Source organism: Triturus cristatus, chromosome 5_1 (genome assembly GCF_964204655.1).
Source record: "Triturus cristatus chromosome 5_1, aTriCri1.1, whole genome shotgun sequence".
NCBI classification, from domain to species: domain Eukaryota; kingdom Metazoa; phylum Chordata; class Amphibia; order Caudata; family Salamandridae; genus Triturus; species Triturus cristatus.
In genome coordinates this window covers 982,752,251-983,905,683 of record NC_140587.1, presented here as the reverse complement: position 1 = coordinate 983,905,683, position 1,153,433 = coordinate 982,752,251, and the positions used below count along the sequence as shown (strand labels likewise).

The window sequence follows — 1,153,433 nt, the reverse complement described above, 5'->3', positions numbered from 1 at the left end:
ATTGTTGCCCCGTGGAGGGCCAGCCAGAGTCCTTTAGGGCTTGACAAGTTCATTGGGAGTGGAAGACTTCAGTCCACAGTGTGATTGCTGTGTCATTGGTAACCAAACTAAATATGGCAGTCCACGTCGAGGTCCAAGGTGAGTGTCGCTGTGTGTATCGGGGGACAGTGGAAGGTGTTTTTCCAGGGCATGATGCAGGGGGCAGAACCAAGCTGAAACAGGCCATATGGCGGAAATAAATGCTACCACTTCATTCTTACCACAAAGCCAGATTCATTATCATCTTCGTCCTCTGATGTGTCAGGTGCTTCACATGCGGGTGGTGGTGTTTTGTCTGCATCACTGTGTGGCAGTGACACATCAGGGGCCGGAGGTGGAATGTCTGCCGCACTGTGTGGCACTGGCACTTCAGGGGCAGAGATGTGGATGGAATAATAGCAGCAGCATTCATCCGCACCAGGCCTTGTGGTGGCAATGCCATGACGAGGATCTGCAGGGCATGGAAGATCACAGCTACATCTCGCTGGTGTGCAGCCGTGGCAAACATCCTTTCCGCCTGCATCTGCTTCAAGCTCTCCATCATTCTCCTTATGTGTCCCAACTCCCGGCTGACATCGCTGGAGCCACTCTGACTAGATAGTTGTTCTTGACTCAGAGTCATGACTCCAGCGATGTCAGCCATGGATTGTTGGGGAGCATGGAGTGAGAAGTGAGTGTCTGTTAGGGACTGTAAGTCGTCCCGGATGGGACTTAGACACCCACGTATGGCATCTAGTTTGGCTGCCATGAGGTCGAACCCCACCCGCAGCTGGTCAGCCATCTTCTCCTGGCACCCTAACACACGGCGTTGGAATGCCATGTGTTGGTCGTGGGGGTCCTGGGAGACAGCCGTGGTGGTGGGTGCTTCCTTCTGTGAGTTCTGTGCAGGGGATGGGCTCTCATCGATGCAGCTGGGCTGCCCTGCTCCTGGGGGTGGGGTGCCGGAGCTGCCCATGAGCTGTTGGAGGGCGTCTGTGTCGATGTTGGGGAGGTCCTCTTCATCATCAGTGCAGTGTTGTTGGGTCTGCTCTGCAGGAGGTGTTGATTCTCCCTCTGCAATGTGAAGGGGAGATGCAGATTGACATTGTGTTCACATGTATGCTCACGCATTGTACAAGTTTACTGACAGACTGCATGACAATGTACATTGTGACTGTTTGTGAGGAGATGCCTATTTGATGAAGGACAGTTGACATTTCTACACCATCAGGGATGTGAGGTTGTACTTGTACATTATCATCTCACAGTTCCCTGCTATGCCAAATGCGAATGGCCATTTTCTACACACAAGCGGCAGCAGTTGTGTCCTCTGTTCTGTTGTGAAAGTGTTGCAGTTTTTACCACATTGTTGTCAATGTTGAGGTGCTCTGATTCTTATCTGTGTGTGCTGCATTGTGGGTGAGTTGCCCCTTGGCTGGCCCTTATCCCTTTCAGGCGGTGTGCCTTTCACTTCTGTGCTTATACAGTGCTGGGATGTTGCAGACTTGGGTAAATTGGGCTCTTGGTCGAAGCTGTGACTCTTGGACATGGTTTGTCCGCAGATATGCTATACTTATTTGTGCATGTGTGCCATTGTGCCCATCTCCCCCCGTCCCCCCAGTCCCTGGTCGTTACTCACCCTGTTGCTGTTGGCTCAGGTCATGTTGTGCAGTGTCCAGTCCACCAAATCTTGCCACCGTCTCCCCAATGATGGTCCCAGGCTGGTCCCCCGTGGGGCTTGTGGGGTTCTGGTTGTCCACTGTACTTGCTACCTCCATGGTGCTTTGCAGTTGTTTGTGTTCTGTTTGTTTTTTTGATTGCTGCTTTTACAATGATTTTTCCCGCCTGACTTGTGGGACTTGCAGGCCTGGCTCTGCTTCTCGCTGAATTTTTTATCGCAGTTGGGCCGATCGCAACTTTTTTCACGTTCGGGTTTCGATTTTTATCACCGTCCCGTTAATTTTATCGCGGACATTTGACTCGTTATTGTGACACGATCACATGTTACCGCAGTGCTGTGACTACAACGTTAACACAGAGTTATTTTCTCGCGATAGTTAGTAATATGAAAAATTGCGTTAACCTATTTTGGCGATGATTATCGCATGTTCTTGAGAGTATCCCACAAAGGGTTTTGCCGCAAATCTGGTACTTGATCGACCCAAAATTTGTTCGGCTTGAAACAACAGATTTATTTTATAGCTTTCTGTTACATGAATTGAAGGCATAACTCCGAATCTTGATCACTGATTGACCAGTGTTGACTGCATTTAATCTGTGATGGGGGAGGGAAAGGATGTGGTGGTGAATTTCTACTGTGTGGCAACAACCAACTCACAGCCCTTAACGTTAGCAGGGAGGTTTTCTTTGCTCTCAAACATTGCCGCTTTTTTTCTCAATCCTTTATAAAAAAATTTAAAAAGTGATTAGCTGTGCACTGCACAAAACTGAAAATTAAAAAATTAAACAAAATGTGATAGTGCAATACCTTGGACTTTTTTAAATTGGGCACAACAGGTTTACAGTTTCCCTAGAACACTTTCTTCTCATTAGACATTTAGTAAAGTATGATGAATTTAAAATGCAGACATAGGTTTTTTTAATCCTTGCCTTCAACGATGAGAGTTTACAAGATAAGATTCAAGATCCATTTTGTTCACAATTTATGGGCCTCCAGTCGTATAGCAAACATAGGGAATCACTTAGAACAATGTTTTTATAGGAGGCACAGAACCATCCATTTGCAAATAATAATTTCATTGAGCATCAAGTGTATTTTTGCGCTCAGTGGTCACATTGTCGTGAAAGAATGGGGATAACATGCGCAAATGCGTTAAAAACAATATGATTTCTTTCTGTTTTGGGCAGCTACTTCCAGCGGAAAGTTGGTTGTGCATGGCTGGGTAAATAGGAAGTGATCTCGATTTGTCGTCATCACTTAAGAGGTGTTAATGCTAAAACGGAGGAAAGAACTTTCCTTTCCTTTCCCGAGGCAAGGCAATCAGTGGCGAAGTTGGGGTGCCACGGGCCCACCTGTCACGAGTGGCTCCTCCGTAATAGCGAAGGAGCACCTCCCCACCCCTGCTAAAAGAGGAAAAATAAAATGATAATAGAAGAATTTTCTTATAATTTTATTTTTAATTAACTCCTGATGATAGAGTTGTGACAGGGCGGGCCAGTAAATCCTGTCAGAGAGGCATTGAAGGGGGAGGTGTAATGGGCACTTTTAATTGCGCATGTGTGTTTGGCTGGTGTCCTAGGCCGGCCAAACACACATACACACTTTATTTTCTCCAACCCAGCTATTTTGCACAGCCAGGTTGTAAAAACACCCCAGGCTCCAATTACTGTCTGAGCAGCTAATTAAGCTGGTCAAACCAATCCCAGCACTTCTCTCATGCTGGGAATTGTATTTGCAGCATGAGAGAAGCGCTGGTATTTTGCATCTAGGAGCCTGTGCAGATGGAGTAAAGGATCGGAGTAGAGAAGACAGGTGCTGGCCGTTGGAGCGGCAGGTAAGTGGGATTTTAATTATATTTTATTTGTTCTTTTCATTTTTGGTTGCAATTGTTCTCTCCCTTCCCCCGCCTCACCACATTTACCGCCTCACCACATACAGTAATAGCTACCGCCACTGAAATCAAGTAGTGACTACAACATTGCTCTTCGCCAGCACATTCTCCAGTCACATAACTGTCTTTAAAAAAGTGCAAAAATGGAACAGTACCACAGTCATGACTAGGCCATGCCCACTGTATATAATCAGAATAAATCTATTCAGAGAAAATGTCATTTGGATATATCATTGGCGTCTCTCTTCAATAGTGGAATTTGTCTTCCACAGCCATCTCACTATTCCCAGATCATCTGGTGTGTTCTCTCTGTGCTACATATTCAGCTTCACCTTCCTGAGTGAATCCTGTCTCGTTGCCAAGCACCAGAGTGCATTCTTAGACTTCCACTCTATCATAATATACCTCTTTGCCAGTAGGAGAACTAAGCCCATAACAGACCTATCAGCCTTAGAGTAGTCTTCACCCAAGCTTTTTGCCTTCACTCTTCCTGGTTTGCTGATTTTTTTTTTGTTGGTCTTAGGACTCTGCACAGTTTACCACTGCTAACCCGTGCTAAAATGCTTGTGTTCTCTCCTTGAAGTATGGTTAAATGAGCTTACACCCAATTGCGACTTTTAATTTACTTTTAAGTCCCTGGTAAAGGAGTACAGGTACCCAGGGCCTGTACACTAAATGCTACTAGTGGGCCTGCAGCACTGATTGTGTCATCCACTTAAGTAGTCTTTTAAAACCTGTCCCAAGCCTGCAATTGCAACCTGTGTGTGCTTTTTTAAATTCCCATTTCAACCTGGCAAAATATATAATTTTCCCAGGCCTAAACTCCCTTTCAAATACATACGTCGCCCCTAGAGTAGACCATAAACATTCCGTAGGGGAGGGGCAAGTGTATTTAAAAGGTTGGACATGTACTTTTAAGTTTTACATTCCTGACAGAGAAAAACTCCTAAATTTGTTTTTCACTACTGTGAGGCCTATCACTCCCATAGGATAACATTAGGTTATCTTATTACATTTAACAAGGGATAACTTTTGATTAGGAGCAAGTAGGAAAGTCAAGTTTAGTGTCTGAGGAATTGTCATTCAAAACCCTCTGTAAAGATAAAGTTGGATTTCAAGTCACAATTTAAAAAACACTAAGAAAGTTTTAACAACAACAAGGTAATGCATGAAATGCTTGAATTAATTTCAACCACTGGCAATGGATCAGGCCGCATCCCAATCCATAGTTTTTCACCCACCATGCCAACTCAATTTGGATCCAGCAATCTGCAAATCGTTCTCAACCCCATTCCTTATGGAAACAGTCCAGCCCAAACTGCCAGACCAGGTCCTACCTGAACTGGAATACAAGCAACATAGGACTGCTTTTGACCGGATACAGGCTCATCAGCCAAGTACAGTTTGGTTCCAGTGGCACAGTGAGCACAAAACCAATGTCTGGGCATACCCATTGAAATTAGGGCATCAACTACAACAATAATAAGGTGACAAATGGAATTCTTGAATTGATCTCAGCCACTGGCAATTGCTTGGAGCCCCATCTAAAACCATACCACCTGAGTTTGGACCCAGGGATATGGAGATAAGACATGACACTGCTCCTCGTGTTAACAGTCCAGCCTGAACTACCAAGCCAGGTCCCCCTGATCCAAAATACAAGCAACCTAGGACAGGTTTCGCACTGAAGAGGGCTCATCAGCCAAGTATAGGACCCATGTATGGACATACTCATCACACGTAGGGCATCAACTGCAAAAACAACAACGTGATGGATGGCTTGTGTGACGGGTATGCCCAGACGAAGGTCTTATGCTCACTGTGCCACTGGAATAAAGCTATACATGGCTGATGAGCCCATAATAAGGGGGAAACTAGTTCTGAGTTGCTCGTTTTCTGGTTCAGGGAGGGCCTAACCTGGCAGTTTGGGCTGGACAGTTCCCATAGGATCAGGTTCAAGGCAGATTTACCTATGGCTCAGTCTAAACAGAGGTGGCATAGTGAGTGAAAAACGATGGATTGGGATGCTGCCAGAGTGATCGCCATTAGTTGAGATTAATTCAAGCATTCCGTTCATCACTTCGTTTTTTGATACTTTTAGAAAAGTTGACATTTTCTTGTCCTAACCATTTGGTGACTGCAACCTGTTCCTGGGTCACATGACTAGGTGAAGCTGGCAGTTGGTATTTGTGTATTCCTCCTAGACAGTATCACAAAAAAGTTAACTCAAATCAATTGAAAGAGGCCTTTTGGAATACACTAGAGGCGCAGCCCACCACAGTATCCCAGTTCTCATCTGAAAACTCTTCCCAGCATAACCTCAGGCCAATTAATAGGATCTTCACAAGTCTGGCAAAGCTTCCCTATATATGACAGCTATCACCTTCCTTAACTGACCATGTGTAGCTATTGTCTGAAGAACTGTATGCACATATGGTTCTCTGGCTGCCCTGCTTTCAGGTCAGTCTAACCACCTTGGTTATCTGCCCATCAGCTTGGGATGCCACCGCTTGTATATCATGAGTATCTCTTATAGTATAGTTCTCAGTGATAAATTATCAAAAAGCTTGGCTACCAAACCCCATCCTTGGTCTACTCAGAGTTGTTTAGCAATAGCAATGCTAATCATTTTGAAGTGGAAGTGGGACCATAGGGGGATTACAGGCCAAAACTGTTTTCTAGTCCAAGTTATTTTTAGGTGCCTACACCAGCAGTCCTGGGCCACCATCAATAAATTCTGGAATACCCTCTCACAGCTGGAAGTAGAGAGAAGTGTCTTAATTATGTTTACAGAAGTTCTCCCTTCCTCGAGGTACTCAATATCTGCTAGAGGGGTTCCTAAGACCCACCTTGAGACATAGTGTCACTGGCCTCAAAATAATGCAGTTCAGTATCTCAGACCCCTAGACCTCCCTCTTCAGGACTCATGACCAATTTATTTAGAGCAACATGTCACCTATGGTCTCTCCATATCAATTTGTTTTTTTGTTCCACATTTCTTTATTGAGATTTTGCACAAGTCCAAGTATCTATGTTTCAGTTATAAAAAACATTAAAGTTACTACATGAATGCCAGAGTTAAAATATGAAAATGTTAATATATATGCAAATGAAGAAACATCATATATTTTCAACCATACATCCAAGTGGAGTGCAGGTATTAGTACAATTTTGATAAAAGTACAGTAGAGTAAAATTGTAAACCAGTGCAGATGGCATCTACATATCCATATGTTCCCATTTCCTGAATCAGCAGCAATCAAGATGGAAATCATAGGGCAAATTTTACTAGAAAGTGTGGAACAGACAATTATACAACACATATGCTAGAAAAGGAACGTCATATGATTTCTGCCCTTTTTCAAGATCGAATGCAAAGGAAATTAATGCAATTTTGATCAAATATGCCGTTCAATAAAATTGTAAACAAATCCGGATGATATCTCCACATCCATGTGTTCTTGTTTTCTTAGTCAAACGCAGAAAGAGAGTGAAACAACAGTGCAAATTTCGCTAGAGAGTGCCGAAGCAATACATTAGACACTAATAGAGACAGTATCATTATTTATCATCAATCATTATTACAGTTATGCTCCAGATTAAGGTGCAAATATGTTAGTGCAAATTTCACTAAGTGCAGTGCAATAAAGTTGTCAACATAGTGCACATAGTATCTCTGTATCGCTATTTTCCAAATTCCCTGGTCAACACTGAAGGTTGGAGATGATAGTGCAAATGTATCTAAAAGTGCATTGCAGTACAATTAAAAACTAAAATAATGTCCCATAACTATAGCTCACATTTCTTACTGTGCCTGCTGCAGAGCTTTCATTACATTTTTCGCTGCTATTAACTTCTCTGCTTTTATAATAAACTTTATGAAGGATGCAGTTACTTGAGAAAATTCTCCTTTCAAACAGAAAAGTAGTGCATGTTGATATTACTTGATACCATGCTGGTTATTCTCCACAGCAACCCCATGCATTCAATTAACAGTTTAGGGCAAATCGATAACATTTGCCTCAGATTTTCTTCATAGAAATGACAAAGCCTGCAATTAGTAGTACAAGGTTTTGGCAGCCATTTGGGAATATAGTCAATTGTTTGACACAGGCCAAAGCGCAGGTGGAGCAGCTTATTTGTATAAAAAGATCTAATTAAATCTCATAACTTAAAAAAAGTTATGAGGTAATGCCAAGTGCCATATTTCATTTACATTCAAATCATTTGGTGTTTGTTCAAAAGCCAAAGCCCATCTGTTTATTTTTGTTGATGTATTAATTTGTATTTCTTTCCATAGCAGGCAACATAGTGTGGCTTGTTCTGAATATCTTAATAATAATATATATACTTAAGAATGGAGCCTTTTTGTACCAATTTGTGGTTGTTGAAGCCAAATCCCAACCAAATCTGGGATGGTGATACATTTTGAGGAAGATGAAAAAGAAGACGGAATAGCTTACTTTGTGTAGAGTTAAGGAAGGGCCCACATTTTCCACGAAAAGCTTCTGTCCTGAAACTGATTGATGGGATAAACTTTGCTTTTCCCAATCTAAGAAGCAGCAGGAATGTTGGGCTTTGTAGTGTGCTATGTAATAACTGGAATTCTGTGATTAGGGAGGCAATACTTGGTTTCAATGCGTTAAGCTGTAATCGATACAACAAACGATCCTGTAGCCAGACGCTAATATATTTATAGCATATGTTTTTTGGGACAGGTTGGCCACCCAACAACTAACTCCCTTTCTTTTTAACCTGGAACCATACCGGGGGAGATACAATAAAAGGGATGCACCAAGCAGTACAGAACTGTGCAAAACTGCCGAAACAGTAGCCCAACAAAACCAATATGCATGCAGGCGCACGGAAAACTTGTTAACGGTACAACAATGCAGCAGTCCTACAGCTCGGGGTAGCCAACCGCAGTAAAACTAACCTAAAACTCATGGGGATGAAATAAGGGGCAAGGAGAGGTGAGGGGGAGTGAGGGGGTAGAAAGCCCCCTGAGCCTGGGGGGGTACGCGAGCGCAGAAAGGGAACGAGAGAGAGAGGACGGGAGGCAGAAACTAGAGAGAGTGAATAAGTGAAAAAAGGAAAGAGATTCATAAGCTGACATGGGCCGTGAATACAGCCTCAGGGGCCAAACAGCGGGCCTCCAGGGTGCGGTAGGGTGCTGGATCGCCCCAGCGCCAGTGGCTATGTATGCACTTCTTCAGGAGTTGCAAGTGCTGTGTAGAGAAGATGGCCCTTGTGCTGGGAGAGGTTTGGGGTATCCGAGAGATCATGGAGCAAGACCGGAGGTTGGGCAAAACCAGGCTCAGCAAGGCGCTGACTTCCTCCCAATAGGACCGGACAGTAGTAGAATCATGGAGGATGTGAAAAAGTTCACAGTGACCATCGTCACAGCTCCAGCAGTTAGAGTCGGGCAGTAGACCTGCTGCCCTTATCTTCACCAGGGTGCAGTGCCAGTCATACAATGATTTGAAGAGGCAGAACTTCAGCCACATCTCCCTGGCAGTGCGGTCCAGAGACCCCAGCACGTCCGCACAGTCCTCCAGTTCATAGTCCATTTGTAGCCGGACTTGCTATTTAGAGTGGAGGCTGGTCTGCAGGGGTACAGATTACAAATGGCGAATCAAGAGGCTGTAAAAACCAGGCATCACCCCTCGGGAGCGACTCCAAATTCTGAGATAAGAGACCACAAGGGAGGACTGGAGAGTCCAAGGCTGTGGGCCCAGGCAGCAGGAAATGCAATGACTCAGCTCAAGATACCACCAGGCTTGGTGAGCTAGAAGGCCAAACTCCTCGCGGAGCGTTACAAAAGATTTGAGAGCTCCCTGGTCCAGCACGTTCTGGAGGGTATGCATTCTTCTGGTGCGCCAGATCCCCCAGTTTAGTACTTAGCCGCAAATGCGCAGGCCTCAGTTGCCCCATATGGGAGCATGGTCATGGAGGTGAGCGTCCACTGAAAAAAAAGGCTGTGGGCTCACCTCTAAGATTTTGCCATAGCCTGGAGCATTGGGTTCCAAGTGCCGGGGACAGGAGGATCATATCGATAGAGAATGTGGAGTCCCGCGGGCACTCCTGGATGGTATGATATATTGTGACCCACAGTGGGCAGTCTGGGAGCATGTAGGTGAGCTATGCCAGTTGGAGGGCTAAGGCATAGTGTGCAACTGAGGGAAGTCACTACACAAACCGTGAGCACTAAGTTTACTACTGGCCATTCAGGCAGTAACGATCTCCAGATGAAAGACCGTATATCCCTGTCCACTGACTGTAAGAGTAAGAGAGGCATGAGGAGAGGGAGCATGCCTAGGACATAGGTGAATCCTAGCAAGGTCACCATCAAGACGGCCTGTGTCCTGCCCCACAGCCAAAGGCCACGGTGGGACCACTTATCGAAGTCCAGTTTCATGCATGCCAATAGAGGGTCAATATTGTCTGTAACCATGCGTTCCAGTCTCTGATTAACATATGTTTCCAGATATTTAAGGCGGGAGGGCATCCATTAGAAAGGATAGATGGAGACAGCTGCACATGTGGTCAACCAAGTAATTAGGAGGCCCTTGCTCTTGTATGGATACTTGTATAGCGCACGACTACCCAGAGGCCTCTCGGCGCTTGTACGAATACCGCTGTGGAACCCATCCTGGCTTTCCCTGTGAGGCGTCCACTCCTGGGCACCCCCAAGGTGGAGGCCAGGCATCCTTAGCGTTGTGGGGGCCGTTGTGGAGATTAAGCAAGCTATTGCCCAGAGTTGCAGAGTGGGTCTCCATGATTGGAATGGCACCGAGGCGAGAATTACCAGGTCTGTGGAATTTTTGAGCCCAAGACCCACCGAGGCGGGGAATTGAACCCTGGTCCCGGGCTAGACCTCTGCATCAGGGTCTGCCGCTCTAATCGTTGAGCCACACTTCTCCACTTCTCCACTCTTGTCCCAGTTGATCCAGTGTCCCGAGAGAGATGCAAAGTCTGAGACGATGTCCAACACAGCCAGGATTGAGTGGAGGAGGTCCGAGAGAATAAGCAGGATGTCGTCTGCATATAGGCATGAAGATAACATCCGCCCTGGGTTGGGTATGCTGGTGATCTACTGAGATTTGCAAAGGAAGGCTGCCAGGGGTTCCATGGCAAGGAGTAACAGAAGGGGCGACAGCGAGCAGCCCTGTTGAGTCCTGTGATGGACCGGGAAGCGGTCCGAAAGGAAGCCCCTACAGTTGACTTGGGCAGTGAGTGATTCATAGAACCACCGGACTTTAGCTATAAAATCATCCCCTAGGCCTAACCTCCGGAGTGTCGCAAAGAGGTACCACCATTCTATTCTGTCCTTGGAGAGGGCTGGTGTATCCTCTGGCATGTCCTTGATGGATCAAAGATTTTCAAGAGACAAGGGAACCCAAGTAATCTGGAAGGGACCTGAGATGCAAGTAATTATACAAGAACAATGGTCCCTTACAACATAAGTTATAGACAGTAATAAAGACAGAGATACAATGATATCTATGTTATAAATATCCCGATGGGAACTGTAATTTTTTCAACATAAAAAATAGGAAACCATGAAAAGTGGTATAGTATTCACAGAGAGAAGGAGTTTCCAAACTCAGGCATAGCAACGTGTGGCCGAAATACAATCAATAATTAGGCCACAAACATATAAATAGTACCATTGCACATATTTACAGTAAATAAATCAACAAGTGAGTGTCAAAGTACTGAGGTCGACGACGTTTCGATCCCTACCATGATAATAGGATCATCATTAGGACACAAGAAGTACTGCCTGAGAAAAATACCTGCTAAAGAAGAAGAAAAAAAAAAGGAGGGAAAAAAAGAAAAGAGAGGTCCGTCAGGATTTCTATAACATAGATATCATTGTATCTCTGTGTCCAATACTGTCTATGACTTATGTTGTGAGGGACCATTGTTACTGCATAATTACATGGTGGACCTCAAAGGGCATGGGCCAGTGAGTTGAACAGGTTCCTGGAAGAGCACCCAGGGACGAACCCCACCAGCCAATGATGGATCAGGGTCTGGATCACCACCTGGAGGTGAACTGCTAGGAAAGCAAACAGGATTTAGATGTCTCCATTAAGCAGAGATATGGGCCTGTAGCTGCCACAGAGGAGGGGGTCTTTACGAGACTTTGGAGGAGGCTCGCAATCTGGGCTTTGTTGGAGATAGATTTGAGGAAGCCTGTGCATTCTGCCTCCTGGAAGGTCTCTTATAGAGAAGTCACCACTTCCTCGCCCGACCATTTGTAGAACTCCACCAGGAAGCCATACTCCCCTGGAGCTTTATGGTATCTTTGACATAACCTGCGCGATTTCCAGTTTAGTGATCTCCCCTTGGAGCAGGCCCCTGCCCAACTCATTGAGATGGGGAAGGCGCACCCCATCAAAGAACATGTCCAGGCGAGTAGGGTCCTCCATCACCTCTGGGGTGTACAGAGTCCTGTAGAAAGCTTCAAATTCGTTCACGATGTCCTATGGATGATTGAGGATGACGCCCTCTGTGGACCTAAGTGCCTGTATGGTGAGAGCCACCGTCTGTTGGCTTAACTGGGCTGCCAAGAGCTATCCCGCCTTCTCACCATGCTCGCAGGGGCTGCCCCTCAACTGCTGCAACACACATTCAACCTTGGAGAGCGCATTAAGATCCATGCAGGCTTTCTTGAGGTGGCACCGAAGAGGCAGCAAGGGGTTAACGGTGTAGAGGCGGATGAGACACTGATGCCGTCCTACAGGACCCTCCGCTGCACTGCCCTCAGGGCATTGGCGAGGGCCGCATATCTCATCAATTTGCCCCAGATGGTCACCTGCACAGCCGCCCATAGGATACATGTTTAAGTAATGGATCCCCTGTTGTGCTTCAGGTATGAGGAGACATGGGATTGCAATTGGGATCTGCCCATGGGGAGGGCCATAGCTTGAGACATTGAGGCGCTATTATTTTCAGACAGGGGAGAAGAGCCCTAGCTCCAGGGATAGGAGGACCGGGGAGTAATCAGATAGCACGCCCTTGAGTGTCACTGACTGCTGCGAGATTCACCACTGATTGGGAGACCAGGAAGTAGTCCAACCAAAACAGGATGCCATGCAACAGCAACAAAAAGGTGAACTCTCAGTCCATGGGGTGGAAGAGATGTTATAGGTTTACTAGACCGTGATGAACAATGACGTTTCCCAGGAGGGGCCGGTTTGTGTTATTCCCCACATCGAGAAGCCCAGTGAGGTCACGGACCACGTCACGGGCCAGGCTCCAGTTCCCCCCCAATGAGCCAGTGAGTAGCCCTAATTTCTGTGAGGAGACGGTTAAGCCAAATCATAAACTGACGTTTCGGCCTGGTCGGCACATACACAGACCAGACACAGAGTATCTGCCCACCCAGGCGGAGCTTTGCGAACACATAGCGGCAGTCCAGATGGGTCCATGTACTGAGCAAGCTGAAGGTTAGAGTTTGCTGCAGGAGGATCACAACATTTCTGAGGTTGACTGGGCCCATCAGATGTCGCAAGGGGGACGGCTGCTGTGAACCACTACGCCCCTGCCTCCCCAGTTGCGCCTTAATTTCTCTCACTCCTTCTGGGAGAGTTGCATCACCTGGCTGAGGGCCACGTCTACCCACTTCGATTGGAGGTATGCCAGTATCTTCTTGCACTTAATAAAGTGCATGAGGCCCCTAATGTTTCAGGAGATGGTGTGCAAAAGTTTGAAGGGGTGTGGAGCACAGAAGACCATCAGGGAGCAGCAGCGGTAGGATGAAGGTAGGACAGGGAGGGGAGGGCAGAGAGGGGAGGAAGGAGAGGGAGAAGGAAACAGAGGAGGGAAGAGAGAGAGCCGAGAAAAGAGAAGAAGAGAAGGTAAGAAAGGATAGGGAGCAGAGGAAAGGATGAGGGAAAGGTGAGCGGAAGAAAACAGGAGGGGGGTAATGGGTTGGGAGCTGGGATGGAGGTTGCGGCCTCAGAGAAGCATAAGGGGGTGCTGGAAGACACCCAGAAAGAAAGAGGAGGGGGGAGAGAGAGATCAACAGGCGGGGAGCCAGAAGCTGGTTGTTAGATCTGGGGGTCTCTAGTATGCAGGGTAGGTACCACTGTCCAAGTAGGGACCCTTGCTTCTAGTCAGGGAAAGGGGGATACACTGTTAAGATAACCCCTGCTCACCCTCTAGGTAGCTTGGCCTGAGCAGTCTAGGCTATCAAAGGCAATGTGTAAAGTATTTGTACCAACACTCACAGTAACACAGTGAAAACACCACAGATTTACTTCACACCAGTTTTAGAAAAATAAGGTATCTTTGCTAAAAACTTCACAAGACCAAATACTACAGAAAAACCAACATACAATTAAAAAGGTTACTTTAAAGATAGTTCAAGAGTTTGCAGAAAGTACTCCAGGATGTAAAAGTCAGTGTCCTGCACAATGCGACTCTCAATGCACAAAATGCGACACTCTCGTGCCAAACAGTACCTGTAGTTGCGTTAAGGTTCCCAAAAGCTATAACAAGGAAGATGGCAAAGGCGATGCGATACTCCTGAGATCTTGGGGAGGCTTTGCAGCAGCCCTGCTTCACGTAACAGAGGTGGATGCGCCGGCTCCGATCTGTAGGGGGAGGATGCGATGACTTTGGCTTTCGTTGCGTAGGTTTCTTAGGGGGAAGCTTCACGCACAGGTACGATGCGACGATCTTCGATGCGGCGCGATGTGCGGCGCAGCGCTGACTTCTGGCGCTGCAACCCTCAATGCGTCGCGGTGCGCGCCACGGCGTTGACTTTTGGCGCCGCAACCCTCACGGGACGGGACTCTGCATCGACACACGCAGCGACTGGATACTTTCACGCACCGGCAGTGGTGCGGCCTGCAAACTGGTTCTGCGACAAACCTCGCAGCGTCAGGAATCTTCACGCACCGGGACGATGCGCGACGCACTCGGCGATGCGGGGACTCCGGGTGCTGCGATGACGCCGTGATGAAATTCTCCTCGCACTCTCGTTCTTGCGACTCGCAATCAGATGATGCGTTGGGTACCAGTTACTCTGTTCACGCTTCTGCTTTCCAGCTCCCAAACACAGCAAAACGACCTCCTGAGGCCCCAAAACTAGGCAAGCACTCCAAGGCAGGTCAGAACTCCCTCAGCAGAGTTCCAGGGGAGCTGGTGGTGAAGTCCTTTTGTTCCTGGGACTTCTTAACAGGGAGCCAGCTCTTCTCAGGCCCTTGGAGATCAGACTCAAAAGAAGGGGACACAGCAAAGTCCTTCCCCTCTCCTTGGCAGCAAAGCAAAACAGCAAGCAGGCAGTTTTCTCCTCTTCAGTTCCTTCCAGCTTTCTCCTTGACAGAGGTTCCTTCCTAGTTCCACAGTGATCTAAAGTTTAGGTGTCTGGGGTCCTCTTCTTATACCCCTCCAAGTCTTTGTCTCTCTTTGTTTCAGTGGGGGGATTCCCCTGCTCAAACCGGTTCCTGGGTGTGCTCTGCCCTGGAGCACCTGGTTCCTTTCAGAGTGAGGGGCAGGGTCGTTAGACGCTCAGCAGGAGGTGGAGCCTTCTTTGTGCTGGCAGAGGCAGAATCCTCAGCCTGGCCAGCAGGGGGTGGAGCCAATATTGTGCTGGCAGAGGCAGCCCTACTCAAACCCAGGGGCTACTCCTCCCACCCATTTAGAGCAGATCTCCCTATTCACCCTGCTGATGACTCATACAGACTCCTGGAGCCACCTGGCCCATCACATGACACCAGTCAGCCAATCTGCACACAGGCACACAGGAAGGTTAAACAGGAGAATAGCTACTTTCTAAAAAGTGCTATTCTCACACAGTGAATTTAAAAACCATCTTGCTAAAAAGATGTATGATTAAATTCTGAACACAAAGATACCAAACTTGGATTTTCTATCTTGCCTTTCGGGGAAGATAGGCATGTAAACAGCCTCCCCCATTCTGTCCTATGAGCAAGAAAGCCTCTCAGCAGTGAAAAACGAAAATGGCTGTAATTCACTACCAGGGCATGTTACACACCTCAGTACATGCCCTACCTTTCAGATACACTGCACCCACCCCAGGGGGGTACCTAGGGCCACCATAAGGAAGCCTGACATGTACAGAAAGGGAAGGATAAGGCCTGGTCAGTGGTTGCACTGGCCAGGTCGACATGGCAGTCCTGGACTGCACATAGGCACTGCAAGCAGGCCTAAGACATCATTTTAGGGGTACTCCTGTGGGTGGCACAATCAGTGCTGCAGCCCACTAGTAGCATTTGAATCACCAGCCCTGGCACACTCAGTGCACTTTACTAGGGGCTAACAGGTGAAACAAATATACCAATCATGGATAACCAATCAATATAACAATTTATACAGAGAGCATATGCACTTTAGCACTGATCAGCAGTGGTAAAGTGACCAGAGTCCTATTGCCAACAAACACGGGTCAGAAAAAATAAAGGAGGAAGAAGCAAAAAGTTTGGGGATAACCCTGCAAAAAGGGCCATTTCCAACACTGGTGCTTCGAGGAAGCCCGGTAAGCTTGAGCTGCTGGTAGAAACCTGGGAGCCCACTCTCTGTCGGAAGCCCTGGGGGAAGTCTGGAGGAGGAAGATGCCTCCAGAGGAGGAAAAGGGGATGAAATGAAATGAAATGAAATGTTGTACTTGTATAGCGCACTGCTGCCCCAGCAACGGGGCGTCCTGGCGCTTGTACTCATACCGCTGTGGAACCCTTCCTGGCTTTCCCTCTGAAATGTCCACTCCCGGGCACCCCCAAGGTGAAGCCAGGCATCCCCAGCGCTGTTGGGGCCGTTGTGTAGATTAAGCAAGCTATTGCCCAGAGTTGCAGAGTGGGACCCATGATTAGAGTAGGCACCGAGGCGAGAATGGTCAGGTCCGAGGAAATTGAGCCCAAGACCCACCGTGGCGGGAATTGAACCCTGGTCCCAGGCCAGATCTCTGCATCAGGGTCTGCCGCTCTAACCATTGAGGCACACTTCTCCACAGGACAGATCTCTTGATAAACTGCAGCAGCCCCTGGGAGAGAAAGGGAGAAAGGACCCGGGGGTAGGGGGACAAAGGACGGAGTCAAGGCAGAGCAGTTTGGAAGCCCAATCAGTGGCAGAATGGATATCCAGGGCTCTTGGAGAAAGATATCTACCCGCTGAGGAGAAAATAAGAAGCAGAGTCAGCAAGAGGGATGGCTCTCCCGGGGGAGGGGGAGGGGCGCTGCAATGGTGAGGTTGGGGGGCCCCGTTGTCCTAAGACTGAGAAAACACCAACAGTGTGGGGGATGCCACATCAGAGTAGCGGGGAATCAAAATGGCGTACCTTACTATGCCGTTATGATGGTGTGGCCCCGGGTGCCTGCATGTGGGCAGCCCTGTTGGGGGAGGAGGAGAAATGAGGGTGAGACCCACATTTAAGGTTGGGGGGGCTTCAATAGATCACAAGGGCAGCAGGGCAACAGACCACGCCCGCTTAGGTAGCAAGCAGTAATACAATGCAACAGCACATGATAAACGTTCATGCACAAAAATGAAAGCATGACAACATTGTATGTGACAGACAGTCAGGCAATGCAATAATACTCAGCCATCCATCTAGGAGGCACCGTACAGGCTGGCAGACAACAGCTGGCAGGGCAACATCAGCGCTTCATTCCTCGGCAGGCAGGGTTTCAGCAGGGAGTGAGATTTGTGACACCTTCAATCCTGCATGAGTTCTGTAACTGCCCTTATTGTCTTGTCCTTTTTTGCGGTGGGATCTGGCTGAGCGGGCCAGTGATCTGTCCTGGCACTGACCCCCCTGGGACTCCTGTCCCGATGCCCAGGAGGGAGACCAGCCATCGAGCCAGGCGCCATCTGGGGTTCCACCGGTGCTGTGTCTATCCTCTGGTCCGTGAAGCCATCCAGAAAGGAATGGAGCTCTCCGGATCAAGAAATTCCCTAGATCTGCAATCCTTTGTGATCCACATGCGGGCGGGCTGAAAGAGGCCAAATTTGATGTCCAGTTTCTGCAGTAGGTGCCGTAGGGCCAGGAAGGCCTTCCTTTTGTCGCTGGTCTCTTGACCCTCATAGTCATTTGGCCATGGGCGCGGACAGCGGGCAGGAGCTTCCGAACCTGCTTGTGGCAAAGGAAGCAGGCAATGAGGGGGCGCGCTCGACCCATTGACGCTGAGCAGAAAAGACCCAGGCAATTAACTCTCTGTAGCCCCAGGGGAGGGGAGAAGGGTAGCCCTGTGAGGGTTCGGTGGAGGTCCCTTAAGAAGCCTCAGCTGTTGGGTATGAGGCGGAGAGGGGTGTTACCAACATTCATCAGCATCAGGCTTAGCCACATGTCAATCAGACAGGCGAAGGGTGTGACTAGTATAACTAAGTCACTCATTCCTTTAAATTAAGAATAAGCAGCAGCATTGCTTGGAATATGGTGTGGATCGCTGCTTTGTGGTGTCATCATAGATATCATCAAACCGCTTTCTCAGCCGCAGGAAGCTGCTTCATGGACAAACAGACCCAACTGGACCATCATTTGCATCTACCATCAGATCTCCTCTTTTGTACCGGCACCCCGTTTGGAGGAAGCACCATGGAGGCTGTGTAGGATTCAGCCCACCCCAAGCTGCTGTACCTCGGTGAGGACATATGACTTCCCACCAGCACTGACACGTAGCTTTGCAGGAAAGAGGAGCATATATTGGTAAATGCATGGCGCTGAGCTTCTTGCAGGACATATTACTTTTGTTGCAGCACTGTAATTGTATAATCCAGTAAGACCAGTACACATGCAACCTCAATCTGGGAAGGACCTTTGTGCCTTTACACACTGAACTATGGTGTGATCCTTGTAATTCAACAGTTTATCAATGACTGTGGAGGAGCACCAAGAGGCAGAGGAGGCACTGGGGCCCTTTGGGCCCTACCTATGGAAAATTCAGATAACCCCTTAGAAGACACAGTGATCAAGATACACTGCCAGAGGAGCATCTCCATATTAGTCCCTCCAATTTCTTAGGAAGCCCCAACACTAAAATGTTAGTTCTGCACATACACCCTTTAGCAGCTTCCACCCACAACTCAAGACATGGAACTCTCACCTGAAGTTCCATGAGTCGTTGTCGAACCTCAGCTACTGTTCAGGTCTGGATGCTTACCTATACTTTTGTCTGGTTCTCCCTCTGTTTGATGTACGGGTTACTTTTTTGAAAGCCTTGAAGTGACCACACAATCGAATATGTAATTGGCAAGTTCCCTTGACAAGCTGCCACCTTCTCAGAAGGACAAAGCCAAAGGTATAAATGCCTCCTTGTTGGATGAAGCCTTCAGAGGTTTCAAGAAAACCAGGAATCTGGAATCCAAAAGTAGAATCCTTCAGGAATGAGGAGTCTCAGTGGCATAGCTAGGCCTTTTGCTGCCTGTGGTGGTCCTCGTCTTTGCTGCCCTGCTGCGGCTGTAAGAGTGGGGGGGTTTGCCGCTGAAGGAATCCTGCGTTTTCTGCCCTACACAGCCACAGGTAAGAGCGGGGGAGGCGGCAGCCCCCAAAACTCGTGACGCACAGGGCTGACCCCCCCCGCCCACCCCCCTTGTTATGCCACTGAGGAGTTGAGATCTGCAAGGGGAGGGAGCAAAGAAATAAGTGAATGAACACAGCCTTGTGATGCACCCTCCAACCAGACTGAGGCATTTAAATAGTAAAAGTACAGCAAAAGGAAATGACATCAAACACCATATGACAGGAAACATAATGATTTGGGAAAGTCAGGTAGGGACCAAGAGAGGAACAACCATGATGAAAAGAGAAAAGAAAAGAGAAGAGAAGGAAAACCTGAAGTGGATCAGCTGCGGAGTTGCCCTAAATGATAGCTGTAAACCCTCAGGCAGGCGGTTGCCATTTTGTAGTTGAAGAGAAAAGGAAGAACCTATGTGCACAAGAGGGAACAGGTCCTAACGAGAGACTCTCTCAGCCCACAGCTGCAGGCTTCGTGCAGGTCTTCTGAGGCCTGTGAATCCCTGTTGCTCGCAAACTACTGCAGATCTTAGGTGCCCAGGCAATGTCTTTCTCTGGACAGCCCTCAAAAGCCCCAGATCTATTGCCACTGTGTCAATTTTCCTCTCTATGGCTGTCCTGGAATCCTCAATCAGCCTTACCACTCATTCCAATACAGTACTTGTAAGTTACTCAACAGTCAACACAGTCACTCCCTCTGCCCTTTGTTAACACCTTTCTACATAAATGTGGAAAGTATATGGTAAATGTGATTACTGCTTACTACTCTCCACATATCTTCAGAAAATGCTACATCTGATGTAATTTCTCATATCCTAACTGCAGCAATATATTTAGCAGATCTAGGGCAATACCGCAGAGTCAGCATCAGACTCTATGAGGCTTTTTTAGATACTGGCATCAATATCTTATGCAAAAACACCTTGGCACAAATATTTTTGCAAGAGAATAGAGTGTGTTTCTGCACCTAATTTAATGCTTTGGTGCTTCAAACAATGGGGAGGAGAGAGGGTACATATTTTGTGCCCTTTAGTGCACATTATTACCTACTTTCTGTATTTTGAGCAGGAAGTCACCACCAGCTGAAAACTGGTAGCTATTGCTTTGACAAAAAGTACTGTGAATACAATTTGCACTCAGCTCCAATATGCACCTGTTTTAGCACCTCCGCCAAGGGTCTAAAAGTGTGAACTACAGCAGACCCAGGAATACTTGCCCCCGTTGAAAAGCATTGTACAGAATGTATTCTTAAAACCAACACATACATGCAATTACAATAGAATATATAACCCTCCTGCCTCCTACTAATACTAATTCCATAACACTCAGTGGTTAGGAAGTCAATTGTAGTTCCTACAGGCAGCATGATAATTTCCTTGTGCTGCTTGATACTCTCACACTCACATAGGACAAAACTGCTATGGGTTATGTCCACCACCCAGCACTGTACCCGTTCACAGCAATAAACCACCCACAAGCAACTGAACAGGCATGGAGTAACTGGAGATCTGCCATGTGCCGATGGCCAGTGGTGAACTTTAATTTAGACCACAACTGTGGGTGCCAACTAGCTACATATTATGACAGCTTCAGACATTTCACAATGGTATTCAGAAATAGGATGATGGTAACAAAGTCCATCCCGGCAGATCTCATATCTGTGTCTTCCTCCAACATATACCTGCACAGGACCATAATATTTAAACAAGATATCTCAGAATGGTCAACCCAGTGCAGTCACCAGCTTAGTGAACGATGAAAGTAAGAAAATCCATAAAGGAACTGGTCAAAGCTGCCAGTTTACTGAAACCATAAACGGTGCGTCAATCTCTCACATCCATCACTCTGCTAGCACTGCGTCCCCATAACATCACCTCGTCATCACCTACAACATTGAAACACTTCTCAAATAGGAGCAAAACAAAGACAACATCCTTCCATACACACACCGTACATGGTGGAGATCCATTGTAGGCAAGCACTTCATAGCCCCATATCTAAGCGCTATCATAAATGTTGCAATATAATAAAATACATGTATCCTGTATTGTGCATTAAAATCAGGGCTAACGCTACTGCCAAGGCCGATTTGGGATCGAGCATATCAATGTGGGGGTTTATTCTGAGAAATAGACGTACTTCAGAGTCATCTATGAGGGCATTTAAAATTATTATGGGCCTGCTTCTGTGATTTTTTGGGGGCTCCAAAAAACGTGTATAAAAATAGATAGCCGGTAGTCTTGCTGTCTGTGGCGGGGAATGAACGCCTTCCTTAAGTTTGCTCTGTGAAACCATCAGTCACTTTCCAGCAATTCGCCCAGCTATGGCGAGCATGTGCCTTCTATTCACGTCAGGAGACAGTCCACAACTCGCATGCATGCTTCGAGGGCATAGGAGACTGCCGGCGCGCATCTCTTCTCGGCCTCACACTAAGTCTACGTCATCGTCTATATTTGGGATGACGTTAAAGATAGCTCCGACTCTGTCTTAATCAAATGCCAGTCTTCGCGTGACGAGCCATCTGAATTCGGTTTCTTGTCCGCTTGCGAGGTAAGAGAGTGTCGAGTTGGGGTTGGCAGAGGAGCGCGAGGGAGGGAGGATACATGAGGCAGATATCCGTTTCAAGCTCCGGGATTAGCACACGGGTGCCACTCAGCAGCTATACATTTCTAGCTCTGTGGCGTGCCCAGAGGGCGCGCATAAACACAATTACATCACTGCTGAAAATGGAGTCTGCTTCAGACCTGCTTTCAGGGGGAGAGACACGTCTATATTTAATTTCTAGCTAGCAAGAAGATCGTCATCGCTTGACACGAAGACCACTGTAGATAGATTCCAGAGGCGTAGACATGGAGATGCGCAGCAAAAAAAAAATAGTCGATTGGAGCTGGTGAGGACAATTTGTTGAAAAGCAGATACGGTAGTCTTGAGATTAACATTACAAGTGCAAACTGTTTTCTTAAAAAAAGGTATTGAATAATTAATGCACTTTCAAGTAGTTACAAGTGGGTTAAACAAATAGAAGTCTAGAGGTTTGGGGGGTTCCAAAGAGTCTGCAGAGATTTAACGAATCTTTTATTCTGTACCAGACTTTCAATAGCCAATCAAAATCCCACTGTTTCGTTGAACAATGTTACTTTCGCACTGTCTTCATGAAAAATAAATATGACGTAATGCCCTCAGTATTCACTGTAAGAAATTAAGTTACCCCAATAATATTTCACATTTTAAAATGTATTTTTTTGCAGAATTCCGTAGGCTTCAGGCCTCTTTCCAATATTTGGAAATAAGCTGCAAACAGCTTAAACAACAAGAATTTGGATACTATGCGAAAGGGGATTCATTGAAGCGGATGGAAGCCCCCTTCAAGTAATGATGCCACTATTCCGTATTAGGTTCAGTTAAGAATCAAGGGGCAGTTTTACAAGCACCGCCTTGTGCCTCCTTGCACCGCCATTGCGTCACTTTTTTTGGACGCAACGGTGGTGCTGCATCTGCTCCATATTTACTTGGATGCAGATGCGTCACTTTTCTACAGGCTGCGTCGTTTTTAACCTGCGTGAAAATTGCCTGCGCCGCCTTAGATTTTAATTTATGCAAAGTAGGCGTTCCGTCGGAAATGTCTACCTTGAAAATGCCACAATGGTATTTATGACTTTTTCCATTTATGGCGCAGCCTTTATCTACCAATGCATCACAATCCCTACGCCTGCTAAACCCAGGCGTAGGGATGACGCGTTGGCTGTACCCAACGGACCTCACCAGCTGCAGTGACTTGATTGCAATCAAGTCACGAGGTAAATGGGCCACAGAAGGTAAGTATATGCACAATGTGTGACATTACGTGCTGATGTCACACATTCAAGTGGACAAGACCACTTGTATGCGTCACATCCAGGACCAATATGTTTGAGTGCAAAGTGACTTTGTCACCTTTTTACGCTCCAACACATTGGTCCCCATTCAGTAGTTGATGCGTCAGTTAAAACTGACGCATCGTCTCAAATTTTGACGCATTTCTGGAGTTGCATCGGTTTCATGCCAACTCAAACAATGCGCCAAAAAACCCTGCATCATGGTGTGCTGTATTGTAAATACGGTGCATCCATGGTGGCGCAAGAGTTCCTCCCGCAGGCTCAAAAAAACTGACGTATTGCTGCTTTAACGCAGCGATGCGTCACTTCTTGTAAATCTGCCCCCAATAATTTAACCTGAGCTCAATCCTTGGTAGCTGTAGCACAGAACAGGAAGCCTTAATTTAAGAGAAATGAAATGTGTACAATGTTTATTAGGACCAAAACAGTAAAAAAAAAAAAGCTGAAAACACAAAACAGTTAATATCCCACAAATAGTGACCGTTTTAATGAACAAATAGACAACAAAACAACAAAAATCAGAAGTAGGGCCTTTATGCTACTAGTTGTGATATTTTTTTTTAAACTGTAGGGGTTTATGCAGTGCTATTCTAGTATCTTGGTATCCTAGTAATCATAGTGCTTCTAGACATATTTGCACTTTAATTTTCTCCTTATGATGCTAAGAATTTTCTCTTGCTGGTAAAGGTATAGTACTGTAATGTGATGGGAAAAATGGTTTCAGATTGTGAGGATGTTGCACTTTATAAGGTATTGAACAATGTATTGCACTTACTTCTGGGAAGACTTGTTTTATATTAGTAAATCATCACGGTTGGTGACCCTGGCTTCCATTAATTTTAGGTGGGATAACGTATTTTCGATATGTTTTGATTCATAATTATACGACATATATTCATTTTCTAGGTTTTGAATGTGAGGAGTTGAGATATTGTTAAAGAGTTCATGATGCAGTATTACTGTGGCTAGAGTTCCAGTGTTATGAAGAATAAATGTAGCCTTTTCTATATGGGATTTGTCCTCTGGATTTCCCTATGGCTTAAAAACCCTGTGTGGCAAGGATACCATCTAGTCTTTCAATGACTCGTTCTTGTGTAGTAGATGAACGATCTAATGGAGATCATCAATACTCATACATAATCACCAGCAGGTGATGTCCATTGTCAACCGGACAGAAAAAATCAATGGCTATTCTCTTCCAGGCATGCTTCGTAAGATCTGACATGCTCAAAGTTTGGTGAGTAGTTTTTGTAGAAAGGCAGTTGCATAGAAGACAGGCCTTTAATTCCTTTTCAGCCCTGTCATCAAGAAAAGGAAACCAGACACAGTCTCAGAGAGCTGGTTTTGTGGCAACAATTTCCTAATGCCCTTCATGGGCCGCTTCAACTATTTTCTGTCTCAAACTCTCCGGAATCAGACTTTTTGACCCTCGTAGGTTAACTCCTTCCTGAGTTATAAACAGTTCATCCTTGACATTTTGGTATTTTTGATATTCACCATCACTAGTGAGCAGTCGAGGGTGCTGGTTCCACGACTGATGTGTAATTAGATCCTTCAGCTTTGACATGACACTATCATGGCTCGTGGCAGTGATAATCAGGGCTAATGAAATAGCAGCTGGCGTGTTTGATTTTACAATGGAATTGATATAGGCCTCAGTCGTCTTGGAGGGAGTACAATGACCTGGTATAGCTCCTCTGGAAAAGTAGTCAGCAGGGTTCAGATCTTTCCCTGGACGATGCACAATAGTGTAATTATACTCTTGTAACTGTAGTCCCCATCTTTCAATATGAGGAGGCATTTTGGCCTATGGTTTGCTAAATATAGTCAGTAAAGCTTGATGATCCTTTACTAGCTTAACAGGCTTTCCGTACAGGAAGACATGGATAACTTCAAAAGCCCATACCACAGCTAAGCTCTCCTATTCAGGTTGTGAGTAAGTATGTTCTGTTTGAGACAAACTTCTACTTGTATATGCCTCAATATGACTTTGAGCATTCAAGTGTCCTCTGTGCTGTACAAGGATAGCACCTAACCCGATGGGGATAGCATCAACAACAACATCTGTATGGAGCTTAGGATTGAAGTACTCCCTTTCCCGTAGCATTCTCAACAGCCTGTAAAGCTTTCTTCACATTCATGTGAACAATGAATTTAAGTATTCTTTTTTGGCAAGCCTCTCAATGGAGCACACACAGTGGCAAAGTCTTTTAGGTATCTGGAACAGTATCTGAGCATGCCAAGAAATGAACACACCATACAAACATCTTGTGGGGAATCAGCAGTTGACAGTGTGAGAAGTTGACCTGGTATATGCTGTCCACTAATTAAAGTGGGCACCTTGCACCAGTCCAAACAACCCTTATTGATGATTAGGTTAAAGACAACCTTTATTGAAAGCTATCCTAGTGGCAGCTATGGAGAGCCGCCTTCAGGCTGAGTCTCGAAGGAATGTAAAGCAGCTTGTTTTACCAGATCATAACCTCCTGAATGACCAAATGAAAGGAGAACCACACAAGTGTTATTATAAAAAATCTGTATTTATTACTAAACACTCTCTAATAATCTCTTTAGGGGATTAGAGCACAAAGCACGCAATATTAAATCAATAGAATGACAGTAAATAGCACAATACACAGCGGGCTCCAGGGGGAAACCGAACCATATATTAAGAAAGTGGCACAACAACCACGGCTTCACTAGACACAGTGCCTAGAGCACGTAGAATCGCTGGGACCCCAAGGAACCAAGCAAAGCCAAAGGAAATGATGGACGGAGTGTTCAACATTGCAAGCACTCACCCCTAGTCAACTGATCTGGGTTTAATCCATCACCGTTCTTTAGCCCACTCTGACACCCCAGTTCAGAAATGGCCATATGCAAATCAGTCTGACCCTGTGCCTCATGGGAACAGTCCAGCCCGAACTGCCAAGCCATGTCTTCCCGGGACCAGAAACAAGCTTCCTAGGACCGGTTTCTGGCATTTAAGCCGTCTTCAGCCAGGCTTGCTTGAATCCAGTGGCCTAGTGAGCAAGGGACTCACGACTGAGCATACCCTGCCAACTTATGGCGAAGAAAGCAAAACCAAAGGAAATGATGGACGGAGTGTTGAACATTGCAAGCACTCACCCCCAGTCAACTGATGTGGGTTTAATCCATCACCGTTCTTTAGCCCACTCTGCCACCCCAGTTCAGAAATGGCCATATGCAAATCAGTCTGACCCTGTGCCTCATGGGAACAGTCCAGCCCGAACTGCCAAGCCATGTCTTCCCTGGACCGGAAACATGCTTCCTAGGACCGGTTTCTGGCATTTCAGCCGTCTTCAGCCAGGCTTGCTTGAATCCAGTGGCAAAGTGAGCAAGGGACTCACGTCTGAGCATACCCTGCCAACTTATGGCAAACAAAGCAAAACCAAAGGAAACGATGGACAGAGTGTTGAACATTGCAAGCACTCACCCCCAGTCAACTGATCTGGGTTTAATCCATCACCGTTCTTTAGCCCACTCTGCCACCCCAGTTCAGAAATGGCCATATGCAAATCAGTCTGACCCTGTGCCTCATGGGAACAGTCCAGCCCGAACTGCCAAGCCATGTCTTCCCTGGACCGGAAACAAGCTTCCTAGGACCGGTTTCTGGCAAGGAACCACCCAAAGTAGTGACACTGGGGACCCACGGAGGACGGGTGCAGTGTGTGAACACAGGCGAGAGCTCCGTACAACTGTATGGGAAAGTCGCGGTTGGAATTTTAGAGTTTAAGGACAGTTCGGAGAGGACTTTAAGCAAACCCTTTAGAACATAGAAGGTTCTAAGGCCAGCACCCTTGTGAGTACTGAGGTACCTGTGTTACCTATCCCAGAGGAGCCAGGTGCATAGGGGTCAAGTGGTGTCGGAAACCCTCGTCATTTTCAATGGCGTGACGCGAGAAAGTGCTACTACTGGGAAGATGAAAAGTGTCTGGTGGCATCCAAGCCTGGGTCTGAGATGAGAAGAACCTGAAAGCAGAGGGAACAGAGTCTGGGTCACTTCAGGGTGACCAGTGGCACAATAGACAAATGCCCACCGATGTCGGGTGCTTCAGGTGAGAAGATGCGATGCTTGACTCTGCAGCCACGGGGACCAGGAGACATCGACGATGACCAAAGTACAGAGGTGAGCTGTCCCACAAAGGATGTCGAGTGCTGGGGGGGTCAGTGTCCGGATTGAACACCAACAAGCCTTGGCAACTGAAACAAACGCGGGCAGAGGAGAGAAGCTTCGGTGAGGACCAGCAAGGTCCTGGGGACTCTCCAAGCAATGGAGAGTCAGGGAACGTCTGGAGCAACCAGGAAAGTCCAAGGAAAGTCAAAGTTACCTTCACAGGGACCCACAGGCCAACGGACCAGGGATCGCGAAGGGACCTCAAGCTGAATCACAAAATACCAGCCCACGGAACACTTATGGAGTGTAGGCCAGAAATCTTCAATGGAAATACTTCTCGGGGTCAGTACTACAAGTAGCCCAAAGCACAGCCTCAGGGATTGCCGAAAAGCATATGCTGCTGTAAAAGTACACGATGCACATGGGTTCAGGTTGCACTGACACCCCACAAGGGATACGGGTCTCAGGATTGCCGAGAGAACTGATCAACCTCAGGGACACTAAGGAATCCACCTCCTGTGTTACAGAAATCTTTGGAGTCCTCAGGAGCTCAGGAGATGCAAACCGGTCAGATGCGTTAAAGGTGCTTGCCTTGCAGGGGAGTAACTCCTTTACTCCAAGGGAGATTCTTCAGTCATCCAGCGTAGTGTAGATCGTCGAAGTACTTGGTTTCTATAGCGGAGTTTAGTCCAGGTAAAAGCTTAAGTCCTGTAGTCAGGGGTTCCTACTTTATACCCATGGAAGGGGTGGGATAAACTCTGGGGACCCACCTATGGGAGGGTCAGGACAGAGGGATGGCTACACCCATGTCCATTGTCCAGTTTTGTGCAGGAGCCAATGACTCCTGCAACCGGTTTTAACTGGCCTATGCACAGGGGCACCAAATGTGCCCCCAGTGCAGACTTCAAACACTCTTCAGAGTGCACCCACCCAGCCCCAATACACTAAATCCTGTCTGGGAGGTGGTCACACCTCCCTGTGACATGAAACCTATTGTCAAGCCTTCCCCTGCTCGAGCTGGGCTCAGCAGCAGGAGGGCAGACTCGTGTCTGTGGCTGGCAGCATCCATTTTGTGGTGCCCAGGTCGAGAAAGCTGGCACCGGGTAGACCGGTGATCCACAGTAGTGGTTCTCTAAGGGAGGAATCATACCTCCCACACCAGTTATTGGTGTGGAGGTATGACTCCAAGGTGTGCGACACCAAACACAACATGTTTCTAAGCAGCCGTTTTAAAGTTAGCATTTACCGCAAGGTTATAATGCACTTAAATATGTATGGTTGGCTGCATCACAAACAACCCTGGAAAACAGGTTTCAAAGGCTGCAGAGGGGCTCTGCTCATGCATGGGCACCCTCTCACATAAAACCCAGCAGCCTGCCTTCAGGATTGTAAAGGCCTGCCATGGGGTGACTGATAGGCTAATATATGTGCAGTGATTTTAGAATAGATATAGTGAACATATATCTAAGAAAGGGGTGTATGCACCACCTTACACAGGCTGCCGTAGCAGACCTGTGGTGTCAGTTTGAATGGTTTCTCAGGGGTGGCATAATACATGCTGCAGCCCCTGGGAGGCCTCTGGGGTACCTATGCCCTGGGTACATGGTGTAGCATATACTAGGGACTGGTACGAGTACCCCAGAATCCATAAGGTATGTGCACAACCAATTTAGGGAGAAAGCAGATAAACTGGGATCCTGATTAGCAGGATCCTAGTTAGACTATTCAAAAACCAGCAAAAGACCAGGAAAAAAGTGGGGGTAACCATGCAGTCAGATTCCACCTTCCTACAGACAGGGCTTGTACTTTAACAGGATCTGGTTTCATACACCCATCAGAAAAGATATGGCCAAATAATTTTATCTTTGTCTTATGGAACTCACAGTGGCCTGCATTCAAAGTCAAACCTGCTTCAGCAAGCAAATGAAACACTTGTGTAAAAGCGTGAACGCATTCATGAAAGGCTGCATGATACGTCGAATAATGTCTTAAAACAGTTCGGCAGCAGATGACACACCAAGACATAGACATTTGTATCAAAACAGACCAACATGTGTAGGAAAGGTTGTAATGTACCTGCAATTTTCTTCAAGTTCTAACTGATGATAATTGTTATTTAAATCAAGGCAAGAGAAGATCTTTGCACCATTTAATTGTGTTATCAGGGGAAGTCACATCAAATAAACATTTTTCGGCCATGAGGCCACAAAAGATGCAATAAAATGTGATACAGAACTGGTATTTGCAGTACAAGTTTATAGTAAAATGCAGTCAGAGCGACATATCATATTCCCGTTTCTTTCCTGATCGTAATGGAGAAGCGAATTAAACGTATGACTGCATGATATGAAAAAACAGATGAGAGACACTGATAACATTTAAGACTGTTTGGCATATCTGCTGTCATAAAAATGTAAAATAGGGCATAAAAAATGTTTCCTTTGGAGCAGAATAAAAACTACACAGAAACATAAAATGCAGACAAGATTGCTGACTTGTACTTGCAGGGGAGAGATAAAAACCAACTTCCCTGGAGAGGGTAAGCAACCAAGAAATTAACAAGATTCAACCTGAATCGGGGTAAATAGAAACAAGGCTCTACATTAGGGATCCAGTCTAGGTCAATCTGGGTTGACAATCTCCATGTGATGGCTCACTGTTTCCATCTGTGGAATTCTTTTAGACCAAATTAGGTTACTGTTACAAGAAAAGGGAACGAATCAGAGCCTTCCAATTACTGTCAATCACAGTTGTGGAATGAAAAAACTATGGCACACCCAAGTCAGTAAAAGTTTTTTTAATAAAGGCCAACCATGGGATTTTAGAACTATGGTCTAAAGTGGTGCAGTCAGAAAAGACGGACTGTAAAATATAAGTGGTAAACTCCAAGGGGTATATTCACAAGAACGTGTGATAACTACCACAAGAATAGCGTAACGCAACTTTCAATATCGCAGCCTATCACGGGAAAATAACCCTGTGATAACGTGGAATTCACAACAAAGCGGTAGCAAGCGATAGTCTGCCGAAACCGCAGACAATGTCTGCGATACAACCACCATGACGGAGATAAAATCACAAACCACAACACCAATAAACACGCGATGGGCCAAAGCGCGATGAGCAAATCAGCGATAAGCAGCGCCAGGCCTGCAACACACACTTGGCAGGCTGAAAAAATCACCATTAAAGTAGAAAAAACACCCACACACAAACTGACCTACACCCAAGCACCATGGAGGCAGCCGGAACAGGCACAGAGGACGAGCGCAACCCCACAAGCAACCCTGACGACCAGCCCAGGACATCGGGGACAGGGAAGGGCAAGGACAAGAAGACGAGGAAGACGAAGTTTAGTCCGCAGGCGAACAGGATCATAGTCACGAAGATGATAGAACACCATCCATAATTCTTCGTCACCTCCAGCGTGTCATTGGGCACCAAAGCTGGAATATGGCGGGACATCGTCGACAAGGTGAATGCCATCGGAGAGCACAAGCAGACAACGGACGAGGTCAAGAGGTGATGGAATGACATCCAGCAGAAGACCAAGGAGAAACTCTCCGCCAACCAGAAGGCAGCAACGCAGACCGGAGGTGGGGGCCCAGCGCCACAGCTCCTGCTGGATGACATGGAGGAGCTGGTTTCGACAGTCATCATTGTAGATACTGTGGCCGGAGTCGGGGGACCAGACACTGCTCGAAGGACACAACACAACTGCAACAGGGTGAGTGACCACCAGGTACTGGGGGGATGGGTGGAGAGGGCCACGATGGCATACATGCACAATCAAGCAGGGCACAGTACACACCCACAATGACCCTGGCTTCTCACCCAGACCCACAGACTGTCACAATGTACAATGCCATGGTGTCTGAATGTCAACCTGTACCATGCAGCTACATAAATGTGGACACATTGTAATACAACATCTCCCCTTCACATTGCAGGGGCATCGTCAACACCTCCTGCAGAGCTGTCCCAGCCACTCTTCACTGATGACGAGGAGGACAACACCAGCATCGACACTCAAACCATCCAAGACATCATTGACCTCATCCACCACTCACCTCCAGGATCAGGGCAGCCCATCTACATCGATTAGACCCTACCCACCACCCAATACACCCAGCAGGAGGCACCCACAGCCCCGGCACCCTCTTAAGTCCCTCAGGAACAACAAATGGCCTTCCAACGCCGTGTGCTGGAGGGCCAGAGGGAGACGGCTGAGCAGGTGCGGGTGGGGTTCGAACTCATGGCTGCCAAACTGGACGCCATCCTTGTGTGTCTCTGTCCGCCCCATGGTCTCCAACGAGCCCTGACTGACATCGCTGGAGTCATGACGCGGAGAGAAGAACAGCTGTCTGCTCAGAGTGGCTCCAGCGATGCCAGCCGGGAGCTGGCACACATGCGAAAGCTCATGGAGGACATGGTGCGGATAGAGGCGGAAAGGATGGCAGCCACCAATGCACATCATAGAAATGTAGCTGGATCTATCATGCCCTGCAGACCTCCATCATGGCATTGCCGCCACAAGGCGTGGCGCCGATGATTGCTGCTGCCCCCACACCATCCACATCCCCGCCCCCTGGTGTGTCAGTGTCTCCCAGTGTGGCAGGCGTATCCACTCAGGCCCCTGATGTGTCAGTGGCACACAGTGCTGCCGACAATCCCCCTCCGGCCCCTGATGTGTCAGTGGCACACAGTGCCGCAGCCGGTACTGCAACACCCACAGGTGGGGCAGAGCACACATCTGGGGACGAGGACGTGGATGGGTTTGTGATCAGGAGGCACTAGCATTCATTTTCACCACCTGGCCTGTTTCTGCTTGGTGCTGCATATGGCCTCATGACCTTCCACTGACCCCCGATACACTCCGATGTCCTCACCTTGGACAGCGACATGGACTGCCACATCCTGTTCAACGACCAATGACACGGCGGACAGACTGCGGTCTGTACCCTTCCTCTTCCTCAGTACATGTCATCTCCAGATGGACTCTGGCTGGCCCTCGACAGGCCCACATTGTGTAGTGTGCTCGACATTGCCCTGTACCGCTCCAGCTGCATGACTGCACTGGATGTGCAAATAAACATCCAGTGACGCACTGCTGCATCATGTCTTACATCATTCAGGTATGGATGTGTGGATGAATGTGGGGACACTGCCTTCCCTTGCGTCAATGATGTTCATCCTGTGGGATGCGACTCAGAGGTTGCGACATTGCATTTTGTGTACCTGGTCCTGTGAACACTACAACAGGGACACATGCATCAGTCACTTACTTGTCCTGACATGTACTGGACCACACCCTGAGCCCACGTGTCATTGTTGCAAGCCCTGCGCTGGTCCAGCGTACGGCAGGCCAGACCACTCCGATGACGCACTGAGGGGGGGGCCATCATTGCTACCCGTTGCAGGCGTACGCGCTGGTGGTGTTTAGGTCACTGGTCTAGTCGTCAGCATGTCACAGTCACTCCCTGAGGGCAGGTTTGCACACACACCACACCCATCCGGCACAGACGTCACTGGCCATGTGACTCCGCCAACATAAGGGGCCGACGACGTCACATTCCCCTCTTCCGTTGGTGACTGGATGACGGCCGCTCCACGCTTCTCATTCATTAAGGGCCCATGAGTTGTTGCTCACAGAGTTGGTGGCCTCTGAGGCCTGGCGGACAGCACGGGCCTACCGCCACGTGGCGTAGACAGAGGTTGCACAGGGTTAGTGGCATCCGAGGCCTTGCGGACGGCACAGGCACCCCACCACGAGACGGTGACTTTGGATGCACTGAGTTAGTGGCACCTTAAGCTGCTGAGCGGGTGTGCAGCCTGCGATGATGCCCCGTCCCGGCGGTCTGGACAGCTCAGGTTTAGTGTGCCCTGCTGGACCGCAGTGTAGGCCAGAGCCAGTGGGCAGCGCGGGCCTACCGCCACGTGGCGTCGCTTCCGGGATCCCAGAGTTAGTGGCACCCATTGGGCTGAGCGGGTGTGCAGCCTGAGATATCACGACTTTGGCTGCGATAAAGTGCCATTAATTTGGCGATAGCTCCTTGTGAATATGCCCCCAAATTTTTACCCATAATAGAAGGGAGACCAGTTTAACAGCATCCTCAATGTATGCCAAATTGACCTCTCTATGGGCAATGCATTTGGATGTACTCTTTGGGACTGCCTGTAACCTGGAAAGAAATGTATTTTCAACAGATTGTAAACTGTTAGGTTTGGTGTACCCCCACACCACCCACATAAGTGCCCAAAGAAAAACGTTTTGCTTTATATAGGACAATTTAATCCTTTATAGGTTTGTGTTTAAATTTCCTTGCAAACAAAAATATTGCATCAATCGTGTTTTCCATTTTAAGGCTACGCTGAGACAGAAACTTAACCCAATTAAAATTCACATCCATTAGGATCCCAAAATAATCAGAATGTAGTACTTTCATAATAGGAATCTCATTAATTACGAGAGCAAGTATTTCTAGGTACACATGTCATAACAAAGGATTTGGAGTGATTTACCTTCAAACTCAAGTTGATCATAAAATCATTAAAAGCATTGCAACCTGTTTGTTGTACGTGACAATAACACAGTGTCACCAGCATACTGGAGCACAGGCACTAGCCTACCTCCTATTTTTGGCAGGTCCTTTCCATTTATCTATAAAATTCAGTCCGAGGAGTTAATATAAAAAAGAAATAAAAAGGAAGCTAGAAAGCACCCCTGTCTTAATCCCTTAGTAACTTTAAAAGTAGATATGCATTCACTAGCTGGGCCATATCGGACCTGGTAAGAAGTGTCCCAGTTCATTTGCTTTAAAAGTTCAATTACACAAGTATTGACCCCAGCTTTACTTATCAAAGTGCACAGCCTTGCCTGGAGTCTGATGAATTAAATACATCAAACCAATGGGACAGCTACTCATCAGGAGAGATATGCCATGTAATTTTCAGCTGAGAAATATGTATGATTAATCACCTCCAGAAAAGCCTTATTAATTTTAGATTTAGCAGCTAACTGCATAATCCTCCCGAGCCAACTAACTCTCTAATTTCCTTCCTCCTAGATTCAAGGGACACAAACTCTCCTCACATTCTAATTTCCTCCGAATTCCTAGGAACCACATTAGTTACCTGTTTTCAGATTCCTTAACACAGCAGAGCAAGCTTGATTAAACTATCTGTGCAGGGGAGGTTAAGGTATTGATTTTGACAGACATTAGATTGTGTAGGGAGTCACAGAGATCATTAAAACTACCTAATATCACATCTGGCTCAACAACATCAGAAAGACAACACATCACTTTCTCTCTCTAGGAATTAACCATGTCGGTAAAGAGTTTATTCAAATTTGTGTTCCTCCACTTCAAATGCAACCCTTTATTTTGGCTGTATTATAAGGTGTCAGAAGAGACCAAATTAGTAAGGAGATTGGAGCAGGATACAAAAATAGTTACAACATTATGTTTGCTTAATACAGAAGACAAAGCAGCTGAATCCAACACTAAAGACACTAGATGGGAAGAGAAAAGGATATATTTGATAGTTTTCCCACCACCCCTCCCTGTAACGGTCAGAGCTTGTTCAAATTAAATAACAAATTATATTTAACAATAATTTGGTATAAAGCTTCGCCATAGGGATTATGAATGAAATGAGTGAGGTCCTCATCTTGCCAGCTTGTTATACCACTGACACTATCTCCAGGTCAAAGATATTTAGTTACGTTAAAATCCCCCAGCCATATGATGTATACCCTATTCCTTCTATTCTCTAAAAAACTGGACATTAAACTCTCTAGGTTCCATAGCAAGTTGATTGGATGATTTGTGAAAAAGTAAACATTACTCAGAAGAAAAGTTAAAACATCGGGGAGGAATGATAACAGCATTAGATACCAGGGGATTGTCTGTAGCACTCTAATTTTAGAAATCTTTATATTTAAAGAGATAAAGACCCCTATCCCTCCGTTAGACTGACCAGACAAAGAAGGCGTAGCAGGGATGCAACAGGATTAATAACCGTTTACATGGAAACATTTTTTAGCCCCTGTCTCTTGACAACACACCACATCGTACCTGCTTATAGTATCAAAACATTTGTCATTGTCCAGTTACCCAGCAGTACCGGCGACGTTCCAAGAATGGCAATTAATCCACTCTGGGCTGGAAGGTTTTGCAGTAGCGATAGCAACCGGAGGAGAGAAATCATTTTTGGGACTTAAGCTCACGTGCAGGAGTAAGGTTATCATTTAGAAGTGTTCTGGAAAGCCGTATCAAAAGTCAATCATTTTCAGTAATATCGGATAAAGGAGTGAATTGGTTATCATCTGTAAATGGAGCTTTGATGTTTGGCAAATTGTTGAGTCATTGCTGCGGTACAGTTCTGGTTTGCCTGCCGTAGTGCAGTGGTCGATAGAAATAACCCGGAGGGACAGCAGAAATTAAAGCTTGGCCTGGGATGAAGTGGTTCAAATGGTGAAGTTTCATGTCAGCAAGATGTAGACCTGGATGTCGCTCTTGTTCAATTGCCTTGTTTGCCTGACGAATGTCAATGCATATGTGCACAGCTCCTTTACTGTCCTTTTTAGGCACTACCATGATAGGAGAAACAAATGACGTTAGACGAGATGAACGCCTCATAATGTCATGCTTAAGTAATGCTTCAAGTTATTTTTCAACAGCTTCTTGCAAATGAAAAGAAATTCATCTATGTCTGTGAGCAACAGGACGGATGTCCTCATTAATATGCAACTTTACTTTCATAGTCTTAAGTTTTGCCAAACAATGAAATAACAAAGGGAAATGACTTGCTATTTTATGGTGAGCATTCATGTTGTAATTCACAGAAATCAGTCCTATATCAGCAGCAGTGGTGAAACTGAGTAGACTGGCACTTGATGCGGTGTCCAGAAGCACATAGATGGGTGCTTGTACCTTCATTTTCCTGTGTTTCATTGTGTTAGAAATGAACCTTGAGTTTTGAAGGGCGTTGATGCAGCCCATGTGTATACTTTGGTTTTCAATGGTGTAAGATGCAGCAATGAAGATAGATCAGGCATAGTGTTTATCGATGCACCACTGCAAATGATGAAAGGTATCAAACAACTGTTTAATTGCAGTGCAATCTTCAGACAATGTTTGAATGACTTTGGTGCTTTAGCCTGTTGAACTTTTCTTAACTGACATTTTTCTTCGCGATTGGCCAAACCAACACGCACTTGATACTGATATATAGGAATTGTTTGATGATTATTTAGATGACAATCAACTTCGTTTAGTGTTGATTTGTCTCAACTGTTGTCCCCGCATGGCCTTGTGGATGTGCTTCAAACGTGGCTTCTGGAACGTTCTATCATCCATTTTGTCTTCGCATTGTGATGCACTTACTTTTTCCTTCGCAATGCAAACCATCACAAATTGGTTCTCCGGACCACAGCCTTTGCATATCTGTCCAAGAGTCAGCAGCGTGTCTATCATCACGCTCTTCATCTCTGGCAGCCATTAACACTTGCCCCAAACTAAAAGTTTCTCTCAGGATTCATCGTCCAAATGAATCTGACAAGCATCCATCAACAACTCTGAGACACAGAGCTTCTTCATCATTAAATTCATTGAACTTACAATGTCTGATGAGTGCGTTGAGTCTCTCCAGAAATTCATCAATGGTTTCACCAACTTTCTGGCATTCTTGGTTGATGATGTATCCTTCATAATCAAAATTTGGCATTGGATTAAATTTGAGGTTCAACACTTCTTTAATTTGGTGATATGTGAATTCTTCATCAGTTTGCAGCATTTTCTTTATGACTTCTTTTACACCATCACCAGCAAGAGTTTTGAGATACTTGATAATCTTTTTGTTCTCAATCTCCTCAAGTGCATCAATGCAATCATCAAATGTCTCTTTCCAAGCAGTTTATCTATCGCCAATATTTTGCTATTTGGTGATATATAACCGTGGTGGTGGTTTCAGGAAAGCGGCAGCATTGTAACCATTTCTGGGAGTGGTTGATATTGAGGTTGGAGCTCGCTCCGGCTCCCTCAGTGGTTTGGTATGTTTGAGCCATCTCTAAGACTCAGAGATGTGCTGGCCTCTAGATCATCCTTGATGACTTTTGAAATGACGGCCTCAGTCTTTGCCTCCATTCTCTTAGCCTTTCACAACTCTGAAGATATCTTAGGTCATTTCAGATTGTCACCAGCACGGTAAGCACAACCCCTGTGCTACCCTGGTTGCAGCACCTGGTGCTGATGTTTTTAGCTCACCTTACTCAGGTTCTGCTGAGTAAATAACTGTTTTATTCTTTGACGTCTTTTTACTTGCACTTCGTCTTCACTATTTTTAAACTGTACCGTTATCTTGAAACTTGTGATTGTTAATATCTGCTCTTTGAAAAACTGGTTGTAACTGCCTTTAGCGTTAATGCTCCAGATTACGCATATGACTGTAGATGTCTGTATATTCCATAGCAGCGCAGTACCTTGATGTATGGTCTGGCCAGCAGGCTCTCAGTAATGGAAATTTAGAGGTCTTCATAATGCTTTCGTTGTTTTCAACTCTTTTACAGCGACTGGAGTTGCACTTTGACTCCACATGCATTAAGAATTGATTCTATAGTTCGACTGCAACTCAGTGGCACTCACGAGCAGTTGGCTTGGACCATGGCAAAATCTCTGGGTGAGCACTGTTGATCTTCGGGTTACCTAACCCTTAACTCGTCGCCAGTTGTAGTGTCTTCCTCAGCCAGGGTACCCACCAATGACCATGCCACACATGGAGTTTAGTTTTACACATCTTTATTCTTCTGCATGTAACTGCGATCTCAACATTCTAAACAAGCCTTCAATGCATTCTGCTCTAACACGTCACAGTTCTACCAAGTCCCTCAAGGGCCAAAGGGTTCCATAATTTCTAACTCACAAGCCACTACAGTGTTTGATATTTTAAAGAATGAAATTGGGTCTGAATTACCACTACATCACTAACCCCTAACCTATGGACAGTTAGTAAACCGGAAAGCATGGACACCACATCAGCTATGTATTGAGTGGCGTTGTGTGGGGCTACAATAATCTGCACTTGTGCACCGAACTAAGTTCAGGCATCTGTGGGTTTGAAAGCAAACCTTGTAGAGCTAAGCCGGAGTCTTAGTTTACGCAGCAGAAAAGAAGACCAGGCATAATGAGGATTACTCTAAGTAAACCAAATATTATTTTCTGTTGCCCTTCATTTACTCCCATTGTAGTTTATTTTTGGCATGAAAAATATAACATTCTAAACACTATTGTTATGCTGTCTACTTTGTAGGGAAAACACTTTGGAAAACATTTTCCTAATACAGCTTAAGCGTTGAACGGAAAATACCTTTCCGCATTTCATGATACACTTTGTAGATTCTGGTAATGCCTCATGGAGATGAAACACCCGTAGCTCTGACACATCTCAGAAAACGAAGACGCGTTGCAGCACTCGCCAAACTAAGCATTCACTATCCCACATTCCTCCACGCCCACGAGATATCTATGTAAGTGTTAAGCTACGGCCATATTTCACTTTCCATAACCTTTGGATACAATTCTGGATTAATAATGTAAGTAGGTAGACAACAATATGTGATGATTTCACTTGCACTTTAGAAACACACCTCAGGCACCTTCCTATAGGTCTCACAGATATATTATTTCCTCTTACATGTGATTTGTAAAATTTCATTCAACAGCATAACACCTGATTTTGATGATATGTGATGAATCCGAACAAACACATACAAAATTAGAAAATAGTTTTTGTGGAGCACTACTTAGTCACTTTTAAAAGTCTTCATTGATCTCCCCCCTAATGCATCAGCATGGGTTTAAGAAGTGTCGCTTGATTGTAAACCCAACAAGCATTGTCATAGCCAATAGGTCTCGCCTTTGGGACCTTATAAGTGTTTAGCCATGCAACAGTTGCATAACTAAATACTTTTAAGGTCCAAAAAGCGAGACCTATTGGCTATGCCAAGCGGCCGTGAAAGTGAAAGTGATCGCGATCACGATCAAACATCAAAGCGGCCGTGCGGCCTCAAAAGTGAAAGTAATCGCGTTCAAGTGCGGTGCGCGCGCCCGCGCACATGCACTGTAGCTCTAGGCTAGCCTGGTAGCACTTTTTGGAGCCCTCTCAATAGGTCTCACCAGACCAGCGCATGCGCTGGGTCAGGCGAGACCTAAAAAGGAAAACATTGTTCAGCTCCGGGTCCGACTTTTCAACAAATGATGAATAAGCATGGTAGGCAATCAGCAGAGATCGTGTCTCTTTGTTTCAAATCACCATCAGTGTGTCACACTTAAATGCCAAAACCTCCAAGAGGGGATAATTAGGGTGAGACCTTAAGTAGCTCTGCAAGCCGAAACTGCTGATAGCAGCAACATTTTAACAGTTAAAGAAGCTTTCCTCCTGCCAAGAACTAACGCTTGGGGTGGATGACTCACCCAGCGACATGGGAATGAACGCAGGATAACAATGAACATGGTTTCCTAAAAAGAATCATGTTTAACCAAGAATGAGTCATGATCTGTTTCCCTTTGGCCAGGTTATATCGACAAGGATGCGCGGAAAATGTGTTTTCCTTCACACGAAAAAGCACTTTAAAAAGTCTGAGTGATCGCTCCCGCAGTCCCCGATCACAGTAGGGAAGGATGAGGCAGGGCTTGTTATGATTGGCTTAAGATGGAGGTAAGTGCTAACAGCGCCAAACGGTTAATACCCCATCGTTAAACAAACTGAAGGATGTTTCACAAATAGAACGCTGAAAATGATGGAGAAAGGGACTTTGAAGCAAGGGCCTGAAAGCCAAAGAGAGTGGAGCATGTCAGGAAAGCTGCTTATTGTTTGCTCTGTGTATGTAAAATGCAAAATAAAACGCCTAGAATCTCCAAACACTTGAGATATTCTGCTAACGTGCACGTCAGATATATTAAGGAACAAGGGTACCCCGATATTTGACCCCGGGGTAGTCAATTGTAACGTCAGGAAACAAGGGTACATATGAGGCCACAAAGGTCCCAAAACAGCCTGAGCTATTGAATTTAGGAGCGCATTAATCATCCAACCAGTAGCAACTGGAGATGAGTAATTGCCAGAATCAGCGGTAGAAGACGCTTCGCAATGTACGTAGGGACACACAATGGTATTGACATAGTACTTAATATATCAAAAACTATTACCTTCTTAAGGGTATAGTTCAAGTGCTTGACAACATTAGCAAAAAAACTCCATGTAAATTTTCAACAATAAAAGATTTTTTTCGTTGTGTAAAAGTTGACGGCGTTTTGATCTCAACAATTTGAGATCATCATCAGAACGATATTTTTGAGCAAGAGGTACCAAGGCATATGATTTGCGCAGGCAAAATGATGGGTGAGCAGAATGTAGCCGGTATTGCAACCCAAGGGTGTTGGTCTGAAAAGGGTCACGGTGGTAAGTCTGGACGCGGGCAGTGTCGTATTAATCAAGGTTCAAGCAAATGCAAGGGCCACTTGAAATTTGCCGGTGTGCCAGTGAGCGGGAATGCATTAGATGAGCAGGAGCCCCGCTATGGACTGTCCAATAGCTTGGTGATAATTCCAAGCACAACACCACGAAGTTGGTGTGCGTGCGTGTTGAATTAGAAAGGACCGCAATTAGTCAGTCTGCGGTGCAAGACGGGCAGCCGCTCTGTCTTCAGTCACGAATCAGTCTGACTAATTGCGGTCCTTTCTAATTCAACACGTGCGCACACCAACTTCGTGTGCGAAGACCCTGCCAAGAAGAAGGACTTATGTGCTGTTGAAAGGACTGACACTCTTCTGGAGTGCTGTTTTGCTGAAGTCCTGCCAGCTGTCCTCTTTCCTGGTTGAGGAGGAGTGGACCTGCATAACTTGAACCCAGAGTTACTCCAAGGCCTAGCTGGCTGGCCTCCTGATCTGATGTCTCAGGGACATAAAATACTTCCAAACAACCTGCTTCTGTACCTGGAATCTGCCATCAGTGCTTTTTCCCTGCCAAGTGGTGCAACACCAGTCCTGGACCCTTGGAAGTGGGCCTAATGTGCGTCCCCAGGGGAACCAATGCATCCTCTACTGAGTGACGCATCCCTGAGCAGAACCAATGCATCTCCTCAGCTGAGCTATGCATCTTTGAGCAGAACAGACGCACTATTGCATGAATTGAACCCTTCGTGAAAGACTTGCATTCCTGTTGCATCCCGTATCTTAGGACCGACGTATCCCTTCCGAAACGGACACTGAAAAATGCTTTTTCCTGTGCAAACATCCTCATCCATGGCAACGTAGACAACAAACACCGCTCACTGGAACTGATGCATCATCTCTGCTGCACCCTGCTTCCTCAATAGTCTTTTGCATTGCAAGCCCCATCAACTGGTTCCTCGACGTTGATGCATCATGACCTCGCACTGCAGCCTTGTCGCATCTGGGAACTGACCCTTTGCCTCTGCTGCATGACACATCTTCAACGCGGATCCACTCACACGCTTCACGACCAGGATTTAAGGTACTTGTTCAGTGGGCCGAACTGGCTCCCTGTAGTCTGCCCATGCTCCATCACAGTCGGCCTGAACTTTTTACTTTATCCCAGTCCCGTGAGACCAGATATCCCCAGTTGGTGCTTCTAGTTTCTGAGCATTATTTTACAATTTATTCTTAAAAACTTCATAACTTAAGTTCTACTTATTGTTTTATTGATTACATTAATTTCTGCTTTTCTAACCTGGTGTGGAATCCTTTTGTGTGTGTTTTGACTGTGTTACTGTTTGAAGTGTTGCACAAATACTTTACACGTTGCCTCTAAGTTAATCCTGACTGCTCCGTGTGAAGCTACCAGAGGGTGGACACAGGATAATTTAGGGTTTGTTTGTACTTTACCCTGATTACGATTGTGGGCACTGCACACAATTTCTAACATTAGTGTCAGTGGTGAGGATAGGACCTGTGTTTGTGCAGTGCCATACAGTGACTTGGTGTACACTACTATTCCACATACAAGACCAATACTGAATTTTAAATTCTCCCTGTTTGGCATTTTTGATTTATTCTCACAATCACTTCTCTGGCTGCTGGATTTTCAACTGCAAGCATGAATTTGAGCTTACCAACATAGACCACACACTGTAGCCCAGCTCAGACACTTCTGGAAGATGTTCGGAGTTCATGCCAAGAGCACAGCCAGGAAGGTGGTATTGAAAAAGGGGCTAGGGACTTGGGCAGCAGCTCACTCTGTACTGAATGAAACTATAGCTGAGGATGATGGGCATTCGGCTGGTCCCCCTGAGAAACCACTTGCAGCAGATGAGGAGGGTGCGATCCCTGAATTGGAGCATGTTAGAAATGGGGGTCTCTAGTTGGCAAGGGCTTGCACCTTTGTCCAAATAGGGACCCTTCCTCCTAGTCAAGATAAGGGAGTTACACTCCTAAAATAACCCCTGTTCACCCCCTTGGTAGCTTGGCTCGAGCAGTCAGGCTTATCTTAGAGGCAGTGTGTAAAGCATTTGCACATAACCAACAGTAATGCAGTGTAAGCACTACAAAAGAACACCACACCAGTTTAGAAAAATATTCAATATTTTTATATACAAGAACAAAAACGATTAAAAAAAATCCGCAATACAGTACTTAAAAATCTACAGTTATCAAAATACGCTTTAAAAACAGGTCCTTGATGTCGATAGCACGTCGTCATGAGCAAACAAATCCAAACAGTTCTGGCTGACCGAGGCGTCGCGGGCCAACTACGGTGTCGGGAAGACTTGCAAACAGTATCTTTTAGAAATGCAGGGCATCAGCGACCTCTCGTTGAGCTTCCGAAAGCACGGCGTCCGCAGGCGTCGGTTCCGGAGGTTGGTGCAGGAGTCGTCGGGGCCCAGTTCTGCGGCCAGAAGAGCTTGAAGTCTTTGTTGTTCCTGAGACTTCTTAAACAGGGAGAAAGCTCTACCTTAAGCCCTTGGAGAAACTCACAAAGCAGATTATAGAAAGTTCAGTCCAGTCCTTTCCCTGCCCAAGACAGAAGCAGCCACTGCAGGCAAACACAGCAAAGCACACAGCAAAGTGGTAGGTCCTCCTCACATCCTCTCCAGCTCTTCTTCTCGGCAGTCTTCTTAATCCAAAAGAGTTCTAAAGTTCACGGGTCTGGGTCCCAATATTTATATCCCAAAATCCTTTGATCTCTTAGGCAGAGAGTGTCTGTTCCCAGCCAGAACCAGTTCTGCCTTCTCTGGTGTGATTTCCTGGCAGGAGGGGGAGACGGCATTGTCAGAGGCAGACCAGGCCCTTTGAGGTGCAAAGAATTCTCTGCCCCCTTCCCCAATTGCAGCCCAGGTCTATTCAGCCCTTTCCTGACCGACCTAGACTATCTGGAGCCACTCCTTCTCCCCAGCATTCTGTCATCCAAAACCTAGACAGGCAATCCACATCCCAGCAGAGACACACGGGATGACTGAGCAAGAAAATACCTACTTTCTAAAAGTGGTATTTTCAAACACAGAATGTAAAAATCACCTTCACTAAAAGATGCATCTTTAGATTCTGAGTTCAGGCATACGAAATTGTATTTTCCTACCTAGTTCACAGGGTCAGTTATGTTTATAAGATGTTATCAAAAATCTTCCCATTCTGTCCCATGGGGAACAGGTAGCCTTACAATAGTGAATAACGAAATGGCTGTAATTCACTATGAGGACATGCCACACACACCAGGGCATGTCCTACCTTTCACATACACTGCACCCTGCCCACAGGGGTACCTTGGGCCTTCCTTAGGGGTGCCTGACATGTAAGAAAAGGGAAGGTTAGGGACTGGCAAGTGTGTGCACTGGCCAAGTCGACATGGCAGTTACTAACTGTGCGCAGACTCTGCAATGGCAGGTCTGATTTATCTTTTTAAGGTTACTCACGTGGGTGGCACAATCAGTGCTGCAGGCATACTAGTAGCACTTGATTTACAGGCCATGGCACACTCAGTGCACTTTAATAGGGACTAACAAGTAAATCAAATATCCAATAATGGAAACACCAATCCATAACACAATTTAGCACAGGAGCACTTGCACTTTACCACTGATCAGCAGTGAGAAAAGTGCGCCGAAACACTACGCCACCAAAAACAGAGTCAAAACCGGGAGGGCAGAAAGCAAAATCTCAGGGGAAACACGCCAAAAGATGCCAACTCTAACAGAGCTTTCTTTCAGGGCAGGGAGCAGTGTCTCCTCAAGCGGCCTGTCCTCAGAGGAACTAGCAGAGAGGAGGGAGGAGAGAGAATTCAAGCTGAAGATGGCTAAATTAAAAAACCTGCATCAGTTGAACCCAGAGTGAGCCCAAAGGCTAGTTGGCTGGTCTCCTGATCTGATGTCTCAGTGGAATAAAAGACTTCCAACGAACCTGCTTCTTCATCTGGACTCTGCCATCTGTGAGTCTGCCCTGCCTTGCCAAGTTGTCCCCCCCCATTCCTGGACATTTGGAAGTGGGCTTCAGATGGTTTTCCAGCAAAACCGCAGCATCCTCTGCTGAGCAACGCATCCCCAAGCAGAACTAATGCTTATCCTTGTCTGAGCAACAAATCTTCGACTTCACTGCATGGCCGCAGTTGTGTGGATTGGATCCTTCGCAAAAAGCTCGCATTGCCACTGCATCACCCATCTCAGGACCAATACATCACCTTTGGAACTGCCACAGTGCAATGCTTTTTTTGGCACAAGCTCCTTGCATCCTTCATCGACCTCAGTTTTGAAGAGGACAACAAACTTCTGCATCTCAGCTTCACAGCGTATCAGAACCGACAGAATGTCTCTGCTGCGCCTCACATCCTTAACACTGCCCTTCACATCACAAGCCCTGTTGACAGGATCCTCAACAGTAACGCATCAGGACATCACACTACAGCCACATTGCATCTCGTAACTGACACTTTGCCTCTGCTGCATGACGCATGTTTGACGTGGATCCACGCAAACTCCCCAACACCAGAATTTAAGGTACTTTGTTTAGCGGGCCTATCTGGGGTCCTGTAGTCGGCCCACGCTCCATCAGGATCGGCCTGAACTTATTGCTTTGTCCCGGTATGGCGCAACCAGATATCCCTGGTTGGCCCTTCTGGTTTCTAAGCACTATATTACAGTTTATTATTCACAAAATTCTCAACTCAAGTTCTACTCATTCGATTTTTGTTGTTTTGGTTTTTTATTATTTTTTATTTTTCTAACCTGGTGTGGAATTTTTTTGGGCAGTGTTTTCACTGTTTTATTGTTTGAAGTGTTGCACAAATACTTTACACATTGCCTCTCAGTTAAGCGTGACTGCCCTGTACCAAGCTAACAGAGGGTGATTACAGGATTATTTAGGGTTTGCTTGTGCCTTACCCTGACTAGGACTGTGGTTTCTGCTTGACCAGGACTCAAATCCCAGTTAAACAGGAACTCAATTTCTAACAACTATCAACCCTAAGCCCTAAAATTGCCCTCACCTACCTTTACCACTACCCGCACCTAAACCCTTTTAATTATGTTATTTAAAAAAATACCTGGGCAGCAAAGACATGCGTGGTAAAAGTTCTTACCTGCATGGTACATACCTGCGTGGTAAAGGCACTGCATGGTAAAGACAGCATGGTACAGGCTGTCTCCCCATGCCATTACAGAAAAAACTTGACAGGAAAGTCAGAGATGTTACAATGGCAAGACCATTCCAGACAATTCCCTTGTAAAAGCTTACCATGTCACTGTTGGACATTATCAGTTTAGACTGATTCCTTGCTTGTCATGGCGTGAAAGGAACTCTGTGAATGATTTTATTGACTAGAGCGAGGGCTTGGTGACCTAAGCAAACTTGGAATCAGCGATGCAGATGACGAGGAAATGCCGTAACTATGCAGAAATAGAAAAGTCTGTCTCTCGCCACATCTCATGGATTTTTTTAGTTGCTGGGCATTGAATTCAGAGGCAAATATTTAAATGGACAATGCCATGCTGGTGGATTGATCTGTGGCATAAGCTATTTTTGGAACATTCAGTACATTTCATGAATGGGTTGTACAAGTAAATCAGGTCTGAGCAGGTGCTGTACTATCTTGATCATTTTTGGATGGTAGTTAGAGCTGGTTTAGTGGAGTTTTAGTACGGACATCTTCGGGGAAGTCTTTAGATTGATGATGACTTTATTTGAGGAAGTTACAGAGTGACCCAACAAGACAGAGGGCCCAGCCACATCCCTGTTGTTTCTGGGCATTGGGTTAAACTCGAGGGCCATGATGTCACACCTACCATTGAGGAAATGAAGCAGTTGGTAATGGCAGTACCGAAATGTGAGATATGGTTGATGCAGCATGTGTTGAGTCATTTGAAATTCAACTGTTAGTGTTAGTGGCACCTGGTAGGGCTTTCTGCTGACAGATGAGGCTGACCATGATAGGGGCCATTAAACCCCTGCACAGGATTAGAATGGAAACAAGGAACCACAGAGTCATTCAAATATGGCAGACAATTTTCATAGAATACTGTGGACTTATGTTGTGGCTTGAGAATGGCCCAGTATCCTGCAGAGTAGAGTTATATTTGGATGCCTCAGGTGCAGAGGGTTCTGGTCTCTGGCCAGACACCTGGAGAATGAGGAAACACAGCATAGTGTGCCTGGAATCTTTCAGTAGTGTTGGTGGTTAGATTATAGGCAAAAGAGTTGTCCAACGAGAGGGGGCGCTAGGTGGCACACAAGCGGAATGGCCGCCACTCTGTGAGGCTCCCGCAGTCCAGCTCCGTGATCCATTATTAATCCTGTCTCTGATGCAGAGAAAAACTAATAAATGCAGGCAATATATCCCGTAATCGAGCAGGCACTCAGGGGTGCAGTGATCGGTGACAGGGGAGCTTTCTGGCGTTGGAAATCGAGGCGTGACGGAGTTGCCCGAGGTGCTGGCCGCGACTTCTGGAGCGGCTGAGAGGCGGGGCACAGTACTCGAGGACCGAGGCTCCTGCAGGACGAGTGGGCCGCCCCGTGAAGGAAAGCGCCTGGTGATGGCTTCATGCGGTGAGGTGACAGCGGGGTGCTGGCACAGATAACAGCGCCAACAGCCAAGTAAGGGAGGCGTGCTGCTGGGGGACCGGGCCGCAGGAGGCAGAATTACGGGCGCCAGCTGAGTGAGGGGAATACACGCATCGATCGGGGGAGCGCGGTGACTGAGTGCCACGCATCTCGCGGGGCGCTGCGGCCCACATACGAGAGCGGCAACGGGGGTCCCAGCATATGCATTCGTCCCGTATTCAGGCGCCAGCTACTGGTCTCCTGCACAAAAGTGCGCAGATCTTCGGCGCTGCCAGCGGGGAGCACGAACTAGCAGAGACGACCGCTTGTGTTTATGTAGCAGGACTCGGAGTGGAGTAAAGATCCTGCAGGGTGGAAGAATTTTACCATTGCCCCAGGCCCCTAATCTATGCACCAAAACGGGTGAGCAGGGAACACGGTGCAAAACGGGACACAACAAAGAGAAGGGTGCCACAATAACCATTCCTGCTGACATTAGAGGTACCTGCAGTGGAAATAAATAAAACTGGTGGACATGAGTAATGGGTAGTGCGCTTTATAGACCTGCTAGCGGATGCTGCTCCTTGGCTATTAGCTGGTGTAGCACGTCTCACAACACATGGACTGAGGGGCTGCATCTTTGCTAGACACCATACTGTGGCTTAAGGGACCATCGTGTCCTCCGCTGATATCCCTACCCCTGCAGACAGTTGCATTCAATGAGCGTGCTATGAATGTGGGCCCGTGTCTCACCGCCGTGAAGTAACGGGGAACAGATCTACGCAGTATTGTGGAGGAGGGGAGGAGGTGGTACTGGACGTTGCCTACTTCCTTCTCGGTGTGGGCATAGGGCCCTAATTAGAGTCGACAGACGTCGTAGAAGGCAGAGCCAAGATGGGGAAAATGGATGCCCGCCAGCCACGACTGACATTCGAAGACAAGAAGTCCACGAAGCAGCACTCGCCGGAACAGGATGTGGCGACGGAAGCATCACAGACGGATAACCAACCGTCATCGGGAGTGGACCTAAACTCAATTCTGCTGGAAATGCGGCAAGGATTTGCGACCATCGCGGACAAAATGGACACGATGAGTACCCGCATGGATGCGATAGCCCGTAAGCTAGAGGGGCACGAAACACGCCTCAAGGATGCGGAATACCTCATTTCAGATGTAGAGGACACTGCAACTCAGGTACAAAAAATGACGGCGCAACTAGATAAAGTGCTCAAAGTCATAGCGGCTAAGAACGAGGACATCGAAGCGCGTAGTAGGCGGAATAACATTCGCGTTTTAGGTATACCAGAGAGTACAAATACGGGTAAGATGAAGAATATATTGAGAAGCTGCTGATGGCGGTGGTGGGGTCTGAACTCCTATCTCCCCATTTTATAGTAGAAAGGGCTCATCGGTCCCTCGGTCCGCGGCCGCCCCCTGGTAGTACACCAAGGCCCATAATTGCTCGCTTGCTAAACTACAGAGACAGGGATACACCATTAAGGGTGGCCAGGGTGAAACAACAGCTGACCTATGATGGAGTATCATTTACCATGTACCCAGACTTCATGTTGCATGTGCAGGAAGAACGCCGCAAGTTTATGGCTGTGAAACATAAGCTGAAGTAAGCCCAGATTGACTACGCCTTATTATACCCAGCTCGCCTGCACATTACGCATCAGGGCACCCAAACTTTTTTCACAAAGCCTCAACAGGTCGAAGAGTTTCTGAAGCAACTCAAAAAAAACAAGACGGCATGCAGAGATGCAGGAGGGCTCCCCCTGATCTCATTCGCCGGAAATAAATTAACCGACGCCGTGGCTTGCAGGCAACCACTGCCACGACACGTCTCATGGTAGATAGACATAGTTACAATCAATGGTTAATGCAGCACGACCATGCCACCAAAGAGAATATGTGGGAGAGAGAATACCCGAGTGAGGAAGCGCACTCCGTAGGGAATACCAAATTACTTTGAAGCTGGACACCCTCAAACTTTACCCAGGGACAAGCACGCCGCTTTGTCCCACCTGGACTGAGAAGAGGTTTTCATGGGTCACCCAGATGCATTCCCCCAATTGGGAGATCCCCCTTGTTGTTTTTTATAATGTTTTTGCTTCTTCTAAATTGCTTCTCAAGTTCTCAGTGGGAAGCTACAGGTTTTGATGTTACAATACAGAAGCAAAGGGGTGTTGGGGAGGGGGAGGGTTAACTATGGCTGTCATGTTTGGGATGTTTCAGTGGGAGGGGGGTTGGGAAGGGGAACTTAACATTCGCAGTGAGACAATAGTGCGATTACATGATGGCAAAGTTACCCATTTAAATGCAGGATTGCCAATGTACACGTATACTCAATGTGCTAGTCAGATGGTAACACATGGGTGCAATGGCACAGGAGGATAGAGCCGTACTGAAAGTGTTGTTGTGGCATGTCAGGGGCCTATGGAACCCAAGGAAGCGTAGACAAGTTCTAGCCTATCTGGATCGGCAACAAATACAGGTAGCCTTGCTGCAAGAAACACATATTAATCCGAAAGCTGCTAACATCTTCGCCAGTACATGGGCAGGCTGTCGATTATTTTCATCATATTCCTCTTATGCTCATGGCACTGCCATTTTGTTTAAAAAACAAACCCATTTTGAAATGGCGGGGCTGGTGGTGGATCCGCAGGGCTGGTTTGTCGTCACATGGGGGCGGCTTGGCAGGGAGTCAGTCACGATTGCGAATTGTTATGGACCAAACACGGACAGCCCTGAATTCTTCACTATTCTATGGGGCAAAATACTGAACGTAGGCTCCACTCATATCATTTGGGGCGGTGATTTTAATGTGGCTTTGAACCCGCTCCAAGACAGATCTAATGTGCCCACACATCATTACACTAATGCACAGGAGGCGCTGAGTGGGATCATCGCAGAGGGCGAGCTGATAGACAGTTGGAGGTATACGCATCCGCAGGGACAGGAAGGCACACACTTTACGTCCCATAGAGGGACATGGGCGAGGATAGATTATTGTCTGCTGTCTAAGGGATTGGGGCTGTCCATATGTAGTGTATCACATTTAGCTTGGACGTTTTCAGACCACTGTCTGGTGAAGCTGTCGCCCACTCCTTCGGGATATGAGAGACCTAGGCCGAGCTGGAGATTGCAGCCCACAGCCTTGTTGGATATGGTCTTTCAGGCAGAATTGGGAGAGGAAATTAAGGATTTCTTTATTATGAATAAAGGGACAGTGTATAGCGTCGAAGTGATATGGGAAGCTTTTAAAGTGACGATAAGGGGTTTCTGCATGTCCAAATGTTTTGGGGTGTTGAAAGACTTACAGAATACATTATGCAAATTAGAACGAGAACTACAAGAGCTGGAGAGGTGGATGGGGAGAGGAGAAGTGGGACAAGTGCAAACAAAGTTTCGGGAAAAATTAACTGACTATGAAGACACGGCACTCAGAGAGTCAAAATTCAGAGGCAAATATTGGACAGCCCGTAAATACGGGGAAAGGGAGAGGCCAGGCAGGGCACTGGCCGAGGTGACAAGGAACCCACATTTTAATGCATACATCTTAGAGATACAGGGGCCTGGGAAATTGTTGCAGCGCGACACACTGGCCATTTTAGACACGTTCATCGCGCATTACGGGACCCTCTACACATCTCAGAGGCAAACAATTCCAGAATTAGATGACTTTATGGGAGACATAGCACTTGGATGGATTAGTGATGCAGAAAGAGAGTTCCTAATGCACCCCTTGGAGATTGATGAAATCAGGGAGGCCATTATGCAGCTGAAGAACGGGAAGGCCCCAGGCTCTGATGGCCAACCGGCAGAATTTTATAAAAGCTACATTGACATCTGGGCACCAGTGGTAAAGGAGGTATATGAAGAATCCCTGGAGGTAGGCATACTCCCCCCCCCTCGATGAGGGAAGCGATAGCCACTTCATTGCTGAAACCCGGCAAACCCCCTGAGTCCTGTGACTCATACCGTCCACTGTCGTTGTTAAACTACGACACAAAAATCTTAGCAAAAACACTGGCTAATCGGTTGGCCTTACTAATGGATAAGCTAATACTCCCGGACCAATCAGGGTTTGTACCAGGTAGAAATACATCCCACAACCTCAGAACCTTATTCTCTTTAATTCAGACAGTAGACCCAGAGTTCCCACTCGCCGCAGTATTTTTAGATGCCACTAAAGCATTTGATTCCATTGAATGGGACTATTTGTTTGGGGTCTTGCGGAGAATGGGTTTCCCGCATCTATATTTGTCCTGGATTAAATTACTGTATCATCACCCTGCCGCCAAGATATTAATCAATGGGCGATTATCCCAGCCGATAACAATCTCAAGAGGCACTCGACAGGGGTGTCCCTTATCTCCACTATTGTTTGCCATAGCTGTAGAACCTTTAGCTTCCAGACTACGCCAAGTCCATAAAGATAAGGCATTTCGCTGTTGCATGCGTCAGATACTAATCTCATTGTACGCGGACGATATGACGCTATAGATCAGGGATCTCATGCAGAATATAAATCCTATATTACGAGAGTTTATTCGATTTGGTAGGTTATCGGGCATTAATATTAACTGGGGGAAGTCGTAAGTTTTCCCTCTTACTCCAGCAGTACCTAGATTCCCGCTGGATTTCCCACTGGAATGGTGTGATAGCGACTTGCGATATCTCGGAATCCAGATCACCAGAGATAAAGAAGAAACAATACGGGCAAATTATGGTATGGCTATCAGACAACTCACAGCCAACATTACACGTTGGATCTCATTACCGCTTTCATTAGCGGGGAGGGCTTCCCTCATAAAGATGATTATACTACCGCAATTACTCTATTTATTTCTCAATATTCCATATCATGCCGGACAGCATTTCCTTCAGACATTGCGCTCTGAATTGATCAGACTATTTTGGGGAGCGAAACAACCAAGACCTAAAAGGTCGACTCTAATACGACCATATGATCAGGGGGGTTTTGATATTCCTGATTTTGAACTTTATTTTCTAAGCGCACAGGCGCACTACGCCTACTATTGGATACATCCTCCCAAATGCATGCCACAAATAGCTGTGGAGGACTGGCTGGCAGACCCGGTACCACTAAGTGGCTTGATACATGGGCCTATGCACTCACGCGCGATGCCGCCCACTACTGTCACAGGCACGGTGGACGCGTGAAACAGGATAATGGTTTTGTTAGCCTCGCCTGTCCGTTACTCCCCTCGGCTCCCACTGACTTATCATCCTAAGTTGTCCTTGCTGCAGGAGAGGGGATTTTTGGAGTTATGCCAGCGAGCAAATGTTTCCACGTGGCAAGATCTGTTTAATGCTGGGAAGTTTCGTACACTAGAGCAATTTTTACCGAATACACAATATACACCATTGGATGTATTCCTTTATGTACGCTTAAGGCAGGGAATGCGTTCAATCATTCCGGATTTCCCGCGGGAACCCTTAAGTCTAGTCCCGCTGCACCACATGCTGGGCTCCACAGATGGAAAACATCTAGTATCAGCTTTATACACTACCATAAGATCCAACAGGGAAGGAACTCATAGCCCGGCGCGGGTGCAATGGGGGAGGATATCGGGAGAGAACTCACTGACGATCAGTGGAAGTATTGCTGTCTACAAACGGCACAAATCTCAGCAAGCTGTAGGTTGCGAGTGATACATTATAAATACCTGCATTGCCTATACTATACACCACTTAAGAAATACAAATTTAAATTAGCTACAACTGACAGGTGTGAGCGATGCCACCAACCAGGCATGGGAGTGCCCGAAAATACAAGAGTACTGGGAACAGGTGTTAGTGGCACTAGAAAAGATGACTGGCGGAGAAATGGAGAGAGACCCTTTGATTGCACTATAAGGATACACGGCACAGATACCTAACGCTCACAGGAAATTTCTTGCTATATCACTGTTACTAGCCAAGCGTAGAGTGGCATGTAGATGGGGAAAGGGCTGTGCTCTGAAATTTAAAGAATGGTTGACAGACCTAACATATTGCCAAGAACAGACTACTATCTATGCTGAGACAGTACCAAATACCTCCAGGCCCAAAGATATATGGAAACCTCTCCAGGGGTACTTACTTTTACAAAACTCCGCAGACGAAATTCCTGCTCCAAATACAACTACATAAATAACGTCAGGGGGTGTTTCATTGGGTATTTCTTTATTGATGATTTCAGTTTACTAAGACTGTCAGTGCTGAAAGCCGCACACATATCGAATATTGTTACCAGAGGATCGGGCTACCTGCCCCTGGATCTTTCATGATTGGTAAATCCCTCCTTGCCCACGCATAATGCTACATTTCTCTGTGTTGTGTGCCTTCTGCTTGTACTGAATGATTAAAAGGATGGTTTTATTGCATCTGTTGCAAATATGGTACTTGGCCGCAGAGAATATTGTGATTCTACTGTGATTCACTGCACATTGTATTGCTATACATCGTCATGTAATATGTTAAAACTACAAATAAAGGTTTTAAAACAAAAAAAAGAGTTGTCCAACGAAAAACAGCACTGGTGAAGATGAGCAACAATATGAAGGCAAGTGATAACTGGGCTCAGAGACTTCTGAGAGCTAGTGTTGGCCTACTTCTGGTAGAATATTTTGAAGACTAACATGTCCATAGCCTTGAAAATGTCATAGCTAAGGACTTGTCTTGTTGGCAGGAGTCAAGATTCTTTGGGTTGGCACCAAAGGCAGAGAAATAGATGATGAAGGTACCGGAAAACATATGGATAACGGGCTTCTGATGGCAGTGAAGCTGGCAGAATGATCATTGGCTTTATAAACTAAGACAATCTACCGACAGGCATAGGGGAGGTTTATAAAGACCAGGGCTGTGAGGGGGCCAGGGTCACAAGCAGGGGTGTACAATAGGAGGGGACAATCCATCAGTCTTTTGATGAGACTCATAGGTAGGTGGATGGCCCCTGATATGATTGCAAGCATATTGAAAGGGATAGCCTCTACATGAAATGTTCATAAGGATATAAACCCACTGAAGGAGACTTTGGAAAAAAGATAATAGAATGCTGGGTAAGATAGAGGGTGAGTGGAACTGATGCTAACATATATTATGTAGGTGGCTAAGTGACTGTGTGTATCCATGTGTGAGTGGGTGTCTGAATGCTTGTATGGGTGTGTGAGTGCCTGTATACGTGTACAAAAGGTTGTGTGAGTAACTGTGTGGGAGAGTGAGTGGCTGTGTGAGTGACTGTATTCGAGAGTGAGTGGGTGTGTCAGTGGGTGTATGGGTTAGTGAGTGACTGTGTTAGAGGCTGTATGGGAGATTGAGTGACTGTTTGGGTGGGTGTTTGGTTAAGTGGGTTGGTGTGTGAGTGGCTATATTGTAGAGTAAATGTCTGTGTAAATGGATGTATGGGTGAGTAAGCAGGTGTGTGATTGCTTGTAGGGATGTGTGAATGGGTGTGTAAGTGTGTGAGAAGCTGGCCCTGTGTATGATGTTCACTTATGTAAGTGGGCACCTTGCACCAGTCCATACAACCCTTATGGTGATTTAAGAGGTCTTAGACAACCTAAGAAACCTCTCTAAGTGGTAGCTGTGGAGAGCAGCCTTCAGGCTTAGTCCAGAAGGAGTGTCAAGCAGCTTGTTTTACTGGAATGCAATCTTATAGTATAGATTAAGTGAAAAAGAACCACACAAGGTATTTATAAGAATATGTATTTATTATATAATACTCTCAAACACATAGAAACATCTATTACCCGGAGACATGCACAATGCACACAATACTTTAACAAAGAAACACAGTAAATAGCATGAAATACACCGTGGACCCCAGGGGGGAACCAAACCATATACTAAGAAAGTTATAAAAGGACCACAACTCGTCAAAACAATGTCAAGAGGACATAGAAGTGCTGGGGACCCAAGGAACCACCCAAGGTGAGTAAATAGGGACCCCACTGAGAGAGTGTGCAGTGTGGGAACACAACTGCGTGATCCGTGCAACTCAACATGTAAGGTGCGGTTGGATTTTGAAAGATTAAGGACCCTTCCCAGTGGACCGTGAGGAGACACCGTGGAAGACAGAAGGTTAGAGATACACCCCACCCATGGATACATATCCAGTGCCAATCAGGGATTGATAATCAATAATAACACAATCACTGGCCCATACTCATACACCCAACACATAATTCCTTGTTGCGCTGTTTCTTGTTTGAGTTTAAATCAGTATTTCACAAATACAGGCTCATTCCTAACACAACTAAATACATAACTGAACCTGTAATCAACTTTCTTTCTTCTGGTCGATGGACCAAAAGTTGAGAAGTTGATGGTAATAATTAGAACTAGCTATCTATTTATCCTACTAAATAATTCACAAACTCAGTGTATGGTTAATAGTATTTATCGTAAAATAATGTGAAAGTAAAATACTCATCATGTGCAGGTTTACAAGGCAAACAATGTATCAACTACAGAGAGAGAACAATAAAGGCAAACAGTCTCCCTGCTCCATCAATACCCTAGTACCTACGTTACCTACACCAGGGAAGACGGGTGGATACGTGTGAAGTGGTGTTGAAAACTGCAGTCGAACCCAATGGAGGACTTCAGGAAAGTACCGCTGCTGATGAAGGAGACAGTGTCCAGTTGAATCCGAGAATGGATGCTAGATGAGAGGTAGCTGCAACCAGAGGGCACAGAGTCTATGTCATTCAGGGGTGACCAGGAGACTTGGAAGACAAATGCCCTCTGATGTCGGGTGTTGCAGGATGGTTGACGATGACCTTGACTCTGCAGCTGTGAGGACCAGGGGATGCTGAGAGAACCAGGAGCCATGCACAAGCTGTCCCACAAAGGATGTCGAGTGCTGAGAGGTCGGTGTCTGGTGGGAGCCCCAACAAGCCTTGGCGAATGTAACCCACACAGGAATTGAAGAAGTAGCAATGTTGGGAAAAGCAAGGTCCAGGGGACTCACCAGAAGCAGGAGAGTCAGGGCCCAAATAACCAGGAGAGCCAAAAAGAAACAAGTGTGACCCTCAAGTGGACGCACAGGCTGGAGGCACTGGAGTCGTGAGAGGACCTCAAGCAGCCCATTAAAGGATGCAGGCCATGATGCACACGATGTGGTGTGGCTGACGATTCTGGTCACTGGAGGTGCTCAAGGTTGGGGCTACTTGGAGCCCGAAGATCTTCTTTAAAGGAAGCCAACAAGCCATTGCAACTGCAAGTTGACGTGGTGCACAGGGGTTTGGTTATTGCAAACCCCACGAGCGATACTGGCCTCAAACTTGGTGAGAGGGCAGGGTAGTATACAAAAAAATCGGGAGCGACCCCACTGCCCAAGAGACAGGGTACCTCAAGTATGTGAGAAAAAGAATTCTCTTGGGTATAGTTAGCCACTTTGTCCTCAAATATATAATATCAAATAATGCATATATCAATCCCTCTTATAACCAATTGGGGTTATACACATCCTGGTATTAAAGCAATATCAAGCTAAAATGTGGATCACCAAATAACAACCGTGTATGACTAAATGATAAAGAAACTGAATCAGTTAAAAATTATTATCACAATTTATTAACAATTATATAATCACTTATCTACATCAATGATATTTGGCAAATTCATATAGACCTCATAAAATAAAATACATCAAAAACATCTAAACATACATTAAAAAATTAGAGAGCAAGAATGTGATGTGAAATCAATATATTCATCAAAGAAAGGTATAAATCAATATATAGGGATCATTTAGTCTATTATTTTCACAATAGATCTTGATATGAAACAGTTCCTGGATTTTATAACCAATTCTCAATAGCACAGGCATCGACGCGTTTCGGTGGTAGTTGCTTATATAGGTTCCACCTTAATCAGAACAAGAATAATAACATCTCTCCAAACTTTCATAAAAGCATAAAATAACCTAGTAAGACAAGAAAAAGAATTTTTATATAAACAGCAACAAAAGATCTAAACATCCTAAATAGATAGTCTTAAAGTTCTTAAATCAATCTTTGATCGATTTATCCAATATTACACAACAATAATAAAGCCAATGCAACATTTTATTTAAACAGAAATAGGTATGTCATTATCTTTATCAATAAGTCCATGCAGTTATTAAAAATGGTGTCCACCAATAATTTAATTCATACCTGACTCAACAACACACGCTTACTGATCCATAATAATATATCATCCTACTGTCAATTCTGTCCTTTTTGTTCTAAATCATGGAAACCTTAGTAGTTCTTCTACTTTTCATGAAATAATTAATAACCCTTCTTAATCTATTCCTTTGTAGAGGGGTATTTTTTTCAATAATAATACATACCCCTTCTATGGGTTAGATCCAATCAGAGGAACAGACTTAGGTGCCGATCACGATCCGGTAAAAACCGGGTACGAACCGTCGGTCGGAGCGTTTTCCCCGTCCGACTCGTACCCGGTCGTAAAACTTTACAAACATGGAATTACGATTCGCACGGAAACACCATTTCCGTACGAATCGTAAAAAACACCGACCCACGAAAATATACATACGAATGTGATCCGGGAATGCTGCGACGTGACGTCGGGACGCTTTCAGGCAGCGTTTCACGACCCAGGAATCACGATTCGAACCGACAGCAGTCCGGACGGCAAGATTTTCACGGCACCCAAAAAGTGCCGCAAAAGCGAAGTACGGCGCGAATCGACCAGAGTAGGTGGCCCGGTACGCACCGTACCCCCCCAGCCCCCGTCCGTACGCGCCGACCCCCCCCCAGCCCCCGTACGTATGCGCCGACCCCCCCCCAGCCCCCGTACGTACGCGACGACCCCCCCAGCCCCCGTCCGTACGCGCCGAACCCCCTGTACGTTCGAGTCGACCCCCCCATGTACGTTCGAGTCGACCCCCCTGTATGTACACCCGTGTACGTTCGAGTCGACCCCCCCGTGTACGTTCGAGTCGACCCCCCTGTATGTACACCCGTGTACGTTCGAGTCGACCCCCCCGTGTACGTTCGAGTCGTACCCCCACACGTGTACGTTCGAGTCGACCCCCCCGGGTACGTTCGAGTCGCTGGGGGTACGCACCGTACATACACGGGTGGGGGTACGACTCGAACGTACACGGGTGTACATACAGGGGGGTCGACTCGAACGTACCCGGGGGGGTCGACTCGAACGTACACGGGGGGGTCGACTCGAACGTACACGTGTGGGGGTACGACTCGAACGTACACGGGGGGGTCGACTCGAACGTACACGGGTGTACATACAGGGGGGTCGACTCGAACGTACCCGGGGGGGTCGACTCGAACGTACACGGGGGGGTCGACTCGAACGTACACGGGGGGGGGTCGACTCGAACGTACCCGGGGGGGTCGACTCGAACGTACACGGGGGGGTCGACTCGAACGTACCCGGGGGGGTCGACTCGAACGTACACAGGGGGGTCGACTCGAACATACACGTGTGGGGGTACGACTCGAACGTACACGGGGGGGTCGACTCGAACGTACCCGGGGGGGGTCGACTCGAACGTACCCGGGGGGGTCGACTCGAACGTACACGGGGGGGTCGACTCGAACGTACCCGGGGGGGGTCGACTCGAACGTACACGGGGGGGTCGACTCGAACGTACCCGGGGGGGGGTCGACTCGAACGTACACGGGGGGGTCGACTCGAACGTACAGGGGGTTCGGCGCGTATGTACGGGGGCTGGGGGGGGTCGGCGCGTATGCGGGCACGTCTCCATGGTTGCTATAGGAGTTCGGTGCGGACGGTGTTTTGTCCATACGGTTGTAACCTCGGACGCACGGGATGGATCGTGATTCCTCGGTCGGACTTCACCTTTCACGTATGTACGGTAAATCGTCCGAGGACGTGTCGGACACATTTTCCGACCCGAGGACGTGTGGGGGAATATTCCCAATGCGGTTCGTATGGACTTTTTACCATGCGAATCGTGATTGCCACTTCGTACGGCACTTGTACGATTCGTACGGTAAAAAGACCGGATACGAGTCGCACGGGGATATTTTTTACCGGATCGTGATCGGCACCTTATTGTTAGTTCCTATTACGAATGTATTCCTAATGGAATATCTTGGTCCATCGGTTTGTTCAAACTATTGGGTCCTAATAAGAGATACAAATACATGTTGAATATTAGATCCAGTGCAGATATAATAAATGTGCAAAAGAATTGGGAGATTAAAAGTTTCCTGCTTACCTCAGTGTTCTCACTGTGGTATAGAATATATGTACATCTATATGTATAAATCCAACCAGATTATTTAGAGGTAATCGCAGAAATGTACCAATAGTTATATTTGTTGATGGAATCTTCTTGTGAATAGTATGTATTCCACTTCAACCTACAATGTCAGTAAATAACATATATTATATTTTTGACGTGTCTAAATATTTAAATCATAGTTATGCCAACTTGACATTTGTATATCGTTGGTCTTAATTAACTCACTTAGGGTTTCATACAGATTGAATCATCCAAAACCGAAGTTTTAACAATATAAACTAGCCTTTTTTAACCAATTATTTAATACACTATGGTCCCGTGAGTTTTTATAAAAAAGTTTTTGGTCGAAATTCACTCAGATCGTATGCTGACAACTGTCTTAAAGTCAAACATTTTTTCAGGCACCATTGTATTATTAACCAGTAAGACGCTAGCCAGTACAGAGCTGTGCATTCACAAAAGCGCCAACTATTCCAAAAATGACATAAGATGTTGTAAAAGATTTATAAAGATCTCTATTTATACTCCCACAGAATCGGTGATTTCCAGGCAGTCTTGTATTTTTGACCAACAAGATCCTAAATAATGCAGCGCTGTATATTAACAAAGCGTCCGAAATTTAAAGATAAAATAAAAATCATTCTATAGATGAAGCAAGGTTTATATAAAACTATTAATATCCCTTCACGGGTTATCGATGAGCTACCAGTACGTACCTACAGCTAACTTCACCCCGTATTGCCTTTTACCTTCGTAACTTGATTCGGAATGATCCTCTCGAATACCGCTATGTCTTCCCGTGCGTTTCATGTCCGGGTAAGCGACCGATGAACCCGTAATCGGTTCACGGTCATTTTTATATGTTAAGTAGTCGGTCATAACTATTTTCACCTGGAGTGTTTCGTCAAAATAGTGCGACTGCCACTCATTACTTAAAGCGGTACTGTCTTTTTTAAAGCGGCGATATCTAACAAAACCTCTAGTGGGACCCACTTGCTGATAAAGTGGCCGAAATGTGGCACACCATCTACAAAGTCCATCAAATCAATCATTCGTTTGAGTGACATGAATATAAAGAGTACTAATGTACAGTTTAAGATAATTTCTAGAATTTATCGTAGACCAATAGATTTAATCAACCTAGTTATAAACTTACCAAAAGAAACCAAGATAAAAGGAATTCATTAATATCTTAATTTTTGCTGGGATATAACAAAATAGGAACATCAAATGTAAGATTGATTTCTACCATTATTTCTTTACAATCTAAAAATAATATGCAGATGGCAGGTACAATTTGGACAGAGTCTACTCCATAGAGAGGCTGGTTGTCGGTACACCAACTAAACTAATGGAACAGAAATCTAGTCACTAGTGCATCCACCATTAACCCCTTCAGTGCCCATGATGAGCTGGACTCGTCATGGGCTACGGTGGCGCTGTGCCCATGACGAGTCCAGCTCGTCATGAACTCCGCCCGCTAATACAAAGCGCGGCACTGGGCGGGGAAAGGGGCGGGCACTGAAGGGGTTAATACAGACAGTTAAAGTGTTAGTTCCAAGATGTATATCAATCTATTAATCTCATCCAGTCCTCCTTGGTATTCAGACCCATTTCAATAGTATCTAGAATAGAGATATACCATTGCTCACGTTTTTTGCGTTTTAGGGTTAAGTCACCTAATCTTTTATTGCCTTCTATCTTCTCTATAATAAACCACCTAAAATCCGTTAAGGTATGTCCTTCTTTTAAGAAGTGATTGACCAGCGGAGCATTTTCCTTTTTGATTTTTATTGCAGACTTATGTTCTCCTAACCTGATTCGCAATTCCTGTGAAGTCTCACCAACATATCCCAAATTGCAGGGACATAGAAGTAGGTACACTAGATTCTTACTTCTACAATTATTCAGGGTTTTGGAAACCAGAGTGAATTTATTGTAGATCACCTCTTTGCCCTGTATACATTGTCCGCACATATTGCAACTATTACATTTGTAGTTGCCAATAGCTTGAGTACCCATCAAAGTACGTTGATGTATAGAGGAAACTTCTCTGTAGGTGTGAACTAATTCTCTTCTCAGGTTTTTATTTCGTCTGAAAGCGAACAGTGGTCTATCTAGTTTAGTCGATGCTAAGTCATTAAGAATATTCCAGTTTGAGTTAATAATATTTTTTACTTTATTGCTCAAACAAGAATATTGACTTACAAAAACTAATTTTTTTGCGTCATTAATCGATTTTTTCTTTTCTTTCCTTTCTCCCAACATAATATCACGGTTACAAAATCGTGCTCGTTTGAAGGAATGTGAGATCAGTTTTTTGGGGTAACCCCTATCCTTAAGTTTGTTCGTTAAAACTTCAGAGTGTTTATAGAAGTCATAAATAGGCGAACAGTTCCTCTGCAACCGCAGGAACTATCCAAGAGGAATGTTATCCTTTTGTGCCTTGGGATGGAAACTCGAGTAATGTAATAATGTATTTTTATCTGTAGGTTTGGTAAATAATTCGACCTCTAATGTGCCTCCAATCTCTTTGATCCTCAGATCCAAAAAGTTAACACTTTGGTTACTATATTCCGATGTAAATCTGAGGTTAACGTCCCCCAAGTTTAACCAGGCCAAAAATTGTTCCAACATATCAGTTTTGCCCTCCCAAATAAAGAGGATGTCATCTATGAATCTGCTCCATTTGACAACGTTCTCAAAAAATGGAGCAGATTCATTAAATATATATCCTTAATATAAGATTTTTGTTTTTGGACCAACGGTCTTAGGAAACTGTCCATATCCTTATGGATTTTGGGTAACCCCCAACTATGAAAGGAGGGTGATGAACCTCCTGAATGTACAGGACCATTATACTAGGGTACCAATGAACAAATGGAATGAACTAAAGGGGACGATTTCCACACTCCTGTTCACAGCCAAAGAGAATGGATGGATTTCTGAAAAAGAATATACATTTTTGTATAATGAAAAACCAGTAATCCCTGCGATATATGGGTTACCCAAAATCCATAAGGATATGAATAACCCGCCTCTTAGACCAATTGTTAGCTGTATCAACTCTCTTTTGGAACCATTGAGTAAGTATGTGGACAGTTTCCTAAGACCGTTGGTCCAAAAACAAAAATCTTATATTAAGGACTCTGCCCACATGATCACAACAACTGAAGGTTGTGAATTTAATAATCAAACTCAGCTTTTGGTTACTTTAGACATTGAGGCCCTCTACACGAACATACCCCAAGATGCCACCCTTAAGGTTGTCAGCGACATCCTGGGTCTGGGTGATTGTAGAGGGGCCCAGGCTGACTTTATTCTGGCCTGTACAGAATTGGTACTTAAACATAATTTGTTTTTATTTAAGGATGACCTCTATCTCCAAACCAAGGGCACCAGCGTGGGGGCCACCTGTGCCCCAAGGTTGGCCTGCCTATATGTGGGTCAATTTGAAAATACCCACATATTTAATGAATCTGCTCAATTTTTTTAGAACATTGTCAAATGGAGCAGATTCATAGATGACATCCTCTTTATTTGGGAGGGCACAACTGATATGTTGGAACAATTTTTGGCCTGGTTAAACTTGGGGGACGTTAACCTCAGATTTACGTCGGAATATAGTAACCAAAGTGCTAACTTTTTGGATCTGAGGATCAAAGAAATTGGAGGCACATTAGAGGTCGAATTATTTACCAAACCTACAGATAAAAATACATTATTACATTGCTCGAGTTTCCATCCCAAGGCACAAAAGGATAACATTCTTTTTGGAAAGTTCCTCCGGTTGCGGAGGAACTGTTCGTCTATTGATGACTTCTATAAACACTCTGAGGTTTTAACGAACAAACTTAAGGATAGGGGTTACCCCAAAAAACTGATCTCACATTCCTTCAAACGAGCATGATTTTATAACCGTGAAAGTATGTTGGGAGAAAGGAAAGAAAAGAAAAAAAAAATCGATGAATGACGCTAAAAAAATAGTTTTTGTAAGTCAATATTCTTGCTTGAGCAATAAAGTAAAAAACATTAACTCAAGCTGGAAAATTCTTAATGACTTAGCATCGACTAAACTAGATAGACCACTGTTCGCTTTCAGACGAAATAATAACCTGAGAAGAGAATTAGTTCACACCTACAGAGACGTTTCCTCTATACATCAACGTACTTTGATAGGTACTCAAGCTATTGGCAACTACAAATGTATTAGTTGCAATATGTGCGGACAATGTATACAGGGCAAAGGGGTGATTTACAATAAATTCACTCTGGTTTCCAAAACCCTGAATAATTGTAGAAGTAAGAATCTAGTGTACCTACTTCTATGTCCCTGCAATTTGGGATATGTTGGTGAGACTTCACGGGAATTTCGAATCAGGTTAGGAGAACATAAGTCTGCAATAAAAATCAAAAAGGAAAATGCTCCGCTGGCCAATCACTTCTTAAAAGAAGGACATACCTTAACGGATTTTAGGTGGTTTATTATAGAGAAGATAGAAGGCAATAAAATATTAGGTGACTTAACCCTAAAACGCAAAAAACGTGAGCAATGGTATCTCTCTATTCTAGATAGTATTAAAATGGGTCTGAATACCAAGGAGGACTGGATGAGATTAATAGATTGATATACATCTTGGAACTAACACTTTAACTGTCTGTATTAATGGTGGATGCACTAGTGACTAGATTTCTGTTCCATTAGTTTAATTGGTGTACCGGCAACCAGCCTCTCTATGGAGTAGACTCTGTCCAAATTGTACCTGCTATCTGCATATTATTTTTAGATTGTAAAGAAATAATGGTAGAAATCAATCTTACATTTGATGTTCATATTTTGTTAAATCTCAGCAAAAATTAAGATATTAATTAATTCCTTTTATCTTGGTTTCTTTTGGGAAGTTTATAACTAGGTTGATCAAATCTATTGTTCTATGATAAATTCTAGAAATTATCTTAAACTGTACATTAGTACTCTTTATATTCATGTCACTCAAACGAATGATTGATTTGATGGACTTTGTAGATGGTGTGCCGCATTTCGGCCACTTTCTCTGCAAGTGGGTCCCACTAGAGGTTTCGTTAGATATCGCTGCTTTAAGAAAGACAGTACCACTTTAAGTAATGAGTGGCAGTCGCGCTATTTTGACGAAACACTCCAGGTGAAAATAGTCATGACCGACTACTTAACATATAAAAATGACCGTGAACCGATTACAGGTTCATCGGTCGCTTACCCGGACACAAAACGCACAGGAAGACGTAGCGGTATTCGAGAGGATCATTCCGAATCAAGTTACGAAGGTAAAACGCAATATGGGGTGAAGTTAGCTGTAGGTACGTAGTGGTAGCTCATCGAGAACCCGTGAAGGGATATTAATAGTTTTATATAAACCTTGCTTCATCTATAGAATGATTTTTATTTTATCTTTAAATTTCGGACCCTTTGTTAATATACTGCGCTGCATTATTTAGCATCTTGTTGGTCAAAAATACAAGACTGCCTGGAAATCACCGATTCTGTGGGAGTATAAATAGAGATCTTTATAAATCTTTTACAACATCTTATGTCATTTTTGGAATAGTTGGCGCTTTTGTGAATACACAGCTCTGTACTGGCTAGCGTCTTACTGGTTAATAATACAATGCTGCCTGAAAAAATGTTTGACTTTAAGACAGTTGTCAGCATACGATCTGAGTGAATTTCGACCAAAAACGTTTTTATAAAAACTCACGGGACCATAGTGTATTAAATAATTGGTTAAAAAAGGCTAGTTTATATTGTTAAAACTTCCGTTTGGATGATTCAATCTGTATGAAACCCTAAGTGAGTTAATTAAGACCAACAATATACAAATGTCAAGTTGGCATAACTATGATTTAAATATTTAGACACGTCAAATATATAATATATGTTATTTACTGACATTGTAGGTTGAAGTGGAATACATACTATTCACAAGAAGATTCCATCAACAAATATAAATATTGGTACATTTCTGCGATTACCTCTAAATAATCTGGTTGGATTTATACATATAGATGAACATATATTCTATACCACAGTGAGAACACTGAGGTAAGCAGGAAACTTTTAATGTCCCAATTCTTTTGCACATTTATTATATCTGCACTGGATCTAATCAACATGTATTTGTATCCCTTATTAGGACCCAATAGTTTGAACAAACCGATGGACCAAGATATTCCATTAGGAATACATTCGTAATAGGAACTAACAATAAGTCTGTTCCTCTGATTGGATCTAACCCATAGGAAGGGTTATGTATTATTATTGAAAAATACCCCTCTACAAAGGAATAGATTAAGAAGGGTTATTAATTATTTGATGAAAAGTAGAGGAACTACTAAGGTTTCCATGAATTAGAACATAAAGGACAGAATTGACAGTAGGACGATATATTATTATGGATCAGTAAGCGTGTGTTGTTGAGTCAGGTATGAATTAAATGATTGGTGGACACCATTTTTAATAACTGCATGAACTTATTGATAAAGAGAATGACATACCTATTTCTGTTTAAATAAAATGTTGTATTGGCTTTATTATTGTTGTGTAATATTGGATAAATCGATCAAAGATTGGTTTAAGAACTTTAAGACTATCTATTTAGGATGTTTAGATCTTTTGATACTTTTTTATATAAAAATTCTTTTTATTGTCCTACTAGGTTATTTTATGATTTCATGAAAGTTTGGAGAGATTTTATTATTCTTGTCCTGATGAAGGTGGAACCTATATAAGCAACTACCACCGAAACGCGTCGACGCCTGTGCTATTGAGAATTGGTTATAAAATCCAGGAACTGTTTCATATCAAGATCTATTGTGAAAATATTAGACTAAATGATCCCTATATATTGATTTATACTGGATTTATACCTTTCATTGATGAATATATTGATTTCACATCACATTCTTGCTCTCTAATTTTTTAATGTATGTTTATTTGTTTTTGGTGTATTTTATTTTATTCGGTCTTTATGAATTTGCCAAATATCATTGATGTAGATATGTGATTATATAATTGTTAATAAATTGTGATAATAATTTTTAACTGATTCAGTTTCTTTATCATTTAGTCATATGCGGTTGTTATTTGCTGATCCACATTTTAGCTTGATGCTGGTTTAATACCAGGATGAGTATAACCCCAATTGGATATAAGAGGGATTGATATATGCATTATTTGATATTATATATTTGAGGACAAAGTGGCTAACTATACCCAAGAGAGGGCAGGGTAGGCCTCAGGAGCTGTGGAAAACCACCACCTGTGTTGCAGAACCTTACGGAGTCTGGAGGAACTCAAGATCAGCAGACCAGTCAGCTTATTTGTGGTGCCTGTGAATGCAGGGGAGTGACTCATTCACTCCAAGGGAGATTCCTTCAAGTGCCTTTGATGCTTCACAGGCCTTAGAAGTCCAGAGTGCCCAGACAGTAGAAGAAGAATCTGAATCTGAATCTTATCCCACAATGAATCTAAGGACCTACACCCAGATAAGCCCTTAAGTACCATAGGAAAAGGGTTGGGATGATTCAGGGGACCCCTCCCAGGGGAGGGTCTGGACAGAAGGGAGGTTACTCCTATGTCCTTTGTCCAGTTTCGCCCCAGAGCGCGAGTCATTAGGTCCCAGGACTGGTTTGAACTGGACTATGCATGTGGACATCAAATGTGCCCCTGATGCAGACTGAGTGGCACTGGCAAGTGCACCCACTCAGCCCCAATACACTAAATCCTGTCTGGGAGGTGGTCACACCTCCCTGTGACAGGATGCCTATTGTTCTGCCTTTCCCTGCTCGAGCTTGGCTCAGCAGCGGAAGGGCAGAATCGTGTCTCTGGTCGGCGGCAACCATTTTGTGCGGTCCGGGTCAAGAAGGCTGGTACCGGGAACACTGAGAGCCTAATGGAGGGCTCTTCCAGTGCTTGGAATCATACCTTCCACACCATTTATGGTGTGGGGGGTATGATTCCAACATGTTTGATACCAAACATGATAGGATTCGTTACAGCCGTTTGAGATTTCGATGGGAGAATGGACTTCGGAGGCTGCAGGGGTGTCCAGGTCATGCAGGGGCACCCTCTCACTTAGAACCAAGCACCCTGCCTTCAGGATTGCAAAGGCCTGCTATAGGGGTGACTTATATGTTTTAAGTGCAGTGACCCTAGATGTAGGACACCTATATCTTTAGTAAGTGGTGCTAGCACCAGCTTACACAGGCTGCAATGGCAGGCCTGTAGTTCCTTTTTGAATGGTAGACCTCAGGGGAACCTATGCCCTGGGTACCTTAGTACCATATACTAGGGACTTATAAGGTTACCCCAGTATCCAATCTGGGATGTAACTAAGTACTGGACACAACAATTTAGGGATTAAGCAGATAGACTGGGGTCCTGATTAGCAGGATCCCAGTCACACTAGTCAAATACAGCTTAGCACCAGGCACAAAGTGCGGGTAACCATGGAAGCAGTTCCTACTATCCTACAAAGTGGATGTGTGGGTGTGTGAGTGCGTGTGTGAGTGCTTGTATGGGTGAGTGACTGGCTGTGTTCAGAGACTGTATGGGTGAGTGAGTGGGTGTGTGAGTGGCTGTATAGGTGAACACATGGGTGTGTGAGTGCTGTATGGGCGAATAAATGATTGTGTGAGCGGCTCTATGAGTGAGTGAGGGGGTGTGTGAGTACCTCCATGGAGGAGTGAGTGGGTATGTGAGTCCTGGTATGGGTCTGTAAATGGATATGTAAGTAGTTGTATGGGTGTGTGAGTGGGTGTACAAGAGGTTGTGTAGGAGTGTGAGTGGTTCTGTGGATGATGTCATCAGTGATGTCATTTGAGATGTCATCAGTAATGTCATCAGTAATGTCACTGACCATGTGTTGAGTGATGTAGTATGTGAGGTTATAAGCAGTGCATCGTGGGGGCTTAAGTTAAAGTTTGCTATAGCTCTGTTGGACCCGGCGGTGCAGCGCATCAGGCGTATGCGGAGATTTGGGTGAAATAGGAGAAAGTTATGAATAGGGCCACACTCTATGGAATATATTGTGGTGTAAAAATAGCCCATTTCCGGATATTTGCCACATTTGAGGACTTTTACAGAATTGAGGCTGGATTAAAACCAGTGTGACAACGCTTTTTAACGCCAGGAGTTACGGTTTTCCTTTAAATTGGCAATTACTCGACATCTTTAAGTTGTTCATCGTACCCCTGTCCTGATGAGGCCCAAGTAGTAGGGCTGAAATGCGTCGACAACTGGAAAAGGAGGAATCCGTTGAATATTAAATTGATATATAATCACGGACTTCCACATAAAAAAGTTTTCTTTGAGGTGCAGAGGATACCTCTAATGTGCATTGGGTTACCACACAGTGGATCGCAACATACTTTAGGAACGGACACTTGCTGTAAAAAATTTGGGGTCTACGAAATCATTATTATTTTTGATCTTTTGGAATTTTGTATGTGTTTTATATGTATGGTGTATATATTTCTTTGTTTGTTTGTCTCTCTTGGGGAAGTTGTGGACACTGATGGAGAACATGGGTTTCGAAGAACCCCTCAATACCCTGTTGCGTAGGCTACATGCGTCTACCACTGAAGCTATTCGTTTTGGTCCTGGAGGAGAGAAGACTAGGCCCATCGCTTCACCTGAGGGGGTACGCCAGGGTTGCATTTTGGCCCCTTTCTTATTCTTAATATATACAAATGGGTTGGAATAATTTTTGTTAGAACAGCAATTGGACTTCCCAAGTATAGGAGACAAACGGGTTCCAGTGTTGTCATATGCTGATGATACAGTCTAGATGACTTTAACGGCCGATAGCCTTCAAAAAAGTTTGAACGCTTTTACTGATTTTATGATGGCATTGGACCTAAAAGTAAATTTTAGCAAATCATTTATCGTGATATGTTGTCCCAATCAAACTGAAACAAGAACATTTATAGTGAAGGAAAAATTCATTGATAAAGTGCCAAATTTTACCTATCTGGGGAATGTTTTTAACAATAAATTGAATTGGGACCATCTAATTGTGACTAGGGTCCAACAAACTAGCAGAATAATAGAGGGGCTGTTTCACTTTGCTTGCAAGCTTGGACATAAGCCGGTAGCGGGAATGATAACTTTATATAAATCAAAATGTTTGTCAGTAGTTACCTTTGGGGCAGGAGTATGGGGATACCATAAAAGTTCCCAGATTCAGATTTTAGAGAACTCATTTAAAAAAGATAATTGATGATTCCTAGCAGTTCTTCAACACGTTTCTGTCACTCTGAAGTGGGCCTGGATTATGTAAAAGATAGAATAAATATTGCCCCATTGATTTTATGGGGGCAAATCTGGACCTCAGAGGACCTAATATTTTCAAGGAGTATCCTTAGAGACTGTATGAATCTTGATAACGCAATGTCACTCCCCTGGCTTCGTTATGACAAAGAAATGTTTTTATAAAATAGGCTTAGAAAAATACTACGATTATCCCGATAGTATCCAATCTAACATGAAACTGGTTATAAAAAATGCTTATTGCACTGAATTAAGTATGACTAATCAGGATTGTGGAATACCATATTGCGCGTTCCTAAGCCATCAGCAATTTTACTTGTCTTTTACTATGGATGTTTAATTGTGTTTCCTTATGACTAGATTCCGTCTTTGCACATTGCACTTTCTTGTGGCTTTTCCCAAACAGGCAGGTTGGTGTCAGAGACTAACCACCTGTCGTTGTAATTACTCAGCCCACCAGAGCAAAATGCACTTTATGCTGTTTTGCACATTTTATAAAGACCCAAGGGCACGTTTCATCAAGCCCGTTTTAAAGGAAATCCGTCCCTGTTCTTATCAGGAGGGTTTTAATTACTTGCGGTCACTATCTATTGCTGCTATTTGCAGCGCTGTGCTTAACTTCATTAGAATTGCTTTTTCAATCAGGAAACGCTATGAACTTTAAAATGTATTCAAGTTTTAAGTGATTTTAGTTTTTTTTCTTTTATCTTGTAAAAATATGTTGTAGAACAATAGGAGGTTTTAAATTCGATAGAATCTGTGCTGGGATGATATGACTTAAGAAAGACAATGGGGGATATTCACAAGGAGCTATCGCTGAGTTAACGGCACTTTATCGCAGCCAAAGTTGCGATAAATTAATAGCTCCATTCACAAGCTGGTGTTAACAGCCCACAGCACCAGTTTACCTGCGATAGCAGCCGCAAAAAACATCACCACAGACGACCTCGCAACTATCGCTAATGAGATGCAGAGTAGACGTTCCCGTGCCCAAAGCCGCAACACCACCACTCCACAACATTCACCAGCCAGAACTGCGATAAGAACACAAAACATGCGATAAGGCGCGTTAGCAGCAGGAAAATAACCCCGGGTCTGACCTGGTGCAAAGTTGGACCACAGCCTGCACCACAAAAAGAAGCACAGCCCACAGCCACAACGGAAGGGCAACAGATGCAATGGAGCCACTGGTCATGCGGCCCGGACACCCAAGAGGGCCACAACACCCACCGCCACCACCCCAGGACCCCAACCCTCACCCGGAACACCCCCCGGACCACCACAGAGGCAGCGCAGACAAAGACAGCGGACCCCCAGGAAACGCACCAGCCACACAGACCCAACACCTGACAATGTCAATGCCCACTATAGGCTCAAAAGGACAACCATCGTATGCATCCTGACCAACAACGCCCAACAGGCCGACGGCACTAACACAGCGGACAACCAACATCCCACCCCACACAAAGCTGCTGGCTGTGCTGCACCTGTTGGCACCTGGTACCCCCAACCAACACCCACCACAGTCGGAGGAGTCACACAGCCAGCCACATCCAAGTCCATCACACCTGACCTGGACATCACCATCAGCCTGGTACCCCAGTCCCTATACGTCCAACACAATGCGCAGGATCCGCTGGACACCAAGCAAGACCCAGACGCCATAGCTGGATGCATGCACGTGTTGGGGGCAATCCACAGCACACATGCCATATCTGTGCCCCCTGCTGACAAAGCACACAATCACCACAACAGAACGCACACATCTCACATCGATGTGCAGGCAACAACCGAACACCGTGGAACTCCACCAATCTCGCCTCCGAATACCCAGCCAGTGTGCACGATTCCTCCATCCTCCGAAGCCGTGAATATGAGCCATCAACGGCATGGCACCTCAGCCACACACTAGCCCAATGTGGGGAGAGGTGGCAACCAGACATGTGTAAAGGAGGCAGAAGAACCATGACTGGGAAAGCACACAATGCCAAGAGTGGCAGAGATGTGCTGGACAGACCACAGCATGCAGAACACACCCCTATCCATGGAGAGTTACACCTCTGGTGTATGGAGTTTAGTGGACAGTGGACGCAACCATTTCACTCCAGCCAGTGGGGGAGTTCGCGGAAATGTTGCCTGTTACGCCCCCCCGGAAACATGAGCGGAGTGGGATGGTCCGGCGTATGCCAGGCCAGCGTAGGGGTGTGAATAAAAAGCACGTAGCCCTGGGCATGGTCCTCTTCCGGAAAGCCCAACATCTCTGCCAGGGCAGTGCCTCTCACCACGCCATGAGGCTGACACCGTCCTCGTGAGCGGAGTTGCCTGCAATCCTGTGCGCCTGCCGTACCACATCCCGCTGGACCCCGAACCCGTCAGGCCTGCCCCTGCGCAGCCAGGCCACACTGATCACCTTCCGACACCAGCGTGTGTCAAGGAGGGCCCACCACGTGCCTGCTCAAGCTCCAAGCTCGAGGCCCTTGACCTTGGCAGCCTCTCAGACCATCACGGCCTCCACGACACAGGCCCACTTTAGACCGTTTGCATTGACATACTCTACTGCTACCTCTGGCCTACACTACGGTCAAGTAGGTCACACATTTGGAACTGATTCTTGATTACACCATGGCAGTGAACATTATTTAAGGCAGAGTTCATGTCACTATACTCCCTTCGATGTGGTGTCACCAAGTCTGTGCATAGCATTACAACCACACGTGTCTGTGGGCCTACGCGGACTACTGCCCTCGGCCAACGCTGCGCATGAGTAGGTCACAGAATTGGAGCTGAACATCGATTATTCAAAGGCATAAAACATATCATCGCACGCAAGGCAAGGCGTAAGTGGACGATGCGTTGTAGTCCGGAGGGAACAGGATCATCGTTACACAGGTGATCGAACACTACCGACAACTGCTCCGGTGTCACTAACTCTGTGCATCGCGAGGCAATGACAGGTGGGTGTGGGCTACTGCTGACCACTGCCTCCAGCCTACACTGCGGTACAGTAGGTCACAGAGTCTTGATTTAGCGATGGCGGAGTACAAATCAGTGTACCGGCATCATCGCAGACTGCATCCCCTCTCAGCACTGGTGCCACTAAGTCTGTTCCCTGACATTCATGGACACTCTCTGGTTGTACATTTGTAGCGTCTGAGGGGCTAGTTTTCATCATCATGTAGCCGATACCGAATTGGTGGTGAAAACGAGGTTGTCGCTTTCCACTCCACCATTTGCTGCTTCCAGGTAACATCAGATCTTCCGCAACATGCCCTGGAGGACACCTTCCTCTGTCCCCCACAAGCCTCCGCCACATTCACCTTCGACATCGAGGAGGACCCGCTCACTGCATGTGGATCTACCTCAGTGCACGGGAAATCACTGTCCTGTGGCAGGGTGCCTGTGCCGGCCACTGTGCATCCAGGGCCACTAACTCTGTGCTGGTCAGGTCCGGGACCCCTCCTTCTGAGATATTGGATGGCCTCTGAGGCGATGGCCTTAGGGTCATCAACACCATGTGTCTCTCGCCCTGCACTGTCCGCTGCCTCCGGCCTCAACTGCGGTCCACCAGGGCTCACACACCAAATCGAGTCCTGACTGGCCCGGACGTCGCATCACCGCAGGAGGCACACGCCACCACCGCCAGGACCACCTCCAACCGACATCTGCCAGAGTCGAAACGGTAGTCCTGACAGACTTACGGAGTTGCTCACACCTGTCGTGGATGCCATCATCCGGCTGATACCCTGCTAGGCACTCCAGGTGCCACTGACTCAGTGTACCGCAAGCCATCATCCGTTACTGACTGAGTTTTGTGCTGTGGAGAGGTTGCGCAGCGATGTCATCACAAGCAGTGTGGGAGACCTGGGACATTGATGAGGAAGATGATGCAGGTGTAACACACCCCACTGCATCTGCATCAGGAATATCTCGAAGGGACAAAATCCAAGACTTTTTCTTCACATGGGCGCGCTCAGCTGTGATCTCAGTGCGCTGCAACTCACGGGCACTTCTGTTTGCTCATTGTGTGCCCTCTGGACTTGCTCAGGCTACCTCCAAGATGCTCCGCAGTTGTCCCTGTGATGCTGGTGTTGTCTGATTACGTATTCATTATGTTAACTGTTGTATTTGTTGCCAGCACCAACAAATCCTGAGGGCTGGCTTGCACCCACCCCACACACATCCATCACAGGCGTCACTGTACATGTGGCCCTGCCAATAAAGGGGCTGGGTGCACGTGCCCGTAGCCAGTTCAACATAATGTCTGCATGTGTCCCTGTGGTCTTGTTGTATGCATGGGTGCCCAGGGCCCTGCGACATTACCTTGTGCTGTGTACAGCAGATGCGGGCATGTCACTGCATGCTTCGGGTTTGAGCTTGGACATGTAGCTTTGTCGTCACCCACTCAATTTGTAAGGGGAGTGGCCTCAGCCATCGTACGCAGGGCCAACGTGGGTGTGTGACTGATATGTGCGTGCCCCTGTGCATGGTTGTGTACTGTGAATGTGCATCTGCATGTGTCCCTATGGCAGTGTGGGTCTCCTTTGTGGGGTGTAGGTGGTCCCTGAAGGGTAAAAGACACCAACGTATGTGATCTAGTTCACCTTTGATGGGTTGGGATCCAACGCACACCTGTTGGGCCACCTCCTTTTGGCGTGCTGACACATGGCATTGGGGTGCCATGTGTGGGTGGGTGAAGTGTCGTGAGCCAGCTGTGCTTGCGCATGCTTCCCGCTGTGTGGTCTGTTGCAGGCTCTGTGTTCTCCTCTATGTAGCTTGACTACCCGGGTCCTGGTGGTGGGTTGCGTGAGATGTCCATGGGCTGTTGTAGGGCGTCGGTGTCGAAGGTGTGGTGGTCCTCTCCGGCATCACAGATGTGTTGTCTTCTGTGCTCTGCTGGAGGTGTTGTGTGCCTCTCTACAATGTGAAGGGAAGATGAATGTTGACATTGTGTTGACATGTATGTAGGCGCATTGTTCTGGGTTACATGCAGACTGTAGGACAATGTACATTGTGGCTGTTTGGGAGGTGCTGACTACTGCTGCGGGACAGTGTACATTTGGACTACATGACGGATGTGAGGTCGTACGCATCCATTTCCGTTTCACTGTATCCTGCTCTGTCAGATGTAGTAGGCATGTTTCTGTGCATGTGCAGAGCCAGTTGTGTCCTCTGTTCTGCAGTGTTGGCTTTGTTCATTGTACCACGTTGTCGTCAATGTGGGTGTGCTGTTCTTGCTATGTGTGTGTGCTGCAGTGTGCCAAGGGGATGAGGGACATGATCCAGGGTAATTGTGGGTGTGCAGTGTGCTACACCTCGATGTGCATGTGTGCCATTGTGCCCATCTCACCCCGTCCCTCCAGTCCCTGGTTGTTACTCACCCTGTTAAAGTTGTGTTAGGTCCTCTCGAGCTGTGTCTGTACTCCCTACTCCTTGCACCGTCTCAACACTGATGACTGTGGCCTCAGTTTCCTCCAGCTCCTCCTGTGGCGCAGGACTGACACCTCCTGTCGCAATTGCAGCCTTCCTGTTGGCAGCGGGTTTGTGCCTGTTTTAGGTTGTCACATCATGCCAGTGTCTCTGGCCTTCTCGATTGGCCTCCTCGGCACTCCGACTGCATTCCAGGTGGTCGATTTGTGGGTCAGTTGCTGGTAGTGTTCTGTCACCTCCGTGATGCTGATCTGGTTTTGCTGCGGACTGCACCCCATCTTCCTCACCCTCTTTTCCTCAGCCGTCCCCGTTGTTCCTTGCTGGTGGTCTGTGGGGGTTGTGGGGTTTGCGTTGGCCTCTGCGCTTGGTAGGGTGCATCCATGTTGCTACGTGCTTTGGCTTGTTTCTGGTGTGTTGTTTCTGTGGCTTATATGGTGCATTTTCCCACCAGACGCGTGGGATTTGCAAGCCTGTGGCTGGTTTCCGCTGCTTTTTGTACCGCGATTGGCCTCATCACATGATTTTTTGCGTTCACGTTTCGCCTTTTTGCGGTGTGGCGTTGATTTTTGCGTTGCCATTTTAACGCATTATCTAGTGACTATCGCATGCTACCGCCGCGTTGTGAATACTTGGTTGGCACAGGGTAATTATCCTGCGATAGGCTGCGATGTTGAGAGTTGCGTTAAGCTACTTTTGTGGTAGTTATCACACGTTCTTGGGAATATACCCAAATATGTATATTGTATGTTTGATCTTTGCACAAAGCTTTTTATTATGAATATTCATTCTTACCATTTAATGTATAAATGTAAACTTTTATGATTCGACTGAATCGAATAAAGTTATTTGAACTAAACTGATTGTCTCTCTTAATATTGCCAAAAAAAAGACCATTGGTCCTAACCAAATATGAAACAATAAATAAAATATGGTTTTGACCAAGAATGAATAACGAATGTGATTTACTAAGAAATATATATGAATCTGACGAGATAATGATCCTATGCATGGCAGTAGTTAAATGTACCCTATTGTGAATGCTTTGGATATCTGTTCCTCCATATCACTTTGTTTTTTTAATATTGACTATAACTTTGGCAGTGTTTGACGAATCTTCACAAAATTTTACTAAAAAGTGTGCCGGTGATTCTTAATGCACATGTAAAGTTTCAGGGTGATCTGTCAAGTGGAGGCTGAGAAAAATGGGGGAGTCAAAAAAGTGTGTTTTCAATTTTAATTGCCTTAGAGTCTTTAGACATACCTGCAGCCCGAACCGCTGGACGGAATTACACTGAATTTGTTAGAAAGGTAGATATGGTTATGCAGATCATGCTTTCAATTATTTGGTGCAAACCCCTTGAGTAGTTTGAGAGAAATTAAAGGAAATCTAAAGTCGTATCCAAAGGGAGCTCATGCTTCATATTATTTTAAATTTTTGGCAGGATCCGCAGATCCCACCAAAAATGTAAAAAATAAATGCTCTTTTGGCCCTGGAGGGTCTCTGTGGAACCCTCCCAAGAGGCCTAGGACGTCAGGGTATTTCAACCCTGCCCCCTTTTATGTATTGTTAAATGATTTTTTCTGGGACTTGACTCAAGCCGAGTCCCAAGATGGCTGTCAACACTTCCTGGTTTGAAGTGTTGTCAACCAATCGGACCTCAGCATGAGATCAGGAAGGGTCACCGATCCTCTGTGTTCCTATAGATACAAATTTGGATTTTCTTTGATATTTCGAAAACTCCCGACCAGATTTACACCAAATTACAAAAAGGTCACTTTCCTGACAACAGCAACCTTTCTGTCAAATTCAATGTAATTCCATTCTGCCGTTTGGGCTGTAGCCATTTCTAATGTTTCCAGATGGAAAAGAACATAAGGAAAATGTGTTTATGGACCCCCATTTATCTTGGCCCCCGCTTGACCGATCACCCTGACTCTGACCGATCTCCAAAACCTATTTTCTATTTTCCCAGTGATGCCGGGACTCGCAATGACATCAGAGCAAACGATCACAGTGGATATGTCGCAAAAATGAAAAGCACAAGCAGGAATTCAATAGCCACTACCACATTAAAAAATAACAACTGTATAGTTCATTTTAACTATTACACTAGATAAATCGCTCTGTGAATAAATCTATAAAAACATTTATCAGTCTCTCAATATCTCTATAACAGTGTGTATTAGTGAGTCACAGGGATATGTGAGTTGGTGCATAAGTCTCCAAGAGGGTCTGTGACTGGCTGCATGAGTCCTTTAGTAGGTCTATAAATGCGTGCATAACTCTCTGAGTGGGTATATGAATGGATGCATGAGTCTTTGAGTGAGATTATGAGTGGGTCTATAAGTCTCTAACTGGGTTTGTGAGTAGGTGTGTGAGTGTTTGAGTGGGTATGTGAATGGGTAGATTAGTCTCTCACTGAATCTATGAGTGGGTGCATAACTGTTTGAGGGGGTCTGTCTATCAGTGGGTGTGTGAGTGGAAGCATTAGTGTCTCAGTGGTTTTGTAAGTCAGTGCGTAAGTGTCTCAGTGGAGCTGTGACGGTGCATGAGTCTGTGAGCGGGTCTGTGAGTGGGTGTAAGTATCTAACTATGTATGTGAATAGACACATGAGCCTCTGAGTGCATCTGTAAGTGAGTGCATTAGCCTCTCAATGCTTATGTGAGTACACACAGGTCTCTCAGTGAGTCTGTGAGTGTGTGCATTAGTGTTTGAGTGGGTATGTGAATGGGTGTCTGAGTGGATATGTGAGTAGGCATATGATTCTGTTACTGTGACCAGCAAGGGTTATAAATACTTTTTGTTTTATATTTCAACCAATATTCGTGATTTCGCTGAGATATTTGTGATGTCACGGCTACAGCACATAAGGCGGCTGAAGAAAAAAATCAATTTTGGACACATAGCTTGTGTCACTAACACCCCCATTTCTCATACATCGGGTCAGAATACCTCCACCCTGACCCCTTCTGTTAGCTTTCTCAGAAATTTTCAGCCCCGGAAACTGTTTCCGATCGATAAAATTAGGGCCACTCCTGTTACCTCCAGTAAGACCCACACAGCTGGATTGTTGAGAGGTCGTCAGAGGCCATGCCCCCTTTCTCTATCATTCTTCAAACACACCTCCTGGCACACTACTGTTTGGGGGAGGAAGTCCACCTTAGGTCTGAGTAAAGTGGGATTCCTTCGCCAACCAGTCGTGCACCAGGACGCTTATTTGCAGAGTGGAGGAGAAAGGAAGCGTGGCATCCAGGTCCTCTCAGCAATCACACTGTCTAGGACTTAATGAAGGTAGCAGAAGGGGTTTCTGGACACCAAGGACCCTTAGTATCCAAGAGGACTTCATCCCCCAACCAACACTGCACCAGAGGTGCATTTGCAGAGTGGTGGTGAAGAGGGCATGGCCTCCGGCAACTTACCAGAGGCTTTTTTCTTCTTTTTTTTTTTTTTAAAAAGAGGGGAGCTGTGTGCCCCCCTTTCTTGGGCCAATTTCAGCCCCAGGGACCCCATATATATATATATATATATACTTTACTAGGTAGTCATAGTTAGGATCTAGTTTCCATAGGTATGAATTTTTTGTGTTACTATTTATTTGGCGCCCTGTGACGAATCTCCATGAAACGTTCCAAAAAGTGCTAGATATATACATGTTCCGTTTTACACCAAAACACCTGACATTCACCCGTTATAGTTAGATTTATCTCAAGTAACTATAACTCATACCCTACCTTAACTATAACTCGTGACCTCGCCATGCACTGTAAATTACAATACATATTGCATCACTCATGACATCCTCTTCGAGATCATTGATAATATCACTTTTCACTGTGGGGGTACTAGTTATATTTACCTAAGGGCATGAGTTATAGTTACTTAAGATAGCTTTAATTATAGCTGGTGAATTTTAGTGGTTTTTAGGGTTTAAAACAGAGCATATAAATATATATATACATATATATATGTTCAGTTCTAAAATATATATATATATATGTATATATATATATATATATATATATATATATATATATATATATATATATATATATATATTATCTACTGGCGATCGCCAGTAGATAGTTATAGTTAGGACCGAGTTTCCATAGGAAATCTCAAAATTCTATTTTGAATAACTTTGGCGCCGATTGATGAATCCTCGCGAAATTTTCAAAACTAATGGGGCGCTCCACTCCGCTCCTACCCTGAAAGTCTCGGGGTGATTCGTCAAGCATGGGCCGAGAAAAAGGGGGGGTCCCAAAACGCGTTTTCCCCATGGATTTTTCCATAGGGACTTTAGTCGCAGCTACAGCCCGAACGGCTGAACAGAATTACGTGAAATTTTGCAGAGAGGTAGCCATAAGGTCCATGAAGTGCCTTTTGCAGGTTTGGTGTAAATCTGCTCAGTATTTCCAGAGAAAATAGCATTTAAATCAATATATATATATCTGTACGCGCGCAGCGTGCGCGCTGGGTGCGCGCACCTTGCCGTCCGCGAGCGCAATTCTGATTGGGTGTTAGATCTTAGTAAACATTCGAATCGGTCGAAACCAGGAAGTGTCGGCCGCCATTTTGTCTCTCGCACTCTGAGGGGGTGAAAAACAAATGTGGAGAACGTGAAAAGGGGGCAGGGTGGACAGTTCCTGACCCCCTAGCCGTGGTCAGGGGGTCCCAGAAGGACCCCCAAGGGCAAAAAATGTTTTTAATTTTTTTTCGAAAAATCGCCGAGTGCGCGCACCTTGCGCGCACCACCCAAACGGAAAAAATTCTGCGAGGTTCGCGTAGCGTGCGCGCACTCCTTGTTTTTAAAAAAAAAAAAAAAATTTATTTGGCCCTTGGGGGCGAAGCGCTCCATGCCCACCGTGCGTGCACGGCACTAACTGCGAAAATTGGACGAGAGGTGCGCGAAGCGCACCGCGAGCCCACTGTGTGCGCACGGTGCGCCAAGCGCACCGTGTGCGCACAGCACGAACTGCGTAAAGTGGGTGCACGGTGCGCGAAGCGCACCGTGTGCCCACCACGCGCGCACGGTGCGCGAAGTGCACCGTGCGCGCGCCGAGAAAAAGTTTTGTTTAAAAAAATATATTAATAAATACATAACTTAGCATTTAAAAAACCGTACAAATTCACTGAAAAAACCATAGGTTTCACACACGTTATAGTTAGGAATTAGCATTTTAAAAACCTTGCAAATTCACTTAAAAAACCATAGGTTTCACACATGTTATAGTTAGCTGGGCATTTCCCTCGTAAAAAACCAATGAAATTCCCCGTTATAGTTAGTGCAGGCAACTATAACTCACGCGACCGCAATCCGCTGCTGATGACGACACAAAGATCGCTCCTTCTGGATTGCTCGACCCAAGAGAGGTGGCGCAAATGCCGGCGGAGCACGCCGGCTCGTAAATGTCCCCACAAATGCGCTGTCAGTCACCAAGAAACACCAGAATTCAAGAAAATGTCCAAAAAGAGGTGTTTATTCCTCACAACGCGTTTCAACTCGTTGCAGAGTCTTGATCACGTAAGGAAACAAAGGTGAGTGAGAAATGGATAAAGTTTTTTGGAGGGGTAAAAAGTAACAAGGGACAACATAATATGTTACACTGCTCGTGTAGTTAACCTGGCAGACATCTTACAATGGCAGCACAATCGTGGATCGCAACGTATATAGTGTGAGTACAGGTAAAATACCACACTAATGTAAACTAGAAACAGTATTGCACCCATATGTCGGAGACTGGAAATATGCAGGCATAGACCTAATAGTAAAACCAACAAATTCTATACATCATGTTGATACGTAAAGGCATGTGCCGGTGAGCCCAGAGAGAGACGAGTTGTCAGTTGCAGTCATTGGCAAAAAGTATATACACACACATTACCCCCAGAAAGTGTAGAAACCTGATCCAGTCAGTAAACATAATGCATGAACAACGATTTCAGGATAAAGAGGGGACAACATGCCGCGCGGCATAGTAGGGCGGACATCTTGTGTAAGTGATTCACTGAAGAGTATACAGGACAGAGTCAACATTAAATACGGCTGAAGTCACTATGTATACTGGTGTGCACAGAAGTGTCGAAGTGAATGTCACTGTCACTTGTGCTAAAATAGCACAAACTAATAAACCATCAAGTGGGAGCATTGCATGGCAGGTGCCAATGTTACCCAAATACGACACATAGTCCGCTGAAAACGTTGACATCAGTTTGTAAATAACAAATCACCATACCCCAACAACAGTAACCTTCATCCATATACAGTGAAAGAGCGGGGGAAAGGGTAGGATGCCCGTGATAGTGCTCGTTGGTGGTTGGGCTCCTTCCTTCCCTCCTGTAAGTGAAAAGAAACAAAAGACAACTTTTAATACATTAAAATAACAGATTAGCAAATCATCAAACAATGCTGCTGTTCCTGATCTAATGTGTTAATTGCATGGAGGAAGAAGGCGAAGAGCAGACACAGGCAGGTCTAGTCCTAATGCATTCTTGATCATGAGTTAATAAAACACATACAATGGATAAAAGAACCCAATGGTAGAAAGGATAAGTTGGAATATAATCGAACCCAAAATGGCAGGAAGAACATCTGAGGTCAAGCATTATTTCAGATGTACCGCCATCTCCTCGTCCTGGTTTAATCCCCCGGGGTGTTTAGTCTGAAAATTCACGATGTATTTGGATTCTCTCTGTCTCAGTTTTAGAACTCTGTCACCACCCCGGGGATTATTAAGAATTTGTTCTAAAATGAAAAATCTCAGGAGACCAGGATTGGAGAAATGTCTTTCATTAAAATGGCGAGCCACAGCATATTTTTCATCAGAGTGTGTAATGGCACGATAGTGCTCCAACACCCGTTTCTTCGCCATAAGGGTTGTGCTGCCAATGTACCACAGCTTGCAGGGACACTCAATCCCATAGATCACAAAAGTGGAGCTACAGGTGAGAAATTGTGTGATTTCCTTATAAACCCCATTGCAGTTGACCTTCTTACAGAAATGGCTGTTTTTACAGGCCTTACAATGGCCGCATGGAAAAAATCCTTGCAGGCCATGTTCCTGTCTCTGGGGATACCTGGTAACATCATTATGCAATAGATGATCCCTAAAATTCCTCCCCTTTCTGTAAGTAACACTGGGTCTGTTGGGAATAAGATCACCAATGATCGTATCTGCTCTAAGGATATCCCAGTTTTTGTTGAGAATGCCTTGTATCTTCCGAGAATCAGCACTATATGTCAGAATAATCCTGGTCTCAGTGTCGTCTGTAGCTGTGGTAGGGGTTACGTTGGAAAGAATGGCACCCCTATCTACCATATCAGCTCTGTCTTTAGCTTTGTTCAATACCCAATTGGGATAGCCTCTGGCTCTGAAGCGTTCCAACATACATACGCTCTCCCGCTGATAGGCTGTATCAGTATTGCAGTTCCTTTTTGCTCTGAGCAGCTCACCGTAGGGGATGCTCCACTTGAGAGTGTCCGGGTGGCTGCTCAGAGCATGTAGGATACTGTTACCAGCTGTGGCTTTCCTGTACAGAGTGGTCAGTATAGATTTGCCCTCAATATTGAGTTTGACATCAAGATACTCTGCCGAACTATTGCTGATGGTACTAGTTAGGACAATGTTACAGTTATTAGTGTTGAGATGGTCAATAAATTCCAGGGCTTCAGTTTCCATGCCCTTCCAAATCAGAAACAAATCATCGATATATCTCAACCACATAACTGTTTGTTCTAAGTATTTGATAAGGGTAGGATTGGTGAATATCTCTTCTTCCCACTGGCCCATGAACAGGTTCGCGAAACTTGGCGCAAAGCAGGAACCCATCGCGGTACCCGTAGTCTTTCTATAAAGGGTACCGTCAAAGAGAAAATTGTTGTTTGCCAGACAAAAATCGATCATACCCATAATCCTCTTACTGTGTTCCCTATAATGTAGGGGCCTGGTGTTCAGAAAGTGTTCACATGCCGCAAGGCCTTGTTTATGATCGATGATTGTACATAGGGATTGTACGTCTAGGGTAATCAGTAGACATTTGTCATCTAACTGCAGATTGTTAATCTTACCTAGAAAGTCCTTCGTATCCCTGACATAACTAGGCAAGTTGATGACAAAACCCCTAAGGAAATGATCAACATATTTCGACACATGTTCTGTTACACAGCCCCTAGATGACACAATGGGTCGCCCTGGTGGTTTCGTACGATTTTTGTGTACCTTGGGTAACAGATACAGGACAGGTAAAATGGGGTGATCGTTCTTCAAAAAACAATACTCCTCCCATTCCAGAATACCCTTGTCTCGCCAGGTGGTAAGCATGTCCCAGATGGTAATGATGCTATTGTTGTAAGTGGCAGTATCAATGGGTATGTAGTATCTGGTGTCAGATAGTTGTCTCTGTGCCTCAGCTATATAGGGGCACATGCATCAACAATGCCATTTGCGATTCCTTATTAGCGAAAAATAAGGAATCGCTAATAAGGAATAGCAAAAGGCTATGCATGTAGGAATCGCTATTCAAATAGCGATTCCTTAACTTTCCTTAATTGCGACTAGCAAATTGCGAGTAGCAATTAAGGAATGCCGTCCCAATCATTCCTATGGGCCTCCAGGCCCATAGGAATGAATTGGAGATTGCATGAGCAAATTGCGAGTACCAGTAGGTTCTCGCAAATTGCTCATGCAATTTCAAGGGTGCAAGGGTGTCAAAATGACACCCTATTGCACCCCTGAAATTGATATGTGCACATATGTTGCACACACACATGCTCTAAGGGCATGTGTGTGCGCAACATGAAACTTTGAAAAATGCACAAAAGTGCATTTTTCAAACTTTTAGCAAATTACCATGCAGTTCATCTTCATGGTAATTTGCTCCCCCTATTAGCGAATTCGCTAATTTTTTAACTTTCATGCATTGCATTTAAGGAATCTCAATTTGGGATTCCTTAAATGCAATCGCAATTTAAGGAATCGCTATTTAAGGATTCCTTAAATAGCGATTTTTGTATTTGGGTTGATGCATTGGGATTAGGTTTTATTTACGGGTGTTATTAGCGATTCGGTATTTTACTGACTGGATTTTGGCTTGATGCATGAGGCTGATAGTCCTCTCTGTCCATGATCACCACATTCCCTCCCTTGTCAGCTGGACGTATGATGATGTTGGTATCATCACCAAGTGACTTAAGTAGTGATCTTTGTTGGAATGACAGATTGGGTTTATAGTGACGGTTCTTTTTATGTCTGTATGTGCATAAGGTCTTGCTAACCACATCTTGAAAAGTGTCAATGTTATCGTGGGGCAACATAGGTAAAAATGTGGATTTGGGTTTGAAACCCGAATGCGCTGAAGAGTCAGTGACGAGGTCCAAACCCTCTAAGGTTTGAGTGGTAGTGAGACTGACTTCAGTAGATGTGGTGTTGTTTAGGTGTTGGTGATTGGTGTTAACATTCATATCAGTTTCATTACCGAGTTCCAACATAGTAATAAGAGTATCAATATCACCAACATTAATATTGTTATTGCGCATGGAAATCTCCCTAGTGCTTTTGTTAGAATCTTTTAAGTCTATGCCACTTCTTCAATTTAAGCTTCCTAGAGAATTTGAAAAGATCAATCCTGGTACCTGTATAGTCAAATTGTTTAGAGGGGCAAAAAGAAAGTCCTAGACATAAGGTACGTTTTTCAATCTCAGATAAAGATCTTTTGGAGAGATTAATAATAGTTTTGTTCACCATCTCTAGATCCATTAGTGCATCTTCCTCGGGCGTGATCTCCTGTTTCCCATTGCGCCCCTTGACCTGCCTCTTCTTCCATCGTTGGAATACCCTGATTCTTCTATTCCTTCATTTACGTTTCCTCTGCCGCGACCTCGGCCCTGTCCCCGACCCCTCTGAGTCGTCGTGTTGCCGATAATGGGGTGGTTTGTATAGTCCTCTGGCTTCGCCGGATGTGCTGGTACTCCTCTAAAAAATTGACTTGGCGAGAGGTTTGATTAGTTGGAATATTAGTGTCTACTGAGACATCGGATTCCGTGTCGCTGGTCAAAGAGGTAGTTGGTGCTTGTATTTCACAGAAATTGTCAGTAATGGTAGGAGTCGCTTGATCGGAATTGTACAAATGGTCATACTTTCGACTGAAAGTTAGGATCCTGCCGCTCTCGTAATCCCCATAATCACGATCGAGTTTCCTCTCCTTCCGAGCTTTAATGTCTTCCTCGTATTTCCTGAGGCGTTCCTTTATGTTATTCATGGTAGAGTCCAATTTGTCTGCATCCATTGTTTTATTCAGTTCTGCCAGGATGTCCTGTATTTCTTTCATGATTGTGTCTCTATCAATCCATGCATATTTAACCAGGATTTCCAACATCCTTTTTGAACTTAGTGCAGAGTTCTTGGACCATTCGGCTAACATCTCAGGGTTCGGAGTTTCATATGTGGGGGTGGTAAATATTCGTGGACCTCTCAGTACCATGTCTTGGTCTATGTAATTCTGTAGGGAAATCGCTTCCCACCACTTGGAGATTTCAAGTCTTTTAAGCTTCTCCAGCTTACGCAATTTGTCATCTGCTGGCTGTTTGATGCCTGATGCCCCTCCCGTGGCAGCCTTCGGTTGCCTCTTGGCGAACATAGCCTGAGCAGCCGCTCTCCTTTCTTCCTCCTCCTCCATATCTTTAGTACACCCCTAGAGTGATTGTTCGTGTCGAAAAGAACTGGAGATTTCTTGGTGCCCCTGCTGGAATAGCAGGTTCCTCTTGCCCCGTGAGCGCTTAAGGACTGTCAAAGACCAGTCCAATGAGGTGATAGGGTGGGCTGGCGGACAGGTATAATCAGATAATCTTATGTGCTACCCGTTCCAGCACAGCCTAATAATCCCAAACGGCCATCCAGCCTGGTGTACGGCAACCCTCGGGCCCCCGCTGCTTCCCAGGGAAAGGATCGGAGCCCCCACACAGGGAAACCCACCCTCGCCCCTAAGGGGCAGACAGACCGGGCAACGGGGCTTACCTTCACCAAAGCTGTTGTCCGTGTCCGTATACAGTGCTGCAACTCGGGCCGGTCAGCTTGCAATCCTCAATAAATATAACACAAAGATCGCTCCTTCTGGATTGCTCGACCCAAGAGAGGTGGCGCAAATGCCGGCAGGGCACGCCGGCTCGTAAATGTCCCCACAAAATCCAATGATGCGCTCTCAGTCACCAAGAAACACCAGAATCCAAGAAAATGTCCAAAAAGAGGTGTTTATTCGTCACAACGCGTTTCAACTCGTTGCAGAGTCTTGATCACGTAAGGAAACAAAGGTGAGTGAGCAATGGATAAAGTTTTTTGGAGGGGTAAAAAGTAACAAGGGACAACATAATATGTTACACTGCTCGTGTAGTCAACCTGGCAGACATCTTACAATGGCAGCACAATCGTGGATCGCAACGTATATAGTGTGAGTACAGGTAAAATACCACACTAATATAAACTATAAACAGTATTGCACCCATATGTCGGAGACTGGAAATATGCAGGCATAGACCTGCATATGTAAAACCAACAAATTCTATACATGTAAAACCAACAAATTCTATACATCATGTTGATACGTAAAGGCAAGTGCCGGTGAGCCCAGAGAGAGACAAGTTGTCAGTTGCAGTCATTGGCAAAAAGTATATACACACACATTACCCCCAGAAAGTGTAGAAACCTGATCCAGTCAGTAAACATAATGCATGAACAATGATTTCAGGATAAAGAGGGGACAACATGCCGCGCGGCATAGTAGGGCGGACATCTTGTGTAAGTGATTCACTGAAGAGTATACAGGACAGAGTCAACATTAAATACGGCTGAAGTCACTATGTATACTGGTGTGCACAGAAGTGTCGAAGTGAATGTCACTGTCACTTGTGCTAAAATAGCACAAACTAATAAACCATCAAGCTGGAGCATGACATGGCAGGTGCCAATGTTACCCAAATACGACACATAGTCCGCTGAAAACTTTGACATCAGTGTGTAAATAACAAATCACCATACCCCAACAACAGTAACCTTCATCCATATACAGTGAAAGAGCGGGGGAAAGGGTAGGATGCCTGTGATAGTGCTCGTTGGTGGTTGGGCTCCTTCCTTCCCTCCTGTAAGTGAAAAGAAACAAAAGACAACTTTTAATACATTAAAATAACAGATTAGCAAATCATCAAACAATGCTGCTGTTCCTGATCTAATGTGTTAACTGGGATATCCTTAGAGCAGATACGATCATTGGTGATCTTATTCCCAACAGACCCAGTGTTACTTACAGAAAGGGGAGGAATTTTAGGGATCATCTATTGCATAATGATGTTACCAGGTATCCCCAGAGACAGGAACATGGCCTGCAAGGATTTTTTCCATGCGGCCATTGTAAGGCCTGTAAAAACAGCCATTTCTGTAAGAAGGTCAACTGCAATGCGGTTTATAAGGAAATCACACAATTTCTCACCTGTAGCTCCACTTTTGTGATCTATGGGATTGAGTGTCCCTGCAAGCTGTGGTACATTGGCAGCACAACCCTTATGGCGAAGAAACGGGTGTTGGAGCACTATCGTGCCATTACACACTCTGATGAAAAATATGCTGTGGCTCGCCATTTTAATGAAAGACATTTCTCCAATCCTGGTCTCCTGAGATTTTTCATTTTAGAACAAATTCTTAATAATCCCCGGGGTGGTGACAGAGTTCTAAAACTGAGACAGAGAGAATCCAAATACATCGTGGATTTTCAGACTAAACACCCCGGGGGATTAAACCAGGACGAGGAGATGGCGGTACATCTGAAATAATGCTTGCCCTCAGATGTTCTTCCTGCCATTTTGGGTTCGATTATATTCCAACTTATGCTTTCTACCATTGGGTTCTTTTATCCATTGTATGTGTTTTATTAACTCATGATCAAGAATGCATTAGGACTAGACCTGCCTGTGTCTGCTCTTCGCCTTCTTCCTCCATGCAATTAACACATTAGATCAGGAACAGCAGCATTGTTTGATGATTTGCTAATCTGTTATTTTAATGTATTAAAAGTTGTCTTTTGTTTCTTTTCACTTACAGGAGGGAAGGAAGGAGCCCAACCACCAACGAGCACTATCACGGGCATCCTACCCTTTCCCCCGCTCTTTCACTGTATATGGATGAAGGTTACTGTTGTTGGGGTATGGTGATTTGTTATTTACAAACTGATGTCAACGTTTTCAGCGGACTATGTGTCGTATTTGGGTAACATTGGCACCTGCCATGCAATGGTCCCACTTGATGGTTTATTAGTTTGTGCTATTTTAGCACAAGTGACAGTGACATTCACTTTGGCCCTTCTGTGCACACCAGTATACATAGTGACTTCAGCCGTATTTAATGTTGACTCTGTCCTGTATACTCTTCAGTGAATCACTTACACAAGATGTCCGCCCTACTATGCCGCGCGGCATGTTGTCCCCTCTTTATCCTGAAATCATTGTTCATGCATTATGTTTACTGACTGGATCAGGTTTCTACACTTTCTGGGGGTAATGTGTGTGTATATACTTTTTGCCAATGACTGCAACTGACAACTCGTCTCTCTCTGGGCTCACCGGCACTTGCCTTTACGTATCAACATGATGTATAGAATTTGTTGGTTTTACTATTAGGTCTATGCCTGCATATTTCCAGTCTCCGACATATGGGTGCAATACTGTTTCTAGTTTACATTAGTGTGGTATTTTACCTGTACTCACACTATATACGTTGCGATCCACGATTGTGCTGCCATTGTAAGATGTCTGCCAGGTTGACTACACGAGCAGTGTAACATATTATGTTGTCCCTTGTTACTTTTTACCCCTCCAAAAAACTTTATCCATTGCTCACTCACCTTTGTTTCCTTACGTGATCAAGACTCTGCAACGAGTTGAAACACGTTGTGAGGAATAAACACCTCTTTTTGGATATTTTCTTGGATTCTGGTGTTTCTTGGTGACTGAGAGCGCATCATTGGATTTTGTGGGGACATATATATATATATATATATATATATATTCAGTGAAAAAACCATAGGTTTCACACATGTTATAGTTAGCTGGACATTTTACTCGTAAAAAACCAATGAAATTGCCCCGTTATAGTTAGTTCAGCTAACTATAACTCGCGCGCCCGCAATGCACTGCTGATGACGTCACATATTACATCACTCATGACATGGTCAGTGACATCACTCATGACATCACTGATGACATCTCAAATGACATCACTGATGACCTCACTGATGACATCATCCAGTGAATGTGTGTTTTTCTGAAAATTAAATATGTTTTATATATGTATTTGTCAAGGTCAATGGAAGAATAAATGGGTATATAAGTGTCTAAATGGATGATTTGTTTTTGAAAAATTGATTGTGTAACTGACTGATTAAGTGTTTCATAGTGAATACATGGCTTAGTGAGTAATGTTTAAATATGTAAATATCTGTATCAGTCTCTCACTTTGTGTATAAGTGGCTGCATGGGTTGGTGAGTAGCTACATGGGTGTTTATATAGGTTATTAGTTGGTTTTATGAGTATCAGTCTGAGTGTCTGCATGGTTCGGTGGGGGTATTACGTAGTGCATAGGTGCATGAATGAATGACTCACTCTTTGTATGTGTTGAAGACAGCATGTGTGCAGGACTCTATGGGTGGATGAGTGAGTGTATGGGTGTGTTAGTGAGTGAATGACTGTCTCAATAGTGTCTTTATGAGTAACTACATATGTTTTAAACTAGTATATGTGACTATTGGTGTATATAAGCGAGTATATGTGACAGTGAGAGATTGAAAGAGTTCCTAAATGAATAAGTATGTGTTTCTATAAGTGATTGTTTAAAAGACTAAGTATGTGTAAGTTTCCGTAGAAGTAAGTGTGGTGGTGTGTGTATAACTGTATATGCAGGTGAATGTATGTTTGATTCTTTATTAGCATGAGTGACTATGTGTGTGAGTAACTCTATGGATGAGTGGCATTATGTAACAGGATGTATAGGTGTATGAGTACATATGATGAGTGAGTACATGTATGAGTGACTGTATAGGACTGTTGGTGAATGAGTGGATGTGTATGTGGATCTTAGAATTACTGAAGAGGTTGTTGTAACTGGTATTGGTATGTCCATTGTTTTGAAAATTTTAGTCTCTATTTTTGAATGTGTGTATCAAAGCTTATATTAAGGTGAGAGGAGGTCTGCCACTCTATCACAAGGATGATGTCATCAGTGATGTCATCAGTGATGTCATTTGAGATGTCATCAGTGATGTCATGAGTGATGTCACTGACCATGTCATGAGTGATGTAATATGTGACGTCATCAGCAGTGCATTGCGGGCGCGCGAGTTATAGTTAGCTGAACTAACTATAACGGGGCAATTTCATTGGTTTTTTACGAGTAAAATGTCCAGCTAACTATAACATGTGTGAAACCTATGGTTTTTTCACTGAATTTCTAAGGTTTTTTAAATGCTAATTCCTAACTATAACGTGTGTGAAACCTATGGTTTTTTCACTGAATTTCTAAGGTTTTTTAAATGCTAATTCCTAACTATAACGTGTGTGAAACCCATGGTTTTTTCAGTGAATTTCTAAGGTTTTTTAAATGCTAATTCCTAACTATAACGTGTTTGAAACCCATGGTTTTTTTAGTGAATTTGCAAGGTTTTTTAAATGCTAATTTTTTTTTTATTCTTCAATTTTTTTCTAACATATTTTTAATTTAATTTTCTTACCTTTTATAAAGACTATGCTTAAATTTTTAAAATTCTTTAATATGTTTTTTTTAATATATTTTTTAAATTAAACATGTAAAATTTATTTCCAGTTTTTTTTTTTTTATTTTTTATTTTTTTCAGTACGCGTACCGTAAGCTCACGGTAAGCGTACGGTTTACGCAATGTCCGTAATCTTTCTACGCTGCTTGCGTATAGTTACGCACTTTGCGTAGCCGCGCATACTGCGCGTGGGACGCGTGCGCGCTTACGCCACGCGCGCACGTTACGCGGAAGTGTCGGGGAGTGACTGTTATGCGCATGCGCGCAAGCGCGTGTCTTTTTTACGCGCATGCGCAATTTCGCCGTAAGCGTACCGTAAGCGTACCGTAAGCGTACGGTTGGTCATGTGATCATGAAACACAACTTTTGATTGGTTGAAACTACTTTCAGTTCTAGAACTCTCCTACACCACACCCATTCCCCTCATTTCTGCTTGTGATCCCTTAGGAGAAGGAGCTGGTTTGTCTTTGGGATACGATGGCAGAACAGCAGAGCCCTTCTGAGAGTGAGGCTAGCACCAGCAGCACTGTCTTGAGGCAGAGAGCGAGGAAACAAAAGCCCTCTTATGTTTGGGATTATTTTACTTTTCCTGAAGGCCAGCAAAAGGTGAATGCACCCTTAGTTACTTGCAGGCTGTGTGAGCGTGTACTTTCTAGAGGTAATCCTGACAGGAAGTATTCCTTTGGGAATCACACCATGAAGAGACACCTCCAGGATGTACACAGAAGGACACATGGTCATCTTTTTGGAGGTAACTCTTCAGAAAGACGAGCCAGTACATCCACAGCAGCTCAGCCTGGACCATCATCTGCAGGGCTGACTCCTTCTTCTGCAGGTCAGGTGAGCCCTTCATCTGTGGGGGGAGAATCTCCTTTTGCTGGCCCTCTGGAAATTAACCCTCGGTTTGCGAGGGTTGAAGTACGGTGCGCCACTTGTCATGATCTAATTACTTATAGGGAGACCAGTGTTTCCCTGGTGAACAGTAAAATAGATCAGCACACTTGTCGTACCGTCTAATATTCCCAATCTTTCTTTCCTCTCTCCCTGCATGAACACAACGGTTCTTTTAAGAGCCAACCTTATCTTTCATCTTTTTTTTACATATGTTTATAAAAACTTTTTTTTATTTTTGCGCGTACGTTTTTTTTTTTAAAAAAAAAAAAACACTAAAAATCATTTATGACATTACATTGACCTTGAGAGACTACAATTATTATTATTGACTTACCATACTCACTGAAAAAATATTTATTCATTTCTTTTTTTAAAAAATAGTTTTAAAAATGTTTGTAGTTTTCGTAAATTTTCTATATCTATCTTGAAAAAAAGTAAAAAGTATTAATATTTTTTAAACATTTTATAATACAGTACACATCTCTGCCTATAATTCTTCTATGCACACAGAGTCATGTTTTCACATTAGTCCCAAAACGAAATTTCTTTGCCAATTTGAAAGCACACTTACTGCTCTTTTTTTTTCGGGCCAAGTGAAAATCACTTTTTACAATTGGAAATCACTTTTACAGACTGACACATTATGAAACCACTTTTTTTGATTTATTTAAATGCACATGTCCAAGCTGTTTTTTCAGACCACCACCATGTGTATTCTCTGTGACTGCCTACACTCCAACAAGGGCAACCAGCCTTAGTGATGCTGAATGTATTTGCATTACAGACTTAAACCTGAAAACCCCACTGGCTTCTAAATACTGTGCATGACTATACATGGCAAGCACATGGGTGTGTGCTAAGACTCTGCTTCTTCCCCCAAAAATTCGCTCCCCCTTTCCATCTAATGCAACTGTGAAATCACCAGAGCAAGACGCAATAAATCTCTGCCTATAATTCCTCTATGCACACAGAGTCATATTTTCACATTAGTCCCAAAATGACATTTCTTTGCCATTTTTAAAGCACACTTACTGCTCTTTTTTTTTCGGGCCAAGTGAAAATCACTATTTACAATTGGAAATCACTTTTACAGACTGACACATTATGAAACCTTTTTTTTAAATTTATTTAATTGCACATGTCCAAGCTGTATTTTCAGACCACCACCATGTGTATTCTCTGTGACTGCCTACACTCCAGCAAGGGCAACCAGCCTTAGTGATGCTGAATGTATTTGCATTACAGACTTAAACCTGAAAACCCCACTGGCTTCTAAATACTGTGCATGACTATACATGGCAAGCACATGGGTGTGTGCTAAGACTCTGCTTCTTCCCCCCAAAATTCGCTCCCCCTTTCCATCTAATGCAACTGTGAAATCACCAGAACAAGACGCAATAAATCTCTGCCTATAATTCTTCTATGCACACTGAGTCATGTTTTCACATTAGTCCCAAAACGAAATTTCTTTGCCAATTTGAAAGCACACTTACTGCTCTTTTTTTTTCGGACCAAGTGAAAATCACTTTTTACAATTTGAAATCACTTTTACAGACTGACACATTATGAAACCACTTTTTTTGATTTATTTAAATGCACATGTCCAAGCTGTTTTTTCAGACCACCACCATGTGTATTCTCTGTGACTGCCTACACTCCAGCAAGGGCAACCAGCCTTAGTGATGCTGAATGTATTTGCATTACAGACTTAAACCTGAAAACCCCACTCGCTTCTAAATACTGTACATGACTATACATGGCAAGCACATGGGTGTGTGCTAAGACTCTGCTTCTTCCCCCAAAAATTCGCTCCCCCTTTCCATCTAATGCAACTGTGAAATCACCAGAGCAAGACGCAATAAATCTCTGCCTATAATTCTTCTATGCACACAGAGTCATGTTTTCACATTAGTCCCAAAACGAAATTTCTTTGCCAATTTGAAAGCACACTTACTGCTCTTTTTTTTTTCGGGGCAAGTGTAAATCACTTTTACAAACTGACACATTATGAAACCACCATGTGTAACTACAACAAAAACAATTCCCATTTCTATTATTCATTTCTTAAGTTACCACATACATCCCCTCTCAAACTGTAAACTCACCTTTAAAATTAGTTAGTTGTGAAAGAAATGTGACACTCAAACAGCAGATTTTCAGAGCCAGGATCTCTGTTGTGTTCACCTCTCTCCTCTCAGCAGAACCAGATAATGGCAAACTTTCCCTCTATTTTTCCACACATATACTTGTAAGTTTCAAATCTCAGTGCTTCCCCCTTTTTTTCAAATGTAATCACACATTTCTATTGGTTGAAAACCAACCCTTTTCCAAAAGTACCCTTCCCCCTTCTTGACTTCTGCCTAGTACCCTTCCCCCAACTTGACTTCTGCCTGCTACCATAGCAACAGCTCATGGAACACTGCTGTGTGCAGTTAGGTCAGAAGTTTGCCAAACAATGTTTCAATTCCACAGAGCAAGAGTGCTTGACTTTTCAAACCTAACAGCAAATCCATAGTACTGTTCTTTGGTTACACATTTTTCTGTACCAATACAAAACATGCTTCTATCAATTGACACATACAGCCTAGTTTTTATTCTAGAATGGTATGAAACAGCCAATCAGTTCTTTTTGTTTTGAAAAAAATATGTATGCCTCCATTTCCAAACTGTCTTTCTTTTCATATTGCCATTCTACTGAAAGACACCTCCTGAGTGCATCCAGTTCTCCTTTGAAGATGTTCACAGTGTGGATTGTAGGGCACAGCTATGTCTTCTGGAGTGAAAAGTTTGCAGAGAAAACAGGTATGGTGAGAGACCTTGCTTTGCCAAATGTAGACATTAAATGGATTGGTCAGAGAGGGTTAAAGTGGCACCAATTGATGCCATTGGTGAAATCCTTCTTTCAAATCCAACACCCTGACCTCATAATAGTGCACTGTGGTGGCAATGACCTAGGCACTTTGACTGGGGTAGGTCTGGAAATGCTTATGAAGGACACCTTTGCACAACTGTTTTCACTTTTCCCTAAAACTGCCTTTGTGTTTTCCAACATATGCCAAAGGCAAAAATGGAACTGGTCCAATCATTTCTGTCCGCAGATTGACAAAGCAAGAAAGCACGTCAACAAATCTGTTTCTGCTTTCCTCCGTGACTATGGTATGGGTGCCATTTACCACAACAACTTGCGTTATGACATGCAAGACATTTATAGAGGAGATGGTGTGCACTTCAATGATGAAGGGAACAGAGTCTTCCTCTTGAACCTTAGACTCTGCATCGGTACTTACTTGTAGGTACCACTAAAAAAATGACTTCATAAACACAACAGCTCTTTTTAGAGCTCCCTAATTTCTAAACTCTTAAATCTGATTTTCATTAATTAATTTTTATTTTTATTTACCGTACGCTTACCGTACGCGTACCCCGTGATTTTTTTTAAAATCAATAAATGTTTTTTTTGTACTTTTCTGTCCTTCTTTGACCCCCTTACAAATGTTAGGGGGTCTGTAACTCTCCTCATTGCCCCCTTTCCTTGTTTTCTCTGTTTTTTTTCAGAGTGAAACACAGAAAATGGCGGCCGCCGCTTCCTGGTTTCGGCCGATTCGAATGTTTACTAAGATCTAAGAGCCAATCAGAATCGCGCTCGGGCACGCCACCGTACGCTTACCGTAAGCGTACGGTAAGCGTACCGTAAGCGGGCTCAGATATATATATTGATTTAAAGGCTATTTTCTCAGAATCTACTGAACAGATTTACACCAGACCTACAAAAGGCACTTCCTTGACCTAGGGACTACCTCTCTGCCAAATTTCAAGTAATTCTGTTCAGCCGTTCGGGCTGTAGCCCTGTCTAAAGGTCCTATGGAAAAATGCATGGGGAAAACGCGTTTTGGGACCCCCCTTTTATCTCAGCCCCCGCTTGACGGATCCCCCCGAGACTTTCAGGGTAGGAGCGGAGCGTAGCGCCCCACCTATTTTGAGAAATTCGCGAGGATTCGTCGACCGGCGCCAAAGTTATTCAAAATAGAATGTTGAGGTTTTCCTATGGAAACGTGGTCCTAACTATAACTACCTACTGGCGACCGCCAGTAGGTAATATATACATATATATATATATATATATATAAATATTCCTCAATACAGCTTGGCATATATATAAAACAAAATTAAACTTTACGGAAACACACAGTCACTGGATGATGTCATCAGTGATGTCATTTGAGATGTTATCAGTGATGTCATCAGTGATGTCACTGACCATGTCATGAATGATGTAATATGTGGTGTCATCAGCAGTGCATTGCAGGGGCGCGAGTTATAGTTAGCTGAACTAACTATAACGCCGGAATTTCTATGGTTTTGTACGAGTGAAATGTCCAACTAACTATAACGTTCCTGAAACCTATTGGTTTTTTCAGTTAATTTCTATGGTTTTTAAAATGCTAATTTCTAAGTATAACGTGCCTGAAACCTATGGTTTTTTCAGTGAATTTCTATGTTTTTTTATTATATATATATATATATATATATATATATATATATTACCTACTGGCGGTCGCCAGTAGGTAGTTATAGTTAGGACCACGTTTCCATAGGAAAACCTCAACATTCTATTTTGAATAACTTTGGCGCCGGTCGACGAATCCTCGCGAATTTCTCAAAATAGGTGGGGCGCTACGCTCCGCTCCTACCCTGAAAGTCTCGGGGGGATCCGTCAAGCGGGGGCTGGGATAAAAGGGGGGTCCCAAAACGCGTTTTTCCCATGCATTTTTCCATAGGACCTTTAGAACGAGCTACAGCCCGAACGGCTGAACAGAATTACTCAAAATTTGGCAGAGAGGTAGTCCCTAGGTCAAGGAAGTGCCTTTTGTAGGTTTGGTGTAAATCTGTTCAGTAGATTCTGAGAAAATAGCCTTTAAATCAATATATATATCTGAGCCCGCTTACGGTACGCTTACCGTACGCTTACGGTAAGCGTACGGTGGCGTGCGCGAGCGCGATTCTGATTGGCTCTTAGATCTTAGTAAACATTCGAATCGGCCGAAACCAGGAAGCGGCGGCCGCCATTTTGTCTCTCGCACTGAGTGTTGTTTATCAAACATGATGGCCAAAAACATGTTACGGGGCTGTTTTGACAACTCCCTCCCACATAGTCATGTTGAGGGAGTCCACAAACATCCCCCAAGAGCAAAAACGGTTTTATTTTTTTTTCGGCAATTTCGCGGGGTACGCTTACCGTACGCTTACCGTAAGCGTACGGTAAAAAAATAAAAATAAAAAAAACACTATCCACACTTACCCCACCCCCTGTGCTTTTGGTGGCCGAAGGCCACCAAATGTACAGGGCTTATTAATAGGTAAAAAAAACTAAATTTTGGCAACATGAAATTATAAAATTGAAATAAAAAGAACACTATCCACATTGACCCCACCCCCTGTGCTTTTGGTGGCCGAAGGCCACCAAATGTTCAGGGCTTATTAAAGTTGATAAAAACCGTGCACGGAACGAACTGCGTTAAGTGGGCGCGCACGCCTCGAATGGCGTAAAGTAACTTAGCATTTAAAAAACCGTACAAATTCACTGAAAAAACCATAGGTTTCACACACGTTATAGTTAGGAATTAGCATTTAAAAAACCTTGCAAATTCACTGAAAAAACCATAGGTTTCACACATGTTATAGTTAGCGGAAATTTTACTGATAAAAAACCAGTGAAATTCCCCCGTTATAGTTAGTGCAGGCAACTATAACTCACGCGACCGCAATCTTCTGCTGATGACATATGTGTCTTTATGAAAAAAAAATATTTGTAATATATGTATAGCTAAAAATGTATGGAAGAAGACATGGGCATATAAGTGTCTAAATACAGTATTAGCATCAGCAGAGGATTGCGGTCGCGTGAGTTATAGTTGCCTGCACTAACTATAACGGGGGAATTTCACTGGTTTTTTATCAGTAAAATTTCCGCTAACTATAACATGTGTGAAACCTATGGTTTTTTCAGTGAATATATATATATATATATATATATATACACACACCTATTGTGTCATCTTTAAATAGCACCTTCGAGAACACTTCTAAATGTATCGATTATTATCTTCAGGAATTTGTCATGAACTGACCTGCATACATCAAAGACACTACCGACTTTTTGTACCAATTAAATATCTGTGAATGGTCTAGAGAATATCTTTTTTTAACTATGGACATATCATCCTTGTACTCAAGCATTGCCCATCTGGATGGAATAAGAGCAGTGGAATTCTATTTGGGCAAGAGACCTATAGAAATGTACCGTCATAATCAAATGCTGCTTAGAATAATTCATTGGTGTTTACACAACAATGTTTTCAGTTTTGATAATACGGTTTTTCAACAACTAAGAGGAGTAGCTATGGGGGCATGCTTCTCTCCCAGCTACGCGGGGCTCCATGTTGGCTGGTGGGAGGAGCATGTTCTCAAGGTTCAGCATGCTACTACATGGTCTAAACGTCTCGTCAAATATTGGCAATATATCGATGATGTGTTCATTATATGGCATGGCACAGAAGAACAAGCCAAACAGTTTGTTGACACCATCAATGAAAATGAGTTGAATTTACATTTTACAGCCAATATTGATTGTACCGTTACCAATTTTCTGGACATACAGGTGCAAATACTAGATGTCAGGATTGAAACCTGTTTGTATAGAAAGCCCACATCAGGAAATATGGTATTACATGCAGGGAGGTTCCACCCATCACACACCATAGCCAGCATTCCATATGGCGAGTTTATTCGTATCCATAGAGCATGCAGTACTCCAGAAATCAGAGAATATCATCAGTTGGAAGCTAAAAAAAGATTGGAAGCTAGAGGCTACTTACCAGGCAGACTAGAAATGGCTATGAGGAAAGCAAATGTCCTCAACCGCACAGCCCTTTTAGATCCGAATAGGAATTTCCAACAGGAAGGTGGTTATTCTACTGATCAACGGGACTGTGAACTTTATGAAATTAGATTAGTCACTGGGTATAGTAGACAAGCCAAGTATATTAAAAATATCATCAAAAAAGAATGGCCAATCATCCTTACCGATCCTACTTTGAAAGAAGTTGTCCCCAGTATGCCGACAATACCCTTCAGGCGTGCATACTCTATGCATAACGAATTAGTGAAGAACAGCCCAGAGACTGACATTACTACAAGTTGGTTATCTCCCCGTAAGGGATTTTTTAGGTGTAGCTCATGTCGAGCATGCAAGTTTGGCATCAATACTGACACCCTTTTCTGACACTCCTATAGCTTTGAAGGCCCACTACATATGCAGAACAGAATTTGCCATATACGTACTTAAATGCAGTTGCAATCTCTGCTACGTAGGGAGCACCAGACTGCAGGTGTATGTGCGAATCCTGCAACATCTAAGGGCTATAGTAAACTCTGATCAATCCTACCCAGTGGCCCGACATTTTAAAGCTGTACATAATAACAATCTTAACTGTTTACAGTATTTTGTTATCGATGCCGTGGCACCAAACAAAAAGGGTGGCAATAGAGAAAAAACACTACGTCAGTTACAGTCACGTTATATAGTGAATCTTGACAGTAAATCCCCGGCAGGCTTGAATATAGGGGAAGACCTATATAATTTCTTATAACCATTTGTTATACATATAAGAACACCTACATAGACACCTTATCCCGAGTGGTAATCACACATGTCTTTGTATGTAACTTTTTTTACTACCATGGATTATTGCGATCCCTGGAAGTATCCACTCATTAGGGGATTTTCCAACAATACTATGTTGTCAATTTCCTCGCTTAGCTTTGCTGCTTTTCATGATTTTCGTTTTCTCCTTTTTCATTTATTTCTATATACTCTATTTGACATAAAATAATACAAAGATAGAGTATTTATGCTTCATTCATATATATGGATAGGCTTGATTTTAAAACCTCCATATTAAATACAGAATGTTGCAAGAGTTATTTTTTCCTATCCCTTTTTTTACTTTGGGCTTTTAGGTAATGTAATGGCTATCATGCAAATAATGATTATGGCTGCCATATCTCTTTATTATGTAATATGAATTAATACAAAATATTCATGTTTGAGCACATAAGCACTTTTAGTACTGTTGGTATTATAGGCACATTTGCACTTTGAATAGTACTGTTCTGGTTTTTCTGATCATTATTTTTTAGCCACTTCATTTTACAATTGCGCTATTGGAACAGCTTGTGTATAATCATTACATATATAGCTACGTATTGTATATGTATATGGGTACGGGTCATTGTTATATAGAATGCCCGTTTTAGTTAATCAACATAGCGGTATTTGCACATCTGTACTATGAAGGTCTGAAAATAACAGGGTATTTGTACCTGGTATACTATTCTATTTTAGTATTCTATTTTTATCGTTCATGTCATTATCTGCACTAGAGTATAGCGTTGTTTGCACATGTATATTTTAACATCATGTACGTTATTTGGTATTTGAACCAGTTTTTATTCTATTCAATGCTGTGTTTGCACATTATCAGCTTTTTTGCACATATGCGTTCCTTTGCACATAAGCAGTGAGTGTTAACATATCGGGCTTGTGCATCATCAATATCATCTATTTTGAACATGATATGTTTTTTTGATGAAAATGTACATTGTGTCCTGTAGAATATAGGTCCACTATAAAAATAGACAAGCATTATGCATTAGACTTATGTGCCTAACAGCAATGAGACTAAGATCATATTTGCATCAACCATTTACTGTGAAAGCATTGTATACAAACATCCTTGCATTATGAATTAATATGGTTACATTTTATAAAGCAAAGAACTGGTGGTTACTATACTATGGTTTTGAAGAAAAACGATTAAGATCAAGTACTGTTTTTATGTTTATGAAAATGGCGATTCACGTCACGCACAAGCACCATCACTGTACCTTTAAATATTATCTCAGCCTCCCCGTTAGTTAAGTGAGCAAGGACACAGCCCAGTGTCTGAAACGCGTCTGAGGCAGCACCGTTTGTATTCATCATGTCAAATTAAATAAATATTCTAGCAACAGCTGATTGAAGCGTCCGTGTTCCTGTTTGGTGCGACGATGCACTAGAGAGAAGCGGAGTGAATATATATATTTATAAAAATTGAATAATTTTTAGTTAGGAAAACTATATTCATTCTTTCACCCTACACGATGGCTGCACGCATTCCGGTAGCCATTTTGAAAAGTTGCGCTGGGGTCGCGACTTCAGCGTAATTTGTAAAGCATGAAATATCTTTAACCCCTTCGCTGCCAGGCCTTTTCCCCCTCCTGTGCCAGGCCTTTTTTTGGCTATTTGGGGTAGTGCGCGCTTAGGCCCCTGTAACTTTTTGACCGCATTAGGTAGCCACGCCAAATTTGCGTCCTTTTCTTCCAACATCATGGGGATTCTAAAGGTACCCAGGGTTTGTGGATTCCCCTGGAGGGGTCACAGAAAAGAGCCAAAATACAGCAAAATTTTGGGGTTTTTTGGAAAAATTGGAAAAACGGGCTGCAAATGAAAGCATCTGGGTTTTTCCCTGCAAATGTTATCAAAAAAGGGTTTGTGGGGTTGAAATCACCATTTTCCCTGCTTTTCGGGGATACTTGACTTTTGATAGAAATCCAACATTTTTTACACAGTTTTGGCATTTTTCTGGGACATAGCCTATTTTTGCAATTTTTTGTGCTTTTGACCTCCTTCCAGTTAGTGGCTGAAATGGGTACAAAAGCAATAGTGGATCCTGGAAAGCTATACATTTTTGAAAAGAAGACAACATTCTGAATTCAGCAAGGGGTCATTTGTGTAGATCCATCAAGGTTTTTTTATAGAAACAAACAGTTAAATGTAGGATAAATTGAAATTCAGTTGAAAAAAACAGCCTTTTGTGTCAACGTTTTCACCTGTAACTTCTTCTAATTATGACAGCTCTTTGAAAGCAATTTACCGTTGCATCTGCTGGACATTACTGGTTGTGGGGATATATAGGACTTGTAGGTTCACCAAGAACCCGACGAACCCAGAGCCAAAAACTGAGTAGTAACTTGTAATGGTTTTTTATTATGTATCGGGTATATAGTAATTATTCTGTAAAAAAGTGTACATGGAAAAAACGGTATGAAAGACACCTATGTATTTCTGATTTGGGAACACAATATAGAGTTTAGAAACAGTAGATATTTGCACATTTCTGAAATTGGGAATACTCATACTAGCATGAGAATTATCAGTCATTTTTTAGAATGACTTCTTTTTTACACACTATCTTTCATTTGGAAAGCAGAAATGCATGGAAAGTCAATAGATAATAACAGTTCCTTTACAAATCTGAATTACCCTAAGTCTCCCGATAAAAATGGTACCTCACTTGTGTGGGTAGGCATAGTGCCCACGACAGGAAATGGCGCAAAACGCAACGTGGTCACACCACATTTTCACAATGCAAAATTACCCTTTTTTTGCAAAGTGCCTAGCTCTAGTTTTTGAACCCTAGCTCTGCGGGCACCTTGGGAAACATAGCAAACCTATACATTTTTGAAAAGTAGACAACCAGGGGAATCCAGGATGGGGTGACTTGACTGCCTCCCACCAGGGTCTGTTACCCAGAATCCCTTGCAAACCTAAAAAATTGGCAAAAAAAAAACATTTTCCACACATTTCTGTCGTGGAAAGTTCCGGAATCTGCGTGGATCCACAAATTTCCACCCACCCCGCGTTCCCCAAAGTCTTACGAGAAAAACGGTACCTCACTTGTGTGGGTCGGCCTAGTCCCCGCGACAGGAAACGGCGCAAAACGCAACCTGGTCACACCTCAATTTCGCAGTGAAAAAAGACCCTTTTTTGGAAAAATGACTAGCTGTAGTTTTTGAACCCTAGCTCTGCGGGCACCTGGGGAAACCTAGCAAACCTATACATTTTTGAAAACTAGACACCCAGGGGAATTCAGGATGGGGTGACTTGACTGCCTCCCACCAGGGTCTGTTACCCAGAATCCCTTGCAAACCTAAAAAATTGGCAAAAAAAACACATTTTCCCCACATTTTTGTCGTGGAAAGTTCCGGAATCTGCGTGGATCCACAAATTTCCACCCACCCCGCGTTCCCCAAAGTCTTACGAGAAAAACGGTACCTCACTTGTGTGGATCGGCCTAGTGCCCGCGACAGGAAACGGCGCAAAACGCAACCTGGTCACACCTCAATTTCGCAGTGAAAAATGACCCTTTTTTGGAAAAATGACTAGCTGTAGTTTTTGAACCCTAGCTCTGCGGGCACCTGGGGAAACCTAGCAAACCTATACATTTTTGAAAACTAGACACCCAGGGGAATCCAGGATGGGGTGACTTGAATGGCTCCCACCAGGGTCTGTTACCCAGAATCCCTTGCAAACCTAAAAAATTGTGAAAAAAAACACATTTTCCACACATTTCTGTCGTGGAAAGTTCCGGAATCTGCGTGAATCCACAAATTTCCACCCACCCCGCGTTCCCCAAAGTCTTACGAGAAAAATGGTACCTCACTTGTGTGGATCGGCCTAGTGCCCACGACAGAAAACGGCGCAAAACGCAACCTGGTCACACCTCAATTTCGCAGTGAAAAATGACCCTTTTTTGGAAAATTGACTAGCTGTAGTTTTTGAACCCTAGCTCTGCGGGCACCTGGGGAAACCTAGCAAACCTATACATTTTTGAAAACTAGACACCCAGGGGAATCCAGGATGGGGTGACTTGACTGCCTCCCACCAGGGTGTGTTACCCAGAATTCCTTGCAAACCTAAAAAATTGGCAAAAAAACCACATTTTCCCCACATTTCTGTCGTGGAAAGTTCCGGAATCTGCGTGGTTCCACAAATTTCCACCCACCCCGCGTTCCCCAAAGTCTTTCAAGAAAAACGGTACCTCACTTGTGTGGATCGGCCTAGTGCCCGCGACAGGAAACGGCGCAAAACGCAACCTGGTCACACCTCAATTTCGCAGTGAAAAATGACCCTTTTTTGGAAAAATGACTAGCTGTAGTTTTTGAACCCTAGCTCTGCGGGCACCTGGGGAAACCTAGCAAACCTATACATTTTTGAAAACTAGACACCCAGGGGAATCCAGGATGGGGTGACTTGACTGCCTCCCACCAGGGTCTGTTACCCAGAATCCCTTGCAAACCTAAAAAATTGGCAAAAAAAACACATTTTCCACACATTTCTGTCGTGGAAAGTTCCGGAATCTGCGTGGATCCACAAATTTCCACCCACCCCGCGTTCCCCAAAGTCTTACGAGAAAAACGGTACCTCACTTGTGTGGCTCGGCCTAGTGTCCGCGACAGGAAACGGCGCAAAACGCAACCTGGTCACACCTCAATTTCGCAGTGAAAAATGACCCTTTTTTGGAAAAATGACTAGCTGTAGTTTTTGAACCCTAGCTCTGCGGGCACCTGGGGAAACCTAGCAAACCTATACATTTTTGAAAACAAGACACCCAGGGGAATCCAGGATGGGGTGACTTGACTGCCTCCCACCAGGGTCTGTTACCCAGAATCCCTTGCAAACCTAAAAAATTGGCAAAAAAAACACATTTTCCCCACATTTCTGTCGTGGAAAGTTCCGGAATCTGCGTGGATCCACAAATTTCCACCCACCCCGCGTTCCCCAAAGTCTTACGAGAAAAACGGTACCTCACTTGTGTGGGTCGGCCTAGTGCCCGCGACAGGAAACGGCGCAAAACGCAACCTGGTCGCACCTCAATTTCGCAGTGAAAATTGACCCTTTTTTGGAAAAATGACTAGCTGTAGTTTTTGAACCCTAGCTCTGCGGGCACCTGGGGAAACCTAGCAAACCTATACATTTTTGAAAACTAGACACCCAGGGGAATCCAGGATGGGGTGACTTGACTGCCTCCCACCATGGTCTGTTACCCAGAATCCCTTGCAAACCTAAAGAATTGGCAAAAAAACCACATTTTCCCCACAATTCTGTCGTGGAAAGTTCCGGAATCTGCGTGGATCCACAAATTTCCACCCACCCCGCGTTCCCCAAAGTCTTACGAGAAAAACGGTACCTCACTTGTGTGGGTCGGCCTAGTGCCCGCGACAGGAAACGGCGCAAAACGCAACCTGGTCACACCTCAATTTCGCAGTGAAAAATGACCCTTTTTTGGAAAAATGACTAGCTGTAGTTTTTGAACCCTAGCTCTGCGGGCACCTGGGGAAACCTAGCAAACCTATACATTTTTGAAAACTAGACACCCAGGGGAATCCAGGATGGGGTGACTTGACTGCCTCCCACCAGGGTCTGTTACCCAGAATCCCTTGCAAACCTAAAAAATTGGCAAAAAAACACACTTTTTCCACACATTTCTGTCGTGGAAGGTTCCGGAATCTGCGTGGATCCACAAATTTCCACCCACCCCGCGTTCCCCAAAGTCTTACGAGAAAAACGGTACCTCACTTGTGTGGGTCGGCCTAGTGCCCGCGACAGGAAACGGCGCAAAACGCAACCTGGTCACACCTCAATTTCGCAGTGAAAAATGACCCTTTTTTGGAAAAATGACTAGCTGTAGTTTTTGAACCCTAGCTCTGCGGGCACCTGGGGAAACCTAGCAAACCTATACATTTTTGAAAACTAGACACCCAGGGGAATCCAGGATGGGGTGACTTGACTGCCTCCCACCAGGGTCTGTTACCCAGAATCCCTTGCAAACCTAAAAAATTGGCAAAAAAAACACATTTTCCCCACATTTCTGTCGTGGAAAGTTCCGGAATCTGTGTGGATCCACAAATTTCCACCCACCCCGCGTTCCCCAAAGTCTTACGAGAAAAACGGTACCTCACTTGTGTGGGTCGGCCTAGTGCCCGCGACAGAAAACGGCGCAAAACGCAACCTGGTCACACCTCAATTTCGCAGTGAAAAATGACCCTTTTTTGGAAAATTGACTAGCTGTAGTTTTTGAACCCTAGCTCTGCGGGCACCTGGGGAAACCTAGCAAACCTATACATTTTTGAAAACTAGACACCCAGGGGAATCCAGGATGGGGTGACTTGACTGCCTCCCACCAGGGTGTGTTACCCAGAATCCCTTGCAAACCTAAAAAATTGGCAAAAAAATCACATTTTCCCCACATTTCTGTCGTGGAAAGTTCCGGAATCTGCGTGGTTCCACAAATTTCCACCCACCCCGCGTTCCCCAAAGTCTTACGAGAAAAACGGTACCTCACTTGTGTGGATCGGCCTAGTGCCCGTGACAGGAAACGGCGCAAAACGCAACCTGGTCACACCTCAATTTCGCAGTGAAAAATGACCCTTTTTTGGAAAATTGACTAGCTTTAGTTTTTGAACCCTAGCTCTGCGGGCACCTGGGGAAACCTAGCAAACCTATACATTTTTGAAAACTAGACACCCAGGGGAATCCAGGATGGGGTGTTTTGACTGCCTCCCACCAGGGTGTGTTACCCAGAATCCCTTGCAAACCTAAAAAATTGGCAAAAAAACCACATTTTCCCCACATTTCTGTCGTGGAAAGTTCCGGAATCTGCGTGGTTCCACAAATTTCCACCCACCCCGCGTTCCCCAAAGTCTTACGAGAAAAACGGTACCTCACTTGTGTGGGTCGGCCTAGTGCCCGCGACAGGAAACGGCGCAAAACATAGTGAGGTGACATCAAAATTGCCTATCTCAAAACCACCTGGTTTTGCAAGGGGGGTCTCTTGTCTTTTTGGCCCGGGGCACGGCGGCCATCTAGGGAAACCTACCAAACCCACGCATTTCTGAAAACTAGACACCCGGCGGCTTCCAGGGAGGTATGGCTTGCGTGGATCCCCCAACGTTTCCTTACCCAGAATCCCCTGCAAACCTCAATTTTTGCTGAAAAAATCACTTTTTTCACACATTTTGGGGTGGGAAAGTAGTGGCATCACCGGGCTCACACAAATTTACCACCACCCAGCGTTCCCCCAGGTCTCCCGGTAAAAATGGTGCCTCACTTGTGTGGGAGGCCCAAGTACCCGCCGCAGGCAAGGGCCCAAAACGCAGTGAGGCGACATCAAAATGGCCTGTCGCAAAACCACCTGGTTTTGCAAGGGGGGTCACTTGGGTTTTTGGCCCGGTGCTCGGCGGCCATCTAGGGAAACCTACCAAACCCATGCATTTCTGAAAACTAGACACCCGGCGGCTTCCAGGGAGGTATGGCTTGCGTGGATCCCCCAACGTTTCCTTACTCAGAATCCCCTGCAAACCTCAATTTTTGCTGAAAAAATCACTTTTTTCACACATTTTGGGGTGGGAAAGTAGTGGCATCACCGGGCTCACACAAATTTACCACCACCCAGCGTTCCCCCAGGTCTCCCGGTAAAAATGGTGCCTCACTTGCGTGGGAGGCCCAAGTACCCGCCGCAGGCAAGGGCCCAAAACGCAGTGAGGCGACATCAAAATGGCCTGTCGCAAAACCACCTGGTTTTGCAAGGGGGGTCACTTGGGTTTTTGGCCCGGTGCTCGGCGGCCATCCAGGGAAACCTACCAAACCCATGCATTTCTGAAAACTAGACACCCGGCGGCTTCCAGGGAGGTATGGCTTGCGTGGATCCCCCAACGTTTCCTTACCCAGAATCCCCTGCAAACCTCAATTTTTGCTGAAAAAATCACTTTTTTCACACATTTTGGGGTGGGAAAGTAGTGGCATCACCGGGCTCACACAAATTTACCACCACCCAGCGTTCCCCCAGGTCTCCCGGTAAAAATGGTGCCTCACTTGTGTGGGAGGCCCAAGTACCCGCCGCAGGCAAGGGCCCAAAACGCAGTGAGGCGACATCAAAATGGCCTGTCGCAAAACCACCTGGTTTTGCAAGGGGGGTCACTTGGGTTTTTGGCCCGGTGCTCGGCGGCCATCTAGGGAAACCTACCAAACCCACGCATTTCTGAAAACTAGACACCCGGCGGCTTCCAGGGAGGTATGGCTTGCGTGGATCCCCCAACGTTTCCTTACCCAGAATCCCCTGCAAACCTCAATTTTTGCTGGAAAAATCACTTTTTTCACACATTTTGGGGTGGGAAAGTAGTGGCATCACCAGGCTCACACAAATTTACCACCACCCAGCGTTCCCCCAGGTCTCCCGGTAAAAATGGTGCCTCACTTGTGTGGGAGGCCCAAGTACCCGACGCAGGCAAGGGCACAAAACGCAGTGAGGCGACATCAAAATGGCCTGTCGCAAAACCACCTGGTTTTGCAAGGGGGGTCACTTGGGTTTTTGGCCCGGTGCTCGGCGGCCATCTAGGGAAACCTACCAAACCCACGCATTTCTGAAAACTAGACACCCGGCGGCTTCCAGGGAGGTATGGCTTGCGTGGATCCCCCAACGTTTCCTTACCCAGAATCCCCTGCAAACCTCAATTTTTGCTGAAAAAATCACTTTTTTCACACATTTTGGGGTGGGAAAGTAGTGGCATCACCGGGCTCACACAAATTTACCACCACCCAGCGTTCCCCCAGGTCTCCCGGTAAAAATGGTGCCTCACTTGTGTGGGAGGCCCAAGTACCCGCCGCAGGCAAGGGCCCAAAACGCAGTGAGGCGACATCAAAATGGCCTGTCGCAAAACCACCTGGTTTTGCAAGGGGGGTCACTTGGGTTTTTGGCCCGGTGCTCGGCGGCCATCTAGGGAAACCTACCAAACCCACACATTTCTGAAAACTAGACACCCGGCGGCTTCCAGGGAGGTATGGCTTGCGTGGATCCCCCAACGTTTCCTTACCCAGAATCCCCTGCAAACCTCAATTTTTGCTGGAAAAATCACTTTTTTCACACATTTTGGGGTGGGAAAGTAGTGGCATCACCGGGCTCACACAAATTTACCACCACCCAGCGTTCCCCCAGGTCTCCCGGTAAAAATGGTGCCTCACTTGTGTGGGAGGCCCAAGTACCCGACGCAGGCAAGGGCCCAAAACGCCGTGAGGCGACATCAAAATGGCCTGTCGCAAAACCACCTGGTTTTGCAAGGGGGGTCACTTGGGTTTTTGGCCCGGTGCTCGGCGGCCATCTAGGGAAACCTACCAAACCCACGCATTTCTGAAAACTAGACACCCGGCGGCTTCCAGGGAGGTATGGCTTGCGTGGATCCCCCAACGTTTCCTTACCCAGAATCCCCTGCAAACCTCAATTTTTGCTGAAAAAATCACTTTTTTCACACATTTTGGGGTGGGAAAGTAGTGGCATCACCGGGCTCACACAAATTTACCACCACCCAGCGTTCCCCCAGGTCTCCCGGTAAAAATGGTGCCTCACTTGTGTGGGAGGCCCAAGTACCCGCCGCAGGCAAGGGCACAAAACGTAGTGATGCGACATCAACATTGCCTATCCCAAATGTTGCATCACTACGTTTGTTGCCCTTGCCTGCGGCGGGTACTTGGGCCTCCCACACAAGTGAGGCACCATTTTTACCGGGAGACCTGGGGGAACGCTGGGTGGTGGTAAATTTGTGTGAGCCCGGTGATGCCACTACTTTCCCACCCCAAAATGTGTGAAAAAAGTGATTTTTTCAGCAAAAATTGAGGTTTGCAGGGGATTCTGGGTAAGGAAACGTTGGGGGATCCACGCAAGCCATACCTCCCTGGAAGCCGCCGGGTGTCTAGTTTTCAGAAATGCGTGGGTTTGGTAGGTTTCCCTAGATGGCCGCCGAGCACCGGGCCAAAAACCCAAGTGACCCCCCTTGCAAAACCAGGTGGTTTTGCGACAGGCCATTTTGATGTCGCCTCACTGCGTTTTGTGCCCTTGCCTGCGTCGGGTACTTGGGCCTCCCACACAAGTGAGGCACCATTTTTACCGGGAGACCTGGGGGAACGCTGGGTGGTGGTAAATTTGTGTGAGCCCGGTGATGCCACTACTTTCCCACCCCAAAATGTGTGAAAAAAGTGATTTTTCCAGCAAAAATTGAGGTTTGCAGGGCATTCTGGGTAAGGAAACGTTGGGGGATCCACGCAAGCCATACCTCCCTGGAAGCCGCCGGGTGTCTAGTTTTCAGAAATGCGTGGGTTTGGTAGGTTTCCCTAGATGGCCGCCGAGCACCGGGCCAAAAACCCAAGTGACCCCCCTTGCAAAACCAGGTGGTTTTGCGACAGGCCATTTTGATGTCGCCTCACTGCGTTTTGGGCCCTTGCCTGCGGCGGGTTTTGGGCCTCCCACACAAGTGAGGCACCATTTTTACCGGGAGACCTGGGGGAACGCTGGGTGGTGGTAAATTTGTGTGAGCCCGGTGATGCCACTACTTTCCCACCCCAAAATGTGTGAAAAAAGTGATTTTTTCAGCAAAAATTGAGGTTTGCAGGGGATTCTGGGTAAGGAAACGTTGGGGGATCCACGCAAGCCATACCTCCCTGGAAGCCGCCGGGTGTCTAGTTTTCAGAAATGCATGGGTTTGGTAGGTTTCCCTAGATGGCCGCCGAGCACCGGGCCAAAAACCCAAGTGACCCCCCTTGCAAAACCAGGTGGTTTTGCGACAGGCCATTTTGATGTTGCCTCACTGCGTTTTGGGCCCTTGCCTGCGGCGGGTACTTGGGCCTCTCACACAAGTGAGGCACCATTTTTACCGGGAGACCTGGGGGAACACTGGGTGGTGGTAAATTTGTGTGAGCCCGGTGATGCCACTACTTTCCCACCCCAAAATGTGTGAAAAAAGTGATTTTTTCAGCAAAAATTGAGGTTTGCAGGGGATTCTGGGTAAGGAAACGTTGGGGGATCCACGCAAGCCATACCTCCCTGGAAGCCGCCGGGTGTCTAGTTTTCAGAAATGCGTGGGTTTGGTAGGTTTCCCTAGATGGCCGCCGAGCACCGGGCCAAAAACCCAAGTGACCCCCCTTGCAAAACCAGGTGGTTTTGCGACAGGCCATTTTGATGTCGCCTCACTGCGTTTTGTGCCCTTGCCTGCGTCGGGTACTTGGGCCTCCCACACAAGTGAGGCACCATTTTTACCGGGAGACCTGGGGGAACGCTGGGTGGTGGTAAATTTGTGTGAGCCCGGTGATGCCACTACTTTCCCACCCCAAAATGTGTGAAAAAACTGATTTTTCCAGCAAAAATTGAGGTTTGCAGGGGATTCTGGGTAAGGAAACGTTGGGGGATCAACGCGAGCCATACCTCCCTGGAAGCCGCCGGGTGTCTAGTTTTCAGAAATGCGTGGGTTTGGTAGGTTTCCCTAGATGGCCGCCGAGCACCGGGCCAAAAACCCAAGTGACCCCCCTTGCAAAACCAGGTGGTTTTGCGACAGGCCATTTTGATGTCGCCTCACTGCGTTTTGGGCCCTTGCCTGCGGCGGGTACTTGGGCCTCCCACACAAGTGAGGCACCATTTTTACCGGGAGACCTGGGGGAACGCTGGGTGGTGGTAAATTTGTGTGAGCCCGGTGATGCCACTACTTTCCCACCCCAAAATGTGTGAAAAAAGTGATTTTTCCAGCAAAAATTGAGGTTTGCAGGGGATTCTGGGTAAGGAAACGTTGGGGGATCCACGCAAGCCATACCTCCCTGGAAGACGCCGGGTGTCTAGTTTTCAGAAATGCGTGGGTTTGGTAGGTTTCCCTAGATGGCCGCCGAGCACCGGGCCAAAAACCCAAGTGACCCCCCTTGCAAAACCAGGTGGTTTTGCGACAGGCCATTTTGATGTCGCCTCACTGCGTTTTGGGCCCTTGCCTGCGGCGGGTACTTGGGCCTCCCACACAAGTGAGGCACCATTTTTACCGGGAGACCTGGGGGAACGCTGGGTGGTGGTAAATTTGTGTGAGCCCGGTGATGCCACTACTTTCCCACCCCAAAATGTGTGAAAAAAGTGATTTTTTCAGCAAAAATTGAGGTTTGCAGGGGATTCTGGGTAAGGAAACGTTGGGGGATCCACGCAAGCCATACCTCCCTGGAAGCCGCCGGGTGTCTAGTTTTCAGAAATGCGTGGGCTTGGTAGGTTTCCCTAGATGGCCGCCGAGCACCGGGCCAAAAACCCAAGTGACCCCCCTTGCAAAACCAGGTGGTTTTGCGACAGGCCATTTTGATGTTGCCTCACTGCGTTTTGGGCCCTTGCCTGCGGCGGGTACTTGGGCCTCCCACACAAGTGAGGCACCATTTTTACCGGGAGACCTGGGGGAACGCTGGGTGGTGGTAAATTTGTGTGAGCCCGGTGATGCCACTACTTTCCCACCCCAAAATGTGTGAAAAAAGTGATTTTTCCAGCAAAAATTGAGGTTTGCAGGGGATTCTGGGTAAGGAAACGTTGGGGGATCCACGCAAGCCATACCTCCCTGGAAGCCGCCGGGTGTCTAGTTTTCAGAAATGCGTGGGTTTGGTAGGTTTCCCTAGATGGCCGCCGAGCACCGGGCCAAAAACCCAAGTGACCCCCCTTGCAAAACCAGGTGGTTTTGCGACAGGCCATTTTGATGTCGCCTCACTGCGTTTTGGGCCCTTGCCTGCGGCGGGTACTTGGGCCTCCCACACAAGTGAGGCACCATTTTTACCGGGAGACCTGGGGGAACGCTGGGTGGTGGTAAATTTGTGTGAGCCCGGTGATGCCACTACTTTCCCACCCCAAAATGTGTGAAAAAAGTGATTTTTTCAGCAAAAATTGAGGTTTGCAGGGGATTCTGGGTAAGGAAACGTTGGGGGATCCACGCAAGCCATACCTCCCTGGAAGCCGCCGGGTGTCTAGTTTTCAGAAATGCGTGGGTTTGGTAGGTTTCCCTAGATGGCCGCCGAGCACCGGGCCAAAAACCCAAGTGACCCCCCTTGCAAAACCAGGTGGTTTTGCGACAGGCCATTTTGATGTTGCCTCACTGCGTTTTGGGCCCTTGCCTGCGGCGGGTACTTGGGCCTCCCACACAAGTGAGGCACCATTTTTACCGGGAGACCTGGGGGAACGCTGGGTGGTGGTAAATTTGTGTGAGCCCGGTGATGCCACTACTTTCCCACCCCAAAATGTGTGAAAAAAGTGATTTTTTCAGCAAAAATTGAGGTTTGCAGGGGATTCTGGGTAAGGAAACGTTGGGGGATCCACGCAAGCCATACCTCCCTGGAAGCCGCCGGGTGTCTAGTTTTCAGAAATGGTGGGTTTGGTAGGTTTCCCTAGATGGCCGCCGAGCACGGGCCAAAAAGACAGTTGACCCCCTTGCAAAACAAGAAAGTTTCGACATGGTTTCTACAACGTGAGAATTTTGGAACAATATTGCATGGACAATGTGATCGATATTTTGAGGTTTGCAGGACATTGAGGATAAAAAACCTTTTTGAAATTCACAAGAGAGACATCACCATGAACTCCCACGGGTTTACCACAATATCTACAGTCGGTGGGTTATTTTTACATGGAACATACACTTTGGCAGAGAAACTAAAAAGACAAAGAATCCTGCACAGCCACCTATTCCTCAAACACACACACATACTGGTTGGATTTGGCACGAGGGCGAGTGATGGTTCAGTATATTAAATTTTATTAACAAGAGATTTCACAAAAATGAAATGCACTGTCAATAATTCAATGGAGAAAAAACTGAACCAATGACTCGCAGCTCGTGAGCTGTAAAGCCACGGCAAGGCACCAACCGCTTTACAGGCCATTCACACATCTTTCATACGTGATACACACAAGACCATTCACACCACCAGGCACAAAAAAAACACATTACAAAATTCACAAAAGGGACAAGGTACACCCTGCTTCAGAAAGGCAAATATTACTGCACAGCCATCTAATCCTCAAGCACACACACATACTGGTTGGATTTGGCACGAGAGTGAGTGATGGTTTAGAATATACAATTGTATTAGCAAGTGATTTCACAACAATGAAATGCACTGTTAATAATTGAAAGGGCGAGAAACTGAACCATTGACTCACAGCTCGTGAGCTGTAAAGCCACGACAAGGCACCAACCTCTTTACAGGCCATTCATACACCTTTCATACGCGTGAGACATACAAAACCATTCATACCGCCAGCCGCGGGCCCATCACATAACAAAACTCCCACCAGCACACAGCGCCATTCAAGGGCCCATCACTTTCACACGCCCACATTCCTGAAACAGAAACTACACAAGTAGATGGATTGCGTGGAGTAGCACTCAGCTAGCAGTGTGTGTAGTGACCAGCAGCAAGTCACTACTCACACAGCCAGCCGAGCGCCAGTCCACGCACATCGCTAGCCGAACACCAGTTCACGCACACCGCCAGCTAAACACCAGTCCACGCACACCGCCAGCCAAGCACCAGTCCACGCACACCGCCAGCCAAGCACCAGTCCACGCACACCGCCAGCCAAGCACCAGTCCACGCACACCGCCAGCCAAGCACCAGTCCACGCACACCGCCAGCCAAGCACCAGTCCACGCACACCGCCAGCCAAGCACCAGTCCACGCACACCGCCAGCCAAGCACCAGTCCACGCACACCGCCAGCCAAGCACCAGTCCACGCACACTGCCAGCCAAGCACCAGTCCACGCACACCGCCAGCCAAGCACCAGTCCACGCACACCGCCGGCCAAGCACCAGTCCACACACACCGCCAGCCAAGCACCATTCCACGTACACCGCCAAAGAAGTGCCAGTCCACACACACTGCCAACACATTTAGGATTTTTCTAGCCAAAAATAAAAACACAAACAAATCACAAATACATAAAAATCTACAAACACAAAATCAGAAACTTAACACATTGCACTAAAGCCAACCTTGAAACAGAATCACATTTTCCAAAGAAAACAAACCAATCAGTTAACTTTACCACTCATGATTGCTCCCAAAACTTCTTTTGGGTATGGTACGCTCTAAAACAAGCAGGGACACACAGCCCAGGTTTAGATGGACAGTCGGAGCAGTACATACGAGTCTCCTTCCGCTTATCTCTTCGCCAACAGACTCTACATCTCCTAGTGGGAAAATCTTTTGCCGGTGTGGGAGGGATGAAATCAGGAAAGTGGCGATCTTTCAATCGAACCACATCCTCCACCACTCCAAATCTAGGAACACTTGCCTGTTCCACAACAACAAGGCTAGCTATCACAGAGTGCTGAAACTGAATAAATGTCAACTTTGACGCAGGAGAACACTCCTTGAACACAATAAAAGCATTGAACATTGCTAATTCGAAGAAATGGATGGCCAACTTCTTATACCAAACATAAGCCTTACGAATAGCAGAGTAAGGTTCCAACCTCTGATCTACTCTGTCAACACCACCCATGTGCTTATTGTAGTCTAGAATGCACACAGGTTTGCGCACTTCAGCAACCTGACCCCAAACAGCCACAGGTGAAGTACTCTCATCATGGATGGTAGTCAGCATGTACACATCCCTCCTGTCCACAAATTTCACAGCTAGTAGTTCATCACTACGCAAGGAACTGCACTGCCCCCTCTGAAGTTTTTTGCAAACAAGCTCTTTCGGATAAGCTTTACGGTTAGAGCGGATTGTGCCACATGCAAAAGTGTCCACTTTATACAATTCCTTAAATAATTGCACAGCAGTATAGAAGTTATCAAGGTACAAATGGTGGCCTCTGTTAAACAGTCTCCTAGCAAGATCCCACACAATTTTCTCTGCAACTCCAAAAGTGGACGGACATCCTGGGGGGTCAATGGCAGAATCTCTACCAGTATACACACGAAAATTAAATACATATCCTGTCCTACTCTCTGACAACATATACAGCTTAATTCCATAGCGTGCCCTCTTGCTAGGGATGTACTGCCTAAAAACCAAACGGCCCTTGAACAAGACCAAAGACTCATCAATAGATATTTCTTTCCCAGGAGTATAGATCTCAGAAAACCGATCCACAAAGTGATCAAGAACGGGCCGAATCTTAAAAAGACGGTCACAGCCAGGGTGATCTCGTGGCAACGCCATTGAATTATCAACAAAATGCAGCATACGTAGCAAAAGTAAATACCGATTACGAGTCATAACTGCAGGAAATATGGCAGTTGCCAACAAGGGGCTAGTAGACCAATATGAAGCCAAGGTTGGCTTCCTTACCACACCCATCAATAAAGTCAAACCCAAAAACTTCTTAATCTCTTCCAGATATGTGGGAGTCCACCGGGTAGCTCTAGACTGGGGCCTAAGTTTGTCGCTGTTGATCCTCAAAAACTGTTCAGCATACAAATTCGTCTGCTCAACAATCTCACCCAAAAATACATCATCCATAAACAACTGAAAAAACTGAATGGGCAAAAAGTTTTCACAATTCACTGTACACCCTGCAACACCACTAAAGGCAGGCAACACCGGCTGCACCATGTTTGGATCAACCCAAAGTCCAGCACTTCCAGTAGGAAGCCTAGCAGCCTCAGACTGCAATCCAGATGCCTCTTGCACCATCGGCACAGCAGTTTCCTCCTCTAAGACAGGCACTTCATCCGCACTGAGAGTTGCTTCATCCACACCAAGAGTACCTTCATCTGCACTGAGAGTACCTTCATCATCCGATGATTCCATGTTGAGTGAAAACTCACTGCCAGAATCTTCCCCTCCCTCCTCTCCCTCAGACGCACTGTCAGTCTCATAATCATGATCAGAGGAAGATTCAAGAAGCATACCGACCACCTGTTGAGCAGTCATTCTACGGCTAGCCATATTGCTTACTAATAAATGTAACTTGTCAACAACAACAAACTCTTTGTAAAATAAGTAATAAGCAAAAAGCACCTTTATCAAAAACTCAAATATACTCCAAAACAATACCACTCACTTGCCAGAGGCAGCAAAACTACTCACCACCACCAACTCTGTACAGACACAGTATGGATCAACAATATCCCACTAAAGAAGAAAGAGAAAAACAATTACACATAAGACTATGCAAAACACATCGCAAAGATTTTCATGCTCAAACCACTAACTAAATATGCCGCCATTATGACATCACTTACAAAAAAATTCATTCGGACATTATATTATTACTCATTTGGTGTAAATACAACAACAAAAAAATTCTTACCAACACAATGCAACTACACAAAACTGCAGAACAGCCACCGTTGAAAAGCTTTAGTCTAGAAAAAAAAGAGGAAAAAAAACTTTATTGTAACATATGCATATAATGCTCTAGACCATCACGTACTGCGCAAAATGTATTGCTTGACCCTCCCACTTTCAAAAAGGAAAGATTGATGGCCCAATCCTTTACAAGCAACGCGGCAAGATTCTGGAACTGAGCCTCAGCTCCGGACCACCCCCTCCCTCTTCCCAGTCCTTCAAAACTAACCTCAAATTTCTCCTCCTGCAAAGACACTTCCAAACTTAATTCACACCCTCTCCATTGTGTGAAGTAAGTCTTTACATTATAGGAAATTCTGTTCTCCATGCCCGTAGAAGTGCCTACCCAGTGTGTTCCTGTGTTTTGCGTGTCTGCCATTTATTGCACTTTTATACCTCTACTTGTACTTTATACTCTTTGTAAGTTGACACCACTACATTACACCTGCTTGTGCTAAGACATCAAGCCTTCTAAGGTCCATTGGGGCCTTCTACGGTGTAGCATGGGAATGCGCTCCCTCAGTACAGTGGTGTGGTGGACTGGTCATGAATGCTGAACCCGGTTCCCCATTTCCAAATTCAACAGCTCCGGCCACAGTGCCACATCCCCACTGAATGCCATACTTGCCCACTGAGAGAAACTCGCACTGCCTTCAGCTATAACCTAATTGTGCCCGCTACAAACACTTGGATGTGGCACAATTCAAATTATGCACTTGATAAGAGTAATACGCAGACAAAAAAAAAAAACTCCTAGGGAATGCCAAGCATGTGAAATGTAAGCAGAAACAACATGGTTACCTAAACGATCTCTCACTACCTATTCAGAAATCAGCGAGTGGTTTCACCGGAAGAGTTATGGACATGACTAGAGGGCCCTGAAGGGAAACGTTTCACTGTCCATTGCTTACATCCTTACAAAACATAAGCAGTATGGTAGACCACATCCATAAACACAGAACCATGGTGCACATTGTGTTTTCCAATTCACCCATCAACCAGGTATTGCAGTACCTACAGAAATGGTAACCTCTCCCACCCTTGAAACAACAATGCTGTTCAAAGGAAGACGAGAAAACGAAAGTAGCAAAACACTGGCAAACTCTGACGCTGGTGTACTTGGATGCAAATGAAATCAATCTGGCCACTTTGCAACCCCTCTGTCTTACATTATTTCGCCCCCCCTGGAAACAACAATGCTGTTCAAAGTTAGATGAGAAAACGAAAGTAGCAATACACTGGCAAACTCTGAAGCTGGTGTACTTGGATGCAAATAAAAACAATCTGGCAACTTGGCAACCCCTCAGTCTTACTTCATTTCGCCCCCCCTGGGAAAAACAATACTGTTCAAAGTTAGGCGAAAAAACTAAAGACGCACTGCACTGGCAAACTCTGATGCTGGTGTGCTTGGATGCAAATAAAATCAATCTGGCCACTTTGCAATCCCTCTGTCTAACTTTACTTCGCCCCCCCTGGGAACAACAATACTGTTCAAAGTTAGGCGAGAAAACTAAAGACGCACTGCACTGGCAAACTCTGATGCTGGTGTGCTTGGATGCAAATAAAATCAATCTGGCCACTTTGCAATCCCTCTGTCTAACTTTATTTCGCCCCCCCTGGGAACAACAATACTGTTCAAAGTTAGGCGAGAAAACTAAAGATGCACTGCACTGGCAAACTCTGATGCTGGTGTGCTTGGATGCAAATAAAATCAATCTGGCAACTTTGCAATCCCTCTGTCTAACTTTATTTCGCCCCCCCTGGGAACAACAATACTGTTCAAAGTTAGGCGAGAAAACTGAAGACGCACTGCACTGGCAAACTCTGATGCTGGTGTGCTTGGATGCAAATAAAATCAATCTGGCCACTTTGCAATCCCTCTGTCTAACTTTATTTCGCCCCCCCTGGGAACAACAATACTGTTCAAAGTTAGGCGAGAAAACTAAAGACGCACTGCACTGGCAAACTCTGATGCTGGTGTGCTTTGGTAAAAATAAAATAAATCTGGCCACTTTGCAATCCCTCTGTCTAACTTTATTTCGCCCCCCCCAGGGAACAACAATACTGTTCAAAGTTAGGCGAAAAAACTAAAGACGCACTGCACTGGCAAACTCTGATGCTGGTGTGCTTTGGTAAAAATAAAATAAATCTGGCCACTTTGCAATCCCTCTGTCTAACTTTATTTCGCCCCCCCAGGGAACAACAATACTGGTCAAAGTTAGGCGAAAAAACTAAAGACGCACTGCACTGGCAAACTCTGATGCTGGTGTGCTTTGGTAAAAATAAAATAAATCTGGCCACTTTGCAATCCCTCTGTCTAACATTATTTCGCCCCCCCAGGGAACAACAATACTGGTCAAAGTTAGGCGAGAAAACTAAAGACGCACTGCACTGGCAAACTCTGATGCTGGTGTGCTTTGGTGCAAATAAAATCAATCTGGCCACTTTGCAATCCCTCTGTCTAACTTTATTTCGCCCCCCCAGGGAACAACAATACTGGTCAAAGTTAGGCGAGAAAACTAAAGACGCCCTGCACTGGCAAACTCTGATGCTGGTGTGCTTGGATGCAAATAAAATCAATCTGGCCACTTTGCAATCCCTCTGTCTAACTTTATTTCGCCCCCCCTGGGAACAACAATACTGTTCAAAGTTAGGCGAGAAAACTAAAGACGCACTGCACTGGCAAACTCTGATGCTGGTGTGCTTGGATGCAAATAAAATCAATCTGGCCACTTTGCAATCCCTCTGTCTAACTTTATTTCGCCCCCCCTGGGAACAACAATACTGTTCAAAGTTAGGCGAGAAAACTAAAGACGCACTGCACTGGCAAACTCTGATGCTGGTGTGCTTTGGTGCAAATAAAATCAATCTGGCCACTTTGCAATCCCTCTGTCTAACTTTATTTCGCCCCCCCAGGGAACAACAATACTGGTCAAAGTTAGGCGAGAAAACTAAAGACGCACTGCACTGGCAAACTCTGATGCTGGTGTGCTTGGATGCAAATAAAATCAATCTGGCCACTTTGCAATCCCTCTGTCTAACTTTATTTCGCCCCCCCCCTGGGAACAACAATACTGTTCAAAGTTAGGCGAAAAAACTAAAGACGCACTGCAGTGGCAAACTCTGATGCTGGTGTGCTTGGATGCAAATAAAATCAATCTGGCCACTTTGCAATCCCTCTGTCTAACTTTATTTCGCCCCCCCTGGGAACAACAATACTGTTCAAAGTTAGGCGAGAAAACTAAAGACGCACTGCACTGGCAAACTCTGATGCTGGTGTGCTTGGATGCAAATAAAATCAATCTGGCCACTTTGCAATCCCTCTGTCTAACTTTATTTCGCCCCCCCTGGGAACAACAATACTGTTCAAAGTTCGGCGAAAAAACTAAAGACGCACTGCACTGGCAAACTCAGATGCTGGTGTGCTTGGATGCAAATAAAATCAATCTGGCCACTTTGCAATCCCTCTGTCTAACTTTATTTCGCCCCCCTGGGAACAACAATACTGTTCAAAGTTAGGCGAGAAAACTAAAGACGCACTGCACTGGCAAACTCTGATGCTGGTGTGCTTGGATGCAAATAAAATCAATCTGGCCACTTTGCAATCCCTCTGTCTAACTTTATTTCGCCCCCCCTGGGAACAACAATACTGTTCAAAGTTAGGCGAGAAAACTAAAGACGCACTGCACTGGCAAACTCTGATGCTGGTGTGCTTGGATGCAAATAAAATCAATCTGGCCACTTTGCAATCCCTCTGTCTAACTTTATTTCGCCCCCCCTGGGAACAACAATACTGTTCAAAGTTAGGCGAAAAAACTAAAGACGCACTGCACTGGCAAAATCTGATGCTGGTGTGCTTGGATGCAAATAAAATCAATCTGGCCACTTTGCAATCCCTCTGTCTAACTTTATTTCGCCCCCCCCTGGGAACAACAATACTGTTCAAAGTTAGGCGAAAAAACTAAAGACGCACTGCACTGGCAAACTCAGATGCTGGTGTGCTTGGATGCAAATAAAATCAATCTGGCCACTTTGCAATCCCTCTGTCTAACTTTATTTCGCCCCCCCTGGAAACAAAAATACTGTTCAAAGTTAGGCGAGAAAACTAAAGACGCACTGCACTGGCAAACTCTGATGCTGGTGTGCTTGGATGCAAATAAAATCAATCTGGCCACTTTGCAATCCCTCTGTCTAACTTTATTTCGCCCCCCCTGGGAACAACAATACTGTTCAAAGCCGGGCGAGAAAACTAAAGACGCACTGCACTGGCAAACTCTGATGCTGGTGTGCTTGGATGCAAATAAAATCAATCTGGCCACTTTGCAATCCCTCTGTCTAACTTTATTTCGCCCCCCCTGGGAACAACAATACTGTTCAAAGTTAGGCGAGAAAACTAAAGACGCACTGCACTGGCAAACTCTGATGCTGGTGTGCTTGGATGCAAATAAAATCAATCTGGCCACTTTGCAATCCCTCTGTCTAACTTTATTTCGCCCCCCCTGGGAACAACAATACTGTTCAAAGCTGGGCGAGAAAACTAAAGACGCACTGCACTGGCAAACTCTGATGCTGGTGTGCTTGGATGCAAATAAAATCAATCTGGCCACTTTGCAATCCCTCTGTCTAACTTTATTTCGCCCCCCCCTGGGAACAACAATACTGTTCAAAGTTAGGCGAGAAAACTAAAGACGCACTGCACTGGCAAACTCTGATGCTGGCGTGCTTGGATGCAAATAAAAGCAATCTGGCCACTTTGCAATCCCTCTGTCTAACTTTATTTCGCCCCCCCCTGGGAACAACACTACTGTTCAAAGTTAGGCGAGAAAACTAAAGACGCACTGCACTGGCAAACTCTGATGCTGGTGTGCTTGGATGCAAATAAAATCAATCTGGCCACTTTGCAATCCCTCTGTCTAACTTTATTTCGCCCCCCCTGGGAACAACAATACTGTTCAAAGTTAGGCGAAAAAACTAAAGACGCACTGCACTGGCAAAATCTGATGCTGGTGTGCTTGGATGCAAATAAAATCAATCTGGCCACTTTGCAATCCCTCTGTCTAACTTTATTTCGCCCCCCCCTGGGAACAACAATACTGTTCAAAGTTAGGCGAAAAAACTAAAGACGCACTGCACTGGCAAACTCAGATGCTGGTGTGCTTGGATGCAAATAAAATCAATCTGGCCACTTTGCAATCCCTCTGTCTAACTTTATTTCGCCCCCCCTGGAAACAAAAATACTGTTCAAAGTTAGGCGAGAAAACTAAGGACGCACTGCACTGGCAAACTCTGATGCTGGTGTGCTTGGATGCAAATAAAATCAATCTGGCCACTTTGCAATCCCTCTGTCTAACTTTATTTCGCCCCCCCTGGGAACAACAATACTGTTCAAAGCCGGGCGAGAAAACTAAAGACGCACTGCACTGGCAAACTCTGATGCTGGTGTGCTTGGATGCAAATAAAATCAATCTGGCCACTTTGCAATCCCTCTGTCTAACTTTATTTCGCCCCCCCTGGGAACAACAATACTGTTCAAAGTTAGGCGAGAAAACTAAAGACGCACTGCACTGGCAAACTCTGATGCTGGTGTGCTTGGATGCAAATAAAATCAATCTGGCCACTTTGCAATCCCTCTGTCTAACTTTATTTCGCCCCCCCTGGGAACAACAATACTGTTCAAAGCTGGGCGAGAAAACTAAAGACGCACTGCACTGGCAAACTCTGATGCTGGTGTGCTTGGATGCAAATAAAATCAATCTGGCCACTTTGCAATCCCTCTGTCTAACTTTATTTCGCCCCCCCCTGGGAACAACAATACTGTTCAAAGTTAGGCGAGAAAACTAAAGACGCACTGCACTGGCAAACTCTGATGCTGGCGTGCTTGGATGCAAATAAAAGCAATCTGGCCACTTTGCAATCCCTCTGTCTAACTTTATTTCGCCCCCCCCTGGGAACAACACTACTGTTCAAAGTTAGGCGAGAAAACTAAAGACGCACTGCACTGGCAAACTCTGATGCTGGTGTGCTTGGATGCAAATAAAATCAATCTGGCCACTTTGCAATCCCTCTGTCTAACTTTATTTCGCCCCCCCTGGGAACAACAATACTGTTCAAAGTTAGGCGAGAAAACTAAAGACGCACTGCACTGGAAAACTCTGATGCTGGTGTGCTTGGATGCAAATACAATCAATCTGGCCACTTTGCAATCCCTCTGTCTAACTTTATTTCGCCCCCCCTGGGAACAACAATACTGGTCAAAGTTAGGCGAGAAAACTAAAGACGCACTGCACTGGCAAACTCAGATGCTGGTGTGCTTGGATGCAAATAAAATCAATCTGGCCACTTTGCAATCCCTCTGTCTATCTTTATTTCGCCCCCCCTGGGAACAACAATACTGTTCTAAGTTAGGCGAAAAAACTAAAGACGCACTGCACTGGCAAACTCTGATGCTGGTGTGCATGGATGCAAATAAAATAATTCTGGCCACTTTGCAATCCCTCTGTCTAACTTTATTTCGCCCCCCCTGGGAACAACAATACTGTTCAAAGATAGGCGAAAAAACTAAAGACGCACTGCACTGGCAAACTCTGATGCTGGTGTGCTTGGATGCAAATAAAATCAATCTGGCCACTTTGCAATCCCTCAGTCTAACTTTATTTCGCCCCCCCTGGGAACAACAACACTGTTCAAAGGAAGACAAAAAAACGAAAGAAGCACATCACTGGCAAACTCTGATGCTGGTGTACTTGGATGCAAATAAAATCAATCTGGCCACTTTGCAATCCCTCAGTCTAACTTTATTTCGCCCCCCCTGGAAACAACAACACTGTTCAAAAGAAGACAAAAAAACGAAAGAAGCACATCACTGGCAAACTCTGATGCTGGTGTACTTGGATCCAAATAAAAATAATCTGGCCACTTGGCAACCCCTCTGTCTTACTTTATTTCGCCCACCCAGGGAACAAGAATACTGTTCAAAGTTAGGCTGAGAAAACGAAAGTCGCACTGCACTGGCAAACTCTGATGCTGGTGTGCTTGGATGCAAATGAAATCAATCTGGCCACTTTGCAATCCCTCTGTCTAACTTTACTTTGCCCCCTGGGAACAACAATACAGTTCAAAGGAAGACAAAAAACGAAAAAAGCACATCACTGGCAAACTCTGATGCTGGTGTACTTGGAAGCAAATAAAATCAATCTGGCCACTTTGCAACCCCTGTCTCACTTTCTTTCGCCCCCCCTTGGTACAACAATGCAGTTCAAAGTTACACGAGAAAACGAAAGTCACACTGCACTGGCAAACTCGGATGATGGTGTTTTTATAAGCAAATAAAATCAATCTGGCCACTTTGGAACCCCTAGGAGTGACTTTATTACGCCCCCCACCCCCATCCCACGCTAGCAGCACCCCCCAGGTGAAACAGACAAAGAAACGAAAACGAGCGTTTTTTTTTTTTCTAAATTTTCATAAAATCGCCTGCGCTTTGACGATCAAAGAGCAGAAACAAAGCAGAGTTTTCAAAAACCCACTTACACCCCCCCCAACATTGTGCCCCCACCCTACCTACCGCACACATCCACTGATACCCCCTCCCCAGCCCCAAAACTGACCTTTACTCTCCGACGCGCAGGAAGCAAATGGCTTCCAGCGCCTCGGAGAGCAAAGGGGAAGCCTCCGGTGACGTCAGCGCGGCTTCCGTGCTGACGTCATTGATGACGCGGGCGGGGAGGGGGCGGGGGGAGGCAGGGGAAGGTCTTCCCCTGCCTCCCAAGCAAAAAAAAAAAAGATCGCGGAATCACGGGGGGAGCGCCAGCGCTTCCCCCAAGGGTGGGTCCCATGACGAGCTGGACTCGTCATGGGCACAGCGCGACTGTGCTCCATGACGAGTCCAGCTCGTCATGGGCACTGAAGGGGTTAAATTAATTATAAATAAAGGTTTTCCTTTAAGTGTTTGTCTAAATTTATTAATAAAAGTATTTTTAAAGTATTATTTTCAATATAATTTCGACTAAAAATTATTAGATTATTATTGGATTCGAAGATTAGGAGGGATGTCCATTTTGCTCGATCTGTTTTGCAAGATTTTTTGGTCTAGTCAGGTGAGGTACGGCTTGAGGATTCTATTCAAAAGGTGAGGAATCAACAGGCAGAAGTATCCATCAGAGGAGCAAGTTACTTACCTTCGGTAATGCTTTTTCTGGTGGATACAGGATCTGCCTGTGGATTCCTCACTGTCCCACCCGCCTCCCCGTTGTCCACCTGTTTCTACCAAAAAGATGCTTTTACTGTTTGGTATGAATGTTTTTAATATGTCTTAATCATGCTTATGTTTTAATAGTGAGAAATGCTTGATCTGTTGCTATTTCTTTATGCCTTTATTGGTTATGCATTTGTATATAAATATATATATATACATATATATTCACTGAAAAAACCATAGGTTTCACACACGGTATAGTTAGGAATTAGCATTTAAAAAACCTTGCAAATTCATCTAAAAAACCATAGGTTTCACACATGTTATAGTTAGGTGGATATTTCACTCGTAAAAAACCAATGAAATTCCCCTGTTATAGTTAGTTCATATAACTATAACTCGCGCGACCGCAATCCACTGCTGATGACGTCACATATTACATCACTCATGACATGGTCAGTGGCATCACTCATGACATCACTGATGACATCATCCTTGTGATAGAGTGGCGGCCGCGCGAGTTATAGTTATCTGAACTAACTATAACGGGGGAATTTCATTGGTTTTTTACGAGTGAAATATCCACCTAACTATAACATGTGTGAAACCTATGGTTTTTTAAGTGAATTTGCAAGGTTTTTTAAATGCTAATTCCTAACTATAACGTCTGTGAAACCTATGGTTTTTTCAGTGAATTTGTACGTTTTTTTAAATGCTAAGTTATGTATGTATTATTATTTTTTTATATATTTATTTTACAATAAACTACGTATTAAAAAAAAATAATAATAATTTGGGGGAAGGGGGGTTTCACCGTGCGCGCACGGTGCGTGCACCCCCGCGATTTAAAAAAAAAAAATTAAAATGTTTTTTTCTGCATTCGGGGTCCTTCAGGGACCCCCTGACAAAGGCTAGGGGGTCAGGAACTCTCTACCCTGCCCCCTTTTCACGTTCGCCACCTTCCTTTTTCACTCTCGCACTGAAAACAAACAAAATGGCGGCCGACACTTCCTGATTTCGACCGATTCGAACGTTGACTAACATGTAACCACCAATCAGAATTACGCTCGCGCACGTTAGGGTGCTCGCACGGTGCGCGCACGGTGCTCGCACGGTGTGCGGCTATAGATATGTATGTGCTTTGAACTGCAATTTTCTCAGGAACTATTGAACAGATTGACTCCATATATGCAAAAGGCACATCCCTGAGCTGAGGACTACCTCTCTGCCAAATTTCAAGTAATTCTGTTCAGCCGTTCGGGCTGTACCTTGGACTAAAGGTCCCTATGGAAAATTGCATGGGGAAAACGCGTTTTGGGACCCCCCTGACGAATCACCCCGAGACTTTCAGGGTAGGAGCGGAGCGGAGCGCCCCACCTATTTTGAAAGTTTTGCGAGGATTCGTCAACCGGCGCCAAAGTTATTCCAAATAGAATGTTGCGGATTTCCTATGGAAACAAGGTCCTAACTATATCTATCTAGATAATATATATATATATATATATATATATATATATATATATATATATATATATCCATAACCAGAAGAATTGCCTTGCAAGGAGTCGCCAACACAGGTTGAAATTTTAGCCTTCTTTAATGCAGGTAACAGGCATAGCACGTTCAGTCCCCAACAGCAAAACGCCAAACATGTTTCGGGCTCGATAGCCCTTGTTCACTGGCTGCGCATAAAGTCTCAGCAGCTGCGTGGATATATATCTCTAACCCCGCCCCAATGGGTCTTCATCAAGCAAAGTTGCATTCTGGGTTGAGAAGTCCGTAACTGAACCATGGTGGTAGCTGACAAAAACAATGTGCACAAAAATAAATCCCAAATGGGGAGCTGGGGGGGAAAGCTGCTACTGTGCTTGTTAAAGTCAAACCTGGCAAAAATCAGCATTTCAAACTCCACATGGTACTCATAAGTACGAGCACCGCAGGGCCGCTGGCTACGCGGCGGGGCGTCTCCGCGGCGAGGCACGCCGCATGTCATATCCATAACCAGAAGAATTGCCTTGCAAGGAGTCGCCAACACAGGTTGAAATTTTAGCCTTCTTTAATGCAGGTAACAGGCATAGCACGTTCAGTCCCCAACAGCAAAACGCCAAACATGTTTCGGGCTCGATAGCCCTTGTTCACTGGCTGCGCATAAAGTCTCAGCAGCTGCGTGGATATATATCTCTAACCCCGCCCCAATGGGTCTTCATCAAGCAAAGTTGCATTCTGGGTTGAGAAGTCCGTAACTGAACCATGGTGGTAGCTGACAAAAACAATGTGCACAAAAATAAATCCCAAATGGGGAGCTGGGGGGGAAAGCTGCTACTGTGCTTGTTAAAGTCAAACCTGGCAAAAATCAGCATTTCAAACTCCACATGGTACTCATAAGTACGAGCACTGCAGGGCCGCTGGCTACGCGGCGGGGCGTCTCCGCGGCGAGGCACGCCGCATGTCATATCCATAACCAGAAGAATTGCCTTGCAAGGAGTCGCCAACACAGGTTGAAATTTTAGCCTTCTTTAATGCAGGTAACAGGCATAGCACGTTCAGTCCCCAACAGCAAAACGCCAAACATGTTTCGGGCTCGATAGCCCTTGTTCACTGGCTGCGCATAAAGTCTCAGCAGCTGCGTGGATATATATCTCTAACCCCGCCCCAATGGGTCTTCATCAAGCAAAGTTGCATTCTGGGTTGAGAAGTCCGTAACTGAACCATGGTGGTAGCTGACAAAAACAATGTGCACAAAAATAAATCCCAAATGGGGAGCTGGGGGGGAAAGCTGCTACTGTGCTTGTTAAAGTCAAACCTGGCAAAAATCAGCATTTCAAACTCCACATGGTACTCATAAGTACGAGCACCGCAGGGCCGCTGGCTACGCGGCGGGGCGTCTCCGCGGCGAGGCACGCCGCATGTCATATCCATAACCAGAAGAATTGCCTTGCAAGGAGTCGCCAACACAGGTTGAAATTTTAGCCTTCTTTAATGCAGGTAACAGGCATAGCACGTTCAGTCCCCAACAGCAAAACGCCAAACATGTTTCGGGCTCGATAGCCCTTGTTCACTGGCTGCGCATAAAGTCTCAGCAGCTGCGTGGATATATATCTCTAACCCCGCCCCAATGGGTCTTCATCAAGCAAAGTTGCATTCTGGGTTGAGAAGTCCGTAACTGAACCATGGTGGTAGCTGACAAAAACAATGTGCACAAAAATAAATCCCAAATGGGGAGCTGGGGGGGAAAGCTGCTACTGTGCTTGTTAAAGTCAAACCTGGCAAAAATCAGCATTTCAAACTCCACATGGTACTCATAAGTACGAGCACCGCAGGGCCGCTGGCTACGCGGCGGGGCGTCTCCGCGGCGAGGCACGCCGCATGTCATATCCATAACCAGAAGAATTGCCTTGCAAGGAGTCGCCAACACAGGTTGAAATTTTAGCCTTCTTTAATGCAGGTAACAGGCACACGGTATAGTTAGGAATTAGCATTTAAAAAACCTTGCAAATTCACCTAAAAAACCATAGGTTTCACACATGTTATAGTTAGGTGGATATTTCACTCGTAAAAAACCAATGAAATTCCCCTGTTATAGTTAGTTCATATAACTATAACTCGCGCGACCGCAATCCACTGCTGATGACGTCACATATTACATCACTCATGACATGGTCAGTGGCATCACTCATGACATCACTGATGACATCATCCTTGTGATAGAGTGGCGGCCGCGCGAGTTATAGTTATCTGAACTAACTATAACGGGGGAATTTCATTGGTTTTTTACGAGTGAAATATCCACCTAACTATAACATGTGTGAAACCTATGGTTTTTTAAGTGAATTTGCAAGGTTTTTTAAATGCTAATTCCTAACTATAACGTCTGTGAAACCTATGGTTTTTTCAGTGAATTTGTACGTTTTTTTAAATGCTAAGTTATGTATGTATTATTATTTTTTTATATATTTATTTTACAATAAACTACGTATTAAAAAAAAAAAATAATAATTTGGGGGAAGGGGGGTTTCACCGTGCGCGCACGGTGCGTGCACCCCCGCGATTTTTAAAAAAAAAATTAAAATGTTTTTTTCTGCATTCGGGGTCCTTCAGGGACCCCCTGACAAAGGCTAGGGGGTCAGGAACTCTCTACCCTGCCCCCTTTTCACGTTCGCCACCTTCCTTTTTCACTCTCGCACTGAAAACAAACAAAATGGCGGCCGACACTTCCTGATTTCGACCGATTCGAACGTTGACTAACATGTAACCACCAATCAGAATTACGCTCGCGCACGTTAGGGTGCTCGCACGGTGCGCGCACGGTGCTCGCACGGTGTGCGGCTATAGATATGTATGTGCTTTGAACTGCAATTTTCTCAGGAACTATTGAACAGATTGACTCCATATATGCAAAAGGCACATCCCTGAGCTGAGGACTACCTCTCTGCCAAATTTCAAGTAATTCTGTTCAGCCGTTCGGGCTGTACCTTGGACTAAAGGTCCCTATGGAAAATTGCATGGGGAAAACGCGTTTTGGGACCCCCCTGACGAATCACCCCGAGACTTTCAGGGTAGGAGCGGAGCGGAGCGCCCCACCTATTTTGAAAGTTTTGCGAGGATTCGTCAACCGGCGCCAAAGTTATTCCAAATAGAATGTTGCGGATTTCCTATGGAAACAAGGTCCTAACTATATCTATCTAGATAATATATATATATATATATATATATATATATATATATATATATATATATATATATATATATATATATATATATATATATATATATATATATTCACTGAAAAAACCATAGGTTTCAGGGGCGTTTGAAATTCCCCCATTATAGTTAGTTCAGCTAACTATAACTCGCGCGCCCGCAATGCACTGCTGATGACGTCACATATAACATCACTCATGACATGGTCAGTGACATCACTCATGACATCACTGCTGACATCTCAAATTACATCACTGATGACATCATCCAGTGAATGTGTGCTTTTCTGAAAATTACATATGTTTTATATATGTATATCTCAAGGTCGATGGAAGAATAAATGGGTATATAAGTGTCTAAATGGATGATTTGTTTTTGAAAAATTGATTGTATAACTGACTGATTAAGTGTATCTTAGTGAATACATGGCTTAGTGAGTAATGTTTAAATGTGTAAATATCTGTATCAGTCTCTCACTTTGTGTATATGTGGCTGCATGGGTTGGTGAGTAGCTACATGAGTGTCTATAGAGGTTATTAGTTGTTCTTTTGAGTATCAGTATGAGTGTCTGAGTGTCTGTATGGTTCGGTGGGAGTATTACGTAGTGCATAGGTGCATGAATGAGTGACTCACTGTTTGTATGTGTTGAAGACAGTATGTGTGCAGGACTGTATGGGTGGATGAGTGTGTGCATGGGTGTGTTAGTGAGTGAATGACTGTCTCAATAGTGTCTTTATGAGTAACTACATATGTTTTAAACTAGTAAATGTGACTATTGGTGTATATAAGTGAGTATATGTGAGAGTGAGAGATTGAAAGAGTTCCTGTATGAATAAGTATGTGTTTCTATAAGTGATTGTTTAAAAGACTAAGTATGTGTAAGTTTCTGTAGAAGTAAGTGTGGTGGTGTGTGTATAACTGTATATGCAAGTAAATGGATGTTTGATTCTTTATTAGCATGAGTGACTATGTGTGTGAGTAACTCTATGGATGAGTGGCTTTGTGTAACAGGATGTATAGGTATATGAGTACATATGATGAGTGAGTACATGTATGAGTACTGTTGGTGAATGAGTGGATGTGTATGTGGATCTTAGAATTACTGAATAGGTTGTTGTAACCGGTATTGGTATGTCCATTGTTTTGAAAATTTTAGTTTCTATTTTTGAATGTGTGTATCAAAGGTTATATTAGGGGGAGAGGAGGTCTGCCACTCTATCACGAGGATGATGTCATTAGTGATGTCATTTGAGATGTCATGAGTGATGTCATGAGTGATGTCACTGACCATGTCATGAGTAATGTAATATGTGATGTCATCAGCAGTGCATTGCGGGCGCACAAGTTATAGTTAGCTGAACTAACTATAACGGGTGAATTTCAATGGTTTTGTACGAGTGAAAAGTCCAGCTAACTATAACACCCCTGAAACCTATGGTTTTTTCAGAGAATTTCTAAGGTTTTTTAAATTCTAATTTCTAACTATGCCTACAAAGATAGGACATGTGAAGAAAGAAGAAAAAACGCACAGAAAGAAAAAAAAGAAATGCAAAAAGAAGCAACAGAAGTCCTCAAAGACGAAGAAAAGTGCAGGAAGAAGTATAACGTGCAGAAAGAACAAACAGAAGAGCAGAAAGAAGCCTTGTTGCAAAATCATCCTATACCTTCAACTTTTTCAGACAGATACAGGTGGTAACTGAGTATGACTAACCAGTCCTAGAGCCAGTGCTATGTTAAAAGACACTCAGAATACAGTGAAAACACCTACATACACTAGGGAACACTATGCGTTGGGGTCCCCCTGTGATTAGCATGACCTTCTCTGTAAGCCCCTAGTATATAATAGGGCAGGGGATTAAAACTACCTCTTAAAACGCGCCACAGGGCGTGTTTGCACACGTCACCTCAGGCCCCGTCCCCTCCCTTCCCCACTGTGTAAACACGCCCTGTGAACGTTTTTAGTTGGGAGATTCAGTCCCCTTGAATCCTGAGGGTCCCTAGGGTCCAACTAGCCCACCAGGTACCTCCAGTAAGCGCCACAGAGCTGCGTTGCAGAGAGGTGTAAAAAGTGGCATGGCCTGGACCACCTCTCTGCAACGCAGCTCAGTGGCGCTTACTGGAAGCACCTGGTGGGCTAGTTAGCCCCCAGGGGCCCTCAGGATTGAAGGGGAATAATTTCCCCAACTTAAAACGCGCCATAGGGCGTGTTTGCACACGTCACCTCAGGCCCCGTCCCCTCCCTTCCCCACTGTGTAAACACGCCCTGTGGCCGTTTTTTAAGCTGGGAGATTAAGTCCCCTTGAATCCTGAGGGTCCCTAGGGGCAAAATAGCCCACTAGGTACGTCCAGTAAGCGCCATTGCAGAGAGGTGTAAAAAGGGGCATGGCCTGCACCACCTCTCTGCAACGTAGAGCAGTGGTGCTTACTGGAAGCACCTGGTGGGCTAGTTAGCCCCCAGGGGCCCTCAGGATTGAAAGGGAATTATTTCCCCAACTTAAAACGCACCACAGGGCGTGTTTGCACACGTCACCTCAGGCCCTGTCCTCTCCCTTCACCACTGTGTAAACGCGCCCTGTTGTCGTTCTAAGTTGAGAGATTAAGTCCCCTTGAATCCTAAGGGTCCCTAGGGTCAAACTAGCCCACTAGGTACCTCCAGTAAGCGCCACAGAGCTGCGTTGCATAGAGGTGTAAAAAGGAGCGTGGCCTCAAAACACCTGTCTGCAGCGCAGCTGCTGGCACATACTGGAGATACCTGTTGGGCTAGTTGGCCCTCAGGGACCCTCAGTATTGAAGGGGAATTAATTCCCCAACTTACAACTGGCCAGGGGGCGAATTTGCAGAGTGCTGCAAGGAGGGGGCGTGGCCTCCGGCGCAATGCCGGTCTTTTATTTACTTAATTTTTTTAAGAAGGAGGGCTGTGTGGCCCCCCTTCTTTTTCTAATTTATTGGCCCTGGAGACCCCATCCCCCAGGCCTGCACCCTAATTCTTTTTGTTTAAAAAAATTAATTTGACCCTCCAAAGGCCTTAATCGGCCCCGGGGACCCCAAAACCCGGGTCATGGCCTTTTTTAAAATATTCTTTATGAGAGGGGCTGCGTTGCCCCCCTCCTCAGGCCAGTTATGGCCCCCGAGGACCCCATCCCCCGGGGCCGGCCTTTGTTTTTAATTATTTAAAAAATATATATATTTATAGAAACACCTAGGACATGCTGGACAAACCATATGTACCTATCACCACGGCGATTTGCGGGATATTCATTAAAAGGCGACTATGCATACAATGAATCCACGTGGAATGTATTTACACCGCTAGTAAAGCTATGACGTGTCTGACGCCCTACCGTGCCTAATCCCGGCGCTCCCGCCGGTGGGTACTCTCCAAGTAGACACCCTTGTCATTTATTTATACAAACCTGGGTAGCTATTGATGGGCACATTTAATACACACGCACACCAAGCCATTCAAAGGGGATTTGACAAAAATTCGACCAAACTATGCAAGAAACGCCCCTCACGGTTAATAAAACACACATCCACCGCCGGATGTGTAATACTTTTTATTTTACTCTCTGGAAAGGAGACAAACCTCACTTGAGAGTCACAGCGTGCTCCTGCCTGAGCCCAATGCTTTTTTACACCCATCAGTGCCCGCCGAGTGCCACACACCTCTGTGTTGTATTCCACCAGCTAGTGCGTATGCTATGACACTCTGTAGCCCATGTGCACTGTAACACCACCCCGTGAATATGTCATGCCACACTTGCCTTCGCACGGGTTATATTGCCCCATCTAACGTGCCTTCCTCGATGCCTATGTTATAACGCACAGCGCTATGCCATACATATTACAATCTGGGATACATATCTTTGTCACAGTGCATTTGCAATGTTGCAATCTCCAGTACATATTTTATATTACAACTTTAGAGACTAGTTAGGTTACACAACACTTCCCTGTGCATATTACACTCCAAGACGCATATCGCATAGCACGCGCTAGTGCCTGTGCTATCTCACGCTCTCCAATGAATCTGTTCTTGCGCACAATGTATTGCATATTACATTTCACGCCCGGTTCATCTTATATCACACATTTTGGTGCATAGTTTATACCATATACTATATCTAGTTTTCATTTTCAATCGTGCTCTCAGGACTATGTTCTATACAACACTGCGTCCACCTACCCTTTTCACGGGCATTACATTTTGCGATGGGGGGTGGAGGGACAGGGGGTGTTTGTCAAGTGAGCCCAGAGTCACAGTCACAAACGTCCTCTTCTTCCTGAATAAAAGTGAGATTATGCTGCATACTTGTTCATATTTTAAGTAGTTTGCACACACACATTTTAAAAACAATAAAGTTCCTAATACCCACCTTCTCTGAACAGTTAGCTTGCTGCCCCATCCACCTCCTTCCTATCCTCTGTTGTCTGAATCCATGGATTAGCCTCCTCCCTCCTGCCATGCATGGTCTGATGTGCTGCCACTGCCCTCCATTTAGCATGATGTACCAGTCCACTCCTCCTGCCCTCCATTGCCCAATTATATGGCCCATCATTGACCTTCTGCTTAGCCTCTGTGCTTAGCTTGCTGCCCCTATTCTCCTTCCCCCTGCCCTCCGATGATTTTTGTGCATGGCCCTGCTCCATCCTTTTTGCCCACCATGTTCCATGGACCTGCCACTCCTATCTACTCTGAGTGTTCTGTTGAGCTGCCAATTCCCTCCCACCTGCCTAGATGACTGTAACCTGTCCCTGTCACCTCCACCCTGCCTGTCCACATGCCATGCCCCTATCCCCTACCTCGTGTCCTCCATGGCCCATTTTACTGCCACACCCTTCTGCCCTCCCTGGTCTGTTGTGCTGCAACTACTCCTCCTGCCTGCCCCGCACGGTCTGTTGTGAGGCACCTTCCCCTGAACTCTCTTGTCTGTGCCCAGGTCCTGACCCTCCCTTCTATCCTCCATGGCCTCCCGCTTGCCATGCATGGTCTTCTGTGCTGCCATGGCCCCTCCCACCTCCCCTGTGTGTTCAGCTAGCTGCCCCTGACCCCCTCCCACCTTCCCTTCATGGTCTGTGTGTATGCCATCATAGTCTCACATTTGCTCTCCATGGTGTGTCTTGTTTCTAGTGACCATCCTGCCTGACCTCCATGGTCATCTTGCTGCTCCTGCCCTGCCCCCTTGCCCCAGCCCTCTATTTCCATGTGCAGACCCCTATTCCCTCCCTCCTGGCTTGTCTGCCCCTGATCCGTCCCTCCTGCCCTTTATGGTCTGTTTTGCTGCAGCTTTCTCTCCTGTCTGTCCATTATGGTCATCTAGCTACCATTGCCTCTTTCCCCTCTGTTCTCTGTTGTCCATGTGCATGGTCCTGTCCCCTCCCTATTGCATCCTATGGATTGTTGTGCTGCACTCCCATCCCGCATGCCCTGTGTGGTGTATTGTGCTGCTGCAAACCCTGATGCCTGCCCTGTAGGGTCAGTTTGGTGCACCGCTCCATGTCCCTCCTGTCCTCTGTTATCATAGTCCATGTGCCTACCATGATCCAATGTACCATACTTGCGAACATACTGAACTTGGTAAGAGGGAGATTTTGAAAAAAAACTGGGGTATTGATTTTCCCCTTTGAGTTACATTGAAAAAGAGGAGACTGTAGACAGGAGACAGATCAAATAAAGCCCATTTGAGCTTAAAAACATTGGACATTTCCTGGCTGAAACGGGTCTGTTGGCATGTATGGTTGTACTACCACTGCCTCTTCCTTCTGCCCACAATGGTCTATTATATTGCCACAGCCTCTCTTGCCAGACCTGTATTGTTGGTTTGTTGCCCCTGCCCCCCTTTCCACTGCCCTCCATAGTCTGTTGTCCTGCCACTGCCCTTCCTGCCTACCCAGTGTGGTCAAATTGTTGCCTCTGCACTCTCCGACCTGCCTTCAATTTTCAGAGTCTGTGCCCCTGGCCTCTGCCTCTCAACAGTATCCTAATGAACAACTAGATTGCTAACATTCTATATTTATTACAAAAGTATGGAACGCCTGACGTCATCTTGATTTAATCAAAACTGTAATACCTAGAGCATTTCCTTTAGAAATTACATATATGAGAGGGTCTTATTTGCATCAAAATTATGGTTAGTGCTCTAAAAAACTAAAATGAGGACATATTTTCTGAGTTTTCAAATAGCGACAAAGAACTTTTAAATTATTTGTAATCTTTATGTTTTTTTATCCAGGTGATGCCTTGATTAAATGTTGCACCTAGGGGAGAGGATGTGGTGTTACTTCCAGAGCTGCAGACTTTGCAACTGGGGAACCAGGTTGGAGTTTCTGCTTCAGCTCAACATTCTGTGATTCTGGTCAAATCACTTAATCTCCCCATGTCTACAACCAAAATGAATTTGATCTTGTGTGATGTAACCAATGCTCATGTAAAGCACTCCAATACCTGACAAGTCTGCACTATATAAAACTGGAAATACACAAAAAATAAGTGTTTTGCACACTTCTGTCATTGAGCTACATGTGGGTTACATCTGGGTGATATTTGTGCTGCATTTGGGCTCTTTTGTCTCTGGGGGCCATCTTGGGAGATTTATTTGTTATGAAGTTTCCTAATTTCGTCATTTACTGCAGTCTCCTCAGTAGGAAATGCTTCAAGTTTTTTACTTTGATTCCATCAAGAAGGTATTCAGATATGTCACGCATTTGCCATAAATTCTGAATGTTAGCACTCTAGTTGCTCATTAAATCACTGTAGTAAAGCTACTGCTCACCACGGAAGTCTGCTGCTGGTATTAAAAGTGCATGTTTTAGTCTGCATATCAGAATTTTTTAATGAAATAGAAGAGGATTTAAGAAGTCACTCAAAATGTGCCCTAATTTTTCTTTCTGCAGCACTAATCATACTTTCTATGGCAAAATGAACCCCTTCATTTTGTTCCTTTTTAAATTAAATGTTTTAAGAGTTACCACTTTATTCCAATCAAGATGGCTTTAGGTGTGCAATACGTTTGTCATAAGTAGGACTGTTCGCGCTCTAGTTGTTCTTTAGAACACTCTGGGAAGCTGCAGTAGAACACAAAGGAATCAACTGACAGTCTCTGCCCTTGTTGGATGTACATGTTTTACTGAGAATGTCAGACTTCATTCTCGCATGACTGAGAAAGATAATGTGAATTTACAGAAAATATGCTCTCAGTTTAGCTTATAGATCACCTTCCAAACCTCTGTGGGAAAAGCATGAGAAAATAGTTTTCTCTCAAACATGATTCATGATAGAAGACACCACAATTCCTAAAATGAGTATGGTACCATCAACAAATGATTTAAAATGTAACTACAGTCTTAAAACCTTCTATTAACTGCAACGCTTTTTAATGAGGTGCTATCATGTATATTGGTCCCAAGATGGCTGCCAACACTTCTTGGATGAAGTACTGACAGCCAATCAGATCTCACAATGAGATGTGTGGTTAGGCTCCACCCAGATATATCTATCTTTTTAACTCTAATTTTCTCAGGAACTACTGAACGGATTTACACCATTTAAGCAAAAAGCACGAGTCTGAGCTGAGGACTACCTCTTTGCCAAATTTGGTGTAATTCCGTTTAGCAGTTCGGGCTGTGGCTGCATCAACAGGTCCTATGGGAAAATGCATGGGGAAAATGCGTTTTGGGACCCCCCTTTTTTCTCGGCCCCCGCTTGACAAATCACTGTGAAATTTTCAGGATAGGAGCGGACCGGAGCTGGCCAAAAGCTTGGAAAATTTCACGAAGATTCGTCAATCGGCGCCAACGTTATTCCAAATAGAATGTTGTGGATTTCCTATGGAAAATAGGACCTAACTACTGGCGACTATATATATATATATATTTTCACTGAAAAAACCATAGGTTTCACACATGTTATAGTTAGCTGTACATTTCACTCGTAAAAAACAAATGAAATTCCACGTTATAGTTAGATCAGGTAACTATAACTCGCGCACCCGCAATCCACTGCTGATGACGTCACATATTACATCACTCATGACATGGTCAGTGACATCACTCATCACATCAATGATGAGATCTCAAATGACACATTGTGGATTGCGGTCGCGCAAGTTATAGTTACCTGATCTAACTATAACGTGGAATTTCATTGGTTTTTTACGAGTGAAATGTACAGCTAACTATAACATGTGTGAAACCTATGGTTTTTTCAGTGAATTTGCAAGGTTTTTTAAATGCTAATTCCTAACTATAACGTGTGTGAAACCTATGGTTTTTTCAGTGAATTTGTACGGTTTTCTAAATGCAAATTTATTTTTGAGATTTTTTGTAAACCTATGTATAAAATAATATATGTACTATATCCTGCATTTTGGAAAGGTTTTTTTTTTTTTTTTATGCATTTTTTTCCGTGCGCGTACGGTAAGCTGACGCTACGCGCTCCGTACGTCATAAGTACGGTGCGCGTACATAATAGGATACGCGTACGGTAAGCTGACGCTACGCGCTTCGCACGTCATAAGTACAGCGCGCTTACGTGATACGTACGTGACGTACGCGTACACGCGGAAGCAACGTCACGGTTACGCAGGGGCGTGTAATGCGCATGCGTGAGTGCATCTTACGTACGCGCTCCGTAAGCGCTCCGTAAGCGTCACGTTTGCGCATGCGTACTTGTTTACGAGCGCGTACCGTAAGCTTACGGAGCGCGCACGGTAGGTCATGTGATCCACAAAGAACACTTTTCATTGGTTGAAACTACTTTCAGTTCCAGAAACTTCCCACACCACACCCATTCCCCTCATTACTGCTTGAGATCCCTTAGGAGAAGGAGCTGAAATGACATTGAGATACAATGGCAGAACAGCAGACCTCTTCTGAGAGTGAGGCTAGCAGCACCACCATCATCCAGAGAAGGAGGAAACAGAAGAGTTCTTTTGTATGGGAGTATTTTACTTTTCCAGAGGGGGAGAAAAAGGTCAATGCTCCATTGGTCACTTGCACACTTTGTGACCGTGTTTTATCTAGAGGAAATCCAAGGAAAAAGTATTCCTTTGGAAATCACTCTATGATGAGACACCTTAGGGATAGACATCCCAGGACCTTTGCTCGACATACTGGAGAAAACTCTTCAGTAAGTCACCAGAGCCCAGCCTCAGAAGCTCAGCCGAGTACATCATCGGCAGCTCAGCTGAGCCCTTCCTCTGAGGTGGGAGCATCACCTTCTTCTGCTCCTCTGGACGTTAACCCTCGATTTGGGAGGGTTGTAATGAGGTGTATAACGTGTTCTGGTCTTATTGTTTTGGGGAGACCAGTGTTCCCCTTATTAACAATAAGATAGACCAGCACGTTTGTAGACGCTCATAATATTCCCATTCTTTCTTTCCTCCATCCCTCTATGAACCCAACGGCTCTTTTAAGAGCCAACCTTACCTCACAATTTTTTTTTTTTTTTTAAGCTTTCCTTTTTGAAAATTTTTTTTACCGTGCGCGCACGGTTGCGTAATTACGCGAATTTCGCGGAATTTCTCCGTTTGCGCCGTGCGCGTACGCTGCGCGCATTCGGCGATTTTTTTTAAAAAAAATTTAAATTAATTTTTTGCCCTTGGGGGTCCTTCTGACACCCCCTGACAAAGGCTAGGGGGTCAGGAACTGTCCAGCCTGCCCCCTTTTCACGTTATCCACCTTTGTTTTTCACCCCCTCAGACTGCGAGAGACAAAATGGCGGCCGACACTTCCTGATTTCGACCGATTCGAATGTTTACTTTGATCTAACAACCAATCAGAATCGCGCTCGCGCACGGCACCGTGCGCGTACGGTAAGCTTACCGTAAGCGCACGGTAAGCGCACGGAGCGCGCCCACAGATATATATATTGATTTAAATGCTATTTTCTCAGGAAATACTGAACAGATTTACACATGACCTGCAAAAGGCACATCCCTGACCTGAGGGCTACCTCTCTGCCAAATTTCACATAATTCTGTTCAGCCGTTCGGGCTGTAGCTCGGACTAAAGGTCCTATGGAAAAATGCATGGGGAAAACGCGTTTTGGGACCCCCCTTTTTTCTCAGCCCCCGCTTGACGAATCACCCCGAAACTTTCAGGGTAGGAGCGGAGCGTAGCGCCCCATTAGTTTTGAAAAATTCGCGAGGATTCTTCGACCGACGCCAAAGTTATTCCAAATAGAATGTTGCGGATTTCCTATGGAAACACGGTCCTAACTATAACTATCTACTGGCGACCGCCAGTAGATAATATATATATATATATATATATATATATATAGAGAGAGAGAGAGAGAGAGAGAGAGAGATATAATATTATCCTGAAGCTCTGCACTTCCAAGCACCTGGCGAACAGAGACACGAACCCAGCGATATGAGGCCAGATGATGTTTATTGGAAAAACCTCGAACCTGACTCGTTTCGGGTATCTGATACCCTTGCTCACAAGTCAAGTAAGAAACGTCATTCGCCATTTTTAAATAGATTGCTGTGTTAAAGTGCTGTCACCACGTGATTAAAAAACATAGAAAAAACACTGGCAGTCTTATTCAAAGGCACTAGCGAATCTGTTTTCCAAACATTTTAAGTTCCAGCCATCAATGGGTTCCCAATGTAGACATGAGACATAATATTGCTGCATAAATGCACAAAACATGATATAATCATATTGCAATTAAATTCAAGGTAATAACTCTACATTATAAATAAATAAATAAATAATTAGAATTTATAAAAATACCTAAGCCATAACAAATGTTTTAAATTCACATTCTAAACGTGAAAGACTACATATGAAATTCATGTAACATATTTATATGTTAATAGACACATGAAAACCGTACTGATAGTAATAATTATGGCTGTGCAAATCGCAATAATTGTTTTGTAAACAATATATATTTGAGACTCATGTCAGTGTCTTGCACAGTACGGGTCCGTTTTCAACTTCCTGCTTATATATATTTATTATACTATGTATAAATGTGAAAATGTCGGTTCCGGAGCCGTGCTATTATGACATCGTCATCGACTTGGCAGAGCTAGGAAAGAATTTCCATGGAATGCTGGCGCAGGGGATATTCACCTAAGTGTTCAGGCTAGTCCTTTGGGAGCAACTGTTTATGTTGCCACTCAAGAAACCGAAACCAGTGATCCTGCAGATGGCACACGAGGTGGGGAGCCCAGTCGTGTGCACCGGCGGGGCAGCGAAGTGACAAGCACCACTACCCACAGAAAAGGTAACGAGGGCACTGAATAACACAGGATCTTCACTTTGTATCTGGCAGGAACAACAAGGTTAAAACGCCCTAGTTCCAAAATGTAGAATTAGTGCTACAACGGTCTTCAAGAGGACCTGTGATGGATGCCGTGTCTGCCTTCTGTACACTGGAGGTGGCACATGGGTCACGCGGTACGGTCATACTAAGGTGGGACGCACACTCGTTGACCTCTCATGGCACTGCTCCACACTTCGGGGACAACGCTTTCCATTAGCTGTGTTTTCTGATGACGTGTTGCAGCGGCCCCATCCAACAGCAGGACCCCTTTAGATCCAAACAGACACTTCCATTCTCTCACCGGAAGTGAAACCAGGCCATGCAGACACTTTCACAATACAACAGCCGGGAATGCACTTTTAAGTAAAAAAAACACTAACCCTGGGCGTAGTTCGCGAAGTAGCACTTCGCGAAGCTACGCAAAGTGAAGTTCGCACTACGCGAGCTACGCGTAGCACTTCGCGAACTGCGTAGTACCTTGTTCGCACTGTGCCAGATGTCGTTTTCAATGATTGCACAGTGCGGACAAGCAACCGGCACTGTGCAATCATTGAAAATGGCATCTTGCACAGTGCGAGCTGTAGTTTTCTGCTGCTCGAGTAGATTTTTACTCGAGCGGCAGCTTTCTCAACGCGAACTGGTAGTTTCTCATCGCGAGCGGTCGCGAGCATACGCGACCACTCGCAATGAGAAACCTGACCTCCTCGCGTTGGGAATCTCGCCGGGAGGTTTATTTTCCATGCTCGCGATCGCCAACTTGATGTTGCTGATCGCGAACAAGGAAAAAGTCTCGCCAGGATGTCATTTTGCTTGCTTGCGGTCGCCAACTTGACGTTGAGGACCGCGAGCAAGCAAAAAATTACCGCAGCACTACGCAACACTACGCTACGCGTGTTCGCACTGTGCTACGTGCAATTCGCGTAGTGCGAAGTAGCGCGAACTTCGCAAACTACGCGAGCGTAGCGTAGTGCTTTGCCCAGGCTTAAAGAACACACATTCCTTCCTCCTAATTTATCAAATAAATGACTTAGTGAAGAACAGGGGCCAGCTTCGATCAGTAAATAGCCGTTACGACGACTTTTTTACTTCACAATACCATTTCAACGCATGCATTACCACGCATGCGTTGTACATCACGAAGTCATTACTACGCATTTTTTTAGAACGCATGGTCATTTACCACGCATGCCTTTACAACGAATTTTGTTGTAAAGGTATGTATGGTAAATGACCAGGAGTTCTAAAAAAATGTAGACGATCCACGTCGTTCTAAGGAAACAGAGGCTGTTCCGTTTCCTCACAACAACGTGCACCGCCCCTCAGAGACGACATGAAGCAGGAACAATGAGGAGAGAGGAACCACGAGGAGTGAGAGGTAAGGGGAATTGGGCATGGGGTGGTGGTTACTTTTCTAGGGTTTAGGGTAGTGCAGTGGTGTTTGGGTAGTGTAGGGTGTTGTGCTGGGGTGGTGTTTCAGGGTTTAGGGCAGTGCAGTGGCGTTCGGACAGTGTAGGGGGTCATTCAGGGGGTGGTGTTTCAGGGTTTAGGGTAGTGCAGTGGTGTTCGGGCAGTGTAGGGGGTCGTGCTGAGGCTAGTGTTTCAGGATTTAGGGCAGTGCAGTGGTGTTCAGGAAGTGCAGGGGGTCGTGCTGAGGCTAGTGTTTCAGGATTTAGGGCAGAGCAGTGGTGTTTGGGCAGAGTAGGGGGTCGTGTTGGGGGTGGTGTTTCAGGGTTTAGGGCAGAGCAGTGTTTGGGCAGTGTAGGGGGTCGTGTTGGGGGTGGTGTTTCAGGGTAAAGGGCAGTGCAGTGGTGTTTGGGCAGTGTAGGGGGTTGTGCAGGGGGTGGTGTTTCAGGGTTTAGGGCAGGGCAGTGGTGTTCGGGCAGGATAGGGGTCTTGCAGAGGGTGGTGTTTCAGGGTTTAGGGCAATGGTGTTCGGGCAGTGTAGGGGGTCTTGCTGGGGCTGGTGTTTCAGGGTTTAGGACAGTGCAGTGGTGTTCGGGCAGTGTAGGGGGTCGTGCCGGTGCTGGTGTTTCAGGGTTTAGGGCAGTGGTGGTCAGGCAGTGTAAGGGGTCTTGCTGGGGGTGGTGTTTCAGGGTTTAGGGCAGTGCAGTGGTGTTCAGGCAGTGTAGGGGGTCGTGCTGGGGCTGGTGTTTCAGGGTTTAGGGCAGTGGTGTTTGGGCAGTGTAGGGGTCTTGCTGGGGGTAGTGTTTCAGGGTTTAGGGCAGTGCAGTGGTGTTCGGGCAGTGTAGGGGGTCTTGCTGGGGGTGGTGTTTCAGGGTTTAGGGCAGTGCAGTGGTGTTTGAGCAGTGTAGTGGGTCGTACTGGGGGTGGTGTTTCAGGGTTTAGGGCAGTGCAGTGGTGTTCGGGCAGTGTAGGGGGTTGTGCTGGGGGTGGTGTTTCAGGGTTTAGGGCAGTGCAGTGGTGTTCGGGCAGTGTAGGGGGTCGTGCAGGAGGGTGGTGTTACAGGGTTTAGGGCAGTGCAGTGGTGTTCGGGCCGTGTAGGGGGTCATCCAGGGGGTGGTGTTTCAGGGTTTAGTGCAGTGGTGTTCAGGCTGTGTAGGGGGTCATGCAGGGGGTGGTGTTTCAGGGTTTAGGGCAATGGTGTTCGGGCAGTGTAGGGGGTCTTGCTGGGGCTGGTGTTTCAGGGTTTAGGGCAGTGCAGTGGTGTTCGGGCAGTGTAGGGGGTCGTGCCAGGGCTGGTGTTTCACGGTTTAGGGCACTGGTGGTCGGGCAGTGTAAGGGGTCTTGCTGGGGGTGGTGTTTCAGGGTTTAGGGCAGTGCAGTGGTGTTCAGGCAGTGTAGGGGGTCGTGCTGGGGCTGGTGTTTCAGGGTTTAGGGCAGTGGTGTTTGGGTAGTGTAGGGGTCTTGCTGGGGGTGGTGTTTCAGGGTTTAGGGCAGTGCAGTGGTGTTCGGGCATTGTAGGGGGTCGTGCTGGGGCGGTGTTTCAGGGTTTAGGGCAGTGCAGTGGCTTTCGAGCAGTGTAGGGGGTCGTGCTGGGGCTGGGGTTTCAGGGTTTAGGGCAGTGCAGTGGTGTTCGGGCAATCGCGATGCCGTGTCGCGGTTGGTCCGATAAGTGCAAAAACGATTTAATAAACATTAATTTGACACTGCTAAGCTTCCTAGATACTTTATAATCGCATCAGTGATTATCAACGGTAACATTACACCTTATAAACGCTCAAATATTCAGAAATGTTTATTAAATCGTTTTTGCACTGATCGGGACCAACCGCGAAACGGCATCGCGATTGGACCAATCAGTTAGCAAATAAATAGTGAGGTTACGCCGAGGTTTACAAACCCGATTTTGATTGGAAGACTGAGACGCGGGAGACTTTTTCACACGGAAGTAAGTGTTCAATGCGGAACGCTATCAGAGTACCGCTACGATATTAATGTTGTAGTAACCTGGGAAGTTTTTTACGATTAGAATAGGTCGACAAGCTGGTTTCATTATGTGCAACTAAACGCTGACAGAAAAACATTGTAAAACACGAAGGATTTGAGCGCACTGTTTTATAACAAACACTGCATGAGCATCATATTACCAATAGTGGCATTTATCACCGTCGTAGAAAACATGAGCAACAGCACTTGGTTTTTTCAACTAAAATCGTTATATCGCAGGTGGCTTTTATAATTTGATTTTTGTTTGAGAGTGATACCGTTGGAACCAATTTGATCTAGATAGTTTAGTATTACATTTTGATGGGAACTGAGGTGAATTAGGTATGCATGATAATTAGAATGTTGTGACACAGTTGACTCAATAGACAGTGATGCAACTACAATAGATGTTAAAAAAATTCTATTAATTTGTTTTACGTCAAAAAATGGCTGAATAGCTCAAAATAATTTATTTGTCTTTTCCATTTATAGACCCCTGAGGAAGGGTCATTTTCCTACCCGAAATGCATTGGGTTGTTGTGAAAATGTAATGTATTGACGTCTCAGCAAAGAAGGAATTTGTGAAAAATAAAGAACGTCAGTAAGAAAGAAATAAAATACAATGGATTTTGAATCAGATTGAAACTTTGTAAGAATCTTAATTGAAAGTATTGAACTGGAAGTAGACCTTGATAGGTCTAAGTATATCTGTGCGCGCCTCCAACCTGGAAGTGGAAACCCCATTTTCTCCTAGTTTATCATTGTATCGCCGACACATTTCGAAATTACTTTCTTCTTCGAAGGCTGATGATAGCAGGAAGTCAGCACAGCCCAGGTAAGGTCTCCATTTATGCGCGATAGCGGGCTCTCTGATGGGCTGATCTATATTATACTGCACTGAGAATTATGGGAGTTGCAGTCCTGGAGGGAAATTGGAATCCCTGTAAGTGCTTCAATAGACCCTGTTGGTGCATTTCAAGCTCACAGATGAGCCTCAGCTGACATGCGTCCCTTTATCCAGTGCCGATGTCCTACAACCGGGGCTGTTGTATTCAAACCCCTGTGGACCCCAGGTTCATAAGGAGGTGCTCCTCGTCGGCACGGATGCCACCAATACATCAAGGCTCCTGCCTGGTTCCGTTACTTGAGGAGCACTCGCACATCGGCACAGGGCTCCAAGCACAGCCCCAGTTAAACAGTACAGGAACGCCTGCCAGTCGATCCCCCTTCACAGTCCTGACATCATTGTATCTATGACGCGTTTCGAAATTACTTTCTTCTTCAAAGGCTGATGATAGCGGGAAGTCAGCACAGCCCAGGTAAGGTCTCCTTTATGCGCATATATATTGCAGGGATTCTACTCAGGAACAGGGCTATGCTTGGGACCATAGAACATCAGTATATAGGGACTGAGTCACCATATCACCTCAGTACCATGACCCCTATCCCGACTAGCTATAGTGTATCACTTGCCCTCCTACCCATATCCAAAGAGACAAGTGAATTGGCACCCAAGAACACAACACTCTTGACCCTCTCAGAGATCACGGCAACAGGATACACCTTTTCGCTCACACACTCATTCCCGTCCACAATAAGATATGACAGAAATGTTTGAATTCTTCATTTAAATTATTGTGTGCTAGAATGCAGTATACCTGCCACAATCAGGAAACAAAAAACAGCAGAACTGCCAATACTGAATTTGCTAGATCGGCTGATCTAGACTACGATTGAGGTAAGCTAAAGTCGCCACAAGAGGCGCAGAATGTAAAGGCTTGGCCTTACTGATTGGAGCCCAAACCCAGTTTTGGTATTGGTACAAGCAGGAAACAGCCGCCTAGCAAAAATGCCATCAGCATAGCGAGTAAACCATATATTATGAAAAGACTTGTCATCTTATAGGACAAATTAGCCTAACCCTCCTCCCCTTCTACACAAGAAAACTAATTATACAGCAAAGATCTGTGGGATCAGTAGCCGTCCCCGTACCTTAGCATACACAGATGAACGTTCTACATCTCAGAGACTGCTGTGATCTTCTTCCTGAAATCGCTTTCTCTCTCTGCTTGTTACCTTGCTGTGCAAACCTATATGACAAGGTTTACATGTTCATAAACAACAGTTGCATTTCTGTGTTGTGTCTAGGTGCAAGTGCCTAACCAGAACAAAATAACAAGGTACATTGTTGTTTGATCTTGTCTGCTGTGTTCAGATTAAATCCCAGGAAAGAAGAGAACGAGTACACAACTGCAGGTTCTGTGTGAAAATAAAATGTGGCACAAAGGCAAATGTGTTTCTATAGTAACGTGCAAAGCTTATGCGGCCTGTGTTGGTCACAGTTAGGCTAACATAGGGAAAACTACAATGGGCCATGGCCGAAATACATGACACTCTCCCCTTGGTCAGGAAGGTAGCACATAAAGAGATAAGTGAATGAAAAGATCAACAAACTCAAGCTATCGATACAGTTTAGTAAGGCTGAAAAGTACAGAAAAGACAAATATCCAATTAAAGCGTGTTGAAGGACTCCAGTATGTCATCTGCCATTGCAAAGGCAAAGGACTCCACACAGAGGTCAAGCTCCAGGCGGATGGATAGGTCTATGGCCCAGTTCATAAGTTCCATAGTGCAGACATGATCCTCAGCTCCAACAGATGTGGATATTGTCACCCGGCAACCTGCGTTGACTTCAACGAAACTGATCTAGCAATTGCTGTGCCAGTGCACAGGAACTCCCTTTGGCCATTTGCTCCAGGCGCAAAACCAAGGAAAGGTCCTGATAATGTGCCACTAAGGGACTCATCATCAGTTCAAGATCCAGGGTTGCGGGCATCTGTCGAGCCAGGCATATGTCCAGTGCCCATTGAAAGGGGCAGTAAATGCAGTGAAATACAGGTTGCACGCAGGTGAATTAAGCACTGCGGAATATTAAGCACCAATCCACATCCAATGCCTGCTGTGGGATCATGCCAAAGAGCTGAAGCATATGCTCACGGTAGTGCTGGTGCGATGCCAGGTCTGGGTTGGCTGCAGAAGGAGCCTCCAGTATGGAACAGCAGCAATAGGATGAGAATGTTGCAAGTGAGGAAGAGCAGAACCCGGACCCTACCGAACATGCTGCAAAATTTAGAGTGTATAAAGGCTGGAATTACTCCAACGATAGTTTGGAAAGAGGTGATGAGGCCAGAGCCTACAAGTTTTAAACAATGGGCTACACCTGTGCTATCAGAAGCATTACCTATTTGATGTATCAATTCACCAAAACGCAGGTTGAAGATTTGAAATTTAACAAAGACTGTATTTCAACAGTAGTTCTAGCCACCTGCAATTCAAAGGTCTCGTAGGCAGAAGTGAGAACCACTTCCTGTTGGAACAATAATGCTTTGAGTCTGCTTAGCTTGTTGAAATCTGCTTTCAAAGTTGGAATGGAAGGCTACAACGTGTATCTGCTATCCAATGCGGAGGCAGAAACAGGACATAGTTGCAACAATTGAGTAACTGGGAAACGGATACAATATACGGGACTCCTGCCCGCATACCGTAATAGTCTTGATTATTAAACATGAGATAGCTTCCCTTTCGAAAGTACAGTAATGGAGGGAAGAATGGTTGGAACTGGATTTCCTTTTAAATAACAAGCCAAATTAGGCGCAGAAACTTTACAAGCGCCTTGGTTTTGACAAACAAATGAATGGCCAACAGTGGAGTCACACTCCTCTCCATAGGAAAATCTTCTCTATCAGCACCTTCACAGCGATAGGTAAACGGCAGGGACCATAACTCATGGATGTAGCTGCTCCCAAGGGTTCAAATTTACCTATTGGAAGATGTTTCATGCAAGCTGTAACTGAAATGTTGATGTGGGCAATGAGATAACCCCATGTCTTCACCATACCTCTGAAGGCGTTTCGGGTATAGTGAGTGGGAGTTGTTCAAATTTCTCTAAATGTTGCTCGTGTGAGTTGTATCCTTCATACCCATTGATTGTTTTTGTTCTAGATTGAAAGGCAGAAATACAACAGTACAGTTCATGTTATGCCAAGGAATGCATCCATTTTTCAGTGTCTGGAGCATCCAGCTAAATTGCATAATAGATCTGAGCTGACTTTGACCATGGTACAATTTTGACGTATCATTCTGCACAATATCAATAACAGAAGACACAATGCTATTCAAACTATAAATATAAGGTGATAGAATGTTAATACAATTGTCTACTACAGCAAGTACTTTATGCAAATGATATTCATCAATTTGTCTTAAATGTATAGCAGCTTCCATATGTGATTATTTCCAAATTTCATTTTAAGCCGCATATAGGAATCTTTTAGAATGAGGGGACTTGGGACCTAACAAAAAATATGTTAGATTCATGTCCTTAGACAAAAAAGAAAGATGTTGCTTCACTGAAGATAATGTAGAATGTTCCAACTACTGTTGGCATAACTTTCCCACTGAATAGGTGCTAACTTGGTTGGAATGAGCTGACTGAATACCGTGGGTCAGGTCTACTTGATTTGAAACCAGGTGTGGAGTTAAGAAAATGAGCACAACAACCATTTGTGCCAACTGGCTACAACAACCACCCACCAGCACTCATTAAATGACTAGTTAAATGTACCATTTTGTAGCATATCATTTAACTGGCCTGAATAATTTGTATAAGATTGCCAATCATCAAAACAGGCAATTGAAGGAATGGTGAGGGCATTAAATTCTTTCTTTTTAGCCAATCCCAGACAAGTAGTCTGTTAGATCATTTCGTTTAGGAAAATAATTTGTGTGGGAATCGGACAAGCCTGAAATAAAGTAGATGCACCCTGGACCTGCCAGAACTTTATACCCCAAATGCATTTTTGGTCAATATTGGTTTTCCAATAATCATATCCTTTAAGGGCCAGCTGGTCAACAAGTGAAGCCACATATCTCAATTTGGTCTGAGTAAGCATATATATTGTGTGATTGCATTGGAACCAATTAAAAATAGTGTGACATTGGGTCTGAAATGTCATAGTTCATGGAAAATGTATACTTGTCTGTCTGTTTTTGAACTTCCTTGTGGTGGAGTTGGACAATGTTCCCACTGTGTATAGTTATAATGGGAATGCTGTCCACTTGTCCTATGCAGAAAATGATGTCCAAAATGATGGCAGTAGTACATCTCAGCATAGTTAGCGGAATTTAGATAGAAATCTTAATAATAAACAGTGTAATACTCAAATTCAGAAAGGATTGGTTTACAATTTCAATATCCCAATCATCTGATTGTAACCCAGGTACTATTACATCACCCATAGAAACTTTGAACACATATGGAATCTGCAGGGTTTCCGTAGGACCAAATATGTCAAAAGGAACTTTATTTCAAACAATTCTATCAGTCACTGGAACGGCTGAAATGTTGACTAAGGACAAGTCTTTTTTCAATTTATGCGAGGGCGAATGTGGAGCCAATGCCCTGTCAACCAGTTCTGTAACAGAACATTCTGGAAGGTAATGGCTGTTGATCAAAAGGAAAAAAACAGTCACAAATTCAATCCACATGAATAAAAGAACTGAAGAAAATACGATCCAAATATATATCAAAGGAGGGACCAGATAAGTGCATTTAAACCAGGAAATAAAAACACAAATCTACACTGGATCTGGATGCAGAACCAAAGAGATTGAAGAACTGTCGGGTGAGAAATGGTCTTGATCCATATAGTACCTGGAGGAACTTAAATGGAAAAGAGGAGGCTGTGATTCAGCAGTCAGAATTGAAAAATGTAACTCAGAAGGGGTTCCCAAAGGCAGATCAGTATAAACGACATCCATTGTACACGATGGAGAAGTAGACACAGGTACTAAGTGAACAGATGTTTTGGCTACCACTCCCCCCCGGCAGTCAGGGAGAAGCAGCAACAGTGATGCTCACGGGCTGCAAGTGAAAGTTTAGTGGGGGACCACTCCTAGGCATACTATGGAGAATGGGCCATATGGTGTAGTTTAACATTTTCTTTTTTTTTTATTTTATTTTTTATCGAGCAAAATTCATACAGCATAGTATTTCAAACAATATACAGAAAAAACAATAACAAATCTGAAATAAGAATTCGAATCAGGACTTACATAAATATAAAGCCCAGAAGAGGGGACTAACATTTGACTAATTTTAGAAGCCAAAGAGACATAGGACTTAAATAGCGGACAGCTCGTTTAGTTCAAAGGAGGTATATCATTGGACCTATGTTTTATATACCATTTAGAAATAGGAGCCCAAATCTGAGCCCCAAAAAGCCGGGTTTTTTTACCTCTAGAACTATAAATTAAAAGCTCTTGTTTATATGTTGCTAAAAACCGGCTAAGCCACATCTGAAAAGTAGGTGATTCAGAATCTTTCCACCGTGCAGCTAAAATAATACGAAAAATAGCGGTACCCAAAAAAAGTATCCTTTGTTCTTCAGTGTTATGACCGAGCGATTCATCATGTCCCAATAAATAAAGAGTAATTGAATCTTGAATATAATGACCAAATAGCTGGGTCCAAAAGCCCATAAACAAAGCCTTTAATAAATCTAATTTGGGACAGTTTGCAAACATATGTACTAAATTCGCTTGGGGTTGGGTACATCTCGGACAACTATCATCAGCCCGTAGGCCCCAAGAAAATAACTTTGCGGGTGTAAAATAAAGGTTATAAAGAACTCTATAATATTGGGCTTTAAGATTCGAAGGAATAAAAAGCTCAGATGAAAGGACCAGGCAAAGATCAACATCGACATTTGGATTAGCTAACCTTGTGGCCCAGGCCTGTTCAACCCGTTCTAAATCATCAGGAGTACTTTGGTTCAGCAATTGATAAAAAGTGCCGATCTTAGTGGAATGTTTCCCAATAATAGAAAACAGATTAATGTTGTCCAATTTAATTCTGGGAATACAGTCACGAATGCTTGTAAACACCTGAAGGTATTTCAGAACATCAGTAGATGGAATATTAAATTTCTGTTGCAACCGTCCAAATGACAAAGTAGTATCCTGGCCGAAGAAATCATCCACTGTATTAATACCTAAAAGTTCCCACCTACGAGTGGTAGAATCATTAAGACTAATAGGTATAATAGCACTACGCCATAAGGGGGTGTATTTCGAGAATTTTGGAATTGATAAGTATTTAGATACAGATTTCCAGACTTTCCAAGCATCCGTGACTACCTTTAGCTTAATTTTTTTATAATATAGTTGCTCAACCTGCCTTAAAAATAAACCTTGACATTTAGTTCCAAGACTCAGCTCGTAAATGGAAGGGATAAAATATTCCATACTAAGCGAGGTGGTAGTTTTATAACTAAATAATGGGGCCATTTGTTGAAGAAATGTTGCCCATAAGTATAATGTTAAACTGGGAATACCCAGCCCGCCTCTCCTCTGGGGCAAAGTTAGAAAGGATAGGGCTCTTCTGATCTTTCCGAAGCTCCAAATAAACTTGGACATGGAGGAGTCAATGATCTTAATAAAACTACCTCCAGGTAGAAGCGGGATTGCTCGAAACAGGTAGAGTATTCTTGGGAAAATATTCATTTTTAAATAATTTGCCCTGCCAATTATAGATAGATGTAAATTATCTACTCTCCTAAGGTCAATCTTTATTTTATTAATCAAGGGAGTATAGTTGAGATGATCAATTTCCTTTACATCAGAAGAGAGGCAGACACCTAAATAGGTGGCTTGCTTCACTCTTAGAGGGCTATCAAAAACCGTATTATTTGTACACAGAACCATTGTTTTATCCTTATTGAGGGAATAACCTGAAAAGAAACCAAAGGACTGAGTGATTAGTTCAATTTCCTGAACTGCATCAGCAGGATTTGTTGTTAAAATGGCCACATCATCGGCATAGGCCAGGACTTTCGTCGATGACACACCAATATCAATAGGCCGGATAACGGGTGAGGAAAGCAATTTAACAATTAATGGGTTAATATAAAGAGAAAATAATATAGGAGAGCAGGGACAGCCCTGCCTCGTGCCTCTCTGTATCTCAACAAACTCCGACTCAACACCACAGATGGACACTTTTGCTTTAGGATCGATATATAGAGACTTTATAGCTCTAATGAACTTGTTCCCAAAGTTGTTAAATTCCAGGATATTCCAAAGAAAACTCCATGATACGCGATCAAATGCCTTCTCGGCGTCGAGAAGGATTATCGACATCTCACCCCCCGTGCTGCCCATGATGTCAAAAAGGGTGATGGCTCTCCGCGTGTGGTCCGTAGTACCCCTACCTGGGATGAAGCCATGTTGCCATGGGGAGACAAGATGTTCGATGATCCCACTCAGCCGGTTAGCTAGAATCTTAGCATAAAGTTTTGAGTCAGAGTTTATCAAAGATATAGGTCTGTAAGAGGATGGAATATGTGGGGGTTTGCCTTTTTTCAGAAAAATGGCTATATTGGTATGTTTCCATGATTCAGGTGGAAGTGAATGATACTGAACCCCCAGAAACAAGTCCAGTAAGTAGGGTAGAATTTGTTTACCTAGCACCTTATAAAGATCAAGTAGAATTTTGTCCGGTCCTGCTGCCTTGCCATTTGCTAGATCATAAAGTGCAATCTCCAGCTCCGACATTGAAATTTCTCTTTCGAGATCTTCTTTAACTAATTCATCAACCACCGGATTGAGATCCTGATCCGATAGCCAATTTTTAAGAAAAGTTTTTAAGGCGTTATCAGAGTGTGAATTATCGCTGTGATAAAGTTTTTGATAATATTTTCTAAATGCCTCCACAATCTCGCATGAGGAGGCGTATTCCTGGCCCTCATACTCAATCTTCTGAATCTTGTTTTGAGATTGTTTTTGACGTGTTCGGAGGGCTAGATATCTGCCTACATTCTCTCCGGATTCATATAATCTGCTTTTATTGGCTTCATATGTTTCTACAGCTTTCCGAGTTAAGGTACCATTAATTTCAGCTTTTAATACCAGTATTTTTTGAAGAGTATCAAGAGTTGGGACTCCCTGTTGTATCTGGGTAGCATGATGTGTCTCGAGGTTGGACAGTTCACGCATTAAGCTCATATTGATATTATCCTCTATCTTTTTGCGTTTAGCAACAAACGCAATAGTCTCCCCCCTTAACGCAGCTTTGAAACAATCCCATACGATCAGTCTAGAAGCACTAAACTGATTGCAGTCGAAAAATTCCTGGGCCCAAGATGTTATATGGGCTATATATTGATAATTAACGAGTAGCTTTCTATCAAAGGACCATTGCGTTTTCGGCTTCATACTGTTTGGAGAATCAAATATAAGGGTAAGTGCGTTATGATCTGAGATCGTTTTCGGGGATTTAATTATATCTAACAAAAACGGGAACTCTAATGATGACATAATATAATCAATTCGGACATACTTGTTGTGTGGATATGAAAAATAAGTAAATCCGTCATCATTTTTCTTCTTTAGTCCCCATATATCCTGTAAATTATGGCTATCCATCAATTGACGCAAGGCCCTATATACCCTAGGTTTACGTCCCTTGTAGTTTGTGAAATTTTGATTATGAAAATGACTCCCTGTAGCAATGTTTAGATCCCCACATAGAATAAGAGGTCCAGACCAAGAGGCTAATTCCAGCTCTAGATCTCTAAAGAGTAGGGGATCGTCCAGATTTGAGCCATAGATTGCACAAATTACGAGACCAGATTTTAATTGAGCTATAGCCCATCTGCCGTGTTTATCGGCCAGTGTTCGAGTAGGATCACCAATTGAGGGCTTTACAAGAATAGCAACCCCGCGTGTTTTAGATGTTTGTGATGTTGCTATAATAACATTGTACCCTGGAATATTAAGCAGTTCTTTATCTGATTCTGAAATGTGCGTCTCTTGTAGACATAAGATATCGACAGGATCCTGCCGCAAGAGTTGAAATAATTGTGCCCTTTTATTTCTATCATTTAGACCCGCAATATTCCAACTACAGAGTTTTACTCTCCCCATCTATAGAAACAAGAAAAATTCCGGAACCTAAACACCAGAAAGACAAAAGGCTGTATAAAAAACAAAACATAAATCTTAGTCTGGTCCCCTCTAATTACTAGAATATATTCAGTATACAAAAAACTGAAAGTTGCCTTATTTGCATGAAATTGCTCATTTTTATATTTTTCCCTCCCTCCCCCTCCCCCTCGCCCAATCCCCCCCTCCCCAAACGGCGGCCAACAGGGCATTAAGACTCCAAAGGAGTCTATGGCGATGGAGAGATATGCCCTAACCAGCATATAAAGAATAAACATCAAGAGTGAAAAGCCAATAAGGCCAAAAGGGTGCAACCGTGGTAAAAAAGAGCAAAAAGGTAAAGAGAAGAAAATGGAAAAGAAAAAAAAAAAAAAAAAGGATAGAGAAGCTAAGCAACCCAGCCCATTTTCCTAACTCAGTACTACTAGTATATATAATATATATGGTATAAACAAGAGAGTTTAAAGGTTCAAGGCAGGCTATCTAAAAACTCCTTAGCTTTAATTTCTGAAGAAAAAAATTTAGCCTGACCATTGTGAATAACTTTAAGCTTAGCAGGGTTGTTGAGATACACCTGCACTTTTTTTTCCTGAAAGGGTTTGATCAATTGGCGGAGACGCCATCTCCTCTTAACAGTAGTGTGACAAAAATCAGGCCTCACAAAATAGGAGATAGCGCCTCTGCTACGCCGAGCTTCAGGTCTTGCTTTCTCCGCGATAGCCTGGCGGAGTAGAAAATTTCCAAAAAAGACCAGAATTGCACGGGGGTATCCCCCTTGTGGTGAGGTCTTTAAAGTAATTGGGACTCTATGAGCACGTTGAATTTCTAAGTCCCATTTCCAGGATACCAGCTCGGGGAGTGTGTCCTTGAACAGCTGGATTATAAATGAGCGTACATCATCGCCCTCAATTTTCTCTGGAACTCCAAGTACACGAAGGTTGTTGCGTCGAAGGCGATTTTCCATTTCCTCCGATTTCCACCTAACGTCTTTCAGATCATCTTCATGAGCCTCTACTTTTTTCTGAATTGTAGTGGTTTCGGTTTCATTAGTTACTATTCGATCTTCAATCTCCGTCAGTCTCGTGTTGAAGGTTGTAACTGTTTTAGAAAGTTTCCGGACCACACCTTGAACTTTATGAAGAGCTACTTGCGCCCTACGACCATCCCTGGAAGTCTGTTCCCGGTGGGAAGCAATAGCCTGGAGTACTGTATCCATAACAGCTGATAATGTAGTGCTTTGCGGCTCAATGGCAGACAACTCAGGATGAGATACAGAGGCATGGTCCTGTAAGTTTGGTAGCACCGTTAGGGAATAATCCCGTGCTGACCCAGATGCTCCATGAAGGCTCCTTCTCTTCCGCAGCACAGACCTCCTGCTTTCCCTAGACTCTCCATGAGCCGGGTCATAATCACTTTCAGTCGGTGCAGTATCAGAGCCAGTGTTGATTTCAGAATCTGAGTCCGAATCTGACTCTTGAGACCATCTAAGCTCTTCCAAACCTTCAGAAATTGAGTAAAAATCCGACGGATCTTTATCGGTATCAAAAGAGTCAGAGGCATAAGCCTTGGACGCCTTCCCACCGGGGACCAGAGCGCGATGTACAATATTTTTAGAGGCATTTGATACATTTGATACAGCACAAGACGTAGGGAGGTCAATGACACCCCCTTGTTGAGAAGAGGAAGACACTAGCGGTTGTAGAACGGCAGTTGCAGCAGTGATTATGAGTGAGGTAGAATCTACAGACACGGGAGGAGCATTAGAAACCACTGTGACTAGTGAGGAGGAACATGTAACTTTGGCATCCCTACCTTCAAAGTCTTCGACCATTTGCACTTGCACTTCAGAGGGTGGTGGTTGAATGCTCCCTTCTCCCCCTTCTCCCCCTTCTCCCTCTGGATTGCCCGGTATACTGCTTACCAATCCTGTATCAGTTAAACTCGCCGTAACTTTCTCTTGCTGGGTTTGCTCGAGAGCGCCACCTCCAGGCAGCTCATTCTGAATCAGCGAGATCACCTCCGTGGTAGTAGATACGGGAGCGGGGGAGGGAATCCCAGGCATTTTTTGTAGAAGCTCCATTACCGAGGGGCCGGGTCCCGGAGTAAGCGGGAGTTGCTTTGTTGTTTTATTCAATTTCACAGAGGCTATGTCCGGGCAGCTAGGTTTATCCGAATCGAAAAGCTCACCGCGTTTCATTGCCAGCTCGCGATCTCTGAGCGCCTGCTTTGCTGCTCGGGTTTTGGAAGCTGCCGCTGCTGCGGCGTTCTTTGGAGCCATTGAGCTGCCTCGATCCAAGCCTGCCGTGACCAGAGCGCTGGAGGTATTTTGTGTACTTTGTGGACTTTGTGCGGTCGCTATGTCGTCCCCCCGATCAGTGGCAGCGGGGGCTCCAGTGCAAGTTCTAATCAGCCGTGAACGTCCGACTGCCCGCAGCACTACAAAGCCGATCAAAGAAGCCAGGACCCGCAGGTGAGAGTGATTAGAGAGTGGGATCGTCGAGCCTTCATCCAACTCCATTAGGCTTACAGAAGCCAGCAGCGTTAAATTCTTTCAGAATTAGTCTCAGAGCCTCAGCATGGTTTAAAGAAGTAGTAGGTTTACATATTTTCTCTTCTCTTCCGAAAAAGAAAGGCACCCGTTAGACCATTATAATCAGAGCTGATGCCGGTCAGAGAGGATCTCACAGCGGTCTAGGACACCGCCGCCATCTTGCCCCCAATTTGCTCTAGGTACCGTAGTTTAACATATTTTTCTCCATTGAAAATTGTAGTTTAACATTTTCAATGGAGAAAAATAGGTTTTCTTTATGTCCTTGAAGTCGTGGCAGAATGAGAGTTTGTGTACCCTGGATGCCAAGAACTGGAACAGGAGCGGGGCACGTTGGTCAGAATTTCTTCTTGAGGGACACTTTTTCGTGAACAAGGCATCCACCTTTGGGGAGGCAACCAGATACAGGAATCTGAGTATCCAGACTCGAAGTGAGAGATGCAGGTAATTGTGTGTGAGCCATGATATCACAGCACTTTTGTAGATCCTACAAGACAGTACAGTGGCTATATACGTCAAAGGTTGCGGCTGCTACCACAAGGTTTGGACCATCAAGGTCTGGAAGATACATCTTAATGCCAAAGAACATTTTGCATGGCGTCCGCCCACCCAGAGTATCTTTTCGGGGGATTATTTAATGCTTGTTGCACCCCATACAGATGATTCAACCAGCCATGCCCTGTACCTAATATTCTAGCTGTTTAGGATTGCTTTAAGTCAAGGCTCATTCTCTCCACAACAGAATTGCCTCAGACCTAGTTGGATAAGAAAAATCCATTTGCACACCCATGGACTTCACTGAATCTCAATAAGCCTTGGAGGCGAACGCCCGGCCTTGGCCCGAGTCAAATGCACGACAGGCATAAGTCCTGATAAAGACTTGCAAATCTTTAATATTTGTTTGAGCGTCAACTGAGCACTGTGGCCAAACCCAGAGGAATGTGTAGCAAGAATCAACTGGAACCAAAATTAATTTGAAAGCAGTATCTGAATTCAAAGGACTGCGATGATCAAGATAAATACAGCCAAAAGTTTGATTAGAAATAAACAAATGTTTCTGCGGTGGTTGAGATGCAGCAGAACTTTAAATTTATTGGTAAATGTCACAACTTAAGACATATTTCCTGGGGTGTTGGTACTAACACTTTTTGCTTTGTTTGCCCTAAGTTGGCAGGTTATGCCCAGACGTGGGTCCCCTACTCACTTCGCCACTGGATTCAAGCTAGCCTGGCTAATGAGGGGAGTTACCCCAAAGCCGGTCCCTGGATGCTTGTGTCCAGTCCAGGAAAGACCTGGCTTGGCAGTTCGGGCTTGTCTGTTCCCATGAGGAACAGGTTCAAGACTGATTTGCATATGGCTGGGTCTGAATTGGGGTGGCAAAGTGAGCTAAAGAACGATGATGGATTCAACCCAGATCTGTGACTGGAGGTGAGTGTCTGAAAAAATGTCAGAGCTCCGTCCATCATGTCATTTTGTTTGCTGGGTACAAACCCTGCCCCCAATATCGTTGTTGTAATAGGAAAATTGTGGCAGCCACTCCCACATGTGCAGAAGCGACAACCTCATAAGCGGCAACTATTAAAGAATGCCTGCAGTCAAGTTTGGTTATCATATGATCTCCAACCCTAGGCATAGTCACAAATGGAACCTGTTGTTCATTCAGGTAATATGAATATTTTGAAGGAAAAACTTAAGGTAGAGTGGTGCCGGCTTGGAAAGCAGTGACGGCATTAAAGATAAGCACAAGGTTTAAAATTCATAATTGCTCTTATCTCACATGTGACTACTGCAGATTTGGCTGCCTCACCAGCCAGAGAATTCCCTACTGTATGTGCTCCCACACGTTGATGGGTCAATGTATGAATAACATGAACAAGTGGCAACTTATCCTCAAAATCCGCCACCCTAACCCAAAGCATTTTATGCTTGATTTTGCTACCTTTGGATTCCCTATACCCATTTTGTCAAGAAAAATGCAAATTCTCTTTAAATGATTGAACAAAGTAAAACAAATCACATCACAAACTATAACTGTGGGGCACCCTAGATCCATATGTTCAAGTGCAAGATCTAAGCTTTCAGTTCAGCCAACTGCGCAGTACAGTCTACTAGAAACTAAGTATGAGTAACATTTAGTTGAAAAACGCCATCTGACATAGTGCCTAAAACAATGGTGCATCATGTGGAATACTTCTGTTTAGAACCTATATCAGGTTGTGCAGAATCATTGGTGTAAATAACACACTTGTATTCATCAAGTGGAAGAATCATATAGGGTACAGTATAAATGTAATCATATAGTAAAAATTCCTGTGACTGCAAAGAAGGGTCAAAAACAAAATCCATATGAACGTCGGTTAAGGATATAGAGCACTGAATCCACGGGGGACGCAGGGCTTTAGAATTAGGAATTTTAGCTTTTGTGACGGCCTCCAAGGCGGGCACAGGAAAAACAAGAATAATGGGTGTACCCCGAGTCAGAGGCCGTTCTTTAAGGATGGTCATCTGGACAGCTGTCAACATTTTTTCAATGGAAGCAAAACACATATAAAGGAGACATATGCAATAGGAACTGTATCACCTTCATTAAATGTGGCATAGGTAAAACAAATAGAACCCAGTAAAATCCAGGCGACCTCATTGGTTGTATTAAGACGTTTATCTAAATGGTGCATTTCAAGCAAGTCAGACTGTAAAGATTTGAGAATCTTAGTATGTTCAGGCATCCAGCATTAAGCAGAAAAATCTGGACCTATCAAAGCATATAGGGGCACATGCATCAACAATGCCATTTGCGATTCCTTATTAGCGAAAAATAAGGAATCGCTAATAAGGAATAGCAAAAGGCTATGCATGTAGGAATCGCTATTCAAATAGCGATTCCTTAACTTTCCTTAATTGCGACTAGCAAATTGCGAGTAGCAATTAAGGAATGCCGTCCCAATCATTCCTATGGGCCTCCAGGCCCATAGGAATGAATTGGAGATTGCATGAGCAAATTGCGAGTACCAGTAGGTTCTCGCAAATTGCTCATGCAATTTCAAGGGTGCAAGGCTGTCAAAATGACACCCTATTGCACTCCTGAAATTGATATGTGCACATATGTTGCACACACACATGCTCTAAGGGCATGTGTGTGCGCAACATGAAACTTTGAAAAATGCACAAAAGTGCATTTTTCAAACTTTTAGCAAATTACCATGCAGTTCATCTTCATGGTAATTTGCTCCCCCTATTAGCGAATTCGATAATTTTTTAACTTTCAGGCATTGCATTTAAGGAACCTCAATTTGGGATTCCTTAAATGCAATCGCAATTTAAGGAATCGCTATTTAAGGATTTCTTAAATAGCGATTTTTGTATTTGGGTTGATGCATTGGGATTAGGTTTTATTTACTCGCTAACGGGTGTTATTAGCGATTCGGTATTTTACCGACTGGATTTTGGCTTGATGCATGAGGCTGATAGTGGTTTAATACGTTGTGCGTAGTCGGGAATATATGCCCTCCCGAAATTCATAAAGGCAAGAGAAGATTGCAATTTTTTAATGGTATTAGGTGGTTGCAACTGCGCACATTTTTCCAAAAAGTGAGGGCCAAGCTCTTACCCTAGTCGCTCAATTAATAACCAAGGAAAAGGACACTGAGGAAAGGAATGCGAGATTCTGAAAAAATTTATATTGTAACCAAGTTCAGCAAATCGCATAACTATGCGATCCACTCTAGCCAAATGAGGATTCAATTCATCATCCATTAAGTAAATGTTATCAACATAGGTTTAGGCATCAGGGTCAATGTTGTGTAAAATCGCCACAATCCGTGCCGCAAAAACACATGGGGGAATATTCTCAAGGAGCTATCGCCGAGTTAACTGCACTTTATCGCAGTCAAACTCACGATAACGTTACCGCCCCATTCACAAGCCAGTGCTAACAGCCCATATCACCAGTTTTCTGGTGATAGCATCCTCAAAAAACATCGCCAGATGACCCCGGCAACTATCGCTAATGAGATGCAGAGTAGGCGTTCCCGCGCAGAAAGCCGCGACAACACCACGCCACAACATTCTCAACGACCAGCCAGATCAGCGATAAGATCACAAAACATGCAATACGGCTCGTTAACATCGAGAAATTAACACCTGCTCTGACCTGGTGCAAAGTCAGCCAACAACCGGCACCAGACAAGGGAGCACAGCCCATAGCCAAACATGAAGAATAACCGATGTCCCCGGGCAACTCAAAATGCAGGCCGGAGCCCCAATAGGGCAACAACACCCACCACCACCATCCCCAGGCCCCCCGGACCCCACCCCCCCCTGACCAACACTGAGGCAGCGCAGACAAAGACATCAACCTGCTGAAAATGCACCAACCTCACAGACCCAACACCAGGGAATGTCATTGCCCACCACAGGCTCAAAACGACAACCATCATACGCATCCTGACCACCATTGCCCACAGGCCGACGGTACTAACACAGCGGACAACCAACATCCCTCCGCAGACAAAGCGGCTGGCTGTGCTGCACCTGTAGACCTCTGGGGCCTGCCAACCAACAACCGCCGGAGTCGGAGGAGTCGCAAAGCCAGCCCAATCCAAGCCCCCCACAACTGTCTTGGATGTCATCATCAGCTTGGTACCACACTACCTATCCTTCCCCCACGCAGCGCAGGAACAGCTGGAGACCAAGCAAGGCGTCTATGCCATAGCTGGCCTCCCTCACGTGTCAGAGGGCAATTGAATGCACACATGTCCTACTTGTGCCCCCTGGTGACACTGCACACAATATCCGCTACCGAAAGCACATGCATACCATCACTGTGCAGGCAATAGTGGACCACCTGTGAATCTCCACCAACGTCGCCGCCAACCACCCATTCCGAGTGCATGAGTCCTACATCTTCCGACAGTCCATCATCACCCGGCGCTTCCTGGCTGGCACCTACAGAAATGCGCTGCTCGTTGGCAAGTCCCAAATGAACACACCACACACCTTAACTCCACAATCATGCAACTCACAACACTGGGAATGCACATGTCATAAACTCACATATAACATGCCAAACAACATGCCCACCCACCAGACAGGACAGCACAACTTACTCTGGCAACCTGGGCCAGCCATGCACATAAGCCATCAACTGCATGGCACCTCAGCCACAGAATAGCAGATTGTGGGAGGAGGTAGGGACCAGACAGGTGCGAAGGAGGCAAGTGACCGATGAATGAGAATGTACACAGTGCCAAGTGTGGCATGGAAGCGATGGCCAGACTGCAGTATGCAGACCACACACATATCCATGTGGACATACACCACTGGTGTATGGAGTGCAGTGGACAGTGGACGCAACCATGTCACCCCAGCCAGTGGGGAAGATTCCGGAAATGTAGCTTGTTATGTCCCCCCGTAAGCGTGAGTGGAGTGGGCTGGCCCGCCGTATGCCAGGCCAGCATAGGGGTGTGAATAAAAAGCACGTAGCTCTGGGCGTGGTCCCCTTCCGGAATGCCCACCATCTCTGCCAGGGCGGCGCCCCTCACCCCGCCACGAGGCCAACGCCATGAGCGGTGTTGCCTGCGTTCCTGTGCGCCTGCTGCACCCCGGGCCACAGGTCCCCGTACCCGTCCGGCCAGGCCCTAGGCACCCAGGCCTCAATGCACACCTGCTGACACCGACGTGTGTCAAAGGGGGCCCACCATGTGCCAGTGCAAGCTCCAAGCCAGAGTGCCGCGATCCTGGCAGCCTCCTCAGACCATCACGGCCTCCGCGACACAGGCCCGCAGTACTCCCTTCTCGTTGACGTACTCCACCGGCATGCACAGAGGACAAGTAGGTCACACATTTGGAACGGAGTCTTGATTACACTATGGCAGAGAACATGAATTATGGCTGGTTTTATCTCACTATACTCCCTTCGAAGTGGTGCCACCAAGTCTGTGCATAGCATTCCATCCACACGTGTCTGTGGGCCCACGCAGACTACTACCCTCGGGCCACGCTGCGTTCGAGCCAACACATGTGGGACTGAGTCTTGATTTGTCAATGGCAGAGTACATATCATTGCACGCAAGGAGAGGTGTGAGAGGAAGACGCGTGTCAGTCAGGAGGAAACAAGGATCATCGTTACGGAGGTGATAGAACACTACTGACAACTGCCCTGGTGTCACTAACTCTGTGCATCGCAAGACAACGACACGTGGCTGTGGGCCCTTGCTGACCGCTGCCTCTGGCCTACACTGCGGGCGAGTAGGTCACACATTTGGGACTGAGTCTTGATCATACATTATCTGAGTACACACATTAATGCAGCATTTACATCACTGTACTCCCTTCGATGTGGTGACACCAAGTCTGTGCCTGGCATCCCCAACCACACATGTCTGTGGGCCCTTGATGACTACGCCATCGGCCTACACTGTGGTCCAGCAGGCCTCACGCCAGTCCGTACCAGGCAGGACATGTCATCATTGCTGACTGAACCCCCACTCACTTCTGGTGATTTTACCTCCGTCAACCACAAGTCACCCACAAATGCCATCTCAACGTTGTGTTTTAGAGTTCCAGGAGGAGCTCGCTGAACCGCGGCTGGCCTGCGCTGACCGCTGCCTTGGGCCTACACTGCGGTCGAGCAGGTCACACATTTCGAACTCAGTCTTGATTTATGTTTGGCTGACTTGATGTCATTGTACAGGCCTCATCGCAGACTGCATCCCCTTTCAGCCCCGGTGCCACTAAGTCTGTTTCCCGAGACCCATGGACACTTTCTGGTTGAACTTTGGTGGCGACTGAGTCCATGGACTTGGGGTTGTCGTCATCATCGTGATACTGACTTTGTGGCAAAAACAATGCAGTGGCATTCCACTCCTCCATTTGCTGCTTCCGGACAGCTTCCACCCTCTGCATCATGCCCTGGAGGACACCTTGCACTGTCCCCCGCAACCCTCCACCACATTCACCTCGGACATCGATGAGGACCCGCTCAGTTTGGGTGGCCCATCTCACTGCACCGCAAGTCACCGTCCCGTGGCAGGGTGCCTGTGCCGGCTGCAGTGCATCAGGGGCCACTAACTGTGCAGCTCAAGTCAGGGACCCTGTCTTCTAGATATTGGATGGCCTCTGAGACAATGGCCTTGGGATCATCGATGCCATGTGTCTGTGGCCCTGTGCTGTCCGCTGCCTCCGGCCTCAACTGCGTTACACCAGGGCTCACACATCAAATCAAGTCCTGAGCAGCCCAGACGACGCATCACTGCAGGAGGAACACGCCACCACCGCCAGGTCCTCCTCCAACCGGTCCTCCTCCAACCGCCAACTGTTGAAACAGTCGTACTGGCAGACTAACTGAGTTGTTCACACCTGTGGTGGATGCCATCATCTGCCTGATACCCTGCTTGGCACTCCAGGTGCCCCAACCTCGGTGCACTGCAACTCACGGACACTTCTGTTTGCATATTGGGTGACCTCTGTACTTGCTCGGGCTACCTCCATGATGCTCCGCAGTTGTCTCTGTTATGCTGGTGTTTTCTGTTTTCAGTTTTACTGCTGTTCACTGTTCAAGTTTTTGCCAGCACCAACAACTCCTTGCGGGGTGGCTTACACTCACCCTACACGCATCCAGCAAAGGCGTCACTGTACATGTGGCCCTGCTAATAAAGGGGCCGGGCGCACATGCCCGTGGCCAGTTCCACAAACTATCTGCGTGTGTCCTTATGTTCATAATGTATGCATGAGGGCCCCGGGCCCGACAACATTACATTGTGTTGTGTACAGCGGACGCCAACATGTCACCGCAGGCAGCGTGTTAGACCTTGGACATGTAGCTTTATCGTCACCCACTCAAAATTTTAGAGGAGTGTATTAGACCGTCATACGCAGGTCCAGCATGGGTGTGTGAATGATAATGGAGTGCCTCTGGGTGTGGTTCAGTACTGTAAATGTGCACATGCACGTGTCTCTGTCGCAGTGTGGGTCTCCTTGGTGTGGTGTAGATGGTCCCTGAGGGAAAGTAGACAACCACACATGTGGTCTAGTTCGTGTTCCATGGGCTTGGGCCCCACCCACATCTGTTCGGCTACCTCCTTTTGTCATTCTGACACCTGTCATTGGAATGCGATGTGTGCCTAGGTGACGTGTTAGGAGCCAGCCGTGGTGGTGGGTCCTTCCTGCTGTGTGGTCTGTGCAGGGGCTGGGGTCTCCTCTGTGTGGCTTGGCTGCCCTGCTCCTGGAGGTGGGTTGCCTAAGATGTCCATGGGCTGTGGTAGGGCATCGGTGCCCATGGTGGGGTGGTCCTCTCCAGGATCACTGATGGGTAGTCTGGTCTGCTCTGCTGGAGGTGTTGTTTGTCCCTCTGCAATGTGAAGGGGAGATGCATGTTGACATTGTGTTGACATGTATGTTGACGCATTGTCCTTGTTTACATGCAGACTGTATGACTATGTACATTGTGACTGTTTGGGAGGTGCTGGATTTTGATGCGGGACAGTGGACATTTGGACTACATGACAGATGTGGGTTTGTACGCGTACATTTCCTTCTCACAGTTTCCTGCTCTGTTAGATGTGGTTGGCCTGTTTCAGCACATGAGCACAGCCAGTTGTGTCCTCTGTTCTGCAGTGTCGGTGTTGCACTTTGTGCCACATTGTCGTCAATGTGGATGTGCTGTTATTGCTATGTGTGTGTGCTGCTGTGTGCCACGGGGATGAGGGACATGTTCCAGGGTCATTGTGGGTGTGCAATGTGCTACACATCGTTGTGCATGTGTGCCATTGTGCCCATCTCTCCGTCCACCCAGTCCCTGGTCGTTACTCACCCTGTTGATGTTGTGTCAGGTCCTCTCAGGCTGTGTCCTGACTCCCTCCCACCTCCTTGCAGCATCTCCACACTGATGACTGTGGCCTCAGTTTCCTCCAGCTCCTCCTGTGGGGCAGGACTCCCACCTCCTGTTGTCGTTGCTGCCTTCCTGTTGGTAGCGGGTTTGTGCTTGGTTTGGCTTTTCAAATCATGCCAGCACCTCTTGTCCTCCTCCATTGCCCTCCTCGGCACTCCAACTGCATTCACGTTGTTCTAATTGTTTGTCAGTTGATGGTAGGGTTCTGTCGCCTCGGTGACGCTGATCTGCTCTTCCTGTGGACTGCACCCCGTCTTCCTCTCACTCTTTTCCTTGGCCTTCATCGACCCCGTTGTTCCTTGCTTGTGGGGTTCGTGTTGGCCTCTGCACTTGGTCCGGGTGCATCCATGGTGCTACGCAGTTACTTTTTATCTCCCTTTTATTTCCGTGGCTTTTATGGTGTATTTTCCCGCATGACGCGTGGCAATTGCAGGCCTATGGCTGTTTTTCTTGTCGCAATTGCCCTCATCGCAACTTTTTTGGCATTGGTGTTTTGTGCTTTTGCGGCGACGCGTTGACTTTATCGCGGACATTTGACGCATTATCGTGGGCCTATTGCATGGTACCACAGTGTTGAGAATACCATGTTGACAAGGTGTTATTTTCCAGCAATAGACTGCGATGTGAGTAGTTGCGTTAAGCTACTTTTGCGGTAGTTATCACACGTTCTTGATAATATCCCCCATGGGCTGTTTTTATAGCCCATAGGCAAACAAGTGTATCGCCTCTGAGACCAAGGGCTGTAAACACAGACCAAACACAGCTTTCTGGAGCCAAATTATGACTTAAACACCAATTAGAAATATCAACTGTGGTTTTTATGTTTTTTACAAACAATATTATTAATCAATGCTGTACTATGTGCATTCGGGATAGCGAAAGTGCGGGTATGACCATTCAAATTTTGATAATCCAATGCAATACGATATGTGTGATCAGATTTTACATCTGGAAAAAGAGGGTTGTTCATCTGAGATACACAGGGCTCACTTACGCCCTGGTACTCCAACGGTGTGAGAACGTGTTTAAACAAGGCTTTGGCTTCACGTTTAATTGGATACTGTGACTGAGGCTGCGGAGTGGAACGTATAGGAATAACGTGAAAGTGAGAGTGAGAATCCTTATCCCAACCAGCTTGGTTGTGATATAAAGTGGGCAAAAGCGAGGGCCCATTCAGGAGCGTATACTTGTTTAACTGCTTCTGGAACTAGATGCGAAAATGAAGGCAGGATAACATCCTCATCTTGGAAACAAGAAATAATTAAAGGAGGAGGACAATCAACCTCTGCCCAAAGAATATAATATGAAGAAGTCAAATTGTCCTAAAAAATAACCTAAACGTCCCCTTCAATTTAAATATTTCAATGATATAGTCTTTAAGGAGGTGAAACGAGGGTGTCCGCTGTCTCTACTGTGAAAAAAGTTTCAGTTGCTCTCGCCTCCAGAAGCTAGTGAGGTGTCTTTCACACTATGGTGACTTCTGCTGTGCTGTCAAGAAGAGTCACCACCCAATTCCTGTTCAGGAGAAGGGTTCTCACCCTGAGGCATATTTAACTGTCAGTGCTGCAACTTTCTTTTTCTGAAATGGAGGTTTGGAAGGAGGTGGTTTCTTGATCTAAATGTCAAAAGAGCATTGTGAGTCACGTTTAGGCGGCTCATAATAATAGTAATAATAATAATATAAACATTTAATATAGCGCATGAATCACTCCCGAAGGAGTATCTCGGCACTGCACTACTGAGCAGGAGTAACTTTCTAAAACAGCAAGGTCTTCAAAGAGGTCCAAATGCAGGGGATAGTCAAAAGAGCCTTATCTGAGAATCTGAAGCATACTGCGTTGATAAGGAATTAAATGCATGGACAAATAGACGGGGTGGGATTTGTGAATTGCCTTATGTGTCAGACAGCAGAGTTTAAAAATGACCTGTTTTCTGATAGGCAACCAATAGAGATCCCGAAGAATTGGGGAGGTGCGGGAGCGAGAGGGAAGATTACAAATCAGTCTAGCGGCAGTGTTCTGTACCACCTGCAACTTCATCAACAAAGAGTCATTTACTGATGTCAGCAGAGCATTCCCGTGGTCCAGGCGACTGACTATAAGAGCTTTGACCCCACTTACTCCTTACTCTACTTGTCTATGATCAGCTCTCCCTCTCGGTCATACTGTTGATCAGACGAGTCCTGAAAGGAACAAGGAGAAAGGAGAGCAGGAACCTGAAATCGATCAGGAGTTTTAATCTTAGAATGGTCACGAAAATCGTAACGCTGTTCAGAGTATTTCGGGCCGGGGTACTGTCAAGAGGTCTAACTTTTTTGCGGTTGCTTTGATTTATTCCATGTTTTTTGGGGAAAATCACGGGCAGGGTGACCAGCTTTCTCAGAAACAGGTATTACAAGATTCAAAACTGAAGGTCTGGTCCCCAAACTATTGCATCCTAAAGATGTGTACACCTGAGAAATTATAATGGGCAATCCGCGTTCACAGTTGACAATAGCCACCGCGACAATTCACTGGCATATAGCCAAAGAAGCTGCTTCACCATTAACATTAGAAAAAATTGTTTTGGAGACAACCAGAAAATTTTCTAACAGTTTCATCTCCAAACCGAGGGCAGGAGCTACCCCATGTTCATTCTAGATCTGTTTGAGGACAGTCAGCACAACGCCCATCGAGGGAGTGCCATAACAGAGGGTATATCCTGTGGCAAACGCTGTCCTCCACGTGTAGCATTCGGCTAAAAGGGAAACCAGACGATTAGGCAAACCCATGGTTAAAATTCTATGTTTTTCTTGAGGTCCCGTAAGGGTAAATACAGCATCCATTTGATCGATTTTCCTGGGCAATCCATAAAGGAATGTCCTCATGATTAAGTGGGCGTTTGCCTATAACTGAATATTTAAGACTGGACAAATAACAAGTCCTACAGCTTGTTGTGTTTGAGCAGATGCACCAGCTCTAGCAGGACAAGCCAGGAAGGTACAGGAAGCAAATTGTATTAAATGACAATATAAAAGAACAACCTGATTATATAACACACGAGTCTCTGCCAAATTCAGGCCAGCCAAATTCGGGAATGACATAAAGCCTGCAATAGTAGGCCAGGTTGCCCGTCAACACTTAAGGGGCCCTTATGAACAATGCTGGGGACATGGGGAAGGGTGCCATTAAACCAAGTCTGGTGATCTCAGACCACAAAAGAAATTTCAGAAAGTGCATACGGGGGATGAACGTTCGGTGCAGCAGCAGCAGTATAAGTATGAAACATATTACCATTAGCGTCGTCAGCCAGAAATGTGACCCAAGAATAAAAAATCTCAAAGCGTTACGCAGCGTTCGCCTCAAACACAAAAACCACATGAGTCTCTGCATTAAGGACAGCATGCAGGAGTAAGTGTTGAGTAACCGCTTAGGGGCAATTCGTTGCAATAGCAGCGGCCATAATCGATAAGCAAAGGATTAAAAAAAGCAGTATAAATGTGAGAAGTTGGCTTGGCATATGCTGTTCCTAGTTATAGGGACACCTTGCACCAGTCCAATTCGACTCCTATTGATGATAGGTTTAAGACAACCTTTAAAGAAAGCTATCCTAGTGGTAGCTGTGGAGAGCAGCCTTCAGGCTAAGTCTTGAAGGAGTGTTAAGCTTATTGTTTTACCATAATAACCTCTTGAATAACCAAATGAAAGAGTAGCCCACACAGGTATATATATAAAATATATGTATTTATTCTAGACAGAATCCCACAGTCACTTTATGTGGCTAGTGGCAAAGTTACAATTCAAACAAGCATTTATAAACACAATAAATAGCACAGAAATCAATGGGCCCCAGGGGGGGACCAAACCATACACTAAAATAGTGGTATAAGAACCACGACAATTCTACAGGCAATGCCTAGGGCATTCAGGATCGCTTGCCCCTTCAGAATCCACCCACAGTTAAGAGGAAGGGGACCCACGGGAGACGCGTGCAGTGCAAAGAGCTGCTATCGGGATTGCAATGTTAGCCTATGGAGAATGTCGCGGTTGAATATTTAAAGTTTAAGGACACTTCTAGCAACAGTACAAAGTTAAGGCTTGAGACTTAAGGCTTTGGAGAGCCCACCACCACTGGACTACCGAAGTACCACTGTTACCTGCCCCAGGGAAGCCGGGTGCATAGGTCGATTCTGGTGTCGGGTCGCGGGCTGATTTTCTATGGAAAAGTAGTCCAAACTGCTGCTAGCTGAAAGCGTCGTTGAAGTTGTGAAGATTAAAGTTGAAGAGAAGATAAAGATGAACCTGAAAGCAGAGGGGACAGAGTCTGGGTCACAGCAAAGTGACCAGGGAGCTCACAGCAAGGAGCTCGTGGAAGTCGGGTGCTTCAGGTGTAGAAGGTACAGCTGGGCTCTGCAGTCACGGGCTCCGGGAGGCTTCAAGGAAGGCCAGCTTCTGGAGGGCGACTATCCCACGTCGGCTGAGGGTCGCTGCAGTGTTAGTGTCCCGATTGGATCCACTAAGCATTGGCAACCGCAACCCACACAAGATGAACAAAGCAGCTGCTGGTGCAGACCCACGAGGTCTGAGGGTGCTCTCCTTTGCAGGGAGCGTAGAGCAGGCCTGGAGCAACCAGGGGAACTCTTGGAAAGGAAGATTGTCCTCCGTCGGGGCCCACAAGTCGAGAGACAAGGGACCGCGGAAGGCAGCAAAATGGAGTGCGTAAAAGGGCTCCCACGGGCCACCGGAGCGGGCCAGGGAGCTGAGAGTTGGCACAATTGCTGCTGGATGGTTGGCTCAGAAATGGGCCAAAGCACAACTTCCCCACTGGTCGGGGTCGTGTGCTGGACAAGAGGTGGCCGGTGTCTCGGGGTATGCGGGGATCTCGACACCCACGTGGTCCAGGGTGCTCAGACTTGCTGGGCACACTCACAGGACGCTGGGATGCACTGGAGACCCACCTCGAGGTTGCTGGAAGGCGTCGAAGGTCGTGAGAGCCACGAAGTTCCAACTGGGTATCTTGTAGTCTTTTAGGTGCCTGCCAAGCAGGGGATAACTCCTTTATCCCAAGGGAGATTTCTTCAGTCAGCTGGGCAGCAGCTCGTCGAAGGTCAGTTCTGTGAAGTTCTGGATGAATCTAAGGCTCTAGGGCAAAGTTATTCCCATATATCCCCAAGATTAGGGGATGGTCCAAAATAGAGCCTACCAATCAGAGTAGAGGCGGTAAAGGGTGGCTACACCCACTCCCCTTTGTGTGTTTCCCGCCTGGGCGAGGGGCAGGTTGCCCCTGAACCGGTTCCAGGCGGTGTATGCAGAATTGGCGCTCTGCAGCTGCCTACGTGCAACTCTAAAAGGACATTTGGTGCACCCACCCTGTTCCAATCCACATTATCCTGTCTGGGGAGGTGCTGGCACCTCCCTGCCACAGGAGCCCTATTGTCCAGCTGGCGAGGCTGGGGTTTTCCCTAGCAACAGCCAGCCAGAGTCGTGTAGGTGGCGGACAGTAGCCATTTTGTGGTACATGTGCACTTTTAAATTGGTGTCTAAATTCTACCGCTTTTCCCATATCACCCTCCTAGCAAGGGGGAATCGTGCCCCCATGCCCATGGCTGGACTGGGGGTATGATTCCTTCATGTTTGTCATCAAACACGATATGGTTCTGTGTAGCCATTCTCAAGTTATCGCGATGACGGGATTCACTTATAATGCGGTTTAGAGTATATGGTATGGCTACACTACAAACAACCCAGTAACGGTTTTACGAAGGTTGCAAAGAGGTCCTACTCACGTAGGGGTCCCCCCTCACACATACCTCAGCACCCAGCCCTGTAGGATTACCAGGGCCTGCCATAGGGGTGACCTATGAGAGTATATGTGTCGTAATGGTATGGGACATAGGGTACCTACATCCCTGTAAGGGGTGCTAGCACCACCTTACCCAGACTACAGTAGTGGCCTGGTGGTGTCAGTTTGGGTGGCTGTCCCAGGATGGCACGATAAGTGCTGCAGCCCTGGTAGGCCTACTGGGGGACCCATGCCCTGGGTACCTAGGGTACCATCTACAAGGGACTGGTAGGGCATGCCCAGCATCCAATTATGTTTGTACCTAGAGTACTCACAACAGTTTTAGGGAGAAAGCAGATAGGCTGGGGTCCTGGATAGCAGGATCCCAGCCAGACTAGTCAAAAACCACTTAAATACCAGGCAAAAAGTTGGGGGCAACCATTAGTCAGATTCCACTCTCCTACATAACCCCCCCCCAAACGAAAGGAGATAAGGCTAACCTTGTCCAGATAAGCCTTTATTTCCTGAGTGGCCATATAAGGAAGAACCTGTACTAACATGGTTGCTCCCTGTGTCATGGTCCACTTGGGAAATCCTACCCCAAGGGGTTCTAGAGTTTCTCCAAAGTCTAGGAAAATTACCTATATTGGTTTTTGGGTCAGAGGTGGGCTGGTGGGGTGTCTGAGTCTGGAAGTGAGACCCTACTTGGGTTGGTCTCAACCTCCTCAGATCACTGGCCACTATGGAAGCCTTTCTGCCCAGGACTGTGTCATATCTGGCCCTAAGGGTCAACCTCTGGCTGCCTACAGCTGGGGGTTGGATCCCTTTGGCTGGAATAGTGGAGGGCACTGGAAGGTTTGGGGCGGCTAGGCCCCAGGTTTCCCTGTGCTCAACAACATCCATTTGAGGGGTGCCTATACCTAGGGGTAAGGGGGATCCCTCAGTTTGTAGAGGAATATTCACCTGGCTGAAACTACTCTGCTGGGTGTCCCTAATCTGTTGATGAGGGGGTTCCTCTGGGCAGGGGCCCAATAAGGGTCCACTGACCTCCCTGACCTCTGCAGCCCTGGGCTGACGGAGGCAGGGTAGAGAGGGGCAGGATACCTGCTCCAGACTGGGTACCACCTTGGAAGGGTCCCCTGCCATCAGAGAGGTGGGCCGGCCAGGCCTGTCCACTTCTGGGGCAGTTACTTCACAAGGGGCAGGATCAGTTCCCTTAGAAACTGGACCTTTACCTGTAGTCTGGTGGGGGGAAGACTGCTCCTCCTCCCCTATGCTCTCTGTTTGGGTAGAGTGATCCATAGTTTCAGGCTTCACTCTTTCTATTTTCTCCTGGGGTGGAGGTGAGGCCCTCAGGGTCTCATCCACTCTCTCAGGGATTCCCACCATTTTCAAATGGGCCTTGTGGTCAACCTCAGCCCAGGCTGAGATTTCTAGATCATTCCCCAGTAGACAATCTACAGGCAAGTTTGGGGACACTGCCACTCTCTTGGGGCCAGTGACCCCTCCCCAGCTGAGATTTATCACTGCCATGGGATGATCTGTCCTGATTCCATCTATATTGGTCACCTGGTAGCTAAACCCAGGTAAAAGCTGATCTAGGGGCACTAGCCTCTTGGTCACCATGGTGACACTGGCCCCTGTGTCCTTATAGGCCACAGCCTTCTGACCATTGATCATGGGCTCTTGTCTGTACCTGCCCAGGATACTGGGGCTCATGGTAAAGTTGGCAAACCCCATGCCACCATCACAGACTAGAGTTGCTAATGCAGGGGATCTGGCTGGGCCAGACTCCACTGGTGTCCCCAAAGAGAACCCAAGTAAGTTTTTGGGTGCACTCCCACCACCTGGGGGATTACTACTAGTAGCAACAGGAGGTGTTGGAGCTGGTTTTGGAGGAACATTTTCTTTATTGCCATTCTTAGGACAGCTGGAGTCAGTTTTCCAGTGGCCAGGTTGCTTACACACATGGCAAAATGGTTTCTTGTTATTAGAGGAAGTATTTTGGGACCCACCCCCAGCACTGGGTTTTTGGGGCCCTTCAGAGGACTTTTCTTGTTTATCATCCCCACCTTTCTCTTTGGGCTTAGTGGAATCCTTCTTCTGGTCACCAACTTGGTTCTTAGGCCTAATCCTGGTTCTAACCCATTTGTCTGCCTTCTTTCCCAATTCTTGGGGAGAGGTCAGATCAGAGTCCACCAGGTGCTGGTGTAAAAGTTGGTTTTGACAATTATTAAGAATCTGCTCCCTCATTATGAGATTATACAATCCTTGATAATCATTAACTTTACTGCCATTTAACCAACCTTCCAGTGCCTTGGTTGCACAATCCACAAAGTCTACCCAATCTTGATTCTGTGCTTTCTGGGTGTCTCTGAACTTAAGTCTGTATTGATCAGTGGTTAAGCCAAACCCATCTATTAAAGCAGCTTTCAAGATATAATAGTCATCAGCATCCTCTTCTCTTACAGAGAGGAGCTTGTCTCTTCCTTTATCTGAAAAGGAGAGCCACAGGATTGCTGCCCACTGCTCTACTGGGACCCTCTGTACTCTACAGGCCCTTTCAAGAGCAGATATCCATTTGTGGATATCATCCCCATTCTGATAGGGGGGCACAATCTTGTGGAGGTTCCTATTGTCAGGGACTTTCTCTCTAACTCTAGGGGTTTCATCACTGCCACCAGGGATCTCTAGACCCCACTTCTTTGAAGCTTTCTGAAGCTCCAGGGCTTCCCTGTCCAATGCTAACTGTTCTCTTTTAAGCTGAAGCTTAGCCTGCTCAAATTTGATCAGTCTGCATTTCCTCTCATGGGAGGATTCTCTTCTCTGAGAAGAGGCAGAGGACCCTTTGGATCTCTGAGAAGGGTTGGATCCCACCGAGGGGGATCTGTGCCTCCTTGGACCCACCACTCTCCCACTAGGGATGGAGGGAGTGCCTCTTGGGCCATCACCTCCATGTTGTGAGTGGTTTGTTTCTTCCAGGTCAGGACTTTCATCCTCTTCCTGGTCTTCATCAGAGTCCACTCTGGGAGTGTCCTCTTCTGATGGATGCCCACCCACTCTGTCTGTCCCTCTGGACCCTATGGATTCCATAAAGTCTGGCTATGAGCAGGATTTCCCTGAGACGTTGGGTGTTGGCACCTTTGTTTGTCTTCAGTTTTCTAAGGGTACACATCTCCCTGAGCTCAGCAAAGGATAGATGATCATACTTATCTACTGGGACCCTTTGGGGTCCTTCCGGAGCCTTAGTGGCACCTGCTCCTGAAGACATGTTTAGTGTAGTGATAGTGGTGTAACTAACTACACTAAGTGTGGCCTACTGAACCCTCTCTTGAGTTGTAGTCAAGGTGTGCTAAACCCTCTACACACAACTCTAAGTTCAGTAGAACTTATTGTATTCTAGCTTGAATTTTATATGTACCTTTGGTACCTAGTGTCTTTCACTTTAGAAATTCAATTTGTTATCTGGTAAAACAATGGCAAGCTTGAATCCCACCGCTGCACACCAATGTGAGAAGTTGGCCTGGCATATGCTGTTCCTAGTTATAGGGACACCTTGCACCAGTCCAATTCGACTCCTATTGATGATAGGTTTAAGACAACCTTTAAAGAAAGCTATCCTAGTGGTAGCTGTGGAGAGCAGCCTTCAGGCTAAGTCTTAAAGGAGCGTTAAGCTTATTGTTTTACCATAATAACCTCTTGAATAACCAAATGAAAGAGTAGCCCACACAGGTATATATATAAAATATATGTATTTATTCTAGACAGAATCCCACAGTCACTTTATGTGGCTAGTGGCAAAGTTACAATTCAAACAAGCATTTATAAACACAATAAATAGCACAGAAATCAATGGGCCCCAGGGGGGGACCAAACCATATACTAAAATAGTGGTATAAGAACCACGACAATTCTACAGGCAATGCCTAGGGCATTCAGGATCGCTTGCCCCTTCAGAATCCACCCACAGTTAAGAGGAAGGGGACCCACGGGAGACGCGTGCAGTGCAAAGAGCTGCTATCGGGATCGCAATGTTAGCCTATGGAGAATGTCGCGGTTGAATATTTAAAGTTTAAGGACACTTCTAGCAACAGTACAAAGTTAAGGCTTGAGACTTAAGGCTTTGGAGAGCCCACCACCACTGGAGTACCGAAGTACCACTGTTACCTGCCCCAGGGAAGCCGGGTGCATAGGTCGATTCTGGTGTCGGGTCGCGGGCTGATTTTCTATGGAAAGGTAGTCCAAACTGCTGCTAGCTGAAAGCGTCGTTGAAGTCGTGAAGATTAAAGTTGAAGAGAAGATAAAGATGAACCTGAAAGCAGAGAGGACAGAGTCTGGGTCACAGCAAAGTGACCAGGGAGCTCACAGCAAGGAGCTCGTGGAAGTCGGGTGCTTCAGGTGTAGAAGGTACAGCTGGGCTCTGCAGTCACGGGCTCCGGGAGGCTTCAAGGAAGGCCAGCTTCTGGAGGGCAACTGTCCCACGTCGGCTGAGGGTCGCTGCGGTGTTAGTGTCCCGATTGGATCCACTAAGCATTGGCAACCGCAACCCACGCAAGATAAACAAAGCAGCTGCTGGTGCAGACCCACGAGGTCTGAGGGTGCTCTCCTTTGCAGGGAGCGTAGAGCAGGCCTGGAGCAACCAGGGGAACTCTTGGAAAGGAAGATTGTCCTCCGTCGGGGCCCACAAGTCGAGAGACAAGGGACCGCGGAAGGCAGCAAAATGGAGTGCGTAAAAGGGCTCCCACGGGCCACTGGAGCGGGCCAGGGAGCTGAGAGTTGGCACAATTGCTGCTGGATGGTTGGCTCAGAAATGGGCCAAAGCACAACTTCCCCACTGGTCGGGGTCGTGTGCTGGACAAGAGGTGGCCGGTGTCTCAAGGTATGCGGGGATCTCGACACCCACGCGGTCCAGGGTGCTCAGACTTGCTGGGCACACTCACAGGACGCTGGGATGCACTGGAGACCCACCTCGAGGTTGCTGGAAGGCGTCGAAGGTCGTGAGAGCCACGAAGTTCCAACTGGGTATCTTGTAGTCTTTTAGGTGCCTGCCAAGCAGGGGGATAACTCCTTTATCCCAAGGGAGATTTCTTCAGTCAGCTGGGCAGCAGCTCGTCGAAGGTCAGTTCTGTGAAGTTCTGGACGAATCTAAGGCTCTAGGGCAAAGTTATTCCCATATATCCCCAAGATTAGGGGATTGTCCAAAATAGAGCCTACCAATCAGAGTAGAGGCGGGAAAGGGTGGCTACACCCACTCCCCTTTGTGTGTTTCCCGCCTGGGCGAGGGGCAGGATGCCCCTGAACCGGTTCCAGGCGGTGTATGCAGAATTGGCGCTCTGCAGCTGCCTACGTGCAACTCTGAAAGGACATTTGGTGCACCCACCCTGTTCCAATCCACATTATCCTGTCTGTGGAGGTGCTGGCACCTCCCTGCCACAGGAGCCCTATTGTCCAGCTGGCGAGGCTGGGGTTTTCCCCAGCAACAGCCAGCCAGAGTCGTGTAGGTGGCGGACAGTAGCCATTTTGTGGTACATGTGCACTTTTAAATTGGTGTCTAAATTCTACCGCTTTTCCCATATCACCCTCCTAGCAAGGGGGAATCGTGCCCCCATGCCCATGGCTGGACTGGGGGTATGATTCCTCCATGTTTGACACCAAACACGATATGGTTCTGTGTAGCCATTCTCAAGTTATCGCGATGACGCGATTCACTTATAATGCGGTTTAGAGTATATGGTATGGCTACACTACAAACAACCCAGTAACGGTTTTACGAAGGTTGCAGAGAGGTCCTACTCACGTAGGGTCCCCCCTCACACATACCTCAGCACCCAGCCCTGTAGGATTACCAGGGCCTGCCATAGGGGTGACCTATGAGAGTATATGTGTCGTAATGGTATGGGACATAGGGTACCTACATCCCTGTAAGGGGTGCTAGCACCACCTTACCCAGACTACAGTAGTGGCCTGGTGGTGTCAGTTTGGGTGGCTGTCCCAGGATGGCACAATAAGTGCTGCAGCCCTGGTAGGCCTACTGGGGGACCCATGCCCTGGGTACCTAGGGTACCATCTACAAGGGACTGGTAGAGCATGCCCAGCATCCAATTATGTTTGTACCTAGAGTACTCACAACAGTTTTAGGGAGAAAGCAGATAGGCTGGGGTCCTGGATAGCAGGATCCCAGCCAGACTAGTCAAAAACCACTTAAATACCAGGCAAAAAGTTGGGGGCAACCATTAGTCAGATTCCACTCTCCTACAATAAAAGACGGTATAAACCTTTCAATTTTCAAGCTGGAAAAACAAATATAACTAGGTGATCCCTAAAAACTGTGGAGGAGAAATCCCAAACACCACTGACATCTCCCAAAGCGGTGCAGGGTTATTGTGGACAAGCACAAGCACTACTCAGGGTTCCCCCAAATAAGTGCCTGACCAAACATTGGTGGCGTCATGTTTCAGGGATTCTGCTTAGGAACAGAACTATGCTCTGGACCGATGACATCCGAGCCCTGATGGACAACGGAGAAACAGCGGCCCTCATCCTCCTAGACCTCTCCGCGGCATTCGACACTGTCTGCCACCGCACCCTAGTGCAGCGCCTCAGCAACGTCGGAATCCAGGAGAAGGCACTGGAATGGATCATCTCCTTCCTCGATGGAAGAACACAGAGAGTCCGCCTACCACCGTACAAGTCAGAGGCCACCGGAGTCATCTGCGGCGTCCCTCAAGGATCCTCGCTGAGCCCCACCCTCTTCAACGTCTACATGAGCCCCCTCGCGGCCATCGCACGCCAACACAACCTCAACATCATCTCCTACGCCGACGACACCCAGCTGATCCTCTCCCTGACCAACGACCCCGCCGCCGCCAGAGCCAACCTTCACGAAGGGATGAAAGATGTAGCCGAGTGGATGACGACCAGCCGCCTGAAACTGAACTCAGACAAGACGGAGGTCCTCATCCTGGGCTCCTCGCCCTCCGCCTGGGACGACTCCTGGTGGCCCCCCGCCCTGGGCACCGCACCCAAACTGACAGACCACGCACGCAACCTGGGCTTCATCCTGGACTCTTCCATCTCCATGACCAGACAAGTCAACGCCGTCTCCTCGTCGCGCTTCAACATCCTGCGCATGCTACGGAAGATCTTCCGGTGGATCCCCACCGAGACCAGGAAGACTGTCACCCAGGCCCTCGTCACCAGCCGACTGGACTACGGCAACGCCCTCTACGCCGGAACCACCGCCAAGCTCCAGAAGAGACTCCAACGGATCCAGAACGCCTCAGCCAGACTCATCCTCGACATCCCACGTAACAGCCACATCTCCGGACATCTGAGAGACCTGCATTGGCTCCCCGTCAACAAAAGAATCACCTTCCGTCTCCTCACCCACGCACACAAAGCCCTACACGATCAAGGCCCGAGCTGCCTCAACAACCGCATCAACTTCTACGCTCCCAAACGCCACCTCCGATCAGCCAGCCACGCCCTCGCCGCCGTCCCCCGCATCCAAAGAGCAACAACAGGAGGAAGGTCCTTCTCCTACCTGGCCGCCAAGACCTGGAACTCCCTCCCGACCGACCTGCGCCTGACCCAAGACCACCTCTCCTTCAGGAAGAAGCTCAAGACCTGGCTGTTCGAGCAGTAGCGGCACCCCCCCCCCCCACCCCCAAGCGCCTTGAGACCCTACGGGTAAGTAGTGCGCTCTATAAATGTCTTTGATTGATTGATTGAGAACATCAGTAGATAGGGACTGAGTCACCGTATCACCTCAGTACCATGAGCCCGAGTCCGACTAGCTATAATGTCTCACTGATCCTCCTGCTCATATCCAGAGAGACAAGTGAATTGACACCCCAGAACACAGCACTCTCGACCCTCTCAGGGATCGTGGTAACAGGATACACCTTTTTGCTCACACTCGTACTCGTTCACAATAAGATATGACAGAGATATGAAGGAAGTTTGAAATCTTTATTTAAACTATTTTGCTCTGCAATGCAGTATTCGTGCCACAATCAGGAAACAGCAGCCTAGCAAAAATGCCATCAGCATAGTCAGTAAACCATATATTATGAAAAGCCCTGTCATTTTATAAGACAGATTAGCCTAATCCCCTTCCCCTTTCTACAACGACAAACTGATTATCTCTGTGATTAGTAGCAGACCCCGTATCTTAGCATACCAAAGATGAACATTCTACATTTCAGATACAGTGATGATCTTCTCTCAGAAATCTATTTCTCTCTCTCTGTCTGTTACCTTGCTGCACATGCCTGTATGACAAGGTTTATATGTTCATAAACGACAGCTGCATTCCTGTGTTGTGTCTAGATGTGGGTGCCTGACCAGAACAAAATAACGAAGGACATTGTTGTTTGGCATTGTCTGCTGTGTTCAGAATAAATCCCATGAAAGAACAGAATGAGAAAACAACTGCAGATTCCAGGTGAAAATACAATGTGGCACAAGGGCAAACGTGTTTATATAGTAACATGTGCAAAGCTAATGAGGCTTGTATCACTCACAGTTAGGCTAATAAAGGGAAAACTACCATGGGCCATGCATGAAACGCATGACATATATATATATATAAAATGCAGCACGATGTTATGTAATCATATTTTATCTGCATTCTATATCTAGGGCTTTATTTTGTAGAGTGATTAGTACCATTCTCTTTATTTGCAGGTGATGTTCTCTCTAAAGGCTGGTGATCTATTATGTGCACATGTTTAGATGCGTACTATGTTTATTATAGAATGGTGTTGCATTAAACTTCATTACGTTTTAGAATTAATTGCACTATGCATTATTTTAAACATATTTGTTACGTGATCTTGCAACTCCACCAGTCACATTCCTTGATGTCAGGAGTGTGTTTATATATTGTGGTGTGTCTATACTACTGCATGGCTAAAAACGAATAAGTATTTAATTTATGTTTATTCATGCCTTTGAGGGGGTGGGACTATATAAATTCACAGATGTATGGCACTAATTAGATTGATAAAAGGGTTCAACAAAGCCGAAATGCATCTCTCCAATCTCGGGGTCGAGGGAGATCCGTGACAATAAATAAAGTCATTTCGCACATCCTCGAGTACGTGCCTTCTTCCTGTCAGGAGTGGGATGGTGTATTCATCAAATTACAGCAGTTGCGGTTCAACGCTGCTCATGTAACACTAGTCGATTTGTGGCTCTATCCTTGACCGCATTTTTCTTTGGAGGAGTATGGTAATGCTAGTGGTGGAGCACCCAGAGTTCGTGCCAGCAAAAGGATCAAGGATGACAGCAGTCGGGATGCAAGGATCCCGCAGCGGGCGGTTTTCCGACTGCCAGCACGGTGTCTGCATTTTGCCCTGTCTAGAAAGGCCTTACCATGGATACTGGTGCACTTTGGTGACTGGGCACCGCGGACACCGATGCGGAAGCGGTGAGGATTGTTTGGTGGAAGTAATTTTTATCTACTGGTCTCCTTCGACCCCGAGATTATGCCTATTTTCAAATTTCCATCCAGTGCTGTTTGTCACCATAGACATTGAGACAATATTTCGTCAAGATACCCTGGTTACCGTTTAATATATTTGTGTTTACTGGCCCTGGCACTAGGAAGTTTAATTGCGGGCTTTAACATGGAGGCTGGCCCATGAACTGTTGATCATTACTTGACTGCCGAGCGGCATTATGGGAGTGGTAGTTCTTGCGGTGAAGAAAACACTCACTGGGTGGCGGGCACTCTTGCTGAAAGTGCACACACTTGTGCTAAGTTTCTCCGCAGTGTGACTGTCATTTGTTTATACCTCCCTGCCGCTCGTGCTGAATTGAATACTTTGTAATGATCGCATTTGGGCACACTGCAACACCTTTTCCACAGCTCATTCCACAGGTTCAATTCTGGGAGATTTATGTTTTATTTAATGCAATAGGATGGGCTTGACAAGGTTTCTGTTTTAATAGCGCTTGAGATGAAATACAGCACGATGTTATGTAATCATATTTTATCTGCATTCTATATTTAAGGCTTTATTTTGTAGAGTGATTAGTGCCATTCTCTTTATTTTCAGGTGATGTTCTCTCTAAAGGCTGGTGATCTATTATACATGTTTAGATATGTATTATGTTTATTATAGAATAGTTTTGCATTAAGCTTCATTATGTTTTAGAATTAATTGCACCATGCATTTTTTTTAAACATATTTGTTACGTGATCTTGCAACTCCACCAGTCACATTCTTTGATATCAGGAATGTGTTTATATATTGTGGAGTTTCTATACTACTGCATGGCTAAAAACGCATTAGTATTTCCTTTATGTTTATTCTTGACTTTGAGGGGGTGGGACTATATAAATTAACAGATGTATGGCACTAATTAGATTGATAAAGGCTTCAACGAAGCCGAAACGTGTCACTCCAATCTCGGGGTCGAGGGAGACCCGTGACAATACAGAAAGCCATATCACACATCCTCGAGTACGTGCCTTCTTCCTGTCAGGTGTGATACATACTGAAAAAACCATCGTTTTCAGGGGCGTTATAGTTAGTTGGACATTTCACTCATACAAAACCCGTGAAATTTCCCCGTTATAGTTAGTTCAGCTAACTATACTTCGTGCCCCCGCAATGCACTGCTGACGTCACATATTACATCACTCATGACATGGTCAGTGACATCACTGATGACATCTCAAATGACATCACTGATGACATCATCCAGTGACTGTGTGTTTCTGTAAAGTTTAAATATGTTTAATATATATAGGGAAAGGCATATTGAAGAATGAGTGGGTGTATAAGTGTTTGAATGGTTGATTTAGTAGGTGCGTGACTGACTATAAGTGAGTGATTAAACATATCTTTCAGAATGAATGAGTTAGTGAGTAAACTGTGTGAATGTCTGTATCCGTGTGTCTGTTGGTGTGTAAGCAACTGCATGGGTTTGCAAATAGCTACATGAGTGTCTATATGGGTTATTCATTTGTTGCCTGAGTATCTGTATGGGTGCATGAGTGTTTGTGTGGGTGGGGTGCGTGTGACTCTGAGCATAGATATGTGAGTGGGGGATTCACTGGGTGCATGGTTTCAAGAGTGCATCTGTGATGGACTGTATAGGTGGGTGAGTGTGTGTATGGGTGTGTTAGTGAGTGAATGTATATCTCAGTGGTACGTGTGTGTAACTACATATGTGAAAAGTAGTATATATGTGTGTTGGAGTACATAATTGGCTACAAAGAAGAGTGTTTTATTGTGAGAGTGGCTGTATGGATGAGTGTGTGCTTGTATCATTGATTGTATAAGAGCAAAAGAATGTGCTAGTATTTGTATGAGTAATTGAGCTGGTGTGTGTATAACTGTATATCTGAGTAAATGGCAGTGTGATTAATTATCTCCATGACTGACTAGGTGTGTGAGTACCTGTATGGATGAGTGGTGGTGTGTGAGTGTCTATATAGGTGTATGAGTGCATATGATAGTCCTGTACTGAGTGCCCGTAAGTATGAGTGACTGTACGGGTGAGTGAGTGGATGTGTGTGTAGACCTAAGAATCAGTGAGTGGGTATGTAGTTATTGGTGTTGGAGTGTCTATGGTTTTGAGAATGGTAGTCTGTAATTTAGAGTGGGTGTATCAAAAGTTATATTAGGGTGTGAGAAGATGCATGAAATTTTCAGATGGATGATGTCATCCGTGATGTTACTGACCATGTCATGTATGATGTAATATGTGATGTCATCAGCAGTGCATTGTGGGGGCGCGAGTTATAGTTAGCTGAACTAACTATAACGGGGGAATTTCATGGGTTTTGTACGAGTGAAATGTCCAACTAACTATAACGCCCCTGAAACCCATGGGTTTTTCAATGAATTTCTAAGGTTTTTCAAATGCTAATTTCTAACTATAACATGCCTGAAACCTATGGTTTTTTCAGTGAATTTCAAAGGTTTTTTTAATGCTGATTTCTAACCATAACGGGCCTGAAACCTATTGTTTTCAGTGAATTTCAAAGGTTTTTCAAATGCTAGTTTCGAACTATGCCTACAGAGGTAGGACATGTGAAGAAAGAAGAAAAAACGCACAGAAAGAAGCAAAAGAAATGCAGAAAGAAGCAACAGAAGTCCACAAAGATGAAGAAAAGTTCAGGAAGAAGCAAGACGTGCAGAAAGAACCAACAGAGGAGCAGAAAGAGACCTTGTTGCAAAATCATCCTGTGCCCACAACTTTTTCAGACGGGTACTGGTGGTAACTGACACTGACTAACCAGGCCTAGAGCCAGTGCTATGCTAAAAGACACTTAGAATACAGTGAAAACACCTACATAGACTAGGGAACACTATGCGTTGGGGTACCCGTGTGATTAGCATGACCTCCTCTGTAAGGCCCTAGTACATAATAGGGCAGGGGGATTAAAACTACCTCTTAAAACGTACTACGGGACGCGTTTGCACAGTGGTGAAGGGAGGGGGGGCTGAGGTGACGTGTGCAAACTCACCCTGTGGCCGTTTTAAGTTGGGGGATTAAGTCCCCTTGAATCCTGACGGTCCCTGGGATCCAACTAGCCCACCAGGTCTCTCCAGTAAGCACCACAGAGCTGCTTTGCAGAGATGTGTAAAAAAGGGCATGACCTGGACCACCTCTCTGCAACGCAGCGGTGCTTACTGGAAGCACCTGGTGGGAAAGTTGGACCCTAGGGTCCCTCAGGATTGAAAGGGAATGAATTCCCCAACTTTAAACGCACCACAGAGTGTGTTTGCACACATGGTACCTCAGGCCCCGCCCCCTCCCTTCACCACTGTGCAAACGTGCGCCATGGTGCGTTTTAAGTTGAGGGATAAAGACCCCTTTAATCCTGAGGGCCCCTGGGGGGTAAATAGCCTACCAGGTACCTCCAGTAAGCGCCACAGAGCTGCTTTGCAGAGAGGTGTAAAAAAAAGCATGACCTGGACCACCTCTCTGCAACGCAGCGCAGTGGCGGTTACTGGAATCACCTGGTGGGCTAGTTCGTCCCCAGGGGCCCTCAGGATTGTAAGGGAATTAAGTCCCCAACTTTAAACGCGCCACAAGGCGTATTTGCACACATATGTTATGTTATGTTATGTTATGTTATAACAATTTATTAAGCGCACAGCGACTCCAGCGAAGGAGCATCCCGGCGCATAGACATGGAGCAGTCTCACCTCAGGCCCTGCCCCCTCCCTTCACCACTGTGGAAACGCCCCCTGTGGCGTGTTTTAAATTGGGAGATTAAGTTCCCTTGAATCCTGAGGGTCCCTTCTGTCCAACTATCCCACGAGGTACCTTCATGTAAGCGCCACAGAGCTACGTTGCAGAAAGATGTAAATAGAGGCGTGGCCGCTGAACAACTATCTGCAACGCAGCTCCCTGGCGCATACTGGAGGTACCTGGTGGGCTTGTTGGCCCCCAGGGACCCTCAGTATTTAAGGGGAATCAATTCCCCAACTTACAACGTGCCAGGGGCGCGTTTGCACAGTGGTGAAGGGAGGGGGCGGGGCCTGAGGTGACATGTGTGCAAACACGCCCTGTGGCGCGTTTTAAGTTAGGGAATTAATTCCTCTTCAATCCTGAGGGTCCCTAGGGTCCAACTAGCTCACTACGTACCTCCAGTAAGCGCCACAGGGCTGTGTTGCAGAGAGGTGGCCCAGGCCTTGCCCCTTTTCACACCACTCTGCAACGCAGCTCTGTGGTGCTTACTGGAGGTACGTGGTGGGCTAGTTGGACCCCAGAGACCCTCAGGATTGAAGAGGATTTAATTCCCCAACTTAAAACATGCCACAGGGAGTGTTTGCACACATGCCACCTCAGGCCCCGCCCCCTCCCTTCACCACTGTGCAAATGCACCCCGTGGCGCGTTTTAAGTTAGGGGATAAAGTCCCCTTGAATCCTGTGGGTCCCTGTGGTCCAACTATCCCACCAGGTACCTCCAGTAAGCGCCCCAGAGCTGCGTTGCAGAGAGGTGTAAAAAGGGGCGTGGCCTCTGAACACCTCTCTGCAACGCAGCTCCCTGGCGCATACTGGAGGTACCTGGTGGGCTAGTTGGCCCCCAGGGACCCTCAGTATTCAAGGGGAATTAATTCCCCAACTTACAACATGCCAGGGGGTGCGTTTGCGCAGCGGTGAAGGGAGGGGGTGGGGCCTGAGGTTACATGTGTGCAAACATGCCCTGTGGTGCGTTTTAAGTTGGGGAATTAATTCCTCTTCAATCCTGAGGGTCCACAGGGCTGCGTTCCACAGAGGTCACCCAGGTCACGCCCCTTTTTACACTACTCTGCAATGCAGCTCTGTGGCGCTTACTGGAGGTATGTGGTGGGCTAGTTGGCCCCCAGGGCCCCCAGTATTCAAGGGGAATTAGTTCCCCATCTTACAACGTGCCAGGGGGCGCCTTTGCAGAGTGCTGCATGGAGGGGGCGGGGCCTCCGGTGCGATGCCGGTCTTTTTTTGTGTTTTTTTTTACGAAGGGGAGCCCATCCCCCTAGGGCCTCACCCCTATTTTTTTTTTTTTTTAAATGCAAGGGGGCAGTGTTGCCCCGCTCACGAGGCCTTAGTCGGCCCCGGGGACCCCATCCCCCAGGGCCGGCCTTTCCGTGTTTTTTTTTGTTCTTTTTTTATAATGGGGGAGGAGGGCCACGTGGCCCCCCTCCCGGGCCACTCATGGACCTGAGGACCCCATCCCCCGGGGCCTGGCCTCTCATTGGGGACTGTGGGGGGGGTCCCCAATTCCTCCACGGCCCCGCCGGCTCCCTGCCTCCTGCGGGAGCCGGCATTGATTTTCCAGACGGGGAGCTGCTGACATGCAGCCCTGCTCTCTCTTCCAAAAACCCAACCATAGTTTGCAATGACAGGGCAGGAGCCGCGAGGCTCTCGCCCTGTCATTGCAAATAGCAGTATCCAGGGGGTGGGCACCCCTGGGGGGTAGTGGTCCCCAGGGCCATCACTGGCTCCAGGAGGGGGGAAGCGCGGCCCCCCTCCCAACATTGACAAATTTGCCAGGGATGGTGGTCCCCGGGGCTTGGGGGTCTGTTAGAGACCCCCACAATTCAATATTAGTTCCCCAGGGAGGTGGCAGCCCCTGGGGGGTGTGTAGGGGGGCGAGCCCCCCACACAGGTGTTCTTATTTTTTTTTAAAGCCCCGGGGGTGGGGGGCCGTGGGGGGCCGTGTGCCCCCGCTATTTAATGAATAAAAGCCCTGGGGAGTGGTGGGCCCCGGGGCTTGGGGGGACCTCCAAGGCCCCCCACAGATTTAAAAACAAGCCCGGGCTGCGGGGTGGGGCTGTATGCCCCTGCAAATATTGTTGCAAAGCCCCGGGGGTGGTGGTCCCCGGGGCAGTGTGGGGGGGATTGGGCCCCCCCACACTTTTTTTTCAGCCCCCGGGACCTGGCCCAACCGGGGGCTTCAATTAAACAAAACGCGGGAACCCGCGCTTCGTTTTTTTTTATTTTCACAGCCGGATTCGCGCAACCAGCACGAATTTGGAAGATTTTTTTTAAAAAAATCTTTTTTGGGCCCGGGGTCCTTGTGGGACCCCCTGAGCAGGCCTAGGGGGTCAGGGTGTTTCTACCATTTTCTTGTTTTGCGCCTTAGTTTTTCTGTTTTCTTGTGCTTCGGTTACCGAGGCACAAGATGGCTGCCAACACTTCCTGGTTTGGAGTGTTGACAGCCAATTAGCATGAAGCTTGTGATCGAGAGGGTGCGCGGATCCACCGCGTCCATAGATATCACCATCTTTATTTTTTGATTTTCTCAGCAACTACAGAACGGATTTACACCATTTAAGAAAAAGGGCGCTTTCTGAACCAAGCACTACCTTTTTGCCAAATTTGGTGTAATTCTGTTCAGCAGTTCAAGCTATAGCTGTGTCTGAAGTTTCCTATGGGAAATTGATTTTTTGACCTCTATTTTTTTAATTTCTCAGCAACTACTGAACGGATTTACACCATTTTAAAGAAAGAGCACTTTCTGAACCAAGGGCAACCTTTTTGCCAAATTTAGTGTAATTCCGTTCAGCAGTTCGGGCTGTAGCCGTGTCTAAAGTTTTCTATGAGAAATAACATGGGGAAAATGCGTTCTCGGCCCCCGCTTGGCGAATCACCCCAAACTTTCAGGATAGGAGCTTACCGGAGCGCCCCACTAGTTTTGAAAATTTCGCGAAGATTCGTCAACCAGCGCCAAAGTTATTGGGAAAACCAAAAACGCTTTTCCTATGGAAACTAGGTCCTAACTATAACTACCTACTGGCGTCAGCCTGTAGGTAATGTGTATATATATATATATATATATATATATATATATATATATATATATATATATATATATATATATATATTCACTTAAAAAACCATAGGTTTCACACAAGTTATAGTTAGCTGTACATTTCACTCGTAAAAAACCAATGAAATTCCACGTTATAGTTAGATCAGGTAACTATAACTCGCGCGTCCGCAATCCACTGCTCATGACGTCACATATTACATCACTCATGACATGGCCAGTGGCATCACTCATGAGATCACTGATGACATCATCCTTTTGATAGAGTGGCGGTCGCGCAAGTTATAGTTACCTGATCTAACTATAACATGGAATTTCATTGGTTTTTTACGAGTGAAAGGTACAGCTAACTATAACTTGTGTGAAACCTATGGTTTTTTAAGTGAATTTGCAAGGTTTTTTAAATGCTAATTCCTAACTATAACGTGTGTGAAACCTATGGTTTTTTCAGTGAATTTGTACGGTTTCTTAAATGCTAAGTTATGTATTTATTTTTAATTTTTGCACGCACGGTGCGCATTTCGTACCGTGCACGCCTCGCCATTTTTTACAAAATATCAATTGTTTTTTTCTCACCTTGGGGGTCCTTAGATTTATATATTAAATAAGATTGTTAATTCTTTTTTTTTTTTTTTCTTTTTTTTACCGTACGCGTACGGTAAGCTTACCGTACGCGCCCTCCGCGAATTTTTTTTAAAATTATTAAATTTATTTTTCATACTTTTTGGTCCTTCGTGAACCCCCTGACGAACGCCAGGGGGTCTGCAACTCTCTTCGTTGCCCCCTTTTCATGTTATCAACCTTTGTTTTTCAGTGCGAGAGACAGAAAATGGCGGCCGATACTTTCTGATTTCGACCGATTCGAATGTTTACAGTCATGTAACCACCAATCAGAATTGAGCTCGCGCACGGCACCGTACGCGTACGGTAAGCTTACCGTAAGCGCACGGAGCGCGCTTACAGATATATATATTGATTTCAATGCTATTTTCTCAGGACCTACTGAACAGATTTACACCAGACCTGCAAAAGGCACATCCCTGACCTGAGGACTACCTCTCTGCTCAATTTCAAGTAATTCTATTCAGCCGTTCGGGCTGTAGCTCGGACTAAAGGTCCTATGGGAAAATGCATGGGGAAAACGCGTTTTGGGACCCCCCTTTTTTCTCAGCCCCCGCTTGACGAATCCCCCCGAGACTTTCAGGGTAGGAGCGGAGCGTAGCGCCCCATTAGTTTTGAAAAATTCGCGAGGATTCGTCAACCGGCGCCAAAGTTATTCCAAATAGAATGTTGCGGATTTCCTATGGAAACACGGTCCTAACTATAACTATCTACTGGCGACCGCCAGTAGATAATATATATATATATATATATATATATATATATATATATATATATATATATATATATATATATATATATATATATATATATATATATATATATATATATATATCCAAGAAAGAAGTGACTCAAACAGATAGATTCACCAAAGAACAAAAATATATTTCCACTACAACGTTTCAGCTTCCGCCTTCCTCAGGTAGTACAAGATGGTTTGCTCTGTGGCTGCACAGATGACAGTTGAATTTTCAAAAAGCATCATGAGTGAAGATTCCATTTGGAATGTGGAATCAATGCAGTCCAGAGAGCTCTTGAGATATGCAGTAATCAGGTTGTGTTGTCAGTAATGTTCAGTCCATCTGGATGCAGTGATTTTAAACGGTACATCCAGAAGTTTTCCCTGGAGTCCAGTAGTTCTTCCTTTGAAACATGTTCCACGGGGAAAATCTTCAAATCTGATAGTGAATGATCCACAAGGTTAAAATGATTGGCTACAGGCTGGTCAATTTTCTTATTAATTATTGCAGATTTGTGGTTCCTGAATCGTGTACGGAGGTCATTCACTGTTTGGCCTACATATTGCTTTTTACAGCTTTGCCGTTGGCACTGAATCACATAAATAATGCATGTTGAGCGACATGTAAGATGCTGCCTTATTGCATAGGTCCTTCTCGTAACAGAACTAGTTACAGATGATGTTTGTAAAAGATATTCACACGTGATGCACCTTTTAGAGTCACAGCAATGAACCCCTGCATTTGTTACAGCTTGCTTGAGTTCAGCTCTCACAATAAGAGATCGTAAATTTGGAGCTCTGCGGTAAGCAATGACTGGTGGTTTTGGAAAAACCTTTTGCAATTTTTCACAAGTGGACAGTAAGGGAAATGTTTTTTGCATTATATTTCTGTAGTTAGGAGCTGATGGATGATAGTCAACTACAAATGGAGTTCTGTCACTTTTGTTTTTACCGTTCCAACTCACCACTTCATAAATCATTCTGTTTTTGGAGATTTTCTTGTCAGTGAAAGCCCTGTGAGTAAACAGCATAAAAAGAATAGAAGATTTATAAGACAAAAAAGGCTGCATAGCATCAGTCAGCTACAACCCTTGCAGACATCCGACCCAGTTATTGACTTAACTGAAGGGCTCCTATCACCAGGCGAATTGAACCTCTTGAGCAAAGGCCTCTATTTCTGTCCTGTACCGAAGGACCATAATACTGCCAACATGATGAGAGACCTAAAAACCTTCGAGAGAAGATGCAGACTTGCAGAATACTTTTACAATAATTCTAATGTTGATCTGCCAAGCTACCATCCAGATCCATTTAAGAAGTTCCGCCATCCCAAATCATGGACTCCTCAATGTGGTAGAAATCCTGTCCTTGATACATACATTTTATCCATCAAGAAACTCATCAAGGAATCAACACCTAAAAGGATTTTTGATAACATCACCCGAGAAGAAAGAAAAGCTCTCCACCTCCTTCAACAGAGAATGGATGTCATTATAAAACCGGCAGACAAAGGTGGTGCAGTGGTTGCCATGAAATTAAGTGATTATATTGAGGAGGGAATGAAACAACTAATGGATACCAACACTTACAAACCTTTAGAAACTGATCCCACAGAAGACCTGAACAAAGAAATTAAGAACATGGTTGTAAGATACAGGAGCTTAAACCTCATTGATGAAACAGCAGCAGATATACTTGTTCATCCCAAACCAAGACCTGGGAGATTTTATATGCTTCCCAAAATTCACAAAATGAACAATCCTGGCCGTCCCATCATCTCTGGCAATGACACAGCCACTGAGAGACTATCTTTATTTGTCGACCTGCACCTCCAGCCCATTGTACAGGAACTTCGATCATTTGTTAAAGATACCAGTCACTTCCTTCAGATTATTGAAAAATTAAACCAAACCTACACATTTGATGATGATACTCTTCTGGCTACATTTGATGTTACATCATTATACACCAATATACCACATGAGGGTGGGCTTATGGCATTATCTGAAGCTCTTAATAAAAGAACTGTGAAAAAGCCATCAACAAATGTGCTTACCAACTTTGCAAGAGTTATCCTTAAATCCAACAATTTTACATTCAATGGTAAACACTATCTGCAGATACAAGGGACTTCCATGGGTACTCGGATGGCTCCATCCTATGCAAATATCTTCATGGGCAAACTAGAGAACTGTATACTTGCTACTTCTAGCATCAAACCACTGGTATGGCTACGATACATTGATGACATATTTATAATATGGAATTCAGGAAGTAGAACATTGGAACAATTTACAGCTTATATCAACAATATCCATCCTACCATCAAATTTACCAGCAACAATACTAAACAGAATCCTCATCTCCCTTTTCTGGATGTGCTACTCACCATTCATGAACACAAAATTACAACTGATCTGTACGACAAGCCTACAGATGCTCATTTGTATCTAAACTGGACTTCATGTCACCCACACCACACTAAACTGAGCATCATCTACAGCCAAGCACTCAGAATAAGACGCATCTGCAGCAATGAGGAAACCTGTAAAGACCATCTACAGGAGCTTGCTACTTTATTTAAAAGGCGAGGCTATCCTCTGCATATCATACAGCAACAAATTGACAAGTCTTTGCAGTTACCCAGAGAAGCACTTATTTGGAATACCAACAGCAGAAACAAAAGTGACAGAACTCCATTTGTAGTTGACTATCATCCATCAGCTCCTAACTACAGAAATATAATGCAAAAAACATTTCCCTTACTGTCCACTTGTGAAAAATTGCAAAAGGTTTTTCCAAAACCACCAGTCATTGCTTACCGCAGAGCTCCAAATTTACGATCTCTTATTGTGAGAGCTGAACTCAAGCAAGCTGTAACAAATGCAGGGGTTCATTGCTGTGACTCTAAAAGGTGCATCACGTGTGAATATCTTTTACAAACATCATCTGTAACTAGTTCTGTTACGAGAAGGACCTATGCAATAAGGCAGCATCTTACATGTCGCTCAACATGCATTATTTATGTGATTCAGTGCCAACGGCAAAGCTGTAAAAAGCAATATGTAGGCCAAACAGTGAATGACCTCCGTACACGATTCAGGAACCACAAATCTGCAATAATTAATAAGAAAATTGACCAGCCTGTAGCCAATCATTTTAACCTTGTGGATCATTCACTATCAGATTTGAAGATTTTCCCCGTGGAACATGTTTCAAAGGAAGAACTACTGGACTCCAGGGAAAACTTCTGGATGTACCGTTTAAAATCACTGCATCCAGATGGACTGAACATTACTGACAACACAACCTGATTACTGCATATCTCAAGAGCTCTCTGGACTGCATTGATTCCACATTCCAAATGGAATCTTCACTCATGATGCTTTTTGAAAATTCAACTGTCATCTGTGCAGCCACAGAGCAAACCATCTTGTACTACCTGAGGAAGGCGGAAGCTGAAACGTTGTAGTGGAAATATATTTTTGTTCTTTGGTGAATCTATCTGTTTGAGTCACTTCTTTCTTGGATATTTTATTTGTTTGTGACTCATTGTATCCTTTGGGATCCAGATTTTTGCCCTGGCTGGCTGTTGTTTTCTTGTGATCCTTCATCTTCAAGTATATATATATATATATATATATATATATATATATATATATATATATATATATATATATATATATATATATATATATATATATATATATATATATATATATATATATATATATTCACTTAAAAAACCATAGGTTTCACACACGTTATAGTTAGGAATTAGCATTTAAAAAACCTTGCAAATTCACTTAAAAAACCATAGGTTTCACACAGGTTATAGTTAGGTGGACATTTCACTCGTAAAAAACCAATGAAATTCCCCCGATATAGTTAGTTCAGATAACTATAATTCGCGCGACCGCCACTCTATCACAAGGATGATGTCATCAGTGATGTCATGAGTGATGCCACTGACCATGTCATGAGTGATGTAATATGTGACGTCATGAGCAGTGGATTGCGGGCGCGCGAGTTCTAGTTATCTGAACTAACTATAACGGGGGAATTTCATTGGTTTTTTACGAGTGAAATGTCCACCTAACTATAACCTGTGTGAAACCTATGGTTTTTTAAGTGAATATATATATATATATATATATATATATATATATATATAGTAGTTTATTATGATCAATAACATGATCATTCATAAAAATATTCTCATAATACATACAAATTCATATTAAAGACATAAGAAACAATTTAAAAAAATAAATAACATCTTCATACTCCCTTACATGCATAATTCAATTTGCGCTTGGAGCATACATTTAAAAAATAGACATCAATATCATATTCCCTGTCGTGATGGTAATATAAAAATATGACAGAAGCATAAAAAATACTTTAAAATCATGTAACATTAAAATTGGATAAGAGAAGAAAAAAAGGGGAGAAAAGACCAAACTATCAAGTTAAGTCACAATGTCATCAGTGGGGCCTTGGTACTTACTTCCCCAATAATAGCCATATTCTTACGACATGTGCTTGTTCCGGTTTTAGACCTTCTCCGCCATGCATAAAGCATGTATCTTGATAATGTGAAAACATGCCACCTAGTTGTATCTGATCTAAAAACACTTAGGGCATCTATGGGCCATGAGAAAGACAGCACCCGACAGGCCGGAATATTCCAGGTTTTCCTCAAATTAGCGTAAAACGGCCAAAAGAATATAAAGTGCTCCAGTGTTTTAGGGCTAGCATTGCAAAAAGGGCACAGCGAAGTTACGGACACATTTTTCAAGTACATTTCATCGCGTTCAGTTGGAGAACCCCAATTCTGAACTGTATATAAAGTGCACGTGTATGGGGGGTTCAATATCATCCATATAGGGATCAAACTTAAATCAGCTTTTAATATCTAGAAAACTGGTTGTTAGGGAACTGACTATCCTAACTTTAGTGCATGAGGATTCAATAAACTCCCAAAACCTCTTTTTTAAGTGAGACCCAATTCTTTTAGTAATAGATTTCGGATCCTCCCACATGAATCCCAATCCCAATTTGTAGAGCCAATCCCTTACTTTTTAAAATCAAACCAAGCGCTCCTGTTTGGCTATGAAACGCGAATAGTTCCTCCGTTGTCTCCTTTACAGGGATCTGTGTCTTACTGTCTAAATCACGACGACAAGAGGAGTAAAAAGGGATGTATGCTAGCCCCATTGTTCTTTAACTTGTTTATCGCCGACCTTTCAGCGGAACCAGATGCGATAAACAGCCATCCCCTAAGATTGGTGGTGTCCAGTTAAGCAACCTTCTGTACACGGACGACCTTGTCCTCTTCAGCCTCACTCGAGTAGGGCTGCGACGACTATTAAATAAACAAAATAGTTATACCATTACGAACAACCTAGAGGTTAACCTAAAGAAAACTCAAGTAGTCATTTTCGGCAGAAAACACTACGGAGGTGGTGGCTGGACATATAACAACTCTGGACTTCTAGTAGGAAAATCCTACAAATACCTGGGGGTTAATTTCGACTGCAAGAGTACCCTTGCCAAACATCGAAGTGATATCTCAATAAAAGCCATGGCTCGCCAAGTGATTTTTTCAAAATTTCAAAAAAATTGACGGGCCCAAGACTAATTCCAATGTTGGAAGTTATGAAAGACAAAATTGGCCCCACGTTGTCATATGGCATTGAAATTTCTCGAGGCAAACTGAGTGCAACATTAAATCAACATGTGACTAAGATCTATAAAAGAGTCTTTCATATGCCAAAATCCGCTTCAGCTGCACAGATACGATTAGAATTGGGCCTTTTAAACTACGAAATCTCAAGCGCAGGTGCTTACTTAAATCTGTGCCATAAGTTAAGGCAGGCCGGAGCCGGGTCCCTTGAGTCACTGTTGTGGTCAGATATCAGCCTTAATAACCCAGGTGGGTCCTATAGTCAGTTCTTCCATGAATGCATACAGCAACTATCAGCAAGCGATCTCTGGAATCTTAACCCTAGCAACATAGTCTTCAAAATAAGCATCAAAAAACGCATCCGTATGTGTTCTCATAATACCGACAAAGCTCTTTTCGCCAAACGCAAGCATGCATGGGCAGTAATCAATTGTTACCAGCTGGCTTCTCTTCCATCATACCTGCCCTGCACATACCCTCTGTATTTAAAATTGCGGTTTATGGCACTCAGATTGGGGGAATAGCACTTTCTGAAATATTTACCTCTTTGGCGTCGTACATCAGATGAGCTACAGTGCAGGGGCTGCGGGGACCTGGTGGAGTCCTTGGAGCATGTTTTATGCCTCTGCCCTGCATTGCTGGCCCAGCGCAGACTAAAACTGAGGCCAGAGTGGAACAGATCGGGAGTCCGGTCCTACAGGCAGGCAATTATCGCGACATTGAACCCAGAGAACACAGCTTTAAACATAAGCCTCACAATCTTTATTCACCGTGCATATCGCAAATTCGACCAGCAAACTGCAGGCCCGGCAACAATCTTGAGGATGCGCACAAGTGACTAAAACAATAGCAAATCTATGAAGCTTTATTTCAGTACAACCTGTGTTCTCTGGCCCTGCTATACTATGGAATGCGATCCCGACGACTCGATACTGACTATCGACAACTGACAGCTGCTTCAGTGAACTGTTCTTATCTCATGGGTCTCTCTCTCTGCAATTCACTGTCTTATTTGTAGATTTTAGCAGCAACACTTATTCTTTTTTTACATTATTAATTGTTTTTAACAATATTATGCTGCTATCTGGTTTTAAAACACGTAGTCCTATTACACTTTGGTCATTTTAATCTCTTAGTTTTGTACACGTATTGTATGTATGTCTTGCTTTTATGATTATATTTTTAATCAAATAAAGTAACATTATTATTATTATTTCAATTACATTTCATCGCGTTCAGTGGGAGAACCCCAATTCTAAACTGTATATAAAGTGCACGTGCCTGGGGACATTCAATATCATCCATATAGGGATCAAACTTAAAGCAGCTTTTCATATCTAGAAAACGGGTTGTGAAACTGACTATCCTAACTTCAGTGCATGAGGATTCAATAAACTCCCAAAACCTCTTTTTTAAGTGAGACCCCATTCTTTTAGTAATACATTTCGAATCTTCCCACATGAATCCTAAGCCCAATTTGTAGAGCCTATCCCTTACTTTTTAAAAACAAACCAAGCGCTCCTGTTTGGCTATGGAACGCAAATAGTTCCTCCGTTGCCTCCTTTACAGGGATCTGTGTCTTACTGGTCCAAAGTCTGATTAAAAACATAAGCACCTTCAAAACAGCTGAGTGGGCAATAGACCTTAGACCAAGATCTAGGCGTAGGGATATTAATGGCGTGTTCCTTGGTAGGTTTAAAATTGCTCTTAGAAATTTATTTTCTGCTACTTATAATTGGTTCAGTTGTTCCAGCCCCCACAATTCGGCCCCATATAATGCTGCCCTCGTCCCTTTAGCCTGAAGTATTTCTAAGATTAGTGAGATTGGGTGAAAAGGGGAACTTTTAACTTTCTTTACTATAGCACAGTCTGCGTGTTGCAATGAAAGCACACTCTTCTGAATTTGGGGAATCCATGACAAATTCTTACTAATTCTGACTCCCAAATAGTCAAAAGCCTTAACCTGGTCTAGGCATTGTGCATCTAGCTTCAATATCCTCTTAGATGACTTGTGCGGATTAAAAACCATATACTTAGTTTTTGAACAGTTGATTTCAAAACCCCTTTCTTTACAGGCAATTGCAAACTTGGTTAAAACTTTCTGGATGCCCATAGGGGTTTTAGAAATGAGCAACGTATGGTCTGCAAATATGAGACAGGGAAATGGCTTGCCCGCTAGTTTTGGTGGGTCTCCTCCACAGTCATAAAGATCTTTAATAAGCCCATTCATATATAATGTGAACAATGTTGGCGCTAAGATGCATCCCTGACGCACCCCCTTTAGAACATGTTTAAAAAGTCAGCACATAAAAAAAAAACATAAAAACAACAGCAGATTCAAATTTTTTACATTATTACGAGATTAGTACTAATGTACAGAAAAAAGTGCATCATGAAGTGCAAACAATCGTGCTGAGTATCCCCCGTATGCGACCCCCTCATAGACAGCTATATATGGCAGACACTTTGATACATCAGAGGGGTGGCCATGGGAGCCTGCTTCTCACCCAGCTATGCATGTTTACATGTTGGCTGGTGGAAGGAGCAGGCTGTCAGGGTAGATCACTCGGAGGTCTGTGAAAACCACATTGTGTCCTGGCTTAGGTATATAGATGACGTCTTTTTAATCTGGCGAGGTGACGCGAACAGTGCGAGGACCTTCATAGCTGAGATCAACACAAACGATCTCAATCTGGAATTCAACGCCAACATCAGTGACACCTCAATTGAATTTCTAGACGTCATGCTATATATTGCCAGTGGCTCTTTACACTCTAAACTTCACAGAAAACACACGGCGGACAATTCAACCTTACATGCGTCAAGCTTTCACCCTAGGAACTTAATAGCCAGTATTCCCTATGGGGAAATGCTTTGCCTGGGTAGGATATGCAGCAACCAGAGTGATCTCATTGAGTGTCAGAATGAGGCAGCGAACAGGTTTAAGGCACGGGGCTACTCTGAAGCGAACATCTGTAAAGCCACAGAAAGAGCCAATGCCATTCCCCGGGAAGAACTCCTCATGGGTAAACCTGCACCTGAAACCACAAGCGTTGGTAACATACTAGATCAACCGACAGGCACTGTTAGCACCAGACTGATCATAACCCATACCACCGAAGAAAGAGCCATCAGATCAGTCATTGACAAACATTGGGGTATCATTAAATCGGACCCAACTCTGGGTACATTAGTAACTGACCGCCCTGATATCACCTACAGACGTGCATTCTCCATGCGTGACACATTAGTGAAGAATAATCCAGAAATCATAACCACATACAACTGGTTAACTGACAGGAAAGGTTTTGTAAAATGCAACAGCTGCAGAGCCTGTAAATTTGGCAAAAATATCACACAACTAGACTCTGCATTTAGGAAAACACCACTCATCATCAAGAATAAACTTACATGTAGAACAGAGTATGCTATCTACGTACTTGAATGCAAGTGTGGATTGCTCTTCATTGGGAGTACCAAGCTACAGGTACATCTCCGTATTCTGCAGCATTTAAGAGCCATCGTCAACATTGATCTGACCTACCCAGTAGCTAGGCATTTCAAGGAGGTGTATAATAACAACTTAGAGCACCTCCAATACTCAGTGATTTACTTCATACACACACTCAGGCGGGGGGGTAGTAGGGAGAAGCTCCTACGTCAATTGGAGAGCAGATATATACTCCAGTTCAACACAAAGACACCCACAGGCCTAAACACTAGTGAGGATTCACATAATTTCCTTTCATTATAGTGTTATTGATGTTTTGTTCCCTCTGTTATATTTGCCTCTTTTTTCTTCCATGTTTTTGCTCTCTATGTGTATGCATTATCTGTTTTAATTACTTATACTTATTCTGAGGATCAGACGATGCGTGTAACCATTGCACTGTATATACACTGAGCACACCAGCGTATCGGTTTCATTAGGGAGACCTAGTTACCCCTTGTATTTCTCACTTAGCTGCTCCAGCATTTGTGCTCTATAGTTCATCATCTTGTTATTGTTGTTAGCTGCCATGCATGTGCATTCAGTTGGTTCCTTTCTAAAGTTAATTTAACTTTGCCCATGATTAATGATTTATCATTTTATTTCACATGAGAGCTTATTCACTGACTCACTCTCCATGTGTGGAACACATTAGTAGCTATAGAAATTTTTGGGTGTGCTTGGGCCAATCCTTAGCATTTGCTATGTTTATCCATTCCGCACATGCAACTATACCATGTTTTTCTGTATATTCACCAATTTGAGGAGGCATTTTAAAACATCACTCACTGTTAGTACTATCTATGCACACTAAGCACGCACGCCTCCTTGGATCCATGTATATAGCACAGCACACACCCCTCACTTTTTCCATTTTTTAATATTCCAGTGGCTCTCTCTCACGCATTCATGGGGTAATTTGCAAACTTAATAGTCGCTTCTGTGAGATCCCTTAGCGCTATCAAGCATAATTTTGTGTGATGCTCACCTTGCGGTACCTTATCGTCAGACTCCACACTATCGTTCAGAAGGCACGGTTTATACCTCACGCCGGGCACGTCAATGGCGCATTTTTTACCAAACCGATCAGCTCCCTATCATTATAAGGGCACACATGGCCTTTTATTTGGCTCCCTATCATTATAAGGGCACACATGGCCTTTTATTTGGGAATAGCTTTCTTTGTATATCGGGAAAGAGAAATGCGTGTAGTTCACTATGCATTTAGCTACTTGCTGTGTCTGGGCGTTTGTTGAACACACAATAGTGACGGATGCTAGTGCGCGATCACTCACTTCTTTTTCGTAGCCTGTTTCATTCTGACCGTGAATATGGAGTCTGTTTACCATGTCAACTTTAAACGTAATAAATTTGTTTTTCAGTGATGTCACAAATTACAGTAAAGCAACGCTACAGTAAATGGTTGTCTCATGTAGTAAAAAGCCTATTCATTGCAATTAACATAGAAGAAACACTGCCACTGTCACCTATATATATTGCACCACTTTAAACGAAGCGCAATGTGATCAAGGCCGCATGTTTGGCGGCTGAAACGCGTCATTTGGACATTGAGATTTAAAATGAACCCTACTTACCTGCATCTTTGCTGACGGAGTCTGTACCCTGGTGTTGCGCCATTCCAGTTGTTTTCGCTTTGGGATCAAGTTGGACATATATATATATTCACTGAAAAAACCATAGGTTTCAGGGGTGTTATAGTTAGCTGGACTTTTCACTTGTACAAAACCATTGAAATTCCCCCGTTATAGTTAGTTCAGCTAACTATAACTCGCGCGCCCGCAATGCACTGCTGATGACGTCACATATTACATCACTCATGACATGGTCAGTGACATCACTCATGACATCACTGATGACATCTCAAATGACATCACTGATGACATCACTGATGACATCATCCTTGTGATAGAGTGGCAGACCTCCTCTCACCCTAATATAACCTTTGATACACACATTCAAAAATAGAGACTAAAATTTTCAAAACAATGGACATACCAATACCAGTTACAACAACCTCTTCAGTAATTCTAAGATCCACATACACATCCACTCATTCACCAACAGTCCTATACAGTCACTCATTCATGTACTCACTCATCATATGTACTCATACACCTATACATCCTGTTACACAATGCCACTCATCCATAGAGTTACTCACACACATAGTCACTCATGCTAATAAAGAATCAAACATACATTTACTTGCATACACAGTTATACACACACCACCATACTTACTTCTACGGAAACTTACACATACTTAGTCTTTTAAACAATCACTTATAGAAACACATACTTATTCATACAGGAACTCTTTCAATCTCTCACTCTCACATATACTCACATATATACACCAATAGTCACATATACTAGTTTAAAACATATGTAGTTACTCATAAAGACACTATAGAGACAGTCATTCTCTCACTAACACACCCATACACACACTCATCCACCCATACAGTCCTGCACACATGCTGTGTTCAACACATACAGTGAGTCACTCATTCATGCACCTATGCACTACGTAATACCCCCCACCGAACCATGCAGACACTCAGACTGATACTCAAAAAACCAACTAATAACCTATATAGACACCCATGTAGCTTCTCACCAACCCATGCAGCCACTTATACACAAAGTGAGAGACTGATACAGATATTTACATATTTAAACATTACTCACTAAGCCATGTATTCACTATGATACACTTCATCAGTCAGTTACACAATCAATTTTTCAAAAACAAATCATCCATTTAGACACTTATATACCCATTTATTCTTCCATCGACCTTGAGATATACATATATAAAACATATTTAATTTTCAGAAAAACACACATTCACTGGATGATGTCATCAGTGATGTCATCAGTGATGTCATTTGAGATGTCATCAGTGATGTCATGAGTGATGTCACTGACCATGTCATGAGTGATGTAATATGTGACGTCATCAGCAGTGCATTGCGGGCGCGCGAGTTATAGTTAGCTGAACTAACTATAACGGGGGAATTTCAATGGTTTTGTACAAGTGAAAAGTCCAGCTAACTATAACACCCCTGAAACCTATGGTTTTTTCAGTGAATTTCTGAGGTTTTTTAAATGCTAATTCCTAACTATAACGTGCCTGAAACCTATGGTTTTTTCTGTGAATTTCAAAGGTTTTTTAAATGCTAATTTCTAACTATGCCTACAGAGATAGGACATGTGAAGAAAGAAGAAAAAATGCACAGAAAGAAACAAAAGAAGTGCAGAAAGAAGCAACAGAAGTCCTCAAATACGAAGATAAGTGCAGGAAGAAGGATAACGTGCAGAAAGAACAAAAAGAAGAGCAGAAAGAAGCCTTGTTGCAAAATCATCCTGTACCCTCAACTTTTTCAGACGGATACTGGTGGTAACTGAGTCTGACTAACCAGTCCTAGAGCCAGTGCTATGTTAAAAGACACTTAGAATACAGTGAAAACACCTACATACACTAGAGAACATTATGCGTTGGGGTCCCCCTGTGATTAGCATGACCTCCTCTGTAAGCCCCTAGTATATAATAGGGCATGGGGATTAAAACTACCTCTTAAAACAGGCCACAGGGCGTTTTTGCACACGTTAACTCAGGCCCCTTCCCCTCCCTTCACCACTGTGTAAACAAGCCCTGTGTCCATTTTTAGTTGGGAGATTAAGTTCATTTGAATCCTGAGGGTCCCTAGGGTCCAACTAGCCCACTAGGTGCCTCCAGTAAGTGCCACAGAGCTGCATTGCAGAGAGGTGTAAAAAGTGGCACGGCCTGGACCACCTCTCTGCAATGCAGCTCAGTGGCGCTTACTGGAAGCACTTGGTGGGCTAGTTAGCCCCCAGGGGCCCTCAGTATTGAAGGGAAATTATATCCCCAATTTAAAACGTGCCATAGTGCGTGTTTGCACACGTCACCTCAGGCCCCGTCCCCTCCCTTCACCACTGTGTAAACGCGCCCTGTGGCTGTTCTAAGTTGAGAGATTAAGTCCCCTTGAATCCTAAGGGTCCCTAGGGTCAAACTAGACCACTAGGTACCTCTAGTAAGCGCCACAGAGCTGCGTTGCAGAGAGGTGTAAAAAGGGGCTTGGCCTCAGAACACCTGGCTGCAGCGCAGCTCCCTGGCGCATACTGGAGATGCCTGTTGGGGGCGCGTTTGCAGAGTGCTGCACGGAGGGGGCATGGCCTCCGGCACGATGCCAGTCTTTTATTTATTTTAGTTTTTTAAGAAGGGGGGCTGTTTGGTTCCCCTTCTTATTCTAATTTATTGGCCCTGATGACCCCATCCCCCAGGGCCAGTCTCCTAATTATATTTTTTTGACCCCAATCCCCAGGGCCGGCCACTGTTTTTTATTATTTTTAAAAAATATATATTTATAGACACACCTAGGACATGCTGGACAAACCGTACGTACCTATCACCATGACGATTTGCGTGATATTCATTAAAAGGCGACTATGCATGCAATGAATCCACGTGGAATGTATTTACACCACTAGTGAAGCTCTGACATGTCTGATGCCCTACCGTGCCTAATCCCGGTAGACACCCTTGTTGTTTATTTATACAAACATGGGTAGCTATTGACGGGCACATTTAATACACATGCACACCAAGCCATTCAAAGGGGATTCGACAAAAATTCGACCAAACTATGCAAGAAACCCCCCTCACGGTTAATAAAACACACATCCGGATGTGTAATACTTTTTATTTGACTCTCTGGAAAGGGGACGAACATCACTTGAGAGTCACAGGGCGCTCCTGACAGAGCCCAATGCTGTGTTACACCCACCATTGCCTGCCGAGTGCCACACACCTCTGTGTTGTATTCCACTAGCTAGTGCATATGCTATGACACTCTCTAGCCCATGTGCACTGTAACACCACCCCGTGAATATGTCATGCCACACTTGTCTTCGCACGGGTTATATTGCCCCATCTAACGTGCCTTCCTCGATGCCTATGTTATAACGCACAGTGCTATGCCATACATATTACAATCTGGGATCCATATCTTTGTCACAGTGCATATGCAACGTTACACTCCCCAGCACATATTTTATATTACAACTTTAAAGACTAGTTAGGTTACACAACACTGCCCTGTGCATATTACACTCCAAGGCGCATATCGCATAGCACGCGCTAGTGCCTGTGCTATCTCGCACTCTCCAATGAATCTGTCATTGCGCACAATGTATTGCATATTATATTTCACGCCCGGTTCATCTTATATCACACTTTTTGGTGCATAGTTTATACCATACACTATATCTAGTTTTCATTTTCAATCGTGCTCTCAGGACTATGTTCTATATAACACTGTGTTCACCTACCCTTTTCACAGGCATTACATTTTGCGATAGGGGGTGGAGGGTCAGGGGGTGTTTCTGCCAAGTGAGCCCGGAGTCACAGTCACAAACGTCCTCTTCTTCCTGAATAAAAGTGAGATTATGCTGCATACTTGTTCATATTTTAAGTAGTTCGCACAGACACAATGTTTTAAAAACAATAAAGTTCCTAATACCCGCCTTCTCAGAACAGTTAGCTTGCTGCCCCATCCCCTTCCTCCCTATCCTCTGTTGTGTGAATCCATGGACTAGCCTCCTCCCTCCTGCCATGCATGGTCTGATGTGCTGCCACTGCCCTCAATTTAGTATGATGTACCAGTCCACTCCTTCTGCCCTCCATTGCCCAATTCTATGCCCCATCATTGACCTCCTGCTTAAATTCTGTGCTTAGCTTGCTGCCCCTATTCTCCTTCCCCCTGCCCTCCGATGTCTTTGTGCATGCCCCTGCTCCATCCTTTTTGCCCACCATGTCCCATGGACCTGCCACTCCTATCTACTCTGAGTGTTCTGTTGAGCTGCCACTCCCCTCCCACCTGCCTAGCATTGTCAGATGACTGTAACCTGTCCCTGCCACCTCCACCCTGCCTGTCCACATGCCATGCCCCTATCCTCTTCCTCCTGTCCTACATGGTCCATTGTACTGCCACACCCTTCTGCCCTCCCTGGTCTGTTGTGCTGCAACTGCTCCTCCTGCCTGCCCCGTGTGGTCTGTTGTGAGGTCCCTTCCCCTGAACTTTCTTGTCTGTGCACAGGTCCTGACCCTCCCTTCTATCCTCCATCGTCCTTTGTGCATGCCCCTCCACCCTCCTTCTTGCCCATCATAGCCATTGTGCTGCCACTAACCCTCCCACTTGCCATGCATGGTCTTCTGTGCTGCCATGGCCCCTCCCACCTTCCCTGTGTGGTCAGTTAGCTGCCCCTGACCCCCTCCCACCTTCCCTCCATGGTCTGTGTGTATGCCATCACAGTCTCACTGTTGCTCTTCATGGTGTGTCTTGCTTCTAGTGCCCATCCTGCCTGACCTCCATGGCTATCTTGCTGCTCCTGCCCTGCCCCCTTGCCCCCAGCCCTACTCCCTCCCTCCTGGCTTGTCTGTTCCATTGTAATGCCCCTGATCCGTCCCTCCTGCCCTTTATGGTCTGTTATGCTGCAGCTTTCTCTCCTGTCTGTCCATTATGGTCAGCTAGCTACCATTGCCTCTTGCCCCTCTGTTCTCTGTTGTCCATGTGCATGGTCCTGTCCCCTCCCTCTTGCTTTCTATGGATTGTTGTGCTGCACTCCCGTCCTGCATGCCCTGTGTGGTGTATTGTGCTGCTGCAAACCCTGATGCCTGCCCTGCAGGGTCAGTTTGGTGCACCTCTCCATGTGCCTCCTGTCCTCTGTTATCCAAGTCCATGTCCCTATCCCATTTCCTTCCATGATCCAATGTACCATACTTGCGAACATTTTGAACTTGGTAAGAGGGAGATTTTGAAAAAAAACTGGGGTATTGATTTTCCCCTTTGAGTTACATTGAAAAAGAGGATATTGTAGACAGGAGACAGATCAAATAAAGCCCATTTGAGCTTAAAAACATTGGACGTTTCCTGGCTGAATCGGGTCTGTTGGCATGTATGGTTGTACTACCATTGCCTCTTCCTTCTGCCCACAATGGTCTATTACATTGCCACAGCCTTGAAGGAGGGTAGATTTTGTATCACAGGGGCCCCCTGGCCCGTTCTGTCCACACCTGAAGTATGAGACCCTTGTCCTTGCCCTGCCAGCTGCATTTGTAGGCCGTATTAAATTGACCAGCGGGTCCTGTGTTGCTATATAATTATCCTGAGACATCCTTACCACTCAGCCAGCATAAAACCCCTGTGTAGGCCCTTCTGTTCAATATGTAGGCCTCTTTGTTAAATTGACCATAGCTCTGCAATTTTAGTGTATAGCAGTCTGAAGGCAGGTCTGCGAGGCCTTCTGCTCCAAACTAGTAGCCCCCACCCTACCCGAGTGCTCCGTGCTCGGTATCAAAGTTCAACATCCCCCTGAAGCTGTCGACATACAGTAGGCTGCATCCTGGACTGGTACTTGCTTCCTGGGCAGGTTTCCCGCTTTTAAGGAAGTGGCAACCGCAGAGCGTCAAGTTAGGAGAACTGATGAGATTTTATACATGAATATATTGAATTCCCGTACAATACCCATTATTTTCTGCTTGCTCTATGGAACTTACGATAAGCGATTGGCCTGAGAGACTGACCTTTTCACCCAGTCCATTGTCAGCATTAAGTGGGTAAATGACGAAATGTCTGGTAAAATCTGCAGACGAAGCTTTTGGGTAGCATACGTAGGTAGATTTAGCGTGCAAAGGAGCCCACAAAATGATATAAAAAGGGAGCACCCACAGATATCGACGGACTACCTCGCCGTCTGTATGTAGGTTAACAGGCAGTGCAGGTTTTCCCCAAGAGCTGGGAGCTCTTGTCTTCCTTTGCTTAAAATGTCTTGCTCTGCTTTGCTTGAAGTATCTTATTCTATTTTACCTATATGAAATGTCATGTTATGTTTAACCATTGTTCTCTTTACTTTTGCATTTAAAAGATTTTGTATTGTAATTGCAGGAATGCTTGCTCTAAGAGTAAACGTGAGTGTTCCTAGGTAACATTTTCCTTGGTGTAACTTGTTTCTCATGATGCATTTATAGATGTGTTTTCTTTCTCTCTCTGTCAGTACATTAATTGAGATACAGAGAATATCATGACAGCTGTATGATTATCTGGATTCTGTATTTTGTACTTTATGTCTCTATTCTGCGGTTTCTTTGAAGTTGCATCTTCTCATTAAACTGCCATTGTATTCTGCCTCCAATTCCATGTCTCATATGTCTGTTTTCTTCATTTTTGGAGCAAGCGTTCCTAGGCACCCCGGCTCAAATTAAGGTGACCCTTTTGTCCCTGACTCACTCTCCTGCTCAGTTCTGTGGTGGCTCCCGGGGATCTGGGGACCGCCCCTAGCTTCCTTGACCCGTAATAGATCTTCCCTCCAACAGCCTCTCTTGCAAGTCCTGTATTGTTGGTTTGTTGCCCCTGCCCCCCTTTCCACTGCCCTCCATAGTCTGTTGTGCTTCCACGGCCCTTCCTGCCTGCTCAGTGTGGTTAAATTGTTGCCTTTGCACCCTCCTACCTGCCTTCAATTTTCAGAGTCCGTGCCCCTGGCCTCTGCCTCTCAACAGTATCCTAATGAACAACTAGATTGCTAACATTCTATATTTATTACAAAAGTGTGGAACGCCTGACATCATCTTGATGTAATCAAAACTGTAATACCTAGAGCATTTCCTTTAGAAATTACATATATGAGAGGGTCTTATTGGCATCAAAATTATGGTTAGTGCTCTAAAAGACTAAAATAAGGACATATTTTCTGAGTTTTCAAATAGCGACAAAGCACTTTTAAATTATTTGTTATCTTTATGTTTTTTATCCAGTTGACCACTTGATTAAATGTTGCACTTAGGGGAGAGGATGTGTTGTTACTTCCAGAACTGCAGACTTTGCAACTGGGGAACCAGGTTGAAGTTTCTGCTTCAGCTCGACATTCTGTGATTCTGGTCAAATCACTTAGTCTCCCCATGTCTACAACCAAAATGAATTTGTTCTTGTGTGATGTAACCAATGCTCATGTAAAGCACTCCAATACCTGACAAGTATGCACTATATAACACTGCAAAAACACAAAATAATAAGTGTTTTGCACACTTCTGTCATTGGGCTATATTTGGGCTACATCTGGGTGATTTTGGGCTACATTTGGGCTCTTTTGTCTCCGGTGGCCATCTTGGGAGATTTATTTGTTATGAAGTTTCCTAATTTCCTCATGTACTGCAGTCTCCTCAGTAGTAAATGCTTTCAGTTTTTTACTTTGATTCCATCATGAAGGTATTCAGATATGTCACACATTTGCCATAAATTCAGAATGTTAGCACTCTAGTTGCTCATTAGATCACTGTAGTAAAACTACTGCACCATGGAAGTCTGCTCCTGGTATTAAAAGTGCATGTTTCAGTCTGCATGTCAGAATTTTTTAATGAAATAGAAGAGGATTTGAGAAGTCACTCAAAATGTGCCCTCATTTTCTTTCTTCAGCATTAATCATAATTTCTATGGCAAAATGAACCTCCTCATTGTGTTCCTTTTTAAATTAAATGTTTTAAGTGTTACCAGTTTATTCCAATCAAGATGGCTTCAGGTGTGCCATACTTTTGTCATAATGAAGACAGTAAGCGCTCTAGTTGTTTTTAAGAACATTCTGGGACATTCTGTCATTGGGCTATACTTGGGCTACATCTGGGTGATATTTGGGCTACATTTGGGCTCTTTTGTCTCTGGTGGCCATCTTGGGAGACTTATTTGTTATGAAGTTTCCTAATTTCCTCATTTACTGCAGTCTCCTCAGTAGGAAATACTTTCAGTTTTTTACTTTGATTCCATCAAGAAGGCATTCAGATGTGTCACACATTTGCCATAAATTCAGAATGTTAGCACTCTTTTTGCTCATTAGATCACTGTAGTAAAGCTACTGCTCACCAGGGAAAACTGCTGCTGGTATTGAAAGTGCATGTTTCAGTCTGCATGTCAGAATTTTTTAATGAAATAGAAGAGGATTTGAGAAGTCACTCAAAATGTGCCCTAATTTTTCTTTCTGCAGCACTAATCATACTTTTTATGGAAAAATGAACCCCCTCATTTTGTTCCTTTTTAAATTAAATGTTTTAAGAGTTACCACTTTAATCCAAGCAAGATGGCTTCAGGTGTGCCATACGTTTATCATAAGTAGGACTGTTAGCGCTCTAGTAGTTCTTTGGAACACTCTGGGAAGCTGCAGTAGAACACAAAGGAATCAACTGACAGTCTCTGCCCTTGTTGGATGTACATGTTTTACTGAGAATGTCAGACTTCATTCTCACATGACTGAGAAAGATAATGTGAATTTACAGAAAATAAGCTCTCAGTTTAGCCTATAGATCACCTTCCAAACCTCTGTGGTAAAAGCATGAGAAAATATTTTTCTCTCAATCATGATATCCCAGCAGAAGGCTTTTTCACATGGTAAAATCACCTTAGAACATACCACAATTCCTAAAATGAGTATGGTACCATCAACAAATGATTTATAATGTAACTAAAGTCTTAAAACCTTCTATTAACTGCAATGCTTTTTAATGAGGTGCTATCATGTATATTGGTCCCAAGATGGCTGCCAACACTTCTTGGATGAAGTGCTGACAGCCAATCAGATCTCAGGATGAGATGTGTGGTTAGGCTCCGCCCACATATATATATGCTTTTAAATGCTATTTTCTCAGGAAATACTGAACAGATTTACACCAAACCTACAAAAGGCACTTCCTTGACCTTATGGCTACCTCTCTGCCAAATTTCAAGTAATTCTGTTCAGCCGTTCGGGCTGTAGCTGTGTCTAAAGGTCCTATGGAAAAATGCATGGGGAAAACGCGTTTTTGGACCCCCCTTTTTTCTCAGCCCCCGCTTGACGAATCCCCCCGAGACTTTCAGGGTAGGAGCGGAGCGTAGCGCCCCACCTATTTTGAAAAATTCGCGAGGATTCGTCGACCGGCGCCAAAGTTATTCAAAATAGAATGTTGCGGATTTCCTATGGAAACAGGGTCCTAACTATAACTACCTACTGGCGACCGCCAGTAGGTAATATATATATATATATATATATATATATATATATATATATATATATATATCCCAAATTCGTACAATAAAGTTTTGAAACCATAAGTAGCCAAACAATTGACACAAAAGAAAGTTCTTAGCAGCGTAAATGCTGATCCACAGTGCATTAAACTCAATCCAGTATATCACTATTTAGATGTATACACCAGTAATTGTCCCTTGTCAATATATTACCATCATGAGATGAACAGGTATTTACAAGTAACGGTATTAACCTTTTATCATGAACCACTATTGGTGCATTAGTTTACATTTGCAGGGTTTATATGTTACTATCGTCTCTAACAAATATATGTGTTATAATGAGAGTATGGTAATAGAACGTATCTCTGTTGGCACATGATCATTTATATCATTATTCAGTAGAATTCTTCTTTATGTACACACTTGTTCAGAACCTATATACTGTAACACTATAAACACAACCGTTATATTTCACCATTCCAATATGGCCGCGATGTTATTTACAGTGGATCAGCATTTACGCTGCTAAGAACTTTCTTTTGTGTCAATTGTTTGGCTACTTATGGTTTCAAAACTTTATTGTAAATTGTGTGATCAAGACAGCCGTTGCTGTCGAAACGCGTTACCGATTAAACCTGTAACTTGGCGTTATCTCCTGAGTGTGCGTGTTATCTGTTCTACGAATTTGGGATTATTACGGCCGGAGGCTTCGCCGGCATCACGCACCAGCTGTCCATGGGCCCGGGTATCCAGAAAGAAGCAAGTTTGGTAAACATATATATATATATATATATATATATATATATATATATATATATATATATATATATATATATATATATATATATATATATATATCAAGCTCCTGGTTGACACACGCAGTTTGGAAGGCACTCGAGCAGCTGCGTAAGGCTCAACCTGTTCCTTAAATCACTGGTACGGGCAGCATCCGCCTGCAAGCAGAAATAAATGCAAATCACTTTTTTTTGCCTGACGCGTTTCGTTTATTAACTTCTTCAGAGGCAGTACCATGATGAACACTCCCCCATCGCTTTTAATGTCTATTTCATCTGCCACGCCCAGATGGGCTGTCCGAATGGAACTGTGGTGATTGCTGGGAAATGGAGTGTCCGAAATTAATCCTCAGATGGAAGCACATTTCTTTAAGCTCTGGATGAGCCCCCACAAGCGTTACTGTCCTCAATCCAGCGCAGTTGCCCCATGATCAGGTAGGTAAATACCATCCACATGGCCCCCAATGTTCGCGGGGTGGTGCCCTTCCGACGGCCGTGTAGCCGCCAAAACATCAAGCTCCTGGTTGACACACGCAGTTTGGAAGGCACTCGAGCAGCTGCGTAAGGCTCAACCTGTTCCTTAAATCACTGGTACGGGCAGCATCCGCCTGCAAGCAGAAATAAATGCAAATCACTTTTTTTTGCCTGACGCGTTTCGTTTATTAACTTCTTCAGAGGCAGTACCATGATGAACACTCCCCCATCGCTTTTAATGTCTATTTCATCTGCCACGCCCAGATGGGCTGTCCGAATGGAACTGTGGTGATTGCTGGGAAATGGAGTGTCCGAAATTAATCCTCAGATGGAAGCACATTTCTTTAAGCTCTGGATGAGCCCCCACAAGCGTTACTGTCCTCAATCCAGCGCAGTTGCCCCATGATCAGGTAGGTAAATACCATCCACATGGCCCCCAATGTTCGCGGGGTGGTGCCCTTCCGACGGCCGTGTAGCCGCCAAAACATCAAGCTCCTGGTTGACACACGCAGTTTGGAAGGCACTCGAGCAGCTGCGTAAGGCTCAACCTGTTCCTTAAATCACTGGTACGGGCAGCATCCGCCTGCAAGCAGAAATAAATGCAAATCACTTTTTTTTGCCTGACGCGTTTCGTTTATTAACTTCTTCAGAGGCAGTACCATGATGAACACTCCCCCATCGCTTTTAATGTCTATTTCATCTGCCACGCCCAGATGGGCTGTCCGAATGGAACTGTGGTGATTGCTGGGAAATGGAGTGTCCGAAATTAATCCTCAGATGGAAGCACATTTCTTTAAGCTCTGGATGAGCCCCCACAAGCGTTACTGTCCTCAATCCAGCGCAGTTGCCCCATGATCAGGTAGGTAAATACCATCCACATGGCCCCCAATGTTCGCGGGGTGGTGCCCTTCCGACGGCCGTGTAGCCGCCAAAACATCAAGCTCCTGGTTGACACACGCAGTTTGGAAGGCACTCGAGCAGCTGCGTAAGGCTCAACCTGTTCCTTAAATCACTGGTACGGGCAGCATCCGCCTGCAAGCAGAAATAAATGCAAATCACTTTTTTTTGCCTGACGCGTTTCGTTTATTAACTTCTTCAGAGGCAGTACCATGATGAACACTCCCCCATCGCTTTTAATGTCTATTTCATCTGCCACGCCCAGATGGGCTGTCCGAATGGAACTGTGGTGATTGCTGGGAAATGGAGTGTCCGAAATTAATCCTCAGATGGAAGCACATTTCTTTAAGCTCTGGATGAGCCCCCACAAGCGTTACTGTCCTCAATCCAGCGCAGTTGCCCCATGATCAGGTAGGTAAATACCATCCACATGGCCCCCAATGTTCGCGGGGTGGTGCCCTTCCGACGGCCGTGTAGCCGCCAAAACATCAAGCTCCTGGTTGACACACGCAGTTTGGAAGGCACTCGAGCAGCTGCGTAAGGCTCAACCTGTTCCTTAAATCACTGGTACGGGCAGCATCCGCCTGCAAGCAGAAATAAATGCAAATCACTTTTTTTTGCCTGACGCGTTTCGTTTATTAACTTCTTCAGAGGCAGTACCATGATGAACACTCCCCCATCGCTTTTAATGTCTATTTCATCTGCCACGCCCAGATGGGCTGTCCGAATGGAACTGTGGTGATTGCTGGGAAATGGAGTGTCCGAAATTAATCCTCAGATGGAAGCACATTTCTTTAAGCTCTGGATGAGCCCCCACAAGCGTTACTGTCCTCAATCCAGCGCAGTTGCCCCATGATCAGGTAGGTAAATACCATCCACATGGCCCCCAATGTTCGCGGGGTGGTGCCCTTCCGACGGCCGTGTAGCCGCCAAAACATCAAGCTCCTGGTTGACACACGCAGTTTGGAAGGCACTCGAGCAGCTGCGTAAGGCTCAACCTGTTCCTTAAATCACTGGTACGGGCAGCATCCGCCTGCAAGCAGAAATAAATGCAAATCACTTTTTTTTGCCTGACGCGTTTCGTTTATTAACTTCTTCAGAGGCAGTACCATGATGAACACTCCCCCATCGCTTTTAATGTCTATTTCATCTGCCACGCCCAGATGGGCTGTCCGAATGGAACTGTGGTGATTGCTGGGAAATGGAGTGTCCGAAATTAAACCTCAGATGGAAGCACATTTCTTTAAGCTCTGGATGAGCCCCCACAAGCGTTACTGTCCTCAATCCAGCGCAGTTGCCCCATGATCAGGTAGGTAAATACCATCCACATGGCCCCCAATGTTCGCGGGGTGGTGCCCTTCCGACGGCCGTGTAGCCGCCAAAACATCAAGCTCCTGGTTGACACACGCAGTTTGGAAGGCACTCGAGCAGCTGCGTAAGGCTCAACCTGTTCCTTAAATCACTGGTACGGGCAGCATCCGCCTGCAAGCAGAAATAAATGCAAATCACTTTTTTTTGCCTGACGCGTTTCGTTTATTAACTTCTTCAGAGGCAGTACCATGATGAACACTCCCCCATCGCTTTTTTTTTTTTTTTTTTTTTAAACCGTTTATTACAAGATTCAAAAATATACAAACATGGGCCTACAACCTTCCGGCCGGCCGCTAGCAATCAAAGGAGCATACGATATACATTTATAAAACACATGGTGCTGCGGCAGAGCATGCATAGGAGTTAACATCGTTGCGAGCCACACCATCCAGACCCCACTATCCGGTTCCATTTTAAACTGAAAGAACAACAAATACAAACAAACCCACAAGGCAATCCTCAATCGGAAATGGCAACACGTGCTCCCCTAAAGGGGAAATCCTAGCCATCCGTAGAAGTCTCAAGAGGGGGGAGAGATCATAACTAGGGCTGGGTAAACCCACTGCCCAGGTGCCAGGGGGATGAATTGGCTAAGGGGACGGGGCCGGCGACGGATCAGGCAATAACGGTGGAGCACAGATTCCCCCGCGGTAGGCGTTCCAGGGGCCCCACACTTTCACCCATGTCCCAGGCTTACCTCTCGCCACATACACCACCTTTTCCCGAAACATGCACCAATCCATATGTTCCTTCCAAGCTGAGACAGTCGGGGGCCTCTGGGATCCCCAGAATTGGGCAATATCATGCTTGGCAACCATATACACCAGAGTCACCCACCACGTCTGCGGCACCGAATAGTCGGTAGGCTCCCACACATTCAACAGGCATCTCCTCGCTTCGGGCAACAGCGCCACATGCGTAACCACTCGCAGCACCTCATGCACACCACGCCAGAACCCCTCCACCTCCGGGCACTCCCACAGGATATGCAGAAAAGTCCCCAATGCACCACACCCACGCTTACACAGACCGTCCTCAGCATAGCCCATACGCAGGAGCTTTGGCCCCGTCATGTAGACCCTGTGGAGTATCTTGAGCTGGACGAAACAAAGGCGAGCCGGTATGGCCACCTCTTTCGGGGAGGCCACCGCGGAGGTCCAGTCCTCGTCGTCCAGCTCCAGCCCGTCGGCTACCCAAGCCCCACGAAGGGCAGTCAACAAGTCTGAGTGGTCGTTGATCAGTTTTTTGTAGATCAGTGAGATCGTGCTATCCGGGATGTGTCCATCCAGCACTCTATCCTCCAGGGGGGAACACTCCGGGATGGAGGCAACGTCCGGAAAGACGGAGCCCAGCGCATGACGGACCTGCAAACACCGAAAGTACTCGCTGCCCTGCAACTGAAATTCCGTCTGCAGCATCTCGAACGTTTTAAATCCTCCCCTCGTCCAAAGATCCCCCAGTTTGCTAATGCCTATTATGTCCCACTTCTCAAAGCCCTTCGAGGTCCACAAGGAGCCCAACCGCTCAGACGCGTATAGTGGTGACGCCCGGGTCAAACGATCCTTCCACCCCATAGCTGCATTGGCCGCATGCCACACTCGCACCATGACACGCGTGGGGCCCGTTAGGCGAGCATCGGGCGCGCTAGAATAGAGCGCTCGATTATGGTCACCACCTGGAAGGAGCATCCTATCCATTTCAAATGCCGGGTTTAAGGCGGGCCCATATAGGCCCTGATTAATCGCGGCTAGCTGGGAGGCCCAATAGTACCGTTTGATATCCGGAAGGGCAATCCCCCCATCATACCATGGGAGCGTCAGCTTCGCCAGGGCAATACGTGGCCTCCCGTCCCAGAGCAGGCGGCGCTGCAAACTCTCCACTTCGCGGAAGTAGCGCGCTGGGACGAGGTCCATAGTGTTCTGCAACGCGTACAGGAAACGCGGCAGCGACATCATTTTAAACAATACCGCCCGGCCGAGCGGCGAAAGCGGCAAACGCCGCCAGCGCGCGACATCCTCTTTCAGACGCTGGAGGGGGGGAAGCAAGTTCCGATCATACCGAGCCTCCGGGTCCAGCGTAATGAAGATACCCAGGTACCTAAATCCCTGCGGGGCGACCTGGATCGGACAGCCCCGCGGGAGGATAGGAGCCTCCCCGGAGAGAACGTACACACACGATTTAGCCCAGTTGATGACAAGACCGGAGTTACGACCGAATGAATGCAAAACATCAACCAGTACTATGAGCGATTTATGTGGGGAAGCTAGGTACAAAAGGATGTCATCAGCGTATAGGGATACGCGGTCCTCATACTCGGGGGTCCAGCGGAGACCACGGATGGAAGGCTCCCACCGCAGCCACTCTGCCAGGGGCTCCAAGGCAAGTGCAAAGAGGAGCGGCGATAAGGGGCAGCCCTGCTGCGTGCCCCGGCCCAGCTCGAACGGAGCCGATACTCTTCCGTTCACCACCACCTGCGCCAGTGGGCCTGAATACAGCAATTTGACCCAACTGATGAACCCTGGGCCAAATCCAAACTTCGCAAGCATCGCCCAGATGTATGGCCACTCAAGCGTGTCAAACGTCATGGTGGCGTCTAAGGACGCCAAAATGGCCGGCTCCCGTATAAACGGGACACGCGCGAGCACACCGTGCAAGCGCCGCAGATTAAGGGCTGTGTTGCGATGAGGAATAAAGCCGGACTGGTCCTGATGAACCAAATCACCCACCACGCCGACCAGCCGATTGGCCAGTACCTTGGCGAGAATCTTGGGCTCCGCATTCAGTAGTGAAATGGGCCGATAGGATGTAACCCGGTCCCGAGGTCTCCCCTCCTTGTGAATGACCACGATTGTAGCCAGGCGCTGGTCCAGCGGGAGGGAGCCCACCGAGTGTGCCGCCAGGAACATAGCCCGGAGGTGGGGTGCCAGCGTATCCGGTCGCAACTTGTACAACTCGATAGGGAGACCATTCGGACCCATGGCCTTGCCGGAAGCGACCGAGCGTATGGCGAGGGCGATTTCGTCGGAGGTGGGAGCGGCATCCAGCGAAACCCTGTCATCCCCGGAAAGGGACGGCAGCGCGATATCCCTGAGCAGGGCACGGGAATCCTCTTCCGAGCAGGGAGACACCGGGGAATACACCCCACGGAAATAATCCGCGAAACAGGAGACGATTTCTTCTGGCTCAGTTACACACACACCATCCATTTTCTCAATCAGCGGGACCACACGATTCGCTCTCTCTTTTTTGTCCAACCACGCTATCAGTTTACCAGCCTTATCACCCACATCATACAGTCGCCCCTGTTGCTCTCTACTGAGGCCCCTGGCCGCCTCCGTGACGAGGGCCCTATAGGCCGCTTGCTTGAGTTGGAGGACATGTAATGCGGCATCCGTCACCCCACCTTCTAAATTACCCTCCAACTCGGCTATTTCAGCCTCCATCCGGGTCACCTCCTCCCGCTCGCGCCTCCGGGCGTGGGAAATAAGGGATAGGGCTTCCCCTCGGAGTACTGCCTTGAAGGCCTCCCACAGCGTTACAGCCGAAGGCACGGACCCCACATTCTCATCAAAATATCGCTGAAGGGATTTAATCAATTCAGCACGAATGGTGGGGTCACGCAGGTACCTAGGATTGATTGGGACAACCCTACCCTCACCCCTCGGAAAGACATCAAAGTGCAGTAAAAGCGGGGAGTGGTCCGAAATACCCCGTGGCAAATGGCGCACCTCTCCCACCCTCCCAACATAGGCCGCCGGGACAAGGACATAGTCTAGTCGTGAGAGACTACCATGGGCTCCCGAGTGGAAAGTGTACTGCAGCTGCGTGGGGTGTTTTAAACGCCAGCAGTCCACTAACCCAAATGTATCCAAGAGGCCGGGTAGCCACGCCTGTGCCCGGGGGAGGTCCCTAGGGGGGTGACGATCCACAGTCCCAGATACCACCGCATTGAAATCCCCCCCACAACCAAAAGCCCCCCCGGAAGGCCAAGGAGAAGCCGCCCCAGGTCTGTAAAGGTGGTCGACTGCAGCCCCGGTGGGACGTATACTGACACAAAGACAACCACTTTGCCCTCCAGTCTTCCCACCAAGACCGTGTAACGTCCCCTGTCATCGTGGAGCACCTCATCAATCTCCAACGGGAGCGAGTTCCTCACCATGATGCCCACACCCCTTGAGCCAGACGTAAAGCCCGAGTGAGCCACTAGGCGATAGCCACGCCGATTCATGGCGCAGAAGGAGTTGCCAATGAGGTGTGTCTCCTGCAGAAAGACTACATCAGGCGAGATTCTCTTCAGAAACTGCAGGACCACACCTCGTTTGATCCTGTCCCCCAGCCCATTCACATTCCAAGACAACAAAGTTAATTCCCTACCCCCCATCATACACAAAAGCCATCATTCGTCCCCGGAGAGCACTTTAGAACTAACACAAAAGTACGTTTGCCTTGTGATAAAAACGAACAACACCCCATCCCTACCCACCCACCCCAACAGAACTCCCCCCTCCCTGCACCCCTGCATGAGCCCGAACAGCCCCCCCAACGTGCAGTGTGCCTGTCGCCCCATATATAGTTAAACTAACTAGACCCCCTAGAGGAGGAGGGAGAACCCCCAACAGACCCAACACAACCCCCATAGGAGGGAAACTTACAAAAACTGACGCAGAATCGAAAGTGGCATCATTTTCGTCCAGAGTGAGGCCCAATAATAAACCCTCAGTCCCGATCCAGCCTGCAGTCCCCCCCGCCGCCCCCCACCCGCCCCCCGGATCACGATCCCCGGGCAGAGTATCCAGCCAGTCCCCGGCCGCTTCGGGACGATCAAAGAAGTGCGTGCGACCATCCACCTCCACTCGCAGCTTGGCTGGAAAGAGCATGGCGTATTTGAGGTTTAGGTCCCGAAGACGGCGTTTGACGCCTAGGAAGCTCAGTCTCTGCTTCTGGACCGCTGGGGTGAAATCGGGATAAAAATTTACCTCCATATTGTCAAACTTGACCGGTCCATGCAGTCTGGAGGTTTGCAGGATAGCGTCTCTGTCCCGAAAATTGAAATTCCGGGCAATGAGAGGTCTCGGAGGGGCTCCGACCTTCGGCCTTCCCCCGGGAACCCTGTGGGCCCTCTCCACAGCGAAGAATTTACTCAGCCCCCGTGGCTGGAGATTGGTGGCAATCAGGTCCTCCACAAAGAGATCTGCCGCCGCCTCCTCGCGTCCCTCAGGCACCCCGATGATGCGGATGTTGTTCCTCCTTGCCCGACTCTCCGAGTCCTCCAGGCGTCGGTCCATAAGCGCACTCGCCTGACTAAGCCGGCGCACCTCTCGTTGTAAGGCCGCCACATCTGTCGTTAGGCCCGATGCGGTGTGGGCCAAAGCATCTACTCGGTCGTTGGTTTTGGAAAGATCAGCCCTCACCAGGCCAACATCCACGAGGACCGAGTCGATCTTCTGCGCCAGTGTATCAAACCGCTGGCCCACCGAGGCCTTCATCTCAGCGATGGCGCCCATGATATCTCGCAGAGTCAGATCTGCGGGCAGGTCTGGGGCATCAGGAGGGCTCTCAGGGGACTTACGCGGTCCATCGGGAGATCCCTTGTGAAGGGTATAGCGGTCCATACTATTGGCCTGATGGACGGCGCCACGCCGGGTCGATTTGGTCTTTGCCCGGTCTCCATCTTGTTTCGTGGCCATGGCCTCCAGTCCCGCAGTCGCACCAGCCACGTCGTGTAGGGCAGGAAAGCAGGGCCACGAACTCCGGGGGGGGCCACCTCAGAGCAGCGGGGTGGATCACAGCCCGCAGGCAGGCAGGGCCCCCCAGCAAGGCCACACCAACACCAAGGGCTCCGCAACCCAACCTTGCAGAGATGGCAAGGAGGTGCGAAAGCGAAAGCGAAAGTGCGGGGTACGCGAGTCGCCAGGCCCTGCCCGCCGCTGTTATTCACTTTGTCACTGGATCACCCCACAGCGCAAATCCGGGGTCCGGCGAGGGGAAGGCCGCAAACCTCAGTCGGTGCTCACTCCGGTGTCCGAGGTCCGATTTGGAAGCGGGAAACGGGTGCCACCTCAGCTCAGGTTCACCAACATAGTCCCCTCATCCAGGGCAGGATAATTTCAGGATAATTGTAGGAGGTTGCGGAGGTCCTCGGGAGCCTCGCACCTACGCGGCCATCTTGGTTGCGCGCTAGGCTCCTCCCCCCATCGCTTTTAATGTCTATTTCATCTGCCACGCCCAGATGGGCTGTCCGAATGGAACTGTGGTGATTGCTGGGAAATGGAGTGTCCGAAATTAATCCTCAGATGGAAGCACATTTCTTTAAGCTCTGGATGAGCCCTCACAAGCGTTACTGTCCTCAATCCAGCGCAGTTGCCCCATGATCAGGTAGGTAAATACCATCCACATGGCCCCCAATGTTCGCGGGGTGGTGCCCTTCCGACGGCCGTGTAGCCGCCAAAACATCAAGCTCCTGGTTGACACACGCAGTTTGGAAGGCACTCGAGCAGCTGCGTAAGGCTCAACCTGTTCCTTAAATCACTGGTACGGGCAGCATCCGCCTGCAAGCAGAAATAAATGCAAATCACTTTTTTTTTTGCCTGACGCGTTTCGTTTATTAACTTCTTCAGAGGCAGTACCATGATGAACACTCCCCCATCGCTTTTAATGTCTATTTCATCTGCCACGCCCAGATGGGCTGTCCGAATGGAACTGTGGTGATTGCTGGGAAATGGAGTGTCCGAAATTAATCCTCAGATGGAAGCACATTTCTTTAAGCTCTGGATGAGCCCCCACAAGCGTTACTGTCCTCAATCCAGCGCAGTTGCCCCATGATCAGGTAGGTAAATACCATCCACATGGCCCCCAATGTTCGCGGGGTGGTGCCCTTCCGACGGCCGTGTAGCCGCCAAAACATCAAGCTCCTGGTTGACACACGCAGTTTGGAAGGCACTCGAGCAGCTGCGTAAGGCTCAACCTGTTCCTTAAATCACTGGTACGGGCAGCATCCGCCTGCAAGCAGAAATAAATGCAAATCACTTTTTTTTGCCTGACGCGTTTCGTTTATTAACTTCTTCAGAGGCAGTACCATGATGAACACTCCCCCATCGCTTTTAATGTCTATTTCATCTGCCACGCCCAGATGGGCTGTCCGAATGGAACTGTGGTGATTGCTGGGAAATGGAGTGTCCGAAATTAATCCTCAGATGGAAGCACATTTCTGTAAGCTCTGGATGAGCCCCCACAAGCGTTACTGTCCTCAATCCAGCGCAGTTGCCCCATGATCAGGTAGGTAAATACCATCCACATGGCCCCCAATGTTCGCGGGGTGGTGCCCTTCCGACGGCCGTGTAGCCGCCAAAACATCAAGCTCCTGGTTGACACACGCAGTTTGGAAGGCACTCGAGCAGCTGCGTAAGGCTCAACCTGTTCCTTAAATCACTGGTACGGGCAGCATCCGCCTGCAAGCAGAAATAAATGCAAATCACTTTTTTTTGCCTGACGCGTTTCGTTTATTAACTTCTTCAGAGGCAGTACCATGATGAACACTCCCCCATCGCTTTTAATGTCTATTTCATCTGCCACGCCCAGATGGGCTGTCCGAATGGAACTGTGGTGATTGCTGGGAAATGGAGTGTCCGAAATTAATCCTCAGATGGAAGCACATTTCTTTAAGCTCTGGATGAGCCCCCACAAGCGTTACTGTCCTCAATCCAGCGCAGTTGCCCCATGATCAGGTAGGTAAATACCATCCACATGGCCCCCAATGTTCGCGGGGTGGTGCCCTTCCGACGGCCGTGTAGCCGCCAAAACATCAAGCTCCTGGTTGACACACGCAGTTTGGAAGGCACTCGAGCAGCTGCGTAAGGCTCAACCTGTTCCTTAAATCACTGGTACGGGCAGCATCCGCCAGCAAGCAGAAATACATGCAAATCACTTTTTTTTGCCTGACGCGTTTCGTTTATTAACTTCTTCAGAGGCAGTACCATGATGAACACTCCCCCATCGCTTTTAATGTCTATTTCATCTGCCACGCCCAGATGGGCTGTCCGAATGGAACTGTGGTGATTGCTGGGAAATGGAGTGTCCGAAATTAATCCTCAGATGGAAGCACATTTCTTTAAGCTCTGGATGAGCCCCCACAAGCGTTACTGTCCTCAATCCAGCGCTGTTGCCCCATGATCAGGTAGGTAAATACCATCCACATGGCCCCCAATGTTCGCGGGGTGGTGCCCTTCCGACGGCCGTGTAGCCGCCAAAACATCAAGCTCCTGGTTGACACACGCAGTTTGGAAGGCACTCGAGCAGCTGCGTAAGGCTCAACCTGTTCCTTAAATCACTGGTACGGGCAGCATCCGCCTGCAAGCAGAAATAAATGCAAATCACTTTTTTTTGCCTGACGCGTTTCGTTTATTAACTTCTTCAGAGGCAGTACCATGATGAACACTCCCCCATCGCTTTTAATGTCTATTTCATCTGCCACGCCCAGATGGGCTGTCCGAATGGAACTGTGGTGATTGCTGGGAAATGGAGTGTCCGAAATTAATCCTCAGATGGAAGCACATTTCTTTAAGCTCTGGATGAGCCCCCACAAGCGTTACTGTCCTCAATCCAGCGCAGTTGCCCCATGATCAGGTAGGTAAATACCATCCCCATGGCCCCCAATGTTCGCGGGGTGGTGCCCTTCCGACGGCCGTGTAGCCGCCAAAACATCAAGCTCCTGGTTGACACACGCAGTTTGGAAGGCACTCGAGCAGCTGCGTAAGGCTCAACCTGTTCCTTAAATCACTGGTACGGGCAGCATCCGCCTGCAAGCAGAAATAAATGCAAATCACTTTTTTTTGCCTGACGCGTTTCGTTTATTAACTTCTTCAGAGGCAGTACCATGATGAACACTACCCCATCGCTTTTAATGTCTATTTCATCTGCCACGCCCAGATGGGCTGTCCGAATGGAACTGTGGTGATTGCTGGGAAATGGAGTGTCCGAAATTAATCCTCAGATGGAAGCACATTTCTTTAAGCTCTGGATGAGCCCCCACAAGCGTTACTGTCCTCAATCCAGCGCAGTTGCCCCATGATCAGGTAGGTAAATACCATCCACATGGCCCCCAATGTTCGCGGGGTGGTGCCCTTCCGACGGCCGTGTAGCCGCCAAAACATCAAGCTCCTGGTTGACACACGCAGTTTGGAAGGCACTCGAGCAGCTGCGTAAGGCTCAACCTGTTCCTTAAATCACTGGTACGGGCAGCATCCGCCTGCAAGCAGAAATAAATGCAAATCACTTTTTTTTGCCTGACGCGTTTCGTTTATTAACTTCTTCAGAGGCAGTACCATGATGAACACTCCCCCATCGCTTTTAATGTCTATTTCATCTGCCATTGCTGGGAAATGGAGTGTCCGAAAAGAAATGTGCTTCCATCTGAGGACTAATTTCGGACACTCCATTTCCCAGCAATCACCACAGTTCCATTCGGGCAGCCCATCTGGGCGTGGCAGATGAAATAGACATTAAAAGCGATGGGGGAGTGTTCATCATGGTACTGCCTCTGAAGAAGTTAATAAACGAAACGCGTCAGGCAAAAAAAAGTGATTTGCATTTATTTCCGCTTGCAGGCGGATGCTGCCCGTACCAGTGATTTAAGGAACAGGTTGAGCCTTACGCAGCTGCTCGAGTGCCTTCCAAACTGCGTGTGTCAACCAGGAGCTTGATGTTTTGGCGGCTACACGGCCGTCGGAAGGGCACCACCCCGCGAACATTGGGGGCCATGTGGATGGTATTTACCTACCTGATCATGGGGCAACTGCGCTGGATTGAGGACAGTAACGCTTGTGGGGGCTCATCCAGAGCTTAAAGAAATGTGCTTCCATCTGAGGATTAATTTCGGACACTCCATTTCCCAGCAATCACCACAGTTCCATTCGGACAGCCCATCTGGGCGTGGCAGATGAAATAGACATTAAAAGCGATGGGGGAGTGTTCATCATGGTACTGCCTCTGAAGAAGTTAATAAACGAAACGCGTCAGGCAAAAAAAAGTGATTTGCATTTATTTCCGCTTGCAGGCGGATGCTGCCCGTACCAGTGATTTAAGGAACAGGTTGAGCCTTACGCAGCTGCTCGAGTGCCTTCCAAACTGCGTGTGTCAACCAGGAGCTTGATATATATATATATAAATATATATATATATACACACATATACATACATATACACACATACACCTATAACATAAATTCTAATAAAAAATACATTATATTATATTATAAAGTAAAACATTAAAATATTCAATAGTCTTTAAACTTACATTTTGCACAGTAGGGAAAGTGTTGGATAGCAGAGGGGTAAAAATAACAATTTCCACTCCAGTGAGTGCAATAGTATGGAAAATGTTGGATGGTGACGTTGTAAAATATACTATTCCCACTCCAGTGAGTGCAACAGTAGGGAAAATGTTGGATAGTGGAGGGGTAAAAATTACTATTCCCACTCCAGTGAGTGCAACAGTAGGCAAAGGGTTGGGTAGCAAAGGGGTAAAAATCACTATTTCCACTCCAATAAGCGCAACAGTAGGGAAAGTGTTGGATAGTGGAGGGGTAAAAATTACTATTCCCACTCCAGTGAGTGCAACAGTAGAGAAAGAGTTGGATAGTGGAGGGGTAAAAATTACTATTCCCACTCCAGTGAGTGCAACAGTCGGGAAAGAGTGGATAGCGGAGGGGTAAAAATTACTATTCCCACTCCAGTGAGTGCAACAGTAAGGGAAATGTTGGATAGTGGAGGGGTAAAAATGACTATTCCCACTCTAGTGAGTGCAACAGTAGGGAAAGTGTTGGATAGCTGAGGGGTAAAAATTACTATTCCCACTCCAGTGAGTGCAATAGTAGGGAAAGTGTTGGATAGCGAAGGGGTAAAAATTACTATTCCCACTCCAGTGAGTGCAACAGGAGGAAAAGTGTTGGTTAGCAGAGGGATACAAATTAATATTCCCATTAGACTCAGTTCAAAATGAAAACAAAACAAAATATCAACTACAAAACATAACATTTTAAAAAACAAAAATATAAAACATATCTTTTTTTTTTAATTTACGAAAGGTAAAAACATATTATAATGTTAAAAAGATCTAACAAATACCTAGAAAGATGTTTTAACATTTCTTTAAAAATAATTTACAAACAACTATTTTTAATAGAAATTATTTAAAATCAAAAACATTAATTATCACAAATTTAAACTTTTTTATTTCTTACCCTATAACACCACAAAATTCACAACACACTAAATTAAATAGAAAATGTACCTCCATAATTAACAAAAGTAATTATCAATTAAAGAAATATAATCAATTAAAAAACAAATGAAAACAGATAAAAATTAATTTACTCCCCAAACGTTACGCCCATAAAACCAAAACTCACACACAAAATAAAAATAAACAATTACCATAAATATTTATGAATTGATTAATTAATATTAATGATCAACTAATTATTAATTAACTAAAGATAAATAGCTTTCCTCCCTCTACCCCAATGAACACCAGAACCCACACCTAAAAATGTACACAATTTCTATAACTAACTTAAAATTAATAAGTTAATATCAATTAACAAATTATTAATTAATTTAAGATATTACTTCCTCCCTTTAACACTATAACCCCCACAATTTACATTTAAAATTAATTACACAATTGCCATATTTATATTTTAATTAACTAATTAGCATCAATTAACAAATAATAATTAAATTATAAATCAATTACTTCCCACCCTATTCCTCTATAAACCCCACCACCTACTCCTCAAAAAATAACACAATTAACATAATAAATTACCAATTAATTAGTAATAATTCCAAGCAATTCATAAATAATTAATAATAAATTAATTCCCACAATTAAGACTATAAAATATTAATTAAATAAATATTAAGAAATAAACAATATGAATAAATGTATTATAATTAAATTACTTCCCACCCTATTCCCCTATAAACCGACAACCTGCTCCTAAAAAATTACACAATTCACATAATTTCAAATGAATTAATAATTAGCAACCAATTTAAAAAATAATTAATAAATGAATTCCCATGGTTAACAATATTAAATGTAAATTATATAAATATTAATAAATAAAAAGTATTAATACATTTATTATAATTAAATTACTTCCCACCCTATTCCCCTATAAACCAAAACCCACTCCTAAATAAATGACACAATTAACATAATTACCAATTAATAATAATTAACAAACAATTATTAATGAATAATAAATTAATTCAAACGATTAACACTATAAAATCTCAATTTAATATATGCTAATGAATAAATCAAAAAAAATATTAAAATTAAATTACTTCCCACCCTATTCCCCTAGAAACCCAAAACCTGCTACAGAACTAAAAGAAACACAAAATTTAATTAAAATAAAATGAATAACTACTAAAAATGGACCTGGACCACGATATTCTTGCTGTCGATATATTTGCATCACGATATTTCCACTCGATGTTTGTGTATGTACACATTTAAAGTTTGATATTCTGCCTGTGCACCATTCTTGTGAATATGGCGCATCCCTGCATTTTCAGAATGGATAAGCGTGGCGTTAGCATTGTTTGCTTAACACCACACTTCTCAATTCTGTTGTAAATATGCCCTAGAGTGTGTTTGAAATATCAAGGGCTTTGCTGAAGTTAGCAAGGCAAAATAGGAGTGCCTGTGGTAAGTAGAACCAAGATAACTCTCGGCTCTTGAATCCCTAATTACGCACCTCACTTGTGTATTTCCACACATCCTTGCGGGTCCCTGCACTCCTTTGACAACCACACACCACCAGACTTCTGTCGTCCATCTACAGTTCTCCTTCTCCGTTACCATGGCCACACCCTCTGACAACATTCTCAGCCCGCAACAGCAAGACCCTCTGTTCACAGGGGCCCAGTGACTTGAAGGTTAAGTGTAAAGATTAGCAGTCATCAAATATCCCATAGGGATTAAAGCTTCAGGAGAAAATCTGTTGTCCCTTCCCTCATTACCATCCCCTTCACCTCCTATACCACAGAGTATCACAGGGAAACTCTTCTTTAATGGGGCGAGGCAGGCTCAAGGAGATGGGACAGGATAATGTTGTTGGTGACCCATGTAATTATTTTTAATATAACGAGGATATCTTTTATTCAATCATCTCCAAAATACTTTACACACAATTCTAGGATAGGACGACTGTAAAGTGGTACTAAGGGACACAATAGATAAGAGGGCTAGCAAATGAAAGTGAGAGAGGAAAGGATAGAAGGGATAGTAAGAACAGGGGGAGAAAGAGAAAGAAAGTTTAGGAGAAAGAAGAAATGTGCTGGAGAAGGAGATTAGGTCAGAAGGGAGAAAGCGAGAAAAATCCAGACATGTGTAAATAAAGTGAGATATTGATTGTGGAAGAAAGAGAAGTAAAACACAGTGATTGACAATAGAATGGAGGAACTGGTTGGACAGGTGCAAAAAAAAAGAGTGAGCGGAAGAGAGGAGGAAGCAGGGGAGACGGGTGGGGAACAAGAGATGACAAACAGAGAGCAGGGTAAAAGAGAGAAGTATAAGGGACAGGGGAAATGAAGAGAAAGAAAGAGATAGGTAAGAGTAGCAAAAGAGACCGCTAAAGTGAAAAACATAGAGGGGCGAGAAAAAGATACAGAGCGGAAAGAGGATGGAGACAAGTGGTATGGTGCAGTGCTAAAAGTGAAGAACACCAACCTTGACAGTGTGTACAGTGTCCTCAGTGGCCTAACCCAAAATGTTTGCCCCCCCACACACAGAATGTGATTAGGGGACCTTGGGGCTCCAATAACTTTCAACCATTCATTAATCTTGGACTGAAGAAGGACCCCTCTGAATTGTTATAGGGGTTACTGTGGCCTGCGTTATGCCCGTGGGAGCCCCCTTGACCAAAACATTGGGGACCAACAATTATCATTCTTATTTTGTTTACAAATTAAGCACTGTAAAATTAACATTCATTACCAATGAGCTGTAGGTGATACTGTTGGACAGTATTTTACATCTGTTTCAGTAATATGGTCAATTGTGCCTTGTGCTTGCAATCATCTTGGTCACTGAATGTGTTTTAGGCTAGTTTACACTTTTTCTCTGTATTAATTTTACTTCATACTATTTACTTACTGCATGTGCCTAGAGCAGTTCCCTGAAGGCGTACAACCAAGCCAACATGGATCTCGTTGCAGACATGCCTGGGTGTCTCAGGGTTGAATGTTAGGAGGCAATGATACCAGACTCAAGCCTGCTCCCTGCAGGCCAAGCAAAAACTCAAGACAGGCACGATGCTGAAGAGGTACAGCTAATTTCAGAATGATACAAGATGTATGATAGCAACTTGAATATGCTGGAGTTGCCACAAATAATGTAGCCAGCATATGCAATTTCGTCGTTAGGAATTGTGCTACGCAAAAGAACAATCCTTGACTCAAATATTTGGTTGAGATACATTGCAGCTTGAGTCCTGGTCATCAGCAGTTAATGGATTCAGAATAGCAGAGAGACCGGCGAAGCAGCTCACATGCATTCCACATGGCTGCGGACACGAGCGGCCGGTACAGGTAGGAGCGGTGGGGGCGAGGCAGGGGGAAAAAATCGACAGATGATGGGATAGGGAAAATGAAATGAATGAATAAAACCACTTACTTTGCGATTGCCGACTCGGCGATGTGGCAAGCACATGGTAAGTGGTTTTATTTATTTATTTTATTTTCCCGATTCCTTGGTCTGTCGACTTGCCCCCAACCCCACCCAGCCCGACCCACGTCTCCCCGCCTCGCCTCACCACCAGGGCTGGACTGGCCGTAGTGGGCACCGGGTGTTTTTTCGGTGGGGCACTAGGGTGGGGGCCATTTTCGGGGCCCCGGGGGCCGTTTTTGTTTTAGGGACATATCGGCCCTGTAACAAAAAAGGCCGAAACCAGCCCTGGCAAATAGCTCGGTCACACCCCCTACCCCAGGGGGCCGGCCGAACACTTTGCCAGGGCCGGTTTTGGTACCCAGTCCGGCCCTGCTCACCACCCAACCAATCTACCTGTACCAACCGCACCTGGCTGCAGAACAGACTTACCGGAGGTTACAACTCTGTCATTGTCTACAAACCAGTTCTGACAGATACGTGGGTTATGTCTTTCTCCAGTTGCATGGTGTGCTCCCTCCTGGAGACCTCATTGGTGGCGGCTTGGCCCACTGGTTCCACCCCTCCTTGCTTGTTCAGCAGGTACCAAAATTTTACAATGGTGTGAAAGTAGGCGAGTTTTTGGAGGCGCTCCCTCCGGTTAATGCGGGGCTCACCTTCTGTTTTGTTGCCTGGTTGGGCAGTGGATGGTTTTGTCGCCTCCAGATTTTGCCGTACAACTGCTCGGGTAGGACTCGCTAATTGCAATTGTGGCTAGAGCAGGCATGCGTGATTGGTGGCAAGGCCCTCATATGACGTCATTCAGCTATTAGAGGCGCAACAGTGCTTTTATTGATGGCGTAGCTGTCACTTAATTGGGGCACGTTGTTCAGGGGAAGGAGGCGAATCCTATATATAGCGCCTCCTCTGTTCACCAGATGCATGGCTTTATTTTCTCTTTCCTGCATTATTGTAGGAATTTGACGCCAGCGCCTGTTCCTGGGTTCTTGCCTTCTCCGCTGGGTCCTTCTTGATGGCGGCCCGAAGGATTTTTTTTTCTTTGCTGCTTGGACTACTGCAGACCCTCTACTGTATGTAAGGAAGTATAAAGCAGAACAAGCATCCTTTTTGTCCTGGTTGGTATTTTCCCTACCCTTTCCAGGTCAGTGCATCGTACCTTAGTTTGGGGTTTTCTCGCTTCCTTGGACTTCTTTTAGTGAGTTAACCCCCTCATTATTGTCCTTGTTCACCCCTTCCCCCCGTAGTCCTTACATCCCCCTAGGATACAAGACTGTGTTTTGTTTTCTCCTTTTAATTGCCTTGTTGCCCCCCAAGGATGTGGCTTGAAGTTCTGAGTTTATGTTCCCTATGCTATTAATAGGAACATAGTTGTCTAACTACTCCTACGGATTAATGGGAGTCCTACATGGAATATGATGCGTTTTCATGATATAGGTGCGTATGTACCGCTGATGTCTTCTTGTGACCAAGTCAGATTGTGGTACTTATATAGATGCATGTGTGCTTGATATTTTCCACCCCTGTGCTTTGTTTTGTTGTAAGGGATGTATTGCTTCAACCTCGTTCTCTGTTGACTGTGACCAGCCTGGAGAACTTATCTTGAATATCTACCTTGATTGAGTCGCATTACGTCAGGAGGATTCCTACCCATATTCCTTTTCCCCCCTTTTCCCCTTATGCCTATGGCTGTTTCCATGTCAGTGTGGAAGGTTAGTCAGGAGGTGAGAGGACTGACTATCTCCGTTTCCGCTGTACCCGTAATTCAGGTGAGTGCGACTGTGACAGAAAGCCAAGACCACACAATATATTCCACCTAAACGGTGATGACAAGCAGGATTCCCAGAGAATCTCAGTTTTGCTGGAGGTGCGGCAGCCGGACCAACATTGCAAGACCTTGATAAAGCATTATCGGTTATTAAGGTAAAAGTACATTATCTGAGACAGGAGAACCAGACCCTAAAAAGTGAATTGACTAAATATTGGATAAAAGGGAGATCCCTGGTGGGGTTCACCCGCCACCATCCCCAAGACTCATGTTACTGTCCTGAATCTGGACACTTTTCAGTACGACAAGAACCAACAGGGGAGTGGGAACCCACCTGTTAATTTAACCATAGTCACGCAGTACCCATTCCATTGGCTGTTCCAGAAAACTTCAGTGGCGAAAGCAGCAAATACGGCATGTTTATGAATCTATGCCATTATTATGCTGCTTTTAAAGAACAAATGCATAGATTGTTTGCCAAACACACATTTATGCAGGCCAATTATACTGACCTCTTAACTTCAGACAAGGTAACATTTTTCAATCAGTTGATTTTCGAGACTCATTGGCCTAACGAGAAAACAACCTCCCTGTTCTACCAGGGACTCTGTGACAAATTGAAAGGCATATTGTCACAGGTGTTGGATCCCCAAGAGGAGTGTACAGACTTTATTGATTTAGTGGTGAAGTGGGATCACAGGTTGAGTGAACATAGGGGAGGAAGGGGTAAAACCAATGCTCCCTGGGTGCTTTTGTTTAGAGGGGACAAAAGAGACAAAATCAGATCTCGTCCCACATCAGAACCCATGCAAATGGATGGTATCAGAGGACCACTTACTAAAGAAGAGATGGACAAAAGGCAGTCTTTGAACCTTTGACTGGATTGTGGCAAGGGAAGCCTTTATGCACATGAATGCCCCGTTAAACCGAAAGTCATATCCTCTTAGGAGACCGTGGCACTTGTTGACCCCGGGTGTGTTCCCATAAGCTGGGAGGAACGTTACCATGGTTATTACCAACACCTACCGAACAGTACTTACCATCTTATTAGACTCGGGGGCAACTGGTAATCTTTTAGATATCCAGTTGGCCAGAGTCCATTGTATTCCTTGTTTCCAAAAGAAAGAACCTTAACCTGTCTGGGCTGTTGATGGGTCAGAGTTGTCATCAGGATTGCTTACCATGCAGACTGAACCGCTTTCGTTGATTTGTGATAATGACCATTCTGAGCTCCTCAGTTTTGATTTGATTGACACCCACGTTTGAGGCCAGCTTGGAGGTGCCTTGGTTGCAATCACACGATCCCAGGAAGGATTGGGTAAAGCATACCATGAACATGGATTCCAAACACTGTTTGCAACACTGCTCAACATGAAGCAATAGAGTGGGCTTCTTCACTCGTTTGTGCCTCTTGTGCTCCTCCTCAAAGACCAAAGATACCTGCTCCTTATCTACAATATGCTGATATCTTCGACATAGCAAGAGCTACAGAGTTACCACCTCGCCGCAGTTTTGACTGTAGGATAGACAAAGTACCTGGGGCTACTCTGCAATTTAGCAGGATATATGCTCTTTCTGAACCGGAGATCCAACACTTGAGAGAATACCTAGATGAGATGTTATCTTGTGGGTTCATCAGGCATTCCTCTTCTCCTGTTTCTTCTCTCTTTTTTGTGCCACCAAAGGAGGGGGATATCCACATGTGAATTGATTAAAGGGCATTAAATAAGATTACCATCAAGAATAAGTACCCTTTACCAATGATACCCATTCTTTTAGATCAACTAAGGCATGCCACAGTTTTAGCAAATTGGGCCTTTGCGGAGCATATCACCCAATCCGGGTGGGTGATGGGGATGAATGGAAGATGGCTTTCTTTACAAAGTTCAGAGTATTTGAATACTGTGTCATGCCGTTTGGACTGTGCAATGCCCCTGCAGTGTTTTAATTCTTCATAAATGAAGTTCTCAGGAGTTCCTTGATATATTCATTATCCTCTATATAGACAATATTCTGATACTTTCTAGAATTCCACAGGAACACGAACATCAAGTCAAGAAGGTACTATAGAAACTGCAAAAAATAATTTATTCATCAAACTAGATAAGTGCTTGTTTCTGATCCCAAAAGAAGATTTTCTGGGTTTTGTTATCTCTTCTGCAGGTGTTCAAATGGACAAAAAGAAAACTAAAGCTGTCACATCATGGCCAAATCCTACTTGTGTAAAAAAAGTGTAGGCCCTATTGGGTTTTGCGAACTTCTATAGGTGATTTATTACCAACTTTTCAGACCTAATAATTCCTATCACTAGGCTACTCAAGAATGGGGTCAGTTTCTGCTGGTCAGCCAAAGCTCAAGCAACCTTCGACCTCTTAACAACCAGGTTCCCTACAGCTCCTGTCTTAATTCAGTCCAATCCTGTGTTACCCTACTATCTAGAGACCGGTGCTTCCCTATGCACTGTGGGAGGGATTTTATCACATCGTGATTGTTAAACGGATCTCATGCATTCTATTGCCTTTTTCTCCTAGAAACTCTTACCTGAAGATCAATACTACACCATTTCTGAAAAAGTGTTGTAGCCATGGTGTTAGCCTTTCAAAAGCAGATACACTATCTATGGGGGGCCTAACATCCCATCACCGTTTACTCGGATCACAAGAATCTTGAATTCTTTCACTTTACACAAGCTTTGACACCCAGGCAGATGAGGTGAGATTTATTTTTGAACAAGTATGATTTCATCATTACCTACCAGCCAGCTGCCCAAAAAGTAAAAGCAGACGTTCTTTCCTGAATACACGTCCCTCATCTGCACCATAAAGACACATCAGAAGCTATGCCTATGTTTCCCAGGGATAGGATGATTGGTTACTGTTCCAATGAATAAGTCCTTGTTGAAATTAAAAACAATTGGAAACACTTGATGTGTCTTCATAGTTGTCCAATCCGTTATATTTGGTGAAAGAGGGCTTCTGTATCATTAATAAAGCTTTTCATTCCACCTTAGTTCAGGGACCCAATTCTAAAATGGTGGCATTCGTCTGCTTTGGCCAGTCATCCTGAAATAGCCGAAACTCAGGTGTTATGCCTTAGATGGTTTTGGTGGAACACCTTAGCACATGACGTACTCCTGTCGGATATGAGCCACCAGCAAGGCCTCACATGCTCCACCTGCGGGTCTTCTGCACCTTCTAACAGTAACTCCCTAGCCATGGCACACCATAAGCATGGATTTTATCAGAGATCTTCCCAAAGATTGCGGTCAAACTACCATCCTTATGGTGGTAGACTTGTTCTCCAAAATGGCTCACTTTGTCCTGCTACCTAAGAACCCCATAGCCAAGGATTTGGTGTTCTCTTTCATACAAAATATAGTGAGGCTCCATTGTATACCTACAGCCATGATATCTGACCGGGGTCCGCAGGTCGTGTCAATACTTTGGCGGGAGGATTGCACTGCTCTACACTATTAATCAGCGAATCACCCACAATTGATGGACAAACAGAATCTACTAACCAGTCTCTGGAACAATACCTCGATTGTCTATTATCCACTTTGACCAATAGCTGGGTGAAGGCGCTACCCGTGGCAGAATTTGCCTATAACAACAGCCAGCATTCTTCACTAGGCTTGTCTCCTTTTTGTATACCATGGTTTTCCATCCTAAATGCATACCCATAAAGTCTACATATAGGGTGCCAGCAGTTGACTCCGTATGCACCACAGTCACAGATATTTTTAGGGCTGCACATAATCACCTCCAGGCAATGAAGGAGAGCATTAGAAAACAGTCACAGGCTTAGGTGTCAAGCCCCTTCATATGTCCCAGGTGACATGGTTTGTTGGCTTCCAAGAACTTGTCTTTGGGGGAGGGGGGTCCAAGAAACTCCAACCCCAGTATGTGGGACCTTTTGAAATTCTAGAAATAATAATATAAGTGGCCATGAAGCTGGAATTACCTGTTGAGCATCAGACCCATCCAGTGTTTCATACCTTCTTGCTTAAAACCTTTTCTTCCACTACACACCCCACTTCACTTCTACCCTTGCTTCTGGTTGAGGATTAGGAGGAATACGCGGGGAATTGTATCCTGGGTTCAGGGAGACGTCAGGGTAGGCTGTTCTATCTGGTGGATTGCGAGGGTTATCCACCTGAAGAACTTTCTTGGGAGCCTACCCATCACGTGCACTCTCCAAATTCAGTGTGGTTGTTCCATGCTCGTAACCCCACTTAGTCAAGCCCTTTTAGTCGTCCTTTGGGAGGGGGTACTGTTACATCCTGCGCCAGTTTTATGGTGTGCTTTCCACTGGGGCCCCCATGGCCACTCATTGACCCATTGGTTCTGCCCCTCTTTGCTTGCTTGGCAGATGCCGAGTTTTTACCATGGTGCAAATGTGAACAAGAGTTTTGAGAGGCTCCCTCTGGTCATGCGGGGCTCACATTGTGTTTGGTTGCCTGGTTGGGCCACGGATGGTGTTGTGGCCTCCTTGTTTTGCTGTACAGCTGCTCTGGGAGGACTCACTAATTGCAGCTAGGGCCTAGAGGAGGCCATGCAGTGATTGGCAGCACGGCCATCGCATGACAGAGGGCATGCCATTCAGCTGTTAGGGACACAACAGTGCTCTGATTGACTCGCGGCCATCACTTGCTTGGGGGCACATTGTTCAGATGAAGGGGGCATGTCCTGTATATAGCGTGTCCTCCGTCCACCAAACGCTAGGTTTATTTTCTCTTTCCTGCATTATTAAAGGAATCTCTAGGTCAGCTCCTGTTCCTGGGTTCCTGCCTTCTCTGCTGGGTCCTTCTTGCTAGCGGCCTGGAGGAGCTCGCTTTTTCCTTGCTGCTTGGACTATTGCAGGCCCTCTACTATGCGCAAGGAAGTGTAAAGCAAAAGAAGCATCCTTTTTGTCCTTGTTGGTATTTTCCCTACCCTTTCCTGGATTTGCCCCAAAATATATCTAATTTATACAATTATTATATTCAGACCCTCATGCTGATGTTTCAGTTAAGGGTTGTTTTTGTCCTTATTTTACTTTACACAGAGGTACTTGACAAGGTTGCCCCCTTACCCCTTTGCTGTTTGTTTTTTGCTTAGAACCATTCCCTGAATGCATATGTTCCAATAACCTTATATCATGCTTCAGAAAGGGTTCCCTAGAGGTTAAACTATCTGCCTATGCAGACAAAGTTCTACACTATGGTGCCGATTCCGATCCGTTAAAAAAATGTACCGTCCGACTCTTATCCGTATTTTTTTATGTACGAATCGTACAAGTCCCGTACAAACGGCGATTCGTACGTGAAAAATACATACAAATGACCTCGGGAAAAGTCTATGAGACGTCCCCGGACAGTTTTACGTACGAGTCGTAAAACTGAAGTCCGAGCGCACAAGTCCGATCCGTGCCGGCGTACCGAATACACCAGCGCATGGAAAACGTCCCGTACGGAGCGAACTTTGCACGACCCCTACTCCGGGTACACTTGAGCCCAGGGTACGAGTCGTACGGCCCCCCCAGCCTCCCACCCCTCCCGCGTATGTCCGCACCGTACCCCCCAGCCCCCCGTATGTACGTGCCGTACCCCCACCCAGGTATGTACGCGCCATACCCCCAGCCCCCCGTATGTACGCGCCATACCCCCAACCCCATGTGTACGCGTCGTACCCTCACCCCCGTATGTACGTGCTGTACCCCCAGCCCCCCGTAGGTACGCGCCGTACCCCCACCCCCGTAGGTACGCGCCGTACCCCCAGCGCTTAGTGCTGGGGGTATGGCGCATACATACGGGGGTGGGGGTATGGCACGTACATATGGGGGGGCTGGGGGTACGGCACGTACATACGGGGGTGGGGGTACGGCACGTACATATGGGGGGCTGGGGGTACGGCGCGTACATACGGGGGTGGGGGTACGGTGCGTACATCCGGGGGGGCTGGGGTACGGCGTGTACATACGGGGGGCTGGGGGTACAGCACGTACATACAGGGGTGGGGGTACGGCGCATACCGGGCCCCCTTTTCCTCGTGCATCGTGGTGTACTTTTCTGGCACTTTTTGGCTCCCGGAAAAATATAGCCGTGCGGAATGCTGTGGGTACGAATCGTACTTGCTGGTCCGTAAAACGCTGCCTGACTCCGTGCGGACGTCGCGTACGTGCTGTCCAGGATCAGAATTGTATGTATTTTTTAGCCGCACGGTGTTTTTTACGATTCGTACGGAAATGGTATTTCTGTACGAATCGTACTTGCTGGTTTGTACGGTGGAATTCCCGGGTACGAGTCGTACGGAGCAAACGCTCCGTACGACCATTTGTACCCGGGTTTTACAGGATCGGAATCGGCACCAATATGTCCAGCCCTTTGACCTCACTGGAACCTTTCATACAAGAGATTACATTATACTCCAGTATTTCTTGATATAAAATAAATTTCTCCAAAACTGAAATTTTGTCATTGAAACTCCCTTTGATATCAATGTATGTTCACCAATGCTAATTTCACAAGGTGTTCCTCCAAAATTAAATACCATGTTTGCTTTACCCCTACAACATCTAACAACCTTAGCCATAACTTTGCGACATTAAAATCCAAATTACAAACATTACTTCCAACCTGGTCTCCCCTGCTTTATCACTGTGGGGTCGCCTTGATGCCATTTAAATGATGATTGTACCACATTTTCTTTATACAATATCTATGTTTCATTTTAAGATTCCTAATTATTTCTTTAAACACATTGACTCTATCTGTTCAAAATTCCTATGGAATAAAAAACATGCAAGCATTGCCCTTTCTAAACTTAAATGCCCCAAAAATGAAGGTGGTGTACAATTTCCTGAATATAAGATTTATCACTCTGCTTTTTTGATTTGACAATTTTATGCTATCATTAACGATTTTCCAGATTCAACCACTTCATTATGGATTACATTTGATTGATCTTTACTGGATGGTTTTTCCTTTAACAATGTCATTCATATGTCTAACTGTACTTTTATATCCAATTACCCCATTTTAAATCATTCCCATCATTTACTATATACATTATCCTCTACTTATCTTGATTTTCAACAATGTTTTCTGTATTCTTCAATTTGGTACAATAAATTTCTTACATTTCGTCATAAATATGTTTATTTTAAATACTGGAAGGAGAAGGATATCGTGTTTGTTCACCAATTGGTGAAAGATAATTCTATTGTACCTTTAACACCCTTACTATCACAATATAACTTACCGAACTCCTTTTTGGAGGAATATGAGTTAATTTCCTCCTCTCTCCATTCTAATCTTTGCAATCACCAATTCCATCCTCCCTTAATCACACTTATACCTTTCACACCCTTAGTTATGGCTCAACATCATCCTATTTCTAAAGCTGCTCTTCTATATTAAACATTAATGTCACCTACTACTATTAGAACCAAAAGCTCTCTTGAGCTCTTATGGGAAGCTGATCTCACCATCTCATTTTATGCTCAATTCTGGGACAAAATTTTGCTCAAAGCATTCAATATCTCCAAAGCCGATCGTATTAGACAATCCCTATTTTTTATTTACAATGGAGCATTTATTATTCCAGAATGCATTTATAAATTTGACTCTTTAGCCTCTTCCTTTGGTTCGTCCTGCTCCACATGCAACGGTTCTTTGATACATTTGTTATAGTATTGTTCTCATGTTAAAACATTTCTGAACCTCAATTTGCTCCAAATGTTCAAAGGTTGTTAAATGTAACACACCACTAACTTTCTAAAATGTTTTCTAAGTTTCTTTATTGCCTAGTTTTTAACATTTTTCTTCCAAATCTCTATTACTTGCTCTTTTCATTGCACTTGCTTCCAAATTTATACTATCTTGTTGGAAAGATGTTACTAAATTATCTGTAATAACATGGTGGAATTTCATATGTGAGGAACATAGAATACATACTGTTTGTTCATTAACGTTACATCAGGAGATTAAATCTGATTTATATTGGTCACCTTTTACTACCTTTCTTTCCTCGCTTTTATATTTATCTTAATTGACTTTCCTTTCTTTTTTCTTCTTTTCACTTGTCACACTTCTATTCTTTTCTGCACTCCTTCTTACATTCTCTTTCCTTCTATCTTTTTTTATATAAAATTACAAAACATTATTTTGCTTACATATGTTTTTCTCTCATAATTGCACTACTTTAAATGTATAAAATCTCATCACAAATGTTACTTCTTTTGTTATTGTTGTTTGAATGTTTATTAAAAAATGAGTTAACAACAAAAAATATGAGCTACAGCCATAGCAGCACTGTCAAGCCAGACCAAAAAGACAGCAATCCCAAGCATAGTTTCTTTTAACATGGGTAATTTGTTATCTTTGTTGTTATATATTTCAAAACATCGTTTTGAACAAACATCCCTTACAGAGGGCCTGAATTAGACATTGGCAGAGGGGTTGCTCTGTCAAAACTGGGACGGTTATCCTGTCCGCTAAAATCTAAATCCCATAATATCCTCTGGGATTTAGATTTCGGCGGACAGGATATTCATACCAGTTGTGATGGAGTAACCCATGTGCCGGTAGTTTAATCAGGCCAAGAGTCTTAATAGTCATTCAGCTGTGTGGATGATGACTTAAGAAACAGAAAATCATGACCACAGTCTTTTCGATGCGCTCTCTATTAAACAAGAATTTATTTAGATCAAATTTACATGGAATATTTAATTACCTTTCACAGGACTTTGTGCTAAGAGGTGGTGAGCGCAGATAAACAGGGATATTTTACTAAAAAATGATTTTCCTAATAGTAAACTGTTTAAGAAAGTCTGGGGAAAAAAAGCAATGTGTCTTCCCATCTATACATCCAGAGAGAACCTAATAGAAAAAAGCATTGGCAAGGCCAATTGGTCTCAACATACTAAAGCGAATGCAGAGCTACTGGCTTTGTCAAGTTTTCCTGTAGCTTTGCTTAAATAAGTAAAGAAAAAAACATTTACGATTACTGGAGGAAAAGCAAATATGTATTGTATGGCACAATACATTTAATGTTTTCAAAATGTATTAATGGCATGGTTTAAATATATATATTTCACTCAGGAAACCCTGAAAATAATTTTAATAGAATAAGGTAGTTTCAGAGTGTAAAGGGAATTTCTCTCCAATCCCTAATTTACATTACACAGGATTCAGCCATGTGTCTTCTGCAGTATCCCAGGGAGCAGATTTATGGAACTCCATGTGAAGTGTCATGCTAAATTCACATTCTGCATCAGAGGCCAGCTGATTGAGTGCAGCAGATAGCTCTTCCCCCAGTGTCATAAAAACCTTTGTGTGCCAAACCTTTTGCTTTCATGCAATATGTGGAATGCAGGAGATAAAGCAAAACAATAATTAAATTCAGTCCTGCAGACTAACATCAGCAAAAATATAACCGTTTTTGTGCATTTACAGACATGGTGGGAGACATAGGGAGTAAACAAATGAGAGTGACATTGAAGCCAACCACTGGTAAGCAACGGGTGGGCTCTAAGCCCACTGTATGTTCATAATTGGTCTTTTGCAACCAAGGCAGACCTAAAACTAAGGCTAGAGACTGCTACAAGCCCCGATTAATCAATATTCGGCAGCAGCTTGTGATGTTTTGCAAGTGAAGTCTGCACTTTTTTAATTATTCCTGCATGTTTACAAAGTCAAGAATAGATATGGAAAGACCTACCAGCATTCCAAAGATCTGCTCCTGTTCTAGAGGGCGGTCAGGTGAGCCAGGCCTTCCCAGGGATCCCTCGACCCATCCAGACCCCATTCACAATTGAAATATCTTCTGTTTATATGTAATTTAATTTCAGGGTCGCTTGTCTCTGGCTCCTTCGAGGTACACCGCAGTACTGGGCAAGGATGCCCACTGTCCCCACTCCTGTTTGCACTATCCATTGAATTTCTGGCGGCACTGTGTAGAGAGAGGGGCTGGTGTGGGGGTATCTTGCTAGATGGGACTAAATATATTATCTTCCTATATGCTGACTATTTGTTGGTATAAGGAGCAAACGTAGAGAGTGATGTCCCTTACATGTTTCAGCTGCTGCTGGAGTTTGGCAGGACCTATGGACTATGAGTCAATATGGAAAAGACCTGCGTCATCCCCCTGAGGTCGGGATTACTGTGGTCCAGGGGCCACTCACTCATTCTGCTCCAAACATGACAGTTAGCCACCCATCTGCAGGATTCTGTTCATATACAGGTGAGGCACTAAATAATCTGCGCCCCCCTTCTTATGCTAATTGTATCCCCTACATATTACCGACCCATAACTTTAAATGTCCCGGTTGTAATTTTAATACAGGTAAAATGACTCGTTGCAAAGCGCTGACTCGCACACGTACCCGTGGAAACCGACGTGCTGCTAAAATTCTACCTGCTGGTTCCCCGCTCCATTTCTGGAGCATTAATTGTAGGTCCCTCTCTAAACATAAATACCATATGTATGATTTTATTATGGATGAGAGGCCGGATGCAATATTCTGTACGGAAACATGGCTTCAGGACAGTTCTGGTCCGGATGTCGCCATTGCTGTTCCGAGTAACTATACTATAGTAAGACAAGATCGTCTCTCCGGAATGGGAGGAGGTATCGCTATAATTTGTAAATCTTGTTATGTGTGTAAGCTTGAAACCTTTCCCCTACCTGGTTGTGAAGCCGCCTTATTTCAACTGGCAATCAATTCCCAATTTACTTTTTCAGGTCTTTTGGTTTACCGCCCCCCCGGCAACGCGAGTACTTGGACGTCGTCTTTTGCCGAATCCATAGCTCCTTTGCTTCTTAAAGCGGCAAACTTTACTATTTTAGGTGATCTCAACTTACACCTTGAAGATCCTCACTGTACTCTTAGTACACATTTTTTAAATGATCTTGAAGCCCTGAATTTATTACTTCGGAACTCTGGATCCACTCATTCTGCTGGTCACTTGTTGGACCCTATCCTTTCAAATTTACATCTTGATTGTTCACGGAGTGCTCGTCCGTTAGAATGGTCTGACCACTTCGCGGTCCATTTTTCCCTGTCTCTTCTCAAGAGTCCAGTCATGGGTAGCTGTGGTGGGAATGAACTGATTCATCAGTGGGGAAGGCTTGATATTGTAGAGTTCAATCAGTATCTCTCCAATACTTGTCCTGACACGGATGTTTCTGTCTCAGAGCTTAATACGGCAATATCTCACTGGCTCACGAGTGCTATAACTACTTTATTGCCTTTAACACCTAAGCGCACTAGATTACATCATCCTCCTGCACCTTGGTTCTCGGAAGATCTGAAGATCCTAAGAGCCAAGTGCAAGGTGCTTGAAAGGAAATGGAGGCATTTCTATTCTGCTTCTTCTAAGGCGGAATACAAAGAAGCCCTTAAAGGGTACCATTCCCAATGTAAAAAAGCTAGGGCTTCTTACACTGTGAGTACAGTGACGCAAGCTCAGAATTGCCCACGCATTCTTTTCTCTGTAGTAAAAAAGCTAACAGGAGCAGACGCTGCCCTGATCCCTCCAGCTTTGGAGGAAGATCAATGTATAGCCATCGCTGAGTTTTTCGTGGCCAAGGTTGAGCGTATATATGACTCTATGAGTTCTCCCTTGACTGCAACGGACTCTCACCAGATGCAATTGAACGCGCCTGAACTATCTTCCCCTCTGCTGAAGGTTACTAACTGGCAGCCGTTTGATGATACCTCCTTTTCTACCTGCTTGAACAGTGTTAGATCAGGATCCCCTCGTGACCTGATTCCAGTAAGAGTTCTAAAGTCACTGGACCTTGAACCCCGTCGGGTCCTAATGAGTCTTCTTAATGCGTCCCTGTCTGAGTCTTATGTGTTACCAGAATGGAAGCATGCAATGGTCGTTCCCCTCCTAAAGAAAGCCGGTGCGGATACTTTGAACTTGTCCAACTTTAGACCCATATCTTTGTTGCCTTTTCTCTCTAAGGTACTGGAAAGACACATTAATTCTCAGTTAAATCAAATAGTGGAAAGCTCGGAATTTTTACACCCTTCTCAATCGGGCTTCCGAGCACACTATTCTACTGAGACTGCTCTCCTAGGGGTTACGGAGAGGCTGCGACACGGTATTGATCGAGGGGAAACATCTGCACTCATCCTATTGGATTTGAGTGCGGCCTTTGATACCGTGTCCCACCCTATTCTCTTAAATTCCCTCCGGTCCCTTGGAGTGGATGGCCCTGCACTCGCCTGGATTGCCTCTTTTTTGAGTGAGCGCACTTTTCAGGTCTTTTCGGCGAAAGCCTCCTCAGCTATTCGTTCATCGGCATATGGCGTCCCCCAGGGGTCTATACTTAGTCCTTTACTATTCAACATCTATGTTAGACCCCTGGCTACCATCGCTGAGGACGCTGGGCTGACAATCTTTTCATATGCCGATGACACACAGATTGTCTTTTCCCTTTCCAGTAGTGAAGGCAACTGTGACTCTGTTCTAAAAAATGGACTTTCGCGCGTCGCCGAATGTATGCAAATGCATCTCCTCAAGTTGAATGGCGACAAGACGGAGGTCGTCATTTTGGGTAAGAACAAAGAGTTATGGGGCCCTCAGCATTGGCCAAGTAATATGGGACCCCTTCCACAACCGGTCTCTGTGGTCCGCAATCTTGGTTGTCTTATAGATGACAAGTTATCTATGAGACAGCAAGTCACCAAGGTTGCCTCCACTTGCTTTGCCATCTTAAGATGGCTGCAGAAAATTCTGTGGATGCTTCCCCACTCCACTAGGAGAACTGTCGTACAAGCGTTAGTTATATCCCGCCTTGATTACGGCAATGTTCTCTATTTTGGCGCCGATGTTTCTACCCTAAACAAACTCCAGGTGGTTCAAAACTCGGCGGCCCGACTTTTATGTAATCTGCCACGGAGATCCTCGGCGACACGGGCCCTCCGTGACCTGCATTGGTTGAGAATCCCTAGTCGCATAAAATTCAAAGCCCTGTGTTATCTTTTCAAGATCAAAAATGGCGTGGCCCCCAAATACCTAAAATGTCTTGTTCAAGCCTACAAACCTACCCGCTTGTTAAGATCTTCGGCAAATGGCGATTTTGTTGTTCCAAGATTTAAACTTGTCAGAATGGGTGGGCGGTCCTTTTCTTATCTAGGACCCAAATTCTGGAACACATTGCCTACTGCCCTTAAGTTGGAAGCCAACTTATTGGACTTCCGAAAAAAATTAAAGACCTTGCTTTTTTAATTGCCTTCCTGCTGTTTTAATTGGTGTTGACATGGTAATTGTGTTCTCTTTTTCTTCTCTAGTCTATCCCTGGCGCCGGGAAACCCACTGCGGGTAGCTGTTGCGCATTATAAGTTCTATAAATAATAATAATAATAATAATAATTACTGAGACCTCCATCATGGAGACAGGATATCAAGTGGGCCCCTCATAAATTCCAGTAATTAGGATACAGATCTATCATAAACTTGAAGGAATTAGAGATGGCAACCTGGGCCCTGCACTGGGTTCTCTATGTGGTTGTGTGGCCTTTTGATGGGCATTGACACTACTGCGTGTGGCACAGATAACACTCACTAAGATGATCATGTTGCCCCGGGACTTTTTTTTTTACTTCACCAACCTCTCTGCATGGATACCGGATTGTTTGTTTAAACAACTGTTCTCACTCCTTCGGGAGCTAATACAGGATGGGAGATGCATTCAGATGTCTTTGCAAATACGTAAGAGATCCATCTTTGAGGGGGGGCTATGGGTGCTGGATTTGAGGAACTATTATCTTTCTACCAAACTGCAGTGGATTACTAGGTGGCTGGATGAATCACATCTGCCGGAATTCGATCACCTTGGAGAGGAGCCCAATCAGGGGGTCTGTTGTAACAACTCCTGCACCGGGTGCCCAGAAGAGGGAAGGATAGCCTGTTAGTATCCATGGCCCTATGCTGTTGGTGGTCCTGTGTGTGCGACATGCAAGGAACTGCCCACTGTACGCCCTGAACCTCCGGCTGCTAGGTAGGCACTAAGGGGTTGGCCCAACCTTTTTCTCTGCAACTCAGTTGGAAAGCTGGCCGGAAGTGAGTCTGCTTAAGGTAGGAGATTGCTATGAGGTCTCCACGCTGAAGCTGCTGGCGGTCCTGATTGAGACGCATAGTTTGCTACTGGTAAAGTTCCTATGTTACGAAGCCTTCGTTAGGACATTCTCAGCTCTGTGGGACAAGGGCATGGACGAGCTGCAACCCCATGTGTACTCCAACTGTTGTTGTCCATGGGAGATGGGAGGCAATTAGTGAAATGATTTTATAGCATCCTTAATGGGATGGGTAAGAAACCACTGCAAACCTTGCAGGTCAAATGGGAGGCGGAGTTCGGCCGGGACATATCAGACCACAACTGGGCAAGAATTCTTGAGAACCCACACAGGGCATCCCGTAACACCCACCTCAAATACATCGAATTTAATTACCTCCACCAAATGTACCTTACACCTAAGAAACTCATAGACATTTATTGGAGGGGGGAAAGCAAATCGCTGTCCTAGAAACGCCACAGAAGAGGCGGATTTCTGCCATATGACTTGGTCTTGTGAACATACTCAGGATTTCTAGGCAACAGTGGTGTAGAAACTGCCACAACACTCCACCTTAGTATGTTCAGTATGCTAGAGATGTGTCTGCTGGGCTCCTTCCCTAGACCAAAAATTAAGAAGGTGGGGAACAGCTTCATAGATTTTGCACTAGTTTTGGCAAGGCAGCAAATTGCCATGACATGGAAGTCAATGATGGGCCCTGCAGTCCCTAGATGGGAATCATCCGTTAAGGACTGTGCAAGGGCAGAGGAATTGGTGCTGCGCAGGGAAGAAGCGAGGGGAGTAAGGAGGTGCCCCATAGCACATCTATGGGTAGGAGTGCTTGACTATCTTGAACATCTGAATGGCCCAAATGCAACCTCCTCCGATGTATCAGATTCAGATGGATTGTATGGTCCGTAGATTATCCAATACCATTATACGTGAGATGTACTACCTGGGCGGAGGTGGGGGGCCCATATAAAGGGCTTGGAGGCTACATCACAGGCTAGCCTATGCTTGAGATGCCTATTCCTTGTAGATTATGACTAAGCTGTCTTGCCATTTGTAAGGTAGAGATTCTCAACACAGCCTCCCACACCTACGCATAGACATTCAGGGGTATATTTTTGAGGAAGTGGCGGAGCGCTGCGTTAGCCACCTTTGCTTAACGTTGCGCTTTGCCATTTCCACAATGTAGGACTGAACTGTATTTACAAGGATACTGTTCAGCCCTGCGTTTCCCGCTTCACTGGTGCTAATTTTAGCTGCCTATCTCCAATGCAGACACCTTTGCATGATAAGGGCATATTTACAAGCCCCTATCATCACCACAACATCACTTTTTCTGATAGGGGCTCCGCCTTATTCACAAGGCAGCGTTAAGCCACTTAACCTGGCTTAACACCGCCTTGTGAATAAGACCCCCTTCCACACTATACTGAGCGTGAAAGGGTAGGCAATAAGCATTGCGGTAGGCATTCCGCCGCAACACCTATTGATTTTGACGCTGCCCCATATTTACAAGGGCAGCATGAATATGGGGCAGCACTAAAATTAACACCAGGAAAAACCTGGTCTTAAGAAGGAGCAACGAGGAGAAATGTTTCATTTCTCCTTGTTTTTGTTGTTTCTATATGTGTTGCATTGTGCGGAGAGGATTCTAGAGGCATGCCTTTGAAGTGCACAGGTGTCCTGCCTTCCTGGCCCTGGCTCCAGACTAACTACAGGGGGTATATAGCCCTTTGTGTGGATACAGCCTATTCAAGCATAAGTGGGGCTGGGCCCAGCTCCTTCGTCCTATCCTGCCCATCCTGTCACACCTAAGCTCCCGATTGTGTGCAGCTGTTTAGGAGGAATACACAAAGCCCAACTGTCATCTACACTTGGCCATGTGAGCCAGAGACCGGTTGCAGGCACCAAATGGCTAAGGCAAGAAAATGCCAACCTTCTAAAAGTCAAAACTGACAAATTAAACCTTGTCTGACATCATTTACCAACACAATCCATTGATCCCTGTGATCATGAAATTTAATAAGCATGACCACATTTTATTGTATAATATGTATTCAATCTAATTTGACAAATGCAAATGTACCATGTATAAAATTCATGACACAGGAAGTAGCATGTTTGTCTCAATTGTCCATACTCCGAAAGTGAAGCTATACACTAATTCACAAGTATCGTTTTTAATTTCTGTATATGTTTTGTGATACAAGCAACAATTAAGATGTGGGATTTTTAAATTCATTCAGACTTTGACTAGGGGTATTTTGTTCCAAAGAATGACTTGATGTTTTGAACACTTTTTCTTAAATTTGGTTGAATACACATTATACAATAAAACGTGGCCATGCTAATTAAATTTTGTGATCACATGGATCAAAGGATTGTGTTGGTAAATGATGTCAGACAAGGTTTCATTTGTCGGTTTTTAATTTAAAGTGCCCCAAACTAGCTGATTAAAAAAAGATCAAACACTCTGAAGTTAACTTTCTAAAAGTGAAATTTTCAAAACTGTCATCAAAAATGCAACTTAAGCATAAGTTTGGATTTTTCATTACAATTCCAGAGACACCGTACATGAACTGGCTACCTGTTCCCATTTGGAAATTACCCTTATAAATTTTAATAAGGAAACTCCAATGTTATGTTATGGGGCGGGAGGCCTTGCTGTAGTGAAAAACGAATTTAAGATGTTTTCACTAGCAGAACATGTAAAGCTTAAAAGTACATGTCCTACTTTTTAAATACATTGTATCCTGCCCTCTGGGCTTTCTATGGCCCACCAAAGGGGTTAGTTATATGTATTAAAAAGGAAGGTTAGGGCCTTGCAAAAGGTTTACTTTGCTAGGTCGGCATGGCATTGTAGCACGGAACACACACAGGCCTCAATGGCAGTCCTGAGACATGTTTAAAGTGCTACATAAGTGGGTGGCACAATCAGTGCTGCAGGTCCACTAGTAGAATTCAATTTACAGGCCCTGGGCACAGGTAGTGCAACTTTACTCGGAACTTACAAGTAAATTAAATAGGCTAATTAGCTATAAGCCAATCTAACATATTTTAAGGAGCAAGCACAAGCACCTTAGCACTGGTTAGCAGTGGTAAAGTGTGCAGAGTCCTAAGGCCAGCACAAACGAACCACTCAAAAACAGAAGGTCTGTGGGCAAAATGTTACGGGGAAAACCACCCCAAACATGCCTGGTATAACAAATGTCAATGTGAGTTTCTGGTGATGTGCCAGTCAACCTTGAGGCAAAATTGTAAATGTCATCAGAACTCAATAACATATTATACATTATGTACTCTTTATATGCCACAGATTTTGAAACAGGAAAATGCATATTGAAACAGTACTGCATATTACTGCTGGATTCTGCAATACTCTATACTACTTTCTGGACTTTTCATTGGTTGAAATGTATAATTCACTCAGTAAGGTAATGTCTTCAAATTATTGAAGATAAATAACCCACGGTTATGATGTCTTTCTCCTGAAATTTAGATGTAGAAATCACTGTTGCAAGGACATTATAAGCATGAAAAAACCTGAAAAAATAATTTCATCATTTTCATATATGATACTGTGATGCTAAGATATAGACATGATTCTGTAGCACCTCTGACTTCCAGCTCATACGCTTCTGGCATACCTTGAAGCCAAAATGCTTATGCCTACAGTTCTCTAGACATGATGGTGCCTAGCAGGCATTAGGCACAGCGTATGGCATGTATCTAGTACTCTGCTCCCAGTAACCATTGGGTATGACCTGCAGCCAAGTCCAATAGGCACCTGACATGGTGCATGGTCTGCATCCACGCCCAGCCTCAGTACCCTGCTTATAGCATACCTTGCCCATTGCGCACCAGCATGGTGAATGATTATCACTGATAGACCAAGCATTGGCAAAATATGTAATTTTTGCTCGTTTTGCATGTCAAAATTGTCAGTATCTAAAACAGTGGGTCTTTGAAACCCTCTGTTGTTATTTGCCCACCACCAATCATCTTCACTACCCACCATTGCTTAGTTAATGCCCTCATGGACACAGAATTCCAGAGCCGGGCCTGCTAATGACATCTACAACAGCACATGCAGAACTATCTACAGGTTGGCCTCCAACTCTTTGAAAAGTCGGTTCTACAAGGAGGGTATGGAGACATGTGCTGAACATGTGGGCCACCAACACGGGTGGGTAAAATACCCCAAGCTGGGAAACGTGGGCTGCAGCCTTGTAAGCAGGTAGCATTGTCCAGGCATGCATGTGGTATGTTGAGCACCAATTATGCAAAAAGATAGCAATTCAAAAGTTCTCCCATGATTGGGGCAAAATTGTTTTTATGATGTTGTATATGTGATGTAAGAACAAGGAGTGTACTGTTCCTATGTGGGTATCAAGGTGTAAAAAGTGGTCAACGGAGAGGAGTGCTCCTTTTAGGAGCAAGGGCCCTCACACACCCCGAGAGGTGTCATGCCTCATCATCAGGCAGCTCCTTGTTGGGCCGGCGCTGCAATGTCCAACTGGCCCCTCGAGGGGGCTTTTTGCCAGAGATCCTTTCTTTTTTGACGATGTGATTTGCATGGGCGACTAACAAAATGTGAGTAGAATGGGTGGGATGATGTGTGTTAAAAATGGCAAAGGGGATCTGAATGGGAACTTAGTTTTACTAGTAGGGTCCCTTTGCCATGGATAAAACCGTGGTTTGAGTATAAAATAGATGCAATGGTCTATTTAGCTGCAGTAAGTGTGAATCAAGAAGATCAACATGTTTCATGTCTATTAAAGTCCCTAGAGCATGATGGAATTTTGTCAGGACCAAGAAGACCTTATTCTACTCTAACATGCATGGATAAATAAAATCTGTATGCACCATGCCCAGTATGCTTTACATAGACATTCAGAATATCTCATGGGGGTAGACCTGAAAAGTCCGGAGGATGTGGCCCCAATCAGACTGGACAAGGCATACACTGATGAGTGTACCGTCGATACGCGTCGGAGCGTGGATCATCTGCCGACCCTGCCAGGACAGTATTGCACATGCTACTGACTATCAATTAAGTTCTGTGCAAGAACCGTGTGCTTCATTAACCCCTTCGCTGCTAGGCCTTTTCCCCTCCTGTGCTAAGCCTTTTTTGGGCTATTTGGGGTAGTGCGCGCTTAGGCCCCTGTAACTTTTTGACCACATTAGGTATCCACGCCAAATTTGCGTCCTTTTCTTCCAACATCTTGGGGATTCTAAAGGTACCCAGGGTTTGTGGATTCTCCTAGAGGGTTCCCAGAAATTAGTCAAAATATAGCAAAATTTTGGTTTTTTTGTGAAAAATGGGAAAAACGGGCTGCAAATGAAAGCTTCTGAGTTTTTCTCTGCAAATGGTATCAAAAAAGGGTTTGTGGGGCTGAAATCACCATTTCTCCAGCTTTTAGGGAATGACAGAATTTTGTTAGAAAACCAACATTTTTTACACAGTTTGGGCATTTTTCTGGGACATACCCTATTTTTGCTATTTTTTGTGCTTTCAACCTCCTTCCAGTTAATGGTAGAAATGGGTACAAAAACAATAATGGATCCTGGAAATCTATACATTTTTGAAAAGTAGACAAAATTCTGAATTCAGCAAGGGGTCATTTGTGTAGATCCATCAAGGTTTCTTTATAGAAACTACCAGTTAAATATAGGAAAAATTAAAAATTAGTTGAAAAACGCAACCTTTTGAGTCAACGTTTTCACCTGTAACTTCTTCTAATTATCACATCTCTTAGAAAGCAATGTACTGTTACATCCACTGGACCTTCCTGGTTGTGGGGATATATAGGACTTGTAGGTCCACCAAGAGCCCAACGAACCCAGAGTGAAAAACTGAGCAGCATTTTGTAATGTTTTTTTTTTTTTGTTCCGGGTATATAGCAATTATTGTGGGAAAATGTATACATGGAAAAATCGGTATGAAAGACACCTATGTATTTCTGAAATGGGAACAAATTACAGAGTTTAGAAACAGTGCATATTTGCACATTTTCGAAATTGGGAATACTCATACTTGCATGACAATTATTGGTCATTTTTCAAAATGACTTTTTTTTTACACAATGTCTTTCATTTGGAAGGGAGAAATGCATCCAAAATCAATAGGTAATAACAGTTGCTTTACAAATCTGAACTACCCTAAGTCTCTCGATAAAAATGGTACCTCACTTGTGTGGGTAGGCATAGTGCCCACGACAGGAAGTGGCTCAAAACCTAAGCTGAACACACCACATTTTCACACTGAAAATGTACACTTTTTTTGCGAAGAGTCTAGCTGTAGTTTTTGAACCCTAGCCCTGCCGGCATCTAGGGAAACCTAGCAAACCTATACATTTTTGAAAACTAGACACCCAGGGGAATCCAGGATGGGGTGACTTGACTGCCTCCCACCATGGTCTGTTACCCAGAATCCCTTGCAAACGTAAAAAAATGACAAAAAAAACACATTTTTCCCACATTTCTGGGATGGAAAGTTCTGGAATCTGCGTGGATCCACAAATTTCCACCCATCCCGCGTTCCCCAAAGTCCTACGAGAAAAATGGTACCTCACTTGTGCGGGTCGGCCTAGTGCCCGCGACAGGAAACGGCGCAAAACGCAACGTGGTCACACCTCAATTTTGCAGTGAAAAATGACCCCTTTTTGGCAAAGTGACTAGCTGTAGTTTTTTAACCCTAGCCTTGCCGGCACCTAGGGAAACCTAGCAAACCTATACATTTTTGAAAACTAGACACCCAGGGGAATCCAGGATGGGGTGACTTGACTGCCTCCCACCAAGGTCTGTTACCCAGAATCCCTTGCAAACATAAAAAAATGACAAAAAAACCACATTTTCCCCACATTTCTGGGATGGAAAGTTCTGGAATTTGCGTGGATCCACAAATTTCCACCCATCCCGCGTTCCCCAAAGTCCTACGAGAAAAATGGTACCTCACTTGTGCGGGTCGGCCTAGTGCCCGCGACAGGAAACGGCGCAAAACGCAACGTGGTCACACCTCAATTTTGCAGTGAAAAATGACCCCTTTTTGGCAAAGTGACTAGCTGTAGTTTTTGAACCCTAGCCCTGCCGGCACCTAGGGAAACCTAGCAAACCTATACATTTTTGAAAACTAGACACCCAGGGGAATCCAGGATGGGGTGACTTGACTGCCTCCCACCATGGTCTGTTACCCAGAATCCCTTGCAAACGTAAAAAAATGACAAAAAAAACACATTTTCCCCACATTTCTGGGATGGAAAGTTCTGGAATCTGCGTGGATCCACAAATTTCCACCCACCCCGCGTTCCCCAAAGTCCTACGAGAAAAATTGTATCTCACTTGTGTGGGTCGGCCTAGTGCCCGCGACAGGAAACGGCGCAAAACGCAAGGTGGTCACACCTCAATTTTGCAGTGAAAAATGACCCCTTTTTGGCAAAGTGACTAGCTGTAGTTTTGTAACCCTAGCCTTGCCGGCACCTAGGGAAACCTAGCAAACCTATACATTTTTGAAAACTAGACACCCAGGGGAATCCAGGATGGGGTGACTTGACTGCCTCCCACCATGGTCTGTTACCCAGAATCCCTTGCAAACGTAAAGAAATGACAAAAAAAACACATTTTCCCCACATTTCTGGGATGGAAAGTTCTGGAATCTGTGTGGATCCACAAATTTCCACCCACCCCGCGTTCCCCAATGTCCTACGAGAAAAATGGTACCTCACTTGTGTGGGTCAGCCTAGTGCCCGCGACAGGAAATGGCGCAAAACGCAACGTGGTCACACCTCAATTTTGCAGTGAAAAATGACCCCTTTTTGGCAAAGTGACTAGCTGTAGTTTTTGATCCCTAGCCCTGCCGGCACCAAGGGAAACCTAGCAAACCTATACATTTTTGAAAACTAGACACCCAGGGGAATCCAGGATGGGGTGACTTGACTGCCTCCCACCATGGTCTGTCACCCAGAATCCCTTGCAAACATAAAAAAATGACAAAAAAAACACATTTTCCCCACATTTCTGGGATGGAAAGTTCTGGAATCTGCGAGGATCCACAAATTTCCACCCATCCCGCGTTCCCCAAAGTCCTACGAGAAAAATGGTACCTCACTTGTGCGGGTCGGCCTAGTGCCCGCGACAGGAAACAGCGCAAAACGCAACGTGGTCACACCTCAATTTTGCAGTGAAAAATGACCCCTTTTTGGCAAAGTGACTAGCTGTAGTTTTTGAACCCTAGCCCTGCCGGCACCTAGGGAAACCTAGCAAACCTATACATTTTTGAAAACTAGACACCCAGGGGAATCCAGGATGGGGTGACTTGACTTCCTCCCACCATGGTCTGTTACCCAGAATCCCTTGCAAACGTAAAAAAATGACAAAAAAAACACATTTTCCCCACATTTCTGGGATGGAAAGTTCTGGAATCTGCGTGGATCCACAAATTTCCACCCACCCCGCGTTCCCCAAAGTCCTACGAGAAAAATGGTATCTCACTTGTGTGGGTCGGCCTAGTGCCCGCGACAGGAAACGGCGCAAAACGCAGGGTGGTCACACCTCAATTTTGCAGTGAAAAATGGCCCCTTTTTGGCAAAGTGACTAGCTGTAGTTTTTGAACCCTAGCCCAGCCGGCACCTAGGGAAACCTAGCAAACCTATACATTTTTGAAAACTAGACACCCAGGGGAATCCAGGATGGGGTGACTTGACTGCCTCCCACCATGGTCTGTTACCCAGAATCCCTTGCAAACGTAAAAAAATGACAAAAAAAACACATTTTCCCCACATTTCTGGGATGGAAAGTTCTGGAATCTGCGTGGATCCACAAATTTCCACCCACCCCGCGTTCCCCAAAGTCCTACAAGAAAAATGGTACCTCACTTGTGCGGGTCGGCCTAGTGCCCGCGACAGGAAACGGCGCAAAACGCAACGTGATCACACCTCAATTTTGCAGTGAAAAATGACCCCTTTTTGGCAAAGTGACTAGCTGTAGTTTTTGAACCCTAGCCCTGCCGGCCCCTAGGGAAACCTAGCAAACCTATACATTTTTGAAAACTAGACACCCAGGGGAATCCAGGATGGGGTGACTTGACTGCCTCCCACCATGGTCTGTTACCCAGAATCCCTTGCAAACGTAAAAAAATGACAAAAAAAACACATTTTCCCCACATTTCTGGGATGGAAAGTTCTGGAATCTGCGTGGATCCACAAATTTCCACCCATCCCGCGTTCCCCAAAGTCCTATGAGAAAAATGGTACCTCACTTGTGCGGGTCGGCCTAGTGCCCGCGACAGGAAATGGCGCAAAACGCAACGTGGTCACACCTCAATTTTGCAGTGAAAAATGACCCCTTTTTGGCAAAGTGACTAGCTGTAGTTTTTGAACCCTAGCCCTGCCGGCACCAAGGGAAACCTAGCAAACCTATACATTTTTTAAAACTAGACACCCAGGGGAATCCAGGATGGGGTGACTTGACTGCCTCCCACCATGGTCTGTTACCCAGAATCCCTTGCAAACATAAAAAAATGACAAAAAAAAAAACACATTTTCCCCACATTTCTGGGATGGAAAGTTCTGGAATCTGCGTGGATCCACAAATTTCCACCCCTCCCGCGTTCCCCAAAGTCCTACGAGAAAAATGGTACCTCACTTGTGCGGGTCGGCCTTGTGCCCGCGACAGGAAACGGCGCAAAACGCAACGTGGTCACACCTCAATTTTGCAGTGAAAAATGACCCCTTTTTGGCAAAGTGACTAGCTGTAGTTTTTGAACCCTAGCCCTGCCGGCCCCTAGGGAAACCTAGCAAACCTATACATTTTTGAAAACTAGACACCCAGGGGAATCCAGGATGGGGTGACTTGACTGCCTCCCACCATGGTCTGTTACCCAGAATCCCTTGCAAACGTAAAGAAATGACAAAAAAAACACATTTTCCCCACATTTCTGGGATGGAAAGTTCTGGAATCTGCGTGGATCCACAAATTTCCACCCACCCCGCGTTCCCCAAAGTCCTACGAGAAAAATGGTACCTAACTTGTGCGGGTCGGCCTAGTGCCCGCGACAGGAAACGGCGCAAAACGCAACATGGTCACACCTCAATTTTGCAGTGAAAAATGACCCCTTTTTGGCAAAGTGACTAGCTGTAGTTTTTGAACCCTAGCCCTGCCGGCACCAAGGGAAACCTAGCAAACCTATACATTTTTGAAAACTAGACACCCAGGGGAATCCAGGATGGGGTGACTTGACTGCCTCCCACCATGGTCTGTTACCCAGAATCCCTTGCAAACATAAAAAAATGACAAAAAAAACACATTTTCCCCACATTTCTGGGATGGAAAGTTCTGGAATCTGCGTGGATCCACAAATTTCCACCCACCCCGCGTTCCCCAAAGTCCTACGAGAAAAATGGTACCTCACTTGTGCGGGTCGGCCTAGTGCCCGCGACAGGAAACGGCGCAAAACGCAACGTGGTCACACCTCAATTTTGCAGTGAAAAATGACCCCTTTTTGGCAAAGTGACTAGCTGTAGTTTTTTAACCCTAGCCTTGCCGGCACCTAGGGAAACCTAGCAAACCTATACATTTTTGAAAACTAGACACCCAGGGGAATCCAGGATGGGGTGACTTGACTGCCTCCCACCATGGTCTGTTACCCAGAATCCCTTGCAAACGTAAAAAAATGACAAAAAAAACACATTTTCCCCACATTTCTGGGATGGAAAGTTCTGGAATCTGCGTGGATCCACAAATTTCCACCCACCCCGCGTTCCCCAAAGTCCTACGAGAAAAATGGTACCTCACTTGTGTGGGTCGGCCTAGTGCCCGCGACAGGAAACGGCGCAAAACGCAACGTGTCACACCTCAATTTTGCAGTGAAAAATGACCCCTTTTTGGCAAAGTGACTAGCTGTAGTTTTTGAACCCTAGCCCTGCCGGCACCAAGGGAAACCTAGCAAACCTATACATTTTTGAAAACTAGACACCCAGGGGAATCCAGGATGGGGTGACTTGACTGCCTCCCACCATGGTCTGTTACCCAGAATCCCTTGCAAACATAAAAAAATGACAAAAAAAACACATTTTCCCCACATTTCTGGGATGGAAAGTTCTGGAATCTGCGTGGATCCACAAATTTCCACCCACCCCGCGTTCCCCAAAGTCCTACGAGAAAAATGGTACCTCACTTGTGTGGGTCGGCCTAGTGCCCGCGACAGGAAACGGCGCAAAACGCAACGTGGTCACACCTCAATTTTGCAGTGAAAAATGACCCCTTTTTGGCAAAGTGACTAGCTGTAGTTTTTGAACCCTAGCCCTGCCGGCATCAAGGGAAACCTAGCAAACCTATACATTTTTGAAAACTAGACACCCAGGGGAATCCAGGATGGGGTGACTTGACTGCCTCCCACCATGGTCTGTTACCCAGAATCCCTTGCAAACATAAAAAAATGACAAAAAAACACATTTTCTTCACATTTCTGGGATGGAAAGATCTGGAATCTGCGTGGATCCACAAATTTCCACCCATCCCGCGTTCCCCAAAGTCCTACGAGAAAAATGGTACCTCACTTGTGCGGGTCGGCCTAGTGCCCGCGACAGGAAACGGCGCAAAACGCAACGTGGTCACACCTCAATTTTGCAGTGAAAAATGACCCCTTTTTGGCAAAGTGACTAGCTGTAGTTTTTGAACCCTAGCCCTGCCGGCCCCTAGGGAAACCTAGCAAACCTATACATTTTTGAAAACTAGACACCCAGGGGAATCCAGGATGGGGTGACTTGACTGCCTCCCACCATGGTCTGTTACCCAGAATCCCTTGCAAACGTAACAAAATGACAAAAAAAAAACATTTTCCCCACATTTCTGGGATGGAAAGTTCTGGAATCTGCGTGGATCCACAAATTTCCACCCACCCCGCGTTCCCCAAAGTCCTACGAGAAAAATGGTACCTCACTTGTGCGGGTCGGCCTAGTGCCCGCGACAGGAAACGGCGCAAAACGCAACGTGGTCACACCTCAATTTTGCAGTGAAAAATGACCCCTTTTTGGCAAAGTGACTAGCTGTAGTTTTTGAACCCTAGCCCTGCCGGCACCAAGGGAAACCTAGCAAACCTATACATTTTTTAAAACTAGACACCCAGGGGAATCCAGGATGGGGTGACTTGACTGCCTCCCACCATGGTCTGTTACCCAGAATCCCTTGCAAACGTAAAAAAATGACAAAAAAAACTCATTTTCCCCACATTTCTGGGATGGAAAGTCCTGGAATCTGCGTGGATCCACAAATTTCCACCCACCCCGCGTTCCCCAAAGTCCTACGAGAAAAATGGTACCTCACTTGTGCGGGTCGGCCTAGTGCCCGCGACAGGAAACGGCGCAAAACGCAACGTGGTCACACCTCAATTTTGCAGTGAAAAATGACCCCTTTTTGGCAAAGTGACTAGCTGTAGTTTTTGAACCCTAGCCCTGCCGGCACCAAGGGAAACCTAGCAAACCTATACATTTTTGAAAACTAGACACCCAGGGGAATCCAGGATGGGGTGACTTGACTGCCTCCCACCATGGTCTGTTACCCAGAATCCCTTGCAAACATAAAAAAATGACAAAAAAACCACATTTTCCCCACATTTCTGGGATGGAAAGTTCTGGAATCTGCGTGGTTCCACAAATTTCCACCCACCCCGCGTTCCCCAAAGTCCTACGAGAAAAATGGTACCTCACTTGTGCGGGTCGGCCTAGTGCCCGCGACAGGAAACGGCGCAAAACGCAACGTGGTCACACCTCAATTTTGCAGTGAAAAATGACCCCTTTTTGGCAAAGTGACTAGCTGTAGTTTTTGAACCCTAGCCTTGCCAGCACCTAGGGAAACCTAGCAAACCTATACATTTTTGAAAACTAGACACCCAGGGGAATCCAGGATGGGGTGACTTGACTGCCTCCCACCATGGTCTGTTACCCAGAATCCCTTGCAAACGTAAAAAAATGACAAAAAAAACACATTTTCCCCACATTTCTGGGATGGAAAGTTCTGGAATCTGCGTGGATCCACAAATTTCCACCCACCCCGTGTTCCCCAAAGTCCTACGAGAAAAATGGTACCTCACTTGTGCGGGTCGGCCTAGTGCCCGCGACAGGAAACGGCGCAAAACGCAACGTGGTCACACCTCAATTTTGCAGTGAAAAATGAGCCCTTTTTGGCAAAGTGACTAGCTGTAGTTTTTGAACCCTAGCCCTGCCGGCACCAAGGGAAACCTAGCAAACCTATACATTTTTGAAAACTAGACACCCAGGGGAATCCAGAATGGGGTGACTTGACTGCCTCCCACCATGGTCTGTTACCCAGAATCCCTTGCAAACATAAAAAAATGACAAAAAAACCACATTTTCCCCACATTTCTGGGATGGAAAGTTCTGGAATCTGCGTGGATCCACAAATTTCCACCCACCCCGCGTTCCCCAAAGTCCTACGAGAAAAATGGTACCTCACTTGTGCGGGTCGGCCTAGTGCCCGCGACAGGAAACGGCGCAAAACGCAACGTGGTCACACCTCAATTTTGCAGTGAAAAATGACCCCTTTTTGGCAAAGTGACTAGCTGTAGTTTTTTAACCCTAGCCTTGCCGGCACCTAGGGAAACCTAGCAAACCTATACATTTTTGAAAACTAGACACCCAGGGGAATCCAGGATGGGGTGACTTGACTGCCTCCCACCATGGTCTGTTACCCAGAATCCCTTGCAAACGTAAAAAAATGACAAAAAAAACACATTTTCCCCACATTTCTGGGATGGAAAGTTCTGGAATCTGCGTGGATCCACAAATTTCCACCCACCCCGCGTTCCCCAAAGTCCTACGAGAAAAATGGTACCTCACTTGTGTGGGTCGGCTTAGTGCCCGCGACAGGAAACGGCGCAAAACGCAACGTGTCACACCTCAATTTTGCAGTGAAAAATGATCCCTTTTTGGCAAAGTGACTAGCTGTAGTTTTTGAACCCTAGCCCTGCCGGCACCAAGGGAAACCTAGCAAACCTATACATTTTTGAAAACTAGACACCCAGGGGAATCCAGGATGGGGTGACTTGACTGCCTCCCACCATGGTCTGTTACCCAGAATCCCTTGCAAACGTAAAAAAATGACAAAAAAAACACATTTTCCCCACATTTCTGGGATGGAAAGTTCTGGAATCTGCGTGGATCCACAAATTTCCACCCACCCCGCGTTCCCCAAAGTCCTACGAGAAAAATGGTATCTCACTTGTGTGGGTCGGCCTAGTGCCCGCGACAGGAAACCGCGCAAAACGCAAGGTGGTCACACCTCAATTTTGCAGTGAAAAATGACCCCTTTTTGGCAAAGTGACTAGCTGTAGTTTTTTAACCCTAGCCTTGCCGGCACCTAGGGAAACCTAGCAAACCTATACATTTTTGAAAACTAGACACCCAGGGGAATCCAGGATGGGGTGACTTGACTGCCTCCCACCATGGTCTGTTACCCAGAATCCCTTGCAAACGTAAAAAAATGACAAAAAAAACACATTTTCCCCACATTTCTGGGATGGAAAGTTCTGGAATCTGCGTGGATCCACAAATTTCCACCCACCCCGCGTTCCCCAAAGTCCTACGAGAAAAATGGTATCTCACTTGTGTGGGTCGGCCTAGTGCCCGCGACAGGAAACCGCGCAAAACGCAAGGTGGTCACACCTCAATTTTGCAGTGAAAAATGACCCCTTTTTGGCAAAGTGACTAGCTGTAGTTTTTTAACCCTAGCCTTGCCGGCACCTAGGGAAACCTAGCAAACCTATACATTTTTGAAAACTAGACACCCAGGGGAATCCAGGATGGGGTGACTTGACTGCCTCCCACCATGGTCTGTTACCCAGAATCCCTTGCAAACATAAAAAAATGACAAAAAAAACAAATTTTCCCCTCATTTCTGGGATGGAAAGTTCTGGAATCTGCGTGGATCCACAAATTTCCACCCACCCCGCGTTCCCCAAAGTCCTACGAGAAAAATGGTACCTCACTTGTGCGGGTCGGCCTAGTGCCCGCGACAGGAAACGGCGCAAAACGCAACGTGGTCACACCTCAATTTTGCAGTGAAAAATGACCCCTTTTTGGCAAAGTGACTAGCTGTAGTTTTTTAACCCTAGCCTTGCCGGCACCTAGGGAAACCTAACAAACCTATACATTTTTGAAAACTAGACACCCAGGGGAATCCAGGATGGGGTGACTTGACTGCCTCCCACCATGGTCTGTTACCCAGAATCCCTTGCAAACGTAAAAAAATGACAAAAAAAACACATTTTCCCCACATTTCTGGGATGGAAAGTTCTGGAATCTGCGTGGATCCACAAATTTCCACCCACCCCGCGTTCCCCAAAGTCCTACGAGAAAAATGGTACCTCACTTGTGCGGGTCGGCCTAGTGCCCGCGACAGGAAACGGCGCAAAACGCAACGTGGTCACACCTCAATTTTGCAGTGAAAAATGACCCCTTTTTGGCAAAGTGACTAGCTGTAGTTTTTGAACCCTAGCCCTGCCGGCACCAAGGGAAACCTAGCAAACCTATACATTTTTGAAAACTAGACACCCAGGGGAATCCAGGATGGGGTGACTTGACTGCCTCCCACCATGGTCTGTTACCCAGAATCCCTTGCAAACATAAAAAAATGACAAAAAAAACACATTTTCCCCACATTTCTGGGATGGAAAGTTCTGGAATCTGCGTGGATCCACAAATTTCCACCCACCCCGCGTTCCCCAAAGTCCTACGAGAAAAATGGTACCTCACTTGTGCGGGTCGGCCTAGTGCCCGCGACAGGAAACGGCGCAAAACGCAACGTGGTCACACCTCAATTTTGCAGTGAAAAATGACCCCTTTTTGGCAAAGTGACTAGCTGTAGTTTTTGAACCCTAGCCCTGCCGGCACCAAGGGAAACCTAGCACACCTATACATTTTTGAAAACTAGACACCCAGGGGAATCCAGGATGGGGTGACTTGACTGCCTCCCACCATGGTCTGTTACCCAGAATCCCTTGCAAACATAAAAAAATGACAAAAAAAAAACATTTTCCCCACATTTCTGGGATGGAAAGTTCTGGAATCTGCGTGGATCCACAAATTTCCACCCATCCCGCGTTCCCCAAAGTCCTACGAGAAAAATGGTATCTCACTTGTGTGGGTCGGCCTAGTGCCCGCGACAGGAAACGGTGCAAAACGCAAGGTGGTCACACCTCAATTTTGCAGTGAAAAATGACCCCTTTTTGGCAAAGTGACTAGCTGTAGTTTTTGAACCCTAGCCCTGCCGGCACCTAGGGAAACCTAGCAAACCTATACATTTTTGAAAACTAGACACCCAGGGGAATCCAGGATGGGGTGACTTGACTGCCTCCCACCATGGTCTGTTACCCAGAATCCCTTGCAAACGTAAGAAAATGACAAAAAAAACACATTTTCCCCACATTTCTGGGATGGAAAGTTCTGGAATCTGCGTGGATCCACAAATTTCCACCCACCCCGCGTTCCCCAAAGTCCTACAAGAAAAATGGTACCTCACTTGTGCGGGTCGGCCTAGTGCCCGCGACAGGAAACGGCGCAAAACGCAACGTGGTCACACCTCAATTTTGCAGTGAAAAATGACCCCTTTTTGGCAAAGTGACTAGCTGTAGTTTTTGAACCCTAGCCCTGCCGGCCCCTAGGGAAACCTAGCAAACCTATACATTTTTTAAAACTAGACACCCAGGGGAATCCAGGATGGGGTGACTTGACTGCCTCCCACCATGGTCTGTTACCCAGAATCCCTTGCAAACGTAAAAAAATGACAAAAAAAAACCCTTTTCGCCACATTTCTGGGATGGAAAGTTCTGGAATCTGCGTGGATCCACAAATTTCCACCCACCCCGCGTTCCCCAAAGTCCTACGAGAAAAATGGTACCTCACTTGTGCGGGTCGGCCTAGTGCCCGCGACAGGAAACGGCGCAAAACGCAACGTGGTCACACCTCAATTTTGCAGTGAAAAATGACCCCTTTTTGGCAAAGTGACTAGCTGTAGTTTTTTAACCCTAGCCTTGCCGGCACCTAGGGAAACCTAGCAAACCTATACATTTGTGAAAACTAGACACCCAGGGGAATCCAGGATGGGGTGACTTGACTGCCTCCCACCATGGTCTGTTACCCAGAATCCCTTGCAAACGTAAAAAAAATGACAAAAAAAACACATTTTCCCCACATTTCTGGGATTGAAAGTTCTGGAATCTGCGTGGATCCACAAATTTCCACCCACCCCGCGTTCCCCAAAGTCCTACGAGAAAAATGGTACCTCACTTGTGCGGGTCGGCCTAGTGCCCGCGACAGGAAACGGCGCAAAACGCAACGTGGTCACACCTCAATTTTGCAGTGAAAAATGACCCCTTTTTGGCAAAGTGACTAGCTGTAGTTTTTGAACCCTAGCCCTGCCGGCACCAAGGGAAACCTAGCAAACCTATACATTTTTGAAAACTAGACACCCAGGGGAATCCAGGATGGGGTGACTTGACTGCCTCCCACCATGGTCTGTTACCCAGAATCCCTTGCAAACATAAAAAAATGACAAAAAAAACACATTTTCCCCACATTTCTGGGATGGAAAGTTCTGGAATCTGCGTGGATCCACAAATTTCCACCCACCCCGCGTTCCCCAAAGTCCTACGAGAAAAATGGTACCTCACTTGTGCGGGTCGGCCTAGTGCCCGCGACAGGAAACGGCGCAAAACGCAACGTGGTCACACCTCAATTTTGCAGTGAAAAATGACCCCTTTTTGGCAAAGTGACTAGCTGTAGTTTTTTAACCCTAGCCTTGCCGGCACCTAGGGAAACCTAACAAACCTATACATTTTTGAAAACTAGACACCCAGGGGAATCCAGGATGGGGTGACTTGACTGCCTCCCACCATGGTCTGTTACCCAGAATCCCTTGCACACGTAAAAAAATGACAAAAAAAACACATTTTCCCCACATTTCTGGGATGGAAAGTTCTGGAATCTGCGTGGATCCACAAATTTCCACCCACCCCGCGTTCCCCAAAGTCCTACGAGAAAAATGGTACCTCACTTGTGCGGGTCGGCCTAGTGCCCGCGACAGGAAACGGCGCAAAACGCAACGTGGTCACACCTCAATTTTGCAGTGAAAAATTACCCCTTTTTGGCAAAGTGACTAGCTGTAGTTTTTGAACCCTAGCCCTGCTGGCACCAAGGGAAACCTAGCAAACCTATACATTTTTGAAAACTAGACACCCAGGGGAATCCAGGATGGGGTGACTTGACTGCCTCCCACCATGGTCTGTTACCCAGAATCCCTTGCAAACATAAAAAAATGACAAAAAAAACACATTTTCCCCACATTTCTGGGATGGAAAGTTCTGGAATCTGCGTGGATCCACAAATTTCCACCCACCCCGCGTTCCCCAAAGTCCTACGAGAAAAATGGTACCTCACTTGTGCGGGTCGGCCTAGTGCCCGCGACAGGAAACGGCGCAAAACGCAACGTGGTCACACCTCAATTTTGCAGTGAAAAATGACCCCTTTTTGGCAAAGTGACTAGCTGTAGTTTTTGAACCCTAGCCCTGCCGGCACCAAGGGAAACCTAGCACACCTATACATTTGTGAAAACTAGACACCCAGGGGAATCCAGGATGGGGTGACTTGACTGCCTCCCACCATGGTCTGTTACCCAGAATCCCTTGCAAACATAAAAAAATGACAAAAAAACCACATTTTCCCCACATTTCTGGGATGGAAAGTTCTGGAATCTGCGTGGATCCACAAATTTCCACCCATCCCGCGTTCCCCAAAGTCCTACGAGAAAAATGGTACCTCACTTGTGCGGGTCGGCCTAGTGCCCGCGACAGGAAACGGCGCAAAACGCAACATGGTCACACCTCAATTTTGCAGTGAAAAATGACCCCTTTTTGGCAAAGTGACTAGCTGTAGTTTTTGAACCCTAGCCCTGCCGGCACCTAGAAAAACCTAGCAAACCTATACATTTTTGAAAACTAGACACCCAGGGGAATCCAGGATGGGGTGACTTGACTGCCTCCCACCATGGTCTGTTACCCAGAATACCTTGCAAACGTAAAAAAATGACAAAAAAAACACATTTTCCCCACATTTCTGGGATGGAAAGTTCTGGAATCTGCGTGGATCCACAAATTTCCACCCACCCCGCGTTCCCCAATGTCCTACGAGAAAAATGGTATCTCACTTGTGTGGGTCGGCCTAGTGCCAGCGACAGGAAACGGCGCAAAACGCAAGGTGGTCACACCTCAATTTTGCAGTGAAAAATGACCCCTTTTTGGCAAAGTGACTAGCTGTAGTTTTTGAACCCTAGCCCTGCCGGCACCTAGGGAAACCTAGCAAACCTATACATTTTTGAAAACTAGACACCCAGGGGAATCCAGGATGGGGTGACTTGACTGCCTCCCACCATGGTCTGTTACCCAGAATCCCTTGCAAACGTAAGAAAATGACAAAAATAACACATTTTCCCCACATTTCTGGGATGGAAAGTTCTGGAATCTGCGTGGATCCACAAATTTCCACCCACCCCGCGTTCCCCAAAGTCCTACAAGAAAAATGGTACCTCACTTGTGCGGGTCGGCCTAGTGCCCGCGACAGGAAACGGCGCAAAACGCAACATGGTCACACCTCAATTTTGCAGTGAAAAATGACCCCTTTTTGGCAAAGTGACTAGCTGTAGTTTTTGAACCCTAGCCCTGCCGGCCCCTAGGGAAACCTAGCAAACCTATACATTTTTGAAAACTAGACACCCAGGGGAATCCAGGATGGGGTGACTTGACTGCCTCCCACCATGGTCTGTTACCCAGAATCCCTTGCAAACAAAAAAAAAATGACAAAAAAAACACATTTTCCCCACATTTCTGGGATGGAAAGTTCTGGAATCTGCGTGGATCCACAAATTTCCACCCACCCCGCGTTCCCCAAAGTCCTACGAGAAAAATGGTACCTCACTTGTGTGGGTCGGCCTAGTGCCCGCGACAGGAAATGGCGCAAAACGCAACGTGGTCACACCTCAATTTTGCAGTGAAAAATGACCCCTTTTTGGCAAAGTGACTAGCTGTAGTTTTTTAACCCTAGCCTTGCCGGCACCTAGGGAAACCTAGCAAACCTATACATTTGTGAAAACTAGACACCCAGGGGAATCCAGGATGGGGTGACTTGACTGCCTCCCACCATGGTCTGTTACCCAGAATCCCTTGCAAACGTAAAAAAAATGACAAAAAAAACACATTTTCCCCACATTTCTGGGATGGAAAGTTCTGGAATCTGCGTGGATCCACAAATTTCCACCCACCCCGCGTTCCCCAAAGTCCTACGAGAAAAATGGTACCTCACTTGTGCGGGTCGGCCTAGTGCCCGCGACAGGAAACGGCGCAAAACGCAAGGTGGTCACACCTCAATTTTGCAGTGAAAAATGACCCCTTTTTGGCAAAGTGACTAGCTGTAGTTTTTTAACCCTAGCCTTGCCGGCACCTAGGGAAACCTAACAAACCTATACATTTTTGAAAACTAGACACCCAGGGGAATCCAGGATGGGGTGACTTGACTGCCTCCCACCATGGTCTGTTACCCAGAATCCCTTGCAAACGTAAAAAAATGACAAAAAAAACACATTTTCCCCACATTTCTGGGATGGAAAGTTCTGGAATCTGCGTGGATCCACAAATTTCCACCCATCCCGCGTTCCCCAAAGTCCTACGAGAAAAATGGTACCTCACTTGTGCGGGTCGGCCTAGTGCCCGCGACAGGAAACGGCGCAAAACGCAACGTGGTCACACCTCAATTTTGCAGTGAAAAATGACCCCTTTTTGGCAAAGTGACTAGCTGTAGTTTTTGAACCCTAGCCCTGCCGGCACCTAGGGAAACCTAGCAAACCTATACATTTTTAAAAACTAGACACCCAGGGGAATCCAGGATGGGGTGACTTGACTGCCTCCCACCATGGTCTGTTACCCAGAATCCCTTGCAAACGTAAAAAAATGACAAAAAAACACATTTTCCCCACATTTCTGGGATGGAAAGTTCTGGAATCTGCGTGGATCCACAAATTTCCACCCACCCCGCGTTCCCCAAAGTCCTACAAGAAAAATGGTACCTCACTTGTGCGGGTCGGCCTAGTGCCCGCGACAGGAAACGGCGCAAAACGCAACGTGGTCACACCTCAATTTTGCAGTGAAAAATGACCCCTTTTTGGCAAAGTGACTAGCTGTAGTTTTTTAACCCTAGCCCTGCCGGCACCTATGGAAACCTAGCAAACCTATACATTTTTTAAAACTAGACACCCAGGGGAATCCAGGATGGGGTGACTTGACTGCCTCCCACCATGGTCTGTTACCCAGAATCCCTTGCAAACGTAAAAAAATGACAAAAAAAACACATTTTCCCCACATTTCTGGGATGGAAAGTTCTGGAATCAGCGTGGATCCACAAATTTCCACCCACCCCACGTTCCCCAAAGTCCTACGAGAAAAATGGTATCTCACTTGTGTGGGTCGGCCTAGTGCCCGCGACAGGAAACGGCGCAAAACGCAAGGTGGTCACACCTCAATTTTACAGTGAAAAATGACCCCTTTTTGGCAAAGTGACTAGCTGTAGTTTTTGAATCCTAGCCCTGCCGGCACCTAGGGAAACGTAGCAAACCTATACATTTTTGAAAACTAGACACCCAGGGGAATCCAGGATGGGGTGACTTGACTGCCTCCCACCATGGTCTGTTACCCAGAATCCCTTGCACACGTAAAAAAATGACAAAAAAAACACATTTTCCCCACATTTCTGGGATGGAAAGTTCTGGAATCTGCGTGGATCCACAAATTTCCACCCACCCCGCGTTCCCCAAAGTCCTACAAGAAAAATGGTACCTCACTTGTGCGGGTCGGCCTAGTGCCCGCGACAGGAAACGGCGCAAAACGCAACGTGGTCACACCTCAATTTTGCAGTGAAAAATGACCCTTTTTTGGCAAAGTGACTAGCTGTAGTTTTTGAACCCTAGCCCTGCCGGCACCTAGGGAAACCTAGCAAACCTATACATTTTTTAAAACTAGACACCCAGGGGAATCCAGGATGGGGTGACTTGACTGCCTGCCACCATGGTCTGTTACCCAGAATCCCTTGCAAACGTAAACAAATGACAAAAAAAACACATTTTCCCCACATTTCTGGGATGGAAAGTTCTGGAATCTTTGTGGATCCACAAATTTCCACCCACCCCGCGTTCCCCAAAGTCCTACGAGAAAAATGGTACCTCACTTGTGTGGGTCGGCCTAGTGCCGGCGACAGGAAACGGCGCAAAACGCAAGGTGGTCACACCTCAATTTTGCAGTGAAAAATGACCCTTTTTTGGCAAAGTGACTAGCTGTAGTTTTTGAACCCTAGCCCTGCCGGCACCTAGGGAAACCTAGCAAACCTATACATTTTTGAAAACTAGACACCCAGGGGGATCCAGGATGGGGTGACTTGACTGCCTCCCACCATGGTCTGTTACCCAGAATCCCTTGGAAACGTAAAAAAATGACAAAACAAACACATTTTCCCCACATTTCTGGGATGGAAAGTTCTGGAATCTGCGTGGATCCACAAATTTCCACCCACCCCGCGTTCCCCAAAGTCCTAAGAGAAAAATGGTACCTCACTTGTGCGGGTCGGCCTAGTGCCCGCGACAGGAAACGGCGCAAAACGCAACGTGGTCACACCTCAATTTTGCAGTGAAAAATGACCCTTTTTTGGCAAAGTGACTAGCTGTAGTTTTTGAACCCTAGCCCTGCCAGCACCTAGGGAAACCTAGCAAACCTATACATTTTTAAAAACTAGACACCCAGGGGAATCCAGGATGGGGTGACTTGACTGCCTCCCACCATGGTCTGTTACCCAGAATCCCTTGCAAACGTAAAAAAATGACAAAAAAAACACATTTTCCCCACATTTCTGGGATGGAAAGTTCTGGAATCTGCGTGGATCCACAAATTTCCACCCACCCCGCGTTCCCCAAAGTCCTACGAGAAAAATGGTACCTCACTTGTGCGGGTCGGTCTAGTGCCCGCGACAGGAAACGGCGCAAAACGCAACGTGGTCACACCTCAATTTTGCAGTCAAAAATTACCCTTTTTTGGCAAAGTGACTAGCTGTAGTTGTTGAACCCTAGCACTGCCGGCACCTAGGGAAACCTAGCAAACCTATACATTTTTGAAAACTAGACACCCAGGGGAATCCAGGATGGGGTGACTTGACTGCCTCCCACCATGGTCTGTTACCCAGAATCCCTTGCAAACATAAAAAAATGACAAAACAAACACATTTTCCCAACATTTTTGTGATGGAAAGTTCTGGAATCTGCGTGGATCCACAAATTTCCACCCACCCCACGTTCCCCAAAGTCTTACGAGAAAAATGGTACCTCACTTGTGCGGGTCGGCCTAGTGCCCTCGAAAGGAAACGGCGCAAAACGCAACGTGGTCACACCTCAATTTTGCAGTCAAAAATTACCCTTTTTTGGCAAAGTGACTAGCTGTAGTTGTTGAACCCTAGCACTGCCGGCACCTAGGGAAACCTAGCAAACCTATACATTTTTGAAAACTAGACACCCAGGGGAATCCAGGATGGGGTGACTTGACTGCCTCCCACCATGGTCAGCTACCCAGAATCCCTTGCAAACGTAAAAAAATGACAAAAAAACCACATTTTCCCCACATTTCTGGGATGGAAAGTTCTGGAATCTGCGTGGATCCACAAATTTCCACCCACCCCGCGTTCCCCAAAGTCCTACGAGAAAAATGGTACCTCACTTGTGCGGGTTGGCCTAGTGCCCGCGACAGGAAACGGCGCAAAACGCAACGTGGTCACACCTCAATTTTGCAGTGAAAAATGACCCCTTTTTGGCAAAGTGACTAGCTGTAGTTTTTTAACCCTAGCCTTGCCGGCACCTAGGGAAACCTAACAAACCTATACATTTTTGAAAACTAGACACCCAGGGGAATCCAGGATGGGGTGACTTGACTGCCTCCCACCATGGTCTGTTACCCAGAATCCCTTGCAAACGTAAAAAAATGACAAAAAAAACACATTTTCCCCACATTTCTGGGATGGAAAGTTCTGGAATCTGCGTGGATCCACAAATTTCCACCCACCCCGCGTTCCCCAAAGTCCTACGAGAAAAATGGTACCTCACTTGTGCGGGTCGGCCTAGTGCCCGCGACAGGAAACGGCGCAAAACGCAACGTGGTCACACCTCAATTTTGCAGTGAAAAATGACCCCTTTTTGGCAAAGTGACTAGCTGTAGTTTTTGAACCCTAGCCCTGCCGGCACCAAAGGAAACCTAGCAAACCTATACATTTTTGAAAACTAGACACCCAGGGGAATCCAGGATGGGGTGACTTGACTGCCTCCCACCATGGTCTGTTACCCAGAATCCCTTGCAAACATAAAAAAATGACAAAAAAAACACATTTTCCCCACATTTCTGGGATGGAAAGTTCTGGAATCTGCGTGGATCCACAAATTTCCACCCATCCCGCATTCCCCAAAGTCCTACGAGAAAAATGGTACCTCACTTGTGCGGGTCGGCCTAGTGCCCGCGACAGGAAACGGCGCAAAACGCAACGTGGTCACACCTCAATTTTGCAGTGAAAAATGACCCCTTTTTGGCAAAGTGACTAGCTGTAGTTTTTGAACCCTAGCCCTGCCGGCACCTAGGGAAACCTAGCAAACCTATACATTTTTAAAAACTAGACACCCAGGGGAATCCAGGATGGGGTGACTTGACTGCCTCCCACCATGGTCTGTTACCCAGAATCCCTTGCAAACGTAAAAAAATGACAAAAAAACACATTTTCCCCACATTTCTGGGATGGAAAGTTCTGGAATCTGCGTGGATCCACAAATTTCCACCCACCCCGCGTTCCCCAAAGTCCTACAAGAAAAATGGTACCTCACTTGTGCGGGTCGGCCTAGTGCCCGCGACAGGAAACGGCGCAAAACGCAACGTGGTCACACCTCAATTTTGCAGTGAAAAATGACCCCTTTTTGGCAAAGTGACTAGCTGTAGTTTTTTAACCCTAGCCCTGCCGGCACCTATGGAAACCTAGCAAACCTATACATTTTTTAAAACTAGACACCCAGGGGAATCCAGGATGGGGTGACTTGACTGCCTCCCACCATGGTCTGTTACCCAGAATCCCTTGCACACGTAAAAAAATGACAAAAAAAACACATTTTCCCCACATTTCTGGGATGGAAAGTTCTGGAATCTGCGTGGATCCACAAATTTCCACCCACCCCGCGTTCCCCAAAGTCCTACAAGAAAAATGGTACCTCACTTGTGCGGGTCGGCCTAGTGCCCGCGACAGGAAACGGCGCAAAACGCAACGTGGTCACACCTCAATTTTGCAGTGAAAAATGACCCTTTTTTGGCAAAGTGACTAGCTGTAGTTTTTGAACCCTAGCCCTGCCGGCACCTAGGGAAACCTAGCAAACCTATACATTTTTTAAAACTAGACACCCAGGGGAATCCAGGATGGGGTGACTTGACTGCCTGCCACCATGGTCTGTTACCCAGAATCCCTTGCAAACGTAAACAAATGACAAAAAAAACACATTTTCCCCACATTTCTGGGATGGAAAGTTCTGGAATCTTTGTGGATCCACAAATTTCCACCCACCCCGCGTTCCCCAAAGTCCTACGAGAAAAATGGTACCTCACTTGTGTGGGTCGGCCTAGTGCCGGCGACAGGAAACGGCGCAAAACGCAAGGTGGTCACACCTCAATTTTGCAGTGAAAAATGACCCTTTTTTGGCAAAGTGACTAGCTGTAGTTTTTGAACCCTAGCCCTGCCGGCACCTAGGGAAACCTAGCAAACCTATACATTTTTGAAAACTAGACACCCAGGGGGATCCAGGATGGGGTGACTTGACTGCCTCCCACCATGGTCTGTTACCCAGAATCCCTTGGAAACGTAAAAAAATGACAAAACAAACACATTTTCCCCACATTTCTGGGATGGAAAGTTCTGGAATCTGCGTGGATCCACAAATTTCCACCCACCCCGCGTTCCCCAAAGTCCTAAGAGAAAAATGGTACCTCACTTGTGCGGGTCGGCCTAGTGCCCGCGACAGGAAACGGCGCAAAACGCAACGTGGTCACACCTCAATTTTGCAGTGAAAAATGACCCTTTTTTGGCAAAGTGACTAGCTGTAGTTTTTGAACCCTAGCCCTGCCAGCACCTAGGGAAACCTAGCAAACCTATACATTTTTAAAAACTAGACACCCAGGGGAATCCAGGATGGGGTGACTTGACTGCCTCCCACCATGGTCTGTTACCCAGAATCCCTTGCAAACGTAAAAAAATGACAAAAAAAACACATTTTCCCCACATTTCTGGGATGGAAAGTTCTGGAATCTGCGTGGATCCACAAATTTCCACCCACCCCGCGTTCCCCAAAGTCCTACGAGAAAAATGGTACCTCACTTGTGCGGGTCGGTCTAGTGCCCGCGACAGGAAACGGCGCAAAACGCAACGTGGTCACACCTCAATTTTGCAGTCAAAAATTACCCTTTTTTGGCAAAGTGACTAGCTGTAGTTGTTGAACCCTAGCACTGCCGGCACCTAGGGAAACCTAGCAAACCTATACATTTTTGAAAACTAGACACCCAGGGGAATCCAGGATGGGGTGACTTGACTGCCTCCCACCATGGTCTGTTACCCAGAATCCCTTGCAAACATAAAAAAATGACAAAACAAACACATTTTCCCAACATTTTTGTGATGGAAAGTTCTGGAATCTGCGTGGATCCACAAATTTCCACCCACCCCACGTTCCCCAAAGTCTTACGAGAAAAATGGTACCTCACTTGTGCGGGTCGGCCTAGTGCCCTCGAAAGGAAACGGCGCAAAACGCAACGTGGTCACACCTCAATTTTGCAGTCAAAAATTACCCTTTTTTGGCAAAGTGACTAGCTGTAGTTGTTGAACCCTAGCACTGCCGGCACCTAGGGAAACCTAGCAAACCTATACATTTTTGAAAACTAGACACCCAGGGGAATCCAGGATGGGGTGACTTGACTGCCTCCCACCATGGTCAGCTACCCAGAATCCCTTGCAAACGTAAAAAAATGACAAAAAAACCACATTTTCCCCACATTTCTGGGATGGAAAGTTCTGGAATCTGCGTGGATCCACAAATTTCCACCCACCCCGCGTTCCCCAAAGTCCTACGAGAAAAATGGTACCTCACTTGTGCGGGTTGGCCTAGTGCCCGCGACAGGAAACGGCGCAAAACGCAACGTGGTCACACCTCAATTTTGCAGTGAAAAATGACCCTTTTTTGGCAAAGTGACTAGCTGTAGTTTTTGAACCCTAGCCCTGCCGGCAGCTAGGGAAATCTACCAAACCCAGACATTTCTGAAAACTAGACACCTTGCGGCTTCCAGGGAGGTATGGCTTGCGTGGATCCCCCCACGTTTCCTTACCCAGAATCCCCTGCAAACCTCAATTTTAGCTGAAAAAATCACTTTTTTCACACATTTTGGGGTGGGAAAGTTGTGGCATCACCGGGCTCACACAAATTTACCACCACCCAGCGTTCCACCAGGTCTCCCGGTAAAAATGGTGCCTCACTTGTGTGGGAGGCCCAAGTACCCGCGGCAGGCAAGGGCCCAAAACGTAGTGAGGCGACATCAAAATGGCCTATCGCAAAACCACCTGGTTTTGCAAGGGGGTCACTTAGGTTTTTGGCCCGGTGCTCGACGGCCATCTAGGGAAACCTACCAAACCCAGGCATTTCTGAAAACTAGACACCCGGGGGCTTCCAGGGAGGTATGGCTTGCGTGGATCCCCCCACGTTTCCTTACCCAGAATCCCCTGCAAACCTCAATTTTAGGTGAAAAAATCACTTTTTTCACACATTTTGGGGTGGGAAAGTTGTGGCATCACCGGGCTCACACACATTTACCACCACCCAGCGTTCCCCCAGGTCTCCCGGTAAAAATGGTGCCTCACTTGTGTGGGAGGCCCAAGTACCCGCGGCAGGCAAGGGCCCAAAACGTAGTGAGGCAACATCAAAATGGCCTATCGCAAAACCACCTGGTTTTGCAAGGGGGGTCACTTTGATTTTTGGCCCGGTGCTCGGCGGCCATCTAGGGAAACCTACCAAACCCACGCATTTCTGAAAACTAGACACCCGGCGGCTTCCAGGGAGGTATGGCTTGCGTGGATCCCCCAACGTTTCCTTACCCAGAATCCCCTGCAAACCTCAATTTTAGCTGAAAAAATCACTTTTTTCACACATTTTGGGGTGGGAAAGTTGTGGCATCACCGGGTTCACACAAATTTACCACCACCCAGCGTTCCCCCAGGTCTCCCGGTAAAAATGGTGCCTCACTTGTGTGGGAGGCCCAAGTACCCGCGGCAGGCAAGGGCCCAAAACGTAGTGAGGCGACATCAAAATGGCCTATCGCAAAACCACCTGGTTTTGCAAGGGGGGTCACTTTGGTTTTTGGCCCGGTGCTCGGCGGCCATCTAGGGAAACCTACCAAACCCACGCATTTCTGAAAACTAGACACCCGGTGGCTTCCAGGGAGGTATGGCTTGCGTGGATCCCCCAACGTTTCCTTACCCAGAATCCCCTGCAAACCTCAATTTTAGCTGACAAAATCACTTTTTTCACACATTTTGGGGTGGGAAAGTTGTGGCATCACCGGGCTCACACAAATTTACCACCACCCAGCGTTCCCCCCAGGTCTCCTGGTAAAAATGGTGCCTCACTTGTGTGGGAGGCCCAAGTACCCGCGGCAGGCAAGGGCCCAAAACGTAGTGAGGCGACATCAAAATGGCCTATCGCAAAACCACCTGGTTTTGCAAGGGGGGTCACTTTGGTTTTTGGCCCGGTGCTCGGCGGCCATCTAGGCAAACCTACCAAACCCACGCATTTCTGAAAACTAGACACCCGGCGGCTTCCAGGGAGGTATGGCTTGCGTGGATCCCCCAACGTTTCCTTACCCAGAATCCCCTGCAAACCTAAATTTTAGCTGAAATAAACACTTTTTTCACACATTTTGGGGTGGGAAAGTTGTGGCATCACCGGGCTCACACAAATTTACCACCACCCAACGTTCCCCCAGGTCTCCCGGTAAAAATGGTGCCTCACTTGTGTGGGAGGCCCAAGTACCCGCGGCAGGCAAGGGCCCAAAACGTAGTGAGGCGACATCAAAATGGCCTATCGCAAAACCACCTGGTTTTGCAAGGGGGGTCACTTTGGTTTTTGGCCCGGTGCTCGGCGGCCATCTAGGGAAACCTACCAAACCCATGCATTTCTGAAAACTAGACACCCGGCGGCTTCCAGGGAGGTATGGCTTGTGTGGATCCCCCCACGTTTCCTTACCCAGAATCCCCTGCAAACCTCAATTTTAGCGTAAAAAATCACTTTTTTCACACATTTTGGGGTGGGAAAGTTGTGGTATCACCGGGCTCACACAAATGTACCACCACCCAGCGTTCCCCCAGGTCTCCCGGTAAAAATGGTGCCTCACTTGTGTGGGAGGCCCAAGTACCCGCGGCAGGCAAGGGCCCAAAACGTAGTGAGGCGACATCAAAATGGCCTATCGCAAAACCACCTGGTTTTGCAAGGGGGGTCACTTTGGTTTTTGGCCCGGTGCTCGGCGGCCATGTAGGGAAACCTACCAAACCCATGCATTTCTGAAGACTAGACACCCGGCGGCTTCCAGGGAGGTATGGCTTGCGTGGATCCCCCAACGTTTCCTTACCCAGAATCCCCTGCAAACCTCAATTTTAGCTGAAAAAATCACTTTTTTCACACATTTTGGGGTGGGAAAGTTGTGGCATCACCGGGCTCACACAAATTTACCACCACCCAGTGTTCCCCCAGGTCTCCCGGTAAAAATGGTGCCTCACTTGTGTGGGAGGCCCAAGTACCCGCGTCAGGCAAGGGCCCAAAACGTAGTGAGGCGACATCAAAATGGCCTATCGCAAAACCACCTGGTTTTGCAAGGGGGGTCACTTTGGTTTTTGGCCCAGTGCTCGGCGGCCATCTAGGGAAACCTACCAAACCCACACATTTCTGAAAACTAGACACCCGGCGGCTTCCAGGGAGGTATGGCTTGCGTGGATCCCCCAACGTTTCCTTACCCAGAATCCCCTGCAAACCTCAATTTTAGGTGAAAAAATCACTTTTTTCACACATTTTGGGGTGGGAAAGTTGTGGCATCACCGGGCTCACACAAATTTACCACCACCCAGCGTTCCCCCAGGTCTCCCGGTAAAAATGGTGCCTCACTTGTGTGGGAGGCCCAAGTACCCGCGGCAGGCAAGGGCCCAAAACGTAGTGAGGCGACATCAACATTGCCTATCCCAAATGTCGCATCACTACGTTTTGGGCCCTTGCCTGCCGCGGGTACTTGGGCCTCCCACACAAGTTAGGCACCATTTTTACCGGGAGACCTGGGGGAACGCTGGGTGGTGGTAAATTTGTGTGAGCCCGGTGATGCAACAACTCTCCCACCCCAAAATGTGTGAAAAAAGTGATTTTTTCAGCTAAAATTGAGGTTTGCAGCGGATTCTGGGTAAGGAAACGTTGGGGGATCCACGCAAGCCATACCTCCCTGGAAGCCGCCGGGTGTCTAGTTTTTAGAAATGCATGGGTTTGGTAGGTTTCCCTAGATGGCCGCCGAGCACCGGGCCAAAAACCAAAGTGACCCCCCTTGCAAAACCAGGTGGTTTTGCGATAGGCCATTTTGATGTCGCCTCACTACGTTTTGGGCCCTTGCCTGCCGCGGGTACTTGGGCCTCCCACACAAGTGAGGCACCATTTTTACCGGGAGACCTGGGGGAACGCTGGGTGGTGGTAAATTTGTGTGAGCCCGGTGATGCCACAACTTTCCCACCCCAAAATGTGTGAAAAAAGTGATTTTTTCAGCTAAAATTGAGGTTTGCAGGGGATTCTGGGTAAGGAAACGTGGGGGGATCCACGCAAGCCATACCTCCCTGGAAGCCCCCAGGTGTCTAGTTTGTAGAAATGCGTGGGTTTGGTAGGTTTCCCTAGATGGCCGCCGAGCACCGGGCCAAAAACCAAAGTGACCCCCCTTGCAAAACCAGGTGGTTTTGCGATAGGCCATTTTGATGTCGCCTCACTACGTTTTGGGCCCTTGCCTGCCGCGGGTACTTGGGCCTCCCACACAAGTGAGGCACCATTTTTACCGGGAGACCTGGGGGAATGCTGGGTGGCGGTAAATTTGTTTGAGCCCGGTGATGCCACAACTTTCCCACCCCAAAATGTGTGAAAAAAGTGATTTTTTTCAGCTAAAATTGAGGTTTGCAGGGGATTCTGGGTAAGGAAACGTGGGGGGATCCACGCAAGCCATACCTCCCTGCAAGCCGCCGGGTGTCTAGTTTTCAGAAATGCATGGGTTTGGTAGGTTTCCCTAGATGGCCGCCGAGCACCGGGCCAAAAACCAAAGGGACCCCCCTTGCAAAACCAGGTGGTTTTGCGATAGGCCATTTTGATGTCGCCTCACTACGTTTTGGGCCCTTGCCTGCCGCGGGTACTTGGGCCTCCCACACAAGTGAGGCACCATTTTTACCGGGAGACCTGGGGGAACGCTGGGTGGTGGTAAATTTGTGTGAGCCCGGTGATGCCACAACTTTCCCACCCCAAAATGTGTGAAAAAAGTGATTTTGTCAGCTAAAATTGAGGTTTGCAGGGGATTCTGGGTAAGGAAACGTTGGGGGATCCACGCAAGCCATACCTCCCTGGAAGCCGCCGGGTGTCTAGTTTTCAGAAATGCGTGGGTTTGGTAGGTTTCCCTAGATGGCCGCCGAGCACCGGGCCAAAAACCTAAGTGACCCCCCTTGCAAAACCAGGTGGTTTTGCGATAGGCCATTTTGATGTCACATCACTGCGTTTTGGGCCCTTGCCTGCCGCGGGTACTTGGGCCTCCCACACAAGTGAGGCACCATTTTTACCGGGAGACCTGGGGGAACGCTGGGTGGTGGTAAATTTGTGTGAGCCCGGTGATGCCACAACTTTCCCACCCCAAAATGTGTGAAAAAAGTGATTTTTTCAGCTAAAATTGAGGTTTGCAGGGGATTCTGGGTAAGGAAACGTTGGGGGATCCACGCAAGCCATACTTCCTTGGAAGCCGCCGGGTGTCTAGTTTTCAGAAATGTGTGGGTTTGGTAGGTTTCCCTAGATGGCCGCCGAGCACCGGGCCAAAAACCAAAGTGACCCCCCTTGCAAAACCAGATTAACAATTGTTCCTACAGCGTGAGAATTTTGGAATAATATTGCAAAGAAAATGTGGCAGACATTTTGAGGTTTGCAGGACATTGGGGATAAAAAAAATTGGGGAATTCACAAGAGAGACATCAGCATGAACTCCCATGGGTTTTCGACAATATCTACAGTTGGTGGGTTATTCTTGCATGGAAAGTGTACCTTGGCAGAGAAACTAAAGACAAAGATTCCTGCACAACCATCTATTCCTCAAACACACACACATACTGGTTGGATTTGGCACGAGGGCGAGTCATGGTTCAGTGTATTAAATTTTATTAACAAGAGATTTCACAAAAATGAAATGCACTGTCAATAATTAAATTCACAAAAAACCAAACCAATGACTCGCAGCTCGTGAGCTGTAAAGCCACGTCAAGGCACCAACCACTTTACAGGCCATTCACACACCTTTCATACGTGATACAAACAAGACCATTCGCACCACCAGGCACAAAAGCAACACATTACAAAATTCACCAAAAAGGGACAAGGTACACCCTGCTTCAGAAAGACAAATATTACTGCACAGCCATCTAATCCGCAAGCACACACACATACTGGTTGGATTTGGCACGAGGGTGAGTGATGGTTCAGTAGATACAATTGTATTAGCAAGTGATTTCACATAAATGAAATGCACTGGTAATAATTGAAAGGGCGAAAAACTGAACCATTGACTCACAGCTCGTGAGCTGTAAAGCCACGACAAGGCACCAACCTCTTTACAGGCCATTCATACACCTTTCATACGTGTGAGACATATAAAACCATTCACACCGCCAGCCGCGGGCCCATCACATAACAAAACTCACAGCAGCACACAGCGCCATTCAAGGGCCCATCACTTTCACACGCCCACAATCCAGACACAGCAACTACACAGGCTGATGGATTGCGTGGAGTGGCACTCAGCTAGCAGTGTGTGTAGTGACCAGCAGAAAGTCACTACTCACACACAGCCAGCCGAGCACCAGTCCACACACACCGCTAGGCAAACACCAGTCCACGCACACCGCTAGCCAAGCGCCAGTCCAGGCACACCACCAGCCAATCGCCAGTCCAGGCACACCGCCAGCCAATCGCCAGTCCAGGCACACCGGCAGCCAATCGCCAATCCACGCACACCGCCAGCCAAGCTCCAGTCCACGGACACCACCAGCCAAGCACCAGTCCGCACACACCACCAGTCCACGCACACCACCAGCCAAGTACCAGTCCACGCACACCGCCAGCCAAGCACCATTCCACGCACACCGCCAGCCAAGCTCCAGTCCACGCACACCACCAGCCAAGCTCCCGTCCACGCAGACCACCAGTCCATGCACACCGCCAGACCACGCACACCGCCAGCCAAGCACCATTCCACGCACACCACCAACCAAGTGCCAGTCCACACACACCAACAGCCAAGCGCAAGCCTACACACACCGCCATCACATTTAGGATTTTTTTAGAAAAAAATAAAAACAAAAACAAATCGCAAATAGATACAAATCTTCTAACAGAAAATCAGCAACTAAATACATTGCACTAACACCAACCTTGAAACAGAATCAAATTATCCAAAGAATACAGACCAGGCAGTTCACTTTACCACTCATGAATGCTCCCAAAAATTCTTTCGCGTGTGGTACGCTCTAAAACAAGCAGGGAGACACAGTGCAGGATGAGAAGGACAGTCGGGGCAGTACATACGACTCTTCTTCCGCGAACCTCTTCGCCAACAGACTCTACATCTCCTACTGGGAAAATCTTTTGCGGGTGTGGGAGGAATGTGATCTGGAAAGTGGCGTTCTTTCAATCTAGCAACATCCTCCACCACTCCAACTCTAGGAACACTTGCCTGTTCCACTACAACAAGGCTGCCTATTACAGACTCCTGAAACTTAGCAAAAGTCATCTTTGACTCAGGGCAAGAATCCTGGAACACAACAAAAGCATTAAACATTGCCAAGTGGAAAAGATGGATAGCCAACTTCTTGTACCAAATGTAAGCCTTACGAAGAGCAGTGTAAGGTTCCAACCTCTGATCTACTCTGTCAACACCACCCATGTGCCTATTATAGTCTAAAATGCACACAGGTTTGCGCGCTTCAGCGACCTGACCCCAAACAGTCACAGGTGCAGTGCTTTTATCATGGATGGTAGTCAGCATGTAGACATCTCTCCTGTCTGTAAACTTCACAGCAAGAAGCTCCTGGCAACGCAACGCACTGCACTGTCCCCGCCCAAGCTTTTGACAAACAAGTTCTTTCGGGAAACCTTTACGGTTAGAGCGGATTGTGCCACAAGCAAGAGTGTCCACTTTGGCCAATTCCCTGAACAACCGCACACCAGTGTAGAAGTTATCTACATATAAATGGTGGCCTTTGTTAAAAAATCCTCTACCAAGTTCCCAAACAATTTTCTCAGTCACTCCAAAAGTGGACGGACAACCAGGGGGGTTAATCCTAGATTCCTTACCGGTGTACACCCTGAAATTAGAGACATATCCAGTCCTACTGTCACACAGCATATACAGCTTTATTCCATAGCGTGCCCTCTTACTAGGAATGTATTGCCTAAAAACCAAGCGGCCCTTGAACAACACCAAAGACTCATCCACTGCAATTTCTTTCCCAGGGGCATAAATCTCAGAAAATCGATCAACAAAGTGATCAAGGACAGGCCTAATCTTAAAAAGACGGTCACAGTCAGGGTGATCTCGTGGCAACGCTAAACCATTATCAACAAAATGCATCATCCGAAGCAGAAGCAAATACCTGTCACGAGTCATGACTGCCGGAAAAATAGACGTTGCCATCAAGGGACTGCTAGACCAATATGAAAACATTGATGGCTTCCTTAGCAAGCCCATCAAAAAAGTTAAACCCAAGAACTTCTTCATCTCTTCAACATTTGTGGGAGTCCACCGGGTAGCTCTAGAGTGTTGCCCTCAAAAACTGTTCGGCATACAAATTAGTCTGCTCAACAATCTCTGCCAAAAACACATCGTCCATAAACAACTGAAAAAAATTTACAGGCAAAAAGTTTTCAGTATTCACTCTAGACCCTGAAACACCAGTAAACTCTGGCAATGCCGGCTGCACCATGCCAGGGGCAACCCAGAGGTCATCACTTTCAAAGGGAAGCCTTGCAGCCCCAGCCAGCAGCCCAGATGCCTCTTGCCGCACTACACCAACGGGAAGCCTTGCAGCCCCAGCCTGCAGCCCAGATGCCTCTTGCCGCACTACACCAACGGGAAGCCTTGCAGCCGCAGGTGTGCAGCCCAGAAGCCTCTTGCCGCACTACACCAACGGGAAGCCTTGCAGCCCCAGGCTGCAGCCCAGATGCCTCTTGCCGCACTATCGGCACATCAGTCTCCTCCTCTAACACAGGCACTTCATCCGCACTAAGAGTATCTTCATTATCCGATGACCCCATACGGAGAGAAAACTCACTGCCAGAATCGTCCCCTGCCTCCTCTCCCTCAGATGCAGAGTCAGTCTCTGAACCATGGTCAGAGGAAGACTCAAACAGCAAACCAACAACCTGCTGAGCAGTAATCCTGCGGCTAGCCATTATACTTACTAAGATAGAAGACTGCACAAACAAGTCAACAACAACCAACAATGTGCAAACCAAGTAAGTAAAGAAATGTGTACCTTTATCACAAAGATCAATGTACTCAAAAACTATACAATCCAATTACAAGAGACAACTGCACTCACCAAAAACCAACTCTGCAGTGACACAGCAAAAACCAACGATATCAAACTAGAAAGAAGAAAAAAAAACAAATTACTCACAAGACAACAAAATACACATCGAGCACCAATGCAAAACGTTTTTGACACTCAAAAACCAAACATACTGCTATTATTACACCATTTGCAAAAAAAAAACAGGCAGAGAAATCAAACACATTTACATTGTACAAAAAAAAGTCTCTTACCAAACTACACAAACAGCAGAACCACCAGTAACAAAACGGCAAACTGAAAAGAGGAAAAGCCTTCACCTAGAACAAAAAAGTAAAAAAAAAAAACATTACAATTGAAATTCACAAAAAATATAACAATAAACATTATAACATGCTATGTCACTACCCAAATGGTCAATCGGGTTGTGTGCCAGGTGGGGCAGAAAACAGCAGGAAAAAAAAGGCTACTCAGTCCCGGGGCGGGTGAGCCAAATACATATAACAAATTGCACCCTGGAAGCGAGGGGTCACTTCTATTTTTAATTGAGCTAATTACCTGGTGTCTAGTGGGCTTTTCTGCCCCCCCTGGGAGCAGAAACGGCGAACAAATAAAACCGATCTGCCCCCAGAGGGGGCAGAAAAGTCTTCAAAAGAATTAGGGGGCCCAGGAAGCGACCCTTGCCCAAGGGGTCGCTTCCTACAATGATAATCAGATCCCTGGTGTCTAGTGGGCTTTTCTGCCCCCCCTGGGAGCAGAAACGGCAAAAAAATAACACCCATCTGCCCCCAGAGGGGGCAGAAAAGTCTTCAAAAAATTTAGGGGCCCAAGGAAGCGACCCTTGCACAAGGGGTCGCTTCCTACAATAATATTTATATCCCTGGTGTCTAGTGGGCTTTTCTGCCCCCCCTGGGAGCAGAAATGGCGAAAAAATAACACCGATCTGCCCCCAGAGGGGGCAGAAAAGTCTTCAAATAATTTATGGGCCAAAGGAAGCGACCCTTGCCCAAGGGGTCGCTTCCTACAATAATATTTATATCCCTGGTGTCTAGTGGGCTTTTCTGCCCCCCCTGGGAGCAGAAACGGCGAAAAAAAAACACCGATCTGCCCCCAGAGGGGGCAGAAAAGTCTTCAAATAATTTATGGGCCCAGGAAGCGACCCTTACCCAAGGGGTCGCTTCCAAAATAAAAAAAACACACATCCCTGGTGTCTAGTGGGGCATCCCTGCTCCACGATCGCGACGCTGTGCGCGATCGTGGAGCAGGAATGCCCTGTATTGAGACATCAGGGGAGAGGAAATACTCTTTCCTCTCCCCCGATGCCTCAATACATTCCAAAAGGCCCCCGCCGCCCCACCGGAGCAAACAACACTCACCCTCCCTCTGTGGACGCCTGGAAGCAAATGGCTTCCAGGCGTCCGAGCGCTTCCTGATGACGCCGGCGCGCGCTGTGCACGCTGACGTCACCAGGAAGCGTGGGGGGGCTCGGGGGTGGCAGCGGAAACTCTTCCGCTGCCATCCCCGTCTGTGGGGGCACGATCGATGCCCCAGGGGGGGAGCGCCAGCGCTTCCCCCAGGGGCTGTCCTCATGACGGAGCGGTTCCGTCATGAGCACAGCCCAACCGATGCTCATGACGGAACCGCTTTGTCATGAGCATCGAAGGGGTTAAGAATGATGGATTTAACCCAGATCTCTTGACTGGGGGTGAATGTTTTGATTTGTTCTGCATTCCGTCATCAATTGTGTGTCTTTTGCTCGTTGACAAAGAGTTGCACAACTTTTGCGCTCTAATAATAATCTGTTTTACCTACATTCTTGGATATATTGATAAAGTGCTGTACTTTCATTGTGTTGTTTACTGCTCTAGTGCTGTACTGATACACTGCTGTACATGGAACGGTGCTATTTATGCTTTGTTCTGTAGTAATGAAGTGCAGTGCATGCTCTCTGTGCTGTACTGGTAAGGGGATATGTATGTCACCTGTGCAGTGTTTATCGACCGTTCCGTACTGTCGTGTGGTGACCCCCAATCCCCCCCCCTTTCCTCTCGGGAGAATTAGCCACTATACACGAGGTTCTGGATAGGTTTGAGTTTTTATTCCTGGTCGAGGTACAATTATGCGCAACCATCCATGATAGGGTCTTCTTGGTCTCCCTCCTCTCTTCCCCGAGGTCCCTTTCAGACTCCGTGCGCTCGCTCCACGTCTCTCCGGGTTGGTTACGTAGGAAGGGAAGGAGACAAAACAAAAAATATACACGGATGAGGTGAGGATCGTATAACCCGAGGGGAGAAGGACTAAGGGAGTGTGGGAACACCGGGGCCGACACCACGTTGTATTCACCATAAACAAAACTTAATGAATACTCGTAGAGGAGTGTGAGGGGAGAAAGGCGAAGTAAGAGCTTCCTCAAAGATTGTACACTCACACCCCCGTGATCTCCCCTTCTCCCACTAGTGAGTCCCTCCCCGTGAAAAGGTAATCCCCAGGAGTCGGTCCCGTACCTTTCCCAGCCACGCTCCTCCGGGAACGTGGCGGGGCGACTCGCGTTGTCGTTGGCCTCCTGGCTCTCGGTTCCTCCCTCCGACTCGCCTCTCGTCAATCCGGGCACCGTCCTGCGCTCTCCTCGCTTCGGCTACCTCCTCCTCTCCACCGGTTCTCACCCTCCGCTCCTGATCTTCCACCGCACCTCCAACACTCCTCGCTCTCCACTCTTCCACGTCCTCCGCCGCTCCAACACTCCTCGCTCTCCACTCTTCCACGTCCTCCGCCGCTCCAACACTCCTCACTCTCCACTCTTCCGCTCCGCTACTCCACTGATCCTCACGTTCTCGCTCTCCTCCTTCGACTCTCCCTCCAGCTTTCGCGCCGTTGTCCTCTTCCGGGTGAGCTTTACTGCAGAACCGGTCTCCCGATTGGTCCACGGCCGCTGACGTCGATCCTGCCGTTCCCCCCTTCTTAAAGTTCCAGTCCCGCAAAGCGGAGTCGGCAACGTCCTGTGGTCGGGGTGGAAATGAAGATTCGTTAATGTCTCCACCCCGACCCTCCTCGTCAGTGGCGGTGTGACACATCCCCTCCCTTGGAATACCCCGATCGGGGGAATAAGGATAGCGGGAGAGGTAGTCAGCATTCCCCTGCAAAGTCCCCTTCCGATGACGGACTTCAAACCGGTAGGGCTGCAGAGCCAGAAACCAACGCAAGATGTGGTCGTTGTGACCCCGGTTGCGTTGTAACCAGGTGAGGGGGGCATGGTCGGTGTAAAGGATGAAAGACCTTCCCTCCAGATAATACCGTAATTTCTCCACCCCCCATTTCACTGCCAGGCATTCCTTTTCTACCGTGGAGTATGCTTGTTCCCTAGGGAAGAGTTTACGGCTCATATAGAGAAGTGGCCGCTCCTCTCCCTCCTCGTCTATCTGTGAGAGCACTGCTCCAATTCCCACCCCCGAGGCATCTGTTTGGAGTACGAATTGTTTGGAAAAGTCCGGGGTCATTAGCACCGGGGCTGGGGTAAGGGCGGTCTGGAGGGCTCGAAATGCCCTTGTTTCCTGCTCTTTTGGGGCCCGTAACCGGGGTGAGGGGTGTGTTTTTTTCAGGAGCTCTGTAAGGGGAGCAGCTAAGTCTGCAAACTGTGCGATGAACCTTCGGTAGTACCCTACCAACCCTAAAAAGGCTTGCAGATCCCTTTTAGTCCGTGGATACTGGACGGCTAGTATAGCTGCTACTTTTTCTGATTGTGGGGCAATGTGACCGTCACCCAGGATATACCCCAGGTACCGGACCTTTCGGAAAGCTATTCGTGTCTTCATGGCGTTAACATGAAGAGAGGCTCGTCTAAGGCTGTTACAGATCTCTTCTAGGTGTATTAGATGGTCTTCCCAAGTTTTACTAAAGACTTCAATATCGTCCAAATAAGCAGCGGCGTATTTGAGGTGGGGTGTCAGGAGAGTGTCCATGGCTCTCTGAAACGTGGCGGGGGCTCCATGTAAGCCAAAAGGGAGTACTGTGAAATGGTAATGACCCAAAGGGGTGGAGAAGGCGTTTTTTTCTTGGTCCTGGGGGGACAGGGGAATCTGCCAATACCCCTTAGTGAGGTCAATCGTCGTTATGAAACGGGCTTCCCCAAGACGTTCAACTAGTTCATCCACTCGAGGGAGGGGGTAGGTGTCCTGCTTGGACACTCGGTTTACTGCTCTGAAGTCTATACAAAACCGGATGCTGCCATCCAGTTTTGGCACGAGGACCACGGGAGAGCACCAGTTGCTATGAGAAGGGACGATTACTTGAGCTTTCAACATACGGGACACTTCCTCTTGAAAAGCCACCCTTCAGGCTTCGGGAATGCGATAGGGCTTTTGTTTAACTACCACTCCTGGAGGAGTGGAAATCTTGTGTTCCGCAAGGTGGGTTCTTCCGGGTTGGTCAGAAAAGATATCCGAGTATTTCAACAAGAGAGACCGTACCTGTTCCCTTTGGGGGGGTCGTGAGATCAGGATTTATGGGAGTCTCATTGACGGTGTGGGGTATGTATGAGGCCACCGACACCGTATGGGATGTAGCAGGAGGAGGTCCCAACCATTTTTTCAAGATGTTAATATGATACATTTGAGTTTTCCTTTCTGAGAGTTGTAGGACATGGGTGGTTTTCCCTATTTTCCGGAGAACCTGAAAGGGACCCTGCCACTCCTTCTTCAACTTGTGGGAAGAGGTAGGTAATAGTACCAGTGCCCAATCCCCTACGTCTAACACCCTCCACTTCGTACTCTTGTCGTAGAAGGTTTTCTGTCTGACTTGACTTACAGCCAATTGATTCTGAGCCAACGAGCGCAACATATGTAGTCTGGTTTGTAGTTGTTGGGTATAGTCGAGGAGGGCTTTGGCTTCTTGCAGTCCCTCCTTTTCCCAACTGTCCTTTGTTATTTCTAGCAGGGTCCTGGGCTTATGGCCAAATAGTAGTTCGAAGGGAGAAGCTCCTAGGCTGGCCTGGTGTTGGCTACGTAAGACAAACAGGGCCAGGGGAAGTAGTTGGTCCCACTGTTTACCATCCCCAGACAGGAGTTTCTTTAGCGTAAGCTTAAGGCTGCCGTTGTACCGTTCTACCAACCCGTCTGTTTGAGGATGGTAAACGGATGTTTTTATGTGTTTAATGTGCAATTGGTCGCAGACCTGTTTCATTAGCCTTGATACAAAAGGGGTTCCCTGATCGGTAATAATTTCACGAGGGAACCCCATTCGGAAAAACACCTCTACCAACTTTTGGGCGATAGCACTGGAGGTAGCAGCTCGAAGGGGGAAGGCCTCCGGATACCGGGTAGCATAATCTAGGATTACTAAGGCGTATTGGTGTCCCCGCCCTGATTTGGGTAAGGGCCCTATTAAGTCCATACCCAGTCTATCGAAGGGAGTACCTATAATGGGTAGAGGTTGCAATGGGACGGGAGGAGGGATGTAGGGATTGCGGCGTTGACACACCTGACATTCTTGGCAGTGTTTTTGTATTTGTGCATAAACCCCTGGCCAAAAAAAATGCTGCAATATAGACTGCCCCGTTTTCTCTGCCCCAGAATGACCAACTAGTAGATGGGCATGAGCGAAGAAAAGGATCTGGTCCCGGAACTCTAGGGGGACGAATAGTTGGGGTACCGCTTCCGGTTTAGCTACTCTATATAGCAAACCGTTCTGTTCGATGAACGTGGGATAGACCCGGTTTTGAGGGTCTCGGGTCTCTCGAGCTTTCTGCCACGCATGAGTGAGACTGAAATCATTCCGTTTGGCGGTTCGGAAATGTGTGTCTCTTGCCCAGGGTTCAGGGGTAAGGAAAACATCATGGTTGGAAGATCGTAGAGTGTTTTGTAACAAGGTAGGAAAACAGGGATTGTCCACCCCTATGATCAGTTGTTCGGGAAGAAATTCCAAAACCCCTACTATCACTTCGGATTGTACTCCGAAGTCGGTCCCCAGGGTTAATTTGGCTACCGGGTATTCCTTTACATCCCGTGAATACATCTGATATGGACTGTTCGACCGGGTAGAAGGCAGGAAGTACTAATCCGTTCCTGTTTTACTACGGAGTGCCTGCAACCTGAGTCCAGGAGAGCCCTTATTGTTCTTCCATTAATATATACACTTACGTAGAATACAGGCCCGGTTTCTTGGGCGAAGAGAACAGACCGGGGTACATAGCTCACGTCCATCGGCTCTTCTTCTCTCTCTCTTTTCTTCCTACAATACCGAGCTATGTGGCCCCACTCCCCACAATCGAACATTGGGGACCAGAGTTATTCAGGCTGTCCACACGAGCCATACGGGGAGGAGGAGGCAAAGGTTTCAAAAGCTTCCGATCGGTTTTTCCAGAGAGACCACTCCGGTTGTTTTTTTCTGGTTCCCTAACGGGGGGGGTCGTCCCTGAGCCCGGGCAAATGAGGTTGCCATCTCGAAGGCCTGATCCAGGGTTAGCCCAGCGTGTTGTCGGAGCCAACGCTGTGTTGCATAGGGGAGTGCTTCCAAAAATTGCTCCAGATACATTTTGTTCATCACCTCCTCTAAATTGCCTTCTTGGGGCTTAAGCCATAAGTCCGCTGCCCCTTTCAGTTTGTAGAACAGGGTTTTTGGTAATTCGCCCGGTACTCCCCTCTCCTGACGAAAGCGCAAGCGATGTGTTTCATCGTCCACTCCCAGCCTATCTAGAACGTACTGCTTCACTAAGGTATAGGTTGAAGTCCCGTCTTTGTTTATCATTTGATATGCCGCTTGGGCTTCGCCGGTCAAGAGAGGGGCTAGGTAGAAGGGCCATCGTTCTCCCGGCCACGCACTCACCCTTGCGGCTCGTTCAAAATTCAAGAAAAATGCCAAGGGGTCGTCTCCGGGCACAAGTTTTTGTAATGGGACTACGGTCCCAGGTGGTTTGCTCGCCCTCCCCTGTCCCAACGTGGCTAGTAGTTGCGCATGTCCTTCAGCCAGTTCTATCATGGTGTCTGCCTGATTCTGTAAGGCGGACGTAAACACCGCCCGGTCTGCCTCTGCTTGACTTGAGGTTTTCTCCACGGCCCACTCCAGTTTCGCCTGGCCTTCCTTCATTTGGTGGATCAGGGCCTCCATCCTGTATCGGAGGGGGTTCGCAATCTCCTATCTGGCTTGCCAATTGTCGTGTGGTGACCCCCAATCCCCCCCCTTTCCTCTCGGGAGAATGAGCCACTATACACAAGGTTCTGGATAGGTTTGAGTGTTTATTCCTGGTCGAAGTACAATTATGCGCAACCATCCATGATAGGGTCTTCTTGGTTTCCCTCCTCTCTTCCCCGAGGTCCCTTTCCGACTCCGTGCGCTCGCTCCACGTCTCTCCGGGTTGGTTACGTAGGAAGGGAAGGAGACAAAACAAAAAATATACACGGATGAGGTGAGGATCGTATAACCCGAGGGGAGAAGGACTAAGGGAGTGTGGGAACACCGGGGCCGTCACCACGTTGTATTAACCAAAAACAAAACTTAATGAATACTCGTAGAGGAGTGTGAGGGGAGAAAGGCGAAGTAAGAGCTTCCTCAAAGATTGTACACTCACACCCCCGTGATCTCCCCTTCTCCCACTAGTGAGTCCCTCCCCGTGAAAAGGTAATCCCCAGGAGCCGGTCCCGTACCGTTCCCAGCCACGCTCCTCCGGGAACGTGGCGGGGCGACTCGCGTTGTCGTTGGCCTCCTGGCTCTCGGTTCCTCCCTCCGACTCGCCTCTCGTCAATCCGGGCACCGTCCTGCGCTCTCCTCGCTTCGGCTACCTCCTCCTCTCCACCGGTTCTCACCCACCGTTCCTGATCTTCCACTGCACCTCCAACACTCCTCGCTCTCCACTCTTCCACGTCCTCCGCCGCTCCAACACTCCTCGCTCTCCACTCTTTCACGTCCTCCGCCGCTCCAACACTCCTCGCTCTCCACTCTTCCGCTCCGCTACTCCACTGATCCTCACGTTCTCGCTCTCCTCCTTCGACTCTCCCTCCGGCTTTCACGCCGTTGCCCTCTTCCGGGTGAGCTTTACTGCAGAACCGGTCTCCCGATTGGTCCACGGCCGCTGACGTCGATCCTGCCGTTCCCACCTTCTTAAAGTTCCAGTCCCGCAAAGCGGAGTCGGCAACGTCCTGTGGTCGGGGTGGAAACGAAGATTCGTTAATGTCTCCACCCCGACCCTCCTCGTCAGTGACGGTGTGACACGTACCCTGTTTTCAGGTGTCGCTCACAGCCATCCATGCCCAGAGAGACTCCACCTCCCGAACCGTCATCAAATCATGCGCCACAGAGGATTAGGGATACTGATTTGAGTGATTCTCACTTTCCTACTCTGCTGTCGGTACCCAAACTCACAGAGATGACATTTAGAGCCTTTTTGCTTCCTTTTCCGGGTTCTTGATGAAACTCACAGTTGATTTCATGAAACAGTCCTTTTATGTTTGCAAGTAAACACATGGGGTAATTTCTTTTACAAACCAGACTGCACATGCACTGTGTGCACTGCAGCATGTGCACATCCCCAGTGCCTAGAGAGGACAGTGAAAGAGGTCATGGTCGCAGAAAGTGGGGTTGGATTCTCTCCTTACTGCTGAGTGTTGCTTGGGCCTGGAGAAGCAGGATTCCAGACCTGCTTGTTCCACGTTCCTTTCAGTGAAGGAAAGGCTAGAAGTCATCATGGAGTGCCCACACTGTCTGGCATGAGGCTAAGTATGTGAGAAGAATGCCCTGCGTGGCATCATGGTAGCAAAGAAACACGATTCTCAGCAAGTCCCAGCAGATTTAGCGGAGGAGTTTCTGAGTAATTTTGTAATTCCCCCAGTAGCCTGGGCTAACTTAAGCTTGGCTTTGGCTATTTGTGGCCTCCACTTCATGTTTTCTGTCAGGGTGACATCCAAATATTCAAATACCGACACCCTCTCCAGCATAGTGCCATCTAGACAAGGATTGCAGCGGGATGTCTTGGCTGGCTTGACGACCATAAACTTGGTCTTCTGGGTGTTAATCTCCAGCCACCTGTTGTTACAGAAGGTGACAAAACTATCTAAAACCCTCTGGATGCCCATGGGCGATTTTGACATTAAAAGGGTGTCATCCGCAAACATCATTGCTGGGACGTTTGTACCTGCTAGCTTAGGGGCATCGTTGTCTTTTACCTCAGTGAGTAGGGTAACCAATTTGTTGACAAAGAGGCAAAACAGGGTAGGTGCGAGCACCCACCCTTGCCTTACTCCTCTGTCAACTGGAAATCGTGACATTAGTTCACCTCTTTTCCCACACCTTACTTGGGCAAAATTACCTTCATGCAATCTAATGAGTGAACTCAGAAGATGGCAGGGGATCCCCAGGTCTCTAAGTACCCCCAATAACATAACCCTGGGCACCAGATCAAAAGCCGTCTTCGGATCCACAAAGATTAAATAGAGGCTGCTACCCTCCATTCTCACCGTTTTCCAAAATATGAGTTGGAGTCTATATATTTGGTCAACGGTGGAAGTGTTCTTTCTAAATCTGGCTTGATATGGGCTCTATATTACATGTTCTTCCATCCACCCCTGGAGGCGATCCAAAAGTATCCTCGCAAACAGTTTTTGCGTGACATCGATCAAGCTGATTGGTCTATAGTTTGAAGGCAGAAGTGGTGAGCCATTTTTAAAAACTGGGACAATTTCTGCCCCTGCCAAGGTTTCGGGGATTGGCATACCTTTCATGATAGCATTGAATAGAACCCATAGGTAAGGTCCCCATATTTTCAGTTCTTCCCGGAAAAGGTCCCCCGAAAGCTTATCCAGTCCCGGTGCTTTGCCAGAGGGTAGCTTATTTATTGCATTTAGAACTTCGTGCGGGGTGATCTCGGCGGCTTCTTCATGATTGGCCCTTGGTGGAATTGTAGGTGCATCATCACAAAGGCTGAGTGCTTCCTTTATGGTAGATAGAGTGTTGCATTCTGCTCGCTCTCCTTCCTTGTCCTTTCTTAGTGTCTTGTACTCTGCTGCTCAGCCAGTCTCTGTGAGGTCATCCACTGTTCTAGTTGTGTATGTTTAAGTGTACTGTCAGTTATTCCTGAGGCTGAGCAGCAGGGTGACTGTTCCCGGTGGGGCTTTTACTAGAACTTACCATCTATATTACATGCTGTGTACCTGTCCACCTTGTAATATCATTTAATCAATAAATCTACCCCTTGGACACAGCAAGCAAGGAGTCATCATTATTTTAAATGAGATTTTGCAGCACTCAGCGTTTTCCTGATTTTAAATCTACTTTAACTGTGAAGGATCAAGTTACCTTTCCATGAGGATGTCAGCCCAGGTGCATGTGGTAAAGTTTTATGAATATTCACACTTTAGTAGGGGGCAAGGATCGGGTCTCGGTGTGAAGTGACTGTAATGTGCTGCATTCGAGTGAAAGTTAAAGCTTAAAACAGTGCCTGTTTTGAGACTGCTCCTTTTCCCGATGCCATTGCGGACAGTTCAACTGTCATGTTGCCATTTAAAAATTGCGTGCGAGCTGGAAAATGAGCATAAGGCTTACCTGGGATTGTCTGACGTCCACAGAAGCTTCGCTGCTGAAATACCCCTCACAAAGGTTTATCCAGCACCTACGTGCCGAGAGCCACCCGTTGCAGTGTGCGCTGCGTACCACCATTTTAGGGTTGGCGTTTCAGATCTACTTGTTTCCTGCTATCTTGCGTTGCCAATTATGATGTGTTTTCGCCGTTTTCCTCTCAGTGGAGCTTACTTTTGATTTCGGCTTGGCCTATGACATTTCAACGTTGTGCTTCCAATTTCCTTACATTTGGTGACTGCCTGTAAAGGAAAAGATTACAGGTGTTTTCATTCACACTTCAGTCTACAAGTCAGGGAGTAAGCTGCCTCAGAAAATCAGACAACGGTGACTACATTTATTGTTATAATGTCTTATGTTTAAAATATTGTCACCTGCACCTTGCATTTTAATTCATTTACAAACTCTGCTGTTGGTCTGATGATTTACAGTTTATTGTGATTAATTACCTGTTATGCGATACTTTATGCAAGCCATTTCATGCATTTCAGTTTACAATGCTGCCTTTGAAGCTCAGGATGGCTCAGAGCTGGGTATCCTAACCTTTTTGTGTGGAGCCATTTTTGTGCTCGATATATATATTGAGGTGCTCTATCCCGTTTGTTTTGCAGTTGTTTAGTTTGCTTGTCCTGAACCACATTAGGGCTCAATTTGTTTGATGTGTTTAATGCCATTTATTATTACAGGTAATGAGCAATTTAGACGCTCAATTCTTTCTATGTTTGCTTGTGCTGAAATAACCATTAGATGCTCAATTTTGTTGAGGTGTTCATTTCCATTTGTATTTTCTGGTGATGTGTTTTTGAGGTATTTGATTCTGTTAATGCATACTTGTGCGGAGCCACTTTCATGCTCAATTTCCATTGAGATGCTCAATTATATTTTTTCTGGTGATTATTTGTAGGAATTTTAATTCTGCTACGCTTGCTGGAGCCATTTATTTTCTCAATATCTATTGAGGTGCTCCATTCTGGTTATGCTTGCGGTTGATGGGCTTTAGAGGTGCTCAGCGTTTGTGAGGAGCCGTAGATGTGCTCAGTTTTATTCATGCTCATGTTGTGAACCACTTAGGTGCTCTACTTCGCTGGAGGTGTTCTATTCTTATTGAGATACTCAGTTCTATTTATACTTACAGGTGATGAGCCTGGGGCTCAATTCTGTTGGTGTTTCCGTATGCTGAACCACTTCGGTGCACTATATTGTTTGAGGTGTTCAAATTGTATTTATGATTAACGGTACTGAACCTTTATTGCTCAATATCCATTGAGGTGGAGCTGGAAGTGTGTGTCCCATGATTCTGCTGCTATGTTTGGTTCTATTGCTGGGTTACCTTCACTACTGCCCGTGCAAACTATGGACCAAAATTCCTTCATGTCTTTGTTGGATAGGACGGTTTTTAAAGCATCCCATATATTCAATTCCCAGGTCTGTTTTGCTATTCGGGTGGTTTCTTTATAGAACACCTGCATGTGTTTGGTTAGTGTATAGTGCGGTCAGCTTTTCGGGTGACTGCTGAATTACCCCCCATTTTATTCTCCTCCTATTGTTGGTGAGTATTCGACTATTATCGGGGGGTGCTGCTGACCAAGGCAATTCCAAGGTCCGGCTTCTTCAATTCCATGGACAAAGCATTGTGATCGCTATCATGCCGCGGATGGACAGCAAAGTCAAGAACCCTGTGCCACATCCTAGTCTCCACTAGGATGTAATCCAGGAGAGAGGCTTGGCCTATTCTATTAAATGTTAGGTTCTTCGGTGTGTCCGATGCTGTGCGACCGCTACACGCTCTCAGGGAATGGTCCAATGTGATTGCATTGATCTGAAGTGCCAGCGGGGACCAGGCCTTAATTAATGGAAATTGTGGATCGGGGATTAACCATCTCCAACCCCTGTTAAATTAGTGTTGCTGTTGTTTATGCTCCGCGTGGGGCATGATATGTTGTCATTCCCATCCTCGCAATTAACATACATTGGTGCTGTGTGGGTGGAGGGAACTTGTGCCTGCTGTGCACCTAGTCTTAGTGTAGGCATCCGGGGGGGTTTATCATTCGAGTAAGTGTGGTCATTGGGCTGTCTGGGGCCCCATAGATTGGTGGAATCTTGGTTCCTTGACATCCCTGGCTTATCTGCTGGTGTCAAACTAGGAGTGTCTACCTGACAGCTAAAATCAATCCCCCTCAATGTAGTTTGTATGATATTAGTATAAATGTGTGCTTGCCTAGTATCCCCCAGTGTTGCCAAATTGTGTATACGATCAGCTAGAGGGACAACCTCTTCCTTAACATTAACTCTAAGTTGGGTCAGTAGATCTGCTAACAGGTTCTGCACCCAGGCTGGTTAGACCAGATCTGTTTGAGTGTTAACAATACATTCTCTGGTTGCTTCTGGAATATCCAAAGGCTCTATGCTTATTATAGGCCCCCCTTTGGATTTCTTATTTTTGGGTGCCACTCCCCCACTCACTTGCATGCTTACACTTCCCATTCTTGTGTGTACTAGTAGCAGCACCCCCCTTCCGGGTTACAATTTTAGGTGCAGCTTCTAGTCGTGGAGATGGTGCAGGCACATGTGCCCTGGGTGTAGGGGATGGGGTGGGGTTTTGGGAGTAGATGAATCTAGTAACGGGAGACAAAGATCTGGGGTTAATGACAGATGCCTTTCAGTGAGTTCAATTTCTGTTGTTACCACACCTATAGCCCTCTGTAGCATTATATCAATTGAGGTTGGGGGCAATAAGGAGGAGGGGGTTGCTTGGAGATGGAGCTGTTTAACAGCACAGGTGCGTTTGCTCATTATTGAACCTTAGCGGACCCACAGTGTAACCACCCAACAGGAAACCACAGAACAGGCACTTGGGATTAATAGAATTAACAAGCCAGAGAGCATGCAGAGAGTGTGATTAATGGATGGAGTGGGAAGAAGACGTCAACCTAAGTACATACAAGTCAAGCTAGCCTTATTCCCCGCCCCTCAGAATCCTTGCTCAGGAGAGTTAATTAAATGCAAGCTGAGCTTACAGCAGTAAGGGTAACTTTGCCAAAAGGGGAGCAAAAGCAGCCCAGTCCACAGCTATGGGGGAGTGGCGAACAGTACTCTTCCCTTGCGGTGATTAGAAGGCACTCTCCTGATCCCCGCTGCAAATGCTCTTCCCCGTTATCCTGCTTGGGCTCCGGTGCAATAGGACCAGGTGGAAGCGAGTAGCTGCACAAAGTTCAACACAGAGTGGGCAGTATAACGAGTGAATGAACCTGCAAAGTCTTACCCGCAGATTTCAGCAGAAGGTCAAAGTCAGGGGGGCTGGCCCTGCCCTGCCTCTTCCTGGCAATGACGGCCAAGGACGGGCCCGCCCTTAGCCCGGGCTTCGCTCGGGCACGGCCCGTGCCGTGGATGTTCTCACGCTTCTTGAAGCGCTGTCTGGCTCCTCCTCCACCCTCCTGGGAGGGAAAACAGCAGTGGATTATGGGGGTTGCAGTCCCCCAGGAACAGCAAAGCGTGTCCCGTGCTGCGGTGGTTCTCTGCGCTTTTGAAGTGCTGCCTGGCTTCTCCTCCTCCCTCCCAGGAGGAAAGCATCAGTGGATTATGGGGGTTGCAGTCCAACAGCAGAGCGCGTCCTGCACCGCGGTGGTTCTCAATCTTTTTGAAGTTCTGCCTAGCTCCTTCTCCTCCCTTCTGTGAGGGGATACAGCAGTGGATTATGGGAGTTGCAGTCCCTCATCAACAGCAGAGCGCCATGGACCAAAATTACTTTTGGTCCATGGCGTCCTTTGTTTGGCAATCGTGGTACAATGTTGCTGCAGCTGCATGAATCTTGGGTTTACCTTTCCCAACCTACTACTTTCTAAAAGAATTGTTTTTCATTGACATTGGTAACAGGGGAGAAGTAAAAGTTTCTCAACTGCAGAGGATTTGTCCCAGCTGCTAGGGAGGTGGACCTGAAAGCTGGGGGACGGGGTTCAATTCTTGCTCAACATCCTGTGATTCTGGGCAAATCACAATCTCTCCGTGCCAAACAAAAAATGAATGTGTCCGTCTGTAACGCAACTGGTGCTCATGTAAAGCGATCTGATTCCTTCGGGTCAATTTCGCGCTATATAAAACTTCCCAAAAAAATGACACAACAGAAAGGATTCTTAGATTGGTTTATATATAAATGAATGCCATGCACAAGGTATCAGAGTTCAATTATGTACATGCTAAGAGCAAGGAAAAACCTAAAGTTAAGAATGTTGGTAGTTTTGCAGCTCTGCAGAAGCAAATAGAAACTCTAACTCGTCTCCTGTGAGAGAGTTCAGGGTGATGAAGCTCAAGGTAGTTATTCAAAACATAGGGAGAAGCAATAGTGTGCAAGAATATTTGAGCTACTCCTTGTTTGTATGTTTCACATCAATGTACAGAGAGTTGGTTACACAGTGATATTTCCAAGGTGTATCCATATCCATACCATGTCTCTTCTCCCATACTTGCCCACTCACTGCCCCAGGCACACCACTCTTCCCCCACACAGCCCGTGACCCTCATTCATTGTCCTGCCACTGTCACACTGCCTGGGTCCCCGTTAGACATGGGCTTATCTATTCAGCTAGCCACCCATGCACTCTCTCGACTATCACTCAATCACTCCCCATCCATCCACATTCACAGACCCAGTCAATGAAGAAGCTGGTTCATTTAGAAGCAGACTTATTGGCTTTGCAAATGTTTTTTTAAATTTAATTTTTTTACTTTTGTATATCTTACCGAGAAGGCAATTGTGCCCATAAACCGACGTGGTTCAAGAGGACATGAACTTACTTGTTAGCTCAGTAGTTAGTGAGGCGTTTGTCAAAATACCAGCCTGCTTGGGTTCCCTGGAGACCAGTGAGATGTTTTACAATTCCCTTCCAGACTAAACCATTAGAAACACGAAACACACCAGAAAAGAAAAACACCATTGAGCAAGTCAAGGTGCCATAGAGTATGTGACAGCCCTCTCTTCCGCTCCCTGTACGTAGTCAGCTCCCGAGGCACAGAGACCCACACCCCACGCAGTGTGCAGGAACCCTCCGTGCTGACGGCACTCTCAGTTCATCCAATTTACAGTCAAAACAGACTTTGAAAGTCCCTGCAGACAGCTTATCTGATTTCAGAAGAGTGAAACTGAAATGTTACTGCCATCAATCCTCGGCATAACAATTAATAGGCACCCCAGTGGAACCCCTGGGGTGTGAGGGAGTTCACATTCCTTCCCCGGAGTTGGGCAGGGAATATTAGGGCTGACACTTTTGAGGAAGTGGTGCTTTCTGTTTGAGTTGTTTGCGTTTCAGATGACTCCGCACATGATTTCTGAGGTTAAACAGAACACCCGCATTCTCCAGGCAGTTTCACCAAACCCCTGCAGGTTTTATTCTCAACTTAACCCGGCAAATGGTTGAATCGTTTTGGGATTCGATGTCAGCATCGTGTTTGGCGATGGTTGACATGTTCGTGCTCAGACCTGCACGCCTGCGCGATCAGACATTCCTGACTGCCACAATGGGATGTCCTATTGTTTACGCCATGCATGTCTTAAACCTAAAAGTCGTGATTCAGGAGGTTGGTGGGATCCAGACACAACCAGTGCAAAGCCGCAGAGAAGGGGCTGAGATTATAAATCTTCCTGTCAACACTACCACACGATTTTGCTATGCGAATGTGTTTCCACTCTTAAAAAGGCTAGGTATCACCCACATGTTAATGGGCTGCAGGAGAAAGGGTGTCTTCAATAGGAAAAATATTCATCAGAGGGAATGATAAAAACATGCAGACAAATGGACATTTCCGCATCATTCAGAAACCTGATGGACATTGTGGAAGAGGACATTTTGTGCATTCAGAATCAGAACTCATGGAAAGTCATAAGCGTGATAGGGTTAGCTAGGTGCCTCTGGGACTCTTTGTCAATCCTAAAAAAACTCAATGTAACACTCTGCAGTCTCAAGATTTCGCTGACTTGAATTTGAAGAGTTAAAGAAATGGCACTTTGGCAACAATGTGTGAATAACTGCTATAATGCTTACTATGTGTACCGTTTCTCTAGAGTTGAATAGAATTACTGCGGAACAATCCTCACGCAGTGTTATCCTGCTACACTCGAGGGCAGCGCCCCAAAAGATCCCTGCAACATGTAGGTGAGGATTGGACATACTCACTTGCACCAAATCTGACCCAACATCAGTGAAGTTCAGATGTGGGGTGGCCAATGGCACCATATCCCTTTGTGAAAGAACTGTCAATATGGAAAAGCACACACAAAGACAAATCTCTTTGCATAAGTAGGGCAATAAATGGTAATGCACACACCAGTGAAAACGCAGGCCAAGATTTCCTGTGTTTGTGTGTGATCGCTTGCAAAAGCTAGATGGTTCTAAGCTCTATTACGACATGGTCGGAGAGGGGATGGAATATTGAGGTCAGGCTACATGAATATAAATAGCTTCAGTAGTTCCAGTTATGGAGATAAGGTTTTACGGGACATGAGAGGGAATGGTTAGAGAACATTGAAACAGGGGACATTAAGCCATGGATATTTGGAACAGAAAGATTATGGGTATCTGGGGTCATGGTGACAGAATGGGAAGATGGTGACAGAGCTACATTGGGGAAAGGGGCCAGAGAGATGCCATCATGTTACTGTATGGTCTTTGACCAATCTAGTTGCAGATTTTGATTCGTGGATGCTCTCTCCATGAAGCCTGTGGGATGAATGATGTTCAGGCTATTTTGCTTAAAGTGAATAAGTCAGTGATTGGTCCTGAAGTTGCCTCCAAATAACACAGCAGCCTGTATCCTGGCAGCCTAAGCCTTGACTAACTTTTTCTCATGAAACACATCTTTCTTATCTCCCATAGTGTGCATCTTTGCCACCCCAAAAACCCAATCAATCATGGAACTTTAAACACCTATAGCGTGACAATAATTTTTACTTATTTTGAATTCCTAAATCCAAACAATGGGGCTCATTTAGTGGTTGGAAGGCTGTCCCACGGTTCAGCAGAGGGGTGTACTCTGCTTCCCTGGCAGACTACAGACCTCTATATTTAGCGATTTCCACTCCCTGGCGGAGATCTCTATACATTCAGAGGGGCTGACTCCATGGCGGCCCCTCTGAAGGCAGCAAGGGTTTGCGGGGAAGCCATCACGCATCATCATGTGGTCATTTTCCTTTTTTTAGGTCAATGACCGCCGGTATTTTTCTGACGATCACGAACATAAAAAAATACGTAAGAACGTCTTCCCTAAGTAGGGCAGACATTCGGAGGAGTTTAAACCGGCGGCGTTTGCAATTTGGACCTTTCTTATACCTCCTACGACATACTGCTTGCCTCTTTTTGTGTGTGTTTTCACATTTCACAGTAGTTTCAGTAATGTTAACAAATGCTCCCAACGCAAAGGCCGATTGACAAAAGCATTTATGAGTACGAGAAGGAGAGCTACATACAGGATTACTACTTAACAAACTCATTCATGCTTTTGTGGCGTGTGCCTGAAATGCACTAGTTAAGAGTAAAAATGCAACGAGGGAACAGTCATTTCTATTTGTAGTAAGTGGATATGAATATTCTCTTAATATTCCTGTTGTATTCCCATTTTAGATGTTGTGGGGCCATTCCCTAAAAAATTACTACGCCACATTATTCTGAACGCTTTCCGAGCGGGCTCCAATGTCTCTCGGCAAACGTGCTTGGTTTGTTGTTTCGTAATTGGTTTATCGTGGGTCGTGACCTTTGTTTCTGGTCTGTCAATTTGCAACTAGTCAAGGCCAAGTTGAGCGTGTTTTCTGCTGAGCTGTGTTTGTCTCCCGACCCCAGAGCCCCCGTTGCAAAGACGAACAGTCAGCAGGACGGTGATCTATGCGCCTCTGTCCATGCGCTGCTTCCTAAGCGGGGCCACCGAGGGCAGCCGCTGTTTGCATTTCATGCTCGGTGTAGCTTTAGCCTGACCCCCTCTTCAGCGTGTGCACGTGATACCGTTGATTCTATTCACGTCTATTTTGTCTGGTGGTCTAGATTTATTGTGAAACACGATGACGCCCCCTACTGAGCTAGACCTATACTCTGCTCCCCTCGGTCGTCAAGTGCACACATGTAGGTGAATCTTTTATTCAATTTGGCGGGTTAGAAATACTCTAGAACATTAAGTTGTCTGCAGGGCTGTGTGAAAATAACAATACGATTATTCATATAGGACCTGCCACAAAAGGAATTATACTTGGATGCGTGAGTACTTGGCGAGTTTGCCATCCATCGCATTCCTATTTATTGTATCAACCTCTTATGAATGAAATATCCAGTCAGCCTCACTGGATTCCAATCCGTGGCCTGCACATCACTTGGGCGGGACCCAAGACGCAGCTGGCCAGCCGATACACAATGACGGCGCCCAGAGCAATGGCCGCCCTGTATAATTATTTAAAACAAATAACTGGATTTCAAATTCTATGAGAAAGGAGCTTAACTGCTTACTTTAAAGAAAGGGCTAGAAATGTCCCCCGACGCGAGACGTGTCGACATTCTCCCGTGGGAAGCTTGGGGCGCATGGGACGTTTCTGCAGACCCTGAATTGCCGCCTTTGAGAAGAGGGCCTCGGGTTCCAGTCTTTGCTGTGGCACTTGACTGGAAATCCTGTTATTCTGGGCAAATCAAGCAATCTCCGTGTGTCTAACTTCGTGAAATACAATGCGGGCCCCGGGGGAAGTGAAGGTCGCAGACCAGTCTTCCCCCGGGGAATTCGCGCAATGACCGGAAGGACATGTTGGGGGTGGGATCATAGGAAGGAGAGGGGCGGGAGTTGGGAGGGTATATAGGTGCCAGGAGAGGAGTATCCGGCCTCTTCCTGACACCTGAGCACCACCGGGGGGGAGAGAGAAAAGTTTGTCGGAGATTAGCGTTATGCCCTGGCTGGGCTAGGGAGAGCGTCTCGGTTGCGAGGCCCCCAGGAGACGATACGGCGCAGTGGTTGGCTGGGCAGTAAGGCGAGCGCGAGTCCGAGTCCGGACGGCCGGGTGCAGCGCTTGCGTCCGGGCGTGTACAGCAGACGCAGGCCTGGAGTGTCGCGCTGAGGGTGGCGTGGACGTGCGAGGACCAGATCTGCTGCGGTGGGCACCGGAACAGGGGATGTGGCCGGTAAGGGGGGCATCCTGAGCTGGGGAGAGGGAGCGGGAGTCCGGCTGCGTGCCCGCCGGCGGGTTTTGTGTAATGCTGCCTTCGCCCGCGGGAGGAGGGGGGGGGGGCCTGGAGCCAGTGCGCGCGTCTGCGGTGGGCCCTGTAGTGGCGGCGGGCGGTTTGAGGCGGGGACGGCGAGATCGGCTGCGAGGCCGCGTCTGTTGCTGGGAACCTGGGTTTGAGCCTCGCGGTCGTGTTCCTACCTTATGTCTGGGCTAATCACTTCACCCCATGCTGGAATGTGTAACGTGCATGCGGGGCCCTGTACGCGATCCATTACCTTCGGGTCGAGTTCGCATTCGCGGCCGCGTCGGTGATCCTGGGCAAATTTTTTCACCCCCCATGCCTGTTTGGGTACTGTCAACAGGGATACAGTAAGGCGCTCCAATACCTTCGGGCCGAGTTCGCTCTCACGCCTCAGCCGATTTCGGGGGCGAATCGCCAATCAACAGGCATGCATGAGTGAAGGGACCACGGAGCCATGTGCTGCGCTTCCACGTCGTCGGGTCGAGTCACGCTATGTACTGCTGCGGGGATCTTTTCTTGGCGGTGTGCGGAGCCACCAGGGAAGCACCTATTGCGAGGTGGGGGTATGGGCCCATCAATTCTTGGACCTGCGCCATTTCCTTATTTGGTCATGGTGCACTGGGGCCGCCCGGAGGCTTCGGCATAGGAGGGAGGTGGGGGGGAGGGGGGGGCCAGGCGACAGGTTGCCGTCGGTGTCGGTTGTACTGCGAGGGGTATCTGGGACAGGGGCGAGGGACTGCCAGCACGGCATGGGGGCCCGGTGGTGCTTGGGCCCACCTGGTTGTGGCGACCCGGTGGGGGGGGGGATCCAGGACCGGCGGAGATGGACGGCGGATGTGGGGTGTTGCCAGCGGGGCGCAAAACGGCTCTGAGACGCTGGCCAGAAGCAGTAGGGGGGTCCGCGGCAGCCTGCCCTCCTTCGAGGGATTCGCGCATTGAGCAACGCAACCTTGTGAATCCTACCGAGTTCCGAGTATGTGCGGTGTGATGGGTGGTGTGGCTGGGTTTGGGGTGTGCAGATGGAAGACTGTGACGGTGTGTGACGGAAGAGGAGTTAGTGTGCCGGATACAGTGCGATAGGCCAGATGTCCGAGGGCTTGGTGTTATGCTGTGAAGATTGGGTGTTCGCGCCCTGGTTGGCACCGGGTGCTACTGGCTAGGTCGGTGCAAGGAGCGACAGGCGTCTCCGATGGGGCCTTGGAGGGGTGGATTGCCAGGGGGGGGGGGGAGTGCAGTTAACCAGTCCATTGTGTTATTTGTTTCAGGCGAGTGCGGCCTCAGACGGCGCAGGGGCAAGGAGCTCCGGTCTGGAAGAGGAGGTCCTGGACGGACGCTCGGGTACCTGACTGGGGGGAGTTTTAAGGCTTGGTGTCGTACGTTGCTGATACCGTGTCCACGCCCTGGTTGTCACCGGGTGCTCAATTTCTGAGTTTATGCAATGGTATTTTCCTTCAATAAGGTGTTCGGTGGCGCTACATGCAAAGTTTTGGTACGTCGCCAATGGGGCCTTGGAGTGGGGGATTGCCTTGGGGGGGGGGGGGGGAGTGCAGGTAACCAGTCCATTTTGTTATTTGTTTCAGGCGAGCGCGGCCGCAGACGGCGCAGGGGCAAGGTGCTCCGGTCTGGAAGAGGAGGTCCTGGACGGATACTCAGGTAAATGGCTGGGGGGTTTAAGTCTTGGTGTTGTACTTTGCCGATACCGTGTCCATGCCCTGGTTGGCACCGGGTGCGCCATTTCTCAGTTATGCAATGGTATTTCCTTCAATGAGGGGGGGGGCAATGCTGGAGGCCTGGGGAACCCAGGGCCCACATGACGCCCAGCTGGTCAGCGGGGGAGTTCGGTGGTGATACATGCGAGGATTGGTACGTCGCCAATGGGTCCTTGGAGTGGGGGATTGCCCTGGAGGGGGGGGGGTGCAGGTAACCAGTCCATTCTGTTGTTTGTTTCAGGCGAGGGCGGCCTCAGACGGAGCAGGGGCAAGGAGCTCCGGGCTGGAAGTGGAGGTCCTGGACGGACGCTCAGGTAAATGACTGGGGGGGTGTAAGTTGTGGTGTCGTACGTTGCGATACCGTGTACACGCCCTGGTTGTCACCGGGTGCTCATTTTCTACGTGTATGCAATGGTATTTCCTTCAATAAGGTTGGGACAATGCTGGAGGCCTGGGGAACCCAGGGCCCACATGACGCACAGCTGGTCAGCGGGGGAGTTCAGTGGTGATACATGCAAGGATTGGTACGGCGCAATGTGGCCTTGGAGTGGGGGATTGCCCTGGGGGGGGGGGGGGGGGTGCAGGTAACCAGTCCATTTTGTTGTTTGTTTCAGGCGAGTGCGGCCGCAGACGGAGCGGGGGGCAAGGAGATCCACGGGGGATGGCAGCTCCGGTCTGGAAGAGGAGGTCCTGGGCGGACGCTAAGGTAAATGAATGGGGAAGTTAATGTCTCGGAGTTGTACTTGGAAGCTTAGGTTTCACTCCCTGGTTGGCACCGGGTGCTCATTCCTCGGTATATGCAATGGTAGTCCTTCAGTAAGGTGGGGACGATGCTGGGGGCCTGGTGAACCCGGGGCCCAAATGACGTGCAGCAGGGGAGTTCGGGGGTGATACATGCAGGGTAGGCGGGGGCCTGGGGGCCTCAGTATCTGGAGCGCGAGGGTCGCGAGGCGTGACGAGGGCAGTGTTCTGCAGGTAGGGACTTGCATGGGGAGTGGGACTGGTAGAGGTAGTTTGTGGGCCACTTGATAGGATATTCACCTCTCGGTAGGCGTCGCAGTAAAGCTGCGGGGGTGCGCCGGAGGGGTAGCGGAGGAGACGGAGAAGGCTTGGGCCGCGGCTCGAGGGAACCAGACGGGGTTGGGGTTTTTTTCGGGCACTGCACGACGCGTTTGGGGATCGTCACCGGGGTTGTAGCTGGCGATCATTTGGAGGCAGGGATTCTGGCTTGCAGGGCGCAGTTTAGGTAGGGGGGCCAGGACCTATGTCTCGCTGGTAAGTCCTGTGCCTACAATTGTGGAGGATCTCGCAGGACAGGGGTTCGAGTTCCGCACACGCGGTCGGTGTCGTAAGGTGGTAAATGTCGCACTCTTCTTTAAACATCGGGGAGAGGTGTTCCGTGTTGGGGGCGAGGAGCCAGCACACGGTGGTCGTGTCGTAACACCACTGACACTATGGCGATTTTGTCTGGGGCATCTGGGAGTATGGTAGTGCAGGGCCCAGGAGACGAGATGACGTGGTACCGGTGGGGCAGCGGACATGGGCGCAGTGGCTGTGGTGAGGGGGAGCGCAGGGGGGGGGGGAATGAGGAATTGGTGGTAAGCGAAGGGAGGCCTATGGCTGGGTACTTGGGGTTGCCAAATGTGGAAGGTAGTTTAACGGCGCTGCAGACTATTTAGGTTTCGTTCGAGGACTGGGGCCGACGGGAAGTGGCTCCTTTAAGGAGTGGCACGACTCTTACGCCTGAGGGCGGGCACGGCGGTGGCATCAGGATGGCTGTTAGGGGGTGGGGGGGGGGGGAAGTCGGAGATTGGGGAGATGGCAGTATAGGAGGGTGTGTGGTGCCAATCTAGTAAACAGAAGGGTTTGGGCGGGGATTTGGAGAGATTGGGGGATGGAAGGGACAGGGTCTTAATTCTTACGGGACTAATCATTCCTTTTTCTACTGTAGGTAGGGGGAGTGGCCTGGGATCCAGTGTGGTCGCATGGACAGGTGGACACTCTCCCGAACGTTGGGCAGCAACAGAGGCGACATAGCGGGTGTACGGAGGTCATCTGGCGGGGGAACGCAGTCATTTGGGATGTTTGATGATTGTGGGGTGAACGGTGGAATTGACTCAGGGTGAGCGTGGCGGCCAGTGGGGCGTGACTGGGCCGTGCGATATGGGAACTGGCTCCACTACAAGCAAAGGCATTGGAGAGAAGGTTCTTCGAAACAGGGCAGGTCTGGTTTACTCCAAGAGGCTTGGCAAGGGATAGGTTTCATTGCAAAGGAACTTGGGAAGCGGGTTAGGGAGAAGCGCTGCGCATTGCAATGCAGGGTCTCTGGGGGACGTCTAGCATGCTTACATGACCAGGAGCTATAGCTCAATGGTAAGTCATGTGCCTGTGGTTACAAAGGATCTCACAGGACAAGGGTTTGAGTCCCGCAAACGCTGTCAAAGTGTCATAAGTTGGCGAAATTTCAAACTCTTCTTTGAGTCAGGCTGCAGTGAATGAGGCTGTTTGGGGGACACTGGTGGCCTGGTTGGGGAGGGGGGCGTTTTCATGGATGGGGAGGCTCCTGGACATGTTTCTTGGTTACAAGGGACACTGGAGTAAGGGTGCATGGTCATCCACCGATGGTGCATTGCAGAGGAGGAACTTTTTTGAGGGCGGTTAAACATGCTTTACAACTACTAGCTCTAAGGTATGGGGGACTGTTTGAGGGGACGGTTGGTTTGGGATGGAGCACTTTTCATGGCTGGATTGCTTTGGAAATGTACATTGTTGGAAAAGTGCGCTGGCTTTATGGGTGGATGGTAGGCCACCGATGGTGCTTTGCAGAGGATGGATTTTGAGGGCTGTTGGACATGCTTACGGGGGAAAGGCCCGCAGGTAATGGGACTATTGGACGAGGCACAGGCGGTCTTGTTTGGGGCTGGGACGCTCTTCAGGGATGGGGGATTGGCCTGGAAGGTTACTGGATTACAACGGATAATGGCTGTACGGGTGGTTTGTCATCCACCGACTGGGCCTTGCCAAGAAAGGAGTTTGGGGTGCGATGGACAAGGATTACAGGGGGATGGTCTGCTGTTAAAGAGACGGAGGGAAGAAAGACAGGTGGTTGTTTGCATTGGTACATTTTTGTCACGGACGGGGTTCGTGTGGGAAAAGCTGCTTGTTGCCGCAGGACATAGTTTTCAGGGGTGGATGGTCATCCACCTGGTGCTTGGAGCGTTAGGATGGCAAACTGGGGACCGGTGGTCCTACTTAGAATAGGTGCGCCTTTCGCAGTCTGGGGTGTCCCGGCGCGAGAGGACGTTGTACAGGTGTCGCAAGGTAGACTGAATGGAGGCGAAAGGCGCCCTAGAACTGGGGGTGGGGCAGGGAACCGCCCTCCGGGGGTTTCCCTGGTTGGCGGTACTTTGGAGGGGTGGGTAGTCACATACGGGCGGATCCACCCCTCGGCGGTACACAGGTGACTGATAGCGGGCGCGGGAAGCAATGACCAATCAAGGAAATTACACTGAGGATGCTTGGAGGGCAAGTGATGGGGAGAGGAAGGAGGTCACCGAGTGAATGGGGGAAGAGTCTAACAGGCCTTTTACGCTTCAAGTAACAGCGTAGAGTGTGGTTCTTGCGCGATGCGGGCCCCGGGGGAAGTGAAGGTCGCAGACCAGTCTTCCCCCGGGGAATTCGCGCAACGACCGGAAGGACATGGTGGGGGTGGGATCATAGGAAGGAGAGGGGCGGGAGTTGGGAGGGTATATAGGTGTCAGGAGAGGAGTATCCGGCCTCTTCCTGACACCTGAGCACCACCGGGGGGGAGAGAGAAAAGTTTGTCCGCCCACCCACCCTACAGACATTAAGCGAAGGGTTGGGATAGAATTTGGGCTGAGCGTGCCAGTTTAGGGCAGGGTTGCAGAGTAGAGGCGTCACGGTACTTTGGAGGGGTGGGTAGTCACATACGGGCGGATCCACCCCTCGGCGGTACACAGGTGACTGATAGCGAGGAAGGAGGTCACCGAGTGAATGGGGGAAGAGTCTAACAGGTGAGATGGTTTTGAGAATGGATGAAAGGAGAATGAGTCGGTATGGGTTGGGGAAAGTATATTTATTGCATTTATGTACTGTCGAATAAAGTCTAAATGATTGCAACCATGTCCTAATAAAATGGCCTTTTACGCTTCAAGTAACAGCGTGGAGTGTGGTTCTTGCGCGATAATGTACTTGCCATATTGTTCCCCCAACTAGTTTCGCGCACATTAAACTTCATATCATGCAGCTTTGCGCAATAATTGTTCATACTGGCGCAGCAAGTGCAAATTATCTTTTTACGCGTTTGCATGACACATTTATTCTAAAGACAGACTTTGTCAAAGAGCTGACCCCTGCACCAGGGCATCACCCTGCCTGCTTATCACTGAGTATGCATCAAAAAATGAATTCGAACAATCCATTAGCAGAGTTCAGACAGGTGCGCTTCCCCTCAGGCAGAAGGAGGCTCCTGTCAGACATCACAGGCGCTGTTTTCAGTGGCACCGTTTCAGCCCCTGACAGGTAAGTAAGATGCTATCGACGCTTAATCTCCAAAACCAAATAGGCCGATGGTACAGTTACTGTAAGTGGGAAGGGCCTTTTTTTGTTTTTAGCTTTCAGAGATCACAATACAGCGAGGCCGCAATGGAACACTGTTGAATCATTTACGATGAGCAAGCAATGATAAACCTACAGGCGGCTCCAAAATGCTGCTCTTCTTTTGGCTATAAAAACTGCACTCTTGTTAAAAGAATTTGGCTACAGACAGGTTTAGTTTTTTGTTGGCCGACCTTTTGTTGCCAATACATAAAATACACCCAGGGTGGGCACTGAGTCAGCCCCTTGCCCATGATTGGAAGACTTTGTTGTCTATTTCAGTTGTCTGCTTTTGATTCAATGAATGGCTTTCCTCCCTATTCTTATATTTCAGTCTCACTGTGTCTAATTGGATGAGTTGTATCCTTCCAGGTATACCTGATGGGACTAGTTGGTTTGTTTGTTACTAAGCACATCATCGTAGTTCATATGTTTTCTTGCTTTCTCAACTTTTTACCCCCACGTAGCCCCACCTGCCGGTGCACTCTCTTTTGTCTGCCCCTGCCCCAGTGCTTCACCGCACGGCTCCCCATCTCACTGCTTGGGAGGGGGGGGATGTTTTTTCCAAGCTGCAAAGGGCCCCCAAACCACTCACTAGCTCATTACACTTCAAGATAATTTTTCTTTAAAAAAAAAAAACAACATAATTTACTGTTCAAACTGGCCATCCACAATGTTTGAATGTTTATATTAAAAATGCCCACAAAGTGTTACGATGCATGAGTGCTCTCATGTCACGGCACATGGAAGTGCACACAAAGCATACATTCCTAACTACATGTGCACATTGTCACCCGTTCTAAGCTAGGGGGCCATGCATACTCATGCATCTTGGAGCATGCGTTCACATGCCAGTGCCAACAAACACTGGCAATGTCAACAGTGCAACATTTTTAAGCCAAAACCTATTGGCTTTGCCAATGTTTGTGTTACATATATTTTTTTGGGGTGGTGAAACTTCTAACAAACCAATAGACTTGAATCATCGAAGACGGATAATCTATTGATCGGTGTTAGAATTATGCTTCTACCGTGGAATATTCTTTTACACGTGACAAAGTTCAGTCATGTTGAAAGATTCTTGTTTTTCTATCGTTTGTAATAACACAGGATTTGGGCATGTCGGATGGATGCAGTAGCACTGCAAGAATGCCATGAACCCCTGGCAAGCGAGGAAAATACCACTCACCCTCCACAAGCGCTGGTTTGGTAGCAAAATATAGAAATAATCAGGGTTCAGAAGGCCATTCAGCCCTTTCTGTCCCGGTGTCACTGCACTTGCTGCACCATTGATAGTTACTCTCCTCTATGAGTGTAATTATCTCATGTGCATTTGAAGCTGGAGTTCCTTGCAACAAACACATTCTGCAGCTCCATGCCCCGACTCTGGGTTCCTAGTTCTTATTTGCTTACTATATACCAGCACACGTCTTGTATGCAGAAGCTCACTTTTTTCAGTTTGTTTGCTGCATCAGTGCACTATCTTTGAGTTTTTCGTGGTTGTCCATCTTGCTATGTCCATGTCCACCACAAATACAAGGATCAGTTTCAGCTGCTACTTTACTGAAGGGTAATATGGTTTATAAAGGTACCTCCCTTCTTAAATGTCATGTAAATTCTCCTCCGAAATGTCTTTACCACATCATTTTTGGTATATTCACTATGCTGAGGCACCGGAAAGTAACAATGTGTAAGTGATAAGGTAGCAATGACTACCTTATTGGACTGGAGTTCCATCTCCTGAGAACCATAGATTTCCTTTGGTCAGCCACAAATTGGTGCTTTAAACCCAGATTGAAGAAAAAAGTTCTTGCATTGTGCATCTGCAACATTGCGGTGGGCGGTGCAGAGCGCACCGCCCGCCGCAATGACACAAAGGCAGCCTGTGCCTTTCAATGCACAACGTGACAGGCACCGGGCGGTGCCTGCCATGTTGTACATTGAAATATACCCCCCATGTGCACCCCCCAGAATCCCTGGGGGCCCGCTACGGGCCCCCAATGTCAAACACCGCCTGCCTTCATAGTAATATGGATGGCGGTGTCTACCAGACACCGCCACCATAAAAACTGCTTTTCCGCCCGGTAGGCAATCGGGCGGATTGCCTACCAGCGGAAAACCGGCGGACGGTTTTCCCGTCCGCCGGGGTCCCCCCACCATGGTAATGTGGCTGGGGGGAAATTGAATACGGGCGGAGGTTTTTAGCGGGCGGATCGCCACCACCATACGGGCGGTGGCGATCCGCCCGCTATACTAATGGGCCTCATAAGGTGGATTGGGCCTGGTCTCAGCTTACCTTTGGACGTAGGAGATATTTTGAAGAAAAATGTCTGAGAAGGTAAAGTTCAGTGTGGCAAGACAGCCAGCAGTGTCAGAGGAGGAGGTGTCATTGTCAGGGAATCACTGGATTAAGTCTCAGTGAAGATATCTACATTCGTACTTTGTCACTTTTTCAATGTTGTAAATCTCTAGTGAGAGGAAGCTGCAGGTTGTAACCCATGAAGGCTCCACAAGGCCAGATACCCCTTCTGTGAGGAGTTGTTGACCGGGATTTTCTGCTTTGGAGAAGAACGTAGCAGGAACTACCGTGAAGTCAGGCCGACTGGTGATGCACCTTGGGCAGATCTGCAAGCAGGAAGTCTAGATTTCCTGTTGGGTCCCAGAGTACTTTTTAGCTGAAGATTTCCCAAGTTTTGACTGTTTGGACACTTTTAGCACCACTTCGAAGGGTCCAGGACTAGGTAGGCACCACTTGGACGCTAGGATTCACTTCAGGCAGGGCCCAGGAGCAGGGTTCAACCTGTTGGAGCTTTTCATGTCCATGTAGCTCAGAACAGGAGGCCATTGAGCTACCCCTTGGAGTCAAGCTGGTAGTCCTGGGTTCAAGCAGTAAGGCAGTCCTCAACCAGCAGAGTTGTCCTATGAGCATTCAAGACAGGCTTCAAGCAGCAGGACTGTCCCCTGGGATCAGTAGGGAAGTACTTTGAAATACAAGGCAGGCCTTCTGATTGTCCTCTGCAGGTCCATGAGTGAAGTGAAGAGTGGGTCTAAGGATCTTATCTTTATACCTCGTGCCATTTTTGAAGTGGGAGAAACTTCTAGAGGTTCCCCCACAGTTATTTCTGGAATTTCCTTCATTAAGCCCAGGCTCCAAGAGGTCTAGGGTGACAAAAAAACTGGTGTGAAGTCCTTTGTGAGTGTGCTGTGGCAGCTCCTTTGAAAAGTAAGTGGGGAAGGAAATAACTCCACCCCCTCTATCTTGGCAGGAAGGGAAGCCACCCTATCCAAATAAATCAGGAGCATTCCAGGTCACGCCATTCACCAGTGATCAAGTCCTTGATTCGGCCATGAAATGGCATAGCAAAAATGGGAGGCTTAACATATGGTTGGAACATGTCTTCCACTGCCTCAGAGGATGAGAAAGGCGCAAACCCCAAATTCACCCGGATGTTCTGCAGAATGTCTGGGATCTCCTCTCTACGAACAAATGTCACAGTAGCGGTGGAAGGTCGGTCAGTCTCTGAAGCTGAGGAGTCCCCAGAGGGGGAGTCCACCAACCCCAGCAGAACGAGAGCCCCTGCTTCTGGGCCTAGCCCTGTCATCCAAAGCTCATTCCACAGCAGCTTCAATCATAGCCTGGACCTCAGAGGCAGAGAGCAAAGCAGAAGGATCCACAGGGCCCTTGGACCTGCTGTGGCAAGCAGTAATAGGCTTATCCTCCTCAGAAGGGGACAAAACATGCTTGCGCTTGGATGCTCGTTTCCTCACCATCAAAACAATAATGGGCACAGAACAGGGAGTCCCCTTCAAATAGTCAGTAAACACCCTCCCCCAAGGGACCAATCAGGATCATTGACACAAAATCAAACAGTCACAGTGCCAATAAGGAAGGTGGTTAAACCACCAACCAATTCCCCCATGTACACAAGCGCAGGAAAAAGTATTAAAAGCAGCCTCACGCAAGGCCTTTACTGTAAGCAGAGAGTAACTGTCAGCAGAGGAGATGCACCGTCCCCCAATTGCCGCAGCCTCCCTGGCTGGCTGCTGACCTGGAAGCAAGCCACCGAGAGCCAGTAACCCTGTTTTCTGGGTCACAAGCAGATGCGCCAGCAAGGAGTGCACCGTGACTCCCAGGCACAACGCCACATGGCTACCACGCCGATTGGGCTGCCCCTTGATGGCCGACAAGCATGCCCATCATCAGAACCTGTTGCCGCAATCCAAAAGAAACCACAAACGACTGCAGCACCACATACGGCTGGCGCAAGACATGCACGTCCAACGGTAAGACAGAGAAAAAACAGGAGGAAGGAGGGTGATTTTTATTGGGTGATAAAAATGAAGTGGTATGGGTGTCTGGTGAGGCAGGAATGCATCGTGAGTAATGAAGGGAAGCGAGGGAGGGGCCTATGAAGTAATGCTGTGTCCTGGAGAGTTTCACACAATGCATCCGTTTCCCTGCGGTGTACAATTGGTAGATAATGTCCTTCCTAGTATTCAGATCTCGCAAGCTGTGTAGCCTCACCTTCCTCTTAAAAATCTTGTCTATCTTGGTGTGGTCTCTCTGTACAGGAGTGTAGAATAACTACTCGTATACCCCTACATTGCTGAAATATCAATCCTCCGCCAGCATCAGGGTTGTCAGGATCTCAGTCACTAATTTAGAATTGCTGTGCACAGCACTCCCTCGTGGAAAGACCTCCCTGTCACGGTATCAACCATGTTATTTAGGTATCTACCCAAATCATAATGTAACTTATGGTGTGCAGACTTAATATTGAGTTTTTAATATCGACTTGCACAAATATCGAGTCAGAAATATCGTGAGTCAGAAATATAGACAGCAAGAATATCGTGGTCAAGAATATCGACTTAAGGTAAGTAATAGCGATTTTAAAAACATGAAGTGTTCAATATGGTTTGTAAAAATATAGTTGTCAAAACTATGGATTTTTTAATTAATGTTATGTATTTTAGTATATCTTTCAAATATATGTGATGTATTTTTTTGTATAAGAATTGTTTATATTTTTAATATATGTGTTACATTTTTAGTAGTTATTTTTTTTAATTTGAATTTAGCGTTTTTAGTTCCATAGCTAGTTGTGGGTTTATAGGGGAATAGGGTGGGAAGTAATTTAAACATATTAAATTAATGGATTTTTTATTTATTAATCTTTAATTGTGATGTTAAAGTGTTAAATGTGTAAAGTAATTTATTAGTTAATAATTGGTTGTTAATTATTAATAATTAATTCATTGGCAATTAATTATGGTAATTGTGTATACATTTTAGGTGTATGTTTTGGTGTTTATAGGTGTAAAGGGTGGGAAGTAATTTATTTTTAATTGATAAATTATTTGGTTAATTAATTTTAATTAATTGGTAAATAATTATGGTAATTGTGTAATTCATTTTAGGTGTGTGTTTTGGGGTTATGGGGTAAAGGGTGGCAAGAAATGTATTAATTTTTCATTAATAATTATTTGTTAATTGATATTAATTAATTTAATAAAAAAATATTATGGCAATTGTGTAATTAATTTTAGGTGTCTGTTGTGGTGTTTATAGGGGTAAAGTGTGCAAAGCAATTTGTGTTTAATTAATTAATATATAGTTGTTAATTAATGTTAATTATTTGATATTCATTTTGGGTAATTGTTTAGTTTGTTGTGTGTTGTTTTTACTTTTAAAGGGGTAAAGGGTGGGTATTAAATACATTTTAATTACTTTATAATTTAGTTGTTAATAGTAATAGTTTTTAATTTTAAAACAAGTTTTAATTGTATTTTATGTTTTTACAGGTTAATTTAGGTGTGTGTTGTGGGGAATAAAGTGTTAAAGTGTTGGTATTTAATGAATTTTTATTAGTTTTTTAAATAATATTTTTTAAATGATAATTATGTTAATTATGGAAGTACATTTTTGAGAAAATAAAAAAAGTGCGTTATGATTTGTGTGGTCTTATAGGGTAGGAAATAAAATAAATACATTCATGCAATAATTAATGGTTTTGTTTTTAACTATTTTCTAGTTTAAAATATATTTTTTAAATGTATTTTTTATTTTATTTTATATAATATTTGTAGGTATTTGTTATATGTCATTATTATTATAATAGGTTTTCTTTTTATATGTGAAATATATTGGTATTTTAATTTTTAACATTTATATATTTATTAATATATTTTTGGGGTTTTTTAAAAATATGTGTTTTGTTTTTATTTTTGAACTGACTGGCGTGTGAATAGTAAATGTTATCCTCCCGCTGTACAACACATTCCCTGTTGCATTTACAGGAGTCGGAATAGTAATTATTACTCCTTCGCTATCCAACACTTTCCGTACTGTTGCACTCACTTGGGTGGGAATAGTAATTTTTATCCCTCCGCAATCCAACATTTTCCCTACTGTGACACTCACTAGAGAGGGAAAAATAATTTTTACCCCTACGCTATCCAACACTTAACCCACTGTTGCACTCAGTGGAGTGTGAATGGTAATTTTTACCTCAACGCGAACCAACACTTTCCCTACTGTTGCACTTACTGGAGTGGGAATAGTACATTTTATCCCTCTGCCATCCAACACTTTCCCTACTGTTGCACTAACTGGAGTGGAAATAATAATATTTTCTTCTCTGCTATCCATCACTTTCCCTACTGTTACACTCACTGGAGTGGGAATAGTAATTTTACCCCTACACTATCCAACACTTTCCCTACTGTTGCACTCACTGGAGTGGGAATAGTACATTTTATTTCTCCGCCATCCAACACTTTCTCTACTGTTGCACTCACTGGAGTGGGAAAAGTAATTTTTACCCCTCACCAATCCAACACTTTCCCTACTATTACACTCACTGGAGTGGGAAAAGTAATTTTTACCCCTACGCTATTCAACACTTTCCCTACTGTTGCACTCACTGGTGTGGGAACAGTAATTTTTACCTCTACGCTATCCAATACTTTCCCTACTGTTGCACTTACTGGATTGGGAATAGTACATTTTATCCCTCCGCCATCCAACACTTTCCCTACTGTTGCAGTTATAGGAGTGGGAATAGTACTTTTTACCCCTCTGCTATCGAACACTTTTCCTACAGTTGCACACACTTGAGTGGGAATAGTAATTTTTACCCATCTGCTATCCAACATTTTCTCTACTGGTCTTTATTGGAGTGGGAATAATAATTTTGATCTCTCTGCTATCCAACACTTTCTCTACTGTTGCACTGACTGTATGGGGAAATGTAAGTTTAATTATTTTGTTATAGTTTAATGTTTTAATTTATTATAGATTTTTTTTCTTATATTTTAAATTATTGATATATTTTTAATTTGTATATAATTTTAAACTTTTAAAATAAATTGAAAATATTAGTTTATTAATTGTTTTAAAGTGAAAATATATCTAAATAGGTATAAATTATTATGTTTGTGTGTTTATCACCGTACCCCCCCACCCGCGTATGTCCGCACCGTACCCCAGGCGTACCCCAATCCTCACGTATGTCCACACCATACCCCCCACCTGCGTATGTCCACACCGTACCCCAGGCGTATCCCAATCCTCGTGTATGTAAGGACCGTACACACGCGAGGATTGGGGTACACCTGGGGTATGGTGCAGACATACGCGGGTGTGGGGGTACGGTGCGGACATATGCGGGTGTGGGGGTACGGTGCAGACATACGCGGATGTGGGGGTACGGTGCGGACATACGCGGGTGTGGGGGTATGGTGCGGACATACGTGGGTGTGGGGGTATGGTGCAGACATACGCGGGTGTGGGGGTACGGTGCAGACATATGTGGGGTATGGTGTGGACATACGCGGGTATGGGGGTACGGTGCGGACATACGCACCGTACATACGCACTGTTGGCCTATGTACAGTGCGTACCCCAACAGCGTGTATGTACGCACTGTACATATGCAATGTTGGGGTACCCACCGTACATGATGACACGTACGATGTGGTTGATTGCGTGTACGTCGCGTACCGGGCCCCCTTTTCGTCGTGCATCGCAGCGTACTTCGCTTTTCCGGCACTTTTTGGCTTCCACAAAAAAATAGCTGTGCGGAGTGCTGTAGGTACGAATCGTACTTGCTGGTCCGTAAAACGCTGCCTGACTCCGTGCGGATGTCGCGTACGCGCTGTCCAGGATCAGAATAGTAGGTATTTTTTATCCGTACGGTGTTTTTTACGATTCGAACGGAAATGGTATTTCTGTACCAATCGTACTTGCTGGTTTGTAAGGTGGATTTCCCAGGTACGAGTCATACGGAGAATACGCTCCGTACGACCATTCGTACCCGGGTTTTACAGAATCGGAATCGGCACCTAAATGTAGTTTAGTTTGTTAACATTAATTACATTTTTAATATATTTAATACATTTTAATACATATATATGTATATATATATATATATATATTCACTGAAAAAACCATAGGTTTCACACATGTTATAGTTAGCTGAACATTTCACTCGTAAAAAAACAATGAAATTCCACGTTATAGTTAGTGCAGGCAACTATAACTCACGCGACCGCAATCCTCTGTTGATGCTAATACTGTATCTTTAGCTATACATATATTACAAATTTTTATTTTTCATAAAGACACATATGTCATCAGTGATGTAATATCTGACATCATCAGCAGAGGATTGCGGTTGCGTGAGTTATAGTTGCCTGCACTAACTATAACGTGGAATTTCATTGGTTTTTTACGAGTGAAATGTACAGCTAACTATAACATGTGTGAAACCTATGTTTTTTTCAGTGAATTTGCAAGGTTTTTTAAATGCTAATTCCTAACTATAACGTGTGTGAAACCTATGGTTTTTTCAGTGAATTTGTACGTTTTTTTAAATGCTAAGTTATGTATTTATTTTTAATTTTTGCACGCACGGTGAGCTTCGCGCACCGTGCGCGCGTTGTGGGTGCTCGGTGCGCTTCGCGCACCGAGCGCCCACATTGCGCATTTCGTACCGTGCACGCCTCGCCATTTTTTCCAAAATATCAATTGTTTTTTTCTCCCTTGGGGGTCCTTAGATTTATATATTAAATGTGATTGTTAATTATTTTTTTTTTTTACCGTACGCGTACGGTAAGCTTACCGTACGCGCACCCCGCGATTTTTTTTAAAAATTATTAAATTTATTTTTTATACTTTTTGGTCCTTCGTGAACCCCCTGACGAATGCTAGGGGGTCTGCAACTCTCTTCGTTGCCCCCTTTTCATGTTATCAACCTTTTTTTTCAGTGCGACAGACAGAAAATGGCACCCGATACTTCCTGGTTTCGACCGATTCGAATGTTTACTTTGATCTAACAACCAATCAGAATCGCGCTCGCGCACGGCACCGTACGCGTACGGTAAGCTTACCGTAAGCGCACGGTAAGCGCACGGAGCGCTGCCACAGATATATATATTGATTTAAATGCTATTTTCTCAGGAACTACTGAACAGATTTACACCAGACCTACAAAAGGCACTTCCTTGACCTTATGGCTACCTCTCTACCAAATTACAAGTAATTCTGTTCAGCCGTTCGGGCTGTAGCTGTGTCTAAAGGTCCTATGGAAAAATGCATGGTGAAAACGCGTTTTGGGACCCCCCTTTTTTCTCAGCCCCCGCTTGACGAATCACCCCGAGACTTTCAGAGTAGGAGCGGAGCGTAGCGCCCCATTAGTTTTGAAAATTTCGCGAGGATTCGTCAACCGGTGCCAAAGTTATTAAAAATAGAATTTTCAGATTTCCTATGGAAACATGGTCCTAACTATAACTATCTACTGGCGACCGCCAGTAGATAATATATATATATATATATATCTATATATATATATATATATATATATATATATATATATATATATATATATATATATATATATTATATATTTATTTTCACTCCACCAGTTCCGGTAAAGGAATATGCCCAACTAACTCACAGGAGGTCCGAGTTGGGCTACCAGAAGCCCCAAATTTTCATCCACCAGTTCTCCGCTGATGTGTAGAAAGCACTCGGACGCCCAAATATCCTAAAAGAAGTTTAATGGCTGAAAAACGTTGCGTTTCGGCTTTCGCCTTGTTCATGGTTCTAGTTGCATTTTAGAATTCCACGTGATTTTAAACACATCAATTCATCTTAATCAAAAAAGGACAACAATGCACCCATAACGTGAGTAAACCAAAATAGTAAATATTGGCGGACATTTTGAATTGTTTGTTGCATGATACTTTTTTACCAATAGAGGTAACAGTTACTACACATTTGTACACATTTTTTTTAGTTAACTACAAATTAACATTATCAATCAATAATGTAGGCGGTTAATGTTTCAGCCAATGCAAAATTGCTGTAGCGATGAATTTCACACTTAGGGGCTGATTCTGATTTCGTCCGGAAGGGCTCCGAACGATGGTCGGAGCCCTTCTGACTGAATCGGAACGTGTCGATCGGATTCCTTTCCGACCGAGCCATTCCGATGGGCTCGGTAGGAAAGGAATCCGACTCGGATTTCCGGATGGCTGACGACAGTCTCGGAGAGCCCGTCCGCCGTCCGGAAATCCCTCAGTACTGCCCCAGCCGCCTCTTTACGACCGAGGGAGTACGATGCCAGTTTTTCACTGCCTTTTTGTGCTGGTCTTTTCAGCACGAAAAGGCAGTCGGAAACTGTCTTTGGGGGCCCCTCAGTAGGGCCCCCATGGGTGCGAGGCTGCCGAATGGCGGCCTGGGGGCACCTGCGGTGCCCCTCTGTGGATCCCTGCAACCGGTGGCAGGCACCTTGGGGTTGTGGTAAATATTTAATTACCTATACTATTTTTGATGCGGTAAAATCTAGTAAGAATAACTCAGTAAAATAAGAGGCAGAATCCGTGGTATTAGAGGTTCTGAAAGGGCTTTATTCCTCTACAAAGGAATTACAGTTCGAACTGCAGGCATCATATTCCATCACCTCGAGGGTTCAGGAAGGGAAGGCAATACATTATTGACAGGTAATCATTTTTATAAGAAAGTGCATTACAGTAAGACAGATGCAGGAGGCGTAACAGTTGATAAGACAGATAAAAAGATACATACGTAATGGAAAAGGCGGACATACAGGCGTAAACTAGAAACGTCATTTATACATGATGTCACAAATGGGTGGATCCATAAGAGAATCCTGCAATGTCAGCAGAAATACTTGGCAGAGATGCGCACGCAGCCGCATGACGTGTGATTGACGTGCAACTAGAGGGTGAAGGGGACTTGACATTTAGCTCTACATGTGGAGACAGAAGTCTGGGGGGTCAGGTCAACCTAATCCCAAATCATATCTAATATCTTGTGTTTAGGGAACTGTATTATCCAAAAGGAAAGGTCTCTCGGACGAAATCTATTCTATACTGACTGTCAGTGCGTGTACAAGCGTCTAAGTGTCTACGTGAGATGCGAGGGGGCAGGAATCTTCCATGGTAACAGGGGCTATGAATTACTTGCACGAAGACAGCAAGGCCGGGCCCTTCGCTCGGTAGCTGGAAGAATGTTTACCTAAACTACTAGACAGGAATGCATTGGATGAGGAGCGGAGCAGATAATTTGAAGGTGAAATACAGTTTTTGGCAGGCAACGGGCCGCGTCAGGCACCGTTAGCCGCGCAAGGAATAGGACAAAGTTCATGGATACAGATGCAGGCTCAGGCCGGAGCTTTCAGAGACAAAAGGCAAGGAAAGACTTGGTGACAGGATTCAGGGCCTACTCGCCTGAACTGTAAAACGGGGAAAGTGAACCACATAAAGTCGGTGGCCTTTCATACTTAGGAACGGAGTATCCGACCCATTCATGGCGGATCTGAAAGAGGACATGTTAACGGTGGACGCACATGTATTTGCGTCTTCATAACTAGAACTGGAGGGAACATACATGTACTTGTAGCATATACATGGAGCCGTTGGGGTCTAAGATAGGGGACATAACTGATCATAAAATTCATATTTCCTCATTCCCTCCTTGTCCCCTACGGACCCTCAGGAGATATCGATCTTCATTAATCCATCAATCTGTTCATATAGCATCATTTGTTCTTCTTTCTTCTTCCGGGATCTTGAATGAAAACTTGGATGTGGAATGCACGATGTGGCACACAGACCACAAATCGCTGGCCCACATTGTAGACATAAGCAGCAACTGAATAGTATGAGAAAGCCAATACCTAGGAAGGATAGTATTCTCCATCCCCAGGCTGACAACACGCTCCAGAACCAACCGGACCAAGTCCAGGTGCCTGGACTCTGGTGTATCTGGCTTACAATCTTATGAAGACGGGTTATGGCTTTATATACTGACGGCGAGTTTTCTGGTATGAAAACACAGCAACTTGATCCAATGACCCTACAAGCTCCGCCCCTATCGGCCAGGATGACGTCAAGGACAAGACGATTTTGAAGAACAACAATCCGCATCGCAGACTGCTCCTCTGTTAAGTTGCCTAGGGCAGAGGTAGTTTCATTTACTACTGCTTCAAGAGTTCTTGTTAATCTACGTATCAGCTTACTATTAGTGACAACACCTAAGTAGGGAAAGAGACCTTTGTTGAAATCTGTGTATTGTTCCCATGCCGTTTCAGTGTAGTCGACAATCGGGATATCCCTTTGGGGTCTATTGTGTACTAGATGGATGTTCCTATGATAATCAGGAGGAGCTAGGAAAACTGGTGGTAGAAGGAATGCGATGTAACAGGTACCATCCCAATCTAGAGGTAAACGTATATATGCAGTCTGACCACACACGAAGTAGGAATGACGGGAAGCTCTAAATGTAGACTTGCCTTGATCACTGAATTCTATTACAGTGGTACATTTACTATGGCCCATATGTATTGAACCATCCTTTCTTACACATAATTCGCCTTTAACTGGAAATACTGACATGGCGGGCAAGATTGGTGTAGCTTCGGATTCAACATTCAGAATCATGAGGTTAAGTGTAAAATTACCTAATCCATATACTTCGTTTTCTAGATCAGTTCCTGTTCTTTTGGGAAGTCCCCCCTTGTTAGGGTAGCAGACTTTAAGCAAAACTAAGTTCAGGTTTCTCCATACCCAGTTGTCTTGATAAACTACTGAATCTGAATCTACGGAATTAATCAAACTAAACCATGCTCCACAGGAGCCATTGTGTGTGAACGGATATGGAAAGAGAGGCAGAACTCCCTTATAGTTCTGATAGGGAGGGAGTCGGCCACATATCCAACAATTGGTAGCATTGCTGGTCTGATGGGAATGATGTAACATACTAATGAAAGTGTTGTTGCGCAGCGCAAATCTATAGGACAACTCATGCGGGGGTAATTCACTAAAAGAATGTTCAGCAGTAACATTGTAAGCACGTTTAAAAATAGGGTAGTTCATATGTAACATTACACTTGTTATGGTGATCAGAAGACTTAGGAAAAACAAAATTAATAATGTTACTGTGCAGTGACTACGAAGAGATTTACAGTACGCATGTTTCTTCCACTGTATCTGTCTATTTCTTTCTCTATCTCGGTCTAGAGGATACATGTCAGAGACAAATTCAACCGATTCACCTTGGAGAGGACTTAAACAATCAAATTGTCTGACTTGCTAGACCTTAGTTTTAGTTTATAAATGTCATTCTCGGTCTTTTCAACCAAAGGGAGTTTTGAATCAGTCTGTGAGGGAATGCAGGGCTGAGGATTCACATCTGACGGTAGTCCATAAAATTTCTTTATATGGCTCGAGTGCAACCATCCTTTCCGACCCTCAACCTTCACGGCTGTCCTTGTTGTTAGCAAAACGAGTTTAGGCGACTTCCACCTAGGCTCCAGCTGGGTCTTTCGGTCGAAATTCCGCACCAGAACCAGGTCACCTGGAACCACGTCATGGGGCTTCACCTCAGTGTTATCGGGAAAAGCTGCAGTTACCTGTGAACGACAAGATTGTAGTGCAGACATCAAGGAAGCCAGGTAATCTGTCAGCATATTACAATCAACATCAGTGATTTTACGAGGTATAGGCGTCCCCCACATATTTGGTGGTCTACCGAAGATCACCTCATACGGGGATAGCCCTGTTCGAGAATGTGCTACCATTCTCATGTAAAAGAGAGCAACTGGTAAGGCTACTATCCAATCGACACCTTTTTCTCTACATATTTTGGACAATCTAATTTTCAGAGTTTGATTATGACGTTCCACGAGACCTGCTGCCTCGGGATGCCGGACACAGTGAAATTTCCATTGATAGCCTAATAAGAGTGAAACGTGTTTCATTAATTCGGATGAGAATGGCTGGCCATTATCTGAATAGACAACACGTGGTAAACCGTACCGTGGGAAGAATTCTCGAACTAACTGTTTGGCAGTAGTCGGGGCAGTGTAATCTGAGACGGGATACGCCTCTGTCCAACGGGAAAGAGCGCATACAACTACGAGAACATATTTGAATCCTCGACAACGTTCCATCTGGATATAATCCATCTGGAGGACTTCAAAAGGGTGTTCGGGAGGTTGAAATCCACCCTGTTCTACGGGAATGCTTTTACCTGGATTAAACTGACAACATATCATACAGGTACGTACTTTTTGTTTAGCTGCTGCTCGCAAGTGTTTGTTAGACCAAATGTGTTGAATGCTATCTAGCATAGCTTTTTCTCCTAGGTGCGCTGGACTATGTATGGTGTTAATGATGACTTGAACCATGGAGTCGGGAAGAAACCATATAGATTTTCCCTTCGTCATCCATCCTTGATCTGTTTGGATCCCTCCTAATTCAGTCCATTTCTTTATTTCATCTGGTGTAGCATGTGTCTGTATGTCAATTACATCAAGTGCGGGATCCTTAACTGTCATGCAATGTGTTACTATCGGAACTATTGTCTTTGTCGTGTCAGTTGTATGAGTCTGATTCTGAGCAGTCTGTTTAGCTGTTCTGTCAGCTAGGTCGTTTCCCTGAGAAATGATATCGGTGACTTTTGTATGGGCTTTGCATTTCATAATCGATATTGCAGTGGGTAGATGAATTGCGTCTAATAAAGCTTGAATGAGGGGTCCGTACTGGATGTGGGCACCGTGAGAAGTTAAATAACCTCTCTCTCGCCACAGCACGCCGAAGTCATGGACGACTCCGAATGCATAACGTGAATCTGTGTATATGTTGACTTTCTTATTTGTGGCTTGAATACAGGCTTGTGTCAGAGCGATGAGCTCTGCTGCTTGAGCTGACAAAGTGTTAATACAATTTGTTTCAACGACTTCAGTGTCTGTTGTGACTGCATAAGCGGCCACTAACTCTCCTGTACTTGTTCTCATGCATGAACCATCTACATACAACGTCAGGTCTGGATCTGACAACGGGACGTCTGTTAAGTCTTGTCTGGGTTTCGTCGTGATAGTAATGACTTCAATGCAATCATGTGCTAATGGATCTATTCCGTTTACTGGCAAAAGTGTGGCAGGATTTAATGTATTACAACGTCTGATTTCTATGTGTGGCTGGAACAATGTCAATTCGTAACCAGTAAGTCTTGCTATAGTCAAGTGTTGTGTTTGCGTTCGGTTCAGAAGAACCTCCACTGCATGTGGTACTTGTACTGTCAATTGATGTCCTAATACTATGGTATCGCTTTGTCTGATCGCTAAAGCTGTTGCTGCCACTGATTTCAGGCACGCAGGAAGAGCTTGAGCTACGGGATCTAATGTACTAGAAAAATAAGCACATGGTTTGTGTGATCCTGCTTGTTCCTGAGTGAGTACTGACAAGGCAGTACCTTCACGTTCTGTCACAAAGAGTGTAAAATGTTTACTATAACATGGTGTTGCTAAAACCGGTGCTTGACATAAAGCTTTCTTTAAGCTTTCAAAGGCATGTGTGTGTTCTTGAGTCCAAGGGAGGACAGTCGATGTCGCTGCCTCCTGGGTTGTCAACTGAATGAGTGGTTTTGCTAGAAATGCATATTGAGGGATCCACTGTCTACAATATGAAGTGAGACCTATGAAGGCCCGTACCTCCTTTTGTGTCTTGGGTGGTGTCATGTTAGCAATTAACTGGATGCGGTCGGGTGTAAGCTGTCTTCCCTCCTTGGACAGCGAGTGCCCAAGGTACACAACTTGCTGGACACAGAATTGCAGCTTAGAAGGGGACACCTTGTGCCCCTTTTCGGCCAGAAACTGTAAAACCGTCAGTGATGCTTTTTCACATTCGGGTTCGTTTCGAGCGGTGATCAGCAGATCATCGACATATTGAAGCAAGGCAGTGTTAACTGGCATGTGGATACTGTCAAGTTCTCGTTTTAGTGCTTGGCTATAGATGCTGGGGCTTTCTGTGAATCCTTGAGGTGCGCGTGTAAATTTAAAACTTCGTCCATTTAAACTGAATCCGAACAAGTATTGGCTTTCCGGATCGATCGGGACGCTAAAGAAAGCATTCTTGAGGTCAATTACAGTAAAGAATGTTGCTCCTGAATCAATAGCTGTTAGCAATGAAGAGATATCTGGGACCACAGGGTATTGTGGTACAATGCATTTATTTAATTCGCGCAGATCAATAACTAATCGATATACTGGCGGAGATTTTGGATCCGTTCTTTTAAGAATCGGAATTATCGCGGAATTACATACATTTGAGTCGGTTTCCACAACCACTCCTTGTGCAATGAGTTCGTCAATGATTTGCAGTAAAGCCACTACAGCATCTGGTGGTAACTTGTATTGTCGCATTCGTGGTAGTACCACTCCTGTTTTGAGTGTGACTCGATATGGTGTAATGTTCATGCAACCAACATCAGTGGGGCCTTGTGCCCATAAATGTGTAGGTAAATTCTGCAGCCGGTGATCTATGTCTCTGGACACGTAGCGACCTTTGAAGTCACGTAAAAATAATCTTACTCCTTCCGGAGAACAACATATTATAGCTCCTAGAGCTTTCAAAGTTTTTATACCTAACAGGTTTTCTGGACATGATTTAGTAAGCAATAGATCTGTAGTTCGTGTCAATGGACCAACCGTAAGTGGAAGGGGTTGCGATACTTCATTAATGATAGGCTTTCCTGAGAATCCAAGGGAAATATTCTGTGAGCCTGAGAGGGGTGCCCCTGGAACTTCACTTCGTCGTATAGTTGTTCTGCTTGCCCCTGTATCGAGTAAAAACTTTCTGTCTTCCCCTAATAGTTCACTATGTACATAAGGTCCCTCTTGGTCTACAGGAACCTCTATAAGGGGTAAGCCAATTTCCCTCTCTAGGCTATTTCATGTGTATCGTTGATAATCGGGATAATCTGCTTGTGCATACTGGTACATCTGTTGCGTTGTTGCTTGTGTGGTAGCAATAGGCTGCTGCTGTGATGTTGCTACGGTCAGTTGTGGAGCTGCCTGTTGCGGAGCTGGCCTAGATTGTGCATGCTGAGGGAGTTGCGTTTGGTTCTGATCCTGTCTAGGTGGACGTGGTCTCTCCTGAGTTTTACCCGTGGCGATATTATGTTTCAGAACTGCACAATCGTGTATATAATGACCTGACTGTTTACAATAGTTGCATGTCCCTTTCACAGGACCTGCGGAATCACCCTTTTTATGACCATCAGCTGGAACTGACTGAGCCACAAGCATTTTCATTTTCGTGTCTTTCATACGCCTGTGTTCATGTTCTTGTTCCTCTCTAATTCTATTGTGGTGATATTGTAACATTTGTAACATCTGTGACGGGGTGTTACCTTGCCAGGTACTTTCGAATTTCAATACTCTATTCTTGACTTGGGGCAGAGAATTTTCAACTAATTTTGTCACAAACAGATGTGGATAAGACTCGCTACTTGCTTTTATGCCACTATTTATACCAAAACATTTTTCAAATCGGGAATAGAAATCACTAGTGTCTTCATCTTGCTTTTGTTTACAGGCTGAGATTGCACCCCAGTCCTCTTTTTTCGTTGTTAATAAACGTGGCAGTACCTGCACTAGTAATCCTGGTAGTGCTGTAGTCTTTTCCCCAAGCCCTGAACCTGGAGCTCGGGATTTTTCTTCTGTTTCTAATGCTGTCCAATCTATCTTTTGGTCTCCCACCTCCCAATCTTTTTCTTTGAGTTTTTCGTAAATACCAGCAGGCATTAGTACTTTTAATATTTTCATAATGTCAGGGTAGGTATACTCTCCCATGAGTAACATGTCTTTGATCTCACGGTGGAAACCCGCTGGGTCTTTATCATGGCTAGGTACTACTTTCTTCATTTCTAACAATTCAATTTTAGTTATGGGCGTGTATACAAACACGCGTTTGAAATTATCGTCATCAATTCTCATAGGGTGTACTTCACGTAAGGGATTCTGTCTGTCCATGTAGTATGTTGTTCTTTCCTTGATGGGAACTGAGACATGTTCTGGGCATACGAAAACAATATACTGGTTTCGAAATTCTAGAATTTCTTTAATTAAATCAGTACCTGAACCTCTCCATTTATTCGTGAGTAATTCTGTCAATATGTCAGGTAGGGGACCAGGATCGGAGTGTTGGCTTTTGTATAATATAAGGAGTTGTTGAATCATGTATATGCCAGCTAAACGCTGTTCGTCTGGGGTAAGGTTCAAAAACGTGTGTGCTAGTGCATCATCACTATATTTTCCGGGACTGTCAGCCCATAGTACTGCTGACCTGGCTAATTCTTGTTCATCCATAGAATCGAGCATATGATACCCCCTTCGGTCTCGGAGTAATTTATCAGCGGCTTGGAATAAGTGTTCAGGAGACCTTATATTTAATTTAGGGGTTTGGAAATTTCTGTTACTTTCTGGACGTATCGGACGTATCGGATCATTAAAGTATCTGGTATTATTATGAGGTCTTCCTCTACCTACGTAAGCAATCGTTTCTAACTGTCCTGCGGTTATTTCTGATTCTCGCTCCTCTTCTCCCTCTGATTCAATTCTGTCTGCTTCTCGTCTTTCTTTATGTATTCGTTCTACTTCCTTGCGGATCTTTCGGTACATGGCGACTATACACGCCTGTCTATCATGTTTCTCTTCTGATATATTCTGACCCCATTTGGCAAGTTTTTGCATGGTATCATGATCTGCCCCGGGCCTGTCTTGGTTCCTGATCACGCAGTTTATGAAAAATCGTAGTAGTTGTCTTTGTACATCCACTTTCTGGTATTCCATAGCTTCGTTAATACTTTCAGGGCCTCGTCCTGATTGGACGAAGTGATATATATTGTCTAGGTGTTCAACCATTCCTGGTATCGTCATTAAATACAACGTAGCTCGTCGTATACGTAGTGATGACAGTAGCAGTCTGTCCTGCTTACCTGGCACTGGATCATATCTACAATCCACAAGATGTTCTTTAAACATGTCGGAAGTTGCTAGTTGGGGTGTACGTTGGAGTGCTAACTCTCTAAGGGTCAATTTATTTCCTCGCGGTGGCGTGGCAAAAATGTCTGTCGTACCTCCTGTAGCACCGCCTGAGGTGCTGGGCACGAAAGGATTTGTTGGATGTAAAATAGAAATTGTAGATGCGGGAAAAGCGGTTGAAACAGACGGACCTATGGGAATGCGCGTAGGAGTTTGTTGTTGCAGGGATACAGACGGATGATCTTGGCGTTGAACATCATCGTCAAGCGGTGTGTGTGGTATGGTATTAGCATACTCGGGAGCTACGTCGTCTAAATAGGAAGAAAGGAAAACATCTTTTGCTGTTTTGGGATGTACTTTAGGATGTGCGTTTATCGGGAGCAATGGAGGTGGCAAGTCTTTCGGTATTTCCGGGGTAGCCTTAGGTAACCCTTCGGCCAGTAGAGGATACATACCATTCCTAAGGGTGCTTCTTTGTCTGTCTACTTGTTCTGCTTTTACTCTGGTACCTTCCTCAATTAATATATTTTCTCGAGCTTTATTTGAATTCTCTTTACTTTTCTCTTCCTGTCTGAGTGCTTTTTCTGTACGTCTGTATGATTCTTTACGCCATAATTCAATGGCATCTTTCTGTGACTGTCTAGCTTTCTTTTTCCATAATTCTTCTTCTACTCTCATGATGCAATCTGCATCCCAGGTCCCAGCTGCGGGCCACCTCTGACTTTCTGGTAAATCCTTGGTGTAGTCCACCCATAAATCAAGAAATAATACGGCGTCTAGGCCATGTTTATGATACATAAAGTACCCTGGAGTGTCCCTAGGTGGAATGGGAACAGCTTCTTCGAGTACCCCTTTTCTAGTTTTGATCTGTCTTAATTTCGAAAAGAGCGGCATTTTTAGATCTGGTTACTTAATCTTGAACACACTTAATACAATAACCACAATAATGAACAATCATTCACCCCACAATATGTAAAACATTATAAAACATTTAACATTTAACATTTAACGAACAATGATAACTAATAGAAAACTAGTTACTGACATAATACTTAACACTAAATAATACTGAATTATATGCAAGACATACTAGATATACTGCTAAACAGTACAGATACACTGCTGAAACAGTGCAGACCGGATTTGTGTACCCAAACCCGTCTTGACCGGCACAGACTATGTGCACGTTTAAATGCCTCCCCCGCAACGGTACTCACCGGGTAGCACGGAACGGAAGGCCTCGGAACTGAACTGGACTGGACCGGACTGGACTCGACTCGACTCGGAACTTCGGAACCTGGTGGGCCTCTGTATACCTCGGATCTTGCTCTCTCAGCTAGGCTCTGGTCGGGATACTTCGCACTTCTCACCGCCTCGTCTGGGTGTTGATCGCAGCCTCAGCCACCCCCGCTTGGCCGGAGGGAGATACAGGAAATCCTGCGGGTACGCGTAGTTGTCCGTCCAGCTGTGGCAGGAGACCGGGTCTGCAACGCACCGCCGGCGCGTGAGATGAGAAAGTGTCCCTATTCGGGCGCCAATTTATGTGGTAAATATTTAATTACCTATACTATTTTTGATGCGGTAAAATCAAGTAAGAATAACTCAGTAAAATAAGAGGCAGAATCCGTGGTATTAGAGGTTCTGAAAGGGCCTCATTCCTCTACAAAGGAATTACAGTTCGAACTGCAGGCATCATATTCCATCACCTCGAGGGTTCAGGAAGGGAAGGCAATACATTATTGACAGGTAATCATTTTTATAAGAAAGTGCATTACAGTAAGACAGATGCAGGAGGCGTAACAGTTGATAAGACAGATAAAAAGATACATACGTAATGGAAAAGGCGGACATACAGGCGTAAACTAGAAACGTCATTTATACATGATGTCACAAATGGGTGGATCCATAAGAGAATCCTGCAATGTCAGCAGAAATACTTGGCAGAGATGCGCACGCAGCCGCATGACGTGTGATTGACGTGCAACTAGAGGGTGAAGGGGACTTGACATTTAGCTCTACATGTGGAGACAGAAGTCTGGGGGGTCAGGTCAACCTAATCCCAAATCATATCTAATATCTTGTGTTTAGGGAACTGTATTATCCAAAAGGAAAGGTCTCTCGGACGAAATCTATTCTATACTGACTGTCAGTGCGTGTACAAGCGTCTAAGTGTCTACGTGAGATGCGAGGGGGCAGGAATCTTCCATGGTAACAGGGGCTATGAATTACTTGCACGAAGACAGCAAGGCCGGGCCCTTCGCTCGGTAGCTGGAAGAATGTTTACCTAAACTACTAGACAGGAATGCATTGGATGAGGAGCGGAGCAGATAATTTGAAGGTGAAATACAGTTTTTGGCAGGCAACGGGCCGCGTCAGGCACCGTTAGCCGCGCAAGGAATAGGACAAAGTTCATGGATACAGATGCAGGCTCAGGCCGGAGCTTTCAGAGACAAAAGGCAAGGAAAGACTTGGTGACAGGATTCAGGGCCTACTCGCCTGAACTGTAAAACGGGGAAAGTGAACCACATAAAGTCGGTGGCCTTTCATACTTAGGAACGGAGTATCCGACCCATTCATGGCGGATCTGAAAGAGGACATGTTAACGGTGGACGCACATGTATTTGCGTCTTCATAACTAGAACTGGAGGGAACATACATGTACTTGTAGCATATACATGGAGCCGTTGGGGTCAAAGATAGGGGACATAACTGATCATAAAATTCATATTTCCTCATTGGTGCAGGGATGAACTGCACCCCTGCTTTTCACAATGCAAGCATGCATTCCGCTCGGAATGCATGCTTGCATTGTGAAGTATACGAGTGCGACCGAACCCTGTTCGGTCACATCGTACTTGCAGGGCCGTAACCGACGACAGCAGGTCGTCGGTTACGGCTCCTGACCGATCGGCCCCTAAGTAGTCCATTCTACGCCCCTACCGACACCAATAATTTATAAATGCCAAATATATGGGTGTCTCATATCACTTCTCAAATTTTGTATCATGCCCAAGTGGGCATACAAAGAACAATTTATCGGCCCTGCATCCCACATAACCATGCAGAGATAAACTACTGCAGTCTTTTATCATGTTCAAGCATTTGCTGTCCGGCCCAAGTGGGCATAAGCACAACAACCTGTCTGTGCACAATTCATAACATTAATGGTTTGAATTTATAGATAACCACTGCCACTACTCCCACCCTTGAATTTAGTGTCAGTCGGTTAAACGCTACTGCCGCCTGCGCATCTTACTCAGGTGCTTCATGATTCATGAATTCTCTCTCTTTTCGCCAATGTTGAAAGAAAAGTGGCCATACCTAGAACAATAAAACATTTAAAATTGCTAAAAACCTGAAAACTATTTACATTCATATTTCATTTTGTTCACTCAATCAAGTGGACCGCAAGTTCCTCACTGGAATTCAAGCCATTAGGTGCCATGCTTTCTAAATCAATTATATACTTTGATTCCAGTTTCCTTAATGACAGTTCGCGATTCCCTTTCTTACCCCATTGTAACAGAATCACAACCATCCTCAATAAATTCTCAGTTTGAAAATGATGCTCATGGAAGTCTTGTGCTACTGGGTCCTGCCTGTTGTTATGTCTGATGGCACGGATGTGCTCTAGCACTCTCTTCTTCGCACGATGTATAGTGCTGCTCACATACCATTTTTTACAGGGACATATTAAAATATATACACAATACATTGTATTGCAAGTCAGTGGTTTTCTGATCACAAATTCCCTGTCTGAATCTGGAAAAACCAGCTTAGTACAATCATAGCTGTTGCTGCAAGCTTTACAATTTTTGCAGCATCTAAATCCTGGCTGACACTTCACGCTCCCTCTATCATAACCTGTGACGTGATTGTGGCTCAGGTCATCACGTAATGAGCGGCTCTTTCTAAAACTAATCTGTGGGTTACTAGTAAGGTGCGTTTTTAGGTCATTATCTGTTAGAAGCACATGCCAATGTTTGTTGAATATCCTCCGAACATCCTGTGCCTGTCCTGAGATGGTAGTTATAAACCTCAAAGTCTCAGTTGCATCCTCCTGTTTGTTAGAATGCAACAATTCATTTCTGGTGACTTTCTCTATTCTATCGCAGGCTTCACCAATAGTTTTTTGACTATACCCTCGTTCCTTGAAATGATTACACATGATTACCTTCTCAATTGCATATGCTGCATCAGTGCTGCAATTGCGTTTGGCACGCAATAATTCCCCGTAGGGGATACTGAAGATAAGGTTACGAGGGTGCGAGCTAGTGGCACTCTAAATACTGTTCCCTGCTGTTTTCTTGGGGAACAGATTGGTCTCTAATGATCCTCCCTTAACCTTAACAGTAACATCTAAAAAATTCAATAGATGTTTACTGATACGTTCAGTGAACATAAGATTACAGGTGTTCACATTGAGCGTAGCGCTGGGGGTCCGCACCGTACATACACGGGTGGGGGTACGTCTCGTACATACACGGGTGTACATACAAGGGTGTACATACACGGGTGTACATTCACGGGTGGGGGTACGTCTCGTACATACATGGGTGTACATACACGGGTGTACATACATGGGTGTACATTCATGGGTGGGGGCACGTCTCGTACATACACGGGTGTACATACACAGGTGTACATACACGGGTGTACATTCACGGGTGGGGGTACGTCTCGTACATACACGGGTGTACATTCACGGGTGTACATTCACGGGTGGGGGGTACGTCTCGTACATACACGGGTGTACATACACGGGTGTACATACACAGGTGTACATACATGGGTGGGGGGACGGCGCGTACATATGGGGGCTGGGGGGGGGGACGGCGCGTATGCGGGCACATGTCTCCATGGTTGCTATAGAAGTTCGCACTGTACGGTGTTTTTTCCATACGGTTGTACAATCGGACGCACGGGAAGGATCGTACTTGCGCGCTCGGACTTCAGTTTTACGATTCGTACGGAAAATCGTCCGGGGACGTGTCGAACACTTTTCCCGACCCGAGGACGTGTCGGGGAATTTTCCCAATGCGATTCGTATGTATTTTTTCCAATACGAATCGTACTTGCCAGTTTGTACGGTACTTGTACGATTCGTACGGAAAAAAATCCGGATACGATTCGTATGGGGAAAATTTCTCCAGGATCGGAATCGGCACCAGAGTGTGAAACTCATCACTACGGCAATTTTGCATTGGCTGAAACATTAACCGCCTACATTTTGGATTGAGCATGTTCATTTGTGTTGAACTAAAAATTTGTACAAATGTGTAGTAACTGTTACCTGTATTGGTAACGCATAGTGCATTTATTGTAAAAGTATCATGCAACAAACAATACTTCAAAATGGCCGCCAATGTTTACTATTTTGGTTTACTCACGTTATGGGTGCATAGTCCTTTTTTGATTATGATGAACTGATGTGTTTAAATCACATGGAATTCTAAAATGCAACTAGAAACGTGAACAAGGCGAAAGCCGAAACGTGTCGTTTTTCAGCCATTAAACTTCTTTCAGCACATTTGGGCATCTGAGTGCTTTCTGCAGAACAGCGGAGAACTGGTGGATGAATATATATAAAATCAATAATTTTCCCAATGATATTTATTAGTCGATATTTTTGTACTTACCTGTTTAAGTATAGGGAGTCAATATTTTTGTAGTCTACATTTTTTCATCAGTATTTTTTACTTCAATATGTGTGACATCGATGTTGTATCAGTGAACCGTTATTTATATTCATATTCATATTTCATAATTCCATTAGAAGTCGTTGTCACGGTCATTTGATTCATCTAGGTTGATCAGGCACAAAGCTCTTTAGTATAGATGGCCATGAAATGTAATTCAAGCGTGTTTCCGTCGGTAGCCACTTCTTACATGTTGAATTAGTCATGGCTGTGGTGACCAACTTCAACTCCTCTGGCATACATAGCATGTGGTCAGGGTAAAGAGTTAACTTATTAAATGTATTTACTAAATCACTTCATGTGACTCCTACGCTATTATTTTGATACAATTCTGGTACATTCCTTTCTTCTTTTCACATGTGTATGTTTCCACGCTTTCCCAGAATTCATATATCAACATTATATATTGATTATATTTTTCTGTGCAAATTCATAAAGGGATACTACTGATATGATTCCCTTTTTGATTGCCTTAAGAAACATAGGGCTAGATTTACTAGGGGTATGTTCAAAGTCATGCAAAGTGATGCAAAGCTGTGCACATTTTTTCAATGTTTTTACTCAGCACAAATGGTTCTTTGTGCTGCTTTGCACCACTTTACACCAAGGGGCGTTATTTGGGTGTCACTTGGTCGGATTAGTGGAGGCACCCTTAGATTTTGACGCAAAGCTAGATAGTCAGACCGGACTTTGCTTAAAAAAATAACACCTTCTGGAAGCAAGAGCTTTCAAAGAAAAATGTTTCATTTGTTGAAACATTCTACACATTTCATTAAAATGTGTGGAATGTTTAAAAATGTGTCAGTGGAAAGGACTTTATATGGGAAAGATATGCGTCCAGTACAATCCCAATGCTAATCTATATACACACACCTCTATACCACGGTCCTGTGGTTATGTGTGGCACTAGGCAGCCTGCACAGAGGTAGTGAGCAGCAGCAGGCCATTACTAAAAATTGTGGCTTGGCGTTTCTTTCTCCTACTTGTGCAGCACAGCGCAGGAACTTTGGTTGCTGCGTTGCATCATGCTAAAACATGTCCTACTCTTGCAGGTTCTTATTCATCCCTGCATTTTCGCTTCGCCACGGTTTTCCTATTGTCTCACACTTGTTCTGGGTCAAGGTCTCACGATGAAAATTAGATCAAAGGTCCCCACAGTAAATACTAGTGTCTACTACTTGCAACCACTGGCACAAAGTAAGCACTGGCAATCTTCTCGTTCTTAGCTGGAGAATATGATTGCCTTTGAAGAATTTCAGGAAAATATTTCCCTAAAATTGTTTCTTCCCATTGGTTTATCACGATTCTGGATTCCTTAGTATATGTTGAATGGCTCAATGAAACTGTCTGCTAATGTGGCTCCGTTTGTAAATGTGTCCAGAGGAAAAGACTTCCTCACAAAATCCTGCACGTCATCTTTGTGGGAAGGCGAGCGACCAAAGACCAGCAAACATGTCATATTTGTTCAAACAGCTCAGTGCACAAAACTTACTGGGAAGCATGATAAATTGCCACTGACAATCACTTTTGCTCATGTTCGGTTATGTGTATTTGTATATTGCACAACCCACCCAACAGGTTATACTGATTCTGAAGCAGGAGCTGTATGGGCTGACCCAGCGCTGGGACTGGACTGTACCACCTCACCGCACATTGTGGGGTGGTCTTAAAAGTGTCACCCACGTACGTATGGGTTTTGGTTGAGTCCTGCACTCTGTACGCAGTATTAATAAAAGCATGTTGGTATGGTTAGATTAGTTAGTCACGTGCCAGCAACAACCAGCCATGTGTCTCCGTGTCATTTATAATCCAAATTTACCAAGGGCCCGTTACACGTAGAGTGACCACATTTGAACACGCATCCCGCTGCCACCAGTTTGGTGCCCATCAGCTCCAGAGCCACCCGCATGCAGGTTCGAGGAAGCATTGTCGGGCCGCGAGTACGGTCACGTCCCACGGCCAATCCCCAGCCCTCTGTCAGCCCACTGAGTGCAGTGTGCATCAGCCAAGCTGCATCTAGCCTTCTGGACCTGCACAGCGTTCAGCTGACTGGCATGGCATGAGGGGGGTGATTTCTGTCACCAGACTATGCTGGCTCTCACCTCTACAGCTGCATGGCACCTGGCATCAAGCGCTGCTGTGCTGTTCTGCCTGCCCTCTCCCCGATGGAGTACAGTAGAATACGCCCCCCCCCCCACCCATCATTGCCATCAGCACCGTGAAGGGAGGCCCAGGACCAGGATGATCAAAGGAGCACTGGAGAGCCAGGGAAAGGGAACATGCCCCACCCAACAATACTCTCCTTAGTGCTGAGAGGAGACTCCCAGACCCAGTGTGCATCCAGAAGCAGGTGTAAGAAAGGAGGGGTGGCCCAGAAAAAAAGAACAGAGACTAAAATAAAAACAAAAATAAATCAGGACTGCCCACACCATTGTCAGTGGATCACTGGCAGCCCTGCTACAAGCCATTTATATTGATAGCAACACTCGGACAAGGGGCTGTGCCACCAAACGTGCTGCTAGGAATCCCCAACTTACAGTCAAGGCATCTCTGGCTCCAGTTGACCACACTGCACAATGGCCGCAATTCCAGCAATAGAACCATTTATTGCTGACGGCGTGCCATCCGCTCTGGCACCCAAATGGAAAGACAGGGTGGAACACCTCCAGAGTTATTTTTGAGGGTCCCTATATTGTGGTGGAAAGGCACTAAGCTTGCCTATTGCACATGCGGGGGTAAGGACATTCACAAAAAATACAAGACTGGTTGAAGCGATGCCCAAGTCATATGCAACGTTACTCAGGGCTCTTAACACACATTTTGAGCCGATAGCAAACTGGGATTATGAACGTTTCATGTTCCATCAAGCCCGTCAAGAGCCAGAAGAATCAAGAGATACCTTCCATTGCCAACTCAAAGAACTGGCAAGCACCTGTGGCTTTCTTGATGAACAGGAAGAGATAAGAGGTCAAATAATACAAGGCTACTCATCAGCAAAACTGAGAAAAAATGTTCTCCAAGAGTCAGGGAAATCACTCCAAGGTATCTTGCCCCTCGGACGGTAATAAGAACTATCTAAAGCCAGAGCGTCTTGTATGGAAGCCACCCTTCACCAGCCAATTAAAACAGAATCTGTCCATGCAATCCAACCACACTGCAGTTTGGCATCTCAGAAACGCCCATGAGAAAAACAAAAAGAATACGTATACTGTGGAGGACCTCCTTACAAGCTAGCGGAATGCCTTGCCAGAGGAAAAAAATCCTCCGACTTTGGCAAATATAACCATTTTGTAAAGGTCTGCCGGTCATCAAAGAACAAGTCCCAAGAGGAAACCATCCAGGCCATCATGAGCAATCCCGACAAACCAGAGGACATGAATGAAGACATGGAAGAGTACACTGTCTTTGCGGTTGGAGTAGCTTGCTCAACTCGCTATCCACTTCGCAATGTCAACTTCAAGTCAGGCCTCACAGCGCTACAGCAACCATTGACACAGGGGCATCATTCGAACTAATGCCAGCAGGACACATACAGGGTCCTAGCCAGACCTCCAGAATTGGAAAAAGCGAGAGTCAGGATTTTTGCATATGGACAGGCACGACCCATTCCCTTAGTAGGTTGATTCAGATCACCAGTGTCCCAGAAGGACATAAGTGTTGATACCATCATCTATGTGGCAGGTGGGGGGCATGGCATGCTGGGTAGCAGGCAGATGGCAGAGGCACTAGAACTGATATATTTTGTCCTTGAATTACAAGAGGAGGAACTGTCTAGCATGCTCCAATAATTTTCAGAACTATTCGAAGGCATAAGCTGTCTCAAGGGAAAAGAAGTGAAACTACATATTGATTTGTCAATTCAGCCAGTAGCCCCACGACACCAGGGGATTGCATTTCACCTCTGGCCAAATTTTGAAGAGGTGTTAGAGAAGTTGGAATGTGCAGGCATCATCAAAAAGGTGAATAATCAAGGGGGGGGACGAGAGAGCGGGTTATTTAAAGAGGTCCTATTCCTGTGCTCCTAGGAATGTACTTGATTCATCAAAAGGAAATAGTTCCTCTCTTAAGGCCGAGGTGATAAGGATCACCAACTGCCTGAAATTTTGTGGTCTCGGGGGCAGATCTGTATTTCAGATCTTAATGCCCTCACACACCTGTTAGGGTGTCATGCTTCATCACTGGGCGCTCCTCGTCAGACCGGCGCTGCAATGTCCAACGGGCCTGGTGGCATCTTTAGCGGAAATCTTCTGATCTGAGAACGCCGTATGTGAAGGGTGTGTGTGAGTGAAGGAAGTCAGTGGTTCCTAGTTAGTGTAGAAAGGTGAATAAAATAGGCCCTGGCCCTGTTGATTATTTAATTGGGGTGTCAGGTCTGGGACTAAGTAAAATCAGTGGGGCTACTGCAATGAGTCAAGGTATCTAGGTAGCCTATAGTTGACTGGGGTCAACATGTTTCGTGTCTTCACTGCTCCGAGATAGAGCGACACTTCTTCAGGACCGGAGGTAGATCTATATATGTAGTGACCTCTGTCGGTCGGATAAGGAATGGGATCTACCCCAAATTAGCACAAGTCCCTAATTCAGGGTTCTTGTAGAGTGACTCAGAAAAGTAGGACCGGAGGACTCATAGGTGAAGGAAAGACGACCCGACCACTGGAACGTGCCCAACTATTATGGGTGCGGGCTCGCCTCTACGAGTCTTGTCCTCACCTGAATGTTGACAGAGGTCACTACATATAAACATCCGCCTCCGGTCCTGAAGAAGTGTCGCTCTATCTCGGAGCAGTAAAGACACGTTAACATGTTGACCCCAGTCAACTATAGGCTACCTAGATACCTTGACTCGTTGCAGTAGCCCAACTGATTTTACTTAGTCCCAGCTCTGACACCCCAATTAAATAATACACAGGGCCAGGGCCTATTTTATTCACCTTTCTACACTAACCTGGAACCACTGACTTCCTTCACTCACACACACCCTTCACATACGGCGTTCTCAGATCAGAAGATTTCCGCTAAAGATGCCACCAGGCCCGTTGGACATTGCAGCGCCGGTCTGACGAGGAGCGCCCAGTGATGAAGCATGACACCCTAACAGGTGTGTGAGGGCATTAAGATCTAAAATACAGATCTCCCCCCGAGACCACAGATCTCCCCCCGAGACCAAAAAATTGCAGCCAGTTAGTGATCCTTATAACTTTGGCCTTAAGAGAGGAACTGTTTCTTTTTGATCATCAAAAAGGTGACAGGCCCCACACCGTGGGTCTCATTGATAGAAATCATGAAAAAGCAGAAGCAGCCCGGGGAAGTCTGCATCTTTCGAGACATGCGACTTACTAACATTTCCATCAAACGTGAATGCCACCTGACCCCCACAATAGACAACATCCTTGGGGAGCACAGCAGAGTGAAGCGGTTCTCAAAGCTCAACGTTCGCTCGGGATATCACCAGCTAACACTCCACCCTGAGTCAAGGTACCACTACCTTCTGAACTCACGTTGGACTGCAAAGGTATCGCCGCCTTCACTATGGCATATGCAGTACCACTGAAGACTTCCTGAATACAATACAGGAAATGCTCAGTGGATTACCAGGAGTCATCAATGTTATCTATGACATTCTGATACATGCAAGGTCTTTGAAGGAGCATCATGAGCACCTCCACAGAGTCCTCCAGAGAATCAAAGATTCTGAGCCAACTCTCATCAGGAAAAATTTGAGTTTCTAAAACAGAGTCATTTTCTTCGGGTATACCTTCTCAGTGGAGGGAGCAGTGCCTGACCCAGAGAAGGTACAAGATATACAAGAAGCCCCAGCACCCATTAGCATTTTAGAAGTACGGAGCTTCCTCGGCATGGTGAATTATTGCTGGAGGATCATCCCAGACCTCAAAGGCCTCGCCCAACCTCTTCCGAACTCACCAAAACCAATGCCACCTAGGCCTGGGGTGAAGAGCAAGAAGACGCATTTCATAAGACCAAAGAATCTTGTTCAGCGGACACCACGCTATCATACTTCTATGCACAGAAGCCAACAAATATCATAGTGGATTCCATCCCAAAAGGACTTGGGGTTGTTGTCACCCAACAACAGCCGCATGGAGGTTGGACTCTGTAAGCCTATGCCAGTAGGTCTCTTACGAGACAGAATAGAGATAGTCCCAAATTGAGCAGGAAGCCATCACCATATATAGGCATGCTGACACTTTCATGTATATGCGTATGGGCACCCCTTTGTGATCACAATGGACAATAAACCCCTGGTGCCCCTACTTCAAAGACCTACTTCCAAACCGCCACCTCGTATTGAGAAATGGATGCTTCAGCTACAAGAATATGACTGCAGTGTTGAATACTGGCCCAGTGCCACCAACCCTGTGGACTACTTCTCTTGCCACCCTCGAGCGGCAGCCCCCAAAAAGGCAGAGGAGGCAGAAGAGTCAGAAGAACACATCCAATACATTGCGGAGAGGTCGCGACCACTCCCCCTACCACTTGCCGACTTGCCACCCAGGAAGAAAGGTGCCTCCACCTAGAAATAACTGCAGTCCTGTCATGAGATTGGAGAATCCTGAAAGTGCACTTGTCACAGAAGACCCAGGAGGCTAAAAGGGTCCTAGAATCGTTATTCAACATTCGCCAAGAACTCTTAACAGATGCGAGTGGGTGGCTGTTCATCGGACCGTGCCTGGTGATTCCCTCCAGCCTTACCAACCAGGCTGTACAACTGGCCTACCATGGCCAACGGGGGATAGTCAAGACCATGAATAGACTACACACAAAAATATGGTTCCCCAGCATTGATGAGATGGTGGAAGCAGCACTAAGGTCATGACAAAGGTGGCAAGTTTCGGGGTCCCCCAAGGCTCCTGCCCTGGTGCTCACTGAGGAAGATCCACAGCAGCTGTGGGAGTGTGTCAGCCTGGACTCTGGCTACCTACAGGATGGAAGGTATGCTCTGGTCATGATGGATGGCTTCACCGAGTACCCGGAGGATGAGCTGATTGTGTCGCAAAAAGCCTCCGAAGTCACTGCCAAGATGGAAACAATTATTACCACTCATTAGAGAGTTGCTGACAGACAATGGACCACCTTTTCAGAGCCAGGAATTTGAAGACTATCTCTGGTCCTGGGTCATCAAGCATCGCAAAATAACACTGCGCTGGCCACAGGCCAATGGGAAGATCAAGAGGCCCATGTGCAATTTGAACAAGGTGATCTGCATTGCTCATTGCAATCAGCAACCAATGGAGAGAGCAATTTATGGATTCCTACGTGAATATCGGCAGACCCCGCACTCAACCACCAGCAAAGCACCCGGGCATGTCATCATGGATACCCTGGCTGCAGGGGTGCCAAGTGTGGAAAAACCGCTGCCCGGCTGACGGGAGCACTTATCATTGAAAACCATCCAGTTTTCTTTTCTAGATTTAAAGAGTTTATTAAATATACTTTGCAATTAATTCCAAGTCATCGATGATTCATTATTTCCTTTTTATTAATTGATATAAAACATTCTTATGTACCAATTGCGTCTTGGTAATTGTTGCAGTTTAGCCTGTGAAATATTTTAAACACAATCATCATTGGCGACCATTCCTCAGGGTCTCATCATGACAGTCTGAAAACGAAAATGAAATAAGAGACTACTCAATTCAATCCCCAACTCTCAAAGTTATACAGAGAAATTCGTCACATCACTACAGTATTAAGATTGTGACCTAATCCGTTGAAAACACCCGAAAAAAGACAAGGACAGATAACTGAATCATAAAACAGCAGTGTACACGACACCAGCTTGCACAAACTGCTCAAACTAGGATGAATGCCGCTGCCCGCGTCCCACGCAGGGGGACATCAGCAGGGCAGCTCTCTAGTGGCCACCCGTCGGAGCCTACCCCCCCCCCCCCCTGTTCCACCTCTCTCGAGAGGCCGCGCCTTGGGGACGGGAGGCCCCAATGGGCATTGCTGGGGGAGGCGGGCCGCTGGGCTAGGCGGGGCCAGGCCCTATTTAAGCCCCCCGCCCCCGTAGATCGCCATCTGCTTCCTGCGTACACTCCTGGCCGCGCGAGATCGAACACCTCGCCGTTACTTCAGTCGCAGCCTCGGACACCAGCGGTTGACGTCCTTGCCACGCGCTGCGATCCAGGCCCCTCCGTCGTCGTGCGATTTGCAAGAGCAACGAGCAACGGTGAGTCTTGCAAAACCCCTCCCACCCCGGCCCTGTCCCTGGGCAGTACCAGGTTGACGGGGCCCTGTGGCTCGGATGGCCACGGGTGGGGGGGGCGCAAGTGGGGTCCTGCGCCTCGGAAGGCCGCTGCGGCTATCGTATTAGGCCAGTTTCGTGGCGGGAAGGAAGAGCCTTGGGGGCTTGCGGGGAAAAGCGCGATTGTGAGCGCTACTAGGCCGCAGGGCCGTCCGAAATGAGGGGATGGGATGTTTGCTTAGTGGGGGCATCGCCCCGTCAGCGCCTGCCGCATGGGGTTTGCTGGAGTCGCTCTACCGGGATTGCACGTCTGGTAGTCGTGCTCTTGAGGTGGCGATTCGCGTCTCGCGCGCGGCGACCCCGCCCCCCACCCCCCCCCCCCGGGCATCGCATTTCTCGGCTTGGAAACAGCAGTAGTGATTCCCGTCCCGTGCAATGGTCGTCGTCTCGTCGCTTAGCACGTGGTCTTCGTGACGATAACTGTTAGCGTGTTCGAGTGTTAACTGTAAGGTTGGTGGTTCGGATCCACCCGGAGACGGAGGGACGTGTACTTTCGACGGTGAGACTTCCACTCCTCCCCGGCACCGTGCCACTATAAAAGGTGTAACTTGTATAACACCGTCGGGGGTTGGGGGGGTGATATTCTGGCCCGGTTTCATGTGTACGGGCTGTCCGAGCCCTTGGTTGGAAGCGTACGGGTCGGTGCGGCTGATTTGGTAGCTTCGAGCCCCGGCATCTTCCCGACATCTTTTGTCTCCGGCCAAAGCACTTAATCTCCCCGTGCCTATGAAAAAGATCAAACCCCGATTGGGTCCTTGTGTTACGCAACTGGCGCTCATGTAAAGCGCTGCAATGCGAACGGAGCGAGTTCCCGCAATCCCAAACCTGATAACACAAGCTTCGGGCATGAGTATAATGCACAGCATCAGGACGTATCCCAGCAGTTGTGCAGTGAGAGCCGTTATGCGCGTGCGTGGGTCCTGGGTCTCCTCCCCCCCCTCCACCCCCCACCAGCACTACAATGATGGGAGTTGCTTGGATCGTGGGTGATGCTAACCCGGGGCGCTCTCGGGAGCATTGGGCTGCGTGCTCACGGCCAGCGAGTGCGTTGGCGTGGGGGGGATGAGGGGAGCGGGGCAGAATTGTTGGCGGTTCAACCTGCGAGCGGGACACGGTTGGGGGATATGAGGTTCGGGCCCAAGGGTCGCGCCCGGCATTTGCGAGTGCGGAGCCCGCGAGATCGGGACATTAGAGCATGTGAATGTTACACTTAAGCCCCCTGTGCCTCGATGCGTAATGTAAGACGGTGATCGCCAGAAGCTATAGCTCAATGGTAAGTCTTGTGCCTGGGGTTATAAAGGATCTCACAGGACAAGGGTTCGAGTCCCGGAAACGCTGTCAAAGTGTCATAAGTAGGCAAAATTCCAAACTCTTCTTTAAGATCGGGGATATTCGAGCATGAGATAGCCCCCAGTGCCGTTATGTGTGATTTAAATACGGCGCTCACGCAAAGCGTTCCAATGCCTTCTGGTCGAATTCGCGCAACATAAACATGCAGCATGCCAAGCCCCCAGTACCATGATGTGGGATTTAAAAATGGCGCTTACGCAAAGCGCTCAAATACCTTTTGGTCGAATGCGCGCTATATAACATGTAGCATGCGAAGCCCCCTGTGCCGTGATGTGTGATTTAAATACGGCGCTCACGCAAGGCGCTCCAATAGCTTCTGGTCGAATGCGCGCTATATAACTTGCACCATGCTAAGCCCCCAGTGCCGTGATGTGTGATTTAAATACGGCGCTCACGTAAGCGCTCCAATACCTTCTGGTCAAATTCGCGCTATATAAATATGCAGCATGTAATGGTTGACTGCCTAGAAGGCCGATGATTGAGGCAGGGATTGCATTGTTCACGTGCTTGCTGCGAAGAGTGGGTGCCGAGTAGATTACAGAGTGCGCGTGACGCACGTGGGTCAGCGGGTTGCTGCTTTCTAAAGAGGCTTCCTTTTGTGACTTGCAAAATTTTGATTTAAGGTCTTCAGATGCAACAGCGTGCTTCGAGCGTTTATCTGTTAATGCATACTCAACGCAGACAGCTTACATTATTAGAATACTTACTATATTGCAGAAGGGGCTAACTTGGCTAGAGATCGTCTCGTAGATGCTGATTATCCGATCTGTGGTTCCTTAGCCTGAGGGCCCCCCTTGTTGAGATTTCTGCATGTGCTGCATCTGTTGGTTGCACATACCCCCCAATTTTAGGTCCGAACATGCAACTGTGAGCTACGAGCGTTTGCTGACAAGATCGATGTGGGTTAAGGCATAGGAATACACGGGGTAAACTAGAGCTCTGGGTGGGGGCCACTGCACCGGGCTAACGACGTTTCTCTCTCTCCCAACAGATCGCCGGGGGGACAGCCTGCAAACATAAGGAGCGAGGGATCGCGGGAAAGGCGCGAAGGGGCACAAGTGCAAGCTGTGACCGCAAGGGTCGAGCACCGCGCACATGGATGATATCGGGACCCTGAGTCCACTTTTCTCCCAGGAAACATGGATTGACGAGACGCAGACGAGCGCGCCGCAAGACGGGATGTGGGCAGAATTCATGGCGATCGCTCGTGAGAAGGGGCCGGCGTGGGTGCAGGGTTTTATCGAAGCTCGCAGGCAGGACGACTCAGGCGTGGTTGTCGCATCCCCCCCTGCCGAGGGTAACCCCGGCCTTTTGGGGGCAGAGCCCTGGAGGTCCACCCGGGTACGCAAGCCCACAACCAAAGACATGCCTGAGGCCCCGCCAACAAAGAAACGGCAGGCGGCAGCACCACGTAGCACCGTGCCGGCCGTTGTAACATTGGGGGTGCATGACTCCGTCACAGGCATCAGGAACATGGCGCAAATGGGTAAGGTCATGGACCACATGCTGAGCCTCATGACTGTATTCCAGGGCCGTTTGGACGCTTTATCTGCCCCGCCACAGGTGACCCCAGCGGCGGTGACTGCGGCAGCACAAGCTCCTGTGCTCCAAGTTTGGGCAGGACAGAACGCGGCTTTGGAAACACTTACTGGTGAGCCTGGGGGGTTTCGGTGCTGACACCCACAGGGAATGCTAGCCCCCCCGCAACTACTACACCGGTTGCACCTACGGGTGGAGCACCGGTTTCCACACCCACCCCACCTGCTAATGGTCCGGCCACCGCTAACGTTGCTCCCGATCCCAGCGCAGGGAGCGGGGCGGCGCCGCCGGCCCAGCCCGCCGTGGCCCCAGGGTCAGCTGTCCCAGTAGGGGAGGGCACAGGGGAGGTTCCTAGACCCCTTGTCACCCAGGCACCATTGGCATCTGGCCGTTGTTCCCTGGCGTGGATGGTACCGCAGGCCGCGAAGGAGGGGATTTGGAGGCGGGAGTACATAGATATCCTTACACTACTCATGCACAGTTCGGCAGGCATGGACACTAGAAAGATGGGTAGTAAGGAGGAGGAAAAAATCAGATACCAACACTGGCCGGATAGGACAATTGAGAACTGGACGTCATCATTCAACATCTTAGCGGCAGTGGTTGTACAGAAATTCCCAGACCAGAGTGAGGTCCTCATGCAATATGCTAGCACAATTCAGGAAGAGGCGAGGCGCTCTGGGGGGTTGGGCTGGTTTTATTATGATCAAGACTTCCGGAAGAGAATGGCCATATGCCCGGACCTGGGATGGGACCAGAAAGAGATCCAACTATGGGTCCAACACATGTGCCGGCCCACCCAGGAGGGGAGGGATCAGTCGTACAAAGAGCAAGGGGAGTCAGATAACAGGAGAAAGGATCAGTTCCCTAGGCGCCCCTTCAAGCAGTCATTTCGGGGGGGCAGGGGGAGAGGACAGAGGCAGGGCTCCAAGCGCTTCAATTCAGGCACGTGTCGGCTATACAACGGGGGCAATTGCACCTGGGGCAGGGCATGCAAATTTACACACAGCTGCAGCAAGTGTGGTGCACAACACCCTGCGAACGCCTGCACCTCCAGCCAGGGCGCCCCACAACCCACCCCACACAACAGAACAGATACGCAACGCCAATGAGGCCACAAGGGCCGGTTCCCCCCACCTCAATCAGCCCCCACCATCACCCCACGCGCGCCTGCCCCCGCGCAGCGCCCTGGGCCCTCCAAGGGCCCATCCCCCATCATCATGGATAATTTCATCCCACTCATCAGGCGCTATCCATTAGTGCAAGACAGGGCCCTACTAGCTGGAGGGATCCTCGATGGTTTTAAGATACCATACAAGGGGCCACTGGTGTCCAGGGATGCATTGAACTTAAAGTCAGCCAGGGACCTGCCCGGGGTGGTAGCCCAAAAAATACAAAAGGAGTTGTCAGCAGGGAGGGTGGCGGGGCCGTTCAGCAGCCCTCCCCTCGAACACTTCTTGGTTTAACCGCTGGGGGTGGTACCGAAGAAACAGCAGGGTGCCTATCGCTTGATCCACCATCTATCATACCCCGAGGGCAATTCAGTGAACCACTGGTTAGATGAAGGGGCATGTTCAGTGTCGTACTGCTCACTGGACATGGCCATTGACATGATACGTAGAGCGGGAAAAGGGGCGTGGCTGGCCAAGGCGGACATTGAGTCTGCATTCTGCCTGCTGCCGGTTCACCCCGCAAGCCAGCATCTGCTGGGCTTCAAGTGGGCGGGGCAGTTCTTTTACGACTACTGCATGCCGATGGGGTGCGCAGTCTCTTGTGCCTACTTCGAAGCCTTCAGCTCGTTCCTTCAGTGGGCATTGGGGGACCTCCATGGGATCACGCAGGTGACCCATTACCTAGACGATTTTTTGTTTTTTGGCACTGCAGGGACAGGCGAGTGTGCGGCAGGGTTGAGGCGCTTTGAGGAGGTGGCTGAGTTCCTAGGGGTTCCCCTAGCCCCAGGTAAGACCGAGGGGCCGGCGCAGGTCCTGACCTTTTTGGGTGTGGAGTTGGACACGGTTAAAGGTGAATCGAGGCTTCCCGCTGATAAGGTTCAGGGCTTGCAGCAGGACATCCAGGCGCTGCTGGGCAAGGACAAAGCGACCCTAGGGGCTGTCCAGAGCCTGGTGGGCAAGTTGAACTTCGCAGCTAAGGTGATACCAGCTGGCAGGGTATTCTCGCGGAGGCTGGCGGGGGCCACGGCCAATGTACTACAAAAGCACCATTTTGTAAAGTTGAGTTCAGGCTTGAAGGCGGATCTAGCGATGTGGGCGGAATTCCTCATCAATTTCAATGGTACGGTGATTTGGAGGGCCCCGTGGATAGCTAGCCAGAAGCTTTGCCTGTTCTCAGACGCTTCAGGTAGGGAAGGTTTTGGCGTGATCCTGGGTGAAGAGTGGTGTGCGATGAGGTGGCCGAATGCATGGCGAAAAAAGAAAGTAACGAGCAATATTGCAGTTTTGGAACTCTTCCCCATCCTTGTAGCCCTGCACTTATGGCGGGCAACGCTAAGCGACAGGAAAGTGGTTTTCTGGTCGGACAACATGGCGGTGGTGCACGCCATAAACTGCCTCACTGCCTCTTGCCCGCTAGTTCTAAGCCTGCTTAGGGAGTTAGTGAAGGCAGGACTGCGCAACAACATTGAGTTTAGGGCGCGGCACATCGCGGGTGTCAAGAATGTGGCAGCTGACGCTCTTTCTCGCTTTCAGTGGCTCCGGTTCCGAGAGGCATGGCCGCGGGCAAGGGCGGAGATGACACCATTCCCAGCACCCCTTTGGCGCCTGCTACGGTGGGGGAATGACTGAGGAAGATGGGGGAGAGGTCCCTGGCGCCGGCGACACAGAAGAAGTACAGCTCCCAGCTAGCGACATTTAGAGCAGTAGTGGAGGCGCAGGAGGGACAAGCCTCGGGGAGCGAGGAACAAGTAGAGAGCTTCGTAGTGTGGGCCAAAGAGAACGGCAAAAGCCACTCATGGAAATATGGTCACCTGGCTGCCGTGCGCCACGATACCAGGCTAGATGGGGGTGTCGACCCAACGGGGTCGTTCAAGATCAGGGCGGCCCTGAAGGGTTGGGCTAGGGAGGAGATCAGAAAACCGGACACCAGGGCGCCCATTGAATTCATTGACCTGCAGCACATTCTAGACGCAGTACCCCTGGTTACCCACTCCCCGTTCGAAGCTAGGCTCTTCGCAACGGCATTTTGCCTGGCCTTCTTCGGGGCCTTCAGGGTTAGCGAACTGGTGGCGAAATCCAAGGTCGACTTGTCTGGCGCAGCGCTGGGAATAGCAGATGTCTGTCTCAATGTAGCACTGGAGCTCCGCATCCGGAAATCCAAGACGGACCAGGCGGGGAGGGGAATGACAGTAGTCTTACGGGCACTGGGGGACACCAGGTATTGCCCGGTCCATACAGTCAGAGAGTACCTGGCCATGCGCCCAGCGACCCCGGGGCCATTCCTGATACATGCGGATGGGGCCCCCCTCACCAGGTTTCAGTTTGATCGCATCTTGGGGGCCGCCCTTGCCAAGGGGGGTTTATCAGGGAGTGGGCGCAGGTTCTCCTCCCACTCTTTCCGAATTGGCGCCGCCACCTTTGCGGCTAAGGCCGGCATGGGTCCTGAGGGAGTTAAGGGTGTGGGGCGCTGGAACTCCGACTGTTTTAAAAGATATATCCGACCTTGAGGCCGCAGTATTCTGGCAGGTGTGGGGCGAAATATAGGTGCAAGTATATGTACATTTCAGAGTGTTCCTTAACGTGTATACCTAGGCTTTCCTGTTTTCAGTTTCTATTTTTGGTGAATTCTGGTGGTGTTTTTTCAGTGTTTTCCAGTGATTTCAAAACCTCAAAAAAACTGTGCTTTTCAGTGGTTACTCATTTTTGCCCCATAAAAAACAACTGAAACGGTGTTTTACCGGTGTTTATGGGACACTTTGCTTTTATTATTGTTTGCCTTCTTAATTGGTGCATGGAATATAGACAGTCTATGTACAGTGTATATGAGGTTAACATACATTTTTACAAGTCAAATTTGGCGCTAAATGCTGGTTTTGTATTTTATGTACGTAAGCAGCCCCTACACAGTATGTCTTTCACAATTTGCAAACGATTAATTCTCCAATTCAGATTCCTGTTAATAGTGGTTAAAGGTATTTGAATAGTGGCATAACGTTGATTTAGAAACCCTTGCAGACCAGGGGACTAAGAGTGCATACTCTTATTTTCAAGTTGTGTTTACCCTACGGCAAGACTTTTGTCTGTGAACTGCTCATGATCAAACGGTTACCCTGAATGTACAGCATCAGAGAACCAAACAACTGTTACAGTCTAATAGAGGGTGTATGACAGAATCACGCATGCCATTACCATGCATGCCTTTACAAAGGGTCAATTTCCATGCATATGCTTTTACCACGCATACCTTTATCATGCATACCTTTATCACACAACTTTTTGCCACACATATGCCTTTACCGTGCTTTTTGTGCTTTTTATCTGGCTTTCTTGAAGTCTTATAGACATAGTTGATTTACCACAGGTTGTAATTTAAGTTGGGAACCATGCAATGTTGTCCTGAATGTGCATCATCCCAATGCACTCCACTGACACTTTCCAGTGTGCTCATTCTCAGAAAGTGCCAACAGTGGTGGGGGAAGCCCGAATGAAGCCTCCAACTATACGATTAGATTGCACGCTTAAATAATTTAATTACCGGGACTTAATTTGATACAGAAAGATAATAAAAATAGCTCAGTAAAATAAGAGGCAAAATCCGTGGTATTAGAGGTTCGGAATGGGCTTTATTCCAATGCCAATTCGAATTGGGGACTTCATATTCCATCACCACGGAGGTTCAGGAAGTGAAGAGCAATACATCATTGACAAGTAATCAGTTTTATAGAAAAAACATTACAGTGAAACAAATGCAGGAGGCGTAACAATTGATAGTGAAGATAAAATCATACATGCGTAATGAAAATGGGTGTAACTGGGTGTAACTAGAAAACGTCATTTAGGTGTGATGTCACAAATGGGTGGATCTTATGAGATGATTTCGCAATGTCAGCAGAAATACTTGGCAGAGATGCGCGTGCAGCAGCATGACGTGTAATTGACGTGCAACTAGGGGGTGAAGGGGACTTGACATTTAGCTCTACATGTGGAGACAAAAAGTCTGGGGGGTCAAGTCAACCTAATCCCAAATCATATCTAACATCCTATGTTTAAAGAACTATGTTATCCATAAAGGAAGGTCTCTTAGGATAGAATCTTATTATATACTGACTGTGAGTGCGTGTACAAGCGTCTAAGTGTCTACACTAGATGCGAGGGCAGACATCTTCCATAGTAACAGGGCCATGAATTACTTGCATAAAGACAGCAAGGCCGTGTTCTTTGCTCGGTAGCTGGAAGAATGTTTACTTAAACTACTAGACAGGAATGCATTGGGTAGGGAGCGGAGCAGATAATCTCGAAGGTGAAATACAGTTTTTGGCAGGCAACAGGCTGGAGTCAGGCACCGTTAGCCGCGCAGGGAGTAGGACAAAGTTCATGGATACAGATGCGAGCTCAGACTGGAGCTGTCAGAGGAAGAAAACAGGGAAAGGCTTGATGGCAGCATTCAGGGCCTACTCGCCTGAACTGCAAAATGGATTAACTGAGCCATACAAAGTCGGTGGCCTTTTGTACTTAGGAATCGAATATCCGGCCCATTCATGGCGGATCTGAAAGAGGACATGTTGACGGTGGACGCACATATGTTTGCGTCTTCATAACTGGAACTGGAGGGAACATACATGTACTTGTAGCTTATACATGGAGCCGTTGGGGTCTAAGATAGGGGACATAACGGATCAGGAAAATTCATATTTCCACATTCCCTCCTTGTCCCCTACTGACCTCAGGAAATATCGATCTTCATCAATCCATCGATCTGTTCATATAGTATCATTTGTTCTTCTTTCTTTATCCGGGATCTTGAACGAAAGCTTGAATGTGGAATACACGATGTGGCACATCGCTGGCCCACATTGTAGACATAAGCAGCAACTGAATAGTATGAGAAAGCCAATACCTAGGAAGGATAGTATTCTCCATCCCCAGGCTGACAACACGCTCCAAAACCAACTGGACCAAGTCCAGGTGCCTGGATTCTGGTGTATCTGGCTTACAATCTTATGAAGGCGAGTTATAGCTTTATATACAGATGGCGAATTTTCTGGAATGAATATGCAGCAACTTGATCCGATGACCCTACAAGCTCCACCCCTATCGGCCAGGATGACGTCAAGGACAAGACGATTTTGAAGAACAACAATCCTCATCGCAGACTGCTCCTCTGTCAAGTTGCCTAAGGCGGAAATAGTTTCATTCACTACAGCTTCAAGGGTCCTGGTTAATCTACGTATCAGTTTACTATTAGTGACTGTGCCTATATAGGGGAAAAGTCCTTTATTGAAATCTGTATATTTTTCCCATGCCGTCTCAGTGTAATCGACAATTGGGAGATCTCTCCGTTCTCTATTGTGTACTAAATGATATTCCTATGATAATCAGGTGGGGCTAGAAAAACAGGTGGCAGGAGGAATGCTATGTAGCAGGTACCATCCCAATCTAGAGGTAAGCGTATATATGCGATATGACCACATATAAAGTAGGAATGACGAGAAGCTCTAAATGTAGATTTGCCTTGATCACTGAATTGTATTACAGTGGTGCATTTACTATGGCCCATGTGTATGGAACCATTCTTTCTTACACATAATTCCCCTTTTACTGGGAATACTGACATGGCGGGCAAGATTGGAGTAGTTTCGGATTCGACGTTCAGGATCATGAGATTAAGTGTAAAATTACCTAATCCATATACTTCATTTTCTAGATCAGTTCCTGTTCTTTTGGGGAGTCCCTCCTTGTTAGGGTAGCAGACTTTGAGTAAAACTAGGTTCAGGTTTCCCCATACCCAGTTGTCTTGATGGACTACTGAATGTGAATCTAAGGAATTGATTAAACTGAACCATGCTCCACAGGAGCCATTGTGTGTGAATGGATATGGAAAGAGAGGCAAAACTCCTTTATAATCCTGGTAGGGGGGGAGTTGGCCACATATCCAACAATTGGTAACATTGCTGGTCTGATGGGAATGGTGTAACATACTAATGAAAGTGTTATTGCGCAGCGCAACTCTATAGGACAATTCATGTGGTGGTAATTCGCTAAAAGAATGTTCGGCAGTAACATTGTAAACATGGTTAGAAATAGGATGATATATGTGCAACAATATACTTGCAGCGATTATTAAAAGACTTAAGAAAAACAAAATTAATAACGTCACTGTGCAATGACTACGCAGTGATTTACAATACGCATGTCGTTTCATCATTTTTCTATTTCTTTCTCTATTCAGGTCTAGGGGATACATGTCAGGGACAAATTCAACCGCTTCACCTTGGAGAGGACTTAAACAATCAAATTGTCTGACTTTCTAGACCTCAGTTTTGATTTATAGAGTTCTGTTTCAGTCTTTTCGACCAAAGGGAGTTTTGAATCAGTCTGTGAGGGAATGCAGGGCACAATGTCTACATCAGAGGATAGTCCATGAAATTTCTTGATATGACTTGAATGCACCCAGCCTTTTCGACCCTCGATCTTCACGGCTGTCCTTGTGGTAAGCAAGACTAATTGCGGCGACTTCCACCTAGGATCCAGCTGAGTCTTCCGGTCAAAGTTCCTCACAAATACTAGATCCCCCGGAACTACGTCATGGGGTTTCACCTCAGTGTTGTCAGGAAAGGCTGCAGCTACCTGTGAACGACAAGATTGTAGTGCAGACATCAAGGAAGCCAGGTAATCTGTCAGCATATTACAGTCAACATCAGTTATTTTACGAGGTATAGGCGTCCCCCACATATTTGGTGGTCTGCCAAAGATCACCTCATAAGGGGATAGCCCTGTTCGAGAATGCGCTACCATTCTCATGTAAAAGAGTGCAACTGGTAGAGCTACTACCCAATCGACACCTTTCTCTCTACATATTTTGGACAATCTGATTTTCAGAGTTTGATTATGTCGTTCCACGAGACCTGCTGCCTCGGGGTGTCGGACACAATGAAACTTCCATTTATATCCTAGCAAAAGTGAGACATGTTTCATTAGTTCGGATGAGGACGGCTGGCCGTTATCAGAATAGACAACACGTGGTAAACCGTACCGTGGGAAGAATTCTCGAACTAACTGTTTGGCAGTAGTCGGGGCAGTGTAATCTGAGACGGGATACGCCTCTGTCCAACGGGAAAGAGCGCATACAACTACGAGAACATATTTGAATCCTCGACAACGTTCCATCTGGATATAATCCATCTGGAGGACTTCAAAAGGGTGATCAGGGGGCTGAAATCCACCCTGCTCTACGGGGATGCTTTTACCTGGATTAAACTGACAACATATCATACAGGTACGGACCTTTTGCTTAGCTGCTGCTCGTAAATGTTTGTTGAACCAAATGTGTTGAATGCTGTCTAGCATAGCTTTCTCTCCTAGATGCGCTGGACTATGTATGGTATTTATGACGACTTGAACCATTGAATCAGGAAGAAACCATACAGATTTCTCCTTCGTCATCCATCCCTGGTCCGTTTGGATCCCTCCTAATTCAGTCCATTTCTTTATCTCGTCTGGTGTAGCATGTGTCTGTATGTCAATTACATCAAGAGCGGGATCCTTAACTGTCATGCAATGTGTTGGTGTCGGAACTATAGTCTTTGTCACGTCAGATGTGTGAATTTGAGCAGTCTGTTTAGCTGTTCTGTCAGCTAGATCATTGCCTTGAGAAATGATATCAGTAACTTTCGTATGAGCTTTGCATTTCATAATCGATATTGCAGTGGGTAGATGAATTGCGTCTAATAGGGCATGAATAAGGGGTCCGTGCTGAATGTGGGCACCGTGAGAAGTTAAATAACCTCTCTCTCGCCACAGCACGCCGAAGTCATGAACGACTCCGAATGCATAACGTGAATCCGTGTATATGTTGACTTTCTTATTTGTGGCTTGAATACAGGCTTGTGTCAGAGCGATGAGCTCTGCTGCTTGAGCTGACAAAGTGCTAATACAATTTGTTTCAATAACTTCAGTTTCTGTTGTGACTGCATACGCGGCCACTAACTCTCCTGTACTTGTTCTCATACATGAACCATCTACATACAACGTTAGGTCTGGATCTGACAATGGGACATCTGTCAAGTCTTGTCTAGGTTTCGTCGTGATAGTAATAACATCAATACAATCATGTGCTAGTGGGTCTGTTCCGTTTACTGGCAGAAGTGTGGCAGGATTCAATGTATTACAACGTCTGATCTCTATATGTGGCTGAAACAATGTTAATTCATAACCCGTAAGTCTCGCTATAGTCAAGTGTTGTGTTTGCGTTCGGTTCAAAAGAACCTCTACTGCATGTGGTACTTGTACTGTCAATTGATGTCCTAATACTATAGAATCGCTTTGTCTTATTGCTAAAGCTGTTGCTGCCACTGATTTTAGGCACGCAGGAAGAGCTTGAGCTACGGGATCTAATGTGCTAGAAAAATAAGCACATGGTTTGTGTGATCCTGCTTGTTCCTGTGTGAGTACTGACAAGGCAGTACCTTCGCGTTCTGTAACAAAGAGTGTAAAATGTTTGCTGTAACATGGTGTTGCTAAAACTGGTGCTTGACATAAAGCTGTCTTTAAGCTTTCAAAAGCTTGTGTATGCTCCTGAGTCCAAGGGAGGACAGTCGATGTGGCCGCCTCCTGTGTTGTCAACTGAATGAGTGGTTTTGCTAGAAATGCATATTGAGGGATCCACTGTCTACAATATGAAGTGAGGCCTATAAAAGCCCGCACCTCCTTTTGTGTCTTGGGTATTGGCATGTTAGCAATTAACTGGATGCGATCTGGTGTGAGCTGCCTTCCCTCCTTGGACAGCGAGTGACCAAGGTAAACAACTCGCTGGACACAGAATTGCAGCTTAGAAGGGGACACCTTGTGCCCCTTGTCGGCCAGAAATTGTAAAACCGTCAGTGATGCTTTTTCACATTCAGGTTCGCTTCGAGCGGTGATCAGCAGATCATCGACATACTGGAGCAGTGCAGTGTTTATTGGCATGTGTATACTGTCTAGTTCTCGTTTCAGTGCTTGGCTGTAGATGCTGGGGCTTTCTGTAAATCCTTGAGGTGCGCGTGTGAATTTAAAACTTCGTCCATTTAAACTAAATCCGAACAAGTATTGGCTTTCCGGATCTATTGGGACGCTGAAAAAGGCATTCTTGAGATCAATCACAGTAAAGAACGTTGCTTTGGAATCAATGGCTGTCAGTAATGACGAGATGTCTGGGACCACAGGGTATTGTGGTACAATGCATTTATTTAATTCGCGCAGATCAATAACTAATCGATATACTGGCGGAGCCTTTGGATCAGTTCGTTTAAGAATCGGAATTATCGGAGAATTACATACATTGGAGTCGGTTTCCACAACCACTCCTTGGGCAATAAGCTCGTCAATGATTTGCAGTAAAGCCACTACAGCATCTGGGGGTAACCTGTATTGTCGCATTCGTGGTAGTACTACTCCTGTCTTTAATGTGACTTGATATGGTGTAATGTTCATGCAACCAACATCAGTAGGGCCTTGTGCCCATAAATGTATAGGTAAATTCTGCAGTCGGGAATCCATGTCTCGAGACACATAGTGCCCTTTGAAATCACGTAAAAACAGTCGTACTCCTTCCGGAGAGCAGCATATTATAGCTCCTAGAGCTTTCAATGTTTTTATACCTAACAAGTTTTCTGGACATGATTTAGTAAGCAATAAATCTGTAGTTCGTGTCAAGGGACCAATCGTAAGTGGAAGAGGCTGTGATACCTCGTTAATGATAGGTTTTCCTGAAAAACCAAGGGAAATATTCTGTGAGCCTGAGAGGGGTGCCCCTGGAACTTCACTACGTTTTATTGTTGTTCGGCTTGCCCCTGTATCAAGTAAAAATTTTCTGTCTTGGCCTAATAGTTCACTGTGTACATAAGGTCCTTCTTGATCTACAGGAACCTCGATAAGGGGTAAGTCAACTTCCCTCTCTAGGCTGTTTCATGAGTATCGTTGATAATCAGGATAGTCATACTGTGCGGTCTGGTACATCTGTCGTGTCGTTGATTGTGTGGTAGCAATAGGCTGCGGTGGTGTAGCTGGCATAGACTGTTGTGGAGCTGGCATGGATTGTGCATGCTGCAGGGCTCCTTGTTGGTTCTGATCCTGTCTAAGCGGACGTGGTCTTTCCTTTGTTGCACCTGTGGCGATATTGTGTTTTAAGACTGGACAATCGTGTACATAATGACCTGGTTGTTTACAATAGTTGCATGTCCCTTTCACAGGACCTGCTGAATCACTGGACTGTGTCATACCCTTTTTATGACCGTCAGCTGGAACTGTCTGGGAGACTAGCATTTTCATTTTCGTGTCTTTCATTCGTCTTTGTTCATGTTCTTGTTCCTCCCTAATTCTATTGTGATGGTACTGTAACATTTGTAACATTTGTGACGGAGTGTTACCTTGCCAGGTACTCTCAAATTTCAATACTCTATTCTTAACTTGGGGCAGGGAGTTTTCAACTAATTTTGTCACAAACAGATGTGGGTATGATTCGCTATTTGCTTTTATACCACTATTTATACCAAAACATTTTTCGAATCGGGCGTAGAAATCACTAGTGTCTTCATCTTGCTTTTGTTTACAGGCTGAGATTGCACCCCAGTCTTCCTTTTTCGTAGTTAATAAACGTGGCAATACCTGTACTAGTAAACCTGGTAGCGTTTTAGTCTTTGGCCCGAGCCCTGAACCTGGACCTCGGGCTCTTTCTTCGGTTTCTAATGCTGTCCAATCTATCTTTTGGTCTCCCACCTCCCAATCTTTTTCTTTGAGTTTCTCGTAAATGCCAGCTGGCATTAGAACCTTTAATATTTTCATAATGTCGGGGTAGGTATACTCTCCCATGAGCAACATGTCTTTAATTTCCCGGTGGAAACCCGCTGGGTCTTTGTCATGACTGGGTACCACCTTCTTCATTTCTAATAATTCTATTTTAGATATGGGTGCGTATACAAATACACGTTTAAACTGATTGTCTTCACCCTTTATTGGGTGTACTTCGCGTAAGGGATTCTGTCTATCCATATAATACGTCGTTCTTTCCTTGATGGGTAGTGAGACATGTTCTGGGCATACAAAAAGAATATACTGGTTTCTGAATTCTAGTATTTCTTTAATTAAATCAGTACCTGAACCTCTCCATTTATTCGTGAGTAATTCAGTCAATATATCAGGTAAAGGACCAGGATCAGAGTGTTGGCTTTTATATAATATAAGGAGATGTTGAATCATGTATATACCAGCTAAACGCTGTTCGTCTGGGGTAAGGTTTAAGAACGTGTGTGCTAGTGTATCATCACTGTATTTTCCGGGACTGTCAGCCCATAGTACTGCTGATCTGGCTAATTCTTGTTCGTCCAATGAATCAAGTAAATGATGTCCTCTTCGTTCTCGAAGTAGGTTGTCAGCGGCTTGGAATAAATGTTCGGGAGATCTTATATTTATTATAGGGGTTTGGTAATGTCTGCTACTTTCTGGACGTGTCGGACGTATCGAATCATTACAGCATCTAGTATTATTAGAAAATCTTCCTCTACCTACATAAGCCACCGTGTCTACGTATCCTGTTGGCGGTCCTGTCTCTTCCTCTTCTATTCTGTCTTGTTCAGGCTCGTCTATCTCTAATCTTTCTTCGTGTATTCGTTCTATTTCTTTGCGGATCTTTCGGTACATAGCTACTATACATAACTGTCTATCATGTCTTCCTTCTGATATATTCTGTCCCCAAGTGACAAGTTTTTGCATTTCTTCCGGGTTTACCCCCGGTCGGTCTTGATTTCTGATTACACAGTTTATAAGGAAACGTAACAGTTGCCCTTGTACCTCTGCTTTCTGGTACTCCATGGCTCTGCTAATACTTTCAGGACCTCGTCCTGACTGGACAAAGTGATATATATTTTCTAAATGTGTAGTCATTCCTGGTAGCTTCGCTAAATATATTGCAGCTCGTCGGATACGTAATGATGGCAGCAGCATTTCGTCCCGTTTACCGGGCACAGGATCATATCCACAATCTACTAGAAGTTCCTTAAGCATGTCGGGATTTGCTAGTTTGGGCGTACGTTGGTGTGCTAATTCTCTAAGCGTAAGTTTATTTCCTCTGGGGGGCGTAGAAAAAATGTCTGTCGTACCTCCTGTAGCACCATCTGAGGTGCTGGACGTAAAAGGATTTGTTGGATGTATGACAGAAACCGTGGATGCGGAAAAAGCGGTAGAAACAGGTATGCTTGTCGGGACGTGTGTCGGAGTTTGTTGTTGTGGAGGTACAGACGGAGGATCTTGGCGTTGTGTATCATCGGCAAGCGGTCTATGTGGTGCAGTGTTAACATACTCGGGAGCTGCGTCATCTAAATAAGAGGAAAGAAAAACATCCTCTGCGGTTTTGGGATGCCCTTTGGGATGTACTTTTATCGGAAACAATGGGGGTGGCAAGTCTTTTGGTATTTCCGGAGTAGCCTTAGGTAACCCTTCGGCCAGGAGTGGATACATACCGTTCATAAGGGCATTTCTTTGTCTGTCTACTTGTTCTGACTTTACTCGTGTACCTTCCTCAATTAAGAGATTTTCTTGGGCTTTATTTGAATTCTCCTTACTCTTCTCTTCTAGTCTGAGCGCTTTTTCTGTACGTCTATAGGATTCTTTACGCCATAATTCAATGGCATCTTTCTGTGATTGTCTAGCTTTCTTTTTCCATAACTCTTCCTCTACTTTCATGATGCAATCTGCATCCCAGGTCCCAGCTGCGGGCCATCTCTGATTTTCTGGTAATTCCTTGGTATAGTCTACCCATAAATCAAGAAATAATACGGCATCTAGGCCATGTTTATGATACATGAAGTACCCTGGAGTGTCCCTAGGAGGAATGGGAACAGCTTCTTCGAGTACCCCTTTTCTAGTTTTGATCTGTCTTAACTTTGAAAAGAGCGGCATATTGAGAACTGATCTGATACTTAATCTTAAGCACACTTAATACAACTAAACAAAACAATTGAACAATAATGAACAGTCATTCACCCCACAATATGCAGAACGTATCTAAAACATTTAACATTTAACATTTAACATTTTAACAGTTAACGAACAATAATGATGGCCATTAGGAAACTAGTCACTTAGCATACTTGACATACTAGATATACTGCTAAACAGTACAGATACACTGCTGAAACAGTGCAGACCGGATTTGTGTACCCAAACCCGTCTTGACCGGCACAACCTATGTGCACGTCAGAACGCCTCCCCGGCAATGGTACTCACCGGGTAGCTCGGAACGGAAGGCCTCGGAACGGAACTGAACTGAACTGGACCGGACTACCGGACTGGACTCGACTCGAAACTTCGGAACTTCGGGACATCGGAACCTTGGAACTTCGGAACTTCGGAACTTGGTGGGTCTCTGTATACCTCGGATCTTGCTCTCTCAGCTAGGCTCTGGTCGGGATACTTCGCACTTCTCACCGCCTCGTCTGGGTGTTGATCGCAGCCTCAGTCGCCCCCGCTTGACCGGAGGGAGATACAGGAAATCCTGCTGGTACGCGTTGTTGTCCGTCCAGCTGTGGCAGGAGACCGGGCCTGCAACGCACCTCCGGCGCGTGAGATGAGAAAGTGTCCCTGTTCGGGCGCCAATCATGTGGTAAATAATTTAATTACCGGGACTTAATTTGATACAGAAAGATAATAAAAATAGCTCAGTAAAATAAGAGGCAAAATCCGTGGTATTAGAGGTTCGGAATGGGCTTTATTCCAATGCCAATTCGAATTGGGGACTTCATATTCCATCACCACGGAGGTTCAGGAAGTGAAGAGCAATACATCATTGACAAGTAATCAGTTTTATAGAAAAAACATTACAGTGAAACAAATGCAGGAGGCGTAACAATTGATAGTGAAGATAAAATCATACATGCGTAATGAAAATGGGTGTAACTGGGTGTAACTAGAAAACGTCATTTAGGTGTGATGTCACAAATGGGTGGATCTTATGAGATGATTTCGCAATGTCAGCAGAAATACTTGGCAGAGATGCGCGTGCAGCAGCATGACGTGTAATTGACGTGCAACTAGGGGGTGAAGGGGACTTGACATTTAGCTCTACATGTGGAGACAAAAAGTCTGGGGGGTCAAGTCAACCTAATCCCAAATCATATCTAACATCCTATGTTTAAAGAACTATGTTATCCATAAAGGAAGGTCTCTTAGGATAGAATCTTATTATATACTGACTGTGAGTGCGTGTACAAGCGTCTAAGTGTCTACACTAGATGCGAGGGCAGACATCTTCCATAGTAACAGGGCCATGAATTACTTGCATAAAGACAGCAAGGCCGTGTTCTTTGCTCGGTAGCTGGAAGAATGTTTACTTAAACTACTAGACAGGAATGCATTGGGTAGGGAGCGGAGCAGATAATCTCGAAGGTGAAATACAGTTTTTGGCAGGCAACAGGCTGGAGTCAGGCACCGTTAGCCGCGCAGGGAGTAGGACAAAGTTCATGGATACAGATGCGAGCTCAGACTGGAGCTGTCAGAGGAAGAAAACAGGGAAAGGCTTGATGGCAGCATTCAGGGCCTACTCGCCTGAACTGCAAAATGGATTAACTGAGCCATACAAAGTCGGTGGCCTTTTGTACTTAGGAATCGAATATCCGGCCCATTCATGGCGGATCTGAAAGAGGACATGTTGACGGTGGACGCACATATGTTTGCGTCTTCATAACTGGAACTGGAGGGAACATACATGTACTTGTAGCTTATACATGGAGCCGTTGGGGTCTAAGATAGGGGACATAACGGATCAGGAAAATTCATATTTCCACAGAGTGGGCGCAGGTTCTCCTCCCACTCTTTCCGAATTGGCGCCGCCACCTTTGCGGCTAAGGCCGGCATGGGTCCTGAGGGAGTTAAGGGTGTGGGGCGCTGGAACTCCGACTGTTTTAAAAGATATATCCGACCTTGAGGCCGCAGTATTCTGGCAGGTGTGGGGCGAAATATAGGTGCAAGTATATGTACATTTCAGAGTGTTCCTTAACGTGTATACCTAGGCTTTCCTGTTTTCAGTTTCTATTTTTGGTGAATTCTGGTGGTGTTTTTTCAGTGTTTTCCAGTGATTTCAAAACCTCAAAAAAACTGTGCTTTTCAGTGGTTACTCATTTTCGCCCCATAAAAAACAACTGAAACGGTGTTTTACCGGTGTTTATGGGACACTTTGCTTTTATTATTGTTTGCCTTCTTAATTGGTGCATGGAATATAGACAGTCTATGTACAGTGTATATGAGGTTAACATACATTTTTACAAGTCAAATTTGGCGCTAAATGCTGGTTTTGTATTTTATGTACGTAAGCAGCCCCTACACAGTATGTCTTTCACAATTTGCAAACAATTAATTCTCCAATTCAGATTCCTGTTAATAGTGGTTAAAGGTATTTGAATAGTGGCATAACGTTGATTTAGAAACCCTTGCAGACCAGGGGACTAAGAGTGCATACTCTTATTTTCAAGTTGTGTTTACCCTACGGCAAGACTTTTGTCTGTGAACTGCTCATGATCAAACGGTTACCCTGAATGTACAGCATCAGAGAACCAAACAACTGTTACAGTCTAATAGAGGGTGTATGACAGAATCACGCATGCCATTACCATGCATGCCTTTACAAAGGGTCAATTTCCATGCATATGCTTTTACCACGCATACCTTTATCATGCATACCTTTATCACACAACTTTTTGCCACACATATGCCTTTACCGTGCTTTTTGTGCTTTTTATCTGGCTTTCTTGAAGTCTTATAGACATAGTTGATTTACCACAGGTTGTAATTTAAGTTGGGAACCATGCAATGTTGTCCTGAATGTGCATCATCCCAATGCACTCCACTGACACTTTCCAGTGTGCTCATTCTCAGAAAGTGCCAACAGTGGTGGGGGAAGCCCGAATGAAGCCTCCAACTATACGATTAGATTGCACGCTCAACACTCCACATAACTGATTCATGCAAGAATAGCTTATCTCGTCCAGGTTTTTGCTGTGCTTTCTGTGACAAGTAGGTTTTATATGGGTATAAACAGGAATAAAAAAACCTATGATCCATAGGATCCTGAGATCTTTGACCGAAATATAGTAGTGTCTGCCTAAGTTTCTTGGTATGTGCCATCCTGCTTTTACTTTATTGAAAATAAGGTTGGTATTATTGCCGTCAGTTTATTGTAAAGTTTCTGAAATAAAACTCAAAAATCACTCTCTAGGGATATAGGACCTTTTTAAGATGGCCGCCTTTGTGACCTAATCCTAGCTTCGAAGAAGCTCCTCGTCCATGACGGCTGCCACTATGGCCCGGTTCGTATATAGTGCAGGTAAATACACATTTCAATGTATCTAACAACATCTGCCATGGTTTAGGTAACCCTTCTCGCCAATCTTTTGCCTCAAGATAATTATTACGATGTTGATCTAAGAACGTTGGCCAGACCTTCCCAATCCAAGATGGCCGCCTCAGGAGGGTTGTAGTACGGGTGCTTTAGAGGTCCATATCCCGTGTCGGCAGTCCCAGGCTTGAGTGAAGCTTCATCCGGGTTCTTTTTTTTCTTTCATTAACTTTATTGAGCGTCGCCTCACACTGAGTCTGTGAGTCGGAAAGGGTGTGTTGTTAGTTTTCGAATGGAGACGGTGGAGCAGGGATAGCAGTGTTCTCGCCCGGCAGCCAACGCCATGGGGCAGTAGCACAGCTCTGTGGCCAGCATGAAGTACAACGAGAAGGAGCTGCTGTCGTTGTCCAAGCAGCCGGCAGAAAAGGCTGATGAACTACTCATGAAGGGTCCCAAGAAGGGCAGCGGTAGGTCAGCCGGCATATCCGCCTCTCGCACGAAAATCAGTGACACTCGGTTTAACCTGAGTCCGCTGATTTTCGTCCGGTAGGGTAGTGTCAGTCAGATTCGGTTTAAACTGAATTCCGGACAGCCTATGTATACCCCAAGAGGTTTGTGTGCAAATAAATATACGACTGCCTAAAGCTGCTTCATCGTTTCATTTGGCAGGCCACCAGGTATGGTTGATGGGACACTCTTACATCACAAGGCTGGAACGCTGGGCAGCGCCCAGCCGTCGGTCCTCATCTTGCACCTTGGGGGGAATTACCTTGTTGCCAGGGGAAGGAGGGCCCTGCTTCAGTCCATGCAAGTTGACTTGGCAGCCATCAGTCAGGCACTGGGTTCATGCGAACTGTGGTGGTCAGAGATCGTCCCCCGCAGGATTTGGAGGGGAGCCAGGTCTCCGGCTGCGGTAGATAGGTCGCGCTGGGTCAATAGGTCCATGCAGAAATTCATGGAGCGCAGGGGCATGGGTTTCATCAGACATGCATTGATCCAAGAGAAGGTGGAGGGGTTCTATGAGGCTGATGGGGTGCACCTGTCCAGGGTAGGGATGGACATGTTCTTGCTGGATGTGCAAGAGGCGCTCACAGGGGCAGGGCATCAGTAACAGCAAAGGAGGGAAAGGGGGGGGGCTCTGGCAGCGACGGAAGCCTCCTCAGAGCTGTGGCGGAGTTACAGGGCAATCTGGAGGCAGAAGGGTACAGTAAGGGTACCTCTGCGACAGTCGGTACAGTAAGGGTACCCCTGTCCGGCACAGTAAGGGTGCTCGAGCCAAGGTCCGGGAGCCGAAGGAGGTTCTGGGAAGACCGCGACGGTGCCCCGTTAGTCCTTCGGGCGGTTGGGGGGCCTGACCAACCGGGGGTGTGCCATAACACGCTCCGCCCCGTAAAAAGGGGCGGGAGTATTAGACAGATCACGTGATCCAAAGGAGGATCTGAAAAGAATGTGCCGCACTGCCGGGCATCGACCCACCGTGCGTGCTGGCTCGCAAGGCGGGCGGAGCAGCGAGGGGCTGCTTGCCCTGGATCGCCCGTAAGATAACCCACTCTATCGTCATACTTATGTTGTATGAAATAAACCTGCAGCAGTTCTTCATCCATAATGAATGTGTCAGTGTAATCCTTGGGTGACGTCTGTGCATACTTGTTGAGTGGAGCGGATGACGGTGTGGTCACTATGCCGCTGCTCGCGTCCCACGCAGGGGGACATCAGCAGGGCAGCTCTCTAGTGGCCACCCGTCGGAGCCTCCCCCCCCCCTGTTCCACCTCTCTCGAGAGGCCGCACCTTGGGGAGGGGAGGCCCCAATGGGCATTGCTGGGGGAGGCGGGCCGCTGGGCTGGGCTGGGCGGGGCCAGGCCCTATTTAAGCCCCCCGCCCCCGTAGATCGCCCTCTGCTTCCTGCGTACACTCCTGGCCGCGCGAGATCCCACCCTTTCCGCTTACCCTGCGCGGCGTAGGCAGCGCGCAACTGGAATGTTTTAATGTTTTTTCTTGTGTTGCAGGCGGAGTTACAGGGCGATCTGGAGGCAGAAGGGTACAGTAAGGGTACCTCTGCGACAGTCGGTACAGTAAGGGTACCCCTGTCCGGCACAGTAAGGGTGCCCGAGCCAAGGTCCGGGAGCCGAAGGAGGTTCTGGGAAGACCGCGACGGCGCCCCGTTAGTCCTTCGGGCGGTTGGGGGGCCTGACCAACCGGGGGTGTGCCATAACACGCTCCGCCCCCGTAAAAAGGGGCGGGAGTATTAGACAGATCACGTGATCCAAAGGAGGATCTGAAAAGAATGTGCCGCACTGCCGGGCATCGACCCACCGTGCGTGCTGGCTCGCAAGGCGGGCGGAGCAGCGAGGGGCTGCTTGCCCTGGATCGCCCGTAAGATAACCCACTCTATCGTCATACTTGTGTTGTATGAAATAAACCTGCAGCAGTTCTTCACCCATAACGAATGTGTCAGTGTAATCCTTGGGTGACGTCTGTGCATACGTGTTGAGTGGAGCGGATGACGGTGTGGTCACTATTCCTCACGACAGTGTGCTGATGGCATATCCATAGATCATCGTGATGTTAAAACATGCCTCTTTTCAAGGCCATACCGCTGTTAGTAGTGCACGCGTCCCAACCGTTAACTAAACTCCGTGTTTCCATGCAGTTAAAATCACCCCCGATTTGTGGAAACTCCAATAATTGCTTACATTGTGGAACCGTGGTCGTAAATTAAAAAATGTGTAACCATGATCATAAAATGAAAATAAAATAGTGACTTGCATGCTCTAAACGCGCGCCAATGTGCTTCCTTACCTAACCTACTTGAATGGTGTGCGTTCCCGCTTAGGAGACTGGAAATGCTCTCAAGCGAGCCTTCCAGACAATTACTTAAATGACCGTGACGTCATCCCTTACGTGCAAAGTACGTACTTAAAGGGATAGCGATCAGAAAGATAATCTCAGTGTAAATAGTGTAAACATGGCGAGTTAATAAAGTTACATGGAGTCAAAACAAGATTTAAAAACACAGCAAAAAAACACAGCAAAAAACGAAATGAGCAAGTTAAACATTCCACTAAATCTCTCCAAATCAAATCAATCATTATGAGACATTGGGCTATCATTCAAACTGAACCAGATCTTCAACATCTTTTTAATCAGACACCCACCTTTGCGTTTCAACGATCCAGCAATCTAAAGGAACTTTTAACAAGAAAGAGTGAGCGCGGCTAGGTTAGATAGTCACACGCCAGCACCGAGCCAGCCAAGTGTCCCCATGTCATTACTTACCCCCAATTGACTGAGAGCCTGTCATACATGGAGTGACCACTCTGCAGAGGCTAGGTGAGTGGCGAGTCGGCGCACTGAAAAGGTGTTTATAATTGAAAATTATGATTGTCACTTTTTCGGGATGTTACTTTTCACCACGGCAGAGTGTGTGTTTACAATATCTGTACTTAAACGGAGTACAGAGTAGATTTAAATAAGGGATTAACATGGAGACAAAGCAGGGGTGAGAAGTGAGTTTGAGTGTTCAGATACCAGACCTAGAAGAAGTATCCACATTTTTCTACTTACGAAAGGGAGGTACTGAAAAAGATAAGAATTGTATTAATCTCCTGAGAGAGTAGGAAAAACAGTGTGTAACTGAAGACAATGCGATGAGCTAGACAGAGTGTGTCTTCAAAAGATATTTTTGCCCCCACTGAGGGTGCCAGAAGTAATGAGCTGAATCATAGAAATATGGTAGTGCTCATAGTAAGTCTTATAGCGCATTTTGGGCAGATTGAAACCACCTGAAAAGAAACTTACAAAGTCCAGTTGGAGAGAGTTTCTATAGCCTAGCCGAGATCCTCTGATTGCTTGAAACAGTTACCTTCCCACCTTGTGTAGAAAAAGACAGAAGCATGGATATAAGTGGCTTAAAGTGCAAGAAGTCGGCAGATAATCTGGGCTCACAGCCGAGGTTGTAATCAGAGTTTTGACCGGAACTGGGCAGAAGCCTATTTCAGCAAGCTGCTCATTTCTAATGTTCTCCCCTCAATGTCATCACCCCAGTTATGCACATTTCGAGTCTCAGCCAGCATCCACCCATACAGTCCCTGACCGTCCCCATGCACTTCCAACCAAAGTCTTTGACCATCCAACTTATCCAGGAGAAAGATGATCTGGTTATTATCGACATACATGAAAAAGCTATGGGACTGGATGAGCCTGGCCAGCGGCCCTAGTGCAAGGAAGGAAATGGGCCCATTTGACGACTGTTTTGATTGTAAAATACACAAATAGTCAGGGTTCGGTGGGCCCCTCAGGCCTCTCGGCTCCAGTGCCTCTGCTGTCACTGTACTATTGGTAGCTACACCCCTGGTAGCTACACTCCGGTGGCGCAGGGCTCTCAATCATACCTATGAAATGACGCAAAGCCACCCTTCGTGGCTTTGCATGACCTCATAGATATGGAGTAAGGCAAGGCAGCGCAAAGAGCTGCATTGCCATATTCAGCATCAAGGAGGCATTCAATGGGGGTTGCATGGGTGTTCCCATGCAACACCCATGGATTTCGACACTGCCCCATATTTACAAAATCACATAAACCTGGGGCAGCGCAAAACTTTATTCCGCCCCAGTGCAGACGTGAGGAGAAATGTTTTCATTTCTCCTTGTTTTTTCCTCTTTCCATGTGAGTTGCATTCTGCAGGACACACAGAGCGAGGAAAACGCCTCTCCGGATTGTTTTTGTCCAAGAAGGTGCCCTGAATTAAAAGTGCTAAAAACCTTACAATTAAAGACTCCAAAAATTCATAAGAATATACTCTATTTTTATAAATTGGTGTTGTGCTTCTTTCGAGTTGTGTGGTTTTTTAAATGTGTTGTTTGGTACTGTTAAATGCTTTAGAATAAATTCCTTTGTCGGAGCCTTGCTGCTCGAAGCCAGAGTTACCCAGGGTTGACTTTAAGATTTTCAAGTGAGCCTGATTGGACCCAGTAAAGGCTTTGCGAGTGTATTCCATGATAAGGCTACCTAGCCATATCATATGATAACCCCACACCTCACAATCAACTTTAGAGAAGGACATAGGTCCTTCTTCTGGATGGGGGCAGCATAACACGACACCTGCCATTATGCTCCCTCTGCCAAACTGAGTGATCCAGGGCGCCACTGGGCTTACAGTGCCAAAGTAACACAGAAAGTGTCCAGTTACCACTTTTTTCCCTCTACCTGGGTAGAGAGAGAGGTTACTTTTTGCTAATCCCCATGGACATGGGTTTTATCTCCGGATGTTGGAATCCCCAATACACCTAGGCATATAGTGCAGCTGTGCAATGATGCCAGAGCTCTCAAATAGGGTCAACATTGAGCCTCAAAAAATTCAAAACATCTTGGGGTTCAGTAAAGTGATCGTGAGCAATGAGGATTTAAACCAATGTGCATTACAATCTCAGGATGAATAGAAGTACACATTTATGGATCACATACCTAAAACACTCCCCGTGTATTGAAGTGCCCCAACCTTATTTTTTGATTTTTCTAGTCTGAAAGGCATAACAGCCAGAAAAAAACCTGGTCAAAGGCTGCCCTTTTGTGAGGAACGTATTAGGGTAAAGTTTGTATACACTGAAAACATATCAGATATAAGCAGCAACGACTATTGGAAATAGTTCCTTTAACTCTGCTTCTTCGGCTGTGACGGAAAGAGCACTAGGCCCAAGAAAGCCACCATGGAATACCAGACAACCCAGGAGTCTAACCTCTCCATGATGGTAAAGGAAGTAGAAATTGGTCACTCTCTTCTCAACCCTGGTCGAAGAATTAAAGAATGGGGCAGATAAAGGAAAAGGGTTGAAGTTGGGAAAAATCCAAAGATGCAAAGAGTGCTGGACAAGGAATTTCCCAGTGGTGCCTGATGTCAACAAAAGAGCTGTTTGGCTGAAATCAGAATTCCCAATCTAGTTAATATTGAGAACACGATTTTGGTGCATTAGTGCTTAAGACGTATTGCAAGCCATTCAATGTCTTCAATGACGGTGACTGATTCTTTGTGAAAGGCTTATAGCAGGCAGTAGCAACCAATGGCAGAGTCAAATGTGTGAGGTTCCATGGTGCTTACATAGCCTGAACCATATTTCATTTTTTTTAGGGGGGGGGTTGTGTGGAAATGTTTTATTAGCATTTTACAAAATACAATACTTTCCAAAACAATTGCACAAGCTGGATATTTATAAATGTATAAATGAGTAAATAAACTGGTTCATTTAAGCCCACATACCACTATATCTGATGAATGTTTAAGAAAGGAACAAACACATTCATTTTAATATAAATTAAGGAAAAAGGTAATGAAGAATATGCACGAAATACATAAGCCGAGATTTAATAAAAAGCAAAGAATACTTTAATAGATAAACCTTAAATATTAAATTATTAGAATTTTAAATTATTAAATTGTATCTTTCATAAAATAGATGAAATCTAATATTTAAATATAAGTATGGAAAAAGTAACTCCCTATACTTAGGAACTGATGTAAAATTAATAAGGTAAATGGAAAAGGACTATGAATGAAGATAATAATAATATATACTGTCCCCTACAGAATAATTGTCCAACCATAAAATGTGAAATGAATCCACTGAACCAACATTGCTGCTTTATTCTTTCCTATAACATCATATCTGAAAGGGAATAAGAAGTATAACAATGTATTATTGAAAGCAAAGAAGACAGGAAGAACAAAATGTATAATTTCACCAAGGTGTTGAAATATTCACGTGGGATGAACAATGTTGTTGATTATAGAACCATCCTCTGTTCGTAGGAAAGGAGCCCAAACTTGCAGAAATAAATCTGTCTGATCTTGAACATTTTAAATGACTCTCTCATGTGAGGCAGTATGTATCATGGCTACTAACCAAGTCTCTTGAGATGGTGGAATCGGAGATTTCCATTGTCTTAGTATACACATTTTGGCTGTAGCTAACGCAGTGTGCATAAAACCTTTCGGGTAATCTCTCAAATCATGTAGGAGAATGGTAGCAGGTATTAGTGGAAGATGTAGAAACCTGACCTATATAAGACCAATAGGTTTGAACCGTAAGGCAATTGCATATAATGTGAGTTATGTCACAACCAGGAGCAGCACATCTACAGCAGTTAGTATGTGGAAGTAATCCTGAACTATGAAATTTTACCGGTGACCAATGCCAGTCATGAAGGTTTTAAATAAGCAACATTTTAGTCTAGCCTCTCGGGCACCCTTATCTAAATTTTACAATAACTCTATCCATTCTTCATCTTCATAAGAGACCGATTAACGGGTTCGCCACCTAATACGGAGATCATGTGATAAAGGTTGTGAGAATAAATGTGATTATGTGTTTTGTACAAGCCAGATGTAACTCCCTTGTGTCTTCCCCAAGTGTGCAGATATGACACTGCTGGTGAAGTTTGCTAAACCGGGGGTGTGGTCCTAAAATCGTATTAAGGCAGTTACTAAGTTGTGTGTAATTTGCTGCCTGTTGTAAGGGAAGATTAAACTCATCTGTCAATTGCGTGAAAGGTTTTAGATTTCCATCATGAAGAAGCTTATCTAAAGTAAGGATACCTGCTGATTACCATTGGGGCCAGGATAGAGTTTTCCCTTTAATACGTATACCTGTGTTGTTCCATATTGGGGCTTTCTCATGTATACATGGATTAAAACCTAATAAATGATGTGCTCTTTGCCAAATTTTGCGCATTGCAGATAACAATGGATTAGTAGAATCAAGGCGACTTGTGCCTGTTCCATATAAGGCTGAGTGACCCAGCTCTGCTGATAACAGGTGTCTTTCTATGTATGCACATCGTGGCGTATTGGGATTTTCCATTAACATGTATGTTAGTTGAGATAGTTGAAGTGCAAGAGTATAATGCTCTATAGATGGAAGACTTAGACCTCCATTAGAGTGGTGTGCTTTCAGTTTGTTCTCAGCTAAATGAGGTTTTGTCGATCCCCATATAAAAGATTTGATCTTAGAAACTATGAGGCGCAATGTGGATAAAGGAATCTGAAGAGGAAGCATTCCAAGGATATAAATAAAACGTGGAAGTGTAACCATTTTCACAGCTTGTACCCTGCTGCCCCACATGGATTATCCCATTATCTTCCACTTCTCAAAATCATGTTGCATCTGGATGAGTAGAGGACATAAATTATCTGTAACCATCCCTTCTGTTCCTTTATTCACTAGAATACCCAGGTATTTTAAACTGGAAGATGGCCAGTGAAAGGAATAACCCTGTATAGCTGCTTTTGTGGTTCCATCTGATATGGGAAGTGCTTCACTTTTATCTCAATTGATTTTGTATCCAGAAAAGGAGGAGAAACCTCCTATGATTGTAAGCAATGATGGCAGAGAGCGGATAAGTCAGCAATAGTGAGTAGAATGTCATCGGCGTAGAGATAAATTTGTCTCCCACCGGAAGACGAATGCCAACCACATTGGCAGATTGACAGATTGCAGTTGCCAGAGGTTCCATGGCCAAGTAGAGGAGAGAGAGGGGGCAACCCTGACAAGTTCCTCTCCAGATTGGAAATGGATCTGAAATGAAACCACCACAATTAACTTGTGCAGTAGGATGTTCGTATAGCAGCCACACTTTGGCTATAAACCGGTCCCCCAAACCAAATCACTCTAAGACTTTAAAAAGATATTCCCATGCCTTTTTTGCGTCGAGTGATAGTGCCAAAGCATCGTCCCTGAGGGATCTGGACGAGCAATGTGCATGAGCCAAAGCTCGCAAATGATTCCTAGATGAACGCTCAGGCACAAATCCCACCTGTGTATTATGAACCAGGGAGGGTAAGACTTTGGGAAGTCGAGAGGCTAGGACACTGGCTAGGATTTTAATATCACAGTTGAGGTGCGATATGGGACGGTAGCTACTGCAATGTAATGGATCCTTCCCTGGTTTAGATAAGACCGCTATTACTTCTTTATTAGAAAGACATCCTAAAGAGGCTTCATGATCTGCTTCCTGAAAAGCAGCCCTGTAAGGTATCTACGATCCCTTCACCTGACCAGCTGTAAAATTCGGCTGGGAAAATGTCTTCTCCTGGAGATTTATGATATGGGAGTTTGGCTATAGCCTGTAAAATCTATTCTTTACTAATCTCTCCTTCAAGAAGTGCCCTGCCCTCCTCAGAGAGGTGAGGCAATTCCACTCCTGCAAGAAAAGAGATCATTTTGTCTTGGTCTATCTGGTTTCCTGTATATAGAGATTTGTAGTAAGAAGCAAATTCATTAACATTATCTTGAGGACGAGTCAGCATGTTGATCTTATGGCTGGTATAGCCATGGTGGCCTGTCTCTGTCGCAACTGCGCCGCGAGGAGTCTCCCTGCCTTTTCCCCTGCTCATAATGTCTTCTTTTCAATTTTTGTAAAATATATTCTGCTTTGGATGTAAAAAGACTGTTTAATGCCATACGGGCTTGTTCCAAGGACTTGCGATGTTGCATAGTAGGTTTTTAGGATATAATCGGGTAAATGAAACAATGTCCTGCTCTAGCTATTTCTGTCGAGCAGCATTTGGTCTATTGACTTGAGCTGCATCTCTCATAAGCTGGCCCCGAATGGTGGCTTTGGCTGCAGCCCATAGAATCCTGGCTGAGTCCACAGATCCTTGATTAGTGGAAAGGTAGTTCTGGAGATGATCTTGCAACTGTGCTTTGCCCTTAGGAGTTTTATGGCATTGAATATTCATCCTCCACGGCTTGCGACCCAGTTTGGCCAGTCCTATTTGCAGAGATAAATGAACCGGGGAGTGATCAGTTATTGATGCTTCTAAGATATAAGATTCCTGGACTAATTGGACCACACTTTGAGAATTTAAAAAGTAATCTAGACGAATGAGGGTTCCATGAGTAGGGGATGTAAATGTATATTCAGTATCAGCCGAATGGGAAAGACGCCAATAATCTATCAGGCCATTATCCTCAATTGTGTCACCCATTAGGGCTCTATCTGCTGCATTATTATTATCAAGAGGGCCTGTTTTGTCCAAGATTGGATCTCTCACCAGATTCCCGTCCCCACCTATAAGATATTGCGAAGCACCATTCTCTGATAATAATCAGTTCAGATGAAGAAGAAATTTTTTTTCACACCTGTCGGGGCATAAACTGATCCCACACATATATGAGTTTCTCCGATTTGCAGTTTAACAAATACATATCAACCATCTGGATCTTCCCATGTTTTTGATACCACAACTGGGAGAGATTTATGGCTAAGGATTTTTGATACCACAACTGGGAGAGATTTATGGCTAAGGATTGCTACACCGCATTTACGGATAGGACCTGTGTCTGAGGGTCTCCCTTGATGTATGCTGCTGTGAAACAAATTTCCTACCCAGTCTCTACGTAGCTTTTCAGATTCCAGTGCATCAAGATGTGTATCTTGGAGCAAAGCCACATCCACCTTTTTTTACTGCAAATAAGAGAGTACTTTCTTCCTTTTAATATAATGCGTAAGTCCATGGACATTCCATGTGACTGCACACAGAGGATGAGTATTAGGCATGACTGTAGTGGCACCAGTGGTTTTGTGATGTTTTGAAGAGGAGTGGACAAATATCGGAGAATAAGTATGTCAATGAAGAGTAATACGTCTAATATCCAATGTAGAATTTATTGTCTGATTAGGCAGCGGTGTAAGAAGGAAGAGGGGAGGATGAACAAAAGAGCCTTGTTAATGTCATGTGGAGGATATTTGGGTGGAAGAAATATCCTAAAGTGAAAGGATAAAAGTGATAAATGAAATAAATAGAAAAAAGAAAACATGTATTGTGACTAGTCAACACACAAAGCTCTTCTACTTTTAACCGAGGATCTGGGTTCACTAGAGCACCACCACGGGTGGGAACTCCATCAGGAGGATAGAACCATAACCAGGGTTATATAGGAGAAAATCTAAGGTCTGGAGACCTATTTATGTATAGTATTGACTATTGGGAAGGAAGAGGTATAGTCTAGTAGTATATATAAATGTATACTAAAACATCTATGATTTCAAATGTACAGAGGAGAGCTATGTACATGACATTAAGTGCTAAGCAGGTCGATATATTCAATAAGTTAAAATATTTTGCTTCAAATTTAATAGAAGAAATACGGTTTTAAGGTCTTCTGATTCACAACTGTAAATAACACATAATAAATATGTCTCTATTAAAACTTTAAATACAATCAGCACATTTAGATCATAAAGTACCTCTCAATAAAATAGGCATGAGCGCAGTTATAACTATAAGTACTATCTAATAAATATTGAACAATAATAAATAAATAAATAAATAAGGCGATCAATACTCATCTATCCTATGTGTTGATGGTAGTTTCCTTTAAAGCACCGAAACCATATACCAGACATCCTCTGATGTGAGGAAGTTGAAAATAATCATGCAGACTGTATTAGCTATGACTATATCTACAATGAAAAGTATACATTGTTAAGGCCTACTCTCCATCTGCAGCTGATTTTAAGGGGGAGCAAGATTTATCTCTATGCTGTTCTTGTTTAAAGGTAGATACTGTTTGTAAGGCGGATGTTTTGTCTTCATGCCTGTGGATTGTTCGTTCCATATCTCTGCCACGATGACGAACTTCACTAGCGTTGCGACACCTGTTATCTGACAGTTGTTGAGAAAATGTAGGACCTAGAGAAGTTTGATCTGCAGGAGTATGCTGTATGTCCATATCCTGTGTTTCATGCCATCTAGGAAGAGCTGTAGATCCCCAGGGTTATAAAAGTCTTTTGAATCACTGTTTTTGGTTATGCGGAAATGAGCTGGTTCAAATAAAAAGGAATGCTTTCTTTCTATCATTAGTTTCTCTTCAGAAGTCAGCTACTATGCGGATTGCATGACTATCATATATGCATGAGCCCTGCGTACGCGCCGCCATTAACAGTTGCCTCACTTGTTGATTGATTGATACATACTTTATTCGATAACAAGGTATCATAAAAGTAAATACAATACAGCATAAATAAAACCAGGAAAGTTAGTAAAAACATATACAAATACACATACAATTTCTTAAAAGTGCATAGCTAAGAATAAAAGGCACAATGAATAAAAAACACAACAAAGCTAGAGGAATATAGACAAGCAGATACATATCAAATAATAGGGCGCTATATCATATAGGTGGCACAGTTACACAGTATAGCAGTCTAGGTGGTACTTGGTTCAATAATCTTAGTTCGTAATTGCCATGCTTTCCCAAGGTATTTAGCAACCCCACAAATTACCAGCGTGGATGTGGTATCCGTTGTTAGGATACGAAGGGCCACTGAGCACTGCCTAGTTCCCAGGTTTCTACACACAGGGCTTAGCCAACGTTTTCTAGGCGCCCTGTATGCCTTACAAGCAAACAGGAAGTGACCCAGTGATTCAGTTGGATTAGAGCATCCCGGGCAGGCTGTTTGATGGGATTTAGAGTTTTTCCAGCTGTTTGTAAAAACATTTAAGGGTAGCATGCCTAACCTCATTTTAAGGAACAAAGCTCTATCCCTTGGTGAAGAGATAAAATCAAGAAACGGTTCCAACTTCGGTACTGGCTTGCAAGTCAAAAAAATATAAGTTAAAGTGCCCAACTTTGGATTTTTCAGATCCGTTGCTTCTATACTTGCCCAGTATAATTTCTTGATAATATCTTTTGGCGGAGGCTGCTGTGAGAGCCATTCTTCTTTTAGCCCCAAGTTGATTACCAAGTCCCTTAGATTTTTCAGCCATGAGATCACCCCAAAACCATTTAAGGCAATGAGTTCATCGAGGACTGCGACATAGTTGCTAAGTTCCGAAGTCCTTCTGAGACGAACCCAAAAAAGTAGGGGGCGAAGCCCAACAATATCTTTAATTGAGCGGCGTCCCAAATCATAAAGTAATGGTTTAATAGGGGTAGAGACTGGGAGGCCCACTAACTCTCTCATGAGTTTGTGTTCTGCTATAACTAAATCAGCAACTCTTTCTGAACCCCACAATTCAGAGCCGTAGGTTGCGGCAGACAGTGCCTTGCCCTCATATACTAGTAAAGCGGGGCTGATGGGCTTACTAGAGGTCAGGCGATGGTCTCTAAGGATTGCTCCTGTCACTCTCTTAAAATTTAAAGACATCTTAGCGATGTGGGAATCACATTTCATTTTGGAGTTTATCCTGACCCCTAAGTAATCAAAGGCATCTACTTCCTCCAGTAAGGTGCCATTTAGTGCCATATTGATTTTCTTATGTTTTTTATTTCTAGACAGTACCATCAATTTGGTCTTAGTAGTATTGACAGTAAGGCCACGATTATTGCAAAAGGCACTAAACCTGTCAAGCAGTTTCTGGAGACCCATGGGAGTTTTAGACATGAGGAGTGTGTCATCTGCAAAGAGGAGGGTAGGTATTTTTTCCCCCGCCAGGGCGGGGGCATCCGCTGGGTCCTCCCTCAGATGGTCTGCCACCCCATTAATAAAGAGGGAGAACAAAGTCGGAGCCATCACACATCCCTGGCGGACCCCCCTCTGGACAGGTATTCGATCAGTCAATTGACCTTCACTCCCCCATCTGATTCTTGCGTACGTGCCATCATGCAGTCTTTTGATAAATTCCAAAAGATATCGTGGAAGCCCCATATCATGCAGTACCTGCCACAGTTTAATCCGGGGGACGAGGTCAAAAGCGGTTTTAAGGTCAATAAAGGCCAAGTACAGAGATCCCCCGCCAATCAGGACGGTCTTCCAATAAGTGGCTACAAATCTGAATACTTGGTCCATAGTACCTACTTTCTTCCTAAAACCCGCTTGTAAGTGTGTTAGAACGTTTCCCTCTTCAAGCCAAGTCCCCATTCGTGAATTAAGAACCCTGCCAACCACCTTTTGGATGACGTCAATTAGACTTATCGGTCTGTAGTTGGCAGGGTCCTCTCTCGCCCCCTTCTTGTGTATTGTGACCACCTCTGCGCCCTTCCAAGAATCTGGGACTGCATGGCCCCGTAACAATAAATTCATCATATTAAAAATAAGACTTGCCCATACTAAAGGGTCATGAAGAATCAAGTCTCCTGGCAGCCCATCTGGGCCTGCCGCCTTCCCAGGTGCTATGCTTTTAATGGCGGTCTGTACCTCCACAAGTGTAAAGAGATCTGTTAAATCAAGCTGTAAAGAAACTGGGTTAGGGTCTGGACTGACTATCGCGAGATAGTCGGGCTCTACCTCATTACGATATAGGTTTGAGAAGTGCACAAACCACTGCTGCTCGGTTATGTTATTGGGAATTGGATCGGAGTCTCTTCTGGTTAGTTGGGTTATTAGGGCCCAGAAGGTACTAGAATCTTTTAAAAAGGCTGCCTTCTTTAGTGCTTGCCAATGATCCTCCTCCCAAGCCCGTTTGGCAACTTCTATGGATTTTTTATAAACTTGTCTGGCCAGCCTAACAGCTACAGAATCTCTTTTACGTAGGGCAAGTGAGATAGCCTTTCTCCAGGTTCTGCATTCAGTAGTGAACCATGCATTGCCTCTCTTAGCTGCAGGGTTCGTACCAGCCTTTGATCCTTTTATTTTAAAATGAGAGCCTATGTCCTCAATGAATACTTTATAAGAATTGTTAAGCTCTACGCAATTCGTCTCCACCGACGTAGAATTAAGGAGAGCAAATTCTGCAGCCTTAGTGGCCACTTGAAGGTTTATGGAAGCTAAGATGTCCTCATGACATGATACATTATGCCATTTCAGCCTTCTGTTGCAGTTTGTAGGGATTACTGCTTTTGAAACTAAATTCAAATTTGAAGAGTTTATCCTTGTATGCCATTTTATAACTGCACAGAGAGGATTATGGTCACTATCTGGCATCTGTTCTACCTTCATGTCAACCACATACCCCCAAGATTTTGCGTCTAAAATGATATAATCAATGCGCGATGGCCCATTTAATCTATTAAAGGTCATAGCCCCATGAGGATCGGAGAGGGTTCTTCCATTTAGTGCTCGAAGATTGAATTCCAAGGTGAGACCGGTGATCTGTAGTGCCCTCGCTGTCCATCTCTTAATGGGACTCAGGTTTAAAGGAGGGATACAGTTTTTAATGTCATCCTCACTGGACCCTAAAAGATCTACGTCTCTTAACGGTTCATATGTGCAGTTTAGATCACCGCCTAGAATAATATTGGAAAGTGGGGGGATACCTGTCAAGGCATTTTCCAGGGCGGAAATGGTGACAGAATTTTGATTAGAGTGGCCTCCTCTTGCGTATACATTAAAGAGATCAACTCTAGAACCATTCCATGGCCGTTTGAAAGATAAATGAAGAATGTCTACTGACTTGGCATTATAGACTTTGATATCCAGATTCAGTGCTACCTTGATCCAGATGTGTAGGCCTCCCGAAGGGCGGCCCACACCCTGGTGCACTGCCGGTATATAGAAAGTAGAATAGCCGGACATGTAGAGAGGGTCCAGGCTCCAGGTCTCCTGGAACATACAGATTTCGTGTTGGTTAACAAAGTCAAGCCAGTCCAAGTTAGCCAAGTGCTTCTTAAGGCCTGCAATGTTCCACAAGAGTATATGGATTGTTCCAGAGTTGCCCCCCCCCACTATCTGATACAGCATTGGTCAAAGGAAGGAGACAGTGATCACTAGCTGATTGTATCTTCGGTGAACCACAGGAAGGGTGCTGAATGTAGTCTCCTGGGGAAAGTCAATCAACTTCCTCTAGTCCTCTAAGTGGAAAAAAATGATTAAAAGTAGGTAAATTAAAAGTGGGGGGCCCTGCCTGTGACCGAGAGGTTGTATTGGGGTATATTGGGTTCCTGATTAATGTCTGTGGATAAAAGTAGGTTAGGTCAAAGGTTCTAATGGCACTCTGATATTGGCCTTGGAACCAATTAACTATGTGTCTGGTTGCTCTGTAATCTCTGAAGTTAACAATAATTACGTCACCTTTAATATCCTTTGGCCGTGAGCCCACCCAGCCAAGCCTACGAACATTCAAGAGTTCACCATTTATGTTAAGAGGTAAAGGCCTATTCTTTCCCAACCAGTGCAGGACCTTATTTTTTAGGTCATAGTAACCCTCTTTCTTTCCTACCTCTAGTACTGGGACTCCTGTCATAAGTACAACATAAGGAGCTGCCTCCGGGGGCAGGTCTATATGGTCAAAACTAGCACCATGCATTTTATTTGAAGAGGTGCCAGGGAGTACATTACTTGTAAAAGGATGGGGACCATTAAAGGAAGAGGTGGCAGTTGTCTTTCGGTTGGGTGACAGATTAGTTACGTTTAGTAAAGGTGGTATAGTTTTGGTTTTAGTTATCTCTGAACTACTTTGCCTGTCATCTAGCACTGGGAATGGATTAGAAGAAGAGGTACTATTTGATGGTGCCAAAACCTTAGGCGATGTCTCTTTTGGTTGGTCGGTGTTTTTCAAGATCATCTGCTCAATTAGCCCAAGTTGGTTCGACACACCCTTCATCCTTTCTAACAATGGAAGAAGAAGTGATTTAACTAGTGTCTCAAGTCGGCGCATAATGTCGTTTGTTAAAAAATCATAATTGTAGGGATCCGACTCCGTTGCTTGGTCTATTGGCTGTTTAGCAACTGGAGGAGAATAATTTGCAGTATTTTTCACTAGGTTACACTTGTCATTACCAGGTTGGTTCACTTTATTGTATTTCTTTCCTCCCTTCTTCCTTTTCTTTAGAGGGGGAGGACCTGTGTTATTACTTCTCCTTCCCTTCTTTTGTGGGCTAGCAATGATGGCGATAGACGTAGCCCTAAGAGCTTGCGAGTTCAATGATATACAATCCAAAGAGTGATTAGCATGAGGGTTAGGAGCGGGCGATGTTAAATGTGTATGAGGTTGTGTCACTATCTTACTAACACGAACAGGCGAGGAAGATCTGCAGGCAATCTGGCTGTTATTTAAGCAGGAGGTAGGTGGAGCCAACGCCGGTGAAACGGCCGTCTGGATAGGGCCGAGCGAGGAACGTTTAGATTGTAGATGTTCGGCCGATAGACGCCACTCCACCATGGCAATCTCCTTTTCAAGAACAGAAGCTGCTCTTGTAATAAAATTGTCCAGCGTGCCTCTGACTGAGCCTCCCAGCATAGATGATTTGCGTGTTGGTGTTCGTGTTGACATAATATTAGATAGTTAGATGGCAGTGCCCGTCAGTGGGAATTAACAATATCACAAACCACGAATATACAGAGCACGCGATCGAAACCGACAGTCAGTAAGGGTATACCACTTGGCATAAACAAATATACGGACAGTACCTTTGAGGGTGGTATGATGATCTTAGGGAATGGGCCCAGCCCTGCCTCCTCCTGCCCCGGACAGCCACAGACGGTCCCGCCCTTGTCCCGGGCTTAGCCCAGCGCCGCCCGCGCACGTCCCGCGACGCGGAGGAAGCACCGGTCTTTTGAGCGCCTCCTGGCGCGGAAACGGCGTCAGCGGCTCCCCTGCCACACAGGATGTTGGGGAGTGTGGTCCGTCCCCGCTCGGCGGCCGCTGCTGGAGATGGCGGCGGCGGGGGACGAAGAACAGCAGCACAGCGAGGCGAGAGGCACAAAGGTGAATGGCAGCACAGGCACTCAGGACACAGCCACGAGTCAGCGAACAGGAGCCCGCTCGGCCGAGGAAGTACCGGTCTTTTGAGCGCCTCCTGGCGCGGAAACGGCGTCAGCGGCTCCCCTGCCGCACAGGATGTTGGGGAGTGTGGTCCGTCCCTGCTCGGCGGCCGCTGCTGGAGATGGCGGCGGCGGGGGACGAAGAACAGCAGCACAGCGAGGCCAGAGGCACAAAGGTGAATGGCAGCACAGGCACTCAGGACACAGCCACGAGTCAGCGAACAGGAGCCGTGGCTACACAGAGAGACCAATTACGTCATCCAACAGCGAAACTTTGCCTCACTTGTTCATATCTCAAGAAGCAGGCAATGAGGGGTCTTGGATGTGTATCTAGGTCTTTGCGTGGAGGGTCAATACAATGTTCACGTTGAATTTCCAGCGGTGGCTCAAAGGTAATACAAACCAACTTGGGAAGAATGTCACACAAGAATGCTCTAGTATTCCGACCTTCATTCTTTTCTGGAAAGCCAAAGAAACTAATATTATCTCTTCTGCTACGATCATCCAAATCAACCAACTCGCTGCGGAGGAGAAATAATTCTTGATCTCTGTTTTGCACTGAATCAAGACGGTTTTCTACTACTGTTAATCATTGGTCCAGCCCCTCCGTCCTATGATGGAACTGTACAATATCTGCTTTGATTGATTTGGCCTCTGTTGTAAGAGAAAAAATATTAGTGTCCATATCTGCCAAGCGACTGCTGATTGTCGAGATTTCTTGCAGAATTCGATCCATAGTCTCCCCTGCATTGTAGTTGAGGCGACTTGAGATGAGCTAGAAGTTGGTCGAGCGGAACCTTTCATAGGCATATTGCGTGATTGTTTAAGTACTTCTGCAAAGAGGAGTTGTTTGGAAGATTTGTTCTCATGTTTGTTGTTAGGCATTCGACTATTGTCTTGTGTATTTAAATGTACTTTTAACAGTAGTAACACAAGTCTTGTGTCTGAGTGATAACTGTTCTTAAGTTTTATCAAGAGATTAAATGCGCTGGGTAATAGTAGAAGATAAAACAATGGTCTGTTTCTTATTCACAAGACTAGAAAAGCAACTAAAACAGGATTTCAGTAAATACTGTTGTCATAAGAGTCATCACAAGGAGTCACCGCTTCTAAATGAAAGAACAGTGTTTGCAGAATATTCGCAGAGTGAGTTTAGTTCAAATTGTCGTTTAGCGGTAAGGCGGTACCTTCTTATTGCCTCAGGCAGACTGAAAGGTGATCCCTACTGACTGATATAGTGGAATCCTGGGTCATGTAGGGACCGTTGTCTCCCAGGTGCACCTAATCCGCTTGAGACTTTGTCACTCCCCTTAATTATAGTATATATAACACTCACAGTAGTGACCTCTATAATGCAGGAGTCGCCAACTAAATTTGTCACATTCTAGTCACGAATAGCTTGCAAAAGCGAGTATAGCAATTTTCCACCTCAGAATGCTGTTTACAAGTTTTTGTTTACAGACGTATGAAGAAGTACATATAGGGCATTTTCAAATTAATTTATGCAATGCGTTGTTTGTTTGAATGACTTTATTCGATATAAAATATCATAAAAGTATGTACATTATAAGGTCATCCTAAAGAATCCATTATGATACAGCATAAACATTAAAAGGTAGTAAAATAAAATATATACAAATAAAAGACCATAAAAACACTTCATGTTAGCAGGGACAAATGCTCATATATCTCCAATAGCCACACTCTTATGAGATCTTAACAGTTTAGTGCGTATCGACCAGGCACACCCCAGAAATTTGGCTACCCCGCACACCACCACCAGGGAAGAAACATCGGTTAAAAGGAAGCGAAGTGCCACCCTATAATTCCCAAAGCCCAGATTCCTACAAATAGGGCTAAGCCACTTCCTCCTTGCCGCCCTGTATATAGGGCATGCAAAGAGGAAGTGGGGAATAGATTCGCTAGGGGCAGAGCACCCGGGGCAGTCAGCAGATATTGGAATCCGGCAATTCGAACCTGCTACCAAAGTGTTGAGTGGGAGAGTCCCAAACCTAAGCTTCATGTAGAGCGATCTATCTCGGGGGCATTGTATATAGTCCAGATATTGCTCGGATTTGGCCACCAACTTATGTTCAAGAAACTGGTTAGTAAGAGTACCTCGGTTGGGATTTCGAGCTTCCTCTCCCTTCACCCAGACCCAGTATGCTTTTTTGATGATTTGCTTTGCCGGTGGGGTCTGATTGAGCCAAGGCTCCCATAGCCAATGTCTATCACCAACCGCTTTAAATTACAGATCCATTTGATCTTGTTGCCTGTGTTTAGCTTAATAATCTCGTCCAAGGCATCGGCATAGCTAGCCAATTCAGGGATGCGTCTCAGGCGGACCCAAAAAAGCAGTGGGCGAAGTCTTGCAATGTCCCTAATAGAGTGTTTACCCAAATCCATGCGAAGTGGTAACAAGGGGGTGGAGGGAGGGAGGGAGACCAACCCTCTCAAAAAGTGGTTCTCTGATTTCTCCAAATCATATGTGTTCTCAAACCCCCATAGCTCCACCCCATATAATGCTGTAGGTAGGGCTTTCCCATCATAAATCTCAAGGGCCGCGACTATTGGTCTACTGAAGGAGAGCCGCTGTTTTCTTAATATAACGCCCGCCACCCTCTTGTGGTTGAGAATCATTTTAGCTAAATGGTCTTTCCATTTCATCTTCTTGGTGATCCTAATGCCCAGATAATCAAAGGAGTCTACGATATCTAATGGCGTGCCATTAAGTAAAATATCATTCTTAAAACGTTTGGAAGGGGTAGTGTCATTAATTTTGTTTTGGAAGTGTTGATTACTAAGCCCCGTGCATCACAAAACTGGCTAAACCTATCAAGTAGTTTTTGGAGACCACTTGGGCTTTTTGACATCAAAAGGGTGTCATCGGCGAAAAGGAGGATGGGAGTTTTCTCCCCTGCCAGGGCTGGGGCATCTGATGGAACCTCTCTCAAATAATCAACCACCCCGTTTATGTAGAGAGAGAACAGGGTTGGGGCCAGCACACAGCCCTGGCGAACTCCCCTGTCTACCGCCACCCTATCTGTCAGCTGGCCCTGATTGCCCCACCTGATTTTTGCATAATTCCCCTCATGGAGGCGCTTGATGATGTCAAGGATCAGAGGTGGAAAGCCCAAATCAAACAACACCGACCAGTGTTTGGAACGAGGGACCAGGTCAAACGCGGTCTTAAGGTCAATAAAGGCCAGATATAGACTACCTTTCCCAATGACAACCGCTTTCCAATAGATCGTAAAAAACCGAAAGACCTGGTCCATCGTGCCCACCCTGTGTCTAAAGCCCGCCTGGAAGTGTGAAAGCACATTAGCTTCATCCAACCAAGTCCTGACCCTCATAAGGAGGACCCTGCCAACCACCTTCCGGATTACATCAATTAGGCTTATCGGCCTATAATTGGCAGGCTCCTCCCTATTCCCCTTCTTGAATATGGCTACCACTTCGGCGCCTTTCCAGGAGTCTGGAACAGGATGGCCTCTAGCGATTAGATTCAATATGGGCAAAATAAGATCAGCCCATATTTTTGGTTCATGGAGAAGAAGATCGCCCGGAATGCCATCAGGGCCTGCCGCCTTCCCATATGTCAGCCCTGAGATGGCAGAAAGGATCTCACTAAGCTTAAAAAGATCTAGTGCACTAACAGAAACAGGGATCGCATCTAAAGGGGGATCCTCAGAAAGTAAAAGGGGCTTGTCACTAATCGATTGTGAATGACAGAGAGCCTCGCTGTACAGCCCAGTGAAATGTGTGTGCCACTGTTGTGATGTGATATGGTTGGGGATCGGAGCCTCACCCATACGGCTACCCTTATCAATAAGTCCCCAAAACAGCGTAGCATCCCGCATAAGGAAAGCAGATCGAAGATCCTGCCAGTATGCTTCCTCCCATATACGCTTAGCTAGCTCAATTGACTTAGCGTACTCTTTCCTAGAATATCTAACAAGAGAAATATTGTTACTCTGGAGGGCTACAGTTAGCATACGTCTCTTCTCCCTACATTCCCTTGAGTACCACAAATTAGTGGACCCAATAATTGGTTTGTAAGTGCGGGACTCTGGTATGGTAAGGAGGAGACCCATTTTATCGATAAAATCTTGATAATAATGTATGAGGGGAGAGTTCTGCACACCCATAAGGGGCTCTTGGAGTAGATCAAGCTCCAGAGACTTCTGCTCTACCAAGATTCTTATTTTACACATTATGTCCTCGTCGTGTGCGACCTTATGCCATTTAAGGCGTCGATTACAATGAGAAGGGACTACCTCTTTTGTTAGCAGTTTTGTTACATTAACGGGTTTGGAAACTGACCAGGAGTTATTTAGAAGCATACAAAGCGGATTGTGGTCGCTATCCTGGGTTGGTAAAATTTCCATATCCACTAAGTCATGCCAGAGCCGTATGTCCAGCAGGATATAATCTATTCTAGACGGGCAGCTAGATCTATTATATGTATTGGCCCCGCACATATCGGAGCGTGTCCTGCCGTTTACGGCTCTGAGGTTATGCTCCAATGTAAGGGCACACAATTGTATAGCCCTTTGAGTCCACTTCTTAATAGGAGCCAAGCTAAGAGGGGGGATTGCAAATTTAATATCCTGATCACCAGTACCCAGAACATCCACAGTGCAGAGAGGTTCGTAAGTACAGTTAAAATCCCCGGCCACAATGGCAACTGAGTTGGGGTTAATTTTGGATAGCTCTCTCTCCAATGTTGCTATAGTTGAAGAGGATTGAGCCCCAGGAGACCCTCTAGCATAGACATTAAAAATTTCCAGATTACAATCATTTTTCGGGCCTTTCACCGTCAAGTGTAAAATATCGTTTGAGGGAGTTAAATGGGAGGATACTACCCAATTTAAACAAACATTTAGCCAATTATTTAGCCCCCCCGCTGGTCGGCCTTTCCCTGTTCTTATAGCTGGAATAAAGTGGGTGGCAAACCCAGGCCTGTGGAGGGGCACCATACTCCAAGTCTCTTGGAACAAACAGATATCTTGGCCGTCTATGAATGTGTTCCACTCAGGGAGCAACAGTTTTTTTTGTAGCCCAGCAATGTTCCAAGAGAGAAAACGTAGTGACCCTTGAGTGTTATCCGCAATTCCAGTACCTCCTGCACTTATATCGCTGTTATGGACAACCGGTGAACTCCCCCGCTCCTCTTGCCCTGCCCCTCTGAGATTTAAACCTGGGGCTATGCCGTCCTTTTCCCCCTCTTGTTTTTAATATCGAGAGCTGATAGTGAAATTTTATCCAGTCAATCTATTGTGCTTAAACCTGACTCTATTTCTTCCCCATCTGGTGACCATAATGGAGAGTTGTGAAATTGAATTGCCGAGATTCCTGGCGGAGAAGTGCGAAATTCAAGTGCCACCAGATTTTGGGCTATTTCAGCATTGAATAACTCAATGCAGTCTGTCCACGAGCCATCTTTTTTGATCCTCGTTACCTTTGCCAGATCCTCCCGTATTACTGACCTACAACCCCTCACATATCTTATCCAGTGGATTACCTTATTATGGAGGGATTCTTGGCTTTCATTACTGTGGGGGCTCATAGGTTTTGTGACCTTGGTCATAAAGATTGTGGAAATGGAGCCCCTTGTAAGTATGTATTATTGGGCCCAGAATAAGGCCGAACGGACTGCTCTTCCCTGATCATAGCAGTACGGTCACATTTGGCTCCCAGGAGGGGTCGATCTAATATACCACTTCTACTGCCCTTGCTAGAACCCAAGTCAGGGTGTAGTTTAGATTGGCTGTGGGGGATAGAGGTAGCAGTTGGAAACCGAGCTTGGGACCCCTGGCCTTTCACTGGTCTTCGCCCAGCCTCTTTAGAACTCTTTCCCACCGAGTCCTGACATAGGCTAATACTAGTCTATTTCGGGGGGGGGGGGGGCGGGGCCAGGAAGTGTATTCCCAAGCAGAACCCCCTTCTCCCTCAACAAAGCCAATTCCCTTTCAAGGGATTCCACTCTCAGTCGGAGGGCGTCATTCTGGGGGCCACATATACTGCATATCAGTGAACTGGCAAGGGGCTCAGCCATCCCTGATCTACTAGGGGTGGAAGTTACACTAATCTCTGCACTGAGATCTAAAACGGCATACCTATTAGAACAGGGTAGTTGAGCAGACATACATTCACTAATAGCATTTGCAGAGACGCTTGAGTCTACATGTTTTTGTGGAGATGAAGGCCCAAGAATGCTCTCTACTGGACTATGTCCCTCATGAGTAGAAGATTTATTTGAAGGTTTCTTAGTAAATATTGCTGGGATAACTCTCTCGTGTGGATGAGCCAGTGCTGACATATCCACAGGCCGATTTCCATCGATGAATAAAGTGTTATCAATGCTGGTGCCCAAGATCTCCTCACAGTCATTCACAATGCCCTCGATCCTTGTTAGGACGCAGTTACTGGCAGCGTGGGCGGCTTGTTTGGCTTTCTTCCCTCTTTTACTTGTCAGTGGGCCCCCACCCTCAGTTAACTTCCTCTTCCCCATTATGATTGGGCCACAAAATCCGGAGATAAATACACAGTCACAAAGTCACTGTAATCCGCAGGATAATTTGGGCTGTAATCAAGACCTGAATAAGCAACAGTACTTACAGGCATGTGCTCCTACTTCAGATGACAGTAAACTTGCCCAGCCCGGCCTCCTTCGGCCTCTGACGGGCAAGGATGGGCCCGCCCGGGCGCGGCCCACGCGCGTCCCGCACTGAGGGGCACCAGCGGCTTTTTAATGCTCCCCCGGCGCTGCCTACTGACGTCAAAGGCAGGCGCCTGGGGTGAGCGTAGGGCTGCTGGGAAGTGTAGTTCTCGCTGGCCGTTCCCCTCACGGCGGACCCGCTAGTGGCGGGGAAGAAGACTACTGGACCCCTTGCTGGCCATTCCCCCTCACGGCAAATGAGCAGGTAAGTGGTTGGCAACTTCCAATCTGTAGCGCGACAATGCGTTATAATTTCCTACCTGTTTCAGAGGCACCAGTACTGAGGTAAATGTTATTTCCTCAATTGCGCTGCACACGATATCAGGAAACCCTCATAAAGGCTACGTGAGTGATTCACAGGATACGCAAGACCCGAGGCTTGTGCTGCGTCACAGGGCCCAATGGAGTCACTTCACCTAGAAGTCTCTCAATGCCAGAATAGGCAGTGGAAGAATTCATTTCTCAGTGAGACTCAGACCGGTCATAGTCAAATTATTCTCTTCATAAAGTGTCATTAAAGTCGCTCAAAATCAACAAAATCTATGGATTCTAACCTGAGTCTTTATTATTCAATTAAAGTATGAAGAATACCACCAATATTAACAGCGATAATATGAAAGGCGCTGACTTGATTTGTCACATTCTAACAATATGCATCTTCCAGAAGCGCTCAGAGTGATTTTCCCCTTTTGAAATATTATTTGTAATTTCCCCGTTTTTAGAGGCTTTATAGAGGGGTTTAGAGGGTGCTTCACATTAATTTATGTAATGTGTTGTAATTTCCTACCCTTTCGGAGGTGCCAGGAAACCCTCATTAAGGCGACGGACGAGGCTCACAGGATACACATGGACCAAGGCTTTTATTGCGTCTCAGGGCCCAACGGACCTTCATCACCTCAGATTTTCCTCATGTCAAAATGAACCCTAGGAGAGTAAATTTCTCTGCCAAACTCGGACCAACCATAGCCAGAGTATTCATCTCCTCGAAAACGCTGCTGTCACAGCCCTGGCCATGCTGGGGAGAGCGCCACCTTCGTTCAGAGTCCGTCCTGAAGCGCAGCTCTATGTTCAGGCGGCCATCTTCCCTTGTGGCCAGACCATGCCCCCTGAACCATATTTGTAAATGAAAGCAGACATTAGTAACAGCATTTGTCGAGTTGGAACAACATGTTTTCTGACTATGCAATACACGATGAATAAAGAGTATGCTTGAAATAAAAGAAAAATAGCAGGTTGCCAGCAGAATCTGTATTTACATATTTTTCTGACAGGACTAATCTCCTGAATTAAAATCTGATAAATGGCAGCTAGAAATGAAAACTTCACAGGCGGTGTCAAACATTTTTACAAAAATTTATTATAAAAGTTCATAAACATAAATACTTAGATGCACTCTTTGAGGCGCAGCTGCATGGTAAACTTATAATTCCAGTAGGCACTTAGATTAAACTGCTATCATTTGCAGTTTGAATGTGTGCAGCTTTCTTTACATTGCAAATAGTTTATTTTTATTTGTTTGAATGCGTGGGCTAGAAACGAGAGGAAACGCATCATGCTTCAGAAAACTTCTATCAAGCTTGCGTCTAGTGTGACAGTTCCTTAACATTGTCTAAGGGTGACAAAGTCTTGGTAAATCAGTTGCTAGAAGCAACTAATGCAGAACAGATGCTTACTTTTTTATTAACATGACAAAGCATAAAAAAGTAGTTTCAATAAAAACACTCATAAAAAAATTAAGGCAAATGAGTTCGTGTGAGTGAGAGAGCGAAGTTAGCACCATGACTGAAATGTTTGCCCCTTTCCCTGATTGACACATTAGGTTAAAAAACTGTTCTGTTCACCCAAGATGGGGACAAGTGTTGTTTTACAGACATAATTCCTTTTTGTAAGAGTTATTAAAAGTCATTATTTACTAAAGAGCAAAACATAATACGGTTCCCACCACTGACGTGCTCCAAACCGCTCGACTGCAAGAGTTAGAGTTGCTTGGATATGATGTGTGGGATGGACTACTGAGGTTCATGTTTGGCATTGAAAGGATTTTTGGTGGACTCCTCTTTTGGGAGAAGATGAGGTGCAAGAGAGCTACACTTGTGTTCTTCCCTTCCTTTTACCTCCTCCATATGGTTTTGTTCATAGAGTGTCATGCCCACGAGCTGTTCAAGACCTCTAATGATCTGCAAACACATGGGTTTAACTGAATTCTTTCTTGAAGCTCTTCAAATCTCTTCTCATGGACAGGTCGCTTGCACTGACTCGTGTGTCCAGTTTAACTCCTATGAGAATACTCCTGAGGAAAGTTCAGGGCCTGGCCTCAGGAATTTCCTGCTTGCATAGTCGGGAGAGATGTTGCTTGTTCCCCCTGAAGGTCAAACACGGCCCTCTTCGTGATCTCCATCGTCATCAGGCGCAGCCCAAATCAGAAGTGGCACTCAAGACAGTAAGACATACACTTTGATTCGCGACAGTCAATTCTTCATTATAAATTGGATTTCGAGCAAGATTTGCAGCATTGTTTCCCATAAAACTTGTGACTGCAAACACCATGCTGCGGCACCAAGTAGCACCAGTTAAATAGATCCTTGCAGAAGACATCTAAAAGATAGAACATGAGAGTTAGACATCATTGCAGACCCACTTTAACCCAAAAACACTGATCATGTACAGAGCAATCTACAAAAGAAATGAAGTCTAAAATCTACCATTGCTGTGGTTACTATTTGTTAATTCATATCTTACTGAAATATCAGGTCATAATGAAGTTTCTGAAAGTACGCTTGTGAGTATTATCTGTTTAATGAGATAATGGTGTTACTTTTTTTACTTCTTTATTTTGGTCACCTTATCATAAAAGAATATGCAGTACTTTGACCAAGTAGCCAAGTAGTTCCCTTATGCCAGGACACTTTGGGCTGAGCAGAACTGCAGGATAGATTACAAAAGCAGAACAAAACACAATTTCAAAATGATGTGCCAGGTGTGCTGGGAAATTGGTCGCAAAAAGCAGTCATAAGTGGTATGCCAACTGTATGCAACCACTATTTTATTTTGCAAACCCATCTATGTACTTACAGGTTGCTTCACAAAATAACGACCTCCCTAATTAATATTCATTAGGCAGGTCACAATTTGTGGAGCCATGGGATTGGATACAATCGCAGGGATGATGGCCGGCATAGGAGAGCAGATCACCATCCCTCCAACTGTATTACAAAATGGACCGATTGATTTTTTTAACAAGCATCTAGAGTTCCTTAAGGCAATAAAAAAAGTTTCTGTTTTGTAAACTTCAATGATTTGAGGAAGTGATCCCCTGGAGGGGAAGGGGGCTCATTGATCAATGGTTTGTGACAGGAATTACTGTCACAAAACATTAATACATAGCATTCCAAATCCCAAATTGGAATGGGTGCCCCTTACGTGCCCACTCAATATTGCGGTTCAGTAGTCATTTATAAACCTATGGGTTTTCTACACATGAAGGTGTGGATGGCAATAGCTTTTTATTTGTAAAAAACAAACTCCCACTTTGGGAGTTTATTTTTGGAAAAGAAAAAACTTGAGAAACATTTGACTGCCACCCGTTATGTGTGACAGAGCAGTCTATCAAGCTTCTTCCATTTTCAAGGTCCACCATGACAGTGGTTCATGCCACTGCCTAGAGATGTCCACAGGGCCAACTGGCATCTCTAAATTTGGCGGGTGGAGTAAAGGCAGGGTGGCAGATGTAAAGGCCTTCACCACTCTGTCTGCCTTTACTCCGTCCACTGAACTCTAAGGCCTTTAGACAAGAGCATGACTTCCAATAAACTGGCCAACCTGTGTTAAAGCTCCTTGTTTCTCTAATCTGAGAATACACTTTGTGAATAGTATGAAGGCTTCAACAGATGTAAAGTTCCCTATAGCAGCACTAGGGAATTGATGTAGGCCCTGTTCTTAGAGTAAGGATATTTTCACATCATATATATTTTATGAGCCTGCGAAAATCTAAGAATGCTGTGTAAGCATATGGTGATCATATAGCCTTGTGACAGAACTGGGACTCCCAAACAGGTAACATAGGGACTGCAAAAATCCAAATTGAAATGAGGTGACTGGCAACATATATTTGTTTGCAGCGAAAGTGCTGCACGACCAAGTATCTAATTAATTGTAAGCTGGCAGTATGTGACAGTATGTGACAGGGTTAGGGATGAGAAAGAGATACATTGATCAAGATATCTGTGGCTGAGGCAGAACTCCCCCTGGTCTAGGGTGGTTATGATAAGCTTCTCCAGAAAATTGGGATAGGAGGACAGAAAAATGTGAGAGTCATTGAAGCCAGAACTGTTTGACCTGTTTGAGCTTGAATTCTGCAAGAGAAAATATTAAAAAAAAACCTTTACCTTTTTTTTCTGGAGCAGGACAGAAATTTGTATTGCAGGCCTGTGAAGATCCAGGTTTTTGATGTTGAGAGCAGCCAACGGCTGGTCTTCCATTGCCGAGGCACTGCACTGATCGCATCTGGACGCCACCACCACAGCTGACTGTACACTATGAAAGAGACAGAAGGCCATACATCACCCTGGGTTTTAAGGCATATCATCATGTTATGTTAGAGATAGCTTGGTATACAGAAAAGCACAACTTTTGTTGACATTTTACATTCTTGCATCTAATACTCACTGGCCATGTCGCCCTGTTTGAGATTAGGCCAGTCTATCCATCTTCACTCAGAACCTATCTGGGGTTCCCATTTCAATAATCTAGTTTGATTTTACATACTTTCCAGTAGATGGTGTGCACAGGTAAACCCACTACAGTGACCTCAGGCAAAGAGATGGAAATTGTGGCTGAATGCCATTGTTGCATTAACTATGAGAATACGTGTGGGACTCCCAACTCATTGACTCACTAGTTCCGTCAATAACTTGTGTATTCTTGTAAAACACACACATCAAAAAGTGATGTAGACTTTACTATTGCTGTTGTGTTCTCGCTCACACCTGGAGAGGGCGATTCAACCCTTCCAGAGAACGGGTTTATTTTTATTTGTACACTCCATCTTGAAATTGGCCACACTTTGGCCAACAACATTATTAAACAGTTTGCCTACAACATATCAGACTCAAAGTTAGTATTTCTTGAGATCTGGTCTCAAAGTCCTTAACTACAGATTTAAACAGAAAAGCTTTTGAAATAAATGCTGTGAAGGCTTTGTGTATTGTACCAAACCTCTAATGATGTTGACATTCACCCATCCGTAACACGGAAAGTAGGGCTACTAGAACGCTCACTCTCTTCACTCCCTGTGACTCACTTACAGATATTTCATTCCATAAATACATCAGACAGACCTCTGACCCTTTTCTGCACGTGCAAAATAAGGAGCACAAACGGCTGTAAATGAAGCAGAACACAATGGGTAATGCGCTGAGCTATTACCAGAACAACCCTTCAAAACGCATGGCAGTGCCTGAAGGGAACGGGACGGGCGCAGTTTTAAGTTATACAAGGGCAAACCGCTGTGAAAAGCAAAGGGCAGCTGGGCTCTCAGCCGAATGCAATTAGACATTTTCCACTCCACTGAGCATCTGTGTGAGAGTGCGTCTTGGAATGACATGGTTTCCGGCCTTCTCACAACAACATTGCTAACTGTGTGCCTGAGAGCAAACCCATGTGATAATGTACCAGGCTCAACAAAGAGGATTTTCCCATAACCTTCTTGTGTTTTCGTTTATTTTACGTGTGCAGAAATGCTAGGGTTACAATTCATGGATTGATTCGTAACAGATACCATGACGATGACATGTTATGCAGGTGTCTTCTTGAAGGTTATATACCTCGTTGCTATGCTATCTTTCCACAGTTCTTCTCTGCATAATCACTTTTGCCTACCTTGCATCCTGTGTCATCTGAAGGATTTTGGGGCCCCGTTCAACATACCTTAGGGGGGCCTCTTTGGAGCAACTTTACATTTTATTGCCTATTTTCTGCTAATTCAAACCCCATGATGCCAAACAATATTGACTAGCGTGTTAAAAGTTTAGACGGAGAAATAGACAGATGGGGGATGGACAGAAAGTTTTCTTTCCTAGGGGCCCCTTGAAAAGTTCACACTTTGCTCAGGCCTTACAACGTCTCTTATTTGTATCCTGTCTTACCACATGCTGTAATGACACAAGTTTGATTTTTTTTCCTTGCACTTTTTTTCAGCATTTTCTTTTCCACATCTTTAGTACTTACAAAAGGAAAGCGCTGCACATCGAGTAACACGTTTGCTTCTTAGGACAACAGCTGCCCATCCATTACCATATTTTAGGAAATCAATGCCACCTTCTGGATGAACGGGGAAATATGCCTTGGTAATTACAAAACTTTTAAGGTTCTCAAGTATTCTTTCTGTGTGCCTCTGGTCATATCCCTTTTGCATTCCCTGCCTCCCTCGCCCCAGCAATCCGAAAACAGACAACTGCCAGGATCTGAAGGGACCATCCAGTGAATTATTTCACACTGGCTCTCAAAACCCAAGGAGGCATCACCAAAGAAAGGAGCATTTGAGAATGTTTATTGTTGGTGATTGTTGGCATGGCAGAACTGGGTAAAGAAAACTTCTTTACACTACTATAGACAACTCTTATAAATAATGTGAAAAAGCAAGTTTGACCTCTTAAGGTTCTATGGTTATCCATATTAAGACATGCCCGAGCTTCATCTAGTTCTCACCACATCCTATCAGCAGATACAGTAAATAATAATCATGAATACAGCAGAAAGGCTAGAAAGTGCTTCAATCATAGAAGACCAGTGTAGACTAGACAAAGAAATTGCCAAAGCCTCATGACAGAGGGTGCTTTGCTATGTTTGACTTGACGATGTGAAATTGAGGTAATACAAGAAGACATTGCTAACACTTTGCTATAGGACATTCTCTATCGGGGGGAGCTCACAATGATTGAGAAGGTTAGCTGGTCAGAGTTGGGAAGGTATTCAAAAAGTGGAAAGGACTGCTCTAGGAGAGAGGTGATGGCTAAATGTCTTTGGGTAACAACAGTGTTACTTGCATTGGGCTGGATCTGCCCAATGACTGTGCCTTCTTAAATACTATTCAGAATATAAAATTTTGGTTTGCAAGAAGAAATTGATGTTGTCCTAGCTTGGTGAATGTGTTGCTCTCTTGATACCAAATTCTTTGTCTAAATTGGAAAGCACAAAATAGTTATGCTTTTTTGGATGGGTATACAATGTCTTGGAATCAATTTTTGATCATTCACCCTCTATTATGGAGAATATTTCTGCTAAATGGTCCAATGAGTAAAAGAAAAGTATACATCATTTGGAAAAGGGACTCACTACTAACTGTGATGGTTCAATGGAACTTTTGAACCCGAAAAGGCATACTTTTTGAAAAATGATCTAATTTGTCAACGTTAAAGCATGTGGAAACATTTCCTTTAATCTATCTACCTTTTCACCCTTCAAATAGGATTGTGTCTGAGTTGCATATATCCTCTACCAAGCAAGTAGTCTACCAGGCAGAAGGCCTTGTACCACATGAGAGCTGAGGACCCATGGTAGGGAAGTTGAATTGTCAGGGTAAGGCGGGAAGGACGTGCTGTGCATCTAGCGAACAGACTCTTTCACAAACTGATCAAGCACAATTGTGTGTCCTACAGCATGGTAAATATGGAGTCCCTTGAAGTAGAATGCATGAAGGGGCATCTGAAAAGTGTATTCATCATAGGCTTGCAATGCTGCCCTTCATCTCTTCAAGCTAGTGATGTCAGTTCCTTTGCATAACATTTCTTCAGTAATATGACAAACAGTGCCAAAATGAGAGGAATTACATCATCAATAAGTGGAGAAGACCCTGGGCACATGTTACTATGCTAATGAGTTAAGTAGACTTTGAGAAGGCCTCTTTCAGTTATAAGTGGACCATTACAATGATGAGAACTGACTGTGACCGGTGGGCATTTATAAGTCCTCCTTAGAGAGTATGTGTTGGAGAATGAGGAGTTTAGGCTTAAATACATTCCTGAGAATTCCATATGACTAATGTGTTTATGACAATTCAGTTATAGTCTAACACCGCAAATGTCCTTTAAAAGAGAGGACTCACCACTATAAGCATGAAACACACAACTACTTTCTGGAACATTAAATGTTTATTTGAATGTTAATTGTTTGATAAAGTGCATGCTTCATAACTCAAATGCTTCTAGATTCTTCTGAGAGATTTAAGTTGTTTGGCATCTCCAAAATAAATATGCAATTTCTGTAAGACAGTCCTACAAGCGACAACTTAATGTCCGGAATACATAGCGATCTTGCAATAATTGTTGTTGCTCATACATTGTCAGAAGTTGTCTGTCCATGTGTATGCTCTGTCACTTACATCATTTTCACATTGGAGAAACAAAACTCAGTTTTGCTGTTACGAACATTTAGCATTCACCTTGTACGATTTGGGCTTACCCCATTGAACCTAGGGAAAAAATAGAGCAACAACGGGGGCAGTGACTGATGCACAAGAGAACAAAATCTTACCTGAGACCAAGGGCCAGCGTACCAGCTTCCCCGGCCAAGATTTGTTGCTGTATGAGTGAGCTGCTTGGGGCAGGCCTTGAGGATACATTCTTTTTCAAACTCCAGGGTGGGTTTTTGCAAGTGGGAACATTTCTTTGGGGAAAGTTCTCTGTATTTTCCTGAGTCATACTTCTCTGCACACTTAATCAACCTTCTCTGCATTCCTTTTCCACAACTGGAAGAACACTACAATAAAAAACAGGAGTAAATAGTTACAATACTCTTCCGTAACCTTCCTCAGCGAACGATATATTAAACATTATACACTTACTGTGCACAAATGATTTCACCAGTATAGTATGTTACTGTAAAATTCAGCTAAATCAGTTCTGTAAAATGTAAGTAATACATTTTGCTAAATAATTCTGGAAATACATATACTAGTTGCATAAGAAACCAAAGTGCATAGAACTGTAATCACACAATTCAAACACTCCCCTTCCAGTCCCTTAACCGCTACTTCTCCCTCTTTACAACCAGATGTCTAAGACCTTCTACTCACCACAAACTATGGCTCTGTTAGGTGAGCTAGTGACCTACCACAATGCCGTGGTGCAGTACTCTGTCCACATTTCTCACTCATTCCTTTTATTTTGTCATGGCCTTTTGTCGCTACTGGCCTCCTGTTATCAACATCTCATGTCCTGTACTTTGAGACAACAGTAGTGCTGCCTAAAGTGTCCTTTCAATAATAGTCAGTCTAAAAGAACACATACTTTTTGGTTTAATGTGTTTCTGACGAAATATGCTCTCAAAAATGCAGTTCTGGTTAATTTTTCTCTTCAACCCTTTTTTGAAAGATGTTTCTTATTAATGTTTTCTCCCGCTTGATGAACCCAAGATGGAGAAAAGCATTTTTGAAGAAGTATTTGTTTCTTCATTTTTTTATGACCCATCCTTTTTATAAGGGGGTTGCCCACCTTCTCCCCTCACCTCTACTCTCATTTCTTAAATACCCATATGTCTTGTGCCCTTCAGCTTTACTCCGTTTTAGGTTCTGACTGCACAGTGATTGTGCTGTGCTTGTGAAATCTATTGTGTTTCATATAGATCTTAAAAGGAGCTTACATCCCGCCCTAAGTTTTAATTGGCTCCTGTGCTTGCCACTGACATTTCCTCCGTTTCCATTGGCCTTCGCACACTATTTCCTGTTGTTCCGCATGTGTTTGCACTTATCAGTGTCACAAGAACCAAGTACTCCTTTTCATCTGCCAAACTTGTTTGTGAGGTTGCTCTCTTGATGCCTACAAAGGTCCGCGTTCTAGTGTTATTGCTCTTCAGTGTGCACCTCGGCCGGACTGCATTTTTACCACTGGATCATTCCAAACTTCCTCTGATACAACCGCCAAGCCTATGACTAAACATCTGAGGTGCCCCGAAGCCCTCAATTGCTGCTTGTGTGTAGTAAAGCGTCCTGCCGCAAGGCTGCTTCTTTTATCAGCGGATCACCCCACAGCTTCGCCTGTCAATGCTGCCAAGGGCGCTTATTAAGCAGTAACAGCACTTGGCATTTCTCTTTCATTACTGAGCCTAAGTAAGACTGGTGTTCAATTTTGAGGGCCTCTTGGAACAGTAATGTGGCAATACATACGTTCTGACTCACACTGATTTGTAAACCAATTGGTATTTAAGTGATATAGGTATCCCAACAAGCTTTTTCAATGCCTGTAAATATGTATATTTTTTTTTTACACTGACTTCATGCATACTTTGGGGGCCGTAATCCAGGTGTTTAATTAAACTTAAGCTGCAGGCCCCTGCCATTTATTTCCCTTAATTCAGGCCGCAATTCTGACTCACATTTCAGGGCTGCACTTCACGGTGCACTTCCAGCTCCCAACACTGGCAGTAGTTTGCAAGATGCTTCCAGTTTGCATCGGAAAGAGTACTTCTATCGCACATTATCTCTGCAAACTCCAAGAGCACAGCACCAGTGGCATAGATGCTCTAGTTCCGATATTCAGGTTCACAGAAAGAGCAACTGTCCTTCATTCCCACGGTTATTGAGCCTCAAGTTAAATAAGTTATTGTACGCCACAAATCTGCCTTCATTGCACTTCACTGGCCTCAGACTCAAACTTTAATTTTACCGACAGTGGTGCATGCACTGTTGTTCGGGAAAACTCGCGTCCTATACACTGTGTAGTTGTCAAAATCAGCCACACTTGTGCACAGTGGAATATCTCAAGCCTGCCTTTAGCATACGTTTATTTTGCTGTTTTGAACTTTAGAATATTCAAGGCAGTCACATATTACTATTTCTACAAAGCAGTTTCAAATCCGCAAAATGTTTCCAGAGAGTCCAATCTCCCCTGTTTCCTCTAAAATGTGAGAATGAACAAAATAATCTTAAACCCAAATATTAAGTGGTCAGAGTGTATGCATCACTTTCTTAAATGTGAATGTTGTCATAAACTTTCTCCCATAACATGTACGCCAGACAGTCAGTCGTTCAATAATACTTTATTCTGTAATTCAAAACCATATAAAGTAGACAAGCCATTAAAACCAAGTAAATTAATAAATATGTATAAAAGATACAAGATATCCCTAAAAAATATAAAATCACAATACAATCACAAAAAAATAGCATTTGCGACAGCTCATTCAGTAAAAAAAACCCTAGTTACTGAATAGCTTTTCCCTAAGTCTAAGGGCACCAGAAAAAAAAAATGCACCCCAAAACAGACCGGGGGGGATGGGGCATTTGTAAATAGAACAAAGTTGGTTACACGTGTACAAATTGATAATCTCTTATCAAGGGAATGATAAATCTGTGGCTTAATATCTGATAAAAATCACAAACGAATATAAAGTGCATAGTGTCTTGCTCAGTGAAACTATCACAGGGGAATGGTTACAGCTCTCCCAATTTGTGAAACCCTTTCGAAACAGCTAAAAGTCAACTAAATTAAGCCTGAACCTAGTCAATAAAAATTGATGATGTGCATTAGTAACAATCGTCAAATGAGGTTCACCTCGAAGAGCAAGTTGTTAATAGAATATACTCTTTCACTGTGGGTTCGAAAAGTACCCTTTCATCTCTTTCCATCAACCTCCTAGAAAGAAACATAATTTCTAATGCCAGCAAAACACTTGGCAGTAATGGTCTGGGATTGGTGAATAATTCTGGGTGGCCTACACTCTCCAGCATACCCTTGACATATCTGAGCCAAGGGATATGGAGTGCTCCATCAAGTGATCAACAGTCCTCAATCACAAGCTGGTTAAGTGAGAGAGCAGAATTAGACCACATTCTAAGCCACCGCATAACTGGAGCAAAGGCAATAAGATCAGTAATGTATCACATGCCTACCTCCTCGTGAGCCACAATTGACGGGGAAATTGTGGGAACAGCCATTAGCCTTCATAAAAAGTTGTTTTCTACCATTTGGAGCTCTCTGTTATCTTTATAACTCTGCACATTACACCCATAGCTTGCCATTGGGATGCATTTTTGTCAATACACCTAAACCAAGGCCTGCACTGGTTCAGCCCCAAGTCTCTTAGGGCCTCATGTAGGAAGCCAAATACCGGTCGGTAACGGCCGAAATTCGGTAAATATCCCGTTACCGACCGGTATTTAGGCATTTGCGATGTAGGGGGCAGATTTTCTGGATTCGGTATTTACCGAATCGGAAATTAAGAAATCGGTAAAATACCGATTCGGTAAATACCGAATCCAGAAATGCTATGTAGGGGGCACTCAAGTGAGTGCATCATTGGTGTCTGGATTCGTTATTTACCACCAACTACAAGTTGATGGTAAATGACGAATACCTTTCAAAAAGCATTTTTGTGCTATTTGAAAAGTGCAATGTGGCAGACATACATGCCCTTAGGGCATGTATGTGCGCCACATGTGCACACATGCACGAATCAGGGGTGCAACAGGGTGTCAATGTGACACCCTGCCACCCATGATAATGCCTCCCCTATTACCGATTCGGTATTTACCGAATCGGTAATGGTAACTGGCTTCCTATTCATTCCTATGGGCCTCCAGGCACATAGGAAGGAATGGGAAGGGATGCATTATTACCGATTCGGTAAATACCGATTCTTAAATACCGATATTTACCGATTCGGTAATAATTACCGATTGTTTACCTACATTACATTTACCGATTCATAAATACCGAATCGGTAAAATTCGGTATTTAAGAATCGGTAAATATAATTTACCTACATATGGCCCTTAGTGAGATCCATTGTCGCACACACTGCTCTCATTAGAATTAGAATATTTTTTAAGGGACTTATTTCTACCTTTTCTTTTGTTCCCTTTTTGATTAAAATCTTTACTACTTTCTCCTTCCACATTTTTTCATCCTATGCCCTCTCCCCCTGCTATTGCCCCCATTTTCTGCCCTTTTCTTTACTTTAATTCACACGCAATTGGTAAGTGGTGTGGAATTTTCCCTGAAGTGAGGAGTTAAAGAGTGGCAAGAGATTTTCTGTCTTTGCTGTGGAAAGAAAGACAGTCTCCAGAAAAGGAAAGTTTGTGGGTGAGGTATTATGAAGCTTGGAGGATTAGGTCTTCGAAACTGAGGCAGGCAGTTCTCAAGGTGCAGTATGCCTCAATTAGGAACCATGTAAGGTTGACAAGCGCAGGGTAATATGTTCCCAGTTTTTAGTATTTGTGATTAACCTAGCCTTAGCATGTAGCCTCGCTATAAAGGGGCTAGTCTGTTTTTGGCGAATGAGGATGGATGTGCCCTAGTCCATATTGCAGATTATCATAGCCTCCACTAACAGCTTCTTATCATGGAAAGAGAGAATGTGTTTCCATTCTTCAGTGTGTGGAAGTGGCACTTGGCAGATTTAGCCCCACATACACAGGCTTGGAAGTGTCTTTTAAGACTGAGATTAGAGTCAAGGAGGAATCACACAGATTTAGCAGAGGTGGATATTTTAAAGGGATGTCTGCTGGTTTTAGGGATTCAAGGAGGTGAAGCACAATGGCACAGTCAGGTTTGGGTATAAAGAGGAGAAATTAATTTTTCAAAACATTACATTTCAGATGTTCTTTCTCCATCCATTTGGGGATGCTATGGAGTGAAGATTTTAACTTGGCGACAGACTCAATGGAATCAAGTTTGAGATAGGTCTCTATGACATCGGTGTATTGGTGGAAGGAGTCTTTGGGGGGCATATTATCAAGGACGGCGGTAAAAATTATCGCCGGTTTAGCGTCCGAAAACTGCCGCTAAAGCGGCGATAATGGGCTTGATAATATGCCCTTGTGAATTCCCATAGATGCCCATGTTCTGGTGTGAACATGGGCTTCTATGGGAATTCTCCAGGGCATATTATCAAGCCCATTATCACTGCTTTAGTGGCAGTTTTATGCCGCTAAACCGGCGATAATTTTAACGCCGTCCTTGATAATATGCCCTCAAGATCTTTAAGGTTTTCACTCAGGAGTTCAAAAAAGATTTTAACTAGAATGTGCACTAGGATGAAGCCCTGAGGGACACCACAAGAGATAGGAAGGGCACAGAATAGTTGGTTTTTGTCCAAATTTAGAGGCACACAGGAAAAAAAATAGATGGAGCTCCCTTCACCCTTTTATCATTATATCATGAATTGACCCATCTAGATGCACCTGGGTAGTTAAGCTGGGTTGTGCCCCCTTTCAAAATGTATCAGTTAGCAAATGGTACTCTCTTATACTAAGCTCGAGTGCCCTCCCTACGGTGTGTGTTTTACAGAGTACCTTGGCAAATCTTTCCTCACCTAACCCTGGTGAAAGGAAACACTATATGCACGCAAACTAGGGTAACGCTGATGGATACATTTAGTGCCTCTGGTGTATAATCATAAGTGTGTTCCTATGAGTGCACATGTGAGAGGAACTACAAGTGCTTTCTTTGTCTGCAAACTGAGTTTAATTTCTGGGTAGGTTGAAAACATATTGAACAGACAGCAGACCATAGAAAACGATTATCCCAGAAGGAATTCCCTAAACAACTACTATGACAAGCCTGAAAAGGAGCATTGAACACTCCTAGAGGAGCATTAATAAGGAGAAAACAGACAAAGAGAAACAGAACCAAATCACAGTGGCCATGACATATGACCCCAATCACAACCACAACCACAGATGCAATGCTATTAGGAAACATTGGACTATCCAAAATGAAGGATCTAATATAGTACCCCTCTGCACTTTGTGCTAAGGCCGTCAAAATGCCATTTGGTTTACAGCAGACCTCAAACGGGGATAAGTAAATAACAAGTACACTTACCTAAGTCTGCAGACCATGTCCCATGTGACAGTTACAATATTTGCCATTTAACAAAGGCAACTAAGCAGATCAGAAGGACGATTATGAACACAGCCAGCATTACCTGTAACACGACCGTTGTCGTTTATAGATTAAAATCCGTATGTAGTCTACCGTACATAGGCCTGACAACGACTGACATGAGGGAGAATTAATTCAAAGGAGAATAATTTTCCTGCTGAAATGTCAGGAGGGATGTTGGAGAATTCTGGGCAAGGGATATTGGAACGTTCTACCCAGATAGAAGAGATGATGTTGAAGATGGCAAGTTCCTGTCTGATTTTATTTTGTCAGCAAAAAAGAGGAACATCAGATTAGAGTGGGAGGAGATAATGGTTTGCAAACAAATGATTTCAAACAGTTTCTTGAGTCTTTACTTGGTAAGGTTAATTTGATGTTTGACGCAAGCAGATTTATCTGAGAGGATGAAAGATTTGTGAAATTTCCTTTTCGGGTTGATCTGTGTGAGTGACGGAGCAGTTGTCTTGATACTTTAGAGTCTTTGTCTCTTCTAACAGAGTATGGCTTGAGGCTGAGGCTAGAATTAAACTAACTGGAGGTCTTGGACATTGGACATCATCCAGAACTTCCATGACCGTATAGAGGCTTTAGGCAGAAGGTAATTCTGAGGTAATATGCAATATCCTTGTAGATGTATAGGGGGTTATTCAATTTAATAAGCAGCCTGCTGCCCTCTAAGGCCTCTCTGTATGTCTTGAGGTTGCTGGTTTATGTCCTGATTTTCTGGGAAGGAGGTTTTCTGTTTCTTACTGTGTTTGGGAAGGCCCTACCTCTGACAACTTACTGGTCGCTGATTTGTCTTCAGTGCTAGGAACGTCACTGATCTATTTCCTTTTTGGCTGACGAGGTTGGTGGTTTGTGTCTTGTGCCTGCATGCATAGCATTGGTGGTCTCATATGAGATGAGAAGTAGGAAGTAGTTTGACTATTGTGTGCAGCCTTCTCTCGCTGACAGGCTTTCTCAGGTGATTTGGCTGGCACAAGTTTGCACAATGTGATCTGAACCTGCCATCCAGCTCGATGTTTCCTTACTCCTCCTTCCTCTGAAGGGTGAGGTTGTGGAGGGGCAGGAGAGGGCTCTTACACCAGCAGTGGAGGCAGCATGTGACAGAACATCACTACTCGCTTGTACTAGTCTATTGGAAGAGAGGACTAATGTTTTCTCTTACAGCAAGCAAATTCTGATGTTGGACTATGCATGTAATAAAATAATTTATGCCAGTTTACAGGGAGGTTGCCATCTCAAATTTATGATAACCATTTACCAGTACCTGCCGAGATTCTGACATATCTATGTATTGAAAATCATTAAATAACTCAAGATCATGATTCTGTTTGAGTAATAAAATCATCTAATACTTGTCTCTTGATATAACATAGTACATTTAACTCAAATGTACATTAAGGCAATTTAAATAAATATATGGCATAAACTTTAAGGCTGGATTCCTCTAACCTTTCAATTGAGAATCCCTATTTTCCTATCAAAACTCTAAATGACATTTTTGCAACACCTTCTGTATCCACTTTGAATGTTACTAATTTGGATGTGGCTTGCCAGTCATTGGCCTGGACCCTCTGAATGACTCTGCAATAGACGTCTATGGACCCTTACCGTATGTTGAGACCAGGGTGTTTCAAAGACCCTCATTTAAGGAATAAAAATAGGTTTATATCTTAAGTACTTTTAAAGTATTTACCTGGAACTAGGAATGGATTTTATAGTGAGTTTTAAGTCACTGCTTTAGGAAGATGTGGAAACAACTTGAATTGTGGAAAATAGGCACCATATATTTAATGTTGACCAGTGCATGCTCAGACAATGCCAAATAACAGAAGTAAACTTTACAATATATTTCAATGGGAATCTCCTTGCTAGTATTTTTAAAACAGACATCCCTGCTCCACCTTAAATACAAAGGGGCTTATTTTGATGTTGGACGGATTGCTTCCGCCCGACACCGACTCGGTCCTGGGACCGACCGAAACCCAGTTGGCGGTCCTGACTGGCCCATTACAATGTGACCAAACACTGATCGGTCGCATGCTCCCTTTTCCCAATGGGAGCTCCTGTTACGGCCATAAATCGGCTGTAACACAAGCTCCCATCGAGAAAAGGGAGGTGCATATCATCCCTGCACCCCGTGGCAGGCACCTCAAGGTGCCTGCCACAAGGTGCAGGGATCAACTAGGGCACCAAAGCTGCCCCCTTGGCCTCCAACTGGAGTCCATGCACCAAGGGGACCCTGCTGGGGGCCCCAAACATGCTTTCCGACATGGTTTCCATGCAGGACAGGCCAGCATGGAAACCATGTCGGAAACCATGCATTGTAATCTCAAGGGCGGAAAGGTCCACCTTTCAGATTTCTGGCCGGTCCTGACCGGAATGACCAGACGGTTTAGTTTCTGATTGCCTCCATCATAATGAGGCATTCGGAAAGTAAACTGCGCGGCCCATTACGATGCAGCCTTGAAGGCTCTGACCGCAGGTCGGAGCCTTTACGGGCCACATCGTAATCGGTCCCAAAGTGTTTAAAATCAATACTCATTTCTAAATAATTAAAATCTGACTTGAGCCAATAGATGTTATGATGGGATGGCAGGTAGAGACCAGCTATTTTATATTTTAAGAAATTCAAAGACAGACATAGACACACATCTTAACCAAGCATAATGCACTCATATTTTATACACAATTTCATTAAATGAAGCATGAAATTAAGCATGATTACAGCAAATAATATGTGATTGTGGCATATGAGTGACAAAGTGCTGTGTATTACCTGTGGGAAGGCAACACATAAACATGTTTAATTGCATCAGAATGTGGTGTACAGATTTGACATTTTAACTAAAGGACTTGAAATAAAGGGCTTAATGTAGAGTTTAGCAGACAGGGCACTCTGTCCCAAACATGGAGGAGTATCCTGTCTGCCAACCTGACTGTCCGTTTTCTCTATTTAGAGTTAGTCAGCCAGTCATATTTCTGCCAGGGGGGCAGCACTGGCTGCAGCGGCAGAAACCTTACACCCACGGTCCAACAGACTTGAGGTCATCAGCAAACATGCATCATAACATCCACTCTGTCTAGGGCAAAGGTTCATATGTACTTTTTATCTGTCAGACCTGCTGGAAAGTCTTGGGGTCCTGAACAGAAAAAGAAATGGCACCCACACCCTGGGTGAATAATCTGGCTTTGAGAGTTTGCTTTTGTAAAACAAACAGTTTACTGAGCAGCAGCAGGAAACATGGCGGCACATCAGCAAAATGTAAGTGCCCCATAGGAGCTGTCATGGCTTCTTTGAAGGCAGAGAGATATCTGCCTGGCCAGCAGAGATCTCTACATAGGGTGGGTCACAGTCCACCCTGTTGGTCAGAGGGCTGCCCACCAAACTTTAGTTGAGGCCCTAAGATCTTACAAATTACTTGTGTTTTGGCACTGGCAGCATTTTTCAAGCTTTTTGTCTCTCGCATTTTACAAAGAACGACTCAAAGTACAGGAACAAGCGTCCGGTGAGCTAAGGTAGCAGCTACCTCAGGGCCCCACCTACTGTGTGTGAAAATAATACTATAAAAGGCCTAACAGTATCTTTTAACATTATCTTTTAGCATCGGTAATGCTCCAGCAGGCAAATTCTATTTCACGCTGAAAGGTGAAAATCCTAGCACCGTTTGTACCTGATGACCCACAGCATAAGGACCACAGGAGACTTTCTTTGCTATTGAAGGTACGCAGCCTTGCAATGCACCTCTGGTTTCTGACTCAGTTAAAGTTTAGAAGTGGCATGTTGTGTCCTGTGCTAGTCATTAAAAATCACTTATGTAAATCAGAAATGCTTCTGGTTGATTTTCCTTTTCTTTTCGCATCTAGTTTATTTGAATTTGGTGTTGCTTGAAAAAAGGAAGGCAGAATTCATGTGGTATTGTTTGAGTGGGAAAGAGTCTTCCAGGTAAAGTGATCTTGACCTCATCACCCCCTGGCTGGGCAGAGAATGTTATCTTCTGAAACATTCAATGTTCCATGCTCTGGTCAATCATTACCATTCTTCCTCTTTGCCAGTGGAATAACCTCCCCTCGGGCGTCTGTCCACCTTCATGCACCATCAGTTACAGCTCATTGGGATGCTGAGCTTGCTTCTTGCTAGAACACTTGCCCAGGTAAGAAAGTAGTTAAAGGTCACATTTTCTGTTCTTTGCACAACCGAGTTTTCACTATGAAAATTGGCCCCCACCATGGAATGGCAGCACATAACACTGCTATGACCTGGTGCTCTGGCCAACGGTAAATGGAGCGCACTTTTCTGTTCTTTGTTCACCACTGAGTAGTAACATTAGTCACATTATTCATCCATGGGAGTCTAGCACCACCTCAAGGGCAATGCCAGTGTGATTGCACCACCTCATCCTGCTAGGCTCAAGGCAGCACCATTCACACCCCTGATGTCAGCATGCTTTATACCTTGGACTCTGCAAAGACCAGTGAGAATCAGGAGTCCAGTGTGCATGCCCACTGTCCCCTGGGGCCTCTTTAAGCTTAAAGTTTGTCACAAGAACTAGCAACATGGTCAAAAACATTGCCATCAGTGGACGCAAACGTCAAGATGAAACTGCGTGTGAGGAGCACTCCCACAGAGTATTTCATTGGGCAATGAGTGGATAGTGAATATTCACACTTTTATATTGCGCACCACACGTTTGGTTTTGGTGATACTGGTACATTGCTGGTCTCCATAGGGTAGAATATTTAGCAGTAGGGAAAAACATTGCTTCCTGTGAAATTAAAGCCCTGGCTACTTACCCGTAACCTACACAAGTCCGAGTCCAAGTCTTCCTCGCCACAGACATTACTAGTGAGTGAGTGACAGAACCTCCAAAGAGAAAATATCACACATCCCAGTTTTCCATCATCGCAAGATGACCTGCTTCCTGTCCCTAGCTGCTGATATAAGGAGGAAGTAGACGCCCGCCACTTCCTGTAATACCAAGCTCCAACTTAAGACTGAAGCTGAACTTTTCTGAGGTGGGAGAAATGGGAAACCCTGACTGTGACAAGGAAGATTTGGCCTCGGAGTAATGAAGACTCGGTAAGTAACTGGAGTATTACTTCCTCGTCAATCTTCCTCACCCCATTTATTACTAGTAAGCTGATACCAAAGCAGAGATCAGCTTCAATAACTGCATATGCAAGAATTGCTATAGACAGGATTTGCCAACCAATGCATTACTTTAATGATAATAATTGTAACAACTAGTTTAATTCTTTTTATGTTAAATTCACATATTAAGGGCCAGATTTACAAAAATTTTGAGTCATGATTGTATTACTTTTGTGGCACATCCATGACACAAAATTCTAGTAAATATTTACGAAGCCAAGCAAGAAACGATTTGCGCCAACTTGCGTGGCTTTGTAAAAATAATGTAATGCAATGTAATTCAGCAGCTTGAGCTGCATTGTGTTACATTTCATTCTGGGAGGCTTTCCATGGATGGAACATGCTGTTACGCATCCACGCATGGATTTCATGCAAGCCCAAATTTAAAAAGGTTTGTAAACCTGAGATTGCATGAAATCGCTATGCCTCCCAGAAGAAGGCGCAACGAGTAGAAAAATCTTTTTTTTCTCCCGTTTATTTCCTCTTTCTATGTGTGCTGCAATCTTCAGCACACATAGAACTATACAACTTTTCAAATAAAAAAAAAATGAAACCCACATTGGGCTCACCAAAGCAAGCTCCAAACCTTTTATTGTACTCCACTTGCGGAACGACTGCCAATGACATGAGTATGCCATTAGAGTGCATGAACATTGAAAACATTGAATCATATCAACTACCTCTGAAGAATAGCCTTTTTCTAACTAGTTTAGCCTTTCAAGAGCCATGCCTGAAGATGAAGGTGCGTGTATTAAAAAACAAAGGTGTCTCTATATTTGAACCTGGGGGAGTCAACGATATTGTATGGTAACAGTAGTTTATGTAAGGCCAAAAGGTCCTAAAAAGCAAGAGTTGTTGACTTAAGAAAAGTGTTAATCACTTAGCCTATGGCATAGTTATATCAAAACAGTTGGAATATAGTTCCGGTGCTCACAAAAAAGTGAAAAAGAACGTGATGTGGCGAGTGAAGGTGACATTTAAAAACATACATCGCATTGACAACATAAGCAAAAACTCCTGACAGTAATTTTTAAACAGTAAAGGAGTTTTTGTTGTACAAAGGGTCGACGGTGTTTCGATCTCAGTGACTTGAGATCTTCATCAGGACAAGGTTTGTGAGCATGAGGAATCTCTAAGGATAATGCAAGATACATATATTTAAAAGGATGTCCCGGAATAATCATATATATTTGTTAAATCGAAATCATCATTATTCAAAGTACATGCGAAGTGCTCCCGAAAATATAATCAGATTATACAGTAACATAATTGTATCAGACTGGACAAAATTGAACGTAATTATGTAGTGGATCAGAGTAGGAGGATGCAAATTCATGTAATTAAATTGAAGACAATGAATCGACATCGGAAAGAATCTTAGCGGTGCTAAGTGCCTAAGTAGCTGGAGACTATACCAACAAGGTGAACTCAATTCAGAGAGACGTGGGTAAATTACGGTGCAGCACTAGTCAAGTGAAAGCAAGTGCGCCCAGTAATTACTTACTAGGCAACCCAGAAGGAAGCTGGGTAAAATACGGAGTAATGTTTGTGAGGTCAAGTAGAATGAATCTGGACCTAAGAGCCCGTCCTAAAGAGGAAAACAAGGTGATTAGATGTGGAATGGGGGGGGCGTACGTGAGTGTAGCTAAATTTACTCTGGCATTTTTTCAATAATATGCCCTATTTCATAGGCTAAGTGATTAACACTTTTCTTAAGTCAACAGCTCTTGCTTTTTTAGGAACTTTTGGCCTTACATGAAGTACTGTTATCTATATATGTTGAAGATGAAGGTACATCAGCATGACCAATGAAGTGGAGGACCTACAAATGGATACAGATCCAATAGAATTAACCAATTAGGTATCACAGCGAGTTGTGACACAAGCGGATGCTAGGGACACCTCTCCCATCCTTGAATCTCCAGCAACATTTGTGTCATGTCCTCCGTGATCTTCTGTAGAACTATACATTGTGATTATAATTGGTTACCCATAACTGACATATTTGATTTACTGGTATGTCCCTAGTAAAGTGCACTGTGTGTGCCCGGACCTGTAAATCAAATCCTATTAGTGGTCCTGCAGCACTGATTATGCCACCCACACGAGCAGCCCTACAAACAGGCCTCAAGCCTGCCATTGCAATGTCTGTAAGTGCAGTTTTAAACAGCCATGTCGACCTAGCCAGTGCCCCCACTTGCCAGGCTGAAACCTTCCCTTTTCTTCCATGTAAGGCACTCCTACAGTAGGCCCAAGGTAGCCCCATTGGCACGGTGCAGTGTATGTGAAAGGTATGACATGTACGGGTGCGTTTTACATGTCCTGATAGTAAAATACTGCCAATTTCTTTTTTAATATTGTAAGTACTCTCTCTCACATAGGTTATCATTGGCGCTGCCTTGTAACATCTTACAAGTGTAACTTACAATTGGGAAAAGATGGAGATTTGGAATTTGGATTCCCTGTACTCAGGATTTAAAAATATATGTTTTAGTGAAGGTGGTTTTTAAATTCTGTGTTTGAAAATGCCCCTTTTAGAAAGTGGGCTTTTTTGTGCCTTACCATCCTGTGCCTCTGCCTGACTGTGGAATCAACCTCTGGTTTAGCCTGACAGCTGGGTTGTTTGTGCATTCAGTTTAGACAGACACACAAAGGGACCTGTGTGCCCTGCATGTCCTGATGGCACATCACCAGGCTGATGGGCATTCCTGAGCTAGAGTGGTGGGAGGAGTTGTCACTGACACCTTAATACAGCTGTGCCTGGCCTCTCACAATGCTGTATCTGCCCACCTGTAGTGTGTCTGGAGCCAAGGCAGGGCAAGGGAAGATCTTGTGGACAACAAAGACTTATACTTCAAAGGCCAAATGGGGTATAAGTATTGGACCTATAACCCCAGACTTTTAAAACACACTTGGACTGAGGACTCTGCCAAGAAGAAGAGCTGTCAGGAGGAGTATTGCCTCTTTGCTGTGTGCTGCTGTGCTGGTTTGGCCTGCAGTTGCTGTTTCTATCTGTGGGCAGTGCAAGAACTGGACTTTGATTTCTTGTATCCTGCTTTCCCGAGGTTCTCCAAGGGCTTGTGTGTGCTTGCCTCCTGTTGGAAGTCTCAGGGCCATCGAAAACTTAATCTTCAGCATCCCTGAAATCCACTTTGGTCATTCTCCCCTGCCAAACGGTGCCAATTCGAGTTCTGGGCCCTTGGAGGTGGTTCTGCTTCTTCAAGACTCGAAAAACTATGCATCGCCCTTCCAGCGCCGTTTCCCTGCTGCAAGCTTGCCGTGCAGTTGAAAAACCAAGGCATCGCCGCGGTGCAGCTGAAAAATCGATGCAGCGCCTGTTCGCGGCCTAAAAAACCACTGCAGCTCAAGTCCAGAGCACTGAGTATCCAACGCCTGAGACCCCCGCCCTGCTTACATGCAAGTCCTTCTGTGCGGCTGGAGGAATTGACACATTTCCTGTGTACAGGAGTGAAAATCGACACAGCACCTGTTTTGCCGCCACATTGATCCGATGAGTTATGTATGTTGGATTGTTGTCGTTTTTATCTGGTTTGGTTTAGATAAAGATTGTTTATTTTTCTAAACTGGCTGATGTCCATTTGTAGTGTTTTTACTGTGTGTTTATGTACAAATGCTTTACACATTGCCTCTGAGAAAAGCCTGACTGCCCATGCCAAGCTAGCAAGGGGGTGAGCAGGGGTTATCTTGGGTGTGTAACTCCCTTACCCTGACTAGAAAGAAGGGTCACTACTTTGACAGGGCGCAACCCACTGCCAACTAGAGACCTCCATTTATAACTCTTTGCCTCTTCACAAGAGATTTATAATAAATCAGAAGGATTTTCCTAGGAGACTGGAACAATAGGTCTGAACCCATCACTACAGCCTGAACTGTAAAGTCCTATTCTTTCAGTAGGCCCCCAACAGAAAACTGGTGTGTGAAGCGGCTTAGAATTTCATTCAGTTTCCTCAGTGTCACCACTATTGTACTCTTTGAGTCCTTTAATTTTAATATTAACTTTGTTTGTGACCTATGTTGGTATTTACATGAAGAGTGATGTTTCCTTGGCACGTCTTTCTAAACTCCCCTATGAAGCTGATACCCGCAACACTTATCATTCCTTTGAGACTGGCATTTTGCCGGGCGGACACGGGAAAGTAAGTACTTATACCTCTATCAACAAATACTTTTGCTGAACAGCAGGAGCTATTTCTGTAGACTTACACTTTGCCTTGCTTTTGTTCCTGCGTTATGCCTTTAGTTTCAAGTTTAGTCTCCCAATAACTAGGTCTTAATTAAAACAAATGCAGAGAGTGTGTTATTACCCACTTCTCCCGTGATCAATGTCCCTCCAAGGCTTACGTTTTGAACCATGGTGCCTTTTTCACGCAATTCAAAGTTATATCTGGCTGTGATATTATAGGGGGCTGCACCAAGGAGGGTGTTAAGTTTGTATTATGACTGTATGAAGGAAGAGTCAAACACAAAATAGTTGCCAGTCTTCTGATTCTTTGAGCACAAACACATATTTGTTCCCAGATGTGGCCACCTTGATCTAATACTGCCTCTACAACACTGAGGGCAAAATCTAAAAACTCCTAGCAATTTATTTTTAACAGTAATTGTTAAAAGTAATGTACTAATATTTATCATCTCCTTTTTCAATCATCAAAAATATAGTAATATGGATTTTTTTTAAAGAGGTTTCCCACATCTAGTAGGTCCATCTAGATTCTTTTTGCGCATGGTTGGAGCTACTCACCTCTGACCAGTTTGACACAAACCACTGCAACTTCTTGTGCTTGTGGCAACGCTTCAGTAAACAGGCTTCTTGAGTGACAGGCTTCTGCTCCCTAGAGCAGGCTGCATCTGACAGGATGTACGCTCGCGGGGAGGGGTTGGTACTCTTGCAGGCGACTGTTCGTTTTTTCCATCCTTTTCCACAGGTGCGCGAGCACTAAAATGAAGGAAACAAGGTTTAATGAGAGCATTATCTTGAAACTCTTGAGAGTATGTATATACGCTGACGGTCTTAGAGAAGATAAAACGCATCACATTTTTGAGTATCTTTGTGAAAACATTTACAAATATCAACATCCACTCTATTGCTTTACCAACATATAAAGGAAAACATGTTTGCTTACAGTTCCACATAAAACCCTCTGACTCCCCACTAGAAGGAATATTTGACATTAGAATTTTCTTTCGTGCTATTGCTATACACTTAATAAATCCACAGCGAAAGTATCTGGGCTGTGCCACTATTGGCAGTGCATCCAAAGAGTGGGACCCTAACCCTGAATAGGTTTCTCTTCTTGAGATAGTTGATTTAAAGAAGGCAGCACAATATCAAACTGTTCGATCTTACCTATCAGCTTTAAGTGCATTTGCCTGCCCTACACCAGATATATCATTGGCCTTTGTGAAACTATCACCCTTTGGTTGGATAACATGTTTTCAAATTAATTCTAAACCAAGGTAAAGCAAGTTTTGTGATGAACAATTTGTGAAATGTGTTTTTCTTTCATATACCTAAATATGAAAGTAGCTGAGAACTCTGCATTCTCCAAAGGCAATAACAAATGCATTATGACCAGCGGCGGCCAGCACAGGTAAACGGAGTGCGTGAGGCAGGGGCGGCGGTGGGGTGGGAGGGGGTAAGCCGAAAGATGACGGAATAGGTATAATTAAGTAAATAAATAATACCTATTGAGTCGTCTGTCGGCTTCCCCCATCCAGCGCCCTGCCGCGCCCTGCCCCACCCACCGCACTTACCTGTGCCAGCCGCCGTTGAATTTGACAGTGGTATTTCTCATAATCCATTTTTGATATGACCACAGAAACCACCATTTTCTATCTCTCAGTTGCTTGCACATAGGTTCTTTGTCTGCACACCTGCCAAAAAAATTGTTACAGTGAAGTGAAGGCAGAACATAGTGAATCTTCTGGTTAGGTTTGCTATGAAACATAGCTTCCATGATCTTAGCCTTGCTTTCGAAATTGGGGCTAAGAATGAAAAATGATAGCACTTATACAAGGGCAGCAATGAGTTGCATGTGTGGACTACACAGGCATTATAGAATGGAATGCACATAGTGTCATTACCAATGGTTCAGATGAATTGAAGCACTTCCATCCATCTGTTTTTTCAATTTTAAATAGGCCCTCTAAATTGTACAGGTTTGCCAAAATTGGGTTCAGTGCTTGCTCTGTCAACGGATTCCAACTGCACCTTTTTAATGAGGACTCACAATACTGACAGTGATCTGGAGTTGCCTGCGTTCCCTTTTAGAGTGGACATGGCATGGAGGTCCGGGCTGGCCGGCCCTTCTGGAATATGTGTTGCAGAATCAATAGGAGGGAATGTGCCCTGAAGAAATGCTAGTGGTTCAGATTAATTCAAGCAGGTCTTCAAGATCTCAGGTCTAGAATCAAAATACTTTTTTACTTCCAGTCAACTATAGTAACTGCATGAAAGTCCACAACTCAGTTGACTATATTTCCATTTCACATTTAAAAAACAAATACATCTGTGAGTCATGGGTGCATGAATAGCACCAGAACACCATGATTTTGGAACAGATCCACAGAGGACACATTTAAAAAAAATGATGATAAAGGCTAACAATGGCCAACCACATTTTTGAAATCATACTGAAGGGAGAGAAGCTCATAATGAATTAAAAATATGTTAGAACCACCTTCACACCAACAATGAAGCAGGATGGGTTGATCCACCATGTAAAAAATAATCTGCAGGTAAACCATGAAGAAACAGCCTGTTTAAGTAACCTTCATCTACCAACAAATATATCCCTCTGTCTCATGAAGGTGACAGAGGCCAGACAGGTAAAGAAATGGCACATTTGCTTTGTGAGATTATGGTCCTCTGAGGTCAGCATTCTTTTATCTATAATGGTGTACATCATACATCTACAGAATGCCATCAGAGAGCCCATAGTTACCAAGTTATGCTGATTTCTACAATGTTTCGTGAACAGCTGTGCGGCAAACATAACAGTACATATATTAGGCACAACTAGAGATTTGCAGTGAAAGTATCTAAAGAAGTACACTATTGGGTCATTTTTGTAGCAAACTTTGAGGTAAAGGGACATGCTGAGACACCTGAATAGGCATTCTGCGGCATCAAAAATAGGATTATGGGGGCATACATCTCGATTGAGAGAGAGAGAGAGTATAAGACCCAATCCAGAAGCCGCGAATGGTCTATAAGTACTGGTAAAAGCTTCTGCATCTCTCTGAAGTTCAATATTTGTATGTGGTGTTAAAGTTACACCCCAGCACTTCAAGCTCCAAGAATCGGAATAGTTGCTCTGCATATCCAAAATCACTAATCCGAACTTGAATGTTAACAAATCTTTCAATTTTCATGGTTGCATTGGCTCACAGTAAGTCTAAGTAAAATTATTTAACCATGTCAATATTACATTTTCTTATGTGTACTTGTTTGTTGTGTGCATTTCTGTCACCCTTTATCAAAAGTACCCAGATATGCGGCTGACTGAAATTTTCCATTAACAAAATGCTGTGGCATGTTTGCGGAGGAGGCTTCTTGATATTTTAATTTCCATAAAATGTTAGTAATTGTTTACTGTGCATATTGGGGTACATCATCATAATTTAAAATTTTATTTAGCTATATTGAGTCATTTATTTAAAGATAGGGGATTTTAAAAGGTGCAAAGGAGCTGCTTTAGAGTGCTACCAAGGGAGGACAGATGGTATAAGAGACAGCAGGCAGTTGGGAAAGTAGGAGGCCATGTCCCTGTCAGAACTCGGTTCAGAGGGCTATGGGGCAAGCAGGAGTTACTGGCCCAACCGTGGCAGATGAGGCATTTGTGCTCCTGATGTCCTGGGGTACTATAGATCCTGTTCAACTGGGCTAAGCACCTCTTCAGCATCTGACTGGTTGTCCGGAGACATTCCCTGACCTGGCCTATTGTCTCTTTGAAAATATATATAAAGAATTCTCACTCTTTGACATGTCCTCCCACTGTCACCCGTAATCCACCAGGACTTCAAGCTCCCTCTCGCTTAGTCCTGACATCTCCTGTTCTCTTTCCCCCATTTTCTCTCATCAGTACTGGTCGTACTCTGAAGATCCGCTCCCCACAATAAACTATTGCTTTGTCATGTGAGTTGCTAGAGTTTTTTCAAAGACCACTCGATCCCCCTTCCTCCTCATGGAACACTTTTCCTTTTCTTCTGCTTCACCTACTACGTGCCTTAAGGCAACATTACGATGACATAAAGTGCTACGTACGTTTCAACATAACACTGCATAATGTATCTTTCAGCGAAATTATAGCTTAAATAACAACAAATCACAAAATTAAAAACCACTCGTCTGAAATTTTTTTTTCTTTAAAAGATGTTTTCAAAAACATGACTAAGAACAGCACTAAGCAATCAATCAATCAAATCACTTTATTCGATTAATAAAATATCAATCAGAAAAGGTTGGGTTTGTTTTAAATATTTTAAACAGACGTCGGACACGCGAATTTTGGATGAAGGGGTCAGAAATCTACCAAATTCATTTTTAAAAAGTGTCAATAGAACATTCTTATGCATTTTAGACCAATAATCATTCAGACTGCGCAAAAATGCACAGAAAAAAGGCCCTGATATTTAGAGTTAATGGGTGATAGAAAACCCTCTTTCTGGGTGAAATGTGAAATCTGGAGACTACACAGGAGAACCTTTCACCACGAAATTACCCCCATAGTGAAAAAAGTTCCAAAGGTGAATACAGGATCCATTTTCTGGAGTATTTTCTACTGCCACCATGCTCTAAATCAGGCCACACATCAGCTCACCTATGTGTTGCTTCTCAGGTTGAGTGCAGATGCTACTGGAACCTACCTCCGACCAAGGGCCGATGCTCCACGCGGGTGGGCAGCTCTGGACATTGCACGTCTGTCGGGTATCCGGGGCATCCAGGAGGCACATGTGCTTGGCCACTCTCTCGAGCTTGTAGCGGTTCTTTTGGATACAGTTCACCTCGCGCAGCTGCTCGCCTGTCCCGCAGGTCTTGCTGCACGCGCTCCAGTTTCCCACCTGCCAACTAGAGGCAAAGAAAATAAATTTCAAGAAAACCTTCAAGTGACAAATCTCCGTATTCATCCTATAAGTTGTAAAATTTAATGGCGTGAGAAATTGCACTACCGGCAAGAAAGGTAACTCCACAGTTTTGAAAATAATGGCCACATGTATGAAATAAGTATTTTGCGATTACTAACTAGCGATTTTTACCGAATTGCTATTTGATAATCGCAAAATGCTATGTATGTAGGAATCACCAAAGATTTTGCAATTCCTTAATATTGCCTAATAGCGATTTGGTAAATAGCGAATTGCTATTAGGTACTATTACTCCATTTGTTCCTATAGGCTAAAAGGCCCATAGGTGTGAATGGCATTGCATTAGCTAATTTGCGATTACTTAATTGGTAATCACAAATCAGCTAATGCAAAGCCAAGGATGCCCGAAGGCATAAGGCCCTCCTGAAGCACCCCAAAAAAATAAAGTGTGCACATGAAAAGCACACACATGCCCTAGGGGCATGTGTGCACTACATGGCCCTTTGAAAAACTCAATTTTGTGCATTTTTCAAAGTTTGCACATGGTTACCATCAACTTGAAATTGATGGTAATAGCATTTCCTTACAGCACAGTTTTCATTTAGGAAAAACTTCTTACATGTGCATTGGGGATTCGCAAATTGCAATTCTCTATTTGCATTCTCAATTTAGGTAATTGCTAAAGATTGCGATTATCTAAATTGTGAATCTCAAGGCCTCTCATGGATTCACAAAGGCCATTTTGCATTCCCAAATATGTGAATTTAGCGATTCGCACCGTTTGCGAATTCAAAATACTTTGATACATGTGTCCCAACGTGCCACTGTCAGTGTTATCCTGAGACTCCCTACAAAATGGGGATTTACCGGGTGTATCATATTTTCCATTTTTTCCCCACCAATTTTGCCTGGTTTAAGCCGCTGGTTTACTGAGTTTCTTCGCAGTCCTTGGTAGCAGAAGTTACCAGGCCCTCCAGAAATTAGGAGCAACTCATCATAGGGCTTTGTGACTGCTCGGTGCTACGATCATTTGGTTTACTTGATATGACATCATATTGGTTATCTACATTGTCACTGTTTCCGGGAACGCCTTATCACAGTGACACCTTTATTACGGAACTGTAGAAACACCAAAGCAAACGACAACCACACCACCTACAACGACGCCATGACGGACTACCACAACCAGATCAGAGCCACCAAGAGGAACTTCATCCACAACAAAATCCTGGACAACTCCACCAACTCCAATTAACTTTTCAGTGTCATTCAAGAATTCACCAACCCACGCAGCGAAGCCACAAACATCACCCCATCCCAAGACCTCTGTGACAAGCTTGGAACCTGTTTCCACCTCAAGATCAAAAACCTCTACGACAACTTCATCGACCATCCACTAGGTGCCACAGACGGCCCTGCCCCCTAGAAACACCAGCCAGCCCACCATGTCCAACTGGACACCGATCACGGCCGAAGACACCTCCTCGAACATGAAAAACATCCACTCAGGGGCCCCCACCGACCCTTGCCCCCTCACATCTACCACAGAGCTGCAGCTGCCATCGCCTCCGAACTACAACACACCATCAACACCACCTTCAAAACAGGATCCTTCCAGACGACTGGAAGCGCGCAGAAGTCATACCTCTGCTCAAGAAGCCCACAGCTGACCCCACTGACCTCAAGTACTATCGGCCCATCTTGCAGCCAAAATTGCAGAGAAAATACTCAACAGCAAACTGACACGATTCATTGAAGAGAACGCCGTCCTTGACCCATCCCAATCCGGATTCCGAAGCAACCACAGCACAGAGACCGCCCTACTCGCCGCCACAGATGACATCCGCACCCTCCTGGACCAAGGCCACTCCGCAGCCCTTATCCTACTCGACCAATCAGCGGCCTTCGACACCGTCTCCCACCGCACACTAGTCGCCAGATTACACGACGCAGGCATACAAGGAACAGCCCTGGACTGGATCCGATCATTCCTCACCGGAAGAAGCCAAAACATCAGACTCCTAATCTTCCTCTCCAACCCCACGAAAATCACCTGCGGAGTCCCACAGGGTTCATCCCTGAGCCCTACCCTCTTTAACATCTACATGGCCCCCATCGCAGCCATCGTCCGACAACACGGCCTCAACATCGTATCCTATGCCGACGACACCCAGCTCATCCTCTCCCTCACCAAAGACCCCACCACTGCCAAACTCAACTTCCAGAAAGGAATCCAAGACTTCGCAGTCTGGATGGCCAACAGCTGCTGGAAGCTCAACATCGAGAAGACAGAAGTCCTTGGTACCACCCCTTCCGCATGGGACAGCACCTGGTGGCTGACCACCCTCGGAAGCCCACCTACCCCCTCAGACCACGCCAAGAACCTCGGCATCGTACTCGACTCATCACTCACCATGAACCGACAGGTCAATGCCGTCACCTCCAGCTGCTTCAACACCCTCCACATCCTCCGCAAGACCTTCAAGTGGATCCCCCCTGAGTCAAGGAAGACAGTCACCCACGCACTCATCACCAGCAGACTGGACTATGGAAATGCACTCTACGCCGGCATCAATAAGTCCCTACTCCGCAAACTCCAGACAATACAGAACACCGCTGCTAGACTCGTCCTCCGACATGAACACATCAGTCAACACCTACGAAGTCTCCACTGGCTCCACATGGAGAAAAGAGTCACTTTCAAAATCCTCACTCACGCCTACAAATGCCTACACAACAACAGACCCAAATACCTCAACGACAGAATCAACTTCCACGTCCCCGAAAGAAACCTCCGATCTGCCAACCTCGCACTGGCCGAAACCCCGCGCATCCACAGAGCCAGAGCAGGCGGAAGATCCTTCTCTCACATTGCAGCCAAGACCTGGAACGAGCTACCAGCAGACATCAGACGCGCCCCCTCCCTTAACACCTTCAGGAAGACCCTCGAGACCTGGCTCTTCGGCTAAACAGATCTGTGGACCCCCCTCAGCACCTTAAGACCCTCAAGAGTGAGTAGCGTGCTTACAATTCCCTGATTGATTGATTGATTGATTGAACATTCAAAATTAACCGGTCTTCTGTAGCAGGAGTCAAATGGCAGGACACTAGAGAACATGAAGCACAAACAGGTCTAAGTAGAATACTCCAGCTACCTCTTAGTCTTTCATTCTTTTCATATCTCACAGGTTCTTCTTTAATCCGTATGGGTCTCAAATATTGTGGTACGAATATCAAATGGTTACAATGTCATGATCAGTGCACCGAGGCCCAAAATATCAATAACTATGTATAGATTTCCTACACCCATTGCCACATCTATGTAACTTGAAAAAAAAAATATATATATACATATTTATAGATATAGATATATATAGGGAAACGTTTATTGTTCTTTCCATACAAACCATACTTAAGCTACACATACATTAGAAATTCTAAAGTTAAAGTTATAACTTAAATTTAGAATTTACACACCACCTTGTAAATATTGCCTGCATACCTTTGTACACAGTGTTACTTATAACTTTCAGTTTAACTTAACACTCCACCCTCAAATTACTATACGTTGCGTACCTACTTTTTAATGTAACACACCACCATCAAATTAGTATAAGTTGCGCATCTCCGTATACAGTGTTCTTACCTCGCTCTCCATACTACATTAACTATAACTCGCTCCTTCTCAATGTAAGGGTTATGCCGTTTCATATGGCATCACTTATACCATGTCAAGTAATAGCTTTCATACCATAAGGTAACTATAACGTATGCCCAACCGCGGCCCGTGGAGGGAGTTCCGTGGGGCGGTAAGGCGGGGCGGGGGAGGGGCAGGGTGGGGTGTTCTAAAAACCGGAATATGGATAATTACAGGTAAGTAAACAATTAAATAAATAAAACGACTTTCGTAGAGCGTGCTGCATCGATGCAGCGCGCGCTACGAAATTCGTTTTATTTATTTAATTGTTTACTTACCTGTAATTATCCATATTCCGGTTTTTAGAACCCCCACCCTGCCCCTCCCCCGCCCCGCCTTCCCACTCCACGGAACTCCCTCCACGGGCCGCGGCTGCGTATGCCCCTGCCATGCACAGTATTCTCATCAATAATTTCATTGCACGTATTGCAGTCTTATCAATTATGTCATAGAAAATGACATGAGTGATATCATTTTGGGGGTAATTAGCAGTGTAATGCAAGGGCACGAGTAATACTTGCCTTAGGACTCAAGTTATAGATACCTGAGAAAACTATAGCTGTTGAAGTTCTATGGTTTTTAGTGTTTAAAATGTTACGTTGTTACTGAACATTTCACCTAACTTTAGCATTACTTTTGGTTTTTCAGGGAATTTCTAGTTAAAAAAAAAATGTAAAGTAATATTTTATTTTATGGGGCCAACCCCTTGAGTGCAGCCAACCCCAGGCTGCGCACGGCCATTGGTCATACACTGTCAGGAGTTGGCCGTAAGGCCTGGCCTGTGTTCAGGTCCTGCAGCCAGCTCCCCGCATGCAACAAACCCCATGCTGCGCACAGCCTTCGTCCTACGCTCAAGTCTTGTGCCCAACCCCCCAGAGCCAAACACAATTAAAAAGGGGATGGGGCATGTGGCCCCCCCTCCTAAGCCTTATTAGGCCCTGGGGACCCCATCACTCAAGGCCTTTTTTTTAAAGGCCAGGGGGCTGCGTGGCTATTCCCAGAGTCTTATTAAGCCCCAGGGGCCCCATCCCCCAGGGCTCCATGTATTTCAATGGGGAAAGAAACCAGGTGACCCCCTCCATGAGCTTTATCAGGTCCTGGGGACCCCATCTCCCAGTATCTCTTTTAAAGGTTGAGATAGTGGCCACCTCCACCCCCTCCCCAAGCATGCTATAGCCTCAGGGTGCACAGTGCCTCAATGTGGCTGCCCTGGGGCCCACCTATGGCACCCACCATACACACATTGGGGGCCGCGGGAGGTGCCCCAGGGCACCTGTGGCCAAAGCAGGCTCCCCGCATGATGCAGGAGCTGACACTGCTCCTGCCCACAGGAAGCTGCTATTTTTACTGCTCCCTCCAGGCGGGAGCAATATCTTGATCTGTTTCCCCACTACCCACTGGGAGCAGACTTTGAGATTGTTCTCGTTTGTCAGTAGTTTTAAAAATGCTCACACCAGGTGGGAGCAAACACTTCATTTTTTTTTTAAATCTGCGGATTCACAGATCCTCCACAAATTTGCGTCAACATAGAAAAAAATTTAAAACTTTTTGGGCCCCAGCCAGGGTCCCCCTGGGAAGCAACCACAAGCCCTAGAGGGTCAGGCAATCCCTACTGTGCCTTCTTATATATTTTTAAAGCTTTTGTAGGAGCCAGGACTGAGTCTCAAGTCCTAAGATGGCTGCCACCACTTCCTGGTGGAGTTGGTGGTAGCCAATCAAATCTCAGTTTGAGATCTGTCAGTTCCATGGATCATCCGCAGCATGAGATATACAATTTTTTTAACCTTAATTTCTCCAAAGCTATTGAACGGATTTATAGCAAAAATACAAAAGCACTCTATTTAGACTAAGATCTAGCTTTCTGACAAATTTGGTGTAAATCAGTTCAGCTGTTTGGTCTGTAGCAGTGTCTAAAGTTCCTTTGGAAAAATGAATGAGGAAAATGTGTTTTGTGTCACCCCTTTTTCTCAACCCCCGTTTGACAGATCAACCCGAACTTTTCAGTGTACTAACTAGTCAAAAAGCAGCACTTGTGTGGTAAGTTTTGCGATGATTCGCTAAACAGGGCCAAAGTTATCAGCAAAACAAAAAAGCAATTTCCTATGGAAACACAATCCTAACTATAACTACGCAATGGTGACTGGCACTGGTTAGTATATGTATATCATTAATGTCACTGACTATGTCATGAGTGATGTATTATGTGAGATAATAAGCAGCGCATTGCAGTGGGCATAAGTTACAGTTAGCTCAAGTGATTATAACTGCTGAATATATATGGTTTTGTGCATGTGAAATCGGGGCTTAACTATACCGTCCCTGTAACCTTTGGTTCCTGTAACCTTTGTTTTTTTCAGTGAAAAAAATAATATATATATAAATATATATATATATATATATACATATTTATTTAAAAGGGATCCCTGTTCAGTGTAGTGAAAACAAAAAAACTTGCACTCCACACTCTATTTATAGTCCAAGTTTATTTATTTGGCTACACGTTTCGACCACACAGGGTCTTCATCACAGCCAGACACAAATTCAGTGTGCCCTATCACCCTTAAAAGGAAAAGTAAAACAGTAAACATAAAAGACATATTTTGCAACATGATGGTCTCAGTTGAATTGCCCGATTGTTTGTATATCACTTATTATACATTGAGCATTGTTTTAAGATATACAAAATAAATAATGTGAATAAAGAAAACAGGTTACAGGATAAAAATCAAATTTAGACAAATCCAACATTTTGCTTTTTTGCATCTCATATGCATATGATATTTGAAAATTCCGCCCTTTATCAATATCAAATTGTTACACATCATAATTGCCCCCAGAAATTATACTCAAATCAATGGTTGCAGAGTTTCCTACTGTGTGCACTTGTGTGTGATTCTTGTTGGTATAACATGCATTCATACATGAGAAAAAGCCTTGAGGTTAGTCTCCAAAGTTTTAATAAGTACCCAGAGATGCCGAGTGGCCTTACATAGACCTTGCTGTCCATTGGCATTAGAAGCAGCCTCTCCTTTTTTCTAGCAACCAGTGAAATCTCGAAAATCGTAATTTATTAGCTCATTGATTAGGACAATCAGGGTCCTGGGATCATATAAGTAACAGCTCCCACCAATCACTTGAATTCACTCACATAACTGTAGCGCCTTAGGAAAACCCTACTTAAGCCATCATTAGAAGTGAGCCCTTAATCGCTTTCCTAGCAGAAACTCCCATTGTGCCCAATCAGGATTACACATTGGGTGAAAAAAATGTGCCTGTTGATTTACAGCAGATAAAACGTGTTGCAAATCACAGATTCAAATTGTTCTCAATTCTGATTTGGGCATTTTCAGGCTGAAGGAAATCATGCACAAAGTTCAAGCAATTCCCCACTCCACAGAGCACAACTCTCCATCAGCTCCAAATTGTGCACCTGTTATTCTCGTAATTTGTGGATGCAATAATTGTAAGCTGTGAATTGTGTAGCTATGGTATGTAGCCCTATTGTAAGCAGTTGTCCAGTGACAAAAATACACATTTTATAGAGCACATTTTACTAGGTCACAATACTTGTGTTAGGTCCTCTGTGCCTGATTCATAAAGGTAAACTCACACTTTTGTGTAAGGTTCCTATTTTTTGGGGTATTCACCAACTATGAGTTTACTTTTACTAGTAGTGATTTTACAACCGTGAGGACTCCGTACATGAAAAGATAGGCCTGCCTAGTAAAATTAAGCTATAACTTTGTAAAACAAAACTACAATTGCAAATTTACACAAAAGTGTAAGTTTAGCTTTGTGAATTAGCCTCTCTGTTCCTATATTTTCTTCTGCATTTCCTAAATAAAGTCACATTTCCTCTTGTAAAGGTTAACTCGGGAATCCATTTAATAATGTTAAACTAGCTAGCCCTGTGTTTAAGACAGTAAAGGTGTTATATAAACCTATGTATTCTACTTCAACTACATTAGCTTACCATCAATCAGAGTCTTATGCCCTAAATTCTCCTGTATGATGTTGTGCCAATACATGAGGTCGCTGCACCAATGAGTCACGGACATCATCCAGCAGTCGGTCCAGGACAAAAATACCAGGAAGACCAGAGAGAGGATCGTTGGATCTTCATTATTCTAGTTATCCATTTGTCTGTAGGTTACCACTCCAGCATCGGGGAGTTGACAAACAGATTGTCCACCTTGTTTATAGATAAGAGTTTTAAGATTCAAGAAAAAATTGAACCTTCTTCTGAATAATCCAGGTAGCCATACTCACAGTGCTAACAAGGCTAGGTCGCTCTTGCTCACAAAGTTCAAGGAAATCGCTCTAGATGACCTTACAACCACATTGTATTAAATAGAAGGTTTCTGATGCCTTCTTGATCCCTGCTGAGTCAAAATGCAGAAGATATTTGTCTAAGAGCTATGAGTTAACACATTGGAGATCTTCATTTGGTCTTCAGAAGACAGAATTGGCCTAGATTCGCTTAATTATGCATAATGGACTCTGTTATAAAAAGTAAACGCATCCATCTTTAGATTGCCATGTGAGCTTCCAACAGATCTCATGTTTGTTAATGTTAAAATGACCAATGGCGACTTGGTAAATAGTCCATTAAAGCCATATATGGAGGTTTTTAATCTACTTGAGTCTCCGGGTGCAAGATAAAGGGCTGGCAACAGCCGTACAGCAACAGAATATTGTGCCTGCTTTAACAACTACATTAAGAGCATGTGGTGCCATATAATGCAAAAAGGTGCGCAATTCCATTATGCATTGTGGTGCAATCTTAATGGGTTCACACAGTGCAGACCAGGCTGGTACAGAGGATTTTTTAAGAAATACTGTCTCCATCAATGAAAGACGGTGTGCACTTTCAAACTACCATGCCATCATTCTCTGCAAGTGGATTGGCCTGATTCTGGAGGCTGAGCATGGACCGCTCCCTCCAGTTGATGCAGTGTTTGGCAATGACCCCCTGTGCCATGATAGCTGGACAATCCCTGAGGCCAATATACTCCTTTCCATAAGCTGCCTGTGCATGCTTCCAGGCTGTCCCCATTAGCTCGCCTCCCAAGAGCCTGCGGCCATTGAGCTTGCATCAGTAAAACAGTGCCGGTGCAAAGGCACAGGCATTGCCTCATTAGCATTGCGCAGCATAAAACATGCACCGGCACATTCAGTATTACTCAAGGGGCTTCACAAGCATGAGCAGCTCATTCTTTGATGTCGAAGTTCTATGAGGGCATTTTCGAATTTGTCCTCTGGAACTGTTGAAAGAAAGTTTAGGAGGAGCTAGGAACACATTAACTCTTTTCTAGAACACAACAGATTTAATAATATAACACTTATCCAAAATAGCCTCCTTACAGCAAATTGGATGTATGCTAATGACAATCAGCAGGTGGTGTAGCTGGAGAGAGAGGGAGATTATAGCATCCCTGGTTGTCTGAATGTCCCCTCTGCCTTTATTAGTCCCATTAAGCTGACACTGGATGGCTAGGAAATAGAGTTTCTCTTTATTTTGAGTATTCTGCCTGGCCCCAGCCATTCCAATCTCCCAATACGAGAGCTTCTCCATGGTTTACCTTGGACGCAAAAAAATAATTAGGAGTGTGATTTGACCGTGACCATTAATATAGAGGATATATGAAACAAGTGGTTCTGTTGGAAAGTAACAATTACTTTGCTTGGTGCATATAATACAGTTCGAAATCTCAGTTTTCAAAAGCATATAACAAAGTTTCTATTCAAAGTTGGTTAGCGACTGATTTTTCACCATGGGAGAGAAAAGGAAACACACCACATAGGCAAGGCAATTTGTCAAAAGTAAAGTTATTTACTAACACATTGCTAACAACAAACAATGAATATGGCTGTCAACAAAACATTAAATTTACGGCGCAATAGTGATGACTATAGTGCAAGATAGGTGACTTGTGGTCATATGTGAAGTCAACAGTGCTATACAAGCATAACCAACATGAGTGACACATAAATAGTGTATTTACAAGTTTGATTTCTTCCTGTCCATTTGTTTAGACATGAATCCAAGACCCAGGTATTATTTTACATTCGGCAAAGGAGGCTGCATGGACTAGGGTGACAATAACGTTGACGTTTCGACCCTTGGGATAATAATCCGCGTTTGCAGACCACAATAGAATCACAGGCATCAATACCTTGCAGGTTTCCATCCCTTCCCTTCTCACAGTCCTGAAGAAGACCCAACTCTGACGCATAATAAGCTGCGCTATTCCCAAGGGTCAAAACGTCAACGTTATTGTCACCCTAGTCAATGCAGCCTCCTTGCCCCGTAAGTAAAATAATACCTGGTTCTTGGATTCATGTATAAACAAATGGACAGGAAGAAATCAAACTCGTAAATACACTATTTATGTGTCACTCATGTTGGTTATGCTTGTATGCAACAAACAACAATGTCTCAACTGGAAAAACTTTTAAAGCAGGACAATGGAAACAGTGATATAAATCACAATAGGGACGGGGAACAAAGGAGGGGAGACTACAAGGAGAAAGGTAGGGTGAAAGAAATAAACTATAATTTTTTGTAAGTAGTTAAGTAGCACTACAGTACACATAAATATACAATGACCATAACACACAAAGTGAGCACTGGGCGCGCTAGTGAAAGTGGGCAGAGCAGTGACACAGAGGTGTGGAGAACAGCGTGAACGACGACAATCAGTAAGGATAAGGCGGTCAAAATTACAAAAATATATATAGTGTTTATGTACAGAATTTCAGACAAATAAATTGACCACAACAGCGCCCAAGTTCTAGGCTGGGTAGTCGACGGCGTTTCAACCTGAATGATTGCAGGTCATCATCAGAACAATGGTCATTAGTTTGAGAGTAGTGCTCTAACTAGGAGGGTCCTTTAGTCAGGATCTGAGCCAACCGGGAGCAGCCACAAAACAACAATGAGGCGTCAGGGATCCACGTATGTGCCAATTCAATACGGTCCTGTAACGTGGTAGTCAGGGTATGGAAATCCGGAGGGAGCCGTGTGTGTATATCCAGAGGCAGCCCGGTTAGTGGGGGTGGTGACGGATTACTCGTCCCCGACCTGGCTGAACCCCGGAGGTTTCCACTGTGAGGTTCGGGTTATATTGTGACTGGAGACAGGTGCGCGGCTTCCTGTGTCCCTGTATCGGGAAGCATGATCTAACAATGGCGGCCGTACGCGCATGTTCAGTTTTGAATGAAGGCTGTATGGATGTATGGTTAATCAACTACCCCAGGTATTAATGTGGATGAATGCTATGTGAGCTTTTCTTTGTCACAGACCGCATCACGTATTACTGAAACAGTGCATGTATTGTGTTCAGTACTTCACCACGACTAAGGTTTGTTGTTATATATGTTTTTTCTCAATATTTTCTTTTACAGGCTTGAACTTAGAAGCCATCTAATTGTGGAGAGTGACACTAATCACGCCCAAACAGTGTTATTCTCTTGCCACCAGTTGGTAAGAATGGAGCCCCCCCCTATATATTTAGGTCCTGATGAATGCCCTGGACCCACCTGGGCCAACACGGTGGGAACATGTCGACCTCTCACATAACGGTTAGGGGATATTAACTTCCCCACATACCGTCTTCTGATTTAAATATCATATAGTTACCTTCCACATTAAATAACACAGCTATGATAACTATAATGATTTTTAACCACACTCACTTGTTCACGGGCCCCCACTTAGTTTAGAAGTGCATCCCTGTAGTCAGGTGTATGCCCGCCCTCTATCAAACCAAGGTTTTAGAGGGCGAGGACTAGTCAATGATGAAGCATGACACCAGGTGGTGTGTGAGACCAGTCCGTTACATTTTGTGAGATGTCTCCACTCACAGTATAACCCGAACCTGACAGTGGTCACCACTTTAGGAGCAGCTTTTCGTGGTTAACATTTATTGTTGGAGGCTGCTAGCTCCTAGAACCCCGCGCCTCTTGTTCCCTTCTCCACACATTGTGGAGCTCACGTGTTCTTTGATGAACAGGTATTACCTGCGGGATTCCCCTTTGTGATTATTTTTTGTGACTCACCCTCTCAACCCGAAGAGTAGTTAGTACCAGGTATGTTAATGTATGATTAGATTAATTATCAAACCCTCCACTAAATTCCTGCAGTTATAAGTCAGTAGGACAGAAGTTAGGAACACCCTACTAAATAGTTTAACTGCGTACAACTTTGTGAGAAGCTCTATCAATTTGTGAGTAATTATGTTTATCCATTCTTTCAAATTTCTGCTAATATATCACCAGCAACGTCATAGAGACATTATACAGCGTAAGATGTCGAACTCATATCAACCTGATTAAGTGCGACAAATAAGTTAAAATAATAGACATTATCTTTATGTAATTGCGGAATTTCAAAGCAAAGTTTCATCACCAAGATGCATTATTCGTACATATAACTGCGTGCTCTAGATATGCAGCAGATGTCAACGGTGCCTGGCATTTTACATATGCGTATGTCTTGTTGCATATAGTCCTGAATAACGTTCTCAATATGGGAGGAAAGGCACTCTTCGCTTTTGAATTGGCAATAGCGCCCCAATAACTCCTACTGTGAATGCCAATGTTGGATATATGTCGCTTTCATCATGAATTGTCCATATGTAGCCCAGAAATTCAGATAAATGGGGCACCTACGTGATACCCTCACCAGTTTTGCAAAGTCCGTCAAAGACAAAGGTGGCTGACCCCATTTTACCTCAACTTTCATTGGGTCGAGTAAGCACATTCCCTGTGGAATTGCCATTCTCTTCATTGCACTATTTGTGGAAATACACGCTTCCACGCGTTAGGATGACTAATGCCAACAACAACAGGAAGTGAATCTCTGAGACGCCTTCTTCCTGTCAAAATGTTGCTTTAAAAATGCGCATCAGGTGCCAACTTCCAATCAGCTGAACATTACACTTCCTGCGACATTAGACATCAGGCACTTCTTTCTGTTCAGTCGTGGGATTTCCGACAGATAAAAATAACTGTCTTTTAAAGATGACTATTTAGCAATCTCTGTACCTTGCAAAACAGTCTCTGTATTCACTCTGAGTGTGTTTTCACTGCTTTGCCACAACTAACTTAACATTGTTGTTGTGTGTACCTTTTGACATTCAGCTTGTGGGTAGTTTATCAAGTGCACTCCAGCAGATTTACAAATATCAAAACGATGAAGGAAAATTACCCACAGGCAACATTATGTGCAAATGCGTATTCTTAGCAATGGATCAACATAATCCAATCAGCACAGGGCATCAGGCTGTGCTTCTGTTTGTCACGCCTGCATTCAACACGAGAACATGGGGATGTATGTGAAGGGGCGGCCTGGAGCAGATCCAGGCCGCAACACAACTGAGTCCACACAGGAAGACAAGAATGAATGCAGCTGATCAGCAACTCCATGTTTGAAAAACGAGGAAAAATCAGAGCTGAAATAAGTGAGTGAATTAAGAGCAGAGGTGACTTTGTAACATACCCCCGAGAACCCGTTATGTTCATAAAAAGGATTGTATGAATCTTCCTGCTCTAAATAATATCTAGGGAGACGCCTCGGTGGAAGTCAAACTGAGACATTTGGGCAGGAGCGGCCCGTGCAGGTAAGAGCAGTGGGGTGGGGTGGGGTGGGGGGATGAGTTTCCCTTTTCGTCATCTGTTGAGTCTTTCTCACAGCTCTTATCTGCACGAGCCACTCCTGCATTTGGGGCACAAGGAGCACCTTGAGGTAATATGACCAAATGACTTTTCTCTTTAATCTTGTCTTTTTCCCACCAACAGCATTTCGCTGCATTTATAAAAAGCAATATCATTGGAATTTTTTTCTTATGCTTTAAGAAAAATCATTTAAAGATGGCCATTATGTATGCACATGCATGGGATGTGGCTAACTTGGTATGATTTTTATTTTGCTTTAAGAAAAATCATTCAGAGATGGCAGTTGTATCAGTGTGGGCATTCACAATGGCCATTTTTGAATGATTTATGATAAAAACAAAAGAAAAATCATAGTAAGTTCTGCAGCATACATGTGTGGTGGCCATATTGGAATGATTATTTTTTCCATTAACTAAACGCATTCTACATTGGCTGCCATGCATGTGCAAGCATGTGCAGTAGGCATTTTGGAAAGATTTTAATTAAAAATGAAAACCAGTCATGCATGATGGCCATCTTAGTATGATTGTTCTTTTACTTTAAAATATAAAACAATTCGACGATGACCTCTGCACATGCATATGCACCCACAACAGCTATTTTGGAAAAAAAAGCCTTTGGCAAAGCAATTAGATTTGCAACTCATCGTCACCATGAAGACATGTTGGTTTTGCCAATGATGGCTGCAACTATGTGGCCTGCTAGCTCAGAACGTTTGCAACAAAGAGGTCAAATGTCCTCTTGAATCTTTATTAGAAGTAAGCTACAGTTCTTTATAAAAGGGCGGGTTTGAATCTGATGTGATGGTACATTTGGTGGCAGCAGATCAATTGAATCAGTAGATCATGACTATAGACTATGAAGAAATAATCCAGTAGTCTGACACCACACCACTTCAGACTGCGAAACATCCTAACGACGAATGCGTTCCAACACATGCCATTACCCCGCATTTTATACCCTGCAAAATCTTTTACAACACAGTGTTTTTTACCACAAACCATTACAACGCATTCCCCAAAGTAACGCCCTGGTGGAGTTAGAATAGTAAATTGCATTGTAATGGGGAATTCGTTGTAATGGATTGCATTGTAAAGCCCTGCATTGTAAGGGATTTTGAGGAGTAAAAAATGCGGGGTAATGGCACGCATTGTAAACGTGTGTGGGGTTAAGTGTCCATTTCATTTAGAGTGCATGATACCATCTCACATAATGTCCCCTTGGATCAACTTTGTGCACCGAGCAGGCCCTGCCTCAAGTCAGTCAAGCCTCAGGCTGAAGACCTTTTGGGTAAATTGCCTTCCAAATCACAGCTTAAACATGACCCATGCTATGGCCTACCTGACCCGTGCTCTACCACACCCTTCTATCTCCTTTATGGAAAACAAAAACATGAAATGGAAAATTCAAGCACATGTATCTTGAGGAGATTGAGCAGGAAGAAGGATTCACTTAATTTATTAGGTAGAGGATGCGATGTACTAAATTGACATAGTGTGAAAAAAATATGATGTGGATTTTTATGCATGCTACAGGCATCCTACAACCATTTACTCTCAGTGAGTTCACAGACTAACTAATCTGGTACCGATGATCATGTTGTATTCATTCCAATGGAATGGTTTTAGGATTCCTCAAATGTGGTAGTTGCAGATTGGGAGAAAGTATCCCATTTCTCAAAAACAAAATCTCTCGCCCCTCTCCAGAGTAATCAAGGATCTGAATTTTCCAGTTTTTTGACACTTATTTTCATACACACTCATGAGGCTCTTGTTGAAATGTGAGTCATGTTTGATGGATCACTGGTTGTTTTAAAAGAAAAAAAGGAGGAAAAGCTGCACACATGGGGGTGGGAAGGGCTCTTAGCAGGCGAAAGTAATTGTGGTCAGATGAAGGATTCCTGTAGGGAAAACCTTCTGTCATGGCTGAGATTTTGTGGAGAAAGCTGCAACATATTACTTATCAGCATTCAGAAGGTAGTATGTATGAACTTACCTTTTAAGTTCTCAAGTGTCCCAACCCTGCACATCTGTTTACCCTATAGAGTGATGGAAGGAACTTAGGCAAAAAGTGAAAATGCACCACCACTGTGACTCGTGGGGATCAATGTCTTCACCTTGGACCAATTAGGCCTCCAGACAAAATAATCCTTTTCATTACACACTTTGGGGGCAAATGGCTGAAAGATGCCTCCTCCAGGCAAGGCCGGACTGGCAGTACCAGGCATCAGGCGTTTACCCGGGAGGCTGGAGGAGTGGGAGGTTGGTTTTGTCACTGGGTGCAGGTTTTGCAGCAGTGCTGCAAAACTGACTTCCAGTAACAAAATCAGCAGGCTTGTCCAGCACAATGACTCACTTCTCAGTCTCACTGCAGAATTCCTTGAATTCCCAGCAGTTTTCTGGCAACAATAAAATTGTCAAGATTCATACCTCTGGTGGTTTATCTTCCTGCTGAAGAGAGGTTGGAGTTTTGTCTATTGGTAGTTTTGACTCATCTAATGTATTGCAGAGGGTTAATATGCCTGCTGTAAAGACCGTGTACCATACAGATCACAGAACTATATTTAATGCTCGGTAGTAACCCACATAGCTCAGTGGGTTATTGCTTTTGTCACAGATATCCTTTAGTTACTTTCAATTCATAACTTACAATGGTAATACATCTAGCACAGTGAGTTTTAAACTGCAATCAAAGAGCTGCGTGCAAACTTCATGGTACACGATAAAAAGTTACATTTCCCCCCTTCTTTCATTATCCTAATGTCACTAAAATGGGTTTACTTGGGTAGAACTGCATTCTTATTAGCAAAGCCAACCACTGTGTTACGTTTTGAATCCTGAGTTTGTGCTTCTCCGGACCAAACACTCTTAAAAAATGCCTATCCGTATGGATGACATGTAAATCCATGTATTCCCTTTTGTCTTATCTAACATTTTCTAAACACTGATTCACACACGTATGATTCATTGTCTCTGTGTGTGAGCGTGCTGCAAAGTGCTCCGACTCATTACACCGGCACGAGAGGTGCTATAAAACAAATGAAATACATGTGAGACGGGTTATGGAGAGATGTGGGGCACTGTTGGAGGGTCATAGTGAGGGAATCATTGAAAGGTCCCAACAAGATTGTGTTTTCTGGTGCACTCTTCATCATTTACTGTGCTCCAAAAGCTAATACAGTTGAATATATGATGAAAATGTGTTGTAGAATTTCCCGTTTTTTTACATTTGTTACCAACGTTTCTTGGAGAATCCCTCCCCAGCCCCTTTTTAGTAGCCAGGCTCTCTTGCTGCACTCGCTTGCTATGTCCCGTTAGGGCCGGACTGGCTGCAGCGGTTACCGGGCATTTCCCGAGTGGCCCGCCAGGGCTGGTGCCGGTTTTGGACCCCTGGGGGGCCGGTTTTGGGCCCCCGGGGGCCGATTTTGTTACAGGACCTTTTTTGCAGCATAACTGCAATATCGGCCACTGTAACTAAATCAGGCGAAACTGGCTCTGGCAAACTGCTCGGCCGCACCCCCAACCCCTGGGGGGCCGGCAGAGCACTTTGCCAGGGACGGTTTTGGTGCCCAGTCCGGCCCTGTGCCCCATACGGGGCTGATCTGAAAAAACTTGCAAGGGAAGGGTTGCATTGGGTTCCCAGTCCATCCCTGCCTCCAGAACGCAGTGCAACCAATAATCAGATTTTCCTTTTAGTTTCTTTCACACCGAATATTCAGCGAAGGGGTCCGGTCACCTCTGTCGCCACATTCGTTTCCTGGTTTGGTGTCACACATCTGGCGCCACAAAGGGGAACTCAGAGCCATGGACAGGTTGATGACAGCCGCTTGCAAGAGCACCAGCAGCAAACACCGTGGAAAAGAGGAGGCCCACACCCATGACCCTACTATGCACTCACACACACAGAAGCAAAGCAGACTGCCATGTCTTAACTACTGGCACCTAACCAGTTAAGTAAAGCGTTAACCGTTTTATTATGATCTCAATACAATACCCATGGCCTGCTGAGAAAAGCTGGAAACAGCATTTATTGTACGTCATCTGCTTCTCCCCGAGTTCTTCTGACACACAGGCAGTCGGACCTCCGTGGGATGAGCTGGCCTAGGTGTCAGTTTTACTGCTGGAGCAGCCAGAAGTCACAGATACTCTGTGAGCCTCCAGCCCCTCTATTTTTGGGATTCCCACTATTTATAACGGTCCGTCTGTCTGGGTATGGCGTCATGCTATCTAATTATTCTTCCTGGTGGAGGGCTGTCACTATCGTCATGAAATACCATAAATAAAGCCGCTTGCTCGAGGCTGCTGACTGAAAGTTACACCGTGTTAAACAAGCACTGACAAGGCCAACAGATCTCAGTAACTGATGCCAAGTATGGAGGGGGGGTGAGGAAGGGCGCAAATGGAGGCAAAAAGATGTCAACTACATTCATGCCGACATGCATTACATTATCATTTTAAAGTTAACATGTTTAACTTTAAAATGGTAATCTAGTGCATGTCAGAGATTGCTGACAACTATAAACATAAAATACATTTTTTTTTAAAATTCAATAAAGCACACTTACCTTGCTGTTTCTTCTCGTCCCAACCCAGTGTTCTTCTCTCCTTGGACCCAGCAACTCTCCTAACCAATCCTGGCGCTGCTCTCAACCAGCATGAGAGCAGAGCCAGGAGAGGATGAAGCAGACTCTCTTAGCGCTCCAAAGAGCACTGGATGCCATTGGTTCATCTCAACCCATTGAGAGGTTTAAAGTGCGCATGTGTGGCTGGCCGTTTCAAGACGGCCGGCCATACCAACATGCACACTTTAAAGTGCCCAGCCCATCACTCCTCTCTGCTGCAATCTGTCAGCAGCAGCCCGGCCCTGTCCTGAGACTCGGTTCGGGATGAGGGTTTGCAGAGTCAATGAAAAATAAAATGGAAATAGTTTCTGTTGCCATTTTATTTTTCATCCAGGGCAGTTAAACTAGTATGCAGTGCTTGAGGCACTAGATGTCTGATGCAGAAAAGGTTTTCAGGCATAATTATGCATCATGGCATATTGGTGAATTTCAGCTCACGGCAAACATGTTTTTAGGGCCCCCTATGAAACTTTCTCTTCGTTCTTTCTTTAGAGGTCATAGGACAAGAGACATTTTTGCCTTTCACAAGCTAACATAACCTCTTAATACAAGCAGAGTATCTTGAGGCTTGTATGCTCGCATAGAAGCTTTCTCAAATACAGAAATATCGTATTTTTTCACCCTCAAAGAAGTTTTTTTAACATTGGCATATTGGGCGTTTCGTCCATCTTTTGAAATATCAAGTAGAATAAATTCTTGTGTAGGGTGCGTGCTCCGGATAAGCATAAGCGTATGTGTATAGTGCTTCACTTTGATGGTGATAAAAATTGAGTGAATCAACTTTGGCCATACCAACTTGTCACCTGGTGGCAATAAACTCTACGTCGAGGCCTGCAGTTCTAAGACATGCTCTCCTGTAGACTTTAAAGGGCCTGATCCTGGATGGTGGAGAGGCTGAAGGCCTAACAGCTAGAGAAGTCGACCTCGAAGCTGGGGATTCAAGTCTCAGCAGGGACGCTCAACATCCTGTGATTCCGTCCAAATTACTTAATCTCCCCGTACCTAACAAAATGAATATGTCCGTCTGTAACGCAACTTATGCTCACGTAAAGTGCTCTGATACCTTTGAGCCAAGTTTGCACTATGTAAAACTCCGGAGAAAAAAAATAAGGCAGACTTTAAGAGTGAGGTATTATTAACAAAACTAAGAAGCCAGCAATCCTTGAACAAAATAAATTAAAAAATATTCTCAAGGCTAGTTTCATACATACAAATTGTTTGCCATAACAGGAAGTGCCATGAGTGACAGCATGAGGCAATAGTACCAATTAAAGTCATTAAAGTCATTCAACACAATAATTGAGCTTCAATAGCACAATCCCTTGGTACCATGAAACATCAGCATCAACCAGTGCATAAATTGCATCTAGCACCTCTTTCCATAATTTAGTAAGTGCGGGGAGCTCCTCTTTTGTGGTTTTACGTTAGTACTTTATGTTTTCCTATCTTTTATCTATTTATTCTTGTGCTATAGGTGGTTATGGGCAAGGCACCGTCTATAAACAGCTAATATTGTGTTTCATAGTTAGATACCAATGAAAAATGCGTTGCTTTGGGGCAGGCCAACTCCCATCTTTGTCACTTTTATTGCATGCATAGGCGCAAGCATGCATTGACTAGGGAATGGAGAAATTGCAAAGCTTGTGTAAATATCTCAGTTTAGAGTCTGAGTTTAGAGTCTGAGGCTTAAAGAAGAAGATCGGAGAGTCCCTAGCAGTAGCGGGGCTTGAGGGGCAATATATTTCACCTCTATCAGATACATCCTAGAGGCTAATATAATCTCTTTTCCAATTTTACACCAAACCTGAAATGCACCCTTGGGCCTCGAATGTGAAATATCTGAAAGTTTAGGTCTTGCCCACAGACAATTGTTTAGTTCTCTGTTTGTGAAAGACTTATCTCCACATTAAAAACTTGAAGTGGGCTTAGAGCCTACCCATTTTTCTCAATTGGTTGACCTTCTTGTGACTCATTTGCTTGATTCTTATTAAATGGCTTTACTTCCTCTTCCTGTGTTTGTCCATCCCCTGAAGCATAGCTTTCTCACCATCCTTTTGACTGGATGAATTATATCTTTCCACTGCTCACACTTAGCAAAATGCCTTGTTTTCTGTAAACATTTCATGAATGCATGTGTTTTCCTGGTCTTTCTCCACAGGGGTCGTCAGGGTCTCAGCTGTGACCCATGGCTTCCCTCCTTCGACCCCTGGCAGTAACTTTACAACCCCTGGCCTCAGAAGTGGTAAGGGTAGGACCAGAAACAGAAGTTTAATAAGGCTCTCAGCCATATCGTATGCGGACCCCAGTAAAAACATGCCTGGGTGTCTCCTGCAGCCACTGACCAAGAGAGTGACGGAGAGATGTGAGAGAGGGGAAAGTCTTTAAGGGAAAATGAGGAGAAAGTAATGAATGGGAGTCCAGAAGACATCACAGAGAAATGCGTGAGAGATAGATACAAAGACAGGGCTGTGTGTTTGTGTGTGTGTGAGAGAGAGAGGGATTAATGAGACATCAGGGAGAGGTGACAGGTGTGAGAGAGAGATATGAACAGGTGTGACAGAGAGTATGACAGGTGAGAGAAATAGGTGATAGACATGTAGACAGGTGACAAAGAGACTGCGAGAGTCAGAGGGAAAGTCAAGTGAGAGGGGATACCAGTAATTCAGATGTGATACAGATTGAAACAGATGCGAAAGAGAGAATATAGGTGTGAGAAAAGTGAGAAGATACAGCTGGTGATACACAACTGAGAGGCAGAGGAAGGTAGCTGAGACTAAGATTCAGCTCAAAGAAGGACAGGGTAGAGACAAGTAATCAAGAGGCAAACGAGAGAGAGTGGGGAGACAAGTAAAAGAGGTGAGAGACTAGTGAGAAAGAGGCTGCTCAGAGAGAAGGAGAGGGAGACTGTGGGGTTAGACATTTGAGAGATATGCTAGAAACAATGATGAGCGACAGTTCAGTCAGATGAGAAGGCAGGCATGAGAGAGAGGCATAATAAATAGACAGGATAGCTGTGAGAGGTGGGGAGGTGAGAAAATAGCCGAAAGAAGGGAGACAATTGAAAGAATGGGGTCAAACTGACAACGCTGAATTGGAGACAAAGTGGTAATACAGTTTAAAGCGAGGGAGGGAAAGTGGTAATAAGAAGGTAGAGAAGGATTAGAAAAAAAGCTGAAGGAGAGGTGGGAGAAGGACAGGTGAGATATATGGAAGCTACTGTGAGGCAGAGAAAAGTGAGAAAGAGACAAGAGCGTAAGAGGTGTGAGAAAGAGAGAACAGGTGAGAAAGTTATGGGAGAGAGGGGAAGATATGTGAGGTATGGGATCATCAGTGAGAAATACAGTTGGGATAGAGAAGGAAGCAGGAGGGGTTAGAAAGTGGAGAGAACAGATGAGAAAGACACGAGAAAGAGATAATTAAAAAAGACTGACAGCTGAAAAGCAGACAGCTGAGGAGAGGGTGAAGAATCACAGGTCGGTTTATGTCACTTTCTATGATGTCATTGGGTTAAAATGAAATGTGATGGCACTCCCGCTGGCATTTTGGTGAATTGACGACAATGTCTGTCTCGTATGCTGCGTCCCTCCTCAACTATTCTTCCCAAACCTACCATGTTCCATCCTTCTCCCCCACTTGCTATCTCCCTGTGTGTTGCTTCTCTCGTTTTAAAACCCTCCCCCCAACTCATATGCTCTGTGGTGCATACTCATCCTCCTACTCCATCCATTCCTTACCGCACCATGACCTTTTAAAACTTTTTGTTATTTAATTTCATCTCCCAACCTAAATTCCATCCCTTGCTCACAGCTCCCACTCCACGCAGCTTTCCCCCACATGTTAGGAGGGTCCAGAACCTCCCATTTGCCACTTCATTTTCAAAGCAAATTTTGACATCTAAAAATGCAATTTTTTATTTATGCTCTGAGTCGTAGCCGCCATCTTAGGTCGGTATATTAAAGAAAAATAAAGAAAAAGGCACCCATATCATTACATTGTGCAAGCGGGTGCCTATGGAATTAAGACTGCCAACAACTCATGCACAGGTGGTGCTCAGATGCGCATTTGCATCACTGTGTTGGTTTTGCCGATGCTGCCAGCAAAAAGCCAAGACCTATTGGCTTTTCTGATATTTGCTGTGAATGGCTAATATGGGAGATCGGAATGCCTTGAAGTCTTTCTTCTCAGATATCTCTCCCTATGGGCCCAGAACAATTTAGATATCGAGACTAAAACACACGGAACAAAAACATGCATTTCTAGTTTATGTTGGAGTTTTATACTGTCAGGTGGTGTGATAATTAAATGGCAATGAATTAACATCTCGGCCAGAAAATGAAAACTTTAATTGAGTGTACAGTTCATTGTCAATAGATATAGTAGAATAGTAGAATAGTAGAATATCTATCTGAGAGCACAGGTCTGGGCGGACGTTTTTGAAAGCATTATTTCTGAGAGGCAGTGGTAACATGTTTGTAAGGTCCACCTGTGTAACAGGTAAAAGACTGCTTTCTCTCCTAAGCAAAGTAAGGAATATGTGTTTGGGGCAGATGGAGAGAAGACGGCTGAGGAAGAATCTTAGTCCTGGGTACATGTTTGTAACGGTTAATATAAGAAATATATTACACTGGTGGTGATAGCACCAATGTAGCATTGGTTAAGTCAGAGTCTCCATAGAAAGGGCATTTTAGTTTTCTGAATAACTTTGGTGGCACTGTTGGATAAATCTTTATGAAATTTCCAGAAAAAGTTCATCCCCTGTTGAGCCATCATAGCAAATGTCATGCAGATCCATCAAGAAAAGGTCAATATAAAGATAGGGGGGTCCCGAAAGTGTAATTTTCCATTTTTATTCTTATTGAAAGTTTTGTTCTCCAATACAGAAACACAGCTGAATAGAAGTCCTCCAAATTTGACATGAAGTTAGAACTTTAAGCCCTTTTTTTGTTTGGTGTAAATCTGTTCAGTCATTTTTTCGAAATAGGCTATTACAGAGGGGCTTGGCTTGGGCATTAAGGGGTACATTGAGGACAACAACTGAGAAAACTCTGACCGCTATAGATCTGCAGATATTGACAGAGGCAATAATTCAAAGAATACTCATATTGTATTGGCCAAAGAGCTTTTCCTCCCATGAGCCACTCTGAATCCACGGATGCGAAAAGATAATGTAGGCAGCCGCATCTAGGCAGCCGCATCATTGAAAACAATGTTGTTTCAACCATTACAAGAATCTAGTACTCAGTCCTCGAGTCTTGAAAAAAAATGAAAGGACACATGGGGTTGGGGTGGGGGAAAGGGGGAGGGATAGCGCACTCTGACCTCAGGGCATGTGGGAGAGTGCCAGAGTGACCCCTGTGGTTAACATATTACCAAAAGTTGATTTTCTCCAGGGTCTGCTGATCCTGAAAGGATGCTCGAATATTAGCCTGGGTGGATTTGTTGATGCTCTGTGGATCTGATGATAGGAAGATGATCTGCAGAGGATCCACAGAGGATACTTGAATTTGGCACCTCTCATGGTAGGCTTCCACGGGACGACAGCACCAGGCTGGGCAAGCTTGCCCTGGATCCACGTATCCCATTTTGGATCCACACATCCAAAAAAGACCAGACTCTGCAATCAACTGTGCAGGCCATTAGCACCTGGGTTGGCCACCAGTGGAAGGTGGAGCACAGGGCCTGGTCAGAGTCCAGGCCCTGTGGTCAACCTCGCTGCCCATGGCCAAACGCCATCTGCAGTGGGGAGTGGCCTCCCACAGTGGTTTGGACTCAGACTATAATTTGCAATCATAACTGGACTTAAACTGCGTTTTTTGTAAACATATATTAAGGTGTTATAACAATAACAACCATAGCTTAATTTTAACCTTCAAATCTGTCATCTAGCATTTGCGGCCAGCACGGCTCACAAGTGGTAGGGTGGGGCAGGAGCTGGGGGGATGGGGGAAGAGGGGCGCAATGTAAAAAATATATATATTAAACACTTACCTTGCCTCCAAGTCTCGTGTCTCTGCTCTTGCTCTCCTCCATCGGACTCCAAGAACAGAAAGCACAGCTAGGCTTCCCTGACCAATCACAACACTGCAATGCAGCGTCATGCTTGGTAAGCACCCAAGCTCACCTGACCAATCACAACACTGCAATGCAGTGTTGTGATTGGTCTGAGAGTCATGGTTCAACGCTCAGCCAGGGAATGGAGGCCTGGGCATGTTCTCCATGCAGACTGTAATGCAGCCTGCGTGGAGAACAGGGAGAGTGCGCATGACTGTAGGGCCGGCCAAACAGTCATGTGCATTTAGGAGTGGGCAAACCACTCCTCCCCTGACCTGTTTCGACAGCAGAGCAGCACCGCCCGCCCTCAAAGCTGCACAGAAACATAAAATGATAATAACCCAAAGTTATTATCATTTTATGTTTCCTTTATTTGCACTGCTTGAAAGCAGTGGGGCGATTCTCCCCCACCGTAGTCCATGAGCCACCAAAGTCATCTAGTCCCCATGGTTCTTGTCATGAGGAGCTTGGCAGGCGATATCTAAAGGACATAAATAAAATGGCTGCTGTTAAATTATGGCCCTCCATTTGGCTTAACCCTCATTCCTCCTTAACTAGATCTTTAATTAACAATTGTTTAAAGCTCAACGGTTGTCAAAAAAATCACTCGGTGAAACTAAAGTCATTAGGAAAGTGTAGCCCGTATTCTGACCCTCATTGTATCAATAGAAATGGTGCGGACCTTTCCTGAATATTGGTGAGTACAGAGGGATGTGCTGAGTTACAAAATTAACCGAACTGTAATATATTATGTTCAAAAACTCAGTTCATATTTAATTTTACCTTACTGTTGCTTTAAACCCCTAGGAAAAGTTTTTGCTTACATGTTTTAGAGTTATTCTTCATCAGCTCTCCTTCTACAAGGGATAGATGGGCAATCATGTTGCTGTCCTTCTGAAAAGAATATTGCCAGGGCCCTTCTCAGGAGGTCACTACAGCCTCCACTGCCCATTGACCCTGCCAAAGTTGCCAATGACAGTACCAACCAAACCATTAACCATCACACTCCTACCAGTGTGACAATTAAGACTATTCCAGGCCACGCAAAGCTATATTAATGTCGTGAACAGCAGGTATTATTCTTTTTTAATGTATTTTGACCTATCAAACTCACTTGCGCTCATCTCAAAATTAGACAGACAGTGCCACCATGTGTTCGTCTGTCACTAGAGCCGACGCTGGCACTTAAGTGTCGGTAACAAGCACTGGAAACCACCATCTCAAATTAAGAACTGATTTTTTTTTTTTTTGTGTATTTTACAAGTGCCCATGTTTATTATTTCTTCTGTTGAAAGACTGTAGTTTTACTAGTTGTTAGCCCGTGCTGATACCCCTACAGATGTCTGATTTTGTCACTTGTGAAACAGTAGGATTAAAAAGAAGAAACGCTGTTTCATGACTCTCTCACTTAAACATCTATTTTTTGCTTTTATGTTCTATAACATTTATTGTGCTTGTACTTAGTACTATGTACCTATCTATATTTGCTTTCATGGTTTATGCAAATTTAAATACAATAAAGTAATATTGATTGAGTGAGTGATTGGCTCACAAAACGGCAGGATAATCAACCACAGGGCAGTTGATGTCCCACTCAGTGGCATTTCCTTCGAAAAAACTGAGGGCCCGATTCACAGAACTAACTTAAGAAAAAATCCTAAACTTATTACCATTTTGGTATTCACAGAAGACACTTACTCATTTTGGTATTCAGGGAAGGCACTTGCTCATTTTGGTATTCACAGAAGGCACTTACTCATCATCAATGAGTAAGTGCGTTCTGTGAATACAAAAAATGAGTAAGTGCACTTACTCATTTTGGTATTCACAGAAGGCACATACTCATCAATGAGTAAGTACCTTCTTTTAATACTATAATGAGTATGTGCCTTCTGTGAATACCAAAATGAGTAAGAACACTTACGCATTTTGGTATTCACTGAAGGCACTTACTCATCAATGAGTAAGTGCCTTCTTTGAATACCAAAATGAGTAAGAACACTTACGCATTTTGGTATTCACTGAAGGCACTTACTCATCAATGAGTAAGTGCCTTCTTTGAATACCAAAATGAGTAAGTGCCTTCTGTGAATATCAAAATGGTAGCGAGTTTAGGATTTTGTCTTAAGTTAGTTCTGTGAATCGGGCCCAGCACATGGTTAAAATTATACGCACTTGTTTATGCAGGTGGAGCAGGTATTCGTTCATACGCACTTCCTCCTACATAATACATATTACCCCAGGCACCAGCCCAGAGGCAGAGTGGAAATGTCTTCATGTCGCCTGACAAGTTTCACATCTGTTCAAGTACCGAACGGGCAAGTGTGGATCTACAGAAAGTGCAATATTTATAGACATCACAGCCCTGCTTCTCAGCTTAAGTGTTTAAATGTAGGCATGAGGCCAAGCCTGGCAGGGTTCGCTTAATAAATTATAATGTATCCTCTCCAGGACATAGAAGTGATGTTTGGATGGTCTGCGCAGTGTTATATGACTTGGAGAGACGGTACAGGAGTGATGTAAGGTGCTATGTATGTCGCTCCACAGTTATCCATGATTTAAATACTTATGCATCCCCAGAGTTGGCAAGGCCTGGAGAACTACCCGTCTGCTTTTTGAAACCCCGGATGTGCCCCAAAGGTATTCTCTAAACCAAAAATGTATGATTTTCAGAGGTCAACCCAGACTGTGATTCAATACAATTCATTGGTTCAGCAATTGATGGTTCAGTAAGTTTTGCTAAGCTTTATATCATGTCACATTTTGAATGCCCACTAGGGCCCTGATTAGAAATTCCCCATCATAATCATCGTTATTACCATCCCCCAGAACTACCATAATTGGGACCCTGGTAAATCTGGCAGGGGTAAATAATGGGTATAACGGGCAAACTACATTACATTTATTGTAAGTTTTATATAAAGTATGCTAAATGGCTTTTCATACCTTTTAAAAAAAAATCATTCACCCATCCACCTTGAAGCTGCATACAGGTCTTATCCTCCATTTGGAAGACAGTGTATTGGTTTTCCGCGAAGGAGCCTTTTTGAAAATCGATGTGCGTGCTCGCAGTATGATGTGCCCTTTATGAACAATGTTTTAACGTATTTGGTTTTATATCTGATATTATGATGCAATCGTGTATTTTATATGCTGAAATGTGATTTGTCATTTTATGGATATGTTTTTATCCAAATAAAGTAAATTGGAATTGAATGGGTATAACATGTAGGAATAAGGTTTACCATTACCGTTCCCGCTTGTTTGTCCCCAGAATCTCACTCAGAGACTTCACCTTGTACATTAGAAGAAATCTCTGGGGGAACACCACAGAGCTGCATTATTGGCACACAGCATGTAATTCCCTTGGGGCTGGTAACTCACCTGTTCTTTGACATCCCCCTTTCAAGGCACTGTGGTAATACAGAAGGGACCACAGACACTTGTGTGGCCCTTTCTGTGGAATGGATTACAGTGACACATAATTGGCAACCAGCCAATTCCAAGGGGGCAGTCCTTCATTTGCTTAGGGATGCAGCCCCATGCAAAAAAGAACAAGCCTTTGTCTCCAGTACCCGTGCCATATTACAGATGTGGCTGTAGAGGCAAAGAGAACTTTCAGAGGTGCACTGATTGTGCACCACATATGAGGAAGCTCACTATCAATGAGTCCCCCGACGGCCCACTTAGGTGGGGGTAGGGTAGTCTGTGAGATTCTTGAAGCATTCATTCAGTTGGTTGCAGTCACACCCATGATTCACTTGCTAGGTGGTTCTTGCATACCTCCAAATTGCTGCAAAGTAATATGGCGCACCATCCCTCACTATACCAAGAGCATCCAAATTGGGTCAAACAGGGAAATGTCCCCATTTAAATAATTATGTCCCAGGATGATCACTGCATTAGAGAGGAAGGGAATGCCACATAAACAGAATGCTGCTGCCTACTCCTTTTTTAACCCCTTCTGTGCCCATGACGAGCTGGACTCGTCATGGGCCGCGGTTGCGCTGTGCCCATGACGAGTCCAGCTCATCATGAACCCCGCCCGCTAATGCAACGGCCGGCACAGGGCGGGGAAAGGGCGTGGCACACAAGGGGTTAAAAAAGGGAAGACTGAGGCAAACTGCCTGAACTCCGAAAACATTACCTTTTGTACTCCAGCAACAAGCATCATTGTGTTGGACAATTATATGACTTATTATTCTTAAGTTCTAAGAGAGAATTACGTCCATTGTGTGCGCCCTATAAACGGTTAATATTATTATTACTAAATTAAATGAGGCTTAGATTCAGACAATGCCGAGCTCTCTTAGGGGACTTAACAGAAATCTTTCCAAAGAAAGCACACCTTAAGAGTAGTATTTATTTGTTTGAGACATTTTGTTGGAAAAAGCTTAAGTAAAGATTTAAAAATAAAGGAGCATCTTATGCACTCTGGGCCATGTTTAGAAAGAATTGGCCTAGGGCAGCACTGAAAGTCATTTTGCTGCGCTGTCCTACTCCAATCGAAAGGGCAGGAATGCACTATATTTACAAGGTACAGTGCATTCCTGTCCTTGGGCATTGCGTTGGAACACTAACAGAAACACTCATGTAGCGCCTTTATGATGCAGAGTAAGGCGAGGCAGTGACTTGTGCTGCTTTGCCTTATTCCATATCTACAAGGCCATGAAAAGCCATGCAGGGTGGCTTTATGTGGCCTTGTAGATATGGCTAAGCCCTGTGCGCCACCAGAATGTCACAAAAAGTTACGTTCCGGCAGTGCACGGGGCTTGTCAATAAGCCCCTCTATGTATAATAAGTATCTTCATGTGAAAATCATTACTGAGATAAATATCACCCCAAAGAATAATGAAAGACCTTCCCACCATCTGGTTGGCATGCACAATGGACGGGGTCGAGGGTGGCCTAACCTGCTTTTTATAGCCTTACTCCAGTCGTCTTGGATACCCAACACTACTTGCTGAATTCTCAGCATCGAAATTCATGTAGAGCACAGTCTCGTCCCAGCATGTCCGTGACCGGGTAATTCCAATGAACCGCCTATTGATAGGCAATATCAATTTTCAAAGCGCACTCTTGTGCATGTTGTTAAAGCGGTTCGAATATTGCTCTGGGAACTTGCCAGGAGAACACGTCTCCAATAGATCTATCATGAGTATTTATGTTGGCACAAAGGTGCCAGACAATTTCATGCTGTATGTAGCCTACCTAGGATTTAGAAAGATGTCTAAGATACCAAAAGTGTTAGACTCTGGCACACCGGGCTAGGTTCCATTTTTATCATGTTGAGAGCTGCAAATAGGTGTCTGGAAATCTGAGATGATTAAACCAGGGCATTAGGGTAATCCTCTGCTTTGCACTGCTATTCCGGCAGTTGAGCTTGCTTATTTTATTTACTAGAGTCGTAAAATGAATTAGTACAGTCGACATAGTTTGTCCACCTCACTCCTCATCACACTGCGTGCAACTTCAATAAAGAATGCACCGGGAAGTTTCTTTAGTAAAATGAAAACATTTGCAAAAAAGTAGATGATGTTCCTGTATTTAACACTTTTCCATTTTGTTTACCTGCTCTTATTCATTAAAACAAACATAAAAATCTGATTTAGAGGAGGGTCATAATGGGAAATCCAACAAAAAAGTTGGCTGTCCTATCCACCGCGCTCACAGTTAATTTTTAGTGTGGGGGATGATGGAGTTACTAATTGCAAAATTCCCGAAGGATCCACTGTTGGGCGCTTGTTGATGGCCAACCTGATGCTGGTTGAAATAGTGTAGTGGGTTGACTCATCTGATGAGATCTTCAAGGTTGCACTTTCTGTCTGGGATTGTCAGATTGTGATGCTGACAGAAAAGTCCTGAAATGTCCCACACTCACTGGAAGAAAACTCCATGCATGCAAGGGACTTTGATTATGATATTTCTGAAAGTGATCCCAGCTTTGGTGAACATAAGTTATGTCATATCTGCCATGTCAATATGGTAGGCAGATCTGCCACCAAGTTTTTTTCCCCCCAAGTAGTGTTTGAAATATACAGAAGGCGCAAATTTGAGGAAAAATGTAAACTGGCATGGCTGACAACTTCACATTTCTATAGCTTGGCAGAAAGCTTTCCAACTTGCAAAGCACACATTGTGGCCACAATGGGCGTGCATACACATTCTACTCTGAAACCCAACAGGTGAGCACTCCGTTGCTACACACCACACAGCAATATAATTATCAGGCTAAGTTTTACTTTAAACCCTATCCATTTCGGTGGGCCCCAACAAGGAAATCCAAAGCACTACAATGTGTGTGCTACACAAGAATCATTTATCATCATATTGGGGTTGGAAAGGGATGTTTAGAATTACGTACCCCCTCTAATTGCAGGCTTTCTCTGATAGATCATCCTTAGGAAATGTAGTTCATAATATATGTGAGTAGGGTTAAGTAGTCCCAAAATGTTGAAAATACTCTTCCCAGAGAAACATTGTTAGTGTAATGCCCCACTGTTTGTTCTTTTGACACAATCTGTATAACCCTTGTGGAATTGCCAGGAATCTGCAGGGCATTATGTAAGTAGGTATATATATGGTATTTCTATAGTGCAAACCTAGCCAAGAGGTAGCATAGTGCTGTAAATGGTTAAAGACAAGCATAAAGTCAACAGGAAATAGGAGGAAAATGGGTTGTGGATGGTTAATGCATTGTTATTCAAAAAGGTGAGTCTTCAACTCTTTTCTAAATTGGAGCAGCTTCGGGGAGGTCCTGATGGACATAGGGAAGTTGTTCTAGATCCTGGATGTATAGATGGAAAATATTTGCTGTCTTTTTTTTTACACTTACTAGTCTATAGTCTGATGGTGTCCTGGCTGTGAGTATGCCAAGAACCACTAGAAATGGTGAGATTATCTGCAAGATAAGTAGAGGTGCTCATCATGAAGGCTTTGTTAATGATGCAGCTGGTTTTGAAGATGGAGCAGGCCAGCAAGGGGAGACAATCGAGTTCCATTAGGATGGGGATAGTGTGATCACATTTCTTCAGGACCTGGGTAAGGTGTGCTGCGGCCTGTATGATTCCCCTGAAAGTTGCTTTTGTGGGGTCTGAGAGGCCATTGAGTAGGACATTACCACCATCCAGATGCAAGAGAACGAAGTCTTGAATAGCAATTAGGAATAAATGGTTTGACTTTCTTTAGAAGAGAGAGCTGGTACCAGGCCATCTTTGTTTTTTTGGCAATACGTTTCTTGAGAGTGAGGTTGGTGCCCAGGGTGAATCCATGTGACCTGCCATTCAGTGAAAGCTTGAGTTTGAAGCCACCAAGTTCAAGTAATTGAGCAAGGTTTGTGCTGTATATTGTTTGTTGTCCTTGTCAGATAACAGGAATTCTGGCTTTGTTTTGTTGGCTTTAGGTAGGCACTGGACATTAGATACATTTCTGTTGCTTGGATATATTGACAAAATCTAGGCAATTTAAGTTTGTTGATCTGATAGTGGAGATGTAGACCACACCCACAGCCTTGCCAAGCATGCTCTTAGTGAAAACGAGCAGAGCAAATTAGAACACATTAGTTTCAGTGTTTTTCATGCCACAAACAGTATGGTGGCAAATGAGTGGTGACATCATACGGTTAGTGGCCCTGTTAGTCCCTAAATTGACAAGTAAATGAGTAGCTTGATACTACACTCTAGGAAATGTTCCTATTATTTTGAAACATTTCATCCTTTAATTTGAATATGAGGCTGCTTCTGAAGACGAATTAAGAGATCTGTTTTGTTGTTTGTAATACTAAACTTAGGGTTATTTTACAGATTGACCTTCCAGCATCTTGTAATATTTGAATCTTCAGTTTGAGAGGTGCCAAATGTTTATTTCAGGAAATGTAACTAAGAAAGGTATTATGGGGAAAACCTAATGAGCCAATAAAAGGTTCCATTTACTCATACAGATTTAAGTTCTGTTTGTCTGCATAAATGATTTTAATGGTACAGTAATCACATTTTTACAAGAGGATGATTTTCTCACAGGGCCTGATTCACAAAGGGACTTAGGACTAGTAAAGTTACGTGTACGGAATCCCCACACTCATGGCAGAATCTCCACACTTGAGGTGGAATATCCACACTCATGGCAGAATCTCCGCACGGTGCACTCCCTTCACTGTGCAAGTGCGGAGATCCGCCATGAGTGGGGAGACTCCGCACTAGTACCTTTATGAGTAATAAGTCCCTTTGTGTATCGGGCGCACAGTGTTTACCATGCTTGCTTTTATTCAAGTGAGGAGCTAATTCTGCTCAATGACCTGCAGCCAGAGGCTGCCATTGTAAGCTATGTGCTAATTATGTGCTTATGAATTTGCTCACTGCTCTTCTGCATTGGTGGAATCATGGCTGTAACATGTTTGTCGGAATTTCAAGCATTGAGAATGGTAGGTCCACCCGCATTAAAGTACCTTTCTAAGGAACTCTGGTAACTGCTGTGCATTGGGATTTGCCTGGTTTCTCAGGAGTAGCAAAAGCTGAGGACTCTCTGGGTTGACATGCCACCACAATATGGAGTATTTAACAGTGTCCTACAAGAATATCGACTACAGAATTTAGACTACTACAATGCTGTAAAAGTAAGCATGTGTAGGAAAATGTCAAATTACTATTCTCCTCTTTACATCTGCTTACTTTGATGATATTTGTTAATTTATGCTACATTTGCTCTTATGAATTGTCTGTCTACTGGACAATCTGCAGGTGCAAATGTGAAAATCATGGAAAACTACATAATTTATAATGGTTTATTTTGTGTAAAATCAAAATTCGACATCAAGATGTAACAGTAGTTACAGATTTGATTTCTGACTTTTCTAAAAATGCCAGCAAATTGGATATGGGCTGGGATAGGATTAAAGAACGACAAATGACTCTAGAGAGTAATGGGTTGCTGTACACCCCCTGCCTTAGCTGGTTGATCAACACCAAATTCATTGAAAGAAGGTGAAAACTAAGTTTAAATGCAGCATGATTCAATTGTACAGTGATTACAGCAGAGGTTTCTAAGTAATTAGATGATTCCATGTCATCTTGGACACCAACATCTAATTCTGCTCCAAATCATTATTTTCAGTTGTATTAGTCCAAGTGGTTGAGTTGGAATAAACTAGAACTAACCCACCCAGCATGTAAAATGTTGTTATAGGAAAGCTCTGGGCCAAACAATGGTGTCCCTGATGATGTGAAATCATGTGAGAACCTTTTCTGCGTCCTTTGGAGGACATCAAAAAGCGGAACCGAACGTCAAGTGACTGTTATGAAACAGATTGACACACAATTACATTTCAGACTTCATATTTCAGCTTCAGATTGTTTGGACACCTGACTAACAAATCATACTGAAACATTAGGTGAGTGAAGAATGACCCAATGTCTTCTGATGGGCTTTCCTGAGAAGCTACTCAGTGGAAAAATGAATCTGCTGCAGGAAAAATGCGAGTGATTTGTCAGATCCAGTATGTTGAACATGAAAACACATTTGTTTGGAGAGGAGTCTAATATAAGGGATACATTTCTCCAGAGGTAGCAGATGGGAAACAGCCTTAACAACGCGGGTTGAGCCACGTGGGCCATTTCCCCGCAAGCGCAACCACACATATGGATTAATCACACATATGCGTGGTTAAGGCATGTAGGAAGCTAGGTTCCTTCTGCATGTGTACCCCCTCTTTTTGCCTGGTGCTAAGCTGGTTTTTGACTAGTCTGACTGGGATCCTGCTAATCAGGACCCCCAGTCTATCTGCTTTATCCCTAAACTGTTATGATATGTACTTAGGTACACTCCAGATTGGATACTGGTGTACCCTTGTCAGTCCCTAGTTTATGGTACCTATGTACCCAGGGCATAGGTTCCCCTAGAGGCCTCCAATGGGCTGAAGCATGTATTATGCCACCCATGAGAGGCCATGCAAAATGGACCTACAGACCTGCCATTGCAGCCTGTGTAAGTTGGTGCATGCACCACTTACTTAAGATATAGGTTAACTATATCTAAGGGTCACTGCACTTACAATCTATGTCACCCCTATAGCAGGCCTTTACAATCCTGAAGGCAGGATGCTTGGTTCCAAGTGAGAGGGTGCCCCTGAATGAGCAGGACATTGCTGCAGCCTATGGCGTCCATTCTCCCGGGTTGTCAGTGAAACAGTCATATACTAATATAGAGGGGCATTATGCGACCACGTGATGACCAACTCTAAAACGGCTGAAACAAACCCCATTGTGGTTGGTGTCAAACATGTTGGAATCATACCCCCACACCGGTAATTGGTGTGGGAGGTATGAATCCACCCATCAGAAGTGTCCTCGATGGGGCTCCTGGGGTTCCCGGTACCAGCCTTCTAGTCCCGGACAGCACAAAATGGTTGCTGCCAGAGACACATTTCTGCCCTTCTGCTGCTGAGCCAAGCTCGAGCAGGGGAAGGCAGGACCACCTCCCAGATGGGATTTAGTGTACTGGGGCTGGGTGGGTAAGCGTTCCAGTGCCTGAAAGTCTGCATGAGGGGCACATTTGGTGTCTCTGTGCATAGTGCAGTTCAAACCAGTCCAGGGAGCCGTTGGCTCCCGCTCTGGTGCGAAACTGGACAAAGGACATGGGAGTAACCTCCCCTCTGTTCATACCCTTCCCTGGGAGGGTCCCTTGAATCTTTCCAACCCTCTCCTGTGGGTACTTAAAGGATTTTCTGGCTGTAAGACCTTAGATTAGAAGATTCAGAACTGAAGCCACAACCTTGTTTGCATGCTGTGGGAGACTCCAAGCCCCACAAGACATCTTGCGTGCCTGGAGGAGGGGCTGCAAGCGCTTAAAAGCGTCAACGAACACCCGCGATGCGGGACGCGCTGTGGGACGCCACAAGGTTGTTTGCCGTGCTGTGGGGGACTCCAAGCCCCACAAGACATCTTGCCTACCTGGAGAAGGGGGCTGCAATCGCTTAAAAGCGTCAACGAACACCCGCGATGCGGGACGCGCTGCGGGACGCCACAACCTTGTTTGCCGTGCTGTGGGGGACTCCAAGCCCCACAAGACATCTTGCCTGCCTGGAGGATGGGCTGCAAGTGCTTAAAAGCGCCAACGAACACCCGCGACGCGGCACGCGCCTGGGTAAAGTCTGGGCCAAGGCCGGCCCGTCCTTGCCCATCACTGCCAGGAAGAGGCAGGGCAGGGCCACCCCTCTTTGATCTCATCCCTGGACTGTGTGATTGTTCGCCATCGCCTCCCAGCAACCCACTAAGGTACTGTGCTAATTTTTGTCATGCTTGTGGAGATTCTGTGTAGAGCAAAAGACGCTAAAAAGAACTAATTTGCTTGAACTTTGTGTTCCGATCTTAAGACCCACCAACCCACCATTGCAATTAGAAAACGCGGACTTTACATTCAATTGTTGCCTGGGTAAAAGCCATTTTGTGGACTACCATCTGTGAACAGTTGTAATCATCTTAACTATGGGCAAAAGGAAAGCTATGGAGGGAACAGGGTCAGGAAGTAGTGTTAACAGCGGGGTAGGTAAAGGGAAAAAGGCAAGGAAATCTCACACACATGCAGCTAGCAATTGTGTACTTGATAGAATAGATACCCTCATTAGTGAGTATGAGGGTATCTTAGCTGCGGAACTAACAATGCCCCGCAATGACGGCCGATCCCCTACCAACCCCACCAACCTTCCCCTCCAACTACCATTCCCACAATGTTCCACAAACCCTGTTGAAAGCGAACTCCCGAACACACTAGCGGTGCAGACAGTAGGACAAGTGAGGGACCTCCACCCCTCAAAATCCTCCAGTTGTAATGATGAGTGTCCACTTGGCCCCTCTATTCCTTGTACAAACAGATTTGCACCATTGGCGGTCACGTCTGACAACGCCACAGTCGAAGAACCCCAGCCATCTAGCACACTGCAAAAAAGAGCATAATGAAGAGCAAATCTTGGCACCACAAGACACTCCGGGTGGGGTGGGGTTCATTTTTAGGACTATGGGTGGTCGGGTCACTTTTAAGACTTAGAGGGGGTCCGGGTACTTTTTAGTGCTGGGCGGGGTCAGTCTATTTTTTAGGTCTCAAGGGGGGGCGGGTAGTTTTTAGGGCTCCGGGTGAGGGGGTAGTTTTCAGTGCTTGGGGGTGGTCGGGAAGTTTTTAGGGCTCAGGGTGGTCGGGAAGTTTTGGGCTCAGGGTGGCAATGCAGTTTTTAGGGCTGAGGGTTAAGGTACTTTTTAGGTCTCGGGCAGGGTAGGTTTTAGGGCTCAGTGGGGTCAGGGATATTTATAGGGCTCAGGGGGGAAGGCTTGTGTGTTTACCACACATATCCTTTTACCAGTCATGCCTTTACAAATAAAATTCTGTGGTAAAGGCTTCTGTGGTAAAGGCATGCTTGGCAAAGGAATGCTTTGTTCAGATACATTCGTGATTAGGGCAGCGTTGTAGAGGCATGCACAGTTTAGCCATGCAGCCTCTATCATAGAACCCTAGCAGATGACTCTGCATGTTAAGAACTTACTGCTGGCAACTTCTAAGATCCGCAGGTCTCAAGTTCAAATTCCCACAAGGCTAATTCAGCAATGCATCCCTTCGAAGTTAGTAGATCTAGCGCCATTAAATTGGGTAATAATAGTAACAGCTGCTATTTACAGCATATGCAAATATGGTCTGAATGACTATGTGGAAAACAAGTAACTATTATCACTATGTATTGGTGCTACATGCTGTGCTGATAAATGATCACTACATAGCATAATAAGAGCATGATGAAATAACCATGTGCTGTGAGATATAAATGTTTTGCACATATGTGCTTCTGGAACTATAGCCCCAATATCTATTTGTAGTGAAGCATTTCAAAGTCAACCTAACCAACCTGTACATGCAAAGTGATCCAAACTGTTCGCTAAAATAGGTAAACCAGAATGCCACTAGCAAAAACAAACTTTTAACATGCCTTGGTTTGACTAGCTCAAGCACACTATTCAGTCACAAAAGAATATAGGGGCACATGCATCAATGTAGGCTTTTGCGATTCTTTAATTTCGATTATTAAGGAATCGCAATGAAGGAATTGCAAAATCCTATGCATGTAGGAATCACTATAAAATTAGCGATTCCCAAACATTCCTTAATTACAACTCGCAAATTGCAAGTCGTAATTAAGGAATACCTTCCCATTCATTCCGATGGGCCTACAGGTCCATAGGAACGAATGGGAGATTGCATACGCAATTTGCGAGTACCAATAGGTACTCGCAAATTGTGCATGCAAATTTAAGGGTGCAAGGGTGTCAAAAGCACACCCTGTTGCACCCCTGAAATTGAACTGTGCACACATGTTGCGCACACACATGCCCCAAGGGCATGTGTATGTGTGTAACCTACAACTTTGAAAAATGCACTTTAGTGCATTTTTCAAAGTTTTTGCAAATTACCATTAAGTTCAAATTGATGGTAATTTGCGCCCTCAATTAGCAAAATCACTACTTGCAATTTCATCATGCATTGCATTTAAGGAATCGCAATGTGCGATTCCTTAAATGCAATCGCAATTTAGGAAAACTGAATAAATTGCGATTTCTTAAATTGCAAGAGGCTTTCAGTTTCATGCATCGCAGAGGCACTTTTTTCGGGCACAAACTGCCGATTTTTCGAAAAAGGTTGATGCATGTGCCTGATGGTTCCTGGGTACAGCCTCACTCAATCTATCAAAGTAGATTTTCTGCTAGAGATCCCCTCACACTGAAGCTATCTTGAAAGGCATGGGGGGTCGCTGCTGTGAGGTTAGCTAACTGAAGTATCTTTAACAAGCAACTGCAAAGCAAATAGGACTCACCTATGCAAGAGTTATTGGCTTTGCCAATATGTTTTAGTCATGTTGCACACCCGCGTAGCTGCTGTTCAGCATGACTAAAAGTTAGAGGGGTAAAGGAGAGTGGTGTTGTGTGGAATGTCATAAAGTGCAGTAGAGTGGAGTGTTATGGGTGGGCTGGTGTAGAGTGGTGTAAAGTTGAGCGGCATGGAGTAGAGTTATTTGAAGTGTTACAAAGTGGTGTGGAGTGTCATGGAGGGAGTAGAGTGTTGTAGATTGGAAGGGCGGAGAGTGGAGTAGAGCTGAGTGGTGTACAGTCCTAGATTGGAGTAGAGTGTTGTGGAGTGGCATAGAGTGTTGTAGAGTGGTGTAGAGCAGAGTGCAGTTTCATAGAGGATGTTGCGTATAGTGGAGTGGAGTGTTGTAGAGTAGAGTGGCGTAGAGCAGGGTAGATTTTTATAGAGTGGAGTGGCATAGATTGGAGTCGAGTGTTGTAGAGTTGAGTTACGTAGAGTATAATGGAGTGGCACAGAGTGGAGTGGCATAGAGTGGAGTGGCATAGAGTGGAGTGGCATAGTTTGTCGTAAAATAGAGTGGAGCAAAGTGGCATTGAGAGGCATAGAGGAAATTGCGTAGAGTGTTGTGGAGTGGAGTAGTGTTGTAGAGTGGAGTAGAGTGTTATATTGTGGGGTATCATAGCATGGAGTGTCATAGAGTGGCCTAGAGTGAAATGGCACAAATTATTGTGGTGCAGAGTAGATTGGCATATATTGCAGTGGCATAGAGTGCATTGGTTCTGATTACATTTGTGTAGAGTGCATTGACAGAGTGCAGTGACATAGAGTAGAGTAGTGCATAGTAGAGTTTAGTGGAATAGAGTGCAATGGCATAGAATAACTTGTTTCAGAGTAGAGTGAAGTGGCATATAGGGGAGTGGTTCAGGGTGGAGTGGAGTGGTGCATGGTAGAGTGCATCGGTGCAGAGTAGAGTGGCATAGAATGCAGTGGAATAGAGTAGAGTAGCGTGGAGTGCAGTGACGTGGAGTGCAGTGGTGCAGAATAGATTAGTCATGTGGAGTGATGCAGAGTATAGTTGTGTAGAGTGCAGTAGAGTTGAGAGGTGCAGAGAAGAGTGGTGCAGAGAGCAGTGGTGTAGAGTACAGTGGTGCACAGTAGAATAGAGTTGCATAGTGTGCAGTAACATTGAGCACAATGGTGTAGATTGCAGTGGTGCAGAGTGGAGTGGTGTTGAGTTCAGTGACAGAGAGTGCAGTCTTGCCGAGTAGAGTATTGTAGAGTGCAGTGGCACAGAATAGCGTGGTGCATAGAACGGTGGTGCAGATTAGAACAGAGTGGCATAGACGCAAGTGACAGAGTGAAATGGTGTAGAGTGGCACAGCATGCAGATTAAAGTGGCATTGAGTTAAGTGGCCAAGAGCGCAGTCTTACAGCATAGAGTGGCACAGAGTAACGTGTTGTAGAGTAGAGTGCAGTGGGTGGCATAGAGTGCAATGGCATAGAGTAGATTGTTTCAGAGCAGAGTGAAATGGTGTAGAGTGGCGTGGTGCAGGGTAGAGTGTAGTGGTGCAGGGTAGAGCGCAGAGGTGTAGAGTAGCGCATGTGAAGAAAAATGTCAGTCCAAGAACAGTCGACCTGCCAAAGCACCAATGTCATTTAAACACTGAAAGTAAATGGTTGTTTGATACCTTTCATCATTGACATCATCGACAGTGGTGCGTGGAAAACATTATGCCTGAGGAGAAATATAATGAATTGCATTCCTTACCACAACTTATGCCATCGAAAACCAAAACGTATACATGGGCTGGACACCCATAAAAAGAGAAGGTTCATGTGTAGCAGCGATGAAACACAAGTAACTGAAGGTGCAAGCACCCATCCATGTGTTTGAAGGGACAGCATCAAGTGCCTTGCTACTTAGCGTCAACACAGCTGCTGACACGGGGCTGATTTCCGTGAACCACAACATCAATGCTCACCATGAAATATTAAGTCAGTTCCTTGCGTTGTTTTATGATTTGGAAAAGCTTAAGCCTATGAAGGTAAAGTAAAAGAACACGATAAAGCTCTTACACAAGTATGTCATTTACTTGCTGAAGCAGGTTTTACTTTTAATGCAGACAAATGTGAGTCCCATAGGGCAAAGCTAAACTTCTTTGGCCATATCTTTTCTGATGGGGGTGTGACACCAGATCCTGCTAAAGTACCAGCACTGTCAAATGCTGATCCCCTAGAGTGGCGAGGAGTTCAGTGGTGTAGAGTAGAGTATAGTGCGTGGAGTGCAGTAGGTCAGAGTAGATTAGAGTGGTGTGGAGTGATGTCGGGTGTAGTGGTGTAGAGTGCAGATTCGATTAGATTGGCATGGAGTGATGCAGAGTGTAATGCCATACAGTGCATTACTACAGAATAGATTAGAGTAGCATGGAGTGATGCAGATTGTAGTGGTATAGAGTGCAGTAGTGCAGAATAGATTAGAGTGGCGTAGAGTGATGCAGAGTGTAGTGGCGTACAGTAGAGTGGTGCAGAGTAGAGTGCAGTGGCATAAGAGATCAAGCAACACTTTTCTGAATTGCATTAGATAAGTAGAGGCATATTTATCAAGGGGTTGCATTGCTTTTGCGCCATACAATGGGTGCAAAAGCGACATAAACCTTAAAATCCAATTCGGCAAGCCAAGCAAGGCCCACTTGCGAGTCACTGAGTGGCGTGATAAATCTAGAGTAATGCAACACAGTGCAAATCACGGTTACGTTGCTCTGCCCCAGGGAGGCGTTCCATGGGTGGTGCGTGGGTGTTCCCATGCAACACCAATTGATTTTGGCACATTCCCAAACTTACCATAAGTGGCAGACATGGTATACATCAAAACGCTAAGGCTCCCCATGTGATGTGTAATTATCCTTATTTTTCATTTTTTCCTCTTTCTATGTGTGCCGCATTATACAAAGTATTATTGAATTAGCTTAAATATTTACTGTAATACTAGTCTGATTTTCTGTTTTGCACAGACATTTTTAACCCCAACCTCTTATAGAGATTATTGGGAATAATCTAACAGAATATGAGAACACCTCCTGTTTCAATAAGGAAATTTAAAACGTCTTAGTTCAATAGTTAATTTGGATAGAGTGTTGTTTCCATCACAAGACCCTTCAAAAGTGTTCATCAGCTTCGTATTACAGAGGCATCCGGGAACTGCAAACATTCCGCGCCCTGCAGAGAACTAGTCCCCGGTGGGATTTCATTAGCGCGATGATTGTGAATTTTGACAGTAATCCAACATTTTTTGCTTTCCATGCAATCAATCTGTATGCACAGCGTGAGGCAGTGTAGGGTTTCTAATTGCTAATTTGTATGAAAACTGACGCCGATCGCCATTTCTACTACAGCCAGGGTATTCAGTTTTTGGAAATATGCTATGTTCAAATCTTTCATTTATAATCAGGTCTCCCTGTAATAAATAATACGAAATAACATTGGCATATGTACCACTCAAGTGCCCACATTCATCAACATGAGAAAGTTGAGGCTATATCCGAACATCAAAATCACATCTTAGGGTTTGTCGAGTACATTATCAGTTTTTCAGAGCAGTATGAACAGAGAAAAAATAACTGCTCTAAAATGCAGTAACATAATGTTACAAATATACTTTTTTCACGAACCCTATCTGAACAAAAAAGGTTTCCACTGCAGACAAAACTTTTCTGAAGGGGTCTCTCAATGACCATGTCTTCTGTAGGATCAGAAGGGTGATGTGTTTTAACTCATCCTTGGTAATAAACCAACATTTTCCATATAGAGACATTTTATCTTTAAAATGTACATTATTATTTGAAGATGTGCTGTTAATATGCTGGTAATCTGAACCGTTCATCTATTTTCCATACTGAAAGTAATTGCCCATTTGGAAGATTCATAATGACACATTCATAATGAAGAAATGAGAAATTAAATCTCAACTGAACTTTTTATTTATTTTCAAAGACCAATTTTTAGTGTCCCAGTGTATACTACAGAGTGCAAACAATGTGCGCCAATGTGGCCTAGTTTCAGCTACAAAGTGCAATCCTTTTGCTACATTTTATGCCAGTTCAAGCTGCAAAGTGCATTCGTTGTGCTCCAATTTGTCACAGTGTTGTATACAGAGTGCTATCACTGTGCTGAAGAATCGACAGCAAACTAAACATGACCATCACTGCATCCTGATACCATACCCTGAAGATGCTGAGGAAGATCTTCAAATGGCCCCTAAGCAACACTAGAAAAACTGTCACTCATGCTCTAATCACCAGCAAGTTGGACTGTGGGAGCACCCCCTAACTAAGCAACTCACTAAATGACTAAAACCATCCAGAACTCGGCACCAGATCTATCCTCAACCTCCCACACAGACCTCAAATCACACCTTAGGCTACACTGGCTAAGATGCACAATTGCTCTCAAATCAAACTCCTCACACACATTCAATTCAAGGTACTACACAACTCAGGCCCCAACTACCTGAACAGTCGCATCTCCTTCCACCAACCACCCATTCACCTCTGCTCTGCAGGACGCCTGCTCACACACATCCCCCACATATACAGGACCAGATCAGGAGGAAGCTCATTTTCTTACATCACTCCTAAACCATGGAACAACCTTCCACTCCACATTGGAGCCTCCTCCTCTCTTCTTGAATTCCGCAAGAAGATGAAGACCTAGCTTTCAATTAACCAACTTATCATAAGCAAGGCTATGCATACACACCTGCCCAGTGCCATGATACTCTCGCTGTGGATTGTGCGCTTCACAAATACACATAACATGACATTGAGCTCCAGTTTGTTCCATTATGAGCTACAGAAGGCAGTTTGTGCTCCATTACATCCCAGTGTAAGCTGTAGTGGACATTCATTGTACTCTAATTTGTCCCAGTCTAAGCTACAGGGACAATGAGCAGTTATTGTGCTCCAATTTGTCCCAGTGTAAGCTATAGAATGCAACCATTGTCCTCCAGTTTGGCCCAGTGTAATCTACAGAGCACCACCATTGTGCTTCAATTTGACTCATTATAAGCTACAGAGAGCGGCCATTGTGCCCCAGTTTGACCAGTGTAAGATACAACATGCATAGTGCTCCATTTTGTCACAGTACAAGTTACAGAGCGCACCCACTGTGCTTCAGTTTGTCAAAGTGCAAGCAGTAGATAGCAACCATTGTGCTCAAAGTTATCCCAGTGCAAGCTACAGAGAGCTGCCATTGTGGTACAGTGTTTCTATACTTTCTAAGAAGTTCCTCCCCCAAAGCCTCATGGTCCATATCCTTTAAAACACTACCACTGCATCCTAGAAAAATACCATGGTCACAGAACATTCTTTCTTTTAATCCGAAATAGGTTCATCAAGGCATTATTAACAACTCTCTGTAGCTTACTCCTTCCTCTCAGTATTGGACAAGGGCCATGCCTCAGATTTATGTGAAGTGGCTTTCCAACTGAGGCCCTTCCTCCTTACAATCACACTAGGTCATGATGGAACCCTGATCGGCTTTCAATAGATAACTTGTTTTATCTCTCATGTTGAACAGGCCCATAATTCAGGTCTTAGTTGGCTTTCTATAACTTATATATCTTGCACATTTCTACACCCAGCAAGGGTACAGATGCTTAGAGAGCTATAGATGATATTAACTTGTTTTTATATAGTGTTTCATACCACATTTCTGCCATTCACAAGCATTATAAATAATTGGTACTTAGCTCCCCGAGCTGTCCTATAGTCATTCATTCGCCTATCCTGGTTTGAAGAAGACTTTGGTCTTATATAAGGTAAGCAAGTCCAAAGGTAGCTAGTGGGTAATAAACATACGGAAGGTTAACAGTATGTGACTCCTCCTTGCTCACTTAAAGCTGGTCCTTGGTTTGATCTGAAAGGCATTCTTTTACTTATCCATTTCTCTTCCAAATGGGTACAGATTTATGACAGAACTCTGAAGGGAATTACCTTAAAGCTCCACTTTGTTCTCTCTTGGACAAAGATAGCATGAACACTAGAAGGGGCTTTGTCTCACTTCACACTACCCTGTGTGTCACTACAAGGTCTGCATAGGCTGGTGTGCAGTGTGGCGCATTCATTCTCTCTCTGTGATAAGTATTTAGGTGTTGGTGAGGAAGTTTTCAGTTTTGGAAACCAATTCTTAGGCCAGATGTGCAAAGCCCCTTGCTGGTGCAAAGCCGTCAATTTGCAAAATCTGTGAATTTGTGACTATAAAATGGGTTTTTACTATAAAAGTCCTTTGATGAGTCAGAAAAGTCTTTCAGACTTGCAAAACGGCTTCTGTAACTTTAAATCACAAACAGGAGTGGGCTTTAAAAGGTGTCCCCTCCAAATTTACCAGTCACAAATGTTTGTATCCAAGATTTGTGACTGCAATTCTGGTTGAAAACCTTAGATCAGTTGCTGATTCTCCTTGAGAAAGCCTCCCTCTATGGGATCCATTTCGTGCCAGAGGACCACTGACTGCTCCCCTGAAAAAGTTTTCCCACTTGAGAATGCAAATGCAGGAGCAAAGGTCTGCTGTCCCTTACAGACCTCCATATCTGCATTCATAGCCATTCACGTGTGGTCACAAACTGTGAATTGCCTAATTATTATTCATTAGGCAGGTGGTTTGCAACCCTGCAAGTTGACACTTTGTGATGTTACTTATTAGTACATAAGTTAAACTGCAAATTGCATACCCATTTTCAATGTGATAGTTTACAAATTGCTCATTCTGGTTTGAAAATGGGTGTTTGTACACCAAGCCCGTTGTCACTGCCTCTTTACCTACTGTGTATTGCATAGAAACAATATGCTTCTATATGTCTCTCATCGTTTCTATGAACAACAATTAAGAGGCACCAGAGGAGCAGCTGTTACCCCAGCCTTGCTCTTTCCTCCACTGGCACTGTCCTGCTACCCCTGGCTTCAAGGTTCATGAAGACAGTAACAGGAATGGAGTCAAAAGAGCTTACTAAACTTTGTTTACTCTCAGACTACTGGATTAATCAAGGGTTTAGGTGCTGTACACCCTCTCTGGCAAAGTGGTATAGTAGAATTGCACTTTGATAATCTTTGTTTGACCAAGTTAAACAGGCACTGCATATTTGTAAAGGCCACGGCCTGACTGGTTCATTGGGAAAAGTTGTCTGTGATGCAATAGGAAAGATCTTTTGTATTATGAAAAGTTATGATAAATACAGTAGGCCTGGTATAGTTATTGGCAAAAGAATGTTTTAAAGGAAACAGGCCTTTAATGTTGGATTGTTATTACATTGTGCTAAAACCTTCAGACAGGCATTTTCTTACATGGAGTCTCGAAGATTACTGTAGTAGGCAAGGGTTTCGGTGTTGGTTATCCTTCTGGAAAACCCAGGGAGAGATGATTGGCAGTTGTAATCTTTTATATCACCGATAGGAGGTGTTTTATATTTGTTTGCCAACTGTACATATCTATAATTTTACAACTGTCTGCCTGATAGTTGCTTTTTGAAAAGCATATGCTTAATATAACAGGCATCAGGTGATTATTTATGGTGATAAGCCAATTTTATAGGCAATAAGCCTAATTGGTTCATTAGAAAATGAAATGTTATTCTAGATGCAATAGTCTAATCTGTTTATTATACGAATTTAAGACATGTGCCTGACATATTTATCATGAATTGTGTTGAGGTCTTAAGGCTAGATGATTATTACACTGTGTTAAACTCCATGGACATGTATTTTGTTACATGAAATCGTAAAGATTACCCAACTAGGCAACAGTTTTTGTGTTTGACAAACCCTGAAGGTAGAAGATTTGTGCTGTGATAATCTTTGCTTGCATTTCTTAAGAGAGACTGAGGGCCTGGCAGGTGTTATTGCCATTCTGCTGTAACCAAAACAATCTATTAAAAATACGTCTATATATACTTAAATACACACACAGACACTCACCAAAATATATTACACAGTGGCAGTCGCCACAGTGTAGGGATAGTTAGGACTAGGTTTCCATTGGACATTAATAGTTTGGTTTGCTAACAACAAATCTTCACAAATCTTGCCTATCATCCACCTCTGCTCCTTCCTGAAAAGCTTCAAGGTGATTTGTTAAGTGGGAGATATTGTTTCAGGTCGCTTGGATGGTATTTTACCACTCCAAAGCTGTACTACTGTGCCTGGAGTGGTAAAAGGCTTTTGTCATTTTCCAGCTTGACGTCGATGACACTAGCTAGTCCTATGCTTAAGGGTTTTGTTATAAAAATAGCAAAAGGCTTTGTTACTTTCTACTTCAATGTGGATGGCACTATGCTAATCCTATGCTTAAAAATTCTGCTAGAACAGACATTTGAGGTGAGCAGAATCAGAATGTCCGGGGAGTTATCAGGTGCTCCATATGAAGGAGCCATAAATATTATAGAGTGGCCGTAGCCACTCTGACGTTTTAGTTAGGATTCCCAAGTATAGGAATTCAATCCTTGGAACTTGGTCACTAATAACTTTGCGCCCTTTTTGACATATCTCCACAAACCTTTGCAGGCCTACTCCACTTTCTACATTAGTGGAGTATGCAAAGGTTCAGGGAGATTCTTCACAGGGCTGCAAAGAAAAAAGGGGTTCCCAAAACGCATTTAGGCACCAATGCTTTTCCCATAGACTTTGGACTCAGAAGTAGCACGAAAACAGCTCGACAAATTTCAAAGAAATTAAGCAGGATTACACATTATGGTGCTCAGAGGATCCTTTGGGGTGCTACAGGTAAGAAGGGTAAGTATTTTTTAAGTTATAAGACATTTTAACTTAGTTATGTCTGTTGTTGCGGTACTTTCACGAAACTTCACAGAATTTCATGGTATTTCGTACTGCAGAAGATAGTGATGGCAAGTCATTATGTGATTGGCTAATGAATGCCTTTGCAAAAGTTAAATGCAGCCATGTTGTTTTTAGGTTTTTTGGCTGTATTTTGCCTTGCGCCTTCAGAAATAGGTCAATATTAAATTATTTTCCCCCTACCTATTACCACACATCTCCGTACACATTCTTCCAGACTCAGTCGCCACACTACCTTAATTATAACTTGCCACTCTACCATGCACTGTATTTGGAGAAATTATGTCATTTCAGATGTCATAAGTCTTATTATTACTGCTACGATTTCACATGGTATAAGTTATATAATACGAAAGGGTATATAACCAGTTCATGGAGAAAGGGCGAGTTATAGTTAATGTAGTGTGACGATTGATGTAAGAATGTGTATGGAGGTGCAAAATATATAGTAAATTGAAGGTGGTGCGTAATTGATAAATGTAAGTTTTAACTAGTGGTGCATACATTTGAAATGTAAGTTTTAACTATAACTTTAAAATTTCTAGAGCTTGTATAGTTTAAGTTGGGTTTGTATATAAAGAATAAATTATGTTTTCCTATCTATAACTTCGTTTTAACCTTTGTTTTTTTCATCAACTATATTATAACATTACACCACACAATTGCATTAGACACTATTGTTCAGAAGCTGTTTCCATTGAAAAGCAATTTTTGATTTGCCTATAACTTTTGACTTAGCTGATGGATTTGACAGTCTCCTTACTTATCCAGCTAAGTTCTGGCACGCACCGCTTTGTGAAATTCGCCCCACAGAAAAAAAAGTGAGGGTGAAAAAAAGGGTTTTCATTTAAGGCTCCAATGGGAAATTGTGCTCACATCTACTCCTCAAACGCTCAATAGATTTACACTAAACATGGCACGCACATAGACCTTTACTCAGATTGCCCCCCTTTTTGGGTTTGGTGTAAATCCAGTCAGCATTTTATTTTTAGACATAAGTTCTTAAAAACGTTCCAGTGTGGGCTTCAAATGGTTAATGCTTTTGTTTATCTTTGTCATTTGGAATTCACTAGTAATTCATTAATTCAACAATAAAAAAAAAAAAAACACGGGCTATGGTTGGGTGAGGGAACCTTTTACGCCCATTAACCCCTTTGGATCCGCGGAACCAGAGCTGGATCCATGGGTCTGTGAGATCTGATTGACTGCTGTAAGAGAAAGGTTTCTCTTCTGGCAGCCATTTAGGAACACAGGGTTCCGTCATGTGTCCTAAAAAATAGAAAAGGCCATATAAGGGGGCAGGGAAGAAGATTACATTTCACAAAAGAGCTGAGGTAATAGCCCAGTTGGCTAAAAAAGTTTCTTTGAGCCTACATGTCACAGTTCAGAAATCTTTTGTTTGGTAACTTTTTATTTTGACATTGTGCATGTGTCTAAGGTCATAATAAAGGCATAGTTATCTCTTACACTATTAGCAGATATTTTTCCAGTCCTAAACAGAAAACGATTAGGAAATCAATAGGAAAATAGGAAGGGAGAGGAAAGCGAATAGTCTATGTACATTTTTAATAAGCTCAACCTGTATATCAAGGAAATTCCTTGACAGCAAGAAAGCAAGAAGACAGAAAAGTTCACCTTTTTAGTTTAATTTTCTCAAATGGAGAAAGTCTGCATTAACATCAATGAAACTTAATGCATAATGCATCAGGTTTTAATTATGTCAGGGTCAAAGAGGCCTTTCATTGTTCTGAAACCAAAACTATCAATTAATGTTAATGAGTTTTTATGAGTTGAGTAATGATCACATCGAGCATAGAATCCAGAAACAACTCAATTACTATAGTGTAGTTCATTGTGGTAAAATAGAAGTAAAAGGATAAAACACAACACTGTTGCCTTCCCTTTTAGATGCAAATGTACTCATTATGAGAGCGAAGTTAGGACATTTGTAACATGGTGTCTTCTTACCTGGGTGGACAGGCTTGCAGATTGCATGGGACGGGGCCAGTGACTGGTCTTGTTTTCGGATTGCATAAAGATGTGTTCACTTGAACTCGCAAGTCTTTGTAGCAGGCCTCTTTTGTGTTCATGTTTCCTAAATGATTGAAAGAGCAATGATGAGTTATAACTGCATAGATTGTCCTTTGCCATGCTGAAAATAAAGCAGATAAACCTACATACAACATACTCACTCTATAGTCGCAGTGCCAAAACTAATTTATAAAAACAAAGTTCCTTTACTCGCAATGATTCATTTTTGTTTTTGAAACATACACGTTTTACGACATGATAATTGTTCACATAGGAAACAATATCTGAATGTGTGCACATACATGGAAGACACATGGGCGTTTCCTTATACAATACAAATGTTATTTCTCATCTCTACAACTGTGATCTCTTTCCCCCATTTGCAGCCCCTCTTTTACCCCCTCTTGTTGTATGGCCGTTGGGGACATTGTCAACATTGCTAAGTTAGCATGAGCTCTGCTGCCATGATGCTGCTTTTGCGTATGTTACTAAATGACTTTATTATGCAAGACTCTGTTTGTGCCTTTCACATGAGAAATGTCCGCTTTCTTTGTTTTCTGCCTGTTCCTGGAGTTTAGTCTGAACACGGAGTGCAAGGACGATAAACAATGCCCCTTGTTATTCTGTTCTGGTCAGTCCCTAGCACTTACACACAACAGGCTACACAGCTGCAGCTGCTGGAAACCCGTGGTTTGATATTATGGGGTTGCATGTTGGTTTAACACACACTTGGAGAGGGACCTTTCCAAGGAGAAGAGCTATGCTGTTCCTATGATGTAAAAACTACAATCTAGGCACTAAGGTATGGGGTCTGCCGACAAAACCCAGAGATCTTCTTTTATATAAAAATAATTTCTTCTTTCCAAGGGGAGGGTGGTTAGGCCTAATAGTCCTTTATCCACTGTCTGTATACGATGACATCCCCTTTCATAGTCTAGGGACTTGCTACACTGCTAACTGTTTTAGATGTATGCATTTTGCTGCTGGTAGTGGCTTGTATACTGCATTTTAGAGCTCTATAGTTAAAATAAACATTTTGAACTATAACAGTGACTCTGTTTATTCTTATTGTGGTCAAGTACGAGTAAATGAGCGAAAGCGTACTTCTTGTTACCGCGATTCCTGAGAGAGTCGGGAGTGTTGTGTTCTGGGTTGTCTAATCATTTGTAGCTTTGTGATTATGTAGGCAAACGAATGAGACACTATAGCTTGTCGGTTCTTGGATTTTGGGTACTGAGGCGGTAGAAAGGCTTAGCCCCTACACACTGAGGTCCTGTTTTCCTGCACATAGTTCTGTGTGTGTGCAGAATCCCAGCAACACTCTCTATCCTTTAATCTTATCTGTTTCTCTTCCAAATCCTGCCTTCTTGCTTGGTGAGGATGGGGCCATGTGGATGAATTAGAATTAATCCGGTGGAAGGCATGCACGATGGAAGAAACAACTGTGTTACCAGAGTACCATGAGATGCTAAGACTTTGGAGGAGAAGCTTCTGATGGTGATACATGGAATTCATCAAATGACTGTCACAAACATTTGTGCATGTTTCATTTGACTTAGCCTCACTCTGCATCACCGGACTGGGGGGAAAATACATTTTAATACTTAATATGAGCTTTGTGACAACTCTGGTTGTTGCTTGGTCTCCAAATATGTGCTAGTACCTTCTGTTTGACAGCCTTGTATTTTGGAAGACCCTTTATGCAAATCTTCTTTGTAGATTGGTATAGAATATCTGATCAGTGCACAGCATGACTACGTGGGTGCTGAGAAATCTCTCACGTCAGGCATATTATGCTTGTACTGTGTGATATGCAAATACTATTAAAAAACAATCAGTCAGTTCCACACGCACATTCCTTTCACACCCCTGAGGCACTTCCATAGCACAGAATGTGCTGTATGCATGTATGTATTCTATTTAGTAATACTGATTGTGCTTGTGCACATGTTAAACCCTCAAAGTCTACAGTGGGTCCTCTCCCATTTTCATCAGATGTGGTCCATTGCGACTGAGGGAAAGGATTTGTCTGTTTACCCGCAACATACCATTGAGCCAGGAACTCACTCACTGTGCACCATCTAGGTGGTGGTGCACAATTAGAATGAACCCTAGAGGGCTCACACTGGGAAGGGGCACAAGCAGTGCCAGTGACCTCTAAGGCGTTCCTCGCTGGAGGGGTGAGAGGGTGAAGTTAAGGCTTCCAGATATATTTAGCAGCTGTAGGCCTTTTTTGATGCAGAATCAAACACATCGATCTATACAGAACGAAAAGTCACCTGAATGCAGTCCCTATGTTGATTTGAAACTTTTCCTATCATACAGGGAGAATGGTACAAACTAAGTCATACTTTATCAACTGTTTAATTGCGTTCTTATACATCTACAAAGCAGATTTTAGAATGATTCAATAAACATATTAAGAAAGACCACAGTGTTAGCTATTTGTACCTAAAAAGAGGTGACTTCAATAATGTCAATATATTTTAAGCTATGATGGTGAAGCTCTTCTAAACCTGTCTCTCTCACGTGGATACTGTTTTTAGGGTATGCAGCCTAATACAAATGTTCTTAGTGAATGAGCTTCAGTGGTCCAAATCTGAGAGAGCTAAGTAGAAGCTGTGCTCAATGAACTCTAGCTAAAGGGATTAAATCTCTCCAAAATGTATTTCCTCTCAAAGATGTTCCTCTAATCAAGAGGCTGGCATAGTAGTGTATTTTAGATCTTTACAGCATGGGCGGCGCTCTCTACTACCCAAGACAGAGGAAAGGATTAGCAGTGCCAACAAACAATAGTGGTTTATCATTCATTATAGTCTATGTAATTTAATGGTAATCAGATATTTTCTAAAAACATTATTACATTTCTTCATTCTAAATCCATCTTTTCTTTCAAAGTCTAATCTTTTGAACCTGTTTAAGACATTCAAAGTCCACCATTTGTGCACTAGAAAAGCATGACAAAATTAACGTTTTAAACTTGCTTGAAACAGACGTTGTGAGTATAAATCATTCTCAAACCTCAGACCAACTAATGTAATTCTTAAAAGGAAATACTCTGGTAGCTCCCAGCATTACTACTGGAATAAGAGCTCTGCCTTGTCTGTTATCGATCTTTGGGTGTTTTACCAAACAGAGGGCTCCCATAGGTGGAAAGGAGATGACACAAATGCCTCAATCATGAATAGAGTGCCCTTAAGGTAAGAACATTTTTAAATCACTGCTTTGGTCGCTCTTAATTATGAATGATTGAGACATCACTGTAATATGGCGGTATATCCCGCTGATGTTCACTATCCCAGTTGTGAAAGTATTTCTGCCTGAGTTGTAGGCTTGATTCGTAGCAAGAGGACTTTTAAAGACCTCCAAAACCAGAGGCAGAAGGGGTATTATGGTATTTCACTTACAAAGGGTGCATGGGCGTCCGCAGAAATTTTTCCTGGGGGTGCTAACCTGGCAAATGAAGGGGCGTGGCTAATGTTAATCAATAGGGGCGGGGCTAAAATGGCAGACAATCAGGATCGGGTAATGCTCAGGCCAAGCAGAGAAAAACAAGCATTGGCATAGCCAATAGGTCTCGCCTTTGGGACCTTATAAGTATTTCGTTCTGCAGCAGGTTCCAAAGGCGAGACCTATTGGCTATGCCAATGCTTGTTGTTATATATGGGCATGTTGAGAGGCTAGGGGAATGGGTCTTGATGTCGGGATGGGAGCACAGCAATGACCTACTCAATTTGAATGCGGAGGGGTGAAATGAAAGGTTCACTACCTGGAATAGCAGGAAGGTAGAAAGTTAGACTGGTTAGAAAGGTAAGGAGGGGTAGAGGCAGGCTTGGTGGTGAGGGGAGAAACAGATGCATGCTAGGAGAGCGCTGTGAGGGAGGGAGGCGAAATGGGAAGAGGCACTGAAAGGTGGGTCGGGCAAAGACCGTAGTGAGGCAAACAGAAGGGTAGCGAGGGGTGAAGGGTAGACAAAGAAGTGAGGTGTAGAAGAAAAAGATTCAGGTAAATCAAAGCTGGAGAGGGGAGAATAACGCAGTCGTAGAATGTGAGAGGGCCAGGTAGAGAGAGGGAGAGGTGTGTCAGAGACAGGTAGAGACAGCTGAGGAAGAGGGAATAATAAAGACTGAGGTAGACAGGTGAGGTAGAGGGGTGCTTTGATATAAAGGAAGTGCAGAGATGTGTCCGAGAGATGTTACTGAAGAGGAAAAGAAGTAGCGGTATTGAGAAAGGAGTAAGGTACTAATAGAAATAAGGGGGTGAACAGAGGTAGGACGAGTGGAAGGGGAGAGAACACATAGAAGATGAATGGCAGGGTAAAGTGAGCGATCAGGCAGTGAGTGTGAGGAGTGGTATACAGAGGGATATGTGGCAGTGAGCACGAGGTGCGGGGTACAGAGGGATATGTTGTGGCAGTGAGCACGAGGTGTGGGCTACAGAGGGATATGTTGTGGCAGTGAGCGCGAGGTGTGGGGTACAGAGGGATATAAGGCAGTGAGCGCGGGGAGTGGGGCACAGGGGGATATGAGGCAGTGAAACACAGGGTCGGGACGTCCTGCCAGACATGATAGGGTGCATACTGGCAGATAGATATGTTATTGACACAAGTTTGTGTACGTTTTAGTGGGATGTGAAATCCGGGCTATGCTGCAACCTCAATTTTTGACTTGGGAGGATAATGCATCGACTCCCCCCAGAACTTCATTCAGAAGAGCCCTTGCTCTCAGGCTACACAGTGTTAAAAGGAGGTCTTGGTGTTCAGACCTAACCACTCGTGCTTGTGGCGCGCAGCTCAAACTGGCCATTGTCATTCTGTTTATGATAATCAGCCACAGACAGAATGACAATGGGCGGGAGGGCTGCGAGGAGTGCTAGGCGCCCCATCAGGGAGTTGAGGCCTCTGGCAGGGAACAGCTCTGCTCCCTGCAGGGCCCGTAATTATGGACAAAAGGCGTCCGTAAAAGCATGGGCGGCCACAGGGGGGGCAAGGAGGTGCGCTCAAGGGGGGCACGCACCCCTCCTTGCCCCCCCTGCGGACGCCCATGAAAGGGTGTAATGTTATAAACATTTCCTTCATATATGAAACGCCTGAAGGTGATCAGTTATATATGTTTATTTAATCAGAAAGGTGCACTGTCATGAAAGCTCAACGTGAGCAACCATGCGACTGCTATCCATGTGGGTGCCGAGGTAGAACAGAAGGCTTGCGTGTGGTGTATTATGGCTTAGAAGGTGTGAAAATCATAGTGAGCAAGCCATAAAACATTGATTCAGAAAGCTGCCCAGTTCACTAAATGATTCTACCATAGCAATCGATGCCCAACTGGGGCTGTATAAAGGCGCATTTTCATTGTTTGTGCTGGACGCACCTTTTACAAGGGTGCACACAGAGCAAACAATGAAAATGCACCGTATTACCATAGATGCGCTGCCCTCCAGGGCAGCCGCGAACTCGCGCTGCCCTGGGGGCAGTGCATTCCTGTGAAAAACCGAGTCGCTGCTTTGAAGCCCTCCGTGTTTTCACAATGCAGGCGGTAACCCGCCTGCACTTTGACGGAAGATTAGAGATCCCCTTGCGGGCGGCTGCAGTCACGGACTGCATCCGCCTGCAAGGGGATATCGGGGGGGGGGTCCATGGGACCCCCTTTATCCACTCCAGAATGCTGCTCTCAGGGGGAAAAAGTTATAAAATTGACCTTATTGGATGTTATGAGCCACCATCAGGATCATTTTGATGGAGGAAAAGATATATTTGTAATCTCTTTTTAAACACTTCTACTCTTTCTTAATCTTGACCCAAACTGGTCACATTAAGCACCTGGAAATAGCCATAAACGCATGAACGATGTGGAATTAATATGTTCGCATCTTGCTTCTTTTAGCTGACAGAGTGAGATGGCGAGAAAAGCATGTAATATGTGCCTCAAAGTGGCACACTCACAATTGGACCCTACAATGATGCTGTTTATCCCATGTTCCACACCAATCACACCTTGAAAATCTCTCCTCTGTATATCGAGACCAATGGGGCTCTAGTTTGCAATGTCTCTTTTAAAAAAAACACCTTAATTGACCTAGTAAGATTTGTATATGTAATAAAAAGGGCACTCCCCAAAACACACTTATGACATACGCATACATCATGGCCACTTGCCACAAATTTCAAGGCATATGTCCTGGATATATTCGTGTCAGGTCAGTGCAAATTTCAAACAAGTGCCTGGTACCATGGTCAAGGATGAAGGCGTTCAGCCATTGTACCACAAAAAAAGTACTTAATTGTACATTTTGACTGTCACTTTTTTTTTTTTTTTTTTTAAATAGATCAGTGTTTTTATCATCTACTGTCCAACAATCCCGAATCAATGATTTCACATTCGTGTACCCTTTCACTCCTACACCAACTCGTAACTCGCATAGCACTCTGAGAGATGCCAGTGGCTGTGTACTCTGTAGAGTTCCACTCTACTGCAGATTCCTAATGACATTACAGATGTCTTACCACATCAGCGTTTCCTTTCACAAATTCTTTTTAAACTACTTCAAGACTAGTGGATCCCTACTTGACCTGTGGGGCAGATTTTCATTTACTGTGCATTTAGTTTCAGATTACAACACCGTGAGAAGGAGCTGTGGTTTCTATTCTGTAAAATATGCTTCTTTTATGTACAGTAAAAAACCCGAGACAGCAAAGGTGTGTTTTGACTGCCCATTTTCCCTTATTTTATTTTCTTTGAAGTGAAATAACCCAGTTGGGTGAGTCTGAGAGTCCATGCTGGGTAAGGCAATTGAAATGGTCCACATATTTAGCCATGGCCATGGGTCAAAGGTAGCAAGAGCTCGGTTTGAAAGCCATCCTAAAAAAAGCTTTTTGTACTTAAGGAAAGAACAGTATTTAGAAACAAGAGGTAAGTACATCTAAATAAAGCAATTTTAAATCGCTTTATTTTACAACAATTTTCCCACCAATTATTCTATACAGCTTTTTTAGTATGCAGAAATCCAGGGAGATGCAGCATAATAAGTATTACTGTGCATGGATGTGCCAATAGCTTTACGTTCAATATTTTTCAGAATCATCTTTTTCAGCCTGTTCACTTCGAATTTTTGTCATGTTGTACTATTTCTTCAGAGGTGGAAGGTCGTTCATAAACAAGAAGGGTCCTCAAGGGACTCCTTGTCCTTTGTGAATGTTTAAAAAAATATGTTTTAAGAGTAGGCAGTTACTGTTTAACCCCTTCGCTGCTAGGCCTTCCCCCTCCCTGTGCTAAGCCTTTTTTTGGCTATTTGGGGTAGTTCGCGCTTAGGCCCCTGTAACCTTTTGACCACATAAGGTATCCATGCCAAATTTGTGTCCTTTTTTCCAATATCATGGGGATTCTAAAGGTACGCAGGGTTTTTGATTCCCCTGGAGGGGACCCAGAAATTAGCCAACATACAAGTAAATTTTGTTTTTTGGGGGAAAAATAAGAACAGAGGGCTACAGATGAAAGCGGCTGTTTTTTTCCCTGCAAATGGTATCAAAAAGGGTTCATGGTGCTGAAATCACCATCTTCCCAGCTTTTAGGACAAGCAGACTTTTGTCAGAAAATCAAAATTCTTCACACAGTTTTGGCATTTTTCTGGGACATAGCCTATTTTTGCTATTTTTTTCGCTTTCAACCTCTTTCCAGTTAATGGTAGAAATGGGTATGAAAGCAATAATGGATCCTGGAAAGCTATGCATTTTAGAAAAGTAGGCAAAACTATTAATTCAGCAAGGGGTCCTTTGTGTAGATCCTTCAAGGTTTCTTTATAGAAACTAACCATTGAATATAGGAAACATTGAAAATTAGTTGAAAAAAACACCAATTTGTGTCAACATTTTCACCTGTAACTTCTTCTAATTATGACAGCTGTTTGAAAGCAATATACCGTTACATCCGATGGACCTTTCTGGTTGTGGGGATATATAGGACTTGTAGGTTCACCAAGAACCCGACAAACCCAAAGCCAATAACTGAGCAGCGTCTTGCAATGGTTTTTTATAATGTACCGGGTATGTAGCAATTAATTTGGGAAAATATATACACGGAAAAATCAGTATGAAAGACACCTATATATTTCTGAAATTGGAACAAAATATAGAGTTTAGAAACAGTAGATTTTGCACATTTCCGAAATTGTGAGTGCCCATACTAGCATGAGAATTATAGGTCATTTTTCAAAATGACTTCTTTTTTACACATTATCTTTCATTTGGAAGGCAGAAATGCATCAAAAGTCAATAGATAACAACAGTTGCTCTACAATTCTGTGTTACCCTAAGTCTCCTGATGAAAATGGTACCTCACTTGTGTGGGTAGGCCTAGTGCCCGCGTCAGGAAACGGCTCAAAACGCAACGTGGACACACTTTATTTTTACAGTGAAAACTGACCATTTTTTGTAATGTGCCTAGCTATAGATTTTGAACCCTAGCTCTTCTAGCACCTAGGGAAACCTAGCAAACCTATATATTTTTTTAAACTAGACACCAGGGGAATCCAGGATGGGGTGACTTGACTGGCTCTCACCATGTTAGATTACTCAGAATCCCTTGCAAAGCTAAAAATATGTCAAACACCCCCAATTTTTCTCATATTTCTGTGGTGGAAAGTTCTGGAATCTGCGTGGATCCACAAAATTTCCCACCCCGTGTTTTCCAAAGTCTTCCAAGAAAAATGGTACCTAACTTGTGTGGGTAGACCTAGGGTCCGCGACAGGAAATGGCCCAAAACGCAACATGGACACACAACATTTTCACAGTGAAACCGGACCCTTTTTTTGCAAAGTGCCTAGCTGTAGGTTTTGAACCCTAACTCTGCCAGCATCTAGGGAAACCTACCAAACGTATACATTTTTGAAAACTATACACCCAGGGGCATCCAGGATGAGGTGACTTGACTGGCTCTCACTATGTTCTGTTATCCAGAATCCCTTGCAAACCTCAAAATTTGTCAAAAAAACAACTTTTTCTCACATTTCTGTGGTGGAAAGTTCTGAAATCTGCGTGGATCCATAAAATTCCAAAGCCCAAAACCTATTGAGGTGACTTCAAAATTACCGATCACAAAACAACCTGGTTTTGCAAGGGGGGGTCCCATGAGTTTTTGGCCCCGGGTTCGGCGTCCATCTAGGGAAACTTACCAAACCCACACATTTCTGAAAACTATACACCCTGGAGAGTCCAGCAAGGTATGGCTTGCATGGGTCCCCCAACATTGCCCTACCGAGAATCCCCTGCAAACCTCAAACTTAGCTGACAAAATCACTTTTTTCTCGAATTTCTATGTGGGAAAGTTCTGGAATCTCCCTGGGGGGAGCAGTAAGACTTGCATTTTTTTGGGGGGGTGAGGGTATTGGCCTGCCCATCTTGGGCAGCCCCCACCCCAACATCAATAAAAAAAGTCCCTGTTTTCTAGTGGGCTTTCTCCCCCCCCGGGGGGGCAAATTGGGGTCTACTGCCCCATCTGCCTCCTGGGGGTTCAGAAAGACTGACATTTCTCTGGGGGGGGGGTGGGTGCATTGCCATGCCCTTTTTGGGCAGCCCCCACCCCAACGTCAATAAACAAACATCCCTGGTTTCTAGTGGGCTTTCTGCCCCCCCAGGGGGCAGATTGGGGGCTACTGTCCCCGGGGGGGGGGGCAGAAAGACTATTGTGCCCACAGAAATATGGGGGGAGCAAAGGCCATTGCCGAAGGAGCGGCTCCCCCCTCCCTGGTGCTTGTGGGTGATCCCCAGGCAGGGATCTGCTAGGGAAGGGTACCATTGGAAAGGGGAGAGTCTCCCCTTTCCAACGATACTGCTCCCATCTTTTTCGGGGGGCTGAGATAGCCCCACGAGCACTGACACAATGAAACTGAAACTAAGTTTCAGTTTCATTTTCATTGCAATGACGTCAGCGCGCCATGCGCACGATCGGCATTGCAATGAAAATGCTAATTGGGCTCGGGAGGTTGGGGAAGCTCTTTCCCAACCTCCCGAGGCCAAGAAAAACAAGCATTGGCATAGCCAATAGGTCTCTCCTTTGGGACCTTCTAAGTATTTAGTTATGCACAACTGCATAACTGGCCACCTTAAAAAGTGGACCCAAAATGGGACTGGGTTGATTCCAGGCCATTGCAATAATAGGCACCCGTCTAAGACGCTGTTAAAAAAGGAACCTTTCTGAACACAGCCTACCTCATAAGGAGGGGTTAGTATCAGCGACACAGGTCAGAACAGATTCAAGGATACACCAGGTGTCAGACTCGGGAGCATCGGTCTCCCTTGCTAGAACCCCGCTGTGACATAGAAGCCCGGGTTCTTTCCTAGAGGTCACCTGGAGCCAGTCACTACGTCACCAACACGTCTCCCTCGACACTGGCCCCACTGTGACGTAGAAGCCCCGGGCTCCTTCCTTGATGTCATCTGGGTGGCAGTCACTAAGCCACACACGGGATAGCTCCAGGTCTCCTTGGCTACTGCCCCCACCCCTGTGACGTAGAAGCCCCGAGTTTCAGCCGTGACGTCAGTGCGTCACTCGCTGACTTGGGCTTTGAGAGGGCAGGAATTTCCCCGCCTCCGCTTGTGCAAGGAAAGCACAATGTTGCCTCACACTTCCAAAGTGTCACCTAAGTAAGAGGTGCGCGTCACTTGGTGGCTACTTCCTGTTATCCATTTCACTGCGAGATGCCCCTCGTAAAACGGTGTATGTTGTCCCCGGACTCAGCTTTCGTTACAAGGTTGTCTGTAATGCCCTCTCTCCTGTTATGTTTGTATCAGAGACATTAAAGACGACCAACCTTTCAAGTGATCTCCGTATCAGAAACATTACCGACCACCCTATATAAAGGGCAGGATATGACAAGCATTGGCCGCACGATGTGGGAAGCTTGTAGTAATGTAAAAAAAGAAAACACACGCTTGTGATGCGCGCGCGCAGCAGCACGAAAAGGTGAAAGTGATTGTGCTGGAAGGGAGGCAGATGGTGGCTGCACGCGTGCACGCTCGCTTGAACGCAAGCGCTAGGCCACCAAAATCCTGTGGCAGCACTTTGAAAACTCCGATACTAAATGTCTCGCAGAGCATCGCATGCGCTGGCTCAGCGAGACCTAAAAAGGGGAAATCCCTCTGATGTCTGCAGCAGAGGGATTTAGTGCCCCTGTTCTCATGATGGAATGGTTCCCTCATGAGCACAGGAGCACTGGTGCTCATGACGGAACCATTCCATCATGAGCACTGAAGGGGTTAAAAAGGAAAATTACACTTTTCATTTTTTTTTTTAAATGCATCTTGTTTTCCTTTGAGGGAAAATAAGTTGCATTTAAATAAAATAATTGCTTTATTTAAAAGCAATCACAGACATAGTGGTCTGCTGACCTCAGCAGGCTGCCATCCCTGTTATGGCTGTGATTCCTTGTGGGTTGCAATTTTTGACTTACCTCATTAATATTCATGAGGCTGGTCGAATTGCAGCCAATTAGATATCAGTGATTTGCCAACTGACCTATTAGTACATAGGTCAGTTCGCAGAATAGCACTCTGTTTACAATAATACTGGTCACAAATTGAGTCTGGTATTTGCGACCAGAGTTTAGTACATCTGGCCCCTACATCCTAATGCATGTCATTGGTTAGGTTATGCATAACTAATTAAGGAAACAAATTTACAGTTTATGAAACACAGCAATACAATGGCTTCTGAAGGTGGAGAGAAAATTATGAGGAGGTGAGAAGAAAAGAGTATGCACAGACGTTACACGATTATAAAAAAACAATTAAAGAGGAAAAGTCCAAATATTTCACCAACAAGATCCTAGAATCAAAAAATTCCTGCAGTAAATTGTTTGACACAGTGAGAAAACTTACTAGTCCTCCAAATAGTTATCAGAAGAAGGCTGACTTAGAGTTCTGCAATACCCTGGGAACATTTTTCATTGACAAAGTGGAGACACTATATAAATCACTAAATGACAGCTCACAGCTAGACTCGGAGGACAGTACGGCAGGAAATTGCTTCACAGTACCAAGTACGAGGTTTTTCTTCCGTCCACCATCAGAGGAGCAGATCAGACAAACAGTTATGTCAACTAAGTCTGGAGCCCCCTCGGATCCTTGCCCCCCTAAAATCTTTCACATGCTTACAGATATGATTAGTGAACAGCTTACAACAGTGTTCTCTGAAATAGTCAGGTCTGGAATTTTCCCCGAATCCTGGAAAATAGCATCTGTCCGACCGCTATTGAAAAAGAGTGATCTAGATCCTAATGAGCCAAGTAGCTACCGACCAATCTCAAGAATTCCCTTTTTCTCTAAGGTACTGGAAAAATTAATTAACACACAAATTTCAACCTTTATCATGGAACAAGAGCTTCTAGATCACTCACAATATGGCTTCAGAGAAGGACATAGAACCGAGACAGCGTTGGTAATGGCAGTAGAAGAACTCAGAACTACACTGGATGAGGGAAAGAAGGCCGCCTTAATTTTATTGGATTTGTCGGCGGCCTTCGACACAGTTAATGATGGAATCCTAATTGAAAGACTAACAAAGTTAGGGCTCCATGATACTGCCACCAAACTGCTTTCATCTTATTTAACAAACAGATCGTTCGCTGTAGAAATGGATGGGCTGGTCTCCAAATCTTTCAATCTATCATGTGGAGTGCCTCAGGGTTCTTCCCTCAGCCCCACTCTCTTTAATATATATGCAGCCCCCTTGGCGGCCATAATCAGGAAAGCTGGCTTCTCGGTAGTTTCATACGCCGATGATACACAGATAGTGGTCTCGTTGTCTGACAACGTAGAGGAGACAGCCGACCGATTTAATATCTGCATGGTACAAATTAATACCTGGATGCAAAGAAATTACCTCAAACTGAATGGAGGAAAAACGGAGGTTCTGCTTTTTGGAGCTAAAACACCCTTTTGGTCTCCAAGATGGTGGCCGGCTGACTTAGAGGAATGTCCAGCCTCAGTCACAAAAGTGAGGAACCTAGGAGTCATAATACACAAAAAGTTAACATTTGAATGGCAAATTAAGAAATTGGCCTCTACCTTTTGGGGTATATTGAAAATGATTAATAAAATCTGTCATTTTATTCCACTGGACTCCCTTAAAACTGTGGTTGTTGTTCTAGCCTTATCACGACTGGACTATGCCAATGCCCTTTATATGGGTCTTCAAACACAGTTTTTGTCTAGACTTCAAAGGCTGCAAAATGCAGCGGCTAGAATGATTTTGGACATTCCAAAGTATGAGTCTGTCTCCCTCAAACTGAAAGAACTTCACTGGCTACCTGTGGCCAAAGAATCATCTTTAAGTCACAGTGCCTTGCATTCAAGGCACTGCAAGGGAATGGATCACACTATTTCAAAACACACATAAAAAAATACATCCCATCCAGGAATCTGAGGTCCTCACAAGCATTCCTTCTATCAGTACCTAGATACAAGCAGGTGCGATGGGGGGGGCAGAAGTTTCTTCCTGGGAACAGCAAAAATTTGGAACAGCCTACCTATGTCATTAAAGAATAGCAACTCACTAATGACTTTTAGAGGTTTGCTTAAAACATGGCTGTTTAAGAACTAATTATCTAAGTATCTGGTGTTCCAAGCAAAACTGCACAGAATCCTTATATGTCGCTCCTAGCGCCAAGACACCTCTGGGCATTCGTGCGCTCTACAAATCGATAAATCAAATCAAATCAATCAAATCAAATCAAATCTTCGGCTGATAAATGACATACACAGAACATCTGCAGGCAACCTTGGATAATTACAAAATAAAGCAACCTCTTCAGCATTGCTTCTTCAACACAACACAAACTTTACATATTGTGCTTGCACAGACACCTCAGTTGAACCTTCATTTTTGATCATTTTCCTGAAATGGAAAACCACACAAGCACGGAGAGCGAAAGAGAGAAAAGCTCACTCACATAAAACTAAAATGCACTATGATTCTACAAATATGAATAGCTGTCAATGCAATCTGACTGTAGCCTAGACGTGCTAATGGAAACACATTTAAATTAGGCAACATTTTATAACATGCAAGAACTCACCTACAGCAGCATTCCTTTCTTTTAATCCAATTTTGAAGCACCCCTTTTTCTACCTTAGTAGCTGATGTTTCACATGGATATAGAGAGTGGGGAATAACATGCAAAATGTGCCTGGCTACCAACACGCATTCATTTGATGGCGTTCCATGCATTCTGGATCACTAACACATCATAGCCTGTTTTCCGCCTCAACCCTAAAGCCAACACAGTGGAAAAGATGTTATATTTGCTGAATTTCTGCACATTGAGTTCCTTCTATAGATGTAAATCCTGCATATTCTGATTGTGTGAATAAGATCTTAAAATGTGCTCCTACGGATTACTTTTTCATTCCTATGTTGAATGCGTGTCAATGAGGCCCATGATTTGAAAGTCACATATCGCCTTGTAAAATTTATGATCTAGGAAAAGTTTTTTTTGTAATATTGTATTTTATCATTATGTTGATATCCTCTGGACTTTGAGATTATGAAAAAGGTTTACATTTGCTTGCAATAGTTCTTAAACCTGTATTACAAATACGGCGCAAACATTTCAATCAAAAATGTAATTACCATCAACAAATAGCACCGACTATCATGGGTTACGATTCATGGATCTAAGATTAGCTCAGATGCTCCCATAGGGTGTCCATCATGGTTTCTTGAATCAACATGGCTAAAGTAGATCTTAGGATCTGAAGTTCTCAGTCACATTACATTGTATTTGTAATTGCATTTATATAGCACTTACTACCCATGACGAGGCGTCGAAGCGGTTTACTTGGCAGAATACTGATAACAAAAATTTCACCTCACATAAATAGCATGGCCTAAACAACATCCACAAAAATATCTCTCCATTGGGTGTAGATTTACTATTATTTCCAATGGGTCAAGGTTTTTGTATACAATGTTTAGGACACTATATATTTGTCAGGCGGTATTTAGGTTATGAAATTCTGAGACCAAACCTTCATGTTCTGATAAGCCGATCCCACAATGTAAAACAATGTTTAAAAACTTTGAGGGCATAATCTGCCCTTTTGCATTTCTCCATAATTCTCCCTCAGCCCTCTTCAAATCTTGTATATTTTTTTTTTTATGACACCATATCCACGAGTGCATTGGGATTTCTCCTCTTATGATGGTGGCAAAAATGACATTTTACCATCACTGGCAGTTGGTCAGATTGCTTAGACCTACAAATCTGTCCAGAACCTATGGAAGCCAATATACCCACTGGGGCAAATGATTCTCTCAGCCACTCAAATTTTATTTAATTTTGTCCTTCTATCCTCAGCATATCCAGGTGCACAAATAATTAATGCAAGGCATTTCGAAGATCTGAATGTAACAGGGAAACTCTCAATTATGGGCATGGATAGTGTTTCTTTGATGTCAGCCTTTCATTCCGTTCTTCCCCGTTGTATTTTATTGCACTGAATATTTTTTACCATTACCTTGGTCAGAATTACAGCACATCAATACTGATCGATTCTTCCTTATCATGAGCTTCTAGTAATTGACAAAGTGCGTATGCAAACTGCCAGATTCATCCCTGTGCTTTGGCTCGTAATCTCTGTTTGGATTTAATTTGAAATGTGCAATATCCATGACGCTCGACATATTAATTACACTATTTTAAGAATATTGTCTTAAAATTGCAAAAACGTTTCACGAAATTTGTGTTGGCTGTAACCAAGATTTAAAATGTTTATTATTTGCAGTAAATTTGGGTGAAAGGCATCCACCTTTGAAACATGTGACCTACACACCACACACATATCCTAAACTGGATGTTAGTGCTTAGCTTTATAAAATATATTAGACAAATGCGCTGCAGAAGCGAAATAAAATCAACAACTAAAGAACTAAAAAAAGAAATGGAAAAAAATTGCTAAAGGTCCTACAGAGTCAGGTAGGAACCTTATAAAAACATAATGGAAAATATTGCATCTTGAGAATGGGATCGAATGCATTATAAACCCTTTTGTGTCCTTAAAAGAAGGATTCTTTTCAGGTGCATAGTGGGAGAAACCACAGCATGAACAGTGTCTTTCCTGCAGATTACCAGACAAACTGCTCAATTGTGGTTGGTGGTCTCTGTGTGTAAATGCCAACCACAGATAACAATGCCATTCGCACCTTAATTGTAAGCTCTCACGGAGATGGTCATGTGGCTTTTTTAAATATTTCCAGGAAGAGACTTTAGCTGCCCGGATTAGGGGGCCTGGGAAAATAAAGAAACAAATGATACCTAGGAAACTCTCTGTGGTTCCGACATGCTTTTGTTATATTTTAATTCTATTCTAGGCGTCCAGAATGTGTCATAATTGGAATAAAATCTACAGACCTGGCATGTTCTGTTCTTTTCTGACGCTTGGTTAAAACAGGAAATACCCGTGACACTACTGCTCCATTACACAAATGTTCAACTACAAAACATGCAGAGTGAATCTCTCCCAATATCTATATTTTTTTAATATTTGTTTAATTACCCAAACCTGTTTGCCATCATATGCTCTTCTGTGTGCCAGGTACTAGGAGTTACTGCACATATTGGAATTACCCGGGGACTCACAATGGACGTCAAATTGTATTAGAAAAAAACAAATGAAATGATCATGCCATTGCAGTTCATCGTTTTTATATGCCTTCAATCCATATTTGGTTATGTGACTAGTGGTTGTCACACCAAAAACTATTGGAGACAATTATGAAGTGTGAGAAACTGGGATGTTGCTTAGGGTGGTGTAAGCCCTTCTCAGGTAACAGGCACAATCCTTGTCAAGGTGAACCCCAAAAATCACTAAAATAACATGTGCTTAGTTCTCTGGTAGCTTGGCTCAAAAGCAGTCAGGTTTATCTTAGAGGCAATGTTTACAGTATATGGGCAGTTCAAAAACAGTAATAAAGTGAAAACAAAACACAAGAAAAATCCCTCGCCAACTGAGTGTATCTGGTCACGCTGAATCGGGACAAATTAACATGTTCAGGCTGGTGGTGCTGTAGCATAAGTCAGGATTCCAGACCAAGTTTGGCCCGCTGAGGTCTATACCTTGTGGACTGGGTCCGCGCCTTGCATGGTGTTGCTTTGTGAAGCTTCGTGTTGTCTAGTGTTGGTTCTGATGAAGCTGTGTGGCTTGGCTGTGTGTTGCTCTGTGTCAGTTCTGATAAGATGCGTGCTGAGGCTTTGCGGGGCCTTGTGTCGCTCTGCATCGGTTCTGACAAAGCTTTCAGTTGTGTAGCGAGGCTTTGGTATCTATTCCGATGAGGCTGGCAGCTGTGCAGTGAGGGTTTTTGGGGCTTTGCTTCGCTTGGCATTGGCTCTGATGAATCTTGCAGCTGTGCAGCGAGGTTTTGCGGGGCTTCGTATCGCTTCACCCTGGATTTGGTGGAATCTTCAGTTAGGCCAGGCAATGCTCTCTCTTTTGCCAGCTAAGAGCCCCGGACCTGGGAGGCATCAATTAGGGATCAAGAACTCACTCCAGCAGAGGCCAACAGGACTCAGGCATATCCAGTTGCAGGTCCGGTGCAGCAATTCAGCTGGTCAGTTGCTAGGAGGCCTCTGGAGCTTGTTGTGTCCCTGTAGCTCAGAACAGGAGGTCAGTCAGATGAACCTTAGAGTCACTCGGGTTGCCTAGGATCAGGGAGCAGGGACATTGTTCCTTCTCAGACAGCAGGGCAGGCCTCAAGCTGACACAAAGTCCTCTGACAGTAGGGCAGTCCTTCTGTAATATCCAGAAGTCCAGGAATGAACTGCAGAGTTAGTCTGAGGGTCCAATATGTATACCTGGTGCTAGCTTTGAAGTGGGAGAAGCTTCTAGAGTTTTCCTCCACAGAGGTGTCTGGCATTTCCTTACACCCTGCCCTGATCCCCAAATGCCTGGGGTCACATTAGGCTACTGTGAAGTTCTTTGTGTGCACTCTTGTGGAGTGCAAGTGTGGTAGATGACAGCTCCTCCACTCCCATCCTACTAAGATAGCCCATCCCGACAACAACATCGTCCCTCTTTGTGAGAATGTCTGGGAGGAATACATAAAGGCTAATTGCCGACTACTCCTAGTCATGTGACCCAGGACACAGGCTGCTGGTACCAAATAGTTAGGACAAGAAAAATCCGACTTTCTAACAGTAAAAGGAACAATTGATGGATGGAATGCTGAACAATGCAAACATTCACCCCAGTCACAAAGATCTGGGTTTAATCCATTGTTCTTTGTCTCACCACACCACCCCAGTTTGGACCCAGCCATATGCAAATCAGTCTTAACGCCATTCCTCATGGCAGCAGTCCAGCCCAAACTGCCAAGCCAGGTCCTCCCTAGACCGGAAACAACCATCTTGGGACCGGTTTCAGGCATCACCTCTCATCAGCCAGGCTAGCTTGAATCCAGTGGTGCAGTGAGCATGCAACCAATGTCTGGGCATAACCTTCCCACTTAGGGCCTCAGGGGGAGCACCAAGGCTCTCACAGTGTGGGTGTCAGGCAAAGGCTAATAGCAAGGTCCACTCAAGGTCCAGTTGCTGCTGGTCAGCTGGGCAGTTGTAGGAAAAGCTTCTTGTAGCTTTCTGTAACCCTGTAGCTTGAAAAGGAGGGGGTTTAATCTTAGGACCTGTGGAGTCCCCTTCTTTGCCCTGGGTACAAAAGGGAGCATGTCCAGTCATTCAGGCTCCTCCCAGGTCACAGACAGCAGTCTCGGCCCTCTTCATGTTCCATTATAGCTGCAAAAGAGTTCTGATTGGGGTGCCTGAGGATGCCGGATTTTGCCTGACACTAGTTACTGGCTGGGAATAACTCCTGTGCATGCCCTAACCAATAGGTTAAAGGTTACCGGGGATAACTCTACCCATTTTGGCCATTTTCAAGATGGCAAAAGTCTTCAGCAACACTAAACATGGGTTCTGAAGGCAGGGGATGTTTCTGGAGAGTGTATTGTGGTAATCATAGTGCCCTCCCACATCTAACACTTAAATCCAGTTTGAGGCAGCCACTGTAACTACAACAAACCAGAAGAAAGAAGTCTGGTAGGACAAAAAAAAACGAGTCCTTCAGACAAATCTTGGCATCTTGTGCTCTCTTATTTCAAGTGTGCCCCACGTCTTATGTATGAACCCTGCAGACCCGTCGAGCAGGATATAACAGTGCAGTGTCTAATAAGATGCCCACAGCCCCCACCCAGCATATTCTGTGGAGTTCAGAGGTGTCATCTCTGCCCATCTCTGCCCATTCAGGTCAGACTATTGTTTGCTTCTGAGAAGCATGTCACACGCATTCACACTTATCAAGGATAATTACTGACTGTGAGAAGCTGGAGAGCACATGCAAATTAGCGGATGTATGTCGTTACAACGCACACTTTTACAACGCATGCACTTACAACGCATTTTTTACAACGCAACATCCACTACAACGCATTCCATTACAACGCAGGACACTACAACGCATTTTTAAAAACTACCTTTACAACGCATTCCATTATATCGCATACTACCTTTACAACGCATACCATTACAACGCATAATATTACATTGCATTTAAGGTAAGTATTGGGTAAAAATTACTATTCTTACTCCAGGGGGTGCAACAGTAGGGTAAGTGTTGGATAGTATAGGGGTAAAAATTACTATTCTAACTCCAGGGGGTGCAACAGTAGGGCAAGTGTTGGATAGTATAGGGGTAAAAATTACGATTTCTAACTTCAGGGGGTGCAACAGTAGGGCAAGTGTTGGATAGTATAGGGGTAAAAATTACTATTCTAACTCCAGGGGGTGCAACAGTAGGGGAAGTGTTGGATAGTATAGGGGTAAAAATTACTATTCTAACTCCAGGGGGTGCAACAGTAGGGCAAGTGTTGGATAGTATAGGGGTAAAAATTACTATTCTAACTCCAGGGGGTGCAACAGTAGGGCAAGTGTTGGATAGTATAGGGGTAAAAATTACTATTCTAACTCCAGGGGGTGCAACAGTAGGGCAAGTGTTGGATAGTATAGGGGTAAAAATTACTATTCTAACTCCAGGGGGTGCAACAGTAGGGTAAGTGTTGGATAGTATAGGGGTAAAAAATACTATTCTAACTCCAGGGGGTGCAACAGTAGGGCAAGTGTTGGATAGTATAGGGGTAAAAATTACTATTCTAACTCCAGGGGGTGCTACAGTAGGGCAAGTGTTGGATAGTATAGGGGTAAAAATTACTATTCTAACTCCAGGGGGTGCAACAGTAGGGTAAGTGTTGGATAGTGTAGGGGTTTTAATGTAATATTATGCATTGTAATGGTATGCGTTGTAAAGGTAGTATGCGTTGTAATGGAATGCGTTGTAAAGGTAGTTTTTAAAAATGCATTGTAGTGTCCTGCGTTGTAATGGAATGCGTTGTAGTGGATGTTGCGTTGTAAAAAATGCGTTGTAAGTGTAGTGCGTTGTAAAAGTTGCGTTGTAAAGGTTGTATACCAAATTAGCCTTCAAGAACCTCAGGCAGTGGAAAAGTAACTTTCTAAAAAGCTAATCTTCCTTAATATTTATTTAAAAAGTCTGAGTTTACCATTGAACTGGATTTTTTAATAACTTCTTTATTTTTCTAACTTGTTCCCTTCCTGAGATACAGTATTAGTATTTATAATCGCTTCTCAGTATTTCTGTATGAGCAAGCCAGCCTTCTACAGTGACACCAGATTTTAGGTACTAGTCAGTGTAAGCACATGTTAATATTACATTTCTACATGTTCTACCTTAAAACACCATGTACCCTGCTAGGAACTGCAGTCCAGTAGTTGCATTTAACTTCTAAACCCTGGGTACACTTTGTACTTTATACTAGGGACTTATAGGCAAGTCAAAAATGCCAATTAGGACTTTGCCAATTCAACCATGTTTAAAGGGGAAGCACAGGCACTGTACTACTGGTTAGCAGAGGTAAAGTGCTCAGAGTTCTAAAGCCAGCAAAACTATAGGGTCCATCAAAAGAAGAAATATCCAGAGTGGCCTTGCATAAAGGGTAGATTTTTACGGAGAGGATATAAGTTGCTGGAAGTGGATGGTGGGTGATATAGAATAGATTCAGGGCATCTACCTCTGTAATTTTGAATACTAGCTTATCATTTAAGAAGACTACCTGCCCCACTTGCAAGGGAATACATCAAGAAATCTATCATAATCTTCATGTGACTATCTAACAGAAAGGCATTGTTTCAAGGCTGCTGGTGACAGCCTCCTGCATCGACTCCTAGCCCCTTCATATGCCATAGGACCATACAACGTGCTGTGCATCGTGAAAGTACCTGGAAGCTGGACTCTGAGACAAGTTATCAAGATTGTGGAGATCCACATTTTCCTACTACAATGAAGAGGACTGGGTTCATTGGAACCTATTCAGAATATAAACATAAAATCAACTTTTAGCGAAGTATCCTTACCTTTGTATGTTGCAAGGCAATGTGCAACTGCAAGTAGAAAAGCTAACTTTCAACACGTATCCAACAGTGGACTAAGGGGGCTCTTTGGCACCAAATTCAGAAAACATGGGACATCACTAGATTAAGGAAGCATCTTGCAGGTATTGTAGGAATTTCAAACATGTTCTGCATACACTTCAAGAGCCAACGGCTGACCACAGAGAGCCTTAAGTGTATACAACATTTCTACAGTGCTTGACATCCCAACAAACGCTCCAAGAACCTTAAAGCAGAAGTACTGAATGAGGGAAGCTTTGACCCTTATTTGGTGACATTGCTCTCAACTTGAAACACTGAAAGATACCACTTGCCAATGGAGTTTTTCTTCTTGATCACACCTAGTTGACGAACATTTTGAATCTTGGATATCTGATTTTGACTTAACTTCATCTAGTTCACCCAGCAGAACAAATGTTCCCTCCATGTCCCATTCTAAGTCAGAAGCTAAAATGTTTGAAGTGGCAAAAAACCCAACTTTGACTTAACTGCATGCACTTGTGGGTGAGACTGACTTGATCACAAGGGACAGCTGGAGTCATACCAGAGTAGTTCGTCCTTTTCAGTTTTACATTTCATATTGACTGTTGCTAAAACAACATTTTCCATTGCTCATTAGAGGGACAGTTCATTTTCCTTGATTAGCTTTTGTTCTTTTAGCTGATTTTCTGTTATGTTATGTTGATTTGTATAGTGCACTAATCATCCAAGAGGGAATACAGGCATATTGGTAAGTTGTGTAGGTGGGTGGTCCCAAGGTGCTTATATGAGGAGACAGGTCTTCTGTGTCTTGTGGAACTCAATAAGTGAGGAGGAGACTCTGATGTGTTGAGGGATGTCATTCCATATCTTGGGTGCAGTGTAGGAGAATGAGCGACCTCCAGTTTTGCTTTTGTGTATGCAGGGTGTATGTGCGAGTGAGAGTGATGCAGAGCATAGGTGTCTGGTGGATTGGTGAAAGTGTATGTGGCTGTTCAGGTATTCTGGTCCTGTGTTGTGTAGGGCTTTGCATGTGTGTGTGAGAAGTTCGAATTGACTGCACTTGTGAATGGGGAACCAGTGAAGCTTCCTGAGATGCGGCGTGATGTGGGAGTGGTGTGGGAGATCAAGTATGACTCTTGCGGCTGCGGTCTCGATGGTTTGGAGTGTGTGTAGGAGTTGTTTGGAGATTTCAGGGTAGAGAGTGTTGCTGTAGTTCAGCCTGCTGGTGCTGAATGCTTGTGTGATGGTCCATTTGGTGTTCTGAGGCAACCTTTGAACATCTTTTGCAGCATGTGTAGGATGTGGAAGCAGGAGGTACACATTGCATTGACTTGAGATGTCATGTTGAGCTTGTCATCTAGGACGATCCTTAGATTTCTTGCATGGTCTGTGGGTGTGGGTGTTGGTTCTGGCTCTGCCAGCCACCAGGTGCAATCCAAGCTGGAGGTCTTGTTGCCGAAGACCAATACTTCCTTCTTGTTGGAGTTGAGCTACAGGCAGTTGGTTTGCATCCAGTCTGCTACCACGGTCATTCAGTTGGTGAAGTTGGTCTGGTGGTGTTTATCTTGACCGTCAGGTAGTTGGGTGTCAGTGACATAGGACATTATAGTTATATCTTGTCATCGGATACTGTTGGTGAGCGGTGTCATGCATATGTTGAAGAGTGAGGTTGACGGACGATCCCTGTGGGACATATCAGTTTCTCTGTATTTGATGTGAAAGATGGCAGCCTCACACTACGGTCTCTCCCCTGCGGACAGAACAGATCCATTTGAGAGCAGATCCTTGTCTGCCAATGTAGTAGAACCATCTGATGAGAGTATTGTGGGAGACAGTGTCAAAGGCCGCAGAGAGGTCAAGCAGAATGAGGGCCACTCTTTCTCCTGAGTCCAGGATGTTTCAAATATCATTGGTGACCATGATGAGTGCTGTTTCGGTGCTGTGTTTTTTTCTGGATTCTGATTGTGTGTTGTCTAGAAGATGGTGAAGTTCAAGGTGGGTTGTGAGTTGCTTGCTAATGGTCCTCTTAAAAACTTTTGCTGGATAGGGGAGCAGGACGATGGATTGGAAGTTGCTTAATTGAGTCGAGTTAGCTTCTTGAGGAGGGTGTTGAATTCTGCAAGTTTCCATCCATCCAGGAAAGTAGCGTACATGATGGAGGTGTTAGGGATGTGGGTCAGAGTGGTGCCGATTGGTGATGTTTCCAGGCTGTAGATGTGGTGGGGGCATGGGTCTTTTGGGGCCTCTGAGTGGATGGGCTGCATGATTGCCAGTGTGTTGTTCTGTAGACGGTTGTACATTTCTTCAAGTGGCCGTCTTTATTGTTGTCTCTAATTTGCTTGTGATAGAGTCTGAGTGCAGCCCTGTAAGTATTTCTGTTGGTGGTGTCGTGACTGACACTCCATTTCCTTTATAGCAGTTTACAGAGTTGTTTGGCGTCTCAGAGGTCTCCTGTGTACCAGCTGGCCTGCTTGTTTGATCTACTATGCTTGTAGTGTTTGATGGGTGTGAGGGATCTACGCAGTTCTTGATCCGGTTGTTGAAGTTGCTGTCCTTGTCGAGGTTGTCTGAGGGCCTAGGCTGATCAGTGCTGAGGTTGCAGAGCCAGTCTGCTTCAGTGATTTTACTCCAACTGAGGCTTGCAGTGCTGAATCTGGTTGGGATGTTGACTTGAGGTGTGTTGATTTGGAAGTAGATGATGGAGTGGTCAGTCCATGTGAGCTGTGTGGAGGAGTTGTTTTTGATGCTGTGGCTTGTGGTGAAGGTGGGGTCCAGTGTGTGTTCTGCAGTGTGTGCTGGCTCTGTGATGAGCTGGTTTTTGTGGCCAAGTTCTGGACAAGGTTTTTTAGCAATCTACTTTTAAAACAGATCTCTTTTTGATAGAATTGTTGTGAACCTTTTTTTCTTTATACATCTAACTGTTTTATTGTTTGATGGTAGTGAAACACAAAGTACCCACTGCACAGTTGTCTGAAGGTCTGCATTGCTGCTCAGGCCAAGCTTCCAGTGGTGAGCCTGTGACATACATTATGGAAAACTGGACTACCTAAGGAAAACTGGACTGTTAACCAGTATGCATGCCCAGTGAACACTCAGATCAAGACAGGGACTTCTCTTATCCATAGCCTGTCAGCTGTATTTTCTGCACTACCTCACCAACAACGTTTGCAAAGCTACCTACGATTATTACCAATATTATTTACCTTAGGACAATGATACACATATTGCAGGAACTCAAAACTTGTTCTTTCATTTAACAAACAATATAAAAATGCTTGCTGCAACTGTAAACATTTCTCCTGTAACTGTACAATCTATTCAGATGAGAACACCACAACGTGGGAGTTTGCAGCCTGGCCTGACTGTGCTCATTCTTTAGCCAATTGCCTGCTGGGAGATTGCCAGCCACTGTGCCACCTGGGCAGTGTTGTTTTTTTAAAGGATCTAATCTAGAAAGAGATGGATGGGTTCCACCAATGACGAAATGCCAATGCATTGCAAAGAGAAAAGAATGCCTCCTCTATTCTGTCATGATGTCATGTTTCTCCTTGTGTTGACATGACAAAGAAGGCTGCACCTTCCATCCCTTGGAGATTCTCAGCTAACACTTTCTGGCAAGTTGGTACGGGACTGGAAGAGCAAGTGTGGCTTCCAAAAGATTTTCAGAAAGAGGGCCTAATAACACTTTTGAAAAATATGGAGAGAGAAGAAGAAGAGGGAAAGGGAGAGAGATGGGTGAGGAGGAGGGGTAGGGGGAAAGGGGAGAGTGAGGGAGGGATGAGGTTGAGGGGGAGAGGAGAGGAGAGGGATAGTGAGAGGGAGGAGAAGGGGAAGGAGGGGATGGGTAAGAGGCAAGGGAGAAAGTGGGGGGGAGAGAGAGAGTGAGAGAGAGAGAGAGAGAGAGAGAGAGAGAGAGATGTGCAGGTGTCTGTGGTCCCTTCTGTAGTACTAAAAACAGACACAAACGCCAGTCGTACCCAAGGTACTTTGGGTAAAAAGGCCCCAGCAGTTGGCTGTGCCGGAGCAAAGCATAGATATTATCCGAAGAGTTTGTGAGTTCGTGGCGCATGAGCTCTAGACATCCCAGCTCAGAATTAAGGAGCAATGGTTGCTTCTGCCTGTTTCCGATGTGTGCAGTCTGCAGCACATTCACTATATGCATGCCATCTGGACAGCGCAGTATTTCAAAAGCAAGCATACAGCCGTGCTCTCCTCCAGTGCACCCGTTCATGATTTGGCCTCAATAATTGTTTTGAGGAGCTGCAGTGTGCAGTCCAAGTCTGTAGTTATCCGAGAACTGCAACCAACAGAGAGGGTGCAGACAGCTCAGTCTTCCGGGAAATGATGCATTGCATTAGAAGGGGGTCTGTCTGCCTTCTTCAAATGATTAGATTTAGAGAATGTTACACTCACTGTGCAGCTCTTCACTTTCACGTTCGTTTTAATTAGCGTGCCCTGGTGAACCACCCAGAAGCCATCTTAACAAAGGTACTTTGTTTCGGTCTCTGAGGAAAAGGGACAGTGGTACTCACTTAATGCTGTCAACCTCAAGCTTAGCCCTACCTTCAGCTCGGGAAATTTAGGGAACACGAAAACACCTAGTTGTATTTCACAGTTTGATGCCACACTATTAGCAAAGTGGATGCCTTGTCGCCTCTGTTTAAACTGTACCTCCCAGCATGAAGGATCCGGACCCCAGTGGGGTCATAGAAATGTCAAAGGTCAGACACTGATGCAAGGCACTTCCATAATCTCAGGATCTGCCTTCTTAATACTACGCGAAGTACATGCATTGTATTGTTTAAGAAACAGGCGACAGACTTCGCTGCAAAAACGTTAGCAAGTGAGGCTATTTGTATTGTATGTACTGCAAATTAAATCAACTCTAACATGTTTTAACTAAGGTTACATTGAATGGGAATCCTAACATAGAACGCATGACAAGCAGGCTCAGATTTTTTCTGAATTGAACTTCGCTCTAGGGTCCTCATCATGAGCGCCTGAGGGCGCAAGGTAACTCCGGGGTGGACCAGGACAGTCACTGAGCATCATGAAGTGTACCCAGAGGACACCTTCAGAAAGGAGGATTACCAGAGCAATCGTGACTAACGTGCACAATTCCCTTGGTAGATCCCCATTTTCCCTGGATTGTTACAGGGCCATTTTTGCTGCTTTCTGCCGAAACGGCTCAGTAAAATGCGACAGACCTGCAGTGTTTCTGTGGATCTCATAATTCTGACGGGGCTGTTATCTCGAGTTACTAGCCCCGCTGGTACTCGTAAAGGTTTCATCAGTTCGGTGGTGGGGGTGTTTTGCAGAAAAAAAAACATGGTTTCTCCTTCCCCAGCACCTGCTTCGCAACCATGGTTAACTGCAGTACCCGTTCATTTTTGCAGATTTTATTATACAGGATAGTCAGGGGCTGATGCCTGGCCTGATTAAAAGACCACTCATATCTTCTTTCTAGTCACCCTGGCCTTTCTTAAGGCTACGAAAAGATGTAATAGCACCTTAGGTCTATTCCGAAGGTTTGCAAAACTCAAGATGTAAGTTTGTACCCCAGGTAAGATGTTCAATCTAGGGGACCCTACAGCCAGCGACTACTGACTGGCATGGACGCAGCAAGTTAAGCTGTCTTCTGCTGCTCTGCAATTTCTGGCTCACACCCGGCTGTGTCGCTGTACTGTCCATGAAGTGGAGGTCTGGAGCTCATGTGAGCAACTCTGATGTGATGCTGCTTTAAAAAAAAGACCAGTGATGCTATGTGTGACAGTAGCAGTTGCCCAAGAAGGCAGAAAGATACACTGAACTCCCTCTACTGACTTCCTTTAGCGGTTCACCTCTTTTTGAGTGGGTGATATACAAGTCAGCCATGTATATGTTTTCTGAGTGGCATAGCAGCCAAATGGAGGTCTGTAGTATGTTGTTGCTGTTTACACATCACTTCTTAAAGCATATGTTGCAGCTTCAGCATTAAACCCTTCATTCGCCCCTCTTAGCTCAAAGAGACTTCTGATGTACTCTTGGGTGAAAAAATTGAGGGAATTGGAATTGAGAGTTGTATACCATAATATTTTGGTAAGTAATGTCATCTTACCGAAATATTAACTCAGAACATCAACATTCCCTATATTATGAAGATAAGTCTAGATTTACTCACCTTGCACATAAATATATTATCAGTGTACACAGATGTGAAGTTACGCATAGTAAATCTACAATTACCTATGTACACTTACCTTCCCAATATTGTGGTAGTTGATATTCTGGGTACGATATTTTGAAAGGATGATATTAAAAACTACATAATATGATTGAACACTAAATTAAGGACTATCAATTATGCAAATCTAAATATGTTTAGTCAACGTAATCGCTCAATTCAGTTGAGGTGATGATTAACTGATCACGGTTGTGCTAGAAGGTCTGCGACGGGAGCAATGAGCTTAAGAGGGGAAATCTGGCCATGGGCAACAAGTATCAGAGGGAGACTGTTCTGCTACAGTGGAGGTAATGTTGAGTATATGTGAGATGTTCTTGGGTAACCCTGTCCCAGTCCTCAGAGCAGGATGAACATAGACTGTGGGGGGTCAGGGGGGCTGGTGGCTCAGCTATGGATTTACTTGGTGGCCCTCTTCTACTCATCACATCCATGTCCCCTGGAAAGCAGAGATAGTTCTGGAAGTTTTGCAGAGACATAACAAAGCCTCTTGGAATAGATGTTTTCATCTTTTTTTAACACATTGTAATTAAGGGAGACACTGAGTTGTGGACCTCCATGTTTCTTTTGATTGTGTCTCACTTATACAAGGTTGTTTGTTTTATTTGAGCTCATGTTGTGGTAGGATATGTATGGATGGGAAAAGAACCTGTTAGTGGTTGAGGCCGTGACTACCCTGTGACCTGAACATCGTGAAGAGAAGTATACATTGTATTTTCTGCATTACTGGAAGCTAGTTAAGTTCTTTGAGGGGTGGTGAAATGTGGTGTGATTTCTTCATACTGAGCCAGGATCCGGTTATTGGTTTTGCAGACTCTGCTGCTCTGAAATGTCTTTCTTGTGGGATCCGCCACAACGGTAATCCAGCACTCCAGTCTTGATGAAGCCAGAGTGCTATTAAATTCAATTCAGTGAGGTACCTGGAGCAATGTGAGTGTCCTTTTTAGTAGAACTGCGTACGCAAACATTCATATTTTTCACAGAGGTGCTGGTCTGATGATCGAAAGAAAGCTTTACGTGAAACCATTGTCCAAGGGCATTGGTGCTGAGAAGGAGTTGGAGTAGTTCCTAACTTGTTTGGTCCAATAGATGGCAGTTTGCTGTCTGCAGAGTCTCCCACTCCCAGGATTTTGGTCTTCACACCGTTCAGCACTCACATTCATCCAGCAACTAACTTCTTTTAGATGTGTTGATGTTTATATTTTACACAAAGACAGATGCTAAGGTGAACAATATGTGTCTACATTTCAAGTTTAGTTTAGTAGCGAGCTGCCATCTAGGTCAATGGACTCAAGTAAACAGTGACTACTAGAGGTCGCAGTAAGGATACTGGTGATTTAGACTCACATTTTCGTTGTTCCTGCAGTCTAATGAGATTATCAAACACTAATAGAAGGTCCTAAGTCGAAAAGTAAACAAAATGCCGCATGATGCTGTATGTGCTGCCCCTCACGTCAAAGCATTAAAGCATTACTGCATCACTAGGCAGGAAGATTTAAGAGTCTATCGGGCCACCCTTAATGGCGGAGCTTCGTCATGTAAGACCCTAGGGGATCAGAGTCAGGGCCCCTACTCTCTTGAGCCACCCGGCTCTACTGGGTGCCCGTCCCAATGATCCCCAACAAAGGAAATCTCCTGCCAAAAGTGTGCAACAATATTTCAAAGAATACAAAAAGTGCAGTGCGATAATGTGATAGTGCTTTAAAAATGACTACGTGGTCAAAAAATCTGTTTAATGTGAATTGACCAGGTGTCATGTCTAAAAAAAACAAATTAGTCAAAAACTTATATATGACTACTTCCTGACTTGGTCTGTCTAGGTCGACATGTTTCAGCCGATCTGGTTGTTTCACCCGGCTTTCTTCAGGACCTAATAATAATGATGTCAAAAAAGGCTACTGCAGGATCAATTTGGAAAAAACATGTCGACCTAGACAGACCAAGTCAGGAAGTAGTCATATATACGTTTTTGACTAATTTGGGTTTTTTAGACATGACACCTGGTCAATTCACATTAAACAGATTTTTTGACCACGTAGTCATTTTTAAAGCACTATCACATTATCGCACTGCACTTTTTGTATTCTTTGAAATATTGTTGCACACTTTTGGCAGGAGATTTCCTTTGTTGGGGATCATTGGGACGGGCACCCAGTAGAGCCGGGTGGCTCAAGAGAGTAGGGGCCCTGACTCTGATCCCCTAGGGTCTTACATGACGAAGCTCCGCCATTAAGGGTGGCCCGATAGACTCTTAAATCTTCCTGCCTAGTGATGCAGTAATGCTTTAATGCTTTGACGTGAGGGGCAGCACATACAGCATCATGCGGCATTTTGTTTACTTTTCGACTTAGGACCTTCTATTAGTGTTTGTAGATATGTTTTGGGGACTGAAGGTAGTATAGTCGGTAAACTGGTCCCCCTCAGACCCTCTTGTAGAGATTTTGTGGCATAATGAGATTATCAGCCATACCATACGATTGACAGCCTACTTGGAAGGAATGATTTTAAGTCAAATTTAGAAATGTAGATAGATGCCATTAAATGTATAAACCACCTGAAATTTAATTTTCTGAACCACCGGTGTCACCTATTGCTTTTTACAACTTTTTTAGCAAAATTGTGTGGAAAAATAAATATATTCTCAAAACGTCTTGTGACAGGTTTAAGTGAGTTCAGACTTCCTTGGCATATCTTGAAAAAACTGGACTATTTAATGAGTACCCTTACATATCTTACATCTGATTCACAAATGTATATGAAAACATTGGTATAGCATGCACTATTTGGGTTTGTTTGCTTCACATTGAAGTGGATGTTATGGCCCACCACATATAAAGATTACCATCCAATAACGCATGGGGTACTTCTGAGACAACTAAGAAGGCAGCCCAAGCATGTTAGCTACTCTGTGATGAAAAATTGTGGCATAGAAGGAATTGAGATCACACAGCACACAGCCATCACTGGATTTTTTCTTACTGCTACCTCCAGACCACAAAACCCCCCCCCCCCTCTGTAACCTGCTCTCGAACATCTTTTCTCCCTTATGAAATCTTCCTAACATATTTTAGAGGAACAATACTTTCATTAGCAAACATGAAATATTTTTTGAAGCAGTATCTCAATGGTTCAAAAACCTGCTTTAAACAAACCGTAAATCTAACCAAAAAGAGAGCAGAAATTATTAACTAAACTTTTCATTGTTTACAATTGGCCACTCAAACCTCTCAGAGTATTCTTAGAAGCAAACAACCGAGTTAAATGAAATTGTTGCTTATAGGAACACCTGTTTAAAGCAAACCATCATCAGATACTTTTTAAATGTATCAACACTGTTTCAGCTTTTTGGTTGATTGCCCGGGGGCATTTTCACGACACACAGTATTCCATACTGAACTTTGCTCAGGCAATTGTCTGCAATTTTGTATAGGAAAACATGGAGAATAATTGTTTCCACATATGTTCTTTAGAGGTGTAGAATAACGTGTTGCAGATGTCAGAGGTACCATACATGCTGGTGATATAAATGATTTGAAAAACTATTCAATTTGTTGACATTCTATTCTCACTTTTTTTCTCCTTTCTGTAAATTGGCACCTACTTAAGCTCTGTAACAACAAGTGGCCTGCCCTGCAATACACCTAGTCCTAAAATACTGCCGCTAACAGGGTTTCCAATCCTTTCTGATTCTCTAGAGTGTGTTCCCTATCACTACTCAAAAGGTCGTGGTGTATCAAATTAAAAGTGTCATAAAAACCACCATAACGCGACTCTAACCAACAATGGGTTAGAAAAAATGTGAGGCAAGAGAAAGAGCACCTCACGGTAGTAACACCAAGGGGGTTGCTGGCTGGTACTCGCCAGCATACCCACTTATCATCATAGGTTGCTCTTACTCTGTGTGAAAAACAAAAAGTGTAATGTTTTAATACACAAATCTCAACCCCCGTGAAGTGAGGTAGTGAAAAAACTAAACACTACCAGTGCCTGGTGCTTTTATCCATGCTCTTTGGACCCCAGTGAGAATGTGAAAATGTAATTCTCACAATTAAAAACTGGTGACGCTTACTAGCTTGACATAACTTTATTGAGTGCTGTAAGCTCCCACAATTAAAAATGGTTTCAATCAAACCATAGTCAACTCTATAATGGCAACATGTTTCTTTGCCGAACCATAACACAACTTCTTCAGGGCTGTTGGGGTTCCAAATCAACTTCACGTGCGATTCACCTATAACCTCTGATGGTATAATAAAAAGACACAAGGAATGTCAGTTATAAAATCCATCTGACTATTAAGAGGACCTCATGTACTCAACAAATATGTTCTGAAACAAATGCTTAATTCCATCTTTACCAAGAGGTTGCGAAGCCTCCTCGTACCTGCAACTGTCTTCGGAATGGAACACGTGTCCTCTGATCACGTGCCCCTGGGGTGACTACCAAATATCTTGTACCCTGTGAATATGTAAGACACGGAATTCTTATGTTTTAACCTTTTTACAATCCACATTCTTTCAAAAACATTGCTCTAACACTCATGAAACTTAGCTTGTCTAAAACGGATTAGGAAGTCTCCCTCCAAGCCCCCTTTCCGTCAACGAATTATTGCAGTCTGATTTTTACATTAAGGACCCAGCATCAAATATTAAACGCTGGTCTTTCGCTGACTTTTCCTTTATGGTATGCCTAAATCGTGTCTCTCAAGTTGAATTAACGGCAGAACCAATCCTAAACTGCATAACCATCAGCCACTCTCCGCTGTATACCGCGATTTTAACTTTACATTTCAAAGACCCACACGTCATTAAAAACAAAGGCAATGCCGATGCATCCAGCGCTCCCACAATTACACGTCTCACCCTTGCCACGTCCCACCGGCGTGTGTGCAGCTCCGTCATTGAGCTCACAAACGCTCGGCTTAAGGACGTAACAGACCACGCCCATCCTCCAACACACCATCTAGAATAGATGTATGTCAATACGGCCATCTTAAAGTAGAGGAAGTACCGGGGCATAGAGCAGACCCGTGTGAGTTTCCGCGGGAAAGTTTCTAAGCTGAGTTTATTTTCATCAAATATTATGAGAGTCAAGACTTTTACAGAGAGCACATATATACTCAAATGGCAAATATCAAATTTGACAGCCGTGCCTTAGTATGTATGTCAATACTTTCCAAATTGACGGCCATCTTAAAGTGGAAAAAGTACCGGGGCATAGAACAAGCCCATGTGAGTTTCCGCGAGAAAGTTTCTAAACTGAGTTTATTTTCATCAAATATTATGAAAGTCAAGACTTTTACAGAGAGCATATATATACTCAAATGGCACATATCGAATTTGACAGCCGTGCCTTTGTAATCTTTTCATATCGATCTCAAAATTTCCAACTTCAGGACAATACTGACACTCCCCCTCAGTCATCCTGACAATGGTTCAATGGTTCAGTACTTGTTTTTATTATCAATTTTAGTTGTCAATTAATGAATTCCCACTATTGCTTCTTCTGTTATACCCATGGTATTAATCAAAGAACCAACAACACAATGCTTTCATCAACCTGGCGACGTTAGTCCTATGAAACAATAATAAAAATTCATAAAAAATCATATTCGACCAGGAACCACCAGGAAGTTTCCAAGGAAACAAAGCCCACATCAGGAGGTGAAACTGTTCCTATATATGTCTCTCACACATATATCTCTCTCTCCACAATGTATCGGTAGATCTCTTATAAGGCCATTACCAACAACCTGACCCTGTACAATTAAAACGTCGGCATATCCAAAATGCATGCAAACGAGATGTCTATCAATATCATAGATCCGCAAATTGGCAATGAAACATTCGAAAACATTGTGAAGCAGAAGATGGAACCCTTCTAGGTAAAAAGGCGCTGGTATCTATAGGAACACCTGTTTAAAGCAAACCATCATCAGATACTTTTTAAATGTATCAACACTGTTTCAGCTTTTTGGTTGATTGCCTGGGGGCATTTTCAGGACAAACAGTATTCCATACTGAATTTTCCTCAGGCATTTGTCTGTAATTTTGTATAGGAAAACATGGAGAATAATTGTTTCCACATATGTTCTTTAGAGGTGTAGAATAAAGTGTTGCAGATGTCAGAGGTACCATACATGCTGGTGATATAAATGATTTGAAAATCTATTCAATTTGTTGACATTCTTTTCTCACTTTTTTCTCCTTTCTGTAAATTGGGACCTACTGAAGCTCTGTCTAGTTCTCAATTATAATTTCCATGCAATCTAATTTTCACTTCTCATGAAAAATCAGCTGTTTTGCTATGGTAGAAATGTTTGTTTTCCGGTTACATGGTCACTCATCCTTCTTCCTTCCCAGTAAGAAGACATCCTGGAGTGATCTGCAGACCTTTGTCAGGTAGTACAGCTCATACACCAACAGGGACCAGCTAGAGAATTTACAAACTAGCCTCAAAGGCTTTATTGGAGGCAAAGAGGAACACACATTTTGGAGTAGTTGGAATTCAGCCTTAAAAAAAGTTCAAGCAAGAATCTTTCACAGGGGCATACGGGGCCCTACATAAGTGACGCCTTCCCAGGTTATGTCATTAAACCTGAGAAGCCAATCGAATGTTCAAGGACCTCAGGAAACCTCAGAACAAGCTTATGATGATTCACTTCTTAGATGTGAGCAAACTAAATGCAAATAAGAAAATCCCAAATTGTTTCAACTTCAGCTTTGCGTTCATCATTAGCTCTACTCTCTGACATAATCACCATTCTGCCAGTATTATGAACAGTATTTTGTTAATGGAGTCATGACTGTAGGAAAGAGCCTCTTTTTGCACGGTTAACCCCCACTTTTTGCCTGATGCCTCATGTAATTTCGAACTATAAGTGCACTGGGTCCCTGCTAACCAGGTTCCCAGTGCCAGATCTCTTTCCCAAAATACTGTACCAAGTTTGGCACAACTTCAGTTTGCCTTGTAATTCCCTAGTAAATGGTACCCCTGGTACCTAGGGCACGGGTACTGAAGAGGGTCCTCTGGGGCTGCAGCACTGGTTGTGCCACCCCAGGTCCCCCACACCAAGGCTATGCACTCTGCCATTTCAGGCTGCATGTCTTGGTGCAGGAGAATCTGAAGAGTCAACATGGCACACAGCCCTGTGTGCCATGCCACCTATACACTGTATAAGATATAGGTAAGTCACCCCTACTGCAGGCCTTTAGCCCTAAGGCAGGGTGCACTATATCCTATGTGTGGGCATATCAGAATGAGAGATATGTCCCTATAATGTCAAGTCCATTCTGTGATGTTGTAAGTGAACAGGGACGCCATAAGGAGTTTGTGGTCTGAATACTTTTCAACACGAGTTTCCTAGCTCCACGATGGTTTAACTAATTTTTAAGATGTTTGGTACCAAACATCTTGTCTTAATAAACACTCACTAATGCCAGTGTTGGATTTATTAAAAAATTCACACAGGATACCTTTTTAGAGAGTCCCCTGAAACATAAACAAACACTAGTGGGGTCTCTGGCGAGTTTTCACCAGTCTGCCACCACCAGGCATGTTTCTAACCTCACGGGGTGAGAACAAGCGCTCTTAGAGGACAGAATCAATACCTGCTTTGAGTGGGGGTGCTTCACATTTCCTCCAGGACATGATGGCCTTCCTGGGCAGGAAGCTTCAAAGACAATGCCGCCTTTGAAATCCAACTCAGGAACCTTCAAATAGTGGGCAAGGCAAAGCCCCCTTTCCTTCTCCACTTTTGGCAGGAGGAAAGGTGGGAACATCAGTTAGATGAGGAAGAGGGTCCCCCCTAAGCCTGCGCTACCCCTGAGGCAGGCAAGGCAAACCCCTCTCATGAAACTCTACCATCTTGAGATGGGGAGAACACCTCCAATGAGGGCTAGGGTAGTGCCTCTTCCCACAGTAAGTGGTCACTTGAGGGTCAGGTACCCTAAAAGGTAAGCGCCCATTAGTTTCCAACTGTTTCCCCTTGGGATGCCTCTAAATTCAGTATTTAGGTGGCTCCCCAAGACCTGAACCTTAGATTCATCTGACCAAAGAAGACCTGATCAAAAGAAGACCCACTGCATAAACACTGAAGGCCTGCTGCAAAAAGAAAAGGCGCCAAACCCTGCCAGCTGAAAGAAGGACTCAACAATCACTGCTGCTGTGTTGCTATGAAACCTGAAAGGACTCCAAGAACCCCAGCGCACTTCCAGCCTTTGGGAAATCACTGAGAAGTTCACTCCTCTGTATACCTGAATGATCTTGTGAAGTCCGGTTTGCCAACTTGCTGCTCCCCGACAACCTCAAAGCAGCTTCCAAGCAAGAAGAAGTACAACAGCTTTGGAGGGTCAGATATGCCTCCCCGCCATGTTTGGAGGCACCAGGACCTAATGGAGCCATGGTGTACCAACACCCAGGTTAGCAGACCCCCAAGAGTAAAAACCAAGAAGAAGAGTCCTATCAGGACACCAGAACAAGCACCCATCGAGGTATGTTGAGACACCCAAGACCCACTTCCTGAGTGGCCAAGCTGTCCCGAGATCATCTCTCCAGTACTTCTACAGCTGGAACTTCAGACCTGGTCCTGACATTGACCTAAAATAAGAAGGTAAACTTTGTGGAAGCATTGCCTGATTTTATATACATTTTCCTCTTTTTCCCCATTGATTCCTACGGTGAGTAATTGCGCACAAAAGTGATATGTTTACCGAACTTTGAAAAATCTTAACTCCGTAAGTACCTACTTTAGAACTGTCTTCTTAACTCTTAAAAATTACATAAACATTGACTTTATTTTTACAAATTGGTCTCAGGTTCATTCTTATGTGTGTGTCTCATTTATTGCCTCTTTGAGCACAACAAATGCTTGGCACTACCCTCTGATAAGCCTAATTGTTCGCCCACACTACCACAAAAAGAGCATTCGAATTTTATACTTTTAACTCTGTGTACCATTTGGTGATTCTCTGGACTCTCTGCACAGAGTATTTCTTTTTAGAACACTATATGGAGAGCCAGCTTCCTACATTTGGTGGTTCAGCAGTGGGATAGAAGAATTGCATTTGCTGGAACAGTTTTGTCAATATTTGACCATATGAGCAAATCAAAAAATTGTCTTGAGCTAGTCAAATCTTTGATTGGTCTATTTTTTCCCAACATTCTGAAATTAACTGCTAGAGCCTTGGTTAAGTCCCTCAAACAAAATGTTTAGAAATTTAAAAATCAGTACTTTAGTTAGGACAGCATACTTAGCGTGTAGTTATTTTGTTTTAATCTCATAAAAAGATCACCACGTTAGTGAAATAATGCCTGAAACCAGTAACCAGAGTCAGGAACTCGAGCAGACCCCTTACACGGACCCGAGATGCTAGATTCAGGGCCCTCTGTAAAGGAGACGGTATCAGAACAGGCAAAAGTCCAAAAAAGTAATATCTTCAAAAACTGATAGTTCAGTTTGAAAAAGATCACCCAGAGCTGGTAGCCCTGTCTGAGGGTGATGATAAGGTCAATGAAGATGATACTGAGAATGGGCAGGAGTCATTCCCCCAGATACAACTGAGGCTCCCTCAGATGAGGACTTGTGCTAGAAAGATTGACCAGGATACTGAACTTAGAAGCTCAGCTGATGGAAATAGAAAGGCAAAGAAAGAAGATGGGCCCAGGACCTATCTCTGGTGGCAGCATACAAATAAATAGGGAGGGTGATGGTCTTTATGACTCTAACCCCCTAAAGGGAGTGTCCCTAAATATTCAGAAGGTGATTGTATCACCAAATGATTCACTGCACTTAAGAGGGCCTGCATAAGTAGAAACGTAGCCAGAAGAAAATGGGCCCCTCTCTTGTTGGAAGTATTCTCAGTGAAATGCAGGGATAGACTCCTAACATTGCCTAAAAAAGATGCTGAGTCTTATGACCTTGTGAAGGGTACCCTGATTGAGGGCTTCAAACTCCCCACTGAAGAGTATAGGATAAGCTCCAGGGAGATTCAAAAAACCCAGAGTCAGTCCTGGGTGGAATCCATTGACTTTTCGGTCAAAACACTAGGTGGTTGGTTAACAGGTAACAATGTGAATGACTTTGAAGGGCTCTACAATTTAATTATGAAGGAGTATCTTTTGAGTAATTGTTACAATGAGCAGTTACATCAGCATCTGGTAGACCTAGGCCCACTTTCTCCTCTAGAGTTGAGGAAGATGGCAGACAACTGGGTCAAAACAAGGATGACTAAAACTACCACTGGTGGGTTTGACCAAAAGAAAGAGGCCAAAAAGACCCCCCAAGGGAAACATGGTGACAAAAACAAAAATGTGTCTTCTTCAGGCCTCCAAAAATCTGCTCAGGAGAGTGGGCCCAGAAACTCATCACAATCCAAGGGTGGGTACCAGGGTACAAACTTGGCTCTCAAGAATGCATGGTGTTTTGATTGCAAGATAGCTGGACACCAAACTGGAGACCTTAACTATAAAAACAAAAATAATGCCTCTAGCACTCCTGCAGTAAATGCACTTGTGAGTCTCCAGATGGAATTACAGGTGAGCCCTGACCACGTCAGGGTACTCACTGAGGCAACCCTAGAGGCAGGGGTGGATGTAGGTAGCCTGTCTGTCTAGCCCAATAACCTGGAGCATTACAGACAAGAGCCAAATATTAATGGGATTAGAGTGGAAGCCCTGTGGGATACTGATGCCAGCATCACCATGGTGGCTGAGCCACGGGTGTCCCCAGATCAATATCTCCTAGGACAGACCTAAGCAGTCCTCAACACTGACAATCAGGGTAAGGAACATCCAATTACCTTGGTGACCTTCGATTGTGTAGGGGTTAATGGCCTCAAAAGGATAGTGGTGTCTTCTGTACATTGTGTGCTTGGAAATGATTTGGAGTACTCAGCATGGGCTGAGGTAGAAAAGACATCCAGTGAAGTCATGTTTGTCGACTTGCTGCTCACTGTGTTCTTAGTCTTAAAAATTACATAAAAATCGACTTTAATGTTTACACATTGGACTCAGATTTATTCTTGAGTGTGTGTACTTCAATGGGCAATTGTGCCACCCCAGCCTATGCTAATATTTTTATGCACATATTTGAAGAAAAGTTTATCCTGAGTTCTGAAATATGGAAAGAACATGCCATGATCTTTTTGAGATACATTGATGACATTTTTGTTTTATGGAAAGGATCTCATTCTTCCCTTACATCCGCTTTGAATGCCTTAAACACCATCAACGACCGCATTCAATTTACTTTCGACATCCAACATTCAACAATATCATTCTTGGACGTACAGCTAAACAGAGACAAAGAGAGATTAGAAACTACTATGTACAGAAAGCCTACGGACAGGAACAATATGTTGCATTATCAAAGTTTTCATCAAGTTTCACTCAAAAATCATTTACCCCACTATCAACTCCTACAAGTTAAAACAATCGTCTCTGACTCTACTGATCTACAATTACAAATTAATAACATGCTACACAGATTCCAACAACGAGGGTATCCTGCGAAAATCCTTTTCCAAGCATAAACAAGAAGCACAGCCAAATCTAGAATAGATTTGTTGACACAATCCACGAAAACAGACCAAACGAGCATGGTAGTAGTGTCGAAGTACTCAACCATGAGTCATCATTTTAAGAAATCCATTCGTAACCATTGGTCCATTCTCGCACTTGAACCCCATTTCAAAGGCATCTTCTGTGCTACGCCTATGTTTGCATACACCAGAGGCAAAAACATCCAAGAATTCATCACGTAACCATCATCAAGGTACTCTAAAACTTCACCTTACAAAGGCACTTCACCTTGTTATAACTGTAGTAACTGCAATAACCTGATCAAAGGCACTGTCATCTCACATCCAATGAAAGGCACCCATATCCGCCTACACGTGACTGCTAATTGCAACACGTCCAATGTTATCTATTTGCTAAAATCCCCATGTGGCCTGGTATATGTGGGTAAGACAGAAAGGAAAATAAAAACCCGCATCCACGAACATAAAAGCAATATCCACACCAAACATGTCAAATTAGTGATAGCTGCCCGTTTCATTGAAAACCATCACAACATTTTCCAGTTCAAATTCACGATTTTGGAAGTTGTGGAGAAAATGGAAGGCAGAGACAATAACAGCTACGTTCTACAAAGAGAGAACTATTGGATAACCTTTCTGGACTCCATGAAACCCCGGGGTCTTAATGACCGAATGGAATTCGCATGTTATCTGTGACCTATCACTGACCCCTATTAGCTTGATTTCTATTCCGCTCTGAGTCACTCCAGATGCATCCATGGACTGTGGTTAATTTTTATGAACTGCAAATCATTACCTTACACAATTTTGTGTTTCCTATTTTGTGTCTATCTTCCCTTTCCGATTCTATAAGTCTACGTTTTTCTATCCGTGTTTCCAGATCAACGCATTATGCTACATCTACGTGTAATATACACCATTGGTTTTCTATATTCACTTTTAAATGAGCAGGATACATCGCTATTTTCTCCCCATTGTTTGAATTAGGTTTGTTACACTGCATTTTCATTCACTAAGCCTCGATTGTACTTCCGTTCTCTACATTGATTTGCATGCCAAGCTCAAATATTTTCCTGTCTGATTTCACAAGTTCATGCCTTTTCTATATGTTGCACCACATCTATGTTCATGAAACACTATAGCTTACCAATATTTATGTTTTCAGTTGCAGCTCACATTGTCTTTACACATATAGTTTAGGCTTTGAATGCATTCCCATTGACACTTGTTGAACTGTATACAGAGCTTATACATATTCTCTTTTTATAGTTTATCTACACTTTCTTACTCAATTCCAAGATGGCACCCGTTATTGTTTTAGAATTTTTGGAACAAGCGAAGTCTGTCGTTTGTTTCGTGTTACCGAGCTTCCTACACCACTTTAAAATTCTGCTCCACACACAACTCGCGTTTATTCATAGTCGGCACCGGCAGGAGCCCACATCTATACGGTTAAGGTAAGCGTATGCGTTAGACACTGCGCGCTGAGGCACGCATCCCATACCTGAATGCATGTTCTACTACCTTTTGTAGGTGAGAGCTAGCATCACTATATTGCAGGCTTGTTAAGAACTTACTATGTCCACTGACTTGGCACACGTATGCCTTAATCTTTCTTCACCTACGCTTTGCCTTTCGTAAGATGCACTGTCATGATACACTGCACACCTGGGTTTTCTAACTTGTCTTGCGCTTCGCGCAGTGGCAGCTCATCACTTGTATTGTTTCAACTTCACATGTTCTATTTAGTTACATAAGTTTATGATGCTCTCTGTAGTTCACCAAATTAACTTGCATACCCGGCTTTTTTCCGAACACCTTATTTTAATGACTTGATGTTATGGACTCTCTGGACGGCAGTAATCACTTCTCACATGAACATCAGGAAGACTAGGTACACAACATTTTATTCCGTGCACCTGGGACTAGGTGGCTGGCACACCTGATACCTTGTGGTTCCTCATTATATCTATATTGTATTTTATCTATTTTTTGCTTAGATTTCCCCTGATGAAGGACATCGAATGCCCAAAATGCATTGGGATAAGTGAAATGTTACGTACAAGATGCCTTTAAATGGACTCATTGTTGAACTATGATATGTTTAATTTAATATTGTTGCATCATTAAAGATTTTCCAGCAACTTCCATGGTATCTGGAATACACATTTTGTTGACAGAACCTATAAATATCGCTCCCTAGCGTTCACGCACCGCTGTGCTCAGAGGGATGTTCCCTAACCCACGAAACGCTACGTTTAATATATCGCATACACTCAATTACCAGAGATTGATACCTCTGAGGCACGCCACAACCTCTCCCAGCTGGTTCATTTCGTAGTGCGTGTTATACTACCTTGTTTTAGTACTTGGTATGCGCAATACCACTGGACAAACTTCTAATTTATCAATCAATGCAGTGTAGTAACCAAAGTAGGGTAGAGGGAGAGACCACAGCAGCGCTGTACTACTAAGATAGTGCACTTTTTTCCTCTTTCCTTGTGCTGAGGCACTTTAGGCAGTCATGTTCCAACACACATACTCTTGCACCATAGTGCAAGGGTGCGTGCATGATGTCAAGTATAGATTTTGTACTGAAAGACCAACCTTTCGGTATGATATACTGTCCTTAGACATAATTTAGCACTTTTACAACCTTTTTGAGTGTGCAGCACTCATGCAAAGTTTGAAAGTTAACGCCAACTGCAAAGAGGCCTTATTTTCAGGTGCAAAGCCCTGTCTACAAATGTTACTTGATAGGGCTTGCATCAAAATCCATGCTTGAGTGCATGGGAACGTCCTTGTGCAACACATTGCACACCACCTTGATGCAATGCAGTCCTGCATTCAAGAATGTTGTACGGGGGCATGGCCAAGGTAGCAGACACATAGGACGTGTTTCCCCCATCCCGTCGTCCCCGCTGCTGATCGGGCCCTGCCGCCAGCCCTACCTACCTCAAAGCAGGAAACCTAAGGTGTCCACTTCTGCTCTGCTGCCCGCTGGGCACTGGGGACACTGCCAGAACAAGGAATTCATCCTCTTAGGGCGAGATCCGTAATGGAGTGAGAGCTTCCCTGAAAGCAACAAAATGACGGTGCCCGCAACACAGTGCAAGTAAAGCCGGATGCGTTACACTTCAGCAAGCCCAGAGGCCCAGTTTACAGCAGCAGCTGGCAGCAGCAACATCACACACCTGGATCACTTGACCGGGCCCAGTGGGGTGAGCCATCAGAAACACTGCACGCCTTGTTAACCCTGGGGGATGATTGTGTGGCGGTGACTGAGACAGAAAATGGTGGCAGCAACAGAGCTGTAGGCGAAGCAAGGCCTGCAGATCCTGATATCAGCCATTGCTAATGCCGACAATCAGGGGACGAGAGAGTGTACCCAAAGCTGTAGGATAGGCCCCTTGGACTGGCAATTACAAGTATGATGCTGGCAGCGCTGATTTAGAAGTGATAACTCGTCTTTGCTCCCCACACCTGACAATGCATTATCTATAAATTGCTCTCACAGCCACGGGGGAAACTGGAGATCTACAGGAGATCTACAGGATCTCCCGGACTGAGAGCTAAGAGGTGAGAGAAACATTGTGAGGAAACGGCAAGGGTGAGCTGCAAGTCAGAAAAAAATGTGAGACCAAACAGGCCTATGCTGAGCGGGGGTGCGGGAGGGTGTATGTAAGTTGAGGTGTAAACCCCTGCAAAGATTGCGAGTACATCTAACAGAGCCATGGAGGAGCGAGACGAGGCAAGCATCAGGGGCCCTGGCAGGACGTATTTGCTGAGCCTCCACCTGAGACACAGGCTTGTGGCTCTCTCCACCCTGCGGGGAACTCCTGCATAACACCTGTGACTGCAAATCTGTCCTATAATTGACTGACATGGAGCTGCAGGCAAATATGGCTGCAGCATGGGCGAAAATGGAGTGCACCCTCAAAGAAATGTGGACTAAACCCATTGGGAATCCTCCAGGGGATCGACCACTAATCCCAGCCCCAGAGCCACTTCCGGAGGGTGAGGACGCCGATGGACCGGCAACCTGCTCATTCTTAGAGGCCTTGTTTGCTTACCTCAGAGAGGACCTCCAGATGGTTAAAAAGGATTTATCAAGTAACCTAAAAGAGCTCTGTTGTGACCTATTGGAGGTGGGAGATAGGGCCTCCACCTCTGGAGACCATGAGTCTAATTGAGATGAGGAAATAGAACAGCTATAGCAGGAGGTCATCCAGATTAGGGACCAGCACATCGACCTGCAAGTACACGTCGTAGACCTGGAAAACCGGTCATAGATTAATAACATACGCATCAAAGGGGAGCCAACGAACAAGAAGGGTAAAGACGCAGGAACGTATGTCAAAGATGTCTTCCTTAAAATCCTGGGATCATCACCGGACAGGCAGATACAGCTCAACAGGGTGCATTGAGTTGACCTCCCGTAACCGAAGAACACCAGCTCAGTTGACATTGACATACTGGTATGTGTCCATGACTTCCAGCTTAAAGAAAGCATTCTTCGCAAGTGCAGGGAACAGCACCCCCTACGATTCGGGGGACTCACTCTGATGCTCTACCAGAACTTTTTGGCTCTCACACTGCAAAAACAATGAGACTTTTACCCAGTGACTTCCTGTCTCTGGGACCAAGGCATTTCGTACTCTGGGGGTCATCTGATTTGCACAATCTTCCGCTGGGAGGACAAGCTTCACCAGCTCCGGTCTCTGACAGAGGCTTGCCAAGTGCTGGGCATTAAGGAGTCCAGCCCTTGAGAAAGGAAAGCTCAGAAATGCCTACGGTGGCAGGGGGGCAAGGCCTTATCTAAACGATTATGACTGGACCCAGAGACAATAGCTATGGAATGATGAGCGGTGCTAGAGACTCTAAACTGGGACGCCATCTGACCAGAGGAAACATGAGCACCACCAAGGTTCCCGGACTACAGTCAGTAGTATGAGTGGAAATGTGGGGAGATGGGGCAGCCTGGAGGGGTGCTTCAGCCACCATACAGACCCGTAAACCCAAATAACCAGTGGGACGTTTCTGGCTAGAGCCAGAGCCTCCAGTTCTAGAGGGACAATTTTGTTTGTTCTTGTTCACTGTTGTATTTCTACTGGGGGTACTTACAACACAAGAAAATGCACTACATTCCAGACTGTAATATACACAGGGTTCACCAGAGACAGCGCATGGTCCAGCGAAGGGAGGGAGGAGTCTTACCTTGGGTAGTTGCAACTGAGCACTTCTACCCCCTCACTCTTCATACAATAGTTTAAAGGTTACTACCCTCAATGTGAAGGGGCTTAGCAACCCGACCGAGTGTCGAACCATCCTATCATACTTTGAGGGGACAGGGGTAGACTTGTGCCTCCTACTAGAGACCCATATGGTCTCTTGCGACCGGCACAAACTACGGTCATGCGCTTTCCTGCAATAGCTTCTCTCCTACTCCCCTCTGAAACAGCAAGAGTGACCATATTGATCTCCCGCTCGTTTCAAGGCAAGGTGGGCTCAATGTAGACAGAGATCAAAGGAAGACTCCTGGCATATTCCGTGAGTGTGGAAGACTACACCTTTACATCGGGTTCCCTATATGCCACTAATGATGGTCAAGGACGATTCTTACAGCAGGCAGCGGAGGCGGCGATGCCCTCCCAGGCCAGGCTGGTGCTCTTGGGGGGAGACCTTAATTTGGTGTTCAACAACAACCTAGACCGCTCAGCACACTGATATGGTCACACAGGGACCCTTTCACGGGAGGAGTTGGGTTTGAGGGACCTTTGGCGTATACAGCAATCCCAGGCTCAGGATTACACATTCTACTCACATGCCCATAAGACATACGCGCATCTGGACCATTTTCTGGGGATGAGGGAGCTCTAGATTTTAGTCACAGCAACAGAGATACAGTTGTGAACTTGATCAGACCACGCAGTGGTGTCCCTTACCCTAACCCTTCCTCCTACATGTCACAACTCCCGGACGTGGAGAGTGCGCGAGACATTACTGCATAGGCCTGAGGAAGTCAAGAGGGTTACCCAAGCGATAATTGATTTCTTAGCTGTTAATGACACTGCCCTTTAAGAGACCCTAAAGGCAATCTATTGAGGGAAACGGATTGCAGTATTGGCGGCAGACAGCAAACTCTGCCTTGACAAGAGGAAGTACTTACACAAACGCTGCAGGAACTGGAATGCATACACAAGCGCACAGGAGCCCCAAAGTGTTGGCAGCAACCGGAGGCAGCATGCGTACAACTAGCCGGATTTGACATTGATAAGGCCGAATATGTGCTGCTTAGGCTCGGACATTCTTTTAATGAGGGGGCCACAGGTGAGGTAGGCTGCTAGCCAACAGACTTAGAGCACAAAGACAGACTGCAGGCGTAAACTCCCTGGTGACCAAGGATAGTACCAACATCGTAGGGGATGCCTTATAGCATCTACATTCTGGGACTTCTATGAGGAACTCTGTTCCGAGCAGACAATTGCACCGGAGGGGCCAGACCTATAGCTCAAGGGGGTGAGCAAGCCCCGACTGATATAGGATCAAGCCGAAAATCTAGATTGCCCGATTTAAATAGAGGAGGTTATTTCTGCCATCCCCCATCAGAAAACCCTCAAGTTGCCAGGACAGGATGGCTTCCCAGTTCTCTTTTACAAGACCTTCTGCTCCACATTCACTCCAATCTTATCCCGGCTCTTAAATTCAATAGGGGTACCGGGTACAGTGCCACACTCACTGCTGAATGCCTCCATTGTGGTCATTCTTAAACTGGGAAAGGACAAAAAACAATGTGGCTTGTGCCGCCTGCTATCTCTCCTCAACGTAGACATTAAAGTATTCACTAGCATCCTTGCAGCACGATAAGTATCGCTGATGCCAGGTTTGATCGATTCGGATCAGGCAAGCTTTGTCTCACACAGTCATTGTAGTGATAACACCAAGAGTATCATCCACCTGATCGACAAGCTCAAATGCTCGAGCAGGGAAAAAATGCTCTTGGCCATAGACTCTGAGAAAGCGTTCAACCAAGTGCATTGGCCCTACCAGAAGGTGGTGCTAACTCACTTTGGCAAGCGCTTCAGCACCTGGATCCTTAGCAACTTTGATCAACCAAGGGCGACAGTTCAAGTGAACGGGCAGACTTCAGCACCCTTCCCCATCCGCAGAGGTACACAACAGGGGTTCCCACTCGCACCCCTATTGTTTGTTCTCTACACGGAGCCCTTAGCACAGCGTATATGAGATAATCCAAACATTACAGGGTCACCTTTGGAGTGGAAGAACACACCGTCAGCTTTATGTGAGCGATGTGATTGTGGCACTGGGTAAACTGGTTGGGGTTCTTTTTGGCTGAGATAGAGGTCTTTGGCAAGGCTGCGGGAGTCTGCATTAATGTTCAAAAGTCACAAGCCCTCAATCTGCCGGTCTCTTCTGCACCGGTGGCGCAGCTTGCTTGCCAATACCCAATAAAATGGGTGACCATCTCCTACTTAATGATCCAGCTGGTCCCCACAGTAAAGGCAACCACGACTGAGTGACCTGAGCTACAGACCCCTCAAGAGAAAGGGAGTTGGGCATTCCAAACCTCCTGCACTACTACCAGGTGGCCCAGCTCAGGTATGTTGTGGAATGGAACAGGGAGGAATCAGAGAAACATTGGCTATTTATGGATTGAGTGGTTGCAGGCTTGCACTTATGGGAAGTCTAGTTTCTGAGAAGATCACAGCAACTGTAGGGCCTGTACTCCTCAGCAGTCACTTAGGCAATGCTCGAGGTGTGGGACCGGGTAGCAGTGCACAAAAGCTTATTCTCATTTCCCTCCCCATTAATGCCGAATATAGACAACACTGACTTCACACCAGGACTTGACTAAAGTACGTTTCAGCTGTGGCAACGAGCAGGGTGCTGTTCTGTTGGTCACCGCTTTGATGAGGAGAGCCCGCTCCCTTTTCACCTGCTGCGTACAAATTATGCGCTGTTGAGTCGGAGAGACTGCACTACTTTCAGGCCTGACATTGGTTAACACATCTGACAGTTTGTGCTGGGGCACAACAGCCCCTTGCCTCCTTTGAGAAGTGGTTGGTCACGAATACCTCAGATAAGCATCTGATCAAGGAACTGTATGGCATACGACAACAAGCAACTCCACCTACTAGGGCAGTGGGGAAAAGCGATGGGAGGTGGAACTGGGACAACAGCCGACACAGAAAGAGTGGGAGGAGAATGCACACAGCACACACTGCGTGTAACACAACCGGCATTGAGACAGCCAGTAAAATAGCAATATATTGGTATCTTTGATCACTGCGCCTACACAGAGGTAACCCTACATTGAGCACTGACTACTGGAGAGATTGCGGATGCACTGGGACACTGCTCAACTTTCTATGGGACTGTCCCAAACTTGCACAGTACTGGGAAAAACTGCTACCTGACATAAATAACCCAATTGAACACACAACTTCCACTATTCCCTGTATATACTACCCTAGGGTTCCTAAATGGTCTCACATTTCTGCTTAAATCCCATAGAGGGCAGCATATTGGTCTTGCATTAGCAGACGCCCTTTAAAACATCGTAGCGCACTGGGGCACTGACTAAACCCGGACACATCTTGGTTGGTTCCACCGTTTATGGTATAGCCTGGGAATGGAGAAACTTAACCTTATACTTACTGCCAAGAGTGACTCTTATAGCGAACTCTGGCGCCTATTCATCTCTCTACTATCCGTGAGATTCAGAGAATTAACGTGCCCCAGATACCTCCACTTGTTGAGATTGACAGAGGTCGATACCCCTACACAGACTGAAAATGCCGATCAGGGCAAACCCACCAGTGTCAAGAAGAGCCTTACAGTGTAAAACAAATTGGCTGTGAGTACTCCGTGGGAAGGGAGTGGGTGGGGAAGAAGGAATTCTGTTGGGATCTTTGTTGTGATGAGATGTATGTAGCTTCATGATGGAGTGACTTTTATCTGTTGCCTTTGTGTGCCTGCATGGTTACTGGACAGTTTATTGGTTTGTTGTTGGGTGACTGTTTGAGAGTGAGTGAATATGAATGATTTTTCCTGCATTTTCTATACAAGGAAATGACTGTTTTTTGTTTTGCTGTTTGCAAGAAGGGAAAGTGTGTAATATTCTGTGTGTTCAAACCCCCTGTTTGTCTGAGATGGTGTCTGGAATGCTGAGAGTGAATGATGGAATATAATGTTGGTGTGTGGTCTGCAGTGGAATCTAGGATATAGGAACAGTTGGAAGGAGGATGGCACCCTGACAGGACCTACCTGCAGTTGCTGGAACCTAGGGGCCTAAACGTGTAATAAAGAACTTACATCCTATCTGAGTGGCTCCAGACTCTTGGATGAAGACCTTGATCTTCATCTTCAACAAGCTTCTCAACTTCTAAAGTAGATCGAATTTTTTTATTGAAAATATGGGCCCATTCTTTTGTGAGCTCTGAGCTTTTCAGAAATTTAGTATGAGGTTTTCTGAATTATCTTTAGGAGATATTAGCATTTGGGTGATGGGTTGATTCATCTTTGGGAGAACTTGAAAATGGGCCAGATTCAGAAAGGTACTTTTATACCTTACTTCTTCTACCTACGTGCACAAATAGCATGATTTGAAGGTACAAATTTGCCATTCACAGAACGTGGACTTTTAAACAGATTTACTCACATATGATATTACACCAGCATTGTGCAATATTAAAGGTGAGTAAAACTGTTCCATTGTGTAAATCCATTTTTGCTCCTCACAAAAGTGGAACAAGCAATTGTAAATAGATTTACATCATATTACACCTGTCGTTTATATTCTTATGGGGGAGTAAATAGGCCTTTCAGGAATAGACTGGCAGGGACATTTGGTGAACGTCCACATATTAACACGGTTGTGGGTATTTCCAAACTTTGCACTCTGGATATGATAGGCGATTTACACCTGTCAAGGAGGGAGTAAATCATTATAGAAAGAGGGAAGGGGAGGCTACACCCTCATAATTGATGGATGGCTAAGAGGTGGACTTATCCATAGGAGAAAAAAGAAGCATGTGCAAATGCACTTTTGATATGCAGTTTCACATGCATATCCGTACACCAAATACAACAATGCTTATTAAACTGTTACATATGCGAGCACCCCTGGAAAGCTGACTCTTGCGGTTTCCAAACAGTATTCTTTGAAAATCCAAAAAAATGTAAATCTGCTCCAAAAGTAATTGCAAAACAATGGGTGTGCATTCACACCTTCATTTTGCGAATTGGGCCCAGTGTCGACATTTGTGTGTGAGAAGTGCAGCTGCATAGCAGCGTTTAACATCTAAGGTGCAGGGTGGATTGCCGCATAATCTTTGCTGTTTGGCAGGCACACGGATTGCCTATTAAAACCAGCATTTGAGAAGATTAAGAGAGATCTGAGGCTGTGTTTAAGATTTTCAGCAGTGTAAGAGCACGCACAACTCGTCCGGCCTTCTGTTCCTTATTAACATTGTTTGTTTTGCTATACAGTTTCCCCTTTAGGAGACCTTTTTCTTGCCTTATTCCTCCACAACTAATAGGAACCTTCTTCCCCATCCTCACACACCACCCTAATCAAACTGTCCAGTAATGCTCTTCTACCATGCGGTTGCTAGGGAGCTGCTCCCACAGACCAAGATGTGTTTATGCTGTCCTGTCTCCCACCTCCTGCAATATTGAGCTTGTCCTGGATCACGGCAGACAGCCATATAACTTACAGTAAGACTTGTCATGCTGGCAACATTCTTGTAAAGACTTCCAACCACATCCACTTGCATCCTAGCCAAGTCCAGAAGTTTCTTCAGTAAAGCAGCAGGTGCTCCTCATGAGGTGTGCTCGGAGCTTCCTCCTAGAGAGGCTAGGAGTCCCACGGGCACAGCTTTCTTCAGCCAATGACGCACAGAGATTGAAGCAAAATTGGCAAGCCTTCACTTCCCATCTACTGACACATGGGTTTAGGAGTTAACAGGGATTTCTGGAAACTTTTCATAGAGAGCAATCAATTCGAATTGTAGCAGCAAGGTGTGGAAACATAGTTTCAATGAAACATATTGCTACAGCTACTTCTTTTAGCCGTAAAAATAATGATAATAAGATTTAGACTACTGCTAACAATATTAATAATAATAATAATAATAATATTAACACTAATTTACAAGTAAAGACCAGAACAATCACTTTAAAAGAGTTTCTTGGCGCTAAATGAACTCAGTTCCAGATCTCATTCTTTGCAGGAACCAGCAGTTCAATGTTTTTATTTTTTTATTTATTTATAGCAAAAAGTATTTTTTTTGCAAAGTGTCAAAGCAACCTGCATAGATCCTGTTACGTAAATACAATATTCATAATTGGTTTTAAGTCTATGAAACTGTCATTCATAACGTTACATACATTTATAATACACAATTCAACAAAAAAAAGAAAACTTAGAAACAATTAGGAAGAAAAAAATAAGATCAATTATGATTTAGAGCTGCAGGTACAATATGCAGAAACATTTGCTCATGATGTACCAGAAAGCTCAAGTCAAGTTCAATATAAGTAATTGTACTTATAAAACTCAGAGATTGTAGTGAAATTAAAATGAAATAACACATAATTAAAAGTGATTTCAAAACAATTCAATGCAGAAATCACCAGATTCTATCAGTTTAGGAGAAGAGCCTACCCTTTTAGCGTTTAGCGAGAACTCTCTGCATTTTTATAAGCCATTGATGAATCGTCGCAACCACCTTGGATTTCCAGTTTGCTAGAATAAGAGATCTCGCAATTAATGCTGCAATAAAACTAAATTGACGTTGTCCTAAGAGCAACTCTTCGCTCATTTCCATTCCGCCAAAGAGGGCAGTTAAAGGGCTTCGGAGGAAGATTGATTTCCAATTTTTTACTAATTTCAGAAAAAACATCTTGCCAAAAAGTTTTTAGGTGGCAGCATGTAAACACAACGTGAAGCCAATCCCCACTTGTAAGACCACATCTAAAGCACCTAGGACCAACAGTGGCCAACATTTTGTGGAGCCGATCAGGAGTATAATAGATCATCCATTTGCTAAACCATGCCATCCTTCTTAGGTAGGCAGCCCTTACTGTTTTGTAGCTCATTTTGTTACAATTCTGCCATTGTTGCAAGTTGAAAGTGCAACCAGTAGTCGAGCTAATCTTCTCCAGGTGTTCGAGGATCCCCTGTTTACTCTCCTCTGATTTAAGTAGCTTGTACCAGTTGCCTATCCCCTTAGTTTTGGAAATAAAATGTGCCTTCCCAAGGAGAGCGCCTGGACAATCTTTTTTGAAGGTTAGGCCTGCACAGAACTGCTTAACCTGTGCGTAGCTGAACATCAGGAGACTACTTATATTATTCTTACTGTCTAGTACTTGCTGCCAGGAAAGAAACCTTTTGGTTCCAGATAAATCTTGAAGAGTAACAAATCCCAATTTTTCCCACTGACCGCAATTCTGACATGACCATTGCAGCCCCAAAGGAATGCATTCATTTAATTTCAACTGGGGAGGGAGCCATGGAATATCATATATTTCCCAATTTTTTTGAAAGAGCGAAGTAATCGCCCTTGGGGTCTTATAGCGTGTTTTTGGGGAGTTTGAGTAAACGTAAAAAGGGCGCAAGGCCAATCTCTGATTCCTTAAGCATAGCTGTAAGGAAAAAATTGGCATCAATCAAATCCTCCAGATTATTAGCCAGTTGAGAATTGAGGCATAATAATATAGCCATACATCTGGCAAGGCTAGACCTCCATCCTCTGCTTCTAATTGAGGAATTTGGAGTTTTAATCTCGGTTTTTGTGCAGACCAGATAAAACGTCTAATTTCTGACTGGACAGAATCGAAAAAAGATTTTGGAATTTTGATCATCATATTGGAAAAAAGAAATAAAAATAACGGAAGGATGTTCATTTTAATGAGGGCAACCTGCCCCATAATCGAGATGGAGAGATTTTCCCATTGTTTAAGCAGGTTGCGTGTTTTATTTAAAGTGGAGATAAAATGTAATGGATACAAGTCCTCCAATCTGGTGGTCACAAAGATCCCTAAGTATCTTATTGACTTGGTTGCTATATAATGTTCCCGCATAGCGAGGGGCAAGATATCGACGGTGCTATTAAAAAGAAGCACTTCTGATTTGGCATGATTTATTTTATATCCTCCAATGTTAGTAAACTCCCTAATTTTGTCCAGGGCTCTCGTTAGATTATCCCTATCAGTTGCTAAATAAAGTTGCATATCATCGGCAAATAATTTAAGTTTTGTCGAACCCGGTAGGGGAGCGGCAATAGCATAATCCTGCCGAATAGTACATGCCAGAGGCTCAAAAACAAGGAAAATAACACAGTAGAAAGGGGGCAGCCTTGGCGTGCCCCCTGACTGATAGAAATTGTGCCTGGGATATCCCCAATAATAATTATGGATGCTTTTGCATTGTGGTACAGATTTTTCACCACCTGGCAGAATACACTTCGGATCGCAAATTTGTTCAAGATTGTGAATAAAACATGCCATTGTACTCTGTCAAATGCTTTTTCAGCATCCAGCATTCTTACAGCCGCCTTGGTTTTATTAGTATGGAAGTAGTCGATCGCCTGCACCAAATAATGAGTGTTGGAAGCCAAAAGTCTGTTTTTAAGAAAGCCATTCTGATCATGATGGATAAGTAAAGGGGCAACCTGCACGAGTCTATTAGCAAGAATTTTAGTAAAGATTTTGTAGTCAGAGTTTAATAGACTAATAGGCCTATACAAATTAACCTCATTTTCTGGTTTCCCTTTTTTAACAAAGCTTATAATTGCAGCTTGATTAAAGATTTCTGGAACGGGGTCCCCTTCAAGGATTCCATTAAATAACATTTTCATGAAAAGAGAGAGTTGGGGAGAAAAAATCTTATAGATCTCGGAGGGGATTTCATCTGGTCCACAGGCCTTGGATACATTTATCGCCTGTGTAACTTCCTCAAGAGAAATAGCTGAGCTCAAGAGCTCTTGTGACTCAGGTGGTAATATAGGGATGTTTATCCTGTCAAGCCAAGCTAAAGCAACCTCTGAGATAGTGTTGAGCATTTCAGTATAGAGGTCTTTGTAGTGATTAAGAAACACCTCCGAGATTTCCGAGGGAAGAAACGAAGAACACCGAGTAGTTGGATCTACTATTTTTTTTATGTGGTTGGTATTTGATCTCTTTTCAGTAGACCAGGCTAGAAATCTGCCTATGTGATCACTCTCCTCATATCTTTTCTGTAATACTGAGTCATGATGCAAAATGTCTTTAGCTACAAAGTATTCTTCTAAGTTGGACTTGGCACCAGCGAGTTTAGCTTTCCCTCCTGGAGATGGCGTAGCAAGATATTCTGCTGTTGTACTACTTAGCTCTTTCTCAAGCTGGAGTCTTTGTGTATTCTCTTTCTTCCTCTTAAAGGCCAAGTATGCAATTAACTCACCTCGAAAGAAAGCTTTGAAGGCGTTCCAGACAATAAACGTAGAAGCGGTGTTAATATTTAAATTAAAAAACTCCTCCAATGCCAAACGCATATGCAAGACCCATTGTTCATCAACAAAGAGCAATTCATCAAATAGCGATCTGGGCCTAATTTTTATTTGAGTTTTAATTTCAAACTTCACAGTAATCAGTGCATGATCTGAGAAAGGATTTTCACATATCTCAGATCAGTCTTTAAAAGAGTATGTGAAATAAACAAATAGTCAATCCGAGAGGAGGAATTAAATCTTCCTGAAGGGCAAGTACATTGTCTTTTATCTGGGTATTGGTCCCTCCAACAATCTACTAGTGCAAAGTCCCTTATAAAATCTTGGTACAGCTTTCTGGACTTAGCTTTAGCTTGTGTTTTGTTGGCCTGAGAGCAATCAATGGCTGGATTTATCAATAGATTAAAATCTCCCCTCGCACAAGATACCCAGACTGATTGGTTGCAAAATCATACAGGGTCTGCAGAGATGTTGGGGAGTCCTCAATAGGGCCATAGTAGCTCACAAAGTTAAAATGCTGGTCTGAAATCTTCATCTGCACCCAGAGCCACCTTGCACTATGATCTTTATGAACCGTCAGGATCTCGCATTGGGGTTTCTTAGTTACTAATATAGCAACCCCTCTAACAGCTGCGTTCAAGGAGGCGTAAACTTCATGTTGAATGTAGCCAGGGGGTTTATCTAAGGGGAAGCCCTCCTTATAGTGAGTCTCTTGGATGAGCATTATATGGACTTGTAGAGATCTAAACCAAGCCATCATAGATCGTCTTTTGACTTTGTTATTAAAGCCATTCACGTTACAGGATACTACCTGCAGCATTTTAGTGAACATTCTTTCTCATTTCTTTTCCCCACAATAAACACTGCCTGATAGCAGAACAAGAAAAAACTGAGAATTTTTCATGGGTTTTTGAGCTTTTACACATATGCTACATTTTATTTCCCCACCCATGACCATGTCACCCTCCCCACCCAACCCACTCTTGTGACCCCCAACCCAACCCAACCAACCCACAGGCCCTCTTGACCTTGGAACCCCTACCCGTCTAGGGATCCCTGGGTGCCCCCCCCTTCATGAGTGACCCCCCTCCCACTCCCTTTGTGACCCTACCCTCCCCCCCCCCCTTCTCCCTGTGTTGGGCTGCAATGACATGGCACCCAAGGCGATGAGCGGGCGGCTAACGCTATTCACTGAAATAATGAAGAGAAAGAAAAGAGAAAAAAAAGGAAAAAAGAGTAAGAGAAAAAAACAAACTACATAACTGAATCCACTACTGTCTTTAGCCATCCATAGCTTAGAAAAGAAAAAGCAAAAAAAAACAAGAAACAGGAAACACTAGCCCTTACTCCCATCCTCTGCATGCTGTAGGGATTGTAAGAACTCCTGAGCTGTTTCAACAGAGTGGAAAATCCTGACACGCCCTTCATGTAGAACTTTCAGTTTAGATTGCTGAATCATACCTACCGGGGCCCCTAGCTGCTGAAAGGAATTGATCATGCCTCTGAACTCTTTTCTCCTCTGTGCTGAGAAGGCAGACATATCTGAAAAGACTTTAAATGACAAGTTATCCGAGGTCTGATATCCTTTGTCTTGGATGGCACGCGCCAGAATCTTATCTTTAATTCTAAAGTTGCCAAAGTTAGCTATAATAGTTCTTGGATATTTGGCGTTGGGATACTGGACAGCTGGGACATGATGGGCTCTAGTGATAGTGGGATCAGTTCCCTGAGATGCAATTTCGGGACAAATCTATTTAGAGATAAGGTCAGAAACAACTTCCACTACAGTTCGGCCATTCTCACTGCCCTCTGGAACTCCTATAATGCGACGATTACGTGTTCGTGATCGGTTTTCTGCATCGTCTACTTTGATTTGTAGGCTGATGAGTTCGGATTGCAATTTTGAGATATGACTTGTCTGTTCAGGCATTTTGTCTTCAAGATCTGACACCCGTTGTTCTGTGTCCGTAATGCGTGATGCAAGTTGCTGAGCATCTGAGTTTATTGAACCCAGCTGAGATTCCATTTTTTTTTGTGCTTCCACCTTTGGAAGTTGCATATTTTGAAGTTATCTCAATATCTGCTGCAATAAAGCATGTGACATAGCCTCCGATGCTCCCGGAGTTTCCATAGTCTTAGATTGAACAAACACTGGACTCAAGGGAGTCTCCACGGATGGGGTTTCACCTGGAACTTGGATAGCAGTAGTAAACAGGGAAGTACAGGGTGGCTCGACTGTCAACTCTTCCCCTGAGGAGCCTATCTTATGGTTGACAAGATTAAGGCCTTGCTTCGATACTGTAGGGATGGCTGCTTTTGGATGCATTTTTGTGCCAATACCTGCGAGTAATGAATAGATTCCCTGTTACATCTCTTCTGGGAGCAATTTCGTTAAAAGTGTTACACCCAGTAACAATGCATTTGCTTCTAGTTTAGAGAGGGAGACCTGGTTTGCCTCACGTGGAGTGTTACCTGTAGAATCGAGGGAGCCTTAAGAGGATATTAAACTCCAAGGCGCTGCAGATTTGCGAGCCTTCTGCTCAGTGGATTCCTTAAAGAACAAATCCTCTTTAGGAGAAGCACCTTTAGATCTCCGAATTGGCAGCCCGGAATCCATCTCTTTTGTAGATGAAATCCTATTATGATTTTTTGCAGCCCTTGTGGAATTGGCTACTAATCTGGGTCTAACAGTGCTGTCCCGGGAGATTCTTTTCATGACTTTTTACGGAAAAAAGAAAAACCTGGGTGGGGACAGCCTAAAAGGAGGGACGCAAGTGCACCTAAGCCTAGCTAGGCTGCCTCCCCGTCCACTCCCTTAACCAGCTATCCACCCCCGTACTCTCTCGGTGGCGGTGGTCTGGTCTAAAAAGTCTTGAAAGTCTTTATAAAAGAAAAAAAAGAACTATAAGTAAGGAAATAAGATCAAAGCTGCACACAAAAAAAAACAAAGTCTCTAGCCTGATGATAAAGAAGTAGTGGGCTCACATACCTGGGGAGCCTGAAGAATCCTCCAGAATCTCCTAACTTGAAGTGAAAATGTTGCCGTGACAGAGGAGCTGCCAGCAGCTCCAGAAGAGGGTTCTCTTTATAGCACATCCAAAGCCGAGACCTCGATCCTAGCTGGCGCCCCTGACCGGGGAAAAAATACCACACCGCCAACCACTTCCCAGGGGCACGCCGAGCCCAGCACTAACAGACAAGACTCACAAAAATCACCGGCAGCTCTCTGCTCTCTCTCCATCCATACCAGCAGCGTAAAGTTAATGAGAGGAGAAAAAAGAATTGTTAACACCCTTTCCCGAGGCCGTGAAGAAACAATGTACCACCAACCGTGAATCAGCCGTAAGCTTCAGTCTGTAATTAAAGTGCCACTGTGTGAAATCCAGCGCCGCGTAGAGAAAGGAATTGGACCTGCCTTTTCTTTTGGCCACAGTTGGTGTGCTGCAACACTGGTGCACCAGCCGTAAACCTGCCGTGCTCCACCTTCGGTAATCGGGACACCGCGGGGAGATAGTCGAAACAGCTCTTCCTCTCCGCGTTAAGAAGAGCAAAGTGCCGTCAGCCACCCAGCCTGCCTCGCCTTCACTTGTAGAGCATGATGGGAGCCTCTGCCGAGCCCCAGCAGTTCAAAGTTGTTCTTATGTTGCTAGGGGGAGAGGTAATGTTTCTCGTGAACTGGTCAAGAAAGTTTAAGGGAATACAATCCTCAGTCTACGAGACTCATGTTTTGAACCTTAGCTGCTGCCACATGACCAGGGCTCAACTAGGCCAGTGAGGGCCAGATTATGGTAGCACAAGCTGGCTTTAGTTTTCATTGAGTTTGACTAAATAATAGTCATTCAAGTCTACTTGAACTCCCAATTGCTCAAAAAAATTCAAGCTCTGATGAGAGCTCCTTGTAAATAGTTACATGTTTGTGTGAAGACGATTTCAAGATTGTTCTTTTGTCAGATATTGGGATGGAAAAACAAGTAAATTTAATGTAATTCTTTAGCAGATGATTCCTAGCTTGTTCTAAGGCTGGAGAATGGGATGAGGAACTGCGGTGAAGTTAATGCAGCTTTTGCATCCCCTTAACACTGAGTGCACAGACTGGTCTCAGGCAATGTACCAGAGGTCTCAGTATTGTGTGGCACAGATGGACAAGAAGCATAATTGTCTGGCCACATGTCTAGAGCCCAGCATGTGCCACGGACCTAGAAGCAATACATTCTACCACTATGTGTAGATTTGCTGGATCTATTATTCACATCAAGTAATCCCAATTGATATAAACATGTTTTGTTACCTTTTTTCAGTAAAGTGGAATTGAAAACTAGGCAACACAAATGTGGGCACAGCAAAGGGGATATAACAGGAGACATCACGGCTACTGTAGTGGGCGACCTCATTCAGCATGTTTTAACAGGCACTTTTAACTACTACTTTGTGGAGCTGTCGTAGGCGGGCCACCCTTAAATGTCCCAGAACTTGGGTGGGTCTGAACTACTGCCAGAGTCTTCAGTGTTTCAGATTTTGCACACCTGGGAGAAATTCCCAGCCAACACGAGGGACCTACAGAGATACTATGAACCCTTTAACATGGCACAATTGTTCATCTTTTGTGGTGGAGGACAAAACGAGAGGATCCTCGTGAATCACTTTGAGGGACACTGAGACCCTCCAGCAGGCCATTTTCTTCTCCTCCGAGTAGTTGTGGTAGGTTGGGCTGAGTCACCTTAAGTCATTGTCTGTTCAGATTGTTTACTTTTTAGATGTTTCAATAAAACATTTGATGGGGACAACGATCAGACCCACAGTGGCAGTATAAATGCAGCATTGCATCCAGAAACACAGTTCCTCTGCAAGCTCACAAGTACAAGAATTGCCTGCTGTACTGACTGATTAATTGCATTGCAAACTTTTGACCCCACAAAATATTTATGCTAAATTATATCAATCCAGATACCAAACAAGATTGTGGTTCTGCAAAATTCGCTCTCTACCTGTCTTATCTCCATCTGAGGTACCTCACCCCTTTGCCCCACTTTTCCAGAGGTGGGACAATCTGGGCTGTTGCAGGACTGGTCGAGTGCTACTCATACCCTGTAATTTTATTCTATGTATTTTCCATATTGAAAGTATGGAGGGCAACCCTTGCCACCGGGGCCGTAGGGTGCTGTATATATAATACCTCAGTCACAGTAAAACATATAGCTTCAACTTCCAACCGCCTTCTGTGGGAGTCAGCATGGCAGCGACCTAACTACAAGAGAGGGAAAAAAGTATGGTAGGAAGAGCCTAAAACGAATTCAGAATTTCTCGGGAATTTGAAAAATTTTGTGATTTGAAAAGATCGTTACTATATGTTTGTGGGCTAGAAGAACCTGCCTGATCTTCAATCAATTATCCACTTCCTGTTACCTAATTTATTTCCACTCTTCATCTCGTCAATCTCAATCTCTCCCCATTGTCTCAAACTCTCTTTTTCTCTCTTTGTTTGCTCTCTCTTCGCTAGTACCTTTACCTCTTGTCATATCCTGTTGGATGTTTGCCTCTCAGGAAGAATAACATGATACACTAACATAGCCACAACAGATCCGTCTTCTGAAGAGCAGGAGAGAATGTTCTACCCACAGGGTATGTTTTCTAGTTTCTTGATCATAATACATTCCTCCATCTCTTACTAAACTTTGCTGTGAATATGTCAAATTGAACCTTTGAAGGCAACAGTTAGTATTTGCATAAGGACCAACCAAATATAATGGTTTTGGACATGAGTATTGTTTGATACAAACACCACCACACATAAATTACCTCCAAATGGGAGAATCTGGTGATAAGGAGCATACTGATTGAAACGTTATGGAGCTTTGTTATGTAGGACAAGTTATTAGACTATATGGTATCCTTGATGAAAATTTGGTTTGCGCATCACGTTGTACAACTGTATAATCAGTTGTTCTAAGCAAGGAAAAATTGGTTTTAATCTGAATTTATAAAAGGAATGAACAGTTATTTTAAAATACATGGTAGTGTAATTAAATAAAGCAACTAGGAAATGAAAGGCAAGTAATAAACTTTTTGAAAAGCATCCAATTTTCCACCACACAGGCTCACATTATTTGGATTTATTTGAAGGTCACTCGAACATCTCTGCAATAAGACAACCACCAATTACTAAGTCGAAACCTATCATAAGAGCAAAACAACTACAGTAAGCTGCGCTAGGTCACGCAAACTTGCAGGTAGAGGATGACAATTAGGCCCTTTTCTGTGCACTATCAGTTGTCTTAGGACAAACATGCGTGATCGTCGGACTAAAATATTGCAGGCTGTATGGTTCCCACCTTGCCAATATTTTGACAATACAACCAGTATTTTCACGTCAATGGTAGAAAAAAAGGGAAATTTCAACAAAAAACTGTATTTTCCCACCGCTGAAATGTAAATTGGGGAAAAAACGTAAATTATGTCAAGACTATTTGTGATCTTTTTTAATTTATTTCTACATGATAAATAAAGAACAGGTAGAATTGCCGCACAAAAAGAAAACGGAGGATTTTACACTGAATGTTCTACAAGTTTCAGCTGCTGTCTCTTTTAAAATCTCAAAGCATGAATGTTCCTCGTTGTAACCAATGTCACCTCTAATAATTGATAACACAAGACGTCTGCACTTCATCCTAAATGGGAGTAGGTTTTATTTTTCCTCTAACTCAGCAATGAAATCTGTGCATTAAAAAACTGGATCATTTCCTATTAAGAAAATATCGAGTTATGTTCTTTGCGTGAAACAGGGAATAATAAGCAGATTACGTTTTATGTCATCACACAGTGTATTCTGATTTTGGTGATGTGAATTCAACACGTGAAATAAAGAACTGTATCAACCTAATGAATGCATGCTCAAGTCAAAGGGGGGAACAGTTACTACTAAGATTGGATTGCTTTGCCAATAAAAATATGAATCATGCATTCATAAGTGAAAAAGGCACACAGGTTCTCCTTTAAGAATCTGTGTACAGATTCCCGACTTTACAAAGCCACTGAAAAAGTTACATATCTCACTGAGGCATAGAACTAAGAACTAAATGGACTAGTTGTAACAAGCAGTTGTAAATTGTGTACAGATTTGTTTGTGGTCAGTCTTTCATTTTGCAAGCTGATCTATGCACCAATAGGTAGGTTTGTAAAATCTTAGAAGTATAACTTCCAATTGGGAAGCAATGCGATTCGGAGTTTGGTGTCCATGAACTCACAATTTAAAAATACATATTTTAGTGATGTTGGTTTTTAAATTGTGTTTTGTTTTTTTGAAAATGCCACTTTGAAAAAGTGGGCATTTTCTTGCTTCACCATACTGTGCCTCTGTCTGTCTGTGGAATCCACATCTGAGGGAGGGTGACAGTTGGGCTGTTTGTGCATTCACTCTAGACAGCCACACAAAGGGAGATGAGGTGTGCTCTGCATATCCTGATGGCCCATCACTAGGCTGATGGGTCTTCCTGAGCTAGAGTGGTGGGAGGAGTTGTCAGTGAAACTTGAATAGGGCTGTGCCAGCCATCACACAAAGTTCACCCCATCCCCCGTAGTGTGTCTGGAACCAGGTCAGGGAAAGGCCGTCTGCACTACAAAGACTTTCCTTTGAAGTTTGCCTACTTCAAAGACAGAATCTGGTATAAGCACTGGAGCTGTGACACCATAACTTCGGAACACTTCTGGACTAAGAGGAGATTCTGCCAATAAGACGAGCTGGAGAAGCTGTAGGAGAGGAACTGCCACTCTGCTTGCTTCTGTGTTGTGCTGGCCTACTGCTTGCTGCTTCTGTCTTAGGCAATAAAAGGACTGAACTTTGCTTTCTGTATCCTGTTTTCCAAGGTTATCAAGAGCTTGAGTGTGCTTGCCTCCTCTTAAGAAGTCCCATGGTGATCAAAGACTTCAGCTGCAGCCCCTGAACTCCTCTTCTGGGTGCTCTGGCGTGCCAAATGGAGCCAATTCCAGTTCTGGGCCCTGGTGATGGATTTGCTGCACAGAAGCCCTAAAATCCATGCATCGACCTTCAGTGCCTGTTTTGCCTGACTCAGCACCACAGTGTGGCTGAAAACCCAATTCATTACTGCGGTGCAGCCAAAGAATCGATGCAGCGCCTGCCGTGCAGCTTAACAGATCGCCGAAGCCCGAGTCCTGACCACTGTGTTTCTGACGTCCGAGGCACCCGCTCTGGCTCCGACGCAGGCCCTGCTAAGCGGCTGTAGAAATCGACGCATCACCTGCTCGGGGCTGGAAAACTGAGGCAGCACCTGTTTCATCACTGCTGCATTGACCCACCACGTCTGGATTTTTGATGCAGAGCACAGGTGCACCAAGTTCTTCATCCACGTAGTCCAGTAGTAAGGAACCGAGGCCGCATGTCAGGAAACCGACGCATCACCTCCCCTAGCAGTAAGGAATGGACACATCACCTCCTCTGCACCGCAGCAAGGAATCATTGCATCACTGCCCCTTTGAGTAAGTAATCGATGCATCGCTTTGTTTTTCGGTGCCTCATCTCCACCGCGCCGGTTTTGGTCTTTGATTCTGATGCATCCTAGGAACTTTGTAATAAAAGTGACGCATCCATTGTTTCCTATGGACTGAACTTTGTTGAAGATTTTAAAAATGATATATTTGCTTGTGTATGTTTGATTTTTGCTGTTTTGGTCTTGTTTTATATGTGATAAATATTGGTTATTTTTCTAAACTGGTGTGGTGTCCTTTTGTAGTGTTTTCACTGTGTTACTGTGGATTTATGTACAAATGCTTTGCACATTGCCTCTGAGATAAGCCTGACTGTTTATGCCATACTACCAAGGGGGTGAGCAGGGGATATCTTAGCTGTGTAATCCCCTTACCCTGACTAGAATAAGGGTTCCTACTTGGATAGGGTGCAAGCCACTGTCAGCTAGAGATCCCCATATCTAACATATACCATATACCCAGGGCCCGTAACCTAAATGCTACTAGTGGGCCTGCAACACTGGTTGTGCCACCCACACATGTAGCCTTTCAAACCTGTTTCAGGCCTGCCATTGCAAGGCCTGTGTATGCAGTTTACTGCCACTTCGACTTGGCATTTAAAACCACTTGCTAAGCCTTTTCCTACTCATAAGTCACCCCTAAGGTAGGCCCTAAGTGACCCTATGGGCATGGTGCTGTGTAAATAAAATGTAAGATATGTAGTTTTATGTCTTGCATGTCCTGGTAGTGACAAACAGCCTATTTCGTTTTTCACTGCTATGAGGACTACTCCTCTCAGAGGTTAGCATAGGGAATTCTCTTATATACTTTTAAGTGGTAATTCCTGATCAGAGATCAACTACAGCACTGCCCGAGTATCGGGGGCTCATAGTGTTGCAATTGTCTCAGTGAATATGTTGTGGTTTCTGCAATGCACCCTTCTCCTAGAACAAGTGCTCTGTGTTGTAGGAGCATGCCTGGGACCCACCAGAATTTCAGAGGAGGGAGTGAGGTGCTTAATTTCAGCCCATGCACCGTTTTACATGAGTGAGAGCTCTGTTCCCCACACTCGCCGACAGATTAGCGCTCTCCCTTACTGAGAGCTCAAGGAGCAGCGCCTCTCTGGTCATGAGCGCATGGGGATACGCGCTTCTAACAAGTGAGGCAGGAAGCTGAAATCGCTGTGGGTTCCCCTCTCTATTGCCATGACAACAGAAACGTGCTGGGTGCGCACTCCTCGAGGCTGCATGAATCAGACAGCTTTGTGCCTCATCCTCGAACTTAAACCGGACTGCAACACGACGCACTGTATGGCGGCTACCAATCCTAAACAAAGGTACTGTGGCTACTGTGTCCATGTAGTCTCGACTGCTGCCCCTACGACATTGACAGCAGGTGTGGGGACATAACTGTATGACAATCTGGCTCTATAAGGCTGCTCAAAAACCATAGAGAAACGTTCAGCTACAGAAAGCAGTCATTCTGCTAGTTTTGTGAAATTACCGTAAAGGCTTTTAAAATGAGACCAGTTGGTTTATAAAGCAGTCCTTAGGTGTACTTAAAATTGAATAACTCTTAACCTGTTAATCAAATTTTTGTTGTTTTGGACTTATTTCTACCAGATAAAAAGCTATTATTTTTCTAAACCTGTGTGGAGTCTTTTGTGGTGTTTTCAGGGAATTACTGTGTGTGTTGCACAAATAATTTACACATTGCCTCTTATGATAAGCCTGACTGCTCTGTGCCAAGCTACCAGAGGGTCAGCACAGGTTATCTTTGGTGTGTAACTTACTTGCCTTGACTAGAGTGGTGGGTTCTGCATGGCGTAGGTGCATACCTTAGCCAAACAGAAACCCCATTTCTAACAAACGTCATATCTCCTTTTGTAAATAATAATATTTTACATGGTATGACTGATACAATATAAAAGGGTATAAACAGTGCATGGACAAGGCATGAGTGATAGTCAATGTAGTGTGGCTACTGAGTTCAATATGCTTTGTATGGAGGTGGGGGAGTTACAATAATTTGAAGGTGTTGCGTAAATTATAACTTTAAGGTATAAGTATACGCTTAGAAATTTAAATTTTTGTGTAATTCAAGATTTTTTGTAGCTAAAGAATATAAAGGTATATACATGTAAAGGTAGTGCATAAATTTGAAATGTAAGCTACAGCTATTATTTTTTTTAACATTTATTTATTGCAATTTATAGTATACACGTCATGGAAATGGAGAAACGTCGGCCTGCATGAAGCAACAAGAGAAACACTGAAATCCAATGGAATAAAAAAATGATACAGTGTTTACTAACGAAGATGCAATGGACGGAACCCCCCCCCCCCCCCCCCCCCACATGACAAAGATATGAAATAACAACCTAGAAGTCCTATAGTGCAAGCAAGGCAGAACAGTGCAGCCCAAACCAGACGTAATACAGAAAGCTCAGCATTCCATCTCCTTTCCTGCAGTGTCCTATCAAGAATCTGGAAAGCCTGCCAATTATACAGTGCCTCAAAAATTGTGACTGGCTAGCTCAGACCACAGTGTCACACAAACTAGTCCTCAAGTGCAGAATAAAGGGGATTATACATTTAAGGTACCACTATAACAAGAATTTATACTGTTTGTGTATTTTAAGTTTGGCTTGTATATAAAGAATAAATAAAGTTTTCCTAACTATAACAAAGTTTTTAGTCTTGGTTTAGTCATTAAATTTCAATGTTTTTTCATTCTTAATAAAAACAAAATGAATCTTAGAGGGTACTGTCATTGAGTGGAATGCTATTAAGTGGGGTGTGGGACAGTACACTAGAGGCAAGTGCTGTAAAGTGTACTGTCAGAGTATAGTGTTGTGGAGTAAAGTGGAGTGGAGTAGACAGGAATGTGATACATTGGAGTGGCGTACTTTGGAACAGCGTACAGTGGAGTTGTATGGAGTGGAGTGTTGTACAGTGCAGTGCAGCACAATGGAGTGGCATATAGTGGAGTTGAATAGAGTGGAATAGAGCAGAGTGGAGTGTTGTAGAATGCAGTGGCATAGAGTGGAGCTGGGTGCAGTAGAATAGTGTAAAGAGAAGTGGAATGTCAGAGTGTAGTGTGGTACAGTGTATTAGTGTACAGTTGAGTAGCATAGAGTGCAGTGACATAGTGTGGAACAGCATATAGTGGAGTGAGGTTCAGTGTAGTGGCGTATAGTACAATAGCATAGAGTGTAGTGTAGTAGAGTGGAGTGGGATAGGGTGGAATAGCATACAGGGAAGCGCCATACAGTCAAGCGTTGTAGAGTATAGTGGAGTAGAGTGGAATAGCGTATTGTAGAGTAACAGAGTGGAATGGCATAGAGTGTAGTGCAACAGTGGAGAGGCATACAGGGAAATCGTGTAGAGTGGAGTAGCATAGAGGGTACTAGCATAGAGTGCAGTGGTTTAGACTGGAGTGATATAGAGTGGAATGGCATGGAGTGGGATAGAATGGAGTGGCATAGAGTGAAGTGCGGCAGAGTAAATTGGCTTAGAGTGCAGTGGCGTACAATGTAGTAGCGTACAGTGAATACTGCATATTAAAGTGGAGTACAGTGGAGTGGCATATAGTAGAATTGCAAAGAGTGGAGTGCCATACAGTGGAGTTGCATGCAGCGAATAGTGTAGAGTGGATTGATATTAAGTGTCGTGGTGTACAGTGCTGTGACATACAGTAGAGTGTGCTAGAGGTGATCAGCGTACAGTGCGGTACAGTGAGTGAGGTACAGTGTAGTGGTGTACAGTGGTATAGCGTACAGTGGAACGACATAGAGCTGAGTTGACTACACTGGAATGGCCTACAGTGGAATAGTGTACACTGGAGTGTGGTAGAGTGGAGTGATGAAGAGCAGAGTGGCATAGATAGAATAGCGTACGTCGGAGTGGTGTATAGGAGAGTGGCGTAGAGTGGAGAGTTGTACAGTGGAATGCCATGCAGTGGAGTGTTGTAGAGTGGAGTGGGGTAGAGTGGAGTGGGGTAGGCTGCAGTGACGTACAGTATAATAGAATACTATGGGTGGCATAGAGTGGCGCATTCTAGATTGGAGTGGCATACAATGGAATACTATAGAGTACAGCAGCGTAGGGTGGAGTGGCATAGAGTGGAGTGTCAAACAGAGTAGTAGCATAAAGTGGAGTGGTGTAGAGTAGAATAACTTTAAGTGTAACTGGATTACACTGTAGTGACGTAGAGTACAGTAGCATAGCATACAGGGGAGTAGTTCAGAATGGAGTGTCATACAGTGGAATAGGGTAGAGTGTAGAAGGGTAGAGTAGAATGGAGTAGAGTGGAATGGCATACAGTGGAGTGGCTTAGAATAGAGTGATTGGTGTATAGTGCAATGGCGTATAGTGCAGTGGTGTATACTGAAGTCGCGTAGAGTGGAGAGGCATAGAGTGGAGTGGAATAGAGTGGAGTGGGATATAATGGAGTGGTGTACAGTAAAATAGCGTACATTAGAGTAGTGTAGAGCGCAGTGGAATAGCATAGGGTGGAGTGTCGTATAGTGGAGCTGAGTACAGTGGAATAGTGTAGAGTGTATTGGAGTATAATGTAGTAGCATGCAGTGCCCAGTCTGCACCACCCCACTACACTACACTATCATGTAGTGGAGTGGTGTAGACTGGACTTTTGTACTGTTGAGTGGCATACAGTGGAATACAGTACAATGTAGTGGTGCACAGTATAGTGGCAAACACTGGAGTTTGTTAGAGTGGAGAGGCATACAGTGGAATAGCGTAGAGTAGAGTGGCATACAATGGAGTGGCATGGGGTGGAGTGGCATACTGTGGAGTGCTGTAGAGTGGACTGGCCTAGAGTGGAGTGAGGTACAGTGTATTGGCATACATGGAATAGCGAAGGGTGCAATAGTGTAGGGTGTAGTGATGTATAGTGGAGTAGCTTAGAGTAGAGTTGCACAGAGTGGAGTGAGGTACAGTATAGTGGCGCACAGTGGAATAACATGGAGTGGAGTGGCTGTAGAGTAGACTAGCTGTTAGTTTGAGTGTGTGTAACTCCTGAGGCGAAAAGCCGGGAGTCTTTTAGCTATCTGTAATAACCAAGGTTACTATAACTGTTCTACCTGAAAACCGATGAGAATTTGGAAACAAAACTCGCGCTGACATTGGAGCCGCTTTTTTTAATTAAATACACCCTAATAGCGAGGTCAAGCCTGATTTGCTGTTCTGTTTAATCCTACCTGATCCAGACGATTAGGCTCTGGACAGGGGACGCCGAAAACACCCCCAGAATCTGCCGATCGATTTCTGCCGCCACCTTGGGAGGTAATCGGACCTGGCAGCGGGCTAGTTGTTGTGGCGCTGCTGAAATAAAAGACGCCCTTTAGCACCTGCTTTTCCCTAGCTGTTAGTTTGTGTGTGTGTAACTCCTGAGGCGAAAAGCCGGGAGTCTTTTAGCTATCTGTAATAACCAAGGTTACTATAACTGTTCTACCTGAAAACCGTTGAGAATTTGGAAACAAAACTCGCGCTGACATTGGAGCCGCTTTTTTTAATTAAATACACCCTAATAGCGAGGTCAAGCCTGATTTGCTGTTCTGTTTAAATCCTACCTGATCCAGACGATTAGGCTCTGGACAGGGGACGCTGAAAACACCCCCAGAATATGCCGATCGATTTCTGCCGCCATCTTGGGAGGTAATCGGACCTGGCAGCGGGCTAGTTGTTGTGGCGCTGCTGAAATAAAAGACGCCCTTTAGCACCTGCTTTTCCCTAGCTGTTAGTTTGTGTGTGTGTAACTCCTGAGGCGAAAAGCTGGGAGTCTTTTAGCTATCTGTAATAACCAAGGTTACTATAACTGTTCTACCTGAAAACCGATGAGAATTTGGAAACAAAACTCGCGCTGACATTGGAGCCGCTTTTTTTAATTAAATACACCCTAATAGCGAGGTCAAGCCTGATTTGCTGTTCTGTTTAATCCTACCTGATCCAGACGATTAGGCTCTAGACAGGGGACGCCGAAAACACCCCCAGAATCTGCCGATCGATTTCTGCCGCCATCTTGGGAGGTAATCGGACCTGGCAGCGGGCTAGTTGTTGTGGCGCTGCTGAAATAAAATGGACTCCTCTGTAGGTCCGCGCAGCGGACGCGCGCAACGGGCGTGCCGGCGGCGTGCCGAAGGCGCGCCAAAGGCAAGCCCGTCTGCGCCCGTCCGCGCCTGGCCCGGGCCGAGGGCCAAAATCCCTGCTAGAAATTCAGGAGAATTACCATCCAACCCTTCCCCACAGAAACAACTAGGTAAGATAAGGACCTATACATATGACACTGATACTTTAAAAACCATCGGAGAACCCAGAATGATTAAGTGTGCCAGAGTCCACAATATATTGGAACCTTTTCTCTGCAATTGTTGCGGCTTTACACTCAATGCCAAATGTACTGAAAATCCCTATCAGATGAAAAAATGCATTGATCCCATAACATATAACATGATAAGCATAAACTGCCGGTCTCTCTCCAAACATAGTGCTAATATGTTTGATATCCTTTTTAATGAAAAACCGGATGCAGTGTTTATCACTGAAACGTGGCTCCAGGAAAGTTCAGGACCTAACTTAGCAATAGCCCCACCCTCGAACTATGCTATAGTAAGAGTAGATCGTATTAACAGGATAGGGGGGGGGAATTGCAGTAATCTTCAAAAAAAACTTCAGCTGCACTCTTGAAGAACTTCCCATTACAACAGGTGAAGCTGCCCTCTTTAAACTTACCCTATCTGCCTACTTTACTTTTTCTGGGATACTTATATATAGACCACCCGATTTGATGACTAATTGGATTTCTGCATTGATGGAACAAATCTCGTTCCAGATAACAAATAAGGCCAATTTTACCGTGCTAGGAGATTTAAATCTGCATCTAAAAGATCTTACCTGTAGAAATAGTATAAGACTTATTGCGGACATGGCCTCTCAAAACCTTAAATTGGTAAATGAAGGGCCCACTCACAGAGCAGGACATTTTTTAGATCCTGTTTTCACTAATTTAGATACAATTACCTGCTCCCCAGCATTACCTACAATCTGGTCTGACCACTATCTTATAAAATTCTCTTTGATATCACCTTACAATACTAACAAAAGAAATGACACAACTCGCATAGAGAAGTCGTCAAGAAACTGGAAGAGGTTAGACGTAGAGAAAATGAACAGATGTCTAGAGGCACATATACCATCGATGAAACAACAAATAGACCCACTAGCAAATGATATCTAATGCTGGCTTACTAAAGCTGTGGACCTATGCCTTCCTAACTGCAAACAAAACAAAATTACTCATCATCCCCCAGCACCATGGTATACTGATTCTCTGAAAATATTAAAATCTAGCTGTAAAACTCTCGAAAGACACTGGAGGAAAAACTATAACCCCATTGATAAAGCAGCTTATAAAGCAGCCCTAAGCGAATATCATAAGGAATGTAAGCTTGCACGTGCCACCTTCGTAAATCAAACCATCAATAAGGCCTCTAACTGTGCTAAAACACTTTTTTTTTTTTTTTTTTTTTTTTTTTTGAAAAACCTTTATTGACGTTTCAGTCATTTACACGTATGGGCCTACAACCCCCCGGGGCCGGCCGCTAAGCAATCAGAACAATAAAAGCAAATGTAAACACAGGCGGCACCTCGGAGAGCAAAATCTGCAGTCCAATATAGTCCGGCCGATGAGCCGCGCAGGTAGGACACCAGGAGAAAAAGGGTTTTTCATTTTATAATAAATCAAAACAGTAGGATCAGGTGCCAAACAATTTCCCAACAGCGATAAGGGGCAAGGATAAGAGACGTAAGCAATAAGCAGCAATATATTGAATCAATGGCGCAGACACGGGAAATTCCGGATGGGGAAGAATATCAAAAACAGTTGCGCCTGCAAACCCCAGTACCTAACGCCCAGCAAACACCCCGGAAACTGTGGCACACATGAAGAGGCAACGATTCACAATAAGGGAAGTGTACCGCGCTGATCCCAGAAAAAGGAAAACAGGAAGAAACAGAGAAGAAGAAGGAGGCCATGGAAAAAGAGATAAAGACTAAAGAGTATCTAAAACACTTTTTAACACAGTAAAATCATTGGCTGGCTCAGACACAATTGCCAAACCACCCATTTTATCCCTATCCAAATGTGAAGAACTAGCGAACTTCTTCATAAATAAAGTGGAAGGTATCTATCAAGATATCATCCTACAGGATACGGAAGTTCCAGGGCCAAAAGTTACTGCATCAGAGGGTACACAACCTTCCAATCGAAGAAAGATCGAGCATGAACTTAAAGATTGGCCTCTATTAACTACTAATACTGTTCAAGACCTATTACATTCTATCAAATCGGGGTCTCCTAAGGATCCTATTCCAGCTAACATCCTTAAGCAGTTAAATCCATCGGTGATACCTATTATAACGCAGGTACTCAACATGTCAATTAAAGAGGCTAAAATTCCTCCCATATGGAAGCATGCTATGATCCACCCTCTGCTGAAAAAACCTAATGCTGATGTAATGGATATAAAAAACTACCGTCCCATCTCCTTACTCCCTATTCTGTCTAAAATTTTAGAAAAACACATCCACCTTCAGTTGACACAATATGCGAACACTTACCAACTTCTTCACCAATCACAGTCTGGATTTAGGGCAGGTTTCTCAACGGAAACAGCGCTGCTGGGTGTCACTGAGACAATTCGCCAGAAATTGGATAATGAAGAAACAGTAGCGCTCATCCTTTTGGATTTGAGCGCTGCTTTCGATACCATCTCTCACGAGGTGCTCTTAAACACTCTGAGTAACGTAGGAATCAGAGGGGATGCTTTGAAATGGATTCAGGACTTCCTTTCAAATAGGACATTTCAAGTTTTTTCTCAAAACACATGCTCCAAGATCCATTCTTTCAGTCATGGTGTACCACAGGGATCTATCCTGAGTCCACTTCTCTTCAACATTTACGTTAAGCCTTTGGCTGAGTTGGTTGAGGAGTCGGGACTCACGATCTATTCATATGCAGATGACTCCCAAATTATTTTTTCTTTGACGGCCCAAAAAGTAAATGACATCTCTGCGCTTAAAACTGGACTGAATAACATCGCAACTTGGATGAAGGAAAATTTCCTAAAACTAAACGGTGAAAAAACAGAGGTGATCATTTTAGGGAAACAGAAACATCTATGGAGCCATCAACATTGGCCAGAGAAAATGGGCAATCTCCCTAACCCTGTTTCACAAGTGCGTAATCTGGGTGTGCTCCTGGATGATTCTCTGAGCATGCATGCACAATAAGTCAGAGTGGCAGCCACTTGTTTTTCCATCTTACGATGGCTGAGAAAAATCTGCTGGATGCTCCCTGAATCAACTAGGAAAACAGTGGTGAACGCCTTAATACCACCCCGTTTAGATTATGGGAATGTCCTTTATCTGGGATCAAATAAAGCTAATCTCCATCGTCTACAAATGGCGCAAAATGCGGCAGTCAGATTACTATGCAATATACCTAAAAGGGAATCAGTCTCTACATTCCGGCGCAAACTGCATTGGCTGAACATTGAAAATCGAGTGAAATTTAAAGCTCTCTCCTACATGTATAAAATAAAAGCCAACACAGCCCCGAGGTACCTCTGCTCACTGGTAAACATATATTCCATCCAGGAACCTCAGATCGGCCACCCAGGGCCGTTTCAGAATTCCAAAATTTAAACGCACCCGCATAGGAGGCAAATCCTTTGCCTACTTAGGCCCATCTCACTGGAATTCTCTCCCTATTTCATTGAGAAATGAGCCTAACTATTCCAGTTTTCGAAAGCTGTTAAAAACCTGGTTATTCGATAAATAAAAACAATACCTTCTCTCGCCACCTGCAACAGCTAAATGCGCCGGGAAACCCTTTTGGGTAGCCGATGCGCAGTACAAATGCAAAAAATAAATAAATAAATAAATAAGACTACCATAGAGTGGAGTGTTGTAGGGTGGAATGGGTAGAGTGTAGAAGGGTGGAGTGTATGGCATACAGTTCAATAGTGTACTGTGGAGTAGGGGATAGTGCAGTGTAGTAGTGGTGTATAGTGGGATAGCATACAGTTAGTGGTGTAAAGTAAAGTGGCATACAGTCGAGTAGCGTACAGTGGAGCAGAACAACATTGAGTGTTATTGACGTACATTGTACTGACATAGAGTGGAGTGGAATATTGTAGAATAGTGTAGAGCAGAGTGACGTAATGTGCAGTGTCATACAATGTAATAGCGTACAGTGTAGTACAGTAGAGTGGACTGACATAGAGTAGAGTGGCAAAGAAGGTATTGCCATAGAATGTAGTGATGTACAGTGTAACAGCGCACAGTGGATCGCTTAGAGTGGGGTGGCATATACAGGAGTGGTGTATAGTGGAGTGGAGTACGGTGGAGTGGCCTACAGATTAGTGGGGTTCAGAAAAATAGCATTTAGTGCAGTGGTGTACACTTAAGTAGCCTACAGTGGAGTGGCAAAGAGTGGAATAGCATAGAGCGGAGTTGTGCAGAGTGGAATGGCATACAGTAAAACAGCGTACAGTGGAAGGGCATACAGTGTATTGGCGTACACTGGAGTGCCATAAAATGGCATGGCGTAGAATTTAATAGGGTACAGTGTAGTGGTGTAGAGTGGAGTGGCCTAGAGTGGAGTGGAGTGGGGTAGATTGGAGTGGCATACAGTAGATTAGCATACAGTAGAGTGGCATATAGTGGAGGGACAGAAAGTGGAATAGTGCAGACTGTAATAGAAAGGAATGGCATAGATTGGTGTGTCATAGAGTTTGGTAATTGGCACAGATGTAGCATGAAAGTGTGTTAACGGATGTAGATGTATTGTGGCAGGAAAATATATTTGGTTAAATGGTCATTTTTGGTAGCATGTGTGAATAGTGTAGCTAGTTTTAAAGTTATAATTGGAAAGCCAGAACTGTGTGTGAGGGAATACCGTGGAGCTATTGGTGCCCTCCCCTCCTCACCTGTAGCCTTACCGCTGTTCGCTGGGCTCCTGTCGCCGCCACATCATCTCGCGGCCCCACAGCGGGGGAACTACCGCTCCCAGGTGCCCCAGCGGCTCGTGACGACAACCACGCGCCCGGAGGCGCTTAAAAGTCTGTTGCTCCCTCGGTGGAGCGGGAAAGCCAGAACTGTGTGTGAGGGAATACCGTGGAGCTATTGGTGCCCTCCCCTCCTCACCTGTAGCCTTACCGCTGTTCGCTGGGCTCCTGTCGCCGCCACATCATCTCGCGGCCCCACAGCGGGGGAACTACCGCTCCCAGGTGCCCCAGCGGCTCGTGACGACAACCACGCGCCCGGAGGCGCTTAAAAGTCTGTTGCTCCCTCGGTGGAGCGGGAAAGCCAGAACTGTGTGTGAGGGAATACCGTGGAGCTATTGGTGCCCTCCCCTCCTCACCTGTAGCCTTACCGCTGTTCGCTGGGCTCCTGTCGCCGCCACATCATCTCGCGGCCCCACAGCGGGGGAACTACCGCTCCCAGGTGCCCCAGCGGCTCGTGACGACAACCACGCGCCCGGAGGCGCTTAAAAGTCTGTTGCTCCCTCGGTGGAGCGGGAAAGCCAGAACTGTGTGTGAGGGAATACCGTGGAGCTATTGGTGCCCTCCCCTCCTCACCTGTAGCCTTACCGCTGTTCGCTGGGCTCCTGTCGCCGCCACATCATCTCGCGGCCCCACAGCGGGGGAACTACCGCTCCCAGGTGCCCCAGCGGCTCGTGACGACAACCAGGCGCCCGGAGGCGCTTAAAAGTCTGTTGCTCCCTCAGTGGAGCGGGAAAGCCAGAACTGTGTGTGAGGGAATACCGTGGAGCTATTGGTGCCCTCCCCTCCTCACCTGTAGCCTTACCGCTGTTCGCTGGGCTCCTGTCGCCGCCACATCATCTCGCGGCCCCACAGCGGGGGAACTACCGCTCCCAGGTGCCCCAGCGGCTCGTGACGACAACCACGCGCCCGGAGGCGCTTAAAAGTCTGTTGCTCCCTCGGTGGAGCGGGAAAGCCAGAACTGTGTGTGAGGGAATACCGTGGAGCTATTGGTGCCCTCCCCTCCTCACCTGTAGCCTTACCGCTGTTCACTGGGCTCCTGTTGCCGCCACATCATCTCGCGGCCCCACAGCGGGGGAACTACCGCTCCCAGGTGCCCCAGCGGCTCGTGACGACAACCACGCGCCCGGAGGCGCTTAAAAGTCTGTTGCTCATTCCGCGTCGCGGGACGCGCGCGGGCGCCGGGCTAAGCCCGGGCAAAGGGCGGGCCGTCTCTGGCCGTCAGAGGCCGAAGGAGGCTGGGCTGGGCCACGTCCCTTTTCTCTCCAGCAACTGTGAGTACACAGGCCCGGTGTGTCTCCCCGCTTTGTTTCCGGACAATTATGTCTACTCGTTCTGGTAAGCTGTTAAGGAACGAGGGCGAAAAGGGGCCAAATGTGGCGAGCCCTATCATAGGAACTATGGACCGCTTCATCACCAGGGTGGCGGCGGTGATTGAAAAGGAGATTGCTATGTCTGAGCGGCGCTTATCTGAGGTTTACCTCCCCTCAAGATGCTCATCCTTGGTGGTCGACGCTCAATCGTTTATACCGGCCAGTGCCCAGGTTCAACCCGTTTCTCCATCTAGTGTGCCTGGTGTTTACACAGACCCCCCCCAGTTGGCTGGTATAGAGCAAAATATAGGTAGGCTGGAAAATTTGGCTGCTCTTTTCCCTATAGTTACAGCGGAAGACGATGGCCTTGGTAAGCTGTCCACATCATTATTAACTAACCTCCCAAGCGAAGCTATCAGTGAGCTGGAGCCCTCAATACCGCTCACTGCGTCCTTAGCTTTATCAGAAGGGGAGTTAGTTAGGTCTTCCCCGAACTCCCAAACTCCAATCACTGGACAGGAGAATAGACCGCTAAGCAAAAAGCTACGAAAACGTAAAAAGGGTTGCCTAGTGAGACAGGCCGCTCTTTACCAAAGATTAAGAAAGCCTTCTGGATCTGGTACGAGAACTACAAGGGGTAAGCCTATAACGAATGAAATTGACATAGATGGGGATGTTCTGATCTCTTCCAAGGGGCTACACCCAGACGCAAACACTGTCAAGTCTTCAAAGCTCCCTGACTCAGTAACGGTTGAAAATATTTTTGAGAAGGTATACAGCCTCTTGAAACCGTTACTAACACAAGTCAAGGGTCTAGGGGAAAGGATAGACAAACTTGAGCAATCAACCCTTGACGGGTTTCATTCACTTAAAACAACATTCAAACAAATAATTAGAGTGACTGAAAACAAGGACTTGGGTGCAAAGGGGAACGAGCCTTTACCTCAGAGAGACCCTAAGCACCCAATATGTCTTAACAAGGTTGTTCCCAATAGTCCATTAATTCCAGCTCTCATATCTCCCGCCCGTCCCATAGCAGGCCCAAAACATAAGGGTTCAACAACTCACATAGAGCCTGACAAAAATAAGCCTCTTCAACAAAAGCAGCCACAGATTGTTAGTGGCAAAATGGAAGTCTCCCAAAAACCAGGGGCACGTAGTAATTTTAATGGGTTAGCGCTAGAGAAAGCCCCTAGGTCTGCATCCCAACCTACCGCCACACCTACCCTCTCACCGGCCCCCAGTAAGCCAGCTCGACGGATCCCCTCAGTAAACCTCCCACCAGACTGTCAACCTTTTGTTGCAGTCATGGTTAATGTGCCCCCTCTAAAGGAAGGTCAGGTGGAAAACCATCAATCACTCAAGAACAAGTGTATCCACTGGCTGAAGGCAAACAAACCAATCCCGCTGGGTGTGGATGGTATTATCTTAAGTGTCCGCAGAGTGGATTGGGTAGGGCAGGGGAAAAAAACGCAGGAGGGGGATTGTATAATCATAATTTCCAAGACACAAGAGTAGTACCATCGATCTGCACTCCTATTAAAAGTATGGGGGCTCCGGGGGTTAAAGTGGTAGATCTTTCTTATTTTTACCCCAGGCAAATTGTTGGCTCAACTGGAGGAAGTTTAAGTCCCCCTGTTTTTGGTCAGAACTGGGCTGGGGTCTCAGGGGACATCAGGGAGAACCATTTGTGGGCACCAGGGCCTTACTGACTGGAAACTGGGAGTAGAGCTGACCCAGCTGGAGTATTACCTACCAAAATAAATCTTACAAGTGGGATAGGCGACTGTATATCCACCCCACATGATCCCTGTTCCCCTCATATTCCTCCGAGGAGGTCCATAGACAGGGGCATTCTGGCGACCAGCGACACTTCAGCTGTCACGGACCTAGTCTTTAAGGTTTTCAGCTGTAATGTCGCAGGGATTGCAAGAAAACTGGCACTACCGGATTTTACTGCTTCGGTTGATGAGCACTCCCTGTGCCTTTTCCAAGAGACATGGAGCTGTGTTCCGGTCCATAGGGTGGGCTTTTCTTCCTATTCCTCCCATGCGCAGGTTTCGGAAACAGGGAGAGGGCGACCAGCGGGCGGCCTTCTCATCTGGGTCGCGGCTTCTCTAGACTGCAGAGTCGTGGAGTTTCCCACAGGTTCCCCTGACATACAAAACATCACCCTAATAGATCAAAGGGGAAGAATTGTCCTAAATGTTTATAATGTTTATGCCCGGGGAACCGTGGGCGGGAGAAAGTCTCCTGTAATATCTCTCCTCGAGACCTTGCTAAATAATACCCCATATAAGTCTCGTACATTGGTTGCTGGTGATATGAATTGCACGTTCGAGCCCTTGGGCTCGGACGTCTCCCTCGACCAAGACGAGGAGGATACCAGGTTGGGGATTCCGGTACTGGAAATCCCACCGATTAGAAGGTGGTCAGAAGTGGCGCTCCAGTTATACTCCCTGAGCCTTGAATTCAACTTAAGGGCAGCAAATGGGAGGACATCCTCGGATAGGTTGGGTGCCCACACGTACAATAGGCCAGGACATACCTCTAGGTTGGATTATTTTCTAATAGACGTAAACTTATGGCCTTATGTAAGGGACATGCAGGTGGTCCCCTCGACTGAAAGTGACCACAACTTGCTCTCTTTAAGTATGGTCCAGTGGTGGCGCCCCACAAGTAAGGATAACAATAACCGGGTAGCCGCACCCCTGGATGAGTCTGAAGTCTCCCCTTGTGGTAGACGAATAAAATGGGCCAAACTGGTTTTATCAGAGGCAAAGGTAGGGGAAATTCAATTCCACTTAAACCACGCGGTAACAACCCTTGGAACCTCCTTGGAAGGGGTGGGTAGTGTGAGTGGGCTTTTTGTCTGCCTGGTAGAAGCCTTAACTAACGTCTTTACATTATACCATAACAAGTCGGGTAACAAAGACATTAAAAAACCAGCCGATGGTTGGTATACCCAAACATGCAGGGTTCATAAGGCTAAGTTAGTTGAGGCGCTCAAAGTTAAGTCCCGTAGTGTGATACAGGAAGCAAGGAAGGCCTACAATAAGTCCCTTAAACTTGCCAGGAGGGAGTGGGAAGATAAATACTGGGAAGACCTGCTCCAGGCTAGTAAAATTAGGGACTCAAGGGCCTTTTGGCATCTCATAAGCACGCGGAAAAACCCCGATGCTTTTGTGAGACCCTGCAACATCCCGCCTCAAAGCTGGGTAAAACATTTTGGGACCCTATACCTCCCCCTAGATGGGGAACGCAACGTGGGGATGGACTTCACACGAGCAATCGAACCTCATGCCTATGATCTCTTCACTCCTTTAGAGATTGAGGGGGTTATAGGGTGGGTAGCCCCTCGCAAGGCAGCGGGCCCAGATGGCCTTCCGGGGGACCTTATGAGGGCATATCCAGCGGAATGGGCACGGGTTATAGCAGCTCTTCTAAATGATATCATGATGGGAGGGGCAGTGCCAGAATCCTGGAAAGGGGCGGTGGTGGTCCCGATCTATAAAAAAGGGTGCAGGGAAACACCGGGGAACTACCGCCCTATAAGTCTGATTGACTCCACCCAAAAGATAGCTGGTAAAGCTATCCTTGGAAGGATTCTCCACTGGGTGGAGGAGAATAAAATCCTATCAGACTTTCAGGCAGGTTTTCGGGCTGGTATGGGGACAATAGAACAGGTGTTCAGGCTGGCACTACTGGGGTGGAAGGTGGTGGAACTGGGCAAGGGTAGTCTTTATTTGGCCTTTATAGACCTGAAGACTGCCTTTGACCTAGTCCCCCGGGAAGATCTTTGGAGGGTACTTTATGAGTTGGGATTACCCCCTTACATCTTGTCCCTTCTCATTAGCCTCCATGCCCATACCTTTGCTCAGGTCCGCTGGGGTAAAAACGGAGAACTCACTGAGAAGATTCCAGTGTCCAGGGGCGTAAGACAGGGCTGTGTCTTGGCACCCACCCTATTTTCACTATATGTGAATGGGGTGGTTAAACCTCTACAACAAGAACCAGACGACGCCCCCTGTCTCGGAGGAGTCCGTATCCCCACCCTGCTTTTTGGGGATGATACGCTCCTGATCTCGAAGACCCCTCAAGGCCTCCAGAAATTACTAACGCGTTTTCAGGAGTTCTGTGCTGCAAAAGGACTAATAATAAATGTGGACAAAACAAAATATCTAGTCCTAAATCCTCCTAAGAAATTGGGCCGTCCACCCACACTTAACTCGATCCCCTTAGAGAAAGTAGCCGAATTCGATTATCTCGGTATTCGGATTACGGATAGGTTGTCTTGGGCTAATCATATTGATAAAATGGTCCTCAACCATAGGAGAGTAGGAGGTGCTCTCATGAGGGAGTTCAGGGCCTCTCCTAGGAGATCACTTACCCCAGTAATCGATATCTACAAGGCCAAAGTAGTGTCATCAGCCTTGTATGGGGCAGAACTGTGGGGCCACTGCCGATTGGACACCCTAGAGACAGCGGAGAGCAAGCTTCTGAAATCCTTTATCTCCGTTCCACTGAGCACACCATCTGTACCAGTGCGGTTGGACACGGGCTGTAAAAACATTAAAGACCAGGCCCAGCTTCGCCCGCTCCTACTATGGACACGAATCTGGAGGGGTGAAGAACTAAAATCCTATGCTGACGCCCTGGGGGAAATAATGAGTCTGGGGGGCTGGGCGAAGGTAAAGTGGTTAAGAGAAACTAAAAAGCTTCTGGAGAAGATCGGACTAGGAGGCTGTTGGTCATCACGTTCAGCCCCTCCAAAAGAAGTTGTTAAGGCGCTTTACTGGAAATGGACTGTGGAGCGTCTAATTACAAACTCTAACCACTGCAAGTCCACTGTCGCCTTTTTACAAATTAAAGACATTGTGGCTTTTGAACCCTACATGGACTTGATCACTCTCCCCTTCGACCGAGCCCTTTATTTTAAATTTAGAGTTGGATCCCTCCCCCTGGGTGCAGTGGTATCGAGTTGGTCATCAGCGGCCCGTACTTCTCCCAACTGTGCATGTTGCCCGAGTAGGGTTGAGTCCATTGCGCATGTCTTATTTGAATGCCCGGATTAATGAAGGCCTAGGAGTTCCTGGTTGAAACCCCTCTGTCGAAATATGGGCACACGTAGCCACCTAGTAGCCTTGCGTATCCTAACCACGGACACTTCCCCCCCTATAGTATGTGGAATAGCAAACTTTTTAAAGTTGTTTTGGCTTATTCGTTGTAAGAGATTGTCAGTAGCTGTTTAATTCTTTTTTAGTTAATTTAATAACGGGCATTTTATGTCCTTTTATCTTTTTATGAATTTTTACTGGCCTCTTGTAGCATTGTTTTTTTTTCTGTACATTGTAATGATCGTATTTTTATTGTGCTTACAACATATCTTGCATATCGAATAAAAGCTTATGACTGTTATAATTTTTAAATTACTTAGTTATATATTGTACCATGGGTTACCGAGGTACATTTGCAGTATACTGCAGTATATGTGCATGACAAAGCAGTATGTGTTTGGCTAATAGCTGTGTTTAACAAAGGTAAAAGGCAGCCATGTTGTTTTCATCACACTTTATCTGCATTCTGGGTTAGGGCCCTTGATCTAGGTAAGTAGTAGCTTTTATTGTTGTTCTCTACCTATTACAACTTATTTAAGTGTTATTAGGTAGAGAAATGTATTTATAGTTTCCATATATTTGTACACCAATTTAGGGAGAAGTGAGCATTTAAAAAAAAGAAAAATTAAGCAGTGGAGTCTTTGCAGGTGTTACCATGGTACTCTGTAAACTTTTTACTGAAGATTTTAATATGGTAAAAATTGAAAATGCACTCTAGTACACCACATTTGTAAAGTATAGGGTCCTCTAGTGTATTTTTAATCTCTTAACATATTTATTTTCTTTTTCATTTATTTTTGGTACCGTGGTACTCCTGAGGCAGTACCGTGGTACTCTGCATTTTAAAAAAATATATATTTAAAAATTCCCTACCTTTAATAAAGTGGTAACACGTAGGGAAAAATTATCATAGCTAATACTTACCTACAACTAAGGGTGTAACCCCGAACACAAGCAAAGTACACCTAAAAACAACATGGCTGCCTTTATCTTTTGTAAAGTCGTTAGCCAATCACATAATGACTTGTCACCGCTATGTACTGCGGCACGCCTTGAAATACTGCAACATTTTGCCCTCAGATGTCATTAAGTTAAAATGCCTTATAACTTAAAAATACCTACCCTACTTAACTGCAGTAACCAAAAGGATCATATGTACGCCAAAATGTCTAATGTTGCCAAATTTCATGCAAACTCGTTCAGCCGTTTTCGCGCTATACAAGATTCAAAAGTCAATGTAAAATACATTGGTGGAAAAACGTGTTTTGGGACCCCTCTTTTATCTTAGCATCCTCTTGACCAGTCACCACAAAACTTTGCATCATCCACCAATGTAGAAGTAAGAATAGGAAGCAAATTTTCGATGACGTTTGTCAAACAGGTGCGAAGGTATTAACAACCAAAATTCAGAGGGAGAAATTTTAATACCTGGGAATCCTAACTATAACTACAGAGTGGCTGTGTTGTGACCCCTGGCTTAATGTTATGACCCCACAATATTTTGTAGTTGATATTCTGGTGCAATATCAAGTTTGAGGTGGCTTTGAAAATACAAAGGTTACTTACAGTACGGTGGTTCTGAAAAACACGAAACTTAATAACATAACTGTTCTATAGGTCATAAATTGTAATTTGATCAGACTTCCACATAAAAACCATAAATCACCAGCCTTATACATGTTATGCATGTTCCTATTCGAAAAGAACCCCACATAAAATCTGAATTTAGTCCAATGAGATTTGCTTTACAGGAAAGAGAGCTCAAGGCTGTGAATACGTGTTTAATAAGACAGACAAGGAGCTACAGAGAGCCCATAAATCTACAGCAATGATTCATGCCACAGAGTGATATTGTACAGACATCTTACCTCCTCCACAGGAGACCGAGCACTCTGACCGAACGATGGCCCATGTGTAATTGTGCCTCGGGGTTGGCTTTTTGGCAACGTCTACCTTTGGCACAGTGTACTCCCAAGCAATTCCTGGGTTTTTACCCTGGAGGAGGACCTGTAGAGATTAGGAAAAGGAATCAGTAAGAACCAGCATTATAACAATTCTGCCATATTTTTGCCCCTCTTCATGTAGGTAACACTGCCTAGCACCAATAACGTGCTATTATTGCCCAACGTAGGTCATCATTACGATTTGGCCTGTAAACTACGATGGCAAAGCCAAGCCTGTGCTGATCCCGGCTGGATTTACCACACAATTTAAAAGTCACTACATGTTCGAGGACCGAAGTTGGGAATAACATGCAGTCCGGGAATTACCTGGCCATTTCCTGCATGTTTTAACCCAATTCGGGCCTTTTTTTGCTTACATTTTCCATCTTCTTTTAGGGGGTAGAAATATATGTGAAAATGCATATGTTTTTACCGTGTCCAATTCTACACCCTGGTAAGCTTGCAATGAGGGGTGGTAGTAATTTCCACACAACTGGTAATGAAAGCCCTATTAGGACTCACCATATCCGTGCCATCAGATGTGAGATACATTATGTACATAAAGGTAAAACTAGGGAGGACTCATACGAGTGTCAGCTGGTAAACTTCTACTTAAAGTGCCTTACTGGATATTCTTTACACACTAGCAGCACTGCACAGATTAAATTTGGCACACATTAAACAGTCTGGTGGAGTGGATAATGTGGAATTTGGTGCAAAATTCAGCATTTCCAATAATCTAACATCGTTAAAGGAACTCTCCCTTTGCACCATTTTTATAGGCTCAAAAATGAGACTGTTGAAAAGAGTAACTTGCACATATTTGCAAGGAAGAGGTTTTGTTGAGTTTAGTGCCAGGGAGGTCTGAGAAGCATGCTGACTCAAAGTAAATACACTACACACTCAAGGCACATAGGGTTACAGCAGTGAGATAAAGAACACTTGCCCGAAAAGACTGACACGACAGCAGCTGAAACAGCTGGGTCACTCGGTGACTTAATGCAAGCATGGAAAATGGGCCTCTTGACCCACTAATAGTGAGTAAACACACTCATAATTAGGATGCATGGGGTCCCTCGCGGACCTGCAGCACTGAAAGCTACGACTCTGAGGTCATTAATGTGTCTAATGTGACAAAGCAAGGGTTTTTACAGGCACTACAGGTGAGTGTGGCTTTGTCTGCCATGCAAACAGTGATAATGTCCCAAAAGAGGGTGACACTGTTCTGTTAAGTAACGTTTTAGCCGAAAGTAAGTAAGACTGACCGAAGGCACTTGACTTATTTTCATACAAGTGCATGGCTCCAGTCTGCGTATTTCATACCGTGGATGTGCCATTGGGGCCATATGCCAATTAAATAAAAAATAAGTGCGTTCTCTTGCACAGTCGTTCAAAGGCACGGTAACAGCCTGCTCGTAGAAGAGTGCAGTAGACAGGCATAGAGTAGCATGTGAACGCACAGATTTGTGTGCATTCTCTTGGGTCGACCAAGAATTTTGGGGGAGGGTCGGACTGACCTATAAGACAAATAAGCAGTGCCCGATGGGCTGATCTGACAGGTCAGTGTGCGCGACAGTTTTTTTTGGCTGTTTTGGGGCCTCTTTTATGATCTGTTGAGCTGGTATTTACTGTTGATGAGTCCCGTGATAATAAAACAAACATTGCCTGCAGCAAGCTCAAATCCATGCAGTCGTCCAATGCTTGCACAACACGTATACTGCGTGTATTTGCAAGTTCAAAACTTTCAAACTTAGGCCGAATTTTTTCTTTTTAATTCACTTATTGGGGCCACTTTTACTCTGGTTTCCGGTCCTATTTTCGTTCCCCGTCCGACCCTACTTGTGGCGGACACTGAACACCCCAGAAAGTGGGGTCAATACAGACTGCGCACATTCTTTTGTGGACCCTTGTTGATCCCTTCAGCAAGTTAGCACAGTGAGCACATGTAAAGATACCAGTGGTGTAACGAAACTTGTTGTAGGGGTCACCTTGCAAAGTGTATGGTGGGGACCCCCCAAGCTCCCGACCCAGTCAGGAGCTCTGTCACCTGTGCACAGTGCTGTAGGTGGGCCCTTGGAGCTTGCCCCCCACCCATCGGAGAGTTGCTGGGGCTATTGTTACGCCACTGAAAGATACTAACAAAGGGCCCATGCCGCGGCCTCAGAGTCTGCAGAGAGGCACCTCAGATTCGGTTCGCAAGGGACCAGAAAACCTGCATGCATTGGTGCAGTATGTGACTGCAGCCTTCATGAGCAGTGCATGGCTGGTGTCTGTGTAGTACCTATATTACCATGAGCATACTGGGGATACGTTCTATAGAAGCACCCTCCCCCCCTCCCCCCCGGGGTGGTACAGACTCCAGACAGAGGGCCTCTGTGCCTATGTACACGTCTGAAAGGCCAGCATTTGCAGAGAAAATGAGGACAGCCTTCTGCCATGCAAACCAGGGGACACTCTCTTTTGAATATGCACCAGTGCTTAATTTCGGCCAGTGGTGTCCGCTGCTCACAACTGGTACTTAATTTTCTACAACGGTCTCTTATGACAGTCTGCCATGTGGTGGCTCTGTTTGTCTAATTTTGAGATGAGCACAATATCAGTTGTTCAATTAGTTAATATAGATTCAATTGCGGACAGCATGGCTTGCGGGTGAAGGGGCGGGTGGAGTGTTCGCACGGGGGTGTGGGGTTAAATAAAATAAAAAAATTAACTTACCTTCCCAGATCCCTCACAGTTGCAACTCCTGGCGGGTCCCGTTTTCCTGCTCTCCTGCTGAACAGGAAGCAGGCAGCCTCCCTCCCATAGGCCAATCACAACGCTGCAATGGACGGACAGTTTTAGGGCTCAGGGCGGGTGCTGGGGTCAGTATAGTTTTTAATGCGAGGGTAAAGGGACAGTTTCCAGGGCAAGGGACAGTTTTAGGCCTCAGGGCGGGAGGGGTTCAGTCGGGGTACTTCAGAGATATAGGAGATCGTTTTTTGGCTCAAGGCGGGGGCTGGAGCCGGGGTAGTTTTTGGGGCATGGGGTTAACTTTTAGGGCTTAGGGCAGGGTAAAAGGGACAGTTTACAGGGCAGGGGAAAGGGGTATGATCTTTAAAACATATGTCCATTTACCCATCATGTCTTTACCACAAAATTGCGTAGTAAAGGAAAGCATGGTAAAGGCATGCGTGGTAAAGATGCAGTCATTATGGAGACGCATAGTACAGGCATGTGTTGATCAGGCATGCGTTGTACCATCATACAACCGTATGTGGGATATGGGTTACAGGAAACTATGTGGTGTGCTATCAACCAGTTTTGTGTGGACACTCACAGCCTTTTTGTAAATTTTATAGATGTGTTTACATTACTGAGATTCACCCTACATGAGCTCCGAAAAGTTAGGCCTTAACTACTCAGCTACATCTCCTAGCAGAGGGTATAGGTCAATGAGACTTGGTGTAGGTCTATAGTTTCTTGAAGATACTATTTTTGGAGCACTTGTTGTTAGGGACACGCAGTATCCTCCCTTTTGGTATGCTTAGTGGCCCCTGCATCTGACAGGCAGCTAATGTTCACATGCAGGAGCTCAGGATGAAATCCAGGAGCCTTTAACTGAGTAAGGTCATTGCTAGAACGCCATAACCACACCACAAGTACATCATCCTGCCAATACCAATATAGATTTTGGTTTCAGTGATCATTACATTTTACATATTCTATTTCCCTGAAGCTTTCCCTTAGTAGTCACTTGTCAGTAATAGGCAAGACATTTGACCAATTGTAGAATAGAAGTCTATTGCATATATCAACTACAGACCTTTAGTGTTGCCACTTAAGTGTGTTGTAAGAAGTTATACATTAATTTGAATAGATATGACAGCACACCAATTATTAAGAGTTAGTTACTGGTGAAATTAATTTTGCCTTATATTAATGAGGTATACAAAAAAGTGAAGGATGGAATACTTGAAGTAATCTCAGCCACTGGTCATTACTCAGGCTGCATCCCCGCCCATTGTTATTTTGCATACCATGCCACCTCAGTTTGGACCCAGTTATATGCAAACCAGTCTTGACCCTGCTCCGGTGAGAACAGTCCAGCCTCGACTGCCAGACCAGGTCCTCTGTGAACCGGAACTCAAGCAGCCCAGAACCAGTTTCACCCTGGCTGATGAGCCCTATTTAGGGCTCATCAGCCAGGCGTAGCTTGGTTCCAGAGACACAGTGTGCACAGGACTAACCTCTGGGTATACCATCCTACTTAGAGCGACACACTAAAGTATACAAAAGAAATTAGATGGAATACTTGAAATAATCTTAGCCACTGTTTTTGTATAGTTTAGTGTGTCACCTGAAATAATGGTCACATAAGAAAACTGTGAGATGTGGGGATAAACAGGATTTCTAAACACCTAGAAACACTTTGGAGCCAGACAGGATTAAAACTGAGTCAAAATTGAAGCCTAGTGCTCTTACCTCAATGATTATTGTTTCATTTGTGGGTCCAACAGCAGTGAGTGATTCCGGTTGATTGTATGGTCTCTTGTAATCAAATACAGTGCCTCCAAACTTGTATCGGCCTGGCCAGTCCACTGTCCAGTAACCATTGAGGTAGTATTTTTTCTGAGTATTGCGGACTGAGATGTATGAGGTAGAAATGTTCATTTCGTGTACCCGAATGCTGCGGGCACCAGCAGGGACCGTGACCACAGTGTAATACTCTAGAAAGAAAAAAAATACGCCTTTTGAGTTTTACACCGACCCAAGAACTAGGTCTTGTTTGAGCCGGAGGTTCAATCAGACATCAGATGGCCTCCAAACCTGGACTAAAGGTTTGCCTACACAACCAGTGATCAAAAAGAGAGGCACTATGAACGGTGTCTTACAGCATTATTGTATTTTGGATCAGGAGCAAAAGCAATGCTGCAAATACATATTTTCATAACCATTTGTGGTCTTTTGTTGGAAAGGATCAATATTCATAACAAACAATGTCTATTTTAACTACAGAAACTCTATCAAATAATAAAAGATGCAAACAAGTATTTTAGATCTTTATAATATCATGAATCTATTTATGTACTTAATTTGTTTATAGCGCCTCTCATACCAGTGTAGTGAGTCTGAGCACTTTACACCACACACACACACACACACATGCACACAATGAATAAAATGCATGTCAATCAGTGTTTAGAAAAGGGTATGTAAAACAAATGGAAATAAATCCTTTTCAAGTCATCCATACTGGTAGGCGTTTTTCAAGAGTGCTTGGTCTCGAGAAGCACAAACTCAGGATTCAAAACATAACAAAGTGGTTGGATTTACTAATAAGAATATATTTCTACCCAAACAAACCCATTTAGTAGCATTAGGTTAATGAAAGACTGGGGAAAACATAACTTTCAAACCTGTACCATGCAGTTTGCATGCAGCTCTTTGATGGCAGTTTATAGATCACTGGGCTAGATGTATTAGGGTTGTAAGTTGGGAATTGCAAGTAACTAAAGGTTATCTGTGACAAAAGCAGTAACCGACTGAGCTAAAAATATTAAATGTAGTTCTGTGATCTGTATGGTACACGTTCTGTCAGAGATATCAATCTTGACACTTTTATTATTGCCTGAAAACTGCAGTGAGAGTGAGAAGTAGCCATTATGCTGGATATCCTGCCGATTTTGTTACTGGAGGTGGATATTGCAGCACTGCTGCAAAACTGGCCGCCAGTTAAAAAAACAGCCTTCCACCCCTCCAGCCTGCCGGGGAAACGCCAGATGCCTGTTATGCCCCATTCCCTTCAGCACCATATCCCAAAACCTTGAAATGACAGGGCATCCGCCTACCATTTGCAGGAAATCTGCTACAGTTCAAAGATTTCCATGTATCTATTCTTGCAGTTTTTTGTGGTGAAATGCATGTTTTGTAGATTTTGTTAAACTAAGTCAATATTAATCTTGCATTATTAGAGATTTTTTTTAACCTGCTTTCAAACTGTATTCCATTTTATGCAGTGGCGGACGGCACAAATCGGGGGTGTAAAAAAATAAATAAAAAAATAACAACTTACCTTCTCGCCACTGCATCTCTATTCTGCATCAAGACTGCACTGGCGCTAAACAGGGACCAGGAAGCACCCAGGTTCTCTTGACCAAACACAACATTGTGTTGTGATTGATCTGAGCGCCGTGGATCATAGCTCAGCCAGGTGAATGGTGGCCTGGGCATGTTCTCCATGCAGGCTATAATGCAGCCTAAATGGAGAACATGCAAAGTGTGCATGGCTGTTTTGCGCTGCACCAGATGGCTGGCCAAACTGTCACTGTGCACTTCGAGTGGGCAAACCACTCCTTCCCTCCCCTGCCCCGAGAGCAGAGCAGTCCCGCCCTCCCACAAAGCAGCACGGAAACCTAAAATAATAATAACTTTCTTTTTCTCATTTTGTGTATCCTTTATTTACACTTCTTAAAAGCAGTGGGGCGACGCTCCTTCGTCTTAGCGGAGGAACGGCCACTGAGTTCATGACAGTCAATGGTTTAGTTCAGTTTGTTTACCATCTCGCACGTGCTTTCTCTGCAGTCTCTCCTTTATACTGTACCAGTGCTGTATATTGGTTGGTGAGTAATTTCCTGCCACCTGCCATATTTAGTTTTGTTGTCATTGTATTAGTTACGTGTGGCACATCTGGGAAACACATCTAGATTTGCCTATTTATGTGGGCCAGTTTCGTAATGGGAAAATTGGGTCGGGCTTGCCGCAAGTAGCTCTTGTGTTTCTGCAAAGCTGAGAAATATAGTAGTATGTCAGATGGACCCAGGCCTCCTTTTGTCTTTTGGAGTTTGAATGTCGTGAGTTTGACCTCATTGCGTTTATCTGCACACACCATTGACCCAAAACTTTAAAAAGTTCAAAGGGGATTGAGCACTTTGAATGATGTAGTATGCAGAGATAGTGTGCAGGAAAAAAATAATCCTTTCCCACTGATATTCTTTCCATAATTGAGAGAGGCAGTGTGTTTCACAGGGTCACTTGTCGCAGATTCTTTAAGACCTTTTCGCATGTTAAGGGCATATCGTGCCTGTTTATTATGTGTGACCTGTATTACCAAATATCTGACATGTGATATCTCCCATTCCAGGTGTAGTTTCAGTTAGTCCATTTTGTCTACGCTGTATAGGTACCCAAGCCGGAATATTTTGTATTTGCCCCAGTTTAAACAGGCCACTTGAACTTCACTAACTCATTAATGAGCAGGTGGGCCGATTGTGCTGGCACTTTTAAATAGATAAATGCTTCCTCCATTTAGCAGTGCTGTGTATCATGCATCCCACTTGTATGCTCCACCCAGCATTGGGGCACCCTTATTGGGTGCCCCTTTCCAGAGTCAAGCTTTCAGAGACCTATCCATCTATCTATACTCTTGAAATGGGTTCATTATACAGCAGTTGAAGCCATTTCAAATATTATGGTCAAAGCCCATCTTTTTTAGGATGGTCCATATGTAATTTCATCCCACTGTGTCAAATGAGTATTCAATATACAACGCCACTAGCACATAGGGTTATGCCCACGAGGGGAGTATGTTCAGTACAGAAGTTAGTCTTTGGATAATATGCTTTGTGCTCCTGCCTGAAATAAACCGTTTGGTCATCCCAAATCAGTGTGGTTATTATTTTCATGAATCTATTTGCAAGTGTTTTACCAAGAATTGTAATGACAGCAAAGAACATTGACAGTGGATGGTAGGGAGATACTAACTCCGGATCTTTATTAGGTTTGGGAATTAGGACTATCAGAGCATCTCACATTGTGGGGGAAAGGATGCCTCTTTAGTATGCTTCATCATATACTTTGAAAATTTTCTCTATTCAGGTATCGGGTGCTTGTTGGTATAGATCTGCTGGAAACCTGTCCCTGGTGCATTGTATTTTTGCATTTATAGGAGTGTTTCTTTAACTTCCTCTGTTGTGAGTGGTGCCTTGAGCCAATCTCCTTAGTCGATTGTTAGTTTGGGTAACTTGATGTAATTCAAAGTATCCATAATACATTGTTCAGTTATCTGCTGTGTTTGTTTATATCACTCTGCTAAGTATTTCTTACATTTTTTGCTAATTCATGTTCTTGTATTCACCCCTGTTCCATTCTCCTGCCATAGGTGGAGAATTAGCGGATGTGGTTCGGTTTCTCTCTTTTTATCAATGACTCTAGCATGCATCCCAATTTGTCCCACTTCTTGTATAGTTTTGTCTATATCTTGTATGTATATGTTTCTTTTTAATTTTGATCCTGTATCTTTTATCTGCCTCCTGGCTTCTACATTGTCCTGAAATGTCTTTGGATCTTGGACCTAGTTTGGCACGCAATGCCATTTCTCTACTTTTTAGCATTTTTCCTAAGTATGTTCTGACAACATATATTTGTGATATACCGTCTCCACGGAAAGGCACTTTATAGGCTTCCCATTCAGTGGATCTGCTCTGAGTGGAGTTATCATTACTTTGAAAATATAGGTGTAAATATACTTTTCAATGCATAACAAATGTTCAGTCTGTCAGTATTTCTGATTATGTTTGCATGTGGGGACAGCTGTTTTGGCCTTTGTATGTGCGAAGGTTATCTGTAATGGGGAATGATCTTACAGGAACCTATTAAGATATGTGACATCACCAACCCCCCTACTCTGCCCAACAAGCTAGTTTGTTTGACTAGAATGTAATCCAGTCTACAATATGCATGGTGTACATGGGAGTAGAATGAATACATTCCAATAGTGGGATCTCTGTGTCTCCAGATAAAGATGAGTTCTGCTTCCTGCATTACTTCAAGCAGGGATGCTTCCATGCCTGGTTTTGTGAATTGTTTGGGAGAATTTCTGTCAATTTAGACTAAAGTCGTTTGCCATGATGAACCTGAAATCTAAATATGGAGTGGCCACCTGGTACGCGTCACTAAAAAATAATTTGTTAGATGCATAGACGTTCACAAGGCAAGTGATCATTCCATCTAGGAGACTTGCCACTATTACATATCATACTTCTGGGTCTGTATGTACCTCCTGTGCCTCAAGTGTCTTCCCCAGCACTACCCATGTCAATAATTACCTTGCCTACGTAGAGTAGGTTGCAGCAAAGATTAACTCTCTACATTTTCTCTGTAATATATTATCCTTTCATTTATGAAGGCAAGTTTCTTGAAGCATTGCTATTCCTAACCCATGGCACCTTAAGTAGGACTGGATTTGATGTTAGTTTGAAAATTCATCCAGCCCTCTCACATTCCATATGAGTAAATTCCGAATGATATATTTTGTATCAGCCATCTATTAGTTCATGTCTTTTGACATAATTAATGTACATGCTGTATGGAATACTGGGTCCATTAAAATCCAGTTAATTTCTGCTGGTTCGACCAACTATTACTCCATAACCAATAGCACCCAACTGTGTTTCCCCTCTCTCAGGCAGGAACTCCACCATAGAAACAGTTATGGCAGTAATTAGCGTCCATCCAATTCCCTATGAGTTGAAAACTGACTGTATTCCCTTAAGTAATGCTTGATCAATGTGGTGTGTAAGAAATCCCTATTCGTATTTGCAGATGTACCACATTGCCCCCCTAGAGGCCCATCTGTTAGGCAAAACGCAGTCCCAGAGGTCACCCGCTTTCACCAGCTCCTCTATCTATGTGTTAAGTGGATCTTATTAGGTCCAGGATCATGTTATGCTTCACAGTGCAATTTATAAGTTTTTGTGTTGTATATAAAACATGCTTTTGCAAGACTGCACCTAAATCTTGCTACCCACCTGCAAGGCTAGGACATTTGTGCTAGATTATAGCTTTTAGTTTGATTATATCTACAGCTTGCATTCAGTATCCAGTTTACCTGTAGCATAGTTAATGAATTTACATCTCTGGGTTGGCTTCCTCTTCGAAACATGTGTGACCCTGCAATTGTGTCATTTTTTGGGGGTCGTTGGGCTACCCTGTTGTTTCTTCTATCAAGATGCTATCTTCTTCTATTACTATTCTAGGGGTCTGTCAGTCTATAGAGCATGGCGTTGACCTTTTCCAGGCTTTTCAACATCTGTTGATGTCGGAGATCTCTGAAGGGAGACAGATATACTTAGTTTGTGTTGACATGCTGGAGTACATTCCCATATGTCCAACCATTCCCAGACTTTGCCATTTTTTCAAAGAAGTGGATTTTTCTGTTCACTCTGACTTGTAAACGGGCCAGAAACAGCAACATACATTTCAGATACAGTCCCCTTAATGTTTATTTAGCTTCCAGGAACGATTTGTGATGGATTTGAACTTTCTTAGTGAAATATGGGAACATAGTTATTTTATGGTTTTTGAATTGAGATATTTCTACTTCTCTAACATGGTTTAGCATGCAGTACCTCTCTTTGTGATTTAGGATTCTTGCAGTTATAGCCCTGGGAGGAGCTCCAGGTAGAAGCTGAGCTGTCAGGGCTGGTGGGCTCTCTCTATTGCAAATAGAGGTGACAAGCTGGTTCGTGTAGGATACAGTCCCTTATAAATACTTCTGGTTTTATGCCTTCTTTTGGTATCCTGAAACCTTAGGATTTTAATATTATTTCATTTAGAGTTGTCCTTCCACCTCTTTTGCTTTATCTTCCACGATTGTTGTTTGAGTTTTATCCTGATAACTTTTTCATAGTGTTCTCCTTGGCACAAAGGACTTTCTTTTCTTCTGTGGTTTGCGCTTTCTCAGAAACTTTTTGCATAACTTGCCTCATTAGGTTAACCTCAACTGTCACAGTGTCTATCTTTGTTTCAAGTGCCCTTCTTGGTAATTGTGTTGCTGAGAGTACATCTGCATTTGAGGGTTTCTTAGGCATTTGGGTACATTCAGAGATCGCCCTTTTGCCTTTTTGATGAGTGTGTTTTTGTACAGCCATTTGTGAGGTGGTGTATTGTGTGATGGTGTAGCTCTGTACATTTTTGCCAGTGATGTATTTTCTGTATGGTGGAGGTAGCATTACTATCCGATTTATCGTGGTGCGTTTGAAGATACCAGTTGGTCTTAGTGTTTGAGTTTGCCAGGGCCTGGGATAGGAGTGGTCCAGCGTCACCACCATTCTTCACTCTGTTGTCTGATACACATAGCAGTCTGTCCTTTTCATAAAGCTGTCATTTATTGCAGCTGGTTTATTCGCACCTATGTGAGTGACAATGGCATGTACCTCTTGCTGCTATACAGTCAATGCAGGCCAATCTGTCCTCTACTGGGTGAGTTTGTAATTCCCTTCTTTTTCGTGGAACTTGGTTTGAGCGTCTCTGTTGGTCTGCAAACCAGTAAGAGCCTAAACCAACCCCTCTCTGTATCCCATTCAAAGTCACAGTCATCAGCAAGGGTGCACCCCTGGCAAAACTGCCTCTCATACTATGTCTCCATTTGTTGGGCCCACCTGTTCCCACAGCTAGGGGGAGGCAGGTCCACTTTGCTCTTTGTCCCAGCCTCAGCCTGGCTATATAGGCCTCCAACCTGTGGCTGAGTCTTCAACACGCCAGCGCAGCATCACCACCTACTGCCCTTCAGCGTTGCTTCTTGCTCTGGATTCACCAGGCATTGTTCCAGTCCCAGGGCTCAATTCAGGCAGCCTCCAACTGCTGCAAGATGTTCAGTGGGAAAAACCTGCCATAACCTGTTTATCTTAGCCCCTGCTCCAGGCTCAACTCATGTTGAGCATATCAGCAACCGGGCCCAGTTTCAGTCACATCACCTCAGCTCCAAGGCTCCTTTCACAGGATTGGCTAGGCCTAATTTAGGCAAATTAGGATTAAGCATTGTGGTTTCTTTTTGTATATTCAGGGTAAAGTTGCATGTGTGCTAATCTTCAGGCTGAGTGTTGAAAGATTAATTTTGGGCTGTTGTGGGTTGAGGATTCTGCAAGCTCATAGTTGGGAGGTCTGAATCTCCTTAAGGGCAAGTCCTATCATTCATCCTGTCAAGCCACAGCCTGGAGAAGTTCAATTCTAGTGCGTTTCTGGAGACCAGATGCAGTGGTGGCAAATCACTGTGAGTGTCAGGGCTCTCACCCCCCCGCCCCCAATTTTCCACAGCAAGACAAGTGTCTGTCAAACAGAGCAACGGTCAACAGGAGAGACACTCAACACTTTAATATGTATTACTGCAAACATTTTAATATGTATTAATCCAAACATGCAGCCAAAGTTTGCCGGGTTGAAGATCTCACAGTTCTAGTGAGGTGATGAGGGGAGTTTTTGAATTGAACGCTTTATGTTTAAACCCTGAGGTATTAAAGCAGAAGTTAATCCTTGATGTCTCACACAGCAAGTCTCACTGGCCCACCCCACTATGTGACAAGTTAGGAAAGGTCCCCCTCTCATTGGATGACCCCTGATAAGGTTAGCCAATGAGAGCAGGTGTCAGTATCTTCCAGTTCTTGCTTCCTTGTTAAAGGCTCCAGCTCCTTCCCGGGCTATTGTGTTTCTCCCTCTCGCCATCCATTTGTCCTAATTTTTACTGCCACAGCACATCAAATAAGTGCTTTGATGAATGTTTGGGTATGTGTATATATATCAATGCATACGTACTTTAGTGTGTGCATGTAAATGAGTGAATGTTAGTGTGTGTTTGTGTTTGCTTGTGAATGAATGGGTGTGAATATGTGCAAGTGTGTTTGCTTGTAAATGGATGTGTTTGACTATGTGCACCTGTTTATGCTTGTGGAATGGTGTCAGTTAGCATATGTACATGCGTGCACACCCCTCAACTGTTTACCTTAACCAACCGCCACTGACCAGGTGGTATGACTCTGCTCACTAAGTCCTTGCTTATTAAGTCCTTTTTATGGTGCCAAGGGATTTTAATGTCATCCTGAACTCCACCTGAAGCCAACTATCTGCTTTTATGAACATAATAGTGCAAGTTCTGAGCTCAGTTGACCATCTTGTTTTGTACATTGTTCAGTCTATCAATGTATTGTTGGAAAGGGAGAAATACATTACAATACAGCAGACCAGGAGCCGTATTATACACAGTGGCCCAAGGGCACAATGGGCATTTGCGCCTGCTTTGCACGCCCTCGTGGCACTTTGGTATGACAGAAGGGGCCGCAGATGCTTGTGTGGCTCCTTCTATAATACTGATGGCGCTGGCGCACATAAAGCACCAGCACTATCCTCAGGGGGTGTTCCCTTATTTGCATGGGGGCATGCCCTTTGAGAGCAGCCCTCTGGAAGGAGGATAAGGGGTCCTATGGACCTGCCAGACATCGATAACTGCCCCCACCTGCAAGGGGATCTCTAATCACTTTTTTAAAGTGCAGGCGCATTGCCACCTGCACTGTGAAAACACAGAGTGGCTTCAAAGCAGCCGCTCCATTTTTCTAATTATTGCGCTGACGACTTGGCAGCGTGAGTTCGCGGCTGCCCTGAGGGCAGCGCATTGATCATAATACAGCGCATTTTCCTTTATTGCGGAATGAAGAAAAATGAGCTGCACGTATAACGCGGCCCCATGTGTTCTGCAGATCTTTGTTCAATGACTAGTTATGTGGAGCATGGATAGCTGAACATTTTCATCCTTGAAAATTCAATAAACCTGAAGTAGCCAATGTTGATATGTGCCATCCATTCAGTGATATTAATTCACCAAAGCACCATGACATTACAGGACTGTTCAAGGACCTGCTCATTAGATAGGTTTTTGCAGAAAGTGACATGTTTCTGTCACATGGTTAGGTTCTATTAACTTATATTGAGAGAAAGCATACGTATACTGGTTTAATGTTATGTACTTTTAGCATTATGCTCCGACTGACCTTTTTCTAGCGAGATCCCTAGTCTGTTGACATGACAATTGTTTAAATTCATTTTGCTGTGCTGCTTGCTATTTCTCAGTAAACACTAGTTGTACTTTGGGCTTCTTGATGTGCTGTTTTATTTTTAACAACGAGCAGCCTTTCAATTTTCCAGCCACCGTCTTCTTTGTATTCCCATTTCTCTTTACCTTATTTCCTCTCACTGGACTCCACCATATCTATTTACCCTATTGTCTAACTTCTTCTTACTCTCATACTCCATTCTCTTGCAAACACATCCCTTTGTCCACATTCACTGTTTGAATCTAACTCACTATTTGAGACAGTGAGTAAGCACGTGAGTAAGACAATAAGTAAGCATGGAATAAGACAGTATGCGACTGATTACACAATCGAAACAGTATGTGTGACAGTGTGCGAGCATATGACTGAGGCAGTGTCTTAGCAAACATGTGAGACCATGATTGGTGCAGTGTTTGAGCATACGAGAGAGATAGTGAGTATAGGAGTAAACTTGTGAGTGAGACAATGTGTGAGACAGTGTGGGAATATGTGTGTGAGACAGTATGTGAGCATTTGAGTGAGACAGAGTTACAGTGTCTAATTATGTGTGTGGGCTATTCAGTGATGCAGAGTGAGCATGTGAGCATGTGAGAGAGGCAGTGTAAGTGGTTGTGAGTAAAACAACAAGTGAGACCATGTGTAAGTATCTGAGATGGTGTGTGACACAGTGTGCAAGCATGTGAGTGAGAGGGTGGTAAGAATGTGAGTGAAATAGTTGGCGAGCATGTTTTGAGTTAGAGAAAGAATGAAACATTAATGATATAATGTGTGAGCATGTGAGTGAGAGAGTGTGAGTATATCAGTAAGACTGTAAGTGTGTGAGCGAGACAGTGTATGATCATGTGGGGCAGTGAGTGAGACAGTGAGTGAGATAGTGAGGAATGTGTGGGCATGTGAGTGAGACAGTGTATGAGCATATGAGTGAGACAGTAAGTGAGACAGTAAGTGAGACAGTGTGAGAGCATGTGAGTGAGACAGTGTTTGTGTGAGCATGTGAGTGAAACTCTGAAAGGGGCAATATGTGAGCATGTGAGATAATGAATATATGAGTGAGCATGGGAGTGAGAATGTCTGCATGTGAACATGAGTGAATGAGTAAGTGTCAGAGAGACAGTATGTGATCATGTTAATGAGAGAGAGCATGAGACAGACATTGGCACAGCAGGAGAGCATGTAAGTGAGATAATTAAAGAGAGAATATTTATGTCAGTTATACGGTGAGACATCAAGTAAGACAATGAGTGAGACAGTGCAAGACCCTTTAAAAGCATGTGTTAGTATGTGAGCATCTGAGAGTGAATAAGTGTGTAAGAGTGTGTGAGGTATGCTTGCGAGTCTGCCACTGGCATTGACATAGTGGATGTATTTTTTGGCTTAAAGAGGCAATCATGGCAGCATTGTGGCACTATCCTATTGGATGTAATTCTTGGAATAAGTGAGAGCATTCCTTTGCTAAATCGAGTCCCTGGCATAGGGGAGTTAGTTCTTGCTATATGGGGCACCCAGGGCCAATTGATGGTGCTGGCATACTGCAGATAATCCTTGGCATAAGGTTGGACGCCCATGTGATATTGGGTTGTGGCAGGCAACAATGAGAAAATTATGTCCCTGACATACTGAAGGTAATTTTTTACATATGGGCCATCAATAGTATGTGCATTGCATCAATAGTAGGCCTAGGAGGTAAATTCCGGTCTACTCATAGAATTTGTGAACTCCGCGTTCCATGGAGAATGCAGAGTTTTCAATACATTCTGCATTCCACCTCGTAGCAGAATTTATTTTCGGTTGCTACACTCAAGCTGGGTTTTTGCGAATGCCCGTGAGCCCAAGTGAGATTTGCCAGTGGCCCACGAGCGCCTGAGAGGCTCACTGACTGTCCGTGAGCACTCAAAAGACTTTCCGGCCTCTACTGTGGCTTCAGGCCATGCCTGCAACATCCAGCGCCTTTTTTGTGAAGATAGCGAGTGCGAGAGAGCGCCAGTGACTGCAGCTGCACCTGGCTATATCCTCAACCAGATTTTCTCCTTGAATACCATTTGTGCGTGATTTTGGGTGCGAGAACACACATCACATTGCCAAACGTCAAAAGCGTAGTGTGAATGGTCGCATTGAGCAACTCTGCCCGCTCGCAGAATTCTGCACAATCTCGTGGAGTTTTTGGACCACTCTTGAATTCTGCGTAGCAGAACTCCGCGAGCTTACCCAGGCCTAATCCATAGCAAACATCTTGCACTAGCATAATGTTGGCATTTCTAAGCATAAGGGTGGCACCCATGACAATGCTGGCCCTCACACACCTGAGGTCATTTTTGACTTGAAGGATGGCACCCATAGCACATTTGATAAAAACTGGCGTCAACTCCTCACAAGTATCAGGCTTTATTGATACACCATGGTCCTACTTGCACATTTTGAGAGTGCCCTTTCAGAGAATATGGCTTTTTGGAACATTTATATGAAAAATGTAATCCAATTTTTGCTTGTTTGTACACTGGAAATAAGGAAGAATATCACCTCCCAATCCTCCACCCCCCACTTTCAAATACCACGAGCAATCACTGCACTACTTAAAAGTTGTAGTCAATCGTTAAGATTCTGAAGTCGAAATTTAGAAAATGTATAGAGTTTCAGATTTCCCACCGAAAGAGAATGCCTGCCTATTTTTACCCTAGAAACAGAAATATTTGACTTAATGCAATGTAGCACAACAGTGGGTAAATATACACTTATATAGTTTACAGTTCGTAGCCTTTAAACTGACTCTACTTTAAAAAGATTTATTTTTCAGCTTAATAATTACTCTATTGATGGCAGTAACACCTGTGAGTGAGACAGTGTCTGAGGAAGTGTGAACATGTAAGTGAACCAGTACGTGAACATGGGGATGAGTCAGAGAATGGGGCAGTGTGTAAGCATGTGAGTGAGACATTGGGGACGAGTGAGCATATTCATGAGTCAGTCAGAGATTGAGTGAATGAAACAATGAGTGTGGCATTGTGTTAGATTTCTGAGCATCTAAGTGAGACAGTGAGTACATGACTTAGCATATGAGTTGGACAGTGTGCAAGATTGTGATTGTGACTGTGTGTCAGTGTGTGAATGAGACAGGGAGTGAGAGAGTATGTGAGTGGGACAGCAAACACTGATTGGAATAATGTGTGCGTGTGTAAATGACACTGTGGGTGTGAATGTAAGTGAGAGAGTGAGTGAGACAGTGTTTTAGCAGGCGTGTGAGACAGTAAGACAGTGTTTGAAACAATATGTCAGCATGTGATTGAGAGTGTGTGAGCATGTGAGTGACAGTCCGTGACCATGTGAGTGGAACAATGAGTGAGACAGTGTGAGGATGTGCGTGAGATAGTGTGTGAGAATGTGAGATAGTGAGTGAGAAAGAGTGTGTGAGCTTGTGCGTGAAACAGTGAGTCAGCATGTGAGTGAGACAGTGAGTAAGACAGTGTGTCAGAATGTGTGGGAGCATGTGAGTTTCAGGGAATGTGTGTATGTGATGCTTCAGAGACTCCCACTGGTCATAACATACTGGAGGTATTTCTTAGCTTATGGAGGACACCATTGCAACATACTTGCAGGCAATTTTTGGTGTAAGGGATGGCACTTATCACAAAATCCAGGCCTGTGCATGCGGGCTGTAGTTCTTGATATAAGGGAGACCCAGAGCAAAATGTTACTGCTAGCGTATTGCATACGGGAGAACAATGGCGTGATGTTGGGGATTGGCAGCATCCATGGCAAAATGTTGGCCCTGACATACTGGAGGTCGTGTTCTGACATACTGGTTACACATTGTATAATGATGGCATCAATGGCAAAAAAATATTATCGGTATTTCTTGGCATAAGGGGACAACCATGCCATATAGGAAACCGAGGAGACCCATATAAAATGCTGACCTTGACACTTGAGGTAATGATTGACATGGGATGGGCACTTCTAGTACAGTTTGAAAAAACGGGTCAACTACTCAACTCCTCTGGAGCGCGAGGCTTCATTGGCACGCCATGAAGCACTTGAAAATTATGGCCTTTTAAGCAAATGCATGTGAAAATAGTGCTTTGAAATGCTCCACTTCAGTCAATTGTTTCATTTTTTTCTTGAAAGGAGGACCCCTTAAACCCTCTTGGAACTGGTTGGGCGAGCTCACTTTCCTCGCTGAAATTTATGGCATGTGTTACACCCCACCACTTCCATAGCTCACCAGCAACAGTGCACTACCTAACACCCATGGTCAATTTGTAAGATTTTTGCTCAAGGCTTTAAAAACTTCAACATTTCAAATTTGTCACCAAAAGCAAGTGCTGCCAAATTTCAGCTAAGAAACAGAAGCCTCTGACTTTGTGCGATGTCGCACAACAGCAGTGCTTAATTTGTAAAAGAATACATGCTGTGGCTCAAAGTTTTGTTCAGTAACCCTTTGTTAGTGCCTTTGACCATCGGGGTGCGGGTTACCAAGGCTGTGTAGTCTTGAATCCTCCTCATGCCTCTTTAATCCATCACCAGACACTCCCTCCTTCCTTTTCTTACTCTTACATGTCTTCCTACTTTCTCTCTTTGTCATAGTTTTCCAACTTTCTACTCCTTCTTCTTTCCTCTATTTGTTCATTTCTCTCCCATGCCTATCGATCAAAGTTTGTTGAGAAAAAATAAATGCCGGTCATCAAAACTGAGTTCTGGTGGGCCCAACCGCCAACCATCAGCTCAAACGTAGCACTGAACAATGGTAGATAAATGAGATCTTACGCAATATCCAGTTCTTAGCCTTTGGACTAACTCTCTTTTCAAGAGATATCTTTTTCAGTTTCATGATTACTCTATTAATGATAAAGACACTTTAAAGAAAAGATGCACCACAATATGCATTATACTACTTACGGTTTGAGTAGTGTTGTTTGGTATATTGGCTCTTGTACATCCTACATGTAGAGTTATTGCCTTTGCACACCCCGCATGAGTCAAGTACAGCAGTGGATCCAAGTATACGATCACATCCAACCACCTGAAAAAATGGTATGTATGAATTTATATATGCTTCATCCTGCAGAACAAAAGGCATTTTTCCAATACATTAGTTATGGCGAAAAAAGCAAAATGAATTATTTTGTACATTAAAGAATAAAGTAGGGTGGTTAGTCCCTCTGAATAAATAACTGTAAGAAACAGCAGGCTTAAGGGTGAGAGTGGCCAAAGACATTAGAGTGCTACAGCATTGTTCTTGCAACAACCTTCGGCAGGGACCTCACTGGGCAAACCAGAGTCTCATTGAAATTATCTTGTCTCGTCCTTTGGTAATATGGGCTCAGTTCAAGATTTGCTCCTCAGAAGTGTTAGGTAAACCCATGGATACAAGAACTCTAACAGTGGCACAGTTAAAAGAAAAGAAATCTAAAGACTCAGTGGTGTAATGAAACTTGAGCCCTCCCCTGCAAAGTACATGGAGGGCCCTCCCTCTGGACTTACTCACGAGCTCTCAGGCCAGGGTGCTGTGCTGAGGGGGCCCCATGGAGCTCCCGGGGGGCGCCCTGCACTTTGCGGCGGCTGCGGGGGGCTTTGTTACGCCACTGTTAGCAAATGTATTAGTTGTTAACCAAAACAATTTGAATAAAAGACAATGAGAAACTGAAGAAAAGGTGTTTTAAGTGATTCCTGCAGTATAGCACATCCCTGTTCTTGTTGGGCCCCTCAGATCACACAGACCTCCAGGTACATGGGACACTCACAGAGGTCAAGCATTTTAAATCACTCAACCAGAGTACTTCATTAGTACCATGATACAATTAGATGATAATCTTTTTTAGTTCAACATGGATGGTGATACAAGAGAGAATGTATTTCTTCCTGCTTCAAAAATAAGGAGAGATCCTGAGTGTTGCAATGTCGGTGTGTCCCAGCTAAGAAATGCTTAGGAGAGAGCTGTATTTCTATATGTGCATATGCAGCCCTTCTACATATACTCCAGCAGGCAGTGCACTTACAGTCAAGAATTACCTGAGACACCTTCCACGCTGATGTAGAATGTCACCCTTTGCATCTTCATACACCAAGCTCTGAGATGAGAAATACAGTTACCTCTCTGTTAGAAATCCACACTTTCTGTGCATGTACATCTTGCTTAAACTCCATAAGGGGGTTACCTTCCTCCCGAGAAGACTGATCATTTAGGGTGTATTTCCTCCGACCAAACTTCTTTTGAAGTATGTAGATGCATCTCCTGTGACCAAGATATTTGTCCTCACCACATCACTTGCATCGTGGGCTTGCATCTTTTGTGAGGTGCTCGAGGTCCTCTTGAGTCTCCAGTGCCTCCGGCCTGTGGGTCCCCTTGAGGGTCTTCTTTGAACCTAGTGGGCTCCCCTGATTGCTCGGGCCTGCTCTGACTCCCCTGCTTGTGGTGAGTCCCCTGGACCTTGATGGTCCCGACACTGCACCTTTTTTGCTTTCCACTTTTGTTGCAGTAGCCAAGGTTTGTTGGTGCTCCCGACAAACACCGACACCTCAACTATTGACATCCATCGTGGGACAGCTCGTAAATGGCTCCGGTTCTTCCACGGTGTCGCCTGTCCGCACAACTGCAGCTCCAATGTCACCGTCAAATCTCAGGCAACACCCGACATCGGTGGGCATTTGTCTTCCGTGCCTCCTGGTCACTACTGAGTGGCATAGACTCTGTCACAAATGCTTGCAGGTACTTCTCATCTTGAATCCACCTTTCGGTTCCACCGGACACTTTCACCTTCTCCAGTAGTGGCATCTTCCTGAAGTCCTCCATTGAGTTAAAAGGCGGTTTCTGACGCCACTTCATGCCTATGCACCCGGCTTCCCTGGTGTAGGTATCCTTGTTCGTAGGGTATCCACGGGTGGGGTGGCTCTCCAGCTTTCTGTCTTCCATGGGGTTTCTTCAGGGTCCACTAGGAAGGGTCCTTATTCTTTAAAATTGCAATTGTGACTTACCAAATGAATTGCATTGAGCCCGCGGTCGTGTTCCCACTCTGCACACGCTCTTTACGGTTACTTTCCTTGGGTGGTTCCTTGGGTCCCCAGCACTTCTACATCTTCTGGGTATAGTCTTGACTTCAGTCGTGGTTCGCATGCCACTATTTTAGTATATTTGGCGATATTCATAAAGTAAAGGTTCTAACACTGGACTCCAACTGGCTGGTGGGTGTCATTTGTTTCCATTATTAGGACTCCAACCGGCTGGTGGAGATTTTAAAGCGCATTCAAGTGTTTTTCATAGTAGGAAGAGTTAGCGCAAATGATGTACTGCAAAACGTCGACACTTCTCATCACACAAGCCTACACAGTTCTCTTAACCAAAAATTAATCCATATTGGGTCTCGTACTACATGTGTTAAAGAAGGCGATAGGATATAATAATTCAAACTTCATTTAATGTATGTCACATATGCATGTTTTGTATATAGTGTACTGTTCATTTCACCAGTCACCTTATGTCACTTTCTCACAATTGTCACTTTTATACTTTTGCAATTCACTTGTGTTTGTGACAGCCATTTGATATTCAATATCTTTTGAAAACATAAGAGTAAATCAACTCTACCATCATGGAAAATAGATGAGTTTGGAGATTACGCTGCACAGCAGACTGCACGGCAAGTTGTATCGCTGCAGGATTGTTGGTTGAATACCTTTGTTACGCATGACGGTCTGGATGCACTCGGCTATTTAGTTATGGACTTTACCTGCTCTCTAAATTGGGGTCCTGTTTAATTCAGTGTTATCTCACGTTTATGTACAAACATGTTGTTGGGGCTACGATATAGTGGCTTCATACATAACCTAATTGACTACATTTACCATAATGCTTTTCTGCCACTGAAGAAAGTTGCGCATGAATTCTCACAAATAGATGAGTTTGCTAGTCACATCTGATGGCGTTTTTCAGCAGTATATAATGCCTTTCAATGCTCGTGTCAAGCAAAAGGGTGTAGATGTGCTTGGCAATTCTGTTGCAGGCATAATTTGCGTTTTTTTGTTATTTGGTTCCCACTTTACACAATTTATATTCTTTATTTTCTGAACCTTATGAACATATTGTTGTCTAGTGTTCACTTGAATATAAAAGGCTCGGGTGAGCAACTAACAATATGATCAAATGATCATTGACAGTTGGATTTAATACTGATGATGCTGCAAGGTTCTTTATGTATTATTTGAACACATATGGTCTCACAAAATTGCTGGAGGCTCATCACATATCTTAGATCTTTAGGCTATGATTGAATGATTTTCAATCATTACTATACATAGGGAGTGCCACACTTTCGTCCTGGCATTCTATTTTTTAGGTTATGATAACATATAATTTATTTTCATAATTTTCCCGCACCATTTTTAAATATGTCCTGATATTATATTACCAGGCACCGATCTTTTCATTACAAGTTCCAATCTGACAGTTCCCATCAATGGACATAGAAATAATTTTTGCGCAGACAGGGGGACCCTGAATGGCTATTGGCACTTTGATGATGACAATCAACATAACTATGGTATGTAATGGGCATCGTATGATACATGTTCGTTTGGGCATATTTATTTAAACAAGGGTTGATTGTTTGACCCAATTTACTCTATCCCCTCTGGTGAACTGATGTGATAGTGGTTGCGATTCTTGGTCCTGCTTCCCTCCATCCATCATCTCTGATTGAATTCACTATGAAGTATTGCTTTGCACCAAACATGATGAAACATTAATGCATGACTTGCACTTAACCACATATATGAAGAAATGTGATATGCGTTTCGCTATGGAATAATTGCACTTATTACAACTAGTATATTGTGGATACTCTTTTTCCCCTTGCTGTGTATTCACATATAATATTCACATATTAACTCTTTGATAAAAGCCACAAGGGAGTTTGTTGTGAGTGGTATATGTCCATGGGTTTGGAGTAGGGTTCTGTTTATGTGACTCTTTAGTCAACAGGTTATGTGTATTGTGTTGTTGTCTTTTGTTGAATGTTATATATACACTCAACAAGCACATGGTATTCATGTAAAGTTTATGTCTAATTTTGTTACAGCCCTAAAGAAGTTTAATTCTTGGTTGAAACGAGTTGGCTGTTTTTTGCTGTAACCATTAGATGTTTTACACAAGCAAAAATAAACAGAAGAGTTGGAAAAACTATTTGGGAAATTTTTTTAAACTCATTTTCATGAATATACTGTTTGTGGTGCACTACTAGTTGTGTTAGGAGCAAGCTCTGGGAGGTAAACAGAAGGTCCACAACTACCTATTTTATGAGCTTAAGTGGCCTGAACAAGGGGTGAATTGCCCCATGGCGGATCATGTAAATGAATAAACTGTTATTTTCACATCTTGCTCATACCTCTATTTCACTCATTAATTATTTACCCATGGAGTGATGTATCCCAGTCATCCACTAATGCTTACAAAATATCACATCCTCCTCCTTTGTGTTGAGAGTGCTACATATTTATTACATACATTTTAAATAATGTAAACATTTATATACATCATTAAGACTATCTTCATCCTCAATTCATTTTGTCAGAGGGGGTATCAGTAGGAATAACAGGGATCTTTTTGGTACTTCAATTTTTATAGCTGAACCTTGACACACATGAACACCACTGCATGATTGTTGTGAAGCTCATCAAAATATTTAATACTTGTATTTACTTTCTCAGTGCCAGGCATGGAGACGATTATTATCCAACTCATTATTTGTTGCCCAGAAATCTGAATTCCGGAAGGTAAAGTTCTTCAGCACTTAGAGTCGTGACATGCCCTGTGACAAATAACTAATATAGCTGATTTTCCTGTGAGTGCTGTTGCTTGCGCATTGCATCAAAGGGACACATTCAGAAGTGGCAACTGTGTTAGAGGGAAACGGCGAAGAATTATTATACTCTACTCAGCATAAGGAAGTTTAAAATAAGCTGTGAGACGTCCACACTGTCTCAATATTTTTAACCCTCTTAAAACCTTTCTATTCAAAATCGTTTCGTATATATTTTCTATGGCGTAGTATCACAAACTCTTTCATTCACATTGACAGTCCATTTTACCTCACTAGACAATATTATACTCACAGCTTGTCAGTGTTGTTAGCTAATATCACTGTGCTAAAAATTATCCTGGAGCTTTAGACACCATGTCTAAATGAGTGAGCATCAACCACGTACCAGGCTTCTGTAACAATATAATGAAAGCCTCATTAGTCAATGGCATTTGATGTTATATGTGGAGGATGTCCCTTTCTTCGTTCCTTGAACAATGTGTCTTCAGGAAATGTCAACACAAGAGACATAGTGAGGGGAAGCCTTCACTTCAGCAATGGCTAAATAGTGGATCCCTAAGAGTCTGGAACCTAGGATCTACAAGCCCCTCACTCAACTCTACTCCTACTCACAATTTCTGGTTTCAGATCACAAATAATCCAATTAACCCTAATCTAAGATCACTCTGAATGACCATCAAATCAGCACATGGCCATATAACAACTGGTCAGCAGGGGTCTGCTTACATCGCACTAGAATGCTAACAGTGCCACCTGACGTAGAAGTATTGTTCATTAGAAATAATAAAAAGGGACTAGAGTGTTAGAGCTCTACAATCAACTTAAACCTGATTTTATGAAGGTACTACAAAAAACTAGACTGTACATGATCGGCTTAGGTCATTAATCAGATGCATTAAAATATCTTAAGGTGGAAACCCAAGAGAGTTGCGACAGAATTTTGTAAAAATCTTTTCTGTGGAGAAATGAATGAGGACTATGAGTGGTTCAAGGAGGGCTACCCGGATTTCTAGAGGATAGAAGGGTAGTCGTCCAAGTGCCCCATACATAAACTCTGACCAACGGGTCAAGTAAGGGTGTGCTTATCATCACAGCTGACTTAGGGAGAGGTATGAGGAAGTAGAGGGTGTACATTTTTGCCAGACTAGCAGAAATTCAATTACAGGCCCTTGCTGACTTTTAATCAAATGTAAGTTAACTTTTATCTGTGTACATTTGTAATATTTGCTTGTTTATATATACAATAGAATTGCATTGAATCTCTTATGTTCTACTTTATTGTTACACAAACAGTTGTAAAATATCAACATAGTTGAGTTCTTTAACTTTTTAGAGCAAAATGGGGATCTCAGGCCTCTAAATGTATCAAGCGGAGTCTAGAGATATTCTCCATACTGGCAAATGCTTGTAAACTATGCTCACTGGTGGGTTAGAAAGATTCCTGCCCGCTTTCCCTGCTCTCTAGATGCACAGGCTAGACAATGACACCAAGAAATGTAATCGGTGGAGGGATCGGAGATGGCAAAAAGTATTTTGGCTCCCTTCAAAAAGTAAATTCCGTTTTATTTATAGAAAAATGTAAAGCATGAAAACGTACAATGTACTTCTCCACTCACAAGGTTATATGTTATGGTATCCACTAAGGTAACCTTGGTAAATCTACTATAGCCACATCAGTTCTTCCCCCTTCTCTTCAGACCTCCTAAACTATTAACTCATCCTTAGGCATCAGGGTATATATCAAATAGTAGAAGAAGTCTTGTGAAACGTATTCAAATCTAGAAACTTAATGCAATCTTTGAGTGTTCTATAATCCACTTAATTATATTTGATATTTCACTCAAATAACAGCAGTGCTGGACAGGAACTGTTAGAAGAAGAATCATGATGAACCATAAATAAATAGAATGATGGACTAGGGAAGTTTCTGTCATACTTGTATTCATACGTATATATACATCAGTTGTGATAACATCAATCAGTAGTGCAGACGACATAGTGCATATAAAGTGGTTCAACAGACAACAATCGTTTTATAAAGACACTGTGCAAACTCAATGGTTATTTATTTATGATTCACCATGATTGATCTTCCAAGAGTTCATTCCCAGCACTGTTATTTAAGTTAAATATCAAATATAATTGAGTGCATTATAGAAAATTCAAAACTTTGTATGAGGTTTCTATATTTGAATTAGTCCCAGAAGTCTTGTACTATTTGATATGCATGGTTACCCACGTCCCCTGGAAATATTGGGTTGTCCTTGTGATTGATATATAGGCACAAAGATGTGCACTACTAGAGGGGCAAGTGGGGAACCTAGATTACTACAAATGTATGTGAGGTTAAATGCCCTTCCTGCTAAAATATTAAGGGGGTCCAAGAGTATCACTGTCAGAACCAGACTCTGCACATCTGATGTTCAGACTGAGAAAGTCATTTAAAATGCTCCTGCTTTTATCTTTGCTTCACTAAATATGATTGTTTGGACTGGAAATGAAAATTCTATTGGCTCATGTATTTGGAATGAGGAATACCTTTGCAACTCACCTTTTCACTTGGCTTTGCGGCGCTGATGAAGGAGAGGTCCACAAAACATCTGGTATTATGAATGCCCTTACCAATAAAAACATACCTTCCTCAAGGAATATACTTATTCAACTGATTCAATATTTGTATGTGACATGAAAAAGTGGGAGCATTTTAGAATAGCTGAAAGTTAATATAATTGAGGTCGACAATCACTGTGTAAAAAGTGTTAAGTTGCTTCCTTGAAAGATAATAGTCCTAGATTAAGGAGGTGGTTAAACAAAAATGTGAACTGAATAAAACATGATTTTGAGTTAAATGGTGATGGGAAATGCCTTAAAATCCAGAGAGACTTCTAAAATTACTGGAAAATCCACAGGTGGAATTTCTTTATCATATGAATATTAGGTTGGGAAAACGTGATTTCTGGATTCTATTGCGATCTTACTATTCCATCCAGAAAGCATAATTTTCCATTGTGGGGTCCAAATTTCAGAACAGCAGCATATGCAGAGACCATGCCTATACAAGGTTAATTCTCATGTCCCACAAAGAAATACAATACATTAAGAAAAAATTGAATAATATTTAAATTATATGTTCAACAAAGTGCCTTATTTTCATTATTACCTCACAAGTCCCATCTATGCACACATTAGGACTGTCTTCAGAACATGGTGTCCCATCTTTGACTTTGTTCGAAAGTGAAAAGAAGAAATCGTATCCCTCTGCAATACAGTACAGTTTGCAGAGATCCTGCTCTGCGAAAAGATAAAAAGAGTGTTGGGTTACTCACAGTCCTGATCACCAAGAAAATCAAAGCATTGTGAGCTTTTACAATGGAAACAAAGAGAATGCTCTGTCTCATTTGAAAGGTTTTGATTGGTCAGAAATAGGCTATCACTTTAATTGCTAAAAAGATGACACTATCTATTGAAAAGTACAATTCCAAACAATTAAACACATTCATAAATGCGCCCCCAGGCAATACAACTTTAGAGTAGCAGCATTAAATACCAGTTATATTGACAATACATGACTCAAACTTACCCATGTAAAAACAGGTAAAGTAAAGTATGCCCAAGTAAATCATAAAGAGCCTGTTTCACAAAGTTAAACTTGACTACTTTTCGGTATTCACAAAGGTAAGTTACTACAATTATAGTTAAACTTTTGGTCTAAGTGTACCTTTGTGAATACAGAAAAATAGTAAAGTTAGACATTTCATCTAAGTCTACCTTTGTGAATACCGAAAAGTAGTAAAGGGCCACTCCTACAAGTGGGGGCATTTCTTGGCACAGTTGGTTGGTGCCAGTGAAGCACAATGCCTATTTCCCATGAGCGGACCCGCCGTTGCGGGCTGCTCCAACGAGGGGCACACTCATTGTTTGGGGGCCCATGCTTTTCCCCATGTTGGCCATATTTCTTTACAGTTGCCCCGCTTGACAGTGGGCAGCTGCAACGATGGGGCCATGTTATTTGGAGAGCCCCAGTGAGGCCCCGAGGGCACAGTTGTGCCAGGGCCTATTTTCCTATTCACAACTGCGCCGCACCAGCGCGGGCAGCTGCAACGTTTTGCGCACCTTTGTTCAGAGGGCACATTGAGTGCCCAGACCTTCCTTTCCTTCACAGCTGCGCAGCACTTAGTGCCAGCTGCCACGTTTAGGCCAACAGTTCTTTGGGGGCATTTTTAAAGAGAGAGATAGGAGTGAGATACACTCCTACGCCCCAGCGCAATGGCGCACTTGTCTGAATTCCGCTGCCTTGGCAGCAGCCCTGACATTTGGGACATAGGGCATTTGAGCCCCTTTGAGAATGCCAGTTGGCCAGGGGGACTGTTAGCTTTGTAGGGCACCAGGCCCTAATGTGATTTATGTTGTGCTAGGAAATGTGATTTATGGACTATGATTTACGCACCCTGATTTAAGCCTCTAAATGTGGTTTTATGATTGTGAGGTTTTGCATACTGTGTTTATGTTTGAGTTATTCTCTACTGTGATTCATGCCCCTAATGTGAATTATGCTTAGGAGGTTATGGTCTAATATGTTTAAGCTTATGAGGTTGGCGCAGAACATATTTCATGCCTAATGTGATACTGTGCATAATATGGTTTGTGTTACAGGATGATGCTGAGTACAGTGTTTGCCAGTAATTACTGGTTGTGTTCTACATTTCTTATATGTTCTACATTTACTAAAGTACACTTTACTTTGTGATGGTTCTGACAGTGGTCCACGTGGCCCGGTCATGTGTATATAATCCCCTGTAAATATTGCCTAGTGCCAGTTCGCACAATGTATATTGTGTGATTACTATTCAAATGTGTTTTATGATAATACAAAGGCTATTTTTGATATAACCTTGTGTGGTGTGCCTAGTATGTTGTTCCTGTGTGCGTGTTACGCAAACACTTTACACATTGCCTCTGAGATAAGCCTGACTTCTCATGCCAAGCTACCAAGGGGTTGAGCAGGGGTTATCTTTGGTGTGTAAGTCCCTTGCCCTGACTAGAGTGGTGGTCTCTGCCTGGCTTTGGAGCAAGCCTTAGCCATCCAGAGATCCCATTTCTAACAATCTTCCTATATGGATCTTTATAAAGGTCTTCCATTCCCCCCTGGGTAATACTATCCTCTGAGTACAGCCCCTCATAGAAAGCCCGGAAGACCTCCAAGATCTCCTCTGGTGTTTCTACTATATTCCCCATCGAGTCCTCAATTGCCGAAAAGGTATTTTTAGCCTCTTAACATCTAATCTTCTTGGACAAGCATCTACCAGTTGCCTCGCCAAACTCAAAGCACTCTCTCCTAAAAAGATGGTATTTCTTTGCTATTTCTTTGACCCACTCCTCGTTTATCCTGGGTTTGCAGCATGCAACCTCAGTTTGTATCTGTGTGCTGTCTAATTTCCCCTGAACTGCCTCTATCAATGCGTATTCAGCATGTTGCAAATTATCATATAGCCCCAGTTGGTGCTGCCTAATTTGTTTTTGTACATGTGCCCCCAAAAACTAGACTGAATCCCTCTATGGCATCTTTCAAAAAAGAAATGAAATCGCTCCTCATGGCTAACTTTACATGAGCTATGTTTATAAGTGTTTATATGACCCTTTACTGTACAGAACAAAACTTTATTTACTGTATACCTGGTTTTTCCCTATACATACCATGTAAAGCGCTCTGATACCCACAAGGGTCTTGTTCGCGCTATATAAAACCTTCAAAATAAATAAATAAATAAAGTTAGACTTTTGGTCTAAGTTTACCTTTGTGAATAACGAAAATTAGCAAATGTGCACTGAAGTGTAAGTTTATCTTTGTGATTCGGGCCCGAAGTGAGGTTCCTACTGTTCTCACACCAGGCCCTCCAGGAAATCCATGTGCAGAAGTATGGGGCCTATTATAATTGGGTAGAGCATAACCCACCCATGGATACTGCTGCACCCAATATATAATTGGGGCATTATTTTTTGCAGGACAGGTGCATATCAAAACTGGGAAGAAGTGTACAAGTTAAGAGCAAATTCCATTGAGAGGCCTTTGAGACACAATCAATGTTGTTTTATGTAAAGTGCACAATGACAAAAACATTTTCCCCTTCTTTTTGATTACACAACAAAATTATATTGTGTATTTATATTTTTATCTTGAACGATGTAATACAATTTTTCCAACAAATCTAGAGCAGCACACTAAAATTTGATATCAGTCAGGTGCTGGTATCAATGGTGACAATAGTGCTCTATTGGATGGTGTATTCTTCAGAGAGAGTATGAATAGTGGACATTAGCTAGTGCATCTCTATTAATCTGTTACAACAGAAAATCCAGAATGATGCCTGAGCAAACTTGGCCAATTTCTTTTTACCTAATAGGTGAGAGAGTTTACCTACAACTCACAGATGCTATCCCAGTTTTATTGGTTTAACTTACGATTAGGTTTGGGTGAAAAGATTTGTTAAAGTCTGAGATGCTGAAATTCTGCCTTTTCCCAGTTTCTTTGCAGAGTATACCTGAGCTAAAAAAAAAGTAAAAATCCCCAATGCTAGAAAATAGAGAAACAGGAGGATTTCAGCCATTTTGTTCCTTTTGTGTGATTCTCACTGGCCAAAAAAACATGGTCAAGAATAAACCACAAAGTACAGGAAATACAATAACTGTCAACAATCTAAGTTGTTCTATATTTCTGTAGGATTCCAGTTACTTCACGCCTTTCTTTCATCCTTAACTTTTAGAAGTGGATCATCGAAATTCCATATATTTTAATCATGTTCTGCTTCCACTTATCATGGGATGAAAAAAAATGCCAGATCTCCTTAAAATAGTTCTTATTCTTCCGATAGGATATTTTTATTTATTTTCAATTCGAAATTCTATTACTAAGCCTTGCCCCAACAAAGATTTACTAATCAACTGATCCCTAATCAGCATGTTTAGTCTATATTTTATAATTTGTTTGGTAAAAGACACACTGGTAGTAGGTCAGTTATCATTCTATGCCATAAAGGTCATCATTATGAGTGGGGTAGCTGTAAATTCTGATGGGCTCAGTAACTGGAACTACTAGACCGATTGGAGCAATACGTTTAGTTTTTTAACATTGAGATTTCATTAACTTTGTAATACAGATTGGGAAAACACACAGAAATCACAATCAAAGCGCCAATTCCTGCATGCTATTCTGCCAAAACGTGTAATCAAAGTTCTTTTGCTACACCCAGGTTTTTCGGGTCCCTGCCCCTAATATTCTGCCTCAATAAATCTTAGATTCTTGTTGGGTTTGAGTACTTAACGTTAAGGAAAGGAAATAATCTTTAAATGCAACAAGTTCATGTCATCCACACTGATTAGCTTTGCAAAACTGTCTGCCAGCAAATGCAGTAACATCTCACGTGATCACTGGATAGAGAATTTGTTTATTTGCATTCACTGGCTAAAGGTTATATAGGATGCGCTGGTTGTTCTATCATTATATATAATTTATATTTAAATATTGTGATCTTGTCTCAATCTCCACACTGCAGTATTGTGTTGGAATAACTGTATACAGAGCTGCATTTCTGGGCCTACTCTGCTGCTTCGGTGGACTACGGGCAGCTGAGTCAGCGGAAAGATCTCACCACATGTGATATTACGCTCCACATCCATTTGTGGTGTATCACCATAGAATGGCTGGGTGCTTCCAACTGGACCTCTGGGCCCACAAAGAAAATGAAAAGCTGCTAAGGCTGCTTGAGTTTAGAAGTCCCGCTAGGAAAGCATGGCCTGTGCACATTTTCTTGTAAATGACTATTTAAATCATTATCTGGGTCCATCAGATGCCTTAATGCAAGGTAATCTGCCATTGCACCTCACACTGTGATGACTCTCCATCAAGTGTCTAACAGTTTTAGCACAGATTCTTTCAAACATTCTTGTTCTCACATAGGTTCTAAACACGTTACCACATTTGGTATGCTCTACAGGTGGATGTTTACTAAAACATTGCATGCATAGGGCAGTTTCCATCAATGAACAAAACAGTAGTCTTCAATCGGGATTCAACCAGGTTCAACAACTGCTTCTTGTTTCACTGTTAAAGTCTCACATAATAATCTTTAGCCCTAAGGGTCTCTATATATGCTAGTAAAGGGGAGAAGATAGTGGCTGTAGCATTATGGATGCTTGGGTGTGCAAGCCTCCCTGTATTTGAATGCACTAAGTTTACTTCATATCTCAGAAGTTTCAAGTTTATTTGTATTTGCACAGTTACGTAACCCCTTCGCTGCTAGGCCTTTTTCCCTCCTGTGCTAAGCCTTTTTTTGGCTATTTGGGGTAGTTCGCACTTAGACCCCTGTAACTTTTTGTCCACATAAGGTTTCCATGCCAAATTTCTGTCCTATTCTTCCAACATCATGAGGACTTTAAAGGTACCCAGGGTTTGTTGATTCCCCTAAAGGGGACCCAGAAATTAGCCAAAATAAAGCAACATTTTGTATTTTTGGTGGAAAATGGGAAAAAGTGCTGCAGAAGAAAGCCTCTGTTTTTATCCCTGCAAATGGTATCAACAAAGGGGTTGTGGTGCTGAAATTACCATCTTCCCAGCTTTCAGGGACAGACAGACTTTTGTCAGAAAACCAAAATCTTTTACACAGTTTTGGCATTTTACTGGGACATTGCCTATTTTTGCTATTTTTTGTGCTTTCAACCTCCTTCCAGTTAGTGGTAGAAATGAGTATGAAAGCAATAATGAATGCCAGAAAGCTATACATTTCAGAAAAGTAGACTAAATGTATATTCATATAAAGAAACTAACAGTTTAAAATAAGAAAAATTGAAAATGGGTTGAAAAACCAGCCATCTGTGCCAACGTTTTCACCTGTAACTTCTTATTAGTATGACACATTTTTTAAAGAAATATACTGTTACATCCACTAGACCCTTCTGGTTGTGGGGATATAAAGGACTTGTAGGTCCACCAAGAACCAGAGGAACCCAGAGGCAATAACTGATCTCCATCTTGCAATGGTTTTTAATTTTGTACAGGGTATTCACCACTTCATTTGGTAAAATATAAAGAGTGAAAATTAGGTATCAAGGACACCTATGTATTTCCGAAATGGGAACAAAATATAGAATCTAGAAGCAGTAGCTATTTGCACGACTCCAAAATTGTGGGCACCCATACTAGCATGTGTAATGTGTATGTGTAAATAGGACATTTTTCAAAGTGACTTCTTTTTTACATATTGTTTTACATTTGGAAGGCAGAAATGCATAGAACATCAATAGGTAATAACAGTTGCTTTACAATTCTGTGTTCCCCTAAGTTGTTTAGGTAGGCCAAGTGCCCGCGACAGGAAATGGCCCAAAACTCAAAGTGGACAACCCACATTTTTACAGTGAAAACAGACCCTCCTTTAACAAAGTGCCTAGCTGTGGATTTTAAGCACTAACTCAGCTGGCACCTAGGGAAACCTGGCAAACCTATACATTTTTTTAAACTAAACACCCAGGGTAATCCAGGAGGGGGTGACTTGTGGGGCTCTCTCCAGGTTCTGTTACCCAGAATCCCTTGCAAACCTCAAAGTTTGTAAAACAACACATTTTCCTCATATTTCTATGATGGAATGTTCTGGACTCTGCATGGATCCACAAACTTCCACCCACCCCGAATTTCCCAAAGTCTCCCGATAAAAATGTCACCTCACTTGTGTGGGTAGGCCTAGTGCCTGCGACAGGAAAGGGGCCAAAACGCAACATGGACACACCACATTTTTACAGTGAAAACGGACACTTTTTTTCAAACTGCCTAGCTGTGAATTTTGAACCCTAGCTCTGACGGTACTTGGGGAAACCTAGCAAACCTATACATTTTTTAACACTAGACACCCTGGGGAATCTAGGAGGGGGTGACTTGTGTGGCTCCCACCAGGTTCTGTTACCCAGAATCCCTTGCAAACGTCAAATTTTGTCATAAAAAAATACATTTTCCTTACATCTCTGTGATGGAAAGTTTTGGAACCTGCATGGATCCACAAAATTACACCCACCCCGCATTTCCTAAAGTCTTCCGATAAAAATTGTACCTCACTTGTGTGGGTAGGCCTAGTGCCCGCAAAAGGAAACAGGGCAAAATTCAACGTGGACACACCACATTGTTACAGTAAAAAGGGACCCTTTTTTTTCCAAAGTGCTTAGCTGTGGATTTTGAACCCTAGCTCTGCCGGTACTTGGGAAAAGCTAGCAAACCTATACATTTTTGAAAACTAGACACCAAGGGGAATATAGGAGGGGGGGACTTGTGTGGCTTTCACCAGATTCTGTTACCCAGAATCCCTTGCAAACATCAAGTTTTGTCACAAAAAACACATTTTCCTTACATCTCTGTGATGGAAAGTTCTAGAATCTGCATGGAACCACAAACTTCTACCCACCCGCATTCCTCAAAGACTTCCGATAAAAATGGTACCTCACTTGTGTGGGTAGGCCTAGTGCCTGCGACAGGAAACAGGCCAAAACGTAACGTGGACACACCACATTTTTACAGTGAAAACTGACAATTTTTTTCAAAGTGCCTAGCTGTAGATTCTGAACCATAGCTCTGCCGGTACCTGGGAAAACCTAGCAAACCTATACATTTTTGAAAACTAGACACCCAGGGGAATTCAGGAGGGGTGGTTTGTTTGGCTCTCACCAGGTTCTGTTACTCAGAATTTCTTGCAAACCTCAAACTTTCCCACAATAAACACATTTTCCTCACATTTCTGTGATGGAAAGTTCTTAAATCTGCGTTTATCCACAAAATTACACCCACCCCACGTTCTCCAAAGTCTCCCGATACAAAGGGTCCTCATTTGTGTGGGTAGGCCTAGTGCGCAGGACAGGAAATTGGCCAAAATGCAACATGGACACACCAAATTTCTACAGTATAATCGGACCCTTTTTTTTCAAAGTGCCTAGCTGTGAATTTCGAACCCTAGTACTGCCGGCAGCTAAGGAAACCTAGCAAACCTATACATTTTTGAAAACTAGACACCCAGGGTAATCAAGGAGGGGGTGACTTGTGTGGCTCTCTCCAGATTATGTTACCTAGAATCCCTTGTAAACCTCAAACTTTGTAAAAAACACATTTTCTCACATTTCTGTGATGGAAAGATCTGGAATCTGCGTGGGTCCACAAACTTACACCCACCCTACATTCTCCAAAGTCTCCCAGTAAAAATGGTACCTCACTTGTGTGAGTAGGCTTAGTGTCCCCAACAGGAAACGGGATAAAACACAACATGGACACACCACATTTTTACAGTGAAAACTGACCCTTTGTTTGCAAAGTAACTAGCTGTAGATTTTGAACCCTAGCTCTTCCAGCACCTGGGGAAACTTAGCAAGCCTATACATTTTTAAAACCTAGACACCCAGAGGAATCTAGGAGGAGGTGACATTTGTGGCTCACACCAGGTTCTGTGACCCAGAATCCCTTGCAAACCTCAAACTTTGTAAAAAAAAAAAAGAAAAAATCCCCAAATTTCTGTGATGGAAAGTTCTGGAATCTGTGTGGGTCCACAAACTTCCATCCACCCCGCATTCTCCAAAGTCTCCTGATAACAATGGTACCTCACTTGTGTGGGTGGGCCAAGTGCCCGCGGCAGGGAAGGGACCAAAACGTCTTGTGGAGACATCAAAATTACCCATCACAAAACAACCTGGTTTTGCAAAGGGGCTTACCTGGTGTTTTGGCCCGCGCTCGGCAGCCATGTAGGGAAAACCTCATATTTGGATGAAAAAATCTAATTTTTCTCACATTTCTGTGTGGGAAAGTTGTAGGATCATCTGGCTGACACAAATTTCCTTCCACCCAGCATTCCCCCAGGTCTCCTGATAAAAATTGTATCTCATTCATGTGGGTGGGTCAAGTACCCTCGGCGTCCATCTAGGGAAACCTACCAAATCCACACATTTCTGAACACTTGACACTCTGAGGAGTTCAGGGAGGTATGGCTTGCATGGATTCCCCAACAATTCCCTACACAGAATGCCCTGCAAACCTCAAATCAAATTAAAATCAAATCAAATTATAACTAGCACCTCAGCCTTTTTTAGTATGGGAAACTTTAAAAGTGGTTTTACATGATCTTGTACAATCTTTTACAATTGTGCAAGATAAGGAGGAAGAGAAATTACAAGAGTAGCTTTAAGTATGCGTGTATGAGATTTTTCTATAGCGTTTATCTAAACAAAAGGTAATGGAGCACTGCACAGAGTCAAACATAAAGCTTAAGACCTTTGTCTATCTTGAATTGTCCCACACACCTGTAATAAGTAGGCAACAAGATGGATTTTGGCCAATTATTGGTACAGATCAATTGCACTATAGCCAAAAGTCCAATGTTTTGTTATTAAGAATATACATTGAATGTGGCCAAAAAGCAAGTGCTAATTGTAGAGGGAATTGATTAAATGCTAGTGACCATAATCCCCTCATAGCATCCCTTAGCATAATAGCCCAAAAAGGGAAAGGAGATGGTTGCTCGATTCATTTTAATCCCAATAAAGGGGTAAGACTAAACTGGAATAAAATAAACCACTCTACATTTGAGGTAAAAACTGTTACAGCTAACTATGACATCATCCTGAGGTGTTTACATCATGACTCTCCCCCAGCTGAGATCATTCTTGAATTCGAACTGATTTGTTCGGACTGGGAAACAGCCATTACAACGCGGCTGTAACCACGCAGTACCTTAACCACGCATGCATAACAACGCATGCACTGTTACTACGCACAGCCATTACCACACATTTTTTTTACAACACGGTATACGTAGTAATGGCTGTGCGAGTAACTGACATGCTATTGGTGTCCTTGTGGTAAATGTACTGGTGCGGTGGCGTCATCAGAGGAAATGGAGAGCTTATGCTTCCTCTTGTTGATCTGTGCCATGGCTCGTATAAAAAGAGGAGCCCTGTCTGCCGAGGTGAGAGGGATTGGACATTGATTTAGGGCTTAAGACTAGGTTTTTTTTTCAATCTAAAAAGTACCTGGGGCGGTTTTAGGGCTCAGAGAAGGGATTGGGTATTTTTAAAAAGGGCTTGGGGAAGGGGGGGTCTTGCTGGGGTCTAGTGATGGGGGTTAGGGCAGGGGTCCGTTAATTACTAAAAAAGGCTCGGGGAGGGGAGATTGTGATGGGGTTTAGTCTTAGGGCTTAGGGAAGAGATAGGATATTTCTTATAAAGGGCTGAGGGGGCATCCTGGGGTATGTATAATTTTAGAGCTCAAGGATGGGTTAGGGTATTTTAACAAGGGCTGAGGGCTGGGGGCAGAGGGGGCAACGGGGTTCAGTTTACGAGCGGGGCCAGAGAAACCATAATCACACAAACGGCTTTATGATACATGCCTTTACAACTTAAAAAGTTGTAAAGGCATGTGTGGTAAAGTTATATTCGTTAAAAAAAAGCATGGTAAAGGGTATGCGTGGTACAGGTATTCGCGTTGTAACGCATGCGTGGTAAAGGCATGTGTTGCAATGCAATGCGTTGTACAGTCATACAACCGTTCGGACGTAGCTATAAATTTGACCAAATCAATCAAGATCAGGGATCGCCCGGAGGCAAGGTGGTTTAATGCAGAATGTTCAAGAGCCCAAAAGATTTTAAAATCGGCACTCCATGCTAACCCTCGCGACAGGATCCAAATTAAAAACACTAGGAAGATTTATAAAACTATAGTTAAGAAGAGGAAAGAAGAACTGAGGAGTTTAGCTTGGGACAATTTTGAGAGAGCCAGCTACCTTAAGGACTCTAAAAGTTTCTGGGTAATTATAAATCGTCCGCTATTCACGCGAAAAGACGAGGAAGTTTGATTGCCTGATCCTGGGGGATGTTTGGGAAACTCACTTTGCGGGTAATTTAACCCGAACGACCTCCAGCTAGAGGCACATAGTGGGGATTTGCCCTCAGATCTAATCTTGGCTTCTCTTCTAACTGCATCAATGTTAGTTACCGAGGTTGAGGAAGCCATAGCAAAAGTAATTAGCATGAATGCTCCCTGCTCGGACGGAGTGCCACTAGAATTATTTAAAAGTAATCAAAAGCTGTGGGCTCCTTTATTGGCTGATGTTTTCACAGCAGTGGTGACTGGCCCCATTCCAGCAACTTGGAAGGAGGCCATTGCGGTCCCAGTGTTTAAAAACGGTAAAAGGAGCGACCCTGCCTGATACAGGCAAATTTCCCTCCTTGACAACACAGCGAAGCTGTTGGGGAGGTTGTCCTTGCCCGACTTGAAACCTGGGTGATTGATACAGGGGTCATGGCAAGAACACAGTATGGCTTTAGGAGAGGGATGGGCACCACAGAACAGTGCCTCAACTTGTCCCTAATTTTGGGCAAGTACATGAAGGCTAGGAAGGGCTCTATCCACCTGGCCTTCATGGACTTGTCCAGTGCTTTTGACACCATATATCAGGAGAAGCTGTGGGCACTCACGGGGAAAATGGGTGTCGAGGAAAGGGAATAAACCAGGCCCATAGCTTCTACAGAAGGTGCCCGGCAGGGATGTATTTTAGCTCCCTTTCTTTTTTTTTATTTATACCAATGGCCTAGAGGCTTTTTTATCAGACAAGGAAATTGACTGTCCACGCATAGGGGGCACACCGGTCCTGCTACTTTCATATGCGGATGACACTGTGTTAATGGCCCTAACCGCAAATGGCCTCCAAAAATTACTTAACGCTGTTACAGATTTTATGTTGGCACTTGATCCAAAAGTTAATTTTATTAAATCATATAGTATAGTGAGTGGCCCTAAAATGACTAAAAGTAGAAAATATGCTGTAAGGGATAAGATAATTGATAAATTGAATAATTTTAACTATTTAGGGAATATTTTTAACAATAGGATGAACTGGGAACCGCTTGTTACTGCAAGAGTGCCAAACGCGGGCAGGGTTGTCGAGGGGCTTTTTTGCTTTCACTGTAAATTGGGACATAAACCAGTGACTGAGTTCATTACATTTTCATAAAGCCAAATGTGTGCCTGTTGTAACATATGGAGCAGGAGTGTCGGGTTACCATAATAGCTGGCATTTACAGATCATGGAAAATAAATTTATAAAAAGGTTATTGATGATCCCAAATAGTGCCCCCACACTCTTTTCTCACCCTGAGCTGGGGCTGACTTTGTGGAGAATCATATAGACTTGGCCCCCTTGCTATTATGGGCTAAAATCTGGTTGTCTGAGGAGCTAGTGTTCTCAAGAGAGGTCATTAAAGACTGTATCAATTTGGATGGAGCATTATCTATTCCTTGGCTCCGATTTGGTTGGGGCACTACTTTGAAAACCCAGCTGGTATCCAGTAAAATGCAAAAGACATCATAAAAGAGGCACACTATATGGGGCGACTAGACTCTGCTCTCAACCTGAGGTGATAGGCCTCCCTTGTTCATTTCCTCCCCAACAGCAATTTTATCTAACATTCACCATAAATGTACAGACACAATTTTATTTAACAAGATTTTGTTTACTTACCCTGCATTTTTAGTGGCTTTCCCGAATCAGTCGGGATGGGCAGACAAATTGGCCCTTTTGATAATTTGGCAGCTAAGAGCACATTGCCCTTTATGCTATTTTGCCCCCTCTATAAAGAGCCAAGAGGAAATTTTGTAATTCCGATTTTAAAAGAAATTAGTCCATGCTCTTATATTGAAGGTTTTAATTATCTGAACTCTTTGGCTACTCATGCTATATGTACTAGTATTTCTAACTACATTAAAGTCACAATGGCTATTAGGAAACGGTACTAGATATAGTAGTTGAACCCGAATATTAATAGAATATCTTACCAGGGTTTGTTCCAACGCGTTCACTATACTAGTACCATGTTGATTTTAAAACAAGTACTGGTGTTCTGTGGGAGAAGGGCAACTTACGTTAATGTTTAATGGTTGGGATCAACCAGTTTGAAATTATTATTTTACCTTACTTTGTCTTCTTAGGCGGATTTCATCCTCTACAGCTCTCAACTTTTTTCACCTTATTGAGACTGCCTTATCCTCTTCTATCTGGGGATATAGGATATCCTGATAGGATTTACAATTCCTTATTCGTCCTCCTTAAAAGAAAGCTGGACCTTCTCAGAGACTACATTCTACTTTACGACATCTTGGGTAAGCGTTGGACCCTCATCGGTCAGGGAATAATGCTTGCAACTCACTTGCATTACCTTCTATTATCCCTATGGACATGTCGTCACTCTCAATTACCAATGTTTTTTTCTAAAGTGAAGTATAAAGCTGACTGTGCTTTTTTGAAACAATAGCCTAAACTGATGGAGCATAAAATTCCAACAGTCCAAGGGGAAGCTGTCTTTCTGGGACAAGTCAGTGCTACCAACTGTGTTTAATAATGTAAAATTAGAATGATGTCATCTTTTAAATTAATCCCACAATTGTATATAAACCTCAAAATCTTCCCAACAACTATTAACAGATAAAGGAATTCATTTGTTGCATATACGTTATCCATTTGGAAAATCTGTTTCTTCAGTATGTGATACATGGGATGATCCGGCCAGGTGGTTTAATAAAATTTCTGACTGACTTGGGATAACAGTATCTAATGAAAAATGCTACAAAAGCTGTTATGTACTCTCATAATAGAATCAGCTTCCAGGCAATTGCTTTACCACGTTCAGACACTTCTGTTCTCATCACACGTCATTCAAGACGAAGGATGCTGAGGCTGAAACTGGCATGAAGGAAATTCATTGGATTACAGGCGCTTCAATTCTCTCAAAGCTAGTCACATCATGTTTTTACTAGCCCTTCTCTCGCTGCCTACTGGAGCTCCATTCACCGTGTAATCAGCCGTTTGACAAATGTTAAGGCAGGGGTGCCGGGTATTTCCACACAGCCATTCGGGGAATCACATATTTTTGCTTTCATCATAGCCCACTTGATGAGTGTGGCTAGCCTTTGAGGTCCTCTACAACATTTGTAATTGTTTCTTCGTTTTTTTAACGTTTGTAATTTCATATATTTTCCTTCTCTGTTTTCGTCTTTTGTCATTGTGGTATTTTTACACGTTTTTGTTTTCACCAACCGAAAACAACCTTGGAAAAAAAAAATAATTACATAAAATAAATAAATCCATCAATAAATAAATCATTTAAACGATTGTAATATTTTTGTCTGCACAAGTAAGCAGGCAGTCTATGCCTGATAAAAAGGAATGTTTTCATGGTGTTGGGCTCCAGAAGTTGGCTCGTTGTTAACTAATGGACATAATTAATTGACTTTTTACCTTCTACTTTGGTGTAAGGCTTCCAGTTGTAGTACCATCCTCTGAATGCCTTGCTATTGTATTCTGCGCACTGCTGGGCCCGATAATCGACAGTGTTTTTAGGGCAGTTTTGAGTATTGCAAAGTTTGAACATGCGATGGGAGCCATCACAGAACTTCCCACCATGTGAAGGACTGAAATTATAAGATGAAAAGAAACATCTTAAACATTGAAAAAATCAAACATAAACAAAAGGGCCGATGCAAAAATCAAGATATCAAGTCTTAAACAAAGATGCACTTGACTTGTGAGATGAAAAACACTTTAAATATTAGAGAAAGTTTCTACACCTAGTTTAACGTTTATAAGAAAATACAGTATTTCCCACAATCGTCTAAATAATTTCAATCTCTCTATGGCATCATTTCAAAGGGTTTTGTCAAACGGAAGGCGAAGAATGCCTATTAGTATTGAGTAACACAAACGTTTCTGCGGTTCATCTTTAAAGTTCAGAATCCTGCCTCACCATCTCGTATTAAAGGTGAGTTGTCAGCCAAATACAGAAAATTCCCAAGCTTGTTCTACCATCAGATGTGTTTCTGATCTATTCCTAGTCTGTAAATCTTTACAGTCTTTTGCTGTATCAGAATACATTAATGTATGCACAGTATTTATCCATGACCACACAATCTTACCTGGTGGTCGTATTACTTCTGTTTTTTACTATTGTTCAGTGACACAGCAGTCCAGTATTGAATTCAAGGATGTCATTTAGTGGTCATCAGAGGTTGTAAATAGCTACCTGTAGCACATCTCTTATTTGTCAAGGTACTACACAGGTGTGTCCCTAAAAAGCTTCAGTCAAAGAGATGGTACAGTTATGATCCATAATGTAAAAAAAAACACCACTAATAATTGTCAGTTATGGGGAACTATCGAACCTCAACTCCCATCAATGCACTGCACATAGCTTTGTATATGAAGTCACAAATTACATCACAATTACATCATCAATGACATCACAAACCAAATTGCTACTGACATCATCAATGTCATCACTGGAGCGTTCAATGTCCTTAGAACGCAGAGACCACTGGGTTCCACTTCTGGCTGTACCCAGGGACTATGTGTAAAGAAAGTTACATTTAAATACATGTAGTAATATAGTGTACTACTGACTGCAACTTGATAAAGAATTCGTGGGGAGAAAAGGATTTTATAATTACCCTCAGAGGCCAAACATATGCCATAGACTTTAACTGTAGGTGAAACTTCATGATCACTTTCAACATAGAGGTGTGGCCACACTAGACACATATTGGAACAAGGCTGCATTTCCAGCATCAGCGAAGAGATGTGGAAAACGGATACCATTTGTGACTTCTGTTAGGTCATCTATGAAGTCAATGGTGAAGTGATATTCAATGTCAAAATGGATATCACTGAGTCATTTCTGAAGTAATTGTGTGTGTGTGTGCATAAATAAATGCACATGCACAAATACGTGAAATGGCTGCTTTAATTACCCTCAGTAACAACACACACCCTCGGAGGCGATGGGGTTTTACCAAACGTCCAGGAAGCCTGATCCCTACCAGATTTTCAGAAGTACCACTGACTATGTAACATTTTATTTAGCTTTATTTGAATAATAGTTATCTTATGTGACTATGAAAACTCATCAATCCTATACTCTGTGCCCCATAAAGGGCTACACGGAAAGTCCATTTTTATTGAAGATTTTCATGAAACAAAACAGGGTACAACATAAGACACTGGTAGCTTAACAATGCATTCTCCACGTCACCAGTAGTGCAGTATTACAGCAATAAGATTCAAAATGACACTGAAAACATAGAGCAGTCAGCACCACCCGGAAAGCCAGTTTTAAACAAGTAGGAGCAGGAAGCCATTGAAGCAAAGATTTAACCCTGTCAAGCAAGTAATTGTCCAATAAGTAAGTTGAAAATATCTAAAAAGACAATTTCCTATCCACTGCCCAAAATATACATACTAGGAAAGACACACCTGTGAGGCCAGTGGTGCCTTACATTTTTATGGGGGTTCCAACTAGATGGAAGATTCTTGTCATTTCTGAGAAGGCCTCAGTAGGGACCATTTCTACTCAGCAATTTTGAGGAAAACCAAGTGATCTTACAGGAGCTCCCTTTACCTTCATTCAACAGCATTATGTGGTCTCTAAACTTTCTATAAGTTCCTTTAACATATCTTTGGAAATGTGAGCTATGTGTAAGCTGCCTTTTCCCATTACCAAACACTCACAATGCAGTGAGAAAATCGAATTCTTTTTTGAAGAATTTAATATAAGCAACAGCCTTTTTAACCACCACAAAAGGCACAAAGGTGATTAAATCTTTCAAACTCCCTAAGATTTTTATAGGTATAGATGTTTCCAGCAATTAAGCAAGGAAAACAAGTGGCCAAAATAGTTATTCTCAAGATACACATAGATTTCAAGACTGTTTATTTCCTTGGACATAATGCAAGACACAAAAGTGTAGTTGAGGAGTACTATTGGTGAGTGTCCTGAATTGGGATATCTGACTCAACTGTACAATTTAGAACCCAAATAATTACCTCACATAAGTTAGTCAAAAATGTGTCTTCCTCAGATTTCTTCCTATGTACAGGCATACTTCTCACGGGATGCCCCAAAAATAATGAATCTTATCCGACACTTCCAAACCCCAATTTATTAGCAATATGTTTATAGTAAAGTCTCCTGTTAAACGAAACCTCCCATTCAGGTTGGGATCCAAATACATCCTGCACATTAGAGACCCTTAACTAGGTGCACCAGGCACATACCGGGACAGTGCACCATATTACGTTTAATGTGTCAACCTCCACAAGAGGCTTGTATATCAGGAACAATGAACCCAATTAACCTTTCTGAAGCAACTAATTGTTTTAAATACGTTGCTTCCAGACATAATATGTTAGAAGAACACAAAACGGCAACATTATCTGATAACTAAATATTAGCTACCCAGCCAGTCATGCATCACAAGATCAATTGACTAAGGGGTTCCAAATCATACGACGTGTACTTCATAGGCGTAATGGGTATTTTTGATTTTCCTTCCCTACCAGCTAGGACCAGTCTTCCAGGCCACTACTGTTAGAATTTTATTAATTGGTTGCTAATACCTAGCTTAGTATCATGTTTGGCCTGTTATTGCATTTTCACATTGCTTTGTGTGGCTCTATGTGAGGTTTCTGGACCCAATGTTTTGTTGAGATAATGGTCCACTAATTCATTCTAAAAGATGCTGGTAGCAAACTCTTGGTTTAAGATACCTTTAGGCAGAGAAAATATAGGTACTTTGTATAATGAGACCTTTAACTCTCAATTCCTCATAGTGGAAAATCCATTATAGCCAAAAATTTGATTTGCTATCTCCAAAGGGACCAATTACTTTTCTTAGGCTCAGAAAGATATAGTCGTAATGGAGCAATAAAATCACCAGACACATTATCTTTAGAGAATATGTAAATATTATTATCTCAATCTAAATGCCATGGGGCCCTTGGGGCTGATACTTTGGAATAAAAGCCATCTCTCCTTTTTCCACTTCCCTCCTTTCAGATGACTTTGGATTTCAGAGGGAGTTACTGAAGACAATCTAAAAGGCTCCTCCTAATGCCTCCCCCGTTATTAAATATAAAAGATGTATAGGGCTAGTAGATATATGAGTTTAAGTGAAAGCTTCATATTTGCAGGTTACTTGACTGAAATTATTTGTAACAGACGTAGTGTGTGAAAATCAGGGTATTCTATACAAGATTCCAAGTAAACGAGTCTACTTTTCATGAAGCCCAAGTAAAAAGCCAAGCCTTCCAGTCCAGTGAACGTCTTGGGAATGGGATTAAAGGTCATTTGTGCATAGAGAATTGCCTTTCCCATTTTTGCCCTTTTTTGCTTTAAGTTATTTTTGCCACTCCATGGGCATCAACCACTGACCATTCTAGTCCTGCAATGTTGCTACCACATCCCGTTCTTTAACACAACCTTACATGGCATCCACTAAATTGCCTCCCATCACTTTTTGATTGGTGTAATTTCCCCCTGGAGCAAGATAATAAAATGTATTGGATTAGCAAACGTGTAAATCATATTTTCAATACCAGCTAATTGTGTCTTTCTTTGTATCCAGCAATTTCTATTTAGCCTAACTTTACATTTTCTTATTTTGTAAAATGATTCTGTTACTGATTATCAGTGCTTTTGCCACCAAAGCCATTTTTCATTGATGGAGGTCCTACACTTATGGGGTATTGTTAAACATCACCATTCAGATATTATTGTCAAAATCAAAGCACAGTTATTCTCTCATTTACATACTCACATTAGCACTTTTCTGCTGGGCAAGAAATTGAAAGATGCCTTAATCCTCATTGATCTGAGCCAAATCTCCAGCAGTTATCCATCTCTATCAGCTCTAATTTGTAAAGTTCATAGCAGTCCAATACAATCTCCAGAGGATTTTCTTTTGGAGTAGACTTATTTTGAGATCAGGACTTATGAGCTGCACACAAGATCTGCATTTGGACATGAATCATGTGAACTTCATCAGCAATATTTTGACCCGAGTCTTGTTTACATTTTTCAAGCAATTGGTCTGTGGTGGAGTATGCGTTTAGTAAATATGTGATGCCTTGAGCAGATTTCCCTCTTTGTAGCCATTTACACTGCAAGCTTTTCCCGAAATCTGTGTCATTCCCAACAGGTGCTATTTCTTGCAAATAGTATTCAATTATTCTGAATTTTACCCTATCTGGTTCAAATAAGCCAAATTCTCTAATTATTCTCTCAAAAGGGACTACTGCTTCATCACTCCATATTAATCACAAACTTTAGATGCCAGCTATTTTCCATTTGTTCCATTATAACATTCTGTCTGGATATTTTATGTGTAAGTTACACTATGTAGGGGCAAATACACAGATATCCAGATGTGTATCAAATTTCCTAGCCAGATTCTTCACCTGATATTTAGTGACATTTAGAGAATTAGTCATATTCCATGTCTCGCTATGTGTTTTGAGCACACGTAGAGCACAATGCCTGGCTTGTTTCTGTATTGTGTTTCTATATATAAAGTCAGCTAGGTCTTTCTGATAACAACACATAAAGCAATTACATACTTTTTCAATATAAAAGCTTGATAAAATTTTTCCAAGAATCTAAATCCTCTTTCAGGTGTAGGAATTTTGAGTTTCCCAGGGCAAAACTTTACTTTGTTTCCTTTACCTCAAATGAATGTCAAAAATTGTTTTTTAATTTGTTTATGCCTAGAGTGGGGCATGTAACAACTAAAATACTCAGAATACATAACACTGTAGGAATATTGCCATTGCAATTGCATTTATTCTACCGCACAGTCCTACGCTCAACTTGTCCATCTGTTGAAATCTCTTTTGATTGTTCGACCAGTAGTTCTACATTTTTGTAACTATTTTGTTGCATGTACATGACCTTGTATCGATCATTTCTTAGAGCAACATTTTTCCTCAATAACTACAAGGTTTATACCGGCTTTTGATTTCCGAGATGAAATATTATTGTGCAATTCAGGTTTGTATGCTCCTCAATTGATGAGCACAGTCTTGCATCATCTCAAACACCTTCCATCCAGGGCCGGACTGGGAGCGCAAACCGGCCCAGGCAATGAAGTTGAACCTGCTGCGTGGGGCTGGTGTTGAGGTGGGAAGCACTGCTGCTCCTGCTTTTGGTCCACGGGCTGATATTGCAGCACTGCTGCAAAATCGTCCCCTTGTACCAAAAGCAGCCCCCACCAGTCCAAAACCAGCCCACACCCTTTCAGCCCACCTGGAAAATGCCCGGTGCCCGCTACGGCCAGTCCGGCCCTGCTTCCATCATGAAAACCCACTTCTGATCTTCTTAAGACTATTAATGGCTTACAACTTTTTTTGTACCTGACTGATCAAATTAGATTTTTCATTACATTTCTGGTCCTCAGATCAGTGAGTGAAGTGTCTGTAAAATACTATTTCTTCTTCTAATATTTCAAAAACTACTCAAACAATTTATAGCAAAACACAAACGGATTTCAGTTTGGACCATCCATCTAATTTCTGACAAGTTTATTATAAATCAGTCGAGTACTTTCTATTATGCCCTGATCAAACTTCCTCTAGGGTTATGAGTTGAAAACATGAGTTTTTGGGACGGTAGTATAACCTTGCCGTACTCGTCCACTGTGCGCAAAATGCTTCAAATAAATCATAATGTGGCATAAAATGCTTGTGGAGAAATTTCATGCATATCAATTTAGCTTAAGTAGCCAACTATCACATCATGATTTTCCTAAGTCATATTTAATTGAACTGCTCATGTTTTCTTTTTTCTGAGACAGATACAGATAGGGGGTGAATCCGTGATCACTCATCTTTCCCACAACGAGTGTCTCTGGCACAATCCCACTAGGCTCACCACTGTGCTGTTTCATATTCAGTATTTAGATGAAATCAGTGATGAACCCCACTGGTAAGTATCATGTGCATTACCACACTCCTGCAGATGATACCAGATCCCTATAATGGTCAATAGGAATCAACCACAATTTGAAAGGCTTCATGGATGCATGGAGGAGATCAAGGGCTGGATGTCACCTAGCTGGATACAGATTACCCCAGTCTTTTACTGCCACACTCCATCATGTTTGAAATTGTGCTCGCCAATTTCCAGCGGCCAAACTGCTATATATAAAAACTTCTTGAATGCATTTTAAATTCAAATGGTATTTTTACTTCATCAGATTCCAAAATGAATTGGTTTAGGAGATTTGCAGAATTTCCCAATCAAGTGTATCTCATATTACTAGCAAGCATTGACAAAGCCAAAGCATCTTGTCTTTGGGACCTCTTAGATTTGCTAATAGTTTTAGCAATATGAAAAATCATCCCTGATGCTGTGCCACAAGGCTAAAAAAAATTTTTTTTTAAAAAAAACATTTTATAAATTCGTGCCCTATGTGTAAGCGCCTACAAAATGACCCGAGCGTTTTTCTTCTTTTTAGTTACCGATCTAAGTTGGCTCAGTCACAAAAACAAAAAAAATGTGCAAAAGTGGGTGGAAGGAGCAAAACTGGGGAGTGCGGGTGGGGGCAGCAGCAAAATGGGGGGTGAGAGGGAACAGCTAAATGAAGGCGTGGATGAGAGAGTGTTTTTAACCCAGGTGGGGAGAGCAACATGGGGGCAGAATCAACAAAGGGGTGCGGGTGGGCGGAAAAAGCAACTGAGGGATGAAGTCAGAAGCAACCAACATGTAGGATGCGAGAGAGACATCAAACAGGTGAAAGACAACAGCATGGAGTTGGAGGGGAGAAAATACATAGGCTGGAAGGCAATTGGAGAGAAGAATGATAGGAACAAAGAGCGTGGCAGAGGGGGGAGAAGCACATGAAGGAGACAGCAGGAAACACATACACTCCAGTAGAGAACTTTAACAAAAAGAAAAGAGTAGAAACTGAAAAAGTGAGAAGTTGAAGGACATTGTAACAAGGGCGGCCGGCACAGCTCGTGGGCGGGGATGCTTTCGTGCTTGGGGCACAGGCTGCAATGAAATCCAGGTCATAACAGGAAGCAGGCAGCCAGGCTCCCACCCCTAAGTGCAATGCCACGTTGTGATTGGTCTGAGTGCCGTGACACGGCGCTCAGCCAGAGGCAGTAGGGGTGGGCATTTTCTACATAAAGGCTGTGGAAAAGGAGAAAAGTGAGCCTGACTGTTTTGGGCGGCCCAAGAGGGCCAACCAAACAATCATTGCACACAGGTGTGTTCTACCACTCCTTCCCTGCAGCTCCACCCCACCCCCTCACGCACACTGCCACCCCATGAAGACAAAATAAAATAATAACATTCCATTATTATCATTTTAGTTTTTCCTTTCTTTTGCTGCTTTCTGGCAGTGGGGCGACGCTCTTCCACCTTAGCGGAGGAGCCACCACTGATTGTAAGGTATCCTTGCTCCATGGGTGGGACAAACACAAGACGAGAAAGGAAAGCCAAGAAAGCTAACGAATGAGCAGCAAGCAAATGATACTGACAATGAAGCCAATCAATGATAAGCAATGTGTGGGCTCTAAGTCCACTGTAACATAATATGTCTAGCAACAGACTGCGCATGAGCGGTCTTATGCAAGGGCTAAAAAGTGCTATAGGCGCTGACTGTGAGTGTACTGCTCCATTTATGCATGCATCACAGTGTGTTTCCTTGTAACTTTAAAATAAACCCACAATCTGGGGTGAGGGGCTCTTCAGCAGAGATGAGCCTGCCCGAACTGGTTTACATCTGTATATTTGTCTTCTGACAGCATCTTCATGTCCGGCGTGCTTTGGTCTGAAATAGCAAACTAAATTGATTTTGAGCGTAAATAGCCCGAGCTAGCCTCCTATGAAAAGCAGTAGCCTGAGGTAGCCCTGTGTTATTAAACAGTGGCATGATGATGTCGTCTCTCTTGAGCGTGACTCACTAAAGTGTCTGTCTCCCAAGTTCACCTTTAGTTCTGTCTTTGATCTGGGAAACATCCCTCTTATTAACCAATTTGGAAACTTGAGCATTAGCGTAACATTCTGTTGATGGATTGATGACTTGACTTAAATGTGTGCCAGTCAGTGCCTCGCACATCAAAGTCTGTGACCGCGGTTGTTCATTAAATTATTTTAAAACAGACAAGCACGTAGTGTCGGTTGGTATTTGCGGCCCAACTCTCAGGCCCGTGAGCCTGTTAGGGGTGTGGGTCACAGTTCACATCTGAGGCAGGTCAACACATCTGTGCATCCAATACGTACAGATGCCGAGAAACAAAAGCAATAAAGGCCCGTTCCTAAGGGGTTTTAAAGGGCCGCCCGTCTTTTTCTTCATTTTGCAATCATAACCGCACTGTCTCTCTCTCTTTTGATGCTAATTTTGACGAATCCTAAACATATTTCTATGCTTTGTGAACATTACAGTGTGTCAGTTAAGAAGTGATATGCCGAGATGAGATATTTATTAGGCGTGGTATGCACCTCATATTTGGAGTTTTGACTTAGGAAATGCGTTACAAGGAGTCGGCATTTTTCGTACCGAAATATCTCTCTCTCTCTCTCTCCCTCTCCCTCTCCCTCTCCCTTTCCCTCTCTCTCCCTCTCCCTCTCCCTACACCCCCCCCCCCCACCCCCCCGCAATTCATTTCTTACATTCGGAGAAGCCCTGCGCTTTCAAAACCTGTCTCTAATGGTGCCCGCCCACTGGGGTAATGAAGGACCTGTCCGGCCCAGTTACAAAATAATAGTTTAAGAAAACTGAAAAACACGCCTGTAATAATACTGGAATGAGCGCTCTCTCAGAAACACACATAAAACCAAACAATGATAGCATGCGTAACCATCTTCTGAACATAGCCACACAGCAACTACAAGAGTCTCCCTTTGCCTTCTTAGGGTTCTTATTATACGAGATGAAGTAAAATCCCCACACTAAGAACCCAATTTAACACCACACAACCCAAATTGTGGAGTATGACCCCTGTCGTTGGGCATTTCCCATGTGACACATGTAAGATAGGCAGACTTAACATGCAAACAAAAGAAATAGATTTGGGACTGGTTACACCTTGAGAACAAATTTCCTACACCAACTATACAAGTTGGAAAGTAATGCACAGAACAACATGATCCTGCAATTTATCATAAATAAAGATGACAACGAGCAAAATCAAGGTAAGATTCTAAAAAATAAAAGCACCATCAGGTGTGCAAGCTCACCACCAAGCTGGTACACCATTAAACTAGGATGAAATACACTGCAGAACAACTAAGTAGGAAAATGAATGAACACTTAAGAAGCACAGGAAATTAGAAAAAATGACTAAGATTTTACATGAAAAAGAACATAAATGGATATATAAAATATCTACGAATAAAAGAGGACTGAAAGACAAAGTCAATTGGAATGCGTTCACTTAACAGGGATGAGTCCATACAATAACTTTTGACACAAGACAAGGCCTCAGAAACAGCTGTATTGTAATGCCACAAACTAGAACACTCTTAAGTTGTCTTCAAGACATAATGGAACCAACTGTTATCTAACATACGATATAATGGCCATACTGAACAAAGATGGTTTTAAAGATTCCAAACACAGTAAGACAGCCTACATGAAAACCTTTAGAATGGCGCGAAGCTAACTACAAAGGAAACAAATGCCTGGAAGAAAACTAAAAGTCCTTATAGTCTTTGAGGAGAGGATTAATGAAACAGAATTGTGACACTGTGACATTACTGTCCAGTATCTGCAAGAAACATGGTTACATCAAGAACGTTTTGCAAAAACTGTGATAGGAGGTATGTTTATCTAAGAAAGGTTTCTTCAAATCAAAACTGCGGGATAAGTACTTTAGATCAATTTACCAAAACGTCCTTATTCAGTGATAGAAGAGTATCCAAATAATCGCTACAATTCCCAGCAACCCTGCAGTTCAAGTATTAAACACAATACATGACCACAGAGACACACCACACACTGACGCAATGGCGTAGGCGAAGGGCATTACAGTAGCGTTCTGAATTAAGTCTCCACCTCATGTCAGGCTCACATTCTGGCAGTTTTTAGATAGCTTCTGTTCTGCTGGGAGCCCAGGAAAGGGAAGGAGGGAGAATAAGAGAGGACTGGTGCCATGGTGTGTATGTGTATGTTTCTTCGAAAACAGTAGTAGGCCACTCCGAGAAAACTCAGGGGCGGGGGTGCACTCCACACCAGATGGAAAAAGTCCAGGCGCCAGGGGGGTTGGGTAGACATAGTGTTGTCAAGGTGACGCTTGGCGAGCTAGCGAATCACCCATTTCAATTGCACCACTAAGTAATAGTGTTCACATTTCAGAGCTCCCAGTCCCCCACTTGTCCGTCGGCAACCACAGCATGGACAGTGCCACCCAACGATGTTCGCTGTGCCAGATCAGGTCCCCTAACAAAGAATCTAGCATGCAGAGAAACTTACGTGGCATCTGGAGAGGGAGGGTAGCAAAGTAGTATAAAAGGCACTGGAGCACAACCATTTTTGAGAGGACTATTCTGTCCATGACTGATAGTGGAAGGGTATTCCAAAATGCCACCTCCCCTTGTATGTCTAGCACCGTTCTGGAAAGATTTCCATCGAACAGGTGCTTTCATCACAATATATTCTTACTCTGAAGTACAGGAATGTGCAGGAATGCCATGAAAGTGTCCCTCCTGCAACATTGCTCGGTCTTCCTCCCCAGCTCAGAGGGGGAAGAGGCAAGATTTCCACCAGTTTACACGAAGGCTGTAAATTGCAGCAAAGGTGTTGAGGGTGTTGCCATTTACTGAATGATCTACTGCCACATCAAGTAGATGTTGCAAAATATAATCCTCAAATAGGGAAAAAGGGAATTCTTTCCTTAAGCATGTGTCCCAAATGCCGTTGCAATACAAAGCCCATGTATTGTGACTGAGCACTTTCCGCTCTATGGCCAAGGAAGAGGCCATGTTGATATTACGGTCAAAACAGTCCTCTATGTTTTCACAAATAGTGGTATAGAGTACTTGGTCCTCCAGTAGGGAAGGCTTTAGCTTCCATGTGGGGATGGGGCGACCTGGTACTCCCCACTTGAGTCGCACAACCAAAGGGTTATGGTCAGAAACCATCCTACCCCAATAGTCAGTATTTGAAAAGAACGAGCTTAGGGGATGATACGAAGAATCAGATCGAGCTATGCATATAGATTGTGGAGAGGTGAGTAAAAGAGTATACTGAAAGGCCTTCATGGTGTGGCCACCAGTTATCTTCCAGGGACCATTGGTGCAACTATTTGGCATTGTGCACAGTGGATGCATAAGGGAGAGGTGGGAATGACCTGTCCCGGTAAGTATCCAACATACTATTGAAGTCCCCGCTAAGTATTCAAGGAAGTTTGATCCACTGCGCCCAGACCCCAGATAAGAGGCCACAGAATGCAGCCTGCCCTGAGTTGGGGCATATAAGATACCCAAGATTGCCCTCCACCAGGTTGTATCTACTCACCCCATACAAGACAGTTCTGTCCTGCAGAAAGGGAACCCCAGCAAGTGCCCAAACCAAAGCACAGTGGGAGTAACGTGAATGCATGGGCATGCCTGTCTCAGTGGATTAAAATGAGCAAGATATAGCTTAAGTTCGTGTTTTAGATCTTTGCCTTTCCTTATACTAAAACACAAGTATATTCATTTTTCATTGAGGTTTCTCATACGGTCATTGCAGTTCCTAGACACTTTAAAAAAAGAGCAACGATAGTCATATTTTGCATGTGCTTAACACAATGATCAACTCATTTTAAAGGGAAGTTGATCACTATTATATCTATGAGAGCAGTCTGTTCCTGTTTACTCAATGCCAAGAACTTAGCTACAACACCTGTGATAAAGTGGCTTGGTATGGAGTGCGAGTAGAAGATACCTTCAACATACACCCCCTACCTAAAAAGCAACACAAGGTCTTTGGCATGGCATAAGTATGTGGTAATGAGATGTACACTTTTAATAATATCTAGTACATGGTCTTGGTGAAAATTCAGATTTTTTTTTGAAAAACAATAGTGAAGCCTTGTATTTAACACATTTTCAAATCTTAAACAGAATGGCAATTCATTAACAAGGGATCCCTGAGAAATTAGAAAGGGACTACAGCTCCCAACGTTCTGTTGTCTCGGGTCGCACTTCTAGGTGACATTACCCCTATCTCGTCCTCTTCGATGGAGCATTACTTCCATTGACACCCATACCACTGGCCCTACACAGTACCTAAAGTTCCCAGCTTTGGAAGTTTCAATTGACATTCTTCGGCATAAACAACCACCAGGAAATCCATTCGCTACTTCTCAGTGATTCTATAATGCGTTGAGTGTGTTCAGTATGATGAGCACTACAATTACATATTGGATGCTCAGAAAACTCCCTTCACCACAGAATATCATAGACAAAATAATGAGGACCAAAATGCCATCAAGGTAAGTATACATTTATTTACTTAGCTCCAGATATGTGTACCGTGACAATATACATGTATTTAAGATATGGATAAGTGGAGTTATGAATAGTTCATCTATATCTTCTTAAATGCACTTCCTTCCTATATATTTTGGTCATGATATTTTGGTACTGCAATGTTTCTGTAGTTGATATTTTGACATACATCTATTGACCAATGCCTTGAACCATATCCCAAATTGTTATACAGTTACTCAGAAAGAGGTAATGCATACATGGTATTTTGCAAAGGAGAATGCAGTGATGCAGTTCAACTGTTACTTGCAGGCTTATATCCCTTTATGCACAACCATTTGGAAAGATTTGTAGAGAGAATCCTACTGTCTCAATATTAATGGGGCAGGGGTTCCGTGAGTTTTTGTGAAAGTCCTTTTTTGCCTTGACAGATTTGTACATTGAAAGCAGCACAAAAGAAGTTGGGTTGCATTGCATGATTGTGCAAAAATGGCATCTGAGTTGTGACCTGTCCCTTGGACACTGGGTGGTTACTTGCTGGTTTGTGAGATTGCATATAAAATACCCAACAACAGCAATCACATCAAAATTGTTTATTTAAAAGTGAGCAAGGCAGTATACTATTAAAAAAGTAATATCCGCCAGCACCATGGGCCCTAACTAACCACCCACTTGAAGTGAAAAGGTGTATACTTACCGTGGATTATTGCACTGCCGCTCTTTGTGAGACACGCCACCCCCACAGGTCCTTGAACAAGGTGACCAGGTGGACCAGTCTGTCCACTGCCCATGTGTTGGTACAGGCCCTTCATCACCATACTTCACACACTGTCCACGACGGCACCACTGCAATATTTAAGGAATCCAATGTTAGTTTCTTTAACAGTGTTACATGCAACATAAGTAAGATTCTCAAAGAGTGTCAACTAGTCATTTCACATGGAATAATGTATCACCACTAAAGCTTTGCAATGTTTGTTAGATAATTCTGAAGTTGTGGCACATAGTGGGAAAATTCCAGGAAATAATGTATATAGAATGTAAAATACCAGAAATACGTATCAGAGCAAGTCTGGGGTAGAGTTAGCATGCGAGACAACGCATGCCATTACAACGTGGTCGTTACAACGACCGCGTTGTTACATCGCATACCATTACAACGCAGGTCGGAACAACGACTTGCATTAGGGGGCAGAAGGTGTTGGATTTAAAATCCAACACCTTCCCTACTGTTGCACAGACTGGAGTTGGAATAGTAAATTATACTATTCCAACATCCAGTGACCCCTACAGCAAGTCGTTGTTCCAACTTGCGTTGTAAAGGTATGCGATGTAACAACGTGGTCATTGTAACGACTGTGTTGTAATGGCATGCGTTGTAAATGCATGCGGACTAACGTGCCATATTTGTTAGAAATGGAGGCCCCTAGTTGGCAGTAGCGTGCAACCTGTCCAAATAGGGACCCTTATTATAGTCATGGTAAAGGCATTACTCACCTAAGATAACCCCTTTTCACCCCCTTTATAGCTTGGCATGAGCAGTCAGGCTTATCTCCGAGGCAATGTGTAAAGCATTTGTACAAAACATACACAGTAATATTATTGTATATGACAAAGGGAAGTTTAATCCTTAATTTCCCCTACAGCTTTCTACTTCCAGTAAATCTGTAGCTAGAGATATTCTCATCATATGTGCGGTAAAGGAGCCTACCCCCACAGAGCACCTCCAACATATCTCTGGTGTGGAGGAACAACTTTGATGCAAGAGCTGCAGAATCAAATACATTTGATATATGATTTTATAGGCTGATTACCTGTATGGGATGCTTTAAAAGTGTCTGAGGTGTATTACCACAGTTCAGACCACCTACCATTTCTTCCCAATTTGCTCTGCTAGAGACCCACTCCAGTTTTGCTAAGCTGCCAGGGAACTACTCTGAAGTGTTTTACCAATCCCAAAACCCAGTTATATTGCATAATAAAGGATTCGAAATGTGTTAAATGTCTGAGGCAGCAACCTCACAATGAAGTGGTAAACACTGTAGCCTATCTTGGTCCCCGATGCAAATTTCTTTATTGCATTCTTTGAAGGATTTGATCTTTTCATGGCTAAAGAGATATAGTTGTGTCCCACATTCCTCTTTTTCCATCCTTGAAATGGATTTCTGACATAGTTTGGTAAAATGAAGGTTGCCATGAATGGGCATGTTAGGAGAAGTAAATTAAATCAAATACTCCTGAGTGTCTACAGTATCCCAAACCTCTGCCATTGTTTTCTGTGGTGCATTACTCTTCCCCTGTCTCTTTCCAGGCCACACTAGATCACAAAGTGATCTTCCAATTACTGCCTGGTCTGTTAGTATCCCTCTCTTTATGGTCTCTCTGGCTGTCTACTCAACAATCACCTGAAGATGTGCTGCTTGACAGTACTGTGAGATGGACAAGCAAGCTAACTACCACATTTCTCTTGAGCCCATTGGTATTTTCCTGTTAATTCCCACTTTGTCCCATGCACATACAAAGTTTATCATGCTGTGGTGCAACTCTAGTAGTTGGTGCTTCGGAATACTACTGGCAGTTATTGAAACATATTTAACAACTGGTGAGGGACTGATGGAGCAAGGACGCGTAAAAAAGAGACTTGCTTGGATGCATTCCTCTCAAATAACTTGTAATACCGTAATAATTATGTTTGTAAATACTAATATGCATTAAAGTTCATACATTTAAGCATAGGGGAAGCTTGCATATGTGTCGTACTAACAAGTAACCCGAATGTGACTTAAAACGGCTACTAACGCAGAATTCTGTACTGCGCATGCGCAACTACATCTACGTAGTAATGACGAGTCGTTGCTTGGAGGGAAATCTTTGCAGCTGCGCAATTGCTTTCAAGATGGCCGCTTGGAACTCACATGTTAAAGCGCATGCTTTTGCTTAAACTAAACCATGCAATTTTATTAAAACACTAATACGAAAGATTTTTATAAGTAAATGGGATTAGAGTAGGGATAGGTGGTATACTGTGAAATCATTTTATTTTGATTTCTAACATGTTTCTTTGACTCTTTTTATTTAGTTCCCATTTGGGCCTCAGAGCAATACTAAAGTCTATGTACCACGTGATACCCAACGCCTGCGCCTCGTAACCCGCCAGGAACCATGATGATGTTCTTGAATTTCAGCCAAGGCCACGATCGCAACATGTCCTGGGAAAGCAGTTGACATCCTGAGTGTTGATTGTTCAATTTATTAAAAGTATACTTTTTATTGATAAAAATGTGAAATGCGGGTGGGAAATAAAGCTTTGGAAAATAAATTTAAGGGGCGGGAACGCTGAACAATAGACTAAAGAAAATTATTAAAACTTAACATGGTGTGATGATCATTCCCCCTTTCCTGTCCAACCAGAATTAGGAGTTTCATAAATGTATAACATTTAGGGGTGGTACATGAGTAATGAAGGGTATAATTGAGGTAGTTTAGTCAGAACAGTAATCAAAGTGATGCAGAGATGCTGAGAGACCGGGATACTGCCTGAGAGCTGAATGAATGCTGAAGAAGAATCGATTTCCAGACTTAGAATTTGAGCCAATTTATTAGAAGAACAGCGCGGAAGAATCGAGGAGGGAAAGGTAAAGACCTAGAAGAAGCTCGGGGCAGAATCGAGGAGGAAGATAGTGTCAGAGAGGGGTGCGACACATGCATCGTATCTAGAAGAGGTCATCTATCCTGTCCCTCAATCCTGTCCTGAACCTTTGTCACCTGATCTGTCCCAGGGGACCCTCTCCAGCTCCTTGGCCAAGGAGTTGGTTTCCACACCATCCTAGGTAACTATAAATCTGTATAGTATGTCATTGTATTGCTCTCTCTGTTTCTCCCTATTTAGGTACTGTCATCATAATAACATTGTTTAACGATTTTTCTGACTTAAATTCTGATTCCCTTCCTTGGAGTAAAACAGTGTACGAATTGTATTTGGTTCTTGGCTCACATGAATTTAACTAGATAAATATTTAAAACTCTCCCGTGTCTGTGGTCATTTTAAAGATATTTTTTCCTATGTCAATTTTTACCTACAATAGTTAACTAAAAGGTCCATTGACAAGAGGAAAGTACATTCAGTCAAAAAGGTTTGGTAAGAAATGATAAGGTAAATTCATCTTACAGGTATTAGTACAACAAATTGACTCCAGCAGTACTTTACTAGCTCATGTGTATGTGTGTTTAATGGGCCCAGCTGAGTATGTGGTTTATAAGTAACTCTAGCTGGTAACCCGTTGGATCAGTTTTTATAGTAGCAGAGCTATGGTTATTTTATTAACTAGTTAGGTGAAAATATTGAATTTTGAATGATTGATTATGTAATAACAAACCCGTTTGTATTGTGTTCTATGTTGTCTGGAAATTCCCGGGAATATTGAATAGCGGGTGGTGAATGGAAACAACACTGCAGTGAGGTTAATCGCTAAAAATAGCGCTGAAAGGCTATGCAGGGCTGGCAGTGCTGATTTAGGGATTCATTCGTATAACAGTGAGAGTGATTGATAGCAAAGAGTTCGCTGGTGAAACTTTGGTCCTATATCACCTAGAAAGGGTAGTACCAATAGAGTAGCAGGTTCGTCGGCGCTTGAGTGAAGAGTAAGCGGAAGAGTTTTACTCGTAGTGTGTGAAGAGTAAGCGGAAAGGTTTTACTCGCAGTAAAAGTAATCGACTTTCTGATTTTAGCAGAGCAAACAGAGTAGCGAATGTTTCTACGTTGTCATTTAATCAATTTTGTATGTAAATTGTAAGGAAAATTATTTGTGTTACCTTGTAAAGGAGGGGTCAGTTGCAAGTGCTGCACTGACGTCACAGGGGGCCGCGCTGGGATTGGTTGGAAAAGCGGACATGTGACTGATGCAAAATTGTAAAGGAGGGTTCAGTAGTAAGGAGTGATACTGACATCACAGAATAGCCGCGCTAGTATTGGCTAAACGCATAGCGTGAAAAAAAAATTTGATTGGTCAAAAGAATAGAAACCGCGCTGGTATTGGTCAATTATTAGAGTAAAAGCGAACATTTGATTTGTTAGTAAAATAGAAGCTACAATAATAATTGACAGTGGGCTTTGTATGTGGAGATACGATCCAACATTAATAGGGAATCGCCCAGACAGAAGGAATTTAGGATTTGTCAGAGAACAATACATAAAAGGATCGACTCTCAAAATGTACGGAGAAAAAAAAAGATGACATTTATGCAGAAAATTCAAAATTATTTTAAAAAGGATAAACCCATTAAGACTAGAAAGGGAATTATTATCCCTCCCCCGAAAACGCCGCCTCATACATGATGATGAAAAGAGGCTATCATACTTGCGTATGGTTGGAAAATTGGATAGAATATACAAAAAGTGATGGAGTGCTAGCTTTCCCAGAATATGGTACGTTTAATGGGAGAATTCTACATAATCTGAGATTAAGAATTAATGAATTAGAGCCCCGACCAAGATTAACACAATATGAGGCTTTGGAAGAATGGGAGACTGAAGCATTTGACCGCGATAGAGCCAGAAGTAGCAGAAGCTTTAGAGGGTTTTATCCTAGACTACCACGCGAAACACGAGATAATCGGATGAAACAATGGAGACAAGCAATGGTGACTGAAGGATTATATCCTGTACTAATGGCTGAGGAACAGTCAAGAGGCAAGTGCACAGAAAAGACCAAACATTTAACGATGACAGGTAGTGGAGAATCAGAAGATGATTTTATGGAGGACATTTTAATTAAAAATCCTCTGCCATACCAAGAAGGACCCAGTAGAACTACTCCTAGTGCCCAGTTTTGGAAACACCCTTGATTCCACAAGTTATACATGACCCAAAGAATGGAAGGGTACTTCAGGAAAAGGAAAGCGAGGCCATAAATAAGAATAGAGAAGAATTAATACAGAAAATAACCCAATTGAGTACCCACCCTAAATCACTGACTATACCAGTGACTATAGGTCCGGTGGTTCCATTATATGGAGATAAAGCAAACTGTCACAAACCACCAGTCATGTCCACACCTACAATTGAACTCAGAAAAGAGAAAATAATAATTGATGATCAAGGCAGTGAATGTGATTCGGTGATATCATTAATGGATTTACTGATAAGAGGACAGATAAATGAAACCTCGAGAAGAGTTACACCTAGTTGTTCAAAGGAAGTACAAATAGAGACTATAACAGGAGTCAAGAGTGCCACAATGGTATCACCAGAAGAAATAGAAAGGTGGGCACAGGGAATAGACAAGCCAAAACAGCCACTGAAAATTTTTGATATTTATAAATTGAGAGTAGAATTAGAAGAAATGATAGCTGGAAATGTAGGGTTAGATAGATTGAATACCTACACTGAAGACGAATTGCTGTTCATTTGTAGAAGTATCACTACAAATACAAAGATATTCCATGAGAAATTGACAGACCTAGCTTCTGAATTGGGAGTTGAAATAGGGAAAACTAAGGTATTACAGAAATCATACAGAGCAGAATTCAGTGATAAGGACTTGGAAAATATGAATGTGTCCGAAAGAAAATTACAGGTTAAAGAATTAATGACCATTTTACAAAAATGGGGTGATCTAGACAAATGGAAAGCTAGATGGATGAAAAAAAGGAAGAAGCACATGCCAATAGAACAACTTCTGAATTTATGTTGAAAGAAACAGGAAAGGTAGAAAGATTATGTCCAATGAGAGAGGTACCGGAAGGAGGATATGTACATGTCCCATGGACCAGACAAGATATTTTGTCGTTTACAAATGACTTTCCGAAGGTAAGAGAAAAGCCAGTTGAATGGTATCGGTAAGTTGGAAGATTTGTGAAGGTTTCTAAAGTATTGTTAAAGGATTTGGATGGCTTATTTGACATAGTGGTACCTGCTGATTTATAGACAGAATGTAAAATAACTGTTGATTGGCCTAGTGATGAATGCCCGAGAGATGAGAAAACCGGAGCCCCTTCAGAAGAGGTAATGAAGAAATATCACCAGGTGGTCACTTGAAAGGGAAAATTCCTCCAAAAGAAACAGATTGGGTAAAGATAGATAGAACGACCCAGGATATAATTGAGTCTGTACATACTTATTATGAACACCTACTGCAGGTATTTAAACAGTATAGTGGATTTGAGAACATTGGAGATAAAGATATGGGACATTTTGTATATCGATTTGTGACAGGATTAAAACCAGAAATTGGAGACATATTCCTCAACACATGTTGTGTTGGCAAGCGAGACCAATAGATGACCTTCTTAAATAAGCAAAGTATTGCGGCGATGTAATTGACAATAGACTAAAGAAGTTAGAAGAAAAGGTGATGTGGGCCCAAGTAAAATTAGCAGAACAGCAGGAACTCCAATTAAACAGTCAGACAGGTAATCAGGGGAAGGGGCAAGGCCAAAGTGAAAATAATGGGGGAAAACAAAAGGGACGAATGAGTTGAGAGGAGGCCAAGAAAAAGTTTCCCTGTCATGGGTATGTAAAATTGGGGCATGGGAAAAACAAGAGTAAAAATATTCAGAATAATAATGGCCCAAATCAAAATTTAAATCCACAGACTCAGAATGCGGTGATAATGAGTCAACCGCAGCAGGTCGTAAATCTACGGAGTCAGTTGCCACCGGCCCTTATGCCAAATTTTGTGAACCAGGCCAGGTACAGTGCGGACACCGGATTTCAAGGAGGAAGTGGTTAGAAAAATTCTGTAACGTCACAATTTCTTTAACGGGACAATTATTTGGATGACAGCGACCAATGATGGTGCCTTAGGGGGGAGGAAGAGGAGTGCGTATGTGGCGCATCCTTACCGGTAGATTAGTCAGGTCCATATATTGATGGTACAGTAGAAGGAAAAGATATTACCTTTTTGTTGGACACTGGTGCTACCCGTTCTACTTGAGAACAGCAGACCACCCAAGCCTACCCCTCTCGGGAGAAGCGAGCCAAGTAGTGGCCGTTTCAAACAAACAGATTAGAATCCCTATTACAGAACCAATGGAGGTACGCATTGACAATTTCAAGGAAATGCACAAATTTGTGGTGTGTGACTCAAGTCCCGTAAATTTATTAGGAAGAGATCTACTGTGCAAAATGAACTACACAATATTTTGCACGCCGGACGGTGTTGCATTTCAAACCCCAGATGAAGACGGAGTCTACAAAATCATGTTAGCTAAACAAGGTACAGAAGTAGATGAGATGTACTCCTTGATGACAAAAGATGATTTACCAGATGAGGTCAAAACGACAGTAAATCCTCATGTGTGGGATTTTACAGAAAAGGAAGTAGGGTTAATGGGAAATGTAGGCCCAGTGAAGGTAACTGTGAAGGAAGGTGCAGTCTACCCAAATATTCGACAATACAAAATGAGCCCCAAAGTTAAAGCTGGTGTTGCAGCAGAAATTGATCGAATAATTGAAAAAGGCATTCTAAAAGAAATAATGAGCAGTCCCTGTAATTCACCTATAATTGGCATTAAGAAGCCCAGCGGGAAATATAGAATAGTTCAAGATTTAAGAAAGATTAACAAGATTGTTGTACCTTGTTGCCCTGTAGTGCCCAACCCAGCAGTAATTCTGTACCAGATACCATGGAAGGCAGGATGGTTTACTGCAATTGATCTATGCCATGCCTTTTTCTCCATTCCATTACACCCAGACAGCCAGTATCTCTTCTTTTAAGTTTGAGGACCGTATTTTAGTCTGGAATCGCATTCCTCAAGGGTATACTGAAAGTCCTTCGATTTTTAATCAAATATTGAAAAAGTGCTTAAAAACCTTAGTGCTACCCAGGAGGTCAGTACTGGTACAGTATATTGAAGACTTGTTAGTCGTGTCTAAGACAAGAGATGACTGTGTTACTGTTTCAATTGCCTTGTTAAATCATTTGGCTGATGGTGGACATAAAGTGTCCCCTGAAAAATTGCAGTTTTGCAAACCCGGAGTAAAATATCTAGGACACCAAATAGAACGCGGAGTAAGGAAAGTGACCTTCGAAAGAATAGAAATAATAAGACAAATAAAAATTGCCACAAACCCAGAGAAAAATAAGAATGTTCCTTGGTGTTGTGGGATACTGTAGGCAGTGGATTGTGGGGTTTTCTCTGCTAGCCGAACCCCTAATACAAATGACCAGGAAATGAGCAAAGGATCCTATAGAATGGGATGATGAAAGTATGGAAGCATTTGTGAAATTACGGAAGTGTTTATTTGAAGCCCCAGCCTTAGGTATGCCAGATTACTTGAAAGAATTCACACTGTTTTGTTGTGAGAGAAATAGTTGTGCACTCTCAGTTTTGACACAGAGACATGGTGTGATGCGACGTCCAGTAGCATATTTCTCTGCTACTTTGGACTTTGTAGCCTCAGCTTTACCTGGTTGTTTAAAAGCAGTAGCTGCAACCTGTATGAGTCTGGAACAAAGCGAATCAATTGTGATGAGTTATCCCGTGAAGGTGCATGTTCCACATTCAGTTGAGAATCTTTTAACAAGAACTCAAACTCAGTGGCTTACTCCTAGTCGGATGACTAAGTATGAAAGAATCATATTGGGTGCTGGAAATGTGACAATAGTCAGGTGTACCGTACTTAATCCTGCCACCTTATTACCAGATGTATGTGGAGAAGAGGTGAGAGATGAAGTCGAGCACGACAGTTTGGATGTGACCGAACTGTGCACCAAACCCAGTCCAGACATACAGGAAGAGCCTTTGAAGAATGCTGAATATGAGCTATTTGTAGATGGCTCGTGTATGCGCCATGAGAAGGGAGGACTAAGTGATGCTTATGATGTGTGTACATTGGCTGGAATAGTCGAAGCATCCTATTTACCAGGAGTCAAATCTGGACAAGTAGCCGAATTGATAGATTTGATTAAAGCTTGCAAAATTGGGAAAAATTGGAAAGTAACCATTTTTACTGATAGCCAGCATGGTTACGGGGTTGTGCATGATTTCGGTCAGCTTTGAATGCAGAGGGATTTCTTGACTTCTTCAGAATCCCCAATTAAAAATTGAAAATTCGTAAAAGAACTACTTGAAGCAAGACAATTACCAAAAGAAGTGGCAGTGGTCAAGTGTGCCGCACATCAGTCAGGAGATGACTATGTAACACCCGGTAATAGGTATGCTGACCAGGTTGCCCAATACTGTGCCAGAAACAAATTGTCGGTAAACAAGAAAATCCAAACAAGTGGAATTAGCTGACAACTTATGCTACTCTCAGGGTTGGAAACATGGGAAGAAGTAAGACAACTACAAGATGAGGTAGAAGTGAAAGAAAGAGAGGAATGGGAAAAAGTAGGGTGCCAAAAGAGGGCAGAAGATGATGTGTGGGTTTGCCTAGATGGCAGGCCAGTTATGCCAGACTGTATGCTCTCACAACTGGCTAGGATGTATCATGGAGAAACCCATATAGGCAGGGATGCAATGATCAGACTCTTTAGGCAGGATTGGTTTAATCCAAAATTCAGGAATGTAACAGAGTCTATGCCAGAGGTGCTTAACACGTCAACAAATGAATCCAGGCAGAAAAACAGTGGTCAGTATGGGAAGAATTGGAAAAGCAGAAGGTCCATTTGTAAGGCTGCAATTAGATTTCATACAATTACCACCTTGCAGAGGTTTGAAGTACATACTTGTCATAGTTTGTTTATTCTCACAGTGGGTGGAGGCATATTCTACTAGAAGAAATGACAGTATAACAGTTGCCAAACTATTGTTGAGAGAACTGATTCCACGGTTCGGTTTTCCAGTAACTTTAGAATCAGATAGAGGGTCTCATTTTAATAATGAAAGAATTCGACTAATCTGTGAAGCATTTAAAATTGAACAAAAACTGCACTGTGCATATCGCCCAGAGGCTTCTGGAGTGGTAGAACAAATGAATGGCACTATAAAAACAAGATTGGCAAATGTGTGTGCATCCACCCCACTGGAGTGGCCTGATGCTTTACCTCTTGTTCTGATGGGACTTAGAAGCATTCCTGACAAGAATACAGGATTGAGTCCCCATGAAATACTCATGGGAAGAGCAATGAGGCAAGCATGTATGCAAGGACACAAACTGTTGAATATATCTGATGATTTGGTATTGGACTATTAAAAGAACTGGCTGACCTAGTGTGTTCTTTCTCTTACCAGGTTGCAGAGGACGCAGTTGCCAGGCAGCCGGATCAAGCACTTGATTTGAATCCCGGTGACTGGGTGTTGGTGAAGAATCACACTCGAGAGTTGTGCTTAGCACCCAGGTGGGAAAAACCACATCAGGTTATATTGGTTACAACAACAGCAGTGAAATGTGTAGGCTTGCCTAATCGGATTCATACAAGCCATACTAAGAGAGTACCAGCACCTAACGAGGAAGGACCTCAACTGACTCAAGCAGTTGAGGCAACAGAAGGTTGTGCAGCTGAAGGGTCTAGAGTATCAGACCCTGAAGCAGCTGACCAAGAACAACCAAGCATAAGTCAGGATGACTGGATACCAGTGGTTGCCATACCTGAAGTAAATGTGAGAACAAGAAGCCAAACCCGGTTAGAGAGACAGTAAAATAGTGAGGACCAGATGGGTATAGAAGAACAAGCTCAGTAAAGTGAAAATACAATTGTTGGAGAACCTGGGCAGGATCAGACAAGGAGAGAACAATTTACTCAGATGGAGGTGGATGAAACCATTCATGAGTCTGAGGAGGGACAGATAGGTCTAGAAGAACACGTTCAGGTTGCAGAAAACCAAAGTGCAGTAAGACCTGAGCAGGACCAGTTAGGAAAAGAAGAACAAGTTCAGGTAGAAGAAGAGAAAATCAAAATAAAACCTGAACAGGGTCAGACTAGAGAAGACGAACAAGTCCAGGCAGAAAATAAAGTTACTGAAATAAGCCCTGGACAAGGACAGACAGAGAGCGATTCTGAAAACGAAAATAACCAGATTGTGCCACAACTCAATGAAAATAAAAGAACACTGTAATAGTGCAGTGCAAGCCAAAAGGGTCAAAAGGGGTGAGAACTGGCCATGTGGTGTTAAAAGGTTAAAGTATCATTTCAAACAATAAATGAAGAACCTGAACAGGAAAACGAAATCTCTAGTCAATCTGGGACATCTACTGAAAAGCCAAAACGAAGAAGTCAAAGATTAAAAGTATTGAACAATAAGTTCAAAGGTCCTGAATGGACATATGTAATTCTTGAAGAATTCGAGAATCTAGATTTAAATGAAGAAAGTGATGAAGAAATAAGTGCAGAACAGATTGTCGAAGAAGTGAGACCAACCTGAAAATTCCCCAAGAAATGATATCTCATAAATAATTTGAAATTAAAGAAGAGAAATCTTCTTAGCCCAAAATGGCTGTTGATAGGGCTACTGGAAAAACCAAAATGAAATTGTGTAAAAAGATGCTGTAGAGTGTGCATATGTAGTATATTTTTGGTACTTATAATTTGGTTAGTACTAGCAGTAGCCATCCCTTATTTGATGGTTACAAAAGAAAGGAATGACACAAGCACACACGAAAAGGTAGCTAACATTAAAGGAGATAGAATAGCATTAGAGCACCTAATGAGTCTGAGACTAAAAGAGACAGAGTAGTTTTAGGAGCACCAGATGAGTTAGATATACACCACACTGTGACAAATAATGACACTGCTTTAAATGTATTTACAAAGATAATAGTGCAATACGTGGACACTATGGAAGTTAGTGATTGTTATGTGTGTATGAAATTAACTGCATCAGTAGCAGAAGGTGTAACATATCACCATATTCCATTAACCTATGGTATTTCTTGTAGTATTTTAGCAAGTTTATTTTATAGAACAGGAAAGTTGCAATATTATTATTCTAATGTAGATGTGATTTTCTCTGAGGTTCCTATGTTCTTTTTACTAAAGATGCACAGTTTATGGGAGAATATTTTCTAACTATGAAGACAATAGATATAGCTGAAGCACATAAGCGCAATTTAACATGTAAATTACACGAAGAAGAAAAGATATTTTAGAATTTAGTTGAGCAAAGGAGACAGGACTTCCAAAGAAGGGCTTCTGAACCGAAACCCCAAATACCTCAATGGGCTGAGAAAGAAGAAATGTATACAACTGGCAAGACTCATGCTGCTATGTCCTTGGACTTTGAAAAGAAAGGGAAGATCTGCCTCCATAGATTAAAGACAGAATATAACAATTCATTTTTTGGTTCCAGTGAATGTGAACATAATTTCTTAGTAATTGGGGGATGGGGACTAAAAGGTGGAACAGACCCAGTATTTCCTGGAGTTTATTATGTGTGTGGCAATAAAGCCTATTTCAGGCTGCCTGCTCATTGGTACGGGAGTTGCTATTTTGGAATAGTATTCCCAAAGGTGTACCATGTGAAAAGAATCAATGGAAGCAATGAAGATGCAAAAGAACTAACACGTACTAGGAGAGCTCGTTTTTCAGAAATAGTAGGTGATATATTTAGTGCATTGATATCTTCAGTGGGAGAAGTTCTGAATTCACTAAAAAATTGTCAGCTATCTACAGTAGTTGATCGGTTATCAACTGACACTGCTGGAGGATTTTTGATGATCAACACAGAAATGGTTGCAATCAGATCTATGCTTTTGATATACTATTGGCAAAAGAGGGCGGAGTCTGTAAAAGGCTGAAAGCGCAACATTGTTGCACTTACATACCGGACAAAATTGTTGAAATTGGAGGATATATTAAAAATATTACGAAATTGGAGTAAGAATTGAAACCACTGGAAGTTGACAGTGTATGGAAGAAAATAACAAATAGTATCACTACCATGGGGAGCTGGTTTTCTAACATAGGTAAGAGCATTATAGGCCAAATAATATTGACAATATTTGGAATAACACTATTAGTCTTAGCAATAATGATATGGTTCAAATGTTGTAACAAAGGAAAGAGATATGAAGTGACTGAAATGGGAAAGAAAAGAAAGTACAATGAGATACAATTAGAAGAAATGAAAGGAGATATATATAAAAAGATGAGAATTTTACAGTACAGTAACAAGCAAGAAGGAAATGAAAAGGTTGAAGAAGGAATTGAGATGTGTTAAAGTTGGCATCTAATTTGGTGGTGGGAAATTGGTGATGGCATAAAATGCCATTAGAGAGGGGATTGATGGAGCAAGGACTCATATAAAAGACTTGCTTGGATGCAATCCTCTCAAATAACTTGTAATACCATAATAATTATGTTTGTAAACACTAATATGCATTATAGTTCATACATTTAAGCTTAGGAGAAGCTTGCATATGTGTCGTACTAACAAGTAACCGGAATGTGACTTAAAGACTTAAAATGGCTGCTAACGCAGAATTCTGTACTGTGCATGCGTCAACTACATCTACCTAGTAATGACGAGTCTTTGCTTGGAAGCAAATCTTTGCAGCTGCGCAATCGCTTTCAAGATGGCCGCTTGGAACTCACATGTTAAAGCGCATGCTTTTGCTGAAACTAAACCATGCAATTTTATTAAAATGCTAATGCGAAAGATTTTTATAAGTAAATGGGATTAGATTAGAGATAGGTGGTATACAGTGAAATCATTTTATTTTGATTTCAAACATGTTTCTTTGACTCTTTTTATTTAGTAAGTATTTGAGCCTCAGAACAATACTAAAGTCTATGTACCATGTGATACCCAATGCCTGCGCACTCTTAACCCACCAGGAACCATCATGATGTTCTTGAACTTCAGCCAAGGTCACGATCGCAGCTGACATCCTGGATGTTGATTGTTCAAATTATTAAAAGTATACTTTTTATTGACAAAAATGTGAAATGTGGGTGGGAAATAAAGCTTGGGAAAATAAATTTAAGGGGCGGGAACGCTGAACAATAGACTAAAGAAAATTATTAAAACTTAGCATGGTGTAATGATAATCCCCCCTTTCCTGTCCAATCAGAATTAGGAGTTTCATACATTGGAAACATTTAGGGGTGGTACATGAGTAATGAAAGGTATAATTGAGGTAGTTTAGTTAGAACAGTAATCAAAGTGATGCAGAGATGCTGAGAGACCGGGATGCTGCCGGAGAGCTGAACGAATGCTGAAGAAGAATCGATTTCGAGACTTAGAATTTGCGCCAATTAATTAGAAGATCATCGCGGAAGAATCGAGGAGGGAAAGGTAAAGATCTAGAAGAAGATCGGGGAAGAATCGAGGAGGAAGATAGTGTCAGAGAGGGGTGCGACGCAGGCATCGTATCTAGAAGAGGTCCTCTATCCTGTCCCTCAATCCTGTCCTGAACCTTTGTCACCTGATCTGTCCCAGGGGACCCTCTCCAGCCCCTTTGCCAAGGGGTTGGTTTCCACACCATCTTAGGTAACTATAAATCTGTATAGTATGTCATTGTATTGCTCTCTCTGTTTCTCCCTATTCAGGTACTGTCATCGTAATAACATTGTTTAACGACTTTTCTGACTTAAATTCTGATTCCCTTCCTTGGAGAAAAACAGTGTATGAATTGTATTTGGTTCTTGACTCACATGAATTTAACTAGATAAACATTTAAAACTCTCCTGAGTCTGTGGTCATTTTAAAGATATTTTATCCTATGTCAATTTTTACTTACAATAGTTAACTTAAAGGTCCATTGACCAGAGAAAAGAACATTCAGTCAAAAAGGTTTGGTAAGAAATGATAAGGTAAATTCATCTTACAGGTATTAGTACAACAAATTGACTCCAGCGGTACTTTACTAGCTCATGTGTATGTGTGTTTAATGGGCCCAGCTGAGTATGTGGTTTGTGAGTAACTCTAGCTGGTAACCCCATGGATCAGGACATTCATCTTAAACACATGAATTCCAGGACCTACCAAGAAATGAATAAAGTGAGCCACCATCTCAGAACTTCTGCTATTTGCCAAAGTAGCACCTGCCAGTTTACTGCATATCAACCCTCTAGTCTGCCAGGTGTCGCCCCAGAAACTTTATTTTAATATTTTCTCTCTGAAAAGAGCAATGTTCCCTGATGCTTGGGATCTGTTCTGAAGGAGATGCTCATTATTTGGGACTTATGTGTGTTTATTTTGAATTCCGAGATTTTCTCAAATCTCTCTGATAATCAAGTAGCGCTGGTTTGGACACCTCTGGCTCACGTATGTTGCTTGCGAAAAGAAATATATTGAACACCTAGCTTCCAAACTGAACCTTCTAATGTTTGGATGCATATAGAAGGCTATGACTATGACTACCGGCTCTGCAGCCAATGCGAAGAGGCCGGGAGATAGCGGGCATCTCCGTCTCAGCCGTTTTTTTTATAAAACTGACCTACTTCCATTCACGTGTGCCCTCACCCTTGATGCTTTTTGCTTAGACATTATCCATCCTAGCATGGAAGGGTCTAAGCTTATCCTTTGAAGCATTTCAACCATTTAGGCTCAACACATGTAATCAAACATTTTTTCAGTTTCAACATATGCTTATAGGGCCAGGGCCTCCTTTCCTGTTGCCTTCTTCACTGTATGAGCCATTCTGCTGATATCCTTCTTCCTTGTCGATGTTTAATAATGCCACTGTTGCACTATGAATGTAAGCTATTGTTCAAGCACTGCTCTCGAGTGCCACGCAGCGGTACATTGTTATTCTTGTGCACTTACCTTGTTATATTTTGTATATGCAAGTCTTGTTGTGTGTTGCCTGCACTTCGGTTGAGTCCGTTTCTCCTGGCTGTCAGAGGATCAGGTAGAGCACATTGTGGCCTCCGATTTGTCATACTCGATACATCTTTTAAATTACTCTTCTGAGTCCTGAGCTTGAATGTCAAATGAAAACCTACCTTTGTTACAGCCACCCTGAGGTCTGCCGACTAAAAATGGAAATTAAATTGTTCATCATTGTGGCCAGAATTGTTTTGATGATTTGTCCATCAGTATTGGAGAGTAAAGGGTCAGGAGAGCAATTTGTCAAAACAACAAGCTCCCTTTCCTTAATCTGTATTATATTCAGTCTCCGGGTGGGCCATTGAGTCATCTGAATGGTTGGATTCATCTTCAGCAGAATAACTCCTGAATCGAGTGTGGAAATTGAGGCCTCCTTATCCTGCATTTGGAATTGCATGCCAGAGGAGTGCAGACAGCTACAGTGAGTCTTTTTCTGTAGAACACCCTGGGTCACTGGTCAGAGCTCTCTTCTGTGTTGGATTATTGCCATAAATAAGTGTGGTTACAAAGTTTCCTGGCTACAATCATAAATAAAAGATGTCTGGTTTCTTAAAGTATTCTTTCCTTGAAATGATAATCTGCTATTTTGAACACAATGTCTCTTGGCCACTTGTTGGCATTTTTAGAATGTCTGTCAATCCTGCGTGCTCTTATGATGCAACGTTGGAATTTAGGTCATTCCTTTAAAATTGTTCTGAATAGCTCTGCTAGCCTTGGAAATCAATCCTTTTCTTTCAGCTTCTTATTCAATGTTTCTCACCCTAATATTGTCTCTCTAAGAGTTGTTCTACAAGACTTCACACTTGTCCACTATTCTTGGCTGCCTCTACAAATGTGCCACTGTTGAATGGAGACATTGCTTTCCACTGCATTTGATTGTAATTGACTCTTCAATGACTCGAGGTGCTGGTGCATAGATTGCATTTCCTTTTTAAGTCAGATATTATTATTATCAGTCATTTATAAAGCGCACCATCACCCAGCGGGCATCTTGGCACTGCAAGACTATCAGTTCTAGGGGACTTTTGTCAGAAGGAGTGAGACTAAAATGTGTTTGATTATCAGTTGTTCTTTCTACAGGGGAAAAAGACACATCTTTAAGTTTTTCCTGAAACTTTGTAGGTTTGGATTATTCGATAGATACAGTGGGATGCTGTTCCACATTTGAGCAGTTTTGACCTGCAAAGCTCTGCCTCCCTGTTGTGTCTTTATAAAAGGCGGCACAGATATCAGGTGGGCATCAGATGACCTCAGACTTCAGGCTGCTCTGTTTGGTGTTACTTTTCACTGTAAAGCCCTGGGTCCTGCACCATGTAACGCCCTATGTAGTTAACAGAGGGCTTTGAATGTGCACCACTTCTTTACCAGGAGACAGTGAAGTTCCTGCAGCACTTTGGCTGCGCTATTCCTTCTCCCTTTGTTTAGTACTAGCTTAGCAGCCAGCACCTGGATCCTTTTAAGCCTTTTGAGCAGATATTCTAGACATTCTAGAAGTAAGGCATTGCAGTAGTCCAGTCTGCCCATTAAGAGGCCTGTACCACAAGTCTTCTGAAAGGTTGTGGGAGCATTGCGACAATTTTCTTTAAGCTTCTTAACTATGTCCTTATTTAGATATGCCGTTGGGGCCCTTAGATTATCTGTGAGATATTTTTAAAGATCTTGTTTTAGTTCAGCTGTACAGGTATTAAGATCATCTTCCATTGGGGCATGTCATGATTTGATTACCATGTGGCTCATGGCTTCATGCCACTGATATTGTAGGAATCTGCTAATGTCACACAGTTTTGGTTATTAGTCCATTGCTTCATGCAAAAATCACTTTTGTAATTCCACTATGTCGAAGTTTTGGGTATTCCCCTAACAGTTTCTTAAAAGATGCACCCCATGTGCTCACAAGCCTGCCAATCTGCCTGATGGGGGCACATCTTGCTGGTGTACATATTTTCTAAAGCCTCAGCTGTATCGATCTTTCTTTTTCTCACATGAAGGGGATATACTAACTTTGTCACCTATGCCTGTCACCATTGACATTTCAAGTTTTTTGTGATTTCAGTTATACTGAGCAACACAATTGGTCTCGTTCCAGGGACATGATTGTAGAGGTTGGTGGTTTTCGATTGTTGATGCTATTTGTGGGTATCGCCCTCACTGGAGCATTTTCCATTTCAACTTGTGTCTCACTTTTCTCATCACCGTTGATTCTTCAAGGCTCTTGCATTGGTATTTCTTCCTTTCTCATTTCCATACTGGCAGAACCAGCGAGTCCCCATTCTTGCTGGACACTGATGAGGCTGGGTATTGCAAGGGGCTTCAGTTTGTTGTTTTGAGGTGTTAGTACTCTTTCCCTGCATGCTTTGATATGTGAGCATTTTCAATTTGGTACAATCGCACCAGACCCAATATTTTTCAGTCTGGTGTTGTGACCCTCAGCAATTTGTGCACATTGTGCTTTTTCATTCTCCAGGTGGACTGCCCCCATGCCCCCCTTGGCTTCCTCTCTCTCGGCTGAAGACAGGCTGAGCACTTTTCTTTACCATTCAATGTTGGTGGCAGGCACTATTTTGTGGAAACTCTTGCTGTCTCAATTCTCACCATTCTTTCTATATACTGCAGTTATTCTGTATCCTCTTTTGCACTACATTCTCTTGTTCCTAATGCCCCACTGATCTCTGCTTGGGTCCCTCACATGAGCTGTTTTTGGGTGATGAGGGATGTGTGAATACCTCCATAACCGGCTTTCCCTCGTCAAGCAACTTGGCTGGAAACCTAGTTTCTAGACATTGCATACAACACTTAAATCACATCAGTCTTTCTGGAGTTGCTACACCAGGTGAGTTTACTGTTCAGGATACAGCACCCTAAAGTCTTTTTTCGGGAAGTTATTGGAGAACTTATATATCTGGGACCTAACCATGAAGGGCATTGATGCTCTACAAAGAGGACAATTAATTCCTTGATACAAGAGTCACAATAGACACTAAAGATAGCGAGCTTACGATGCATCATTGTTCTATCATCAGCAGATTAGTCATACATTCATAGGAACAGTGAACGTCTTCTATAGAGAAGTAGAGTGAACTTGAATACTTTTGACCTAGAGCAAAGGTGCTGAACTAAATTAATCACCTAATTCAGTTCTCTGGCAGATGAATTATGTGATCATTGCTGGCTTTACTTTTTAACTTAGTTTTCTATTATGTTTCATAAACTAAAACCCCCTGACTTTCTTTGCCAAGTGTAGAGAAGACCTTTATTTCTTTTGATTAAAACGACATCTGCCTTCAAAAAAGCCGAGAAAGACAATAAACCCCATTTAATCCCAATCAATGAAGCATAGCTTGATTCCTATAGCACAGTGAGCACAGGATCCACATCTGAGCATCGATCAATTAAATCAAGGGGTTATAAAGCTTGGCAAATCACCTGTGAGGGTCTCAAGGTTGCTTACTGCTTTGTGGTCAATCGGTTAATTCAAACAGCCAGGTCTTGAGTTCTTTCCTGAATTGCCGGAGTGATGAGTTGGTCCTGAGGTGCAGGGGAAGGTTGTTCCAAGCTTTGGCCGCCAGCTGTTAGAAGGAGCGTACTCTGCTATTGCTTTTGCAGTCTTGGAGGGGGGGTGTCTCTGAGAAGGAGGGAGACGGAACATAGGTGTCTGGTCGGTTGGTGGAAAGTCATGTGATTGTCGATGTATGCTGCTCCTTTGTTGTGCAGGGCTTTGTATGCATGTGTCAGCATCTTGAAATGGCATCTCTTCAGGATCGGGAGCCAGTGTAGCTTCTTGAGGTGGGGTTTGATGTGAGCCCATATGGGGAGGTCAGGGATGAGTCTTGCAGCTGCATTTTGCATTGTCTGTAGTCTCTTCAGGAGGTGTGTGGTGATTCCTACGTAGAGTGTATTCCCATAGTCTAGCCTGCTGGTGATGAGGGCCTGTGTAGCGATCCTTCTGGTGTTGACTGGGAGCCACCAGAAGATCTTGCGGAGCACGCCTAGGGTGTAGAATCAGGTGGATGAGACTTCATAGATAGCTTGCTGTCCAAGATGATGCCGAGGCTGCGGGCGCGGTCAGCTGGGGCGGGGGATGAACCAAGTTCAGCAGGCCACCATGCGTCATTCCATGGTGGGAGATGTTCCATCCGATCTTCCATTTTTTGTTTCGCTTTTATCCCATTTAATTTTTTTAAAAACAAAGAACCACTATATACATATACAGTTTTAATGTCATATGCTGGGAAATATGCCCTCCGTTCTGTGTGGAGGGGCCCTCTAACAGCGAGAGGAGGAGCTGTTTGTCGTTGGCGCAGGAGATGATGTTAAGTTTGTGCGATCTGATGATGTCAGACAGCGGGGTCATGTACATGCTGAAGAAGGTGGGGCTGAGGAATCATGCTTCTGGGATGCCACACATGATCTTCTTGTGTTTTGAGGTGAGTGGTGGGAGATGGATTCTCTGGGTTCTTCCAGTGAGGTATGAGGCAATCCATTTGAGGGCATCTCCCTGAGTTCCAAAGTGATAGGAGACCAATGTGAAGGTAGCTGACAGATCCAGAAGGATGAGGGCTGCTGTTTTGCCATGGTCCAGGAGGGCCTTGATCTCATCAGTGGCTTCGATCAGGGCTGTCTCAGTGCTGTGTTGGCTCGAAATCCAGATTGGGAGAGGTGCAGTAGGTTGTTGTGTTTGGTGAGCTGCTGGTCAATTGCTTTCTTGAGAACCTTTGCTGGAAAGGATAGCAGGGAGATGAGCTGGTAATTCTTCGGTTCTGCTGGGTCGGCGGACTGGTTCTTCAGGGGGGCTCACTTCAGCATGTTTCCAGTCCTCAGGGAAGGAGCCCAAGGCTATGGAGGTGTTCAGGACCTTCTTGAGCTTGTTGCCAATCATCTTGTTCCCACGGTTGAAGACATGGTGGGGATAAGGGTCAGTGGGTGTTCCCGAGTGCACAGAGTTCATGATGGAGAGGGTCTCAATGGGTGAGCAGGTGTTCAGGGTTAGTGTTCGTATGTGTGAGCAGGCTGATGCTGTCAGCAGCGGGGAGTTGGGGTTTTACGTTTTCATAGATGACTAAGATCTTGGTGAATTGCAGCTCTGTGGTGAACCTACCAGCTCTTCTGACAGGTCCTTTGGATTTGGCTGGCTTGGGGGGGTGGTGGGCAATGGAGTTGTGCGTTCTGTGATCCACTGGGAGAAGTTCTTCGTGGTCTGGGTTGTATGTTGCATCTGGGAGGTGGAAGATGAGAGCGTTGTTCCACTGGTCTTCTAATATCTTTTTCCAGTTTCTACGTGTGGACCTGGAGGCGTGGTGACAGGGTTCTTAGGTCCTCAGATGGTAAAGTGGACGCTGCAGTGGCTAGTACAGGTGAGCTGTGAAACAATGTTGTACTTGACTCTGTTGCTGGACTTAAAAATGGGGTCAAGCATGTGTCCTGTGATGTGGGTGGGGTTGGGGATAATTTGTGCGAAGTCGATGTTGCTCAAGCTTTACAGGAGGTCGGTTGTGTTGGTGTCACTGGGGTCTTCGAGGTGGAAACTAAGATCCCCTAGGAAGATGTAGTGTTCGGAGTTGATGACAATCTGGGCGATTAGGTCAGGTATGCTGTAGTAGAATCTGGGGCGTGGTTCTTGTTGTCTGTAGCCGACAGTGCCTCTCATGGTGTTTTTTCATCTGTGTGGTGTTGGAAGTTGAGATGCTCCATTATCAGGGTTGAGTCGTCTCAGGGGGGTCGTGCAATGAATGGTATCCTAGCAGATGATGGAAATTCCACCTCTGTGTTTGTTGGTCCGGTCCCCGTGTGTTATCTTGTAGCCTTATGAGTGGCGATTGTAAATGTCCTAAGCCAGGACTCTGTGAGGAAGATGTCGCCCAGGGTGAGGGATGGGATTTGGTCCCAGATCTCCATGGCGTATTTACAGGGCGATTGTGCATTGAGTAGAATGCACTTGAGTTGTGTTGTGGTGGTCTCAGTCAGTTTGGTGGATATAGTCACATTATCTGTGTCTTCAGTGTTGTTAGTAGCGCCGGTGTTACAGGTGAAGCAGCAGTGCTGGCAGAAGAATAGTCCTCTTGTGATGTATCGAGATGTGCTGCAGCAGTTGTTGTTGGCAATGCATATAAGATCTAAGGCTCAGAAGTCTATTGTGGTGTAGCTGCGTGGGGTGGGAGAGCCAAAGCTCCTGGCTCTGGGAATGGTCCGGGCATGGATGGGTGCAGATGGGCTTGCCTTTGGTGCACCGGCGACACACCAGTGGAGAATCTACTGCACGGCCACGCTGCAGCCTCCACATGTAATCCTGGGAAGTAGGAGGGCCTGGCAGGGGGCAGGAAGCGGGAGGGAAGGATACAACAGCAGCCACAAGAAAACAATGCAGAAACAGAACAGAAAAAGTTACAGCACAGCACACTACAAATAGGGAAAACAGAAATGTTACAACACAAAATGAGGACTTTGACAGAGTCAAGTAACCAGCAAGTGATGCCACAGCAGCGGGGTAAGAGGAACTCTGACCAAGAGGTCAGGGGCTGCTCAATGGAGATGCTCTGCAGCCTCCATTACTAGTCCTGAGAGGTGGGAGGGGCTGGCATGGGGCAGGAAGCAGGAGGGAAAGGAGTGGGAAAATACTATGAGAGTGGTGCAAAACACAAGAATACCACAGGAAAGATACAGCAGTAGCGAGAAAATAATGAGAAACAAAAAAGAAACAGCACATTACAAATGGGAAAAACAGAAAAGTTGCAAGACAAAATTAGGACTTTGGCAGAGTCAATTAGCCAGTGAGTGATACCGCAGCAGCAGGGGAGCTGCCCCATAGCAGTCACACTTATTGTGTGAGTCTGAGGAAGACAAAAAGGTGATGGGTACAATTCTTGATTTAATCTCAGCCACTGATAATCATCAGTGCTGCATTCCAGACATTTTGGTTTTTGAGCCACAATGTCATCTCACAAAAGAACTAGCCAGACACAAATCAGCATTGGTCCTGCTCCAATAGGAACAGCCAAGCCAAACCTGCCAACCAACTTCCCTCCAAATAGAACACAAGGAAACCCGACTGGTTTAGGCCTACTTAAGCCTCATCCTGCTTGAGATATAGCTTATGACACAGTGAGCACAGGACCCATGTATGGGCATACCATCATGCATAAGGGCATATTTATGACCCCCTTGCGTCGCCATGTCATCACTTTTTGTGATGCACCGGCTGGGCAAACCTTGAAATCATATCCATGAGGCTGAGCAAAGCCACTTTGCATGGCTTTGAATGGCCTCAAAGATATGGAGTAAGGTAAGGAAACGCAAATGACTGTATTGCCTTACTCTGTGCTCAAGAGGAGGTTCATAGGTGTTGTGGTGGTTGTTCCCATGCAACACCCATGGATTTTGATACCTCCCCAGATTTACAGGACCATGCAAACCTGGGGTGAGGCGTGACGAGGAGAAATATCTTAATTTCTCCTTGTTTTTTCCTCTTTCTATGTGTGCTGCATTATGCATAAACGTCGACGTACTTTCCGATCTATGTGTATTAGGTCTCCCGGCTACAAGAATTAAATAGCCCTTTTAATGTGGCACTATACTTGGAATTGAGAAGGACATATTCCATCTTACAGTTGTCTTTTGTATATTGTGTATATAGTCATGTCTCGTATCACTTATGTATAAACTGCACCCTGGCACCTATGTCACTTTGTCACTCTATTCACTTAACTCTTAGTCACTGGTGTAATTTACTGCTTATTGGATTGTGACAGCCATATATGATTTACAGAAAAGAAAAAAAGTAAAATATAACTTTAATGTCAAATATTTCCTGTTATTGTTGTTCCATCCGGAAATCTACAAAGAAATTCATTGGATTGATTAGATTTGTTTCTTCATGAGTAATACTACACAATTTTAAAGCAATTATTCTACCTGCCAGAACCAGTTGTAGTTCACCGCAAAATTCCAGGAGTGGCTGAAGACATAGGGTCACTAGAGCACCATGGTTCATGAGCGGCAGGTTCACATTTCAATAGAAGATTTTCAGTATTTTATACACTCGATCCCATTCAGAAGAGGGTTCGGTCGCACACACAGCCTTTACACAAACCAAGGATGGATTACCTACATCTGAAACCACCAAACGGTTAATGTCTATCCTTCACTTAACCCGAAAAGCTGCAAGCGACAGGTAGGCTTTGAAAGTACGCGGGCTGGTCTCGTTTGAATGTTGTGTTTGTAAAGTTAGAAGGTTGTAATGGCGGTAAGGATGATTTTTATCATCCGTCTTCATTATGTGAAAGGAACCCTTGCTGTCGACCCACATTTGAAAACCGCACAACGCCCCAGTCAGCACCTTCGAATTACAGGAGCGTGCCTGTATGCGTTGTCCTGAAAACACCTGGCGCTGCGTCACTGGCAGACTGCCTGGCCGAGGTCGGGGTGCCTCACCGAGACACTGCACAAAGCGGATTGCATTTCATGGCTCTGCTCCCACGTCCCATTGCCTGCTCCACGAGACTCGCTTGAGATCATGCCTGCGTCCGACTCCTCAACCGTGCTCTTCTGCCTCAGTCTGAGGGCAGCCTCCAAGTCACAGCCCTGAATGCCTTTGTAGCTATCTACAGTGATATCATCGCTTTATTACCGAGCATTCTACCTTTAAAATAAACATTATTCACATTACCGGACGCTTAGTTCATGCAAAAAGCAGTAATTCGCCTTTTTAAAGGGTTTGCTCTAGAGAGATCATTTTAGCAAGACTTCCATCATCAAGGCATGTGCACACGAGAAATGTAATACTGTCTTCAACTACTGCAGTAGGTTGAAATGCAAAGCTGTATTTCTCCATGGGGGCTCTGCTGCTACAAACAGACGTATATTTCTGATGAAGAATGTTCAGACTTGAAATTTCGTGTGCATCTGGCGTGGGGAGGTAGGGGTTGTTATTTTTTATCACTGTCCTATTAAACGTTTCATCCTTTGACGGTTCTTAAAAAAAATCGTCTTGTTAGTTCACACCTTTACTTTCATGTGTGCACAAATTACAGAAACCATCCAATGCTAAGTTATTTCACTCTGAATTATTCTTACTTCAAACTATAAATATAAAACAAAAAAAATGAGCAGGCAGAGATTGACGAGTGGTTAAGGAAAGAGCTTAAAGTCACCAGGGAGTTTCTGTTTTAAATCTGCCATTTGCTTTAGAGAAAATTAAATCAAGTTCACTTATAAGTGAAGGCCAGGGTTGGGGTTCAGGAGTCAGGAGCTCAAGTACCGGCTTGGCCACTTTTCTAGCTCAAGGACTCTGGTGTCCTCTTTTAGCCACTTGTTCAGATTTTATCTGTAGGGGGGGTTATACATGTGGAATCCGTTTTACCTGCTGCACTATCCATGGATTCCAATAAAACACCTACATGCGACATGTGCAGATGCGCAGAGTGTAATTGTTACATGCAAGCGTTGTGCCAATAATCAGTGTTTTACAGCTTTACTGTACTGATTATAAACTCTAGTTTGACTGTTGCACTGTAGTAATAAATGTGTGAATGAGTGTTTCCTAGCACACTTGCTCTAAATAACATGCATTATTGGGTCGCATTTATTTTGCTACCATTGCATCAATTAATATATCTCTGGATGTTGCCACTGATGACACTAGCAAAGATCAAATCATTCCAATTGGTGGCACTGACCAAGTGAAGATATTCTAAGATGGAGTCAGCAACCATGGATAAGGCAGCATGACTGGAAGGATATCAGCCATAGCAAGATCCTGTTGTACTACATTGATTCCGCCTCTTACCCCATTACCAATAAACAGTTTGTGATGTGAAGTAAATATATTCTTGTGTTTTCACAGCTTTAAATCAGAATATTTAGCAACTAGAATGGAATGGCAATGACCCATGACTGATGCCAAGAATGCAACAATGGCACATGCAGAGGAGTAAAATGAATGGAATAGTTCTCAGACCATCGCCAAGGATCACTTGTAGAGTGGCATCTGTCCCACCTATTGGTCATTAAATGCACATGAGCTCCCAATTACGAAAACTGTGCCCACAACCACAACAGGAGGGGCCACTGATGTGAGTCGTAAAGGCTAACTTTAAGGCGAGCATTACATAGCAGAGACAAATTTCAGATTCAGATACTGCCGGAAGGGGATACAGTTGTCTTTTGGATGGGAAGTCAGGGGAAGCAATGAGGAATATATGCCTGACAAGTCATTACATTTTACCAGGTCTTTGATCCATCTAACCTTTGTAGGTGGCAGTCCCCTACCTCAGCACTTTCCAACCCTTCTCCTTGTTAAGAACAAGGATAAAACCTTCTGGAATAAAGGTGAGGCATCCCATGCACATCACAGGGAGGGCCACAAAGTAGATGGTTCACTCCCCTTGCTGATAATCCCTGATAATTTCATAAATAATTCTAACCAGTATCCCTATAGTGGGTGGCATAGGCAGAGTAACTGCAGAAAATCATCATCTGGAGGGTGACACTTCCTGCTTCCAGGGTCTATATCCATCCATCCATGGCCCTCTATCCACACAGGTTTTATTACCTCCTTTGGAGACATCTGAAGCAGATCAATCTATGTTTGCTAGTCTGTGAACCCATGTGTGCAATTCTCAAGTCTCTGTCCCAGCTTCTCCGGGCTCTATGACACATTACTGACCTTGAACTAATCATGAATATTTGCCACTTTTTTGTGGGGTGTCCTGATTCACCAAACCTGAATCATTAAACTTGAAGTAGGCTGCATATTCTTGTCTGCCATATGGGATGAGTGAGTTGGTGAAGGGTGCATGTTAAGAGTCTATGCATGTGCTGGGGTACAATTGAGCCTCTGACCCTGGTGGCATGCCAGAGTTACAATAAGGTTGAAACAGATCCCTTCAAATTCAACATAATCCAGCTACCAAAGTCACTCTCAATTCCACAACATCCTAACTGAACAGTGAAACCCGCACTAAAATTAACAACAAACTCCAGCAGGAATATAGTCAATGCTTGCACCAGGGCAGTAAAGGGGGCTCCCACATTTGGTAGATCATGAGCAATATCAATTCCATTGTGACGTATAATATACAGGATCTGAAATATAGGTGGCCAAAATAATATTATTAGAGAGAAAGAAAACAAGCGAACAGGGATAAGTGGTTTTACTACTGGTCCCCAACAATATACCAACTCTTAATGCTTATAACGTCCTCAGATAGTTGAAACTGCCATCACCGGTTTCAAAAACGAATTTTGCATACACCACTCTAAATGACTGCAGGCCTACTCAATGTCGCTCAAGCAGTTGTCTTTTGGCTTGCTCTAGTGATCTCTTATGTCCATCTCATCTACCAAGGCACACCACCAATATTTTGGAAGATTCTTTAGCTTGTCACTCAAGGGTACCTTGAACCTAGCTAGGTACAACATTGAATACTTTATTCCATTTGATGAGCGTCACTGTTTCATGTCTGTAAATATTTGTCCAGCTTCCTATTTCCACAAGCATGAAGTCTTGATAAATGGATATTGCTGCACCCTGGGAGGACAGTCAATCTCATGTGAGACAAATGGCCCAATAGTTAAAACATTTCACAAGAAGGGTGATGATTGTTCACAGAGGGCAGCCTGGAGGCCAATTAGCGATGCACCCTTTCAGTGGTGAACATGTGAGAAAACTGTACTTAAACTAAAACTTTGGACAGGAGGTTCTTAATGAACTGTTCATATTTTCCAACATTGGTAGACTTTGCCAGGCTAGTTACCTAAATATTTGTTTTTGACCCTAGTGACCTCAAGGAGCTTTTCCATAAGGAGAATTTTCCTGCCGTGTGCATTGCAGTTATCCTCTTCGTCTGAGATTTGACATTCTGTCAATTTGTATTCTGGTTGTGCTTGTCTACTTGTACCTTAAGATGTTCCACCGTCACAACTATATTGACTACTTTGCTATCATTCAACCTTGGGCTGCTCCATATTTGTAATAGGAGGGATGCCCCTCCTATGGCTGTTTCCCATTCACAGTTCTATCAGGGCTCCTCTCTTTACATTCTAGTATTTTAGGAGGGGACTTCCGGCAAATGACAGTTTACTTTGCTTTAGATCCCCTCTGCATATTGTGGTTTGCTCCACACTAGGATGAGGACTGTCACTGACTCTTCACCTCCTGAGGGACTAACTGGTGCCACCTGGGTGGCAAAATGTGTAGCAGGTTCGGATGGTGCGTAGTGAAGCGATCGCTGCAACAAGGATCCTTTTCTCCCTAAAGATACAGGAAGGAGGATCTACAGACTTCCTCTCCATTCCAATCAGATGCTGGCCTTCATGTTTCCAAAGCGGTAACTGTGAATTTATTCTATTTGCAGTTCAGCTGTTGGTGATATTGCAATATCCAAGTGTTCCATCAGAGCCCAGCTTGATGAGCATAGGATCCAAGAGGGGCAAAATGGTAGCGGTAGACAGGCAAGGGCCTGGGAGTACCGCCCACCTCAACTCCACCCACCGTCAAGGTTCAGTACAGAGAGGGCCCTCAACTTGGAAAATGAGAGACTGCATGATAGGCATCTTACTGACAGTGCCATACTCCTGAACAGCTACTACCCGGATCACGAGAAGCAACTCAGGGTGCACAAGTCCGGTACCCAGAGCTCTCCCAGTCATGGAAGCTGCCTTCACACTCTATATGATGCAATTCAGCTCTCGTTGCCTCAGGCGAATGTGTCAATAGGAGAAATCCAGCTCTCCGGCCACCATGGCTGTTGTTAGACTGACACAATCATATGAGCATTACCAGCAGCTCCTGTTACTGCAGGCATCCGAACACTCCGACCCATGCCACTTCAACAGTTTTGCAGTGTCATGCTGCCAATTGCTTCATTGGCTACGTAGAAGAGTGAACCCCATAGAAGCAGCAGAAAATCAGCAGCAGATCGTGGTGCATTTATATAAAACAATGTGTGGAGTTGCAGGATAATTAAAGGGTTTAACTGCAATAGGGACTGGACGGCCATGGTCAAGCAGCCATCTTAGCCAGCATTGCCCCCGCCTACGTTCAAACTTACTAGAAAAGCCAGAGTCACTTTTCAGTCTGACCAGTCATTGCCTTAGGTTGTATGATAGAGGCATGCATGGCTAAACCACATGTGCCTCTACCACACAGCCTAAACCACAAATGTGTCTTAACCACGCATTCTTTTACCATGCATGCCTTTACCACATAATTTCATGGTAAAGACGTGAATGGTAGAGGAGTATGCATGACTAAGGTCGTAACTTCCCTCCCCTGCCCTAAGCTACAAACACCCCACCTGCCCCAACCCGAGGTCCGAACGCTGTCCCTAACCCTTAGCAAACACTACCCAAACCCCCTCCCACCCCCCTGCGCTACCCCTAAAACTACCCCAACCCCTTCCACTGTCCTTAGGCCTACAACACAAACCTATATTTTTAAAAACTAAACAGACCCTCGAGCCCTAAAACCTACCCCACTCTCCACTAAGCCCTAAAAACTACCCCGACTACCCATTCTCCTCCCCTGCCCTGAGGCCGAAGACCATGTCCCTTAACAAACACTATCCCGACACCCTCCCACCCCTGCGCTGCCCCTAAAACTACTCCAACCCCTTCCACTGCCATTAGGCCTAATACTCTAACCCCTAATTAAACAAGCATTGGCATAGCCAATAGGTCTCGCCTTTGGGACCTTGTAAGCATTTAGACTATAATACAGCAATACATACAACCTAACTTCCCTCCTCCCATCTGTGTCTTTCACCTTCCGGTAACTACATATCAAATAACACACTGCTTAAATGAAAATTCATAGTGAATCAGTGGGAAATGCATTATTGTACGTTATGAAACGTCTATTAGTTAAGGCACCGCACCAAAGCCTGGTTGGTGCAGTGGAGAATAGTGACTTGTGTATACTTAGTGCTACAAGGCCCCAGTCTGTGACATAAAGCACAGTAAACAAGTAGGCCATTATTTTAAATTTGCATTACACGCAGTATAGATACAAAATGTGCTAAAATGTTTAAGATAAAAATGACAATTACAAAAATGCTTCCAAAATATTGGTATTTTGCAGGCTGTATGTAGTGCAGTGGGTTATTTATTTATTTATTTATTTAACCCTCTTTTAAAAGCACATTTCACAGCTAAGCTGGTAGCTAGTTCCCTTACAATACCTCTCAAAAAGAATACATGTGTGTCACCAGGCAGCTTCAAGTTATACCATCAATTAAAGCCAATGCCAGGTTTCCAGCTCCCTTCACATATGCAGATTGACCAGTTGTGCACATTTACATTTCTTTCAGTCAGCAATACCCAGGCAAGAAGGCCACTTTAGCTGCCAGCCCCTCCCTCGGTTTCGCAGCATAAGAAACAAGCATATCATGTCGTGGGTACCACAAGTACACACCGCTGCCCTTTGCAGCAAACCCCACAGCCAATCTGTCAACAAACCTGAGGTGCTTGCAACTCACAACTATCACAAACACCCCATATCAGTTAGTATTCAATCACTTCCTCATTTAATTTTTGTCCTCTATTATGAATCAAGACTACAACTCCCAGAGCACAGTGTTTTGATAAATGAAATCCCGGGATGGAACATGGAGCTCCAGTTGACCTGGAGTCTTCAAGTAACTTTATATGTACTCCGGGATGTGCTGCAGTTGTATTTTGTCCGGAGGGGCCATTTAATGCTCTTACCTTGATTGAGAAGACGAGGGCCATGAAACCCAGACAGCAGAAGCAGTTGATAAAGATGGCGATGAAGAGGGACCAGACGACAAAGTCCTTGGGGGGCTCGGGTACCAGAACAGGATTCGTGTCTTCCGGCGACCTCCGGAATCCCTAGTCTCAGGGCTGCAGCGCCACAGGCTCCGGGGCATGTTGCCATGCTGCCGTGGGGCAGAGCAAAGCACTAGGCTAGACGGGTGGGAGACACGAGGGAAGAACGCGGCGGAGGCAGGGCAGTGGTGAGGACACAGGAGGGAATAAAAAACAAGCCAACACGAATAAGGGTATATATGATGACCCGTTCAAAAGTATATACGATAAATTCACTGTCAACAAATGCAGTGCGACACGTTTTTATGCCGCTGGCAGACACACAGAAAGACTGGCTAAACAGATAAGTGGCGGGATGACAAATGCAGCAAGCGAGGCCACGAGGCCGCGAAAGTGAAAGCGACCGTGCTAATTAGAAACATGATCCACAACAGATGGCACATTGAGCGCCGCTGCTTGCTCCCGCAAGGTGGATGCCGTAGGAGTAAACATTTTCAGAAAAGGTGGGACATGCATCCGCATCCGCCTTTGGCCAATTGCGTGCTTTCATTTTTGAAAGCCACAGGCAAAGGCCAATAGAATGTGACAACCATACGCACAAGCTTTCAGAAAGTCTGGAGTGATTCCAAGAGGCTCTAGGCTCGACCTAAAAAACGAACCGACCGCCCCTCCAGCCATGAAAACTACCCCGACCCTTTCCCAGCCCTCAAAAATACTCCAACCCTCCCCCAACCCTGAAAACTACCCTGACCCCCAAGCCCTGAAAATTACCTCTGACCCCCCAGCCCAGAAAACTACTCCCAAACCCCCAGTCTTCTGTCCCTGCTGCCTGCAGCAGCCAGTAGTTAGGCCAAGCACTGCCTTAACCACACATGAATGAATGCGTGGTTAAGGCAAGCGTGGTTACCTTTACGATGTCGGAACACATGTGGCTGAGGCCACAGTGTTTCGACTGTTTCCCGTTGCCTTATACTCCTGCTCACGGTATACTACTTTTAACCAATGACTTAGCTTGGTCAGTATGATTAGGGGTTGCGAGATTCAGATTTTCTGACAATCACGCTGGCATATAATGCTTAAATAAATTATATGACAAGCAGAGTACATGAGAGCGTTTTTTTCTGTGTATATGTAAAAATTACTGGTGAAATCCGACTGGCATCTCACAATCACCCGAATGAAAACACCTGTACCTAACTATCAGAAAATGCATTTATTGGGGGTGTAACACCCCAAACACCCCCCCTTAAGCTACGCCCCTGTTCATAAGTGTAGGAGAGTAGGGTCTGCTATCCTATGGTCACCCCAAATTTTTGCTTTTTGCTTCACTGGTTTTTGACATATTGAGGCTGTGGGCCTGCCAATCAGACCACCAGCCTGCTGTTCTCTCTACTAAATTGACACTGTGCACCCTAGGTGCATAACCTATTGGAATTGGATCACCCTGTGAGCCCCTGTACCAGTGTACACTAGGTACCCAGGGCATTGGTGTATCTAAGGCCTGCCAGGGGCTGAAGCATGTATTATGCCACCCCAGGCTTGGCCTAACAAATTTGACACAACTGGCTGATCGCTCAGCTGGGGTAAGTTGGTGTAACCACCTCTTACTTAGGTGTAGTATACCTATACCTAACCTTAAATGGGACACCTGGTAACCTATAAGTCACTCCTATGGCAGGCCTTAACAATCCTGAAGGCAGAGTGCTTGGTTCCATGTGAGATGGTGCTCTGGCATGAGCTGAGCCTGTCTGCAGTGGTCGGAACAACTTCCTTCTACTGTTTCCAGATATCGTCATACCATATACTCTTAAGTGCATTATGAACCTCGCGGTTAAATGCTGACTTTGGTTTGGCTTTATCAAAACATGTCGAGTAAGGTGTCATACGAATTGGAATACTAACCCCTCGCCAATTCTGGCGACGGGGTTAGCATTCCACCCTTCTAGAGGGACACGACATGTACAGTACCTGAACCCGGGTAAAATCAGACATAGCCTCAGCTCCACAAAATGGATGCTGCCACCACAGACACAAGTCTGCCCTCCTGCTGCTGGGAGTCCTTCCAGCTTGGGAGGTGTGGACAAAGGGTTTCCTGCCAGGGGAGGTGCGTGCACCACCCCAGACAGGATTTTGTGTATTGGTCAGGTAGGGCTTGAAAGAAACCAGACATCGCTGAGGCTCACAAGGAGCCTCGGTGCATATGCCAGTTCAAACCAGTCCTGGGGCACACCAGTCCCGGGCCTGGGGCGAGCTGGACAAAGGATTGGGGGTGTAACCACCCCCCTTCCTGGTCCCACCCTTAGGGAGGGACCTAGCAGGTAGTCCGGCCCCTAGAATCCGCTTAAAGGTAGGAGCTGTGTCCTAAGACTTCAGACATCCTGGAATCAACTTGAAACTAAGAAGAAGACGGGAACTTCGACGCTCTGCCGCACAGAGGACTGAAGCCAATCTCCCCTGTGGTCAGGGAGTGACCACCTTGCTAACGCAAGCACCATCCAGCGAATCAACGTCTGCTTTGCTGCCGCCTCCCGCCGGAGCCCGAGCCCAGAGACTGACAAGACCTGGACCTTCAGACCTCTCACCGCCCGATCCACAGTCCCTGAAAAGAGGAGACCCGTGGAGGCACCGAGACACGTGGAGCCAGCCATCTTGAAACGACCACAACAAGCTGACAAGTGCAGCAACCAAGGCTCCCTCCAAGTTGTGCTTTGGGATCTGAGAAGCCCAACACCCGAGCAGCATCTGCACCAAAGGTGAGCCCTCCAGCATCTCCACGATCTGCGTGGGGCCCTTCTGCATTTTGTCACTCGACGCGCCTAACCGGTTGCTGGCCCGCTGGCTAGTGGCCATCTTGGCGACGAACTACAAGAAATACACTGCTGGTCTGGTTGCTCCAGACTGGCCCTTGCTCCCCTCCAAAGGAGCAGTCCCTCTGACCTTGCTGGTCAGAACCATCAGCTTATTTCATCTTCCACAACAATTGCTTTTGCCAAGGCTTGTTTGCTTCGATCAAGTCGCCGACACCGCCGACAGCGAGAGCCTGCGTGGGACAGCTCGTGAACCGACTCCTGGACGTCGTCGACCTTCAGGGACCACGTGGCTGCAGAGACAAGCTACACCTTTCTTCCTGGTTGCACCCGACATCGCCTGGTACCGACCTGGTGCCACGCTGGTCACTGGCTAGTGACTGTGAACACTGTCCCCTCTACTTACAGGTCTTCAACATCTCCGATCCACTCTTGGATCCACCGCATCTCTTCCAGACCGACCGCCTGCAGCATCTTTGTCCACAGGCTCCACGGAACAGACAGAAGAAACCCGACGCACTGCGACGCCTATGCACCCGCTTCCTGTGGGTGAGGTAAAGCTGGCACTCCGGTGCCCAAGTGTAGAGAATCATCTCTAGTGTCTGTGTTTCCAATCTTAAGTTCCTAGTCCATCCGGAAGATCCTTTTTGCAGTAACTTTGTACTTTTTACGCACCCATTGAAACCTATGGGAGCACGCGTGTGACTATTTGCTCTGCACACGCAACCCGTGGACCTCCTGGTCACTAACTGAAGTTAGCTCCTTGTAGACCCAGCGATTCTAGAGGCCCTAGGCCTTTTTCCTTTTCTGTTCGTGGTACTTATACCACTATTTTAGTATATGGTTTGAGCGGCCACCAGGGCCTATCCATATAAAGTGCAACTTCTGTGTATTCTACTGTAATCTTGTTTGACGATTTGTGCTCCTGTGCTCATAAAGAGACTAGGGGTTACTTTGAGAAATAAATACATATATATTTTGAATATATATCTGTGTGGTGTCCTTTCATTGGTATAAAAGGGGGTTGCATTTGGTAAAACAGCTTGCTTAACACGTTTCACGAGTTTAGCCTCAAAGACTGCTTAGCCTACGCTACCACTAGGGCAGCTAGTCCGAAGAGGTTGACTTACAACCACACCATAAGGGTTGCTTGGCATGGTACAAGGTGGTCACTTTAACTAGTGAACATCATATACCAGGCCAACTTCTCACATTGGTGAGCAGCGGTTGGATTTGAGCTTGCTGTGTTTTACCATTGTAATCTCTTGGTTACCAATTGAAAGATCACATAGGTACCTGTAGGTACATATAAAACAAGATTAGATATACTTAAGTTCTACTGAACTTAGTTGTTGTAGAGCAAAGGGAGTAGCACACCCTGACTACAACTACTAGATAGGTTTAGTAGGTAAACCTAGGTAGATTGCGACACATCCACCCACACTTAAGAGCAATGGCTGGGGCAGAGGGGTCCAAGGTACCCATCTCTGTTGAGAGTGACCCCCAGAGGGCACCATCCATCTTTGCTACCCAAAATCAGAATGAGCTCAGGCATTTGGCAACTCTTAGAGGCCTTAAACAGCCCAAGAACCCTACCTCTGCTGAGCTCAGAGATCTCTTACAGAATGATGAAAATCAGAAAGAGCTCGAGAAAGCTTCCCAGTTAGCCCCCTTAGGGACAGGAACAGGAGGCCCCCCTTCTGAAGATGCTGCTGAGGTACCCCTTTCCAATAGTCACCCCTTAGATGGGAATCCTACCACAGAGGATGAGAGTGAGAAGGATGCTGGAAGTAGTGAGGATGAAGGGAGAACTAGCCCAGTGCCAAGTGTTATAAGTGGCCCAGCTAACCTAAGGCTATTGGGGACTGACAGTGGGTTCACCCCATTGGATCTCCCCAGTGGACTTAACACAGGGCTTGGGAGGCAAAGGAATCGCTCAGGTGAATCTAATGCTTCCCATGGCTCTAGAGGCTCTCAAGGTCACTCCAGAAGGAGACTGACCACCCCTCAGAGGAGGGAACATGAGGCCAGAATGCAAGAAGCCCAGCTGAGGATCAGGAAGCAGGAGCTAGAAGTAGCCCTGATGGAAGAGAAACTGAGCAAGGCTAGGCAGCATAAAGAGAGTGGGTCTATACCCACTGGTGGCAGCATTGTCCCTAAGGACAAAGATAGGGTCTTTGACAATAGGAACCTGTCTAAGGTTGTGCCCCCTACAAAAGTGGGGATGACATCCACAAATGGATGACTGCTCTTGAGAGAGCCTGCAAAGTACAGCAGGTTCCTGAAGACCAGTGGGCAGCAATCCTCTGGCTCTCCTTTGAAGGAAGAGGAAGAGACAGACTCCTCACTACTAGAGAAGAGGATGTCAGAAATTACAGAGTCCTGAAGAGTGTCCTAGTTGATGGGTTAGGCTTAACCACTGAACAGTACAGGTTAATGTTCAGAGACACCCAAAAGACACAGACTCAGGACTGGTCTGAATACATTGAATGTGCCACTAAGGCTTTGGAGGGTTGGTTGCTGGGAAGTAAGGTATCTGATTATACAGGATTGTACAATTTGATGATGAGAGAACAGATTTTAAATAACTGTCAAAACCAGCAACTGCATCAACACTTGGTTGACTCTGATCTGACCTCTCCCCAAGAATTGGGAAAGAAGGCAGACAAATGGGTCAGAACCAGGGTTAAGCAAAAGAACCAGAACCAGGGCCAAGGGGGTGATCAGAAGAAAACAGACCAAAGGGGTGGAGATCAGAAATATAAAGACCAGAAGTCTTCAACAGGGCCCCAAACTACTGCTAAGGAGGGTGGGTCCCAACAACAATCTAAAGGAAAGAAGAAAGAAGGTCAAAAGAAACCCTGGTGCAATCATTGCAAGAATACAACTCACTGGACTAGTGATTGTAAGAAGGGTGGAGCCCCCAACACTGTTGCCCCTAAGGCACCTGCTCCCAGTACTACTGTTAGCAGTGTTGGTCCCCAGACAAAGGGTGTAGTGGGAATCACTATGGGAACTGAAGGAGATTCTGACTTAGACAGAACCCTGACACAGGCAGTCTTGATCTGTGATGGGGACATTGATTTGTCCCTGACTGTGAGCCCCAGTAACCTGGGCAAGTACAGACAGACTCCCGTAATAAATGAAAAAGTGGCTCAAGCCTACAGGGACACATGTGCCAGTGTCACTATGGTGACACCAGGCTTTGTGGACCCTGCTCAGTACATACCAGGTGAGAACTACCTGGTGACCAATGCCAGCAATGCCACTACTTCACATAGTGTGGCAGTTGTTAACTTCTCATGGGGAGGGGTAACTGGCCTCAAAAGGGTTGTGGTTAGTGCAGACCTCCCAGTAGAACGTTTGTTGGGCAATGACCTAGAGAGTTCTCTATGGTCTGAAGTGGAGTACAGGACACATGCAGAGATGTTAGGTATATCACCACATGTCGTTGCTGTGACCAGGTCACAGGCCAAAAAGTGCCTTACTGAACCTCAGGTCTTGGATCCTGGAACAATGGACCAAGCACCTACCAAGAAGAAGAACAGGAGGGTCAAGGCTGTGCCTCCCCCCCCTGCCTCAGAGTGATGATCAACCTTCCCAGGAAGCTGATCTAGAGAACCCTGAAGGAACTGTCCCTGAAGAGCTTGAACCTGATCAGGTTGAGTTTCTGGGGACAGGGGGACCTTCAAGGGCTGACTTGAGGCAGGCTCAGTTATCCTGTCCTTCTCTTGAACCCCTCAGACAGCTGGCTGCTGCTGAGGCTGCTGGGAATGCTCAAGGTACCCATAAAGTGTATTGGGATGATGGGCTCCTTTATTCAGAGGCTAGAGACCCCAAGCCTGGTGCCACCAGGAGGTTGGTCATACCTCTGCAATTTAGGGGCTTCCTTCTTACCTTGGCCCATGATATTCCTTTAGCAGGACACTTAGGCCAGAACAAGACTTGGGACAGGCTTGTCCCTCACTTTCACTGGCCTCACATGAATGAAGATACAAAGGAGTTTTGTCGCTCCTGTGTGACCTGCCAAGCCAGTGGCAAATCAGGTGGCACAACAAAGGCCCCCCTAATACCACTACCTGTGGTGGGGGTCCCCTTTGAAAGAGTGGGAATAGATATAGTGGGTCCCATGGATCCTCCCACTGCATCTGGGCACAGATTTATACTGGTGGTAGTGGATCATGCCACCAGGTATCCAGAGGCAATTCCCCTTAGGACCACTACAGCACCTGTTGTGGCCAGGGCCCTGCTGGGAGTATTCTCCAGAGTGGGGTTTCCTAAGGAGGTAGTTTCTGACAGAGGTACCAACTTCATGTCAGGATACTTGACAGCTATGTGGAAGGAATGTGGTGTCAACTACAAGTTCACCACCCCTTATCACCCACAATGCAATGGGCTTGTTGAGAGATTCAACAAGACCCTAAAGGGTATGATCAAAGGATTACCTGAAAAGCTCAGGCGAAGATGGGACATCCTTCTACCCTGCCTTCTGTTTGCATACAGAGAGGTCCCACAAAAGGGGGTTGGCTACAGCCCCTTTGAATTATTGTTTGGGCACCCTGTGAGAGGCCCACTGTGTTTGGTGAAGGAAGGATGGGAGTTACCTCTCAAAAAGCCTAAGCAAGACATAGTGGACTATGTACTTGGTCTCCGCTCCAGGATGGCTGAGTATATGGAGAAGGCATCCAAAAACCTTGAGGCAAGCCAGGCCTTACAGAAAGCTTGGCATGACCAAAAGGCTGTCTTGGTTGAGTTTCAGCCAGGACAGAAGGTATGGGTGTTGGAGCCAGTGGCCCCAGCAGCACTCCAAGACAAATGGTCTGGACCCCATACAATCCTGGAAAAGAAGGGAGAGGTCACCTACTTGGTGGACCTAGGAACTCCCAGGAGTCCCCACAGGGTACTCCATGTTAACAGGTTAAAAGCATATGTTGACAGGGCAGACATGGGCTTGCTCATGGCTACAGATGAGGGACAGGAGGAAGAGAGTGACCCTCTCCCAGACCTGTTGTCTCAGAACCCTGAAGATGGCTCAGTTGAAGGAGTGACCCTTGGAGGCAACCTCACTGCCCATCAGCAGACTGAATGTAGACAAGTTCTACAATCATTTCAACATCTGTTTTCCCTAATACCTAGCCAAACTGACTGGTGTACCCATGTGGTGGACACTGGTGACAGTCTGCCTGTAAAGAACAAGCTTTACAGACAACCTGACCACGTCAGGGACTGTATAAAGGCTGAGGTACACAAAATGCTGGAATTAGGTGTCATTGAACCCTCAGAGAGCCCCTGGGCTAGCCCAGTGGTTCTGGTCCCCAAACCTCACACCAAAGATGGCAAGAGAGAGACGAGGTTCTGTGTGGACTACAGGGGTCTCAATGCTGTCACCAGGACAGATGCACACCCTATTCCAAGGGCAGATGAGCTCATAGACAAACTAGCTTCTGCAAAGTTTTTGAGCACATTTGACTTGACAGCTGGCTACTGGCAAATCAGATTAGCTGAGGAGTCTAAGGCCAAAACAGCATTCTCAACCCCAGGTGGGCATTATCAGTTTGTGGTGATGCCCTTTGGTCTGAAGAATGCACCTGCCACCTTCCAAAGGCTGGTGAACCAAGTCCTTACTGGGTTGGATGACTTTTGCGCAGCATATCTTGATGACATTGCTGTCTTTAGCACCACCTGGGAGGATCACCTGATCCACCTGAAGAAGGCTCTTGAGGCTCTGCAAAGGGCAGGTCTCACTATCAAGGCTACTAAGTGCTAGATAGGGCAGAGTAAGGTTGTGTATTTGGGCCACCTTGTAGGTGGAGGCCAAGTTCAACCACTGGAGAGTAAGATACAGTCCATCAAGGACTGGTCTCCTCCAACCACCCAGACTCAAGTTCGAGCTTTCTTGGGCTTGACTTGGTACTACAGGAAGTTTGTTAAGAACTATGAGTCCATTGTGACTCCTCTTAATGATCTGACATCCAAGAAGATGCCCAAAAAGGTTCAGAGGACAGTAAGCTGTCAAAAGGCATTTGATGACCTGAAGGAGGCCATGTGCTCTGCACCTATCCTGAAAAGTCCTGACTACTCCAAAGAGTTTATTGTCCAAACAGATGCTTCTGAGTTGGGTGTGGGAGCTGTGCTGTCACAACTTAATGTAGATGGTCAAGACCAACCCATTGCTTTTATTAGCAGAAGGTTGACCCCCAGAGAGAAGAATTGGTCAGCTATTGAGAGGGAGGCCTTTGCTGTGGTGTGGGCCCTGAAGAAGCTGAGGCCATACTTGTTTGGCACTCACTTCAAGATTCAGACCGACCATAAGCCCCTCTTGTGGCTAAATCAGATGAAGGGTGAAAACCCCAAACTGCTTAGGTGGTCCATTTCCCTACAGGGGATGGACTTTACAGTGGAGCACCGGCCAGGTACTGACCATGGGAATGCAGATGGTCTCTCCAGGTACTTCCACTTAGGACATGAAGACGAGACTGGTCAAGGCTAGTTTAATGTCCCAGCGTTTGGCGGGGGGGTTGTGTAGGAGAGTAGGGTCTGCTATCCTATGGTCACCCCAAATTTTTGCTTTTTGCTTCACTGGTTTTTGACATATTGAGGCTGTGGGCCTGCCAATCAGACCCCCAGCCTGCTGTTCTCTCTACTAAATTGACACTGTGCACCCTAGGTGCATAACCTATTGGAATTGGATCACCCTGTGAGCCCCTGTACCAGTGTACACTAGGTACCCAGGGCATTGGTGTATCTAAGGCCTGCCAGGGGCTGAAGCATGTATTATGCCACCCCAGGCTTGGCCTAACAAATTTGACATAACTGGCTGATCGCTCAGCTGGGGTAAGTTGGTGTAACCACCTCTTACTTAGGTGTAGTATACCTATACCTAACCTTAAATGGGACACCTGGTAACCTATAAGTCACTCCTATGGCAGGCCTTAACAATCCTGAAGGCAGAGTGCTTGGTTCCATGTGAGATGGTGCTCTGGCATGAGCTGAGCCTGTCTGCAGTGGTCAGAACAACTTCCTTCTACTGTTTCCAGATATCGTCATACCATATACTCTTAAGTGCATTATGAACCTCGCAGTTAAATGCTAACTTTGGTTTGGCTTTATCAAAACATGTCGAGTAAGGTGTCATACGAATTGGAATACTAACCCCTCGCCAATTCTGGCGACGGGGTTAGCATTCCACCCTTCTAGAGGGACACGACATGTACAGTACCTGAAACCCGGGTAAAATCAGACATAGCCTCAGCTCCACAAAATGGATGCTGCCACCACAGACACAAGTCTGCCCTCCTGCTGCTGGGAGTCCTTCCAGCTTGGGAGGTGTGGACAAAGGGTTTCCTGCCAGGGGAGGTGCGTGCACCACCCCAGACAGGAGTTTGTGTATTGGTCAGGTAGGGCTTGAAAGAAACCAGACATGCCTGAGGCTCACAAGGAGCCTCGGTGCATATGCCAGTTCAAACCGGTCCTGGGGCACACCAGTCCCGGGCCTGGGGCGAGCTGGACAAAGGATTGGGGGTGTAACCACCCCCCTTCCTGGTCCCACCCTTAGGGAGGGACCTAGCAGGTAGTCCGGCCCCTAGAATCCGCTTAAAGGTAGGAGCTGTGTCCTAAGACTTCAGACATCCTGGAATCAACTTGAAACTAAGAAGAAGACGGGAACTTCGACGCTCTGCCGCACAGAGGACTGAAGCCAATCTCCCCTGTGGTCAGGGAGTGACCACCTTGCTAACGCAAGCACCATCCAGCGAATCAACGTCTGCTTTGCCGCCGCCTCCCGCCGGAGCCCAGAGACTGACAAGACCTGGACCTCCAGACCTCTCACCGCCCGATCCACAGTCCCTGAAAAGAGGAGACCCGTGGAGGCACCGAGACACGTGGAGCCAGCCATCTTGAAACGACCACGACAAGCTGACAAATGCAACAACCGAGGCTCCCTCAAAGTTGTGCTTTGGGATCTGAGAAGCCCAACACCCGAGCAGCATCTGCACCAAAGGTGAGCCCTCCAGCATCTCCACGATCTGCGTGGGGCCCTTCTGCATTTTGTCACTTGACGCGCCTAACCGGTTGCTGGCCCGCTGGCTAGTGGCCATCTTGGCGATGAACTACAAGAAATACACCGCTGGTCTGGTTGCTCCAGACTGGCCCTTGCTCCCTTCCAAAGGAGCAGTCCCTCTGACCTTGCTGGTCAGAACCATTAGCTTATTTCATCTTCCACAACAATTGCTTTTGCCAAGGCTTGTTTGCTTTGATCAAGTCGCCAACACCGCCGACAGCGAGAACCTGCGTGGGACAGCTCGTGAACCGACTCCTGGACGTCGTCGACCTTCAGGGACCACGTGGCTGAAGAGACAAGCTACACCTTTCTTCCTGTTTGCACCCGACATAGCCTGGTACCCACCTGGTGCCACGCTGGTCACTGGCTAGTTACTGTGAACACTGTCCCCTCTGCTTACAGGTCTTCAACATCTCCGATCCACTCTTGGATCCACAGCATCTCTTCCAGACCGACCGCCTGCAGCATCTTTGTCCACAGGCTCCACAGAACAGATAGAAGAAACCCGACGCACTTCGACGCCTATGCACCCGCTTCCTGTGGGTGAGGTAAAGCTGGCACTCCGGTGCCCAAGTGTAGAGAATCATCTCTAGTGTCTGTGTTTCCAATCTTAAGTTCCTAGTCCATCCGGAAGATCTTTTTTGCAGTAACTTTGTACTTTTTACGCACCCATTGAAACCTATGGGAGCACGCGTGTGACTATTTGCTCTGCACACGCAACCCGTGGACCATTTGGTCACTAACTGAAGTTAGCTCCTTGTAGGCCCAGCGATTCTAGAGGCCCTAGGCCTTTTTCCTTTTCTGTTCGTGGTACTTATACCACTATTTTAGTATATGGTTTTAGCGGCCACCAGGGCCTATCCATATAAAGTGCAACTTCTGTGTATTCTACTGTAATCTTGTTTAACGATTTGTGCTCCTGTGCTCATAAAGAGACTAGGGGTTACTTTGAGAAATAAATACATATATATTTTGAATATATATCTGTGTGGTGTCCTTTCATTGGTATAAAAGGGGGTTGCATTTGGTAAAACAGCTTGCTTAACACGTTTCACGAGTTTAGCCTCAAAGACTGCTTAGCCTACGCTACCACTAGGGCAGCTAGTCCGAAGAGGTTGACTTACAACCACACCATAAGGGTTGCTTGGCATGGTACAAGGTGGTCACTTTAACTAGTGAACATCATATACCAGGCCAACTTCTCACAATAAGTATACTCAGACAGTCGCTAATACTGGGGTGTTTCTGGCTCCACAGAAATAAATTAAACTGCTGCAAATCTTCTTCATGAAGAAAATTAGGAACTACACTTGGAACTTGATAAGGGTATAATTTACATTAAAAACAGGAAATCTTTTCAATATTTTATTCTATCCCATCCAAGGATGTACGGGAAGATCACTTTGTTGTTGCACTGATAAGTCATGTCGCAATGTAATACAATGAATAATTAGAGTACACCCTTTCTTTTTGGATAAGGTGTGTCCTTGCAGAAACATAGTCAACAATGGCAATTCCACCGTAAGGTTTTAGTCGTGCCGTCTCTATTTTACCTAATTGTGTGACCTTTGTCAAAGCACTTAACCTTCCTGAGCCTTGGGTCAATTACGTGCCAAACATTTCAACACTTAAGCAAATGCTAACCATTGAATTGATAGCTTTTAAGCTCCTTCAGTCAAAAGTCCGTTTTGCATCCATACTGAATCTTTTCAAGTTCAAAATAAGTTTATTGAGATAAAAAAATACATTAAAGCAGTAAGTACAATGTTAATAAAAATGAAGATATTACATACTATGAAGCAATTCAATTCTGATAAAGCACAAATGATATGGATGTAAGTCCAATAAACATAGTGTAGTCAAATAGCAACATCACATGAAATGAAAATCGGTGCAAAAAGAGATAATTATACTCAATGCTAATATATCAATTACAGATTGAATATAATTAAACTATATAATATCAACATGGAGGAAGTCATGGAGGTTTAGTCACTTCTTGTTGGAAAGGAGTAAGAGACAGAGATTGTCGGGCACTAGCATCAATAAAGAGTGTGACAGGCGTCCATAAATCTAAGCGTTTTGGTGCTATGTGAATCGGGTACACATATGTTGTATCTAATCTATGATTGTGGCAAACAGCATACCACCATGCTTGATACGATAGTTTAGTAAAATCCTTCCAATTCTTAGTTATTTGTTGAAAAGCAACTGCTAACAATAAGTCTATTATCTTCACATTAGAATTACAGTTCTCCCAAATAGGGGATAGACTTCCCAAGAAGATGTGTGAAACAGAGAAATGATGAGAAGACTCAAAAATCAAATTAATTTGCGACCATACTTTTTCCCAAAAACTATGAACAGATTTGCATGTGAAGAGTAGGTGATGTAAATCAGCATGTGGTGAAGAGCAAGTCCAACATTCATCTGAAAGGTCAACATGTCTTGTAGCAAGAGTGAGTGGAGAGAGCAGGAGTCTATTATATATAAAAAAGAGTGTCTGTATGGTACTTGCAGCACTAGAGGACTTCCTAAATGTAAGCCAGATTCTGTCCCAAAATTCCACGGACCAAGAGAGATCGAGATCTTTTTCCCAGGATAGTTCTACCTTGGTTTTCGCTCTTGGAGTAGGTGAGCTATGTAAGAGTTTATATATAGCAGAAGCCCTAAAGCCATGAAGAAGGAGAAACCGGATTTTATCTGCATGAACAGACGCAGGCGGAGTAGAGTGGTGGGAAGCTGTGCATTGTGTGTGGGCAATTTGAATAGCTTGTATCAAGAGGGAATATTTAAAGCGAAAAGACGTAGGCAGGTCAAAAGAGCTACTGGCGAGTGCAAAGGACATAATCTCATCTTGAACATATAATTGATGCACCCAAATCAGACCTCGTTGTCGCCAAGATTTCCAAAATATAGGTTTATTATTTATTAAAATATAGACATTCTGCCATATAGTAAGATTGAGAAAGGAAGTCCAATCGGGAGGGGTCAAAGAGGTGAGAGACGGTATAATCTTAGATGTATGTTTAATTATAGGAGTGGACACAGACTGGGTTTTATGCGTAAAAAAGACAGATATTCTTGGAATGAAAATGGGGAAATGAAGGACTGCTCAAGTGTGACCCAAAGAAGACAATTGATATAGGATTTAGAGAGCCATCTCGAAGCCTGATGTAATAAGAAGGATTTATGATAAGTAGGGAAATCAGGGAAGTTCACACCACCCTCTGATTTTGGGCGAATCAATTTTGATAAAGACATGCGCGATTTCTTGTTATTCCATAAAAAGGAGGATAAAATAGAGTTACATTTTTTTTAAATATTTTAAGGGAATAGAGAGTGGAATATTAGAAATTGTATATAAAACTATAGGTGAAAGCATCATCTTTATGGTATCTAGGCAGCCCCACCAAGACAAGTACAGCGGATGCCATTTCGCTGTTAAGGAGAGCAATCTTTGTGTGCAATTATCCATACATCGTGATATGGTTCCTGATATGGAAGAAGTAAAGTGTAAACCTAAATACTTAATGTATTGGGGACTCCATGTGAAACCCGAAGTAACAAAGTCAGCTTTAAAAGTATATTTGGTGAGAGGCAAAATTTCGCATTTATCCTTGTTTAATTTATACCCAGAAACATGTGCAAAGGAATCAACTTCTTCTAAAAAGGCGGGAAGGGAGAGCTGAGGTTGCGAAAGAAAGAGAAGGACATCATCAGCATAAGCTGCCATTTTGACGTTAGTTTCTTTGAAGGTGAAACCATGAATGTTGTCATTTTGACGAATTCTCAATAGAAAAGGTTCTAAAGCAAGATTAAAAAGAAACGGAGAAAGTGGACAGCCTTGTCGAACACCCCTGTCAAGTTGGAAATAAGAAGAGACACCGCCGTTTGCGCATACAGCCGCTCTCGGGTTAGAATACAAAATAGATATCAGAGCAATGATATTTGGACCAAAACCAAACCACTCAAGTGTATGAAAAAGGTATGACCATTCGACTCTCTCAAATGCTTTTTCTGCATCTAAAGCAATCGCTGCTAAGGAATGAGGAACCTGGGAAACCTTGGAAAGAACATCGAAGAATAAGCGAGTATTATCCGTAAGGAGTCGGCCTTCAACAAAACCAGATTGTTCTGCGCCTAATAGGTCAGGCAATTGGGATTCCAAACGCGATGCTAGGGCTTTGGAGAAAATTTTATAATCTATATTGATGAGAGAAATAGGACGGTAATTTTTGCAGTGTTGCGGATCCTTGCCATCTTTAGGTATAAGGTATATAAGGGCGTCTGAGAAAGAGCCAGACGATCCTCCTACTTGTAAGAAAGTGGTTATGAGGGTATGTAATTTAGGGATGAGTAAATGTGCAAAGTGAGTGAAGAATTCCACGGTGAATCCATCCGGGATACCGAATCTTTTCAGGGACATTTTTTCTAATTTATTTTTGACAATAAGAATTCGTTGTATAATGTAAAGTAAGGAAATAGGAGGGAGGAAATAGGCTTACGTCTGAAAGATAGATCGAAGGTTAATGAAAGTAAGCTGAAAGGTAGGATCACATTAGTTGACTGAGTTCACTGAATTATGAAGCAAGGAAGATACAAACTATGTGTCAGATCACGCATCTAAAATCAAGCAACAAAGTCGAATCAACGATTTGGATGTTAATTGTGTTCCTTTTACCCAAAAAAGGCAAGTCTACAAAATGAACCCTAACAGCAACTATTCAAAATGCCAATCACTAAAAATAAATGAGTGTGTATTGCATGGATGGAAGAATGCTATCCTTTCTAACTTACAGACTACACATAGAAAACACACAGTGTTAAACTTTGTATATATTAAATCACTGTGCGCACAATTCATTTTATACCTTATTTATACTGCTCGTGCAGCTATGCTTTGAAACATGTCTCTTCCAGCTCAGTGCTGGGTTTAGTTCCGGTTCACATCATGGATTTCTGGAATCCGCCTTTACAGGAAAAAAACAGCAATGCAGAAAAGAAAGCACTTCAAGTTTCACTACATTAGACTTTAATGAGATGCAAAATGTTTGTTCAAATAAATTCTTCCTGTCCAGTTGAAAGAACTTTTGCTGAAAATGGCCAATCTTTTGCCAGGCTTATATTTTTGACTGACGTGGTTTTGTTGGCTTTAGGACTCTACGCAGTCTACTCCTACTAACCAGAAGTAAAGTGCTATGCTCTCCCTTAAAACATGATGACATTGGCATACACCTGATTGTCCCTTTTAATTGACTTATAAGTCCCTGGTATATGGCCAAGGCTAACGGCCTGTAAATTTAATGCTGCTAGTGGATGCAGCACTGATTGTACCACCCACTGCAGAAGCACTGTAAAGCATGTATCCAGGCCTGCCGCTGCAGCCTGTGCTGTTAGTTTTCAAACTGCCAATTTGACCTGTCTTGATCACCCTTTTGAGAAGCATAAACCTTCCTTTTAAATATTTATGTCACCCCTAAAGGAGGCCTTATTGCCCTATAGGACAGTTTGCATGATATTAAAAGTAGGACATGTAAAAAAAATAATACTACACATGTCCTGACAGTGAAAAGGCCCAAAAAGCCTATTTCACTGTGGCAGGGTTAGTTACCTCATAGTTAAGCCTGGATTACATTATAACACATTATAATAATTTTGGGATGGAAGTAGTTAAAAATATAATTCAAAAGACTTGTTTCAAGACTGATTCAAAATCCAACTAAATGGTGAAATGAAACGATTTTGGAACAGGTACCTTTAGAAAAGTTACCTCTCCCTGCCTAAACCTATATAGGTCTTTCTGTTCATTGGAGTGGCAGGGGGCCACCTTGACTGTGCTGTCCTTCTCCTCCAGGATGGGAGCAGGCATGGCACTCTGCAGAGAAACTGCGACCATGTCTCGCCTTTGCTTGTTTCACTGTCTACATTGAGTACCTCAGCATGCTATGGAGTTTAGTGGAGCCATCCTAAAGTACCCAGAAGACCTCCACACCTTTAAAAAAGAAAGAGAAGTCAACTTCACATATCCACAAGTGCAGTTGAGCTAAAACTCAAAAGCTGTGGCTATGTTTGCAACCACATTCCTCTTCACCATTTGGTTGACAGTGGAAACTCCACATTGCAAAATGTGTAGTGCTTGGAAAAGAAGTGCTGTACAGAGCATCACCCAGTTCAGGTTGTTGCATAAAGTTAGATTAGGGATACAAGAATATTTGAGTGCTGAGACACCAGCAAGATGACTACGACATGAATACAGACATTAAGGAGTAGGACATTTTAGCTGACATCATTTGTAATAGAGGTGACAATGGATTCATTGAATACTCGTGTCCAGAAAAGTAGGTGGGATTTGAGATTCAACATGAACTCAGTAAGGGGAAGGGTGACTCTTAGTTGGCATTGCATGGATTTTAAGAATAGAAGGTGATGGTTGGAAAAGAGCAGGGATTATACTAGCGTATGGTAGAAATGAACATTTTGATGAGGAAAAGAAAAGAAGTGCTTGTTTATATTTGAGAAGGAGTCATATGTTCCTGTCTGAGAAAGGATGCTAGGATGTCTGGGGGAAGGAGATGGTTAATTGAAGAGAGATGGGACCTGGAAACCCCACAGTTATCATGAGCCTGTGCAATTTGTGGCACTAGACTCAGCATCAGCCTCTGATCGTGGTACTAGAAGAGATATTCTTGGGCCACACTTCGGGGACTTCCTTACCCTGCCAGCCTATGTGCTGATCTAGAACTTGGTTTCTGCTTGTGTCTTCGAGGCCTAGTGCATGTATGTAAATTTCAAAGACCTTTCTGTGCATTCCCCCATCACCCGTGGCCCAACCAGTAATGTGATACAGGTCTGAGCCAGTTCTAACCTATCCCTCGAGAGTCTTTCACAGTGGATCATTTGTCATTTAAATGGAATCCTGTTAGACCTGCATTTAGGGTGGCTTTCCCCTGGACTTTTTGACTTTTGCCTCCTTTTTTTGCTGGTTTGTTTTGTTGGCCTCACTTCTAACTAGTGCTAGATGCATATGCTCCTCCCCTAAATATGATGACATTAGTGTATACCTGATTGGCATAATTGTTGTACTGATAGGTCCCTTGTAAATTGGTATAGAATATCGCCAGGGCCTGTACTTCAAATGCTACTAGTAAGCTGCAGCACTGATTGCACTACCCACTGACGTAGCCTGTAAAACCTGTCTCAGGACTGCCACTGCAGTTCCTGTGTGTGCAGTTTACTGCCACTAGGATTTGGCATTTAAAAGGACTTGCCTAACCTTAAGAACTCGCCTTTTATTACATATGACTCACCCCTAAAGTAGATCCCAAGTAACCGTAAGGGCAGGTTGCCATGTAAATAGAAGGTAAGACATGTACTTGTTTGTTTTTCATGTCCTGGTAGTGACAAACAGCCTATGTCACTGTTCACTACTGTGAGGCCCACCGCTCTTATAGGCTAGCATTAGGAATTCCTTAATACACTATTATGCCGTAATTCCTGATCCAAAAGGAGAACCTTTTTCATGCTGCATATGTTTAGAATGGTAATGATAAATCTGTAAGGACAGGTGACACTGGATTTAACATTATTGATTTAGAAGTGCCACTTTTAGAAAGTGTGCATTACTCTGTACTTATTGCTCTTTGTGCTTGACAACCTGTCTCCAATACATGTCTGGGTTGGGACACAGCTACACTTAGTGCATTCCCTCTAGACAGTCACAAAAACAGGAAGGTGAGTCTCATCTGACTTACTTTTATGCCGTAATTCCTGATCCAATAGGAAAAGCTTTTTAATGTTTCATATGTTTGGAATGGTAAAGATAAATTCAACTTACTGGTGGTACTGGATTTAATATCACTGTTTTAGAAGTGCCACTTTGAGGAACCCCAAAACATTTCCTATGATGCTTGTTTGAGGTCCAGGGAGGACCTGGCTTGGCGGTTCTGGCTTGACATTTCCCACGAGGAACATGGGCAAGATTGATTAGCATATGGCTAGGTCTAAACTGGGGTGGCATGGTGAGCAGAAGAACAACGTATTTAACCCAGACATCTTGACTGCGGTGAATGTTTTGATTTGTTGTGCATTCCATCCATCACTTGTGTGTCTTTTGCTTTCTCGCCCTAAGTGCGCCTGGTATACCCAGACGTGGGTTTCGGGCTCACTGTGCCACTGGATTCAAGCTAGCCTGGCTGATGATGGGTGAAACCCCGAAACCGGTCCTAGGATTCTTGTTCCCGGTCCAAGGAGGACCTGGCTTGGCAGTTCAGGCTTGACTGTTCCAATGAAGAACATGGGTAGGACTGATTTGCATATGGCTGGGTCTTAAATGAGGTGGCATGGTGAGCAAAAGAACGATGGATTTAACCCAGATCTCTTGACTGGGGGTGAATGTTTTGATTTGTTCCGCATTCCGTCCATCACTTGTGTGTCTTTTACTTTTAGAAAGTGGGCATTTCTCTGTACTTAATGCTCTTTGTTCCTGACAGCCTGTCTCCAATACGCGTGTGTATGTTTTGAGGTTGGGCCCCCCTCCAAAACTTTATGGCAAGGATTGGGGGAGCGGAAGGGACACGGCTGCGTGTAGGGAGCGGGACATATGAGATCATTTCAGGAATACTTTTTCTATAGCTTATGAACCGCACCAAATATGAGATTTATAAAAAAAGGAAATTAATCCAAAAAAAACAGATATCCCAAACAAACTGCTCCCCATAATTAGGGTGTTGTGAGCCCCTCACACTCTTTGACCCCAATGCAACTATACCTGCTGCACTAATAATAACTGCAGTCCTGAGTAGCAGGCTATCTCCTCTTCCTCTTTTACCTCTTCCCCTCCAGGATGGATAATCACCTCTGTCCTAATGCTTGAAAGGACAATAAGCTCTGATGCCCCTTTTTTGAAGGTAGACAGTCATAATTGTGATGCAGTGGGCCCCCCAAATCCCTGGGCCCCAGCCCTGCTGCATCTGCTCCTTTATGATAACCAGCAGTGCCCACTTAAACACTTGGCAGCAGTACCAGCTTCACTAATGAATGTCCCTTTAAAAAAAACTAAAACACTTATATTGTCCCCTTCTTTGGGGTATCTCTCTGAAGAAGTGGTCTCTGCCCATTTGTAAACATAAAAATGAGTCTGCATACAGTGCTCCCTATTCTGGGCCTTCTCTTTGACAATATCTATGAATCTCACTCCTTTCCTCTGTCTCCTAGACCATTACTGTGAGGCCCCAGGGATCGAGAGGGATAGGGCTCTGGATCTGAATGCAACCCTGCTGGCCTTCTACCTGCCACCCCATGGACTCAGCTTTCACACAAAAAACTGCCCCTGAATGGTTAATATTGACTTTGAGATGCCTCTGCCTGAAATCGAAGTGTGTGGTGGTAGTGCAGAAAGTTAAAACAAAAACCAGCCTTCTTACCAGCCATTAATTGATTGAGTCACTTAAAGCCAGGGCCACTGGAATTATGAGTTTCTGCAGCAGCAGCGTTTTCCACATAATTATCAGTTTACTGCATTTGCTACATAATCTGCAGATTTCAACAAAAAATACTTGATTCTAGCTCAAACGGAACAAAAGTTACTTAAAGAGTTACAGAGTTCCGGAGCAGTGGCAGGCCCTTTGCAAAGATTGACTGGTAATCTTGTAGTTGCTTAATGCTGTATTTGGGTGTTAAACTGGTACTAATGAGGTGAAATATTTCCCCTGACAGCGTCACCGTGAGTTAAAATGACAAAAAATGAAGTAATGCTAACCACAAAATGTGGTGCATTGTGCCGCATAATTTACCTTTTCTTGCTGCATAATTTAGTCAAACGTGCCGCATAATGTTGTCCTCTTCTGCTGAATAATTCCAGTGGATCTGCCTAAAGCTTTATGGTGGCAAAGATCTATTCTTTTTAACATGTAATGTAAAGGAGTTATCAGCTGGAATCTGGAATAGTGGAGACACTTACAAAAATGTCTGCATTAGATACAGTTTGATTACTTATTACTAAAAAGTATATTTTGTAAGAACTTGTTTTATCTCAATCACTGCATCATTTTGCAGCAGACTAGCTTGGAGTATGTGAATACTGATTTAAAATAATGACTTACATATTCACAGTGCTTTCTGCCACAGGCTGGGACCTCACAGCACTATAAACAGGGCCATTGGAATTCTGCGGCAGGAGAAGGCCAAATTATGCAGCATGGTTGACTAAATTCTGCAGCAAGCAAAGGCAAATTATGCTGCATTTTTTGTGATGGCATTACTGTGCTATTTTTGCTATTTTTACACTTGTTCACATTGTCCTGGCCTTTATTGCCCCTCATAAGTACCACATTAACACCAACATATAGCAACAAGCAACAGAAAGGTGAGCAGACAACCTCTAGAAAGGGCCTTCCACTGTGAGGTAGCATGTGTTGCTGCATTTTATAATCTGCAAATTATGCAGCAGACGATGGATTATGTGGCAAATGCGGAAAAACCATAACTATGTGCTGTGAGTGCAGGGTGAGCTTGAAAGTGAAGGGTGAGAATGAGGAGTGAGTTGTCTGAATGTAGGGTGAATTCCCAGACACTTGAAGTTAATCAGCATGTTATTGACGGGGCGTAGGGTTTCAGATATAAATTAAACTATTGCTATTACGGAATTAATCAGGGAATCGAGGGTGAAGGAAATAAATAATGTGCTGATCCTGCGGCAAACTTCCAGTCTTATGATTAAGGTTGCCAGCTCATTATTTTGATGTCCCAGACGGTACAAAAATAAACAGTACCTAAAGCCCTATTTTCAGCACTTATCTCTGCATACTTCGAAAAGCAAATATAAAGCACTTTTAAATGTGTTCTAGGGCTGCCTGAATGATTCATGACTGAAAATAAAAGGAACAGTCGCATTACAAATGAATACATACGTTTTTATTTAAGACCCTATTTAGTGTCAAAGCAAGGTCTTTGCGGGCTCTTTAAACATACATGGCTGGCATTTTTTCTATTGGCAACCCTTTTATATACTCCTTTTCATGAAAAGCATTCTCACACTACATCAGTAAATGTAAAATACAATGAAAAAATAGGCAGAGTGGGGGCCCAGGGGGTACTGGAATCAGAAAAAAAACTAAACCTCGGTAACCAGTTTACAAAGGTATGTAAATGTGACAATGGTCTTTGAAGACCTGTGAAAACTCAGGCGTGCTGGAGTCTTAATAAGACTCCAGACACTGCCCAGCGAGCCCCCAGCAACACACCCACTGACCTCTGGCCGCACGGCACTCTGAGGGCTTCAGAGTAAATAAAGACAGCCTGGAAATGCAGCAAATAAACATCGCTGCACTTCCAGGCCTCTTCATTTACATGTATGTATGTATGTATGTATGGATATACTTATATAGCGCAATGACTGTCACCCAACAGGCATCCTGGCGCTTAGACATTAGATGGAACCTGTATGATGTAATCAAAAACCACTGTAAAAAATTACGCCACTCTTGGGAACAGATGTGTTTTCAGGGCTTTCTTAAAAGAGGGGAGATCACCCATGTTCCTCAAGGCCAACGGCAGAGAGTTCCACAAAATTGCTGCTGAAAACCTGAAAGACCTACCTCCCAACCGAGTCCTCAAAATTTTAGGGACTACCACCAAACAAGCTGTAGCAGAGCGAAGAGATCTAGACAGAACATACCAGGAGAACATGTTCCGCAGAGGAATGGGGCCTTGTTCATGGAGAGCCCTAAATACTATACAGAGGGCCTTAAATTCGATCCGCTGAGAGATTGGCAACCAATGAAGGTCCCCGAGCGCAGTAATAGGAGATGTCCTTGAAGAGGCCTTTGCGCCCCCCTGGGAACCCATCCACGCCCCCCCAGGGGGGCGCGCCCCACAGTTTGAAGACCTGTGCTCTAGACTGTCACAAACACAGGAAGGTGAGGCTTAACTGTAAACTGTGCATCGGTAATTAAAAAGCAGTCTGATGGGTCTTCCTGAGCAGGGGGAATGGGAGGGGATCACTCTTATACTGCAATAGCTAGTGTCCTGTCCACACACAATGCACTGATTTATCCCCCACAGGTAACCTGACAGATAGGACTGTGTTCAAAAGGATTCTTATGTTTCAAATAATTTCAAACTACTTTATTTCAGTCACCGGATCCATAAAAGTACAAGCCATTTACAATAAATGCAGTATGCGACGGGGTTAAAAGTCCATCACAAAATAGTTCATATAAAAAAACATTGATTATTAGATGAAGATAAAAAAATATATACGCAGTTGGTTATCAAATGGGGGAGTGTCATTAAAACAGAATGTTGTTATGGCAGCAATAAAACATACCAAATACAATGCACTTTAAAAAAAAAAGACATCATATAGAAGGGCAGCAAAGGGCTTTGCTACGAAGCACCCACATTGCACCCAGAAATTTAGCAATGGACGAGATTGTGATCTAAGAATGCGTAGGGCTGCCTGATGGTTCCATACACCTATTAACCTACAAATGCGTGCAAGCCAAGTATGCAAAGGGGATAAACAGCCTGGGTACGCAAAGAAGACATGGGAGACACTTTCTCTTAGATAGTCGTAAATGGGGCAAGAGGTGCCTCCTTTTCCAGCCCAGCCTGGTGTAAACGCTCTGAGAGGTAAAGTGCCTATAAGGGACTGAAAGTAACGTTTTCTATGGAGTAGAACGGACTCTACGTACCAAAATGACTCTAACCCCCGAATAGACTTAACGTCCATGAAATCACTGGTTGACTTGGTGGTGGCTGCCTTCCAAGATTCCTTGGTCACCACTAGTGACCAGTATTTCTTTTTCATCACAGCGTTTGGTTGGAAAACAGATATGTTCAAATGATCCCACATGTCATGGAGCCCTAATGAGTACAAAACTGACTTCATGTTTTTGAGTCATGACATCTTTTAGGGATTCGGCATAATGGGCAATAACCGGAGTGGGCCACACACATCTCCAATATAGCAAGTACAGCAGGAAAATATTATCTGAAACCCTAGTGACACCTAAGTCACTAAACAAGGGATAAAGTAGGGTGCTAACTGGAAGCGATGCAAGATTCCTTAGGAATTTGTTCTCGGTTCCTATGATGTCATTGTGTTTTGAAACCCCCCACAGCTCGACCCCATACATGGCTGACCCCAAGCCCTTGCCCTTGTAGATTTCGAGTGTAAGAGAGATGGGTTTAGAGTATGATGTTAAAAACTCCGTGGGTATTACACCTGAGATCTGCTTAAGATTAGTAGTGGCCTTGTTGGTGTGGAGGTGCCAAGAAATGCCCTCCACAAAAGTGACCCCCAAATATGCAGAGGAATCAACCTTTTCCAGGGGAACTCCTCCTGAATCTAGATTACCCTTAAAAGATCTATGCAGGGTAAAAAACACCACCCTAATTTTAGAAGCATTGATTTCCAAGCCCCGATCCTCACAGAACTCGTTAAAACAAATCAAGAGTTTCTGGAGGCCTGTCGGAGAAAGGTGGATAGGAGTCTGAGTGAATGAACTCACAAATGGCCTTACAGGTTGTAGACGAGGGATTATGGCCAATGTCAAATCTTTCTAGCACTGTCATATCAATGACTATTGGCCATAACCTTAGATCAACCAAGATATAGTCTATTCGACTTGTGTGAGCGGGGCTTAGTCATAGGTATGGACACCCTTGGTATCAGATTTAGTAAGACCATTGAGTGCCCTCAAGCCATGCTCAATAGTAAGTGCCTTTAGATGTACTGTAGAGTGAGCCCAGGTAAGAATAGGTTAAATTTCTAGGAGAGGTACTGCCCAACACCCCATACACATCTTTGTCGTCCAATGGCTCGAATGTAAGATCAAAATCACCCTCTATGATGAGGAAATATTGTTGGGGAAGTGAATCAAGAACATGTACTTGGAGAGTTGCTTTGAAGTCACCCCTTACCTCAAAGGAACTTTTGCGTATAAGTACTGGGTCTCTGACCCACTGAAAGGAGACACTTCTGGATCTTGTACTGAAACTTGGTCAGAAAGAATGCTGTGCTGATTAAAGGATTCAACTGGACGGCTTTTCTGGAAGGACTGCTTTTCTGCTTGTTGCCCTGCTGCCTGCTTCTCTCTGACTCTGCCTTCCCTCCAAGTGATCTGCAAGGGCTTGCTGGCTTGCCTTCTGCTTTCTGAAGTCTCATGGACACAAAAGACTTTCTGCAATTCTGCTGGTGCTGCTGGACTCTGTCTTTGTGAGTCCTACCCTTACCTGAGGTGCTCCTCACAAGTAGGTTCCTGAAGTTTTTCCACATCTATATCAATGTCGCGGTGACTTTGCATCGATTGGAACCGATGTATCTCTGTCAACGGCAAAGCCATGGCTGCTTGACAGCAATTCTACAGCCGACATGGCTCGATGCCGACGGACAGCGCGACTCAACATCGACCCAGTGCCTGCATCGCAAAGGGGTTTGAAACTGAAGCTTCCATCGACGACACAGATCAGCACCGACGCTAGCCTCCATCCAAGGATCGACGATGATGCGGAGCCTCCTCAAATTCTTGCCTTGAGTCTTCGACATCGACACTTTGCTCCATCCATCTTTAGATGAGCTTGACTACTCTGTGCCAAGCTACCAGAGGGTTAGCACAGGTTATCTGTTGGTGTGTATCTAGCTTACCATGGCTAGTGTGGTGGTACCTGCCTGGCCTGGGTGCATACCTCAACCTACCAGGAATCAGAGGCCTCATTTACAAGAGGCATGCTCTGCTGGAGCATCACAAAAAAGTGATGCTCTGGTTGCTCAGGTCATATATATGAGGTGATGCAAAGCCACCCAGCGTAGCTTTGCATGGCCTCCTAGATATGGAGTAAGGCAAGGCAGCGCCTTACTCTGCGTCAAGGAACCGTTATATGGGCATTGCGGTGGGTGCTCCCATGCAACACCCATGGATTTTGGCGCTGCACCAGATTTACAAAATCACGTAAACCTGGGGTAGCTCCAAAACCTTACCCAGAGCAGGCGTAACGAGGAGAAATTTTTCATTTATCCTCGTTTCTTCCTCTTTCCATGTGTGCTGCATTCTGCAACACATATAGAAGGTTGAAAATGCCTCCAGTGATTCTTTTTGTGTAGGAAGATTTCCCTTTGGTACAAGGGTGTCTGCGTAGGCACAAGGCAGCTAAAAGGGGCCAGTGCAGTGGGAAATGACAGGAATGCTCTGTATATCATAAATATGACGCATTCCTGCCCTTTCCTTTTGACACAGGGCAGCGCAGCAAAGTTTCTCACTGTGCATTCTTTCTTCAAAAACTTGTAAATGAGGCCCCCCATTTTTAACAGATCCTATATATCCTGTTTGCAAGTCCCAGGGCGCCCCTAACTCTGCACTCAGTCTAGACCTTCCGCCGTGACCCCAGAGACATAATTACTTTTAACACGACCAACATGTTTAAAGATAGAAACTTTAAATTTGTGGTCTAACAACCCTGAACAGTTAGCTAGACTGAGTCATCCACAGGCCATCAGAACTATAATGTCTTTACCACGACGGGTATATTTTAAGACATCAGTCCCAGTTGTTTAGGTACCACGGGGACACCATGAAAATCCAACTATCACCGATAGGTATCAGGGTAACTCACTTAATCCAACTGTGGCAAACTCTGACACTTTGATTCGGATTTGGGAATAGTTTTCAAAATTAACTCAGAGTCAGGACTTTGAATGGAGGATTCATAGTTTATGTCATAGACTTCAATGTTATAATACGCCAACAATCTGAAGGGGCCAAACGCTATCACTAGTGTTGATAAGAGTGACGAATTTCATTTAGCATGCTTAAAAAACAGTCCTAAACAGCCCAAAAGCTCTGTCACTGTGCATGCCCGTATAGTTTGTTTTGTCACTTGCTTTCTTTGTTTTGAATTTTGGGGTATTGATTTTGAATGCCGAAATTCCACGAATAAGGTACCCGAGTTTTTACAGTGTATGAACATGTCAAAGAAGTGTGAGAACAAATAATCTAATTTGTTTTAGACATGTAAGATGTATTTATTTATTTTTAGTTTATTTTTAAGATGCGACAGAAGCACTTTGTATTATTTGTCAAACCTTTGAAGGGTATCAATTAACATTCGGTGTGCTTCTGCATTATAGTTAAAAATTACAAATTCATGCGTGTAGAGGTTTGCCATCATAATGAAAAACTATGTGTTTTTTGGTTTTCTGTGAAGGGGAATAATAGCGCTCGGACAGTTTATGTAAATTTCGACGAGACGCCCAAACAGTGAAATGACACAATTCTTGACAATGAAGGCAAACATTGCTGGTATTTTCGATTTCTCGCCATTCTTTCTTACCATGTCATGTCCACAGATAGTTCCTTCAGCAGCGGGCATGAATTTCGTCTCGCATTTTCTGCCAACTCGGTGGCACCAGAGTGCCTTACAAATATCCTATCAGGGAAAAGACAAACAACATCAGATGTAGAAAAAAACACAATGCGAGGTTTCGTCATTAACAGCGATCAAAGGCCCGGAGGAGAGTTGGGCAAAGAGTACCTGCAGCATTACTCACTAGGCAAATATCAACTTTTATTTGTTCTCGATATGCATTCTGTCACTTCCAGTCTTAACATATCAATAACTAGGGGGCAGCCAAGAAAAAAAAAAGTTTTTTTGCTGCAGTATCTGTAGGTGTGGCACATAGTTAATGGCTGATTACATCTTGGCACCTGGACGTGGGAAATATGCCCAGTTGCTGGTTTTCCAACTAGATATTGAATTTCTAGTGAGATAACGGGCACTTTGTTTGCAGCTAAAGAGAGGTGGAGAAAAACAAATACAGAGGGCTTTTTTATCAACCATATCAAGCATTCACGTGTTTAGAATTTCTATGGGAATGAAAGTGAAGAAAGTGCACTTTATAAAGAAAAACGTCGAATCCATGTCTGACTTCTTATCGCTGTGAAGATTAAATGAGCATGTTAATCTGAACAACATAAGACTATGGGCTTTATTGAGACCCTGGTGGGCTGTACTGTACTCCTTCCGCCAGGGCAGTGGAGTGATGTACTCTGCTGCTCTGGTGGACTGACTACAACCCGCCATGTTTAGAGAGCTCCAGTTGTCTGGTAGACAGCTCTATTTTTTCAGGGGAATGGCGGCTTGGCCTCAGGCACTGTAGCTTTTCTCTGCGGGCGCCATGTTCAATGCAGCTGTCCAGTAAAGTTTCTTTGTTTTAGAAACACAAGCTCCCAAAGCTGGAGTTTATTTTTGTGACACAAAAAAAATGTGCCTGAAAGTTTTCTCCCAGTAAATGTGAGGTAATTCCTGTGTTTTCTTCTTTGTGACCGCCAGGCTTTCCCCGGTTATGTTATGTTATGTTATTCAGTATTTGTTATAGCGCACGTCTCGTCCCCAAAGGGACATCACAGCACTTGAAATAGCAGAGAGTCAGGAGCTGCTAATTAAAACAGAAGAAACTGATTTACATGTTCTGTTTTGAAGAAACTGATTTACATGTTCTGTTTTGAAGAAACTGATTTACATGTTCTGTATTTTTTCAAAGGCTATTGTAAAATCCGACGGAGTGAGCTCATAAATTTATGCAGGAATTTGGGCTCTTCACGTTGTATGGAAGTTTATAGACTGCTAAAAACCAACACTGATCTTTCTATTGTTTATGCAGTATCCAGATTTTTATATCGCATGTGGTGCATTAGGGCAAATCTTTTGAAAGAGAAATATTTTCTTACTTATTTTTAAAACTTGTAAATATTTTAAACTTGTTTTTTATCTAATGATTTGTAAAATGGACTATGTATATTGATGTCTCTTTTATGGCTTATGCCGAAATAAAGATATATTGACTGACTGACTGGCTAATTAAAACAGCCAGGTTTTTAAGCTGTTTCTTGAAGCCATAAAAGTCCGTACATGCCCTAATGGCCAAGGGGAGTTTGTTCCAGTGGAACGGCGCCAGGTGAGAGAAGGCCCACCCTCCGTATTTAGATGTGCAGATGCGTAGAGGACAGAGAAGGGGCTGATTTTGTGATCTATGGTTTCTATCAGGGCAGTAAGGTCTCAGTTTGTCCTGTAAATTTCTGGGCGCCTCACCTGCAGATCCTTGTGTCTCAAGCAGAGAAGTTTAAAGATTGCTCCCTATTTTATAGGGAGCCATTGCAATGCTCTAATCAAAGGGACAGATGGGGTGCCAGAAGGCTGTTTATTAACCAGTCGGGCTGCGGCATTTTGAACCGCTAGAAGACTTTTAACAATTAATGGCAAGAAAAGATTAAAGGGTTATTCTGGGTGCTAGTAAATCATAAATCCTACAAAGCTGGACTTTTGGGTGACAACCTAGTCCTCGCGGAAACGTGATAACGTGATAACATAAACATATGTGCATTGATCTTAGAGCAAAGAGCTCTAAATAGCGTAGAGTGTCCTTTGCGCCTAAGTGATATACTGGTCCGCCTCTCTTCTTAGAGCGGTGGAAGGGGTAGAGAGTCTTGATGGCATCTTTGTGATTAGCCATGGCTTTGAGAAGTGCCGGGTGGCACTGCCAGTTCCAACACTTCCTGTGCTATTATGAGGATAAAAAGGGCTGATGAGAAGCACAACTGAATCTGGCCATAAATAGTTCCATTGTAACTGATGAATGCCAGAAACTGCAATGCCTGTGCTCTCTGGTGCCTTACAAAAGGTGGCCACAGCGTAGGTACCTACCTGTGCTTCCATCATTTATTTATTTGTTTATTTTGGTTATATAAAATAGTGCGTCAAGATGGCAGATCGTTTCCTAGAGGGCAATCTGTGGTTTCAGGGATTGGCAGTCCTTCCTCTTGTAAAATGCACAGTCAGAGCCCCTGGATGTGTTAAGTTAAGGTAAGGGAGCTATATTTTCCATCCAGTTTTTAAGTCACCTTTTCAAGGAAATACAGTAGAAGAGGCGGGAAACCTGGCTCTCGTTTCCTTCAGAGGTAAATGCTCCTTGCCATTTGTTAGAAATGGCAGGAATCTGGCACAAAGGGTCTAGAGGAGTCTTGTCCTTTGGTGAATCAAGAAAAGCAACAATCACAATAGTGCTTTCAGGGAGCAATGTCAACGGCTTGTCTCCTTCAGCATCTAAGCTCCTTCGTCTCATCCTGCATTTCAACTGATTACATATAAAAAAAAGCCCTCTGTTAGCTCTTGGCACTCCAAAAAATTGATGAAAGAAATAAACAACCAAAAATACGCTCCACTATTAATTTCAAGAGAATAAATATCAAACAGAGATCCATCTTGTTATCAACTCACTAGATTTAAAATTGGAGATTTTGGCCTCTTTCCCATTTGGCTGTTTTCTACCTTTGCATCTAGGCCAAAGGACTAAATGTGACAGAAATGTAAATGTCAACATTTAACGTGTTTCTCCCCTTTTCTCTGATCCTGAAAAATATTTTTCGTTTGAAGAAACTACTCAGTTCCTCGTATGCCCCAACAAAATATGGGGCTGTTCATACCATTCCCCACCTTGGCAACAGACTGCGCAGCATGGATTCATTGTCCTGTCCTTAGCCCTCTCAAGAGCCTCCTCTTTGCTGCTGGGGTTGTTGGAGGCCAAGAAATGGACTTCACAGAAGGTAAATATGGCACTTAAAGGCCTATTTACCAGTTGTGCGATTACTGGCAGCAAAGGTATCTTTGACCACCTGAGAACATAAAATTAATAAATGTTGCGTGTTCTAAGCATTATTCTTAATAACGGATTCATTAATGTATTTCGATAACATTCTAAATTAAGAAGAGTTAGAGCCAGAAGTTAAGGAGTGCCTTTTATCCTTTAAGTAACATCTAAATTACCACACTGTCCTAAGTCCTAAGACCTGTCCTCACCAGCTACTATCCTGTTTTTATATAATGTCTCATGCCACACTGCTGACATTTCTAAATGTGGGAATTATCATATGTTCCGGCTTCTCATTTTAAGGTACTCATTTAAGTGACTTTGGAAAGCTGGAAGCATGATTTGGCCTTGCTGCGCCACAGACGTGTGACCTGCAGGTCACATCAGAGGTCAACGGTGACTGTTAATTCACTGAGCCATCTTGTTGACATATCTCATGGCTACTTTTACACATCACTGAACTAGTGTTAAAGAAGGGGTTAGAAGGGTGAAAAACAGACTCAAATGGAGGCACAACGCAAAGTGTGTAAAAGAAGATAGGGAAAATATTGTGATGAAAAGAAAGAACTGGAAAGAGAAAAAAATAAGTGATACAGCATATGGGAGATGAAAGAGGACTCAACCAGTAGAGGAGCATAAGAAAGTTGTCTGGGACAGTGCACTAAAGACGAAAATAGGAAGCAAATTTACTATCCAACACTAATCAAGGATTGGCTTTAGATAGTTTCCCAAAGTAACGCAAAGTTGTGCCAAAGGGATGTTCCATGGGTTATTCATGGGTGTTCCCATTCAAACACCCATGGGCCAATCTCTATTTACAAACAATTGTAGACTGCAATTTGCACCCAAATCTTACCATTCCGCGAGACAGGCATTGAAAAGGAGATTTTCCCCATGTTGCATGCATGCTGCATTGTACAGCACACATACAAACCAGGGGAAGTGTTAAAGTATATATTTTGTACTGAAATGGTCTCCTTCCAGTACAAAAACTATTCCTTACAGAATACACACACCTTTGCACTATGGGGCAAGGGTGTGTGCGTTGGTGCATAGCAGCCTAAAGTGTACCAGCGCAGGGTGAGAGGAGAATAGCACCAGTGTTAGAAGTGGGGGGGGAACGGAAGGGCACGGCGTGCCCCTACTTTTAAAAATTATGCTAGTCCGTTCCCCTACTTCTTGATTTAAAAAAAGCGTCCCGGGACTGCCCTAATTCAGGCCCGGTTCTAGTAAGGGCTTGAAGGCAGGCGCAAAACGCCATGGGGCTCAAAGTGCCCCCGGCCGCGCGCACACAGACAGTTTTTGAGATTATCGCAGCCGTACCTGGGTACTTCACAGGTCTTTAAAAGACCATTTACATGTTAGCGAGGCTTTGTTTATTTTTTCACCCCTTCATCTCTAACAGGGGCATGGCGAAAGGCGACAAATCCTTTCTTTGGCCGCGGTAACCTTTGCCTACTGTCCTGCTGCGTGGATATTCTTTTTCTATGCAGCGCAGGAGAAAAGAAGTTTGTTTATTTTGATTCACCTTTCCCAACCCCTGCAGCTGCTTATCACATCAGGCTGCGACACTAAGATTGACTAATGGAGTAGGTAGGAGAATGTGTCACTATTTGTTTTTCTTTTTAAATTCTGCACAGGCGCAGCAGGACATGTACTTTGTGTGTGCTGCTTTAATCCGTTTTTATCATTATCATGGCTGATGCAGGACAGCAATAGGACAATAAAAAAATGCCCAGATAACGCTGGGGATTAATGATCCTGCTGGAGAGCAATCATTTCTCTGTTAGTAGTTAAGTGCAGATGAACTGTATTTTATGTGGAAGCTCAGTGGGTTACTGTCATTGTGACAGAGATCCTTGTGTTACTTGCAGTTCAGAAGTTACAATCCTAACATAGGACAGTGACCAATGAACTGTCATCAAAGAGCTGTATGCAAACCTGAATGATATAGTTAGAACTTCGCGTTTTTTGTTTTGTGATATAGTTAGAACTTCCCCAGTCTTTCATTATTCTAATGTTGCTAAAATGAGTATCTTTGGGCAGATATACATTTTTATCAGTAAAGCCAACCCCTAACCACTGGAGAACTCTTTAAATCCTGAGTTTGTGCTTCTCCAGACCAAACCCTCTTAAAATAACTGCCCACCAGTATGGATGACATGTAATTCATACACCTTGTAATACTCATTGGCTTATGTGACATTCCCTATAGACTGAACTACACACTTGTATGATTCATTGTCCCTGTATAATGTGTGCGTGGTGTAAAGTACTGACACACACTACACTGATATGAGTAGCGCTACACAACAAATTAAATGCATATGAGAGAGGGGCTACATAAAGATGAGGGGCACTGTTGGAGGGTGGCAGTGAGGGAATCCGAGGAGGAGGTAGTGGGAGTGGCTATGGAGCGATGAGGGGCACTGTTGGAGGGTGGCAGTGAGGGAATCCGAGGAAGAGGTCATGGGGGGAGGGGGAAGCTAGGGAGAGATGAGGGGCACTGCTGGAGGATGGTAGTGAGGGATTCTGAGGAGAAGGTCATGAGGGGGAGGGACTACAGAGAAATGAGGGGCACCGGTGGAGGGTGGCAGTGAGGGAATCCGAGGAGGAGGTCATGAGGGGGAGGGGCTATGGGGAGATGAGGAGCACTTGTGGCGTATGGCAGTGATTATTGGTGTGGCGCCAAAAAAGACTTTCGCATCAGCGCTAAAGCCGGCCTTGTCATGGCCTTTCTGTTTTTGTTTATTTAATTAGCAGTCGGGTCATAAGGGCTACTGTGGAACATACTTTAAAGTGTGTGCTAATTATATTTACTGCTATATTCAATGTTTTAAGTTTGAAGGTGATTTTACTAATGTTTTTACCGGGAAAAATGAAAGTGGAGCCCGATGGTGCCTGATATGGGGCTGGGGCCCAAGGTCAGCTGTGAGATAAGGTGCACTGGAGAGGAGTAGTGGATAATCAAGCCTGTAAGGGAGTGCGTTGCGGAGTCCGGGGTCAGGTGGAGGTAGTAATGAAGAGGGATTCTCCCTGAAGGCTCGCTGAGAGGGAGCCCGAGAAGTGTCACTTGCCTGATACTCCCACCTCACAAACCTCCTCTTCCCATCAAAGGAACATTACATGGAAAAAACACTGTTTGAGAGTGATAATATTTAGAAAGAGACTTGGTAAAGAGTGCGATTTACTGGGCCTTGTAAGACTAAGAAGAGATAAAGGAGGGCCCGGAGGATTTGCAGTCTGGGTGTTGCTACTCCCAAGATAATTTTGAAAAAAAACTATAGGGTCAAATACTGCATTTTATTTTCAACACCCCATTTTTACACAAATTCTCTCAAAAGCCATTACTGTGCCAAGACAACATCCCCAGGAGTTGACCACATTTTTTTTCAAGATGCACAATATGTTCCTCCCATAAGTAAATATTTACCTCCACTTTGCCAAGGCCTGTGTTTTGTCCTGCTTGCTCACATGTTATCTCACTCAGGCTCACTACCCCCATTATTCATTCTCATTCACTTTCCCTTTTACTCAAAATTGCTCACTTGCACTCACTCTTCAACATTCGGTATCACATTCTCACTCACTCAGTCTCACCACTTTTTCCTACTCTGATTACCTCATTCTAACTTACAGTTTCACTTACTCTACGTGACTCCTTCTCACTCACTTTCTCTCACTTTCATCAACATACACTCTTTCACTCATGCTCAGTTACATTCAGGCACTCAATCATTCACACCCACATTTACTTACTCGCACTCATTCTTCTTTGCAGGACACTTGAATACATATGTGCTATACTATGTTTGAGCAGCTAGCTGGCTGACATGAATAAGAATTATTTATTTATTTATCTCACTTGTAAAGCGCACTCTCACCTAACAGGCATCCTGGCGCTGACAATCAAGAGTGCTCAATTTGTGGATAAGAAGGAGCCCTTGTGGGTTTCCGTGAGTCAGATCAGATTCTCTTGAAGAGTTCCTTTGTCTCTGAGCCCTGCTTAACACATGTGTACAGGAGGAGCCCTATATTCATGTCCTCAATGTTTGAGACAAAAAATACTCATTGATTTCTGAACGAGAGTAAAAGCGTTAAGGTAACATGTCGTTCCTGCTTATATTTTGCATGCTTTACATAATCCTGCATTCCCTATGAGTATTTGCTTTTCCCAGAATGTTGTTACTTTTTTTCAGGCACTGCATAATTTGAAATGAGTCACATCCAGGTGCTTATAATGGGGCAGAATTGGGTTGTAGGTGAAGACAGTGCGAGTTTCACTCAGTGGGGCAGAAGGGTGTTCGGTGTGGATAGGATGTGGCATTATGGCCAGAGCTACCAAATTTGGAACTGGGGAACCTGGTTCAGCCTTCATGCCTTGTCCATCAGACCAGAGGGAGCACCCATGATAGACTTTAGAAGGCCCCACTAGACCTTAGAAGCCCTGGTCTCTTAGTACCAGCAGGTGAACCCTACCGGTGGCCAGTTGGGTAAACTTGAAGCCCTGTCCACCACAATTCATACCCAGGTTCACCACCAGTCTTGCGGGCAGGTCTACAAAGCAGCACACCCTAGAGCAGCAGTGGCTTTGTCACGCAGTAGTTTTCCTGCAATAATAAAAGTCTCCCACACAACCCCCACGGTTTTTGACGCATTCATAGATTTACAAGGACTTGTAATCCTGGGAATGCGGCAAAATCTTGCGCTGCCCCAGAGGAGGCATAACTAGGAGAAATATCTTTATTTCTCCTTGCTTTTTCCTCTTTCAAACTGTGCTTTATTCTGCAGCCCACATAGAAAGATGAAAAAGCCTCTCAAGATTGTTTTTGTACAGGAAGGTGCCCCTTCCTGCACAAAAACAATCCTGCATGCAAAGGAGGCACCCTTGCACCATGGGTCAAGTGTGCCTGCGTTGAAGCTAGGCTGTCGAAATGGCGCCAGTGCAGGGGGAAAAGACCGGAATGCACCATATTGGATAAATACGGCACATTCCCGCCCTTTCCCTGTGACGCAGGGCAGCGCAGCAAAGTAACTTGCTGTGCTGCCCTGCGCCACCATTCCCATAAATATGTCCCTAAGCTCACAAATAGTAAATTGACCACACTAATTATCTGTGTAAGAGCATGTATTGATAAACACAATGAGCCACTGATCTTTTTCTTGGACCTTGTTGAGTTGCCAAGCACAGCAGCAGATCTAATCTTAGATACCTTACTTGCATACTTAGAGAGACACGGTTTTACTGATGAGTATTTAAAAAGTCATTTGGTTCAGCTTGTAACAGATGGTGCTTCCAATATGATAGGTAGGAAATCCGGTGTGGCAACTCTTCTGAAACTGAAATATCCACAGTTGAGTGTATGGCACTGTGCTAACCACAAGCTGGAGCTTGCTGTGGGTGATGTTTGTAAAGAAGTCGCAGGCATTAATCAGCTCAAATTTTTTTTTGATAAACTATATACCACCTACCATGCCTCTCCGAAAAATCAGAGAGAGCTTGGGGAATGTGCTCTGGAGGTAGAAGTAAGACTTCTGGCAATTGGAAAGGTGCTAGATGTACGTTGGGTGTCCTCAAGTGAAAGATCTGTGAGAGCTGTTTGGAATAACTACAAAGGACTTATTAAACATTTCATGGAATCTTCCGAAGACTCAACGAGGAGTGACATTGAGCAGAGGAAATATGCTGGTTTAAACCGTTTATTTACCCTCCCTGGTGTTTGTTGAAAATATGGGCATTTTATATGATGCTCTCACAGAATTGGGTGACCTATCCAGAAGGCTGCAGCGGCGTGATATGACCATATATGAGGCCGATCGTTCAATACAGATGCAGCTTTTAGTGTTTGAATCAATGGCTGATTCACCTGGGCCCTTTGTTTGCTACAACTGCATTAGATGCTGCTGAACGGATGCAGTTTGCTGGTGTAGGACTGCAACAGAACAAAGGCTGTGTTAGCATCAATAGGGCACAGTTCTTTAGGAGCTTAGCAAATAACCTGCGAAAAAGGATGACAATGTCTAATGCATCAAATGTTTCTAGATGCACAACCACAAACAATGATGAAATAGAATACAAAGAGTTAGTACATAGAATGAAACTCCTACAACCAGTATATTGGCCAGATCCAGTAGACATCTTATACGGTGAGGGAGAATTACAAAACCTTTGTAGCAGGTTGCATGTATTTGATACCAGGCAGTACATCCTTGGTTTCAGAGAGTACAAACAAAATAAAAATTGCATCTCTGAAAGCCTGAAACCATTAATGCACATTATAAACACCTTTTGTACCTCAACTGCTGAATGTGAACGGGGCTTTAGTGTAATGAATGATGTGCTCACACCACTGCGGAACAGAATATCAATTAATCGTCTGTCTTCTACAATGTTCATAAATATTGTGGGGCCACCTGTCATAGAATTTAAACCTGAATTTTATGTTCAGAAATGGTTAGAAAAAGGGAGGAGAAGTGCAGATGAAAGAAACTGCATGGCTCGGAGACAAATGGCTTATGATTCCGCTTATAAGCGTATTTGGAATATTCTGTGATTGGAAACATGTCCCACATTGTAAATGAATTAAATATAAACAACTTATATATTAAACCTCAAATAAACATGTTTATTGATTCTTTGAATTAAATAACGTTATAAGCTGTAACTGGTCAGTGAAATGCCAAACGTTCAAAAATTGGTATGTTTTGCTATTTCTAGCCACACCTCCGACTCCGCCCACTAATCTAATCCTTGGGTTATTCCCGCCCCCTGAGTCTCCGCCCACAGTTCCCCTACTTTTTTTTCCCCACTTCGACCACTGAATAGCACCATGTCTTGGTAGATATGTTGCAGCTCTGCTTTCTCCCTTTCATGCAATGCTGCACAGCAACTTTATTTGTTGAGCTGCGTACATGAATTTTTTGTAAATCTGGGCCTTGGTGTCATTGTTTTCTGTTTGTCTAGTGGTGATCTCTGCTACACAGTGTAACTTCCGGTAATATCTCCTCTGAAGATGTCACATGTTTGAAAGGTTGGACCTCAGGGTTCAGTCCTCCTGGGCAAATTTGGAAGTTGGTTCTTCTGCTGTTTACCTTACATTTCTGTCACTTCCTTCATGACCCCTGCGATCAATGTTGAGAAAGGGCGCTACAAGAAGTGCAACGCGGCAAACCAAGGGAAGTAGGTACTGCACCTTGCTACCTTAATTGATGTTCATGCATTGCTTCCAACTTTCTCAGAAGCAGTGTCACGTGCTTTCCAGAGGTCGTAAATGGCACAGAAAAGGTTTGTGAATATGCCAAAAAATCTTATTTTCTGCATGTATCCAACAGTTTGCCTGGCCATCTTCTACCCTGACAACACTCAGGTAATCACCCTCCTACCACCCTGACGCTTACTACAGGGAAACATCTCACTCACTGGGAGATATTGTGTAGCAGTAAGGGCAATTTAAGGTGAGAAAAAAAACTGGAGATGTGTAAAGGAGGATTTAAAAATATCAGACTGCATTTTCTACTTTTTTTGCCCATCGAAGTTAAAGTTAGATTAGAATAGATGTATGTGAATCTGTCCCTTGGAAGGCTGTCTGTTTGTCTCATACACTGGTACACCCAGGACTTTAAATGAGGTAAAATAAAACTGGGGTGTCTCTAAAAAGGGCGTGGCATACCTCTGAAAGGGGTGTGACCAACCCACTTAGGGGGTGTGGTATAAATCATGAGAGCTAGCATTGTGTGCTAAAGAAAATCATGAAGTCGCATTCAGCAAATAATAAAATAGCAAAAAGGTATATTTATTAATCATAAGCAATAAGCTACCACTGACTTACCCTGGGGAACTGTAATTCTGCAGCGGTGGAAACGGGCTCGGGCACTTTGCTGAACAAAGCGCCTGAATGAAGTTCAAATGAAGTTTAATTTTATCTTTAAGCACTCTTTATCGACCAGTAGCCGAATAAAAAGTCTGTTGCGAGTCGACCTGGCTTTCTGTTTGGTTTACTAAGGAAGCAGCGTTTTAGTTGAACAATTTGTTTTTTGCCAAACTGGTTTTCATTTTATGTAGCGCTTGCCGACAGATCACCACGTCACCCAATGCAACTGTACTCAATTTAGTAACCTGAGAAGGATGAATACCGGAGTCACCCTACCAAAAAATGACCGTGTGACCTGTAACACAATACCTAATCTGTAGGCGTTGTCTATATATCATGGGTGATGGACTCCATTGTCTCTGTTGCCCAACAAATGGTTGGGCAGCATCCCATTCTGCATTAAATTATCTGTTCACATCAAGGCAAGCCGTTTCTTGGCCGCAGGTACCCCCCTGTCCATACTAAAAACCGGCGATTCGCACAGAAGTCAGCGCTGGAGACAGCGAACCTCGACATCCACCCCATAATCCCCGGTGCCCCCCTCCCTCCCTTCTATCAACTCACGGTCTACGGAGGGCCTACCAACACAGTAACATCTCAGAAGTGAAGTGGGCAGACATTAAATGTTACTTATAGCTGTTGATGTATTACAGTTTGACGAGAAATCCGTCACGAGCTGTTGGAGAGATGTGAAATGATTTACTAAATGGGATTAAACAAAAACATATAATAACGAGTGAAAGGGGCATCTGGTTAATTTTGTAGACATCGCATGCCACTACAATGGCCTAACATAAGGGCATGACATCACACACAGCCAACATTGTTTGGTAAACAAACTCTGGCCGGGTAGCAACCCCTTCTGCTGGCTTGTTGCATTGATAGCCAAACCAACCATGGAGCCTGTTCCGTTGCCTTGGAGTTAGCAAGCGAAATAAAAAAAGCAATTATCTCCCCTCCAATTCACCTATCTTCAGAACACAAGGCATCCAAATCGTTGTTCTGGTGGATTTGAAGTTCAGCAGGCTTTAATTTCCTGGTGCTGTTAGGGCTTGGGCAAGACGGTGACTGACAAAAATAGTGGGGCGACATTAATAGTATTCAATAAAAATAATACAAGCAAACAAACATTTAAAAATGAAAAAAGAAAAAAAACTTACCTGAGCCTGCAACATGTTCAGTCCCCGGCTTCAAAGCGCGATGTCCCACAACTCCCACAGGTCCTTATCCAATCCAGAAGCTGCTCTCGTGCTATTATGCAGCTTGAGTGAAGCGTCTGGATTGGCTGGAGTAGGCTACCTCAGTGATCCGAAGGGCACTGGAGGCCTATGCCTGCTCTTCGGGTTGGAGAGTTTGAATTCCACTTGTCGGTTTGGCCGAGGCAAGGTAGCCGGCCAAACCGACCTGCACACTTCCAACTGAAGGGGCCACTGGTCATTGCTGTCAATCAGCAGCAATGACGTCCTGGCTCGCATTGCCCTCCATTCAGCAGAAATCTGGGAAAAACATAACAGTAAAAAAATCCTTTAATTGCCATGTTATTTTTCCAGCTTTCTGTGCAGCAGTGTAAGGGGTGGCTCTACTCTGCTCCTATGGAGGAACCTCAGCTGCTAGTTCCTCTGCAACCCACTTTAGAAGGGGAGGGAGAAACGCTTTGCTTGTGGCTGGATTCCACTGCAGTCTGCATGCTTGTTGCTCACTGTGGAAGGTCAGAGCAGGGTCGCACTGGTGGCTGGCTGCCACTGGTCTTCTGACTTGAGTTTTCAAAGCAGGGTCGTGTTGGTCGGGTCATTGGTGGTTCTGAAGATGTTCCCAGTTCAATGGCTGGCATGACGACGAGGTTGCTGCTCCTGCACTGGAAAAGGAGAAGGGAAATCCAGAGAGAAAAAGTTTCTCTTTAAAGAATTTCCCTTCCACTACAGCTTTTGCCTGGCATGACTTCACTCCGTAACTTCTCCACTAGTGAATGAAAGTTGAGCATGTGCACATGGATGTGCATGCTTACTTCAGTCTGCAAAAAACACGGACCGCCTGTGCCAGGGTATAAAAACAGAGCCCGAAAAAGACCCGTTGCGATGCCCCCATTTAAAAACTGCCAGTGCTCGGCACCGCCAGGACTCGGCCACTTAAAGCCCTGGTACACCCTCAGTAGTGCTTTAGTGGGATGAAAAATGTGTTGAGGCTCTAAAAGGAGTGAGGCCTTCAAGTGAATGTAAGAAACTCCCTAAAAGGTGTGTCCTGTGTAACTAAGTGGGAGGCTAAACACATGTGATATAGAATCCTGTGCTCATCAATTCATATATACACTCCTACTGGGTCAACATTAACGAAAAGAGCAGGAAACATGATATTTAACAGTTTATAAAGCACTGATACAGTGGGCCATAAGCAATTAAGCACTTAAAAAGGTACATCGGAAAGTAAGCACTGTCTTGACTGTTTAAGTTTACTAAGGAGATATGTTGGTTATTGGTCAGTTTCAAATAGAGTCCAAGGCCCTTGGGCGGCAATGGTAAAAGTCAGTATCCACTGTGTGGCTTCATCCACGGGTCACAAGCTGGACTTCTGGTAACATAGCAATGTTGTAGCTCCAGAGTGTGACAGACAGGCAGGTCCGTTTTATTTTCTTTAGCGAGAGGACAGCAATAGAGGGCTCAGAGTAAGGGCTACTGGAATTATGTGGCAGGGAGTCCCAAATTATGTGGCAGGTTGATTGAATTATGCGGCAGGAAAAGGCACACTATGTGGCATAATGCAGCACATTTTTTGATAGTAATACTTCATTATTTTGTCAGGTTTATTTCAACATGGGAATACTGTCTGGGCAAAGATTTCACCTCTTTAGTACCAGTTTACCAACCAAATACAAAGATAAGCAACTGAAAGATAACCAGTTAACCTTTACAAAGGGTCTTCCAATGTGTGTGTGAACATATATCACCACGTGTTTAGTAACATTTCATCAGTCTGAGCTTGAAACAATATTTTTTTGTTAAAATCTACAGATTATGCAGAAGAGGATGGATTACGAGGCAATTGCAGCAAATCCTTAATTATGCAGAAAAAGCTACAGCCACAGAATCGAATAATTCCTGTGGTCCTGCCCATTGTGCCCTGGAGCAATACCAGTTTGTTTTAGCTGAGGCCTGCCCCCATAGGCGGCTAGTTGGGCTTGTGCGTTAAACAGCGCAAAAGGCCCAGAAATTGTGGACCCCGGGAAGGGACAGAACAAATGCCAGGAAGTGCTACCCCCACCTCCTGAAGACCAGCAAAGAGGGGGTAGAGTTGTGCGAAGGCTGATTAGAGCCTCCAGGTGGCTAGGCAGCGCCATCTTGCTGCGGTCGGAAACTGTGCCCAGAAAAAATTGGAAAGGGGCTTGGTCGACCAGCACACTACAATGCTCAAAGAAGAAGCTTAATGTGGCGGTAGCTAAATTTTGTAGAGCCAACGGCTGGGAGGCTATTCCGCATGGCCTAATCAATCTGAGACACCCCCAATATGGTTGAATGGAGCTTGAGAGTTTGAAAGGCCTCCATCAGAGTGGCAGACACCGTACTTACCTTGGAATGCCTTACGGCAGCGTAAGGCGGTCAGAGAGGGGAGGGGTCCCAGAACATGGCACTCGCAGGCCAGGCCCGCCAGATAAGTATGGTAGCGGGTTGGGCAGAAAAAAAGAGACGGTGGAATACCCACCACTCCAGCTCAAGGGGCTCAAGGTGACAACAATAAACGCCAGACTGTGCATGGCACAATAGACTTTTATGATACGCCATAAAAGTGTCTGTCCGTTTGATTAATGACTTGATTAATATCGCTATTTGATTTGTGACTTGATTTATAACTGTGAATTGTGACTAAGGAGTGACTTGCGCTTTGATTTATGACCTGGTGACAACCAGGCTGTGCGATTTATGACATGCTCTACCGTAAATCGTGTCTATGATGTACGGGTATGTACATACAGGATGTTTTATGACTCCATCATTAAAGCGATGCGGTGGGGGTGATTTGGTACAGGGTTAAATAAAGCTGTGGCCAATAACTTCCAACCAGCTTCATGCGTCCAGCGTTTCAATGTGAGTGGGAGTGGCAGCGCGCGAAGTTTATTGATGTTGCCAGAGTTCAGCCCTAGCAGGCCTTGGCTGTTTTGTAGCACCTAAGGGGGTGTTCAGAAGTATTTTTTAATCACTGACAGTAGCCCAGTGAGGCCAATTGTTTCAGGTTAGTATAGGGGGAGGGCTCGCGCCCACAGCAGCTGTTATGTAGACTACAGGGTGCATTGAGCCAGCGAGCAAGCTAAACCAACCTAAGGGTCACCATTAACATTCCAGCCAGGTCAGTCCAGCCTTTCATCTCAACGAGGAAGGTGAAGTGAATATCACTTTCAAGTGGGAAAAGAACGGACAACATTATTTTAAATACTTTGGGGGCGAACACAGAATTGAACATTAACAATGCAAAGTTTTAAATTGTGATACAGAGTTCTAGTATGTAAAGAAATGTGTCTCCCACCTCGCTGATTGCAAGGTGGGAGACACATTTCTTCAAGTGAGAAAGGACAAGTCATGAGCTAAGCAGCTGTTGTGATAAAAACTGTAATGCTATAGTGTCCCAGTTGCGTCAAAATTAAAAAGTCTGAAGCGTTATTTATTCTTCACACTTTCATGTCAGTTGCCAGAATGCATAGATTACCCATATGCTGGTGAAATTTGCGCAATCATTTGCACCAATACTTGAATGCACGGACCTGTTGAAAATGCTATTTTTCTAATAGAGACCGTTAAAAATTATCGTTAGCACACTTAGCAGGCATTTCAAATGTCAATGCAACAATGCGCCAGAAACAGCACTATGCTGCAATATGGGGGAAAAAAACAGATTGCACGGGGGAGGTCCATGAAACCGACTCCCAGTTTTCAGTTACCAGAAGGGAAGAACGTGCCCCTAAAACTATCTTAATTTCAGTCGTTGCTTCGCGTGTGTAATTAGTAGCTAGGCGTCCTCACAGCTGAAAAGTGCTCAGTTTACAAGGCGAGGGAACGTCTCGAGCCTGTCCGGAAGCAGGGCGCGCTCACCGGGCAGTTCTCATGGGTCACCTCAGAGAGGGAACTTCTGAAGCGGGAGGGAAATTGCTGTAGCTCGCTGGTTTTCAGAAAGAATGTTAAGTGCTGCTTGCCGCCCAAACCCCAGTTCATTTCCTTTGACCCTCTCTAAATTTTTATAATAGTTATCCAGTGATGTAAATGGAAATATATCGTTTTAGTACTCACTACCCAGAGTACCTTTTTTTGCTCCTGAGAAGTGCTGGTACTCTTGCATAAAACGGATTGTAACAGTGCTGAGAAGTGTAGGTGCTCTCCCTTTCAAGTAAAATAAGTGCAGGCACTGACCGGAAAGTAGTACCTGCCCATTAAAGCATTATATTTACCTCGTGAATAATAATTTGGTGTTAATTCTAAATCAATGTAATGGCCTGATTCGGGAAACTGTATATAAAAAATCATCTGAAATTCACTCCCGTTGGTTTACTCTTCGTTTTGATGATATGTCCACACTTTGAGAAAGAAATCTGGAAGTACTTGAAGACATCTATGGAACTCGTAGCTCCCTTTGAGTACTCAACTGCGCAAGTTAAGTTCCTATGCAGAATTTGTATAGGTGCAATTGTGTATGTGCAAATGTGCACTTTCAAACCTCCTTTTGGTTACCTACGAGGAAAATGTTTTCTATGTGGATAAACTTTTCCTTCATAAATACATAATTTTTGAGTGTTCCTTCAAATTCCCACCCTGAAAATGCATTTACTCCTGCTCATGACAATAGCCATGAGAAAGGTTTATGTTGTGATGAACTATCTACAACATATTGGTAAACCTCTGTGGAAATGTGGATTTTCCTGATCAGTTATGTCCCCTATCTTGGACCCCAACGGTTCTATATGCATGTTACAAGTACATGTATGTTCCCTCCAGTTCCAGTTTCTAAGACGCAAACATATGTGTGTCTACCGTCGACATGTTCTCTGTCAGATCCGCCATCGATGGGCTGGATATTCGATTCCTAGGTATGAAAGGCCACCGACTTTATATGTCTAAGTTACTACATTTTTACAGTTCAGGCAAGTAGGCCCGATTCTGTCCTCAAAGCCTTTCCCTGCTCTCTGTCTCTGACAGCTTCAGCTTGAGCTCGCATCTGTATCCATGAACTTTGTCCTACTCCCTGTGCAGCTAACGGTGCCTGCCTCGGCCAGTTTTCGCCTGCCTGCCAAGAAGCTGTATTTCACCTTCGAATTATCTATTTTGCTCTTCAGCCGATGCATTCCTGTCTAGTGATTTAGGTAAACATTTCCTTTAGCTCACAAGCAAAGGACTCAGCCTTTCCGTCCTCCTGCAAGTGATTCATAGCCCTGCTGCCATGGAAAGTTTTCTGCCCCTCGCATCTCATATAGACACTTAGACGCTTGTACACGCACACACAGTTAGTATAGAATAGATTCTGTCCGAGAGTCCTTCCTTGTGGATAACATAGTTCTCTAAACATAGGATGGTAGATATGATTTGGGATTAGGTTGACTTGACCCCCCAGACTTCTCGTCTCCACATGTAGAGCTAAATGTCAAGTCCCCTTCACCCCCTAGTTGCACGTCAATCACACGTCATACTGCTGCGCACGCATCTATGTTAAGTATTATCGTATAGATCCACCTATGTAAGATAATCAGAGCCAATCATGTTTCTTTTTATTCCTTATTACGCCTAGTTTCGATTACGTACCTGTCATGTCACTTTTCTTATCAATTGTTACGCCTTTTTGCATTCGTTTCATTGTAAATGTATAACCTATAAAAGTTACTTCTTGTCAATAAAGTATTGTACTTCACTTCCTGAACCCTCGTGGTGACGGAACCTGAAGGCCGCGACTCGAGTCGGCCATTTTGGATGGAATAAAGCCCATTTAGAAAACCTCCTATACCACGGATTCTGCCTCTTGTTATTTTGAGCTATTTTACTTTATTTTAAGATTCCGTATGAAATTCAGTCCGGTAAAGAAGATTTTATTTACCACATAATGGCGCCCGAATAGGGACACTTTCTCATCTCACGCGCCGGCGGTACGTTGCAGGCCCGGTCTCCTGCCACAGCTGGACGGATCATAAACGCGTACCAGCAGGATTTCCTGTAAGCTCCCTCCGGTCAAGCGGGGGCGACTGAGGCTGCGATCAACCCAGACGAGGCGGTGAGAAGTGCGAAGTATCCCGACCAGAGCCTAGCTGAGAGAGCAAGATCCGAGGTATACCGAGGCCCACCAGGTTTTTTCGAAATCCCGATGTCCAGAGGGTCCGCTGTCCGCAGTCATCGAGTCCTGTCCATTCTCTGAGGCCTTCCGTTTCAAGGAGCTACTCGGTGAGTACCATCGCCGGGGAGGCGTGTTGACGCGCACATAGGTTGTGCCGGTCAAGACGGATTTGGGTACACAAATCCGGTCTGCACTGTTTAGCAGTGTATATGTACTGTTTAGCAGTATATCAAGTATTCCGAAGTATTCAGTTATTGTCAAGAATTCAGCGTGGTGATTAGTTAGGCAGACTGTCATCATTGTCGGCCATTGTTAAATGTTTAATGTTTAATGTTTAAAGTATTCAGAAATGTCTTGCATATTGTGGTATGAATGATTGTTCATTGTTCACTGTTCATTATTGTGGTTTTTCGTATTAAGTGAGTTCAAGAGTAAGTATCAGATCAGTTGTCAATATGCCGCTCTTCTCGAAGTTAAGACAGATTACTACCAGAAAAGGGGTGCTTGAAGAAGCAGTTCCTATCCCTCCTAGGGACACTCCAGGGCATTTTATGTACCATAAGCATGGCTTAGATGCCATATTGTTTCTTGATCTATGGGTAGATTATACCAAGGGATTGCCGGAAAGTCAAAGGTGGCCCGTAGCGGGAACCTGGGATGCAGAGTGCATCATGAAAGTGGAGGAAGAGTTATGGAAAAGAAAGGTCAGACAATCACAGAAAGACGCTGTTGAGTTATGGCGTAAAGAATCTCATAGACGAACAGAAAAAGCACGTAGACAAGAAGAGAGGAGTAAAGAAAGTTCAAATAAAGTTCAAGAAAATCTATTAATTGAGGAAGGTATCCGAGTGAAATCAGAACAAGTAAATAGACAAAGAAATGCTCTTATGAATGGTATGTATCCCCTTCTAGCCGAAGGACTACCTAAGGCTGCTCCAGAGATACCAAAAGACTTGCCACCCCCATTATTTCCAATTAAGGTACATCCAAAAGGGCATCCCAGAACCGCAGAAGATGTCTTTCTTTCCTCATATCTAGACGACGCAGCTCCCGAGTATGCTAACGCCGCACCACATAGACCGTCTGGCGGAGGGGTTCAACGTCAGGATCAGGTATCTGTCCCCGTGCAACAGCAAGTCCCGACACAAGCTTCGGCAAGCACATCTGTTTCCGCATCTGTCTCCGCAGTCGACTCTACAGAGGTATCGACACCCATAGTTGCTGTGTCACGTTCAACGAACCCATTCACACCCGACGCCCCAGATGGGGCCACGGGAGGTGCTAGCAGTACCTTTACACCACCTAGAATAAATAAACTTGTCTTTCAAGAGTCAGCACATTCACGTACACCAAAATTCGTAAGTGAACGTACGCTTAAGGAACTCCTTGTTAATTGTAGATATGACCCGGTGGTTGGTAAAGAGGACGAAATGGTCCTGGCATCATTACGTATCAGGCGAGCCGCAGAGTATTTAGCAAGGTTACCAGGAATGACTACGCATCTAGATAACATATATCATTTTGTTCAAACAGGACGAGATCCAGGATGTATTAACAGAGCTATGGAATTCCAGAAAGTAGAAATACAGGGGGAACTGTTACGTTTCCTCATAAACTGTGTGATCAGAAATCAAGACCGCCCGGGGGTAGACCCGAATGCAATGCTTATTCTTACAAGATGGAGTCAGAATATATCAGAAGGGAGACACGATAAGCAAAATTGTATAATAGCCATGTGCCGAAAAATCCGTAAAGAAATAGAGCGTATTCATGAAGAAAGATTGGGAACAGACGAGTTTGAGCAAGATGAAGTGTCCGAATCAGGGAATTCCGCAAGACAGTCAGAGACCATAGCCTATGTAGGCAGAGGAAGATCCTGTGATAATGCTAGATGTTTTTCTGATCCCATACACTCTGTATGCCCAAATAATAGCAGAACGTATCCGACGCCTGTAATAAATCTGAAGTCTCCTGAACATTCGTTTCAAGCCGCAGATAAAATACTACGAGAACGAAGGGGTTACCACCTCCTCGATTCCATGGATGAGCAAGAATTAGCCAGATCAGCCGTTCACTGGATTGACAGTCCTGAAAAATACGGTGATGAGACCGTAGCACACACGTTTTTTAATCTCAGTACAGATGAACAACGTTTAGCTGGAATCTATATGATTCAGCAACTCCTCATATTATATAAGAGCCAACATGCTGACCCTGGTCCTTTACCTGATATATTAACGGAACTACTCACAAACAGATGGAGAGGTTCTAGTAACAAGCTAATTAAAGAGATATTAGTGTCACGTAAGCAGTATGTCCTTTTTGTAAGTCCGGATTCTCTCTCGCTGCCCCGCAGAGAAAGAGCGCCGTACTATATGGATAGACAAAATCCCTTACGAGAAGTGCACCCAATAAAAGGCGAAGACAATGAGTTTCACCGTGTATTTGTTTACACACCCATATCAAAAATGGAATTATTAGAAATGAAGAAAGTAGTACCTAGTCATGACAAAGACCCAGCGGGTTTCCACCGAGAAATTAAAGACATGTTACTGATGGGAGAGTACACCTTTCCTGATATTATGACGATATTAAAGGTGCTTTTGCCTGCTGGCATTTATGAAAAACTGAAAGAAAAAGAGTGGGAAGTGGGAGACCAAAAGATAGACTGGACAGCATTAGCAGAGGAAGAAAGGGGCCGAACTGCAGGTTCAGGGCTCGGGGATAAAGTTAAACTGTTACCAGGTTTACTAGTACAGGTACTGCCACGTTTATTAACTACAAAAAAGGAAGATTGGGGTGCAATCACAGCCTGCAAACAAAAGCAAGATGAAGACACAAGCGATTATTATGCTCGATTTGAAAAATGTTTTGGTATAAATAGTGGTATAAAAGCAAGTAGTGACTCATATCCACATTTATTTGTGACAAAATTAGTGGAAAATGCATTGCCTCCAGTAAAGAATAGAATATTGAAATTCGAGAGTACCTGGCAAAGTAACACTCCGTCGCAAATGCTACAAATGTTACAGTATCATCACAATAGAATTAGGGATGAACAAGAACACGAGCATAGACGCATGAAGGATACAAAAATGAAAATGCTAGTTTCTCAGACAGTACCAGCAGATGGTCACAAAAAGGGTGTGACACATTCTGGTGATTCCGCAGTTCCTGTAAAAGGAACCTGCAATTACTGTAAACAACTAGGCCATTATGTACACGATTGTCCAGTCCTGAAACGTAATATAGCTACAGGTATTGCAAAGGAGAGACCACGATTAGTTAGACAAGATCAGAATGAACAAGGAGCTATGCAGCATGGACAGTCCATGCCAGTTCAGCAACAGTCCATGCCAGCCTCACAGCAACCCATACAGTTTGTGCCAGCTGCACCACCGTTGCCTGCTACTGCCACACAAACCACAACACGACAAATGTATCAGACTGCACAGTATGAATACCCTGAATATCAGCGCTACGCATGAACCAGCCTAGAGAGGGAAGTTGACTTACCGCTTATCGAGATTCCTGTAGATCAAGAAGGACCTTATGTACATAGTGAATTATTAGGTCAAGATAGAAAATTCTTACTCGATACAGGGGCAAGTCGAACAACTATAAAACGAAGTGAAGTTCCAGGGGCACCCCTCTCAGGCTCTCAAAATGTTTCCCTTGGTTTTTCGGAAAAACCTATTGTTAATGAAGTATCACAGCCTCTACCACTTACGATAGGACCTTTGACACGAACTACAGATTTATTGCTTACTAAATCATGCCCAGAAAATCTGTTAGGAATTAAAACTCTGAAAGCACTAGGAGCCATAATATGTTGTTCTCCGGAAGGAGTAAGGTTGTTTTTGCGTGATTTTAAAGGTCACTATGTGTCTAGAGACATGGATCCCCGACTACAGACTTTACCAGTACATCTATGGGCACAAGGCCCTACGGATGTTGGCTGCATGAACATTACACCCTATCGAGTCACATTGAAAGCAGGAGTGGTACTACCACGAATGCGACAATACAAGTTACCGCATGATGCTGTAGTGGCTTTGCTGAAAATCATTGATGAGCTGATTGCCCAGGGAGTAGTTGTAGAAACAGACTCCAATGTATGTAATTCACCGATAATTCCGATTCTTAAACGAACTGATCCTACTGCCCCACCAGTGTACCGATTGGTTATTGATTTGCGTGAACTAAACAAGTGTATTGTACCACAATTCCCTGTGGTCCCTGATATATCATCATTGTTGACAGCAATTGATTCCGAAGCAACATTCTTTACTGTAATCGATCTCAAGAATGCCTTTTTCAGCGTCCCAATAGATCCGGAAAGCCAATATTTGTTCGGATTCAGTTTAAATGGGCGCAGCTTTAAATTCTCACGCGCTCCCCAAGGATTCACAGAAAGCCCCAGCATCTACAGCCAAGCACTGAAACAAGAACTTGACAGTATCCACATGCCAGTCAATACTGCACTGCTTCAATATGTCGATGATCTGCTGATCACAGCGAGAAGCGAGCCAGAATGTGAAAAAGCTTCTCTGACAGTTTTACATTTCCTAGCCGACAAGGGGCACAAGGTGCCCCCTTCTAAGCTGCAATTCTGTGTCCAGCGAGTTATTTATCTTGGTCACTCGCTGTCCAAGGAGGGAAGGCAGCTTACACCAGATCGCATCCAGTTAATTGCTAACATGTCAATACCCCAGACACAAAAGGAGGTGCGGGCTTTCATAGGCCTCACTTCATATTGTAGGCAGTGGATCCCTCAGTACGCATTTCTAGCAAAACCACTCATTCAGTTAACCACACAGGAGGCAGCCACATCGACTGTTCTCCCTTGGACTCAGGAACATACACAAGCTTTTGAAAGCCTAAAGGAAGCTTTATGTCAAGCACCTGTTTTAGCAACACCATGTTATAGCAAACATTTTACACTCTTTGTTACAGAACGCGAAGGTACTGCCTTGTCAGTACTCACTCAGGATCAAGCAGGATCACGCAAGCCATGTGCTTATTTTTCCAGTACATTAGATCCCGTAGCTCAGGCTTTGCCTGCATGCCTGAAATCAGTGGCAGCGACAGCTTTAGCAATCAGACAAAGCGATGCCATAGTATTAGGACACCCATTGACAGTACAAGTACCACATGCAGTAGAGGTTCTTGTGAACCGAACACAAACACAACACTTGACCATAGCAAGACTTACCGGTTATGAACTGACATTGTTTCAACCACACATAGAGATCCGACGGTGTAATACATTGAATCCTGCTACACTATTACCTGTAATTGGAACAGACCCACTAGCTCATGATTGTGTTGAAATCATTGAAATAAAGACGAAACCTAGACAAGACTTGACAGACGTTCCATTGTTAGATCCAGACCTGACGTTGTATGTAGACGGATCGTGCATGAGAACAAGTACAGGAGATTTAGTGGCCGCGTATGCAGTCACAACAGACAGTAAAGTTATTGAGACAAATTGTATAGATACTTTGTCAGCCCAAGCAGCAGAACTTATTGCTCTAACACAAGCCTGTATTCAAGCCACAAATAAGAAAGTTAATGTATACACTGACTCACGTTATGCATTCGGAGTTGTACACGACTTCGGCGTGCTGTGGCGAGAGAGAGGTTATTTAACCTCCCATGGTGCCCACATTCAGCACGGACCCCTCATTCATGCTTTGTTAGACGCAATACATCTACCCACTGCTATATCGATTATGAAATGTAAAGCACACACGAAGGTTACTGATACCATTTCTCAAGGCAATGATTTAGCTGACAGAACAGCTAAACAGACTGCTCAGAATCGCACATTAGACATGACAAAGCCAATAGTTCAGACACCAACACAGTGTATGACAATTAAGGATCCCGCACTTGACGTAATTGACATACAGACACATGCCACAGCAGAAGAAATAAAGAAGTGGACTGAACTAGGAGGGATCCAGACAGATCAAGGATGGATGACGAAGGAGAAATCTGTATGGTTTCTCCCTGATTCCATGGTTCAAGCCATTATAGCTACAGTTCACAGTCCAGCACATTTAGGAGAGAAGGCTATGCTAGACAGCATTCAGCACATTTGGTTCAACAAACATTTACGAGCAGCAGCTAAACAAAAAGTTCGTACCTGTATGATATGTTGTCAGTTTAATCCAGGAAAGAGTGTTCCCGTAGAGCAGGGTGGATTTCAGCCTCCTGACCATCCTTTTGAAGTCCTCCAGATGGATTATATTCAGATGGAACGTTGTCGAGGATTCAAATATGTTCTCGTAGTTGTCTGCGCTCTCTCCCGTTGGACAGAGGCGTATCCCGTATCAGATTACACTGCCCCGACTACTGCCAAGCAGCTAGTTCGAGAATTCTTCCCACGGTACGGTTTACCACGTGTTGTATATTCAGATAACGGCCAGCCTTTCTCATCCGAATTAATGAAACATGTCTCACTTTGTTGGGATATCAGTGGAAATTCCACTGTGTCCGACACCCCGAGGCAGCAGGTCTCGTGGAACGACATAATCAACTTTTAAAAATCAGATTGTCTAAAATATGTCAGGAAAAAGGTGTGGACTGGATAGTAGCCTTACCAGTTACGCTATTTTACATGAGGATGGTAGCACACTCTCGAACAGGGCTATCCCCTTATGAGGTGATCTTTGGTAGACCACCGAATATGTGGGGGACGCCTATACCCCGTAAAATAACTGATGTTGACTGTAATATGCTGACAGATTACCTGGCTTCCTTGATGTCTGCACTACAATCTTGTCGTTCACAGGTAGTCGCAGCTTTTCCCGACAACACCGAGGTGAAACCTCATGATGTAATTCCCGGCGATTATGTTCTCGTCAGGAATTTCGATCGGAAAACCCAACTGGAGCCAAGGTGGAGGCTTCCTAAGTTGGTCCTGCTGACGACCAGAACAGCTGTGAAGATCGAAGGGAGAAAAGGCTGGGTGCATTCCAGCCATATCAAGAAATTTCATGGACTTCCTCCTGACACAAACAGTACTCCCCGTGTGTCTTCCCCCATTGACTCAAAGCTACCCTTGGCTGAGGCCAGTAGCACCGAATTCTATAAGCAGAAACTCAGGTCCAGATCCAAACTGTCGGACGATTTGATTGTTTAAGTCCTCTCCAAGGTGAAGCGGTTGAATCTGTCCCGACATGTATCCCTTAGGTCTGAATGATGTAGAGTCCAGAATCATAATGAAACGACATGCTTATTGTAAATTACTGCGTAGCCACTGTATTGTGACTTTATTAATTTTGTTTTCCTTGAGTTTTTTAATAGTTACTGCAAGTATATTGTTGCATATGTATTATCCTGTTTCTAAACGTGCTTTCAATATAACTGATGAACATTCTTTTAGTGACCTACCCCCACATGAGTTGTCCTATAGACTTGCGCTGCGCAATAACACATTCATTAGTATGTTACATCATTCCCATCAGACTAGTAATGCCACCAATTGTTGGGTGTGTGGCCGACTCCCTCCCTATCAGAATACCAAAGGAGTTCTGCCTTTCTTTCCACATCCGTTCACACACAATGGCTCCTGTGGAGCATGGTTTAGTTTATTAAATTCCATAGACCCAGACACAGCAGTTTATCAACAACATTGGATATGGGGAAATCTGAATCTAGTTTTATTCAAAGTCTGTCACCCCAATAAGGAGGGTCACCCCAGTAGAACAGGAACTGATTTAGAAAATGAAGTGTATAAATTAGGTAATTTTACGCCTAATCTTATGATTTTGAATGTCAAATCCGAAGTTGAACTAATTCGGCCCACTATGTCAGTATTTCCAGTTAAGGGTGAATTATGTGTAAGAAAAGTTGGTTCCATACATATGGGCCATAGCCAATGCGTTACTACAGTAGAATATAGCGATCAAGGTAAATCTTCATTTAGAGCTTCTCGCCATTCTTACTTTATATGTGGTCAGACGGCATATATGCGTCTGCCTCTAGATTGGGATGGTACCTGTTACATAGCATTCCTTTTGCCACCTGTTTTCCTAGCTCCCCCTGATTATTATCGAAATGTTCATTTAGTACACAAAAGAGAGCGTAGAGATCTCCCAGTTGTCGATTATACTGAGACGGCATGGGACAAGTATGTAGATTTCAATAAAGGTATCTTTCCCTATATAGGTACAATATCAAATAGTAAGCTGATACGCAGACTCACCAAGACTCTTGAAGCTGTAGTAAACGAGACTATAGCCGCCCTAGGCAATCTGACAGAGGAACAATCAGTGATGAGAATTGTTGTTCTCCAGAATCGTCTTGTCCTTGACGTCATCCTGGCCGATAGGGGCGGAGCTTGCAGGGTCATCGGATCCAGCTGCTGCATATTCATACCAGAAAATTCGCCATCTGTATATAAAGCTATAACACGCCTTCATAAGATTGTAAGCCAGATACACGAGAATCCAGGCACTTGGACGTGGTCCGGGTGGTTTTGGAGTGTGATATCAGCCTGGGGATGGAGAGTTCTATCCTTCCTAGGTATTGGCCTTCTTATGCTCTTCAGTTGTTGTTTATGCCTGCAATGTGGACCCGCGATTTGTGGTCTGTATGCCACATCATGCATTCCATATCAAAGTTCTCGTTCAAAATGCCGGAAGAAGAAGGAAGAAGAAATGATGCTCCATGAGCAAATCGATGGAATGATGAAGATTGATATCTCTTGAAGGGCAAGTAGGGGACAAGGAGGGAATGTGGAAATGTGGATTTTCCTGATCAGTTATGTCCCCTATCTTGGACCCCAACGGTTCTATATGCATGTTACAAGTACATGTATGTTCCCTCCAGTTCCAGTTTCTAAGACGCAAACATATGTGTGTCTACCGTCGACATGTTCTCTGTCAGATCCGCCATCGATGGGCTGGATATTCGATTCCTAGGTATGAAAGGCCACCGACTTTATATGGCTAAGTTACTACATTTTTACAGTTCAGGCAAGTAGGCCCGATTCTGTCCTCAAAGCCTTTCCCTGCTCTCTGTCTCTGACAGCTTCAGCTTGAGCTCGCATCTGTATCCATGAACTTTGTCCTACTCCCTGTGCAGCTAACGGTGCCTGCCTCGGCCAGTTTTCGCCTGCCTGCCAAGAAGCTGTATTTCACCTTCGAATTATCTATTTTGCTCTTCAGCCGATGCATTCCTGTCTAGTGATTTAGGTAAACATTTCCTTTAGCTCACAAGCAAAGGACTCAGCCTTTCCGTCCTCCTGCAAGTGATTCATAGCCCTGCTGCCATGGAAAGTTTTCTGCCCCTCGCATCTCATATAGACACTTAGACGCTTGTACACGCACACACAGTTAGTATAGAATAGATTCTGTCCGAGAGTCCTTCCTTGTGGATAACATAGTTCTCTAAACATAGGATGGTAGATATGATTTGGGATTAGGTTGACTTGACCCCCCAGACTTCTCGTCTCCACATGTAGAGCTAAATGTCAAGTCCCCTTCACCCCCTAGTTGCACGTCAATCACACGTCATACTGCTGCGCACGCATCTATGTTAAGTATTATCGTATAGATCCACCTATGTAAGATAATCAGAGCCAATCATGTTTCTTTTTATTCCTTATTACGCCTAGTTTCGATTACGTACCTGTCATGTCACTTTTCTTATCAATTGTTACGCCTTTTTGCATTCGTTTCATTGTAAATGTATAACCTATAAAAGTTACTTCTTGTCAATAAAGTATTGTACTTCACTTCCTGAACCCTCGTGGTGACGGAACCTGAAGGCCGCGACTCGAGTCGGCCATTTTGGATGGAATAAAGCCCATTTAGAAAACCTCCTATACCACGGATTCTGCCTCTTGTTATTTTGAGCTATTTTACTTTATTTTAAGATTCCGTATGAAATTCAGTCCGGTAAAGAAGATTTTATTTACCACACCTCCACAACCGCAAATGTGTGAGTGTATTTCTCAACTTTGCAGGTGGACCCAAGGAGGAACACCAACAAATACACCCCTGCTCGAGGCGCTGCGAACATGTAAATTCCATCAGGCTGGCGGAATTTTACAGTCCCCAATATACCTTTGTAAACTGCTCTGTGTCAGGAATGACAGTTTGCCATGGCAAATTATTTTCTATACACTTAAGTTGTACTTGGGTGCACAATAACATTTGGTTCCTTGATATTTTTTTTCTTTTAGAATTGCTGAATGTAACCATCTTTCCCACAATGAGACATTTTGCAAGAACAAAAAGACACTAGGCGTGTATTACTGCACGTCATACGACTCGGCTCACTTCCTTGGAGCAACGGGGTGTCTGGGAATTTACTAAAAGAAAGGCCCGCGGGGAAGTTTCAAAGGTTTAACATGACATTGAAAGGTTTTGAATGGCTAAGTACAACCTGTCTCACTGACAGTGTTTCTTCCAGTGAAACGTGCAAATTATCACAACTCTGGGTTGTCATTACTACCTCTAAAAGGCTTAACATAAACACTGAAAAGTTATGACAATTAATCATTTTGGTGAACTGTCATGTGTTGTAAGATTTCAGTGTGTCTGAGGTTGTGAAGGTATTATAGGTCACAGAATGTATGATACCAAGGTGCAGCTCAATTGACTTCTAGGAAGAATCATTCTATGCAGTCGTCTTTTATTTCAGAAATGTGTCCATTTGTGAGGCTACACAATATGGCCTTCACTTTGTGGCAAGGCTGCAACACCTTCAACTGAGCACAAGTGTCTCACATGCAAATGACGGAGTCCTACTCCAGATTTGGTGTGGTCACTTTCATTCAGTTTCATTCACGCATAGCGAGACAAAGACTTTGGGCCGAACTGGGCGCTCATGAAGGGACAGCAAAGCCTACAGTAGTCCTTATCACATGCAGTTTCGAAGGGCCCGATTCACAGAACTAACTTAAGACAAAATCCTAAATTTACTACCATTTTGGAATTCACAGAAGGCACTTACTCATTTTGGTATTCACAGAAGGCACTTACTCATTTTGGTATTCACAGAAGGCACTTACTCATTTCGGTATTCACAGAAGTTAGGAGTCCTAACTTTAGGACTCCTAAATGCCTTCTGTGAATACCGAAAGTCTTAAAATTAGGATTTTTCTCAGTTTAGTAGTAGTATAGTTAGGACTCCTAACTTTAGGACTCCTAAATGCCTTCTGTGAATACCGAAAGTCTTAAAATTAGGATTTTTCTCAATTTAGTAGTAGTAAAGTTAGGACTCCTAACTTTAGGACTCCTAAATGCCTTCTGTGAATACCGAAAGCCTTAAAATTAGGATTTTTCTCAGTTTTGTAGTAGTATAGTTAGGACTCCTAACTTTAGGGCTCCTAAATGCTTTCTGTGAATACCGAAAGTCTTAAAATTAGGATTTTTCTCAATTTAGTAGTAGTAAAGTTAGGACTCCTAACTTTAGGACTCCTAAATGCCTTCTGTGAATACCGAAAGCCTTAAAATTAGGATTTTTCTCAGTTTAGTAGTAGTAAAGTTAGGAGTCCTAATTTTAGGACTCCTAAACTGAGAAAAATCCTAATTTTAAGACTTTCGGTATTCACAGAAGGCATTTAGGAGTCCTAAAGTTAGGAGTCCTAACTTTAGGACTCCTAAACTGAGAAAAATCCTAATTTTAAGACTTTCGGTATTCACAGAAGGCATTTAGGAGTCCTAAAGTTAGTAGTCCTAACTTTCGGTATTCACAGAAGGCATTTAGGAGTCCTAAAGTTAGGACTCCTAACTTCTGTGAATACCGAAATGAGTAAGTGCCTTCTGTGAATACCAAAATGAGTAAGCGCCTTTTGTGAATACCAAAACGGTAGTAAATTTAGGATTTTGTCTTAAGTTAGTTCTGTGAATCGGGCCCTAAGTATTTTTGGTCACATAACCTTTCTTTAAATTACTAGTATGCAGTGTGTTCTGGGTGGGGAATGCCGCTTGTGTCAGCCGGTAGGGTCTTTTTCTAAAAACGTTCAAGAGAACATTAAGATTAGTTACTAAAAATGGTAGGAGGCTTAAGGGCACTCATTTTAACTCAACATTTTTCATTTGAAAATTCCAAATCCATTACAAAGCCTCGAGAGAGAGAGAGAGAGAGAAAACTCTTTTGACAGGAATACTTATTCCTGCATGGTTTGCCCTCTCCCTGCAGGGCAAGAACTGACTACTCCAATGTGCAAGTGGTCATGGGGGGATTCACTCCCCTTGTCTATCTCCGTTGTTTATTTATATCACTAAACAAACGAGTGCAAAGTTCACACCATGAGAGCTTTAGATAAATTGTGCTAAGTGAAAATGTCTTGCGACATTCTAAAATAAAATGTAGTTTTCACTATAGACACTGAACATGACAATGTACTTTCTGCCTCTTACCAAATCAAAATATTTGCGCAGTAAAATACATGGAGTGGAAATTCTTAAAGCTCCTGGTTACATTTGAACTTGGCATGCTCTGCAGTAAAAACACCCAAAAATGTTAATGGAGTCGATAACTGAAAAAAGAAAACGTAGATACTTTGAAAAGCATTTGCTTGCAGTCTCAAGTAGCGGGTCCCAAGGGTTCCTTGTAGACAGACAGCACAGCCCAGGGTCTACTCAGCTGCCTTACTCTCATCGTTAGCGGCCTGCACACAATGTCATGTTTGAACACAGTGCTATATTTACTTTTGTATTCATCAGACAGTTGAGAGCTTCCAGCAAATGGAAGCTGGAGTGTGCCCCGCCCCTGACTCCTCATTGGTATGATACCCTGAGACTATGATCATCACTAAGTTGTCCCTCATCTCTGCAGAAATGAATGTAGTAATCTGAATCATACAGTGATTAAAGCATTACATCTAGGTCTGGCAGCCTAATTCTAACGAGAAGACACCCGGCTAGGGCTTCTTCATGAATCTAGCCCACGAGGCAGGGTGGGGGCACTGGGAGCCCGGAAGCCCCCTGCAGGGCTTGGAGAAGCTAGGCCGTCTTGCCCTGTATGTTTACCTTCTCCAGATAATCTTGTGTTTTATCCTCTTGTGACCACAGTTAATCTTTGTTATTAGCCCAATGCTTGCAATTTCAGCTGTGATGACTTTGGGCCACTCAAAGTGTATCCCCTTTCATAGTGAGGGTGACTACTCCCCTAAACCTAGACTATGTGGTGATTGGTCATGGTAGGGTCAGCACTTTCACAGTTCACGGGCACAGGGCCTTTTATAAGCAGGGAGTCTCTCTGCTGTCTCTCTCCAGTGAAACGTCGACGCAGTCTCTATAACAGGGGTCTCTTGTCTTCATCATGTGTGAGACATGTATTATGTTTGTAGAAATGAGATGTGTGTGTGGCACAAGAATGTCTTGGTAGCAGGCAGGGTATATTTGGACCCCTCGTGCGCACTGCACAGAAGGCCATTGAGAAGGCGGGACATGCCATAATCATTTGAAGTCCCGCGTCCCCACACCTGTCGATCTTCGCAGGTGGGAAAAGGTGCCCAGCCCACTCCTGATTCTAGAGCAGATTTCCCCTGGCTTCAAATACACCCACTCATCCCTCATAAGCATTGTTGATGATCCCCTTGGGAGTGGGAACAGATGCAGGGCTCTCCCACTGAAAATAGTTCAAACTGACCTGACTATGGACTCTCAGCTCCAAAGTTGGAACAACTGGAAGATACACTTTCCAGGATTTGAGGAGTGTCAAAACTTTTGAATAAAGCTGACCTGCTTGTTGGCTCTGGCATAATACATTGGCACCCAGTAAAAGCACTGCCCCCTCTGCCGGTACTTGCCTGCAGATCATGCAACAATGAAGAGGATTGCACGCCAGCAAGTAGACATATAAGCAAGAGAGGAACCTATGCTAGGCTGCTACTCTCCCTCCACAGTAGGACGCCTACATGTAGCTTTGCTGCTCTGGCATATGGGGAGATGAAGAACTTACCAAACTGCACAAGGATGTGGACTGCACCTGCAAGAGGTGCAGACCTAATACAAGGTAGACCTGTGCAAAGCCAAGCAGACTGGAAGATATATGTGGAGGATGTTTGAATGGACTCAGTTTGCCTTAAGTCAACAGATTCCCGAAGTGCTGCTGGCCAGGAGAAGAAAGGGTATAATCTGTTGTGCATGAGAAGCACCCTTTACAATGCCAAGTAATCACATAAAGAACTCCGAGCACTCTGAAAATAAATCAATGTAGAGTTTCGTTGTGTGTTATCACCAGCAGCCTATATTCTTCTCAAAAGAGGAATTTAACATTTCTCCCCCTTTGCCAACACGTTTCATCTGTGCTGCAAATTAGGCAGCAGACTTCATCAGGGCTACAAACAATAAACATACATATCTTTAGGAATAATTCCCAAACATAACGTGATCAGAGAGCCATCACCCAGGTCTCATTGACACTTTTCACCACGTGTACAAGAGTATTTTACATGAGCTATCAAGATAGGTACTCCATTTAATTAATCCAGTTGACTCTGATCTAAGCAAGAGAGGACCAGGCCAATCTGTTATTCTGGGGACTTGAATAATCCAAATAAATGTCAAGGTTAGAAAGTTCTGTGATTGATAGAAACAAGCTGTCCCCAGTTATCAGCTAACTATTGCAAAAGCTAACCAAATCTGGTGTTTCCACGAAGCTGTGTCTATCATCATGTCTCCAGTATTTGATTGTCAATTCCTACAATATATATTTTATATTATACCCCATTATCCATATGCACTAGAGAGGTAACCATCCAAAAGTAACTTACACATGTATCTCAGCTTACCTTTAGCACCTTAAGTACGTGTGCTGTTGCCAGGTCGCTGCTCTATATTAGCATATCCAGTCTCTACAAAAATATATGTCTCAACAAATCACTAGTTCAAAGTCCCACACAGCAAGGCATATATTCCTAAATTTCTCGCAGATTAAATCACCCTACATTATGTTTCGGTGCCTAACTGTGGTGCATGTAATACTAAAATCCTCTCATCAACTCTACCTGAAAACCACTGTGGTCTCCATCGCGTCCACGTAAAGTACGATATAACATGCATCACGTTAGAGTACAGTTCTCGCAAGTGTTAAAAGGGCACAATTTACACTGTTTGCATGCAATAATATTCAGATGGTAGAAATAGCGCAGTTAAAAATATATAGGGATTATAGTGAGCCAGATGCATCCTCTACATTGCACCACACAATCTTCACATTTTGTCCAGTTATTCGTGCTTGTTCACAAACAGAATTTAATGATCAAACAAATTAGAAAGTCAATAATGTGATCCAGTATCTGGGAAGGTTAATTATGACGTCTTTGTTACCCTATTACTAGTAGTTTGCTCTATATAAGCACCCAACCGTGGTTTGGGCAATACTAAAAAACTATCAACACCTTTGCTTAAAACACTGTAGTCTCCATCGCAGCTGTGTAAATTACAAACTTACGTGCAGTGCGTTCAACTAAAGTGCTCACATGTGTTGAGAGGCACTATTAGAAATGGGGTCTCCAGTTGGCAGAGGTGTGCACCCTGTCCAAGTAGGGGCCCACACCCTACTTAGGGTAAGTGTAGTTCAAACTAAAAGTTTACCTGTGCTCACCCTCTGGTAGCTTGGCACAGAGCAGTCAGGCTAAACTAAAGAGGCAATGTGTAAAGTATTTGTGCACACACACAGTAACTCAGTCGAAAACCACAAAACTAGTCCACACCAGTTTAGAAAAACAGGGAATATTTATCTGAGTAGAACAAGACCAAAATGACAAAATCCAACATACACAAGTCAAGATATGAATGTTTCAAGATGAAATCAATATGAAGTGCTTAGAAGTCCATAGCTCCAACTGGGGCTATCTGGTTGTGCTTGACCAGGACAAATCCAAAACTTCAGTCCGACCACAATGAAGCGCGGTCCGGATAGTGGAATCATGCAGACCCCCTTACAACACCTTGGATGCGTTGGAGATCAAAGACGATGCGTCACACAGAGGAGGTGAGGTGTCGTAGATGCGGTAGGCAGTGCAAAGTCGTTAAAGTTCTAATGCTCAGGGACGAAGCTTGGCCCAGAGGAGGTGATGCATCAGTTGCGGGAGCGAGGCCTTGGTACCTGAAGGTGACGCTTGATGTTAAAAGCGCGGTGCAATGATTCCTCGGCGTTGAAGTTGAACCACTGATCGGAAGGCAATGCACTGGTTGAAAGCCACCTAGGGCTGGGGATGCCCCGGAATTAGGAAGGTGCACCATGGACGTCGGTCTGATGTAAGCAAGAGAGGCTTAGACCAATCTGATATCCTGGGGGTAGGGACTTAACTACACCCAAGAAGTGCTATAGTTAGAAAGTTCTGTGATTGACAGAAAAAAGCTGTCCCTAGTAATCAACTAACTTCTTGCATGCAGTAATACTAATACGGTTATTTGGGCACAACAATGAATAACTGGACAAAATGTGGTGATTGTTTGGTGTAATGTATAGGATACATCTGATTCACTATAATCCTCATATATTTTTAACTGCACTACTTTTACCATTCAAATATTATTTTCCGAGTGCTTGGAGTCTTCGCCAGTCATCACGAAAGCTAGTGAGACTTCACTGTGACTTACCCCACAGATGTCTGCAAGATGTTTGTATACCCCAGGATCCAGTCCCAGAATAATTAGGAGCCAGACCATCTTCAGCCACCAGCAAAGAGTTCTGTTAGCTGGAGGAGGCCACACTGACCGCAAACCTTTTGCACCATCTTCTAGCCCATACAATTGCATACCATGGGCAAGTCCTGATCCTAGCAGACATTTACCAGTGGGAACTGTTGGAACCATTTACCTAAGTAAAGGCACTTAGACCTTTGGGTGACTCTGTCATGAGAAACCCCTCGCTACAAGAACATTTCAGGGATACACGCCCCTTAAATACGTAAGCACTCCTGGGATTCCATTGTGAGTGCTCGCCCACTAAGATACCTGTCCCATTGCAAAACCTACACAACCAGTTGGGTTCTAAACTGATTCTAATACTCTAGAGACCTTTGGACTACTCCCTCAACTGGATATGAATGACCAGACAACTGATCACCAATGAGATAATCTCAGGATCTTCGAGAACACTATGGGTCCTTGTTTTTCAGATGGTGGGTTTTTAGACAAAGAGATTTCTGTTAGATAATTCTTTATTCTTCTTGGGCATCTGAAGAACTCTCCATTTGAGACATCAGCACAATGAGCTGCATAGAAGGGTACTGAAAGTTGGACAGGTATCATATTTGGGTCTTGAGTCCCTACATGTTTAGCCTGCTCATAATTCTGAATCCCTTGCATAGGAAAAGTACTTGTAAAAGATTAGAGACCCCAGTATTTCTGAAGATTTCAAAGATACCCAGAGCACAGCCTGTTAGACGGCAGGGCCAATGTTATAGAAAATGTATCACAGAGACCTTATTAAAGTGTAGGGTCCGATGTTAGCCCCTCGTGGTTTGTATGTTAGCTAAGCCTGGGCAAAGCACTACGCTACGCTCGCGTAGTTTGCGAAGTTTGCGCTACTTCGCATTACGCGAACTGCACGTAGCACAGTGCAAACACGCAAAACTACCAGTTCGCGTTGAGAAAGCTGCCGCTCGAGTAAAAATCTACTCGAGCAGCAGAAAACTACAGCTCGCACTGTGCAAGATGCCATTTTCAATGATTGCACAGTGCCGGTTGCTTGTCCGCACTGTGCAATCATTGAAAACGACATCTGGCACAGTGCGAACAAGGTACTACGCAGTTCGCGAAGTGCTACGCGTAGCTCGCGTAGTGCGAACTGCACTTTGCGTAGCTTCGCAAAGTGCTACTTCGCTAACTACGCCCAGGGTTAGCAATGTGCCATCTGTGGTCTTTGAGAACCCCTGACTAAGGTGTCATATTAACAAGGTCCATTTAAAGTTAACTTTGTCAGCGCTGTCCGTGCCCACGTGCAGTCCTGTGTCTGACTCTCCCAAAGTCAGAGCTTCCTATATCTCCAGTGTTGCCAGCTAGAGGCGAGTGCCACTGGATGAAATGGTGGTCTCTAAGAGCTGGACTGTGGGAATTGCTGAAAGCTTAGCAGAACAGTTTTCAACAAAGCTTCTGTTTGCTAAGACAAGTGGGTAAAAACATGGCCGAGGCTGTCTTTGTACGTAAATCCTTTTAGCACAATTGAGCACCAAAGAGTTTCCAAATGGGGGCTAGCTGGATCACAGTGAATTAATCTGAATATTAAACAACAACATCAGAAGATCAAGAAGGCAAAGAGAAGCAGGGGAGTATAATCTCTCAGGATAGCAAAGTGTCACCTCATATCTGGGATATCAAACAAGGGTTTAACTGAAGAAGTGCAAAGGCTTTCCAGCTTTAGCGATTACTCGTCTAACAGAAAGCAGTTTAAACTATTTTAACACCAATTAGATGGGCTGTAAATCTGACAATATCTGTTTCCTTTCAGAAACATGTGCATGTTTTTGGAATCCGTCTGATGTGCGTATTAAAGGGGGCCTTTGCACCAAGCACTGCCGATCTCCAGAACAAGAGAGAGCAATTTACATCGAGATAGAACGGATTTACAAACCAGGTATTGGGGACGCAGCAGTGCTGTGTTTTGTTTTCAATTAAACAGTCTTGTGTGTTGAGCATGGGAAGAAGTACCCCATGAGTCTCTCTTACATACTCTTACATGACTTTATGAAACATCCAACTCTCTGTTAGTAAAAGTACAAAATGGGTACATAGCTTTCTATTTCTATTAAATGTGTAAGAATATCTCCTGAATATGTTCATTTCATTCCCATTTTGTCAATTCACAAAGGTCGGTTATATTATGTCTATTTGTATAGCACGCTAATCGCCCGTGAGGATATACAGGCGCTTGAGCAGGTGCATAGATGAGTGTCCTTTCAAAGTAATTCGAAGAGCTAGGTCTTTAGCGTCTTGTGGAACTCAAAAAGTGAGGAGGATGCACTGATGTGTTGTGGGTGGCTCTTCCATGTTTTTGGTGCGATGTATGAGAACTAACGAGCTCCTGTACTGCTCTTGCGAATGTGGCGGATATGTGCGAGGGAGAGTGAGGCTGGGCATCGGCGTCTGCCAGACAGGCGTTAAAGTGTATGCGGTTGTTGAGGTATGGTGGACCAGTGTTGTGTAAGGCTTTGTATGCGTGCATGAGGATTTTGAACTGGCTGCGTTTGTAAATGGGAGGCCAGTGGAGCTCTCTGAGGTGGAGCGAGATGTGGGTTTGGCGTGGGAGGTCACGTATGACTCTTGCGGCGGTGTTCTGGTTATTGTTCTTAAAAGAGTACTCCAGGAGTACTACTTTGCACACTCCAAAATGCCTGTGGAATTAGGCCCCAAGCACAAACTTCTTGGTACACATCTATACTTTAGCCTTTGTGTGTGTAAGACAAGATTTCATTGCTGCTTCCGCTGGTAAAGCTATTCTTTATGTAAGGAAATCTTACAGTGGTGCTATTTATGCCTTATCAGAGATGTGTGAGGAGAGCTTACACAGGTGTTATCTGTGATTTACCCATTCTGTGTTTAAAAGCAATTTAAACCTCTGGTATCAGTGCCGTACCAGAACTGTGTGTGACAGATGCTGCTGTGCCTACTGCTGTACATTGTGCAGGGGTGATAGTGTCCTGGTGCTAATGCGGTTGCATCCTTTAGTTGGTGAAATGTTTGCCATCTCAACACCACACTTATATCAAGCCCTTCACACTACAACACAGTATGTACACAATGCAATGTCAGGCACCATTCGACACACATACATATACACAAATACACCTCAAAGCCATCTGCTTCATTGTGCATTTTCCAACACAGTGGCACATTTAGATCAAGCAATACCCACACCTTCCCCCCCACCAGCAATACACATTAGACATAATCCCTGACACATTCTCACACTCAACATAACTCCAAACCATATAGTTGGCTAAGTGCTTGCCACTGACAAGTTATTCTGGAACATCTACATCAGCAATTTACATATCAACCATTCTATAGAAATGTAATTAAACACAACAACCACATACACACATATATGATAAGGCATGTAACTCACCTCACAGGCAAAGATGCCTCAAAACACAACTACCACTTAAAGCCGTACAATGGACAACTATACATAAAAAGGAAATATCTGTTGACATATGCCCTTATTGAGATATTGATTTACGCAGGTTTGTAACAAGATTCAGCTGACAACGTCCAATATAATCCATCACTAAACAATATATCATCCTACTCCAACATTGCCGGCCACGATTCAATCTGATCATTTTCCAATAATACAAAACACAACCAAATACAATTTCAGCAGACCCCTTTGACTCCGGTCAATGAAACACCAGAACCATAAAGGGTGCTGTGGGGCCTTTAACAGGAGTCCCAGCGCATTCAGGGAATAGTGAGCTCTAATTGTAACAACAGTCAACTTTTACCACTGATATCCTGGAATGTTATCTTACTGTTGGCCCCAAAACTGAGCACCAAATACACCCCTCTAGCACTCGACCGTCCAGGAAGCGAAGTTGGGCAATTCAGATCTTACTCAGGGATGTGTGTAGGGCAGAGATCTCAGTTAAGCATATAATAACAGTTAATCAATCATTGTCCAGACAATGCTTTTTCTTGGAAATGAAAAACCTCTTTATTCGCTACACACAACTCAACAATATACATAAAATCTGACAACAGAAAAAGTCACAGAGGTATACTCGGGGAGGAGAAAATACCTTCTGAAGGGAAACCAGCCAGTAGTGACCTAGGCTGTCGTGGGTAGCAGGTGAGGGGGATTTGTGCTGAAACAGGAAATGTACTTTCAGCCAAATTGCCTCTGGTGGAATTGGTAAGGGGTAATCATTTGACACTCCTCTGGGGCATCAGCTAAGCCGCTCTTCCAAGGTATGTATGGACCACTTACCTGGCACTGTGTCATGCAAACAGTCTGAGATAACAGTATCACTGGACACTGCCAGCCGAGGCACTGCCCCCACTAGTGTGCCAACTCACACACAGTCCCTGGGGAGCAGAAGTGCTGACCCTGGCCCAGTCCTGCTGACTCAAGTGCCAGTCTCTGTCCGTGTGGTAATGCACAGGCGCGTGCTTTCAATCTTAAGGAGGAGAGGCCATGAGGGCACTGGTCGGCGCAGGCTGCGCCCCCTATCGCATGATGCAGTGAAGGAAATGTTAATTTTGGATCTTCCTCAAACCCAACACCCAAACAACTGATGAGCCGACCCAAGTCATAGCGGTGATCCCTGTCAAGGATAGAGTTTCCAATGAGAAAACACTGAATGCAGTAGTAGCTTCTTTTAGCATTAGCCCATCAAAGGTACTTTTGCTTCTTCTGATGAAGCCACCAAATGCAGGGAGATTTTCCTTAGCACCAACACGTCAGACTGTATGCAGCGGACAGACGGAACTTTGGCCCGTCTGCCCAACCTCTCTTACCGAATATCGTCGAAACGCAGAGCAATAATCGCTTGGACCCGACATTGAAATTTCCTCGAGTCCTGATGAAGACCCTGCGTGACCACCAACCGGGGCACACTTAGGGTTGAAACGTCGACGCTTACTCAAGGCCCAGACTAACCAAGACTCCACACAATGAAAGAAAAGAGTCTTTGGTGTGAAAGCATTAGCTGGCCTATCCCTCACCTGTACATAAAAACCTCATCCACCTTGTATATATTGTACACTTGTTGAGCACTGAGCACCTATGTCACAAGATCACCACATATCCATGTAACGATTGATCTTATGTTGACAGCCGCTGTTTACTGTGATTATCTATGAATGAATTAATTCTGATAAAAAGAAACAGTACCAAGCATTTCGATTTCTGTTTCCATTACTTCAAAGAGGATTGTTTTACTCCACAGGCGCTATACAAAGGTTGCTACCGGATTCTACAAGTGCATTATGAGCACCATTAAGTAACGTACCTTCTACCCGACAGACCCACTTGTTGTTTACCTGTTACTACTCAAGCAATGTCCCATGATGCAGCTCACTCACGTGCCTGGCGAAGCTTAATTACACCCTGGGACAGCTCAGTTATGCCTCTTGGTATATCCCTGCTATAGCCCTCTATAGTTTAAATATACCCCGGGTGCAGCTCTATTATGCCTGTGAGCAGCCCAGCAATGGTATCTGGTGATGGTTAAACATGCCCAGCGCCTCTAATGTATGCCCGCGACCCAAACATGTTAAGCCTTCTCTGCTGCTTATCTCTGCTCATGCCCTGGTGCTGAGCAATAGTGTCCCTGGTGGTGGTCACATTATGTTCTAAGGAGATGCTTATTCATGGGGAACAAGAGAATGACTGAATGCCTGAGGAGATGCTTATGAGCTACTAGGAGCACCACGGTGTAACCTTAACATAATTATGTTGTTTTGTCTAAATCGACTAATCAAAATAGTTGTAGCACTTTGAGCCTTATCACAGAATCAGTAAAATACCCTGCACGCCAGTCACTCTTGCTTTGTAACATGGCCCTCGAGGGGGCAGATAGGTCTGGAGACAATTACTTGGTTGAGAGGATTTTATTTCGCAGGTTGGGCCGTTTAACGACTTGATAATCAAATCAGTATGTGCAGTTTTCACTTTCCAAATAATTCCACACACCGACCTGCAACAGCTGTGTAAGGAGGTAATGCAGGGAGGGGCTATTCAGGGCGGTGGCGCCCCAGTTACAGCAGTGGTATCCATGCAACTGGGCCTATCACGTTTCACAACAGCCCTGGAAGTTCATATTTTGATGTCCAGGGTCAGGCCTCTCAACAGGGTGTTGACATCTCAGGAGAAGTCCCAGCTAAGTGGAAACAGTGTGTGTGGGAGGGAATAGCCTAACATTCAGAACGATCCTGCCAGACGCTGTCCATGCACTCACAGAAATGCCCCGGGGGTACCTAATATGCTTTACAAAAACATACTGTGATGTAGGTTATTCTCTTTTCACTCCAGGGACGTCATTTGAGCCGGAACGCTGTGCTATCAAGGGTACAGCAAAGCGCAAAAAAACTTTCCCAAGTACACTCACTGGCATCATTCGCATGCCTTTCTTTGCACATAGGTAGGGTGTTCACAGGGATAGTTTAGGGATGTAAATTGCTAATTCTGATTGGCAAAATCAGTGTTCCTTGATGCTCATGTCCACTTTTTGAAGGTTTTGGCTTCAAACAATCTGATGGTGTAGCTGAATTACGCTCTCGTTAAGTTGCCATTAAGTTGGCGAACAGGCAGACACTAGGAAAAAGCCAGAGGTGGTCATTCGGAAGAAGGTGATTCGAAGTTTGACCCTCTTTAAAGAGATGAGAGCTGGCATATGGGGAGTACGAAATGATGATTGTAGATCACACCACTAGTGAAAAGGCTAAGTCAGTATATTGGTCATTGGTGGGAAGTAGGGGTACAGAGGCACAACACAAGGTTGGAGAAGATGCCCCTTCATAATGACACCATGTTCTCAAAACAGAGAGAGAAAGAAAAGTATTGATATTGGTGTTAGAAATGGGGGTTCTAGTTGGTAGTGGCTTGCACCCTGTCTAAGTAGGGGCCCCTATTCTAGTCAGGGTAAGGGGCTCACACAGCTAAGATGAGCCCTGATCACCCCCTTGGTAGCTTGGCACGATCAGTCAGGCTTATCTCAGAGGCAATGTGTAAAGCATTTGTACAAAACACACAGAGTAACACAGTGAAAACACTACAAATGGACACCGCACCAGTTTAGAAAAATCACCAATCTTTATCAGAATAAAGCAAGACCAAAACGACAAAAATCAAACATACACTAATCAAGATATCACTTTTAAAAGGTTCAAAACAGTTCAGTCCATAGGAAACTATGGATGCTTCACTTTTATCACAGAGTACCTGGGATGCATCAAAATCAAAGATGAAAACAGGGCAGGAGCGGTGAAGTGCCAGATAAGCAAAGTGATGCATCGGTTCTAAACTCCCAGGGGAGGAGATGCCTCGATTCCTTACTGCCAGGGGAGGTGATGCATTGATTCCTTACTGCAGCGCAGGAGAGATGATGCGTTGATTCTTTGCTGTCAGGGGAGGTGATGTGTTGATTCTTTATTGTGAGGGGAGGTGATATGTAAATCTCCAGATACGTGACCTCGGTTCCTTAGTGCTGGACTGTGTCAAAGAAGAACTTGGCGCACTGGTGCAATGAGGCGGAAATCCGGATGCGCAGGGTCAATGCGGCAGCAGTGAAACAGGTACTACATCCATTTTCCAGCCACGTGGCAGGTGATGCGTTGATTTCTTCAGCTGCACAGCAGGGCCTGTGTCGAAGTCGGAGTGGGTGCCTCAGACGCCGTAGACACGGTGCTCAGGACCCGGCCTGAGGTGATCTTTCAGCACCATGGCAGGTGCTGCGTAAATTCTTCGGGCTGCATCATGATGATGCATTGGTTTTTCAACCGCATGGCAGTGCTGCATCAGGAAAATCAGGCTCAGAGTCGATGCATGTACTTTCTTCGTTTCTTTACAGCAAGGCCTCCTCCAAGGGTCCAGAACTGGAATTGGCACCATTTGGCAGGTCAGAACTCCCAGCAGAGAAGGCAGGGGCTAAAGATGATGTCTTTGATGGCCCTGAGACTTCTTAACAGGAGTCAAACACACACAAGCTCTAGGAGAACCTTTTTTGGAAGGTGGATCCTGACTGCATGGTTACCCCCACTTTTTACCTGATGTTTTGCTGGTTTTCGACTTAGTTTGACTGGGATCCTGCTAATAAGGATCCCAGTCTATCTGCTTTCTCCATAAATTGGTTGTTCATGTACTTTAGGTACACTCCAGATTGGATTCTGGGGTACCCTTATAAGTCCCTAGTATATGGTATACTATGTACCTGGGGCATAGGTACCCCAGAGGCCTCTCAGGGGCTGCAGCATGTATTATGCCACCCCTGGTAGACCATTCAAAATGACACAACAGGTCTGCTACTGCAGCCTGTGTAAGGTGGTGCATGCACCCCTTACTTAGATATAGGTTCACTATATCTATCCATATCACTGCACATATAAACCTACCATTCACCCCTATGGCAGGCCTTATTAATCCTGAAGGCAGGGTGCTGGGTTTTATGTGAGAGGGTACACCTGCATGACCAGAGCCCCTCTGCAGCCTTCGGAACCTCTATTTCGGGGTTGTTTGTGATGCAGCCTACCATATACTCTTAAGTGCATTATAACCTTGCGGTAAATGCTAACTTTAAAACGGCTGCATGGAAACATGTCGTATTTGGTGTCAAACGCCTTGGAATCATACCTCCACACCAGTAACTGGTGTGGGAGGTATGATTCCACCCTACTAGAGGGAGAAATATGACAACACCAGTACACCCGGTACCAACTTTCTCGACCCTGGCATCACAAGATGGATGCTGCCAGCCACAGACACGAGTCTGCCCTCCTGCTGCTGGATGAAACTCTGGCAGGGGACGGCTGGACAATAGGTTTCTGGTCACAGGGAGGTGTGATCACCTCCCAGACAGGCTTTAGTGTATTGGGGCTGGATGGGTGCACTCCAAAAGTGCTTTGATGTCTGCACTGGGGGCACATTTGGTGTCCCTGTGCATAGTCCAGCTCAAACCAGTTGCAGGAGCCATTTGCTCCTGCTCTGGCACGAAACTGGACAAAGGACATGGGTGTAGCCACCCCTCTGTCCTGACCCTACCATAGGTGAGTCCGCAGAGTTTGTCCCACCCCTTCCTTGGGTATAAAGTAGGAACCACTGGCTACAGGACTTTAGACTTACCTGGACGAAACTCTGTTACAGAAACCAAGTACTTCAAGGGGTTACTCTCCTGCAAGGCAGGCACCTGAAACGCATCTGACCAGTTTGCATCTACGCAGCTCCTGAAGGACTCCAAAGATTTTGCAACACAGGAGGTGGGTTCCCAAGCTTCCCCGAGGTTGACTAGTGCTCTCAGCAAACCTGAGACCCGCAGCCCTCATGGGGACCGTGCAACCTGTACCCCTGGACACCATGCACATTTGCAGCAGCATATGCATTTTGTCAATCCCTGAGGCTGTGCTTTGGGCTACTTGTAGTCCTGACCCCGAGCAGTTTTTCCATTGAAGATTACTGGCCTACACTCCACGAGTGTTCCGTGGGTTGGTATTTTGTGATTCCTCTTGAGGTCCCTTCACGATCCCTGGTGCGTCAACCTGTGGGTCCCTGTGAAGGCAACTTTAACTTTCAATGGGCTTTTCTAGTTTCTCCAGACGTGCACTGACTCTCCATCACTTGGGGAGTCCCCAGGACTTTGCTGGTCCTCACCGAAGCATCTTTTCTCTGACCGCGTGGGTTGCAGTTGCCAAGCCTTGTTGGTCTCCAATCTGGCCACTGACCCCCCAGCACTCCACATCCTTTGTGGGACAGCTCACCTGCGGACTTTGGTCATTGTCGACATCTCCTGGTGCCCGTAGCTGCAGAGTCAAGCTTCACCTCATCTCACCTGAAACACCCGACATCGGTGGGAATTCGTCTACCGAGCCCCTGGTTACCCTGAAGTGACCCATATTCTGTCCCCTCTGCTTTCAGGTTCTTCTCAGCTCTGATCCAGGCTTGGATCACACCGGGCACTTCTCATCTTCCCGGCAGCATCACTTCTTCACAACACGCCATTGAAATCAACGAGTGTTTCGGACACCACTTGACCCCTATGCACCCTGCTCTCCTGGGATAGGTAACATGGGTACCTCGGTATTGACAGTAGTAAGGGTTTGATTGATTGGAGGAAGCTTGGCGCTCAAGCGTGTACGTAGTTGAGTAAAGTGAACAATGGTGTCCGGTGCCACTAGGTCAGGGGGGACAAACCCAATGAAATTACCCCTGCAATGCGTAGGTCAAGACCTACATCAAAAACTGAACATGAGATCCTGTGCACACGTATGGATAATTATCAGGTTCTGTAAGTATTCAACATGAGCCAGAAGGAGTCAGAAAAATTCTTATTAATGGATAAACACCGGTCGACATCAGGCGTGTTGCGTGCAAGATTTCTTTTAATGAAAAGTTTCAATTCAATATACAAAAGAAATTAATCAGCCGACACGTGTTTCGTCACAACGTGTAGCTGTTGTGACTCATCAGGGCTGTACGGAAGTTATTGTATATGTCAATATGGACCTCAGTACGAAGTCACACACGGAGAAGGACCCGCTGAGGAAACGGCGGGAACAGGGATCGCACGGAAAACGCTAAAATGGTCTCGCTCTTCTACCGATCCTGCTATTTTAGCGTTTTCCGTGCGATCCCTGTTCCCGCCGTTTCCTCAGCGGGTCCTTCTCCGTGTGTGACTTCGTACTGAGGTCCATATTGACATATACAATAACTTCCGTACAGCCCTGATGAGTCACAACAGCTACACGTTGTGACGAAACACGTGTCGGCTGATTAATTTCTTTTGTATATTGAATTGAAACTTTTCCTTAAAAGAAATCTTGCACGCAACACGCCTGATGTCGACCGGTGTTTATCCATTAATAAGAATTTTTCTGACTCCTTCTGGCTCATGTTGAATACTTACAGAACCTGATAACTATCCATACGTGTGCACAGGATCTCATGTTCATGGGTACCTCGGTACTCTCAAGAGTGCTGGCCTTAGAACCTTCTATGTGCCAAAGGGTTTGCTTGAAGTCCTCTCTTAAGTGTCCTTAATCTTTGAAAATTCCATCTGTGACTTTCCCATAGAGTTGTATGGAGCTCGCGGCTGTGTTCTCACACTGCACGCGTCCCCCGTGGGTCCCCTGTGTCACTACCTTGGGTGGTTCCTTGGGGTCCCAGCGATTCTATGTGCCCTAGGCACTGTGTCTTGTCAAGTTGAGGTTGTTATACCACTGTCTTAGTATATGGTTCAGGCTCCCCCTGGAGCCCGCTGTGTATTGTGCTATTTACTGTTGTTTTAGTACTGTAATATTGTGTGCCTTGTTCTCTAATCTCATAAAGAGGTTAGTAGAGAGTGTTTAGAAATAAATACATATATTTCATATGTACCTTTTGTGGTTATCCTTTCATTTGGTCATTAAAGAGGTTATAATCTAGTAAACCAAGCTGCTTTACATTCCTTTGAGACTTAGCCTAAAGGCTGCTCTCCATAGCTACCACTAGGGTAGCTTTCAATAAAGGTTGTCTTTAACCTAATCATCAATAAGGGTCGTTTGGACTGGTGCAAGGTGCCCACTATAACTAGTGGACAGCATATACCAGGCCAAACACAGCAAAGTGGTAGTCCCTCCTGACAGCTTCTCCAGCTATTCTTCTTGGCAGAATGTCCTCTTCGCAAGAATTGCTCTGAAGATATCATGTCACAGTTCCAGTACTTATACCAGTGTCTGCCTTTGAAATAGTCAAACCTCAAAGGAACATCTTTGTAGTGCTCAAGACCCTGTTGTTCGCTGACCTGGCTCCAGACACACTATAGGAGAGTGGACACAGCTTTGTGTGAGGACAGGCACATCCCTAATCAGGTGTCAGTGACAACTCCTCTCACCACTCTAGCTCAGGAAGACCCATAAACCTGGTGATGGACCATCAGGATATGCAGGGCACACCTCAGCTCCCTTTGTGTGACTGTCTAGAGTAAATGCACAAACAGCCTAATTGTCAGTCTAAACCAGATGTGAATTCCACAGCCAGGCAGGGGCACAGAATGGGAAAGCAAGGAAATGCCCACTTTCTAAAAGTTGCATTTTCAAACACCAATTTAAAAAACAACTTCACTAAAAGATTTATTTTTAGATTGTGAATTCAGGGACCCCAAACTCCAAATCTCTATTTCTTCCCAATTGGAAGTTACACTTGTAAGAGGTTACAAACCAGCTTTAATGATAACCTATGGGAGAGATAGTCCTTGCCATCGGGAAAAAAAAAATTGGCAGTATTTCATTATCAGGACATGTAAAACACACCAGTATATGTCTTGCCATTCACATATACTTCACCCTGCCCATGGGGCTACGTTGAGGGTGCCTTACATGTGGAAAATGGGAAGATTTGGCCCTGGCAAGTGGGTGCATTTGCTAAGTCAACATGGCAGTTTAAAACTGCCCACACGCACATTACAGTGGCAGGTCTAGGACATGGTTGCAGGGCTACTCAGGTGGGTGGCACAACCAATGCTGCAGGCCCACTAGTAGAATTTGAATTACAGGACCTGGGCACACACAGTGCACTTTACTACGGTCTTACCAGTAAATCAAATGTGCCAATCATGGATAACCAATCAAAATCATAATTTATACAGGGAGCACTTGCAGCTCAGCACTGATCAGCAGTGATAAACTGCACAGAGTTCTAAAACCAGCAAAAACAAAATGCAACACAGTCAAAAAGAGGCGGTCAGAATCAAAAAGATGGGAGAAAAACATGCCAAAAATGACAGATCTAACAATTGCCATTTAGTGGAACCAAGTTACAGAGGCAAGGGTGGAGAGCTAATCAAAAGGAATTCTGTCAGAACCCTTTCACAGGGCAAAGGAGCAAGCAAAAGCTATTGGTCCCAACTGTGGGAATCAAAGTCTTTTACTCCTGATGTCCTGGGACTCAGCTACTATGGGTCATGAGCAACAGGGCCAGGTACCACTTAAACACTTGACTCTCAGTTGTAACACGAGTCGAGCACTCTAGGGCTTCTTGGGGGGGGGGGGTAGAAACAGGGGGATTATTACAGACTCACAACTCAAAATATGTTCAACAGAAGCAACAAATTATTTTCCAGTCAAATACTTGCTTTTATGAAGAAAGGAGTATGTCTATCCAAACACAAAATGAAATACGGCTTACACAAACAATACACACAGCCCACTGAGGTCAGAGCTCTAGTGTTCCATAGGCAGGCCCTCAAGTCCCACTTTCCTCTCCCTAGCAGTAGTGGTTATCACCCATTCCCATTATCCACTACAGGCGACATTCAGGTTAATCCCCACTAGTAGTCCGAGTCTCAGGAGTCCCAAACAACTCTGATAAAAGTCTAAAGTGCTCCAGAGTCTGAAGCACTATGTGGCAGAACAAGTTCCCCATGTGCTTCTGGCTCTTTGATCAGTCTTACACGCTCCTGCAAAGATGGCACGACCGGAGTCTCCGCAGAGAGTGGCAGCGGCTGCTCTGGGGAGTAATACTCATGGCTCTGCAGGGACAGTGGCTGATCGTTTATGACAACTCCTCCGGTGAGATGGTAAGTTCTTCAGATCCTTCCCACAGGTGGGGGTAGATTGCTCCAGTTCTTATCTTCCGTTGGAGCTCAGGCCTGCATGTGTCAGCACAAAGGCCTCTCCAATTGACAATGGCTTAATCCACGCAAGGGTCCTTGTCCTATCCAATGGCCACCACTGGCGTATGGGGACACCAACCTTACTCCACACATGGCCCCCTCTTGCATTAGGGGTCGCCAATGTCCCTCGGCACACGAGTACTAGCCCGACTGGTACAACAGTAATCTTCGTGCCAGACCCTCTGGCATCACGAGGTCGCCGACTTCACTCCGCACATGGGCTATGGCCCAATCAGTCTGGCAGTAATCTTCATGGTGGCCACCTCTGGCATATGCGATCTTAGATGTCACTTTGCACATGGGCTACAGCCCAATGAACATGGAAGTAATCTTCATGGTGTCCCAATCTGGCATACTTGACATCCAACTTACATGGGCTAAGGCCTGATTGGTGATGGAGTGATGCTGACCATGGCTTTAGCCTTCAGTCCTGGTCGCAGTAAAAGTCTTGCAGAGCTGCTCCTCTTCGCACAGGCAACTGCTGCTTCACAGTTGAGTTTTGGGGGCCTCAACCTCCTCTTCTTATAGTCCATTTCCAGACACCCAATGCGATTTAGGGTCTGAGTCTTCAAAGTGTGCTGGGATCTGCTTTCTTTTGAGGTGTCCACTCCTCTGTCCTCCCTTTTTCCAGAAAATAGTCTGTCACAGCAGGAGTGATTCCAAATCTGATAACCCATCAACACAGGCAGCGGGAGTGACTAGAGGTTCACACCTGGATGTCAGCCACAGTGATATATACATCAAAAGGTTACCCCAGGACCCTAGCCCTTCTCTTTATGATTCTCCTGTCAGCCATATCACCTTCTTGAGTTGTTCCACACTTCTTTCCAGTGACCTCTCTCTAAATTAAAGAGCACCATTTGAAGTGTACTGAAGAGCGTGGCTCGTCTTCCACCCAGCTCACAGAAAGACAGCGATCGACAAATTTGTCTGGGGGATTCTTCTACCTTCTCATGCTACGCCAGTTATCCCTGGGTCTCCCAAAATGTGAACCAGAGTCTTTTATGTATTGTACCATTCGCCAAGCACACATACACCCAACACATGCATGCAACAAAAAATTTACTGCACAGAGGTACATACTAACTTGATGTAGTTCAAGGGTGACTTAAGCACACAGCAGCAGAACTTTACATGAGTGAGAAGGAAGGCCTCAGTCCAGTGACACAGGTAAAAATGCCTGTTCGCTTCTACTGATCACTAGACAGAATGCTGCCACCACTGCACTTGTGCTACTTAACTCCTGACAAATGCAGAAGTCTTTCACCGTTTAGTAGCACTCTGGGAACTTCTCCCAGTACAACAAAGACCACAATCCATGAGACAGGCCTATCTCATGGATCACACGTATAATCCATGTTCAACTATGACAACAACAATTAGCATCAGGGATCAGACATCATTGCAGCTGGGGCACTCAGGGCAGGGGTACATGTCTGTCAACATGCATGGAACTTTTCCATCACAACAGGATTCAGGATTCTCCTCTCCTGGTGTTCTTTCTCTTTACTTAGCACCAGGGAAATGGCTCTCCAAGAAGTGTCTTCCCTTCTGCACCCACCCCCAGTTGCTAGGCACACTTCCTAGAGCAAAGTTTTATAAGAGGAATAGTTTGTCTTCTTTCCTGCACAATCACCAGCAGAAAAGATGACTGCACATAGAGAATTGCACCTTTGCACCATTTTAGCTGCTGGAGCAGCTGCACCAAGAGCTACACCTGAATAACAGTAAAATGATCCGTGGGCATTCTAGAAATACTCCATTTTGTATTCCTTCCCTATAGTCTGTGGGGATATTTCTAGGACATGTGTGTCCTTTGTTTTTGGGGACATCATTGCCAGTCCGTAAATTAGTATTTCAAATTTGAGAAAGGCAGTGCTCTCTCTCCCAAAAGCATCTTAACCCCTTCGCTGCGGCGCGAATTCCGCCGCAGCGCTGGGGGGGTTTGGGGGGTTGACGGCGCCGCTGTGCTCATGACGGAACCACGCCGTCATGAGTCACGGGCGAGCTGTGCTCATGACGGCGTGGTTCTGTCTTGACTCCACCCACTGCGCTAATCACCCACACAGGCGGGGAATTAGCGCCGCGTGGGAGGAGCGGCTGCCAACGGCCGCAGCATAACGGAACCACTCCGTCATGAGTACAGCGCACCCGTGGCTCATGACGGAGTGGTTCCGTCATGAGCGGGGAACGGGTTAAGTGAAGGAGATACACCTTGTGTTCGTGAAAGAGACTAAACATGTCAATATTGTGTTTTGACTCTTGGCCTGCTCTGACTGCGTATTGAGAGACAATGGGTCTCACACTGCTCACTTAGGTACCCAAGGTGGGAACTTCTCTGTGTGTTTTGGGTGCCCTGCAGTGACCAGTATAGATTTAATCTGCTCAACTTCCGGCATCTTCACCGATTACAAATACAAAACAGACATGTTTGTAGATTAAATGACAGCTGCACTCCAGAATGTGCAGTCAAAGGTAGTTTCATATCCCACAGGGAACTTAATATTGCCCTTGCAGTTATCCCACCTATGGAGTAGCGTAGGCCACCAGCTATTGGCCCCAAGGTTACCAGGACCAGTGTCGTCTTAAGGAATTTTGGAGCCCTGGGTAAGGCATATTTTGGGGCCCTGCTTGTAACAATTATTTATTTCATTACTCATTTTCTGCTAATTAAAGACTGAATGGTGACCAAGGAACTCACAAATGGAGTCACACAAAAACGGGTGGCCCCTAAAACCCGTGGACAAAGAGAGACAGGGTCAGAGGTAGGCAGGAAATAGAAAGGTTGAAATATAGAAATAGAGGTGAGATAGAGAAAATTATTTTTTCCAGTGGGGGGGAGGGGGCTTTAAAGGGTGGGGGCCCCGGGCAATTGCCCACTTTTTTCCTTGCCTTAAAACGCCTGTGACCGGGATAAAGTACTGTGAACCCATAAGGTGTGGAATTCCCTCCCCCTGGTTTTTACCTAACCCGGACTGTTGTTGGGACAGCCCTGTACTGCCAGGTATCAGTGCTAATACACCTTGCTCTGCCATGCCTGAGAAATATAGTTCAGAAGAATCCAAAAGAGATTCAAGGTTTCCGGATGCTGTACATTTTGCATTTTATGAACCGTCGTTTTTGCGATGTGCCTCTGATACATCTTAGGAGCTTTCTTCATGATGATTCTAGAAGGAAACTCACTAGTATGGGCCCCAAACATGACTATGAAAGAAGACTGTCTTTTGGACAAGTAGGGCTAATTTCTAGTGCTGGTAAAAGTTATGTCCAAACATCAATTCAGCTGCCGATCTCTACATCATGAACTACTGGACATCGGCATGGGTCTAGAGAATTGGTAAGATCCTTAGCTCATTTTAATAACAAGTGATAGTAACACATACAAATACGTTTTGTATAGAGGCTTTAAGACATTATTTCCTAAATACCCAAGATCCCAGACCCAATAGCTGGCCTGGTATCTTTAGCCCTCTATATTGAACAATGCCAAAGGTAAAAAAAAAGAAGAGAAATGACATACAACAAAAGTTTGATGCCCTCTCTCTGATTCCATTCAAAGACCCTTTCTCAGTGACACATTGCGAGGAGTGCATGCAAGTGGAAAATGTTAGGGACCACATCATCTGTGGAGAAAGTGAGAAGCATAGGCGCCAGAATCTTTGTTTTCTTGTGGTGGGACGGATCAGTCAGTCAAGGACTGTCCAAGATAAAGCCCTCTAGAAAGATCAAGAACAAACCCCACCCATCATTAGAGTAATCCAAGAATTTAGATTTTCTTTCTCTTGCCTAATTCCAGAAGCTACTTATTGATCCGATTCTAAGGGCAACTCATATGTGCCTAAAGGTAGTGCTTCAATGGGACATAAATGCTCTCCTCATTGTCAAGGCCTTGCAAGAATGTGGGGATACTTGAGTATCGGAGATGCTGAATACCAAAGCTGCATACTCTTCAATCCACCCGCTGCCTCTTTCTTTCACCACCATACAGTCCCTGCCAACCTCACTCTTGCACGTTCTTTTGCATCCATTCTTTCTCTTTTAGTCATTGTTTTTCTGGCTATCTCTTCCATTTTTATGCTTTCATGTTTTTCTCTCTCTTGCTCTGAGTCTAAGTTTAATGAGGATAAATAAGTGCTGGTCCCCATAACTTAGTGCTGGTGAGCCCCATTTGCAACCACTGGCTCAAAGTAAGCTCTGACTACTGAGTATAGGTAGATTTGTGAGTTTTTGGCATGAGGTGAAAGGACGCATTGTAGGATTTCAGGCAGTCAATCAAAAAACTTGATATGGCAATCATGGTCATAAAAGTACAGATGATAGAAAAGTTTCATAAATATAGCAACATTATAGAGTTCAAAACACTTCAGAGGACAGGGGATAAAATACCGTTAGTTTCGCGAAACACACTACATAGAAGACATGCCAAGAATTAAATTCATAAAAAATATATTTTAAAAAGCCCAGTGAGTCTCAGATTAACTATTAAAAAACTTAAACAAGTAAAAATGGGGTCAAATCTTAAAATACTGATATGAAAGGATAAAGATATTACGTTGAGCTATATTTGTTTCCAACCCCTGTTGAAAGGTGGATTAAATTTACCTATGCCGTGCAGACTTTCTCATTCTCCAGCCTTTGCAATCTCTCAAAAGCCTCCTTATAGGAGTTCATATTAAAGGAGCAAAAAATAGGGGACAGAAATCTCTTCTTAGGATGAGCATATAGAGCGCAAAATACAAACAAAGTGAAATGTGCTTTGAGTGGCAGTGTTTTTGCACAGACATCTAGACAGTGGTTCTCCCCAGACTATGTTCCGAGGAAAAGCAACTATCAGATGCAATAGGCTTAATCACAGTTTTATTAAATAAAGCCTGAGGTTCCCATTCGGAAAACAAGAAAGGTAAGGCTCACACCCATGTGTCAAGTTGATTGCATTGTAAGAGCGACTTACAAGCAGTTTATCAATGACCGCTTGGCAGGCTCTGCCTTGCCTGTACTGATAAGCCTCCTTTACCCGGAAGATAGCCATGGAGTCATTACTTGCAGGCTTTTCAACATAATCCTGCAGACCCAGCTCTAGGAATTCCTTTTTTTTATACATTTGAGACAGGGTATGGTGAGAGCATTGCCAAGAGAAAGACAATCCTCCAGTACGTCCTTTGAGACATGGGTGTCAGGGTTCTCTCAAATCCTCAGCCATATGAGTAGTGGTGCCAGCTTAATCCTGTCACCTACAGTTGTTAGACCCAGCTGTGAAAGGCACATAAAAGCAGGGCATGATTGGGGAGAGGCCAGCAGCCTACAAAGAACTTATTTTTTACCTGCTGAATTGACCCAGGACCTCTATAGCCCCAGACCCCTGCACCATATGTCGCCACGGAGACACATTTGCTCTGATAAATCTCTGTCAGTTCCTTGACTGGTTTGTGACCCAGCCTTCTCACAAATGAGAACACCGCATCCACAGCTCTTTGAGTAGGAGCAGACCTGGATTGACGTAGGCTCTGCCATGTTAGGCTTTGATATAAAAAAGAGGCCCAGATAATTAAAACACTTCACTCTATGGATTTCTGCTTCCCCAAAAAAAATTAAAGTCCTAATTTTCTCATTTCTAGGGCCTAGGCTCATTACAAAAGATTTTTGCAAATTTGTTTTAAGATAGAGACCCCCTATAAAATTGTAAACTCCATATAAAAGAAGCTGGAGACCCTTAGCGGTTCTCACCATTAATACGGCATCGTCTACATACAACACCACGGGCAGGGCTATTGCTTTAATTCTAGGGAGATCCTTCCTTATCCTTGTTAGGTGGGGTTGTAAATCATTTATATAGATGAGTAACAGGAGAGGAGCCAGGAATCACTTGTGTCTCCCCCCTAAGTGTGACCTAATGTTTTCTGTAAGTTCCCCACCTTTACCAAATCTAACTCTAATATTGGTGTCCCAATGGGTTCGTTGTAGGAGCCCAATTAGACCTGGTTCAATCCTCATCCTGATCATAACGTCCCACAACTTTCTCCTATTGATCAAGTCAAAGGCAGAGGAGAGGTCCATGAACACAAGGTGATTGGAACATCTCCTTGCGTTGACATACTTCCCCATTATGAATTGCAGGTTAAGGCACTGCTCCACAGCGCCGACACCTGGATGGAAGTCATACTGAGCATTTGATAGAGACTGATTCTCCAGGAGCCAGGCTTCAAGTTTTACAGCAATAACCCTTCCACCAATTTTAGTGAGCTCTCCCGGATGGATATGGGACAATAACAAGCCAGGGAATTCCAATTCCCCTTCTTAAACAATGGGACAACTGTGGCTTCATACCATGATTAGGGGTCTCCTTTAATGGCTGCTTTAAAAACGTTTGTTAAAATGGACGCCTTGAGTGCTTCATTTTCTATAAAGAGGTCCAAGGGGACCTCATTAGGCCCAGGGGCCTTCCCTGCCAGGCTGCACATAATGGGGCAATGACATCAGTAGTATCTATCATGTCTCCCAAGGCCTCGTATGTTCCTATACTGTGAGAATCATCTCGACTTGGGGGGCTAATGGCTTTTTCACTTATAGGGTTTGAAATATTACCAACATTCTCAAACCATTGTGGGATTTAAGGAGCATACAATAACAGTATCACAGGATGCAGATAAATCAAAGAGGGAGGACTTTGCTCTATCGTGTTGGTCTGCTTTGGATAAGATGTCTTCCTTCATGAAGTCGAGGATGGGCTTGGTAAAGTGACTGTCAGAACATGGGCTGGGGAGGGTGGAAGTTTTGTTTGCATTCTATGTGCTTTTTAAGTTAGGTTTTTCTTCATTGCTTTTGCCCTTAATAGACCTGTAGAGGGGTCAGCGATAAGGCCGAAGTAAATTAGGATTGAACGTCCGGCGAGGGCCCTCAAGCAATGGGATGATATAGGTTGCACTATTAGGGGATACTATGCTGTGCATGATTATTTTTACACAATAGTCAACCGCTTTTCCAATGCCCAAAAACAAGTTTGGACATCATCCCATCCTGTAGTGTTGGTAGCCACAAAGCATATAACGCCAAATGCAAAAGTAAAATATCTATAAATTACAAACAGATAGAATGGTGTATGTAATGCCTTGCCTTTTTAAAGTCCAGCATACACAATTTAGCCTTCTCCCCAAACTGCCACTTGCACTGTGTGTTGGCATCATACAGCTCTCCTGGAAGATTTTCAGGAAACTTATATTCTTTTCCAGGCTGAGGGTCATCAACAAGGCACACTGCTTGAGCCGTGCTGGAAGAGAGACAAGACAAATGGAAGTATTGCAAAACATCATTTTTTTTTAGTTCAAAGTATTTTATTACATTTTACAACCAGAGATAGACAGTGGTAAACGAAATAAATATACAGTAGGAAGGGTAGAAAACACCAAGGTGATGGGGTGGAGACTGTGCACAAAAAGATACAGTAAACACTCTACAGTAGGAGTTGATCGGTACTTTGCATAAGGGATAATACATAGGCATGTAGGTATGAATACCACAGGGTTACATAGCATGTCATTACATTTCGTATGGTATGGGCTACAGTACAGAACATACATGTTATACAACACCTTTTATAGGATCGTGAGGGTTAGAAGCAGGCAGGTTAAAAACAGGCAGCGTTATTTACCTCGACATCTATAACATATCGGAATGCACAGGAGTGAATACAATGATTTTGTCTCACATGAATGTGGGAAGACGGTGGCGCGGATGGCTGTAGGGCCTAGTGTAGAAGAGGTTGAAGTTACATGGGCGAGTCATATACAGCGTGAAAGGAGAGATTTGAGGGGGGAGGTGGATTTACCTGTCGGAGAGGTCATGGCGTTTTATAAATAAAGGTACTTGTGTCTAGCACATTCCATATTGAGCACCGTGAACCATCTCCATGGTGTATATGTATGTATATGTATGGCAGAAGTAATTTAAACATTGTATATATAAAATATATATACATAAAAATACACAAAAACAAAAGCACATAAACATACAGACAGATACAGGTACTTGCGGAAAACCTTTAGTTAAGGGAAGTTGTCATGAAGTGTGGGGGCCTGCACGCTGGGCGCAGTACAACATGAAAGCCAGAGCCTGTATTCAGAAGCCTGGGGGTAGGTCTGCGGAGATGTGTGCCCTACACTCCTAACATGGCTGGGGTAGCCGGATGGAATGTCCAGTGGACTCTTGCAGGAATAAAGAGTGCAGGGCACCCAGACTCTACCAGGCATGCCTGAAGGCCGTACCCAGTGGACCCTGGGGAAAGGGGCGTTGAACACATGGTCTGGCAAATGCCAGGCCATGTGCACAGATCTTGCTGGGCATGGCTCTGGGCTCAAAGGGTGGGATCTGTGGAGGCTGGGGTTCAGGGTAAGTTCCTTGTGATGTCAATGTTGATGTACAATGTGACATAATCAGTTATGTCAATTTATTTGGAATGTAATTTGTGACATCAGTTGTGAGGTTATAAGCAGTGCATTAGTGCATTTATGGTTCCTTAACTTACCACAACAGGCGAAATTCAATAGTTTTATGTTTGGTATCGCAATCATAACACCCCTTCAACTGCATTTTTTACTGGAATTGAACACTCTTCCTTAGTGATGTGAGGAAACAACCATAACATTGGGGGTTCAGCCCTTTTTCTGCGATTTACTTTGATTTTGCAATGGAATCCTTTGGCTTTTGATCAACATTCCCACTAGAGGGAGATGTGGCATTTGGCTGTTCCTTGACCCTAAGTCGCCCTGACCTAACAGTTCACCAAGCACATATGATAGACTTGACCAGACGCAACTGAATGTGTTCATGGCCCCGGGCCTATGTCTGTCCTGAGCAGGCAGATTCTGCAGTGCTCTTCATCAAAGGTTCCTATGGGGATTAGATGAAAAACACGATTTTTCAGATCCATCTAGAACTTCGCCACCCTAGACCGAGCTGCATGAAACATGGCAAAAACCTCAGAAGTGGACAAATTACAACTTGAAAACTTGTGTGCAAGATCGTTGTAAATGCCCACAGTTATTTGTGATCCAAAACACATCGAATCCACAGTTGTTGGGGGTAATGCTCACAGAACACCCTCTACGTACTACTCATGACCTCACAAATGATGTGACATCAAAGGTGACAAAGTACATCATACAAGGCATCCATGGCAAAATCACATATCACAACACCATTAACATTGTAGAGGATATCACTGAAGTGGCAAGCAATTTCCTTTTCTCCAATCTGAATTCTAAAAGTAGGAAAGAGCCTTAGCTCTACACGTCTCTATTGTGAGGACCTCTGCATGTGGGAAGTGGTACTGCTGAGTTTCAACTTCTTGTAATATACATTAGAGTTTGTGTTGCTAGCGAAAGCAGTTGTAGCAGTATTTAATATCTGTATTCACAGAGACCATCTTCCATTACTAAGTTGGGTATGGTGAGGTTTCTGTTGGATTTCACCTGGGATTTTTGCATGCGCACACTGACAAAAACACACACACACTCACTCTCTCATCTCTGTTTTCAAAGTCCCTAAAATTTTGATCGCTTTTAAATGTTTTCTTTCTCTCAGGAATTAGTCGTGTCAATACCCATTCCTCTCCCTTTCTGCTGCCACTTAAGCCATTATCATGCGCCCTACTTGTCGTATAATTTATTTTAACATTATATGCCAGTGTGATTGTCGGGAAATCTGAAGCTCACATCCCCCCAATCTAACTGACCAAGCAACGCCCCTGTCCATGCTGCCCAACCGAAACCAGCAATGCCTGGGTGAAGTGCAAATCTACCACAAAGGCCACAATGAAGAAGTTTTGCTGATTTGGTTGTCCTCTGTCCTTCCATTCGACAACGCAAAGTCTTTCTTTTTTTTTTTTGGAAAACCTTTATTCTTCAAAAACATGGACACAGCTATTCAGCCGACATCCCGGAGGTTCGGCAGCTTTGAGAAAGCAGGACAAAGAAACGTCCACAGTGCATAGAAGGAGAAGCAGAAAAGGTTCTGTTTTAAATAAACACAAACTCACACAAAACCCCAGCAAGGCGAAGGACACTGAATACCACTGGTGATTGCCCCTCAGGGGAGAGCAGACCCCCCTCGTCTAACAGTCACAATACTGTGTTAAGAGGAAAAAGGGGGAAAAGCAGAGGCCCAAAAAGTCAACTAACAATCAGTTACATATACAAAAGCTGGAAAGAATGTTAAGGAGAGAGCTGTTCATCGGGGGGATCCAAATCAGGGGCAAGACATATGCCCCCCCTATACTGGTTCCACCGCCCCCAAATGGCGTGCCACTTCCGGGGGCGCCCTCTAGCACAATATACTGTCTTTTCCCTTAGCATACTCCAGTCCATGTTTTCTTTCCACGCAGTCAATGTGGGGGGACCCACAGAGCCCCACAGACGCGCGATGTCTCGCTTAGCCACCATATTACCCAGAGTCACCCACTGGGTCTGTGCCTCATCGTGATCGGTAGGCCCTCAAACATTCAGGAGACAGCACCGCGCCTCCGGCTGCATAACAATGCCCGTCACCTCCCCCATCACCGTATGGACTCTCCTCCAGAATTCCATGATAACGCCACATTCCCAAATGATATGCATAAAGGTACCCACCATACCGCAGCCCCTCCTGCATAAACCCTCCTCAGAAAATCCCATATGAACCAGCCTTGGCCCCGTAACATAGGTTCTGTGGAGTATTTTGAGCTGCACCAGCCTCAGACGTGATGGGATCGCGACCTCCTTAGGAGAGGAGACCGCAGACTGCCAATCCTCGTCATCCAGTTCGAGTCCGTCCCTAGTCCACTGGTCCCTCAGCCCCAATAGCAGGTCCGCCCGAACATTTATCAATTTCTTATATATGAGAGAAATCGTACTCTCCGGCATATGGCCGTCGAGGATCCGATCCTCCAATGGAGAGGACTCAGGCACCTTCTCACCGTCTACGAGGACTGACCGCAGGGCATGACGCACTTGAACATAGCGGAAGAACTCAGATTTCCCCAACTCATACTCCTGCTGCAGCTCTTCAAAGGACTTCACCCTCCCCTTAATCAGCAAATCTCCAACCCTGGAGATTCCAATCAAGTCCCATTTATCAAAACCTTTCGTATGCCAGAGCCTCCCCAATTTTTCAGATTCAAACAACGGGGTAGCTAGGGTGAGCCTATCCTTCCAGCCCAGCGAGTCAGTCGCCAACCCCAGTGGGCCCCGTGAGGGACGAATCCAGCGCCCGAGAGTACAACGCTCTATGATAATTACCGCCGCGCAGCAACCATCGGTCCATGGCATAGCCGGGGCTTAGAGCCGGGCCATAGAAACCATGATTAATCGCGCTCAACTGGGTGGCCCAATAATAGCGTCGAATGTCCGGAAGCGCAATACCCCCGTCGTACCACGGAAGCGTCAACTTAGCAATCGCTATGCGCGGCCGTCCATCCCACAACAACGATCGTTGGAGGCTTTCAACCTCCCGGAAATAACTGGCCGGTACCCAATCAAGGGTATTCTGCAAGGCGTAGAGGAACCGGGGGAGAGACATCATTTTAAACAAGGCGGCGCGCCCAACGAGGGAGAGCGGCAGCTTCCGCCAGCCCGCAACATCCCGCCGCAAACGCGCCAGTGGGGGGAGCAGGTTTCTCTCATACCGCAGGGTGGAGTCAGTGGAGATAAAAATCCCCAGGTACACAAAGCCCTGCTGGGCGATCCGGATCGAACACGTTCGCGGGACAGGCGGAACCTCGCCGCTCAGAACATACAAATACGATTTACTCCAATTGATGACGAGACCCGAGTTCCTGCCAAAGGACGTCAGAACGTCACAAACCACTATAAGCGAGTTCTTGGGCGAGGCGAGATATAACAGGACGTCATCGGCATAGAGCGATATACGGTCCTCGTGCTCGGGCGAGCCCCTAAGTCCACGTATATCCGGATGCCAGCGTATCCACGCCGCCAGCAGCTCGAGGGCAAGGGCGAACAACAAAGGCGACAGGGGGCACCCCTGCCGAGTTCCCCTCCCAAGCTGGAACGGAGTCGACGCCCGCCCGTTTACCACAACACTCGCAAGGGGGCCCTCATAAAGCAACCTCACCCAGCTCAAAAAACCAGGGCCAAAGCCGAACTTGGCAAGCACAGCCCACAGATATGCCCATTCCACCGTATCAAAAGCCATCGTGGCATCAAGAGATGCCACAATAGCTGGTTCTCGGAGCGTGCCCGCCCTGGCAATCACTCCATGGAGGCGCCGAAGGTTCAACGCAGTGTTACGGTGCGGGATAAAGCCGGATTGATCCGGATGGATCAAGTCTCCGAGCACCCTGACCAAGCGGCCTGCCAGAATTTTAGCCAGAATTTTCGGCTCAGCATTAAGGAGTGATATTGGCCGATAGGAGGCACACTTATCTCGGGGTTTACCCTCCTTGTGTATTACAACAATTGTCGCCAGTCTCTGATCCAACGGAAGGGACCCGCCCCCCGCGCCTCCACAAACATGGCGCGCAGGTGAGGGGCAACCCTAATCGGGAACAGCTTATACAAGTCAATCGGCAAACCATTAGGGCCTGAGGCCTTACCCGAGTTCAGCGCACGGATGGCACCCGCCACCTCATCGACCGTTATGTCTCCATCGAGGTCATCTCTATCTACGTCAGAAAGGCAGGGCAGAGCGATGTCCCGCAGGAGGTCAAGCGAGTCCTCGGTCGGCCTATCCGAAACTGAGGCATAAACCATACGGAAATAATCCGAAAAACACTGTACTATCCCCTCAGGGTCAACAACCACCTCTCCCCCCTCTCTCGTCAGCTCCGGCACCACTCTATTAACCCGTTTTTTTTTGTCCAGCCAAGCTAGGAGCTTCCCGGCCTTATCCCCAACATCATACAACCGGCCCTGCTGTTCCCTACTGAGGGTCTTAGCGGCATTCGTCACCAGGTCCTTATATTCGGCTTGCTTCAAGCTCAGCTCATGCAGTGAGGCCTCTGTAACCTCCCCCTCCAGGGCCACCTCTAAAGCCGCGATCTCCTCTTCAACCTGCATGACCTCGCCATCTCTCCGCCGCTTGGCTGCCACTACCAAGGAGAGGGCCTCTCCTCTCAGCACGGTCTTAAATGCCTCCCACAACGACACGGCCGAGTCAACGGACCCCTGGTTGTCCTTAAAAAAGTGGTCAACTGTCTTCAACAGCGCACTGCGCATCTTGGGGTCACGAAAGTACCAGGGGTTAATAGGAGCAACCCTGCCCCCTCCCTCGCGGCCGACATCCAGCCGGACCCACACTGGCGAATGATCCGATATGCCCCGCGCCATATGCCTGGCCTCAAATACCAATGAGGCGTGCGCAGCCAGAGTGAGCAGGTAATCAATCCTAGAGAGGCTACCATGCGCCCCGGAGTGGAAGGTGTATTGGCTCTGTGTGGGGTGCCGGAGCCTCCAGCAGTCTACCAGACCGAGTGTGTCTAGAAAGTCTGGAAGCCACTTCTGAGCCCCCCCGGTGTCCCTGGGCGGGTACCTATCCAGCAGCCCAGAGCCGACAGCATTGAAGTCACCCCCCACCACTAGCATACCCTCCGGGAGGTCCAACAAGGCCCTACCCAGATCTGTAAACGTGGAGGCCTGCAGGGCAGGAGGGACATAGACCGAAACCAAAACCAGAGTTCTTCCTTCCCACCTCCCCGCCACCGCCACAAACCTCCCCCTATCATCAACAATGGTGGAGTTCACCTCGAACGGTAGTGAAGCTCTAACTAGGATGCCCACACCCCTGGAGCCGGAGGAGAATCCCGAGTGAGCTATGAATTTGTAACCTTTCCTATTAAGAGCATGGCAAGTATTACCTATAAGGTGTGTCTCCTGCAGTAAGACGACATCCGGCAAAGACCGTTTCAAGAACTGCAAGACTATCCCCCGCTTAATGCGATCCCCCAAACCATTAACATTCCAGCTAAGAACATTTAAGCCCCTACCCCCCATCCCCACACACCAAGAGGCCCACCCCACACCCGAAAAGCCACCATGGAACAATCCTGACAATGATTACTACGCCTTGCAAAAACAAACCCCCCAACAACAAACCCAAAATCCCAACTATCCCCCCCACCCTGCACCCCTGCTGCAGCTTACAAAGCCCCCCCCAATGTGCAGTGTGCCTGTCGCCCTACCAAAACCCAAATCTACAAAAAGTACCCTGAGGGAGGAAAGAGCTCCCGTCGTCCTCCCGCAACCCTCCGTATTGTACTGCAATCAGTTCAAGTCATCATCCGAAACCGAATCAAGTCAGTCCGGCTCCAAAGGCATCAACCCTGCCCATCCCGGCCACTGTCCCCGTCTGCGGCAGCATCCTCGCCAGTCCGTCGTCGGGGCAAAGCGTCCAGCCATTCACCGGCCATAGCAGGCGACTCAAAGAAGAAAGTTCGGTCTTCATACACCACACGTAATCTGGCAGGGAAAAGCATGGCATACTTCAGGTCCCCCACCCCCAGGAAACTCTGCCTTTGCTTTTGCACCAGCTGGGTGAAGTCAGGATAGAAACTCACCGACGCGTTCTGAAAAGGGACCGGGCCCGTCACCCGCGATGTTTGCAGGATAGCGTCCCGATCTCGGAAGTGAAAGAGCCTGGCGACAATCGGTCTCGGTGGAGCTCCCACCTTGGGCCTCCCACCCGGCACTCTGTGAGCTCGCTCAACTGCGAAAAACTTCCCAAGGCCCTTAGGCTTCAGATGGTTAAGCACCAAGTCCTCCACGAGCAGGTCTACAGAAATCTCGTCAGAGGACTCCGGGACCCCGATAACGCGCACGTTGTTGCGCCTGGCCCGGCTCTCAAAGTCCTCAAGCCTACGGGCGGAGAGGTCACTCTCGGCTCGCAGCTTACGAACCTCAGTCTGAAGTTCCGAGACATCATCAGCGAGGCCCGTGGTCTTGATATCAAGGGTTTTAACCCGTTCATTCGTTTTGCCCAAATCCGCGCGGATCAGGTTAACGTCCACCAAGATGGTATCCACTTTGTGCGCCAGGGCATCAAACTGTCTCCCAATCGAAGCCTGCATCCCTTCGAGCGCGCCCATGACATCCTGCAACGAGAGCTCCGAGGCCGGGGGTGAGGCAGTCTTCTGTCCATCCAGCGACTGGCTCGATCCACCAGGCGACCCCTTCTGCTGGGCATACCGATCCATATTATTGGCTTGAGTATAGGCTCCCCGCCTGGTAGCCTTGGGTTTCAGCCGATCCACCTCTGCTTTACTCGACATGTCTGGCACCAAGCAGTCCGGTGCAAAAAGACGGCCCTCTCTCAGGTAGAGGGAGCAGGAGAAGTCAGATCTGCAATAGCCAGCCAGGGTAGGGCGCAGAGCGTCCAGAGGATAATAAAGCAGCCGAAAGCACTCCCGGGCCAAGACAGACAAAGGGCGAGAAAGTGAAAGTGAAAGGACGGGGTCCTCCGTCCGACAGTTCACACCTCGCCTGGCCGCTGTTGTTCAATTAGAGGTCGGGCATCCTGCCAACGCCAGCCCCTGGCATCCCTCGGAGATAGGCCTCAATCTTCCGCCGTGCACAACTCCGGTTCCCGGTGGGCGATCCGAACTCGGGCAGCATCAATCGCCTCCATAACGAGTCATCTGCAAGATGCCGTGCATATAAAACAGGATTGAAGACAGGATAGTCGACGGAGGGCGCGTGGGTCTCGGGAGCTCAAAGCTCACGCGGCCATCTTGGTTAAGCGCTAGGCTCCTCCCCCCCGCAAAGTCTTTCTTGACCCATCCATTCTCTCATCCTTACTGCACCAAAGTTAGTGACTTTTAGGTAAGAAACCTTTGACACATTTAATAATGATGACGAATGTAGTAGATTTTGCCTAGAGTCTAGGTCTAGGGAGATGCGGTGAAGGTTCAAGGGCAATCTTTTTCTTAATTTAAATCCATTGTTTTTAGTGTTTTAAAAAAAGCCTACACATAGAAATACTCGTTAAATGTATACAACTAATAAATGAAGATACATATTCTGTATATAAAACATTATATTTTAGTGTTCACATTTTCCAAAGCTATAAGGACAAAATCATTACAAAATAATTCCCATGTAAATTTAGCATTTTAATAAAGCTAGAATGCCTATTCAAACTCTAGCATTGGCCTTTTCAATAAATAGTGTCAACCCAAGAGCAATCCGTTTAAAGCATGTGAAAAACTCAAGTGATTATGTATGGACACCCGAACAAACTACCAATATGCAATAAGGTGGAAATAAAAGTTGAGATTCGAAGCCAGCCTTGCATCCTTCTGAGATAGGTGAATTGGGTACCATTAAAATGGGTACACATGACAACTGGTATTTAAAGTACATGAACATGGCTAAAGCTTGGTAGGATGCACTATATCTAATACTCACAAGTGTTACATATATTATATATATATATACATTTTCATACAATTTTTATAAATGGATCTCGATTACTGCAAGTATGCCAGCAGAAAATTCAGAGCTAACCCCTGCCCTTCAGGACTTAATTCAACACCCTTGCTTTATACATTTCAAAATGTATCCCTTCCCACTGTACTATGCAGCACCCCTGCAAACGATTTTAAATGATGCAATGTAATTCAATCCAGGTTTTGACCCTCTGATTGAGGGATATTTAGGGATATAGTCAGAACAGATTTGCTGAATGATAAAAAAAATCATTGTTAAAACCATTCTAAATCACTCTACTCACAACTGCAGTAGACTCAAGTAATACTGGAAGACTCGCATTTACAAAATCTGTGTGCTCTTGTAACATCACACAAAGTGATGGAAAGCAACGCAAAGTCTTGCAAGCGCAAAAGGTATTTTGCATTGGAAAGGTGCACTTTTCTCAGTGCAAACAGCCTTTTGCTCTGCTTTGCCCCACTTTGTGTCAAGGACACATTAATTTGGCGGATCTATGAAAGCTCCCATAGGGCCTCATTTATGGCATTTTGGCATAGGGCAGCACAGCAAGGCACCTTGCTGTGCTGCTCTATGCCAAAGTGAAAGGGCAGGAATGCATTGTATTTAAGAAATATGATTCATTCATGTCTTTTCTGCCTGCGCTGGCGCTGTTTTGGCAGCCTGGCGCCAACGTGGCCACCCTTGTACAATGTGCAAGGGTGCCTCCGTTGCAGAGAGGATTCTTTTTTTGCAGGAAGAGGCATTTTCGTGCAGAAAAAACTATTCTACCAGGCATTTTCCTCTTTCTATGTGTGCTGCAGAATGCATCCCACATGGAAAGAGGAAAAAACTAGGAGAAATTAACATATTTCTCCACATCACACCTCACCTTAGGTGGCATACAGATCAGTGGCGCCTGGTATTTGAAGGTGGTGGTAGGGAGGGCTGGGGGTATGAATTATAAATTTAAATACGGGTCGCGGGGGCGAGGTAAGGAATGAATTATAGATTAAAATACTCACTAACCTGTCTGCCTCTGCCGCCCACCGTCGCCTCCTCGGGGTCCTCTTCTTCCAGCTCCCAGGGCTGGAAGCAGCAGGAAGCACCCGGCTATCAGCCCCCGATAGCCTATCACAACGCTGCAATGCAGCGTTGTGATTGGTCTGAGTGCCGTGGATCGGTGCTCAGCCAGAGAATGGGAGCCTGGGCATGTTCAGAATGTAGCCTGCATGGAGGACATATAAAGTGCGCATGATGGTTTGGCCGGCCTTACAAGGCCGGCCAAACCCGCATGTGCACCTGGAAAAGGCAAACCACTCCTTCCCTGCCCTGCTCTGTGAACAGACCAACCTCGCCCCTACGCAGCTGACCAAGGGGAATAATAAAATGATAATAACAATAAGTTGTAATAATTTTCTTTTTCCATTTTTCGACCTGCTCAGTGTGGCGACGCTCAAACGCCCACTGGTACAGATTTAATGCTTCCCCAGGCTTACATCACTTTGTAATTCTGGGGAAGCATCAAAACCCATTGGTATTGCGTGGGAAAACCCACCACAATGCCCATGGAATGCCTCCTGGGTGCAGAATAAGGTGATGCAGCAATTTGCCATGCTTTGTGTTGTAAAGGATGATACAGAGTCCATCTCTTCATGTAGGTTACTTCTTTATTGGTAGCTTGGTTTCAGTACAGAAGATCAGGATGGTAGGAGAAGTGAGATGGTAGAAAGATAGCCCCACCAGGAGCAAGCTCCTTACAGTTCAGCCTGAGTACACCAACTGACAATCTCCCCTAGAGAGGCACCCAGGCATTCCATGATGTCATGCAACATTCCAACAGAGCAATACAGTAGAGAAAAGCTAACAAGTAATCTACTACACATCCTCTTTCCTTCGGGAACAACAGAAGTAAAAGTAAAGACACATAAGATACCCCAATAAATTTTAGCAGGAAAGTGCAACAATGAGATTCACATATCCACAGGTGTAGTGCATGAGGTATCATGAATTTCACTGGCATGAACAGAAATGTTAAGATGTTAAACATTAAAATCGCAAACCACATTACTACACGCCCCATCCCCCTCCCTTAGGGAAGACACAGCAGCTTAGATAAAAAACACTGCAACAAAGAAGGGCGGTCACCCACAAAACCTCCCCATACTCAGGTACACCACAGGGTAGACACCCTGTTAAACAAAATTGGGTGTAAAACACAAACCCTTGGGAGAAAACAACATCCCCAACAAAGGGATACAATAGTGGCTAGATACACTCTAGATAGCAAGAAAAGTACCACCACCACAACAAATATACTCAAGAGAGGACACACCCAGTAAAGAAACACGAGGTCCCTTGGTAGAAGACATGCTGACACATAAAGAGGCCTAAACACAGACGAAAAAAACTTACCACTCAAAGTTGTACAAGCGTGAAACCCTTGGCCACGAATTCCACGCAGTTAGACTTTGACCGGAGCATGGTGTCCACATGAAAGAAGACTCAAGATAACATTAGGAATCAACCAAAAAAAACTTCCCCAAGAAACACGACAGGGTACTAACCCCCGAAAACAAGACAACCTCCCCTAGATAGGGTACACCAAAGGGTACACACACCCAAGCAAACCGAAAACTAAAATAGAGGCATTAATAACCCCCACAACCACCCCCAAAGAGATGAGAACAGAAAGAGTCAAACACTTTACAAAACACCACAACTTCCCCTAGGTAGGGTACACCACAGGACAATCACCCTGGGAACTGACGTGAGGCCTTGACTACCCAGATACACAACCTCCCCAAACTAGTTTAAGCCTAGAAGGGTACACCACAGGGTGCTAACCCTGCGAACTGATATGGGACATTGACTACCCACAAATAACAGAACCTCCCCTAAATTTGGTACATAAGCATACCAATTGACCTCCCCATTGCCGGGTACAATACCCTTGTACCAGGGTACACCTTAGGGTATACGTCACCCAAAAACAAAACTTGAATTGGATCACGGACTGCTCCCTCAACCTCCCATGACTGGGTACAGCGCCCCCAAGACCTCCCCATAAATGGATACACACTCCACTTGTAAAACTGAAAAAAATGAGCGCCATACAACAGTTATAGACCCAAAAAAAAAAATATCAGAACATGACCATAAAAACAGTCACCCTAATATTTGACATGCATTAAGATGACAAGTATTACAATAAAAGGAAGAGAAAAAACCATAAACTCTGGTGAGCGATCTCTCACCCGAAGTCTTCTCACGAAGCTCGATATGGTTGTTGGCATCAAAGCGATGTAGCACAGAGACTCCCTCATGGTTAATGTTCCATGTCCTTTCAACGACATAACAACCAGATTCCTGAAGTAAGTTTTGCTTCGTGGTCAATAACGCAACAATATGAAAATGTTGCCGCAAAGTTCTCTTACTCGGTTTGAACACGAACAAAATGCGGTTGGCATGGTAACGCCACGCCGGATGGTCCTCAGTCCGTTCAAGCAGCATAGCGTCACAACCCAGCTCCGAGAAACACGGAGCCACACACAAGATGGTGGCACGCTTCTTGACGCTGCACCGGGAGGTTGACGGCAATAGCGTGCGGCAAAGCGTTTACTAAACAATGCTGGCAGACGTCACAGAAGATGGCTGGAGGCAACACGAGACAGGTAGGGCTGCGCGCGTGGAGAGTATGCGCGCGGTGGTGCGGACTAAATGGCAGCGGTTAAACTGCCAAGTTGAGATAACTTGAAGAGCATCCAAACTCGGAAAATAAAGTGCTTCCCCTCACCTTAAAACACGCAGCCACAGTCACCGCCCTTCCTAACTGGTACATTGGTTGGCCCGGTGTGCCGCCTCTCACAATGTCCGTCAAAGTAACTCCGAAGTCGAAATTGACACAATCCAACCCAGGTGACACACATGTCCACGCCACTCGACTATTGTGCTACACACCCTTCAAAATACCACAATACTTTTGCCGTCACAGCACGACGCTTCCCACGTAGATCTAGGACCCACACAAAGGATGGGCACGCAGCATGTTGAAGAGACCATTGATAGTAGGAGTCTTAAATTAGACAGATAGGTGACAACAGACTAAAACACCCTGGATGCAGGCTTCTCATGTAGACTTATACAGAGTGTCAGCAAAACAATTCAACAAACTTGAGGATGAAGCTATACACCGTTGAAAACACTGTCGAAAACTCCCAGGTGACAGCTGACTAAACGCCCAGGCTGCAGGCTGTCCAGATGGAACAGGACACTGGTGGGGCTGGCCAGGGCGTTTCTTCCAACTTTCAATTGACGTTTTGAAAGTCCTTAAAGTCCTTTAAAAGCTTGTTCTTTAGTTCCTTTAGACCCTTTCTCCTGACTGCACGCTTAGGTTCAAAATCGTCGCCAAAATGTTGTAAAGGATGATACAGAGTCCATCTGTTCATGTAGGTTACTTCTTTATTGGTAGCTTGGTTCCAGTACAGAAGATCAGGATGGTAGGAGAAGTGAGATGGTAGAAAGATAGCCCCACCAGGAGCAAGCTCCTTACAGCACAGCCTGAGTACACCAACTGACAATCTCCCCTAGAGAGGCACCCAGGCATTCCATGATGTCATGCAACATTCCAACAGAGCAATACAGTAGAGAAAAGCTAACAAGTAATCTACTACACTTTGCCTTACTCATGATTTATGAGGCCACTCAAAGCCAAGCGGGGGGACTTTACGTGGCTTAATAAATCTTTATGAGAGCCTAGCATCACACATGTACCACTTTACGTGGTGCAAAAGTAACACTGGGCTCTCATAAATAAGCCCCATCGTTCTTAATTGAAAGCCTGATCTACAAAGATAGCCAGGCTGGGCTATGCATCTAAATCTAACACCTCCTTAAAGCAGGCACTAACATGAAGAAATGTTTTCATTTCCCCACACATTTGCAAGTCAGCTGCACTGCACAGTGCACATAAATGTGTGGAGTGTTCCAGAATTTGCCTAGCTAGAGGATTCTGTACTGGAAAGGTATGCTATGGAAACTAGCAGGCGCACACCTCTAAACAATGATGTAAAGGTTGTGTGTAGTCCTAGGCATCTCTTACAGTGCACCTGCACAGGGGATGACCACAGCAGCAGACCAGTTGGTGGAGAGGATGAGGGGGAGGGCTGGGAAGTATACCTTTCCTTTCTTTCTCCTTTATAAGAGGTGATAACTCCTTGTCGACCAATGGTTGTATGCCAGCATATGTGCTCTACCATTTCATCTCAATAAAAACACAGCTCAGTCATAACTGTGCTGCTTTCTCCCCCTTGCGCAGTGCAGTTGAGCAGTAGTGATTGCTGTTCTGCATTGAGCTAAAACACAATACAGCTGCCACAAAAGTTTTGATTACTAATCGTAAAGTAACTTCAACAACAACGTTTTGCATTATGACATAGGAAGCGCCAAGCAGTTTTGTCTTTTAGCATTAAACTATCTGTCTCTTGTGCATACGTGCACACAGACTAAAAACAAAGGGCCTCATTTATGCCACTTTGGCGTAGGGCAGCGCGGCAAGACCCCTTCCTGTGCTGCCCTATGCCAAGGTGACAGGGCAGGAATGCACCGTATTTAAGCGCTAGGGTGCATTGCTGTCCTGTCTGCCTGTGCTGCCACAGTTTTGGCAGCCTAGCACCAACGTAGGATTTGACACTTCCCCAGGTTTACATCACTTTGTAAATCTGGGGCAGCATCAAGTTCCATTTGTGCTGCGTGGGAAAACCCACTGCAACGCCCATGGAACGCCTCCCGGACATAGAATAAGGCAACGCATCGATATGCACTGTATCACCCTACTCATGATTTATGAGGCCGCTCAAAGCCATGCAGGGTGGCTTTGCATGGCTTCAGAGATCTTTATGAGAGCCCTCGTCATGCATGTACCACTTTACCTGGTGCAAAAGTGACGCAGGGCTCTCAAAAATAAGCACCAAAGCGTGCATTACTGAAGGAACATTAAAGTAATATCTGTCATAATAAGATAACAGTAAACGGTGCCATTGCACCAGCTTAATAAGCTAATAAGTCCCTAGGAGCACAAACAAAAGAGATGTTGTGCGCACCTGTGCCATAATGCATAGAGGCGGATGGCATATGGGCAGGGAAAAATATTGCAGACCAGCAGAAAACAAAATAATAAAAAAATCACGGACATGATAGAGGGCCCCACAATTTTCGTCAAAAGTCACATTTTTTTTCATAAGAATTTTAAGTTGTAAGGGTTTTGTACCATGTTCATTGATAAAAGGCAGAATGCTATCCGGACCGAACTGACAAATCACGTCACCCTCTCTTAAGCGGAACCCCTACGAGCGGATGTGGAAAGAGGCTTTCTGAGAGACTCTTCATTTCTGGAAGTTTTCTCACTAGTGTGCAAAATGGTCTTGTGCTAATTGGTGACACATATCACACACAACAGCAAGGGTTGCTGGCATGCTGACCTGAAAATTGGAATTTTGAAAAGAGATTTTCAAATATGAAATCTGTGCGTTACCATGCCGTGATTATTGCTCGTACTAAAATGTAATACAAGAGTCATTCTACCTCAAAATAACAGCAGGGTTTAAAAGGCTATATAATGCATGAACATTACAGGGCAAGCCACAAGAAAGGCAAACATGAACTAAGTTAAACGAGGTTTCAATATTCTTAGCCGAAAACGCGTTGAAAAAAAAAATATATATTTAAGGAAAAGTAGCCACAAGCGCAATTGCACATGCGAATGGTAGTAAAATGAGGACCAGGTGCTGGTTAACAAACGTCATAAGTAAAATGCACGCAGAAGTGACTGTAAATAAACAAGCAATGGGTCCGCAGGTACCGTCACAAGTCCTTAGATGAGTAATCCACAAATCCCCTATGCTCATTTGAAAACATTACTTATATTGGCCACTGGCCTCAGCCGCTTCATGGACGCATGCATTTTCCATGTGTGAATCAAGTGATTTGCAATTCTAATTCGATTCCCACCTTTTGCCAAACACTTACCGTTTGAGAATGTTTACATGACATACATGTATCATATGTTCCTCTAGGGACGGAGAGTTGGAGGGTTTAAATTAAGCCATGAGTTAGTCAACAGGAGTCAGGCCCATCACTTTTCTTTGAGATACATATGCAATGGGACGGGCATCTTCAGTCCTTTTGAGTCATCCGCTGTTGCTAATGCTCTAGTTGGTGGCATGTGTGAATAACAACAGGCAAAGGCAGTCTCTATGTTACTTTTATAGATCTAAGAGCAGCCTTTGACCTTGTCCCCCGTGAACTACTGTGGAGTGTATTAGCAAAACGTGGCCTTCCTATGGAACTCCTGACCCTAATTAGGAGGCTTCATGAACCAAATTTTGCCAAAATACAGTGGGGAGGCCTGGGGGATACAACCCCTGAGTTTCCAGTAGAGCGTGGTGTGCGCCAAGGGTGTGCCATGGCGCCCACACTTTTCTCTTTATACATTAATGGCATAGTTGACTTTATGCTCCAAACCAGTACCGACGCTCCAAAGTTGGCTGGAGTCCCTATCCCAATACTAATGTTTGCTGACGACACCCTGATAGTATCAAAAACCCCAAGTGGAATGCAAAGGGCTCTGAAAGTCTTTGAAGATTTTTGTAATAAACATGGACTGGAGGTCAACGTGACCAAGACCAAGCTTATGACATTTAACCCGCACCCAAGTTATAGAACAGGTAAACTCACAATAAATAGCCAAGTCCTCGAGGAGGTAAACAACTTTGCCTATCTAGGTATCCACGTGTCAGATAACATTAAGTGGAATAGACACCTGGAGATTTCTGCGTTGAAGCTTTCTCAGATTACGGGAACTTTGACCAAAGAGCATAAAAAATCATCTACCAAACCGGTCAAGCCCGTGCTCCAGGTTTATGAGGCAAAGGCCCTTAGTGCAGTGTTGTATGGGGCAGAGTTGTGGGGTTTTGATGCATTATCGGTTCTTACAGTTGTTGAAAACAAATTTTTTCGCTGTATAACAGGTCTCCCACAAAGCACACCTCTGGTCCCACTGCGCTATGACTTAGGAAGAAAGGCCCTCAAGGATCTGGCCAAACTCCGTCCAGTCTTATACTGGAGGAGACTCTGGACTACGTCTGAGCTTCGGCCATATGCATTGGGCATTATGGATGTAATCCAGACCGACAAGTTCCATAAGATAGGGTGGCTCAGGAACCTTCGGGAAACCTTGGCAGACTTGGGTCTGACAGATCTATGGAGCAACCCCGATAGCGCTACCTTTCCCGCGAGGAAGCTTTTGAAAAGGCTTTATTGGGAGAAGGTAGATCATAGGGTGTGGAGTGACTCTGCCTCCTCTTCAATGACTAGTTGTTTTTTGGAGGCGAAGGCCACTCCATTTTTTGAACCCTATTGGGATTTGATCACTTTACCTAGGGACAGGAAGCTTTATTTTCAATTTAGAGCAGGTTCCTTACCACTCAGGTCTCTAACTAGTGGGTGGTTCGGCACAGATAAAGACACTTGTCCCGGTTGTGGCAATCCAAAAGAATCTATTGCCCATTTTCTGTTTGTTTGCCCTGTTTATGTCAATCCCAGACGACGGTGGCTTATCCCGTTGTGCAAATTATTGGGCACAAGGAGTTCTGCCGTCGCTCTTAGGATTCTAAGCACAAGCACTTTTCCAGTCCATTCAATTGCCTTAGCTAAATACCTTGGATGGGCATGGTCCCTAAGATGTAATGCTATACGGGGAGCTGAGGCGCCACCTACATAGGGTTTAATCCCTGGATACTTTATTGTTCAGCTGTTTTTTTATCACTTCTTTTTAATACCTCGCTCATCCGTAGTCAATTGATATGTTTAATTCTCAATTTAAACTGTTTTTTAATTATTTATTGCCAAAACTTTGTATAGTTTTATTGAAATGGATTTTATATTGTTGTCTTATGTATATGTTTGTGTCTTGTATGAATTATTTTTAATTCGAATAAAGACTATGATGATGATGATGAATAACAACAGCAAGCTATTCTCAAATAATGCACTCGTGTAATATACTAAAATGTAGGTCTACTGATAGATAGACTTCGCCAAATATTCTTGTACTGTGGCTTAGTCTTTCATTTATTAAGTTCATAAAATCTTTGCTGTCTCTCTGATTATTTCCACAGTTTGCAAACAACATCTTATCGGAAAGGTTCCAACTCCAAGTTCATGACATAATATTACTGAACAGCATTAACTTCATCACGAGTTCCCTACAATCTCCGCTGTGAGATACCCTACCTCATTGGCTGCCTGTAAAGTGCAGCAGGGTTGGGCGTGCACACACGCACACACACTCTCTTTCACACACGCACACACATTCTAACACCAAACACATACACGCACACACACACCCATTCACAGCATGCACACACGCGCAAACACATAAACATTCATACATACAGACATGCGCGCACCCAACATTACCACAAAAAAAAAACTTACCATGGCGCATCTCATGTGGCAGGTGGGAAGATTCTGTTGTTTCCGAAGTATAGAATTTAAAAAGATCCCGCCACCTCCTCTTATGTCAGTCAATGAGAGGAGGTCCTTCCTCACATCATCTCAGAGTGAGATGGGGTCAGTGAGAGTTGCTGACCTCACTTTACTCTGCGATGAGCTTTACTGATGGACACTCAGCCCTGGGCCATTTACGAGTGTATCAGTGATGCGCCCTCATCATGAGGGGGTGGTTTATAGAGACATTGAAGGCTGAGGAGGTCACGCCCACCGGGCTGTGAAATCTGAGGCCTGGCTAATTTTGGCTCAGGCAGCCCAGTTGCCTATCCATTTAGCGTATGTACAGTGCCTGGATGCCTGACCTGCACAGCTTTGCTCAGCCTGACATACACTCTTCATGCATTGGAAAGAGGAGACCCACTGCTCTTAAAAATGGGCTGCTGCTGCAAGAGATTGAATTAAATGACTTCAGTTGGCATCTCCCTGTGAGAAAAAAGGGGATCAAAAGTTAAAGTTCCTGGAATGGGAGAGTAACCAGCTGAACCCGGAATTACTAGTTTCTCAGGAAAGGTTTTCTTTGATTTCAGAGAGTTCAATGCAGATATTTAGCTCCTGCTTTTTTTTTTTCGAGAGGTTTATATAGCGCGAACGTGACCCGAATCCAATCAGGTATCAGAGCGCTTTACATAGCACCAGTTACATTACATGAGGACACACATCCATTCTTGGTTAGTCACGGGGAGAATAAGTGATTTGCCCAGAATCACAGGATGTCCAGCGTCATTACCGAGACTCAAACCCATTTCCCCAGGTCCGAGGTCGAGCACCCTAGCCCTTAGGCCAACTCCTCTCCCCTGCTTTGAGCAGGTGATAAATACCTGTGGGTGGGTGTCAGACTTGGCACCTTAAGGTGGTATTCCCCCAAACGTTTTGCTTTTCAACTTCACGTTTTGCTTTATCTTTTTGTCAGCCTGCTAATCAATGCTAAACTGCATGTGCTTCTTCACTAAACATGTGTGTAATTGGTGTGCACCTGATTGACATAATTCATTTACTTGTAAGTCACTTGTAAAGTGGTATACTATATCCAGGGCCTGTAAGCTAAATGCTGCTGGTTGGCTACAGCACTGATTGTGCCACCCACAAAAGTAGCCTTTCAAACCTGTCTCAGGAGTACCACTGGGGTGCCTGGGTGTGCACTTTACTGCCACTTCGACTTGACATTCAAAACTACTTGTCAATCTTCAAACTCCCTCTTTATTACATATAAGTCACTACTAAGGTAGGCCCTAGGTAGCCCTAAGGGCAGGGTGTTATGCAGGTAAAATGTAGGACATGTACTGTTGTAGTTTGCGTGTCCTGGTAGTGACAGACAGCCTATTTCATATTTCACTATTGTGAGGCCTAACCCTCTAGTAGGTTAGCATTGGAAATTCCTGTAATTGCTGATCAGAGAGGAGTAGCTTTTTCATGTTTTATATCTTTGGATAGGTAATGATAAATCCTACTTACTGGTGAAGTTGGATTTGACCGTACTCTTTTAGAACATCTAGTTTTAGAAAGTGAACATTTCTCTGCACTTACTGTTCTGTGTGCCTGACAGCCTGTCTCCAATACATGTGTGGGATGGGCGACAGCTACATTTGTGCATTTCCTCTAAACAGTAATATCACAGGACACACAACAGCATCTGCATTCATCTGCATTCTAATGGATCTTCCTAGGCAGGGAAGAATGGGAGGGGCTCACACTCCACTTGAATAGGTGGTGTCCTGCCCACACACAAAGTGTGGATCACCCCCACAGATAGCCTGGTAGATAGGACTGGGTTGAAAGGGATTCTTGTGCACTTCAGAGGGCTCTTTTGAAGTCACCCCTACATCAAAGGGACTTTCAGGGTATAAGTACTGAGATTCTGACCCCTTCAAATCAGAAACTCTTTGGACCTGCAACTAGACACTGCTGGCTCTACATCTGGCATTGCCAAAAGGACTGCTGTGTTGAGAGGAAGGACTGTCACTCTTCTAACTGCTCTGCTGTGTTGGCCTGCTGCTGTTGAGTTGCAAGAGGGACTTCTACTTTGCTACCAGCCTTGTTGCGCAGACTTGCTACCCGCTACCTTTTTTTGAGTTGAACTCAGAGCATTCTCCAAGGGCTTGTTGGCTTGCCCCCTGTTCTTGAAGAAAAACCAGTGCGTTGCACTGCACAAGATAAGGCTTCAGTGCGGCGAACGCCAGCACTCCGCTCTGCACCAGAGTAGGCTTCCATTCTGTCACAATCAGCGCTTTAAATCCTGATCAGATAAAGTGCCTTGTGCTTGTTTCACGAAGAACCCACATTTCATTTTCCAAACCACAGTGGAGTCCCGACGGACACCAGCACATCTCCTCCAATCCCCGCCTTCCTAATGGCAAGCATTGTAGGACAACGACATGAACTCCCTCCCACTCTGATGGAGCTAAGCGACCACCACCGCTCAGTGCGGTCAGCGCCACATGAAGAAAGGCTCAGGGCTGCCGTTGCTGCACAACCCTAATATAAAGGTACTGTGCCTCCTGAGACCTGTGGGGTCTCTGCCACCAAGCTATGCGTTATCGGTGGCAGCCGAGTTTGCATAAAGCATTCCGGTTTTGAGGTATCGACCAGAGAATTTTCCTGAAAGGACTTTGGAACCCTGGTTTGTATGCTTCAATATTCAGCACGTCTATTCGTCGATCCCCAATTCGGATCTTTACAACTGCACTGAATTTATCGTAAAGAGTTTCAATGAAGTGAATATGTTCAGTTCTGCATTTACCTGTGTACCACGTGCATAACTTGCAAACTATTTAATTACATTTTTTAATTATTTTTGGTCTTTTGTTAGTTACAATATACTAAGCTATTTTTATAAAGTCTGTGTAGAGTCTTTTTGTGGTGTATTCATTGTGTTACTGTGTGTGTGCGTGTTGCACAAATACTTTACACATTGCCTCTTTAGATAAGCCTGCCTGCTCTGTGCCAAGCTACCAGAGGGTGAACACAGATTATCTCAATGATGTATCTAGCTAACCCTGACTAGAGTGGTGGGTTCTGCATGGCCTGGGTGCTTACCTTAGCCAACCAGGAACCCCATTTCTAACATTGGGACTGGTGGGGGTGTGGTTATGTAGCAGTTGTGTGGATCACCTTTGGGCGTGGGGAGATTGTAGGCTCTTTGCTTCCCCCAGCCTGCCTGAGAGGGCAGACAGGGTCTGGGGTCTGCCTCTGCCTACAGATCCTACCACAGTTTTTCTTTGTAAGGATCCATACTCATTAAACTGGGTCTACTATTTCCGGAGTAAGAAATTTCAGGCCTGGAAACACTGGACCACTTGAATATTCCCAGCGGATTATCTCTCACTTCAGATAGCCTGCAAAGGAGGCCTCTGAGTTTTAGCATATCAATGCTAATATTTCCTTTTTTTAAATGAAGACTGCTGTTTTTCCATTCAACAGTTCCCCAGGAGAGATGTCTACTCAATAGTTTTCTCCTCATCCATTTTGTGGTGGACAGTTGCACTCTCATATTCTATGCTGATTTTAGGTACCATCTTTGAGAGGGTGAACACGTGTATTGCAGCCTGTTGGAGGTCAGAGTCCCAGTCCCGCACCACTGTCACCAAATGTGCAACCTGGGACTCCCCACTCAACGTTAGGCCAAGTAAGGACAACGTTTGAGATAGCCCTGCTCACCCCCTTAGTAGCTTGGCACGAGCAGCCAGGCCTATCTCCAAGGCACGAGTGTACAGTATATGCAACCACGCCCACAGCAACCCACTGGTGACACCACAAATGGACTTCACACAAGTTTGATAATATGAGTATAAACTTTATATCAAAAGATATACGATCAGACCACACGATACAAAAGCTAACTTATAATAAAGGGTAATATTCGTTCTGCTTTCACAATGCTATGCTGGTCGAAATGCTAGAATCACACACGTTGCAATGAACAAACAATAGTGCGCTGCGTAACGATACAATCCTGTGCTGGGCAATGGAGAAATAATACAATGCGTAACGATACACCCCGGTACCTTGCAATGGGAGAAAAAATGCAATGCGTACCGCTACAATCATGTACTGCGCAATGAAGGAAAAAGGCAATGCGTCACACCTCAATCACGTACTTGCAATGAAGAAATAATGCAATGCGCAGCAACAATCATGTACTTTGCAATGAAGAAATAAATGCAATGCGGGCCGCTACAATCTTGTACTTTGCAAGGGAGAAATAATGCAATGCATAGCGCTACAATCGTGTACTTCGTTATGCAGAAATAATGTCAGGCGTCATAAGACAGTCCAGCAGTTCATTAGCAGCAATATTGGCAATGTGTATTACGACAGTCAGCCTCTTTGATAACAGTTGCCTCCCACAGGGATCACCAATGACATAAAGCACAGCTTCTCACTCTGGCCCCAGTACTGTCACTCCTTTGGTCAGTAAGGGCCCCACTCTGAGCCAAAGCAAAGGCTCACATCACCAGAAGGACCGATAGGCCGAGAGAGTGTCCCTCCGAGCCCACACCCCACCCAGGCAGTAAACCACGATACCTGGGGGCACGACCCCACTCTCCTCTCCTCCTTCAACAAACTGGGCTTTCCGTGAAGGACTTCCTCAATGGGCCTCAGCGGCTCGGCCTGGCAGCTCAGCTCCTCCGGGGCTGCCAGGCCGGGCCGCGACTGTTAGGGAGGTCTCAGGCGGCCACAGGGCACACGTACCCCACGCCCCTGAGGTTACGTTACTCTGGGTGTATGTTCACCACAGCACCCTCCGGGTCTCCTCTGGCACAACGCCACTCAAACAACGCGGATGAGTCTTCCCGTCAACTCCGAGTGCCCGTTCACCAGGCACTCCTTCCTGCGGTCTCAGTTGGCACCAAGACACGCACACCGCGCTGCAGAGGCTCACTTTCTTCTGGTGCACACGATAATCAGCCAATCACGTCCACAGTCCCAGGCTGCACCAAAGCACGCACATTGCGTCACTGAGACTTACTCCAACTCCGGTGCCCCAATATCCAGGCGCTCTTGACGAACGCCTTCGACCGCACCATGACACGCTCACCGTGTCTGAGCCTCACTTCTCCTTCGGTGCACTCGATGACCAGGCGCTCGTCACTAACACTTCAAGTGCACGCCGACACGCACCCTGCGCGTCCGAGACTCACTCCACTTTCGATGCACACGTTGACCAGGCGCTCCTCACCAACACCTCCTGTGCACCATGACACGCACCCTGCGCGTCCGAGACTCCCGTCACCTCTGATGCACACACGGACCAGGCGCTCTTCACCAGCACCTGTGGTGCACCATGACATGCACCCTGCGCGCCCGAGTCTCACGTCACCTCCGATGCACACGCTGACCAGGCGCTCTTCACCAATGCCTGCGGTGCACCACGACATGTGCCTAGCGCATCCGAGACTCACTTCACCATCGATGCACACGTTGACCAGGCGCTCTTCACCAATGCCTCCTGTGCACCACGACACGCACCCAGTGCGTCCGAGTCTCACTTCTCCTCCGTGTGTCCAAGATCACAGGGCACACCTTCTGAGGGTCTAAAGCTGCCACAACACACACCCACTGCGTCACTTGAAACTTCTTCGGAAATGTTTATGTTCCTGTGTTTCCAAACAGGGAGCCAGTTCACCTCTGGCCCTTGAGGTTACAAGACACAGCACAAAGCACAGTCTTCTTCAAGCAGGAGGACCCAGGCGCACGAAGCACAGTCCCATCAGCCTCTTCCTTGGTTAAAACAGCAAACTGCAGACGAGCCCCAGATCACGAAGCAAGGGTTGGTCCTTCCCAGCAGTTTCTTCAGTTGTTCCTTCCTTAGCAGAGGTTACTCTTGACCTCAAAATGTGTCCAAGCCTTTTCAGTCTCAATCCATTTCTATTCCAACGTTCAGGGGCCTCAGCTCTCATAGTATTACCCCCAAAATGTCTTTGAAATTCGTTGTGCTCAGGGGTCACTGACCCCTGCCTAAATCAGTTCTGGGTGTGTCCCTCCCAGTGTTACCTTTCTCCCTTTGTTACTGGGGGGTCTGGATCCTTAATCACTCAGCTGGAGATGGGTCAATTGTTTTATAGCCGCAGCCCAGGCCTCTTCACCACCCGGGGTTTCTCCTATGCCCCCTCTCCAGATGCAGGTCAGCCTGGTGCCATCTCAACCCCTCCTTTTTCAGATCCAGACAGTTAATCCACATTCAGCAGAGACACACAGAAATGCTTAAAGCACAAACCTCAGCCACTTTCTAAAAGAGTAGTTTCTGAACACACAGTGACAAAACCACTTTCATAGAAAGATGTGTTGTGACACGGTGAGTTCATACATGCTAAACTTCACCTCTCCATTTTAATCTGATGGGAAACTAGGCCAACAAACACAATACCCAGCCTCCCCCATTCTGTCCTATGGGCAGGATGGCCTTTCACAAGTGAAACACGTAATGGAGTGTTTTTCACTGTCAGGACATAACACACACCTCAGTATATGTCCTGCCTTTTACTTACACTGCACCCTGCCCAGGGGTTACCCGGCACCTCCCACAGGGGTGCCCATTGTGTATGAAAAAGGGAAAGTAAGACCTGACAAGTGGTTGCACTTGTCAGGACAACATGCTAACTTAGAAAACTGCGCGCAGGCCCTACACTGCAGGCGTGAGTTCCCTTCTCTGCGCGCCTTTGCATTACTAGCCCTGGCACACAGTGCACATCACTAGGGACTTTACTAGTAAGGCAAACATACTAATCATGGCCACCCAATTACCATTACACTTTACACAGGGAACCCTTGTACTTTTACACTGATCCGCAGTGGCAAAGTACCCAAAGCATCTAAATTGGCAACTCTATGTCAGGAAAACGGTCTAGGGGGAAAGCAAACAGTTTAGGGAACTTTAGCCAAAAAGGCCAAGTCCTACACAGTCCAATACCTATCATCAGCAATTGTTATAGGCCAGCAGAGTTTCTGTCAAATAATAACTGAGATTTAGACTACTGGCATTCACAGCTATTACATTTTGTCAAGATGGCTCAAGTAGTTAAGTTCTCACACGTGACACTGATACATGCAGGTCACAAATTTGAATTCCTCCAAGTCCAAATCAGCTATTGCTCTTAAGCTGATAACCTGAATACTATTACATTGAGGGAAAAACACAAATTAACGTATTCGTTTTGTGGTTGAAAAAGTGGTATGAAGCAATAGTCAAAAGACGTTGATATTTCACTATCATTATTGCAGTTGTTTCTGATTTGTAATGCCAGTTATATAATGTAGTAAAGGTAGTTGTTGTTTCATGGGTATGTCATTGTCTTTGAAATCACAAGCCTTGACTACACTTCCAATCCCAGGTGTCTTACTTTAAACATTTTGTGATTCTATGTGTTGAGTAACCACACCTATCTGTGCAGCAGCCAAACCCTTGATCAATGGCGTTACATGATCACGAGGGTGTGTTTGATTCTAGAGGCAGAACCAGGAGGGCACTCTCAGGGGAAACACCATCATGCTACAGGAAATTACAGAACTATCCAATGTGCTTAACCAATATCTGCACAGACAATCCTGCAAAAGAAAGACTGTCAAATAAGAAAAGATCAGTCTTTGAGTATGAGGACTGAGGTTCCCTTACTGGACATTGTTCTACCCGTCTATTTTTATGGAAACATATAGATCCTTATTTAGAGAGTCCTGGATGACATACTCTGTCAAGTTATAATGGATATCCTGCCCGCCGTATTACAAGTTCCATAGGCTATAATCCACTTGTAATAAAGTGGTCTGGATAGCCGCCATGCTTCTGAAGGAGTTTTCTGTCTGCTAAACTCTAAATAAGGCCCCTTCTCTTCTGTGAAATTATAATCTCCTAAAAGAAAATCGCTATATGTTCTTGCTCAGTAAGAGAATCGAAGGTCATTGTAGGGCTGATATTGTGTCTAGGGCTATTCACCTCTCAGAGGGCATCTAACATGTGACTGGGGAGCCATGGGGGTAATTTGTAGGAATCTTTACCTTTAACCCTTTGCAAAACAATAATGGAATTATATTTGGGAAGATACCCATGAAACCTCCCATGGAGAACAGGTCAGATGCTTGTTATATTTGTAGCATAAAGGACATTCATTTGAGAATGGATTTAAGACAAGCAAGTAATGATATAACGATATGAGACAAGAATGTAATAGGATGAGATAGGTCTGCGAAAGACGTGGGATTGGATCTCTCACACGTCGTCTCCAAAGCAGAATCACCAAAGGGGCAAACATTTTAGATCAGAATGCACAAGCTTGGCCGTCTAACCCTTGTGTGTATTGTTCTGCTGACATGCACAAAACCCACTGAATTTCTTGATTTGTAAAAGCCCGAAAACCACTTTATCAAAATGGATTTTAATTGGCAGATTAAATTGGCAGATTAGGTTAGATTAGGGCCCATAGTGAGTGACAGATGATTCCTTTCACAGTTATGCCACAATTACTTTATATTGCTGAAAATGTAACTGTATAAAAATCATGATAGGAGAATTTTTTTGGCTCAGCAAATTCTTCTCCTCTGTCCCTGACATAACAAATGAAAGACCTTAATTCACCGGCACGGTAAGCACACTGTATGCTAGTACATGTGTTTGTGTTTAGGATCTTTCCTCCTGTCTCCAACTGTGACATGGGAAGCCTTCGTGGGCTGCCCTAGTGAAGATAGACTATCTTTCTTACTTCACCAGCTTGAAGGATATCTTGCAATGATTGGTTAATTGGTCAATCACACGTTGATGGGCCCTCATTCTCTCATACTTCATTTCCTCTCACCTTTTGTTTCTTACTGGAGGTGGACACTTGTTAGGTTCCAACGTCAGAGATGTACACTAGAAATCCTGCAGCCACTGCTATACTAGGTTTAACATCATTATGGAATGGTATCAGCAGTGCCAATATTCTGCCACCTGACATCTACCACATCTCCAGGAGCTATGAATAAGCTGCTGTAGAGTGATCAATTATATTCACATTAGATTCATGCCAATGTTTAGCTTTGAGAGGTACTGTCTTAAAAGGTTATATTGTCCAGAATATACTTGCAACTTATCCCCTTGCCTTTATTTATTTAGCAAATTTGTAATGTGCACAGCTACCCTAAGGGGTTTCCCAGGGCAGGACAGATGCAGATAGGTTGTCCCAGGACAAAGATTTAAAATACCCAAGTCTTCCGATTTTTGCTCAAGATAAATAGTGAATTACAATTTATAGATTGTCAGGCAGAGAATTGCACAATTTTAGACCAAGTTAGGCAAAAGAGTGGCCCTTCATACGGGTTAGACGGAACCTTTGTACAGAAAATAAAGCTTGGCTCGAGGATCTCAGGGATCGAGTAGGCTGATAAGGGACTACCAGTTCCTGAATGTATCGTGGCGCCAAGCCATGTTTGGCCTTGAACATATGCCACAGGCATTTCCACCATTTAGATGATAGCTCTTTGCATACTGGGACTTTTAGGTGTATGCTAGAAATGGGGAAAGTGTTACTAGCTGATAAGGTGATATCATGAAAGCAGGACATGGTTTGGCTCATTGACCAATTTGTCTTGTCATCCCCGGTGAATCAAAGTTCTTGTAACTCAGAATGGAACTGCTAACCCTTTGTAAGATAGTGTCTTCTCCCCGAATCCCAAAGTTACTGGGCAAGGAGGTGGCTAAAATTCGACTGGGGCAGAGAATCCATGTCTGTATTCATCCCACTTGAATCTCATTCACAGTCCAACACGTATAGAGTAGCATTCTCTCCAACCACTGAAAGTGCTTAATGGCCACGTCAGAGGTACGAAGAGCTAAATAAATGCAATCCTAAATCACTGCAATAATATAAGTAGTCCCAATGCTAGAAATAGTTTTCTGTCCCATTTAAAATTGTGTTACCACAATTATGATCACCAAAATGTCCTATATACAGTCAGGAGTCTGAAATCTGTATCCTACATTATATCTACAGTAGTAGGAGCAGCTACTACTAAAACATCTTATAGCTATGACCTATTAGTCCAGTGCCAAATTACTAACAAATAGTGTGATTAAAGAGTCTTATTGACCTATGTTAAAGGATGTGTTGAATTCTCGTCTTGTTCTCTGGCTCCTCAGTGCTTTAGAAAACCTTTCTGTTGCGTTCCACGTTGTTTGTTTTAAATCTCTGTAATATAGATGGATTCCTGAGGATGGCAGTGTGGCCAAGTTAAAAGGTCCTACCCCTTATGGCATTAGGAATATTTTATTTTATTTTATTTTTTCAATGTGGACATTGAATGTTTCCCACTGCCCTGTAGGGGTCCGGGAACAACAAGACGGTTGCACGACTTTCATGCATGCTTCCCAAATACAAGCCTAATGACCAGTCCCTTGAAGCACTTTTGACTCACACTTCCAATCTAATATGGACAAATATACAAAAGCCATGTCATGCAAAACTTGACAAAGCTAGGGAGCTCATCTATACTCAGGGGGAAACACGTGCAGCTTGCTCAATCAATCAATCAATCAATGTGCATTTGTACAGCACTGCTATTCACTCATAATAGTATCCAGGCACTCGGTTGCTGGGCTCAGTCGAAAAGCCAGGTCTTGAGATGCTTCTTGAAGTCTGCCAGGGAGGGTGATGTCCTGAGGTGTAGGGGGCTTGGAGGCAAGGCAGGAGAAGGAACGGCCTCCACTGTGGCTTCGGTGGCTGCATGGTGTCTGTGAAAGGGTGAGGGAGGAGGGGCGAAGATATCTGGAGGGTTGGTGGTAATTCAGGCTGTGGTTGATGTCGGCTGGTCCTAGGTTGTGGAGGGCTTTGTAGGCATGTGTCAACATCTTGAATTAGCATCTTTTGTGGACGGTGAGAGAGTAGAGGTTCCTGAGGTGGGGGTGATATGGGTCCATTTGGGTAGTTTGAGGATGAGGCTGGCCGCTGAGTTCTGTATTATCTGGAGCTCCCTCGTGAGTTGGGTGGTGATTCCTGCATACAGTGCGTTGCCGTAGTCCATCTGGCTGGTGACTAGGACTTGAGTGACGGTTTTCCTCCTGTTGATGGGGAGCCCTTTGAAGATTCTTCAGAGCATGTGGAGAGTGATGTAGCAGGCGGAAGAAACTGTGTTGAGCTGTCATTTCATGGTGAGTTTGCTTCCAGGATGATGCCGAGGTTCCTTGCGTGGTCTGTTGGTGTGGGAGTGGGTCCGAGTTCGGCAGGCCACCAGGTGTCATTCCACAGGGAGGTGTTGTCCCCGAAGATCAGCCGTTTGGTCTTGTCAGTGTTGAGCTTCAGACAGGTGGTCTTCATCTAGCTGGTGACGTTTTTCATGCAATTTTGGAAGTTGGTCTTCATGAAGGAGGAGTCTGTTAAGAGTGAGAGGATGAGCTGGGTGTCATCGACGTAGGAGATGATGTTGCGATCATGGGTTCTCACGATGTTGGCTAGAGGTGTCATGTAGGTGTTGAAGAGGTTGGGGCTGAGGATGCCACAGATGGTGCTCTTTGGTACTGAGGTGAAAGGTGGTAGGCGGAATCTCTGCGTTTGTCCCGTGAGGAAAGATGTAATCCATCTAAGGGCGTCTCCCTGGATTCCGATGTGGTACAGTCTCTTGATGAGTGTGTGTTGGGATACAGTATCAAGAGGTTGAGGAGGATCAGGGCTGCTGATTCTCCCCTGTTGAGGAGTGTGCAGATGTCATCTGTGGTGACTATCAAAGCGGTTTCAGTGCTGTGGTTGGAGAGGAAGCCGGATTGAGAGGTGTCAAGCAGGTTGTTTCTTTCCAGGTGCTCGGGGAACTGATGGTTGATTGTCTTCTCAAGGACTTTTTCAGGGAATGAGAGCAGAAAGATGGGGCGGTAGATTTGGAGTTTGCCGGGATCAGCGGAGAGTTTCTAGGGGAGAGGTCTGACTTTTGTATGTTTCCATGCATCGGGGAAGATGGCTGCGGAAATGGGTGAGTTAAGGATGGTGGTGAGTTTGTGGCTGATCTCCTTGCATCAGAGGTTAAAGAGGCGGGGGGCCAGGGGGGGGGGGGCAGGGGTCCGTGGGTGCTCCCGAGTGGATGGAGTTCATGATGGCAGTAGTGTTGTCTGTGGTGAGCTGTTCCCATGCGGTAAGCGGATGGTTGGGGATGGTGGCTGTTGGAGTGAGGAGCCTGCAGAGATCAGTGGGTTGGGGGTTGGGTTTCTGTAGATGGTGGATATCTTGTTGTGGAAATGGTTTGCTACCGAGTCGCAGTGATGCTGTGATGGGGGGATCGTGTTCTCCGTGACTGTTGGGCTTAGTTTTTCAAATGTACATCATCATAAATTTTCAACTTTCCAAAAGATACATGATTGATTGAGCCATTGTAATGTTTGATAAACAAAAGCAGAACTAACTGAATTTTATTGATAATTGCAGGAAACACGTCTGTATGCTTTTGTGGTGTAAAACATTTCAATCAATTGCAAACTATCTAAGTTAACAATTTAAATCTAATTACAAATAATAATTTCCTACAGTGCCCTAGATAAAACAAATACCATCGATTGAAAATGATACAATAAAGTTTATGGCACCAAGAAGCTTCCTGGACTCAGGGACATTGTACTCTGTGTTATTATCTGGTTAACATGTTTCTACAAAATTGTGTTTTTTTTCTTTTATATTTGCTATGTGAAAAATCTATTAAACTGTGTGGAATTTTCTAGCATTGTGTCCCTATGAATCTGATACTGGCTTTTTAATATACATAGTCACAGTGCCAGAGTTCATAGCTGAATCAGTACAACACAAGATTCACTCTCATGTTAATTCTTATATTATTTACAGTTAAACAGCAATGGGCGAAGAGTTAAAATGGCGATGCTCAAAAGCTAACACCCCAGAAAACTATACATATGGGAAACCATACAGATGCATCTGGAACATCTGAGATCTTTGACAATCTGAATATGATTGCATTTAAGATTATAGCCGAAGCATCATGAATGCCCTGTTCCAAATCAGAGCAGTTGTTCTCACCTCACAAATTAGAAAGTTGAAAAGGATTTGCCAGCAGGTTAGTCCCACTCCAGTAGTTCCCTGGCTGCAAAAGTGCTCATGGCAGCGCCGTGCCTGGCACAAGGCTAGATCAAGCGTCCAACTCTCCAGTTCTATCAGCTGCTCATGTTTCACAAGCGCTAATCCGGATTAAGTAATATCTGGCCGTGGATCTAAATCGTGGCCTTTTAAATGGTCGAAAAGCATCGAAAACACCCAAGTGTTCTGGAAGGGGAGCAATAAGCTTTTTTCTGAGAGTTTATTGGTGAGATACATTTACGAAACCAGAAAAAGGCACAAACATTAAAAAATGAAAGTTAGATTGCTGTCTGCTGAAGAACTACTAATAAAGCACTCAAAAAAGCGATAGGTCAACTGAGGGTTGAGTGCATTGCCAACAAATTTGGCATTGTGGACATGCTATCTAATTGCAGGTGAACTCTTTCCGACACATCACTGCCAGGCAAGAAACGTTAGCTGACACATGAAACCACAGAATTCAGAACAGCTGGCCAACTTTCAGAATCCTGTCTGAAGAAAATTTAACCTGAAGACACACTAGCTGGATTTTTAGGCATACTCAAGACCTGAGCGGCTACAAAGGAGTGTTATTGTCTGTTCTGCAATTTGGCTACATTATGCAGTAACGCTCTGAAAGGTAGCACTCAAGAAAGTGTTCATTTTCGCTGGTGGAAGTTTTGAAGTTTGTGTACCTCACCCAATTTCATTGGGGCAAGGAGGAGTTTTCCCACAAAACAAGAATTTGCAAGAGAATTTAAAATACAATAATTACAAATAAAGACTCACAAGTGTGCCAGATCTGGTAAGAACAGTTTTCAGCAGGTTCACAGCTATTTCTGACCAAAACAAACATAAGACAAATGAATTTAGCCTAGATCAGTTTTAAATCGCACCAGTAAGGTTTTAGCAATTGTGTAGTAATGAAGTTCCCAAATAGGTACAAAAGTCTATTTTTATACTAAACCTGGATATAAAAGGGGCATAAGGTTGTCAGGGTGCACTAAAGAAGTGTTTAACCTAACCATACCGTTTCTTTGTGTACTTGTAATAATTTAAGATTAAGTTAAATTAGGAATGCTCAATAATAGAGGACTTTCAGGCTAGCTTCCTATTCAAATATATGCGGCTCTGAATGTTGAGGGTTTGCTGATCTGTGGTCTTCAGATTGGTGATCACAGCACCCATCTCAGAATAGGTGCTATAAAATAGTTATGTGAGAACTGAAGCTACAGTTTTTTAAATATATTTTCCCCCACCGAATAGAAGGGGGGCAGTAATTGGAGGCGTGTGGAGTGGGCAGAAATCTACTGCCAGCTGTCCACACTCCACGTTAAAGTATGGTTCGTTTAGGGGCAGTGGAGCAAACACAAGTGAGTGCTTCTTTCATCCTTTGTACTTTCTGTGATTACTTTTGAGATACAATATAGTTCGAGGTAAGGGGGTCTAAAGGAAAACGTTTTAAAGACAAGCCGCTCAGGAGGCGAGCACCGCTCTATCCATCGGTACTGCTAGCAGTACTGCTCAGGAGGCAGTGCTCGCCTCCTGAGCGGCTTGCCAGGTTGAGGTGACGCTTTGTACCCAGCACTAGCGGGTATCATGATATTTGGTCATTTGCAGTCTAAAGACCACATTTTGGTTTGATATCCTTTTTGAATTAATCATTCACCACATTTCAGCAGCAGCATTTATTTTTGTAAGGTCCTGACGAAAGCCTGAATCCAATATGGTTTATATAGGCTGAAACATGTTGACCAGTAACCATCACACCATAGCGGTTTATATCCATACCGCCGGTGTACTGCACTTTTAACCCTGACAGCAGGCATATTCCTATTAAAATTGTTGTTCTATGCCTTCTAGCCAGTTTTAGAACTCACCTGATTTTTCACTTTTTTCACATTATTGTTTATTTTGCGCTGCGACTTCACTCACACTTTTGGCTCATCATAAAAGGGTTTAGGATACCCTATATATTCCTATAAAACATCCCAGAGCTCCTCCCTCACAGAGAGGGGGTTGTAGCCCCCAAAGGAACTAGGAGTTTCCTTTGGGAAGAGAATCCTATGATGAAGCATGCCACCTCTGGTGAGTGAGGGATTACATCCTAACAAGGGATCTGCCCGTGGATGATTTCATAAAACTCATATATATGTTTATTCACATACATTCTTTATATAAGGAGTATTGTTTGATTTGCGTCTACTATTGATACTTGTTTAGACCCTAGGATTCTTTTGTATTGTACGATTACTTTTGAGATAATCATGGTGGTGGATGAAGAAGGAATGATGCTAAAAAATATAGCGACAATTGTAGTGATAGGTTTCCATCAATAATTAAGCCTGCACACATGTACATCACCACAGGAGTATGCACACATGAAGAGTGAGCTGTCTACTAACTCTCAGCACCGAGGCACACCAACAAATATATGCCTTGAGAATAATACATGTAGCACGACAAAATACACCTTCATGTTGCCATCCAATGTTGGGAGTTTCATTGAAAACAATGGAGTGCTCCAGTTTTCTAATGGCTGGTAGAAGCCCAGAGCTCCAACATTCCAATGTTGTCGTTCACAACAAAGGCATCAGGGAGCCAGAGGGGATTTCAGTCCCCTCAGTTTCCGTGAGGCCTTTGTTTTATTTGTTAGAGCATTTTTCCCTCTCGTGGCGGAATGTTCTAATAGCCTTTCAGATATCCATAGCTGGGCTATACCGGAATTAAAGTGCCGCTGCCTTGCTAAAGGCTCTCAACTTTGGCTTAGACCTTTAACACTGGAGGGGACATTTAATGGCTGGTGTGGACCGCTACGGTGGGCTATGAGGCTACATTGTGTGATTTACAGCCAGTCCTGGTTTTGCAATGTATGAAACTACGTATGCTGAAACTTGCACTTTTAATTTGCCTTTCTGTGTGCCTACAAAATCCAAGAATGCCCATTCCCCAGTCTCAATAAGTGAAAATCCAAGAATAGAGAAAGTCATTCTCATGACATGGGCTGAGCATTTAACCTCTCAGGAAAGTGAATACCATGAAAAGGCCAGGCTGTATTCTGTATCTACACAATTATTACACATTCTGAGGGGTTTAACTCATAATAGAAGTAAACATGTTTAGAGTTACCAGTAATTCTAGTCACCTGGAATCTCTACATGTGTTTGTCCATAACTCGTAATCAGGCCAAAAGACTGCAGGGGACCCAGAGAACCGTGGCTTGTTAGTGTTCACATTTTTCTTAGACTATGGAGGAACAAAATAGTAACTTTGTTGGATTCTGGTGGATATTATTGCCCTACGCTTTTTAGAAGCAATCTACCAAAAGGACCTTATGCCCAGAAAGTAATCTTTTTGGCCAAAACATTAATTGCCACTATACATTTTAGTTTATATTTATATACCACTTATTACACTTGACATGGTTCTGGAGAGTAGCATAATACTCCAGAGCCGAATGTTAGAGGTAAATAGGTAGTAGATCAGTAATATGTGACTCCTTTTCCATATAGGATTAATTGTGTTACGTTTGTGCTTTTGAATATCTCATGCATTTACTATAGTTTTAATAGGAATAGATTAATTGAAATGGAGTAGTAATGGGAAGATGCAAGTTGTTATCGGGAAAAGGGCCGTAGCCATAGGTCAGATGAGAGGGCTGTGAGGGCCAGGCCAACTCATATTAATGTCTGTAAAAAAGAGGCAAGAACAGCTCTTCCCTTTAGTGCAGCTTTCCCTCATATATCAGAAGTGAGTTTGTGCCCTTGCATATGTTTATTTGACATTTTCTATTTTGCAGATCGAGAACATAATAGTTTCATTTTGAGGATGATTCATTGCATCTCTGCTGCTGCATTTATTTAGGTTTTTTGGGAGCAGTATAAATAGATCTATTCACTTCTCTGATGTCCTGCTGAGAACATAAATGTGAGCCGAGAAGGACAAAAGATGTAGGTGATGTAGGCATTTCTATGAGGAACTGAGCCTAGCATCAAGGCTACACATATTGTAAATGCCTAGCATTTTAATCCCCATTCCAGACCCAAAAAGTAAGTGCACTGAGCAGTAGTAGAGTTACTCTCTGAAATTAGTGATTCTGGCCCTGGTAATTTCGTAACATTCCACCACTCGTGCCTTCTCTGTGTTACGGCGTAGAGCCTTTTATATTAAAAAGACTTATACCATCGAAAATAATAGTATTTACCATAATACTTATGACATTGCAAATCACTTCATTGATGAGAACACAGTGCATTGTATCGTGGCAAGTTATAGTTAATGTAGTATGGCTACCAAGTTGAATACAGTGTAAATGGAGATGTGCTAGTTGAAATACTTTAAAGGTGTTGCGTAAATTATAAATCAAAGGTATAATTATAACTTTAGAAATGATAATCTTTGTGTACTTAAAATTTGGTTTGTATTTAAAGAATAAATAAAGTTATAGGAATTTGAAGGTGGTGCATAATTTATACATTTAAGTTATAACTATAAATTTAGAATTCCTAATGCTTGTGTAGTTTAAGTTGGGTTTGTGTAGAAAGAATAAATAAAGTTTTCCTAACTATAACATATCTTTAACCATTCTGTTTTTTATTGAATTGCAATGGTTTTTATTTTGCAATAAAATCGTGTTTCAAATTGTAGTGCTGAGTGTTATTAAGAGAAGAGTCATTGGGTGGGGACATTTTTCAATAAGCATTTATTGAACCAGCGTCATTCTAGTGTAAAATAGGTGTGCTGAAACAACCATTAGACAGTAACAGATATAAATGATTTTAAGTACTAACAGAGTAAAAAGATGGTAGATTTCTACCATTGTGCTAAAACAATGAATACAGGCAAGTATATGAAATACCTGACAGTAATAAATGTGTACACCTAAGATGCGACCCTAACTAGATGTGCCTAAATGTACCTAGCATGTATGTGGGTGTAAAGCCAAGAATCCCTCTAGGATAAAGTCAACCCCATTACCTGAAGTGAGAGACTGTGGGACCCCATCTTGGTCTCGATATGGACACCCCGCAAGGGATGTCAGACTACTGCGAGCTGGAGTGTCTGCGTGCAGGAACCTTAGCGTCTCTCGTCACTGTGTCGGCATGGACATTTTTTTCTCCTCTGACTACCTCAGCCAGATATGGTGTATATATACCCAAAGTGGTACCACCTGGGGATATACCTTGCTGTTTCATGTTGGACTAGGATGAGGGAAGGAATGACCCTTATGCATAGTTATTATGCAGGAGATGGTAGGCCTGCTGTCCTGATGTGATTCCAAGAATCATCATGCATCATGAATGAGGCTTAAGCTTTTCGAAGAAAACCCCATGTCATCTTTTGGGCATTACCATAACTAGGTAAAAGATCAGTATACTAAGAACCGTTATGCAGTGTATTATCAGGAGAATGTATGTAAAAGGTTAGATGACTACTTGAGCCTATATTGGGGTACCTATATGGAACATAACACTACATCGTCATTGAAGATTCCGTCGATGAGGGGCTTGCGATGCACAGGCTTGTGTCGAGGGTGCACCGTGCAGTAGTGGTTTTGAGGAGACTCTGGGCTGCGATGAGGGAAATGGCGTCGGGGATGCATCGCACTGCAGCAGTTCTGATGCAGTTTAGTGGTTTAGTAAATACAAAGTAAAGCAACATAGCACATAACGCTGCCTTGCATTAGTTTGCATCAGGTAGGCAGTAAATGGGTGGGTCATGGGTATTCTCATGTATCCACCAATATCTTTTGAGGCAAAATCAGATTTACATGGTTTTTCCCCAAAATGATGAGCCTACCCAAGTGGGGCGTAACAAGCAGAAATATTGTCTTTTCTCCTCATTACTGCCTCTTTTAATATGTGGTGCATTCTGCATCACACAGAGAGATAAATATTCTTTTAAGGATTGTTTTTGTGCTGGAATGTATCTCTCCCTGCACAAAAACAGTCCTGCCATTGCGCAGGCAATCATGCACCACGACATAAGAGTGACTGTGTTGGCACTAGGCAGCGGCAAGTGTGTCAGTACATAGAGGGTGCTGAACAGCATCATATCTTGGTAAATATGGTGTTGTTAAGCTCTCTCCTGTCCACGCAGGGCAGTGCAGCATCTTGCCTTGCAGTGCTGATTTGCATGAACTATTAGTAATTATGTCCCACAGACTTTATCCTGGACAAAACCCTGAAAGTATGCAAGGCCCTGGGGGGTGGACCTATGCACTCTCATATCCTCATGGTGAGTTCAAGTGAAGATAGCTATTACCCAGGGAAGAAATGTTTGTGAACTAATTGCTCTGAAGCTCACCTCAATGAATGTACTTATTCTAGGTAGAGTCTTCTGGTGATTTCAGGAAGGCGAGCTGAAAGCAGGACCCAATCAGGTACTGATGCCCTATTCCATTTACATTCCTTGGTGTTTTGCATTGAGTGTTATCCTAAATTTGAGGCTCACTCAGGCTAGGGCCTAGGATAGAATTGCTGCCTAGCCACTAAACTGCCCTTAGCTGGTATGATGTATTATCATATGTCTGTCCCGAAGAGGAAGGAAGACGGCGGACTAGAGCCGCCGCGTCTCGCAGCACCAAGGAGCACCCTCCCAGCTCTCCGCACTGCAAGCAGTAGAATAACTCCTATGAGGCGTCCACGTACTTGAATAGGCAATGCACGAGTAAATTATACTCCTCTGACCCCCCCGCGATCGTGGATGATCGGACCTGGCGGTAATCTCCGGCGGCTGTGGCGGACATCGAGGCGCGTCTGCCTGCAGGTTTCCTGGTTGTCCGGCCCCTGCAATCTTCACGGATCAGTGCTCAGCTGGCCGTGCTTTTCTGCATCAGAATTAGAGCCTGAGCAACGGAGCGGTATGGCGCCGCCAAAAAACACCATGAAAGTGGCTCGCGCCATTAGGAATGTGGGCTTGCAAGCCCCCCCACTGGGTGAAGAAGGTTTGACGGTGCCGCATACGTCGAAGAATGGAGTTAAATCTGCCTCAACTTGTGCTGGCAGACCAGCACTGCGGCTTTTGGAAACAGATAAAGCCGTTGAATTAATTGCAGAAGGGGAGCTAATAGCGCAAACTGCAGATGCATTTGCAATGGCATCTATACTAGGCAGCGCTGGAAAAAATGACACACAGGTGCTAGCCACTGAGCACAGACTCTCTGTTGAGGAACTTGCAGGAAGCATTGAAGAGGAGCTCTAATCAGGTGAGATTGGCGAGATACCCAGAGTGCTAGATTATGGGTAGACTGGTGAATTAATAGAGTCCTCAGGCATTCAGGAAGATGCTCCCTTAGAAGTCTTTGACAAGGCGACGGGGCGCACTAAGGACAATGGCCCAGATACCAATGGCGAGAGCTGTAATTTTAATCATAACAACGGAAGAGTGTGCCTTTTTTATAAAGGTGGAGCACAACAGGAGAATCCAACTAGGTTCTTAATAAAGCCCTCACTCACCAACCTAGTTGGTGACATGCTTCATCATCGGGCCCCACCAGGAGAGGCTGAATGACACCCTGGTGTGCTACAACGCCAGAATTATTGCGGAGCTGGTAGTTCGTGTTCAGTGAATGGTGAAAAGTGATCGTTAAAAATGTCACGGTTGTGTCAAAAAATAAATTTTATTAGAAGCCAATCTGGCATGGTTAAAAACAAAGTGTAGGACATTTAGGCTGAATAGATTGTTCAGCAGAGTCCACTAGTAAGTGGTCAACATGTTTCTACCTATGTGTTGTAATTAAACAGGCATTCATCAGGACCGTAAGGAAGGTGTAAACCTCAGCGGTATGGGCACGCTAAGGCCCACCCTAACCAGGGGTTATGAATGTGAAAAATTAAAAATATCCATAGATGTGGTATCCCTCGTGTTGAGAGGAACCGAGTTTATTATGTGATGTAGTCACTAACTACATCATGGGTCTCGGGAGGGGGGTGGTACAAACAATGGCACACCGCCTGCACTGCTAAGCACCCGCTTGGTACCTACGAGCTCCCTCAATGACCGGACCCCAGAGCTGTAATTTGTCTAGAGCTGTGTTGGATGGGGATGATCTCAAAAGTACACTATATGGTCAAGATGCTACTCCTAAGCACCCTCACCTGGGCACTAAAGCAAGAAATAAAAGCTTAACTTTAACTATGATTGCTGCTACTTCCGAGGCCATGACTACAGTGAAGAATTGGCCCGATGCACAAAAGACCCCAAATACTTCTACTGGGAATTCTGGGAATAGAAACAAAAATACCAGCAAAAAAGACCCTAAAGCAGCTAAACCTCATAAGAGACTGATGAATTCGCAAGGGGCCAACTGGCAAAATGGCTCTGGGGCTCGCTGGAGAAACGGTCTGGAGAGTAGCCCACTAAGAAAGTGGGTTCAAACAAAAGGAGAGGTTAAGGCTCTGATTTCTCGTCTATCAGGCTCTGGGTTGGCAAGTGGCCAAGGTGTAGAGAATACTGTGCAGAATGAAAATAGTGAGACTCTTGAGGAACAAAGAGCACTTCCAACTGACTTTGTAGACCTGGCGGATTATCCTAATGGGAACAGCGCAGAAAACTTGCTCCTTCCCAATGATGAGACAGGCAATAGGACCAGACCAACCTCATTGGATATGCCATTGGAGACAGGAGGGCAGCCTTTTGCTAATGATCCTTCTCTTGAGGCAATTTTGCAGGCCGTACATGAAGAAAGACGAGAGGCTCAGGTTCATCATGCTCAGATTAGAGCGGACTACCATAGCATTAAGTGAGCATTGGATGAGGTGACGGGTACTGTGGCCGGAATTACAAGAGACATGGTCGAGCTACAAAATAGGGTAACAGAGACAGAGGAGTCAGTTACTACTATAGCGAAAACTGTGCAGTCTCACAATTTACAGCTCTTGGCCTGTCACGCCAGATTTGGAAAACCAGCAACGCCGAAATAATCTAAGACTGTTTGGGGTCCCGGAAGATAAGGAGGGTTCCGACCCCCGAACATTTGTGGTTCAACATCTTCAAAAAGCCTTCACAGACCTGTCTGACTGGGACTGGGACTGCCAGGTTCAAAGAGCACACAGGCTTCCTCTAACTGTGCAGAGACCCAATGCCCGCTATCCTCGGCCTATTCTAATTATTTGGGGGAACTTTTTGCTAAGATAGCCACTGTCTTTTAAGGCCCGGCCTAACTCTCAAGTTGGGGTTGACTCTTTATCAATTTTTTTAGATCTGATTTGAGCCGTACCACAATGGAAAAAAGATGGAAAATGAGACAATTCATCGATCCATTCAAGGTGGCCGGGGCCCAAAGTATTTCTGCAGGAGCCTACCAGACTGAAAGTCATTAAGGATGGGCAGCCACAAGTTTTTGTGTTGGACCTGGAGGCCAAGCTGGCATTAAATAAATTGCAAAAGACTTGATCATGTGGCAGGACTGTCTGATTTAAGGGGAAAAAAAGAATAGTCAGAATGGCATAGAATGTCATAGAGAATGGGTTTGGCTGCCTTAGGGGTGGCTTCTGTAGCACCTAGGGGTTTAGCTGGTCTTATTTCTTTTTTTTTTTGTGCGGTTGCGCAGGGCTGGCTGCGATTGGTTTTCCGGTGCACTGAGATGTAAGCTGCCATTTTCAGCGGCAGAGTTTTTGGGGAGGGTGATTCCTTCTTTAGGGTGTGGGAGTATAAAGAAAGAAAAAGTCAAAAAGAAAGTTCATTGTGTTATATTTGGGTGGTGGGAGCTCGGGGGCTATTGTTTTTTTGTTGTTTTGAGGTTTGGTAATTATGTTCATGGCTGCGGAAAAGATTAGATGTTTATCCTGGAACGTGTCTGGATTGAATAGGGGATCTAATAGACGATTAGTACAAGAAGAACTTAGGGCTTATAAACCTCATTTAGTACTTTTAACGGAAACTCATCTAGCGTACAAAGGTCGTGGCCTTCTTAATCAATTAGGTTTCCAGAATATAATATGCACTTCACAAAACGTGTCAATTAGGGGGACTGCTATTTTGGTGTCTAAAACATTGAATTGTCAAATCTATAAGGTAGTAGGGGATCAAAGAGGGAGATGGGCCATTGCTCAAATAGAGATTAATACTCTGAAATATGTGTTTTATGTTTTATATGGCCCTAATACTGATGATCCGACAATGTTTGAAGATATCTGTTTAGAATTAGTGGGATGGCAGGGTGAGTTTCTTGTAATGGGAGATTTTAACTGTGTGATTAATTATGGTATCGACTCTACTAGCCGGCCACTTACTCCAAGAATGAAGAAGGTGAGGGCCTCTATTTTAGAACTTGGGCGACTGCACTTGTTACAAGATGTGTGGCGCTCTCTATTCCCAACTAAACAGGGTATACATATTACTCTATGCCACATTGGCAGTATTCCAGGATTGATATGGCTTGGGTTTCGGATACTATTATGATCGGGTCAGATATGGAGATTTGTCCTGGGATTACATCTGACCACAACCCCATAATATTCTCCTTTTTGGCAAATCCTATTCCTAAAATACCCCACTCCTTTTCTTTTCCACGTTATTTGGTTACTGATTCTGAATACTCTGCAGTTATTTCTTTTAAAAAATCAGAATATCTTATAGACAATATAGGGTCTGCCTCACCTTTTCTGGTATGGGATGCTATGAAAGCATTTATTTGTGGAGTCACTCAACAGTTTGTTTTGCGAGAGAATTTAGAACGGGAGAAACTAACTAAGGAAGCTTATCAAAGGCTTACTAATTGCGAGCTTCGACATGCTGAGCCTGTTCGATTGCGAAAGCCAGATCAAGACTCTTTGAATGTTTCTATTCTGGAGCACAGGACTACTATAAATAGGGTGTTAAAAGAGAAGATAGTGGCTTGTTTTACTAAACATAAGACACTGCAATATGCATATGGGGATAGGATATGGAAAGTTTTAGCACATCAGCTTATGGACAGCCATCCTAAAACCAAGATCAAAGTTATTAAAGGGGAGGGTAGAATATTATACAAGTGCCCCCAGAAGATTGCCGACCAGTTTTCCATTTTTTATCAGCAACTTTATTCTCCTGACTTAACACAAGATATGACTGGAATGCAGCTCTATTTACTAGAGAGCAATTTACCGACTCTGACAGAAGAGGATTCTTCTTTTTCAGAGCAGGAGATAACTGTGGAGGAAATCACAGAAGCAATTGGGGCTCTTTCACTTGGGAAGGTGGCTGGTGATGATGCTATCCCGGTTGAGTTATATAAGTGCTTTAAAAGTCTTTTGGCTCCCGTGCTTCGGGATGTAATTGCCCAAGTGGGGTTTACTGGCCGCGTCCCAAATTCTTGGAACATGGCCAATATAATCTTTTTTTTTTTTTAAAGATAAAGCTCCAGAAGAACGGGCATCGTATTGCCCAATCTCTTTAAAAAACGCAGATGCCAAGGTGTTTGCTAAAATACTGGCCACCCGGTTAGCTCCTATGATGGCCAGCCTGGTTTCGCCCCAGCAGTATGGGTTTATTCATGAGAGACAACACCGTCCGTGTGAATACAGCTGTGGCGGCTTTTGATGCTGCAGGAAAGTTAAAAATCATCCTAGGCATGGTCTTATTGGATGCAGAAAAAGCTTTTGACCGGGTGGTCTGGGAATATCTTTGAGCAACACTTATTGCATTTGGGGTTAAGGAAAAGTTCTTGAAGTTGGTTGGTGCTATGTATTATAGCCCTATGGCCAGACTACAGTATTGTAATGTTCAAACTTCTACTTTTTGTATTCGCTGTGGTACGAGACAGGGCTGTCCCCTTTCCCCCCTTCTTTTTGCTCTATATATAGAGCCATATATTCTGGTATTGTTGGCTAATAATTTGATTTGTCTGTTGAATATTGAACAGCGCCCCCTGAAACTTACGGCATATGCAGACGATATTGCTATTTTTTCTGAGGAGCCAAAAGAGGCCATAGAGTGTATTAATAAGGAGGCAGAGAGATTCGGTCTTTTCTCTGTATATAAGTTGAATAGTAATAAAATCCAAGTACTTCTCAACTTTCAACCAGAAATTCCGATCAAAGGGGTTTGCCCGACAGCTACTTACCTGGGGGTACGAATTTCTCCTAAGATCAAACTTATCCATTCATTGAATTATGATTTTTTATTAGCTGCTGTTACTAAGCAGATGAAGCTTTGGCACAAGCTCCCGTTAAGCATTTTAGGCAGATGCTACGTTATAAAGATGAAGATTTTTCCCAAGTTCCTGTATCTATTTAGGTCAATCCCGTTACGTATCCCTAATTCGTTTTTTAGTAAATTGGATGGGGTCTTGAGTAGTTTCATATGGGGTTATAAAAAATCGAGCCGTGCCATCGGATTAATGAAGCTTCCATATAATCAGGGTGGGTTAGATCTCCCCGACTTTAAACTTTATTTTCGGGCCGCTTTTGTTGGCCGTCTGCGTAGTCTTTTGAATCCAGAGCAAACTGATTTTTGGCACTGGTTGCTTCTTGGGCATGAGAGCCAGATGTTCTTATACCGAATAAATGATCCCAATTATTTTAAACGTGTACGCTTCAAGGACATCAGAGACGGTGTATATCTTTGGCAGGGCATTCAAACTAGATCTTCCCTATCTCTTATACATAATAAACTTCCTCTCTGGGGCAACCCTATGCTGCCCGGAGTATTTCAGGATGCTATTGCCCCTCAGTGGGCTGGGCATGGGGTGTACTGTCCCGGGCAAATATATGATCATAACGGCCTTAAGTCATTTGAGAATCTCCAATTAATGTTTGACATTCCTCAACAATTGTATTTTATATATATACAGGTTAGGGATTACTGGGTTAGGAAAATCACTGTTAGGAGTGTTTCTGGCTCAGATTTGTGTGAGTGCCTGTTTGCCCAGAACCAACGGGCTATTATTAGTAAGGCATATCAAATTCTCTGTCAGTATAGAGAGGAGGGCTGTGAGAAACTCGCTTTTAGATGGAGCGAGATCCTGGGGTAAAGTATTGCTATAGAGAAGGTGAAGACAGACTTCGATACTATAGCCCGCTCTGTGCACTCAGTGAATCTTCGACTGCAGCAATCCCTGACACTTTGCCTACTTTATTATACTCCGGAGAGGATTGTCAGATGGTCTCAAGGAGCGGCCGAATTAGGAGGGGTCCATAGAGGGGCACGGCATTATTGCTCTAAATGTGGTCTATTTGCTGCTGGTATCACTCATATGTTTGTTATGTGCCCTATTTTAAGCCTTTTTTGGGATCAGATATTAGCAGCAATCAAACTAAGATTGGGGTGTGAATTCCATCTCACGACAGCTAAAAAGATGCAAGGATATAAGGAAGATTGTGGTCAGTATAGATCTTTAATGGCAATTATATTGGTTGCTGCTCGGCTAATGGTAGCAAGAGCTTGGATTTCTCCCAAACCCCCCACTGTGATGGAAGGGCGGCTTATTATCAAAGAAATGGGGGAAAGGGAGAAGGCGCTTGCTAAAGCAAGGGGTATTCAGGCCCTGCAAAAATACTGGTCTATACTGGTCTATATGGGGTTGTTTGGAAGACCCCTTAAGATATTTGTTTATTTGTCTGCTAACAACCTTTTCTAAATGTATGTTTATATTTTACCGGTTTTCATTGTATATCTGGCTGTGAAATTCTTCTGGAGAATACCCACCCTTTATGTTATTGTGTTCTTCTTTTTTTTGCTTGTACTTCTTTTTGACAAATAAAAAATATATATAAAAAAAGATGTATTATCATGTGAAGGTTGATCACCTCTGACCACTGTGATGAAGAGTGACATGGGAACCATTCTAAGGCAGCTCGTTGGAATACAGAAAAGAGTAAAATAAGTGGCCGAACATGCTGGGTCACCATTAAGGAACAACCACCTGTGTAGTTCAATCTTGGCACAAGACAGTCCTTGTGCCCTGGGTGTATCCCAGCTCCCAGTCCTGATTGTCAGCCAGGCGTATGGATATACACCACAGCTTTCCAAACTTTTCATGTTGGTGAAACACTTTTTGGAGATGCATCATTTTGGGACACAGTAAGGCAGTGTAGCGAGCGAGCGTAGCAAGCGAGCCCAAACCACTTAAGAGCGGTTCAGGGGGGCTTCCCCCCCCCTGAACACAGGCCCCTGCAGCGGATGCCTTCGTCCACTGAGCCACCAGATCCGGCATACACACATATCTCTCTCTCTCTCTCTCTCTCTCTCTATCTCTCTCCCTCCCTCACTCTATCTCTCCCTCCCTCTCTCTGTCTCCCTCCCTCCCTCTCTCTATTTCTCTCTCTCTCTCTCTCTGTCTCCCTCCCTCCCTCTGTCTCCCTCCCTCTCTCTCTCTATCTCCCTCCCCACTCTCTATCTCTCTCTCTCTCTCCCCCTCTCTCTCTCCCTCTCTCTGTCTCCCTCTGTCTCACTCACTCTGTCTGCCTCTCTCTCTCTCTAACTGTCTCCCTCTCTCTGACTCCCTCCCTCTGTCTCCCTCTCTCTCCCTCCCTCTCCCTCTGTCTCCCTCCCTCTCTCTCCCTCTGTCTCCCTCCCTCTGTCTCCCTCTGTCTGTTTACCTCCCTATGTCTCCCTCTGTCGGACTCTCTCTGTCGCCCTCCTCCCGCTGTCTGTCTCCATCTTTCTGTCTCCCTCCCTCTGTCTGTCGCCCTCTGTCTACTGCTCTCTGTCTCCCTCTGTTTCCGTTGCTCTGTCTCCCTCCCTCTGTCTCCGTCCTTCTATCTCCCTCCCCCTGTCTCCCTCCCTCTCCCTCTCTCTGACTCCCTCTCATGCTCCCTCTGTCTCCCTCTGTCTGTCTCCCTCTGTCTGTCTCCTTCTGTCTCTCTCCCTCTGTCTCCCTCTCTCTCTGTCTCCCTCTCTCTGTCTCCCTCCCTCTCCCTCCCTCTGTCTCCCTCTGTCTCCGTCTCCCTCTCTGTCTCTCTGCCTCTCTCTGTCTCTGCCTCTATCTGTCTGTCCCTGTCCCTGCCTCTATCTGTCTGTCTGTCCCTGTATGTCGCTGTCTCCCTCCCTCTGTCTCCCTCTCTGTTTCTCTGTCTCTGTCCGTCTCTGCCTCTATCTGTCTGCCCCTGTACCTGTCTCTGCCTCTATCTGTCTCTGTCTGTCTCTGTCTGTCTGTCTCCCTCCCCCTCTCTCTCTGTCTCCCTCCCCTCTCTCTCTGTCTCCCTCCCTCCCTCTATTTCTCCCTCTCTCTCTCTCTCTCTGTCTCCCTCCCTCTCTCTGTCTCTCCCTCCCTCCCTATGTCTCCCTCCCTCTCTCTCTCCCTCCCCCTCCCACTCTCTATCTCTCTCTATCTCTCTCTCTCTCTGTCTCGCTCTCCCCCTCTCTCTGTCTCCCTCTGTCTCACTCACTCTGTCTGCCTCTCTCTCTGTCTCCCTCTCTCTGACTCCCTCCCTCTGTCTCCCTCTCTCTCCCTCCCTCTCCCTCTGTCTCCCTCCCTCTCTCTCCCTTTGTCTCCCTCCCTCTGTCTCCCTCTGTCTGTTTACCTCCCTCTGTCTCCCTCTGTCTGACTCCCTCTGTTGCCCTCCTCTCTCTGTCTGTCTCCATCTGTCTGTCTCCCTCCCTCTGTCTGTCACCCTCTGTCTCCTGCTCTCTGTCTCCCTCTGTCTCCATCTGTTTCCGTCCCTCTGTCTCCCTCCCTCTGTCTCCGTCCTTCTGTCTCCCTCCCTCTGTCTCCCTCTGTCTGTCTCCCTCTGTCTCTCTCCCTCTGTCTCTCTCCCTCTGTCTCCCTCCCTCTGTCTCCCTCTCTCTGTCTCCCTCGCTCTCTGTCTCCCTCTCTCTCTCTCTCCCTCTGTCTCCCGCCCTCTGTCTGTCTCCCTCTGTCTGTCTCCCTCTCCTTCCCTCTGTCTCTACCTGACTCCCTCCCTCGGTCTCCCTCTGCCTCCCTCCCTCTGTCTCCCTCTCTCTCTGTCTCCCTCTCTCTGTCTCCCTCCCTCTGTCTGTCGCCCTCTGTCTCCTGCTCTCTGTCTCCCTCTGTCTCCCTCTGTTTCCGTCCCTCTGTCTCCCTCCCTCTGTCTCCGTCCTTCTGTCTCCCTCCCTCTGTCTCCCTCTGTCTGTCTCCCTCTGTCTGTCTCCCTCTGTCTCTCTCCCTCTGTCTCTCTCCCTCTGTCTCCCTCCCTCTGTCTCCCTCCCTCTCTCTCTCTCTCTGTCTCCCTAGCTCTCTGTCTCCGTCTCTCTGTCTCCCTCCCTCTGCCTGTCGCCCTCTGTCTCCTGCTCTCTGTCTCCCTCTGTCTCCCTCTGTTTTCGTCCCTCTGTCTCCCTCCCTCTGTCTCCGTCCTTCTGTCTCCGTCCTTCTGTCTCCCTCCCTCTGTCTTCCTCTGTCTGTCTCCCTCTGTCTCTCTCGCTCTGTCTCTCTCGCTCTGTCTCCCTCCCTCTGTCTCCCGCTCTGTCTCCCTCTCTCTCTGTCTCCCTCTCTCTCTCTGTCTCCCTCACTCTCCCTGTGTCTCCCTCCCTCTGTCTCCGTCCCTCTGCCTGTCTCCCTCTGTCTATCTCCCTCTCCTTCCCTCTGTCTCCACCTGACTCCCTCCCTCAGTCTCCCTCTGCCTCCCTCCCTCTGTCTCCCTCTCTCTCTGTCTCCCTCTCACTGTCTCCCTCCCTCTGTCAACCTCTGTCTCCCTCTCTCTCTCTCCCTCTCTCTCCTTCCGGCTCCCTCTCCGTCTCCCTCTCTGTATCTCTGCCTCTCTCTGTCTCAGTCTCTGCCTCTATCTGTCTGTCCCTGTCTCTGCCTGTCTGTATGTCCCTGTCTCTGTCTGTCCCTGTATGTCGCTGTCTCCCTCCCTCTGTCTCCCTCTCCGTCTCTCTGTCTCTGTCCATCTCTGCCTCTATCTGTCTGCCCCTGTCCCTGTCTCTGCCTCTATCTGTCTCTGTCTGTCCCTGTCTCAGTCTGTCTCTGTCTCTATCTCTGCCTGTCTGTCTCCCTTCCTCTCTCTGTCTCCCTCCCCCTCTCTCTCGGTCTCCCTCCCTCTAGCTCTCTCTCTGTCTCCCTCCCTCTCTCTATCTCTCTCTCTCTCTCCCTCTCTCTGCCGCTCTCTCTCTCTGTCTCCCTCTCTCTGTCTTTCTCTCTCTCTCTCTGTCTCCCTCTGTCTCCCTCCCTCTCTTTCCCTCTGTCTCCCTCCCTCTGTCTGTCTCCCTCTTGTCTGTCTCCCTACCTCTGTATCCTTCCATCTGTCTCCCTCTACCTGTCCCCCTCTATCTGTCTCCCTCCCTCTGTATCCATCCCTCTGTCGCCCTCCTCCCTCTGTCTGTCTCCCTCTGTCTGTCTCCCTCCCTCTGTCTGTTTCCCTCTGTCTCCCTCCCTCTGTCTCCGTCCCACTATCTCCGTCCCTCTGTCTCCATCCCTCTGTCTCTGTCCCTCTGTCTCCCTCCTTCAGTCTCCCTATCTCTCTATCTCTCCCTCTGTCTGCCTCTGTCTGTCTCCCCCTCTCTCTCAGTGTCCCTCTATCTGTCTCCCTCTATCTGTCTCCCTCTATCTGTCTCCATCCCTCTGTCGCCCTCCTCCCTCTGTCTGTCTGTCTCCCTCCCTCTGTCTGTCGCCCTCTGTCTCCCTCTCTCTGTCTCCGTCCCTCTGTCTCCTTCCCTCTGTCTCCTTCCCTCTGTCTCCTTCCCTCTGTCTCCTTCCCTCTGTCTCCCTCCCTCTGTCTCCCTCCCTCTGTCTCCCTCTATCTGTCTCCCTCTATCTGTCTCCCTCTTTCTGGCTCCCTCTCCCTCCCTCTGTCTACCCCGACCTCCCTCCCTCTGTCTCCCTCCCTCTGTCTCCCTCTCTCTGTCTCCCTCTCTCTCTGTCTCCCACGTTTCCCTCTCTCTCTGTCTCCCTCCCTCTGTCTCCCTCTGTCTGTCTCCCTCCCTCTGTCTCCCTCTATCTGTCTCCCTCCCTCCCTCTGTCTGTTCCCTCCCTCTGTTGCCTCCTCCCTCTGTCTGTCTCCCTCTGTCTGTCGCCCTCTGTCTCCCTCTCTGTCTCCCTCTGTCTCCGTCCCTCTGTCTCCCTCCCTATCACCGTCCCTCTCTCCCTCTCTGTCTCCCTCCCTCTGTCTCCCTCTCTCTCCCACCCTCTGCCTCCCCCTGTCTTCCTCCCTCTATCTCCCTTTGTCTGTCTCCCTCTGTCTATCACCCTCTGTCACCTCACCCCAGCTTCCCAGGCACACACACAGCCGCACCCGAGTACTTCGCAGGTCTTTAAAAGACCATTTACTATGCAATAGATGAGGCATAGTGAGAACAAAGCTTTCAAAGGAATGCCTCTTAATTAGCAGCAGTTATGTGCTAAGTGTGTGATAATACCAGTGTCATTCCGCGACACACCCACCATTTGCAGGCGACAGAGTACTGTGTCGGGACACACAGTTTGGAAAGCTCTGATATACAGGATCCGGAACATGTACTCTTCATAATCCAACTCTCTGTAGCTTTACTGAGGGTAGAAATTGGAGTGTCACCTGCTCTCTCTAGACCTACAGACCCTATACTGTTTACCTGCAGCAATGGTCTTCATTTCCACTAACCCAGAAAAGTGTTTACGTTTAGGAAAGCTAGGGATACTTGACTAAGTAATAATATATGGAACCCAGGTGTCGCTCTGATCCCGCTTCCCTAGTCATATGTGAAGTAGTCAGTGGGGCCTATGTGAATGAGAATGCCTATCAAAGTCTTATATAGTATGGCCATCGGCTAGACCTAAATGTCTGAATGACCCTAATCCACCCCACACTGTCTGTGGTCTTCATATAGAACCTTTAACATTTTAATAATTTTACTTGGCTAAAGCAGCATCATGCCAATGCTCATTTGGGAGGGACGAAGTTATAATTTTATTTGTCCACAGTCATAAGTCTGGCCAGAGCTCCCATGATAAAAATATGGCTGTTGGGGAACATCACATGTGAAGATATTCTACGCTTCAGGCACATACTTCCAAAATTGAAAGCTCTGTTCTTCACTACAGGCAACACCAGCAATGACACTTCCTAGTAATATTAGGAACTAGGGGCTAGGTGTATGAAATAATAGTCGTAAAAAAGTCTCAATTTGCGACCAGCAAAACATTGCATAAACTGACCTATATACTAACAGGTGAGAGTCATTAAATGCTGATTCAGAGTGGATGATAATTCACCGCTAACCATCATTCACGTTGAGCAACGAGAACTAAATGGGAGCAGCTGTTGTTAGTGGTGCTTTTGTTTTCTGCACTATTGTTAGCTCAAAATGCATCCTTCCATCAAAAATTGACAATGGGACGTATTTCATGCTAAAATATAATGCAAAATGAAATTGGCATTTTGCATAATTACATTTAATTATGCATAATTTTGCTAAAATGTCACATAATTCTATGAAAGCAAATTATGCAATTCTCACACATCCCTATTAGAGGTCCTCTAGACCACTGCCTACTTCCCAACAACCTTTTTAGTATTCAGAAAGAGTCAGGGGTCTCAAAGGGACCCCATCTATTTTGTGAATGGCTTACCACACCATCTTGGGAGTCAGTGATTTTTCAATGTTTTGTGACTGGATTTTAGCTACAAAACATCATGGGCGGCTCCTCCGCTAAGGAGGAGAAGTGTCTCCCCACCGCTCTGAGAGGAGAAAAAAATAAAAAATAAAATAATAATAAGTTTGTTATTATCATTTTATTTTTCTTTGCAACAGGGCTGGGTTCGGGTGTGGCTAGGGTCGGCGACTGGGAGGAGTGGTGAGTGTACACTCGCAAATTGCGCATGACTGCTTGGCCGGCCATCTTGGCCCGGCCAACGCATAATGCACATTTAGCATGTTCCCCACCGGGCTGCATTACACCGCCTGGTGGGGAACATGCCCAGGTCCCCAGTCCCCATCTGAGTGCCAAACCACGGCCCATGGGTCTAGCCTAATTGAGGCATTGTGATTGGCTTAGGGGAGCCCAGGTGCTTCCTGGTTTGACAGGAAGGAAAGGAACGACAAGAGACGGCGGCCGCGGAAAGGTAGGTGTTTCTTTTGCTGCTTTTGTTTTCAAACTTTCCCTCCTGCCCTACCACCCCAGTTCCCTGCTAGCCGCCACTGCAAAACATTGATACACGTCATAGCAATTCGGTATTTTGAAGGGATGCCTACAACATGCCCCTTACACATACCAAATTGGTATGGGGTCGCACTCATGATCTCGTTTTAAAAGTCATTCAAAATTTACAACTGTGAAAATGCTTTGTCCATCTGCCCCTATGTTCTTCCTGATAGGCTGCAGTTCCTCAGGTGGGCCAAAGGGGTTACACGAGGAAGCATAATGTATGTTTGGAGCAAGCTACCCGAGAATCTTTGAACCTTTGTGTGTGAGGTGTTTTGGCTTCACGTGTACGCAGTTCTAAGATGAGAAAACCTAAATGGCTTGAATCTCATAAAGGCCCTGGGCCGATTAATTGCTGCATTTTGTTTCACCGAACAAGTGTTTCCATGCACGCTGAAGCCAGCTAATTGATTCTGCATTTATTTCTCTCACATCCACCTTCTTTTATTGAACGCAGCTTTTCACAACACTCCAGAAAGAACTGCTGTACTGCTCGAGGCAGGGGAAGGAAGGCTTCCTTCCTGTCCTCAGCTCACCAGCTCTAATTAGCCTGTCTTCCTTACTACTGAGTGTCAGCTGCACGCAAGCTTGCTACGCCTCCCCAGAGGGTGTTTTGCTTTCAGCATCATTCCCCTGGCCAAAAGATCAGGCTAGCAGCTGTTTTCACAGTCTACTGTATTGTTGGGTCCGCTTCTCAGCGTCCCGTGCCAGGAGAGCCGCTCTTGAAAGGGGCATCAGGCCGCGTGCAAGCTGCGCAGTTACCAGCAAAAGAGGCCCTCCATTATCCTGCAATGATGACGTCAGGAACTGCGTAGTTCCAAGCACAGGGGACTGATCCTCCGCCAACTGCAATTAAGACTAACATTTTTTTATCAATGAAATAGTGAAAAAGATTCTTTTTTCGTCAATCTTCGTTTATTACTTTAGTACGTTTTTTCTTAAGTGTAACTGTTTTGAGAACCGCGGTGAGACTGTGCCATGATTACAATGTTTTTTTTCTCATAAAATCAAAAGATTAAATGGCCTTAAACCGTTTACCCCACTCGCATTCCATACTTTTTTCTCTCTTGATGAGCCTTGGCTGTCAGATTGTCCTTATCGTTCATGCTACTTGACCGGGATGACCCGTGAGATTATTGTATCTCACTTCCATCTGCGACCCTTCCTTTGCATTCGGACAAAGAGACCAAGAGCGTAGACACTTCCTGCTAACAACAATGCGACCAGTGTTTGGAATGGCTCCACTTCAAGTCAGGCGAATATCTTAAGAACCGGCTCATTCAGGCTGACTGAACACATTGCAGGATTAGCAGCGCCGTCGCTTCCAGCTATAGTATGGGCTCCATTCTTATCAACCCCTTTTTGGGTGGACTCTAACCCAGCTCAGCGACAAGCCACGAGAAGTAAAACGAGCAAGGGACTCCGAGAAGCGTTCAAATGTGCCAACACAATTCTGCATTGTGAGTTGGCCCGAGGGTCAAAGAGCTGGGTACACTTGAGCGGTTGGTCAATGATATATGAAAGTAAATTGCGAATTGCCAAAGTTATCCAAAGCCCAAGGCTGCAGGGGAGAAGCCTAAATGACTTAAGGGCCAGTAACTGCCTGATGGTGGCAAAGATTTCTCATTTTAGTCCCATCTGAAATTTGTATCACATGTGAGAATAACACACATCGGTCAGAGAAACAGTTGTCACGCTGCCAAAGCTAATACTCGTGCACAATGCATGGGCTCAGACTGCGCCCTAGTGCATGTCCTGAGTGTCCGAACGCGCTTCTTTTCTTCAGTCTAGATATATATATACATATAATAAAACTTTATTCGATTTTAAGAACAAATCATTAAAGCATATAATAACAAATCATTCATAACATTTCTCGCAAGGCTACTAATACAGACTGTGAAAGGGTTACCTCATACATGAATGAACCCCTTAGACAAGGTATTGCGGGGTAATAACAAAGATACCTCCAAACTTCAATCCCCCATCATGATTCTTAGCTTTAGGGAAGCTCTTAAAAAGTTGACCACACAAAAAAGAGTAAAAACATCAGTTGACAGTTTTAAAAACAGCAAGGCTATACGGGCTTGCCTGAATCAAGCTTTTCTTAACAGGCCCTTCAGAAACATTTTTCTAGGGTAGGCGGAATACGGGCAGAGAAGAACTAAGTGAAGGGTATCCTGTGGAGACCTATTGTTGCAGCCACAGGGCCCTCTCTCTTCTGAATTTATAATAAAACCTGCCGGTACCACCAATAGATGATAAATAAAATGTAATCTAAAACGAGTAATCAAAAATCTATCATGTGCGCTCGTCGTTAGTGTTAAATATGGTTCTATACCCTGAGTTGTTTTAACTAAAATATAATCTCTCACTGTGTGTTTAGCAAGTTTGACGGCTTCACGTTGCGCCATGGCAAACTTTGAGTACAAAACTTTGGTATCACCCTTGTCCTTAGGTCTTATTGTTTTCGGTGACGTAAACAGATCTGCGCGCCCTAGCTTGGCAAAAGAATCCTTAACATATTTTATCCAAGGGATTTTCATTACGTGATCTAAGGAAAGACAGTCCTGAATTACCTGCCTTGTCAGGCCCACCTCTATATTTGTCCAAATCTTCAACCAACATAGTAGGGGCTTAACTGCCACTAGGTCTGAGATATATTTGACCCCCAGTTCTTCGTGAGCAATGAATGCCGGAGTACTATGAGGAACCTTCAGTAGGAGCCTCAGGTATTTATTCTCTTCCATTTGTAAATTAGTAGTCTTAACAAAACCCCACACCTCACTCCCATATAAAACCTAGGCGCAACAAATTGAGTTATATAACTTTAAAAGCATACCGGGGGGGCAGCACCCTAGCCTGTGTGCAAAATTTGCAATAGAACCTGTGGACCTGTTCAGGGCCAAGCACTTTTCCTCTAATAAACGTTCGTATGTATGTTTGAATGTAAAATTCAATTGACCGTCAAAAAATATGCCCAAATACGCAAAGGCTGGAACTTTGCCTAGGGTATATGTGCCAATGGTATAATCATAAGATTTTCTTGGCTTCTTCCCCATCTCCAATACATATGATTTTGCGAGATTGGGAGACATATCCAGGTTTTCCATAAACTTTACAAAACCATCAATTAAAAGCTGCAAGCTATGTGGGGTATGGTCGAGGAGCACCGCATCATCTGCGTGAAGCAGAACCGGGCCGCTCTTGCCCCCATTCTCGGCAGGTCTGCTTCAATATCACCCAAGGTGGCGTCTAGACCGTTAATATATAAGGTAAACAAAAACGGCGCTAATGTACATTCTTGTCTAACCCCACTTGAACACTTGAAATGGTCCGTTACCTTCCCATCCTGTGTGTATCTAACAGCAGTTGTTGTACTGGAATGCAGCGATTGAAGAATGTTTATTATTCCCGGATCTATCCCAAGATCACCCTTTATTGCCCACAATTTACTGTGATTCATGCGGTCAAAGGCCGCGGTGAGGTCCATAAAGGCTAAATATAACGGCCCGACTTCGCTACTGTATATTTAGCAGTGATAAGATACAAATTGAGGTATTGGTCTACAGTGGATATCCCTGGGCGGAAACCGTATTGAACATCCGTAATAATTTGTGCGGCATCAGCCCAATCCAACAACCTGTTTAAGATCACCTGCCCCAGAACCTTCGCAGAGACATCTATCAGGGATATGGGTCGATAGCAGTGTGGACTATCCGTGTCGCCTTTCTTGAAAATTGGCACAATAATGGCCGAGGACCAAGATGCTGGCATTGCTAAGCTTATTGCTGCATTTAGTACCCTAGTTAATAGGGGGGCCCACACCTCCGTATTGCAGCGGAAGAGGTCTGGAGGGATCCCATCTGGGCTCGGTGCCTTATTCCTCGTCAGGCCCTCGATTCCTACCCTTACTTCATCCAGGGAAAAGATAACAGGGTTAGTAGTTAGTGAGGTCATTGGGGTCTGCAACTCGCCCTGGCTATGACGGTGGTTATACAAGCCCCGAAAGTGCTGCTGCCATTGTTCTAGGAGAATATTATTGCTTAACCCCGGCTTATTCGGGTCCATAAAACAAGGGTTATTAATTACTTTCCAAAAGCGGGCAGAGTCCTTCAACCCAGCCGCCTCCATGAGCTAATCCCAGGCTGTACGTTGTAAATGGCCTTTTTGTCCTTTGACAGCTAGTTTGTAATTTGCAGGACAAGCCGCCACCCGCTCCCTATCCCTTGGAATCTGCTTAAGTGCCACTTTTAGCTCTCTTAGGGCCTGCGAACATTGGCTATCAAACTACCTAGGGGTGCCCCCTCTATCCGTGCGTGATGAGGACTTCAGCATGTTATCCACCAAGTTTGCGATGTTTATAAAAGCCTCTATTAAAGCAGCCCACTCCACACTCCTAGATCTAAGCATTTCAGTATTTCCTGATGACCTCTATCAAATAGGGGAGTGTTAAAAGCAGCAGTGTCCATCTGAGACAATCTCAGCCTTCTGCCTTGGTCCATCACGATAACTGCCGCACCCCCTTCCTGTCAATTTAGTACTGGCAATTGGGACTGAGCTGCAAGGACTACGATGAGTGGGTTATGGTCACTAAACACACTGTGTTGTATATTAAACTTTAATGCACCTCTTTTTAATAAAGGGGAGACAAAAATAAAATAAATGTAAGAGTGACCGCCTCTCCCTTTAAATGTGGGAGGAACCAGACTACCCTTTTTATTAACAAGCATGGTCATCGTGTGGGTTAACCCATAAGAATATAGGAGGCCAGTCAGTTCCCGTCCCACCTGGGTATGCTCCAGGTAAGGTCCCTTCCTTAATGAACAGGAAGACCAGTCACCCTGCGCCATCTTCAGGTGCGGACACAAGTGACAATTGAAATCGCCCACTAAGATCAATTGTGATTGGGCCAGCCCTTTCCCTCGTGTATGCTCCAGCCAAGAATTTAATTCGTGGAGACTATTTGCACCCTGCACGTTTGCCATTACATTATAAAAATGTATTAGAATTACCCTAAAGTTGTTATTTGAGAGTTTTAATCCTTGGACAACGTTTGAGTCCCAAGCCAAATTCTTCCAACTGCCCTGAATTCTCAAATCTATGAATATGATTAGGCCCCCCTTTGCTCTGCCGGAGACCAACCTAACTGCTGGGCAGAAGAAGGTTTTATATCCTTCAATAAAAAAGTTTTTATCTGTCTCCCATGTCTCCTGAAGACATATTATGTGGAACTCCCTCACGTGAATGAGCTATTGTTCATCCCCAAATTTACTGGATAGTCCAGCTATGTTCCACAAGATAATTTTTATGTCTCCCCCCGTTACTCTCCACAATGGAATCAGCAAGCTCGGTGCAACTCCGCAAGATAGCGGGCCTACATCCAGGATTTATCTCCGGGATATCAGATTCCCTACACTGCACAGAGGATGGTACTGTTTTCCCCATATGGGACTCCACACTCCTCTCTGATATATCAGTGTTGGCCAAAAGGATCTCACTGGATCTGCCCCGCCCTCCCTATTATTTAGTCAATCAATGTCATTAAAATCCCTCAATGGTGCGAATGCATTAGTTACCGCCACAGGCCTACCACCCCACTCAATGCCCTGGTACTGTCCTGCATAGCTTTGTGTTGGGTCAAGGCTTGGCACTGGTCTATTAAAAAAAACAAAGGTAGTGGTTTAATGCTGGACTCTAAGGCAAATGAACCAGCTGAGTGCGAGAGTAACCCACGCGCTAGCTCAGGGTGTCTGAACGTAACGATAACACAGTCTCCTAGATAGACTTTCCTCGATTTGCCAATCCAAGACACCATCCTGGCCATGTCAATGTGCCGATGATCTTTAATATTAAATCTAGTATACTTGCACATCCAGTGCAACACTTTATTCATTAGCTGAATAGTGGACTCTTGCGAATTATTATGTCCTGGCACACCTGTCAGAACCACTGTGTATGGGCAACTTGCCGGCGCAAGATCTATTACTGGGAGCTTAACACTATGGGGGGCAACTAGTATCTCTTCCCCTCTCCTCTGTTGTTGGCGTGCACTATCCCCCTTTGTAGAATTATGCCAGTTCTCCTGTTGGACCCTGTCAGACCGTGCCTCCCCTGGCCGTTCATCCCTTGCGCCTAGGTTCCTAGAGTGAGCTTTGGGGCGTGTTGCTACAGGATTAGATTAAGGGATACATTTTACCGTATCCTTTACCATGTTAGCTCGTTTGCATAATCGGGGATCATAGCCCGTTAGAGGTAGATGAAAACCTTGTCACGGGCTCTCCCACATTTGACGCCCCCTGAGCCGCAGATGGTACCGCTAAAGGTTGCACAGAATTAATACAACAACACCCCACTGCATTAGATGGATTACATAATGCGCTATTTGACTGTTCAATTGACAAAAGTTTCTCCTCAATTGACCGTAGTTTACATAATAAGGGGTCCAACAGCACCGACACCAATGTCTCAAGTCTTCTCCACTGATCATTATTGCAGTCAAGGGTCAGTGGGCTAGAGGCTAAGCCCTGTCGCATGGGGTACCCTAGTGACCCTTCTGCACCTTCCGGGGCCGTGAGATCTTGATTTAATAATTTGGGAGGTGGCTGCTTTGGTCTGGGCTTCTGCCTTGGTTTTTGGGAGGCACCACTCCTGGACCGTTTTGCCGGCAGTTCATTGCTAGCTGTTAATATCGATCCCTTCCCGCTCCCCCTTGGGCTAGCCCTTAGGTGTTTTTTAGATCTAGTTGCGACCTCTCTGGCCCTGGACTCTGGTGTTGATAATGTTTCAGTTTGGGCCAGAGGTGGAAGGGGCACAATGGGCAGGCTCTCTGGGGAACGGGTCGCCTCCTGCATCGGCGTGGCACCACTTCCCTCCTCGACCATCCCCATGCCTGGGGTGTCTGTTGAGTTGAGTAGGTCCGCATCTGGGGTCACTATCGCTGAGTCCGCCTGCCCCCCGGGACTGACCGTGATTGCTGGATCATCATGCCGGTTCCCAGCATCTATGTGAGCGCCTTCAGGAGATTTAGCACTACTTATGCAACCTAATGATGATCTGTTATGGGTCACAACAGTATCCAAAGAGAGTCTTTTTTCCGTTAGCTGTATTTTGTGTCAGCACCGATTCTGCCCATGTCAAGAAGGCGTCGAGGGTCCCCACAAGGCCCACACCTGCAGTTCTGAGAACACCCTTTCATTTAGGTTGTTTCATCATTGGATGCTAGTTAACAGGCCCAACTATATTAGTGAACAGTACCTTGAAACTGTGAGTTCTGCGCCCTTACTCCGATGACAGAGGGTAGGCCCAGCCCAGCCTCTTCTGGGCTCTGACGGGCGCAGACGGGCCCACCTTTGGCCCGGGCATTGGCGCGGCCCGAGCACGCCCATGCACGTCCCGCACTGCGGGAGCTTGCTCATGGTATTAAAGCACCTCCTGGCGCTCTGATTGGCTAATTGTAGCTGGCAGCGGATTCGGCGGCTCCGGCCGTGGGAAACACCAAGCAGGGAGCAGCTGTCAGCGGGACCCGTGCTGCGGGAGCCCGCACCTGGTTTTCAAGCACCTCCTGGCGCTCTGATTGGCTGATTGTGGCTGGCAGCGGATTCGGCTGATTCAGCGGCTCCGACCGGGGGAAACACCAAGCAGGGAGTAGCGGTCAGAGAAACAATTGTCACGCTGCGAAAGCCAATACTCGTGCACAAAGCATGTCCTGAGTGTCCGAACGTGCTTCTTTTTTCAGTCATGTGGAGGCCTGGCACTGCCCAGTAAAGCACACTTCATCACACTGCCCAATCAGGTGCTGAGCAATTGCTAGCATGCCCCCCGAGTGCATGCACACCCCAAGCCAGTCAAGATCCTCTATACATTAATTGGAAGCTTGGGTGGGCTCAGGTGTGAGTATTCGTCATTCTTCGTGCACATGCCGATGGTGCTGTTTAGTGCCTAACATGGTCTTGCCTCAGTTGTCAGCACAATTGTCAGGTGACCGGAGGGACTGCGTGGTCACGCGTGTAGCCTATGCTAGTGGCAGTTTAAGCTAATGGGTGGATCTCACTCCGTGCACTATCAAGCAGACCCTGCAGTCCGACACATTTATCAGAATCAGGTAAGGAGAGGTGAGTTGATACCTCGATGACTGGGGATTCTGTGGCAGTGGTACAGTGGTACAGAAGCCTCAAGGGTCACTGCTGCAAGTTGTGTTACTGCAACTGTTACTGCAGTCAGCGAGCACTGATACCCATAGAAGATCAGGCCTGTCCCTCTGCACCCTTCCTCTGGCAGCTATCTGTGATCACAGATGACTCCAGATATAGGTCAGCATAACATTGGGAGTGCTCTTGACCCAAAATACTGCTCCCGATGATAGACCCATGGAAAAACCTTAAAGAGCTTCCATAGCACCCAGCTGTAACGTCGGTCTCAATCTCCAGCCAACCTGCACCTCAGAAACTTGAGCACTACTGCAGTCAGCAACCGACTGGACCTGCACAGCCAGCCCAGGCCTCAATCCATTCATCACCTTACCAGCCTTTGCGGTGTTGCTCCATCAACACCGTGGCTAGATTTGACCCTCACTTACTTTCACCTCTGGAGTTGATTCCGGCTTCATGTTGCCGCTGCACTGCCCTGCCTCCCTTCCGCCCTTCCTTTCCACATCTAAGGTGTGAATGGCTGCTGGGGCTGTCACGGCAGGTGGACAGAAAACATACACAGCAGTAAGAAGAGGGGAGCCAATAGTAGTACACCCAATACTAGTATAGCAGGATGGAACGTTCTCTTTGCATGTTGCCAAGTCATCATGTTTCATAGTGGCTGCCCTGTTAGTTGAGGATAAATATTCCACCAGCCAGTAGGAGTGCAGTACACTTACTTTTTCTTGAACACACACTCCTTCTGCCCATAACAAATGCGGTACCCAAAGTAGCCTTCATGTGGGTGGGTAAAAAGACAATATCTCAGTAGTGCTACTTAAAGCTCTTTTTCTCTATAGAACATAAGGTCTAAAAAAGCTCTGCTGTCAGCCCAGACCTAAAAAACAGGTTTCTGAGACAAATGATGGTGTTTGAACCTATAAAGAAAATCACTACAAGGAGTAGCAATTTTAATAATTAGACTGCAAGCACGTCACAATGACATTGTGAAAAATCAAAATATGCCAAAGGATCCATTGCTCTCCATGCCACTGAAGTCAATCTAGCCTGGCTTATGAGGAGTGAAACCCCGAAACCAGTCCTATGATGCTTGGTTCCGGTCCAGGGAGGACCTGGCCTGGCAGTTTGGGCTGGATTGTTCCCATGGGGAACAGGGTCAAGACTGATTTTCATATGGCTGGGTCTAAACTGGAATGGCATGGGGAATAAAAAAAACGATGGATTTAGGTCCAGATCTCTGTACTGGGGTGAATGCATGACATTGTTCAGCATTCTGTCCATCAATTGTTCTTTTTACTTTCTAAAAGTGGCATTTTCAAACACACAATTTTGAACTATCTCCCTAAAAAGATGTGTTATTAAATTCTGAGTTCAGAGAGCCTAAACTATAATACTCTGTTTTGTCCCAATGGAAAGTTATACTTGTAAGATGCCGCAAAGCAACTCCTATGTTAGCCTATGGGGCAGATAGCCTTGCAATAGTGAAAAACGAAATTGGCAGTATTTCACTATCAGGACATGTCAAACACACCAGGACATGTCCTACCTTTCACATACACTGCACCCTGCCCAGGGAGGTACCTTGGGCTGACCTGAGGGGTTGCCTTACATGTAAGAAAAGTGATAGTTAGGGCCTGGCAACTGGGGACTTGCTAGGTCGACATGGCAGTAAACACTGTACATAGACACTGCAGTGGCAGGTCCGAGACACCTTTGAAAGGCTGCTTGTGTGGGTGGCACAATCAGTGCTGCAGGCCCACTAGCAGCATTTGATTTACAGGCCCTGGGGACACACATTGCACTTTACTAGGGACTTGTAGTAAATGAAATAAGCCAAACATGGAAATACCAATCCATAAACATAATTTACCATAGGAGCACTTGCACTTTAACACTAACCAGCAGTGAGAAAGTGTACAGAAGCACTAAACCAGTAAAATGAAGTACAACGTACCATTAAAAACAGGAGGCCAGAAAGCAAAAAGACAGGGGAAATACACCAAAAGATGCCAGGTCCAACAGCATTGTTTTTTGATGAAGTGGAGGAGAGTGCATTGTCGTGGAGCGCAATGTTTAGAGTAGAGTGCAATGACAGAGTACAATGGTGCAGAGTAGATTAGTGTAGCATAGAGCGGATGGTATAGAGTGCACTGGCGACGAGTGGAGTGGTACAGAGTAGTGTGCATTGTCATAGAGTGCATTGGCATATAGTGCAGGGTTGCAGAGTAGAGTGGATTTGAGTAGAGTAGCGTAGAGTGAAGTGGCTTAGAGCAAAGTGTCATAGAGTGGGGTGGTTTAGATTGCAGTGGTGCATAGTACAGTGAGTTAAAGTTCATCGGAATAGAGTAGAGTGATACAGAGTAAATAGGTGGAGAGTGAAGTGGCATAGAGGGAATGGTGCAGAGAAGAGTGCAGTGACGCAGTGTGGAGTGGGGTAGAGTGGAGTGGTGTAATGTGGATTGATGAAGAGTAGAGTGGAGTGGAGTGGTGCAGAGTGGAGAGCCATAGAATGGAGAGGCATAGAGAGGAGTGACACAGAGTGCAGTGACACACAGTAGAGAGGAGTGTGGTAAAGCAGAGTATGCACGGTGTGGTAATGTACTGCCATTACAGACAACACATCTTCATTTGAAGTGACCGTTACATGTGCACAGATATACAGTTTTGCTGATTAAGGTACACAGCACACAAACAATAATTTGTGGTAATGCCATCACCTGGTGTATTGCATGTTTTGATGTTATTAAGTTATTTGTTTCCACCACACTTCAGAATTAACAGAAGTACCCCAAGTAGCCAGCATGATTGTCACATAAATCCTCTCACTTTGAAGTCAGAGAGAAAAAGTAAATTGCAAGCTCCCTCAGAAGAAAGAGCCTGACATTTGATCTGTGTCTTTGAATGCACAGCAAATGTGACAAGATTTAAAGGCCTGTCTACAGAAAGGGAGCACTCGGAAGGATACTGTAAGTAAGGTGTGGGCAATGGAATGGACAAACTCAAGCTGGAGAGCCTAAAACAAATAAAGGCAGCAAATCAAAAGCAAGAAAATGTGAGTTACAAACCACAAAGCCAATGGTTAGTAACAGGCGGAATACATTCCCAGGGAACCTTTCAGAATGCTCCCAAAATGTTGATAGCAAACTAGACAGCTGCGCTGTCTGGTAGGCTTCGACCTAAAAGTATGCGCCAAATCTATATAAGAACAAACCAATCATTTTGATATTAAAAAAAATGCATCAGGCAGAGGAACATGGCAAGTGTACAATTTTATGAAACAGGGAAGACTTCAAATGTATTATTAATGCTTTTAAATATGATGGGCACTTACAAAGTCAATGCAGCGAAGATGCACTATACCTGAGAAACTTGTGCAGGTATTGACGGCTGCATGCAGACCAGGAGAAGACACCATTATGCCCCGCCAGTGTGGGAGACATGATGTTACCTTCAGACTTCTTACACAGGTTTCCCTCTCCATCATGGACCATGCCAAAACTGAAATACAAAAGGTAGAAACATATTAGAAAATATTGATTGAAATGGAGAAAATACAGAGTCAACACATGTTTCAAAGACAAACTGTATATCGTGCTCCTTTTGCCTTAACTTGCTCTTGGCCTACAGTTACCTTACTTTACCCTTGCCATTCTTTGTGTCTCATTTGAAGAAAGGGTGCCATGGTTTGATAGTGAGATGCACCTAACTCCCTTGACTGTGGTCATTTAAACATAAGCATAATACAATCCATGGTGGCACCTTTAAAGAGAGGATTGGCAGAGAAATGAAGATTGAAAGTTATGGCAAAACTCATCTGACTAACTATAACGGCCAAATTTCTCTGGTTTTCTAAGAGTGAATTTTCCCTGAAACCTGTGGGGTTTTTTTGGTGAATTTCTAAGGTTTTCTAAATGCTAAGTTCTAACTATAACGTCCAGGAAACCTATGGTTTCAATTTTAAAGTTTTTTAAATGCTAATTTCTAACTTTACTGGCCCTGAAACCTATGTTTTTTTAGTGAATTTCAAAGGTTTTTTAAATGCTAAATACTAACTATAACGTCCCTGAAACCTATGTTTTTTTCAGTAAATTCCTAAGGTTTTTTAATTGCTAATTACTAACTATAACGTCCTGAAACCTCTGTTTTTTCAGTGAATTTCTATGTTTTTTAAAAATGCTAATTGCTAGCTATAACATCCCTGAAACCTCTGTTTTTTCAGTGAATTTGTAAGGTTTTTAAGAACTAATTTCTAACTATAAAGTAGTAGTTGCGTTTGCAGAGTGGTGCAGAAAGGGGGCTGGGCCTCCGGCCAGCGCTTAGGAATTCCTCTGCGTAGGACTTACAGGAGGTACAAGGAGGGCTTCCTGGCCCACAAAGTCCCTCAGGAGTAAAGTGGACTTCATCCCCCAACCTGTAGTGTGCCAGGAGGTGCATTTGCAGAGTGGTGGAGAAAGGGGGCGTGGCCTCGTAAGACCTCTTATCAATACCACTGCATGGCACTTACTGGAGGACGTCCTTGGGAGCCAGCTACTCCTTCTATTACCTCCAGTAAGTCCCACACAGCAGCCACGGCTCCCCTCCCATGGTCGGTTTCAGCCCCTGGGACTCCATCCCCCGGGGCATGGCCACATATATATATTTTTTTAATGACTTATTTTTAAGGAGGGAGGCCGTACGGCCCTCCTCCTGAGGCCATTATTGGCCTCTGAGACCCCATCCCTAGGTGCATTGCCTCGTTTAAAATAAATATATATATTTTTTCACTGGAGGAGGGCCACATGGCCCCTCTTTCCCGGGCCACTTTTGGCCCCGGGGAATTGACATTGGGGACCGTGGAATTAGACCAAATTCGATGGGGTCCACAGATAAGGAGAAGGATTCCCCATGTATTAGCTTAGTGGGCCCTGAGAGTATAGACAAAAGGATCCAAGTGGGTTCAGAGGGGTGTAGAACTGGCATATGCCCCTGCCGTAGTGGGCCAAGGTCCATGTTCTGTCACCCTGAGCAGGAAAGCCCATTAGGGTTTTGATTAGTCTACCCTTGCTTCAGTCTGCAAGGGGTTTGTGATGGACTTGTATCACGAACCGAGACCCGGTGAAACGCTGCTCGCAGTATCACAAACTCCCGTTGCGCGATACGAACGCAGCACGAACTACACTCCCCAGAAGGCTCAGTGGAGCCTGTCTCACGTGATCCAGGTTATGCAAGGCAAAGCGGATATAACCCAGCGCGCGCAGAGAGTGGTGCCGATGATTCCTGGAAGTTCGTCTATCTCGGCTCTCTGGTCCTAGCTTCGACCCGCCTTGCAAGAAATAGCTGTTCCCGCCTTGGCAAGCCCGCTCCTGGTGTACCGACCTCCGAATCACGGCACTTGAGAATCTCTGCCCACAGACACTCGAGCTTCTGGAAACTGCTCCAGCGCTCCTCTGCCCACGGAGTTCCGGGTACAGAGTAGCAGCGCGAGCGGTGCGCTCCTCTGCCCATGGAGTTCCGGGTTCAGAGTGGCAGCGCGAACGGAGCGCTCCTCTGCCCACGGATTTCCGGGTACAGAGTGGAAGCGCTCTGCACCGTTTGTCTCCTTCGAAACCGTGAGTACTGATCAGACCAGCTACCGTTCCTTGTGTTCGGGAAAACACCTCCTTTTTGTTTCCGATTATTAACCTTGTGATGCAGTGCGCTCTAGAGTATTAAGCACTGTCTCAAAGTTCTGCCCTTTACTCCTAGAGGAACTGTGTACACCTGCCTGAGAGATCCCCAGCGGGTCCCGTTCCAGACTATCACCCGTTGGCCAGTGACTCCCTTTAACCGGATAGCGGATAGTGCCCCGGGTCTCGCGCCTTCCTTCCGAGGGGTTAGAGGAGGTGCAGGTAAGAGGAAGATGAGAGGGGATCGAGTGTCAAATCAAATACGGGGATAAAGATACAGTCGTGCTCATTGTGTGCTTGTGTCTTTTCAGGTTCCTTTCCCTGCTGTTCCTCCCTTTCCTTCCCTCGCTCACCTGTCTCCCGAGTCAGTGTGTATAACACATATTCCGGACTGGGGACAGATGAGAGGTGGACCCCTATAGAGCATCAGCGCCACCCTGAGGAGAGGACCCCCGGCCACCGTGACAACTTGACCCTTTTTGCAGGGTTAGTCCCTAACTTTTTGTCTCCTTCCACCCGTTTTTCTGACCTTTTATTTGTTGGCTTTATGTCTCTGGGCACTTTACCACTGCTAATCAGAGCTAAAGTGCACGTGCTCTCTCCTCTTAAAATGGTATGCTTGGTTTACACCTGCTTGGCATATTTAATTTACTTATAAGTCCCTTGTAGAGTGGTATCTCATATACACAGGGACTTTAAATTAAATGTTACTAGTGGGCTTGCAGCGCTGCTTGTGCCATCCACACAAGCCTGTCTCAGGCCTGCCACTGCAGGGTCTGTGTGCGCAGTTTAATGCCACTTCAACTTGGCATTTAAAACTACTTGTGTGAGATTGATCAAGCGCAATAGCCTGAAGGAAACCGTGTGCACTGCTGGCCAATGTTATACTAACTTTACAAAGTTTATGCAAAACCAATTTCAGGTTTTCATAAATAGTGTAAGAAAAACAACAATATTCAAGTAGTGTTTCAATCGGATTTCATTTGAAACATAAAACATTAAAGTTTATAGTCAACTCATTCAATCAATAAAGCAATGATTTATCACAATAGCTGATACTCAAATCACACTTGTACAACAAAAACAACATTGCGATAATCTGAATTGACGATGCGTTTGATGCCACCGTGCCCAATGCATTTCGGGACCTTAAGTCCCTTCTTCAGGGGCCACTGAAATGTGAACATAAACAGTTTTTAATTTTTTATGGTTTTTGGAGCATTGATTGAAATTAAAACAAAGCCATTTCATCCAGCAACACCCATGGTAGTGGAGAGAGTAGCGAGTGAACCTGACATGCCGAGTGACCACCACTGGAAGGCAGTGCAGTCGGGAAATAGAGCTAAAAGTCAAAGACGACAATTACAGTCCAAAAGATAGAGAAAATGAAAAAAATTGTGTAACCATAAGTCCTTTAAATCATTCTGTGCAAACTACAAACTGTGCCAAAAAACAGAAGTGCAGCCATAGAACGTGCCGGTATGGAAAAAAGAGGCGGTTCAAATATACACACCATCTCCCGGTGATCAAAACTTAAGTGCAGTAAATAAAGCTATGCTTACTGGCAGCCTTCGTGAGTGTCAGTTCCAACAAATGTGCAAACTGCTGCAAGATTCTACTGTAACAACATGAATATGTGTGTGAATATACAAAAAAAAAAAAAAGCCTATCCACAATAATATTGTGCCGCTCCTTAAATGCAGCTACATGGATATTAGGGGTAAACAGATCGGCCATATAGGACGCAGTACAAATGACTTAGTGCAACAAAGTGGCAATAAACCAATAGAAAAGAACCAAGAAAGTGAGCTAAAGCTGAACCACCTGTGAAAGAAAGATTTTGGAAACAGAATAGGGAACCTGAAGACAGCGCATCTGCATGAAATCCGCTGTTGTCTTCATCAAATGCCAACAAGCATGTACATACACATAAACATAGCAAAACAGTAATACAGATACATTGCCATTATAGAAATTCCAATACAGATGGAATAACAATATATACCGCAAATCTAATTACATAAAATATTATAGTGTGTAACTTACAAGGGATTCATTAGCGTATATTGTTTGGCAATGTGTTACTGGTGAAATATAAGAAATGAGGCCAAGAAGACTATATGAAAATGTACTTGAAGTAATCTACATGAAATGAGGCCAAGATATGAGAATGTGCCTGAAATAATCTAAAAGAGTGATAACTCACTGATATGAAAGAAAAGGATCCATGCTCAATGTGCCGTAGTTTTATGAAAAGCAACTGAGATCCAGTTTGTCATTCAGTCCATATGGTTTCATGGTATTACATTTTTTGATCCACATTACTTCTTTCTGGGCTAATAGCAGGCTCGGATAGGTACCTTCTTTGGGTTGCACTTTCTCTAACATTAGAAATCTGACTTGAGAGATGTTATGATGTTGTTTAAACCAAGGTACAACCAATTTGGAGTTAGTGTTCTTTGTGCGTAGCATACTTTTGTGCTCTCCGATGCGGATTTAAATTTTTCTTGTGGTCTTTCCTATATAAAGGAGCCAACATGGGCACTTGATACAGTAAATGACATTAATGGTGTTACAATCCGATATGTGGCGTAACATCTTTTTTTCTCCTGTTCTAGGATAAGTAACAACGTTTTGCTACATAACATTGTTACAATGAGTGCAATTGTTGCACTTTCTCATGCCTACACCAATAGTTCTATCACTGTTTTTTTGGCTGCCAAAGATTCTTTAAGAGTAGGACTTCTTGTGAAAGCAAATAGTGGTCGCTCCTTGAATGAACTGCCAAAATCTGGTTCGTTTTGTAACAGTTCCCATCTTTTATTGACAGCTTTCTTAATGCTTCCAGATCTGGTAGAGAATTTGGAAACAAAAACAATTCGGTTGGTGATGGTTTTTGGCTTGCTGATTAAAAGATCATTATGATCCAAATTCAAACCTTGTGCTTCAGCTTTGGTTATAATCTCTGCGGGATAACCCCGTTTTAAGAATCTGTTTTTGATATGGCGGATATCTTGATTATATTTTTCTGGTGTTGAAGAGATCCTTTTAATTCATAACATTTGAGAATATGGCAAATTTGTAATCAGCTGAGGAGATTGTAAACTTTGAAACAACAGTGTGTTGTTGTGATCTGTTGGTTTCACGAAAACGCTGGTGTTGATCTCTTGGCCGTTCTTTTCAACCAATACATCCGGAAAGAACTATTGCTTGAAGCTGATATTATATGTGAATTGTATTCTGCTGTTTTTGGTGTTGAGAACCTTGATATTGTTTTCCAAAGATTCTTTGGTGTGAGACCAAATAAAAACAAATTGTCAATATAACGACAGTACGTCACAAGATGTTTGTTCCATTCAGTGTCTTGAAAAATGTGTTGTTCTTCAAAGGCGATTAGAATTAATGGGGTAACCCAGTAACCCTCAGAACCTGGGTAAGTATATGAAACAGAAAAATTGGTTCTGTTGGGAGTGAACTTAATTTAAAGGACACTGAATGTATTCAAAAGATTATTACAAAAAGGTGTACCTAATCACAAGAAAACACACACATAACAAACATTACTCTAACAAACGCAAAGTGATTTTCATTTTCAATGTATTTAAATGTGCATGATTGTTATTGCAATATAGAACTGACCAAAAGACAATACATAGAATCACAACACATTTAGTGATCAATAGTGCACAATAACATAAGCAATCAACACAAAATTGACATCATGAACATATATTTAGACGAAAATACTTTAAAAGAATGATGATCCGAGATTAGTAGCATATAGCACCACAATATGTATTATTCAATATTTAAACGGTGGAATTGCATGGATCAATCAGATAGATAGCTTGGAAGCGATATATTGACGACATCATCATGTTGTGGACTGGGACTGAGAATCAACTGATGTCTTTCTTGTCCTGGCTCAACTCCTGTAGTACCGACATCCAATTCACCTTAACTCACAACAAAGATTCCATTCCGTTCTTGGATTTAACATTGGAGGAGGAGAATGGCAAAATAATAATGAATCTCTATAAAAAACCAACTGACAGAAACACCCTGTTACAATATCATTCACACCACCCTAGGAACCTCAGGGATAATCTTCCTTATGGACAATTCCTGCGCTTACGTCGCAACTGCAGCAGGAGGAAGGACTATTTTAAGGAGTCTGATATCCTCATTGTCAAACTAAGGGAGAGAGGTTACCCAAAGGGACTCCTCAATAGAGCCAGAAAAAGAGCCTGGTATAGACCCAGGGAAACCCTGCTGGAGATACAACCAAAGAACCAAGAGATGGATAAGTTGGTATGTGTTACCACGTTTAACACCCGTAGCAATGAGATAAAGAGGGTGATTAAGAAATATTGGAATTTAGTTGGTCCTGAAATCAACATGCCCGCACCTCCTTTATTTGCTTTCAAGCGTGCTAAAAATATCAAAGATCATGTGGTGTCTTCGTATTTAGAACCACCCAGACACCCTGACACTAGATCACTACTCAGTCTACCACCCATAACTGGTCATCACAGATGTAGTAAATGTAAAGTATGTCGATATACTGTGTCTGGAAATAACTTTACACATCGGGGTAAAACATATAGCCTTGATCATTTTACGAACTGCAATAGCCAAAATGTCATCTATGCAATCAGATGCCCATGTTCCCTGATTTATGTAGGGCAAACGACCCAGAAAGTGAAGAACAGAATTCAACAACACACAAGTAGAATAAAATGCAAGACACAAGGTGCTCCCCTTGTGGAACACTACACTAATATGGGTCACACTCATGAACAAATTGAATGGAGGGTCATTGAAAAAATTGTTATACATCAGAGGGGCGGCAATGTGGCTAGTTCCCTCAACTACAAGGAATGTCGTTGGATACATATCCTTGAGGCTGTTGATCATGGGCTTAATGAGCACGAGGAGACCTATATTCAAATGAGTAAATTATAAGTTTTTACTGTATATTGTGAACTTACTCGTACACATTTGTTTTGCTTAAATTCAACTGTCTTTTAGTGTTCAGTTTAACAAGTGATGTGATTCAAGCTGTATCCAATTGCTTTTCAATGTGGCCTTTTAGACCTTTCGTTTCCAGATAAACTACATCAATTTGTTTGTGTGAGCATGGATTGATCTTGATTGATAACGCCTTCGATTCTTCACGTAAGGAATACCTAATGTTTCCTTTTGTCGCGTTTTCTTCAATGTTTTTCACCGGTATTTGTGCGAATTAGTATAAATACTGTTCACACAACATTATGTGTCAACATCTGTGACACGACTAAACATGCCAATACCTTTATTGAAAATATTCTCTAGATAAACATCTCTCTTGTGAATCAGTGTACAGTAAGTCAGGCGTCGATAATTTTCATGCCGAAGCTATGTATAAATACGTATGAGAATACCGTTCCATCTCCTGCTCTATCCAGGCCCATATTGATGCATTATCCTGACTTTCCATTTGTGGGTTAAACTTCTAGCAGGTTATTGTTTTTGTCCTCGTTCTGGGACCCGGCTTGCCTTGATTTCAGGGCTATGGTGATGCTGCATCCATTTCACATTTTACGAGTAACTCCTGACCCAGCCACGGACACCGATTACGATCTATGCCGTGTTTTCGAATTGGCTGACTCGGAATTTTCGTGCGCGTTTATATAAGCAACGGATTGTATCTCCACGTTTGGCTATTGTTTGTCCGGACTGTGAGAGATTGGAAGCGGATTCATTTTGCTCCAAGTAAGTTACGGGGCATTGAGATTTCTATGTAGGGCGTAGATGCACGCTTTTCAGCGGCGGATATTATCCGCGCCGTGCTGTTTTGTTTTAGTCAATTTCAGAGCTTCTCATTTTAACGGCTCTATGTAGGGTGTAGATGCACGGTTTTCAGCGGCGGATATCATTCGGGCCACGCTGTTTAGTCAATTTCAGAGCTTCTCATTGTAGAGGCTCCGCAAACTCGAATACATTTGTTGCGGATTGGTTCCTTAAGTATGCCATTAACTACGATTTTGCAAGCATTAATAATATCGTTGATTAGGGCGTTACTTATTTCATGTTCAAGGGGCACTATAGACATATGCATCAGCCCACATAGGATATTGTTATCACTTTGTGAGCTACCATTTAGTCCTGATACCAGTCTAAGGATGCTACCTTAGAATTGTGCCCAGATCTTTAAAGTGTATTTAATTTATTGAATAGGTGGCTATTTAATTTCTTTGTTTACTAGGCCACTAATGAAGTCTCAATACGTTTATTTGTAGAAATTGTTGATCGCCGTGACGGTACTTGTCTGCCCTGTGCAGGGACACCGTAAGGTACGTGACGGCCATTAGTGAATCACGTTACGGACTATGAATATATAGTACATCATATATGTGAGTTAATTTGCGTTATGTATTACAGAATATATTGCCCTGACGCAGTGAGATTTTGATTGACTTCACCGTGTGCGACACAAGGATATATATATATAAAAAATCGATTCTTAGTCCTCAGGTGAGCATTAGCCACATATTCACTGTAGAATAATTACTAAGACACACACATAGCTTTTAGTTTTTGATTATATGTTTTGTAATTACAGACTGACCGGTTGTTGTTGTCCTGATGAAGACCCGTCATTGATGCATATAAATCTACACGTTATCTCAGGGTCGAAACGTCGACGTTATCTATCTGATTGATCCATGCAATTCCACCGTTTAAATATTGAATAATACATATTGTGGTGCTATATGCTACTAATCTCGGATCATCATTCTTTTAAAGTATTTTCGTCTAAATATATGTTCATGATGTCAATTTTGTGTTGATTGCTTATGTTATTGTGCACTATTGATCACTAAATGTGTTGTGATTCTATGTATTGTCTTTTGGTCAGTTCTATATTGCAATAACAATCATGCACATTTAAATACATTGAAAATGAAAATCACTTTGCGTTTGTTAGAGTAATGTTTGTTATGTGTGTGTTTTCTTGTGATTAGGTACACCTTTTTGTAAAAATCTTTTGAATACATTCAGTGTTCTTCAAAGGCGGCCATAAAGATATTGGCGTATGTGGGAGCCCCCCCCAAAACCCATAGAGGTCGTACTGATTTGAAGAAAAAAATCGTCCTGCCACCGAAAATAGCTATGCTGCAAGCAAAATAAAAGGAGTTCCAACAAAAACACTTTATGTGCGCCAATCTGTGGTTTTGAGAGTAGGGCCCATTCTTCAGCTTTGATTCCTTCTTGTAAAGGAATCAATGTCTACAATGAGGTAACATCAATGGTGCAAAGCATCCAATTTTTTGTGTTGTCAATGTTCAAGTTCTGCAACTGCTTTAAAAAGTCAGTGGTGTCATGTATATATGTCTTCCATGGGCATAAGAAAGGTTGTAACAATTGATCGATATATTGACCAAGAGGTTCAAATAATGATCCTACACCAGAAACAATTGGTCTAAATGGTGGATCAACTGTTATTCAGTGATATCAAAGAGGCCGTATGTGAAAACGTATCTGATACCACATATAACAATGTGGCAATATAATTGTTTGGATAATTATAAATGTTGAAATGTGGTAGTTTGAGATTTTGGATTATAACCATAATGGCTCATGCAGAGATGGGAAGTGACGAAGGGAAACAGACAGGGGGTTGGGAGAGGAAGAAGCCACACAGACCTGAGGCAGTTAAAAATTAAAGTGTGTACATAACGTCATAACGTTATCAGCCACAAGAAGTCAGTAAAGAACATTAAATACATTCCTCACTCCTGTTTTTCATTGCAAACAAGGCAAGTGGAAACAAGGATGAGAGGCAGCAAAACAGTTAAAAACAAATATTTGAGCTACAAAGGACTCATGTGGTCTAAAGATTACTCCACCAAGTACTCGTTACAAAAGGCCTAAACTCTAAGGCATAGGACTTTACTAATTTTTTATGTGTGAAATTACAAGTGCAATACATGATCTTTAATGTTTTAAATCACATCTTCACCAAAGGTAAATGAATAAACTATCTTGAAAGTTCTCCGTATGGTTACGGCTGAAATGCTTCACCTGTTGCTGCGTGAAGTCTCTAATCCTGTAAAATGTAAATGGTAGAGGGAGATAAGCAGGGCATAAGTCCTAAACAAGCTGGTGAGGGAGCCAGAGCTGAGCTTCAGCACCAGCGTGTGTGGCATGCAGATAATAATACTGGCCACGTGGCAATGCTGGGACCAATCAGAGTGCGAGGCTTATTTACCACCTTTTAAAAACTATAGCGGAGGCCTGCTTGTGCCCCAGTGGGACCATGGAGTGTTTGCTGATTCGGGAGCACTAGTCGATCCATGCTTGTGCCCAGGGGCACTGTCAAGTGAACGCTTGATCAGGGTGAAGTAATGCACAAAGACACAATGAAATCACCCCTCTCCACAGCGCTGAGCCCTACAGCAATCGGGGGCAGCTGTGGGGCGTTAACCTCTTGACTGCTGGAAAATAATAAAAACTAGGTTTCATTTTGCCATAGTTTTTATCTTTATGGGGTGGTAGGAAGGCCAAAGCGGCTGCCATGCCATGCATACATCAAGAATGGAGCGTGGCCTCCCAAAGCGGGCCCCTGCTCAAAGCTGAAGTGCGGCATCTGTGAAGCGGCGCCATGCTTTTCAGGTGAAACACAGGAACATTTGTGTGAAGAGTGACATGGAAGGAGTTGGGAGGGATGAATTCTGCATTACAATGCAAGCAGCTATGGGCACCGAAGAGGAACACAGGGAAACAGTACAACTCAAAAAATTAGTCCCCCAAAAGCGTAAGGATACTGTACTAGGTCAATGCTCAAAGTGGGAGGAAAAGAAAGACAAAAAAGAGGGACAAGAGGAAGGATTTCCCAATAGCAAGCAAGGATGTTTAAAGGACACTTAAACAGACATATGAAAGCAGTGGACGGGCTGTGAGCTCACAAAGAAGTATCTATATATATATATATTCACTGAAAAAAACATAGGTTTCAGGCACGTTATAGTTAGAAATTAGCATTTAAAAAACCTTAGAAATTCACTGAAAAAACCATAGGTTTTAGGGAAAGTTATAGTTAGTTGGACATTTCACTCGTACAAAACCATAGAAATTCCCCTGTTATAGTTAGTTCAGCTAACTATAACTCGCGCCCCCGCAATGCACTGCTGATGATGTCACATATTACATCACTCATGACATGGTCAGTGACATCACTGATGACATCACTGATAACATCTCAAATGACATCACTGATGACATCATCCAGTGACTGTGTGTTTCTGTAAAGTTTACATTTGTTTAATATATATAGGGAAAGGCGTATTGAAGAATGATTGGGTGTATAAGTGTCTGAATGGATTATTTAGTAGGTGCGTGACTGACTCTAAGTGAATGATTAAACTTATCTTACTGAATGCATGGGTTAGTGAGTAAACTGTGTGAATGTCTGTATCCGTCTGTCTGTTGGTGTGTAAGCGGCTGCATGGGTTTGCGAATAGCTACATGAGGGTCTATGCGTTATTGATTGGTTGTCTGAGTATCTGTATGGGTGCCTGAGTGTTTGTGTGGGTGGGGTGTGTGTGACTCTGTACATAGATGTGTGAGTGTGTGATTCACTGGGTGCATGGTTTCAAGAGTGCATCTGTGATGGACTGTATGGGTGGGTGAGTGTGTGTATGGCTGTGTTAGTGAGTGAATGTATATCTCAGTGGTATATGTGTGAGTAACTATATATTTGAAATGCAGTATATATGTGTGTTGGAGTATATAAATGGCTATAAGCGAGAGTGTGTGATTGTGAGAGTGGCTGTATGGATGAGTCTGTGCTTGTATTAGTGATTGTATAAGAGCGTATGTATGTGCTAGTATTTGTATGAGTAAGTGAGCTGGTGTGTGTATAACTGTATAGGTGATTAAATGGCAGTGTGAATAATTATTTGCATGACTGACTAGGTGTGTGACGTCACATATTACATCACTCAAGACATGGTCAGTGACATCACTGATGACATCACTGATGACATCTCAAATGACAATAAAGTTGGGGGATAAAGTCCCCTTGAATCCTGAGGGTCACAGTGGTCCAACTAGCACACCAGGTACCTCCAGTAAGCGCCACAGAGCTGCGTTGCAGAGAGGTGTAAAAAGGGGCATGGCCTGGACCACCTCTCTGCAACACAGCCCTGTGGGGCTTACTGGGGGTCCCTGGGGGCCAACTAGCCCACCAGGTACCTCAGGTAATTCCATTCAGCAGTTCAGGCTGTAGTCGTGTCTAAAGTTTCCTATGGGAAATAACATGGAGAAAATGCGTTTTCAGACCCCCCTTTTTTCTCGGCCCCCGCTTGGTGAATCACCCCGAAACTTTCAGGATAGGAGCGGACCGGAGCTTTGAGATGTCATCAGTGATGTCATCAGTGATGTCACTGACCATGTCATGAATGATGCAATATGTGACATCATCAACAGTGCATTGCGGGCGCGTGAGTTATAGTTAGCAGAACTAACTATAACGGAGGAATTTCTATGGTTTTGCATGAGTGAAATGGGCAGCTAACTATAACACCCCTGAAACCTATGTTTTTTTCTGTGAATATATATATATGTAGTGCAGGCAACTATAACTCACGCGACCGCAATCCTCTGCTGATGACGTCAGATATTACATCACTGTATTTAGACACCTATTTACCCATGTCTTCTTCCATTAATCTTTAGCTATACATATATTACAAATATTTATTTTTCAGAAAGACACATATTTAATCAGTGATGTAATATCTGATGTCATCAGCAGAGGATTGCGGTCGTGTGAGTTATAGTTGCCTGCACTAACTATAACGGGGGAATTTCATTGTTTTTTTACGAGGGAAATGTCCAGCTAACTATAACATGTGTGAAACCTATGGTTTTTTAAGTGAATTTGCAAGGTTTTTTAAATGCTAATTCCTAACTATAACGTGTGTGAAACCTATGGTTTTTTAAGTGAATTTGTACATTTTTTTAAATGCTAAGTTATGTATTTATTAATATATATTTTTTTCAGGTTTTTCACCGTGTGCGCACCGTGCGCACACCGTGCGCGCAACGGTGTGCTTCGCGCACCGTGTGCGCGCTGTGGGCACTCGGTGCGCTTCGCGCACTGAGCGCCCACGATGCGTTGTGCATGCCGTGCGCGCACGGTGCGGGCACCCCGCGCTTTTTGGTCAAAAATTTAAATCTTTTTTTCACCCTTGGGGGTCCTTCTGTGACCCCCTGACAAAGGCTAGGGGTTCAGGAACTGTCCACCCTGCCCCCTTTTCACGTTCTCCACCTTTGTTTTTCACTGCCTCAGACTGCGAGAGACAAAATGGCGGCCGACACTTCCTGATTTCGACCGATTCGAATGTTTACTGACATCTAACAACCAATCAGAATTGCGCTTGCGCACGTCACCGTGCGCGCACCGTGCGCACAAAGTGCGCACTTATAGATATATATGTACTTTTAACTTACATTTTCTCAGGAACTACTGAACAGATTGACTCCATATATTCAAAAGGCACATCCCTGACCTGAGGACTACCTCTCTGCCAAATTTCAAGTAATTCTGTTCAGCCGTTCGGGCTGTACCTTGGACTAAAGGTCCCTACGGAAAAATGCATGGGGAAAACGCGTTTTGGGACCCCCCTTTTTTCTCGGCCCCCGCTTGACTAATCACCCCGAGACTTTCAGGGTAGGAGCGGAGCGGAGCGCCCCACCTATTTTGAAAAATTCGCGAGGATTCGTCAACCGGTGCCAAAGTTATTCAAAATAGAATTTTCAGATTTCCTATGGAAACACGGTCCTAACTATAACTATCTACTGGCGACCGCCAGTAGATAACATATATATATATATATATATATATATATATATATATATATATATATATATATATATATATATATATATATATATATATATATATATATATATATATATATATATATATATGGATAGAGAAGAGGTCTTGACCTAAAAAGTCCTGGCTGCGTCGAAATTGTTTTCAACTTTTAGCCATGCAGCGCAGGATGCACACTGCTGCCCAAGGCTTAAAGACATTTTCACAGATTTTACCTTACACATAGGCAAGACCTACTGACTTTGCCAATGCTTGTTTTCTTCTGTGAGAGGCACTAGCTCGTTTTGCAGAACGTGGCATAAAAAACGCCCACTCCTATCCACAGCTGATCTTGTGGATAGCATTTTCAAATGTGGTAAAATTTGCATGCGTAAGTGATACTTCAGCATGCAAAACTGAACTTTTGAATCACATTGGTTTTTATATGGCCTTTCTGTTTCAGGGTGGCGTAAATATGACTTAGTCCTATAAAAACTTGCGAAGCAGGTCCTTTGATGTTTTACAATTCCGATGTCCATCAGTTCTCCGGATCACCGAGTGCGGAATGCCGAGACATCCCATGGATTGGTCACAGTTGCTCGGTTTAGTCGTCAACAGAGATCCTTTAAACCCACATTCGGATTCGTTCTGTGCTTGCTGAGCAACGAGTCAGCGAAGACAATGATTTAAAGGAATGCGCTTTTTTCAAAGGAAACAGGCAGTCTGTTGTCTGGCCGCAGTCTGGCACGTGTTTGTATTCATGGGGTCTACAGAATGACAGAACTAATTGTCACCCAGGCATGAATCTGCGTGGAAGCTTTGAGGCGGATCTATAGGGCAGGATCTTTTTTCCACCATCTCAGTTTTGTTGTAACTCATGTTCACCAATGCGCCACTTTTGCTTACATCGTTCCTTGTGGTAATTAAGCTCACAACGCAGGCATGCTCTCTGGACAGAATCATGTTCGCCCAAAACTGGGAGTTATTAAAAAGTGATTCAGAATCCTATACATAATTTATAACTATAGATCGAATTTGCTCTTTTTTAGTAACAGCGTCGTGATATTACAAGCTGAACCCATTTCAGCTTTCAGCGGAAAGGTATGCAGAGCCACTGGAATTATGCAGAAGGGGAGGACCAAATTATGCATCATGGTTTGACCAAACTATGCAGCAAGAATAGGCAAATTATGCGCCAAGAAAAGGCAAATGTTTCGATGGTATTACTTCATTATTTTGTCATTTATACTCATGGTTACACTTTATTATGCGGAAAGTGCCACAGAATCCTACAATTCCTGCAGCCCTGTATATATAGTATATGGCTGCCCAGCTGCACTAGGGTCAATGGAAATACGACAATTACTGAAGTGTACATGCCATTCTTCATGTGGAAGGCTAACCAGGCAAATGGCAAGATATTTAGTATAGCCTATGTACGAATTTGCAATACATGTTTTGTACATTGAGCTTTGTTTGCTCCTCAAAATCTCTGTGCAAAGTTAGGCTCACAAGATCTCAGCAGGACTGACTCAGTCTTTCAATTCTCTGTAGATTGATACATGCACGTACTATAATAATATTAAAAGTTATTCAGTGATTAATTGGAAAAAACTTATGTGCAGGTGCCCAAAATTTTATTAGGAGCCCATTGGCATCGCTGCTGAAAGCTGTGATTGTCGAATACCAAGGCTCTCTTTTTCACCGCTTTCCTCTTTCTTCCACCTCCCTAAACTTCCTGTCTCTTTGGTGGGGGTGTGTGAAAATCATGTAAATTATTTTTCATAATTCGGCAAAATTTCAAAAACACTACATGATTACACGTAATTATGCAAAATTGGAATTTGGCTCTGTATTTTACAGTGAAATATGAACTCGGTACACTGTGTACATGATGATGCATTTCGCGCTGCAAAACCAGTACAAAAAACATAAAAGCACAATGAACAACAACCACTCCTGCTCTGCCATTCGCATTGTCCCTGTGTGTTTGCATTCAATTTTTATGACGAACATCACATTTTCGGTAAATGTTCACATTAAACGGAACTTAATTATGCATGTGTCATAATAGTGTAATTTCGGGACTGGTCAAGCTGGCATGACACTAATTTCAACCAGCCTGCTGTTTAACTCACTTTTTTATTGCTTTATTGCTTTTGTCACTATTTCCCAAAACTTCTCTTTCTTCGCTTTTTCTCGGATATCCTGGGCTAAAGTGTGATGCTGAAAAAATAATTCCTAGTTCTCATGAATGAGTGCAGATGCCACCTCTTGCATCCATTGGCAACATCTAAAGTGCTGAAGTTAGAAACCACTGAAATATATATATATATATATATTTATTTATATATATATACCACACAGTTGTTATTATCAAATAGTCTGAAGATCCCTGTGCAATTCACTCACATCTATCATCTTTTTGGGAATGTGACGGCTACTCATATCTACCCTTGTACAATTGTATTTCCTAGTTTCTTCGGTTAAATGTTTCATTCACTCTGTTCCACTTTTGCACTCATAGATCCAAGCAGGTTTTAACTTTATCGTCAGCCGAGGAGCAGGCTGGGAATTGTATATCTACTAGACTCAATGTAGCCATCTTTACTGGTAATCATTACTCTTCGCAGCTGCGAGGCCGTTATCCACCATGGCCAACCCTTTGTTTGCCTGCATTCACTTTTCAATGTCTAAGGTGTCCTCTAATGACGGCAAAGTAAACGCTCCTGAGACACAGCCAAAGGACGAGATAGCAAACAATACGCCTGACTAGCTGTCAACTCAGATTTCTAAACAGAAGATAGCACGTCTGGTTGCCTAGTAAGCATCCCACCCGGGCGAGCCAGACCGCAATGAGGGTCTGACTGCTTATCCATGGTTTGAACTGATAAAACCATGGAAGCAAACATTCTCTGTCTGCTACTCCACTTAAAGCGGAATTACACAGCAGAGAGGATCTTGATGTGGTCTTTCTTTCACTCACACAAGGACAGCATGTGGTAAATTGAAAGTTGTCAGCTTGGGAGCCGAAGGGTCTGGATAACATCCATGCAAGGGGTAGGAAGTGGGCATTAAAAGAAGTGGTTTGCCCACAAACATGTACATTACTCCATTAATACCTCTTTAATGCAAATGTTTCAAAAACAACACAATAGATTTACATCAAGTAATGACAAGCATGCTTTCAGAGTAAAGTTCTAACCTTCTGCCAAATTTGGTGTAATTCCGTTCATCAGTTTTATTTTCTGTAACTGTGACAAACATTTCTTATGGGAATTAACATGGGACATCTATTTTTTGGGCCCCCTCTTTTTTCTTGTTCCCAGTTTGACTGAACAGCAAAAAACTTTCCACAAGGAGCTGAAGTGAATGAACCTATTTTGGAAAGTTTTCTGCAGATTTGACGAAAGGTGCCAAAGATACAAAAAATCCCCCTCCCTTGGAAAATTAGACCTAACTATAACCACACAAGGTCTATTGCTGCCAGTATTATATATTACAGAGTGGTGGTAGCCACCAGCAGCGTCCGGTGCAGGTAAGTGCAGTGGGACGGGATGGAGTGGGGGGATGTTGACAGACGACTGAATAGGATTTATTTATTTAATTTTCCCTATTCCGTCGTCTGTCAACATGTCCCCCCACACCGCCTCACCATGCATACCTGCACCGGCCGCTGCTGGTAGCCACACTGTAGTTATAATTATGGTTACCAGAGACAGGAATTTTTCTGAATTTTGCTCCTTAATAACTTCATGATGAATCGCTACAAAACGTTTTCAGACCTATTCTTCCTTCTACATTGGCAGATGATGCAAAGTTTTATGGTAATTGGTGAAGGGAGCGGGGTGATGAAAAAAGGGGGGGTCCCAAAACAGGTCTTGACCCCAATCCATTTTATATAGATTTTTTTCTACTGGACGTGGACCAAAACGGCTGAACGGATTTACATGACATTTGGCAGGATTAGATATTATGGTGCACAGATGATCCCTTTGGGTAGTGCATGCAAGCAGGGTAAGTCTTTTTTAATATGAAAGGCATTTTAACCTAGTCCCAGTATTTCACATTATTTTGCTGACATTCTGTGGTACATATCGATGAAAAGTCATTAGGTAATTGGCTAATGACTGCCTTTAAAAATGTTAAAGGCAGCCAGGTTGTTTTTAGGTACATTTTGGTCGTGTTCTGCGTTACCTTTTCAGATCTAAGTAAGTAACAGGTTTCTCTATTTTTCCCTACCAAACACCAATTCAGTAAAGTAGTAATAGGTAGGGAAAAACATTTATAAGTTTCTATATATTTAAAAGAAATGTAAGGAGTACCGCAGTACTGCCTCTGGAGTACTGTGGTACTTAAAATAAAATAAGAAAGACTACATATGTTAAAAAATTAAAAATGCACTGTAATACACTACATTTTACAAATAATGTCTACAGAGTTGTGCAGTAATACCTACAAATTACCTCACTACTAATAAAAAATGTGTAGTTCTCCCTAGACTGCTATAAAATAAAAATACATAGAAAATGAAAAATAACAGTTTCTACAACAAAATGTAATACTTACCTATATCTAAGAATCTAACCCAGAATGCAACAAAAAGCAGGCCACAAAGCAAAGAAAAACTGTGATAGAAACTACATGACTGCCTTTTACCTTTGGTAAACACAGCCATTAGCCAATCACATACTGACTTCTCATCCACATTTACTGCAATATTATGCAAACTTACCATGGGATACCACTGCACAATATATGAGTACATTTTTTTAAAACTTACACTATTCACACATACTAATACAAATTACCATTTACGCCACTCCACTCTACAATGTTGTACGGTTTTCATTTTCTCAGTCAAAATTTTTCATTTGTTGGACAACATAATCCTTGGGATGGTGCCAGACTTAGTCTAGGCACCCCCTCTGGATATGTTGGCCTATAGTCTTGCTATCTCACAGTGCCACCATAAGTACCCCTAAACCTAGTAAGGTAACACATGGTTTAGACAACCTCAAAACAGGACAACCCTGACTCCCCAAGGAATTGTGGAAACAGATCTAGATCCTTTTCCCTCAGTCGCTCCTGCCTACTCAGAAAGGAACACAAGAAATACATAAAGGAGCGTTTCAATATTTATTGAACTGTTGCAATTCTTGTATAAAATAGATGCACTGAAATGATTAGTAGAAGCAGATAAAAGTGATTAGCAGTCTAAGAACAGTGAAAAGGGTAAATAACTCCACCATTGTGCTTAAACAGTATATACATACTGACATATAAGTACAGTGCATAATGTACTTCCACTGTGCGTCCCCTACTCTAACTGCCAATGACGGCTGTTCTGCCAAGAATCCCCTACTGGATGATCTAACTCCCCATTATCAGCTGGGCTGAGACTCCAACACAGTGACCTCGCAATGACAGCAGAGTGCTCCTCTCGTTTGAACATGGAAATGCATGTGTATTTTTAATAACAGTATCCATGCTTCCGGGCGAGGATTAAGCCAGGCTGACAATGTTTATTCTCTTGTGATAGCCATGTCGCCTCATGGACTAAAAACAAACAACAACATTTGCACAATGTATGTTTAGGTTTTGTACTAAATGTTCAAGGTGTCATGATAGTGTACTTATGAAGTGGAATTGTAAGCAATGTGGATTCAGAGAAAATAATTTTGCACTGTCACACAAGCACATGTGTGTCAAAAGGGATCCTGTAGCAAAGAAGGCAACTTAAGAAATGTGTGCATGGAAAAATGACAGTGTTTCTTTCCAGGTCTAACCTAGTCACGTACAACACCACTTTACTCAATGCTATTGTACTCTATGCCAGTCCATTCTATGACACTTCAGCCTACACCACTCCACTGTACATCCCTCTATTCTATGCTACTCCATGCTATTCCAATGTGTGCAACTCCACTCTACAGCACTGTACTGTATGCAGTTGTACTCTGTGCCACTCCACTATACGTCACTTCAATATACACCACTGCACCGTAAGCTATTCCACTGCACGCTTCTCCAGTCTAAGCCATTTAACTGTATGGCACTTCACTATGCACCACTCCACTCTACAAAAATCCAGTGTATGCTATTACATTGTACAACACTACATTCTATGCCACTCCACTCTCAAACACTCCACTGTATGTCACTACACTCTACACTACTACATTCTGTGTTATTCTACAATAGGACACTTTACTCTTCACCACTTCATTGTATGCTTCTCCACTCCATGCCACTGCAGTCTATGTTACTACACTGTATGCCACTAAACTCAACATTATTCCACTCTACACCACTCCACAGTACACTACTCCACTTTATGCCCCTCCACTCCACTCTTCTCTATTCCACCCCACAGTATGCTATAAAACTGTACACCACTACTTTCTAACCCACTACACTCTACGGTCTTCCACTCTACAACACTCCACTCTACGCCACTACACTCTATGCCACACCAGCCTACATTATTCCATTGTATGCCACTACACTGTACCTCACTCCACACTACGCCATGCCACTCTATGCTACTCCACTCTATGCCATTGCACTCTATGCTATTTCACTCTATGCCCCTCCACTCTATACCACTCCACTCTACTCCACTCCAGTGTACGGTATTCCGCTGTACGCCACTACACTCTATGCCCCTTCACTCTACTCCACTCCACTCTATGCTATTCCACTGTATGCCAATCCACTCTACAACACTCCACTCTATGCCACTGCACCGTGCACCACTTCACTGAATGCTATTCCACTGTATGCCGCTCCACTCTATCACACTGCAGTCTATGCTACTCCTCTGTAGGACACTACACTGTCCGACAATCAATACTACAGTATTTCACTGTATGCAACTCCACTGTATTACACTCCATTCTATGCTATCCCACTTTATACCACTCCACTCTATGTTATGCCACTCAACTTTGTTACTCCAGTCCACTCCAGTCCACTCTATGATATTCCACTGTACACAACTCCACTCTCGCACTTCACTGTATGTTATTCAACTTTATGTCACGCTACTCTACGCCACTCCACTATTTGCTATTCCATCAACTCCACGCCATGCCACTGTACACCACTCCACTCTGTGCTATTCAACTCTACTCCACTCCACTCTATGCAACTCCACTGTACACTATTCCAGCCTACACCACTCCAGTGTATGCCACACAGGTGTACACTACTCCATTGTATGCCACTCCACTCTGCGCTACTCCACTGTACACTATTTCAATGTATGCCAGTCTACTGTACACAATTCCACTGTTTGCTTCTACTCTATAAGCCACTCCACTACACACTATCCCACTCTACACTACTTCCACTGTGCAGCACTCCACTCTATTATCTTCCACTATATAGCACTAGACTGTACCTCACTCCACTGTGCGCCGTTCCACTTTACACTACTACACTGTAGCAGTCATGGCCGGCATAGCTCATGGGTGGGGGTGGCCGCGGGGTCTCACGGGGGTGGACGGGCGAGTGGTCGCGAGGGAAGCGGGGTTGTGCAGGGAGGGGGGGTTTAAATAATAATAAAAGATAAATAAAACGTACCTTTCTCGGGTCCCGCATCTTTTTCTCGGTCTGCTCCTGCTTTCCTGCCTCCACAGGAACAGGAAGCAGGCAGCGTCCCTCCCCTCTGCTAAGCCAATCACAATACTGCAATAGCAGCGTTGTGATTGGTTGGGACGCCAAACCCACAGGCATCTATGGGGGAGGGCATTTTCTCCATATAGGCAGCATGCAGCCTACGTGGAGAAAAGGGAGAGTGTGCATGACAGGTTTGTTTGACCCTAGAGGGCCGACCAACCAGTCAGGGCCTGCAACACTGGGCTAGCCACTCCTCCCCTGCCTTCGAGCAGGACACGCCCACCTGCCTGCCCGCCCCAACAAAACCCTTCTGCATTCCGCAGTGCGAGAAGCAGAAACATAAAATGGTATTTATAATGCCATTTTATGTTTCAGTGGGGCGACGGTCCTCCACCCAGATGGAGGAGTCGCCGCTGCACTGTAGGCTGTTAAACTCTAACACACTCCATTCTACTACACTCCATTCTTCGCCACTCAACCGTATGATATTCTAATATATGCGACTCCACTTTACCCCATTCCACTCTACAAAACTTCAGTGTATACTATTCCAGTCTATGCCACTCCATTGTATGCCACTTCACTCTACACCAGTCTACTGTACCCCACTCTACTCTACACCACTCCACTATACAGCATTCCACGATATGCAACACTCTATACTACTCAACTTTATGCTATTCGACTCTAGGCCACTCCACTCTGTCCCACTCAACAAAATGCTATTCCACTTTACACCATTCAACTGTACCCTACTCTACTCTATGCCACTCCACTCTACGCTACTCTGCTCTATGCCAATCGACTCTATCCTGCTTCACTATTCCACTGTAAGACACTCCATTCTACACCACTGTACTGTATGCTATTCCACTATATGCTACTCCACTTTACACCACTCCAATCTATGCCACTCCACAGTAAGCTATTACAATGTACACCACTACAGTCTACCCCACTACACTCTACCCCTCTCCACTCTACAACACTCCACTCTACTGTATTCCATTCTACAACACTCCACTCTACGCTACTAGAAAGCACACTACTCCACTCTACGCCCCCCCAGTCTACACTATTTCACAGTATGCCACTGCATTGTATCTCGCTCCACTGTACACCACTCTACTGTACACTACTCCATTGTACTCCACTCTATATTGTTTCACTCTATGCCATTCCACTCTACACCACTTCACTCCACTATACGCCATTCCACTCTACTCTACACTGTACAACACTACACTGTATCTCACTGCACTCTGAAAGTCCACTCTGGAACACTCCATTGCCTGCCACTTCACTCTATGCCACTCCACTCTACGCTATTCCACTGTATGCCACTCTGCTCTAACACACTCAAATGTATGCAACCGCACTGTAAACCACCACACTGTATACCAATCCACTCTACACTATTCCACTGGACACAACTGCATGGCACAGAACTTCACTCTATGCTATTCCACTCTATTTACCTTCACTCTACGCTGCTCCACTGAATGCTACTGCAATATACGGGATTCCACTGTGCGCTACTCTACTGTACACTACTGCACTCTATGCCACTCTAGTCTCACCCACTCCACTCCATGTCACTCCACTCTACACCACTCCACTCTATGCCACTCCAGGCCATGCCACTGCAATCTATGCTTCTCCCCTCTACACTACTCCACTCTACCCTATTCCACTGTAAGCAACTCCACTCTCCCTACTACAGTCGACACTATTCCACTCTATGCCACTCAACTATATGCTATTCCACTCTACGCCACTACACTCTATGACACTCCACTCACTGTTATTGCACTGTATGCCACTACACTTTATCTAATTTCACTGTATGCCGCTCCACTCTCGCCATTCCACTGCATGCAATAACAGTCTAGCACACTACACTCTACACCACTACACTCCTCTCCACTCCATGTACGCTAATCTACTGTACGCCACTCCACTCTGCGCCACTCTACTCTACAACACTCCACTCTACACAAGTCTACTCTACGCCACTCCACTCAACACCATTCCACTGTACCCTATTTCACTTTACACCACTCCACTGTACCACTCTACTCCACACCACTCTACTCCACTGTGTGAAACTATACTCTACAACAGTACACTATACAACAGTCTCTTCCACTCTACTGTACCACACTCCACTTAATTACACTCCACTCAACAGTAAACTTTATGATAGGTTTTCCCAACTATAACAGAGGTTTAATTGTTAATGTTTTCATTGAATTTCAAAGATTTGTTATTTTTATTAAAAACATTTTTGAAATCATAAATACATTTCTGTGGAAATAACTTTGGCGTCATTTGACAAACCCTCGCAAACTTTTCAAAACTAATCCGCCAGTCACCTCAGCTGGTGTCTTGAAAGTTTTGGGGTAATCCGAAAAAGGGGGGGGGGTCCCAAAACGATTTTTCTCCATGTTAATTTCCATAGGCAACTTTAAACACGGCTACAGCCCGAACTTCTGAATGGAATTACACCAAATTTGGCAAAAAAGTAACTCTTGGTCCAGAAAGTGACCTTTTTGCTAAATTGTGTAAATCTGTTCAGTAGCTGCTGAGAAATGTGAAGATTTTGCAGATATACAACTGAGGCTATGGTGGATCCGCGAACCCTCCTGATATCGTGCCTGAAATCTGATTGGCTGCCAACACTTCCGACCATGAAGTGTTGGGCGCTGTCTTGTGACTCAGTTGAACCGAGTCACAAGCCAAAATGTAAAATAAAAAGAAAAGGGGGCAGGGTAGAAACACCCTGACCCCGTAGACCCCTTAGGGGGGTCCCTGCCCAAAAAATGGATTTGCGACTACCACCCAAAATGCAAAAAAAAAAAAATACACGCGAGCTCCCCTGCTTGGTTTATTGAGGCCACCTGGTGGGCTAGGTCCCGGAGTAATTTTTTAAATAATGATGGCACAGCCCCAGAGAGCGCCACCTCCCTGGGGCTGTAGACAAAAGAAATGCGAGGGGCCTGCAGCCCCCCCGCAGCCCCAGGGACTGCCACTTCCCTTGGGCTACATCAAATAATAATGCATGTGGCGGCTCTAGCCCCCTAAGTAGCCCTGGGGACTGCCCCCTCACTGGGTCTAATTCACTCAAATGGGGGGGTGTTCCACGGCCCCGGGGACTGCCACCTCCCCAGGGCTATATTAAAAAATAATGTGTGGGGGCGCTCCAGCCTCCCCACGCAAACCCGGGGACCGCTTCCTCCCTGGGACAACTCTATATTGAATTACATACGGGCCGTACGCCCCGTGTGGAGCCATAGCTGGCCCCCAGGGCCGGCTCCAGCAATGTCCCGGGTGCCCACTTTGGACATTGCAGTTTGCTATGGCTTGGCAGGAGCACTGCTCACGCTAAGTCATAGCAAACACTGCTCTGCTTCATGGAAGCGAGAGCACTAAAAATGCTCTCACTTCCAAGAAGTGGAGCAAAATTCTTTTGGACAGAAGGAGCTGCATGTTTGCATCTCCCTTTGTCCAAAAGCAATGTTGCTCCCACTGTGCAAACATGCCTCCTGGCGTACTACTGGTTGAGGGATGAAGTCCCCTTGGCTGCTGAGGGTCGTTGGGGGCCAACAAGCCTCATTGTTGCCACAATTCCCCCACAGCGAGATTGCTGGGACCTCATCGGAGGCCCCGCCCACTTTCTCAATCACTCTGCAAACGTGCCTCCTGGTGCACTACTGGTTGGGGGATGAACTCCCCTTGGCTGCTGTGGGTCACTGGGGGCCAAGACCTCCTATTGTTGTCACAAGTAAGTCCTCCACAGTGGGATTGCTGAGACCTCTTTGGAGGCCCGCCCCCTTTCTCAACCACTCTGCAAAGAAGCCTCCTGGTGCACTACTATTTGGGGGATGTAGTCCACTTGGCTGCTGAGTGTCATTGGGGGCCAGGAACCCCTTTTGGTGCCACACATCAGTCCCCCACAGTGGGACTGCTGAGACGTCATCGGAGGTCCCACCCCCTTTCTCAACCACTCTGCAAAGAGGCCTCCTGGAGCACTACTGGTTGGGGGTTGAAGTCCTTTAGCTGCTTAGATTTCTCTGGGAGCGGAGAACCCTATTGTTGCCACAAGTAAGTCCCCCGCAGCGGGATTGCTGAGACCTTGTCAGAGCCCGACCCCCTTTCTCAGCTACTCTGCAAATGCTTCTCCTGGCAAACTACTGGTTGTGGGATGAAGTCTAGGGGTGAGTGTAGTGGTAAACTCTGCTCCACTGGCGATTTGCAGAGATTCCGCCAAACTCTGTGTTCCAAGTAGAGCGCGCAGTGGGCAAAACTCAGCAAATTCCATCTGCAGAGCAGAGTTTACTGCTCACCCCTAGATTTTTGCTCACTTATGACCTTTATTTTGCATCTTTCTGCTCGTTGTTGACTGTTATTTTGCATCTTACTGCTCATTCCTGACCTTTATTTTGCCCCTTTCAGCTCATTTCTGCTGTTTGTTTTGCCTCTTTCTGCTCATTTCCCACCTTTATTTTACCTCTTTCTGCTCGTTTCAGATCTCTAGTTTGCCTCTTTCTGCTAGTTTCTGACCTTTATTCTGCCTCTTGGTGCTCATTTCTGACCTCTATTCTGCCTCTTTCTGCTCGTTTTCCACCTTTAATTTGCCTTTCTTCTTGTTTCTCAACTTTATTCTGACTCTTTTTGCTCATTTCACACCTTTATTTTACCTGTCTGCTCATTGCTAATCTTTATTCTGCCTTTTTCTGCTGGTTTCTGACCTTTATTTTACCTCTTTCTGCTTGATTTTCACTGCTACCCTGCCTCTTTCTGCTAGTTTCTCACCTTTATTTAGCCTCTTTCTGCTCGTTTCTTACATTTATTGTGACTCCTTCAGCTTGTTGCTGACCTTTATTCTGCCTCTTTCTGCTCCTTTCTAACCTTTATTTTGTCTGTTTCTCACCTTTTCCCCCGTGACTACAGGGGGAGCCTGAAGGCCCCCTGGTCCCAGCCGACACCCACCTCCTCCAGGAGCCGGTATTGCTCTCCTTTCGTCTGAGTCCCTGCACACTTGACACCAGGCAGGGAAACAGATGAAAACTCTGCTCTAAGCAAGCGGGAGCGGTTTCACAGCTCTCACATGCTGAGAGCAGAGTTTGTGTTTGCTCTGACTAGGTGGGGGCTGTCAAAGCTCCTGCCAAGTCAGAGCAAACAGCTGTGTCCCAGGTGTGGGCACCCCAGGACACTGCAGGAGCCGGCACTGGGGAGTGGTGGCCCCTAGGTCCATTATTGGCTGCAGGAAGTGTGGGGGGGGGGGGGCGCATAAGCATGCAACCCTGGGTAGTTCCCAAGATTTAGGTAGAGAACAATTCCTTTATATGAATCATTCTACAACACCACCAACACTCCAAATATGCTCATCTGCTCACTTCAAATGTCTGTTTTTCTAAAAGAGTTTTTAAGCATAGGATTAGCACAGTGCCAACCACATTGAGCTAAAAAGTGACATCACTTTTCATCATATTTACAGCAAAGCCTTTAGGCACAGGATTAACTGGTGCCATCCATGCTGAGTTAAAAAAATATAAAAGCATTTTACCATTTCAGGCACAGTATTAAAGGTTTGGATTGGGAAAATACCATCTAAGCCATTCTGGAATGCCGCACTTCCTTCAAGCATATAGATTTGAGTCTAAGGAATTTGTACTGTTGTTCCTCCTTCATCCTCCACCAGAATTACTCTCGAACATCATTTGGTTGCACTAAGACTTTACAAAATAAAAAATGAATTGGCTAAATAAAAATAGTGAATGAACTGTTACACAGTATGAGATGCCAACTAGTCATAAGACGCACTTATAACAAGATAAACTTGTTTTCATGGCAGTAGTTCTGTTCATGTTTAGAAACACCTATTCCAGCAATTGGGTCCATTTGAAACCATTTGCAATTTCCACTGAGCTTACCAAGCTTTTGTAGCAAATGGACTATGTCAGGATGGTGAGCATCATCTGCTATGGTCAGATCTTTATTGTTTAATTTCCACACACAACACCTTGTCAATTCACCTCCTTTGGTGCTTGTGACAGGATGACACACACATAATGCCATATCATTGCTCCCACATTCCCACTTCAAATTTCAGAAAGCAATTTCTGTGTTCAAACTGCTGTGCAATATGAAACGACACCATTAATGCCCCATAGCAACTTTGGGCCTAAGCAAGAGCATTTATCAAATTATTTTAAAAGGTGTTCCCTTGTACTAACTCTCATACTATGATCTCAGCTAAAAACATAATGGTGTATGCATACATTTATTGTAAGGTCCACGATGGACATATTGCTCCAGCTGTATCATCATCATGGCTGTAATCAGTATTTAATTTTGTGAATCACCCTATGTGCAAATAGATTTGTTAAAATAAAATCTCATTTTGGGTGGGTTGCAATCTGACCTACCTAATTAATATTTATTAGATAGGTCTCAAATTGTGACTGACCACCATGTGTGTAACTGTATTTAAATAAGCAATTTTTTTAAAGCAGCTGATTTCCTTAAAGGAAACAGCACACTTTAAAAAATGTTTTCTTTTTTCAAAAGTTTCACTGAGGGCTGGCAGTGGTCCCTTGACTACTGCCCACGCTGGTCCTGGACCACTGCCTACTTTTTCAGAAAACTTTTCCACCATTCACAAAGTGAAGGGGTCCAACAGGGGAAGGGACTCTTCGTTTTGTGAATAAATTACTACTGCAACATGAAGGTTACTAACTTTTCAATGACTTGTAACCAAAATGATGGTTGCAAACCAATGATACACAAGGTACAGATTCAGCATTTGAAAAGGACTCCCGAAACACGCCCCTTCCAAATACCGAATAGTTATCCAATTGCAGTCCCATTTGTATGTAAAGTTTTACCAACTCCTACAACGGAATAGATACATAGAAAACCCCTTTTAACAGTTGTATTCCGATTAGGAGTGTTTGTGAATGTTAAAAAGGTTAGTACATCTGGCCCATACTTTATAATATACAGTATTTTACCACAACATTCAAATCTGCACTGTAGTTTAGCACTGCTTTATAGCACCCTGATCATTCAGGTGTTGATACATGGCAAGTATAAAGTGTGTCAAGCAGGCTCCTTTACAAAAGTACTTATGTGTATAGTGGTATCAAGTCACTATATATGTAGGGCCGGAATGAAAATCAAAATCTTCCCAGGCAAAACAAATTCCAAAGGAGCCCCACTCTGCAGGAAGCTGCAACTAGACTGAAACCATACCCACACCATAGGATCATGCACCTCCCTACCCAGCTCTCAAAGCAGCCCCCTATCCTGCAGCCCACCAGAAAAATTTGAGAGTGGCAGAATGGTCAGTCCAGCCCTGCATATCTTATTTTGCATGCAGTACACAAAAAGGACGCAGTCTACATTCCTCAAATTGCAAAGGAAATAAACTCACTTATGTCCGGACTCATGCGCGATTGTGAAGGCCAACCCAAGTCCAGTGTCTTCGTTGACTGTGCAGCTGCGATATTTACTACACATGCCGCTGATGGGGGCAAATCCTATGGTGAAAAAACAAAGGAATTTGAGGTTAATGTACAGCAGGGCTACTTTGTAAATCCTACAACAATATTTGTGTAGTCTTAACCATTCTCCATATCGATATGCCAATAAATGTTCTTCTTTATTTCAGAGATGTTCTCCCATAATAAAAGTGCTGTTTCCTGAATATTGGTGAGTTGAATAATGGTTATGAGGTGTGGACATTTGGGCTTATATTTTTCATGTTGCTGGTCTAAGGCTGTATCATTTGCTGGTTAAGTAAATTCTCCAAAGACGGTAAACAAAATGAAAGAGCTATGGGGATATGGGGCTGCCATGCAGGAGATTCATAGCAAATTAATCATTTATTAGTGAATATTGAGAGTAATCCTGTTTTGTTAAAGCAACTATTGTTTTGATGTCACCCAATTCTTGGCTCACTCTTCATAAGAGGTAGTTACATTTATGTCAGAGACCTGTTCAGAGGGCCCATTGGGCAAGCAGGAATTACTTGGCTGAACCATGGGGGGTGGAGGTATTTTACTCCTGATGTCCTGGGGCCCCACCTACTATGGATCCTGAGCAATTAGCCAAGTACAACTTCAGCATTTGACTCTCAGTGGTCGAACAGTCCAAGGCTTCTCGAAGGGGGGTAGCCACAAGAGGTTGAACATAAGCTCACAACTCAAAATACACACAGCAGTGACAATAAATGATTGTCAAGTCAAATACTTACTTTTATGAAAAAGGAGTATTTATATACGACCACAAAGTAAAAATTGATATTCACAACTCACAAACAATACACATAGTCAATCAATCAATCAATCATAGCACTTGTATAGCGCGCTACTCACCCGGAAGGGTCTCAAGGCGCTTGGGGGAAGGGGGCCGCTACTGCTCGAACAGCCAGGTCTTGAGTTGTCTCCTGAAGGCGAGGTGGTCCTGGGTCAGCCGAAGGTGGATGGGGAGGGAGTTCCATGTCTTGGCCGCCAGGTAGGAGAAGGATCTGCCTCCGGCGGTGGCTCTTCGGATGCGTGGTACGGCGGCGAGGGCGAGGCTAGCGGACCGTAGCTGGCGGGTGGGCGTGTGGAAGGTCAGGCGGTCGTTGAGGTACTTGGGGCCCAGGTTGTGGAGAGACTTGTGTGCGTGGGTGAGGAGCCTGAGTCAAACGGACCCTCTTGTTGACGGGGAGCCAGTGCAGGTTCCTCAGGTGGCCAGAGATGTGGCTGCGTCGAGGGATGTCCAGGATGAGTCGGGCGGAGGCGTTCTGGATGCGTTGTAGTCTTTTCTGTAGCTTGGCTGTGGTTCCGGCGTAGAGGGTGTTTCCGTAGTCCAGCCGGCCGTGACGAGGGCCTGGGTGACCGTCTTCCTGGTTTCGATCGGGATCCATCGGAAGATCTTGCGGAGCATGCGGAGGGTGTGAAAGCATGAGGAGGAGACGGCGTTGACTTGTCTGGTCATCGAGAGGGAGGAGTCCAGGATGAAGCACAGGTTGCGTGCGTGGTCTGTCAGCTTGGGGGCAGTGCCCAGGGCTGGGGGCCACCAGGAGTCGTCCCAGGCGGAGGGTGATGGGCCCAGGATGAGGACTTCCATCTTGACTGAGTTCAATTTCAAGCGGCTGTCCTTCATCCACTTGGCGACGTCTTTCATCCCTTCGTGGAGGCTGGTTCTGGCGGTGTCGGGGTCTCTGGTGAGGGAGAGGATCAGCTGGGTGTCGTCGGCGTAGGAGATGATGTTGAGGTTGTGTTGGCGTGCGATGGTTGCGAGAGGTCTCATGTAGACGTTGAAGAGGGTGGGGCTGAGTGATGATCCTTGCGGGACGCCGCAGATGACTTTGGTGGCTTCGGAACGAAACGGGGGGAGGCGGACTCTCTGTGTTCTTCCAGCGAGGAACGAGATGATCCACTTCAATGCCTTCTCTTGGATGCCGGTGTTGCTGAGGCGTTGGACTAGGGTGCGGTGGCAGACAGTGTCGAACGCGGCGGAGAGGTCCAGGAGGATGAGTGCCGCTGTTACCCCGTTGTCGAGAAGGGCTCGGATGTCGTCGGTGGCTGCGATGAGGGCGGGTCCCCTGAGGTAAGGACTCTAGTGTTTCATAGGTAGGTCCCTAGGTCCCTGAGTCCCACTCTACTCCATCTAGTGGTAGTGGTTATTCCCCATTCATTATAGATGACATTAAGGATAATCCAGACTAGTACTCCTCTCAGGAGTCCTACTCTGACTCTTGGTTAATGTCAAACGTGTTCTAGCGCCAGAGTGCTATCTGACAAGTCAGATTCCCCCTTGGTCATCAGGCCTGCAAATCAGCCTTACTCACACCAGCAGCATCCGAACAACTGGAGTCTCTGAGTGAGTCTCCTTCACATGTGCTGCAGGGGCTGCCTCCAGTAAATCTTTCACACGTGGCCCAAGAGGGCTTCGGTCGGGTGTTCTTGAGTTCCTCACACATGGTCCTGAAGCGGCAGCAGCTGGGCTTTTCGATGCTCCTCTGATTATTGGTAAGTTCCTCGGGTTCCTTCCCACGGGTGTGGGGGGGGTTGAGATGATCCTCGTGCTGGTCCTCAGTCATAGCTTGGGTCCGCTCAGTTAAAAACTGAGTCTTTCTTCCTCCGTCAATGATCTGAACCAGACTATGCTTCTTGCTTTGTCTCGTTGGCCTCCCCTGGCATACAGGGTTACTGTAGTAAGGTGGAATCTGACTACATGGTTGCCCCCATTTTTTTTCTGGTGTTTTTATGGTTTTTGACTTAGTTTGGCTGGGAACCTGCTATTCAAGTCCCCAGCCTATCTGCTTTCTCTTCTAAATTGATTCCTAGCACCTTAGGTACACAACAGATTGGATTCTGAGGTGCCCTTATTAGTCCCTAGTATATGGTATTCTATGTACCCAGGGCATAGGCACCCCAGAGGCCTACCAGGGGCGGCAGCATGTATTATGCCACCCCTGGGAAGTCCTCCGAAATGACACCACAGGTCTGCTACTGCAGCCTGGGTAAGGTGGTGCATGCACCCCTTACTGAGATATAGGTTAACTATATCTCACCTATCACTGCACATATAAACCTATCAGTCACCCCTAAGGCAGACCTTATCAATCCTGAAGGCAGGGTGCTTGGTTTTATGTGAGAGGGTGCCCATGCATGAGCAGAGCCCCTCTGCAGCCTTCGGAATCTCTTCTCCTGGGTTGTCTGTGATGCAGCCTGACCATATACTCTTAAGTGCATTATAACCAAACGGTAAATGCTAACTTTGGACTGGCTGCACGGAAATATGCTGTGTTTGATGTCAAACACCTTGGAATCATACCCCCACACCAGTAACTGGTGTGGGAGTATGATCCCACCCTTATAGAGGGGGAGATATGATAGCACCGCTATACCCGGTACCAGCTTAAAAGAGCCCTGACATAACAAAATGGATGCTGCAGCCACAGACACGAGGCTGGCCTCCTGCTGCTGACCGAAACTCCGGCAGGGGAGGCCTGGACAATAGGTTTCCTGTCACAAGGAGGTGTTACCATCTCCCAGACAGGCTTTAGTGTATTGGGGCTGGGTGGGTGCACTCTGAGAGTGCTTTGAAGTTCTGCACTGGGGGCACATTTTGTGTCCCTGTGCATAGTCCAGCTCAAACTGGTTGCAGGGGCTACCAGCCCCTGCTCTGGCGTGAAACTGGACAAAGGAAATGGGTGTAGCCACCCCTCTTTCCAAACCCACCCATAGCTGGGTCCTCTGAGTAAGTCCAACCCCTTCCTTGGGTATAAAGAAGGAACCTCTGTAACCAGAATTTTAGATATCCCTGGACGAAACTCTGAAACTGAATCCTGAAACTTCGACGATCTGCACAACGCCAGATGACTGAAGAATCTCCCTTGGAGTAAAGAAATTAGTCCCCTGCTTGGCAGGCCCCAATGAAGCATCTGACCGGTGTGCATCTTTGAAGCTCCCACCAGACTCTGAAGTAATTGCATCACAGGAGGTGGATTTCCAGACTTCCCCAAGGCCGACCCGAGTCTCCAGCAAAGCTGAGACCCGTAGCTGTCGTGGGTAACGTGGAACCGGACCTCCTGGTCACTGCGCACATTTGCAAGTGCATCAGCTTCTCGACGTCCTTTGAGGCTGTGCATTGGGTTACTTGTAGCCCAAGCCCCGAGCACCTTTTCCACCAAAGATTGCTGGCCTACACTCCACGAGTGTTCCGCGAGGCCGCCCTTTGTGTGTTCGCTCGAGGCTCCTTTGCGATCCCTGGTCCGTAGACTGGTGGGTCCCTGTGAAGGCAACTCTTACTTCCTTTGGGCTCCCCTGGTTGCTCCAGATGAGCCCTGACTGTCCATTGCTTGGAGAGTCCCCAGGACCTTGCTGGTCCACACCGAAGCATTTCTTCTCTTCCTGCGTGGGTTGCTGTTGCCAAGGCTTGTTGTTTCCAATCCTGGCACCGACGCTGCAGCACTCTACATCCTTTGTGGGACAGCTCGAACCCAGCTCCTGGTTGTCCTCGACACCTCCTGGTCCTCGTGGCTGAAGAGTCAAGCTTCCCCTCTTCTCACCTGAAGCACCCGACATCGGTGGGCATTCGTCTATCGTGCCCCTGGTCACTGGTAAGTGACCCAGACTCTGTCCCCTCTGAATTCAGGCTCTTCACATCTTTTATCCAGGCTTGGATCTCTTAGGACACTTCACCTCTTCACGGCATCAGCACTTTTCCGTCTCCTGCCATTGAAAACGACGACACGACCCGACATCATTTGACACCTATGCACCTGGTTTCCCTGGGTGAGGTAACACGAGTACTCCAGTGCTCCCGTGGGTGTTGGCCCTAGAACCATCTAAGTCCAAAAGGGTTTGTTCCTTGTCCATTCCTAAGTGTCCTTAAACTTTAAAAATCTAACCGTGACTTCCCCATAGAAGCTAATGGGAGCTTGCGGCTGTGTTCTCACACTGCACACAGCCCCCGTGGGTCCCCTGTGTCACTACCTTGGGTGGTTCCTTGGGGTCCCAGCGATTCTACAGGCTCTAGCCTTGTGTCTAGTTAAGTCGTGGTTCTTGTACCACTATCTTAGTATATGGTTTGGTCCACCCCTGGGCCTAACGTGTATTGTGCTAATTTACTGTAATATGTGAAGTGTAACTTATGTGCTTTTGCCTCTAGCCTCATAAAGAGACTAGAGGGGTGTGTTTAGTAATAAATACATATATTTTATATATATACCTGGTGTGGTCTCCTTTCATTTGGCCACTCAAGAGATTATAGACTGGTAAAACAAGCTGCTTTACATTTCTTCAAGACTTAGTCTGAAGGCTGCTCTCCATAGCTACCACTAGGATAGCTTTCAATAAAGGTTGTCTTTACCCTATCATCAATAAGAGGTTGTTTGGACTGTATGTATGCAAAGCCCATAGTGGATCTAATTCATTCTCCCAAACTCCTATGCCACTCTTATGAAGATGAAATGTACATATATCTTAGTCACAGGCTCAGAGAACTTATTTAGAGATGCAGCCACTGGTCTAAAAGCAAAACTAAATCTGGATGAGTCAAACAGCCTAAACCTCAATGGCAGTATGAAGGAAATTCTAGTACTAGGTTGTAGTAACACGAGAATGCTCTTCTTAGGTTGTAGGAAATGTATTTGACAATAGGGAGAAACCCGAAATCACAGTTGTGTCAGGTGCAGCTGGCCACCAACAGTTAACATGAGAACGCGGCGCCCCGATGACCTCACAGTACACCTGAGCGTCTCAAGGATTCCGCAAGTCCAGCTTAACTAATGCAACTTAAGCACGGTACAACATAGGTCCTCGCCACCTCCTGGACAGAATTGACACCATCTGCGTTTTGATGGTCTTTGGAGAAATTGTGCCTGTCAAAATTAAGGATAAAACCTATTCAACCTTGGTACTGCTGCCTAAGCCTCATTTATCATATTACAAAAGTTTTTATATCTTCATTATCGCTGCTAAAATTGATCAAAAAAGAACACCATCTCTCTGAAGTCAGACGTCTAGTAAACTCCTGCTTAGACTATTGCAAATCTAGTCTTTGGCATGCCAGCCTACCAAATTCAAATTCAAACATTTCCATAGGCCCAAGAAACTTTGGCCTAGGCAAAACCCGAAACTTCACCCAGCATCACAGACCCCTGCACAAGTTGGCAGGGACACATCTGAAACACTGTTTTATTTTGGAATGCTTTGACTGCTCAGCTCCAGAATCATGGACCTCTCCACAGCATTTGACAGTCTACCACCCCATCCTCATCCAACACCTACACGCCATTGGAATCCAAGGACACGTTTTCCAATGGATCTGCTCCTTCCTAACAGGAATGAACCAGTCAGTCAGCCTTGCAAAGTACACCTGGGATGCTCGCGACCCCATCTACGGAGCTCTGCAAGGATTCTCCTAGAGCCCGACCCTCTTCAACGCACACACAATTCCTCTAGCCAACATGATCCACTCTCACAACATCAACGTCCTCTCCTACGCCAACATGCAACTCATTTTCTTCCTCATGGACAAGACATCCAGTACCCAGATCAAGTTCAGTGCCTGCATGACTGAAATCACCCACTGGATGAAGACCAACTGTGTAAAGCTGAACACTGACAAGATTGAAATTGTGATCTGTTGGAAGAGCATATCACTGTGGGACTCCGCCAGGTGGACAACAGAGCTAGGACAGACACTCACCACCACCGCACACACCAAAAACCTCAGGATCATAATTGACAACAAACTCAATGGCCACCCAAGTCAATGCTGTCACTGCCCATGCATCCATACCATGAACATGCTGGGGAAGTTTTTAAATGGCTCCCAATCAGCACCTTAAAAACTGTCAAACACGCCCTGGTCACAAACAAGTTGTACTACAGGAACACCCTCAATGCTGGGACCAACAAAAAACTCACTAGAAGGCTGCAGACCATTCAGAACTCGGTGACCAGAATCACTCTCAACCTACCATACTGTACTCATATCATACAACACCTGAAGGAACTCCACTGGCTTCCCATTCACAAACACTAGCCCAGCATACCTCAACAATCATATCTGCTTTCACAAACCTTCCAGACACCTCCACTCATCCGTCCTGCCACTTGCACAAATCCCACGCATACGGAAGTACAGAGCTGATGGTGGAGTCTTCTCCTACATTGCTCCTAAGGCGTGGAAGTACCTGTTACTACACATAAGAGCCTCCTCCTCACTTCTTGAATTCCCGAAGAAGCTGAAGACCTGGTTTTGAAAGTAGTCCCACTAGGCTCTCGGTGTGGCTAGACTCACGCCTGAATAGCACCAGGATATTCTCCTGAGTGATAGTGTATTCTACAAAATAAAACAACACAACATAACATCCATTCTATATGTGGGCGATTGATGGTTATACTGTTGCTGCCCATACATAACCTGTTCTGTGTAAGAGGGTACTTGGCACTGCTCCAGCTTGATATACAACTGCTCTGTGTATGTGGTTTAAGCTTGCACTGCTGCTGTCTCTGCTGTACCTTTTCGGTGCATGAGCGTAGCTTTCACTACTGCTGCATGTACTGCACCTGCTTTTCAAGTGTGCAGAGATGACACATTGCTTCTGTCCATGTAGCACCTGTGCTAATTGTGTGCCCCATATCCACACCCTGACTCCCTTCATTGTCTAGTCCCTCCCCCTCCATCTCTGTGGTCCTCACACCCTGATCCATGCCCCTGCTCTACTCCAGTAAGGATGCTACCACATCCTGCCCTGCTCTTCATTTCTCTTCTGCTCCATGTATTATCGTGTAGCATGACTGCAGGTGACTGTGTGGCTTGCACTGATGTGCTGTGTTCCAGAGAAGATTGCACTGCTACAGTCAGCATTCTGCTTTCATGGGAGAGATTCTGGCATATCAACAGTCCATGCTCTTCCTTTTTTGTGCATGCATGCGTTCAGGAGTCTTGCTGTGCAGCTGTCAGGGCTGTACCTGTGATAAGTAACTGAGGGAGGCTTACACTGATGCAGTCAGTTCTGTACTTATGTTGAGTTCATGAGAGAAGCTTGCTTTGCACCATCCATTCTGATCATGTGATGCATGCGTCGAGGAAATGTGCACGACTGTGATCAGTGCTGTACCAGTGCTGAGCATGTGTCAAGTCTCTTTTTGTCATGGTGCTCAAACCCTTCCCCTAATCTTGCCCTGTCCCTCCGACAAGAGAAGAACCAAGCCACAATTAGTACCAGGCTTCACCAGAAAATACTAGGGAACCCGAGATTCACACATACACAGAAGTATACACTGCTGCCATGAGTGTGAATTTGTGCGTTTGTGCATGAATTTGCTATTGTGTGTATGTTAGTCAATGTTAGAGGGAGAGCTGAAAGCTTGCATTCTGCCATAAGTGCTGTCTGTGAATGGAGCTTGCACTGCCCATGGACATTCTCTATTGGTGGGTTTGTGCAAGTAAATCCGGTACTGCTGCTGTCTTTACTGTAGAGGCACTTTGTGTTACTCTTTGTGTCCACAACGTGCAACAGGCTGCATGTAGTGTGGAAGATGCTGCATGTACTGTACTGACTCTCTGTAGGAGCTAAAATGACACTGCTGCAGGAAGTTGGCCTGGTATATGCTGTCCAATAATTAAAGTGGGCACCTTGCACCAGTCCAAACGACCCTTATGATGTATGAGGTCAAACATAACCTTTAGAAAGCTATCCTAGTGGTAGCTGTGAAGAGCAGCCTTCAGGCTTAATCTTGAAGGAATGTAAAGCAGCTTGTTTTACCAGAATATCACCTCCTATATTGACTAAATGAAAGGAGAACCACACAGTAGTTATATAAAAATATGTATTTATTAATATAACACTCTCTATTATCCTCTACACAAGGATAGAACACAAAGCACACAATACAAGATCAATAGAACAGTTGTAAGTAGCACCATACCCAGTGGGCTCCAGTTGGAGACCAAACCATATACTAAAATAGTGGTATGACAATCACGACTTTAGTCAAGACAAGGTCTGGAGCCAGTAGAATAGCTGGGACCCCAAGGAACCACCCAAGGTGAGTACATAGGGACCCCACGGAGGACGGGTGCAGTGTGCCAACACGACCGTGGGCTCCATACAATTCTATGGGGGAGTCGCGGTTGCAATTTTAAAGTTTAATGACCCTTCTAGGAGGACCACAAGCAAACCCATTGGCACTAAAGAGGTTGGAGAGCCTCCCCACCCGTTGATACCGTAGTACCCGAGTTACCTATCCCAGAGGAGCTGGGTGCATAGGTCTGGAATGGTGTAGGAAACCGCCGTCGTTCTCAATGGAGGGCTGCGAAGAAGTACTGCTGCTGTGAAGGTAAGATGGGCCTGGTGGAATGGAATTCAAGCCTGTATTCTGGAATGAAGGAACTTGAAAGTAGAGGGGACAGAGTCTGGGTCACTTCAGAGTGACCACGTGCTCAGTATACGAATGCTCACAATGTAGGGTGCTTCAGGTGCAAAGAAAGGATGCTTAACTCTGCAGCCACGAGGACCAGGAGGCGTTGAGGATGACCAGGAGCCGGATGCGAGCTGTAGCATGAAGGATGTAGAGTGCTGAGGGGTCGGTGTCCGGCTGGAGCACAAAGAAACCTTGGCTAAAGCAACCCTGGCAAGAAGGTCAAGCAGGTTACGGTGTGGACCAGCAAGGTCCAGGGGACTCACCAAGCAATGGGGAGTCAGGGCACGTCTGGAGCAACCAGAAAAGCCCAACAGAAATCAAGATGACCCTCAGGAGGACCCACAGGCCGAATGACCATAATTCGCAAGGGGACCTAAAGCTAGATTGCAAAGTAACAGCCCACGGAGCACTCAGTGCGAGGAGGCCAAAGTTCTTTGGTGAAAATACTGCTCAGGATCAGGACTACATGGACTCCAATGCACAAGCTCGGGAAATGCCGTCCCCACGAGGGATACTGGCCTCAAACTTGCTGAGAGGGCAGATCAACGTTAGGGACCTTAAAACACCTACCTCCAGTGTTGCTGAAATCTTTGTAGTCCGCAAGAGCTTGGAAGCAGCCAGGAGACCGGTCAATTGCGTTCAGGTGCCTGCTAGGGCAGGGGAGTGACTCCTTTACCCCAAGGGAGATTTTTCAGTTGTCCTTAGTGCACCATAGGTCCTGTACAGAGCCTGTCTGGAGCAAGGGCACAAACAAAGTTTTGGACGGAGAGGGAGACGAAGTTGGGCCGAGTCGAAGTCCAGCAAAGTCCAGAGTGTCCAGACAGTCGAAGGGCAGTGGTTACTTCTTGTAGAATCTTGTCCACGTAAAATCTAAAAATCTTACAGCCAGGTAAGCCCTTTTGTACCCACTGGAGGGTGTTGGACAGATTTGGGGGTCCCTCCTAGGGGAGGGTCAGGACAGAGGGGTGGTTACACCCATGTCCTTTGTCCAGTTTAGTGCCAGAGCAGGAGCCAATGACTCCTGCAACCGGCTTCAACTGGACTATGCACAGGGGCACCAAATGTGCCCCCAGGGCAGACTTCAAAGCACTCTTGGAGTGCACCCACCCAGCCCCAATACACTAAATCCTGTCTGGGAGGTGGTCTCATCTCCCGGTGACAGGATGCCTATTGTGCTGTCTTCCTCTGCTCGAGCTTGGCTCAGCAGCAGAAGGGCAGAAAAGTGTCTCTGGTCGGCAGCATCAATTTTGTGCTGACCGGATAGACCAGTAACCCCACGAAGCTCACTTCAGAAGGGTGGAATCATACCTCCCACACCGGTTACCGGTGTGGAGGTATGATTCCAAGGTGTTTGATACCAAACACAATATGTTTCCATGCAGCCATTTTCGAGATAGCATTTACTGTGAGGTTATAATACATCTCTACCTATATGTCCGGCTGAGTCTCAGACAACCCGGGAGAATGGTCTCCGAAGGCTGCAGAGAGGCTCTGCTCATGCAGGGGCACCGTCTCACTAAAAACCCTGCACCTTGGCTTCAGGGTTGATAAGGCCTGCTCTAGGGTGACTTATAAGTTTTAAGTGTAGTGACCTATAGATATAGCGAACCTATATCTAAAGTAAGTGGTGCAAGCACCATCTCACACAGGTTGCAGTAGCAGACCTGTAGTTCCATTTTGCATGGCCTCTCATGGGTGGCATAATACATGCTTCAGCCCATGGGAGGCCTCTGGGGTACCTATGCCCTTGGTACATGAGTACCATATACTAGGGACTTATGAGGGTACCCCAGTATCCAATCTGGATGTACCAAAGTACATGTGTAACAATTTAAAGGAGAAAGCAGATAGACTGGGGTCCTGATTAGCAGGATCCCAGTCAGATGAGTCAAAAATAGTGCAACATCAAAGCAAAAAGTGGGGGTAACCATAAGAAGCAGATCCTACTTTCCTACAACTGCTACCTGTGCTTGATGTTTGCACTGATGCACCCTTTGCTTAACTTGCCCTGTGTACAAGGAAGCTCACACTGCGCTATGCATGCAGTGCTAGCTATGATTGTGTAAATAGAGCTTGCATCGTTGCTAAATGCACTGCTTCAGTGGTGAATGTGTCTGGATGTGAGGAAGGCTTACAGTGCTGCTTGTAGTTGATGCTTGCACTGCTGCTTAAATGGTGATGCATGCCGTAGAAACATATATGGTGCTGCAATGCTGTACCTGCATGCATTTAATAGGTGTTTGCAATCCTTCTACTCATGGTCTACTTAGACTGTGTGCATGAGGGAAGCCGGCAAGGCTGCAGCTAGTACTGTTCCTCCGCTGAGCATGTAAAGCCTGTCGGGCAGTTCGACCTGTGATGCTTCCTGAGGGAAGCGTACCCTGCTAGGCGAGGGGTGCTTGCATTGTGACTTTCTCTACTGCAACAGCACTACATGTACGAGGGGAACTTGCACTGCTCTTTCATGTGCAGAAGTTGTGCTGTGTGATTAAGGAGGCCTGAGTGCTGCTGCCCCTGTGCTGTATGCTCCGCAGAGGGTCTTTTTGTGAGGAAAACTTGCACTACAGCTTCTTGTATAGTCTCTCCATGTTTTGTGTGTCCAATTGAAACAAAAAAAACAGACCTTTTACTGCCCAAAATCCAAATCAATTGTTTTTGTCAGTGTTCAGATTTAAATTTAAAGACCTTTCAGATGGTGAAGATGAAAACATGTCAACGGTTCGTCTGAAAATCACAGACATTAGAATATTTTATTGGAGCAACCAGTAATTGTGTGCCAAGATGGCCCGAATCATTAGCTTTCAATGTAGGTCCAAAAAACATTTTAATCAGAAGGCATGAAACACACCAACAGGACATAAGTAGGTAACTAGGATATTCCAATTTGTTCAGAAACAAAAGCTTTCATTTGTCCAATAGAAATGAAAAGATTGCAAGACACAGACAGCGTCTACCAAGCTTGCCTCACTCAGAGGGTTCGATCGTATCTTAATTGCAATAAATGGTGGGTAAAACGTATTTGAAAAGCCATTGTAAGACTTATATTTCTACATAGACATATGTCACTTTCAAGTCCGGCATTAGTCAAGACCGTTAGATTTTAGTAAAACCAACCACACACACACACACACGCACACACATATATGTATAGGTGCTTCAACTTTTCCTCTTGTTCCCTGATCTGTTAATGTACCATTCACCTTTTTCTTCGCCAAATTCTTCAAACAGCAATGGGCAATGGGTCAGACTACTTCAGCCACTGGCTAACTTTCCTGTGAATTACGTCAATAGGCTAGTTCAAAAGGAGCACATCCGCACACAAAGTAGTTTCCCTCAGCGCCAAGGACTACCATGGCCATGTATGTTTTTGGAAACTGAAAAATATTAGCTTTCATATTTGCTTTTAGTCATTTTTTTTATATTGGCCAGGGACCAGCAGCTACCCCACATAAAACATTCGCAAAAAACCATGACAAAGACAAAATGCTGCCAGCCAACACCCTATCGATTGACACTGGCAATGCTTGTTTACTTTTGCACGCACAGTGGCAGGCCCCTCTGGGCGCACGTCTTCCCAGGCATGCGTCCTTGGCGAAAGAATGTACCTTAATTCTCACTGGGTCTGTTTGTTTGTTTTATCGAGGCGCAGCTTGTTGATAGGAACTTCGATTCATGAGGTAATACGGCAGAGGTTATTTAAGAGTTTGAAAAAACAAACGTCGTCTATTTCTCTGTGAGCACACACTAAATACAGACCAGATGATCGTTTCTAGAACACCACCATTAGATCCAAATGAACGAGTCTGCGTATCCAAAGCAGACATCAGGCCTCTTACCTCGTGACCGTTTCACACTCTCCGGCTCCGCCCACAAAGAAACGGACCGGGCTCTCAAATGTCAGTCTGGCGACGAATAATCTCTTAAGTAAACTCTGGTGAGGTCTTTGTTTTATGATCCTATAAGCTGATTAGTTACCCTTCGCCAGCTGAGGGCAAGACGCTATGTACGACTTTAAATCTATATGATACGTCTTGACATTGCAGGGGTCCGGAGTTAAGTACGACACAAACAGTAAAATGCAAGGGCCACTAGAAAGAATTAGAGTCGAAGTTTTGACAAACATGAAAGTCAGCACTGAAGTCAAGGTTTCTCCATTATCCCCTGGGATTGTGTAAAAACGTGGAAGGATTACACTGCACATGGTACGCACGTTATGAGAGGATACTTTCGTCTTTTTTCCTGAGTTTATTACCGTAAAACTGTCACCTGCTAGACACTGTCGGGTGCTACCATCCAGTGGTCGAAGTGGGCGGGATCGGCAGGGCACGGCGTGCCTACTTCTTAAATTCCAAAGATTCCGTACCCCTACTTATTTATTTTGAAAATGCGTCCCAGGACGCAAGAAATCGTCATGGCCTATAGATAAAGCTTGGCGTTCGTGACGGGTGGGGCGGCAGAGAAGTAACAGGACTCTGTCTTTTCCTTCTTGCCCAGAGAAGACAAAGACCGTGTCCACTTCTGCTCTGCCGCTTCAGCTGCCCCTACACTCTTTCCTTCTTCCCTCTCTTTCTGTCTAGCAGTTCCTCTCTTACGGAAAACCGTGACTTCAAGAAGGGGCTCTCACACTGTTTCCTCTCCTTCCTTTTATTTGCTCCCCTGTGGAACGGATCCAAAAAAGAAAAACACTTTTGCTGGAAGTGTTGTATACTTCTGACATTTTAATTCCAAAGTAAGCATCGGGAATAAAAGGTTAAAAATATGAAAAATAAATAAAGTAAGACAGAGTGGTAGCAAACTGGCCAGATTGGTTTCATTCACACCCAAACACATTAGCGCCACTTTTACAGAGTTTGCCAGTGAAGCGCTATTTTCGTTTTCATGTCTTTGTTTTCCCCGGGCTTGGAACTAGTGCACCAATCCTGGAGGTACTGCAAAGTGTGGATTGGAAAACAAAATGTGTACTGCGGCTCTGCGTCCAGGGATGTGGTCTTTTTACCATACTGCTTATGTTTTGTAAGGATATAAGCAATGGACATTGAAATGGGTCCATTCAGGGCCCTGTAGTCATGTCATTAACTTTTCAGGCAAAAGCACTCACTGATTTCTGAATAGTGAGTGTAAAAGCGTTAAGGTAACCATGTTGTTCCTGCTTACATTTCACATGGTTTGCTAAATTTTGCATTCCCTATGAGTGTTTGCTTTTTCCAGGATGTTGTTACTTTTTTTTGTAGGCCGCATATTACTCGTCTATTGCGTCATTTAAATTTTCTCAGTGGGGCAGTATGGTGTCAGTGGGGGAGAGGATGTGGCACTATGGCCAGAGCTGCTGGATTTGGAACTGGGGAACCAGGTTCAGCCTTAATAACCAGTCCACCAGACCACTCTCATGAGAGAGCACAATCCCATGCTAGACCTTAGAAGGCGCTGCAAGAGCTTAGAAGCCCTGTTGTCGTACCAGCAGGTGGACCCCAAAGGGGCAAGTGTGGGTTAACCTTCAAGGTTTGTCCACCACAATCCATACTGAAGTTCACCTCCAGTCTTGCGGGTAGGCCTATGAAGAAGCACAGCCTAAAACAACAGTGACTCTGTCACTATGGTCACAGGACTCATGAGAAGGGCCAGCTCTAGGGCAGTGCAACCGGTGTGACCGCACCGGGTGCTGACTTTGGGTAGAGGCATCCTTTTTGCAAGTATATTATGGTTTTAAAACGCTTTCTGACTCCTTCCTGGCCTCCAGCAATTTTCGGCAACAATAAAAATGTCATGATTAATGTTCTTCCTAGAGAGAGATCGGAGTTTTGTCTAGTGGAAGTTTTGACTCATGGAATGGTAGCACAGAGGGTTAATGTGCCTGCTGCAAAGAACATGTACCATGCAGAGCGCAAAGTGCACATAATATAAATAGGTCAGTGGGCTACTGCTTTTGTCAGAGAGATCCTTTTGTTACTTGCAGTCTATAAATTAAAATCCTAACATAGAACAGTGAGCCATTAACTGTCATCTAATAGCTGCCTACAAACTGCAAGGTATGAATTAGAGTGTTATGTTTTTCCCCCCAATCTTTGATTATCGTAATATTTCAAAGAGTGTTCTTTTGGATGGAAATCAATTCTGATTATTAAAGAGAACCCCCAACCATGGTATTACGTTTTAAATTATGAGTTTGTGTTTCTCCAGGCCAATCACTAGTAAACTATAGTGCCTACTAGTATGGTTGTCATGTGACTCCTACACCATGTAGTCCTTAGAATTATGTAACATTTTCTAGACAGTGATTTACACACATATTGATTGTGTAATGTGTGTGATGTAAAGTGCTCTGACACCTTACAAACATTAATGCACAGGGCGCCACCAGCGCTAACGCTGGCCCTGCCCTTAAGGCCAGTCTGCCTCACCCATAGGTACCTCCATTGGCCTTCTTTCAACAGTAGTAGCTGCAACTCTCACCAAACTTCACAGTCTCTCTGCTTCATTCACAAGCACTTTTAACATGTGCTGCCTGCTGTGGGGCCACTGGAATTAATTATACAGCAAAGGAGGACAAATTGATGCCGCAGTGTTGACTAAATTATGCACTAAAAAAAAGGCTGCAGCGTAATGCAGTATATTTTCTGATATTTTATTACTTTGACATGTATACCCACACTAACCGTCTCTGGAAAGATTTTGCCTTATTAGTACCAATGTAACATACAAATGTAGCAGTGAGAAAGGTGACCAGTCAACCTTTGCAATAAGCCATCAACTCCGCAGCAACACAAGTCACATTTGTTATTAACTTTTGATACGTTTGAGCTACAAATAATTTATTAGTTTAAATGGTTAGATCATGCAGCAGATCTTGCATTATACGGCAAATGTGGCAGAGCCATAATTATATAGAAAACATTTGCAAACTAGGATATTTTGCGATTCATGTTTGAACTGCTGTTGTGGAAAAAGGGAGAAGTGCTGATAACAGAGACAAATGGCTTGTGCTTCCACATTTGGTCGTATTTAGGACATTCTGTGATTAGAAGCATATCCCGCTTTGTGAATGTATTTTAAAGTCAATAACTCATTATAACCTTAAATAATCATGTGAATCCATTGGTTGATTAAACTGGGCAGTGAAATGCCAAACAAATACTAAAAATTGGGATGTTTGCGCATTCTGGCCACACCTCTGGCTACGCCCACTGACCCAATCCATGCGTAATTCCTGCCCTCTGATTCTCCGCCCACAGTTCCCCTACTTTTTTCCCCCCACTTTGACCACTGCTACCATCATAGAATGCTGATAGCTCCAACACTACAGAGTCCTAATCCAGTGGTTCTTAACCCTTTGACTTCTGCAGACTCACACTGAATCACTACTGGTGGCCGGGGAACCCACACCAAATCAATTTCGACGATGTGAAACTCAAACAATACACTGAAGTACAGAAACAAGCATATATGAAACGACAACACAAAGAAAGCATTTCACTGAATTAATTCACAAAAAAATGTGAATATTGACATTTTAATGGAATGGTTGATGCGTTTAAAAATATAGTTTTATTTCTAAAAGAGGAAGCAATGTGCTAGTCTCTAGCATATCGATGTATCTATGTTTTGCTCCTAATGCATACCATCTTGTTGTGGGCACACACCAGTGCATACTTGATTCTATTTGCTGTACCTGCACTGCTCTTATGACTCAAGCTAAGGATACCAATTTAATTTGTAGATTCTAGTTTCAAATTTCTTTATAATTACAGAGCATTTTAAAGCTTTCAATTTTGCTTTTTTAGGTCTCGCCTGACCCAGCGCATGCGCTGGTCTGGCGAGACTTATTGAGTGGGCTCCAAAAAGTGCTACCAGGCCAGCCTAGAGCTACAGTGCATGTGCGCGGGCGCACGTGCCGCACTTTACCACGATTGCTTTCACTTTGGCGGCCGCACGGCCGCTTTGATGTTTGATCGTGATCGCTTTCACGGCCGCCCGGCCGCTTGCATAGCCAACAGGTCTCGCTTTTGGGACCTTATAAGTATTTAGGTATGCAACTGTTGCATGGCTAAACACTTATAAGGTCCCAAAGGCGAGACCTATTGGCTATGCCAATGCTTTTTATGTTTATGTACTGTATTACTCTTTAATAGTATTTCATTTTAGAAAGAGTCACGGATCTTCAGGAGTCCCTAGACCACAGGTTAAGAACTACTGTCCTGATCCACAGCTTCTGCATCTTTCTTTCCCATGCCTCTCTGGGATATGTGAATTGGAAAGAGAAAGAGAGAGGTAGAGGCTGTGAACAGGGCACCTAGGAGCTTTCTCTCCTCCCTCATCACAGTACCCTGGAGCCTCGGAAGCAGGGAGGATGTAGTTCTTTTCAGCTCCTGGTTCTCCCTGGCTCAGCAAAATGATGAAAAGCAGTTTGCTGAACTCAGGGACGAGCTGAACCCAGGCACAAATAGGTCCTGACTTCAACCTCCTTTCACAACTGTTGCTGTGTACGTTCACAAGGCACCACCGGGAACTCGGTCACGGCCCCAATATGACCCGTTTGGGCCAACTCCCACGCAGGCGCATTGGCGCCAACGTGGCATAACATCAGTCCCTGGGAGGTAGTATTGGAGGGCGTAGGGGGTGCCTGCGGAATGGAATCCGCCAGGCAGATGAGCCTCCTGCGCAAGGTCACTCCTTTAAAGGGGGACCTGGCAGGTACTTGGGAACAGTCATGATCTTGCACGTAGGCTCATCCGGGATACGCAGAAAACAAAGTGTACATATTCCAGTTTTAGGTTAGGTATGGCTATGTATTAGACTCATGTTAAGGTTATCCATCGAATATGTGTAAATATGTTTATTTGAAATGTTATTGAATATGTTTAGGTTTTCTGCGTATAAATTGTGATTTTTAAAAAAATTATGTTTTATTAATTTTAATAAAATACGGCCGGGGTTATATGGCCCCTAATCCAATTGTTGTGTTTGGTTGACTTATTATCGGTGCCTCGGGGGAAAGAGGAGGGGGTTGTAAACAGCCATCCTGGGATCCCGGTAGGGAAGGGAATGCTTGGGTGGTAACATTCAACCCATGGGAGGGGACTCAGAAATACCAGGCCATATCAACATTTAACAGCCATGGCCCTGTGCACAGCTGTAACTGCTGAACATTCACAGCAAGAGCGGCAAAAGAAAGATGATGTTTGTATATTGCTTTATAATATACTTTAAAATTAAACTCACATCTTCAACATTTGCAAACTCTTGAAGCTTAGCACAATGGAGGTCTGCACTGGCCCCCCTCAAGAGTTATCATAATATTTCCCAATTGTGGCTTATGCTATTGTTTTTAGGTCTTGACTTTTAGTTGTTGATAAGTAAATACATATTGTGAACAATACACATGCTAAATGCAGATTTTGGTTGAATCCATTGATTGTCAGTTGTTGACTTTTTTGTCAATTTCCTTCGCTTGCTTGTTATTTAAAGGCTTTTCATCCTTTCTTAGGTTTATTCCTCCCATGGAGCATAGCTTCTTCACCATCTTTTTGACTGGATGATTTCCCGGTGCCCCAAAGTTCACCCGTTGATTCCCCCTCCCGCCCCTTTCAGTTTTGTCTGTTTATTTTACTCTTTCACTCCCCCCACTGAACTCCTCTGTAGCTTCTCCCTCACTCTCACTGCCCATGCCTATGCCACTCTCCAAATCTTCCACAACTGCTCCCTCCTCACGTCTCGTTCTTTTTGTTTTTCTTTCTTTCTTTTTTGGTAGGGCCAGCACCTGTAATTTGCTGCGAGGCTCTTGCTTTCTAAAAAAAATGTTTTAGTGCATTTTATACTTCTCCAATATGAATGTTTGCAATCTAGAAAGGGTAAATTGAAACAAAAAAACAAATGGCTGCAGCGTCATGTTGGGTGCATAAGCGAAGCCAAAAGGTGAGATCTATTGGCTTTGCCACTGCTTGTTCATATAGTCAACGGCTGCCACTTTGTAAGCCAGAAGCACTGATGCCTTGTAAGGATTGTGTGGTAGAGTACACTCGTGTGGTTGCAAAGAATGTTGATATGATGTTACCTAGAAGCGTAGAGTTGGAGTTATGGATGAGGCCACAGATGTGTCACAGAGAACTAGACACAACATTTAAAGCAGCCAGTGTAAACAAACGCCTGTGGGATAGAAAACAATTATGTACATTTCCTCGGTGTTATGGAGGACTTGCTGGCAATGCAGGCATGTGACCAAGGGGAGGGTGAGTAAGGGTATGGGGGAAGCTTGGGAGTATGTGCTGTGTGTAAGGCCTAGCTACACATTTTATGCATCCTCACCATTGGGGTGTAACTTACGATTTAATGTAATAAAGAACTCAGATTCAAAAAGCATAAACTTTACATTGTAAATTCTCACCTAATGTGTCACAAGGTTCATTCTTCCAGGAGCATATATCAAGACCGGTGAGAAGGATAGCGTGGTCATGGCGGCTGCCATCTTTTCCCATGAGCCCTGACTGCCACTGGCAGAAGCTACTCAGAGTATGGTCGGCATGATGACTGATGACGAGCCCTGGCTGCAAACAAAAGAGAAGAACATCACCAGGACTTCATGGGCCTCACCACAGCCAATCAGCTTTTTTTTGCCTCAAGAAGGGCTATCAAAGTGTAATATATTGTAGAACAAAAAACAACAAGCACATGCTGTTCAGGCAGTGGAATGTGATTCATGGAAAAGGGTGTTCCTTTTAATTTTCCAGTCAGTCTTCAGGGGCGTTGCATGGGGGGTGAGGAGTGAAGGGGTGTTTGGGGTGCTGCAACTCCCTAAAAATGTATTCTGTTGTTAATAGTTGGGTACAGGTGCTTTCAGTCAGGTATGGTTACACGTCTTTCGGGTTTTCACCAGGGAGTTTTACATGCTAACACTACCAAAAAAACACACACACTTTAGTCCATGTTGTGAAGACCTTAAAAATGTTGATTAGTTTGAAAAATGTTGTGTTTTAAGTGCCCCTAACTGTATGCCCATCTCTCTCTTTCCACTGCCCAAAAGCCCCCCTCATGTCCTGCTTCCCATATATTGTGTTTTAACAAGATATCCCTGCTTGATCCTTGGGAAATCTGATGCTGACAGCACCCCCAATCTTACTGACCAAGCTACGCCCCTGTCAGCATTTTGAGTTTATCCAAAGCCAAGGAAAATCAATAAATGACATTATAGAGGGTCCCTCATCATTAAACACAACAACATGCTCACTACTTTAACAGTGAGCCCAAGTGGGAGACTTTGGCGCTCATTAGGAGTGTGTTGGAATCCCCGATTCTGTTACTGACAGGAGACACCACCAAAATCAGGAAATTCAAGAGATGCAGCAATATATCACTGCATTCGTTATCCCCCTGGGTAAAATTTCTGAGTCGGAAAATTGTTGAAAATGGGAAATTACCACAGGAAGTAAACGGGGCAGCAGCTATTCCTAAAACACCACTCATGATCCTAGTTGGAAAACCGCAGGATAAGCTCATACCTGAATTACCAATGCCTGCGGTATCAGTAACTGATGGGTGAGAGAATACCGATGGAGTCATCCCGCACCAGGTGTACTTAGAGCATCTGAAGTAGTGCGCAGTGCCGCGGTACATTCAAGCAATATCTTCATACTGCAGCCAGCTACCTGATATCCATCCAAGGAAAATTACATTAATTAAAGCCAGCGCAGGTGTTTGATCAATAGGTAGGTCCTCAAACTTCTTGCTGGGTGGAGGCATTTCAAAGAACATTTTATATTTGTAATGGAAAATAGTCAAATGTCAATACCATCGCACTGATCGTTCAACAGGTGAAATAAAACATTGACCTGGATGCACCGGAGAACGCATGACCACAGTCACCAGCTCTGCAGACTTCTTGCGGCATTGGTGAGAGCCTCTCTGCTTGGCAGTGTCCCCCACATCGAAGGAAAATCTCAATTGCCTTTACCTCCCATACAATTGGAAATCGGTTATTGAAGTTTCACTGTACAAAAAAATCTTCCCTCTTCCCTAGAAGTCTGAGACACGCTGCATTGATTCAGACAGACGTGTTTCTTCAAATAAATTGAACACTATTTAAAAAAGTAACGCCTTTTTCTCTTCACTCCTTTCTTCTCCAGATACATAAACTCATGAATACTAGACTGTATATATTGAGTAGGGCATTTTACCTCTCGGAAATTTTTTGAGATATGTGATAAGAGCGAATTTGAAAAACAGTGCAATTCAAACTTTGCAAAACGTTTATGAGGTTAGTACTTTAAAAGGTGCCTTCCTGTCCCCCGTCAATTCGCACAGAGGACCATCCTGAATAGCAGAGACAGGTTTGAGACGCGTTTGCACCTTAAGCATCTATGCTAAGAACAGCTGGGGCACTATGCCTGACTTTTGCAGGTACCACCGGTGAATCCATCATCTTGCTTTCCTTGGGACACTGGTTTTGTATCAAATCCAATATACCGGCCCAATTCCTCCTTGTATAATTTTTGCACACCTTTCTTTGTAGGCATCATTTTCACAGCAGTAGCTTACTTAAGATCCTGAAAAAATCACAACACTCTCTAGGTCATTGGTTGAAACATGTTGATCTGAGTTCAGTACGATTGGATCTAATGGTTTCTGTCGTACCTTTTGTTTTTAATCCTAGCACAAGGTAGCCAGAGCAAAAATGATGTGTTAAACACTGTAGCTAGTTTGAATCCACTTCGCAACCAGCACTGCACCCCCTCACAACACCCTGTTAGCTCACATTGGGGTTTAGTAACAACCCCTCTTACACAAAAAACATCCCTGAGCTCCTCCCTCACAGTGAGGGAGTTGAAGCCCACACCAAGACTAGGTTTCATGGTGCGGGGAGGATTCCCAATATTGAATCATGCCACCTCTGGTGGGTGAAGGAAACCGTCCTTTAAAGGGACGCCTTCTTCTTAGTCAGCCTTCTTTGTCCCTCTTTTTCTCTTGATAGACCCAAGGGCTCTTGTGTGTTTTGATTAGGACTTTAAAAACACATGAAAAAATACACATTTAAGAAACTTTGAATTAAAGCACATGTAGTAAAGTGTAATATTCTTCATGCCTGTAAGTGGTATTTGGTTGCTAACAATGTTCTTTCCCCCAGTAGCGGTTTTAACAGGGTATCTGGTTAGTGCTGCTGCCATCTGGGACATAGAATTGTGTTTCTAGGTACCTTCCCACTTGAGTAGGATTACTCAAATGAATAGGATTGCTCAAACTGGCAATTTTTAGTAGAATATTTCAAACATACAGGTCAGTGGTGAGGTACAGAACATGTGACTAATGATCAAGCAAGGTACTCGCAATAAATTTGGTATAAGTAGTCAGTGAGGAAAGGGCATGAGTCCAGTAGTGTAGTATGGTAGACAGGCATCAGATAAGCAGTAGCAGTGATCGTGACACCCTTTCTAGGAAACTAAGAAACAGGAACTGGTGACAAAAACATGTAAAACCCTAGATTTGGAGACATCCACCCGCTTCCAAGCCTAGGGGTCCATTACGATGGCGGGCGGACATTGTCCGCCCACCACCTTAATGGTACACGGGACAGACCGCCAGAGGTGCGGCGGTCCCTCCATGGCGATTAGGATGCCACCACCATGCTGGCGGTGGCATCTCGCATATATTGCATTGCGGCGGGCGGTGCAGTAAGAAGCACCCGCCACAATGCAATATATATGCATGTTGTGCATTGGCATGCACAACGTGACAGGCACTGCGCGGTGCCTGCCACCTTGTCCATGTCAATGTTGGGGGGGTACCATAGGTACCCCCAAGTGCAGGCCCCCATCCCCCCACTCCCCTGGGGGCCTGCAATGGGCCCCCGAAGTGAAAACCGCATGCCTTTCCATGGTGGAGTCTCCGCCATGGAAAGGCATTAAAAATGCCACATACTTAAATGGTGGCGGTGCCTGCAAGGCACCGCCACCATATTATGGGTCTTTTCTGCGGGGGGTAAAAGGCTGTCCGGTGGGGTGTGTTGGCGGGCGGATCGCCACCGCCGGTCGGGTGGTGGTGATCCGCCCCCAATGCTAATGGGCCCCCTAGTGTGTTACATGTTTTTGATGGTGGGGGGGGGGAGGTAGTTTTAGCAATGATGGGAAGGGTGCATATGAGAAAATAGGGTCTAGGGGATAGGTGCGAGAGACAGAGGGTGTCATGCATATGAATGCAGTCATTTTCAAATCTGCTGATGAGGCAAGGGGTGGGGGTGGGGGAGTGCGCCTCAGGGTGGTACCCCATACAGACCGGAGCAGCCAGGTGCCAGTAAAGAGTTTTTTGTACTGGGCCATACATTCAGGACATGCACGTATCAACTTTGATTAGAACCTCGAAAACCGCAAGCTTTGGGCTTGGTGGAAACAGTAAGGAGTACCGCGACCCAGCTAGCGGAGTTGACATTTCACACCAAGAAAAGAGAAGAGCTGATGCTGGACTGCTATTGTGTAATCAGGAAACAACTGGACTTGGCGATTGTCCACTTCCAGTGGACGAAGTTTCCCTGGGCCGCTCAAAGGATTTAGCTGCGTTCATTGAAGTGGAGGATCTTGGTGACCATCGGTCAAGGTGTCAGGCCAGGCTGAGGTTGGCTCATCGGGACTGTGTGAGCCCTCTCAATAGAGAAGGGGGTAAGTTTGTGTGGAAGCATGAAACTTTTGATCCAGGTCTCAAGCTTAGAGATTGGATTCTTACTCTCTGCACCCTCCAGGAGACCATCTAACCTGAAGTTTTACCTGAGGGCACAGCCCTCTGCATCCTCCATCCTGCCTTCCAGAATCAACACCCAATCCAGGAGGTATGTGAGGGTAGATTGTGCATCAGTCAGAGGAGATTGCAGGTCAGAGAGCACTATCTCTGTGCGGAAGACACGGTCAGGCCAGTTTGAAGTGGTCATCATGACACTGCATCTATTTTGGTTTCCACCGTGAAGAGGGTCCCTGATATAGCAGCCAGGATGAAGTCCAGCTTGTTAGTGTTATCCTTGGATCTAGTTGGGGAGGGAGATGGCAAGGGGGTTCTGCAGTTTAGGCACCCAAAAACATAGGGGCAATGCGGGTAGATGCCAATGCATGTCACTAGCCCATAGTTAAGTCCGAGATGCGGGGATCCATGTAGTGACACAGTGGTGCTGAATTGGGCAGCGCCTCCAGTATGTGGGTCTGCAAGCCCAGGCCTCACCTTGGAGGAGGGAGGAGAGTGATTGGGAGGCACCCGTAGCACAAGCAGCCCACCAAAACAGGTGCAGTGTGCCGTGGATGCCAGCACACTGCCTCAACGCAAAAAGGAGGTGCAGATTATTGACAACGTCTGCGGTACTGGAGGAAGGAGCCAGACGAGACGGACAAAGGCCACAGGGCCAGAGGCCCCAAGTTTCCCCTCACCACCAGAAGTTGTCCCCCATCTGATCAGAGGGGGAGAGGGCAGAACACTGATGTCGAATCAGCACAAGGATATCCAGAGGTGAAGCCAAAAGTCTGGCGAAGTCCCTCTGTGCAAGGTGCCATGTAGGCAGGATAAAGGGCCTTCGGTGGCGGATCTACTGGATTATAGTCCACCATCTAGAATCACATGGAATACCCCCTTTCCCATCTAACACTGATGATCACAAAACCTGGACACTAATGAACAGAGCAAGAAGACACACCATCACCCACTGCTTCTAAATCACTCTTCAGCAATTTCCAAGAACATTTCAGGTTGAGAATCAGTGAGGCAATTTATTCCAAGTGAAAGAAAGAAAAGCTGGGCTTGGAGACCCGGTAATCAGGTGTGAATGCAGAGCTTCAGTATAAGCACGTATGCTATAATCTTTTGCTTCAAAAACAGGAATCGTTTAGTGCATAGAACAGTTAAGGGAGACATTAGTAATAAGAGAGTTAGGACAAAGTTAGTCACACTTAGTCATAAAGGTTTTATTTTAAGTGTTAGTTGCAGAAATATTTCTATTTGAGTCAATTATGTCTCTTTATAGTAGACAATGTTCCATATTTGTCCCCAAATCTTCAATCAGGAGATTAAGACCTCAATTTTCCAAGGGTGACAGGGTAAGAGTATGTTGTACCCTGCACACAGAGACACTGGTAGCCTTGTAGTATTATTTCAAGTCTTCTTTATTGGTTCCAGTTCAGGGTAGTATCAATCTCAGTTCAGCCATGTATCAGCTCCTACATCTCCTACACCATCCCCACCAGGAGCAGCCTGCCTAGCTGCTCAGCCCATCTCCAACTGTCACCACTCATCCACACAGGCACCCAGGCATTCCACGCATCACAGTCACACCAACATTCCGCTACCATCTCTCACTCTGACTGAGCAGCTAGGAGGACCTAGGCTGATTACAATTAAATGTAATACTCAGGATATAACAGAGTACATTTGTCATACATGCGGCAAAGTCACCACCACAGAGAGGAAATTGATCACTGTATAAATATGATAGGGAAATATATTGATTAATCTAAAGTTCTTCAGCGGCTGAAATGTTAAGAGGTTAATACTTCACTACAATATAGCTGCTAATGATGAACATAACACCACCCAGCACGAGAGCCAATGAACAGTTTATACTCAGAAGGAACAACCTGCATTTTTACAGGACAAGAAGCACCTAAATGCTGGCTCTCTTCAAACATGAGTATGTCTGTATGAAGCTCAGTGTAGCCACTTTTCCCATCAATACTCCAAGATGACCTCAGAGAAACTGAAGATGCTCCAGGAGAAAGCTTAGAATTGAATTTAATAGGACCATAGATCCAGAGACCTTTCAGTTTCTTTATAGTGAGGGTAGGAAGCATAGTTCTTGAGTAAATATGTAAAAGCAGAGAGCATCTATAATGATACAAATACTCTGTTCTATAAACTCTCTTTACCAGGTTTGGAACAAATAGGATTATCTTGCCTATTTTTTGGTGTGCCTACTGCATGATAATGGCACGCAAGTGTTGCACAGACACACTTCATGCATGAATATAAGGCAAGGAGGAGGCAACATTCTTATCAAGGATGAGATATCTATTGAAGGAAAAGAGGGGAACAAGAAGAAAGAGAAAAATAAAGGAAAATACAATGAGCCATGCAGGGGCTAAGCAGGCAAAGACTAGGGAAAAAAATAAACTAAAAGAAATGTAGCAAGAAGTCTAACCTGGAGAGATTGTTGAAAATAAGGCAAACTAAAACAATAAGGCAATAAATATGAGAAGAAGGGCCAAAACATTCAAAATTGGACCTGGGAGTAATTTTAATTATGCTGGAGTAATCAGAGTATTTTTTAGCAATTCCATGACTTTCTTTGACATGGAGTTACCCATATTAGTGCAATTATGCCCACTTGTGTAAATAAAAGTGATTTTGAGGGAAAAATCCTACGGAAAGGGCACATTTAGCAAGTGTGAGTAGCTGCTCACGCTGCTGTTTATGTTCCGTTGCATTTTGTGCTATTTTCTTAGTGTGAAATACATCCTCGCATCCATTTTGGATGCGAAAGTGCATTGTGCACTAAGAAACTAGATCTACATGACAGGAGTAAATTGAAGGAAATCCTACCCCAAGTGTAAATTTAGCAAGTGGCTGTTCGCTCTGCTCTTCATGTTCTATTGCATTTTGCACTATTTCTTAGCACAAAATGCATCCTCCTGTCCATTCTGGACTCAAGGGAGCATTTTTGTGCTAAGAATATAGCACTAAATGTAGAATTACTCTTTCCATATAATTCAGTGTAATCTTGCTGAATGTTTGGGTGATTCCGTATAATTATGCAACACAGAATTATGCGACTCACGCTCACCCCTACGAAAAAGTACACATACATTCACCTTTTCTTCAGCTTCCTGCAATTTAGTGCAGTGTAGATGCATACAAGCCTTAGCCAATAGTTGGAAAACGCAGGAGATAACATCTTTGCATCTGGTTCAAGATATGTATTCTCAACCCTGTCTGCCATGGCTCTCAGTATAAATTTGAGTAATTTGTACCATGGGCGTCGATTATAATTTTTGGACCATTTGATTTGACTGGGTAATTCCCTCCAGTCGTAAATGTGGGCTCATTGAATTGTAAGAGCACAAGGGTGGAGGACCCTGATATATTAATTAATCAAGGCCAGCTATTTCGATTCAATACATGGGGCCCTCTGAATATATCTGGGACACATTCCAACCACAGACGTATATTGAATATGATGAAATGCCCTGATGCCCCACTGTGAACAATCTTTGAAAATTGATGTCATAATTGTGACCTTGGTTTAATGATATCCAACCTGCACCCATTACATCACAGTAACCACCCCTGACATGTGATTTTAGTAAATAAGAATGTAAGGTAAATGTGTGCATTATAGGCAGTTGTACATTTGAGCAATTGGTGAAAATGACAAGCTGATGTTGGAGGACCAAATATACATTAACAAAAATAAAAACATTTTTTTCAAAGCAAAACGTATGTTGTTTTCATTAAATGACTATTTTGTGGGGAAATTGCATGAAAATAAAAAGTGTGCATTTGATACCAAAATCTATGTGTTGGACCTTTCTGCAGGATCAACCCAGATTTTTGTCTTCCTTTGCTTAACCTGTTTTTGATAGCTTTTAGAACTCTGCACTTTACTCAGTGGTAAAGTGATTGTGCTCTCCTTTCTAAACATGTTAACAGAGGTAACTATGCACCTGATTGTTCCATTAAATTTACTTTAATTTAAAGTCCCTAGTAATACATGTACCCAGGGCCTGTAAATTAAATGCTATTGGTGTGTTGCAGCACTCATTGTTCCACCCACTAAAGGAGCACTGTCACACAAGTCTCAAGCCTGCCATTACAACATGTAGTGCAGTTATAAACTGCCATTTTGACCTGACAAAAGGCAAATTTTGCCAGGCATAAGCCTTCCTTCTTAATACCCATAAATCACCCCAGAGGTAGGGTCTAACAGTTCAAAGTGTAGGCTGCATGGTATTCAAAGGTAGGACATGTGTACTTATGTTTTACATGTTCTAAAATCGAAGAAAAACAAAAGTTGTGTTTTCACTACAGCAAAGCTAGCTCTCGCATAGACTAAAACTGGATTACCTTATATTTAATAAGAGATAACTTTAGTTTGGGAACAGCTAGAAAAATGCTTCTTCCATTCATTGGAATTGCAATCTAAAATCCTCTTTAATGGTAAAAGCCATATTTAAAATTACTATAATAAAAAATGTCACTTCTAGAAAGTTGGCAGTTGTCTTCCGACTCCAAATGTGCCTTTCTTCCAGTGCCCAGGGTCACATGACTGTTAATGGTTCTCCTATGGAGTAATGTGTATTTCTTCCAGATAGGGGACAAAAGGGCCTTGGATGTGGGGAAGGGTGTTCCTCTCCTGAGCTGGGTGGCTTGGTGGGTTCTACCCAGCCCTTCCTGAGCTTCAAAGGCTATTCAGAGGGCTCCCCTGATCCCCTTCCTGACTTCAGAAGATGCATGCCCTATCACTGGCAATGCAGTCCACATCTGGGTCTGCCTGTCCCATGTTCCCTTCAAAATATTGGAACCAATCTCTGCGATAAAAGAGGAACTGACCAGAACCAGTTTAGGGCTACACAAAGGGGCATGCCTCACACACATGCTGGCACTGGGTATAAAAATAAATGACACACTCAGAACAATCCTGGACCTGTGGAGACTCAGAAGACAGACTGTCCTGCTGTCTAAAGCCTGAAAGAAAACTGGACCTGTTTGCCTCCAACCCAGGACTGCAGAAGGGACTCCAAGGGTCAGTAGTCTAACCTTCTGCTTGAGCTACAGAGACACAAAAAGCTTCCAGAGGCCTTTCCCGCAACTGTCCATCTGACCAGTACCAACCAGACCTACCTGAACCCTGCTGCTGACGGAGTGAGTACTAACCCTCAAGAGGTGTCCCTCCAGGTCCTAGGCCCTTGGCTGGCGTTTGAGTGCTCTCCTCCAACCTCAAAACTGCAAACAATGGACTCCAGGAGAAAAGGCAGAGTTTCTGGGCTCTTTGTGTAAAAAAGAACCATCTCACCAGTGCTTAATTTAAGCCAGTGGCACTTATTTTTGGAGACTGGTGCCTATTTTTTGCCATCAGATATTTCCAGAGAGCAAGAGAGGGAAAATACACAAATTGGAAAGACAGTTGGTGAGAAAGAACAAAAAAAACTGTCAGAAAGGGAGAAAGCATGAACCTGCAAGGAGAGAGATAAAGGGGCAGGGAGTATCTAGTAGTGAATTTAAGAAGCATGAGGTGGATTTAAGGCTATGCAGTCATAGTATTTAGAACACAGACTTCTTATTGCACCGACTGCGGGCTTCTGAGCAGAGGTTCGGCACCGGCACTCATTCTTAAGCACTGTTGTCCATGGTCTTCTCGCAAACCGACATCACTCAAGTCAACATGGGACCCGCATCTACCTGTCTTCACAAACCTTCTGAATACAGACCCCAGATTTCACCACCCGGAGCTCTTTGTGTCATCAACAAATGTTCTGCGTTTCCCACCAATGTGAAGTTCCGCTTGTCAACCAGCTCTTCATGCCAACCATGACTGTACTGTCAATGCAAAGTTCCAGCCAATGCCTGAGACTTCAGCAACCTGCTTGTTTACGAGCCCCTCTCTGGATCCAGATGGCAGCCTGACTGTTGATGACCCTGCTGAGTTTTTTTGTGTGAAAACTGGACTAAGTAAAAAGGTAAACTTACCACTGAGATAAACCTGGTCCTTGTATTCGATCTGCACTCCATCACAGTCGGCTTAAACATTTGACTTTGACCAAGTCCAGTGCAACCAGATAACCGTGACAACTTTGTGCTTCTTGGAGCTGTATTTACTTAAAACTTTAAAAATTCATAACTCCTGTTTTACTTATTGGAATACGGTTGTTTGATTTGGGATTTTTCTTTTGTTGTGTTTTTACTTTATTACTGTTTGAGTGTTCCATAAATACTTTACACATTATGTACAAGGTAAGCCTGACTGCCTTTGTGCCAATCTACCATAGAGTTAAGCACAGATTAATGTAATGACGTTTGTGATTCACCCTGACAAGGATTTTGATTATTATTTGAGGTGGGTTCTCACCCGCTTAACTAATTATCAAATTTCTAATATTAGTGTTCCCTGATGGAATGCAGTACTTGTGTTTGTGCGATGTAACTCAGTGATTTGTGCAAAACCAAAAATCTGTTATAATCTGACATCAAAATCGATTTTGTTTCAAATTCTCTATGATTTGCTTCTATAGTTCCACAAGTTTGTTATTAGCCTCTTTGTTCATTTTGGATCTAATTTTGATAATAACACCCCTTAAGTGCCTCCCGCCTAATGAGATCAGAGGAGTCATTTTCATTACTTTCCCGTAAGAAGTCCATTATGGTAATGTTTGAGTAGCTCCTATTTGAAACTCCATTGAGTTTGTTTTGTATCCAGTGAAGAATCAGTTATTGATTGAGTGATGCACGAGTGATCAGAGGTCACTCTTGGTTCAGCTGCCGTTTGGTCAGTAATATTAAGATGCTATAGATCTGGCCAGTCTCCACTTGTGAAAGACAAACTTTGTGTGGATTACTGCGTTTAGTCAGAGAGGCACATTCTCTGTCACTAACGATCACTATTACACAGCTCTTTCAAAGTCACTTAAAAAGGTCACTGCAATGTTTCAGCCACCGATGCTCATGGCTAAGAATCTTGCTGCGCTCATTCCACCGCCATTTTGTTCTTTGGATCACTGCTCAAGCACCCTGGATCACTCTTCTAACACAAGCGTGCAAATACTAGTGTTTCAAGTGCAGTGACTGGGACCCTCCGTCAAGGATGTTGAAAGCAGGCTATATGCGACAATCTGTCTCAAAACCAATGTTAAGGTGATCAGACCTCATTTCAAACCCAGCACGGCCCCCATGAAGTTCACCAAGCTCTGTTGACGCCTAGTTGCACATTAAGGCATATCGGGTGTAGGGTGTGTACATCTGGGGTAGCAGACTGAACATGGGCTTACTGTACACAGTGGGAACATGCAGAGCCGCCATTTTAGTTTTTTTAAGAGCGGCTTTGTGCTGAATGATAATTGCTGAGAGTTATTGTAAACGGTTGTCGCTCAGGCACAGCATTTATATCTGCGGGTATACAATGATTAGTGACAGATAATCACAGTATATTGATGCACTGACAATCATCATTGCTTAGTGTCAGAGGTTACTTCACTCCGATCACAGATCGGCACATCAGCAAAACGGTATGGACCCAAAGAAGTTTGTCATGGTCTGAAGCATGCAGCATAGTGTAGAGATTTAGTTGTCATTTAGGTAAAGAGATTTAAAGCTGCATATATATGAAGGGTTATACTTGTAGTGTCCTGAGGAGTGGACACTAGGACCTGGGAGAGGGCGAGGGGCAGTACAGGTCACCGGACACCAGTTCCGGTCAGGGGGAGGCCAAGGAGAAGAGCACAGGAAGCGAGGAAGAAGATAGGATGCGCAGCATGCTGGATGCAGATAATACACAATAAAGAAATACGTGCTTACACTACGTGGTGGTGATCCTTGCAAGGAAGCGACGCAACAATACTTAAACCTCGTCAGAGGTGTTGCAGGTTATCAATCTCAGCGTGATGCATATGGTGCCACCATTGTAGATTTGCTCTGTGTATCGTACTCAAACATTTTCACTCAGGATTGGAGATATACAGGTATTCAAACCAGGTGAGCACACCCACGGGGCATCTCGCTTACTTGTTTGTGGGTAATGTGGGTATTGTGGATTCTTTCGTTGTTGTTCGCTGGTCAGTCGGTTTTCCGTTCTCAAAAAGTCAGCCGTGGGGTGCCATTATGGCCCATACAAGGCTACATGTGCAGTCTCTTATGAGGATGCTGGAGCTGGAGGCTTTCTGGCATGCATAAGGTTGTTATGCACCTAGTTCAATGGCATCTGACATATTATGGGCTATGCACTCAAAGTTTTTGTTGCCAAAACATTCCCCTGGAACGGAGCTGCGGACTCACACTGCCATCTTCCTCCACGTCCAAGCCACGCCCCTGATCCGAGTAAAGCCCAATCTTAATGTAGAAACCATTACCAGCATGTTGCCAACTTCAACTTCTGCCCTCTCCTCTTTTCTCCTCATCCTACTATGTCTAAAAGCCTGGACTACAATGAGTATCATTTGCTGCAGCAGCATGCACCTGTACCCACAGGAACTGTCCAACAACGAACAGCTTATATACCAGTGAAGATATGGTAGGAAGCCTGTCTTTTCTTCTTGCATTGTTGAGCTTCTGGCTTTTTGCCTGGGGGAATGTTGTGTAGGCTTCCTGATCCAGATTCCTATTCGGATCAATCATGTATCAAAGTGAAACCCTCTATACATGTGTGCATGCTTGTATGTGGTAGCATTGGTTACATGCTGCTTGCTGTTTCAAAAATGAAGATGCAAGTAACCAACGCTGTTTAAAGTCAAGGGAACAAGCAGGCCTTCAGTTGGTGCAGGTACCACCAGGGGTTTGTGGCTGAAATATGACCCTGCGCACACTCATTGACTTTTGCCTCCACTGACCTGCCATTTTCCTTCTTGTTTTTCTCCCATTGTTTTATTGACTTTTGTCTGCACTTAACTTCCTCGTTTCCCTCATTTTTCTTTCATTGAATTTTGCCTCCACTTAGGTGCCTTTCTGCCCTCGTTTTCCTTCCATTGACATTTGCCTTCATTTAACTGCCTTTTTCCTCCTTCCTTCTTTCCCCATACTCGAATTTTTCCCTCCCTCCTAACTGCTAACTTTGTTGCCATTTTCCCCACTTGCTCTTCCCCCAGATTCCCACCCTCTTGCGACCCTGCCCAGGAACCTACTTAATGCTATCCGTAGTGTGGCCACGCAGTGGACGCTCCACTGGCGTGCCAGAGGTGCGCCAAAGGCAACTCCGTCTGTGCCCCTTGGTGCCTGGACTGTGCCCAGGGCCAGGATCCCTGAATCCCTCCCACCTACAGCTACACCAGCACCAAAATAACAGCCCTGAAGCCCAGACCAAGCAGCTAAAACTGAAACCGCACATTCCCACGCTCAAAAGCAGGACCCTTCTCCTGTTGATACTGCTGGTTCCGCTGCAGCATCAGGCTGCTGTCCAAACAGCCCCTGCCCACATCCATTGACCCAGGAGGAATCCAGTGTTCTCCTGATCAACTCCAGCTCCCTCCACAAACATGTCTCCAAAATCTGAGATACCATTACCTCCCTTGCACCCAACACAATCTCACTGACTGAGACATTGTGCAACTTTGCCTCAGCACCAGGCGTCACCACTGTCATGCCAAGTGGATACAAGATCATACACCAGGACTGCGCCAACAAAAACGGAGATGGTATAGCCATCATTCACAAAGAATCCCTCCGCTTCACAACATCCACTGAGGACACCATCCCTATCATGGAACACCTCAACTTCCAACTCAGCTCAGACTCGAAAGCCACCATTATTGACACTCTGGCATTCAGACTGCCAGGACCATGATCCACCTTCTGCGAGGCCATCTCCAACTTTATTGCCCCCTTGCCATCAAATCCAGCAAACTTCATCTTCTTCGGGGATCTTACCTTCCACCTTGAGAACCCCAGTGACCTCATGGCCAACTTAATCGAGAGCATGAATAACCTTGGCCTCACACAACTAGCCACCGACTCCACACACATAGCCAAGCATACATTGCACCCCATCTTCACAACCAGCAACAGGATCAGATATAGCCACACCTCTGAAATAACCTGGTCCGACCACTTGATCGTCCACTTCTCCCTCACAGCTACCCCTGACACCCACGGCAGCCTGTTGGCACCGCCCACAAGAGCTGAAACAAGGTAACTGAGGACCTCTGGACTGACACCCTCAATGCATCCACCCCTGACACCACCTCCATCCTCGAGGTGGCTGTCAAGAACTTCAACCCATGGATCACAGAATGCGCCGACAGCGTCACCCCCTCAAACCTGTGAGACAGGGCAGACCCATCAAACATACCAGCTGGTTCACTCCATAACTCAAATCCTCCAAATGCACTTGCAAACGACTGGAAAGAATCTGGTGTGCCAGCAAAATTCCCAACGACCAAGCCAACTTCAAAAAGGCCTTATACCACTACCACCTGCTCCTGAAAAAAAGTCAAAAAGCAATCCCTGGCCATCTGCCTCGACGCAAGCTCCGAACACAGCAATCACTCCATCACTCCCTCCCATAAAACTCTGCGACACTCTGACAGACTTCTACAGCAAAATCTCCGCCACCTACGAACACTTCGACCCCCAACCTACTATCTCCAACTCCCACATTCTCTTCACCCTCACCGACTCCACACCCTCCCCAAGGATGTGCACAGCTTGGGGGGCCCTCACCACACAGACTACCACCACAATCATTAGATCTATCCACTCAGGTGCACCCAGGGACCCTTGTCCCCACCACATGTTCAACCTGGGGAACAACTCCATCAGCCGAGAACTCACCTAATCTTCAACACCTGCATCTCTGCTGCCTCCTTCCCGGCAGAATAGAAAGACCCTGAGATCAAACACCTGCTCAAAAAACCCTCTGCTTACCCTCAAGAACTGAAAAACTGCCAGTCTATCTCCCTCCTACCCTTCCTAGCTAAAGTCCTGGAAAAGCAATCGACTGCCACCTCACCAACCAGCTGCCTGGTCTCCGGCAGCACCCTCTACATACAGATCACCTTCCACCTTCTAAACAGAGTACAAACATTCCAGAACGCAGCAGCTAGGCTTATCCTTGACCTCCCGAGGCGTGCCCAAACTACCCCTCACCTCAGATCCCTCCAATGGCTCCATATACACAAGAGATGTCAGTCAAAAAGCTGACCTATATCTACAAAGCCCTTCACAACGTGAGACCAGCCTACCTCAATCCTAGGCTGAACTTCTCCCAACACACGAGACAACTGCGATCTGCCACCCTCGCTCACACTCCTCTGTACCTCTACAGCAGGATAGGTGGCCGCTTCTTCTCCTACCTGGCCGCCAAAACCTGGACCAGCCTCCCACTCCACCTCTGGACCTCCCCCACACTGCAAGAATTCAGAAACAGCCTTAAGACCTGACTGTTCGACTGACGACGTCCACCAGCAGAATATCCCCTCTCCCCCCCAGCACCTGGATACCGTCACGGCTGATAAGCAGCACTTTAAAAAATCCTGTTTGATTGATTGACAGGTAATGGCACAGAGAACCCATGCAGCTCTAACAGCATCCACACATCTTGCAATCCACTGAGAAATGTTGTCATGGCTAGCTCAGTTGGACTGGTGCTTTCCAAAGACTACTCAGGTTTTTGTTTTTAGCTAGAATTTATTCCTCACTTTTGTATTTGACTGTACACCTTCAAAGAAATGTGTTTTCTATAGTACAAAAGGTTCTCACTGTTCATTTCAAACACAATCAACTTTTCTCAATGGACGTAATCAATATAAACATAAGGAATTATTATATATATGTAATTAATTGCTTGCTGATAGTTAGACTAAACTGTTTTAAGTCACAAACTACAAGGAACAAAGCGCTATTAATACAATGTCTCACTTTCATTAAGGTCTCTGGTTAACATTATTCTATCAAGAGTTGTTAACGGAGTGTGATGTGGAGTGTATTTCATAGTTGAATTAAATAACTGCACACACAAAAACTTTTTGATTGAATGTTTGTCAAGTCAAGGGACCTTTCTCCTACTATTGTTTTTAATAGAGAATCAATATAAGGACAGGAAAGGCCAGATTTTAACAGATTGTTAGTGTTTTTGCCGCAGCATGGGCGGTCTCTGGAACATACCTGCTCTTCTTCCAGGAGTATGAGTCCAACAATCACAATGTTGATGTTGCCACCTATGGTCCCGTCTTTGAATAAGGCAGACACCTGAAATGAGAAACGCATATTTATTACCTTGGGTAAAATAAGGGCAGTGTTCCCAGGATAGCCGTCAAGATGGCTCCGTGAGTTCAACGCTCACTGCTGAAATATGTAGTTACCTGTAAGTCACTAGTTTGAATCATACATTTACCAACTAAGGGCCTGATTTACAGTTTGGTGGATGGGTTAATCCGTCACAAACGTAATGGATATTCTACCCATCGTATTGCAAGTGTCATAGGATATAATCCACTTGTAATAAGGAGAATGTGTTACTCCGTCACACTTGTGACGGAGTAACCCATCTGCCAAACTCTAACTCAGGCTCTCACTCTTTCATCCTTCCACGGTCAGTAAGCTGAGTCACAATATACTGGATAATAATAACACAGGTCAGTTACAGTGCTTAGAGACAACACAAACATCAGTATGAAGCACTATATGAAAACTAAAGAGTTAAGTGACTGCTTAATTGTACACTGAATGACACAACGTTACTACAAATCTATCCAACCATTCCTCCAGCTATAACATGGAGTGAGCCAGATTTATCAAGAAGTTGCGCTGTCCTTGCATCAGACAAGGTGACGCAGATGTACAAAGCCACTCAAGTGACAAATTGCACTACCTTGCATGGCTTTGTAAACTTTTTAAGTTATTTGAACTCGTAGTATTTTTTTCTGTTTCTTCAGGGTCCCATGCATGATATGTCAAATTCAGGGATTTTGGAGAACGAAACATGCAGTGATGAGAAGTCTAGTAGAGCCTGTAGTGAGAGTATGGTTTACATTATTTCTTCAGGCTTTCTTAGAATGTGGCAACCCCGATTTATGCAGCAACATCAGTCAATTATCAGGGCTAAGATTCAAAGGCGGCTCAGTGGCATCCAGTTCATGGCCACTGTTAGGTGTAAGAGGCAGGGTGTCCGAAAAATGGGAACTCATGTTCAATGATTAGAGGTGGATAGTTCTTTCTAAGTCATAATTTAGAATTTGGTAATAATGACAAAATAAGGAAATTGGAATGCTGTGAGCTCAATTGAAGACAATGAAGGGGCTCAGTGCCAATAATGGCTGGTACAGACCTTCTGCTCCAACATTCCTTTGCTTGTCTTTTAATTTCTCTCTGTTTATTTTAGAGCATTCTACCCTTAGTGGGTGGAATGTTCTATCCAGTTACAGCCCTTCTGCCTCAGGATATAAAGATTGTTGAAGCCCTCTCTCTTCTTATTGGTCCACACCTGATGCTCATGTCTATAACTGGAGAGCGGGTCCTTTAACTATTGCTCTAGACCTCAGCAATGGGACATTATTAAGGCTCCCTCTTTTCCAGAAAACCATTAATTTTCCTGTCTGTATTTATTTTAAATGTGGATAAAAACGGAAATTGGGTCGTTTTTGAGAGATTCTAAATGCTGTCAGTCATGACTGCCAGGATAATAGCTGTGTGGATTGACAGTCAAGGGGATTAAACAAATATAAGGATTTTAATAAAGAGCCTTAAAGAGAAGCAGATTTGCACAACCTTGATACTAAAATGTACATTATTCTTAAAAGTGCATATTTTACCATCTAAGTGTGTATATATCATTGAAACCTCTCAGGCGTTCAGGCACAAGTGCACATTAACTGGTTAACTAAATGCAGAAATATTCACATTTCAGCGTCATTTTTTCACAAAACCTAAAATAAAAATGGATAAATACCGATGGAAATGACAAAAATATAAATACCATAAAACCGGGAGCCCTAGACATGATACTTAATTAAATACCTTTTTTAGAGGTGAGCGAAGTTGTGGTTTTTTGGGGCAAAATATATGTATTTTTTTTCCAAAAATACACATACTGTGTGAAATGCACTTTGCAAGCATCAAGTATGAAATTTCAAGAGCATTCCTCATATACAAACGTCATACGAAAAACCAGCAGGAGACGAGCTTGAGTAGAAAATGTCTCTCAGTTGCAGTTTTACTGTTCCCGTGAGAAATTGTCTGCTCAATTGACCGCAAAATGGCATAAAAATTGCAATTTCTACGGTTTTCTTTTCATATCAAAAATGGCACCCTCGCCTATTTAATATTAAGAATGCTCTTTTCATCCAGATATGTTTGCATACTCTGCAGCCCCTGTCTTGAATATGCCAGGAAACAGGTAAAAAGAATGGTTCCACGACCTGTGTTTCACTACAGAAACCGCCTGCTCAAGGGGGCTGATACTTTTATTCACATTAATGCTGTTTTCTGATCAAAGGACTCCGTTCAGAAATAGCATCAATAAAAATAGATTGACTCAGTTTGATGAGGCCCCATTCTGGTGCGGCTTTTGGCAGTGTCCATGCGATTGTCGTGATATTTAAAAGACACTATGGAAATCACACACTAGATTAAGCTTACTTTTTTTTCATGTCGCTGTTGCCAAGAGCTGAATACTCATCACAGAACGCTACTTGAATGGGGGAGAAGTACAATCGTTCCACTCTCAAGCTGGACAGAGTGCGGTCCTACACTTGATTTTATATTCTTGGGTGTACTTTTTGAAGAGTGTTTTTTGATTAATACTCTATTCGGAGGGCGTTAACAGCTGTTAATTGCATGCCCTGCAAAGATAAAGGCACATAATGTATCAGAGCGCTTTGGATGGCAGCCTAAAACAAGCATTGGCAAAGCCAATAGGTCTTGCCTATGTGAGATTTATTAGCTTTGTTAATGTTTTTTTGCTGTGTTGCAAATCACTGAAAGTAATGTAAAAAAGCTGTATGACACAGCCAACGTTGTCCGCGTTATAGTGCTTTTTTTAAAAAAAATTCAGTTGCGCTGCCCTGAAGCTAGCGCTTCTGCATAATATGGCAAAAAAAATGGCAAAACCAATAGATCTCGCATAGGTGAAACTCATTGGCTTTGCCAATGCTTGGTATGGAATGCCAAGTTCTAAGTATTTATATGGGGTTTACAACGACTGAAGTGCTAATGTTATAGACTGTAGAATGCCCTTGCCAAGGTGTTAGTGTGTCCAGATTCAGAAGCATTGTAGGCCATTCAAAAACTAGGAAATGTGCCATATAAATACACTGAATGGAACGTAAGTTATAGATAAACAGAAAAGTTCAATAGGTTACAGCTTTTATCATGGTGATACTTTAGGCTATGTGTTACTTTTGGTGCAATGGTTAAAAAAGAACCAGCAATACACTCCTGACTGCTTGTTTAGTAGTAAAATATAGAAATAATCAGTGTTTAATGGGTTTCCTAGAGCTTTTGGCCACTGTACCTGCTGCACCATTCAAATCATGGCCCTCATGCCTGCAAAATAACTGGACTTGTGACTGCTTGCTTAACAGTAACAAAGTTAAACAAGAACGGGAGGTACCCCTATATAATTATTAGGGACGGAGTGTATTAATAAGCTGAAAAACAGGAAGTCCCTATGTCATAATGTGTGAAAGAGAATACACCTCTATCTACGCCAAAGATTTAGATGCTGACAAATCTAACAGCTTTCATTAACCCACTATGTGCCTCTATTGGAAAAAACTTTATAAAAACTTAAAATAATCTATTAATCACAGTAACACAGTACAGCATACGTTTGCACAAAAAAACTTGTTCAATTCGATCATGAATATATTAGAGAAACAATTTTATTCCAAAAAAGATATTGCATATTTAATTGTAATCTTCCTCCCAATATAGGTTACAATCTAAGCGTATCAGGAGCCTAAAAACATTAAAAATCGAAAATCTTAAAACCATTAAAAGTTGACGCAGCGTTTCGGTGCTTGTTCAATATTTTCACTTTCTTCAGGACAATAAAACTTTCAATCTGAATATTACGATGGATTATGTCTAATCAATTACTGTGGAAGTAGAAATATGTCTCGCCACCGCTAGGGCCTCACTTAGGGGAGCCTCTATAGATGTATGGATCCTTTTCTTGTATCCTTTAAAGCCACCGTATTGTATTCTAAGGTGGAAAGTATTATTAATATAGATTTCTTTATATATGAAAATCTATGTTATAACAGGACCATTAACGCAGGTATTTGTGATCTTTGCCTCATTCGTTGATTTAAAAGATCCTTACTCGTATATGTATTGGTAAAAGTACCAGATTTGAAGTCTGTTTGTTGAACATCGGCCTCCCTGCTCTGACGGATACTCCAGATATGGTTGTGCTTAACAGTAACAGACAGCAGTAATTGGTGTTCAGTGGGTTTCCTAGAGCTGTCTGCACTATGCCACTGCACTTGCTGCACCATTCAAATCATGTCTCTAGTGCCTGAAAGGTGACTGCACTTGTGACTGCTTGCTTATTAGTAACATAAAGCAATAATCAGTGTTCTGTGGGTTCCTAGTCCTTTTGGCCCCTGTGCCACTGCACCTGCTGCACCATTGAAATCATGAACCTAGTGCCTGCAAAGACAAATGAGGAACTCATTTACATCCAGCAATGTATGAGTTCCTAAAAAGGCACAGTTACAGATGGAATATAGAATTATTATGTAGGTAAACATAAATAGAAAAGCGTTGTTAAAATGTGCCTTTAAACTTACCCAACTCTCTAAAACGAGTTGCCCTAGATGTAATAAATAAATCATATGCTTTACACATCAAAGTGAAAACCAAGCATTGTTAAATGTTGCTACAGAGTGGCTAGCTCTTTCTTGTAAAAAGATCTTATCCAGTGAATGGGCCATAAACAGTGTAAATTGCTAAGGATCACCATGTGTTAGGCTGACTCAGACTAAAATTCAGTTTTTTACTTTGTTCCTAAAATGACAGTTTCGCAAATGAAATGCACTCACGAAAGAATAGGAATTTTGCAAAAAACTTGCAAATGTTTTGTGCAGATGAAGAATAAGATACCTTTTGAGATGGCTATGTAAAAAATTACATTTTAAAAAAGGGCACAAGCAGGCTCCATGGAGAAAGTATGCTGCATTCCTCTTTCCTATAAATGATCTCACTTTGAAGTCCGCCAAAAGCAAAAAATCCAGGCTCCCACAAAAACACAGCTTGCCATTTGATCTTGTTCTTTGAATGCCCAGCAAACGTGACAAGATAGGTACAAGATTTAAAGGCGTGTTGAGAGATTCTGAATTCGTGGAAGAATACAGTGAACATGACTTTCTCATCGGGCGGGACAAACTGAACCTAGACAGCCTGAAGCAAATAAAACCAGCAAATGGGAAGCATGAAAACAGGAGTTACAAGCCAGAAATCCAATGGAAACTCCCCAAGATGTCTTCTGCATACCACAGAGCTGCGCTATGTTCACTATGGTTTCTTGGACTAATGTTCATTTCCAACACCTGTTCAGATCACTAGGTCACGAGTTCGAATTCCAGCAATGCCAACCTAGCTTTCCAGCTTTCTTAGGTTGGCAAAATGAGTCCCTATAAATGTTGTCATGAAAATAAGTAGTACTGACAGTGCTTCAACATAGCAGAATTTGATTATGTAGCACTATGTAACAAAACCAAGTATTATTCTCAACCTGGAGCATCATAAGCTATTGTTTCGTGAGATGGTTCCTTTTAACAAGATGATTAAACTCTGGACTGTGAAAAAATATATAACCAAGACTGCTCTGTGCACCTGAAAGTGTAACTGTTTGACGAACAGCATGAAGTTAATCTGGAAAGAAAGCAGTGCACCACTTTCCACACTCTATCTGAGTGCAATAACACAATTGAGAACACTGAAACAGTGGTGTAACAAAGTCCCCTGCAGCCCCCGCGGTGCGGTGGGCCCTGAACTCCAGGGGGCCCCCTCAGCACAGTACCTTGGCATGACAGCTCCTGACTGAGTCTGGAGGGGGGGCTTGATATAGTTTGCAGGGGGCTTCCTCAAGTTTCGTTAACGTTAGCGTATTGAAGTGTTGGGGCAGTGCCATTGAAGACAATGGAGTGGCTCCGGGCCACTGATGACTGGCATAGGCCTCCAACACTAACATTCCAAAGCTTTTTTTCTGCGTCTTCCATTTTGCTTTAGAACACGCGACAATGTACAAATGTTCTTTTACGAGCTGATCATATTGCAGCTGCATTCCCATTCTCAAACCAGTGGGTGCAAACTGCACGTGTTTGGTTTGTAAATTAGGACTTTAAACAGTTTTTCGTGAACAAACGTCTGGCAAAGTTTACAGGTGAATCCTATGTGTAGAACCAAACCTCTGCTGGAGCATGGTCACCTCTTCCACTGTCATTACATCCCTGTGGTAAGGAAGAGCCCTGCTAACCCCACTATGGCACTCTTGCAATTCTAAGACACCACACAAGTTTAGAGTGTTTAAAGACATCCTAAACCTACTATAAAGATTCTTCAAGGTTTCCTGCCTTTATCCCTGGCGTCTAGCATCCTTTTGGCAAAGAGGCAATTACCAGTTTTGTGGCTGCCGTGCCGTTACTGACTCATCATTTCTGTGCACCTTTCAGAAAGCTGCATGCCTGTGGCTCTGAAACCACCCTAATCCTCTGTTAGAACTGCACTCGTATTGTAAAAATATAAATTACACAATTTCCCTAAACAATAGGCCCTGCCTTACCATATTGAGAATCGTCAGGACGTAGGTTGTGATGTTTTCATGGCCGTGGTTTTGCATCATTTTTTTGTCGACGACAGCAAGTGTTTCGACATTCAGAGGTTTATTTTTGTGGGCCTTCAAAGGGGAGCGCTTGTTTCGCGGCTGGAATCGGTATTCGTCTGGCAAGATGTAAATATCTTCTTTTGGCGGTTTGGGCATGTCTATGAAGGAAAAAAAAGAGGTTATGAGAAAAGGGATAACGTATGAGACAGAGGAGATATAAAATCACTCCATGTATTAGAAAAGCAACCGAAATACCAGAAAGCAGGTCAAGTATGGCAGTAATAACAAAAAAACATGAAAAAACAACCGTTCACTGGGTTGTATTCTGCAATACAAACATGTATGGGAAAGTGAGGCACAGAAATGATGAAAAAAGAATTGAAAGGATTCAATTGTTTGAGAATTGGAAAGAATAAGGAAAAAATTCAGGAAGAGACGTTGGAGAGGATTGAGAAGATTCAAACAAGTAAATACAGAAAATATACGGGTTATCCACAAACAAACACATGTACAAGCAATAGGAAAAAAATAAATAAAGAAAAATTTACTATTGTTGGCATGTCACCTATAGCAAATGATAGGCCCTCTGTATTTAAATTGTCGCACAAACAGGTGTGCTTAGCTCAAAAAGAGCAAAAGATCCCCTTTGGAAAGACATTATTATGAAATGAAAGATAATTGTTGGCTTACAATATTATTTGCTATGGAAAAATAAAAATACGATTTCAAGGGTGCTATCAACTCTAATTAACGATAGATTTACCAAAAATGGGCACACTATATTAATTTTTCAGTATATACCCATAAAAATATACAGGAGACTTCCAACATTGCCATTCGGGATGCATAGGAGACATGATGACTGACCGCCTGATTTCTTCTAATGTTACATTTCGCATAATAAACGCCAAGAAGCCATCCATCGCGTTCTGGGGAGGAGAGGGTAGTCCTGGCACCGCTGCATGCTCACCTAGTATCCTTGGATCATCCTGTTTCAATTACGAATTTCAGCCCTTGTCCCTTTAAGGGATATTCACTGAAATTTCGGCATTTCGTAGATACTAATTTGGCACGGAGGTCAGCTCTTCTTTACAGGCCTCCAACCGATCATCCATAGGCATTTGGAGGCATTGGCAAATGGAATCCTTGTCAATAAATATCAAAGCAGCTGAGAGTCTGAAAAACCTTATGAATTATTTTTTGATCCTTGATGGATTAGTTTATCTGTCACCGCTCATAAATATTGTCTGGACCACACATGCTAGCAGATCTGATTCAGGCAGGTGACTCCCGTTTTAAGCCAAAAAAAAGAGTTTATTTTATCTGTCTCCCACTTAACACTGACTTTACTTCAATGTGTTATTAGGGAAAATAAGGGCGCCAGTTTTTTTTTAAATCTCCCTTTTTCTAATTTCAAAATATTGGCATGTATGCGTGTTGCACTGCAGATGCTGCGCAATAATTGTATCTGGGACCCAAGAGAGGTACATCAGGTCCTTTATACACTGATGGACCCATAGAGGTGCAGAAATGGCTGATGAGGTCAGCCCCCTAGAAAACTATCTTCAAACTGTTCTTTATTCTCTGAACCCTGTTTTGAGAAAGTGAGATGTATGCGGAGACCACTTATGGATGTCTCTCCCACTAGAACCGAGGACTATGTCTAGCAGGGGTGTAGCTTCAATCAATCAATCAATCAGAACATTTGTAAAGCGCACTATTCACCCGTGGGGGTCTCAAGGCGCTGGGGGGGGGGGGGCGGGATGCTGCTACTGCTCGAATAGCCAGGCCTTGAGGAGTCTTCTGAAGATCAGCAGGTCTTGGGTCTGTTGTAGGAGGATGGGGAGGGTGTTCTAGGTCGTGGCGGCGAGGTGGGAGAACGATCTGCCGCAGGAGGTTGCTCTTTGGATGCGGGGTACAGTGGCGAGGGCAAGGTCGGCGGAGCGGAGCTGGCGGTTGGGGGTGTAGAAGGTGAGTCATCTGTTGAGGTATGCTGGTCGAGTTTTGTGGAGTGCCTTGTGTGCGTGGGTGAGGAGCTTGAAGGTGATCCTCTTGTTGATGGGGAGCCAGTGCAGGTCTCTCAGGTGGGGTGTGATGTGGCTGTGGCAAGGGATGTCGAGGATCAGGCGTGCAGAGGCGTTCTGAACATGTTGTAGTCGTTTCTGGAGTTTGGCCGAGACTCCTGCGTAGAGGGCGTTTCCGTAGTCCAACCTACTGCTGACGAGGGCCTGGGTGACCGTTCTTCTTGTTTCGGTGGGGATCCACCTGTAGATCTTGCGGAGCATGCGGAGGGTGTTGAAGCAGGAGGACGAGATGGCGTTGACCTGCTTTGTCATGGAGAGAGTAGAGTCGAGAATGAACCCCAGGTTGCGTGTGTGGTCGGTGGGTGTTGGTGCTGTTCCCAGTGCGGTCAGCCACCAGGAGTCGTCCCAGGCCGCGGGGGTGGAGCAGAGGATGAGGACTTCTGTCTTGCCCGAGTTTAGCTTCAGGCGGCTGTTCTTCATCCACTCGGTGACGGCTTTCATTCCTTCGTGCAGGTTGGTTTTGGCGGTAAGGGGGTCCTTGGTGATGGATAGGATCAGCCGGGTGTTGTCGGCGTAGGAGCTGATGTTGAGGTCATGCAGTCGGGCGACGTGGGCGAGCGGTGCCATGTAGATGTTAAACAATGTCGGGCTGAGGGATGAGCCCTGGGGTATGCCGCAGATGATCTCGGTGGCTTCGGAGCGGAAAGGGGGAGGCGGACGCTCTGGATTCTGCCGGAGAGGAAGGAGGTGGTCCAGTCCAAAGCCTTGTCTCGGATCCCAGCATCTTGGAGGCGTGTGCGTAGGGTGTGGTGGCAGACAGTGTCGAAGGTGGCTGACAGGTCCAGGAGGATGAGGGCCGCGGTTTCGCGGTTGTCCAGCAGGGCCCTGATGTCATCGGTGGCGGCGATGAGGGCAGTTTTGGTGCTGTCGTTGCTGCGGAACCCGGACTGGGACGGGTCCAGGATGCTGTTCTCCTTGAGGTAGCGGTTCAGTTGTCTGTTGACGGTCTTCTCGATGACCTTCGCCGGGAACGGGAGCAGGGAGATGGGCCGGAAGTTCTTGAGGTCCTTGGAGTCAGCCTTGGGTTTTTTGAGTAAGGCATTGATCTTAGCGGGCTTCCAGCTTAGTTAGCTTCCGAGGGGTGGACAGAAATTTCCCAACCATCACTGCCACTAAAATGGCAAAATGGATGAGAATAATCTTTAATTTAAAAGGCTTCTCTGCAACACATAAGAGTCATCCAGTCTTGGTTAGTTTTGTGTGAGAGGGAAGGGAGGGGTTGATGTATGCAAGCTCTGGAAAGATTCATAGAGATTTGTTTCTGTGCTATGAGGGCTGCTAATCTGAGTGGAAACCCTACCACATACACTGGAGGCCCCTAGCCCCAAATACAAACACCAGAATCTATTTGTCAGAGGGTTGTCCCATTCCAACCCCCCCCCCCCCACACACACACGGAGCTACACCCCTGATGTCTAGTCTGATTTTGTTCCAGAGGAATCTAAAATGGATTATTTGGAGGGAGTTGGTTCTTTCGTTACTTAATGTTTTAGGCCAAAGTATGTCTTTGGGGGCTTTCTCCATAGTGCCCTGCAACCCTGGGGAAGATGGTGGTGTGTCCCAGAAAAACCTTTAACTTAACAAACACACACAAAACACAGCAAAATACAATCCAGCACAACACAACACAAACTGTATAGCATTACAACCTAGCATCAGATAAGCAGCTACTCACATCTATTGACATCAGATATTACATACACTGGTTGTGACTGAAGAAGAACAAATGCCCTTACATACATTTCTTGCGCCTTCCACAGTAATGCTGTTTTGGTAAGTGTCCATGTCTGTGGTCACTAAGGTGCTGGTGGTTGCGATCTTGCTGCGCCTCGCCGTTTTCCTGATACAGTGTGTTGTGGCTGTCCAATTCCACCTGTCTCCCCACCATTGTGACCTCATTGGAATGGTGCAGTCTGCTGTCGATGGACCTCTTGTAGAGCACATGTGGATGGTGACCATCAGGAGAAGAGTAGTTGTGTTTAAGTGCAATGTGCGATGGTAGTGGCTTCAAGAAGTAATCTGCTTGTTCAGTTCTTATCAGACCTGACTGAAGAAACAAAGAGCAAAAATAACTTTCAACAAGTGAGTTATTGACAACATATTTCCAAAAAATGCCATGTGGTACCATATGGAAATCTATCAATGGTTGTCATCAGTGTCTGAGAGCCGTGCGTGGCCTATTTAAGCCAACATAATGAACAGTAGCATTTTTCAGTTTTACCTTTGGATAAACATTACTTTTATGGTTGTTTCACTGTATTGTTCTGTTCTTGGATGTTGCACAAGTCCTAACTATGGGCCCATTGTATGGAAATTTAGTGTGGCTTGATCCCTTTCGAGTTTATCTGGGAAATGCTCCTCTATCACAGGGGGGAAAGTGTGGCAAATATGGGTTTGGCTTGCAGACCAATGAAAGAGAGTTTCTAGAAGTCAACAGTTCATACTCTGTGCTGTATGGTGGTGGTAGAAAGAGGCATGATGTGGAATCAAGTCTCGGCAGCCCAGGTATTCAGTAAAGGAGGTACTCGTCAGTGCCGGCGGAGGATCGTAAGACAGACCAGGGCCCCTGCACTTATTTATTCATATATTTATTTTACAAATTAAGCACTGGACTAGGCAGGGTGATGTGGTCTTCCCGATTCTCTTTCCGTAGAATGTATAGAGAAAGCTGATTGGCTTCTCATAAATTCTGTCCACTTTACCCTGTCCAAAGTCAAAATCCTCTTGTTTCTTCTCGTATTTCGCTCCTAGCTGGTAACCAGCCTCTCCATGTGATGTAAACTGAGTTTTGATGTTTTATGTTGCAAGCTTGCACCTCTTTTCTTAGACAGTTGATACACCATATTACTTCTAGTACATGAGAGAGGCTTCAGGTCAATTCACAAGCTGAATCAGTCCTTCCATTGGTATTCTGGGAGGAGGTCTCAGTTTTCATCACATACAACGATCATACAATTTAGAGGGTCACTCTGCTGCTTACACAGGTGCTGCATTCCCACGCTCCCAATAAAAATGAGACTGCTACATGATGTTCCCCATTCCATTCCCACCATAAATCTAGGAATGTACAGTGACTAAAAGCAATACCTTGGACTGAACACTGCACCCGCTGCACACTGCTTTGTCAGGGTGCAAGCAGAATCTACCAAGTGCATATTGTAGGAGAGTGGAATCTGACTAATGGTTGCCCCCAACTTTTTGCCTGGTATTTAAGTGGTTTTTGACTAGTCTGGCTGGGATCCTGCTATCCAGGACCCCAGCCTATCTGCTTTCTCCCTAAAACTGTTGTGAGTACTCTAGGTACAAACATAATTGGATGCTGGGCATGCCCTTCCAGTCCCTTGTAGATGGTACCCTAGGTACCCAGGGCATGGGTCCCCCAGTAGGCCTACCAGGGCTGCAGCACTTATTGTGCCACCCTGGGACAGCCACCCAAACTGACACCACCAGGCCACTACTGTAGCCTGGGTAAGGTGGTGCTAGCACCCCTTACAGGGATGTAGGTACCCTATGTCCCATACCATTACAACACATATACTCTCATCGGTCACCCCTATGGCAGGCCCTGGTAATCCTACAGGTCTGGGTGCTGAGGTATGTGTGAGGGGGGACCCCTACGTAAGTAGGACCTCCCTGCAACCTTCGTAAAACCGTTACTGGGTTGTTTGTAGTGTAGCCATACCATATACTCTTACCGCATTATAAGTTATTGCGTCATCGCTGTAACTTTGGACTGGCTACACAGAACCATATCGTGTTTGGTGTCAAACATGAAGGAATCATACCCCCAGTCCAGCCATGGGCATGGGGGCACGATTCCCCCTTGCTAGGAGGGTGATATGGGAAAAGCGGTAGATTTTAGACACCAATTTAAAAGTGCACATGTACCACAAAATGGCTACTGTCCGCCACCTACACGACTCTGGCTGGCTGTTGCTGGGGAAAATCCCAGCCTCGCCAGCTGGACAATAGGGCTCCTGTGGCAGGGAGGTGCCAGCACCTCCCCAGACAGGATGATGTGGATTGGAACAGGGTGGGTGCACCAAATGTCCATTCAGAGTTGCACGTAGGCAGCTGCAGAGCCCCCACTCTGCATACACCGCCTGGAACCGGTTCAGGGGCATCCTGCCCCTCGCCCAGGCGGGAAACACACAAAGGGGAGTGGGTGTAGCCACCCTTTCCCGCCTCTACTCTGATTGGTAGGCTCGCTTTGGGACCATCCCCTAATCTTGGGGATATATGGGAATAACTTTGCCCTAGAGCCTTAGATTCGTCCAGAACTTCACAGAACTGACCTTCAATGAGCTGCTGCCCAGCTGACCGAAGAAATCTCCCTTGGGATAAAGGAGTTATCCCCCTGCTTGGCAGGCACCTAAAAGACTACAAGATACCTGGTTGGAACTTCGTGGCTCTCCCGACCTTCGACGCCTTCCAGCAACCTCGAGGTGGGTCTCCAGTGCATCCCAGCGTCCTGTGAGTGTGCCCAGCAAGTCTGAGTACCCTGGACCACGTGGGTGTCGAGATCCCCGCATACCCCGAGACACCGGCCACCTCTTGTCCAGCACACGACCCCGACCAGTGGGGAAGTTGTGCTTTGGCCCATTTCTGAGCCAACCATCCAGCAGCATTTGTGCCGACCCTCAGCTCCCTGGCCCGCTCCGGTGGCCCGTGGGAGCCCTTTTACGCACTCCATTTTGCTGCCTTCCGCGGTCCCTTGTCCCTCGACTTGTGGGCCCTGACGGAGGACAATCTTTGCTTCTAAGAGTTCCCCTGGTTGCTCCAGGCCGGCTCTACGCTCCCTGCAAAGGAGAGCACCCTCAGACCTCGTGGGTCTGCACCAGCAGCTGCTTTGTCCATCTTGCGTGGGTTGCGGGGGCCAATGCTTAGTGGATCCAATCGGGACACTAACACCGCAGCGACCCTCAGCCAACGTGGGACAGTCGCCCTCCAAAAGCTGGCCTTCCTTGAAGCCTCCCGGAGCCCGTGACTGCAGAGCCCAGCTGTACCTCCTACACCTGAAGCACCCGACTTCCACGAGCTCCTTGCTGTGAGCTCCCTGGTCACTTGCTGTGACCCAGACTCTGTCCCCTCTGCTTTCAGGTTCATCTTTATCTTCTCTTCAACTTCAGTCTTCACGACTTCCACGACACTCGCAGCTAGCAGCAGTTTGGACTACTTTTCCATAGGAAATCAGCCCGCGACCCGACACCAGAATCGACCTATGCACCCGGCTTCCCTGGGGCAGGTAACAGTGGTACTTCGGTACTCCCGTGGTGGTGAGCTCTCCAAAGCCTTAAGTCTCAAGCCTTAACTTTGTACTGTTGCTAGAAGTGTCCTTTAACTTTAAATATTCAACCGCGACATTCTCCATAGGCTATCATTGCGATCCCGATAGCAGCTCTTTGCACTGCACGCGCCTCCCGTGGGTCCCCTTCCTCTTAACTGTGGGTGGATTCTGAAGGGGCAAGCGATCCTGAATGCCCTAGGCATTGCCTGTAGAATTGTCGTGGTTCTTATACCACTATTTTAGTATATGGTTTGGTCCCCCCCTGGGGCCCATTGATTTCTGTGCTATTTATTGTGTTTAGAAATGCTTGTTTGAATTGTAACTTTGCCACTAGCCACATAAAGTGACTGTGGGATTCTGTCTAGAATAAATACATATATTTTATATATATACCTGTATGGGCTACTCTTTCATTTGGTTATTCAAGAGGTTATTATGGTAAAACAATAAGCTTAACACTCCTTCAAGACTTAGCCTGAAGGCTGCTCTCCACAGCTACCACTAGGATAGCTTTCTTTAAAGGTTGTCTTAAACCTATCATCAATAAGAGTCGAATTGGACTGGTGCAAGGTGTCCCTATAACTAGGAACAGCATATGCCAGGCCAACTTCTCACACATATGAGCTGTCAAGGTTTGAAGAGTGGTTAGCATAGGGCAAACTGTGTGGCACCAGCCATTTAGAATGATTTCCCACTGCTTAATTTGAGCCGGTGGTTTCTGGTGCTCGGCACCGGCACTTAATTGTCAATACCGTTGCTTGTGACAGTCTGCCACAAGGTGGCACTGTCTGGATAATTTAGAGATGACCACAACAACAGGTAATTATTAATTCAATATACATTAAAATGACTATTACCTGCCACTCAAGCCATTCTTATTGCTTTGGAGGCCTGAGATAGACCGAATTGTCACTCTTGTAGTAGTGTGATGTTTAGTAGTGGTGTTTTGTTGGTATTGTTATTGGCAGCATGGCAGGGGCAAAGTGTGGTGCAAGATGCAGTGGCCTCTCGACGAGAGCCCTGCTTTTTTTTTTTTTTTTTACAATTTAAGCACTCCGGGCACAACATGGAAGACCTCGCAGTTACCCAGAGAATGGCAAAATAGGACAACCCACGGTTTTGCAATAAGCAGATCGCATTCCAGAGCAAAAAACCCCAGAAGTCTACACCAATGCACACTTCTGGCTAACTGGTTGAGCGCTACCCAAATTAAACATTGATTAGAAAGGATTAAACTTTTCCTTCCTGCAAGTGTTCTACATTGCTACTCATTTTGACTGATTGGTGTGCTTTTCTATGCATGTGATCCTCGCCACTGATCCCTTGACAAGTGCTCTTCATGGTTTTTGTTTCTCCCCAGATTGATTATAGACAGTGATGGAGTGTAAGGGTCCACCCAGCGCAGAGACTCTGTTGAAGTGGGTGACTACCATCCCCAGTGAACAGGCCGTCACATGCCTATGGATGGTGACAGCTTATCTTTATATCAAACACACAGAGGGGGTAGTTCCTCAAAGAAGGACAACAATTGACTCTATTCTTTGTTGATTTAATAACCCAGCCATACGGATCAAGGGAAGGGGGCCCCCGTGGTCAGATCATTGTGCCCTCACACACCTGGTGAGGTGTCATGCTTCACTGGGGGCTCCTCGTCAGGCTGGCGCTGCAATGCTTGACGGGTAAGTGGTTACACACTTAAATTAAAAATGCTGCACCTGCATTGATGCAGTGGGTTTGATTCCATTAAAAGTTCAAGGGAGAAATACCCCCGTAGGTGAGGCAGAGGTCCACGACTTAGCTGCAAAGAAAAGTGATACTCGCAGGAGCTTCTCCCCGAGACATATACTCCTCTGCTGGATTGTATTTATTTAAGTGGGTTCCGAATATCTAATGGTGGGCCCAACTACAACACTACACTATTTACTTGTCTTCCCACATCATACCCTGTGTCAGAGATACAGCCCTGTAAGTGACAGTTGACAATGAGAGAGGAAATGCTGAAGAAGCCTCGGGAGCAGACTGCTCCTAACCTAAGGCCAACTCAAAAGTCTCTTCCTTCTCCAGCCATGCCTTTCAATTTCTCTCTATCCATATTTTATTATGCTGTAGGGTTTTTCTTCCAGTTTCAACTGACTGCCAACCACTACAGTGCCTTAATCATGACAATTGCACTAAGAAGCTCCTGTTCTCCCTGCCAAACAAATGCCCATGCCACTGCCCATTGAACTAAAGCAAACAGTTTTTAGGTCTCCCCTACCAGATTGCTTTTAGTTGTCGGAAGGAGAAAGATTCTTGTGTCCTGTACCAAAAACGTACAATGGGATTAGAGACTGCCCATTACTTATCACTGCTTGGCTTTACTGTCACTAATTTGCTTACTTTGTATTGGATGGCTTGCCTCCCTTTTCTTATGTTGGTCCCTCCCCTAGGGCATAGCCTCCTTCCCAGCCTTTTCATTGGTTGACTTGTGTCCTCCCACTGCTCATATTTAAGGAACTACTTTTCTCTTTTGCATTAAGCACCTCATGAGAGTGCAGGAATGTTCTTGCTTTCTCACGTGCCACTTCCGAGTCTTCATTCCCTTCTGTCAACTAACCGCACCCACCATCCTTATTGCTTCCTCCTCAACTACCCTTCACTTCATTTAGAATTTTGATGGTGCTGCATACCATCAGCAAAAAACATTGGCAAAGCCAATAATCTGAACCACTGCTCTGCTTCATCCACATATGTCTGTCTGACTGCTGACATGCACACCAATATTTATTCAGAGTAACAAACATTAGACTGACTTGGTTGAGGCAGCAAGATCTCCCTTCCACAGCTGGCAGTATAGCTTATTGACTCATAAGAATATACATCTGCCACAGAGCATGCTGACTTTTCCCTTGGACCAGCCATGCAGCGCATCAGTTTCAAGGGGCGCATCAGTTGCAAGGAAAACAATCTGCATAGGGATTCTCCGTGCTTGTCCTCTCCTGTGCATTGCATAACAAAGTGATTATGTGTTGGAGAAAGTCAGTGTACCATTATGCAGGGTAGAATAGTATTTAAATGAAAGCTATTGGACCCTAATAAGCTAATGAACCTAAATAAATAAAAACCCTGTCCTCTTCACTAAAGGACAACAACTGACTGGACAAACTTAGTATGCACTATTTATGTATTTACTTTATCTGAGTTTCTATCCCCACGACCGACCTTTCAAAGAAAGCTGTGACACTTCTTACTTTACACCCACCAGAAGTAAAAATGAATTACTTGGCAGATCAGTGGATTTGCTGTAGGAGCTGCTTCTTACATTTGCAGGGACAGAAGACAATATATGTTACCAAGATTGCTCAATTGCCCTTCAGTTCCACTGTCCCCATAGAACAGAGTTGAGGCTATCAGAGGCCATACCACACAAACAGACCTCTCAGATCTACTGGTAGGATTTGGGGGGATTTACATGTATTGATTTCTTTCCCCAGTGCGGTACAAAGTACAAAAGCTGGGATTCCTAATAATGGGAAGAGGCTGCACTGTATGGTCCATTGCGAGAGTTGGTGTGGATGACCTGCACCATCGACACCTTGCTAACAGGCTAGTGGTACATTGCCATCCTGCTAAACAGGGTGAAGCATCAATGGCACCCCACAACTAATGATGATCACAACCCCACGGTAATCCTTAATAGCCAGCACACCAAACTCACAACTGGCTTGAGACTCCCATAGGGGCAGGCGTAACCTTAGAAGCAAATTAAATTATATAGCTTCGTCCTCCACTGCGAAATTCTCTTAAGGAGACGAAACCTGAGTCCTAATTGAAATAACCAGGATTTGAGATGTTAGTAGCACAAGCTGTCTCACAATTCTCAGAAGGACGATAAATCAAGACCACTGAGCCCTTATATGAGAAGCACATTTTATCCATTGTAGACATATGGTTCTTGTGGACAAAAGCTAGGACTAAACTGAGAGTTTCTACGGCGTTGAGCAGAACATACTATCCTATATTGACATCAAGAAAAGGATGTGCGAAGTTGTCAATCCTCATTATGGAAAAGGCCATAGCTACAGGGTCAAAGTATAGGACTGTGGTAAAATGCTGTCCGTTAAATAAGGGGACAACACTGTCTGACAGTAAAAGTTACTTATTCAGGTTACAGCTGGTCTTGAAATTATTTTCAGCTAGCTGTTGTTTCACCTCCAAAGGACATTTTTCGAAAGGTGACAAATCTTCCAGCCATATTCCAATGAAGCTGCCTGAGATATGTAGTGGAAGCCCTAAACTATTGTAATAATCAATCTGCACATCCACTGCCTCTTTCACAGTTATAGCCTGATTGTCAGGAGGGACAGCATCCTTTCCATGTCTGAAGCAATAAAAATGTACGCATTCAAGCCTCATGACATTCGTTGAAGCAGCGGCATTATAGAATATCATATTATTTTATCCAATGTTGGTATTGTTAGATAACACTGCAAGCTAAGACCAATGACAAAATGTTTAAGGGGTGAGAGACAGGTAGGACTAAATATTATAGAGCCAAGTTTTGCGTAGCCTGATGATTTATTTCAGCTCTCATACCATAAAGTAGGGTATTACACAGCTTTGCGGTGGCTATTAAGAACAGAACAACCTACCTCTATCAGAAAGTGCTCTTGGTTTGGCAACAGCCTGCCAAAGATGGTTGGAAGAATACAAGGAATAATTATGGTGATAATGAGAAAGTTAAGTCATTGATAAGGCAGGCTTTTTTCTATTTATCACCTTTTGGACATTAGCCACTGCTTTGAAGATGATTCTACAATATAAGGGCAGCCAATAGTGGGAACAAAAGGTGGGTCTAATGTGGCCCCATCTAGAAGTGGCAGTGACCAGCCTGGCAACTGCGTTCTGGGCACGTTGGAGATGGCAGATATATTTTTCCAGAGCAGTCAGAAGTCTAGTCTTGATCGAATTAAGAGCTTTCACAGCAGAAATGCATAGGCCCCAGTCAAGATATTGTAGATTGCTTTTTAGAATGTGCACTTGGGCAAAGCAGATTTGCAACCTGAGTGTCGAGGGTCAGGCGGGAGTCACTTAGGACACCAAGGTTGCAAACAACTGTAGCAGTGGCAGGTGGAGTTCCCATTTTATGTGGGCATAAAGTGAGATCCCAATAGGTTGAAAGCAATTAGATGAATAGGATCTCTGCATTGGCCAGATTCAGTCTGAGGAAGTTGGTGGACACCCACCAGCTAATTGTAGATAGACAGCTTGCCATCATGCCTTGACTCTGGTGAAATGATCTTGCAGAGGCCGTATGGCAAAGTCCAAGTATGAGCTGAGTATTGTTGTCATACATATGGAAGCAGACTCCTGCTTGTAGGAGTAGAGATGCAAGAGGCCCCATAGAGAGATTGAAGAATGAAAGACCTATACTTGATGGAGTAGAAATGCAAGGGGCCGCATAGAGAGATTGAAGAAAGAAAGCTCTATGCTTGAAGGACTAGAAATGCAAGGGGCCGCATATAGAGATTGAAGAAAGAAAGACCTATGCTTGAAGGAGTAGAAATGCAAGGGGCCGCATAGAAAGATTGAAGAAATAAATAATTTTTCTCTGCGGTTTGCCACAGTTCAAACTTCTGTCACTGAATTAGAAGAGGGTTGATGCTATCGACTGAACTTTACCAGATAAAAAGGATTTGATCCATTTAAAGACAATACTGGCAAAAAAAGTTTCCATGGGTTTCAAGCAGGATGTATTGAATGGTATTGAAGAGTGATTAACTCTTCATATTGAAACTGGCAGAGTTGCTTATACCAAAGGACAAGCGCTATTGAGTCTGTAATTCCCAGATGGATAACAGGACTTCAAGTAGCTGGGAACGTGGCTCTGGGGCACAAGAGCAACACCTGATGCAGAGTAGCAATTTGTATGCCCTTGTGTGCAATGTGGTCAAGCAGGAATTCTAGATTGTGAACGAAGGGATCCCTCTTTATCGCATCTAAGCCAAAAAGTTATTTTATCAAAAACTCAACGCTCTTCTCAGAATTTCCCAAACTGGAAGACTCAGGTTTACTTACGTCGGAGAGCATTCCTACAACAATGGATCCCACTCAACCAGTACCAGGAAAGTCCAATGTGAAACGCTTGAAAAAGGATCCCCCTTCACCACCTAAATCAACCTCTCCAGTTTCATTGGAGTTATTACTACAGGAAATAAGAGCCCTCAGGCCCTTTGTTGAGGAAACCAACTCCAAATTACAAATCCTTTCAGACAATTGGTCACAACTTGATACGAGACTTACAGCAGTTGAGCAAAACGTTACTTTCTTTAGCGACACTACCAAAAGCGTTACTTCCCTGCACGCTCAAGTATCAACACTTCAAGAACAGATTGAGGACCTTGAAAGTTGAAATAGGAGAAACAACATAGATATTTACGGTTTGGTGGAAGGGGCCGAAGGTATGGACTCCCTTGCATTTTTCAAATCCTTCCTCCCAAAGGTTCTTCATATGCCAGAGGACACTGTGCTGAACATACAACGCGCCCATAGATTAGGTCACGCTCCTACAAGCTCTTCATCCACACAGAGACCACGAGGAGTCATCCTTTACTTTCTAGAGTATACAGATTTGTTGAAAGTTTTAGCAGCTGCTAAAGCCATCAACCAGATTTCTTGGTCTGGTTCTACACTGTTCTTTGCACAGGATTACTCTAAAGCCACAGCAGCCAGACGCAAAGCCTTCTTAAATATGAGGCCAGATCTCCGTTCCATGGGAGCTAGATATGGCCTCTTTCACCTATGTTTTTTTAAGGTTACCTACAACAATAGAACAACGACATATGAGGACCCAATACGCTTGCAAAGTTTCATCAACTCGCATAAGACAGATCATATGGAATCTTCACGGTCCTCTTCTTCATGTATTACATGACTTTTTGGAACTTTACACATGAGATGCCATCATTCTTTGGATTGTAATATACATGTGTTTTGTTCTTTTCCTTTATATACTGATAGTTTATCATTAATAGATTTACAGTCTATTGTTGTCTCTGTAAATCTTAGTTTATGTTATTGGGTTTCATCGCTTTTTTGTTCATCGCTCAATTAATAAACCAAAATTAAACATGTTCTTCTTCGCTTTCATAGTTATGTCTACGTTATGGCGTGATCTTCCCCCGGTCCGATCCAGTCATCCCTGGACGTTCATCTGTTCCACGTGGCTCCACCCACCCCTACCTTCGCACTCCCTTTTCGTAGGTATGTTTTTTGTTTTGTCTTTTGTTCTTTGGTTTGTCTCGAATTTCTTAGTTCTCTTCTCATTTGGTGTCTCCCACACGTTCATTCCCTCATGTATTCTCATGTTTATTTCTATACTCATCATTGCTTATTCAAACTTTATTACCTTTCCATTTTTCCATTATTTACCTATTATATCTATCTTCCTTTGTAATATTACGTCTTGATTACATTTCTGGCTCCGATCATCTGATTTTTCTCTCTTTCTTTGTTTGATCACTTATCTTTTTCTCCTCTCTCCTTCCACACTCCATTTTTGCTTTAAAGAATTGGACTTTTGCTTCATGTTCCTATTTCACTCCTTTTCTGATACCTTATGCCTTTAAAACTGATCTCTTGGAATGTTAGGGGGTGAAATTCTCCTATCAAAAGACAGAGTCTTAACCCATCTAGCTAAATTAGATGATGACATAGTATTTCTACAGGAAACACATCTCACAGAGGCCGAATCCTTAAAATTAAAAAAGGTTTGGGTGGGGGAGGCTTTCTTTTCTCAAGGCGATGGTAAACGCAATGGAGTTATGATACTCTGTCGTAAAACGCTTCCAGTTAAACTTATATCGCAAGACTGAGATGCTGATGGTCGAGGGCTGAATGCTAAATTGGCGTTAAATGATGTTTCAGTCTCTCTCCTTAATGTATATGCTCCTACTGGTGGTGACGCATCCTTCTGGCACACATTGGCGAAGCAAATTACTCACTGCATTGAAGATAATTTTATACTAGCTGGTGACTGTAATCAGATCTTTGACCCAATTATAGACAGAAACTCCAAAGTCACTTTTATTCCCAATAAGCCCCATAAATCTTTTGTTCATACTATCCCTCAACATAAACTCCTTGATGCATGGCGTTTATGTAACCCGACCATTAGAGAATATACTTTTTATTCCCCAGCCCATCAAACTCAATCAAGAATAGATTATATTTTTGTTTCTCACAATATTTTGCAAATTCTCATGAATGCAGAAATTGGGCCTATTCTACTATCAGACCACACCCCTGTCTCAATCAGCCTTGACTTACTGCCTAAAGTTAATGCCCCTAGAAAGTGGCGTTTTAATAACTCTCTTCTTTTAGACCCAACATTCACCGCTTCCTTCACCACCTTTTTCAGTGAGTATTTTGCGTTGAACCAAAGTGAATCCATGTCATTTTCAACTATATGGGATGCTTTTAAATCTTCAGCAAGAGACTTCATTATTGGTTTTATTGCCAAAAAACGAAAAAATGCATGCAAACTTGCCAATGATCTCCTTCATGACATTAACAGATTGGAACATTCATATTACACTTCCCACTCGAAAGAATGTTTAACAGCTCTTATTAATGCCAAACTGCAATTCAATAAAAAATCTACAGACAATACCTCCTTATACTTGTTAAAAGCCAGCGCAAAATTCTATGGATGCAAAAACAAAGCAGGGAAAATTGTGGCTAATTATTTGAAAATTTGACATAACAAGTTAAATATCGAATCCATCTACGATGAACATTCTGCTTTAAAATTTAAAGATGTAGAAATATTAAATGAATTTTCTCTCTTTTATAAATCATTATATGCATCCGAAACACAATCCACAAACACTCATTGTCACCCTTCTTTTCCACAATTCAGAAGCCCCAACAAACCCCTCTTGATTTGTCTTCTCTGGAATTAGATCTAACACAGCAAGAACTTTTGAAAGCTCTCCAATGCCTTAAAAAAGACAAAGCACCAGGTCCAGACAGTTTTACCGTTGAATTTTATCTTCACTTTTCTAAACTCTTATTACCCAAATTGCACTCCCTGTTAAATTCTTTTTGCTCCTTCAACAGTTCCATTGGTTCTTTTTCAGAAGCTCACATATGTCTCATTCCTAAGGAGGGTAAAGATTCTAGATATTGTAAAAACTACAGGCCTATATCTTTGATAAAGATCGACTACAAAATGTATTCCAAAGCGCTAGCCCTCCGCTCCGCTTAGGTTCCTATTCACCGAACTTGTTGGGCAAAGAACAATCTGGCTTTGTTAAGGGGCGACTTATAACTGACAACACACAACTTTTTTTTAACGTTCTATCAAAGTCTTCACACCTAAAACAACCCCTTGCAGCAATAGCATTAGACGCGGAAAAAGTGTTTGATAGAGTTGAGTGGAATTATTTGTTTTATACTCTTAAGTGGCTTGGTTTTGGCCCTAAATTTATATCTTTAGTATCTCTCCTTTATTCTTATCCCCGTGCTGCAGTCTGCGCTAATGGCCTGATTTCCCCGTTCTTTGATTTAGGTAGAGGAGTACGACAAGGTTGCCCTCTCTCTCCCTTCCTTTTCAATTTGGCTTTGGAACCATTTCTCTCTAAATTACGTCAAAAGCCAAATCTACATGGTTTCCAAACATCGAATTTCCACATCAAACTTGCAGCTTATGCTGATGATATTTTACTCTTTATGTCAAAACCAGATGACTCAATTCCTGCTTCCTTAGCGGAAGTGAGATCATTCTACCTTGTTTCTCGTTATAAATTGAATAATGATAAAGTGTGAGATTTTGCCCTTAACTAAATTCACTTTTAAATCAGACTTTAGCACTTCTAATTTCACATGGAGGCCCAACTATATTAAATATTTAGGAATACACTTCACCTCTTCAATTATGGACACAGTAGTATTATGCATGAATAAATGCATTCAAAAAATTTCTGAGTTAACCACTAAATGGCATCCCCTCTATTTATCCTGGTGGGGTCACTTGCATACTATAAAGATGATGTTGTCTCCCATAGTTTTATATACTATTTCCAACATTCCAGTTACCATTTCTGCTAAAAATTTTAAGAAAGTCAATTCCATCCTCTCTTCCTTTTTATGGAATAACAAGAAATCCCGAAAGTCTTTATTAAAATTGACTCGCCCTACAGCAGAGGGTGGAGTTAATTTTCCTGATTTTCCGGCATACCAGAAAGCATTCCTTTTATGTCAAGCTTCTTTTTGGTTGCTTGATTCCACAGAATATTGTCCTCTTTGGACCTTAATAGAGCGTCAATTTTTATCTCCCTTCTCCTTTCACGAATACCTCTCCTTCTCACGTAAACCACAGTCCCTCTCCACTCCCATAATCAAACTGATCTCCAAACTTCTGGAATCAACCTCTCTTCCAACTCACAAAACTATAGACTCCTTCCTCAATTCAACAATCTGGCACAACAAAAACTTGCTTATTCAGAATAAACCCTTCTATTGGAAGACCTGGAGACAAAAGGGATTACTAAGGATACATCAATTATTTTCAGGGTCAGAGTTGTTATCTTTTTCTTCACTCAGTCATTCATTCAATTTGCCTGCCTCATTTTGTCATAAATATAACTTACTTAAGGAAGCTGTGATGGATACTTACACCCAACTTATTAATACACCTGATATCTCTAATAATCCGTACAACCATCCACAACTTCATACATTGTTAAACACTGTAGGAGAGTAGGATCTGCTTCACATGGGTACCCCCACTTTTTGCTGGTGTTTCACTGTTTTTCGACCTTAGTCTGGCTGTGGCCCTGCTAATCAGGACCCCAGACTAGATGCTTCCTCTCTAAAATGGTTTCCATGTACATTTCTAAATGGATTCCGGAGTGCCTTATAAGCCCCTAGTATATGGTATACTATGTACCTAGGGCATAGGTACCTCAGAGGCCTACCAGGGGCTGAAGCATGTATTATGCCACCCCTGGCAAGCACTCCAAAATGACACCACAGGTCTGCTACTGCAGCCTGGGTAAGGTGGTGCTTGCACCCCTTACAGTGGTATAGGCTACCTATATCACTACCATAGCACACACATATAAAACCTGTAGGTCACTCCTATGGCAGGCCTTAACAATCCTGAAGGCAAAGTGCTTGGATTTTATGTGAGAGGGTGCCCCTGCATGAGCAGAGCCCCTCTGCAGTGTTCAGAGTACCTCCTCTGATGCGGTTTGTGTTGTAGCCTGACCATATACTCTTAAGTACATTATAACCTTGCGGTAAATGCTAACTTTGGACTGGCTGCATGGAAACATGTTGTATTTGGTGTCAAACGCTTTAGAATACTACCCCCCTACCAGTTCTGGCGGCAGGGGTAGCATTCCACACTTCTAGAGGGAGAGACATGTTCACACTGGTCTACCCGGTAAGGACTTTTTACAGCCCTGGCATCACAAAATGGATGCCACTGCCACAGACACTGGTCTGGCCTCCTGCTGCTGACCGAAACTCTGGCAGGGGAAGCTTGGACAATAGGTTCCCTGTCCCAGGGAGGTGTAACCACCTCCCCAGACAGGCAGATGTGTATTGGGGCTGGGCGGGAGCACTCTCTGGTGCTTTGAAGTCCTGCACTGGGGGCACACTTGGTGTCCCTGTGCATAGTCCAGTTCAAACCGGTTGCAGGGGCTATCTGTCCCTGCTCTGGTGCAAAACTGGACAAAGGAAATGGGTGTAACCACCCCTCTTTCTAAACGCTCCCATAGGTGGGTCCCTAGAGTATGTCCAACCCCCAAACTTTGTATATGTATGGGAACCCAGTCCTTGCGACTTTAGATTACCCTGGATGAAACTCTGCAACATATATCATGGACCTTCGATGTTCTACTTTGCCTAGAAGACTGAAGAAATCTCCCTTGGGGTCAAGGAGTGACTCCCCTGCTTGGCAGGCACCAAAGAAGCAACTGACCAGTCTGCATCGCTGAAGCTCCTGCCGGACGCGAAGTCTTTGCATCACCAGAGGTAGATTTCCAGACTTCCTCGAGGCTACCCTGAGTCCACAGCAAAGCTGAGACCCGTGGCTATCATGGGTGATGTGGAACCGTGACCCCTGGACACCATGATCTTTTGCTGATCCATCATCTTCCTGGTCTTCCTCGAAGTTGTGCTTTGGGCTCTGAGTAGCCCCAGCCTTGAGCACCTCCTGCACCAAAGATTTCTGGCCTCCACTCCACGAGTGATCCGTGGGCCAGTTTCCAGTGCGACCGCGTGAGGCTCCTTCGTGATCGCTAGCCTGTTGGCTAGTAGGTCCCTACGAAGGCGACTCCTCTTCTGATTGGGCTTTCCTGGTTGCTCCAGATGTGCCCCGACTTACCCTTGCTGGGTGAGTCCCCCAGACCTTGCTGGTCTGCACCGACATCCTTTCTCTGATTCCAAGTAACTTGCCGTTGCCAAGGCTTGTTGGGTTCAATCTGATCACCGCCACCGCAGCAGTCGACAGACTTTATGGGACAGCTCGAATCCAGCTCCTGGTTGTCATCGGCGCCTCCTGGACCTCGTGGCTGAAGAGTCAAGACACCCGTAAACTCACCTGAAGCACCCGACATCTGTGGGAATTGGTCTATCGTGCCCTTGGTCACTGGTAAGTGACCCAGACTCTGTCCCCTCTGCTTTCAGGTTCCTTCCATCCTCGATCCGGGCTTAGATCACTTCGGACACTTCTCCTCTCCACAGCAGCAGCACTTCCTGAGAAGCTTCCATTGAAAACAGAGACGCGACCCGACACCATTTGACACCTCTGCACCCGGCTTTCCTGGGTGAGGTAACTCGAGTACTCTGGTGCTCCCGTGGGTGTTGGCCCTAGACACCTCTAAGTCCAAAAGGGTTCGCTCGTAGATATCCTCTAAGTGTCCTTAAACTCAAAATTTCCAACCGCGACTTTCCCCATAGAAGTAAACAGCGATTCGCGGCTGTGTTCTCACACTGCAAGCGTCCCCCATGGGTTCCCTGTATCACTGCCTTGGGTGGTTCCTTGTGGTCCAAGCACTTCTACAGGTTCTAAGCCTTGTGTCTAGTTCAGTCGTGGTTCTTATACCACTTTATTGGTATATGGTTTGGTACGCCCCTATGGCCCAAACGTGTATTTGTGCTATTACTTTTGATTGCTGACTTGTAACTTAAGTACTTCTAACTCCAGTCTCATATTGGGAGCAAAGGCTGTTTGAAGTTTGGGATGATTCTCAGCCTGAGGGTTTGATTGATTCATTTTTAGCATTCAAGTCTCTACCCCAATATGAAACCTTTATGGACAGAATCATTCCTCACACAGCCAAAACATACTTTTGTTTGAGGATTGGCACTCTTCCTTCAAATACGTTGACTGCTAAATGGTAAAAAAAGAAGGTGTGGGAGGGAAATGTCCTATCTGCCCAGTGATTCAGGAAACTGTGATCCACTTCATATTTGTCTGTCCTAAGTATATTGTGCCATGCCAAAAATGCATTACTACAATCTGCCAATACATAGGTGTAGCCCACTGCTTAGAAGCACTGCATATTCTTAGTCACAAGACACACAAAACAATAGATTTTGCATCAAGATTTTTAAATTGGGTTGGTCTCTAAGACTTAGAAGCATTAAATTGACAACCCATCTTTAATAACATATCCTTTCAGGAGGCAAACTATTATATGATAATACAACATCCTTATGAGTACTTGCCCTTGTACTACCTGTATAGTTGCAGCTGACTACCCCTCTTATTCTATGGGATTACATGACACTTTAGGGTAAATTATTACTAAATAGAAGTATCGATTGGAGTATATTTATCTAAATTCCAGCACTAGGTGGCTAAAATATGCTATGGCTTAAGCCACAGGCGCGACCGGCACAGGTAAGAGTGGTAGGGCAAGAGGGGAAGTTGATAGGCGATGGAATAGGTAAAATAAAAAGTACAAATAAATAAAACCACTTACCTTGCACTTGTGGCATTGCCAAGTCGGCGATCCGGTGTGTGCAGGGTAACTGGTTTTATTATTTATTTTATTTTATTTTACCTATACTGTCGTCTGTTGACTTCCCGCCTGCCCCACCACCTCACCTCTCTTACCAGTGCCACCCGCACCTGCTAGGCCTAGTCCTAGAGTTAATATTAACATTAGGGGTTTGATGTGTTTTATGGGTTATGGGTCATAGAGTCTGGTAACGGAACCTTGCGTGGGTAGTCAAGTTATAATGTTGCTGTATCGGAGCACCTGTCCATCTTGGCATCCTAAAGTAATTGCATGCTGACAAGATGTGACTGTTTATTTGTATCTTATCTAATAACCACGTCTGTTTAAGAAAGTATGTATTGGCCTCTTCACAAAAGGTAGTGGCCGGGATGGTTTGCACATAATAACTTTTATTGTGTAATCATCTTCATTATTGGACAGGGTATTTTATGATCACTATGCATATAACACTTTTATTCCCTAAATAAGGCCATCCTCCTTCTTTCCTCCCTCCCATCTGGACAGCAAATTTTATAGCGCGGGGATGCCCTTGGGTCACCAGGCGCTTTACAAATCGCTAAATAATAATAATAATAATAATATTAATTGCAAAGTGCATTAACTGTTGATTTCTAATGTATGATCATTTTTAGGTGTCTTTTCATCACATTTTTATTCAGTATTATTTTATTGTACTCTTATGTGTACTTTTATGGTTATTATGCTTAACCTTATAAAGCTATCTATCTATCTATCTATCTATCTATCTATCTATCTATCTATCTATCTATCTATCTATCTATCTATCTATGTAGTGCACTGATTTATCTTCTGCAGGTATTCACAGCACTGAAACCTGGCAGACATTCAAGCATGAGTGCATATTTATTGGTTAAATAAATGTGGAAATATACTAATTTCAGCTTAATTTTTGCACAAAACCCAAAATAAATATGGATAAGTACAGATAAAATTAGCAAAAAATAAATATGGATAAACACAGACGGAAATGGCAAAAATATAAAACTGGGAGCCCTAGGTATAATATTAATATTAATCAGGATACTCTTAGATGGCGAAGAAAAACTCTCCCTGTCAATCAAGTTTTTTTAGTTAAGGGTTTTGCAAAGGATGTTTAATTGAATGCTTGTCTAGACAACTGCTATTTAAAGCATCTTTCCCGCTACTGTTCAACAACCTTGTTCCTATTATTGCATCACAACAGGGAACACTCATTTCAATATTTGCTGTGTTAGCACAACACTCTATTCAAATCTATTTTAGTTACTTTCTTGTAATTACACATTTTTTTCTAAATGGATTCTGCTAAGGCGAAGAAGATAATTCTCCTTTGTAAGGCTAAAATAAAGGTCACATTTTTGGAATCGTTGGGAATGCAAGCTTGTCCCGCTTACAAAATGGCACACCGTTTGTGGACTGGAATTTAATAAGAAAGCTGCTAGGGGATGTGTTACTCTGCGCTGGGTGTGTACACAGTAAGAGAAACCCAGGGCACTCTGGCATGTGGTGGGAACGGCAAACATGGGCCCGGTTGCGCGCGCAGGGGGGCTTCTCGATGCTCTGAGGAATGCAAACCTCGCAGATTGGTCTCCGTTAGAACGGGGCCCTGGGAAACCAAGGGCACGAGACTGATGAGCACCGTCATCGTATCGACATTATCGCGATTTCTCTTCAATTATGATGCACATAAATATGTTTTACCAGGGAGGAAGAAAACAGATGCATTACAAAATGTCTGGTTTAGTTTTCAAAACAAGTATTCTTCATTCCCATATATTCTGCCATCCATCCGGCCTTCTAGCACCCTGACAGCAAGATGACGAGTGAGTTAAAAAGTCGCTGCTGACATCTGGAAATCTACAAACCACAAGCTCAAATTCTGGCGTGGCCAACTCTGCCTTCCATTCTATTGAGGTCGGTAAATTGAGTACTATTAAAATGGCTAATTGTAACAGCTGGTGATTACAGCACTTGAAGCGACAGACGTGTGATATGAGACAATTTATTAAAGAACAAGTTAGTATTCTGTGACCTCAAGGTCACACTAATGCTGTACACATTGCCCGCAATTATTAAATAAATATCAAAATATTACTAAACAATAAAACAATTACCAAATAAATACACCTAGCTGGAGGATCGTAGTGTGGAAATGATACATTTTATTTTCTCTGACATTCAATAATCTATTTCTAGTGGAAATCAAGAGCGCCTCCCTCATTGGCAGGCAGATTGGGTTATAAGGACCATTCAATAAGGATGCAATGGCATAAGGCACATTGTATGCATACTTTCTGCCATATAATACATTGTGCCATACATTTTGCCATCAACACTGTACCGCAGTAATAAACAATGTGGCAGTGTCAAGTGCCAAAATGACAGGGGCTGGTGCAAAATGAGCAGGGGCACAGGGGTAAATAAAAAACACATTGAGACATCAGGGCCACCATTCGTAATAAGGAGGCACAAGTATGCAGAAAAGAAGGCAGACCACAGAAGCTGGTATTACAGCCGGCTCGCAGTCTGCCCATTCTATCAATCAAGGAAGGATGGCACAAAAGGTGTGTAAGGTACGGTGGAGGGGAAAAGAATAACTAAACATGGCGTGAATATCACCTTGGGACAAATTGCTCATTGAGTGTGTTGGTTTTTAAGTTGAAGAAAAAAAAAATTATTAAGAAGAATAGAGGTGTCTATATGCGGTACATAATAACAACTCATATAATTACAAAAAAAACACTACATTCAAATTACATGAATTGGACTAATTAATAAAATTAGAAAAAACAAAGCAATATAAGTGCAGTATGAACATCATTAGAATATAAATGTATTTAGGAACATTTGGGAGAATCAAGGTGGTTTAAGAACTTCTTGTTGAGATGGTTGTAGCTGAGAACTCCGTTTAGCACTTGCGTCGATGTAGATTGTAGCGGGTGACCACAAGTTTAACCGTTTCGTTGCCAGTTGTATAGGGTAAACAAAGGAAGTGTCCAACCTATGATTATGACAAACAGCGTACCACCAGGCCTTGTAAGAGATTTTTGTAAAGTCTTTCCAAATTATGGTGATCTGCTGAAAAGCAACTGCTAGCCACAAATCAATAAAGTTGACATTAAGCGTATTATTTTCCCAAATAGATGAGAGACTTCCTAAGAATATATGAATAAAGGAAAAAGAAAATTTAGTACCAAAAATTAAATTAATTTGGTTCCAAACTTGTTTCCAGAAAGTATGTACACATGGACAAGAGAATAACATATGAAATTAATCTGCATTTGAGGACGAACATATCCAACAAGTGTCTGACATAGTCGAAACCCTTTTACTTAAAGTAACCGGTGTTAGTAAAAGCCTAATATATACAAAAAACAATGTTTCTGTTGTGTTTGCTGCCCTGGAAGACTTGTTTATCTTAGTCCATATGTTCTTCCAGAGTGATAGTGGCCAAGACGTCATGAAGTCGGTCTCCCACGCCTCTTCTATTTTAGATTTCTGTCTAACAATATGCTTACCTTGTAAGTAACTATCAGCCTCATGCATCAACCCAAAATCCAGTCGGTAAAATACCGATTCGCTAATAGCTCCCGGTATTAAGTTAAAAATACCCAATCCCAATGCATCAACCCAAAAGCAGAAATCGCTATTTAAGGAATCCTTAAATAGCGATTCTTTAAATAGGGATTCCTTAAATACCGATTCCTTAAATAGGGATTTCTTAAATACCGATTCCTTAAATAGCGATTGCATTTAAGGAATCCCAAAGTGAGATTCCTTAAATGCAATGCATCAAAGTTAAAAAATTAGCGATTTCGCTAATAGGGGGAGCAAATTACCATGAAGATGAACTGCATGGTAATTTGCAAAAACTTTGAAAAATGCACTTTTGTGCATTTTTCAAAGTTTCATGTTGCGCACACACATGCCCTTAGAGCATGTGTGTGTGCTACATATGTGCACATATCATTTTCAGGGGTGCTATAGGGTGTCATTTTGACACCCTTGCACCCTTGAAATTGCATGAGCAATTAGCGAGAACCTACTGGTACTCGCTATTTGCTCATGCAATCTCCGATTCATTCCTATGGGCCTGGAGGCCCATAGGAATGATTGGGACGGCATTCCTTAATTGCTACTCGCTATTTGCTAGTAGCAATTAAGGAAAGTTAAGGAATCGCTATTTGAATAGCGATTCCTACATGCATAGCCTTTTGCTATTCCTTATTAGAGAATCCTTATTTTTCGCTAATAAGGAATCGCAAATGCTAATGTTGATGCATATGCCCCATAGAGATTTAATCTGGGTGGCTTGATTCCTAGACAGACTTTTAGGATTACCCCACAGTTCTAGATGATGTGAAGTGAAACAATCAGGCATATTTACAAAATAAATGCTAGAGCGTGGTGTTATGCCAAATTTGGCAATGTCGCGCTCTGAAATTGTTTAAACACAGGGATGTGCCGTATTTACAAAAGTACCGTCCCCCCATATGTTTCCCCTAGCACTGGCACAAATAAAAGGTGCCTAGCGCCAGCGAAGGCACCCTTGCGCTGCAGGGGCAATTGTTTATGTGCAGAAAGGGACACCTTACTGCACATAAACAATCATTAACGGCTGTTTTCTCTGTCTATGTGTGCTAACTGCAGCACACATAGAAGGAGCAAAATAAGAGGAGAAATTAATCATTTCTGCTTGTACTGTCATTCTAAGAAAAGATATCACCTGGCCTTGGTTTTTGTCGCTGCCCCAACCTTGTAAATCTGGGGCAGTGTCAAAAAGCAATGCTTGTTGTGGTGGAACGCCCACAGCAACACTGATTGCCCGCCCCTTTCCCGCAGCGGACTGCGACGGCAAGTGGCATATTTACAAGGTGGCATTGAGCCCCTTAGCACCACCATGTAAATGCGTTAGAAAACGTAATGCTCCGGTGTCGTTAGAGGCTGGTAAATATGCCCCAAAGTTTCTTAACCGCCTTAAGCCAAGGCACAGAGCTGTTCTTATCAAGCACATTAAGCTCCTTAATGGCTATTCTATAAGAAAACAGCTCAGGGGTTGTCCACACTCTAATCCCTATTTTAAGATTCTAAATTGGACAATGTAATCCACCCTCTGGATGTTAAAGTACAATCTTGCTAGAAGCATGGAAGTACTAAAAGGAGGTTTTAAAGGCCCCTTTTTTTCTGCTGTTAAGAAAAGACTGGTGTCTCTATAACCCCATAGTTCCCACCCAGTGCAACTGCTCTATACACCTCTAAAACCGGGGATATTACTCTGCTTGATCTGTTTTTTTTTCAAAATGACAGAAGATCTATGATGGAGTAAGGATTTGCTTTTCTTAAGCTGCGGCTTCTAAGATAGTTCATCCAAAAGTCTGACACCTAGGGTACCCTTCACAGATGACACACAGATTGCTGTCTTGTTGTGGGAAAGTGACTCTTTTGCCATGGTTAGCCCCCACGTTTTGCCTGATGTCTGATGTAATTTCAAACTGTAAGTGCACTAAGTCCCTGCTAACCAGGTTCCCAGTGACAGGTCTCCTTTCCCTAAAACTGTACCATGATTGGCACAAATTCTGTTTCCACTGTAAGCCCCCAGTAGATGGTACCCCAAGTATACGGGGTATGGGGACAGAAGAAGTCCCCTAGAGAACCCTCACACAGACCCAGCGGTGCTACTGTCGCAGGCTGCATGTCAAGGTACAGGACAAACTGAAGAGTCAACATGGCACATAGACCTGTGCTCCATACTACCCTTACACTGCATAAGATGTGGGTAAACCACCTCTACGGCAGATCTTGAGCCCTAAGGCAGGGTGCACTATATCCTATGTGTGGGCATATCAGGATGAGCAGATATGCCCCTACAATGTCCAATCTATTCTGAGCTTTGTAAGTGAACAGGGAAGCCATAAAGAGTACATGGGCTGGATACTTCTCAACAGGAATTATCGTGTAGTTCCTACTGGTAGGATCTGCACATTTTTTGGACAACATAAACTAGGGGCTAAGTGTCAAGACTGATTCTGGACAGCTCCGCAGGATATGTTGGCCTATAAACCAGCTAGCTCACAGTGGCAACGTATGTCCCCCTAACCTACTAGGGAGCAAATGGTTTCTGGCAACCACTGAACATGACAACCCTGTCCCCTCAGGGATCGTGGAACCAGTACAGACCCTTTCGCTCAGTCACTCGTGCTCACTTATTCTCAGAGAAATATACAGAGAATACACAGTGGGACGTTTTCAATAATATCTAATCTTGCATAAAATACGTGTGTTGCACTGATTAGTAGACAGAAGCAGATAAACGTGATTACGAGCAACAAAAGCGTAAATAGTAGATATAGATCTACCATGGTGCTACACAATGTATGTATGCAAGCAAATAAATAAGGCAGCAATCTAGCATACTCCTACTATGCAAACCTTACTCTAAGTGTACCTAGAGTGTGTGTATTAGGGTGTAGCCAAGAATCCCCCCACAGGACGATCTAACTCCATTACCTGATGGGATAGGGTGAAGGACCCTGTCTTGGTCACAAACTGATAACCCTCACGAGATGTTAGACCACTGCGTGGTGATTTCTTAGCATGCAAGGACCCTGGGTGTCAGCAGAAGTACCTCCTCTACTAATCTATTGGGATGCTAATCCTTTATAATAGAAAGCAGCCTTGTGATGTACGTATAGATTAGTGATGTTAATGATATTTTGATAGCCCTTTCTCCTCGTGGTTAAAGATAGTGATGACTTTGTTCATAGTGTGAAACAAGACCTTGTACATGATGTTCATGGCATTGTGATAATGCTGTGCGAAGCTAAATGTAAAAACCAGTTTAGTTTCAGAGAAGCTAATACAACATTGTCGTGCGTGCAAATGTGTGGCAAAGGTCACAGATGGAATTGTTATTTGTGAGGACAATGTAAGAAATAAGCTGCTTCCCTACTCAGGAATAGAACACCCACTTGTCTTACTAAGGGTCAATATCAAATAGCTATCTAAAAAGGCAGCAGACAATTCTAAAAATGTTTAAAAAACTACTCTTAAAAGAATCTAAAAGCGGGCTTCCCCATAAAATATGTATTAAAAGTTTCAAAAGTTATTATATTATTTGAGATCCCAAGCACTCAGAAAGCCATGGTGCCTAGAAAAAGAAAAAGCTGTGTTGGTACATTTTGTTTTAAAAAGAGGCCAAATTCTTCCCACACGGAAAAGGCCAATTGTTTATGGGTTCCGAGTGGGAGATACAACATTACTGTTGCCCACATCCGCAGACATCCCCAGAGGTGCACCTTGTAGCATGTTTATGAAGCAACGTTGATTTCATCCAGTTCCCACAGCAGCCGCTGAGGGAGGTGTTGTGTCCCACAACTTGTCCGCAGAGCCTTTGTTCACATCACTAGGGGCTGAGGCATCTCAGGGTGGCTCTAGGAATGCATTCATCATCAATGGAATATGCTGGGGACAGCAATATGCATGGGCCTTTAAGGGGGCCATCAGTACTTCAATGTCCAGTGGCGAAACCAATTCTGATGTGAGAAATATATCCAGGATGCATTTGTGGCTGCAAAGCAGGCAGCAGAAGACAGATTGTATGCAGTCAAGCCAGACCGGTCGGAACAACAAGAACGACTGCTCATTCAGTTCTTCAATCCCAGGTGTACTGAAGCAGTGTATCATGCGCTCACGGCAATGCAGCACTAACAGTGCTGTCTCCATTCCGGGTCAGACTGGGAAGTTCATTGCAGAGCAGATAGAATACAATCAGTATTCCCGCCACAAGTAGCAGGACAATCGGGAGCCCTCCAAAAATGCTTCCCAACACGAAGGTGCCAATCACGATCCTGGAAAAAATTCCCCCCTGCGACTCGTATCGGGTTTTTTTACCGTACGAATCGTACAAGTGCCGTACGAACTGGCAATCACGATTCGCATGGTAAAAAGTCCATACGAACCGCACTGGGAATCATTCCCCACACGTCCTCGGGTCGGAAAATGTGTCCGACACGTCCTCGGACGATTTACCTTACAAACGTGAGAAGCCAAGTCCGACCGAGGAATCACGATCCATCCCGTGCGTCCGAGCGTACAACCGTATGGAAAAAACACCGTCCGCACCGAACACCGATAGCAACCATGGAGACATGTGCCCGCATACGCGCCCAACACCCCCCCCAGCCCCCGTACGTCCGACACGTACCCCCCATATATGTATACCCCCACCCGTTTAGGTACACCCCAGTACGTTCCAGTCGTACCCCCACCCCAGTACGTGTCATAGCCCCGTCTAACTACACCCCAGTACGTTCCAGTCGTACCCCCACCCCAGTACGTGTCATAGCCCCGTCTACCTACACCCCAGTACGTTCCAGTCGTACCCCCACCCCAGTACGTGTCATAGCCCCCGTGTACCTACACACCAGTACGTTCGAGCCCCACCCCCACCCCAGTACGTGTCGTACCCCCCGTGTACCTACACCCCAGTACGTTCCAGTCGTACCCCCACCCCAGTACGTGTCATAGCCCCGTCTACCTACACCCCAGTACGTTCCAGTCGTACCCCCACCCCAGTACGTGTCGTACCCCCCCGTCTACCTACACCCCAGTACGTTCCAGTCGTACCCCCACCCCAGTACGTGTCATAGCCCCGTATAACTACACCCCAGTACGTTCCAGTCGTACCCCCACCCCAGTACGTGTCATAGCCCCCGTGTACCTACACACCAGTACGTTCAAGCCCCACCCCCACCCCAGTACGTGTCGTACCCCCCCGTGTACCTACACCCCAGTACGTTCCAGTCGTACCCCCACCCCAGTACGTGTCATAGCCCCCGTGTACCTACACACCAGTACGTTCGAGCCCCACCCCCACCCCAGTACGTGTCGTACCCCCCGTGTACCTACACCCCAGTACGTTCCAGTCGTACCCCCACCCCAGTACGTGTCATAGCCCCGTCTACCTACACCCCAGTACGTTCCAGTCGTACCCCCACCCCAGTACGTGTCGTACCCCCCGTGTACCTACACCCCAGTACGTTCCAGTCGTACCCCCACCCCAGTACGTGTCATAGCCCCGTCTACCTACACCCCAGTACGTTCCAGTCGTACCCCCACCCCAGTACGTGTCGTACCCCCCCGTGTACCTACACCCCAGTACGTTCCAGTCGTACCCCCACCCCAGTACGTGTCATAGCCCCCGTGTACCTACACACCAGTACGTTCGAGCCCCACCCCCACCCCAGTACGTGTCGTACCCCCCGTGTACCTACACCCCAGTACGTTCCAGTCGTACCCCCACCCCAGTACGTGTCGTACCCCCCGTGTACCTACACCCCAGTACGTTCCAGTCGTACCCCCACCCCAGTACGTGTCATAGCCCCGTCTACCTACACCCCAGTACGTTCCAGTCGTACCCCCACCCCAGTACGTGTCATAGCCCCCGTGTACCTACACACCAGTACGTTCGAGCCCCACCCCCACCCCAGTACGTGTCATAGCCCCGTCTACCTACACCCCAGTATGTTCCAGTCGTACCCCCACCCCAGTACGTGTCGTACCACCGTCTATGTACACCCCAGTAGTTCCTGGCGCACCCCCAACACAACCTCCTAAGTACGGAGCGCACCCCATGCCCCAACATCACAACCGCATGTACGAGTCGTACAAAGCCACACACAAGGACATCATCGTACAAACAAATGGCCCCTGTACACACCGTACACACGCTCAAAACGCACGTACACAACCAGGACAAAACAAAACAACACAAGAATACACCATTAGAAAGGCACAAAGCCACTAAACATGGCCAACAACCACTAAAATAACACAATCACTGACCTGCAACTGCCAAAAACAAACAGAGGCCCAATACAACACCACTCCTTATAACACACCCACCCAAACTTCAAACAATGCCACACCCACCCATGGACCAATAAAAAGGGCCCACACACACAAACCATGAGCCTTTGCAACATACTCACTGCTGCCAGACACCACTGAACCAGACTACAAGCTACACCACACCTTACACTTGCACACCTTCACACGACCACCCTCAGAAACACCCTCTCATCACATTCACACACACACACAACCATCCACACACCCCCCAACATCCACACACCCCCCACACCCACACCATCCCCACCCACACCCCTCACCATGCCCACTACCAAGAATCCAAAGTTCAGTCACCGAGAGTTGGAGGTCCTTGTTGATCAAATCCTCAGAGTCGAGCCACAGATCTTTGGAACATTGGTCAGAAGCACCAGCCTGGCAGCCAAAACAGCCATGTGGCAGACCATCGTCGATGCTGTGAATGCTGTTGCGGACACCAGGAGGACCAAGCAGGATTGCCAGAACAGGTGGTACGATCTGCGGAGGAGGGTCAGAGCCAAGAGGCAGGAGGAACACGACCAGGCCAACGCCACCGGAGGAGGGCCCTCCCGCAGACCCGTACAGTACCATCCCTGGGAGGAGAGGGTGATGGCCATACTGCCGGTGGAGGCAGTCGAAGGATTAGAAGGACTCCGAGACCCGGGTGAGTACACAAACAACGCACATCACATGGGGGGAACTGCAACCACAACCAAAAGTACCAACAGGCACGCAACCACCACAAGCCATCGCATGACTCAACCACACTCCATGAGCAGGCACATGCCACTGCTGCCACCATGCCCCATGCACCCAGCTGGACTATGTCAAGTCACAGGACACAGAAGACAACAACACATGACACGGTAACCCGGATGGCGGGAGGCTGGGCACCAAAAATCACATAGTGCGACTCCAAAGCAGACAACAATGCCCTCTGCCCATATGGCCTAGGTCACAGCCAGACAAACAGTGTGTCCCAACACAGGAATGACTTGCCAGCAAATGGTGGACGCCTTGCATTAAAACATGGGGGTGAAGGCACTGGTTTGCACATGACGGCAGCTAATGATCAGCCAACATTGTGAAAGAGTGGCAGCACACACCACCACAGCAGCAGCGAACACACAGACACTACACCCAATGGGTGCCTGGAGATCAGAAACAAACTCACATCAACAAGCCAAGGGCCATTCAAAGATCTGCTAACAGTCTGTGCCCAGGAAGCTGGGCCGAGGTGACAGAGGGGGACACACAGAGGGAGGGAGAGGGGGACAGAGAGGGAGGGAGAGGGGGACAGAGAGGGAGGGAGACGGACAGAGGGAGGAGGCTGACACACAGAGGGAGGGAGAGGGGGACAGAGAGGGAGGGAGAGGGGGACAGAGAAGGAGGGAGACACAGGGAGAGCAAATCAGTCCTTTGGTGTGTGGGAACGTCTGCTCGTCAGCAGGTGGACTGCGTGCATGTAGACAAGGGTGGCCAGTGCCAGAACCCCCCCTCTTCAACATGGCAAAACGCAGGGCCATGTCACAACCTGTACACGAGCACAAGGACAGCTACCTGCATCATATAAGTGTGTGGATCCACTCCATGTGCACATGTACAGTGCTACAAGGAAGGGGCAAATGCATGGATCGCCACACCTGCACACTCCACTGCTGACTGCAGTCACACGTGACGCAGCAAGTAAGACTGTGCCACACATAGTTAAAGGTGCCAAATTGGTGCCCAAGGGACACACCCATGCACAAGTGCACTGTGAGTGGAATGCAAGACAGATCCTAATTCCAAGAGGAAATGTGCCAACTTTGAAACGGATGAAACATGGATGTTGCATGGACCAAAATTAACATTGTCTCTCTCACACACAGGTCAACGTCGTGCTGCACCCCCCAACACTGGGGGGGAACACTCACAGGACCCGGATCTGCAGGAGACCGATCCCACCGGCAGCGACCACTCTCACCACTCTGCGGACGACCCCGACCGACCTGGCCCCTCTGGTGTCCAACCACCTGCAGCACCTGCGTCAGGTACAACCGTGCCAACCACCACCCCCACTCCTGCCACATCCCAGGAGACACCCACGATCCCTGCCCCAACACCACAATGCAGCCAGGCTCGCCAGGAGGGACACGGTGTCCCGGGCACCCAGGAGGAGGCAGGCAACAACGCCAATGCCACCCCTCAGGGGTCCCGGAGACCCCATGTGCCCACAAGTGCAGGCCAGGCGCAAGTGGGCAGGGGTGGTGGGAGTGGAGGACGGCGGAGGCGCGAGCCTGACCAGGTGGCTGGGGATCCGGTATTTTCCCATGTCCGTAACATCCTGGACTCATACCGGCAGGACACCACGGGCATGGCCCAGGTTGTGTCCGTCCTCGAGGGGATCAAGACCCAGCAGGCCCAGCAACATGCGGACCTAATAGCCTGTCTACTGGTACACCAACGGAGGATGGAGGACAGACAGGCTGAGCAAGTGACGGCGTTCCAGGGGATTCACACTACACTCCGTCGGATGGCCGACACCATGGCCGACCCTCCCTGTGCCAGAAGGCGGAGAACATCACCACCCACAGGGAGGGATCAGGAGGAGGAGGAGGAAACATCCGACGGAGCATCCCAGACGTCGTCACGGCCTGCTGGTGATGTTCCCCGCAGGAGGCCGGGTCGTCCACGGAAAGGACCGTGAGGGTGGCTGCTACATCACCATCTCCCAGGACACCTGGCCTGGCACCTGGCCCACTGGAGCAACAGCATCACAGCATCAAGAGACATTCTCTGCCACATGGCCCTGCTGGTCACTGGCTGACCAATGTTGACAAAGACTGTGGCATGGACTCTGAGGATTTCCAATGGCAAGGACACCAACTCCCCTACTGAACTTTGGATTCCCTAATCCCGGAAAGCCCCTCGCTTTGTCCCCCCCCCCCCCCAATAATAAATAACACTATTAAGAGTAGATGCCTGCTGGTAGCATTATTACCTAACATGTGTCTTTTAAAGTCTAAACATGCCTGAGTCATCTGTTCTCTTCAACCATCCACACCCTGGGGCCTGAGTCTGGCACAGGACACATGGGTCACAGTTTATTAGGCAAGACAGACATGGAGCACCATACACACCCGTGATGGGCACAACCAGCTGAGGGGGTGGCCGACCAACCGTGCTGACAGACACATTGAGTACAGCAACAGTCATGCGCAGAGGCCAGGGATCCTGGCCAGTGTCCTGGGGGGCACCCAGGTATGTGTAGACAGGTGGCAGAACCATGTCCTGCAAGCTTGAGTCCGGTGGATGCAGAGAATGGGGTCATGGACAACGTTGGATGCATGGGGATGGCACATGTCACAATACCCACACAGTCATGGACATCATGCCCAATACACAGTCTCAGCACACACACACAGCTTGCATCTTGCCACTCGACACATTGACACATAGCCACAATCAGGGAATACCATGCCAGACATGCAGGATGCACCGTGCCAACACACCAGCATTGACTGAGAAGAGGCACCTTGGAGGCATAGGGACACCTTTATTAGTCATGTTTTTGGGATTGCAGCGGCAACTTGAAGTACACATGAACACATCATGTGGAGTAACATGTGGGTCCAACACTGGCACCCCCCTCCTGCAGCACAAATGCGTGATAGCCATGGAACTGGCACACAAGTGTCGGCTAACAGCTAAATACCCACAGCTGCACACGGAGAGCCTGACATACACCATAGATCCGTTGATGTGGAAGTCCCACGCCATGTCAAGCCAATGTTAACCGTATGTGTCCGAGGGCAGTGTCACACACATTGATGCCATCATCACAATCCACTATCCCATCACTGATGACTGACAACCAGGCAGACCATCTATTCAGGTGTACCCAGCTGCATGTCGTGTCCCATGGGGATGCCACATGTCTGCAGAGTAACCAAACCCCGACCAGGGCAGTGTGCACACATCGTGAACAACTGCCACACCCAATACACCCCAGATGCATCCCTTACCCCATGGAGACTTCCAAACGTGTCCGTGCCTGTAACGCTGAGTCAGCCCACGATGCCGTGCCCATGAGGAATAGCAGTGCCACAACAATGCAACCAGAAGATGGCATGCACAGGTACCTGGGGAAGATGGACACACAAGAAGTCAGCCACAAAAAGCACAGCCACTTGCATGTGCATTGACTCGACACATGTATGGATGACAACATGCTAGGTCACAATTATGACTGGGGAAATACTACCATCACTGCCACCATCACTCCAGTGACACACCCACACACACGTCTGACTCACGTGCCATACATGCAGGTGGAGACACACATCACAACACATGCCACACGGGGACCAAGGCGTGCACACTCAGACACTGGTACTCACCACTAAGCAAAGAAGTCGCGTATGAGGCGAGTCCGGATGTCCTCTTGCGGCTCCACATCCTCCACATCACTAGCCCCATTGCCAAGGCCTTCGTCCTCCACGGGTGGATGGTCCTCGTCATGTTGATTCAGGATGAGTGGCACAGCTCTTTCAACTGCCATGTTGTGCAGCATGCAGCAGACCATGAAGATCTTGCAAACCTTCGCCGGGGCATATGGGAGTGCGCCGCCGGTCTTGTGGAGGCACCGGAATCGGCTCTTCAGCATGCCAAACGTCCTCTCTATCACTCGCCTTGTCCGGCCATGGGCGGTGTTGTAGCGGAGCTGGGCCGGCGTGATGGGGTTGCGGAGAGGTGTCAGCAGCCAAGGCATGTTGGGATAGCCAGCGTCCCCTACATGGAAAGCACATGGATATCGTTAGAACTGGCGAAGCGGTCGTGCTGCTCGGCTATACAGAATACAGGACAGACAGACTGTACCCACCAACAACACATGCCCGTTCGTTGCGCAGCTGCATCATCATATCAGGCATCCCGCTACGCCTCATGATGTAGGCATCGTGTGCTGAACCTGGGAAACGAGCACAGACATGTGAAATCACCATGTTGGACAGACACACCACAAGGGCATTGATGGAGTGGTAGTGCTTCCGATTTCGGTACGCCACCTCCCGTGCGTGTGGTGGTACCAAAGCTACATGTGTCCCATCAATGGACCCAATGACATGGGGCATCCCTCCCAGGGCATAGAATCCACGCTTGACCTCTGTCATCTGTTCAGGGGTTGGGAACTTGATGAAGTCATCCAGGTGAATCAACATGGCCTCTAAGAAATCATGCAGCACACCGCTGAACATGCTCTGGGACATGCCACCAACATGAGCTATGGTATATTGAAAGGTACCCGTGGCAAGGAAATGTAGGGCAGCCATTACCTTCAGCTGGGGTGTCAGTGCCGTGGGATACCTGTGCAGCGGTTGCAGGTGTGGTGTCAGTCTCGCCGTCAACTCCTGAATCAACGGTTGGGTGAAGCGGTAGAGCCGGATGCTGTCATTCTCCTGCATGGCAGCCAAGTCTGGAATTATCCGGGCAAGAGGCGGTGCTCTGCAGTAATGAGGAAGTGACAAGGAAGAGTGAGTGCACTACCACAACAACTCATGTCTACTGAGCACATGTAAATCTGGCAATACACACATGCTACATAGGGAGTGAGGTATGTGCTACATGCCCAGGACACGTATGGATGCATGGTGACACTCCTTCCAAGACCCAGCTACACAAGGTGATTGAGAACCTCCCCATGCCACGCCATGGGAATGGCTGTGTCCCAGTGCAAGTGAACAGCCCGACGCAAGACAGGAGTGACATACACCCACACATCAGCAGAAGTGGGATGCCGATTGCAGAGACTGGTAGCGGAACACTGGAGCCACAGGTCACATGACATTACACTAGTCCAGCCCACACACCTTGCCATGAAGGTGCACATGTCATGACTCACCACACATTCCTTGTGAGGATGCTGACATGGCCTTGTCACGCTACTCCGTGTCCCATGCATACATGTGCACCTCACATCCAATTACACATGTGGCATGGTGTGCGGAACAGTGTGCAATGACAATCGACACACAGACACATGTTGGTTGCTGCAACTGCTGCAGCTTTTGAGGGTGCTACAACATCAACCTGATGTAAATCCAGGACACATATATGACATAGTCACATTGTGCACTGTGGGTAGTGACAAGTCATGTGTCATGACCCCTGTTCCGGGCATCATGGGACACTTCCGTGTGTTGTTGTCCGTGCCATTCCAGTGACGCTCACCCCAAGTGCGCAGTCCGACATGCACACATGTCAAAGGAGTCAAGGGCATGCCTGGCACACATAGCACCCTCACACAGTACACCTGTACACATCTCATCATACATCTGGTGCCTTCTCCACTCAGGAGGCATGTTCCACATCACAGCCTGTGACACCTGTGCCCCACACATGTAGTAATGCACAGACGATGCCTTGATGTCCATTCCTGGACAAGTATGTCCATCCATGGACAAGTATGTCCTCCCTATTCCTACCTGTGTGTCGCCTATCACCACAGTGATGTGTAAAAACCGCCGTACTGCTGCTAAGAGGGCCTGTGTATGTTCCCAAATCACTGTGGGAGTGCTGCCGTATGTGTACCCATCGTGATGGTGTGCGTACAGGCATTTGTACGGTCCGTAGCACTACGAGTACGCATACGCGTGCAGACCCATAGTGAACGGGCCATACACACGCATGTACGCTCACTATCACTATGGGTCTGCACGCGTATGCGTACCCGTAGTGGTACGGACCGCACACACGCATGTACGCTCACTATCACTATGGGTCTGCACGCGTATGCGTACCCGTAGTGGTACGGACCGTACACACGCATGTACGCTCACTATCACTATGGGTCTGCACGCGTATGCGTACCCGTAGTGGTACGGACCGTACACACGCATGTACGCTCACTATCACTATGGGTCTGCACGCGTATGCGTACCCGTAGTGGTACGGACCGTACACACGCATGTACGCTCACTATCACTATGGGTCTGCACGCGTATGCGTTCCCGTAGTGGTACGGACCGTACACACGCATGTACGCTCACTATCACTACGAGTACGCATACGCGTGCATACCCATAGTGATAGTGAGCGTAGATGCGTGTGTACGGCCCGTACCACTACGGGTACGCATACGCGTGCAGACCCATGGTGATAGTGAGCGTACATGCGTGTGTACGGCCCGTACCACTACGGGTACGCATACGCGTGCAGACCCATAGTGATAGTGAGCGTACATGCGTGTGTACGGTCCGTACCACTACGGGTACGCATACGCGTGCAGACCCATAGTGATAGTGAGCGTACATGCGTGTGTACGGTCCGTACCACTACGGGTACGCATACGCGTGCAGACCCATAGTGATAGTGAGCGTACATGCGTGTGTACGGTCCGTACCACTACGGGTACGCATACGCGTGCAGACCCATAGTGATAGTGAGCGTAGGCATGCATGTACGGGCCGTTGCCATGCATTTGGGGTGCCCTAGGGCCCGGAAACGCACCGTACCTGTGTTTGATTCTCCAAATTACATAGGGGACAAATATTAAGGCCTACATGCATGCTGGTTGTCATGGAGACCAGGTTCAAATTTCGAAATTGTTCTGGAAGGTGCACAGCAGAAGTCAGTTGGAATTCTTCTACTTTGTTGCAATGTGTTTGTGGGGCTGACATCATGCAGGAGAATGAAACCGATAGAGAAGCCACAGACTGCTAGGTTTGAAGGGATTGGTGGAAACATAGGATGCAAATGTGAGTGACCAATCACTCTGTACTCCTGTGCATGAGACTGGGCAGAAGGGCACATATAAGGCAGCCAGGTCCCATGAGGGAGTACTTGCCTGCACATCTTTGCATTTGTCGACCAAGCTGCTGCTACTGATTCCCTGGAACCATGTCAAGGGCTGTGGAGAGGACACAGCCATTCACCCTGGAGGAGAACATGGCTCTGCTGGATGTGATCCTCCCACAGTACCCCATGCTGTATGGGCGACCAGGGTATCAGGTGAGTGCATAGGCCACTGCCACAGACTGTCCCTATGTTGTGACTGTGACTTCAGGCATTGTGTCCTGGTGTGACACACATGCCATGTACTGTCGGGGGGGTACCAGGGGGGGGTGCCTGATGTCTCCCAGCAGTGCCCTGAGACAGGAGGGGTGGGGCCCTATCACTAATAGCAGTGCCCTGAGACAGGAGGGGTGGGTGTGGAGTCCTCCCAGCAGTGCCCTGAGACAGGAGGGGTGGGTGTGGAGTCCTCCCAGCAGTGCCCTGAGACAGGAGGGGTGGGGCCCTATCACTAACAGCAGTGCCCTGAGACAGGAGGGGTGGGTGTGGAGTCCTCCCAGCAGTGCCCTGAGACAGGAGGGGTGGGTGTGGAGTCCTCCCAGCAGTGCCCTGAGACAGGAGGGGTGGTTGTGATGCACAGTGTAAGCCTTGATCATTGATTGTGACATTGCCATAATTCCACCTGTGTACCCACTATGGCACGTACTGCCTTTTCCCTCACCAGAGGATGATGTCCCTATGACAAAGGTGCAATGCGTTGGCTGCATGACATGCCTTGTTGTAACCAGCTAATTTGTTCTCATATGTCTCTCTGTGACATGTGGCTGGTGTATTGATGTGGTGTCACTTGTTCTTCCTCACAGGTAGGCGCCACTGCCAAGGAGCAGATCTGGCTGACCGCCGTCAGTGCCGTGAGGCGTGTGGATGGTCGGAGGCGGAGCCTGTCCCAGGTGAGGAAACGCTGGCAGGATATCCGGTGCTGGACGCGGAGGATTGCACGGCTCCTGCTGGGGGACTCACCTGAGAGCCACAAGAACCGCGGCCGCCGCCGTCTGACCCACCTCCACAGGCGTGTGCTGCCGGTGGTCTTTCCAGACCTGGAGAGGCGCTTACAGGCGATGCAGCAGCCGGAAGGGGGTAGGTACATGTGCGTTTGTTGTGTGTCGCCGGCATTTGTAAGGGCACAGTGGCATGAATTCACTGGCAGGGTTTAAGGGTGCTGTGCAGATCCAGTTTGCCCCAGTATAGCGCTGCGCCCCTGCCACCCTTCCCCTCCTTGCAATGTGTTCCATGGTCTGTGTGTAGTCACTCCTTCACAAGGTAATGTAGGCTGGCGCTTTGTCCACGAGAACAATGACAGTAGCATCATGTGTGGGGGTGGTGTGTAACAGGTTGTGGGACCTTGCCTGTGCACTGTCAAGTTCACTGCATGTGGGTTCCATGTCAGTTGGCACTGATGCTGACTCCAGACATGGGAGTTGGTCTCTCATGTGTCATGCCTCACAGCGCGCATGTCCTATGTAGTGGCCTGTGACATGATGTGCATGAGTGTGCGATACGCATAGTGCAGGGATGGTGACGTGTGTAGCAGTCATTACCATTCAGTAGCATGTAGTTGCGTGCCCACTACTGTCCCCTGGGGCACTTTATCCTCAGTGTTGTTTGTGTCATCATCAACGTGGACACTCTCACTGTCTACAGCGTAGGTTGTGCTCTGTGCCATTGTCCCCTGTCACCATGTATATAGACGTGCTATTATGTACAGGTGTCCACTGTGCAGCCTGACCTGATTGTCCTTCTTCATACTCACAGTTGCCAGTGCCTGTGTGTCTTGTTATACTCATCTGAGGATGTGCACTGGTACCTCATTATTTGTACAGGCGCACCTTGGCTGTTTGGCGTCCAATCTTGCTTTTTGCCTGCCCCTGTGTTTATCACCCAGACTCTGAGATGTTGGTGCCACCTGTGTCTCAACAATTTGCCTCGTGTGGGGGTTAGTTGGGGCGGGCAATGCCTATGTGTCAAATCCCGATTCCTACTTGCTGGGTCTGGCCAGTGTGTGATGTTACTGGACACACACGCAAGGTGCAGTGACCGAGTCATGTTGGGCATGTTTTCAGCATTACCTATGCAGCATGTGTCTCAAGTTCATGGATATGGTCCCTGGTCATCGGTATTTTCGCCAATGCTGTGTGGTGCAGATGCAGTGCTGGATTGTCCCAAGGGCCTGGGTGCTTTGTCAGACTCCGTTTCCTGTCTTTAGCTATTGTCTCATGCTCTTCATGGTATTTCAGTGGCATGGTGGCTCAACCAACTGTGTGTTTCATGCCCTACATGGGTACCTCGCTTTGCAGATGTTAGGGATCTTCCTTTTCAGGCTATGCAATGTTACCTATGTCGTTTGGACTCATGTGACTGATGTGTACAGCTGTCTGATTAATTTCTGTCTCTCCACCCTGCCCACAGCATCGTCGGGGGACACAGAGGGAGACATGGACACAGGCAAGGCGGAGGGACCGAGCACCAGTGCCAGCCGTGACATCGGGGCTGGTACATCGAGTGGGACAGAGGTGGAGGATAGTGCTGCCGAGGACCTGTCGACTGGCACGTCAGACTACGAAGCTGACAGGTCCGAGGAGGAGTTCTCCGAGTGGGCGGTGGCTGCACCAGCAGCTGACAGCGGAACAACACCTTGCACCGCCCCCTCAGATCCCATCAGCCGGCTCCCACTTGCTCGTGTCCCTTCCCAGCGTGCCCGGTCACCGCATGTCTCCTTCCTGCCAGGCACCGCACCCCCTGCCCCTGTCTCCACTGCTGCCGCCAATGCTGAGTCTGTGGACATCCAGCGGCAACTGCAGATTGGTCAGACTGCTATCCTTAATGTCCTCCATGCCCACGGGAAAACCCTCACCAACATCGAGGCATTCTTGGAGGGCATTCATTCTTCGCAGGCTGACCAACGCAACTTGCTGAGGTCCATAGACTCCACACTGACTGCAGCAGTGGGTCTCCTGCAGCGCGACCTCCCCCCACCTACCCCTGCCCCATCCACACTTCCCACTTCCATGCCTGTCCCACGTACACCCAGACGTCGGCATGCACCCACCACAACAGACACAGGCACCACACCAGCAGGGAAGGTCCACCGCACTCCTCCTGACACGCACACACAGGGTGAGATAGGCACACCCACTGGGTCGGGGGGCAAACGTGTGACACGCAGCCAGAGTGGGAGTCCGCATTCCACACAATCCACTCCCTCCAAATCCCCTCCCCTCAGCTCTCCTGGCCACATCTCCCCCAAGGACTCCTTCATGGCCGCTCTGTCCCTGAGCCCCACAGTTCCACCACCACGCAAGCGGTCAAGGAAGTCCTCGGTCAGGGTGGTTGAGTCTCCCCCCCTGTCTCCACCCTCCCCCGGTGGCGCTGCAACCCATCCCTCTGACCCCCCCCCTCCTTGGGGCCTGAGGTCACTTCGGGTGCAGGGGAGTCCCTGGAGGACCTTGCTAAGGTGTGTAGTGCCATCCTGGCCTCCGCCTTTGGCCATGACACACCCCCTGTGGTTGAGTCCTCCATCCCTGCACCCACAACGCCGCCCCTTTGCCCTGATGTCCCTGCGGTGCCTGTTGCTTCCCCCCCCCCTGATGCCCTCACCAGTATGGAAGACGATGCCATTTGACTGTGCAGGCAAGGTAGGGGACACACATCCCACTGTGTCCCCCATCCAGCTGGGAATCATTGACTGCCCTATGGCCCCTGTGAAAATTGAACTGCCTTTGATCCACGGACATTGTGCTCATGCTGAATAAAGCTTAATTTTGTTTTCATTCTCACACTCCTGCTATGGTGGTATTGGTGTTGGTGGGGCTGCTACATTGTTTTGGGTGGTGTTTAAGGCTTTGGGTGTGTGGGATTTGTAGTAGTGTTCTGCTCATTGGGGCGACCCTGGGATCTGTGTGCCATCACAAGGTGTTGGCTAACTTCCTTAGGTCATGTCAGCAGTTACTGCATGGTTCAATTGTCCCAGGGTGTATTCCTTCCTCTGTGTACCCAGATTTCTTCCCTGCAGGGTGTTCCCAATGTTTAGCGCAGAGCTGTGTGTACATGAGCTGTGTGTGTGACGGAGCCCTTCTACTTTGGCCATGCATGCATGGCCATGTCTCCACCTGCAACAATCGTGGCATCCTTGGTGTTCACTGTACTTGTGTGTGGAGTCTGTTGACATGAGTTCATGGGGACATGTTCCCTTGTAGGCAGTATGGATGTGGGTAATTCCGCCCTCACACACATGTGTTACACCCCTCCTGTCTCAGGGCACTGCTGGGAGGACTCAACACCCACCCCTCCTGTCTCAGGGCACTGCTGTTAGTGATAGGGCCCCACCCCTCCTGTCTCAGGGCACTGCTGGGAGGACTCTGCACATACCACTCCTGTCTCAGGGCACTGCTGGGAGGACTCTGCACACACCCCTCCTGTCTCAGGGCACTGCTGGGAGGACTCCACACCCACCCCTCCTGTCTCAGGGCACTGCTGGGAGGACTCCACACCCACCCCTCCTGTCTCAGGGCACTGCTGGGAGGACTCCACACCCACCCCTCCTGTCTCAGGGCACTGCTGTTAGTGATAGGGCCCCACACCTCCTGTCTCAGGGCACTGCTGGGAGGACTCTGCACATACCACTCCTGTCTCAGGGCACTGCTGGTAGGATTCTGCACACACCCCTCCTGTCTCTGGGCACAGCTGGGTGGACTCTGCACACACACCTCCTATTTCTGGATATGTACGCTTGGAACATACACGGTGTGGGTGCGCTCCATGCTTTCGAGGTGAGGGTACGGGTCGTACTTACACTGTTGGGGTGGGGGTACGCTCCATGCATACGCGGGTGAGGGTACGGGTCGTACTTACACTGTTGGGGTGGGGGTACGCTCCATGCATACGCGGGTGGGGGTACGGGTCGTACTTACACTGTTGGGGTGGGGGTACAGTGCGTGAGTCCGCGGTTGGGGGTACGGGTCGTACTTACACTGGTGGGGGTGGGGGTACGCTCCATGCATACGCGGGTGAGGGTTCGAGTCGTACTTACACTGTTGGGGTGGGGGGTACGCTCCATGCATACGCGGGTGGGGGTACGGGTCGTACTTACACTGTTGGGGTGGGGGTACAGTGCGTGAGTCCGCGGTTGGGGGTACGGGTCGTACTTACACTGTTGGGGTGGGGGTACAGTGCGTGAGTCCGCGGTTGGGGGTACGGGTCGTACTTACACTGGTGGGGGTGGGGGTACGCTCCATGCATACGCGGGTGAGGGTTCGAGTCGTACTTACACTGTTGGGGTGGGGGGTACGCTCCATGCATACGCGGGTGGGGGTACGGGTCGTACTTACACTGTTGGGGTGGGGGTACAGTGCGTGAGTCCGCGGTTGGGGGTACGGGTCGTACTTACACTGGTGGGGGTGGGGGTACGCTCCATGCATACGCGGTTGGGGGTACGGGTCGTACTTACACTGTTGGGGTGGGGGTATGCTCCGTACGTCCGCGGGTGAGGGTTCGAGTCGTACTTACACTGTTGGGGTGGGGGGTACGCTCCATGCATACGCGGGTGGGGGTACGGGTCGTACTTACACTGTTGGGGTGGGGGTATGCTCCGTATGTCCGCGGGTGAGGTTTCGGGTCGTACTTACACTGTTGGGGTGGGGGGTACGCTCCATGCATACGCGGGTGGGGGTACGGGTCGTACTTACACTGTTGGGGTGGGGGTATGCTCCGTATGTCCGCGGGTGAGGGTTCGGGTCGTACTTACACTGTTGGGGTGGGGGGTCCGCTCCATGCATACGCGGGTGGGGGTACGGGTCGTACTTACACTGTTGGGGTGGGGGTACGGTCCGTGAGTCCGCGGGTGGGGGTAGGAGTTGTACTTACACTGGTGGGGGTGGGGGTACGGTCCGTACATCCGCGGGTGGGGGTACGGGTCGTACTTACACTGTTGGGGTGGGGGTACGCTCCATGCATACGCGGGTGAGGGTACGGGTCGTACTTACACTGTTGGGGTGGGGGTAAGGTGCGTGAGTCCGCGGTTGGGGGTACGGCTCGTACTTACACTGGTGGGGGTGGGGGTACGGTCCGTACATCCGCGGGTGGGGGTACGGGTCGTACTTACACTGTTGGGGTGGGGGTACGCTCCATGCATACGCGGGTGAGGGTACGGGTCGTACTTACACTGTTGGGGTGGGGGTAAGGTGCGTGAGTCCGCGGTTGGGGGTACGGCTCGTACTTACACTGGTGGGGGTGGGGGTACGGTCCGTACGTCCGCGGGTGAGGGTTCGAGTCGTACTTACACTGTTGGCATGGGGGGTACGCTCCATGCGTACGGGGTGGGGGTAGGGTCCGTACATATCCGTCCCCACGCTATGTGATGCTTGTGCGGGCCGTACCCAGGCCTTTGCCACGTGGGTACGATCCGTCCCGCCATTGTTGGGGTGACGTGTGTGTGGGCGTGGTACGACTCGTACCCACGCTCTTCAGGCGTGGGTACGGGACGTACCTGTCTGGTTGTGTTGCCGGTTTGCGTGGTGACGGACTTCCGTTGTGGCGGTCGCTGGCTTATCAGGACACGCCCCCACCCCCTCGTGGTGACCAGGGCATGGGAGTCAGGTATGTCCAGGCCATGTGTGGTGTGTGACTTATGTGGTTGTTTTGTGGCCTGCCCTGGTCGTGCCACCCCCCCCCCCACCCCACTTTCCCCACTCCCTTAGTTATTCTGACCTTCTGCGGCGTCTGCGTCGTAACCTGTAGAGGAGGTGTACTGCTATGAGGGCAGGGATGACTCGTAGGTTCGGGTCCATGTCTGTCCGTCGCGTACTGGTACTCCAATCGCGTCGTCCTGTCGCGTACGGGTCCTCCTTGCTCGCGTCGTCCTGTCGCGTACGGGTCCTCCTTGGTGGCGTCGTCCTGTCGCGTACGGGTCCTCCTTGGTGGCGTCGTCCTGTGTGTCCGTCACGTACTGGTCCTCCTTGTTCGCGTCGTCGTCTGTCCGTCGCGTACTGGTGGTCCTTGTTCGCGTCGTCCTGATTTCCCGGCAGTTTTTGGCTGCCGCAAAATATTCACCGTGCGGGGTGACGTCGGTGCGAATCGTGATTCCTGGTTCGTGAATGGCTGGCTGCGAGCGTCCCGACGTCAGGTCGGCGCTTTCCCGGATCGCATTGGTCGGGCTTTTTTACGAATCGTACGGTTATGGTGTACCCGTGCGATTCGTAATTCCTGGTTTGTAGAAATTGACGACCGGGTACGCGTCGGGCGGAGATTGTGCTCCGTCCGACGGTTCGTACCCGGTTTTTGCCGGATCGTGATCGGCACCGAAGTGTATGAAAGATGGTATAACTCCGAATATCATCTGAAAGGTGCTAACCAAACTAGAGCCAATACATTTAAAAAAGTGCACTATTCCTTTCGTATCAGACATGTTAAAAATACGATGGACCAGCTCTTCAAAGTGCAGCGGGAAGTTAGTATGGAGTAGTGTCTGTATCTCAGACGAGGAACTTGCAACCTGCAGATCAAACATCTCTTTGGCTGAAGTTAAGGCCACATCCTTCTGTAAAAGCCTGGCTTTCAGTTTGCTTGGGGAGTCATTTTTTATGTTGGAAACATTTATCAAAGGCCATAGCGTTGCCTCCCTAACCTTGCGGGCAGGAGGAAACAGTATTTGTGTACAAGTGACTATGGAATTAACTGTCACTAGATAATTGATGCCTGGTTCCGTTCTGCAGCAACCTTAATCATTCAGCATCAAATAGCTCCCACTCAAGAGCAGCCTGAATGCAGGATGAATCACAGCAGCTGGGGAACCTTTCAGATAAGAACACAAGTTCACCATTAAAGCATTACATGCCCTGTGGAGAGGAATATCCTTGCAAACCAGGACCCACTTAAGGCATCTTCACATTCGGAGCCACTTAGAAAAATGTCTGTGTCCCCATTCCTGCATCTACATCTGAACGGTAATTCCCAATATTCATGAACATATCCTTTCCCCAGCTCTTCATATCTGCCTACCTGTTGGTATTGAGGACAATATTGGAATTGAAACGTCGTGTCCGGTGGGTGATATAACCATGGATTATCCAGTCAGAGGATGGTGTTTCAGCCATGGTGAAAGGTAATTGGTCTAATTTTTCAATGTGCAGCACGGTATATTTCACATCTCTATATGCAATTGTTATCTGTCTTTCTGTTAGATCATATGCTGAAAACATATTTGTAATGGTGATGTAATGCCATGGCACGTGGCCAGAAGGTAATGTTTTTACGTCCAGCTCAGTATTACTATCGACCGTCATTGTGACTGTCCAAGTTGTAATATACAATATATGCGAGTGACTCTTCACTCGATATCTGATTGCACAGCGAAGATTAAACTAATCACATTATCAAGGTCATAGAAAAACATACACAAAGGGCCACAATTTTCAGATAATTGTTAAGTTGCTCTTTTTTGCATATTCTCATGCCTTTATTTGGCTCATCAAAATTTTTTAATTAAACTGTACATAGATACTTTTGACAATTTATTACAAAACTGTATGTGGCATGAATTTAACAATATTCATGTTACAAAATTGTTGTTAAACATCCAAGAATTAGCGTTGCCCAATGCATTTCTGGATCATCAAATCCCTTCTTCAGGGGCCTTGGATGACTGCCAATAACTAACAATCACGGGGGAGATGCTCTAATTTCTGAGTGTGTAATCTTGCTTTGTGTAGGGGCACTAAGCTGCATAATTATTCACTCAACACCTTTAAAAATGCCAATGGAGTACCTTCATGACAACTAGCGCAGTCAAGAAATACTGGACTGCCTACCTGCTGCCTCGCAACACACACTCAGACCAAGTGTACCACTCGTGCATGGTAGATTTCTGACTCTCCGTCTTGCAAGTCCTGTAGACACCAGCCTCCATTTTGTCTCAACCAGCAGGTTTATACAAGTTGCAATATAGACATGTCTTGCTGTATTATGTCAGTTGTGGAGGACACTATGTTGCCCAGTGAATAAATTCTGGATGATAAAGTGGTCATACCGTTGTCAACCACAGCCAAAGCCTTTTCTACATTAATCCTATCAATCTTGCACAATCTCTCAGCAGCTTCCTGTTGAGAAATCATCCACAGCTTGTTGTATATTCCGTACAAAAAGCATTTTTTACGTGGGTTCCGGGGACCTAGTAAAAATTCCCTTAGATCCATGTCATCTGAAAGAAGATACAAGTGCTGTTTCACCTCGTGAGTGTTGAGGTTTTTAGTCAATCTAGGCATAACTTCCCAACAATATATGACGTCACCACCCGAGTGTTCTGTTTGTAGATATCGCTTCTCAGGCCTATTGATCATAAGCTCTTCGGTGTTACAAAGGAATCTAGACTGACACCCATTTGTGTCCATAGACCATACCAACCAACCCTTCCAATTGAGGTCTGATGAATTGAAAGAGACATGTCGTATCATACTATCTAGTGTATCCTCACTGAAGTGAAGTGTGTGATGTGCTGCCAATTCTCAAACCGTTAGAATGCGGGAATACGTGGCATGTCCAAATCCTTCAATTTTGCTATACCCAGACATGAAGTTTATTGCACTGTTTTGTTCAGGGAAATCATTTGATGTGATATGAGGCATGCTCTAAATTAGGCCTCTGTTCCCAGAAACTGCCAATCTTTTGTCCCCCAGACAGACTTTGTGTCTATTGAGTCTGTCCAAAAGTGGAAACCCTGTATAGACCGTTGGGAAATAAAGGAAGCAGAGTATATCAGCTTGTTGTTTGTTTGCATATTTTTCTTTGCAACGTAGGTGCAAGCCTATAGTAATATGAGGCTTGGTCTGATGTTTCAAAACCTGAAAACTAAGCACACTTATGTGCAATAGTCTTTGGAACTACATTAAAGCAGTGTTGGGCAGTGTTCCCATTGGGTGTAATTATAAACAGCGCGTGGGATACTAGCTTTATGTAAACAAGCATTGGTATAGCCAATAGGTCTCGCCTTTAGGACCTTATAAGTGTTTAGCCATGCAACAGTTGGTGTTGTTGTACTAAGGATATTGTGCTGCATTACTAAATACTTATAAGGTTCCAAAAGCGAGGCCTATTGGCTATGCCAATGCTTGTTTCCTTACCTGTCAGGAGCATCAAATAAGGCTGAACAGTGACACGGATCAGCAACTCAATGCATTAAATCTCAGTAAACAGCTTTGAAGACTAGAAAAAAATATTCCTTTGCAGCAATTAGCTTTAATAACGTGGATATGCTCACTCACATTTAAGAAAGTGCAAACATAAACAAATGACAGCAGTGAGGAAAATGAAGGCACACGGGTGACTGCGCCAAATGAATCCCCAGGGGAATACTCTACTACAGTTACACAACTGAGGAACAGGGAGTTAGAAGTGGTTCAACTAGTTGAACCCGTCAACCATTCCAACTAAAACTGGAATGATTTTCTGGCTATGCCAAATCAAACACTCTTCTGGAAAGGCTCATCATTGTCTACAAACTTTAAACTGTGCCCACAGTTGAAAAACTTTTAAAAGTTTACTGTTTTGAGTTCCTCTATGGAGTCTTAGCTCAACATTTAGAAAGCACAAGAGTCAGCTATTTAAATAGACATCCCTGCAGTTGTCTAAATTTGATAAATGAGGCAGGACAAAAAAATTCAAATACCGCCCAGGCAGGAGCGCCTAACTAGGAAAAACCCATGTTTATTGCAATTAATAAAAGTGCTGCCTCGCGGAAATAATGTTTCCATGTAACATACTATAAAAGAACCAACCTGCCTACTATGTACACAAAACCAAGGTTCACAGAACAAGAAAAGACAACCCATCAAATCACCTGTTTACGCCAATTTCCAAAGACCAATCAACAGAGGGGAAATTCAACAATTACATTACACAGGTCAACCTCTTCATATTACTTACTGCACATGCGATGCAAAATAAAACCGAACAGCAGGTTATAAACATATAACCATGTCTTTAAAATAAACATATTGTTTGTTATATTGTTTGTTACACAACTCAGTTCATAATCTCAGGTGAAACTATGTAAAACTGTGCGTTTCCATTCACTGATCGTGCACAGATAAGCGAACTTTAGGGCACCTGACACCGAATAATCTTGCCATCCCGCACTGACCAAGACTAAACAAAAGGCATACATGAGTCATAAATACAGAGTCAACAAAGCCCACAGTTGAGAGCCGATGGGTCAACAATTCTAAGGACTCCATCGGACAACTTCATCTACTTTAAAAACAAAAATATATGCAATCAAGAACTGCCCACATTCTCAACTAGCGGGACTCTATAATAAACTTTTTGCTAAAGTTAAAAGTGGGCTGCTAAGCTTGGGTGCTCGTTTGCAGGAGACACGTTAGCGTGCGGACCTTTATTGCAAAGTAAAAAAGAAATGCGGATCGCACGCCACAATGAGCGATCTGTTTTAAATTATCGCGCCCGTGTCTGGGTACGATAATTCAAATCAGATGTTGCCCGTGCGGGTAACCGCAAGCAATAGGCCGTGGGCAGAGCAAAGGCAGGACATGCACCCGTCTTTGCCCAATTGCGTGCTGTCTTTCTTAGAAAGACGCACGCAAAGCCCAATATCCTGTAACTAAAAACAAAACAAATGCACAAGCATGTGGTGAGCTTTTGAAAGCCCCTTACTAAAAGTCTCGCCAGAGTAGCGCATGCGTGCTGCTACAGGCTCGACCTAAAAATGGTGACCATAATGCTGGTAGGTAACAGAACATGTCTCCAAAATTACTTGTTCCATCATACAATTCATCATTAGAAAATGCAGCTGATTGCTCTAAATCTGAAAGCAAACTTTGCATTTTGCACAGTTTCAATGTCCCAATCATCAGAGAAAGTACTAGAGGTGATGATGTAATTTAAAGAAATTTTGAACAAATAAGGAAGTTCCAAAGGTTCAGTAGGACCATATACATCATACAATAACAATTCCTTCAGGAACTGGAACCACTGTAATAATCACCAGGGACAAGTCTCTTAGTTCACGGTGTGATGATGCATGTGGTTTAAGAACCAAGTTCACAAGTTGCATTGCAGAGCGTTCTGGGAGAAAGTCTCCATTCAGAAGTAGAAAAAAGATAGTTACTAGACCAATCAAAAGTACCAGGAAAAGTTAGCCAATTGTAATCCATAGGTATATCCAGGGAACAATTAAGTAAGTCTTTTTCAGCCAAAGAAAGAAAGCATAAACTCAAAGTTTGAAAGGGAGAGGCGATGTCAGCAGCTCAGGCTCCCTTGGATCTGATGAGAAATCGTCATAATGCACGAAGTAGCCAGATGCAGTCCGGTCTACTCTTGGCAGCTCAGCAGGTCTTGCAGAGCTGGTAGATGACTCGGTCTGTGGCATGTTTACATGGATGTCAATTTTTCTAAATTTACATTTCTGTACTTGTTAGTGTGTACAGTTGTAGTAGGGAGTAACATCATTTCATTGACGTTCACAGCTCCTCTTTGGAAAGTGGAGTCTTCCATTGATATTAAAGCTTCCATCTGAACTTCCTGTACGGTAGCGCGAGGAGTGTTGCGGCTACCCAGGAGCCCACGTGGCCTATTGTTGAGAATCGGCCACATAGTGTGGTTTGATCAGATCAATTGAGACAAACCTTTTGTCTCTGCAGCTGGCAAGTGGCAGAAGAAGGACAGTTCTGGGTCCTTTGGCAGCTAGGACAGGTACAGGCGCTCTGTAAGATGGCCCAAGTTCTTTCTTGTCCACAATTTTCTCTCTGACCCATCTCCAATCTCCAGAACCCAGGCAGGTCTTGCCGTTATCATTTTCATTTCCCCGGTGGTGGTGCATTTTACTTGGATGCTGCTTTGTAAAGCTCAGTATTCTTATAGGTCCTGTAAAACATCCTAATGATCATTGAGGTCAAATGGGGTTTCAGCCACCACCATGCAGACACTATCAAGGACAGGTACCCACATTTTTACCCGAAACAGGAGTTCATAAGGTGTACGATCCCCTTGGGGATTTTCTTGGTATGTTGTTAAGTGCTCTCTGGACCCCATTGAGATGATTGACCGAACTGCCGCCTGAGCCTAATTCCCTTGCTGTTAAGGATTGCTTTTAGTCACGTTTTTTTCTCTTGACTACTGAATTTCCCTCAGGACTATAGAGAGAGGAGTACCGCAATGCCACACCCAAACTTCCCATGGCTTCTTTGTAAGCCTAGAGCTACATGCTGGACAACTGGTTGTATATAGTGTGCCAATTGCGTATGTTCCGATAAAGACAGATGTTTTGGCTGCTTTCCTCAGCTGTGCACTCTACGAGGAATACTCGGGGCAGGCAGATTTCTGCTCGATATCCACCATCTCCTGGATTTAATGATATCAGGAGCATAGGAAATTCAGGGTTGAAATACTCCCGGTTACACCATTTTGTGGAACCACTTACAGGAGTCAGTGTTTCTATATTTTTTGCATGATATTTCACCCAGACATTTCTGCTGCTTAAGGCAGCTACAGTCTCCAGGTGAAACATACCATTTTGTATACATGATGGGTTAGTACTTCTGCTACAGGTCCATTGGGATTACTGGATCAATTGAATTGAGGACCTTCATCTCATAATCTCTCAGGACCGGGCCATCACCTCGTAACACTCAGCATCGGTCCCATCATAATTACCCGTGATCTTAGAATGAAGTTTATAATCTAAGACAAGTACTAGTTGTATTTTCTCAGCAATCAAAAATGTCATACATGTCATGTACCAATAAAATACAGTGGGGACATTTGCACATCGGTCCAATTGTTCTGGGGTACATAATGTGCATATATACTTTTTAAAGCAGAGTCATTTTGACACAAATTAAATAAGATTGCTTTGGATGTGAGCATACACATATTGCAGCATTCTCCTTTAAATTGCCATGCATTTAGTAGAGAAATATGGGTGATTTTCTCCACACATGATCAAAAGCTGTTTTGGAAGAAATGTTTGGGAGCTTGTGAAACATTTTCTTAGTTACTGGGCAGGATTATATATGTCTTCTGCAGTTTGCTATTAATGTTCTAGTGTTGTCATACGATGGTACTCCAATTAGATAACTAAGTTACTCCCTTTAGGTACTTGCCCCTTGAAATAGTGAAGGGGTGCTGTCATGGCTTACATTTGGGGGCAGAAAGGGTTAGAAAATCCGAAACAGCAGAACACTTGAAGTAACTCTCCTTAAAGTAAATGTCTAGGTATATTCCATATTGAAAGAAGAATAGGGTTTGTATTTACATGACATTAAAAATAGCAGTTAAAAACCAGCACCTTAGGCGACTGAGGCACAACCTAGAGAGCTTACATTATAGGAGGAACATTTTCTATAAATATGTTCATATAAAAAAGTTTAATGAATGGGGCTGTGGTTGGGTTTTCTCAAGGAATCTATAGGACTTATGGCGCCTTCTACTAAAATTCTTAAAAATATTTCCTTAAAGAGACAGAGATGTTTGACAAAAACTATACTTTGTGATAGCAAGCAGCAACCCTGATATCATATGCCTGGCTTCTTGTTTCGATAGCTCTTGGTGCAAAACTGGACAACACAGTGGGCTGAAGGTTTACCTGCTAAATTGCTATCCATCAGAAAAGAAAAGTAGTAACATAAGAGTCCCTTAAGCCAAAAACACACCATTGAAGCAATATATTTCCCAATAAACATATTCAATATGGTATTGCTGGGTCCATCACAATCTTAGCTTTCAAGTCAGTGGTTGTGGTGATCTGGTTACCTTCGTTTGACCAGGACAAGGATGATTTATATTCACAACCATTTAAGGCCCCAACTTGTTTTTAGTCTTCAAAAAGGTGTAGTTTTAGAATGGCATTGACTATGAAGTTCATTGGCAGTACCTATTTTTAGGAGCTGAAATCTTTGAAAATACCAGTTGTGGTGAAATGTTTAAGTAATGTGGGTACATGCAGGACTCAACAGCCATTGGAACTTCAGGACTAATTTGTCTCTTTATTACAGTGTCTATGATCATCCCTTTGTAGCTCAGGTCAATGGGACCAATGTACCAGACAAAAATCATGCAACATAGTTTCCTGCCACAAACTAGTCAAATGTTGCTAAACTCATCACCCAAACAACACCAGACCATCCCTGCATCGTCAGTGATGCACTTAAAGGTTCCTAGTTGCCCAAGTCAATGGCAACCCGGATCCACGTCATGGTATGGAGACAGAACACAGAAGTGTTTCCAAACCAGTTAAGGCTTCAACTGTTTTGTATTCTTTTGCAGGAAGTAGATATAGTGCATCAGAACCTACTATGACGTTCCCTAGGAGTGGTCTATTTAAAAGCCTATATATCTGAAACAACCAATTATAGTCAGAATTTTCTTCTACCACAGGATCAAGGTTATCATTTTGAGCCCAAGATTTTACAACATCCAAATTGGAAATAGACCTTAGAGTTAGGGGCCAGTCACAACTAGAAATGAAGAAATCTTCAGAAATGTAAGGGGTAGGGAGTTGATTAACAAGGGTCTGTAATAAAGAAAATTTGCACCAGCCAGTGGGAATGTATCTCTAGTGTGAATGCTCAGGACCATCTCGTACTTGAGCAAGGAGATAAAGATTGCTTCAGGGAGGAAAATATGTCTGCAGGAAAAAACTCTGAAAAATAATTCTCTGTATTTTAGTTTCTCTACTCTAGTTGGGCTGTAAGTGTCTCATTGTTGCTGGATGGTCTTCGTTCACTGAAATATTCTCTGGACAGTTTTTCCAATTAACTTGGCCTTATACAGATCTTTTAATTGTTCAGAATAACTTCTTTTAATTTTGAAGTAGCCTCTCCCCACTGACAGAGTAAGTAATCTCTTCAACTGTCCACAGGTGAAAGCAGCAAGGCTTCTTCCATGAGGCCAACCTTTTTCAAGGTTTGAGTTGAAGAATTTGAACCCAGAAGAGGTTCAGTCTCTACCATGGCATTTATTTTGAACCATGCACAGCGCACCTTGGATATGCCAACAATGTACAGGTCACTGGTTCTAGAGATTCAGTGTTTATGCCACTTTATGTGCACAGGCCGGTAGACCAAATTGCAGCCTATTTCAAGCTTCAAGCCATTCCCCCAATCATGCAGCTTGCAACAGGAGAGGGGACGTGGCCTAACGGTCAGAGCTTCTTACTTTGGAACTGGGGAACCAGGAAAAAAGCTGAAATAGAAGAAATGAGGAACTAGCAACTTGGATGCTGTGGTTTTCTACAACACACTGACATCACACAAGAACAATGTTGGATTTTGAGCAGCCTGTCCTAGGCATCTGAAAATATGAAGGAAAAGTGTGACCACAAAACATTAGTGTAACAGATTCATAGTGTTCTATCACAGAGAAGATTCATCTCATCGTATATTTTCTATACTATTTTCCATTAGATGATTTTAGTAAAATTATATTTATCATTAGGGGTGGGGAGAATGTTGCAATTCGCCCGTGTAATCGGCGGAATTTGGTGGTTACGTGTTACTCTTGTAACATGGAGTTCCGGCCAAATTATGTCAATCCCCACGTGGCGAACTATTTTGCCCGAAAGGCTCCACAAATGCAAGCTGGCGAGTGCAAGTGAGGTTTCGGCATCCTCAAATGTTATTTTCTAACGTCCAGAGTCACTGGCGGTCACAGCCAGGGGCTGCTTCTTGAGTAGATTTGCTGCTGCTCAAGTTGAGAGGCAGCAAAATCAACTCAAATGGCCGCGCGCTCATGCGCACAGCATGATGACGTTTGCGTTGATTTTTCAGCACTGCTTGAGCTACCAACACTAAATGCAGCTCGAGCAGCGAGACAGGCCTATTTTCCACCCATTGGCGGAACTCTAAAGAATGTTGTAGAGTTTTTATGGAACACCACAGAATTTCGCAGAGCAAACTCCGCGAGTTCCGCCCATCCCTATTTATTATATAAGCTCTACAGCTACCATGCTGAGACCGGACGCTACTCATTAAGGATAATACCTATCATCCTCTGTCCATCTCGTTACTTTTCATGTGTACCACCATTGGGACTACATAAGGATCCTTTTTTGTGTATATACGCATATACAAACAGTAACACGCAAGCCCTGACGAAGTTCCTGTATGGAACGAAACGCGTTGGCTGTGCACTGTTAGTGTTGAAAAATTCAGAATAAAAAGAAAGAATTATTATACTTTTTTGGACTATTTGATCTAACTCGTTCAAGCTCAATGAGTGCACCTTCCACCTTTGGATTTATGCTATTTATCATATATTCACTCAGAGAGCCTTTTGGACAGCCCTTTCGATACATTCGTCGATTGTTGTGTCATTCACATTTTGTTCCACCTACTACTGTATGCATTTTGGGGCAATAACTTAAGTCAGCACACTTCATTCACTGGTGGATTTCACTGTGAGTGACAGCATCCCGCTCTTTCACAAGGAGCACATTTGAACACACAGTAGGTCTCTTCTGTGTCAGGGACTACTTTAAAAATGTGTTTTTTACCAATGTGTTTTAATATTGGCAGGGGCCAGCAGCTCCCATAACAATGTCTTATATAAACCAGGGAAAAACAAAACAAACACTGACAAAGCCAAAAGGCTGGGAAATGACAATGCTTGCTTTAATGAATCTTGAGGCACCCCATGATGCAGTAAACACTGTTCATTGAGCTACGGCTTAGCTCCGCAAGATTAGCTCCGCAAGATGTTGTTGACATAGTGTGATATTGCAATCAGAGTTGCTGCAACTCTACATAAGGGTATCACAGGGATTTATTTACCTAACACTTAATGGTTCTCTTCGATGCGGTATATTGGAGCTTTATTAGAATATTTTAAAGAGACAAAACAGGGCTTTAAACAAGCAATTTTTTTCCCACGACAATGAGTGACGCTGCCTTTCAAATCAGAATGACGCCAGCAGATCAAAAATATGAGGATATTTAAAGAAGATGTTGTGTATATGAGACTACAATTGTATGCATCAGTTTAAGCGTGAGCTAAAACAAAGTGATGCTGATATAATGTTATGAAAACACAGGACGGGGAGGCATGTAAACAATAGTAGAGCAGCGTGGGATTTTAGCGCCATAAATTGCTCTGAATGAAAACATCTGCTTCTTCGGGCCAGCGCAGCTGACTATATGGCACACTTCCCAGCCGTTACCACCGCAGATGGGAACGGGCAAGCCGCCCGCTTTACAACATACAAATTGCATGGTTGTGATTGTTTCATTTTTACAGAAAGACCTGCACAGCACTTTCCAAATTAATACTTCCACCTCGTTGACAGGCAACCAGATGTTGAACTAAGAATGTACTGGCATGGCAAACAGCACTGTAACACTCCGGTTCGACACTTCCGTCCACAGAGAAGGATTTAGGGAACAGAAGTCTGGGCCCGAGGGTCCCAGGGAACAGTCTCACGAGGACCTACCTCTGCGCAGGCGCACCTAGGAGTTCAGTACTGAACGGAAACCGAAAGCCAGAAGGGCGGCACAGTGAGCTCACTATGATGGACGTTTTTGGCGCTGAGAAATGCAGTGATTTGATGGGCTTGAGTTTGAATCCACGAAGAGGTGCACTCATTCTTCTATCCTTCTAAGGTTGCTAAATTGGGTAATACTCAGGGCTTTAATTGGGAGCAAGAAACTGATGGGGTCTCTCAAAGGAGTGTGGCCGATGTAATGAAGGGCAAGGCTTAAAAACACTTAAGATGTAAATCTGTGCTTAGCATAGTGTGCCACCCGACTGTTATTTTTCTGCTTCTGCCATTGCATCCAGATATGCAACAAGCCAGGACTTTTGGTTTTGTCAATGGTTGTTAGTTGCATACGATATATAAGCAACAACTATGGCTTCGTTGTATAGCATATTGAAAATGCTTTAGTTCTAAAATGATGAGACCTTGATAGAGCTATAATGAATGAGTCTTGTTGAAGTTTCATCAATAAACACAGAGTAGGGTGGCAGTGCTGCAGAGTTAAGATTTATTTCTTACATCCTGAGAGTGAGGGCGAAAATGGAGAGCCTGGTAGGGAACCCTATATCAGCACCTGCTTGGACTAACTATTTGGAAAGCCCTCTAGGTGAACATCAAAGCTTTAAATTTGATCTTCAAACTGACTGGCAACCAGAGCAGTTGAAGCCTTGTCGAATCGATTGTCTTTTGGGAAAGTTCAGGACGAGATGAGCCGCTGCATTCTGAATATGCTGCAGACTATTTACCAACTTTTGTGAGGCTCCTAGATATAGAATGTGGACACAGTTTAATCGGCATGTAATTAGTGTATGCACATTATCTTTCCAGGTAGCCAGAGGGAGATATTTCAAAGTCTTCCTGAGGGATTTAAGAAGCAGAAAACCGTTTGCAGAGGTAGCTGTACGTGTGCTTTAAATGAAATGGACGTATCCAAAGAAACCCCAAGATTCTTAGCAATAGAGGTCGGGGAAATGGCAGCTCCAAGCTTCGTCAACCATAGTCTTGAAAAATCTAGAAGGAAGGATGTGCCAAAGACTAACATTTCAGATTTTTCTGATTTTAACTTTAAACAGCTGTTGTGCATCTATCTGGCAATAGCAGAGAGACATCCCTGAAAGTTGTTGACCATGATATCGTCGAGCTGTTGAAACGATAACATAAGCTGAGTATGGTCTGCGTATGCGACAATATTACATTTTCAGTCTTGTGCGATGGGGCAAGGAGGGCCATATAGATGTTAAACAATAAGGCTTGAAGCCGAGCCCTGATGGACCCCACAATGCATTACTCTAAACTGGGTAGTGAAAGGTGATAAGAAAACTTCATGCTTCCTACCAGAGAGATCAGAACTGAACCAGTTCAGGGCATTGTCCAATAGCTGGTAATCTGAGCATTAACCAACCTTTCCAACATTTTGCCGAAATGGGAAGAAGTGTGCTAGGCTTACAGTTGCTTAGAATGGAAGGATCAGTGTTGATTTTTTTCAAAAGTGGCACCACCATCGCCTTATTCCAAGCAGCAGGCATGGTGCCTAGTTCCAAAGATAAATTGAACAAGAAGCTAATTTGCTGGTTAAATAAAGCCCCTACCTGAGACCAAAATTGTAGAGGAAAGACATTAAGGGGGGACCAGACCTGACTTTTTAAATGATTTTTATCAGAGTAGGCTAAGACAATTCTCTCAAACGATGCTAACAGGGAACCTTCTTTTTCAAGCTTAAATACAGGTTTCGCCATTACATGGGAAACACCCAGAGCCTTCTGGAACAGAGAAGATATTTTGTCAACTTTATCATAAAAAAACAATGATAAATTGTCCATCAGTGATGGAGAAACAGGGCTGGTCTGTTTGTTCTCTACAGGGTTAAGAAATTATTTTACAATCTTAAAAAAAGCTCTAAGAGCATTTTCGATGGGCGAAGTTTGCTTCGCGAATATATCAATTTTTCCATTACTTATATTTTTACGATATTGCTTAAGTGCAGTAATATAGATCCTCTTGTCTTCTAGTTCATAGTCGCACTGCTATTTTGTTTCAAGTTGTTTACAGCTGTGTTTTTTCTCCAGTACACTAGGGGAAAAACAAGCAGCAGGGGGGGAAACATGGGAAATAACCGGAGCCTTCTGGAATATAGTATACATTTTGTCAACTTTATCACAAAAAATGATGATGCATTTTCCACCTATGATTGAGAAACAGAGTAAGTCTGTTTGTTTCCCACAGGGTTCAGAAATTATTTTACATTCTTAAAAATAGTTCTTGGAGCATTTTCAGTGGCCGAAGTTTTCTTCGCGAATTGATCAATTTTTCAATTTTTTATGTTTTTACAATATTGGGTAAGAGCTATTTTATACATCCTCTTGTCTTCTAGGTCATAGTTGCACTGCCATTTTCTTCCAAGCTCTTAATATTGTGTTTTTCCTCCTGTACACTAGGGGTAAACCAAGCCGCAAGGGGGACCTCTCTTCCTTTAGTTTTTCTAAGAAGAGCCAGATTATCAAGGCGATGCAGTAAGCAAGAATTAAAACGATTGATAGCTTTTTCAATTCCCATAGTCCTTTAGTCATCAATTTGTGAACACTTCTAAACGACATGAACCAGGATGCTGGTTATTATTACCATAACCATGAAAGAGGCTAGTTATTTTAAACTACTGAGGGAATTCATGCCAGAGAACTGCTTCCGCTCTCTGCCACTAGGGCTGCTTCTGGGTTTTAATTGGTGGTTTACCACTCAGGCACTCATCCAAATGCTTACATTTAAACCATAAAATTGTCCTATTTGATAATTGTTTAGTAGGTCTTGCGTGAAGTTTTTAAAGGGTGCCGATTGCATATTTCTTTCTTTTCTTTTAATTTTTGAGTGCTCTTGTGTATTTCCAGCCTAAACATTCCCACTGCGTTTTGGGAAACATTTGCAAATATATGCTTCTTGAACTGTGAAGGGAATCTCAACCTTGCCTCCTAGCCCATCACTGAACATGCATTGAGAGGCCTGTTAGGAACTCAATGGCTCACTAATGAAATGAAAAAGAGAGGAGAGTTATGGAGGTCAGATGACAATTTATTTTTACTTTGCCTGCAGAGATGTTTGTCTGGTGGACCAACGAGTGCAAAAGTGGGTAAAAGTTTTTTAGATCTCATCTATTGTCAGCTTTATTTGCTGGTTAACAAACCTATTCTATCCAATATATATTTAAAGTAGATTTTGCATCTCCCCTTTTCAATGGTTTTCATGTTTATCTCAGTTCTATGCCATTGATTCAATGGTTTCCTCCCTATTTTTGTGTTTGTCCCATCCATGCAGCATTACTCCCTCATCTTATGGCCTCCTTGTCCCAGTCCTGAAGCATAAGATCGTTCCACCACTGACAGAGATTTTTACCATGTAAAGAAAAACTAACCTTATTGGTTGCCTTTGTTTCCCTTCCCCATTGGTTAACTACAAAGGCTCCTCCTATCCTGCCCATCCTCCTGTGTGTTCTCTGTCCTCTCAGATGAAAGGTAAGCTGCACGTTATACTTTATTAAAATGTTTTGCATTTCATAAAGTAATTTTGGTATGTGTTCTATTTACCTTGTTGCTAGGTGCAGGGTAGTAGATTTTCCATGATTCTTGTCACAGTCCTCGCCCATGTGCTGGGCCGGGCAGACGTGGTTTTATCCGTGCCAGCTTGAGAATCCACACTGGTGATTTTTCCTAGATAATGTGGTTTTACGACTAGATGTTACCTTTGTATTAAAAGTGCCCTCTTTCTTCCATATTGCCCAGGAATAGGTCTTACCCATTTTTTCAGAGGTAGGTCAGGTGCCTTCGACACTAGGTGTCAGTAGGACATTTCCTATCTATCTGAACAATACAAAATATTTTTGAAAACCTAAGTCATTGTTTAGTTGATTTGGTTCAGCGAGCAGGGATCACAACGTTTCTCCCCATAACACTAAGTAGATGGCTCTAGGCTGGCAAATATTCAGTTTATGAATCAGCTGAGGAACCTGTTCCTCCACATATCCACGGACGCTCAACTAGAGGAGTTGTAGCTTCTTCGGCAGAAGCGGGGGGATAATCAACCCACGAAATCTGCAGATCGGCTAATTGGTTGTCTCCTCATACACTTGTTAGACACTGTCATCTGGATGTATCAGATGCATTTGGTTCTTTTGGTTCCGCAGTAGTCAAGACAGCAATGATATAATTGTTGTTTTCATATTATTTTCTGTTTTCTCAACATTCATGTAGATGTTGGTTTACAGTAAACTTATTTCTTCATCATGGTTGTCGGTGCTTTTTGCTTGCTTGGTACAAACTCATGCTTCAGGACTGGGACAAGAAGGACATAAGATGAGGGGTAATGGCCCAATTACTTCCATGTAATCTTCATTATCCGGAGTCACTGTCCTCATTGTCCCAGTCCACATCTCTCCCTCCAACCCAGGATGCACCTCCATCCATGAGTGAACTTGGTAATAGAGGAGGACGGGCAGGGTGGGAGTGGCCTTTGTAGTTAACCAATGGGGAAGGGAAATAAAGGCAACCAATGAGGCTAGTTATTTTTTAGCATGGTGAAAACCTCTGTGGAGGTGGGACCGCCTCATGCCTCAGGACGGGGAGGAGGAGGACAACGACTTGAGGTAATGAAGGTTACTGGTAAGTAATTGGGTCATTGCCCTCTCAACATGTTTTCACTGAATGAGTTGTATCCTTCCACTGGTGTCAGAGCTTTGCACTGCAGTGCTTCAGCGACTATTTTCTCTCCCTATGCATGTCTCTCCCTGCACCTTATCCCACATTTGGCACCATCGTTCTCTTTATAAATGATTATCCCTTCCAGAGACCTCTTGCCCCCCCACCCCTCATGCTCTCACAAACGCCAACTACTGTATTGGCTGGTGGCCAACTTTAAATTGATTTTAAACATTCCAGGGTGGCTGCCCATGTGTGCATGTGTGTTCATTCACAGTGGACCTCTTGGAGTGATTTTTCTTATGCACATTTGTCATCTTTGCAAACATTTTCTTAAAGAAAAACCTATCCAAGATGGCTGCTGTTTTGCGTTTGCTGGGGGAAAAAATTAAGCACCGCCAAAGCCAGTAGGTGTCATGGGCGTGACTTACTGGCTTTTTCACTGCTTACTTTAATGGCATACTGAGACCTGGCCATTTCCTCCCTCTGCTACTAACTAAAGCCATGCCCCATTGCAGCAGAGAGGTGGTGCTGTTCACAGGTTTTGCTAACAAATGTCATGTTAGTCTGAGTCTTAAAAACAGATATTGTATATAAAGGTTTTTATAAATACATTGAAGACTGATTGAATCTTCCTCCCATTTCCTTATTGTTCTATCAGTAGAGCACCTAAAGGTGGTCTGATCAATATAGAATACTATCGCACAGTATTTAATCACCTATGCGCAAGCAAATCAGCACTAAGTCGAAATTTACTATGACAGGTGTGTAGAGATTCTCACGTTCCTACTCAGGGCCGGCTTAATCGCTGGTGGCGTGCGGTGCAACAATGTTTGGAGGCGCCCCCGCATCCGTGGTAGCAATGGTGACAACTGCCGCCATGGATTCCCTCATCATCACCTTTTAACATGCCCCTCAAGTTTCCATAATCACTCACTTTCAGATGCATTTAAGTAGTTATATAGCGTCACTCATACCAATGTAGAGTGTCATAGCTCTCTGCATTACCCACACATTAAACAGAGAAAATCAATCATATGTGTGTAAATCAGTATATAGGAAATGTTACATAAGGCAGAGGGAGACAAGTTATAGAAGTGACATGTCATCCTTATTGGTAGGGAGTATAATTTAAGAGTGCTTGGTCTGGAGGAGCACAAACTCAGATTTGAAAATGGAACACTATACTTGGAGGAATCTCTTTAATAATAAGAATCGATTCCTATGCTTGAATCTATACTTTGCAGTGTGCATACAGTTCTTTGATGACAGCTAATAATTCACTGATCTATATTAGGATTTTAACTTATGAACTGAAAGTAACAAAAGGATGTCTCTTTGAAAAACAGTAACCCACTGACCTATTTACATTATATGCACTTTGTGATCTGCATGGTGCACGTTCATTGCATATTAACCCTCTGTGTTATTCAATGAACAGTCAAAACTTCAACTGGACAAAACTCCGATCTCTCTCCAGGAAGAACATATATCACCGTATTTATCTTGACATTTATATTGTTACTTGAAATTGCTGGAGGCAAAGAGCAGGGCAGCACGTGCTTTTGAAACCAAACATACATTCACAAACTTGCCTCCCCCTGAAGTAGCACCCGGTGAGGTGCACCAGTCACACTGCCCTAGAGCCGGCCCTGTTCCTACCAGGGTTACTATTATAAGATGCAGAGTATTTCTAGAAAGCTAAGCCTCACCCAGTATGACTGATATCAAGGGTATAAAGGGTATCAATAGATCTGTGTCACAGCACAACTGTGTGATCACAGGTTGATCACTTATTGGCCACTATATACATGGTATAACAAGACAAAAGCTGTGCTACCACACTGAATTTTGCATGTGATCCTGTCATTCTGGGCTTTGTACCAAATACAGCCCCCTCTATGTATGACCTGCAGAGATTGTTCCTAGTAAATAATGTAGTATTACTGCACCAGGAAATAATATGTGCAGTAATATTGTACCACTTGTAATCTTTTTGGGGTGAAAATGCCTGCTTTCGGGAAAGAGGGAATATTGAGAAGCTTGGGCCCCTCATAAGGAGGGACTAAGTAAGGTCTCAGACATTTCTAAGGTATTTCTTATATTTCCAATTATAAATATACTTTTGTTTTACCCATGATAAAAAAAACGCTTCAGAAAATTGCAGAAGAAACCCAAGTCTGTCTCTCAGGATTTGTGAATCACCCTTAGATGTGAACAAAGCTGTATGAATAAAACTGATGAAAATCAGTTTACAAACATCTTAGTTCCTTGTGCTGTGTTTATGAATTATAAACTTACTTGGGGAAAATGGTCTCCATTATCTTTCCTAATAATTGTGGTAAACTTCACAGCATGAAACAAAGAATAACAAGGTAAGCTGTTTTGCAGGTTTTGTGCAAGAGTTATATATTGTCTCGCAATAACGTTTGGCTTTGCCAATGCATACTTGGCTTTGCCAGTTGGCAAAAAAAATCCTTTGCTTCTCACCATGCATGTGTGCCCATGGTGTGGAGCAAAGATGTACAGCAAATGTATTTTATTGCTTATATTACATGGTCACAACGTCACCCTTCCACAAACCGCTTAAATTCTTAGGGGCATATTTAAAACTGAATTTTATAATACATTTAGTAATACTATAGAGGCACTACTCATGTACTACAGAATACTAACCACAACCCTACATATGGAGGTCCCCACCTCTGCCTTTCCTACCTGTTCTGTGTGGAAATCTGAGCCCCTGCTGCGGAGATCGCTACAGAAATAAGCCTTCGCTATATTAGTAAATGTGGTAGGGGCGGGGGAAGTAGTAGGAAAATATGGAATACTTACTATTAAAGGGGAATGGCTTTGGGAAGAGTAAAGGGGGGTTAAGGGAGGGAAGGAAGAGGGTAGGAAGGGACAGGCACCCACCTACAAACGAGTAGGACTATTGCTATACACAAACTGTACTTCTAAAGTTACTACTGTCAAAAAGGACTCAAAACAGTGGCAAATGTACTCTAGCTCAGATCTGGAGTAAGTGCAGCACCACACATAGCCAACCACTGGTACTGAAGCACCCTCCAAAGAAAATTAACGGTGGTAGAAACCTAAAATAGAACCCAGTGGGAAATAGTTACTAACACTGTGCATCAGGTTTGCATTCATTTTGTTAAGCTGGTGTTTGCTATCCAATAGAAATCTGGATTTGCGTTGGATGGTGTACTGCCTTGCATTAGATTGCATTAATGGTTGTTCCATAGATGGTGCATGGGCTTTGCCGTGCAACCACCCATGTGTTTTGAAACAAATTTTGTATCTACAAAGGATCATATTGAGGGATTTTTACCAAAATCATATGCCTCTTTGAAGCAGGTGCAATAAGTAGACGTCTTTTCTCCTGGTATTCTTAACTTTGCATGTGTGCTACATTGTATATCACAGATACAGAGTGGGAAAGCCCTAAAGAATAGTTTTTGTACTGGAAAAACCTATGTTTAGAGAATATAAACAACCTTATACTATGAAGCAAGGGTGCCTGCATTGGCGCATGACTGCCAAAAATGCACCAGTGCAGGGAGAGAAGAGATCAGTGATACATTTTAATAGATATGGTAATGTTCTGCTCTTTCCCTTTGATGCAACACAGCTCAGCAACTTTGTCTGATTTGTACTTCACTATGCAAGGAGAAAGTACAATTAAGTGCATGCTACATCACCTTCAACGTATTCAAGGGATAGTACCCCTCCTACAGACACACCGCGGAAATGTTGTTGTCCTTGCTTGTGGCCCTTTCTCCACTCCAATATGATGTGCAGACTCTGAAGAGCACAAAACATTACCGCCCACATGATGAGCTTAAAAAGACTAGTAAATAAGTAATAGTTTATTATATTTGATTAATCAAAATCTTACATAAAATCACACATTAAATTATTCCGATAGTAAAATATAAACAGCCATCAGGAATTATTAATATTTCAATTCATGTTGACTCCACGGTTACATGAAATCAAGGAGTATTAACATGTAAAATTGGTTTCAGACTAACCGACTTAAAATGAAACAATCCATCAGAGTACAATAATACCCTGAATACATTAATATCTAACATTAAAATTGTGTGTAAGCAGTCATCAGGAGTAAAATCATATGCATGCTCCTATTGACTCTGCAATTACAAGAATGTTCGATGTGATGACCATGATTTATTTATCAAGTTTTGTATAGCACGAACTTGACCTGAGGGTATCACAGCGCTTTACAAAGGTAGCACATATAGCAAGTACATGAGGTGCATATGTAGTACATAAGAGTAATACAAAATACGTAGTGATAGTAGCTAACTGAGGAATACGGTAAACAGTAGGATATGTGAACGTTATAGATCGGGGGAAGATAAGGTAGTACAGCAGCAGTTTCATGAGGTGCATAAGCAGTAAACATAAAGAAATAAAATACAAAGTGACAATATATGAAAGAAGAATATGATAGATAGAAGAATATGTGTACAATTTTGATCAGAGGAACATTTGGTAGCGTGTTTCAGGCCTAGTGGGGGTGTAAGGACAGTTTCTTCCAGAAGTAGAGGTTCTCAGGCTCATTGGGTGCTGTGAGGGAGGAGCGACAAGTACGCTAATTGGTTCGGGGGGGTTAAGCATTTGTTGAGAAGAAGTAGTTTAGGTTTTTTCCTGAAGTGAAGGAAGGAATGAGTGTCACATAAATCCTGAAATAGCGATTTGCAGATTATCTGGGCATTTCCGGAGAAGGAGCAGGCGCATGCTTTTTCTTTCTTAAATTTGGGCAGAATCAGGAGTGGAATGTTAAAGCTTCAAACAGGTATTTTTTGGTCAGCTTTTGATAGGTTGTTAGCGAGGTAGATTGTTTTCTCATTGTAGATGGCTTTGTGGGCTCTGCAGGCAGTTTTGAATATACATCCTGCTTCGATGGGTACCCAGTTGAGTCTCTTGAGTGTGGAAGTAATGTGTTTGAAGCGACTCTCCCCAGAAAGTAGCCTGGCCGCTGCATTGAGTGTAGCTTTCATAGGGATGATGTGTGATTTTGGGGAGCCCGTGATTGTTGCATTACCGTAGTCCAGCTTTGAGAGGACTAAGGATTGCACCACAGTCTTTAGGTCTTCAAGGGGGATGACAGGTTTGATATTTTTAAGGCTCTTCAGTGATTAGAGGGTGATTTTAGCATAGACATTAATATGCTCTTTCATGTTTTGGTTCAGTGTGATCCTTAGGGATTTGATAGAGTTGATGATTGATAGTTTACAGTTCAATGCAGTGAAGTTGTCAAGCCATATATGGGTAGGATAAGACTTTTCTTTTGGTTGAATGAAGAGGATTTCTTTGTTGGGGTTGAGCTTAAGGTGGTTGCTTGTCAACCAAGCTTGTGCTATGGAGAGAGTACTGTTTAAGTGCTGGATGCCATTGGCTGATGAACCTTTTTATGTAGAATATGGGTGTCATCTGCATGAAGATGGTAGGCAGTTTTGGCTTGTTTCAGGATCATTATAGGGGTTCCATTTATAGGTTAAATAAGGCAGGAGATGATATTGATCCTTGGGTAACTCCTTGTGAGACTGGCAATGCTGTTGAGTTGGAGTTGTCTAATTTTCATTTTCTGAGTGCATTGGCTCAGGAAAGAAGCAAACCACTGAAGGACTGTGCCATTGATGTCTGCACGTTTTGAGAGAGTATTTAGGAGAATATCATGATTGACGGTATCAAAGGCCGCTGAGAGGTCCAGGAGGGCTAAGATGCAGGCCTAGCCATCATCTAGTGATCTGTGGAGGTTGTCAGTTTTGTTCAGTATTGCAGTCTCTGTACCGCAGCCTTTCCTGAACCCTGATTGGTAGGTGTCATACAGGTTGTATTTTTCAATGTGGTTTTGCAGATTTGCAAGCACACATTTATCAATAGTTTTAGGGAGGAGAGGGGGGTTGGTTATAGGTCTGTAGTTGTTCAAATCATTGTGGTCAGCTCCAGGCTTTTGATGATGGGAGTGACTTGGTCGAGTTTGTGCTTGAGATTTTTGACAGGCAAGGAGGGAAGGGGGTTGGAGAGGTGGGAAGTTGGCTTCCTGCAAGCATGTAATGTGAGAATTTCTTCAGGGATGGCCATCAGTAGACGTCCTGAATGTGGGAAAGCCATCAGTAGTTGGCAGTAGGGCATTGGATGTGCCCTCTCTGTTAGAGGGGGCATCTATGGTACAAGGTGGGGAGGAGGGCGGGTTTAGGGAGAGATCAATGTTAGTTATTTTTTCGTAGCAGCTCTTAGTAGAGGCAGGGATTGGGTGAGGTGAGAAGGACGAGGTTTGCTGTTTGATGATAATGAAGAGGTTTTTAGGTCTGTTCCTGGAGTGGTCAATTTGAGCACGGAAGAAGGAAGATTTTTCTCTGAAGATGTGTTTTTTGTATTTAAGTCTTTTGGCTTGGAGGAGCGAGAAGTTGGTTATCGAGGGGTGTTGTCTCCAGGTTCTCTTAGTCTGTCTAAGTTGCCGCCTCTCTTAGTTAAGGTCTTTGTTAAACCATGATCTGGAAGAGAAACTTCTTGATTTCTTAAGTTTCCAAGTGGCGATTGCGTCAAGGAGTTCTGCCATTTTTGTGTTGTAGTGGTAGGCGAGATCATCAGTAGAGGTAGAATTTGGGCCCTGACTAAGATTCTAACTTTTGTTGTGTGGAGGAGGGTTAGGCAAAGTTTGTTTTTGTGAATGATAGCTGGTCCCCCACCCATGCGATCCTTGCAGTTGCAACGAATTATGGAAACTCCCATGGGGTGAGGAGGAAAGTATAAGGGGACGAGTGGTTGTTCAGCCAAATTTCAGTTAAAAAGCAGATGTTGATTTTGTGTTGTAAGATGGTTTTGGCTATATTTGTGCTTAATTGGTGACCGACAGTTTAAAAGCATGCAGCACGGAGAAGGTACGGATCTTGGACCAGCCTGGAGGGCGAGTGGTGTTTGCCATATGATAGAGGAAGGGGGGGTCTGAGTGCATGTTTGAGGATGGATCGGTGTCCCCCATAGGTGTGTGAGGAGGAAGAGGGTTGTGGTGAATCTTTACTTCCATACATAGTGAGGATTTTTCATTAAGTATAGTGTTGATTTTGAGTTCTAGGCGGGGAGCAGTTTGAGAAGCGGCTGGGTCTGTGTTTGATAGTGGATTAGGCTGGTGTTCATCTAAGGCTAGAGTGGAGGCTTGGGTAAGGTCCAGTCTTCTGAGGTTGGGGGACTTAGACGGTTCGGGTGCGGTAAGAGGAACTGACTGGTCATGGAAAGGGGGCAGTAAAAGAGGGTGAAGTAATTCTTGAGGTGGAACCGAAGCTTAGAGTTCGTCTGATTGCTGTTATATTCATAGAGTGTTGAGTTTCCTGGCAACTTTCCTGAAATCTATGGCAGATCGACATAGGTCCAGGATGCTCTGTGAAGTAAGACAGTGCTTGAGAGCTTCCTTGCATTGCCTAATGTTGTTTGTGAGTTAAATATGCTTAAATACGACTTACCTCTTACTATTCATCCCCGGAAAGCAGCAAATATAAAGTAATATAATTTCATTCTCATAGCTGCATGACCTGCACCTAAAGTTCGAAAATTGGTGATTGTGCCAGGACAGTTTTAATTATTTTATTGTAGACAGCAAGAACTGCATGCGAATGATAGAGAGTCTCCCTGATTTGCGGACTGGCTCTGCTAGATATCGCTGGACAGTCATAATACTGCACAAATCTAGCAAGTAATGCAGGAATCTGTTTTGTCCCGATCTAGAGTGTCTGCGGACCAGCTGAGCAGCATTGCTTGTGCTTTCAACACAGACTTGAAAGCTGCATACCAGAGATGGGTCCAATAATGAGCTCTTGGGTACAGTGCAGTCTGCAGACTTCCTCACTGCCCACCACTTCTCTGTAGGGGTGCGCTCAGTGCTCAAGAAGTTCATCAGATTAGAGCACTGGAACAGAAAATTATCAGATGATGACCATTTTAGCATCAATCACATTCAGAACTTTTAGTGGCCGAGAAAATAAATGCAAGTATTAATGAATTATTTCATGTGCGACTGCTGCTGAATCATTTGCCTTCTAGTTTTTATAAATGTTTTTAATAGCGCCTTTCATTACAGTCTTGAGTTTTGTAGAGCCTAGTTTTGGAAGTTGGGCAACTTCATTCCAACCACCTTCAGAAAGATTTTTCTGTTTAAACTAGCAAAACTAGCTACAAAGGTTGGATTAACTGGCTGACTTACCTCATAGGAGCGGACCGCATGGTACTGCAACACTCCCCCTGGAAAGCGTCATCATGGGGACTGTGGGAGGCTCTGAACAGGTCCCTAGATCCCTATGAGCCTCCATAGAAAACCGACCCTAAAAGCTACTGCAACGACCAACGGCTCAAAGCCAAAGCACAAGTATGAACAGGGTGGACTCGAACATTAGACCAATAATGTCGAGGTTGAGATAAAACGATTGGCAGTTGATATATTGGTTATTAATGTTAAGCAAATAATGTTTATTTCTCTATTTGCCTGTCCTGTCCTATCCTCTCTCTCTCCCTCTCATTTCTAACTTTACTATCCCTTCCTCCTCATACCTATTTATCTATCAAAATCTAACCAGCAAGGGGGTAACCGCATAAGCAGCGCCGTGCTAATGATCTTTGCCATCTGTGGTCAACCCTGAAGCAGTATTTGTGATTGTATACAATATATAAAAATAAATAAATAAAAAATAAATAAAATCTTCACTAATTATTTGAACTTAGGGATGTTTTTTAAAAGCATGTAAATAGTTCACCAACATTTAACTTTAAATGCTTTTTATCGTTGAAAAATTAATTTGTGAAATGTTCTTTAGTACATTTCATATGCCTTAGAAGTCCATTGATTTTGCAACTTCACAAATTTGTGGAGCTCTGAATTTGACATAATGTCTCCTGCGGAATTCAAACTGCACTCAGCCCTCTTATCAATCACTACACTGAACATGAAAGGAAAAAAGTCTGCATCAGTACTATCGGCATTCAAAACGTTCCAATGAATTTCCAGAATTTGTTTGGAAATCAATGCACATAATTTCAGCTGATGTTACAGACTGATCACTAACTATTAGAGGGTCTACACCACCCAAGATGCCTTCCTTTTCATAATACCATGTTTGTGATTAAGATGCACATTCCTTCGGGATCATTGAACCTCTGACCGAAAATAATGTTAAATTGGCCTCTCTCTGGTACCTTTAGAAGGCACATGTTTTGCTCTTGTCAACAACAACAATAGTGTGAGCATTCTTAATGCTCTCTTTTGTTGTGACCGATGAATAAATACGGCTGATTCACTGTTCATCACTTTTAGTTAACAAATGAATGCGAGTCATTTGGGGAATACGGTGCTTGGAATGGGAAGGTACTTACTGTCCGGTACTGAGTACCTGCACTTCTTTAACTTGAATGGCAGAGTTCCGGCACTTCTCAGGAGCAAGCAGTTACTCTAAGCATTTACATTACCTCGGAATTACGCCACTGTTGGGCAAAAGGTAACCGAATGTTCAAGGTTTACAGCTGATACAATGTGGTACATACACACTGCTTGCTGGGACTGTATTGCTTACAATGCGGCTAAGCCCATGAGGCAGGCCGACAGCAACATGCGTTCGCTGTGTAAAACACCTAGCTAAATTAACAAATAAATGAGCCAAAAACAGTGTTTTGCCTGCTCGTGAAATTGCTAAAGCAGCAGATGTTTGGATGTCTCGGGGCACGTGAGGTTCTGCACGCGGGTGGGCCTCTCTTTCATCACATATGATATGGAATGATTTGCAGTCAATGCAGGTTATGAGAGGAGGAAACTGCTGGACGAATTTGGGTCTGCAATCAATTAACCCCACTTGCAACTGCACACCATTGGAGAGAAGTGCTTCCCAAGAGCAACATGACCACTGTAAATAATATTTCTGGCTGGGATTTCTGCCCAGCCTTGGAATCCCGGCTAAAGTGGAGCTCTGAACCAATAAGATAATGCACTGACAGAGATATAGGCTAAATGATGGAAAACAATTTCAGTTACAGTCTGACTGCTACTCCATATTTTCAATATTCTCGTACATACGCACAAACATACATGTACACACAGGCATCGTTGAGTGGCATAACGCAAAATGATAGGCTCCACCCTGCAGAATGTGACGAGGGCCCCTGGATCTCCCATGTTTCACAAATATTAATTTGGCCTTGGGTTGCACGCCCCCCCCCCCCTCTAAAAGACTGGTTTCCTATCTGCCAAGTTTTCTAGGTTCACACGAACGTGGACTGCAGCAGCACATCACGTGTTGTGCTGGAAGGGGTAGCAGACCAGGGCTGGCTTTAAGGCAGCGCAACTGGTGCAGCCGTACATGGAGCTAACCTGGAGGAGGGGTGGGGGTGCTGTGTTTAAAAATGACTTGGAGATTTAAAAGCACACTGTAGATTTCTCAGTGTGACCAACAGTTATCAGGTAGGCACCCAAAAAAATGTCAAGATACCTCTGGTGATTAATGTTCCTGCTGGAGAGAGATCACGTTTTTACTGAAGAGACAAATACAGACATACACAAGAGCTAGATTGGGAACAGCAATCAGCCCTGGCAGATTGTTGCCCGCTCAACTAGCCCTGGGAGGGAGGGGTGGGGGAGTGCTATTAAGAAGCACCGCATCCGCTTTTGTAACCAGGGGCCGGTATTGCTCCCCAGTGACCAAACCAGCCCCCATGGGCCAAAAATCAGCACCCCACCCCTCCGGCCCACCGGGGAAATGCCTGGTGCCCGCTACAGCCAGTCTGGCCCTGACACACATTGTATATCTCGTCTTACTCTATGCTGCATGTAGGCCCCTATGTTTCATGTTTCAGATTTAATTCCTAGCATCTCCCTCCAGAGGTTCCTGAGACTTCGGTTCCTACTATTATTTCCCTTCGTAAATGGGGGATCCTTGGCTTTTACCCTGCCTGGATGGGTCATTGTGACATGACGTGGATGTTGCTGGGACAGCCGGCCATCTTATTTTACTTTCTCCCATTGGGGCGCTCCACCTGGGCAGGCTTGGAGGTGGGGGTTTCCATTTCCTCCTTCTTCCCATCTTTGGGGCTTAATTCCCTTTTTCCAGTCCCCCATGATATTTGTGTTCTCCTTTTCCCCCTTTAAGTTGTTTAACTAGTAGTTTCTATCCATTCTCCCATCTCCTGTCTCTGTTGTCCAAGATTTATACTCCGCTGTTCCTGGTATTTCTCCTCCTTTTTGCGGGACCCCCAAGAGAGGCCTGATTTAGAGCTTGACTAAGGGTTTGCATTCTACCCGGTTGGTTTCCTCGTACTGCATGACAAGTTAACTGTGTCTTTGCGATGTTCCACTCTTGTTACAGTCATGGAAAAACTCAATAAAGAATTGAAACACAAGATCACGTTTTGTCCAATGGCAGTTTTGACTCATCCTAAAGTAGCACAGAGGGTTATTGTACCTGCTACAAAGATTGCGTGCCATGCAGATCACAGAACTGAGTGTGAATGAACTATGAGAAGCGCTATAAAAAGTGAGATATATATCAGAGATGGGCTATGGAGAGATGATGGGCACGGTTGGAGCATGGCAGTGAGGGAATTCATGGAGAAGGAGGTCATGGGGGTGGCAAAAAATTTGTTGCGCCAGACACCACCATCGCTAAAGCCGGCTGGGTGCACGGGACCACTCCTAGCCTGGATTATGAGCAGGTCTTTTTGAAAATTATTGTGGCTAACTCAACTACTCAAGCACACAATTGCTGTTAAACTCGCCCAGAATTACTAAGAATTTAGGATAATATGTAAACATAACACACATATTTTATAATGTATTCTCTCTCCATTGACAGATTTACTTTTGCACAAGTATTGTAAATTATGTACGCGACCAAAAAAAATAAAAGAGTTGAATGGTATTTATCTAAACACTAAAATGTTTAAATGTGAACTCAACAAGCTTCAAGTTTACAGAGGAGAAGTGACAAGACATATTTTACAAGGTTAATTTTTAAAATCGTTATGATGTATTATAGGAATTATGCTGACTTGTAGATGAGTTTTGTGTTTTTGTAATTGACAATTAGCAAAAACTTCATGAAATGTTATTCAGATTCTGGTTTGGTAAACCCACTATATCTGCTTCTAACTAAATACCTACTGACTTTGCCAGTACCTGATAATTTTTCTCAACATATGTGCCAGCCTATAAGTCCCTATGTAGAGACACCTTATAATGAATTTGGGGGAGGATGTGGCCTAACGGCTAGGGCGGTCGATCTCAAATCTGGGGTTCGAGTCTCGGCAATGACGCTCAACATTCTGTGATTCTGGGAAAATCACTTAATCTCCTTGTACCTAACAAAATGAATGTGTCCTTATGTAATGCAACTGGTGTTTCTTGTACAGAGCTCTGATACATGATACCTTCGGGTCAAGTTTGCACTACATAAAACTCCAAAGGAAAAAAAATGAATAGGAAAAGGTACGAAAAATAATTCTTAAACTCTTCAGAAAATAACTGGCACTTTTATAAAAACCATGAAATATGATGAGGCTTACTAGGAGGAGGATTCTGCACTTGTAGGATTGAAGGGGCTGCCTTTTGCCTCTGCCAAAAATCCAAAACCCCAGTGATCAGAATTTATTCAATAAGTAGCACTTATTCTGAGATTTTGAGGCACAACACAGATTTTGATTCCTACCATGCCAAAATCCACACCAGTAAATACCGGGATTATTTTTCCCTGTTAAACTTTGGCTAGTTCGACATGCTGAGATTGAATGAAGGGTGAGATATTAATAAATAGAACCCAACTCACAATTCTATCCCAGTGCAAAGAGGGGTTGGAAAACACTGTCAGACTCAGGGTGAGAACCTTGGACAATCCGAACAGGAATACAATACACTGTTGAACAACTATGTGTAAGGATGTTGACTCATTGCATGTGAATTTAATTCATATTTTGTCCTCCTATGGTGTTACACTACAGGCCCGATTCACAGAACTAACTTAAGACAAAATCCTAAATTTACTACCATTTTGGTATTCACAGAAGGCACTTACTCATTTTGGTATTCACAGAAGGCACTTACTCATTTTGGTATTCACAGAAGGTGAGGAGTAAGTGCCTTCTGTGAATACCAAAATAAGTAAGTGCCTTCTGTGAATACCAAAATGAGTTAGGGCCTTCTGTGAATACCAAAATGGTAGTAAGTTTAGGATTTTGTCTTAAATTAGGTCTGTGAATCGGGCCCTACATGTCTAAATGACAAACAAACCCTCATGTATATACCCTCTGGAGGGATTCTGAGAAGAATTACAGAAGCTCACGGAAAGCAGCAGTAGGAGGGCTTTGCTAATCAGTGAAACTCTGACCTTCTGAAAATCTCCTAATCCACTTTAAATTGCGTGAGTTGTGGGTGGTCTTTTACCAGAACCATTTAATTATTCACATGAATGGAAGCAGTAGCCTCCTTGTGGGGGAGCTAAAGGGAGGGACGGGCCCCTAGATTCTGAAGTATATTCAAGATCGAAGAAATATTCTCTTAAAATGTGTCTTCAAATACATGGATCATCTAAAACATATGTATCCTCAACTCAGTCCTAAGGGTGGATAAAATTGTGTATTTTTTTGGTCCTATAACATTTTGTGAAATAACATTAAATGTTGCTAAATTACGAGAAGTGCAGTAAGCCCGTATTTCAAGAGATTGTTTTCACACAAGAAGGCTCTGCAGGTTACAAAAGTCTTGTGCGATATCAGCAGGTGACTGGTTTGAGCGAAAAATGTCTCTTGGAAAGACATTTTCTGCCTCAATAAGCATCTTGTGTGCAAAAATTATGTGAACTTGCATTTGAGAAATTTCAAGGTATTTCACATATCGTGAAACTCTGGAATCAAATAAATTTCAATAGTGTAATGAAAATTTCTCCCAGGCCTTTAGTACCTTTGTGAAGATTGTAAAAGAGAAGAATATAACCTAGACCGTGCAAGGGTATCCTCAGTCTAAGAAAAAGTATTGAGCTCACATAGAGGAATGAGGAATGAGGACAGATTATTTCTTGTGCTCCCAGGGCAGCATCCTACCATGCACATTGTCTCTTGGCCTCACTTGTGCAGGGTGCCGGACTGTCTAGGTTATGAGTCATTACCCACCTTAGGTTCGCCACAGTGGTATTCATCCACTTTTTGAAGCCTTCTGGAGCAGGAAGGGCTTGGGGAGCATGAACCCCTGCTCAAACTTTTTGCATTCCTCAATGAAGCAGAAATAGGTAAAATGTGGAGCAGTTTCTGCTGAAGTTGGCATCCTTAATTGTTCTTCCTTTTCTTTCCTCACCAGTGAGATGTATTTGTAGAGTGGTGAGCAGTATCCCTGCCTTTTTAAAGTTACACTACTAATGCTTATGAAGCCAACTTCTATTCTTGCTTCTTTGGCATCATTTTACTTATTTGATAGCATCTCTGCCTTATGCAAGTTGCTGTAAGGGGTGGTAGGTCTTCTCTGATTACCCCTCTTTTGGGTGTATATATACACACACACACCTATTCTCTGTCTCTCTCTCTCTCCCCCAGAAGATGAAAACTGGAAATTCTTCTGGCAAAGTACCAGCATGTCTCTGAAGAGGTGTGTTGTTCTGCACTGTGTGTTCTTTTGCAGTCTGAATCTGTTTTTGAGCTCGTCAATTGTGCGAGCCCACTGAAGGTTTGACACACAAGACTGGACTCTGAGGTGAAGGATGTACCCAAAGGGCACCCCATTTTTAGAGATTGGCTACTAATCTTTCTACCCAGCTATGCGAGACTCTCAACAGTGGCATCATAATCCTACTGCCTTTCTAGGTGTGCTTCTCAGATGGAATTACTTACTGGCTTCCCTATGTAAAAAAAGTTTTTCTGTTCCTGTAAGTGGACTCATTTACATCCTTATTTTAATTAAAAAGATAAACGAACTTGCAATTGTATTTAATGAATTAAGATAGTCAGAAGCAGTATTCCAATGCAAAACAATGTCTGATTAGAAATTTCTGGCACAAGGGTGAGAATTGGAGAATTTGTGCATAGCCACCATTTTCTTATCACCAACAAATATTGTAAGTGTTGCACCATTTGTGACATTAACAGCGGGCGTTTTTTTTTTTTCTTGTGCAATTGTAGAGATCTAGTTAGATTTTATTGGCTAGCATGTTTTTGGCATCGGAAGACCAGTCTGAGTTTCTATATAAATACTCACTCCAATAATGAAAAACGTCTCCGTACGTGATCTGGGATATTCAACCCTATGCAAAACTATGGGATATATGTAAATATTTGATCAATCAATCAATCAGGGATTTGTGAAGCGCAGTACTCACCCAAGAGAGTCTCAAGTCGCTGGGGAGTGGGGTTCGAGCAGGTCCGTCCCATCCAAAGATCCAGGTCTTGAGGCTCTTCCTGAATGCTTGCAGAGTGGGGGTTTGTCTGATGCTGAGGGTGAGTTCGTTCCAGGTCTTGCCTGTGATGTAGGAGAAGGACCCCCCCCCGCTCTGGCTCTGCGGATGCATGGGATTTAGGACAGGACAAGATCGGTGGAGCGGAGGCTTCTCTTGGGTGCGTAGAAGGAGATTCTTTCATTGAGGTATTGGGGTCCAATGTTGTGGAGGGATTTGTAGGGGTAAGTGAGGAGCTTGAAGGTTACTCTCTTTTCGACGGGGAGCCAGTGTAGATCTTGTATGTGCTGGGTGATGTGGTGTGATCGTGGGATACCGAGGACGAGTCTGGCTGCGGCGTTCTGCATGGTCTGGTGTATGAGGAGTAGAGATTTGTTTATTCCGGCGTAGAGGGCGTTCCCGTAGTCCAGTCTGCTGGTTATTAGTGCGTGGGTGACGATCTTTTCGGATTCGGGGTGATCCATTTGAAGGTCTTGCGGAGGATGGGAGGGTGTTGAAGCATGAGGAAGATACGGTGTTGATCTGTCGGTTGTGTTGTGGGAGGAGTCGAGTATGATGCCTAGGTTGCGAGCATGTTCTGTGGGTGTGGTAGGGATGCGGAGGTCTAGTAGGTAGAGCGCAGCCATGTGGCCTTGGTCAAGGAGGGTGTGGATGTCATCTGTGGCAGCTAGGAGGGCGGTCTCAGTACTGTGGTTGATGCGTAATCCGGATTAGGAAGAGTCGAGGATCGAGTAGGATTCTATGAAGTTTGTGAGATGGTTGTTGACGATCTTCGCGGATAAGGAGTGTCAAAAATTGTGGGATTTATGTTAATGATTATTGCTTATGTCGGAAGAAGGTACAATATCTTCTCCTGCACATAAAACTGTCAATTTCCCTGCTGCACTTCAGAAAAAAACTTCAAAACCTGCCCCTTTAAGATTGTTCTGCAGTCCATCACCTGACACACCAACGTCTGCTCACCCCTCCCCAACCTTTTGCGGTTCTGTCTTTCCTCAAGATATGCACATGTTCCTGCTTGCTTCATGAATCCTGTTGCAACATACAGCATTCTGTTACCTTCTGTGGTCTTTAGTTTTTTTGACCATGTAGGAACACTCCCAATAACAAAAGAATAAAATAAAGTTTTCAGTAGATCAGTACTGTAGGTAATGTGGACCACGCCAGTTACCAATGGTTGTTTCACCAAATTAACACTTAATTTTTTCAATCTATAAAGAAATTTGCTTTTAAAGTGCCAGGTATCCTTATTGATAGTTTCTATCAAGTCGTCTAAGCTAGCTTAGATTTCTAGGGGGAAAAGTACATAGAAACGAGTCTCAGACAACTTTCCTGTGGTATCGCAGCAGTACATTCTGTACAGGTTTCAGAACTTGCACATGAAGTAATTACAGGGTGCAATAAATATTGCACCCCTGCAATGATATCCAGATCAGTTCTGGCATGGCAAATCTGCCAAAATTTACAAGCGAGAAAATGCTTGGTCACTATGCAGTAGGCACCAAATTCCACACGTTACTTCTGAATGAAAACTCGGAATAGGAGATATTTCCTTAGACCCGATAAATACTTTACCCCATTTTGCTCTTTACTGGGCTCGGTAAAAACATGTTGGGCCGTTATCATCAGAGCCTTTGACTTCCACTGAATTAACCAGAGGTTCTCATGATTGTCTTCTGACACATATTACAGCCTAGGGTCAACCATATGGGAGCAACTAAGAACTGAGTTCTAAAATTACTCAAAAAAAGCTCTCTCACCAAAATACTAACATTGTGTCCCTTTGTCCTCCTGTAAGAATGTTCTAGGTTTCTGTATGTAGTGACATGAGTCAAAATGCTATAAGCTTCTTTTTATATAGCGCTTTGTACTAAGCTTTTCTGTTATCCCATGTCATTGTACTCTGCCTACCGACTTTGGAATGAAGTGCTCCTTGGCCAGAATTATCTCATGGTCTGAAGATTTTAGTATCAACCGTTTAACTCGTTAAGCCACCCTGCTTAGCCCACTAAATTCTTGTTCCAACCACAACGTGTTACCCGTATCTTACCCCCCACAAGCCAATATTTCACGAACGCTTTGCTTCTCGTTAGGTAATGCCCCGCTTGCCAAGACGGGCCTGCACCTCTCTGATGAATGAGCCCCAGCTAGAGACAAGCTCAACCCCCATGGAGGTATGTGTTGGGCGATGAAAGGCTTCTCAGGGAGCGCTGGCAATCACAAACGGGATTTTCTTCACTGTTAACACCATTCCTGAAACCCCCTGTAAATGGTACACGCTAATATTTCACCCCTAAATGTCTACAATGTATACAAGTTCACGTTCAGGCTTCTTTAAACCCGTACAGAAGTCACATTACTCACATCTCCTTAACAGCATGCTGTAAACGTCTGTGTTTTCGTTCCCAGCTGAAACAATTTTTCTTTTCAATGATGATTAACAATCTGTAAGCAGGAGCCCTTATCTTATCTTCATCAAGATACATTTCCAGTTTCTAAACACTTTTATTAAATAACAGGAACTTAGAAAATGTATCAAGTGCTTTTTTTCACTAAGTGTTTGCTTTCTATCAAAGTACAGACAGATGGTAAGCCTCTTTCCTTTAAAACTAAACAGAGACCTCAGTTCCGTTTCATTCACCGCTACAGCAGCCAATCAGGGGACACATGTATTAAGAATTCACACACCGCGGTGCAGCTAGGTAAGGTGCTGCTCTGCATTGCGTGAATGCGAGAGAGTTGAAAGCGCCATATCTACAAAGATATGACTCTCTTCAGGTCTTCAGCACACTGGAGACTGCCTAGTGCCAACCAGGCAGCCTTGCATCATGATGCAAGGGTGACTGTGTTACGGGCAGAATTGTTTTGTGCAGTAAGGGATACTTTCATGCACCACAAAAACAATCCGTAAAGGCATATTCCTCTTTCCATGCGTGCTGCAGCATGCAGCACGCATGGAAAGAGGAAGTAATGAGGAGAAATTAAGATATTTCTCCTAGTTACGCCTCTGTTGGGCAGACGCCCCTTTTTTGCATAAACTTAAGTTTACAAGTCTTTGTAAATCTGGGTTTGGTCAAAATACATGGGTGGATGCATGGAAATACCCATGCTCCACCCATGTGATAACTACACAACACAGGGTGGCTTTGTGTGGCTTAGTAAATGCTAAAAATTATTTTGCGTTGAAGCTGCACCACCAAAGTGATGCAACCCTGACGCAAAAACATAGTAAATCTGCCCTTCTCTCTGCCTTCCCAAAATGTTTGCCTTCGAACTCTCAAGCGGTCGTAATGATGACGCCTGCCCAATTCTGTAGTTGGGTTTAATTATGAAGCAGTGTAAGGCCCATGGACTAGGTTTGTGCATTAAAAAAGCTGCAAGAAAAAAATGGCAATTTTTTTTTCTTCAATCCAAACTTAGATTTCCTTGAGGAAAAAGAAGATATAGATGCCAGATCATAGGAGAAAACACTAACCCAAATCAATGCAAATATAAGGGATTTTTTTCCATAGTGCTTCAGATTGTTTACTTCCATTTTCCAAACAGCAAGTGATGAATATATAGTGGAATACCAACTCAAACCTCTTCCACTACATTTGTAATAACACAGGCTTGATTTAAGATGGTCGTTTAGCTGGCGATCTAATGATTCGTGACTATCCCAGCTCTCCCTGTGCCCCAGTAGCAATATCAAAGCTCCTTAGTGCACAGACACCATGCACCTTCCCAATCTGCACTAGTCCCTAGAGTAGTCCTCTGTGTCTCTTGATGGACCATTACTGTTGCTTTTTTTGTCAAGCCTTAAAATTCCATGCCATCAAACTAAATTGCAAAGTGTTCTGGGAAACCTTCAATAGCAAGTATTTCTAAACTACTGGGAGCAAATCATATTCTCCTAGCATCCCTTTAAGACAAGCACTATCAACGCCAATGGGTTTTACCTTTGGGACCTATTGGCTTTCCCAATTATTTTTTTGCGATGCTGTACAACATTGGCAAGAAGCTGTGCAGCATGGCAAAAAGTTAAAAAAGAAGGTGTGATGATGTGTAAGTTTGTAGGCCTGCATGCTCTATTATGGGAGAAGCACACATGTGAGAGAAAGCAATACAGAGTGATGTTGAGGCAGAGAGAATCACACGAGGGAGGCAGCTGAAAAACACATGCACCCTCATGGAGTGCATATTAGAAAAGGGACAAACAGATCTAAACAGTTAGCAGTGGAAGGACATCAGCAATAGCGCCATGCTTCAGTGGATTGACAAACACAAGAAAAGGAAGGAAATACCACACATGCTAACAAATAAAAAGAAAGCCAATGAGGTAGACAGTAACTCCACTGCATGGTAGACAAGACCTAAAAAACGGTAAGAGGATGCAAAAACACTAACAAGCTCTACTCTAAAATGTGTAACTTGATCTGCTAGACAATTTTTGGGGTTCCAATCTTCTTTCCTTTTGAAAGACCCTGTAATCTTACCTTTTGGTTAAATAGCTTGTCCCTACATTTAATTCTCTTATTATTCCTTTCTTAAAGCTCTCCCTTGCTTCTGATCCTTCCCACCACTCTTCTTCCAGAAATATTAACTTCTGATTATAAGTTGATGTAAGTGCCCTGCTGTCCCTGTGGCTATGTTGGTGCTCTCAAAAAGAACCTGCAAGGACATAATAAATGCTTGTTTCTTTGCTCATGGCTCTGGCACTCCCGAGCTGTTTTGACACACTTGCAAGGAATAATATAAGTTTATTGTAAATAAAAGAAGAAGACATTAAATGCTTCTATTTTCCTAGAAATTCCTTTAAAATTAGCTGTCAAACTAGAATGTCTGTAACGATCTGAATTTGTTTATTCTAAGAAGATGACTGATTACATTCTAAACCTCAAAAATGATCATTTGTCAGCATGAAAAATTATTGTCTCCAGCTAGATGGTGAACACTGGAAAACGACAGAGCACAGATTCCCTTCCTTCCAGTGCTCTGTGCACATTACAATCAAGGCGTCCATGCACTGCCACCACGTCTAGAGAATCCATTCATAAGGACTTGTACATCCCTAGTGGATGTGAGCACATTTCCCCTTTCTGCCAGTTAATCATTCCTCCTATTTAAGCCTCATGACCTACCGTTGTTTTTTTGTCTTCTCTGAGGGCAGGGGTTGCAAAGGAAATGCCAGGAGTAGTGGGGAGCAAGTTAGAGGCCACAGCTGTGACCCCTGACTCGCCTCAAACATCATCCATGGTTGTTGGTTGCCTGGGGTGTGAGCCCTAGTCAAGCAACAACAACAATCCCTTGCGTGGTGAACCACAAAAAGTCAGTAAATTAGCCTGTGCTTAACCCTGGATAGATTGGCACAAAAAGCAGTCAGGCATAACTTAGAGACAATGAGTAAAGTATTTATGTAGCACATAAACAGTAATAAAGTGAAAACACAACACAAGAAAAATCTCAAACCTATTTAGACAAATAGAGTAAATTTTAATAAATTGACAGCAACATGACAAAAATAAAATCATTAGAACAGGAGTTATTAATTTTTAAAGTTTTAAGTGAAATCTAGCACCCAAAAGATCAAAGCGCCAACCACAGACATATAGTCGTGTGAGACTAAGTCAAAGTGGAAAGTTAAGGCCAACCATGATAAAACGTAGTTTGGATACAAAAAGTGTTTTGGGCCCCTGTTACCTCTTACCTTCGAACTAAAACAAATTCTTGTAGAAAAATGTCTGAGAGGTAGAAGTTCAGCGGGGCAAGGATGCAGGAGTGTCCGAGGAGGGAACGTTGTCATTGGATTGCCGTGGATCAAAGTCACAGTGAAGGTTTTTACCTTCGGACATAGTCACTGGAAAGGAAGTCTAAATCTCTAGCGGGACGAAGCAGAGGGCAATAGCAGAAGACAGTTCCACAAGGATGTATGCCCCTTTAGCAAAGGACTGTTGAGATGGATTTGCTGCTGTAGAGAAGAACATAGCAGGAGAAACCACAAAGCCAATCCGACTGGCAATGCACCTTGGGCAGATAGGCAAGCCTAGTTCCGATAGTACTTTTTGGCCAAATTCTGTTTAAGTCCTCAGTTTTTTTTTATTTGCCATCTTGGCAACCACAATCAAGAGTCCAGGAGTAGATGGAGACCTCTGGGGGGTTCAGGACTCACTCATTCGGGTCTGGGTGTGGGTTTATGATAGTGGGAGCCTGTTATGTCCCTGTGGCTATGAACAGGAAGCCAGCAAAATATACCTTTGAGTCACTTCTGTCTATCCTGGGAGCAGGGGAAGATTCAGGGTTCAAAAACAGGGCTGGTGTGAGAAGTTGGCCTGGCATATGCTGGTCACTAGTTATAGTGGTCACCTTGCACCAGTCCAATTCAACTCTTATGGTAGATAGGTTTAAGACAACCCTTTAAAGAAAGCTATCCTAGTGGTAGCTGTGGAGAGCAGCCTTCAGGCTAAGTCTCTGAGGAATGTAAAGCAGCTTGTTTTACCTTATAATCTCTTGAATTACCAAATGAAAGGACACCACACAGGTATATATATCAAATATATATGTATTTATTTCTAGACACACTCTACTAATCTCTTTATGAGATTAGAAGTCAGGAACACATTCAAATATCAACGTTTCTCAATAAGTTAAGCACAAATATGGCTGGGGTCCTAGGGGCGTACCAGACCATATACTAAAAAAGAGGTTTAGGAAAGTCGACTTGATAGGGGACAAGGCCTAGGGCCTGTAGAATCGCTGGGGCTTCACTAATGCAGCAAAAGCAGGTAAGTAAAAGACCCACGGGAGACGCGTGCAGTGTGAGAACACAGCCACGGGTTCCCTATTGATTTCAATGGAGCAAGTCGCTGTTGGATTTTTAAAGTTTTAAGGTTCTTTGAGGAAGTCTACAAGCAAGCCACTTACAAGTTAAGTAATTCAAGGGCCAACACACACTAGGGCACTGGAGTGCAAGAGTTACCTCACCCAGGGAAGCTGGGTGAATAGGTGTCTTTTGGTGTCGGGTCGCGTCGCTGTTTTCTTTGGAAGCCAAAGAAGATTTGCTGCTTGCGAAGACTGAAGAAGTGTCCGGTGGAATCCACGGCTGGATTCAAGATGAAGATGACCTGAAAGCAGAAGGGACAGTGTTCACAGTCACTTGCCAGTGATCCGGGGCCAGGAAGATGGATGCCCACGGATGTTGGGTGATTTCAGGCAATCAAGGGTGTTTTTACTCTTCACTCCCGAGGACCAGGAGGGATCGACGATGACCAGCAGCTGGATTTGGAGTGTCCCACGACGTTTGCAGCTGACTGCAGTGTCGGCAACCGAATTGGAGTCAACAAGCCTTGGCAACAGCAAGTCTTGTGGAAAGTGAATTTAGTCAATGGTTCAGACCAGCAAGGTCTGAGGGACTCACCCAGCAAGGGTAAGTGAGGGCAGGCCTGGAGCAATCAGGGGAGCTCTTTGGCTTGTTCAGAAAGTGTTCGGGGGACCCACAAGCTAACGGGCAAGGGATCGCAAAGATGCCTTGTGAGGAAATGCGTCACAGGAGCCCACAGTCACTCAGGATGGGGTAGGCCTCTGATTTTTGGTGCACAACCTGCTGGAGGCTTGGGCCACAAATGGTCCAAAGCACATGTTCGTAGAACATCGTGAAGGGGTTGCACTCAACAATAGTGCACGGTACCCAGGTAGTGCTGTTCCTCGTCGCTCGTGGTGTCCACTTGCCTCAGCTCTGCTGGGGACTCACAATGACCATGGAGAAGTCAGGAGATCTGCTTCTGGGGCTGCAGGGACTTCGGGCTCCAGCGGGAAAGTTTGTGACAGTTGATTCAATGTTTTGGTGCCTGCCAAGCAGGGGAGTCACTCCTTGACTCCAAGGGAGATTCTTCCGTCTTCCAAAGGTAGTGGAACGTCGAAGGACCAGGATTCTTCTTGTAAAGCGTCATCCAGGGATATCTAGTTTGCAATGGCAAGGGTTCCCTATCTTATACTAAAAGAAAGGGAGGGACTAGCTTTATGACCACTCCTCTGACTTCCATGCTCTGGCTCCAAGATGGCTGCAGTGACAATACAGGGTTGTTAAGCAGTTTATGTGGAGACAGGATAATGCCTATTCAGGTGTAAGTTGGGCTGTGAGCAGCTCTGCCACTTCCCATCCTGCCAGTTGATAGCCCATTTAGGCATACCTAATCCCTCTATTGTGTGACTGTTTGAGAGGAATCCACAAAGTCTAAGTGTCAGCTACAACCAGTCATGTGACCCAAGATAGATCTACAGGATCAAACGGCTATAGGCAGGAAAAAAACAACTTTCTAATGGTGGCATTTTCAAAATTGTAATGAAATCTGACTTTACCATTAAAGAGGGTTTATCATTACAATTTCATAAGCACCAATCATGATATATATATCACTTTCTCCCAATTGGAAATTGCACTTATCAAATGTAATAAGGAATCCCCAATGTTATCCGATGGGAGGAGTAGGCCTCAGAGTCAGAAAAATGTATTTGAGAGTTTTCCACTACCAGTACATGTAAAATTTAAAAGTACATGTTCAGCCCTTTAATCACACACCATCTTGTTCGATGGATTATTTAGGGCGTGACTTATATGTAATAAAATTGGGGTTTATGGCTAGGCAAGGAGGTTTAATTGTCATGTCAACATGCCAGTGTGACACTGCATTCAGGCTGCAATGGCAGGCCTGGGACAAGTTTTAGGGTGCTACTTAAGTGGGTTATTGCTTCACCAACTTTGCGGTGAGAATTACACTGACTTTGCGGCTGATGTCACACCGACCCTGCGGTGAGGGAATTGCTCATCACTTAGAGCACCTGCCGCTCTCATGATTCCTCGTCTGATCTGGACTGCATTTTCTGGTAGAAATCGGATTTCCGGAGCACCTAGATCTCTCCCTCGAGGTTCCTACTTTAAGTTCCTACTAGTAAGTGCTGTTTAATACCTTCAGGAATTCGATTATGCACGTTCCTTCCCCATGAGTAACACCTTCTCTTCCCCAATAGGACGCGCCTAGGGCCCTGACTTATCCCATTTCCTCGCCTGAGCAGGATTAGATTTGTTACTTACTGAGACACCAAGTGAGTGGTTTATACTAATATTGTCACCTTCAGCGGGCACTTCCGCCGGTGTGTGATTCAGCCATGGTTTTTCACTCATTATCACCTTGTTGCTAAAACCTTCTACTCCTAGGCACTTGGCACTTCAAGGCACTATTCTTCTTCTTGTGTGATTCACTCTATTTCTTATATATCTTCCATATATGTTGTATTCTCTTAACCTGGCTTTCCCGTTTATTCCACATTAGCTGTCAATTGTTTCCAAATTAAACAAATGAGTGTGTTGTTGCACATTTTGAGTAAACATTATTTTTGGGACCATTTCATGAAAAATGTACCTTGCATTGTCTTTGTCTTATAGATTCTGTATGCTCACATCCTTGTCCTGATGAAGATCTCAATTATTTGAGATCGAAACGCTGGCGACCCTTTTATACAACTGAAACTCCTGTATTGTTTAGAAATTTGTCTTTAGAAGTTTTTTTGCTCATGTTGTCAATGCGATGTATGTTTTTAAATATTTCCTCTACTCACCACATCACGTTCCTTTTCACTTTTTTGTGAACACAGGCTCTATAACCCACTTGTTATGAAAAATATTGATATTGATAAATGAATGAACTTTTTGTCAATGTCCACCTGTGTCCGTTCTGGCATTCATCCAGTAAAGTGCCTTATGCCAGATGCTAATCGATTAATACTCTCTTGAGTTAACCTTCTTAGGACTGATTGGCCTTTCATGAAATGTTGTTGTTTTCGCAATACTACTTAAGTGGATTGCACAATAAGTACTGCAGGCCCACTGGTAGCAATGAATTGACAGGCCCTGGGTACATGGTATACCACCCTACAAGGTACTTATAAGTAAATTAAATATGCCAAACGTGTATGCCAATCTTGACGCCTTGTTTTAGGAAGAGAGCACACACATTTTAGCATTGGTTAGCAGTGGTAAAGTGCAGAAAGTCCTAAGGGCAACTCAAATGAATGCAGCAAAATATGAGAGGAGGTAGGCAAAATCTTTGGGGGTGACTGCAGAGATGGCGAAGCCAACACCTGGGACACTGCAGACAATGATATCACACTGGTGTACAAGTGACCTTGGAATGATCCAGTTGATGCTGTTCTTGGAATGGACAAGTGCAATGAGCTCTGGCCTAGCATGTTATCACCATGAACGTTAGCATTGAAAGCAGAGAAAGCACGACATAGCAAAACATTGACATACATAGCAGCACATTTGAGTTAAAAACTCTCTCGTTGCAAACATTGAATTTACAAGGGTATACAAATCTGTGTCAATGTGTATGTCCTAGTGACACCTCAAATCCTCTTTCAGAGACAGACACATGTTGACAAGGAGGAGATTATTTTTCAGTTCCACAAAAAATAACTGCGGAAAGTTGCTTATGTGGCTGTTCTGTCCTTGCATACTTGACCATTCAGCGATCAAATGCTCACTGAAGCATTATCAGACTCTATTTCATGCCTAGTAAACCCGGAATTCTGCTCAGCATGCTGTCGGCATGTCTTGTCCATCAGTCCTAGCAAAATATAGGTCCACATTCCTGAAAACCTTCTGATGATGTTCAGCCTGCTTTGTGGAAAGCAACTTTCAAAGGGACATTGCAAAGGTGAACTAAGGCGTGTCAATGTCCAGTGGTGACAGTGTACATATCCACGAGACAGCATCAGTACTCATCAAGCCTCTTTGTGAATGGAAATCCTGCCGTCCATTTAAAAGGAAATATTAAAATAGTCATGCATCAGAGAAATAGAACATTCTCTAAAATTAATTATGTGAATCTGCGGAGATAATCACAATTATGCATTTCCTACTACTAAACAAAGTTGAGCTGCTGCCTCTCAAACGAGCCATAATTAAGATTTACTTGATGGGTGTTAGAGATTTTTAAAACAAAAATTGAGGAATTAGGGCAGATGAACTGTAGCATAGCATCTCGGTACAACCCATATATGCTTCATTACGGCATTGGCATTCGGGCAAGGGGGGACTGCAATCAATTGACTAAAATCAGAAAATTCTGTTGTTTATCATCAGCGGCCACAATAAAAGGATTACTCTTTTCTTAGAATTCGGCTGCCATTTTGGGATAGGAACATACCACCCAAGGGTGTAATTCTAAGTGCTACGTTTTCGTAGCAGGATTGACGTGTTTACGATGGCGAGAATTTCCATCAACAGGGGCACTAGAAAGGAAGGCGACATGCCCTCTTGAAAAGCGTGTTTTATTCTTTTTAACGATTCAGTGACACACACATTTTCATCGTACTTAATACAGTGAGACACACAACTAATTTTATCAGCGTGTCAGTAACAATTCAGCGTCAGGTCAGTGTCATTACAGTGATGTGCACACTCATTTTCCAAACGTGTCTTAAAAAATTCAGTGACACGAACAGTTTCAGCGTCATTACTGTGTCACCTTCGGATTCATTGGATATGTACTGTCAGTTCTGGTCACGCTATAGCATAATCATTTTTTAGGTCTCGCCTAGCTATTGCGTTTACGCAATCGCTATGCGAGACTCTAGTAAGAGGGGCATTTCAAAGTGCTCCCAAAAGTGGATTGCATGGCGAGCACGCGCACAATCATGTGCATCGTGCCGCCATGCAATCCGTTTGGGGAAGCGCTTCAGCCCACTGGCACGTGCACGTGTAGCCACAGCCTTGGCATCATACTTCAAAGGGTCCGCTCCCCTGCCTGGAATGCGCTCCCCCGCCCCCGCTTGTTTCCTCATGGCGCCTCTCACAACTGTCCCTCCCCCACCACAGGGCTAGTTTTCCATGCGGCGGGTACAAGTTAACTTTGCTATATTTTAACAAAGCATCAGGCATGGACATGTTTTTTTCCATTTTGCTCAGTATTTCAGCCGCATTCTTCCCCAACTAAAAGTGCAGCAGATTGGATAATCTGAACTTTCACTTGACGTGGTCCCTGGCATGAGCTGAATGCAGATTCTGGCATGAAAAACTAATAACAGCTGCTGGCATTTGTTGTAAGGAAGAGGCTCGGTACTTCTGCAGCCCTATACTTGACGTTTCTCAAAATGGCATACTGCAGAAGGGTAAAGTGCATTTGCTTCCGCCCAAAAAAAAAAAAAAATTAAAGATGACACAGATTATTTTTAGACCATCTTTCTCACCCTCTATTTCACAGTCACAGCAGCTGTGTGGATATTAGCGGCTGATTTCAGCATTCTGATGCTATGTGAGACAGACACACTTTACAGCATGTCTATCGGGCTCATACTACAGAAACTGTATTCGTGAGGAACAAAAAAACAACAATTTGCACCAATTTTGCTTCCTCTGTAACAGAATGTGACAGTCATTATTTGCATCTTGCAAGCCTGGCACCAACTCATTTCATGGTATTACGTTTACATAAAGTGGGAACATGCAATTTTGCAATTTTTTAAATGTAAAAGATTGAATTATAATTGAGAGAAAATCGCTTTATCCCATTTTTATTTCACGACTGGTCATCCTGTCTATCTGCAACCCTTCACAACTAGTGTGACACCTGGGAGCTATCTTCGATTCAAACCTGTCAGCGATTAATACGATCAGGTGAACATTGTTATGAAAATGCTTTCCACCATCTTTGTATCCTGGAAAGATTCCTGCCTCTGCTGCTTGGCCTCAAAGGACAGGCACTGCTCTAGCAGTGGTCACCACCAAGGCAGACTACTGTAATGGGTATATGGAGGTCTTCTAACCAACCAACACAGGGTGGACAACCATGCAGTTCAACTCATCTTTGGTCTGGCACACAAGACCATGAATTGAATTCAAGATGTGTGCCCAGTGCACAAGGTACTGATGGACATGCATCCTATATAAATTTCCAACTTCATCACTACCTACTGACCGACCATTCCCTTGAGGTGGACCTCCTAAAATATACTTTCCACCCACCAGCTGAGATGCAAACATTTTTTAAGTACTCCATCCACGTGCAAGGTTCCTCACAGTGGAAAGAGACTCTCGAAACCCTAAATATGTATTTCCACCAGTCTTTTGAATTTCTCCGAAGCTGGCTGCTCTCTGAGGTACTGGAGTGTTGATCACCAGATCCCCTGCCTAATCAGGGGAAAGGGAGGCTCAGGGACGGGCCTACTTAGCCTTTCATCTTTTGAGGTTGATAAATGAGTACCTTTGTGTTGAGTGACAATAAACTTCTTTTATTCAGCCCCGGGATGCTCCAAAGGGTGAATGTGCACTTTACAAATACACTTTATGTTATGATATAAAAGGTTAGGTCTGAAGATGCCTGCCTAGCCCTCTTTTTCTTTTTTTTCTTCCCTTGGTAAGCACTTTGAAGCAGTATTAGGCCAGCATAATTGCTCTCTAAGTACAAATAAATTTTTAAAAAAACAACTCCAAAACAATGCAAAACTAGTTTGTTCTGTTTCTTTCTTTATTTTATTTTTTAAAGAAAATAGGTTATTTATGTCCTGTTATTTCTATGTTAAATTCTGGATTAGCCAGTTGTGCATAACCTAGAATCAAAACATGTGTTATATATCACTGGAGTTATAGAGCTTCATCTTCTACTTTCTTTTGGCAAACGTTTTCCCACATTTAGTTTTAAATCACCTAAATGTCACAGCAACATGAAATAAACAAGCATTTGCAATGCAATAGGTCTCGCATTATTAAAGTTTGAGCTATTGGCATTGCTAAATAATGGAACACCAATAGCTCAAACTTTAATAATGCGAGACCTATTGCATTGCAAATGCTTGTCTCACTTAGCATTGTGCTTTAAATTAAGTAGAGAAGTTTCCCACAATGAGGTCTGTTAACCCCCACCCACCATTTCTGGATTACCCTGGTGAACCCCAGCGGGGTGGAGAAACTGATTTGATGCTTTTCAACCCGATTTAGGTGCAATTGGCGCTTCCAGGTTTCGCCGAGTAGAACCTTTTTTTTACTTTATCATTCCTTAGTTTTTGAGCTTCGCACGATTTACAAACATTTACCAGAAATTGAAAGAACGGATGAAGAACCTGTAGATGAATATACTGACACAGTTAAAAAGCTAGAGATACGTTTCAATGTACAACCCAGCCTTGTGGTTTTGTGACACAAGTTCCTCATGAGAAAGCAACAAAGTGGGAAAATGTAGTTATGCATGTTTCGGGACTCAGGAGGTTGGTGGCAGATTTGCCATTTTGAAATCTTTACAGATCAACTAGTGTTAGACCTGTCATCTTTTGATGTGGTTTCCGTTGACCTTTTGCCCTATGACCTCCTGTTTTTGACTGTGTGATTAACTTCATTTTTGCTGTCTTTAGGACTCTGCAATTTTTCATTGCTCACCAGTGTTAAAGTGCATGTGCTCTGTGTCTAAAATGTAATGTCATTTGGCTTCTCCATGATTGGCATATTTGATTTACTGATAAGTTCCTAGTACAGTGCCCTACATGTGCCCAGGGCCTGTACATCAAATGCTACTAGTGGGCCTGCAGCACTGATTGTGCCACCCACATGACACGAGTAGCCCTTAAAACATGTCTCAGGCCTGCCACTGCGAAGCCTGTGTGTGCAGTTTAAACTGTCATCTCAACCTAACAAGTTAACCTACTTGCCAGGCCTAAACCTTAATTTGTATTACAAATAGTCCCTGGACAGACCATGGGAAGGATGCAGTACACTTGAAAGGTAGGACATGCACTTTTCAGTTTTACATGTCTTGGTAGTGAATACTCTTAAATTCGGATTTCACTGCTGCAAGCCCTATCTCTGCTATAGGTTAACATTGAAGCTGCCTGGTAAAATTTTAAAAGTGGAACTTCCCATTGGGAAAATATAGGAAGAGTAGGTTTGGTGTCTATGGACTCGTAATTTGAGGACACATCTTTTAGTGAAGTTGGGTTTTTAAATTGCAGGTCTAAAAATGCCACTTTTAGAAAGTTGGCATGTTCTTACTTCATCTATTCTGTACCTACTGCCTGACTCTGGAATACACGTCTCGGTTGGGTGACAGCTGGGTTTTGTGCATTTCCTCTGGACAGTCACACACAAAGGGAGCTGATGTGTGCCACTCACATCCTGATGGCTAGAGTGTGACGGAGGAGTTGACACTCGTGCCTGAATAGGCCTTTGCCAGTCCCCCCAAAAAGAGCTGCATATCCCCCTGTAGTGTGTCTGGAGCCAGGGCCAGGAAGGGCAGGGTCTTGTGCACAACAAAGATCTTTCTTTGAATTCTCCCTACTTCAAAGACTAAAATGGGTATAAATACTGGACCTCTCACACCGTATACTCAGAACACTTCTGGAAATGAGGACTTCTGCTAAGAAAAAGAGCTGTTGTGGGCACAAGATCCCTGAGGGGGGTTGGGAGGGATAGTTTATTGGCCCTAGAGGGGAGTGACAGGATGAAGTAGCCTGCCATGAAGGTGGCCACTACTATCAAATATGCTTTAATCCCAGAGAGGTACAGGTAGACATTTAGGGACAGTGTGAAACTTTCCCCACAGACCTGGGTGGATTGTGTTGATTCTTTTTGCAAAGCACTGGGTGCTTGGGTGAAGGGCAGTGATGTGACAAGTTAATAGGGGCTGTACAATGTGATTGCCAAAGAGCACATGTTTAGTATTTGTTTTACAGAGCTGCACCAAAACTTGATTGATAGTAAGTTCGCTGACCCCAGAGAGCTTGCTACGGAGGTGGACTGCTGGGTCAGCACCAGGGTCCACAAGAAAGTATCTGGGGGTGATATAGCCAAGGGTGGGCAGGGTCACCAGCAGATGAAGGGGGGAGGGCACAATAGCAAAAGTAAGGAGTTCTCTAAAGGGCCCCAAACTATTTCCCAGTCTAAGGCTTCCCAACCCCCTAATGAAAAGAAGAAATGGTTCCCTATGGGCAAGTGTGCAGGGAAAGGATTCCTGAAGTGTTTTGAATGTATTCAGGAAGGGCATTTCAAGGGAGATCCCAAGTGTCCTAAGTGGACACAGCCCCCAACAGGTGACCAGTCAATGGGGATGGCTAATGTTAGACCTGGCATCTTTTGGCATGGGTTCCCCAGTCTTTTTGCTTTTGACCTATTGTTTTTGACTGTGTGCTGAACTTTGTTTTTGTTGGTTTTAAGACCCTGCGCAGTTGATCACAGCTGACCAGTGCTCAAGTGCATGTGCTCTGCATCTAAAACATATTGGCACTGGGTTTCTCCATGATTGTCATATTTGATTTACTAATAAATCCCTCGTACAGTGCACTGTGTGTGTCCAGGATCTGTAAATCAAATGCTACTGCTGGGCATTCCGATTCAGAGGACGCTGCCGAGAGCACGAAGGACGCCGCCATCCACCTCGTTGTTTAATCTACAGCACACGGTGCAGGAAATGCGGCTTCGTAGACTCTTTACGAAGTCTAAACTTCTAGACATTCGCCATATGGAAATGTATTTTTCCTTGTAGTGTGCAAGGACCTAAACATTCACTCCTTCATAGTTTTTCAGTGATAATACGGAAGGCCTCAAGAAGAGCCCCTTCTGTTTTTCACTCAGACTGACGAACCCTTGGATCCACAAGTAATTTGTGAATGAGTTTCCCTTGGTTAGGACCTAGGCATTGCCATTTCTTGTCTCCCCTGTCCTGATGAGGCCCGAATGGATAGGCCGAAACACGCTGACCTGTCATCATGGAGGAGTCCAACAGATTGTGATTAATTCATAAAAGATTGCGATTACACTTTTCTCATACCAAGTGGAGGGTGTATTGATTCCCTCGATTGTGTAATGGACTACCTCATTTTATCTCGGATTTCTGTTTTTGAATTAAGTTCTTTGTTTACTTTTAGCATCCGTATGTAAAGACAACGGGTAGGAAAGATTGGTATTTGTATATATTTGTATTTATGTATATGTGTTGTATGTAGCGATATAAACCAGATAAATACATGCTTTAACAACCACTTTTGGAGTGTGTATTGGTTTGATATAAAAGAAATAATTGTAGAGATTGATGACTCATTGATAGGGACCAATTAGTTTTTTCCCTTCAGAAGTGTATATGTATTAGTTCCTCTACATAACTGTTTGTTTCCAGAGTGTATCCCTTGTCCAGATGCAGTAAGAGTACTCAGGCAAATCCCCATTTTCTCCATATGCCCATCCATCTAGTGGGCCTGCAGCACTGATTGTGCCACCCACATAAGAAGCTCTGAAAACATTTCTCAGGACAGACACTGCAGAGCCTGGGTGTGCAGTTTTAAACTACCATGTTCACCTGGCAAGGATACCTACCTACCAGGACTAAACCATCTCTTTTTTACATATAAGGAACCCTTAAAGTAGGCCCAAGGTAGCCCCAGGGGCAGAATGCAGTGTATTTAAAAGGTAGGACATGTGCTTTTAACTTCGGCATGTCTGGGTAGTGAAAAACTGCTAAATTCATTTTTCACGTACAGCTAGACCTATCTCTCGCATAGGTTAGCATTGGAGCTGCTTTGTAATACTTTACAAGTGTATCTTCCAATTGGGAGCAGATAGAAAATTGGAGTTTTGTGTCTCTGGACAACGTATATTTTAGTAAAGTTGTTTTTTAAACTGCAGGTCTAAAAATGCCACTTTTAGAAAGCTGTCATTTTCCTACTTTAACATTCTGTACCTCTACCTGTCCCTAGAATACACGTCTGGGTTGGGAAACAGCTGAGCTTTGTGCATTCCCTCTAGACAGTCACACAGAAAAGGTGATGAGGTGTGCCACTCACATCCTGATGGCCTATCACCAGGCTGATGGGTCTTTTTGGGTTAGAGTGAGAGGGAGGAGCTGACCCTTGCACCTGAATAGGGCTGCGCCTCCATAAAAGGTTGCATACCCCCTGGAGTGAGTCTGGAGTCAGGGCAGGAAAGGGCAGGGTCTTGTGCACTACAAAGAACTTTCTTTGAAGTCTCCCTACTTCAAAGGATAAAATGGGTATAAGAACTGGACCTCTGACACCATATACTCAGAACGCTTCTGGAAATGAAGGCATTTTACCAGTAAGAAGACCTGATGTGCTGCCAGAAAGGACTGCCACTTTGCTGATTGATCAGCTGTGTTGGCCTGCGGCCTGCTGCTTGTTTCCTGGGAGCGTGAGGACTGGACTAGATCCTGCATCTCTAAAGGTTCCCCAGGGACTTGTTGGTCTTGCTTCCTGTTTTTGATGTCTCAGGGATATTAAAAATTTCCCCTGCATCTTGCTACCAGCACCTAGGCTCCTCTGCTGTGAGTCCTGCTCTGCCAAGTGGTGCCAAATCTAGTCCTGGGTCCTTGGAAGTTAGTGTTTGGTGCTGCAATACAAGAAACCAATGCATCAACCTTGAAGCATTGATCGCTGACAGCAATGCAAGAACCGCAACTTACAACGCAGACCCAACTGAGCGACACAGTGCCTCCACATCAACGCTTCAATCGGATCCTGGACAGTACATCGCCGATGTCTGGGAAGCACCTTTCCCAGACCCCAACGCAAAGTGAGGGTGTGGCTTAACAGCTAGGGTGGCCGACTATGAAGCTTGGGAACCAGGTTTGAGTCTGGTGGGAGGCTCAAACATCCTGTGATTCTGGGCAAATCACTTAATCTCCCTGTTAGAACTGGGGGTCTCAAGTCGGCAGAGGTAGGTACCTTTGACCAAATAAAGACCCTTGCTTCTATTCAGGGTAAGGGGGTACACTCCTAAAATAACCCCTGCTCACCCCCTTGGTAGCTTGGAACGAGCAGACAGGCTTATCTCAGAGGCAGTGTGTAAAGCATTTGTGAACACATACAGTAACCCAGTGACAACACTACAGATGGACAACACACAAGTTGTGGTATAAAAATAAGTATTTTTATATAGACTTAACACAAGACCACAAACGACAAAAATCAACAATACTGTACTTTAAAAATGGTAGAAATAGCTTAGTTCTCTTAAGATGGTAAATGTGACACTTTGAGTTCAATGTACCTTAGGTTGTGTAACGCTATACAATGAAAGTGTTGCAGGGAAGGTGATGCGTCAGTTCCTTACACGCAAGAACGGTGATGCGTTGGGTCCCTACTGACATAGGGGATGCGTTGATTCTTCTCTGTGAGGGGAGGTGATGCGTCGGTTTCTTACTGCGCTTTCGTGGCGATGCGACCCGCAATGCCGTGATGCGATGAAGATCCGGTGCAATGTGATAAAGATGGTGTCTTCTTCTTGATGCGACACGATGCGTGCAAGCCCGACGGCCGTGCCGCGACTCAACGATTCTTCTGAGCTGCGACAGGCCCTGCGACATGCTTCCCGGTGATGCAACGGCATCTGATGTGACGGCGACACTCTTCTCCGGCGATGCGAGGCGCTTCGGCGATGATGCGACAGCTGCAGCGGCAGCGACACGCTTCTCCGTTGATGCGGCAGCGTCTGATGTGACGTCGATCCTCTTCTCCGGTGATGCAACGACAGCGGCTGTGGCGGCGACACGCTTCTTCTTCGTGAGTCGCGCTTCTAGCTTCTTGCGACACGCAGTCCCTCAGAAAGCCCAGCACAGCAGCAAGCACTTCCAAAAGACTCTTGGGGAGCTGGTTGGTGAAGTCTGTTGTCCCTGAGACTTCAGCAGGAGGCAAGCTCTATCTCAAGCCCTTGGAGATCCTTCACACGTTGATGAAAGTACACACAAAGTTCCTCTCTCCTTTCTTTGGCAGTCAGGCAACCACTGCAGGCCAATCCCCCAAACAGCACTCAGCTTAGGGGTAGTCTCTTCCTCAGTTTCTCTGGTTCCTCTCCTCAGCAAAGGTTTCTTCTTGTTTCCGAAAAGTGATCTAAAGTTCTGGGGCCTGGGGCCCCCTTTTTATACACAGTTTCTCTTTGTTCTCTGAAGGCAGAGAGGCCTTTGCCTATTCCAAACCAGTTCTGGTCAGTCCTGGAGCTCTTTGTTGACAAGACTCCTTCTTTCCTTTCACAGTGTAGGCCAGGGACATCAGACGCACCACATGAGGTGGAACCAGCATTGTGGAGGGAAGGCACAGCCCTATTCAGGTCCCAGGTGCAACTCCTCCCACCCATCTACATGCAGATCTCTCTATTCAGCCCTCTGCTGACTCACCCTGTCTCCTGGAATCCCCCAGACCCTGTCACTCAAACTCCAGACAAGGAATACACAAGCTAGCAGAGGCAGGTTTGGATAGTTAGACAAGAAAATACCCACTTTCTAAAAGTGGTATTTTCAAACACAGAATGTTAAAACCAACTACACGAAAAGATGCATTTTATCATTCTGAGTTCAGGCATACTAAACTCGAGTTTCTACCTAGTTCCCTGAGTCAGTTAGGATTATAAGATGTTATAATCAAACTGCCCATTCTGGTCTATGGGGAACAGGTAGCCTTGCAATAGTGAAAAACGAAAATGGCTGTAATTCACTATTAGGATATGCCACACACATCAGGGCTTGTCCTACCCTTTACCTACAATGCACCCTGCCCTTGGGCCTACCATAGGGGTGACTAATATTCAGAAAAGGGAAGGATTAGGGACTGGCAAGTAGGTGCACTTGCCCATTCAACATGGCAGTACCAGACTGCACATAGGCTCTGCAATGGCAGACCTGAGACACACTTTTACAGGCTGCTTCTGTGGGTGGCACAACCAGTGCTGCAAGTCCACCAGCAGCATTTGGTTTACAAGCCCTGGGCACACTCAGTGCAGTCTGACAAGTAAACCAAACCAACCAATCATGGAATCACTAATCCATACATCAATTTACCATAGGGAGCACTTGCACTGTGGCACTGGACAGCAGTGGCACAGTGCCAAAGCATCTATAACCAGCAAAAACACATGAGGCAACAGCAAAAAAATGGAAGGAGACCCACGCCAAGGTGCCAGGTCTAACACTCCCCATGCCTAAAAATGGATGTGTCCATCTGTAATGCAACTGGTGCTCATGTAAAGTGCTCTGATACCTTTGGGTTAGGTTAGCGCTACATAAACATGCAAAAAAAAGAAACCCAGCGGTTTGACATCAATCGCATCGACCAGATGCACATCGCTTCTTGACATCGACGCATCAACGACATTGCCTGACTTCGGAAACGACGCATCACCTTTGACAACGACGCATCACCCCCTTTGCTTAACTCATCATCCCGCGCTTTGACGCATCCAAGGTACTGCCAAGGGATCTGCATGACTTCTGTATCTGGTCTGCAATCCATCACAGTCTGACTGGACTTTTCGATTTGCTCCGTTCAAGTGCAACCAGATAGCCCCAGTTGGAACTATTTATTTCTAAGCTCTGTATTTTTGATTTATCTTGCGAAATTCAGATCTTAACTTGTGTATGTTGGATTTTTATCATATTGGTCTTGTTTTACTCAGATAAATATTGACTATTTTTCTAAACTCGTGTGGAGTACTTTTGTGGTGTTTTCACTGTTTACTGTGTGTGTGTGTGCACATATACTTTACAAAGTATCTCTTTAGTTTAGCCTGACTGCTGTATGCCAAGGTACCAGAGGGTGAGCACAGGTAAACCTTTAGTGTGTACAACACTTACCCTGACTAGGATTGTGGTTCCTGCTTGGCCAGGATGCATACCTTTGCCAACCAGAAACCCAATTTCTATCAACTGGTTCATGATCAATTTATCTGTCATTGTATGACTATGTCTATTCAACAAAAACTATTGTCTTTAACCCTTTCGGTGCTCATGACGGAATGGTTCCGTCATGAGCACCAGTCATGTGCACATGCGCACTGAATCCCTCTGCTGTAAACGGCAGAGGGATTTCCTTTTTTCCCTCTTTATATGTGTGCTGCATTCTGCAGCACACATATAAAGAGGGAATGCAGCACACATATAAAGAGGGGAAAAAAGGAGAAATAAAGATATTTCTCCTCAGTGTGCCTCCCTTATTTTTTGCGCTGCCTCACGCTTACGTAAATCTGGGGCAGTGTCAAAAAGCCATGGATGTTGCAGGGAAGTCCCCCAGCAACACTCATGGTACTCCCATTAAACGCAGTTTTCTGCGTAAAATGGGCACATACTTATAAGGCCACGAAAAGCCACGTAAAGTGGCCTTATAAATATGCCAGTGACACACTGCGCCACAGGAACGTTCAAAAAGGGACGTTCCGGTGGTGCCAAAGTGCCGGCAGTGTCTCAAAAATGAGGCCCATAGTATTTGTTCTTGAATCTCTACATCATTGAAAAACCTTTTCCTCAAGCCTATGTTTTGTAAGGAAGACTTAAAAGCATTGTTGGAGTTTATAATGCCGACCCCAGAACAAACAAACACACACAGACCCATACACGTCACAAACACACACACTTTACATACAACACAATAACATATTTAAATTTTGTGGCTGCTATCATGCAGCACTTTCTTTAATGCCCACTCCTTGAAGAAATGGAAGAATGTTATGGTTTGAACATTGATGGAATACATATAAAACTGAGAACCCGCAATCGTTTTCCTTCTTTAATTGCTGCTCACAAACATGTAAATGCCTTTTAAACTTACTGTACTCTCCCTGGGAATGGCTGTTCAATAGTTTAGCATGTCTCGAGTTTGAAAACTGGGCCTGCTCTATCTGGTTTTGTCTGGTGTGTTTCACTGACTGCTGTGCCACGGTAGTTCCTCTGTTGGTGAAGTGAAGGGAGCGTTCCTCTCTTCCCTTTGTGATTTCATCAACAGTGACTCTTTCAGGCAGTTGCTGTGAACTCCCACTAGGATCAAAGAGCCCCGATCCCATCCAGCCTCTTTATTGACTCTGAGCTCTGGCTGCATGGTGTTATTCATGTGAGCTTGGGCTCACAGAGGATCACTGAGCTCTAATGAATTTAGAGCCCTAATGTTTCAATTACCAAGTGCTGTGTTAATGTTAATTCCCACAGGATTCTTCACAGCTCAAAGGAACAGCCACTGAAGGAAAACTACAAAAGTCTCATGATGTGCGTACTTAGTGTGCAGTTTTTACAGGTGTCACCCGAAAACCAAACTATTCCACTTCTTGTAAAGAGATTATTGCAAAGCGTTTAACATGTGTTGACAATATGAAAAAACATCCGCACAGGGGAGTCGACTTGTTTAGTGCAATCGGAATTCTGCAGCAGGGTGTATAGTGGCAAAATCCTCACCCAGCTTGTCCTCGCAGGATCTGATACTTCAGACCACACCATCTGCTTTCTAAGAGTAAAGGCTGCATGTATGTTTCGAAAGTATGACTTGCACACTAAAAGCCTCACAATCCTTATACAAAGCATTGAAGGATAATAACTAAAACAGGGGATGTTTCACATTCACTGTCTTCGAAATAAATTATCAGTCCCAGTCAAGTGGTTGTCCACTTGGGCCCTGTAGCTTGAATCCTTCTAGGTGAAAGTTCAATACAAACCAACCACAAAGAGTGGAAGTGAGAGGTTAGAGGTTCTCCAACACATCCTCCTAAATTATCACACACAGAAACAAAAGGTATTGCAAACCAATACTGGGACCAGATCATGAGAAGACTTTTTACTCATGGAGTATTCCTTTTTAGGACTTAGGACCTTCTTACACCATAGGTGGCATGCTTCATCATAGGTCCCGCCTCATTACTCGTGGCAGGTGACATACATGAATAGGATGGCAATATATGGATCTCCGATAGAAAACGCTTCAAAGATAATTATAGGACATGGAAATCAGTGCTTAAAATGATCTAGTGGTTCAAGTGTACATTTTAATAAGGCTACCACTGATCAGATTAAAGAGCAAATAGAACTCCTATTATTCCTATATATGTTGGTCTACATGTATCAGCAAACTATAAACCCTAAATCGGTCAGTAACCTTACTCAGGTCCAGGTATCCCTGACACTCTCCTTACCGTATTGCATGTATGAACATGCAGAAAATTATAAACGCAGACATGTCAGCTCCATTTCCCCTAAAATACCACCACTTTCTAATTTACTTCCCACGCCATTACATCACATGTGAACAACAATCCTGATCTCTTCACCTGCTCCCTTGCAATGCCATAATGCCCACGCTCCCAATCGCATAATCACAAACCCAGCACTCACTCTCTTTCAATAGAAACCACTGCCTCCGCTCAGACCACTGCCTCTCACTGCTAGCCGTCCACCCCCGGGCTTCATTCAACGTGTACCATCTTCTAACTTAACCTGAAAAATCTAAGTTTCTAGTACCAAATATGGTACACTCACTTCTTCATCTTCATCTACCTTTCAACCTACACTACAGATCTACTTTGCTACAATAATAACTTCACGTTCACTATACTGCTGCATAATTGCAGAAACATTTGCACTGAGAACTTTGCACTGGTTTTGAGTGTCATGAAGACAAAGAAGCTCGACTGAACAGATTGTATAAATTAATATAAGATCTACCCTAAACATCCTAGCTCCTACCAAATTGCTACATTTCTTTAAAGTCAAAGCGTCCAACAAGTGTGTTAGAAGAGAACTAGGTGAGTTAGAATACATTACCTGCAACCTGAAAAATCAATGCTATTCATCCAAGACTGAAGAAGATAAAACTGTTGCAGGATGCACAGAAATGGTTACCACAGAGCAAACAAGAATCAAAAAGGCCTAATAGGACAAATGCATGAACAAAGCTCCCATTCAAAGAAATGGCATCTTCAATATTTATCAGCAATGATTTAATCATTTTGCTCCGTAATGCAACCCATGAGTTTCCCAATATAACTGCAAAGATCTACTTGTGTTCTTCAAGTCCAAAATCCTCAAAATTTGCAATACAATCTCCATTTTGTGTTCCCACTAACTTCGTCACCACAGAGCCTCATTCGCTTCATTCAAACCTCTGGAGAATGTCAAGAAGCTTAGTCTGGCTTACATTACAAAAATATCTAACTAGCTAATGAACCCTAGCTCTGCCTCTTGTTTCAAACCATTCTTCTCTTCTCTTTCAACAAAGACTACAAACTTGATAAGTACCTCATTCCACACAGTAATTGTTTCTGACCCGCTGAAGCCATGCAATGATCATCTTCTTCTAAAAAACATAATCTAAAGTTCTAGCCAACTACAGCCCTATCTCTAACCTCCACAAAATCATGGAAAGGAAGCCTACAAGATGGGTTTGTGGAACTCAATCAGCTCTAGCCAACATACGAAATGACCTCCACCTTTTTCTGGATGTAGCCAAGAAAACAACTGTTATACTGTTTCAACCTTTTGCATCTACAATACTGTTTATCACACAATATTTGTGGGAAGGTTTAAAGAGTTGCCAGGCACATCGGGGGATGCTTTGTCAAGGACTTTATATTTTACTAGTACCCAAAACCAAATATCAAGATTGGATTAGTTGAGTCATCACAAACCCAGTGAACTGTAGCATTTTCCATGGGCCATCACTTTATTAGTGTTGTTAAATGTATATGCTCATCCTTTGGCCTAGCTACTCCATCAGCACCCGGTAAACTTTCATATCTCTGTGGACGATCCACAAATTGAATTCTGGCAAGACAACTTGACAACCCTTGACAGATCCTCTGATGTGTGGACCATGTGCACCACTGGATGAAGAATATCCTGCCCTGCATGAATAAAGACGAATCTGAGATCCTTCATAGAGGAGAAGAGATCATTCTACTACCCTTAGATTGACCCCAAGGTCTCGAAATCCTTCCTTTAATCACAGATAGAACCAGGAAAATGTTTTAATCTAAAAAAACTAAAAAAAGTTTTTGCACCGCCCCAAGTGAAAGATTTGATCTAAGGTATCAACCTAAAGCTCTTCATATCTGTAAAATCCTCCCATTTCAACACATTTTCTGAGGCTGTGCTAACACACAACACAGACACAGCATAGGCAACACTAGTGCAATCTTTCAACATGCATAACCAGGTACAGCATAGACGTCTGCATCTGTGGAGCAAGCTTCCCTCGCACTCAGAGAAAGAGTGCATTATGTTAAACATCAGGGTATGCTTACATACACAGGCCAAATACATATTAGGCACTAGCAGAGCTAGCATCTTTTAGAGTGTAACAAAAGCAAGAGTGACCCTAATGTCCACGTTAACATAGGTATCTAATACAACTTAGAACAGGCGTTCACATGGAACTCATTTTCAAGCTAAATAGGATGACAGAATTTTCTGTGTAGATTCAATCTATACCAACATTTTGAATGCCGATTATGTGACCGGTAAAGTTCTGTCTAGACTTAATCCATCCATACATTTAATTCAAAAGAAAGAAAACAGTTAGTACATGTAGTTACATCTGATTCAGCTGAATCAAATTATATTTAATTTGCACAACAATAAACAATTCAAGCACTGGCAAACACGTGAGTGGTAGGACATTTTTTGAGGGAAAAAAAGAGAAGAACCCCAAGGTGAGAAAACCCAAACCAATTAGAACACAGTGGTCAGTTGTGAAAATCTATATGGTATATTGGTTATTTCATCAATAAGACAGCCAAATCATTTTGATATAATAACAAACACAAAGTAGAATTCTCAATGTGTCATCCATATATAGGTCAGGTCTGTCTATTATTTTTGTCGACGGTGTTTTGACTCTGTCCAGATACTAGGGTCTCATCAGGACTACGGTGAAACTTGGGGATGGCTGTATGTTTTAAATTGTCTCATCCATTAGTTAGATGACCACTAGAATGTGCAGCAACTGGGGGTATGAACGATGTCCCATAGTTGGACCCAATGGCCACTGGTTGAAATCTTCTACGTAGGCTGCTCCTTCATCACTGCATTCTCGATTGGGAGATTGTGTGCTATTCATTTGTTCCGGGAGTACATTGGTCTCAACCAAGGGCTGAGCATCTTTTAATTCTTATACCTACGTAGAAGCATTTAAGCATGTGGCCATTTTGTTTAACTATGGGACATGGAAGGCCTCCTTGACTGGGTCATGTTGTCACTAGTCAGAAATTAACTACTCCGCTAGTCAAGCACACCATTGAATAACTTCAACTTTTTTTAATCAAATGTATGGATGGATTAAGTCTAAACAGAACTTTACCCTTCGCATAATAGAAATTTTAAATGTTAATATAGATTGAATCTACATAGAAAATTCGGTGTCATCCTAGTTTGCTTGAAAATGAGTTTAATGTGTACGCCTGCTTCAAGTTATAGCATCTCTTAGAGGCACAACACAGTTACAGCACAGGCAGCAGTAATACAAACTTCCATTCTCGTTGAGCATCTTCGAGTTCTTATTTTGGATGTGCACTAAGTGTGCAAGAAATATGATACATCTATGGAGGAAGCAAAAGGAACGTTGTGGGACAGAGGAAAAAATACACAACCAGAAGAAAGGATGGATGTGCTGTAACCTTACAATGTATGCATCACTGATATGGTCTTTTCTTGAGTACTGTATCTGCTTCTAAAGGGTTCATCTGAAAAAATATCTTTAGTACTCAATGACTCAGAGGGAATATGGCTACTACCTTTAGTGGTTGTATCTAGGGTGTTGCCATTAATGGGTCTGTTTATAGTGCGATATAAAGAGTACTTGCCCAGTTCTGGATATATTATTTGGTGCGTTGTATGTGGTAACACCTCTTGCTTTAATATGGTGCCCTGATCTAAATGCCACACCTGGAGCATTGGTGCTAGTTTTGGAGGCCATCTTCGGCCAGCGCACACTCAGACACGCCCACATTGTTATATGCATAATGTGATTCTCATATGTGAAGAGAAGCCTTTACTATTTGTTCACTATAAAGGTTCTGATGCTTTGTGCTGCTTCAGCGTTGCTCTAAGCATGGGAGAATAGCCAAGACAGAGTAGGACAAGAAAGCAATTTAGTCGCTACCCACTCCTCTAGCTCTGAAATCGGCTTCCCTCAGATGTGCATACTTGGGCTGAGAGGGAGGGCAGGAAGAGGCACATCCTATGCACTGGTGTACTGTAAAATACATTGCCGTTTCTCTTCTCATTATCCCGTTTTACTCGCCTTTGGCATTGGCAAAGCTCCCACATGCGGTGTGCTGGCACAGCAGAGTGATCGAGAGAATGCCGAGCAGTCAGTGATGTGTATCTTGATACTGTCTGACAGCAATCGGTGCACTGTCTCAGGCTGTGGCTACAGCCAATCCTAGAATACTGACCTTAGTTTGAAACACCATTGTAGGAAAATAATATTTTTTCAAATACAGATCTGGCACATTCCGACAAATTGACAGTGCCACATATATCTCTGCAACTGGCGGCAGCATATATAACATATTTCCACATTCAGATTCAAAGTTCTGCATCTGCAAATGAAGAATCCTAATGCCCTTTTGCTCTTCCAACATAGTGGCTGGCATATGGACACTCCTGAGAGAGGTCAAAACTCTAGTTCTTTCCTTTAGCTCTATACAAAGTATAGAGAAAAGGGGCCAGAATACAACCTTGCCTGACCCCCTCTCCCAATCTTAATTGGTTCAGAGCACTCACCAGCCAGGCTGGATCTGATTCATTCAGTGCCATTCATGTGCAACTGTCTTAAAAAATGCACTAACTGCTTTTCCACTCCCATTGAGATCATCATCTTCCATAACATTTGCCAATGAACAGAGTCTAAGGCCAAGGTTAGGTCCATAAGGGATACAACCATTCTTCACCCTGGTGTATTTATTAATAATAAGGTATGGGTTCATACACTGTTCTCTGGCACCAAGTCCTTCAGGAAACCCAAACTTGGCTTTGGAGAAGATGCCATTTTTATTGGCCCATAGCTTCTATTCTATAAAGACTCTTCCCAGGACCTTCGACATGGAGTCTATCAGAGATATGGGTCGATAACACCCAAGGACCACCCTATCCCATTTCTAAAGACGGGAATGATTATCGATTGGGGCCACAATTACAATGGACCTGGTTGAACTGCGCTCCTCAGGACTTTAACTAGCGAAGGGGATCATAGCTTCCCTAACAAATATCCATTGGGACCCCATCGGGCCCTGTAGCCTTGTTTCATGGACTGCTTTTAATGGCTGCAGTCACCTCTGCATGATCAAAGGTTAGGACAGTGCTTAATTTGAACTGGTGGTTTCCAGTGCTCTGCACTGGCACTTCATTCTCAACACTGGATCTTGTGACAGCTGCCACAAGCTGGCACTGTCTGGCTAACTTGGAGATGACCATAACACAGGTAATTATTCATTCAATAAACATAAAAAGACACTATTACCTGCCGCCCAAACCATTCTTATAGATTTGAGGGCCTGAAATAGTCTGAATTGTCACACTTGTAGGAGTGCGATGGTTAGTGCTTGTGTAGTTACTATCGTTGGCAGCATGGCAGGGGCAATGTGTGGTTCAAGCTGCAGTGGATCCCTGACGAGAGCCCTGACACTTATTCTTTTACAAATTAAGCACGGGGTTAGGGCGGTAATTTCCCCTTCTTCACCCCAAATTCAACATCACATATGAGTCCCCATCCAGAACGATATATCTATAAACATTAGTAAAATGTACTACCCACTCTTCAGCAGACAAGGTGTACTGATAATAGTATTATGAGTAACTCTAAAATAGGGTGAGTTTACTTTTTTCCCCAAAAAACACGTCATTCCTTTTGGAGGCTGGCCCTAGTGTCTCTCATGCATCTTGACTTATGCAGTTCTTCCTCTCAGAAATTGCCTGCTTATGTAAATATCTTCACAGCTTGAATACCCCCGATTAAGGGGAATCTTAAGGGAAGTCTTAAGACAATGATGTGCTTGAGAGTAGTTTCCTTCAAACCACCTTTCCTGCTTGTGGTGCCTTTGTCTATAGGGGAGATGTTAGACCAGGGGTCTCCAACCGGTCGATCGCGAACTACCGGTAGCTCGCCGAACCCCCATGAGTAGCTCGCGCCTCGCATCTCAATTTTGTAGCCTGTTATTTTCATTTATTGTTCTTAGGCCTTTTTCCATAGCCGCTGCCTGCCATCACCAAAGCCAGCTGCTCAGATTGGCCTAACTGAGCTCAGCTGGGGCGGGGCAGGGCAAAGATGATGACGCTGTTCCTGAACTGGTTACCTCGCCACCTGCCTTTCACAGCCTGGCACCGCAGTCTTGATTGTGCAACACACGTGCCGGAGCAAGCACCAGGCGGGTCGGATCGGAGGAGCAGGCCCCATAAAGCCTGCTAGCATGCAGGTGGTGCATGCAGTATTGAACTGCTACGAACCTGCACCACCTGCCTTTTTCTGTCTGGATTCGGAACATATTTCATCAGAAGCAGATTAAACGGTAAGCGCCGGCCTGGTCAGTAAACACCATAATGCACTGTTCTCTAGACTGTAGCTGTGATGTGCGCCTTCTATACTTAGCCGCTGGTATGCCATGGGTTCTTGAAAGTCTGTTAATGTTTTTTTTCCCGCTTTCCAGCTCTGCGTTATAAATCAGGAGAACCCTTGCGTTGCCAAGTTTCAGTTTCCTTTACCTAAGGCACAAGATAGAAAGCTCTTCCAGTCTGCACTCCTAAAAATAATGTAATTGTTCCACTCTTGAGAACAGCTGTGAATTTATGATCCAGTTTCAACTCTTTCATTTGCTCTGTGGCCAGGTTACTGACAGAGCAGAGGCACGGTCATCCAAATTATACATGTGTTTGTTGCTTTCTAAACCGCGAAACTACCTATTGACTCCATGCCACAGTAACCCTCGGGTCTTTAGATCACACCATCTTGTGTTACTAGGAGTTATGCTCTTTACATAGTAATTATAGACCCGAAATCCGTGCATGCATAGTATTGTTCGTAAAAAAAAATCCTCCCAGGTGACGGGAAACGCATGACGGAGAGCTGGGCAGGCAGCACTGGATGTGATGTTCTTGAGTGTAAAGTGATGTGTGTTGTTCCTTTTCCCAGTTTAGCCGGTGTCTCGGGAGATTCGCAATGGGATGATGCAGCCTAACAAAGGACCCCCTCCCGTAGAATCCCACACTCTGTTCCACGGATGTGATGACACGCCGTGCTTGACCGTGTGGGGCTCTGTCCACCACGTGTCCGAGGGGAAGCCAGCTGCAGTCGCAGGGGAGTGATTTTGCCTTCACGTGGTTCTCATTGTGGGGCGTGCGTAAGTGAAGTGAATCCTGACTTTAGTGTTACTCACACAGTGCCACAGTGCATGTTTGGTTCAGTCGCATATCGGCTGAGTGACCATATCCAATATTCAGGGATAGTGATGTGGGTTTTCAATATTTAACACAGCAGCAGCTCACTAACATTACTGCACAGTCTCTGTGATGCTGTCCCATTTCTAATATGCGATATTCTGTTTCGATCAAAAGAATCATTTTTATGGAAATTGCATGAAACATTTCCCACACTATGTAAATCTGCACATCCATCAGCCCACCGACAGCCTTATATATTTATGCAATTTTTCCCACTAGCGAAATTCTGCGCAGGTCCAGCTTTCTGCACTTTGTGGCAGTTGCAAGTTTTCCCCCTTCTCTCTTCTTGAGCGAAGTTTTTTCCTCCGACTTGCAGGATAAGTTTCACTTCTTAAACCACATAGTTTTCTCTGAAAAGTTGCATGTGCGATGTTACTAAAACGCCAAAGTGAAAAAATAATGTAGGTACATTTGCAAAGCGGTCCATATGATTGTACAAAGGTCGCAAAAGAAAAGCTTTGTTTGCTCATAATTGTAAGGTGCTCCCTGAACTCAGGTGCATAGCCTTGATAAAATACTGCAGGGGTACAGGAGGTGTATGGATGGTAATTGTGAGTGCATCTTTTCTGCTGTGCTTTAAAGTGCTACTAGCAACATCTCATTGAGGTGTGCAGTGTTGTATGGAGTCCCTGATTGGTGCATGGTGTGCAGATCCACTCATAGTCTTATGGACAGTAGTTCACGAGTTAGTTCAAGTAACAGTGCTGACCCCTGGTCTATAATCAGCATCTCATTCAGGATGTGTAAAGGGAAGGGTATGGGATGCAAACTACAGAGCTTAAGAGGGTTCTGCAAGCACCTGTTAAGAACGGTTCCTGTTGTCGTAACCCAGGGAGGGCTCTACTAGGGGTAACAAAGCATAGCAGCTGCCACCCAGGTGCAGCCTCGTTTTACCCATATCATGCCAAATTCATCTGTCTCTTCATTGCTGGGGCCCACCAGTGACCATTAACCCAGATCACCGCCTACAAACCCCTCTGTACCTCCTCAGGGTTAAAGGTCGCTACCCTCCTGGCACTTTTTCACCAGAAGACACTCTCTCCAACGTAAGGCTGGCTTAAGGCCTGCTGTATCACCGTGCACCTTCAAACATGTTCTCACGCCACACATTCTTCAGAATGACTTGTCCCATCTTCCCTCTCCCTACGATTCTCACCTGATCACCAAAGGGACTGGGCAATATCAATGCGCCTTGTGAGGAGAAAATCAACTTTCCAAACCATGTTTATTGCGGGGAACATCGACTTCGTGGAGGTGATGGTATTTATTTAATTTATATTTGTGGTTTTATATTGTTCTGATGAGGCCCACCAAACCATACCAATGCAATGCAAAGTATAAAATTTAAAACTTTACAAAAAAAAGAGTATGTGGTGAAGGGGAAATAATTGAGGTTCTTCTTACTAAAATTAGTCTCTTTTTTTTTAAAACTAATGACCACATCTAAATTAGACTGTAATATATCACATTTGGTAAGGAATATATGTTGAGGTTTAACTTTTGCAGTTTGTGAACAAATTGATCAATGATCACAAAAGGAGGTCATAGGCTTGTATCCCGCAGTAGTTCGTTATACTTTCCAGGAATGCTTCCAAGCAAGACAAGCTTTTGCTTCAGGTAGCACAACCTGCGGCTGTCAATCACTTCAAAAGAGGGAGTGCGGCCCCTTTTGTTCAAACGACAGTAAGGGCTCCAAAGAAAGACTTAAAATCAATTAATCTGGGCGTGGGGCGTCTCTCAAAAAAATGCGCGAGTTGCTTGGCCTTTTAGTAGCTCACAACGATTTTCACTGATCAGAAGTAGCTCTCACTACAGAAAAGGTTGGAGACCCCTGTGTTAGACTCACCATTGTTTGGCAAATGGCACTGAATGAATTCAGCCATACAGCAGGATCACCACCATCCTCCAGACAAATATGGAATTCCTCATGCTCAGCTTCAAGACAGAAGGCAAAAACTGAGCAGGATCAACAGAGCCCCATAAAACTGATATACCTTTATTTTTGTGGGCATCCTTACGTGCAAGCATTGTAATAATTTGGCGTAGCCGACTACTAGAGGCTGAAGAACGTACCAGTGGATTGTGGTCACTAATACAATTAGGAACAATAGAATATTTAAAAAATGTGAACCTACTTTTTCGACACACTGATATAGTCGATCGTGCTACCTGAACCATGCCCTGTAAAAGTGACTTGTGCTGAGGGAATCAAAGCGACAAGGTGAAGTGCACTAAGTGTTAAAATTATATTTCAACATTACACGATTCAGTGCTTCTCCACGTGGATGGTGTACAAAGTGGACATGGTCCACTTAATCATTCCTCAAATTAACACGCACTGCCTTACTAGAAACTGTACTAATGCAAACATTAAAATCACCCACTCAGATACATGAAAAACACTGATTTGCAGCTGTTATAATATCTCCTAGTACCATCCAATAGATTTCACAATATTCAAATTGTGTCAATTAAATTTATTATGATAAAAAATAATCAGAAGAATGTTCTTAACACCATTAAAACCAATGCACAATAACTGAAAATTAGGAAAACCTCAATAAAACTTTGAAACTTTGACAGGTAAGGTAAATGGGAACAGTGCTAACAAGCCACCCTTTGGACACCCAGCACTACATGCAATGGTGGTAGGTGCATAAGAAACATAACCATCCAAATATAAAGTTTCCTGGGCCCAGGTTTCTTGGAGACAGACAATTTTAAAATTCCTTGTCATTCTAGTCCAATGCGGGTTAACTTTTTTATTTCTTAGTCCTGCCACATTCCACAAAGCCAAGTTTACAGTCTGCAATTTTGGTGTACCTGGTTGATCATGTCTGGATTTTCATTTGAAGGGGGAAAACATTAAAATAATATCGAGATCATGGGATAATTTATAGGGGGTGGTCCAAGCATGAGTATAAGAAGCAGTATTACTATGTCCTTTTCTAGCAATATCTGCCATCAACATTGAAATATCAGATGAGTTGGTTTCATGATATGCAAGTTTGGATGTGCAGCCAGACTTCAAAGCAACAGAATGTAATTAAGATAAAAAGCTAACCCAAACATAAAGTCAGTCAACTTGTCTGAGAGAACCCAAAGCTCCTTATCTATTGAATGTAGAGATATGAAAATAGCCCACAGCTTCGCTATTAGTTACAGCTGTATGGGGAACAAAGCAATTCACAAGATATTAAAAGTGACCTAGAAGCAAGATTCCTGATTTTACATTAAGATGTATCATAGCAAGTTAGCCTATATAATAAGTGGCCAACCAGCCGGGGATCTCTGAAATTGACAAAAATACAGCCCTCTTTCTCACTTTTTAATCCATTCCCAACCCATGGAACTCGTCTAACTGCCATAAACTCATTAAAGAGATGCCCAGAATTGGCCAAAAATTTCCACATTCAGTGTATTAGTTTGTTTTTAGGTGGAAGCAATCTTCCTCTTTACGAGAGCGTAACATCGGTATGTTTGTAAGAACAATCCCCAGTGGAGTCACCTCAGGTGGTAACTGAAGTGAAAAATTCTAGGCGAGGTAGCTGGGATGGTGTATGATGATCGAGCAAAATTGAGAGCTGTTGGGAGGTTAGGAGCTGGGTATACATACAGCTTTCCAGATATGTTTGTGCCTTCTGAGCTGTTATTTAATATGCACTCTTTGCCAGCTCCTTCTTGTAAAACTTAAGTTATAACATTGTGAGGACCTGCTCCTAAATCCCCCTGCCCCGTTCCCTCTGCCACCTCCTGTACCCTGACTTATTTTAGCAGTAGTCCTTTGTCTAATACAAGAGACTTCACTAACTTATCAACCTCAACAAGGGAAAAACTGATTGCCTTTAGCTGCTGTCATCCTCACTGCAAAGGGAGTCTACCTCCCAAGAGCCCTAAGGAGATTGCCACGAGCCCAACACGGAGGGGATATTTTCATCACAGTGCTTAAAAGCGCTCAAGGACACTGCAGTGTGGGACCCGTGTGGTGAGTTCCAGTACCTGTGCTATGGCGAAGACCGGGCAAAAAACGGACCCGTGTGCACCCGTCCACAGCCGGAAAAGGCTTGGCTGAGCCCCCCTCTTGGTCTTTGCCTAGAACCTCATAACAGTACGGTAGGATCCATCCCTTATTTTCACGCCTTGATTTTTACCTCTATACCTGCTAATGGAAAATGGGGAAGACAAAGTCTGCTCAGCAACCTAAATTTGGAACTAAAGGAGCGGCTTCGTCTCCCTTCATTACTTCATACTTATCCTCTGCTATGGGGGCTATTCACACAGAGCTCGAACTAGTGGAAACTCGTATTGATGCAGTCCAAAAAAATGATAAACGCCCCTTTGAGGCCTCCCCCTACTTTATTATTAGGTAGGGGGAACGCTGCTCATTCAGGTAAGCCCCTCGCCCCCCAAAACACTTTTAATGATCTCCTCCTGGTCACATTTTTAATTCCTGCATTGTGCATGATTTTGTTGAAGACATTTCTAGCATCAGCTCAACTAATTTCCCAACAAGTATCCCTAAACTGCCACCCCTTAGCGCAAGCGAAACGAAGGTAAAGCACAGAGGGGAGAGGCAATGATTAATAAGCCCAGACCTAAAACTGCTGCTCCATCTAATAATTTAGTTTGCACCAGCAATATTGATATTGGATTTAGTGCCACCTTTTTGAACATCTGTGAACCCTTGTTTGACAACTTGGAAACTTTACTGAAGGACTTTCAAAAAGCAGTATTCTCACAACTTAATCTTTAAATTAAGAAAGTGTAAAACTTGTATGATTTTCAGCGTAATTCCCAGCAGACTCTTTCATGCCTGCCTCCCCAACCAAGTCCTTGCTCTATACCTATTATTAACGCAGGAAGTATTCCACTGATTTCAAGTGATGTTAGTCAATCTGTGTCCAGGTGCCCATGCCATCCATCTAGAGATGAAAATCCTAACCATGCCTGCCCTGTGTAAGGCCCATCATCAGCAGTGATTGGAAACTAGGGGCTCGAAGCTGTCGACCCCAAGCATCTGGCCTGTTTGCAATTACCTCTAGATTGCATGCCACATGTTATAGTCCTCACAGGTATTTCGCCTTTGAGTGATGACTCTTATGAGGATTGGCAGATTGGTAAGAAATTGCATAACGCAGACTGGCTTGAATTTGTTAAATAGTTTGATGTGGTGTGCTGCCATGAAACATGGACTTTAAATAATTGTTATGTAAATGGCTTCCAATTCTTTTGTTCCCAGCTATACCTGCAGTGTCCGGTCGATCCAAGGGAGGTTTAGGAGTGTTTATCTCCCTCAATTTGAGTAACGTAACAATTGAAGAGTTGCAGTGCACTTCTTGTTTTCAAATTTTATTACTAAGTTTCCCAGGCAACGATAATCTTTGCTACGATCCTAGCTAACAGACTGAAAAAAGGGCTGATGACACTTGTCCACCCCGATCAATGCGGCTTCATGCCGCAAAGGAGCACACAGCACTGTATGCACCAGCTGTATGTAGCCCTAGCCCACCGGCTATCCCCATCATGTGACCTTGTCTTGCTAGTCATTGATTTTGAAAAGACGTTCGACACGGTGGACTTTGTAAAGTGCTGACCAGTGCAGGCCTTGGCCCGCGCTTCAGAGCTATGGTCGATGTGCTATACTCTCACCTCTTGGCCTGGGTCCAAGTAAATTGAATCATCTTTGATCCATTCCCTATTAGGCGTAGAGCAAGGCAAGGCTGTCCCCTGTCCCCCCTTCTCTTCGCCTTGGCGATGAAGCCCCTAGCCCAACTCATTCGCGATGACCCACTATACAGGGGGTGGAGCTGGGAAGACCACCACGAGGACCGCATCACCTTATTTGCCGACGACGTTCTCCTATATCTGGCAGACCCAGCGAGGAGCGGCCCCTGATGCCTGCATCTCCTAGAGGCTTTTGGGTCAGCCTCAGGGCTGAGAGGGAACCCAGCCAAGTCGGTGCTGGTTGCCCTGGCCCCGAAATGAGACTGTTTTGACTAGCAATGGACATCCCTCTCTGCAAGCTAAGTTTTAAATACTTGGGAGTGAGGGTGGTGCTGCGCCCGGAGCTCACTTGGGCCCTGAACTTACAATTGTTGCTTCGGAAACCTATAGCTTACTTGACCAAGTGGCAAAACCATTCCCTTAATGTGACAGGCCGTATAGCTTTGTACAAGATGATGATACTACCCCGCTTCCTTTATGTCGTCCTCAACTTCCCTCTCCAGATTCCACGGTCCTGGTTTCGAAAATTGGAAGAAGACGTCCGAACCTTCCTTTGGCGCAGCTCACGGCCACGACTGGCGTTCCTCCACTGTCAACGAGGTCCCTATGATGGTGGGCTGGGCATGTCCAACCTATACTTTTACCATCTCGCCTCCCACATCCTCGTTGCCCAGGACTGGTTCAACAGGGGTGGTCCGACCCGGCCTATAGACTTGAACTCGCACAGCTCAGCTTTCCTACCCTACAGGCTTCACTATATGGTGCCCCGATCCCCTCCTGAATACCCACGGTCACACGAGCAGTGCTCCTGGCTTGATGCGCCACCCTATGTCACATGCAATGGGGAGGAAAACTCACAACAAACTCCTCTATATCATGGCACCTGACTGAAGGAAGTGGTGGCACTCGAGGGCTTCATGGCGTGGGATGACATCGGGATTTCCCGACTTGCTGACGTACGGTTGGGAGCACACATGCACTTTTTCACTAATCTGGACTTTTACCCTTGCACTTTCTCAATTCTACAAATATCTCCAGGTTAGATATGCTATCCACGCACATATACGCAACACAGAAACTCTCCCAGAATTCAACCAACAAGAAGCTAAAATTCTGATGGGTAACCAGAGGTGTGGAGGGTCCTCACAAATTTACTGCACCCTCATAATAAACTCCCCCGGCTCACTCCACCACCTCCAGACTAGGTGGGAGGGTTTGGTAGGCCCACTAAAGGATGAAGATTGGCGCAATTCCCTGTTAGCCCCCCGCGAGCTCACCATCTCCTCCAAATTGCGACTGGTACAAACCTACTACCTCCATGTGGCTTAACTCCCCCTTTCCCACCTGTCCAAGGCTGGCCTATGACCAGATGCCACCTGCCACCAGATGCGCAACTGCCCCGGCAGACTTCTTCCACGTGACCTAGTACTGTGTGGCCGCACAAACATACTGGCCCACAGTAACAAAAGAACTGACAGAGGTGCCAGGGTGGACGGTTTCTCTTTCCCAGTTAAGGCCTTTCTCGGCATGGCCCTTCTGGTGGCAAAGAGCGGTATTGCACCCAACCATTGTAATATGCCGTTGTGGGGTCGACTGGTATGCCCAGCAGGAGAGGGTGGTGTTTGAGGCACGGGGCTGTCCTCAAATGTATGGACATGTATGGGGGGGAAATGGTTGCACCTTCCATGGGCTGTACCTCAACTGCAGTAATGTTTCCAGGCTTTCTCACCCTTTTTTGTTCAATTGTTATTTTCATTTTTTTGTAAATCTTTCGGTTGATTTGGGACTTGGATATTTTTATTTCTGATTTCTTAGAGAGTCGCTCTGACAGGGTGACTATTATGCGGCTGGAAGATTTTAACATAACTAAAGGCCCCTTACCAGGAGATTGCGATTGTGGTCTAAAAGACTTGCAGGGGGAGAACTTATCTCATATTCTATACAATCCTTATGGGGAAAAGCTGAACCAGATTGTTCTTAAGTACAATGTATATTTTAACCTGGATTTTGTCAACAACAGCGGGCCACCTCCCCCAACCTTTACAGGGAGAGGTGAAGGGTCTACCATTTACTTTCTTCTGTTTTCTCCTCAATTAATTCCCCTAGTCATGGAATCAACAATCCTGTCATCTGTATTAGCGATCATAACCCAGTTGTTATCTGCTTATCCTTTCCAGTTATTGAAATGCCTGCCCCTGTTTGTGCCTCCAATTTGCAGTATAGCAAAAACAAGGGGATACGTATTAAATGGAAAAATATGGATCAGGGAAGGTTTTTCATTTATTTAGTTAATGAGAAAAGGGATGGCGTGATGTGTTGCCTATCTGATTTAGTTGAGCCACAGGTAGTATTGGGAAGTTTTAATGATCTTTGTAAAACAAAGTCCAGCCTGATGATCACCAAGAAAACTTGTACTGAATCCCCCATTTACTGATGGTTCAATCATGCTTGCTCTGCTGCCTCCAAGGACTTAAAATTAGCAATTAAGATCCTACCCGGAAATATAGAGGATATTAGGCTTGCTATGAAGACCTAGAAGGTGACGATTGACAAACAGGAAAAAGGAAATAAGTGAGAAGGCTTGGGACGATTTACAAATAGCTGCAAAGGTCGGGGACTACAAGGCTTTCTGGGATGTGATAAACCGTCCTCATTTTGCTGAATATAAAAATTCTAAAATTGAATGCCATATTTGCCCAGAAGACTGGATGTCCCATTGTTCTAGTATTTTTTAAGAGAAGCTGCCTAACCCACCAGGTTTATTCTATGAGTGGCAATAACTCTCTCGTCCATTCTATTGATGTCATAATTCTGGCTATTTCAATGAGCACTGCTGACAAGGCCCCAGGCCAATTTTTACAGCTCCTTTGTTGATAAGTGTTTTTTGTGCAGCCCTTACAGCCACAATTCCCACTTCCTGGAGGGAATCCATCATAGCATCTATTCTTAATAAAGGTGACAGAGGGAGACAAACATGCTATTGCCTGATTTCCCTCTTGGACCCTTCCGTTAAAATCCTAGGAAGGGTGATTCTCAAGAAATTAGAAGAATGAGCTGAAGTACAGGTCAGCTTTCAACCAGGTGTGGGCACAGTGGAGCAGTCCCTCAACCTGTTCCTGATCATGGGAAAGTACATCAGGGCCAAGGGAGGCTCACTACACCTAACCATCATGGACGTTTCTAGTGCATTTTACCTGGTGCACAGGGGCAGGTTGTGGGACTTAATGAGTAAAGCTGTGGTAGACACCTCTCTGATAGAACTTCTTAAAAGTCTGCCCTGTGGCACTTTAGCAAGTTTGGTATGGCCCGACGGGGAATGTGTGTCCCCTTTCAAGGTCCAAAAGGGGGTTAGACAGGGATGCTTATTAACTTCTTTTCTATTCCTCTTTTATATCAGTTCTCTTGGCCAAGTATTGCAGACCAAAGGTAAAGATTTTCCTAGGACAGGGGACCAATTGGTGCCCGTTCTTCTTTACTTAGATGACTCTGTGCTCATGTGGTGTACTGTCTTTTAACAAATTTATTGGAGATTTGAAGCTTAAGGTCAATCACACAAATTCATATATAATTACATATGGTCCACGTTTTTGCAGGTTCACCATCGATAAGACCCTTATCTTTGAGGCCACACGCTTGCTAAGAGGATTAAACAAAAGCCTATTAAAGAACTATTCTCTCCTTACAATGTTAAACTCCTTTTTTGGGGCACCTACGGGGTCGGACGTGGGGTTTTGTGGTCTGCGGTCCTTTGCAAACCATTGAAAATAAATATCTTGGTAGAGTGCTAGCAGTCCCCAGAAGTACAGCTTATATAATTACCTACACTGAGAACGGCCTTCCCATATATAGAGGATGTGATCAAAATTTCACCATTTCTACTATGGGTGAAAATTTGGAGTTCACCCTATACCAAATTGTCCCATCAGGTCCTTGCAGATTGCATTAAAGTGGATGATGGCGACAATATTGATTGGCTAGCTTACATGAGAAGATCATTTCTAGATCTTGGTGTCCCGCATCTATTTCATCCACTAACAGGTAAATGAAAAGGATGAATAAGTTCCAGGTTATGGATACTGAGAGTTACCATATGGAGATTTCATTTACTGAACGAATAGAGTTATACTTATTCTGGATAGCCAACCCGGAGCATATATTTTATTTTACCCGTTTTAGGCTGTGTACAGTCCATTTTTGGGTGGCCTTTCTGCAACAAGGCAGATGGGTCTCCTCTCTGGCTTGCAATAATATCAGCCAACAATCTTTTATTAATTTATTGTTTTTTTGGAACTTTTTTTATTCTATCCCAAGAGCTCAATTTGTACACCCTATTTTACGAGCAAAAAATCTAAGATTGGCCAGACAAAGCTTTACATTTCTGCAATGCCTGGGCTCAGAGCTAATTTGTCATCCTGTATTTACTTATGTGTGCCGAGACATAAGGATTTCAGCTTATCCGGCTCTGTAGTCTTCCTCTTCCTGTTTGTAAATGTATTTTTCTGTATTTTAAACTGCAATGTGCGTTTATCACATGAGGTCTTTTTATGGTCATGATAGCTGAAAAAAAGTATTTTGACTGATTAATTATCTTCAGCATTCTATACACACTGTCTGGCTGTATCTTGGTAGCCCCTTCAAGGACTTTGACATATTAGTTTAGTCCCAAGTGCAACACTGACTCAAGATGTGATAAAAGATTTGGACTATTCCTTGTACAAACATCCTGAGTACAACGCAAAGTCTTAGATAGATACCGGACCTTTAGTTCTTAAATTGGTGGTACAGGGTACTTTTTAGTTCGAGCCCGGGCAGCACATGCGCTGCTCTGAGAGGCATGCTGTTTTTAGGTAGGGACCTGAAGCCCCTCCCCCTCTCTGCCCATATTTTTCATTGGCTTGTGTCATTGCCCACTGTAAACTGTGGCTGACACCCCCGGTTACATGTGTTGTTACTCGGTAGGCTTTATTTACAGCCTCAAATAGCTTTGTCCTGACTGCTGTTGCAGGCAGAACACGCTCTCTCCTAACGCTTTTTTAAAAATGTTTGTAGCACGAATGCATTTGCAATGAAATAGGTCTCGCTATTGCGAGAGTTTAAGCTATTGGCATTGTAAATGGCAATGCCTTTCATTTATCTATTTTAAAAGCAACACATATAGAAAAGGCATTGTCATTTACAATGCCAATATCCCAAACTTTCTTAAATGTGAGACCTATTGCATTGCAAATGCTTATTTTTCTTGGCAGGTGGAGGCCCTAAAGGCTCAGTTGCAACACACTGAGTAGCCTTCTCTTCAATGGCAATGGAGCCTTGAGAACACAAGGGATGATGATGGAATTATGCCTCAAGGCAGTATTTCCCATACTTGACTCCTGACAATCCCCTCATCATCCACACAATTAGATCTCATATCTGTCTGAGTCGACATGACTTGACATAATGCTTTTTGTGTTTCTTCTAGACTTTCTTCAACATATGTTTATTGTACCCCTGGCATTGGTAAAAAAAAAGTTTACATTAGATGCCCCAATGTGATATTGATTAAAGCAGTCAAGAGGGGTGGCCAAGCACAGCCTCCTCCGGGCTCAGACTGGTCTGGTCTTGGCCAAAACCAGGCCCAAGCACATCCTGTGCGCAGCCCATGCTGCACAAGAAAACAGCACCTTTTCAAGCACTGGTGCCCCTACCAATATAGCCTCCAGGCAGGCGTTTCTGGTCTCAGTAGGGCGGGCAGTTTAGAACTCTCGGCGTGTCCAATGCTGTTGGATAAGAGAGCGCCTTTCAAGCGCTGGTACCCCTCTCCGTATGGACTCCTAACAGGGTTATTGCATCTCAGTAGTTCAGACAAAAAGTTTAGATCTCTTAAAGGATTCTGCACTGGGGAGAAATGAGTGCTTTTTCAGGTGCTGGTGCCCCTCCCTCTATGACCTCCAGGCAGGGGTACCTGGTCTCAGTAGTGCAGGCAGAAGCTCAGATCTCTTGGCATGTCCCACGCTGCGGGAGAAGAGAGGGCTTTTTAAAGTGCTGGTGCCACTCCTAGTCATTCTGCTCACAGAAAATCTTGTCACTTCTGCAGGAACATGATCTGGCAACATAGGGAACATTTCTTCTTCTCTATATACAAGGCCACTGGAATTATGTGATTCTATAGGCATGGCATTTTCCACATAGTCATTGATTTTCTGCAGTTGACACACAATCAATCCATCATCTGCTGCATAATTTGCAGACATTAGCAAAGAAAAAGGGTTCTTTCTAACTGAAACAGATCGAACGTTACTTAAACAAGTTTTGCTGTCCACTGCCAGCCGACTGGCAATTGTAACTGGTTCATTTTCATTTGCTGATTGCTGTGTTTACTTGTTAAACTGATGCGAATGAGGTGAAATGTATGTCCAGACAGCATTAATATGTGCACAAATTGACACACAATAACCAATACTGCTACACAATGGACCTCATCTCACTGCATAGTTTGCCCTTTCTTGCCATGGAATTTAGACAGCATATTTGCATTTGGGTCTCCCTGCCACATAATTCCAGCAGTCTGGCCTACATCATTTCGTCACTTCCATTTAAATTTCATATCTGACCAGAACAGTGTTGTAAAGATGTCTTAGGGGTAGACATTAGCTGTAGATAGTAGTTGTCTTAAATCTTCTACTGATTTTACAAATAATTTCTTCAGACCGAAGAGTGTTACACACAATGTAAATCTTTGTTTCAAGCAGCAGCACTATCTCAAACTCATAACAATTGACCTTAAGTAGCAGCGCTCTACCCAGGGTGCAGATCTGCACTCTGTAAAACTGCTGCAAGCACAGGGGCCAGGGCTGCATGTGTGAGCACAGCCTGGCCCTCACCTGACCCCTTCAGTACTGTGGGATGGGCAGACACTGCTTCTGTGTTTTATCAGTGGTCGAAGTCGAGAAAAAAAGTAGGGGAACTGTGGGCGGAGAATCAGAGGGTGGGAATAACCCGAGCATTGGATCAGAGGGTGGAGTAAGAGGAGTGGCCGGAATGCACAAAACATCCCAATTTTTAGTGTTTGTTTTGCATTTCACTTACCGGTTACAGCTTATTATGTTATTTCATTCAACTAATGGATACACATGAATATTTAAGGTTTAATATGAGTTATTGACATTACAATGCATTCACAAAGTGGGATATGTTTCCAATCACAGAATGTCCCAAATACAAGCTTTACAGTGGAAGTACAAGCAATTTGTCTTCGAGCCATGGAGTTTCTGTCATCAGCACTTCTACTTTTTCCACAAGAGCAGTTCAAACATGAATGGCAAAATATCTAAGTTTGCAAATATTTTCTATATAATTATGGCTCTGCCACATTTGCCACATAATACAACATCTGCCGCATAATCTAACAATTTTAACTAATCAATTGTTTGTAGCTCAAACAGATCAAAAGTTACTAAAAAATGTGACTTGTTTTGCTGCGAAGCGGACGGCCTTTTGCAAAGGTTAACTGATCACCTTTCTTACTGCTGCATTTGTATGTTACACTGGTACTAATAAGGCAAAATCTTTCCATAGACAGTTAGCATGTGTAAAAATGCCAAAATAATAAAGTATCACAAAATATACTGCATTATGCTGCAGCCTTTGTCTGCTGCATAATTTAGTCAACACTGCGGCATAATTTCGTTCTCCTTTGCTGTCAAATTCCAGTGGCCCCAAGGCAAGCAGCACATGTTAAAAGTGCTTGTGCATGCAGCAGAGAGACTGTGAAGTTGGCGAACCTAGTTTGGTGTGCATGTAAAGTCTGCTTTGCCGATCCCTGGTGATTTGCAGCTACTACTGCTGAAACAAGGCCAATAAAGGGACCAATGGGTGAGGCGGACTGGCCTCAAGGGCAGGGCGGCTTTAGTGCTGATGGCGCCCTGTGAAACATTGTTTGTTAGTGCCCCCAATGACCACTTCTGCCACGGATTCCCTCACTACCACCCTTTAACAGTGCCCCTCAAGTCTCCATAACCACACTCTCTCTCAGATACATTTAATTTGATTTACAGCGCCACTCATACCTGTGTAGGTTGTCAGAGCACTTTACATGACACACATTACACAGAGACAACCAATTATATTTGTATAAATCACTGTATAGCAAATGTTACATAATACAAAGGTGTAGGAGTCACATGACAACCATACTAGTAGGCAGTATAGTTTAATAGCTCACTGTTCTATGTCAGTATTTTAACATATAAACTGCAAGTAACAAAAGGATCTCTGACAAAAGCAGTAACCCACTGACCTAATTATATTATGTGCACTTTGTGATCTGCATGGTACGTTCTTTGCAGCAGGTACATTAACCCTCTGTGCTACCTTTCCATGAGTAAATACTTCCACTAGACATAACTCCGATCTCTCTATAGGAAGAACATTGATCACTGGAGTTACCAAAAATTGCTGGAGGTCAGGAATGAGACAGCAAGTGCTTTTAAAACTATAATATACTTGCAAACACGACACCCCCACCCAAAGTCAGTGCCTGGTGCAGTCACACTGGCCGCACCGCCCTAGAGCTGGCCCTTCTCAAGGGTCCTGTCACCTCAGTGACAGAGTCACTGTCGCTCTAGGGTGTGCTGCTTCATTCGCCTGCCCGCAAGACTGGAGGTGAACTTCAGTATGGATTGTGGTGGACAGGCCTTCACGGTTAACTCACACTTGCCACTGCTAGGGTCCACCTGCTGGTGCTAAGGCACCAGGCCTTCTGAGGTCTAGCATGGGAATGTGCTCCCTCAGGAGAGTGGTCTGGGGGACTGGTCATGAAGACTGGACCTGGTTCCCCAGTTCCAAATTCGGCAGCTCCGACCATAGTACCACATCCTCTTCTCCACTAAACACCATACTGTCCCACTGAGAGAAACGTGCACTGCCTTCAACTACAACCCAATTGTGCCCCTCTGTAAACACCTGGATGCAACTCAATTCAAATTACACACTATACAAGAGCAATATGCTGCCTAAAAAAAGTGACAAAGTCCTAGAAAAAGCAAACACTCATAGGGAATGCAAGATTAAGTAAAGCTTGTGAAATGTAAGAAGAAACAATATGGTTACCTAATGCTTTTACACTCATTATTCAGAAGTCAATCAGTGTTTTTGACATAAAAGTTAAGGACATGACTACAGGGCCCAGAAGGGACCCGTTTCAATGTCTATTGCTAATGTCCTTACAAAACGTAACCAGCATGGTTTAAAAAGATAGAGTCACAGTACACATTGTGTTTTCCAATCCAATCAATCAGGCATTACAGTACCTCCATGAACGGTGCACTTTCCCACCTGGGGAAAACAATGCTGTTCAAAGTAAGACGAGAAAACAAAAGCAGCGCTTCACTGGCAAACTCTGTAAAGTAACTTAATGTATGAATAAAATCAATCTGGCCACTTTAAGACCACTCTGGCCACTTTAAGACCACTCTGTTTTGCTTTATTTAGTTTTTTTTAATATTTTGAACCATTTATTCCCGAGGCTGCACTTTGGAATAGAAAAATGTAAAAAAATAGACACTTCCAGACAAAGTGTTTTTCTTTTTTTGGATCCATTTCACAAGGGAACAAATAAACGAAAGGAGAAAAGAATGTGAGAACTGTTTCTTGAAGTCACGGTTTTCAGTAAGTGGGGAGAAGCTAGACAGAAAGAGAAGGAATAAGTGGAAGAAAGAGAGAGAGAGGGGGTCTGTCAGCAGCAGAGCAGAAGCAGACACTGTCCTTGTCTTCTCTGGGCAAGAAGGAAGAGACAGTCGTTTTTTCTTCTCTGACCCTCCGCCTGTCCCCGAAAGGCCAAAACGCTGAACCTTGGTTACTTATTTCTGCTGTCCTGGGATGCATGTTTACAAATAAAAAAGTAGGGAAACGGAATCTATTAAGTTAAAGAAGTAGGGGCACGCTGTGCCCTGCCGATCCCGCCCACTTCGACCTCTGTGTATTATATGCTTACAACCATCTGTTCAATATAAAACTCAAAGGATTGGCATTGTAATGTGAGTTAATACAGTGCTCTCTGAGATTAGCTTGTTTCCTATAACTCCATACTCTGTCAGATTTTCGAACAGAGATACAGTGACAGAATTGAACTAGCCGTTTAATCAAGGTGGGATGGATTAGTATCCAGGTTTGGGGATTTCACAGTCGCAAAGGTCTTAAAACAAACCAATCATGATACAAACATTTATAGGTGCTTACACAAGCTTGCTCTACTTTTTCTTTACCATGAAAGTTCTACCACTGTTGATCTGCAGTATAAATGATGGGGTTTTTTATTACTCAACTGAGAAATACACATTTTATCCATCCTAGATGCGTAAACGGCATGTTGGCCACAATGAGATTCAAACTCATGACCTTCCTACTGTCCGCAGGAAGTAGTACAATGTGTGAGACAAATGTTTCTGCTTACGAATAGCAGAAAAGGTTAAAGTGCAAACTACAGCAAGTCTCTGGGTAGAGCAGTTATTACTCCTGCTATTGCTATTAGATTATCATAGGTCTAAGTCATCATAAAAAGCCATGGAATGTGAACATGTGTATTGCTGAGGAATATATGATGTTACAATGCAAACAATTACAACGCATGCTTTTACATCGCAGTTTATACAACGCAACTACCATTACATTGCATGATTTTACAACACTTACCATTACAACGCATTTTTTAAAACTACCATTACAACGTATTCCATTACAACGCATACCATTGCAATACATAATTCTTTCAGTGCAACAGTAGGATAAGTGTTGGAGTAGGGGTAAAAATTACTATTCCCTCTCCAGTGAGTGCAACAGTAGGGAAAGTGTTGCACAGCTGCGGTCCGTGCAGGTAACAGCGGTGGGGCAGTGGGGCCGGTAAAGGGGGGATTTGAGGGACGATGCTGAGGGAAATATTTATTATTTGTTTAATTTTCCCTCTGCATTGTCCCTCGAAATCCCCCCACCGATGTTACCTGCACGGACCGCGGGTGGTATTGGATAGCGTAGGGGTAAACATTACTATTCCCAACTACGGCAAAACCCATACCCACCCTAAAACTTAAAATTCCCCATTACTAACCGTATAATGCGTTGTGATGGCATGCGTTGTAATGACATGTGTTGTAATGCATGCATTTAAAGGTGATCTCAAAGACCACCTCACCCAGTAACAAGGCCGACTTGCCAGCCCCAGACTGTCAAACAAATACACTTGCGCTTCTGATGTAGGATGTTCTATAAACTACAAACATGGCTGATCTGTTTAGACCACAGTTGATATAAGTGAATTATGTCATCTTGAAATCAACTCCTTTGGGGTAATGTTGATTGGATCTACTCGTGTATGTTACTAGACGAATGTGAGCAGTATTAATTTTAAAAATGTGATAAACATATTTACATGAAGTTATGTTCAAAACACTTTTGTTGTCTTCATCTTTACTTACCAAGCCTTGGCATGTTGAAAGTGCTACCGAGGAGTTCTCTTGCGCCCGCAAGGAACCTTGGTAAAAACAAAACTCCTCACTTGGGAACATCTGAATGTTTTTTGTTCGATTCCTCCCCAGTGTCTGTATTAAAAATCCAGGTGCCAACAGACTATCAGAAAGTTTTAACTCCAAGTTAAAATCCTGGCCAAATCCATGGATACGAAAGTGAACCTGGTTGCTTTCTAAGCTCTGGGAAGATCTTTTCATTCTTTGATGGTGAGTAACTTCATGTGAGATGTGGTCCCCACTGCTGTCCACCTCCTGAACAGCCACGATTTCATATTCTGTGAAAGAAGGACAAGAGCAAGGTAAAAAAGACAGCACCCTCAAAAGACAGATGGGTAATATTGATTTCTGCAGGTCGCAGTAGACAGTTCACATGATACTTACTAGGACATTAGACAATTAGGTTTAGGATTTCACCCAGAGATTGGTGGCAATGGGTAACCACCAAAAATCTTCAGGGTTCCCAACCACCCACATCTTGGTTTTTCCACCTTACGTAAAGGTGGGGAAACTGCTTTGTTTTCGTATGTGAAGCTCTGCCTGCCCCGATATTGGAAACACATAGCTGACAGACCAGCTGCCATGGGACTAGCAGCTCCATGCCATCATTGAGCCCACTCTATTTAGGGATTGCTATCTTTTCCTGCTCTATACTATCATGCACTCCATGGCATTCATGGGACGATTGCTTAAACATCACACAGCCCTGAAATGAGGCACATTCTGTGTTGCAATAGCAAAACCCCGGCTAGGCATGAATATTGTATTCTTCACAAGCACAAATGAGCCAGCCAGCAATTCCACATTTCAGAGCCCCCAGCACCAATGATAAGGCTTATTAGTAAGTAAATGACAATTATGTATATAGAGCTTCACTCCGTAAGGTGCCCATGCCTGGACCCAGCCAGAATGGTGGCACACAAACAGGGACTTAGCTGGACTCAGGTCATGATCACAAGTCAGGCAGAGCATCATTTCTGGGTGGGATACCAATCCACCTGATCACAACTGGTGTTCCCATACCCTGGGGAACAGGTTTTACTAGCCGGTATCTCCAGCCAGTAACCTCACATGAGTCTTTGGCTGCAACAGCTCCATTCTTTCTTATTTCTCTAGGAAGGGGGAAGCATTCAATGCCACCCTCCCTGAACTGATTTACTCATTACCTCCCTTGGCTTACCCACCCCCTGCCTCCACACTACTCCACACAAAAGCTCCAACACACATTTAGTAATTGCTTAGAGCACGTGGTAAATATCCGTGGCATACCACTGGGATAAAATGTTTAACACACGCAGAGCAGAATACTGCACAGTAATTCCATATTCACATAGTTATTCCCCATTCCAATAGGTTCAAACCATCATTGCATGGGACTGCTGGGGTGTTGTCTCACGGTAATGGAAATTATGAGCACATAACTCATCAAGCCATCCAGGTTGCTCTTACAAGTAACCCAACAGCTGTGGTACATGCTACACACAGGATAAGCACTGCATACTCATAACTAGAATTTATGATTATGACCTAAAGGAGGCACAGTGTTTGCTCTGTATGTGGTTAACGGCGAAACAGCTACACCATCACATTAAGGGCCCACAATATTATTGGCCCACACAGCAATGCCTGAAACCCCAGACCATGAACCAAGGGTACAATCTAATCTATAAAAACCAGTCAGTGCTACAGAAATGGCCTGTCAGATCACATCTCATTGATCAATGTTTATGGGGCTGTGGGTGTGCACCTCAGAGTTTGCGTTAGTAGAAAGCAGAGCCGCCCACTCATATAATATCCACCACAACTATTGAACGAGTGTGCCAGGCCTTGATGTGATTGCCTGACTAGCAGAGATGAGCTTTAACATTGTAATGATGATACACAGTTATATTTCAAGCTCACTGTCCCCCTAGAGAACCATACTGGAGACTACACTGAAGTCAATGCATGGATGAAGATCACAGCTAGCCTGAATGCAGCAGAAACAGAAGCTGAACTAACAATCCCAAAAGGATGCACTGATGCAGGTCCATCACTTTGGGCTGCACCAATACGCACCTTCCCTTTAGGTAACCGATACAGTAATGTTCACTGGCAGCACATTTAATGCCTTCTGAATTATCTAAATATTGTATTTTTGCCTTGAGAAGACCAAGGGCATAAATACTGAAGCTAAACATGTTTCAGCTGTGGTTTCATCATTGTCACGTAACAAATAAACACATAAGAGATCTTTAATAGACCTGAATTCTTGATCACTCCCTTTTTGACTGCAAGAAACTACAGTGCCATGTTCGCTTCTACCCTGAATAACATTCATCAATTAGGCTTACCCAGTCAGCTGTCATTGACGCGTATACCTTCAAGATTGTTACAAGAGCTGTCCTAGTGCTATTGTCAGTTCAGAGCTCCTCACAGTCCACAGGCAAGTGAAACTGCCCTTCCAGCGGGAGATGCACGGAAGCTTTCCTCGCCAAGAACACTTCGAACCGCCGTAATCCGGACCACAGTGATTTCCAAATTCAGGCCTTTATCGTAGATTCTCACTTCACAAAAGAATGCCATTAAAATATGTTTCACATACCTTGACATGCTTTTAAGGCTTTTTAAGAGCGCCTTTTAGTTATTCAATCAGGTCTTCTTGCCCTAAAACATGTTTCAGGCAAGTTTGAAGTGTTAAAAGTGCATGTATGGGGTGGGCGAGGGGCTGTTGCACGATGGGACCTGAGGTTAAAGGCCAACAGTATAGTGCATGTGGAGTTTCGGATATGACGTGGTTCCTCACACAGCCTGACGGTCCTGAAGGCCATTTTGTGAGCAGGAATCTTGGCACAGGTTCCTGTTTAGCACTTACCACATAGCTTAATTACATGAGACGCACTGTGGTGAAATGGGAGTGACGGCGCATTAACGGCGCATAAATGGCCTTTGCTATCCCTAACTAACATTAAAGGCTGCCGGCGCTCACAGGTGATTGATGCATCCGTTCCACACGGTTCTCTCCAGCCTCCCTCGGAGGTTCACGCCGTGGTGATTAATAACGGCCGGGTCACCTTAGCGCCTCTTCCGCTTGTTTTGCTCTACTTTTCCAGCTCCCTGGGTCTTTAACTATCAATTCTGCGACAGTGTTGGGGCGATGAGAAGGGGGACACCCTCTGAAAGCTGAGAAAGAGATCTGGGGCCCATCAGAACGAGTTGGGATTATACCAGGACAGGCCACTAGATTTTTGTATCTCATAAAGGTAAGCTCCAGTTGTTATGCATATGTAGTTTGATATGCTCTATGTTGTACTTTGGAGTCGTCCGTGTGTGCATTAAAAACAATAAACCACGCACTCAGTCAACGAGTAATAAATATAGGCCTTAAAGCAAATATGTCTATGTCTCACACTTCTATGTTCATGAATAGAATGACATCCCCCATAGCATACTGTACATCCTACGCCATTACTTACAAGCACACTATTTGTTGACTTGTTTTCATGAATGTTTATTGGGCATAATAGGATAATTGATCAATTAAATTTAAGCTTTCATCATTGGGAATGGTCCTTAGCTGATCCTATCACAACATGAGATGACGTCCTTAGTGTGCGCCTACTTTTCCTCTCGGTGTTCTGCTTTATGCTGCATCGTTCCCAGTGCCTCTAACAGACGACCCTGGCCAGGTAGGTCAGACTGATCAGTGTGCTCTGGGGCTGCCTGTCTTTGTGTTACAGCTCTTTAGGAAAGCGAGCTTGCAAATACGTCTCGAGTGCAGTTTGCAAATGTGCCATCATTAGGGGTGTGGGAAATGTGCGTAATTTGCTTTCAATACGCATAAAAATGCTCTGTATTTTAGTGCAAAATGCATCTTTGCATAATCATCATCATCCATTATTTCGATTACAGAATATAAACATGAAAGTTCGTACAAAACAATTGAAAATCCCACATGGCACCCTTCAGTAAATACAGATAACAAGCATTTGCAATGCAATAGGTCTCGCATTTACGCGAGTTTGAGCTATTGGCATTGTAAATGACAATGCCTTCTATTTATGTTTTGGTTTTTAAAACCTAAAATAAAAGGTATTGTCATTTACAATGCCAATAGCTTAAACTCGCGTAAATGCGAGACCTATTGCATTGCAAATGCTTGTTTAAAATAAAAGGACATACTTTGAAACCTGGAAGAGGGTGAGGGAAGGACTCTATGTGTCAATGCAACTCAAATGGTATCTTGGATGCAGGCTTTGGTAACGCTGTAAGACAAGCTATGCCTCTACCTTGCAAAGTTAAATGACTCCTTCCTCCACTGAGACACTGTGCCGTGACTTTTACACTGCCATGGTGAAAGGCTCACGCTTCGAGGCATCTGTTACACGGGCTTGGAGGTACTGCTTCCAAAAAACAAAGATGACGGAATCCAGCAAAGCAGGGGTAAAATCGGGAAACGACCCCCCCCCCTCTCTACAAGACAGGGAAACAGAGAGTGAAGCTGTAAGCTCGTACACATCGTAATGCAGCCTGTGAGTTGCTTGTAAGGTACTCACATCTGTGAGGCTCCCAGGCTGCTAGTCCGATTCTGTAGTGAACACAGTACTAGTGACGCTTTTTTGAAATTGAAAGGACATGCTTTGAAACCTGGAGGAGGGTGAGGGGAGGACTCTATGTGTGTTACTAAAATAACCAGCGGAGCATAGGTAGTGTGCTATGCTGCTTACGAAAAAAGTAAAATATCGAAAAATTAGAATTTGTGAGCCGCGCCGAAGAAAACAAAGATGCGGCCGGGCAAACATCAGAGCAGACCCTTTAAGGTGAACACAGGGATTCCCAGAGTGAGAGACCGTCTGTGGCGCAGCAGTTAGAGCTGAGAACTTGAGAGCTGGGGATCCTTGTTCGAGCCTCTGCGTCGGCACATCCTGCTGATTATGGACAATCTTTACCCTGGTCGCCCTAAATGCACTAATTAACGGTATGTGAGTGTGTGAAAGTAATCGCAATCGCGATCACATCAAAGCGGCCGTGCGGCCCGCGAAAGTGAAAGCAAACGAGTGCTTTCAGGCCTCCAAATGGTGCGCGCGCCCGGACGACGCACATGCACTGTATTTGGAGGCCTGAAAAGCCACTGTTTGCACTTCCAAAACACGCTTACTATAAGTCTCGCCAGAGCAGCGCTAAAGCGCTGTCTCAGACGAGACCTAAAAAAGGAATGGCAAGATACAATACATAAAAGATGATTTAAAAGAGAAGGAAAGTTAAAAGCACTTTAAAACATAATTCAAAATTATTGTAAATAGTTCAATGCAGACTCTTAGCAGTATTTAAACTGCTTGTTTAGGATATTAACGTCAGCTGGGAAGCAGCGATTGATCCCTCACTAGTAGCCTGACCTGTTGGGGCTGAGGAGTCTCTGAATTGATCAGCCCCATACATTTCCCCGTGCGCTGGCCCCAGCCAATCCAAATCCTCTATGCCTGATAGGGCACTAAGGCTAAGGAGCATATTTACAAGCCCCTATCGTCACCACAACGTCACTTTTAGTGACGTTGTGATGGCTATAGAAGCAGGGCCAGACTGGGAACAGAAACCGGCCCTGGCAAACTGCTCAGTTGTCCCCCCCCTGGAGTGAGGGGGGAGTGCAGCAGAGCAGTTTGCGAGGGCCGGTTTCGGCAGATTTTGTTACAGGGGGCCGATATTGCCGACCCCCGGTAACAAAAATGGCCCCCAAGGGTGCAAAACCAGCCCCCACCTTAGTGACCTACCGGGGAAACGCCCGGTGCCCACTATGGCCAGTTCGGCCCTGTATAGAAGCTTTGCCTTATTTACAAGGCAGCGTTAACCCAATGTGGCTTAACATTGTCTTGTAAATAAGGCCCACTTTCACGCTACACTTAGCGTGAAAGGGGCAGGCAATGGGTGGTGCGGTGGGCGTTCCACCGCAACACCCATTGATTTTGACACTGATCCCCATTTACAAGAGTAGTGTAAATAGGAGGCAGCGCCACAATTAAGACCAGGGACAACCTGGTCTTAAACAGGCGAAACGAGGAGAAATGCTTTATTTCTCCTTGTTTTTGCTGTTTCCATGTGTGCTGCCTTCGGCAGCACACATGGAAACAGCAAAACGCCAATGATTGTTTCTGTGCAGGAAGGTCTCACTTCTTGCACATAAACAATCATTTTTTAAAAAAAATGCCGTTTAGCAACGTCTATGTGTGCTGCATTAAGCACACATAGAAGTTACAAAACGGCATTTAAACATTGTTTATGTGCAGGAAGGGGAACCTTCCTGCACATAAACAATCTTCCCCTCAACACAGGCACCCTTGCACTAAGGTGCAAAGGTGCCTGCGTTGGCGCTAGGCAGCTTAATTTAGCACCAGCGCGGGGGGAAATGCAGGCTGCACCATATTTTAGTGAATCTGATGCAGCCCTGTGTTTCTAAAGTGACGAAGCGTGACATTAGCCTTCTTGGCTTAACGTCAAGCTTTGCCACTTTAATGTAAATATGCCCCTAAATCTATTAAATGTGTAAAAAAGAGGAGCAGGAACTCTACGCTCAGGGGCCTTGGCCCTGTGGTGCCTGTTCCTCCCTGTAGATTGAGAGCTGGCCATTGGTCTGTGGGGCAGTCCACCACGAACAAATCGGAGTTCAACATGGTGGCTGTAAAAGTAGCCTAATGCCATAGTAGCCGTTATACCATTATTCTTGAGGGGGTCCATTGCGGGACAGGCATGGAATAAGATTAGGTGTTCAGCAAGAGCTGGGTTCCTGCAGTTACCCACCACACAGTCCCCTTTGGTGAGGGACTGATCCAACCCACCCTTCTTACAAATAGGATATCCTCAAACACAGCACAACCAAGGCCATTGTTTTGCACAGTACTCTCGACAAATTCATGAGCTGAGTTAGCAGCATGATTTGGCATAGGCCGAGCTGGGAGGGATAAATGAAGTGGATCCACGGTCCCTGCAGATGGACAGATATCCTTTTTGGGCTACTTGGGTTGAAATGGCTTGGGCCCTCTTACGTCCTCCTTCAAAATTGAAACAGAGGGGGCTGAAGAAGCCTACCCTTGACCCTTTGATTCCAGGGAACTATCGCCCTATTTCCCTCCTACCCAGCCTAGCCAAAGTCTGTGAGAAGGTGGTCTCCAGACTCTTTTCTGAGTTTGTTGAAAAGTCAGAGGCCCTGCACCCAGCGCAGTCTGGGTTTCGCTCCTCCTACAGTACAGAGACAGCGCTGGTGGAGATTTCCGAAGCCATCCGTGATTGGTTAGATGCCGGTGGGAGAGCAGCTCTGGTAATGCTCGACCTGTCGGCAGCGTTCGATACGGTCCCGCATTTCAAGCTGCTCACCTGTCTCACTGAGATTGGTGTCTCTGGTGTGGCCTTGGGATGGCTGAGGTGCTTCCTGGAGGGGCGGGCCCAACAGGTCTGGTTGCCTCCGGCAGCCTCCACTCTGCAGGTGGTCACCACTGGTGTCCCACAGGGGTCTTCCCTTAGCCCCCTTCTTTTTAATATCTATGCTACTCCTCTGGTTTATTTAGCCGAGGAGTTGGGGGCTAAGGTGACAGCATATGCTGACGACACCCAGCTCCTCTTTACGTGGGGTAAGGATGAGGACTCAGTATTGTCTGTACAGCAGTGCTTGTCTTCGGTTTTTTGCTATGTAGGGGGCTGATTTCTGGATTTGGTATTTACCGAATCGGAAATTAAGAAATCGGTAAAATACCGATTCGGTAAATACCGAATCCAGAAATCAGATGTAGGGAGCACTCTAAAGAGTGAAAATTAGTATTAGAAATTCGTTATTTACCACCAAATACAGGTTGGTGATAAATAACGAATACCTTGCAAAAAGCAATATTTTGCAGATTTAAGAGTGCCATGTGGCAGACATACATGCCCTTAGGGCATGTATGTGCGCCACATGTGCACACATGCAAGATTCAGGGGTGCAACAGGGTGTCAATGTGACACCCTGCCACCCTTGAATATGCTCCCCCCATTACCGAATCGGTATTTACCGAATCGGTAATGAGGCATACCTTCCCATTGATTCCTATGGGCCTCCAGGCCCATAGGAATCAATGGGAAGGTATGCCTCATTACCGAATCGGTAAATACCGATTCATAATTGCCGAATTTTTCCGATTCGGTAAACTTTACCGAATCATTACCTACATCACATTTACCGATTCATAAATACCGAATCGGTAAAATTCGGTATTTATAAATCGGTAAATGTGAGGCTACCTACATATGGCCCCAAATGACTTAATTCTGTTTGAGATAGTTACCTCTGCACATGGTTATGATGAACAAGTATATTGTTGCAGATTTATGTCTCATGATCTAACCAAGCTAGATATTAATGTTTCATTTCATAGAGAAGCCAATTGTTACACAATGGGACACTGAAGAGCTAACAGAGTTATCTTGCAAAGGTTCTCATGAGAACCTTCCTAGATGTTTCTTTCTATAATGCGGTGTAGCAACATTCAAATAAGAACATGGCGATATGGACATTTACCATGGGAAACGAGAAAGAAGACGATGGACATCGGAAGATCCTTTCCTATTCCCTAAAGATGTTCTAACATTCAGGGTTTACAGCATGTTTTGTGCTGTTCTATATAGTACAAGTTCCTAGTTAGAGATGTATGTATTCTATGCACACCTTCCCCGGCCAATTCCTCCTCAACTTGATTGTGCTACTCTTGCCCGAAATTGCTGTGAGCTTTCTGCTAACAGTGATTTTCTGTTATTCTGTTCCCTTTTTGGAAGACTTTCTCCGTGCTGATTACAGCTACTGCTGTGATTATTTCCTTCCACCTGTGTTAACAGTTGCTATTGCAGCTGTTAGGGAGCTTGGCTGAGTTTGCAGGACCATACTTTATGGGGAGTTCAACATCTCATAGCTATTGTTGCTTCAAATGTTGTCTGGCTCTTTTCCAAAGGAACTCTTTATGGGTTCTGGCTATGGTAAATGGTTCAGTGACTAAATATCGAGGGACAAAATATCGAGTACACAAAAAAATCGACACCAAAATATAGAGGGACAGAATATCGACTCCCTATCTACAAACAGGTAAGTACTAAAATATCGATTCCAAAATATAGACTGTCAAAATATAGTTAGCCAAAATATCGAATTTTTTAAATATATTAAAATTAATATAAAATTAATTAAATATTAAAAACAATTACATAAAACAAACATAATATAATATAAAAATGCTTAAAATGTAAACATAATATAAGTAATTTAAAAAAGTCGAGATTTTGTTGGGATAGTGAGAGCGTAAAAATTACTATTCCCACTCCAGTGAGTGCAACAGTAGGGAAAGCGTTGGATAGCGTAGAGGTAAACATTACTATTCCCACTCCAGTGAGTGCAACAGTAGGGAAAGCGTTGGATAGCGTAAGGGTAAAAATTACTATTCCCACTCCAGTGAGTGTAACAGTAGGGAAAACGTTGGATAGCGTAGGGGTAAAAATTACTATTCCAACTCCAAACAGTGCAACAGTAGGGAAAGCGTTGGATAGCGTAGAGGTAAAAATTACTATTCCCACTCTAGAGAGAGCAACAGTAGGGAAAGCGTTGGATAGCGGGAGGGTAACAATTACTATTCCCACTCCACAGAGTGCAACATTAGGGAAAGCGTTGGATAGCGCAGGGGTAAAAATTACTATTCCCACTCCAGTGAGTGCAACAGTAGGGAAAGCGTTGGATAGCGGGAGGGTGAAAATTGCTATTCCCACTCCAAAGAGTGCAACAGTAGGGAAAGCGTTGGATAGCAGGAGGGTAAAAATTACTATTCCCACTCCAATGAGTGCACTAGTAGGGAAAGAGTTGGATAGCAGAGGGTAAAACATACTATTCCCACTCCTGAGAGTGCAAAAGTAGGGAAAGTAATGATTTAAATTTAAAATAAGATTACATTAATTATCAATACCGATAAAAAGGTAATTAAAAATAATTACCAATTAATAACAATTAAATACCATTTAAAAATATTAAGTATCAATTGATAAAAATGTATTACCAATTAATAATAATTAATTCCCAATTAAAAATTAATTATCAATTATCAATACACATAAATAAAAATGTTAATATTTACTTTATTACAATTAATTTACTTCCCACCCAATTCCCCTATAAACCCACAACCCACTCCCAATAATAAAAAATAATATTAACATTATTATCAATTAATCAATTAATAAAAATAATTTAGCAATTAATAAAAATTCATTAGCAATTCGTACAAATTAATTACCCATTAACACAAATTAATTACCAATTAATAATTAATTATCAATTAATTATCAATACACATAAATTAAATAATTAATATTTACTTTATTACAATTAAATTACTTCCCACCCAATTTCCCTATAAACCCGCAACCTGCTGCTAATAATCAAAATTAAAATTAACATAATGATCAATTAATCAATTAATATAAGTTAATTATCAATTAATAAAAATGAATGACCAATTTATAATTAGTTTAAATATTTAAATATAATTAATATTTAATTTACCATAATTAAATTACTTCCCACCCTATTTCCCTATAAACCCACAACCCGCTACGGAATTAAATTACGCAAAAATTAAATTACATAACATTCATTAGTTTAAAAAAAACATACATTACAAACATAATACATAATTTTAACACATATACTACCAAATAACACTAAAAAAAATTCGATATTATGGGATTCTATATTTTTAAAGTCGATATTATGGAACTCTATATTTTTACATTCTATATTATGGAAATCGATATTTTGTACCCCAATTTCGATATTCTGACCTATCTATATTTTGGTTTTTGATATTCTGTCCATTCTATATTTTGGAGTCGATATTCTGTCCATTCTATATTTTGGAATCGATATTTTGGGTGTTCACCATGGTAAATTAGGTCCTTTAGATTAATATAGGGATTAATTACTTTATGGAACACTCTGTTATTTTGTATACAAATTCTAACCACATTGTTTTATATCTCTGTAAACAGACTTATTTGACTCACGTAAATAAAAGACTAAAATACAGACTAATCTCCTAATGAGAAAATACAACTTATAAAAAATTCACTAAACCTCTCATCATTGACTGAACATTAAATACTATAAGTTGATGAATAATTTAGACATGTATTTGGGTTGTGCCCCATTCTAATACAGTGGCAAAGATTAATCTACCTGAAGAAGAAATTGGTGTGATAATTGGAGGTTATCTTAGTAAGTTGCAAGGTGGAACCGTTTATAAACATTTTATGAGATTTCCGTGCTCGCACGTTTTATTAGAGGAGGGAACATGATTCAGTGAACTTATAGAGCTAGGAAATGTGAGCTTGGGCAACTGCACACATCCTTATATAATGGATCTCTTATTCTCAGACCTGCCTGATTTTTTTCCACCCAAAAAAGTATCTGCTTGCAGTGGTGGCTGGTGACATTTGAAAGTGGTGACGCATAAAAATCTTGTCATACTGCACCCCAGCAAGCGAGCATAGCGAGCGAGCCGAAACAACCTACAGGGGAGTTTGGGGGGGGGGGGGTTCTCCCCCCAAGAAAAATTTGAAAAAAGAGTGGACAAATGGTGCATTTTCAAGCAAATTTGAGAAAGCAGGAAGGTTAATAAAGTAATGGTGAAAGTGCAGTTATTACATTAATAAAGAGATGTCATGTAAAATAGGTAGCTGCTTATTCAGTATAACCACAGAGCTTCATAACAGACTTCGAGATACAATGCATAGCTGAGGACTAAAGAAGAACTTGCACATGCAAATGAGTTGATGATTGGGGCTCATGCTGTTTTTAACTATTTATATACAAATTCTTCAAATAGGGTAACACCTTAGTAGGGGGGCAAGTACACATAGAATATTGCAAAGGAGGACTGTGCTGATGAAAACATAGCACACATATGTACAGTAGTATGTTCCACTTCCTTACTGCTATCGAGGGGAACCGAGCAGCACTTTTGAGAATTGGGAATGACTGTGTGTGTTGGCCCCTTTCTCTGGGACAAAAACGGTCACCGTCTAACCCACGTGTCGTCAGTGCAGCGGTTAAGCGGCACACAGGGGGAACAGTTAGTGTCTGGCGCTAAGCGCGGTTTCACTGGCCTGGAGAACATTTTAAAACACTAAGGAGGAGCCAGGTGCCAAATGAGCAAAAAATAAATGGATCCGCAATTCACGTTTTTTTTGGCAGACAATAGCGTAATGGTTGGTGAATGTGGAACCTCGCCCTCCCCCAGACTGATACGGGAAAATCACTATCCGGTCAAAATAGTCATCATTGTTCATCACTTGATACACCGAGGCTCTCTTTTACCAGCGCTTTGAGGCTGGTGAACTAAACCTGTATTTTAGGACACTCAAGCGCTATGAATCTATTAATGCAAGCACTACATAAAAGAAAAAAAACATGTACCCATAAAATCTCAGGCGTTGTATATATTAAAACAGTCAATTCAATTTCACGCTAACGCACCTACGCTTGATGGCTGCATTGGCCGGCCTATGAAGCTCATGGCTGGCCCAGGACTGGGCTAGAAGCCAGGAATTATATTATTTTGTTTAGTTGGCAATGACATCCATCCATGCTATGTCCAGCCGAGTCGATGGATTAACTTTCAAGGCCCAACCCGCCTTCTATGCGATGTGAATCGGTGCGGCCGGGTGCGACTGGGCCCGGGATTATAAAAAAGCGCTGCCGCTGCGCTGAGCCCAGGACAACAAACTTATTTAGAATGTGGCGCCGCGGGGCCATTCCATTCACTTTCAAGGCCCACCCCGCCTTCCATGCGATGTGCATGCGATTGCGAACCGGTGCGGGAACGGCCTGGGATTATGTGAAAAGTTACAGTAAACGCGCTGCCGCTGCTCTGAAAGTCAGCAAACTTATTTATGTAATGTGGCGCCACAGGGCCGGGCCATTCATTAACTTTCAAGGCCCACCCCGCCTTCCATGCGATGCGATGATCATGTGCGTATTAAATTTATTTACAGACTTAGTAGCGACTCGCGAGCCAGTCCAGGCCCCGACACTTGTTTTTTATTATATGGCCACTTGAGGATATATTGGTTATATAATTCACTGCTGCTGTGCGCAAAGGCGTGATACGTATTTGTTAAGTGCAAACTACTCACCCTTACGGGTCTCAAGGCCCTGGGGGCCGTTGTGGAAATTAAGTGAGCTATTGCCCAGAGTCACATGGTGCTGAGCAGAGCTACCGCCGGAGCCGGGGATCGAACCGTGAGCCCTGTGCTCCGAAGTCAACTGCCCTGGCCGCTGCACCTTACCTCTCCACCTCTGATCATAGCCTCACACCTCAGCAACCACTTGTCCTGGACCCCGAACCATAAAAACTGAACTTAAGTACGTTAACAGTCACAAAAACTACCTGCTAACTTCAGTGGATTGACTCTTCTTCTGACAGTGACAGATCACTAGAATCAGATGATGATTGCACTGGAGTAGGACTCACTACAGCAGTGCTCGATGAGTCGATTCGATTCCGAGTGACGAGTCGAGTACTAGAGTATACACATGTTCCCTCCACTGTGACTGTGAGACTGAGAGGAGGAGGAAGGGCCGGCCCGATTTGCCCAGCAACGGAAGAATGACTTAATCACTGCATGGCTTAACAATAAGCCATTACAGTGATTGGGCATTGCATTACTACGTTGGATGCTGGGCGGGCCCTCCCACCTCCGCGGTGCCAAGTCGATGCCTCCTCTGCTACTGTAACTGCAGACTAGACTGGCAACCGCCACCGAGCTGCAACACTGCAGCCAATCCTGGCGCTGCTCTCTTACAGAGAGAGGATCTCTCTGTAAGAGAGCAGCGCCAGGATTGGGGTGAGCAGGTAAGCTCGCCACTCATTTTTCAACCACTGGGGTCTGTGGTTTGCGGCAAACCCCCAGTTACCTTGTGCTTGCTTTTCAAATGGCACTGTGCGCATGTTGGGTTCCTGGCCACGGAAAGGCAGCCGGCTAAACCCAACATGCACAGTGTGCTCACTGTGCCGTGCACAGTGCGCAGTTGCGGCACTCATATTGCATTTGCAAGCAATTTGTAGTGTCAGTCAGTATTGATGTTTGTGCACGTGACGTGACGTTGCCGCGCGACGGAGCGCGCCGCTTTAAATTAATACAATTTCAACATTGAAAGTTGAAATTGTATTGATAATTTGCGGCGGCAGCGCGCTAACGCCGCTATTGAAATGCACCAATAATTGTTAGTGGGGCAACTCCCCACCACCCAAACGGACAAACTGCCACTGTGTGCTTGTACAAATGTAGAACAGTTTTGTATGAAAAGTATCTGAAAAGTCTGCCAGCTGGGACCACCACCTGCCAATAGATACCTCTTCTTTCCTCAAAAGAATAATATAGAAGGTCTACAGCTAATATTTTCACCTTTTTGGTACCACAAAGACATGTTTTTTGGTGGTTTCAGTGCTATTTCTCACTCTTTCAAATGACTTGCTGAGTCTGGGCTAGTGCATGGATGGGTGAATTGTGTGCCTTGGTGTGCTGGTAGAGCCTCAGAGCATGTTACAATTGTAGGCAGCTGATATGTTCCAGATGTCTTCTTGTGTTCTCTGGCTTGAAGAAGGCTGCAGTCTTAGTTGCTCTTGTTCTTATTTAAGGCGCTAATTTGTTTGGCCCGGTATAGATGAGGTACCAAGACTGGAACAGGATTCTTCCTTTAGTTATGTTATGCAGATTTGTAGAGTGCACTATCACCCAAGAAGGTATCCTGGTATTTATTCATCCTATACAATAGATTGTGAAATTAAAGATGGTGGACATGCACAGTGGTGTCTTATGTGTGCTTGGTTCTTAGTCAGGAGCAGAAGGAATTTGACACTATTGCTCTTGGGTTCCTTGTGATCCCTTCTGGAGAGGGGCTCGCTTTGCAATTCAGGATAGACTGTTCCAGTGAGGAGCAGGGTCGGTACTGATTTGCAAAAGGTAGGTCTTTGTCTAGAGAGGAATGGTGGGAGAAATACGATGGACTGGAATGCAGCCCGAGTGATTGCCAGTGGTTGAGATTAATTCAAGCATTCCATCCATCACTATGCATCCTGACTATGGAGGTCCAACTGAACATGAGAAAACAGGGTTTGTTTACCTTTTCTGTGGTGGTCTATGACCATGGTGAGAATGTTTTTTCATCTTAACTCTATGGAGAAACAGCAGCACCTCAAGGAACATTTTGGCTCCTTATATTGCCAAGGGACAGAGAGCTGTCACCTACCATGTCAACTTCATATGTTTGCTGTTAGGGACGACCAGGCAGCTTACTTCTATGCAGTTCTGGACACCTTATGATTTTCCTAATCCCTTGCCCTTGGGAAAGTCTAGGGAGCAACCAAGGTGTAGATAAGGCCTCGAGGACTGATGGCATTGCTCTCCATTTGCTGGTCGAGATTGGAAAGCTAACAAGAACCTCAGAATGGCCCAGGGAAGGCTAACCAGGGGTTAGGACGAGGAGACAAACCTGTGTTTCATGAGTGGAGAAGAGTATCAGCAATGGGAGCTCTGGGACCCTATTATGTTAAGGGTGCACTTTCCCTGTTTGCGCCCGGCGCACCTTAAAACAAGTGCGCCAAGCACAAACAGGGAAAGTGCGCCCTATTACATGAATTGCGCTGCCCCCACGGCAGCTGCAAACTTGCGCTGCTCTGTGGGCAGCGCATTCCTGTGAAAAACAGATCAGCTGCTTTGAAGCCGCTATATGTTTTCACAGTGCAGGCAGTAACCTGCCTGCAGTTTTAATCCCCTTTCAGTCTGGTGCAGTCAGTGACTGCACCTGCCTGCATGGGGATATTGGGGGTGGGGTCTATGGGACCCCCTCACCCACCTCCAGATGGCTACGATCAGGGGGCGCACTTACAGTGTGCCACCTTTTAGATTGCACACTGTCAGTGCACCTTCTGAGAGATTCTCTGTCTGTGCGCCTACGTCTGTAATATGGCGCGGGCACAGAGGCAAAGGGATTCCCTCATTTACATGGGGCAAGCCCCCCATGCAAATTTTGGGAATGCCCCCTGAAGATAGCACTGGCGCTTTATGTGCACCAACGCTATCGGTTTTACAGAAAGGGTCTGCACTCCTTCTGTAATATCAAAGTGCCCAGGGGGCACGCAAATGCCTGTTGTGCCCTCGGAGCACTTATGTAATACGGCCCCCTGGTAGCAAGAGTTTGCTGTCCCTTGGCATTGAGTCAGGATTGGGTGCCCACCTTTGAGGCCCTTCTACAGTGCCTCTTTACTCTCATGACTCATGAGTTGTTTTTCCCAACTTGTGACTCATATTTCCCTTTGCCCAAGGTTAAGATGCTGGCTGAAGAACATTTTACACCTTTTTGTTGTCACAGAGGTTGGTGAACGGGGAGTTGCTGGCAGTTGGACTGAGTTCGACACACAGGTTTTAGGACTTGCCTACAATACTTGTGTCCGTTGACCACTCAGCAAGAAACTTCAGGAAAAGTTCTAAAGTGGCCAATTATTTTGGGGGAAAATATTGTGCATGTTTAAGAAAAGGGAGTCATTAGTGGGTGTGGAAAAAATTATCATGTCCCTCTGAATGTTTTGTAAAGTGTAGAAACTTCACATTTCGTGAGGGTTTGCAAGTGTAGTAAGCTTCACACAACCTCCCTCTAGTTGAATTTTCTTGAAACCAGGTTTTTGTAGCAGACTTTTCTGGCAAAAAGAGGTTCTGCAAAACAATTTTTGCTGATCTGATTTGTTTCAACAAAACCTATTTTTGCACGATGTTTTCAAACAATCTCAATTTTGCAACTTTTCAAATGTTTGTAAAGTTTAGAAAAATAGTTCTTTGAAATGAAATTTTACATCCTTAGTCATCAGCGATTAAACACACTTTTCCTATGGACTAAGCGAGTCATCCATAAGTACAGGCTCTCTGTTACCGATTCCGTAATAAATATTACATGATAGATATCATGTACACATACCTTTAAACTTTATGTGTGTTTGACCTTTGAGCTAAGTTTACATACACCTAAGGATAATGTTGCTCAATTTGCTCGTCTGTTGTAATTCTATCTTTCCTACATGACTTCTGGTCTGCTACAATTCCTCTAAGTTTAGTAAAGTTCTCCAGGAAATGAACACACAAAGAACAAAGATTTTAACTGCACACGAAGAACAAAGCATGTGACTGCTCTGTTTCCTGGCCCTGTGTCTTGAGGTTCGGTTTGATTGGCAAGCAGGATAGTAATCGCCACAAAAGTGCCGTTCAGCAATCCATTAATTGGAAAAACCTGGCATATTTCATGATTTTTTATAGCTATTTAATAAAAAAAAATGGGCCGTGGTGTTTTATTAGACTGTGCATGTGTAGGGCGGAGTACATTTGTAATAATATACAGGCATCAGGGGATAGTATTAAAACATATTTTATGTAATAGCGAGAACAAGCAATAGGATCCTGCTGCTTCTATTCTTTAGTTTGAGTGGTAATGGAGCTGCCCTCTCTCCTTAAATTCTGCATATTAATAATGCATAGAGTTTCTTTGTTCAAAATGTACACATTAAAATTAAATTGGAAGAAAAATGTAATGCTGCATAAGTCTCTAGAATTTAGAGAAATTAGAAAGCGATTTAATTAAATATCAGCTAGCAAAAAGTACAATTCAGTTCCCTTTTTGACTCCACATAATAACTCATGCGCTCAGTCTTGCATTCAACTGGCTCCCATCAAAGGGATGATAGGGAAGCGTAGGTGTAGTACTTAATCTACGTGACCTACGCTACAGAAAACTACATGTGTTACACCCACTCCTAAAAAATATTGGGAATAGAAGGCAGCAGTGTCTTGGACCACTTTCTGCTCCCCATGGAGAGGCGCCGGGCAAGATTCACAAAGAGGAAATTGTCCAACAGGAGCAAGGTGTTCCCTTTGGTGAATCAGAAATCACACCAACCCAGGTGTCTGAACAATGGTTTGTGATGGCAGTTGTGGTCACAAATCAATGATACATTTTACTGCAAACTGTCTTTGGCAATGGCCGTCCCTTTCACATCCCTCCTAATTTTGACTTTCAATGAGGTGAAATAGGCATTTTGCATGTTGGAAAGTCTTTTTTGACTCGCTAAACTCCATTGATACATTGCATCCTTGCACTTTGTGGTCACAAACCTCGAGATTTTGAAAATTGTTGACTTTGCAACCACAAAATACAATGACATATCGAGCTCTAGACCCAGAAAGTCCTGAGGCATGGGACAGATAGATTTCACCTAAAGAAACAGGAGGCAATGTTTTTTGCATATGTAAGGTATAGTGCCCATCATAGTGACTACAAATTCCACAAAATCACAACTGCGTCTGATTATAGGAGGTGGCCCCAAACATCTGGTAGTCACTTTTATTGATAGATAACTACAATCTACGTGCACAAACCCCCCTTTTTAAGCATTTAAATGTACACATGAAAGAACTTGATGTTACTGATCACAATACTTTCAGAATCTATAGGGAAATGGGTTGTCTTTTTAATATGCACAGCATTAGGCATGTTAAAAAATGCAAGCACTTTCATTTAGTTTTCTGGGAATAATAATTGATTCCATGATGATCTAACAGCATGCCTGCATCTATATTATATAAGATATAATACACCTATCATTCAAGGGGTTTGTTAAGCGCAACTACTCACCCGTATGGGTCTTAAGGCGCTGGGGGGGTTCACCGGTTCCAGTCCATCAAGGAGGGGGTCTGTCGAAGAGCCAGGTTTTGAGGTTTCTTGCGAAGATGGGGAGCGATGTTGTCTGCCTGAGGAGGAGCGGAAGGTCGTTCCAGGCTCTGGCTGTGCGAAAGGAGAAGGAGCGGCCTCCCGAGCTGGTCTTTCTGGTGCAGGGGACCACAGCATAGGAGAGCTGGGCAGATCGTAGGGTCCTTTGGGGTGCGTGGAATTTGAGTCTGCTGTTCAGGTATGTTGGTCCGGTGTCGTGGAGGGCCTGGTGTGCGTGGGTGAGCATCTTGAAGGTGACTCTAGCTTCAATGGGGAGCCAGTGGAGTGTGTGCAGGTGCTGAGAAATGTGGTAGTGTCTTGGCAGGTTGAGGACCAGTCTTGCGGCGGCGTTTTGGATGTTCTGTAGCTTGCGGGTGAGGTTTTTGTTTATTCCGGTTTAGAGTGCATTGCCATAGCCGAGTCTGCTGGTGACCAGGGCGTGAGTGACGGTCTTTCTGTGTTCGAGGGGGATCCATTTGAAGGTCTTACGTAGGAGGCGGAGGATGTGGAAGCAGGAGAACGAAACGGAGTTGATCTGGCGGTCCATTTTGAGCTCTGAGTCCAGGATGACTCCCAGGTTGCATGCGTGGCCCGTGTGGGTGGATGGGCTTCCGGGGGGAAGGGGGCCACCAGGTGTTGTTCCAAGCGTCGGGGTTTGGGCCCATGATGAGTACTTCCGTTTCGTTGGTGCTTAGTTGTAGGCAGCTATTTTTCATCCATTTGGCGACGGCTTCCATGCCTTCTCGAAAGTTGTGTCTGGCGGTGTTGGGTTCGTTGGATAGGGAGAGCATCAGTTGGGTGTCGTCTGCATATGACACAATGTTGAGTCCATAGGTTCTGACAATGGGGGCTTAAAGTAGGATGAAAAAGGGGAGGGAGAGGTCACATAAAGGAGCGTGGCACAAGAAGTGCAACTATAAATCTTTCCAAGAGAAGTGGCATATTTAATTAAGGGTGTGGCTTAAAATGTATACTAAATTCCTGAACTTTATACAGCGTGCAGCCTAACTAGTATTTGAATGCCCCCTCAGCATTTGAGTGCCTCTCTGGCATTGCATCCAGACATATTACGCAATAACGCATGTAAGCCTAAACAAGCCAAACATATTGGCTTTACCAATGCTTAGTAACAGTATCAGATAAATGAGTAACAATGATACTGTTGCGAATAATTCAAATTGAAAATGTTTCAATTCTGAATGCATGGGACTCCTAATTAAACATTACTAACTTCAGTTGAAGGGGAGTGGTCTGCGGAGTGTCTCAAAAACTATTGTTCTGCCCTCACACAACTTTCCTGTGTGGTCACTAAGTGTTAGACAAGCCTTTTCCACCCAGATCATTTTGACATCCTCCATCTGCATATTTCGCACCTCATGTCTTTCTGCTTAGGCATCCTCTTTTCATGCTCTTGAATGCGTCTATTTGGAAGTAAGCGATACGTTGTCATTTACTTTTGCCCTATCAATATTTCAACAGCTTTGTACCTTCTTTACACTCTTTTGCACAGAATCACAATTACATTTGGCACACATTACTATTCGCCTGTGCAATATGCAGAGAGTCCAAACATTGGATGAGCTTGTGTTAGGCACACGTTTATAGTACTATCAGGCACTGTCAACTCCCATTGCCTTTTGCCTCAACTTCAGAGCTCTCAATCATAGACCGTTATAAACACACACCCACACACCAAACTCACACAGAAACATAGAGGCGACTCAGTTCACTGTAGGCACTAGGCAAGAGTAGCATCCTACACTAAAAAAACTTCAGAAACACATCATCTTGGAAAAGGAAAACACCTTTAGGGGATGCAAGATTCAGTAAAAAGTGGAATGTAAGTAGTAACTACATCTCTGGCATGATTACCTTAACGTTGTTACAGTCATTGTTGAAAACATCCACGTTGACAAATGGGTCACTGTGTTTGCCTGTAAAGTTAAGAATGTGAGTATACCACCCTGTAAGAACGGGTTTTGAAGGCAATTTTCAATTACTGACGGTCTGTGACCCTTAGGGACCCTCCCCATTTTAAGCCCAGAATGTACCTGCAACTATGGATTATAACGATATTACAAGTTACAGAGGCATTCTGTAACTATATAAAGGCGGGAAGCGGAGTAATTTTGTACAGCCATGTAACCCTGAAGTGACTTGCGATTCCCTTTTAAAGATACAATTAATGGTACATATTCACTTATAATATGTGCCCGTCCCCGCATTTGCCAACACATAATGTTTGACTCCTCAGTTTATGCAGCCAGGGAGCAGCCAAGGCATTAAGGGCCTGATTTCGATGTCGGGCAGACATTGAGGGTTTCCCTCTGACCGCCGTATTACAATGATGGCGGTTGAAAGAAAACCCGCAGGGGATTCTGTTCCTTTTTTCCGCCGAGCTCACAGAGCTCATCGGAAGAGGAACGGAATTGTAATGCCATGAATAAAGGCGGAGAAAGCCTCGGCTCCGCTGTCGGGATTACAATGTCGGTTTCAGGCAGCCTTTCCATGTTGGCCTTTCCGACATGGAAAGGCTACCAAAAAGTGACTTTGAGGGCACATAGCAGGGCCCTCTTCCCCCCTGGCCATCCGCTATGGACAGAACAAGTTTATGTAATAAGCTCCACAATGCGCGTAAGTTTGATTTTGCTTCGTCATTGACACTGGTTTTTAATGTGGCATGTTCACTGTGCATCCCTGCTCCCTCTTGTCTTAGGCTCTTTTATCTATGTAAATAGCAGCAGGAGGAGGAGTTGGCTGGCTATCTATAATGGGGCGTAGTCTTGGACTCTTTCAACTCCCTTGGCTGACTTGCAGCCTTTTTTCGTGCAAAGCCTGATCAATTTGTGGAGCGAAAATATGTGATACTCAGCCAGGCAGACTACCTGGGGCAGCCTGCACTGCCACTGTCTCCACATTCAAGTTTATGAAAATTGAAGATTGACTTGAGTATGCCTAATCGAAGCTGGCTTGCTCTCCGACTGTGGGAAAAAACTTCAGTGTGCGGTTATATTCAAAGTGCAAATACACCTTCAGTTCTTTTGGACATGAAAAATACTTTTCTATGACTTTTTGAATTTCGACTTCTGTCCCAATGGCCATCTCCTACGACTTCCTAGAAACAGTGCAACCAAGCTATCCAACCTCTAAATACGCCTAAACGAAATAGAAAATAGTACTACAGATCATGTCAAAGAAACCTACCTCAAATCCCAAATCAATAAATAAAGTATTAATCAAAAGGATTTTGAAACCATAAACACATAGTTAAGCCCTCTCATACCTTCCTTATTCATTCAAGAGAGATATCAGATTTTTCCCAGAGAGGCACTAAAAGTCTAATCTTTGTCTTTAATCACAAGTTAATAGCTCAAATTGGCACCACAAAGCCATTGCAAACTTTCAGATGAATTAAAAAGCTGTTGAAGGCATGAAATCAACCATATTACCTGCTACTGTTGTCAAATTCTTCCATTGACCCACACTAAATCAACATTGTTGCAAGCAGAACATGTGGGGCAGCATTTGTGCTGCAATGGAATTCCTCAAAGTATGTTATGTTTACCTTCTAGTGAACATGAACTTGGAACAAAAAGAAACTTTGTAGTTCCAGCATGCTTGGCCCCGGGCTGCAGACAGGAAGCGGGGAAGTGACACAGGAGTAGCATAGAGAGGGAGCAGGAAAGTGGTTAGAAAATTGAAGAGCACTGCTAGAGCTGGTAAATAGTAAGTACGTAGGACGGTAATGGCTGGGTGGCAAAGGTGAATACGTACAAAGGAACACTGAGATGGGGAGGAAATGCACACAAATGTATTCAGCTCAGCCGTACAGGAGTCAGGGAAGTTATGGCCAAGGGCCCTCCATGCTGAGAGACGAAACTGAAAAAGAGTGCATGACATGGGAGTAGCCACTATTGTGAGCATTTCAACTGTTACATTCTCTTCTAGAGTTGTTCCAGAACCCAGCATAATCAAAGTATCACCCTCATGGGTAGACTTTCTACAAAGCCTGAATACTGGCAGGGTCTCCTCTAGTTAACACGTTCTTCTTCAACCCAACAAACCTCTAAACTCACTAACTGTGTTATTAGAAATTAAGATAGGAATTTTAAACCAGGCTCCCCAGCTGTGACTGCTTGTTAGATCTGACCACCTTTGGATGGAATTGCCCCAGGTATTTTGCCTTCACTACCCTGCTACGAAATCATAGCATACAACAACGAAAACAAAGCTGTTCCTGAAAGTAAGATATGAGAAAGGGGAGGGAAAACTGTGTTCACGGACACTGGCCGCCCAGTCCTGGTAGAACGGGGTAGGTGTGTACGAGACACGGACTCGGCGTGTCAAACGCGAGGAACTCCTTGCGTTCATCTACCAGGAACTGCAGTGGAATATCGTTAAGAATTGTTAGGGTAGACCGAGCTGCAGGTAATACCAATTTGTGACAGAGATTGCATACTGTTTATTTAGATATTAGTTTAGATGTAGATAGACAAACATCTTTTTGGTCCTGAAGAATCGCCAGAGTACTTCTCTAAATGGAGCGAGAAACATGTCGACCTAACTGAGGCAGTGTATATAACTTAGTTAATAACTCTTAGTTAATAACACTTAACCTCAGAATCTTTTAACTAGGGGAGAAGACTTCCTAATAAATTAGTTGAGTAAGTACTTCGACCCCTATTTTAAATACCCACGCACCTTTCATCTACATCACTTTAGAGCCCCACACACGCACGCATCCACCGGCTTCATTGGATTTAAAAGATCTCCATAAAAGTGCTCCTTGAACAAGAGCCCGTCGGGTATTGCACCAGCCGACTCGACGCAGGAGCAGCCCGATGATGATGCAATACATTCAAGGGGGTAACGTAAATTACGATAGCCCTGAGTTTGTGTGAGGGCCTCAAAATCCAATATTTTAAGTGTCCGTGAACACAGTTTTCCCTCCCCTTTCTCATATCTTACTTTCAGGAACAGCTTTGTTTTCGTTGTTGTATCTTCTTAGGGCACACATAGCTGGACCTCCTTCAAAAAGCGCCCTTACGCCCCCCCCTGTTCATTTTGTGGATATACGAAATCATAGCAAACATAATGGCCAATCGTCTAAAGAGGGTAATAGCAAATATATATCGACCTGATCAGTACTGTCAGATACCGGGTGGACAAATTGCTGACAGTCTGGCCATAGTTTGAAACACAATTGAGTGTGTGAGAGACCGCAATGTCCAGACAGTCTCATTCAGTCAGGCAAAGTTGTTCAATTGGCCCCTGGATGTAAAACACCCATGAGAAGGGAGGCAAAGGAGTGCCACACATCACCACCATCCTAAAGGTAACCTTTGTATACCACTGCATGAGGAGCACCATGTGGTATGAAGATGAATGTTGTGCCAGCATCCTGGTGGCACTCTTCTTCCTACTATCAAAGTGGAGGCACCTGGATGGGTAGAGTGGCTGAGCACTGCTCTCTTCAACTGGACCATGCCATTGGGATGTATGTCGTTACAACGCACACTTTTACAACGCATGCACTTACAACGCATTTTTTACAACGCACAATCCATTACAACGCATGACATTACAACGCATGACACTACAACGCATTTTTAAAAACTACCTTTACAACGCATTCCATTACAACGCATACTACCATTACAACGCATACCATTACAACGCATAATATTAAATTGCATTTAAGGTAAGTATTAGATAGTATAGGGGTAAAAATTACTTTTCTAACTCCAGGGGGTGCAACAGTAGGGTAAGTGTTGGATAGTATAGGGGTAAAAATTACTATTCTAACTCCAGGGGGTGCAACAGTAGGGAAAGTGTTGGATAGTATAGGGGTTAAAATTACTATTCTAACTCCAGGGGGTGCAACAGTAGGGTAAGTGTTGGATAGTATAGGGGTAAAAATTACTATTCTAACTCCAGGGGGTGCAACAGTAGGGTAAGTGTTGGATAGTATAGGGGCAAAAATTACTATTCTAACTCCAGGGGGTGCAACAGTAGGGTAAGTGTTGGATAGTATAGGGGTAAAAATTACTATTCTAACTCCAGGGGGTGCAACAGTAGGGTAAGTGTTGGATAGTATAGGGGTAAAAATTACTATTCTAACTCCAGGGGGTGCAACAGTAGGGTAAGTGTTGGATAGTATAGGGGTAAAAATTACTATTCTAACTCCAGGGGGTGCAACAGTAGGGTAAGTGTTGGATAGTATAGGGGTAAAAATTACTATTCTAACTCCAGGGGGTGCAACAGTAGAGTAAGTGTTGGATAGTATAGGGGTAAAAATTACTATTCTAACTCCAGGGGGTGCAACAGTAGGGTAAGTGTTGGATAGTATAGGGGTAAAAATTACTATTCTAACTCCAGGGGGTACAACAGTAGGGTAAGTGTTGGATAGTATAGGGGTAAAAATTACTATTCTAACTCCAGGGGGTACAACAGTAGGGTAAGTGTTGGATAGTATAGGGGTAAAAATTACTATTCTAACTCCAGGGGGTGCAACAGTAGGGTAAGTGTTGGATAGTGTAGTGTAATATTATGCGTTGTAATGGTATGCGTTGTAATGGTAGTATGCGTTGTAATGGAATGCGTTGTAAAGGTAGTTTTTTAAAATGCGTTGTAGTGTCTTGCGTTGTAATGTCATGCGTTGTAATGGATTGTGCGTTGTAAAAAATGCGTTGTAAGTGTAGTGCGTTGTAAAAGTTGCGTTGTAAAGGTTGTTCCCCATGCCATTGTACTACACAGAAGTGGAGACATTTGGATAGGAGTTCGTACTGGAAGTAGTAGCCTCAGACAAGTAAGCACCAAAGATCATCCAAAAACAAGTCGAAGCAAAGGATGTCAGCAGACAGACTGGCAACCTTCCCTCAGCAATAGTCGACCACGTATGGTAGACCAACAGCTCCATAAGTCTGACCAACAAGCACAAAGACATTGACTGTTGCATTTCAAGGCAGTCTGCCAGTGAAAGCCTTCATGAAAGTAAGAGGACTGAACTGCTTTAAGTCTTGCCTGAGGGGATGCACCACTGATAAGATGACCTACCACCTCTTCTGGGGATGCACCTATGAACAGGACCTGCTGTAGTAGTTGATGGATCAAAGGAGGTGACAAAGGCACTTCAGCATCCAAAGTGGTTTTCCGACCCCGTTGAGGAGCCTCGCAGGGGCATCTAACAAGTTTCTTCTCTGTTACTCAAGGAACTGAAAGTCAACCAAGAACAGAAGCATATTGATGAAGACACATGAGAAGATGTATTTTGAGTAAATTACCTTTTCTCTTCACAGGTAAATAAGCTACGAAAAAGCTTGTACACGTGTTGTCAAGTTTGTTACCTACGACTTAAAAGTATGTTGTTTTTGTGAAAGGTTATGATGTGATGGGAAAGATTATGATTTACCATATCTGAACTGAAAACGAATCACAGACAAAAAATAGTCTTGCCCTGCTTATTGTTCCAGTCTGCAGGGAAGCTGGTCTTATAATTTGGGCTTGACTGTTCCTATTGGTGCAGGGCCAACACTCATTGTTATATGGCTGGTTTTACTCTTTGCCCAAAATGGCATAGAGGGTAAAAGAACAATTGTCTGCAACGTGGCCCTGAGTAATTACTAATGGGTAAGATTTGTTCAAGCATTGTAACCATCACCTTTTTGGGTTTAGGTTTTTACTTACTATGTTGTAAATGTCCTTTAATCTAGCAATGATGTCTACAACAAGAGTCACCTACGGAATATAAATGGTCTCAATATATCCATGACAAGGAAATAAATATTGTCAGTACTGAAACAGTGATAATATTGTGCTTTACTGAAAGTAAGGCACATGAATTATGAAATGTTGGGATACGCTTGAAAACGCACAACTGGTTCAAAATTAAATCCATAGAAGTAATCCCATTTGTTGATATAAACGCTGCGTGGCAATATCATATGGGATGAAAGAATATAAAAGGTTGCTGGTTTATTCTTAACTGAAAATATCAACATATGATAACATTTTGTTATTGCCTAGCTGTCACTTGCTTGTCTGCTGAGAAAAGTCTTTTAGCACTCTACTTGATTTCCAGAGCAACAGGCCACTCTTCCCGGTAGATACAGTGCCATCCTGCATAGCATAATAAATGTGAAAGGTGTCACGTGACTCATTTACAGGGTTGCAATTAGAAGAAAAACACCACAAAGGAGAAACAACCTACTTTGGCAATATTGTGATTCGTGGCTGAAGAGGAAGACAGTGAAGGAAAAAATCAGCAAGGCACCAAACACATCCCGAGCTCAGAAAGGACAAGCATTGGAAATGCAATAGGTCTTGCATTGTTTTATGAGTTAGAACTATTGCCATTGTAAATGGCGATGTCTCTTATTATGTGTTATCGAGTGTATGTATGTGGTGTGTTGTGGAATTATGTGTGTTGAATTGGATTAGTTAGTTGTGCAATTGTGTGACGTCTAATTGTGTGGCGTGGAGTGGATTTTTGTAGTGTAATTATGTGGCAAGGTGTGCTTTAGAATTATGTGGATATTAATGATGTGGTATTTCATGTAGTGGAATTATGTGGAGTGGGATTGTGCTTTATGGAGTGGAATTATGTGGAATGACTTTTTTTGGGGGAGTGGTATATAGTGGAGGTTAATTATGTGGTGTGCTGTTGAATTTTGTGGCATGATGTGGAATTCAGTGGTGTGGATTGGATGTATGTGGTGTGTTGTGCAATTGTGTGATTGATAGGGGTGGGCGGAATTTGCGAAATCCACTTTTGCAAATTATCGCGAAAATGTTTAAAATTATCGCAAACAAGCGGAAATATCGCGAAGATGCGGAATTTTTTTTCCCGCATGTTCGCGAGATTTTCTGCATGGTTGCGGGTCGCCAATTTACCCATGTGGTTGCTCGCGGGCGCGGTCATCTTGTTTTGAGTTGTCTCGCGGTGCATGATCGCGAGAAGAAAGACGTGATCGCGCGACGCATGACGTCACTGTGGGCGCGAACTGTCGCGAGACAGCGCAAATGGCTCAAAACAATCCAACATCTCATGGAGAACGCGACCGGATCAAGAAAACTTGTCGGCGAACGCAGGGATTCAGGTAAGGCGATCGCGCGCGCGCGAGATTGTATTATTTTACAGCGCGAGCAAGAAACAAATTATCGCCAAGCTGCGGAAAGCGGAAATTTTGACATTTTCGCGCTCTCCGCGGAAGGCGAAAATGTCAAATTATCGCAATTTCCGCGAACGGAACGAAATTTTTGCCCAGGCCTAGTGATTGAGTTGAATTATGTGGTTTAGTGTCGAATTATGTGGCGTGGATTAGAAATGTGTGGAGTTGAATTGTGTGGCATGGAACTGTGTGGATAGCTTTCCCTTTCTTTTTAGTGTTGAAAAAACAATTAGGTAGGAACTAAGCTCCAAATCTGTGTCTTTGTGTGTTTAAAAAAGGCAGGGTAATTTGAGTTCTTTAACTGTGCTAACCTTAACTTTGATGAAGTTTCTTATCTGGTTCCTGCTTTCATCTGAAGTACTTTTGCTATGTGGCAACAAAACATTGCAGCCATCACAAATGGCCTCTCATTCTTTAATCCTGTTTATCTGCATCTTTATTTCTACTTGCTGACCACTAGAGCTATACCAATAATTGCTAAAAGCAAACAGGTGTAACAAACAGAGCCCTACTTTGAAAGCAAGGGAGTAAACAACATCAGCTAGATATACTGCTAAGACCATGTAACTAAGTCAATAAGTGTTTACCTTAATTTTGTTCTTTTCTTTTTTAAAGATACTGTTAGTGGGCAACCAATGGAAAATAACTAATAAGCATCTGAAAAAACTAAAAATCAGTTTCCATGCTATGAAGCTTGCATATCCTACCTATTACAAAACAATGCTACAGACCAAGTGCCCTGGAGGTAAGGGTGAAAGGTGTTGCACCAGTGGTAAAGGTAAGAAGAGTAGGGTGGCACTAGTGGTAAAGGTGAGGTTGTTCAAGGTTGCTGTGGGGTGAAAGTGGGGATGGTTAGAGCTGCACTAGTGGTGAAGGGTAGGCTAAAGAGGTGTGTACCTGTGGTGACAGACAGGGTAAGGAGGGCCACACTACAGTGAAGATAAGGATATGGAAGTCTACACTAGAGCTGAATATTAGGTGGACTACATTTCTGGTGAAGGTAAGGTTGAAGATGTGTGCACCAGAGGTAATATTAAGGACAAGTAGGGCTGTTCTAAAGTGAAAACGAGGATGAAAAGGGCTACACTGGTGCTGAAGATGAGGAACAGGAGGACTGCACCTGTGGTGAAATGAAGGATAGTGGTTGGATCCAGTATAATGGGGAAGAGATGGGTGCAAGAACATGGAGACTACAAAAAGATCTGCATCGAGGAGCATCTTGGCTATAAGAACTAGAAGGAAATATTCAGCTTTAGAACAATTATATGCCAACCATTTCACTAGTCATAAAATCAATGTATGTTCAAAACAACCTGCTTCAATAAGAAGAAACACAATATTACAAAAAGATCAAAAATTCATGCTAACAATAAAAAGATTGTAACAATTGTCACATCTGTTATCCGTATTTCTAAGCTTCCAATAGATGACGTTCTTTGCCGGGGATGGGCTTTGTCCATTACCATGGCCACCAAGAACATATGTAGATAGACGGCTGGGGTAACAAATAGTCACACTCTCCTTTCTTGCACTCTGCCGTGCTATCGTTCACAAAGAGAAAAAAACTACATTTGGCCGGGATGGCATGTAGAAGTCTTGAACGTGAGCAATAATCCGCAAAACTAATTGTCACGCAGGGGGTTTGCATCCAAACAGCAGTCCACCATTGGATGCTGGTGAGCCCTGGTTCCAAATGCTCGGCTATAGGCTGAAAAGTAAACCGAGATCAAATCTCTGAGTCCCAACTGGTTTCATCTGGTTCATTGTTTGTTGTTTAAGAAGAGAAAGCAGCGCCTCCTGCACGAAGCTTTAGCACTAATGCATTACAAGACACGCATGCAATATATACAAATTAATTCTATTTCAATAGGCAACTAAACAACCCCCAGCCTGAAACCTGGTGAATACACATACAATAACAAATCACAAAAGAACATAGTGAGCTATTAAGTGTGATCATGTACTGCAGTCTTCTAACGCAGCTTAACTTTCAAGATGAACCACGTAGTTCACAGGGATGATGTAGGTAATCCCCATGCACTGCAGGTTTTGAAATCATTGCTAAGCATGCAGTGAAACACCCATATCATGTCAAAAAATAGAACAGATCCAGCAGCCCGGCAGAATAATGAGAGGGAGGAATGACATCGCTCACACACCAGAAGTGCAGTAGGGGGACATGGAGCTGGCGATTATCAAAGCTCATTCTTAGATGCTTCCAAACAAGCCGTCGGGCCCTGCACAGCTATGGAACTGTGCTCTGGCTAGAAGGGCTCCCCACCTCCATTGACTGACGGCTGGTTCAGCAGATCCCCAAGAACTAGGCACCCGCCCAACCCTGTGCCTGGTGCAGGAGCTGCAAAGCTCTGTAACCATAACAACTGTTGTTGCTGCAGACCGGACTTGTGGCACGCGTGCAGGGCAGACGTGTTTACATGGCTACAGAGCCTGGCACCATGACGAGCAAGGAGGGGAGCTGTGGCGATGAAGACACTCTGTGTTCCGCCACTTGCAACACAGCTCAATACCCCCAACAGACTCAGTGTAGCAACAACTGACCTATGCGCTGTAACTGAGAGCAACATGCAGCAAGCTTGCATAAAAGATAAAGTGTAGTTTCACGGGTGCCGCGCTGAGCCAAGGAAATGCTCGTTCCAAGTTCCTTGTCAGAAAGTAGGAGTGGAAAAGCGGTAGCCAACTAGTCCTGGGGCAGTACTCCAGGGAGTGAGCAACTTGGAAAAGGGAGGGACCAGGATGCCAAATTACCCCACAGCAAGTAAGCATTTATACAGACTACCAACTAGACAAATACAAAGCAGTGGAAGGAGTCAAACCCCACAAAGTACATGCAACAGTTCATCCTGACAGAACAAGCGCTGAACAGACTCTACCTAAAAAAGGAAACAGACTATGCCAAGATAAGAACCCAGAAGGGAAAAGGTCCAATCTGCTTGACACAAAAATCAGGAACAAAACTTTTTTCAAGGGATGAATATCACAAGGAGAGAATCAGGGAACAAAATGCATTGAGACTCATCTTCCTTTCATACAGGCTCCTTTATATATGCTTTAACCTGGAACTGACATCACAGGAAAATACCCTGTAATATCTTGGATTGGGAGGCTAAGACATCCTTCAATGGGTATTCTGTCATTATGACGAGATCCCAAAATTAATAATATCAGCTTAACCAAATCAGGCAGACAAAACTTCATTTTGAGTGAAGGTAATAACGATGAAATATCTTTTCCACAAAAATGCAAATATTTTTGTGGCAAAGTTATACCAGGCCTCGGTTTAAGCCACGTATTGGGTTTAAATACCAGGCATCGGGTTTGCATCCCAGATCTGGAATAAAAGAATCCTACCACTCCTATATGTTGGGAATTGTAAAAATAATTGTTTTTGACATTAAACAAAAAAAAGGCCTACTGTGGACTGGTGGTAAAAATTAGAAGGCAATGAAAACGGGAGCAAAGGAGTTAAGAGAGAAGCCAAGGTCAGTGAGGAAATCAGGGGCCTGGGGGGATAAAATGGGGTGGTTGGCTGCAAAATCTTGGATAGGGAGACTCAGAAATCCTCCGAGTATGCTGTCATTAAGACAAAAAGAATGAAATGAATAATATCAGCGTGACTAAATCATGTTGACAAATTTTAATTTTGAGGGAAAGTAATAATGACATAATACCTTTTCCAGGGAAATGCAAAGATTTGTTGTGGCAAAGTAATACCAGGACTTGCTTTGAAGCCCAGATATTGGGTTTAAAATCCCAGGCAGTTGGTTTGCATCCCAGATCTGGGTTAAAGAAATTCTTACAACTCCTGAATGAGGAATGCAAGCAGGAAAAATGTAACAGTGGGCATAGGAAGGAAGGGTTGAAGGAATAAGATAGGAACTCCACCTTGAAATGGGAATTAACCAGGTTGGTTTCATCAGGCTAGTGAAAGTCATTTTTTTAGAACTCTTTTTATTAGCTTTCCCCAAAAAGCACAGTGTATGTACAACCTCATCCGAAAAACAACATTGCAGCTGATCACCCGGAACAGCCAGTCTGCCCCAACCAACCCACAATATACATAGGATGTTTGTCTTCCTTGCGCCACCCATCCTCCTCCCCAATTCCTATGTCTGCATTCCCAATCAACAACTATCCATTGATATTCCTCCATGAGCACCAGATGTTTTGTGTTTCGTCAGGCATCCTCATCTAAGGTACACTCTGCGCAGATGTCCATAGCCCGAGTCCAGTCTTCCATGATCGGGATTGCCACAGACCTCCAATGTTGTGCTATCTCCCGTTTTGCAATCATCAGTCCAAGTGCAACTAGTTTCTTCCCCATCCAGTTCCCATCCCTGCCCAACATTATCCCCAATGGAGACATTTGAGATGTGACTTCAAAAGGTAAGCTTACTATACTGACTAGTCGTGTGTATGATTGTCAAGTATCTATATATTTCTGGGCACTCACACACCATGTGCAGAAATTTACCCACAGTATTCCCACATCTGGTGCAGGTTGATGTTAGTGTCCTTCCCATATGATATAGACACTTCGTGTGAAATATAGTCAATGAAAATAATTGAACTGCATGAGGCAAAGCCTCACTGGGATCACCAGCTCTACTTCAGCCATTTTCACCTACACTAAATCCTCTTCCTCCAACGGATCTAAATCCCTCTCCCACTGTTCCATATGCATCTGCATCGGGTCCAGCGTATTAACTATTAGTGCCCTGTAGAGAGAGGATATGGCCTTCTTCACAGTCTTTCCATCAACAGTTTGGGCTCCAACTGGTTAAAATCTGGGACCCTCTAGAGGCGTGCATTTGACTTCTCCTGAGTGTGCTGGACTTGGAGGTATCAAAAAAACTCCATTTTGTGCAGCGCATTTATTTCTTTAATTGGCTGAAGGATTTAATATACCACATGTCTCGAACATCTCCTATTATTACGGAGATCCAAAATGGCATCCCATCCCTGAAATGCGTCTAGCTGTGGCACCTTCGACAGCCATGTCCCTCGCCAAAGTGAAAGCCATTCTTGAAAAATTGCTCATTAAAAAAGGTTTGTCAAAACTCATTCATCAAACATTTTTGCAAGTTGCTTTTTAATCTAATACTCATACAACCCCTTCAATGGACAGGTTGCCATCTTGGAACGTGCCAGATATGGGGTGTTTGTTTCTGCTCCTTTTCAGGATCTCATGGCATGCATTCAACTATAAAGAAGAAGTTCAAGTTTGCCATCTGTATGCCGTGCAGAATTATGTAGTCCAGTGGCCATTTTTCTTGCTCCACTCTCCACGAGATTCACGGAAAACCTTTCCAGTCCCGCCAACTGCAGAAGTGCTGGAATGCCCCAGGTGGTGAGGATGCTTAAGAGGGGTCTGAACGTGGTTTCTGGCAATAGTTACTTGAACTGTGGTTTCTGGCAATGCGCGGATGGAGAGGTGCAGGAAGATTTTTCTCTTTCAAACCCAGGATGCCTCAGGCAAGTTTTGGCACTGTCGTTATAACAGATTTAGTAACTGGATTTCACGTGTTGATTGTTTATATTATATAAATATATTACACATTAAAATAGCAAAAATATATATAAATACCACCTATTACTGATCAAGAGCTAGATGCAGCGACTCTAAAAATTGAATATTTTACTCCTAATCTGCCTCCACCCAAAAAAGCTAGTAAGGAGTGAGATGCTGTATTAACATCTGATGGCGTTAACCTCAACCTAGTGATGGAAGCCACATCTCTATGCCCTTTACCACACAGGTTTTCTACGAAAATACGAGGAAAGCGGTACAATCTCAATGGTACTTCCTGTGCAGCATTATAGCATCCTTTTCGCCACTCCATGGTGCCAGCCCTTAGTCTGAACAAGTGTTAACGCCACTTTGCTACAGCACGGCCTCCCTAAACCCCTACTCATCTCTATGAAATTAGTGTATCTAGGGTATATGCTGCTCTACCCACAACAGCACAATAAGGAGCAGGCAGAGCCTGTCCCTGTTCTGACCTTAGGTTATGACCTGGCATAAGAGCTGGGAACGCTGATTACATGTCGAGACATTTTGAAATACGTTAAATAACGTTATTATGCCCACTTAATGGCATTTATTTAATAAATCTGAGAATGATAAGCTGAGTTGATCTACCGAAATGCTCTTCACCCTTTATATTATGCTGGCCCTGGCATAAGAGTGGTAATTCCTGGTCAGATTGTGAGCCTTCATGGCATGATGGCACTGGATTCAAGATAGCCTGGCTGATGAGGGTTATGAACCCGAAACAGGTCCCAGGATGCTTGTTTCCGGTCCAGGAAAGACATGGCTTGGCAGTTCGGGCTGGACTGTTCCCATGAGACACAGGGTCAGACTGATTTGCATATGGCTATGTCTGAAATGGGGTGGTGAAGTGAGATAAAGAATGATGATGGATTAAACCCAGATCAGTTGACTGGGGATGAGTGTTTGATTTGCTCAAACGCTCCGTCCATCATCCCCTTTGGTATCATGATGGCTCCCGCCCCTAGTATAATCTTGACCCTCAATCAATCAAACAATCCGGGTTCTTGTAGAGCGTGGGTAATTACCTATAAGGGCCTCAAGGTGCAGGGGGATGGTGGGGGGGGGGTCTACAGTTCAGTCGAAGAGCCAGGTCATGAGGACCCTGGCATAATGATGGGAACTATCATTATTTTGAGGACATCCAGAACAACGGATAGTGAAACTTAGGCATGTAAGGCAGAATCAGTCCATGTGTGGCAGTAGTACAAGTGGGTACTTTATTAAAATGACGAATTGATGTTGGGGTATCAAAATTCCATTTGAAGGAGGTGGTCAGACTGGCTCGCTTGGTGCAATTTGGGGCAGGTATATTTAAGCTGCACCACATTCAACATGACTGCCAACCAATATAATCACAGACACGTTTTATTTGCTGCTCATCAGCGTGATCTACTTGAGAAGGTTTTAGTGTAAAAGAGCTCAAGGGGTGGCTAACAGCCAATAATGTCAATCATGAAAAGTTAGTTTCTGAACAGCACCAAGCTACTTTCACATCCTTCCACAGCATTGGGCACTTTATTGGGCATCACACATTTTTTCACACTAATTAGGCTCCCATCATGAGATTCCCAGAAACAGCATGGGGAGATACCAGAACCAGAATTAATGATTATCGCTGATATCTGTGCATTAGTTTAACCCATAGAATGCGGAATAACTAGAGACCAATCATAACATATTTTTCCTAGTTGTAGGATCTTTTCTGTGGACATTTCCCGCCTACTCAGAGGAGTTGAAGACTGCGTGCACACATTTCTGTGATTTTAACTTGTGTATTTTTACATCTGGTAAAACCAGTCCTAATGTTTCTGAAGCAGAAATGCTAGGCAGAATAGTTCAGAGAGGTATCCCACCCTGGGAATACGTTTCCCCTGGGCACTCTTAATGAAGGCCTAAAAACATTTGTTTTTATTAGTCTGTATTCTGGCCTTCAGAACTTAAATTATCATTTGTAATTCTAAATTGGTATGTGGTTACTTTTAATCAATGGCCTAATTAAAATTGGTGGGCCTGCTACAATGGTTTGATGTGAGGGGTCCCTAAAATTGTAATTAGGTTGGCCTACTATACCATATAGCTACTCACACACAGATTGATTCACCTGCACAAGTCACTCACACACCCAAACAGCCTCTCAACACAGCCACTCATTCACACATACAAGCACTTACACACTCACTCACACACCCACACAACCACTTACTTACTCATTCACACATCCATACAACCACTACATATCTGCTCACTCTCCCATACAGTCATTCACACAGACACTCACTCTCAAATGCAACCATTCGCACGCCATCCCACCTAACCAAATAACCACTCACTTGCCCATACAGCCACTTACACACCCAGTCGCTCACTCATACAGCCATTCAGGCACACACTCACTCACTCATACAGTAACTCACACAGCCACTCATTCGCCCATACAGCCACTGAGACGCCCACTTACTCAGCAACATAGTCACTCACACACTCACTGACACAGTGTTAGAAATTGGGGTCCAAGGATGGACCGTATTCCAGTCAGATTAGTGGGATTGCACAGCTAAAATAACCCCTGCTCAACACCTCGGTAGCTTGTCATGAGCAGTCAGGCTTATCTCAGAGGCAACGTGTAAAGCATTTGTACAAAACACACACAGTAACAGTGAAAACACTACAAATGACACTATACCAGTTTAGAAAACATAGGGCCAGATGTACAAACAATCACATCTGCGAGTCGCTAATTGCATCAAAGGTCAATGTGCAACAGTGTCTCAGACACTGTTTGCGATTCCCAATGGGGTCGCAAATTGCATGCCTCATTAATATTCATGAGGCAGTTGCAATTTGCAACACCATTGTGAAAGACTAGCACTCACAGGGCTGGTGGCCTGCTGGAGTCAGCAGACCACCATGTCTGTGACTGCTTTTTCAATAAAGCAGTTTTTTCTTTTTTTAAATGCATTCCATTTTCCTTAAGGGAAAACGGGAGGCATTTAAAAAAGAAAAACTAAACTTTTCAGTTTCATTTTTTAAGGGCAGGCAGTGGTCCCCAGTGGTCCCTCACATACTCACAAAGGGGAAGGGGTCCCCTGGGGACCACTCACTGTTTGCGAGTGGTTTACCACCTACTTGAAGTAGGTGGTAAACTGCGAGTGTTTTGCTGCCGTAAATGCGGTCGCAAAACAATAGTACATGGCATGGTGACTGGCTATTAGGAAAGGAACGCCCAAAGTCACAAATGCTATTTTGCTAGTCAGTGACTCGCAAAATAGCATTTGTACATGCCACTACCCTTTTTTTGCGATCGCAAAGGGAGGATCTCCCATTAGCGGCCACAAAAAAGAGTTGTGCACCTGGCCCATAATCTTTATCTGAATAAAACAAGACCAAAACAACAAAAATCCAAAATACACAAGTAAATATATGAATTTTGCAAGAATAAACTAAAAATACAGTTTCTTGAAGTCGATAGCGGCAACTGGGGCTATCGCGGCAAAATGAACAACCCAAATCCAAACAGTTCAGTGATACAGCATTGGTGGGAACCACAAAACAGTGCCTTTATAAGTGAAGAGGCTTCAGGGACCTTGCGATGAGATACGGAGGTGAGGCATCGCCAGCGTCGGCGGGCGTCAGTTCCGAAGGTCAGGCAGGAGTCATTGAGGCCTTGCGTTGCAGGTCGATCTCCACGATGTTGAGTTCAGGAGCGCTCGCATTGGCGAGGCCAGGGCTGCGATGTAATCACAGTTGATGGGTTGTGCTCTTCACGAGCAGTGATCACGGCTTCAGTGCAAGCAGCAGAATGGCTTTGGTGCTGAAGTTATGTCATAGGCAGACCCGGGACTATAATTTGAGATAAGGCGATGCGTTGAGCTCTTTACAAGCAGTGCCCTCAGCCATGATACCGGCAGCGGCGTCAAAGAGGGTGTGAAGTGACATCGTCGGTGAGGTCAGACTGCAATTTCAACGCAGTCGATGCATTGTGCTTCTCATGAGCCATGACCACGGTTTTGGTGCAGGCAGCAGCAGGATTGATGACGGTGTTGGGGATGCTTTTCTTGAAGTTACTGCAGAACCACTCAGTTCCAAAGGCCCAGGACTGGGTTTGGTCCACTTGGTAATGCAGGACTCACAGCAGAGGAGTCCCAATGTTGGCAACAAGGTGTGGATGAAGTATTTGATCTCAACGAGACTTATAACAGGAGGCAAGCACACACAAGCCCTTGGAGAACCTTGCCAAGCAGGATGAAGAAAGCAAAGTCCAGTCCTTTCACTTTCCAAAACAGAAGCAACAAGCAGCAAGTCTGCACAGCAATAAACAGAGTGTCAGTCCCCTCCTACAGTTTCTCCAGCTCTTCTTCTTGGCACAATCTCCTCTTAGTCCAGAAGTGTTCTAAAGTTATGGTGTCACAACTCCAGTACTTACACCAGTTTCTGCCTTTGAGGTTGGCAAACTTTGAAGGAAAGTCTTTGTAGTGCACAATACCTTGCCTTTCCCTGACCTGGCTCCAGTCACACCACAGGGAGGTGGAGACAGCTTTGTGTGAGGACAGGCACAGCCCTATTCAGGGGTCAGTGACAACTCCTCGCACAACTCTAGCTCATGACAGCCCATCAGCCTGGTGATGGGCCAGCAGGATATGCAGGGCACACCTCAGGTCCCTTTGTGTGAGTGTCTAGAGTGAATGCACAATGAGCCCAACTGTCAGTCTAAACGAAACGTGGATTCCACACAATTTCAAAACCAACTTCACTAAAAGATGTATTTTTAAATTCTGAGTTCAGGGAGCCCAAATCCCTATCTCTTCCCAATTGAATGTTACACTTGTAAGGTGTTACAAGGCAGCTCCAATGATAACCTATGGGAGAGATAGTCCTTGTAATAGTGAAAAACAAAATTGGCTGTATTTCAATATCAGGAAATGTAAAACACACCAGGACATGCCCTACCTTTCACATATACTGCACCGTGGCAATGGGGCTACCTTGGGCCTACCTTAGGGGTGCCTTACATGTAGAAAAAGGAAAGGTTTGGCCTGGCAAGTGGGTGCACTGGCCAGGTCGACATGGCAGTTTAGAACTGCGCTCACAGACACTGCAGTGGTAGACCTGAGACATGTTTGCAGGGATACTCATGTGGGTGGCACCATCAGTGTTGCAGGCCCACAAGTAGCATTTGAATTACAGGTTGTGGGCACACACAGTGCACTTGATCAGGAACTTACCAGTAAATCAAATATTACAATCATGGCTCACCAATCATAATCACAATTTACACAGGGAGCATTAGCATTATAGCACTGAACAGCAGTAGTAAATGCCTAGAGTTAAAAAACCAGCAACAAAAGTATTGCAGCACAGTCATAAATGGGAGGTCAGAAGCAAAATGAGAGGGGAAAAATACCCCAAAGATGCCAGGTCTAACACTCACCCACTCACCCACACAGCTACTCACATACCTACTTATACACCCATACAGCCACTCACACACTCATACAGCCACCCAGACACCCACAAAACCACTTGTACAAACACCCATACAACCACTCAGATACCCACTCGCACAACCATACAACCACTGACACAATGACTCACACACCTACAGAGACCCATTCAGAAATTCACTCACTCACCCATACAGTCACTCATGCATGCACACACATGCCCATACAGCCACTCACACAATGAGATAGACAGTCAAGCACCCACCCAGCTCACGCATGTTAGAGAAAGTATCACTCATTAGTAGTACAACTAGTATGTTTATTTTATTTTTATTTTGAAGGTTTTATATAGCGCGAACAAGACCCTTGCGGGTATCAGAGCGCTTTACAAAGTAAATATAGGAAATACATAGGCAAATTGTAACTACCATAGAGTTCCATACAAATCCAGGCTCATATAGGTATGTAAGCAAATCGTAACATGCATCGAGTTCCATAAAAAAACAGGGTCGTATAGACATATATAAGCCTGGCTCAAGTGAATTTAGCCATGAGAAGAGATTTGACTTCTTTTTTAAACAATGCAATAGAAGGATTTAGTCTGGTTTCAGAGGGCAATGCATTCTAGATCCTGGGCGCCATCCCCGAGAAGGTACGGTTGTATGTTTTATTCTTGTTGAATCTTTGTGGTTTCAGTAAAAGATTACTGGCACTTCCAGGGGATCTGTTACCACATGAGAGCACCAATTTCTGAGCTAGATAGCAGGGAGTGTTATGATGAATGGCTCTATGCGTCAAGCATGCAATTTTTAGATGAATTCTGGCTTTGAAGGGGAGCCAGTTTAGGGATCTGAGGTCTGGAGAGATGTGAGAGGTTTTTTTGGAGCCGGTAATGAGTCTGGCTGTTGGGTTGATTGAAGCTCTTAGAGAGGCTGTTGAGGATCTGGTAAGGCCACAAAGGAGACACTCCCATACTCCACTCTTGGAATAACTAGTGCTTGAACTGCTAGTTTGAAGTCCTTTTCGGGCAGGAAGGGTTTTCGTTTTCTCAAGGTGTTGATCTGAAAGTTTTCTAATTTAGTTGCTGCGCTGATATGTTTTTGCATATTTAGATTTCTGTCCAAAGTTACTCCCAGCGATTTTGCTGAGTCGATAATAAGAGGTTGGCAGTTGAGTGCTGTTAGTTGTTTCAGCCAGTCTTGAATTATGGTTACTTTGGAGGGAGGAGCGATTAGGAGGAATTCCGTTTTGAAGGTGTTTAGTTTTAGGTGGCTTTCGGCCAACCAGGTCTGAGTTTTTTCTAGCGTTGAATTAAGAGATCTGATGCCTTCTGTATAGTTGTTTTTGTAAATGCGACAATATCTCAGCAGGATTTACTGAATTATTTAGAAAGGTATGTACAAGACATTACAAGGAACACAAGAATTCCAGTAATAAGAGCACAACAGGCTGGGGGTCGCGACCCCCAGACTGTTGTGCTCTTATTACTGCAATTCTTTTGATCTGCCAAATATATGACGCCTATTGGTGCTTTGAAAGAACAACTTTGAGTTTCCTCTCTTGTGTTCCTTGTAATGTCTTGTACATACCTTTCTAAATAATTCAGTACATCCTGCTGAGATATTGTCGCATTTACAAGTATTTACCCAATCTCAGTTGGGTCTATGGGTATAACTCCTGTGATTATTCTCTATTCTGTATAGTTGTGTGTCATCTGCGTACATATGATACTGTACGTTAGAGGAGTTGAGGATTTCAGTGAGTGGTTCCATGAATAAATTGAAAAGTGTTGGGGAGAGGGATGATCATTGTGGGACTCCTAAAGTGACACAGACGGGTTTGGATAGAGAGTGATCAACCTTGAATCTTTGCAAACGGTTTTGGAGGAACGAGGTGAACCAGTTTAGAACGGACTAATCTAATATATATCTAGTATACTAATCTAACTTTTGTAATAGGTTAGTATACATGTTTAGCACCCATAAACTCTTAAAAATACTTTCACTCCCTTGATGATTCAGTGATTATCATGTTTAAGAGCACCTTAAAATAATTCAGCTCAAGGTGTGTACTGTACAAAAACCTCCCATGTCTATGGTTTGATGTACCATAATGTTGCTCTATCAATAATAACACTACAGGCTTGTGTAGGAGGCACCAGACAACTGACTTGACTTTAGGGCCACTAATAACATTCTCATCAGGACTGAAGGGGGAAAGAGTGTGATATCCATCCTGGATGTGAATTACACAATGACTAATCAGGAAACCTGGTTTCAATCCCAGCTCCAAGCTTGAGTAAACAGTGTGACCCTAGGAAATTATTTTCCATCACTGCGCCTCCTTTTCAATGATCTTCACATCTGAAAGCACCTTCAAATAGTTCAGAATGTACTCTCTACGGCAACCTCCCTTGAGTATGGTTTAATAGACTATAATGTTGCTACATGTATAAAAAACATAAAGGCTTATATAGAGGAAACAAGACAACTTGAGTCATTAATACATTTTTCACAGTAGAACAGGTGAGGCCCACTAATTTTTTTTTAAAAGGCCATTCATTGCAGACATACAATGTAAGGTGCTAAAGTGAAATAATCCAAAATACACTTTTTTATGTACAATTTATAAATAAAGTGGCAGCCAGAGATATTTGCAGTGGGGCAGAAGGTCCAGGCTGAGCTAAGAGGTGTTCTCTTCAGTTTCAAAGAGCTCTTTTTCCAGCCAAGCTTCAGCATGGATAGAGTCGCGGAGAATTATGGAACCTGGCCATCACTGCCTCACTTCCACTGACCTTTTGGCACTGGTAGCAAGGTAGGAGATGCTTTGGTGTTTGGTGCATGGTTTGCAGTCTCAAGGCTATTCACTACCAATATCTGCACACAATGACCTGCAAGTGTGACTTGGCAATGTCACCATGCCTGTTTCACAGCACAGTGACTCGCCATGTGATACATAATGCACGTGCTAGTTGCAAGTTGAGTGATCTCTTCAAGGAGTGGTACCCTAGACAATGTGCCCCATTGCACCACTTCTTCTGATGCTGGTGAATACTCCCTATCAAGCAGTGATTATTTCACAATGTTTGAAGATGAATACATGTCTTCCAGGGGAAGTGGTGTGAGCCCATAGGGGCATATTTGAAACTGAAACATGGTGATGAAAATGAGAAGTAGGTCTGTTGCTCGGCCCTTCATTTTTTTCAATCTTATGGTAGAGAGGTATCAGTAAAACATATTTTAGCTCACACACATACAAATTTAATATAGTTCTGACAATTTAACAAAGGGAGAACATAAATGCCAACATAAGTGATATAACCTCACCCAAACCAAAGAAACCATAGCTGTAAAACTGTACAACCAGTGAACAGGGGTACTCTTGAATGCTTCCCAGTGCAAGATACGGAACCCACTGATGAAGCATACCATACTAGGTAGGTGAGTGTTCATCATCCTGTGTGAGTACATAAATGTATGCTAATTCCATAAGAGGTTTGGGTGTTTCATTCCGGAGTTTTGTACTTGTGGTATGTTTGTTTATTAAAATCTTACAACAGTCATGTAATACCTGTTACTACCTCATTAATGTGTTAGCTACCGGTGTTGTACATGTTCTGTTTGTGTCAGATCCTTCTATTCTTTACTTTTTATTTGTGTTAGGGAAGATTGAGCTGTGGCTGCCCATGTTGTACCATCATGGTGTTGTGAAGTTTAGTGTGAAACTTTCAACTACGCATATGAAAAAAATCGATCCACATTGCCAAAGCTTTTTTAATGCATAATGTGAGTGAACGAGTGAACCCTATCAACATATGCAAGCAGGGTTTACTTTTGGCTTTATATGTCAAGTGGGCAGTTTTATAAATGGAGTAGGTGACTTTGTAAAAGTTTACAACCCAGCCGTCAAGTGGCTCCACATCATACATAACACATCCAGCCAAGGTTGGCATTTTAGCCAACAGTATTTTGTATGCTGGGGTTTTGAGCCTATAATGAAAGTGTTAACAGCAAAACCACAAGTCCCACAATGCTCATGCAGTAGGCTGAAAAAAAGGTATGGCATCCTTTGTCTTAGTGCCAAAGCGCAGGAGTTGTGAAATATCAATCAATCAATCAAGATAGCTTTATTCGATTTTAGGCATTTTAAAAATCATAAAAGCACAAACATGAATAAAAACAATTAAAATGTGTTAAAAAAAGCATTAGCCTATCACACTGTGCAAAGAGTGCATTCAAGTAGGTCAGGGTATACAGGGATCCTTTTCAGACGGCAGCAATCTCTAATGGGTTTTGGGCATTTAGACTTTTCCTAATTCTCATAATACTTTTCAAGAAACCAGTCATAATACATACTAAAAACGTCTTATCTAGAAATTGTAGATGTAAAAACGCTGGTCTACATTGTCTCATGCCAGCTCTTTTTAACCAGGGGAGGATCCATCTTCTTCTTTCTTTTTCATAAAATTTACAAAACAAGATCACATGGGCAGTTGATTGTATAGATACATTGTCGCAGGGGCAAGCAGATAGCTCTCTGGACCAGTCATTAATATCTGGATAACTGACTAGTCGATGAAAGTTATTAAACCTAAAACGGGTTAAAAGGTATCTATCATAGCCCCCCGTACAACAAATGAGATACGGTTGCATACCATAGGTAGATAAAGTCATTTGATGCTGAACCACCGATTGCTTATGTGAAATAAAATGTAGTTCCTGACTTTCTACCTTCTTTTTTGTGGGCAGTAAAAGGTTAAAAAGCCCAGTGGAAGAAAGGTCAGAGACAGCCTTTCAGATGCAAAGGAGCATCTCCTGCTAAAGGGCAATCCTTAATACTCCTTGGAAAACTTGCATTCCAAAAGACCTTATTTACTAGAACAGTGAGAGCATCAAAAGGTTAGTTAGGTGTGTCTAGAGTCACAGAGAAAGGAAAACGAAGGACCTGTCACCCATCTTCTCTGGGCCATCCTCAGGGGTTTATGTGATTTGGGTTTCTTTCGCATTTACAGTACCACTGTGACCTCCTTGCACTGAACAAGTGTGCAAGGCTGCAGGTGCTGCCCCGCGAGTGCCTCCAGTGCAGCACACTTCTAAGCGCTAGCAAATGAACATGGGTAATGTTCTAAAATCAGACACTCCGCTAACATGAATGGTTCCTCTGAGCTATCACGGTATGTCACTGTGAGATGGGCAGTTAGACTGCACGGTCAGAGCGAAGCAAAGCGCGCCGCCTAGTTAAAGAAGGTAGACTAGCTTTGGGGTTGAGGGAGTTCATAGTCCCAGTAGACTAGGTACATGACCACACTCTGGGAGTGGGGAAGTCTTCTACTGTGGGTTAGTTAGTCCATAAAGAGTATCAATCAATAGACTACAAGGAAGAAGCTGATAACATTGTAGAGTAACAAAACATGAACTGAGCAGCAATGTGAATGGGGACAACCTTAGGTTTAAAACAGCAGTGGCTCAAAGGTCTCTCTGCAAAGAGACAAACTCAAATGAAATACAGTACGCAGAGCAGCACAGGTAAGGGTAGGGAACTGTAGTGACCAGGGTCAGGTGGCACTAGAACCCTGGAAGCTTGGTCCCGGCGGTTAATGGTCCTCCAGGTTTTGCAAGGGTAGGCAGTAATACAAAGGAATTGGTACAGAAATCAAACAGAAGAAAGAACCCATATTCAACTACAGGAGCCTTTCTTGACAGGGCCCTAGGAGGAAAACTACTGTGTGCGTTCTTACTTTTGGGCAGGTCGCAGCCTGAACATCAGCCACGGGATGGTCTGGTTTTGCCCGCCCTGTGGCGGTGCTCAAGTTTCTTTGGCTATGGGGCCAGATGCTGGGGTAACCCCTAAAATATTTGACGACCAGATGATGTATTTTCGTGGTGACTGTTGGCCAATCAGGCAGTCGGTTTAGGTGATATCATTGTAGGCAGTCACTGGGTCGTCTGTTAAACCAATGCCTTGTGTAGAAGACCTGCAACATAATTTCCTTCCAACAGAACCTTGTTGTGGCCTTATTGTTGCATTATTTTTCAATCAATAAATACGTGTTTTAGCTGTTTGACTTGTCCATGGGATGTCAACGTTATGCAGAGGTCTACGTGAGAAACTAAGTCAGATACCACAGTTCTACAGCAGTTCGAAACTGTTTGCAACAATTAAGCCCACAAAACCGTGTTGCCGGGTTTGGATTTTAGATTGTAGCTTCTGAGTCCCGGACTAGCTTTTAAAGTGGGTGAGAGGACACACCTTTTATCTAAAAATGAAGTTTGACTGACAGCTATCTTGAGGACTGAGACTGGATAAATACCATGCATCCGAGGAACGACGGCTGAGGCGTCTAAGAGAGGGCACTTAAAAATACGAGAAATTGGCTACAATCCGGTGGGACACTTGTTCCCTGAACTGCGGCTGCGTTAAACCAGGTTCTTGCAGCGACGGAGCAGCAATGCAAGAAGCGCATGTGGTCTTCGTGTGTTCCAGCTGGCCACGTCCCAGCAGCTCTGCTCGGCGCAGTTATGTTATTACCCATTTAAGCCATTTAATGCGCAAGGCTAATTTCAACTCAGCTGGACTTCCGAAATGTGACCTGAGTTTGGGGTCAAACCCAGAATCCGGTGCGGCGCATCCACCCGTATTGTGGACTGCAGATTCATTAAGATCAGCACTTGTAATTGTAAAAGAATACGGGCTGCAAATCAAAGTTGTGCTCAGGAGCCCATGGGCAGCTGTGTAGTCTTGATTCGGCCTCAAACCTTCTTAATTCTTTCTGGTTCGTTCCTCCCTGGATGTTTTTCTCTCTTGCTCTAGGGGTCAAAATCTGATGAGGAAAAACAAGTGTTGGTCCTCAAAAGTGAGTGCTGGCGGGCTCCAACGGCGATCAGGGCTCAAACTAAGCACTGAGTAAGATGGGAAAGCTTAAGCAACACATTTGTTTGAAAAACTTATCATCTTGTTTATGAGGAGCGCCGCGCATCTCGCACTGACACTGAGTAGGCTATAACACGAGCTGCTCCAGCTCACAAGTTCCTGTTGGACGTTGCTGCCTTTCTAGTGCTGTTGTAAAGCTGACTGGGAAGTCACTGGCCGAGAGGGTGTAGATGTGAACCCCAAAAAGGAATTAAAAGAGTTCAATTGCCACAGGTCCAGGTGATTCGTTATAATTGGTGCAGCAGGTGCAGTGGCACCAGGGCCCGGGTCGTGAAAGGCTAGTTGTGGTTGTTTTTCCATTACAATCCTTACATCAAAGACCATTGCACGTTTGCTAAGGCACTGAACGGATTAAATGTGAAATGTTCCGTACAGGAGTGAGTGGTAACTTGGGGGACTTCACTGGACAAGACAAAGAATGAATGGTACAATAGGTTAGACTGATGGCAAATCTCTGTTATCCACATCTATTCGTATTGCGTTTTAACTTTTTGATGACGGGTAAGTAAAAGGCTGATGATTTTTTCAGCCTGATTATGCATCTCTGCTGCTAACAGATTGACTTCAACTGGATAAATCTTCGGAAAATGATCTATTACACACTTGATGTGCGTTTGCATAGTATATAAAGAGCTCCTTCGGTTAACCTCTTTATTAATAGCGCCCTCTTGTGGTTTCAACTCGTTGACAACCATGGATCCAAACAGTTTTCTTCCATATATCAAATAGGAAACGAGCGCAGCTGTTCGTGGGATTCTCCAATAAACACGCCTCATGTGGCTGGCAGTCCCTTGGAATACATGTGCAGTGATGTGTGCTCAGCGGGATGGGCGTGCTACGAAGTGCGCACGGATCACCACACCACAACATTAACTAGGTCTGCCGCCAGGTGTTTGGCAGCCCCCATGATCACAGATTATAAGAACGGGGTATATTTTATGACATCTGCCCACCTGTGCTGCAAAGTGCCCATCATGGAAACGTAAACACGCACAGCGCCTACGGCAGCGTTTAGCACATATTTCAGAATAAAACGTCGCGGCGCATTTATCAACACAACCATAAACTGGGATTTTAACAATCCTACAATATACCAAGATGCATAATACACAGACAATAGCCGCACTGAACAAGAAACACAAAGATGACTTTCCACTGCCAAAGAAGTCTTGTAGGTTATCGAGCTGCGGACCTAGAAATTCCTAAACTCTAATTCGAATGAGAGTTAATGTGACCTTGGGCAAATGAAGTCATCCGACTGACCCCAGCAATATGCACTCACTCTGAGTATAACAACTCGACAGTTCTTAAGAACACTGAAAACTCGCCGCAGTACAGTGAGTTGAGTGGCATGTTCCCACTGCTGCACTGCGCCCTGAGGCAGCTCCGAGAGACCAGAGCTACTAACACGTCACGATAATGGCAGTGAAGAGCCAGCGCTGCGTGCAGAGGGGCCACGTGCTTTCCATTTCACTTGTCATCAGAATTTAGATCAACAAAGGAGAGAGAGCGCGCGGGAAGGCGGGCGGGATTCCCCTTCGTGTCTAATCGTTTCAGATGCAAGTGTGCGCGTCAGCTCAGTCCGTTTCAATAGCAGGGGCGCGTGAAGACTGTCAGCACGTGCTTGTAGTCCCCAGATTTCACCTTCGCCCAGGGGTGCGTGCGTTTAACACAGAGGCGAGACGCGTTTACGTCTAATCAACTTGATTTCCGGTTTATATAACACAACAGCATGGACAGTGAGGTGGTCTTGCTACACAACCGATCACTGCCGACCTCCAAACATTGCAGTCTCCTCATTCAAAATGCAAATGACCTGGTTCTCAGAAGATGAACATTTAAATAAACTGTGGTAACGTAACGGCCAGAGCTGCCGACTTTGGAGCTGGGGAACCAGGTTCGATCCTCGGCTTGGCTCAACATCCTGTGATTCTGAGCAAATAACTTAATCTCCCTGTGCCTACCAAGAACGAATGTGTCCTTGTGTAAGGTACCTAGTGCTCATGTAGAGCGCTCTGATACCTTCGGTTCGAGTTCGCGCTATATAAAGCTGCAAAGAAAAAAAAAAAAAGTAGACTCCAGCAGAAACGACAGGGGGGTTGTTTATTGTAGTGTAAAAGCAACACCCACCTACGGCAGGCAGCGACCAGCCGGTTTGGATTCTTGCATGAACTGACCAACTGTGCAGGAACCAATACCTGAAGTTCTAACTGCGACCACGAGGGATGTTCAACTGTAGACATGCAAACACAAGTGTAGCGCGCGAGGTGCAACGAACTACGTCACCCTGCTACAGAGACATACATCTGCTTTCTGTGCATCTCGTGTTCGTGTCAAGTAAGTCCTGGGACTCGGGGTAGCTATAGTGCAGTAGGTGCAATGGAACGGGGGTATGAGGGACGCTTTGCTCATCAGCTATGGTTTTAGTTCAGTACATAACCTTTAGGATGAGGGGATTTTGCTGTGACATCCTTGCTATGCCACGAGTGACATGCAGTGCAGTCAGTGATAGGAAAATAGGAAATCTGTATTTAAGTACTTGTGTTTTAAAAGGCAATACGTTCTGTTTAGCCTTTCAAAAAAACCCACCCACGCGCAAACACTCCCACACATTTATATGAAAAGTATACATAACCTATTCGCCTTCTCGTTCTTAAATACCAAGAACATATCTACCCCGATCACCCCTCCCCCCGCGCACACACACCTGCTCCATACTCACCGCTGTGCCCGGTCAGGTCTAGCAAATCAGAGTGCAAGGAGGGATGAGGGGGGCCTCGGGGTCCAGCAGCCGCAGGTGTCCCTTCAGCAGCACAGACAGGTGCACTCTGCAAAAAAAGTGCAAAAGACTGACTAAAGGGGAGGCGAGAACGGACCGAAGGTAGGAAGCTAACAGAATGAAATAGATGTGTAATGTCTGCGCATATTTTAATATATATTTTAATACATATTCAAGCGAATATGATTACGAATGAGAAAGCCGTTCAGAAAAAAAATCACCTCAAACCTACCTTAAAATACACGCCAAATGCAAGAAACAGGCACCAGCCTGCAGAATCCCTTCTTAAATGCATCCTTTGCAGAATGTAGGCAGCAGGCAGCCTTTCCCTCCGTGTGTAGTGCAGTATGGCCAAGTAATGCCGGTGCCAAGAATCGAGAAGGCGGCGTGTAGCTTCCACTTTGTTTCACCCGTGTGACATGCGAACACGCACCGTGGCTTCGCGTGTCTGCGGCTGGCACGCGCGGTACTGTCATTTACAGAAAGGTGTGCAGACGGGTAGTCTTTGCCCTGCAGCTGTTGGCCCCCTGCAGCGGACGGTTGCAGCTTTACATTGCAGAATAGCAGCACGCGCGCCACGAGTGGAAAAAGAATGCAAACATAAGCGGGGCAATGAATGGCAGCAAGTGGGGGTGCTTCTGTCAGGGTAGGGGCATGCAGGAAGTGGGAACACTTGCTGCTGGTGGCTCGTCAGCTGCTTGGCTGGTGCCGCGCTTCCCCTCTCTCCTCTCCTCTTTCTAGCAGTCCCATGTGAGCCTCTGACAACCATACTGTGGCTCTTTTCTTTCCAAGCCTGGCCAGCTGGTGTGTCCTGATTGACAGCCCTCGCAAGCCAACCGCTGCACCTGCATTCCCATGGTGGGCAGGCTGAGGCTCGGGGGTGGGAGCAGCGCGTTGACACTCGCCGGAGGCTTTGTCCAGCATTAACTATTTCCTCCCTGGCTGGTCATCATCTCAGCGGAGCCGCAGAGGTGACTCCCGCTTCGACAGGTACAACACGTGATGTAAAGAAACAGATGGCAGGTCCTAGCCACAGCCATAACTATGTTCAGAGCACATATTACGTCATATTTTCACATGCCTGCTATCGAAATCGTTACTCAAGGTGGAAGCCAGCGTAGTCTGAAAATAACTGAACAGAAAAAATATAAAAAATTCTAAAAAATGACATTTACCTGATATTTTTTCCATGAATCCTACTAACAACGATTAAGCTGACATAACACAACATAACATAGCATGACATAGCGTAAGAGGGATATAGTATTACTGTAGAGACTGGAGGTGACAGCGCACTACTGGGTTGAGGTAGATAGGTACTGGGTTGTGTGGGAGTGCTAGCTCAGTTGTGTGGAGTTGTGGTGTGGTTGTATGGGGTGGGTTAGAAGTGTGGTATTGTGATTGTGTGTATGGTTTTGCGGACAACAATGCAACACTGGGGAGTGTTTGTGTGAAGATAATAGGGCAGTGATTGCAGTGGAGGTGCAGCACCATTGTGTAATAGTGTGATGGTAGGACAGTAGTTGCAGAGATGGTATTTTGAGTTTTGGTTGAATTGCTGTGTTGGGAATGGTAGTGCAGTGCTGGAGGGTAGACATGCAGAACTGGTGGGTGTTCGTTCAGTGGTACAGATTGTGATAGGTCCCCAAGGAGTAGCCGGGTCATAGTCTGGTGCTGTTGATGTAGGATGGTGCTGTGGGAGGGTGGTGGCTAGTCTAAGGTTGAGCCTGGATTTACAGTGTGTATGAATATTTGTACATATGTTGTATTCCTACAGTAAAGATCTAGACTACAGAAGCTGATCTCTATACAGGCTCATAGGCAAGGATACCGTTAACAAGTGATTTTGAGAGTAGCTGATTTGTGGACTGTTACTGCACCGTGATGTAGTATCCTATAAAGAGGCATGTTTTCAAGTCTTTCCTGATTTGAAGCAGGTATCGGGTGATTGGGGATGCTGTTTCCGATCATGGGGCCATAGATGGAAAAGACCTGTTGCCTATATTTTTCGTTTTCACTCCACTTTGTCTCCAGTGTGAAGGTGCCCTGGCTGCAAGAGTACAGAGAGCCCCCAGAGATGGCGAGCTTTTCTACCAGATTGGGACTGGGGTGAAGGATGCAATGGTTTAGTAAATGATGCAGATGTTTTTGAACATGGTGCACGCCAAAAAGGGGAACCAGTGGCATTTAATTAGGTTGGAGGTTATGTGACCATATTCATTGAGGCCCTGAATAGACCAGGTTCAAGGCTGTTGAATCTTGGATGGTCATGAAGAAGCATGGGTGGGCCAAGGAGCTCCTTGGGGTAGGAGGAAAAAAAATCAACAAAGTGTATTAGACATTGTTTTAGACACTGACAAAATACGTTCAACTCTTACATATCCAAAAACCAAAAGTTACTTATCTTTAGTAATGTTAGTTACAATGGATAAGATCATTGGCCATACCCTCTGCCCAGTGCCCAATGTGTACACAACCATAAACTGGGCTTTTGCAGACAAAACAGTCCTACAATATTCCAAGATGCCTAATACACAGACAATAGCCGCACTGAACAAGAAACACAAAGATGACTTTCCACTGCCAAAGAAGTTTTGTGGGTAATCAGGTGGGTTATCATGGTATCAGTGCACACCATTTCCCATTTCGCAGCGACAGGCATTGTCCAATGGATACTGACAGTGGTGTACCTGTCTTGAGTGCCCACTAGTCACTATCCCATGCAGGGGTGTTTAGGCTACAAGATATGTCTCAAGTGCATGAGATGTGAATTCGAGGGGTGCTATGATAACCATAAACAGTGAAAATCTTGGATCATAACTAACTTCCAGCAGTGGTTTCATACCATCTTTCATAGAAATGATGTCATACTTATGCATATTTGATTTTCCTAATGCACAGAAAATACATTATCTATGAATTACAGATTTCAACAAACGAGGAGGTTGCAAATTATTATTTTATATATTCTAATAGTAACATATATGATAATGGTGAGGCAATAAAAAGAGTATAGTAAATTTACTCCTGTATAAAGTCCAATACTTCAGTAACGCTTCAAATAGTGGTTTCTGGAGGAACAGTTACTTTAACATACATATAAATATTCTGTTTTTACATATTTGTGTAATTTTGATTCACAGCCCTGCAGAAGCTCTTTAATTGAAGAGCGAAACACGTTTGCTGTTGTCCTGTTTTAATTGGGAAGAACTTGATTTATAATAAAGAAATATCTCCACAAGTACCTGCATATTTGAAGCAATACTGAAGCATTGAACTTTATACAGGAGTGAATTTACTATACTCCTTTTGTTGCCTCTCCTTTATGATATATTTCACTGTGCTATTGGGCTGCTGTGACAACTGAACCATGGAGATGAGCAATAAGATTTGTGATTGTAGGGAAACTGCTTGAATAAGTTTGGTATAATATGTCTCAGATGTTCCCTTTCGTAATATATATAATAATAGTACACTATGATATCAGAACAAGGGGAGTGAGAATTTTTAACTAAGCCTCTTTAATTATGAATCATCCAAATCCTGTTTCCCGCAACCAGAATCCCAGCGGGACACCCAGCTACAAGGAAATTATATTTGTGGTGTCACTCAGGATGCCGTTAAATCCTCTCATGGGAATTCCAATGTCAGGAAAGAGTAGTGGACGTAGCGCATTGAAAAAAATATGGAAACTGTGATGCTGTGCGCAACTGGGGTGGGGTGGGTTGAGTGAGGGCGGAGTCAAAGGCGTGGCTGAAAAAAATATAATAATATGTAACTTTTTTCTGTCTTTCACCGTCAGGTAACTATATTTAAAATAGTGCACAGTTTAACTGAAATATGGATGCAAGTTAAGTTATTCAGGGCGAAAGCTACTATTGCACATTGTGAAACCTCAATTAGTTAATGCACTGCAGAGGTCTGCATGTGTAACCAGAGAACCATAGAACTGAATCCAGGTTGGCGCAGTGGCGAATAGTGACTTGTATATGTTTAGTGCTACGAGGTCCTAGTCTGTAACAGAAAGCACTTTGAAAATGTAAGTCATTAGTTTATACTTGCATTACATACAATATAAGATAGACTGCTATTAAATGCTCAAAAAGGTATAAGATAAAAAAGTGTTTAAAAAACATAGGTTTTTGTAATATCCAGCTGTACATATTACATTTTTTATAAGTGTCCTTTAAAAACCCACACTTCACAGCTCAGCTGGTGACAGCGGCGGCTGGCACAGATTGGGGGTTGGCAGCCGGGAGAGGGGTTAAAGAATAAAAAATCCTACCTTCTCGCCGCTTCTCGCTGCTCCCTCCATCTTCATCTCCGGAGCAGAGCACCCAGGAAGCACCCAGGCTCCCCTGAACCAATCACAGCGCTGCAATGCAGCGCTGTGATTGGTTTGGGCGTCATAGTTCGGCACTCAGCCAGGGAATAGGGGCCTGGGCATGTTCTCTACCCAGGCTGTTATGCCGGCTGGGTTGAGAACATGCAAAGTGCTCATGAATGTTTGGCCGGCCCCAGAGGGCCCGCCAAACGTTCATGTGCACTTTAGGGAGTGCAACTCACTCCTCCCCTCCCCTGCTCTGTCAGCATATTAGCCCAGCCCCGTCCGACAAGCAAAGCTGCTGCAACAAGAAAAAAATAAAATGATAATAACTTAGAGTTATTATCATTTTATCTTTCCTTTAGTGACACTGCTTAAAAGCAGTGAGGTGACGCTCCTCCGCCTTAGTGGAAGAGTCGCCACTAGCTGGTGACTATCTTGCAATACCAGTCAAAAAGAGGAAGCTTGTGTAATGTGGAAGCTTCAAGTGTTTCCATCCATTAAAGGCAATAGAATTCCCAGCACCCTTAAATATCTGACCAATTTAAAGTTTTAGCTTCCCTTTTATCTTTAAACTATCCTCTTTATTTCTTTTTGTTTGAATGCAAGTATGAATGAATAGCAAATGCTTTTTTATATCGTAGATGTCTAGGATGTCTTTTTTCACTTATATCCAATTTGTAACAATGTCTGTATCTCAAATCATAAGTGTAAAACCTGACAAATGTTATTTCTTGCTTTAAATTATGTGTAAATCTTAAACACAAAAAAGAAAAAAATAAATAAAAAACATTTTTTGTTTATAAAACTTTAGTGGATTGGCATCTATAAAAATAGTGTGATAATATGAAATAGAATGTATTTTTGACAAGTTTTGATTGGGAAATGCAGAATCTTTAGAGATCTATTGAAGAAGCATACAGGCCGGTTTAGAGGTTCGTACTAGATATTTTTGTGTTTTCTCCCTCCTCTAGGGCCTTAATTTAAACAGGGAGACCCTTTTCTCAATACATTCCCAGCACCCTTTACATTAGCAGATTAACCAGTTGTGCTCATTTACATTTCTTTTAGGCAAGCATGCACCCTGGCAAGAAGGCTTGTTTAGCTGTCTGCCCCTCCCTCAGTTTCACAGCAGAGGAGAGTCAACATTTCAGCTGAAGCATTTAAACTCTCCATATTACCTGTCTGCGACGGTGTTCTTTTCACAAAAAGTAAGGGAACTGTTTTTCTTATATTTAGAGGATGGGCAGGCCGTGCCCCTCAGATCCCATCCACTTCGACCACTGGGAAAGAGAGATATATGCGTTCATCAGAACAAACAAGGTGTGCTCATGTTGTAGCATGCTTGAGCCTCTGTGCATCAGGGGGAATGCTCCCCCGCCACACAGGTCACCCTTTTGCCACATTTCATGTTTTTTTTTTACTTTGCCAGTTCGCACTGTTTAAAGATGCGGGGGATTTAAATAAATATTTATGAAGTGCTACAGAATATGTATTTTGTCTTGACAACTCAGTTCTGTGTACTAAATAATGCTTCTTAGTCACTACCTTTCACTTTATGCAAATTTTCAACAGGAGCTAAAGGTACAATAGGCTATCATTGTAGGCACATTTTTATTTCCGTTCTCTAGGAAATCAAAATTGGTTTCAGGATGTTTCTGTTATATGACTGGCTTTGGCTCTCAACTACTTTTTAACAGGAGCGTGCATTCGCTGTCTTTTATTCCATCTCTGCTAACTTTACATCTATCTACAGAAGGCCTGCCAGAACGATTTGTGGGCCCTGGGTAAAAAACATAAAATGCTGGCCCCTTTCTCGTTCCTTCACAAAATGTCTTTCTTGTAAACGACGTTAGGGTACTCTTGGTGCATAGAGCATTTTAATACATATTGGGTTAGCAACATTGCTTTAAACACAGTAGTATTAAAATATGCTTTTACATGGGTTTTGTAGTTTCATTCTAAGGACTACCTGAAAGACGCCTATTTATGATATGCATTTACAAGCACTTGTTAGTTACACTGATGAGAAAATGTTAGGTTTTGACGAAAAATCACAAATGCACAATGGAGAGGCTGGAACAGAATCAGCCACGTGATGGGTAGCAATCTAAATGAGGTGTTACTTGCCGTGTAATTGACTTTGACCCAGCCCTACCAGCCTTTCAGAGATGGGACCTGTAATGAAATGTTAGTGACTAGTAATGCGTGACAGTTCCACCTGTTGCCTGCGAGGGTCACAGCAGCCACTGTTTAGTGTGTAAACAGCAAACTGAAAAGACCTGGATTCCCTCAGAATGGAATACCATGCTCATGCTGGGGAGACCCAATGAAGTCTAGCCGAGGCCATGAATAACAGACCCAGGATAATGGTTCTGTCAAACAGATGCTTTAACTATCCCAAGGTATTAGGCTCCTACAAGTGAGGGGAGTAAGCAGCGAGCTTAACCGTTAAAAAAGGCACCAAACATTAAACAAGTATCTGCAATGCAATAGGTCTCGCATTTGCAAGAGTTTGAGCTTTTGGCATTGTAAATGAAAATGCCTTTTCTTTTCGTGTTGGTTTTTAAAACATAACCAAAGGGCATTGTCAATTACAATGGCAATAGCTCAAACTCTCACAAATGCGAGACCTGTGGGCCAGACTTAAAAACAGTCAGTGCCCATGATCATCCGCATATAATGCAGCCTGTGGCTGCCAAAAGATGTCAGTAGCATTAACGGGGTGGGGGGGGGGCTCTGAGGTCGCTGCAGCAAGTCTCAGCTCTTTACACATCAATGCAGTCAGCTGAGCCCAACTCGCAGCACTCCTGCCGGAGGTGAGAGCAGGCTGCCAATGTTCAAAGTGACTTTTTACACACAGACCTGATTGAATTAGGCCAGCATGAGTCTTGCAGCAGAGTCTGCACAGCACTCGCCGGCTGCACTGCTGTTAATGTAGTTCCTCTGTGACACTTACAGTCATTCACAGCTTCTCCTTCAGAGTGCACAGGAGTTGTCAAGGTGCTAACATAAGTGACTAATACATTTTGGTGCGGTGATACAGACCACTATACTAAAATGCGTTAATGTAACGCCTGATGCGTGGTACTTGGCAGGACTCTTCTACTTGATAAATAGCTGCAAATCAGACATCTTTTACTGGGTGAATTGAGCTCCCTCACATTTAAGGAGATACGTTTGAGAGGACGTTCTCTCAGCCAGTAGGGGGTGTTAGTGTGCCAAGAGGTTCTAGTCCCATATGGACTTCAGACCTGGGTTTCGCTCCTTTGCCTGCCCTCTTCTGCCCCAACAAATAAACACATTCGAAAGGACCAACAGAACCAACGCAGGCATCTCTACATAGTGTGTGCGGGCTTGAAACATTGTTAGCCCCTCATGAGGAAGGCTTCTTGGAGGATAGGGACATAGGGCTAGATTTACTATTGTATGGTTTACTGAATTGTAATTTGCGATTCTTAAAAAATCGCAATTTGCAATTCTTAAAAAATTACAATTTGCGATTTGGTACTGTTGAGTAGATGTTCTTAATAGCATGCTGGAGCATCAAAAAGGCATCAGACTTTGCCTGCTTGCTTCAGGACACAGGTTAAGGTGAGTCTGGTAGATAAATGTTGCGGGGGGAGAGAGGGGGCTGCCATTGTCGAAGCCATGGTGTGTTCTGCTTCTGCGGGAAGATCTATGGTTACGATCATAGACTCTCAATCGGAAAGTTAAGGGCTCGAGTCTTGGGGTCTCAATACTCGTTTGCATTTTCAAATTCTGGGACTCGGCCAGTGGTTTTCTTCTACTAAATGAGTAACCCCAGTTCAGGGCAGCGTCAGTGCCATTTCTTGCTGAAGGATGCACGGGCGCCAACAGGGCGAGGGTTCACTTATGCTCTCAACATGTTGGGATAGTCTGATTATATTTATTTGCTGCAGTGTGGGAGGAGATTTCCACTTGTAGGTCCATAGGTTCAATCCTGCTGGCTCCTAATGTCCAGTTTTCAGATATGTTTTTTTACACAAGGCAATATCTGGGTGAAGGATTTCTACCAAGTTACAAATTGTTGTGTAATGTAACTGGTACCCATGTGGAGCGCTCTGTACCTTCGGGTAGGGCTGGTGCTGAGTTGATTAAGGTGGTTAACCATTTTAGCGTAGCGGCTAGTACTTTACCCAGGAAATGTTAGCTTCTTTTGGTGTATTCAAATTCCAGCAAAGGAATTTTATGATAAAAATAATTTATTGTAATGCTGTTGGGGTGCTTGGGTCGTGTGCCCAACCTTGCTGTGTTGTGCTACATTGGTAGCGCGGCTGGCGCATTACGACCAAGGGCAGGCATGCCTGTGTTCTTTTGTCTTTTGATCCATGTCTTCTACGGTTTGAGATGCGCTGGGATGACACTAGCTAGGTTAATGGGGATGGTCAACCCCATGCAAGAAGGAGGAGCATGCACTGTGACAGTGACATCAAGCTGAATTGTGATTTTTGAGGATCGCTGAGGGCTGCAGTGGTGAATAAAAGAGAGCCCGAAAGGGACCCATTTCGGCACCTGCTTTTAAGAACTGCCAGTGCTGCGCACCGGTAGGACCGAGCCCACTTAAAGCCCTGCGTGGACCCTTACCTGGCGAGAGAGTTGCAGACTGCAGCATAGGAGTGGCAGTGACACAGCCATAGCTCGCCCTGCGAGAAGCAAGCACGTGCACCATTACTGCAGTTCCAAAACAGAGAGTGCAAGGAGGGCGGCGCAATCAAAACAAACTGCGACAGGCAGAAGGGCAAAAACTACACCCGGGCAAATGAGAACAAACTGCGACAGGCGGAAGACAGCAATGCAGCAAATTAAATCAAACTGGTGTCCAGCAATGTGGCGTTTACATTTCAAATGCTGTATGCAACATTAAAAAAAGTTCTGTAAAACAAGGCATGAAGAAACTAAGAATAAGGAGACCGTGCTTAGCTGGTGCTCCTTAGATTTGACCAGAAGTGATGTATCAGTGTGTGAATAAATTAGGAGGCAAGAAAGAAGAGCGATGGAGGAGGGAACCAATGGAAAGTAGCTGACAGGAATAAAGTGTTTTTATTGAATACCACAGGTCTTGCAGACAGCGCATGCGCGCGGACGCTCGACCTAAAAATAGAGGCCTTGCGACTGGGTCTTGGTTGGGCCATCTGAAGGGGACTGGCCCTCCTGCTTCCTCTCCCTTCCCCAGAATCTGTCCTGGCCCTGAATGACGAAATACTGTGGACAGTAGTGCACTGATGTAGGGTGATGATGCAGCAGCATGGATGTTGCTGTGTTAGGCTGCTGGGAAGTAGTATATTGCTATGAGAGGTAGTGTGGTGCTGAAGAGTAGCAGTGCAATGCTGGGCTTATTTGGTACATCCTAAGGTTGGAACGGGGTTTTGGGTAAGGTGGGTAGCCTTCAATCCACAGGTTACTTTACACATGCTTTGTTGCTTAATGATCCTCCAGGATCTTTTATTGCACATGGGACATAATCCACCTGTAAGCTGCAGCCAAGCACTTCCCCGAGGAATATCTGGCCCTATTTGTGGCAAATGGTTCATGCTACAAATGGTCCCGTTAGTTAAGGTACGTGTAGTTTGCTGTTCAATGCAGGACTGTTTTAATGGTAGTGCATTGATAGTTGTTGTTAGTTAATTCTGTCAGTTGACAAATATATATTTTCAAAGTTTCCTCAATAATATTTTAGCCTCTTGCTACATTTTCACTCCCAATTTAGTTTTTAAATCAAGCATGTGGTTGTCTTTAAGAGTTTGTGTTGTCTCTGTCTCCCTCTATCTCCATACCTGGTGTCTAGCAAAAGTCTAAGGGATCCATTTATGCCTCATAAGCTCCACAAACCTTAGCAAACCCTGTTACAGAACTACTAATGTGTTCCTGTTTAAAAAAAAAAAATTGTAATAAAACATGTTGAAATAAAAAAAAAAATAATTAGCAACAGTTGCTCATAACCAACAATTATTTAGCAGGCCTCAGAAAGTGCCACACAGTTCTATGGCTTCTGTAGGGCTTACGATTCTGTGTAGCCCATGAACTTTGGCTTGTACACTATGTTCGCATTCATTACATATTATATGTTTCTTTAATGTATATTAAGGGCACAATAAATGTCAATTCTTCTGTGTACGTATTCACAAAGGATTTCTACTTAAGACAGAAACAGAATCAATCAATCAATCAATCAATCAAAATTTGTAAAGCGCACTAAATACCCGCAAGGGTTTAAAGGCGCTGAGGGAGGGGAGGGGGGGGGATGCTGATGCTACTGGTCGATCAGCCAGGTCTTGAGTTGTCTCCTGAAGGCTAGAAGGTCTTTGGTTTGTCGTAGGATGAGGGGGAGGGTGTTCCAGGTCTTGGCGGCGCGGTGGGATAAGGATTTGCCTCCGGCTGTGGTTCTACGGATGCGTGGGATGGTAGTATCTTAAAGCAGCGCAGCGACCCCTCTGATCTTTAACAGATGGTTTTGTTTATTAAAGAACTAAGTTTCCCACCAGACTGTGGAATACACAGTGAAGTTTTGGACTCATACTGTCAGTAGTATGGCTGAGCCTCATCAGGAAAACCTAGCACGTCTAGTAATTGTAAAACCTCATCACCACAGAAAACAAAACAAACAAATCAGGAAAAAATGTAAGCTGTCATAATGTGAATTACGTACAAGTCTAAAGGATAAATCAACAAAAAATAATGACAATGTATTAAGAACTATAGTTCTGCTGAAAAATAATTTTCTGCACAGAGACCACTGCAATGAATTGATCTTGCAATATTTACCATTGCCGTTAATGTGATTAACCAATCAAAATAACATGCAATTTAAACAATAATTATTGAGTCAAGATTTGCTAAATGAAACGTTTCATACAAAATATTACAGATATGGTTCTGTAAAAATACGTAATATAAGTATGAACTGTATGGATGATTGTTAGAAATGGGGTTTCTGGTTGGCTAGGGTATATACCAAAGCCAGGCAGAACTCACCACTCTAGTCAGGGTATGGGAGCTACACACCCCAGATAACCCCTACTCACCCTCTTGGTAGCTTGGCAGCCAGGCTTATCCCAGAAGCAATGAGTAAAGTGTTTGCACAACACACTCACACCAGTCACACAATAAATACACCACAAAAGGGACTCCACACACACCCTTGGGTTGAACTGGGGTCAAGGGAGAGTCCCTCCTCCCCACTTCTAGAGTTCCGCACCCTCCCACCAGGAGTGGTACCCTCAGAAGCTAAAATTGGAGGGACGCTGGTGACAGCCGCCCCCTCTCTCCAGGTCATGGGCGAGACTCGGAACCTGGTCACGCAATCCAGGGTCTGCACCCTGAGGCTGAGCAGGTGCCTGGCAAGCCAGGATTTCAGGGAAGTACTCCTACCTCCCCAAGGGAGACACATTCTTTATGTGTTACATGCGAATCTGCCTGGCATTGGTCTTCCAATCCCTGTCCATCTGACAGGGCATGAATACCCCCCAGACAAGAAGTGGCATTACTAGGGCCATTCCTCTGGGGGGCTCTGACCACAGAGCTGGTCCCTGATCAACTGATTCTCACACTGGGAATTGCATCTCTTTCTCACTCCTCCATCTGGTCTTCCACACTCTTCGCTCTGGAGTGGTAGTGCCAGACACCAGAAATGGTGGGACGCTTGTGACAGCCGCCCCCAAGTTCTCCTGACACTATGGGGTCCCACTCAGCCGATAGTCTCCCGCACAGACTAGGCCTCCCTCCTGGGGCTCCGTCTGGGAATCATCCAGGATCTGGTACTGAGTTTTGGGCAACCTGGGCCTCTGCCCACCCCCACATCTCCTCCTACCCAGAGAAAGGACATGGAACTCTCTACCCATCGCTCTGCACTGGGACCTATCTGGGCTATTCAGACATTCCTATGCCTCCCTCAGTTGGGATAAACCTGAGCCACTCCCTTTAGGATCATTCCCAAATGCCTTTCCGGGCCCACTGCCACTCACCCAGAGGTTGTGCTCCTTTGCAAGTTCCCTGGGATCAGAAAACTTACACTCCAACAGGTATTGGCATAGCCCTAGAAAACAACAATGGAACATGTGGTCTCTGACATTCATATTGAACAGCCCTTTAAAATTGTTTGCTGTGCTACACTTCACTGATCCCTAGTGCTTTGCATCAATACTCCACATACTCCCCCCAAGACTGGTGAGACAAATTCCTACTGCCCCTGAACCTCAACCTGAACTCTTCAGTGGTGAAGCCATACCTCCTTATCAATATTTCTTTGCAGGGGTATCTCTGGCTGTCACTCCCTTCTAGGGCAAGTAGGGTATCCCTCCCATCCTCAGAAATATAGCTCTCCAAGCCAGTACCTAATCCTCCTCTGGGATCCTTTGCACAACCAGAGCTTTCTCATACTGCTGCAACCACTGATGTATGTCAAATTCCTCCTTGAAACTAGTCACCAAGTCTGTGGGTATGTGTGATGTGTTTCTAACACTAGAGTCACAATTGTTGACAACTTTGGACTCCACCTGCAACACTGGTGAGTCCGTATTTCTTGAAGGCAGTTCTTCTAATGACAGCTAGTGCCTACTTGGGGGCTTCCTTAAGAGAAGATGATGCCCCCAAAGGGTGTCCTCCCAGTTATGGGGGGCCCAGTGGTAGAAATCAGCACAGCTGAATGACCTTATCTTTGATTACAGGGCTGCCCGCGAAGGAGCGCGTGGTTGCAGTACCTTAGGACCGTTGTATTAGTTGTCAATGCTAAGCTACTCATGGCCATGGTCCTTCTGAACCACACATATCCACCCGTATAGGAGTGCATGGCGGCCTCACCTCCATTCCGGGAGGCCGGCTCTACTGTAGGGATGTGGGCTACTCTCCTCTTGAGGCCAGTCTGAGAACAAGGCCAGTGTGGTGTTGTCAGGCCAACAGGCCCTGCCCATTGATGCAGCAGTTTCAGGAACTTCCCTGTTGCTGGGCAACGCATCAGGAAGAACAGCACTGGCTTGTGAAGCAAAGCTGGCTCTGTTGTCACTAGTGCACCCCCTGTTGCCTCGGAAATGGGTCAGGCCGGGGGTGTGGAGGAAGCGACTTGTTGAGTCCACAGGCTGCACCCGAGCAGAACACCATCCACCCACAAAGTAGAGCACCAACCTTGTAGAATGGCGCAGAAGGTCACACCAAGCACCACTGGCAATCCGATGCGGCCAACCTCAGCGTGATTGAGGCAATTAAAGAGCGCTTGTCTATGCGCTGGTTGGAAATCTTACTCATCTTTGGGACCCAAAATAAAGTGCCCCACACATGCTGTTCCTGAACAGGAAAGGAAAGTGAGGTGCTCACTACACACTGATCTTGAAGAGACAATGCTCCTTGGAGAACACTGGGGAGCACTCAGGGAGCACTAGGCACACAGGGCAGCACATAGAGTCACTTTGTAGAATGGCAGTCCCTCCAGCAACCCAGCAGGCCAGCCCAACAAAGCAAGTAGCTCAAACAGTGGTTTCCCTGGCAGCACAGCAGTCCTCTGATACAGTATGTAGCGCAAGCAGTGTCTAAAAACACGGGATCGGAGACCCTGTACTTATACTCAAAATGTTTTTGATGTGGAGGTAATATCAAAAGGAATGTTGGAAGTGCACAACATGCCTATTCAGCCCCAGCCTTTGCTCCAGACACCAGTAGGGGTTTAACAAGCCCTTTGTATGAGTGCAGGACACAGCCTATAGAAATGTAAGTTCATCCCGTCTCCCTCTCTCCCAGCCCAGGAAGACAATTCAATATGCAATGTAACCTTTTTACACCCCAACCTCCCTGTGTTTGGCTTTATGGAAAGTATGAACAAAGCCTAGCTGTCACTCTGCCCTAGGCGTGTATTGGAGTCAGGCTACCAAGCACAAGGATGCATATGTACCAGAAAAATTTGCAGCACAAAACTGTGCTAAATTTGGCTGCACCGCTCTCAGACACTTCCGAAATGCAGGGATACGCCGTATTTACAACAATACGGCACACCCCTGAGTTTTCCCTAGTGCTAAAATTAGCTGCCTAGCACTGACACAGGCACCCTTGCAACATAGTGTAAGGGTGCCTGCATCCAGGGAATGATTGTTTCATGGCGTTTGCTCTTTCTATGTGTGCTGCAGAATGCAGCACATATAGAAAAAGCAAAACCAGGGAGAAATAAACGTATTTCTCCTCGTATTGACATTCTAATGCCTGCTCTTGCATGGCGTTAGGTTTTGGCGCTACATCAGATTTACTCATTCTTGAATGCCCACAGTAACACTCATTGCACACTCCTTTCATGCAGATATATGTATGAATGGGTACCATATTTACAAAGCAGTGTTAAGTCACAGAAAGTGGCTTAACGCCACTTTGTTAATATGGAGCAGGGCATTGCACCACTGGAACGCCATTAAATGTGATGTTCCTGTGGCGCAATGCCTTTGTAAATATGCCCTAAAGAGTCATAAGCACATAGAAATGGCCACTTTCTAAGCAGTTGAATAGTCACTCATCTTCAACGATTAGAACAGCTCGAGATCACACGATTGTTTTACTTTGATTTTGAACTCTGAAAAGTATTATTAAAGGTTGTCTTTTGACTCCTACAGGTCTATTACAAGTATATTAAGGACTGTTCCTCTTTGTCCGTGAGTTTTTGAAGGAAACAAAAGACTCCAGTGAATAATGTGAGTCATTTGCAATTAATGTTTAGGGACTTTGAACCATAGAGTCCAAATTTAGCTTGAAGTAATTTGATCACATTCATGTAGTTGTAGGAGGAATCCAGGCTGATGTGTGGGTGTAGGAGTACCTAGAGCTACGCTTTTTTCCTGCCTTGGAAGTTGGCATGTGAATATGTCAAATCATGAAAGGTAATATAATGTGTGTGCATTCACAGTGTGTGTTGTATCTCATAATGGTATGTGCAGAGAATGTCAATGAGAGTTTTCTTATTTTAATTTTTTTCTTACTTTGCAGTGCTCAAATTTTCTGAGTCCTGAGGAGAACCCCCAAGAAAGGAAAGGGTTCGAAATGTGTCGACATTAGTTTTAACAGACAAGTGCATTCAAAATAAGTACTACTGTTGCTCAGTGATTCTAATGTGTTTATCTCTATAGGAGTAGTACATTCTCCCTGAGTCCCATAGAGTCACTTTTAGGTTATAGCCCACTAAGTTAGAAGCTACAAAATGGTAATGAAAGACATAAAATATATCAAGCTCCTAAAGGGCAACAAAAAGTCAAAGCCTGGGTGCAACGATTCTTGATTTTTTTTGCTGTGTTGTCTAATTCCATTATTTTGTAGTATATGTATTGTTCCAATGAATGGTGATGACAGTGATTCAGTTGTGTGATCATGAATAGAAGTGAATATGTAAATGTGTGTCAGTACTGGCAATTATGGTGTTTTTTTTACTAAAAATGGCATTTCACCAATTGTAAGGGAAAATCCACCTACACCAATAAGCAAGATTTATCACCGCTATTGCAAACATACCAAACATGGAAACACCACTCCTTTCAGATCAAGAATTACCACTTAAAGACTCTTAAGGGAATTCCTAATGCTAACCTATGAGAGGTGCAGCAATTACAGTAGTGAAAAGAGAAATAGGGTGTTTGTCATTATCACACAATAAAGGCACTCGTCCTACCTTTTACCTACACAGCACCCAGCCCATTGGGCTACCCGGGGCCAACCTTAATCGTGACCTATATGTAGTAAAGGTGGAGTTTTAGGTTTGGCAAGTAACTTTAAAGGCAACGTCACAGTGGCAGTAAACTGCTCACGCAGGCTCTGCAGTGGCAGGCCTGAGACAGGTTTGAAAGGCTAATTCTATGCGGGGCGCAAGCAGCTGTGCAGACCCACTAGTAGCATTTAATTTACAGGCCCTGGGTATATGGGATACCACTGTACAAGGGACTTACAGGTAAATTAAATATGTCATACAAGTGTAAGCCAATCATACCGCGTTTTAAGGAGAGAGCACATGCACTTTCGCATTGATTAGCACTGGTAAAGTACCCAGAGTCCTAAGGCCAACAAAAACAGGTCAGAAAAAATACAGGAGGAAGGCAAAACAGTAAGGGGATAACTCTGCAAAAATACCAGGTCCGACAATGATTAAAACTCCATAATTACTTCCCAAAACAAAAAGCCAAAAGTTGTTATTCAGTACAAATTCAAAAGATAACTGGTCCATTTGCTTATGAATTAGGGACAATCCAACTTTTTACGTTAACAACCTAGAGCACACACCCTTTTTATGAGTGCGCTAGGCTGCTTGTTGAATATCTCAAAAAGAAACTTCTTCCAACATGCCAAAAGAGCCTTTATCTGAAACCTCGTAGAGAGACACCTAACAGCAAATAAATTGATTTGCAGTAAAAAAAAAAAAGTGTCGAAAAATTAAAATTAAAAAAATTATATCCTGAAAAATCATGAACTAAAAAAGTCAAAGATAAAAAGTAGTTATTACAAATTTGTAAAAAAAAAATGTTCGTAATAACGCAAAATCAAACAAAAATGGGATTGGGACCATAAAAAACTGAAACAAGGCTAGACCACAGAACAATTTGTATACAAGAGGGAGGAGGCCTTGACCGCTACTTTGTAAATTTAGTAAAGAGGTAAAGACAGGGTAATTCAGTCAAACCATGCAAATCAATTGCCTAAATAAAAACAAAGTGATCTCCTAGGACACCAGTCCAAATGATTTGGTTCGTACAAGTCGGAAAGAAAGAAAGAAAGTAAGAAAGTAAGAAAGAAAGAAAGAAAGAAAGAAAGAAAGAAAGAAAGAAAGAAAGAAAGAAAGAAAGAAAGAAGAATTCACGGGAGGGTGCCGAACGGGGTTGGGGGTATACACCCTGAGAGTGGACACCTGTCTACTGGGTAGAAGAAGCTGTAGCGCAAGTGCGCCTGGTTCGCTTCTGGGGGGTAGAAGTTAGAGGGCTGATGTGGGGGCAAAGAGGATAGGGGAAGTAGTACAGGAGATCAGAGATGCGCAGCCATGCTGAGCAAATGTCACAGAATGTCCCTCAGGAAGGGCACCCATTCCAGAAGAAACGTGTTGGCCTGGTCTTGTAAATTGTAAATGAGGTTCTCGTGAGAGGTTCTCTTATACATTCCAATGAGGCTTTCCTCATGTGTGGGCGACTGTGGAAAGTGCCAGTGGTGCAGTATGCAGAGCTTAGCCGCCACCAGCGCTGGGTGAAGCAACCTGCATTCGTGGTGGGACAGTTGTGGAGAACCCGCTGTGTTGTGAAGCAGGATCAGGTGACACTGTGTTAGAAATCCCTATCGTCCCGCCCGGTGTGGAACCCACCTGGCACGGATGCCAGGACACTTGTGTAGCACACGTACAATATCGCAGTGTGCATTTCCACAACTGCAGCAGGTAGAGTGGGGCAGAAGCCCTGCTGCTATGAGTTTTGTTGGCGTCCAGTGCCCTTACTACAGTATTTTGAAAAGGCAGAATGTCATACGAGCCTCTCTCACTACCCACCTAGGGATCTCGGTCCAGTCCTCCACCTCATATTCCACCAGGAGTCTATCCTGCCATTTAGCATGTGAGTTCACTGCTTGCAACTGGGAGTACAAGTGGTGGATTATGAGATTATACAGCCACAAATCATGCCCATGGCTTTCCCCAGTGGTTATGGTAGGTGAGCACCGGAGAGGGAGTGAGGGACCTTCCAGGGCTGGAGACCTAGTCTGCGTGTGAGACAATGGCGTAATTGCATATACCTCCAACACAGGTTGGGGGTTGCGGTCAGTCCTCTTGGAGTGTCTCAAAGCATTTTAGCAAACTATGTGAGATTATATGATTCAGGATGAGGATCCCTGCTTCGTACCAGGGACCCCAATTAAGCATCCTACCTCTCATGCTGAAAGCGTGAGCAGGATGTTGTCCATGTATAAACAGAATGTTGATGGGCCTCCCGAGCTGGGGAGCCCCACTATCTGCTCCGATTGGTGCAGAGTGGCAGTCAAGGATTCCATGACAAGGAGGAAGAGTAAGGGAGACAGCGGGCAACCCTGCTATGTCCCCATGCAGACTGGGAAAGGTCTGAAAGGAAACAACCATAGTTTTCTTGTGTCGTAAAGGTATTGTAAAGCCATTGAACCTTGGAGATGAAGTCTGCACAAAGGCTGAACTTATGAAGCTTTACAAAGAGGTAACCCCATTCCATTCTATCAAAAGTCTTCTCGGCCTCGAGGGAAAGGAGCAGTGTTTCCTCCGGCAGATCCCTGACCAGCCATATTGCACAAGCCAGTGTGCAAAGATGGTTATGGGGTGCCACTTGGGTATGGTGGACCAGGGTTGGGATTACATGTTTCAGACGGGCCACCAGAATACCGGCCAAGATCTTAATATCTCCTTTGCTGAAGTAGATTGGTCTATAGCTGCCACAGAGGAAGGTATGGAAAGGACTGCAATAAAGGCCCTTTTGGAGCGGGGGCCAAGGAATCCCATTTGGTTAGCTTTCTTGAAGGCATCATATAGGGAATCCATCACCTCTGCCTTCGTCCATTTGTAAAATGCAACTGGGAAGGCCTTCTCCCCAGGGAAATTATGATACAGAAATTTGGAGATGGTTTGTGCTTTCTCCTCCTTAGTGATTTCTCTGTGGACTAAGGCCCTACCCACTTCATTGAGGCTGGGCAGCCAGATTTTGTTGAAGAAGGCATCAACCTGCATCAGGACCATCAACATTTTGGGGGTATAGAGATCCTGGTAGTTTGTTGCGAATGTGGTTACAATTTCTCTTGGACAGCTGACACTGCAGCCGGAGTAGGTTTTAATGGCAGGGATGGCCATCCCGGCTTCCCTCTGCTGCAGTCGCGCCACCAGCAACCTACCCTACTTCTCCCCATGTTTATAGTGGTGCAATTTACATTTTAGTAGGGTGTATTTTGCCTTATAGGTGAAGAGGGATTCAAGACACATGCCTGCTTTCTCAAGGCAGCGGCCAGTGGCCACTGAAGGATGTGTTGTGTATAAACATATGAGGTCAGCTATGTCCCCTTCCAATGTTCTCTGCCGGTCTGCCTTTTGTTTTTGGTAACAGCTGCGTCCCTCATCAGTTGCCCTCAAATGGTTGCTTTAGCCGCTGCCCCAGGGAATCTGAGCCACGGCTACAACCCTTTGTTGTGGACGAGCTAGGTAAGGACATTAGATTTAAGCCGGTCTTTGCTTGTTGGCTAGGTAAAGAAGGAGAGGTTAAGGCACTTGGGCTTTTGGATCGGTGTCACAAGTCCCAAGTTGGCTGACAAATGGATCAGTGAATGGTCTGATAGCGCACCCTCAAGTATAGAGATGTCACACATGATGGAGACCATTGACTGAGAGGCAGGAAAGAAATCCAGACTCGATTGAGTACCATGTACTGGCAAAATATAGGTGTATTCTTTGTACACAGGGTGGCAGCACCAGATGTTAAGAAGGCCATGGTGAGCAAGAAAGTCACCCAGAAGGGCTGGATCCGCATTGATGAATGCATCAACCTGGCCGGTCCTGTCCAGTATTGCATCCTGTGTCAGGCTTCAGTCACACCCCGTGAGCAAGCAGTTGGAGTCTAACACAGTCAACAAGTGGTTAAGCTGAAAAACCCCCCAGCATTTTGGCATAAATCGCACCCACGCTGAGAACGTTTTCACAGATTCTCAGTTTCGAAAATGCGCATCGACACTCTGAGTCCGTCTAAGCCTTGAGCACCGTACATGGAAGTGTCTTGCGGAGCACAATAGCTACTCTGTACTTCCGAGGTGCCGCTTGCTGATCAGCTTGCATCAGGGGACAGCAGTCGTGGATCACCTTGCCCACCCAGTCACACCGTAGCTTCTCTGTCTTGGTACTAGCGAGATGGGTTTCCTGGAGTAAAGATATGTCAAAGTGCTTAGAGTTATGGTAGCATGGGCACTTACATGTTATATAGTATGTGAGACCGTTCACATTCAAGGATAAAATGTTCTCGACGGTGGCATCCCTCTGTGCTGCGTTGAATGAGCAGAAGTGGGGGAAGTGAGAGAAGGGATGTGCTCTGACTCGCTATGCACAGTGTAAAGTCCCCCGCAGGTACAGCTCGAGGGAGTGAAGGAGACTCAGTTGGCGAGCAATAAAGTACAGGAGGTACGGGGAGGGAAAAGAGGGGGGAACGCAGCTAGGGCACCCTTTCCAGGGTGTGGTGGCACAGAACTTGGGAAGTTCTTAGGGCCACAGTACTAATTGCCTCACCCGTGGATCGTGGGTGAGGAATCAAGAAGCATGGAGGCGGGGTAAGTGGGGTAAGGGGAAACTAAGTTGGGAGGAGAAGATAAGCATTAGGAAAAAAACTGGCTACATAGACTATGGAACAAAACTAGGCAATACAAAAACTTTAGTAAAAAGGTTTAGTCTTGTGGATCCATCGATCACACAGAGTTCTTCCGGTGGGAGGGGGCAACCAGCATAAAACTAACGAATGATAGTGTAGGTGGGGAGGCGGGGAGGATGGCTGTTTTGGAAGCCCCTCACCAAACAGAAGGGGTGAAAGTAGTGGGAATGGCGCTGACTGCCACTGGCGGTGGGCCATGTGGGAGGTGGTTGGTGACGCCCTCTAGGGGTCTGTCTTTGGATGAGGGAAAGAAAAGGGGGTATGAGTGTCCAGAGTGAGGGCCAGGGGGCGCTGGCTGTTGGTGCAGCTGGAGCAGATAGTTGTGGGAATAGTGTGGGCAGAAGGTGGTGGCTGAGGCGACCAGTGAAAGTGGGTTGGAGGGCAATAACAGTAGGCAGGAATGCCTGGCATGACCAAGAGGGTGGGGTTGTGTCCCCGGGATCCTATCAACAAGACTATGACTGAGTGTGGGAGGTACACGCCCGTCCCCAGTCACCGTGGGTAAGGCACCTGCTAGCTGTGTCCACTCGGGGTGCTGCATGAGGACCAGTGGGTCCGATGGCACAGGTCACTCAAGGTTTGTAACAGCGAATTCACTAGCAAATAACAAACAATGAACATTAAACAGTAGAAAGAGACAGGCCAGACTCATCTGCCAATAATAGGAGACAGTGCAGCAGTAACAGCGTCGGCCATATAAGTCAATAGGAGGTATGGCCTTCAGTGGCGAGCTGGATTTATCGCAGCCTCTGTCCTGCATCAACTCGACCACTACTTTAATCTCCCTGCCCTTTCCACTCTACAGGCGGTATGCTCTGTCCTGATTCTGGCCCCCACAAAGGTGCAATATCTCAGTCTCAGACCGGGTGCTGTGTACCATTGCAGTAAGAAAGAGGGTAGCCAGGGACATGCCCATGCTCCAGTCGTATAGTCCTTCCAGCAAAGAATGCAGTTCCTCTGGGTCATGAAAGTCCCTGGGTGTGCCATCCATCGTGATCCACATGTGCGCCAGTTCAAGCAGCCCATATTTGATGTCCCATTTGCTCAACTGGGGCTGGAGGGACAAGGAGGGCTTCCGCTTCTTGTTCGTCTCCCTAGAGAAGCCAGCTGATATCTGGATCTTGTGACCTTCATAGTCAAAAGGTCTGTCCAACCATGCCACGACAAGTATTTGTCTTACATGTTCATGGCGGAAAAAGCAGGCTATGATGGGCCTTGCTCCACCTGATGCCATTTACCTTCAAGGGCGAGTTCTGTGGGCTTCCTGTATTTCCAATGGGGTTGAGATGGCAAGTCTCTGAGGTTGCGGAGCAAATGTTGGAGGAAGACACAGACATCAGCCCCCTCAGCCTTTTCTAGGTTACCCAAAAAAGCAGACATTGTCTCTGTGGCTCCTGTCTTTAAGGTCGATGATCTTGTTGATGCCAAAGCTTGTGGTCTCTGTCTGGGAAGCCATCCATTCTTTCATCCAGCGATGACAGGCATTGGTCCAACCCCTCCACTTTTTTGTGAAAAGCAGTAATATCCACCTGGATGGACTGTTTCCATTGTGAGGTCCATCATCTTTGCATCCATGACCTCCAATCTGTACCCCAACACCATAATTTCCTTGAGGTTCACGTCCATCGTGTGTTCCCAGGAACCCATGGGCTAGGTAAATGGTGCTTTTGCCTTGGAGATGAACTCTGTGAAAAGGAGCTCTCTGTCTGGCTTCCCAGAGGCCATTGGGTGCGAGTGTGAGTTTGTGGCAGTCGGCATGTGCCCCTTCCTGATGGGCAATCAGGCAGCAGCAAACTGGAAAATGAAGAAAAATTATGAAAAAAGAGGAGGGGCCAGGAAAGTCGCTGCCCCTCTGATGGTACAGTCCTCTGCAGCTGCACCAACATCCGCTGCGCCCCTCTATACGCTCGTTTGCCTCGGGGTCTATCTTGGCAATGGAGCCAAGAGGAGGAGATGAAAATTAGGTGGACATCCGACAGGGGGCTAGGACAAAGTCTATGGCCTGCCAGGGCTTTAGATGAATTGATAATTTGGATATCCTGCCTACAGGGCACCGCAGATCACCTACAGTGCATATTGAGGCTGGGTGGGAGGTGTGCCTCAGCCAACAGGAAGCAAGCTGTAGGCAACAGACTCAAGTCTAAGCCCATTCCATGCCCACACCAGACCTATGTCCCTGGGGAGGGCCAATGCCAACCATGTCTAATTTGGTGGCAATAGGAGCGGTAAGCAGGCCTTAGAAAGCAATGTGACAGCTGTAGCAGAGATGAGCAGGCAGTCACTGGAGCAGGGAAGAGGCCCTGGTAGGTGGTGGCAGTCGGCATGGCCAGTCCCATGTGCCCTGCTTGATTGGCAGGGGGTTGGAGGGTGAATCTCCAAGTCTGCCCCTGCACGGCCTATGAACTCAAAAGCCAAGGCCATGCCGCTGTCAAGTGGCGCAGTTCCCCCGGGCCTGCTGTATCTTGCGAAGTCACAAGTGCCAACTTCAGACTCCAGACACACGCAACCGGACCCTGCCCCAAAGAAGGCCTAGTGAGATCGCCAATTAAGTCAGATGGGGTTCCAAAGGCCCCCTCTATCCCCATAACATCAAACGACTGCCGTGTGCTGGTGCTGGGCCCCCGAGGCTTCCCAGCTCAATGGAGCCCCTGAATAAGGTTGCTATCACTGTCGGTGGCCAGAGTCTTCCTCCGTGGATAGGGTTTAGTGGTGTAAATCACATCTCTGCATAAGTTTTGTGCATGCAATCATGTGTTTGTGGACCCCCATTCTATGCTCACCATTAATCAGAGGACAGCACAGTGAAAAATCCTTAACAATATAATGGGGAAAGTCAGTCATAACTGACCATGTGGTCATCTCCCCCTCAAAAAAAACATTATACGTCGTCCTTTAGGGGGGTTTTAATATACAATCATGGGAGCCAGGGCTTGCTTTTCAAATGCTTTTGCCTTGGATCCTCCACAAATCTGCTGAAAAAATGTTTTAGGGCTCCAGATAAGGTCTCTCTAGAACCCCAACAGCCCTCGACTCCACACCATCCAGGAGCCGGGAGACCTCAGTAGGTGCCAAGCGGGTGCTGCTCTCAGACCAAGTAAGGTGACGCGCGCTGACTAATTCTGGCATTGCCGGGCCTCTAACTACTATATCTACCCTGTCTTGACCGTGTACCGTTCTTTCACAGATTCTGTGTCAGGAGGAGCGCACTCCTCCCCTTCCTGATCGGCGAACAATACTCAGCCATAGTGTAATATTTTTTCCCTTTGTCTTTATGCTTTTACTTCTAGCACTCAATTGCAGAGCGCCACCTAAGGGTAATCGCCCCTGTTCTACACAGTGTGCCCTAGAGCTTACTTGGTACACGCACAATCAACCTGAATATACTAGTCTCACCCTCGCTCACTCGTTGCGACCGAGCCCGACTACCTTAGCCTGTGGCCACACGCCGTCACCGGCTTACAGTTGCCTGCCACTCCGCCCAGGCACCTCACGAGAGCGACTCACACGCTCCTTGCTGGCCTCACTGTTAGCTCACCAAGGGCGCACCCCGCCCACCATAACATCTGATAATATGAAGCACCAGCCAATAGCCGCATGTCACCACGTGTGTGTTGCCACCTGTACGACCACCTGCCTTTTAAGATTCCTTTTCACAGTCAGTCAAAGATTGCATTTTATAATTGTTTAGTACGTATTATAGCATCTTTTTCCATCTATGTCTGTGTATTGTTTTCTTCCCCACAGGTTTTTCGCTGCGGTGTCTGCCAATGAGCTGATATCGCTTCCACACACCTTAGCGAGTGTGTAGGTAAATTACCCTCTTTTTCTCTTTTTCACTATTCACGTGGCACTGTTTTGCCATTCACTGCACTTTCTGGTCCTGAAGAAAGCCCCACACACTTTTTAAGCGGGCTGAAACATGTAGACCACACACATAGTTAACTACGGAATCAAATTCCTTTCTTAGTTACTACACATAATTTTTAATTTTAATATATCCTGAGCCGCCATCATTAAAGTTCCCCCCGGCAAGGATTCTCAGAGGTATTTTTAACTTTTCACAACATCACACTATCACACCACACCAGCTCCGCTGTAGTCAGGCGTTGCAGCACAACCGGGAGGCGCTCGGCCACCCGGTTGGGGCCCCTATGATGAAGCATGACACCAACTAGGTTGGTGTGTGAGGGGCCTTTTACTCACCTAGTGGGTTCCCAAGCACTGCTTGCCAGTGATCGTACCAACACCAATGGGTCTGTCCATTTTTGATTAATCTCCTCTCTAGAACCCCATCACCATGCCTAGGTGGTCAGAGTATCCCTACCCTGCCCCTAATATGATGTTTTTTCATGGTTTCTAGGAATTGGGACTGAGTTCCAAGTCCAAAGATGGCTGCCACCACTTCCTTGTTGATGTGGTGGCAGCCAATCAGATCTCTGGAGGAGATCATTTGGATCTGCGGAGTTTCTGCATCCCTAGATATACAACGTTTTTGAGAGTTAATTGCTCAATCACTACTGAACAGATTTACACCAAATCACAGAAAGCACTCTTTCCGGACCAAGATCTAGCTTTTTGCCAAATTTTGTGTAAATGTGTCCAGCGGTTCGTGCTGGAGCTGGGTCTAAAGTTCATAAGGAAAAATGAATGAGGAAATGTGTTTTGGGAATTTTAATCCATAAAACGTACATCAAAATACTCAATGTCATAAATACTTTAATAGAATACAATCCAGATTCTTTTAAAATCAGCATAAGAAATGATCTAGTAGAATCAATGATACCACAACCCTATTGTGCATTAACCCTTGGCAGTGAACGATCTGTTCGTGGAGTTTGCAGAATTTTCCTCACACCACGCTCCACAGAACACGTTGAGTTCAGAAAAACTCTGTTCTGCGGAGCAGAGTTTTTTTTCTTGCTCACACTCGTCATAGTCATGTTGGTGAGTGCGATCAAGGAAAATCCACCTCCCTCCGAGATTTTTCTTCGCTCACGCTCACCAAGGTCTAGTTGGTGAGCGCAAGTGAGGAAAATGAACCTCTTGGTGAGATTTCTCAACGCAGGTGATCGGATTTCTCAAAGCGAGTGGTTGTGGCAGGTCACCACCATTCATGTTGAAAAACCTTCCGGTCTTGTTGAGAAAGCTGGTGCTCCAGTAGAAAATCTACTCAAGCAGCTGAAAGGAAGCTGTGCCCTCTTGTGCTGCACATAGTGCCATTCATGATGATTTTACTGCCTGGGACAAACACTCGTGGCTCAAAATCGCGGCGAACTGCATGATGCTAACACACTCCACTGCTAGCAGAACTCTACATAGCGCAGCAGAGTTTTTTTGTCACTCCACAGAGTTCTGTGTAGCAGAATCCCGTGAATTCTGTCCAGGCTTATTGTACATGACATTCTATATCAGAATTCCTAAGGAAATACACTCCACATGGTATAAGGTTAAAATAGAATACAATATAGCAGCATTCTTACTAATACAGTATCCCATTGAATACAAACTAGAGAATCAGCAGATGAAAGATCCCATAGAATTATTAAGTAGTCAAGGTAGATATGCAGTTCTTGCATAATTCTTCCAAGAATACCAGAAAAAGTCCAGTGGACTGCAACTGGGTTCACACAAAAAACAATCTTCCTGCTGATTGCGAATTATCCAAGCAGCGTGCAGGAATTTAGCTAAACTAACAGCAATCACCTCCTGTGTGTTTTTATTATCCCAAGGGCTATTCCAAGAGACCTTATACCTAAAAGGTGACACATTGGAATAATCTACTTTCTCCTTCAGAACCTGCATGCCTCACAAAAGAATACAAAATGAGCAATGGTTTCAGAAGCACTGTCTCAAGCAGGGCATATAGTACTAGACTTTCTAGTTTTTACCCAACCAGCTGTGAACTCAAACGTTGGCAAGGTCCCATATGTGAACTTCAGGTATAGCTGTCTAGGGAGAGAACCCTGAACAACATTTAACTTGGGTTCAGAAAATGGAATAATCTTGTGATAGTGAAAAAGATCTCATAGGCTCCCTGATTTACAATTCTTGATTGCTTCACCCAAAAGAATGTCCCTACACCGGCCTTTAATCAACTGCTTTGGTATCAAATGAGAATCATCTGGGCTATCCCAGAGACTCAAGGGCAAGACATTTGCACATTTTCTTTACATAGAGCAAACCATGGGATCCTCAGGTGTCCAGCAGTTATTAAAATTTCTGTGACTGTAGATCTATAAGACTCTAGATCCAGGGTTATCCATGCTCTATGCAAGAATATTAATGGTCTCAGTGAATGGTAAACAAGACTGGATATAGGCCCATATCTTTTATCAATGGGAGAGTTGGAGTACTATGTGGGATGTAGATTAGATACTTAAACAACCTATTCTTAACCACAGATAGCTCATTAACATCTATGTGCCCCCAGAGTTCTGTATCATAGAGAGCAGTGCTTTTAGCTTTTACCTTATATAACTATAACACAGGCATTAAACTTATTGATTTTAGTTTTTTGGCATCTTTAAAATTGCCCTGTAGCCTGCTGTAATTTCAACGCACTTTTATTTATCTTGGATTTCCAGCTAAGTTTAAGAGACAAGGTCACCCCAGTTCAATAAAGCAAAAAAACTTGCTCTAAAGGTGTATTACGAGCAAGTATTTGTGTGTGATCTGATTCATAAGGATAGCACACCATATATTTAGTCTTGCTTATGTTCAGCTCTAGACCACGGTCAGCACAGAACAAAAAAAGGAGGGTATTATCCGCGAATAATAGGGTAAGTATTTTCATGCCACCATTCCTGGTGGCATCATTGTTCTGAAAATGTAAGGTTTCTGCCAGATCCTTAATCAATAGAGAGAAGAGGGTCAGGGCTAAAACACAGCCTTGCCAGACTCTCTCTACTTTAAACAAATCTGTTTGTTCCCCATTCCTCCCATTGCTCACTCGTGCTTGGTTGTTCTCTTGAATTTTGATTTAGGTATAAAAGATGTTTTTTGTTACTCCCATGCTACCCATCACTTACCACAATTTACATCTAGGGACCATGCCGAAAGTTCACTTAGGGTCAATGAATATAGCGTACAAGTGGCCTTTGCCTAGTAAAATAGTTTTCCAGTACATCAAATTGAACCTGAAGATTTTATATATATATATATATACATATATATATTATATATATATATATATATTCACTGAAAAAACCATAGGTTTCAGGGGCGTTATAGTTAGCTGGATTTTTCACTCGTACAAAACCATTGAAATTCCCCCATTATAGTTAGTTCAGCTAACTATAACTCGCGCGCCCGCAATGCACTGCTGATAACGTCACATATTACATCACTCATGACATGGTCAGTGACATCACTCATGACATCACTGATGCGCGCGAGTTATAGTTAGCTGAACTAACTATAACGGGGGAATTTCAATGGTTTTGTACGAGTGAAAAGTCCAGCTAACTATAACGCTCCTGAAACCTATGGTTTTTTCAGTGAATTTCTAAGGTTTTTTAAATGCTAATTCCTAACTATAACGTGCCTGAAACCTATGTTATTTTCAGTGAATTTCAAAGGTTTTTTAAATGCTAATTTCTAACTATGCCTACAGAGATAGGACATGTGAAGAAAGAAGAAAAAACGCACAGAAAGAAAAAAAAGAAATGCAGAAAGAAGCAACAGAAGTCCTCAAAGACGAAGAAAAGTGCAGGAAGAAGGATAACGTGCCGAAAGAACAAACAGAAGAGCAGAAAGAAGCCTTGTTGCAAAATCATCCTGTACCCTCAACTTTTTCAGACGGATACTGGTGGTAACTGAGTCTGACTAACCAGTCCGAGAGCCAGTGCTATGTTAAAAGACACTCAGAATACAGTGAAAACACCTACATACACTAGGGAACACTATGCTTTGGGGTTCCCCTGTAATCAGCATGACCTCCTCTGTAAGCCCCTAGTATATAATAGGGCAGGGGATTAAAACTACCTCTTACAACGCGCCACAGGGCGTGTTTGCACACGTCACCTCAGGCCCCGTCCCCTCACTTCCCCACTGTGTAAACACGCCCTGTGGCTGTTTTAAGTTGGGAGATTAAGTCCCCTTGAATCCTGAGGGTCCCTAGGGTCCAACTAGACCACTAGGTACCTCCAGTAAGCGCCACAGAGCTGCGTTGCAGAGAGATGTAAAAAGGGGCACGGCCTAGACCACCTCTCTGCAACGCAGGGAAGTGGTGCTTACTGGAAGCACCTGGTGGGCTAGTTGGCCCCCAGGGTCACTCAGGAATGAAGGGGAATTATTTCCCCAACTTAAAACGCGCCACAGGGCTTGTTTGCACACGTTAACTCAGGCCCGGTCCCCTCCCTTCACCACTGTGTAAACACGCCCTGTGGCCGTTTTTAGTTGGGAGATTAAGTTCATTTGAATCCTGAGGGTCCCTAGGGTCCAACTAGCCCACTAGGTACCTCCAGTATGCGCCACAGAGCTGCGTTGTAGAGAGGTGTAAAAAGTGGCACGGCCTGGACCACCTCTCTACAACGCAGCTCAGTGGTGCTTACTGGAAGCACCTGGTGGGCTAGTTAGCCCCCAGGGGCCCTCAGGATTGAAGGGGAATTATTTCCCCAACTTAAAACGCGCCACAGGGCTTGTTTGCACACGTTAACTCAGGCCCGTCCCCTCCTTTCACCCCTGTGTAAACACGCCCTGTGGCCGTTTTTAGTTGGGAGATTAAGTTAATTTGAATCCTGAGGGTCCCTAGGGTCCAACTAGCCCACTAGGTACCTCCAGTATGCGCCACAGAGCTGCGTTGCAGAGAGGTGTAAAAAGTGGCACGGCCTGGACCACCTCTCTGCAACGCAGCTCAGTGGCGCTTACTGGAAGCACCTGGTGGGCTAGTTAGCCCCCAGGGGCCCTCAGGATTGAATGGGAATTATTTCCCCAACTTAAAACGCGCCATAGGGCGTGTTTGCACACGTCACCTCAGGCCCCGTCCCCTTCCTTCCCCACTGTGTAAACATGCCCTGTGGCCGTTTTTTAAATTGGAAGATTAAGTCCCCTTGAATCCTGAGGATCCCTAGGGGCAAAATAGCCCACTAGGTACGTCCAGTAAGCGCCATTGCAGAGAGGTGTAAAAAGGGGCACGGCCTGCACCACCTCTCTGCAACGCAGAGCAGTGGCACTTACTGGAAGCACCTGGTGGGCTAGTTGGCCCCCAGGGTCCCTCAGGATTGAAAGGGAATTATTTCCTCAACTTAAAACGCGCCGCAGAGCGTGTATGCACACGTCACCTCAGGCCCCGTCCCCTCCCTTCACCACTGTGTAAACGCGCCCTGTGGCCGTTCTAAGTTGAGAGATTAAGTCCCCTTGAATCCTAAGGGTCCCTAGGGTCAAACTTGCCCACAAGGTACCTCCAGTAAGTGCCACAGAGCTGCGTTGCATAGAGGTGTAAAAAGGAGCGTGGCCTCAGAACACCTGTCTGCAACGCAGTTCCCTGGCGCACACTGGAGATACCTGTTGGGCTAGTTGGCCCTCAGGGACCCTCAGTATTGAACGGGAATTAATTCCCCAACTTACAACTGGCCAGGGGGCGCGTTTGCAGAGTGCTGCAAGGAGGGGGCGTGGCCTCCAGCGCGATGCCGGTCTTTTATTTATTTTATTTTTTTAAGAAGGAGGGCTGTGTGGCCCCCCTTCTTTTTCTAATTTACTGGCCCTGGGGACCCCATCCCCCAGGGCCTGCACCCTAATATTTTTTGTTGAAAAAAATTAATTTGGCCCTCCCAAGGCCTTAATCGGCCCCGGGGACCCAACCCCCGGCTCAAGGCCTTTTTTTAATTTAAATTCTTTAGGAGGGGGCTGCGTTGCCCCCCTCCTCAGGCCACTTATGGCTCCAGGGACCCCATCCCCCGGGGCCGGCATTTGTTTTTTAATTTTTAAAAAATATAAATATTTATAGAAACACCTAGGACATGCTGGACAAACCGTATGTACCTATCACCATGACGATTTGCGTGATATTCATTAAAAGGCGACTATGCATAGAATGAATCCACATGGAATGTATTTACACCGCTAGTGAAGCTCTGACGTGTCTGACGCCCTACCGTGCTTAATCCCGGCGCCCCGGCCGGTGGGTACTCTCCAAGTAGACACCCTTGTCATTTATTTATACAAACATGGGTAGCTATTGACGGACACATTTAATATACACGCACACCAAGCCATTCAAAGGGGATTCGACAAAAATTCGACCAAACTGTGCAAGAAACCCCCCTCACGGTTAATAAAAAACACATCCACCGCCGGATGTGTAATACTTTTTATTTTACTCTCTGGAAAGGAAACGAACCTCACTTGAGAGTCACAGCGTGCTCCTGGCTGAGCCCAATGCTGTGTTACACCCACCAGTGCCCGTCGATTGCCTCACACCTCTGTGTTGTATTCCACCAGCTAGTGCATATGCTATGACACTCTCTAGACATGTGCACTGTAACACCACCCCGTGAATATGTCATGCCACACTTCGCACGGGTTATATTGCCCCATCTAACGTGCCTTCCTCGATGTGTATGTTATAACGCACAGCGCTATGCCATACATATTACAATCTGGGATCCATATCTTTGTCACAGTGCATATGCAACATTACACTCCCCAGCACATATTTTATATTACAACTTTAGAGACTAGTTATGTTACACAACACTGCCCTGTGCATATTACACTCCAAGGCGCATATCGCATAGCACGCGCTAGTGCCTGTGCTATCTCGCGCTCTCCAATGAATCTGTCATTGCGCACAATGTATTGCATATTATATTTCACGCCCCGGTTCATCTTATATCACACTTTTTGGTGCATCGTTTATACCATATACTACATCTAGTTTTCATTTTCAATCGTGCTCTCAGGACTATGTTCTATATAACACTGCGTCCACCTACCCTTTTCACGGGCATTACATTTTGCGATGGGGGTGGAGGGTCAGGGGGTGTTTCTGCCAAGTGAGCCCGGAGTCACAGTCACAAACGTCCTTTTCTTCCTGAATAAAAGTGAGATTATGCTGCATACTTGTTCATATTTTAAGTAGTTCGCACAGACACACATTTTAAAAACAATAAAGTTCCTAATACCCACCTTCTCTGAACAGTTAGCTTGCTGCCCCATCCACCTCCTCCCTATCCTCTGTTGTCTGAATCCATGGACTAGCCTCCTCCCTCCTGCCAATCATGGTCTGATGTGCTGCCACTGCCCTCCATTTAGCATGATGTACCAGTCCACTCCTCCTGCCCTCCATTGCCCAATTCTATTGCCCATCATTGACCTCCTGCTTAGGCTCTGTGCTTAGCTTGCTGCCCCTATTCTCTTCCCCCTGCCCTCCGATGTCTTTGTGCATGCCCCTGCTCCATCCTTTTTGCCCACTATGTTCCATGGACCTGCCACTCCCATCTACTCTGAGTGTTCTGTTGAGCTGCCACTCCCCTCCCACTTGCCTAGCATTGTCAGATGACTGTAACCTGTCCCTGCCACCTCCACCCTGCCTGTCCACATGCCATGCCCCTATCCCCTTCCTCCTGTCCTCCATGGTCCATTTTACTGCCACACCCTTCTGCCCTCCCTGATCTGTTGTGCTGCAACTGCTTCTCCTGCCTGCCCCGCGCGGTCTGTTGTGAGGCCCCTTCCCCTGAACTCTCTTGTCTGTGCCCAGGTCCTGACCCTCCCTTCTATCCTCCATGGTCCTTTGTGCATGCCCCTGCACCCTCCTTCTTGCCCATCATAGCCATTGTGCTGCCACTAACCCTCCCGCTTGCCATGCATGGTCTTCTGTGCTGCCATGGCCCCTCCCACCTTCCCTGTGTGGTCAGCTAGCTGCCCCTGAATCCCTCCCACCTTCCCTCCATGGTCTGTGTGTATGCCACCATAGTCTCATTGTTACTCTCCATGGTGTGTCTTGTTTCTAGTGCCCACCCTGCCTGACCTCCATGGTCACCTTGCTGCTCCTGCCCTGCCACCTTGCCCCCAGCCCTCTGTTTCCATGTGCAGACCCCCTATTCCCTCCCTCCTGGCTTGTCTGTTCCATTGTAATGCCCCTGATCCGTCCCTCCTGCCCTTTATGGGCTGTTATGCTGCAGCTTTCTCTCCTGTCTGTCCATTATGGTCAGCTAGCTACCATTTCCTCTTTCCCATCTGTTCTCTGTTGTCCATGTGCATGGTCCTGTCCCCTCCCTATTGCTTTCTATGGATTGTTGTGCTGCACTCCCGTCCCGCATGCGCTGTGTGGTGTATTGTGCTGCTGCAAACCCTGATGCCTGCCCTGTAGGGTCAGTTTGGTGCAAATCTCCATGTCCCTCCTGTCCTCTGTTATCCGAGTCCATGTCCTTACCCCAATTCCTCCTGCCTACCATGATTCAATGAACCATACTTGCGAACATTTTGAACTTGGTAAGAGGGAGATTTTGAAAAAAAACTGGGGTTTTGATTTTCCCCTTTGAGTTACATTGAAAAAGAGGAGATTGTAGACAGGAGGCAGATCAAATAAAGCCCATTTGAGCTTAAAAACATTGGACGTTTCCTGGCTGAAACGGGTCTGTTGGCATGTATGGTTGTACTACCACTGCCTCTTCCTTCTGCCCACAATGGTCTATTATATTGCCACAGCCTCTCTTGCCAGTCCTGTATTGTTGGTTTGTTGCCCCTGCCCCCCTTTCCACTGCCCTCCATAGTCTGTTGTGCTGCCACTGCCCTTCCTGCCTGCCCAGTGTGGTCAAATTGTTGCGTCTGCACTCTCCTACCTGCCTTCAATTTTCAGAGTCCGTGCCCCTGGCCTCTGCCTCTCAACAGTATCCCAATGAACAACTAGATTGCTAACATTCTATATTTATTACAAAAGTGTGGAACGCCTGACGTCATCTTGATGTAATCAAAACTGTAATGCCTAGAGTATTTCCTTTAGAAATTACATATATGAGAGGGTCTTACTTGCATCACAATTTTGGTTAGTGCTCTAAAAAACTAAAATGAGGACATATTTTCTGAGTTTTCAAATAGCGACAAAGAACTTTTAAATTATTTGTAATCTTTATGTTATTTATCCAGTTGATCACTTGATTAAATGTTGCACCTTGGCGAGAGGATGTGGTGTTACTTCCAGAGCTGCAGACTTTGCAACTGGGGAATCAGGTTGGAGTTTCTGCTTCTGCTCAACATTCTGTGATTGTGGTCAAATCACTTAATCTCCCCATGTCTACAACCAAAATGAATTTGATCTTGTATGATGTAACCAATGCTCATGTAAAGCATTCCAATACCTGACAAGTCTGCACTATATAAAACTGCAAATACACAAAAAATAGTGTTTTGCACACTGCTGTCATTGGGCTACATGTGGGCTACATCTGGGTAATATTTGTGCTGCATTTAGGCTCTTTTGTGTCTGGTGGCCATCTTGGGAGATTTATTTGTTCTGAAGTTTCCTAATTTCCTCATTTACTGCAGTCTCCTCAGTAGAAAATGCTTTCAGTTTTTTACTTTGATTCCATCAAGAAGGTATTCAGATATGTCACATATTTGCCATAAATTCTGAATGTTAGCACTCTAGTTGCTCATTAGATCACTGTAGTAAAGCTACTGCTCACCACGGAAGTCTGCTGTTGGTATTAAAAGTGCATGTTTCAGTCTGCATATCAGAATTTTTTAATTAAATAGAAGAGGATTTGAGAAGTCACTCAAAATGTGCCCTCATTTTTCTTTCTTCAGCACTAATCATAATTTCTATGGCAAAATGAACCCCCTCATTGTGTTCCTTTTTAAATTAAATGTTTTAAGTGTTACCAGTTTATTCCAATCAAGATGGCTTCAGTTGTGCCATACTTTTGTCATAAGTAAGACAGTAAGCGCTCTAGTTGTTCTTAAGAACACTCTGGGACATTCTGTCATTAGGCTATACTTGGGCTACATCTGGGTGATATTTGGGCTACATTTGGGCTCTTTTGTCTCTGGTGGCCATCTTGGGAGATTTATTTGTTATGAAGTTTCCTAATTTCCTCATTTACTGCAGTCTCCTCAGTGGGAATACTTTCAGTTTTTTATTTTGGTTCCATCAAGAAGGCATTCAGATGTGTCACACATTTGCCATAAATTCTGAATGTTAGCACTCTAGTTGCTCATTAGATCACTGTAGTAAAACTACTGCTCGCCAGGGGAGTCTGCTGCTGGTATTCAAAGTGCATGTTTCAGTCTGCATGTCAGAATTTGTTTATGAAATAGAAGAGGATTTGAGAAGTCAAAATGTGCCCTAATTTTTCTTTCTGCAGAACTAATCATAATTTCTATGGCAAAATGAACCCCCTCATTTTGTTCCTTTGTAAATTAAATGTTTTAAGTGTTACCCCTTTATTCCAATCAAGATGGCTTCAGGTGTGCCATACTTTTGTCATAAGTAAGACTGTTAGCGCTCTAGTTGTTTGTTAGAACACTCTGGGACATTCTGTCATTGGGCTATACTTGGGTTACATCTGGGTGATATTTGGGCTACATATGGGCTCTTTTGTCTCTGGTGGCCATTTTGGGAGACTTATTTGCTATGATGTTTCCTAATTTCCTTATTTACTACAGTCTCCTCAGTAGGAAAAACTTTCAGTTTTTAACTTTGATTCCCTCAAGAAGGCATTCAGATGTGTCACAAATTTGCCATAAATTCAGAATGTTAGCACTCTAGTTGCTTATTAGATCACTGTAGTAAAGCTACTGCTCACCAGGGAAGTCTGCTGGTGGTATTGAAAGTGCATGTTTCAGTCTGCATGTCAGAATTTTTTAATGAAATAGAAGAGGATTTGAGAAGTCACTCAAAATGTGCCCTAATTTTTCTTTCTGCAGCACTAATCATACTTTCTATGGCAAAATGAACCCCCTCATTTTGTTCCTTTTTAAATTAAATGTTTTAAGAATTACCACTTTATTCCAACCAAGATGGCTTCAGGTGTGCCATAGGTTTGTCATAAGTAGGACTGTTAGCGCTCTAGTTGTTCTTTAGAACACTCTGGGAAGCTGCAGTCGAACACAAAGGAATCAACTGACAGTCTCTGCCCTTGTTGGATGTACATGTTTTACTGAGAATGTCAAACTTCATTCTCACATGACTGAGAAAGATAATGTGAATTTACAGAAAATATGCTCTCAGTTAGCTTATAGATCACCTTCCAAACCTCTGTGGGAAAAGCATGAGAAAATAGTTTTCTCTCAAACATGATTCATGATATCACAGCAGAAGATTTTTTCACTTGGTAAAATCACCTTAGAACACACCACAATTCCTAAAATGAGTATGGTACCATCAACAAATGATTTATAATGTAACTAAAGTCTTAAAACCTTCTATTAACTGCAATGCTTTTTAATGTGGTGCTATCATGTATATTGGTCCCAAGATGGCTGCCAACACTTCTAGGGTGAAGTGCTGACAGCCAATCAGATCTCACGATGAGATGTGTGGTTAGGCTCCGCTCAGATATATATGTGATTTTACTTTTGATTTTCTCAGGAACTACTGAATGGATTTACACCATTTAAGCAAAAGGCACATGCCTGACCTGAGGACTACCTCTTTGCCAAATTTCAAGTAATTCTGTTCAGCCGTTCGGGCTGTACCTTCGACTAAAGGTATTATGGGAAAATGCATGGGGAAAACGTGTTTTGGGACCCCCCTTTTTTCTCAGCCCCCGCTTGACGAATCACCCCGAGACTTTCAGGGTAGGAGCTGAGCGGAGCGCCCCATTAGTTTTGAAAATTTCACGAAGATAAGTCAACCGGCGCCAAAGTTATTCAAAATAGAATTTTCAGATTTCCTATGAGAACTCGGTCCTAACTATAACTATCTACTGGCGACCTGACCTTCTACAAACCAACTTAGAGAGTCATAGATCAAGCAATAGAGAAGCTGAGACAACAACAAGGCTGATCGTTGACTTTAACAACCAAAGTAATGTCCTCCAAAGAATCATACGGAAACATTGGGAAATACTGTTGTTAGACGAAACCGTCCATAAAATTATAACCTCAAAACCTAGGATTACTTACAGAAAAACTGCATCTTTGGGCGATTTATTGATACATAGTCACTTTGAACTTAAACCAGTAATAACTCCATCCTGGTTAAACACTCCGGGATTTTGGAAGTGTTCGAAGTGCAAAGCGTGAGCATGGTATGAACACAACAACTTATCAACTGCAAAATGGCCACGATGAAAAAATTAAGGATCACATAACCTGCGCATTTTACAACACCTACGTGCCATTAAAAACAAAGACTTCACGTATCCAATGGCGAAACACTTCTTCGAATTCCACTCCTGTGACTGCAAACAATTGAAATACTTTGGCATCAAAATCGTCAAACAAAAAGAAAGGGGTGGCAATAGAGTTCTCAAATTAAGAAGAGCGGAGTCCAAAATGATTTTATCGATTGGTACAGAAAATCCATGGGGTCACAACTTGGACGCTGAGTTACATGTTCATTTATAAAAATAATACCTCGAAGAAAGAGGAAAAAAGGATGAAAGAGGATGACGATACTCGCAAGGTTCAAACATAACAACTTACCTTGAATTAATCTTGGTACCCTTTGATCCCGAAATTTTTATGGACTTAACTTTGAACCGTATACTACTGCTACTCTCATAATCACTCTCTGTGATTGATTTTATTAATTACATCTATATGCAAATTTGTTCACATAAGGGAGGAAGGATGTTAGAAATGAAATCTCCCTCATTGAAAAATTATGTGTGTCACTCCTACCCAACATCAGCGAAATATATCATGTACTTTACTATAACATAATTGAATCGGACATATTGTGAGGACCGGAAATCTTATTGAATTTATTCATTCATTAATTCAAACTTTGTTAATAACAATCATACTTATCAAATGATTGGCTTAAATACATATATTATTAGAGCTCCGCTCCTCGCTCAATATATGTAGATGGAACAATATGTACGCAAATTCATTTATTGTTGAATAATGGAAGAAACTGCACATAACCTAACACGGATTAATTGAATGAATATTACATGCTCATAGATTTTGTTTGCATCTTTAATCTGAGAGATTTCTTATTTTCAACTTAAATCTGTGCATTTTGTCTCATGCTGAGTTCAATACAGGGGAAGTGACAATAATCATTTGGGAGATATTTAAAGACTATCATGCCCTTTACTCCTCCCACAAAAACATTGGTACTTTACCATGACTCTAATTTTGTACTATTTGCATCATTATTGTAAATTGAAATTTTATGTTTCCTTTCTAAAAACATGGATTAATTTGAAGTATATTTTGAGGAAAATCAACTTTTACTTTAAAACAATTGTCGCTGCACTTGAATGTCCAGTATATCTTCACTGTTTATTTAACAAGTATTTGCACTGGCACTTTAAATAGACACTCTGGGCTTTAGGACTCTATGGTCCAGTCGAAGGCTGAGTGCCGAAACGCGTAGACCGTCTTTTTTCGTGTGTGACGCCTTATTTTCAACTTGAAAAAAATAAATATCACTTGGAACGTTGTTTGTGGTGCTGTGATCCTTACCTGCGAAGACCTCTGGGAGACCGAGGGAGTAGCGAAAGGAATTCTGCGATATATATATATATATATATATATATATATATATATCCACACAAAGAGAAATTTAGTCTGTGCGCTCTCAGTAATCAACAGGTAAATCACGAGGTAAATAATCCAAGCGTTTAATTCACACTACGCGTTTCAGCGACAAGCCTTGATCACGTGTGACAATGTGTTACAAAACAGTCCTTGATAAAGCATTGAAATTACGAGGTCAACACAATGAAGAAGGGACTACGTTCCAGCATAGGTAGCGGCCATCTTTGAATGGTAAAAGCAGTAAATCGCATTAATACAAACGTAAACATTGCATGCTCAGAGTAAATCAAAATTATAATTTATAATAAATGATGCAATATGGACCGCCTCCTAGAGTGCGTGACGTCCCTTATGCTACTCTGCTGAACCAAAGAGTTATAAAGGTAGCAGACAAAACAGTCCTAGATAAAGCATTGAAATTACGAGGTCAACACAATGAAGAAGGGACTACGTTCAAGCATAGGTAGCGGCCATCTTTGAATGGTAAAAGCAGTGAATCGCATTAATACAAAAACATTGCATGCTCAGAGTAAATCCGAAAATCAATAATAAATGATGTAATATGGACCGCCTCATAAAGTGCGTGACGTCCCTTACGCTACTCTGCTGAACCCAAGAATTATAAAGGTAGCAGACAAAGTGAAAAGTAGTTGCCATAGCAATGATGCCCCACACTAATAACACGAAAAATGCGTGAGCTAAAAAATGGGTCATGTGAATAACTTTCTCCGGGCAAATGCCCAGGCAACCATCTGGTTATGCTTGTGTCTCGGGCTAAATAACGAGAACAGTCAGCATAATACTAAAATAGTACTGCTCTCAAACATTAAATGTGCAGGTGATGACTAGGTCAATAGGACTTATCTTGAACCAAAGAACGTGCTCATATGTTCTACCAAGGAACCGTCTGTGGAGAGGATTGAAGTGATGAGCTAGTGAAGGGTGAAATCATGGAGGAAAAGGGTAGGATGCCCGTGCCGGTGAGTCAAAGTGAAGGGCTCCTTCCTTCTCTCCTGTAAACAATACAAAAAGAAGAATGACCATGTCAGTGCAACGAATAACATAGCTCATAAAAGTAACACATTAAAAAGTTATATAGCATAGCATACACATGGAATAGGAGACTGTTTAAAATGTAGAGAGGCAAAACAGCTGAAAAATGCTGTAAATAGGTGAGCATGAGAACACTATATGCTGGAAGAGTAACGCAGCAGCTAAGCCAATGAGGATAAAGATACTGCAATTACAGTTACATGGTTACTCATTGTTTTAGGTGGATTGACATTTCTTCGTCCATGTTCAATCCACCTGGACTCTTTGTTTGAAAATCAATAATATACCTAGATTCACGTTGTCTAAGGTTAAGAGTTCTGTCCCCACCTCTGGGATTCCTAGGTATATGTTCCAAAATAAAATAGCTCATGTCGTTGATGTTGGAACCATGTTTTACGAAAAAGTGACGGGCAACGGGGTATTTGGGGTCATTGTTGGTAATAGCCCTCAGATGCTCCATCACCCTCTTTTTGGCAGGACATGTGGTACTCCCTATATACCAGAGTCCGCACGTACACTCAATGGCATAAATCACGAAACAGGTGCTACATGTGAGAAATTGTGTGATTCTCTTGGACACCCCACCATATGTCAGATTGTCTTTGAATGTGCTGTTTCTGCAGGCTTTACAGTGGCCACATGGGAAAAATCCCATGAGGCCATGGCCAGTGTTGGTGGTGCGTTCAGTGATATCATTTCTGACTACTATGTCCCTTATGTTCCTATCCCTCCTGTAGGTTATGCTGGGCCTGTCAGGAACCAGATTGCCAACCACCCCATCTGACTTCAGGATGTCCCAATGTTTGGCGAAGATGCGTTGGATTCTATGCGCATCAGAATTGTATGTGAGAATCACACGGACCGCATCAGCAGTATCTTCAGTAGTTCTCTCTACTCTGTCTTTGTAAAGCCTGCAGAAACAGCACATTCAACATAGGCTCTATCTACAACAACACTGCGTTTTGACATGCATGGAATATATGGAGGTGATGGAGTTCACTTAACAGACATAGGGAACCAGGTGTTTCTAGTCAACCTGAAACTTTGCATACAGTCTTATTTGTAGCTGTCTTGTACACACTCTCTTGTCAGAGTTACTCAAGAGCCCAAAATGTTGTTCATTTTCTTGTTAAATGATTTTTTTGCCAATTTTGAAATTCGCGACGATTTCGCAATGATCACGATAACATCCCGAAATCACAAAAACAAACAAAAACGTTCAACGACCACCACAACATAAAAAAATACTTCTAACTATTACAATACACACATTACTAACTTAAAGAACATGTTTGTAAACATATATTTGTATTAACATTTTAAAAAACTGCGTTTGAATCCTACTTTTTTCATGACTACGCCGAGAGTCGCAATGACTTCGATAACTTCGATGATCTCGCCTTTTTAAGAGGTGCAAAACACATATATGCACACATTTTATAGAATTTAGACACTCAGGGTTTATTACTACACTGTTTAAAGTAATATTTTCATGGGGAGTTTGTACAAAAACAATCTTTTATCCAATTTTCCATGTTCGCAGGTTTTCTGAGTATCATGAAGACTTTGGATACCCGATGATCAGGCCTTTTTTATAAAGTGTAAAACACATATATGCACACATTTTATAGTATTTTAGAAACTAAGGGACAGATGTACGACCCTTTGTTGTGCTCACAAATGGAGATCGGCCTGTTTGCGACCGCAAAAAAGGGTAATTGCATGTACAAACGCTATTTTGCGAGATAGCGTTTGCGACTCTCACTTTAAGGAAGGGGCGCCCTTCCTAATAGCGAGACTCACCGCCATGTACTATTGTTTTGCGACCGCATTTGCGTCCACAAAACACTCACAGTTTACCACCTACTTCAAATAGGTGGTAAACTACTCTAAAATGAGAAGGGGTCCCCAGGGGACCCCTTCCCCTTTGTGAGTGTGTGAGAAAATATTTTTAAGAGCAGGCAGTGGTCCCAGGGACTACTACCAGCCCTTAAAAATTTGAAATGAAAAGTTTCATTTTTCATTTTTAAATGCATTCCGTTTTCCTTTAAGGAAAAGGGGCTGCATTTAAAAAAAACACTGCTTTATTGAAAAAGCAGTCCCAGACGAGTCGCAGAATTCCAGCGTTGTACATTTGGCCCTAGGGGTTTTCTCAGTGCACTGTTTAAAATCATATTTTTCAAGATAGCTTGTATGAAATGTGTCTTTAAAACCAATCTTCCATGTTTGCGGTGACGCTGGGAGTTGTGATAACATCGGTACCCGCAACGGTACATGGGTGGCCACACTGGCGATTGTGGCGACGTCGCTAATATCATGTGCGAATAAAAAATCTATTTTTGACCATAACTTGTGTCACTAATACCCCCATTTGTCTAACATCGAGTCAGAGTAACTCTACACTGACTCCTTAGGTCACTTTCCCCAAAACATTCAGCCCCGGAAAAGTCCCGATACATAAAATGGTGGCTGGAACTTTCTGTTCAGGTTACATCGAGCCAATCACAGCATTCCCATTGGCGCGCTTTTGCGATTCAAATTAAACACGTCGCAATGTAACCAAGAGCACCACTAAACCTCCGCAACTTTCTGTCAAGGTACATCCAGCCATACAGAGCTTACCTGTTCGCTAGCGCTTTTACATTTTACCTGCCATCTCCACGAAAACACCACAAAATATCCACGACCAGAGATATCACTATACTGGTCAGATTTAATTTCTCAAGAACTACTGAACAGATTTGCACAAAATAACAAGAAGCACAATCTGCGTAACCACATTTACCTTTCTACCAAATTTGATGTTATTCAGTCTAGCGGTCCAAGCTGTAGAATCAACAACACATTCCTATGAGACTAACATTACAAATGCACCCTTATTTCACGGCCCTATTTCTCGGTATCTACTGCACAGATCACCCCCAAACTTCCCATGCCGCACAAAACTTTCTTTGATACATTTTTGGGAAAATCTCATGAATATTGGTCAACCAAGGCCAAAGTTATAGGCAAATCAAAAAATGCTTTTCTTATGGAAACTATGTGAATGAATGAATGAATGAATGAATCAGCATTTCTAAAGTGCATGTTTATCCACAGGCATCCCAGCGCTTTGTCCTAACCGTGAGTGGGTAATATATATATTTTCGGATAAAGGCGGAAACATTGTTCTTTGGCCACGCCAAATGTATGTAGAAGAAGCGCTAACCCATTTGAATGACCGATCATGTTATAAAAGGAGTGATTGGAAAATGGTTAAAACAGTATGAGGTGACTTCTTCAATAAGTTACTAGCATGGAAAAGTGCAGGTTTGCTCAGTGCTGATGAATTCAAATTTTTGAAAGTGAATCACCCAGTCATCCCGGTTTTCTATTTGATTCCCAAGATTCACAAGAATGTAACTAAACCGCCAGGCAGGCCAATTATTTTGGCCAGAGGCAGTATCATGGAGAAAACTTCTCTATATATTGACTATTTTTTGCAAGAACACGTGAAGCAACTGCCCTCCTACTTACAGGACACAGGTGACTTCTTGAGGAAAATTGAGAACATAGAATGGCAGGAAGACTACTGGTTGATTACTCTTGACGTAACTGCCTTGTACACTAGCATACATCACCAAGACGGGATGAAGGCAGTTGAACACTTTCTGAGAACCCAACCACTCTGCATGATGAGCCATGGCAAGATGATTCTGGAAATGATTTCCATCTGTTTAAACAATAACATTTTTTTGTTCCAGAACTCAATATTTCAACAGATGAGAGGTGTAGCGATGGGGGCTTGCTTTTCCCCAAGCTACGCGTGTTTACACATGGGCATGTGGGAGGAGCAAGTCCTCCAAAATCGTTTCACGCAAGTTATGGCTGAAAACATCATTGTATGGTATCATTATATTGACGATTTATTTTTAATTTGGAAGGGTTCAGATTCAGCAGCTCTTAGTTCCATTCAAGAAATCAATATCAATCAATTGAATTTACAGTTCACAGCCCAAATGAGTCAGAAGAGTGTTAACTTTCTAGATGTAGAGGTCTTTATTCTGAATGGTAGACTTGAGACCAAACTACATCGCAAAGTAACTGCCGGAAACACAGTGCTCCATGCAAACAGCCACCATCCTGAACATCTCATCCACAGTATACCACACGGTGAGATGCTGCGCATCAGGCGCATTTGTAGTATTGATGACGATTGCTGGACAGCCCAAGATGAAAGCAAAAAGAGGTTTCTGGCAAGGGGTTACATACCATCAGTGATTGACAAAGCTATTTCAAAAACTAGATCTATACCCAGACCCAAAGCTTTGTGCCAGAGGTCAGATACGAAGTCAGTCACCAGTCTTTCTACAACCCCGGCAGGTCCACCTAGACTAATCATAACATTTAGCCGACAACAAGGGGTCTTGCGCAAAATTTTCAAGAAGAATTGGGCACTTATACGCAATGACCCTGTAATAGGTGACTCTTTGCCTAATGCCCCCAATATTACATTCCGGAAAGCACGCTCCATGAGCGATATGCTTGTGAAAAGCAGCCCAGAAATTGGTACCAACAAAAATAATTGGCTGCAAACTACCAAAGCGTTTATCAAATGCTCCACCTGCAAAGCCTGTACATTGGGTAAAAACACCACACTATACAGATCCCCATTCTCTGAAACCCCTCATAATATTACAAAGAAGTTAACCTGCAAAACTGATTTTGCAGTGTATGTGCTGGAGTGTACTTGTGGCCTGCAATACATTGGTAGTACCAAATTGCAGGCTCACAAACGTATACTCCAGCACATGAGGGCTATCACCAACCAAGACTCATCCTATCCAGTAGCTAGACATTTCAAGGAGAAGCATAACAGCAGCTTAGAACATCTTAGCTACTTTGTCATTGACACAATTCCACCACTTAGACGAGGAGGGGATCGAGAAGCTTTAATAAGGAGATTAGAGACACAATATATTCTTGAGCTGGATTCCAAGACACCGAATGGATTAAATTCCATGTGAAGATCTTTATACGTGTCTGTGAGTCAGGTCATGAGCACCTTATAGAACCAGTTTCAGTGCACAGACCCACTATATTAGTCAAACTAGATGTCATGCCTCCTCAAAACCTGTATAGACATACTTTAAAAAAAAAAATTCTAGATACACTTTACATATTCTTTAAGCACGAGCACTTTTTTATGGAAATAGGCATAGGATTCATACACTAAGAACAAGGGAAAGGTATACAAGTTAAAGATGAGGGTATGGAAATCAGTTTACCAGAAATTAGATTTTGACATTCATGAGGTAATTCATTTCTCAGGGTCCTTTGATTTCCTAACCAGGGTATTTGCACAAGGTCATTTTAAAGGGGATAAGCTTATGAATATTGTTTTTTACAACTTTTTAACATTTATGATGATATTTAATAAATGTTTTATTAGGTTTTTAGATGAAAGACGCATTGAGGGTTCAACCAGTTTGACCTTGCTAAGTCTTTCTCTTTCAATTATTTAATGACCTAATGATTATGACAGAAACATATGTCGGCATTTGTCACCCCGAGTGGGAAGGGTATGCCCAGACGTGGGTCCCATGCTCTCCATGCCACTGGAATCAAGCTATCCTGGCTGAAGAGGGGTGAAACCCCGAAACCGGTCCTAGGATGCTTGTTTCCAGTCCAGGGAGGACCTGGCTTGGCAGTTCGGGCTGGACTGTACCCCTGAGGCACAGGGTCAAGACTAGGCCTGGGCAAAAATTTCGTTCCGTTCGCGGAAATTGTGATAATTTGACATTTTAGCGTTCCACGGAGAGCGCGAAAATGTCAAAATTTCCACTTTCCGCAGCTTGGCGATAATTTGTTTCTTGCTCGCGCTGTAAAATAATACATTCTCGCGCGCGCGCGATCGCCTTACCTGAATCCCTGCGTTCGCCGATAAGTTTTCTTGATCCGGTTGCGTTCTCCATGAGATGTTGGATTGTTTTTAGCCATTTGCGCTGTCTTGCGACAGTTCGCGCCCGCAGTGACGTCATGCGTCGCGCGATCACGTCTTTCTTCTCGCGATCATGCACCGCGAGACAACTCAAAACAAGATGGCCGCGCCCGCGAGCAACCACATGGGTAAGTTGGCGACCCGCAACCATGCAGAAAATCTCGCGAACATGCGAGAAAAAAAATTCCGCATCTTCGCGATATTTCCGCTTCTTTGCGATAATTTTAAACATTTTCGCGATAATTTGCGAAAGTGGATTTCGCAAATTCCGCCCACCCCTAGTCGAGACTGATTTGCTTATGGCTGGGTTCAAACTGGAACGGTATGGTGAGCAAAACAACGATGGATTTAGGACTAGATCTCTGTACTGGGGTGAATGTATGACATTGTTCTGCATTCTGTCCATCACTGTTTTTTTTGCATTTGTCACCCCAAGTGGGAAGGGTATGCCCAGACGTGGGTCCCATGCTCTCCATGCCACTGGAATCAAGCTATCCTGGCTGAAGAGGGGTGAAACCCCGAAACCGGTCCTAGGATGCTTGTTTCCAGTCCAGGGAAGACCTGGCTTGGCAGTTCGGGCTGGACTGTACCCATGAGGCACAGGGTCAAGACTGATTTGCTTATGGCTGGGTTCAAGCTGGAACGGCATGGTGAGCAAAAAAACTATGGATTAAGGTCCATATCTCTGTACTGGGGTGAATGTATGACATTGTTCTGCATTCTGTCCATCACTGTTTTTTTTGCATTTGTCACCCCGAGTGGGAAGGGTATGCCCAGACGCGGGTCCCATGCTCTCCATGCCACTGGAATCAAGCTATCCTGGCTGAAGAGGGGTGAAACCCCGAAACCGGTCCTAGGATGCTTGGTTCCAGTCCAGGGAGGACCTGGCTTGGCAGTTCGGGCTGGACTGTACCCATGAGGCACAGGGTCAAGACTGATTTGCTTATGGCTGGGTTCAAGCTGGAACGGCATGGTGAGCAAAAAAACGATGGATTTAGGCCCAGATCTCTGTACTGGGGTGAATGTATGACATTGTTCTGCATTCTGTCCATCACTGGGTTTTTTTTGCATTTGTTTTTTGGTATGAGGCCTAGAACATCATTATGATGTTCTTTTTGAATTTTCAGTTCCCTCTGTTTCCTTAATCTTTTACTTTCTCTTGCATCGATGCTTCCCTTGCATTTTGGTAGGTTTCCATTATGAGCAATTTTGGTTCCCTATGCTATATAGCAGGAGATGCAAGCAACATAGATACCAATACAGAACAATTCGTTCCGGAGTGATCAACCTTGTTTAAACTCAGGTGATAATAGGACAAACCATAGAATTAAGGTATATCATGGTAAATGTCTTAGGCTCGCCACACTGTGATGGAAGGAAAATTCCAACCTGGTCAGGTTCGATTTAATTTACATTGGGACACATACCCACTTGGGTCTTAGTAGACGCGCAGTATGTAAGTTGTCAGCCACATATCAGTTTTATCAAAATTGATTGAAGTCCTGAGGTATGTGTCGCAGATTTACAAATTTAAACATTTTTAAACATATTTATAAATTTTTATATATATATAGTTTTATATATTCTTATGTATTTATTGATTTGTAAACCATCTATCGAGATGTTCCCTTTCTAATTGCGAAGTCTTCAAAACCATCAATGTTGTTTTTACACATCTGTGTTATTATGTTATTTATTCGGTCCAGTCTCAGTTTACACATATCCAGAATTACATGCATTATGCAGTTATACAAGTGTATCCTTTATTGGTTCCGTAATAACACTAATCATTTTTTCTATGTCTATTTGCTAATGTTTTCACGTGACATTGCACTGGCACTTTAAATATTCAGGCTTCGACCTATAGCGTCATGTGATCAAGGCCTCTGGTAGGCTGAAACGCGTCATGGCGGTGGTGCGTTTATGCTGGACTGAATAAAGAAATTTAGCACCTATCGATAGGTCCGTGTTCGTCTCTTGTATGAGGATTTATGCAAGCTTTGAGACGATTTCTGTGGTATATATATATATATATATATTCACAGAAAAAACCATAGGTTTCAGGCAGGTTATAGTTAGAAATTAGCAGTTAAAAAACCTTAGAAATTCACTGAAAAAACCATAGGTTTCAGGCACGTTATAGTTAGAAATTAGTATTTAAAAAACCTTTGAAATTCACTGAAAAAACCATAGGTTTCAGGGATGTTATAGTTAGTTGGACATTTCACTCATAGAAAACCATAGAAATTCCCCTGTTATAGTTAGTTGAGCTAACTATAGCTCGCGCCCTCGCAATGCACTGCTGATGACGTCACATATTACGTCACTCACGACATGGTCAGTGACATCAGTGATGACATCACTGATAACATCTCAAATGACATCACTGATGACATCATCCAGTGAATGTGTGTTTCTGTAAAGTTTAAATATGTTTTATAAATATATATATGCCAAGGTGTATTGAAGAATGAATGAGTGTATAAGATGGCCTGGAAGGGTCTGGGTTTGATAAGCAAGGATGAATATTTATTTCTGAGGAACAATTCACCCACAATCCCAGTTCTATATTTCATACCAAAGCTACATAGAAACCCAACTAAACCTCCAGGACGCCCCATTATCTCCGCCAATAACAGCCCAACGGAACACACGTCGCAATATATAGACCATTTCCTGCAGGATTTTGTCCAGAAACTCTCCTCATATTTAAAGGAAATGGGTGATTTTCTCGTAAAGATACACAACTTTGAGTGGCGTAGCGACTATCTATCGATAACAATGGACATAACTGCTCTTTATACGAGTATTAGCCACAAAGACGGTTTATGGGCAGTTAAGTACTATCTGGGACAAAGACCTACTGTATTTGGAAATCATAACAAAATGCTCATTGATATGATTGACTTTTGCCTCCACAACATCTTTTTATTCCAGCATGTTTTATATCAACAGTTACGGGGGGTTGCTATGGGGGTCAGTTTCTCCCCCAGCTATGCTTGTCTCCACATGGGCTGGTTGGAGTAACTGGTCCTACATAGGAAATATGCAAACACCCTTAGACAAAATGTGAAATGTTGGTGGAGATATATTGATGATTTGTTTTTAGTATGGCAGGGTTCTGAGACAGAAGTAATATCATGTATTGATGAAATAAACCAAAATGATATTCATTTGCAATTCACTGCAGAGATCAGTGCAGACAGGGTTCTCTTTTTAGACGTTGAGGTGTATATTGAGAGGGGTAGGATTGAAACGAAAATACACAGAAAACCAACCGCAGTGTATTCAGTCCTACATGCCACTAGTTTACATCCAAAACACCTCATTCAGAGTATCCCCTGCGGGCAAATGATTCGACTAAAACGAATCTGCAGCACTGATAACGAATTGCAAATAACCCAACAAGCTAGTCGACGCAGGTTTCTTGAGCGGGGTTACACAGCAAAATGCATAGATGCTGCCATCTCCAAAAGCACTGCAGTTAACAAAGACACCCTGTTAAAACTAAAGACACAAGGTATAGAACTAGATACCAGAAATGATACTTCTGTACAACCAGCCACAGCTACAAAACAATCTAATGATGAATTTAGAGTGACTGTGCTGTACAGTAAACAACACAAAGAAATTAATTGTATCTTTCAAAGAAACTGGCCTCTGGTCAAAAACGATCTGGTCACATATTACCCACTAGACTGTCGATCACTAACAGACGTGCCCCAACATGAAAGATAGGTTGGTTGTAAATAATCCAGTGGATTAACAAAAGGGAAACTGGCTCAGCCAAAGAAAAGGTTTTTACAGATGTAAGACCTGTAAAGCCTGTCAATATGGCATTAACACTACCACCTTTAAAACTGCATTCAGGGGGGATGAACTTAAGATCAACAAAGCACTGTCGTGCAAAACTGTATTTGTGGTGTATATCCTCGAGTGCCCCTGTGAGCTTCGGTATATGGGAAGTACCAAGCTGCAGGGGCATAAGAGGATTTTACAGCAAATAAGAGCAATACAAACTCAAGATCCAGTGTACCCGGTGGCCCGAAATTTCAAAGACTTCCATCAATCAGACCCTAAACATTTGAAATATTACATAATTGATTGTGTACCTTTTAACAGAAGAGGGGGCAATAGAGAGAAAGCTCTATGCAAAATGGAAACCAGATATATTTTGGAACTGGATTCCAAAAGTCCCAATGGTCTCAACGTAACTGAAGACTTGTACACATGTCTGTAATATTACACTAATGATTTGTTATGTCTGTTTTTTATTTACATTACATCTGGGCTTCTTAATATCAAATTTTAAGTTCTAAACGGTGCAAGCAAAATATAGTATTAAGACTTAGAGCTATAAATGATAGGGCTACGGATTTCAGACAATTAAGCATATCCTTTATCCCACGGTCGAATAAAGTCCACATCAAGATAAAGGCTTTTATCTTGTTTTAAAATACCTCGTACTTTGTTTTTATTTCACTTTAATTCACGCTACTTTTCGACAAAGGCTTTTGCCGATTAAGTAGGGGCTACTGCACTAGCACTTTATATCCTGATTGTATAACAATTAGGATTCACACAGTGTTAACCAGGTAAGCACAACATATACAGTTACACAATAACATCCAGAGTCAGGCGCATATACCCAGGCTTAGCAAGGTAACACTAAATACAATAGAGGAGATAGATCAGTACCAATATTTATTTACATTTTATAGAATGATTTTTAGACTGTATTTTATGATTAAAGTTGGTGTCTAATAACTATTTATTCATGTGGGTATTTATTTATTTATTTATGGAGTACAATTCTGCAAAATGTAATCAATGTTATGACAAACAGTGGTTACTTGAAATGGATGTTATGGTATTTAAACCCTGATTGCAGATTTATTATCCTCTCATATAGATTTTACTGGGTTTTAAAAGTCTATTTTTTAATATCATAAATTGTATTTATAAAACGTTGCATCTGATTCGCTCTGGCAAATAGACTGGGAGCCAACATGGTTAAATGGTTGTACTGGTATGTAAACCCTGAGTGTAGATATTGCATCCTTCCGCATAGATTTTAATTGATTTTAAAATTGATGTTACTATCAAATATTGAATGGATGTAAATGGCACTGAATTTGCACATGTAAATAGACCGAGGGTCAATAGCGACATTAACAGCTGATAAGACATCCAGACAGACTAAATGGGTATTTATACCATGATACAGTTAGAACTCTAATCGTCTACTCACTGTACATAATGTATATATCTTGTGTTGAATAGATGCAGCCAGACTGGTTTTAACACTTTGTATTCAAACACGTATTTATTTGTAAATTGAACTGTCACTTTAACACTGCTGAAAAAAATGTAGAAAAAAATGGTACAAAAACAGTCAGATGACTTGCTTACGTGTCATGTGATCAAGGCTCCCTGGAGCCGAAACGCGTAATGGCTGGCAGAGCTTGGGGAAAATAAACCAGATTCTGTGCACTTACTTGTGGTCCGTGCTCCATTTGTTGACGAGTTGCAGTCGCTGTGCAGTGGAGTTTCCTGGATATATATATATATATATATATTCACTGAAAAAACCATAGGTTTCACACATGTTATAGTTAGCGGAAATTTTACTGATAAAAAACCAATGAAATTGCCCCGTTATAGTTACTGCAGGCAACTATAACTCACGCGACCGCAATCCTCTGCTGATGCTAATACTGTATTTAGACACTTATTTGCCCATGTCTTCTTCCATACATTTTTAGCTATACATATATTACAAATATTTTTTTTTCATAAAGACACATATGTCATCAGCAGAAGATTGCGGTCGCGTGAGTTATAGTTGCCTGCAGTAACTATAACGGGGGAATTTCATTGGTTTTTTATCAGTAAAATTTCCGCTAACTATAACATGTGTGAAACCTATGGTTTTTTCAGTGAATTTGCAAGGTTTTTTAAATGCTAATTCCTAACTATAACGTGTGTCAAACCTATGGTTTTTTCAGTGAATTTGTACGGTTTTTTAAATGCTAAGTTACTTTACGCCATTCGTGGCGTGCGCGCCCACTTAACGCAGTTCGTTCTGTTCGCGCACGGTGCGCTTCGCGCACCGTGCGCGCACAGTGAGCACGCGGTGCGCTTTGCGCACCGCGCGCCCACTTTACGCAGTTAGTGCCATGCACGCACGGTGGGCACGCGGTGCGCGTAGCGCACCGCGTGCCCACGTTACGCTAGATGGGCCATGTACGCACGATGCGCTTCACGCACCGTGCGCACATGGAGGACATATGATGCACTTCGTTTTGAAAGGTAATATTCTAATTTTTCGTATATTTTATAAGCCATGCACAAATGGTGCCCTTCGGGCACCATTTGCTCACGGGGTGGAGAGAGTGTGGATAATTTTTTTTAAAATTTTTTTTAAAATTTTTTTTAGTTTATCTCATCGGTGATAAGCAATGCACAATTGATGGCCTTCGGCCACCAATTGCACACGGGGTGGAGAGAGTGTGGATGATTTTTTTTTTTTTATAATTTTTTACCGTACGCGTACGGTAAGCGTAATCGGCGAAATTACCGAAAAAATAAAAATTCAGTTTTTGGCCTTGGGGGATCTTTGGGGACTCCCTCAACATGCCTATGTGTGTGGGAGCTGTCTAAACAGCCCCTTTACATGTTTTTGGGCTTTAAATTTTAAAAATCACTCTCAGTGCGAGAGAGAAAATGGCGGCCGCCGCTTCCTGGTTTCGGCCGATTCGAATGTTTACTAAGATCTAAGGGCCAATCAGAATCCCGCTCGCGCACGCCACCGTACGCGTACGGTAAGCGTACCGTAAGCGCACCGTAAGCTGGCTCAGATATATATATTGATTTAAAGGCTATTTTCTCAGAATCTACTGAACAGATTTACACCAAACCTACAAAAGGCACTTCCTTGACCTGAGGACTACCTCTCTGCCAAATTTCTAGTAATTCTGTTCAGCCGTTCGGGCTGTAGCCCTGTCTAAAGGTCCTATGGAAAAATGCATGGGAAAAACGCGTTTTGGGACCCCCCTTTTATCTCAGCCCCCGCTTGACGAATCCCCCCGAGACTTTCAGGGTAGGAGCGGAGCGTAGCGCCCCACCTATTTTGAAAAATTCGCGAGGATTCGTCGACCGGCGCAAAAGTTATTCAAAATAGAATGTTGCGGATTTCCTATGGAAACGTGGTCCTAACTATAACTACCTACTGGCGACCGCCAGTAGGTAATATATATATATATATATATATATATATATATATGTATATATTCACTGAAAAAACCATAGGTTTCAGGGGTGTTATAGTTAGCTGGACTTTTCACTTGTACAAAACCATTGAAATTCCCCCGTTATAGTTAGTTCAGCTAACTATAACTCGCGCGCCCGCAATGCACTGCTGATGACGTCACATATTACATCACTCATGACATGGTCAGTGACATCACTCATGACATCACTGATGACATCTCAAATGACATCACTGATGACATCACTGATGACATCATCCAGTGAATGTGTGTTTTTCTGAAAATTAAATATGTTTTATATATGTATATCTCAAGGTTGATGGAAGAATAAATGGGTATATAAGTGTCTAAATGGATGATTTGTTTTTGAAAAATTGATTGTGTAACTGACTGATTAAGTGTATCATAGTGAATACATGGCTTAGTGAGTAATGTTTAAATATGTAAATATCTGTATCAGTCTCTCACTTTGTGTATAAGTGGCTGCATGGGTTGGTGAGTAGCTACATGGGTGTCTATATAGGTTATTAGTTGGTTTTTTGAGTATCAGTCTGAGTGTCTGCATGGTTCGGTGGGGGGTATTACGTAGTGCATAGGTGCATGAATGAGTGACTCACTGTTTGTATGGGTTGAACACAGCATGTGTGCAGGACTGTATGGGTGGATGAGTGTGTGTATGGGTGTGTTAGTGAGTGAATGACTGTCTCAATAGTGTCTTTATGAGTAACTACATATGTTTTAAACTAGTATATGTGACTATTGGTGTATATATGTGAGTATATGTGAGAGTGAGAGATTGAAAGAGTTCCTGTATGAATAAGTATGTGTTTCTATAAGTGATTGTTTAAAAGACTAAGTATGTGTAAGTTTCCGTAGAAGTAAGTATGGTGGTGTGTGTATAACTGTATATGCAAGTAAATGTATGTTTGATTCTTTATTAGCATGAGTGACTATGTGTGTGAGTAACTCTATGGATGAGTGGCATTGTGTAACAGGATGTATAGGTGTATGAGTACATATGATGAGTGAGTACATGTATGAGTGACTGTATAGGACTGTTGGTGAATGAGTGGATGTGTATGTGGATCTTAGAATTACTGAAGAGGTTGTTGTAACTGGTATTGGTATGTCCATTGTTTTGAAAATGTTAGTCTCTATTTTTGAATGTGTGTATCAAAGGTTATATTAGGGTGAGAGGAGGTCTGCCACTCTATCACAAGGATGATGTCATCAGTGATGTCATCAGTGATGTCATTTGAGATGTCATCAGTGATGTCATGAGTGATGTCACTGACCATGTCATGAGTGATGTAATATGTGACGTCATCAGCAGTGCATTGCGGGCGCGCGAGTTATAGTTAGCTGAACTAACTATAACGGGGGAATTTCAATGGTTTTGTACAAGTGAAAAGTCCAGCTAACTATAACACCCCTGAAACCTATGGTTTTTTCAGTGAATTTCTGAGGTTTTTTAAATGCTAATTCCTAACTATAACGTGCCTGAAACCTATGGTTTTTTTTGTGAATTTCAAAGGTTTTTTAAATGCTAATTTCTAACTATGCCTACAGAGATAGGACATGTGAAGAAAGAAGAAAAAATGCACAGAAAGAAACAAAAGAAGTGCAGAAAGAAGCAACAGAAGTCCTCAAATACGAAGATATGTGCAGGAAGAAGGATAACGTGCAGAAAGAACATAAAGAAGAGCAGAAAGAAGCCTTGTTGCAAAATCATCCTGTACCCTCAACTTTTTCAGACGGATACTGGTGGTAACTGAGTCTGACTAACCAGTCCTAGAGCCAGTGCTATGTTAAAAGACACTTAGAATACAGTGAAAACACCTACATACACTAGGGAACATTATGCGTTGGGGTCCCCCTGTGATTAGCATGACCTCCTCTGTAAGCCCCTAGTATATAATAGGGCATGGGGATTAAAACTACCTCTTAAAACAGGCCACAGGGCGTTTTTGCACACGTTAACTCAGGCCCCGTCCTCTCCATTCACCACTGTGTAAACACGCCCTGTGTCCATTTTTAGTTGGGAGATTAAGTTAATTTGAATCCTGAGGGTCCCTAGGGTCCAACTAGCCCACTAGGTACCTCCAGTAAGTGCCACAGAGCTGCGCTGCAGAGAGGTGTAAAAAGTGGCACGGCCTGGACCACCTCTCTGCAATGCAGCTCAGTGGCGCTTACTGGAAGCACTTGGTGGGCTAGTTAGCCCCCAGGGGCCCTCAGTATTGAAGGGAAATTATATCCCCAATTTAAAACGTGCCATAGTGCGTGTTTGCACACGTCACCTCAGGCCCCGTCCCCTCCCTTCACCACTGTGTAAACGCGCCCTGTGGCTGTTCTAAGTTGAGAGATTAAGTCCCCTTGAATCCTAAGGGTCCCTAGGGTCAAACTAGACCACTAGGTACCTCCAGTAAGCGCCACAGAGCTGTGTTGCAGAGAGGTGTAAAAAGGGGCTTGGCCTCAGAACACCTGGCTGCAGCGTAGCTCCCTGGTGCATACTGGAGATGCCTGTTGGGGGCGCGTTTGCAGAGTGCTGCACGGAGGGGGCATGGCCTCCGGCACGATGCCAGTCTTTTATTTATTTTAGTTTTTTAAGAAGGGGGGCTGTTTGGTTCCCCTTCTTATTCTAATTTATTGGCCCTGATGACCCCATCCCCCAGGGCCAGTCTCCTAATGATATTTTTTTGACCCCAATCCCCAGGGCCGGCCACTGTTTTTTATTATTTTTAAAAAATATATATTTATAGACACACCTAGGACATGCTGGACAAACCGTACGTACCTATCACCATGACGATTTGCGTGATATTCATTAAAAGGCGACTATGCATGCAATGAATCCACGTGGAATGTATTTACACCACTAGTGAAGCTCTGACATGTCTGATGCCCTACCGTGCCTAATCCTGGTAGACACCCTTGTCGTTTATTTATACAAACATGGGTAGCTATTGACGGGCACATTTAATACACATGCACACCAAGCCATTCAAAGGGGATTCGACAAAAATTCGACCAAAACTATGCAAGAAACCCCCCTCACGGTTAATAAAACACACATCCACTGCCGGATGTGTAATACTTTTTATTTTACTCTCTGGAAAGGGGACGAACATCACTTGAGAGTCACAGCATGCTCCTGACAGAGCCCAATGCTGTGTTACACCCACCATTGCCTGCCGAGTGCCACACACCTCTGTGTTGTATTCCACTAGCTAGTGCATATGCTATGACACTCTCTAGCCCATGTGCACTGTAACACCACCCCGTGAATATGTCATGCCACACTTGTCTTCGCACGGGTTATATTGCCCCATCTAACGTGCCTTTCTCGATGCCTATGTTATAACGCACAGTGCTATGCCATACATATTACAATCTGGGATCCATATCTTTGTCACAGTGCATATGCAACGTTACACTCCCCAGCACATATTTTATATTACAACTTTAGAGACTAGTTAGGTTACACAACACTGCCCTGTGCATATTACACTCCAAGGCGCATATCGCATAGCACGCGCTAGTGCCTGTGCTATCTCGCGCTCTCCAATGAATCTGTCATTGCGCACAATGTATTGCATATTATATTTCACGCCCAGTTCATCTTATATCACACTTTTTGGTGCATAGTTTATACCATACACTATATCTAGTTTTCATTTTCAATCGTGCTCTCAGGACTATGTTCTATATAACACTGTGTTCACCTACCCTTTTCACGGGCATTACATTTTGCGATAGGGGGTGGAGGGTCAGGGGGTGTTTCTGCCAAGTGAGCCCGGAGTCACAGTCACAAACGTCCTCTTCTTCCTGAATAAAAGTGAGATTATGCTGCATACTTGTTCATATTTTAAGTAGTTCGCACAGACACAATGTTTTAAAAACAATAAAGTTCCTAATACCCGCCTTCTCTGAACAGTTAGCTTGCTGCCCCATCCCCTTCCTCCCTATCCTCTGTTGTGTGAATCCATGGACTAGCCTCCTCCCTCCTGCCATGCATGGTCTGATGTGCTGCCACTGCCCTCAATTTAGTATGATGTACCAGTCCACTCCTCCTGCCCTCCATTGCCCAATTCTATGCCCCATCATTGACCTCCTGCTTAAACTCTGTGCTTAGCTTGCTGCCCCTATTCTCCTTCCCCCTGCCCTCCGATGTCTTTGTGCATGCCCCTGCTCCATCCTTTTTGCCCACCATGTCCCATGGACCTGCCACTCCTATCTACTCTGAGTGTTCTGTTGAGCTGCCACTCCCCTCCCACCTGCCTAGCATTGTCAGATGGCTGTAACCTGTCCCTGCCACCTCCACCCTGCCTGTCCACATGCCATGCCCCTATCCTCTTCCTCCTGTCCTACATGGTCCATTGTACTGCCACACCCTTCTGCCCTCCCTGGTCTGTTGTGCTGCAACTGCTCCTCCTGCCTGCCCCGTGTGGTCTGTTGTGAGGTCCCTTCCCCTGAACTTTCTTGTCTGTGCACAGGTCCTGACCCTCCCTTCTATCGTCCATCGTCCTTTGTGCATGCCCCTCCACCCTCCTTCTTGCCCATCATAGCCATTGTGCTGCCACTAACCCTCCCACTTGCCATGCATGGTCTTCTGTGCTGCCATGGCCCCTCCCACCTTCCCTGTGTCGTCAGTTAGCTGCCCCTGACCCCCTCCCACCTTCCCTCCATGGTCTGTGTGTATGCCATCACAGTCTCACTGTTGCTCTTCATGGTGTGTCTTGCTTCTAGTGCCCATCCTGCCTGACCTCCATGGCTATCTTGCTGCTCCTGCCCTGCCCCCTTGCCCCCAGCCCTACTCCCTCCCTCCTGGCTTGTCTGTTCCATTGTAATGCCCCTGATCCGTCCCTCCTGCCCTTTATGGTCTGTTATGCTGCAGCTTTCTCTCCTGTCTGTCCATTATGGTCAGCTAGCTACCATTGCCTCTTGCCCCTCTGTTCTCTGTTGTCCATGTGCATGGTCCTGTCCCCTCCCTCTTGCTTTCTATGGATTGTTGTGCTGCACTCCCGTCCTGCATGCCCTGTGTGGTGTATTGTGCTGCTGCAAACCCTGATGCCTGCCCTGCAGGGTCAGTTTGGTGCACCTCTCCATGTCCATCCTGTCCTCTGTTATCCAAGTCCATGTCCCTATCCCATTTCCTTCCATGATCCAATGTACCATACTTGCGAACATTTTGAACTTGGTAACAGGGAGATTTTGAAAAAAAACTGGGGTATTGATTTTCCCCTTTGAGTTACATTGAAAAAGAGGATATTGTAGACAGGAGACAGATCAAATAAAGCCCATTTGAGCTTAAAAACATTGGACGTTTCCTGGCTGAATCGGGTCTGTTGGCATGTATGGTTGTACTACCATTGCCTCTTCCTTCTGCCCACAATGGTCTATTACATTGCCACAGCCTTGAAGGAGGGTAGATTTTGTATCACAGGGGGCCCCTGGCCCGTTCTGTCCACACCTGAAGTATGAGACCCTTGTCCTTGCCCTGCCAGCTGCATTTGTAGGCCGTATTAAATTGACCAGCGGGTCCTGTGTTGCTATATAATTATCCTGAGACATCCTTACCACTCAGCCAGCATAAAACCCCTGTGTAGGCCCTTCTGTTCAATATGTAGGCCTCTTTGTTAAATTGACCATAGCTCTGCAATTTTAGTGTATAGCAGTCTGAAGGCAGGTCTGCGAGGCCTTCTGATCCAAACTAGTAGCCCCCACCCTACCCGAGTGCTCCGTGCTCGGTATCAAAGTTCAACATCCCCCTGAAGCTGTCGACATACAGTAGGCTGCATCCTGGACTGGTACTTGCTTCCTGGGCAGGTTTCCCGCTTTTAAGGAAATGGCAACCGCAGAGCGTCAAGTTAGGAGAACTGAGGAGATTTTATACATGAATATATTGAATTCCCGTACAATACCCATTATTTTCTGCTTGCTCTATGGAACTTACGATAAGCGATTGGCCTGAGAGACTGACCTTTTCACCCAGTCCATTGTCAGCATTAAGTGGGTAAATGACGAAATGTCTGGTAAAATCTGCAGACGAAGCTTTTGGGTAGCATACGTAGGTAGATGTAGCGTGCAAAGGAGCCCACAAAATGATATAAAAAGGGAGCACCCACAGATATCGACGGACTACCTCGCCGTCTGTATGTAGGTTAACAGGCAGTGCAGGTTTTCCCCAAGAGCTGGGAGCTCTTGTCTTCCTTTGCTTAAAATGTCTTGCTCTGCTTTGCTTGAAGTATCTTATTCTATTTTACCTATATGAAATGTCATGTTATGTTTAACCATTGTTCTCTTTACTTTTGCATTTAAAAGATTTTGTATTGTAATTGCAGGAATGCTTGCTCTAAGAGTAAACGTGAGTGTTCCTAGGTAACATTTTCCTTGGTGTAACTTGTTTCTCATGATGCATTTATAGATGTGTTTTCTCTCTCTCTCTGTCAGTACATTAATTGAGATACAGAGAATATTATGACAGCTGTATGATTATCTGGATTCTGTATTTTGTACTTTATGTCTCTATTCTGCGGTTTCTTTGAAGTTGCATCTTCTCATTAAACTGCCATTGTATTCTGCCTCCAATTCCATGTCTCATATGTCTGTTTTCTTCATTTTTGGAGCAAGCGTTCCTAGGCACCCCGGCTCAAATTAAGGTGCCCCTTTTGTCCCTGACTCACTCTCCTGCTCAGTTCTGTGGTGGCTCCCGGGGATCTGGGGACCGCCCCTAGCTTCCTTGACCCGTAATAGATCTTCCCTCCAACAGCCTCTCTTGCAAGTCCTGTATTGTTGGTTTGTTGCCCCTGCCCCCCTTTCCACTGCCCTCCATAGTCTGTTGTGCTTCCACGGCCCTTCCTGCCTGCTCAGTGTGGTTAAATTGTTGCCTTTGCACCCTCCTACCTGCCTTCAATTTTCAGAGTCCGTGCCCCTGGCCTCTGCCTCTCAACAGTATCCTAATGAACAACTAGATTGCTAACATTCTATATTTATTACAAAAGTGTGGAACGCCTGACATCATCTTGATGTAATCAAAACTGTAATACCTAGAGCATTTCCTTTAGAAATTACATATATGAGAGGGTCTTATTGGCATCAAAATTATGGTTAGTGCTCTAAAAGACTAAAATAAGGACATATTTTCTGAGTTTTCTAATAGCGACAAAGCACTTTTAAATTATTTGTTATCTTTATGTTTTTTTATCCAGTTGACCACTTGATTAAATGTTGCACTTAGGGGAGAGGATGTGGTGTTACTTCCAGAACTGCAGACTTTGCAACTGGGGAACCAGGTTGAAGTTTCTGCTTCAGCTCGACATTCTGTGATTCTGGTCAAATCACTTAGTCTCCCCATGTCTACAACCAAAATGAATTTGTTCTTGTGTGATGTAACCAATGCTCATGTAAAGCACTCCAATACCTGACAAGTCTGCACTATATAACACTGCAAAAACACAAAATAATAAGTGTTTTGCACACTTCTGTCATTGGGCTATATTTGGGCTACATCTGGGTGATTTTGGGCTACATTTGGGCTCTTTTGTCTCCGGTGGCCATCTTGGGAGATTTATTTGTTATGAAGTTTCCTAATTTCCTCATGTACTGCAGTCTCCTCAGTAGGAAATGCTTTCAGTTTTTTACTTTGATTCCATCATGAAGGTATTCAGATATGTCACACATTTGCCATAAATTCTGAATGTTAGCACTCTAGTTGCTCATTAGATCACTGTAGTAAAACTACTGCACCATGGAAGTCTGCTCCTGGTATTAAAAGTGCATGTTTCAGTCTGCATGTCAGAATGTTTTAATGAAATAGAAGAGGATTTGAGAAGTCACTCAAAATGTGCCCTCATTTTCTTTCTTCAGCATTAATCATAATTTCTATGGCAAAATGAACCTCCTCATTGTGTTCCTTTTTAAATTAAATGTTTTAAGTGTTACCAGTTTATTCCAATCAAGATGGCTTCAGGTGTGCCATACTTTTGTCATAATGAAGACAGTAAGCACTCTAGTTGTTTTTAAGAACATTCTGGGACATTCTGTCATTGGGCTATACTTGGGCTACATCTGGGTGATATTTGGGCTACATTTGGGCTCTTTTGTCTCTGGTGGCCATCTTGGGAGACTTATTTGTTATGAAGTTTCCTAATTTCCTTATTTACTGCAGTCTCCTCAGTAGGAAATACTTTCAGTTTTTTACTTTGATTCCATCAAGAAGGCATTCAGATGTGTCACACATTTGCCATAAATTCAGAATGTTAGCACTCTTTTTGCTCATTAGATCACTGTAGTAAAGCTACTGCTCACCAGGGAAAACTGCTGCTGGTATTGAAAGTGCATGTTTCAGTCTGCATGTCAGAATTTTTTAATGAAATAGAAGAGGATTTGAGAAGTCACTCAAAATGTGCCCTAATTTTTCTTTCTGCAGCACTAATCATACTTTTTATGGAAAAATGAACCCCCTCATTTTGTTCCTTTTTAAATTAAATGTTTTAAGAGTTACCACTTTAATCCAAGCAAGATGGCTTCAGGTGTGCCATACGTTTATCATAAGTAGGACTGTTAGCGCTCTAGTAGTTCTTTGGAACACTCTGGGAAGCTGCAGTAGAACACAAAGGAATCAACTGACAGTCTCTGCCCTTGTTGGATGTACATGTTTTACTGAGAATGTCAGACTTCATTCTCACATGACTGAGAAAGATAATGTGAATTTACAGAAAATAAGCTCTCAGTTTAGCCTATAGATCACCTTCCAAACCTCTGTGGTAAAAGCATGAGAAAATATTTTTCTCTCAATCATGATATCCCAGCAGAAGGCTTTTTCACATGGTGAAATCACCTTAGAACATACCACAATTCCTAAAATGAGTATGGTACCATCAACAAATGATTTATAATGTAACTAAAGTCTTAAAACCTTCTATTAACTGCAATGCTTTTTAATGAGGTGCTATCATGTATATTGGTCCCAAGATGGCTGCCAACACTTCTTGGATGAAGTGCTGACAGCCAATCAGATCTCAGGATGAGATGTGTGGTTAGGCTCCGCCCACATATATATATGCTTTTAAATGCTATTTTCTCAGGAAATACTGAACAGATTTACACCAGACCTGCAAAAGGCACTTCCTTGACCTTATGGCTACCTCTCTGCCAAATTTCAAGTAATTCTGTTCAGCCGTTCGGGCTGTAGCTGTGTCTAAAGGTCCTATGGAAAAATGCATGGGGAAAACGCGTTTTGGGACCCCCCTTTTTTCTCGGCCCCTGCTTGACGAATCCCCCCGAGACTTTCAGGGTAGGAGCGGAGCGTAGCGCCCCACCTATTTTGAAAATTTCGCGAGGATTCGTCGACCGGCGCCAAAGTTATTCCAAATAGAATGTTGCGGATTTCCTATGGAAACAGGGTCCTAACTATAACTACCTACTGGCGACCGCCAGTAGGTAATATATATATATATATATATATATATATATATATATATATATATATATATATATCGCAAACAACACTCCTTCCACTTCTACCAAAGCCTCGGCAGCGAAGAAAGAGAAACGAACCACTTCTTTTTTCCAGGCAAGATGTTTATTTAAAACCTAGCAGCAGTCAACAGATGACGCGTTTCGGGCTTAGGCGCCCTTGTTCACATAAATGCTGTGAGTGGATTTCGCCATTTTAAGTGATATGCCCTTCCCACCAAAGTCACATGTTCCAAAAGTTAATGGAGAACTTAGTAAACAGACTACATGACTCGAATATAATCAATGTAATGTCCATACTCGTTAGTGCCAAAAAATCATAATGACAAAACCCCAACCGCATTTCCCATCATATTATAACGGAAATGTATATTGTTGTCGGCTGGAGAAAGGCAAAATAAAACTTTTTGAAATTACAATATAATTCCAAAATCAAAAGACTTCATTTTGGCAATCTAAAAATCCCTGGATAAATCCAAATACACGTTATAAACAGTGCAAATATTCATTATAACTGCATAAATGCATGTAATCATTAACAGACTTGCGACTTTTAGTTTAGAAGGAAATGTGCAAAGAAGATAAAGTGCATAGCAGAGCTAATTGTAGAATTATTTTACAGATATACCATGTGCAAATTGATGTGGTGTTTAGTGTAGATAATGAATGTAAAATGGTTACAAAATAAAAGATAAAAAATGCATTTTGCAACCCAAACTCGGCTGAGACATTACACAAAGTGAAATATACTAAAGGATGGCACCAGCTTTTGTTTGGAAAGTTATATTGTAAACTTAGACCACGTCCAAGTTTAACCATTTTTTTTATAGACCAATACATGCTTTCCCTATAATACAGTGTCTCTGCCGAAGTGTAAATGAGTGAAACACACAATTAATCACCGTTATAAAACGTTAGTCCAAAATCACTGAACATTTTTTTCGTGACCACGAAATTTACCAATACCAACACACTCAAACAATAGATCATCTAGAACCAGGTCAAAAAACAAACTCAAAAAATCTGTACGATATAAAGCACACTGCTCAGGGTAACACACAGAATACCTATTTACAAGCATGTGTACATATCTTCGGTGTTGTTCAGACCATTAGGGCATTTGCTATCGAAGTTAAGAATAAATTTAGTTTCCAATCTCCTGAGCAAAGCCTCTCTGTTCCCTCCTCTGCGTGGTTTAGGGACAGCAGCTACCACATAGTATTTTAAACAAGATAAATTGTTACCATGAACTTGTTTGAAGTGGCGTGCCACTGGGTAATTGGGATCACTATGCAAGATGGCACGTAGATGTTGAAGGATTCTCTCATGTACCTGTAGCTTTGTGCTTCCGATATAATTGAGCCCACAGGTACAAGTGAGAACATAAACTGCAAAATCAGTTTTACAGTTATAGTTTCCCATTATCTTGTGTGGTGTAGGGCTGAATGGAGTACAGTATTCTGTTGTGTTCACCCCGAATTTGCACGCCCGGCAAGATGAGCATTTATAGAAACCATGTTTGGGTTTTAACCAGTTGGGTTTAGTTCTTATTTCAGGGCAGGTAGGATCTAACACAGCCCCCATGTTTCTGGCTCTACTGAATGTTATAGTGGGGCTAGATGGCAGACTCATTCTCAGAACGGGGTCAGTGAGTACTATTCCCCAGTTTTTATTAATGATGGATCTAATTTTGCGTACGTTCTCACTGTATGCTGTGATTAGTCTAGGACATTGGGCCTTATCGGTTGTCTCGGGAGTAGCTGGTGAATCAGATAGAACCTCCGGGACAGACTCTTCCGCTATGGGAGCTGGAAGTAAACTGGCTCTAGGTCTGGACGATGTTTTAGTTAGAGCTGATTTCAAGATCTTATCTGAATAGCCTCTAGCTTTCATGCGATGCATGGATTCTGCCGCACAAATGTTAAATTCGGCATCCGTGCTGCATATCCTTTTTAGGCGTAGCAATTCCCCATAGGGGATGCTCGCAATCAGATGCCTAGGATGGGCACTGGAGGCATGGAGTGTGACATTGCCAGCGGTGGATTTTCTGAAAAGGGTACTTTCTATTCTACCATTTGCTACATACAGTTTGACATCCAGAAATTCCAAGCTGGAATTGTCTATGTGGTGGGTAAAGTGGAGATTCAAATTATTGACATTGATGTTTTCAATGAATTCCAATGCTTTATCTTTACTGCCATGCCACACGATGAAAATATCATCGATAAACCTGTAGTAGTGCACAATGTTTTCTTCAAAAATGGAAGAATACCCCCTTTTAAGCACCTGCTCCTCCCACCAGCCAACGTGCAAGCACGCATAGCTGGGGGAGAAGCAAGCGCCCATGGCCACACCCCTTAGTTGCTTGAATAGCTCCTTTCCAAATAGAAAGAAGTTGTTGTTAAGACACCAACTCATCATGCTAACTAGGGCCTTGTTGTGCTGATAGAATTCGCACGGTCTTTGGTCCAAAAAGAATTTTACAGCTGATAGTCCTGCCTGGTGATCTATACTGGTGTACAAGGATTTAATATCTAATGAAATTAGGTACATCCCATCTGACCATTGAATATTCTTGATTTTACCCAGAAAATCACCCGTATCCTTGATGTAACTAGGCAGTGTTTTTACATGATTTTGCAGAAAAAAGTCAATATATTGGCCCACCTGTTCCACTGCACTTCCTATAGCGGAAATGATAGGCCTACCAGGAATGGGAGAAACACCTTTATGCACTTTCGGTATTAAATACAACACGGGTACAATTGGGTTCTCATTGTGCATAAATTTGAACTCATCATTAGAAATAAGGCCATCGCTACGTAGTTGCATTAGCAGTTTCTTAAGAGAATCTGTAGCCCCTTTATATTTTTTGGTGTTAGATGGCTCATAACAATCACTGTTATCCAGTTGGCGTTTTGCCTCCTTGATATAGTCTTCTCGGGGCCAGATTACTAGGTTGCCCCCTTTATCTGATTTCTTAATGATGATTTCGTTGTTTTCACTTAGTTTTTTCATTAACTGGGCATAGTCTTTTTTCTTTTTTTCAACATGTTTTCTTTGTTTGAATTTTTTGGACTGTACTTGCTTATTCAATTTTTTAATGTCTTCAACCACACAGTCGTGGAACGTGTCTAACGCATCCCTGGGCATCATGGGGATGCATTTGGATTTTTTCTTGAAGGGGCTGATCCCAGCACCTTTTTGTAGCAGATTGATGTTATTGAATCTAGTTTGAGTTGAAAGATCACAGCCAATCTCGTCACTTGCTGCCTCGCCAGTATTCAAATCATGTAGGTCTAAATAGATTGGAATATCAGCAGCCCTGATGCCTAAACTTTCCACATAATTGTTCATTCCTTGTTGCAGCTCTTCGTCTTTATCTTTTGCGTTTTTCAAAGAGAAATGTTTTTTCAATTTGAGCTTTCTAACGAATCTAAAGACGTCAATCCTCGTGGAGCTATAGTTGAAAGTTTGGCCAGGGCAAAAATTGAGACCTAAGGACAGCAACATTTTTTCAGCATTAGACAAAGGCACTATGGACAGATTGATTATGGTTTTATCCAAGTCTACTTCTTCCGTGTCCAATTACTCTTCTTTTTGTTTTTTCCTCTTTTGTTTATTGATTTTTCTTCTTTCTTTTCTTCGTCTGTTTTTTCTTGTGTTTTTTGCTGTTGTTTGCTGTCCTTTCTCGGTCTCAGTGACCGCAGTCTCTCTGCTACTAAAAAATCCAATTCCTCTCCTGCATCAAGTACTATAGCTGGCGTGGGCCTCTCTCCGCTTTCTATGCTGGATTCACTTGAGATGGAAATTGAGTCAAAACTAGCGCTGTCTGCCGCTGCTCCTCCTGTTGCGGCAGATTTCTGCACATTGGTCTCCACATTACTTTTACCCTTCTGTTCCCCAAATTTTTTGCGGTTTTCATTATTGTATTTTCGGGCGAATGTGAAGATTTGCCCGTTGTTATAATCTGCTTCGTCCCTGGCAAATTTATGTGCTTTACGTTGTTTTATTTTTTCTTCATGCTTGCGCAGTCTTTCTTCAATGGCAGTTCTAGCATTTTTGATATAATCAATTTTAACAGATTTCTTAAGCTCCTCTTCGATGTTTTCTATTTTTTTGATTATATCCACCCGGTCTATTGCTGCATATTTAATTAAAATGCGGACTGAGGTCATGGAAGCTTCCAGGTTGTTTTGCGCCCACTCTTTTAACATTGCAGGGTTGGGATTATCATAACTTGGGGCTAAAAGGATACGTAGACCCCTCGGGACCCGTCCAACTTCTGCATATTTGGTTAATGAGCAATGCTCCCACCACTTGGTGATTTCCAAGCGCTTGTACTTTTCCAGGTCTTTTAATAGCGTCTTTTCACTTTCATCCGCCCCTGCTGATGTGCTCGCAGTAGGTACAGTGTTTGAGTTTGCTGCTGGTCTTTTGCAAAACAATTCTTCCGCTGCCGCTTCACGCTGGCGTACAGCCTCGTCTGTCATGCTGACTGCTAGGTTTGTATTACAAATGTAACCCGAATCGTATCTCGGGTTAACTCGTATGCGCCTGTTATCTCCCCACCTCTGCCACAATGCCGTCGTCACTCACCGGATACAGTTTCTGCTTCGCCTTCGAACCAGTTTGGTTCTACTCGCCGACCAGTATCCCTTTGCTCTCCTGTGACGCGTGGCGGCGCGAGGGGGCTGCAGCCAATGTTTCACCACGAACATCCAGCTTCTTCGACTTCTAGGCGGCAGCCACTTCCGGGTGAGAGGGTTCGTTGGACGGAAGAAAGTCGGACCTCCGTGAATTCCAAATCGCAAACAACACTCCTTCCACTTCTACCAAAGCCTCGGCAGCGAAGAAAGAGAAACGAACCACTTCTTTTTTCCAGGCAAGATGTTTATTTAAAACCTAGCAGCAGTCAACAGATGACGCGTTTCGGGCTTAGGCGCCCTTGTTCACATAAAGGCTGTGAGTGGATTTCGCCATTTTAAGTGATATGCCCTTCCCACCAAAGTCACATGTTCCAAAAGTTAATGGAGAACTTAGTACACAGACTACATGACTCGAATATAATCAATGTAATGTCCATACTCGTTAGTGCCAAAAAATCATAATGACAAAACCCCAACCGCATTTCCCATCATATTATAACGGAAATGTATATTGTTGTCGGCTGGAGAAAAGCAAAATAAAACTTTTTGAAATTACAATATAATTCCAAAATCAAAAGACTTCATTTTGGCAATCTAAAAATCCCTGGATAAATCCAAATACACGTTATAAACAGTGCAAAAATTCATTATAACTGCATAAATGCATGTAATCATTAACAGACTTGCGACTTTTAGTTTAGAAGGAAATGTGCAAAGAAGATAAAGTGCATAGCAGAGCTAATTGTAGAATTATTTTACAGATATACCATGTGCAAATTGATGTGGTGTTTAGTGTAGATAATGAATGTAAAATGGTTACAAAATAAAAGATAAAAAATGCATTTTGCAACCCAAACTCGGCTGAGACATTACACAAAGTGAAATATACTAAAGGATGGCACCAGCTTTTGTTTGGAAAGTTATATTGTAAACTTAGACCACGTCCAAGTTTAACCATTTTTTTTATAGACCAATACATGCTTTCCCTATAATACAGTGTCTCTGCCGAAGTGTAAATGAGTGAAACACACAATTAATCACCGTTATAAAACGTTAGTCTATATATAGATAGATTTTGCTCTGACTCATATAGCCAAAGAATTAAAAATGCACTCGCTTACTAGAAGTGGAGCAAAACTACTTTTACATAGAGGGAGCTGCAAGTTAGCAGCTCCTCCTCTATAAAAGCAATACTGCCTTCTACAGGAGCCTGGGAGCTGGCAGGGACTGTACGGATCTTCTCTCTCCCCCTGTGGTCCCCATTAATGGTGAGTGGGTGCCCTGGGTGGGAGAAGGGCACGTACTATAGAGCCCAGGCCCTGGGGGATGGGGTCCCTGGGGCCTAACTCAGCCCAGGGAGCACGTCACCCCCTCCCCTTGTTTAAAAAAAAACATAAAATAAAAAAAGAGGCTGGGGCCTGGCAGATGGGGTCCCCAGGGCCAAATTCAATCCGGGAGAGGGGCAACTCGGCCCCCCTCCCTTTTGTTTTACAAAAAACTCATGAATAAAGTCTAGCCCTAAGGAATGGGATCCCTGGGGCTGAAATCGGCCCAGGAGGAGGGCTGCGCGCCCCTCCCTCCCCATTCAAAAAAAAGCCTTGGAGGATGGGGTCCCCGGGGCTGAAATTGACCCAAGGAAGGGGGCCACGCCGCACCCATTCAAGAATAAATAATGAAAAAAAGACCTTCTGGGGAAGTCACTGGAGGCCCCGCCACCAACTGCAAATGCACCTCCTGGAGCACTGCTGGTTGGGGGATGAAGTTCCCTTGAGTCATGAGGGCACTTGGGGGCCAACAAGCCCTCCTGCCATCTTCAATAAGTCCCACACAGTGAGCTTGCTGAGAGGTCTTCTCAGGCAACACCCCCTTTCTCTACCACTCTGCAAACACACCTCCTGCCGATTTGCTGGTTGCTAATAAAGTTTATTTGGATGCTGAGGGTCCTTGGGGGCTACAAGCCCACCTGTTACCTGCAGTAAGTCCAAAAAAAGCACAATTGCTGCTAGGACTTCGGAGACCACGCCCCCTTCCTCCACTACTCTGCAAAATGCACCTCCTGGCCCACTGCTGACTGCTGGCTGGGGGATGAAGTCCTCTTGGATGCTGAATTTCTTGGGGGCCAACAAACTCTCCTGTTACCTCCAGTAAGTCCCACAGAGGAGGATTCCTGAGAGCTGTTTGGAGGCCACGCCTCTTTTCTCCACCACTCTGCACTCTACTAGTTAAAAAAAATTGAAATTCACTTAAAAAACCAAAGGTTGCAGGGATGTTATAGTTAGAAAATAGAATTTGAAAAACCTTAGAAATTCAATGAAAAAAACAAAGGTATAGGGGCGTTATAGTAAGGCTTAGATTTCTCTCATACAGAACTAGTGAAAATCAGCAGTTACAGTTACCTTAGCTAAGCATGACTTACGCCCCACAATGCACTGCTTATAATCTCACATACTACATCACTCATGACATGGTCAGTGACATCACTGATGACATTTCAAATGACATCACTGATGACATAATCCACAGAACCACTCACACCTCCATATACCCTCTCGTATGCCCACTCAGACACCAATACAACTACTCAAAGACCCATTCATAGACTCATACCAGTACTCACACATCCACTCACTTCTCCATAGACCCACTCACACACCCACTCACTCACTTGTACAGCTACTCATACAACCATTAACTCACCCATACAGCTACTGATACAAACTGCCACTGACCAGTATAGCCACTCACACAACCACACACTCAGCCATACAGCTACTCACACGCTCAGTTTCAGTTGTCAGTTTATTAACAGTTTGATGTAATGCCTAAAAAAGACCATACAAACAGCTCATATACACACATAACTCAAATCATATTGGAAAACGTATACTTTTGTGACTAAGATTTTTTTTAGTACAAATATACTTTCCCCCGTTCACCTACAAGCATTTAAAATCAACAAGTACTCGTTTGAACCCTTACCCTTCTATGTTTAAAAACATTAAAATCTCTCCTTTTTCATAGTAAAACGATAGACCTTAAACCACTACCACCCGAACAATTCTTCCATATTATTTCCATACAGGGTTAACATTATCTCTGTACAAATTACAAACCAGTTTGGTGTGAACTAATGCAATAATTTAATGGATGTGAATATTTTTGATCTCTTAGGCGTGTAATCAAAACATTAGATAAAAGAATCACCAAGTACATAGAATAGTTTCTTACATTAAAAAGATAATAACATGGTAATAGGAGAGAAATTGTAATTCAACAGTCCTCTCTAAATCATATTCCAATAAAAGACACTAGAATTTTCTATATTAAAAATTATCACTTATGAGTGTAGAGCGGGAAAGTTTTCCTTTATGCAAGGTTAGTCAACAAAGTGCATGCTCTATTTCCATTAGGAAATTTACCTCTCCTCGCGATACCCTTTCTTATATTTGAGGGTATAACTAAAACATAACAACCTCCACATACTCATTCTATCTCCTTAGTGCAGCAAGCCTTTTTTCTTAATTAACTGATCTTGAACAACAGCCAAGAATTTCCCTACTGCATAACACAAGGGCATATTATTGCATCCTAAAATTAATTGAAGGAGATCCCTTGTAAGACAAATCTGAGTCAATCTAAAGGTGGGTAGCAGCAGCGTTCTTCTACTCGCTGTAAAATTGGAGCAAAGTATAGGTAAATGCAACAAGCATTGGCATAGCCAATAGGTCTCGCCTTTGGGACCTTATAAGTGTTTAGCCATGCAACAGTTGCATAACTAAATACTTATAAGGTCCCAAAAGCGAGACCTATTGGCTATGCAAAGTGGCCGTGCGGCCGCGAAAGTGAAAGTGATCGCGATCACGATCACGATCAAACATCAAAGCGGCCGCGAAAGTGAAAGTAATCGCGGTAAAGCGCGGCGTGCACGCCCGCGCACATGCACTGTAGCTCTAGGCTGGCCTGGTAGCACTTTTTGGGGCCCTCTCAATAAGTCTCGCCAGACCAGCGCATGCGCTGGGTCAGGCGAGACCTAAAAAGGTTTATGGTCCCCTTAAACAGAAGGGACACATGGCTGTCTCCATCCTGAGTTGCTGGGCCAGCTTGTAAAAGCTGGTACTTGCCCCAGTCTAACCTTTAATGCCCACTTGCTTATGTGTGTGCTCTTTATGTACTGCAAGTAAGATTGGATATGCCCCTGCACCTTACAGCCTTTGTAGACCATATGAATGTCATACGCGCCTGCTGGGATGCCATCATTATATGTTATTCAGTATATATTCATTTTGCCCACTTGGCCTGTGATTTGTTGGGAAATCTCAGATGTGATTTATTCCATACAATATGGTTTTTGTTTCCACTGTGAGGTCTTCTGTTATTAGGATCCCAAGTGGCGCAACAGTGTGATGTTCAAACACTATTTGATGTAATTTTTCCATTTTAATGAATCAATGCAGTTGCGCGCCCCAAAATTGGGTGAGTCCCCTTGGGCACAATCGAAGCCCCACTAGGGGTTATTGTGTTAAACATGTTCAAAACAAGAACTAAAAGGAGATACTCTGCAGTCAATTGAATAATTTCAAATGTATTATCCAAGTTACATGAATTTAAACTTTCAATCCATGGCAATTCATATCCAACATGTTTTGATAAAAGTCTGTGGTCAATACACTGTGAATATTAATCTATTTATGCTGAGTTCCAATACATTTCGGGCACAACGCCCTTCATCAGTGAACAACCCTGTGATGTAAAGTACAAAATAAAATACAATAAGGAAACCATCCTAAAAGTAAAGTTTAAGGAAATTATGGCATGCCATGCTTGATCAAATGATCACATGCGTAAATTCAAAACTCAAGCAAACTCCTCTGAGCAAGCTGGAAGTTCAAATTATGTGGTCAACGGAAAGTTCTAAATGAAGCAAGTGAAAACGGTGTGATTAAAGAAAAGGGGGTAATATCAGCATTCTCAAAGATGAGAGTGTCGCGTGGCGAATGAAACGAAAATGTCCTGGCACGTGATAAAAAACGTGCATAAAGTTCAGCAAAGAAAAGTGAACGTGATAATCAAAACATGATGTGTCCAAAATTGAAAACATGCAATTCAAAGCCGGTGTGAGTCTACATGCTTAACACACTGTACGGAGTTGAAAAAGGTGCTCATTAATCACAAAGTCAGGCTATTTTTTATAAGTGACATCTGAACCTAACTGTAACGTCTCTGTATCTTTTGTTTTTTTCAGTTAATTTCTAAGGTTTTATTTAATTCCATTTCCTAACTAGTAGTCGCATTTGCAGAGTGGCAGAGAAAAGAGGCTGGGTCTCCGACAACCTCTTAGGAATCCAACTTTGTAGGACTTAAAGGAGGTACCTGGAGGGCTTCTTGGCCCAAGGTCTCACAAGAGTAAAGTGGACTTCATCCCCCAACCAGGTGTGCACCACGAGCCGCGTTTGCAGAGTGGCGGAGAAAGGGGGTGTGGCCTCCAAAGTCCACTGTGTGGGACTTACCGGAGGTACCAGGAGGGGTAGTTAGTTGACCTTTTTTTAAATAAAGTATGTGCCATGGGGAGATGGCTGTCCCCGGGGCAGCGGGGAAGGTCCTACTGCCTCTCCTGCATTATGTAAAAAAATAAACAGTGTGCCCCAGGGAGATGGCGATCCCCAAGGCAGAGGGGGGAGAGGTGCAGGAGCCCTCCCTTTTTAATAATAAATCTAGCCCCAGGCAGGTGGCGTGCCCCTGCCACATTTCCATATTTCTAGCCACGGGGAGGTGGCGGTAACTGGGGCTGCAGGGGACCCACACAGACACCTGCGTCATTGTTTAAACTTGCCCTGGGACCTAGCCCACTTGGGACACTAGCAATGTTCCCTCTAATTTTTTTCCTCTGTGTGCGGCAGTGTATGGTCTCTGTGCGCTGCAGCCATGGCTATGTGTGGCAGGAACCACACCCCGCGTGTGTGCAGCGTCAAATATCACTCCAAACGTTTGCTTAAAACCCTAGCAGCCCAGCTCTGTTTTGAAGAGACATTTTATTCCTCTGTATGATGTAACATTTCCTATACATTGATTTACACACTATGATTCAGTGTCTCTATGTAATGTGTATGCGATGTTAAGTGCTTAACACCTTACACTGGGATGAGTGGCGCTATTAAACAAAATAAATATGAGAAGCGAGAGGGGTTATGGAGACTTGAGGGTCACTGTTAAAGGTTGGTAATGAGAGTATCCGTGGCGGAGGTGGTCATTGGGGCGCCAACAAACATTGTCACATCAGGCGCCACCAGCACTAAAGCCGGCCCTGTTCAAATGGCCCAAATAATTATAGTGAAATTATGAAAACATCCCACATTGCAATTTGAAACCTTGGCAGCTATGTTGCTGCATTCCTTTTCCTAATAGGGATGGGCTGCGGGATGATTGTGTGCATTTGTTAAGGTTTTCGTGTTAATTGCAGCTCATGATGGGTGCTATGTTTAACATGAAAACTTTAATAAATGCACAGGGACATCTTAAGGATTTTGAGTGCCTGGGCCATACATATTTCTGGGGCCCCTGATTAGAACAGCTTTGGATTTATGATCCAATTTCAGCGTTTTCATGTCCTTTTTGGCCACACTGCAGAGGCACACTGGTCCAAATTCTAAATGTGCTTCCATGTAATATTCAGGGATAGAGGTATTTTTTTTTTTAAAATCTAAACATAGCCTGAAGGAAAAGGAGAGTAGAATATGTAGAAATGGGATTTAATGGAGGAAGAAGGGGGAGAGAGGAACAAAATAGAAAAAAAGTCAGGGCGCAAAGACGGGAAATGGGTAAGGGGTAATGGAGAAATTGGTCAGAGAGGGACGGAAAGAGAAAGGCAGCCAGAGACTTTGGAGAATGGAAAACCGGTAAGAGAGAAAGCAAAGAACAGGGAGTGAGATGGAAATGGAGAAAAGAATAGGATGGGGAGAAGGGTAAAGTGGGTAAACGTGGAGCGGGACTGATATGAGGAAGAAGAAAAAGAAGAGAAGGAGACGGCAAGAGCAGCTGGGGAGTGGAAGAAAAAGGACAAAAGATATGTCAGAGAAGACAGCGAGTGTGTTATGGCAATGCTTCAGAAGTAGCGTCTCTGCATATCGACGTTGGGGGGTTCTATAAGGAGCTTTTTTTGCCATCTTGTCATTTCTAAATGCTTGCTCTATGTAACCATGCTCACCTGAATGAACTAAGAAGTGTGGAAGGCTGGTTACGCCTTGTCAAGATTTTTAATCTTGCCAAGATGCAGGTCTAAGCAGATGGCAGCTGCAAGCGTGTAAATGACAGAACCATCTGTCGGGAGTATTCTCTTCACTAACACTTGCTTCCCTTTTCTTTTTGAAACTCAGGGGCAGCAACATTCTCGTGGTGTCACCAGAGCTTTAAAACAAACATTTCCCCTTTCTTCCTTCCTCTGACCCCATTATGCCTGGAAAGAATAATCACCCTACAATTTGAAAAATATTCAGAAGCAAGCCAACTGTTGAATTCCCATTAGTCACTTTTCTGTCCCAACCACAGTACGGAAGCTGCACTGCTAGATGTATGGCAAGCTCCTATCACAAGACAGTCTGCTTAACCCGATGAATTTCAGAGCTGTGTTTTGTACAGATCACCCCCTTTCACCCTAATATATGCAAGTACAAAAAAGCGAATCTCATGAACAGTCAAACTGCTTCTTGTTAAAGTGTCATATATTTTCAAATGGGGTTGTTAAAACTGTACTACCAGCGTGACCATAACAGACACTCAAGCAAGTCTCTGTCATTGGCAGCCTCATCACAACTAGAAAGATGGCTGGAGAGTTTAGCTGTTTTCAAATTCAGATGGATTTAATTTAAACAAGCCATTGTTGCTGCGTATTCATCTTATACAACTAGCAACTATTTAAAGTCAATTGTCCGACTTGTAGGTATGATCAGGGCTTTAGGTGGGCCGGGTCTCACCGGTGCTGAGCACCAGCAGTTTTTAAAGGGGGACTCGAAACAGGTCTCTACCGGGCTCTGTTTTGTGCCCTGGCACAGGCGGTCAGTTTTTTTCAAAGACTGCAGTGACACTATGCACATCGATGTGCGCGTGCTCACACTGCTCACTTCTCACTAGTAGAGAAGTTAGGGCATGACGTCATGCCAGGTGAGCCTTGTAGGTTGGGTGATCATGAGTATCGGATTTGTCTGGACTGTCCCGGTTTTTCAACAGATGTACCGGCAGATTTCGGTAAAAGTGGCTCATGTTCCGTTTTTTTGAGAGGGTAAACTAAAAGCAGTGAGAGGCATTTTTTTAGGTGTTCCAAAGCAGAGCTAGTAAGCAACTGTTATAAGTAAACAGTTTAATTAACAGGCATAAAGCTGGTTTTAAAAATTACATTTTATTTATTTTCTTAGTGCCTGTTCTGTGTTTCTATGAGGATGAGGACTGTCATTATTTGCTTCTTTATTGATGTAAATTTGTAGTCTTTCCTCTATTTTTGCAAAATGGCCCGGTTTTTGGGTAGCACGATCTGGTCACCCTATTTGTAGAGGATGGGAAATCCATTAAAGAGAGTCATTTTCACTCTGGATTTCCCTTCTCTTTTCGAAACTCAAGAGCAGCAACATTATTGTGGTGTCACCAGGGTTTTAAGTGAAAGCCTTTTCAATATTACATACAAGCCGTAGTTGCTGCTTATTTATCTTATGCAACTAACAACCATTGACAAAGCCAAAAGTCCTGACTTGTAGGTATGATGTTAATTGTTGTATCGTATATCTGGATGCAATGACAGAAACAGCAAAATACAAGTCGGGCGGTAGATTCTGCTAAGAACAGATTTGTAGCTTATGTGTCTAAAGCCATGCCCTTAATTACACTGGACATGCCCCTTTGCGAGACCTCCCCCAGTTTTTTCATCCCACTTAAGGCCCTGGGTATGATGTTACTTGTTGTATCATATATCTGGGTGCAATGACTGAAACAGGAAAATACAAGTAGGGTGGCCCACTATGCCAAGCATAGAAAAGTGTAAATCACACCACAGCTGCGCTCTATTAGGAAGAGAAATTCAGCAAGTCTACAAACATGACGTGTGCCTTTCACGCCCTGTTTGTAGACTTGCTGAATTTCTTTTCTTAATAGAGCTCTGGGCTACGGGGTGATTGTGGGCCTTTGTTAAAGATTTCAGGTTAATCGCAGCGCCCGTCTGGAGCTGCAATTAACCTGAAAACTTTAACAAAGTCACACAATCACCCGTAGCGCAGCTCTTTTAAGAAGAGAAATTCAGCAAGTATACAAACAGGATGTGTGCTTTTCACACCCTGTTTGTAGACTTGCGGAATTTCTTTCCTTAATAGAGCGCAGCTACAGGGTGATGGGCAGATTGTGTGCTTTTGTTTAAAGTATTCATGTTAATTGCAGCTTGTGACAGCGCTGCAATTAACATTAATGCTTAAACAAAAGCTATACATGAGAGAAATATCTGTTTTTCGCACCGCTCGCTTTTTAAAAGCAGCGGCTCGAATGTTCTTCTTTGATGTGCTGTGTGTGCACGCTCCACACACAGCACTGCGCGCTACATTTAACAGATGTGCACGGGCGTGCATGCGCGAACGTTATTGGGAACAGTGGACACTAGATTAAATGAAGCGTGGATCCAGCACGACTCCGGCTGAAATTTAAAAAAATATATTTTTGGCCCTGGGGGGTCGCTGTGAGACCCACCAAAGAGGCCTAGTGGGTCAGGGTGTTTCTACCCTGCCCCCTTTTCTTTTTTTAATGTTTTTTCTTTTGACTTGGTTTAACTGAGTCACAAGATGGCTGTCAAAGCTTCCTAGTTTGAAGTGTTCGCAGCCAATCAGATCTCAGCACAAGATCGGCGGGGTCGCGGATTCACCTCTTCCCCAGATATACAACTGGAAATTTCTTTACATTTCTCAGCAACGCCTGAATGGATTTTCACCATTCAAAAAAAAAAGTGCTTTCTGGACCAATAACTACCTTTCTGCCAAATTTGGGTAATTCCGATCAGCAGTTTGAGTTGAATCCATGTCTATGTTTCCTATGAAAATTAACATAGAGAACAAGCGTTTAGGAACCCTCCTTTTTCTCGGCCCCCACTTGATGGATCACCACGAAATCTTTCAAGACAGCAGCTGATGTTAGTGGCAAATTACTTTTGAAACTTCATGAAGATTCATCAAATAACACCAAAGTTATTGACAAATGAGCAAAAGCTCTTCCTATGGATACTATATATTTATAACTACATACTGGCAATAGCCAGTAGGTAAAAAATAATATATATATATATACATATATATTTTCAATGAAAAAACCATAGGTTTTAGGGAAAGTTATAGTTAGTTGGACATTGCACTCATGCAAAACCCGTGAAATTCCCCCGTTAGAGTTAGTTCAGCTAACTATAACTCGCGCCCCCGCAATGCACTGCTGATGACGTCACATATTACATATTTGTCGCATGCCCCCGGGACCTGGCCCACCCGGGGGCTTTAATTAAACGAAGCACGGGAGCCCGCACGTTGCTTTTTTTTTTGGGGCCAAAATTCCCCCTGGGTGCACAAATCTCGCCGTTTTAAAAAAAAAGAAAATGCTTTTTTTGGTCATGGGGATCCTTGTGGGACCCCTTGAGCAGGCCTCAGGGGTCAGGGTGTTTCTTCCCTGCCCACTTTTCTTGTTTTACGCCTTTGTTTTTCTCTTTTCTTGTGCCTCAGTTCTACCGAGGCACAAGATGGCTGCCAACACTTCATGGTTTGGAGTGTTGACAGGCAATTAGAATAAAGCTTGTAATCGGGAGGGTGCACGGATCCACCAAGGCCATAGATATCACTATATTTTTTTCTTAATTTCTCAAAAACAACTGAACGGATTTACACCATTTTTACAAGGACGCTTTCTGAACCAAGCAGTACCTTTTCGCCAAATTTGGTGTAATTCCGTTCAGCAGCTTTTGCTATAACTCTGTCTAAACTTTCCTATGTAAATTGTTTTTTTGACCTCTATTTTGTTATTTTCTCAGGATCTACGGAACGGATTTACACTATTTAAAAAAAGGTCTATTTCTGAGCCAAGAGCTACCTTTTTGCAAAATTTGGTGTAATTCCGTTCAGCAGTTCGGGCTGTAGCCTGTTCCAAAATTTCCTAAGGGAAATAACATGGAGAAAACAAGTTTTGGGACCCCCCCTTTTTTCTCGGCCCCCGCCTGACGAATCACCCACAAACTTTCAGGATAGGAGCTGACCGGAGCGCCCCACTTGTTTTAAAAATTTTGCGAAGATTTGTCATCCGGCACCAAAGTTATGGGGAAAAGAATGTTACGAATTTCCTATGGATAATAGGTCCTAACTATAACTACCTACTGGCGACTGCCAGTAGGATATATATATATATATATATATATATATATATATATATCTATATATATATATATATATGAATGTGACATGGAAAACAAACTATTGGATGTTGGCACTGGATGTAACATCTTTATATACTAGCATCAGACATAAGGATGGCATCCAGGGCACCCAATATTACCTTTCTCTTAAACCACCACAATTTAAAGATCACAATGAGATGTTGGTTGAGATGTTAGAACATTGCCTTTTGAACAATACCTTTATGTACAATAACCTCCTGTACCGGCAATTGAGAGACGTAGCTATGGGGGCTAGTTTTTCCCCTAGCTACGCATGTCTCCATATGGATCACTGGGAAGAACTTGTACTTAAAAACAAATATGCTAAGTACTTGAAAGAAAATGTGATTGTCTGGTTACGATATATCGATGACCTGTTTGTGATATGGAACGGCACCATTGAAGAAGCTGCTAATTGTCAAGAATTCCTGTCATGCGAGGGGAGGAAAACGGTAACCAGCGAAAACGGACTACATCTCCCAGGATGCTTAGCGGTTGAGAGGTTATGTAAACAGGAGAGCTGTTACATAACTCAAGGAAAACACGCCCTTATGTAAACAGGAGAGCTGTTACATAACTCAAGGAAAACACGCCCTTATGTAAACAGGAGAGCTGTTACATAACTCAAGGAAAACACGCCCTTATGTAAACAGGAGAGCTGTTACATAGCTCAAGGAAAACACGCCCTTATGTAAACAGGAGAGCTGTTACATAACTCAAGGAAAACACGCCCTATAAAGGGAGGAACCGGGAGGTACAACGCTGTCGGATATTGTGTTTACACCGACGTACCTGCTTCGTGAAGAGCAGTGTTCCGGAGTGGTGCTCCAGTAAGGCAAGAACGGAGGTAGGTCGAGTCGTTACTCCCTGGGCCGTGTCTTGCCCCATCGTCACCTGTGAAGGACCCGGAAGCTCTACCGGTCAACCATTGAGCTTCGCTTTTTGACTCGGCTGAGTCAAAGCGCAGTGGCGCTTTTGCTGGTTGGAGTCGTAACTCCCAGCCCGACCAGAGATACAGGGACTGCCAGCTGTAACGCACACCAGGAGGTGTTTGCCGCGTTACAGACTCGGAAGTCCACAGGATCGATCGAGCGGCTGCTCTCGGTTCAGTCTTCTTGCTTTTGATTGGGGTATCGGTGACGCATCACCAGGAGGTGACTCCGCGTCCCGGTGCAATCTGAGGAAGAGGTTGAGCGGCTGCTCCCTTCAGGTAGAGACCCCGGCTGGGTGTTTCCCTGACTCCTCGATTCTCCCCAACACTCTTCGTGCCCCTCACAGCCTACCGATTGGCATTGTCGGCCATTTCATTTCTGCCCTCTGTTGGCATACGCCGGGATCGGCGTATATGCAGAGGACGGTTAGGACCATCCGTGCTGTGGGCTGGTAACGTACTTAGCCTGGAGGATTCCAGTGACTATAACTTTTGTTTATTCTTTGTATTATTTTTGCCTTCATTAAAATAACTAACCCTTCACAAGTGGTTGCGTCCTCATTATCGTGTCTGTTAAACGATCCTGAGACGTTCAGGGCGTTACAAAATATCCGACCTTAATAACACTAACTGTCTCCCGGTCGATAACAGACATGGCAACACTTGATGATGTGCTGGCTGCTTTAGCGACCGTGCAAGTTGAAGTGGCTGCCTCTAGGCAAGAAACAGCCGATGTAAAAGCCAGACTGGATGCTATCCAATTGGACCCGCTCACGCCCAGCACCTCCCTCACGAACCAGACCCCTGCGGTAGTAGTGGAAATGCCGGTAGCCATCCCCTTGGCAACACCAGAGAGGTACAGTGGGGATCCTAACACAGTGCAGGTATTCCTCACACAAGTGGCGCTACATTTATCGTGCAAACCAAAGGCGTTCCCCACGAGTCAGGCTCGTGTGGCTTTCCTTATTTCCTATTTGGCTGGAAACGCGGTACAATGGGCCGTACCTCTGGTGAGCAGGGACGACCCCATCTTATGTGATTGGGGTGCTTTTCGCGAGGAATTCCTGAAGGTATTCGACAGAAGGGCTGACTCGTACACGGCGGACCGTGAAATGCTTGAGTTGAGACAGGGATCCAACGACCTGGTGCAGTATCTCAACGTGTTCCGAAGGCTGGTTGCGGAAACCAAGTGGCCTGTTGCTAAACAGACGGCGCTCTTCCATCACGGGCTGTGCGATGAGCTCAAGGACGCCGTGGCTCATATTGACCCTCAACCCAAGACATGTGAGGGCCTTATCAACCTGGTATTACGGCTGGAACATAGGCTAAGTGAAAGAAAGGGGGATCATGGGAGAAAAGGAAAATCCCTTCCATCCTATGTGACGGTGGGAAGTCCTGAAACTTCCACCGCATCCAAGGGAGAACCCATGGACATCGGCGCAATACGAGCGAGCCTCACAGCCACGGAGAAAGAGTCACGCCGTAAACAAGGATTGTGCCTATATTGTGGCAAAAAAGGCCACTACGTACGTGAATGCCCTGCCAAACCGAAGACGTCACGTTATCGGGCCAACCGGTCGGTAACAGCCGTGGTGGACATACCGGCGGAAAACTAGAGGACTCCCAGACCAAGGAAGGGGCATCTCGGAGTCACTCATCCATCCCTTCACTTTCCAACTCGGTCACTAAGGGACAACGACACCTGTTTCTCACGGTGCACGTGGGAGTGCATGACCAGTGGATACCCGTTGTGGCCATGGTGGATTTAGGGGCCACTGGCATGTTTATGGACCACAACGAGGCATGCAGGCTAGGGCTAGTGCTTCTTCCCAAAGCTGTACCCGAAGACGTCTATGCTGTAGACGGAAGGCGATTGGTGACGGGGCCCATCGGGCAGCACACGGGGGTCCTTCCGATGAGATATGGGAGGAACCATTTGGAACAAATCGATTTTAACATCATCCGAGCGCCCCAATATGGCGTCATATTGGGATTGCCGTGGCTACAGAAACACAACCCCTTTGTGGATTGGCCAACACATCGCATCGAAATGACGTCACCGTATTGCATCCTGCATTGTGGAATAAGAACGGAATCCCTTGACGCAGATGAGAGCGGGAGTCAGACGGTGGCTACAGCGGCAGAAAAAGATGTGGCTCTCCCCCAGGCTTATCACAGTTTTGAGGATGTATTTGATGAGGTGAAGGCGGAAGTGCTACCACCACATAGACAGTTTGACTGCCAGATCGACCTGGTGCCAGGGGCCAGCGTTCCCAGCGGCAGGCTGTATGCCCTGACGGAGCCTGAAAACGTGCATCTCTGGGGGTACCTGGATAAACTCCTCAAGCTAGGATTCATCCGCCCGTCCAAGTCTCCAGCCGCCTCGCCACTCTTCTTCATCCCGAAGGCTAATGGGGAGCTGAGAGCCTGTGTGGACTTTAGGGCATTGAATGCGATAACCATAAAAAATCGGTACCCCTTGCCTCTCATCAGTGTACTTCTGGAACAGGTCAAGAAAGCTCGTATCTACACCAAGTTGGATTTGAAAGGGGCATACCATCTGGTGCGCATGAGGGACGGAGACGAGTGGAAGACCGCCTTTAAGACCAGGTTCGGCCTTTTTGAGTACCTCGTCATGCCGTTCGGTCTGTGCAACGCCCCGGCAGCCTTTCAGTACTTTTTGAATGAGGTATTCAGAGAGGAGTTGGATATCTACGTGGTCGTATATATCGACGACATCCTCATCTATTCGTCCAGTGTGGAGGAGCACGTACACCACGTCAAAGCTGTGCTCCAAAAGCTGAGGGACAACATGCTGTTTTGTAAACTCAGCAAGTGTGACTTCCACGTCACGTCCGTGGAATTCCTCGGAGTGATGCTGAGTCCAGAGGGACAGGAGATGGCAGAACGAAAGATCAAGGCGGTGAAAGAATGGCCGGTGCCCCAAAGCGTGAAGGACGTCCAAAGTTTCATTGGCTTCGCCAACTTTTACAGGCGGTTTATAGATGGATTTTCAGGATTGGTGGCCCCAATCACACAGCTACTGAGGAAGTCCAAGGAGTTTGTCTGGTCCCCTGAAGCGAACAAAGCCTTTGAGGCCCTGAAAAGTGCCTTTTTTTAAGGCGCCGGTGTTGGCTCACCCCGATCCGGATCTCCCCTACGTGGTGGAAGCGGACGCATCGGATGTGGCGCTGGGGGCTATCTTGTCCCAACGCAACCACGACACAGGGGTGCTTCATCCCGTTGCGTACATGTCCCGCAAACTCAACGACGCCGAACGCAACTACCATATTGCGGAGAAGGAGCTTCTCGCAATCAAGGACGCCTTCACCGAATGGAGGCATTGGTTGATGGGGGCAAGACATGTGGTATCGGTGTACACGGACCATCGGAACCTACAGTTCATGACGGCCACAAGACACCTTTCTCCCAGGCAGCTGCGGTGGATGATCTTCTTTGCGGGGTTCACCTTCCGCATCACATACCGGCCGGGGACGGAAAACCGGGAGGCGGACGCCCTGTCCCGTCAATCTGCAGTTAAGGAACCATTGCCTGCAACCGAGCGTTCCATCATTTCCCCGAGGATGGTATTGGGGGTTATCCAACCGGATACTTTCCTGAGGGGAATAAAGAGAGGGATCAGGTCATTCGCATGGCGGAGGTGGCTCCTCAGTCACAGAGAATGGCAGCTGAAGGACGGGATACCCCTGAAGGGCAGGTGCCTATTGATACCCACGCCTAGGCTAAGGAAACAAGCATTCATCTGGTGCCATGACTCTCCATGCGCAGGTCATTTGGGCTTTGAAAAAACGGTGGCTAGCATGGGACGGCATTTCTGGTGGCCAACCATGAGAGTGGATGTCAGGAGGTGGGGACAGGAGTGTCCTACGTGTGCTACCATGAAGGCCGACCATGGCCGAACCCAAGGGCTCTTACATCCACATCCGACCCCGGATAGACCATGGGATAGCATATCACTGGACTTCGTGGTGGGCCTACCGGTAGACCAGGGGATGACGGCAATACTGGTGGTGGTGGATTACTTGACGAAAATGGGGCACTTCATCCCCTGCAAGAGAGTCCCTACGGCCGGGGAATTGGCGTCACTACTCCTAAAGAATGTGGTACGACTGCATGGATTACCTGGGGTGATCGTGTCGGACCGGGGGTCGCAGTTTACTGCGCAATTCTGGAAGACTTGGTGCACTGCGCTGCATGTTAAGACCGCCCTGTCCACCAGCTACCACCCTCAAACGGACGGCCAAACCGAGCGCCTGAACCAAACGCTCAAACAGTATCTGCGATGTTTTGTGGACCAGGGCAGGGAAGAATGGGTCGACTTGCTATGGGTTGCAGAGATAGCCTATAACAACGCCACTCACAGCTCCACACAGTCATCTCCGTTCTATAGCAACTATGGCCAACATCCCAGGTTCTTGCCATTTCTACATCCGTTCAGAGAGGACAGGATTCCCGCCACGGCGGACAGGGTGGCACACATAAAAGACACGTTGATGCACTCAAGGGCTGTCCTAATAGAGGCCAAGAGAAGATACAAGGCTGCGGCAGACAGGAAGAGAAGGCCCGGGCCACTGTACCGCACTGGAGACTACGTCTGGATATCCACAAGAAACATGAGGTTTCGAAAGAACAGTGTGTTCCATCCCAAGTACATGGGCCCCTATCGAATTACCAAGTGTATGGGTCCCGTGAACGTGAAGGTGTGCTTGCCCCAGTCATTGCGGATACACCCTGTCTTTCATGTATCATTGCTCAAACCAGCACCCTCCAAGCCGTCTGGGACACCTAGGCCGGTATGCGTGGAGTCGGAGGTGGAGTATGAAGTGTTGGGCATACGGGCGTCCAAATGGCGCAGGGGGAAGCTGTGGTACCTGGTTGTGTGGAAAGGCTATGGCCCGGAGGAGCAATCATGGGAACCGGCTGAAGGGGTTCATGCTCCGCGCTTGGTCTCCTTGTTCCATCGGCGTTTTCCTGCCAGCGCTGGACCCGTGGGGTGCCGCTGAGAGGGAGGATGTACTGTCAAGAATTCCTGTCATGCGAGGGGAGGAAAACGGTAACCAGCGAAAACGGACTACATCTCCCAGGATGCTTAGCGGTTGAGAGGTTATGTAAACAGGAGAGCTGTTACATAACTCAAGGAAAACACGCCCTTATGTAAACAGGAGAGCTGTTACATAACTCAAGGAAAACACGCCCTTATGTAAACAGGAGAGCTGTTACATAACTCAAGGAAAACACGCCCTTATGTAAACAGGAGAGCTGTTACATAACTCAAGGAAAACACGCCCTATAAAGGGAGGAACCGGGAGGTACAACGCTGTCGGATATTGTGTTTACACCGACGTACCTGCTTCGTGAAGAGCAGTGTTCCGGAGTGGTGCTCCAGTAAGGCAAGAACGGAGGTAGGTCGAGTCGTTACTCCCTGGGCCGTGTCTTGCCCCATCGTCACCTGTGAAGGACCCGGAAGCTCTACCGGTCAACCATTGAGCTTCGCTTTTTGACTCGGCTGAGTCAAAGCGCAGTGGCGCTTTTGCTGGTTGGAGTCGTAACTCCCAGCCCGACCAGAGATACAGGGACTGCCAGCTGTAACGCACACCAGGAGGTGTTTGCCGCGTTACAGACTCGGAAGTCCACAGGATCGATCGAGCGGCTACTCTCGGTTCAGTCTTCTTGCTTTTGATTGGGGTATCGGTGACGCATCACCAGGAGGTGACTCCGCGTCCCGGTGCAATCTGAGAAAGAGGTTGAGCGGCTGCTCCCTTCAGGTAGAGACCCCGGCTGGGTGTTTCCCTGACTCCTCGATTCTCCCCAACACTCTTCGTGCCCCTCACAGCCTAACGATTGGCATTGTCGGCCATTTCATTTCTGCCCTCTGTTGGCATACGCCGGGATCGGCGTATATGCAGAGGACGGTTAGGACCATCCGTGCTGTGGGCTGGTAACGTACTTAGCCTGGAGGATTCCAGTGACTATAACTTTTGTTTATTCTTTGTATTATTTTTGCCTTCATTAAAATAACTAACCCTTCACAAGAGGTTGCGTCCTCATTATCGTGTCTGTTAAACGATCCTGAGACGTTCAGGGCGATACACTAATTTTATTGTCGTATTGAATGACAATGAACTCAATCTTCACTTCGCTACCTCCTTTAGTCAAACTAATATTACATTTCTCGATACAGAGGTGTACATACATAAGAGTAACATCGAAACCAGGCTTTATCGTAAGTCCACTGCAGGTAATTCTACACTACATGCAACTAGCGCACATCCCCTCCATGTTATTAGCAGCATCCCTTACGGAGAAATGCTGCGCCGAAGAAGGGTTTGCAGTAATGATGATGACCTTAGAACAGCACAGGCTTTAAGCAAACAGAGATTCAGGGAAAGAGGATATTCGCTGTACACAATAGACAATGTCATTACTAAATCCATGAACTCCAGTAGAGAAGAGTTACTAGGACGTAATATTACTATGGCCAATGTACAGTTGCAACAGGATAATCTAGAGGCAGGTGTTAAAGTTTCTACTAGTCCCTTTAGAATTATTATGGGCTACAGTAGACAACATACCAGCCTCCGCAAGATTATCAACAGGCACTGGCCGATTTTCTGCAGTGACCCTGTTATTGGTCCTATGCTCCCTTTACAGGCTTCGATCACACATAGCAGGGTACCATCGATGAGGGACTGTCTAGTAAATACCAATCAGGAGGTGATTGAGAAGACCACTTGGTTACAAACCAACAGTGGTTTTTACAGATGGAAGACTTGCAAGGCTTGTCTCCATGGTATCAATACCAAGACCTATGTAGACCCCTTCAGTTGTAGGGAACATAAGATCAACAAACTTTTAACGTGTAAAACGGAGTATGCTGTTTATGTTCTTACATGTCCGTGTGGTCTCAGATATGTAGGCAGCACTAAGTTAGCTGCACACAAACGCATACTACAAAATCTACGTGCAATCTCCAAAGAGGATAATACTTATCCTGTTGCTAGACATTTTAGAGAAGCACACAACAGTGACATCAGTGGTCTGAAGTATTTTGTCATCAATACCATTGTACCCAGCAGGAGGGGTGGCGATAGGGAGACCAATTTGTGCAGACTGGAGACACGTTACATTCTCCAATTGGACTCCAAGTCTCCAGCAGGTCTCAATATTACAGAGGACCTACATACATGTCTAGGTTGAATATTCGACCAGCACTTTCAGGTATTCACCACTGTCTATTTATACCTGTTGACGTCCTATTTTAAAGTAACTCTGATACTATGGATTAGGGAGTGATAGTTGATTGGGATGGTCACTAAGATACTATAATCAAACTCGAATAATGACAACTTTGGAAGGAGGGTTATTAGGTTTTAATACCCTTGGGTCAATGGATATTATGTACATAAGAAATTGTTTTTAATGCTACTATCTTAAACCTATTTATTCTTCTATTTTATGGTTATATATTTGGTATATTTAAGTATTTACTATGCTATTTATTTCAAATACTAATACTGTATGCAGGAGTTTGCACATCGTGGCATAATCCATGATCCATCCTTCGAATATCATGTGTTACCATTCAATGCGAGTTAGTGATCACCAAACAAACTTAATCAACTGAGGATAGCCCCCTCTCTTCGAATAACACCACCTCATTCTGTTCAGTCTCACTCTGTTTCCATTAAGATGCACCATTAACGCAGGATCGCATAATCTGATTTTTGAAATACTTAATTCCATGCGATATGTACTATGAGTTTTAAGGAGATATATTGTTCCAATTCTCTTTTTTTTTTCTATTTATGCACAATAACACTTTTTTATTCATGATGGGAACGGTCATTTGGTAATATGGCATTATATCTACATCCAGACTCTGGCTTTGATCAACAGTTTGTCGAGCTATTATTAGGCTCCTTAAAGTTGAATTATTCATCTGAAATTCTCTTTGAGCTAGGCATTTACGCTTTGATTGTATAACCTGCAATGCATTTTATATTTATATTTATAGTAGTCACATTACTTGTGACCTATAATAGTATGCTTTATCTATTTTATTTATTTATATATAATTGTGGGCTACTTGTTGATTCAACTCCATTGAGTCTTGGCAATTCAATGCAGTATTTTTTCAATGTCTATGAATGTGTTCCCCACGTGATGCTGATTGAACTGGCACTCTCACTTTAAAAGCTACGCTTAATGCTTGTTACATTGTCATGTGAGCAAGGCTCGGAGGAGCCGAAACGTTATGGCTGTTGCTTTTGGCAATAAATTATAATTGGCACTTTATTGAGGTCCGTGTACCTTGTTTTGTTGATATCCGGAGGATTGCCGAAATTCACAACACGGTAATCAGGATATATATATATAACTTCACTGAAAAAACCATAGGTTTCAGGCACGTTATAGTTAGGAATTAGCATTTAAAAAACCTTAGAAATTCACTGAAAAAACCATAGGTTTCAGGGGCGTTATAGTTAGCTGGATTTTCACTCGTACAAAACCATTGAAATTCCCCCGTTATAGTTAGTTCAGCTAACTATAACTCGCGCGCCCGCAATGCACTGCTGGTGACGTCACATATTACATCACTCATGACATTGTCAGTGACATCACTCATGACATCACTGATGACATCTCAAATGACATCACTGATGACATCATCCAGTGAATGTGTGTTTTTCTGAAAATTACATATGTTTTATATATGTATATCTCAAGGTCGATGGAAGAATAAATGGGTATGTAAGTGTCTAAATGGATGATTTATTTTTGAAAAATTGATTGTATAACTGACTGATTAAGTGTATCTTAGTGAATACATGGCTTAGTGAGTAATGTTTAAATGTGTAAATATCTGTATCAGTCTCTCACTTTGTGTATAAGTGGCTGCATGGGTTGGTGAGTAGCTACATGAGTGACTATATAGGTTATTAGTTGGTTTTTTGAGTATCAGTATGAGTGTCTGAGTGTCTGTATGGTTCGGTGAGGGGTATTACGTAGTGCATAGGTGCATGAATGAGTGACTCACTGTTTGTATGTGTTTAAGACAGCATGTGTGCAGGACTGTATGGGTGGATGAGTGTGTGCATGGGTGTGTTAGTGAGTGATAGACTGTCTCAACAGTGTCTTTATGAGTAACTACATATGTTTTAAACTAGTATATGTGACTATTGGTGTATATAAGTGAGTATATGTGAGAGTGAGAGATTGAAAGAGTTCCTGTATGAATAAGTATGTGTTTCTATAAGTGATTGTTTAAGAGACTAAGTATGTGTAAGTTTCTGTAGAAGTAAGTGTGGTGGTGTGTGTATAACTGTATATGCAAGTAAATGGATGTTTGATTCTTTATTAGCATGAGTGACTATGTGTGTGAGTAACTCTATGGATGAGTGGTGTTGTGTAACAGGATGTATAGATGTGTGAGTACATATGATGAGTGAGTACATGTATGAGTGACTGTATAGGACTGTTGGTGAATGAGTGGATGTGTATGTGGATCTTAGAATTACTGAATAGGTTGTTGTAACTGGTATTGGTATGTCCATTGTTTTGAACATTGTAGTTTCTATGTTTTAATGTGTGTATCAAAGGTTATATTAGGGGAAGAGGAGGTCTGCCACTCTATCACAAGGATGATGTCATCAGTGATGTCATTAGTGATGTCATTTGAGATGTCATCAGTGAAGTCATGAGTGATGTCACTGACCATGTCATGAGTGATGTATTATGTGACGTCATCAGCAGTGCATTGCGGGCGCGCGAGTTATAGTTAGCTGAACTAACTATAACGGGGGCATTTCAATGGTTTTGTATGAGTGAAAAGTCCAGCTAACTATAACGCCCCTGAAACCTATGGTTTTTTCAGTGAATTTCTAAGGTTTTTTAAATGCTAATTCCTAACTATAACGTGCCTGAAATCTATGGTTTTTTCAGTGAATTTCAAAGTTTTTTTAAATGCTAATTTCTAACTATGCCTACAGAGATAGGACATGTGAAGAAAGAAGAAAAAACGCACAGAAAGAAAAAAAGGAAATGCAGAAAGAAGCAACAGAAGTCCTCAAAGACGAAGAAAAGTGCAGGAAGAAGGATAACGTGCAGAAAGAACAAACAGAAGAGCAGAAAGAAGCCTTGTTGCAAAATCATCCTGTACCCTCAACTTTTTCAGACGGATACTGGTGGTAACTGAGTCTGACTAACCAGTCCTAGAGTCAGTGCTATGTTTAAAGACACTCAGAATACAGTGAAAACACCTACATACACTAGGGAACACTATGCGTTGGGGTCCCCCTGTGATCAGCATGACCTCCTCTGTAAGCCCCTAGTATATAATAGGGCAGAGGATTAAAACTACCTCTTAAAACACGCCACAGGGCGTGTTTGCACACGTCACCTCAGGCCCCATCCCCTCACTTCCCCACTGTGTAAACACGCCCTGTGGCCGTTTTAAGTTGGGAGATTAAGTCCCCTTGAATCCTGAGGGTCCCTAGGGTCCAACTAGACCACTAGGTACCTCCAGTAAGCGCCACAGAGCTGCGTTGCAGAGAGATGTAAAAAGGGGCACGGCCTAGACCACCTCTCTGCAACGCAGCGGAGTGGTGCTTACTGGAAGCACCTGGTGGGCTAGTTGGCCCTCAGGGTCCCTCAGGATTGAAGGGGAACTATTTCCCCAACTTAAAACGAGCCACAGGGCTTGTTTCCACATGTTAACTCAGGCCCCGTCCCCTCCCTTCACCACAGTGTAAACACGCCCTGTGGCCGTTTTTAGTTGGGAGATTAAGTTAATTTGAATCCTGAGGGCCCCTAGGGTCCAACTAGCCCACTAGGTACCTCCAGTATGCGCCACAGAGCTGCGTTGCAGAGAGGTGTAAAAAGTGGCACGGCCTGGACCACCTCTCTGCAACGCAGCTCAGTGGTGCTTACTGGAAGCACCTGGTGGGTTAGTTAGCCCCAAGGGGCCCTCAGGATTGAAGGGAAATTATTTCCCCAACGTAAAACGCGCCACAGGGCTTGTTTGCACACGTTAACTCAGGCCCCGTCCCCTCCCTTCACCACTGTGTAAACACGCCCTGTGGACGTTTTTAGTTGGGAGATTAAGTCCCCTTGAATCCTGAGGATCCCGAGGGGCAAAATAGCCCACTAGGGACGTCCAGTAAGCGCCATTGCAGAGAGGTGTAAAAAGGGGCACGGCCTGCACCACCTCTCTGCAACGCAGAGCAGTGGCACTTACTGGAAGCACCTGGTGGGCTAGTTGGCCCCCAGGGTCCCTCAGGATTGAAAGGGAATTTTTTCCCCAACTTAAAACGCGCCATAGGGCGTGTTTGCACACGTCACCTCAGGCCCCGTCCCCTCCCTTCACCACTGTGTAAACGCGCCCTGTGGCCGTTCTAAGTTGAGTGATTAAGTCCCCTTGAATCCTAAGGGTCCCTAGGGTCAAACTAGCCCACTAGGTACCTCCAGTAAGTGCCACAGAGCTGCGTTGCATAGAGGTGTAAAAAGGGGAGTGGTCTCAGAATACCTGTCTGCAACGCAGCTCCCTGGCGCACACTGGAGATACCTGTTGGGCTAGTTGGCCCTCAGGGACCCTCAGTATTGAAGGGGAATTAATTCCCCAACTTACAACTGGCCAGGGGGCGCGTTTGCAGAGTGCTGCAAGGAGGGGGTGTGGCCTCCAGTGCGATGCCGGTCTTTTATTTATTTTATTTTTTTAAGAAGGAGGGCTGTGTGGCCCCCCTTCTTTTTCTAATTTACTGGCCCTGTGGACCCCATCCCCCAGGGCCTGCACCCTAATTTTTTTTGTTGAAAAAAGTAAATGTGGCCCTCCCAAGGCCTTAATCGGCCCCGGGGACCCCAACCCCCGGGTCATGGCCTTTTTTTATTTAAATTCTTTAGGAGGGGGCTGCATTGCCCCCCTCCTCAGGCCACTTATGGCTCCGGGGACCCCATCCCCCGGGGCCGGCATTTGTTTTTTATTATTTTAAAAATATATATATTTATAGAAACACCTAGGACATGCTGGACAAACCGTATATACCTATCACCATGACGATTTGCGTGATATTCATTAAAAGACGACTATGCATAGAATGAATCCACATGGAATGTATTTACACCGCTAGTGAAGCTCTGACGTGTCTGACGCCCTACCATGCCTAATCCTGGCGCCCCCGCCGGTGGGTACTCTCCAAGTAGACACCCTTGTTTTTTATTTATACAAACATGGGTAGCTATTGACGGGCACATTTAATACACACGCACACCAAGCCATTCAAAGGGGATTCGACAAAAATTCGACCAAACTATGCAAGAAACCCCCCTCACTGTTAATAAAAAACACATCCACCGCCGGATGTGTAATACTTTATATTTTACTCTCTGGAAAGGAGACGAACCTCACTTGAGAGTCACAGCGTGCTCCTGGCTGAGCCCAATGCTGTGTTACACTCACCAGTGACCGCCGATTGCCTCACACCTCTGTGTTGTATTCCACCAGCTAGTGCGTATACTATGACACTCTCTAGCCCATGTGCACTGTAACACCACCCCGTGAATATGTCATGCCACACTTGCCTTCGCACAGGTTATATTGCCCCATCTAACGTGCCTTCCTCGATGTGTATGTTATAACGCACCGCGCAATGCCATACATATTACAATCTGGGATCCATATCTTTGTCACAGTGCATATGCAACGTTACACTCCCCAAGACATATTTTATATTACAAATTTAGAGACTAGTTATGTTACACAACACTGCCCTGTGCATATTACACTCCAAGGCGCATATCGCATAGCACGCGCTAGTGCCTGTGCTATCTCGCGCTCTCCAATGAATCTGTCATTGCTCACAATGTATTGCATATTATATTTCACGCCCCGGTTCATCTTATATCACACTTTTTGGTGCATCGTTTATACCATATACTACATCTAGTTTCATTTTCAATCGTGCTCTCAGGACTATGTTCTATATAACACTGCGTCCACCTACCCTTTTCACGGGCATTACATTTTGCGATGGGGGTGGAGAGTCAGGGGGTGTTTCTGCCAAGTGAGCCCGGAGTCACAGTCACAAACGTCCTCTTCTTCCTGAATAAAAGTGAGATTATGCTGCATACTTGTTCATATTTTAAGTAGTTCGCACAGACACACATTTTAAAAACAATAAAGTTCCTAATACCCACCTTCTCTGAACAGTTAGCTTGCTGCTCCATCCACCTCCTCCCTATCCTCTGTTGTCTGAATCCATGGACTAGCCTCCTCCCTCCTGCCATGCATGGTCTGATGTGCTGCCACTGCCCTCCATTTAGCATGATGTACCAGTCCACTCCTCCTGCCCTCCATTGCCCAATTCTATGGCCCATCATTGACCTCCTGCTTAGCCTCTGTGCTTAGCTTGCTGCCCCTATTCTCCTTCCCCCTGCCCTCCGATGTCTTTGTGCATGCCCCTGCTCCATCCTTTTTGCCCACTATGTTCCATGGACCTGCCACTCCTATCTTCTCTGAGTGTTCTGTTGAGCTGCCACTCCCCTCCGACCTGCCTAGCATTGTCAGATGACTGTAACCTGTCCCTGCCACCTCCACCCTGCCTGTCCACATGCCATGCCCCTATCCCCTTCCTCCTGTCCTCCATGGTCCATTTTACAGCCACACCCTTCTGCTCTCCCTGATCTGTTGTGCTGCAACTGCTCCTCCTGCCTGCCCCGTGCGGTCTGTTGTGAAGCCCCTTCCCCTGAACTCTCTTGTCTGTGCCGAGGTCCTGACCCTCCCTTCTATCCTCCATGGTCCTTTGTGCATGCCCCTGCACCCTCCTTCTTGCCCATCATAGCCATTGTGCTGCCACTAACCCTCCCGCTTGCCATGCATGGTCTTCTGTGCTGCCATGGCCACTCCCACCTTCCCTCCATGGTCTGTGTGTATGCCACCATAGTCTCATTGTTGCTCTCCATGGTGTGTCTTGTTTCTAGTGCCCATCCTGCCTGACCTCCATGGTCATCTTGCTGCTCCTGCCCTGCCACCTTGCCCCCAGCCCTCTGTTTCCATGTGCAGACCCCCTATTCCCTCCCTCCTGGCTTGTCTGTTCCATTGTAATGCCCCTGATCCGTCCCTCCTGTCCTTTATATTCTGTTATGCTGCAGCTTTCTCTCTTGTCTGTCCATTATGGTCAGCTAGCTACCATTGCCTATTTCCCATCTGTTCTCTGTTGTCCATGTGCATGGTCCTGTCCCCTCCCTATTGCTTTCTATGGATTGTTGTGCTGCACTCCCTTCCCGCATGCGCTGTGTGGTGTATTGTTCTGCTGCAAACCCTGATGCCTGCCCTGTAGGGTCAGTTTGGTGCACCTCTCCATGTCCCTCCTGTCCTCTGTTATCCGAGTCCATGTCCCTACCCCAATTCCTCAAGCCTACCATGATTCAATGTACCATACTTGCGAACATTTTGAACTTGGTAAGAGGAAGATTTTGAAAAAAAACTGGGGTATTGATTTTCCCCTTTGAGTTACATTGAAAAAGAGGAGATTGTAGACAGGAGACAGATCAAATAAAGCCCATTTGAGCTTAAAAACATTGGACGTTTCCTGGCTGAAACAGGTCTGTTGGCATGTATGGTTGTACTACCACTGCCTCTTCATTCTGCCCACTATGGTCTAATATATTGCCACAGCCTCTCTTGCCAGTCCTGTATTGTTGGTTTGTTGCCCCTGCCCCCCTTTCCACTGCCCTCCATAGTCTGTTGTGCTGCCACTGCCCTTCCTGCCTGCCCAGTGTGGTCAAATTGTTGCCTCTATACTCTCCTACCTGCCTTCAATTTTCAGAGTCCGTGCCCCTGGCCTCTGCCTCTCAACAGTATCCCAATGAACAACTAGATTGCTAACATTCTATATTTATTACAAAAGTGTGGAACACCCGCCGTCATCTTGATGTAATCAAAACTGTAATACCTAGAGTATTTCCTGTAGAAATTACATATATGAGAGGGTCTTATTTGCATCAAAATTATGGATAGTGCTCTAAAAAACTAAAATGAGGACATATTTTCTGAGTTTTCAAATAGCGACAAAGAAATTTTAAATTATTTGTAATCTTTATGTTTTTTTATCCAGTTGACCACTTGATTAAATGTTGCACCTTGGCGAGAGGATGTGGTGTAACTTCCAGAGCTGCAGACTTTGCAACTGGGGAACCAGGTTGGAGTTTATGCTTCAGCTCAACATTCTGTGATTGTGGTCAAATCACTTAATCTCCCCATGTCTACAACCAAAATGAATTTGATCTTGTTTGATGTAACCAATGCTCATGTAAAGCATTCCAATACCTGACAAGTCTGCACTATATAAAACTGCAAATACACAAAAAATAAGTGTTTTGCACACTTCTGTCATTGGGCTACATGTGGGCTACATCTGGGTAATAGTTGTGCTGCATTTAGGCTCTTTTGTGTCCGGTGGCCATCTTGGGAGATTTATTTGTTATGAAGTTTCCTAATTTCCTCATTTACTGCAGTCTCCTCAGTAGGAAATGCTTTCAGTTTTTTACTTTGATTCCATCAAGAAGGTATTCAGATATGTCACACATTTGCCATGAATTCTGAATGTTAGCACTCTAGTTGCTCATTAGATCACTGTAGTAAAGCTACTGCTCACCACGGAAGTCTGCTGCTGGTATTAAAAGTGCATGTTTCAGTCTGCATATCAGAATTTTTTAATGAAATAGAAGAGGATTTGAGAAGTCACTCAAAATGTGCCCTCATTTTTCTTTCTTCAGCACTAATCATAATTTCTAATTTTTAAATTAAATGTTTTAAGTGTTACCAGAAAAAGGGGGGTCCCAAAACGTGTTTTCCCCATGCATTTTCCCATAGGACCTTTAGTCGAAGGTACAGCCCAAACGGCTGAACAGAATTACTTGAAATTTGGCAAAGAGGTAGTCCTCAGGTCAGGCATGTGCCTTTTGCTTAAATGGTGTATATCCGTTCAGTAGTTCCTGAGAGAATCAAAAGTAAAATCACATATATATCTGGGCGGAGCCTAACCACACATCTCATCGTGAGATCTGATTGGCTGTCAGCACTTCATCCAAGAAGTGTTGGCAGCCATCTTGGGACCAATATACATGATAGCACCTCATAAAAAGCATTGCAGTTAATAGAAGGTTTTAAGACTTTAGTTACATTATACATCATTTTTGATTGTACCATACTCATTTTAGGAATTGTGGTGTGTTCTAAGGTGATTTTAAGATGTGAAAAAGCCTTCTGCTGGGATATCATGAATCATGTTTGAGAGAAAACTATTTTCTCATGCTTTTCCCACAGAGGTTTGGAATGAGATCTATAAGCTAAACTGAGAGCATATTTTCTGTAAATTCACATTATCTTTCTCAGTCATGTGAGAATGAAGTCTGACATTCTCAGTAAAACATGTACATCCAAAAAGGGCAGAGACTGTCAGTTGATTCCTTTGTGTTCTACTGCAGCTTCCCAGAGTGTTCTAAAGAACAACTAGAGCGCTAATAGTCCTACTTATGACAAACGTATGGCACTCCTGAAGCCATCTTGATTGGAATAAAGTGGTAAATCTTAAAAGGAACAAAATGAGGGGGTTCATTTTGCCATATAAATTATGATTAGTGATGCAGAAAGAAAAATTAGGGCACATTTTGACTTCTCAAATTCTCTTCTATTTCATTAAAAAAGTCTGACATGCAGTCTGAAACATACACTTTGAATACGAGCAGCAGACTTCCCTGGTGAGCAGTAGCTTTACTACAGTGATCTAATAAGCAACTAGAGTGCTAACAATTTAACTGCATTGAGATTTTACAGTTAATCTGTTCAGCTGTGAACAAGTCGCATGTACAAATATACTGAGGTGACGAAACACGTGTTGACTTGGGAACTGCTTACTAACTGAAAACGTGAAGACCAATTAAAAAGAAGGAAAGAAACAGAAAGAAACGGATTGACTTATTGTGCTTTATGTGTGATTAACCTCTGAAACTATCAGTTGAAATTTACGTGTGCTTGGGTATATAATTTAGTAGAGTGAGTAGTAGAGAGTGAGTAGTAGAGAGTAGTAGAGAGAGTAGTAGAGAGTCAGTAGTAGAGAGTAGTAGAGAGTGAGTAGTAGAGAGTTGTAGAGAGTGAGTTGTAGGGAGTGAGTAGTAGAGAGAGAGTAGTAGAGAGTGAGTAGTAGTGAGTAGTAGAGTGAGTAGTAGAGAGTAGTAGAGAGTGAGCAGTAGAGAGCAAGTAGTAGAGAGTGTGTAGTAGAGAGTGAGTAGTAGAGAGTGAGTAGTAAAGAGTAGTGGAGTAGTAGAGAGTGAGTAGTAGAGAGTAGTAGAGAGTGAGTAGTAGAGTGAGTAGTAGAGAGTAGTAGAGAGTGAGTAGTAGAGAGCAAGTAGTAGAGAGTGTGTAGTAGAGAGTGAGTAGTAGAGAGTGAGTAGTAGAGAGAGTAGTAGAGAGTGAGAAGTAGAGAGAGTAGTAGAGAGTAGTAGAGTAGTAGAGAGTGAGTAGTAGAGTGAGTAATTGAGAGTAGTTGAGAGCGAGTAGTAGAGAGTGAGTAGTGGAGAGTGAGTAGTAGCAAGTAGTAGAGAGTGAGTAGTAGAGAGTAGTAGAGTGAGTAGTAGCGAGTGAGTAGTAGAGAGAGAGTAGTAGAGAGTGAGTATTAGAGTAGTAGATAGTGAGTGGTAGAGAGAAGTAGAGAGTAGTAGATTGAGTAGTAGAGAGTAGTAGAGAGTGAGTAGTAGAGAGAGTAGCAGAGGGAGTAGTAGAGAGTAGTAGAGTAATAGAGAGTGAGTAGTAGAGAGCGAGTAGTAGAGAGTGAGTAGTGGAGAGTGAGTAGTAGAGAGTGAATAGAAGAGAGTGAGTAGTAGAAAGAGAGTAGTAGAGAGTGAGTGGTAGAGAGTAGTAGAGTGAGTAATAGAGAGTGAGTTATAGAGAGAGTAGTAGAGAGTAGTAGAGTAGTAGAGAGTGAGTAGTTGACAGTGAGTAGTAGAGAGTAGTAGAGAGAGAGAGTAGTAGAGAGTGAGTAGTAAAGAGTAGTAGAGTGAGTAGTAGAGAGTGAGTAGTAGAGAGAGTAGTAGAGAGTGAGTAGTAGAGTAGTAGAGAGTGAGTGGTAGAGAGTAGTAGAGAGAAATAGAGTGAGTAGTAGAGAGTGAGTAGTAGAGAGTGAGTCGTAGAGAGTAGTAGTAGAGAGTAGTAGAGAGTAGTAGAGAGTAGTAGAGAGTAGTAGAGAGTGAGTAGTAGAGAGTGAGTAGTAAAGAGAATTAGCAAGTGAGTAGTAGAGAGTGAGTAGTAGAGAGAGAGTAGTAGAGAGTGAATAGTAGAGAGTAGTAGAGAGTGAGTAGTAGAGAGTAGTAGAGAGTAAGTAGTAGAGAGTGAGTAGGAGAGAATAATAGAGAGTGAGTAGTAGTGAGTAGTAGAGAGCGAGTAGTAGTGAGTAGTAGAGTAGTAGAGAGCGAGTAGTAGAGAGTAGTAGAGAGTGAGTAGAAGAGAGTGAGTAGTAGAGAGAGAGTAGTAGAGAGTAGTAGAGAGTGAGTAGTAGAGTAGTAGCGAGTAGTCAGTCAGCGTCAGTCTGTGTCAGTCAGTGTCGGTCAGTCAGTCAGTGTCAGTCAGTGTCAGTCAGTCAGTGTCAGTGTCAGTCAATCAGTGTCAGTCAGTGCCAATCACTCAGTGTCAGTCAGTCAGTATCAGTCAGTCAGTGTCAGCTCTGCTGACCTGGTTCTCTCCCTCTAAAGAGCTCTGCTGACCTGGTTCTCTGGCTCTAAAGCATCTCTGCTGACCTGGTTCTCTGGCTCTAAAGCAGCTCTGCTGACCTGGTCTCTCTGGATCTACCGCAGGTCTGCTGACCTGGTTCTCTGGCTCTAGAGATCCTCTGCTGACCTAGTTCTTAGGCTACAGAGCAGCTCTGCTGATCTGGTTCTCTGGCTCTACAACAGCTCTGCTGACCTGGTTCTCTGGCTCTAAAGCAGCTCTGCTGACCCGGTTCTATGGCTCTAAAGCAGTTCTGCTGACATGATTCTCTGGCTCAAGAGCAGCTCTGCTGACCTGGTTCTCTCCCTCTAGGGCAGCTCTGCTGACCTGGTTCTCTCCCTCTAAAGCAGCTCTACTGACCTGGTTTCTCTGGCTCTACAGCAGCTCTGCTGACATGGTTCTCTGGCTCTAGAGCAGCTCTGCTGACCTGGTTCTTAGGCTCTACAGCAGCTCTGCTGACCTGGTTCTCTGGCTCTAGAGCAGCTCTGCTGACCTGGTTTTTTGGCTCTAAAGCAGCTCTGCTGACCTGGTTCTATGGCTCTAAAGCAGCTCTGCCGACTTGGTTCTCTGGCTCTACAGCAGCTCTGCTGACCTGGTTCTTTGGCTCTAAAGCAGCTCTGCTGACCTGGTTCTCTGGCTCTAAAGCAGCTCTGCTGGCCTGGTTCACTTGCTTTAAAGCAGCTCTGCTGACCTGGTTCGCTCCCTCTAAAGCAGCTCTGCTGACCTGGTTTCTCTGGCTCTACAGCAGCTCTGCTGACCTCGTTCTCTTGCTCTAAAGCAGCTCTGCTGACCTGGTTCGCTCCCTCTAAAGCAGCTCTGCTGACCTGGTTTCTCTTGCTCTACAACAGCTCTGCTGACCTGGTTCTCTGGCTCTAAAGCAGCTCTGCTGACCCGGTTCTATGGCTCTAAAGCAGTTCTGCTGACCTGGTTCACTGGCTCTAGAACAGCTCTGCTGACCTGGTCCCTTGGCTCTAAAGCAGCTCTGCTGACCTGGTTCTCTCCCTCTAAAGCAGCTCTGCTGACCTGGTTCTCTCGCTCTAAAGCAGCTCTACTGACCTGGTTTCTCTGTCTCTACAGCAGCTCTGCTGACCTGGTTCTCTCCCTCTAAAGAGCTCTGCTGACCTGGTTCTCTCCCTCTAAAGAGCTCTGCTGACTTGGTTCTCTGGCTCTAAAGCAGTTCGGCTGACCTGGTTCTCTGCCTCTACAGCCACTCTGCTGACCTGGTTCTATGGCTCTAAAGCAGCCCTGCTGACCTGGTTCTATGGCTCTAGAGCAGCTTTGCTGACCTGGTTCTCTGGCTTTAAAGCAGCTCTGCTGACCTGGTTCTCTCCCTCTAAAGAGCTCTGCTGACCTGGTTCTCTGGCTCTAAAGCAGTTCTGCTGACCTGGTTCTCTAACTCTAGAGCAGCTCTGCTGACCTGGTTCTTTGGCTCTAAAGCAGCTCTGCTGACCTTGTTCTCTGGCTCTAGAGCAGCTCTGCTGACCTGGTTCTCTGGCTCTAAAGCAGTTCTGCTGACCTGGTTCTCTCCCTCTAAAGCAGCTCTGCTGACCTGGTTTCTCTGGCTCTACAGCAGCTCTGCTGACCTGGTTCTCGGCCTCTAGAGCAGCTCTGCTGACCTGGTTCTATGGCTCTAAAGCAGCTCTGCTGACCTGGTTCTCTGGCTCTAGAGCAGCTCTGCCGACCTGGTTCTCTGGCTCAAAAGCAGCTCTGCTGACCTGGTTCTCTCCTTCTAAAGCAGCTCTGCTGACCTGGTTTCTCTGGCTCTAAAGCAGCTCTGCTGACCTGGTTCTCTCCCTCTAAAGTAGCTCTGCTGACCTGGTTTCTCTGGCTCTACAGCAGCTCTGCTGACCTCCTTCTTAGGCTCTAGAGCAGCTCTGCTGAGCTGGTTCTCTGGCTTTACAACGGCTCTGCTGACCTGGGTTCTCTGGCTCTACAGCAGCTCTGCTGACCTGGTTCTATGGCTCTAAAGCAGCTCTGCTGACCTGGTTCTATGGCTCTAGAGCAGCTCTGCTGGCCTATTTCTCTGGCTCTAAAGCAGCTCTGCTGACCTGGTTCTCTCCCTCTAAAGAGCTCTGCTGACCTGGTTCTCTGGCTCTAAAGCAGTTCTGCTGACCTGGTTCTCTGCCTCTAGAGCAACTCTGCTGACCTGGTTCTATGGCTCTAAAGCAGCTCTGCTGACCTGGTTCTATGGCTCTAGAGCAGCTCTGCTGACCTTGTTCTCTGGCTCTAAAGCAGCTCTGCTGACCTGGTTCTCTCCCTCTAAAGAGCTCTGCTGACCTGGTTCTCTGGCTCTAAAGCAGTTCTGCTGACCTGGTTCTCTGCCTCTAGAGCAGCTCTGCTCACCTGGTTCTTTGGCTCTAAAGCAGCTCTGCTGACCTGGTTCTCTGGCTCTAGAGCAGCTCTGCTGACCTGGTTCTATGGCTCTAAAGCAGTTCTGCTGACCTGGTTCTCTCCCTCTAAAGCAGCTCTGCTGACCTGGTTTCTCTGGCTCTACAGCAGCTCTGCTGACCTGGTTCTTGGCCTCTAGAGCAGCTCTGCTGACCTGGTTCTATGGCTCTAAAGCAGCTCTGCTGACCTGGTTCTCTGGCTCTAGAGCAGCTCTGCCGACCTGGTTCTCTGGCTCTAAAGCAGCTCTGCTGACCTGGTTCTCTCCCTCTAAAGCAGCTCTGCTGACCTGGTTTCTCTGGCTCTAAAGCAGCTCTGCTGACCTGGTTCTCTCCCTCTAAAGTAGCTCTGCTGACCTGGTTTCTCTGGCTCTACAGCAGCTCTGCTGACCTCCTTCTTAGGCTCTAGAGCAGCTCTGCTGAGCTGGTTCTCTGGCTTTACAACGGCTCTGCTGACCTGGGTTCTCTGGCTCTACAGCAGCTCTGCTGACCTGGTTCTCTGCCTCTAGAGCAGCTCTGCTGACCTGGTTCTATGGCTCTAGAGCAGCTCTGCTGGCCTATTTCTCTGGCTCTAAAGCAGCTCTGATGACCTGGTTCTCTCCCTCTAAAGAGCTCTGCTGACCTGGTTCTCTGGCTCTAAAGCAGTTCTGCTGACCTAGTTCTCTGCCTCTAGAGCAACTCTGCTGACCTGGTTCTATGGCTCTAAAGCAGCTCTGCTGACCTGGTTCTATGGCTCTAGAGCAGCTCTGCTGACCTTGTCCTCTGGCTCTAAAGCAGCTCTGCTGACCTGGTTCTCTCCCTCTAAAGAGCTCTGCTGACCTGGTTCTCTGGCTCTAAAGCAGTTCTGCTGACCTGGTTCTCTGCCTCTAGAGCAGCTCTGCTCACCTGGTTCTTTGGCTCTAAAGCAGCTCTGCTGACCTGGTTCTCTGGCTCTAGAGCAGCTCTGCTGACCTGGTTCTATGGCTCTAAAGCAGTTCTGCTGACCTGGTTCTCTCCATCTAAAGCAGCTCTGCTGACCTGGTTTCTCTGGCTCTACAGCAGCTCTGCTGACCTGGTTCTCTCCCTCTAAAGCAACTCTGCTGACCTGGTTTCTCTGGCTCTAGAGCAGCTCTGCTGACCTGGTTCTCTGGCTCTAAAGCAGATCTGCGGACCTGGTTCTCTCTCTCTAAAGCAGCTCTGCTGACCTGGTTCTCTCCCTGTAAAGAGCTCTGCTGACCTGGTTCTCTGGCTCTAAAGCAGTTCTGCTGACCTGGTTCTCTGCCTCTAGAGCAGCTCTGCTCACCTGGTTCTTTGGCTCTAAAGCAGCTCTGCTGACCTGGTTCTCTGGCTCTAGAGCAGCTCTGCTGACCTGGTTCTATGGCTCTAAAGCAGTTCTGCTGACCTGGTTCTCTCCATCTAAAGCAGCTCTGCTGACCTGGTTTCTCTGGCTCTAAAGCAGCTCTGCTGACCTGGTTCTCTCCCTCTAAAGCAGCTCTGCTGACCTGGTTCTCTCGCTCTAAAGCAGCTCTACTGACCTGGTTTCTCTGTCTCTACAGCAGCTCTGCTGACCTGGTTCTCTCCCTCTAAAGAGCTCTGCTGACCTGGTTCTCTCCCTCTAAAGAGCTCTGCTGACTTGGTTCTCTGGCTCTAAAGCAGTTCGGCTGACCTGGTTCTCTGCCTCTACAGCAACTCTGCTGACCTGGTTGTATGGCTCTAAAGCAGCCCTGCTGACCTGGTTCTATGGCTCTAGAGCAGCTTTGCTGACCTGGTTCTCTGGCTTTAAAGCAGCTCTGCTGACCTGGTTCTCTCCCTCTAAAGAGCTCTGCTGACCTGGTTCTCTGGCTCTAAAGCAGTTCTGCTGAACTGGTTCTCTAACTCTAGAGCAGCTCTGCTGACCTGGTTCTTTGGCTCTAAATCAGCTCTGCTGACCTTGTTTTCTGGCTCTAGAGCAGCTCTGCTGACCTGGTTCTCTGGCTCTCAAGCAGTTCTGCTGACCTGGTTCTCTCCCTCTAAAGCAGCTCTGCTGACCTGGTTTCTCTGGCTCTACAGCAGCTCTGCTGACCTGGTTCTCGGCCTCTAGAGCAGCTCTGCTGACCTGGTTCTATGGCTCTAAAGCAGCTCTGCTGACCTGGTTCTCTGGCTCTAGAGCAGCTCTGCCGACCTGGTTCTCTGGCTCTAAAGCAGCTCTGCTGACCTGGTTCTCTCCCTCTAAAGCAGCTCTGCTGACCTGGTTTCTCTGGCTCTAAAGCAGCTCTGCTGACCTGGTTCTCTCCCTCTAAAGTAGCTCTGCTGACCTGGTTTCTCTGGCTCTACAGCAGCTCTGCTGACCTCCTTCTTAGGCTCTAGAGCAGCTCTGCTGAGCTGGTTCTCTGGCTTTACAACGGCTCTGCTGACCTGGGTTCTCTGGCTCTACAGCAGCTCTGCTGACCTGGTTCTCTGCCTCTAGAGCAGCTCTGCTGACCTGGTTCTATGGCTCTAAAGCAGCTCTGCTGACCTGGTTCTATGGCTCTAGAGCAGCTCTGCTGGCCTTGTTCTCTGGCTCTAAAGCAGCTCTGCTGACCTGGTTCTCTCCCTCTAAAGAGCTCTGCTGACCTGGTTCTCTGGCTCTAAAGCAGTTCTGCTGACCTGGTTCTCTGCCTCTAGAGCAACTCTGCTGACCTGGTTCTGTGGCTCTAAATCAGCTCTGCTGACCTGGTTCTATGGCTCTAGAGCAGCTCTGCTGACCTTGTTCTCTGGCTCTAAAGCAGCTCTGCTGACCTGGTTCTCTCCCTCTAAAGAGCTCTGCTGACCTGGTTTCTCTGTCTCTACAGCAGCTCTGCTGACCTGGTTCTCTCCCTCTAAAGAGCTCTGCTGACCTGGTTCTCTCCCTCTAAAGAGCTCTGCTGACTTGGTTCTCTGGCTCTAAAGCAGTTCGGCTGACCTGGTTCTCTGCCTCTACAGCAACTCTGCTGACCTGGTTCTATGGCTCTAAAGCAGCCCTGCTGACCTGGCTCTATGGCTCTAGAGCAGCTTTGCTGACCTGGTTCTCTGGCTTTAAAGCAGCTCTGCTGACCTGGTTCTCTCCCTCTAAAGAGCTCTGCTGACCTGGTTCTCTGGCTCTAAAGCAGTTCTGCTGACCTGGTTCTCTAACTCTAGAGCAGCTCTGCTGACCTGGTTCTTTGGCTCTAAAGCAGCTCTGCTGACCTTGTTCTCTGGCTCTAGAGCAGCTCTGCTGACCTGGTTCTCTGGCTCTAAAGCAGTTCTGCTGACCTGGTTCTCTCCCTCTAAAGTAGCTCTGCTGACCTGGTTCTCGGCCTCTAGAGCAGCTCTGCTGACCTGGTTCTATGGCTCTAAAGCAGGTCTGCTGACCTGGTTCTCTGGCTCTAGAGCAGCTCTGCCGACCTGGTTCTCTGGCTCTAAAGCAGCTCTGCTGACCTGGTTCTCTCCCTCTAAAGCAGCTCTGCTGACCTGGTTTCTCTGGCTCTAAAGCAGCTCTGCTGACCTGGTTCTCTCCCTCTAAAGTAGCTCTGCTGACCTGGTTTCTCTGGCTCTACAGCAGCTCTGCTGACCTCGTTCTTAGGCTCTAGAGCAGCTCTGCTGAGCTGGTTCTCTGGCTTTACAACGGCTCTGCTGACCAGGGTTCTCTGGCTCTACAGCAGCTCTGCTGACCTGGTTCTCTGCCTCTAGAGCAGCTCTGCTGACCTGGTTCTATGGCTCTAAAGCGCTCTGCTGACCTGGTTCTATGGCTCTAGAGCAGCTCTGCTGGCCTATTTCTCTGGCTCTAAAGCAGCTCTGCTGACCTGGTTCTCTCCCTCTAAAGAGCTCTGCTGACCTGGTTCTCTGGCTCTAAAGCAGTTCTGCTGAACTGGTTCTCTGCCTCTAGAGCAACTCTGCTGACCTGGTTCTATGGCTCTAAAGCAGCTCTGCTGACCTGGTTCTATGGCTCTAGAGCAGCTCTGCTGACCTTGTTCTCTGGCTCTAAAGCAGCTCTGCTGACCTGGTTCTCTCCCTCTAAAGAGCTCTGCTGACCTGGTTCTCTGGCTCTAAAGCAGTTCTGCTGACCTGGTTCTCTGCCTCTAGAGCAGCTCTGCTCACCTGGTTCTTTGGCTCTAAAGCAGCTCTGCTGACCTGGTTCTCTGGCTCTAGAGCAGCTCTGCTCACCTGGTTCTTTGGCTCTAAAGCAGCTCTGCTGACCTGGTTCTCTGGCTCTAGAGCAGCTCTGCTGACCTTGTTCTATGGCTCTAAAGCAGTTCTGCTGACCTGGTTCTCTCCATCTAAAGCAGCTCTGCTGACCTGGTTTCTCTGGCTCTAAAGCAGCTCTGCTGACCTGGTTCTCTCCCTCTAAAGCAGCTCTGCTGACCTGGTTCTCTCGCTCTAAAGCAGCTCTACTGACCTGGTTTCTCTGTCTCTACAGCAGCTCTGCTGACCTGGTTCTCTCCCTCTAAAGAGCTCTGCTGACCTGGTTCTCTCCCTCTAAAGAGCTCTGCTGACTTGGTTCTCTGGCTCTAAAGCAGTTCGGCTGACCTGGTTCTCTGCCTCTACAGCAACTCTGCTGACCTGGTTGTATGGCTCTAAAGCAGCCCTGCTGACCTGGTTCTATGGCTCTAGAGCAGCTTTGCTGACCTGGTTCTCTGGCTTTAAAGCAGCTCTGCTGACCTGGTTCTCTCCCTCTAAAGAGCTCTGCTGACCTGGTTCTCTGGCTCTAAAGCAGTTCTGCTGAACTGGTTCTCTAACTCTAGAGCAGCTCTGCTGACCTGGTTCGTTGGCTCTAAATCAGCTCTGCTGACCTTGTTTTCTGGCTCTAGAGCAGCTCTGCTGACCTGGTTCTCTGGCTCTAAAGCAGTTCTGCTGACCTGGTTCTCTCCCTCTAAAGCAGCTCTGCTGACCTGGTTTCTCTGGCTCTACAGCAGCTCTGCTGACCTGGTTCTCGGCCTCTAGAGCAGCTCTGCTGACCTGGTTCTATGGCTCTAAAGCAGGTCTGCTGACCTGGTTCTCTGGCTCTAGAGCAGCTCTGCCGACCTGGTTCTCTGGCTCTAAAGCAGCTCTGCTGACCTGGTTCTCTCCCTCTAAAGCAGCTCTGCTGACCTGGTTTCTCTGGCTCTAAAGCAGCTCTGCTGACCTGGTTCTCTCCCTCTAAAGTAGCTCTGCTGACCTGGTTTCTCTGGCTCTACAGCAGCTCTGCTGACCTCGTTCTTAGGCTCTAGAGCAGCTCTGCTGAGCTGGTTCTCTGGCTTTACAACGGCTCTGCTGACCAGGGTTCTCTGGCTCTACAGCAGCTCTGCTGACCTGGTTCTCTGCCTCTAGAGCAGCTCTGCTGACCTGGTTCTATGGCTCTAAAGCGCTCTGCTGACCTGGTTCTATGGCTCTAGAGCAGCTCTGCTGGCCTATTTCTCTGGCTCTAAAGCAGCTCTGCTGACCTGGTTCTCTCCCTCTAAAGAGCTCTGCTGACCTGGTTCTCTGGCTCTAAAGCAGTTCTGCTGACCTGGTTCTCTGCCTCTAGAGCAACTCTGCTGACCTGGTTCTATGGCTCTAAAGCAGCTCTGCTGACCTGGTTCTATGGCTCTAGAGCAGCTCTGCTGACCTTGTTCTCTGGCTCTAAAGCAGCTCTGCTGACCTGGTTCTCTCCCTCTAAAGAGCTCTGCTGACCTGGTTCTCTGGCTCTAAAGCAGTTCTGCTGACCTGGTTCTCTGCCTCTAGAGCAGCTCTGCTCACCTGGTTCTTTGGCTCTAAAGCAGCTCTGCTGACCTGGTTCTCTGGCTCTAGAGCAGCTCTGCTCACCTGGTTCTTTGGCTCTAAAGCAGCTCTGCTGACCTGGTTCTCTGGCTCTAGAGCAGCTCTGCTGACCTTGTTCTATGGCTCTAAAGCAGTTCTGCTGACCTGGTTCTCTCCATCTAAAGCAGCTCTGCTGACCTGGTTTCTCTGGCTCTAAAGCAGCTCTGCTGACCTGGTTCTCTCCCTCTAAAGCAGCTCTGCTGACCTGGTTCTCTCGCTCTAAAGCAGCTCTACTGACCTGGTTTCTCTGTCTCTACAGCAGCTCTGCTGACCTGGTTCTCTCCCTCTAAAGAGCTCTGCTGACCTGGTTCTCTCCCTCTAAAGAGCTCTGCTGACTTGGTTCTCTGGCTCTAAAGCAGTTCGGCTGACCTGGTTCTCTGCCTCTACAGCCACTCTGCTGACCTGGTTGTATGGCTCTAAAGCAGCCCTGCTGACCTGGTTCTATGGCTCTAGAGCAGCTTTGCTGACCTGGTTCTCTGGCTTTAAAGCAGCTCTGCTGACCTGGTTCTCTCCCTCTAAAGAGCTCTGCTGACCTGGTTCTCTGGCTCTAAAGCAGTTCTGCTGAACTGGTTCTCTAACTCTAGAGCAGCTCTGCTGACCTGGTTCGTTGGCTCTAAATCAGCTCTGCTGACCTTCTTTTCTGGCTCTAGAGCAGCTCTGCTGACCTGGTTCTCTGGCTCTAAAGCAGTTCTGCTGACCTGGTTCTCTCCCTCTAAAGCAGCTCTGCTGACCTGGTTTCTCTGGCTCTACAGCAGCTCTGCTGACCTGGTTCTCGGCCTCTAGAGCAGCTCTGCTGACCTGGTTCTATGGCTCTAAAGCAGTTCTGCTGACATGATTCTCTGGCTCAAGAGCAGCTTTGCTGACCTGGTTCTCTCCCTCTAGGGCAGCTCTGCTGACCTGGTTCTCTCCCTCTAAAGCAGCTCTACTGACCTGGTTTCTCTGGCTCTACAGCAGCTCTGCTGACATGGTTCTCTGGCTCTAGAGCAGCTCTGCTGACCTGGTTCTTAGGCTCTACAGCAGCTCTGCTGACCTGGTTCTCTGGCTCTACAACAGCTCTGCTGACCTGGTTCTCTGGCTCTAAAGCAGCTCTGCTGACCCGGTTCTATGGCTCTAAAGCAGTTCTGCTGACATGATTCTCTGGCTCAAGAGCAGCTCTGCTGACCTAGTTCTTAGGCTACAGAGCAGCTCTGCTGATCTGGTTCTCTGGCTCTACAACAGCTCTGCTGACCTGGTTCTCTGGCTCTAAAGCAGCTCTGCTGACCCGGTTCTATGGCTCTAAAGCAGTTCTGCTGACATGATTCTCTGGCTCAAGAGCAGCTCTGCTGACCTGGTTCTCTCCCTCTAGGGCAGCTCTGCTGACCTGGTTCTCTCCCTCTAAAGCAGCTCTACTGACCTGGTTTCTCTGGCTCTACAGCAGCTCTGCTGACATGGTTCTCTGGCTCTAGAGCAGCTCTGCTGACCTGGTTCTTAGGCTCTACAGCAGCTCTGCTGACCTGGTTCTCTGGCTCTAGAGCAGCTCTGCTGACCTGGTTTTTTGGCTCTAAAGCAGCTCTGCTGACCTGGTTCTATGGCTCTAAAGCAGCTCTGCCGACTTGGTTCTCTGGCTCTACAGCAGCTCTGCTGACCTGGTTCTTTGGCTCTAAAGCAGCTCTGCTGACCTGGTTCTCTGGCTCTAAAGCAGCTCTGCTGGCCTGGTTCACTTGCTTTAAAGCAGCTCTGCTGACCTGGTTCGCTCCCTCTAAAGCAGCTCTGCTGACCTGGTTTCTCTGGCTCTACAGCAGCTCTGCTGACCTCGTTCTCTTGCTCTAAAGCAGCTCTGCTGACCTGGTTCGCTCCCTCTAAAGCAGCTCTGCTGACCTGGTTTCTCTTGCTCTACAACAGCTCTGCTGACCTGGTTCTCTGGCTCTAAAGCAGCTCTGCTGACCCGGTTCTATGGCTCTAAAGCAGTTCTGCTGACCTGGTTCACTGGCTCTAGAACAGCTCTGCTGACCTGGTCCCTTGGCTCTAAAGCAGCTCTGCTGACCTGGTTCTCTCCCTCTAAAGCAGCTCTGCTGACCTGGTTCTCTCGCTCTAAAGCAGCTCTACTGACCTGGTTTCTCTGTCTCTACAGCAGCTCTGCTGACCTGGTTCTCTCCCTCTAAAGAGCTCTGCTGACCTGGTTCTCTCCCTCTAAAGAGCTCTGCTGACTTGGTTCTCTGGCTCTAAAGCAGTTCGGCTGACCTGGTTCTCTGCCTCTACAGCCACTCTGCTGACCTGGTTCTATGGCTCTAAAGCAGCCCTGCTGACCTGGTTCTATGGCTCTAGAGCAGCTTTGCTGACCTGGTTCTCTGGCTTTAAAGCAGCTCTGCTGACCTGGTTCTCTCCCTCTAAAGAGCTCTGCTGACCTGGTTCTCTGGCTCTAAAGCAGTTCTGCTGACCTGGTTCTCTAACTCTAGAGCAGCTCTGCTGACCTGGTTCTTTGGCTCTAAAGCAGCTCTGCTGACCTTGTTCTCTGGCTCTAGAGCAGCTCTGCTGACCTGGTTCTCTGGCTCTAAAGCAGTTCTGCTGACCTGGTTCTCTCCCTCTAAAGCAGCTCTGCTGACCTGGTTTCTCTGGCTCTACAGCAGCTCTGCTGACCTGGTTCTCGGCCTCTAGAGCAGCTCTGCTGACCTGGTTCTATGGCTCTAAAGCAGCTCTGCTGACCTGGTTCTCTGGCTCTAGAGCAGCTCTGCCGACCTGGTTCTCTGGCTCAAAAGCAGCTCTGCTGACCTGGTTCTCTCCTTCTAAAGCAGCTCTGCTGACCTGGTTTCTCTGGCTCTAAAGCAGCTCTGCTGACCTGGTTCTCTCCCTCTAAAGTAGCTCTGCTGACCTGGTTTCTCTGGCTCTACAGCAGCTCTGCTGACCTCCTTCTTAGGCTCTAGAGCAGCTCTGCTGAGCTGGTTCTCTGGCTTTACAACGGCTCTGCTGACCTGGGTTCTCTGGCTCTACAGCAGCTCTGCTGACCTGGTTCTATGGCTCTAAAGCAGCTCTGCTGACCTGGTTCTATGGCTCTAGAGCAGCTCTGCTGGCCTATTTCTCTGGCTCTAAAGCAGCTCTGCTGACCTGGTTCTCTCCCTCTAAAGAGCTCTGCTGACCTGGTTCTCTGGCTCTAAAGCAGTTCTGCTGACCTGGTTCTCTGCCTCTAGAGCAACTCTGCTGACCTGGTTCTATGGCTCTAAAGCAGCTCTGCTGACCTGGTTCTATGGCTCTAGAGCAGCTCTGCTGACCTTGTTCTCTGGCTCTAAAGCAGCTCTGCTGACCTGGTTCTCTGGCTCTAGAGCAGCTCTGCTGACCTGGTTCTATGGCTCTAAAGCAGTTCTGCTGACCTGGTTCTCTGCCTCTAGAGCAGCTCTGCTCACCTGGTTCTTTGGCTCTAAAGCAGCTCTGCTGACCTGGTTCTCTGGCTCTAGAGCAGCTCTGCTGACCTGGTTCTATGGCTCTAAAGCAGTTCTGCTGACCTGGTTCTCTCCCTCTAAAGCAGCTCTGCTGACCTGGTTTCTCTGGCTCTACAGCAGCTCTGCTGACCTGGTTCTTGGCCTCTAGAGCAGCTCTGCTGACCTGGTTCTATGGCTCTAAAGCAGCTCTGCTGACCTGGTTCTCTGGCTCTAGAGCAGCTCTGCCGACCTGGTTCTCTGGCTCTAAAGCAGCTCTGCTGACCTGGTTCTCTCCCTCTAAAGCAGCTCTGCTGACCTGGTTTCTCTGGCTCTAAAGCAGCTCTGCTGACCTGGTTCTCTCCCTCTAAAGTAGCTCTGCTGACCTGGTTTCTCTGGCTCTACAGCAGCTCTGCTGACCTCCTTCTTAGGCTCTAGAGCAGCTCTGCTGAGCTGGTTCTCTGGCTTTACAACGGCTCTGCTGACCTGGGTTCTCTGGCTCTACAGCAGCTCTGCTGACCTGGTTCTCTGCCTCTAGAGCAGCTCTGCTGACCTGGTTCTATGGCTCTAGAGCAGCTCTGCTGGCCTATTTCTCTGGCTCTAAAGCAGCTCTGATGACCTGGTTCTCTCCCTCTAAAGAGCTCTGCTGACCTGGTTCTCTGGCTCTAAAGCAGTTCTGCTGACCTAGTTCTCTGCCTCTAGAGCAACTCTGCTGACCTGGTTCTATGGCTCTAAAGCAGCTCTGCTGACCTGGTTCTATGGCTCTAGAGCAGCTCTGCTGACCTTGTCCTCTGGCTCTAAAGCAGCTCTGCTGACCTGGTTCTCTCCCTCTAAAGAGCTCTGCTGACCTGGTTCTCTGGCTCTAAAGCAGTTCTGCTGACCTGGTTCTCTGCCTCTAGAGCAGCTCTGCTCACCTGGTTCTTTGGCTCTAAAGCAGCTCTGCTGACCTGGTTCTCTGGCTCTAGAGCAGCTCTGCTGACCTGGTTCTATGGCTCTAAAGCAGTTCTGCTGACCTGGTTCTCTCCATCTAAAGCAGCTCTGCTGACCTGGTTTCTCTGGCTCTACAGCAGCTCTGCTGACCTGGTTCTCTCCCTCTAAAGCAACTCTGCTGACCTGGTTTCTCTGGCTCTAGAGCAGCTCTGCTGACCTGGTTCTCTGGCTCTAAAGCAGATCTGCGGACCTGGTTCTCTCTCTCTAAAGCAGCTCTGCTGACCTGGTTCTCTCCCTGTAAAGAGCTCTGCTGACCTGGTTCTCTGGCTCTAAAGCAGTTCTGCTGACCTGGTTCTCTGCCTCTAGAGCAGCTCTGCTCACCTGGTTCTTTGGCTCTAAAGCAGCTCTGCTGACCTGGTTCTCTGGCTCTAGAGCAGCTCTGCTGACCTGGTTCTATGGCTCTAAAGCAGTTCTGCTGACCTGGTTCTCTCCATCTAAAGCAGCTCTGCTGACCTGGTTTCTCTGGCTCTAAAGCAGCTCTGCTGACCTGGTTCTCTCCCTCTAAAGCAGCTCTGCTGACCTGGTTCTCTCGCTCTAAAGCAGCTCTACTGACCTGGTTTCTCTGTCTCTACAGCAGCTCTGCTGACCTGGTTCTCTCCCTCTAAAGAGCTCTGCTGACCTGGTTCTCTCCCTCTAAAGAGCTCTGCTGACTTGGTTCTCTGGCTCTAAAGCAGTTCGGCTGACCTGGTTCTCTGCCTCTACAGCAACTCTGCTGACCTGGTTGTATGGCTCTAAAGCAGCCCTGCTGACCTGGTTCTATGGCTCTAGAGCAGCTTTGCTGACCTGGTTCTCTGGCTTTAAAGCAGCTCTGCTGACCTGGTTCTCTCCCTCTAAAGAGCTCTGCTGACCTGGTTCTCTGGCTCTAAAGCAGTTCTGCTGAACTGGTTCTCTAACTCTAGAGCAGCTCTGCTGACCTGGTTCTTTGGCTCTAAATCAGCTCTGCTGACCTTGTTTTCTGGCTCTAGAGCAGCTCTGCTGACCTGGTTCTCTGGCTCTCAAGCAGTTCTGCTGACCTGGTTCTCTCCCTCTAAAGCAGCTCTGCTGACCTGGTTTCTCTGGCTCTACAGCAGCTCTGCTGACCTGGTTCTCGGCCTCTAGAGCAGCTCTGCTGACCTGGTTCTATGGCTCTAAAGCAGCTCTGCTGAGCTGGTTCTCTGGCTCTAGAGCAGCTCTGCCGACCTGGTTCTCTGGCTCTAAAGCAGCTCTGCTGACCTGGTTCTCTCCCTCTAAAGCAGCTCTGCTGACCTGGTTTCTCTGGCTCTAAAGCAGCTCTGCTGACCTGGTTCTCTCCCTCTAAAGTAGCTCTGCTGACCTGGTTTCTCTGGCTCTACAGCAGCTCTGCTGACCTCCTTCTTAGGCTCTAGAGCAGCTCTGCTGAGCTGGTTCTCTGGCTTTACAACGGCTCTGCTGACCTGGGTTCTCTGGCTCTACAGCAGCTCTGCTGACCTGGTTCTCTGCCTCTAGAGCAGCTCTGCTGACCTGGTTCTATGGCTCTAAAGCAGCTCTGCTGACCTGGTTCTATGGCTCTAGAGCAGCTCTGCTGGCCTTGTTCTCTGGCTCTAAAGCAGCTCTGCTGACCTGGTTCTCTCCCTCTAAAGAGCTCTGCTGACCTGGTTCTCTGGCTCTAAAGCAGTTCTGCTGACCTGGTTCTCTGCCTCTAGAGCAACTCTGCTGACCTGGTTCTGTGGCTCTAAATCAGCTCTGCTGACCTGGTTCTATGGCTCTAGAGCAGCTCTGCTGACCTTGTTCTCTGGCTCTAAAGCAGCTCTGCTGACCTGGTTCTCTCCCTCTAAAGAGCTCTGCTGACCTGGTTTCTCTGTCTCTACAGCAGCTCTGCTGACCTGGTTCTCTCCCTCTAAAGAGCTCTGCTGACCTGGTTCTCTCCCTCTAAAGAGCTCTGCTGACTTGGTTCTCTGGCTCTAAAGCAGTTCGGCTGACCTGGTTCTCTGCCTCTACAGCAACTCTGCTGACCTGGTTCTATGGCTCTAAAGCAGCCCTGCTGACCTGGCTCTATGGCTCTAGAGCAGCTTTGCTGACCTGGTTCTCTGGCTTTAAAGCAGCTCTGCTGACCTGGTTCTCTCCCTCTAAAGAGCTCTGCTGACCTGGTTCTCTGGCTCTAAAGCAGTTCTGCTGACCTGGTTCTCTAACTCTAGAGCAGCTCTGCTGACCTGGTTCTTTGGCTCTAAAGCAGCTCTGCTGACCTTGTTCTCTGGCTCTAGAGCAGCTCTGCTGACCTGGTTCTCTGGCTCTAAAGCAGTTCTACTGACCTGGTTCTCTCCCTCTAAAGCAGCTCTGCTGACCTGGTTTCTCTGGCTCTACAGCAGCTCTGCTGACCTGGTTCTCGGCCTCTAGAGCAGCTCTGCTGACCTGGTTCTATGGCTCTAAAGCAGGTCTGCTGACCTGGTTCTCTGGCTCTAGAGCAGCTCTGCCGACCTGGTTCTCTGGCTCTAAAGCAGCTCTGCTGACCTGGTTCTCTCCCTCTAAAGCAGCTCTGCTGACCTGGTTTCTCTGGCTCTAAAGCAGCTCTGCTGACCTGGTTCTCTCCCTCTAAAGTAGCTCTGCTGACCTGGTTTCTCTGGCTCTACAGCAGCTCTGCTGACCTCGTTCTTAGGCTCTAGAGCAGCTCTGCTGAGCTGGTTCTCTGGCTTTACAACGGCTCTGCTGACCAGGGTTCTCTGGCTCTACAGCAGCTCTGCTGACCTGGTTCTCTGCCTCTAGAGCAGCTCTGCTGACCTGGTTCTATGGCTCTAAAGCGCTCTGCTGACCTGGTTCTATGGCTCTAGAGCAGCTCTGCTGGCCTATTTCTCTGGCTCTAAAGCAGCTCTGCTGACCTGGTTCTCTCCCTCTAAAGAGCTCTGCTGACCTGGTTCTCTGGCTCTAAAGCAGTTCTGCTGACCTGGTTCTCTGCCTCTAGAGCAACTCTGCTGACCTGGTTCTATGGCTCTAAAGCAGCTCTGCTGACCTGGTTCTATGGCTCTAGAGCAGCTCTGCTGACCTTGTTCTCTGGCTCTAAAGCAGCTCTGCTGACCTGGTTCTCTCCCTCTAAAGAGCTCTGCTGACCTGGTTCTCTGGCTCTAAAGCAGTTCTGCTGACCTGGTTCTCTGCCTCTAGAGCAGCTCTGCTCACCTGGTTCTTTGGCTCTAAAGCAGCTCTGCTGACCTGGTTCTCTGGCTCTAGAGCAGCTCTGCTCACCTGGTTCTTTGGCTCTAAAGCAGCTCTGCTGACCTGGTTCTCTGGCTCTAGAGCAGCTCTGCTGACCTTGTTCTATGGCTCTAAAGCAGTTCTGCTGACCTGGTTCTCTCCATCTAAAGCAGCTCTGCTGACCTGGTTTCTCTGGCTCTAAAGCAGCTCTGCTGACCTGGTTCTCTCCCTCTAAAGCAGCTCTGCTGACCTGGTTCTCTCGCTCTAAAGCAGCTCTACTGACCTGGTTTCTCTGTCTCTACAGCAGCTCTGCTGACCTGGTTCTCTCCCTCTAAAGAGCTCTGCTGACCTGGTTCTCTCCCTCTAAAGAGCTCTGCTGACTTGGTTCTCTGGCTCTAAAGCAGTTCGGCTGACCTGGTTCTCTGCCTCTACAGCAACTCTGCTGACCTGGTTGTATGGCTCTAAAGCAGCCCTGCTGACCTGGTTCTATGGCTCTAGAGCAGCTTTGCTGACCTGGTTCTCTGGCTTTAAAGCAGCTCTGCTGACCTGGTTCTCTCCCTCTAAAGAGCTCTGCTGACCTGGTTCTCTGGCTCTAAAGCAGTTCTGCTGAACTGGTTCTCTAACTCTAGAGCAGCTCTGCTGACCTGGTTCGTTGGCTCTAAATCAGCTCTGCTGACCTTGTTTTCTGGCTCTAGAGCAGCTCTGCTGACCTAGTTCTCTGGCTCTAAAGCAGTTCTGCTGACCTGGTTCTCTCCCTCTAAAGCAGCTCTGCTGACCTGGTTTCTCTGGCTCTACAGCAGCTCTGCTGACCTGGTTCTCGGCCTCTAGAGCAGCTCTGCTGACCTGGTTCTATGGCTCTAAAGCAGCTCTGCTGACCTGGTTCTCTGGCTCTAGAGCAGCTCTGCCGACCTGGTTCTCTGGCTCTAAAGCAGCTCTGCTGACCTGGTTCTCTCCCTCTAAAGCAGCTCTGCTGACCTGGTTTCTCTGGCTCTAAAGCAGCTCTGCTGACCTGGTTCTCTCCCTCTAAAGTAGCTCTGCTGACCTGGTTTCTCTGGCTCTACAGCAGCTCTGCTGACCTCCTTCTTAGGCTCTAGAGCAGCTCTGCTGAGCTGGTTCTCTGGCTTTACAACGGCTCTGCTGACCTGGGTTCTCTGGCTCTACAGCAGCTCTGCTGACCTGGTTCTCTGCCTCTAGAGCAGCTCTGCTGACCTGGTTCTATGGCTCTAAAGCAGCTCTGCTGACCTGGTTCTATGGCTCTAGAGCAGCTCTGCTGGCCTTGTTCTCTGGCTCTAAAGCAGCTCTGCTGACCTGGTTCTCTCCCTCTAAAGAGCTCTGCTGACCTGGTTCTCTGGCTCTAAAGCAGTTCTGCTGACCTGGTTCTCTGCCTCTAGAGCAACTCTGCTGACCTGGTTCTGTGGCTCTAAATCAGCTCTGCTGACCTGGTTCTATGGCTCTAGAGCAGCTCTGCTGACCTTGTTCTCTGGCTCTAAAGCAGCTCTGCTGACCTGGTTCTCTCCCTCTAAAGAGCTCTGCTGACCTGGTTTCTCTGTCTCTACAGCAGCTCTGCTGACCTGGTTCTCTCCCTCTAAAGAGCTCTGCTGACCTGGTTCTCTCCCTCTAAAGAGCTCTGCTGACTTGGTTCTCTGGCTCTAAAGCAGTTCGGCTGACCTGGTTCTCTGCCTCTACAGCAACTCTGCTGACCTGGTTCTATGGCTCTAAAGCAGCCCTGCTGACCTGGCTCTATGGCTCTAGAGCAGCTTTGCTGACCTGGTTCTCTGGCTTTAAAGCAGCTCTGCTGACCTGGTTCTCTCCCTCTAAAGAGCTCTGCTGACCTGGTTCTCTGGCTCTAAAGCAGTTCTGCTGACCTGGTTCTCTAACTCTAGAGCAGCTCTGCTGACCTGGTTCTTTGGCTCTAAAGCAGCTCTGCTGACCTTGTTCTCTGGCTCTAGAGCAGCTCTGCTGACCTGGTTCTCTGGCTCTAAAGCAGTTCTGCTGACCTGGTTCTCTCCCTCTAAAGCAGCTCTGCTGACCTGGTTTCTCTGGCTCTACAGCAGCTCTGCTGACCTGGTTCTCGGCCTCTAGAGTAGCTCTGCTGACCTGGTTCTATGGCTCTAAAGCAGGTCTGCTGACCTGGTTCTCTGGCTCTAGAGCAGCTCTGCCGACCTGGTTCTCTGGCTCTAAAGCAGCTCTGCTGACCTGGTTCTCTCCCTCTAAAGCAGCTCTGCTGACCTGGTTTCTCTGGCTCTAAAGCAGCTCTGCTGACCTGGTTCTCTCCCTCTAAAGTAGCTCTGCTGACCTGGTTTCTCTGGCTCTACAGCAGCTCTGCTGACCTCGTTCTTAGGCTCTAGAGCAGCTCTGCTGAGCTGGTTCTCTGGCTTTACAACGGCTCTGCTGACCAGGGTTCTCTGGCTCTACAGCAGCTCTGCTGACCTGGTTCTCTGCCTCTAGAGCAGCTCTGCTGACCTGGTTCTATGGCTCTAAAGCAGCTCTGCTGACCTGGTTCTATGGCTCTAGAGCAGCTCTGCTGGCCTATTTCTCTGGCTCTAAAGCAGCTCTGCTGACCTGGTTCTCTCCCTCTAAAGAGCTCTGCTGACCTGGTTCTCTGGCTCTAAAGCAGTTCTGCTGACCTGGTTCTCTGCCTCTAGAGCAACTCTGCTGACCTGGTTCTATGGCTCTAAAGCAGCTCTGCTGACCTGGTTCTATGGCTCTAGAGCAGCTCTGCTGACCTTGTTCTCTGGCTCTAAAGCAGCTCTGCTGACCTGGTTCTCTCCCTCTAAAGAGCTCTGCTGACCTGGTTCTCTGGCTCTAAAGCAGTTCTGCTGACCTGGTTCTCTGCCTCTAGAGCAGCTCTGCTCACCTGGTTCTTTGGCTCTAAAGCAGCTCTGCTGACCTGGTTCTCTGGCTCTAGAGCAGCTCTGCTGACCTGGTTCTATGGCTCTAAAGCAGTTCTGCTGACCTGGTTCTCTCCATCTAAAGCAGCTCTGCTGACCTGGTTTCTCTGGCTCTACAGCAGCTCTGCTGGCCTGGTTCTCTCCCTCTAAAGCAACTCTGCTGACCTGGTTTCTCTGGCTCTAGAGCAGCTCTGCTGACCTGGTTCTCTGGCTCTAAAGCAGATCTGCTGACCTGGTTCTCTCTCTCTAAAGCAGCTCTGCTGACCTGGTTCTCTCCCTCTAAAGAGCTCTGCTGACCTGGTTCTCCTGCTCTAAAGCAGTTCTGCTGACCTGGTTCTCTGCCTCTAGAGCAGCTCTGCTCACCTGGTTCTTTGGCTCTAAAGCAGCTCTGCTGACCTGGTTCTCTGGCTCTAGAGCAGCTCTGCTGACCTGGTTCTATGGCTCTAAAGCAGTTCTGCTGACCTGGTTCTCTCCATCTAAAGCAGCTCTGCTGACCTGGTTTCTCTGGCTCTAAAGCAGCTCTGCTGACCTGGTTCTCTCCCTCTAAAGCAGCTCTGCTGACCTGGTTTCTCTGGCTCTACAGCAGCTCTGCTGACCTGCTTCTTAGGCTCTAGAGCAGCTCTGCTGAGCTGGATCTCTGGCTTTACAACGGCTCTGCTGACCTGGGTTCTCTGGCTCTACAGCAGCTCTGCTGACCTGGTTCTCTGCCTCTAGAGCAGCTCTGCTGACCTGGTTCTATGGCTCTAAAGCAGTTCTGCTGACCTGGTTCTCTGCCTCTAGAGCAGCTCTGCTCACCTGGTTCTTTGGCTCTAAAGCAGCTCTGCTGACCTGGTTCTCTGGCTCTAGAGCAGCTCTGCTGACCTGGTTCTATGGCTCTAAAGCAGTTCTGCTGACCTGGTTCTCTCCATCTAAAGCAGCTCTGCTGACCTGGTTTCTCTGGCTCCACAGCAGCTCTGCTGACCTGGTTCTCTCCCTCTAAAGCAACTCTGCTGACCTGGTTTCTCTGGCTCTAGAGCAGCTCTGCTGACCTGGTTCTCTGGCTCTAAAGCAGATCTGCGGACCTGGTTCTCTCTCTCTAAAGCAGCTCTGCTGACCTGGTTCTCTCCCTGTAAAGAGCTCTGCTGACCTGGTTCTCTGGCTCTAAAGCAGTTCTGCTGACCTGGTTCTCTGCCTCTAGAGCAGCTCTGCTCACCTGGTTCTTTGGCTCTAAAGCAGCTCTGCTGACCTGGTTCTCTGGCTCTAGAGCAGCTCTGCTGACCTGGTTCTATGGCTCTAAAGCAGTTCTGCTGACCTGGTTCTCTCCATCTAAAGCAGCTCTGCTGACCTGGTTTCTCTGGCTCTAAAGCAGCTCTGCTGACCTGGTTCTCTCCCTCTAAAGCAGCTCTGCTGACCTGGTTCTCTCGCTCTAAAGCAGCTCTACTGACCTGGTTTCTCTGTCTCTACAGCAGCTCTGCTGACCTGGTTCTCTCCCTCTAAAGAGCTCTGCTGACCTGGTTCTCTCCCTCTAAAGAGCTCTGCTGACTTGGTTCTCTGGCTCTAAAGCAGTTCGGCTGACCTGGTTCTCTGCCTCTACAGCAACTCTGCTGACCTGGTTGTATGGCTCTAAAGCAGCCCTGCTGACCTGGTTCTATGGCTCTAGAGCAGCTTTGCTGACCTGGTTCTCTGGCTTTAAAGCAGCTCTGCTGACCTGGTTCTCTCCCTCTAAAGAGCTCTGCTGACCTGGTTCTCTGGCTCTAAAGCAGTTCTGCTGAACTGGTTCTCTAACTCTAGAGCAGCTCTGCTGACCTGGTTCTTTGGCTCTAAATCAGCTCTGCTGACCTTGTTTTCTGGCTCTAGAGCAGCTCTGCTGACCTGGTTCTCTGGCTCTCAAGCAGTTCTGCTGACCTGGTTCTCTCCCTCTAAAGCAGCTCTGCTGACCTGGTTTCTCTGGCTCTACAGCAGCTCTGCTGACCTGGTTCTCGGCCTCTAGAGCAGCTCTGCTGACCTGGTTCTATGGCTCTAAAGCAGCTCTGCTGACCTGGTTCTCTGGCTCTAGAGCAGCTCTGCCGACCTGGTTCTCTGGCTCTAAAGCAGCTCTGCTGACCTGGTTCTCTCCCTCTAAAGCAGCTCTGCTGACCTGGTTTCTCTGGCTCTAAAGCAGCTCTGCTGACCTGGTTCTCTCCCTCTAAAGTAGCTCTGCTGACCTGGTTTCTCTGGCTCTACAGCAGCTCTGCTGACCTCCTTCTTAGGCTCTAGAGCAGCTCTGCTGAGCTGGTTCTCTGGCTTTACAACGGCTCTGCTGACCTGGGTTCTCTGGCTCTACAGCAGCTCTGCTGACCTGGTTCTCTGCCTCTAGAGCAGCTCTGCTGACCTGGTTCTATGGCTCTAAAGCAGCTCTGCTGACCTGGTTCTATGGCTCTAGAGCAGCTCTGCTGGCCTTGTTCTCTGGCTCTAAAGCAGCTCTGCTGACCTGGTTCTCTCCCTCTAAAGAGCTCTGCTGACCTGGTTCTCTGGCTCTAAAGCAGTTCTGCTGACCTGGTTCTCTGCCTCTAGAGCAACTCTGCTGACCTGGTTCTGTGGCTCTAAATCAGCTCTGCTGACCTGGTTCTATGGCTCTAGAGCAGCTCTGCTGACCTTGTTCTCTGGCTCTAAAGCAGCTCTGCTGACCTGGTTCTCTCCCTCTAAAGAGCTCTGCTGACCTGGTTTCTCTGTCTCTACAGCAGCTCTGCTGACCTGGTTCTCTCCCTCTAAAGAGCTCTGCTGACCTGGTTCTCTCCCTCTAAAGAGCTCTGCTGACTTGGTTCTCTGGCTCTAAAGCAGTTCGGCTGACCTGGTTCTCTGCCTCTACAGCAACTCTGCTGACCTGGTTCTATGGCTCTAAAGCAGCCCTGCTGACCTGGCTCTATGGCTCTAGAGCAGCTTTGCTGACCTGGTTCTCTGGCTTTAAAGCAGCTCTGCTGACCTGGTTCTCTCCCTCTAAAGAGCTCTGCTGACCTGGTTCTCTGGCTCTAAAGCAGTTCTGCTGACCTGGTTCTCTAACTCTAGAGCAGCTCTGCTGACCTGGTTCTTTGGCTCTAAAGCAGCTCTGCTGACCTTGTTCTCTGGCTCTAGAGCAGCTCTGCTGACCTGGTTCTCTGGCTCTAAAGCAGTTCTACTGACCTGGTTCTCTCCCTCTAAAGCAGCTCTGCTGACCTGGTTTCTCTGGCTCTACAGCAGCTCTGCTGACCTGGTTCTCGGCCTCTAGAGCAGCTCTGCTGACCTGGTTCTATGGCTCTAAAGCAGGTCTGCTGACCTGGTTCTCTGGCTCTAGAGCAGCTCTGCCGACCTGGTTCTCTGGCTCTAAAGCAGCTCTGCTGACCTGGTTCTCTCCCTCTAAAGCAGCTCTGCTGACCTGGTTTCTCTGGCTCTAAAGCAGCTCTGCTGACCTGGTTCTCTCCCTCTAAAGTAGCTCTGCTGACCTGGTTTCTCTGGCTCTACAGCAGCTCTGCTGACCTCGTTCTTAGGCTCTAGAGCAGCTCTGCTGAGCTGGTTCTCTGGCTTTACAACGGCTCTGCTGACCAGGGTTCTCTGGCTCTACAGCAGCTCTGCTGACCTGGTTCTCTGCCTCTAGAGCAGCTCTGCTGACCTGGTTCTATGGCTCTAAAGCGCTCTGCTGACCTGGTTCTATGGCTCTAGAGCAGCTCTGCTGGCCTATTTCTCTGGCTCTAAAGCAGCTCTGCTGACCTGGTTCTCTCCCTCTAAAGAGCTCTGCTGACCTGGTTCTCTGGCTCTAAAGCAGTTCTGCTGACCTGGTTCTCTGCCTCTAGAGCAACTCTGCTGACCTGGTTCTATGGCTCTAAAGCAGCTCTGCTGACCTGGTTCTATGGCTCTAGAGCAGCTCTGCTGACCTTGTTCTCTGGCTCTAAAGCAGCTCTGCTGACCTGGTTCTCTCCCTCTAAAGAGCTCTGCTGACCTGGTTCTCTGGCTCTAAAGCAGTTCTGCTGACCTGGTTCTCTGCCTCTAGAGCAGCTCTGCTCACCTGGTTCTTTGGCTCTAAAGCAGCTCTGCTGACCTGGTTCTCTGGCTCTAGAGCAGCTCTGCTCACCTGGTTCTTTGGCTCTAAAGCAGCTCTGCTGACCTGGTTCTCTGGCTCTAGAGCAGCTCTGCTGACCTTGTTCTATGGCTCTAAAGCAGTTCTGCTGACCTGGTTCTCTCCATCTAAAGCAGCTCTGCTGACCTGGTTTCTCTGGCTCTAAAGCAGCTCTGCTGACCTGGTTCTCTCCCTCTAAAGCAGCTCTGCTGACCTGGTTCTCTCGCTCTAAAGCAGCTCTACTGACCTGGTTTCTCTGTCTCTACAGCAGCTCTGCTGACCTGGTTCTCTCCCTCTAAAGAGCTCTGCTGACCTGGTTCTCTCCCTCTAAAGAGCTCTGCTGACTTGGTTCTCTGGCTCTAAAGCAGTTCGGCTGACCTGGTTCTCTGCCTCTACAGCAACTCTGCTGACCTGGTTGTATGGCTCTAAAGCAGCCCTGCTGACCCGGTTCTATGGCTCTAGAGCAGCTTTGCTGACCTGGTTCTCTGGCTTTAAAGCAGCTCTGCTGACCTGGTTCTCTCCCTCTAAAGAGCTCTGCTGACCTGGTTCTCTGGCTCTAAAGCAGTTCTGCTGAACTGGTTCTCTAACTCTAGAGCAGCTCTGCTGACCTGGTTCGTTGGCTCTAAATCAGCTCTGCTGACCTTGTTTTCTGGCTCTAGAGCAGCTCTGCTGACCTAGTTCTCTGGCTCTAAAGCAGTTCTGCTGACCTGGTTCTCTCCCTCTAAAGCAGCTCTGCTGACCTGGTTTCTCTGGCTCTACAGCAGCTCTGCTGACCTGGTTCTCGGCCTCTAGAGCAGCTCTGCTGACCTGGTTCTATGGCTCTAAAGCAGCTCTGCTGACCTGGTTCTCTGGCTCTAGAGCAGCTCTGCCGACCTGGTTCTCTGGCTCTAAAGCAGCTCTGCTGACCTGGTTCTCTCCCTCTAAAGCAGCTCTGCTGACCTGGTTTCTCTGGCTCTAAAGCAGCTCTGCTGACCTGGTTCTCTCCCTCTAAAGTAGCTCTGCTGACCTGGTTTCTCTGGCTCTACAGCAGCTCTGCTGACCTCCTTCTTAGGCTCTAGAGCAGCTCTGCTGAGCTGGTTCTCTGGCTTTACAACGGCTCTGCTGACCTGGGTTCTCTGGCTCTACAGCAGCTCTGCTGACCTGGTTCTCTGCCTCTAGAGCAGCTCTGCTGACCTGGTTCTATGGCTCTAAAGCAGCTCTGCTGACCTGGTTCTATGGCTCTAGAGCAGCTCTGCTGGCCTTGTTCTCTGGCTCTAAAGCAGCTCTGCTGACCTGGTTCTCTCCCTCTAAAGAGCTCTGCTGACCTGGTTCTCTGGCTCTAAAGCAGTTCTGCTGACCTGGTTCTCTGCCTCTAGAGCAACTCTGCTGACCTGGTTCTGTGGCTCTAAATCAGCTCTGCTGACCTGGTTCTATGGCTCTAGAGCAGCTCTGCTGACCTTGTTCTCTGGCTCTAAAGCAGCTCTGCTGACCTGGTTCTCTCCCTCTAAAGAGCTCTGCTGACCTGGTTTCTCTGTCTCTACAGCAGCTCTGCTGACCTGGTTCTCTCCCTCTAAAGAGCTCTGCTGACCTGGTTCTCTCCCTCTAAAGAGCTCTGCTGACTTGGTTCTCTGGCTCTAAAGCAGTTCGGCTGACCTGGTTCTCTGCCTCTACAGCAACTCTGCTGACCTGGTTCTATGGCTCTAAAGCAGCCCTGCTGACCTGGCTCTATGGCTCTAGAGCAGCTTTGCTGACCTGGTTCTCTGGCTTTAAAGCAGCTCTGCTGACCTGGTTCTCTCCCTCTAAAGAGCTCTGCTGACCTGGTTCTCTGGCTCTAAAGCAGTTCTGCTGACCTGGTTCTCTAACTCTAGAGCAGCTCTGCTGACCTGGTTCTTTGGCTCTAAAGCAGCTCTGCTGACCTTGTTCTCTGGCTCTAGAGCAGCTCTGCTGACCTGGTTCTCTGGCTCTAAAGCAGTTCTGCTGACCTGGTTCTCTCCCTCTAAAGCAGCTCTGCTGACCTGGTTTCTCTGGCTCTACAGCAGCTCTGCTGACCTGGTTCTCGGCCTCTAGAGTAGCTCTGCTGACCTGGTTCTATGGCTCTAAAGCAGGTCTGCTGACCTGGTTCTCTGGCTCTAGAGCAGCTCTGCCGACCTGGTTCTCTGGCTCTAAAGCAGCTCTGCTGACCTGGTTCTCTCCCTCTAAAGCAGCTCTGCTGACCTGGTTTCTCTGGCTCTAAAGCAGCTCTGCTGACCTGGTTCTCTCCCTCTAAAGTAGCTCTGCTGACCTGGTTTCTCTGGCTCTACAGCAGCTCTGCTGACCTCGTTCTTAGGCTCTAGAGCAGCTCTGCTGAGCTGGTTCTCTGGCTTTACAACGGCTCTGCTGACCAGGGTTCTCTGGCTCTACAGCAGCTCTGCTGACCTGGTTCTCTGCCTCTAGAGCAGCTCTGCTGACCTGGTTCTATGGCTCTAAAGCAGCTCTGCTGACCTGGTTCTATGGCTCTAGAGCAGCTCTGCTGGCCTATTTCTCTGGCTCTAAAGCAGCTCTGCTGACCTGGTTCTCTCCCTCTAAAGAGCTCTGCTGACCTGGTTCTCTGGCTCTAAAGCAGTTCTGCTGACCTGGTTCTCTGCCTCTAGAGCAACTCTGCTGACCTGGTTCTATGGCTCTAAAGCAGCTCTGCTGACCTGGTTCTATGGCTCTAGAGCAGCTCTGCTGACCTTGTTCTCTGGCTCTAAAGCAGCTCTGCTGACCTGGTTCTCTCCCTCTAAAGAGCTCTGCTGACCTGGTTCTCTGGCTCTAAAGCAGTTCTGCTGACCTGGTTCTCTGCCTCTAGAGCAGCTCTGCTCACCTGGTTCTTTGGCTCTAAAGCAGCTCTGCTGACCTGGTTCTCTGGCTCTAGAGCAGCTCTGCTGACCTGGTTCTATGGCTCTAAAGCAGTTCTGCTGACCTGGTTCTCTCCATCTAAAGCAGCTCTGCTGACCTGGTTTCTCTGGCTCTACAGCAGCTCTGCTGGCCTGGTTCTCTCCCTCTAAAGCAACTCTGCTGACCTGGTTTCTCTGGCTCTAGAGCAGCTCTGCTGACCTGGTTCTCTGGCTCTAAAGCAGATCTGCTGACCTGGTTCTCTCTCTCTAAAGCAGCTCTGCTGACCTGGTTCTCTCCCTCTAAAGAGCTCTGCTGACCTGGTTCTCTGGCTCTAAAGCAGTTCTGCTGACCTGGTTCTCTGCCTCTAGAGCAGCTCTGCTCACCTGGTTCTTTGGCTCTAAAGCAGCTCTGCTGACCTGGTTCTCTGGCTCTAGAGCAGCTCTGCTGACCTGGTTCTATGGCTCTAAAGCAGTTCTGCTGACCTGGTTCTCTCCATCTAAAGCAGCTCTGCTGACCTGGTTTCTCTGGCTCTAAAGCAGCTCTGCTGACCTGGTTCTCTCCCTCTAAAGCAGCTCTGCTGACCTGGTTTCTCTGGCTCTACAGCAGCTCTGCTGACCTGCTTCTTAGGCTCTAGAGCAGCTCTGCTGAGCTGGATCTCTGGCTTTACAACGGCTCTGCTGACCTGGGTTCTCTGGCTCTACAGCAGCTCTGCTGACCTGGTTCTCTGCCTCTAGAGCAGCTCTGCTGACCTGGTTCTATGGCTCTAAAGCAGCTCTGCTGACCTGGTTCTATGGCTCTAGAGCAGCTCTGCTGGCCTATTCCTCTGGCTCTAAAGCAGCTCTGCTGACCTGGTTCTCTCCCTCTAAAGAGCTCTGCTGACCTGGTTCTCTGGCTCTAAAGCAGTTCTGCTGACCTGGTTCTCTGCCTCTAGAGCAACTCTGCTGACCTGGTTCTATGGCTCTAAAGCAGCTCTGCTGACCTGGTTCTATGGCTCTAGAGCAGCTCTGCTGACCTTGTTCTCTGGCTCTAAAGCAGCTCTGCTGACCTGGTTCGCTCCCTCTAAAGAGCTCTGCTGACCTGGTTCTCTGGCTCTAAAGCAGTTCTGCTGACCTGGTTCTCTGCCTCTAGAGCAGCTCTGCTGACCTGGTTCTATGGCTCTAAAGCAGTTCTGCTGACCTGGTTCTCTCCATCTAAAGCAGCTCTGCTGACCTGGTTTCTCTGGCTCTACAGCAGCTCTGCTGACCTGGTTCTCTCCCTCTAAAGCAACTCTGCTGACCTGGTTTCTCTGGCTCTAGAGCAGCTCTGCTGACCTGGTTCTCTGGCTCTAAAGCCGATCTGCTGACCTGGTTCTCTCTCTCTAAAGCAGCTCTGCTGACCTGGTTCTCTGCCTCTAGAGCAGCTCTGCTGACCTGGTTCTATGGCTCTCAAGCAGCTCTGCTGACCTGGTTCTATGGCTCTAGAGCAGCTCTGCTGACCTGTTTCTCTGGCTCTAAAGCAGCTCTGCTGACCTGGTTCTCTCCCTCTAAAGAGCTCTGCTGACCTGGTTCTCTGGCTCTAAAGCAGTTCTGCTGACCTAGTTCTCTGCCTCTAGCGCAACTCTGCTGACCTGGTTCTACGGCTCTAAAGCAGCTCTGCTGACCTGGTTCTCTGGCTCTAAAGCAGTTCTGCCGACCTGGTTCTCTCCCTCTAAAGCAGCTCTGCTGACCTGGTTTCTCTGGCTCTACAGCAGCTCTGCTGACCTGGTTCTCGGTCTCTAGAGCAGCTCTGCTGACCTGGTTCTCTGGCTCTAGAGCAGCTCTGCTGACCTGGTTCTCTGGCTCTAAAGCAGTTCTGCTGACCTGGTTCTCTCCCTCTAATGCAGCTCTGCTGACCTGGTTTCTCTGGCTCTACAGCAGCTCTGCTGACCTGGTTCTCGGCCTCTAGAGCAGCTCTGCTAACCTGGTTCTATGGCTCTAAAGCAGCTCTGCTGACCTGGTTCTCTGGCTCTAGAGCAGCTCTGCCGACCTGGTTCTCTGGCTCTAAAGCAGCTCTGCTGACCTGGTTCTCTCCCTCTAAAGCAGCTCTGCTGACCTGGTTTCTCTGGCTCTAGAGCAGCTCTGCTGACCTGGTTCTCGGCCTCTAGAGCAGCTCTGCTGACCTGGGTCTCTGATTCTAGAGCAGCTCTGCTGAACTACTTCTTAGGCTCTAGAGCAGCTCTGCTGACCTGGTTCTCTGGCTTTACAACGGCTCTGCTGACCTGGGTTCTCTGGCTCTACAGCAGCTCTGCTGACCTGGTTCTCTGCCTCTAGAGCAGCTCTGCTGACCTGGTTCTATGGCTCTAAAGCAGCTCTGCTGACCTGGTTCTATGGCTCTAGAGCAGCTCTGCTGGCCTATTTCTCTGGCTCTAAAGCAGCTTTGCTGACCTGGTTCTCTCCTTCTAAAGAGCTCTGCTGACCTTGTTCTCTGGCTCTAAAGCAGTTCTGCTGACCTGGTTCTCTGCCTCTAGAGCAACTCTGCTGACCTGGTTCTATGGCTCTAAAGCAGCTCTGCTGACCTGGTTCTATGGCTCTAGAGCAGCTCTGCTGACCTGGTTCTCTGGCTCTAAAGCAGCTCTGCTGACTTGGTTCTCTCCCTCTAAAGAGCTCTGCTGACCTGGTTCTTTGGCTCTAAAGCGGTTCTGCTGACCTGGTTCTCTGCCTCTAGAGCGGCTCTGCTGACCTGGTTCCCTGGCTCTAAAGCAGCTCTGCTGACCTGGTTCCCTGGCTCTAGAGCAGCTCTGCTGACCTGGTTCTATGGCTCTAAAGCAGTTCTGCTGACTTGGTTCTCTCCCTCTAAAGCAGCTCTGCTGAACTGGTTTCTCTGGCTCTACAGCAGCTCTGCTGACCTGGTTCTCGGCCTCTAGAGCAGATCTGCTGACCTGGGTTTCTGGTTCTAGAGCAGCTCTGCTGACCTGCTTCTTAGGCTCTAGAGCAGCTCTGCTGACCTGGTTCTCTGGCTTTACAACGGCTCTGCCGACCTGGGTTCTCTGGCTCTACAGCAGCTCTGCTGACCTGGTTCTCTGCACTCACAATGCACGCACCCGACTTCGTGAAAATATATTTAAAAATAATATAAGTTTATTATAAGTACAAATATATTATTTTTATGGATATCTTAGATAATCTCTTGCCCTAACATGTATATTAAAGACACATACATATAATTTTGGAACATAATTTTTTTTTGCGTGAGTCGCGCACCCAGCGCGTCCCAGCATGTATATGACATCACGCGGGACCCGCCACTGTGCAAGCATCTCGTACCGTAATGCGCATGTGTTGCGAATGCGCAGGATCAGGAGTCGCGGACTGGTCACATACCAATCGCGCACATCACGTAATATTAAATGTATATGATGTAACTGAAAAACACGCAGCCGTCGCACACCGTACGCGGATCCTTCACAACTTTTCTAAAATGGTGGCTAGAATCCACGCACCCACCGTGATGTGTACGCTTTGAAAGCGCAACTCCCAAAAAAATTTGAAAAACAAATTTTAAAAAGAGAATAATATAAATATATTAAAATAAAAAGTGAAAACAAAAAAATGAATCAATATTTCAGTTTGAATGTGTTAAAACATTTTTTTTTGCAGTTTTCAGAAAAATATATGTTATTAAATGAGTACAATATTTATAAATAAACACTAAAAAACTGTAGAAAATCAGTACAAAAAATAGGTATAAATACTATAACACTTAAAAATTTGCATTTTAAAAACCTTTGAAATTCACTGAAAAAAACCATAGGTTTCAGAGACGTTATAGTAAGAAATTAGCATTTAAAAAGCTTTGAAATTCACTGAAAAAACCATAGGTTTCAGAGACGATATAGTTAGAAATTAGCATTTAAAAAACCTTAGAAACTCACAGAAAACACCATAGGTTTTAGAGGTGTTATAGTTAGCTGGCCATTTCACTCGTACAAAACCATAGACATTCCTCCATTATAGTAGTTCTGCTAACTTAACTCGCGTGCCCGCAATGCACTGATGATGATGTCACATACTCTCTTAAACCTATACACCTAGTCAATCAACCATTCACACATCTATGCATAGAGTTACACACACCCCATCCAACCACACACAAACTCAGTGTCCAATACAAATACTCACCCAACTAATCAATAACTAATATACACACTCATGTAGTTAGTGACCAACTGATGCAGCATGTTATACAACAACAGAGACAGTGATGCACACATTCACATAGTTTAGTTACTAATCCATGTATTAAGTGAGTCACTTTTAATTACTCACTTAAACAGACAGTCAGACAGCTACTAAATCCTCCATCCAGACAGTTATATAGCCACTCAATAATCAATACAGATTGGTATGTATATAATATTTAAATTTCAAACAAAACCACATTCACTGGAGGATGTCATCAGTGATGTCATCAGTGATGTCATTTGAGATGTCATCAGTGATGTCATCAGTGATGTCACTGACCATGTCATGAATGATGCAATATGTGACATCATCAGCAGTGCATTGCGGGCGCGCGAGTTATAGTTAGCAGAACTAACTATAACAGAGGAATTTCTATGGTTTTGTACGAGTGAAATGGCCAGCTAACTATAACACCCCTGAAACCTACGTTTTTTTCAGTGAATTTCAAAGCTTTTTAAATGCTAATTACTAACTATGACGTCTCTGAAACCTATGGTTTTTTTAAGTGAATATTTATATATATATTCACTGAAAAAAACATAGTTTTCAGGGATGGTATAGTTAGAAATTAGCATTTAAACAACCTTTGAAATTCACTGAAAAAAACATAGGTTTCAGGGACTTTATAGTTAGTTGGGCATTTCACTCGTACAAAACCAGAGAAATCATACTGTTATAGTTAGTTCAGGTAACTATAATTCACGCCCCCGCAATGCACTGCTGAGGACGTCACATATTACATCATTCATGACATGGTCAGTGACATCACTGATGACATCACTGATGACATCATTCTGGTAAAACTATTTAATGTTGTTAGAATGGGTGGTAATGTTCCTCCGAGTTTTAAGGAGTCCATCATTGTTAGTTTTGTCAAAAAGGGAAAGAATCATAAGGATGTCAACTTCTACAGGCCGATTAGCTTGCTCAATACTGATTTTAAAATTCTTATGAAAATATGGGCCCAACGTTTTACTCCAATTGCTCAGACACTAATACACCCGGACCAGGCTGGTTTTGTGGCAGGGAGGACAATGGCCTCGAATACTGGATTTTTAATTCAGGCTCTTGATTATGTCACTGGCAATACAATTCCAACTTTAGTTACAATGGTCGATGCCGAGAAGGCATTTGACCTGGTCAACTGGTAGGCTCTTTTTTTTGGAATGCAAAGATTTGGCTTCCCGGTCACGGTGATTAATATGTTGAAAAATATTTACCAAGGTGCCCAAGCTCGAGTGGTGATTAACGCTAACACGGTAGGGGTAACTGATATAAATCAAGGCACCAGGTAAGGTTGTCTGTTGTCCCCTATTTTGTTTACTTTCTTTATTGAGCCGCTCGCACTAAGAATCCGTGGTAATCCGGATATTAAACCACCAATAGAAGGAATGGCGAAAATAAAATTATTCGCTGACGATATAATTTTATATCTGCAACTAGATAAATTAAATCTTTATCTAGTCTTGTTCGAATTTAGTAAATATGAAATGATAGGCGGATATAAAATTAATCAAAATAAAACCGAGGTTCTTGCCTTAAATGTGGACTGTAATTTTCTACCATCTAATCTAAAATCTCAAGCTCTAAAAGTAGAACCTATTAGATATTTAGGTATTTATGTTTCCAGTCAATTTGAGCAATTATTTAATCTAAATTATTTAGGAATGTGAGATAAAATTAAGGGTTTTGCTGGATAGATGGATTTTTTTACCATTGACCTTGATTGGTCGTGTAGCACTTATTAAAATGTTGATTCTTCCTTTATTGGTTTTTCTTTTTATTAACGTACCGCTAAAAATCAATTCCCATTTAAAAAAAATATTGAGTCCATGTTCAGAGAATTTGTATGGAATTGAAAAGCACCCAGGGTCAGGCTACCTATATTGCAGTTAGAAATAACCCAAGGGGGACTAGCGCTACCAGATATTCATACTTATTATTCGGCGGCGGTCCTCCATCTTTCAGCACGACTATTAGATCCGAATGGTTGGCCGGATAGTTTTTTTTATGATAGAATGATTCAGGAGTCGGGTTCGCAAGTATCTATTTTTTTAAAAACAGCTAAGCTACCCAGACCCGTTATAAGACTATTCTGGATTTTTCTGAAAGACTCCAGTCCTTCTTTAAACAAGCTGGGTTTGGTGGATTTTATTATCTCAATCTGGAAGAATCTAAGCTCTAGGGCTCCAAATCCATTCTACTAAATGTAAAAGATGGAAGGACTGTGGTCTTGGTGAATTGGGTTCCTTTTTTGCCTAAGGCAGGAGGTCTTAGGGAGATCCGATAATCGTTTAGCAACCGGTTTTTTGGAATACCTCCCGATATTAAACTTTATAAATAAATACAAAATGTCAACATGTGGGACATTATCTGCTCTGGCCAACGCCATATATAAAACTAAATTAAAAGGTGTGGGAAACTGGTATACTTTACTAAGAATGGGCCCAGAGTCTCCTCTGGTCGAAGAAATTCTCAGTAAAATAACTCGTGAAACCAATTGCTCCTTCACGAGACAGGAGTGGGAACAAATCGCTCAGTTAGGAAGTAAGGCTCTTAGAGCAGCCAATTTTAAAAGGATGTCTTTTTTATCTCGCTGTCTGGCTTACTACACTCCTAAGGTTCTTAATGGATGCTTTTCGGAAGTAAAAAAAAAATATTTTCGTTGCCAGCTTCAAAATGGGGGAGATTGGCTTCATATATTTTATACATGCCCGAAGGTTGAAGTTTTTTGACGTGAGATATTCGCGGCAATGTGCTTAGTAATTAGAAAAGAGCTTGAACCTGAAACTGAGGTGGCTCTTTTTGGCTTGTTGAGAAAAAGAACTGACTTGTCTAACGCGGAAGAGTCTTACATGGCGATTTGTTCGTCAGTAGCCCACTCCTTAATTCTCCAAAAATTGGAGATCTGAGGATATACCATCATACTCGAAATGGGTGAATAAAATGCAAAAGATAAAAAGGTATGAACAGGCCTATGCCAAAAGAGTCGGGGCAATAAAAAGGTTTACTAATACCTGGAAATTTTGGGATAGTGAACTATCTATGTATGTCACATAGCACTTTAGCACTTGGTTTTTATTATTGTTTTTAATTAGATACATTTCTAGCACCTCAAAAATCTGTCAGCACTTTATTGAATTGTACACCTCTCTGCAACGCAGTGCTGAGGCGCTTACTGACGGTACCTGGTGGGCTAGTTGGCCCACAGGGACCCTCAGGATTGAAGGGGAATTAATTCCCCACCTTAAAACGCGCCACAGGGCCTGTTTGCACACATGTCACATCAGGCCCCACCCCCTCCCTTCACCACTGTGCAAACGCGCCCTGTGGCGCATTGTAAGTTGGGGATTAAGTCCCCTTGAATCCTAAGGGTCCCTGGGGTCCAACTAGCCAACCATGTACCTCCAGTAAGCGCCACAGAGCTGCGTTGCAGAGAGTTGTAAAAAGGGGCAAGGCCTGGACCACCTCTCTGCAATGCAGCCCTGTGGGGCTTACTGGAGGTTCCTGGTGGGCTAGTTGGCCCCCAGGGACCCCCAGTATATGAAGGGGAATTAATTCCCCAACCTAAAACGCACCACAGGGCGCGTTTGCAGAGAGTTGCTGGAGGGGGCGGGCCCTCTGGCATGATCACGTGT

The 1,153,433-nt window shown here is 44.7% G+C and overlaps 1 protein-coding gene across 1 annotated transcript; it reads right to left on the bottom strand.

Moving 5' to 3' along the window:
* Positions 1 to 385,076: 385,076 nt before the first annotated feature.
* Positions 385,077 to 1,023,039, bottom strand: ADAMTS16 (ADAM metallopeptidase with thrombospondin type 1 motif 16). The gene is made up of 23 exons (XM_085606087.1): positions 1,022,493 to 1,023,039; positions 1,022,204 to 1,022,309; positions 973,528 to 973,853; positions 851,269 to 851,575; positions 847,403 to 847,602; positions 840,781 to 840,864; positions 824,348 to 824,507; positions 804,468 to 804,573; positions 775,256 to 775,393; positions 711,871 to 712,024; positions 655,998 to 656,093; positions 598,006 to 598,154; positions 584,303 to 584,475; positions 570,157 to 570,287; positions 562,081 to 562,204; positions 547,793 to 548,037; positions 543,257 to 543,395; positions 461,581 to 461,707; positions 412,665 to 412,866; positions 408,538 to 408,732; positions 392,271 to 392,495; positions 388,127 to 388,274; positions 385,077 to 386,336 (listed from the first exon to the last, which is right to left on the bottom strand). The coding sequence occupies exons 1-23, from the start codon at positions 1,022,553 to 1,022,555 to the stop codon at positions 386,221 to 386,223; spliced, it is 3,714 nt and encodes a 1,237-aa protein (XP_085462213.1). The 5' UTR covers positions 1,022,556 to 1,023,039; the 3' UTR covers positions 385,077 to 386,220.
* Positions 1,023,040 to 1,153,433: the final 130,394 nt, after the last annotated feature.

Coding starts and splice junctions, on each gene's coding strand:
- ADAMTS16 (XM_085606087.1), bottom strand. CDS start 1,022,555: ATGCATTTAAGAAGGGATTCTGCAGGCTGGTGCCTGTTTCTTGCATTT. Junction 543,396..547,792: donor ATGAAACAATAATCATTGAG/GTAAGAGCACTA, acceptor TAATCTCTACAG/GTCCTCCTCCAGGGTAAAAA. Junction 386,337..388,126: donor TCCTGCTCCAGAAAAAAAAG/GTAAAGGTTTTT, acceptor TCTATCTTTTAG/ATGTCTTCTGCAAGGATCTA.